At 43.3% G+C, this 1,153,433-nt stretch overlaps 6 protein-coding genes, 6 long non-coding RNA genes and 1 other non-coding gene across 43 annotated transcripts in view; 6 read left to right on the top strand and 7 right to left on the bottom strand.

Annotated features, from left to right (window-relative positions):
• The window catches only part of LOC141407891 (uncharacterized), a 42,648-nt gene extending 23,555 nt beyond the window's left edge, over positions 1–19,093 (bottom strand). The window contains exon 1 of the long non-coding RNA XR_012419101.1: positions 18,035–19,093. This is a non-coding gene — a long non-coding RNA (uncharacterized lncRNA). The remainder of the gene's footprint in view (positions 1–18,034) is intronic.
• SLC24A3 (solute carrier family 24 member 3) lies at positions 16,664–520,454 on the top strand. Of its 5 annotated transcripts, none has more exons than XM_065522715.1 (18): positions 16,664–17,894; positions 79,423–79,551; positions 312,881–312,957; positions 375,629–375,703; positions 380,630–380,714; positions 381,096–381,199; positions 451,856–451,930; positions 463,536–463,561; positions 471,468–471,521; positions 477,808–477,941; positions 479,880–479,930; positions 480,158–480,318; positions 481,095–481,356; positions 489,273–489,439; positions 492,766–492,880; positions 494,605–494,717; positions 515,075–515,140; positions 518,551–520,454. In XM_065522715.1, exons 1-18 carry the CDS (start codon positions 16,679–16,681, stop codon positions 518,698–518,700), a joined length of 3,060 nt encoding a protein of 1,019 aa, XP_065378787.1. In that variant the 5' UTR covers positions 16,664–16,678; the 3' UTR covers positions 518,701–520,454. The 5 variants fall into 5 exon arrangements, with proteins under 5 accessions (XP_065378787.1, XP_073860778.1, XP_015313235.2 ...); XM_015457749.4 differs by having other exon boundaries at positions 17,308–17,789; positions 479,883–479,930; XM_015457748.4 differs by having other exon boundaries at positions 17,308–17,789.
• Positions 520,455–551,384: 30,930 nt separating this feature from the next.
• Positions 551,385–551,889, bottom strand: LOC135965595 (uncharacterized). The gene is made up of 2 exons (XR_010578552.2): positions 551,755–551,889; positions 551,385–551,550 (listed from the first exon to the last, which is right to left on the bottom strand). It is a non-coding gene; the product is annotated as an uncharacterized lncRNA (long non-coding RNA).
• Positions 551,890–551,941: 52 nt separating this feature from the next.
• RIN2 (Ras and Rab interactor 2) lies at positions 551,942–804,433 on the top strand. 23 transcript variants are annotated; one of them, XM_074004674.1, is made up of 14 exons: positions 551,942–552,282; positions 595,275–595,400; positions 687,650–687,742; positions 734,419–734,519; positions 757,019–757,211; positions 761,121–761,232; positions 765,379–765,451; positions 767,334–767,376; positions 771,230–771,321; positions 775,660–776,793; positions 791,400–791,705; positions 793,530–793,661; positions 798,024–798,187; positions 802,591–804,433. In XM_074004674.1, the coding sequence occupies exons 9-14, from the start codon at positions 771,312–771,314 to the stop codon at positions 802,912–802,914; spliced, it is 2,070 nt and encodes a 689-aa protein (XP_073860775.1). In that variant the 5' UTR covers positions 551,942–552,282; positions 595,275–595,400; positions 687,650–687,742; positions 734,419–734,519; positions 757,019–757,211; positions 761,121–761,232; positions 765,379–765,451; positions 767,334–767,376; positions 771,230–771,311; the 3' UTR covers positions 802,915–804,433. The 23 variants fall into 23 exon arrangements, 22 of the variants coding, with proteins under 22 accessions (XP_073860775.1, XP_073860770.1, XP_065378782.1 ...); XM_074004669.1 differs by lacking the exon at positions 767,334–767,376 and adding an exon at positions 734,759–734,927; XM_074004668.1 differs by lacking the exons at positions 551,942–552,282; positions 767,334–767,376 and adding exons at positions 552,408–552,670; positions 734,759–734,927.
• On the bottom strand, positions 551,951–556,195 carry LOC141407777 (uncharacterized). Its single transcript, XM_074003187.1, is given in 6 exon segments — positions 551,951–552,117; positions 552,119–552,285; positions 552,288–552,936; positions 553,068–553,646; positions 555,217–555,278; positions 556,183–556,195. Coding segments are annotated over 6 exon segments (1,593 nt in total). The 3' UTR covers positions 551,951–551,994.
• On the bottom strand, positions 725,144–725,944 carry LOC141407890 (uncharacterized). Its single transcript, XR_012419100.1, has 2 exons — positions 725,856–725,944; positions 725,144–725,713 (listed from the first exon to the last, which is right to left on the bottom strand). It is a non-coding gene; the product is annotated as an uncharacterized lncRNA (long non-coding RNA).
• Positions 804,434–810,816: 6,383 nt separating the features above from the next.
• LOC141407889 (uncharacterized) lies at positions 810,817–816,133 on the top strand. Its single transcript, XR_012419098.1, has 2 exons — positions 810,817–810,980; positions 815,945–816,133. It is a non-coding gene; the product is annotated as an uncharacterized lncRNA (long non-coding RNA).
• Positions 816,134–820,638: 4,505 nt separating this feature from the next.
• NAA20 (N-alpha-acetyltransferase 20, NatB catalytic subunit) lies at positions 820,639–837,335 on the top strand. Of its 3 annotated transcripts, none has more exons than XM_045362416.2 (6): positions 820,639–820,766; positions 825,719–825,743; positions 828,897–828,987; positions 830,020–830,155; positions 836,066–836,211; positions 836,671–837,335. In XM_045362416.2, the coding sequence occupies exons 1-6, from the start codon at positions 820,714–820,716 to the stop codon at positions 836,754–836,756; spliced, it is 537 nt and encodes a 178-aa protein (XP_045218351.1). In that variant the 5' UTR covers positions 820,639–820,713; the 3' UTR covers positions 836,757–837,335. The 3 variants fall into 3 exon arrangements, with proteins under 3 accessions (XP_045218351.1, XP_073860768.1, XP_005568288.1); XM_074004667.1 differs by having other exon boundaries at positions 820,639–821,006; XM_005568231.4 differs by lacking the exon at positions 836,066–836,211.
• LOC123567401 (U6 spliceosomal RNA) lies at positions 836,879–836,985 on the top strand. The gene has a single exon (XR_006690310.2). It is a non-coding gene; the product is annotated as a U6 spliceosomal RNA (small nuclear RNA).
• Positions 837,336–839,828: 2,493 nt separating the features above from the next.
• On the bottom strand, positions 839,829–856,329 carry CRNKL1 (crooked neck pre-mRNA splicing factor 1). The gene is made up of 14 exons (XM_015457746.3): positions 856,165–856,329; positions 854,371–854,523; positions 853,260–853,351; positions 852,275–852,433; positions 851,703–851,869; positions 849,257–849,435; positions 847,427–847,597; positions 846,064–846,255; positions 845,307–845,366; positions 844,428–844,508; positions 843,306–843,545; positions 842,058–842,159; positions 841,019–841,267; positions 839,829–840,051 (listed from the first exon to the last, which is right to left on the bottom strand). The coding sequence occupies exons 1-14, from the start codon at positions 856,213–856,215 to the stop codon at positions 839,884–839,886; spliced, it is 2,064 nt and encodes a 687-aa protein (XP_015313232.1). The 5' UTR covers positions 856,216–856,329; the 3' UTR covers positions 839,829–839,883.
• A 70-nt stretch (positions 856,330–856,399) lies between these two features.
• CFAP61 (cilia and flagella associated protein 61) lies at positions 856,400–1,149,681 on the top strand. 3 transcript variants are annotated; one of them, XM_074004665.1, is made up of 27 exons: positions 856,400–856,466; positions 860,435–860,585; positions 875,049–875,199; positions 878,158–878,234; positions 879,043–879,110; positions 879,344–879,470; positions 890,747–890,879; positions 898,544–898,703; positions 944,641–944,732; positions 952,276–952,350; positions 956,922–957,100; positions 959,242–959,281; positions 962,165–962,304; positions 980,812–980,938; positions 984,215–984,292; positions 989,413–989,619; positions 992,611–992,745; positions 1,021,814–1,021,941; positions 1,037,337–1,037,435; positions 1,043,005–1,043,173; positions 1,054,192–1,054,366; positions 1,068,458–1,068,750; positions 1,082,476–1,082,803; positions 1,084,216–1,084,307; positions 1,091,968–1,092,173; positions 1,133,088–1,133,178; positions 1,149,193–1,149,681. In XM_074004665.1, exons 2-27 carry the CDS (start codon positions 860,443–860,445, stop codon positions 1,149,391–1,149,393), a joined length of 3,714 nt encoding a protein of 1,237 aa, XP_073860766.1. In that variant the 5' UTR covers positions 856,400–856,466; positions 860,435–860,442; the 3' UTR covers positions 1,149,394–1,149,681. The 3 variants fall into 3 exon arrangements, with proteins under 3 accessions (XP_073860766.1, XP_073860767.1, XP_005568284.2); XM_074004666.1 differs by lacking the exon at positions 890,747–890,879 and adding an exon at positions 873,941–874,096; XM_005568227.4 differs by having other exon boundaries at positions 856,400–856,536.
• Positions 1,045,880–1,049,895, bottom strand: LOC135965594 (uncharacterized). The gene is made up of 2 exons (XR_010578551.2): positions 1,049,629–1,049,895; positions 1,045,880–1,047,471 (listed from the first exon to the last, which is right to left on the bottom strand). It is a non-coding gene; the product is annotated as an uncharacterized lncRNA (long non-coding RNA).
• On the bottom strand, positions 1,118,688–1,128,705 carry LOC141407888 (uncharacterized). Its single transcript, XR_012419097.1, has 4 exons — positions 1,128,600–1,128,705; positions 1,121,206–1,121,588; positions 1,120,923–1,121,038; positions 1,118,688–1,119,888 (listed from the first exon to the last, which is right to left on the bottom strand). It is a non-coding gene; the product is annotated as an uncharacterized lncRNA (long non-coding RNA).
• Positions 1,149,682–1,153,433: the final 3,752 nt, after the last annotated feature.

Here is a 1,153,433-nt window from a genome sequence, read left to right as displayed (position 1 = left end):
TTTAGAAGAGTCTATGAAGGAGTGGTGTTAATTCTTCCGTAAACATTTGACATAACTCATTGGATAAGCCATCTAGTCCTGAGATTTTCTTTATGAGAAGTTTTTTGGTTACTAATTTAATCTCTTGTTATAGGTATGTTCAGATATGATCTTTCTTCTTGAGTCAGTTTTGGTAATTTGTGCATTTCATGAATTTGTCCATTTTATCTAGGTTATCTACTTTTTTGTAAATAATTTTTATAATATTCTTATAATTCTTATTTTTGTAATTACTAAAATTTCTACTTTGAGTCTTCCGTCTTATTTTCTGGCTCAGTCTCACTAAAGATTTGTTAGTTTTGTTGATCTTTTCAAAGACTCAACTTTTGGTCTCATTGATTTCTTTCCCCTATTCTCTATTTCACTATTTTTACTCCAATCTTTATTCTTCCCCTCCGTGCTAGCTTTTGGTGTATTTTGCTCTTCTTTTTGTAGCTTACTAAAGTGGAAGATTAGGTTGTTTATTTGATTTTTTAAAAAATAGGTATTTATTTTGTCATTTTTCTCAAAGCACTACCTTTCTTTCTTTCTTTCTTTTTTGTTTAGTTCTATGGGGACAAAGTGCCTGAAGTTTACTTCTATACACAGCAGAATGTGGGTTCAGTTTCATAGCTGCATTAACTGGTTGGGAAAGGGTATGTAGCTTTCTATGAAGGCAAGTCACATGGGATTTTATTTATTTATTTATTTAAACAGAAATGTATTTCCACAGTTCTGGAGGCTAAACATCCAAGATCAGGGTGCCATGCATGGTTGTGCTCTGGTGAGGACCTCTTCTAGGTTGCAGACTGCTGTTTTTTTTTGTTTTGTTTTGTTTTAATTACGATGGAAACACTTCTTTTTGTATCCTCACATAGCAGAAAGAGGAGGTGAGAGCTCTCTGGGATCTCTTTTTACAAGGGTTCTAATCCCATTCATGAGGGCTCCATCCTCAAGATCTCAAAGACTCCACTTCCTAATACTATCAATTGGAAATTAAGATTTCAACATAAGAATTTGGGAGGAACGCAAACATTCAGTTCCTAACAGATATTCCTTAATTTATGTAATCATTCTCTTACTTTTAGGCATTTAGATTATTTTCTGCCTCTGCAGTAAATAATACTATAGTAGTGAGCATTAAAAAAAATAAACCTGTGTCATTTTTTCCCCTATATATTTCCTTAGGCTTTATGAATGACTGAGTCACAAAGAGTGCAGTTATTTTTACGTTCTGAATATACAACTTTCCTGGAAGATTGTACTGCTTCACACTCATATCAATTTTCTCACTATACTCTTGCCACGATTTAGAATAACCTTTTTTTTTAGTCTTATTAACTTGGTAAAAACATTATGTCTCATTTCTTTACTTTTCATTTATTTGATTCTATAATGAAACATTTAAAAAGAAAATGATAGCATGTTTCTAATGGATAGTGTGTTCAAATATTGACAATTTGTAAATATTATTCACAAAGATGCGTCTGACTCCTTTATCTAAGATTTGGGGTCAAATCTGTAGGTGGTGGTCATGTGAATTCTGGGAATGCAATGTGTTTTTAAAGGACCTTCTTTCTAGTATATTGTCTTTAGAAGCATCTTTTGAAATTTTTTTGAAGCTCCCCTTTTTTTCATAGGTCCTTGAACCCTGAGACAGTAAATCAGTATTATAATCACAGCTAACATTTACTGAGTACTTAGAATTATTTGCTAGGTATCTTGCCAAGCACTCTACTTGTGTTATCTCACTTAATGTTCATAATCACCCTATAAGATGTACAAAGCTTTTATTTCTATTTTATGAATGGAGATTCTTGAGTACATAGAGATTAAGTTATTTGGCCAAAGTCACAAAGTTAGTAAGCAGCAGTACCTGGATCTGTACCCAGACATTCCGACTCTAAAGCCTTACTCTTAGGCACTTTGATTCCTGGCAAGATTACTGACTTTGGGATGGTTTTCTTCTAAACATGTAATCTGGTTTAAATTTTTAAAAAAATTTTAGATTCAAGGGGTACATGTACAGGTTTGTTACATGGATATACTGTGTGATGCTGAGGTTTGGGTTTCAATTGAAACTGTCACCCAGATAGTGAACATAGTACTCAATTGGTAGTTTTTCAACTCTTGCTCACCTCCATCTGTCCCCCTTTTGGAGTACCCCAAAGGACTGTCTATTTGGAGTGTCTGTTCTTCCCATCCTTATGTCCATGCGCACGCAATGTTTAGCTCCCACTTGTAAGTCAGAACATGCAGTGTTTGGTTTTCTATTTCTACATTAATTCACTTAGGATAATGGCCTCCAGTTTTATCCATGTTGCTGCAAAAGACAAGATTTTGGTGTTTTTTTTATGGCTGCATAGTTTTCCATGCTGTATATGTACTTCATTTTCTTTATCCAATCCATTCTTGATGTGCACCTAGGTTGATTCCATGTCTTTGCTATTACATAGCACTATAATAAACATGGAAGTATAGGTATCTTTTTGATAGAATGATTTATTATCCTTTGGGTATATACTGAGTAATGGAATTGCTGGATAGAATATTAATTCTATTTATAGTTCTTTGAGAAATCTTCAAACTGCTTTCCATAGTGGCTGAACTAATTTACAATCCCACCAACAATATGTAGGCGTTTCCTTTTCTCTGCAACCTTGCCAATGTCTGTGACATTTTTTTTTTCTTTTTCTCTTTTTTGAGATGGAGTCTCGCTCTGTCACCCAGGCTGGAGTGCAGTGGCATGATCTCAGCTCCCTACAACCTCCGTCTTCTGGTTCAAGCGATTCTCCTGCCTCAGCCTCCTGAGTAGCTTGGACTACTGGTGCCTACCACCACACCCCGCTAATTTTTGTATTTTCAGTAGAGATGGAGTTTTACCATGTTGGCCAGGATGGTCTCAATCTCCCGACGTCATGATCCACCCACCTTGGCCTCCCAAAGTGTTGGGATTACAGGCGTGAGCCACCACGCCTGGTCTTGACATTTTAAAAACCGTCATTCTGACTAGTGTGAGATAGTATCTCATTATGATTTTGATTTGCATTTCTCTGATGTTTAGTGATACTGAACACTTTTTTTTATGTTTGTTGGCCACTTGTATGTGTTTTTTTGAGAAGCATATATTTATGTCCTTTGCACAGTTTTTAATGGGGCTGCTTTTTTTTTTTTCTTGTTGAATTGTTTAAGCTTCTTATAAATTCAGGATATTCGTACCTTGTTGGATGCATAGTTTGCAAATATTTTCTCCCATTCTGTAGGTTGTCTGTTTGCTCTGTTGATAGTTTCTTTTGCTGTGCAGTAGGTCTTTAGTTTAATTAGGTACCAATTTTCACTTTTTGTTTTTGTTGCAATTGCTTTTGAAGACTTAATTCTTAATTCTTTGTCTAGGCCAATGTCCAGAAGAGTATTTCCTAGGTTTTTGTTTGTGGTAAGAGATAGAGGTGCAGTTTCACTCTTCTGCATATAGCTAGCCAGTTTTCCTAGCACCATTTATTCAATAAGGTGTCCTTTTCCCATAGTTTCTTTTTGTCAACTCTGTCAAAGATTAGTTGGTTGTAGGTACACAGTTTTATATTTGGGTTCTATTTTTCTACCAGTACCATGCTGTTTTGGTTACTGTGGCTTTGTAGTATAGTTTGAAGTCAGGTAATGTAATCTGGCTTCTGTTTTTGTTCTTTTTCTTAGGATTGCTTTGGCTATTTGGGCTCTTTTTTGGTTCCATATGAATTTTAGAATAGTTATTTCTAATTATGTGAAAAATGATGTTGATAATTTGATAGGAATTGCACTATATCTGCAGATCATGTTGGGCAGCATGGACATTTTGATGATATTGCTTCTTTCAATTTATGAGCATGGAATGTTTTTCCATTTGGTAATTTCTTTCAGCAGTGTTTTGTAGTTCTCTTTGCAGAGATCTTTCACATGCTAGGGTAGATGTATTCTCAGGTATTTTAGTTTATTTTGTGGCTATTGTAAATGCAATTGTGTTCTTGATTTGATTCTCAGCTTAAACATTATTGGTGGTGTACAGAAATGCTACTAATTTTTGTACCTTGATTGTATACCCTGATACTTTACCAAAGTTGTTTGTCAGCACTAGGAGTTATTTGGTGAAATGTTTAGGGTTTTCTAGATATGGAATCATATTGTCAGTTGAGAGTGATAATCTGACTTCCTTTTTCCTATTTGACAAACTTTTATTTTTTTCTCTTGTCTGACTGCTCTGGCTAAAGCTCCCAGTACTATGTTGAATAGGAGTGATGAAAGTGAACATGTTCGTCTTGTTCCAGTTATTAGGGGAATGTTTCCATCTTTTGCTCATTCAGTATAATGTTGGCTGTGGATTTGTGATAGATGGCTCTTGTTATTTTGAATTGTGTTCCTTTGATGCCCAGTTTGTTAAGAGTTTTTAATATGTGGGGATTTGGGATTTTATTGAATGCTTTTTCTGTGTCTATTGAGATGATCATATATTTTTTGTTTTTAATTCTGTTTATGTGGTTAATCAATTTATTGATTTGTGTATGTTGAGCCATCCTTGCATCCCATTAATAAAACCTAATTGATAGTAATGGGTTATATTTTTGAAGTACTACTGGATTTGGCTTGCTAGTATTTTGTTGAGGATTTTTGCATCTATGTTAATTGGGGATATTGGCTTATAGTTTTATTTTGTTGTTGTATTTGCTAGATTTTCATATTAGGATGATACTGGTTTTGTAGAGTGAGTCAAGAAGGAATCTCTTCTCTATTTTTCAGAATAGTTTCAGCAGGATTGGTATCATCTCTTCTTTGTATGTCTGGTAGAATTCAGCTGTGAATCCATCTGTTCAAGGGCTTTTTTTGGTTGGTAAGTTTTTATATTGGTGATTAAATTTCATAGTTTATTGTTGGTATTTTCAGGATTTCAATTTCCTTCTGGTTCAATCTTGGGAGGTTTTGTGTTTCCAGGAATTTGTCCATTTTCTCTAAAGTTTCCAGTTTATGTGCATAGAGATGGTTGCAGGATTTTTTTGTCACTGAGGATCTTTTGTATTTCTGTGGGATTGAATATAACGTCACCTTTGTCATTTCTGATTGTGCTTATTTAGATTTTTTTTTTTAATCTGTCTAGCTAGTGGTCTATCAATCTTGTTTATCTTTCAAAAAACAATTTTTCATTTTGCTGATCCTTTGTAAATTTTGGGGGGGCTCAGTTTTGTTTAGTTCTGCTGTTATTTTAGTAATTTCTTTTCTTCTGCTAAGTTTGGATTCAGTTCTTGTTTATTTTAGTTCCTTAAGTGTAACATTAGGTTGTTAATTTTAGATCTTTATATCTTCTTGATATAGGTGTTTATCGCTATATGCTATAAACTTTTCTCCTAACACTGTTTTTGCTGCATCTCAGAGGTTTTGGTACATTTTGCCTGTATTTAAATTTGTTTCAAATAATTTTCTGTCTCACATTTTTGTTTATCCAAAAGTCATTCAAAAGCGATTTGTTTAGTTTCCATGTATTTGTATGGTTTTGAGAGTCCCTCTTGATATTGATTTCTAATTCCGTTCCACTGTAGTCTGAGCTGGTATAAGTACATTTTTTTTTTTTGAATTTGTAGAGACTTGCTTTATGACCAGCCATGTAGTCGATCTTAGAGTATGTTTGTGTCTGAGCACTGCTTAAGTTACATCTCATACATTTTGGTTTGCTGCATTTGTTTGTATTTTCATCTCAAAATATTTTTTAAAATTTTTTTCTGATTTCATCTTTGGCCCATTTATTTATCTGTGTTTAATTTTCATGGATTTGTGAATTTCCCTCATTTTCCTTCTGATATTGATTCCTAGTGTCAGTCTATTCTGGTTGGAGAATGTATTTAGCATTATTTCAATCCTTTTCTTATTTTTTGTTTTTTGTTTTTCTGGGGGATGTCTAATATATGGTCTGACCTGTGGAATGTTTCATGTACACTTTTGAAGAATATATTTTTTTCTGCCATTCTTGGGAAGACTGTTCTATAGATGTCTATTAGGTAGAGTTTGTTTATAGTGTTGTTAAAGTATTAAAGTAATTTATTTCCTTGTTGATCTTCATCCTGGTTGTTCTATCCATTATTGAAAGTAGCCTATAGGGGTCTCCAACTATTGTTTTTGACCATTTCTCCATTCAATCACATTAGTTTTTGCATCATGTATTTTGAAGCTCTGTTGTTAGGCACATATATGTTTGGAATAATTATATTTTCTTGATGGATTGACACTTTTATCATTATAAAATGTCATTTGTCTTCAGTAATAACTCTTAAAGTCTGTTTGATTGATATTTTTAAGCCACTCAGGTCACTCTTGGTTACTGTTTGCACAGTTCATTGTTTCCCATCTTTTCACTCTCTGCTTGTTTATGTCTTTTAACCTAAAGTGTAGCCCTTGTAGATCGTATATACTTGAATCTTACATTTTTGTCTATCCATTGTGAAAATCTCTGCATTTGGCTTGAAGTTTTAAATCAATTCCCACATAATGTAAGTATTGATAAGGTAGGATTTATACTTGCCATTTGTTATTTGTTTTCTATATGCTCTATGTCATTTTTGGTCCTCTATTTTTCCATTGTTAGTTTATTTTGTGTTAAGTAGAAATCTTCATAGCATACCATTTTAATTCTATTGTCATTTATTTTACTAATGTTTAAACTTACTTTAAACTGGGGATCACAAAGAACATCTTAACACTGTATTTTCAGCTAACATCACCTTAATAATAAGAGTGTATACAAATTTTACTCTGACATGACTCCATTTCCTTCCTCTCTTTTATGCTGTTATTGTCATCAAGATTACATCTTTATACATAGTATACCCATCAACACAGATTTGTAATTATAGCTTCATGCAATAGTCTTTAAAATTAGATAGTATAAAAAGTTGCAAACAAAAAGATAGTTACACTGTTTTTATATTTATCCATGTAGTTACCTTTACCAGTGTTATTTCTTCATGTAGATTTGAGTTGCTCTCTAGTGTCCATTCATTTCAGGCTGAAGGACTCCCTTCAGTATATCTTTACTTAAAAAATGGATTTTATTGTTTATATTTGAGGTTTACAATATGATGTATGGGTTACATATAAAGAGAAAGCTTACTATAGTGAAGCAAATTAACATATATATCAACTCATATAGTTACTTTTTATTGTAACAAGAGTGGGTAAATATCTACTTATTTAACAAAAATCCCAAATACAATGCAATTTTATCAATGATAGTCCTCATGTTGGACATTAGATCTAGACTCATTTATCCCACATATCTGCTACTTTGTAGCCTTTGACCTATACCTTCTCATTTCCTTCCGTCTTTGACCAGTAAACCATTGTTTAACTCCCTATCTCTGTATATTTAAAATTTTTAAGAAGATTCTATATATAAGTGAGATCACGCGATATGTTTCTTTCTGTGTTTGGCTAATTTCACTTAGCCAAACGTCCTCTGGGTTCATCTACATTGTGGCAAATAGCAGGAGCTCCCTTTTTAATGCTGAATGATATTCCTGTGTGTGTGTCTTTGTGTTGACAAGACAGGTTTGTTTATCTCCTCATCTGTTGACAAGTCTGCCAGTTCTGCTTTAAAAAAATATGGAAATGTCTAACCTCTTCTTTAATTTTGAAGAATAGCTTTACTGGTGTAGAATTCTTGGTTGACAGTTCTTTTTTTAAGCACTGTGAACATGTCATTTCACTGCCTTCTAAATTTCATGGTTTGTGATGAGAAGTCAGTTGTTAACACTATTAAGCCTCCATTGTATATAAAGAATCTCTTAATTCTTGCTGCTTTCAATATTCTCTCTGTATTTCAACACTTTGATTTAAATGTGTCTAGATGTGGATCTCTTTATATTACTTGAAGTTTACTGGACTTCTTGGGTGCATAACGTTTTAATCAAAGTTGGAACATTTTGGGGCTTTACTTCTTTAAATATTCTTCCAAGTGATTTCTCTGTTCTCCATTTGGGACTCCTGTGATGCATATGTTGCATCACAGGTATGAGGCTCTATTCATTTTTATTCATTCTCTTTTCTTTTTCTTTTTCAAACTACACAGTCTCAATTGATCTGTCTTCAAGTTTGCTGATGCTTTCTTCTGCTTGCTCAGATCTGCTGCTGAAAACCTCAGTGAATTTTTTATTTCAGTTATTGCACTCATCAACTTCAGAATTTCTATTTGCCTTATTTTTAAAAGCAGTTTCTATCTCTTTATTGAAAGTTTCTATTTTGTAAGACTTTTAAAGACATGGTTTCCTTAATTATTCAAACATATTTAAAATAGTTGACTTAAAATCTTTGTCTAGACTACACATTGGGTACAGTGTACACTGCTCAGGTGATGATGGGTCCACCAAAATCTCAGAAAACACCAATTAAAAACTTACTCATGTAACCAAACACTACCTGTTCCCCAAAAACCTACTGAAATAAAAAAAAAGTAAAGTATTTGTCTAGTATGTCCAATATCTGGGCTTCCCCAGAGACAATGGATGTTAACTTCTGGTGGTGGTTGTTGTTATGGGTCATACTTTCTTGTTTCTTTACATGTCTAAAATTTTTTTCATTGACAACTGAACATCTCCAATAACATAACATGACAAGTCTGAAAATCATATTTTTCCTCCTCCTTAGGATTTGCTGTTGTTGCTATTAATACAAACTGGGCCAGGCATGGTGGCTCATGCCTATAATCCCAGCACTTTGGGAGGCTGAGGCAGGAGTACTGCTTGAGATCAGGAGTGCAAGATCAGCCTAGCAAGATCCTGTCTCTGCAAAGAACAAAAAAAGGAAATACAACTTGTAGAGGGGCCCTTCTGTTTTCCTCTACCCATTCCTTGTTGTTCATTGTTTGAGCACAGCTCTCTTTTCTAGTTGTCATTCAATGCTTCAGAAAAAATGGCAAATAACTGTTTACACGACAGTTGAATACCGTGGTAATCATTGTTGCAGATAAGATTCATCAATGGATGTTAAAATTAGTGGGTGAAATTTTGAAGACAAATAAAATTTGCATAGCTTCAAAGTACCTTTCCCAAAATATTAACTCCATGTTGTCAAGGTTAACAAGAGTAATAAGACATATTGATGTCAGAAATCCCATGGTATGAGGCGATGAGGAGGACGTGGCATAATTTCATTGCCATGATGCATAAACTCATCCAGATAATGAGAACATATTAGTCAAAAGTAAATTGAGGGGCATTTGTGAAACAAATCATCCGTACTCAAAAGTGTCAAAGCCATTAAGGAAAGACTGGGGAAAAAATTATGAAACTTGAATAAGGTCTGTAGTTTAGTTAGTAGTATTGTTGCTATGTTAATTTGTAGCTCTCATTATTTTACCATACATACACAAATTGATAACATTAGGATGAGATCCATGAAGGGCCCCTTGGGATTCTCTGTACTATTTTTATGACTTCTGTAAGGCCAAAATTAGCTCAAAATAAAAAGTTAAACAAAAATTGTTGTACCCAAGGTGAGAGGATCACTTGAGGTCGGGAGTTCCAGGCCAGCCTGGCCAACATAGTGAAACTGAATCTCTACTAAAAATACAAAAATTAGACAGACGTGGTGGCATGTATCCTTAGTCTCAGCTACTTGGGAGACTGAGGCAGGAGAATGGCTTGAACCTGGGAGGCAGAGGTTGCACCGAGCCAAGATTGTGCCACTGCACTCCAGCCTGGGCAACAGAGCAAGGCTCCATCTCAAAAACAAACAAAAAAAATTGTTATACCCAGTTTTTAGCATCTTAAAGGACTAATTTTTATTCCTTTAATAATTTTTGTCATCTTGCTCAAAAACTTGATATTTTTGGACATGGTATTTTAATGAGAACATGACTAATGCTGACTATGGGTAGGAACACTCTGAAAAATTAAAAATGATTTCACCAAGGTGTTCTCAAATTCTTATGATACCTTTTCATCAGAGTTTAAGTTTAAAACCCTGTTTTGTGTTTAAAATGCATTATATGCACTGGTATTGTTGAACTAACATAGTTTACAATGATGTGGGATTTAACTTTGAAATTTTTCTTTTCTATTTTATATGGAATAGGGTGTCTTGCTATTCACAGCTAAATGATGTAAGCTGGAATTACTAATGCTGTAGCTGGAATTCTTATTCCTTGGAGACTTTAGAAGCTATTGCTTGTAGATTACTTTAAATGCTTAAACGTTGGGAATTTGGTTCTGGTGGTTTTCCATATTTAAGAGGTGTTTAAAAGCAAATGAAACATGGAAAGTTGAAAAAATGAAAAGGTATGTGTAATCTTGAGTGCTGTAACATATAGTTAGCTGTAAATACGGGTAGTTATGAATTCCTAGTCATCTCATTTATGAAGAAATATCAACCAAATCTATGCTTTTCAATCTGTGGATTTTGTTAAAATGCAAGTTCTAACGCAGTGGTCCTAGTAGTCTACCTTTCTAACCAATTCCCAGGTCGTGCCACTAACTCCTAGTGCCCGCTGGTCCAGGGAAAACATTTGGAGTACCAAGAACTTAAATGACAGGAAAGAAAATGCTATGCATGAGTCCTGTCTATTTCTGGCAAAGACTTTCAAAGAAAGGGACTTAATTTTTTTAAAGTGATGTATTTAAGTACCTAAAGGAACTCTTTAATTTGAGAAACTCTTGCCAGTGAAACAAACTTGGGAGACAGGAAGAGCTGCATGTGACACACCAGTCATCTTAATGTCACATGTCACCTGAGTGGAAATGTGGAAAGAAAAGAGGCTGTGAAGTCAAAGATTAAGCTGAACCAGTCAAGGGCAGGTAGGAAACACCTCCTCTCAGGCACACAGAAATCCCCCAGGAGGAGATTTACCGCTGCCACCAGGGGGCGCACCGCCACAGCGATCCCAGGAAGAGCGTCTGGACCCAGTCATTCTGCAATTCTGGGTCTGGAAACCTGGGCGATGAACTGAGATAAGGAGATAGACACAGCACTGTATAATGTGAGACCATCCCATTAGCCTCAGGTCTCTCTGGGGATGACGGCTTGGTGATGGGTCGTGTATTTACCACTCAAGTTTTTGCACTGGACAGCTGAACTGGGCTTGAAATGGATTCCGCAGTCAGATTTGAGGCCTTGGGCAAGAGGGGTTTGCTGTGATTATCCCCATCAGAATAACACAGGGCTGTCTAAAGTACAAAGAGCCAAGTGACATTGGCATTTCTTTCCTCTGAATGTTCTGTATTTTCAAAATGCTACATTGCCACAAAGCACCCTTCTGTGGAAGGGTTGGCATCATCTTTTACCACTGAGGAAACTGAGGCGCAGGGGAGGAATGGACTACACTTTAGATCTGTGGCCAAATCAGAATCAGAATACCAGCTTCTTGCTCCAGCCAACCACAGCAGACCACCTGGGGTGGGCAGCCCTCCCCCTGCCATCTCAGGGTTCCTCTGAATGAGCCTCGGGCATAGAGCTGCCAGCCAAGGCTGGGAGGAGTGGCTCCTTGGAAGGCAGGCCTGGAGGCCCAGCCTAGCCTCATGCTCAACCCTGCCAAAGTCAAACCATGTCAATTTCTTTCATTTAAGTCAACTTGTCTTAACTGCTGACACATGAACAGATTCTTTTTTCTTTAATTTCTTAATTAAAAAAATTGGACATACTGATGGAAGAAAAATAATTTTAAAGCTATAGAAGAGTATAAAATAAAAAGTGAAAGTCCCTCTTCATTCACTGACCCCCAACCCAAATCTTGTAATCCCACATCCCAAAGTAATCAGAGATTGAGTGAGAAACAGAGATGATTTTGCTTAACTTTACAAAAATGGGATTATACAATTCTTACTGTAACTTATTTTTTTTTCACTTAAGATATACTGTATATCATGGTCTACCAGGATGAAGTTTTGAAATTTAAAAATGCTAAAACATTTTTTAGATCTATTGTCTTGATTAAAAACATGGGATTCCTAAGCCTAGTAATTGTATGTTCACAAAAATAACCCTTCAGGGCTCTCCCCAGGCTCCTCTGCCACACTCAGCACCTTGTCTGCCCAAGCTTACAAGGGCAAAATTAAATTAGTGGCATGTATATGTTTTCTTTCTGAATGATCCTGATAGAATGAACAAATTCCTCAAATCGTGAATACTTAACGTTTGTCCTCTGTGGATTAAAAATTTTAATCTTTTTATTATTTATGGGGTTCTGAATTATTTCTTACAGGAGTCTTTAAGAAACATAGTACTCGTGTGAAAAAGGAAATACATATAGACATAGCTACAGGGTGTGTTTGCATACTCTGTCTTTATTTCTTCCAAACACCCCAAACAAGACAATTAAAAATATCGACAGACAGGAGCTGGATGGTATATTTTTGCTTTTTAGACTTTCCCTACAGGATTTACCAAAAAATATATGCCAAGCTGTCCCTTTCTCTGAAACAGCAGGTCTCAAACCTTAATATGAAAAGATACTTGGGACCTTGTAAATAGTGCAGATTGTTGAGCTTCCTGAGTCCCACGTCCTCAGGATAGGGCTGGGGATGCACATTACTAAGAAGCTCCCACGAACTTTTTCTGCCCAGCAGAAAGGAATTTGATTGACAGGATCCTCCATGAGTTTGTCATGGCCGGGTGTGAATCTTTCCTGATGGAACCTATTCTACTTTCCTCTGATTTAGAAGAAAAAGGAAATGGGTTGTACTGACTTTTGCCATTAAAAGTTTCCTCAAACTCTAATGTACATTGCAGGAATTCTTCTGTGCTTGTCTTTGACAGCTTGGCCCCCTGAAGTTTCCCAGTGGACCTGTTGTCCTGCAGTTTCCCTTGGGCTCCTCCTTATGTACTGATTTGAGAAGCAGCTGATGACTGTTTCAATTTCAACTGAAGTTCCTTACAAAACTAGCTAATCTGGGAGGTCATTTGTCTCTGATCCATATGTAGTGGTTTGATTATTCTTGGCTTATACTAAACTTGGAAGGGAACTGAAGCATTAGGTAAAAACAACCTACACCTTCACAGCGTGAAAAAGAACACACCACAGCTACACACACCGCAGTGGACAGACATCACAAAAACAAAGATGGGCAAAAGCAGCCTCCCTTTATCTGAGGCTCAAGGACAGGCAACAATGATCTAGGGTACAGGGTTGGGAAGAGGCACTATCTCTGGGGAATTACTGCCTGGTGAGGGGCTGGCACAAGGGAGACTTACAGGGAGAGCAGGAAATGTTCCATGCCTTGGTCTGGAACCTATGAGGATGAATACACATATACAGAGTCATTGAGTTAATGCTTAAGCTGTGTACGTTTTGCCTCATGTATCTTATACCTCAACACATTTTCTTTTTCTTTTTTTTTTTTTCTGACACGGAGTCTCGCTCTGTCACCCAGGCTGGAATGCAGTGGCGTGATCTCGGCTCACTGCAACCTCCACCTTCCAGGTTCAAGCGATTCTCCTGCCTCAGCCTGCTGAGTAGCTGGGATTACAGGCATGCGCCACCATGCCTGGCTACTTTTTGTATTTTTAGTAGAGACAGAGTTTCACCATGTTGGCAAGGTTGGTCTCGAACTTCTGACCTCAGGTGATCCACCCGCGTCAGCCTCCTAAAGTGTTGGGATTACAGGCGTGAGCCACCGTGCCTGGCCAACAAATATTTTTTAAAGGCAACTGTGAATCTGACAATGGTCCACTAGGAAAAAAAAAAATCTATAGTCATATTCATGTGGTGAGTTAAAAACCAAACAAATGCACACAGTTGGGCAAAAAAGAAAATTAAAAATTAAAAACTCTTTTAAAAGAAGCAGTCTATTTGAACTCCAGTCATAAACTGAACATCGAAAATAATGTGAGCTCACCTTGCAGACACAATACTCTCAAGAGAGCAATTTTTTTTTTTTTGTCCTTCAAAATATAGCCAGTTAAGAAAGTGTCTGAAGAAGCAGCTTTCCTGGCTTTTTGATAAAGACGGTGGACAAGAATGGGGGTGAGAAGACACAAGTTATTAGGTCTTCCTTAGTAAGGATGGGGTTTTGTCCAAGTCTATGTGACTGCACAGGCGCAGGCGGATTTGTCTGGAGGTGATCAGTGCTATCAGTGTAGTGGCTTCCTGGGCTATGTTTGCATGAGGCAATGACAGGAAGCCTGGCCCTTCAAGTCTCTAGGCAAGACGGGGATGCTGTATACAAGGCCTGTTCTAGGCATACTCCATGGGGGAATTTCTCCCTTTCATCCTCCCATCTGCTAACATTAGGTCTCACTGTGCTTAAAGGTTTTCCATGAACACCCAGGGGTCTTTCCCCTCTGAGCATGGGCCAGGTCTCCTTGTGTTATGGAACAGCAATGGTGAGAGTTGATGTCTCTTTACCAAGAAAGTGGCTTTTCTGATTTTCTCTTCCTCTCTCCTCCTCTCTTGTAAATCAACGGCTTGCCTGCCACACCTGGGAATGTTTGGTGTTATGGAGACATAACCTTGCTTTGTCCTGGAAACTGCTCCACAAGGTCTGGGCGCTGGTGGCAGGAGGAGGCTGGAGAGCTGGAAATAGCACAGGAGGGCACCGAGCTGCACCTAGTTTGGGCACAGATGAGGTCCCATTCACTGGCTGGTGGGTGATCTGGCCTGGGCTGAGAGTTAGCAAATATAGTCACGGGAGGCTTTCTATTCTTTGTCCTAAAGGCAGAACTGTGAGAAAGACTAACCACCTTTATTCACCACCTCAGTCAAGGTCTCTGCATGGACCTGAAAACAGAATGTTTATGGCAGGTCAAATCAGGGGGAGTAGACAGTGACCCTGGCACCCAGCCCAAGGTGGGGAGGTGCTCTGTAAATACACCTGTCTTATTCCTGAAAGGGTGAAGACCCCCACACATCTGGGAGTGATCTCTCTCTTTCCAGGCAAGAAATACTCTCAGACTGAAGTATCAGAGCACATTCTTCATTCCCACTCTTGCTCCTTTCACAGTTAAGTTTCTGGGGGGAGCTTTCAAACACTGGAAGAGACAGGTAGGAGAAAAAATAACTGTTTTCTTTGGAGAGGAGCCCCTGAGGCCTGTCTCACTTGGCCATCACCTGGTGGGCTGAGGAACCTACCAGGTCTCAGCTGCTGCCAGCCTAGGGACCAGGATCCCCACCTTTCTTCCCTAGGTGGTGCCTGGTCGCCCAAGGAATTGCTCTTTGTGCTTTACTTTAATGGTGCCCTTCACTCCAAAATCTGTCAGAATGAATAGAAACCCAATCATCATTTCTATGTGTCACAGGAGTGCTCTCCCTCCACCCCCCCCACCACACACACACACACACACTCTCTCTCTCTCTCTCTCCTGGTGCTGAGATAATTTCCAAGAAATTGCCAATTCCTGGTTATTCTCCTTCCTCCTGGCTCCCTTCCTAACTCCCCCCTCCATCACCAGATTACACAATTCCTTGAGCCTATGGTATTTTGCCCTGGAGCTGGTGTTCATTTCCTAACTCAATTAATTCCAGATTCCTTCTCTCACCTTTTATTTTCCCTCGTTTTCACTAGAAAACACAATTTGAGTGTCTCTCCTGGTTAGCTGAATTCTTCTCACCTACTAAACTTTCTTTTCTGTGTCTCCAAAAGCTTGATGGAGATAACACAACTAGAGAATTCTCCCCACACGCTCCAGCATGGATGAACTCATATTTTTACATCCTCCTTAGTATCTGCAGCCAAAGCAAAGGGAAAACCACTCAGGCATTGTGGGGGAGGTACCCTGAGTGTCTGGAAGATGCCAGGCTGAGAACAGCAGTAATAAATGATATACCCAGAAAGGAAAAGTCTCTGGTCTTCCTGGGTGAAATGGCCTTTCTGTGGAAAGGCGGCCACCTATGACCACTTCCTTTGCCCTTTGCGGTGACCTTGCTGTCTCCAGATGCTGTCAGGAATTGTCTGGGAGGAGATTGGGGTGGCGGGGGGTGGTAGAAGGTCAGTCACAGGTGGGGACACCTTTGAACTCTGCGGGCCCTCCCTGACCTAGACTGGGGAGCCCTGTACGAGGTTCCCTGCTTCCTTCCCACCTCCTTAGGGTATGAAGCCAGATTCCCTGATCTGAATGCATTCCATGGAGATAGTCACTCAGACAGACACCTGGTTTCAGGTGATCCCTTTCTCAACAAGGACTTTTGTTTTCAGCCCCACCACAACGGCATCTCCTCCTCAGCCCAGCCAGCAGCCCCAGGGTAGCATCTGGGAATAATCCAAGGAAGCCCAATGAGGGAGAGTGGGCTGTGTCTGGGATGGCCAGGGGTCCCCTTCAAATGGGCACCTTCTGCAGGGTCGTGAGCCCAGCCATCTCTAAGGCAGCCCACACCTTCAGCAAGGAGGGGCAGGAGACCTGGAATGGGGAAAATGGGAGGACTAAGGCTCTAACGTCGGAGATAGGGCAGGCTGCTGTTACCTGCACAAGGCCAGGAGCCTCTTCAGGCCGCCTCTCCAGGGACCCTGCCCGCCGTCCCCACTTCCGATCAGCCACAGTGCTGGGCTTCGTCCAGCACGAATAGAAAGCGAAGTGTGAGCCCAGGCCAGAGGGGGGAGCCCGGACACCCTTATGGAACCAACAGCCACTGGGAAGGCCTGTTCCAGATCCCGAGTCGGGCGCACAGGGGGATCCCCGCAAGGGGGCAGAGGGAAACCCGGGAGGCCCGCGAGAAGAGGCGATGCCAGCGGCTGGGCTCGGGCAGCCAAGTGCACTCGCGGCGCCCCGACTCCAGGTAGCAAGTAGAGAGGAGGCTGAAGAGCCCCTCGGTTTTTCCGAAAGTTTCCAGCGAATCCTTCTTGGTGAAGATCGGCCTCTGGGAGGCAGCGTGTGTGCTCCCCTAGAGGGGGCCCCTGCGCCGTCCCCCTTCCCCTGGCACGGAAGGGTTGAAGAACTGCACACAGGGATCCCTACCCAGCCCAGTCTCCTCCCCGCGCGCCCCCTCCCCGCCGTGCCGGCCAGCGCCGGGCTGTGTCCCAGGCACTGCCCCCCGCCAACCGCGGCCCGACCAGCTTCGCCGCTGCAGGCTGCCGGGAGCCGCGCTAGCTCATGCTCCCAGCTCTCTCAATGCTCCCTGTTCGCTCCGGCCCGGACCCGGCCCCCAGCACGCGGACCATGGAATAGGCGGACGGCCCCGCGAGGCGCTCCTGCAGCCGGCGAGGCCAGAGCCAGCCCGGGGTGGCTTCGCCAACCGGCGGAGTTGGCCAGCGGCGGGCCCTCCTCCCGTCGGTCCTCCCCCGCTCCTCCTCCTCTGCCCCAGCCGCCCCCGCCTCCCGGCCGCCCCCGCCGCCCCCGCCGCGCCGCCGCCCCAGGCCGAGCGCGGGCGCGGAGCGTGGGAGCCATGGCGCGCGAGGAGGAGCGGGACCCCGAGAGCCGGGAGGCGGCGGCGCGGGCGAGCGGCGAGGAGGAGGAGGAGGAGGAGGAGGAGGGAGGGGAGGAGGGACTGGGCGATAGCTACGACGAGGGCGACGACGAGGAGACGGGCAGCGGCGAGGAGGAGGAAGAGGAGGCGGAGGCGGCGGCCGGGTGGGAGCGCAGCGAGGACGCGCGGCTGCTGCGCGCAGGGCTGCCTCCTGCCGACGTCCCCGCCGCGGCCGCCCGCGATAGGAGCGGCCGCCGCCCGCCGAGGCCGCCGCCCGGCCGCCCGAGGATGCGGCCGCCCGGCGACGAGGACCGCGCGCGTCGCCGCCGCCGCCGCCGCCGCCGGAGGGACCTTCTGCTGAGCCAGCTCTGCTTCCTGGCCTCGGTGGCGCTGCTGCTCTGGTCGCTGTCGAGCCTGCGAGAGCAGAAGGGTGAGTGCACGCTGCCTGCCCCGAGTGGGCGCTGCGGCTCCGGCGGCTCGGGGCTCCCGGGGCCGGGCTCGGGGCTGCTGCGGGCGGCCCGGCCGGAGCCCCGGGGTAAGCGGGCTGGCTTGGCGGGGGGAGTGGGGTGCCGGGCACGAGGACTCCCCCTGCCCCACGCAGAGGCATGGGAGGTGGGGACCCTGAGCGCCAGCAGCCGGCAGGCTTGGCCGCCTGGCCGACCTGGGAACATTTACCTGTGCCCGCCTGTGCGCTGCTTACTCGCGAGCTGGAGGGACTGCTGGTGGCGGTGGCGGGGAGTCTTGCCCTCCATCAGCCCCAAGGCCAGGGATAAAGTTGTGCTGGTAAACCCGGCTCCTGTGCAGGTGACCACCTGTACACTCCTCGGCTTGCTGAAGGATTCAAGGTGACTGCTTAACACACAGTTGTCTGTATGTTCTCCATACAGAAAGCTGGCGGGACGGCCCGAGTAGAGAGCTCTTCACCCCCCCTTTCAGAACAGGTGCCGGGAACTTCGGGGAGGGAAAAAGTGTTGGCCCTCCAGCTACGGGCTAGTAGAGGACTTGTTCTCCTAAAATGACCACTCACTGGGAAGACAGGGACTTATTCTCTAGCAGTCCCTTTTGCAGAGATACGGCTGTGGAAGAAATGGTTTGCAGTGGACCACGCATCACACTGTCCGCTCCTCTCCCGGTGCTCTGCGCAGGGTCTGCCCTTTAACCCACAACTTTTGTCTTGTCTTTGTCCTTGGCCTTTCTTGAGCTGAAATAGATCTTGTGTGCTCAGAACAGTTGTCTGCTGAAACAGTTTCTACCCTGTGATTCAGCTGTCTAAAAAACGAAGGAAAGACATGAGAGACTAACTGTTGTAAAATGGTTTTATATCCCGGCTGTGGAAGTGGCACGATTCGTGGGGAAACAACCGTGTAAAGGATTGTGAGGAAAGAAACAAAACAAAACAAAACAAAACAAAACAAAAAAACAGTCACAAGTATGTGTGCTGTGGTATTAAGGTCGACGTAGCTCTAATGCAAGGTGTTATGAGGTGCAGAATAAAGACATTTTGATAGTCACTATAAAATATTTTCAAAGGTGCCGTGAATTTAAAAAGGGGTTTCCCCCAGCTTGGCTGGTCTCCTGCTTGGTGAGGAAGCTGAACAGGCGTCAGTCTTCGTTCAGGTCTTAGCAGACCGCTTGACGGACTTCATCATATATGGTAATAGCAGAGAGTCCGTCTTGGTCTTCAGTGAAGCTGTTGAAGACTCCACGGCTCTCTCCATTGCTCTCCTGGATCTCAGATCCCGTAGCCTTGGGTTCTGACATCAGGAAGGGGGCCGTGCCGGTGTGAGGGAAGCAGAATCTCTCCCAGGGCAGATTCACATCTGCCAGACATCAGTCTACTGAGAGTCTCACTAAGGGGGTTTTCGCTAATCCCCTTTTTATTTTCCTTTTTTTTTTTTTTTTCTAGTGAAAAACCAGTTTATAGTTCATGCCACCTTTGGAAAGGGCTATTCCAAGTGGATTACATGCTGGCCATTTTTTCTGATATTTTGGGACTCTATGAGACATGGAGTTCCCACCACTTTCAAGAACGTAAAAGACATTTTTTTCTGGGTGAAGGGTGGACCTTAAGTCAGTCAATGACAGGGGGCTGCCTGGGCCCTGAAAAGCTGGGATTTGGGGGCGGGGGGAGATGGGGCCAGACACTCTGCAAGCTTGAAACCTGGGGACCGGAATGTCATTTTGAAATGGTTTCCCTGGCAGTGACATTTCTGTTCAGGTGCCACTGACTCAGATTTAGTTCTATAGCACAGCCCTTTCCCCATCTCTCCTTCTGTCCCTTTCTCCTTTCTACCTTTCATATTCTTTTTTCCTCTCACTTCCTCTTCCTCCCTTCTCATCTCTGTTGGTCTTAGGACCCCTCCACACCCCAATAACTGAAGATCTAACGGGCAAAAGCCAACAATGTTAAGGAGGATGCCAGCCAGCCTCCCTGTGTTGCCCCCCAATGACATGTGAGTTGAAATGGTCTCCAATCACTTTTCTTCCATTAGGTATTGATGATTTCAGTATGTGATGCACAGTAGTATTTTGCAGCAACACACAGGTTTTTCGAGATACTTTTTAACATATTAATTAAAGGGTGAATCTGCAAATGATAATTTTGCATGGGGAATTGTCATTTGGCACACCTAAGCATTTGAATGGTGACTTTTACCCTGGAAACTTGGGGCACACACTACCTAGCGGTCCTTTTACGGATACTGAAGTTTGGAATGGAGCATTGTTTTGAAGACCCTGTGGCTTAGAGAGGCTGAGTGATTAGCTTAAAGTCACACAGCATTCGAAGAGTAGAGGAAAAAACCAACCTGAGGTAACCTGGTTCTTTTTTCCCAACTCTGTCCTCTTGTATTCAGACCACCATTTGGGTGTAGCTTTGTAATATTTATTTAATCCCATAGGGGGTACCTTCATAATGATCAAAAGTAATATTTTCATTTAGTCACTTTGAAAGCCATGCAATGATTGTCAAATGTAACTTCTCAGAAGCTTGTTTTCTAACACATATTGACCTTTCCCTCCGTCCCTCCTTCTGTTGGCCCTTCCTTCCTCTCTCTTTCCTTCATTCTTTCTTCCTTCCTGCTCCCTTCCTTACTTTCTACTTTCCTTCTTTAAAGGACAGTTCTTTTACCAAAGCAAAATAGAGACGTGTGATACTTATCTTATATAATGTTTCATAACATAACATTTCTAATCATACGGAATTCGAGATCCCTTTCTAGACATCTGACGAAACTCAGATTTGGCTATGTACTGAAAAGTTTTGGTTATATACTGTATTCAGTATTTGGTTAAATGCAGTAAGAATCTACATTGATTCTTTTCTGCTGAGGTGTAACATGAGGTCTGCTTAATTTAGGTCAGGAAGAATTAGTGCTGGAATCAAGAAAAATGTTAATTCTAACAACAACAAAAGCAATAATAATAACTGGAATTTGGTGGGCTCTTATGTGCCAGGCAGTGCGCTATGCCAACCTTATAGGTATTATTTTATTTAATCTGCAGACACTCTTTTCAGAGGCATGAGCCTTCAGTGGTGGAAAGCAATGAGCTGTAGTTGCCCTATTTAGTTGTCGTGGATGAAGATCTCATTTTGATCTCTTTTTTCAAAGCCAATTAAAATAAGGTGTTAGATTTGCTGAGGAGGATTTTCTTTCCTTTTTGCAATGAGAATAGATTACTTTTGGATATTTTGAGTGGTTTAAAAGTGTTCTATTTTTCTTTGACGTAAACTACCCAGCCATTTTTTTTTTTCCAGAAGTAGTGTGGATAAAGCCCAGGGATTCTAACTGAGGAGTAATTCTAGACTTTTTCTCTAGAAGGTTCTCAGGGAGGTCATTAGTAATTAAGAAAAAATATACACCAGCCTAGGCAACAGAGTGAGACCCCGTCTCTAAAAAAAATTTTTTTTAGTTAGCTGGGTGTGGTGGTGCATTCCTGTAATCCCAGCTACTCGTGATCTGAGGTGGCAGGATTGTTTGAGCCCAGAAGATTGAGGCTGCAGTGAGCCATCATTGTGCCACTGTACTCCAGCCTGGGCAACAGAGTGCGACCCTGTCTCAAAAACAGAAAAAAAGAAAAAAAATACACACACATGCATATACACTACATATACATACACATATGTACATATGTGTATGTATGTATGTATGTATATACTTTGAGATACTTTCTATACTAGTTGCTGCATACCACATCACCCCAAAACTTAGTGGTGTAAAACAGCCATTTAATTTTTTTGCTTATGGACACTTTGGGTCAGGAATTGGTTAGGGGTAATGGGGATGGCTTGTCTCTGCTCCATTACATCTGGGACCTCAGCTGGGAAGATTGCGAAGCTGGGTGGCTTGACAGCTGCATCTGGAGTCGTCCGAAGCGACACCTCTCCCACACCTGGGGTCGACGTGGCTGTTCGCTGGACCCTCAGAGCTGGGCTGCCAACCACAACACCCACACATGGCCTCTCCATGTGATCTCTTTACGTGGCTCGCTTTGAACTCCCCAAGAGCATGACATCTAGGTCGCGAGGGCAGGTATCCCAAAAGGACAAGGTGAAAATGTATGGCATGTTTATATCCTAGCCTCAGAAGTCACAGTCACAGAATGTCATTTTCACTATTTTCTGTTAGTCAAAGCAGTGTGAGATGTCAGCCCACGTTGAAGGAGAAGGGCATAGATACCAGCAGTCATTCAGTGGAGAAGTATAGGGTCACGTTATAAGAGCCTCTGCTGTGGGAGATAATGTTGTGGCTGCCTTTTTAAAAACCCGAGGATCCGAAGGGATCGTAACTTAGTAGTGAATGTAGACATTTCCCAAGGTGGCTAAGGTGAATATCACATATGTGCATACATACAAACATATATAGACAGACGTACACACAGACATATGTATGTATGCGTATATTATCTTTGAAATATCTTCCGCTCATGAAAATATTGCTGCTTATTTTAGCTGGTGTGGGATCTAGAAGTGGTATTTGAAAAAGAGGTTGCAGTGGGTATTTGAACTGCAAATTTAAATTGCAGAGCTGAGAGCCCGTCTTTGCCCTTGTGGCTGCCCCTTCCTCCTATGGCGATGACCACAGCTGTTTAATCCTTCTTATGGCCCAGTGTGAGGGTTGCTGGAATCTCCAGCTTTGTTTCCTCCTTCTATTTCCACACATCACCACTCTGGCTTTTCCTCTGCTCCTCAAAAGGTCTATGATTCTTCTGATCTCAGATTCCTGGTGCATGCTGGTCCCACTGTCTGGACTGCTTTGTCCACCATGGCTAGTGAATTCCTCACTACCTGGCTCGAGATCTTCCTGACTGGGTCCCTCCATTTCTCTGTCTGAATACACCATATGTTCCCTTCATAGCGTTTATCACCGTTAGTAATTATGTGTTTATTTGGTCATGATTTGCTTGATATCTCCTCTTCCCCAGATTCTAGGCTCCAGGAGGTCAGGGACCCTATGAACTTTCCTCACCTCTGTACCCCAGTCACTGGCCCCATAGTAGGAGCTCAGAAGATATATAAATATCTTAAATACAGAGGCAAGTGTGAAAGGTATTTGTTAAATAAAGATGCTCTTTTGATCGCTGAACTACAGTGCCTGTGATAAAAACTAGTCATCTTGTGTTAGGAGCCCATTGGCTGACATGGATTTTATTGCCATGAGCAAAAGTAACTGAAGGTTTTGCCATTGATAACATGATTCTGCTCTCAGTCCAGCGGATTCAATATCGTTACCCATTTCTCATGGGATAGCACTGAGCTGAAGAAAGGGGGAGTGCAGTGCCTAGTGTCTGTTCAGTGGTGGGGTTTGAACCCAAGTCCACCTACGTCAGGGCTGCGTGCTGCTGCATTTTCCAGCCTCTGCGGAGGAGGACATGAATAGAAGACGGGGAATCACCCTGCCTTTTTCAGTTAACTGAGGAGTAAGGAGTAACAGAAGGTTGGTTTCATAGAGGCAGTATTTTAGAAACACATTGCTTTTCAACCTTTTCTATTTTTTGCATAAACATATATAGATATGTCTCTTTCCTCTTGGCTTTTCTTAGCTTCTCATCAACCCAGATTTTTCTCAAAGATTTCCTCCACTTGCAAGCCTCAAATCCTTGTGGGAAGTTTTTTTTTTTTTTTTTTTTTCTCTTCACCCTGGAGGGTTGGCGAAGCTAAAAGAATTGCAAAACTAGCTATTTGCTGAGAATTCCGAGGCCTGGTGGAAGTTGGCTGATAGGACAAAATTTTGGCAATCTTCTTTTTCTGTATGGAGGTTTCTTTTCTTTGAGCAAAAGAACTTTTTGGAGGCATAATAGTACATAGACTTTCATAATGGGGAAACTGAGGTATGGGGTGGTTAGAAAATGTTCCCAAAGTTGCAAAGCAAATGGGTTGTGCTGCCAGGAAGGTAATTTGGAGTTTTTTTTTTTCTGGCCCATTTTCGCCTGCTTTTTCTGTAGAGCTTGTTTGGCAATTATTTATATTTATTGTTTGCAATGGTTTCACAAACAGGATTATCCTATAGGATTTGAGAATGTGAAGTATTAAGGACCCAGATGGAATAAGGTTTTGTATGAACCAAGTGGCGATGGGCTCCAGGTGTCCTAAGATTCCCCCTGCTGTTCTCTTCCTGTTCCACTTCCAACCTGGAAAGGCAATGCTCCTTGCTGTTGCTAGTCCTGGACGGGCCACACTATCCCTTATTGGTTTCCCAGCCCTACACTTACCCTTGTAGACTGTTCCTTCATGAAACTCTCTCAGTGGGATCCCTTGAGGGAGTTCCTGTCTGGACCCCAGTTGCGTAAGACACAGGGACCTTCACCCGTTTGTTCATTTAACAAGTGGCAGGCTCTTTACTAGTTGCTAGAGTGGCCATGTTGTCTTTGGGGGACACCCTGATGTTCATCCTCATGGTGTTCAAGCTTGACTGAGAAGAGAGGTGCTGAATAAGTAATTTTCATGAATTATGAGAGATCGGGATGAGAAATACAGCATGGCATGGAGGAGGCTGTGGTGGTCAGGAAAAGTTGGAACCTGAAAAATAAAGGGAATAAGATTAAGGAACAATGGAGGATACAAAGGCAAACATAGAAAAATGGGCAAAAGATGCAGATGGGCAATTTACAATAAGGCAATTGCAGATGACCAACAGACACAAACAACAAACTTAATCTCAGTTTTAACAGGAAAATCAAATTAAAAATAATAAAATACCATTTCTCAATATCAGATTGGTAGATTAAAGTCAATTAAAACATGGGCTCACATCAAGGGTTTGTGCAGGTGCTGGAGATACAGCTGCTTTGGTTCACTTCAGAGGGGGATATCAGATGGCACCCCAAACACTGTGGGGGACCACCATCAGGGGACCTGGTTATAGGAATAGACCCCAAATGAAGCCTTGGCCATTTAATGTGATTGACATGTAGAAAGGGAGGTGGGTGGGATTAGAATGGCTATACATAGATATTTGAGGCTTGGGTAGAAACTCATGTTGGCTGGACCCATCTATGGACCATGGAGCATGTTGGTCATGACTTTTTCATGTTTAGATGCTTAGGTGGGAACTCCAGGGAACAAGGAAAGACCTGCGTCATTCCTGGAACTGTCTGAACCAATAAACGTCACTTATTTAAATCATGAAATCTAGCAATCGTTGTTGGCTTGTCAATAGCGATTTATTTTTAGGAGAAAGTGAACAAATAAAGTCAGCTCATCTGTGACCTAGTTTAGGGACTTTCACATTTGCAACTTTTACATTTGCAATATTTGCAACAAATATTTCTCTTCCTTTCTCACTTTGCATTTCTGCATTGTTTGATCTCAGCAAATGTCATTTTCACTTTAGTCAGCCAGTCTGCCATGGAATTGAACCCGCAGAGGACAGAGAAAGGAGCAGGTTTCTGGATTAGGACTTTGACAATAGAACAAAAGGGGTGGGAGAAGGGATTGGTGACCTCAGCAAGTCAATAATGCCATGTTTAAAACAGAATATGAAACTTTTTTTGAAGATTTGTACTTTGAGAGCATCCAGATGGAATATAGAGCTGACAGTTGAAAGTCAAGATGATAAGCATTTGCGGCTGCAGATAAAGATGTTGGAATAGTATGCATGAGGGTAAACATTGCATCTGTGGTTAGCTCCGTGCTTCTCAGTCTTGTCTGCACATCGTAATCACTTAGGGAACGTTAATAATTACTCATACCCGAGTCCCACCTCCCAGAAATTCTATTGTCATGCTCCCAGTTGTGGCCTGGGCATTGGGATTTTATACAAAAGCGATACAGTTGGTGCCAGTGTATCTCAGCAGCCAAAGCTAAGAACCAAAGGGTTAAAGGTCAGTATTTACCTTATCACAAGCACATTTTGCTGTTCATCATTGAGCTACGAAATACACTGTACTTAAATTTCCTGTCCTGAATGTGAATGAATATGCGTTTTTCTGCTTCATTTTCTAAGCCTTCACCACAAATTTAAACTTAAACTTCTCTCCAGTTGCCTAGATTTCTTTTTCTTTTTAGAGACAGGATCTTGCTCTGTTGCCCAGGCTGGAGTGTAGTAGCATGAACATAGCTCACTGCAGCCTCAAACTCCTAGGTTCAAGCAGTCCTCCTGCCTCAGCCTCCTGAGTTGCTGGGATTACAGGTGTGAACCCTCACACCTGGCTCTTCCATCTCCTCTCAATATGTGCAGGGACACTAAGTATTCCAGCACGTCGTCTTTGGAGGAAGTCTTCACCAGATTCCTCTGGCCTACTCTGATCTGGACAGGTCACTTATAAAGTCTGTTGCCAGCTGTCATATTGCCATCACCTTCAGCTTCATCCTGCATATTTCTTTTAACTTTCCCTTGGGATGAAAGCCCTGCTCCCTAGAACCCAGGTATGCATCTTTCTTGGCTTATTCCTGAATTTTCAGTGTACATTTTTTGAGGGTCATACCCTCCAGGTGCCTCCTACAATAGGGAGTGTGGAAAGTAAAGATTCAAGACTGTATGTGTTTTAAAATATATTCCTTCTACCTCTACACTTAGAAGATAGTTAGGCTGGGTCAAGAATTTAGGTTGAAACTCATTTGCCTTGGAATTTTGAAGGCATTGCTTGAATGTCTTCTAGCTTCCATTGTTGCCTCTGAGAAATCTGGTGCTGTCTTTGGTTAATCATTTTGGAAGCCTGTATCCCCCACCCAAGAGCATGTCTATTCTTTGCTTTGCTCCTAATGGTCTGTTTTTTCCTCATCTTCAGTCATGTCACAATTATATGATTGGGATGGATCTATTTTCATTCATTTTCTTGGATCTTTCACCAGGTTCCCTTTGGAAGCTTGTCTTCTTCAGGTCTGGGAACTTCCCTTTTATAATATTCTCCATCCTAAGTACTCCCTTTTCTCTTTCAGGATTGTCTGTTATTTGGGTGTTTGACTTCCTGGATTGACCTTCTGATTTTCTTATCTTTTCTCTCCAATTTCTCTCATCCTTTTGCTGTAATTTCTATAAATTTTTTTAAACCGTGTCTTCCAACTCTTATACTGGGTGTTTAATTTCTGCTGTCATATTTTTAATTTCCAAGAGCTCTTCTTCCTGTGGAAGCTATTTTTAGTAGCATCCTGTTCCGCTTCAGTGGTACAATATTATCTCCCATATCCCTAAGTAGATTCATAGTAGTATTGAGGTTTTCTTTTCCCCATATGGACTCTGTTTTTTCAAGTTGCTGTTGTTCCTTTGTTTTGTCTTGTTTTTCATGTTGTATATGCTTTCTTCAGATGTCAGGGGATCTTTGGCCACTACTCATATTTAGGTGGTGCTGTTGAAAAGATGACCGGAAATTGTGCAAAGAGGGTCTCGTTGATTGTGAATATCTCTGTAAGGCTATCTAACTGGGCTATTTTATTGGGCAATGCTTCGTATCTCAAGTTTTAGATCTCTATCGGGAGTGGTCAGTTTTCGCAGAGAAAGATCACTCAGTATCCTGTCTTGAGGGAAAAGACCTGGTTACTTCTGAGAATCCAATAGGAGAGGAATCTGGGAATGGGGAAGGTTTTTTCAACAGAAACAGTCTCCTAGACTCAAGATGTATTCAGCCCTCACAACTATGAGTAAGAAAGCGCTAAATAATTTATTTAGATATATAGCAGGGCCATCCCAAATTAGTTAACTTCTTTCCTTTCCTTTCCGTTCCGTTCCATTCCGTTCTGTTCCGTTCCTTTCCTTCCTCCCTTCTCTTTTAACTACTGTACACATGAAGCTGGGAAGAACTACTGCCTCTTGGTAGAACTAACGGTCAGAAGTAGAGAGAAGGCTTAATCTTCCCCATACCCCCTTTTTTTAAATTGAAAATTTTTTTTTAGAGAATTTCAGATTCACATATAGTTGTAAGAAGTAATACAGAGGGCCGGGGACAGTGGCTCACGCCTGTAATCCCAGCACTTTGGGAGGCCGAGGTGGGTGGATCATCTGAGGTCAGGAGTTCGAGATCAGCCTGTCCAACATGGTGAAACCCCATCTCTACTAAAAATACAAAATTAGCTGGGCAAAGTCGTGCATACCTGTAATCCCAGGGATTCAGGAGGCTGAAGCAGGAGGATCACTTGAACCCAGGAGGCAGAGGTTTTGGTGAGCCTTGAACCCAGGAGGTAAAGGTTGCAGTGAGCTGAGATTGCGCCACTGCACTCCAGCCTGGGCAACAAGAGCCAAACTCCACCTGGCAGGGTGGGGGAGAAGTAATACAGAGACATCTCTTACACATTTTCCCGTTTCCTTTCATGGTAACATTTTGCAAAACTATAGTATAATATCATAACCAGGATAATAACATTGATAGAATCCACTAACTTTATTCAGATTTCTCCAGTGTTATTTTTGTGGTAGTCCTTCAATATCCATGGAGGATATGATTCAAGACATCCCAGTGAATGCCTGAAACCATGGATAGTACTGAATGCTACATACACTATGCTTTGTCCTATACCTATAATAACTATGATAAAGTTTAATTTAGAAATTAGGCACAGGCCGGGCGTGGTGGCTCACGCCTGTAATCCCAGCACTTTGGGAGGCCGAGGTGGGCGGATCACAAGGTCAGGAGATCGAGACCATGGTGAAACCCCGTCTCTACTAAAAATAGAAAAAATTAGCCGGGCGCAGGGGCGGGCGCCTGTAGTCCCAGCTACTCGGGAGGCTGAGGCAGGAGAATGGCGTGAACCCGGGAGGCGGAGCTTGCAGTGAGCCGAGATTGCGCCACTGCACTCCAGCCTGGGCGACAGAGCGAGACTCTGTCTCAAAAAAAAAAAAAAAAAAAGAAATTAGGCACAGTAAGAGATTGACAATAACTAACAATAAAATAGAACAATTATAATATACTGTAAGAAAGATTATGAGAATGTGGTCTCTCTTTCTCTCTCAAAATGTCTTCTTATTCTGTGCTCACCCTTCTGGTGATGATGTGAGATGATACAGGGCCTACATAAAGAGATGAAGTCAGGTGCATGACGTAGGCCTGTGACATAGCGTTAGGCTACTGTTCACCTTGAACCCAGGCACTGCCACACTGTGATAGTCGATCTGATAACCACGCTGGCTACTGAGTGACTAAGTGGCTGCAGAGTGGATCAGCTGGACAAAGGGATGATTTATGTCCCAGGCGGGACAGAGCAGGACAGCTTGAGATTTTATCACATTACTCAGAACAGTGGCAATTTAAAACTTAGGTATTGCTTACTTCTGGGTTTTTCCATTTAATATTTTTGGACCATGGTTGACTGCAGGTAACTGAAACAGCAGAAAGTGAAACTGAGGATGAATGAGGACTACTGTACCCACGGGTGTGTGTGTGTGTGTGTGTGTATGTATGTGTATGTATGTGTGAGTGTATTGAGTTACACACAGTTTTATCACCTGTGTAGGTTTGTGTGTTCATTATCACAGTCAAGATACGGTGCAGATCCAACACCACAAAGATCCCTTATGCTGCACACCCATGTGTCTTTTAGTACGAAAGGAGCAGTCCAGTAATTTATGTCACTTATTCCCCAAAAAAGTCAATTAAAAAGTATAACATCAAGAATTAAGGAAATTCTACCCCAAATAATTTTGCACTCTACACAAAGGATTTCTTGCAATTTGGGGCAGGTCAGTCTACATTAGTAAAATTGAACCATGAAGGGTTTTCTCCATGGATGCACTTTTATTACTGTCAGGTGCGGTAACCTGAGCTACGTGCTGGATAACGGCCATGCATGGCTTGTTAACAGTTTCTTTGATTAATGAATTTTTTTCTGTCATTTGCACAGTATTTCTGAATGAATGCTTCATGAAAATAGCTTATTTGAGTAGTTTGTTCATTCAAGCAGCTTAGCCATGGCCCTTGCAATGTTACTTTCACCATTATCTGTTTCCTAGAGTATTAGAGATGGAGAAACTCTTGGGGACCATTCAATCTTAACATCCTATTTTACTTTTGATGAAACTAATGTCAAAGGAAATTGGAATTGGGGCCAGAACCCAGGCTTTCTGATTCCTTGCTTAGTAAATTCTTTAAAAACTCCAGAAAGTTAAGGTTATAAAAAATATTTAATGCAAACTGACTCTTGGTAAAAATTTTTTTCAAATTCTGAAATTCTTCTGAAATGCTGGAATCTTTCTGGGAATGTTTTGGCGTTTAGTGTAGTTAGTACATGGGAAAAATTAGGAATTTTCAGGGTGAGCCACTTCTTGTGACAAAAAAGAGATTTGTTTAATCAGAAACACTGGCCGTTGGAATGCTCCTAGGTTGCTTCAGGAGAGAGTTTGCATCGTTGGTTCACCACCTTCTACCTGGGTTGTAACCTCATATGACCATTAGGATGATTGACTATTTTGAAAATGAGTGGCCATTAATTCGTTTTGTTAGGAGTCTTTGAGCTTTCGGGTTTTCAACTTTTTTCATCCTTGTTGTTGGAATTCTGGGTTGTGATTTGAAGATACTTCCAAAGAAATAAAATTTTCCTAGGACCTTCAGAACCCAGGCTTCATAAGCGTGATATTAAGGGCCTTTTGAATGGCATTCTGCAGTTTGGTTGTTTGAAATCACAGGTGGTTGTTGGGCCACATGCAGAAAGAAAACTCATTGTACCTATTTTGAGTAAATCTGGGCATGAGGACAGGTCAATTCCAGTATTTTTCCAGCATTGTGGAATATTTCTTCCCTTACAAATGTTAAATTGATATCATACTACATATAATGTTTTGGATCCTGCTTTTAAAATGAAAAACCCTTAAAATTGAGTGACAGGGTGCAGAACAATGTATCACGCCCCAAAAACTCCCTCAAGCTACCCCTTTGTATTCATACACTTCTTCCATCTCTGAGCCCTGATTTGTTCTCTGTTACTATAGTTTTGTCTTTTTGGGAACATCATAGATGGAGTTCTATAGTTTGTAATCTTTTGAGACAGGCTTCTTTCACTCAGTACAATGCTTCTCAACTTCATCTAAGTCATTTTGCACATCAGTAGTTCATTCCTTTTTATGGCTGAGTAGTATTGCACTATACAGATGTACAATAGTTTGTCTATCCATTTAATGTTGAAGAACATTTGGGTTGTTTTTAGTTTTGTTAATTTATGAACAGAGTTGCTAAAAACACTCAGATCCAGGGTTTGTAATTCCTTTTTCTTGACTTATTGCAATGGCTAAGACTTCTAGTACAATATTGAGTTTGAATGGACATCCTTGTCTTGTGTCCCTGATCTTAGGGGGAAAATATTTAGTCCTTCCCTGTTAAGTGTGCTATTTGCTGTAGGTTTTTCATCGATTGCCTTTATCAAATTGAGTAAGTTCCTATCTCATGTTAGTTTTCTGAGAGTTTTTATCAAGGGTGGATATTGGTTTAACAAATATTTTTCATGTATCAATTGATATGTTTTGTAAGAGCTTTTATATATTTTATTTTACTTTGCCCTATTTCAAAAGTCTTGTTCATTCTTTTTTTTTTTTTTTTTTTTTTTGGCATAGAGAAGATTCTCATGTTATCTGGCCCACACCGTATCTCTTTCCCTTGTATTTTTTCATCCTCCTATTCTTAGATTCAGGCTCTCAGTCATGTATTTATTCCACACAATTCTTTATGTCGCCCCACCCCTATTGGTATGGTTTACTTTTTTAAAAATTTAACTCTTTACTTCATTTGGAATTTATTTTAGCATAAGATTAAAATTTAGTTTAAATGGATTAACATATTTAATAGTTAATTCCAGAATTGTTTATTGACTACTGTTTCCTCTACCTCCACATTTGTGGTCTCACTTTTATTCCATGCCTATTCTCTTATGTACCAGAGGCAAATATTTTATGATATTTATTTTGTTATATTTACTCATTAATTAATTGTAACTTATTAGCATGTTAATTATCTGGTAGGTCAAGACATCTTTCCTCTTGTTTTGAAAAAAACTATTTATTATTATCACTCATTTATCTTTCCAGATGAATTTATAATCCTTTACATTTTCTCCAAATCCTTCTAGGTTTTGATAAATCTATAAATAATTTATGGGAAATGGCATTTTATAATGTTGATTCTTCTTATTCGTAGTGTGCTTCTTCATTTGATAAAGGCTTTTAAAAATTTGTCAAGATTCGTGATTATTTCTCTATTTCTTTCTTATATTTATTGATGAAGTTTACTCTGGTATTTATTATTTGTTGTTGCTCTTGTTTCATTCCTTAATAGTCTTTTAAAATATTGCTTCTTTATATTTTTTTCTTAAAAATGTGAAATTATACAATACTGAAAATAAACTTATTTTATCAACCAATATCTTTAGACTGATTCTGTAGCTGTGGAGTTTTTTTACTGTTGGAAGCCCATGTGCTGTTCATTGGGGTATGGATCCTGTTGGCTATTAGTGACACTGGTTATTTTTCATTATGCTGGGGAGGTTTCCTTTTATTTGTGGTTTTCTACATTAGAAAAAAATCAAGGCAGGGTGCGGTGGCTCACAAACTTTACAAAATGAATAGGTAATTTCTGTGTTCCTCCATGTTCTGTAATATCTTATGAAGCATGGAAATTTTGTATATTGAAAATTTGACGAAAGCACTTATAGTGCTGCCTGACTTACAGTCTTCTATGAAGATAATTTTGAACAAACTTTAATTTCTTTCACTGATACTTTTCTGTGTGGGTAATTTACGTTTTCCTAGAGAAGTGTTAATTTCATTAAGATTTTAGAAATGGACAAAATTATGAAGTACTTTTTTGATTTAATTTGTTCTGTAATTGCGATTATATAACCTTTTCTCAGTACTAACTTATTCATTTATTTTTTTCCTTGATAAAATCTGACTGTATTTGGTGTATTTTATCTATTTGTGAAAATTTGTGTCTTGTGTTTCTTCATTAATTTTTCTTTTTTCCCTTTTCCCTGAGTCAGTAAAGCTTTAATATTTATTCAAAATATCCTCTTAATTCCCGTGTTTATTTTCAAATATCTTGCATTAAATGCTTTATTTCCTTTTTATTATTTCTTGCTTTATAATCCATTTGATGTTTAGTGTAGCTTTAGACTCACACTATAAATTATAAAATGTCATGCAGTCATTATTGGTACATTTAAAATAGTCTTGTAATTATAGTTTTTATATTTTCTGCAATTAATTATTTGAGAGACTGAATTTTAACTTCTAAGTTGTCAAACACACCAAGTTTTAATTTTACTTCATTTTGCCCAGAGAATATGACCTTTAATTGTGGCTTCTTGTTGGTTTTGGTTTTGGTTGTTTCCCTTGGAACACGAACGGTTTGTAATTTGGGTAGTTATTTGGCTGTGTCTTCATCTTGTTGTCTTTTCCTCTTAATTCTGTAAGAGCCTATGATTTTTTTCCCCTTGGTGATTTGATTTTCAGCACTATTGGGTCTGCTGTCTGCTGCTTCTTATTCCCATTTATGTTTTGAGTTTGCATTTCCGGTTTGTTTAACCATTTTATGTCTTGTCATGTCCATCTTAGCTGACTCCCCTTGTAATCTTAGCCTTTTCCATTTAGTGGTTTTTCTTTCATATATCGTATGTTTATTTGATATCAAGATAAAAAAATGGATTCTAAAATGTACATCTTTTTCCCGTAATATATGTTTTTTTCTTTTTAGAAGAATAGTGTTTTACTTCAGATGTTGCAGATAATTTTCAAAGTTGTCTTGAGTTATCAACCTTTGAAAGAGAAGGTCCAGGCCAGGGGTGTGCCTGTGAACAGACCCTCCTGTCCCTTCAGCACCCTCGCCACTCTCACCTGGCCACAAGGGTCAGGTTGCTGTGAGCATCACTTATGCTGAAGGAGTGGTTGATGTGCATGCTCCCTGGTCAACCTTCCAGTGTTTATGTTGACTTTTCTAGGGTGACTCAGCTTGCCTGAGAGGGGATCTCCTTCTCCTGCTGCCTTGTAGTTAGAATATCGAGGTGGAGCCTTATTCATTATAATTTTGATCAGTGATAGTTCTTCCTAGTTCTTATATCTAGAGACAGTGGGTGAAAGTCTGCCCCCCTGGTTTGATCCCTCTTGTGGCTCTTTCCATCGCCCCTCTATTCCGTTAATCTCCAGAAGGCTGCATACCACCCTGCTTTTGCTTCTTTAACTAGTTGAGTTGCATTTCCAGGAACTGGGGTCTCTGAATGGATGGGTATAGAAAGACATATTGATGGGGGATGCCCTTTACAACAGTTCCTTTCTGCAGCAAATGCCTCATGTTTCTGAGCTGGGATTCACACCTGGGGACCCATGTGCCCTTCCACACTCCATGTGTCACAATCCCTTGTGTATTAGGCACTCATCCACACTCAGCTTCTTTTATGCATCTCTGCATTTCCTTCAGTGGGAACGTGGGAAAGGGTGAATCACATGCCATTGGCTAATTACCGTGTATCACAGAATGCCTGTTCAGATTTTAGCTTGAAATTTTTAGTTTGTTACAAAGAAAAAGAAATTGGGATTTGGGAACAACTAAAGCTATCCGATATTAACTACTCTGTCTTAGCATTTTTTAGGCTCACACCTGTTTCTATGGTTTACCCCACATAATTATCTCTGCAGAACCATGGATTAGGTTATTATTATCCTCATTTAAATTAAAGTAACTTGCCCAAAGTGAAAAACAGGTAGACAGGCTAGTTTTGAACTTACACTTTCTGAGAAAACACTCTTATACTATTTTCCCCATGGTAAACATCTCTGAGGAAAGACATTTCTGAATATTTCTGCCAGGAAGTTGGACAAAGAGTTACCTCAGTGTGGTTGGCAGAATAGTGCTCCCAAAAGATGTTTATGTCAGAATCCCTGGGACCTGTGAGTTTGTTATGTTACACATCAAGGAGAAGTTCAAGTTGCTGATGGAATTCAGGTTGCAAGTTAGCTGACCTTGGAATCGTGAGATGATCCTGGCTTATCAGGGTGGGCTCCGTGCTATCACATTGTTCCTGTGAAACAGGGAGGCAGGAGAGTCAGCCAGAGAAGGTGATGTGCCAACAGAAGCCGAGGTCAGAATGATGTCATTACTGGCTTGAAGATGGAAGAGGCCATGAGCCAAGGAATGGGGGGGTGGGTGCCTCCAGGAGCTGGACAAGGCAAGGCTGCAGATTCTTCCCAAGAGCTTCCAGTAGGAATGCAGTCCTGCTGACACATTAAATTTAGCCTAGCAAGCCTTCTTTAGGATTCTGACTTCCAGAACTGTATGGGGCTGTTGAAAGCCACTAAGTTGGTGGTAATTTATTACAGCAGCAATAGGAAACCCACGCACCCAGTGTGTTGAATATTGGCCATGATCTAACTCTCTGCAGAACAGGAACAGGAAGTCCTGGAGTGATTGGCTGTGTGTACACACCCATCACATGGAAATTTACATTAATGTGTAACTTGTTATCACTTGATTATATATTTTTTAGCTCATGTTATTGTTGTCACCCTCCCCTAGCTAGAATGTCAGCTCCCTAAGAGCAGGAACTTGGTCTGGGGCGTTCATGGCTGTATGCCCAGTGCCTCGTATAGAGGAGAGGCTCAAGTATTTATTGGATGATTACTTTTTTCCCAGGTGACATTGTACCAACTAAATGGAAGCTAACTTACGTCTTGTGGTGGAATACTGCAGATTATATAAGTAATAATAAGATTATATAAGTAATAATAAGAAATAGAAGAAATTGAGTTAAAATTATGCTGCCCTTGACAATCAAAATATTTTTCAGTGTTCTAGCATTTGGTCATATGTGTAAATATTATTCACGTAGGTAGTAAATATTTCTATTTAAGGGTCAGACATGCAACATACGACATTCTATTTATTTTGTGATGTTCAACTCTATGAATATTTTTATGAATAAAATAAGAGATGGTCATCACAAAATAAATGTAATGTTGTATGTTGTGTTTTTGACTTTTAAATAGAATGTTTCATGTTGCACTTTTGTGACAACATATTTGAAATAAAGGTCACTGAATTTTTTAAATAATTATCATCTCACAGGCGGGTTGGCATTCTGTTGATTGTATAGGTCATACTTATTTCTTGTTGGTTATTTTAAAAATTATAGTTTATTTGAGATATTTGAATACTGTTAACTGAACACCTTTGTGCGTGAATTTGCTGTCAGTCATGTTAACTCTCCAGGCATCACCGAGGTAGTCCAGTAGCCTGCACTACCTGGGAAAGCCACTGACAAGGCCTCTGGAGCTAGAGAGCTTTTGCATATTGATAGAGAACTCTGTCAGCTAAGCTACCTGCCTTTAGGCTTGTTGCATGCTTTTATAATTTTTGTCTAAATCTATTTAGAGGGAATTCTCCACCTGGCATCAGGTGTCCTCACCTTGCCTCTTCAACCTCAGCTTGTGCTTCTTCTACAGAAACTCATTCCTCATCAGAAATGCCCAGAACCTCTATGACAAGTGTAGGCAAAAGCACAGTATGAATGGGACAGTGATGGCAAAGGAGGAGCTACCAACTTGGAAAATGAATCAACTCCTAAGAGGGTTGTTAGTATCAGATTAAATTATCTCGTTTAACTGCGTCACATCATGACCTTTACTTTTTAAACAGACATCTTGTTTTTCTTATCTTCTCTTCTTGTCAGTTGCTTCGGTTTTCCTACATACTGACTGTTCCTCTGATAACAAACTGAGAAGGGAAAACAAAATTTTAACTGTCAACTGAGTTTCGCAAGAGCGATGAGTAGTCCAGGGTGGGGAGGGGATCTCCCCAGGCTCCCCATGGTTGTACAAGCCAGCAGCGTTAACAGAATTGCACACAGCAGCTCCAAGCCTGGGAGGAGAAGGACGTCTGCTCCAGGCAACTCAGGACAGTTGTTTTGCCTAAGATGGCAAGAACATCATCCTTGCATCTTGAGCCAAGGAAACCATACATGGACACATCTTGTCCTGCATGGGAAGGCATCCTCCTGCAGGCTTCTGGGGTACCATAAGTGTCCCACGATGGCTCTTTCACCTTGGGGTTTGTTTTCCAAAGTTTTCTAAGTCCATTGGAAAGTAGAGTAGGAAGGAAAGGAGGAGGAAGAGGGGGACAAGAAATATACTTGCCTGCACGTGCACTTTTCTGATTAATGTTCTGAGTGTCAGCACACAGTGAGGGTTTATTTTAGAAGACACCAGGAATGAAATCTTTTATGTTGATATTGTGCAGGACTAATCTGTATTTTCTGCTACGAAGGACAGTATAACTTCATGATGCTCCTGCATCTTTGTAGTTCCTGTCATGAAATCATTCAGGGACAGGAAACTTGGTTCACAAGAGTGAAGGGCATTGCCTACAACAGGAGTGCTGGACAGTGAGTCTAGAGACAGGAGTTCTAATCTCACTTCAGCTGTTAACTTTCTGCATGTCCTCTTCTGTTCTCAGTTTCCTTATCTGTAGAATGGGAGCATTTATGCTAAGTTGTCTTTATATTGGTAACACTAATTTCTCTCCAATTTGATCATTGATTTTAAACCTCTAGCCTCCTGAAAGACGCTACCTTCTAAGGCTAATTTATAGCCAGAGTAATATGGCTTTGCTCTGAGCAGGCCCTGTATCATTATTTGTTCTTATTTCATGAGAGTTACTTTTGTAAATGTTATTTTCTATTGGTTTCACAGAGCCATTGAGATTGCACAACTCAGATTTCTTCTGCATGTCATAAGTTTTGCTAATAGTATAAACCCATGTTTTTCAAGGTGAGAGCCTTGCAATAGCAGCATCAGCATTGCCTAGGTCCCCTGTGAGCTTGTTAGAAATGCAGTCATGGGCCGCACCCCAACCTGCTGAATAGGAGCCTCTGAGGATGAGACCCAGGAAAGTTTACTTAACTCAGTTGACATGTATTGCCTATGAAAGAGAAGTTTGAGAAGCACTGCTGTGAAACAGGGCAGCCAGCAGGTGCTGTGATTTTGCCCTCTGCACATGGTCACCCACTCAAGCATATGGTTCGCTCCTTGCACGACTGCACTTCAGATGAAATGCCAAGATTGAGACCCTTCTATGTTAGTGAAGCACGGGCTACTTTATTGAGAGCCTAGCAATATCGAGAGAGAAAAATGCAGACCTTCTTGGTGTAGAAAGGAGGATGAGTTTCCTTTCTTTATGAGATGGGATCCAGCGTCCCCACTACTCCAGACTTAACTCCTGAGTCTCTCAAGGATGGTGGCTTTGCTGACTTCAGAGGGAGCTGCAGGTGCACAGGAGCACCATGATGTCATTGGCGTGCTCTGAAGAAATGAGGCCATGAACAGAAGGTGAACAGAAGGTATTTTTAAAGGGTCTGGGAAGAGGAACAGCACCTATGATAATGAATATCATTTCTGTTGCACAGTACTTACTATTTTGATGGTTGGCCCTGGGCTTTGATTTCCAGCCCTGTGGTCACAGACACTCCTTATAATCATCTGTTCCCAGGAGAGGGTGTCATGAAGTCTCTCTGTTCCTCCAGCCTTAGCTGGCACTGGCCTGGAATATGGTGTGACTGTGTAGAAGCTGTTGGCATTGTTTCCGCATTGTAAACTCGCACACACTGAGTTAAATGCTGCCAAGTTAATGTGCCCACTCTGGCTATTTTCTACCCAAGAATACTTGACTCATTTCTTGTATCCTCTACTGTCCTTTAAATCTCAACAGTGCTCTATTGGGGCCATTTAATGTGGTGGCACAAGACATGCCCTGCATAGGACGTCTGCTTCTGTTTGAGTGGGACTGAGACCCTGGCCTGGAGCTGTAGCTGCTTGGAGCAAGAGCTGCCTTTTTCAAATGTGCATGAAGGTGCTACCCACTCATCTTCCCTTCCTATGCCCCTATCCATTGTGGGAGTAAGGTGAGGTAGGGTGGTGCTCTCTCCAGTTTGTAAAAAGGACTAGCTGCGGCTCTGGGTCCCTGTATGGTGCAAGACGAAACATTTATTTTCACTCAGGTGCTCTGCCTTGATCTAAAGCAAAATTCATGGACTTACCTCCTACACTAGGGTCCCTTCCTATTTACACACCTAGGTTGAATACCTAAGCCTCCTGAATTCCTGTGTCTTCATCAGAGCAGCGTCTGGGAAGCTGGGTCTCTGTACTAGCTCCTTCACAGCATCTCTCCCATGGCCCCTCATCTGGACTGCCATCTCATCTCCCCTCAAGTCCAGATTCTTGACACCTTGTACTTGCACTTTCTGGCTCCTTACCTGTCTGGCCCTCTAGACCCCAACCCCTTCCTCCTGACTGTTCCAGCACATCCCATGGACTGGGCTTCCTGCAGTAGCTTTGAGATGCTAACAGATGCATCCCCTGCAGAACATCCATTCGTATGTTCCAGTTTTTCCATTACCTACAAGGTGCAACTGAGCCCTGCAGCCTGTACCTGGAGCCTCCAGATTTCTGCTCCAGCCTACCTTTAAGATGAAGAACCAGTCCATAGTCTTCAGGGTCAAGGTGCACGTTGATCATAAATGCATTTAACACCATGAACACTGGGTGACAAACCCAATGAAGAAATAGTTTCACTCTTTCTTTGAACACTTGTGAAGTGCTCACGTATGAGTCAAATTTCAAGGCCTAATTTAACTCCAGTGTCCTGACCCCTTCTTCAATCTCATGGCGAACTTTTCTTTTTTTGAATTTATTCATAATTTAATTTGATATAATTCAACCAACTTTTATTGGGGGGCCACGCTCTGTTGGTAGCATATGGGTCTAAATAGCATATGCGACACAGTCCTTGCTTTGAAGGCACCTAGAGTCCAGTAGGGAGAACAGGCATGTACAATCAAAAGACTCTCATGCCACCTGTGAAGTGTCCTTAAAAAGCAGCATGGGAGTGTGCAGGGGCTGTCGATAGTGAGTGATATGGGTTCATTCCACAGGAGAGCTCAGGGGGAAGCCAGCAGTGCTTTCCTGGAGAAGCTTGGAGTCTCCATCCCTCCCAGGGGGTTGATAGACCGGCCCATATATCATAGTATGCTTCTATCCTCCATTCTACACTAGTTTTAGAGAAAAAACAAGCAGGCTTGTCATGGTGGCTCATGCCTATAATCTTAGCACTTTGGAAGGCTGGGGTGGGAGGATTGCTTGAGGCCAAGAGCTTGAGACCAGCCTTGGCAACATAGCAAGACCCCAACTCTACAAAAAAATGCAAAAATTGGCCAGGCATGGTGGTGCATGCCTGTATTCCCAGCCACTGGGGAGGCTGAGGAGGGAGCATCATTTGAGCCCAGGCGTTTGAGGCTGCAGTAAACTATGATTGCGCCACTTCACTCCAGCCTGGGTGACAAAGTGAGACCCTGTCTCAAAAACAAAACAAAACGAACAAAAAACAAACAAACGTAACATGAGCACCAAGGGCATACTGAAAGGTCAACAGCTGTGACAGACACCCGCAGAGAGAGAGGGATGCAACTGTGGAGATGGAGAGAGGAAGTGTCCCTTGGGGATGGTGGCTCATGTTTATAAACCTCACTCTTTATTTTTCAGTAGAGTTTCCCTCTTCTTTTCTGGGCTATTATTCTCCAAGGAACCACCTACGCTCTGGGCACTTCCAAGCCTTGCGACGAACTGTAAAATGTGATATTCATTACACTGTATAGCACTTGGCCTGAAATGATGATGATGAGAAATTATGGCAACACAACAAACATTTGATTAGCTCTGTGTCATTAGGATTCTTCACATTTTGAGTGTAAAGATGCTCTGGGTTTCAGGAGCTGCAGATATTCATCCATTTCACTTTCCTTCTGAAATTCTTTCTGCCATGAAAAGAGAAATTGGGAGGAATTTCAGCACCTGGTGCTCCTGGGCCTGCAGTCGGGTGTCAGTGTCTGGTGTGGGTCGTGCACATGGATTTGGTTAGCCGGCTGGCCATCTGCTCTTCCCCTGCCTCAGCTGCCCATCTTCACCCGCTTTACCATCTGTAAGTCATCCTGAGAAGGGATTTCATGAGAATTACCTTCGGAGAAGGCCCGGTGTGGTGTCCCTTTCAAGTCACGGATATCTGTGCTTTCTGGGTTCAGCGTCTGTTCCTGTCATGTGCTAGCTCCACTTGGGTCCAGTCTCTCTGAAACAACCAAACACCAGCAGGGCCAGGCTGGAATCTGGGCTCTAAGCTGATCCTTCCCCTGCTCTCCATGCATAGGACCTGTCTCTTCTCCTGCATCTTGTCATTGAATGGACAACAGCATGGGCATTGACCTGTGGCTGAATTCAGCTGGATTGAGATTCACTCTTGGTAAGAGGGAGACTGAACAGGAGAGAGATGCAGATCTCATGAGGGGCTCTTGGTTTGGCCTCCTTCTCACCAAATTGCAGCCTGCTCCCCCACTTTCCTCGCAGCCTCCACCTCACCTTCTGATTTAAGCCTGGGCCCGAGTTTCGTGTCTGTCGGTTTTACTTTCAGTCGATTTTATGGGTGCCTGAGCGGCTGTAACATTTTCCTGCTGCCTTTTCTATTTTCAACCCAAATAGGAAGTGACAAAGATGGTTTTGGTGCAGAGAGAATGTGATTCATTTTGTTACTTTATTTAAAACTTTTTTTAAAGTTCAATATATGTACAGAAAAGGGTATCTATCATACGTATATATAGCTTGATGAATTTTCACTAACTAGACAGCAGCCGCCAGATTAAGAAAGAGAGCAGGAGCTGCATCCCTGAAACCTGCATGTGGTCCTTCCTAGTCACCCCCTGCAGGAGTGATCACTGTCCCAGCTTCTAACAGCAGAGAGCAGCTCTGCCTGTTCTTGTGCCGTTTGTCATCTGTGTGTCTGTTCTCTGGCTGAGTGTTATGCTTGTGAGATTCATCCACGTGGTCATGTCTAGTTGTAGGTTATTCATTATTGTTGCCATTCACAGTTTTATTGTGAGAACTGATGGACATTTGTGTGATTTCCAGTGTTCATCTGTAGTGAGCTGTGCAGCTCAGAACGTTCTTGTTCGTGCCTTTCCGCCATCACTTGCATGCATTTTGATCTGGCTTTTACTCCAGAGTGGAATGGCAGGGTCTGAGGGGATGCTATGTTCGGCTGCAGCAGATCCCAATAAACAGTTTTCCAATATGGATGGTACCTATTTAAAATGTAACTTGGATTTTAAAGCAAAGTGGATGCTTGGGTTTGAACTTCATAGTCACATTTATTGGATTGAAAGGGCTCATTGGCAACCCACAGCCAAGAGGCCAAGAGAGGGAGGGAGCAGTCGCCAGTGCCCTGGTGTCCTGGTCCCCACCCTGGTCTGGTATTGGGTCTCTACAGCATGCAAAGGGGGTGGCCAGACAAGACACACCGAAGGCACACATCCTGTCCTTGGGATGCTGATTGTTTCAACAAGGACGTCGATGATCATTGGTATTATTATTGATCTTTCTCTTCCTCCTCTCCTTCTCTTTCCCTTCTCCCCTCCACTTCACCCAAAAAAGGAGTTTTATTCCCATCTCTCATCCAGCACACACACGGGTGCTTGCACGCACACACACACACACACTTACCCGCCAAATTCGTGGGAGGACCCACTCCTGAGGTTGGGATGCAGTTGGGAATCACAGTGTGGGGAAAAGTGTTAATCACACCGGAGGAAGTGTGAGGCAATCACTGGAGCTCTTTGAGAAAAGCTTATTTTTTTAAAAAAAAAAACAAAACAACACAGAGTAAGAATGAGTCTTTCCAAAATTACAGTGTCTGGGGCCAGGCCTGGAGGCAGCCCTCTCCGTCTTTTATGCTCCTTGTGCAGTGTTTGAGATGCAGTAAACCCATATGAAGCACAATGGGAGAAACAGCCCCAGTACCCTCAGATAAAAGCAACAAGTTGTGTGTTTTCTAAATAGCACCTTGCCTTTCTAGTGCCACCTCCTGCAACTGGGGATCCCACTGCCAGCAGCCTCTCCAAGCACCCCCAAGGCTGTCTCCCACAGCTGGGCTAGGATATGGGTAACAGGGCTTGTTGCTCACCTGAGGACCTGCATGAGCAACTGGAAGGGGCCAGCTGGACACAAGAGGCACTGGGCGCTGTTGAAGAAGAGGGCGCTTCCTTGGGACATTTGTTAGCCCATCAGAGGATGGTGACCCCAGGGTGGCTGACCCTTCCTTCCTCCATTCAGTTCAGTTGGGTGTGGCAGAGGAGCTTGGACACGCATCCGTTGCATGTCTGCAGGGCTGGAGAGGTGTGCCATGGTAGCAGGTAACTGATTTGATCCACACAACCCTGTCACATTGTTTTCACCCCAAAGGTCCAGACCGCCAGCCTGAGGGATCTCAAAGATCCCCCTCGATGGCTTTGCCTTTGGGAACTGGAGAGAGTGGAGGCAGGGGTGAGGAAACTGCCTGGACACAACCTGGGGGCCCTGTGAGCAGCCTTGGCACTAGTCCAAGGCTGGGAAGCTGCCCTCTAGGTCCTATAGCCCTCATTGGACTGTATGGGGTCCCATGGTCTGTGGTGTGGGAGAAGCACAATCTGTGGTTGTCCTGAGTCTCTTCTGTCTTCCTTCAGGCTGCCCAACCCCAAGGGCCTAGCAGAGATGATCAGTTTAACCAGGTTGAACATGGTGGTTTTGTTGCCTTCTTCTGTTAGTTTCTTCCAATGTCTTGGAAAATCTTGTTGACCAGGAAAGCTTTATTAATAAAGCATTCATTTTTTCCTTCCCCCCCTGAAAATCATCACAGATGCACACGACTGCCAGTGGGGGCTTCGGCTCACACTGCAACAACTGCTGTGACTACTGGTGTCTGAAACTAGAGGCGCATGATGTTCTCGTGAGCCATTGCCGCCTCGGTGGTGTACGTCTGAGGTTCCTGTTGCTTTGAAATAACAGCAGACCGTCAATACCACACTGTCCTACTTCTAGAAGGAGAAGTAGTTCTGAATGTGAGTTTGCATTGTTAAAGCAGTTTTCTCCTTCCAGGAGTTTCCAAATTCTAAGTGACAGGGAACTCCAGGGATAGTAAAACTGTCTTCAGAGTGGACCAAACTCTGTATGTGCAGACAGGCTCAGGAAGCCAGGGAAGCCGGAGGAGGTGCTGCTGCAGTAACTCATCTCTTTTGTGAAGGTGGAAATGAAAAAGGAATCTAAACCTCCTTCTGTGGGTTACCCACTGTTTCTGGTTAGCGAGCCTGATTTGTGGGCAGGTGAGTAATTGAGGGAGGGAAGAAGGATAGGCTGGGGATGAAGGTCAGGTTGGGATGATGTCTCTGCTTGGGTTTGGCTGATCCATAGTGTTCTCTGGAGCACAAGCAACATCACACAGTTGATCTTATCTTGGGTCAAAGGGACCACTTTTTGTAGACCCACTCAGCCACTCACTAGCCCCTAGCTGCCCCTTGCATGGGGCAGGAGTGATTCCTAAGCAAGCGGCTTCTCTGGACATGGGGGCAGCTGAGAGCCAGGAGCAGTCAGAGCTCACAGCAGCAGGGTGCATGGCCGGCGAGGGTATCTGCAGGCACCTGCCACCTGTGAGCCTGGCTGGCCACAGGCTACCACTTGTCTCAGCCTGTCCCTGTGAAGAGGATTGGTGTAGATTTGTATCCTACTGTTTGAATAAGTCTCTGCAGCCCTGCAGGGATCTTGTAGTAGATTGGGGGAAAGCAAACCAATCATGTCCAAAAAGACCATGCCAGTGGGCAAAGTGGGGAAGCAGAGATGTGGCTGTCAGGGTAGGAGACGGACGGGAGGATCCAGAGGTGTGGGGAGGCGTGCCTGTCTCAGACCTGTCCAAGATTCTTTCTGGGTGGCATTTCTGCTCAGCCATGTGTTCCTGCTTTGTCCATGTACTTTGAGGCCCCAGGGTTTGTGCACACAATACACAGGGCTTGGGAGCTCCCCATGTAGCTCAGAGCTGTCCACCCCCCACTCCCCAGGCATTTCCTCTCAGGCCAAAGATGCTTTTCTCAGGATGTCCTGGCCCTTTTCAGGCCACTCCATTACTCCATTTCTCCATTTCCCCATTTTTGTGGTGGGCCTATTGATTAGGAGAATCTCACCCAGTCTCGCTCCGTCTGGGGTAGCGCTGCCACATCTGAATTCTTTTCAGAAATTGAAAAGTACTTGTAAGTAGATTAACCGTGCATGCCCAGGGGCGTTTCCCAAAGCCAGCATTGACAAGTAGATAAGAATGATTTATAACTAACACTTCAGTCTGCGTCAGTGGTGCTTGTGGACAGATAACGGTGTCTTCGGCTCGATTTCTTCTTGGCTGAATTGGAGATGCTCCTTCCAGGCTGGTGGCTCTGAATTCAAGAACTCTGGCACACTCAGCTGTCATTGAGGGCAATCGTGATGAATAATGAATCAGCTTCCCCTGACAATGGGGGTCATTTTACTGCAAAATGGCTGCCCTTTGTGTCTCTGGGAAAAGGGTGCTGAGAAATGAATGTTGAGGGCTGTAGAAATGCTGAATAATAAGTGAACTTGATCTCATCGGGCAGTGAGTCTGAATTGTTCCCTTTGGTTGACCCAGTTTTACCTTCAAGGTCCCAGGACGGGTGCTTTGGATAAAGAGACTGGCTCCAGCTCATCTCCCTATGCCTCGATGCTATCAGATCTCCATCGTGGACTCTCATTTCAATAGAATGTTAAGTTTTGAGAATAATAACTCAAAGAATTTCCTGGAAAAGGCAGAAGAGGTGAGGTGAGGGGAGGGATTGTGAATGGGCGTACTGGAGACCCAGCTCCAAGAGGAAGATTAGTTTACAACTCAGAGGGATGGGCCTTGGCTTAAGCTGGAGCCGGACTGCTTGGGCCCTGATGGGAATAAATAGCAGCCCCAGGTTTTGTAGGTGTTTCAACCTCATTCCTTTATTCATTCAGTCAATGGGCAGGTGTGGGATTAGGTCAGTTTTGCTTGTATTGCATTTGAGATGTCCCACATAGATTAAGGTTTGGACGATAGAGGTTTGTGTTGTGGGAGGAAACAATTCTTTACTATTTTCCCAAGGCTGTACTGAAAGCAGCTGGGATTGCAGCTGATGTTTTCCACACATGGCTGTAATCTGAAAGTACAGGGCAGTTGTCAGTTGTCTCTAAATTCACGGGGCAAGTTTGCATCCCTAGTTAAGTAACCATTTAAAGAAATGGTTAATCATGACCTTCCTACAGATATAAAATTAACATGTGTTGAAGATTTTCTTTAACTCATTAAGAATGAGGAAACTGGTAAGATGTTATAGACATTTCAAAGGAGAATCCAAAGAACGGACACAAATATAGATCAGGAATATTGAAATGAATGTGCAAATGGAGGCAAAATTGGTTTCTTTCATAGTAGGGGAGAGAAGTCAATTGAACCTACTAGACAAAATTTGCACGTATAGATAATTATTTTGCGTCACTGTCAATTTACAGAGTCGTAAAAGAGCTCAAATGCAATGAAAAGTAAGAATAATCTGGAAAGATGTGCTCTAAACAATGCATAATTTCCTATTGATACACAATTTTTTTTTCGTTTACTCGTCTTAGTAAAGTTCAATATTTTTTATCATTAAACTTGCTCAGAAAGTGTCTGTCTCTTTAAAATATGTAAGCAATAGTAAAAGTTTCTTTTTTATTTTGTAGTGCTTTATGTCTGTTTTTATGATATTAAATTTTAGGTAGGGCTTTTACTCTCCAAATAACTCTAAGAGTTACTGCAATTTTCCCAGGTGATTTCCTGAGACCTATATTAATGATTAGAAAGTATGATTTATAAGATTGATGTATATTATTTGTTAAATACTGGGGATATGAATAACATTGGAATAATGAGTCTGTGACCAGAATAAAATAGCTCAAACAACACAGAAGTTTTCAAAGCACAACTGTTATGGGGTGGGCTATGGGAGGTGAGGGAATAGGACACATTCAGAAACATCTATATAGTTTCAGAACACAACTTCCTCAAAATAACTGCAAATTTCTTCATGCATCATTTTTGAATCTCTGAGAACTTCTAGAGTGATTTAATGGAAGTTAACATTTTTCCTAGTTTAGAAGGACCCCACAGGGTAGATGCCTCTATCTTGTCTGCCTTTCTAAAGTTTATCCTGAAAAGATGTACAGGAGAACATGGAAAGGAGTAGGTAATTCGTGGCAGAATTGAACTTGCATAGCTTCTTCTGGTGTAATGTGGAAATTGTTCTTCTTGACCTTTCTGCAGCCTTTGACATTGTAGACTCAGCTCTCCTGTTGGAAACCTATGCCTCATTTCCTTAACCCCTCTTAGAGTCCCTGTTTCTCATCTGCTAGGGCTGCTTCCTGTGTCTTTCTCCGGCTCTTTCTTCTTTCCTCCCCTTGGTTCCGAGGACGTAGCCCCAGGCACCACGTTCCTCTCTCCCCAGAGCCTTCCCCAAGAACTGAATCCCCATGTGGAAAATCAGCCCCCACCTTGATTCAGATGACTGTGACCTTCATTCTGCTCCCCAGCATGATTCCAGTATTCCCCACGACCACTGGAGGTTCCCACCTGAATGTTCTTACACTCGATACTCAGAGCGACTGAAATGTAGATAATCAAATATCCTCCAGTGAAATATAGCTCCCTTTTAAATGTATTCTGTCATCCAACTGTTTGACAATTACCAAACATTGTCAATTCTTTCTTTTCCGTCTCTCTCCTATCTGACCTTTCCACTTGCTCCATTGTCAGGCCATAACCCAGGCCTTTATCCCTTCATCAAGGGGTCATCCTAATAGCTTCTGCATTCATCTTGATTCAATAAGCATTCCTTTAGTGACTTATGAGTAGATACTGTGAGCCGGGGGCTGACCTGCCTGGTAGGGCTACAGTGCCAAGAGGATGCTGGGAAGACAGACATCCATTAGATACTCATACTGTTAAGCATCTAATCATAAACTGCAATAAGTGTTAGAAAGAAGGTGTGGTGAGAACATGCAGTGGGCAACTGGACATTAGCCTCTAGGGCCAGACACAACATCTGAGTATCGGGAGAACCTACTCCCAATGGTTACATGGGTTCTTTTCTATTTCCTAGGTGTCTTGGCTGGTTTGAGCAATAAAGGGAAAGAGTACAAGAGAGAGAAATTTAAAGCTGGGTGTCCGAGGGAGACATCACGTGTTGGCAGGATCTGTGATGTTCCCAGAGTCGTAAAACCAGGAAGTTTTTATTAGTGATTTTCAAAGGGGGAAGGAGTGCACGAATAGGGTGTGGGTCACAGAGATCACATACTTCACAAGGTAATAAAATATCACAAAGCAAGTGGAGGCAGGGCAAGATCACAGGACCACAGGATGGGGCGAAATTAAAATTGCTAATGAAGTTTTGGGCACGCAGTGTCATTGATAACATCTTATCAGGAAACAGGGTTTGAGAGCAGCCAACCTGTCTGACCAAAATTTATTAGGCGGGAATTTTCCTCATCCTGATAAGCCTGGGAGAGCTACAGGAGACTGGGGCGACCATAAAAGATGGCACGCCTTGAGGGGGCCGCCTATAAACCTACCCTCAGGGTGCATTCTCTTTCTCAGGGATGTTCCTTGCTGAGAAAAAGAATTCAGCAATATTTCTCCTATTTGCTTTTGAAGGAGGAGAAATATAGCTCTGTTCCGTCTGGCTCACCGGCGGCCAGAAGTCTTATCTCTGATGTTCCCCTGAACATTGCTGTTATCCTCTTCTTTTTTCAAGAGGCCCAAATTTCATATTGTTCAAACACACATGCTCTACAAACAATTTGTGCAGTTCATGGAATCATCACAGGGTCCTGAGGCGACATTCATCCTCCTCAGCTTACGAAGAAGATGATGGGATTAAGAGATTAAAGTAAAGACAAGCATAGAAAATCACAAGGGTATTGACTGGGGAAGTGATAAGTGTCCATGAAATCTTCACAATTTATGTTCAGAGATTACAGTAAAGACAGGTGTTAGAAATTATAAAAGCATTAATTTGGGAAACTAATAAATGTCCATGACATCTTCACAATTTATGTTCTTCTGCTGCAGCTTCAGCCGGTCCCTTCATTCAGGGTCCCTGAATTCCCACAACATCTGAGGAATGAAGAGGCATGACATACATCGAGGCGAGGTGGAAGGGAGAATTTACTAGGCAAAGACCCAGCAGTGGTCAAGTCTATGGGGTGGTTGGAGGCATGGCACATCAGAGAGACTGAGCATGAAAGGCCTGTTGCTAGAGTGAGGTGAGGAGGGGCGGAGCAATGTTGGAGGAGTTGGGGTGGGAGAAGGAGGCAGCAGGCCAGCAATGTGAAGTTGCAGTAGGAATTCAGGTGTCTACCTCAGGGCAGAGGTGAGTCTTTGAAGGGTTTAAGCAGGAAGGGAATGACACGATCAGGTAAGCCTTTTCTGAAGGTCATTGTGACTGCTTTGTGATGTCCAATAGACAAGATAACCTGAAAATCCTCCTGATCCAAAACAACAGGAAATGCTGGATAATATCACAGCAGAGCTGAACTTAGAAGCAGGTGAGAGATATCCTTGGAGATGTAAATAAAGAGGAAGCTGAATACCCAAGGATCATGTTGTCACTCACTACTGCATCTCCCCTGGTGGCATTTGCCCATCTCAGTAAACAAGAGATGTCTCTTTTAATGACTGCACAGGGACGGAAGACAAGGCTGGGGGTGTAAGTGGGTTGGGGAATTGGATCTGTGACCCTGCCATGAAAGAGGAGGCTTTTGATTAGTAAACGGGACTGTACGGTAAATCCGCTTCCCACAAAATAAAATGCTGGAAAGTTTGTCTCTTTTGATCTGGGCTCTAGGTGGGGCTGGGGGAGTCTTCTTTAAAAATATGTTATTGTGGACCTGCCCCAAGTGGATTTGGAGTTCTTTACACTACTTTCATGGTCCTGGAAACCTCATGCCAAGAAATTAACATATTATAGTAATGGGTTTCACACTGGTCATCACCAGAGGATTCCTAAAAGAAGAATGGAAATTTTCTCTGAAACTCTCAGTAGAAATAAACTCTAAGTAACTTCAAATAGTAATATTCATATATATTTATATAAAAGATATTTTAAGTATTTCAGACTGTATAAAGCAATAATGACTATGTAAGTATGATCAAAGTTGGTGATCAGAATTATAACATTTTAAGTCCTTGTATTTTTGAAGAAGAGAGTCAATATAGAGTGAAATTTAATTTTATTAAATGAAATGTGTATGTTAAAATTAATGGGGAATTACTAAGATAATACATTCACAACACAAAGGCACAAATGGTTGAAAATAAAAGAATGGAAAAGTATGTAGTAGGCAAACACTAACCAAAAGACACCATTGGATTAGGTTGGCTATTACTATCCAATAAAGTAGATTTAAGAGCGAAACATTATTATTTGAGACAATTTTAATGCTAATGGTAATTTTAATGGTAAATGGTATAGTTTACTGGGAAGATAAAACAATTTAAAACTTCTAAACATTTAATAACATAGTCTCAACGTGCTAAAATAAAAAAAACTTCACCAGAAACTGAAGACATAAGAAGAAACAAGAAATTTTTAAAAATGACAAATTTATAATCAGACTGAGAGATTTTAATACAATTTTTTGGTAACTAAAAGATCAAATAATAAAAATATTAAGGTATAAAAGATTTGAACAATGGTTTGATTTGATGGACATGTATAGAACTTTACTCTCAACAATATAGCATAATATTTTTCAAAATATATAAGCAGTAAGACAGGTATAAGAATTCACCTTGTACCTGGCCATAACTCAAGTCTCAAAAAATGTCATTGAATTGGCTGGGCGCAGTGGCTCACGCCTGTTATCCCAGCACTTTGGGAGGCCGAGGCGGGTGGATCACGAGGTCAAGAGATGGAGACCATCCTGGCTAACACAGTGAAACTCCGTCTCTATAAAAAATACAAAAAATTAACCGGGACTGGTGGTGGGCACCTGTAGTAGTCCCAGCTACTTGGGAGGCTGAGGCAGGAGAATGGCGTGAACCCAGGAGGCGGAGCTTGCAGTGAGCCGAGATCACGCCACTGCACTCCAGCCTGGGCGACAGTCTCAAAAAAAAAAAAGTCACTGAATCAACATCACATCACACCAGTTAAATTATTTGAGTCCAGAGAGACATTTATAGCCTTATGTTGCATATTGTATATATCATCTTATGCTTTATTATATCACAATAAAGGAAGACTAATTGTTCAGTGTGATGTTAGAAGAAAGAATAATAAACCTAAACAAATTAGAAGGAAGGAAATAATATATATGAGTAGAATCAATGAAATAGACAACAGCTATTATCAGGAGAATGGTCAAAACTGAAGTTTTGTTCATTATGAAGAACAGTAAAATACACAAAGTCTTTGACAAGCTTGATCAGCAAAAATGACTAATGTTAGGCACGAAAAGGAGGAGGACATAGGTACAACTATAGCAGAGATTATTAAAAAGATAAAGTGACTCTTACCAACATATTAGTCAACTCAGATGAGATTGACAATTTTTCTAGAAAAATATAACAACATGACTGAACAAGAAATCCAAAATATGAAGAGATGTATAACACGAAAAATTTTGATCAGTAGTTTAAAATATGTTTATTTAAATCTATAATGTAATTTATCTCATGAACAGTTAAAGAAAAAAGAACAGGATTATTTCAATAGATGCAGAAAAACATCTTTAAAATTTGAACCTATTATTTGCCTCTTCCTCTATCTCTGTCTTCTATCTCTATCTCTATCTCTATCTCTATCTCTATCTCTATCTCTATCTCTATCTCTATCTCTTTCTCTGTCTCTATCTCTATCTTGTTGTCTGCAAAGCAGGGTTAGTAGGGAGTAAAGAGTATTTATCAAAACCTGAAAGTAAATATAATTATCAATTAAGAAATAATAAAAGCATTTCCTTTAAAATCAGGAATAGGCAAGAGTGATCATTATCATCCCTTTTAATCAATATTTTATTTGTGGTTATAATCAGTGTAATAAGTCAAAAAAGGAAGTTAAAAACATCTCAACATAAGAAGTACATTTGTTTATAAATATGTTTTTTAAATAAAAAAGAGAATATAAATTCAATTAGTAGAGTTGGAAACAAAAATCAGCTTCATATGTCCACATCAGTCGTGAATAGAAAAGTACGTAGCATTTAGAAAGCAGGGCCAGTGACCCCTCTAGGCTCTCTGATGGCTCAGTGGGGCATTGCCTGGTGAGTAAGCCTTCCTCTTTAGGTACAGAAACAATTCTGTGTGCACTATATGCCCACCCTCCTACCTACCTTTGCCAAAGTTACTTGAAACCCCAGTTGCTTTGCATAATATTTTTTTTGACTAAAAGAAAATTATGGAGAAAAAAATTTAAATCCGATTTCTGAAATGTCTTCAGCTCTTTTTAGTGATCTATGACTTTCTCAGAAAACTCTTTAGGAGGAAAGGGTGTAATCCTGAGGTAATAATGTTGTGGATAAAAGTATGAGGCTCATAGCCACTGAAATGCTCATTTTTAGAGGCAGAAGGCAGTTCCCAATTCTCTCTGGTTTGGTAGCCAACAATCACGTGTAGCTGATGGAGCAACCTGAAATGTGGAATTGACATTTGCTATAGGTATAAATGTTCATCAGATTTTGAAGACTTAGTAGAAAAGAATGTGACTATTTCCTTATTAATTTTATATTAAGAATGTGCTGCATTGATATTTTTGATATATTGGGTTAATTAAAAGTTACTACACTTAATTTCTTTTAGAAAACTTCTAATACGTGAACACTAGAAAATTTAAAGTTACATATGTGGTTTGGTTTTTAGACATTTTATTTCTACTTGATGACACTGTTGTAGGTCCTCCAATTCCTAATTGTGTGGTTTGGGGTTAGTGCTTAATTTTCTCTCAGCCTCAGTTTTCTCCTTTGTAAATAAGTGTGATAAGTGTGTCATCTACCTTAGATGGTTGAGAGTATTCCATGGAGAAACCCATCCTTTAAAAGACAACTTGCTAAATGGTAAAGCTTTATAAAACCTACATAGGTTTGTTGTTTCTTATTTTTCAGTCCATTTTTGTTCCAGAGCATGACACAGTTCCAGAAATAGAAAAAAAAAAGGGGGAGGGGGGGCTAGAGAAAATCTACCACGTTGCTGGCAGGTTGCCTCTTTGTTGGAGCCAGACATCAGAACCAACCTCTAGGCAAGGTTTTGCCATTTGTCTTCCTTAGTAGCTTCTACTTTCAAAGAGAATTCTGTGTGCCCCGTGTCCCGTTCATCATGCTGCAGTAGTACAGAATTGTAAATATTACCATGTAAGCTGAAACTATGCAATATGATCTAAATAATTTATTTAAAAATTATGATGGTTTTGTAAACTTTAGCATTTTTTCTCAAATCATTAAAAACTCTCTTAGTATTGGTTATAAAGCATAGTAAAATGGAAAGTAGTAAAACTAATATTTAGTCAGTACATTTAACAAAACATTAGAAATGTTGACATGGAGAAAAGGGAACCCTAGTACCCTTTTGGTGGAAATGTAAATTAATACAGCCATTATGGAAAACAGTATGGAGGTTCCTCAGAAAACTAAAAGTAGAGTTACTATATGATCCAGCAACTCCACTTCTGGGTATACATCCAAAGACTTTGAAATTGGTATGTTGAAGGGATATCCCCATTCCCATGCCTGTTGCAGCACTATTCGCAATAGCCACGATACGGAAGCAACCAAAGCGTCCATTGACAGATGAATGGATAAAGAGAAGGTGGTGTGTATACACAATGGAGTACTGTTCAGACTTGAAAGACGATGTCAGTTGTGACAACATGGATGAACCTAGAGGATACTGTGCTAAGTGAAATTAGGCAGGCACAGAAAGACAAATACCGCATGATCTCATATGTGGAATCTAAAATAACCAGACACATAGAAGCAGGGAACAGAATAATGGTTTCCAGAAGCTGGGCAGTGGAAGGAATGGACAGATGTTGGTCCGAGGATATGAAGCTTCAGTTGGACAGGAGGAATAAATGATGTGTTTGAGATAATGAATATGTCAATTAGCTTGATCCAATCATTCCACATTGTAGAGGTAGATCACAGCATCACTTTGTATCTCACGAATAAATCCAATTATAATTTGCCAATGTCCAGTTGAAAAGCCATTATAGTTTTGAAAACCAAAGTGTTTTATTTATTTGTAAAACAAACTTATGCAAGAGTAGTTTGAACAGTGCTTATGATGTGGACCGAGTATCTTTCCTAAGCCCTGGCAAGCGTCCGTACTCCTTTCTAAGTTTGGCTCAGCTTCCAACATCTTATCTTCTGTGCTCTCTGTGTCATGAAATATCTTCAAGCATTTCTTTAAGACATCATCCTTTTCCTCAAGACCACTTTCTTCATTTGTGTTAAGTTTGTCTTCACTAATTCCTGTGGCTCCAAATCTAGAGTGTCTGTACCTCAAGAGTGTCAACATCCCCAGGGTCAGCTGCTGCTTCTCTAGCTCCATTTATGTTCCATTCACATTTCATTTCCAGCATGAACACGTTTCATTTCTTTGCTTCACTTTCATATCATCTTGTTGGCCAGTTGTTTCTTTTGGTCATCTATCTTTGTAAAATGGGTTTATCCCTGGGAGACAGGAAGGCAACACAACTTCACAATTTGCTATCTGTTGGCGGACTGAGTAACTGATGCACAGTGACCCCTGGTGACTCACTTTGAAAAAAAATCAGCGTGTTAGTCATGGATCATGGTGCACATGTTAATTGCATGCTGATTTGAGGACTGAAGCATTGGGGCGAAATTTACACTTTTAGCAATTACTCACAGTTAATATACCGTGCTAACTGAAACTTGGACAGTGTTATTGGGGCACTAAATTAATGCCTATCAGAACTATGCCAAGTGAAGACTGCCTATGCTCAGCATGTTCAGAAAGTTGTTCCTTGGAGGAATCTTTGTCTCTTGTCTTTTGAGTGATCTGAAAGACCATCTTTCCTATTTGCAGTCCTCACATGCTGTCTTCTGAGTATTCCAAGTGTGCAGAGGAGATGTGCAGGGGTCGGCAGTCATTCAGTCATTCAGTCATTCAACAGCCATATGTGCAGTGTCCATGCTGTGCTGAGTTCAGTGCTGGGTGCTGGCATATTTGCTGGCAATTTCCAGTGCCTTAAATTGCTGTCATTTTTGGCTTTTGGCAGCTAACTTTCCAGCATATTTTCTAAACCACTGCTTATACAATTTGCACAGGGTTTTAGAGTTATTTCTTACTTGCACAAATTTCCACTATCTTGATTGCTGGGCTACACATACTGTCAGGAGCATCAGGTTCCTCCAGTTGGGATACAGTCCCCGTCCTGGCATGCCAAATGGGACAGTCCCTTTTCTAAACAGAACAATCAGCTAATGGACACAGTCTAAACTTGCATAGTTGCTGGTTAATTATTCAAAGCATGTTTCAGTAAAGCCAGTCCCATTTCTCAGCATCTTCTTTCTTCAGTGTTTTTAATTGACCTGAGAATTACCATACTCTGAAGGGTATGTTAGAGTTTATTTAGAATCAGTTGTCTTTGCCTGGAGCATTAAATTCCACTGAAAAACTACTTCAACCAGAAGAGAGGTATGGCCAGAGAGAGAGGTTCATAGTCTTAGAGCTTTTAAAAAGATTTTTAATCCTTTTGAGATTCTTTGCCATTAAATGTATTAAGTAGTTTTGGCAAATAATGTGTTTGCTTAAGAAATCCAAAACACTTTTTATAAGGCAGCTCCCTGGCTCCCACTGGTAAAGGGAACTAAACGTTTATGGATCTGGCAGTGTGCCAGGGACTTTCACATATCATCTGCAGTCCTCATAATGGCCTTATAGGATGGAAATTGTTATCTGCATTTTCACAGCGAGGAAAGTGAGGCCTAGACAGGTAAATTAAGATGCCCAAGGTCTTACTTCTGTTTGATGTTAGAGCTGAATTTTGACTTTTTAGTTTGTCTGATTCCAAAATCGTTTTACTTTTCCGTATATAAGTGATTGAAAATGCCTGACATGCTGATCACCACTCTTCTATCCTGGTACCGTTACAGACATCACTAATTGATAACCTAAGTATTCACCCTGCCTTTTGTCATGCTGCTGCCCATGAACGCTGCTCAGAATGGAAAACCCAGCTCACCATCTGAATGGAAGATAATGTAAGCAAAGAGATTTTAGGGTAGACTGATGCTGGTGGGCAGCTTTTAGGCCAATGTAGCCATTCACTGCCGTTGGATTCGAGGTGCCCCTTCTTCATACTGGCATTTTCTTATGCCCTCTATTTCTATATTAGGGATAGTAAGAGAGCACTAAAGCATTCGCTGTGGAATAAGCCACAGACAGGGAAGGAAAGTAAGAACTTATTAATTTAAAGTCTGTCTGTTTCGCCAGTGTCTTGGTTTGGGTTCCCCTAGAAGCACACATTCAGACAAGGACTTAGGTGCAAGGAGGTGACCTAAGAAGCACAAGAGAGAGAATGAGGTAATGAAACAGAATGAGGGGAAGGGCTGATAAAGGTGCATTCTTAAGCAGAACACTGCAGGGGACAACGAGGGCCCAGCCCTAGCGGGGGTCTCAGAGAGTCTGTGGAACAGGCCTCAGAATTGTCCCACGAGAGGGGCAAGAAAGCCAGGGTATTGATCTGCAGGTTGAGGGTTGCCCACATCCCTCCTCTCTCCTAGAATTAAATCTTATCTACCTCTCAGTTTGTCTGTGCTGGTCCTACAGAAAGCCCTCCAGGAGGAGCTGGGAGACTCCAGCCCTAGAGTTGAGGAGCTATCATAAGGACACTGCACCAGGGCAGCAGGGGCCCCCAAGGGGGCATGAGGGGGCTCCTCCAGTGTCTGTGTGCTCTCTAGCTGGCTCTCTTGGGTAACTTTCTCTGATGGTGAGCAGAGTTAAGTTGATCCCACTATCGTAACTTTAGAAAGTCGCTGAGATTCTGTATATCCTGAATGCCACCTAATGGGATATATAGACCACAGATGGCCTTTCTTTGTGGCCCGGCTACATTCTCAGTGGTTTCAGCCCAGCAGCATGGATTTGAAATTTATGGTGGTGGTTGATTCCACCAAAGACAACACAGAGTGTTGTGTGTAGCTCCTAGTAAATTCTTTGTTATCTTTTACAACCATCTCAGGCAAATATTGTTCCTCTTGACACAGTGGGCCATGTTAGCCAGAGCAAATGTTACCCCCAGACAACCGTGAATTGAAGATGAAAGAGGTGTTGCGGCCAAAATAACTAGCTTAGAAATGGAGCCAGTCTTTCAACAGCAGAAGGGGCAGACAGGAGGCAGGGTGAACTCAGACAACCTTTGTGCTGAAGAGACCTTTTGCTGTGTGAGGGTCCAAGCAGTTGCTGGTAGCAAAATCTTTGCCACCAAGGCTTGGAGTAAGAGGAAAAATCATGGTGGTGACAGAGTAACAATATACTTGTGGTCATAGGCGCTAATTAACGCAGACAGATGACTTTAATCATTGCTGTCATCTGTTGCAATCAGCTAGCTGACAGAGGGGTTCAGTTTCATCTTTTCCAATAAGTGAATATTCAAAGCTGTTCTCTTTTCTCTCTTCTTTCAGCTTAAAAAAAAAAAAAAGCCTAAAATTGGAATGGGCGGGGGGGTGCCTGTTCCAGAAACCCCTTGCAATTGCCCTTCAGTCGTCTTGGTATATTCATTTGTATGTGACTTGTCTCACTGGATTGTGTAAACTAGGCAAAGAATAACTCCGCAGATCTTACTCAACAACTCCCGTGATATAAATTTGTTGGGATCCTCCAGTGGAGCCTCCAGTGTGGGGGAGGGGTCAGCATGTTTAGAATGAATGTGTCACTAGCCCTGTACTAAATTCTAAAGAGACACACAGAAGAGGTGGTGCTTGATTTCACAATCTCATGGTAGAGCTTTGGGTGCATTTAGATTTATGTAATTATGCAATGGGTGCTTCGCCTGTTGGAGTGAAGCAAGGTCATGTGGCAACTTGTGGAGCAATTCTTGGACGCTTGGGCTTCCCACGGGCTTAGGCAATCCTGCTGCTCCTCAGTGCCCCCAGGCAACAGACAGGATGGTATCATTTATAGAAGGCATCCAGCTTTGGCCCCATGGTCTCATCTGCTGATTCCTATAGGAGTAGGTAGAGGAGGGGACAGACTTAAAGCCTAACATTCTCTAGGGGTTTGTTGGGATGTGCCAGGGCCCTAGCACATTTTGGAAATTTCAACAAGGGAGTGCAAATGACCTGCCATGCTTAGTTGCAGGAGTCTGTCGTTTTCAGGGCATTTTCGCTTCAAGAGAGGCATGAAATTGTTTTAGACTCTGGGGTCTGATGAAGGTATGCGCAGCACAGGTTCATGTTGCCCTTGCCAGGCGTTACCCCTGTTCCCCTCAGGGGCTGAGCTCTTCTGAGCATTCAAGTTGGAATCCTCTAGTCTTCCTGAACCCTTTCCATGTTGTATTTGCTTCTGACATTTGCTTCTCGGATTGTTTCCTGGTTAATTTTGAATCATCAGCATCTTTGCCTGTAGGATCCACATCTGTACACCCTCCGTGGTCTTCTGAGGTCTTGGCATGGGTTGACCAGTGAGGGGCAGTGTAAAGTCACCCCATTGTTACCTGTGTCCTCACAGGTTTCCCATAGGCTCTTCTCATGTTGCATGAGAACCTATTGTGGGCCTAACCCAGTCTGTCAGGAAAAGGAGAGAAGGGAAGTGCAAGGAATGGTCCTGTCCTTAAAGAGCTTCTGGAGGAGATGGAGAAAGGAGGCATTCACATGTGAGATGAAAACACCATAGCAAGACATGATAAGCTTGATAGGCCTGATAAGCCAGGCCACACCATCTTCTTCCATAGCCCAGTCCAGTGTGCATGTTCCCTGTCTAAATCAGAGGACCCAGTGGGAGACAGTAGGGAATAGTGGAGCCCGTGGTGAGCACAAAGGAGGTTTTCCTGTCCAACATGGGATAGACGTTCCCCTCAGGGCTTACATGGCATGAACTCTGGCCATGTTGCCAGGTCTTCTGGTTTTTAAGAGAAACTGTACATCTGGTTTTTATATGAAATTGGGGATCTTTTATAGCATTGTATGAACAAACTAAGCATGCCTGTGCCCATCTTCATCCAGACTGCAGCCTCTGGGCTGTGCCATCCTAGTGTGCTCCCACAGAGTGACATTGCTCAGGCCACCTGATGTCCATCTACCCCCAGCTGGATCCCAGAGTCTGGCTGCATTTGTGAGGTCACCTCACGTGGTCCAGGGGTTCCTTCACAGGTCTTGGGCTCCACTGAATGTTCAGTGAGTAGAGGCTGGGAGGAGAGCTCATCTGTGGGGAAGCGGCCTCCCCATGCTCACTATGTTGCTTGCCACCTCAAGCGAAGGTTTCTGAGGCTGCATTTCAGGCACAGATATCTGAGGCTGCATTCAGGTTGGGTAGGCACGTTTTGGGGACAAAAGCAGTGAGTCCATGTGTTGTAGAGTCTGCCATTCCTCAGCAACAAACTCAGCAGCTTTCCTTCCAATTTAATAAATCCAGACCCTTGTGGCTTGTATAACACGCGTGATGACAAGTAATGATAACTCACGAATGAAAGGAAGAAAACTTTTTTTGTCTTTCTGACTCATGCCTGTAGTGTGGGAAATCTGGTCAGGGTGGCCACACATGTTCCCTGGAGCTGGAAGGCGAGATTCCAGAGGACACACAGCATGGGCTGGGAGGTCTTTTGCTTCCACTGAGGAAGAGGAGACTTCACAGGGAAGGGTTTCCTGGAGTTCCAGGTTTCTCCAGGGCAGCGTGGTGGTCGGGAACCTGCATCCTAGAGCCAGATTGTCTGGGTTGAAATGCTGGCTGCACCACTTACTAGCTCTGTGACCTTGAGAAAGTTATGTAAACTCCCTGTGCCATACTTCTTTCATCTTTAAATGCAGGTAATAATACCTCTCACACAGCGTTGTTAGGACTAAAGCTACTTCCATTACTATATACGAAAGGAAGCATGCATCTGCCTTGCCCTTTCCCAGAAGTAGTAAATGCTTTTGATCCACTGGGTGGGGATCCATGTGGCAATATTATTTATAAGGGATAGAAGTTCATTGACTGTCATTACTCAACAGACCTCATCTACCCAGGCGTGTTTGTACCTCATCTCCAGGGCTACCCTGCATAGCAGGAGATGTATGTATTGTTCCTCTGCCAAGGGGCCCCAGGGGAGTTGAGTGGCTTGTCATGGTGACCCATCAGTTTAACTCTTGCTGCCTGTCAATGGTGGCTACCGCTGAGAATTCCCTCCCCAATAGGATGGAGAGGTGCTCTCTTTAGCATGATTGTGGGTGGGCTGCCCCAACGCTTGTCCCACTGGGCCTGCGCCCTGGTTGAAAATCAAAGATGATTAAGATTTGGAGTGTTGTTGAGAGAGAAGCGTAGACTTCTACGGATGTCTGTTTAGCCAGATGGATTTCCATCTTTGTCCTGTCTAGGTGGCCCAAAGATGGGTGAGGAGGAAGCATGGTGCCCCTGGATGGTCCCAGGAATGCTTGGGTTCAAGCTCAGATGGAGCCATTGACTGGCATGTGGCCTTGGGCAAGTCATTGTCCTTCCAGTGCCTTTAGTTTCTTAAAAAGAGGTGGACTAGATCTATGCTCCAGTACTGGAGCCATGAGCCACAAGTGGCAACCGAGCACTTGCAGTGTCGCTTGCTAGATGAGATGTGCTGTGAGTATAAAATGCACAGTGGCTTTTGAGGGCTTAGTACAAAAAAGAATGAAAAATACCTCATTAGTAATTTTTTATCGGCCAAGTGCAGTGGTTCATGCCTATAATCCTAGCACTTTAAGAGCCCAAGAAGGGAGGATTACTTGAGGCCAGAAGTTTGAGACATCCTGAGCAACATAGTGAGACCCCATCTCTACAAAAAATAAAAATAAGAATTAGCTGGGCATGGTGGCACGTGCCTGTAGTCCTACCTACTTGGGAGGCTGAGGCTGGAGGATTGCTTGAGCCCAGCAGTTCCAGGCTGCAGTGACCTATGATGGTGGTACTGCACTCCAGCCTGGGTGATAGAATGAGACCCTGTCTCTAATAATAATAATAATAATAATAATAAGAAGAAGAAGAAGAAGAAGAATTTTTTACCTACACAATAGCAATGGAAAGGGATGGAGCACTGATGCTTGCTATAACACGGATGAGTCTTGAAAACATTATGCTGAATTCATAAGCAATTCAGCAAAGACCACATACTGTACAATTCCATTCATGTGACGTGTTCAGAACAGGCAGCTCCATAGAGACAGAAAGTAGTTTCATGGTTGCCTGGGGCTGGGCAAGAGGGTAACAGGGAGTGGCTGCTAATGGATGCAAAGTGTCTTTTTGGGGTGATGAAAATATTCTAAAATTAGATGATGGTGATGGTTATACAACTCTGTAAATATATGAAAAGCCATTTAATTGTACACTTCACATGGGTGAATTTTTATGGTACTAGCTGGTTGTTTGTAAATCCAGCACTTTGGGAGGCTGAGGTGGGCAGATCACTTGAGACCAGGAGTTCAAGACCAGCCTGGGCAACATGGTGAAACCTCGTCTTTACAAAAAGTACAAAAATTAGCTGGGCATGGTGGCACACACCTGTAGTCCCAGCTGCTTAGGAGGCTGAGGCATGAGAATCACTTGAACCCAGAAAGCGGAAGTTGCAGTGAGCTGAGATCACGCCACTGCACTCCACCCTAGGTAATAGAGCAAGACGTTGTCTCAAAAAAAAAAAAAAAAAGGAATTTTATGGTACTTAAGCTATGTATTGATAAAGCTGATAAAATAATTTTTATAATTATTGCATGTTGAAATGATAATATTTTGGATATATCAGGTTAGGTAGAATATATTATTGAAATTAATGTCACCTGTTTGGTTTTACTTTTTAATACATCTGCTAGAAAATCTGGAATTGCCTGCATGGCTCGCATTATATTTCTGTTGGAGTGCTGCACCGAACCCTCTCTAAGGACCTTCCTAGTTCCAAAATTATATTCTTCCACAAAATGATCCCCGGGTTTGGACTTCTGATGACTCATCTGATATCATGGCTATGACCCAATTTGAAAAAAGTTCATTTGGGTCTTTTAAAAAACCATTTGCAAAAATAGGTTTATAAAGAGAAATCCTGAAAGGAGGCACAGAGTCACATAAGGTAAGCCCAAGAGCTGGGACCATCACTTTCTCCTGCCTCCATGAGCAGCCTGGAGCCATCTACAGCTGTGGATGGGGCTGTTTCAAAAAATTTATAGTCTGAGCCTGAACAGCGGTTTCCTTAGTCGATCCTCCTCTCGGACGATTGACCTCGCTGAGACTGGCCCTGCTGAGCATCAGGCCCAGGAGAATGGGCAGTAAATTCCCAGTCGGGGTCAGCCAAGAACAGGTGCTTGGGTTTCTCATATCTTTATGGTCCAATGGGAGACCAGGGAGGTGCCTTTGGATCACCAAAATGCTCAATGTCAAAACACAAATCTTGGCCTCCAGTTGTACTTCCGAGGAGGGGGCTGAGGATGATGTCAAGAAGCGTCTTTTTACCTTAGTTCTCCTGCAGGAATTAATTAAGAATGCCTGTTATGTTTCCTACCTTTTTCTGGGTGCTGGAGGGAAATTCAGAAGTCTCACTTATCTCTCTTTTCAGAGCAGCTTGTCCCCTGCAAGAACCAGAGTGTGTTCATGTCCATAAAAATCAAATCCAACCAAAACATCTCCCAAACTCCTGGATATGGTGTGTCTTTCCTTTGGGAGGTTGAGTCTTTCCTGTTTACTCCTTCTTCTGCTTCTTTTTATTTTTATATTTTCAGAGATAGGGTCTCCTTCTGTTGTCCAGGCTAAAATGCAGTGGGGAGATCATAGCTAACAGCAGCCTCAAACTCCTGCACACAAGCCATCCTCTCACCTCAGTCTCCTGAGTAGCTGGAACTACAGGCACATGTGCCACTGTGCCCAGCTCACCTGCTTCTTAAAGGCTGGTAAGAGTCTCAGTCCTGGGGCTGTGAGCCCCTATCCACCTCTGTATTCTGCAGCACCTGCACTTAGGTAGTTTCCTGTTTGGAATGCTGTTCCTAAACTGCCTTACCTCCCTTTTCACCTGTTTTCATTTAAACAACTGATACAAGCACCGCCGTCCTGGGGAGGCCCAGCTGCAAGCTCCTGGAGGCTGGCGCCTTTGCTGCCTCTGCCCTCACAGCTCTTCTTCCCACCCCATGAACTCTTCTTCCCCATTTCAGGCTTTGGGCAAAGGCAAGGGGAAGAGGGCTTTTGGTAAAAAGCCACCCTGAACATTTTTCCAGAAAACTGGGCAAAAGCAAACTTCTTTGGGTACTGGGCATCTTTTTAGATGATAATTAGAAATGCAGAGGAATAGTGATAGAAACTATAATGATGGCGGGGGCGGTGGCTCACGCCTGTAATCCTAGCACTTTGGGAGGCCGAGGTGGGCAAATCACGAGGTCAGCAGTTCAAGACCAACGTGACCAATATGGTGAAACCCCATCTCTACTAAAAATACAAAATTAGCTGGTCGTGGTGCAAGCGCCCATTTTACCCAGCTACTTGGGAGGCTGAGGTGGAAGAATTGCTTGAATCCAGGAGGTGGAGGTTGCAGTGAGCTGAGATGGTGCCACTGCACTCCAGCCTGTGTGACAGAGTGAGACTCTGTCTCAAAAAAAAAAAAGAAAGAAAGAAAGAAAGAAAGAAAGAAAGAAAGAAAGAAAGAAAGAAAGAAAGAAAGAAAGAAAGAAACTATAATGATGAAGCAGATATAAGAGTGAACGTTTTCCTGTGGCTTTTCCACTAAGAACTGACTTTTCAGAGAACTCCAGAGAACAAGCAGCAGAGAGCGAGCTTGTGCAGGGTCGATCAAGCACAAGATAAGATCGGTGTCTTCAGGAATCAGAGCGGTTTGTGAGACACTTAAGCAAATTGCATTCAGGCCCTATCTCCTTCTGGCAATAATTCACCAGAGAAATGAGTCATTTCACTAGAAGATTTCCATTTTAATATTAGCGCAGGGACAAGCCTTGTTTCACAATTAAATTAGAGCCAGGTAAGTTTTCTAGTAATAGCGATATCTCGAGGAAGGATTGAAAATAGAGCCGCTCAGAGAGAATTTGCTTCTGAGCCAAGTTATTTCATGGATCTCCCAGGAGGACATCTTGCTGGTATGGCTTTGCTACGTAGGAGAAGCCCTCCAAGCCCCTCTGATGAGAAGATAAGTCACACTGCAGCTCTGGAAGAGGAAATGAAACAAGTGTGCAGCTTGAGAGACACTGAGGTGCTGGGATGCTCTGACTCTGCTGTACAGATGTCTCGGGAGTAAAGGATCCAGCACGCAGGAGACTTCTTTCCGGAATGGGCTGTTTCCACCCGCCTGACACCCCCAGGACGTTGTCTTGTCAACAATGGATGTTTGTCATGTGCCTGGCCACTGTGTTGGCACCATGTCACTCTGCTGGTGACAGTTCAGGCCCAGAGGCCTTTAATCACAGTAGAAACAGTTTCAGAAGCGGAGCACTGCTGAGTGGCAGCGACACCTGAAGGTTGGTGACCAGGCAAGGTGATGTGACAACACAGTGGCTACACGGCAGCCAGTCACGGCCACCCCGGGAGGGGTTCTTGGAACACATCGAGCTTGACCATAGCCCTTGCTGTTGCATTGATCTTTCTTCTTATCACCCTCAGAAACTACAAGAGGTTGTTATCAATATTAATGTACCACTGAGATATTGGAAACACTGTTTCTCCCCCAACATTGTATATGAAAATGTTCAACCGTACAGAAACATCAAAATAATTAGATGGTGAATACTCAGATACCCACCACCAGGATTTCACCATTAACATTTCACTCTATTTATAGTTTTTCCCCCCTTTGCTATGGGAACATCTCTTTTTGATGTTCCTGTCGTGTTTCCCTTTTAACAAAGTGGGTCTCTCCCTCCCATGTCTCAGATGGAAACATTGAGGGGAAGATCATGCCAGATAAATAGCATGTTAGTGAAGCCAAGGAAGAAATCCGTGTGCCCTGAGATTAAGGTAGCAAAATATTCAGGGAAGATCTCTGGAGTGGGAGCTGGAAGGTGGATGCCAGGCCCAGCTCTGCTGCTGCACAGCCTGTGAACCTGAGATAATCACCTTCATCATTGTTATTTTTTCTTTTCTCTTTTTTCCCCATTATATTCAAGATCACCTTTATTTTGCTAGGATGGTCCTAAGGCTGACATTGGGCTAATTGTTGCCTGCAGTATAGTCCTATGCAGAGATGACAAGTAGCCTGGGACCTTTGGCAAGTTGCTGGACTCAATTCTGAGCTATTGATTTCTTATTTCGGAAGTGAAGATAACAACACCCAGCTCTCAAACCTGTTGTAAAAGTAAGTAAAGTGTTGAGGTGAAAAAAGAAAAGTGCACAAAACCATGCCTGGCATGAGGTCAGCATACCCAGGATGTCAAGTATTATGACTCCTAGTACACATACTCCCTTGCCAGTGTCCAGCACATAATCTCCCTGAGGGTAAGCACTGCTGAAGTTAGAGCTGTGTTGTATTTAGAAATAATAATAGTAGCAAGAGCAGCAGTTATTGTAAAGTAACACTGAACTGAAAATGAAAGAACTCGAGATACAATTTCTCCATTCTCAATGTGTGCATCCTCTGCATGAATTTATGAAAAGAGCTGCTGCACTTGTCTCTATAGAAGAGCATGTTTTGGTTTACTGCTTCCCAAAAAAGGTTGAGGCTATGAGACTGGTGTCCTCCTCTGCCACCCTTTGCAGAAGGCCTGCGAGACATCATTGCCATAGGCATCATTCGCAGTATGAGATGTGGTTACTGGAGCTCTGCCTGCCCAAGTTAGGTAACCCCCTCTGGCATGGACAGACACGTTCCTCTTACTCAGTGACTTCCTGTTTATCATCTGGCGGTAGACAGCTTGTCACTGGAGAGGACGGGATCAGCTCGAGTCACAGATTCAATGTGTTTCTAATTGGAAACCGAATCAGGGTGGCCTTGGAAGCAGAAGATGGTAATGAAGACTTTCTACAGCCCCTCAGAAGTCCCAGCCCCTCCTCATGAGGCTCAACCCTTGCTTCGAGCTGCCTTGCAAATCAGACACCACCATTCACAGTGCCTTTCCTGGCTTCACTGAACCTCTCTGATGCAAGGAATCACCTTGGAAAGATGGGAATTTATTCCAGAGACTCCTCATTCTGGTCTGTCCTCCCTCTCTACTGCAGTTTAGAGCTGAGGGGCACTAGACCTGGCTGACAGGCTGCCCTGGTGGAGACATGATGTGATGTGATGGACAGTGGACCCCTGAGAAGGAGGATGGGGTCTTTGTGGTGAGCATTCATTGTCCCAGTTTTATATTTTACTTCACTTTTAGAGACAAGGTGTCACTCTCATCCAGGCTAGAGTGCAGTGGTGTGACGTGATCACGGCTCACTGTGGCTTTGAACTCCTGGGCTCAAGTGGCCTCCCCCTTCAGCCTCCTGAGTAGCTGGTGTGCACCACCATGTCCAGCTATTTTGTTATTATTATTTTTTGTAAAGATGGTGTTTTGCTGTATTGTCCAGGCTGGTCTTGAACTCCTGGCCTCAAGCGATCTTTCCACCTCAGCCTCCCAGAGTGCTGGGATTACAGGCGTGAGGCATTGTGCCCTGCCTCACTGACCTTCATAAAAATCTTTGTGTCCAAGCAGGCTCGTCTATGAAATAGTCCACACCTAGAGCCTGCTTCCAGGAAGAAGTTTATGCATTCATGAGGCCACGTGGGTCAGAAAGTTGCAGAGCAGTAATTTAAACCAAAGTCTGGTGTTTCTCATGACAGCGCTTATATCTTCTTAACAAAAGGCTTAATCTGACATACAAGTCATGAGGCTTCATGCTGTCAAAAATAAAAAACGCAAAATGCTTGATGCATTGGGAGATTTATCAGCAGCTGTTTCTGCAGGGAGTGTGGGTGTCAAGGCAGGTAGGATCAATGGGACAGTGATGTCATGAAGGACCCAGTGTTGTTTTCTCCTTTCCCTCCCTTCCTGATGTTAGCATCATTCCCAAAGAAGCTTCCTCCATGGTGGCAAAATGGCTGCAGCAGTTGCAAGCATTGCCTCTATACACAGAAAGAGAAAGAGAAATAGGACATCAGTAGCTCCCTCTGAAAAGTGAGAGGCCTTTATTCTCAGAAGCCACCAGTAAACCTCCCCTACCACCTCACTGGCCACTTACCTCTTCCCGAACCAGTCCCTTTGGCCAGGGAGATGCCGTATGCTAATACCCCCAATTATGCTACAATGATGATGGCCCATCCCTGGAACTAAGGTAAAGTCAGGCCACCCCTTCTCCCCTTTCTCCATAACTTTCTGCTGCTACTCAGTGGGAACTGGTGGAAGGGATCTTGAGAAAAGGACAATGTCTGCGGTATCTATGATGGGGACATTTACTAATCCCACCCACTTTACAATAACTACTGCTCTTGCTACTACAATTATTTCTGAATGTAATACAGCTCTGACTTCAGAGGTGTCTACCCTTTGTGAGATTGTGTACTGGGCACTGACAAAGCTGTGTGTGTCTTTATAGTCTTTATAGTCACAATATTTGCCCTGAGCCATTTGCCCTTTCACCACCCCCTCATCCTTCTGCCATGGAGTGACCATATGGGATTCCAGAAGAGACGGACACGCTCCTTTGTTCCTAGAATCCCTCGGTCCATCACCCACCCCACACACTTTGTGTGTGTGTGTGTGTATGTGTGTGTGTGTGTTCTTCTGTTGATCCCCCCACCTTTGTTCCTGTTTCCTTCACTTTTAGAAACAATGGAAAAGGATTTTCTTTCTGGCTTCCCATCAGAGGACATGCTGACCTTGGCTGATAGTGGCTGTGATGAGCAGGGTAGCTCACAGCATTGAGAAGGCAACAGTCTCATGTGGCTTTGGAGAGAGAGTATGGGCTGGAGAGAAGGACACAGAAAGCCATGCAAGGAGCAAACTGTGGAGAGTGGGACAGGAGCCCTCAGCTAGGGGCACACAGCCAAACCTACATGCTGAATATTGCTTGTTTTCAAGGGGGAAAGTTATTGGAAATCTGCACTTAGGTACCAGTGCTCCTTGTCAGGAGTCTGAAAAATAAACAAAGCCTAATTATTTAGGCAAATGCCTAGTCAATTAGAAATAGAGGGGTTCACTAGGGATGAGAGTGAGAGAGGCATTGCTCTCTGGCTGAAATATGCAAAGCAAGCCTCCCTGTTTCTCAGGAGCAGGTGGTGGCCAGGAAAGTTCGGCTTGCATCAGCCTGTCCTGGTCTGACTGAGCCACATCTTCTCTCCTTTCCCTGCCTTCTCTTACCTATCAGTGGATCTCAGACTCTGGGCTGAAACTGAGAAAGCATGGATCTATCTTTCTTTCCATTCAACCTTGCTATTCTCCTATTGCTGGTTTCAGTTTCCAACTTGGAAAGTTGCAAGCAATGGGCCAAAGAATAGGAAAAAGTGAGAAGAATAAAGTGGCTTTGTGTTTAAACAAAAGCTTCACTTCCTGTCCTCCCCTCAGTTCTGTCTTTCTCACTGTGAGGCACCGAGAGGATATTTTAGTTCTGGTGTCAAGTTCCAATGGTGAAAGGAGAAGAGAGAAACATTAGCAGAAAATCTATGGGCCAGGGGTGGTGGTGGCTCAGACTTTTAATCCCAGTGACTTGGGAGGTTAAGACAGGAGTTCAAGACTAGCCTGGGCAACATCGTGAAATTCCATCTCTTAAAAAAAAAAAAAAAAAAAAAAAACTTAGTGTGGTGGTGCACGTCTATAGTTCCAGCTAGCTAATTTCCACCACTACACTCCAGCCTGAGTGACAAAGCAAGACCCACCCCCCAAAAAATTCTTACTTCTATGGCTCTAGACCAAACACATCTTCCCACTTGTTTTAAGAGACATTGTTTCCAAGATGAGGTCAAGGTTACCTTCAGGGCTGGTATCACTTGGTGTCCCTCAAGGCAACCCCTCGGCTCTCCTCTGGTGCCAGCCTCAGGCGCCATGGGCAGTTCAGTGTAAGCTTAGACTCCCATTGCAATACACCATTGCCCCAAGCATAGGCTATGTGTCTCTCTGCTTCCTGGCTCAGGGTCTTCCTGAGAGGTGGGAGTCAGCCTGACTCACTCAAAAGTGCAGTCTGCCCAGCACTTTGGGAAGCCGAGGCGGGTGGATTGCCTGAGCTCAGGAGTTCGTGACCAGCCTGGGCAACATGGTGAAAACCTGTCTCTACTAAAATACAAAAGAAAAATTAGTTGGGTGTGGTGGCATGCACCTGTAGTCCCAGCTACTCAAGAGGCTGAGGCAGGAGAATTGCTTGAACCCGGGAGGCAGAGGTTGCAGTGAGCTGAGATCGTGCCACTGCACTCCAGCCTGGGTGACAGAGCGAGACTCCACCTCAAAAAAAAAAAAAAAAAAAGAAAAGAAAAAGAAAAGAAAAAATGCAGCCTGGACTCTGGGGAGTTTGTTCTCCTGGAGCAAGCCTCATCCAGTGAGGCATGGAAGCCACAGCCTCATTCTTCACTTGGACAATTTGGGGAAGCATTCCGAATGCATGTCTGAGCTTCCAGAGGGATCCTGCTCTTGTCACGAGTGGCAGCAACCTCTGTAATGCATTTTCCCCTTTCCCTGTCTTGCTTTCCACTTTCTTTCACTGTTTCCTGAGATTCTCTCCAGAATAAACTACTTGCACCCAAGTCTTTGTCTCAGACTTGGCTTTTGGAAAACCCAAACCAGGACACCTTTCAAGGTTGCAAACACTATGTTACAACGTAAAGCATTACTGCACTACTACAATGACATTTGAGGCTTTTGTTTGTGTGGCTGAGCCAACCTGTGCTGTCAGTTGGCCCAGGCTAGCCAGGTATTTTGGGGGGCTAGGTGTCAACTATCTTGTTCCACCATCAGTGGCCAGCCTTCTCCCCTTGTAGCTTGTACTTGAACCTTTTTTGTCCCATAGCCATCTTAATTCACAATTTAGAATTGTGAATTAGAGCTTTGTTACTCTGATTCATAGAAGCCACTTGAGAGGCTCTGTGTTCATGGCATGGCGAGGGACATTCATGCAAAGAAAAGAAATAGCTCTCTGCTCAACAGTGCACTATGATGAACACAGGATGAAGCCAGGAAGGGCTGGGGAAGACGCTACTGGGGTTCTGTCTGGGATTTCATCAGACTTTCCATAGGATGGGAATTTTTTTAAAAAGTAGAAGCACGTATCAGCTATGAGCTTCTCAGTTGCTCTTAGAAAAAAGCCAACCCAATCTGGCTCAGGTTAAAAAGGGAATACATTGCAACATGGAATCGAAAAGTTTATGATTAGTCTGGCTTCAGGTATCAGGGGCTGAAATGTGATGACATCAGGACCTTGCCTATCTCTGCCCTTTGGTCTGGGTGTACTCACCTTTGTGTGCTGTCTGCAGACTCTCAGCCTCCAGGTTCTCCTTCCAGGAGAACTCAGCCTTCCAGGTTCAAGGTCACTAGGACAGAGTAGGTGAGTCTCTTTCTGGGGGCTCTGCTTTGATTGGCCTGGTTCAGTTACAGGCACCTCTCAGAACCAATCATTATGGCCTATAGGATATTGGACTTGGGCCTTTAGTTCAGGCAGCATCTTTGCTGGTGGTGCGGTGGGTGGGTGGAGTTTCCTCCCAGAACAGGTAGACTTGGAAGGAGGGAGGGGTCTCTCCTAAAATGAAAATCTGAGGTTGGTTCTAACTAAGGGAGAGGGGATGCTGGGAGGGAGAAGTGCCGGCACCAAACTTGCAGTGTAGTTAACACTTTAAATTTCCCAGTGGAGTTTTATTGAATCTCTCTGTGCAAGTACTGGGGCCAATAAGAAAAAAAAAATGATGTCATCAGGAAGCTTATAGTCTAATGGGGGAAATAAAAATCATACTTGGATAACTGCAATGTAATAATTGTTTGGAGACACATTTCTTACTACTCTGTGTGCAGATGAAATGTGCTTTCTCACTGTTCACATGGTAGCTCCTCCTCCTTCTCCTCACCTCCTAGAGAGTCCCGATACTTGGTATCTTTGAAGAAAGGTGTTCCAGTCAGGATTGTGGAGAAGAAATCACTGCATTTCTCTCCCCTCTGCCTGACTCACTGGTGATATTTATACTCTAGGCATGAATTAAGAAAAGCCCAGAATTAAGGAAAGACTAGTTTCCTGCCCTGTTCTATAATGGCAGAGCCAAGACAGCCTGAGAGAAAGCAGCAGACAATTTTATACTCATACTCACGAATAAATTGGACTGTTTATCCAATCACAAAGGATGGAAATGGCAGTGATTTTGAGGAGCCAAGTGATGTAGAGTTGTCAAGTTGTACTCAACTGGAAACAAAAAAGTGAGTTTTAAAGAGAACTGAAGAAACACATCAGGCAGGTTTGCAGGGGCAAATATATTAGATGTATGAAAAATACAAGTATTCGGAGTATATCAGCAGAGCCCGAAGCAAGGCATATGTACAGCTGGAATGGACTATGTCATCTAAAACTGTGATCCTTAGGAAAGTATGTATTTTTTTAGAAATTATGTTTAAGAAATACTGTAATATATATTATGTATATATATATGTATAATGAGATATCATTTTTAAGCCTTATACCTATCTTTGTATTTGTAAATATTTTATATTTAAAAGAGTGGTCTCAATATTACATAAACTTCAGGTCCCATAAAACCTGGATCTGCCCCAGATTTTTAAATACAATGAAAAATAAATGTAATAGGAATAAAATAGCGATGAAATAAACCATTTAAAATATATTACTTATATTTTAACAGAACAAAATGTGGAGTTTTCTAAACTATGATGATGTTAATGTTGTTATCTTTATGAGTAGTATCTTATTGAGAAAACATGATAGAATATACTTAACCATTTTTGAAAATATTAGTTCCACACTTTGAGATACAGCTAACAGAAGGTCTGCTTATTTTAATTTAAGGTTCAGTTTATTTGAATTTTGAAGTTTAATGGCTGTCCTACTTGTAATAGATAATTCCCCAAGATGTATGGATCCAAATGGAAGAAAAGCATTATGAGCTATAACTACTAAATCAAGATACTAAATTTTCAATTTCATTCACCAATTACCCAAAGACTGTTGTTAGTATCTTCCCATCTTTTCTGACTTCAGTAGATTAATCTTGCAGCTTTTCAGAAGGTGTTGCATTTATATATTTCTAATAAATGGATTTATAAAAATCCATTTTTTAAAAGACATTGAATTTTAATTTCAAATTTCTAATAAAAGTCATTGAAGCTCTTTGTTTTGGAATTTGAAAATCAGGTTATATAATTTTGATTCCAAATTTTTAAGTGGAACATATACATGTTTTTAGAATGCACTGATTTTTATCATTTTCTTGATATAATTTATCATATGAAGACATACAAAGTTTTGATATTTATTTTCAAAATGCTCTGTCCATAGAGCAAATTTTTTAAGGAAAGCTTCTACTCTTTCACTGGTTGTTAAAGGTCACCTTGAGGGATGTGGAGCAAAAGCAGACATGAGGGGCAGTGTGTTTTCTGAAAATATCTGCTAGGTGCACACTTAGTTAGCTGGTGACCATGTCTTCCCAGAAAAGGTTAGCATAATTATAGCACTTGTCTTTTTATGAGAGAGAAATGCATAATTCATCTCTAAGTTCAACAGTTTTAAAAACTTCTTTGCCAAAAGACAATCAATGGACACGTGCATGGTATAAAAAGATTGCATGATCATGTCCCTCTTCTTCCACCCCTTTTTCTCCCCCTCCCCCTCCCCCTCTAACTCTCTCTCTCTCCCACACTCACACACATAAAATGTCCAATATGGGGTTTCCTCTTACAAAGTATGGAATGTTGGTGTCAAATTCATATATCGAAATCCTAACTCCCAATTGAGAAGTAATTAGTTCATGAGACCAGAATACATCCACCACATCCCAAGAATGGGATTAGTACCCTTGCTAAAGGGACCCTAGTGAGCTCTGTAGCTCTTTTTCTGCCACGTAAGGATACAAGAATATATCAGTATGCAATTCAGAAGAGGACCCTCACCAGAACCTGACCATGCTGGTGCCCTGACCTTAGGCACGAAGTGCCCTGCCTCAAGTGGGCAGGTGACTGGGGTCACCTTCTTCCCTCTTCCCCTCTGGGTTAAAGGGAGGCCTGTCCTATTGGAGGGACTGAAAAGGCTCAACTTTCAACCTGGGTTTCCTCTTGGAGTGGAGGTGTAGCGCCTTGACACTGGCAAGAAATTTACATCCAGGTAAGAGTTGATGCCTGTAATTGCCGTCGCTGAGTTGGGGACATTAGTGGGAGACCTCGACCCAGGCCAAGGGGGTGTTCTCAGCATCCTCTTGCCCATTGGACAGGCTGTGGAAACAGCTCATGGAAGAGAATTTAAACAGAACCTATCACCTCCCATGGCTTGGAGATCTTCTCCCAGACACCTTCTCTGGATCTTCCCTTCTCTGACTTTCTGGAAGCTTTGAGGCCATTGAGGGCAATGAATGTGTGGCCCTTTTAGCCTCCAGCTTCCTCCTGTCCTGCTGGGTTAGGAGAGCTTCGTTTGGAGGACTGCAACCTCTCCACAATTGGTGCTCCTTTCCAAGGACCATGAACAAAAGCATAGGGAAGCTCTTGCTTCAGCTGGAAAACCCATGAGAAAAATCCACCTGTACGAAGCCAGGGCCTCTACTGCTCCCCTCTTCACCCACAGAGGATGAGGCTCATCCTTCTGAGACTTTAGGGGGAGGGGCAGGAAAGGGGTCATTTGGAGAGCAGTGCTGCTCACTTGAGTCTGCAGAAGGCGTCCGCTTGCTGCGGGCTTATGCAAACCTGACCTCCAACCCCGGGGTGAAGACCTGGGGTGTACAGAGTGGAGGCAGCTGTGTAAACTGTAGGGTGGGGTATTTATAGCCTTAGTGAAGAGCACCAAACCAGCATAGAGAGCCTGAGTTAGTGCTGCCGCCCTTGGCTGTTTCTTGTGCCATTAACTGAGTGTTCCAGACATTCTTTCTCCAGTGTTGTATGAGGCTTTACAAGACTCAGTTTCTTCATCTGCAAATGGGAAGCTGTTGCCATGGCTGGCTGAGCGTTTCAGCTGGATGGTTCTCTGCATCCCAGTTTCCAAAAAGAAAAGCCGTATTCCAGTTCACAGGGAGGGGAGAGTTAATACCTCCCCTCCAAAAGAGCTGCTATGCCCCGAAGACCACTTCCCTGGGCTCCTGGAGCTCTGGGACAGGTGAGAAACACATAACTGAGCTTTGCAGTCAGCTGTGGCCTAGGGTCCTGGCTTGGCTGCTTATCCCCATCAGCATTCCCTGCAAGAGGATGGAGTGAGATGGTACAGGAAGGGTGCTTGGCACATAATGTGGGGCATAAAAGATAATTTTGCTGGTGACGCAGCAAACTTCCTCATCTGCTGCTGCCAAGGTGTCTGAAGGAGTTAATTCTCCCATCAGAGAGCAGGCAGCCCCACCTCTCCACCAGGCCTGGGGCTGGTGTTTGGAAGGGTTGCAAGCCCTATGGGACAAGGTTCACATAGGAGACAGTGTTAGGGTGAAGGCTGTGAGTCAAGGCTGTTTGTCAGGGGGCACGCAGGGAGATCCATTCTTGGTGTCAGAAATCCTTGGGCTCTCTAAGCCCCAGTTGTGGGGAGGAGGGAGGTAGGGGAAGGGAGGGAAGAGAGCACAAAAGGGTGAGCACATAGCTCTGTAATGGAAACTTGGCATCCAGCCTCACTTTGTGTCCTTCCTTAGTGCATGCGCTTGCTTCTTGAGTTGAGAGCTTGATTTCCTCCCCTTCCAGCCAGCATCCCGTGCTATCCCGACAGCCCACTCCTGTCCCCTCTTCTCAGAGCCTGCAGTCCTGCAGGCTGCCTCCACTCGTGACATGTGACATGTGAGCCTGCTGCCTCCTCTCTTCATCCCCTACCCCTCCCCTGACTAATTAGGCCAACATGCAACTTCCAGGGCCTGGCAGATGAGGAGCCAAGAATGCCATGGACAGGGGCCAAGTGTTTTTGTTGACATTGCTCAAGTGTAGCTTTGCAGAGCGGCCTCTTTGCTGTAGCGGAGAAGTCCAAGGAAGCTGGGGAGGTGAGCGAGGGGAGAGCAGGGAGGACAGCCAGTGTGGGCGCCTCTCCGTATCCCCTTCACCTTCTCACCCTCCAAGGCTTCCCAGCTGCCCACCCTCTAACCCGCCTCCCTAAGTGCAAGAAGATAGCCCTCCATGTCATAATGCGTGCGACCAGCCTGGTCTCTAGGAAATCACACAGAGCAGAGTGAGTTGCACCCAGTGGGACTTTAGTCCTTCGTTTGTAAACCTTTCATGGGGGAGGCTCCTGCCTCACTGCTGTTCCTAATTCAATCACATGTCCCTTAACAGTGGGGATATGTTCTGAGAAATGCATTGTTAGGTGATTTTGTTCTTGTACCAACACTGTAGAGTGTATTTACATAAACCTGGATGATATAGCCTATTGCTCCTAGGCTGCAAACCTGTACAGCACTTGACTGACTGTACTGAATACTGTGGCAATTGTAACACAGTGGTAAGTATTTGTATATTTAAACATATCTAAATACAGCAAAGGGACAGTAAAAATATGGTGTTAAAATCTTATGGGGCTGACTGTGCTGGCTCATGTGTATAATCCCAGCACTTTGGGAGGTCAAGGTGGGAGGATCACTTGAGGCCAGAAGTTTGAGACCAGCCTGGGCAACATAGGGAGACTCTGTCTCTACAAAAAATAATAAAATTAGCTGAATGTGGTGGCATGCACCTGTAGTCCTAGATACTGAGGAGGCTGAGGTGGGAGGATCATGTGAGCCTCGGAGTTTGAGGGTGCAATGCACCATTGCACTCCAGCCTGGGCAACAGAGCCAGACCAAAAAAAAAAAAAAAAAAAAGTTGACCACTATCATATATGCCTTCCAACGCTGACAGAAATGTCACTTTGCGGTGCATGACTGTAACTTCTAGGGAAATAACCTCTTTGAAATAAGTCCAGTGAGACTTATTTACCTCTTCATTGCTAACCTGTTATAAGGTGCAGGCTACATTATTGAGCTACTTTACTATAGCTGTATAATGAAACCAGGATGGATTTCATCCTATCCCAGGATCTACCAAGAATTTGTCCTTTGAGGTCACTAGACCTGGGTTCAAATCCTCATCCTGCTACTTCCTCACTGTGTGACCTTGGGCAAGATATTTAACCTCTCTGTCCATCAATTTCCTTATTTACAGAAAGGAACTAGTATTTCCATGTAGGGCTTTCGTCCATGAAGATGAAACATGGTGAAGAATGGAAAGATTTCTGCACATCACAGACATTCAGTGAATAGAAGCCATGCTAACTATGAAATGATGGTTGATGTAGCCATGGATTGACTCTGATCTTAGCAAATCGCTTATCCTCTGACTTATGTACTCTAAAGGTAAAGTGACCCCAGAACCAACTGCCTCTTCCTAGCTCAGTAGGAGTTTTGCGAGAACAGATGAACTGTGCTATAATATTGTCAAACTTGGTTCTCTGTGGGAAGGAAACGGATGCAATGTATTGCTTCATCATTTTTTTCTCAGACTCTGGTCTCTGTGTTGTTATGTCAGCCCTCAGTGGTCAAATACATTTTTATTGAGATAAAAGTTTGCACATTTTGGAATCCAGAGGTGCTGCCTTAAGAGTCTAATTCCTGAAGATATTGAATCATTATGTTTAAAAATCCTCTAATTTTCTGCTACAATAGCTGGCTTTATTTTTACATCTCTTAATTGGTATCAGCTTTTCTCTCAGAGTTACAGAACCATGGAAACTTGGCATATGAAGCAACTTGGAAGTCATTGGAAGGGATACTCCTGCTTCTTTTTAAATCTTTGGGGTCTTCCTGAACATTAAGATTACAGTACCACAAAGCATGTCTCCTTGACCCAGATTATAAGAACAATGGAATAGCCACGCTGCTGGCCACAACATGACTCTCTCTTTAGGTACTGCGTAGATGGGCAGATGTTGTGGTGCTCAACATATATTACTCGGTTCTGATCTCTTCAGTGCCATCTGGTACAGTGCAGCTTCTAGCACCTGCCTCTCATTGCCCAAGGCCTTTTTCTGGGCATCACCTTGGACCTCCATGTGGCAGATTGGAAATGGCTGGGGGATTATGTCCTCTTTCATCAGCTTCAACCAATGTTAGACCAGGAGTAGCTGGATGAATACCCAAGCTTCCTCACCTCTTAGGTGTCCGAGATGCTTGTCTACAGTGGTCCCCAGAGCTTTCCAGAGAGGTCAGTTTCTAGTTATTCATATTGGCAACTGACTTAAAATGCACCTACTATTAGCGTTTCCTGTCCTACTCTGCTCTTCTACTGATTCTTCTTGGGATCACCTCCCGTATAAACCACCTGCTCTCAAATCCTTCTCTCAGGGGCTGCATCTAGGGAAACCCAGTCTGAGACCGAGGAGATGCCCTTCTCCACACTTTCAGATTATTTGTGATAATATGGGAGTTTAAGGCTACTAACCTTATCGTTTCTTCGTGAGGCTTTGAAATTTTTTTGCCTCTATTCATCACTATTCTTAATCATAAGAATCCACCATTCAGGTTATCCAGACTACACAAATGCCTTCCTTTAACCTTGAATTATCTTCGATATTGTCCTCATAATTTGGGCTAAGCTGATACATGTGGCCGCCATGTAGAATTTTGTATTTCAAGAGTCTGAAATTATTGTTTCTTTTCATTAGACTCCACATTCTTCCTCCATTTTTTGGGGAAAAAACCTGGGGGGCTCTCCTGGATGGTATGCATAAACTGTAATTTGATATCTTGCTAAATTTACACGTGGAAGCAGGGTCGGTGTTTGAGGAAGACCTCAGTTCATGAGCTACTGATATTATGTGCATCATGTTAGCTTAGGTGAGGTGCCCACAGGCATTGTGATTTCCAGACACTTCCATGAGTCTCACTTTCTCCACTTATAAAGTGGGAATAATTATTTCAATGCATACCTACTGAGCACCTACCCTGAGCCAGCAGTGATCAGGTGCCTGAGAGGCAATGTCCACACTCTTGTTTTCTTTCTTGAGCAGCGTTGTGAGGTTTGAGTTCAGTAACAAAGGAGAAATCATTTGGGAAACTGAATCGCTGTAGAAGTAGAGGAGAGGGCAGGATGCCCTCCAGCTCTTCAGTGACCACTTCAGACACTGTGTTGGTGTGGTTGGGTGCACCATCTGGCCTTCTGTGAAGGCCACTGGGCCCATGGGTTAGGCCCACATCTTGTGTTTTGATCCATTTTCTGCCCACGGCAAGTTTGGACACTCAAGAGGCAGCATTGCCTCAGGTCCCTTCTTCAGTGCCAAGCCCCCGGAAAGAGCCACTTTGGCAGCTTGGCTTGCTGTCTGTGTCTCTCCATGGCCCCATGACGCCAGGTCCCACCTGTTATGTTTCTGCCTTCATCTTACCTGATCTGTCTATGGAGTTCAAGGCTGTTGGCTACTCTTTCCTTCCTGAAATTATCTTTCTGCTTACCTTCCACGACACCTGCTTTCCTTGCTCTTTTCCTTCCATTCATAATCCCTTCCTGAATCCTTTTGCTCTGTCTCCTCTCTGAAGGATATTGTGTTCTTCCATTCCTTCTCCCCAGTGACCCCTCTTCTCCACCGGGAGACCCCATCCATACATGTGCCTCTCACCTTTCCCTGTTGCTGATGATTTCCCTGAGGTTTGCTGTGGCTCTGCTTTTTACCCTGAGGTTCCTGCACTCACATTTGCACGGGTGGCATACCTCCCATTCCGTGCTCTGCAGACTCTTCAAACTCAGCGTGCCCCAAACAGAATGCACTGCACTGGCTGCTTCAGTGTGATCTTTAGCCTGTGTTCTTTCTTCTGGCACCTCCACCCCCACAGTCATTGCAGCCCTGAGCCCTGTTACCTACTCTCCCAACCTACTATTTCCTAGTTCATGCCTTCATCTCTTGTTCATTGGAAACATGCTGTGTGGCACTCATGAATCTATGCTTTGGGGATGGCAAATTATGTCTTCGCTTGATAACCCCCAGAAGCAGATTCTGAAGTATGTTCAATGGTGGGTGGTTCATTTGGGGGCTGGTTTCAGGAGATACTGGCAGGGGCTAGATCTCAATAGGCTGGAGTCAGCTATTGTTGACTCAGTGGAGCTGATTGTGTCCATCTCTTCTGAACCCCATTTTCAATGATGTCATGTGGGTAGCTAGGCATTGGCTACAATGGGAATATTGACACCACAGAAATTGGCCAGTGGCTACAAAACAGAGCTTTTCTTCCCCTTTGAGAGTTGGTTGTTAAACATTTCTCAGGATGTCACTGGGAGCAGGGAATTGAGACAGGGAAGGGGGAGCAGTTGATCAAGTGTGCTTTATCAAGAGAGTTACACAGTAGACAACTGGAGCTTGATCCCACTGGGAAGAATCTAGAATCCAGTTTAGAACACACACCTCAAAGTCATCCCACTGGTGTGGCGAGGAAGCCATCAGGCAGCTAGAGGCAGGGTGGCCGGGAGTGCAGGCAGGGTTGAACAAGTGATGGCTGGTCGGGGCACCGGGCACGCAGTGTCAGCAGAAGCTGAAACCCAGCTGTGAATGACGTGTGGTTATTGTCTTTGTCTCCCCAGAGCTTGACCTCATGGACCTCATAGGGGAAGACAGAAAGTGGATGATGGGGAGGAAGCTCATGCAGGTGAACGACACTCTGACTTCCGAAGATGCTGGACTCCGGAACGGCAAGAACTGCACCGAACCAGGTAACAGTGCTGGCTACTCATGGGCAGCAGCTGTCATTTTCTCTTGTGGCTAAGGAAGAGGCAGCTGCTGTGTGTTTTCTTAGAATATTAATCCAGAGAGCTTCTAAGGATGTTTAGGATGGGAGCCTAAGAAACTTTCAGGTGACATCCTGAGGGACTATTAGGGTATGTTTTGACCTCTGTGTTCGTTTTCTACTGGAGCTGGGGCTGAGTCAGAGACAGTGACACTCCTGATGTGGTACTGAGGTCGGATGTGGAGACTGGTGCTGCCAAGTGAGAAACTAAGGCAGGAGCAGGATGGGTGAGGATGTTTTGTGGTTACCTTTGCTTTGATCGCTTGGGTCCTTTCTGGCTGGTTTTTAATCAGGAACCTTGTTCCTATCACAGTAGAGACACCGGGATTGGGCCAGATCCTCACCCACGATGTTGATCTTCTTGGAAGAGGCGGATTTTCATTTATTGTTTGTTAGATTTGATATCTGTTGCGCCATTCCCCAGAAACATATATGGAACATTTTGTCTCTGAGGTTACTGAACTGAAAAAGAAAACAAACACAAAGCAGATCAAAGGGAACGAAGGGCTGTAAGGACCCAGCCCACCAAGCCTCAGGGACATGACAGGCACCCCTCTGGATGAATGAGGTCCCTGAAGGTTCAGACGGGAGTTGGTAAACTTGTTCTGGAAAGGGCCAGATGGTAAACACTGTAGGCTTTGCAGGCCACATATTGCATCTGTAGTATATTCTTAAAATAATTTTTTATAATGCTTTATCAATTTAAAAATCATTCTTAGCTCACAGGTTGTACCAAAACAGGCGATGGGATGGAGTAGGTCTGTAGCCATGTTTTGTCACTTTGACTTGGACCTCGAAGTCCTCTGGGGCTTTCTGTCCTTACTTGGTGGGGATTGACCGCATGTGTGCCACTGTCCAGGGCCCAGGAGCTCAGTGACATACTGATCTTCCATCCAAAGGCCTGTCTCATCTTTAGTGTCAGCATGGAAGGATATAAACAATCTCTGCTGCAGCCCAAAGAACTACAAGTTGTTGAGTACAGAAGACATGTCAGAGAATTGCAGGTCTGGATCTGTTGGGAAGATGGGTGGAAGTGCCCTTCCCACCATACTTAGACTCTTAACAATCAGCTTTCAAGCAAAGCTGAAAAGAATTCAAAATAGGTTATCTGCTCCATCTCCACCACCAAAAAATATCCTACGTAGTCTGTGTTCCTCAAGCTGGGGAATCCAAAAGTTACTGTGGCTGTTGTTCCATGCTCACAAGGAACATTTTTCACTTGAAAGTGAAGCAGCACAAGGGCAGCTACGTGAGCTAGAAATGAAAATGGGTATGAAGGGGTCAAATGCCCCACTGAGGGGCTGAGCCACGTGTAGTCTAAAAAACAGAGATTTCCAAGGACTAGCCTGAAAAGGCGTTGCAGGGAAGGCACAGGTTCTGGGCCAAGAACAGATCTGGTCCTGTAGTCAGTTTTCAACATCTTTGTCCAACTAATAAGCTGATTAGTATTAATCAGCTAATAGTATTAGAAAGGCCAGTTGTCACTCCTGGTGTGGAAAAGAACGGAATCAGACAGGACATGGTGACCAGCTCTGAGCATTAGGTTCAGCCATATGCAGACCCAGCAAGGATGGGGGGATTCTGTTCTCTGTTGCTGGGGTGTGTTTTGGGGGCAGGTGATTGGTCTCTCTGTGAGTGGCATTGCTCTCTGTATTGGGAAATGCCTTTCTCAGAGTGACAGATGTAGAAGCATAAAGCGCATTAAAAGTCATTCCAAGAGAGGAAATGACTCAGCCTCACAGATAGAAAAGAAAATGTCTAGGTAGATAAAAAGAACGCAAACCCAGGACCTGCCCATGTTGGCAGGGGGCACACGGGGAAAGGGAAGAGAGGAAAGGCTTTAGGAGAAACTTGGGAGGAAGCAAAAGCAAGCTGAGTCGTGTTGCGAAGAGCAGGTCCAAAGGGAATATGGAACCAGGAGGGACAATCTTGATTTCCTTACCTGCAGACCAAAAGGACTGGGCTTGGTTTCTGGGGCCCTTGATTCAGAACCAAATTCCACAGGGAAGATGATCATGCCCGAAACAGAAGTTCTGTTCAAATCCTAACACATCAAGGGCTGGCTCAGAGCCCATGTGCTTCATGAAGCTCGCTTGGACCACCCCAGACTGCAGCATTCTTTTCTGACTGCTGCTGGTATAAAATATCTCCACATGTGCTGTTAAATGTTGTCATTCAATGGCAATTTCAATTCAAATGAATTCAAACCAACTAAAATTAAATATTCAGTTTCTCAGTTGCACCAACTACATGTCAAATACTCAATAGTTGGATCACAGTTGACAGCACAGGTCCCAGAACATTTCCATCATCGCAGAAAGAGCTATTGGACAGGTTGGTCAGAACTTGCAGTTGTCTTTGGACGTATCTCCTGTCTTTCCAGCCCAATTGCAAACATCTCAAGGGTGTAGAGCAAATATGTAAATCTGAGGGCCTTATCTCTAACTGGGGTCTTAGAGTCACGCTCACCTGAAGCTGTGGACTTCGGCCAAATAGCCAGGTTCTCTGAGTCTCTGTGTCCTTCTCTGGAAGTTGACATAATCATTCTGACCTTTCATGATTGCTGTGAGAATTAGTAATAAAGTGTGAACAGCTGAGTGTCCTGGGTTTGATGGCACCATAGTAGGAGTGTATTCGTGAATTTCCCACCTTCTGTCCTGGGCCATCATTATGGGTGGGGCACAGTGCAAGATTCCTAGAACAATATTCTCCAGCTACTCCCTGCAAGAGCAAGTCTGTCAACAGGACACACTGCAGGTAGCCCAGGTCTGAGCAGATCGTCATCTAGACAGGAGGCTTCAGTACCATCTACTGAGGTAGGCAAGCCCTGAAGACCTCAGGCATGGCAATGAGTGCCATCACCTCTGCTGCATCGACTATTTCTAACAACAGGATCAGAACATTGCTATAGACACCTGTGAGCCCTGGTTACCTCCATGCCCTTACCAGAATGCTGTCGAAGATGGCTTCTCGGTCTGGACTGGACAGATATTTTATGAAAAAAGTTGAGAGCCAAAGCACCCATAAGGTCCTGATTTAGAAGCATCATTTTAATAATATTCATCTTCTCTACCTCTAACTTGTTGTTGGGTGAAATGATTGAGCAGGAGTGAGGTGAGGGCAGGTTCATTCTAAAGCATTGTTCAGTTTTCCTTAAGAGGCCCTGGGCACGATGAATATTACTTGTGCCGGTTAAACATAGTGCTGTCTGCCCTCGAAAATCTTAGAGAGGCTAGGAAGTGAGCCCTGTGGTTCCTGGACTCTCTCCCTTTCTATTTGCGATGATGTCAGCGGCAGCAGTACGCTTAACAGAGCCTGCAGAGCAGGCTTCCCTCTATGCTTGGAGAAGTGAGTGTTTGCATAGGGACTTGAGTGTTTGGGGTGTAGTGTGTGTCCTGGCTGTCTGAGTTATGGTGGCAAGGTCACAGGCAGGAGTTAATTTAGCATTTGTCATAAAGTACACCCAGCTGCCACTTGTGATGTCATGGGGCTTCTCGGACTGTGCTGTCAGAAACCCTGGCTTTAGATGCTATTAGAGGAAGGCTGTAGATTCAAAGACTGGAGACAGAGTTACCTCTATTCTGGCTATATTCCCTGTTGGGGCGTAAGGCTAGTTTGCCTCTCAGATGACCATTTCCTCACCTATAAAATAGATCTTCAACTACATTTATCCCTGCCCTTGCACAAATCCACTTATTCCAAGAAATTTCAAGAATAGAAATTCAAGAAAACTTCTTCCCCTAGACACTCTCCCATTTCCCTTAATAACTGCTGTGTTTGCAGAATTCCATGCCATACCTCAAGCCTTCCTCTACTCCCTCTCCCCTCCTCCCCTTCCCTCTCCCCTGCCTTCTCCCTTTCTGTCTGTCTGAAAACCAGGAGCACAGAGTGCCCAGTTTTGGTGCCAGAGAAAGCCCAGGGTGCTATCTTCTTATGACAGCTGCTACTTTAAGGATATATTACTTTATACATTTTCTGCTTTCAAAAGAATGACGCTGGGCGCTGTGACTCATGCCTAAAATCCCGCACTTTGGGAGTCCAAGGCGGGTGGATTACTTGAGGCCAGGAGTTCGAGACCAGCCTTGGCAACATGGTGAAACCCCGTCTCTATAAAATATACAAAAGTTAGACAGATGTGGTGGTGTGAGTCTGTGGTCCGAGCTGCTTGAGGGGTTGAGGTGGAAGGATCGATTGAGCTTGGGAGATGGAGGTTGCAGTGAGCCGAGATCACACCTCTACACTCCAGCCCTAGGTGACAGAATGAGACCTTGTCTCAAAAAAAAAAAAAAAAAAAAAAAAAAAAAAAAAAAAAAGCTCTTTTCCTTTGCCCCTTGAAGACCCAGTTTTGGTGGAAATTTGTGATTTTTTTTTTTACCTTCAGAACTGCATGAACAAGACTGACCTCCGGGCTCCAACTTTTCTTTGCAATTGTTCCAGCTCTCTGTGAATTTTTAAGGTTGTTTTCTTAGCCTGACACTGCCGATTTCATCTGAAGCCTGGAAACATTTTTTTTTTTTCCTTTTGGCAAGTAACACTTGAAATTGTTTACTCAGATGACCTATTAAGAGAAATTTAACTTTGAATAAATTTGATCCACGGAAAATTAAGTTAGCTAAATGTAGTATTGAAGATGGTAGACAACTGTAGCAGAAATTAATTCTTTGTAATATTTATTTGTACACTTTGCAGAATTTTATTTATTCTGCACTTTGCAGTCTGTCTCCAGAAAAATATATCATCTTTTGGTTTTTGGTTCTTTGATATTTTAAGGAAATGAGCTTTTCCTCAGAGTACTTTTTTCAAGTAAACTTTGGAAGAAGGAAAATATTTAAAATGATGGCCTTTGGTGTGGGCTTCTCTGCAAGATCACTGGATTTCCCTTGATAAAGGATCATCCCACTCTGTCTGGCTTAGCTGGGCCTAAGGCCTCGGAAGGTGAAGAGGACGGTCGGCCTGTGTTGCAAGACCAAAGTCAGGCTGGCAGGGCACTGCCCTGTGGGGATGGTCAGGAGTGCCTACAGGTCAGGTGTTGACTGGAATGGCCAGAAGCCCACGTTTAACAGTTAAATGTGAGCTTCAGTCGACGAGGGAAACCAGGAAGTCTATATGAGAGAAGCAACAGGAGGGGAGGTTCAAAGGGTGCCTGTGGTCCGTAAGCAAGAATTGGAGCCCAGGCACAGACCAACAAGCAGAAAATATGCATTCAGGGTACTGGCCATGAACAGTGTCAGGATCCTGCTGTTTGGGGTTTAAACTGTAACATCAGAGTGGGCTAGTTTAAAATCACAGGGCTGGACATGACCAGTCTACAAAGCATGATAGGGCCAACATTCTCATCTTTTACATGAAAAAAACAAGAACCAGAGGGGATAAACAACCTGCCCAAGGTCACAGGGCTTGTCAGAAGTGAAGTAGGGCCACCCAACACCCGTGCAGTGCTCAATACCCGTTAATAATTGAATAGAAAATCTGAGGTCTGCACAATCTAGAGTAGCACTGTCCAATAGGAACATAATGTGACCTACAGTGTAATTTTAAATTTTCTATTGGCTACATTACAAAAGTACGAAGAAACAGGTGAAATTAATTTTAGCAATATATTTTATTTAACCAAATGTTTCCAAAATACTAGAAGTGACAAATTGCAATCAGGTTAGTGTGGTTATTGCTGGGTTTGAACCCAAGAAAGAACTAAGTTTAAAGACTTAAGATTCATCTGGACATTATTTCACTAGCTCACGTAACTTGAACTTCTTTCTGAAGTTGTAATTCTCATAATGATTCAAATCATAGTTGTTGACATTCGTAAGTGGAACAGATTTGGAACTAATGTGATCTGCTTTTTAATTTGTATCAAATTGTTTGCTGAATTACTTAGATAGGGTAATAATAGCTGCTGTAACAGAGAAGTCCTCCAGATTTCTATGTTAATGCAAGAGAAGTTTATTTCTTTCTCATGGAATGTTCTAGTCTATAGTTGCACCTGTTGCAAGAAGGGGTCTATGAACTCCAGATCCTTCTAACTTTAGGCTTTTCCCTCCTCAACTTGGCTTCCAAGGTTGCTGGGCTTCTTTGCATTAAGAGGAAAGAGCATGGAAGATTTAGGGTAGCAGAGTTTTAGGGACTAGATGCTCACTGATGCTCACATTCCATTGGCAGAGCTTAGTCACGTGACAACTTCTGACCTCAAGGAAGGCTGGGCCATGTACATTAGTGGAATGTAGAAAGCAGAAGAGGAAACAGATTTGGTGAACTGCTAGCTAGTCTCTGCTACATTAATTTTCCCTAAACTTGTTTCTTTTGAAAAAGCAAATTTCCCAATTTTTCTTTATGCTTAAATCATTTTCAAAAGCCAAATACCACCATTATAGAAAAATCATAATCCAAATTTATGTCTGCCAAGGCTGACTATAGCTCTTGCTTTAATCTTCATAATTCTTGCCTCATCAAGTGAAACAATTTGATTCTCTTTTTACCTTGTGGGGGTCATCAGTGAGGTAGAAATTGTCCCAGTGGTGCCATTTGCAAATTGCATCTTTTCTTTGGTAATGAAAGAACCCTGGGGAAAATAATGAATGCTTTTGTATAGATGAAGTCATTTGGCAATTGTGTGGAAAGAGCTTGGGTTCTGGAGTAAATCCTAAAGCCCAATTCCATCACTTTCGACCTATGTGATGCCAAGTGGCTTGCTAAGCTCTTTGGACCTCATTTCCACCCTCTGGTAAAATGCAAATTAAGGTGCCTTCTTCCCAGGCTTGTGGTACTCATTCAGTGAAGTGAGCTTTGCAGAGCAGCTGAGCCCTCAATCGTAGTACGTGCTTAATAAATTGTAGCCACATTATCTTTGCTACCAGAAATACAGTGGAAGGTAGACTGATGGAGATCATTTATGGGGACTTTACCTCTCTTCAGGCACGTTAGAACTCTGTGGGATTAAGATTGTTTTAATGATGAAGAGATTATTTAGTGTCACTCAGCAGCAATACCACATTCTTGCAGGTTGGGCTGCGTGTAGGAGACATCCAGTGGTATTAACTACAAGGCTTCTGACTAATAAGTTTCTGGCCTAAGAGTCCACTATGTCAACAAACAGGATGAAATAGGGAGTAGAGGATTTTCTACTTTATACTAATGAAGAGTTTAAAAATCTCAGGCTCTAGGAGAAAGGGCCAGACACTATTTGTTTTTTCTAGCTTTGACATCCCTTTAGGGCATTTTTTAAAAGACTGTTCTTTAAAAGCAGCCCGGGCAGCCTAATTTGGTGAGTGGTGTCTGGAATCTTTCTGATACACAGGTGAAGGATGATAAAACTCTGCTCTTAGATGCAGAGATTTTGTGGATCTATTTGTAAAGTACTGTAGACATTTCAAAGCATTTTCACATTCATTAGCTCATTGGAACACATTTGGCCCTTGGAACAAATACCTCAAGGTCAGGAAAAACGGTATTATGATGCCCAGTTGATAGATTAGTTAGTCTGAGAGCAAAGCAAGTTGAGTTAAAGAATTGAGGATTCAGAGTCATAAATGCAAAAACAAGCACGGTGATTATTGTGTCTAGTGGCTTCTAAATCCTTTTCCTCTAAGCCAGGGCTCAACAAACAAGAGCCCTTGGCCACAGGGGGCCTGTCGACTATCTTTGTGAATAAAGTTTTATTTTAACACAGCCACCACACACATCCATTTATGTGTTTCTGTGGCAGCTTTTGCTCTATGAAGGCTGAGTTGAGTAGTTGCAACACAGACCACAGGGCTTGGAAAGCATAAAATATTTATTCTTGGTTCTTTACAGAAATGTTTGCTGCTGCCCCCTAGTTCCAGGCTCTGTGACGGTTGCCTCATGTGCTCTGCAGGGGAGGTTGAGGCAGGAATGACATTTCCAAGGTCCTCTCTACTTTCCCTGATCCTTTCCCCGGGTAGTGCCTGTGCCGTATTGCATATTTTTAATGTCATCCCTGGGCTGGGGGATCTGTGATTCAGGTACTGTCTCCGCCTCCCACCCTTACCCACTTTCTCACAATCAAAAAACTCCAGTATTTTTCCTTTCATATGTTAGGGATCTGTTTAAAATTTTATTTGAGGAGTAAAATTTTACCGCCTAAAAGAGCTTGAAATCACAGGCCTGGAATACCCCTTGCTCCAGAGCATCCGGGTCTCCAGACCACATGTCTAGTACTCATTCTACCTTGGAATTGCTTTCCTCTGGGGTTCCACAGTAAAGCAGCCACTTAGGGCTGTACACCTGTCCTCCTGGCTTGTTCTGCACGAGGACAGTTTCCCCAGGGCTCATCTCACAGGCACCCCCGGAGCAGTGAGCAATGTACTCAACTGTGTGTAGAGGCCATCGGTATTATAGTGGGGTGCTGGGAACACCCACATTGGGGCAGTGGAGAGCCTGCAAGGGAAGTCCCCTCCTGGTCCCAGTACACCTCTTGGTTGCAGTGTGGCCTGTGACAGTGATGAGCCACATAGTGCTGCTTCTCCTGGCCTAGGAGCACATGTGGCCTTGCATGTCTCCAGCCCTCTGGGGTTCACTCCGCCCCACCTGGCTCCCCACTCCTCAGTCATTTCTGGAGCAGCAGTGTGCCCGGGGGACTTGGGGCTCTTCCATCTTTTACTGAGATTGTTACACAGATAATCTCATTTTGCAGCTGAAGCTTCAGGTTTAGAGACATGAGAGGCATCTCCAGGGTTCCCTGCTAGTTGGCACTGGAGCAAGCACCAGGACTCTGAGGTTGCCTGTCTCCCAAAGCCTTGTTTGTGTGTGGTCAGCCTTAGGTCACATAATCTGGGTTGCCAGGTGGGCTCTGTTCTGCCCCCATCTAAGTGCTCTCAGATGTCTTAGGACCAGCAGCAGCAGCACCTGGGTGCCTGTTACAAATGCTCATCCTTGAGCTGCACCTGAGCCCTACTGGATTGGAACCTCTGAAAGGCAGACCCAGCCATCTGGGTTGTAACAAGCCCTCCAGGGGCTTGGGAGGCACACTCAAGTGTGAGGACCCCTGGCTTAGCTCATTGGAGGCACCTGTGGGGATTTTAAACCCAGGTCCACCCCAGGCCAGGAAAATCTCAGCCTCTGGAACTGGGAAGCAGGTGTCAGAGGTTTTCAAGCTTCCAGGGGGTTATGGTCTGAGTGTTTGTGTCCCCCTAGTATTCATTTGTTGAAATTCTAACTCCCAAGGTGATAGTATTAGAAGGTGGAGCTTTTTTGGGGGGGGGGGCAATTAGGTCATGAGATCAGTCCCCTCAGGAATGGGATTTCGTGTTCTTATAAAGGAGGCCCGAGAGAAGGCCCTCACCCCTTCCACCGTGTGAGGCTAGAGTGAGAAAGCGTCATCTATGAACCAGAATGCAGGCCCTCCACCAGACACCAAGCCTGCCGGCATCTTGATCTTGGACTTCCCAGCCTTCAGAACTGTGAGAAATAAATTTCTGTTGTTTATAAGCCACCCGGTCGATGGTGTTCTGTTATAGCAGCCTGAACAGCAGGTGGGAATGCTGGCCTGTGACCCACCTCTGTGCATGGGCGGTCTCTGTCAAGCTGGCTCAGGGGAGAATAGCTGGGCTTGCCAGGCCTAGAGTCTTCAACAAGCTGGCAAACAGATGAATAAAGGGAGACCTTCAGCCACATGCAAGACACCAAACCTGTCTTCCAGCAGGGTCCATGTGAGTTCAGCACTCCTCCCAAGCCCTGTGAACATTGGTTTTTTTACTCTGTCTTGGAGGCCACAGGTTTTGTTTCTAAGCTTTCTTGCCCTGGGAAACACCAGGGTGTGTTTCACCCTAGCTGCATTTTAAAATCTCTTTGTATCAAAGTCAAGAGGGAATGTTCCTGCCTTGTCCCATTTGTGGGTCTAATCTTTCCGTCTGGTCCTCAGTTGCCTCAGCATTTGCCACTCCCACCCACTCAGAAGCCAGGGCTGGCCGAGGTACAGGGCAAGATGCCCATGGAACTGAGGACAGGGCCTTGGGGCACATCTCCCGGCTGTTCTCTGACACTCCCAGGTCTGGGTGGACTCTGGTGCTTCGGGGTGGAATGAGGCCCAGGGAGGCCCAGGTAGGCCTCGTCTCTCTCCCCAAAGGCTCTCCCAGCCTGACAAGTTTCTCAGCAGGCTCCATGAACAATGGGGGTGGCCTGGCTGAGGGCTGTGAAGGTCAGGGATGGTCTGAGCTACTTCAGTGAGCGCGCTTTGGTTTGGACAGAGGCACCGAGCACAGTCTATCCCTGGCTAGTGGGCCAAGGCCATGTCTCAGTTTGTGTGCCTTGGGGTAGGCCCCACTGAGGCCTAGGACTATGCTCACATGCCACCTTGGAGAGTAAGTGTAAATAGGTACATGTCTAGGCTATCCTACGGGCGCTTCTGAGGTTCCTGATAGAGTGTGAATCCCATTTTGCTTGGCTGAAATGTCTGTAATAGAACAATAAAATCCTTGAATTAAAGATTAGCAGTCTTTTTTAGAAGCTGACTCAGAACAAAATGGATTTGGGCCCAGCCCAGTGGCTCATCCATCCCTGTCAAAACTTTTGTGCCAGGAGCTCAGCCTGGCTCCCCAGCCCTGAGCCTGCAGGAGACCTCAGGGCCCATTCAGTGTCCACGTCGTTGGGATCAGGGACACTGGTATGGGGGAAAAAAAAAATGGCGACAAGCTGCAGACCCCTGGGACAGGCCATTCTGGAAGCAGCAAAGGACTGGGTCCAAAGAGCAGGCTGGACTCAGTGAAGCTTCTGTGACCTCAGTTGATAAATGGGAACTCACAGTACCCACCGTGTCTTGGGGTCATGAGGAAACCTTTCAGACAGAGAAGGAGAGGCCACATTTTGTAATTGTAGGTACTTCTGAGCAGAGTGAGAGAGGTAGGGCCTGGGCACCACAGGCCTGAGGAGGACCCATGGGCTATGGGACCCTTGACCGGCCACCTAATCTCTCAAAGCCTTGGTTTCCTTCCCTGAGAAGTGGGGATCATTCATGGGTTGGTGGAATAAAGCATGTTAAGTCTTTAACACACAGCCAGTGCTCGGTCCCTGAGTGGGTGTCCATTTTCCAAGCACCCACTTTGCAACAGTCCTGAGGGGTCCGGCAAACAGAGTCTCAGTTTGTCACACTTAGGAGATTGTGGTTATTATTCATGCTGCTGATTCCTTTCTCCGATTTTTAGGGCATGGGAGTTTTCTACCATGGGAGGCAGGTAAAATGAATCTGACAGGCACTAATACTACAAAAACCCAGGCGGGAAGTAAAAATAGTCTTAGTTGTCAAAGCATAGGAGCCAGTCACAGGAACAGCCTGTCAGTATCAAGATGAGCCTCTCCGTGGAGCTTTTCCTGGGGAATGGGAATTCCACTTCTGCTGAAATATTGTTGACTTGCCCTGGACAAATGTATAGAAAAATCACGGATGATGGGGGTTTTGGTCTTTAGGCCGAGTATGCAGGCTGGGTGTGTAGAATGGATAGCAGTGGTCGCAGGGATGAGGTGGAGAGGCAGAAGCAGGTGGAAAAGGAGGGCTTGATCTGCACTTGATTCTGACCTTTTTGTCATAGTCTACTCGGGCTGCTAAAACAAAATGCCATAGACTGAATGTCATCTAAACAACAGAAATTTATTTCTTACAGTTCTGGTAGCTGGAAGTCCAGAGCCAAGGCACTGGCAGATTCAGTGTCTGGTGAGGACCTGTTTCCTGGTTCATAGTTAGCGCCGTATCACTCTATCCTCACGCTGAGGAAGGGGCAAGGGAGCCCTTTGGAATCTCTTTTATAGACTTAGGAATCCTATTCCTCATCACCTTGCCGAAGGTCCTACCCCCTGCCTTGGGGGTTAGGAATTTAACTTGAGGATTTGGAGGGAACATAAGCATAAAGACCATAGCACTCTTGCATCCGTAGGACCATTGAGGTGGGAGGCTGCCCTTTGGACAATGTATTTCCACATTTCAGCAGGCAGTGTCCCCACTGCCTGCTCCATTTTAACCACAAATACTAGGCCAATTTGTTAAATTGAGTTATTTGATACTGACTTTAAAGGAAGGAAAGTTGTAATGCAGCTGCACCTCCCCACTGTCAGCCATTTTTACCCAGTTGCCCTGGTTTCATGCAGGACATTGACCCCTTTGTGGAATCATTTTGTGTCCGTGGCTCGGAAAAGGATGTTTCCTGGCTGGGCACAGTGGCTCATTCTGAAATCCCAGCACTTTGGGAGGCTGAGGCGGGTGGATCACCTGAGGTCAGGAGTTCAAGACCAGCCTGGCCAACATGGTGAAACCCCATCTCTACTAAAAATACAAAAATTAGCTGGGCGTGGTGGCGGGTGCCTAGAGTCCCAGCTACTTGGGAGGCTGAGGTATGAGAATCGCTTGAACCCTGGAGGTGGAGGTTGCAGTGAGCTGAGATGGCGCCATGCACTCCAGCCTGAGTGACAAAAACGAAACTTCATCAAAAAAAAAAAAAAAAAAAAAAAGGATATTTCCTTTAAGGATGCCCAAGCAAAATTACTTGGTGCCTGGCTCTACTTAGTGGTTCTCAGGGGGACAGAATTCCTCAATAATTCCAATTATAAACATAGAATTATCGTCCCATCAGTGCCACAATTTGATGTGCTGTTTATTTAAAATTTTGCTTCCTCTGTCTCCTCATTCAGTCTCAAGAATCTTGCCTTTAGGTCCAGTGGTCCCTTGGTATCCACAGAGGATTGGTTCTAGGACACCCCTCTACCTCGGATATCAGAATGCACGGATCCTCAAGTCCCTGATATAAAATGGCATAGCATTTGCACATAACATATGCACATCCTCCCATGCACTTTAAATCATCTCTAGATTGCTTATAATACCTAATACCTAATACAGTGCCTATAAACCACTTCATTTACATGGGTTCAGTGTAGTACTTGGGAAGTGGCAAATTTAAGTTTTGGTTTTTGGAACTTTGCGGAATTTTTTTCCAATTTTTTTTTAACAGAAAACTCTAGCATTTTTTCATAAAATCTATAAATGGAAATCAAACCATTTTAATTGATTACTCTAGCCAAAATTACTTTTTGTCAATAAACACTTTTTTTTTCTTTAAAGAAGAAATTTAATTGTATTTTATTTTAAGTTCTGGAGTACATGTGCAGGATATGCAAGTTTGTGCCATGGTGGTTTGCTGCACCTGTCAACCCATCACCTAGGTATTAAGTCCCATGTGTTAGCTATTTATCCTGATGATCTTTCTCCTCCTTCCCACCAACAGGCCCCAGTGTGTGTTGTTCCCTTCCCGGTTTCATGTGTTCTCATTGTTCAGCTCCCACTTATATGTGAGAACATACAGTGTTTGGTTTTCTGTTCTTGCGTTAGTTTGCAGAGGATAATGGCTTCCAGCTCCATTCATATCCATGCAAAGGACACGATCTCATTCCTTTTTATGGCCGCTTAGTATTCCATGGTGTACATGTACCACATTTTCTTTATCCAGCCTGTCACTGATTGGCATTTGGATTGATTCCATGTCTTTGCTATTGTGAATAATGCTGCAATGAACATATGCATGCATGTGTCTTTATTGTAGAATGATTTATATTCCTTTGGGTATATACCTAGTAATGGGATTGCTGGGTCAAATGGTATTTCTGTTTTTAGGTCTTTGAGGAATCGTCACACTGTCTTCCACAATGGCTGAACTAATTTACATTCCCACCAACAGTGTAGAAGTGTTTCTATTTCTCCATAGCCTTGCCAGCATCTATTTTAACAATAAATAGCTGTTGTTTCTGAACTTTTTAATAATTGCCATTCTGACTGACTTGAGATTGTATCTCACTGTAGTTTTTATTTGCATTTCTCTAATGATCAGTAACGTTGAGCTTTTGTTCATATGTTTGTTGGCTGCACAAATGTCTTCTTTTGAGAAGTGTCTGTGTCCCTTGCCCAATTTTTAATGGGGTTGTTTTTTTCTTGTAAAATTTTTTAAGTTCCTTGTAGGTTCTGGATGTTAGAATCATTTCCTGAGACTTTGCTGATGTTGCTTGTCAGCTTAAGAAGCTTTCGGGCTGAGTCCATGGGGTTTTCTAGATATAGGTTCATGTAATCTGCAAACAGAGACAGTTTGACTTCCTCTTCTCCTATTCGAATACCCTCTATTTCTTCCTCTTTGCCCTGGCCAGAACTTCCAATACTACACTATGTTGAATAGGGGTAGTGAGACAGGGTATCCTTGCCTTGTGCCAGTTTTTAAGGGGAATGCTTCCAGTTTTTGCCCATTCAATATGAATGCCCATTCAGGCTGTCGGTTTGTCATAAATGGCTCTTATTATTTTAAGGTATGTTCCATCAATACTTAGTTTACTGAGAGTTTTTAACATGAAGGGATGTTGAATTTTATTGAAGGTCTTTTTTGTGTCTATTGAAGTAATCATGTGGTTTCTGACTTTTTTTCTGTTTATGTGATGAATTACATTTATTGATTTGCATATGTTGAACCAGCCTTGCATCAGGGATGAAGCTGAATTGTTCGTGGTGGATAAACTTTTTGATGTGCTGCTGGATTCAGTTTGCCAGTATTTTATTGAGGATTTTTGCATCGATGTTCATCAGGATATTGGCCTGAAGTTTTTTTTTTTGTTGTTGTATCTTTGCCAGGTTTTGGTATCAGATGACGCCGGCCTCATAGAATGAGTTAGAGAGAAGTCCCTCCTTCTAAATTGTTTGGAATAGTTTCCGAAGAAATAGCACCAGCTCCTCTTTGTACCTCTGGTAGAATTCAGCTATAAATCTGTCTGGTCCTGGGCTTTTTTTGATTGGTAGGCTATTCATTACTGTCTCAATTTCGGAACTTGTTATTGGTCTATTCAGGGATTTGAATTATTCCTGGTTCAATCTTGGGATGGTGTATGTGTCCAACAATTTATCCATTTCTTCTAGATTTTCTAGTTTATTTACATAGAAGTATTTATAGTATTCTCTGACAGTTGTTTGTATTTCTGTGGGGTTAGTGGTGATATCCCCATTATCATTTTTTATTGTGTCTGTTTGATTCTTCTCTCTTTTCTTTATTAGTCTAGTTAGTGGCCTTTTTTATTTTTATTTTTTCAAAAAAAAAAAAAAACAGCTCCTGGATTCATGGGTTTTTTGAAGGATTTCTCATGTCTCTGTCTCCTTCAGTTCCACTGTGATCTTGGTTATTTCTTGTCTTCGGCTAGCTTTGGGGTTTGTTTACTCTTGGTTCTCTAGTTCTTTTAGTTATGATGTTGGAGTGTTGATTTGAGGTCTTTCTAGCCTTTTGACCTGGGCATTTAGTGCTATATATTTCCCTCTTAACACCACTTTAGTTAAGGAATCAATTCAACAAGAAGAGCTAACTATCCTAAATACATACGCACCCAATACAGGAGCACCCAGATTCATAAAACAAGTTCTAAGAGACCTACAAAGAGACTTAGACTCCCACACAATAATAGTGGGAAACTTTGATACCCCACTGTCAATATTAGGCCATTGAGACAGAAAATCAACAAGGATATTCAGGACCTGAACTCAGCTCTGGATCAAGTGGACCTGACAGATATCTACAGAGCTTTCCACCTAAAAACAACAGATTATACTTTCTTCTTGCAAAATTGATCACATAATTGGAAGTAAAACACTCCTCAGCAAATGCAAGAGAACTGAAAACATAACAGTCTCTCAGACCATGGCTCACATTTTCCAAATATTTTTTATCCACAATTGGTTGAATTCACAGATGCAGAACCCATGAATACAGAGTGCCAACTCTATTTTCTTCTCCTGCATTTTTTAATGAACATTTGGAAACATACGGAAAACTAGAATGAATTTTATAGTGAATGCATATAGACCCAGCACCCAGGTTCTATAGTTTACATTTTACCATACTGGCTGTTATCACATGTTTATCCCTCTACCCAACCCTGTGGCCATCCATCAATCCATGCTATTTTAGTAGACTTCAAAGTAGTTTCAGAAGTCAACCCATTCCCTCTCACACGTGTTGTTAGGTCATGTATATCATTAGCTAAAGTTTACCACTTGTTACCCTTCTACTTTGGGTTACGTTTATACACATGATGTGCACAAATTTTGAGTTGCATCCATGAGTTCTGATATATAGTAAACCTTTGCACCCTGCCTCTGTCAAGGTATAGGACATGCCATCATCCCAGGAAGTTCTCTCGACCTTTCTCAGGAACCCCAGCTCGGCATACCCCATACAACTACTCTTCTGATTCCATCACCATAGATTAGTTTGTGCCTGTTCTAGAACTTTATGTGCATGATTCCCACTGTATGTGCTTTTGGCTGTAAGGCTTCCTAGCACTCTGTTTTTGAGATTCATCCATGTATTTGTGTGTAGTCACATTCTGGACACAAACACATCCTCATATACATACATGTAGATACATATCTATACATATTGATGACATATACACCATAACAGACTTTTCAGGTAAATGTTAATTTGTTGCATGTATTTCTCTTCAGGAAATGCCTTATAGATTTTAGCCATTTTTCTTAGATACTTATTCAAGTCAACTTTTAAAGAGACTTTTGTGATAAATGGAAACTTAGAGCTTTGGTTGACCACGGAAAGTAACTTAACAAGGGCCAGTTATCCGTAATATCCCTCTCACTTCCCTCCAAAGCAGAACCGTGAACTGAACCCAGAAATCTTGTGCTAGGAAGGGAAGGGAAGAAGGAAGGGAGGAGGAGGTGTCCCTAGTCCTTGAGTCTTATAACCAGTCACACCTTTCAGGTGTAACACTGCACATTCAGCTGTGACAGTAAGTGGGAGGAGAGAAGCTAAGAGGGTGGGGGAATGGTCTGATTTGTTGAGTAAACAGCCATGTTATTCTGTAGTGGAAGCTGCTTCCAGTGGCCAGCCGCGTCCTCATTACAAACACAGCATCAGAGAGAGAAAGTAATTCCTTCTTCAAGTATGTTTATTGGGAAATGGATGCCTGGAATAGTTGTAGGGATACGAGGCCCCCTGCATGAACACGGGAGTTGCATGTGTCAGGCTCTTTGGAAGGAATGCAATCATCATTTTTTCCAGCAAACTCTGTCCCAGCAGAACCCTTCATTGGTGTGTATCCTCGTTTGTTTCTTTGTGATTCTTTTTTATGTGTTGGTTCCTGAAACGCAAGTTGATTTGGGGTGGGTAACTTGAGATGCATAAAAGACATGTACAGCAGTGGCACACCCTTGGTGATCATTAATATATTGCTCCGCCCATCAAGTGCCCTGCTAAGTTCTTGTTCCCCAGAAGCAGATTTTAAGACAAAGATGTGGGTGTGTGTAGTTTTTTTGGAGTTGATCCCAGGAAACAACAGTAGGGAATGGGGAAGTGAGACCAGGAAGGAAAGATGAAGCTCAAAACAGATCAAAAAAGAAAGAAAAAGAAAAAAAAATGGAACTGAAAAGAAAATTCTGCCTAAGCTCCTTCTGCAGGAAAATAGAAGCTTTACTCACAAGGGTTCCCTTTGCCAGGGCAGACCTTTTTATTTTGCAAATTGATGAAATAGTTGGCATCATTCCCGAATACCACTGTGAGCAACTCAGTTTAATCTGGCTGGGGGCCCCAGGATACAATGTAGAACACATACCTCAGAGTTCTCCCTTCAAGGGGTGAGAGAGCTGGGGTATTTATACACCACTTCCATCAGTCATGGGCTAGGGGCTGTTCCCAGAGGTGACTTGGCATGTCCAGCCTGCCCCTCACACAGGAAAAGCAGTCCCCATGGCTGAAGACAGCCTTCAGGTAAAAGAGTGCAGGTGCTGGCAGTTGGAAGTTGGGTCACTGTGGATGAGGGGAGAAAAGCCAGCACTGACAGTCATTGCTAAGCTTCCACATTCCCCTAACTACATGATTTCAATGTTGTTGAATGGGGTGGAAAGCTCATCCCAACCAAGAAGACCACATAACAGTTCTTCCCCTTCGTGTGTGTGTGTGTGTGTGCGCGCGCGTGTGTGTGTGTTTTCATCTTGCTAAGTCCCAGCACTCAATCTCAGCCCATTATTTTTCACTGCCTCATAACATGTGTTTGTACAAGTGCTGACTGCTGGCAAGCCATCCTGCCACAGGAGTGGGCTCAGCCGAACGGGTGATCTGAGGAGGCATTTCAGGCCTAGGTCTAGAATTAGAGGAAAAACATTTCTTCTTCTTTCCTCATTCATCTTTTACCACCTCCATCCATGTGTCAGACTTCTGAGGACTCCAGGGAAGCTCAAAACAGGTCAATTTTTTTAAAAAAGAGAGCCAATAAGAAAATTTTGCCTAAACTCCTTCTACAAGAAAATAGAGGCTTTACTCACAAGGGTTCCCTTCACCTGGACTGATCTTTTTATTTTGCAATACGAAAGTAAAAGAGTTATTTCTAGAAGTGTTGCTGGGGCCTGGGGCCTGGAACTTATGTAAACGCAGAGAGGAGACTCCATTTGAGCCCTGAGTAGAAGTTAGGAGATGTGATATCAGCACAGAAGCACAGTCTGTTCTGGAGGCTTTGACCTGTGTGTTATTTTAGGGGCATACACTAGCTTTCCTGGCTTCAGAGTCAAAAGAAAATGGAACTATATCCACAGGCAACTGGTTAATCCCTCACTGGGCTCTACCTTGTGTGAAATGGAATTTGTATTTTACACACAATCTTTGAAAGTGACTCAGTATGTTTAAAGCCAGGAACGCTGTGGCCCTGGCATTCAGGTCTTCCATGATTTCTTATTTCCAGAGTTTCCCAAATGTGGGCACATCCAACTCAGTGATGCTCCTTAGCCCAAAGCCAGGCACAATAAGAGGTAATTCCTGCCCGGGGAAGTGATGTGTGGATTCCTCAAAGGTGATGGAGTACAGTTTCTAGAGGAAGGGTTGTACCTGTGGTCTTCTAAAACACACTCACAAGTGCTTTGATATTTCTCTTGATATGAAGTAACTCTGATTCCCCTTTCCTTGAATATGGCTGGCCTTCATGACTCCCCTCTAACTGACAGATTTTAGCAGAAGTCATGTGCCTTCCAAAACTGGGTTATAAAAACAATACAGTTTTCACCCAGCTCTCTCCCTTTGAGCACAGCCACCCTGTTGGGAGGAAGCTCAGGCATCATGGATGACCCCAGCTGAGGTCCTAGCTGACAGGCAGAATCAACCAGAGGTGTGAATGAAGATACTTCCTAGGTGACCCTATCCTCAGTCACCACCTGACTGCAACCACTTGAGAATTTCTGAGTGAGAACTATCTAACTGAGACTAGTCACACCCAGAACCGGGAGACGTAATGACAAGAAAAGAATGCTGCTGTTTTGTGCTGCCAGTGTGGGCTGGTTTGTTATGCAGCCACAGTGACTGATACACACATACACTCATTTGTCACATGGCTAAAGAGCTTCCGGGGCTCATAAAGGATCTCCACTGTCCATCATTCACTTCCTTCCTTTGGTTCAATGACTGACTGGCTTCTTGACTCTCAGGAAATCAGTGTCTGGGGAGAAGAGATAAGGAGGGGTGTCTCTCTCTTGTTCCTGGAGTCTTCAGTTTGCTGCCAAGTTTTGTGACCTAGAGACAGGCAGGAGGTTTCCAGCTGTTTTGCCCTCAACAGGTTAGGAGTTGAGGGACTGTTCACTGTCTGGCTGTGAGAAGTGGGGGTGGCAGCTGCTGCCTTTCTTCCTCCAGATGAGATCACAGCGGTGGTGGCAGCTGCAGGGAACAGTTCTCCATGTTGTCCCCATGTGCTGGGCCTCTGGCCAACAGAGCATACCTAACTTGCTTTTAGGTTGTTACCTCCACACGCAGCCTCGGACCTTAGGAAGTAGTCCATTTCAGGGTGCATGGCAATTGGCCCCAGTGTCCTTTACAATGCTTTGGTTCTGTAGAAAGCAGGTCCCTGTATGCCCAATCACAGGCCTTTCTTCTCACTTTCTCCCCTGCACCTCTCCCTGCTCGGCCTAGGATTGGATCTGCCATTTCTTCATGGGCTCTTGGGGAGAAATGTGAAAATGCATGTGAAAGGACTTTGAAAATCTCCAAATATGTTGCAAAAATGGAAGCTACTGTTAAGGGATTAGTGAGCAATTACTGTGTCAGGCTGGAGCAGGACACCTATCCAGCTGTTTCAGCTCCTCTTAAGACCATGAGTTAGTCATAAACTCTCAACATTCAGAGATTTTAAAAAAGCATGCAGCCCAGAAATCAGTAGAATGCTTGGATTTTCTTTGCAGCATCACTGCAAAGTGCTCTTCTGTCACGTCCTTGGTTATCCTCAGTGATGGGGAGCTCACTTACCACCTCCTTTTAGAGGTATTTTATTCCATGGGCAACTGGAATTAGTAACATTGTCTTCATTGTAGCAAGCCAAACTCATTTTCCTTTGAGTTATCTTGAGTTCTATAAAGTAAATTGTATTTCTGTTCCTCATGGCATACTTTTGAGGCCAGCTATTAAGTCTTCCTTGTTCAGGCTTCTCTCTCTTCAGTTTTTAGCAGCCCCCGTAAGTGACATGTTTTGATGACCCCCCTCACCGTCTCCCTTCTAGTTCCCTTCTGGGCCAAATGCTTATCTCCTCTTCAGCTCTTGAAAATTAGCCTCCTGTTATTATGTCTGAACAAGATGTGAAAAAATTGGACCTCACTCAGCCCATGTTTAGCTGTTGGATATAATTATTTCAGATGCAAACCCAGCATTCCTAAACTAGCACTTAAAGTCCTGCATTCTCTCAAGGGACAAAGTAAAGGAACTGGGCATTTGTTGAATGCCTCCTTGGAGCCAGGGCTGGGCTAAGGGCTCTAGCTGCAGAATCACCTTTATTCTAGTAACATGCCCATGAGTCAGGCATTCCAGAAACACCCAGAAAGGGCAGGGCATACAGGAGTTAAAACTCAGCTACACCTAAGTGCTCCTTCTAACCACCTTCCTAAACTGAACTTCAAGGAAGACTCTCAAGCTGATGGACTGTATTTCCATAAGGAATGGTCTTTGCCCTGCATGTACTAAGCCCTGTGTGGGCAGGGGCTGGGGCTGTTTTGCTCACTATTAGATCGCCAGACTGTAGAGAATAATTGATACTATCTATAATGGTAATGGCATTAAATCTTTGGTGAATGAATGAACGATTGATTGAATCTATGTAACTTCTCTGTGACAATTTTTTAGTATTTTATCTTGAAACATCAAAAATTAATACAGAAAACTGTACAGGAAAATATTACAAACTCCAGTGTATTTATTCACCAAATTAATACATTTTTCACCTTCTTAAAAGAACATGAATATGAAAATTTCTCAACTAAAAGTCAAGGATCGAGGATCCAAAACTAACAAATCCCTGGAGGATGCAGCCATTTCTGTCTTTGGTTAGCTAACATTTTTATATTTGCTTCTAATCTTTTTCCATTTTTAAGAAATAAAACATTGCACATCAAGTTGACATCCTTTTTATTTGCTTTGTCAGGTCTTCTACTCCAGAAACAACCATCATCTTTACTTGGGGAGTGTCTGGCCTGTGTTTAATATTTTTACTTCATGTATAAATATAAATAAGCACTAAATAATTGTATGTGTTTTCACATTTAAGTAAATGTTGTTTTACTGTATTAGTATTTGTGATGTTCATTCCACTGATGTATTTTTTAGATCTATGTGTACACTCTACTTCATTTAACTGCTGTCTCGTATTCTACCTTATCACTTGATTGCCATTTGCTTATCCATCTCCCAGTAATCAATATGTGGGTTATTTTCAGTTCCCTGTTATGGGTAGTTAGTATTATCCTCACCCTAAGTTTTCAAGCAAGGAAACTTAGAGTCATCAGTTAAATGACCCATTTAAGGTGTCAATTTTAATAGGTTGTAGAACCTGATAATGAACTTAGTGATCTTTTTCTTTTTTAACTTTTATCTTAGTTTCAGTGGTGCATGTATGAGTTTGTTACGTGAGTAAACTGCCTGTCATGGGGGTTTTGTGTACAGATTATTTCATCACCCAGGTGATAAGCATAGTACCCAATAGGTAGTTTTGCTGATCCTTCCTCTCCTCCCACTCTCCACCTCAAGTAGGCCCCAGTCTTAGTATCTATGTGTTCTCATTGTGTAGCTCTCACTCATAAGTGAGAATATGCAGTATTTGGTTTTCTGTCCCTGTGGTAGTTTGCTTTGGAAAATGGTCTCCAGCTCCATCCATGTTGCGCAACGGACATGCTCTCGTTCTTTTCTTATGGCTGCATAGTATTCCATAGTGTATATGTCCCACATTTTCTTTATCCAGTCTACTGTTGATGGGCATTTAGGTTGATTCCATGTCCTTGCTATTGTGAATAGTGCTGCAGTGAACCTATGCGTGCATGTGTCTTCATGGTAGAAAGATTTATGTTCCTTTGGGTGTATACCCAATAGTGGGATCACTGGATCACTGTTAATTTCTTTGAGGAATCACCGTACTACTTTCCACCAATGGTCTTTCTCACTGTATCAGTTGTCTCTCTTCAGGAAAGGGAGTGAATTGAAGGAAATGTTGGACTGCTGTATCTTCTAAAAGCTCCAGAAAGAAAATGATCATTTTTAGAGGAGACTGTAAATGTTTTATGCAAAAGGAAGTCACCATGATGTGTTCCAAGGATGAGAAAAAACTCATGCATGATAGGAGGTTATCCCTGATGCTAGGTCTTGCCTTCCTATCTCCCATTTTTGTTGTCACCATTAGGCGTGAAGAGCATTGTTACCAAGTCACCCTACTGTGTGACTGCTGACTATTCACCCATGTCTTCTGAGCAAGAGACAGATCAAGTGTTACAACCACCTTGAGGTCGTCCCGTGTTTCACAAAAACCAGGAGGCCATGGGTGACCTTACTTCCCAGCTTCGAGGATCCAAAACTAACAAATCCCTGGAGGATGCAGCCATTTCTGTCTTTGGTTAGCATCCTTCTTTAATTTCAACAGAATATAATGTCTCCGTAGAGCAAGTTTAAACGAGTTAACATAGAAAAACCCTGATCATATCTTCTCTAGCTTCTCTTTAATACATAAGGCTTTGAATAACATTAGTCAAGTTTTACAAATTTACCAAAAGATGGTCTAATTTCTGCTACAATAAAAACCTTATTTTCCCTTTTCTAGGGATGGGATGGCATCGTGGTCTTTAAGCCACCTGGCTCTGTTCCTTGCTATTGAGAGGCTCAGGGGCAATTTGCGTAACTTCCCATAGTTTCCTCATCTTTCAAAGCAGATGTTGTTGATACCTGCCTCATTGCCAGAACAAATTTACCAGAAAGCCTGAGCCTGGGAGTTCTTACTTGCAATGGCCCTTCCAAGACGTTCCATCTCATTTCCTATTTGTAAATTTGGTAGACTTTTTTTTATAAAGAGGGTCCCCTGAGTTGATAAGCTCCGCTCCCTGAGCCCTGGCTCCACCTCCTTGTACATTGGGTTTTTGTAAGGAGGATGCACCCCTCGCTGTGCCTGTGGCGTCATTTGTGCCCGGTAATTGTTAGCTGTGGTTAGGTTAATTTTTTCCCCTTCTTAAAAGAACATGAGTATGAAAATTTTTCAACTAAAAGTCAATGGTAAAACATTTTACAAGTGGGAAAAAAGCATATGAGAAAATGCTACTTACCAACAAAAGCAGAGAAAAAATTGTTCCTAGAAAAGATGAAATTGTACAAGAGAGGAAAGGACTCGTAATGTCTATTCTTGAGCATCCTCAATGCCTGGCTTCTTAAATAATCTTCACCCTGAAAACTTGAACCAGACTATTTTGGCCCTGTCTGAACTTTAAGACCTGATGATTTTTTTTTCTTTCTTTTTTGAATGCAAAGTGACAGTTGTGCTTCTAAATTTAACTTTTCTTGTTAGCTGCTTGGCTTGGACTTTTTGCTCACGTCAGGCCCAAGTGGGATATGAGCGGCTCCCCGTGAAGGATCAACTCTGCCATGGGCTGTCACATCCCTGGGGAAAAATGGTCTCAAGGGCTCTGAGGAATGAGTGGCTCTTGGATGTCGCCATTCTTTCTGTGCAGTGACATTTTTTCCCCAGAGTTAGTTTCCTTGACTTCATATTCCTCAGCCTCCCCAGGAATCCCCAGCATTGTCTCTTTCATGAGGAAGTGTGGGAGGATGGTTGTTTCCTGTGTAGTTCTGAAAGCCGTTTATGGGATCTTCTTGCAGTTTCTAACCTCTTTGAATGCCTTCTCAGCATTCACCATGCCCTGGAGACCCAGACTGTTTGTAATTGAGGCACCCGAACCACCAGGAGGGTAAGGGATTTGGCCAAAGGTGCATCACATGCTAAGAGTGAATGCCACACCCTGACGGAGAGTAGAGGTAGGGTGCTGCTTCTGCTTGGACCTCCATTCTTGCCTTGCTTGAGTGTTTATACTTAGGATGTTTATACTTAGGATGTTTAACCATGTTTACACCAGGTTTATACTTAGGATGTTGACTTGTGGGGTTAAGAATGATCTCATGATACATAGACCAATGGAACAGGATAGAGAACCCAGAAATAAAGCCATATCTGGTCTTCCAAAAAGTCAACATTAACAAGCAATGGGGAAAGGACTCCTTACGCGATAAATGGTGCTGGGGTAAGTGGCCAGCCATATGCAGAAGAATGAAACTAGACCCCGTTCTTTCACCATGTACAAAAATTAACCAAGACCTCAAACTATAAAAATCCTAGAAGAAAACCTAGAAAAGGAAATATCATTCTGGACATTGACGTTGGCAAAGAATTTATGACTAAGTCCTTAAAAGCAATGGCAACAAAAACAAAAATTGACAAGTGGGATCCAATTAAACTAAAGAGCTTCTGCATAGCAAAATAAACTATCAACGGAGTAAACAGACAGCCTACAGAAAGGGAGAAAATATTTGCAAACTATGCATCTGACAGAGGTCTAATATCTAGAATCTACAAGGAACTTAATTCAATAAGCACAAAACAAATAACCCATTAAAAATGGGTAAAGGACATAAACAGACACTTCTCAAAAGAAGACATACATGTGGCCAACAAATATATGAAAAAGTGTTCAACATCACTAATGATTAGAGAAATGCAAATCAAAGCTATAATGAGATACCATCTCACATCAGTCAGAATGGTTGTTAATAAAAAGAAAAGAATAGATGTTGGCAAAGTTGTAGAGAAAACAATGCTTATCTGCTGTTTGTGGGAATGTAAATTAGTTCAGCCACTGTAGAAAGTAATTTGGAGATTTCTCAAAGAACTTAATACAGAGCTACCATTCAATCCAGCAATCTCATTACTAGGTATATATTCAAAAGGTACTCATAGGTACTCATATGTTCATTGCAGCACTATTCACAGTAGTAAAGACATGAAATCAACCTAGGTGTCCATCAATAGTGGACTGGATAAAGAAACTGTGGTGCATATGTACCACGGAATAATACACAGTCATAAAAAAGAATGAAATTATGTTCTTTGCAGCAGTATGAATGGAGCTGAAGGCCATGATCCTAAGTGAATTATTGCAAGAACAGTAAACCAAATGCTACATGTTCTCACTTGTAAGTGGGAGCTAAATACTGGGTACACATGGACATAAAGACGGGAACAATAGACACTGCAAACTGCTAGAGGGGGAAGGTGGGGAGGGAGTGGGGGATGAAAAACTGCCTGTCAGGTACTCTGTTCACTACCTGGGTGACAGTATCATTCATACACCAAACCTCAGCAACACACAATTAACCCATGTAATAAACCTGCACATGTACCTGCAGAGTCTAAACTAAAAGATAAAAAAAATAATAATAACAAAACCTCTCACATGACACTGCATAGCTTTTCTATCAGTAGAAGTTTACTTTTCACTGACCTTTCCTCTGAGTGAGATCTGGGTCTCCCAAGGGCTTGAGGTCTTCTGAGCCTTCTGAAGGCTCTGGCTGTTCTCTTCCCTGGTGAGGATTTTGGTTGGAGTGGGATCAGCATTCTAGGTGAAATTGAAATAGCAATGAACTGGGAATCTAGACTAAATTTTGGTCATTGCCTTTCCATTGATCAGTGGAATGAAAACATCCATCCTCTCATCTCAAAATGGGGATATGAACTACATTACTGTGTTATCATGAAGAGTAAATGAGATAATATTTGCAATCATGCCTAATATTTATAGTACCGGGTGTATGATCAATGATCAATCAGTGGTCACTCCCTTTTGATTGTGTATATCAAATGTATGTCAAAATCCTTGGATTTTGTATATCAAATGCACAGACTGACTAGATTATCTTTAAGGCTCCTACTAGCACCAAAATGGAATGATTTTATCTTTTAAGAGGGATCTTTTAAAATCTGTTTTGATGTAGATGAAAAGCTTCATGTAGATGAGAAAAGATAAAACGTTTTAAAAAAGTGTCTTTCATCCTCAGAAAACTAACACAGGAACAGAAAACCAAACACCACATGTTCTCACTCCTAAGTGGGAGCTGAACAATGAGAACACATGGACACAGGGAGAGGAACATCACACACCGGGGCCTGTCGGGGGGTGGGTGGAAAGGGGAGGGAGAGCATTAGGACAAATACCTAATGCATGTGGGGCTTGAAACCTCGATGATGGGTTGGTAGGTGCGGCAAACCATCATGGCACATGTATACCTATGGAACAAACCTGCATGTTCAGCACATGTATCCCAGAACGCAAAGTAAAATAAAAATAAAGAAAAGTTTTGCCAACCAAAAAAAAAGTGTCTTGTGGCCGGGTGCGGTGGCTCAAGCCTGTAAACCCAGCACTTTGGGAGGCCGAGGCGGGCGGATCATGAGGTCAGGAGATCGAGACCATCCTGGCTAACACGGTGAAACCCCGTCTCTACTAAAAATACAAAAAGAAATTAGCCGGGCGTGGTGGCGGGCGCCTGTAGTCCCAGCTACTCCGGAGGCTGAGGCAGGAGAATGGCGTGAACCCGGGAGGCGGAGCTTGCAGTGAGCCAAGATCGCGCCACTGCACTCCAGTCTGGGCGACAGAGCGAGACTCTGTCTCAAAAAAAAAAAAAAAAAAAAAAAAAAAAAGTGTCTTGTTTGTAAAGCCCTTTACACAGGAATACACATGGCAGGGAAACTGAGGAGTCCACCTTGGGACCAACCCTGCCTCTGTGGTGACCAAACAGACAGCGATTTGCATAAGCCAACTCAGCACAGGAAGATTTACATTTTTCTTATGCCTGATATTTATGGAAGCAAAGAATTTTTTAAAGTGAAATGTTATCTTTATTAACCATACTTGACCTCACGTCTATATGACACATGACACAGAGGTCCCCTCCACCAGAACACAGAGGGCCCTTAGGAAACGGATGTGGGAGAGTGAACCAGGTAAATCTTTCTTCCCTTCAGCCTGGCCATTGTTTAAGGAGGTATCCTATTTATCATATTTTAATTCGGTGCTATGAGGTTTTCTAATGGACTCATAAAGCAATCCGTTGAAAGGAAAAGGTCTCAGTGGTATATTGACCAACTTTGATGTCACCAACTTCTTGATTTTTAGTTTCTTCAACTCTATAGCTGTAAAGGTTGCTCAGATGGACCTTGCAAAAGGAAAGCTTGTAGCTAGACAGGGAGTGGCTTCATTCTGAAATTGCAAAAGACTGAAGTGACTTTCATTTTGTTATGCATTTTGTTTGGAGGGTGCAGAAATTAAACGTGTGAGTCTGCCTTCGCCGTCCTCAGGCAACCAGCTGAGGGGAGGGGACATTTGCGATGTCTTCTGAAAGCTGGTGTTGGAGAGCTGAATCATGCCAAGTCCCCCATTCATTTACTGTGAATTTGTGTGAGGGCTTATCAGGATAGATTCTATACTTGATGCACTTTGCAAACCTTTATTGAGCGATTTTTTATTAAAGTGTCTGAAATCAGCTGTGTCATTTGCAACTCGGGATGGAGAAATCCTAAACGGGGTTGCAGGAGGGGCTTTATTTCATTGTTAAGGAGCCTGTATTATGACTTAAGTACCTCATTTATCTGGCATCGTTGGGAAATCGTTTCTGCCTAAGTGGCTGCTGCTGAGGGTGCAGTTCCTTCCACATCTAGGAACTCGACAAATGTCTGCAGAATGTGGTTGAATGAACTAAATGAAACATCTCTGCAAATGCCAGGCCATTTTGAAAAGTGATAAGCATTTGATTGATATCTTTCTAAGTAAATTTAATATGTTCTTGTCTGTGAGTCACAGTGCACGGAATGTGGATTGGACATTCTAGTGAAAAATCGAAGCCATGGATTCGTAGAGGACATATGTTATTTTACCATCTTGTAATTCAGACCAGGGCCTCCTTTTTTGTTGCCACTGTGTCTGCTGTCACTTCCACTACATCCTAGGTTTGTCTACCTTTAAAATTTTCACACCCTCAGATCTTCTACAGTTTCATCCTGACAGCAGATCTATGGATAGAACATGAACTTTGGTGTCAGGCAGATCAGACTTGAAATCCAGTTCCTCTCATTTTCTTGCTGCAGAACTTCATCAGCTTTCCTAACTTCACTGAATATGGGCTTCCTCATCTATCAGATAAAGGATCGGTGCTTGACCTGATGACATTACCACTTCATTAAATTAGCTAATGTATATTAAAGGCCTAACCAGGTGGTTAGCATGTTCTCTTGCCTTCTGCTACTCAGTGTGGTCCAGGGACCAGCCTGGAAGCGTCAACACCTCTTGGAAGCTTGTTAGAAATGTACAATCTCATATTCCACCCAAACCTACCAGACCTATGGAATCAGAATCTGCATATTAACTAGCTCCCCAGGTGGTTCCTATGCACACTGAATTTTGGAAAACGCTGGCCTGGAGCTTGTATTTTTTCTCCTCTTTGGGAGAGAGAACAAGATGTTAACTTGAGTTTGTCAAAGCTTCAGTTTTCTGAAAGGATGAGGGGTTCTAAGCATCATGAGAAGTGGCCTTCGAAAAGAGAGCTGAAACTTTTTGCAAGCTTCTTCTCTGTGTGGCAGGTTAATTTGAGATGGCCCTTTATTGTTCGTTTCTTACCCATCCACATACCGACACAGAAGCATCGTTTGGGGGATGCGAAGACGAGGGACTCCTCCTTACACCCTAGGAGAGCTGGGCTTCCAGTCTGTGCTCCATGCTTTCATGCCCCAGGAGTGACTCTGGGTCATTGGGACAGGTCAGGGAGGCAGAGCATCACACTCTTCCTGCTATCAGTGTCCGACCAGCCTGAGTCCCCATCCTGCACAGTGAAGAGTCCAGCAGGCACAGTGGGCCTTAGCAGAGCTGGGCTTGACATTGGAGGCAGCCCTGGGAGATGGTGCCTGGCCTCTTCATGGAGTTCATTACTTCTTCTGGCTACTTCATCTAGGTGTCATGACATCCAATAACTGATTTTTCATTTTCTTGAACCGACAGACCCTTGCTTTCACATTGCCACTTCTAACATGTTCCTGTCACATTCTAAACCCTTGCTACTCAGAGTGTGGTCTCAGGCTCAGGGGCATCAGCATGACTGGGAGCTTATTGGCCACACAGAAGCTCAGCCCCCACCAGGAAAATGCACTGAGTCTGACAGTGAATTTCAAAAGTTCCCAAGTGGTCGCGTGCACAGAAGACTTGGAGAAGTGCTGAGCTAGTAGTGTATGTTCAGTAAATATTAATTTTCTCTTCCTTTGTTAAACCTGGTGTATGAAATAAAAATCAATAAGGCTCTGCATGAGGGCTTGAGAAATGAGGAGCTCAATATCAGGGCAAGAATTCCATGAGGACTGTCTCTTCTCTAGTCCAGGCCAGTTCTCTGGAAGGTCAGGGTTGCTTCAAGACTGACCTGCAGCTACCTGGAAAGGAAACTTACTGCTCCGGCCACTGTTCTTCCTTATCGATGCCTGCAGCCTCTTAAGTTTTGCTGGGACAGTCATCTTCTGTGCTGCAGTCATTCAGGGCAGCAAGCATGTAAACAGAGCTTGATGCTGCCTTCGGCTTCCAGTTACATAACCTCACTTTGGAGTCATACTTTCCAGATGTTGTGTGTGGACATGCTCCCTTCTTGCACTACCTGTTTCTTTAGCCACATTCAACTTTTGGGGGAAAGGTCAAAAGACAAGCTCCAAGGACAGCCAGGGTACTTTAAATCTGAAAATCTTTTTGGAGCTTATTAAAAATCGTATTTATTTGCTTTGCTGGAGTCTTTCTGAAAGCTTTTCATTTCTTTTTTTTTTTCCTCTATGTAATCTTCCTTCCTTCCTTTCTTCCTTCCTTGTTTCCATCCCTCCTTCCCTCTCCTTCCTTGTTTCCATCCTTCCTTCCCTCTCCTTCCTTCCTTCCTTCCTTCCTTCCTTCCTTCCTTCCTCCCTCCCTCCCTCCCTCCCTCCCTCCCTCCCTTCCTTGCCTTACCTTCCTTTTTTTCCTTCCTTTCTTCCTCTAATGGAGAAGCACAGATTTGGGCCACTGGAGCTTGGGCTTTGGTTACTCATATGTGTGTAGAGACTGGAGTTCAGATCTGTGAGGAATTTGGGCATGAACCTAAACCCCATATTCAAGGGCTTACGTCTTCAAGAGAACCCCAGGCTTGCAGTCAGCATCTTTTGGCCAGCAGGTCCCGCTGGTGGGTTCTCTGTATGCGGTGGATCATTCCGGGGCCACACACAGGAAATCAGGATGAGGTCACTCAACAGACCTGTGCTCCTTGAGCTTTCATGCTGGTCCAGGCATTCTGCTAGTGGTGGGAAGGTTTGGAGAAAGAAGAGATGCAGTCCCAGCCATCAGGGATCACATGCGGAAGGTAGTGGGGAGAGGAATCCAGCTACATCCACTCAGAGTGATCAGTGCTCTACTACAGGTATGCATGTTGGCCCCTGCGGAGAGCCAGGATGGATGGGAAAGTGTAGGGTAAAGGAAGGCTTCCTGGAGGAGGCAGTATTTGAGTCAACAAGTGTCTCCAAAGGAAAACAGTTAAATTAGATTTCACCAGGGAGGATGATGGTACTCATTTGAGGAGGTAGAAGCCATGAAATCAAGATAGCCTGTTAGCAACAATAGTATGCAGCTGTCTTTTTTCCCTATGGCCAGCAGAGAATTCATCTGCCACACTTACTTTCCATGCTCATTAAATACATGTTCCTAAAGGGTGGCATGGAGGAAACAGGGATGAAGTCTCCTGATGGGATCGAGGCCCACCGAGGAACACGGCTGCCAGTACTCTGTGTGTAGCATGAGGGTTTCCTTCCCTCTTTCCTCTGTTGTATGCATGCATTTGCTGCTCTTGTTCTACTTCATGTTTCAAACACAGGAAGTGAGCCTCTAGTATAAGAACAATAAACTCAGAGGTAGATCACTGCCTGGATTGAAAATTGCCTTGTGAACCAAAATGGCACTTGATTAATTCGTTAAGGTGAAAACATTTTTTTAAGTGGCAGTGGGTGTCCCTCAGTGAGATCCCAGCATTGGAAGAGCTCTTCAGGGGTGTGAGACACAGGGTTCCATTTTCCCTTTAGTGAAGGGCTTCATTCTTGCATGTAGGAAAACTCTTACAGGTGTGCCAGACTTCACTTCATCGGTGGGTAGCCCAAGGTGCAGGGGACAATGTTCCAGGGAACTGGTCAAAGCTCTAGGAATTTGTAAGTTAGAACAGTATAGGTCTATGTAGTTTTTATATTTATATAGTCAATTTTTTTAACCTTGAGGAATCATTTCAGAATGCATACATATCGTAGAGAACCCAAACAGTACTGAACTATACAGTTAAAATCATTCTCCACTTACAGCTTACCTCCTCCAGCCTCTCTGCACAAGGGTAACTGACCATTGTGAACAAGGAGGCCGAGAGGGTGGGATTCTTCATGACCTCTTCCTGTTCACTCACAAGTATGTATATAGGTTATTAATACACCAGTGAGATACACTTTACACTTTATTTCGGGACTTGCTAAACTGCTGCTTTGATGTTTTGTTGTTTTGTTTTGTTGCCCACATACTTTTTGTCTGGACTTTATGTTGACAAGTGTGATGGAGAAGGGCCTTGGGGTTGTGAGTTTTATCCCAGGATGTAAATGGAACCAGGGAGTTCCCCTGTGCTTCTGAGGTTGCTCAAAGCTCAGAGTTCCACTGGCCTGGTGTGTTTTATGTGGCAGCAGCCTGGATATTGGTAGCAATGGTGATGCTGGCACAGCCTAACCACTTGGGTTTCCCTGGCCATTGTATCGCACAGTTCCCCTGTTTACTTTATAGCAGTGTCAGGACCAACAAGATGAGGGAAAACAGAAATGTTCTCCAGAGTTTTCATATATTCTTCCTTTTCTATTGCCTTTTTTTTTTTTTTTTTTGAGATGGAGTCTTGCTCTGTTGCCCAGGCTTGAGTGCAATGGCAGGATCTTGGCTCACTGTAACCTCCGCCTCCCAGGTTCAAGTGATTCTTCCCCCTCGTCCTCCCGAGTAGCTGGGATTACAGGCACGCCTGCCACCATGCCTGGCTAATTTTTGTATTTCTATGGAGACAGTGTTTCACTGTGTTGGCCAGGCTGGTCTTGAACTCCTGACCTCAGGTGATCCGCCCACCTTGGCCTCCCAAAGTGCTGGGATTACAGGCATGAGTCACCACACCCGGCCTCTCTTGTTTTTTTATGACCTCTTCTTTATGGGCAAGGGAGACGAAATGAAGCATGTTATTTCAGAGCTGCCCCTCCACCCAGAGGTGGAATTAAATCAGAGCCTTCCAAGGAAAAGCAGTGGGTGTCTGGTTCCTCCCCTGTTTGCTCCGGGCTCTGTACCTGAGTGGCATTGAGTAGGGCCAGGGAACCTGAGCTAGGCTGGAACCCAGCCCATTGTGGGTTAGTAGCCCATTTCAGCTCTGAGGTCTGAACTTGCCTCTCCTGCCACTCCTAGGTCTTTCTTTTCTTAGTTGACTTAGCAAGTCAGATTTTGAGATTTAACTAAGAATACGAGGCATTAAACCTAGCTCAGTTACAGTAATCTGGCTGCTGATTGCATGTGAACATGGAACAGCTCCTGCTTTCAGAGCAGGTCCTGGGGATCACGGTGATATAGGGTGAGTTTCTCTTGTGCTTGAACCTTTTCTTCTACCCTTTTCAAACTAGTAACAGGGAGGTACCACATTGACAAGTTTAATCCCTCTGAGGCTTTAGAAACTTGTTGTGCTACTCCACTTCAACCCCATGAAGAGATGATACATTTCAAAGGATGGGCAGAGGGAGAAGGTGATGCCAGAAACATGAGCTGAACTATACAACTTCAGGTCTTGAGGTGTGGGAAGGAGAAAATTCATGCTATAGGCATCCCCTGATGAAATTCACAGACTGGTCACTCTGGTCATTTATCCAGTTCATGTTTACAGAATCCAGGGACCATTGATAAACAACAAAAGCCTTCACCTGTGAAAATATTCTGTCCCCAACTTTGTCTGTGGTTTTGCTGTAAGGTCCCAGGCCTGCAGACAGGTGTTCTTCCATGGGCCAGTATTTTTTGAGGAAGGTTGGAGTAAAGATGCACTGATCCCTGGTTCTATTCTAAACCCTCTTTTTGTTTTTTTGAGACAGGGTCTCACTCTGCCGCCCAGGCTGGAGTGCAATGGCGCAATCTCAGCTCACTGCAACTTTGACTTCCCTGGCTCAAGTGATCCTCCCACCTCAGCCTCCTGAGTAGCTGGGGCTATAGGCATCCACTGCAATGCCCAGCTAATTTTTGTATTTTTTATAGAGGTGGGGTTTCACCATGTTACCCAGACTGTTCTTGTACTCTTGGGCTCGTGCAATCTGCCCACCTCTGCCTCCCAAAGCTCTGGGATTACAGGTGTGAGCCACTGCACCCTGCCTTTAAATCCTCTTTACTGGAGTTCTAGAGGCTTGAGCATTCTCATTCCTTGTCTGCAGGATGAAGGGAGTTGCTGTGGAAGGTTCTCTGTCGTCAGGCAGCCTGTAACTCCTGCCATGCCGGCACACTGCCCATCCGTACTCACAGTCTTCCAGAAGGAGTGTCAGCAAAGCTTGTCATAACACACCTTAGTGGTTACCAGGCCTTGGCCTGTCAGTGTGTCTGGACATGAGTTATCGACTGCGGGCAGGAAGTCTGATGTTTCAGATGTGTGATTTACACATTGTGTCTGAAATGCAGAGAATTGCAGTATCACCCTGTCATCTGACATCATTAACTGCATGTTTTGGCATTTGGTCGAAGGCCACATATAAAAGTGCTGAAGAAGAAATTCGCTTTGATTTTCTAGGTGGTAGTGCCAGTGTGCTGGCAATCAGGTTACTTGCTTCTGGGACACCCACATTCTGTTCCATCTGCTCTGTTTTTGCTATTTTTGCAAAGAAAGGGTCCTTGGCTTTACTGTGCTCAGATTCACCTGTCCTTGCACCCACACCTGTCTCTACAGTTCACGCAGGGTAGGTTGGTTTCCTCTGTGCTGGGCAGACCTGATTTCCCTCTTCTCCATCAAACTAGATATGTTTTAAATGGGAAATGGAAAGGAGGCTGCAGCAACAGCCTGGCAGTGGCCCCAGGGCAGGTTTTCCAGAACATGATGCTGTTAGGACCAGATCACTGGGGCTAGGGTGCCAGAGACCCCATTCAAATGCAAAGAAGGAAGTGTACGGTTGAGGGATTTTCCACCCAGCACCAAATAGAAATGGGATGGAGTTTTCTGGAAAGAGGCAAGATTTGTGCTGAAATCCTGGGGTCATGGTCTTAGAAAGTCTTAGAAAGCTAAGTGGGTTATATGGCTAGGGACAGATCCCTCAACCTCCCTGGGCTATGGATTCTTTCTACAAAATGCTGATGTCCCTCCCTCCTGGTTGTGGTCATAGAGATTATATGGAAGGGTGCACTGCTGTGCTCAGGTCATGACCAAGAACGCATGTGCTGGTGACTTTCATGATCTATTATTGTGGATCCAGCGGCTCTTCTGGTGGGAGGGTCATCACCCTGCTGGAATATTACAGCGCTGTAACCAGAGTTCACAGTTCTTTTATTCACTCGTGTACATAAATATAGGTGATCCTCAATTTAAAATGGGATTATATGCCAATAAGCCTGAAAATATCATAAGTTGAAAATGCATCTAATACACCTAACCTAGCAAGCATCATCACTTAGCCTAACCTACATTAGACATGCTCAGAACACTTACATTAGCTTACAGCTGGGCATAATCATCTAACACAAAGCTTTTTATTACAAAGTTTTGAATGTCTCACAGATCTATTGAGTACAATATGCTTCAGAGTGCACTGGTGATGGCATGGCTGGGGGCGGCAGCTCACAGCAGCTGCCCAGCATCACCAAAGCCTATTGAACCACGTATTGCTAGCCCAGGAAAAGACCACAATTCAAAATTTGAAATACACTTTCTACTAAATGTACATCACTTTTCACCATCATAAAGTGGAGAAATCCCAAGATGAACCATCGAAAATCGGGGACCACCTGTCCTAAGGAAGCTCTAGTTAAGTGGGGGTTTCAGCAAAGACAAGGCCGCACAGTTCCTACCTCTTGGTGCTTCTGTGGAGCTGGAGAGGGGTGAGATAAAGGCTCAGAAGCACCCGGAGGAGGTAAGCAAGTCCCCAGGGTTTACATAAAAAGCCAAGGAAGGCAGTGTGCCTACGGCCACTGGGTCAGGGGCTGGGCTGAAAAACATCAGGGTTTGCTCCACCGCACTGGGAGCAAGTACAATGGTTCCTTTGACACGACAGGGTTTCCCTGTTTAATCCGAGCTATGGCTCGTAAATCAGTCAAATAAAAAAAAAACTAATCTTGAAAATGTCTAGCATTTTCAAAAACTCTGGGATTCAGCGAAGACGATGGGAGCCGTAAATCAGCCAGACACCAAGTCATGCCGACACTCCCTGGGTAGGAGCCTGGGGTCCAGGCCAGGTTGGCTCTAGGGACTGGGGAGAGGTCACCTGACCTGAAGTGGACTTTGCTGAGGAGAAAATGAGAATGATCTCTGTGTCTTTGCTGAGGAGGCAGACTTCTTTAAGTGTTCCCAATTAACTCTCTTTGCAAATTTTTTTAAAAATAGAATCTCTTGATTTTTTTTTTTAAATTTTCAGCTTTTAAGTTCAGGGGTACCTGTGCAGGATGTGCAGGTTTGTGACATAGGTAAACACGTGCCATGGTGGTTTGCTGCACAGATCATCCTATCACCCAAGTATTAAGCCCAACATCCGTTAACTATTCTTCCTGGCGCTCTTCCTTCTCCCACCCCCGACAAAAGGCCACACACCTACAACCATCTGACCTTTGACAAACCTGACAAAAACAAGCAATGGGGAAAGGAGCCCCTATTTAATAAATGGTGCTGAGAGAACTGGCTAGCTGTATGCAGACAATTAAAAACTGCACTCCTTCCTTACACCATAAACAAAAATCAATTCCAGATGGATTAAAAACTTAAATGCAAAATCCAAAACTATAAAAAACCCTAGAAGAAAACCCAGGCAGTACCATTCAGGACATAGGCACGGGCAAAGATTTCATGACAAAAATGCCAAAAGCAATTGCAAGGAAAGCGAAAATTGAGTCTCCTTGATTTCTAAGTGAGCTGCCGGGTAGCCGGGCAGACACATGCATTCAAGGTCTTAGAATCATCTCATTTCTGTTTCTCCTTAATTGCCAAGTATTACTTTTATTTCCACTCTGCTCTGCAAGATGACTCCCCTGTGACCTGCTGCATTCACAGAAAAGAGGCAAAAGGAAAAAGATCACTTCAGGACAAAGCCACCACAGCAAGGCCCATGGGCCATGCCTTCTCAGGCCACCCCTCACTCCTGTGACCCCAAAGGGTAAAACAGTTTCCCATCCCCCTGCAGGACACCTGTTTAGAAAGCTGATGAGGAAGATCTGTTCCTCCTTTGAGTTGCTGTAGACATGTACACTCATCTTTGGGGAGGGGTCTCTTTTGTTCTCCCCTTCACCAGCTCACCCCGTCTTGCCAGGGAAATAGAATTGCTTGTCTGGGTGGATAAGCATGCCTTGTGTTTACAGGACACCTCTCTCCTGAGGAGTGTAAGCCTTTTACATAAAGGTGCCCTTGGGCATCCCAGCTGGTATAGTAATAGCTGCATTCTCTGAGTCTTTCAGGAAGCAGACACCACCCTGCCTGCCCGTGGTTCGTTGCTCTTACCATGTTGGTGCACACTGGCCACATTCCACCTGCTCACACCTGCATTCCTTTGCCCAAAGGCTTTCTTTGGATGCCAGAGTCCACACTGCTTTGTGCATGGCAGGCTGGAAATGTCAGAGACTTAATAACTTCTGGAGCAGCCCTCAACCAATGGCTGATGGGAGGTGGTGTATAAATACCCCAACTCCCTCATTCCTACAGGGGGCTGGCTCTGAGACGCGAGTCTGCACTGTCTCCTAGAGTTGTCCAGTAGGATTATGCTGCACTTGCCCGCAGCCGTAACCTGCTGGATAACGCAAGCTTTATGAGCAGCCTTTCCCCCTCTCTATTCCTTCTTTCTCTTTCGTCACCTCCCAAATATGTTACTTTCAGTGTCTGTTCAGTGGGATTGAAAGCCAAGACATTTACTTGGATCCTTTTGTAGGTGGGTGATGGTAGACCTAGGGAAGAATTAGCCATGATGAGGAGGCTGAGAGACAAGACCCAAGAAAAACCAGAGCCAGGGGAAACAGTGGCACCTCTTCCTGGGGAGGCTGTGCTACTTCCTCATCCCTAGTACTGATATTCATGACTTTTCCAGAAAAGCCGAGTTAGCTCTCCTCATGCTCATTTCCTGAGACTAAGCTACTCTTATTACCAGGTATGAAATCAAGAGTGGGAAACACCACGTGTGCTCCTTTGCCATGAAGAGGCCCCCTTGCAATCCCCAGTCCTAGTCTCTTGCTCGTCCCACAGGTAGAAGGGTAGGTGTAGGGAGGGAATACTGCTGTGCACCTGAGACACTTCGTTTTAGTGAGGAAAGACAGCACAGGGACATGTGGGATGCTCGTCAGGGCTGGAAGAGAGGCTGATGGGGGCGGGGCAGTCATGTCCCCAGAACTCCTGCCCTATCACTTGCAGGGTTACAGCCTGCCTGCAAGGGAAGATAAATATTCTGTCTTGTTCCGTGCTGAATGGCTGCCTTGGTCTAAATGATGCCTTTTTTTTCTCCTTTTGGGACAGTGTCTTTACTTCCACACAGTTCTTGCCCTTGTTACCAGCATTTTCCAGACCTCAGAAGAAAGTTCGAGAAGGATCCTGGTCTTGGTGATGTGAGAGCTCCCTTGTGCCACGTTTTAGAGCCTCTGTTTCTTTTTGCCTACCAGTGAGTTCACTGCACTGCTGTTCTTTGCCTCTTCCCACTCTAGACTTTACAACTGGTTTTCCAGGGTGAGGCTCTATTTCATTTAAGGAAGTAGAGATAGAAGATCAAAGTGAATCTAAAGGAACCATGGACTCTACTGTCCCATGAGCATGACACTGGTAGGGGCTGGCTGGGCTTAATTTTTGCTCCATAAATATGTGTGTGTGTTTATTACTTAAGAAGTGTATCTCAAGTAAGCATTTTCCAGCAGAACTGCCTTATACATAAATCAGTGCCTCAAACCTATTGTGGTTCATAGGCCCTGCACCTGAAACTCAGATGTGGCTCAAATGCAGTAGTGTGATACCCACCCACAGCCACTCGCTGCTGCTCACTCTCCCTCACTCACAAGCAGCCCTGCCTCATGGCAAGCTCCTCTTGGGTCCTTGGTGGATGCATTGAACTGGTACTTCTGTGGGTGTGGCTTCAAGACATGCTAGAGATGCAGAAATGAATAAAATAGACTCCTTGCCCTGGAAGCACCAGAGTCTAGGAGGCAGAGTGCTGTTTAAAATACTCAACAATGACAGAGTACTTGGCCCTAGGTTGGATGTAGTGAGATTTTAGCTCTTGGAGTTAATGGGTCATGGGGGAGGCGATCATGAGGGGTCCTGGTGGAGGAGGCAGCACGAAAGCACAGGAGGGGGCACTGGAGGCATTTGGAGGGCGGTTATTTACCACCTGGTACAGAGCATCTCGGTATTTTAACAGCTGGTACACCCATACATGTGTACCCCAGCTGGCCTGTGCCCATTTGACCATGGGGTCATGGGACGCACACCTAAGGAATCAGTGCACTGGGTTTGTCAAAGGGTGGGTGGCTCCCCGCCAGTCACGGGGAGGTCACAGAGCTTCCTCCTGAAACTCCTGGGGCAGCCCTTCTAGATCTGCTCTACTTCTCGGCAGCTGCAGCATGGATTGGGAAAGCTGGGTCCTTGTAGCTTGCTCACCTCTAATTACGTTTGCTTAAATCTGTTGGCAGGTCAAGGCTGTGCCTGGAGCCCAGTGTGTTTAAATAAAAGTTGAGCTGAAGACGTGCCAATGTCCCTTGTCCTGCTCTGTAGCTGTTTCGTGGCTTTGTTTTCTGTCGGGCGCAGACGGGCCAGGCTTTGTCATTTGGAGAAGTGGTGTGCATGTGTTTTTGTTTCACTCAAAATATGGTAATTTACTAACATCATAAAGGTCGAGTTATGAAATTAACATGAGGAGATGCTTGAGTGGAACTTAAAAGATTATTTCCACCTCATTTAAGAGATTGATGCTGAATTGCTGTTCTGGAGCTCTTGGATTTGGACATCTGCTCATTTTTTCTGGGACAGATGTTATCCCTTGCTTTGTTCATGGGATGGTCATTCTGCTTTGAGTGTGCTGGCCTCATGAATACAGCTCATGTCTGGCTTTATGTCCACATCCTATGCAGGAGCTTTATCACATCTGCTTGGTCTCTCTCTTTTGTGCATTATGAACACACACATGCATGTTACATTATGTTGCACATATTTTATTACTATTCAGTTGTGTCTCGGAGTCTTCAGGGGATTTGTTCCAGGACCACTCACAGTTGCCATAATCTGAGGGAGGGTACCCAAATCCCTGATACAATCCTCCCATATACTTTAACTCATCTCCAGATTAATTATAATACCTATTACAATGTAAATGCTATCTAAGTAGTTGTTTTACTATGTTGTTTAGGGAATAATTACTAGAAAAAAGTCTACATGTTCAGTACAGATGCAAGTTTTAAGATATTTTCAATCTGAAGTTGGTTGACTCTGTAGATGTGGAATGCATGAATACAGAAGATTGACTGTATACAGAATGTGTATACATGTACACACACATATATATGTATTGAATATGTGGATGTATATGTATACATACATATGCGTGTATTATGTGTATATACAGTTAGTGCTCTGTATCCATGGTGAATTTGGAATCCACAGATATAGAGGGTTGACTGTGTGTGTGTATATATATGTATTTATGTATATAGTTTACTTGTTTTTTTGTAAAAACATTTGAAAGTAAGCTGCAGACAGACGTCATGACCCTTTGGCTCTAAATACTTCAGCCTGATCTAGAAACAAGGCCATTATATTCCTATTCATAACTACAGTGTCATTATCGCACTCAAGACATTGGAGCAGTAACCTTAAGAAGTTTGAAAACAATACAAATAAGGTTTTTGTCACATTAAGGACTTGAGTGATGGAGCGAGCACAACGATGGCTGATTATGGACTAGGCGTTTCCCGAGTCCTTGGCATAGGCTGAACAATTCACTTAGCACTAAGGAGGCAACAGGCAGAGGGAAAACATGAATTGGTGAAGACAATGAAAATATGTGAAGGAAAGAAAAGGAAATTTAGAGAAGCTCATGCTACATGACTTCAATCTTGGAAAATCTTAGAAAATTAAAAGCCACTTCTATCTCTAGACTGTCAGATCATCCAGAAATCAGTACAAATCATCTTAAGACTATCTTATGTCTTAGGTCTCTAAGACACTTGTTATATTTAAATGGGCTTAAAATAATTAAAACCATTTGTTAAGGGACAGTGGATAGAAGATGCTGTAAAGTTTTGTATAGTTACCTTCCAAGACATTGAATAAATACAGTTCCATTTTCTGGTCAAAAATAATGTCAATAATATCTAATATATTCCTATATTCTTATTTCTCCCAGTCGCCCCCCAAAGTCTATAGTTTTACTTTTTAAATTTAGAATCTAGTCAAGGTTCCCACATTGCATTTTAGAAAATCTCCTGCCATTTTTCTTTTTCTTCCAGCCACTGACCTTTGGATGCATCCAGGCCTGTTGACTTGCAGAATGCCCCATGCTCTGAACTTGTCTGATTAACTGATTGCCTCTCTCTGATTAGATGCAAGATGAACATCTTTGACATCAGGGGTGTGATGCCCTTCCCAGTGCGTCACATCAGGAGCCACACGATGCCAATGTCTCTCATGTTTGTTAGCTCTGACTACTTGGTTATGAAGTGTCCACCAGGTTGATGCTTTGTCTATGTAAGGTGCTCCTGTATCTCAACAGCCTTTCCCCCTGTGGCTTTAGGATCCTTGGATCATTCTCTCCTAGATCTGTTATTATAGAAAGGTGTGCAAAATGGTGATTTTCCTATTCAGTAATTTTTTCTACATTAGCTGATATTCCTCTCTAAAAATACCCCTCCCCCTTTTAGTATCATTATGGGTTCCCAAATTGAGCCAGCCAGCCTGCCTGCCTGCCTGCCTGCCTGCCTTCCTTCCTTCCTTCCTTCCTTCCTTCCTTCCTTCCTTCCTTCCTTCCTTCCTTCCCTTTTCAACCCATTATCTTCATTGGTCTTTTTGATTCTCAAATTGTCCCAATTTTGGACATAAAAGCCCATTTAAGCTGACATGGTCCTAACAGAATTTCCAAAAACTCACCTTGTTCTTTCCTGCGGGGGCATTTTTGACTTTCAAAGGCTTGGGATTTCCCTCTATCCTACATCTACCTGTTCTGTGAAATTTAGTTAGGTTATAGCAATCTATCTTGTAATTTAAAATAAAAACATGTTCACTCTGCACACACAAGAGATGCAATTTGCACACCAGACCTTGGCCCACTGCCACAAGCTCCTGGAATGCAGCAAACCAAGGGCCTGTGGTTAGGCCCTTCTCTGAGCTTGTCAGGATGAACTCTCCTTATCAGCTGGAGCTGGCAAAAAGATGGTGGACATAAAGACAGTGGGGCTTGGAAGGAACCCATTTTGGATAAAGAAATTTTCCATTAAGAAGAAATATAACCTTCTTTATTCTTCAAGCTATTAGAGCATTGAGAATAGAGCTTTATAATTATAAGTAGAATGACCTGGAACAAAGTTTATGCATGGACTAGCGGAGGTTAGAGTGCGAGCACATCCATGCCACATAAGCTTTTGGATGGTCCAGCCTGAAAATGTTCCAGATTTGTCCTAGGACACAGAGGTTTCAACTAGAGTGGTTGTTGCTGGCAAGATTGGTCATTTCTTTTATATGTAAGATATTTTAAAATGTAATGGTACCTCGAGAACCAATGGAATAAGGCCTTGTGGAGCCAACAGGACGAAACCTTCGCATCCAGACAGCTGTCCATCCAGCGCATCCCTAGCCTGCTGCGGGGATGTCCTCACTGTCAGTTTTCCCCCTGTGAACTCCACATCCAGCGAGTTCACCAGAGGTTAATATGGGAGGCTGAGACCTAAGGGGAACTTTAGCTACCATTTATACATTTTATGGAACCTTCCGTCAGAGAGGTGCTGGAAGCCACACTGACCCATGAGGAAAAGTGAAAGCTGGAACTTCATTTGCTGAGATGGCAGAAGAATAAGCTTTAGCTGGAAAATTGTTCCTTCCCACTACTCAGTTTTAAGAATTTTATTTTTTTGGTAGCTCTGCAAACCATTTAATTGATGTTATTATCATCAGCAGCATCATTAGCATTTCAAAAAAGTCTGCTAAATTAAGAATATTTGCTTTCTAGTCCGTCATAGATAAGAAGAATACCTGCCTCGCAAGGTCATTGATTGGTACACGAGATCACACACAGGGAGCGTTCATCACTGGGAGCCCAGAAAACACTGCTGGTGATGACTGAACAAGCTTGGTTGCTGCCATGATCTGGCCTGGGAACACTTCAGAATTAAAAATGCTCTTCCCAAGCCATTAAATAATTCTTCCTGTTTCAGTCATGTGAAATCTCCTGGCTGCTCACTGTGGTGGATGATAAGTCACAAGTGGATGTTAGGAGGCAAATTTGACTGTCCTTTCCCCTCATTAGAGAAGGGGAAATTAGCCAGAATGCTGCTTTCCTTGGTGCTAAAACTTCACTGGATTGGTTTTAAACCTTTTTTTATTTAAATATTTTTCTTAACCGCTGTGAGATTGGGTCACACAGATATTATCGTGTCTAAATTATACATCCTGTGGCATTTATCACAAGACATTTTCACTGCTCTAACAGATGAGTGGGAAGTTCTGCTTTTAAGAACGTGTCTTTCACAGGTTGGCACTAAGTGGTGTCACAATCCCATGTCCCCCAGGATTGTCCTGGCCTTGGGGTTCACTGTGCTCTCTGGCCACGCTTCTCACCGCTTCTCCTGACTCTGCACCATGAGGGTTTGACATTTTTACCCATCCGCATAATCAAAGGAAATCAAGTTATTGCTTTATTACTGAGGTTCCCTTAGGCTGTGTCTATAGAATACCAATTATATGGCTGGAAATTGGGATAAGTCAATTATCTTATTTTTCCCAAAGAGTTTAACACAATCTGATTTTTGGATTAATATTGTGACACATGCCATCCTGAGAAATGTCTCAGACTTTTGTTTAGCGAGTTAATCCTCTTGCTATCTTCACTTTTCAGTAGTCACCCTGGCAGTTGACATTCAAGAGGCACAGTTCTGCTGTTATGACAGCCTCGGAAGGTGAATGGATGGTAGAGCCTTTTTTTTTTTTTTTTTTTTGAGATGACACCATCTCATTCTTACTCATGCTTGTCATTCTCTTGCACTCCTAAAATACCTTAGGTAGCTTTTCGGTCAGAGTGGGGTCACCCCCTTAGGAGAGAAGGAACCCAGGCCGGGTACAATAGCTGACACTTGTAACCCCAATACTTTGGGAGGCTGAGACAGGGGGATCCCTTGAGGCCGGAAGTTCCAGCCTGGGCAACATGGTGAGACCTTGTCTGTACTACAAAGTACTACTACTAATAATAATTACCTGGGCATAGTGGTGCATCCCTGTAGTCCCAGCTACTGGGGAGGCTGAGGCAGGAGGTTCCCTTGAGCCCAGGAGTTCAAAGCTGCAGTGTGCTGTAATGGCACCACTGCACTCCAGCCTGGGAGACGACAGTGAGACCCTGCCTCAAAAAATAAACAAACTAACTAAAAAGGGAATCCAGCTTGTAAAAGGGTTGTACAAGCTCTCCACAGCCTTGGGTGCTGCGTTGGATGAATCGTCCTTTCTGTTCTCAGAAATGATGGTGGTTTCTTCCAGTGCCATGTTCCTTCGTGACCACCTCCATGGAAGAGGAGGCAGCTACCAGGGCCCTAGGGATGTCCAGGTTGAGTGTTCCTTATCTGAAGTATTTCAGACCAGAAGTGTTTGGGATTTGGAGTTTTTTTTTTTTGTTTTTTTTGATTTTTGGAATATTTGCAAATATACATATATATGTATATATACATGTGTGTTTATATATAGAGAGACATATATATGTATATGTGTGTGTATAGATACATATATATGCATATGTGTGTGTGTGTATATATATATATAGAGAGAGAAACATCTTGAGGAGGGGGACCCAAATGTAAACATGAAATTTATTTATTTATTTATTTATTTATTTGAGACGGAGTCTCGCTCTGTCACCCAGGCTGGAGTGCAGTGGCCGGATCTCATACACCTTATACACGTAGTCTGAGGGTAATTTTGTACAATATTTCAAAGAATTTTATACACAAAACAACGGTTTGACTGCAACCGGTCACATTAGGTCAGGTGTGGTATTTTCCACTGGTGCCTTCATGTTGGTGCTCAGAAAGTTTTGGATTCTGGAGCATTTTGGATATTGTATTTTAGGATTAGGGACCTATATTTGAACCTATATTTCTCTCCGAGTGTGGTGTTCTGCCTGGAACGTGCTTTCTTCCTTCGGCATCCAGGATCTGTAAGCAACAGATGGGATATGCAAAGGGAGTAATACTTCATGAAGGGCCCCCGTTACCAAGATGTGGGCAGGACAAGGGAGCCAAGAGCAGATGGTGAAGCACCCAGAGGAGCCACAGTGAGGGGCCATCACCACTGTCTGCCCAAGGGAGCAAAGGAGGACAGGGACGAGCTGTGGACGCTGGGGACTTGATGGGGACTATGGGCTGGGAGAGAACTATGAGAATGAGAATCCTGACTACTCTCTTCTTTCACTCTTTAACTTCCTGCCATTGGCCAAATCCACCTGGAAGCCAGAGGGGAAGGGAGCCAGATTCGGCCCCCTGGGGCACAAACTAGGGGCAGCGGGTATGTAGAGCTGGATCAGGATAACAAGGAGAATTTCTAGCACATTCAGTCCTTTCTTTCCTTCTTTTCTTTTCTTTTCTCCCTTTTCTTTTCTTTTCTTTCATTTTTCTTCTTCTTTTTTTTTTTCTTGAGATAGTGTCTCCCTTGGTCTCCCAGGCTGGAGTGCAGCGATGCGATCATAACTCACTGCAGCCTCGACCTTCCAGGCTCCAGAGATTCTCCTGCTTCAGTTTCTGGAGTAGCTGGGACTACAGGCACATGCCACCACAGCAGCTAATGTTTGTGCTTTTATTTTTTGTAGCAACAAGGTCTCACTGTATTGCCTAGGCTTCCCTCAAGTTCCTGGCCTCAAGTGATCCTCCTGCCTCAGCCTCCTAAAGTATGTTTTCCTTTTTAAAATACAGAATAAAGCTTGTTTCCTTTGTTTTACAGAAATAGATTATTTGGAAATCCAGGAAATGTAAATCCTGCCAGTAATTAGGTCCTGTTTAGAAACTCATTAGAAGGAGACTTTGCTCTAGGAAAGAGTTGCGGCCTTCCCATTTTATGAAGGATTACTGTTCTCTACATTTAATTTAACATTTTTATTTCTGTAATTTAAAAAATCTTACTAATGTTTAGCTACCAAGTATTGGATCATTTTGTCCTGTTCTGTTTCATCCACCAGGAAGGTAATTTCTAAAGCTCTTTTCTCTGGTGATTACTGGAGTGGTAGATTATTGGAAATGCCTTGAGCTTCTCCAGCTACTGAGAAGGTCATTGTTGACTCCCGTGTGTCCTCACTCCATGGCGGGGTAGACAGAGCAGCAGGCAGCCACAACGGCTTTGTTCCCAAATGTCAAGGCACAGGGTTGTCAAGAAAAAAATCCTTCTTTCATTTCCCCATGCAAGATGCCCCCAGGTAGAGATGCCAACGGATGGAACATATGAGCAACAAATAATTTGTTAACTTCACAGACTTCTGCCAGAATAAACAAGAGAAGTGGCAGTGAGTGCTCTACCCAGAACACCCTCTGGAATCTCAGCATGAGACTTCACACATTACAACCTTTCTGACAAGGGTTGTACAAGGTCTCCATATCTTTCCCTCAAGTGGAGCTGGTCCAGAACATATGGTTCTGCTCTGATGACTCTCTGTTCCATTTGCATGTGGTCTTTGTCATCATATCATTGTTAGATGTTACTGACGTGAGCTTGTCTGCTCCCAGCCTCAGGACGCCTGTGGCTTTCTTGGTTTCCCCGACTTTCATGGTCTGATGCATGGGTGCATCCTTCTTGTTTTGTCTACATTTCCACAAGATTGTGTAGAAGTGCATTCATTCATTCAATATATATTTACTGGACACCCACTGTGTGTTGCTCGTTATGTGTTCTGGGACATAAGGACAAGGAACAAAGAAGGGAAAGTCCTTACATACATGGAGTTTCCATTGGGGTGGCGGGGGCTGGTGGTGAAGACAAACAAAAAACATACATAAATAAATGTAAAGTATGCTCGAAAGTGATACAGAAAAAAATGAACAAGGTGAGAGGGACGATGAATTGGGGGAGTTTGGAGGGCTTGCAATTTAAGGCCAAGGTTGAAGTCTCTGTGAAGGTGACATTTGAGCAATCTCTGAAGGAGGGAGAGAGGGAGCCCTGGAGAGTTCTGAGGAACAGCATCCAGGCAGAAGGGTAGCAAAGGCCAGGGATGGAAGCACGCTTGGTGTGTCCAGAGGATGGCACGGAGGGTCAGTGTGGCTGGAGCGGAATGAGGGAGGAGGAGAGGAGTAGGAGGGATGTCAGAGGTCATGGGGAACCAGGTCTCTTAGGGCCTTCGGGGCTGATGGAGGTCTTCTGTATTCACTGTGGAGTGGAGAGCTGCCTCTTGCTTCCCGTGACCAGGTGTACATTGTTAAAGGATCAACCAGAGTGTTGGATTGATAGTCAAATGTAGTGGGCAAGAGTGGAAAGTGAAAGACTCTGGAGAGTATTAAAATAATTGTGGCTCAGTTCAGAGCAGTAACAGGGGCGGGGTGAGGAGGTATCTGATTCTGGGCATGGTTTGCCTTCCTGCAGGATTGACTGGACATGGTTTGAATCAGTGACAACATCCTGAAGGAGTGGGTGTGGGTGAGAGAGAGAGCAATAGAAGATTGCAATTCCTGGCCTGAGCAGTTGTAGGCGAAGGTGAGGGGTGGGTGGAGTGAGCTTCGTGGGAGACCGGGTGTCCTGTGTTGGAAGTGCTCATTTTGAGATGTGTCCTGGGTATCCCAGTTGAGATCATGAGTAGGATGATAATGAGAGTGTGTGCATCTGGAGTTCAGGCTGTAGGTCAAGGCTGGAGATACCAAGGGGGACCTGGGAGGAAGACAGAAGCTTGTACTGATAGCCACGAGGTGGAGGGGATTCCCCACAGGAGCAAGCGTGAGCAGAGAGGGGACCAAGGGCCCAGCCCAAGCTCTGCGAGGAGCCCGCAGAGGAGGCTGGGAGGAGCAGCCATCGAGGTGGGAGGAGGATCAGGAGAGGTGGCCTGGAAGTTGGGCACCAGGGAGGTGGGAGTGAGTGATGGGTTGCAGGCTGTGGATGCATCAGGCAACCCCAAGGCCATAGTGACATGGACGGGAAGAGTTGTGGTGCTGGTGGGAACAAAATTCTGATTGTAATGGGTCCAAAAGAGGATGGGAGGGGAAGGATTGGAAACAAAGCAGATGGATAACTCTTTTTAGTTTTGCTACAGAAAGGTGAAGTAGTATAGTAGTTCATAGGAAAAATGGGAATAAGATTTTTTTTTATTGGTTAGAAAAAAAAGCTAGTTTTTATGCTAATGAAATGGTTTCCTGTTTACCTGAATGTACTGGCTTCACAGAGTCTTTTTTCTTTTCATATTAACTGATCTGAATTCATGTCTTGCACTCCTTCATTCCATGAGCGTACCTTCCCTCCCATCAGTACAGCCAGTCATTATTCCTATAGGCAACACAATGAGATGCTCTCGAGTCCAGTTTTAGTTCATCTATTCCTTGGGCACTTATAAATCATTTCATATGCTCAAGAAAGAAGTTTGTCACATTACTTTGGTCATTATAATATCTGATTGTTATATTCTATCATAAAGCTATGAAGGCTATTTTGTATGCAGTATTATTGAATTTGTTGCCTAGCTTACAGGGCAGTGAGATATATTGTGGATTTATTCTTCTGGGAACAGATAAGATCCCTCCTTCTGAATCTTCTGCCCCAGAAATATTTTTTCCCCTTCATAGCTAAGTCACTCAAGTGAGTTAGTTTGTGGTTGAAAACATGTTCCTTGGTTCGGAGTTTGCTGTTTGCTTCATCTCATCTACTTAATACACAGTGAGTGCTAGCCTCTTACCTGTGCTATTTGAAGGTCAAGGCTTTGACCTTGGCAGCATGTGGGGACCCTCTGTGATCTGACGTATGTGAAATTTTGCTTGTTCCAGGTTAGAGGCCTGCCATATTACTGGACACCCCTCGAGCTAGTTGGAATTAGTTTTCATCATCTGCAGTCTCTGCACATGATTTTAACTCAGAAGGGCTCCTTAGCACACATCAGAGACCATTTTACACCATGTTTATTGCAGCAAGAGTTTGGGGCTAACCAGATGACACACTCATCTTCTGAAACAAAATCATGCCTTAGGACGGAACCATCTTAGTTGCTTGCAGGGATGCGGTGCTGTTGTCTCCTAGCCAGAGGTTTCCCTGGTCAGGGTTGGGCTGAGGAGGGCCTCCAGGCACTGGGTCTGGACCCACTCAGACTCCTCAGTCCGCTGGTTTCTCTTTGTCCCAGAGGAGGTGGTCAGGGACAGTGAAGAGCTGTGGCTGAGCCAATTAAATGGCCCCCAGCTATCCAGAGCCTTGATGTGGGAGAAACGCTTATTTCCCCATTAAAGAGGAAAAAGGGCATCTTTGAAGCAACCAGGATTTTATGGATGTACTTAAAAATTATCCCCTTTTATACAGAAGCCATTTGAAAGGGCTCTCACTAGCCAAATGTGGGATATTTCGGGAGAGGAGATAAAATATAAATCTTGAGAAGTAAGAATCCATAATTTCTTACCTATAATAAATAGTTAAAGCAGTGGAGAATCAAATGTGGAAGGAGAAGGGCTCTTGCTTTCAGTAGAACACTGACTATTAACTGCTAAACGTGGAGAAGGTGCTGAGTTGGAAACTCATAATTTTGTAGCGATCACAGTAAATATTGGTCTGATAAAAGTCATCAGTAGACGCAAAATCCATGGGAAAGTTTGGATGAGGAAGAGGATATTTGCATGGTCTTCAAATGCCTCTCGTAAGTGTACGGTGAGAAATATGACTGCACCTTGACTGAAACTTCCTTGTTAAAGTTAACATCGCCAAGGAGACCAGATGGTCGTGGTGCCCTCCACATGTGATGCACCTGCCCTCCTGCAGTATTCTGGCAAGGAAGGCATGACTTGAATCTAGTTATGAGGAAGCACCAGAAAAACCCCCAACGAGAAACATTCTATTGAAGCAAGAGACTGTGTTCTTCCAAAATGCTGAAGTTGTGAAAGACACGAAGGCTGAGGAATAGTTCCACATTAGAGGAGACCAGGGAGGTGGGACAGCTAATTAACCACACCTGGATCAGATCCTGTACTGGAGGGAGAAGTGCTTTAGTGCACATTATCAGGTCAACTGACAGTTTGAAAATGGACAGAAGTTTAGATAAAAGAATTGTATCAGTGATAAACTTACTGGAATTGATGAGTGTGCTGTGGTTGTGTTAGGGAATTCCTTTATTCCTGGGAAATAAGCATTGAAGTATTTAAGGGTGGGGGCAATGATGCTTGCTACCTACTCTAGAACAGTTGAGGAAAAATGGTATAGATAGATGGATGGATGAGTGGCAGATGGATAGGTAAGTAGGTGGATATATTAGAATAGCTATGATTGATAGATGGATAGATAGGATAGATGGATGAATGCATAGATAGATGATAGATAGATAGATAGATAGATTGATTGATAGATAGAGAAAATAGAGAGAGAAACGATATAGATAGATAAACAGAATGCTAACAAAAATGAGTACAATATTGACAATAGGTGAATCAGGGTAAAGGGTTTATGGGGAGTTCCTTGTAAGATTGTCGTAATTTTTCCACAAGTTTGAAATTACTTCTCTGCAAAAAAATAGAAGAAATAAGACCCCCTTTTTTATTGACTGATTGATGACTTCTCACAGGATTGATTGGTCATTGGTCCATCTCAGGCCCCATCTTTCATGCTGTGAGCCACACAGACAAGCTCCTGATTCTCATGAAGCTTCCATTCTAGGGGGAGGTGTCAGAATTAAGGAATAAACAAAGAACAATTCGAAAGCATCTGATTTTGATCGGTGTTACAGAAAAAGGGAACGAGGAATAGGTCTGATGGGGATCGATGGGAGGGGTCCTTTGGATCAGGAGCCATGGGAAAAAGGAATCTGATTGAGGGAAGGAGTCATTCCTATAACCAGCCAAGGAAGAACATTCCAGGCAGAGAGACCAGCCACTGCAAAGGCACCCAAGCAGGAGGGAGACGGAGTTTCTTGAGGAACAGAGAAGGACATTGCAGCTGGGGATTAGGGAGAGAAGGAGAAGAATTGGAGCTTCTTGCAGGGCTGGACCATCTAAGGTCTTGTCTGCCTTGGTAAGGAGTTTGGATTTTATTCTGAGTAGCAGAGGGAGTCCATGGAAAGTTGGAAGAATGAAGTGACATTGATGAATTCATGTCTCCATGTATCACTTTGATTATTGTGTGGAGCTTGAATTGTAGTGGGACACTGAGCAGGAACAGAAACCAGTGGGCCACCGCTGTGGCCTCGCTGGGGACACAGCCACCCCTCAACAGGAAGCAGGGCAGCTCCCTGAGTCCCCTAGTCTTGTTTCCCCTCACCAGCCCTCACCTTCATGGGGTTGATGTCTTTAGGATTATAGCATGATTCTGGCACACCATCTCTTTCTATTTCTTTTATACAACACATGTCTTTAGTGCAGTCACTCAGTGCCTTTCAGCAACTCTAAAAATTGACCAGGTTTCTTTTTCCAACATGACTTTGACACATGCCAAGAATGACAAAAATGCATCTCTCTCCAACTGACTTCTTTCTGCTGTGGAGCTGCCTTCAGTCTTAAGCACTGGGGAAGAATAAATAGAAACCCAGAACAGGACTGAGGAGACCCAGTTCCACAGGGAACAAACCACCTCGAGGTTTCAGAGGGGCATTTGGTGAGGGGGGTACCAGGGATCCCTAAAATAGGAGGGTGGCAAGAGGACCCTGGTCCCATGGATACTCCAGCACTACATGGGATGCTCTGAGGGCACAGAGGCTGTGGCTTTTCTTGCCTGTTGGTGGATTCTGTTCTCTGCCTCTACCCTGTGTTGCCAGCCACCGTCATCAAGAATTTGGAATTCTGAAGTCTAGGGAGCCAGGACAATTTAGGGAGGATGCTCTAAATAGCTTTCTGGTTTTGGCTCCTCCCAGGGTCAGATGAACTGAAGTTTTTCTTTAGCAGGCTGAAGGGGCTGTGGCTGGGTTCTTGTGGCTAATAGAGGACTGTTTTGTTGTGCCATCATCCTGCCAGAAACCAGGAGGGCCAGGGAAATGTCCTTCAAAATTGTGAGTGATTCTTTAAAGAGGGGCAGCAGTTGTAAACCCTTCACACTTCAAGCCATGTGTCTGTCTATCTGTCATCTGTCTGAGGAGTGAGGGGATATGTAGTGGGACAGTGGGTGTCCCTGGAAAGAAATTTATCCCTGACATCAGTAGTTGTGGTCATTCAGTTGTTTATAAAGAGTGGTGGTACCCTTTTATCTTCCCCCCCTGGATTTAATATTTATCTGCTTTAATGCATCTGTCCACTACAACCAGGGTGCTCAAACTAGGAACTGAGAAGCAGATTCTGGTGGGAGCTTAAGTGGCCCCAACAGATGCAGGAGTCTCAGGGGGAAGTGACAGATTTGGCCTGTTGCAAGAGCGATGTGGGAAGAGGAGGGAATCATTTCACCAAAGTGGTTTTTGGTATCAGTAAGAATCAGAGAACTAGGGAGAAATTGCATTTTTTAAAAGAATACATTTTTGTGTGGGAATTTATATTTCGTTGAACAAACAGTATGTTACTGGTGAGTCCAGTCTTGCTAATGTGTGTGTGTGTGCATGTGTGTGTGTGCAGTATAACTGATGATATTACTGCCCTGGGGATTAGGTGAACTGATGACTGAACATGGTAATTCTGAAAAATGGAGGGGAAGGAGCAACATTGGTATAACTATTGCATATTCTGTTGCCTAGCCTCAGTGGCGGTAAATTGTCCTCCACTGCATATGGCTTGGGCTTTGATTTTTGAATGTAGCCATAAGGTTCTTAAGCAGGAATAATGTGTGAGGTCGAACTGCCTGTTTCCATTTATGGTGAAAGAAGACAAGAAAAAACATGGCTGTACATCCTGTGAGTATACTAAAAAAAAAGGTGGAATTGTACATTTTCAATGGGTGAAATGTATGACAGGTGAATTATATCGGGAAAAAAGCTATTAAGAACAAAAAAGACAGCAAAGAGAAATAGACAAGTGTGACTATGAAGAAATCAAATTGTAAAAGTCACACAGGAAACAAAACATGTAAATGCGTGGTCGTTGTCTCCATGAGTATGGTCTGCTTATCCTAATGACTTGTTATTGGCCAACGGTCCTGAGAGCCAGACTATGGGAATAGCTTTCGGAGCCTGGGATGTGTTCCCTTCAGTATTCTCAATGGGGTCAAATATTGTCCCTGGAGAGTGGCTTGATTTTTGGAGATAGCTAAAATAATTCAAAAGTGGGTTTGGTAATTAAATGAAATGATCAAACTGAGAAATACCAACACAGTAAAAAAAATAAAGAGTGCTATAAAGCATGCAAAAGTATATAAAGTAAATCAATACAGTAAAAAAAAAAAAAAAAAAGAATTCTGTAAAGTAAGGCAACAGACTTAATTTTTTTCTGAGCTCTCGTATATTGATTCCATAAATGATCATCTTTTTCACTGGTAAAGTTGGCTAGTTTTCAAACACCAAGATTCAGTGACAACATCAATGTGACTATCTTACAATTTGTGAACTACCAATGAAGTTCATTGTCTTAGGTGGGTTCCTATAGAAGGCAACCCAAGTCAAGCCAGTTAAGGGGATTTCAGCAAGCACATGATTGCTGTGGGTAGCTGGGACTCATTGCAATTTGGCAACTCTGGGAGCCTCTGTAGGACACGCCTCGGAGCTCTGTAAGCCAGGGAACATGGACACTGGGAGGCTCATCTGCTGATTCCCACCTGCCACTCGCTGAGCCCTGCTTCTAGGGGTATTTGTTGGCACTGCTGGCTTGACCCACCCTGCATGTGGGCCGAATGTCCCTTCCCAGCCAGAAACTGCATGCAGACACAGGGTTAGCGTGTCAGTAGTGAACAGCCTCTGCTGTGCCATATGCAGAAGATAGGCACAGAGCGCTGCAGTACCTGGTACTTTAGTCTGAATCAGAACTTTCTTTGATGATGGACATATTCTCCCTCTGCACTGTATAGTAATATAGCTTGAAATAGTACTGGAATATGACTGAAGAACTAAATTTTTAATATTATTTTAGTTTAATTTTAAATTGCTACATATGGTTATCGGCTACCATCATGGATAGTGCAAGTCCAAATAGAATATTAGAAAATGAATCCCTCAAAGTCTCATAGTCTCAAAGTTAGGAATTAAGAGGGCTAGAATGAAGTGAGTGGCATCCACGGATATATTTCCACTGCCTCTTAAATCTTGTCTTTTCTACTTTAGCTGGATGGGTTTCCAGCTTCTCTTAGCCCACAGATAGGACTTTGTGTGTTCAGCTGAAGATAATTGCTAATTAATGAAATTCAACAGGGTTTTCGAGGACCACTGTAGGAAATTGCTGTGGCCCTGCATCCTAGCTCTGCATGCAGAGAAGAGTAATTGCTGGAGCCTTCAGTGATAAGGAATCCATTCCTGCAGGACTGCCCAAGTGCTTGACTTAGCCTAGATAAAGGCTGCTCAGGTAAATATTGTTGCGAGGGGGTTACTGGAACTGTGCCTCCAGTTCAGTGCCCATATTTGAAGATAGTAGTGGTTAGGGAATTTTACCTAGTCCTTTCCAGCTTCAGTGTATTGACCAGCTCTTGACGTTTAAGGTGAAATGATTGAAGCTGGCAACCAGATCACTGGATCAAGGGTATTCAGAAGATTATTCACACCTGTTTCTGAAAAGCAGCCTGAATGATCAACAATTCATTTTAAATTGAGTTAGCGTCAATTAATTTGTATTGAAAATGGGTAATGATGATTAGAACATACATGACCAGTGTGTGGGATGTTTGACTCATTTCGTGCCATCTTTCTCCATTCTTTTGCCCAAGACAGACATTGGTAATCAATCACAGTGCCCTTTCATGTGGACCCACCATATAGCCCCTGGGTCTTTCTTAACACAGCATCCCTGGTACATAATTGCAAGTCCATCAAGATGAATATGTTCAGTAAGAAATAATTAGTCACTTCTGTCATAACTTACAGAAAACAATGGGTGATTCAGATATCACTTAGAAGTAGGAGACTTTAATAGACTACTTGTTGTTTCTTAACTCCAGGGAGTTAGGGCACCAGCATTACTGTGTATTTCCCCTCTTCTCTGTCTGTCCCTTAGGCCAGGGCTCAGGAAACTACCCCCATCTTGGTAAATAAAGGTTTACTGGACATAGCCGCACCTGTTGGTTTGTGTGTTATCTGTGGCTGTTTTTGTGGTAGAATGGTGCATTCAAGACTGTTTGACCTGCCAAGGTTGAAAGATTTACTACCTTGCCATTTATAGAAAAAGTTTTCTGACTCCTGCCCTGGACATTTATTTTTTATTTTTTATTTTTTTGAGATGGAGTCTCACTCTGTCACCCAGGCTGGAATGCAGTGGCTCACTGCAACCTCTGCCTCCCGGGTTCAAGCGATTCTTGTGCCTCAGCTTCCTGAGTACCTGGAATTACAGGTGCTTGCCACCACACCTGGATAATTTTTGTATTTTTGATAGAGGCCGGGTTTCACCATGTTGGCCAGACTGGTCTTGAACTCCTGACCTCAATTTGCGCCCAGTTGGAGTCCCAAAGTGCTGGGATTAGAGACATGAGCCACTGCGCCGCACCCCCTGCCATATCCCGCCCCACCCACCCCATCCTGGACTCTTATTTTGACTTTTATGCAGGGAGAAAAGAAAAACACTCTTTCCTGTTGGCACAGAGAGCCACGTTAGATTCGCCTATGCTTGTCCTCTCCTAGACTGGGTAAAACCGGTAGGGCTTACTACTTACAAAACTTCCTCTTTGTAAAATGTACACGAAGCTGCTATGTGGCCATGATGGAAACTTTTAAATCCCAGCCCATCATATTAATTGATTACAGAGACAGAACTTCTCAAGCATACTCTGTATGCATGTGAGCTTGGGATAAGTTGCCCTTGGGTTCATGTTAGCCTCTCTGAGTCTGTTTTTTCATCGAGAATATTAAATCTCAACTCTTGTGTGTGGCTGCTGAGATAATGTTGCTGTGAAGATTAAATTACAAAGGGACTAAAAGTGCTTTTCCTAGTACCTCATACATATTAACAGTTCACACATCGGCCGGGCGCAGTGGCTCACGCCTCTAATCCCAGCACTTCGGGAGGCTGAGGTGAGCAGATCACCTGAGGTTGGGAGTTTGAGACCAGCCTCACCAAAATAGAGAAGCTTCATCTCTACTAAAAATACAAAATTAGCCAGGTGTGGTGGCATATGCCTGTAATCCCAGGTACTCAGGAGGCTGAGACAGGGGAATCGCTTGAACCTGGGAGGTGGAGGTTGCAGTGAGCCGAAATCATACTATTGCACTCCAGCCTGGGCAACAAGAGTGAAACTCCATCTCAAAATAAATAAATAAAATAAAATAAAATAAAATAAAAGTCCACACATGGTAGTTATTCTTGAAGCAGCGTGTTTTAGTAAATAAGATGATGGACTTATTATGCACTCAAAACAAACTCATATTTGCCCTGTGTCTTGGGGAAGGATTCTCTGTTTATGCCTTGAGAACCCTATTGTATCAGTTAGCTACACAGCTGTGTAACAAACTACCCTAAAACATGGTTGTTTCTAACACTAAGCATTGACTATGGCTCATGAGTCCATAGGTCAGCAGGGCAGTTATGTTGCTCTGGGCCAGGATCAGCTGATGGTTGCTGAGCTTGTTGATGCATCTGTGATCATCTGGTGGTCAGCTTGGGGCTGGCTGGATTAGGATGGCCTCGCATGTCTTGTGGTTGGCTGGCTTTTGGCTGGCACTTGCCTCTCATCACTCAGTAGTCAGCTGAGACCTGTTCACAGGCTGGTGGCAGGGGCGTGGAGGTGTGTGAGGCCTCTTGAGGGCAAGGCTGGAAAATGGCACAGCATCACTTCCTTCAATTATCTTGCCCATATCAAGTCACAAAGTTGGCCTATCTTCAGGGGATAGAGGCACCACAGGATGGGAGGAGAAAAATCCAATTGCAAAGGGCATGGATACAGGGATTAATGGAGAACTGGGGGAAAAAACATGTTGTAATTACCTATCACATTGACCCCTTCACCAAGATAATAGAAAATATACTCTTTCCTTTAATAGAAAGAAACTATGAAATAAAGCTTTTCATTAGAAAGTTTTGCATGGCAAACTCAAGCTCTCCCCTGCCCTGTCACTCTTGCACTGGCTTTGGTCAGCAGAGCCCCTGACATGGCAGGAGGTTAATTTGGGTCCTGCCTCCCAGGGTTTGTCTCTCGCGTGACAGGGTCGGCAAACCTCAGGGCCTGTTGGCTGGTTACATATCAGATTTCTTCCTCTGACATTCTCACAAGTTCCACAGCCCTTGGATTGGTTTATGAAGGAGCCCTCAAGTCCTCCACTTCTTAGATGTGTGGAACTCCCTGAGGCTGTCTCTGCAGATTGCCACTGAGACCACCTGAGAAGTGAGAATCGTGTCTGCTCAGTGTACTGTCTTGGCCTCTGGGATCACGGCCTCCTAGCCAACCTGCCCATATGATCACAATGCCTGTTCTATTTCAGCCAGTTGTTTGGATGAACTGTTGAGATGTATGAGGCATTTAAGAGCTTGGCTCTGGAGTCAAATACAACGTAGAAACCTGGCTCCTTTACATGCAGGTGTGACCTTGGGCAAGATGCTAACCTCAAGGGACTTCAGGTTTTATATCAATAAAATGGGAGTAATAACAGTGCTTGTGATATGGGGCTGCAAAGATTGCATGGGCTTGAGAAGCACCTTACCTGTGTGTGTGGAATAAGTACTCACTCGATGATAGCAGTTATTATCACGATTATTTTTATGACTCTGACCCCACCATATATGACGAGTTTCACCTCTTCAAATGAGTCTCCACCAACTTTTCTTAAGGCTGGGAAGGCTTAGTTTTAGCACATCCATGGGTTGTCACAGAGATGTCATTTTTGATTCACACAGGGACGTTCCACACTTTGAACGGGATAGCTGGTCCCCAGCAAAGGGACACTGCCAAGCTTCGGAAGAGCTGTGAACTTGCTGAATCGTGGAGAAGGATTCTTGGACACACAGTTCCCAACAAGACTGACTCTGTTTGTAATTAATTTGAATGCTTCCAGAGCTTCCTTTTATACCCTCCCTGTTGTAATTCCATGGGGAGTTCCTCGGGCCGGAGCTGCAGTTCAGATCATTGCGTTCAGTCCTCATTCTTACCATCTGGGCTACATTTGAGTAGAGGGCAGTTATTTTTTGCCTCCAGGTATCTGTGTTTTTTTTTTTTTTTCCTTGTGCAGCATCTGTGGGTGTTTGTACCGCAGAGGGAAGCGTGTAGATAAATGCACTTGATGAAGAATCCATAAGAATATTAATTCCTAAGTTATCACTCAGTCTATATAACCATTTGTAAAAGAGGAAAATGTCATTTCACTGATTTAGCTGTTCAAGAATTCTAATATTTCTCATTTTATAAGAAAAAGTAGAAGAAACAGGTTAGGAAAACTAAACCGAAGTATGACAGTGCTAGAAGAAACAGAAATTGTTAAGTAAATGCTGGAGTTGCATTTCACATTGCATCCCACATGGTGTTTTGGAGAGCTACCACCCTGATCTGCCTGCTGGAGAGAAGTTTGTCCTTAACCCAGAGCTTCAAAGTTTGCCAAGACTTGGGGGCTGAGGGCCAGAAACCAACCAGGAGATGGGGTACCAAGGTAACCTGGAGACAACCCTCCTCCAATGCACGTGGACACCTCTCCAATCCAGTAACATTTTATTAGGCATATTTGATTAATCAGGCTTAACCAACAGCACATTGGGTAGAGGGAAGAGGGGAGGAAGGCAGAGGAATTCTAGAAGGAAATTGAGTGAGTTCCGTATAATCTGCAAAAGAGTTCCTTCTGGCAGTTTGTGAAACAAGAGATATGTGATGAAGTAACATTCTAACCAGGACGTTGCACCTTGGCAGCCTGTCTTCTGTCTCTGGGACTTGGGGCATGTGGGAGATCCAAGGGGTGGGCTCAGGTGTTCAGGTTCGGGATGGTGTTGTGGATTGAATTGTGTCCCTTAAAAAAAGATATCTTGGCATCTTAGTCCTAACCCCCAGTAATTCATAATATGACCTTATTTAGAGATAAGGTTTTTACAGAGGTAATTAAGTTAAAATGAGTTTATTAGTGTCGTATTAATTCAGCATGCCAGGCGTCCTGATAAAACGGGGACATTTGGACACAGACATACCCACAGGAAGCACTCCATATGAAGATAAAGGCAGATGTTGGGAGGCTGTGCCTGCAAGATGAGGAAAACCAAAGCTTAGCAGCAAACCATGAGAAGCTGGAGAGAGGCATGAAACAAATTCTGCCTAACAACCTCAGAAGGAACCAGCTCTGCCGACACCTTCATCTAGGACTTCTAGCCTCCAGAACTGTCAGAGAACACATTTCCACGGTTTAAGCCAATCAGTCTGTGGTAGTTTTTGACACCATCTCTAGCAAACAAATACAGAGGGTGTCGTGATAAAAGGCATGGATATTCTCACTGCATCACCCCACTTTCCTGTTTCCACCATCCCCACAGCCTGGGCAGGGAGGAAGAGTGAGGTGGAGAGAGGTCAGGGACAAAATTTGGGGATCAGGCATTCCCAGGTCCTCCAAAATGAGTTTGGGAACCACTTGGCAACTTAGATTCCTGTGTTTCAAATAAACATCCAGAAATAACATGACGAGTTCAGATTTCTGCCTCTTTTCTTGTCATCTAGTTTTTCTGTTTATAACAACAATGGTAATATGAAAAGTACAGTTGTATGATGTGATTTGTTGAGGGAGCGGCACAGTTGCACAGGGTAATTTGTGTGCAGAACACGTATTATCCCCACCACCACGGAATGAAGGGGGTCTCATTGGGCCCCTTTTGTGAAGCAGCTGACTTGTGTAGGAGGCAGTGACTTGTATAAGGTAAATGATAGAACCACACTTCAAGTTCAGGACTCTTGACTTGCTTGCATGTAAGCTCTTGCCTCCTACCTGGAGGATGAGTGCACCAAGGTCTGGCTGGGATGGCCCAGAGAGTTCTGAAAGTACAAATGCCTGAACCATCCCCAGAGGGGCTGAACTAATTGGTCTGGGATGTGGTCGGGGTAGGGGGAGTTTTTGAGTCTTCCAGGTGGAGACCCACAACGGTAGGCAAACCAGCAAAGGATTTTAGGTTGACAGCAGCCTGGAGAAGTTAGCTTATTCAGAAGTTCTCAGTGGCTTGTGACAATCCCCGGGGAAGCCGTTCCTAAAATACAGATTCCTGGGCCCTGCCCAGACATACCAGATCAGAATTCCCAGGAGTGGAGTCCAGGAATCTGTATTTTACAAAAAGCCCAGAGGTCATCTGAGGATCACATCGGTTTGGGAACTGGACCTAGTCCATCCACTGTGCCTGTGGGGTGTGTTCTGGAGGGAGTCTAGGCAGTAAAGCACTCTGTTGTCTTCACTTAAAGCCTGTGCTTTAACACCTTACCCAGGAAACAAGGTCATCTGCTTACTTCAAAGATTCCAGGGGTAAATATAGTGTCACACTAGGAAGGACTCAGGACTCAAGACAGAGTAAACACTTCTTCACTCAGCAGCTGGGTACAACTCCCAGCCACCCAGGAACGCTCATTTGGAATTAAACAGAGACTTGCAGAAGTCCCCCAAAGAGCAGCAGTTTCCCATTCCATAGACCCACAGAATACAGCCTTTTTTGATATCATCTGTCTGAGTTCTTCATTCTGCAAATGAAGAAGTTGAAGCCAATGAAGGTATGGTCGTCTAATCTCTGTGACGGGCAGATCTAGGATGCCCTCTGCAATGGGCAGCTCCTAGTGCCAGCTGCTGTGTCCTTGTCATTGTCTCTGTGTGTTTTTGACCCTGGACTCATCTGGCTGCAATTCACTGGCCACATTTGTAGATACAATATCTATTTTTGAAGTGTTTTGGAAGAGTAAATGAGATAGTGAGCATTAAAAGCACTTTAACACTTTATAAAATACTAGTTGTTACTGTTGAAATGTCAGTTTGCATTAGGGTAATATGGAAACTTAAGATGGGGCACCAACTTTGATTTGTACCTGTAAGAATAGTCATGTAACAATGTTGTTTGTGGATCTGATTCCCTTTTGCCAGTCATTTAAAAATTTCCTAATGTAATGCCCTATACAGTGAGTTAAGCTGATTAGCTCTCTGTTCTTCTGGAGCTTCAAGCCAAGACAGAAAATACTGGCAGTGGCAAAGATGACTGGGCCATTGGCCAGAGTGGATCCATTGATATATCCATTTTTATGTCTTGCCCAAGCACTGTGGGAAACTGGAACAGAACTATGAGACCTATACTCTGCCAGTGTTCCAAAAATCAGGACTTAGGCATTCATCATGGCAAATTTCTGCTGAGTTGGCCATGTTAATCTTTGGACAGATCAGATGTTTAAGATCATATTCAATTATACAGCAATCATACATTGGAATATGGGGAACTCATTATAAATTAAGTTGTTGAATATTGAATGACATGGGAATTTATTTATGACAACTGTTTTAGGTGCAAAAAGCAAGCTGCAACCTGGAAATGTATGTGCCAAATGTTAAGAATGAGTTTCTAGTGGAAGAAGGAGTGTCTTTTTATTTTCATCTTTGTATCTCTTGACATTTTTTAAAGAAATGCTAATTCTGCCAGATGAAGTGTCTTGACGGAAGAGATAACAGCGAAGGTGGGTCTTGATGGATGTGTAAGAGTTTGAAAAGGCAGAAGCACCGGGCGCGGTGGCTCACGCCTATAATCCCAGCGCCTTTGGGAGGCCGAGGCAGGAGGATCACAAGGTCAGGAGATTGAGACCGTCCTGGCTAACATGGTGAAACCCCGTCTCTACTAAAATACAAAAAAATTAGCTGGGCATGGTGGCGGGTGCTTGTAGTCCCAGCTACTCCGGAGGCTGAGGCAGGAGAATGGCGTGAACCTGGGAGGCGGAGCTTGCAGCGAGCCGAGATCACGCCACTGCACTCCAGCCTGAGCGACAGAACGAGACTCCATCTCAAAAAAAAAAAAAAAAAAAAAGAAGCATCATCCAGAGGAATGAGAGTAGCATTTGTGGAGGCATGGAGTAGTGAGGGCCCATAGTTTGTTCTGGAACTAGTTGGCTGTTTCAGCTGGACCACATTCAGATGGCTGACTGGTTACCAAGGCTGTGTACCACTGAGATTGAGAGCAGTATGCTTAACCCACACAACCTGAGTTTGAGTCTTGGCTTCACCATTTCAATTGTGTGACCTTGGGCAAGTCAGTTTACATCACCTACTCTATGTGTTTTCATCTGTAATATGTGGATAATAAAAGGACCAAGGTATAGAGGAAGGTTAAGTGAGATAACACACGTGAAGCCATTAGACCCCTCACCTGGAGCATGGTGAGTGCTTAGCAAATGCCAACAGTGGTACAATTTAGTCTATCATATCTCATCATTATGGCAGATATTGTTTTGCACCCAATAGAAATGTACAGCCTTACTTCTCTGAGAGTTGAAAGAGAAAAAAAAAATGGCGAGTTGGAAGTAATACTTCATGGAGGACAGGGTCTCTGTGGGACTGTTTGGAATTGTGCAGACAGAGGGAAGACTGGAGAGCATTGCCGTAGGAGAGTGGCACCAAGTGAGAGCAATTCTTCTGAGCTCAAGATTTAAAGCCAGTTCTAATTGGAACAGAAAGAGAGACTGGCAAGTGTTAGGAAATAATGTTGGATGCATTCAATGAGGCCAGATTATGGAGGGCCTTGTGGACCAGTCGGTAGTTGTCTCACTCACAAAAAGGAAAAGGGGATTAGCACGTGATTTTTACAGGTGATATATGCCTGGTGGAAATGTTAGAGCATAAAGGGCCTGGCCTCGGACTTGTTTTCTAAAGCTATTGGGTGATATTTCCTGTGGACCTCACCTGTAGCCAGTAATGATTTGGAAATATTTTGGACCTCCATCTCGCCACAGCCTTAGTAATAGGCCCTGGTTTCTGCACCTAGAAAGAACCATGGTAGACTTTTCTTCTGAATATTGGTTTCTGGTTTGGGGAAAGCAGATGATTATCTGTGAACATCTCCTCCTTCAGTGAATAAAGAGAACAATGTTGGATGATGGAAAGAGCAGTGAACATGTTGAAGCCACAATAAAGTGTATTGCTAATTCATTTTTTAAAATGTGTTTGCCTTCTTACTTTCCTTAATTTTTTACTACCACATTATTTTTGAAGTTTAATAATATGGTTGAAATACATGACTAGCTGGGTTTCTAGTAGATATGATACTCTGTCTCAGAGCAGTACTTGCGAGAATTGTGAATCCTAACCTTTTACACCATAGATAAAATGAAACCATAACTGCATATGTACATGGCTTGGTCTTGGGTTGGGTATACCACAGGTTTGTCTCCTAAAACAGGTGAGAATACTGTGGAGCATTTACTTACCAACTCCTGTCTGCTATTGGCTGATGGTTGCTTCTGGAGAAATTAACTCCCGGGCACTCCTGGCTTCTCCACATAATTGATGGGGCCTGATCTGTGGCCAGAGAAAGCTCCCAGATAAAGAAGATTGAATGCCAAGGGAAAATGGGTAGAACACCTGCTACTCCACGTCACATGGAGGGCTTAACAGTGAAAGTAATGGTGAGAAACTGGGTACCTTACCCCTAAGATCAGAAATAAGGCAAAAATGTCCATTCTCATCATTCTTATTTGACAACATACTGGAAGCCCTAGACAATGTAATGAGACCAGAAAAGGAAAGAAAAGACACACTGATTTGGAAGAAAGAAATAAACTAGTTTTGTTCACAGCTGACATGATTGCCTGTAGAACATCTCAAAGAATCGATAAAAATCTCCTGGAACTAATAAGTAATTATAACAAGGTTGCAGGATACAAAGACACAAGAGTCGATTGCTTTCCTATATACCAGGAATGGAGAATTGGAAGAGTATAATTATAACAAAATATATACAAGATTGATATGAAAAAGCTGCCGAACTCTGATGAAAGAAATCAAAAAAAGATCTAAATGGATATTCCATGTTCATGAATAGGTAGAGTCAGAGTCAAGTTCTTCCCAACTTGTTCTATGCTTTCAATGCAATTGTAATAAATATCGCACAAGTTTAATTTGTGGATATCCATAAAGTGATTCTAAAGTGTATATTGAAAGGCAAAAAAACCAAAACAATACTGAAGAAGAACAAAATCAGAGGACTGACACTATGAGACTTCAACACTCACTATAAAGCTACAGTAATCAAGACAATGTGGTATTGGTAAAAGAAGGACTAATATCCAGACTCTACAAAGAACTCAAACAAATGAGCAAGAAAAAAACAAACAATCCCATCAAAAAATGGGCTAAGGACATGAATAGACAGTTCTCAAAAGAAGATATACAAATGGCCAACAAGTATTTGGAAAAATGCTCAACATCACTAATTATCAGGGAAATGCAAATCAAAACCACAATGCAATACCACCTCACTCCTGCAAGAATGACCATAAAAAAAAAAAAAAAATAGTAGACATTGGCATGGATGCAGTGAAAAGGGAACACTTTTACACTGTTGGAACTAATAAGTAATTATAACAAGGTTGCAGGATACAAAGACACGAGAGTTGATTGCTTTCCTATATGCCAGGAATGGAGAATTGGAAGAGTATAATTATAACTCTTCCATAGTGGCGGTATAAATAGTACCGCCACTGTGGAAAACAGTGTGGAGAGTCCTTAAATAACTAAAAGTAGATCTGCTGTTTGGTCCAGCAATCCCACTACTAGGTTATCTACCCAGGGGAAGTCATTACACAAAAAAGATACTTGAACGTGCATGTTTATAGCAGCACAATTTGCAATTGCAAAAGTATGGACCCAGCCCAAATGCCCATCAATCAATGAGTGGATAAAGAAAATGATATATGGCCAGGTGCGGTGGCTCAAGCCTGTAATCCCAGCACTTTGGGAGGCCGAGACGGGCGGATCACGAGGTCAGGAGATCGAGACCATCCTGGCTAACACGGTGAAACCCCGTCTCTACTAAAAAATACAAAAAAAACTAGCCTGGCGAGGTGGCGGGCGCCTGTAGTCCCAGCTACTCGGGAGGCTGAGGCAGGAGAATGGCATAAACCCGGGAGGCGGCGCTTGCAGTGAGCTGAGATCCGGCCACTGCACTCCAGCCTGGGCGACAAAGCAAGACTCCGTCTCAAAAAAAAAGAAAAAAAGAAAACTATATATATATATATATATATATATATATACACACACACACACACACACACACACACACACACACACACATACATACATACACACACACACACACACACACCATGGAATACTACTCAGCCATAAAAAGGAATGAAATAATGGCATAATAAAAAGGAATGAATAATGGCATAATGGTATTTGCTGCAACCTGTGTGGAATTAGATACTATTATTCAAAGTGAAGTAATTCAGGAATGGAAAAGCAAACATCGTATGTTCTCACTCATATGTGGGAGCTAAGCTATGAGAATGCAAAGGCATAAGAATGATACATTGGACTTTAGGAACTCAGGGGAAAGGGTGGAGACTGTCGAGGGATAAAAGACTACACGTGGGGTATGGTGTACACTGCTCAGGTGATGGGTGCACTGAAATCTCAGAAATCACCACTGAAGAACTTATTCATGTAACCAAACACCACCTGATTCCCAAAACCTATTGAAATAAAAAGTAAAAAAAAAAAAAGAAAAGAAAAGGAATAATTATATAAATATCCCTGTTTAAACACACAAACAATAAAAGAATAGACAACTAGGCTAATGGAACAGGATAGACAACCCCAAATTTGGAAGCAACCAAGATGTCCTTCAATAGATATGTAAGTAAACTATGGTGCAGACGTTCAAAGGAATGTTATTCAGTGATATGAAGAAATGAGCCATCAAGCCACAAAAAAAAAAAAAAAAAAAATAGAAACTTTTAATGCATATTGCTCAGCAAAAGAAGCCAATTTGAAAGGGTTACTTACTGTATGATTCCAACCATGTGACATTTTGGAAAAGATAAAACTGTAGAGACAGTAGAAAGATAAGTAGTTGCTTGGGGCTCCAGGGGGAGGGAGGAAGGAGGGATAACGGTGCAGCGTAGAGGGTTTTCAAGGTGGCAAAACTGTTCTCTTATGATACTGTAATGATGGATACATGACGTTACATATTTTCAAAACTCGTAAAATGTCAAACATCAAAAACTGACCCTAATGTTAGCCCTGCACCTCAGTCAATAATAATGTATCAATATTGGTTAATCAATTGTTACAAATGTACGTCACCAATGCAAGATGTTAGTAATCGGGGAAACTGGTTATCCTGGGAGCATTTGGGAACTCTGTACATTCTGTTCAGCTTTTCCCAAAACCACTCTAAATTTGTTAGGACCTTATTTTAAGGTTTATTGACAAATGACAAAAAAATTATGTAGATTGGAGTTTTAAAAACTAGTATGTGTGAGTATTAACTTACAAAATAAATTGGAACAGAATCCATTGTTTGCTTGTTAAAAAAAAATGAGTTCCATTTGAAAGACAAAAGGGTGACGTTATAGAAATGGAAAATACTGTGTTTGAGATCATGCATGGTATAATGGAAGGCCACGGTTCAGGGCTTGGTCACTGTGTTTGAGTCCCCTCCGGCCTGTTTCTGAGAAATACTGGGACTTCAAATTACAAATAAGCTTCAGACTTCACATCTGCAAAGTGAGGATAGGGAGACCTACTTGGTGGGGTTGTTGTGAAGGTGGAGAGAGAGGAAGTCTGTCAAAGCAATTAGACAGCACCCAGCACGTGGAGCTCAGTGCCTCGCCCTGCTTCCAAACCTTTCCTGGTGCTGACCTGAATGTTTTTCTCTGATTCAGTCAACAGTTGCGCCATTTTTGGCTAGTGTTCTGTGGCTGGGCTGCCAGCCGATGACAGGCAGTTCCCCAAGCAGGTCACAACAAGGTGGCAATTGACCTTCCTCCACGAGGATGTCTGTTCGGGTTCTGCTAGAAGCCAAGGGCTCCCTGATGTGGGGTTTTGGTTTCACACTGCGGCACTCTGAACATTCTTTATGGGCTGGCAAAAGGCATTTCACACTTCAGATGGGCCCCAGGAGGATGATTTGCTTTCTTCAAGGAGAATTGAGAATTCTCAGATGATTGGAAGGTTCTGTACTCTCATTTTAGCACCTCCGATAGATTCTCCCACATGTGGCAAACACAGTCATAGCTGGAGGTCCATTGTCAGTCGGTAACAGGCAGGGAACTGTTGCTGAATCGGACAGTTCAGGCATAGGGCATTTCCGTCATCATAGAAAGTTCTGTTGGTCAGAGCATCTAAGGCATATTCGGCCTCTCCCCCTAGCCACCGTGTTTATCTCCTGCTTGCATTCCTCTTTGCTGTTTGTGCCGCCCCCACCCCAGTTCCAGCCCCCAATGCCTAATAACATCCTGATAGATCGATAGGGTTGTGTTTCAGCAGGTCTAACATCATGTTGTATCTCCGGCCTCTCAAATGGCAGAGCTACTCCTCTGCTTGGTACTTACGGCCTCACTGGGGCCCCGACGGCCTGTGTCACCTTACAGTCTCCATCCTCCAGGGTGTGCCCAGGAGTGCATGGGGTGCACACACAGACTGCTTGCTGTTTATTGAGTAAGCTTGTCAGTCTGTGCTAGGTCTGTTTCACAACCCACTCGCCGTCTGCCCTGGTCAAACTCTTCTCCATTGTGTATCATGCTGCTTATATATCACCAGAGACAATTTCTCCCTCAGGTAAACACCTGAACACTTTACGTTTCCCTTCCACGTGACACCCAGCACATCCTGCTTCATATGCAATTTGTCTGTCTGCATCCCCCAGCCTCGCTTCTTCCTGGAGTACTTATTCCCTTAGGAACAGGTGCTCTGGGCCTTCCTCTGTGTAGGCTAGCCCAGTGCCTTGCCAAGGAATACATACTTGGTAAATTATAAGACCCCTTTTCCAAGACACAATTTCCAAATTTCTTCTCTAAGAAGTTCTTTCCTAAACTTCCGTAGGAACAAGCCAGCATTCTTGCATTGACTCCACATTGGGAGACTACAGAATCGCTCCCTCAAACAATCCTCTCTCCTTGCATCAGTCTCCTGTCTCTGTGCCTCCAGACTAACATTCAGCCACACTAGCTGAGTGTCCCCTTCTGCAGACTAGGAAGATTGGGTTGTGTAGCAGACACTGTCCACACCTAGTTTGTGTCTCTCAGGCCTTGCTACTTAGTATGTATTACCCGAGCCTCCCATTGCCTGAACCTGAATCTCTTTGCCTGGGAGATTCTCCAGTTCCTAAGAGGACCACGCCATCTGCCCCTCAAAGCAGACCAGAAGTTCCAGAAGAATAAAGACCCCTGAGAAAAGTCCTTGACCAAGAACTGATGAGTCAGTGTGTAAATATCCCAGTTCCCCAGAGTGGGATGACTCTGAGGTGCATGCTCGGTGTGGTTTTCTGGAGGCCCCCAGCAGGATGAAGCTTCAGTTGCCCACAGCAGTAATTAGCTTGATAAATTACTTTGTTGACTCCTTTGTGGACTCCCTTCTTCCCTATCCCTTTCTCCTCACAAGAAACTACTTGCCATATATCTTTGTCTTGAGCTCTACTTCTGGGGAACCCAAATTCAGATTGAATGACTCCCAAGCAATCTTCCTTTCCAACTCTCTGGCTGCGTTGGATTTTGTCATCCTTTGATTTTCTCTGGTTGGTATTTTGCCTACACAGGTTACCACTGCGTGGCATATGTTTCTAAACTTCAGCTGAAATTATTGCCTCGCTCATGTCACAAGACTAATCCCTGTAAATGGTGTGTCCAACCAGGGACCCAGCAGGGTGAGAAGCAAACCTTGACAGCATGGGCACCATTGGAGGCCTCCAGGAGTTCTGGAGAAGACGCTACAGAGAAGCGCTTGGCTGCAGTAGCTCTACCTTAAGCTAGGGATTACTGAGAGTTACCCATTCTGCTATTTATAAGGACTGAATTCATAGCTAGGGAGTTTATGTATGAATAATGGGAAATAACTTTTTATGGGATATTTCATTTTGTTCTGTAGTTGGTAAAAAGAGCACTTTATTAAAATAGAATTTGGTAGATGAGATCAAAGTTACCTTGAAAAATTACTTTTACAAATTTATTTCTGTCTGAATTTGCTGCTGCTTTTCTTAATTCTGACTCTCCTGTTCTTTCTTTTCATTCTTCTCCTTCCTTCTCCTTCTGCCTCTTTTTTTATGATGATTTTTTGTGCTATTGCATTTAGGAAATAAGGTATTTTCTTTTTGAAATGCATGTACACATGATGTCATTTACTGATTTAGCCTTTGAATCTATTGGAAGATTCTAAACAAAAAGACATGTGTTGCTATCTCTTTGCCACTTTGCCTGCCAGACATCAATAGTCAATTGTAGCGTCATTCTCAATCTTGAGCTCCAGGGCACCCTGGTAATTGATGGGTATTAGCATAGGAGAGGAAACTGCTATGATCTAATGGAAATGATTAGATTAGGTAGACCAATGTAGGCAGATACTTGATATTCTTTTCCTTTCATTTGTCCTTTGTTAGGAGAAGGAGGCTGAATGATTACTTCAGAAGAAGAGAGATTCTTGGACAACTTCTTGAGTTCCATGGGTTGTGAGTCTGTCTTGGGTACAGACTGTGCTGTTTCCCATCCATCTTGGAGAACTCCAAAAGAGACTAGAACCACAAGCTGGATTTTCCACTCACCTCTCTCCAGGCCCCAGTGGCAGTTTAATTCTCATTATGGACAGACGGGATGCTTACTTTTTCTCTCCTCCTGTGGACTTTATACATATTAATGCCACTGGCTTTCCCCATGGTCCAGCCTCCATTATTGACATTGCCTGTCCTTAGATGCTTTGATGTTTGGCTCTCTTTGTGATGGTGGCCAATGGCCCAGGCCCGGGGCTGGCCTCCATAGGGTCTCTTGGGAGGGTGATAGAGAGGAGACAGTTCCCTATGACAACATCTTATCTCAGTCCTCCCCAGAACCTTGGCCTTGTCACTGGGGCAGTCTGAAGTTCTCATTTGCCCTTCAGACTGTTGGATTTCCTCATACACCCAAATGTGAGGATCAGCTCCCACTCCTGCATACTTTTGCAAAGCTGAAGCTCATTATTTCCCCTCTATCTCACCTTCACATCATCAGCAGACAGTATCATCGCCTACCTGTGGGCTTAGCTGCTTTTCTCTAGGTCTGGATGTGCGATGAAACAGGAGCTCTTCCCTCTGACTTTGTGACCATCCCCCTCCCCAGCTTCTCCTTCCCTCTTGTCCTTATGTCCTGGCCTGTGAGTCAACTTGGAGAGCCTTTCCAATTTTTGTTGTGGAACCTCAACTAAGTGATTAAGCTTCCCATGGGCCCTTGTGTGTGCAACAGCAGCGTTAGTAACATTTTCCTCTCCCAGCCTCCCCTAGGACTCCTTTACTGGGGTATCTGTCAGCATCTTTCATCAATAGTTGGACTGGAGGTTTGCCTTTGTCAGCTCTCTTCTGAACACTCCCCAAAGCCTCATGGATTTCACCTCAGTTTCCACCAGGTGGTTAGTTTGAAGCAGGCTGAACACAGTAATATCGAGAGACTCCATAGGTTTAATCAAACACAGAATGTGTAGAAAATGCCTTCATCTGGGATGCTTTCACACTCCAGTGGTTAGAGAGCACAGCTTCAAAAAAAAAAAAAAAAAAAGTTATCCTTTGTGCCATTAATGCATTGTGAAGGAAATGGTGCCCCTCAAGTTCCTGGGTGTCATAGGTGGGGCTCCTAGAAGCAGAGCCTGAGGTGAGGACTCCAGAGCCTGTGTTTTATTGAGGGAGAGCTCTCAGGGGATATCTATAAAAGAGGGAGAGAAGCAGGACAGGGCCGGGGAGGGGCTGCAAAGGGAGGATGAAGGGGTAGCAGGGCAGCTCAGCCTTGGCCTGAACCATTGTCGGTGGGAGAGGTGGGGAGGGGGTAGTTCTCTGGCTTAAATCACACCCAGAGTTGCCCTTCTTGAGTCAAGGGCCTTAGCATTTGTACTTAAAGTGATCGGTCGTTGAAAACCCCCAGGGGCAGAGTGGGGGTACAGCCTTCAATGAGGCCCTATCCAGGTGCCCTACTGATGAAGGGCAGTTCTGCAGAGAGTCCCAGCTTTAGCCCTGCACTCAGCAGCTGGCACTGTGGTACCAACCACTAAGAGAGACCTGGGCCAGCACCAATGGCAGCAACCGCCCAAGCCTTCTTGGCTCACGACAAAGGAAACTAACAATATTAATGGCTGCTGTGAGTAGGTGCAGTGTGGAGAGCTTCTACACCCATCTCCTCATTTGATTGTTGAAACAATCCATAAACATGTTATTCTTTTTCCTGATTTTCAAATGAAGACTCTGAGCCTCAGGGATTCAGGAACTTCCTAAGGTCTAAATTGTAAGCAGAAGAGATGGAATTTGAACTCAGATCCCTCTTTCTTGGTGTCTCTTCTCAAAGCCCAAGTCTGCATTGAACCTTAAGGTTAAATTGCTGCCTGGACCAGAGTCACTTGTTGCAACATGTGAAGCCTTAGCTGTTGGTGGGGAAGAGACATTCTGTAGGAATTTCCTGTACAATCATCTTTTAAAGTCTTTAAGGTCATCACACAGGCCTATTTGCTTTTATTGTCATGTGTCGTGTACCAACATTTTGTCAATGATGGACCACTTATGCAATGATGGTCCCATAAGATTATAATGGAGCTGAGAAAACCTCATCACCTAGTGACCTCACAGCTGTTGTAATGTCATAGCGTAATGCATTATCTTTTCTATGTTGAGATACACTTAGATACACAAAATACTTGCCATGGTGTTCCAGTTGCCTGGAGTATTCACTGCAGTGTCGTGCTCTACAGGTTTGTAGCCTAGGGGCAATAGGCTATTCCTCATAGCCTAGGTGTGTAGTAGGCTATACTGTCTAGGTTTGTGTAAGTACGCTGTATGATGTTCGACAACCATGAAATTATCAAAAGGTGCATTTTTCAGAACATATCTTCATCATTAAGTGATGCATGACTGTATTTATACAGTTGTAAATTTAGAAGTCAAAACAAACTTCTTTGTCAGCTTCCCAAACAAGCCTACAGTAGATTCAAATCACCGGTTTGGAAGGTGGGTCATCTACAGGCAGGGAGAAGCTGAAGATTTGATGTGAAAGGAGAGACAGTTTAATCATAGCTATTTTAAAAAATAGTAGTCTTGGGCCATTCAGTTAGAGAAAGCTGCTGCTTCACACTCTTTAGTAGGTCCCAAGTATGTCATCAGATTACATCCTAGAATTAACTGGAATCTGTTTGCTCATCTTTTTTCAGTAGACTTACTGAGTACCTTCAGTGTGTCAGAAACTGTGCTAGAGATGTGATAACTATTAAGACAGGATTCTTGTGCATAAAAAGTTTACATCTTAAAAACTTCTTGGACACAGGGAGGCTGCAGAGGAAGCAAGAGACAGAGCAAGCACCTCCCCTGAGCAGGTTCTTTATCACATTAGCCAGACTAATAAAAATGCATTACCTGATACGCTCATAAAAGGATGTTCAACATCATTAGTCATTGGGAAATGAAAATTAAAATTGCCGTGAGATAGTACTGCACTACAGTGGCTCAAGTTTAAAAGCTGACAATACCAAGTCTTGTCAAGGATGTGGAGACTCTGGACTCTAATATATGGTTGATGGAAATGTTAGATGGTGCAGCCACCTTGGAAAACAGTTTGGAGTTTCTTATGAGACGTATGAACCAGCCATTCCACCCTTAGGTTTTTTACCCAAGATAAATGAAAATATGTGGTCACCAAAAAGATGTGCACATGAATGTTTATAGCAGTTTTATTCTAATAGCTCCAAACCAGAAAAATCCGGATGTCCTCCAACTGGTAAATGGATTAACAGATAGAGGCACGTCCATGCAATGGAAAGCTACTCAACAGTTTCAAAGAATGCACCACTGAAACCCGCAACCACGTGAACGGACCTCACAGACATCGTACTATTCTTGAGCTGAAGCTGCAAGGTAAAAATAAAATTAAACTAAAAAAAAAAACCTAGAAATAAGCAATTCAAAAACAGAAAAAAATAAACAATTTAAAAACATGCCAAATGAAAGGAACCAGGCACAAAAGAATACATGCTTTGTGACTCTAGTTGTGTAAGAGTCTAGGAAATGCAAATGAGGCAATAGGAGCAGAAAGCAGCTCAGTAATGGTGTGGGGGTCAGGTGCAGGGGGGTTGGCCTACAGAGGAGGGCAACAAACTTCCAGGGGTGGCAGAATTGTACACTTTAAGTGGCCGCAGTTTATTGTATATAAATTATACCTCAATAAAGTTCATTTTTTTTTTTCAAAAAGCATCTAGAAGCATGCCTAACACATAGCAAACGGTCAATAAATGGTGGACTTCATAAAAAATTTATGTGTGTGTGTTTGTGTGTATGTATGACCCAGTAAGCTCATAGAATGATATTCAACATCATTAGCCATTAGGAAATGAAGATTAAAACTACAATTGATCAGGCGATAGTACTGCACTAGAGTGGCTTAAGTTTAAAAGCTGATAGTACCAAGTCTTGTCAAGGATGTGGAGCAACTGGGCTCTAATATATTGATAGAAATGTACGATGGTACAGCCACCTTGGAAAACAGTTTGGGGTTTTCCCACTGCATGCTAGGTTCTTGCCAGCCTCTCCCCTCAGATAAGTCCCTTCTCCTCCTTTGGGCAGCAGCAAGGTACAGAAACTCCAAGCTCTTCCCTGTAAGGCAAAAATGCCAACTTCAACTCACCTTCTTGGTGGCCTCTTAGCATCAGAGAAGGCTGCTTCCTGGCAGAAACAATCATGTTCTGTGCTTCATCTTGGCTTCCTTATGACCCCAGTCAGACTTTATCAGGCCTGTGTGCCACTCCTCAGACTGGGCTGAGTCAGGAACTCAGCTGGCTCTCCATGCCTGTCCTCCACATGGCATCAGAAGGGAGGAAGCTACATATGGTTCCAATCACTGCATTACAGATTCAGCCTGTATACCCTTCATTCTGTTTGGTTTGGAGGCCCCCTCGCAGACTTTATCCACTAGCTCAGTTCTTGTGTTAAATTTATCTCTGGGTTCAGAACACTTCACATGATAGCCACTGATTAAAATGCAAAAAATGAGACAGAAAGAAGACAAGATAAGAAGGATGATACATTCGAAAATAAGTGATCTTAATTCCTGGGCTTGGCATTCTCCATCTGCTAAGATGAACAAGTGCAACTTCCTTTGCTTCCTTGCCTTATGATTTGATTCTTCTCTCTGGCCTCTCCACCTGGAGCTGTAGGGACCCCCAGGGACTTTTGTTAGCCACTGACCTGACCACTGGACCCTTCGAGAATCCCCAGCCCCTCTGGAATATGCAGGGGTTTCTAACTCCGTGACATTCTGGTGAAGAATTTTGTTTTTAAAAGCATAGCTTAAAATAGAACAACAGAAGGTATTTCCATCCTGTAGTGAATAAACAACCTGGAGGTGAAGGAATGTATATGCTTCTTTATCCGCACGTTAGTAGCAAGATCTGGTGGTGGGCCTAATAACTCCTGTCAGTTTGAATTGTTGATGAGCATAAATGCTATTTTGAGATGCCTGCTACATTGTAATGGACTGTAAAATACCTGACTGCCATTGGTGATAAAGTCATAGAAATTGCTGACGCTGTGTGGTGTGCTGCCTACATTCATATCAGAAGGAAATGCTACATTTGGGTTAGAAGTTATTTATATATGTAGCTGAGTTCACTTTAGAGACCCCCTAAATTCTACCCATAGTTATCTAGGGGGTCTATAGACCCCAGATTAAGAACCCTTGGGGTTAGGACCAAACTCTCCCACCTGCCAGGTATCCTCACTGAGATGAGTGACCTGTCACCACTCCTGCCAGCAGCATACGCCACCTCCTAAATTATTTTTAAAAAGTGATAAAACATTTCAGATACAAAAACATATAGGGAGTAACACAATGAATATCCATATACTCATCATTCACCTAAGACATAAACTGTTTGCAAATATATTTTGAAATCCTCTGCAGACTTGTCACTGCTCACAGTTCCAATCTGTTCCTTTTTCCCAAGGGCAACCACTATTTAGAATTGTCTTTTGTGATTCCTGTATGTATCCTTATGCTTTTTCCACAAATGTACATACCCGTGAACAATGCCAAGTATCAGCGGCATATTTTTAAACTTGGAGTGAATGAGATCATGCTATGTGTATTCGCCTGCAATGTGCTTTTGCCTCTTGACATTCTTTTCGTGAGGTTTATCTGTGTCGCTGTATGGGACCCCAGCTCACTTATTCTCAATGTTGCATGGTGTCCTATAGTGTGGCTCTACCACAGGTAAGCTAGCTATTCTGCTGTTGATTGACATTTGGATTGTTTCCAGTTCTTCAAAATGACAGTACTCCACAGAACATTCTTTTGGGTGTCTCCTGGGGGGATGAATTTGTCTATCAGTGGAATGGCTGGGGAATAAGGTATGTGCATCCTTGGTGGCTACAGATTCTCCAGCATGGTTCTTCCGATAGATTTACACTCTAACTAGCAGGGGATGCAAGTTCCTGCTGCTCTACATGGTCATCAGTACTTCATATTCTCAGACTTTGTATTAATAATAATAATAATTCCTGCAGTCTGATGATATGAGATGGTATCTCAATGTGGTTTTAATTTGCCTTCCGTAGTTACCGGTTGTAATAATATAAATTGTACCCACAAATAGAGAAGGTCTTAATCCCTGGAACCTGTGAATATTACTTTGGTAAATTATTTTGCAGGTGTGGTTCAGTTAAGGATCTTGAAATGAAGAGAATATCTTGGATTATCTGGGTGGGCCCTAAATGTGATCACAAACGTCCTTATAAGGGAGAGGCAGTGGGAGATTAGACACACAGAGAAGAAGATGATATGAAGGTGGAGGCAGAGATTGGGGTCATGCAGTCACAAGCCAAGGGATGTTGGCAGCCCCCAGAAGCTGAGAAAGGCAAGGAATGGATTCCTTCTTAGAGCTTCTAGAGGGAGCCACGGCCCTGCTGACACCTTCAGTTTGGACTTCTGGCCTCCAGAACTGTGAGAGGCTAAATTTGTGATATTTTAAGGGACACAGTTTGGGGTAATTTGTTCCAGTAGCCTAGGAAGCAAATTCATGGATCAAGTTCAGCTTCTCTTCACAAGTCTATAGGGCATAGGGATGGCCTCTTCTATGGATTGATTATTCATCAACATTGCCTATTTTTCCTTATTAACTGTAAGATAACTTGATGCATTCCAGATATTAATTCTTTCTTGTTATTGTGTTTTGCCTATGGCTTGTCTTTTCTGTTTTTGGTGGTGGTTTTTTTATATACAGAAGTTTTAAACTTTAATGTAGTCAAATGTGTCATTTCTTCTCCTTGTTGATTTGTGTCATGTCTTGACTGAAAAGTCCTTACTGTCCTGAAATTGGAGATACATACATATCCTGTTATTGTCTGCTAAGTATCTCCTGCTGTGTCGGGGTATGGCCAGTCCCTGCCTCTTGGGTGAGAGACCCCAGCTGGGAAGGGGTTGCCTTGCCCTTCAGATAATGGGCAAAGCCATGCAGATATCCCAGAGAGCCTGCCAGAGCACGCTGGACTGGAAGCGGGTGTTGGCTCTTTCAAACCTTCCTTTTGCCAAATGGCCATGCTAATGATTTTGATGTTGAGTTTATGTAGATACTGACTTCTCTGTTGCTAACATGTGCTTTTTAGTCATCACTTATACCATTTACCACTTTTCAGTTCAGTTAGCCCCACCGTAGGTCCAATGAAGGCAGATGTGCCCTCCAGCTCAGCTACAGGTTGTCAGGGTTGTTTTCCCTCATGCTCCAAGGGTGTCATCATTTTCACGTAGTTTATTAGTTGCAGCACCTAAAATTCCGGTCCTAACAGTTTTGTTTAGTATTTTCCTGTCAAAAATCCAGATTGCAGGCTATGATCTGGGGTGCCTTTGGGCTAAGGCAGGTGATACAAGAGCAAGGAGGTGAATGAGTGACCTTAGGGACAGTTGCGGAGGGCAGGCCCCTGAGGTCTCAGATTGGACTCACACATCCACCTGCGCCACACCTGGGCCCTGGGCTCCTTGCTGGATGGCCTGTTATAGACCTCCACCATGGAAACTTTGATCTCATTTTGGGAAAAAGGAGACTAGAGCCTCTAGCAAAAGAAATGACCCCTCTTGATACTTTTTGCAACCCTGACTAAGTCATTAACTGCCCTACATCTTCCTTGAGCTTTCAAATGGGATTACAGATGAGTGCATTTTGAAGACCCTTTCCAGCTCCTAAAAAGTGTCCAGTGACACTTAAGAAATCCAAAGGTGTCCAGTTTCATAGACTTATATCTTCCTTTTAAAAAAAACATGGTAAAGTATACATAACATAAAATTTACTGTGTTACTCATTTTAAGGTGTACAGTTTAGTATTATTTAGTGCATTCACGTTGCTGTACAACCATCACCTCTATCTAGTTACAGAACTTTCACCATCCCAAAGGATATCCTGTATCCATTAACAGTCACTCCCCACTTCCCCAGCCACCAGGCCCCCGGCAATCACCGATCTGTGTTCTTTCTCTGTGGATTAGTCTAGATTGGGTATTTCATATAAATGGAATCATACAATTTATGGCCTTTTGTGTCTGGCTTATTTATGGCCTTTTGTGTCTGGCTTATCATGTTTTCAGGGTTCATCCATTTTGTAGCATGTGTCAGTACTTCATTCACTTTTATAACTGAATAATAGTCCACTGTGTGGATATATCACATTTTGTTAATCTGTTCATTCATTGGTGGACATTTGGGTGTTTCCACCTTATGCTTGTAGTAAATAGTGCTACTGTGAACATTTGTGTACAGGTTTTGGTTTGAACACCTAAACTTACTTATTTTAGGTATATTCCCAGGAGTGGAACTGTGGGGCAGTACAGTAATTTTATGTTTGATTTGCTGAGGAACTGCCAAACTGTTTTCCATGACAGCTGCACCGTTTGTGTTTTTCTTGATGCATTGTTTCCCCAATTAAAAAAAAAAAATTCTTGTTCTTTCAAATTTCCCATGTTTAAGATTCCTCTATTCCTAAAAGAATCCTTCATTTATTCCCACCCAGAGATTCCAGGAAGCATTTTCTATGAATGACCTGTGTAGCTTTTCAGTACCTTTTCTCCCCACTGAAGAGCCATACTGGGGGCTGCCCCAACAGAGAGCTGCCACCCGCTGTCACCCACACCATCTGGGTGCAGAGGGTGAGAAGCAGCCCCTCCAGGTCCCTGTGTGATGGGAGGTGGGTAAAGTCAGGGGAGAATGAGCATGTCCCCAATCTGGGAAGGATGTTGATAGAGATTAACGCACCTCCATAGGTTTCTATCCTCCCAGTGACCCCTGCTCCTTGAGGGCAGGTCCCTAGCCCCAGGTGCCTCAGCCACCCTTACGGATTGTAGATGGTTACACGACAGCCTGCAGAGAGAAATATGTCTCTTTTAGCAGGGATGGGTGTTCTGGCTCTGCTTTCTGACTGTTTGGAGACAGGACTGGTCCTTTGGGGATGGCTTAGGGTCCAAGATTGTTTGGGAGGTAATCCCAAGAGACACCCATAGGGAGCGTTACCACTGGGGACAACTTGGGCGCAGTTTCAGTGACTACCCTCTGGGAGACAGTGTAGAGCCCTCGGTGTTGAGGCAGTGACAGGTGAGGAAGGTGGGGTATTTATCCCCCAAATCTCATCCTACCTTGGTTGAGGGTCACTCCTGAGGTCTGTCACTCCAGTCTTCACATGTAAAGGCTTAGCACACTCCTAGGGTCAGAGAACATCCTCAGGCAGAAAGATGCAGGAAGATACAGGCATGGATGGAAACTGGGGAGACTTCCAACAGTGCTAACGCCGTGCTAACAGGAAAGAGGTATGGAAGAAGAATTTGACAGATATTGCCCAGAAATGATCAGTATCTATATCTTGGGTTTGGCTAATACCGTCTTATGTTTGAAGTCAGACATGAATGAGAAGGTCTTAACATCTCAACATGTGAATGAGTCAGCTGATCCTGTCGATGTCTGTACATGTCGACATGCAAAAATCTCCACAGCCAAATCTTCAAATGCCTCAACATCTGGGCCTGTGAATATCTCAAAACTTTAACATGCAAATGACCCAATATCTCAACGTGAGAATGTCTCTACATCTTAACATGTGGATGTCACATCAACAGCTGAATCTGTGAATGTCTCAATATCTCAGCATGTGAATACTTCAGCATTTCAACATGCAGATGCCACCTGTGAATAATATGTCAACTTCTCAACGTGAAAATGTCTCAACATGGAAATGTTATGGCATCTGAATCTATGGATACCTCAAAGCTTCAATATGTAAATGTCTTGGTATCTTAACATGTGGATATTACAACATCTGAACCTGTGAATGTCTGCGCATAACAACATGCAAATGTCTTGACGTCTCAACATGTGATTGTCAACATCTCAACAGTGTCTTGACGTCACAGCATAGGTGACAACACCACAACTCCAAAAGGTTGAGTGAGCCCTTATCTTTCTTCTCAATACAATTCCTCAAAACCCTATGGAAATACTAGCACACAGAAATGTTAACTTTTGTAGACGTTCTGCTCTTTTGCAGATCAGCACTGAATCTCACATGTGGAGAGATATCTGCTGAAGCTTTGCAACAATCCATCAGCTCTGCACTACATTTATATGGAAGTGAGGTTGCTGGATGTCTCAGATGCTTCCAGATCCTTGTTGGGAAAAGGCCACCCTGAGACCCATCCACTTTCCTCATAGTGGCGTTAGAATCCTTCTCACAATCCCACCCAGATAGTTGCAGATAAAACGAGGCTACAGATTAGAAACAGAGGCTCCAACACGTGTAAAGAGATAGTTGACTGCAGAGGAAAGAAAAGGAAAAGCTGTAGAAAGTAGGATCCCAAGGGAGTGAGAGTGGGATTGACTAGGATTAGCCCCAGGGAACTTCCTGGGACACAGCAATACTCTTTATTTTGATAGAGCTTTGGGTTACGCAGGTGCCCTCCTTGTCAAAACTAGGTGAATGTTCACCAGATTTGTACATTTTATTGTATGTTTTTAAATTGTATCTCAGCAGAAAAATACTGTAAACAAATATTGATATGATATGCTTGCTGAAGTATTTAGGGAAAAGTGTGTTGATGTTTGCAATATATTTTGAAATTTTTAAAATTAATATATTATATTTAAAATTTTTTAAGTATATTATTTATTAGTTAAAAATTAATATATTTTTTAAAAGATTGATGGCTGGGTAGTTAAATATATGTGTGAAAAAACAAGTATTTTACAATGTTATCATAGAATCTAGATGGTGGGTAACATTTTTTCAACTTCTGCGCATATCTTAAAATTTTCCTAATACAATATTCCAAAAGAAAAAGTAGGCTGGGAAAACTAACAAGTCCAGCCTTTGGGGGCTGCTCTACCCACATCATAGACTCTGAGAATGCCTCTCAGTCATATCTCATTTTCATGCCTGATACTCATTAATGATGGGCCGGGTTATTTTTAGAAATCTTAAATTCTGGTTCATGTGTAGTTAAGACAGCAAAAATGCATGTAATTACTTCTGGAAATTTTCCATTAAAAATATCTGCATTTAAAAAGAGTGGATTCTTAATTAGGGGTAAGCCTTAGATACTTGGAAAATCCCACTTAAGTGAAATCTCGCATTCCCTGACAACACAGACACAGATGTTATTTTAATTAGCATTTCTAGTTAGTGGGTGATCCCATCAGCTTACCTTTATCCTGGCTTTATCATTTCCAGGGCATTTTTACATGTTTCACCTCAGAGTTTTAGAGAACGGGTTTTTGAGTTAGAGCTGCCTGAGTTTGAACTCTAGTGTGACCACTTGCTGAGTGTGTGACCGTGAAGTCACTTCTTGATTTGTTTGAGCTCATCGTTTTTTCGTGACAAGTGGAAACGGTGATATCTAAACTGCAGGCTTCTTATAGGAAATAAATAATTCAGGCAAACCACATTAAAGGGCCTGATCGGCCGTAGGTTCTTAATCGGATAGTGTTCTCGGCTTCAGTTATTTTGATGCAGGCACCATGAAGTTTCTGTGAAGGAGGAGAATATTGTTTTATCATTTCCCAGATGAGATAGCTGGTGTTTGGAGAAGTTCACTTACCTGCAGACCACCAACCATGTGGGTCTCCCAAAGTAGATGGAGGACTTGAACCCACATCTCTGTGTCCCCTGCTGTTTCTATTTCAGCCAGCCTCCCTGCACCCCTGAGTCTGATAGGACAGTCACAAAAACAGAGTGAGGGGTACAAAGATAATTGAGCCGGAATCTCCATTGGTCTCGGGGCAAAAATAAGGTTGCCTCATGCTGTTGGGTGTCACAGAGAGTTTTGTAGAAAATTATTAATATCCATGATTGAACAATGAAAAAGGAGCTGAAATCACTCAGCAAACTTGCTGTGCCATTTTCAAACATGGTTAAGTCCATTTGGGCTTCCCGTATGTCACTGGGGAAGCTTGGCTTAGGGCTACAACTGCCAAAACTTTGAAATCACAGTATAGGAACTGACAGATGTTTTCCTGGCCTGTGAGCTCTGCAGGTGGAGAGGCTCCATGTTTGCACGTCCTGCTGCTCGTCACTCCGTCCCCCGAGGCCCCTTACTTTCCACCTGACACCAAGCACTGGCGAGGAAGATTGGGGCATGGGTTGAGTGCACAAGCATGGATCAGTAGGGCAACAATGGCCTTTTGAAGGGCTGTGGGCCCTTTTCTTCCCCTTCTTTGGCCAAAGCTGTGGAGTTCCCGCACACAACAAGGAAGAATAGCTGTATTACTTGCCAGACCATTCTCCCAGGACATCAAATCTGCCTCAGACCTGGTCATTGGACAGCTTTATGCAGATATCTAAGTTCTAATGAAGACTTTCCCATCTTCTTAAGTTCGTTATCCAGAATTGGCCACCAGCCTTGTTTTAGAATAAAAGAAGAAAACACATATCTATTGGAAAACCACGTCTGCTGTTTGAGTGCTCTATCAATGCTGAAAGGGAGAGCCCTGGAGCCCAGCATGTGTCTGCTGGGGATGCCCATTCAGGGTGCTCTATGGCAAGATAGAGACCATGAGAGGAACAAAATACACTCACACCAACCCTGGGAGAGATGCTGTGGCCAAGGAACACACACCCTCATGTGGCTTATTGTTTTTAGAGCATGCTAGAGAACTACGACAGACTGTTTGGAGCCTTAACAATCGCTTATTTTGTATTGGATGTTTTAAAAAAGCAAAGGATTTTTTTCTTTGTATGTTACACGTATGCCAGGAAAAATAGTTCCTGCAGAATGAAAACAACATGAGGGTCAGTTTGCAACTTGAGAGGGCCCTTTGGGTCCAATTGCAAAGATGCCATTTTCTCTGAAGCAATGAGGCTGAGTGTCTGCAGGGAGACAGACTGGGTCAGGCAGGTGGGCTTGATGTCAGATGATTGGCTGTCTTTAGGGAGGGCCCAGTCAGGTCTTCAGTGGGAACTGCAGGTACAGTAATGACCTTGCCCCTGGCCAGTAGGAACGTAGGCTCCTGAAAAACTGGTTTCCAGATTTAAACCTAATGGGAAACAGAACTGAACTGTCCCAAAGCCTGGGGTGGTGGATTTTATCATTTCCAAGAGGAGATGGCTGGTGTTTGGAGAAGTTCAGTTACCTGCAGACCACCAACCATGTGGGTCTCCCAAAGTAGATGGAGGACTTGAACCCATGTTTCTGCATCCCCTGTTGCTTCCACTGCAGCCACCCACTCCCCTTCCCCGAGTCTGATGGGACAGTCATGAAAACAGAATGAGGGGTACAAATATGGCCTGAACTGGAATCTCCGTTGGTCTCAGGCTCAGGGAAAAAACAAGGTTGCCCTGAGATCAGTGGAGATTCCAGTTCAGGAATAAGGTGTCCACATATGGCTCTGGGTTCCTCAAGAACAGTTAACTTTTTTTTTCTTGAGACAGGGTCTCACTCTGTCACCCAGGCTTCGGGGCAGTGGTGCAGTCATGTTTCACTGCAGCCCCAAACTCCCCTCAGTTGATCCTCCTACCTCAGCCTCCCGAGTAGCTAGGAATACAGGTGTGCACCATCATGCCTGGTTAATTTCTGTATTTTTTGTAGATATGGGGTTTTGCCATGTTGCCCAGACTGGTCTCAAACTCCTGGACTCAAGCTATCCTCCTGCCTTGACCTCCCAAGGTGCTGGGATTACAGGCATGAGCCACCGTACCTGGCCAAGAGTGGTTAACTTTCAAAGTTCACCTTGCCTCAGCATCCCCAGGGCTGGGTTGGGAAACCCACCCAGACCTCAGGTTTTCTCTGGGCAGTGCCATTATCTGCAGGGCCAAGAAACTAGACCCTACCAGGAAAGTAGGCACCGAGGAGCAGCAGGAGAAATGAAAGGAAGAAAGCCAGAAAAGTAAATTCTAAGAACTAAGTAAGTTCACCCAGGGCTGCATCAGGCAGCCTCCATATGGACACAGAGAGGGGCTCCCGGAACCTTGGGCACGTCATCTGTTGAGAATTAGGCCCTCCCCATGGCTCCTCCATGGAGCTGTGCAGCTGTGCCAGGATGACCAATGCTGTCCCATGAGGCCTTGCACTTTGTACCATTATACAAGGATAATGATGTTCCCCTACCGGCACCTTCAGCTTGACTTTCCCTCAAGTCAGCTTCTGGGGTTGGTAGGAATCTTTAAAGCAGAGTTTCTCAAAGAGAGTTTCCAGTACCAACAGTGAGCTTCCCCTGGGAGAAGCTTGTGAAAAATGCACGTTTTCAGGCCCCGCCCCACACCCACTGAATCAGGAACTCTGGAGGTGGGCCCTAGGATCTGAGTTTTCCCAAGCCCCCCAGGTGGACCTGGTTCTAGATGCACAGCTGTAGAGGAACCATGATAGCTCCTGCAGAAAACAGATGGGGTGGGAATTCCATTGTGGGGCGTTTCTTTTTTTTTTTTTTTTTTTTTTTTTGAGACGGAGTCTCACGCTGTTGCCCAGGCTGGAGTGCAGTGGCGCGATCTCGGCTCACTGCAAGCTCCGCCTCCCGGGTTCCCGCCATTCTCCTGCCTCAGCCTCCTGAGTAGCTGGGACTACAGGCGCCCGCCACTGCGCCCGGCTAATTTTTTTTTTGTATTTTTAGTAGAGACGGGGTTTCACTGTGGTCTCGATCTCCTGACCTTGTGATCCGCCCGCCTCGGCCTCCCAAAGTGCTGGGATTACAGGCTTGAGCCACCGCGCCCGGCCGTGGGGCGTTTCTTTAATCTCTTTCACATTCTACACCCTTTCTGTTGGCTTTAGCAGAGTTTCTATATGGGAATGCATTAGGAACATTTGAGGCAGTGATCTGGCTGATAAGGGACACTAGGGAATTTTTTTTTTTTTTTGAAGTTGCTATACAGAAAAGCACATGGTTATTACTTAAATGATATGTTGTAGATCAATAAAAAATGCTAAAATGTTTTAAATGATGCCTTTGTTCACACTTTACGTAAGAGTGAGTAAATGTCCGTGGTTCATTTCAATGGCTATGACTGTTGTCTGTGGAGGGCAGAGCTACCTTCAGCCTCACTACCCCCAGCTCCTCTCTGAGGCTCCATAATTAACATATCCAATTGCAAAAGTCTCCTGCTTTCTGGTTCAGGACACTGCCCTCTGAAAATAAAGCCTCCCCGCCCAAAACCTTTTATTTGATTTCTGATTTTTCCCTGACATGTGGGTCCTTTATTATCCGTTTTTTTTTCTCTGCCTCCAGGCAAGGACTATATTTAAGCCAATGCAAACTTTGCAAGTCTTAAAAATAACTCTCCCTTTGCTAACCCCTTCCAGGTTTGGCAGGGGCTTCCCTGGAACAGGAAATCCATCTCTTTCTACCTGCCCAACCCTCATGATTAAATTGCCCCATGATCTTTTCTTACTTTTTCAAGGTATTATGCTACAATTTGACAAGGTCATTGTTTTCAGTGGTGGTGGTAGGGGAGGATGGGGTCCTGCTTTTCCTTCCATTGCCAAGGGTCTTGATTTTTAGTGGTGAAGATTCACTTCTGTAAAGGCAAAACAGGCATTACGGCCCCTCATGGATATTCACACCTTGAATGAGTTCATCTTTATCTAATTGTTCCTAAAAGTTATCCCAGCCTTCTGGAAGTGAAAGCAACTATGGCTATTTTAAAAAACGACCTTTAAATGTCATTGATAATTATCTCCAGCGTGAATTACTTCTATACTGAAAGGAGGCCTCTAAAGAGTTCTCTTTTCTTGTAGTTCCTCCACGCAATGGGCTTTTGAGCACATTTGTGAGTTCCAGTCTCTCATCTCCCACTGCTTCCCATCTATCCCTAATGACCAGCCCTTATCCTGACATGTTTTTCTGTCCCTGCAAACCACTGCAATAATCAAAACTCTTCATCCCCTGAAGGGGCCTCCTACAACCATGCATCTCTCTTCACGGGACCCCGAGTAATGATGAGTGGGAATCTTTGATCACAGAGGGATCTTTGGTAAAATCAAATTTACTTTATTAAAAGTTAAGAAAAAAAAATAGGGGCTAGCAATTAGGCCCCATATTGAGGGGAACGTTTCTACTTGCTGAGAAATGTAGCATGGAAAATATTTGGAAGGTAAGAGATCAGTAAAAGAAGGATAAGTGCCAAATGATCTTCCGTTCCCTCCTCCCCACTGCCAGATCTACATACCCCGCACCTGATCACCATTCAGGGGTACACATGGAGACCGCATTCTGGGAAGTCCTTGAATGACTCAACCCCAAGCTCCTTCTACTTTGAAACAGATGCACCAATTGGCCAGCCCTGATATCCAAAAGAACTTATTGTGATGGTGGAAATATTCTCTGTCCGGTTGGTACCACAGCCACTTGCCAATGTGTGTACTGAGCAGTTGGCAAGTGGCTAGTATGATGGAAGAACTAAATTTTGAATTTTAGTTAATTTAACTTTAATTCACATTTACATTTAAATGGCCACATGTAGCTAGTAGCTCCCAAGTTGGACAGCACAGAGGTGGATAGAAGGAAGTGGAGTTGCCTGAGCAATGTTCTCTCTTCCTCAGCTACCAGAAAATTCCTCTGGACAGTGGTCACAGGAGCAGACTGGCTCCCCAAAGAGGAGTTCCTTACCAGTTTTAAATATGGAAGCTAAGGGAGGAAAAGACAATTGTTTGGCAAAGAAACAAAGATAACCAAGGCTTGAAATTTTCACTGAGGTGAAACAGAACCTTCATTATTAACAAACAGGCTTGGGATGAAAGCAGAGAGCTAAAAAAAAAAAAAAAAAAAAAAAAAAAGAGGCCCTGCCTTTTCTTTAAAACCCTGCATAGGTATGTATCTCAGAAACGTGTGAGTGTTCAAGGCCTCCCCTTGCCTTGGAAAGCGGCGGAGTCATGGTTGTCTAATTAGATGCCCAGGTTCTCAGACTAGCTTTGGTCTCCCTGCCTTCTGTTTACCATCTGCTAAGCCACACCTTAGATGGGAAGGTAGAAGAAGATGGGAATGAACGTTAGTTAATTTCTTCCTTGTTGGCCAGGTTAATGAGAGGGTCTGTTGGGGAGGCTCATGAAACGCCACAGACAAAGTCTGGAAGATCACAGATAGCCCTGGGCCCACTTCCACTTGGCATTGGTGCATTGGCCGTGTTTGTCTGAGAAAGTTAGTTCTGTTCTGGAATGTTCCTTAGTGATGATCAACCAGCAGCCATCACTGGGTATCTGCTGAGTAACAGGCTCCATGTTTTATGCTAGGAGATTCAAAAGAAACATGATGTATTAGCATAGAGTATAACCTATAGAGTTGGAAAGATGAAATACACTCTCTTGGAATAGATGGTAGTAAAGGTAGTTATTGAAGTGTTATTTTTTAAGTAAAGAATAGGGCTTTGAGGGTGTGTATGAATGTGAGTGTGTGTATGTGTGTGTGTGTCCATGTGCATGCACATTTAGTTAACATGTTGGGGGCAGTCAGTGGGACAGAGTTTAGAGGGATATTTGGCTTCTTTTAACCTGAGAACCATCATGGCTGGATGGCTGGTATTTCTACTGAAGACAGGTCGGTAATTGGAAATGAGTAACACTGACACTTTAAGACAGGCAAAGTACAGCCAGAGAGAACATGGGACAGACAGAGTTAAAAGCAGCAAACCAAGATCCCAAGACTGCCCTGGATCCCTCGTGCCCCTACTGGCCTGGTCAGTTGCATTTTACTCCCTTTGATGATGGTGTCACGTCACGGTCCTCCTTAGCACATGCTGTCGGTCCTGCATCTCCATCAGCAGCACTGTCCAGCCTGGCTTGGCTTCAGAGGCTGGTGTGTGCCCTCTATTCATACTTTTGGCTGGCACCTCCAGCAGCAGGCCACTGCATTCAACTGAGGTCTGGGCCTTGGTTCTCCTTTCTGCGTGCTCAGGGGCACCACCCCCCATTCCATCTGCAGTCTCTGGTACATCTGCTTCACCTCTTTCCCTGGGGCAGGCAGCCATGACAACCATTGGCCCCAATACCCAGCAGTGTAGCCAAATGACGCATTATTTAGACAAGCATTTAACAAACATTACATCTATTCTGAAACAAAAATGGGGTCCGTGGTATCTCAGCATCCGGGAGAATTTTCCAGTTCTGACATATCAAAAGGACACAGGAGCCAGCTTGAAGAAGATCCCACTGACCAAAGCTGGCACAATTCGGACATCAAAATAAATAATGAAAATAACAGGTTATAATCCATAGAGTAAAATAAGAATCTGTGGGTCCAATGTGAATGAATGAATGAACAAGATGAGAAAATTTCTTCCTTTGAGCAGGAGACATGATGGAATTAGAAAAATTACCATTTGCCAATCATCATCATAATAATTGTTTCAAGCAAAAATTCTGAACTAACACAAAAACTGGTGGATAAATGCTTGATAAACAGGATGTTTACATAGTTTCAAACTATATCCCCATAGGATACTTATAAATTACAAAGGAAAAAAGTAGTAACTTTGCAGTGGAGGAACCTGGCCGCCTCCCCTAACCAAGTGCTTGCAGTTAGCATCACCAGTGAAGGCACCTGCATTCTGCCTCCTGTTGAAAGGCAGCACAGTGTCCTGTCAAAAATGCAGAGCTTGACTGTCATTTTGAGAAATCATCAGGCAAACCCAAATTGAGGGGTATTCTACAAAATAACTGGTCTGTGCTCTTCCAAAATGCCAAGGGCATGAAAGACAAGGCAAGACGAGGAATTGTCCCAGATTAGGGGAGACAAAGGAGATAGGATGGTTAAATGCAGTGTGGAACCCTTTGTTGAATCCTGGACCACAATTTTTTTTACTTTTCTTGTAAAGATATTAATGATAATGAGCAACATGAATAAAGTCTAATATAGATTAGATAATAGTAGTGTTATCCTTGTGAATTTCCATTTTTTGATAATTTCACAGTGATTATGAAATAGAATGTCTTTGTTCTTAGGAAATACACTAAAATACTTAGGTATACAGGGGCACAATACCTGGATTGGGGCCTCAAAGGAACTGTCCAAAATAATGGAAATGCTCCGTGTCTTTTTAAAAAATTTGTTGTAGAGTTGAGAGTTTCACTCTGGGCTCAAGCAGTCCTCCCGCCTCGGCCTCTCAAAGTGCTGAGGTTACAAGCATGAGCCCCCACACCTGACAGAAGTGTTCTGTATCTTGATTGGGATGTGGGTTACAAGGGGATTCACGTTTGTTAAAACTCATTAAACTGTGCTGGAAATCTAAGCTTTTTCCCATGTATAAATTGTGCCTCAATGAAAAGTTAAATTAGAGCAAATTAAATTCTTAAAAAAAAGATAATTCCAAAATCGCTGTATGCAAAGCCATGGAAGTGGGTGTAAATCTGTCCACAATAGCTACTTTGAAATTCCAAAGTATCCCTGAACTAAGCATATTGGGTTTTTTTGGGGTTTTTTTGTTTTTTTTGATGATTCACTACTTTCTGCTCACACGTCATTTCCTTCATAGCATTTTGCGTCATGTGGAACATAAATGTTTGTCTGTTGTTTGATAAGTGATGTCATTGATTGTAAAGTACATTTCATCTTCTTTGAGACCTGACAGACTGGAATGACATTCGTGTTTTCAGGGAGAAGCAGATGACCCAGGTCAGAACTTTCAGGCACCCACAGCCTCTGTGGCAACATTTTCCACCCTAAGAAATGTTTCTGCCATCTAATGCATGAAAGCGGCAAGCCTCATAGTCCTATGACTTGAAGTCAGACAGTCCATCGATTGGAGTATCCATTTAATGGACCCCAGCCGGCTCCCTGCCTTGTTTTGAAAAGGTTGGAGAATGTATTTGTTGCTTTTTGTATCACCCTCCTGTGCCAGGAAGCTTCTAGACACTGTAATCCCTCTGCCTCCAAATCAGAGAGAGTAAAAATTTCCTGCCAACCTATCCCAGCAGGAGAAATAGGAGGTTTGAGCACATTGTCAGGTCTTTCAACTGAGGACTAGAGTTCAGGCCAAGGAAACAGGTTGAAGACTTCATCATGGGAGTTCTCACAGTATTGTGGCTCTGGTTGCTCAAGGAAAGAAACGCAACTCTCTGGTTAGGCCGGCACTGGACTGTCAGCAGCCTGGTGGGTCCCGGTGGTGGTTCTCATCCTTTAGTACAGTATTTTGACCTTCATTGGAAGATGATTAAATGGAGGATCAGAGATTTTAACTCACTAGAACCTGGGCTTTCTTCTCTCTTTTCCAGGGCTCTTGCCCATCTTGGTGTGGGTCTTCCCAGAAGCAGCTCCTGAGCAAGGATTTGGGTGCAGTGCATCTCTCTGGGAGGTGAATGAGGACAGGAGTTCTGGGGACAACTGGGCTGAAGTTTGTCCTCCATGGGATCTGGAAAGCACTGTAGAACAGGCATCTCAGCATTTCCTCCCCAATTAGGGAAGGAGCAGGGTACATATAGGCCAACAACTGGGCGGTAGGGGAGGAAGCTAATTCCAGGCACTTCTGTCCATCACTCATTTCAGCAAAGAGATACTAATGTTTGTGTGTGAGAGATGAGAATGCAGGCCCTGGGAGGGTAAAGGCCCAGGAGGTCTGGGGATCACCCAGCAGAGTCTGCTCCACCACTGTTTAGGTGTAGGCCCTGTGTGTGGAACAGCCGGGAACAGAGAAGGAAATGAGCAAAGCGTTATGGACAAGACCCCAAGCCTGGCCTTGGACTAGGATCACACTGCCTGGGAACCAGTGACTGGGAAGACACAGTTAGTTCTCTAGCTAGTTCCTGAAAAAGGGGTTTGGATGCCCCAGGTTCCTACCATTGGTAATAAACCCCACCATCCCCCACATACAGGGACAACATCCCCACACTCTCCATACGGGGGACAGCTTTTGGTTGTCCATGTTTTTTAGTGGTATATTTCCCCACCTTTTTTGGGGTGGGACCCCAGACCCAGTTCTGATCCCATATCTAGACCCCGCCGGCCATGTGAAGCTGAGCAAAGTCCATAGACTCCCTGTGTTCTGCAGTGTACAGGTCTATGCAAACCTACCCCAGAGTCTGAAGAAGCTGATAGGCTGAATAAAAAGGCTGGCATGCGGATATGGATCCATATCTTAGGTGGGTATGCCAGCCTTTTCTTCAGCCCGTCAGCTTCCTCAGACTTCTCTGTGGAGGCTGTCTATGTCTCAGGCAGTAGTGAGGCAAGATGGTAGATCCCCATGCCATCACGCCCAGACCAGACCCAGGGCTTTTATATCATAGGGAAAAGGTATACATGCCTTGGAAAGGTTGTGTAGGACAATTGCTTAAGGGCAGGATTTATGATAAGGACATGCTCTTGCACAAGGGACAGTAAATAAACTGGAAACCTTAGAACTATGGTTGCTCAGAAGTCAATATGGTGGATTTTCATCCAAGATGGAGTTGCTTTAGCTTCCATACCTTGTGTCCAGAATTCCTCATGTGCTATATCTGTATTTGCTTGGAATCTTCTAACTCAGGGAAAGAAGCAGAAGTTGAGGGAAGGCAGGAATGAATGTAAAGAGACCACAGAGGAATCCTTTCAAGACAAGTGAAGCCTCATGAGGTACACAAGAAAGACAGGAACATCCACAGCTCACTGATGCTCTCACTCAGCGTCCGGCTCAGCCACACCCACTTTCTGAGGGTAAGGGATGCTCTTGCAGGACAAAGAGCAAATTGAAAAACAAGGAAAAAATGGTTCATGTGGGAATAAAGGCCGTGACCTTGACCTTATTAGCACTATCTGGGAGTAGGCTCAGTGTGTCGTTCAATTGTTTCTTAGGAAAATGGTGAAACAGAAAAAGGAACACATCAACAAACAGACTAACCAAACCTTGGAGAAGCTTCCTATCTGTTTACTAGGAATCAAATCCTGCTGGAGTGAGAAAAATGGGATTCCTTTGTCCAAGCTCTGCTGGTCACCTTAGTTATCAAGAATGACGGAGCCGGAAGAAAGGGTCTCCAGGGAGAAACAGAAAACACAGGAAAATGCCGGGTTTTCCCTCCCCGAGCTCAGCACCACTGAGCAAAGAACACGGGTACAGCCAGCACATTTCATCTTTCTCTGTGGCGGCCAGAATTACAGATTTAATCAGGTGGCATCAAAAAGCAAATATTTGGACCTGTCTATGGAAAGTTCTTCTGATCCACAATTTCCTGTGGTGGCCCCAGGGCTGCATGGGACCAAAAGTGAAATGAATTGCACAGAAAGACACATGCCTGTCTTAGTTACTGAAAGAGAAATAAAGAAAGAACTTCTTTAGCTTTGGGATTTTTGGGCCCATTTGTATTAAAGAGAGAGATCCTGGCAATGTGCTCTGGCCGGGGCCTGCAGGCGGGATCCTGTGCCTGTCTCACTTTGTCCTTTCACACCGAAGCTTTTAGGTCTGGTTTTTGTTTGTTGCTGGTGTTTAGTTCCTGAGAGATGATCTGATTTCTGCAAACTAATTTTTCCTTCGGCAGACCCCAAGGGAAATCAAGGCCTCTCTCGGAGGCCCCTCCTTGTTCTGACCAGCACCAGCCCCATGGTCACCTCCTCTGCAAAGGCCTTGGAATGGACTGAGGTCAGGGTGGGAAGTTCCAATGATCAGGGAGACCTGCTAGAACTTTTGAGAAGCCACCCCTTTTCTCTACCCTTTGGTGGTCAGAGCAGCCCACGTGCTGCCTGAGCACTCAGCAGGCAGATCCTTGCCATCTCCATGTCTTTTTCAAGGATGTTTTTGTCTGGGATGATGTTCCTAATTCTTGAGGGACACTGAGCCCATGGAGGCTCTGATTATAGTGGCTATTCATTCTGACTTAGATTTTGCACAGATTTTGAGGACAGTCTAGGCCACCCTGTAGATTCCTAGTTCCTGGATCCTAGGTTAAGGAGATTTTGTCCAGACTGATGTAGGTGGGAGAAGAAATTTAGTGGAGAAAGAGTTTCAGCTGCTGCTAAGCATCATCTTCCTGGAGTGGTTGGGCTTCTGAATTTGGAGGCGTCTACTAAGAGCATGACCTGTTTTTAAGTCAAAACAAAATGAAGCTGAGATCAGCGGTGGGAGCAGGGTGGGCAGGGAGGAGTGTGTGTCTATCTACGAACCCTAGATCCCTGGTAGGGTTAATCACAGTTTCTTTCAGGTTTTCCTTGGATGGGTTGAATAACTGAATGAAGGATTCCTTATCCAAGTAGTTGTCACTTGGCCACTAATGTCAGTTTTTCACAGCATCATTTTGTAATGTAGCATAGGTGCTTTAATGCCAAATGCCTTTGCTTGAGATCTGGTAAAGAATGAGCCTCAGATCAGGGAAGTGTAGAGGAATGGTTTATCTTGTGGTCTGAGGGCAAAGCAAGGAATTTCCATCATGCTTCAAACGTGAGAAAGTTTCCCAGTTCCTCTGCTTACCTGACCCTTAGATATAACTCAAATATCACCACTCTCTCAGTAACAGGGTGGGCCGTCACTCCTCCACATGCTCAAGTTGCCATTTCTTTCTGGTCTTGCATGAGTAACCATAACCCTGTTAAAATGACAAATGTTTCCCCTGAGCTGGGACACCGGTGAAGCAAGCTGGATTTGTGGACCTGAAAATTAGGCAGAGTGCCTGCCTGCTAAGCGCTCAGATGAGCAGAATCCTGACTGTTGAATGAGCCTCCCCTTTGCTGCTCAATTATAAAACATGGGGAGACTAAGCCTGCACACTTTCCTGTCTCTCCTGGAGTTCTGGGCACTGGTGGGCTCCCACCCATCCCCATGAGTTTATGGTTTAATTGCCCTTTGTAATTTGCACTGTGTTTTCACAGCATTACCTGACTTAATTCTCACCCCAAGCCTGTGGGGTAGGCATGATGACACTGTTTTCTCAATGTGAAGCTCAGGTATGGATCAGAGAAGTTAAAGGATGTCTGAGTCACAGCTCTGATCAGCAGCAGAACATGGATTCATAGGCTCTCATGGCCCTGATCACATCCTTCACCCATTCTTATCAGGACATCTGTATTCTTTTGTCAAAGGTCTTTCTCTGGCCACCTAAGTGTAGCTTGCCAGCCTTTGTGGTAGACCAGAAGTGAGAGGAATGAATGCTTTCTAGAGCCACCCATAGCTGATGATGGGAGTTGGTGTATAAATACCCCAGCTCCCTTACCCCTTGGGCAGGGTAATATTGAGTCTGTGTTTTTATTTTTCCCCAGAGTTTCTGTTGGTAGGAAGCCCCAGGTACTCCCAGGGATAACTGATGCAACCGCTCATGCCTCACTGGCTGGTGTCTCTTCCCAGTATGACCTCCTCACTTCCCAGCTGGCCCTATTTCACCTCACAGATCAATCACTTGTACTGAAATCCTTGCTTCAGGGTTTGCTTCTGGGAGAACCTACACTATATCCCAGATTCCTGGGCACCAAATCCTGGCTTTTCTCATCTTCCCTCTGGGCATAAATGTTCACCAGGCTCCTTAGGGAGAAGGCAAGCTGTGTCCCGATGCTCAGAACACCCTCTGTCAATACTGTGGTGCATAGAGTGTAGTTAAAGTTAATGGTTTTTCTTTCTTTCTTTTACTCTGGGAGAAAGAAAACTGGCCCTCCCTTATACACTCCCTCATGAACCACATAGATCAGCACTGTGTTTCTTATCATAAAGAGAACTTGGCTGAAACGGAGGCGGGGCGGGCAGAGACCCAGGAGGAAACCCCAGTGTCAGAGCTGCTGGCCTGGGAAGACAGATTGGACCCAGATAGGTTAAAGGGTTCATGGAGTGACTGCATTTCTTCTGCACATTGCCTTATGTTATGTGAGAGGAGGAAGTGCCATATCAGACTCCATGACAGATGTTGTAAATCTTGGGAAGTGTGCTGCGGCCATCTCTACACTGTGGCTTGCAAATGAAGCCATCTGTCAAACCAGGGGCCAGGCGCCCAGCCCTTATTCACCTGGGCTGTGCCTCTGGCCAATGGCTGAGGTGAGCTCCCCAGGCATCCATGGTGGGGTATGTTTCTACTTTATTGAACACCCTTGAAAATCAGAGAAGCTGAAGAAACCACGTCAAAATTTTCTGAGGAATTTCTTTCCTGCATTTGGCAAAGGTGAACTAGAATTTGCCATGTGAGTGAGGAGGACTTTTTTTAATGAGGCAAGAGCTCCACAATTCCCACAGCTGCTTAGAAGGTTCTCTTGCATGTCTTGAGAGAGACTGAAATAAAGAGAAGTCAAGGACAGCCAGGCTTTGTTCTTTGAAACTGCTTATGAAAGTAAGATCATCCTAAACCAATATGAGAAGTGTATGTGCAACTGTGTGAGCATGTGTTTGCTTGTGAGGGTACACATTGAAAGAAACTAAGGATGAAGGAAAGAGGAAAATAGAACTGTTTCATGGAATACATTGTGTACCTCAAGTAATGCTTCCTATACTTTTGTTTATTGTTTTGTTTGTAATTTTATTTATTATTAATGAAACTGCCAACTTGGGAATAACGTTTTAGGTGCTAGGCGCCACATTCACCAAGAACCCAAAGAGCAAAAGGACAAACGGAGGGCTCTCAGTGTTCAAGATGGCTGCCTGCTAGTCGTCCTGGTGAAGAACAGTAATTAAAGGATAAGAAAGGATTAATGGAAACTATTGAACAAAGTGAGACTTTCGAGTCATCTCCAGATTACCTTGTGCGATGCTGTATCTGTACCGTAGCATGGATACTTGCGGCAGGCTGTCGTTCTAGCCCTGCTGGGAGACAGATTCCAATTCATTATTTCATTCCCCAGCATGAGCCAGCCAAGGGAAAAGGATATTCCCGGAACCAGAGTGTTCCAAGTTTTCTGAAAGGTCATTGCCACTTTTTTTGTTTTTGGTAGCTCCCAGCAAAGCAGAAACACTTGGAAGTCAACCCTGTCCCTTTAACGCTGCTGTGAGCTGACTCCATTTGTCTGAGATAAAACTTCCCTCTTGGTCCAGTAGCGTTCACGGCTGAGTTGGCCACGAGACAGAGGACCCTGTGTTCCTAATTATTTCTGGATGAAAAGTCCTGCAGGCGAGTGGAGATTCGGGGCAAGGATGGCCAGGTGGAGCCGTCACCAGCGTGCAGTGGATTGTAGAAATGGAGAGATAATTAAATTAAAAGTGCCAGGTGCAGGCATTGAAAAATAACCCTGGGTGTTAATTATGCAGTTCAGTGTTAGCGGAGGAAATGCCACTGGCCTGTCCATCACGTGGCCGTTGAAAAGCTTGGGAAGGACACATTCATGGTTTCTAGAGAATTTGCCAGGGCTGCCTACTTGGGATTCTGGTGAAGCAGAGATTATTTATTAGTTGGAGTGTGTACATTTTCCCCATTTTCCACTAGCCAAGGTGGGCATTTGGTGGGTATTTGGTGTGTGGGGGATTAACTTTTGATCCACGTAAAAATTTGAACATTTGAATGTGTCGCTTGCAATTTAGGCACTTAGGAATACTTCTTCTCTTTCTGATTTGAAATGAATTTGATTTTAGGGGTCAGAGGCGATGTGTCCCTGTTGTGAAGATGGAGAGAATAAATGGTGGCATGTTCAGACAGTGGAGTAGAGCACAGTAATCAAAAGGAGGGGACCCAGTAGTGCAATAGCAGCATGACTGCGTTACAAGCACAGTTGAATGAATGAAAGAAGCCAGACCTCAAGACCCATTCTGCATGAAATTATTTTGGTGACATTCTAGAACAGGTTAAACTAAGCTGTGGAGGTGGATGTCAGGTCTGTGACTGCATGAGGGAACTTTATGAGGTAATGGGAATGTTTTCTTTGTTGGGCTAAAGGGCACATGAATGTAAATATTTTTCAAAATCTGTTGAATGCACACTTAACATTCTTGCATGGAAATTATCCTTCAGTGAAATAAATGTGAAAAGATCTTCCCATGTTTTGACCTTCCATGAATTTTGAACCCTGGTCAGTTCATTTCAAAGGGTGGTACGGATTAATCTGTTTGTGGTCCTTCCTGACCACCCAGCCTTTTCCGGTTCACAGACCTGTTCAGAAAAGACTTTCATTCCAAGGAAGCAGAATTGAAAACAGGGTGGCCCACTACAGCTTTTGGGCCAAATCTGCTCAATCACATTTTTGTAAGTAAAGTTGTATTGGGACACAGCCACGTGGCCAGTCATTAATGTGTCTTCTGTGGCTGCTTTCATGCCACAGTGACAGCCGAGGAGCTGCTACAGAGACTGATCCACCACCTAAAGTGTTTACTCTCTATCCCTTTACAGAAAAGGTTTCCTAACCCTTGGTCTAAATAATCTTTCTTTTTGGAACTTCTCCCTTCAGATCTGTGTGGGTGGAGGTTTTGGATGGAGAATGTTCTCCAGGAGTGAGAGCCCTATAGAGCCAGGTACTGAGGTTAAGCATGGTCACAATTTGGATAAGCTGTCGTTCATCCCGTGGAGTTCACTGGGCATGCGTGCTGTCACGGATCTACAACAGCACACAGAGCTTGGCCAAGCCACTGTAAAGAGAAGAGGAATAAATAAGGCCTGGAAGCTATCAGTGGCCAAAGCTAGACTCCTGTTTTAAACTCCAAGCCACTGGCTATAAATTAGCCCTGCATGGAAAATAAAACTAAGCTAATTGATTTTGATAAAAATAAATGTGATCTGGTTGAATTGGGTCGGCATGGTTGGCAATGTTTGTTAAGCCAATGAAGGAACAAATTGAACTGATGTAACAATTCCGTTTTGAATTTGGGGCTAAATGAGCCATTTTGTTGAAGATACCCTGTGCTGCTGTTTTCTTCAGTAAGGTTTAAGCCTCCCTTCTCTCCTTTACCTTCCACCCAACATGAATGCATGTGACCAAGCAGGAAGTCTCTGGAGGATTTGCTAATGAGACACACAGGTCCCAAAGCTCAGTCTTTCTTCATTTTTCAAGTATTTATTTCCTTCATCTGTCTGCTTTCCCATTCCACAGTTACTGGAATTAAAGAGTTGGATCTTGGGGAAGAGCGATCAATAGCTTTTTTAATGAAAGGGGACAAATGCAATTGGTGTCACCTAAGGCTTGAGAAGTAGATCTCTACTGTCTTTAAAAAAAAAAAAAAAAAAACCCAAAAGCATGCAGTGGGGGTAATTATAGACCCCAAGAGTCCACCTAATTGGGGAGTCTTAAAAAGTCAAGGCAGTGGCTTGTATTATATTGGACCGTTCCTTAATGACCCCAGGTTACAGTGGCTGTGAGCAGATGAGGAATAATTGTTAGAAATGGAAAATTACCATTTAACCAAGAGGATTTCTGAAACAAGGAGATGAACCATGAGTGGTAAAAATGTGCTCTACGGAATGTGATTATTGCTGATTTCATCCTATGTCCTGGGCATCTTGGGTGAGAATTCACTCATTTACTCAGTCACATATGTTCAGAGCCTCCCCTAAGTCTGGCACTGTACTAGGAGCTGGGGGGACCCTTGTGAGAACCCCCCATGTGTTTCTGCCTTCAGGGATCTTCAGTCTGGAGTGGGGTGGTGGGAGTGGAGAATAATTGGAGATAAGGCTGGAAGGCCAAGATGCCAGCCACGTGGGATCAGGGTTTTGCTGAGTTTGTTATTTAAGCCTGTGGTCAGTGGGGTGCCATTTTTTGCTGTTTTAGGAATGAGGGAGTTTGATAAGTACAAGTCTCACCAGATTTGTAGTGAATCTGACATGTTGTTATTTGTGCTGCCAGTGGTCCTGGGGAAGGACTCTCCATGGGCCATGGCGACCTGTGCTCACAGGTGAATACTCCCAGTTACCTTTGTTAACCAGAAGTTAGTCAGGGGTTAGCAGAATTAAGCCAGTGGCTGCTTCCACTGCATAATAGTGTCAAAAATGATTATATCTCTGTACAAACCTCCCCTCCTCCCTCCAGGCCACTGTATCTTACAACAACAATGACAAACACCACACCATTATCTGATTTTCCCCCTTCTAGCTTGTTTCATCTATGGATTTGGGATTGAAGGAGAACGTGATTGTCCATACTTTCATCAAGAGTGAAGTATTTGTTCTATATGTATTCTTATAGAATTGCTAAAATAAACCTATGACCCAGACATGGGCTGGCTAGCATTGTCTATGCATTCATTCATTTATTAACTCTTATATATGAAGCACATTGCTGTACGGCAAATACCCTACTTGGTGCTTGGGAATAAGTAGTGAACAAAAGCGAACCCAGTTCCTGCCTACAGGGAACTTACAGCTTAATAATGGGGGCAGGTAACAATCAAATAATATTCAAATATATGCTTGCACGTTTAGAAAAGGACTGTAAGTGATGCAATATGATGAGATGGCACAACAGGTCCGGGGGTCAGGAGAAGTTTTGCAGAGAAGAAAGTGACACTGGATCTGGAATCTACAGGAAGTGTATTGACCAGGTGAAGGTCAGGGGAAGGCCTGTTGGTGCAAAGAAGCCAGGCACAGTAGAGGAATTGAAAGAAGACTGCAGAGAAGCAGAAAAGGAGAGTGCGGTGTGAGACAGGGCTGGAGACACTGGCAGAGACCCGGCAATACCAGTCCTTGTGGGTTGTGCTAAGGAGGCCGGGTCTGATTTGAAGAACAGCAGGAGGCTGCTGCAGTGCTTTAATAAGGGCAGATTTACATTTGGAAGACACACATTTGGATTTACATTTTGGAAAGATCTCTGGCTGCTGTGCTGCTGTGGACTAGAAGGGGGAAGATTCAACCTCTGATGATGGCTTTCTGATGATTTGTTTTCCTTCTTTCACTTTTCTTCTGGGTTTGGGGGCTCTTGGCTGATTTAGTCTCTGCTAGCCTCTGAGGAAAAGCACTGGTCACGGGGTATTTATTAAAGGAAGCATGATGGATTATTTGGAGGGACATTCTTTGAAATCTGAAGTGAGAGGGAATACCATATGCCAGCAGCAATGGGCAAAATGGGAGTTATGGTGCTAAGAGGTAAACTGATGTCCGAAATGATTCCGTCCACCAACCTTGGCCACGAGAGTGAAGTTCCTTTTTCATAAATGGGAGTATAAACCTAGTTTATCCAGAATAACGTGTAAGAAGTTTTCCTTGGCTGCAAATCTTAAATGATGGAGCCTTGGGGAATGATTTCTGACCCTTTATAATAATTAGCAAGGCCAGGATACGTAGATAAGACACCTGGTGACCAACAGCCTAAGGGTCAGGGGGCAAAGGGTGGTAGGACAAGTATAAAAATGCTTAACTCAGTGTCCTGCATAGATGGTAGCTGTTAGCATAATGACTAATATACACACCACTATTACCAATAGAAATATACTGTATTGCTTTCTCATCTTTTAAATATTGATTCATTTATTCATTCATTCAATTCATTGTTTCAGTGAACGTTTATTGAACACCCACTATACTATGCATTGTTACGGGAGGTGGGGACTCAACGGTGTCAAAAACTAAGTTCCAGCCACCATGGAGCTTACATTCTGGTTGGGAGAGGAGAATAAACAAATAAAATTAAATAAATGAATGCATTATCTGGCAGATGGTGATAAGAGCTGAGAAGAGAAACACAAAGCAGGATAAAGAGATGGAGAATGATGGATAAGATGATCTGAGAGGGCCTCTTTGAGGAGGCACTGTGAGCCAAGCTCTGAATAGAGGGATTGAACTATGCAGATGACTGGAAACATGGAACAGCAGGTGCAAAGGCCCCACAGCAGAAGATGCTTGCAGGATTTGAGACGGAGTGCCCTCCACTGTGTGCCCAGAGCTTCTGTTATTCTATAACTACTAACCCTTAGTAACAGGAGCAGCCCCTTTTCCAGGGGGAGGAGATGAGCAGCTCTGACACAGTAGCATCCTCTGTCAATTTTCTTTAGTTCTTAAGGCTCTTATTCCCACCTCCCAACTACGGTTTCAGCACAGGTTAGGTGGGCAGCTATTTATCTACTAGGTGAAGGTTCCCAGAATAAATGTCTTGAGATTTTAAGCAAGGCATAGTATTATCGTATGTCTCTTCTGACAATTTTCCACATTGACAAAAAAATCTGCATTTGTCTAGCAACATGGTGACTGGAGGGGCAGGCATTCTGTTCGACACGGAACAAAAGTCAGCAGTGGGAGTTGATGTGCTGAAGTAGCAATTAAAGGAAATACAGCTTTGGATAAACTGGAGCCACTCACATGGCATTTGAAATGTCTGCTCTGCATTCGATAGATGATGTTCTCTGCCGCCGGCATCCTTTTTGATATTTATGCAGACGTTTGCCACGTGTCAGTTCTCAGCTGGGGACTAGGAAGCATTCTTCAGGGTGTCAGCGTCTTGATAAACATGTCACCAATTTGTATGATTCACTACACATGAATAAATGCTAGGAGTTTGGCTGATCAATTCATATGCCAGGGCCTACAAATGTGGAGGAAAATCGCACTTCTTATCTGTGGGTGGAAATGCAAAAACCAGCGTGATAGTGCACAATGCATGATCTGAGTGTGTGAAAAGTTTTAGAGACTCGATTACTGTTGATGATGATGATCTGAGTAATTGAAACCATATCAAAATTAGTCTAATTTACTGCAGTGGGAGGAAGAAAAAAAATATTTATTTTTATAGTCGTGAGAATCATAGTGATTGAAATTAAGCAACTTCCTCATCTTTTTAAAAGACAACCTAGAGATGCTGTTATCTTTGTTCCAGGGGCCTGGCGGCTGGCAGACATGCAATGTGAATTTACTTATCCTTCCTGATTTGGGAGCTGCTCAAGCCCTGGGTGTAACAGGCATCTGTGTCTCTGGTTGGCTCCTGTCTCTCCGGCCTTGCCAGGCAACACCAAAACCTCCGGAGGGCATTAACACTGGATAACCAAACTGCACAAATGTTGAGGGGAGAGAACGAGGTTTAATTACAGTTTCCCTTCATTGCCTGTCTTCTCCCACCCCAAAATTAATTTGTAAACAAACATAGCATATTGGGGTTTGAAGAGGATTCAAGCGGGAGGTTGTTTGGTTGTGGCCAGGATAGATGATGGGGTTGCAGTTTGCTCCGATATATTCAGTCGAGTCTGGCCGCCCCGTGTCTCTATGGCAAAGCCTGCAACATTGTGAGCATTCAACTCTGTACAATTACCCCTGACTCGGCTGCCAAAACGTATTTTCCATCCATTTTTGACAGAGGCTTCTGTCTAAATAGAGAGAAGAAGAGAGATGATCACTTTTAAAAGTGATTCCAGTCTGATTCTCAAAGTGCAAGTGGTAAAGTCACCAAGCCTAATTGGAATGCATTGATTTATCCTCTTTGGCAGCCCTGATCTGTACCCTCCCAAGAGACTGGACTACAAATGGGAGGTCGTCATGATGATATGCATATTTCTTTGGATGCTGCTTGGCTCATCCAGTCCATTTTCCATAGATATTATCACTTAAGACAGCTGCTATTCTATCACTGGTCTTGGATTTTTAAATTTAATCCTGTACTTCAAGAAGAGAAATCTGTTGGCTTTTCGAATGCAGAAGAATTGCCAGAAAAGACATGGGAGGCAAACTGTTTCCTTTAACATTTTTCTATGGAAGTTAAGTTTTTTTTTTTTCCACTACCCCCAGGCAAAAACTGAATGACCATTTATCCTGTGAAATGTCCTGAAGCTACATATAGTATATACATAGTAATCATCTGCATTCTCCTGCCGATGTTCTGTGTTCATCCATCAGACCCATCAAGCCTTAGGTTGTCCTTCTGCCTGTCCTGCTTCACCCTGAGAGGACTGAGGAATATGGATCTGGGGGCCCAGCCTCTGAGTTGCCATAGTGTGTGATTTATCTGTTCTACTTTTGTCTTAGTCAATTGGGACTGTTGTAACAAATAGCATAGACTAAGTGGCTTACAAACAACAGAAATTTCTTTCTCACGGTTCTGGAGTCTGAGATCAAGGTGCTGACAGATTCAGTTCCCGTGAGGCTTGTAGACAGGCTTCTTCTCACTGAGTCCCCAGACGGGAGAGGCAAGGGAGACCTCTTCTGTCTCTGCTTATAAAGGCACTGATTCCATCATGAGCATGCCACCCTCTTAACCTAATTACCTCCCAAACGCCCATCTCCTAACACCATCACACTGGGGATTAGCGATTCAATTGTGAATTGGGGGAGGACACAAACGTTGAGTCCATAGCAGCTTTTAGTTTTATCTTTTGCTATTCTTTTTATTTTGAAATAATTTTATTTCTCTAGCTTTATCAAGGGATAATTGGCAAATAAAATTATATATGTTTAAGGTGTGCAGTATGATGTCTTCACTTACATAAATGTTGTGAAATAATTACCACAGTCAAGACAATTAACATATCCGTTGCCTCACATAGTCAGCATTTTTGTTTCATGTTAATAATCTTTGACATCTACTCTCTTATCAAATTTCAATTACACAACGCAGTATTATTAACTATAGTCATCAGGCTGTACGTTAAATTTTCAGAACTTATTCATTCTGCAAAACTGAAACTTTGTGCTCTCTGAACAACATCTCAACATCTCCTCCACCTCCCAGCCCCTGGCAACCACCATTCCACTCTCTACTTCGAGGAGCTTGACTTTTTTGGATTCCATATAGAAGTCCTATCATTTGGGTTTGTCTTTCTGAGCTTGGCTTATTTCACTTAGCATAATGCCCAGTAGGTTCACCTATGTTTTAGCAAACAAAGAATTTCCTTCTTTTTTAAGGCTGAATAGTATTCCATTGTGTATGTATACCACCTTTTCTTTATCTATTCATCTGTAGGTAGAGGGACCCTTAGGTTGATTCAGAATCTTGGCTATTGTGAATACTGCTGCAATGAACATGTGAGTGCAGATATCGCTTCAACATACTGATTTCCTTTCCTTTGGATACATACCCCAAAATGGGATGTGGGAATCATAAAGCAGTTCTCATTTTAATTCTTTGAAGAATCATCATACTCTTTTCCATAATGGCTGTACTAATTATATCACCACCAAAAGTGTACAAGAGTTTCTTTTTCTCTACATCCTTGTCAACACTTGTTTTCTTTTGTCTTTTTGTAAATAATCATCCTAGCAGGTGTGAGGCAATATCTCTTAGTTTGCATTTCTCTGATGATTAGGCATTTTTCTTGTATACCTGCTGGCCATTTTTATCAGGTCCCTTGATCATTTTTTAATCAGGTTATTTGTTTTCTTGCTATGAAATTGTTTGAGTACCTTATACATTCTAGATATTAATGCCTTATCAGATGTATGGCTTGCAAATATTTTTTCTCATTTCTTAGGTTGCCTCTTCACTCTGTTGATTGTTTCCTTTACTGGGCAGAAGGTTTTTAGTTATTTTGCAATCCCATTTGTCTATATTTACTATTGTTGCCTATAATTTTGGGATCATACCCAAAAAACCAAAATCATTGTCCAGACCTATGTCAAGAAGCTTTTACTCTGTATTTTCTTCTAGTAGTTGTAAAATAGTCTCAGCCCTTATGGTAAATTTTTAATTAATTTAGAATTGATTTTTGCATATGGTGTGAGATAATGGTTCAATTGCATTATTAAGCATGTTTCCCTAACACCACTTATTGAAGAGACTGTTCTTTCCCCATTGTGTGTTCTTGGTACTTTGTTGAAGATCAATCAACTGTAAATGCACAGATTTATTTCTGGGCTTTCCGTTCTGTTCCATTGACCTGTACGTCTGTTTTTATGCCAGTACCTTGCTCTTTTGCTTATTGGAGCTTTTCAATATATTTTGAAGTCAGGTAGCATGATGCCTCCAGCTTTGTTCTTTTTGCTCAAGATTGCTTTGGCTATTCGAGGTGTTTGTGGTTTCATATGAATTTTAGAACTGGCTTTTTTTTTTTCTGAGATAGGGTCTCACTATGTCACCCAGGTTGTAGTGCAGTGTTGCAGTCATAGCTCATTGCAGCCTCAACCTTCTGGACTCATATGATCCTCTTACCTCAGCCTTCCAAGTAGCTGAGACTAGAGGCACACACCACCATGCCAGGATCTTATTTTTGTAGAGACAAAGTGTCAAACTCTGTTGCCCAGGCTGGTCTCAAACTCCTGAGCTCAAGCAATCCTCCTGCCTCAGCCTTCCAAAGTGTTGGGATTATAGGCAGGAACCACCGGCCTATTTTTCTATTTCTGTGAAAAGTAACACTGGAATCTTGATAGGGATTACATTGAATCTGTAGGTCACTTTGACTAGTATGGACATTTTAACAGTATTCATTCTTCCAATGCGTGAACACAGGATATCTTTCCATTTATGTGTGTATTTTTCATTTTTTTCAACAATGCTTCCTACTTTCTAGTGTATGGATTTTTTCTCTCTTAGGTTAAATTTATTCCAAGTATTTTGGTTTGATGCTACTCTAAATATTATAGGATTGTTTTCTTGGTTTCTTTCTCAGATAGTTTGTTGTTGGTGTACGGAAACACTGTTGATTTTTTGTATGTTGATTTTGTATTCTGAAACTTTACTGAATTTATTTATTAGTTCTAACAGGGTTTTTTGGTGTAGTGTTTAGAGTTTCCTGTATCTAAAATCATGACATCTGCAAACAGAGACAATTTAACTTCTTCTTTTTCAATCTGTATGCCTTTTTGTGTCTTATCTGGTTGCTCTAGCTAGAACTCCCACTACTGTATTGAATAGAAGTAGTGAGAGTGGGCATTCTTGCCTTGTACTAGCTCTTAGAGTATAAGCTTTCCATTTTTCCCATTGATTGTGAGGTTAGCTGTGGGTTTCTCATAAGTGATCTTTGTCATGTTGAGGAAATTTTGCTCTATACCTAATTTTCTGGAAGTTTTTATTCTGAAAGGATGTCAAACTTTGTCAAATGCTTTTTAGCATCTATTGAGATGATCATGTGGTTTTTATTATTCATTCTATCAACGTGATTTGTCATGGTAATTGATTTGCGTATGGTTAACCAAACTTGTATAGCAGAGATAAATCCCACTTGGTCATGTTACATAATCTTTTTGATGTGTTGTTGAATTCAGCTTGATAGTATTTTATTTAGGATTTCTGCATCTATGTTCATCAGATATATTGGCCTGTAGTATTCTTTCTTGTGATGTCTTTGCCTTTGGAAGAATTTAAGAAGGATTGGTATGTATTCTTTTTTAAATGTTTGTTAAAATTCACCCATGAAGCTACCTGGATCTGGGCTTTTCTTTATTGGGGAATTTTTTGATTACCAATTCAATCTCCTTACTCATTATTGGTCTGTTGAGATTTTCTATTTCTTCATAATTTAGTGTTGGTAGATTGTATGTTTCTAGGAATTTATCCATTTATTCTAGGTCATCCCGTTTGTTGTTATGTAATTGTTCACTGTAGTCTCTTATGATCCTTAGTATTTCTGTAGAATCTATTGTAATGTTTTCTCTTTTATTTATAATTTTGTTTATTTGAATTTTCTTTCTTTTTTCTTTAATTGTAGTTTGTCAATTTTGTTTATCTTTTTGAAAAACCAGCTTTTAGTTTTATTTATCTTTTTATTGCCTTTTTCTCTATTTCATTTATTTCTGCTCTGATTTTACTCTTCCTTTCTTCTGCTGACTTTGGGCTTCATTCTTTTTTTCTAATTTCTTGGTGTGTAAAGTTAGTCTATTTGAGATCTATCTTTCCACTTACGTAGGCATTTATCACTATAAACATCCCTCTTAAAACTGCTTTTACTGCATCACATAAGTTTTGGTATGTTGCGTTTCCATTTTCATTTGTCTCAAGTTATTTTTTAATTTTCTTTTTGATTTCTTCTTTGACCAGTTGGCTGTTCAGAAGTGTGCAGTTTAATTCCACATATTTGTGAATTTTCCATTTTTTCCTGCTTTTGAATTTCTGGTTTCATACCATTGTGGTTAGAAAAGACACTTGATATGATTTCAGTCTTCTTGAATTTGTTAAGACTTGTTTTGTGGCCTAACATGATCTATCCTGGGGAACATTTCTTGTGTGCTTGAAAAGAATGTGTATTCTGCTGTTGTTGGGTGGAATGTTCCGTATATGTCTGTTAGGGCCATTTGGTTTATGGTATTATTCAAGTCTACTGTTTCGTTGTTGATTTTCAGTCTGGATAATCTATCCTTTGTTGAAAGTAGAGTATTGAAGTCCTCTAATATTATTGTTTTTAATTTTTTTTAATTTTTAACTTTTGTGTGTTCATAGTGGTATATATATATCTATGGGACACAAGAGATGTTTTGATACAGGCATGCAATGCATAATAATCTCATCATGGAGAATGGGGTATCCATCCCCTCAAGCATTTATCCTTTGTATTACTTTTAATCCAATTATACTCTTAGTTATTTTACAATGTACAATTAAGTTATTATTGACTGTAGTCACCCTGTTGTACTATAAAATAGTAGGTCTTCTTTATTTTTTCTAACTATCCCTACTATTGTATTGCTTTCTATTTCTCCCTTTACTTCTGTTAATATTTGCTTCATATATTTAGGTGTTTTGGTGTTGGATGCAAATGTATTTAAAATTACTATATCTTCTTGATGAATTTACCCCCTTTATCATTATATAATGACCTTCTTTGTCTCTTGTGACAGTTTTTAACTTAAATTCTATTTTGTCTGATATAAACATAGCTATCCTCTCTTGCTTGTTTTTAGTTCTTATTTGCATGGAATTTCTTTTTCCATCTTTTCACTTTCAGCCTATGCATGTTCTTAAAACTAAAGTGAATCTTTTGTAGTTAGCATATGGTCAGCTCTTGTTTTTTTAATCCATTTAGCCACTCTCTTTTAATTGGATAATTTAAGCCATTTAAATCTAAAGTACTATCATTTTAAAATTGTTTTGTGACTCTTTTGCAGTTCCTTTGTTCAGTTTTTCCAATCTTACTGTCTTCCTTTGTGATTTGATTGTTTTTGCAGTGATATGCTTTGATTCTTTTCTCTTTATCTTTTGTATTTATCTTTATTGTTACCATGAAGCTTAAATAAAACATCTTATAGTTATTACAGTATATTTTAATCTGATAACAGCTTACCTCTACATTTTAACTTCTCTTCCCCCCAAACTTTGTGTTATTAATGTCATAATTTATATATTTTATATATCATTATTAAATTATTATATATATAGTTGTTTTTAATACTTTTGTCTTTTAACTGTTATACTGGAATTAAAAGTGATTTATTCACCATTAGTACAGTATTAGAATACTCTCAATTTGACTATATTCTGACCTTTAAATTGAGTTTTATACTTTTATATGCTTTCATGGTGTTAGTGTTCTTTTGTTTCAACTTGAAGAACTCCCTTTAGCATTTCTTATAATGCAAATCTAGTGGTGATTAACTCTCATACCTTTTGTCTGTCAGGGAAAGTCCTTATCTCTCCTTAATTTCTGAAGGACAGTCTTGCTGGGTATAATATTCTTGGTTGGCAGGGTTTTTTTTCCCCCCAACACTTGTGACTATATCACTGCACTCTTTTCTGGCCTCCAAAGTTTCTGGTGAAAAATCTTCTGATAGTCTAACAGATATTCCCTTGTAAGTGGCAATTTGCTTTTCTCTTACTGCTTTCAGAATTATTACTTTTTGTCTTTGACTTTTGAGAATTTTATTACAGTTGTGTCTTGGTGAAGATATCTTTATTTTTAATATATTTGGAGCTCTTTGGAATTTATATATCTGAATATTAACTTCCCTTTCCAGATTTGGAAGATTTTCTGTCATTTTTTGTTTAATATGCTTTTAGCCCTTTTCTCTTTCTCTGTTCCTTCTGGAACTTTCTTATTGGTATGCTTGATTGTGTTCCATAATTCCCATATCCTTTCTTCACTCTTTAAATTTTTGTTGTTGTTGTTGTTGTTCTGACTGGGTAATCTCAAATGACCGTTCTTTAAGCTCACTTATTCTTTATTCTTTCTTATGTTTGATTGAGTTTGTTGTGAAAAAACTTTCAGTTCAGTCCTCGTGTTCTTTAGCTCTAGAATTTTTGTTGGTTCCTTTTTATGGTTTCTAGCTCTTTGTTGAACTTATCATTTTGGTTTTTTGTTTCCTGATTTTTATTTAGTTGTCTGTTACCTCTTGCAGCTCTATGAGTTTCTTTAAGATTATTATTTTGAATTCTTTGGCCAGACAGTTTATTAATTTCTATATTTTGAGGTCAGTTAATGTTTTTCATTTCGTTTCTTTATTGATGTCATGTTTCCCTGATTATTTGTGATCCTTGTGGCCACGTGTTGGTATCTGCCCATTTGGAAAAGCCCTTCACCAGTCAGCTGATCCAGAGATGCTCAATGGACCACCTGGTGTGGTCCATGGGTGAGCTTGCCACTAAAGTCCTTTATAGGCTTGCCTGGTGCCTCATTCATCAGTTCAGCAGGCCTAGTGCCTGGATTCACAGGGGCTGGCTTGGAGGTTAGGTCCATGTGTCTGGCCTGTAGTATAGGACCATGAGGAATGGCCTGGCACTGGAGCAGGCCTAGAGGCTGGGTCCGCAGAGGTCTACCTAGTGTGAGGATCTACAGGGCAGAATTAAGCGCTGAGTTTGCTGGACCATGGAGCTGTGGGGAATGACCTGTTGCTTGGAGTCACAGGGACTGGCTAGACCTGGAGCCTACATTTGCTGAATTTCCTGTATCAGCTATAATTGCTGGATTTCCAACATGGGAATTTGCAGCATAGGCCTGGCAGGGAGGCTGCATCTGTAGGTATTGGGCTGGTACCTTAGGCCAAAGGGACTGACATTGAGCCTGGGGAGACCTGAAGACTGGGTCTGCAGGTGCAGAGTTGTAGCTTGGGGTTGCAGAGGCCAGCCTTGCACTGGGTGGTCCTGAATTCTGAGGCTGCAGGGGCTTGCCTGGAAGTGTAGCAGGTCTGAGGGCTGAGTCTTTGGGAGCCAGACTATAGCCTTGGGCTCTAGAGGCTGGCCTGTCTCCAGTATGGGCTCTAAGCCCTGGGTTGCAAAGCCACCCTGGTGCTAGGGCAGGTCTGAGATCAGGGGCTGTGGGACCATCCTGGAGCCAGAATGGCTTGTTGTCACTGGTCATGTGGCATTTAACCCAAGCTGTCTTTTCTGATGTTTAACTGATTCAAGGAAGCCTTTTTACCCCTAACCCCACTAAACCCTTGATGCTTTAGTTTAGGCCTCAAGAGAATTTTCTTCTTTTTATATTTTCCAAGGCTACTAGCCAAGCTCTGGGCCATAGTGAACCACCAGTAGCGTCTTGATGACTTCTTGATAACTGAGTAACCGTGGGTTAATGAATGTGTCTCATAGTCCCTGGGTGTGAGTCTAGATGTGTGTTACTGAGGAATGTAGAGGGGTGTCTGGTCTGAGGGTAGGCTTTTCATATCTTCAAGGTGAAGCATCCTGTAGCCCAGTTTTTCTTGAGGGCACAAATGCAAAATCTAAACCAGTGGATCTCAGACTGGTGTCCCACATCCAGCAGGCCACACCACTTGGCAACTTGGGAATGGAAATTCTCAGGGCCCATCTAGACTTCCTGAATCAGAACCTCTGGGATGGGACCATGCAGTGTATGCTATAACTAGCCTCCAGGAAATTTGGAGGCACTCTCAAGTGCAAGAACCACTGGCCCAGAACACTGCATTTTTAGCTATGCTGCCAGAGAGAGCATAGTCTTTAGGAGTCTTCAGTCTTTGAGAGGGCCCTTGGCTGACCCCAAGAGAGTTTACATGGCCTCTATATCTGGAAAAAGTCTCACAGAAAAATGCAGAGGTTTTTCCTTAGCTAAAAAGACTCAGTCCTCTGGCCTCCTGAGGTCTGTGTCTGTAAAAAGACATTCTGAGGATTTGGCTTCTGTCCCTGCTACATTGACTTTGTGTCGGCAGGCAGGTAGCAAGCAGTGTCTCCAAATCTTGTGCCTGGAGAAGGGAACAAATGTTCTGGGTACTAGTGACCCTTCGTTTATTGTCCATCTTCCTTTCAGAAATCCAACTTCATGAGACCAGAGATAGAGTCTTGCTGTTTGCCTAGGTGTCAGAGGCACACAGTAGGTATACAATTAATGTTTGACTAGCCGGGCGAAGTGGCGGGTGCCTGTAGTCCCAGCTACTCGGGAGGCTGAGGCAGGAGAATGGCGTGAACCCGAGAGGAGGAGCTTGCAGTGAGCTGAGATCCGGCCACTGCACTCCAGCCTGGGTGACAGAGCAAGACTCCGTCTCAAAAAAAAAAAAAAAAAAAAAAGAAAGGTCCTTGGAGCATAGATGTTAGAGGTCAGGTGAGGAATTAAGAGTTCTATCTTAACAGTTTCCTGAGCCTGAGTTGTAATTCTAAGGCGTAAACAAACAACAGTTACATCTGAAAGTCCCTTGTATTGGGCCCTCTGATCACCTGTGGGTACAGGTGGGCAGAAGGTGGTCATGGAGGGACGTAATTCATTCAGATGTCTTAGTCTGCCTCAAAAGCCCCAAAGCACATGGATTCCAGCATGTTCTGTTAGCGTTTCTTGAGAGTGGAGGATATAGGAGCCTTCTCAGTGTTTAAAGTTTTAGAGAAGACTTGTGGAATGATGAGAAATGTTCCAGCATAGCTCCCAGGGCTGGGCCCGGATACTTCTGGGTTGGCTGTGAGCTTTGCTGTGGCTTCTTCAGCTTTTTGTGGGGGAGTGCTGACCAAGCAAGATTTCTCTCAATAAGAACTAGAACCAAATACAAAACTGAGGATGTGCCCTGGCTCCCATGGTAATGATATTGTAAGATTATTTTATGTGCCATTGAGATTGATGATCTCCCATTTGCCAGGTAGTGGTCCTCCTGTTACCCTAGCTGGATGACATCATTAAGCCATAGTGAAAGTGTATCAACCATTGACCTGTAACATACAGATCTGTCATGCTTGTTCATTGCAAATGACAAATGTGAGTATGACTGTGGGTAAATCTTTACGAGAGAAAAGACCACAACAAAAGCAGGTGATCACATGTTTAGTTTGTTGACAGTAATTGAGTGAGCCTTTCCCTTCTTGCAAGGAAAGAAGAGATTGCAGTCAAAAGGGGAAAGATCCTCTTATCTTGTCCGTCTTTATGGCCAGAACAAAAATATACTCACTCTCTGTCTATCTCTTATCTCTGATCACTCCTAGTTATCCTCAAGCAAAGAGTACATTTTTCAGTGAAGTAGTTCAATCATGATCTGGCCAACAAATTATTGTTAAATAACTTTTAACCTGATTATTAAAAATATGCATAATCTCTTACAGATAACTTATGAAATATAGAAATATACACAGAAAACATAAAAATCACTGATACCCGTAGCCTGACATCATTCTTTATGATGAAAGACTGAAAGCGTTTTTCCTAAAATCAGGATGGCCATTCAGGGTACTTGAGGGTATGATAGAGACTGAAAGAAAGAAAGCACACTCACACCAACCCCTAGAAATGAGAATGCCCGCTTTTGCTGGTTTGCTCAATATATCACTGGAAATCCTAACCAGAGCAATTAGGCAACAAAAATAAATAAAAGGTATTGGAAAGGAAGTAGTAAAATTATCTCTGTTCATAGGCTCTGTTCTACATATAACATGATCTTATAGTAAAATTATCTCTGTTCATAGGCTCTGTTCTACATATAACATGATCTTATATGTAGAAAACAAATTGTTGTTACTAACAAAGAAATTTAGCCCAGTTGCTGCATACAGGATCAACATACAAAACTCAGTTGCATTTTTATAAAATAACAATGAATAAGCTGAAAATGAAACTAAGAAAACAATTTTATTTATAACGTTGTCAAAAAGAATAAAATACTTAGGAATAAACTTAACCAAGGAGGGAGGCAAAAGATTTGTACATTCAAAACTACAAAATGTTGATGAAATAAATTTTTTTAAAATGTAAATATATGAAAAGACATCCCATGTTTATGTAATGGGAATAGTTAATATTGTTAAGATGTCAAGATTACACAAAATGATCTACATATTTAATATAATACTCATCAAAATTGTAACAGTGTTTTTCAAAGAATTAGAAAAATCCACCCTAAAATTCATATAGAATCTTAAGGGACCCCAAATAGCTAAAACAATCTTGAAAAAGAATGAAGTTGGAAGTCTCACACTTACTGACTTCAGAATATGTTACAAAGCTACAGTGATCAAAACAGTGTGGTACTTGTGTAAAGACAGACATAGATCAATGGAATAGAATAGGTAGCCCATACATTAACCCTCACATATATGGTCAAATTATTTGCAACAAGAGTTCCAAGACTATTCAATGGGGAAAGGACAGTCTCTTCAACAAATGTTTTTGGGTAAACTTGCTATCTACATGCAAAAGGATGAAGCTGAGCTCTTACCTTACACCATAGACAAAAATTAAGTCAAATGGATCAAAGATCTAAATATAATATCTAAAAATATAAAATTCTTAGAAGAAAACATAAGAGTAAAGCTTCCTGCTGTTGGATTTTGCAGGAATTTCTCAGATATGACACCAAAGCCATAGGAAACAAAAGTAGAAATATATAAATTGGACTACATCCAAATGAAAAACTTTCACCAATTAAAGAACACTATCAACACAGTGAAAAGGCAACCTACAGAATGGGAGAAAATACTTACAAATTATATATCTGATAATAAGTTAATATCCAGGATATATAAAGAAAGTCCTGCATCTCAAAGCAAACAAAAAAAACCCAAATAACCCAAAAAAATCAATAAAGGACTTGAATAGACATTCCTTCAAAGAAGAGGTACAAGTGGCCGACAAGTGTATGAAAAAATGTTCCACGTCACCAGTCACTAGGGAAATGCAGATCAAAACTGCAATGAGATATCACCTCCTACCTAGTAAGATGGCTGCTACAAAAAACAAACAAAACAGAAAATAGCAAGTGTTGATAAGTCTGTGGAGAAATTGGAACCTTTGTGTACTCTTGGAGGGAATGTAAAATGGTGCAACCACAGTGGAAAACAGTATGGTGATTCCTCAAAAAATTAAAAGTAGAATTGTCATATAAGTAGAATTCCATATAAGCGGAATTGCCAGCAATTATTCACAGCATATGTTCACAGCAGCATTATTTACAGCAGTCAAAATGTAGGAGCAATCCAAATGTCTAATGATTGATGAATGGATAAACAAAATATGGTGTATACATACAACATTACTTAACCTTAAAAAGGAAGACAATTCTGACCCAAGTTACAATATGGATGAAATAAGTCAGTTATTAAAAGACAAATACAATATGGTGTCACTTATGTGAGGCATCAGTTGCAGGCCGACTCTCAGAAATAAGAAGTTGGATGGTGGTTGCCAGGTAATGGGGGGAGAAATAAGGGGAGCTATTGTGTAATGGTCATAGAGTTTCAGGTTTGCAAGATGAAAAAGTTCAGGGGACTGGTTGCACAAAAATATGCATATATTTAACACTACAGACTGTACACTTAGAAATGGTTAAAATGGTAAATTTTATGTCATATGCATTTTACCACAATTTTTAAAAGTCACTTATAATCCACATGATCTCAACATCAGAACTGACCAATGTTAACATTTTGGTATATAACTCTATCCAGTTTGTAGATTTTTCTTTCCTAGGTGTATGTGTTTGCAAATATGTTTGTGCCTACACACATACCAACACAAAATTAGGTCTGTTGGTCTGACAGTTCTGTAGGCATGTAGAGAACTACAAATTAGACATGATGGTTCCTGCTCACATGAGCAGAGAGATACTCAAATAATTACAGTGAAACCTAGCTGTGCTCTAGTAACTAAATGCTGAAAATGTCGGAACACTGCGGGAGCCAGAGGGGAATGACCTGCAAAGAAGGAGGCATCCAAGTTGGGTTTTAAAGTATGAGTAGGAATTTTGTAGGCAGAAAAAGGGGATCATAGCACTCCAGGAAGGAGAATAGCATGTGAAAAGGCATGGGGTTGTAAAAGGTTGTGTGTATTTGGGGAATAATGAAGAGTTCATGCCTGTGTTTCAAGAATTGGAGTGGGGTAGGTAGTGGCAGGTCATGAGCCTGGAGGAGGTGGTTTGGGGCTATTTGAGGCTTTGGTCTTCTAGCTCTGAGTCAACAGGTCCCACATCCTCCAAACCCTGAGATGGTTGGTCTGACTGCTTTTAATAACGAGAATGATATTTTGGCTACAACATGACACAAAAATGATTACTAGGAATTACTTGTCATTGTAGAATTTGTATGATAACCTTTGAAAAGATGATCTTTTATGGCTCTGCAAAAGGAAACTACCAATATCCTGGTTCCCCGATATTTAAACTTCTAATGGGTATACGAGTTGGCTCGCAAAGGTTGATGTGCTCTTGCTGTTGCCTTTCAAATTGGTGCACTCTAAAATAGACCAAACAATGAGTATACAAGGTTTATTAATCTTTACTGTTTACAATAACAATAAAGCAAGACATAATAAACTTTTAAATTTTCTAATAGCTACATTAAATAAAGTAAAAATGAGCAGGTAAACTTGACTTGAATAATATATTTTATTTTACCCATTTTAGTATTGAGACAATATCATCAACATGAAGTCAGGATACAAATTATTAATGAGTTATTTAAATTATCTTTTTATAGTAATTCTTCAAAATCTGGTGTACATTTTACACTTATAGAACATCTCAATTCAGACTATTCACATTTTGAATGCCCAACAGCCATGTTGTCAGTGGCTATCCTATTGAATACAGCAGGTCTAGAACATGCAGTGGTTTAAATGCAATAAATAATAGCCACACATTGTTCAAAGGCTTTGGTTGGAATGAAACATGATCAGTATCAGCACTGTTTTAAGACTTTGTTCATAGTGCAGATCAAATTACTTCTCTGGCATTTAGGAAGGTTTAAGCTGATGGAGTATAATTTTCACTGACACTTTCATTTGCCAGGATCATATAGTGTCTAAAAAATATGCAGTCATGTCAAATCACGGTAATTAGTGCCAGAAAAAAAAAATGTGTCAAAGCATGCATGCAGACTCTAACATCTCCACTTGCCAACCTTGTGTGTGAATGTTCTTTTGCATTTTCATCTCAGTCAACAGTACTGAATTCTGCTTCAGGATATGTACACATGGCCTGTGCTAGTATAGGTGGGACTGAATTTAGAACAGAACTTGGCCTGAAGGGTAAATGAGAAAGTGATCTTTAACATCGCTAAATATTGGAGGTAGCAAACGCATTGAGCATACACTAGACACTGATAAATGTGTTTGTATATGCATTTGCATTTCAACCCAACTCAATAGAATTCATTCTTTTGGTCTCAATGTAAGCATATCATACCCACTTTTCAAATTTTCCCTTATTCCATGTCGTGCATATTTTTAAGATACAGATTTGAAACTCTTAAATCATACATTATCTTTTTCTCATTAGCAAAATTTCTTCCACAATCCATATTTTTTCTCCTCTCAATATACACGCAATTTGTTTTACATCATAACCAGTTAGGTTCTTGCCAAAGGTATGAAATAATTTTTTGAGATGGCGTTCTCTTGACGCCAAGCCCTCCAATCAAGATAAGAAACTAGTTGGAAACCACAACAGTTGGAAAGAAAACAAGACTCGAGCCCAGGAGTTGAGTAGTGTTTTCAAACCTTGAAGGAAAACAGAATCCTAAAAACAACTTATTATGGATAACAGACATTTGTTGTCTTCAAAAGCAGAAATGGTTTTTCCATATCTCTTATTTCATTTTGCCTTAAAAATGTTAGCTTTTTTCAAAGTGTGCTTATAAAGGAAATGGTTGTGCCTTTTTTTTCTTTTCTTTTCTTTTTTTTTTTTTTTTTTTTTGGAGTGGTAATTAAACAGATAAAGAGAACAAGGTAAAGATTCTAAAGTTTGAGACTGTTAAAGTAGTCAGAGTCTGCATCTATTAAATAAGTTGGAAGCTTCCAGGAAATAACATAATTTGGAACTGTTGTTGTGATGTTGAAAGGGCTGTTAGTTCTTGATGCAGTTGTGTGAGAGTCTGAAGGAGGAGGAGCTCTCGGGCAACAGGAAGTGAGATTCCAGTAGGAAGTGAGAGGCTCACAGAGATGAGAAAGCTGGCTATTCATCTGCCACTTAAGCAAGGAAGAAGCTCTGTGGAGAAAACCAACACCATTTTCTTAAAACACTGCTCTAGAGGAATAATAACCTACCTTATGAGATTATGGATGTTTTCTACTTCTTTTTTCTATCTTTGCTTCTTTCTCTTTAATTATTACTTTTTACTCATCTCAGGAATTAAAGCCTTCTCTCTTCTATTAGTAATCATTTCCTTTTGACTTATGATTTCACTTGTGTAACTCACCATTGATAACACCTTTATTACGTAACTTAAAGGCTCTGTAACTTTTTTCTTCTTCTTTAAAAAAGACTGTTGGGATTTTGATTGGGATTGTGTTGAATCTATAGCTCAAACTGGGGAGAATTGATATCTTAATGAGTCTTCCAACACATGAATATGGTATATCACTCCATTTACTTCAGTGTTCAATGTCTCTCAGCAATGTTTTTAAATTTTCATTGTGCAGGTCTTATACATCTTTTGTCAGATTTATCCATTTTTGATGTTAAAAAATGTGTTGCTTTTTAAATTTTTGATATGTTGTTTTAATTTCAACTTTAATTGCTCATTGTTAACATTTTAAAATATGATAGATTTTTGCATATTGATTTTGTATTTTGCAGCCTTGTGAAACTCACATATTTGTTCTAATACCTTTTAGTCTACAACATTAAATTTTCCACATAGAGAGTCATAACATCTGCAAATGAAGACAGTTTTACTTTTGTCTTTCCAATGTAAAGAGAGACATTTTATTTATTTTTCTTGCCTTATTGCACTGGCTAGAACTTCTGTAATTTTGAACAGAAGTGAGGAGAGTAGCTATCCTTGTTTTGCCCCATATCTGGAAAATGTCTTTAATCTTTCACTATTAGATTAATTATTCTGTTTTAGTCTTCAGAATAATTCTGGCTTCATAAAATAAGTTACATGGGAGCTAACAAGTTTCGTGTGCAATTGGTATTATTTATTTCTTAGTTGGTAGAACTTACCAGTGAAGCCATCTGGGCCTAGAGTTTTATTTGCATTAACGTTTTTAACTATAAATTCAATTTCTTTAGTAGATGAGAGCTATTCAAAATATCTGTTTCTTTGGTAGTTTGTTCAGGAATTTGTTCATTTCATCCATGTTGTCAAATTTATTGACATGAGGTTGTTCAAATATCTACTTAGCATCCTTTACATGTACATATAGAATCTATGTTGATGTCACCTCCCTCATTCCTAATCTGTCTGAATAGTTATCATTTTTTATGACCATCTCAAGAATCAGCTTTTGGTTTCATTGATCTTCTTAATTGTTGTGTTCTTTGTTTATTTTGTATTTCGTTGATCACACTCTGATCGTTATTATTTTCTATCTTCCACTTATTTTGAGTTTTATTCACTCTTCTTTTTCTAGTTTCTTAGGGTGGAAGCTGAGATCACTGATTTGAAACCTTTCTTCTTTTTCAATATAGATAAGGTCTATATTTTTCCACTTGATGACATCTGGCAATGTTTGATATGGTGTGTTTTTATTTTCATTCATTTCAAAAACATTTCTAATTTCTCTCAGAATTCTTCTTTGACATATTGATTAGTTAGAAATATATTATTTTGTTTCCAAATATTTGAGAGATTTTTCAGTTATCCCTTTGTGATTGATTTCTAGTATAATTCCACTATGGACAGGGAGCAAACTTTGTATCACCTGAATCCTTTTAAGTTATTATAATTGAGGCCAATTTTTATGGCCCAGAATATGGTTTGTTTTGACAACTGTTCTGCGTGCACCTGAAAAGAAGATGCTTTCTGCTATTGTTGGATGGAGTGTTTCATAAATGTCAATTTGGTCAAGTTGGTTGGTAGGGTTGTTTAAATCTACTATCTACTTACTGGCTTTCTATCTACTTGTTATATTAGTGATTGAGAGAAAGGTGTTGAAATATCTTTTTGTTCTCTTTTATTTTGGATAGTTTCTATTGGTATATCTTCGATGTCCCTAATCTTTTATTAGATTAAATATCTCATCTGCTGTTAATCTCGTCCAGCATATTTTTCTCAGATAGTGTGGTTTTCACTTAGAGATGCTCAATTTAAATCTTTTTTATATCTTCCATGTCTCTACATAACTTTTGGAACACAGAACAGATCGTTATAACAAGTTTTCCAACGTCTTTGCTCTAATTCTATCATCTGTGTCAGTTCTTGGTTAGTTTTGATTGATTGATTTATCTCCTCATTATGGGTCCTATTTTTCTGCTTCTTTGTACAGTTGGTCATTTTTGATTGAATATACAGACATTGTGGATTTTACCTTATTAGGTGCTGGATATGTTTGTATTCTTGTAAATATTCTTGAGTTTTGTTCTGAGATTCAGTTAAGTTACTTGGACACAGTTTGATTCTTTTGTATCTTACTTTTTTAACTTGTTGGGCAGGATCACAGCAGCGCTCACCAGGGCTAATTATTACCCGCTTCTGAGGCAAGACCTTTCCATTTGCTCTACCCAGTGCCCCAGGAATCTTTCCATTTTCCAGTCTTGCTGTTGAGAACAGGCACTATTCCTAGCCCTGTGTGAGTGCTGTGACCTCTAACCTCTTTGAGTGGTTCTTTCTCGGGTAGGCTCTTCATCTGTATGTGCTGATCAGTGCTCAGCTTAATGCTCCCATGGGACCCTCTGCAACCATCTAAAATTCTGTGTCTGAGCGGCTGTCTTCTCCCTAGTGCCCTTCCGTGAGGACTCTAGCTGTCTTGGTCTCCTTAGACTCTCAACTCCATTTCCTCAGTTCGAGGATCCTGCCAGCCTGCTTCTGTGTTTCCCTCCCCATGCGGCAGCATCTTGGAATCTCTGTCAAGGCAGTAAGCAGAGGCATTTCTTGGGCTCATGCCACTCATTTCCCATCTTTTGGGGATCACTGTCCTTTTATGCCTGATATCTATTGTCTTGAAAACTGTTTTATATGTTTTGCTTATTTATTTATTTTTGGTTGTTTAATGTAAGAGGGTAAATCCATTCCATTACTCCATCTTGATCAGAAGCTTAATCTGGGGGAAATATTTAAATCCCAGTTCCTCAATTTTCTCAGTTTTCACCCATGTTTCATAAGGCTGTCATCAAGTGTGTGAGCTGCTTAGAGCATGCCTGGCATTTGATAAGCTCCCCTCCATTTCAGGAGGGAAAATGACTGAGGTCCAAAAGAGACAATGGTCCCAACTGCTCTTCCTCAGATTGTCAAAAGAATAATGAGACAGTTTCTAGAACATTAGGCAAACCTCTGAGGTCAGACAGTGGCTGAAGCATGAGTCCACAGAAGTAGGATGGCGCTGCCAGTGACCAGCCTCTCTCATCTCCCAAGGGTATTCTTGGAGAGTAAGAAGAGCTCATGCATCAAACTGGCATGAGTGGCAGAGGAATCGATGAAAGACTTCTAGATGGAAACAATTATTGCATCTGATAGTCTGCTTTCCATCTTGGGGATGATAAGAGGCATCCACACAGATATGTATTGGAAAGTAGTTCAGAGCCTCAAATAATCAACAAATGTTTCTGGAACTTTGGGGATCATCTCCTTTGGACCCATTATTGGGCTCATGAGAATACTGAACAATGGAAAGGTTAAGTGACTTGTCTCAAAGGATTTCCCAATAGAGATTGATTAGGAACCTGCCTGGCAAGTGGAGCAGCTGCTGTCAGGACCCTGCCTGGAGCTTCTCACCCTTACCACATCAAGTTCTGACTTCACTTCTTTGTCCAAGGGCTTTCTTTGACCCACAAAGCATGTTTTGCCTGTCAAGTGGAAGCGTGAAAGTGTAGGGAAATAATGCCCTTGTTCAAGAATCACTCTCAAATGACGGCTGCGGGAATTGGTGTATAAGTACCCCAGCTTCCTTCCTCAGGAGCAAATGCTTTACACTGCTTCCTGGAATTCACTCGTGGGATTGAGCTCCAGTTGTCTACAGTGGTAGCTGGTTTGATAACACACCTTTTATTGACCACTTTCACCTCACTGTCTCATTTCTCTACCTCCTACTAGTGTTTCTTGGGCTCACATCCCAAAAATCCTTGCCCTTGAATCCTTGTCTTGTTGTCTGCTTCTCAGAAGAAGCCAAAATAAGGCAGGGGCTACATGGGGACAATTTACAAGTTTCAGGAAAGGAAAAAACAACTAAGGCAGAAATCCCTTTTTAATGTAATGTTATGAAAGAGGAAAGAAAGAATTACTGCTCTGAAGCTCTAATCTAAAGATTAGATAGAAGCCTTGGAGGAAAGATCACAAAATAATCAAATCCTTGATGATCTCAGTAGGAATAAGCCAGAAAATGAAGAGAGTTCAGTTTACGAAAACAGATTTGCTTAGATTTTCTCTCCAACCTTTTCCCCTAACCATTACAGGAATGTGAGTGAAGGATGAATGGAGATATTGGAACTATTATTTAGCAGCCTAAAGTTTCCTTCAGAAACAAACTAACCAGGGTCTCAGAAGGACAAAAATGACGAGAAACCAACCAAGACCTCACTGCAGACTCCATGTAGTTAGGGCACATTGGAAATGAGGCCGTGTCCTCAAAGAGAAGTAGAATGAGACAGTCCAGCAATATTAAATGGGCCAACATTGAAAGAAGTTGTTACCAGCAAAGGGCGTAAAAATAATGAAAACAAACAGAACATTTAAAATCTATTGGGCAGAAGGAAAGATCAGAGACGTTGTTTTGTTGACAGATGAAAGTTTTAAAAATCTTTCTCACTTCTGTCCTTTCAGAAAAGATCAGCAGTGAACATTTGGCTGCAGCAAGTTCTAGTTATGACATTAGGAAAGAAGGCAAACACTAGATAGGGAGTGATGTAGTTCAAGGTGACCCAGAAATATGGGATGCATTGAGCTTAGCAGGGCCCACACAGTAATATCCAAAAGGACTTTCTGCATGGGTGGGCACGGCCTGCCCCAGTGGTGTCCAGGACAGTGGCCACTAGCCACAGATGGCTCTTGAGCACTGGAAATGTGACTACTGTACCCAAAGAACTGAATTTTTAAATTTTTTTAACTTTTAATCACTGTAATTGTAATTAGCCATGTGTATCTGAGGGCTTCCATATTAGACGTCCCAGGCCTGGAATATATTCCCCCAGGTAATGGGAGATGTCATGGAGGAGCCACTGGCCTCCCATTTTGAGACATCACCTAGGACAGAGAATGAGCCAGAGAACTGGGGAAGGGCCAGTGTCATTGTTGTACTTTTCTAAGAGAAATGTGACCACTGGAAACTACAGGTTTGTCCAACATCTTAAGGTACATGGGATTGTAACCCCATAGTAACGAACTGTTATGCATCATCTTCATGCCTGTTAAACTTGTGATTCATTATCCCTTCAGGAAATCGGAGAATGCTTATTCTGTTCTGGAGAATGAAGTTTTGCCTGATTCTAGGATCACAAATAAAAGTCAATGAGTTTTTTCTTTAAAGAAATGGTTATTGAGTAATACACATGAGGTCAACTCTGGGAGCCACGTGGTGAACAAACAGACCCCATCTCTGCCTTCATCTCATGGAAATGTTCCTCTGGCAAAAAGAACAGACCTCTGACCAATAATCACATTGATGTATTTCGTTATAGTGTAACTATAAAAGGTACTGTCATTAAAGAGGACAAAGTACTGTGGGAACAAATAACGGGGGCCTCGGACATAGCTGAAGACAGCAGGGATGGCTCTTCTCGGGAAATAGCACTTAAGCAGGATTTAGTCCAGCAGGTATGTAGCAGCAGCTGGGTGAGAAAGGGCATGCCAGGTAGAGGGAACAGCATGTGGACTGGCCCGGGGGAAGGAAGGACTTTGACATATTTCAGGAATCATAAGAATGCAGTGTAGCCAGAATGGAATTTGAAATATCATCAGATGGTAGAGCCTTTTGGGGCAATAGAGCCGAGTGGTTTTCCCAACCACTTATGATTAGCAGGGGAATCCTTTAGTCAAACAAAATAAGATGGGTAACCCTCATGATAAAACAGGTAAAAGCAGCTGTGCTCAGGTCTCCTGTGTGCTCCTGCAGGAAGTGCCTTCGCTAAGCTTTGGGACTTGATGAAGGTCACATATCTTGATAAGAGCGAGGGGGAATCAGCATTGTGGTCATCTGGCCCCACTGCCAAAGGATATTTCTACTTTACTGTAAAGCAGTAATTCTGAACCTGCTACCAGGGATTTCTTGTCACCCCTTTAAAATTCAGTTTTACTCAGCAAATATTTTTGAGTGCCTACTATGTGTGCCAGCTACTCTCCTGGGAGCTGGGAATATCTCGGTTAACAAAACAGACCATGGCACCTGGTGGAGCTAAATTTTTGGGAGTTCATATTTAGACAATGAAATACAACAAAATATGGGGCTGGATAAGCCAATAGCCTTTCTAGTTGCAGAAATCCTTAGGTTCTCATGACAGCACTGTGGACAAATAAAAATTCCCTTACCCACTTGTCATGGGGGTGTAGGTAAAAGTGGAAAAGCAAACGGGCAATGAGAGCCACAGTCAGTACTTTGTAAGTAGGGCTTGCAAAGGAATTGCCAGGAAACAAGAAATCCCCTGGAGCCTAAAGGGTCTAGTTTTACCCCAGTGTTTTCCTTGGCCTTCCATCAGCCTTTCTCCTTTCTCTGTATTTGTTCACACGCACCTAGCTGATGACTTGGGCATGAGTTTTAATCCAGTTCCATGCATTCTTCAATGTGATACAGTGTGGTTGCTAATGGGGCGCAGAGGTCGGGCTGGACACTCCTGTCGGGTGTGGTCTGTTAAGAGTGCAGGCATGTCCCCTTGCAACTGTATGATACATGCAGCTCCTCACAAGAGCTTGGCCATGGCTGAAGGACTGAAGGGGCTCTTCCCCAGGAGGCTGGCTCTTTCCCTATTTAAGTGGCAGTTCTTTCACCTGGTGCCCAAGCAAGATGGTCTTGCATTCCTCGTTTCTTTCAAGCATATTAGGATTGAGATGGTTCTATTTTTAAGAGGCCAGTCAGTTTTTTTCCACTCTCTCTCGGGGTACTTAGGACAGAGAGAGCAGGCAGTATGACACACCCCAAAGTCATCCTTCCCCAGTGACCACTAGCCAGCGCCCCAGGAGGTCCTGGGTCCACAGGGTGGGTTCTTGCTAAACACGACTTTCTCTGAAAGACAAAAATCACATCTTTTCAACTGCCCCTGCCCCAATCCCCACCTTCTCTGGAATCTTAATTCCAAGGTGCAGTGCATTTTTCTGTAGTCCCTAGTCCCCAGGTCTCCGGAGGGCCGGGGCCCACTCCTAGCATCCCCTCTGTACAGTGGCTTGAGTGAGAGGTTAGTTGGTGTGACTGAACCAGGACTTGGGATTCCCATGTTGGTGCTTCTTCCAGCAGCTCTTTGAGAAAACCAGGAACCGTGAGCGCGTCAGTCTCAAGTTTGTCTTCCCATTTCTTCTGGAAAGTAAAAGTTACTGTTAGGAAAAAAGATTAATGTTTAAGAAAACAAAATGTTGGTATGCCTTCTGTCAGTGGCATTCTAGCTGCCTCAAATTTCTTTTCATTTTGAGTCAGGGAATAAATGACCAAAATATCCTCAGTACCCTGGCCACATGTATGGAAGCCAAAGGCAGAATAGCAACTTGGGTTAGATCACAAGGGAGAAGCGTAATTTCAGCCACATCTATCTTCACCATCACTGCCCCTCTACATTTTTGTTGAAAACCATCCTGACTTAAATAACCTGATTCCCAATAGTGCATTTGGTTTCAGTGCTGTTTCCAACCAGTTTAAAACAAAATCACAAGCCTTGAAGAATTTGAAGAATTTAAATTTTATTTCTACTAGGGAAAATTATTGAAAGGTATAGCTTCCTGGGCTGATGGTCACACACTGGACAGTATAAAATGAAGGTGTCTTATTTTTGGCAGGTGTAGAAGGAACTTTGGGTGAAATAATGAAACGGTTTTAACACACAGATTGAGAAATGTATTTGTGTTTATTTCATGAATGATTTTCTCTGCTGAAGGATTGTGTTAATAAACATTCTGCAAGCAAATGGAATTTCTAAAAGGAACTTCTGAAAATATGATTTTGAATTGCCTCCTGAAACTTGCTGGAGTCTTGGGCCTGCCCCTCCTTCTTATTTAATTGCTTTAGAAAGTCCTTAGAATGCAGTCTAAGAGGCTTAACTGCCTTCAAGAATATTGTAGCAGCCCATCCCGAAGTGCTTAGTACATTAGAACATCTAGTGCTCTTAAAGATGGTGTGTGTGTGTGTGTGTGTGTGTGTGTGTGTGTGTGTGTGTGTGACGGAGAGACAGAGACAGAGAGAGAAAGAAAGCATATCTAAATGTTGGTACCAAATCATACCCCACTGGAAAGATTCCATTTTCTGAAATTCCACATAAGAATTTTTGTACTTATATATGAAGGCAATTGTGAAATTATAGAGAATTAGCAAAGTTTATTTAGAATTTGAGGGGTTTGGAGTGCAATTTTACAGCTTTTCTACCTCTTTTTTCTTTAATGTCCATGCAGAGACTAACGTAATTGACTTTTAGATCTTTATCCAGAGAATCAGTCCAATTCAATTCAAAAATGTTTATTGCCAGTCCACTCTGAACAAACAAGATGTGATTTCTACCTTAAAGGAATTTACAGTCTAGCTGGGGCTCAAGACATATGTTGACACATTTATTGCAATACAGAGTGATGAATGCAGTGAGAAAAGTGGGGTGAGCTACAGCAGCCTGGCAGAAAGAGTGAAAGGTAGCACAGAGGGGGAAATCATTACATTTGGGGACCTGGAGATGCAGTAGACATCACAGCATGCTCCATGCCCTCGGTGGCCAGTTCAGCACCCCAACTGGAATGAGACAGTGCCATGACCTTGCCATCCCAAAGCACGGTGAGGTTATTTGTTTGTTTCTTCTATTGTAAGTTAGAGAAATATCGCACCCCATTTATGAGGTCCTAAGTTTCCAAGACACAAGTACAATCCCTGGTGAAGTGAAGGGAGAGATCCAGTAAGAGATGGCAGTTGACAGACATGTGGTACTGCCAGGTCTCTGTGACTAGCACAGGTATCACTCACCAATCATGGCACTCTTTTCTGTTGATCTCTGACAACATGGTGAACCAGGCAGTTTCTACCAATCCATGAGTTTGGGATCCAGAGGATATCGATGGACAATTACCAGAGGATCCATTTCTGGAAACTGAGTAAGAAGGTGGGGTCTTGTTGGATGTATTAATCCAGAGACGATAGAGGCATCCAAGGATTGGAGCTCCTCCTTGTCACAGAGTCCACAAGCAGCGTGGTTGAGCATTCTGGGAGTGTATTTGGCAGCAGCAGCACTGAGAGGATGGTGGTAGGAGACCTTTGGATAGTTGGAAATGCCCTTCAGATGGAAAGCATTCACCATCTTTAGTTTTTCTGTGTCCCAGTGCTGTGTCCTCATTCCTGTCTTGCTCCCGGGAGTTGAGAACGGGGCAGGTCGTGCTCTGATGCTGCAACTCCTGCTGCTTCCAGCATGAAGGGGCACCTGGCAGAGCAGAGCTGCCTTTCATGTCGGACACAGAGGAGGGAAAATAACAACAAAGTTTTCCTGGCTTTAGAAGAGAACTGCAGGAAAGATGCAGCAGAGAAAGCTCTTCATGGAGAATAAATGAATCACGGAAGTGTCTATTTTAGGAATCTTTACTCTTGACTAATCTCAGACATAGAAAGAAAAGAAAGGAAAACAAGTAGCCAAGAACAACAATAGTAATGATAGTTGTCATTTAAACGTGCTTTTCTTTTCCATGTTATATAGGTTCCCTTTCTCCACCATATTGATGGCTGAATCTTTTATATTTTAGCAAGGACATATTGGCAATGGTCAGTTTCTATCATGGCGTCTGCACGCTAACCATGAAACCACCACAAAAGAATTTGGCAGAAAGTGTCACTGAAATAGAAGTAAGTCCTACTTCTTTCTGCATTCGTGGTGGTTGGGACATACCAAGGATGAAGGCTGCTAATAGTTCTAAGGAAACCTTGTGGCTTTATGGGAGTAAACCTGTAAAACTGGTTCCTTCTTTGAACATTCTTTCTGTAACACTTAAAAAAATACCTACAGTTTGCAAAACACTTCTAAGAATAGAAAAGAAGCCTTCCCGTACCTCAATAAAATGTGAGAATAAAATGTTGCGTACAAATGCCTTTGAACTCAGAAACTGGAGAATTTGTAATATTTTACTTTGGTCTGATTGTGAAACACATGCATGTTCACTGGAGAAAACTCGTAAAACACTGAAGTACCAAGTAAAAAATATTAATTATATCATTCAGATATACCATTAACATTTAGTACATCTGCTGTCATTAAAAATTCTATAAACATTTTTTAAAGTCTACATAATGCTTTGCCATTCCTAAGAGATTAACCTGTATAATAATTTCCCCCCTTTTTCTATGTGAGGGTTTATTTTTGACACTAAAAATACTTTTTTTTTTTTTTTTTTGAGACAGTCTCGCTCTGTCACCCAGCCTGGAGTGCAGTGGCACAATCTCAGCTCACCGCAGCCTCCACTTCCCAGGTTCAGGCAATTCTCCTGCCTCAGCCTCCCGAATAGCTGGGATTACAGGTGCACACCACCACTCCCAGCTAATTTTTGTATTTTTGGTAGAGAAAGGGTTTCACCATGTTGGCCAAGCTGGTCTTGAACTTCTGGCCTAAAGTGATCCACCCACCTCAGCCTCCCAAAGTGCTAGGATTACAGGTGTCAGCCACCGCACCCAGCCTAAAAATTCTGTTCTGATGACCATCCTTGTGCCAAAATTGGTGTCTCCATTTTTGTCTATGTCATTAGGAGAGATTCCTAGAAGCAAAATACTGGTCAAGGGGTTACGGACAATTTAAAACTCCTCTGGGAATAAGGAACATCCATATAATGTGGCAAATAATGTACAAAGCATTTCACCAGGGAAATGAGATTTACCTTCATGCTTTCTTTCATTCATTTGTTCATTCAGGAAACATTTATTGAGCTCCTGCTGTATGCTTTCACTGTTCTGGGCACAAGAGACACAGGGATGCACATGAGAAACTGGGTTTGGTTAAAGGGAGAAGGCGACCCAGAAACACATCAAAGCACCAGATATTTTCCAGGAGAGTTCCATGAAGAGCTCAGTGTTCTTGGGTTATGTTATTGAGTGTGACTGGTGGGGAGGGAGACTTAGAGCTTCTTCAGATTGTATATCCAGGAGGCCTCTCTGAGAAGGTGACTCATAGGCTCGGACTGAATCACAAGGAGACACCCTACAAAGACCAGGGAGAAGGAGGAGCCCTTCCCACGAAGAGGCGCAACAGGAGCAGAGGCCCTGGATGGGATCTCTGTGCATGGACGAGGGGAGGTAGAAACAGCTGCAGGGATGGTGGGTTCAGGAAGCAACACATGAGTGCAGATGTTGACACTGAAGGGCCTAGAGGCAGGATGTTTCCCATCAGGTGAAGACCAGGGTGTGCAGCTTTTGGACAGTATGCATGCCCTGAGAAGGAGGAGAATATTCTGTGCCTGATCAGACAAGTGAACTAGAAAAGGTTCTGAGCACCTTTGTGGATGAGCCACTGAGTCAGAAAGATTGCAGCGCAGTTATGCTCAAATGTCTCATTGGAGAAGGAGTAGGGGAAATACATTTCTTATATGATTGTAACAAGCAAGGAAAAATAACCCAAGTGTCAAGCTAGGAAAATGATGCAATAAATTATTATAGACCTGAAGCATAAAATATTACGTGACTATTTAAAATCATGCTTGTGGAGAATTTTAATAACATAGGAAAATACTAACACTACTATCTTAAATTTTAAAAAATCTAAAACTATACATAAAACTATACACCGTTATATAACTGTGCTATTATGTATAGTTTGAATATATATATAATATGTGTGTGTGTGTGTGTATATATATATATACACACACACACACATATATTCAAAAAATGTCCTGGTGTAGAGTGGTCCAAAATGTTGTTAGTGGAAGTCTTTGAGTGGTAGAATTATAGTTATCTTTAATTTTTATGTTTATCCCTTTTTGCATCTTTCAAATTTTTAATGATACATGCATCACATCTAAAATCTAAAAAATAAAGTAGGTCAACAGTTTTTTGAATACCAGAATTCAGACGAAATTCATCACACAGTTATTCAATTACAGAACAAGGAACTGCAGAAAGAATAGAGGCATTAGCTAGAAAAACGTTGGAAGGAACCACGTAACGAAGCAAGTTCCTCCCAAGAAGCAGGAGACTTTATCAAACTCCTCATTAGAGGCCTAGAAAAAGTACCTACAAAGAAGCAAGAAATGTGGCACCCAGAGGGGGAAAAATAAATTATCATTTTAACAAAAAAAGGCATTAGACAGTGTCTTTGAGGAAGCGAACCCAGTGTGCGGTCATGGCCTCCAAAAAATAGAAGAAAAAGGAAAGAAAAAAGGAAGCAGCCTCATTTGTCATGCATCTGAGGACACATTTAGAGGAGAAACAGAAAGTGCTGTGCTCTGACCTGGGTTGCTAGGCTGTCTCAGGCTATCTCACTGCAAGAAAGAGGAAGAGAACACTCAGGAACAATAAGTATGTATCAGATCATGAGATAACAAAATGGCAGAACTGGAAGAAATACGCCTCTTCTTCCCTGGTTGGGTTAAAAAACAAGCATGGTTCTCTCAGGGAGGTCTCTGGATTCCAAAAAGCTGAAACCACATCTAATTTTGGTTTTGGTCATAGCCCCAGCACCAAGAACATTGCCTGGCACATAATAGGTGCTCAGTAAACCCTGAAAATAAGTGAATGAAAGAATCCAATGAACCATGATTTGAAGGTATCTCAAGTGGTGACACTAGCAACATCTTCATTTACCAATTCATTCATTTTCTCTACAAACATGTATTGAACATTTTCCTGTGAAAGACACCGTCTTTAAAATAAAAACTGGCTCACAACAAATTTGATGAGCTCAGTGGGCCCACACTCAATTGTGACAGGGAGCTGTGGTAGGAGTTTTTTTTTGGAAACATCCCAGTCTTTTGAATTGAAGTCTAGGGAGAGGCCACATAACGCTGTTCTGCATTCCTTGGTGCCTAAGAATGGCCATGCATTTACGATTTGGTTTCTAGGTCCCTGCTTTCCAGGTGATGTTCCCCTCTGCCATTTTGGACACCAGTGTCCCATGGGCTGGCTGTTGTGGAGGATGCCTGCTTGGACCTAAGGTGATCACAGTCTGAATGGTGTGATCTGTGACCCCCTGAGCACACTTTTGCATCAGGGCTCCCATTACCCCTTCCTTAAGTGCTGAATCTCCCCATGTTCCCAAATAGGTGTTACCCATCTTGGGCCTGAATTGGTCTCTCTTTGAATTCCTGCTTCAAAAAGAAAGTGTTGGGTTTTTCTTTAGGGGGACAATGACATGGACTTTATTTTTTCTAACACAAGTCTTCAGAACCTTATGGTATCCTGTTAGTTGGCAAGACAATAATGTCAATATTTTCGAAATGTCAGGACATGTTTGGATTTTGCCTTGGACATCACCAAGCAGATTGATGTTTCTTCCTCCCAAGTCTAGGACCTGGGTCTTTTAAGTGCATCCAAGCCAGCGGCAAGAAGGGAGTTGAATTTCCCAGGCAGCTGAAAACTCCGACTGTTGGAACAATCTTGCTCTGATGCATGAGTGAGTCAAGTAAGCCTGAGTGATTTGAGCGAAACAAATATGGAGCAACAGGGTATCACTTGAAGGAGGGTCTCACTGGCTTCCCCTCAGAGCTTTGGCCACCTTTCAGTCAGTTCGAATAATTGTAGGTTATGCTTTTGAAGAGCAGAAACACAAATGTTCCACTTGAGCAACCTCTGACGCAGTCGATCTCCAGTAGCACATTATAGCTTTGGGCATGAGGACACTGAATTTCCCTTGACACTTCCAAAATAGTTGAGGATTTTTTCTTACATATTTAGTGAACTTCCTTTGTGTTCATCTCAGGACTGTCGGTGTGTCAGAAATTCACAATGTGAGCTAAAGAAAAGCTCCATGATAGTCCCTAACTCCAGCCCTTACTTCTTCACTGTATTTTTAACTGTGAGTACATGGGGTCAGGGTCACAGCCTCTTCTTCCGCAACAAGCTAGGGAAAATTCTTGAAGATATGAAATTACAGTATTATTGAGTATACCACTAGGCAAATTCCAAACTCCAATAATTCTAGGAATTCAGTGCATTTGGACTGCAAATTTATCTCTTACTATTTTTCTTCAAATCCATCCTGTGCATCTTTGTTTCAAGCCTAATAAAATTAAGCCTTAATAAAATTATTCAGTCAGGAGTGACCCGGACAAAGAAAGACGGGCTTGGTTGGGGTGGCAAGACAGAACTGGAAATTCATGGAAAAAACCTTTTGATAAGATAAAGATGGGAAAGTCATGAAGAAGATTGTGACCATTCAGGTTCCCCTATGAGTGAAATGTCAAATTGAAGAAGAAAAGAAAAAGAAGGAGGAGGAGGAGGAGGAAATGGGGAGGAAGAAGAGGAAGAGAGGAGGAGGAGGGAGAATAGGAAGAGAAGAAAAAGAAGAGGGAATGAGGAAACAGGAGGAGAAGGAGGAAAAGAGGAAGAGGGAAAAGGAGGAGGGGCAGGAGGAGGAGAAAGGAGGGCAAGAAGAGAGAGAAGGAGGAGCAAGAGGAGGAGGAGCAGAAGGAGGAGGAGGAGCATCCGAAGGCAGCAGCACATCCTGATGAAATTCTTTCAAGATCTCTCACAGAATAGTATAGGGTGCATATTTTGGATGCCACTTTGACTTAATATCTTTTAAGAAAAGAGAAAATGGGCTGTTTTCTCATGGCCTGAATCCCTTGGACTTCTTCATATGTGCAGTAACAGCTGAATAGCTTGCATTCAGCCCCTAAACTCCCGGTAACCACCCAGTTGATATTATTTTGGAGGCCTCTTTCTCTTTGACGTATCTCTGTTGAAAACACCACAATGTTTTGGGACTAAATATAAAAGATAGTCTGAAGTGGGAAGAGTGACTTAAATGAGGAAGAACATCCTAACTGATGCTTGCTGTCAGAATGCATCATCTTGGCATGAATGCTCTAATTGGAGATTTCTGATGCCCAGCTGGGACACTTCTAGGATCTGTTAGCCCCTGAAGTAATTTTCAGCCCTTTTGCCTTTGGGCTACCTACTTAGTCACTGAGAAAGACCAAACCCAGAAGTATAGGGCCAGGACTAGAAGTCTTCCAGAATTGGACTGGACCTATAGGTAGTTACATTTTCATAAGTCAGACCATTTTCTGAAAACAGAAAGAAAATGGAGAAATGAAAACTTGCATCATTACATGGTTTATGATGCTTCATGGAGTATCTTGAGCAAAACCAAGATGCAATGAATATTTGTTGTATAAATAAATAAATGGTACCAGACACTGGGGTCCCTGGTCTCTAGGACAGTGGAAAAGAGCAGAGGAATTGGAGAAAATGCTGAAGAGTTAGAAAAATTTTCTAACTTCTCTTCAAGCAAGGATTACTGTTTCAGGTGGGCACTTTGAGCTGCCCAGTTCTTTAAAGGAGCCTGTCTGGGAAGATGCCTCATGCTGAATGTTCTAGCTGCATTGATTGCCCCCCACTCCCCGCCCCGCCCGCCAGGTTGCTTGTTTGGTTTCTATCAAGAACACCCAGTAGTCACCTTTCACTTTCCCCTCAACCTCACCTTTGCAGCTGACTGATGATTACACTTTGATTTGCAACTTCTTGTTTTAAAACAGGTAAGCAGAAGGAAAAACAAATGTCTCTATGACATTCTACCATAGTTCCCTAGGACAGGAATATTTTATTCAAGCTCTTTGCTAGAACGGCTTAAAGTAAATGTATTGAAAGAAATCATGGTGGAATCAATCAATAGGTTAGACTTGATAACATTTTAAAATTTCTCTTTATAATGTTATCTCATGAGTAAAATCAACAGACAAGCATCAAGCTGGGAAATGTTTGAAACCAATATGTTGGAGAAAAAATATTAATATTCCTCATATATAAAGAATGCATACAAATCAATAAGAAAAACATTAAGACCCAAAATAGATACCCAGGTAAAGGACAAACAAATCTCTGAAGAGGAAATGCAAATGGCAAATCAGAATATGATACAATGTCCAGCCCTCCTTGGTATTGAACAAAATGCAGATTGAAAGAGCAGAAGGACATCATTTGCCCTATCAAACTAACAAACATTCTAAAATGATGGTCCAAGAAAGGGGGCAGTGAAGTAGAATGTCATGTGCTACTCAGGAGAGGCACAGATTTTCTGGAAAATAACTAGTCCATTATAAATCAAGAGCCTTGAAATAGGTGGATATGCTTTGACCTAGGAATTCAGCTTCTAGAAATGTATCGTGAAGGGGTCATCAGAAATATGGGAACTCATTTATATACAAAGATATTAATAACAGACATTTGGTTTATTTAAATATTATCAAAGAATCAAAGTGCACCAAATCATGAGATTGGCTCAATGAATGTGGCTTATCCATTCCATGGAATGTAGAGCTGTTAAATATGGTATGTGTGTAAAGAGTTTTTGGTGGCATGGAAAAACTTTTAAGATATAACATTAGTAGAACAAAATAGGAAAATATCACTATATGTCATTTTATATATTTTTAAAACTGTAAAGAGACTGGAAGAAAATACTCCAAATCCTCACATCGTTTATCTCAGGACAATGCAATTACAAGGAACTATTATTTTCTTTTTAAACATTTTTTTCTCCAGATTTTCCAGAAAGGGTATCTTTTCCTCTTAAAATAGAAGAGAGAATTGCACTCTCTCAGAGAGGCCCTCAGTCAAGATCAATGACCTCATGGTTTAGTGTCATCTTAGAGCATGAACTCAATCTGTGGACAAGTAACCTGTAAATTACATAACGCATCATATCACGTTTCCCTTTCTATGTTGGCTGTCAAAAACCTAAGGCCGATTATAATGTTCAACCAAAATAAATAATTATCTTGATTTTGTATTGAGTTTTCTCCGACCTCTTTTTATATCACTTCATGAATTTTATATTTATTTTTATAGCCTTGTAGTGTGTATCTTTAGTTAGAAACCACCTCAGATTCTTTTTCTTTTAAACATAGTTGGCTCTCTCATTATAATACCTACAAATGTGTATATTGAGCTTTAGAGTCAGTAAAAAGCACTGACTATATTTAGTTTTGATGTGTTATCCAGCAGCAGGGGTCTTTGGGAAGTGATATAAGGATCCTAGTGGTGTTGAGAGTGGACATGCTTATGGATACACAGGTATGTGCACACCACTGACACACCTACTCATCCTTCATGTTCATTTGTAGAATATAAGCCTCAGGGCTGCACCTTTTCATGCCTGCATGTTATTCCAGAACTGTGTAGGCTCCTGTGTCTTGATTGTGCAGTGCACAGTGTGACCTGAGTGACAGAAGCCACCTCACCACAGTGAGGCAGAACTTTATTACAAACCCTCAAGTCCAGTCTCCTGCAGTCTATATAAAAGTTGAGGTGGAAACAACTGCTTCCAGCCATACCATTCATTTTTCCTAAAGAAACCCTAAGTAAGTATTCTAAGTTCCACTGTTTAAAAAAAAATGAGATAAAACAACCTTTCCAAACTAACTCTGGGCTCACCAGAATGTATACCTTAAATGTGTACAAGATTTTGTGTATCAGTTATACCTCAATAAAGCAAAAAAAAAAACCAAAAAAAAACAAAAAACAAACAAAAAAAAGACACAAAACTTAATCTAGGTCCCTGGTTAGGGACTTCAGCTTTCTCTTAGGGTGAGGCATTGTTCAAAATTTGCACGTATTTCAGAGAATTTGTTCTGTCAGGTGAATTGTCTCATCTGATTATATTCCAATTCCAGGAGGGGAAAGCTAAGGTATACAATAAACCTGAAGTCATGATTTTAGACTTCCAAATAATGTCTTAAATTAAAAGGAAAACCCACCAAGGCTCTCTTGTCCTTGAAAGACCTTTTTCTCTCGATGTGAAAGGTGGTAGGCACATCATGGTAGCTAAGCAAAGGCCAGGGGGTCAGATACACCTGGCTTTGGATTACTTCTCTCCTGCTTATTAGCTCTGCAAGTTTGGCAGTGATATTTAACTCCACCGAGCCTCAGTTTTCTCATTTGTAAATAAACCCAGTAAAGATAGTTAATGTGTTACATGTTCACTGTGTGCCAAGCACTGGGCTGAGTACTTTGCATGTATCGACTCATTCCGTCCCCCACCACCTCACCAAGGTGGGTGCTCCATGGACTACCATGGCAAATGGGGAAACCAAGGCACAAAGCACAACGACAAAAACAACACAATCATTTGCTAAAGTTCTGTGTGAGCTTGTGAGTGGCATAGCCCAGATTCCAACTCAGGAAACTTAACCCTTGAGCCTGCGTTCGTAACTGGTAACATTTACCCTGGCTGGTAACATTTGCATCAGAGAATCACCTAAGGATCAGGGGAATGATGATGTTCTCAACTCCAGACAGTGGCATCCCAAGGAAGTCACCCTTAGGGCAGGAAATGTTGTAACTTGAATAATGTTCGAAGACAAGTGCTTGAGAACGAGAAACAAACACCAGTGCTGAAGGAATTCAGGGAAAGCGGATGACTTGACTCTGAGGACAGAGCTCTCCCAGAGAGCCAAGAGCCTGTCGCATGGCCCAGCTCAGCCACAGATACCCCATTGGTTCCTGGAAAGTTCCCAGGACCTTAGATTCTTATCTGTAAAATTATAGGTCACAGCGGGCTCATTGATTACTGAGGTCCGTTCTTGCTCTGAGACCCTAGAAACTAACATAGCTGAGGCTGGACCCGAACGCTGCCTCACTGATCCTCTGGTCAAATGAGATTCTGCCTTAGACACCCTGGCTTTGAGCCTTTCTTAAGACCTCCATATCGTCCCATTTCAGGTCCTAGTTTTCGACCTTATCTTACATAATCTCACATATGTAAGCCCTTTCCTGAGTTGTCAAGCCTCTAGCATATTAGCTTCGGGAAGACAACTCCAGTCTCGTAGTAGATTTTTATTTTATGGCTCACCAGTTAACTAAAATCCTTGTAATAATTTGTCCTTCTGCTGTACTCAGGCAGAGGGGCTTCTTTCTCTTATAACAAAGACCTTTGACTGATAAGGGTCCTTCTCCCTCATAGACAAGGACGCCAGTGAGGAGAATGGCTCTGCCCAAGGACACCTGCAAGCTCGTGCCCTGTCCTGCTGGTTCCCAATCAGTGCTCTTTACTTGACACTTCCTTGTTTGGAGTAAATTGATATAGTACAAGAGAGATTCAAGGAAAAGATGGAATTTTAACAGTTCACCAAAGAGAGCCTGTAACTTATATAGGAGAGTTGAGTAGGAATTTTAGGTTTGGAACCAAGAACCTTCACTCATTCCCTTACTTGGTCATTTCATTAAGACTGAGTGTTTACCACTTCCTGGGCTCTGTGCTAAGTACTTGAGATACGGATATAAGGAGTCTTTTAAGGAGCTTCCGGTCTGTGGGGGAGACATGCAGATACAATAAAATGCCACCAGTGCTATAGCAAAACTCACATAAGGTATTGTGGGAGCACAGAAGGGGAGCTGTTAACCTAGAACCAACAGGAGCAATCTTGGATAACTTCTTGAAGCAGGTGGCACTTCAGTTTAATTTTTTAAGAATAAAGAGGAATTAGACAAATGAAGGGAGACAGAAAGGACAAGATAGACTGGAGAGGCCACATAGACAAAGGCCGATGGCAGGATAAATGTTAAGTGTTTGAGGAAATGCAAGTAATTTGGGGTGTATTAGACCAATGAGGTAGGTAGGAAAAAAACAAGACCCATGAACAACCTTTAGCATTAAAAATTTAATTTTATCCTGAAGACAGTAAGGAATGGTCAACAGGAAGTAACATGATCAGATTTGCAGCAGTGTAGAAAATAGATTGGAGACAACTGTTGGTTAAACACAGTGCATTATATATGTGATTATCTTTGTTCTCTCCAAAAACCCATGGAAATGATAATAACATAAATAAAAAGGCATTGCTCTACAAGTACGGTCAGAATGGAACAATAGCGGGCAGATGAGAGATGTCAACTCAGTTCTACAAAATGTCAAGTGGATGGAAGGGTGATACCTCATCAGTGAACTAGAGACAGTGGGATCCCTGCTTCTGCAGGATGGGAAAGGTGAGACACCAACTAGAAGCAAGCTGATTCACATTGAGAAACTTGAAAGGTTCAGAAATCAAGGTGGCAGGTATCCATAAACGTACAGACTCGGGGAAGGGCTGAGAACAGAAGAATAAGTTGTTTATTAGGAACAATTACATAAACTTCTAGATATGCTCTTTTCCTGTACCACACAGTCAGGAAACTGGCCTGCACCCCAAACCTAGCATAACTCTGAAGGCACATTTTCTGAGTTGAACTAGAAACATTCTGACTCAGGCATCAGCCGAGGTGAAGGTGCTGGATGAGGCATCACATTACAATGGTGGAAGTAAGTGAAACTGTATATACTGAATGGTGAGACCCCTGCCTGGCACCCAGAAATGAAAGCCAGACCTGTTCTGTAAGTGGGAAGTTGGAGGAGTGGAAGAGTCCTTTTGGGAGAAACCGATCTGCTCAAAACAAAAGGCCTACATAATGTTGACATTGGAGGTCCCCTGAGAGATTGCTAGATTCCTGCCTGCCCACTCTGCAGTGAAACCCTGAAGGAAACAGTCTCATCCTTTACAGAAACAGAGCTTTCGGTCAGCATTTTAGCTCCTCACTCAAACATGAAAAAATGACAAGGGATCATTAGACACTTGAAAGGGAATGGCAGAAACCAAAGTGGAAAAGCAGGACAAAAAGGAATATGAAACACAGAGACAGCGTGGAGCACATATGAAACATCAAGAAAAGGGTAAGTGATAGCCTCAAGTCTAAGAGAAGCTACTGCACCCATGGAACAAGAACAGCATGCTATATAAAAAGAACATTCAGAGAACACAATAGAGCTCTTGGAAATAAAAATATGTAATAGCAGAAACAAAAAGTCCAAAAAAATAGTGCCAACATAAAGTTGAGGAAATCTCCCAGAAAATAGAATAAAACTACAATGAATGGAATAAAGGAGGGGGAAAAATGTGAAAATTAGTGGTCTGGTCTATGCAATCTAAAACCCAGATAAATAAAAGTTACAGAAACAAAACAAAACAAAAAAACAGCAAATGGAAGAGGAGATGAAATTATCAAAGAAAAGATACAAGAAAATATCCAGCTCATAGATATGAGTTGACTACTTTGAAAGGGCTCATTGAGTGCCCACCTCCATGAATTTTAAAAGACCCTAATCTAAATATCATTCCTCTTGAAAAGAACGAGATTCTTGGAGAAGTGGATAATTCTAAGTCTGGGGCACAAGATGGAACATTATATCAAACCAAACAGCAAAACAGTCATGGAAATAAGTCTGTTTGGGTCATGTCAGTGGGACTCAGGAGCCAATTTGGAGAGATTCCCACTGGCCAGAGGTGTAATGATTTGAGCGTCACTTAGAATAATGACTCTAATGCATCAGATATGTTTCAAGCCACGAGTCTATTATGATGCCTAAAAAAAGAAGAAGTCATTGGCCACCTTTGGAAGATGCTAGGAAATCAACTCATTATTTTGAAAGCTGATAAATAACAAGAAAGAATCAAGCATGTATTGTGTCTTTCATGTAAAACTATAGTTCAAGTAACCAAACAGTTGATGAGAGAAGGCTTCTCTTGATGCAAGTATTTCAACTCATAAACAAAGAAGGAATGAAAACAATTGTGAAATTCACCACATTGCATCTCCCAGTGAAATAAAGGATCTGGGCCAAGATCACTGATTATTGCTAACACCAAAAGGAGTGACAAGCAGACATTTGTGCTTCCTGGCGGAAGTACACACCACCACCTGTGAGGCCCTGTTGCCAAACTCCCTCTCCCGCTGGCACAAATCAGGCAGTAAACAGATAGCTTCTGATTATCTTTTTCCTGGGCATTTAAGCCAGAAGAGAATATGTTTTTCAGAGGCTCAGTTTACACTAATGCAGGGACTGGGGATCTGGTTTAAAGGTTTTTGCAAGTGATGGATATAATACTTAATGACCGATACAGAGCCTCTAAGCAAAAGTTCCTGAATCTCTGCCCAGAAGGAATGTTGGAGGTTTAACCCAGCTGTCCATCTATCATATGGACTATCTCTGCAGTCCCTCAGGCAGATCCTGAGGGGAGGGATGTGAAGGGGCTGGGAAAAGGGGGTACAGCCTCCTGGGTAGGATCTTTGCAGCAGCTGCCCTTTCCTGCCTTCCCTTGGGAGGCAGTGCTGGAAGCTGCACACCATCTCCTTTCACTTCCGAGGGCTTTCAGAGATGGAGGCCACACAGGCTCAGAGACATTAATCCCAGGTCTCGCCGTGTCTTCGACAGCCAAGTTTTGAGTTTCGAGTTTCTTCAACAGCTGAGCCTGAACGAGGGCTTCAGTTTAGGAGGAGGAGACAGGAAGCAAGGTAAGGAAATGAGACAGGAGAGCCAATATTGCTGCAGGACTTTTTCCTTAGTTCAGCTAAAGATGGGGGTCCTTATCACACGCCCATGAAAATTTAGGCTTGAAGATGATGTGAAGAGTGAGAAAAATGGGATTTATTGGGCAAAAAGGAAAAACAAAGTGGGAGGATGGAGACTTTTAGCGAAGCAAGAGAGTGTGCTTCTTGGTCATGGGCTTCGCGCCTCGCAGCTTGAATTCCAGGTTCCACACAGCAAGAAAAGGGGCCAGGCGTCTCCCTTCTGCAAAATGCATGAAATTCTGGAGGCTCCACCCCAGTGGCCCAGGTCGGTTAGAGTTTTGCCAGGGAGCCCTTCCCACCTGACTGTCTCAATACAGGATGTGTCAGGGAGCGAGTTACCACTGCGGGCAGCTGGAGCTCAGTCCCACTGGGAACCTCCCGGAGACTGTGAGGAACACGCCTCGGAGTTGTCTCATCCGGGGAACAAAGAAGTGGGAGTCTCTTTCCCTCAGTGCTTGAGGGTCACTCCTGGGGTGCTGACTCTCTGGCACTTCTGGTCGATCCTACTGAGCGTGTTCTCTGGCCAGAGAACAGACTGGGTAGAGCTGTCTGCAGGTAATCTCTGAGGGAATCTAAGTCTCCCCTACACAGCTGGCAAATGGCAGCGCTCAGAGCAGAACCAGACTATCCGGGCCACAGTGCTGTGCTTGTAGCCACCACACTAAACAGGTCTTGGGGTTTTTAAATAAAGCTCAGATCTTTTACTTGGAGAGAGAGGGCAGGGTGCTACTGGCTAGACGTGCCTATGTCAAGCAGGTAGTGGCACAGGTATTGTGTGCTGGGAGAGCAAGCAGTTACGGGAGTAGGGCTGCCCCTCCATGGTTCTGGCATAATGCTTCCCAGAAAGAACTGAGGACGCTTGTGATCAGTGAGCTGTCAGGAACCTGGCTTCTGACCTGGGCTGTCCTGCTCTCAACATCTTCTGTAGCTTTGTTGAAAATGCTGACGGTAGTCCTCAACCCTGGCTGCACATTAAGGTCACCTGGAGAATTTTAAAAAATACTGATGCCTCTGTTCCTTCCCCAGAGTGAGGTAAGTAATTGGTCTGCAGTGAGTCCTGGCAGGGGGAGCTTTAAAAATCTCCCCAGGTGTTTCCAATGAGCAGCCACAGCTTATAAGAAAGTTCTAAAAGCTTAAGCAGGAAGTCTCTATTGCAAGAAAGTATTATTTTAGCAATCAGGAAGGAATTTCTCACCTCTTTACAAAACCCCACCCACTGAGTTGGGGGAAGAAAGAGCCCCCATAGAGGGATGTGTGAGTGAGCCCTTTTGCCTGCAGGCCTCTGATGGAATAAGAGAGTTACACATAAGTGTAATTGATTAGTGATTGATAAAGTTAGGAAGTCCCTTTTCAGTGTTACCTCGTGGCCATAAAACTCTGCTGATCAGTGATGCTACTTTAATTCCCAAACTTCAGTTTTCACATTTATAAAATGAGCATATTCATGTGACCTGAGCAAACTCCTATGGCTGGGCACCTGGCATGCTCAGGGTAGACACACAGGCAGCTCTTGTCCTGCGTCCAGCCAGTCTGGCCAAGAGTGGTTCAGTGTTCTGGGCCACAACTAAACTGCTTTAGCAGAACAGGGAATGTTCGATTTTCTCAGCCCTGCTGGTCATCCAGATGTCATGGGAGGGAGACATTGGAGGGGCCGAGCTCAGGAGGGGCCATCTCCCTTCCTCTAACTTTTCCTGCTTGCCCACTCAGCCCCGACTGCAGAAACTGAACCCTAGCAGCAGGGTGAGTGCAAAGTGATAAGGGGCCTTTGCTCAGTCTGAAAAAGATGGCTGTGGTAATTAGGACAAAAGAAAATGTAGCTAGGCCATTTAAAAACTTTGCAGGATGCTTTCCTTCCCAAAGAATGAGCTAAGCAGGAGCCCCCGGGAGGTGTTTTTAATGGGGCTAAGCAGCAGGAGGGTTTGCAGAATTGTTTTCTCTGCTCCCAGGGGTTCTGTTTCTGTTTTGGTATAGGCACTGAACTTATTGGTTTTCCAGAGCCCCATTTGTTGTTATTAATAACACAGCATCATCCAGAGCTTGAGCAAAGGCAGGCAGCAAGGAAGCAGGAATCCTGATATTTAGAGAGGGCTTCGTGTTTAGAGACATCCCTGCCCAGCCCCCACAGTAGGCCGGTTCTGTGGACATTGAGGGTGCCAGGTCCTGATAGTGCACTCAGGATTTGAAGCCAGGTCTGCCTGGGGAGCTTACTGTTTAGTGCAGGATGCCAGGTTTGTCAGCAGACAGCAGTTCATGTCCCACAACAGAGTGCATGATATGATGGAGGTAGGCACCCAAGCCTGGAGGCATAAGGGAGGGGTGTGCAGAAAAGGAATTTCTCTCACAAAGAGTCTTGTCTGAGATACGTTTAAAGGAAATTCCGAAGTTATAGCATGAAAAGGAAGGAATCCCTTAGTGGTGGGAGGGACCACATGAGCCATAGCGGAGCAGAGAGGAAAGGCATGGTGTGATCTAGAAACAGTAGACAAGTGGGGGTGGCTGGTGCAAGGGAGGCCAGGGGTGACAAGATATAAAGCTGAGAGATTAAGCAGAAACCAAATACCCAAGATAATTTCCTGGGTCCAGGAGCATAGACTTGACTCCAGCTCCTTCCAGCTTTTCATTTTGAAACTTACAAACCTGCAGAAAAGTTTCAAGAATAGTACCATAAATAACTGTACATTCTCCACATGGATTCCCAACTTGTTAACAGGTGCCACATTGCTCTTCTCTTCCTCTCTGTATATTTTTGCCAAAACTTTGAAAATAGGTTATAGACATGATGACCAAATAATTGAGCATGAGGCCGGGTGCAGTGGCTCATGCCGGTAATCCCAGCATTTTGGGAGGCAGAGGCGGGTGGATCATTTGAGGTCAGGAGTTGAAGACCATCCTGGCCAACACGATGAAACCCCATCTCTACTAAAAATACAAAAATTAGCTGAGTGGTAGTGGTGTGTGCCTGTTATCCCAGCTACTCGAGAGGCTGAGGCAGGAGAATCGCTTGAGCCTGGGAGGCAGAGGTTGTGGTGAGCCAAGATTATGCCACAGCACTCCAGCCTGGGCGACAGAGTGAGACCCTTTCTCAAACAACAACAACAACAACAACAACAACAACAACAACTTGAGCATGGGTCTCTAGGAGCAAAGGACATTATCTTACATTATCTTACATAACCACAATGTCACTGCTATACTATGGAATTGAACATTGAAAATATATTGAATTTATTATCTGACACTCATTCTATAGTTAAATTTTCTGAATTATCCCACAAAGGAACTTTATAGGTCTACTGTTCCTTATCGAGAGTCTGATCAAGGAAGACTCTGATCAAGGAAGAGTCTGATCAAGAACACTAATGGCCAATACCTGCAAAACACACCCGCTAATAAAAATTCAGGGGCCAGGTACCATGGCTCACACCTATAATCCCAGCACTTTGGGAGGCCAAGGTGGGCGGATCATGAGGTCAGGAATTTGAGACCAGCCTGACCAACATGGTGAAACCCCGTCTCTACTAAAAACACAAAAATTAGCCGGGCGTGGTGGCGGGTGCCTGTAATCCCAGCTACTCAGGAGGCTGAGGCAGGAGAATTGCTTGAACCTGGGAGGCGGAGGTTGCAATGAGCTGAGATTGTGCCACTGCACTCCAGCCTAGGTGATAGAGTGAGACTCCATCTAAAAAAAAAAAAAAAAAAAAAAAAAATGAATTACTGGGGACATTGACTCTTTTGTCTCTTTTAATGACCAGCCCAGGCCTTTCTGTTGTAGTTGTTTGTTTTTCTTGACATTATCATCCGTTAAGAGTGCAGGCCAGTCACTTTGTAGAAAGTCCCTCAGTGTGAGGTTTGTGCAATTGTTCTCTCATTATTAGATTGAGGTCGAACATTTTTGGCAAAAGTACCACATGGGAAAGGTGGTGTGGCCTTCCCATTGCTTCGGTTCCAGAGGCTCATGGTGCCAGTTTATCCCAGTATTGCTGTCCTAAGTTGTCCACTTGGTGTCTCTACAGTTTTTCCATTTTAAAGATGTATCTTACTCCTCATAATTAAGGGTGATTTTACGGTTCTATCTTTCATTCTCCATTTGTAGCTTGGCATTCTTCTCTGAAGAAAAATTCCCACCACACACTGCTTTAACTCATCACTGTAGACTCGTGGGATTCATTTTTTTATTCAATGCATTATAAATCATTAGTGTCATTCATTATGCATGTTGGTGCTCAGATTGTCCCAAATTAGGCCAGTGGTTGCTCCTTCAAGCCAGTTCGTGTGCCTTGATAGTCCTTACTCAATTTTGCGCACTTCCAAGCTTCCTGCCTAACTTTGTGCTTTCTTGCCCTGAACTTGGAATGATCACTTCTCCAGGGAGCCCTAGTTCCTTTTAGTGAGGAATAATCACTAGAAACCGAGGTCTGTGTGCTGACTCAGCTTTATTGCTACAGAAATGTCGCTGCTTCTAGGCCCTTCAAGTGGAAGTGCTTAGAAATGTCTATTTTCCCAACTTAACTAGCTTATGCCGATAACACCGATTCAACATGAGATTCTTCCTCACTTCCTCCCATTCCATATCCCTACATTGGTTCTCAAATATATGAATATATTTACTTATTTGTGCTCTGTATTACAATTTGCACAACATTGTTTCCAGATTACTATATAGGTAACACCACTAACAACGGCAAACTTACTAGGTTAAATATAAGATTTCTTGGAGATATTTTCCTTCTTAGAACATATCCCACTATGGGTGTACACTCAGAGGACTGTGTTTAAAATTACTTAAATATATTACTTGTGGTTAGATTCAATTGTTTATATACAACTTGACGCTTGTTTACCTTTGAATTTATTTTTTGGAAATGCGAAATGCTTACATTTCAAAAGTCAACACTATATAAAATTGTTTATCTAGCCAGTGTCCTAGGGATAGGCACTTGGATTGTTTCCAATACTTTGCTATCACAAATAATGCTGTGGTCAGTTATTTTGATTCATGGATGTATTTTCGAGGTAAACTCCTGAAAATGAGATTGCTGCATTGAAGGGCAAATGTGTGTCATTTTGTGAGATGTTGCCACATTCCACTCACTACCAGCTGTACCATTTGAGTTTGTATTGGTTCTGTTGGAGAACGGATTTGAGAGGAAATGAGGTTGGACATAGGAGCATGGGTCAGGAGCCTACTGCGGACATCCAGGTGGGTGATGATGAATACCTGAACCGCAACAGTGGGACTGGGGAGTGAGAGGAGAGGCCAGGTTAGAGGTTCGGCCCTTGATTGGACATGGGCAGCAAGGGCATAAAAAGAACAGAGAACAAAGGAATAAAAAGATTCCCAGATAAAAAGATTGCCAGGTGATTAGATGAAGGGGAAGCAGGCAGTTTGGTGTCCACACCAGGACAGGAAATACAAGGGTGAAGAAGACATGCGTGTATGTGTATATGCTTGTGTGTGCATGTGTGTATGCATGTGTGTGTCTGTGCGTGTGTCTCTCTGTGCATGTGTATGCATATGTGTGCAAATGTGTAGATGTGTGTGCATGCATGCACAGAAGTGAATGCCATCTGAACACGTGGAGTTTGGGAAGCAGATGCCCAGGAAGCCTGGAACACCAGGGGAGGTGGGGCTGGCAGCAGTGAGACACCGGCATGAAGAAGGCAGCAAAAGCCATGATCGTGGATGAGATCAGTACACACGTCGCAGTGTCCCCAGGCTTGGGACACACAGGGAAAATGGTGCGTCTGCTTTACTTTTCTCAGGTGAACAAGTGAACTCATTGCTTTAAATTTCAAGGTATTTCATCTGAAGAGGCATCTGGAGGCTGAAGAAAAATATATTGAGCTTGTTATGTAAAAATGTAAATAACTACTGTTTAGAAAGAAATCGATTTTATGTTTCTCAGCTTTTCAAACACCACTTCCACTTTAGTGTTCCGCTAGGTGCTGGGGGAAAAGGCAGGTGGATGCAGCCTTGGCCCCCAAAATGAGGTGTGAAACAAGCCGCTGTCGGGAACCCCGAGTCGATTCCCACTGCGGTGCCTCTGCCTGTTACAGGCCCTCCGACATGCCCTCCTCCCAGGCCTGTCCTGGGCTGACCCAGGGAGGATAAAGATCTCTCCTGGAAAAAATATTTGCTGGAGGCTGGGAGGAGGGACTCCGGGCAGTGGGAACCAGTGGGACCTGTAGAGGTTGTCTGGAAAGGGGTTTTTATCTCCCATCAGGGAACAGGCTCTTCATTTCCAGAGGGTAGTTTATGTTTCGCTCTGTGTATTCATGCACAACTTTAATATCAGTGGATTAATCCACAGTTTTAGAAGCTTATCAATAATTCTGCTTTCTGCACACATTTAACAAAACAGCACATTTGCAGCAACACACTGGGGATCTTGCATTGCTGTGCTCCTCATATTTGAATTACTCAGATAATTGGAAAATTTCCTCAAACATCAGTTTAATGATGATAAAACACAACCCCGTTTGGTTTGGACTTATTTCAGTGCAGTCTTTTGAAAATGCGTTCTTGCCACCTTGCGCTGTGTCTCATGCACATTCCTCAGCCGTCTCTCCATGCAGTAGCAGCAGCATGAGCCCGGTCTCATTGTGGGTATTGCAGTTGCTGTTTGTTCCTTTCACGGGTGGCTGTCAGCTTCTACTTCTGCTACCTTCTGGTTTGCCTCAGCCAGCTTATTTCACACCAGTAAAATTCAATCACTGTGCTTCTTGTTTGCTGGCTTAAACATTCACTGAGCTTGGACACAGCACTCAATCCACGCCGTGTTAATACCGTGTGTTAAGTAGGAGTCATTAGATTCTGAGGGACTTCTCAAAAATAAATGTCTGACTGGGGTTCGGGGCACTGTCGGCAAGGGCTGTGAAATTCTAAGGTGAGAACAAGAATGTGGAGGAAGTTCCACACATGCGTGGTGGGGTCTAACCACTGGCACTTGCAACAAACATTATTTCCCCCCAAAATGATAAAACTGCCAGAGCCACTGACCAAAGGAAGCTACAGTTTCATTGCTCATGTGGGTTCTCTCCTTTGAGTGGGCGGGGTATGGCATGGGCCATCCTTAATCCTCATCTGGGAGGCAGATGAGAAGCAGCCCTAGATTGTAGTTCTGAGTTCTTACCCACTCCAGATTCTATCACTTCTCGGCCATGTAGTGTTGGGTAAGTTGTAGCTTCCTTATCTACACCTTCTTTTTCTCTAAAATTGTAGCTATTTAACCTGCCCTGCCCAGGAGGTGGGTGTGAAGAGGCTTTATACGAGCGATGCAATCTACAAACATAAACTGTCTTCATCAGTATCGAAATCCTTATTTGCAAGTTGGGGATATGGCAAATGTGTAACAGACAAGTTATGAATTGTGGTTTTGTCAGCTACAGCAAGCATGGGATGCCTTCTTTCCATCTTCAGGTTCTTCCCTTCCCCTCCAATGTTTCCCCCCAGAAATTCAAAACAGAAATATAATGCTATTTTTTAGAAATCAGAAATAATGTCCCCCCTACACACTATTAGCAGCCAGAAATCCATTCCTTTGAAGTAAAGAGGTATGAACTGTGTTTAACAAAACAAAAGCAAGCAACTCAACTATCTTCACAGAATCACTCAACCATCCTCCACTGTTCTCACCTTTACGTCTCTTATCATTGAGAAAAGAATTGATGTATTGGGTTGACCCAGAGGAGGCTGCTGATATTTGATCACTTCTGGCATGTCATTTTTGTATGCTCAACCTAATTATTTCTGAGAAAAGAAATTACACCCTTGGTTCAGGGTTATCCAGGCAGCATTGCAGCATAATGCTGAAACTCTCATTTTTAGAGTGCAAAGTCTGGAAAGAAGCCCGTGGAAAGGGTGTGAGTAAATGCAGAGGTAATACACACACTATCTCTAATACTTTGTGTCTACCCCTCATTCAGCAGACACTGTTCTTTCTTGAGTCGAGCTTAGCTCGGGAAGGACACATATTTACGTGGAAGATGAGGGACGTGGACTTGAATTTACTGTGTCATTTTAATAGACTGCTTCATCTACTTGACAATGAGATTCTTCCAGGATTGTCTTCAAAGCCCTGATGATCTGCTAAATAAATAATGTTCTGGGCCGGCCCACTCTATATATGGTCATCCGAGAGGGCCATAAATCTGTGTTCCTAGGGGAGCAGGAGTTCAATTGTTCCATTTTTATTTCTGACTGACCCATAAAAGGCATCTTCAGTGTTGCTGATTATGCTCTCGTCATTTGATTTGGAGTTATGTCACCCTAAAGCAGGGAGAATTTCCTCACAATAAATCTCTCATTTTTAATTCCGAGCTTCAGTGGGAAAGCCTGTCTGCACAGCTGAGAAAAAAAAAGAGGAAGGCCTGGGCTGGGATTTAATAGGATGAAGGGTAGGGAGGCAGCCACCCTAGGGGCTGCACAAAGGCATCTCTGGGGAAGCCCCTGGGAACTGAGTCCCAAGGGAGAGAGAGAAGGAAGGAGGAAGGGATTTGGTTTGATCTTTCTTCCCCAGCCCCAGACCCCACCCTAATTCTATGTCTTTCTTTGAGTTAAGATTTGACTCTTGCTGGGGTAAAGCCAGCCTTTAGGGTTTGACTCCTTGGGGCCATCATCTCTGCTGGCACTGATCTTACTGACATGGCCAAAGGCATCATTGTTCTTCTGTTTTCTGGGCTCACTGAAGACAAACAAGGATTAAAGCAGAGAGGATCAATAATCAAAAGGGAGTTTTCCCTTGGCTCACCGCTCAGGCAGGTGCAGTCTCCAGCCCGACCAAGGATCTTGATGCCAAAAGAAAGAAAATAAAGGAAGGAGGGAAGTTGGGTGAGAAAGAGAAAAATACAGGGAGGGAGGAAAAGGAGGGAAAGGACCAGGGAGGAAAGGAGAGCGAGGGGGAAGGAAAGACCATTCTCCCAGTTTATTTATGTGGAAATTAAAAACAGAACGTGGACCATAGGATTTCTGTAATCTTCAGGGAGAGTGCTAATGGGGAAAATAGTGCATAGAAATGCAGCTGATCCACACTAGCAGCCCTTCTCCCTTGAGATGCTCCTGCCCCAGCCTGTGACCATATACTCACACACACATACACATTTGTGTATGTGCACACTCACAGTCAAATTCACACGTGCATACAGGCCCATGCACAAGCACAGCTAGGTAGACTCACACACTTGCATGCATGCACACACACACACACAGGCACTTGCACTCACAGACACACACACACACGCACACACATGCAGGTACACAGTCACCTAGGGACACATGCACACACACACACAGACACAGTCACACCCTACTCCATCCTGCCTGTTTTGAATCTTGGACTTTGAGGTTGTTGATGACTGATCAGTGGTGGAGTCTGCTCAAGGTCATGTCCTCCATCCTCTGCCTGCCTCAGGACCCCAGCACAGACAGATATCTCTGCTGGGGGCAAAAGGAGCACCCAGGCTTTGGGGTCAGGGCAGAAAAGCAGCTTTTATGCACCCTGGGAAGATGTTAACTGGCTGGTTGGCCAATGGGAAGGGAATGTTGATGAGCAGTACCGTGAGGACTTTGGTTCTGCCCTCAACCCAGCCCCATGTGACATCCCAAGGTCATCCCTAGGGCAAGCCTGGGTCCTCCGAGAAACGGATGCCAAGACAGAATGAAGGATGCAAGGGTTTTTTTTAGCGAGATGCCTATAAAGAGGGCAAGGGAGCTGCGGGAGGGTTGGGATGGGCGATGGACCCCTACGCCATCTGACCCAAGTGAAGGAGGGAGAGAGGGAAGCAAGATTGTGTGAAAGTGTCCATGTGTGGACGGCCGTGCAGTACAGACAAGGTTCAGCAAGACCAGCAGAGCATCACTGAGTCCTTGGTGCTCCTGCTGTGCTCAGTCACAGGCTGGGAGCAGCCCCTCCATGGGGCCGTGGGTTTCAGTCACCCTTTGGTCAGTGGTGAGGTGCCTGTCACTGGCCAGTTGAGCACCCAGAGCCTCCCCTCCCAGCTGCCTTCCAAACTACTACTGAGCAAATAGAAGAGGTAGATTGAAAACTTAGCCCGGAGTCAGAAGCAGTAGCCCCAGTCAGCTTCATACTGAGTTGAAACAGAAAATCAACAATTCACTCAAGAAATAGATTCACTTCAAAAAAGAAAAAAAAAAAGGTAAATTTATTCAAGTAATAACTTGTTAACAAGGTGTCTTCTCTATCTGAATTTGAGGAGTTCTCTCTCCATGTCCAGCTGGGCAACACAGAGGCACGGCTCTTATCAGCACTGAGAAATGTCAGGGTTTTGAGCTGCCACAGGGAGCATTTAGCTTGAAAATAAGAAAGACTTTCTGGATGGTGAGGGGAGCTTTAAACATTGCAAAGGGTCATAGAATTATTTTTTTTTTATAGAATCCTTAAAAATCCAGTTTAAGTCTTACCGTTTTAAGGTAAGTTGAGTGACTCTATTTGAGGGAAGATGCTTTGAAGTCCTAGCTTTGCAAACTACCTGAATCCTCTCAGCATCTGGCTGAGGTCATCAAAGGCACCAATGAGGTGACAGCAGAGAGAGGTCTTTGCTTTGAGGCCAACAAAATACGCAGAATGTCGATGCAAACACAGTACTTAGCAAAAGCCAGTCCCCAAGGCGGGTATCCTAGAGGAGGAGATAGTTGGCTACCATCATTTTTACAGAATCAAACAGATATATATATATGTTATATATATATGATTATACATATATAATCATAATCATCCTAACAAACAGTTTTCATCCTAATAAACAATATTCCGAGTTAAAATTTTAAAAATTGAATCAATCAAAGAAGACAAGAAAAATTGCCTGATTGATTTGAGAGTATTAGGTTACTCTTTTTCTCTGACCGTCTTTCAGTTCGCCTCTTAAGCTTTCTCTCACTGTCCACAATAATTCACCTAAAGGCAGATGACCCCATGGAGAATTCCAAGCTGAAGTCTGATTCTACCACTCTCTGCCTATCTAAAGCCCCAGGACATTCATAAACGGGAGTGGGCAGGGGGAAGCAACCAAAGTCAGCAGCTAAAGAAAGTCTTCAGTCAGAAGCTTGGGGTCTCTCTTGTCACCTGGGTGAGACTCAGGTAATATTGCCTTGCAGAGACTGGCTCAGCTGTGTTGTCTCGGCTAATAAGGGGAATGCTTTGCTTGCTCTTTGTAGCCAGATGTATTATTTACCTCGTGTTTACCGAAGCATCTTAAAACACTGACTTAGTGCTGTAATTATGAAAAGTAGAAATTCATGTGAATGCTTCCAGCTTTTTTGAGGAACTTTCAGTGGATGATGGTGGTTGTAATTGTCTGCTTTTTACTTATGCCTAGTGTTCCATTATTGGAATGTCAGCATGTGGCAGTTATTTATATCCTATTGCTCAAGGTCATCGCCAAGGTCTGATTGCAGAAATTCCAAAAATTGCAACCTCAAGCATAAATGGGTTAAATAACATTAGAAGGACTATAGTTCATTATTCAGGTAGTTCCAATTACAATATAGATGTTTTATCTTGTGCAAATAGCTCTCTCTCTAGGAAGTTCTCCTCACTCAGGATTTAATGGAATATGCCCTTTCTCTGCAATGTATCATCCAAGGCATTTCAGGTTATATGTGGGACAGTATCATCCTGTTATTTATTAATAGACTAATGATAGATGACCAAATTGTCATACATAAGACATTTATATTTTATTTCTGGAGTTTGGGAATTGAAACTAGGTCAAATCACAGAGAGCTCTTACACAAACTAATGAGCTTACAAAATCCAGATCCTCAGAAATCATGCAGTGGTTTTAATGAATGTTCCGCAGGGAAAATGCACCAAGACTTTTTGTTTGAATAAGGCAGTGCCTAAACTCAGGTCACTTCAGGTAAGTTTTCTCCAAGATGCAGAGTATTAAACTTGCATCTGCATCTCTTTGATTGTTTTGCTTCCTTTTTAAATCACAGTTGCTGGTTTTTCTCTTTGAAAAGCAAGATAAGGATAAGGCCACCAAAATTCTTCTGCTGCCTTGTGGTAGGCCATGGAATTTGGTAAAAGTGACTCAGTGGAGACTCTCACTTTGAAAAAATATAAAGTATTAATAGAAAATGTGAAGTATGGTAAGGCCAACAAATTAGAAGACAACTGCCACTGAAAAAATAGTTTGTAGCAATAGCAAGCAATTTCAAAAGATGAGTACATAGCTCCAAGGGGAAGTAGGACTGACTACTGTCTCATTTTAATGTCTCTCTGGGCCCCATAGTTTAAAAGGGCTCACATTCTTCACATAAAGGTTCTTTTCTTTTCTCACTAGGTTTTTGGCATCTGGCCCTGGGGTGATCTGAACAGTGGATAGTGGTCCCAAAGTGGAGAGTGAGAGTCTAATAAAGGAGATAGTTGGGGTGTGGGCTCTGGATTGATTGGTTTGTGTTTGAAAAGCACATTCTTGGGTTCCCTATCTCTAGGAACTGGTTAACCCTGGGAGGGGCAGTCCCTCAGGGTCAGCAAGATGCAGTATCAGAGCATCGGAATACAGGAAATGAAAGATGATTAATACACATCACTGAGCTGAAATGCCAGTGGTTTATCAAACAAGATAAGTAAAGATTTAGGACTACATTTGTGCTCACAGAAACCCCCATATATGGGAAATTTTCATGGGCAGTGAAACCAAGGAACTGCTGAGCTGTATTCTCCCATGGAATTTCCTAAACCTGGCATCCATCAGCCCCTTTTGATCCCTCCACAGCGAGGGCTTGGGAAAGCTCTCTAGAGAGAAGCAGGCAGCTGAACAAGGGGCAAGAGAGAAGGAGCATCACTTCGAGTCTGAGTACATGGTGGGAACAAATGGGAAAACATTCTTCAGGTGACCTCAGCTCAACAAAGTGTACACTGCAGGAAGAACATTTCAATTCTGGAAAAAATGGAAAACTTTATAGAACCCTGGTCTGCACTTTTAACATTGGTGCATTGGTGACAAATGATTTTTTTTTTGGAGAATTTGTCATTTTTGCTCAGAAGGAAACAAATAATACCTACAGTGAGGCATGCTATCTACCATTCTCCTTTTTTCTCTGCATCCATCTAATAGGCAGCACAGCTGCCTCTGGGTGGTTATTTATTCTTGGCTAATTACAAAGTAAAGGGATTTTACAGTCTTACAGATGGGAACTTTCAGATAGGATGGTTTTTCTTTTTTTTTTCTAGAAAGAAATGGAGCTCATTTAATGCCTAATTAGGGAGAGTCATGTGTGCAGGGCAAGGGGAATGGTGACTCCTAACCTGAAGGGAAGGAACTCTTTCCTTCTTGCTGGCATCATACAGAGATTCTGTCTCTTACTTTTGTAAGCCACTTAACAATTGAGAATTATCTTGGCAACAGCCAAGGGCTATCTTTCCTTCGTCTTCCCACTAGCTTGAGGTGCTCTGCGTGTCTTTGGACAGATACTTGTTGATAACTGATCCAATTACTCCAGCTTTGGATTTTGCCAAAATTATTTACAAATGCTGCCTTCTCTATTTTGAGACAATGCACAATGGAGAGTGAACAGGCTTCCAAGTAAGGCAAGGTCAGGTTTAAATCCTGGCAGAGCCAATTACCAGCTGCAGAAAGTTGGGAACTTAACTCCCTAGAAGTTGAGCTTTCTCCTCTGTAAAATGAGCATAACAGCACCCACCCCGTCACTTCACTGACATGATTAAATGGTACTGCCCATGCAAGAACCTGCCATCTTATGGACTTGTCTTCAGTATATGTTTTACATTTCTACACCAAACAACATAGAAAAGGATTTTAGTAAAAAAAGGCATTAGTTGTCACCACTTATAGTCTATACTATAGCATTAAGTACAATTTCAAGGAGAAATGTTTTGGAAGGAGATTCATCTGCCCACTAAAATGTTAGGAATCCAGAATGATCTACTTGGCTAGATCCTGTGCTCCCAGTTTGGTACTGGACAGTTGGGGGTATCCTAGGGTAATTAGTATGTGCTTGAAGTACTCATGGTCACCTTTGGAGCTTTCTCCCCAGGCAAAGAGTGACCCAGCTGGAGCACCCACCCCTGGCAAGCACTGACCTGTAGACTCAGAATCCAAAGGTGACTGTAGTTTTCTCATCTGTCTAGTGAGAGTCTGTGATAGCTTTCCTTATCTTTAAAGTCTCTTCCAGTTGGAACAGTCCTATAACAGCTCATGGTTAGAGGAGAAACATAGAACAGAGAAAAGTCTACCGTGCTGACCTGCCTATACCTCACATTGTAGTGGATGCCCAAACTGGTTCCAAGAATGAATGATATAGTGATGCAGACGCTCATTTTCTTGTCTCTTGGGTCTGCAGCTAATCACCTGAAACTCTCTGTACCAAGTGACCTGCTACATGTCCTTCCTACAAGTGCTGACTTGTGCTTGGTAAGGGGACTGGTTAAAGATCTTCCTCAGTTCAGATGTAAATAGTGGAGATACTAATAGCTAACAGTTGTTGAGTATTTATCATGCATCAGATAGTGTCCAGAACTTGGTACATATCAGTTGATTCAGTCCTTACACCCTGAGATGAGGACCACTGTTTTAATATCCCATAAGGTTATGTTTTCCTAGCTGGGGAAACTGAGGCCCTGAGATATTCTATGCCTAGCCCCAGAGTTACAGGGCTAGGGAGAGGAAGCAGCAGAGATCGGTTTGCACTGAGCCACTAATGGAACTTCTAATTGACCCGTCCTTTCTCAAAGGTTGGGAGTACTCTCCTCTGACTTCCTTTAAAAAAGCCATGTAAAAGGACCCAAGTGGAATTTCAGCTCATGATCTTGGTGTTATTAGCATGACGCTCAGATGCATGTCCCTTGGACTTCACAGATGGATGTGAGAAAGAAGTCCTGCTCTACCTGCTGAAAAGGTCCAGGATGCTCATGTAGATTTTCTGACCCCAGTACATTCAGGGGCCTCTTCAGGGGATGTCTTCCCCTCCTCAACCCTAGTTTCTGGCTGGATGCTGGCAGGAGCTTTGTGGCTGCTTTGTAGACAGCACTAGAGCAAAGGAGCCCAGGAGGTCTTCTGGCTGCCTGTCTCATCATATCAGTCTTGTTCTCTTTTACTGCTTTCCAGGTGTGTATTTATGTATCTGCTTTCACAGGTAGCTGGGTCCAGGGCACCACTATACCTGGACCCAATCTTTACATCTCAGCCTCTAGGGAGAAAGGGACTCTTCCCCATCTCTACTTAGGAAAACCCCAAAGAAGGGCTCTGATTGGTTACAGCTGGCACCTGTGTCCTTCCCTGGACCAATCACAATGGCCAAGAAAGTGAAGGACCATTTTTGGTTTAGCACAGGCCATGTCTCCACTTTTCACCAATTTCTGCAGCCAGGGGATCAGGGTCACATCAGAGGACAGCGGCCCCCATTGATGAGAGAGCTAGAAGGGCAGTGGGGGCTAGGTGTACCCATAACAAGAGAGATCAGGTTCCAAAAGACAGAACAGATAAATGAGTTAACAGAATAACATGGTGAGACATGTAAATGTTGGAGGAGCTATGAAATGGCCTTGTGGGGACATCAAAAGCAAATGGATTGTGTCAGTGTAGAGGGGAGAGAGGATACATAAGAGGAACGATATGAGAGTCGGTGATACAGTTTGGCTCTGTATCCCCACCCAAGTCTCACCTTGAATTGTAATCCCCATAATCCCCACGTGTCAAGGGCAGGACCGGATGGAGGCAATTGAATCATGGGGGCAGTTTTCTCCATGCTGTTCTCGTGATAATGAGTGAGTCTCACAAGATCCGATGGTTTTATAAGCATCTGGCATTTCCCCTGCTGGCATTCATTCTCCTCCCGATTCCCTGTGAAGTGGTGCCTTCCACCATGATTGTAAGTTTTCTGAGGCCTCCCCAGCCATGTGGAACTGTGAGTCAATGAAACCTATTTTATAAATTATCCAGCCTTGGGTACTTCCTTATAGCGATGTGAGAATGGACTAATATAGTCAGAATTAGTAGAAGTCAGAAGACAGAGCAAGAAGTGCTGGGGCCAACATCGTGCCCTCAAGAGTCCCGTGAGGAGGTAGGAAGAAGGCTCGGGCTTCCCACGTTGTGTGGGGTGAGGCTTATCAGGACAATTGACCCAAACAGCCGGGACAGGATAATTCCAGTGGGCATCTGGGTTTCCACAGCCTGGCCCTGCCCCGCAGTTCTCTATAGCAAACCCCTGTGCCTGATGGGAGATGGTTTTCAAGACAGCTGGTAGGAATGCCGGGGAGCTCCTGCGCTCCTCAAGTGCGTTCTGATCCTGTCTTCATCCTCCTCCACCCTGTTCCCCCTGCTATTTGGGGCACAGCGGTTGGCCATGCTTCCCTCTAGCATAATTCCAGAAAATTCTCCACCACAATTTTGCCACAAGCTGGTGAAGGGACATTAATGAGGTCATTGTAAGGCCTGCTGCATTTTCGGAACAGAACTCTGCACATGAGTCTAACTGCCAAGTGAGCCGATGGAGAACACCACGGCTTTCCCTGAAAGGCTCTGGCATTAGTGCCCAAGCACTCTCACTGCCTCAAGGCCCCCGTCTTTTTGAAAACGTGAAATGATAATTGAGAAAATGAAGTGAATCAAGTTTTGGGATCCTCGGTGTCTGGGTACCAGGCACTCAGCTGTGAAAGGAAGACGCTGGCCTTTGAGCACACAAAAGTCATCTGACAGAGTTAGAATGAAGGGGCTTTTCACCACTTCAGGGCAGTAAATTGAACTTTGAAAAGGGCACCTTTCATTCTGGGAGGACTGATTTGGACAGTCATCATTTCTGAGTGATATAAAGATGGTCTTGGAGATCTTCAATGTCTAGCTCCTGGACCATCACCTGCTTAGGGGGTGGTAGGTAATATAGACAGCAAGCTGCTTGCTGGCCTCTATACAGGACATCCCTACATGGTAGGTAGTGTGGACAGCAAGCTGCTCATTGGCCTCTGCACCTGGCACCCCCATACAGTAGGTAGTGTAGACACCAAGTCACTCATTGGTCTCTGCACCTAGCACCCCTACCTGGTAGGCAGTATGAACAGCAAGCTGCTCATTGGCCTCCCCACCTGGCACTCCCACATGGTAGGCAGTGTAGACACCAAGCCACTCATTGGCCTCTGCACCCAGCATCCCCACAGGGTAGGTAGTGTGGACAGTAAGCTGCTCATTGGCCTCTACACCTGGCACCCGACATGGCAGGTGGTGTAGACACTAAGCCACTCATTGGCCTCTGCACCTGGCACCCCCACAGGGTAGGCAGTGTAGACAGCAAGCTGCATTTGGCCTCTGCATCCTCCCTCTCCAGTCCTCAACTTATGGTTGCCTGAGGCGTGGTAAATCATGCCCAGAAACAAGCGCACAGTGAGACGAGTGCATAACCTGGAGGAAGAAGCCTTTGGCTGTGGCTTTCTGGGATGCAGAGTGGCCTCCCAGGAAATAAGGCTGATTGCCTCCAGGCTGGCACCCCACACCCCGTACAGAAGTTTCCATTCCACTGCTGTGCTTGTCTCCACTGCCACATCTTCCTTGTCCCTCCACCAGCCTGCTGCCCCCTTAGCCCTCTGTGACAGCTGTCCTGTTGGTGACCGCAGACCCACATTCAGTGGAGCATGGGATGCTGCTGGGCAGCTATCCCAGGTCTGAGAATCAGGCCTCCTTCATTTTGAGAAACGTTCCTTTACTTTCAAAGCTTTGTAGGAACAGGGCACGAAATTTTTGTCTTTGTATTTTTGCTTGGGTTTAAAATTTTTTTTTCTTCTGTGGAAAACAAACACACATGTAAACAAAAATTATATATTGGGACATAAGCCTGCCCTTCCTTGCCAAAAAACAAAACAAAACCCCAGTTGGATTTGGCTGTTCCTGTCTCAGAAGTATATTTGTGAAACACGTATAACTCCACACAAATTTTGTTGGCACATGTGAGTAACTTCTTAGCACCCCACCGAAATGATTACTAATAATAGCCTGATTCACCAAAAACAAAGCAAAACTTATTTCCTTCCAAGCAAGAGACTTCCAGGTCATTTATCCATAAAGCATGTCTGTATAAAGTCAGAACAACTGATGGTTTGGATCTGTGTAGTGGGCAAGTTCAGAGGTCTCTGGATGAAAAACAATGGAATGCCTCACTGATCCGAGTGACCGATTTGGCAATGACACGGTATCTCCATGTAGACATTGTTAACTCTTGCTGAGGATAAGAAGGGGAGAAAGAGGTTGAATTCAGTCTTAAACTGAGAGCGTTGTTGGTTTTGCATGTGGCCAGCTTTGGGTGGAAGGGGGATGTTAGTGACTGGGTTTCCGATGGGGTGTTGGGGTTTTAGTTCAACACAAGAAATACATATTCCTATGGATTTATTATATTTCACTTTTTCAGATATGGGAAAAAAAATCAAACTTAACCTTAACAATTTGTCTTTGCTGAAATACAGTGACGTGAGAATCCTCGAGCACTGAAAACAGACATCACTCTAGAATTTGCGTTTTCTTATCTGGGTATGAATTTAACTTATTTCAAAGCTCAGAGATATCTAGAGTAAATTTAAGAGCAGCACCACAGCTTATACTTCACTTTGATCATGTTAGTCCCACCTGACCATGCATCCACTCACCTTATCTGTCAAACACCTAGTTGTCAAGTTAGGTGCTGTGCGGTGTTTAGGTAGGAAGGTTCTATATGTAATCTCAGAAGGACTGGGCAAGACAGCTGGAGAGACAGAACGGGATGAGTGTCCAAAGATCTGTTTTGTCTCTGACTGTAGTAAGTGCCTTACAAGTTGAATGCTGCAGAGATATGCAGAAAAGTAATACCCCATGTCACGCGCATCCCTGTGAAGAGACCACCAAACAGGCTTTGTGTGAGCAACAAGGCTGTCTCTTTCACCTGGGTGCAGGCGGGCTGAGTCCGAAAAGAGAGTCAGCAAAGCGTGGTGGGATTATCATTACTTCTTATAGGTTTGGGGATATGCGGTGGAGTTAGGAGCAATGTTTTGCGGGCAGGGGGTGGATCTCACAAAGTACATTCTCAAGGGTGGGGAGAATTACAAAGAACCTTCTTAAGGGTGGGGGAGATTACAAAATACATTGATCAGTTAGGGTGAGACAGAAACAAATCACAATGGTGGAATGTCATCAGTTAAGGCTATTTTCACTTCTTTTGTGGATCTTCAGTTGCTTCAGGCCATCTGGATGCATAGTGCAGGTCACAGGGCATATGATGGCTTAGCTTGGGCTCAGAGGCCTGACACCCCAGCCCCTACAGTGCTTCCCAGCAAGGGACAAGCTACATTTGACCTGTAAAACTGGCTTCCAAACCACGTAAGAGAGAGAGGGTGGCAACAATGAACATTTCCTTACTTTTCTAACCAGAAGAGATTTCATTACTTGGAAAAAAACCTAGAAATAGTTGCCAGAGGAGAGGCCTCACTGAGGTTTTTTTTGTTTTGTTTTGTTTTTGTTTTTTTAAGAATGAATTTATTTAGTAGAATGAGTGAATTTAGTAGAATTTCAGCTACTAGAGGTAAGTCTAGCTCCAAGGAACTGTGTCAGCAGAGGAAGAAGAGCAATGAGAGTGTCCAGGGCTCTGCCAGGCATCTGGAGGGATGGATGGAAGATGAACTTAAGGGCCCAGGTGGAGGGCACTGGGTGAGGGCTCAGCACTGGACGGACAGCAGCCTCAGGGTGCATTTGGATACCGAGGGACTGTGTTTTCATCACATATGAGTGACAGGGGGGTTTAAATGGATGGGTTAAAAGCAAAGCCATGTGTTCTCTGAGTGGAAAGCAGGCTGGATTCTGAGACTCCACAGTCATTGGGATTTCACATCACATACCTGCAGCCACGTTTCAGACAAGACTGTGGACCCACTCCTGGGTGAGGCAGCTTTGGAAACCAAGCTGGAAGCCTTTAGCCTTCCTGTTGTCTCATCAAGCTAAGGATGGGCTGACCTCTGTATGGGACCTTCCCTTCCTTGCACTGTAGGAGCCCATTTCTGTTTTTTGTTTTTTGTTTTTTTTGAGACAGTGTCTCGCTCTGTCCCCCAGGCTGGAGTGCAGTGGTGCAATCTCAGCTCACTGCAAGCTCCGCCTCCCGGGTTCACACTATTCTCCTGCCTCAGCCTCCCAAGTAGCTGGGACTACAGGCACCCACCACCACGCCTGGCTAATGTTTTGTATTTTTAGTAGAGACGGGGTTTCACCATGTTAGCCAGGATGGTCTCGATCTCCTGACCTCGTGATCCACCTGCCTCCGCCTCCAAAGGCGCTGGGATTACAGGCATGAGCCACTGCGCCCGGCTGTAGAAGCCCATTTCTAATTCACATTCTGACACTGACAAACTCGGTTTGTTTGGTTACGTTATCTCATCTCTCATCTTCCTGGGCCCCGGCATCACGTCTGGGGGCCGGAAGTAATGACAGTTCACACCTCACAGTCACGCACAGGGCTAGCACAGCCTGCCGTTGACTCGCTAGGCAAGGGTCCTGTGCATCTGAAAACAAAGGAAGGAAGTGTGGTTAGGGCTGCAGTAAGCATGGACTCAACGCACAGTCCCCACTCTGCTAATCAGATCATCACTTCTTAGACCTCCAGGGAACAGAAATATATTTAATGTTTATTTGAGATATTTTAAGTTAATATACTTTGTTTTTAAGAGTAGTTTTAGAGTTACAGAAAAGTGAGTGGAAACTACAAAAAGTCTCATATCCCCATCACTTACCCATCTACCCCCATTTACCCTGTAAACGTCTTATATTAGTGTGGTACATTTATTATGATTGATGACAAATAATGATGCATTATTATTAACTCAATTTTATAGTTTATATTAGGGTTTATTCTTGGTGTATAGTTCTGTGGGGCTTGCCAAATGTGTAATGTCCTGTATCCATCATTCCTCTATCGAACAGAATTGTTTAATTGCCCTAAAAATCCCTAGTGCTCTGCTGATCCATCCCTCCCTCTCACCAACCCCTGGAAACCACTGATCTTTTTTCTGTCTCATAGTTTATTTCTTCCAGAATGTCTCATAGTTGGCATTATACAGTACGCAGCTTTTCAGGTTGGCTTCTTTCACTTAGGAATATGTGTTTAAAGTTCCTCTATATCATTTTGAGGCTTGATAGCTCATTGCTTTTCATCACTGAATAATATTCCATCGTCTAAATGTACCACAGTTTGTTTATTCATTCACCTACTGAAGAACATCTTGGATGCTTCCAAGTTTTGGCAATTAAGAATAAGGCTGCTATGAACATTTATGTGCAGGTTGTTGTGTGGAGATAAGTTTTCAGCTCATTTAGGTAAAGATCAAGGAACACAATTGCCTGATCAATCATATGGTAAAAGTATGCCTAGCTTTGTGACAATCTGCTAAGCTATCTTCCAATATGGTTGTACCATTTTTCATTCCCACCAGTAATGAACAAGAGTTTCTGTTACTCCACATCTTCACCAGCATTTGGTGGTGTCAAGTCTTTTGGATTTTGGCCATTGTAATAGGTGCGGAGTTGTATCTCATTGTTTTTTTAAATTTGCATTTTCCTAATGACATATGGTTTGGAACATCTTTTCATATGCTGATTTGTCATCTGTACATCTTCTTTGTCAAAATGTCTGTTCAGATCTTTTGCTCACTTTTTAGTTGGGTTGTTTGCTTATTGTTGAGTTTAAAGAATTATTTGTGTAGATTGCTTACTAGTTCTTTATCAAATATCTGTTTTGCAAATATGTTTTCCCAGTCTGTGGCTTGTCTTTTCATTCTCAGAGCAGTGTCTTTCACAAAACAGTTAATTTTAATGAAGTTCAATTTATCTATTTTTTAATTTGTTTTATTTTGTACACTGCATCTCAAGAATCACCAAACCCAAGGTCACCTATATTTTCTCTATGTTGTCTTCTAGAGGTTTTACAGTTTTGCATTTTACTTTTGGTCTATGATTCATTTTGAGTTAATTTTTGGGAAAGGTGTAATGTCAGTGTCTATGTTCATTTTCTTTTGCATATGGATGTCTAATTCTCCCAGCACCATTTATTAAAGACTGTATTTTCTCTATTGCATTACCTTTATATGCATTACCTTTGTATACCTTTATATGCATATACCTTTATATGCATTACCTTTGATACTTTGTCAGAGATCAATTGACTGTGTGGGTCTATTTTTAAGTTTTCTGTTGTGTTCCATTCATCTGTCTTTGCTTTCAGAAATATCACATTATCTTGATTACTACAGCTTTGTAAGAAGAGGTGAAGTCAGGTAGTTTTAATCCTCTGACATTATTTTTCTCCAATAATGTGTTGGCTATTCTGGGTCTTTTGTCTTACCATATAAACTCTGGAATCAGTTTGTTCATATTCACAAAATTACTTGCCATGATTTTGATTTTAGATTGCATTGAACCCATAGAGCAATTCAGGAAAAACTGATATCCTAACAATATTGAGTCTTCCTATTCATTAGCATGGAATGCCTCTCTTATCAGAGTTTTATATTTTTATATAGATTTTATACATAGTTTATTGGATTTAAACTTAATTTTTGTTATTTCGTGCTAATATAAATGGTATTATGATTCTACTTTCAAATTTCAATCTCTCATTGCTGGTAGGTAGGAAAGCAATTGACTTTTGTAAATTAACCTTGTATCCTACAACCTTGCTGTAATTACTTTCAAGAGATTTTTGTTGTTGCTGTGGATTCTGTGGAATTTTCTATATAGACAATTTTGAAACCTGTAAAAAGAGAGTTTTATTTTTTTTTCCCCAATCTCCATGCCTTTCATTTATTTTTCTTGTCCTATTACATTGGATAGAACTTTTATTATTATGTTGAACAGGAGTAGTGAAACATCATTGCCTTATTCCTGATCTTAGGGGAATAATACCTGGTTTCTCACCTTCCCTTTTACTGTTAAACCCTCCCTATAACTGGGGAGTGCTCTAGCCATAATTGCCTTGGCATCCACTCTTCCCTGTTTAAGACCTTTCTCTGGCCATGGATAAGGCCCAGCCCATAATGTGGAGAAAGCCAGGAGTGCTTGAGACTTAATAAAGCATCTTGTTCCTTACCATTAATGTTACCTTAGGCTTTTGATAGGTGTTTTCTGCCAGGTTCCACTCTATCCTTAGTTTTCTGAGAGATTTTTAAAATCATAAATCAGTGTTAGATTTTGTTAAATGCTTTTTCTGCATCTTTTGATAAGTTTATATGATGTTTCTTCTTTAGCCTGTGGATGTGATGAATTACATTAATTGATTTCAAATGTCAATCCTACCTCGTATAACTGGAACAAATACCACCTGGACATGGCATATAACTTTTTATATATCTTATTGGATTTGATTTGCTGATATTTTATTGATTTTTTTTTTGCATCTATGTTCATGAGAGATGTTAGTCTTTAGTTTTCCTTTCATGTAGTTTATCTGGTTTGGTATTGAAGTAATGTTGGCATTACAGAATGAGTTAGGACGTAGTCCCCCTGCTTCATCTTCTGGAAGACATTGTAGAGAATTGATACAATTTCTTCCTTAAAGGCTTGTTATAATTTACTAGTGAACTCATCTGGGTCTGGTTTCTTTCAGTAAATTATTAATTGCTAATTCAATTTATTTAATGACACAGGCTTATTCAGGTTATATATTTCTCCTTATTTGAATTTGGTAGACTTTTTCTGTCAAAGAATTCTCCCATGTCATCTAGGTTCTCAAATTTCTGGGCATAGGGTTGTCATCATATTCCTTTATTATCCTTTCAATGTCAATGCAATAAGTAGTGATGGTCCCGCTTTCATTTCTGATGTTAGTAATTTGTGTCTTCTTTTATTTTTCTTTTTACCTGGCTTGATCAATTTTATTGTCCTTTCAAAAGAACCACCTTTTTGTTTTGCTGATTTTTGCTGATTTTATCTACTTTTCCCCTTTTTAGTTTCATTGATTTCTGCTCTAATTTTTATTGTTTCTTTTCTTCTGCTTACTTTGGGTCTAATCTGCTTTTGTTTTTTTTGTGTGTTTTTTTGGTTTTTGTTTGTTTGTTTTTGTTTTTTTTTTACTTTCCTAAGATAGATGCTTAGGTTATTGATTTTAGATCTCTTTTTCCTAATACCTGCATTCACTGTAAGCACTACTTTCTGTGTCCCACACATTTTGATACATTTTACTTTTATTTTTATTTTATTTGAGACAGTTTTAGAAATACAAAGATAAGTTAACACACTCTGTATAACCACCAACCAGAACTGACCTTTTTCGTGACCTTATATCTGCTTTATCTCTTTACAATAAAATCCAGTACAGCGCTACACATAATATGGATCTTGTCTTCTCACCATCATTAGTCTGCATCATTCCTCATCCCTTATTTCTAAATATAACCACTGGCTTGAAGTTAGTGTGTTCTTTTCAACCCAATTACTTCTACTGATTTGGGTGACAACCTTGATTACTCCTGCATCGACAATGTGGACCTCAGGAAGCTGGAAAGGATAGCAGTATAATAAAAGATAATAGCAGCAGAATTGATCGATATCTAGTCCGGAATGCAGGGATATGTATTTATGAACAATGCATCTGTCTTAGTTTGAAATCTCTTAGAGGCAGACTCAGGGTCAAGGATTCGAAGGCAAATAGTTTATTTGGCAGTGCAGAACAGGGAATTGAAATGTAAGACAAAGAAGGGAAGAACTCTGAGAAAAAGTACATTATCAAGGAAGTTATCACTTTGGACGACTGGAGTTTAATCCCTGTAGAAACTCTGGGAGGCAACGTAGAGCACGCTGGGGAAGTGGGATATTCATCCGCAACACCCATCAGCCGTTAGTTAAGAGCAGCCCCCAGGTGTGTTGAACCCCTGGTACTTCTGGACATAGACAAAGTCAGCTCTGACAGCCAGAAATTGCCCTTGAGAGAGGAGATGTAGGTCCTCACATGCAGAAATCAGACAGATGGGTGCTGACATGGTCAAGTTGAGGAGATATGGGCAGTCCACCAACAGCATCTGCCCAAACCTCTTATTAAAAATTCTTTTTCTGAGGTTTAGCTTATTTAGTAGGTATATAAAAAGAATAAAAAGTAAGAACACTACCCTTACTGACTACATGCTGTGTACCAGGTCTCGGCATCTCATTCTATCCTTACAATAACCCTTCAGGGAACTGTTGTTACCTTTATCTTCATTGTCCAAATGAGGCCCATAGGGGTTCAGTGCTTACCAGTAGCCAGTGCCAGCACCAGAACTCTGACTCATCTGCCCAGGACCCCAAGTTGCTGCTCAGAGAGTGTGGCTTCAGTAACCCTTAAGAACATTCAGGAAGGAAAAGGCTATAATGGCAAAGAAAGCTTATTTTGAGTCAACTTTTAGAGGGCAATGTATAATGAGTTCTGGGAGCCTTTTAATTAAACATGGAAAAGCATGAGAGGTTGAAAGCAAGCTGCTTAAATGGGAAAGCTAATATTTACAGATTTAAAAACCATGTAAAAGTCTGAAAATCCAGGTCTCTCATTAGGTGTGATATAATTACTGAATTTCCGTTTCCTAGCAATAAGGAAAAAGATGTTAATTCTCCATCCATGGATTGCATTTAAGCAGGTCTTGGATATGGCCACTGGCTGAAGCCTGTTGTCAAGGGATTTATCTTTGCACTTTTTAATGGAAGCAAGAGTTCGGGGAAATTGTTCTGCAAAGGATGGCATTACTCTTATTCTCTGTATTCAGGTGACTTGGATTAGATGTTTGGGCAGTGAATGTCAGAACGGGAAAGTGCTCTTTATGTGACCTTGACTCATTCTTCCAGAATGTCTGCCTACAGGGAAAACACCTAGGCTAAAAACAAAGACCTCGGCTTTGCCACTAGCCAGCTGTGGGACTTTGGACAAGTCCATAGACTTCTCTAGATTTAGAGTGACTTTTCGTGAGGTCCTGTTCAGCTCTGTTAATTGTACATGGCAGCAAGTGAACATGTGGGCAGTGGAGGCTTTGCCAAAAGGCTTTTGCGTGCACCTGCGGTGCTCATTGTCAGCTGCAGCCCACTTCTGCCACCAGCTTATCCCACTTTGTGTCATTAAATGGGTTTCCCCTTGGCATTAGGACTGACATATGACTTGGATGAGGGCACTAAAAGCATACACATCCACTTTATGGATCCCACAAAGCTGGAGCAATGAGCAGAAAGTACCTTGTTGAATCACTTAAGGTAGCCCTAGCTGGTGTAATAGGTAGGGCCCCACATCTCAATGGCTTAACACCAAAGAAGTTTATTTCTCACTCTTGCAAAGTCTGATGCTGTATTCAGCATTCAGCCTTCCATGCAGTGGAAGCCAGGAGCCTACAATTTTCTGCTCATTATCTGCTGAGACTTCAAGCATTCCCTTCTGCTTAGAAGATGAAGAGAGAGAATGGAGGATCACAAGGGAGAATTGAAAGGGCCAGGCTGAGAAGTGGTGCGTATCATTTCTGCCCATGTATTATTGACCAGCGCTCAATATTCCCCGGATGTAGAGTGCATGGGTTTTGGTGGAATCACAGCTGACTCTGCCTTAATTGTATGAGAGTAGAAATGGGGTTCACAGAGGTCTGGCAGCCTGTATGAGGGGATACATGTTAAAAGAAAAAATTGGGTGGAAAAAAAATGAAATCGGGCTCTGGGTTACATGAAAGCCCTTTTGCAGAAGCATTGGACAAGGAGGATGTGGCTTAAGAATATCACACCTATCAGGCAACATCCAGGGCCTCCATGGCAGTAGAACTGGGTGAAATGCCTCTCAGAGTTATGTCTCTGCAGAGGTGGCTGCAGGCAGAGTTCTCCACCACCCCCGAACCTCGGTGGCTGAGGGCCAGCTCCCCTGCATTTCCAGGGACTGAGCAGCTTTGCCAGGCTTTGGAGGGAGCTCGGAGGCAGGAAAGCTGAGAGTGCTGCCGGCACTGACAATGGGATTCTGCCACAGACGCGGGATGTGCCTCAGCCACAGTGAAATAAAGGGTCTTCCTGCCCCACATGAGGCCCAAGCTCTGGGGCCGAAGACACACATTTCCAGGAAGATCAACCTGACAGAGTTCTGGGCTGGAGCTTGAATCAGGAATTTGGAAAATGCCTTGACCTCTGGCAGGAAAATGAAAGTTGTCAAGTCTTACCAGCCACAGTGAGCTTGGGTCTGCATTTAATGTACTGAAGCAGTAGCTAGTGTTTGCCAGGTTCTTTCTATGTGACAGGTATGTCCTGGGCATTTTCTTGCATTTGGATTCATTATCTCATTTCATTTTTACACCCACCCTCCTAGGTAAGTATTCCCAGCTCTGCATTTCACAGATAAAGACTCTGACGCTCAAGGAGATCAAATGAATTTGGTCAAGGTCACAAGGCTGGTGTGGGGCAGATGATATTCAGATCTATCTTGGGTTTGTCCAGGTTCCATTTCTTTCTATAGGAATGACTTTCTGAACCAGGGCAGAGTTAGCTGATGCTGCTCGCCTCCCTGCTAGACAGACATCCTTTGGACCAATGTTGTCAGTTCTCAATGCCCTCTTCTGGAAATGGGGAAGGGAGCAGGCTCAGTGGTGAGGGATGGGCATGGTGTCAAATTCCTGTCCTGGAGGGAAAGAAGGGTGCCTAGTGTTGTTTGCTCTGGAGAATGAGCATTATAGGTGGCTAGTCCGTCTACTGGAAGGAAGGGAAGACTGAATGGACAGGGTTTCAGAGCCCCAAGCAGTAGGACTAGGGCCTGAACAGGTGCAGTTATGGGAGGCAAAGTTTTGTTCAATAGAATCAAGTGCTTTTTTTGCCCTAAAAAAATGGAGACACACACACACACACACACACGAAGTAAAGTAAAATAAAACAGGTAAATAAATAGAGACAGGAAGATGGCAGGTTTACCATCAGTGGAAGTGTTTAGGTTATGCTGGGCACAATTTTCTGGCAGTGGTGTTGAGAGAATTCAAGCACATCTTGGTGGGGTGCAATGATGGTTGTTCCTCTGTGAAGCTGTACCAGGATGCCCCATAGGTAGATGGTCCGCTTGCTCCTTTGAGCCCCACTATGCTCTTGGAAGAGCCCTGTTTCTGCACTTGGGACACCTTAGTGAACTTAATTTCTGGGGTAGACTTAATCCACCTTCAGATCTCCAGTGGTTATCACAGAATGGGTACTTAGTGAAGGCTGTAATTAATGAATGAATGCATACATGCGTGAATGAATGTAGGGTTGGGAGGTAGGGACATATGACTTCTTAGGTCCCTCTGACCCCAGCATTTCATCGTTTCCTGAACAAAATGAGCTCGCTCTTCCCAGAACTGACCTGTGGATTTAGCTTTTCCGGCCTTAGTTGGTTCTAGGTTCTGGGGGAACCCCACACTTCCAGTCGTCCCTTCCTCCCAAAATGCAAGATGCAGGGTTTTCACTGCCCCTCTTGCACATGCCAGGATAGCTAGACCTGGTCTACAAACCCTCAACGGTAGTTCAGAGCCAGACACAGTGCTGGGCCCCATGATCTGCGATTATTTTAGCATTACTAAGAACATTGTTGATATTATTAATAGCTACTATGTATCGGGTATTTACATACACAAGGAAGTGGTTAATTTGTATACTCTGTCTTTTAATTCCAGTAACCAACAGTAAGATAGTCTTTATAATTCACATTTTTCAATGTGCAAACAAAACCTTGAGTTTCAGAGAAGGTCAATGGCTGATTCCAAATGCAAGCCTTGTCCGCCTAACTTCAACACCGTGTTTTCCCAGGTGTCACACGATTTCTCTGAATCCTCAAATCACGGCGTCCAACAGTTACCATTTTCCTTTTCTCCCAGAAGCAGTCTTGAGTGGTTTCCCTTGTCAACATTGTATCCCAGTGTGTGTGTCCATAGTGAATAGGGTGAGGCTCCCACAGTCATGGCTGGAGGTGTGAGACTGGGTTCAGGCTACCTTTAGGTCAAACCTGGGCCACACCATTCAATAGCATATTGTTCTGAAATCCCTGCTGTCCCCTTTGTATAGTGTGAATGGCACTTGTGCCAGTCTTCCCAGAAAGTGGTCAAAGCGTCAATGAGAGAAATCATGCAAAGCCACTTAGCACAGACCTGGTGCCTACTCAACGCTCCATAAATTATTAGGATTTGAGAGAAAGCAGAAGGCTGTAAAGCCATTTTCTCCTCTCCTACTAATAAAGGAGAGAAAATCACACTTCATGGGCAGGGAGAGCGCAATTGAACAGCAGCCACTCAGCCCCTCCTGGGTGTGCACCTGGGATGGACACATATAGGGACCTGCCTGTTTTGTTCAGGAGTCATTTATTAATGAAGTGGGCAAGCAAAAGAAGCGAGTAGGGAGGGAGAGGGAAGTGGGAAATAGAAGGACCCATCAAGGGGCAACATCCAGGGCCTCCATGGCAGTAGAACTGGGTGAAATGCCTCTCAGAGTTACGTCTCTGCAGAGGTGGCTGCAGGCAGAGTTCTCCACCACCCCCGAACCTTGGTGGCTGAGGGCCAGCTCCCCTGCATTTCCAGGGACTGAGCAGCTTTGCCAGGCTTTGGAGAGAGCTCAGAGGCAGGAAAGCTGAGAGTGCTGCCGGCACTGACAGTAGGATTCTACCATAGACGTGGGATGTGCCTCAGCCACAGTGAAATAAAGGGTTTTCCTGCCCCACATGGGGCCCAAGCTCTGGGGCCGAAGACACACATTTCCAGGAAGATCAACCTGACAGAGTTCTGGGCTGGGGTTTGAATCAGGAATTTGGAAAATGCCTTGACCTCTGGCAGGAAAATAAAAGTTGTCAGGTCTTGCCAGCCACAGTGATCAGCCCGGGGGGCTGTCCAGGCCCATGGCTCTTCAGCTGGGATCCTCCATCTTTTCCTCTCTTTGAGTTTGAACATGCCACTAATTCAGAAGGGGCTGGCAGACAAGATGAATGAGAACTTCTTCCTGGGCAGTCATGTTTGCAAGTCTTGAACTTAAACCACATGCCTTGGAGTTTCAGGGGAAGAGGAGGAATAACTTGCTACAGTAAGTTCTCTGATAGGAACCTCATCTTCCCCACTGTTCTGTATCTAGGGGTCCAAACCCCAGCCCTGGAAGGGCTGCCAGTTGAGTGTTCATTCCAGATACACTTTATCTTAAAACTTTTTAGAAAGGAGCATTAAGTAGAAAATAAGGCAAAGTAAACTACCTTTCTTTTTTAATGACCTTTGCCCTCATTTATTCATTCATTCATTCAGTATTCTCATTTTTTTCAAGAAACAGAGCTGTGGTGTCCAGACCTCAAGGCATTGACAGTCTGGGGAAGGAGAAGCAGAAGATGTGTGCCACTTTGGAAAGGGTCAACACAAAACATCAACCATAGGTGCCAAGTGAGAGCACGGTGGTTCAGAGGAGTTGGGTCTCTACAAGTTAATGTGGTCATAGCATACTTCTTTTCTTTGGCTCATAAGAAGTTAGGTGAGAAAGCTTCAGACAACATGATGGCAGTCCTCTCCACAAACAGTAAACTGGACTTGCTTCCAACAGTCAGACAGTGACGAACCAGCAACTTTCAGACTCCAGACAGCTCTCATGTAGGACGGGGTTGCATCCCTGGCACTTGTTACACTTTCTTTCTGCTCTCACTGCCAGTGAGATTCTCCTTCTGGTTTCATCTCCCCAGCCCTGATCATGAGATACTATGATATTTACTGTGGAGAGGAGGAAGTGGCAGAGGGGAGGGAGGTTAAAGGGGTGTGGGCAGAGGAAGCCTTCCCTCTGTGCAACGTCACTTGTCATGTTACACTTGTCACCTTTGCACCAGCCCAGTCCCCCTCACCATATGCTAATTTCTTGAGGATAGTGGCCACCTTTCTCGAGACATTACCAGCTCATAGAGTGCTTTTGTGTAGACTTAAAAAGTGCCCCCTTATGATCATCACAGCCTTGTGGGCACTGGCTTAGTGAGTAGACGATACCTTGATTCAGATTTGTAAAACAATGGGCCAGGTGCGATGGCTCACACCTGTAATCTCAGCACTTTGGGAAGCCGAGACGGGTGGATCACGAGGTCAGGAGCTTGAGACTAGCCTGGCCAACATGGTGAAACCCCATCTCTACTAAAAATATAAAAATTAGCCAGGCATGGTGGCGCACGCCTGTAGCCCCAGCTACTAAGGAGGCTGAGGCAGAAGAATCACTTGAACCCAGGAAGTGGAGGTTTGCAGTGAGCTGAGATGGCACCACTGCACTTCAGCCTGGGTGACAGAGCGAGACTCTGTTCCAGAAAAAAAAGAAGAAAACAAATTTGTAAGACTACTTCTGGGGTTTTGTTAATGCTCCGTTACGTGACCCAGGTGCTGAGTATGTGGTTGTGTTCAGTTTGCGAAAATTTGTGGAACTTATGATTTATGTACTTTTCTTGTATGTATGTAATACTTCAGTGAAATTTACAAAAAGATCAAAGGTAAAAGAAAACGCATATTTTAAAGTACTCCTTCCTCCAGCTTGGCTTGGCAAGAGGAGCTAGTGGCAGGATATCAGCACCCAGTTGCCTCTTCAGTCAAAGGTCCTTGTGCATTGCACATCCCACACAACTGTGCATGACTATTCTTGCCTGAATCAACATCTTATGTCTCTGGGGTTGGGGTTTTTGTAACAGTTCTTGGCCCCGGCGGGCTTTCTTATCAGTGGCTGTCCACTTGGTTCGTTCGTCATCATGTTGAGCCTCTGTAGCCCTTTGAGTGGAGCCAATCTTTATCTCCTTCATTGCTGATGATAAGTCTGCCGTGTGGCACAGTGCAGAGGTGACTTGTGCCAACCAAAGAGTTTTGTTACTTGAACTAATCCTTTGCTTTTGCAAGAGTGAATGAATGAAAGTTTGGCTGGCAGCTCCCTGTCGTGGAGATGTTTTGAATGTTGGCTGCAAAGGGAAGTAGGACTGGAAGATTCTCAAGGTCATCAGAAAGTTCACATTTTCAGCTGCCGATAAATAACTTTAGAGTGATTTCTCATAGACTCTGTCCCTTTCTGGTGCTGTGTTCCTGTCACTTCTTCTCTGCACGCCTGCCTCAGGAGTGCACCATACAGTCATGTCATGCACTGGCACCTCAGATCCCAGGCCATCCAAAGCGAATAAACTTGGTCTCTGTTTTTTTTTCCCCCCTAGCAGTGCTAGAAATGAGCTTTCAGCCCCAGTAAAGTAAAAGGAGGAAATGTTTACCAAGAGCCTCCCTCCCCATCCCGTTTACTTTCCTTGACTTGCTTCAGTCTGTCCACATGTTATAAGACAGGATTCTCTCTGTGGCTATTTTCAGAAGCTCAGACCACATCTCATTACAGCGCGAGAACATAATTCAAAAGAAGCCCAGCTCCACTCCTGGGAAACATTGCGTGTGATAGATGAGGCGCTTAAGGCTTATCCCACAAGTGCAGTAGTGCTTTTTCAACCACAGACCAACATTTGAGAAGCCAAGAGGAAGACATGGTGTACTTTTTAAAGAACAGGGCTAGAATTTACCAAGGGGGAGAGGTTAGGTTCACATCAAAATCTACTATCTAGCCATCGGGCTCCCAGCAGTATTCCTGTCCTAATTGTTGTAACTTCTTAGTGGCAAACTTAGAAAAATGAACAGTAGGTGGCCTATGTGGGATCTTGTGGGGGGGTGTGTGTGTGTGTGCACGTGTCTGGGGGAAGTAAGGTGGTGGGGAGGAGTGTCCTTAGAGAAAGGAAGGGAGAATGTGAGAGTGATGGGGTACGCTGGGGCCCTTAACTGGGAAAGACTGAGGCACTTGGTGGAGTTGGAAATAGTCAGAGGGAAGAATTGACCCTTCTCTAAGAGGTCTGTGGGGACATTATGTTCCACCCTTCATAGAGCATCATACAGGGGTCCTGGGTGAATCATTCTAGGCCAGAGAGGTAATTATGCTGTGGATGGGATACAGCTGGTATATTAGCAACTGATTGAAAACAGCTTCAGAAAGGTGGTTTGTGGTTGGGCACAGTGGCTCAAAGTGCTGTAATCTCAGCACTTTGGGAGACAAAGGCAGGAGGATCATTTGTGGCCAGGAGTTTAAGCCCAGCCTGGGCAATATAACAAGACCCCATCTCTACAAATAATAATAATAATAAAATAAATAAAAATAAAAATATTAGCCAGGTGTGCCAGGCACAGTGGCTCATGCCTATAATCCCAGCACTTTGGGAGGCAGAGGTGGGTGGATCACAAGGTGAGGAGGTCAAGACCAGCGTGGCCAAGATGGTGAAACCCTGTCTCTACTAAAAATACAAAAATTTGCCAGCGTGGTGGTAGGCGCCTGTAATCCCAGCTACTCAGGAGACTGAGGCAGAGAATTGCTTGAACCCAGGAGGCAGAGGTTTCAGTGAGCCGAGATGGCACCACTGCACTCCAGCCTGGGTGACAGAGCGAGACTCTGTCTCAAAAAAAAAAAAAAAAAAAAACCCAGGTGTGATGGTGCAGGCCTGTACTCCCAGCTACTCAGGTGACTGAGACAGGAGGATTGCTTGAGCCCAGGAGTTTGAGGCTACAGTAAGCTATGATCATGATCATGCCACTGCCTCCAGCCTGAGTGGCAGAGTCAGACCCTGTCCCTCAAAAAAAGGGTGATTTATGGCTTTGGTGGGGTGACTCTCTGTAATGGCATGTCTGCACTTGACCCCAACACCACCCTGATCAGGCTCTTTGATATATTGGTGGAGACAAGGAACATGCTGTTAACCACCAGAGTCTCTTGGGAGTCTGACCAAGCTCTGGAGGTCCTTGACTTCTGGCCTCAGGAGAATATTTGCCAACTTTCCAAAGACACATGAGAAGTGGGGCGGGAGTGGCCGATGGAGCCTGGAGACAGATGGTCGGTGTTGAAGTTCTGCTTGAGGCATATTCGCAAGATTTGCTTTAGATACTCCCCATGTCCTTCCATTGCCATAGGCTCTGCTCAGACCTGTGCGCCCACCCCACCTTTCCTTTCTGCAGCACTCTAGCATGGTCTCACCCCCATTGGAGCTGGCTCCCTCTCCCCAGATCGCTTGCAGGGCTTGCCCACTGTGAGAACAACGAGGACATCAAAACACAGAGGCACAGGAGAGGGCTTTGGGGGCTTAGGGTGTTCCCAGACTGCCTTAAAAATGACTAAAAATACACATGAAGTCTTCATTTACTGCAAGCGTATGAGCTAAAGAGCACCAACACCGCTGACAGAGCCATTTTTCCACTTTACAAGCTGCTATCTTCAGATGCTAATGAATTATTCCTTGAAGCCTGACCAGCCTAGAGATATTCCCATCTCAGAGTTCAGGAGGCAGACATGCTGGGGGTTAAGAAGCAGTGCTCAGAGCCAGTGATTTTGAGGCGGGTCTGATGTAATTGAATATTTATGGCCATGGTGTGGGGAAAGGCTGGGCAGCTGGCCTTGCCTGCTTCCTGCCCATCTAAGGAGTCAAACTGTCATCAGAGTAGCGAGGGGAAGACCCGTCAATGTTGTGTTCCCCAGCCTCTAAACCTCTGATCCATAATGGATTTAAGATTCATTGAGGGCATCTTTTGCACTGATAATTTATTTCCTGATTTTTGATAGGTTTTTCAGGCTAGTAATTCAGGACAATGAAATAGATATTTGGTCTTGATTTCATGATAGGACTTCCTGAATCTGTTATGCTGTGATTTTAAGTCAGACTCTGCTATGGATGGTATACAGCTGCTATGTTAGCAACTGGTGGAAAACCGCTTCAAAAATGTGTTCCTGGCCCAGGCTTTGGGGGACTCTATAATGCCATGTCTGAACTTGATCCTAACAAGTTTGACATTTTTACAAATGATAGAGAATTAGAAAAGTCAAGCCATAAAGAACTTCAGTGAAGACATAAAAGGCGTAATTATCACATTTGCAAAAGACCCAAGGGTTGTAGGAGTAACCACAAAGTATAATGAAGAACCGGGATTTTAGGCTATCTGCACAACCTGCAGATGAATGAGATGAAATTTAATCAGGTTAAATGCAAAGTCCCTCATGTAAGTTCCCAGAACTAGCAATGTAAGTGCAGGATGGGTGAACTCTGTCTAAGGAGCAGTTCCTCTAGAAATTGAATACACATTGAATACACATTCTCAGCCACTGAGAATTATAGACACTGAGTCTAGGTGATAGTGTCACTCTCAGAGCTCCTTCCCGCCCCCTTCCCTCCCTGTCTCTTGTTCTATGCCTTTCTTTTATCAGCAAGGCAGGCTTTTAGTGCCCCCCAATACCTGACCCTCGTATTTCATGCCCATTCCCAAGCTAAGCATTTGCAAGTAGAATGGAGTCACCATTATTGGTTGAAGAGTACCAGGCTCGGAGGAGAACAGATCCTGTGAGCAAAAGCGGAACCCTGTTAGAAAGGAGGAAGCGGATAGATGGGTCTTCTGCAGAAACTGAACGGTTTTTGTTTTCTTTTTCCATAGACTCTGATATAGTGTTGAGTCATTGGTGGGTTGACTGATCTTATGACATTCATTTCTTATCATCACTATTAGGTAACCAGATAAACCTAATGGTTAGATGGATGAGATGTGAAGTTGTGTTAGATGCTATCAGTGCTCTTCCCATGTTGCCTCAGCCTACCCCAGAGGTCACCTGTAGATACTTTTCATAAATGTATGTAAATGGATTCTTACATCTGTCTCCCTCATGTTATCTTTTGATCATGGAAGTATGCTCAGCATAAACATAGGCAGAGCCGAGAATGTGTGGAAACCAATACCCGAGGATCAATCTTTAATCAGCAAGAGATAAGAGTATAGCAGATAAACCCCAGCCTCTTCACCTCTTCATGGAGCAATAAAAGGTAATTCAGCATCCTCTCTCAGAGCATCCCCAGGGGGATCAAGCCCTAGCTGATGGAGGTAACACGCTCATGAATGTATGGGCCACCTTCTGGGCTCTGTCTCACTTCCTCACTCCCTTATGGTGCTTCCTGTGATCACCACCCTAATTTCACAGTCACCTTCTGGGGGAAGTCAAATGAAGATGGAGGCTAAATAATTAGAACTACTTGGTTGAGAGGCTAAAATTGTAAGAGTCGCTATAATATATAATTGGTTCCTTAAGTAACATTTATTAGGCAACTATTGTGTACAAGGAACTACATCCAATGTTGGGTATTTCTACATAGATGAATGAGCTATGAGTTTGTAATGTACTGGGGAAGGTAAAGTAAGTACATCCCACCCAGGAAGTCCTCTGTGCTGCCAGGCAGTGAAATCTCCACAAGTCCCGTGTTTGCCCCTGCTTTTTTTTTCATCTGTATCTGTAACACGTTTCTTAAAATTGAAGGAAAGACCCTTTAGAAAAAGAGATTTGGGCCCCACAGTTAGGGTAGTCTTCGGAGGAACACTTACGGCGAGAGAAAGACCTTTTATTCCTTCCAGGAGGAGACATACAACCAGATATGGTTTGGCTGTGTCTCCACCCAAATCTCATCTTTAATTGTATTCCCATAATTCCCATGTGTTGTGGGAGGGACCTGGGGAGAGAGAATTGAATCATGGTGGTGGTTTCCCCCATACTGTTCTCATGGTAGTGAATAAGTCTCGTGAGATCTGATGGTTTTATCAGAGGTTTCCAGTTTTGCATGTTCCTCATTTTCTCTTTGCCTGCTGCCATCCATGTAAGACAGGACTTGCTTCTCCTTGCCTTCCACCATGATTGTGAGGCTTCCCCAGTCATGTGGAACTGTAAGTCCAATTAAACCTCTTCATTTTGTAAATTGCCCAGTCTCAGGTATGTCTTTACTGGCAGGGTGAAAATGAACGAATACACAACCCGTTCTTTAAATCCTTCCACATTGCCATGAGATGGCCAGGATGTCGGTGACCAGGCTGTCACCGCACTGCCCCTCTGCAGCTAGCAATGGCTCAGACATCCACTGTCAACTTATGAATCCCAAACCCTGGTCATTGGGCAAGACAGGCTGACAGGGCAAGGAAGTGACTGTGGGTGGTGACTTCCTGCCTTGGGCAACTTTGACCTGGGAGTCAGTGCAACACACCAGTCACCACTCTGGGCTTATTATACACCCCAGTACTCAATCTGGCAGGCACAGTGTACAGTGTGTTCACAGAGATAAAAGATGATACTGTGACTTTGTCCAGAACCTCTGTTAATGTCTTAGAAGCTTAAATATTAGAGCCTGAGCTTTCTCTTGGGATTAATATAAGAGGAGGCGTGTGCCAGACATGGCTCCTCCATGAGCTATCTGATGCTATAAAAAGAAAAACTGCAAAGGGCATCCAGAAAAATGCCTGGACCCAAGAAAAAAATGAATAATGTCGTACTTACTGACCTATGGCCTGGGATGTAAAGGGAAACCCTAATGGCATAATCCCAGATCCATCAACTGTGGAGTCTCGTATTTTATGACCAGACTTTCTAGTCGTGGTAGGGGAGAGCATGGAGGAGGACAGAGTCTTGCTTTCAGCTCTGCATCTAATTTGCTGCATAACCTGGGGCAAATCATGTTACTACCCTGAGCTATAACTTTAAAATGAAGGAATTAGGTTGGGTCATTTTCAAGCAATGTTTTCTTTTTGCATGATACAAATTCAGACTAAAACAAAAATTATTTATAGCCTACTTAATTTTCACTCAAGATGAAAATGCTTTATTGAATTCCATAAAAGAAAATATGTATTTTTACTATTTAGATGGTTTACTCTACTGAACAGGAAAATGCCAGTGACAAAGTCAACACTCCTTTTTAGCCTCTGAAGCGTTCATTAGCTGGGCATATTTGAGAAGTGGTACAGTGATGGAGGCTTTCTAACGTTCTGCCTTAAAACTGGATCTCTGGGCTGTCTTATGAAGCCAAGTAAATCCTGTACATCCTGACAGCCACAAATCACTCATGGGACCAAGGCCCCAACCTCGAGTTCCATTTGAGGACTCACATTCCCTGGGTCTGTGGTTCTAGCCTGCTGTGAATCCCATCTGGAAGAGGTTGAGGGAGTCAGCTGTGAGAGCTGAGCAGTCCCCAGAGAAAGAACTACACGTGGCTTCTGCAGGAATTACCTTCAGCCTGTGGTAATCGAGAGTGGCAGCTCCAGCTATGGGGTTCAGAAGTGGCAAAGCCTTGGGATTAGGTGGCCCCAGGCGAATCACAGAGCATCTGGAGGACCGTTGATGAATTCCTTCCCCACCTTTTCCCTCCAGAAATTTCAGGTTAAACTTACTCTGCCGTTTCATAATGGCTCTTTCATCCATGACTTCTGTAAGCCTAGGTTGGCAGGGCGGGGTAGGAGCTACAGTGCTTTGTAAGTTGGAAGTTCTGCTTGAGAATGTGTTCTGGACTTATTCTATATCCTGCAAAAAAGATGACTTCAAGATCCCCCCTCACGTGCGCGCGTGCACACACACACACACACTCACACACACACACCCCTACGTCTATGTGCATATGTGTGTTTCCGTATTCTTTTTATTGTTGGTTTCACTTGAATAGTGTCAGAGGCAGGCTTTGCACCCAAGCCCTTAAGGGTAGGTATATAAAAATTATTTTTTAGCAGATTGTGTTTTTAAAAGTTTCAACAGACCTGGTTTTCAAAATGGTCGTAAATACAAAATGTGCCTTCTTAACAGTTTTAAGTGCACAGTTCAGCTGCATTGAGTACATTCACATTGTCTATGCAGCCGTCACCATCAGCTATCTCCAGAACCCTTTTCATCTTGCAAAACTGAAACTCATCAAACAACATTAAACAATAACTTTCCATTTCTCCCTCCTCCCTAGCCTCTGGCAACCACCATTCCATTTTCTGTGTGTATGAATTTGACTACTCTAGGTACCTCATATAAGTGGAATCATACAGTATTAGTCTTTTTGTGACTGGCTTTAAGTTTTATCCGTATTGTAGCATGTCTCAGCAAGTCCTTTCTTTCTAAAGAAGAATATTCCATTTTATAAATATCCCACATTTTCTTTATCCCAGACTGTATCTTTCACAGTTGACTGAGCAGTCTCTTTTTTGTTGTTAATATATACCCTATGGCCATCCATTTTTTAAATAAGAATTATATATAATTCTGTGGAAGCAGCAGAAAAATTGATTTTTTTTTCACTGTGCGAGCATTGTCAAGTCCCTTACTTTGATGGACTTAAGAATTATAACCAGTAGAACTTGAGAACTTAGGACTGGTTAACACACTTGTTTTGGCCCATTGGAGTGGTTAAGATAGTAGTGTTATAGTCAGATTTGCTTAGAACTCACTTCCCCGCTCCAACATGAGCCCTGGGATCATTGAAATATTCTGAGATTTTGGAGAACTTGAGTCTCAGCACCTACCTGTGGGGACTGCAAGATTGATATGCGTGATACATCCTTCTTGGTTGACTTGAATTGGTTGACATACCTGGTTTACTGAGTTGCTTTCAATTGAAAATATATACATACAGATATATTTTAAAGAGATATTTAGCATAACCCTAAACATCTTGGCCGGTCTTGTTATATTCACCAGTATCTTCTGGTCTCCATTTAGTGCTTCCCTAACATTTCACCTGCCACCACGTGCCTCCATCCCCCTTGTGGATTGCCTGTGGTCTCTTGACCTCCCTTGTTAGTAACTGGCTCACTACTGTTCTTCACATCTTCTGGTTGTGGAATGAACAGGAACTTGGACATGTGCCTGACACATTTTGCTTTCAAGTTCTGGATGTCTTTGAGACATCTTGTAAATGTTTATTGATTTTCATTGCACAGACTCTATTGACATAATGCAATATTAAATAGAATCTTCGTACTATGGAACCTTAGGGGGTGGTTGTTCCTCCATCCAAATACAGTGTATGAGCTTTGCTAAATATTTCATAAATGGTCAATAAATATTTCTTTTAATATAATCAGTGTAATGTCTCTCTGGAAGCTGAATATAGGTTTGTGATCTCCAGGTGGCCTGAGAGAGACTCGGGGAAACCCTTGGGGAATCTTCCTTCCGCTGATATCACTCGATCACCTCCCTCCCCCATTTGGACCAAGGCTGAGATGGCAAATGGCAGATGAGCCTGGGGTTTCTGCCCTTCCTTGCCTCTGCTACCTCTCAAACATCAACTGTGCCACTGTAAATCGCCTGGAGGTCTTGTCACTCTGCAGATTATGACATAGTAGGTCTGGAGCTAAACCCAAGGCCCTGCATTTCTAACAAGCTCTCAGGCATCTCTCACTAGTCCTGGCTCTGAAAGAAAGATTTTGGTCCTGGGATTTGAAGTCTGTTGTGCTGTTTGACCTGAGTTATCCTGGAGGCCAGTGCAGTAGAAACATCTGCCTGTTTGACCAACGATACCCAGTCTTTCCTGCTCCCTGAGCCATCTGTAGACAAAGACATGGGCTCATGTAAACGACCCCCACAGCCTAACCAGATGTGGGCAGGATTCTCTCACAGCTGGGTCCCTGTGGCTGCCCAGATAGTGCAATGTTTTTAATCAACCCAGATGTCCATCAGTGACAGACTGGGTTAAGAAAATGTGGCACATATACACCATGGAATACTATGCAGCCATAAAAAAGGATGAGTTTGTGTCCTTTGTAGGGACATGGATGCAGCTGGAAACCATCATTCTCAGCAAACTATCGCAAGAACAGAAAACCAAACACTGCATGTTCTCACTCATAGGTGGGAATTGAACAATGAGATCACTTGGACTCGGGAAGGGGAACATCATACACCGGGGCCTATCATGGGGAGGGGGGAGGGGGGAGGGATTGCATTGGGAGTTATACCTGATGTAAATGACGAGTTGATGGGTGCTGACGAGTTGATGGGTGCAGCACACCAACCTGGCACAAGTATACATATGTAACAAACCTGCACATTATGCACATGTACCCTAGAACTTAAAGTATAATAATAATAATAATAAAAAGAATACACACACACACACACAAAAGACTTTTAGCATGATTTCTTCTGCATGCTTTGTGGTGCAATGTGCATGATGTCCTGTGGCAGCAAGCAGAAAGGATGCAGAGTGAATTAGCAGTGGGGCCATGACTTGAACCCAGGCAGTCCCCTGACTGGCTGTGTCTTAACCACTCTACTCAACTGTTTTATTTGGATGTTTTTCCCTCCAGGGTGTTTGTGGTGGATAATCACGTTCTCTTCAGCATGCTAGCTGTGTGGAAGGAGAGACTGCAAAGCCTCACGCTGCAGGCCTTCCCTTGTTCTTTTACCCACTTTTCCTCTCCTCTTTGTAAGTCCATTGGTATTTAGTAAAAAGAAAAGAGTTGTTAGCCAACAATTGACCAGGCCTCCTCCAGTTGTGGACTTTCTGAGAGGGTCCCCATGAGTGAGGGAAAGGGTTTTAATTTTCCCGGTAGAGTCATGTCCTAGGGAAGACCAGGCTTTGGTTGTTTTAAAGCTAAGCATTTTTCTTAGCCAGCAGAGCGTTTGGGGGTATCTTCCCATAGCACATTGGGGTCTCCAGTTTCCGGAAGAGACCAAGTTGAGTCTGATGGACTTCCATATCTGGAGAATGCCCCGATCATCTGCCTTTTCAGAGGCTGCTTCTCAGCTCACCCTGTGTTTGTTGGCTTTAAAAAAGCCAAACAAGCTTCCAGGGGGGAGTGTAAGATGCCAAGCCTGAGTCCACTCCACGTTCTCTCGGTGGTCTTGGATAAGTCCCTGTCCTCCACCTTAAGTTTGGATTTTGTCCCAAGAAAGATTTGATTCTTAGTTCCTCTACCAGAAGAAAAATGGGAAAAGAAAAAGAAAAATATATGTACACACAAGTATACATACACATATGTGAACATATATACATATACACATACATGTATACACATATACATATATGTTCACACATATTATGTATAGTCTGTATATAATATGCATGCACTGGGCACTTATTATTTGCCAGATACTTGTCTTCTACATCCTTTGCTTGCTTGCTTGCTTTCCTTTTTTTTTTTTTTTTTGAGACAGGGTCTTACTCTGTCACCCAGGCTAGAGTGCTCACTGCACTGCACCCTTCACCCCCTGGGCTCAAGTAATTCTTCTGCCTCAGCCTCCCAAGTAGCTGGGATAACAGGTGCGCACCACCACACCTGGCTAATTTTTGTATTTTTCGTAGAGACGGGGTTTCACCATGTTGGCCAGGCTGGTCTCAAACTCCTGACCTCAAGCCATCTGCCTGCCTCTGCCTCCCTAAGTGCTGAAGTTACAGGAGTGAGCCATCGTGCCTGGCCTCCAAGTACCTTATCTACCTGTTTTGTTGATGCCTAGAAGCAATCTTAAGGGAAAGTACAAGCATTTTCCCCCATGTATAAGAGGTTAAGTAAAGTATCTCAGGTTAAACAAATATTCAATGGTTGGTTAAGGATTTGAATTCAGGCGTTCTGACTCCAGCGTCTTAAATCATTTTTTTCTTTCCAATTTTTATTTTAGGTTCAGGCAGTACATGTGCAGGTTTGTTACATGGGTAAGTGCATGTTGCAGGAGTTTGGTGTACACATTATTTCGTGTCTTAAATCTTAACCATTAAAGCAGTAGTTCTCAAACTGAAGTTCCCCTCAGAGCCCCCTGGAGGGACTGTGAAACCCAGATGACTGGACTGCTGTCCTCAGAGCTTCTGATTCAGTGGGTATGGGGAGGCAGACGGCGGGTGGCTTTCTAACGGGCTCCCCGGGGCTGCTGTTGCATGGGGGTGGGGCAGGACACACACTTGAGAACCACTGCCCTGGACACAACCCAAACTTGAGAGAAGGCCCCAAAACTCAGTGAGCCACTTAACAGACATGGTGAGACTTGAGTCCCTGCTGGGATGAGCCTGGGAGAGGCATCCCTTTGCCTCTGGTCAGATGTGCTTGTGCACTGCTGGCTTGGTGATCACCTGGGAGTCCATCCTGAGTGGAGCTTTGGGCTTCCGTCCAGCCAGAGAGAGGCCCAGGACACCACTGAGGCTTCACATTGCCATCACCATGAAGTCAATGAGACCAGAGCTGGAAGGTGGTGAGTACAGATGGAAATGCATTGGCCTGGAGGGAGCACCATAGACCCCAGCCCTGCCTTCCACATCCCTAGCAATGCTTTCCCACTTAGAAAAGATGGGGCTGGACTATCTATCCCTGGCAGTTTGGAATTTGAATTCAAATGTATCACATTTTCACAGGTCATAGTTTGAGATTCTGTTTCTAAGTGCCTGACTCACCCTGCCCTAAGAAAATGTGTCTTATCCACCTCCCCTCTCTTCACTGCCCTGGGTCTGGTCCTGCCCCGTCTTTCAAGTTTCCCAAGGACTTTCATGTAAGTTTCTTTGTTTAGTTAGCAACATATTATTAACCTCTTTTCTTGTAAATAAAGAGAAATATTCCATAGCTTTCAGTAACGGTGTGACATTTACCTGTGTGGACCCTTCAGCTTTGTTTACTTAGACTTCTCTTATGAGGCGCTCAGGTGACTCCTGTTTTCTCTGTATCATAAACACACTGCATCCTTGTACATTCATCTTTCCTTATAACAGATTCCTGGGAGTGTATTCAGTGGGTCCAGTAATGACTGTATTTCCCTAGAGAGGTACTCAAGGGCGCAGGTGCCCACCAGTCTCTTGATCCGTTAACATTTCAGTCTTGGTGAAATAATGTCACAGGTTCCCAGCATCCCTCCACTGAAGCACTTATTCCTCACCACTGTGTTTTTCTATCAGCAAGTATCGAGGCACAGGAGGGCTTTCGATGTCTTTTCCATGACTTGTTTCAAGACAGGTCCCCGAGTGAATGCAGAGCATGAATTGGAGGTTGTCTCAGGATGTGGGTAGAGTTGGAGCATGGGCTGTCGGTCTGTCGCGCTGGGAACTGTGGTGGGCCAGCCAGGACTCAAGGGCGGAGAGTCCTTGCGGCCCTGACTGCCCTGCTGAAGAGCCAGGATGTGCACACAGGAGCACTCTCCCGGGCCACATGTGGAGATTGAGAAATTCAGGGGAAAACCTGACTTGCGGAGGTGGCCAGAAAATGGGATCAGGGCTGGGAAAGCAGCGACAGGATGTAAGGGGCTCCCCCTGGCTACGCTGAGGCCTCTTGGGAAGGGTTCAGCACAGGTTGCACTCTCCTTGTCACCTACAGGGCTTTCCCAAGATTGCTGAGGGGCAGCCCTGGTAGTGTGTGGGAGGTGGCCCTGGTGCTTTCTCTGCCTACTCTTAAAGCCCTATTGAAAATAAAAGGCTTTTCATACAGAGCAGCCCAGCCGTGAACACTTGTGAAACACCAAGAATGAAATCGCAGTGCACTGCCACCTAGGCCTTTGGGAAGTTAGTAGTTTTTCCTCACCAGTGAAAAGATCAGTAGAACCTGGAGAAAGGTGTCATGAAAGGCTCTTCATCACAGGGGCTGTCAGGCCCTGCCCAGCCTTCTGGCCAACACTGGCTGCCAGAAATGGCTTTCCTGTGTCTTCTTAGGGCTGGACCAGTGTCTGGCTCGGCCACTCCTGCCACACAGCTCTGGCTCTTTGACTTCTGGGCTCTGGTTCATGACTTCCTTGTCTTCCTTTGTGACTGCCCCTCAGGACTCCTGAGGCTCTCAGTTCAAGAGTACATGTGTCCATATGAATGCATTCATACCACACACATGCATGTGCACACGTGCATACACACACATACATGCACACACACACACAAAGCCAGTAAGAGGGATTGTGGATTTGAGCTCATTCACCTGCGTGCTCACAAAGCCAGGACCGAAGAGAGAGCTAGAGTCAGTTGGGAAAGGAGTGATCACATAAAACTCTCTCTGGTTTAGATCACCAAATGGTGAACTCTTCGTATTCTCACTCATTTGCTCTCAGTGATTTTTTTCTTCCTGGGCCTGGTGTCTGGGGGCTGTTTGTTAGTACTTAATGTTGAAATTAGCAACAATCATAGCACAATCTACATACAGAGTACATTTGTCTCAGCAATTTAAACTCCGTTTTTAGCAAGCCTTTAAGTATATTGAGGTCAAGAGAAAAAAGGAGTGAGTATGCCCATTATACAGGTTAAGAAACTGAGGTCTATAAATGCACCATGATTCCCCCTTTCCCCAGAGTATCATCATGGGTACACTTAGGCATTTGATTTTCCTTCATGTCTCCAGCCCTAGTCAGTATTGTCTAGCATCAGTTGGCAGGATACTGCAGGCCAAGAGCAGCGCTGTCCAGTGGATCTTTCTGGAATGATAAAAGCACTCTATGCCTGTACCATCCAGTGTGGTAGCACTTGCCATGTGTGTGGCTGTGGAGCACTCGAAATGTGGTTGGTGCAACTGAAGGCTTTATGTTTAAATTTTACTTTAACTCATTTAAATTTAGGTAGCCGCAGGTGGCCAGTGGCTACCACACTGGACAGACCACAGGCAGAGCGCATGAGAAGGAAAAAGTCCTTACCAGGGCAGATTTCACGGAGCGATAGCCAGCTCTCCTCGGCTCGTTTACATTGGAGATGCCATCAGGGCAGCAAGTTGGGGGGCGTGGAGGGCTGGGAACTCCTGGGAGGCCCCGGGGTGTGAGGGCATCATTGACAGCCAAGGAAGTGGACACAGTGCCCAGTCCTCTGAGAGAAACTTCCCATTTGGAAGCATCTCCCCAGCAGGGTTGGGGAATTTTTTTTTTTTAATAAAAACACAAAAACACAAGAGACTTTTTACTAATGTTCTTTCACATGGTTTGCTAGAATGCATATTTGTTTGCTGCAATCCAGCCAATGAACAATGAAATTTATTTAAAATGCTTCCTGCAAAAACCAGAGTTGATGATGTGCCATTATATTATTGATTCTACAGAACAGGATCTATGTGATCAATTCATGCACGAGTCTAGGGGCTTCCAGGAAAACAAGATATCTTATCTCTGCAGACCAACTGTGGTCTCCTCTTAGCAGACGAAATTGATGTGGCCCAGCAGGTTCCCCTTTGTCATAGATGTCAGAAAATGTACAGGCAAAGTCGCTGCCCAATTGCACTCAGCAGTTCCTCTCTGTGATGTAATAGAATCTCACCCTGCTTTCTCTGGGCTTGTGCTTCTACCACTGGAAGCGCATTAGAATCACTGGAGAGCTTTCCAAATAACACAGTGAAACCCAGGCCTCATCCGAGGAGAATTAAACCAGAATCTCTGCATGCAGCCTGAGAAATGACATCTTTTAAAGCTCTCCAGGAGCTTCTTCTGTGTAACCAGGGCGAGCCAGTCCTCTTTAGGTAGCCTTTCTCCTTGTCTCCCCAGCTGTCTTATTTTGTATTTGATGTCCTTGTGAATTCCCCCAAGGTCCATTTAGAAGTAGACTGGGATAAACCTTACATAAAATTCTATATTGTGTTTATTAGACAAAGTACAAATGTAGTTTCACTATATATAGAAGTTTGGCCTTTCTTGAATGTAGGAGTCTAAATAATAAATCTGAATAGAATTTCTGTAAAGTGTCAAATCATGTCATTATTTCAGGTTGATTCCACCCATACCTATTCTCTGCAATAGTTCTTTCAGCCACACCGTCTGGTTGCCACACGAAAGGATGCTGCAGACCTCTCCTGAGTGGTGATTAAGTGAAATGCACCAAAGAAATGAGGACAGTGAGCCACCAAGATGCCTGAAGCAACACTGGAAAGGGAGTCAGGTGTGAGCCACCTCTTTTTGCAGCCAATGTGCAGTGGAAGTGGCTCGTGGGTGTTCCATATTTGGATTGGAGAGCAAAGCGTAATCCCAGTGCTAAGGGAAGCCTCTTATGCTTCTGGAATTGTGCCCCATACTTCCCTGAAAGGGTAATAAAATATGTGCATTCACTGATTAGGAACAAATGTCAAAGCGTCCACTATGATGGAAGTGTCCGATTTCCATGGCTCTGATAAGTCGCCGCAGGATCTCATGAATCTTTAATGGCTGGCCTATATTTAGGGGCTTTCAGTTTCTGAGGGTGATAAAAGGTCTGCAGAGATGCTATTCTCCTAGCACACTGGCTTCTGCCAGGACCGGTGTCTATTTAAAGCACCTCTCGTCTTTCGAATGTACAGAGATTCTGCTGACAACAAGAAACTTTCTCGGGCCTGAAATTAGGTGAAAAGACCTCCCACTCAGAAAGTGTTGATTAATTTATTTAAAAATATGGTCTGGATCACCCCCTACATATCAGGGCTTATTATGGGCACACTGAGGAATAAGACAGGGTCCCTGACCTCTGAGCTTGCGTTCTAGTTATTGGATACAGGCACTAGATAAGAAAACAAATAATCAAGGTAATGACCGTCCAGGGTAATTGCTATGAAAAGAATAAGCAAGGCAGTCGGACATCGTTTAAGCACAGCAATGACATGAACTTGTTTGCATTTTGAAAAATCACTCTAGCTCTTGGATGGGAAAAATGGATTGTAGGGGGACAAAAGCAAAAGCCAGGACACCAATTAAGAAGCCATTGAGTGGCCCAAGGAAGAGATGGTGGTGGTGATAGAGACAGAGAGAAGAGAGCAGATGTTTCTACATATATTTGAGAGTAAAAGAGAACGTGCTGGTGATTGGGACAGAATAGCAGAAAGAAAAGAAGCAGGAAAAACTCCAAATGGGTGGCTTAACTACTTGGTGGATTGTGATAACATTTCCTGAGACAGAGAAGACTGGGTTGTATGTATAAGGAATAGGTTTGGGGGAAATTTAAAGTGTACAATCATCTAAATTATCCAAGTATGGCTATTATCTAAGTGTAGATATGCCTAGAGTCTGGCTACAGGTCAAGCCTAGAGATACTCACTTTGGAGACATAAGCTTGTAAGTGGTACTGAAAGCTAGAGCTGACCTGGAAAGACAACTCAGTTAGAAAATGACCCCTTTGAGCCCGGACGTGGTGGCTCATGCCTGTAATCCCAGCACTTTGGGAGCCTGAGGAGCGTGGATCACCTGAGGTCAGGAGTTAGAGAGCAGCCTGGCCAACGTGGGGAAACCCCATCTCCACTAAAAATACAAAAATTAGCTGGGTGTGGTGGTGCACGCCTGTAAGCCCAGCTACTTGGGAAGCTGAGACACGAGAATAGCTTGAACCCGGGAGGTGGAGGTTGCAGTGAGCCGAGATCACGCCACACTGCACTCCAGCCTGGGTGACAGAGTGGGACCCTGTCTCAAAAAAAAAAAAAAGAAAAGAAAAGAAAAGAAAAAGCCGTCTGATTCTTCACCCTGCAGCATCCAGGAGCAAAGGTAACCAAGATGGAGCAGCCAGTGAGGTATGTCCTAGAAACCAGGAGGAGAGAGAGTTTCCATAGGAAGGAGTGGTCACCAGTGAGCATGAGGTTGGAGAAGCCTCGTTGAGATGTTCAGCACCATGGAGCAGACAAGAGCAGTCTTAGACAGAAGTTTTAGAGTGGAAAATGGATTGGATGCGTCAAGAGTGACTGTAATCAGCAAGTAGAGTTACGCTTTTTCAATTTTGTCTTTGAAAACTAGAGCACAGGTATGGGATGGTAGCTAGATAGTGGATACTGAACAAGAAAGTGATCTGTTTGTAAGATAAGTGATATTTTTGAATAGAGATTCCGTAGCATATTTGTTTGCTGATGGAAATGATGGAGTAGAAAGGGAGATGCTGATGTGGCAAGGATGAGGGAGCTGTCAGAGTAAAGCTGTCAAAAATCCAAGGGGGGACTGGCCTCAGAATTCGAGTTCAGCAATCCGTTTTCTAAAGCAGCAGGGACATTTCCATTTTAACAGCAAGTGGAAGAGAGTATGGGTATAGAGACCAGGAGACTGGGAGATTTGGTGGAGAAGATGAAAGTCTCGTCACTCCTATTTTCTTCCAGATATACTCCTGAGTCGATGGAGATGGCACAGTCAAGATGAGAGAATAAAGCATGAAGCTGTCACCTCTAAGAGCAGGGAGCAAACATACTAAGACATTGTGATCTGATTGTCCCACTCTACTGGTGCCCCTTTGGGCTAGTCTTCCAGAATGTTTCATGTCTGAGTCGGGGAAGAGTGGCCTGAGGTCTCCATCAAGCCTTGGGAAAAACTAGCAAGCACACCATCACTTTAAGAATCTTGGTAAAGGAAATGGCTGTGGTCACATGCCCATTCAAGCATGTCACCTTGCCAACCTCGACTCTTCAAGCCTAAAATTATTGCCAGGCAAGAGTGACACCCATGTTCATACTAAGGTAGGGGGTCTGCCCACGTAGACCTCCTCCCTGCAAACTTATAGGTGCTCTAGGGCCAGCCAGGGACCCTCGCTTGAGAACCGCCGGCAAGCTCAGGTCGTTCCCACAGTTTTAGAACTGTACACAAGTGTGTGAAGGTGCACCGTCACCAATGTTCCTGATCAGTTCCTTGGCCAGTTCAGCTCTACCTGTCTTGTCAGCCAGTTAGAGATTCACACTAGAGACCAAAGTCCTACCCACAAATGTTCTTGCAAATATCCTTTCTTTTCCATCTGCTGTACAACTACCCAATGTGTCTGGTTCCCAACAGTGAAACAGCCTCAAATGTGGCTCAGAGATGACAATGCCCAAATTAGAGACAGGAGGCTGCACAGGTCCCTGAGCAAGGCTGTTACCTCAGCAACTCCAGGTGTAGGATTTTAGGGTGAACTTTTTTCCTCTGAAAACGGGGAGAGCTGAAACTGGGAGGCCAGGCTGCGCTGCCTGAGTATCAAGAGAGTGTTCTTCTCTCTCCCAAGTATGGTTTGCTCCGACCTTAAGATATGGATGACATCAGAGTCTGGGGAACGGTCACTCAGATGCACAGCATTAAGTCTGTACACTGAACTTCTCCCCCTCCTTTGCACATACACTCAGGTACATGTGCACACATGTATGTACACGCACATACACACATAGACATGACTACTACTGGCTAATGTGCTGACATTGACAATGCAAAATGCCAGAAATTAGACACAGAAAAAGACTTTGACCTGCTCATTTCTGTGTTGTCTGTGCATAAGGATTTGGCCCAAGTAGATCACATACGCATGCATGTCAGTTCATCAGTTCATACCTGTCAGTTCATCCCCACTCACATGTTAGTAATGTGAAACTCACATAGACCCAGACATTTAGGGAGGTGCAGTCTAGCTGAGGTGCAAAACACACACAATAGCTGTAACACAAGTGTGGTAAATGACATAAGAGAGATAGCAACAGAACACCGTGGGGGTTCAGAGCAGGATAGATTTCTCCTAGAAGGCATCAGGAGGGCCTCAGAGGGAGATGGCACGAGGTTGAGCATCTAAGATTCAAGCCAGCAGAGACTGGGAAAGGACAAGTCCCCAGCAGAGGGGGTGTCAGGGGCTTGGAGAGCACGTCTGGGGTTCTCAGGTCGCTGCGTAGTATTTTGATGTTTCTGGGTAGAGATGTGTTGAAGGCTTGAAGAAGAAGCGGAGTAAGAGGGGAGCCCCCATGCTGGGGCTGTGAGTGATGAGCTAGTGGAAAAGCCCCTTCAGTGTCTGCTGTTGCTGTGCAGCTGTCATCCATGAGAGATCCCCAGATTTGCCCAGTCTTCACTCTCAACTGCTGTTTTGGTCAGTCCATGAATATGGTCCTGAAGGATTTCAACCTTAATGAATATACTATCAAGATCAATGTGGCACCGATTTCTTCCTTAGGGTTCATTGCTAATGCATTTCTATTTTGGCACTGGAAGCTGGAAAGCCAGATGTCATCTCTGTGAATGTTTCTAAATGTTGACTGCATGTGTGTTCAAGGGAGTGGGGGCAGGGGTGTCCAGATAAAATGACTGGGTGGGAGAAGTCCCTTTTTCTGTGGTATAAATACCCTCATAATGGCCAATGTCAAGACAAGGACATTTAACAACTAGCCCGTAACATCCCTTCATGTTTCTACTTGGCCCTCAGAAGCTGGTTCAGGATGGCTCAGCCCATCACCATGTAGGGGAAGAGTGGGGATGAAGGAAAGTGTGCAGTAGATAGAGGTGGCAAAGTTTCCTTCCCTCCATACCCTGATGTCCCCTGCAGCATTGTGTATAATTAGTTGCTTTTTTAATTAAAAAGAAAAAGTTTTAACTGAAAGGATGCAGCCAATTTATCTCCCTACATCCAAATTTCGAACCGTTCCTTTAAAAAGGAGCAACATTTGAAAATCAAAAATATGAAAGGAATAGTCTGCAAATCTCTGCATGACAGACAGATTATTGCTTTACAAAGGAATTTGCCATGTAGTTCTTTAAATCCCAAGTTCTCCTGGGGTTTTAAAATTATTCAATTTTACAAATTTTTAATGTACTGTTTCTTTTAAAATTCCTCTTGTGTAGAGTAGAAGTTCTTAATGTGGGGTCCGTGGATCCCTGGAAGGATCCCCTGGGATGGGAGTTTAGGAACCTGGTGAATGCTGTGAAGTGTTGCACTTGTGCTTTCCCTATGGAAACGGTGGGTAGCTTTCAACATATTTTTAAATAGATCCCTCACTTAAAAGGTAATGACCTATGTCACCTGCCTGGGGCCCTGTGTTATGCACATAAAAAATGCCTGGGTGGCCAGCTCTAGGGGTCCAGTGAGATGTTTTAAAACTGAAGGCACATTTAAAGTTGGTGCAGATTTAGTCTATGTAATGGCCTTCTTTACATTCCAGAGAAACTGGGCTTGCCCTGGGATGGCAGGTAGGACGTGGGCTTTGCTAGCAAGCCTCCGCCACAGATTTTTGATGATGACAGTGCCAATGATGAGGACACTTCAGCTTCACACATGTGGGGAAGGGAACCCACCCAGAAACCAGATGTGTTACTTCCCTCCTCCAGCCAAGAGGACGCTCTGCCTCATTTTCATCTATGAATCTCTGGGGATCGTACCCGTTTCCTTCACCAGACCTTCCTGGGGACTCTGGAATAGTTTATCTAAATCTCCTGGTTAACTAGGGAAGCCAAGGCCTCCTACACTGGGTTTCCTGGGAACTGCAGGATTTTCTGTTGGATGAACGGGATTGTGGACATCCCCACTACCATTGCCTGAAATACAGGGGTGTGCTATGGTGAGTGGGTAGGAATAAAAACCACCCCATTTTCAATCATCCACTTTCACACCCTTGGGCATGTAGACTTCCTGGGCCCCTTCCTGGGTTCCCCTGCGGCTGCATATGTCTGAACAGGGCCAGCCTCAGCAGTGGTGGGAGCTGCTTGTAAGAACGAGGCTGGGAAGGGAACAAGGGGAGTTTAGCCCATTGAACAGCACACTCGCTGGCCACTAGGCCCTGTGGTTGCTAGCTGGGGTTTGGGGGCCACTGATCAAAGCTGGATCAGACATAACAGAGGCCGCTATGCATCTGATACCAGAGTTAGTATTTCTGGCCTCTCCCCTCTTTCCTGAACCCGCAGAACCCTAGCGTTGGAACTTTCAAAGTCAAAGACTTTGCTCCTAAGACTCAGAGACTTAGGGTTCTTTTACATGTTTCCTGTTGTTATCCATTCAGCAGAACCTGAAGCTTGTATCTGTGTGGCTGTTCAGGATTTTAAAGCACATATTCTTTAGAACTCTGTAAAACAAGACAGAGATTATTTATTTACATTATAAAGGTAAGAAAACAGAGGCTTGGGGTTTATGGAATTGGCTGAGATCAGAACTCGAGATTTCTAACTCGCAGTCCACCACACTGCCTGCCCAGGAGAGATAACAACAACGATGAAATAGCAGTAGTGGTGGTGGCGGTGGTAATAACAACAGCAATGGCAGGTAACCCTCCTTGAGCACTTACTGGAACTATGTTAAGCCCTTGCCGTGACTTTCTTCTTTTCATCCTACAACAATCTGTGACATAATTAAGTACTGTGTTACCATTTCTGAGGTCATGTAACTGGGGAATTGGGGAGCCAGGATCTGAACCCCAGAAGCTGAATTCCAACCTCTGAGCTCTCTCTGGCTTCATGAACCACCTCCTAGTATGGTCTGTGTAGTTCATGCCAGAGTCTCTTAGGAACAATGCTGTCTGCAGAGGGTCTGGCCACTGCTATGCAGAGGCTGACGAAGGGCTCCAGTAAGCACCCCTTCAAGGCCGTGTAGGTGAGACTGGGCTGGCCCAGGCCCTTGCCCCAGTGACCTCTCACTGTCCTTTACAATCAGATCAGTCTTTAATTCTGTGGTTTGGTCTGCAGAGACTCCGAATTAAAAGATGGGTTTTCTAATGAACTTTTATTAATTCAGCAATCTGTCTGGATGCTGAATTGTCATTTTTGCTAATAGAGAAAATGGTTTGGTTTATTTTCCAGAACAGTGAAAGTCACTCAACTTAATTAAACTGTCGGAGGAGATTTTCTACTTGTCTTACTCAACACGGGCCCCTGAGGGAGCTCGCTTCATAAAGCCTGTCAGCCGCAGTGGCAATTCCAGTCTAGCTTTTCTTTTGAAGTCAGGACGGATTTGGTGTCAGCTACTTCTAAAATTCCCTGTCTGGTCTCCAGCGGCACCAGCCTGAAGCAAGGCACAGCAGGACAGTGTGCGTGTTACATGATTTCAGGTGATCAAGAAGGCCCTGTATCCCCCGGGGCTCCCCCACTTCCCTCTGCCTGGTATCCGGAGAATGGTGGAGGAAGCCTTTTAATTCCCAACACAAGAAGACTGCACAACCCAGATTTTAAAATCTGATAGCGAGCACCCAAAAAGAAAATTATTAAAAATTCAGAATTGTTAAGGAAAATACTGACTACATTTGGCAGTACGTTAAAAGAATCATCTCTCATGGGCAGTTAGGGGTTTATCCCGGTGATACCAAGACTGATTAATGATAGAATATCTACCAGTGCCATCCATCATAGAGCTGGGTCTCCGTGGAGAAAATCATTATATGAAAGAAAAATATTTTAGGAACATTTTTATTTTTTCTGTATTGTATGTATTTAGGGGGTGCAACATGACGTTTTGATATATGTGTATATTAGGGGATGATTAAATCAAGCTAATTAACACATTCATCACCTCATGTTAGAATTTGTGTGTGTGTGTGTGTGTGTGTGTGTGTGTGTGGTGAGAACGTTTAAAATCTACTCTCTTAACAATTTTCAAGTGTACAGAACCTCATCACTACCATGCTCTACAACAGATCTTTAGAACGTATTCCTCTTAACTGAAACTTTAAACCCTTTGACCAACATTGCACTACCCATTTCTCTCTCCCCCAACCCGGGGTAACCACTGTTCTATTCTCTGCTTCTGTGAATTCAGCTTTTGAAAAATTGTTTGATGTGGAAGGAAGAGGTATCTCCTGATATGAAAAAGGCTCTCTGACACTAACAGTTCACTATAGAGGTGACCAGGAAATACACACACCCCATAAAAATTACTTCCAGGCCAGGCACAGTGGCTCACGCCTGTAATCCCAGCACTTTGGGAGGCCTAGGCGGGCGGATCACAAGGTCTGGAGATCGAGACCATCCTGGCTAACATGGTGAAACTCCATCTCTACTAAAAATACAAAAAAAATTAGCCGGGCGTGGTGATGGGCGCTTGTAGTCCCAGCTACTCAGGAGGCTGAGGCAGGAGAATGGCGTGGACCCGGGAGGCAGAGCTTGCAGTGAGTGGAGGTCGCGCCACTGCGCTCTAGCCTGGGCCACAAAGCGAGACTCTGTCTCAAAAAAAAAAATCACATCTAAGGCAGAGAATGGCCACCATTCCCATTTCTATGTAACATTTTAAAGGGTCCAATAGATGGCTATTGTAAATGCAAAGATAACTGCTATTATTTGCAGATAATATGATGGACATAGAAAATCATGAGAATCTAGTGATAATCTCTTAAAATTAATAAGAAAGTTTTAAATGATTGAACACAAGATAAATATGCAGAAACCAATAGTTCTTCCAATGACTGGACGTGACCATTAGAAGATACACTAAATCTTTTTTTTGGATTATAACAATAAAAAGAGAAATAATAAAATAACTAGGAATTGACTTTACTCTTGCATAACCTATATAAAGAAAACTATTTTAATTCGTACGTGTTCTTGGTTTGGTGAAAGATGGAAACTTATTTTTAAATGATTTTTTCAGTTTAATTTAAAAATCCCAAAGATTTATTTTTAGATTTACCTAAAGACCTGAAAATATTTTGATGGAGAGCAACAAAGAAATATTTTCTTCCTACTCTATACTGGGAAATGTGTTTCGTGTTTTATTAAAACTACAGCATTAAACCAGACCAATGAGGGGTGTGGAGGAGATAGCCCAGAACTGACATTAGGACTTGAGCCTAATCTATAACAAGGGAAATAGCCTTGGTCAAGTCAGACAGAAGGACAGTTTAGCATAGCATGTGGGAAAATAGGCAAATGACTTTGGAAAATTCACGGTGTATGTAACATCCTCCTTGATCTCCCATTCCTCTGTCAGACCCACGCGATCCACTCCCAGCTGGAGAGCTTGAGTCCTCTGCCTGCCCACCCTCTTCCTTGCTGGTCTTGCAGCTGGTTATATAAATGCCTCCAGAGATTCATTTTGATGAGCAATTGATATTAATCTGAGATGTTGTGGTTAAAAATAATAAGTCTGAGCTTGCCTCAGGTGCAAATCCTGGACTTGATGAAAAACAGAAGGAAGGGCATCCCTGGTGTTCTTACTGGTTAGCAAATGACTTTTCTTCCTGCTGTGCCATATTAAATGTAGGCCTCAATGTAAAATGCAAAACCATAAAATTCCTGGAAGATAACATAGGAGAAAATTAGGTGACTTTGGGTTTGGTGATAACTTTTTAGATCAATAGCAAAAACATGATCCATGAAGCGAAAATTTATTAAGCTGGCTTTCATTGAAATTCAAAACCTCTGCTCTGTGAAAGATACCATGCAGAAAATAAAAAGACATGCCACAGACTAGGAGAAAAGTCTTTGCAAAGTACATATCTGATAAAGGACTAGCATTCGAAATATGTAAAACTATACAAGATATTGCTGGAGAGAGTTAGGTGAATGCTTGAAGATGGTTGCTTCAGAAAGGAGGGAAACCCAGTTGAAAGTATGGGGCCTTCCCTAGCAAGGATGTCAGTGTCCATAGTTATGGGAACCCAGAGAGGGCTCCTCTCCCAAAGCACAAAAAATTCCAGAGGCATCCACCAGAGGAGGAATGATAGCATAGCAATGTCTGCTTGCTCATTAATCCTCTCTTCCTCTGACTCTTTTGCCTTCCTGTCTCTTCTGGGTACTATAAGGGCATTTTAGTGACTTAGACACAAATAATAAGGCAAGGAAGCTAAGGGCTTATTTTCCTTCCTGTGGGTAAATCCTAAGGGTGTCAGCTGAGCTGGGGTGGGATAAAGGCAAGATAAGAACTGGTGCCCAGCCACAGTAAGGACTGTGGACCTCACTCTGCTGACAGCTGAGCTGACACAGACTGTTACCTAGGCAGAAGAGACTGGGAAAGGAAGTACTCCTTCTTTATAACGGATCCAGCGGGTGGACTTCCTAGGACCTGGAGATGGCAATGAGGTGAGGAAGAGTGGAGGTGCTGCCGAAGCCAGCAGTAGATGGACCTCCAAATTTGGAAACTGGCTGGACCCTGGGCTGGGTCAAGGCTGAGGAGGTCAAGAGATTCCAGATCCTCTGTTCTGAGCCTGTGTGGATGCCACTAACATTTACAGGAATAACAAATCCAGCAGAAAGGCAGGTGTTTGCAGCTGGTAGAACCTGCAGGGAGTAGATCGCCAATTTATTTGGAGGCAAGCTAAGTCCAAAAAAGATGAGATTTTAATAGCAGATAAAGTTGTTACCCAGAAGTATTTTTGAGCTACAGAATTTCTCTTCCACAGCATATGTGTGTGGAAGGAACTCAACAGAGAGAGATCAGTGCTTCCTCCAGAGTTAAGCATCACAGACACCACAGTCCTTGGACAGGAAGAGTGTTTTTGGCTTTTGGTTCAACTCTGGCTCCTCCTGGCAGTGCTATCCTGGCATGAGGGTGCCTCGTGCCATGTACCTAAAGTGTCAGTGACATCCCAATTAAGGCAAATGGCTTGATTATGGTCTTGCTTCTCTGACAATTTCTCCCATTTGCCAGCCTTACACATGAATATAGTATACACTGTACCTACTGCCTCTACTGTGTGTGATATAAAACCATTAAGAATTGATCCCAAAAGGAACAAAACGACTACTATTGGGTTTTGCAGGTATTAGAAGTGAATGAAAGAATGTGGTTCTCATTTTCACAAAGGACAGTCTATACCGGAGGATAGGAAACTATCAAGAAGTAGAATGACCAGGTCCCTGGACATCAATTCCCCCTTTGGAAAGCCATCAGGAATCCCATCCTTGCTGCTAGCAAGAGGTCCTCAGTCATTCTCATTTATTGCCATCTGTCACCTTGGTTATTTGCAGGGATTTCATTTAGTGATCTGAATCCAGAGATTGTCCATCAAAGTCAGGAGCCAGGAGATGACCTTGTGTCCCTGGTTCTGGTCCTGTCTCAGCCTTCCTGAAATTGATAACTGACATCCCCCTCCCTCTACTCTCTGGGAGAAATGAAGTGCAGGCTCAGGGCCTTATTGATTTCCCATAACAACTGATGGATCTTTAGGACTCTATTTTTATTTCCGAAGTGGCCATCTGACCCGATCAGGTCTGTAAATGAGCTGATAAAATGTTTGCTGCTGTTGTTCTCAGCATGATCTTTTATGCTATGGTCTTTTCTTATGTTTGACATGGAGTATCTCCTTGGGGTTTAGGTACATCTCCTTCTTTTGAGGGGAGCTTTTCTGAGGTGTAACCTCAAAGACAGTTGTTAAAAGTGGAATGAAAGAACCACAGCCCACCATCCATTGTGGCTTGACTAGTCCAGCTTACAAAGCTACAGTGTGCCCATGTGTGGCTGTGTCCCCAGCCACCAGCAGTGTTTCTCAGCCCCTTATGGGGGAAGGGTGAACATTTTCACCAGCAGGAGGAGTCTAGGCCCATGGCCACACTCGAGAGCTTTTATGCTGTAAAAGAACCCTGCATGCCTTCTGTGTCCAATAGATACGTCTAGTCTCACCAGGCCAATCAAACTCTGCCCATCTCATTCATGTTATATGATGAGGAACTGCAAACCAAGCGCACTTTGAGGACAGGAGTTGTCTCAAGTTCATCTGCATCTCCAAAATAAAGCCGAATGTCTGGCAGTCACCCCAGTGTCAATCAACTCCTGTTGACAGAACAAACCAATAGATGGTCTTGCTTGTCAGTGGCAGGTCTCCTTCAAAAGCAAAGCATTGTTCATGCACGGACTGTGGAACTTTCTCTTTCCTTCTCCGCAAAAAGCTGCTCTGCCGTCCCTTATGTTGCAGGTCCGTGAGGATGGTGTGGGATTTTCCCAGGCTTCTGACAGGCCCATGCCATGCTCGGTGACTGACTACCCCTAAGTTGAAAGATCAGTGCACCCAGAGAGTCATAGAGTACCGGTTGTCTTAGTCTTTCATGGCTAAGACATCTCCATATGCTTCCTTCCTGCCAGTGCCTGCTTAGTTTCAGCACCTTCACCAGGAATATCCGACTGTGGGCGAGCCACAGGTTCATTACTCATTGCCCATCTTCTACTTTACCTGTTTTGCACACAGTTCTTCTTGGCTTTGTAATTGCTCCACATCTGTATTTACGAGCGAAGCTTGCACCTCTAGACTGGCTTTCCTGACATCTCCTGTAAGTGTTTCATACAGATCTTCTCTTCTCCCTTCTCACAGATACAGAATGAAAACTGTCCTCTTTACTCATGCTGGCTTGGAATGGCTTACCCAAGGAGCAAACCTCTGAGTGAAGATTCAGGTGGCAGTGGTTTATTTGGGAGGTGATCCCAGGAAGTTTGGTGTGTGAGTGGGGAAGAGAGACAAGAGAGGGAAGGGAGTAAGATTCGTTGTGTGAGGGAGTGAACAGATTGCTTTTGTGGGCAACCAAAGCTGCTCCAGCTGGAGAGCTCCGGGAGACAGTAGGGGAGGGGAAGGCTGTGGGTTTTACCCTCCATCTCCCATTAGTCATTGGCTGGAGCTGTATCAGGGGCATTAACCCCTAGCTCTGGTCTGTCCCATTGTCCCACATGTTGGGTGAGGAAAGGACCTCGACACTTGCGTGAGGAACATCAATGCTCAAGGCACGTGGTTGGGACACTGACAGCCCCAGCTACCCTCAGGTTTTGAGAACCTTGAAAGAAAATGTTAAAGGGGTTTGGCCTCTCATTCCAGGGACTTGAACAAGCTGCTGAAACTCAGTGAGACTCAGTCCTTCCCTCTATCAAAAGGGACTGTTATGATGCATATTTCATATAGTGGTTGCAAAAATCCAGGAAATGTACATGAGGTGCTTAGTGCTGGCCTGGCTAAGAAAGCACAAAGACATTAGATTCATTAACAGTGTTGTAATCATACTCCTTTTTTCCTACCTCTTTTGGACTGAAGTGTGTTCAGTATGGTGTGATGAGGTGTCTGCTACATGCAGCAGAAAGTTGCAGTTCCTAGGAGACAGAGCACTTGCGTGTCTGGCCTTAAGATGAGTGAGCTAAGAGAAGTCATTTCACCTCCCTGGGGCTGTTTTCCCCTTTGGACCAGAGGAGAGGCTCTAATCATTGATGATTCTGTGAAATGGTCACTCTTACATATAAATATCGTATTCTACATTGTTATCTTGGCTTCCCAAACCCACTCTTACCCAGATGAGCCATCCTGCCTTTGGGACTATATTACATCATTAGACACACAGCTGACCAAATTGGGGGTTAAAAAGTTGTGTCCAATTTGAGGTGCACTACTGCAGAAACTAGTTGGGGTCTTGCCCACCATGTTGCCTACCTGACATGCGGTGGCATCCTCTGCCCTGGACTTGGTTCTATGCCTTTGTCTGACAATTAGCCCATTCAGCTCCTGGAACCCTGTTCACAGAGGAGACCAGAGCATTCTGTAGACTCCATGTCCCTTCTTCTCTGATTGGGAGAGCAACTCCGTGTGCCGATCTTCCAGAAAGGGGGAAGTGCCCCAAAGACTAATTGGCTTATCTGAGTTCCCTTGGCCAGTGAACTCAATCTAAGAGCTGGGTTTATTGTTCATGAATATTTGGGTCCTGGGACACCGACCCTTACTGGTTTTGTTGCTCTCCTGAAAGGCTGAAACAGCAGAACTGAGTTTAGTAAGCCAAGAAAAATCCAGTAGCATTCAACAAATACATATCGACTACCCTATTTAATATAAAACCTCTAAAAATACTTTGGGTTCTTGACGGGAACATTATTAATGCCTGTTTTCCTCACTACCCACTACATGCTTGGACTTATAAAATTTGTTGTGGCTCCACATTCATGGAAGTAGTAGTCATTATGGAGCACATTCAGGGCATTGTGACAGGAACTTGGGAACCAAACAGTAATGGGAAACAGCCCCTGCCCACAATGAGTTTCCAGTCCAGAGGAAGAAATAGATAGCGTAGGCAACACTCTCAAGAGAAGGTGCTACATTGCTACGTCCTGGCTGTCCATGTGCACAAAGTATGTTGAAGAAGACATTAAAGTGGTAATAATAATAAGTATTGAGCAGTGACTGTGTGCTGGACACCCATTTTAGCACTTCACATGTACTAGTGCTTAGTTTATACGGTCCTGTGAAGTGTATGAGGCCGCAGCCACCGTCTTAGAAGAGGAAATTGAGGCATATTTGGTCTAAGGTTGTCCAGCTGGTAAGTGGTGGAGTCACAGTGGAAATCCAGGAGGCTGGCTTTAGACCCAACAGAAATTCCATCCCATGAACAGCAGAAGAATCTGGCAGAGATTCAGGAAAATTCACAATGACTCTGACTTCAGCTGGTGCCTGGAGAAAGGGTGGTCCCACAAGTCTACGAAAGGACTAGTGAGTCTCCAGGCTGGGGGAGAGCAGAGTGAGTCTGATTTGGGATAAGCAGAGTTTGATGTTGGCAGGACAGCTTGGGAGATTGTCCAGGGGGATTCCCTGAGGAAGTCAGGAAAGCAAGATCAGCATTTCATTCCCCTACAGAGAGCCCAGGGAGTGCTCCCGGAGTGACCTTCCTGCAGAGGACCCTTTTCTATAGAGTGAGTGCAAGGGCTTCCCCTCTTTGGCCCCTCCCCTTAGGGTTCTCCTTTGACCTCTAGCTCCATAATCTCAGGCTCTATAACCAGCGGACACCTCCTTCTGGAAAAGCCATAGGCTTTTCAAACGCTACACGTCCAAACTGACCTCTAGACCCATCTCCCAGATCCAGTCTTCCTCCCAGGTTCCCACTGTCTGTGCACACACCTCCACTGTAGAGCCAAGCACTTCTTCCTCTCACCTGGACTCCGCCATGGCCCATGTTGCTTCATTTGCCTCCAATACTCTCTACACATGACGGCCAGAATGATCCTTCAAGAAATTCAACCTGGTTGTGCACCCCCTTTTTAGAAATGCAAATGGCTTCCCATTGCTCTAAGGGTGAAGACCAACACTTCAACCTGACCCTCTCAGCCCACCTGTCCCACCTGGCCTGCATTGTCTGGCACCCTCTGCACCGCACCTTCTCACCTTCATTCCTTGTTCTCTTTCCTCAAGCCTCATTCTCCTTCTTCAGCTGTGTCAACACCATGTTGTTCTCCCTCCCGCAGACTTCTCTGGGCTTTTCCTCTTCCTGAAACACTGGTCCTCCACATCTCCCTACTTTACTCCAAATCTTCTTGCCCCTCTGCCACGTAGGCCTGGGGAATCACAGCCGTCCTTGCACAGGTCTCAGACTCTCTGGGGGCATCTTCCTAGTGCTTATCAAGTTGAAACTTTGCATTCATTAGTGAAATTAAATCGCCACTTGCTTTCCCACTACACGGTAATCGCTCTGTGTCCCCAGTGTCCAGCCATTGGCAGGCATATAACATATGCTCAGGAAATATTATTTGAATGAATGAGTGAATGATTAAATAAATGGAGCAAGCCCGAGATAGCCTCATTTCCTTTCCCATTGGAGGATTGTTCTTGCTTCTATGACAGAACCTATACCTTGCTGAAATATTCTGGACAGTGAGAACCCTTCTGCTGAGATTTTCCTTTAGCTCCTCACTTGGTGGGATCTCTGAGAAGAACTCTTGGAGATAGTTTGAGGACACCACAAGCACATGGTTCAGTCAATAGGAGGCTCTGCACCTGTGTGCGCTGAATTCAATTGCAGGGTTTATGATTCAGTGTGAAGACCAGCTTAGCAGATGGGAAGGTGGTGAATCACAGAAATGGCCCATGGTGCTGCTGTAGTCTTTCCCTCTCAGCGCATGATGTAGTTTTGCTGGCTTTGCTTACGTGCCAACACACTTTCTAGCTCCACTGCAGGGATATAGGCTTGACAGCAATAAGTAACCTACTAATGATTAGCTTGTTTGTTTGTAATTAATGGCTGCTAAGGCCAGGCACATCAGGGGCAATGATCAGTCCTGATTCATTGACCAGACTGTCCCACTGTCCATGGACTCCAGAAGGCAGCTGCACTTGGTCACCAATAGTTTTCCTCCTACCCACCCTATCCCTGGGGAAGTTGCTATTTAACAAACAATAACTTCTTGGCAGATTTTTTACTGAGCTTGGCTTTCCAAACAAGTGGCATCCCTTTTGAGAAAAGTTATCTGCAATTGAAATAAATGGAAAATACATTTTGACAGCAGCCAGCCTAGGACACTGGACACAGAATTTGGCTATCACATTTCGGTGGATTGTGGAGTTGTGGAGTAATTGTGTGTGTGTGTGTTAACTAAAACTAAATTCAGAGTTTAGAATATTTGGCAAGTTCTTAAGGGTAGGTGGCATTTTTATCAACTGTGTCAGCTGCTTTTCTTGCCCTGAGGTTTACTGATGTTCTAAATGGAGGTGCCTCATTTGCTGTGGATAACAGAGCCAGGGCAACTGTGAACAGGAAGAAGGCTGCTGGATCTACATGGCCAAGGAGGCTCAGCTAAGGGTCCTGAGGACTAAGCCTGTGTGGAGTTGCCATGCTAAGAGCCCAGCTTCTTGCAACTGTGGGGCCAGGTTGGGTCCATGCTGCTGGTTTCTGGCTTTCTTCATGGGTCACACTAGAAGTCAAAATCCCAGAGTACCAAAGAGAGCTGAGGAACCTAAGAACAAATTCTGTGATGGGCTTGAGTATCCACGAAAGAGACTTCCAGGAACTGAGGTCTGGCTGGTGTTTAAGGGTTAGCTGGAAATAAAATGGCGTTAAAAGTTATTGAAAAAAATCAAAATAGAATTACCCAGCAATTCCACTTTGAGGTATATATCCAAAAGAATGTATATATCCAAAAGCAGAGTCTTGAAGAGATATTTGCACACCTATGTGAATGGCAGCATTAGTCACACTAGCCAAGAGGTGGGCTCAAATGTCCACCGAAAGATAAATGGATAAATAAAATGTGGTAAGGGTTGAGTATCCCTTTTCCCAAATGCTTAGGACCAAAAGTGTTTTGAATTTTGGATTTTTTCAAATTTGGGAATATTTGCATATGCATAATGAGATATCTTAGAGATGGGTCCCGATGCTAAACACAAAATTCATTTACGTTTTATATGCACCTTATACACGTAGCCTAAAGATTATTTTATACAAATTTTTAATAATTTTGAGCATGAAACAAAGTTTTGATTGCATTTTGACTGTGACCTGTCACAGGAGGTCAGGTGTGAGATTTTCCACTTGTGACATCATGTTGACATAAAAAATTTTAGATTTGGAAGCATTTCAGATTTCAGATTTTTGGATTAAGGATGCTCAACTTGTATATCTGTGCAAGGAATATTACTCAGCCTTAAAAAGGAAGGAAACTCTGATGTATGTTACACAATGGTTGAGCCTTGAAGACATGATGCTAAGTGAAATAAACCAGTCACAAAAAGGCAAATGCTACAAGAGTCTACTTGGGTGAGATCTCTAGAGTAGTCCAATGCACAGAGACAGAAAGTAGAGTAGGATTGTCAGGGTCTTGGGGGTGGTGGAAATGGAGAGTTGTTGATCAATGGGTTAAGAGTTTCAGTCTTCTAGGATTAAAATGTTCTGCCTAGTGGCTGCACAAAAAACATAATATACTTTACACTCCTGAGCTGTTCATTTAAAAAGGGTTATGATGAAAAATGTTATGTTGTGTACATTTTTACCACAATTAAAAAGAAAAAACTAACTTTAAAAATAGGTATGTATTTTTTTCAGGAGACTGAAAGATCCTCAGTCTCCTCTGTTATAAGCAAAAGTGCAAATTAGAGCTACCGTGGACAGCATTTTTCTTGGGCCATAGTGGCAGAGGATCAAAAAGTTACATAATTAATTGTGTTGGCAATAGCATGGGACTCAGGCACTCACTCTCATGCATGACTGGTGGGTGTGAAATTGGTATAAGCCCTTTGGATAGTATTTTATTTCTGTCAAAATTTTTTTAAATGTGCAGCACTTTTACCCATCAATTTCCCTTCTAGGAATTTATCTTCTAAATATTCTTGTCCAGATACACAAAGAAGTGTGAATAGGATGATGCTGCAGCCCAGTTTGCCAACCCTGGCAGCGGCCTTGATGTCTGTCACGGGGCCCCGGGTAAGGGAGTCATTCCTTGACATCCAGTCAGTGAATGAGGCAGCTGGGCTGATGAGTCCACATGGAAAGATTTCCAAGACATGTTAAGTGAAAATTGCAGTATACATACCATTGTGTGTAATTAGCTACCATTTGTGTAAAAACAAAGGAGGCTGTATTTATGCCTAAGTGCACAATTCTCATAGGAAAACACCTGCTAGGGCCTCGAGAGACTGAGTATACTGGTTGTATCTGGGCCAGGAGTTGAGCAACTGGGGACTTCATTCCTTCTTATCCCTTTGATGGCTACTTTTTGAAAGCATGTGTTACTTATTTGTAATAAACACATGCATATGTAATATATTTATTCAAACATATGTACACTTCTTTAGAGTTGGCCGTGATGATGAAGGTCCCAGTCATGCTGACCTCACAGCTCCTTGCAAGGCCTCTGATCCACAGCTCCTAAGGACCAAACCACCAAGATTCACCCACTCCCAAAACCCACCTACTCCAAGGATCTAACTCACGTTGCTAGAATCTCAGCAGAAAGAAAGTGCCGCCCCATGGGAGAAAGAGATCCCCCTCTAGGCAGCGGGAACAATTACCCGTTGTCTATCATTCTGTTGTCCTGAAAACCTGACTGCTTTCCATTTCTGGGGTTAGGCTAGGTGGTGGTCCATTGAGGGTTTTGGAGGAGGCCATCAGTGGGCACTTTACCTGCAGGGGCTCTGGTGTAGGCGAGTGCAGGGTCTGCTGCAGTGTGGGGGTGTGGGAGGTAAGTGGGCTGGAGGGTAGGTGGAGGGAGTTGTAGCTCCATCTCACAGCCCTGCCTCAGGCTCACTCACCACCGTGCATGCCCCCACCACATCCCTAGGCTTAGCAAGTCCTTGCCGACCCAGGGGAGAAGAGTATCCCTTCTAGTCCATGGCACTAAGTAGGGAAGCAGAATTTGTAAAGACTAGAAATAAGTATTACCATAGTAAATTCTGTTCCTAAATTGTAAGAACAGAAAAACTGATCAGTGTTTGCCAAGGATTAGAAGTTGACTACCAGAGAATTAGGGGGTGATGGAACTGCTCTGTATCTTGATGGTGATGGTGGTTGAATGAAGAAATGAAAACCTTTGTCAAAACTCCTAGAACTGTACACCAAAAGTGACGAATTTTATTGAATGTTTGTATTTAAAAAGTAAATGAAAATTTCCAAAAGAAAGTATCTGCCTGCTGGTGAGATAAATAAGGAAAATAACTGTTGTCATGTGACTAGTGTCAGCTCAGGGTCACAACCCGCCATTTGGGGGCCATGGCCCCACACCCAACCCACAAGCTCAACTTCAGGAACAAAAGTTTGTGGTTCTCATTTATCTCCTGTCTGCATACCCAGCTCCATCAACAGCACTGACCTCCACTTCACGAGGGTTATTCTTGTCTCCTGTTTTATCCTTGTATGCCTCCTCAACCCAATGGCTTAATCATGGGGACTATAAGTATCTAAGGAAAGAAGTGATGAGGTATGTCTCATGTTGTGGCTGAAGTGGAAGGAAGTGGATTCCACTTATCTTCTGCCAGGCGCCCAGGCCCTGCAGAATCAATAAAGACGTGCTACTGCATAGGAAGCCTGGGAATTAAATGCATCGGATACTGCTCCCATGGGCTTGGACACAACCGTGGTCAAGTTCCATGTTTGCCATGGAGCCCTGCTTCTCTGGAGGACAGTTAGAGGTACAGACACTGGGGCCCATCAAACCTGGGACTGAGTTCTGGCTCCAAGTCCTTGAACACAGTTATTTAAATGTCCTCAACCTCAGTTTGTTTGTCTATAAAGTGGGGATAATCATATCTTCATGGGAGAGTTTGGAAGATCTGTTAGGTGAATGTGGAGCATCAACTGTACACTTATGACCCTTCTGTAGCGTCTCCCATAGAGCTGAGTGCTCAGAACACAGGAGATGCCAAATTGATGCCTCTTGAATTGAATTAAATGCCCTGTAATATGATAAGGAAGGACTCCGAGTCTGGAGACCCCATGCATTAGGACTCTCTGTTTCCTTTCAGGAGCACAAAGAGACCTCTCTGCTTTCTTACCACCTTCATTCTCTTTTTTCCTTCGTATTTCATTGTTTTCATATTTACTATTCCATTTTCCTCCCTGTACCTTAACTAAATCTGATTGCCTTTTTCTGTACCAGATCAGTGCTTCTAAATAATAATAATAACAACAACAACAACAGCAGCACCATACAGATTTCCATAGCAAAATGCCTTTTGCCTGATTTGGTAGGAAACCAGGGTTCAGAGGAGGCACATGACACATCTGTGGTCCCCAAGCTAATACGTATTTGGTGGACCCAAAACTCTCTGAAGAACTGAATCCCAGCTTATTGCACAATAATATCAGTACTAGATGATATCAAGAAATTCCATCTTGACTCAATCACAGCCACTACACCTAGTCAGTCACTGTGAGCTGAGGTGAAGACAAAGATCTGTATGCCATGCTAATATCCCAGTGAATTTACAGAGCAAGCCATAGCTACCCGATTCTAGAAATATTTGCTGATCCCCAAGATACTGATGCCACTTGGAGGTCATGAAGCTTTATTCCAAGCCTTCTTAAAATGAGGCTTCTTTATGATTAGCTGCTGCTTCCATTTCATTGTCAAAATTCCTACAGAGTTTTGTTTTGTTTGTTTTGTCCTGATGAACCAATATATGTGAGTTGTTTTCTTCTTCAATATGTGGCCAAATTGAAAGATGTGTCAATGACCATCTCTGCATGTTGATGTCACCACATCCCAGATAGGCCCTTATGGACCTCCTTCTGCAGAAAACTGATGGGGCTGGTCAGGAGAGACTTTCTCATACCAAACAAGAAAAGAATTGGCATGCACTGGGTAGCATGACTGTTGTTACTGACTCTGGCATTTTCCCCCTATTGCAGCTGTAATCATGGGACCCCAGGCAGTGCTCAGTCCCCTCAGCAGTGGTAGGCAGAGACCAGAGGGCAGGTGCTTTGGAGCAGGGACTTGGCCCTCTCATCCCAGCTCTGCTTGCCCTCTGAGCACATCAGGATTGCACCTCCTCCTGCCTGACTTACTACTTCATAACCTGGACTGACAAGTTAGGATGGGAATCCTTCATACTGGAAAACAAAACAAGATCAGGGCAATGCTTCATTATAGAGCCTTATGTGTGAGGTTCTGTTCTCCCTCAGACCAAGGTCTAGGAATAGCTTTCTAGAAAGAAATGAGAATGAGAGCCCACCTCCATCCAGCCTAACAACCTTCTAGAGGGATAAAACACACTAGGACTCTCGACTGTCCATTACTATTACCACCAGGAGATGCTTCAGTTGGAAAATTGGCCAAATTACATTTCAACCTAGTTAACGGTGGGCACAAGTACAGGTTGAGCATCCCTTATCTGAAATACGTGGGACTAGAAGTGTTTCAGATTTTTTTTTGATTTTGAAATATTTGCGTATACATAATGAGATATCTTGGGGGTGGGACCCAATCTAAATACATAATTTAATTACATTTTATATACACCTTATACACTGGCCCTGAGGGTAATTTTATACAATATTTTAATAATTTTGTGCATGAAATAAAGTTAGTGTACGTCGAACAATGAGCAAGCAAAAGTTTCACTATCTCAGCCCCACCAGTGTGGCATTATGTCACTGCTCCAAAGTCAGATTTTGGAGCAGTTGGGATTGGGTATTTTCGGATTAGGGATGTTCAACCTGTGGATTATTTAAGTTGTATTTACTGAGATCAGTCACAGAGCACAAACCCGCATACATCTTCTTTGCTTTTTTCCTTTAACGCACTCAGGAAAGGAAAGCCGCCCTTGGAATTTCTGGGGAAGTCACCTAGCCTAATTCCATCTATACATTCAAAACTCCTACTGCCTATAATTTCTCAAGAGAAGAGGGCTTTGTCCCATGATAATATGGAGAATTACTAGACTCTCAATCCCTATCACAGGGATTATCTCAAACCACTTGTAGGTATGATTGACTCATTGGCTATATGAGGTTTTTATATTCTCAGTGTATGTGGGTTTTCATGTCTTAGAATCCTGAGTTCAGATGACAGGTTTTAATGGCAAGCATCTCATTTTATTGTGTGTTATTTTATTTTAATTAACATTGCAGGTTAAAGCAGCACATGACTCAGAAATATAAACATCATAGTAATATATTTGAAGTCGGCTTTGTTTATAGTTGATGAATCATTTGTTCTTGGTTCACAATTTACATTTACTAAATGCCTGCAATTTGATAAACACTATTCTAAACATTTTCATATTTCTCTCTTTTAGGGATTTGTTTCCCAATTTACTTTCTCAAATGAGCTCAAGGGCCTTTGGGACATTCCAGTATATGACCAGCCAGGAACTACAATTCGGGGGCACAGAGGGGCTGATCAGGAGAATTTTAACCGTTGCTGAGAGCTTCCTAGTGGCTCCTCCTGAGGATCTGTGGGTCCTGAATTGTCTTTAGAACATCAAAGACAAATTATATATGTTCGGGAAAAAGTGAGTACTAAGTGTACAGTATATTAAGTGGCCTTTTTAATTGATGGCCCATATGTTAACATATGGTGTGTGCCTCTCCCTCTGGAATGTGCCGTCCTTCACTGTTCTGAATAATGGAGTTGAATGTTGCCGCATTTTCTTTCTGAATCCAGCACTAGATTTAGAGGCTCTGGGTAGGAGGAAATAGGAGGAAATAGAAACTGTCTTTGGGAATGTGGAAAGTTTGTGTCCTTTGTGTATGTAGTTGGGGGGATCCTGAATTGCTCACCTGTCTCTATGTTTGTAAACTTCCAAATACTCCCCTGGATCCCACAGATCTTCCTTGTCACTCGTTGTTGGCCAGATTGGCCATCAGAACTGTTGCCAGTTCATTCAAATTGTCCTTTTGATCCAAGGCCACATGTCCTCCCATCTCTCACTCTGGATGGCAATGAGATGGAAACCAATCTTGAGCCCAGGGGTAGCATCCCTCCGATGCACAGCCCATGGCCCCTAAGGAATTGAAAAAATGGCTCCTGGTTTACTTTCCCAAAACAGAAACCCTCTCAGGCTCATGAAGAATCTGGCAGTTGAAAAATGTCTCCTACCATACACTTCATCCAGAAAGCTGAGAGAGGCAGTCAGCACCCAAGAATCCCACTGGCCTCCTTTGTTACCGAATCCCCTGACTTTCTGGAGAGAGGGATGCCCAGGAGTCTCCCAAGTTACCATGTGTATCATTAACCACCTTAAATAGCAGCTTTAGGTGCAGTGGTATTTGAACTACTGAAAAATCCTGACCTGGATGTCTGCTAAAAGACAATAATTATGACTCAGTAATTGATACAGTGAGAGCTATTATTAAGACTGGGATGTTAGGGTGAAGATTTTGCCAAAGACACTCTAGTGTTAAAAATGAACACCATTCCTCAGTTTGGTAGTTCCACACCTCAGACCCACCTTCCTGAGGGATGTGGGATTTCATGTGCTGTTGGTACACACATACAAAATCCTGGAGAACTGCCTAGGGGGCAAATGGGGACTTATATCCCCCATCCTTGCTCTTTGCCATCCCTTAAAGGTTTTAAAAATATGCATCTGTAGCCCTTGCATGGAATGAATGACTGGCTTGCAGCAAACAGGTCTTTCTCCCTGCTCCTCCATCATGGCAATCTGTACCACTGCCACTTTCTAATCTCTGATTGTTTCTCTGTTTCTTCTCAGTGAGCAGAAAGTACTTTATTCATATTTTAAAATATGGAACAGTCACAAAACTCAACTTTGCCTTTTCCTCCTTTCCCACCTTTCATTCCTTGGAGGGGAGGGGTCCTCACTGCCATCCTTGCATTTAGATGCCAGGGATAGCAGCACCAACCTTCTTCCCCCAGGTCCCTCACCTGAGCTCACAGGAGTTGTCCAGAGAGGGGAAGGGCTTTGCACCCCTCCCTGTCCTCTGAGTATGCTTCTCATTCCAGTTCCTCCTGGTCATTGTGTTTCCTGCACATTGAATCCTCCTTCCTTGTTAGCTGTCTAGTCTGTAATTAACCTCTTCAAAGATGGTTCTTTCGACATGCTTTCGACATCCCAGCACCTATCTGTGTTGTCTGCTGTGTTCCTGAGTTGATTGAACAGAAGTGTCATCTGTATTCCATGCTCCTTAGCACAATGACCTCAGGGCAGAAATGACCAACCCTTGTCCTCGGACAAAGGTGACCTGAGCTTCCAGTCACCCTGGCTTAGGCCTTTCCAGGCCCTGTCACCCAGGCACTGAGTGGCACTGCCATCACATTCTGGCACCCCCCACACCTCCTCTACCCGCCTGCTCATGTGTCAGACACCCCTGCCCCTCCTCTGTTCCCAATGAGGATGGGCTCCCCAAAAGTGCTTTCAAGAGAAGGACTTGTCTGCAAATCACTAAGGACATGCTGGTAAAGGAGTGGGAGAGGAAAGAGGAAGAGGAGGAACCAAGTTGAGGGTATCACACCCGTCAAAACCCTGCCCAGGAAGCCTTCATCTTAACCCCACAGGTACTCAGTGTGAATTCTCCCTCCAGGATGCCCCAACACTGGGCAAGGGAGCTGGGCTTGCAAACACCTTCCTCCATCAGTGATTGGTTAAGGGACCTGGGCAGGGCAGCAGTGTCGTTATTGCCCAGGCTCTTCCAGAAGTGCTCAAGGGCCCCCCTCTTCACCCCTCTTCAAAGATAAGGCACAGGTGCTGGCTGTTACAAACTGGAGGCACACCGAAGCGGGGTGCAGGTGAAAACCGGTGGTGTGGGCAGATAACCAAGTTGCTCACTGCACACTAGATCTGAATGTTTTCTACCTTTTGATAGGAAACTTTGCAAGTACTTCAGTGCCTTCTGGCCTTGACAAGGTCACGCATATTCTTCTTTATCCTATAGGCCAGATGCTTGCTTTATAGTAATCAGGACAACATTGTGTTTAAAAGCCTGGGCTCTGGAGTCCCAGAAAACTGGGTTTTAGATTTGTCTCTGCCACTTGAGTTTTGTGGCCTTGGGCAGATTATTTTCCTTTCTGAATCAAATCTCCACATCTGTACAATGGTGACAACTCCACTTAGCTGCCAGTGTGTTCGAAGGACCATTTGGGACAATGCTTCCATAGCATTGGCACCAGCATCCAGCCCATCACACCTGCTCAGTTCGTGGGAGTTCTTACAATTATTCATTTTTCCCATCCTAGAAGCAGAGGATTCTGGGAAGTTAATACTGTGGTAGGATCCCACTCACTGTGGACCTTTAGCCCTTTACTCCTGAGGCCAGAGATCTGGTGCTTTAGTTGCCTGCATCTCATATTTACATGTTCACCATATCCACATACTCCCTGGAGAATTTTTATTTCCTTTATGCTTTCCTTAAACTCACTTTCAGAAACTATATTTCTTTTTAAAGCTAATTTTATTGTATTGTATTGTACCCAAATAAGTATGGATATTTTTATAATAATATTAAAATGATCATTATATAACTATTAACATTTACAAAGTTTGTTCTCATATGGCCTATCCTCATCTACACATCCCTGGAAGCACACCAAGCACCTTCCAGGCATCCTGTGTGTACTTCTCATACCTTAAGAGCTATCAAGCCATAGCGATGGGATTTCAACAGCCCTAGGGGTTTAGAAACAGTTCAGAGTATGGTATTTCTAATCTTTCCAATAATGTTTTATATGTCTGACTGCCGATATCTGACTCTGGGCATGGAATTATTTCTGGACCCTGAGGTTGCTTGTGAGGCCGTTGTGTAGCTCTCTGAATTAAATGGTTGGCCTGGCCTCGTTGCCATGGTGACAGGAATCGGCACAAGCCGACCAGGTGACCAGCTGGATGGGGAAGCGTCACAGGTGTGGGCCATTTCTTTGTCAGTTATCTCAACGACTGTCATTTCCATCCCCTTGAGTTGGTCACATGAGCAGTCACCATCTCAGATCTTATCTCTGACATAGCCGGTGGGAGGGCCTGAAGACTTTGGAAGTTGGTCTAGAATGCATACCTCGGAAAATCCACACAATTCAGTGATGTATTTTTAAAAGAGTAAGAAAGATAAGCAAACCAGGTGAACATTGTCTGTTTATTTACTGATGAACACAACACCTGTTATAGAGTTTGTACTCCAAAATTTTAATGAAGTGAATGAATAAACCAAGTATAACACTGTACTATATAATAATCATATGTATGCTTCTTCAACCACCTTTTATTGACTATTTTCTGCATTCTTAGGACCAGGCTGAGGATAAAAGGGTAGAATAGCCTGAAAATGTGAAGCAATCATGGGATGTCAGAGGGTGGGTAAGAGGAGAGAATCTGGGTGCTTTCTTAGGGAAAGAGGATGGATCATAAAATGGGAACACTGGAGCTGGAGGGTAAGAATCTTAGTTGGGGGGATCAGTTAGGCTAAGGGCAAGTCAGGGAAACACTTCTCAAGCCAATGGCCCGCTCATCCCCTGCCCTGAGAGAATGACTCAGCCCTCCACACTCCAGCAACACTGCAATGAGGCAGACTTTCTAGGGTCGTGCTGCAGATGGTCCACTATGCTGCTTGCCTCTTTGGCTCCTCACAGACCTGGTTTGGAGGGAAATGCTCTCTCTCGGGTGTGCTTGCTGGACACTGTATCTCTTGGCTCCAACTTCCTTGGCCTAGCTTGCCGCATTCCAAGTCAAAATAGCTCACGCTCTTTCCGGGCAGCTCCCCAGGGCCTGGGGTGCATAGATCTGCATGGAGGGAGAGAGGGTCTGTGACTGGAGATCCTTCTTTTGATGGGTATCTCTCTGTGAGGCTCAGCCTCGGCCCCCAGGCCCCCATGTCCCCAGCAGACATGCTGTCTGTGTTATCTGAGTACTTAGACCCTGGGTTTGCCCATCTGTAGTCCATACCCACCCAAATAAATCATGCCTGTGGAAAACTTTTTAGACAGTTTTAGTCCTTGTGATAAAGGAGAGCAAAATCTTTCTCCAGAATTGAAAATGCTTCAGCAGAGAAGTACTCTTGCAGTAAACTGGCTCCATCTAGCAGAGCTACAAAATTAGTGGAGAGAAACTTTGCAAACACGAATCTTTAGAGCATCTCAATGAGGATGCTTGGTTCTGTCCAGATTCATTGCCTTCCAAGTGATAAAAACATCTGGGAAACAAACTTATTAAAATATAAAACCCTTCCAGAATCCCTCTTCAAGCTTCAAAGGGAGATTTGGGGGGAGGAAATACTACCCCATCTTAACGATTGCAAGGATGTTTGGGGTGGGAGTTTGGGGGTGCATATTGTTTTTTGGTGTCTAATCCAAATTTGGTTCTGTGCTGTAGGTCAGTTTCCAGGGTACACAGCCTGGACTAGGGTTTTCCTGAGCCTGGAATTTGGGACAGAAAGAGCTAGACCCAGTCATCCAGCTCTGGGCTGCAGTGACTTACAGGGATTAAGAGGCAAAGCTTGCTCTGGCCATCCCTAAAAGGCTAGAGGATTCACCTCTGATCCATTTTACAATTCAAAGGGATGCCCCATTCCTTTGGAGACTTAGAACAAAAGCCAACTGAAGAGGTTGTCTCGGTTTGGGTCCCCGAGACAGAGATTCTTGTGCAAGTCATTTCTCGCTGGAGAGATCTCCAGAGAAGGGGAGCGAGAGAAACAGGATCAGGCAGGAAAGGAGGCAGCAAAGGGGTGATCTTGGCTGCAGATCAGCTTTAGGCGGATCCCAGGAGACCATGGAGTGTGAATGGCACCACAGAGCTGTCCTGCCTTGAGGCAGGAGCTGGCCTTTGGACCCTAGTGTCTACCACCCATCTGGGAGTGAGGACGTAATCTTCTAGGCATTTCTGGGTGAGGTTGCATGCACCGGCCAAGTGTAACTCTGGAGAAGTTACTCTTAGCCTTTATCAGGAGGTGGATGCATCAGCCCAAGAAAGGGTTTCTGAGCGAGCACCAACAGCATCTACAAGACATAGTCATGTGGTTGTCCTGCCTGTATTTCACATTGGGCTGGAGTACAAGTTCTTGTCACCTTTACAAGGAGACATCATTCATCTGTCTATGAGAACTCACTTTCCTTTCCAGCCCTTTCCTTCTCAGCTTGTAGACATGTTTTGTAAAAGTAGGGGAAGGGGTGGATACATAAGCGAATGTAGCTGGTCAGACATGAACGCCTCACTCTGTAGAGCATCGCCAGCTGTGGATGTAGCCACTCAGCTATTCATCCAGGCTTGTTAAAATATGAGAGCATAAAAAGAGCTGATTTCATTCGTTTTATGGCAGTACAGCTTCCCCCAGGAAAGGCAAGGCTGGCCAAAATGTGTGTGGTCCATACCTTTCGAGTGGATAATATTTGCAAGACTTGACTCCCTCGGCTGTGCCCAATCTTGCCCTGACCATTCACTTCACCTCTTGCCTTTTCTCTAAAACTTCCCTTTCTGTTATTTGGAAATGGTCAAAAAAAGTACCATCTTTTCCATTCTCAAACCCAACTTGCCATTTTCTTCCATACCATGTGGTTCTAATATCCACATCCTTCACAGCACTCCAGATTTCGGGCTGGGCATTCTGTTGTCACCTGAGTCTGTGCCTCCTTCCAATACACCAATACATAGCCACACAGTGGATTCTGTTTGGCTCTTTGGATCTGAGCTTCCGGTAATAGCAAGATTTTTTTTAAAAATGATGTGACAGAAGAACATAGAAATGTCTGGAACGTGTTCAAGCCAGTGAAAACACTGAGAAGACGCTCTCCCTGCCGCCTCTCAGTGCAGACGAGTCAGACATGCCTCTGGGACACCCCGGCTCCCTTTGGCTGGCACAGGGAATGGAAACTTTGGCCACGGGTGGTTGTTTCTGCGGCTTCTCTACTCCTGGCCTCACCCGCTTCTCACTGATGATTTCCCAGAGCAAGCCTAGTCTAGCATCAATCCATCCTCAACACCAGCCAGCCGGTCTCCGTGCAGCAAGGCCCCATAGGCATGCTGGAGTCTCAACAGGAAATGTGCTTTTCCACTGAGCAAAAACAGACACTCAGGAGCTGACGGTCTGTGGAGTTATGTGGTTCACTCAGGACCCTGTCACATTAAAGGAGCATATGAAGCCATATCCCCACACAGCTTCAGGGCTGTGGGGAACAAGTTGACATCGCCCACCCTCCCGCCTGCACTCACATGGTTGGATTCCCAATCTCTATAGCAATTTATTGCAGGATTCCTTTGGAATGATCAAGAGAATGTTTGTGGAAGAAGCAGCATTTATGTGGCTCCTGAGTTAGCCTGGGTTGCCAGAAGCTGAGCCTGGCATGAGCATTCCTGAGAAAGCCGTGTTGGAAGTGCTCCTTGGAAAAACTGGTGAGAGAGCACACAGTGTGACCAGGAAAAGGCAGGAGGTCAAGAAGGGCATGGTGTCAAGCAGAATCCCACAGAGGGGAACTTCAGCACAACGGAGCCCTGGGTGCTGGTTCCTGGGTGTGGAAGCAGTCTGGGAGCTGGAGTTAGCAAAATGGTAAAGGGCTTTCCAGCGAGGCGGACAGAACCCTGACTGCCAGCTTCTGTTCCATTATAGCAACTTTCAGAGGAGTTTATGGGAGCAATAACAGCATCAGGCCTGTTCTTCCCCAGTGTCTAAACTTCTTTCTGTTGTAAGCTGGGCTCTTTTGCAAGCCCCAGTATCAACTCTTTCTGCCTTCTCCTTGTGGGTTCCAACACACCAAGTAGACATTGGGGTACCAGCCATTTACCCCATGGGGTACGGTCATTTACCCCATGGCCTTAAAATGTACACATGTGGAAAAGGGGCCCTGGGGCATAGAAAGAGTTCCTACAAAAGGTGCCAACATGCTTTCCATCAGGATGTATCTCAGGCAACAGGAGAATCTGAGTCAGCTCCTAGCTCATTCTTAGCCCATGACAAATGTTGGGACACAAGTAGACATTTCTGGCACTTAAATAAGGCAAGAACTCCAAACCAGTCCCTTTTTGGGTAGAAGGGGCTAGGACCATTTCATCTAAATAGGAAGCTCTAGCTGGAGAAAGATACTTACCACAAGGCCTGCAATGAGGAGCAAAATCCCAGACGCTACATCCTCCAGGGTCATGTTTCTCCAGCCCGAGGCTTAGTAAAAGGCTAATTAGGAAGTTGGCCAATTTTAGTCTTGGGTCCCATTTTGGGTTCTAATGTACTGTGAAATTTAATGCAATTCCACATGGTCTTGCAGATGCTTGCAAGGTGCAGTCATTTCTTTTGGATAAAAACAAAGTTAGGGTTTGCATAGGCACATTTTTTCCCCTTTGAGCCTGGGGAGAAATGTGAGCTAAACCATGTCTAATGTTGATTCTGAAGAGGCTGCTGTGGTGTAGAAGGAAGGACACTTGCCTCAGAAGATCAAGTGGATCTCCTTACTTTGTGAACTGGGCCTCAGTTTCCCACTCTGTGAAACGCAGAGCTCTCGAGTTCTCATGAGGATCAGGAAAGAGCATGGAATGGGAACAACGATATTAACATATTAAGAGATGAGATGCTACTGTTTCTGCTGGAGACCTTGGCTGTTTGTTCAAGCAGAAATGCATTAAAGCAGAGGTCCCCATTCCCCAGGCCATGGACCAGTACCAATCCTTAGCCTGTTAGGAACTGGGCCGCACAGCAGGAGGTGAGTGGTGGACGAGTGAGCAAAGCTTCATCTGTATTTACAGCCGCTCCCCATGGCTCACATCACCTGAGCTGTGCCTCCTGTCAGATCAGTGGTGGCATTAGAGTCTCATAGGAGCATGAACCCTATTGTGAACTGCACATGCAAGGGATCTAGCTTGCACACTCCTCATGAAATTCTAATGCCTGACGATCTGTCTCTATCTCCCATCACCCCTAGATGGGACAGTCTAGTTGCAGGAAAACCAGCTCAGGGCTCCCACTGATTCTACATGGAGGTGAGTTGCATAATTATTTCATTACGTAGTACAATGTAATAATAATAGAAATTAAGTACACAATAAATTTAAGTGCTTGAATCATCCCCAACCCCCTCCCTTCCCACCAGTCCATGGAAAAATTGTCTTCCACATAATGGGTCCCCATGCCAAAAAGGTTGGGGACCGCAGCATTAAAGAGCCACCACCTCGTTCAAACTCTGGATGGCTCTGCTCCTCCCCCACCCCCACACCTTGTCTCTGCTTCCCTGTCCACCTGGACTGCCTCCTGCAGTCCTTCTCTAAGGCTCCACTCAAGCCTGACTTGCCCCATGCAGCCTTTACTCACTGTGCTGGCTCACACTGACACCTTCCTTCGTGACCTCACTTCCCACTCACTGTCTGATCCATATTAATAGCTATCAATTGTTATCAATATGGTTATAGCTATGGCTATCAGTTCAGGTAGAAAGAAATAGTGGCAGATTGCATCTTCCCAAATGACCATAGCAAGAACTCCAAGACAACATACTCTCCTAGAATCTTGTCCTCCCCCACCAAAAATGAAGAGATAGGGTCCACTTCCCCTCCTTTTAAGAATGGTTAGATCTTTGTAACCGCCATGACCAGCAGAAGGCAGTGGAAATGTTCTGCGTGACTTCCTATGCCAGATCATAAAAGGCTGTATGATTTCCTCCTGGCACTCTCTTGACATGTGCACGTGCAGCTCTGAGCCACTATGTGAGAAGTCTCCAAGCTGAGAAGACCACATGGCAAGAACACAGACTTGGAGAGGCCAGGGAGCCCCAGCTGTTCCAGCTCCCAGGTGTTTGAGTTCCCCTAGCCCAGAGGCCAGACAGGCAATGAGTGTTTGAGCCTTCACGTTTCCAGGTCCAGCCAGCATATGATTGCAATTGTAAGGACCACCTACCTGAGGCCGGTCAGCCCTTAAAAATGTGAGACATAACAATAAAATGTTACAGTTGTCTTAAGCCACTATGCTTAGAATGGTTATTATGCAGATGCATATACATACATACTATCTTAGTTCTGGCAGCTTTAAGAAAATACCATACTGGGTGGTTTATAAACACGGGAATTTATTTCACACAGTTCTGGAAGCTGGGAGTCTGAGTACTGGGTGGCGGCATGGTTGAGTTCTAGCAAGAGCCTTCTTCTGGGTGACGGACCTCTGACTTCTTCTTGTATTCTCACATAACAGAGAGCAGAGAGGGGAAACAAACTCTCTCATGACTCTTCTAGAGACAAGGTCTCGCTCCATCACCCAGGCTGGAGTGCAGTGGTTCTATCCTCCCACCTTAGCCTCCTGAGCAGCTGGGAATACAGTTGCGTACCACTATGCCAAGCTAATTTTTCATGACTTTTATAAGGATACTAATCTTATTGGTGAGGGCTCCACCCTCCCAAAGACCCCATCGCACTGGGGATTAGGATTTCAACATATGAATTTGGGGAGGAGGGCATTCAGTCCATTACACATATACACCTATATGCTTACATATGCATATGTTTGTACATATGCACACACACATAGACGCATGCATACCCATATTTACGTACATGTATACACATGGATGTATACATACATACATAAATGTTTAGGGATATAGCTTGATTTCTTCAATCATCCTCCAGTTTGTGCATTTGTGTGTGTGTGTACTGGAAGCTGGCTTCCCAGCTGGGCTGTAAACTCCTGAGATCAAGACTGTGCTGAATAGTCCCTGTTACCCTCCGCCAGCTGAAGAATGACATGGTGGATGTAGCAACTCTACCCTGAACCCTTGAGTTATATTGACGGGGAAATGTGTGGTGAACACCTGTGTCCCTGAAGAGCTCATTACATGATGCAAGTGGGATCAGAGTCACTTTGGTCTTTGAATCTTTCTCAAAGGAACCTGTATCCTTGGAAAGAACCATTTACCTGAAATTGTTGAGAATAAGTCACTCGATTTGCTTCTGTGTCATAGACTCGGTGGAAGGAAATGCCGCTCTCACCAGTCTCCCAGCTGTGGATACTCAGTCGCCCCTTTGGAAGCTATTAGGCCGGGCCTCCTCTCCTCATTCAGGATCCCCATGGGATTTGCCGCTTCCATCTTCAGATTCAAAAGCAGCTCTTTTGCTTCTCTCCTCATCTTAGCGTTACCTAGGAGATCAGAGATTTTATGAGTTAGGATTGACAGTCTGATCATATTTATGTGAGCTAGGCAAGAAAAGTTAAATATTGGAGTCTCTCATCGAATACAATATTATTTGGATAAAAAATTGTCTCAAACATTGAAAGGGTCGTTTTCTAAAAGAATTTATTTTAATAACTTTTCCTCCATAAATCTATATGAAATGCCCTGAAATTCAAAGTTATATAATACAGGAGAAAAGATCAAAGGAAGTAATGATATTAAATTCGTTTCCATCCTTGAAAATTCTGCTAAGTTATTTTACCCCACCCACTACATGAACTCAAACATCATTACAAGAACTCAAACAGCCCGGTGAGGTGCAACGCAGCTTCTTCAAGTACCTGGTAAACCACTCCTCAGCTGGGAAGGTTGGAGAGTGGGTATTAGTATCTTTGATCAGCCTTTGACTCAGGTGGGCCTGAAATTTGTCCTAGCTCACGACTGTAAATGTATACGTTTGCATGAGGCCTCTGTGACATCATGACCAAGGTTATTACATCACAGAGTGGATGTTGCTACCACTACCTCTTGCATTATTTTGTCTTGTAATAATTGTATTTTATGGATCTCTTTTCATCTGTTTTCAACTCCAACCAACCCTGCAATCATATATAAGTACATGGAAAGACAAAGATGACAATCTTTGTGCCGATGAGACAAACTCGTAGGTTCCGAGGGGGAACAAGGAGTAATTGACTTACGATGGGTGATATGATGGCATTCTAACCTAAAAACAAAGTGAAACCTTTTCCTCCTACTTCATGTCCACTTTTCCTCCTTGCTTGGAACATAAATTATAGTATTTATCATTTTGGTCTTAGCTAACTCAACAACTAAGCCAAATTTTCACTTTCTTCCATAGAGAAAGTAAATGTTGATACTCAGGTACTTTATGTAATGGCCAGACTTGGTCAAAAGTTTTATTTTCTGCCCACTTTTCTTTCCTCTTCATAAAGCTTCACAAGTTTCTCTATGCTTGAAAAGCATTTATTAAACACCTACCTTGCTGCTGCCATGAATTTCAATTTGGCAACTTCACATGGGACATCAAAATCTGACACTTACAGGAAACATCTAAGAGATCCCATAGATTCTAAAGGAAAGTAGAACACAATTTCACCTTCTTGGCTGTAACTGGTTTCCAATATCATTTTGCCTCGAACACACGTTCTTGCCTCTGAGCCTTGCGGCATCACCTGTCAGAGACATTAGAACCGCCACAGATGCTTGTTTGGGATGACTTGGCCTTGAAATATTTATAGTTGAGAGCTTTGGAAGGCTGCAGCGTCTCTTGCTGTAATCTCCTACTGTTCTGATTGCTCTTTCTGTCTGATTTTGGGTTTATCCATGTAAGTTGGCATGCAATTAGGTCACCTCCCAGGCCTTCCATCCTAGCTTGTCAGCCCATCCCAACGACCTTTACTTTCCCTAGGCTGTTATTTACCACCAGGCCACACCGTGACTCCAGGCAGCATAAGTTCCATGGAGGACTTAATGTGGCTAAGGGCGAGTTTGGGGAATCTTTAATGTGAATTTGATTTGCAGCCGCTTATGATGTAGAATATATTCCAGAGGAAAGTGAAGAAAGCAAGTAGAGACTGGAGGGGATATGAACCTCAGAAGAAAACTGCACTGACAAAGGGCTGTAGCAGTTAGCTTTTCTCCTCTGAAACCTCCCCCAGGTGTGCAGCATATGAGAGATAGAACTCAGGCAGAAAGCAGCAGTCTTATTCAGTTGAGGCATCAGAGACTAGAGCTTGGATCCCAGAGCAGCTGAAAATTGGGGAAAATCTCAGAAAGAAAGGAGTCAAAGAGGGAGAGCCCTATAGTAGACATATAAATTTCCCTCAGGTCCATGACTGACCGCTGACCCTCACATGCTTGGAGATGACTCCACGCGGCCCAGGGAAAACAACAGCTGAAAGGCTTAAAGCAGGTATGTCAGCTGCTGCCTGGCACTGGGGAGACAAACTGAGAAGTGCAAGCCTCTAAAGTTAAAGGGGCTTGATAAACAGTTCAGATGTCCCATTGAAAGCCTATACGGACCACATCTCGGGACGAAGGGCACACTTAAAACAGGCCTAAAATTACCACAGATGATAACCCGCCAGTAATTCAATCAAAGCTTAAAACCTAAAACCACCTCTGGTTTTGTGGCTAGTAATTACAATCCTCCAATAATTCAACTTCCTATTAGAACAAAACTCAACACTTTTCAGAGGAAGATGACAGAATCCAGAATCTCCTCAGCCATCATCCATGAAGTCAAATATATAATAAAAATATGTTTATAGGCCGGGTGCAGTGGCTTATGCTTGTAATCTCAGCACTTTGGGAGGCCGAGGTGGGAGGATAGCTTGAGGCTAGGAGTTTGAGACCAACTTACATGACATAGCAAGACCCTGTCTCTACCAAAAAGAAAAAGAAAAATAGCTGGGCATGTTAATGCATACCTGTTGGGAGGCTAAGGTGGGAGGATTGCTTAAGCCCAGGAGTTGGAGGCTGCAGTGAGCCATGATAGAGGTGCTGCTCTCCAGCCTTGGCAACAGAGTGATACCCTGTCTCAGAAAAAAGAAAAAAATACTAGATACACATCAAGTAGATTCTAAATTCTCTTGCTTTGATCTTGCTTGCTCTAAACTCTGACGGGTCTTCTTCTGCTATCTACAAGGCAGCACAGTGCCCTTCCTAAGATACCTCTCATGTCATCAGTTCCTGTTCTTGATCTGTAACCCAAAATCCTAGCTGGACACCAAAGCGCATTGTTGAAGCAAAAGGCACTTAGTATGTTTCATTCAGAGCTATAATGTGCCATTACCAGAGCCCTGTGACAGTTCAAGGAAATGGAGAAAAGTGAACAACTGAATTACTTTTTTGGTTTGAATTAATTATGCTCTTTTCTTAATTTCTGTTCATATTCAGAGGCAGATGTTGTCCAAGAGATGGAGCCTTGATATTTGGAATCTAAACTTTGGATGCACAAACTTAGCGATCTAACAAAAAATTATCGAGTTCAAATCTATCCTTAAAAGAGTTTCAGGTGTAATTTGCAGATTCTTTAGTGCTTTGACCTAAAATTATAGGTAAGTGGTCAAAAAATATTGAATATATGGTAACATAAAAGGAAAAATGATTTCCTGCAGTTAACATCTATATTTTCCCCTTAAGGAGGGGCCAGAGGTGGCCGAGACCAAAACTGAGCAGTAAACACAGCTTGTATTTTTTCCAGCTGAGCTAATCCATATTTTGTCTGCATATTTGCGTCTTCCTACAACGGCTACGCATATTCTTAGATATTTATTTCATTATCATAAACTAGAATTCGAGCTAAAGATTAAAGATGTCTCAATAAATTCCCTGAAGATACCAAATACATTCAAGCAGATGGATTAGTAGTAATTCTCCCCCTTTTAAATGGATTATGTTCTAAAATAGGTGCAGATCAAACAAAATGATGTCAGGAATCCCTATTACCAGGACCGAGGAGTGCCAGTTATTCTTTCGTTTTAGGACCTGGTTAGCAAAGCTTCAGTATAGGGAGATAAGGAGCACATGTGTCCCTGTTCCCATTCCCCTAACCATCGTAGACATTGCTAATAGATGGAGATGCTCTGGCACACTGAGCCCCATCCAAGACTCAGCCTATCAGTCAATCATTAGCAGTCAAGCAATGAACATGAATGAGACCAATCTTCTATCCTTAAACTTGGCAGTCGTGGAATAACAACACCAGGAGGAAAGAAAAAGAGCAGTTTTTAAGAGGGGAAGCAGAGGGAAACTTTTGTGCTTTTCGTGAAATTCTGTTATTATCCTCCCATCTATAAACCAACAGAACCATAAAGGTTATTTCCAGCTCTGAAATTTGACGAGTTAACATTAAAAAATGTCACTGATTTTGAAACTTCCAGCCATTTAGCATGCACACTTCACCTTCTATAAAATAAATGCTTAAAGATTAAAAACTTTCCATGTAGATTCCTGTAGGGAATTACTACATTCCGAAAGCACTACTTCAAGTGCATTTTTTTCTAGAAATGTTTTTCATGCAATCTCATCCTTTCTGAGGGCATTGAACAAGAATGGGCATTCCTTGTAACTTCCATGGGTCCTCTGGAGGAACTGCTTAGTGGGTTCCTGTGTGCATCAGCCTGTTCGTCTGGATCAACAGCAGACATAAGAACATGAGAGATGCATCACTTGGGTCAGACCCTAGGTCATCCATTCAAACATTCTGTCTCTGACGTTGGCACCAAGGGACACTTTGAGAAACAAAGGAGTCCAAGAAGAGCATCAAGTTCTGAACACCACAGGGAATTTACCGTAAATATTTCACTTTCTTTAATGAGAATTCATTAGTGACACAGCCTTGATAATCACATGTGAGCAACAAATGCATGCTGTAGGCTCTTGCCCTTGCAAACAGACCTCCTATCTGCTGCCATGTTTGTGGCCTGAGAAAACTACATTATTCATGAGATTGCTGTATTTTCTACAGTAGCTCCTGGCTGAAAGACATGAGCAGCACTGATGCCATGGTTTTTTATTATTGATAAAGAAATATGTTTCTAGTTTTTCAAATTACATTTCAGTGCTCTGCTAGGCCAATAGTCTAATGATTGGAGTTCTTTAGTTCCAAAAGAATGTCTGTTCTCTTCCAGGAGAAAAGTTTGTGGGCTGATTGTTTAAAATCTTCTGCCAATATGGACATGAGAAAAAGAGCTCTTAAGTGGGAACCAAGGGGCTTCTCATGATGTTGGATCAACTTCAGCATCATGAACAAGGAGCAAAGGCAGTTCCCCAACCTGCATTCAGGAGTGAGCAGTTCCATAATGCTATCTAGATTGCAACTCCACCACAAATTGTCCATACAGACTATTGCCATCATTTAGGGAAAAATTCATCCAAATGTGTTTAAGTTCTTTTCTGGAAAAACAAATCTTTGTTGAAATAGAGAGAGGGAAAAGTGCAAAATTCCTAACTCTCCTTTTCTAAATGTGGGTTTTCCAGAAGTAGTCCCAGAAACAGACACAAGTACAAGTTGTTTGTTTCTGAGATAATCCCAAGTATGGGAGTTGGGAAGTGGGACAGCGAGACAATGACAGATAGACAACCAATCAAAGGCATGTTACCACTGTGAGCAACCAGAGCTTAATTTTGCTGGGAACTCTTAACAGTGTAGAACACACCTCAACGTTATCTCATTCAGGTAGTGAGGGAGCTGGGGTATTTATACACCCGCCTTTCATCAGACTTTGGTTGACAGCTTCTCCTGAGAGAAAGAGTGGTATTAATTCTCCAGCATATCCAGCCTGCAGTGCCTGGGCAGGAGATCCTTTCTCAGCTCTGGAGAAAGCCTTCGGGTAAAGAGATGCAGGTGCTTAGTACAAAAGAAGTAGGGCCCCAGGACTGTGGGCCTGGTATTGATGTCTTGGGAAACACCCCTATCCATATTTCTCCCTCTCCATTATTTAATAAATTAGAAACAAACAGAGCTATCATTTGATAGGTACTTGCCCAATTTTAGATATTGCACATTTCATAAGCATCATCACCATCAATCCTCATAATAACCACATAAATGAGTCTTGTTTTCATTCTCCCATTTTGCACATTAACAATTAAGACTCAAAGAGGTTAAAGAATTTTCCCAAAGCCACAGAACTTATGAGTGGTAAAGGAGGGATTCAAATCCAGGCCTTCAGGCTTTTGCAAAATGCTGGTTGCCTGTGGTAAGCAAATGTTACCACATAAGCATTTGGCTGATCCAGCTTTTCTTAGCAAATTTGATTGGCAATACCATTTTGATTGACAGTTTGATGATCCCTCTAGGCCATCTGTTTCCATGACTTGTGGTTGCATCTTCCTTCACAGAGATGCTTCTCATGACCTTGTTTTCATTCACACATCAATCCATTTGAATCTGAACGTTTCTGGTTTTTGAAGGGAAGGACTTATGCCCTTAAAACCTAAGAAAAAACGGGGTAGTTTGTTCTTTCTAGGACAGTGGAATTAACATATTAGAAAGTTGGACCCTAGTTTGATCTCAGCTCTTCCGCTAATGTCTGAAACTTGGGCTGGTTACTTGCCCTCTTTGGGCCTCAGCTTACCTATCTGTACATTCTGTAAATTGGGATAGTGCTTCCTATCATATAGAAGCAATAAAAGTAATAAATATATTTGTAATACTTGATACAGGTTATTTCCATTCTTAAATTCAGAGTACTTAAGGTATTAGGATGATTTCAAAGAGAGTCCCCCTGCTCCCAAGCTAACCTCAACTGTTAACTCCCCAGTGATAAGGGCTGTGTACCTTTAACTAGTGTTGAGTATGGTATCCAGCGGATGGTAAGGGCTGAAAGTAGTGGTGTTTTGGCACAGTATTGATTTAATAAATTTTCCAGTGTTATTAAGATATGGTCTTTAGAACCAGACAAAAATTCAAAAGATGATCTTAGAACAGACTGGGTCCCTGGAACACCCAGCACCTCCTGTTGCCAGATGCCTTCTCCCATGCCTGCCTGAGGTTTGCTTGACCTCGTTGAATGTAAGCATGCATTGAATGTCTCCAAAACATTTCCAAAGACTAAATATTTAGAAAATAAAGTTATGCATTTATGTACTTTCACACAGATTCTTTTGTGGATAATTTTGTTCAGTGGCCTTTTAGTTATGACAGATGTGTTAATTGCCTCAACCAACACTTAAGTGATTTGTGTGCCAGACATTTTGTTAGATACCAGGGCTGCAGAGAAGAATAAATATCCTACAACCTTAACCTCCCTCCCCCAGTCTATTGGAGAAGAGAGAAAACAACCAAAAATTGCTGCAAGGCAAGACCTGACATGCAAAAGGCTGTAGGGATGCCAAGGAGCAAGGACCATATGCATTTCTCACAAGGAGTTAGGATATGCTGGGTAACAAACAGCCCCCAAAGATCAGTGGCTACCAAATACAACAATGTTATTTTTACTCATGCTACATGTACAAAATGCATGTATCGGGGGGGTTGGGGATTCTGGTATCAGTCACTCAGGGATCCAGGCTGATGGGAGATGCACATTGCATCTTGATGTATTTTTCAAGAAATGCTGAGACAAGAAAATGCAAAATGGTGAGCCAGGCACTGGTTTGAAAGCCACATGCAGTCCACATCATTTTGCTCACATTTCACTAATCAAAGCAAGCTGCATGGCCTTAACCTAACTTTGAAAGGGATGTAGCAGTCCTCCTCCTAGGTCTCTGGAACAATGAGAAATGGGGTATGTGTGAACAGCCCTCATTGCCACCAGAGTTGGGATCTAGTAGTTGGGAGTTTGACTGAGCTATCCCTCCCAACGCCATTTCTCAGCCAATAAGTCTGTCTTGTGTTTATACAAAACCACCTCCTGAGAGAAAGGCCCTCTGCATTCAGTCACACTTGGTATTTGTTGTCCTCTTTCATGTATCCCAGCCTGGTGGGTGCTGATGACAGAGAGAGAAACGACAGGGCTCCTGTCCTCAGGGAACTGAGCTCATGGTGCCACTGAGTCCATGGTACACATGGACAAGCAAATGCCTACAGTGTGGTTGGAAATAATTTGATGAGCACTGAGACAATGTGATGGGGCCACAGAAAGAAAGGCAGGGAAGGTTTTGTGAGAGGCAGAGGAGGTACCGCACCCGGAAAACAAAGTTTTTACAATGCCCCAGGAAAAATGGGAGCAACAGGCTTTACTAAGACAGATGAAAGCATCTGAAACAGAAGCTTGAAGCCACTCATCACTGCAGGGGGAAGCTGGGTAGCATCCAGACCGCCATTTTTTGGTGCAATTCCTGACAGACTAATCCATCAAGCTGCATTGGGTGTTTTGTCAAGAGAAGGTCACTGGGATGGCAGACTGGTATTCTGATGGCTGCAGCAGCCCACGTTCCTTTTGCTCAGACATGTTAAGGGAGCCAGGCTTTTTAGGATGTGTTGATCTTCATTTTGGGCTGCTCCATTTGATCAACATGTGATGAGTATGTCTAAAGATGTCATGAATGTTCCTGCTGCATTTTTTTCAAGCAAAGGAGAAAAGACTCTCTGCCTCTGCAAACCTCCATTTAGACTCATCAAACTCGGGCCTCATGAAAGCAGCCAGGAGGGAGAAGCAGGGAAGCTGATTGCTGTTGCCTTGGTAAGGGGAATCCACTCCACTCAGGTCCCTGTGGTTTCCATGGGAACAGCACTGCTTGTTTCTGCAGGCCCCCAGGGCTGGCCAGATGCACTGAAAGGAAAATTGGGGGATGAAAGAGAGGAGCAGAAAGAGACTTTGAGGACCTTGAAGGTATTTGGGGAATGACTCTCAGCTGGATGAGGCTGCTCTGTTCTCCCTGCATAGGTAGCTGCTCTTAACAGGCCACGTGGGCCACGTGGCCCCAACAGGCTGAGTACCGGAAGCACCTGCCTAGAGGCACATGCATTTATGCAGCTGTCATGGACTAACCACCATCCAGAGAAACAGATGCCAATGCAAGGAAGGAAGGAACTGGCAACATGTGGATTTCAACATCAAGGCCAGAGATGAATGTGCCCTCTACCCACACCAGGCCAGCATGTCGTTGTTATAATTTAGAATAATGATATGTGACCCCAAGAAGCACGGCGGTAGGTATTTCACATTCACTATCTACACTCTTCATAACAACCCTGCAGGGATGACATCAACACACCCATCTACAAATGAAGGAAATGAGGCCCCGTGTGGCACAGAAGAAGATCTGGACCTGAGCCTGATTCCCCACTGTGGGATCTTATGCAAAATCTAACTGATCACCCAAGGAAAATGTTAGTTCCCAAATTCAACAAGCATCCTAGCTCAATCTTTAAAAAACGCGCTGAGGACTTTTGGATTTGGCACAAGGACACACACCTGGAGAGGGTGGCATCAGCACCAGCCATCAGCTGTGGGAGGCACTAGAGGCCCCACATTGTCTTACCTCTTGTTCTAGAAGTGAAGCAACTGAGGCCAAGAAGCCCTTGGCAGAGCCTTCCAGTCCAGTGCACCACACTGTCTGCATACTTTTCTTGGAAAGCTGCAGCTATTCAGAAAAGCGCATGCCCTACCCACACCTACAAGGCACTGGAGTGGGTCACCAACTGGAGGGCTGTTGCAGTCTCCAGGAGGCAAGCACAGCTGCTGTTGTGGCTCTTTTCTTGAACCCCACTGAGACTTATCAGGCATCTGCTGTGTGCACTGCAGTGTGCTGTGTTTGGACCAGAGGGAATGGGAAGGAGGATCCTCAGAGGCCATTTTTCAGTTGGTCAAAAGGCAAATTGAGGCCCAGAGAGATGAAATGACAGGTGACCAAAGCCACACTTTGGGCAGGTTGGCATTGAGCCTCAGATTTCCAGATTCCCAATTGAGGACACTTTTCTTGACTCCAGGCTGATCCCTTCCTTAGGAAGACTAAACACTGCAACACCAAATTACTTCAGAACCACAGCAAGGCAACACTGAGTGAAACAGCGATGTTAATAGTAGGCTGTGTACGTAACACACACATAGGAGCTGACAGAGATCAATGAGAAGTCTTATGGCCTCCCTAAACGAAGCTGCTTTGCCAGTGGGTCTCTAGACTAGGATTCTTCCTGATTTACATTCTGTTCTACAGGGTCATCTGGCAATGAATGCCCTTTGCAAATTAGTCAAAGAAGCTTCTAACATGGTGGAATTGGTTATGTAATATAAGAACATGTTACAACCCTAAGTCTTAACGTTGGGGTCCTACCATTGCTAGATTCAGAATGCAAGTCTTAATAACAGTTTATCCTGATTTTATGCTTGTGCAGAGGGACTCCCTTCTGCCACCTCCACCCCATGCCCCACTGCTGTGTGCTGAAGCTAATTATGTGTATATAAGTTATGGTCTGTCCTTTCCTGGACATAAGATACCTTGCATCTCCTCTTCACTTCTTATGCAAAGGAGGCTTAGGAGATGCTGTGGACTGAGTGTTTGTTTCCACTTCCCAGATTCATATGTTGAAGCCCTAACCCCCAAAATGATGGTATTTGGAGATGGGACCTTTGGGAGTTCATTAGGGTCAGATAAAAGTATAAGAGTGGGACCCCGATGTTGGGATTAGTGTCCAAATAAGAGAAGGAAGAGACCAGAGCTTATTCGTACTATGACATGTAGATAGTGCACTGCAAGAAGAAGGTGGCCTCTGCCAGCCGGAAGACAGCCCTCACCAGAACCCAACCATGCTGGCACCTTTATCTCAGACTTCTAGCCTCCAGAGCTGTGAGAGATAAATGTTGGTTAAGCCCCCAAGTCTATGGTATTCTGTTGTATCAGGCTAGGGCAGACACAGGCATTCCTACACCCAGACATGTGGATGGTTTCTTGATATATCACCTGTGACTCTTTCTAGGGCCTTCTCTAGCCCTGGAAGCATGCTTGGCTTGGCCAGTGCAGGGCTCAGCAGAAGTATTGAAGGGTTAGTGCCTTTGGGACAGCCCTAAACAGTGACAGGCAGGCATCAGTGGACGGAGCCCCCCACCCTACTGCTGACCCGGCAGTAGACAACTCTGAGACCTGCTTCCCTCTGTCTCCCAGCAAGCTTGAGGCCACTCTGCCAGCCCCTTCCCCTCCCTGCCTCATCTCTCCACCCTGCTCCCGATGCTTCCTGGGATCACCTCCCAAACCAACTGCTGTCATTCAAATCTTTCTCTCAGGGTCTGCTCTTGAGGGCCCCAGTCTAAGGCATGGGCATTTGAAACCTATGAGGGAAGACTCACTTCTTGCAGGGCAGGAGAAGAGGGCTTAGCTCAATTTTTAGATGAAATCTCTCCTTGTGACTTTTTTTTCAAACGATAATGCATGTATAAAAGGGAAAATAAAATACATGTAGTATTCTTTGTAAGTTGTGAATGAGTCCTTTGAAACCATTTTTCTAATTTCGTGATTTTCCTGATACGTGTTTCCTGAGAGGAGCTGTAATGAAAAAGTAGTCAGAGTGGTTGGATGTCAGGTGAAGTTTGTTAGGTGAGTATTTAACCTAGTCATTCTTTCCACATTGCTATTGGCCACCAAATAAGACTTTTTATTATTCTTGAAGAACGGTGATTCAATACCCTTAGACTGACTGTCCTCTGCCTTCCCCACCCTTCCACCCACATTCAACTCAGTGAGGAGGCCCACAGTGCCGGCCGCTCCATTCACAGGCTCTGCCACTGGGTGTGCCAGACTGGAGGCTCTCATTGCCCCATGGAGAATTTTCACACACTTCCTCATGGCCAGCTGTGACTGCTGACGGGGGGCGCACTTTTGATAGAGGAGCTCCCAACTGGGCATGGATCAGAGAGCAGGCCCTGGAGAGCAGACCAAGATCAGGTCACTGGTAAGCTGCCCACTCCCTGAAGGGAGGGAAGAGAGGGTTGCTGAGCCTCCAAGGAAGGAGGACCCTGAAGAAGCTCCTGTGGTTTCTCCTTGGCTCACCCCTGCCCAGCCAGAACTTTGGGCAGCTTCTAGGTGGACTGCCCTGAGCCAGCACAGGGCCCTTTGGGTCCTGCCCCATCCAGGGCTAAGCCTCCAGTGTGTCTTCCCCAGGGGCCCAGCTGGGGCCACCATGTGGGCTGGCGTGGAGACCCCTGACAAGAAACCACCTCCACCAGAGAGCCAGGCCCAGTGGGATCTGTGTATCCATGTTGCTTCATTCAGCCAATTGATGTTCATATTACAGAGAACTGAAAATCGGAATGCCTGGATTCAGAACCCAAGCCTGTCACTTACTGACGTGGTGCTCTTGGTGGAATAGGTGCGCTCCCTGGCCCTTGGTGGCCTCATGCATGGGGTGGCAGTGAGGCAGGAGAACGGAGCTGGGTTGAGAGAACCCAGTGCAGATGCAGATGATGCTCATGGGGTGCCTTTCACTTCCTTCCTATGCTTCCTCCGTCCCTTGTTATTGATCACGGAGGAAGCTTGTGAGGCAGGAAGTAAAGAGGTAACTGGATGCCACATACCTGTACCCCCTCTACCCCTCATTGATGATTGGGGACCTCAAGCGGTTTCCACGTGTGATTCTTCTGCTTGGCACTGCCCTTGTTTCCCGTGGGTGATGGCTGTTGTGATTGATAAATTAACTCAGCATCCCATCTATAGCTTCCAGCTCTGGGACTAGGAGAACAATAGGAGAGGTGACCTTTGAACCCTAGGACTGGGGAGTGCCAAAACGCCCTGTGGCAGCTACACTGAAAAAATGCAAAGAAAAAAAAAAGCCCATTGCTTCCCCTCCAGGCGTGTGGCAGCTGAATGTAGATCAGATCAAATCCTTTGGGAGGAGATCACGGAAGGAAGAGGTCAGAGGGCAGAATGAAATTGCAGATCCATGCAGGAGGGGGGTGGCATGTGTGAGGGGCGTCCCCAGCCCTGGGTTTGCCGGGTGTGCAGCCCTATTCCCACTTTCCAGCCATGGAACCCAAGCATGTTGTCCCATCTGTCTTCCCCTTCGGTTCCTCACCTACAGAATTGAAATAATCACCTGTTTGTGAGGATAAGATGGGATCACAGGGGCAAAGTGCAAGGTACAGGGCTTGCCAGGAGCAGGTGCTCAATAAATGCTCACTGTTGTCATCCCTCTGCCCCCACATTAATTTCCAGATCGTAGCTTCATTTTGGTCCCCAAGGGAAACTCCTCGAGGCTTCTCCCAGTTTATTTATTCATTGGTCAGAGGGGCTCCGTGCAGCCTGTTTAGGGCAACTTCCACTTAGAAAAATCCTTGCATAATCTTGACATTCCTGTCTTTTCTTGTCTCCTTTGTTTAAAGGACCATACAAAACTAGAGAGTGTGATGAGCTGGACATACAGGTGGATCTTGCTTTTTAAAAACAAAAAACAACTTTATTGAGATATTATTGACATATAAAAATTGTATATGCTTAAGGTATACAACTCGAGATTTTGATATGCAGATGCATTGTGAAATGTTAACCGCATTTCAGTTCATTAACATATCCATTACCTCTACATAGTTACCATTTATGTGTGTGTGTGTGTTTGTGTGTGTGTGTGGTGACAAGATTTAGATCCACCCTCTTTGCAAGTTTCAAGTATATAATGTAGTATTTTTAACTCTCCCCCACTTGCTGTACATTGGAAGGTGAGCCTTGCTTTATATACTAAATGTATCCTTTGGCCCAAACACCTCATGTGGCTCCAACCCAAGACCTGCACAATCCCTTAAGCAATGCTGCCTTGGATGCAGAGAGCAGAGCCTTTTCGAGCAGTGACCGATGGCTTGTGTCTTGCACAAATCCTCTGGGCAAGCCAGGGGTCGCCAGCAGAATTGGGCCTGGGTGTCTCAGAGGTCATCCACTCACTCCTTAGCACCACTGTCTTTGTCTCTTCTCCCCTTCCTGGCTGCATTGCCTCTCTCATGCACAGTGCATCCTGGAGTCACCTCCCAGATAAACCACATACCTCCACATCCTTGTCGGAGGGTCTGCTTTTAGGGGAATCCAAAATAAGACAAGAGGCAAACAACTATCATCTAGCACATCCTCCCCATCAAATGGTGGTGGTTTCTCTAAGAACTCACTAGAGAAAGACTTGGAGACCTCATCAAGCTCAGAGGAAAAGACTTCTTTCAACAGCCAGTGATGTCTGCCCATGTGGGGCTGTGGGTGGGGGTACTGTGTGCTGCTCCTACCGTGCCTGATGGGCACATCCTCCAGCAAAGGAGCCATGGATTCCTATCTGAGGGACCACAGGAGGCTTCATAAAGGAGAGGAGATGTGAGAACCTAGCCCAGAAGGTTGATTGGATTTTATGAGAGGAAGGGACAGGAGGCCCGGTTAGTGGTGGAGGACCTTCTTGGTCAGTTCACGGACTCCGGTTTTCATCTCATGGCAGAGAGGTTTCGGAACATTGAGAAGGCATGAACATCCCTGTGGTTGGCATTCCAGTCCAGCCACAAATGGAGGTCAACTTAGAAAGGGGAGCAGTGGGAGGGAGCAGGGAGGGGGTTGTTCTAATAGCACACGGGGCCCACACGCTAAGCCAGGTCAGGCAAAGTGGAAAAGGAGCAAAATGAAGACCCACTTAGAGCAGGGGCCTCAAATCTGTCTGAGCCACAGACTCCTTTGATGATCCAATGAAGCCTACAGCCCCTGCTCAGAAAAGCAGTTTTCAATGCGTGCATGCAGCAAAGTACATAAGGTTACACATGGAGACTGACTGTGTGGAAATGAAGCTGTCAAAATATTAGAAAACAAATTTTCAACATGGTAGTTTACGTGCTTCCTCATTAACACTTTTAAGTTGCAGGTGGTGACCTAACAACCACCATAAGATTGAAGCAGTGGGTGAGAGCTGCACAAGTATGATGGTATGATGTGTTATGAAAATATCTGTGGGGCCGAGTCCCAGGTTCTGCTAACACACTGTGGTTGGTTGCCCATGTTCTTATCTGAAGGAAACACTCAATTCTGGTTGGTTTTGTGAACCTAAAGATGTAGGGTTTTTTTCTCATCCAAGTTCATGGACCCCATGTTAAAACCAAGACTCTAAAAAGGGGCTGGTAATGCTGTCCCAGACCTACAGCACTGAAAATGTGGTCACCTGTGCTGAGACGATTTTCTTTCTCTGTTCTTTAGCCCTGCATGAATTCCCCAATGACATCTTCACCAACGAGGATAGAAGACAAGGCGCGGTGGTCCTCCATGTGCTCTGTGTAAGTACCCCTCTGTGCCTCTGCCCGGAGGGTCCACAGGCCAGGCCTAGGGGTGTGGGGTGAGGCACCTGAGGCCCCCAGTGGAGTCTCTCTGCCCTCCTGTTCACACGCCTGGTGGGGGTCCTCCGAGCCCTATAGGGGGCCATCACCAAATGGAGACGAAAGACTGCAGCTTTCGAAGATGGAGCCATCTGTTATGCACTTTCCCTTCATGTTAGTGCCCAGAGTGCGAGCTCTAAAGTGAAACAGCCCCAGTCTCCATGACTTAACCCTACTCTCTGCTCAAACACCACCCTCTTGGGGGAGCCCTTTCCTAACCAGCCTTTCTGAAATGCCGCCGTATTTCCTCTTACCCTGCTTTGTTTTCCTCCATGCTACCTGCCATTGCATAGTTATTTGCTTTTCAACTTTTCACCCTCACTCACACGTAAGCCCCTGAGAACAGGGACTTGGTTTTGTACACGACTTCATTCCCAGACCCCTTCTTGGCACGTGGTAGGGACAGAACATTTGCCCACTGAGTGGATTCTATGTAATGTCAACTGGCACCATGTCTGACACAGAAGGCGAACAAGAAAAGCTTGTTCTCTTCCCATCTGGCCTCTTACTGTCCACCACTGCCCTAGCATCTTCTGCCACAGAGCCAGTGGCTCTAAAGTCTGTGGTCCCCTTGTCCCCATTTGGAGGGTTTGGGGGAAGGCATGCATGTGACAATGTCTAAGGAGTGGACAGCTGTCCAACAAGAAATCTCTGAGCCACGTTCTGGACTAGGTACATTACTGCTCCCCCATCTCTGCGGCGTTCCCTCTCCCCCAGAATTTCCTCTCCCCTGAATTCCATTCTAGTTATTTACTGCTGTGGAGTGAACTCCCCACGTATAGTGGCATGCCCCGTCACTGTGTCATTTTGCTTTGGGTTGTTTGTGGTGAGTGCTCAGAAGGAGCAGGGTGGGAATGCTGCTCCACGGAATCCAGGGCCTCAGATGGACCGACTCCCATAGCCGTGGCTGGGCCACTGGTCCTAAAGGATTTCTCTCTCCCATGCCTGGTATGTGGAGTGGGATGGCTGAGGGACTGGCTCAGCTGTGGCTATTGAGAAGAACACCTACAGTGACCTCTACAGTATGGCAGCCTCAGGCAGTCCAGAGAGCTCAGAAAGGGAGGGTGACTGAACCTTGAAGTCCCACGGTGTAATTTCCACCGTTACAGTCACAGCCCACTGTGATTCAACGGAGGGGTTAGAGACCTTGCTTTCAACCCACAGCTGGAGCAGGTCAGCAGGCACAACCTGGGCTCTGGAGTCAGAGAAGACATGGGCTTGAAGCCCACTTCTGCCGGCCTTACTCTATATGTCACTTCCGGGAGGACACTTGACCTCTTAAGACTCACAGGCCACCTCCATCTTGACTCCTTTTCTGGGTAAAATCAATCAACTCTTCAACTGGTCTCCCACTCCCCAAAAAGGGAGCATGAAAAGTCTCTTTTCTACAAGGACATTCTCTAAAAGTACCAAATGAGTAAGGAGAGCCTTTGCAACCGCCCAGCCCTCCCTGCCTTTCAGGGAAGTTGCATGCACTGAGCCATTAATATGGATGTCACCTTCGGCACCAAGGAGGCTACCCTGTCACAAGGCTGAGGAGCCCCAGGCACTGAGTTGGATCCGGAAATCTCTGGCAGACATTAGCATCCTGATGCTTTGACATCTGAGATATGAGATTTCCACTCTGGACCCAAACACTGCGTGCTTTCAGCCTCCCGAAGAGATGTTGTCGCCTGCAGCTGCATGGCCCTTTCTCCCCACCTCCATCTCCCCTCTGGACTCACTGAGTCATCAACTGGAGGTGGACGAGGTTCATTTTTCTTGCTCTTCATGAGCCCAGGATACCCAGGAAGGTTTCTGCTGTCTGTGGTAGTACATTTCCAGGCTGGCATAAAGGCAACTTGGGCACAAATGCATACTATCCTCCTTAAACACTTCCCTAAGAGTGGGCATGAGCCTACAGGTTAGCACTTTGTAATCACTGGAATCCAGTGCCACTGTTAGCCCCTGTCCTGGGCTCTACACTTTAGAATCCACAGGGCAAGGAGTTCATGGACCAAGAGTAGTGCCCACCCCTTCAAGATTATGTTCCAAGCACACAGAAGCCCAGAATTCTCCACCCAAATAGCCGTGAGCCTGCTGCCAAGGCCTGTGCACGTCTCCTCCCTGGCTCCACCTCTTGGAGGGAAGAGACCCAAGTGGGGCAAGTTTCAACACACAACATACATGACTATAGTCCAGTGTGATGCCAAGTGGGCAGAGCAGCAGGGCAGAGACAAATGTTAGGGTGGACCTGCTGGTGCCATCCCCAAGGCCCAAGACCAAATCTTGTTATCCTATCCACTAGAACATAAGCCCCCACCACCAGAATGTAAGCCCCAAGAAAGAAGCCCCTTCGTACTGTGTCCAGTCATTGAATGCCTGGAGTTGCACAGTCACTTTTTGTTCAGGGCAAGAGTAAATTATTCCTTCTATCCCCTTTACCTTCCATGTTGTGCGGCACATTTAGGATACTCAGAAACTGTTAAACAAACATCACTGGATGTGAGGACTGCTGGAAGAGTAACATCTGACATTTGATTGGCCAGCAGGAAACAAATGAATGCACGGGTCAAAGCTGCAAGAAGCGAAATACAGACTTCCTGCACTTGGCCATCTAGAAAGCATTTCTTGAGCCCCTGCAGAGTAGTGCTGGGCTGAGTCCTTCTAGATGCTCAGGACATGGCCTCGCTCTGAAGGAACCTGCTGTCTTGTGAAGAGAACCACTTATGATCGGCACCTGCCATGCACTAAATGCTAACGAGGGTCTATACAGCCTGCTGTGCTGTGGGAGCTTAGAGGAGGCACCTCAGTGTCAGCAAGGTCGGGTGGTGCTGTTCTTGAAGAGTGGGCAGGCAGATTCCAAAGGAGCATGGAGAAAAGGGACTCCACACAGGAATGGGAAACCTCATGGTCAGAGACACAGAGAGGTGAGAGTCAGGGAGTCTAGAGAGAGCACAAACCAAGGGTGTGGGTGGTGGAGAGTGAGCGAATGTAGCTTGGAGAGACCAGCGGGATCTCACATGGGAGGCACCACACGTGATTTAGCTGCTGCGTTGGAGTGGTGGGAGATTCTTGACCTCACCGTCCCTCCTTGCCTAGGGTTAGTGCTGCATTAGCTCAGGCTTCACCAGAAGTGACCCAGAGTCATCTGCCCTACAGTCAGTTGATAAAGACCCAGGCAGGACATAGAAAAAGGCTCAGGGCCGTTTGGGCAGGTGATCCCAGAGTCCCAGGGGCCCTGGGGAATATCCAGGAGGGAATGTGGAGGACAGAACATCCCCAGGAGACTGTTTCTAGGCTCCTGACGAGCTGGGACTGCCTTATCCAGGCAGGGGAGTGATGGCCTTCTGCTGGAGAGTCCCCGCGGGGTGTCCTGCCACCCCAGGCTTCCCCTGAGAGAAAGCCATAGGGCTGCCTTTTGCTGGGGTTCACTGCTCTTAGTCATGGATCCGGAGCAGAGGGCCTAGTCCTTGCTGCTCGAGTTTGATCCGAAACCTGATCACACTCAGCATTGGCACCTACACTCAACCTGCCCCTTTTCACTTGGGTCCCACGAGTTTGCTTTGCTCCTGAGGCTTGCAGCCTTCAGCCTCAGTTTGGGTAGAGCTCTGGGGACACAGATGGTTCTGACCCCTTGATACACTCTTTTAAACCTTGAATGACAAAGCTTGCATTCTTTTTTTTTTTTTCCTCGTAGATACTTCCCTGTTTTGTGTGTGCTTTGTAGAATCGAACAGCTGAATCGTTCAACTTTCTGAATGTTCCCTTGGATCTTTCATGTTCTGTGTATTTCAAAAATCCTGAGCCTGAGAGTGCACTTTTTAAAAAGGTTTCTGTTCCTTCTGGCTGTTTGTCATGTAGTGGGGAAATTCATGATCTTGACAACTTTTTCAACAAAAGATAACCCCAAGAAAACACTTGTCTTAGAACTCGCTTTATATCTGATCTCTTATAACATTGAAACACTAAAAGCAGGATTTCCTGTCTGTGAGGAAATTTGCACCCTATAGATTCATCGAGCCTGCCCCAAATAAAGGAAGAAGGCTGTGAATAATTTTCTAGAATTGTAGTTTGTTTGTGATTTATCAAGATCTTGTGAAATTTTGCTCATTATCCCCATGACACAAATAGCTGAATCTTAGAGATGATAAGCCAAGCTACACATTTCCCTTCCAGTAAGAGGTTTTAAATAATCAATATTTGGAATTCTTTCTTGAAGTTGGTGTGGGTGGCTGTCTATCTTTTAAGAGATCAAACTCCACAGCAGGAATAAATACTCTCTGCATGCCCTGCCAGCTTTCAGAAGTCTTCTTCCTAAGCTTTGAGCCTTGCTTTCCGATTTTTAATGTCATTCTTCTCTTCTGGCAGGCAGATATTTCTATATGCCTGTGTGTATGAGAGTAGAAGGTGTCACACATTTGAAAATGATTCTGTATCCCATACCAAGGCAAGCTCTTGTTAAGTGAGTCTGTTTGGTAGGAGGGCTGCTAATTAGTCCAGCAACCCAGACCTGTCATAGATGTGCTGGGGAAAGACATATCAAGGAGAATATTTTTGATGTGCATCTTCAGTTTCTAAATCCTAGGCATGCCCCGAGATGTCCCATAGGAAACTTGGGAATTCAGGCAGAAGGGACGTTTCCCTCCACTGAGCTGTTGGGGTTGCTGCCATCTGGACCTCCTCAGGCTGCTCAGAGCAGCAAAAGGGATGTTCTGGCCACGTGGGAGGTCCCTGGTCATCTGCCTTAGGCTTCTTCTGTTTAGTGGTAGGGACTCCCTTGTGCACATCTCCATCTTCACACTCCTATGTCCAGTGCCCATTAGGGGCTCGTGTGTATTAAAGGAGATAGGCTCTCTACAGCGCGGGTCATTCCGGAATCCAAGAATCCAAGCAGGATTCTTGTGCTGAGCTGAGCCCTCAAGCTGGCGCTCCCTACAAGTGGAGATTCTCCAACAATGAGGAAGAGGACCGTTAACATCACTCCTTTTGGTGTCCCCATGGTGAGGGTGTCCAGGGCATGATCTCAAGATTGGTGGTCTCCCCTGTCCCCCACCTCAACACCTGTCCACACTTCTTTCTTCCGCCCCTGGACCCAGGGAGTTTTATCTGGTCTGGGAATTGGGGAATCTCACTTATGAACTTACATCCAAATTCTCTCTTAGTCCTAGATCAGCTTTTAAACTTAAGAACGTGCTTTCTGTCTCATGATCCCGTGGTGACCTCCTTGCTCCCCAAAACTGCAGAGGAAGCTGATTAGCATTGGAGAGTGGCCTTTGGTACAGAAGTGATGAAAGTGATTGGAGTACTGGGGAAGGAGGGAGGCTAGTCACATCTTCTCCTCCCTCTGGCTTTGTGGTTTTCAGGTCCATTGTCTATTTCTGGATTTAGTGGTATTCCTAGCCCAGCAGAGTACCTCGGTGACCTGGACCATGCTCTCCTTCCCTCCTTCCCTCCTTGCCTCCCTCCCTTCCCACACAATCCCTGTTCTCTCAGAAGAAGTGTGTCTCTGCCTCCACTCTGGCCCTGGCTCTAGCTGGTGTCATCTTTTGTGCACCTGCCCTACTTCTTCAGTACCTCCCTGCACTGGTCAGTTTCCTAATTTATAGTCCCCAGAAGTCTCTAATTATTGGCCCAGCTCATACTTTTCCTGCCTGGCCATGGGGTGACCGTCCCCTATGGGTTGACTCCCCCTGGTTCAGGTCTTAACCAGTCAGTGTGACTGAATCACACAGGTTTCCTTAGGAGGCCTGGAGGGAGAGGAGTCTCAGCTCTACAACTCCACCCTCCCCTCCTCAGCAAGAGTGGAGACTGATGTGGATGTGTTCTTGAAGGAGCCTGAGGCTGGGACACCTCCTGGGAGAGTCCAGGTTCCAAGTGGAAAGGGGCCTCTTCCTCCCAGCCAACTGCTCGTCTTTCAGGCCTGGGGGAGGAGAGGGGCAGGAAGCTCTTCTTTCTGGAAGGAGCCTCACCAAATGGATGTCGTTTCCTGGGGTCTGAAGGCCTTCCAGTTATTTCTGCTGTTTAATTTTAATAGCTGAAAGAATGATTTCCCTGGATGCACTTTCCCGGGCCCAGATTGCTTTTGTTCAGAGCCAGAGAATAATGATGCAGTAGCCAGTTCTTAGGGGACAGAAGACCAGGGTCTCAGCAGGAGGTGCAGAAGGCCCCATCCCCAGCCGCCATCTCTTCCAGCATTTTGTATATTTAAGCTCACTTTCCACCTCACTCCCAGGGGTATTTTTTTTTTTTTTTTTGGTCTTTCAAGGATGTCTTTTCACTTTTTTGGCCCTAAGACTCAACTTTTCCATCACTGTCTATCAGACCTTCCCCAGCTGTCCAATAGTCTAGATTTGTGCTGTCTAACATGGTAGCCACTGGCCGTAGGAGCTGTTGAGCACTTGAAATGTGGCTAGTGTGAATGAGGAGCTAACTTTTTTTTTTTTAAATTAACGTAAGTGTAGATAGCCACATGTGGCTAGGAATCACCCTAGAAGGCCTAGCGATGAATTCTAATTCAGCATCTTCCCTTCCTCGTTTATGTCATCAACTTGAAATCAAGAAGCAGAGGTGGCTGGAGAAAAGGTTGTTAGCAAAGAGACGCTGCTGCTTTACTCAGTCCTCTCAAGGGCTGGCCTGGCTTTAGCCATCCAAATAAGCAGGATGTATAGAAGGCACTGCCAGGCCAGTGGGCTTACCAAAACGAGGGCAGGATGAGATGTTCTGGTAAGGAGGAAGGACACCCAAGTTAAAAGTCAGAAAAACATGTATATGACCAACCAGCTTCCTGCTTTGGAACAAGTCCCAGAACTTCTCCTGACCTCAATATCCACATCAGTAAAGTGGGAACGCATGGTAGGTGCTCAGTCAGTGTTTCGGTTTTCGATCTTCACCGTCTCTTCCCCCGCAAACGCCACCAAAGGCAGCTCAGCTGTGCTTGCCAACCCCACCACAAAGCACCTCCTTTCACAGGGCCAGAGCCCAATCCTTTCAGATGCAGCTGCCCTCCTTGTGAGCAACAGGACGGGGTGGTGCAGGAGGCCTCTCTGCAACTGGTATTCCCGCCGTGCCCAGGGCTCCAGGAGAGGCTGCTCCTGCAGTGTTTTTTTTGTTGTTGTTGTTGTTGTTTTGTTTGTTTGTTTTTGTTTTTTACTGAAAAACAATAATCATATATATTTTGGGGGTATAATGTGATGTTGCAATTACGTTGTAGAATAAGCAGATCAGGCTAATTAATATATTTATCACCTCACATTCTTATTTACTTGTGATGAAAACATTTAAAATCTATTTTAGCAATTTTGAAAAACATTTTATTATTAACTATAAAATAGGAAAGGGGAAGTGAAAGTGTCTACTAATGACATGATCTTGTATGTGGAAACCCTTAAAAACGCTGCCAAAAGACTGTTAAAACTGATGAACAAATTCAGTATAAAGGTGCAGGGTACAAAATCAACATACAAAAATCGGTAGCATTTCTGTACACTAAAAACAAACTATCTTCAAAAGAAATTAAGAAAACAAATTCATTTACCATGGCATTAAAAATAAAATAGGAGTACATTTAAACCAGGGGGGTTTAAAATTTCAGGGAACCTACATGATCTGGTCAGAAAGGTCCCAGCAACAACTCACTTTTAGGGCAGACGTGTTTAGTTAAGGGATTTTATTCTGGAAGAGAAAAATCATTAGAATAGCTTGTGGAATTTGCTGTTTACTCTTGGAAAAGTGCTGAACATGTCCTTAATTTGTCAGTGTCAACACAAAGCTAAAACTGGTGTCCAGAGAGGATTAGCACAAAGAGAGTAAATTATGTTTCCATACATCAGTGATTTAAATCACTGCCTCATCCCCTTGGTCATGAGACTTAATTCAGAAGGCCCGGGTCTAATCATTCAGCCCCACAGGCCCCACGGCTTGCTGGTGGGTTGATACCCTAGGACCTGAGCTGGATATAAAGCATGACGGTTTAGAGCATATGCCCTTGCAGTGAAACCCATGAGTTGTAGTCCTGAATTTTCCACTTTAGCGTGTAGCCATGGGAACGCTGTTTTGCCTTCCTGAGCCTCAGTTTCCTCATCTGTCACTGGAGATAAACACAGCACCCACCTCATCAGGCTGCCTTGAGGAACACCTGAAAACAGGTGGATGAAGCTCTTGGCAGAGTGTCTGGCACTTAGTAGACCATACCCTACCTGTCCCCCCTCTTAGTTCTTGCTACCTGTGCATGCCCACCCAACTTTCAAGCTCCAGCCCTGCAACTCTGGGCGTTTTCTGGACCCCCGTATCCTATTCTACCTGAATACTAGACAGGCAAGAAGTGCCAGGAAATCAGCATCCCCCAGTAGAAGGCCTCAGACAGACAGGGGATTGGTGGTGGATAAATGCCTGTTCCCTCTTGCTTCAGCTGGGCTAATGGAAACGCATGTTCTAGCCTGCCCCCCAAAGAACCCCCAAAGGAATAAGCCCTCCCTGCCTGTCCCAGTGCCCCACTTGGTAACACGCCTTTATTAGCTGCTCTTCCTGCCCTGACTCACTTCCCTGCTCCTCTCCTGGAACTTCCTGGGGTCCAAATTAAATGACATGTACTGAAATGGAGCTGCTTCTGAGGCACAGCCTCCATAGATGTCACCTACCATTATTATTATGCAAAACCCACGAAGACTTCAGGATATACAGAATCAGGACATCAACAATCCTGGTTGATTTGCAACCAGTTTGGTTAATGTCTTGAGCCTGGGCAAGATAGAAAGATGTTTGGGGAATGAGCTTTGAAGTAGACAGTTTCCAATTTGATTTTATGGTGGCGCCAAATGGTGGTAGGGGAGACATAATTTTGTGTTTTAGCTCATCCCTGCCCTGCAATAGAGAGCTTATGCACATTGCTTAGATACCAAATGTTTACATGTGGAGATTAGATACATGCAGCCTGCTGTATGCTCCTCTTCATCTTATTTGTTTATTACTCGATCCACCTGTCCCCCACTTCATGTATTTCCTTTTTATATATTTATTTTTACAGTAAATACGCTTTATTTATTTATTCTTCTGGGCTGACGTTGCAGCAGTCACAGATCTGCATAACACAGTTATGTGTTGACTATATCTACGATTTACAGGAGTATTTTTTTCCTCTGAAAAACATAAGTACAAAAGCTAAGTAAATAATGAGGTACTACTATTTGGAATGATCATATGTCATAACTTAAAGAACTGGTCTTAGCAAATATTCAGCAAATCGATCTGGATAAAATAGCCAACCAATTGCTCTAATTTATCAGGACAGACTCCATGTTGGTGTTCAATGGTTTTGTCTCTTTGTCAATAGTTTTCTGACAATTTTGTACCTGGGAAAACTGCAGAACAAGACCTGCTGCTTATCATGACTTGAGACTTCAGCATAAACAAAGTGGGAGCTTTGTTTTTATACCATCCTTCCTCTTTCTCTCTTGAGCCAGCCCCCCTTATATAGTAGAGACTCCAGATAGGGGTTTGAAGCTTAACAAGAATCCTGATCTTACAGCAGAGAAGCTGCCCTGTCCCAGGAACCTGGATATGCAGTATGTTCTGTAGTCAGTGTCTTGAGAGTCACTTCCTCCTGAGGACCCACACCAGAAGAGCTATGGGAGCCAAGACAGCTGTCTCAGGCTGACTCCCCCGGAAGCCAACCCTCAGACAAGGAGGCCAGGGCAGGGACTTCGTTTGGAAGGTGGTCCCAGGAAGCCCACTATGGGGCGTGAGGCAGAGAAGGAAGGCAGCCCCGAGGGTCTGTGGGAGAGCCAGCGACCGCTGGGGAGAAGGAGGCTGGAGCTTCATCTTACTGGGGAACTGGCAGGTCATGGAGAACATCCACAGCTGATGATCCCAGGCAGGGCAGGGGAGGAGGGGCATTTATCCACCAGCTCCCGTCTATTGTCTGTCCAGGGCTACTTGCGGGTCCCAGACTCATAGCATTTCCAGTCGGCCCCACCAAAGCCCTTGCACAAATGGACGTCGTGGGGTTAGCATACTCAGAAAGTGAGTGGCCGAGGACGAGGATGGGCACCAACAGTGCCTGTGACAACACACACCAGGTCCCACCCAGCTGGGCCATGAAAAGAGGGGTAGACTTGCACCTGTGCCCACCTCTGGGCTTCAGCTGAAGCTCTTGGCCTGCACACTCCCCCTAAGTCTTCTCCCCAACCCCACATCCCACAGGCACGGCTGTGCAGTGAAGATTCGGATGCCGCATGAGGGTCCTCTGGGAGTCTCCTGAGGCAGGTGGCTCTGGCAGATTCTTCTTGAGTTTCTGCAGTTCTTCTGAATCAACTTGGAGGTAGGGGAGTGGAAGAGGATGCCCTGCCTCTCATCCAGCTACCCAGCTTCGACATTCCACCTGGAATGGTCACGCCCTCCGCAGGTGTGCTGTGTCACCCTGCTGCCCCTCTCCCCGACAGCTTTTCTTTCTATTCAGCCTGCATGTTTCCCTTCCTACCCGCTGAGCCATGAAGAGCAAGCATCTTGACTGGTCCCAAAGCACGCTTGTTCTCTTCAGTGCATTTCCGCCAGTGCTGGCTCTGATTTTGGACTTCACAAGTCCTGTTGGCCCTCCCACCACTTCCCAGGATTAGTGTGGAGGTCAAGAGTGCAAGCCCTGGCTATGCCATTTACTGCCTGTGTGATCCCTAATATTCTGGACCTCAATGTCTCCATCTGTGTATATGGATGAGGCTAGCACCTACCTCACGGAGATAAAGACAATAAAGTGTGTAACATGTTTAATCCAGTGTCCCGCTCGCAATAAGCACAAGGAAATGTTAGCTCTCATATTATCTTCATCTCTTCTATGCTGGATCAGACTATGGTCACTTTTTGACTAATTGACCTGCTTGGATTCAGTCTATTCTCTTCCAATCAAAATTTAGCTCTACCAACACCAGATCAACCTCTTGAGAGCAACGTCCAGGTCGCAACTTTGCTCGGAACTACCTTTCCTCCTTCTCCCCCACTATCAGAGGGTTCACACGGCATAGTGAGGAGAGTGGGTTTTTAGAGTTAGACTTCCTGGGTTCAAACCCTAGCCTCGCCGCTTTTTAGGTACATACTACCTAAAGTAAGAGTATAAGTTATTTTCCTTCTCTGTATCTTGGTTTTTCTATAAAATGAGGATAATGACAGTATCTACTTCATAGGGCTCTCTGCATGAGAATTAATCAATCCATGCCAAATGCTTTGAGCACAGCAGGGCATTTAGTAAGGACTCAGTAATTGTTGGCCATTGTCGTTATTGTTATTTCAGTAACCCCATAATCCACGTGACAACTATTTTTGCAGTCTTGCTTTTCTCTTCTCATAAACCCCATGTATCGTGGTCTAGCAAAAATTGATTATTCATCACCCACCAAGAAATCCGAGGACCTTCCTATTCCCAGTTCCTGCCTAGGCCCCAAAACCTCTGGTCTCCCTGAAATCCAACTACAAAGTCCAACTAGAGGTCACTGCCTCCTTGAAGCTTTCTTTTATGTCCTATAAGGAAGAGTGGGACTTTACACTAGCACAGATCTCCCTCTACTCTAAATTCCCGCTTTCCTTTGTTGCTCTCCTGTAACGTGTCCTTCCCCTCTTCCCAGAATGATGTTGGAGACCTGGGACCATGCCTTAGTTATCTTTATGTCCCCATCATGCCCAGCATGGCACCTTGTATGGAAGAAGTGCTCACTGAATGTGTAGTGTGAGGGTAAATGAATGAATGAAGTGTGCTTAAGATCTTGGTGGCTGAGTATAGGGTCTGTCCACTAAGCTGGTAAGTGAGTGATTTAGCTGTGGTTTCATAAGGGTCTGGGGGTTTCGTCAGTCCTAAGTATAACAAGATGAACTTTAGGGGGCCAGACCTTCCTTAAGAGACGTGGACTAAGTTAAATACTCAGGAAACCCATGCTCATGAGGCAAGAGAGAGCAAGTTGAAGTAAGAACACACAACTCTCTTATGCCAGTGGCATGCCCTTTCTCTCCAAGAGGTCCAGATAGCCTGGGCATTGCAAAGATCCAGGGACAGCAGAGACCCTGCCCTGCAAAAACATGTGCATTTCACAGTTTAACAGTGACTCAGAGCCCTTTCTTGCACAAAGACAGAGCGTCTAAACAAACATCATCATTACTGAGGATCACAATGTTCTCCAACTTTTATTGAATTAAATTCTTTCCCTGAAGGATTGGTCTCTATCTACTGAGACATTATTTCAGCAGCCAAATTCAGTGTCCCACATATGAAAGGTACCCAAACATGTCACCAGCTAAGGGTGGCTGGAGTGAGGTTTGTAAATGTGGCTTTGGTTTTCTAACCCCATTCAGCCTGAGAGGCAGCCACCAGAAAGTAAGCAGTCCTGTTTGTCCCCGGCTCCAAGATGCCACCCAGTAAGCCCAGGAGTCCAAGCTCTTTAAGACCCCTTTGTTTCCCTGATAGTCTAAATCCTTTTTTGTCCTCTTTAAAGGCTCCTGAAAATTCTCCCAAGCTGTTCCTATTTCTGGTGCTTCTTTGTTCTCACAGTTTAAAGAAACTCAAGGGTCCCAACGATAACTTGCCCTTCCAGTTTGAACAACTTATTGAGGAATTTGGAACCAGATCTCAAAGTGCTGGTTTAGGGAACATTTGTAATAAACTGTCAGCCATCAACCCTCCCACTCACCATAAGCTGGGGACACAGGTTGGTGCCCATTTTCCCATCTCTTTACCTTCCCGTCTCTTTACCTTCAGTGCCCTTAACCCTTCCTTGTTTCCTAAGATGCCTCACCTTTTCTCCCAAGAATCCCAGAAGCTATTTGCAAATAGATTTTTTGATGGCATGTCCTTTTACTTGGAAATCACCAAGCATGTTGGAAAATTAGGTCTACATGTGGCCCTCACTATTGGGACTTTGGTTTGGATGCTTTTTACTGATTCTCAGGATGTATCCTGAGAATACTGAAAGATTCCCTGCTGCTTGCCCCTGAGTGGATTCCAAAGGCAGTCATGAAACCTGCCTTTTCAGCTATTTCATTAGCACTGTGATTGCTGCTGTTTTATGCACCAAGGTAGAAGCCTAAGGATTTATTTTTTCCCTTATTGAACTTGTTCCAGCTGTCTTTTCCTCTGTACTGTGGACCACAGAAATTAGGCAGAGGGGTATTTTTGGCAGTTAGCATAATGCTTTTTAGCATCGGAAGCTTTCATGGAACCAGTAGTTTGACTGTTTGTGGGCCTCTCATTCTCTCCTGGACACAAGCCCAGGAGAGAATTCATTTGACTTCGTGCCTTTGGTTTTTCAGAGTTAGTTTGGGGCAAGACCCATTACTCTTCTTTATAGAGGGCCAACCCTGGAGGATACTTGTATCCCCTTGCTCAGATCTCAGTGCACACATTACACACACACAATATATATTTATGGTACTCCAACTCTTTCGTAAAATACAATAGACACTAATTTTTAACATATTAGGCACAGCTCTTTAAAGTGTGATTCTGAATAAATAAATGTACATTTGTATGTACGTGACATATACATGTATGTGTGTATATATGTGTGTGTATATATGTATACACACACACACGTATAAATTTGTGTCTCCCATGGCAACCCATACAACACTTCTTGGGTTTACATGGAGTCTGAATGCAGTTTGAAATGGAGCTATGAGGTTTTAAAAGACAAGATTATTTCATTCTTCTTGCAAAGCTGTTCATCTCTTAGCTGTGCCATGTCAATAATTGTCACCACCATGCATTGAGCTGCACATGCTGGAATCCTAGAACTCATCCTTGATTTCTCTCTCTGTAACCCCACCCATCAGCGAGGTCTGGCCACTTTCAGCCTGGGTCTCCATCCTATCTCCTCTCCATCTCCACAGGCATGGCCCTTGATCAGGCCACTGCCCATGGCAAGAGCTCACTGATGGATCTCACCCTCACATTCATAGTCCATGTGATACTTTAGAAACATACATGAAGATCAAGACTGCACAATCTGGCCCCGACTATCTTTCCAAGTTCATCCCCTCCTCCCCGCTACCTTCATGGCACTTGGGCCTCAGACCTTCCTCCTGTTTGTCAGATAATCCAGGCTCATCTCATCCTAGGTACCTGGCTGAGTACAGCCCCTTTTTTTGATATCACTCTGACCTTACGCCCTGCTGCCTGTGCCATTTGTTATACACGTCCCAGTTCGTGCTTGCGTGTGAACCGTCACCAACAGCCTGCCACCTGAAAATTTGATTCCACTCTTTGCTCTGCTGGCAAATGAATCTGACCTTTCTATACCAAAAATAGCAAGAATTGAATCTTCTTGTCTCCCTTCCTATAGTAGATAGACTATATAGTAGATAGACTGAGTCAGCTCAGAGAGGAATTTGTTCAAACTAGAAGGGGCTCAGCATGACTAAAGAGATGGACTGACTATGTCATTCCTTATAAAACCAATTGGACTTTTATTTATTTATTTATTTATTTATTTTAAAAGAGTGTTGGAAAGGAAGTAAAAAGCTCCTCTGTGAATGTCTTCATATGTACTTGATTCAGTGATGGCGTTGGCATGGAGACACAGCATGAAAGGGGAAGGGAAGGGTTTTCCTGCACTATAAGACATGGGCAGAGACTTTTGTTTTCTACTGTGATCCCTCTAATAACACAACATAGAGAAACCGTACTCACTGGGCAGCAATAGAATCACCGTGCTACTCTGAGTGTCTTGAAATCAACTGAGTGCCGAGGGCCTCCCTCTCTTTGTCTTTTGGGGGAAGGTGGTGATGGAACTGGTTCAGTGGTTAAAGGAGGGAGAGTCTGGATGGGTGAGGATGTCAGTAGCAACAACTTGTTGATTTCCATGATAGCTCAATGATGGTGGGTCATTCTGTCACAGAGCCACCACTGACCAGCTCTACGACCTTGAATATGTCACTTGCCCTTCAGGGTTTTGGCTTCTTCATCTTTAGAATGAGGAAAAGCTTCTTAAGGTCCAGCCTAAAGGTTCTCAAGGTCCAAGATCTATGATTTATATAGTGAAAGAGGAAGGAGCTCCTGGGTGACCTGAAGCATCCATCCCTAGGCAGCAGGGACATTGTCTGATTCCCCAGGATGCAACCACTTCTGATGAGCTTGAAGTTCCGGGAAACAACAGAAGGCTTGATATTGCCTGATGAAAAGTCCCTCGACAGTAGCTGCTAGCTTGAGCACTGGGGTCTAATCAGGCACTCCAGGGGAAAAGGCTCCATACCTACCTGTCCTGAGTAAACAGGTACGGCTCCATGCCCTGGGGTTAGACAGAGTCACATGACCAGTGCGGGTGGAACAAAGGCCCACAGCTGCTCCATAGAAGGAATAGGACTCTATCACAAATAACAGCAATTGTCCTCAAAATAATAATCTTAAAGGTAGGGGCAAGACGCTAGCCAGTGCCTGACTTAGGTTGGCTGTGGTTCAGCCTATCCATGTACTGTAGTCACGCCAATTCTGAATCTGTCCACGTGCATCAAGATGGGAGCTGAGCAGAAAGGCCCCCTGATGTTTATTGCTGCTCTGCTGTAAGCCCAGCCACCAGGTTAACAGGCCACTGGTCACCCAGTTTATTTTTCAGTCACAAATGGAACCAGAAGTGGGTACTGAGTGCATCAGAAGTTTTCCTGGAAGTTCCAGAAAACAAAACAAAGTGAAACAGTAGTCAATCAAGTAATTAGGAGGTCTTCTGTCCTACTAAGTTGCTTACAAGGAAGAGTGGAATAAAAGAAACATGGCACATGGAAATATGTCAAGTACAAATACGGCAGTTCAGTTGTTTTGCTCCCAGGCCATTAGGAGGAGAACCGGCATTGACTGGGGCCCACTGTGTGGCAAGAGGTGTCTGGGGCCTTCCCCATAATCTCTAGAGTGTGGATTAAAATCCATCCAAGAACGTACAATCCTCCCTATTTTATAAATCAGTAAAGTAAGGCTTGGAGAAGGAATTAGTCCAAGGCAACAAACTTTTTATATTGTGGTTAGCCAGTGTATGTGTAAATACCTCAAGCTCAATCAAATGAAGGAGTATTACGAAGAGCTTTGTAAACGAGTGATGCGGAATGGAGACAGGGAGGGATAAATAAGACATGGCCCCCACCTCTAAGGAGCCTGGTATCTCCCAAAGTATGAACTGGGAAACATTAGACCACAGCAAAAAGTGAAAGCAGCTTTCCAAGGCCCTGCATGGAGATCAGAGTGTCCCGATACGTGCCTGTTCTCACGTCCGTTTTGCAGATGGATAATTAAGGCTCAGAAAGGTTAAATGCGTTTCCCTCCTGTGACAGAAGTATTATCTTCTCCATGTTAGAGGTGAGGAAACTGAGGCACAGAGAAATTAAGCAGCTTTCCCAGGGCATGCAGCTCACGAATGGTGGAACTGGGGGTTGACTCCAGGCCATGGGGCTCCAATGTTCCAGTGGTGGGGAGGGCAGTCCCCTTCCCATGGCAACGGCTTAGAAGGAAGTCCAGGCTTGAGCAGTGGACATGTTGTTTGATCAGTTTTCTCAGCTTTTGATCTAGACGATGGATCTAAGAACAACGTTCTTTGATTCATATATGCAGCCAGGGGACCCAGGAGGCCGTCAGTAGCGACAGAGACTATGGCTTTGCTCTTAGGGCCCAATCAGCCAGCCTCAAGTCAGGCACAAAGCAGGGCTGCATACTTGTTGACAGACCCCACAGCCCTCCATGTCTAGACTCCTGAGTGCCTGGGTCTGTCCTCACTGCTCCCTCATCCTCAAGGGGCATTGCATCCCCAAGACCGTCCCAGCTTCTGGTGCCCAAGTCCACTGTGGGTCATGGAGTCAGCACCACACTAGGGCCCCATCTTGGAAATGAGCCCAGCTGTCTATCCTGGAGGAGAATTCCTGGGGTAGTTATGGCAGAGCCTCCCACCAAGCGATTCACCTGAGTTCATCTTCTGGAAAAAGGGCAGACAACAGAGGACCAAAACCAAGCATCCATTTTGCTACCTTTGACAAGCACTCCTGAGCATCTGCAGAATGGGGAGCTCAGTGGTAGGTGACATGTTCAGAGCTGAAAGGTTCCACCGATGGAGCACTTGCAGCAGACACCGTGCTAGGTGTTCCACACACTATCTTATTCCACTCTGGAAACCCTCAGAGCTAGGTACCATAGAGACCTGAAGGTCTCAGAAGTAGGGTAACTTGCCACAGCTGAAAGGTAGGATATTAATTGGTCAGCACAGGCTATTAAGAGAGCACATTGGCAGCCCCCTGATTGGGGTGTCATTCAAGATATTTAATAACTGGAGGCAACAGAGATGCTGATCAAGCAGACGGATATCAGCTGTCAACAGCCAGTTCAGCCAAATCAACACATATTAGCTGAATTTCAGAACTTCCTGATTCTTCTTGGGCACAGCGTGAGCTACCTTTCTGGATATCTACTGCTGCATTACAAAACACCCAGTATTTAATGGCTTAAAACAATTTGTTATCAATCCTGGGTCTATTGGTTGACTGCGCTCAGCTGGGTGGCTCCTGCTTGAGGTCTCTCATGCACTTGCAGTCAGACGACAGCTGGAGCTAAAGTCATGTGAATGCTGTATGGGGCTGAACATCCATGATGGCCCCATTCACACAGCTAGTGTCTCTATGTTGCTTCAATTGGCTTCTCTCTCTAAGAGAGGACGCTGAATGGTTTACACAGAAGCTTGGATCTCCAAGAGGCAAAAAGCAGGGGCTGCTGGGTACTTCGTGGCTACCCCTGAAACTGGCCCACATCACTCCTGCCTGCCCGGATGTGAGGAGTGCCAAGGTCACACTGCAGAAGAGCAGGCGGAATGCAGTGATAATTCCATGGCCATCTTTGAAAACCATCTGCCACAGCAATCTTAGAAGAAGAGGCAATACCTATGTGGAGCCAGGTGAAGGGGGCAGGGAAGGGTATTCCAGGCAGCAAGACAGTGTATGCAGAGGCAGAGGGGAGAGAGAACACTGAGCACCTGTGCTTATGAATATAAGGCACTCACTGTGGCCTAGATCTTTCAATGTCTCCAGTGCCTAAGGAGTTTAGATTTTATCCCAGCAGCATTGAAGGCCATTAAGGGGATTTGATCAAGCAAGGAGTTGACTCAACCAATCTATATCTTGGAAAGATTTTGCTGGCTATAAGATGGAGTAGATGAAGACAGGTAGACCAGCTGCCTTCCCCTGCTGTCCCACATCTCAAAAGAAGAGCTACCAGGATAAAGCCTTGTTGTAGCTTTGGCCTTGGCCCCATCCTGGTTCTTCGTTCTTATCTGAGCAATGAGGCTGCATAAAAGAACAGAAGCCCTGGGGCAGTGGTGTTTGCAGGGTTCAGTTGACTCTATCTGTTATGCTCATTTGTCTGAAATTCCAGAAGCCTTTGAATAGCACTTGTGATAATTACAGAATCCCCACATATATTGATGAGAAACAGCTACATAAATAGCAAAGCTTGGTATTTGTGAAGTGCCAGTTTTCTGTAAATATAGAATGTTGGCAGTTACTGCTATGTGGCTTGTCTACTCTCTGGAGCCAGCACTGGTTGTATTACAACCCTTTCCAGGGAGGGTTTTATACCCTGCCTACCTGTGGCCAGTCTACTGGCCTCACAGGTACAATTGCAAAAAGCAACAGGCAATCTGAGACTAAGAGAGGCAATCCCTTTTAAGTGTAGAGAATCCTGTTTGACATCCAAAAAGATTTTTTTTTTTTTTTGAGACTTTGAGACAGAGTCTTACTCTGTCACCCAGGCTGGAGGTCAAGTGATCCTCCTGCCTCAGCCTTCCATTTTCTAATTAGATTGTTTGTTTGTTTGAGACAGGATCTTGGTCTGTTGCCCAGGCTGGAATTCAGTGGCACAATCTCAGCTCACTGCAGCTTCTGCCTCCAAGGCTCAAGCGATTCTGGTGCCTCAGCCTTCCGAGTAGTTGGGATTACAGGCACACACCACCATGCCTGGCTAATTTTTTCATATTTTTAGTAGAGACAAGGTTTCACCATGTTGGTCAGACTGGTCTCGAACTCTTGACCTTATGATCCACCCACCTCCCAAAGTACTGGAATTACAGGCCTGAGCCACCATGCCTGGCCCCAAAAAGTATTTTTGACTATTCCTACATCTATGTGTAGAAACTCGTGACCGCCTTAGTAAGTTGAGGCTCCTTAGCAGGTGTACAAGGTACAGATTGGAAACCAAGGCTCATTTGTAGATCTAGACCAGCATTTCCCAAATTGTTTTCTCAGGACACTAGTGAAAGAATGATACTCATAGGTATTGTATAGACAATGAGGATCTCTTAATCAAGTGTTTAGGAAATGCTAACTTACTATGTATTTTCTAAATGCAGGGTTTCTCACAAACTTTAAATATGCTAATTTGGGCCATGACTCTGAACAAAGGAAGTATAATAGCTGGGCTTTCAAAATTGACCACAGAACTCTTTTTAATAGAGTATTTTACAGGAGTTTGAAAAGAATTCTACTTTGAATAATGATGACTAACCATCCTTAGGGCTTATTAATTGATCTCAACTCAACTCTCAAAGAAGAGATATTGTATCAGTTAGCTTTTGCTGTATAACAAATGATGCTACAATTTAGTAGCTTAAACCAATAGCTGTTTATTTAACTCATGATTCCCTTGGTCAGTAATTTGGGCTGGACTCAACTGGGTGGTTCTTCTGGTCTTGGCTGCCTTTCTCATGTTTCTATAGTCAGCTGTCAGCAGTTAGACCCACTTGATTTTGGACAGTTAGTTGGCTGTCAGCTTGGTCAATGAGAGTAACTGAGTCACATGCTCTGTCATCCTTCACCAGGTTAGCCAGGTTTATTCACATGGCAGACAAACAGGGTTCCCAGAGATCAATTAGAAGCTGAAGGTCATACTGAGACCTAGGCTTAAAACTGATGCAACTTGCCCTCCAGTACATTCTATTGGTCAAAGCAATTCAAAAGACCAGCTGCTATGATTTTCAAGCCAAAGAGAAATTAGCTTGAGAAATAGGGGCTTCCACATTTTTATATAAGAGAGTCTTAGAGGAGGTGATTTGCTTGAGAGAGTAGGACTGGGGTTATTTTTGAAGTAGTGCCTGCATAACAAACAAAAAGAATCTTGGACCTAGATTGTATGTTTCTTTAGGGTGCTGGGAGGGGTGTCTCAGTCCATTTTGTGATGCTATAACATAATATCACAGACTAAGAAACTTATAAACAATAGAAGTTTATTACTCATGGTTCTGGAGTCTGGTAAGTCCAAAATCAAGAGGCTGGCATCTGGCAAGGTCCTTCCTGCTGTGTCACCCCATGGCAGAAGGGCAAAGAGAGGGAAAGGGAGGGAAAGGGAGAGAGAAGCTAGGGAGGCTGAACTTGTTTGTTTGTTTTAAGGAGCCCACCCTCACAATAATGGCATTAACCACCTCTTAATTTTTCACATTGAGGATCAAGTTTCCAACACGTGAACTTTGGGGGATGAACTCAAATCATAGTAGGGAGAGATGCTGCTGATGGAGATTATGTAGGGCTAAAACCACCCCTCAATCCATCCCTCAGTACTCTCACTGGAAGTGAGTCTAAATTTCTCTCTCTCAATAAATAATATACCCAAAGCCCACCAACTGAAGATGACTGGGAACATATTTGTAGTCACACACAGTACAAAGTTAGATTTTTTAGCAAGCAGCAACAAGGTTAGACCTGCCCAGAGGAACTTTGGGAGTGTTTCTGTAAGGGGAAGGTTGGCTTTGGGATGCATGACTCTAAGGACTGATGGTGGAGTGGGGCAGGTCTGGGTTGGATGCTGCTAAAAAGTGGGTGTAGTTTGGTAATTGGATATGTCCCTAGTGTCTATCCGAGATGCAGTACATGTTAAGCCATGGTGTGGTTTCCATTGGTAAGGAGGTGGCAACGGTCACTCAAAAGCAAGATGTTGGCCATTTCGGGGTTGCGGTTCAGCCTTGTCTATGTCCTGCTAGACACATTTCTCAGGATCTGCTGGCCTGTATAGAAACATCAAATTCTCTTGGAAATAGTGTGATTTGATTGTCAGTGGGTAGATTATTGTTTCATCACAAACCAGGATGCAAGTTGGTCAGCAAGAGACTTTACTATAGATAGAGATAGAGACATCCAACATAGGATGCATACCCAGAATATGTATTTTTAAACACTGTTAAAAATCAATAAGAAAATGACAGACAACCCCATTTAAGGAAAAAAGCAAAAAGACTTGAACTTCATAGATGAGAATGTTCAAATGGCCAATAAACATGAAAAGTTGTTTGACTTCATTATTCATTAGGGAAATTCAAATTAAAATCACAGTGTAGTACCACTATACACCGACCAACATGGCTAAAGAAAGATGAGCAAAACCAAGCGTTGACAAGGATCTGAACAAAGCAACTGGAACTCTCATCTGCTTCTGGAGGAACATAAATTGATGCACTTATTCTGTAAAAGTGCTTGGTACTAAGTAGTAGAGCTGAACATATGCATGCTCCATGATCCAACACCGCCACTCCCCGAATCAACAGAAATGCATATGTATATACATGCACCAAAGGTACTAGAATGTCCACGGCAGCACTGTTCATGCCAAGCACTGGAAACTACCCAGCTGTCTCTCAATAACAGAAAGGATAAATAAATTATGCTGTGTTCAAACAACAGAATACTATGCAACAATGGTAATAATCTATCATGACCCACAACTGCATGCAACAACATAGTTGAATCCGTGAACACAATATAATACGAGCCTGACACAAAAAAATATGAGCTGTATGATCCCACTTCTATTAAGGCACAAAAACAGGCATAACTAGCCAGTGGTGATAGAAGTGAGGATGACGGTTAGAGACTGTGGGGACATGCAAGAGTTTCTGGAGTGCCAGTCACATTCTGTTGTTTCTTGGGCTAACTACAGACTACAAAGTTATATTCACTGTGTAAAAATTCACTCAAGCTATTCACTTCTAATATGTCCACTCCAATTAGAAGGCAACATAACATCAGAATCCTTGTGTTGTTGGTGACACGGCAGCTCTGGCCACACTGGAGCACAGTCTTCCTCCTGCTCTCCCCGCCTCTGGGCAGCAGCTCAGGGTGAAACCCCATGCTGGATTTCAGCTGGGGACAGGGTTCCTTCACACCTTCCAAGTCGGCAGGGACACAGCTGTGAGCCTCGTGGCCTTGTGTGGGGTCGTGAGCTTAGTCTCTGGAGCCAGCCTGCCTGCAATTCTCTGACTAATAAACGTCTGTCCTCGTAACACTGAGACACAGTAAGCACCATACTCATTTTGGCCGTTGTTTTCTGCTCCATTTTACAGATTTAAAAAACTCAGATTCAGAGCGGACAGATGACTTTAGAGGAAGAAAGGGGAGATGCCTTTCCTCCCCATCATAAGGGTCACAGCTGACACTTCTACAACAAACTGCAGGTTAACAAGAGAAAAGCATAACAAATTTATTTAATCAAGTTTCATATGACACAGGAACCTTCAGAAATGAGGACCCAAGGACCCAGGGAAAATTGTCTGTTTTGACACTTATGTTTGATGAAAAATGGACAGCTATATAAAAATGCGATTGGACAAAAAGGGTGTGATCTAATGGCAGAAGATTAAGGGGGGAACCTAGCATGCCTGTCTGTTCAGCTTCTTGTTAGCCTCTCTGACTGGGATGTTTTCCACCTGGGTAGGAGATGGGACTCTTCTGGAATGAGAGTCTTCAAGGGAGATGGGAGAAGGGAGAAAGTAACCTTTCTAGGTTGTATGGCTTGCTTTTGGGAGAGACCTGTTTTGGGAAAAAGGAATTCTGGTTTTCTGTGATTCACTTTTGGGGGAGAAGAGGGATGGGAGACAGGAGGACAGAAGGTCAGAGAGAACTTGCTTCTGAGCCCCTTCCAGCATCCTTCAGCTCAAAGTACACAGCATACCAAGGTGCCACACTTCGGGATATGATGTTCTGAGTCCCAGCATGGCCCATCCCAAGTCATGCAGTAAAACACGTTCAGTGCAGAGCTGCAGCTTGGACCAGCATCTCCTTGACTCCAGAACTTGTGTTCTGAAGGATTTAGCCCTTTGGCCAGGAAGGGGAGAACAAGGAACTCAGGGAGTGGTGCTCCTCGTGACGGACCTGCTCTCTCTGCCACCGCTGGAACAGCCGGAAGCCCCCAGAAGCCCTCCACACAAGGGCTCTGCCTGAGCACTCATTTTTAAATGCAAACTAATTCTTCAGTCTGCCTTGGAAATGCAAAAGCTGTTCTTTTACACAAAGATGAAACCAGCAGGCTCTCAGAGGCCAGTAACACCCACTCCCCCACATCATAAGTTCCAAACAGTGTGTGAGGGACAGAGCCAGCGCCACGATGAGGAGTAAACATCACACACGCCACACGTGGGCGGTTAGTACTGCATGAAGCCCGGGGGAGGCCCATTTCCTGGCATTCTGCTTCTACGTTTTAGTCAGTGCTGCATTCATGGGTAAGTGTGCATTTGATTTGCTGTATTTCCAAAATTATTTCCAGCAATGGAAAGGGAAGTTGAGAGGAAAAAACCAAAACATCTCCCATCTTCCGTCCCTTTATACAGGGCAGCATTAGCCCACTCATTACATCACCAAAGATCCATTGCAAATGTCAGTGAAAAGAAAATCTGTTTTGATAACAACGTCACTTTAGATGTATTTGAAATGTCTAAATGTTGGAGCAATTTTGATACTAATAATCCTCCCCCTCTCCCAGCCCTACTTTTTGTGGGTGACCCGGCACAACGATCCTTGGTGGGAATGTCAGATGAAGACTTGAAAGGCAACTGCTTTAAGAAAACCCCATACGCACAGCTCATGTGTTCTTCTGATTTAAAAGCAGCTTTTGACTCTAGTCTACCTTTGTAGTGGACGTATTTAGCTTAAACCTTACAGCAAGATGTACCTTTCAGGATAAAACTCACGTGGAAACCTTTCAGGCAGAAAAGAATGGCTTGTATGGAGTCTTAATAGTAATGGTAATAACAAGAATAATGGCAGCGGCTGCAGCGGGGAGATGTCTCTGGAAGATGTTGGAGCTATCCTAACACTCCTCCATCCCCGTTCACTGCGATCTGCTCATCCCTGAAGCCTGGCTCCCTTCTCTTCTTTTTTTTCCCACTTTTAGGAAAGCCCGTATCCAGGATCAGCCTCCCTTTTGTTTCCTCCTGCAAGCCCTCTGTATTAGCATGTGTCTGTCTATTTACACGTACCATTAAGTGCTGTCCCTGGGTTAGAACAGGTGCTGAAGGAAGAGGATTGGTGTAGTCTGAGGATGTGGGGCACCCCCGCGCCCCCCACACCCATCCACTTGGAATCCCAAATCCCTAGCATCTTAGAATTGGGAAGGGTCTCAGGATTCATAGTCTCACTTCTATCGAAGCCATTGCTAGAGAACATAGTTGCCATTTCCAGAATGCTCCTATTAAACTATAAAAATTCTACCCGAGATTGTAAAAACTTTTGCACTATTTTGAAAAAAGTCAGGGAAATGTGCTTCCCAGTTGGCATTTTAGTTAGCCACCCTTTTGGGGTTGGGCGGTGTGTGCGGCTGTGGGTCCATCTCTCCTCTCACACTTTCTCGAGGTTTGCACATCCTTACCTGTAATTAGTCAGAACACACTGTGGTGCTCCTACTGTGTGCACTACCAGCCAGCCTGTGAGTAAGGGAAGCAATGAACAGGGAGAGGAAACAACCTCAGCTCTTGCCCTTCCAAACCAACACAATACCAAATGAGAATCCAAGATATCTCACTCCACAGAGTATTATAAAATCAAATGAAGGGGGACCTGCAGCCAGGCTGGAAGGTGGCATTGAGAGGGGAGAGATAGCAGGTGGAGCAGTGTTCAGAGGCAATGCCCAGAGGAGAAAACACCCTTGAGTTGATGTGGAATGTTGAGGTCAAGGTGAAAATTGCAGTTCAATTTATGTAGTCCAATCTTCACCTAGAGAATGTGAAGTTGGGAGCCTGCGCATGCATATGTTTACCGGGTACTGAAATTGTATAGATGAGTAATTAATGTGTTTGAGATTGAAATAAGCTGCTGGTCATCATTTTGAAATCTCTGTCTCTGGACTTCCTCTTCGTTAGAATGCAAACCTCAGGGCAGAGCTGCTGCATCAGGGCTGTAAAGACTGGAAACCAGGCCCAGGACTTGCAGGTCAAATCACCTGTGCTTTGTTTTTGAAGTTGCCAAGGTTTATTTTCTCCTTGCTGTGTTGTTGTTGTTGTTGCTTATAACTGCAAGATGAACATTAGAGTATCAGTAGAATCTGGGTCTGAGGGCTGATAGTCACCCCAGAATGAAAGCTGCCTTCCAAAATGAGAGAGAAATGTTTCAGTATATAGATGCCCGCTGACACATCTTTGCTACTGTAATTCCATAAGTGTTCAGCCCAGACTCAGGCTGTGCCTAGGGAAAAATAAAAGGAATATACCCAAGAGATTGAGTATGGATGGGGGGCTATGGAGAGGGAGGGATCGAAAAGCCCCCTGAGGTCATAAGCCCATGAGGGAGAAGGAGGAGCCTCCTTCAGAAGACAACCGTACACCAGACATGTCTGGACATTTATTCAGAATCTCCACGATGGTCTATGGAGTTCAGGCTGACCTAATTCTCCTTAACAGAGTGACCTGGGGAGGTTACTACTGTCCCACAGGTTCAGTTTTAGCATCTGTACAATGGGGATAATGAGGAGGCCTAACACATAGTAAGTGCTCGGTACACATGGGATTTTTATTATAATGATCTGGCCTTGTTTATTCTTCAGATGAGCCAGGGAGGCTCATCTCACTGTCCCCATTATACAGGAGAGTCAAAAAGAGCTTTATAAAGATTGAAAGCTCCATGAGATGAAATCACTTCTTCAAGGTTATACATCCAGTGAGTGACAGTACCAGGAAGTGGCCACATGCGTGTCTAATCCTCACGTGGGTGTTACTACTCCTGGAGATGAGCCTATGGCAAGGAAAGAAAAAACCGGATACCAGTGGCTTTTTGCAGAGAGAGCGAGCTTTGTTTTGAAACGATGTGTCACGGACAATGTTGGCAAAGCTAAGGATGTTAGGCTGTAAATTTGAGCCTCTGGAGGGCTCGAACTATGTAGCATTTATTCAGTGAGTACTTACTGACGTCCTATGATGTGCCAAGGTGGTGCTAGTGTTGATGATGCAAAAGTGAGTGAAACTGCCACACTGAAGCAGAATGCAGCTGCCAGACCGGGGAGGGAGGCCAACCTGTGGTGGTGCATGAGAGGTCTCCTGCAGCAGCAGAGGGAGGGAGGGGCCCACCCCCACTGGGTGGGAGGGAAATCTTCACGTAGGCCACAGAGGAAGCATGGCATGTTGGGCTCTGGGATGAAAACAGTCACCATGCTCTGTGCATATCCAACCCCCAGTAAATACTGGTTGAATTGCTGAATAAACTAGGTTTCCTAAAGGTGGTGGTACCCTTATCTGCAAAAAGGATAGCAAAACTCTGAACATCAGAATCCAGTCCTGCCTCGGGTACAATTTACGGCTGTAAAGAAGGAGGTTTATCTTAACAGACATTCCATAATGTACACCGTGAAATGAGTGCTGCCCGCTTTGGAACAGCGTCCTGAGTGACGACACATTTATTCCTGTGATTTTTGCCATTCTCCCAAACAGTTTTGGAACTCTTCTTCTTTGTCAGGTGAAGAGTTTTGATGTTTACAGGTCCTACCAGAAAGTCAAAGTCAATTTGTTACTGTAGTCGTACTTCATTTCTAACCAAAAATATTATTCTCCAGCCTGGCTGTCCACTTGATTCACATATTTTACCTCCACAGGGTTTTTAGACCATTTTCCAAATTCAAAACACCCTCTAAGGACCCAGTTTGCCACATTTGAAGTTGTTAGAAAGAATAAGCCACAGGCTGTAAAAGCAATTCCAAAGAACAGGAGCAACACTACAGAAATCCTTCCTCAAGGACCCCTGGGAGGTGCCCAGTGTGCACGTGGCCCTGTAGAAACCCTTGAAAAGTGAGAAATAGACCAGCGTGAAAGATACAGCCTTTTCATTCTCTGCCTTAGTTCTGAGAGATTCCAGCTATCCAGATGTTACTCAGCAATAGACTCAACAGAGAGATCGAAAGAAAAAACAAAATAAGCACGTAAGGAACACGTGAAATTCTGGTGCTTGTGTACAGATGTGGGAGGGGAAGCCTGACTGAGTGATACCATTTTACACCAGGGTTAAAGATTGTGGGAAGGGAGATTGTTAATCGTAACACCCACTCTTCCTCTTTGGGGCATTTCTTAGCAAAGGACAATAGAAAATTAGAAATTTGATATGCATCTGATAATCACCAGTGCAAAATTCCGAAAAAACTGGATTTATACACTCCAGCCTGAGGTTCAAGTGATTCCTCTTTCTCTCTCTGCATTGGATCCAAGATGGCAGTGGGCAAAATGGACCTGACAACCCGGATGGGACAGAAAGAAATGGAGCGAACAGGAACCCAAGGTAGCTTGAATTAAGCAACCCCAAGCAATAGTAAAGCATGGCCACCATGAACTTGAACTCTGACCTCAGATTAGCTTCCTTGTCAGAGCCAATAAGGGAAATGAGCAGGGAAATAGAAGCATGGAAAGGAAATGCGACCTCCTCCTAGCACCAGATCCAAGGATTAAGGAAGAATATGGCTCTATGGGCATATTCATAGTTTTTTCAAAGACCTAGTAGAAGATAGATCACATGGGGTTTAAAAACAATGCAGCTCTATTGTTTTGCTTCCAGTGTTTACTAGGCTCCAAGTGGTGAGAAGGAGAAGTGGGAAATAAACATGGGAAATGCATGAAGTGGCTCTTAACTCAAGATGCTCACAATGTAGGTCGGAAGGCAGCACATAATTACATGCAATTAGCCAGCTCTGCAAGAGCAGATATGAGTTCGTGAGCAGTCCAGACAGCAAGTGTGGATAAACGCAGCTCAGGAGGAGAGGAATTCCCTGTTTCCATATGGATCTCCCATCACTCGGCTTCTGCAAGACTCCTCTTCAGAGGCGCTCCCCCTGGAGTCAGCTGGCCTGGCATCCACACTTGGACAGAGCTGCTCCCTGTATGCAGATTGGGTTTAATTAAGACCAGATTAAATGGCTGCTTTTTTTCTGACTCTTGCTCCCATGTGGAGTTGAAAGAAATCAAACAACTAGGTCAGCCACACCCTCTGGCCCCGGGAAGACAGTGGTGTTAGCAGGTCCCTCTGAGACAGACATGGGGACATGAGGGGTCTGGGCCCTGCTGTGTTGCCACCCCTCACCCCTATCTTCTGGTCTAATCACGAGACTGCCTGCCTCCCACTGCAGCATATCCTGCAGTATTTTCCCAGGACTGGGACAAAATGCAATGACTGGTTTGGAGGCATGTACCTTTTCAGGTTCCCGGAGGAGTCAAAGAACTGTGTAAGTTTTGTTTTTGCTTTTCCTGATGTAAATGGATTGATTAGAATAGTGCTTTCATTTCTTTGGACGTGAACACCATTCCTTACAAGAACCCATAAAACAGGTCATCGACTTGAGCCTTCTTAGCACTCCCTTCCCCAGGACGTGGTTGAGAGGAGCATCTTGATGCTGTAATGAGTCTTCATCCTCCCTGCCTACACCCCTGACCATGTGTGGGAACCCGCAGCCAAAAGATGAGAGAAGGCTTTGCAGTGACTGCCAGAAAGCAGGCCACATTCCTGTGACACCCAAACACTTTCCTTCCTTCTCCCATCTTTTAAAGTAATAGATTACAAACCAAATCTCATCAATGCCTAAAACAGAGCTGCTTGACAGAAGTGGACTGGAAGGACCGGAGCCCTGCACCCTGAACCCCATCACCCTCACGTCTGTCCCACTCTTCACCTCGTCCCCACAAGGCAGCTGCATAGAATGTTGGTAATGGGACAGCACAGCTTGAAAATGCTGCCTCCTTTTTTTGAGGGGGAAGGGAGTGGCAGGCAGACAAGTGATTTTTAAGGTCCTTTCCAATTTGGAGTTTCTCTGATTCCCTGCGGCATAGTCACATAATACCCTCAAGCCATCTGCTCATGGGAGTAAATCCAGGCCTTGCCTTCACAGCCTGGTTTCTGCCTAGACCACTGCAGTCACCCTGCCTCCAGGAGGGGCAGCTCTGGTGCATTCACACTCCAGAGTCCACCCTGGGGTCAGACTGAGGCAGCACCCTCCACGCCTTCCATTTCCACCCACCCACTGCATGCCCACAGGCTGCTCCAACAACTCTGACCTGCTTCCATTTCTTCAGACGACTAATCTCTTTGGAAAATTAACTACTGCTCCTCCCTGAGGTCTCAGCTGAGAGGTCCCCCTCTCTGAAGGTGTTTATGACCACCCAGGTCAGATCCTGTATCCTGTCTGCATGAGCTAGTCTCCCTCTGCACCATTCCTGTGGTAGCTATTATCACAACATGTAATTATACACTGTGGGATTACTTGATTAGCATCTTTCTTCCTCTTAGTCTTAATCTCCATAAGGGTAGGACTGTGTCAATTTCACTCATCATTCCATCCATAGGGCCTAATTCAGTGCCTGACACACCATGAATGTCCCATAAGCGTTCAGCTAAGTGCAAGAGGCTAGGTCTAAAGGTCTAGATGCTATATGATTTTAGTGATATGAAATTTCTAGAAAAGGCAAACTAATGAGGCAAAATGCTAACCATTGGTGGCCTGAAGATGGGGATAGGAGTGAGGACTGGCTGAAAATAGACATGGGGAAATATTTTGATGTGATGGAAGTGTTCTAAAACTGGGCTGTGATGATAGTTGCATGATTTCATAAATTTGCTCAAAATGATAACTGTACACCTACAATGGGTAGATTTCGTGATATGTAAATTATACCTCAATAAAGCTGTTCAGAAAATGAAACGAAACGAAGCCGTATCTCACAGGTGACTGCATTCACTCGGCTGCTGTCATATTTCCCTCTCTCCTTTGTCCAGCAAAGAGATGTGCACTATCAGCAGAAGCTGAGTGAATGGCCAAGCCAAAAAAAACTGCCTCTCCCACCCTCCCCTTGCCCTGAGCCCAGCTCAGATGCAGATGCTGAAACTGCAGTTCCTTTGATGGTATTCCAGAGCCAGGGCAAGAGAAAGATTCATGATGTCTAATAACCCTCATCTCTGGTTGCAGCTCTGTCCTCTCTCTAATTAGAGGGATCTCCTTTGGGCACAGCCCAGAAATCAGGACATCTTCGCAGCTATCACTGCAGAGTTCAGCAAAATAACCAAGTATTGGGAACTGTGGTACAGTCCAGGATTTTTTTCCCCCAGATCAAAAATGCCCGGCCAAGTTTTGTTATTTTTAGAGTTCTTATTCTGACTGCATTATTTTCTCCTCTGAATTAACATGGTCTTCTCAGTCAGCATGCAGAATAGTTCAGTCCCAGTGCATGAAGAATGTGGGCCTGGTATGAAAAGGGGCTGATTTGCAAGCACGGCTGATGTTCCGCGCTTCTCAGCTCTTATCGGGCCAGCATCTATCCTGAGTTGTTGGTGCTCATACCTTACCTGGCATTATGTATTTGGATGACCCCTCTGCTTACAAGTAGCACACTTGTCAAAATCAGAAGACTTGGCCTCCAATGTAAGTTTTTTGTTTTCCCATATGCTAACACTGTAAATAATGGCCCTGGAAGAGCTGTCATTAATTAGGAATTTTCACTATAGCAGTTTTTTTAATTTAACAATGAGATGTTATATGACATTTGACTCTAAATAGGTCTGTGTACTAGTACGGTAGGCTAATTGCAGTAACAGATAAACCCTATGTTAGTTTTCTATTGCTATGGAATGAATTACCACAAACTTAGAAGCTTAAAACAGCACCCATTTATCATCTCAGATGTCAGACACAGCATGATGGGGTTCTCTGCTGAGGGTCTCACAAGGCTAACGCCAAGGTTTCAGCCATCAAAGGAGAATATCTGTCAAGGCAAATGCTTCTTACCCTTGGAATCTCTTTCAACAGAAAAAGTGCAGCCTCTTTTGAGGACTCCCCTGACTGGGTTGGACCCACCAAGAATAATCTTCCTCTTTTAAGGTCAACTGATGAGAGACCTTGATTACACTTGCAATATCTGTTTTCAGCAGCACCTATATTCATAGTTGAACAACGCCAAGGTGTGTGTACATCGAAGGTTATCTTAGAGTTCTGCCTACCACAAACGCCTCAATGCATCATGGCATGAACCTAATAAGGGATTATTTCTTCCACACACAAATATTCCAAGGTAGTTGCAGGTCGGGGCAGTAGGGTTACCTCTTTCCATAGAGTCAATCAAGGGCATAGACTGGTGAAGGCCCTGCTATTTTCAACAAGTGGCTTTCAAGATCTTTCTGAGCCTTAACAGCCAGCCAGCAAGAATAAAACACAGAGGCACATGAGACAAAAGTTCCTTATGGGCCAAGCCTGAGAGTGGTGCCTGTCACTTTGCCTGCTCACATTGGATTAAATAGAACTCAGTCACATGATGGCACCTAACTGCAAGGGGTGCTGGGACATGCTGTCTTTAGCTGGGTAGCCACTTCTCTGTGATGGCTTTACACCACGATTAAAAGAGCATCAGTCTTTGGTAGATAGCTAGACATACCTCTACCATGACTGAATTTTAGGGAAACGATCCGGAAGGAATACATGTAAATGAGGTACATTGTCCTCCAAGATTAAAAGTTGATACTGGAGAATCAATATCTCAGGTTCTGACCAAAAGACAGATCGTTTTTAAGATGTCAACATTTGTATTACTCATAATTTAATTGCTCAATGTATTTACTAGATTCAACCTCAAAAAACTTTGACTTGGCCAGGTGCAGTGGCTCATGCCTGTAATCCCAGCATTTTGGGAGGCCAAGGCGGGTGGATTACTTGAGGTCAGGAGTTCAAGATCAGCTTGGCCAACATGCCGAAACTCCATGCCTACTGAAAATACAAAAATTAGCCAGGTGTGGTGACAGGCACCTGTAATCCCAGCTACTTGGGAGGCTGAGGCACGAGAATTGCTTGAACCTGGGAAGTGGAAGTTGCACTGAGCCGAGATCATGCCATTGCACTCCAGCTGGGGCAACAATGCAAGACTGTCTCAAAAACAAAACAAAACAAAACAAACAGAAAACCTTTGACTCTTGAAAAAATTGTATCCACTTCCAACTGATGAGTGGTTAAACAATTGAGATTGTCCCAAAGAACATAACGCACGTCATCAAAATCTGAGTTCCAAATATGTTTTGAACAATAGAAAACATGAGAAAAACTACATACCCTTCCAAAACCATTACTTTGAATTGTGACATTTATTTGAAAATAAAACTTCCAGGCATTTTATTTAAAGGATCTTATGTTGAGTCACACTTCATCATTATCAGTCCTTCCTATCAGAGAAAAGTGTGTTTGGGAGAAATACAAATAAAAGTTTTGAGTTGCCAAGATAGCATTTACTAAATTTGGTCTTAAAAAATGTTCTGGGGCCGGGTGCGGTGACTCACGCCTGTAATCCCAGCACTTTGGGAGGCCGAGGCAGGCGGATCACGAGATCAGGATATCGAGACCATCCTGGCTAACATGGTGAAACCCTGTCTCTACTAAAAATACAAAAAATTAGCTGGGAGTGCTGGCGGGCACCTGTAGTCCTAGCTACTCAGGAGGCTGAGGCAGGAGAATGGCATGAACCCAGCAGGCAGAGCTTGCAGTGAGCCAAGATCGCGCCACTGCACTCCAGCCTGGGCAACAGAGCGAGACTCCATCTCAAAAAAAAAAAAAAAAAAAAAGTTCTGAAACTTACTTTCCGTATGCTGTTCTAGATGCAGCTCAAGAATTACAGAAATTTCCTTTTTTCTGCACTCTTAATTTTTCTACTTTATGTATTTCTTTTTGGCTCTTTAAAAGGCAACAGATTTAAAAATTAGAGGAAAAACATTTGTTCTACTAATGTGTCACTTGAGAATCCCAGGCAATACATAGTATCATTGAGCTAAAATGTGTTGTAGCCTATAGAACTTAGCACTTCTCACAAAGAGAGAAGGGGAGACCCAATGAGAGAGGCAGACAGTAGTGTTAAGAGACTTTCATGGGGTGAGGCCAATGAACAATCAGAAATTAAAAAGAGTAATTCTACCTTCTTGACTTATGTGTAGCAACTAAATCACAATTAGAGAAAGATACGTGTGTGTGTGAGTGTGTGTGTGTGTGAGAGAGAGAGAGAGAAGGTGTGATGTGTACAAAGAAAATGGAAAATGCATTTCTACTTGGTGTCATAATGAAACCAGGATTTTGGCCAATATATTTTCCTTTTGCCTTTGCATATCTGTGGCCTGCTCAACCCTTATATTGTACGTGTGTAGAAAGGAAACCTCTAAGTCTAGTTGAGAGGCAAAGTGCCTTGAAGGCTGTGACCCATTAAGGAACCATATTGAAAAAATGTAAAGCCAGGCAGTAATTAAGAGCAAATGAGGCCAGAGATGAGCATGGTAAGTAAATTAGACCCAAGTGGGCAGTGAAATCTGAGAGCAAATGAGAGTGGTGAGGAAAGAGGATGAGAAAGTAAGGCATGGGCCACATGGACTCTGCATCTTTAGAGTGCTGTTTGGCCACAGGGAGAAGAAAAGCCAACTAAGAGTGGCCTAACTCCTAGAGGACTGTTTCTCTGAAGGGAATGGATTCAGAGGAGCCACTTCAAAAGCTAGTGGAGTGCCTTTGCAGTTCCATTAATGCATCAAGCCCCTTCCATCTTTCCACTTAACAGAGCTTCTCTTTGGTCCTCATAGTTTCAAGATGGAAGTGAAAGGATTGTGGGAGTCAGGACCTCACATGGAATAAACCAGGAAGGCAGGAGGTGGAGATGAGAATGGAATGCATGAATTTGAAGTTGAGGAATGTACCGTAGGTATTCATAATGATAAGGTCTACTATGGTATGATAATGGAGGTGAGTGAGGTTGGGTGGACCACAAGACCCTTGGAGAAGAAGTCAAGAAACGGAGAAGCAGGTATTAAAAAGATCATCTACAGGTACACTGATACCTCCAAGTATTAAAACAGAAGTGGTATTTTCAATGAATTATGACTCCCCCCTCCCCATCCCACATCCTATAACCTTCCGTTGTCTTCATGATGGGTGTAGAAAAATAAATGCCTTGGTGGAGTTGCTGTAACATGCCATGAGTCGCTTATTTTTCTTCATGTGTGGTTTCCTCCTAGCCTCTTCTACAGACCGCATATTGTCCTGTGTTGGAGAGAGTGCGCCCTTTAGCCTTCTACAAAGAAGTTCAGAAAAGTAAATGAATCTTCCTATTTCCCCAAGTTAAGACATTTCTTGCCATTATTTGGTTGACAACAGAAACCATTCCTTTACTGTTTACCAGCTGGGTCTCTGGGCTCCAGCAAGGAGGCTGAATCTAATTTCATTATGAAACAGCACCTGATTTCAGCTGATCCCATTCACTTTTCACTTTGAGGTAAAACACTTCAAGGGATTCTTTTTTTTTCCTTCTTTCTGGCCCCTCTTTAAACTCCCTGTTTGGCGTTTCTCAGCTGCCTGCACTCTCCCTGGCCTGTAATCTCACAGACACAAAGTCTCCCTCCCTTGACTCCTCCAGTGTCAGTTTCTGTGACAAATATGGACAGGACTAGTCTGTGTCATCTTGCTTCATCAGAGGAAAGGGGAGGGGGCCACGATCTGTAGACCACAACCAGCAGGAATTTGTCCTGGGCAGTGCAGGCCTGCCAGTGTCAAGGCTTGCAAGGTCCCCAGACTGGCTTACCTTTCCCTCCCTCCCTCCCTTCCTCCCTCCCTTCCTCCCTCCTTTCCTTCCTTCCTTCCTTCCTCCCTCCCTTCCTTCCTTCCTTCCTTCCCTCCTTCTTTCCTTCTTGTCGTTTTCTTTCTTCTTTCTTTCTTTTTTTCTGACTGCCTTTCTTTCTTTCTTTTTCTTTCTTCTTTCTTTTCCTTTCTTCTTTCTGTCTTCTTTTTTTTTTTTCTTTTTTTTGATGTGGAGTCTCACCCTGTCACCTAGGCTGGAGTGCAGTGGCTCAATCTCGGCTCACTGCAACTTCTGCCTTGCAGGTACAAGTAATTCTCCTGCCTCAGCCTCCTGAGTAGCTGGGACTACAGGCACACACCACCACACTCAGCTAATTTTTGTATTTTTAGTGGAGACGGGGTTTCATCATGTTTGCCAGGCTGGTCTTGAACTCCTGAACTCAAATGATCTGCCCACCTCAGCCTCCCAAAGTGCTGGGATTACAAGCGTGAGCTACCGCACCCAGCCTCTTTCTTTTTTCCTTCCCTCCTTCCTTCCTTCCTTCCCTCCCTCCCTCCCTCCTTCCCTCCCTCCCTCCTTCCCTCCTTCCCTCCTTCCCTTCCTTCTTTCCTTCCCTTCCTTCCTTCCTTCCTTCTTGTCTTTCTAAAGTTATTCTGACAAATCACAAGCAGCTTACAGAACACAGGGCAGCGTCTGCATCTTTGTGTGCACCTGTATGTCCATGTGCACACCTCTGTGTGCACATCTCTAGGTATGTGTGCACCTGTGTGTACACCTCTGTATGTGTGTGCACCTTTGTGTGTGCACTTCTGTGTGTGTGATCAATGTAGGTGATGACCAGTATTCACAGTACACTTAAAAATCATGGGGAAATAGTACATAGACCACAGTTTCTGTATGTGACTTGCTGCATCACTAAAGAAGTAAGGTGACTTTCATGGTGAGTGGGATACACTCAATTCAGGAAATCAGAAATCTCATGTATGGAAGGGTAGAATGGCCTCTCTGTAACACAGCTGTGTACACTTCAAGAGGTCACAGTTCAAATTGGAATAATCCTTCTTTCTCCCTCAGAATGTGTCTTTCATATGATGAAAGGTCCAGCATGGTACTCAGTAAATAATAACAGAATGACTGGCGAGGTGTGTAAAACTAATGCTGACAAAAGCACTTGGTAGCACCAATGCTGTCCATGTCAGCTGACTGATATGGCAACCACAAGCCTTGTAAACGACATTATGAAGTTGAAGGTGACTCCGAAGACTGAGGAGCAAGAGGGCATGCATTGGACTATACAGGTGTGCCTGAGAATGTTTCCAAAATGTACCCCAAGGGAAACATAAAATATTCAAGTGCAAAAAAGAGGGAGCATATAAAGACACAGGCCAGCCTGTGCATTTTTGGGGTGAAGTTGTAGATAACTTACGTTGGCAGAGTAGACAATCTGAGAATACCAAGAGGGTAGCAGGCAGAGTTTGTGAAAAGGAGGAAAATAATTCAGGAAAGGCAGAAAGTGACTCTAAGGCATTGAATGCAAATGAAGAAGAATTACTCCAATGGCAACAATGCAGTCTAAGAAGAAATAACCCAGAGACTGGAAATTGGGTATCCTTTATCCAGTATGGTGGCCAGCAGGCATGGATGGCTCAGGCACATGTGAAAGTGCCTGAGCACATGTGAAAGTGCCAAGATTAAACTGAGAATCGCTGTAAATGTAGAACACATGAGATGGTAAACAGGAGGATAAAGAAGGTAAAATGTCACATTAATATTTTTGTATGGATTCCATAGTGAATGATAATATTTGGATATATTCAGTTAAATAAACCATTATTAACATTAATTTCATCTTTTTTTAGCCTTTTCGAACTAAACATTTTACTTAAGAAGTAGAAGTTTTTTCATTGCATATATAGCTCACGTGATAGTTCTCTTTGATGGCCTTGCTCCAGAAGTACTTCTAACACAGTTTGTGGAGAGAAGAGAAAAGGTGGAAGAGAGATAATATTGTGGTGGTCGAAATTACACTGGGCTTAGAGTTCACTTCCTGGGTATAGGTTATTGAGTGTTACATAATTTCAGAAAACCTCAGTTTCCTCATCTGTAAAATATGGTGCTTGCTAATAATGTCTGTTTGATGGAGTTGTCATTAAGCCTAAATAGGAAACCACGCAAAGCCTCTAATGGGATACTTTGCATGTGGCAGAAGGTCCTCAAAGAGTAGTTCTTTTCTTCCCTTCCTTTCCCCCACCCAGAGTAATACATCAGGGGCTCCAGAGGCAGCAGGCAGAGCTGAAATAACCTTAGTGAGTTCTGAATGTGCCAGGTTTCTAAATGCATTGGATTGCAGGAGATGGGACAAGTGAAAGGGGAGTAGAAAGCTCGGTGGAGAAGTCAGAGTTTAGCAAGGACTGCCGCCAGTCTGCAATGACAAAGCCACCCACCAATTTAAAGGGAGCGTAGAATGGCAACAGAGAACAAGCTCTGATGGGTAGCAGGCAGGACTTAGAAGTTCCCTGTCCAGGTGCTGGAGTGGATGTGGAGAAATAGGAACACTTTTACACTGTTGGTGGGACTGTAAACTAGTTCAACCATTATGGAAGACAGTGTGGTGCTTCCTCAAGGATCTAGAACTAGAAATACCATTTGACCCAGCCATCCCATTACTGGGTATATACCCAAAGGATTATAAATCATGCTGCTATGAAGACACATACACACGTATGTTTATTATGGCACTCTTCACAATAGCAAAGACCTGGAACCAACCCAGATGTCCATCAATGATAGACTGGATTAAGAAAATGTGGCACATATACACCATGGAATACTATGTAGCCATAAAAAAGGATGAGTTCATGTCCTTTGTAGGGACATTGGATGAAGCTGGAAACCATCATTCTGAGCAAACTATCACAAGGACAAAAAACCAAACACCCCATGTTCTCACTCATAGGTGGAAATTGAACAATGAGAACACATGGACACAGGGTGGGGAACATCACGCACTGGGGCCTGTCATGGGGTGGGGAGAGGGGAGAGGGATAGCATTAGGAGATATACCTAATGTAAATGATGAGTTAATGGGCGCAGCACACCAACATGGCACATGTATACATATGTAACAAACCTGCACATTGTGCACACATACCCTAGAACTTAATGTATAATAATAATAATAAAAGAAGTGCCCTGTCTGGTTTTGCTAAAAGCTGCTGTCAGATACAATTGGATTAAGCAGATAGGTTTCCTATTACGTAAAGGAGTATGATTTTCTAATTCTTCGTGGTTTTGTAAAGCCAACTCTGAGTTAGCCATAGCCTCAGCAACTTGCAGCAACAATGCATCTTCAAATAGAACTTAGCAACCCTGAGAAAGATGCCAAAACTCATGCTTAGCGTTGAGCTAAGAGACTCACAAAGAGAAGAACTTATGTACTTGCTACTCATAAATAAGCCACCCACCAAGGGACGCCAGATACCAGTGAATGTCCCAGGATCCTGAAGAGGCTCAGTGGGGGCAGCAAAAGCAGATTATTTCAGAGGCCCCGGTCATGATTTGACACTTCTTAAAGAAACGATACTGAGGCCAAGGAATTCTGATGAATGAGAAATTCATCCAGTTCCAATCTACTGGATTTATACTTCAAGAATGGTCATGTTTCTTCTTCCATTAGTCTCGACAATGGGAAAGAAAAATAGATGCACGGCTATCCTAGAATGGTAGATAATCACCAAATTACTCCAGGAAGTATTACAAAAACCACTGGTCAATAGAGACTTAAAGAGATCTGCTTCTGCTCTAATGGCACCAGTGACTTGTTCCTTCCCCACTGAGAAAATTGAGTCTCTCTTCTATGGACCTCAGTTTCTTGATTTGAAGACCATTAACAGAGAACAGGGCATCGTAAAACCAGTTCCCTTATTTTATGCATTCAAAAGAAGCCCCTTCTTTGTACATGACTGAAGAATGTTGTAAATTACTCTGAGTTTTGAAGGACCCCTCTCCTCTCTATGACAAATATACCACACCGAGGGTTTCAAAAACCCAAGTCAAGTAAATGCTGGTAGTCATAAAGATGTACAAAAGGACATGGAATGTGTCTTAGTCAATTCAGGCTGTAATAATTAACAAAATAGCTTAGACCAGTGCCTTATAAACAACAGAAGTGTATTTCTCACAGTTGTGAAAGCTGGAAGTTCCAAGATCAAGGAGCCAGGAGATTTGGTATCTGGTAAGGCCTTTCTGGTTCAGAGACGGCACCTTTCTGCTATGTCTTCACATGGTGGAAGGGGCAAGGCGGCTTTCTGGGGCCTCTTTTATAAGGATATTAATCCCATTAATGAGGGGTCTTCTCTCATGACCTGATCACCTCCCAAAGGCCCCACCTCCCAATACCTTCCTATTGGTGATTAGGTTTCAACATATAAATTGCGGGGGGAACACACATATTCAGACCATTAACACCACCGATATCCAGAGTTGCCTGTTTCTCATCTCCTTCTCTATGTGCCTTAGGCATAAGGAAAATCCAAAAATACAATTATTTTCTTGCTAGCAAAGTATTCTAGTGGGAAAATCAGTCATGGTGTTAATAATCTGTTTGTCTTATTAAATTGTCCTCTCTCCCACCCCATCATCCAAATTAGTAGAGAATTTGGAGTCAGCTGAATAATTTCACCATTGAGTTAAGTCATTTAATAAGTGTGGGTTTTCTTCCAGCAAACCCTAAATAATTATGTTGAATCAAGAAAAAGATGTTGTTTTTAGCTAGAGTGTAAAAATGTCACTGTAGTGGCCAGTGTGTGAAAAAAAAGAAAAGGCAATTTTAGCTTGGTGGCTCAGACAACTCGGATTTAAGTCACTGCTACAAACGGCTTGTCACACCTGGTTGGGACACCTTTGCCCAAGATTCTCAAGTGATTAGTTTCATGTAATTCTTCCACTAAGTGGTATTTTCTCTCTCAATGCAGAGACAGGACGGTGCCACGTCCTTACTGACCTCAAAACCCAAAGTAAGAGAGAAAATAAGTCTAACTAGAAAATAACACCAGGCAATCATGACGTCTGCAGACGGCTTGTGGGAGCTGAATATTCCTTCACTTCTCAAAACAAAACCCATTTTTTTTAAAAAAAAAGTCTTCACTTCATTTCCAGTGGCCTAAAATGTAAGGTCTTCTCCATGATCTGACTGCTCCTTGGGCCTCTGCTATGTGCTGCCAATGAGATGCCCAAGGTTCTCTGGGCTTGTCCACAGCCCCAGCCCTTTGGAGATCCTTCCCAGTGGGGCTCAGGTTCCTGCAGGATTTAGAAGTCTGCAGCTCATGCACTCAGCAGGGCAAACTGTGGTTGTTTACTCTTCCTGTCATCTTGGTTCTTTTGTCCTAGTGACATCTTGACTTTTCTATGGCTTTTATCAGCCAGATAAAGAGGTCTTTTCCACCTCCAAACACTTGTGAGATCCTCTCACAATTATCAGTATACTGAGTCCTGTCCCCAGCATGTCTGTGCAGTGGTGTGCTGGAGATGGCCTGTGCTGACCTGCAAGAGTCAATTATGCACAACTCTTCCCGACTTAGACATCACAGGGGTAGCCTCCAATCAACCATGGTGGTAGCATTTGCACCATGAACATCAGAAAATGCTACAAATCAAGGTTTCGTCCCCCAGGCTCAGTTACTAAACATTTGCAAGCTCACCCCTGTGTCCATCTATTGACAAATCACTTCCTCAAACTCAGTAGCTGTCTCCAAAACCACCTCAAGTGTGGGGAATATTCAGCTCCCATAAGCCGTCTGCAGACCTCATGATTGCCTGGTGTTGTTTTCTAGTTAGACTTCTTTTCTCTATTACTTTGGGTTTTGAGGTCAGTAAGAATGCAGCACAGTTCTGTCTGTGCATTAAGACAGAAAATACCACTTAGTGGAAGAATTATACAAAACTAATCACTTGAGAATCTTGGCCAAATGTGTCCCAATCAGGTATGACAAACCTATTGTAACAGTGACTTCAATCTGTGTTGTTTGAGCCACCAAGCTGAACTTGACCACTTTCATTTTTCTCAAAGGCAAGTTTCTGAAAGTTAGACCTAAATGGAATGTTTTGAAATATAAAGTTATTGAAATTTTCAAATAGTTGTTAGCAATAATATCCCCCATTTTTAATGGAGTCATAACAGAATAAATATATTTATGTATGTATGTGTGTGCAATCATGAGTGGGTGGATGGATGGATGGATGGACGAATGATGTTAAAATAGAACTAAATGGGTTGAACCATAACCTGCAATCGAGGAGGGGGGAGGGAAATGAGGATGGGGCTTCCCCTCTTTACTGTGTCCTCATTTCAGGGCCCTTGAAGAAACATCAGGTTCTCCAAGTCACAGTTTGAGAAACACGGGTTTACTAAGTTTTTAAATCAGCTTTATTGACATATAATTTAACGCAAAAAAATATCATTTTTATAAACTTTTTATTTATTTATTTATTTATTTATTTATTTATTTTGAGACAGAGTCTTGCTCTGTCACCCAGGCAGTGGCATAAGCAACTTTTTATTTTGAAATAATTTTAGATATACAGAAAAGCTACAAAATAGCACAGAGAATTATCTTATACCCTTCACCCAGCTTCCCCTAATGTTAACATCTTACGTAATCACAGTACAGTTATCAAGATCACAAAGTTGACATCTACAGACATTTTTAAACGTCACCAGTTTTCCCACCGAGCTCTTTGTCTGGTCCAACCAAGATCCCACAGTGCATTTGGTTGTTGTCTCTTTAGTGGCCTCCTCTCCATGTCAGCTCCTTGGTCTTTGCTTACTTTTAGGATCTTCAAAGTTTTGAAGAGCTTGGGCCAGTTTAGGTTTGTCATCTATTTCCTCATGATTTGGTTGAAGTTATAGATTTTCAGCAGGAATACGACAGTGACGTTGTACAACTGTCAGCATATCATATCAGTAAATGGTGTTGATATGCCTTATTACTAATAAAAATGTTAACCTTCACCACTTAGTATAATGCTTTTGAGATCCATCCATATAGTTGTATGTATGTGTTGTGTGTAAAGAGGCAGTTTATTCCTTTTTATTAACAAGAAGAACTCCATTGTACGGAAGTACTAAAGTTCGTTCATCCATTCACTAATTGATAAACATCTGGGTTGCTTCTGGTTTGGGGGTATTACGAATAAAGCTGCTATGAACATGTATGTACAATAGTTAGTGTCTGCAGATTTTTCGTTTCTCTTGGGTAAATATCTGGGAGTGGTATGTAAGTATAGGTTGAATTTTGTAAGGAACTACCAAACTGTTTTACAACATGGCTTTACCTTTCACATTCCCATATCTGAGGTTCCAGCTGCTCTATGCTCTCACTAGCACTTGATATTGTCAGCTTTCTTTACTTTAGTCATTCTAGTGAGTGTGTGGAGGTATCTCATTGTGGCTTCTATTGTTTCCTTAATGACAAATAATATGAGCATCTTTTCATCACCTTCTTGTTCATTATCTTTTTGGATGAAGTGTTTGCTCAAATTTTTTGTTCATTTTAATTTGATTATTTCTTTTGTTTTTGTGTTGTATGTATTCTTCATACATCTTGAATACATGTACTTCATAAGATACATAGTTTGTGATTATTTTCTCCCAGTCTATGGCCTGCATTTTAATTTTCTTCGCAGCATCTTTTGAAGAGCAAAGTATTTTTATTGTTAAGTTTTGTTTGTTTGGTTTCATTTGATGTGGCTCATTTTATCAATCTTTTTTCTTTCCTAGTTTTTCGTTTTCCTTTTGTGTGTTCTGTCTAATAAATCATTGTGTAACCCAAGGTCACAAAGATTTTCTCCTATATTTTCTTCTAGAGGACTTTCAAGTGGCAACAGCTCCTGCTATGTTTTCCTTTTGGTTTCTCTACCTATTCCCTTAACTCTAAATCTAGTAACAGATTCTCTTCCACCAGTTAAGTGCCCTGAGAATCATTAGTCCTTTGTTTAGTGAAGAAATATTTGTAATGATTATGAGAAATTTTGATTCTTTTGTTACCATAAATATTCATGTGTTGGCTTCTGTGAGCACTTGCTGCTCACACTTGTGGTTTCTGTGCTCCCAAAAGCACAGTGTGCTCATAAATATTTAACAACTGGCTCTCCTCAAATAAATAAATAAATAAATAAATAAATAAATAAATAAATACCCTGACATGTAGCATTTGCAGATTTCCGTGGTGTAAATACTCACATGGCAAATTTTCAACTACTAGTGTTACATCAACTGATTTACAACAGTCCTGAATTTTTAATAATTGTCTCTCATGACAGTTCATAAGATAAAAGCCTACTGCAGCACAGCCCCAGGTGCAGGCAATTTATTTGAGGTGATCTCCAGGAACCAAAAGTGAGGGAGTGAGAGAAATGAGACAGAAAAAGAGGAAGCCAACAAAGGGGGAATTAAAGAGCTGATAACACTGAGGACAACTGGGGCTTGATCCTGCGGAAGAGTCTCAGATGAACTGTGCAGACCACAACTCAAAATCGTCCCAAGGAGGGTGGAGAAGACCAGGTCACTGAGGCACCGATTCCTACTCCTGTCTCTCTGTTGTTGATCATTGTTCTTGGGTTGTCAAAACCTGGACATTTTCAGGGTGCTCTGCACATGGACTGAGAAAAGTTCTCTAGCACTGGTAGGAGCTGCAGGCAGAAAAGTAGAAAGTCATAGGGTGAGGTGTGGGTAGGAAGCTGTCACGGGTAGGAAGCTGCCAGTCTATCTTACGTTGTCCATTGTCAGAAGTGGGCAGAGGGTACATCTGCTCCATGTACCAGACATTTTAAACACTGGATCACTGCTATTCCACAACACCTCCCATTAGATCCACAGTCAGAGGTATGATTCCCTGTCTGGTGTAAAGTTGATGATAAAATATAAGAAGAGGGACCTTCGGTGTCCATTAAATATTGCTTTCTTTATTGGCTGATGTCAGTGGATTCAAAGTCCCCACCTGACCAGACCTTAGTGGCACTGGCATTCCCTACAGGTGCATGACTTTCCTCCTTCTGTTCAATTAGTACATTTTGTACTCTTCAAAGAAGGGGTAGTTCTTTGTCAGTCCTTAAAATATATGTAAGTATAATTAGTGGAATCCAATCAAATAATTTCTCCATCCAGGCCACTTAATAATTAGAATTATATGTATGTGTGGATGGGGAGGAGGGTTGTCTCGCAAACTGATAGGCAAGTCAGATTCAAATATTTTTTTATCTCCAGACTGTCTCACTGTGGTAGCATCTTGAGCTCCAGTAAGCCATCTACATTCCGGGAGTATTTCCGCTGACCTTTCCTTGTTTGGACGTCTGACCTAATGTTTCTGTGGTTATGTAGATCAGAGAGAATCTTATCATGACAAATAATAAGATATTTTCTTAAATGCAAAATCCCAGTCTTTCTTGGGGCAAAAAGAAATTGGCTATGGCTCTGTCTTCTCCGCTGGGGAAATGTCCCACAGATGTGGAACAGATGGGCCTGGATTTAGATACCATCTGCTTTTCAGTTGTAATTAACATCGGATCCAGGGGCAGATTGGATTTTACCATTGCGTTGGTCATCCCTTTTGACCGCTGGGGAATCCTAAATCATGTGTTTGTTAGAACGTGAAATCTGGGTTGGGTTTCTTTGGATGGGTAAAAGCTCTTAGGAGTCAAAGGAAGAGAAATAAACCAACCTCTTCAGCGCACCATTCCTATGTGTCTGTTTCTGTGGAAGTGGCCCCCACAGATGCAGTCAGAGAATAAGCCTGCTGACCATTCCTGGTGATTTTGTAAAGAAGAACATATGCAAAGCTTCCCCAAGTTCACTTCTGCTCAGTAGGTCCCACTTCTTGAACAAGTTGTTTAAAATAATAATGACCCCAGCAACAATAAAACTATCTAGCACTGACTGAATGCTTGGAACATTCCAGCTATTGTGCTAAGAATTTTGCATGCATTATCCACTTTCAAAACAACCATATGAGGTTGGCACTATTATTTTTCCCATTTTACACACAAAGGAAACTGAAGCCTTAGTGAGGTTAAAATACCTCGAGTCACACAGCTGAAATATGGACCCAGGCTGTCTGATTCCTGCTTTGTAACCACAGTATTGTTACTACCTTCACTGACTTATTTACATCTGGGGAGAGCAAGGGTAACCAGCTAGCAAATTTCTTCCATTCCTGTTTTGTAAGGTGCAGAATAGAACGGCAAAAACTCAAAGCTACCACTATACTCCAGGCTCTTTATGACCTCAAGGGAATTTATTTATCTCATGCTTCAGCATGCCTTACCCCAGTGTGCCTTTACACGATCTCCTGGATTCCCATTTGCGACTCTGCTTCTTGCTTTTTCTGAGCCCTGGGGAAGGTAACTGGAAGCAAGATTAAATTTTAGCTCTCTGCTTTGCAGCCATGGCTCCTAACATTGGTGTTAGCATCTGCAAACTGCAAGTGTAGATCCTTCTCATTAACAATGAGAATATCTCACATTGTTCTTCTAACAACAGTAGAACCAAAATGTTGTCTGAGAACATCTTTCTCTCGAGTTCTGATTGCTCTGTAAGGGCACACTGGGTGAACAGATTGCAAGAAGGACATGCTGAGACCAGGAGTCATTTGTACTGATGTCCAGGTACCAAGGTTTCCCTGGAATACCCCTGAATTTCAAGCTGGCGTATATCAGCCAGAGACAAAGGAGCCCATGTGCCTAACTAAGCTAATTGTCTAACAAGAGAGGTTTTGAACTTCCTAGTTAAAAGTCCATCATAATCATCTGCTAATTATTTTAATGGGTTGTCATTGAAGTGTGAAGTTGAAAGTGCTGTAATAAGAAGGTTCAGTCTGGCTTCATTAGCTGTACTAAATCTTAAGCAATAAAACCGAAGGTCAGAGTTTAAACCCCACACAAGTCTATTAGCTTTGTTCATTTACACACACAGCCTCAGATTGGACCCCTACCCACTGCCATCCAGCTTGTTGGCTCTTTGCACCTATCATGAGAATGATCAGGCTAGAGACCCTAGGATGACCTAGTTGGCCCATCACCACTAATGAGAAATCATATTCCACCCCAGGAACACATCTTATGGGATTAGGTCAGTTCTGGCAATAGGATACAGTATAGAGAAGCGGTTAAAGAAGTGATCCCAACCTGGGAATCTTACCATGGCTTTTAGCTGCTGGGTGCACAAAGCTAGATTGCATGGTGACCCCTGAGCACCTTCTCAGGGTGTCGATCTACAATGGGCACTCAAATATCATTATAATAAACTGGAAAGATGGTGTTGCTTAACTTGGATCTCCACGTCACAGAAGTCATTACACAACTGAAGACAAATTAATCCACACAACTGAAGGCAAAAACCCATCCCCTCCACCTGAAGGATCTTTTTTTCTTCTACTGTTACTAGCCTAAATATACATATTACGTATATCTCATAGGTGCTCACATTGTCCCCGCCAGCTGAGATTTTAAAATTGAACAGTGTGTGGTAGCTACCCGTGTTAAATAAAATGTGTTCACTATCTAAATATTAAATATTAAAACTTCAAATTCACCCACAAGTTGCCTGCTTGAGAAACATACGAAAGAAACTTGAAAGAGAATAACAATGAAAAGAAAGTGGGAGAAATTTTGCAGAATTGTTTGCAGGATATCGACTATGCTTGTGCCAGGGGAAATGAATTAGTAAGAGGCTTTATTTCTATACACATTTTTTTATTAATAGATTAGTTTTCTCCTCCCTCCTACACAGAATAAATGTTGAATAAATATTTAAAGAATATGGGCTTGAAGAGGCGCCAGATTACGAGCCTGCTGGCGTCCCGTGTCCCAGACCTATTCTGTTTTTGGAAGTCGTGGTTGCTTGCCCTTGATTGGCCAGCAGTTCCACTGTCTGATGTTATCTGGTAGCGGCAATGTCCATCAGCTCCCGAGTCTGAGTTTGCAGAGAGAACAAGAAAGTGACAGAAAGGCAAGAACGCAAAAATCTTGATAAATTTAACCAGTCTTGTATCTTTTAAAAGCACAATGTTGGGCAATAAACATTGCTCTAACTCTGGCACGAAAATTCCTACCTTATTGTGATAACCCTCAGAAAGGCTCAGGTTACTAATAAGAACCTTTAGGCAAGAAGTAGGTTTCTTACGAACCTTGAAGTAAAGAACTCTATCATCTTGTAGACAGTTGAATGAGTTTTGAAATTTAAAAGGCCTCTAGAAAATTTAAATGATCTGATATTTACAATAGATACCTAGATAGAAGTCATTATTCTCACTTCTCAAGTAAGCCTGAAGAGGAAGATCCCAGTGTTGGCAAACAGGGCCTCTAGCCAGACAGTCTTTACCTGGGATCAGCAGAGCTCCCACAGGGTATGCCACTGGGGTTTAGAGGAGTAGTGGGGAGGGAGTATCATTGAAAAGTGGGAGAGGATAAAAGGGAAGAAAGAATCTGATGAACCAGGAGAGGTCACGGGCATTCTGAGCTTCCTCTCATATTGCTGAAAGCAATCAGGGTTAAACCCATGGGTTCTGGCTTGGATTGGGGTCACACAAACAGGATTGAAGTCCCATCATCAATACCACCATCATCACTATCATCATCACCAACATCTTTGTCATCATCATCACCATCTCCTCCTCATCACCATTACCATCATCATCATCATCATCATCATTGTCCCCACCATCATCACATCACAATCACTATCATCACCATCATCATCACCACTACTATCAAAATCTCATTCATTATCACCATCAGATAAGATTCATCTAGTGGAGTCAGCAGTGATTCCTGTTCAAGACAGACAACCTGAACTTATGCATCCAAATAGCGTGGTCCTTCCCGGAATGAACTTTACCTGTTCCTCCAGTCTCATCTGTTTGTACTCCTTCATGCACAATCTACATACTAGCAACAGTGAATAATTTGTAGTTTTCAAGATAAACCGCATTAATTTTTGACACCATGCTCTTACTCATTCTGTTCCCTTGCCACTTCCTTCTTAACTACTTTGCTTGCCTAATGCCTGTTCATCTTCTCAGATGTTATGTAAGTATCAGTTCTTACAGATAATCCTACCATATTATCCTCTCACTCTCAGCTCACTGCAACCTTTGCCTCCCGGGTTCAAGCAATTCTCCTGTCTCAGCCTCCCAAGTAGCTGGTGTTACAGGCATGCGCCACCCTGCCCGGCTAATTTTTGTGTTTTAGTGGAGATGGGGTTTCATCATGTTGGCCAGGCTAGTCTTGAACTCCTGACCTCAGGTGATCCACCCTCCTCAGCCTTCCAAAGTGCTGGGATTACATTGTGTGCCAACACACCCGGCCTCCATCCTCTCACTCTCTAAAACCTAGGTTAGGTGTCCCTCCTCTGTGCATATGTGGAATCCAGTGAGTAACTCTAGAGTTAGCTTTAATTTCAAAGGCTCCACTTACATATGTAGAAGACATGTTGGGGTTCCAATAGATCCACATGAATTCTCTTTACTTGTTTGTGTGTCTATCCAGCAGCTCTGTGTGCTTTGCTACTAATGCTTCACCCCTACAACCTTCAATGAACTACCTTAGGCTACGGGAGCCACTTCACCTGGATGCGCTGAGAGTGGGAAGCACCTGGGAATTTGCATTCTCAGGGGGATCAATAATCAATGACTGATTGCTATAGTAGTAGGAAACTCCAGCTGCTTTGCCTCAAGGTGAGACAAGTTCTGTGGTGCAATCCACGTTCTGTGCAGGGTGAGACTAAGGCTGAGGTGTCACCTGGCATCACACCCCTCATTGGCTGCTGCTTCTTCCTTATCTTGCCTTTGTCACCACCTTATTGGTCTCCCATTGCATATGGATTCTTATCTGAAGGTCTACTTCCGAGGAACCCAATCAAGACCTCAGAGCCTTTTTCCTTGTATTGATTCCTATAAACTGAAAGCCAATTTCCCTCTTACACTAAATGGCACCTTTAAATGAATGAATGGGATGGTGACCAGACAGGTAGGGAATTCTGCATCTTCAGTGCCTGGAGTCTACTGATAGTGGAGGCTGTGTGATTCAGATGAGGGACTTTGAAGTCATGTGGCACTAAATTTGGATGAATGCTGACTCTGTAAATCAGGCATCTTTCTTATTTCCTCCAAATGTAAGTTTACTCATCTGTGAATCACAGATTCAGTAGGCCCAACTTCTGTATGTTGGTTATTGGGAAGATGAAATGAGCTAATGCGTATCAAGCACTGAGCCCAGGGCTTGGTCCACTGAAAGCTCATTCACTCATTTATTCATTCAAATTCCAGAAAGAGTACCAGGTACTGCTCTGGAACTAAGGATACAAAAGTAAACTAAACTGTCCCAAGATCATTCAAGCAACAGCCAGGAGGCCAGTGTGCCTGGCACAGAGGCAGCAGCAGCAAGGGAGAAGGATCTGAGAACAGAGTGGCTACTTAGTGTCCATTACTCAAAATCAAGAGATTGTATCTAGAAGCCCAGCTTTGCAGCTTTTCTTGAAGAATCAGAAGCTTTGCCCACACCAAACACATATTCTCTTGCAACAACTGGCTGAGTCAAAGATGGGCCTCCACCGTTTAGCGAGCAGTGGGCCCTACCTCATTCATTTCTACATTCCCACACCCTGCTGCTTCCTGTGGGCAGCTGAGGTCATGGCCCAGGCAGTAGCCTCTGACAACACCAGGGACTCCCATACTTCTCATTGCTCACTGCCTCCACCCTGTGCCTGTCATTCTTTCCCTCAACCACAGAATGGGAATAAAGAACCTCAATCATCTGTGCCTGTTCTTGTATAAACCAAATGAAGACTTCTACTGGGTAATACTTTGAAAAGGAAGGAAACCCATATAGATGTAGGAGGAATTAACATTCCTTATGCTACAAGAGAGGCCCTTCCTTGGAAAATAATTAATGGACTCAAACCAGGAAGGCATCTTCCTCTAGAATCATGCTTCACAGAGTATGTGTGCGCTTGCCAGGGGAGGGTTGCCAGGAAAACCAGGGAACATTTCTGCTTCTCCATCATACTTGGCAGCAGGGCTTCAGGAGGATGGCAGTGAGAGGGGATTTCACTTTTTCAAAAATGAACTTTCTTAAAGACATAAAAACACAGCCAACAAGCACATGAAAAATGCTCAACATCACTAATCATTAGGGAAATGCAAATTAAGACCACAATTAGATGCCATCTCACACCAGACAGAATGGCTATTATTAAAAAGTCAAAAAATAATAGTTGCTGACAAGGTTGAGGAGAAAAGAGAATGCTTATACATTGCTGCTGGGAATGTAAATTAGTTCAGCCACGGTGGAAAGCCATTTGGAGGTTTCTCAAGAACTCAAAACAGAATTTATCATTTGACCTAGCAATCCTATTACTGGGTATATACCCAGTATATAGAATATTTTACAAATCATCCAAAAGAATATAAATCGTCCTACCATAAAGACATTGCAGGCAGCACTATTCACAAAAAGCAAAGACATGGAATCAACTTAAATGTCCATCAACAGTAGACTAGATTTTTTAAAATGTGGTACATATGCTCAATGGAATTCTACACAGCCATAAAAAAGAATGAGGTCACGTCCTTTGTAGCAACATAGATGGAGCTGGAGCAAATTAATAAACAGAAAGTCAAATACTGCATATTCTCATTTATAAGTGGGAGTTAAACATGGAGTACACATGGACACAAAGCTGGGAACAACAGACACTGGGGCCTGCTTGAGGGTAGGGGGAGGGAGGAAGGTGAGGATTGAGAAACTACCTACCAGGTACTATGCTTATTGTCTTGGTGACTAAATGGTCTATACAGCAAACTCCTGCAACATGCAGTTTACCCATGTAACAACCCACACATCTATCCCTGAAACCTAAAAGTTGAAAAGAAAAAAATAAACTTTTAACCAACTCCAAAACCATGTCTCAATCACCTTCTCTTTGCAGCAGAAAAATAGATATATGGATCATCACACACGCATTAGAGTGGCTGAAAAAATAAATTGAAATACATCAAAAATTAAAATTTTTGTCCATCAAAGGACACAGTCAATAGAGTGAAAAGGCAACTCACAGAATGGGAGAAAATATTTGCAAATCATGTATCTGATAAGGGGTTAATATCCAGAATATATAAAGAGCCCTTACAAGTCAACAACCAAAAAGCAAACAACTTGATTTCAAAATGGGCAAAGGACTTGAATAGACTTTTCTGCAAAAATGATCTATAAATAGCCAATAAATATATAAAAAGATGCTCAAAATCACTAATCATTAGGGAAATGCAGTTTAAAACCACAGTGAGATACCACTTCACACCCATTAAGATGACTACTATCAAAATATCAGAAAATAATTGGTGTTGGCAAGGATGTGGAGAAATTGGAACCCATTGACACTATAGTTAGGAATGTAAAATGGTGCAGCTGCTGTGGAAAATAGTATGGCAGTTTCTCAAATGATTAAAAACAGAATTCCATATGATCCAGCAATTCCACTTCTGGGATTATACCCGAAAGAATTGAAATCAGGGACTCAAAGAATATTGCATCATTCACAATAGCTAAAAGGTGGAAACAGACCATCCGTAGACAGATAAATGGATAAGCACATTTGGTATAGATATATAATGGAATATTATTCAGCCTTATAAAGGAGGGAAATTCTAACACATGCTGCAACAGGGATGAACCTTGAATATATTATGCTAGGTGAAATAAGCCTATCCCAAAAGAGGAAATATCATATGATTTTACTTGTATGAAGTACCTAGCACAGTCAAATTCATAGAAAGGAAAATGATGGTTACCAGAGACTAAGGAGAAGGGGAAATGGGGAGTTATTGTTTAATAAGGACCGAGTTTCAATCTGGGAAAATGAAAAAAGCTCTGAAGATGGATGGTGATGATGGTTTCATGGTATGAATGCACCACTGAACTGTAGATTTAAAAATTATTATAATGGTAAATTATGTTATGCCTATTTTACCACAATAAAAATAGTTTAAAACATTTAATCCAAAGTAATAGATATGTGGGAATATGTACAATATTTGTATATGTTGATACATCCAGTATATACTACGTATATATGAACGGTGACTAAAATAGACGGAGAGATATACAGAGGCTTTTTTAGTGATGCAGGCCCTCCCAGAGATATTGGTCCTTCCCGTTCCCCAATTAGGTTTGCTCTCCTCTGTCTTACTTAAGAAAACCAATACATAGGCTGACTTAGAAATGGAAATGGTTCACAAATCCCAGGAAGCAGTCCAGCTCAGGAACCCAAGAAAGAGTGGGTCAGGGAACCCCTGTGGGAGGTCAGACCTGCCCAGCTGTAATGGATCTGCCCTTCTCTGGCCAGCCCCCAGCACTTCTGGGTGGCAAAAATCCACATGGGATGTAAAGTGCAAGATGTCGTATCAGTGTTCTTCTGTTTCTTCCTCTTGACACACTACTTGTATTTTTATGTTTCCTGTGTCTTGATGCTTTGCACGTACTTGTTTTGTACAATGATTTCATCATGTATGTACTTATTTGAGGGCCTTAGTAAATCGGCAGTGAAGGCAAGGAAGTGATAAAGGCCTGATGTCTTTATGTTGAGTTAGACTTAAGGACTTCTTCATGTCCCTTTCCTCATCCTTCCACTCCTGTGGCCCTCCTGTCCCATCTGTGCCTCCCGTTTCCTTTCCATCCTTTCTCAAGCTTCCTGGGTAGTTATTCTCTGCTCCAACCTCTCTCCCATTTTCCATTCTTCTCTGCCCTGCTCTGGACAGGGAGATCAGGCTCTAAGGACCTTAGCCCCAGGGCTCCCACACCTCTAGCTTTCACCTCAATTGATGGGAAGCTGCGACAGGAGAGGGGAGGGCAGGAGGAATAAGAGGCCCCGGCACTTCTTTTTGCTCCCTCCTGGCTCTCCAGGGTCTGGCAGCAGCTGCTTCCCTCCACTCCTGTGATCATCTACGTGCTCTTAACCCCCTTCCCCACACTTACCAGGCTGCAGCAACTCCATGTCCTCTTGCACCTTCAGGCCAAAGGTTCCCATTGTTGCTAGGCTCTGGGGGTCTCCGCCATCTTTGCTGGTTCCCCTAATCCTGACTGCACTGCTGCAAATAAGTCCTTCATTAAATTCTCTTCAGTCAGAAAGGAGTTCTCTTTGGTCAAACACTTTTGAATTGTCTTCTGCTTTCTGCCCAGACCCTGACAGGTACACTAGACCTCCCCACTATTCTGGATGTATTAGTCTGTTCTCACACTGCTATAAAGACCTACCTGTCACTGGGAAATTTATAAAGAAAGGAGGTTTAATTGGCTCACAGTTCTGCAGGTTGTACAGGCTTCTGCTTCTGGGGAGACCTCAGGAAACTTACAATCATGGCAGAAGGTGAAGGGGAATCAGGCACATCTTCACATGGCCAGCAGGAGAGAGAGCAGGGGGAAGTGTTACACAATTTTTAACAAGCAGATCTTGGGAGAACTCTTTCAGAAGAATAGCATTGGAGAAGCTGCCCCTGTGATTCAATCACCTCCCACCAGGCCCCTCTTCCAACATTCAGGATCACACTTCAACATGAGATTTGGGTGGGGACACAGAGCCAAACCATATCATTGACCCCTTCTCAATGAGTTTTATGGAAACAGACCAGGAAATGTCCAAGAATGTCCCCAGTGTGATCCCATGCACCACCTGGTGCTGGTTAGAAATGGAGATCCCTGGGCCCAACCCAGATTGCTAAATGGATCCTCTGGAGTGACGCTAGGGACCCCCATTTTATCTGCATTTCCTTGTGACTCTGGGATAAATAAAGTGATATGGTAACATAGGATACTTTGTTAATACATTAGATAGAAGATCTAGCATTAGGTCTCATAGCTACTTATTTTTGAAGTAATGATGAACGCAAATGATAGTTTGATAGATACTCTGAAACATGAGTAATGTGATATGAAAGATCTGTGACTTCTGCTGGGGACATATTCCCAGGTTTTGCCAGTATTATTGTGGCATATTGCCTGTATTCATAGTGGAAGGAAGTGCTGAATTCCAATTACAGGTTAGTGAGAACAAAGACGTAATTTGTTCGCATCCTTAGCAAACTCACAAATCCTTTCTGAGTGCTCTTTGGAGGATAGAGGGGCTTATGGACCCCAGGGTAAGAGCCTCAGTCTCCATAGAAGGGGATTTGAGGCCTGATGGAGGTTAGAGCTGTAGACGTTCCTCAAATAGAAAGTAGGCTGTCCTCTTCCTGGAATGCTATGTGGTATGGTGTGGTGTGGTGGTCAGGATTTGAACCCAGTGGGTCACCTGGGTTCAAATCCTGCCTCTATCACTTACTAGTCATGTGGCCTGAGCTGCTGGGCTTCTCTGTGCCCCAGGTTCCCACTTGTGAGGCTAGATGAGGCCCATTGTCCCCTGCTTCAGGTGGGGAGGTAAATGGAGAAGGTGTGTACTGGACTCACAGTATAGCCCTGTAGGGGGTACATCAGCATCAGCCTAGCTGCACAAACCTTGTTCCCAGAGCCTTCCTTCAGTGGGTTTTGAGGGGAAGCAGCAAAGGTCACCCGAGAAACTGACAACCAAAAGAAATAAATGACTTCCTCAGTAACACAGGAGTCAATATCTCAGCAAGTGGACACTGTGAAAAAGGCATCTTCAATGAAGAAGAGGGAGAGAGAGGAGAAAAGGAAGGAGAACCAAGGGGGGAAAGTGAAAGAATCTTTTCCTGCTGAAACATTTCTCCAGAGATGGCAAACCTCTCATTCCCAAGACTCCAAAACAGGGACCCCAGTATGGTGACCTTGAAGAACACTAAATGGCCAAGGACACATCTGGGCACCTTAAACTCCTTTAAAGTAAAATAATCCAAGGATTTATGTTAATGGTGCAGGTACATTCACATATGCTCATTTCCCTTGGAATTTGAGCTACTGCAAGATAACTAATTCAGCTGGTAATGGCTCCCAAAGACTTTCCCAATGCCAAATGACTAAATAACCATAGAGTGGGACTCAGGAGAGGGTCCCGTATACATTAGGAAGGCAGTTGTTTCTGAGAGTGGCCCATTGTGATTTAAAATTTTATTTCATTCCCTTCGCAATCTTCCTTAACTCACTTCCCTCTTGTTTTACTGTGGGCTCTCTCAGAAGCAGACCCTGAGACAAGGATTTAAATGTAAGTGATATTGGAAAAGAGGAAGAAAACATCAGTAGGGGAATAGGAAGTGAGACAGGAAAGTGAAAGCTACTAATAAAAGGTACATGACCTGAACCAGGTGCAGTGGCTCACGCCTCTAATCCCAGCAACTCAGAAGGCTTAGAGGGGAGGATCGCTTGAGCCCAGGAATTCAAGACCAGCCTTGGCAACATAGGGAGGAGCCCCCCACCTCTAAAAATGTTGTGTAAAAAAAAATTAGCAAAGCATGCCTGTAGCCCCAGCTACTCAGGAGGCTGAAGTGGAAGGATCCCTTGAGCCCAGGAGTTTGAGGCTACAGTAAGTTATGATCATGCCACTGCACTCCAGGCTGGGCAACAGAGCATGACCCCATCTCTAAAAAAAGAAAAAAAGAAAAAAAAAACTAGGTCCATAACCAAGCCAGCAATGCAACATAATATTCTGGGCACCTGAAACTTAATTCAGCTGGGAAACTCTGGAGACAGCATAGAGTTAGCCCAGTCACGGGTACTGATATGCCAACTCTCAACATTTGAGGGCTCCCATGGGTGTTAATTTTCAAGCATTTCTTGACTTCTTCATGTGGTTAAATCAAAAGTCTTCAAACAAATTGAGGAATACTCTGGTCTTTGAAAGTCAATGGAGCTTTCTAAATTAATGCGGCCTGAAGAATATGGTGAAGGGAAGGGGCACCAACAGCCTTCTGCTACATTCCTCTTCCCTGCAAACTCCCACCCCAAATCCTCTTGTTCAGAACCTGGACTGTGAGACTGAGCATTTCTCTCTAGTGACTAGAATCAATGAATGGTTCCAGAACAATGATATCCACACTGGTAGCAGCACCCTACAGCAGACCCATGGTCAGTTCCACCTTGTCCTCATGGGGCTATTAGATACAGAGCCTGTGATCAGGGAAAATAAATTTTTAAAAAGTAACTTTTCTCTTCCAAGCTTAATTATATGTGATCACTTGAAACTATGAAAAAGAGGAGGAAAAGGAAGATTTTATTATGATGATTCCAGCCATGTTCCCTGGGAGATTTAAGATTTAGAACAATTTCCACCAAGGCCACAGTTCTGTAGTGCTTCCCTAAAAATTGCTTCTCCACAACACCTTCACTGAAATTAAAGACAGAGAGACAGGAGTGCAGATGATGTAGTAAAAAGAAATTGTTTGTGAAAACTGCTGACTGTCGATGCAACATAAAACAGCAGGGTTAAAGTCCTGCTATTCAAATACATTTGCCCTCAGTATTCAGAAGCCCTTATGTAGATCAACATTCCAGCTAGAGCCTGCTCACCTCTATTATGTCATGGGCCATGATGATTTCCTGTTATCTTAGGTGTTTTTCCGTTTAACCACTGTAGACAAAGTTCTTTAGTTTTATTAGTCCCAATCAACCTTTGAAATTACCTGATGAGGTACTAATTATTTCTCAGAATCCTGGGTCAACAGCCACTTCCTCTATCTTCTCCTTGCACTACCTCTACCCAGCATATCTTTTGTGGCCCACATCAGTTAGGGAAGCACATGGCTTCAAGTACAGAGCGCCCGGCTAATGGTGAGTGAAGCAAGTAAGGAAGTCATTTTCTCACATAGTTAGAAATATGGAAGAAGCTGATTTCAGGCATGAGTCCAGATGGTGCATGGTATCCTCAGCGCCCTGCTGCCCTCAACATGTTGGTGTGTATCCTCAGGCTTGTTATCTCATAGTCATAAATGGCTGCTGCCATTCCAGACATCACATCCAAGTTGCAGGCTGGAAGATAGGGTGACTTTAGCTGAATGTGTGCTTTCTTCTCATTGGCCAAAACTGTGTCACATGGCCATGACTAGATCCAAGAAGGCCAGAAGAGTTGAGCATATCGTTACTCAGAACAAAATGGAAGTTGTGTTTGCAAAATTAAAGGTTTAATAACTATGAATAGGCCACCAACAGCATCTGCGACATTACAGAACTCTATCCTAAGATCTCCACACTGAGTTAAGGTGAACTTCTTATGTTGGGTACTTCCAACTGGACCTCAGGCCATTCTTCTTTGTTGAAGGACAGTAACTTATTAAATCTTAGACCCTTCCCACCAAACAATGCATCTGGCTTTGAGTTGGTGCTGCACACAATGTTGTTGAATTAATAAATAAATAACTCTTCAAATCCTAAGGCAGGTCTGCCTCAGAATAGAATCATCATTTTCCTTGGTGGCCTCTGAATAGTGTATGCTTTAAACATATAAATATTATTTCAGCTGAGTGGAGCTATCCCTGAAAGTTCTACCTTGTCATTTTGTCTGTTAGGAATTTTTCAAGTCTGCTTCTTGGAAGTTACTCAATATTGTTTTTTTCACTGTGGCTCTTTTAATTATCTGGGCTGTATCTGTTACCTGTACATCAAAGGACACTATCAACATACTGATTGCCTCAATAATGCTGCGTAACAAAAGGCCTCACAACTTCAGTGACATACAATAAACAATTCATTGGTTCATGGGTTTTTCTGGTTCAGCTGAACTGTTGAACTTGGGCTGGGCGGGGCCTGTCTCATTTGGGCTCACCCACGTCTAGGGATTAGCTGCTTGCCGTGTCTCTTTTCCTCCAGCAGGCTAGCTTGGGCATGTTCTCATGGCATCCTTATTGTTGCCACGACAATGGCAGTGCATGAAGGGCTGTGCTATGTCTAAGCCCCTTTGCTCATTGCTTTTCATTTACTTCTCACAACAGCCTTATAAGCACCAGGGAGCATGCAGTGATGAGGCCCATGTTGAAGGGTAAGCAAGGTAAGAAGAGTCACACAAAGTCACACAGCTTGGAAGTTTCAAGTCTAGGACCTGATGGGAGATCCCACACCATGCCCCAGGCTTCCTCCAAGGCTCCAGGCTGTGTTGCTTTTAGCAACTGCTTGTACCCTGTCCGTGCTACTTGGGCATTTCCCTTGCTAGATTACACCAGGCCAGGTGCGGTGGCTCACAGCTGCAATCCCAGCACTTTGGGAGGCCCAAGTGGGTGAATCACTTGAGCTCAGGAGTTTGAGACCAGCCTGGGCAACATGGTGAAACTCTGACTCTTAAAAAAAAATACAAAAAAAAAAAAAAAAAAAAAAAGCCGTGCATGGTGGCATGCACCTGTAGTCCCAGCTACTCAGGCGGCTGAGGTAGGAGGATTTCTTGAGTCTAGTGGAACAAGGCTGCAGTGAACCATGAGTGCAATGCGTCACTATACTCCAGCCTGGGTGACAGAGTGAGACACTCTCAAAAAAAAAAAAAAAAAGGCAACGCCAGCTACTCCATGAACACTACCCTCCTTGGGATCCATCACTTCATATAGAGAGAGCCCACGCTTGGGTGGGGTGGATATTAATATGTGAGGACACAGATGCTACCCTCAGTAGAAGGGAGGCCAGATACATGAACATAAAACAAAAGGGAGTCCAGAGACATGAACATAAAACACGGCTCACAGTCCAGGCTACACACGATCAATGCCAAAGCAGATTCCCACTCAGAGGGTTCTGAAAAATTCCCTGGTAAGAGAAGCCTTGTGGTCATGAGAGTAAAGATGAAATTCCAAAAGACCCCCCATCTTCTCTAGATGCCCATCATTCATTGTTTCCAGAAGGCACCCCACATTCACTTGTACCGGCTGCTGTAGCCAAGCCATGGGCTTGGGTTCCAGGGTGAGTTACAGCATGTTTGGGCTGCCTCAGGGTGTTGGGCCAGCCCAAGCATTTTCGAGAGTTCAAATCTGTCTCATATTTTGTAGTGCATCTGGTAAAAATAATAATATTGATAAAGAACTTCAATGACTCTGACAGGCAGCCCCAAAAAGTGGATGGCTGGAATTCTAAAAATATCCCTCGCTGTCTGCAGTTGGAGAAGACAGCTCACTAGTAGATGAGCTGAACATCAGAAAAAGTGGAGATGGGGTGGTGAACCAAAAATGATCTTTATACAGGGAAATAGCTGGGCTCTGCGGGAAGGCTTGGAGGGAGTCCTGGGGTCAAATTTAAGCCCTGCCGTTTGCTGGCCATGTGTACTTGGGCAAGTTCCTACACACTCTGCATCGTCTGGGAAATGCAACCAGTAACTCCCTGCCTCATACAAGATTTAGAAGAACTGAGAAAGTCCGGGTAATAAACCTGGAGCATGCCTGGAATTCCTGTCTCAACAAACAGTGGCAAATGTGATTATTATTATTATTGTCAATGATATTAATATATCCTTTGAAAATAAAAGAATGGTCAAAGTAACCTAAAGATGCCTTACTCTATTAAAGCTATTTGTGCTAGTTGTATTCATAGTACCATCAACTAGTAGGTTTTCTGCATCTTAAAATTTGACTTTGAACCTACATTTTCTTCCTTTGTTCTCTTTGCTTGTGCTGCAGGAACCTGTTTTCCGGTGGGTAAGATGAGAGTTAGAGCAGAGTGTTTTGTAGCCAGAGTGGCAGGCCCACCCTCAGGTGCCAGGAAGGGCTCTGCAGCTGGCAAGGGTTTATCGCCTTCCAGGCCTCTCTGGGTGCCCAGAGGTGCTATGTCAAAGGGCATCTGGTTAACAGTGAGCATCCCCACCTCATGCTGCCCAGCTCATGAGAACTCACACAGCTTTCGACAGTCACTATCCTCAAAAGTCCTGAGTGCTTGGCAGATCTCATTTCTCACCCCCCTCCAAGCATGGATATAACAGTGTTTTAGATGGAACTTCTTGCCACAAAACCAGATCAATACGTAATACTGGAACATATTCTTGGTGAGATGGTTTATGGACTTCTAGGCAGTGTTGGCTGTTTCAGTGAGTTGAATATGTCAGCTATGGACAGCTTATTTAGATCTTGATTAATCCACAGATGTGCAATTCTGTATCCTGATTACCGAATGTGAGTGTCCTTTCAAAGCTAATCTTCAAACTTGCATATCATTGAATCAGCCAAGTCATACAGCAAAAGAGGGTTTGAGTTCATTGCAATTTGGGAATGTATTTTCCGATTTTTCCCAGGCTACAAAATACAGCAAGAATTATTCTTAATTGACGTTTTCAATAAAAAGCCCATTGGCAAATAATTTTGTACAGATTATGAATGGATCTATTAATGAGTTATTTTTGAGATTTTTTCTCCATGCCAAGCATCCCAGGTTCCTCAGAAATTAAAGAAGCATAAGACAGAGTTCTTATCTCTAAAATCTCCCATCACCTACAAAAGTTACAGAAGAAATACTATTTCAGAGTGAAAATATTGATAGGGATAATAAAATACAGATAGAGTCACACCAACTGAGAGAGAAATGTAGCCACTATTTTGATTAATGGCTTTACAAACTCTTATATGCAAATATATAATGTGTGTATGTACACATATACATAGATTATGTAATAAAAAAGAGATTGTAATGCTGTTTTTCATTTAGCAATGTATTGTGAATGCCTTTCCTTGTCACTTCATATTGGATTTACACAATCCCTTTTAAGGACGTCTTATTGAATGATGAACCACAGTTTATACAACCCATTCCCCAAGGTATATTTTGCTAAGTTTGATAACTTATTGTAGCCAGCAATTGTGGAATGAAAATACTAGTGCATATGTCTTTGTGCATTTGTCTGATATTTCCACAGGATCTAGCATTAAGGTATACTTTAGAATCTTACGATCTCATGGAAGAGACCAAACATATATGTGAAAAAGCAAACAAGCTCATGCAAAGCAGGGACCCTGGGGGTACATTAGTGCAACTGCCAAGAGTCAAAGGCAAGAGAGATCATTTCATGCTTGGGTTGCCACAGAAGGCTTCATGAAGGACGGTTGCAAGTGACAGAAACTTAAAATTGCTTAAGTGTAAAAGGCCTATTATTGGCTCATGAAATTGGAAAGTCCACTTTGATTTTAGACTGGAGCTGGGGTCAGGGGTCACATGGTGTCATTTGGGATGTGTGTGTGCCTGTGTGTGTGCGTGCATGTGCCTATCCCATCTCTTGGGTCGGCTTCTCACTGTGAGAGCAGCATTCTTCTCAGGCAAGTTTTCTCTATATGACAGCTGCCTCTAGCAGCTCCAGATGTGGGGTGTTTATATCCATAAAAAGAGGGTGTCTCTCCCTCAGCTTCTCCATTTATCTCTGCTTGGCCCCTTACAGACCTGTCCTTGACTCTCCACTGTGTGACAGGGCATGGATGATCTATGGCTATCCTGGGTCATGTCTGCGCCCTGTGTGAGTTGGAGAGGATGTATGACTCCCATCCTGAGGAGCACTTCTCAAAAGGAAAAGAGACTGGGAGGTCAATAAATGAACGCAATGTCACTGCTGAGGTTGCTGGAACTTGAACCACACCTATTAGATGCTTTGAGAAGCAAGTAACAGAGATGTTCTAAATCAAACTGGCCTCAACAGTGTTCATGGTATGTTATGAAGTCAAGAGGCAGGGTGGGCACTTGATCAAGGGCTCAGGGATGTTATCAAGGGCTTAGGTTTTTTTTTGACTCAGGGTCAACTTCCTCTCAAGTCAGATTCCTTCAATATGACTGTCAGCGGCAATGAGGGCTCCCAGCTTCCTCCTCCACAACCAGCAACAGAGGGTGAGAAATGGCTCCCTTTGGCAAAAACTAAAAGCCTTTCCTGCTCTCTAATTGGGCCAGCCTAGGTCATGTGCTCATCTCTGAACCAATAGCCACAGCTAATGAATACTACATACTGATTGACCAATCAGCATCCACTCCTGGAGAAAAGGATAGGGTCACCTTCCACATGCGGCATGGTGGATATTTGGACAAAACTGGGGTCTCCTTAGGAAAGAGTGGGAGAAGGATGTTGAGTGGTCAATCAACACTGAAATCCTAGTAAGATTTCATTAGTTAGAGAGGAAACATGGGGTTGAATAGAGTGGAGAGGCAATTTCTGGCCAGAAGGTAGAATTCCAGGTGATACCCTGGTCATAGCTGACCAAGATGCAGAAGCAAGTTTGCAAAGCTTTCCTGCAGGGATCTGGTGAGTAAAGGGGTTCAGTTGGAAGTGTTCATTTATTTATTCCCTCATTTCACATACCTTTATGGAGTACCTACTGTATACCAGGCCCTGTGCTGACTGCTGGGGATATGGCAATAATTACATGAAATTAATTATATGACATCGTATCCTCATGAACTTCTGGTGGAGGAGACAGACAATAGGTGAATTAATTTAACATATAATATATCGGGAAAAACCAAAGAGATAAATGAGATAGAGAGAAATGGGAGTGGGCGAAAGAGGTTGCCATCTGAGCAGGGACCTGAAGGGTGTGATGGCGTGATCCAGTGGGCTATCTTGCGGGAGAGTGTTCCAGGCAGAGGGAAGAACAAGTGCAAAGGCCGTGAGACAGGAATCCATGGCATGTTTCATGGAAAGGGAGGTGGGCAAAAGGAGAGTAGCAGGTGATAACATCAGAGAGGAAGCTGGGACCAGGTCACAGGGGAGTGTTGTGGTCATTGCAAAGACTTGGTATTTAAGATGTTGAATTCACGATGACAGAAGACATTATCAAAGCAGAAGGTGGCTGGACCCTCATCTTCCTGGCCCTGCCTCGCTCTAACTTTAACCCCTTTTATCTCCTCTCTTCCAGGCCATATACATGTTCTATGCGCTGGCCATTGTGTGTGATGACTTCTTCGTCCCTTCCTTGGAAAAGATCTGTGAGGTACGTGCCTCATATTCTTGGTATGTGTGAGCCAGACTGGGGACTGAACCTGTGCCCTGTATCGTTCCAGCCTCCTCACCAAGGTCCTGGGGAGCCCTTGCAGGGCAGCTGCGGTGGAAACACTAGGCATCAGCATGTTTGAGAGCGATGGTCATTATTAGCACAAAAGTGCCATCAGTCCACTGAGCATTTCATGACACCGATCAATAATCAGATGAAAACCCAAAGGACCAACCTCCGCAACTCCATTTAGACCTAACTAATGGTGCTATTTGTATTTTCCTTCCCCATTTTCTTTTCCTTTTAACCTCACTCTTCCTTTCTCTCTGTCATTTCCTCTACCCCTCTCTCCTGCGTTTCCTTCTGCCTCTATAACTCTCCTTTGATGATCCTTGGGGTCCTCACAGGATTAAAAACCTCCAACCGCATACCTCTGCCACGCTTCCTCTCTCTGTATAAATACAGAAATGCTCCAAGTGGAAGCACTGAGATGAAAGAATTGGCCACAGAGATCAGGAAAGTGTCCTTGTTAGAAATCATCACAGTGCATGCCAGGCTGAACAGCAAGTTAAACCCCTTTCATCAAAAAATATTCAGCAGATCTAGAACTCTTTCATTCTCTTGCCTCTTTCAACTCTTTGTCTGTTTGGAAATGTAGTTTCCTTTATCTGAAAGCTTTCCATTTTATTTATTTATTTATTTTTAAATTCAGAATCCCTGTTTCCAGAAGGCATCTCCCTCAGACACATCTGTCCGGAACTCGGTTTCTGTATGCCAGTAGTTCTCAAAACTGGTTGTGTCTTCCCTTTCCTTCTCTCTCCCGTGAGTACCTGATCCAGTAGGTCTTGGGAGAGTGGGAGGGGGTAGAACTTGCATTTCTAGTACGTTTTTCAGGTGATGCTGAGGCTGCTGCCTGGTGCAGGAACCACAGACTTAGCGAACCGCATACCCTAAACAGTTACTTCTACATCCTGGAAGTTAGCGTTGGATACTTAAATAAATAAAAAGTGTCCCACAATAAGAATATTTAGAGAGTCACAGGAGGGGCTCCCTTCCACGGTAGCACAGAGTAAGTGAGGTGGCGTCTGAAATGCACAGTGGGCAGGTGGGGAGGCCCTTTGTCCGAGGACTCCCACCTGGGAGTGGGGTCACGTTATGTTGAAGGGGAGGAGGTGTTCCTCACCTGTAACTGGAGTCCTCTGTGATCTCTGAAATACCACCATTGGGTGGTTTATTCTTCATGCAGAGCAAAACCACTCTCTCTCTTTCCCATGCAAATTTTTTGGTGTGAACATCAAAATTATATTCTGGAAATGTCAATACAGCTGTCAGCACGTGTTCTACTCAGTTGAGGAAATCCACAGAACCTGTGAATACCCACGCCCTTGTAGGGGGAGGCAATCAAAGAGCCAGAAAATGGCAGAAAAAGAGGGCGGGGTGAGTCTTTTAACAAAAAAAGTTTTAAGGAGAGGAAAAGGGAAAAAAATGTTTAAGTAGGGGGTGTTATTTTACTAGGTCCCTGATATGGTTCAGTCGCTAAACAGTGTGTATGACTATGTCTACTTGTCTTTCATCATCTCAAGAATTCTGCCAGGTGACTGATATTATCCCCTCTTTACAAACAAGGAAACCAGAGCTTGAGAAGCTGAGCAACTTGCCCTGGGTCACGGGATAGAGTCACTATTTGAGCCCAAGTCAGCCTGAGTCCCAAATCTTCAGACTTTTTGCTGCTCCACTATCCAGAGACGAGCCTGGATCAGGTCATGGTGTTGTTAGAACTGGCTGCACTGCCCGGACCCACAGCGATACTGGAGGAGTGGGCACAGAAGAGCAACCACCTTTTCCTGGGCTCTCCCTCCTTCCACCCCGAATCTGGTCTTATAAGCAAGATTCATATAACAAGAGTAGGTGCCTCGTGCCTGTCTCCTGTAAAGATAGTGTTGGCTCCATGGACCTTAAACAGCCTTAATTGCTGGGGAAACGTTATGTCTGTGAATGGTGGGTGGGCTGAGGTCAGAGCTTACATGTATTTAGAGATAGAGATCCTGACATGTTTACATCTTCTAAGAGTCGTGGGATCAATTCTCCCTGGAGTTATACTTTCTCACAAGATGAGAGGATCATGGTGTGGGTCCACCAGCAGTGGCCTAGAGGGCCTCTCGGCGCTGGGCTCTGTTTACTGCCTGTGCTTTCCCTAATCACTTTTTAATGATTCGATATTGTGTGTTTCATGGTTGCTCGTAGACTAAAACTGAGAGTAGGGCAGAAAAACACAGAAGGATGTTGTTTCCAGCTTTTGTGAAAGATGAGTAGGGAGAGAAATCCACACGATTCAACAAATCATTGCTTGGAGGTCAGGGCAGATTCTCACTCAGTCTCAAATACTTTAAAGTTAAAAGCAGAAAAATGTGGAGTTCTGGAAAAGGCAAAGAAGAGAAACTGGGAGAAAGAGAAGGAGATAAAGGCAGTGATCCAGGATCTGAAACTGGGGTCCGGCCCTGATGCTTGCAAAGCACCTGCTCCATGCCAGCCCCTTCCCCTGTCTGGACCTCACTTTCTCCTTGTGTCTGGACCTCACTTTCTGCTTCTGTGAAATGGCAGCCCCTAGATTTTGAACAGCCAAGAGATATCATTGCAGGACATGCAGAGAGGGTCTCCAGAGTTTAGAGAAATCCTGTGTGCCACAGTAGACAGACTCGGCTGCACTGAGGTGGAAAGGGAGAGAGGCATTTCAAGAAGAAGAGTGAACATGAACCAAAGCTGAATGAGAGGAAGGGCCTGGCATCTCCAAGGACCATGAGGTGGCAGCTTTGGGCTGAGCAGAGGCTCATCTAGGAAAGATGAAGTCAGATGGGGAGGGTGGGAGGCTTTGGGACCCATGTGGAGGCTTCCAGGACAGCAGTGGGACATTTGAGCAGCGGAAGATGTGACAATAGTTCTGGAACACTACTCACCCCTCTGATGTCAGCACTAAGCTGGGCTTTGCCTGGACCAAGCTCTATGCCAGAGGCTGGGAGGAAACTAGATCACACACAGTGTGTCCCATCCCATCCTGGGGCTCCTAGCTGCAGAGCAGCTCCAGGGTAATATCCACAGGGGGCTGGAGGAAGTGGCGGGGAATTGGCAAGTGCAAAAGTGCAGAGAGAGTGGGGGAAGGAGAGGTTGATGCTGTGAGGGATAGAGTTGGGAGGAGATCAAGAAAGGGCTTGTGCAAGGGGCAGGATTAGAGCAGCCCTTAGAGGGAAGGTGTTAGTGGCCAAGTATTTTGAGGAAGGGTATTTGGTGAGAGAACATCTGAGCCGCAAAACCAAGATGGGGTTTTGCACCAGCATACCGGCAGCCCTGCATGCCAGGCTGGGCGTTAGGAATTATTCCAAGCTCTGGAAGGAGCTGGGGAGGGCTTTAGAGGGCTCTGTCATGGTAGATAGGAGTCCAGAGTCAAGAAGACTAGAGTCCTGTGAGATGTTGCCAGGGCTGAAGTGAACTGAGGATGATGGAGGGATGTAAGAAGATACAGAGGAAGAAACAAACTGGCTGGATGAAGGAGAGGGGGGAACTGGACATGAACCCAAGGTTTGGATACTACAACTAATACCCCAGCAGGACAGAACCACAGCAACACACGGCTCCCGCCTCCTGGCAGGTCTTGGCAAAGCATACAGGTTGCTGCGAGCTGTGGGTCAGGCTACCTCACTCACAAACTCTTAGCTCCATGGGACGGGAGTGCTTGGGCACCCCTCACAGCCTCACCTTGCAACTTTGAGTATGTGTGCCTCCATCTTAGGGTCTGCTCAGCATCCCATGTGAAGCTTCGCTGTCCAGCCGACAGCGAAGCGACCCAGGATCCTAGATTAAAATCCTCAATTAGGACTCCTCCTGCAGACTATTCTGAGTCAGTCAATGGAGGCCAGTGACCTACACCAGGGCCACACTGCCCCTCTCTGGCTGAGCAAGGAAGTGCAGCTGTTGGTGCCACTGGAAGAGGAGGATGTCACTGAAGCTTGACTGCCAGGAGGGAACTGTCATACTCCAAGTATGCTGGCAGCCAGCAGCACACTTTCTGGGTCATGACTGAATGCAGAAATGCAAAATCTGGTAACCAGCCTCTAATGTATAATTGCCTTGTCTTCTTGCAAATCACCTTTTGGTTTAACAAACAGGGTAACATGGAGAGCTCATTGTATAAACTCCATCTTGGCAGGGCTGATGCCTCATTACTTTCTTCTCAGCTTTAAGCCCCCCCTCCCACTCTCCAATCCCGGGGTTTCCAGACTGCCTCAAGGAAGGGGAGTGGGTTTCAGTAGGGTGATCCCCACATCCACACCCCAACATGCCTCCATAACCTCCTAGAGTAAAGACTCACAAACTGGTTACCATGAGCCTCATTTAGCCTGAGATCAGCATAGTATCACAAAAATCAGGAAGCTTTGCATAAAAGTTTGGATTATTGGCATCTCTTAAAAATCAGAATATCTGGCCACACTGAAGGAACTGGGCAATGCTCCCATAGAAAGAGGTGAATGCCCCCATCATAGCCTCAGACATACCATCTGCTGTGGCCTCCCATGGGCCCACCTCCACTCCTGACTGTCATCTGCACAGCCCCTGGGGGAACTGGGTTGAAGACTCCTAGATCTTCCCAAGAGGCTTTAGCTCATAAGGACATGCAGTTCCCTCCCCAAACCTGTCCCTTGAGGAGGGCATTGAGAGGAGCTCTGGCTCAGCAGGGGTTCGGCAACAGTGGCTGGGCTCTGTGAGAAGAAGAAGGGGGCTGAGAGGGACTAAGTACCAGCCCCAGGTCCCATCGTTCCTGCTCTCACTGAAGCCCCAGGCTTTGCTTCTCAGGGCTTGAACTTGTTGTCACAGTCACCTCTCTTCCCAGATGGAATCCCAACTCACCTGTGCTTTGTCTTTGCTCCTCTGTAGCGCCTGCACCTCAGTGAAGATGTGGCTGGGGCCACATTCATGGCGGCGGGCAGTTCGGCCCCAGAGCTGTTCACATCGGTCATAGGTAGGTGACAGACTGAGGGACATCTCAGCCCTTCACTGTCTGAAGGAAAGGGGATCTGGGAAGAGATGGCCCCCAGACCGAGACTGTCTGCCTCTCATAGAAAATGATAATCCAGGGGCCCCAATGAGTAGAACATCAGCCTCCCATCTGCTGTTGTTTTATTTAAGTGATGCTTTTACTGTGCATGAACTTGTCCCAGACCCCGAGCCCCCCACACTCCTGTGCAGCAGTCATCCCTCTGTAGATTAGAAAGCTCTCTCCACGCTCAGCTGTTTCCTGTAGATTCTGAGAACAATCTAATGCTTATGAAAGGTTCCCCACGCCCACTTTGGAATGCAACAGGGCCACAGCAGCCAGGCTGATGTGGGATCTGTGTTACAGGGGTCTTCATCACCAAAGGCGACGTGGGAGTTGGCACCATCGTGGGCTCAGCAGTATTCAACATCCTATGCATCATTGGTGTCTGTGGGCTCTTTGCTGGGCAGGTAAGACTGGCGGCTTCTTTGTGATGGCAAATGTGATATTGGGGAAAGGGGAGTCCTGGAGTTTAGGCAGGAGATTGTCTTGCTGGAACACAACTTGTATCAGGGCCCAGTGGTTTGGGCAGCAGTGATTTAGGACCTCACATCCCAGGATGCTGGCCCAGCTGGAAGTGGAAACTGGTAAGCCACCATTAGTTGGTCTCCATGTTGATGATAGAATGCTCAGGTCCACATAAATAATTAACCAGCCTGAAAGATGTGGGTTACAATCTGAAGGGTTCCACACTCATTTTGATATGTTACTGATCTGAACTAGAATAGCCTAGAACACTTTTAGGTATGATTTTTGCTCAGTGGAAGTAAAATACATGAGAATCTGCTAAACACAATGTGCAGTCATCATGGTTTAGGACACAGTCTAACCTTTTTCGACTATAGTAGAGCATTTCATTTCTCTGTTTTAGCGTGCCTTTGGGGTCATGAAGGGCTTTGCAAGCCTGCAGTTTACCTATGGAGTTGATGCCACTTCCAGGTGGTGTCCTGGTATCTGTGTTCTTTATGAATACTGGTGTCTGTTTTGGAAAGCTTGGGGAAGGTGCTCACTGCATGGGAGGCTCTGGGCGACTGAGACTACAGACACTGCAGCAGCGCCTGGAAGTTTGTTTGCAGGGTTTGCAACTGTTTTGCCAACTCTGATATCCTAAATTTCTTCATAGGAATTTTATTCAGAAACAACACAACCTTGAGGTCTCTTCCCAAATACCCACAACTTTGTGTATCTTCTAGTAAAAGTCACTTCTAAAAGCTCGTGGAGGCTACTCCACTTACAATATCAAGGAAACTGTTGATCGTAATCACTTGATCAGCAGCCTTGACATGAACAGTGCGCTGTTCTACTAGAAGCAGCTGATTGGGTCAGGGGGCTAAGGAAAGCCCCGGGGCAGCCTTCCCCACACCCTTTGCCAGGCCCCTCACCTCACAACAGCACCAAGGGGCACCCCATGCTGCCCATTCCGCTGATGTAGACTCAAGGGTCTCCATGCAGGACACCCCTGGTCCACCATTGCATTCCCCGCTGCCCATTTTTACTTCCGTCATCTTCATGTCTGTTGATTTGTCTGGATTGCCTGGTGTGTCAGTTGCTTTCAGGTGACACGCAGAGGGATACCTGGGTCTCATCGGGACTCAGCTCCAGGGCCCACAGGTGGACGGGTTCCTTCTTTCAGGAGAAGGGGCTCCCAGTACGTGGTGACTGAGCTCTGCTCAGCTCCCTAGACTGAATGATTTCCCTCTTGTCATCCTTTCGGTCAGTGAGCTCATGTCTTAGATTTTGTGGACCCACAATATGTGCTTTCTAAATCTCCCATAAATGTAGTTAGTATTTTTTTTAAAATGTGTCTCTGCCTTTGCCTTTGGTGCTATTTGCACTTCCCTGGCTCTCCTTTGCCTTGGACACCTGCCCGTGGCCTTCCAGAGATGAACAGCAGAAGAGCCTGTCGCTGTTAGCACTCTTCTAATTGGCATTGTCACCATCAGCAGTATGGTTATTAGTCTAGCTGTTATTAGTGTTGTCATTAGTTCATTCATCATTTGTACCTGAAGCTTGATTCAAAAGCAAGCCCAGAGGAAGAGAGATAATGTAGAGAAATGAAACAAATGACTGGGGAGCATCTAGTCAGTGCCACACAACTAATTACTTATGAAATGGCTTGGATGCATGTGTGGCTCATCACTCATTAGCAACGCGGCTCATCCCAGCTTGGTTGGAACACCTGCATCAAAGGCAAAGGGCTCTCTGAACTCCAAAAAATGCTGGTGTTTGTCCCTTCACTCACTCCAGAAGGTCTTTGCTGGCTCACCTCACAACCCCATAGCCATGGACAGAAGTAACAGCCATGACTGTTGGGAGAAGCAGTCCACTCGATGACTCTGGATGCCAACCTTTCCTTCTGAGTTTCCTGTCCTGTGCCCACTTGGAGATTTTCAAGGCCATCCAGCTCAGGGTTGTGTAGGATCCTTCAAGTCTTTGCAGAGAAAGCAAAATTATGTTTTGGAAAGAACATGGGCTGGGGAATCAGGTGGGTCTGGGTTTGTATCTTGATTCTGCCATTTTCTGGCTGTGAGACCTTGGAGAAGTTACTTATGTTCTCAAAGCCTCATTTTTCTCATCTATAGAGTGGGTATAAGCACACCTACTTCCTAGTGTTGCCATCAGGATGAACTATAGCACCTGTTCTACATGGTAAGTCAGTCTCAGTTAGACACCATTAGCAATGCTCAGAATAGCATCCCTGGGGTTCTCACCTCCAAATTCCACCGAGATCACTGTGATAATTTGACCAACTCATTGATAGAACTTATCTAACAGTCAAGGGTGTCTACAGCTTAATTAACAGACACAGGATACTCAATGGGAAGGGAAGGGATGGTCAGGGAGAAGATCTCCTAAATGGAAATCAAAGTAAGGAGATGTTCATAGAAAAACAATCTCAAAAAACTGGTACTTACTTCTGTGCTGTCTACCAGTAGGAGGGAAAAAAAAAGAAATGGCAGCTTCCCAGCCTCACACAGGGAGAAGCTCTCCCAAGCGGTGGAGTTGGTGCAGTGGAATGTTATGGCAAAGGCTGGATATTGGGAATTGAAGCGATTAATAAATCCAATCATGGGTCTCACTTAGCGTTTTATTTATGTTGATCTGCACTTTCATTTGGCTGGGAGAATTACCAGAAAGTGCCCGTGGGCCTCCCTCTACGAATTTCAGCATGGAGGGTTGCACATGACCAAGTCTGTTATCCATCTGAAATTAAAGTAATTAAGCTATAAGGTTTGAGTTCCTGTCTCAATTAGGGTTTTGATGAATTCAGTGTAATTAAATGTCTGCTGTAGTTGCAGTTTGCAAACATAGCCCTCGCTTCAGTGTTCGCCTAAGGTGCTTTGGGGAGTTTTATGGGACAAAAAGGAAATTGCTGCTTAGAAAGTGGCTTACAGAGAGGTTCTTGGCATCACTGCGAGACATTTACAAGGCTGTGGTCCTACAAGTTTCCTTTATTTAAAAACGAAGCATAATAACAACAAAGAGAAAACACTGAGCTCTTGATGCAACATACTAATGAATTTTGCACATTGTATTGAAAGGACTTCATGCCAGTTTTGTAAAACAACGTACTTATGAATTTCAATCTGCGTTCAGAGCATGTGAAGATTTAAATGCATAACCACAAACAGAAATTATTCAGTTTAACTGCATCCCAGGTTAGGACTTTCATATTCAGGTTATTACAGGCCGGCAGATGGCTCCAGTTTATAATAAAGAGCTCCAACATCAGCCCTACTGGCATCGTCAAAATGTGCCTGATGTTCTTTGGCAAGGCCCGTCTCATCTTGGCTAGATTTGCCTTTCTTCAAATAATACTGGCTCGTTTAAACAAACCCTAGCAGCACCCAGAGGTTGCACCTCTGAATTGAAATCCGCCTGCATTTAGGTTTCCCAGGGAGATTCTAAGCAAGGATTCAAGTGCAAACAGTTGATTTGAAAGGTGATCCCAGGAAGTGCTTGTGGGACAGTGTGGAAGGCAGGCAGGGAAGAGAAAGGAGCGGAGGAAAGTGTGTTAGCAAGCCAGTTATCACTATGGGCAACTGAGATCTAATTCTTCTGTGGGAACTTGGAGACAGTTTAACGGGAGAGCCACTAAGTTATCTCACGTAAGGAGGCATGGGAGCTAGAGTATTTATCCACAAGCTTCCGTCATTCATTGCTTCAAGACTGCGCTTAAGGGATATTAATTCCCCAGCATTCAAGCTTGCTGGGCCCAGGCAGAGTGGATTTTGGGGCCCAGGGGAAACCCCCAGGCAAAGAGATCTAAGGACAGCAGTGGAAAGGGCCTGAAATGGTAAAGGTGGGGAAATATGAGTGAGCTCATAATAAAGCATTTGCTACAAACTCAAGACAAAGGCTTCAAAACAATCCACTTGGTGGGTCTCATCTTCAGCTTCCTTAGATGAAACAGAAGCTTTAGTACTAGGCAGACTATAAAATGTCTAAGGCCAGGACATGTTGCATTTAAAGAATTTCCTCTAATGTTAAAAATAACAGCTACTGTTTATTAAGTTTCTCTAACATTCAGGCACCACACTAGATTCTGTATAAATATTTGCAGAAATACACCCACTGAGTTTTAAGATAGTTATCATCCTTCTTTACAGGCAAGAAAATTGATACTGGGGAATTCAGTACCCCCCAGATGGCAAAGGGTCTATTGTGAGGTAGTTAAGACTGAATTTGAGCTCACATCAGTTGGTTATAAATTCCATTCTCCTTCCAAATGGGGGATCTATGATTTTAAAATCTCCAGATGTTATCTTTGCATTCTTATGATTAGCCTTGGATGTTATGTGTTCTTTGGAAGTTTGGGGCGTAGGAGCTGGGGTCAGTGCCAATAAAACAGACACATTAGCAAAATGGTGGTAGCCCATGATCAACAATGGAAGTATTAGGTTGGTGCAAAAGTAATTGTGGTTTTTGCCATTACTTTCAATTACTTTTGCACCAACCTAATATTGTACTTAACCCAAACAATGTGCAGCTAGAAGTTTCTCTTATACTTAGATGGCATCTCCCACAGCTGGGCTTTTGCTTCCACCACAGATGGAGGACTCAGGCTAATAAACACAGCAGGAGACCCACAGGCTACCCCAGCTTACCCCATATGCCTTGATTTCTAACTTATTGTTCCCCAGACAAAACCCAGCACATCATCTCCCCTGTTCCAATCCTGAGACACATCCAGATTTTCCAAGAAGCTGGAGACAGAGGACAGAGGAGGCCAAAAACCACATGCCAATAGTTTTGCCAAACCTAAAAATAGGGGCCGGAGGCCTAACATCCACTCCAAGGAGGGAGATGAAATTGCAAGGAAGAGAATGAGTGATCTGTCGAGAAATCAAGGGGGCAGGTATGGGAGAAGGCCTCACCCAGGAGCCAGGGTGCTTTCATACAGGATCCTGTGAGTAGCAGAGAGCAGAATGTGTGGTGCAGGAGTAGACCAAGGCCAAGGTCAGGTCCAGCTGAGGCAGCCAGTGAATTCCATCACACCCAGTAAAACTGGGTTTCTCCCAGCATCTTCTGCAGACTGTGGCATCAGAAGGCAGACTTCTGTTAGAAGCAGAGCCCTGGCCCTAGCCCCAGGCCAGCTGAATCAGAAAAGCAGCTCACCTGCTTCAGCTCCATCTGCAGGCTCGTCCTAGACCAAGCGTGGCACTGGATGAGAGGCAGCCTCCAGCAGTTGGTCCAGGCAGGGTAGACAGTCTTGCTGAGGCCCCAGTCCTATGACTGACCATCTGCCTGAGGCTGTCTCTTACACTGTCCCCTCGTAGTTTCTTTTCCTGGTCATCCTCACTCCAACCCCCTCAAGGCCAGGTCCTGACAGGGCCCCACACCTGATCTCCCCCTGACAGATGCTGTTGGTTCCAGGCCCAGAGTTCTACTAAGGCCACCCACTTGGCTCTGTGCTGCTCTGTTTTCATTTCCTCTACAACTTCACCCCGGATCTCTGTGTTAGCTTTGACCTTGGCTCACAAAATTTGTGTCTTGCTTGTTCTACTTCTTTGATATGATCTCCTGAAATCAGATTCATTCTCAGATCCACATCTAGACTAATTAGAAGCTTTCAGTCTTAGGTAACAACAACAAAAAAATCCCAACTCTAATTGGTTTCTTAAATGAAATAAATGTATTGGTGTCTCTGAAAAACACAAACGAAAATGAACATCAGGTATGGCTTGATCAGGACTTCCAGTCCCATTGTTGTGATTCTTATATCTCTACTCTCCTCTGCTTCCTTCCTCAGACTAGTTTTTTGTATGGCAGAAAATAACTGTAGCATTTTCAGGCCTCGTATACACATACCACATTGGCAAGGAAAGAGAAAGAGGATGTCTCCTTGGCTGCCACACCTCATTCCCCATCCCCCCATAGCATCATCAAACAAAAATCTGATTGGGCCAACTTAGGTCACCTGACCATCCCTGAACCAATCATTGTGGCAAAAGAACTAGTTACTCAGTTGGTTTAGGTTAATCAAGAACCACATACCCATTTCTCCCTTCCCTCCAGAGCTAAGAATCTAATCACTTCCACCCCAAATACACAGTTTTTGGTTTATTATAAAAAGCAGACAGGTTTATTATGAAAAGCAGACAGGTTTATTATAAGAACCAGACTATAAGACAAAGCCTATGCAATATCATGTGCTGCCTCAATGTCTGCTTTCCCTGGGCTGGTAGAACACAAAGGAAAAAATGCACATAGATCCACTGTAGGTCTTGGTGTGGACATATGCTCTCATTTCTTTCAGGTAAATAACCTAGGAATGGGATTACTGGGTTGTGTGCTAACTATGTTTGTAAGAAACCAACAACAACTTTGCAAAGTGGCTAAAGCATTTGTATTTCTACCACCTACACGTGGGATTCCAGGTGCCCCACATCATCACCAGCACTTAGTATTATCAGTACTGTTCTGTTCTGTTTTCATTTTAGCCATTCCATTGAGCACGAGTGGCACCTCGCTACGGTTTTAATTTGCCTTGCCCTGATGAGTCATAATGTTGGGCATTTTTTAACAGACTTCTTTGCCATCTTCTTTGGTGAAAAGTCTGTTTAAATCATTGCCCATTTGTTAGTCAGGGGTTTTGTCCTCTTCTTATTCTATTGTCCAGGCAGTTTCTAAATCATCACACACGACTAAGCACTCCTCTGAATCCTTCCGTCTAATTTATTTCCATGGCCAAATCAATAGTGGGTAGAGCCATTGGAAATGATTTAGACTGATCATGGCAATGTTTTATTAGTTCTGTTGCTTGGATTTGGGTTTGCAAGAGAGGTACTCATAATCAGCACTGTGCAATGGGGGAAAGAAAATGAAGCAATCATTTCCCTTTAGTATGGCACACCTGGGTGTATCTGAGATGCATCATTCCAGAAATGTGAAGAGAAAAGCAGGAACCTCTCGTAGCCAGCATTGAGGACTCCTTCCATGTAGTTTTCATGATGCTCCTTGAAAGTGAGTAATTTTCATGTTTCTTTTGAAACTCACTTTCAAGGAGCACCATGAAAATTACTGGAAGGAATATTCACCTCCTGAAATTCACTGCCTGCATCCTTGGCAAAGACTTTCTTTCTTTTTTTTTTTTTTTTTTTTTTTTTTTTTTTTTTTTGAGAGAGAGAGAGTCTCATTCTTTTGCCCACGCTGGAATGCAGTGGCACGATCTTGGCTCACTACAACCTCCACCTCCCGAGTTCAAATGATTCTCCTACCTCAGCCTCCCGAGTAGCTGAGATTACAGGTGCCCGCCACCATGCCTGGCTAATTTTTGTATTTTTAGTAGAGATGGGGTTTCACCATGTTGGTCAGGCTGGTCTCCAACTCCTGACCTCAGATGATCCACCTGCCTATAAGTGCTGGGCTTACAGACGTGGGCCACCGCACCTGGCTGGCAAAGACTTCCAATGTACAAGGAGCCCAGAGTCTTACCACCATCGCAGCTGAGCGCTGTCCCAAGATGAGAGTCCATCTTTGGGGCACAAATGTCATTTCTTTCCATGACACCATATTCCCCACACTGCCTCCTATCACAGGCGAGTGGGGCTCTTAGCAAGAATCTGCCACGTGAGCCCATGGCTAATTGAACCAAAGCCAGGTCACCAGTTAGCAAAATCACAGAAAGAGGTAGAGACTGGGAAGCCAGGCAAGTAACTGAACCTGGCAAGTAGCTGAACCTGAGTTGAAGGTTAAGTACAGTGAGGACAAAAGCCAGTCAGAGGGGCAGATGCTTATTTTATGTATGCTTCCCTTTAACAAGCACACCTACAGAACTTACCTTGTGGCAGGCACTGTCTCGCAGCATTACATATGTGAACTCATTTTGATCCTTTTAATAACTCCTAGAGAAAGACACTGTTGAGAAAAGAGGAAACCAAGGCTCAGAGAGGCTGAGTAATGTGTCAGCCACAGAACCAATGAGTTGGGAGATGCTGAGGGCTGCAGGGGTCCAGCTAAACAACATAGGCAAGGCAGGGTAACTGCTTCCTCAAGCCCAGCTCCCAGAGTCGATTTAGACCAGGGGCCTCACACCCTAACCCTCCCTCCACAGTGTGGCTGTCCTCAATATTCCTTCACAGCTCAGTGCCCTCTTATCACCATGAAACCCACCTCAGCAAGTAATCAGAGGGGTACACTTGGGTGCAAAGGGACTGGCAGCGCAGCAAATGCCTCCTTCCCCACTGCTGCAACATGTGGCATCTGCTGAGCTTGTGTTCTTCTGCTGGACGTTCTCCTGTGGGGCCGTGTTCTCCTGTGGGGCCATTCACTCCTGAACCCCACAACTGCTGGGTGGGCCCAGGCACCCTCAGCCTTAGCACAGAGACCCCTCATCTCCACACCTGTCCTTTCTGCATGGGCAGAGCTAGCCTGCACGCCAAGTGAGGGGAGGCCAAGGATTCCAGTCATGGCCTTCAAACTCCACCCCAGGGCAAAGAGGCACTGGAAAGCTTCAACTGATAAAAGGGCACACAGGACATTAGCAAGTCACAAAAATGTATGTGTAGCAGGCAGGGAAGGCTTCCACCTCTGTTTCTTCAGCCAGTGTCCACTGAGGACTCCCTGGTCTTCCCTCCTATCAACCCCCTATACAGGGCACTGTGTGGGCAGTGACAGAGCGGACCAGACTTCATGCCCTAAGTCCAAGAAGCTACAGTCCAGGTAACTATGGCATGAACCATGCCAGCACCTGAGGCCTGAGACCACCTAGAATCTAAAAATGCAGGCCCGTCTTTACACAATAATGTGAATTAAAGGTGGTTTGTCTCGTAATTATTTGTGAATTTAAAGCCAGGGTCGTAGTCCAGTGATTGTGTTCTAGGGAGAAATTTGTATTATTGTCTTCTTTGGACAGTAAGTTCATTCACTGATTTAACAAATATTTACTGAGAGCTTACTATGTGCCAGGCACAGTTTCACACACTGAAGAGACACTAGAGAAAAAATTACAGGCTTCGAAATGTTAAATACTCAACAGAGATGATAGATTGGTAGGTAGGTGAGTGAGTGGGTGGGTGAGTGGATGGATGGACCGATAGATGGAAAGAGAGAGAGAGTAAGATATTAATATAGTGGGATAGTGAGATAGGGAGAAGACATATGGAGTCAGGTGGTGGCCAATGCTATGAAAAAGCAATACAGCATGGTAAGAGTTAAAGAAAGTACTTCACCCTCGCTAAAGCTGTTCCTCCACCTTCTCCACTGTTCACCACCCATCCCATTGTCCAATGCATTTCCATCAATAACTTTTGTCTTCTATTATCTGATCATTGATTGGTTTAGATGCTCCTTGCCTGTGTTCTCCCATGGGTCTGTGAGCTCTAGGAGGGAAGGAACCTTTCCTGTCTTGTTCACCTCAGTATGCTTTGTGCCCGCCCCTAATAAGCAGTGAATGGAAGTCCACATGAAACCACTAAGTGAGAAGTTACTGTGTTAGAAAGAGTTTCCAGGGAAGACACCTCTGCAAGCACTGATAGCATAATGCAGTGAAAAAATATTAAGACATTCCACTCTGTGAAGAAAATGGCACCATTTAAAATGTAGACTCTGATTTGGTGCAGTTTTGAACACGAGTCACTCTCTGAGCAGAAGGAATGTGCCATCCCAGCAAACTGCCAGCCATTGTCCCCAGGAACAGTGTAAAATGCTGGTCTTCTAGGCTCACAAGCTAGAGTAAGAAAACAGCAAGGCCAAGGGCAATAGGAAGAGGCATATCCATCGACCATCCCCATCCCTGGCAACAGTGAAATGGATGTTGTGTCTGCTTGGACACATCATGCATTTTTTCTGCTGAGGGAATCACCCTGCTAGGCTATGAGTTCCCCAAGAACCCAGCCCGTCTCTGCCTGTTCCTCACGCATCTGCAGCACCAAGAGTAGTGTGGTACATGGTAAGGTCTCAAGCATCTTCGATAAAGGTCTGGCTAACTGATATCCTGCTCTTGACGCAGGGCAGGGGAGGATGGGTATATGATCAGTTCACAGGGCCCATCAGCTGGCACAGACGTGCTCAGGGACTATTCTAGGGGTGCCTGGGTAGTCAGATGGATGCATGGATGAATGAATATCATAAGTTGCCACCAAATGATATCTGACACCAAAGACAAAGTGAGTTGAAACAGCACAAACTCTATGGGTAGCATTTGAGACACAGTCACGGAACAGAATTATTGGTTTCATGTGGACTTCCATTCACTGCTTATTAGGGGCAGGCACAAAGCATACTGAGGTGAACAAGACAGGAAAGGTTCCTTCTCTCCTAGAGCTCACAGACCCATGGGAGAACACAGGCAAGGAGCATCTGAACCAATCGATGGTCAGATAATAGAAGACAAAAGTTATTGATGGAAATGTATTGGACGATGGGATGGGTGGTGAACAGCGGAGAAGGTGGAGGAACAGCTTTAGCTAGGGTGATCAAGGGAAGTGTCTCAAAGAAACCCCAAATCATGACAACTCCAACCAAGATCTGGGAGAAGAAACTTCCAGGTGGGAAGAAGAGTAAATGTTCATACAGAAGCAAGCTTGACATGTTCGAGGATCATGGAATAGGCCGGTTTGGAGCCTGGTGAAGAAGGGGAATATGGCTGGGAGTGCTCAGAGGGGTGGTAGCCGGGGGCAGATCATGTCCAGCCTCGGGTCATGCTGAGGATGCGGGTGCATTGGGAAGCTACTGGAGAGTTTTAAGCTGTTGACTACCATTATGCAATTTATATTCTGGGAATATCACCCCAACTGCTTGGTGGAGAAAGGATCCTACGTGGGCATGATGGTGGCCAGGAGACCAGGTAGGAAGCCTGTGGTAAGACTTGAGTGGCATAGTCAGGAATAAAGATAAGAAGTGGTTGCTGTCTTTAGAATATTTTTTGGAGGTGATGCCAAGAGGGTTTGCAGATCAGTTGGAAATAGGAGTGATGAGATGGAGAAAATCATGGAAGAGTCCAGGATTTATATATACAGAGTCCAGTATAAATGGGTTACGGAATATATGTTGACTGTGCAAACAAGTACAAATCGCCATGAGCAATTAGCAGCTTGTATTCAGAAAGTAGGCATCCTGTTATCCAACACATTCTGAGGTTGACCATTGTGTGTCAGATCCGGAAAGTTGGTCGGGTCCCTGAGTAAATGGTGAGATTTTAATTAAAAGTTGTTGATATTATTCACTGGCCCTGCCCAACCTCCTGAGCCGCCCAACCCTCTTACAGTCACAGCTTCCCTTGGTGGCACTTATAGTGAAAGCCCTGATTGGCTCCTTCTAGGACTTCAGATACAGTGACACCTATGTCCTGGATAGTACTGCCCGTCTCCAGGTCAACCTCAGTCTTTATGAATTTGAAATTGGCACCTAGGAGCTCCATAGACCCCTGGTGGCCATGCTTTTGCATATGGTGGAGCAGGATATGAACAGGTGAAATACACAGCATTTGCTACAGTGTGGATTGACCCATCTTCTTCTCTGTCCTCTGCCTTCTCACACCCCCTTTCCCTGCCCATCCTAGGTCCAGCTACAGTTTGGATATTTTATCAGACTCTGCTAGGCTGCAGTCTTTATTCTGTGTTCCCTGAGCTCCTGACAAGCCTTATCTGTACTTGCTAATCCATCAGGCAAGAAGGACTCAGTTTGCAATTTTATTTTATTTTTTAATAAATGTAATTTTTGCTAGGCACAGTGGCTCACACCTGTAACCCCAGCACTTTGGAAGGCTGAGGCGGGAGGATTGCTTGAGCCGAGGAGTTCCACACCAGCCTGGGCAACATAGTGAAACCCCATTTCTAAAAAAAATTTAAGAATTAGCCAGGTGTGGTGGTTCACACCTATATTCCCCGCTACTTGGGGAGGCTAAGGTGGGAGGATCCCTTGAGCCTGGGTGGTCGAGGCTGCAGTCAGCTTTTATCACACCACTGCACTCCAGTCTGGGCAACAGAGTGAAATAACCCAAAAATAAAAATAACCCCAAAAATAAAATAAAATACATGTAATTTTAGAAAACACATATGGGATGCATATTTTTGCATATTTATGAGGTACATGTGATATTTTGCCACATGCGTGCAATATATAATAATCAAATCCGGGTATTTAGAGTGTCTGTCACTTTCAGTATTTATCATTTCTACATGTTGGGAACATTTCAAGTCCTCTCTTCTAGCTACTTGGAAATATACAATACATTGTTGTTCATTGTGGTCACCCTACTCTGCCATCAAATATTACAACTTATTCTTTTTACCTAATGGTACATTTGTACCCATTAACCAACCTCTCTTCATCTTCCTTCCAGTTGCTGGTATCCATCCTTCCTAGTTGCTGGTATCCATCATTCTACTTTCTACCTCCATGAGATTAACTTTTTTAGCTCCTACATATGAATGAGAACATGAGATACTTGTCTTTCTGTGCCTGGCTTATTTTCACTGAACATGATGATGTCCAATTCCATCCATGTTGCTGCAAATGACAAGATTTAATTCTTAGTTACGGCCAAATAGTATTCCCTTGCATGTATAGGCCACATTTTTACCCATTCATCCATTGTTGGACCCTTAGGTTGATTCCATACCTTTGCTATTGTGAACAGAGCTGCAACAAATGGCAGTGCAGCGTATCCCTTCAATATTGAGTTTGCAGTCTTAAAATGGAGAAGTGAAGGACACAACCAAAGGAAAGTTTGAGGGGTGTTTTGGGTTTTTTTTTATATGACAAAACACTTCTCTAGTCAAATCCTTTTATTTTCTAGGCCAATCTCCTTCTATTTTTTGTGAAGTAAGACATTTGTGGCCTCCTGCTGCAGCTGCTCTTTCCTGCAGGGGAAATCTCACCCTGCATTTGAATGGAAACCTGGAGCCTGGACCTGAGCCTGAATCTCCAAGTTAGAAAGAAACAAATGCCATTAACCTTTCCAGATGGTGTGCAGACCATCTAGGGCAATGGGAGGGCTCACACACCACGTGTCTGGCTTTCACTGGCAAAGTAAGAATGTGTTACAGTTGGCTGGGGGCTCTCCCTCCCCGACCCAACCAAGGGGGTGACTTATCTTGTGTGTGGCAGGGAGGATGAGTTCCTTCTTCCCTTCCCTATAGTGAATATACATGAGCTGCCATTCCTTGGGAGATGAGAAAAAATAAAGCACACTGGCCTCAGGGTGCTTTATTTACTTGTGACTTTTTCCCACAATGAAATTGTGGCTGCAGTTGGGGTATGGAGATTTAGAATTAGAGCACTTGGTGAGGTACCAGCAGCTGGGAGACTCAAGGCGTGGGTACAGCTGTTAGATAATGTTAAACCCCTACCCTTTTTCATTGTAAGATCTTGGTCATTATACAGGAAACTTTACTTTTTCCACTCTTTTGCTCTGTCTTTGATTACTGCAACATGCAGCTTCTAAATACATGTGTCCTGGCCTCCCCATAGCATCTTTGTGCTTGACCTTTTTCTTGAAATAAATAAAAATGTGTGTATGTATATATATATATATACACACACACACCCCTTCTACTCCCAGTTACTATTTTTATTTTTAAATTAAAAACAGTTTTCATATGAATAGCTAATCTTTACTGGGAACTCGGTTGAGTCGATGTAAAATTATATGCATGAACTCGTTTAATCTTTGTATCAACCCCATGGTGTAGATTCTGCTTTCTTCATTGCAGGGATGAGAAAATAGAGCCCTGAGAGGGAGGTTGAGGAACATACCCCAGGCCACACAGCCAAGAGTAGCAACACAGAACAAGGCAATTTGGTTCCAGAATTTGTGTTCTTGATCTCTGTGGGGCACACATGAGTCAGTGGAGCAAAACAGGACAGAGGGGCCCCCGTCCTGGAGGTTGTAGAACACGTCTCACGAATGGAGGAGGAGGGCGTCCTAGATTGTCTTGCAGTCCCTCCTGCACACTTGGTGGACTGCGTGTATGATGTGGTCTCTCCCTCGCGTCTGGAGGTCTGCGTGTATGATGCGGTCCCTCCTGCGCATCTGGAGGACTGTGTGTGCGATGTGATCCCTCCCACACATCTGGAGGACTGTGTGTGTGATGCGGTCCCTCCCGCGCATCTGGAGGACTGTGTGTGCGATGTGATCCCTCCCGCGCATCTGGAGAACTGTGTGTGTGATGCGGTCCCTCCCGCGCATCTAGAGGACTGTGTGTGTGATGCGGTCCCTCCCGCGCATCTGAAGGACTGTGTGTGTGATGCGGCCCGCCCCGTCCATCTGGAGGACTGTGTGTGTGATGCGGTCCCTCCCGCGCATCTGGAGGACTGTGTGTGTGATGCGGTCCCTCCCACGCATCTAGAGGACTGTGTGTGTGATGCGGTCCCTCCCGCGCATCTGGAGGACTGTGTGTGTGATGCGGTCTCTCCCGCGCATCTGGAGGACTGTGTGTGTGATGCATACCCTCCCACGCATCTGGAGGACTGTGTGTGTGATGCATACCCTCCCGCGCATCTGGAGGACAGTGTGTGTGATGCATACCCTCCCGCGCATCTGGAGGACTGTGTGTGTGATGCGGTCTCTCCCGCGCATCTGGAGGACTGTGTGTGTGATGCGGTCCCTCCCGCGCGTCTGGAGGACTGTGTGTGCTATGTGATCCCTCCCGCGCATCTGGAGGACTGTGTGTGTGATGCGGTCCCTCCCGCGCGTCTGGAGGACTGTGTGTGCGATGTGATCCCTCCCGCGCATCTGGAGGACTGTGTGTGTGATGCGGTCCCTCACGCGCGTCTGGAGGACTGTGTGTGTGATGCATACCCTCCCGCGAGTCTGGAGAACTGCATGTGTGATGTGATCCCTCCCGCACGTCTGGAGGACTGCGTGTGTGATGCGGTCCGTCCCGCGCATCTGGAGGACTGTGTGTGTGATGCGGTCCCTGCCGCGCATCTGGAGGACTGTGTGTGCGATGCGATCCCTCCCGCGCATCTGGAGGACTGTGTGTGTGATGCGGTCCGTCCCGCGCATCTGGAGGACTGTGTGTGTGATGCGATCCCTCCCGCGCATCTGGAGGACTGTGTGTGTGATGCGATCCCTCCCGCGCATCTGGAGGACTGTGTGTGTGATGCGTTCCCTCCCGCACGTCTGGAGGACTGCGTGTGTGATGCGGTCCCTCCCGCGCATCTGGAGGACTGTGTGTGTGATGGGGACCCTCGCGCGTCTGCAGGACTGTGTGTGTGATGCGGTCCCTCCCGCACGTCTGGAGGACTGCGTGTGTGATGCGGTCCCTCCCGCGCATCTGGAGGACTGCGTGTGTGATGCGGTCCCTCCCGCGCATCTGGAGGACTGCGTGTGTGATGCGGTCTCTCCCGCGCATCTGGAGGACTGCGTGTGTGATGCGGTCCCTCACGCGCGTCTGGAGAACTGCGTGTATGATGTGATCTCTCCCGCGCGTCTGGAGGACTGCGTGTGTGATGCGGTCCGTCCCGCGCATCTGGAGGACTGTGTGTGTGATGTGATCCCTCCCGCGCATCTGGAGGACAGTGTGTGTGATACATTCCCTCCCGCGCATCTGGAGAACTGCGTGTATGATGTGATCCCTTTCGCGAATCTGGAGGATTGCGTGTATGACGCGGTCCCTCCCGCGCATCTGGGGTACTGCATGTATGATGTGATCCCTCCCGCGCACCTGGGGGCCTGCGTGTATGATGCAGACCCTCCCGCGCACCTGGAGAACTGCATGTATGATGCGTCCCTGGGCCTTTTTGGTTTAGAGCACCTGATAGACAGTGCTGAGCCCGGCTACCCAGGTGCTCGTCTTTGAGTGGAACACAAGATGCTGCCTCCTGTTAGACACTGAGACTCTATCCCGAGCTACGTTTATGCATGCGCTCATTATGGAATTTAGCAAGGATTGAAATGTAGTGTGGGACTAAATGGAATTTGAGGCCTTTCTGATACCATTTCCTGATACCCATACGCTCTGGTGCTGGGACGCTCTGCAGAAGGAAGCATGGGAAGACTCCCCTTCTCTCATCCTGATGAGTTTGTTCAGCCCATTCTGTTCCTGGCATCTACTCTCTTTGGGAAGAATTGACTCTGTTTCAGGGATGAGGAGGAAAACTTGAGAGGGGAGCAGCCAAGAGATTCTTCTATGACCCACGGAGTCAAAGCTCAGCCATGTCCTTGATAAATGTGTGCTTTCCTGTTTTGGAAATATGTTGGTGTTGGGGTCCTTGGAGGGCTTGGCTTGGCTGATTCTACCTGTGAAGGTCCAGGGGCCAGGTTGAAGGCTTGTGGGGGTCTTTCTGAGGGAAGGGCTCAGTGCTCTTGGTACAGAGTTGAGAATCAGGTCAGGGTAGAAAACATGTGGCTTTCTGCCAAATAGGGGTTGATCTCCTAAGCAGGGGTTGGGAGATCCCAACCAGCGCTCCCAGCCTCCCCTCGGCCCCAGCTCCAACTCCAGACCCTCCCAGCTTGGCCTAGACAAACGCCATTAGGAGGCACCATTTCTCCCTGGACTCATAAATTCTGCACAGCAGTTAAGCCCAGAACACCTACTATGAGTCATCATATTCATATGAAGGCTTCAGGAGGGCCTCTGAGAGCCCTTTTAAATGCCATCAAAAAACTCAGCTCTGCAATTTCATATAAAAAAACAAGAATATCATGATCAAATATATCTCCTTAATTTCTATGACAATAAAATAAGAGAATTTTGCACATCTGTCATCTCACATAAATAAAAATGGATTTTAATGAAGTGCTACTCTACAAGTTTGAACTGAAGAAAAATGTTTAATATAAAATGTGCAGCTCCAAATCTGGCCCTAGGCAGAGAGAGTAATTGTAAGTATTAGTCATATTGTATTATTATGCACAAGCACTAAGCTAAGTGGGTTTTGTGTGTGTGTGCTTTCTTAAAAATATTTTAGAAATGAGTTCTTGTCCTGTCACTCAGGCTGGAGTACAGTGGCATAATCATAGCTCCCTGCAGCTTCAAACTCCTGGGCTCCAGTGATCCTCCCACCTCAGCCTCCTGAGTAGCTAGGACTACAGGCAGGTGCCACCACACCTGGCTAATGTTAAAAAATGTTTTTGTGGTGACAGGGTCTCCCTATGTTGCTTAGGCTGGTCTCGAACTCCTGGCCTCAAGTGATCCTCCCACTTCTGCCTTCCAAAGCACTGAGATTGCAAGTGTGAGCCACTGCACCTGGCCAAGGCTAAGTTTTTTATATGGTTCTGGAGGCTAACTGCCCATATTCAAATCTTGGCCTCCCCACATCTTAAATACATGAACTTCAAAAGTTACTTAACCTTGCTTTGCCTAAGTTTTCTCATCTACTAAATAGGAGTAATAATAATATCTACCTAATAGGGTTGTGGTGTTCATATATGTTGATATATGTCAAACACCCAGAAGACCCTTTCGCCTTTTCCTCTACCTCTGTTGCCAGCAAGACCGTGGCTTGGGCTTTCTACCCAGCACAGAAGCTTGTCTGGGGAGAGGTCCCAATCCACTTTTTCATGGGGCCCTCTTGCCCAGAGGCTCTAGGTCTATTTTCAGCCTCTGTAACTGCCCTCTCAGAAAGCTCCTGTTTCTTTGGTGCCCCAGTCTCCTGGTCTGTTCTGGCCGGCAAGAGCTCAAGGAGTTGGAATTCCCTTTATATGGGGATCCACACTTCAAAAAGAATAAAAAAGCAGGCACCCACAACCTCTGTATCTGCATCATCCCTCCTCCACTTGTGGAGATCACAGATGCAGGGTAAACCCATGCTTCACCCTTCTGACTCCTGCCCCATTGACAAAACCAGGGAAGTCACCAATACCATCCTACTCGTTCCACAGAAAGCTGAGGTTAGACGTAGCCCTTTCTCAGAACGGTGTTGACACATGATTCATGCAAGGGCTCCTGAGACTTGAGAATGTTTGTGGCCATGCTACAAGCTGCGAGTGTGAATCTGACAGTCCTGCAAGTCTGATCTCTCCAGTCCCTCCATGCACGGCCTCTCGGCTGGCTCTGGTCTGCGGTGCTGGTATTTTCCATAAAATAGGGGTGTAAGTTAATGTTTAAGACTCCTATTACTAATAATAATTGAAATAGTAATAGGAGTAGTAGTAGCATTAAAGTTATTATTATTGGCCAGGCGTGGTGGTTCACACCTGTAATCCCAGCATATTGGGAGGCTGAGGCAGGTGGATCACCTGAGGTCAGGAGTTCGAGACCAGCCTGGACAACATGGTGAAACCCTGTCTCTACTGAAAATACAAAAATTAGGCAGGCATGGTTGGTGGGTGCCTGTAATCCCAGCTACTTGGGAGGCTGAGGCAGGAGAATTGCTTGAACACGGGAGGCAGAAGTTGCAGTGAGCCAAGATTGTGCTACTGTACTCCAGCCTGGGCGACAAGAGCAAAACTGTGTCTCAATAAATAAATAAATAAATAAGTTATTATTGTTATTATTATACCTAATATGTATTGATGGCTCCTGGGCACCACGCTTTGGTCTTTATAAACATTATTTTATTTAATCCTTTCTAGAGTCCCCTGAAAAAGTACTATCATTGTCCCCATTTTACAGATGAAAAATCAGAGATGTAGCTCATCAGTGTTGGTGCCAGTGGATGGCTCGGGAGGGCTTTTGCCCACCTACTCCACACACAAGCCCCTACACTGTCCTTGCTATAAAGATATGACTTCAAAAAAAAAAAAAAAAAAACCCTCTACCTTCTCCTTTACCCAGACAGATGCCCCGGGCCTCTTCTTTAAAACTTTGAAACCACAGCTGGTTTTCAGTTTCACCCAGGTAGGAAATGTCCAATCCACACTTCCAACCCAGATCTGGCCAACTCTAGGATCTAAGCCGTACCACACTGTATGCTATTATATATTTACCAAAAGACATATATATCTATCAAGAGAGTCCCCATGCTAAGCATGGCTTGACTTGAGAACTCCCTCTTCACAAGCACCAATATCTAAAAGAGTCTCTCATCACATTCACGAAATCCCTGCTTATGGCTCTGTCCAGAGGAGGCCTGTCCAAACCAGATGGGGAAGGCACGGGAGTCCCTGGCTCTCTCTCTGCGCTAATGAATCGGCAGGCAGGTGTGTGGGGAGTTGAAACTCAGCCACATGTCCTGCAAGCAGACCCCTCTCCTACCACTGGAGGCATCAGCTAGCTGAGGTGGGCTTATCACACCCACACCGTGGTTCAACTGAGCAAGATTGCTTAGAAACAGTCTGGCACGTTCATGGTGCATGGGGAGTTAAGTCCTAGTAAAACAAGTCAAGGTTTCAGTCTCTCTGGAATTGTCACCCCATTTAAAGTCCTGAAATCACACAGCGTGGCACTAGTCATAGAACCAAAGTTCATCTACCAAAGCCCCAAGTGGTATTTAGAAGTAAACGAATCCTCACACATAATTGAGTCTCTGGCCCTGATTTGACCAGAGTTGGACCTGACTCAAGAATTCCCTGGTCCTAGCTTAACTTTTGTGGGGGTTTTGGTCTGGGCAGTCCTGGCCACACCACAGCATCTGCCTGCTGAACAGACGCAGCTGTGGAGTCAGGCAGCCCAGCAGGGTTGATGGCATATGCTGAATTTTGGCATCTTCAACTTTGTGTACCCTAATTTCTCTCCTTTTCCAAAGAAAAGAGCTCCGTGTGGGATGGGGGCTGGTGGTGGATATTTCTGAGGTTGTTTGCCTGCTTTTGGTGCTCACCTATCAAGTGGGCCCATCAGAGAGAGAATCAATAGACTCCGTAAATAGTCCGGAATGACTTCCTATTTGTGACCCAATCCCTCCTGAGTCTGAACACCTGTTCGCCCAGCAGGCTGGCTGTTGTCAAACCACTTGGCAGTTGTTTGAAAGCAGGAAGTCTTTTCTCTATCAGAAGAAAGAAGAGGTTTCCCATAACTATCAGAGTTCGGGTACATATTTTCCCTTCAGTTCTTTTTTTATTATTCCTTAAATTCATTGTTCATTTTGGAACTAAGTGTGCTGTCTATTGCTGGCCTTGGAGCCACATTATGCACGTATTCAAAAAAAAAAAAAAGGCTGTGAGTTCCAGGGGTGCCACCTGCAGCTGTCCTGGCATCCTGGTGCACACCAAGCTGGTGCATATGAGAGCAACTGAGCAATGGTAGCATCTGTTACCCCTGGGTCTGTGCTGAGCCCCGTCATTCACATGTCTCTGTAAGGACTTCGAAAGGAAGCTCAAGGTTCCCATGCTACTACATCATGAAAGGCAGCAGAGGTGTCTGCAATCCCTAGACAGCACAGTGTGGTCCAGTCACTTACTCCATCAGTGAGTATCTTTTGAGTGACAATTCTAGGGCTTGGGGATATGATGGTGATGAAGACAGGAAAGGCCCATGCTCTCTGTGCTTCCAGAGGGAAGGTAGATGATCAATAAGGAAAAATAAATCGACAAGGTAATCTCCGGTAGGAGTGGTCTGAAGAGAGTAAAATAGGGGGACGTCAGGGCCTAGTGGGAGTGAGGGGCTGGCAGGAGCCACCACAGATGGGAAGGGAACGAAGGCCTCTATGAAGAGGGAATCTTGGGGCTGAGACCCTAATGGTATGAAGGAGGATCCATGTGAAGACCTAGAACATTCCAGGAAGAGTGAACTCCCACTCCAAAGCCATGAGGCAGGAACAGAGTGACTCGGTTAGAGGAACAGAAAGAAGACCCGTGCTGCTGGAGAGCAGGGTCCTGGGGGAAGCCATGGGCTAGGCAGGGCTGGGTGGGGGGGTCCTGGGGCCCTGGTGAGGAGTTTAGCTGCAATTGGGCCAATGATCTAGGAACCTGCAGTCCTTGGGAGCAGTGAGAAATCACAGAGAGTGGAAAGGAGTCAGAACTTCAGGTGTTAACCTAGATCTCTGAAGGTGCTCAGTGGTTCTAAACCAGCTTATTGTCATGGACCAAGCATTAATAACACGACCCCAAGTGTGAGCCTCCACCAGAGCCCTGGATGCCTTTGAGTGTTGGCTCAAATCCCCCGACTGCAGGCTCTGAGGAATTTCCACCGTTACCCTCTGCCTATCCTCCTCTTTCAGGAGCTCTGCATCCCCAGTTCAAAGCACTTCACCTTCCCTCAGTCTTTGTTCCATTCCTGAGAGATTAAGCAGGTGGTTAGGCTTAACTGCCTTCTCCTCATTGTCTTGTTCTAAATCTCATTCTTTTTCCGCAGGCTGTGAGCATTCCCCTCTTACAGGTGACCGTTTTGATTAATGGGTCCCAGGCTTTAGCATTTGCCACCCTCACTCTGGGGACCATTTCCCTTCCATCCCATTTTTGTATTGGAACACTCGGTCTGACCATGGTTTATGCTATTTTAAAGTATAAGAGTTAAATTAGGAAAAAAGCATGCTGGCCTCATCTCAATCCTGGAATGGTCCTAGATTTGGGGAACTCACAGAGAGTGTGGGATGGTCAAAGATAAAGCAAAGAGATTACTTTCACCATTTGTATAAAGTGTATGATTGATCAGATTTACTTAAAGCTCCATCATCACCCAGTTTAACCACAGCTGTCTGATGTCTAAAGGCTTTTACACTGTGTTTATTTCCAGTTCTTTCTCCTGTGATTTTTTTAAATCACGTACATCTACTGGCTAAATAATCTGTTTCCAATTAAGAATTCTACTAAGCTTTCTCTACGAAAGAGGTTTTTCTTTTCTTTTCTTTATAAAATGCATCCTTGGTATTAGAACATAATAGCAACATATGAGTTTCTGAAGCTAAAGTCAACCGATTCTTAGCAATTCTTAGAATTTATATTGGCTGCCACTAAGAGATTAATGTCAACCCCACAAGCCTGCCATATCAGTTATCCCTGTATTTGTTCATTCAGAGCCGTAACGCTGTCTGTCTTCTTTTTAATTCAGCATAGGCCTTCTTACATCTACCCATCGAGTCTCTGTTTAGTGACCTGATTTTTCAACATCTTCCCCAGAAAGTCACAACCACTGCATTTTTAAGCTTCAGTTTGCCCCTTGAATCAACCCATCAAATGTGCCAAACCAAAAGAAAACTAATAAAATTTAATAGCGTTGAAAAGAAAAACAAATTATACCTATCAGACTGCTTTTTTTTCCTAACTCCTCCACTCAGGAGGTTTGGGGAGACTGAAAGGGAAGAGGCTACACCTCTCTTGTCCTCCCTGCTCTGAATGACTGTGCCCACTTCTGAAGCCAATTCTGACACCCAGCCCTGAATTTCTAGTATGGGAACAGATATTCTAAAAGCCTAGAAACATCCGTAGCTTAGGTCTCATGATGTCCCCCAGCCGGACTTGCTATTTGGCCAGCACGAGCAGCAGAGCAAAAGAGAGTTGGCCAAACTGGCAGTTTCCCAGTCTTCCTCTCCGTCAGGGCCTGTGGCAGCACGCCCTAAGCTGTGCTCAATAGATTCCTCTCCGTGAAAATTACCCAGGGATGCAGATGAGGCAGACCTACCTGCCTGTCTGTTCCACGTGAACACACCACTCGCCAGTGTGCATAGCCTTGTCATGTTCTAGTTACTGCTTTCTGAGTGCTAGAGGCTTCCAGTATGGGGAAGGATGACATATTTAAATTAGCTCCTTTTATGGCAGGAATGATTCTGGTTGACATTGGCTCAGGCGGTGCCCGTAGAAATAATAGCAGTTGGTATTGATTTTATTTTTTATTTTATAGCTCAGGGTGTTTAAAAATGTTTGGTGCTGAAATGCAAAAACAAAATTTTTGCAGGGGATTTTAAGTTCCAGTAAAGCTCTAAAACCTCTCACTAAATCTGAATCTGGATGACTGCTTTGCAAATGATATTCATCTGACTTTGATGAGTGAATTTTTAAACTCAGGGAAGTAACCGCTTCTTTGTGCATAAATATAAATAGGAAGCATTTGTGAATCCCTCATATGTAGGAGGGAGATGAGAAAAGCAGGGACTTATAGGACTGAGGATGCAGAGGGAAGAAGGCCAGGAAAGGTCATGAACCAGAGGAGAATGCCCATGGCATAGAAGGATGTCAGAAACCAGGAGGTCCAGTCCCTCATTTTGCAGGTGAATGAACTGGTGGTCAGAAGTGGGTGTGGCCTGTGCAAGTCCACACAGTGAAGAACTGTCAAACTAGGACTTGAACCCCACTGTTCTGCTTTGGTACTTCCAGTGTATATGTGGACAGTGTGCGACCAAGCCATGCCTCACACTTGGTACGCCTATCAACCCTTGTCCCTCTGCAGCCCTTGAGGCCCCTCTGTGAATTAAGGAAGAGAATGTAGGCTTAGAAGAGGGTTGGGCGTGTGAATGAGTTCAGTTGGTTATCTTCAAGGAGGCCACCAGAAATATGAGTCAGTTCACAGATATCCTTTGAGATCCCATAACATGGGACTTGCCTCCTTCTGTCTGATCCCCAATTTAAACTGATTCTTTAGACTCCCCATAGATCTTTTTCCTGGACACCAATCCAGTGAACAATCTCATTGTGCACCCTCTCCACCTGCTCTACTCTACAAAATGCTTTCTTCCTCCTGAAACCCCTCTTTTCTCACCCCAAATGGTAGCATTCCTTCCCCAACAGAGCTGCTCTTGGCCACACCTCCTTCAAAAGGGATGATCTCATCTGCTGTCATGACATCAGTCCCCTCCTCTGGCATCCCACTCCTCATCCTTATTCTTGATTTTTCTCCCATCCTCAGGACATAGTTTGCAAATGGGTGCCAGATCTTTCCAGCCTGGGCCTTCTGAGGCAGTCTCCAATTGAGGATCTAAACTATGAACTAAATTACTTGCTCATTAATGTACCATTTCACCTGAGTTCTTCTGGTGCATTGGGTGCACTTTTGTGGTTTCTGTCACTCAGCCTTTAAGCCTCAGCCTCATGGCCGACTGTCCACATCCAGACTACTGTCAAATCTAATCAATTCTTCCATTGTAGCATTTCTCATCCTGCCCCTTGCTTTCCAAGTCCACTGCACCATCCAATCTAGACCTCCACTCTTGGTCACCTGGACTACCAAAGTCCCCTCACCCCTGTCTCTCTGTCGTTTATCCTCTGCTCCATCAAATTCATTTTCATACTGATAAGGTTTCCTGAGCCTCTACTTTGACCTTGCCTCTTGCCTGAAAGTCCCCCTTTGATGGTCACATCCCAGTAGCCCTTTCCCATGTCTGGCTGGCTTTCCTCTGTCCATATCTACAGCAGAACTGAACTGCTTATTGTGTCTTACCTTCATTGTCTTACCTGTGTGCTTGTGCTTATGTTGTTCTTCCTAACCAGAATGCCCTTTTTCATCTCTGTTCACTTCAACCCCTCTCCCAATTTTAAAAGTGCAAGTCAAGTCATTTTTGTCCTTCAGAGCTATAGTCTGTGTCACCTCCTGCAAGAAGCCTTCCCTGATTTCCCCAGGTAGACACAATCTTCTCTTCTTTGAACTTCCATAGCAATCTTTCGGTTTTATCTTGTTATTGGTGTGGGCCGATGATTATCTTTAATAGACTCCTAAACTTGTTCGTCTGAATTGATTGTTCTGGTGTTTGCTTTCTTTGGTGATGATGATATGGAGTAAGAGTGTACAGAAAAATACATACACAGGTGACTGTTAATTAGCAACATAAGATTTAAATACATATTAAAGACCACGGAAATGTGAAGTTACAGGTTGGTAAATGATTACCAAATGGATTGTACAGACTTCAAGATCCCAATGCATCATTCTACAACATGAGTTAAAGTCAGTCCTTTAATATCTGTGCCATTTGCTGGTGTCTTCTCATTTAGGACACACAGTTCTATAAGAAGCATAACTAGGTAAATAACTTTTCTTTGCAGATTAGCAATACTTGCTCCATTTTTCATGTATGCTTTGGTTGTTTCTATAGAATGACCATGTCACAATAAGCCTTTTAAAAAGAATAACAGTATGTTTTTTAAGTTGTCAAAAAGGAGGGTGTGATGTATAACGGAGGCAGGGGTTCTTCGTTGATCTAAGTTCAGCATTCATCATCTGAATCACTGCTGTTGGCAGGTTGCATAGCAAAGTGAACTTGTCAAAACACGCAATATTCACTAATGAACTAACCACTTTAAAAACCTGGGCCCCCTCCTACTTCTTTTCCTGCTTAACAATAGCATCTCTTCCTAATCATTACATAGGCCAGTTTTGGGCATTTGTTGGAAATTATAACATGCCCATAAAAATACAAACTGACTGCAAACTGAAACTGAAAATCTGGCAGAGACAGAGGGTTTCATGAAGCGGACGTGTTGAATGATGGCCCCGTCCCATGTACAAAGGCATTAATGAAGGAGGCTCCTGCAATCGAGGAAGAAAAAAGTCAAGGATGATGACCCAGGTTCTATATCCCTCCAAAGAAAATGATTCTAATAAAAAGGATTAGGATCAAGACTTGGAAAACTTGATGAAACTCTTGAATATTTTTCCCCAAACTCTCTTTATGACCATGTGGGAAAATGAAATATGAACGAGGGGGTTATTATCTTATGTTCTTCTACCATTTTATGGGGAAATTACACCAAGGAACAATTAACTTGGTGGCAGGGCATGGTTGCTATTATAACCTGATTGGTTGTTTGTTTGTTTGTTTGTTTTTTTCAGTTATACAGACTTTTATTTCTGTCCTACCACAATAGAGAAATCTTAATTTTTTTAGATTTATTTTTATGTATGGATATATTTATTTTTTAATTTTACTTTAACTTCCGAGATACATGTGCAGAATGTGCAGATTTGTTACATAGGTATACATGTGCCATGGTGGTTTGCTGCACCTATCAACCCGTCATCCAGGTTTTAAGTCCCGCATGCTTTAGGTATTTATCCTAATGCTCTCCCTCCCTTTGCCCCCAACCTCCAAGAGGCCCCAGTGTGTGTTGTTCCCCTCCCCGTGTCCATGTGTTTTCATTACAACCTAAATTTTTAAGGAAACATTAGGTTCACATTTTGCTTTTCAAGGTAAAATCTCAATGCAACCATTCTTTCCTTATGCAGCTTATTCCCATTTCAGGTAGTTTACCTGACCGTGTCTTTTTTACCAGCTATCCTCATGTTTATTAAGTTTAAATAATGGGAGAAGTGTCTTTCTCTGAAAAAGGATGTTGAGACCACAAAGAGTTTGGTTTGGAGCTGTGTGCCTGTGGGTCAGGTAGAAGTGATAGCAGTAACTGGAACTTTGTAGTGTTTGCCAACAAATTGAACAGGCTTTCATTCATCTTAGGCTTAACCACAAATCCTCCATTTCTACTTACTGAGTCAACACATCTTGAATCGCAGACCAGGAAACTCAGGTGGAAAGCTGCTCATTTTTTTTTTTCATGAGCTAACTACAGTCCATCACCCCAATTCCAGTGAAACAAAACTCTTTGTGATGGTTGGTACTTCTTTCTTATTTTTCTTTCCTGTTTCTTTTCTCTTCCTTGGCTTTCTTCTTCTCCTTTTCCTTCCACTTCCTTCTTATCATTCTCTTCATTCTCCCTTTCTTTTATTTTTCTTTTTGGTTTTCATTCTGGTTTGTACCAAATTGTTGTTTCAGTTACAAAGGAAAACACTGGGATCTCCTAGATACAATTTCTCTTCTCCAATGTGTACAACATTAATGCTAAAATAAACCGGAGAGATGAGGTGGTCCACCCCACTTTGGCCTAGAGACAGAACAGTGGGGCTGGGCTGGGGCCCCACAAATGCACAGCCCCAAGCCACGTCCTTAGGCAGCTGCCTGCCCTGCCTCTTGAGGGATAGCCACAGAGGGAATTGACAAGAATCTAGGGATATCAAATCTTGGAGCCTTTTATCCACATCCAGTTTTGTATTCCCCAGAAGTAGGGCCTCAGATAAAGATTCTAGAGCAGTTAATTTATTTGGAATAGGATCCTAGGAAACACTGAGTGGGGAGTGGGAGAGAAAGACAAAGGAGAGAATGAAGGCAACCAAAGGTGTGTTATTAAGCAAGTCACTGCTCTGGACACCAAGGTTTGACCTCATGGGGAAATCCTGGAAGATGGTGGGGGACACATATGTCAGAGTGACCCCTGAGGGATCAGAGAGAGGGGACATTTGTACACCAGCTCCCATTAGTCAGTGCTGCCCCTTGAGGGTATCACTCCTAAGCACATCCAGCCTGCCCATGTGAGGGCAGAGCGGGCTCGGGCCACCAGAGCACTTGGACAGAGTTGTGGGCACTGGAAGCTGAAAGTCCAGCCCCCATGCATGGAAAGGGCTGGTACGATACACAGGCAGGAACCAGCTGTATCTGCCACACACCACATCACAGAAACACACTGCAGAGGGCACAGCGTCCACTCTTCTACGCTCAGGTAGGAAGATGCTGGCTTCACGGATGCTAAATTCCCTTCTCAACAAGGATGGTAGGAAGGGGTCCTAGAAGGCCAGGACAGACCTAGATCCAAGTGACTCCCTCCCAGAAGGAACCCCGTGGGGAAGGTCTCATCAACGCGCTCAACAATGCAGATTCAACAGGCGGGCGGACTCAGCTTAGAGTAGAAGATGGATATCATTCCGCCCGCCTCCACTGCAAGATTCCTCACTTCTCTGTCTTTTTCTCAGTCATTAGAGTGAAGGTCGAATCTATCACTGAAGTGGTTCTTGGGACAGAGAAGAAAAGAAGTGGCTGTAACCCGCTGAGAGACTTTTTGAATACAGGAGTCAGTCTGATAGCTCAACCAGGATTCTTGATCCCCACTCAGGACTCTCTAAGCAGAGTAGCCCATACATGATTGTCTTCATTTCCATCCATAAAGCCACTGGACAAATGGATGGAAATGGGAAAATATACCTGGCTGCAGCAGAGCCTTTGACCAAGTCCAGAACCTTTCCAAATCGTTTTTTGACTTTCAGGAATTGGGATGGTTTGTTCCTTCACCTGCCCTTCCACTAACCAGACCAGAATGGAAATCATAAGAGCACAGAATAATCTCAGGGTTCCAAGAGGACATTAGGGACTATTCAGTTCAAATTTTCTCCCAATACAGTACTCCTTGAAGGAGCTCTTGGTCCCACGCCCATCGGGTTGTGTCCCTTTGCTTCACAATCACTGCCCTTAGCAAGAAGTCCCTGCATGGCTGAGTCTAACACTGACCCTTGACCTCTTCCTCCTTTACATAAAGCAGCCTTTGGCGCACTTGTTGACTCCTCCTGGAAACATTGCTTCCTGCAGTCTCCAGGCTCCCCGTTGCCCTGGCCATCCTCTTACCTCCCCTGCCTGCCCACCTTGGTTGCATTTTCTTTTTCTTTTTTTATTATTATTATTATTATTATACTTTAAGTTCTAGGGTACATGTGCATAACGTGCAGATTTGTTACATATGTATACCTGTGCCAGGTTGGTGTGCTGCACCCATCAACTCGTCAGCACCCATCAACTCGTCATTTACATCAGGTATAACTCCCAATACAATCCCTCCCCCCTTCCCCCTCCCCATGATAGGCCCCGGTGTATGATGTTCCCCTTCCCGAGTCCAAGTGATCTCATTGTTCAGTTCCCACCTATGAGTGAGAACATGCGGTGTTTGGTTTTCTGTTCTTGTGATAGTTTGCTAAGAATGATGGTTTCCAGCTGCATCCATGTCCCTACAAAGGACACAAACTCATCCTTTTTGATGGCTGCATAGTATTCCATGGTGTATATGTGCCACATTTTCTTAATCCAGTCTATCACTGATGGACATTTGGGTTGATTCCAAGTCTTTGCTATTGTGAATAGTGCCGCAATAAACATACGTGTGCATGTGTCTTTATAGCAGCATGATTTATAATTATTTGGGTATATACCCAGTAATGGGATGGCTGGGTTATATGGTACTTCTAGTTCTAGATCCTTGAGGAATTGCCATACTGTTTTCCATAATGGTTGAACTAGTTTACAATCCCACCAACAGTGTAAAAGTGTTCCTATTTCTCCACATCCTCTCCAGCACCTGTTGTTTCCTGACTTTTTAATGATTGCCATTCTAACTGGTGTGAGATGGTATCTCATTGTGGTTTTGCTTTGCATTTCTCTGATGGCCAGTGATGATGAGCATTTTTTCATGTGTCTGTTGGCTGTATGAATGTCTTCTTTTGAGAAATGTCTCAAAACAACCCCATCACTTTTTGATGGGGTTGTTTTTTTCTTGTAAATTTGTTTGAGTTCTTTGTAGGTTCTGGATATTAGCCCTTTGTCAGATGAGTAGATTGCAAAAATTTTCTCCCATTCTGTAGGTTGCCTGTTCACTCTGATGGTAGTTTCTTTTGCTGTGCAGAAGCTCTTTAGTTTAATTAGATCCCATTTGTCAATTTTGGCTTTTATTGCCGTTGCTTTTGGTGTTTTAGCCATGAAGTCCTTGCCCATGCCTATGTCCTGAATGGTATTACCTAGGTTTTCTTCTAGGGTTTTTATGGTATTTTCTCTCCTCCCTACTGAGGTGTTCTGTCTTCTGACAATGTTCCTTCTCTCTCCACACTCGCTTTCAGTCTTATGGCTTTCAATACCTTCCGTGTGCTAATGAGGCTAGCCACCTGTCCCTAGTTGTCTACTTGACATTCTCAAATATGTCCAGACCTGCACTCTTGGCCCTCCTCCCAACATCAAATCTTCTAAGTAAATAGTGTCTCCATCTTTCCAGCAGCTCCAACAAACCTTGGGGCCATCCTTGGTTGACCCTATGCCCCATATCCCACGTCAAAGCTAACAGGAAATCCTGCAGCTCTACCTTCAAAATACATCCAGATGCAAAGTTACTGCTAGATGGGAGGAAGAAGCTCTGGCGTTCTGTAGCACCGCAGGGCAAATATGGTTGACAGTGATTTACTGTATACTTTCAAGAAGTTAGAAGAGAGGATTTTTAATGTGCACAACACAAAGAAATGATCAGTGTTCAAGGTGATGGATCTGCTGTGTACCCTGATGTGATCGTTAAGCATTGTATACGTGTATCGAAATATCACTCTGTATCCTACAAATATGCACAGTTATTTAATATCACATGTCAATGAAAAGTAAAAGGAAAAAAATAAAACTCAAGAACCCTTAAGAAAAGTGTGTGTGTGTATGTGTGTGTATGTGTGTGTGTGCATGTGTGCGTGTGTGTGTGCGCGTGTGTGTGTGTGTGTGTACAAAATAAATGTTTTTAAAAATACATCCAGAATCTGACCATTGTGATCACCCCCTCTGCTGCCACCTGGCTGAGCTGCCATCATCCCTCCTTGGGATGTCTGCAGGAGGCAAACCTCAGGGCTCTCCCTGTTTCTTTCCTCATCTCCTGGTGGGTGCTGTGTGCCCCACCAAGCAGTCAGAATCATGTCAGAAGGTCTGAGTAGAGCCACTCCACTTACACCCTCTACCAGGGCCCCATCACACTCAGAGTAAAAGGCAAACTCCAGGGCCCTGAGGCCCCATTAGCCCTCAGACTTCCTCACCTACAGCCCACCACTTCCTCAGGCCCCTCCAGTCTCCCTGACCACCTTGCTGTTTCCCACACGGTCCTGCCTTGGCACCTGCTCTGCCTTTGTTCATGGATATCCGTGCCCCACACTTCCACATGTTCGCTCCCTCATGCCTTTCCAAATGTCACCATCTTGGTACGGTCTTTTGTGGTCACCCTACTCACATGTTCACACATGTCCCCACCCAGAACCCCCAGTTCCCCTTCTGTGTCTTTTAAGCTTTAATTCTCCATCCTATGTATCATCATGAACATGCTGCATAATTTACAATCTATTTATGTATTATACACCTTCCTCCAATGGGATGTGAGTATTATGGAGCAGACAGGTTTATCAGTTTTGTTTCTTGCTGTGTCCTCAATATCTGAACAGTGCCCAAGATCCACTTGGTGGCTGACTGATGGCTGAACAAACACCATAATCAAGTACCTATCCCCAATGGCTTATTGTTCAAGGATAAAGAGCCTACCATGTTACAAGGCATTTCTATTAATTTTTAAAGAGTTCCTTTTTAGATTATCATGCTGAATTCTCCCTGGAATGTGTGGCACTTGGTTCCGTTTCTGCATTCTCTGCCAAAACAAAATACATCTATTCCCCGTTTTAATCAAATAATCTCAGATCAATTCCTGGGCATCACTTCTGCCTATGATGGAAACCGTTCTCTGCCTCTTGGCCTCAAGACACCTGTTCCTCCTTGGGATATTCACGCATGGCCAGTGTCTCCCTTGCAGAGTGGGATCCAGCCCTGGAGGATATTATTCTCTAGAAGTGTAGTGAACAATGCTGAGCATGGAGAGATGCCCACCTCTTCCCCATCACATGAAAAACCTTTTCACCCAGATGAAGGCTGCATTGGTTTGTGTAGCTGTTGATGCTCACCCTTGACTCATGGGAATGTTTGAGCAGCTCCAGTCTCCATTATTTTTCCCATGCACCACCCTGTTCTATATTAAGATATGAGATTCTTTGTGTTCAACCCGCTTACACCACTCTTGTTTGTCCTGGCGCAGGCTGTTGATATCTTTTTAAATCTTGATTCTCTTATGCAGGGGCTGGCTCTGCCTCCCAGTTGTGTATATCCACAGATCTGATGAGCAGTTTCAACAGTGTGATGAGGGTGGGCCAGTTTGCATCTGGAATCTTTAAGAGATTGCAATTGAGAGTGTGATTAAGAGCTTGAGATTTACAGCCAGACTGTTGGGACTAAAATCCATCTTTACTATTTGCTATCTGTATGACATTGAGCAAATTAATTAAATTCTCTGTGCCTCAGTTTCCTCAACTGTAAGATGGATTAATAATAATAGCTTTACCTCATGGAGTAATTGCATTAATTAAATGAGTTAATACATTCAGAGTACTTAGAATGGCACCAGGTATATAGAAAGTGCTCAGTAAAAGTGACCTGTTATTATGTTCTTGGACATGCAACATCTTTCTCCTAGAATGTGCTTCCTGCAGGGCTGGGCCCAAGCCCATCCACTCCTGGAAGCTGTCCCTTAGTGCCACAGGCCCGTTGATTCTCCTTCCTCCAGACATTAGTTTTTACCCCAGAACCTGGCAAAGATCTATTCAGATCCCATTCTGCCTTTCTTGCCCACTTAGCACATGTTATTCTGGGCCACGAAGATGGACTGTGGGCAAGGGGAGAGCAAGTGCCATTCATTGCACAGCAGGTTCTTATGAGCCAAAGACACAGCCCAAATTGTAGAGTTGGGAGAGTGCACTTGGTGACACTGAGGCCTCTGTTGGTGCCATGTGGATTCAAGTTAAAATGCCACTGACTCTGCAGCTGCTGTGATTTTGCCTCTTTTCCTAGGTAGATCCCTGACCTGGATCACTCTGCTAAGAACACTAAGACTGGTAACAAATAATGAGACTGGATTAGAAGGAAGATCAATGATCCACTGGGTTAGCGTTTAACAACTCAAATTGAAATTTGCTGGTGGGACGTGTGTGTGTATGTGTGCACTGTGATTAGTGAATCTCTTCTGTTTGCTCATCATCCAAACCATAATCTTTTTGTTAAAGCCATAATCTTTTAAGCTTTAATTTTACAGACTATGTCGTCTTTAGCTTCATCCTTAAACAGATCTCTAAGGGATAAAGCATCTTAACCACCAAGTGGTTTAATTCCTTCTCCAGTTGGTTTTGTTGTTATTTGGTTCAGACTTTCTTATGTTTTTGGTGGGGGAAGGGGAGAGTCATTAAAAAAAAAAAATCTGTCATGGAAAGATCAAATCAGAGTCCAGAAGTTGTAAATGAATTAATTAAATGCTGTCACCAGTTGGGTTGTCTGGAAGCAGACACTAAGATGGAGTTTTGAGTGCAAGATGTTTTTAAATCAATACCTATGTTAGTCCGTTCTCAAATTGCTATAAAGAAATAGCTGAGACTGGGTAATTTACAAAGAAAATAGTTTTAATTGGCTCACATTCTGCAGACTGTACAGGAAACATAATGTGGGCATCCGTTCGGTTTCTGGAGAGGCCTCAGGAAGCTTACAATCATGACGGAAGGTGAAGGGAGAACAGGCATATCATATGGCCAGAGCAGGAGCAAGAGAGAGCAAGGCAGGAGGTGCTACACACTTTCAAACAACCAGATCTCCCAAGAATTCACTCACTATCCTGAGAACAGCAAAAAGGGGATGATGCTAAACCATTCATGAGAAATCCACCCCCATGATCCAGTCAGCTACCAACACCAGAACAAAGCAGGCAGAACAAGAGGGGATAGCTTTGCTTGGTGAGTCTTCTGGCTCTCTTCTTCTTCCCACACTGGACCCTTGCTTCTGTTCCTCCTGCCCTTGGACATCAGACTCCAGGTTCTTTGGCCTTTGGACTCTGGGACTTGAACCAGTGGCTTCCTGGGGCCTCTTGGACCTTTGCCCACAGACTGAAGGCTACACTGTTGGCTTCCCTGCTTTTGAGGCTTTTGGACTCAGACTCAGCCACTACTGGCTTCTCTCTTCCCCAGCTTGCAGACAGCCTGTAGTGGGACTTCGCCTTGTAATTATCTGAGCCAATTCTCCCTAGTAAACTCCTTCTGTAGGTACATACATCCTATTGGTGCTGTCCCTCTGAGACCCCTAACTAATACAATGCCTGTGAAAGGAAAGGAGAGGAAGATGAAGTCAAGCAGTGATGCAGGCTCACCAGAGTCCCAGCCAAGTTGACAAAGAGGTCTGGAACAAATGTGGTTCATACTGGGCCCAAATTTCCAGGAATGTATACCACTGCCTCTGTGTCAGTGGAGGTGGGCCTTCCAGGAAGGGCGTGATGTAGGTGAGGTAGCTCTCTGTGGCTGAGGTTGACCCAGCCCAGTGGAGCCAACAGCTTGAAGCCACCTGATGGCCACATCCATCTGCAGCTGAACAGCAGACCCTTCCTTGTAGGGAGTTTGTGTGTCACCTCTCCATGCCTGCCACGTGTGTTTTACAGCCCTCTAGACAGAGTCATTCAGGACCTCTGAACACTCACAAACACGTAGGCAGGGGACAGCATGTTAAGGGAGGTGGGGTGAGTGTTTGACAATTTTTTAACAAATGCTTTGACCTCCCAGTTCTCAGGCCAACTGTCCATCTGAGATGGCTGACCTAGGTCTGCCCACGAATGCTGGGGCCACCCAAACAGTAGGCACTTGGACTATGAATGAAAAGTTTCCATGGCCAAAATCACCTCCAAGAAAATGGGTTCCAGGAAGTGTCGAATCATCTGGAGGACATTGGAAGATCTAGGGGCCATTTAGGAGTTTTGACCAGCAATGATGAGCCACCCCCTCAGGGATGTCAGTATGCCTCCCACCTCTCATTCCCCCTAAAGATGTCTTCAGCCAAGAGCCCTAACCTGCTTCTGTCCAAGGTGCTACTTAGGCAGCTGAGGACCCCCCTTAGGGCCTGTTTGATAAATAGGAGGAAGGAAAGAAGCAAACCATGTCCTGCAGATGCCCCGAGTTCCCCATTGGGCAGAAGAACCATGGGCCAAACACCTACTCTTTCTTTCATCCATTCAATGTTTGCTGAGTGCCTGTTTGTAGTGAACCAAGCAGATGAAGTCCCTGCCTTCATGGGCTTTAATTCCGTGGAATACATGGTGCATCAGACACGATGCTGGAGATTGCATGTAAAGTCAAATGGAATGACCCCAGCCTTGAAAGCAAACAATCTTATGAGTCAAAGCTCAAAGTGAATCTGACTTCATAGGGCTCCTCTTGAGCGTATCCTTTGAATTCATCTTCCCTGGACTCTCAAGTTTGATGAAGTATGAGAATCTAGACAAGGCCATGGAGCCTGCCTGGTGGCCTACAAGCCAGCGCATCTGTGCTGTGCCACCCACCCCTGCCGGTAGTTAGAAGGACAAGGACAGCATGCCCCTAAAGCACCTCTGAGTATTACCTGGAGGTGCTGGGCACGAAGCTCCCAGGACTGTGGAAGCCACAGACATATATCCAGGCCCTTCTCCCGCTGCCTCTAGCACTGGCCAGCGAGGAAGGGAGCAGCACCCTGGGACTTAGAGGGCTTAGAGGTGCCTGGTGGAGCTGGCCTTGATAGCACAGTCTTTTCTTCTCACACAGGTTCAGGAAACACTGCACATGACTTTTGTTTCAGGGAAGATCTGGGGAGGCAAATAGTCGTGAAACCTCTGCTGTTGCAAACCAAGACTGCCTGCAGGAGGGCGGCTTGGGCTTCCTCTCTGAGGTCTGGAGCCAGGGACTGTCCCCAGTGGGGAAGTTTGCTGCCCACAATCTCTATCCCAAACCACATATTCCCAGATTCCACCCCTAGCCCATAAGCTTTCTGCCTGTCACAGCAGCAATTATAAAAAGAGGGATTTAATAAAAAGAATGGTGGTGTCCCAGCAGGAATTTCCAGTCTGCGGTTCAGATGAGGCAGCATGTTACATAACGAAAAGACTGAAGGGCCCTGGGACTTTCTTTTTGATCTCCAACTTCCAAGCCGGATCCCAGGGAGCTTTAAAACGCCTCTCATCTTATTTTAAATGATCTCATTTCAGGTTCTGTTGTGTTTTTGTTTTTTTGTTTGTTTGTTTGTTTGTTCGTTTTCCTTCTTCGCTTTAAATTGACTTCTCCTCCTAGCATTTCCACGGAGCATCTACCTGGAAATTTGAAGGAAAGGAGTGTCAGCCTGTCCTAAAACATGTTTGGTACTAGTGGTGGGGAAAGATGGGGAAGAAGGTCACTAGTGGGGACCCCACTTTCCAGCCCCAGCAGTGGGATGGGTAAGAGTCAGGCTGTCTACACCCAGGTTCCAACATCACTGCTGTTAGTCTACTTGGGCTGCCAGAGCAAAGCACAGCAGAGTGGGTGGCTTACCCAACAGAAATTTATTTTCTCACACTTCCGGAGGCTGGAAGTCTGAGATCAAGGTGTCAGGAGGGTTGCTTTCTTCTGGCTTTCCCTCCTCACCTTGCAGGTGCCGTCTTTCCCCTCCCCATGTCTTCACAGGCTCTTCCTTCTGTGCATGTCTGTATCCTAATTTCCTCTTCTTATAAGGACACCAGTCAGACGGGATTAGGGCCCACCCCTATGACCTCATTACAATTTTAATTACCTCTTTAAAGACCCTTGCTCCAAATACAGTTGCCTTCTGGGATACTAGGGGGTAAGACTTCAACATATGAATGTTGGGGGACACAGAACTCAGCCCATGACAATCATGTACTAACTAGGTGATCTTAAGAAGTACTTTTTAAGCCTCTGTGCCTCTGTTCCCACATATGAAAAATGGGCACAGTGATAGTGCCTACCTAGTGGGGTTGTTGTAAAGATTAAATGAGTTAATACCTCATGAGTTAGGTAGGAGTTAAAGCAGTGTTGGGAACTGTTATTTCAGATGAAAGTTGAGCAGATTCTCAAGGCATAGCCCTTTCCTTCTTAGGATCCATGGGATCGAGGCATGCCCAACTTTGTCCTCAGATCCAGAAAGCTTGTGTGACCAGTTATTTTTACTGTTGGAAAGTGCTGAATTGTTCAGATTCCCACAAACCAAACTGTAAAACCACGGCAGGGTGAACCGCCAGGACAGCCCAGAGCTCTAGCCAGCTACCCCACTTTGCTCCCCCAGTGCCCCACATCTCACCCTGCCTAATTACAGAGGCTTAAAATGTGACAGCAAATTATTTTATTCTCCTCCCACCAAAAAGTGGCATCTAATTACCCTTCCCTTGATAAGGAGCCAGCCCAGCAATTCCCTTACAGCAAATATGAGGCAGAAGTGACCTTGCATGGCTCCCAGGCTAGGTCAGAAAAAGCATTATGGCTTTCCCCTTGACTTGCTCTCTCTCTCTCCCTTTCTTGGGACATTGATCTTCGGAGCTGGTAGCCACCATGAAGCAAGCCCAGCTACCAGCTACCTAAAGGGACCATGCTGGAGACCATACATGGAGAGAGATGCTCAGGGAGCCTCAGATGTTCTCTCCCCAACTGTTTGAATGTTTCCAACTGGGAAGCCAGACTGATAATATGTAATATGCGTATGGTTTCGGCCTGCAATCCTCAAGCCACCCCAGTCGATGCCAACTAACGCAGAGGTGAGCTTTCCCATGGATCCATAGGATCTGTGATCACAAGAATGGTTGTTTTATGCTACCGCATTTTGGAGTAACTTTTTAAGCAACTGATATTACTGGAGCATAGATACATAGATAAAATCCAGCCACTTTCAGACAAGGCATTGTGGGTGTTTCTCAAGGCCTCTAAACAAGGAAGTGGCTCCAGCTCCTCCCTTTGGTGCATTGAGTTGTGGATCTATGCTAATGAGCTCTACATCCTTTTTTGTTGGTATGTGTTGTGTGTATGTTATTAAAAACCTCCAGAAGGAACTTTTGTTTGCCGGTGAATGACAGTTGATAGGGTCTTAAAAGAAGACCAAATCTAGTTATATAACAGCCTTGCAGGTAAAAAGCGATGGGTACAGATTAAACTATGACAAGGGAAAATCTTGGCTGAGGGGAAAGTTTATCAAGAAAAAGGTCTGGGACATACCTACGGTTTTGGATACTTTATTCTGCAGGAAAAAAAATCCCCTATGACTCGCCAAAAGGGTCACAAGACCCTTGGTCCTTCAGCCCTATTTTGCATTTTCAGACGAACTGGACCACTTTTTTCCTTGGCTGACTCACTCCACAGTTTCCAATGTTAATTTAGGAGCTGGACATCCCGTCAGTCTATCTAGCCTGAGGGTCTCCCAGCACAAAGAGGCTATAATCCTACAAGTCCACCCATGACACCTTTACTAGTTAGGCAGATCTTTTTATCAGGGCAGCTTCCAGCATGTTAGAAATAAGATTAAACGATTACTCTTTTCCCTTTGGAATAAAAGAAATGATGATTGGGGAGTCTTAAGTGTCTGTGTGTTGTCAATCTTTTTTGGCGGGGGAAGCTTGAAGAGGTAACAATTGCACTCAAGCATCTCAAATTCAAGACTCTTTCAAAACCAGTATATTCTGCAGTGCTCTGCAAGGAGAAACATTACAGAGGGTGAGAGATTAGGCGTGATTAAGAGAAAGAAGCTGGAAGAGGGAAAAATGACCTTGCCAGACGCTCAGCAGTTTGACATTAAAGCTTGGCAACAAAGCAGAAGTTCATCAGGGAGCAAGCAGCTGGAATATTCACGCCAGTTGTCCTTGCTGTCACTGGGACACTAGCACATTCTTGGGGAAATCCGGATAAGGCCCCACCTGCTGGGACATTATCAGGTCTTGTCTTGTGTTTACAGAGAGGCTGGATAGCTAATGCATGTGTTGCTTACCTGAGAAATGAAATTTGAGCTTCCGTCCTGGGAGAGAGATGAGAAAGGAGAGAATATTTGTGGGGCTGGAGGAAGCAATAGCTCTGGCCTGGTTTGCCGTCTGCTTTGCAAAGACAGAGAGGGAGAGAATGATGGGACTCACCAGCTCTCGTTGCATTTACCAGAGAAAATGTTTGCAAAGCCCAGACATTTTTCAAGGGACCTTCATTTTCTGCAGAATGAAAATATTACTCTGAAAAGGCTTCTTACCAGAAAAGTAAAAGTCTCCAAGCTGCCAGATTCTTTTTGGAATGGGTTTGATGTGAAAGGTGCCTTTAAAATTATCTGTTCTCTCTTTAACGGCCACGGAGAGTTCATTTTCTAGACTCTGCGCCCACACCATTTGCAGGTAACAAAAAGAGGCCAATAGCATAATTTTCAGCAAGCACAAAGTAAACCACTGAACTTCCTGTTCTTAAGGATTCTTCCTGATTGACATCTCCCCATCTGTGCCTTCCTCTTTGTGCAGCAGTCATGCAGGATGCTTGAGTGGATCTCCAGAGACTGACATTATCAAACCAATGACTCAAAGCAGGCTCATTTCTCCTTATGTCTCTCATCTCCTTGATGGTTACCCTGACTCATTCCCTCACCAGTAACCCCTTAGCCCTTAGACCTAACTGCCTCAGAAGCAGATTAGTAGGAGGGTTGTTGGTTGGTTTGTTTAGTTGTTTTTAACTAAAGATACTTAATATTGTTTGCCTAGGTACCCTCTTGAGCCTCTTGGTCAGAGTGTGTTGGTTCTGGTCCCCTCAGGAATTTCCAGACACATTCACTAGATGTCCCTTCTTAGTAGAATTCATGTCCCTTAGGTATGTCCCTGATATCTATTTACTTTTAGACCAGTGTTTCTCCCATTTTATCATGCACATGGATCACTGGGGATCTGGTTAAAATGCAGATTCTAATTCGAAAGGATTGGGATGGGGCCTGAGATTCTGCATGGTTCCAAGTATGGCAGCTCCTGGGTTCTGCTGCCACTGCCATACCCAGAACCACATGAAAGAACAGCCTGTTGGACATATCCAGTCTTCTGCTCTTTCCATCTTCCCTGGCACCACTGGCTCCACCCACTTCTCTTCAGAAACACTCATCTTAGCTGGTATGTTTATGAAAGGTCATTACCAGGAGGCATTAAAGCCCAGAAATGCCAAATCTCCTGGTTGCCAATGCAGATCTGTCATGCTCATCAGCCCCTACCCACCCCACTTTAAATGTGGATTGAGCTCACCCCCCGTGCCAACATCAGGCAAGATGCAGGGAGGTGATGCGCTCTGAGGAGCTCTCCTCAGGGAGTTTCTGTGCATTTGCAGAGTCAGGGACCCAGAAAGAAAACCAGATGAGAGAGCAAGAAGTAAAGGACTTCAGTGCATGATTGCACTAAACCAGTGCCACGAACCTTCAGGAACTTGAAAGGAGACTGGAGATGGAACAATCAGAGGCTTAATGCAGAAAAAGAAACTGGAGCTGGGTTCTAAGGTGTATGGAGAAGGAAGCAATGTGGAAACCAGAGTGAACTCAGGCTCACTGGAGGAATGAGCATGGGGCCATTAAGGGCTAACCTGCAGAGAGCTCAAAGTCTATGGAGAAGGAGAAAAACCAAGATATTATGGCCGGGTCATGTCCAGAGTGTCCTTTAGTGAGCTGGTAAAAGTGCTTAATGATAGTTCTCTGCTTGTCATCAAACAGTGCTATAATTCACACCCTTTGAGGCTGGGTTTCTGAGCAGAAAGAGCTGAAAAAGGAAAAATCTATTTCAGGGAGCATAGTTCAACACATTTCTACTCTCATTCTTGGAGTCTGTGTTGACTTTTGAGAAGGTCATTCACAACACACCATGCTTTGGGCTAAACTGGGGAATAGAGTATCTGAAAATAAACTTAACATTCCAACCATGCTAAATTATTTTCCAACCCTGGAGCATACAGGTGAGTTCAGATGAGTTCAGTTGTGTGTTAGCCCATTTGTGTTGCTATAAAAGAAATACCCAAGGCTGGGTAATTTACAAAGAAAAAAAATTTATTTGGCTCTCAGTTCTGCAGGCTATACAAGAAGCTTGGCATTAGCATCTGCTTGTGGTGAGGGCTTCAAGGAACTTCCACTCATGGAGGAAGGAGAAAGAGGACAGGCATATCCCATGTTGAGAGAAGGAACAAGAGAGAAAGAAGGAAGATGCCAGGATCTTTAAATAGTCAGCTCTCGTGTTAACTAATAAAGTGAGACTCACTCATTATTGGGGGTGGCACCAAGCCATGTGCCCCATGACCCAAACACCTCCCTCTTGGTTCCACCTCCAACACTGGAGATCAAATTTCAACATGAGATTTAGAGGAGACAAATATCCCAACCATAACACATTCTAACTGTTTTTTGTTTGGTTTTATTTTTTAAACAAGAAAAGCTATCAAATACAGTGACTTGAATTCAGAGTCTTTAATTGAACAAGTGGTTCCCATGGGCTCCGGACACTGAAAAAGCCAGCACCACAGGCCCATGTTTCTGTTGTCCATTTATCAAGATGGCGGCAAGTCTAATGCCATAAATCCTTTCTCAAAATGAATGGCTCTTGGTAGTTGAGAACTTTGTGTGCTCACCACCAGCATCAAGCATGCTCAGCTCTGAAACAGGAACTGCAAAGGACCATCAAGGCTGTGACTAGTTTACAGAGGCTTAGCTTTCCAGTAGCTTTAGATTTTACATTAGTAATGTCTATTAGAGGTTCAGAATGTATTGGGGTTGGCCAGCACAATGCCATCTAGAATTCTGCTGTCCAGAAAGGTAGCCACTAGCCACATATGGCCACCCAAACTTAAGTTAATTATTTTTTAATTAAAAATTAATTTCCTCAGTCACACCAGTTATATTTCAAGTGCTCAATAACCACATGTGTTTAGTGGCTACCATATTGGACAGCACAGGACTATTTTCATCATCACAGAAAGTTCTATTGAGCAGCTGCTCTAGGAACTAATCACATACATTGTCTTAATATCCAGTGGTGGGTGGAGAATGGGCCTAGGGTAGGAGCGAAACATTTATGGAAGAAGAGCAAATATATGTCCTTAGGAAGAAAGACTGCACCAGTATGATGCCAGGTGGACTAAGCTACATACCAACAGCACAAACACTTGGTGGCCAGCCACATCCCTGTGACTCAGGAAGAAGAGGTGGAGTTGAAGAGCATGCTTTCTTCTCCACAAAAGCTTCTTTTTCCTGAACTAGCCTGACAATTCCCCCTTTTATCACAAGCCAGAGCACACCCCTTTCTCAAAAGAGGCAAGGCCTCCAGAAATCTTTTCAGATCTCACCTCCTATTATTATACTTTGCTTCAAGAACTTACTTGCTTTGCCTGGGTACCTCTAAGCTATTGTTTTCAAATATTTTACCTGTCACCTGCATTTCTTCCCAGTTCCTTCTCTCTGATGTTTTGATTGGACTCCCTGCTTGGTTTGATCTTGCCTTGGCTTCTAAAGGCCATTTTTCCAAAGTCACTCAGTGACAACTCTGTAGGCAAGTATCCTGGAACCCAGCATTGTGGAACTCAGGCCTAGAACAGTACCTGAGACACCCACTTATCTGGGAAGGAAATGCATGCATAGCGGCAGTATCAAAATAAAGTTGTATGTATGAAACAGCTATTGCTGTGTAACAAAAAGCACCTAAATCTCAGTTGCACACAAGAACAAACATTTATTTCTCACATATCTGTCATTCTGGGGCCCAAGACAAAATAGCAGCAGGTACTCAGGGGGAAGTCTTCTCATGGTGATGGCAAAAATACAAAAGGAAAACTAAAATATGCCAGGCCTCTTAATTCTAGGCTCAGAGCTGGCAAACCATCACTTCCACTCTCATTCAGTGTCCAAAGTAAGTTACATCACCACGCACAAATTCAAGGGGCTGGGAATCACATTCTACATTTTACAGGAAAAAATTACATAGTTACTGCAATAGGGTGTGAGTTCACACTGTGCATGACCACTTATCTAGATCTTGGGAAGAGGACATGAGCAGTCAATCATACAGTTCCCACTCATTGAGTTCTGATTCTGTGGATGAGTTCTACATAGTGTCATTTATCTATTGCTATGTCACAAACTGTCCCAAGATTTATTGACTTAAAACAACAAATTTTATACAGCTCATAATTTTTTGGGTCAGCAATTTGAGCTCAACCCAGTGGAATGGTTCTTATGATCTGGGCTGATCCTGGCTGGGTTTGTTTAAATGTTTCAGGCTGGGAAGGCTGCACCTCACATTCTCCAGCAGGCTGTCCCAGGCTTGTTCACATAGTAGTTGAAAAGTTCTTGTCATGAGCGTGGATGCTCAAGCCCTGTTAAAACCTAGGCTTGGAACTGAAGCCCCAATGCGTCTGCTGCATCCTATGAATTAAAGCAAGAGATCAGATTCAAAAGAGGAATTGGGGAATAGACTCCATCTCTTGATGGAATGATCATCAAAGGATCTCAGATTCTTGTTTTGCCATCTACTAGATGCATCCAGGATATATAGTCCATTACTGGAAATAACATTGTAAGGCTTGGTCCCCATCCAGAATTTACCGTATAGAGGCAACTTGAGTGACATATATTAAGTGCAGATAGAGTTTGGAAGATGTATTTCTTTCCTCAGTTGCTCCCTATACAGTGGGACATCTTTGCATGCGCTGTCTTGATGAGACAATGTCAAAAGTATGTTGAAGTTATATAATATACTATGATGGCAGCCAGTTATTACCAACTCAATGTCACACCAGCAATTCACTGGGGAAATTCACTGGGTCTGAATTTACTAAGAAAATCCCCATGTATCTTCATCGGCAGTATTACCACCTGTCAGTTCTTTTCTAGTGGATGGAGTTACAGCTGCTAATAACAGCTGTCAATAGCAGCTGCAATCATAACCCTAAATCCAAGTTTCTATAGTTTCATTCTTTCTGGGAGCCAAAATGACTGCAAGCATATATTTTGTCATTTATTCCTACTGAGGTATATTTATTCAGAAACAGTTGGGCACAAGTGAATGCAAGTAGTAACTCCCTAAATATATATATATATAATACATATATATATATATATGTATTTTCCTGAAGTCCCAGTTTCCCATTTCATCCCATCAAGAGTGTTAATGCGACACTTTCTCTTACTTCAGGCATTGTAAATCTATTTGTCTGGTTCATGTTTCTTTTGGATTGTTCCTTTCTCCACCTTTATTGAATTCTATTTTTCTTCCTATTTATCTAGGGGCATAGTTTATTCATTTTTCCTGAGTTTAGCCCACTTGACTATAGCTTTATAGCCTATTTGTGAATTTTTTAGTAATAATTATTATATTTTAATATATTTGGATTCATAAAACATTAATTTTCAACTTATAATAGTCAATAAGTCAAATCAAAATCCATCAGAATTCAGATAGAAAGGAAACCACATTCCAAGCTCTACAGTAAGACTTGACATGATCCTGTTCATCCTCATGTCAGTCCAGAAGGAAATGCATTATTACTTCCATGTTTCAGCTGAGAGATATGAGGCTTAGATCAGGGAAGTACCTTTTCTATGTTCCAGGATAGTCATGAAGCAGAGCAAGAATATTCTTATCACTTCCTGATAATGAAACTGTGATGTAAGTTACATATAGAGAAAGAAATTCCAATTTTTTCTAAAAGACACTTATTTTTGTACATTGTTATAGAAGGTGACAAAAAAGGATGTTGAGTTGAACAGAATAAAATCCACCTTCGGAGTAACTATGCAACTTATTTCAAGAGTAGGTGAATATTTCTTGGTCCTATTCTCCTGGGTTCTAAGTAGTTCTTCCCAGGAAAACATAAGAGAGATTAAGTTTAAGTAGTTAGTGCTTCCTTGTAAATGTATAGTCTTAATGCTGGCACTCTGTTTATACCACAGCCTGACACATATAAAATAACGCTAGTGGCCTTGCTCCATCTCATAAGCATCCTAATCATCAAGCACCAGGAGTAAGAATGAGCAGTGTAGATGTGGAGAAAAAACATTTGTTTTCATGATCTTAGTCCCCCAGTTCTACTGAGAAGGCCTTGGGTATTTTGATTACTGGCAATATGCCTATTTGATCATTCCTCATCCGTTTCAAAATGAATATAGGCTGTCACGTAGAGCCAGTTGAATCCTGTGAAAAGATCACAGTGGAAAGTCTTAAAGGAGACCTTGGACAAGAACCTGGATTCCTGCTTCTAATTGAGAACATCCTACAAGGTTATACAAACTGGTAGGAGATGGCTGACCTACTGGAGATCTGCAGATCGATCAGGAGGGAAGCCCCTTAGAGTGTATCAGATTCTCTTGTTATCTGCAAAGCAGGAGTGAGTCATTTCATTGAGCTGTCGGCATGCAACAGGCACTTAGGAAAGATCTGACGAAATGAAAGTATCCATTTGGGACCTATTCTATTCAAATATGTACCTACCCTTAAGATGCATGTATCTGTCTGTGTTGTTTCTTAGAAGTGGTACAACTGCACATGAGCCATTCTTCCCAACCACCATCTCCTTCATTTTAACATGTAAAAATATTGTTATTCCATTATGTCTAAATTCTTCATTTTCTTGACTCTCCCACTATCTCCATAGTATTTCCACGTGTAAGGTGTGGGCTTTTGTGAGAAAAAAGAGAATTCCTTTAATTTGTTTCAGCACTCATTAACCTAACATGATTCTTGACCATTCTACATGGAAGTCCGCTTACACTTTCCATGGACACAAAGGAGCCTTGATTCTTATACTTACTTGGCAGATGGACTGAGGATGAGGGAAAAAAGGCACAGAATGAAAACAAGTAAATATTCTGGGGGGTCAGGGAGATTATGATAAAATAAATAAAGAAACAACAAGCTGTAAGAAGAAAAGAAAAGAATAAGTCACCCCGATCAACATTATTTTAATTGTTCCACTACATGAATTAGTGGAGGGAGGAACACCATGGTGCCCACCCTTGAGAAGAATATTGTGTTGAGTGATTTGTGAAACATTTAACTATCACATTCATTGAGCAAGTATAAACACAGAGTAGTAATAAGTGACAAGGATTCTATAAGGAGATGTATGTTAGCACAGGTGGGAGCAAATTTGAAGTAATTTTGAGGAAAATGTAAATCAGTCACCAAGAAGATCACTTTAAGAAAATACCCTCAGCTGGGAGTTGTGGCTCTCTCCTGTAATCCCAGGACTTTGGGAGGCTAAGGCGGACAGATCATGAGGTCAAGAGATTAAGACCCTCTTGGCCAACATGATGAAACTCTGTCTCTATTAAAATTTTTTTTAAAAATTATCTGGGCATGGTGGTGCGCACCTGTAGCCCCAGCTACTTGGGAGGCTGAGGCAGGAGAATCGCTTGAACCCAGGAGATGAAGGTTACAGTGAGATGATATCGCACCACTGCACTCCAACCTGGTGACAGAGCGAGACTCCATCTCAAAAAAAAAAAAAAAGGAAAAAAGAAAAGAAAAGAAAATACCCTCAACCTGCAGAAGTGAGAGTACTCATATCATTGATGAGTAGAGAGAGCATCAGTGATTTCAGAAAGATGGTGGAACAGGAAGCCCCAGATCCTTCCCCCATGGAGACATAACTTAACAACAATGTATAAACCACATTGCCTTTGTGAGAACATCAGAAACCAGTTGACAGGTTACAGGACCCCAGGTGAGTACAACACCGAGAAGAGACACATTGGAGGAGGGAAGAAAGTTTGTTGGACTTACCTACTATATTCCATCCTCCAAACTCATGGCTTCTCCTTCAGGAGTAAAAGAAAAAGGTAGAACATGCACCCAATGTCTGGATTTTGGGGGTGCTTCTCAGGGGACTGGTTTCTTTCTTGACTTAGAATGCAGGTGGGGAATCAGCACGCTTTGAACACCTGGGGGCCACTGAGAACCAAGGCGGCACTTCGGCCTGCCACACCACTACCAGAGAAATTAAAGCTTCACAGACAGACACTAGGGGGAGCTACTGAGTAGAAGCAGGCACACCACTTCACCGGGGAAATTATACTGGTAGGTCCAGAGATGATGCAACCCCAGGGAAGATTTGAGAGACCTGCAGAATCTCTAGTGGGGCTAATTGCAGAAGATGTTCCCTGTCTGAAGACAGTCCATAGAGACTGGGAGAGATGGTTGTTTTTTCAAATGTCCACATATCAACAAAATAATATCATAAGACATACAATAACAACAACAAAAGAAAACATGTCCCAATAAAAAGAAAAGATAAATTAATAAATCTCCAGTAAATGACCCAAAAGAAATAAAGATTTACGAATTACCTGAAAAAGAATTAAGAATAACTATCATAAAAATGCCCAGTGAAATATAAAACACACACACAGACAACTAAATGAAATCAGGAAAACAATAAAACAATATACAAAGAAAATGAGAGCATCAGTAAAAAGAAACTATAAAAAAGAACTAAACAGAAATTCTAGGGCTAAAGAATAACAACTGAACTGAAAAATTCACCAGAAGGGATCAACAGTATACTGTGATAAGCAAAAGAAAGAAACAGCAAACTTCAAGACAGGTTATTTGAAATTATCAAGTCATAGGGGAAAAAATAAAAAGATGAAGAGAAGCAAAGTGCTATTAAGAGACATATAGGATACCATCAAGTAGACCAATGTACCCATTATGGGAGTTCAGAAGGAGATGAGAAAAAGAACAGAGAGCCTATTTGAAGAAATAATAGCCAATAACTCCCCAAATTTGAGGAAGGAAATTGATATACAAATTCAAGGAGCTCATATAACTCCAAATATAATTAATCCAAAGAGACCTTGCCATCAAACACACTGTCATCAAACTGTCAAAAGTAAAGACATGAATCTTGAAAGCAGCAAGAGAAAAGTGACTTGTCTCATACAAGAGAAAATCCATAAGATTATCAATGGATTTCTCAGAAGAAGACTTGCAGGCCAGAATGGATTGGGATGATATATTCAAAGTGCTAAAAAAAAAAAAAACTGACGACCAAGAACACTGTGCAGAAAAACTGCCATTAATTAAGATTTTCTTATTTAAATAAAAGCTGAGAGAGTTATCACCAGTAGGCCTGCCCTACAAGAAAACTTGAAGAGACACCTTCAAGTATTTCTAAAAGTTTTTCTAAAATGTGGGCTTCAGACTCTGGGAAATGTGAGTCTGGATCTGACTCCACTGTTCTCAACTGTGGGACCTTGGGCAAGCCTTTCTGCTGTCCTAAGCCTCTGTTTCCTTCTCTAGAGAATGGGAGTAACCACATGAACCTACACAGGATCGTTGGAAGAGTTAAATTTGTCGGGCTCATTAAAGACACTCACTCCCCATGCACAGAAACAAAAGGATTCTAGAAAGCAATGCAAAAGTATACAAAAATATGAAGCTCTCTGGTAAAGGTAAATACATACACAAATAGATTATATTATAGAGTCCCATAGTATTGTGATGTTAGTGCAAAATCACTTAATTCTGGTATAGAATTATAAAGACATAGGTATAAGCTATAACTATAAATTATTGATGAGTAAAGAGAAATCATCTTAGAGGCTTAGGGCACAAAAGATCCTGTGAAAAGCCACTATGGTTTATTCTCATAAGAGATTCCATTTTGAGTAGTTGCCCAGATGGAGATGAGGGAGATTGTCAAAGGTTAAAACATTATACAAAGTTGGAAAATAAGATTAAGACAGCTAGTAATTTTGAAGATTTCTGTTCAATAATCACATTAATAACAGTAAGTTTGGGGACAAGAAGAAGCCGCCCAAATACTTATGAGATCCCTCTATGTTTGACTTAAATGATCGAAATGACTTGAGATATACGAAATGAATTTGCCAAGTCTATTTCTGTAATCTTCAGGTCATCTGCCACTTACACTGACCAGGTAACTCTAGCTTTGTTTTGAAAGCAGATCTGATGGTGAAATTAAATAACAAGCTAGGATCAAGGAGACCATTTGAGAAAGAAAAGGATCCAAATTCTAGTTCTAGAATGGGATCCCAGACATAACATATAACTGACCCCAATTATTCTTTAGCTAAAAGTTTTCCTTTTCTACAACAGGATTGCAGTCATTCTTTTCCAATTGACTCAACAATATATTACCTCATTTTATTATTTAACTTTATTTTCATAGCTCTGATGTAAGCTAAACTCCATTTAATCCAAAAGGATTTTAAAAGCGTCTATACTGGAAAAGACTACAATGGAAAAGGACTGACTTTGTACCTAGTGCAGGCCAGGATGAAAACATACCCTAGGACCAGAACAGCAAGGAGGGATGGCTTTCAATGGATGGTGCTCTGAAAACAGCCTCTTGAAATTTAGGTGCTGGCCCTTGAACTAATTGTGTGGGTGGAACACATTAGCTGCTTCAGAATAAAAACCAATTATATTAACAACCACCCTCATTATGTAGGACATAATCACCATGACCATGTCAATACGTGTGTGGAATATGGATTTTAAGTATTTTATTATAAAAGTATTGTGTTATTGTGTGTTGGGCACAGTGGCTCATGCCTGTAATTGCAGCACTTTGGGAGGCTGAGGTGGACAGATCACTTGAGCCCAGGAGTTCGAGACCAGCCTGGGCAACATGGTGAAATTGACTCTCTACAAAAAATAAATAAATAAATAAACAAATTAACGAAGCATGGTAGTACCATATGTAGACCCAGCTACTTGGGAGACTGCAGTTAAGTCATGGAGATGGAGGTTGCGGGAAGCTGAGATCACACCACTGTGCTCCAGCCTGGGTGACGGAGTCAGACCCTGTCTCAAAACTAAAATTAAAAAGATATTGTGAATGTTTTGCAAAGTGTTGTAAGAACATATCCAACATGGAATATCTAAAATAAAGCCAAAATACATCAACTCTTTTATTTTTAAGTATAGGTGCTCCTTGACTTATCATGAGGTTACATTCCAATACATCTATTGTAAGTTGAAAATAGTTTAAGTTAAAAATGTATTTTCTACATTTACCCTATCAGTTGTTTACCCCCATGGTCACGTGGCTGACTGAGAGTTGTGGCTCGCTGCCACTGCCCAGCATCACAAGAGCATTGTACTGCACGTTGCTAGCCCAGGAAAAGATCAAAATTCAAATTTTGAGGTATCCTTCCTACTGAATGCATATCACTTTCTCGCCCTAGTAAAGTAAAAAAATCTTAAACCATCGTAAGTTGGGGACTATCTCTGTATCTGTGTGTATGAGTGTGTGTGTGTGTGCGCGCGTGTGTATAACCACAATTTTTTAAAAGTTTTTCTAAAATGTGGGCTTCAGACTCTGGGAAATGTGAGTCTGACTCTGACTCCACTGTTCTCAACTGTGGGACCTTGGGCAAGCCTTTCTGCTGTCCTAAGCCTCTGTTTCCTTCTCTAGAGAATGGGAGTAACCACATGAACCTACACAGGATCGTTGGAAGAGTTAAATTTGTCAGGCTCATTAAAGACACTCACTCCCCATGCACAGCCTCAAATGCAGGGTTTGGGGGCACCAGCTGGCCTAAAGAAAGCAAGCCTTTCTTCTCTCAGGAAAAGATTTGGAATCCCTCCTTTAGAATACTAGCTGTGCGTGGAGTAGGTGGAGTCAGAAGCACTTGGTGACTCGCATGCGAAGTCGCACTGCAGCGTAGGTGTATTAGCTTCCTATTGCCTCTATCACAAATTACCACGAACTTGGTGGCTTAAAACAACCCACATTGACTCATTTACAGTTCTGGATGTTATAAGTCTAAAACTGAGGTGTCAGTAAGACTGCAATTCTTCTGGAAGCTTTTGGAGAGAATTCATTTCTTTGCTTTTCTCAACTTGTAGCGGCCACTTACCTTCTTTGACTTGCGACCTCTTCCTTGTATCACTCCACCCTCTTGTTTCCATCATCACATCTCTCACTCATCATCCCTCTGATCCTCCTTCTTCCCTCTTGTAGAGGACCCTTGTGATTACATAAAGCTCACCCAGATAATCCAGGCTAACCTCTCTATCCCAACATCCTTACTCACTTCTGCAAAGTCTCACTTACAAGGTAAGCTAACATATCCTCAGATTCCAGGGAGTAGGATACAGACATCTTTGCAGGCCCCTTATTCAACTGGTCGTACCAGGCACTCTGTTTTTATAGGAGACCATCAAAGAGATTGTTTACATCACCCCTGAGCTCAGCACAAGGGAAAAAGAACAACTCTGCTGCAAGATAGGTGTGCCTGACAACAGCTCTGGCATGCTGAAAGGCTCTAGGCACCCCATCCTAGAGGGTCTTTTAAACAATGCTAGGCCTGGTCCTGCAACTCTTAGCGCTGTTTGAATTCGAGAACTGGACCATGTATACTTTGCCTCCTATGCAGAAATTTGCCTTCACAGTAAGTTGTAAGCTCCTACAAGATACGGACAACCTTCCGTTTTATTTTTACTACTTGAGAAAAATAGTTTTTTTATAAAATGCATGTAAGCATAGACTTTCGAGTCATTCAGCTGGCTCCATTCCTGGGCATATGCAGATTTATCAATTTACCGTGATCCTTGGCTTTCCACATCTGTACAATGGAGACAACCTTATGTAGCATATTCTTAGTCAGCCAGGGCTGACATAATAAAATACCACAAACTGGGTGGTTTAAATAATGAAAATTTATTTTTTCACATTTCTGAAAGCTAGAAGTTCAAGCTCAGTGTATTGGCAGAGTTTATTTCTTCCGAAGACTTCCTCCTTGCCTTGTAGATAGCTGTCTTCTCCCTGTGTCTTCACATGTTCTTCACCTTGTACGTATCTGTGTCCAAATTCATTCTTATAAGAATGCCAGTCATATTGGATTAGGGTCCACCTAATGACCTCGTTTTAAGTTAGTTCCCTCTTTAAAGACTCTATCTCCAAATACAGTCACATTCTGAGGTACTGAGGGTTAGGACTACAACTCATGAATTGGGCTGGGGGAAAGGCACAGATGCCCCCATGACAAGCACCCGTCTTAAGGAGTTGTGTGAGAATTAAATTAATTAAAGCATGCAGAGGAAAGTCCCAAGGGTGATGCCTGGCATTCATAAATATTCAAAAAATGCTGCTGCTGTTATTGTTTGTAAAGGAAGTTGTCCAACACCCCCTCCCACCTCTTTCTATATCTGCCATAAAATAGTTCTCATGTTTCTAAGAAAAAAAAATTCTTATGCCTTCCGTTTCTTTTCAAGTTCCCTACTCAGCATTTATTTTTATAGGCATGGCCATTCCTAAATACTGAGACATCAGCAGTCAAAGGGGAAGCACTGTCAGCTTGTGCTCCATAGTGGTGGTGTTGATGTGCTACTTAAAGGGAAGCTGCCTATCTCTTTGAGATGCTTATTATCAAAGCATGCCTGAGTCAACTTTTCCAGTGCAGTAATGCTGGCTTTGATTTTCACAGACCACTTTTGATATGATTAGCTCGTTCTCTCCCACTCCTGGGAGCCAGCATCTTCTCACTTACAGATGCTGGTTGCCCAGCTGCCACCAGAAATTCTGCTGGGGAGACTCTAGTTCATTTAAGGAGGAAACAAAGGGCTTTAAAATATATAGATCTGAAGCACTCCTACAGTGTTCATCAAAAGGCTTGTCCCAAAATGTTTATATCAACTTTAAAAAGAATACCCCAAAACCAATAATATCCCAAATATCTATCAATAGAGAAATCAATGAACAGATCTAATAGTGCTCAACAATAAAAGAAAAAATTGCTGATACACATGACTTAAATGAAGCTCAAAAATATGCTGAGTGAAAGAAGCAAGCACAAATGTATACCATATGATTCCACTTATATGAAGTTCTAGAACAGTGAAAACTAATCCACAGTGATAGAAATCCAATCTGTGGTTAGCTGGGTGGGGATAAATGAGGTGATTGACTGGAAGCCACTCGGGGACACTTTTCTGCATGGTAGAAATGTTCTATGTCTTGACTGAGGTGGTGGTTACAGGGGCATACAACATCTTATATGCATAAATTTTATTGCTTATAAATGATACCGCAAAAATTTTATTTAAAAACCAATCAACAAATAAAACACCATCCAACCAAGATAGAAGAAAATTAATCTAATTATCTTCACAGTGTGTATGTCTAGGAAAAAGACATTTGACTACATTTTTCATATTTGCGCATGTTATGTCATAGACACAGCCTACTTCTAACTCACTGATGGCTGTGAAATGTACCCAACTTGAGTAGAGGATCTATCTCTTTCTGTGAAGAATCTCACTGCTGGTTCTCAGAATGGACACTTACCTCCCTGGTCTACAAGCTCGTTGAAATAACAGCCTGATACACAAAGGAGAAGGATGAGTTCATCACTGCCCAGATACCAAGAATGCATAGAAAGGCTAGTCTAGAATTTTTAATGAATTTCCAGAGAACAGAAATAAGACATGGTCATATTGACCTGGAGTATGAAAATCCTTAAACTAAAACACACACAGGAAAAAAGCTGAAGTGGGGATCCTAGAGGGTCTCTCTGAACTTAAAGCACAGAACTAGAAGATTTGGTGTGTGAGTAGGTTGATGGACAAGGAGTAATCAGGTTAATTAATTAATTAAACAAATCTTTGTGCTTCAGGTATCTATTGCTGTGTAACTAGCAACCCCAAACTTAGTGATGTAAAACCACCACCACATAATTCTTCTCAGTGACTCTGTGGTCCAAGACTTTGGACAAATCATAGTAGGGATGGCTTGCATCTTTTCCACTGGAAATACGGGAATAGCTGGAAGTGACATGAATGGCTGGAGCTGGAATTATCTGGAAGATTCTTCACTCACATGTTTGGCACCTGGATTGGGGTGACTTGAAGACTGGGCTCCTCTAGGACTATCACCTGGAGCACCTTTGTATGTTCACTCTATGTGGCTGGGGCGTCCTTACATCATGGCAGCCTCAGGTTATCAGATTCCTTTCATGGCAGCTTAGGGCTCTGAGAGTGAATGTTCCAGAAAATAAGAAAGATCTCCCAAGGCCTTTTATGATCTAGCCTCAAGAGTGACATAACACCACTTCTGTCATGCTCTATTGGTCAAAAAGCCACAAGTCCACCTTTATTCAAGAGGAGGAGACATAGATCCCCAACTCTTGCTGAGAGGAGTGTCAAAGAATGTGTGCCATATTTGAAAACCTCCATCCATCGAGCAAATGGATCAGTTGGTCCTCGTTCGTCACTATCGACAGACTAATGGCTTTCCCAAGACAGTACCAGAAAGATGCTCTTTAAGGCACATGAAGATATGTCTAAAGAGGTTTGTAACTGAGAGAGAAAAAAGGGGTATCTTTGAACTTTCACAATGTTCAATATTGCAGGGGTCTAACCAGGAGCCAAGCATACTTAAGTATTACATTTTACTTTATTTTGGCTTTTGAGCCTATCACACTGACCACACACCTTACAGTGAAGCTTGCCAGTCTACACATCCTATTTACCTCCACAGAGCCAGCAATCAGCCTTCCTGTTTGGAGGAATTTGGGCAAATAGACCTATACACCTGCAAAGAAAACTCATGCTAGCTGCCACATCACTCATCCTCGCGACTAATCCATATGTATAGGCTGCTTCCTCAGGCTGCCAGGCGTCTAAGGATCCTTCCCAAAGGAAGGACCAAAATGGGTAAACAGAGCAGCTGTCTACCAAGTAACCGAAGATAATTCCAGTAATAGAAATCAACTTCTTAAAAGTTTTAATTAGTATCCTCACAGAGCTTCACAGGGATATTGAAGCCATAAAACAAGAATAAGCTGCTATTTAAAAAAAAGAAGACGACGACGGCAGAAGGAGTAAGCAGTAAAAATGAAATTGTTGGCCGGGCGTGGTGGCTCACGCCTGTAATCCCAGCACTTTGGGAAGCCGAGACTGTGGATCACCTGAGGTCAGGAGTTCAAGATCAGCCTAGTCAACATGGTGAAACCCTGTCTCTACTAAGAAAACACAAAAATTAGCCAGATGTGGCAGTGCATGCCTGTAATCCCAGCTTTTTGGGGGGCTGAGGCAGGTGAATCACTTGAACCCAGGAGGCGAAGGTTGCAGTGAGCCGAGATCGTACCACTGCACTCCAGCCTGGACAACAGAGTGAGACTCTGTCTCAAAAAAAAAAAATGTTCTTAAAATGTTTAAGTGTGACTTCCAAAATGTAAAATATCACGAAAAGGACCAAAATAGTGGAATTGATATGGTGATGACCAAAATAGAGATTTGAGAGACATACAGAATATTTTTTTAAAGATGATGTTTCAGATAACAGGTTCTGTTTTATCTTAACATAAGAACATAATCTTTTGAATAGGGAGTAGGCCAGCATGTTGAATCCATACGAAAAAAATATGTTCCTAGCACACTATTTGGCTCCACTGTGAGCAATATTCGCTTACTAGTAGCAATAATATAACTGCTATTTATTCTTTAATCCACATTTAAAGCCAATCCTTAGATAAGGCATAGACAACTGAAAGAGGATGACGGATTGGAATGTAAATGTTTTCAATGTTGACAGTGTAAGAATCAAGTTATATCTAAGAAAAGATTAAGAGCGAAGATGAAGAGAAGAGGTGGCTAGATAAGAATGTGAACATTTTTGTTCTACCTAATATGGAATCAAAAGATACTCCTGAAAGCTAATGGTATGTGATACAGAGGAGAAAGCTTCAAAGATAGTAACCCTAATAATTATAACTATCAAATAGATTAGGAGTATAAGAGAATGTAGTGCATAATATAAATTAGCTAAATCTTCATTTTTCTTTTTATTTTATTTACATGTGCAGAACGTGCAGGTTTGTTACATAGGCATAAGCGTGCTGTGGTGGTTTGCTGCACCTATAGACCATTCCTCTAAGTTCCCTCCCCTCACCTCCCACTCCCTGACAGACCCCGGTGTGTGATATTCCTCTCACTGTGTCCATGTGTTCTCATTGTTCAACTCCCACTTAGGAGTGAGAACACGCAGTGTTTGGTTTTCTGTTCCTGTGTTAGTTTGCTGAGGATGATGGCTTATTTTTCAGAGTAGGATTCAACAGATGATACTAAAAGTAGATAAATCTAGAAAGGCCTATTATGATTCTTTTTATTTGGCATTATATAAATAAGAACTCAAAGACCCCAAAATGAAAATAAATAAAAGTGCATACTGCTGCGATATAGGAGGGATGAGATAAGGAACAGTTGTTTTTCATTATCAACCCTTAAGTATTATTTAATTTTGTAATATGTGCAATTTAATTTTATTTAATATGGGAATAAAGTCCTTAAGATAACCACTTGAGGAAGTCAATTTCAAATACCCAAGAAAGGAGGAGTGGGGTGAGGGAGAGGAGAAGCAATGAGAGCAGCTGTCACTTATCATATAAACTTTATTACACACCAGGCAGTGTTCTAAATCTGTTACATATGTCAGTGCATTTGATCCTCATAAAGACCTTAAGGGGGTGCTATTATTATCCCTATTTTGAAGATGAGGAAACAGAGGCACAGAGACATAATTAATAGCTTGCTCAAGGCCAGACAAGTAGTAGCAGTAATGCAGGCACAAGTGTGTCCTTTTTTTTTTTTGTCTTTTCTAACAAGACATCAATAGAAAACAAGATAAGAAGTAGAAGCAAAATACTAGGGTTAGTTTATTGACACCTGAAATAAGGACAAGCAGAAATTTTAAGAATGCTGACCCCAGTGAGGAAAGCTGGGGTAAGGCAAGGAGGGGCCAGAGATTTTTGCTTTTATTTTATACTCAGTTGTCCTGCTTGATTTTTTTAACCATAATCATCAATATCTTTTTTTTCCCTTAAGATATTCAGAGTTTTATTACTTGAAAGCTTTCTCATAATCTGAACAGAGTCCAGATCTGTGGCAAAAATGAAGCAGAAAACAGGACTTAATTCGCCAGTCCTTGAAGATTCTAATCTTTTTTTTTTTTTTTTTTAATGAGACGGAATCTCACTCTGTCATCCAGGCTGGAGTGCAGTGGTGCCATCTCTGCTCACTGCCATCTCCACTACCAGGGTTCAAGTGATTCTCCTGTTTCAGCCCCTCGAGTAGCTGGGGCTACAAGCGCCCACCACCATGCCCAGCTAATATTTATAGTTTCAGAGGAGATGGAGTTTCGCCGCGTTGGCCAGGCTGGTCTCCAACTCCTGACCTCAGGGAAAGATTCTAACCTTTGTGACAGGATCCACAAAGATCTGTAAATTTCCTCAGTTGGAGTAACAGCAGTCTTTCAGCTTTCAATGATCTCACAACTAAGTCAACTAGGCATTGTACGATTCTTCCTAAGGATCTGTTGGAAGAAGAGAAGCTGGTCATAGGAAGTACTAGTAGTATGAGAATTGAAAGTACAGTATAGGTAGTATTGTTTTCTTTTTTTGTTGTTGTTTTGTTTTGTTATTATTATACTTTAAGTTCTAGGGTACCTGTGCACAACGTGCAGGTTTGTTACATATGTATACATGTGCCATGTTGATGTGCTGCACCCATTAACTCGTCATTTACATTAGGTATATCTCCTAATGCTATCCCTCCCCCCTCCCCCCACCCCACAACAGGCCCTGGTGTGTGATGTTCCCCTTCCTGTGTCCAAGTGTTCTCACTGTTCAATTCCCACCTATACAGTGAGAACATGCGGTGTATGGTTTTTTGTCCTTGCGATAGTTTGCTGAGAATGATGGTTTCCAGCTTCGTCTATGTCCCCACAAAGGACATCAATATCATTTTTAAATAAAAATATTCTTGTCACAACTGTAATTCTAGCACTTTGGGAGGCCAAGGAGGGCGGATCACTTGAGGTCAGGAGTTCAAGGCCAGCCTGCCCAACATGGTGAAACCCCATCTCTACTAAAAAGACAAAAACTAGCCAGGTGTGGTGGCGGGTGCCTGTAATCCCAGCTACTCGGGAGTCTGAGGCAGGAGAATCACTTCAACCCAGGAGGCGAAGGTTGCAGTGAGCTGAGATCACGCCACTACACTCTAGCCTAGATGACACAGCGAGAATCTGTTTCAGAAAATATATATATGTTTTTATTTTTGTGTCATACAAAACCTACAATTATCACTGAACTTTTAAGTTAAAATCAGATCGAAATAGGAAGAAATTGATGAAAACTCAGTTTATGACCCTTTGTCTCCTAAGATTGGAGATATAATTTGTATGGGTGTGTGATTTTTGCAACCAAATGCACCCTTAGGAAATTTGACTTAAATATTTTATTATGTTAGGTGTTTGTTTCTTTTGAAGGAAAACATATTTACATTTTCTTGCCAGTACTTCTATTCAGTTTTTAAAGGCCGGTAATTAGATTTTACCAGTCTTGTGCATCAGATACAAAGTGAGACTGACTATCTGACCCTTAAGGCCACACCATAAAAGACTATATGGCTTCTGCCTGTCCTCTTGGGACACTTGCATTTGGAGCCTGAGCCCCCATTTAAGTTGTCTGACTACCCCGAGGCTGCCCTACTGTAAGGAAACCCTGGCCGCAACTTCGGCCCGTAGACCCATCTGAGATCCCTGTCCACAGTCAGTGTCAGCTACCTGTCGTCATTCTGGCAAACAAACCTTCAGACGATTTCAGCCCCAAGCCTCTGAGTCTTCCCAGCTATAAAATTAAACCCAGCAATTCCACACATCTTGTTTTATGCTGATGGACCTCTCAAAGTAAATTTTTATTATAAACATAAAAGGGATATTAAAACAGATCTGCCTTAGAGGCAGAGTGATGGATAGCAGTGCTGCCGGTGTGTGGACTCTGAGATAATCCTGAAGCATGTACAAAATGCACTGTGACTTCTCGAAATCTCATCCACATAGATGGGGCTCTCTTCACTGTTGTGTGGGACTGGGGAGTGTTAGGGTATTTCTCATTTTTTTATTGTCTCACATCTATTAGCCTCACAGAGTGTAGCAGGAGGGAGCAGTGGTCTCAGTCCCTATCTCATGTTAGAATTACTTGGGGGTATTTGAAAAACCCCAGTGGCTGGGCCACAGCACAGCTCAGCTAAATCAGAATCTCCGGGGGTAGGACCCAGGCATGAGTATTTCATAAAGCTTCTTGGTGATTCCAATGTACAGCCAAAGTTGAAAACCAGGGCCTCCCTGAAACAGTTTGATTCAGAAGGTCTGGGGTAGGTGGGCCCGGGAATCTGTACTTATCAAAGAGACCCAGGTCATTCTTACAATGATGTAAGTTAGGGTCTTACCTCAACAAGGGGCTAACCATGTGCACTCTGCAGTAATTCAGACCGGGCTCAAAATGTAGTCCTATCACTTTCAAACTATGAACCTCACCAAGCCTTAGTTTTCTCATCTGTGAAATGGGAATATTAAAAGTTTGCAAGAAAAACAAAGGCATGTAAAGTGCTGAGCACAGTGTTTGACACTTAAGAACCAGTTGTTAAATGTTGGCTTTTGCAGGGAGAGGCTTCAGCACAGGCCATGACCTCCTGGAAAACAAGAGGTTCCTGACAGCCCCAAATCATTCGGGGGGGTCTTTTCTTCCCTAGGAATGAGATAAGGTGCTGTAGTCAAGGCCACTATTTGCAAATGTTCACTGTCCCTTATGTGTATATGCACAGTAATCCTTTCATTCTGAAATCTTAGAATCTTCTCATACGTTTTTGCATGGATTCTTACACATTGCTGAGCATCTGGTATGGGTAAATATTACCATTCCAGGTGGAAAACTGAAATAAGGAAGTGCATAGGCAGCACTCTTGATCACACAGTACAGGAAGGGTGAAGGTGAAGAGAAACTCAGGCTTCCACGCCCCACACACACACCCTAAAATATGGAGGAAAATAAAGGAAGGAGATGAGGCTGCAGATGGAACCCATTCTCCCTTGTCTCAGCCTTCTCTGCACAATATAAGCACATATTTTTATCACTGTACTTCCGGGCTGCAAATTGATTACCTTTCTGATCCCGTGAACAGCTAAGGTGCTAACTACACTCTGCTTAGATGGTCTTCATTTGCAAACTGAAAATCCACATAAATACTTTGATAACACAATCTTCCCCTATGTTTTTGGCTAAAAAATATTCAGCTCCTTAAGGAAGGGTTCTTTGTTGGCTGGTTGACTTATTGACTGCCTTAATCACCCAATTCCCTCAGCTCTCGTCTTTATTGTCCAACACAGATCAAACCTAGATGTGTTATTGATGTGATACTTTGTTTTAATTCTCAATTTCTTTAATTCAGGAGGGAAATATCTTTCAAGCACACATTAAAGAAATGTTCTTGTGTTCAATTTGCCCTGGTTGCAGAATTGATTCATGAGTGTCACCTGCTTTCCCTACCCTGAGTCATAGAAATTACTTAAAATAGATCATCTGAAGATCAGCTGGGACCAGATGAGCCACACAGTCCTAGCAATCAATATTGTTTAGTATAAAAATATCACTGTTCGCCCCTAAGAGAAGAGGGTGGCCGGCATCTGCATCTGAGGGGGACAGGTGTTTCCCTTCCAACCTAGAGCTCACACCAAATATGTAGAAGGGTTTTACTTGGGGGGTTGGGAGGAGTCACCCACATTTTTAAACACATGCTCCATTTTAAGCCAGAATAGCTCCTGATACTGTGAAAGTCCCCTTCACTGCCAAACACCAGGTAGAAATCTTAATTTTAAAAGCACAATCAACTTTTCTTCTTGGTTGTTAATTGATGAAACCAGAAAACCTTGGATCCTTCCAGATATGAACCAGAAACTTCTAAATCCACGTCCAAGCCTGTGAATTGAAAAATAGCTGGCTCTTCTGTCTTTCTATTCTCTTTGTTTTTAGCATTTTGATTTTTAGAGGGATGAGAGAAAAATGGAGCATCTGTCCCATGTGATTCTATTACTGGCTCTCCTAACACCATGAAAAATATCAGCTTCTGCATTCTGATAATATTATAGATGTCAAATGCTAGTGTAATGATGTATGTAATTTTAGGCAGGGTCTTACTTCCAAAAGCTTAAACTCAAATGCATAGTCTTAGCTGTTTGATTTCTGAACTCACCTGGTATATATTCACTTCCATTTTTGTCAGCACTTCAAATATAATGTTGAGTGAACTCCACACTATTTTGGAGACCAAGTACTATGATGGTGTATTCAGATCAGGATGCCAAAAGGATTCCTCAAGCTAGAGATTGCTCTTAGGTTTTGTAATTCATAAAACAAGGAAATAAATATTTGCTCCCCACATAGATCTAGCTACTAATCTGGCAGGTATACATTTTAAGATAAATTCAGCACCCCTCTGGTTTGGAGTTCTTTATACCGTCTTTTGAGTGGAAGGAATAGGAAGGGTTGAGGGGAGCAGGAATTTTCTAACATGGTTCTATCCATTGTACAAAAGGATGATTTCCCCCAGCATCTTCAACAGGGTTGCTGCTCAAAATAGATGAAATATGAAGCCCCATACAAGTGGTGCTTCTAACTTGCAACTTCAGCCCGTGCAAGGAGTCACAAGGTGTCCCAAAGGTCCCAGATGACTCTCTGTGCCTGCTGCATCGCGTCCAGATCCCACTTCTCATGGGGAGGGCCATGGACCTCCTCCTCAGCCTCTCACTCTTTGCATTTCCAGTTTCATGGGTGTGACTCAGACCCTGAATTCTCTGTTCTCTAAGCGAGCAGGACTCACACTACAATAAGCACCTGAGCCACCTGGGCACGTTGGTGGCCTGCAGGTTCTGATGCAGCAGGTCTGGAGGGAGGCCTAAGAGTTGCTTTTCTAACCAGCTCCCGGGCGATGCCGACACCACTGTGCCCATGTGTTTTGGGATAAGCAGCAGGAGGCACACACTTAGCTGTGGGGAGAGTGTCTATTCAGTCCTCACAGAAATGACTCCAGTTCCGCACTCACCAGTCTGAGGTAACAGAATTAATATTGTGAGCCACTTTAATTCTTCCTGCAAAACTGTAAATATAACCAGGTTTCTCTCTATGATAATGAATTTAACAGACAGCACTCTTAATCAAAATCTACAGATAACCCCAAACAGTGTTTTTGCCATTAGTTTAACCTCCTCCACCTGAATTTGTATCAACATAGCCAGAATGGGCTGAGAGCCCATTTCCTCCTGTCCCCTTCTCCAGAGGACAATTAGATGACCAAATGCCAGGAACTAAAAAGGAGTAGTACCTCAGGGCTTCCATCTCTGAAAACTAGATTAGGGGGTGGCTGAGCATGAATGAGAAAAAATATATACATCTTTATTTTCACCAAGCAGTTTTATCTAGCATTTGGTCTCATTATACGTGAGGCAACAACCATAGTCACATCAGCTGTATCTGTGATGTTGTCTCCGATAGAAATGTGAGCAATCACGTGCTGGATTACAGTCACCGCAGTTATCTCAGAGCTCTTCTCATTCGTCACTACTTCGGAGTGAATGACTAACTCTTCTTATAATAAAGAAATGTGGCTGGGCGCGGTGGCTCAAGCCTGTAATCCCAGCACTTTGGGAGGCCGAGATGGGCAGATCACAAGGTCAGGAGATCGAGACCATCCTGGCTAACACGGTGAAACCCCGTTTCTACTAAAAATACAAAAAACTAGCCGGGCGAGGTGGCGGGTGCCTGTAGTCCCAGCTACTCCGGAGGCTGAGGCAGGAGAATGGCGTAAACCCGGGAGGCGGAGCTTGCAGTGAACTGAGATCTGAACTGAGATCCGGCCACTGCACTCCAGCCCGGGCGACAGAGCAAGACTCCGTCTCAAAAAAAATAAATAAATTAAATAAAATAAAGTAAAATAAAATAAAATAAAGAAATGTACTGGCTCTTGTTAATAAGGAAACACATATATTAATGAATCTCTATTTTTCAATGTTTTGATAACTAGATTTCAATAAATCAGTTTCCTAGTAATTCTGTTATTTATTTTATGCCTTTTAACACACTATTCTGCAAAGGGATCCACAGAGCGTCAAGGGGTGCATAGCACAGAAAATGTTTAAGAACCCCAGAGCACCATGTCAAATGTGGAGGAGATGGCAACTGATTGTGTTCAGCATTGTTGATGCTAATTAATATAATTGTTTTAGATCAGGGATCACAAATGCATATTCCTGCAAGCCTCAGCTGTATAGAATAAATAAGCGGAGTGGTTGGGTCTAAGGACAATAAGTAGTATATGGCATCTGACTCTTGGTCTTAGGAGTTGGGGGCAATGAAGAGGTGGGTGACCCATGCAAGCAGATGAACGCACATCCCATCTAAAGCAGGCACCGCTGAGCAGCTCCACAGTGACATAAGTTGCCTGGTCTTCAGATTTTTCCAAGAGAAACCAAAAGTCTTGATGTTGTGGACGTCCCTCCTTAAAAAAAAAAAAATGCAATGTGCACTTTAGCAACTATTTCAACTAACAAGAAACAAAGAAAAAATTCTAATCAGGCCAAACAACCAAAATAAAATAGGGGCTAAGGCCGAGGACAGTGGCTCACACCTGTAATCCCAACACTGTGAGAGGCCAAAGCAGATGGATTGCTTGAGCCCAGGAATTCCAGATCAGCCTGGGCAACATGGTAAAACTCCATCTCTACTAAAAATACAAAAAATCAGCTGGGCATGGTGGCATGTGCCTATAGTCTCAGCTACCTGGGAGACTGAGATGGGAGGATTACCTGAGATTGGGAAGTTGAGGCTGCAGTGAGCCGAGACTGCATCACTGCACTCCAGCCTAGGCAATGAGAGTAAGACCCTGTCTCAAAAAAAAAAAAAAAAATAGTGGTTAATATCCAGCATAAGATAAATAGGCAACGTAGAACAGGTTCAACTTGCCCTTTGTCCTAAGAATATTTAGTTCAAAATCACTAAACTTCCAATCTTGTGCTTATCTAAAGAAAGTCAAAATCGTTATTTTAATGAACATCCAAAATCTAATAAGTATGGTTACTAGATTTAGCAAACCAGAATACAGTATATTACATTAAATTTTAATTTTAGATAAGCAACTATACTATTTTTAGTATACTGTATGTTCCATGTGATATTTGAGATGTGCTTATCTCAAATATCCAAGTTATTTTTTTATTTGTATTAAAAAATGACTTGGTATTTTCCTGAAATTCTGATTTTGCTGGGCTTCCTGTATTTTAGCTGGCAACTTTTCTAATAAGCCAACCCCACGTTGTGATGGAGTAATTACTATTAAAATTAATGTGTAATATTAACAATAACAGTTAACATTGTAATTGCATTTGTGTTTTGTTTGAATAGCGTTTTTGTTGAAGCACCACATACACTTAAGAAAGTGCACCTGTCCTAATCCAGCTCCATGGCATTTCACAAAGTGGGTACACCCGGTAACCAGCACCCTGATCAAGAGGAAGAACAGTCATGGCCTCTGAGAGCCCCTCGTGGCCTCTTTCAGATACTAGCCTTGCCTCCAGGGGAACACTACTCCTGACTTAAAATGACATGAATTAGTGTGGACTGCTTTTGAGTCTTATACAAACGTGATTGGGTTGTACTTTAAAAATTACAAAATTCTCTGTGTGTGTGTCTGTGTGTGTGTGTTTGTGTTTATGCTTTCTCTGAATATTGGATTACTGTGTAAGTCCATGTTTTTGGCTACAGTAGACAGTGCTCATGCCCCACCCGTGGCCTCTCACCCTTACCAGTTCAGTTCCCACTGGCCTAACTTCCAATAGTCAAAACCTGCATTTCTTTGTCTGGGGGCTCCTCTCGGTCACAAAAGCCCATAATTTCTGCCCTGGGGATAGGAAGTGCCAGAGAATTTACACTCCTAGGTGCAGCTCTCAACCAATGACCAATGGGAGTGGGTGGATCAATACCCTGGCTCCCTCTCCTCTCAGAGGCATGTTCCATCCATGTGGTCTCCCAGGGTCCCCACTAAGATGGAGCCCCAGTTGCCCACTGCCATGACTTGGTTATTACCTTCCTTCCACCACCTGCCTCACTTCCCACTCTCCTAACAATTATCCTAGAATCACCTCCCCAGATAAACTATTTGCATTCAAATCTGGGTCTGTTTCTGGGTGAATTCAAGCTAATATATTTGGTTAAATTAAATTACCCTAAATGCCCTACATTTATTCAACAAATTTGTATCAAGTACCTAGTACTGCCAAATGCTGTGCCAGGTGCTGGCACATCAATGCCTGGCAGTGAATGTAGATGTCCTTACACCCGGTACCCAGAATGGGCGAAGGGAGCCAGGGGCACTGCAGGGAACAGCCCTGTGTCGTCAAGTCCAGAATTTTCTTCCCTACAGCAGAGCTGACTTCCTGTGAATTCTGATGTGTAGGGGAACACTCTGAACTACCAAATTTTGAAGGCCTAGCAGGAAATAACTTACACTTAACATGAAAACTGCACATAATTTTGTGGATGATTGAGAAGGCATGTCTGAGTCCCGAGGCATCTCCAGGTCATTATGAGCATCTGTGGTTATTGTTCAGCAAGATCAATGAAGAACACTCAAGAGATTATTCTATGTCTGCACTGTCCTGATGTGGCCTTATTTTTATTTAAATCTGTCTCCACTAGAAGCTTGTTTATTTGTCATTTGTTTTTCTTACATAAAACTAGAACTCAAAATGAGTTTTCTTTAAAAAATTAAATTAAAAATGTGAATTTATTTGTGTGCCTGGTTGGGAAGATTAATAAGCAGCAGTTCACTGTATTTTGCAAAAGCATGTTATTGTCTTTTTACATAGCTCAATTATTACTGTCCATTTTCGATAGTGAACTTCTAGAAAACAAGAGTCATTTGTATTTCAGTGATTTTTCCCAGCATAGAAGTTTTTTAAAAGTGTACTTCATGAGCAGACAGTAGCACTGAGGTTTCCCTGTGGGAGGAAAAACCCACATCAGGCCTGTCTGAACTTCAGCACCACTTAGTGTCCTTAGGTGGTTTCACGGACACCCCAGAGCCCCATCCTCACTGCAGATCAGGTGGCTGTGTTCCCCGAGATGAGAATTGGCTGTAGAAATTGTGTCAGCTCAAAAGCTTGGAACAAAACTCATGTTATGATTTCTCAAATCCCTTTTCCATGAAATGTGTGTGAAATAACAACATTTCTCATAGACAGTAACAGTTTTATGTTTTATGTTATGTTAACGATTACGTTGTTTTGTTTGCTTCAACTGTTTTTTTTTAAGAGCAAGTACTCACCAATTGAGAGTATTTGTGCCTTTTAAAAGGTTCCTGCAGTGTCAGGTGATATTGTTCATCAGGAAAAGTTATCATAAATATTGTATCATATTACAGATACACAGTCTATCCTCATATATACTATATGTGTATTATCATATATACAAATAGCTGTATATAGATTCACAATGCATATCTGTACCCAAAAAGTGTATGGTTTTATCATAAACAATTACTTTTAACCTCTTAGAGGCAGCCAGAATTTCAGAAGAGAATGTGTTGTTTTGAAAGTGTGAATTATTTTTTGCATTATGCCACTCTGAAACTAAATGAAAGTGTAAGAAGCAAACTGAAGCTGCATGTTCAATGGAGAATGTGTGAAATGCATTCCATAAATAGAAAAAGAAATATCAGGATGAAATTCCAGCTGGGTGGGATTCCTAGAACTATAGGGGGAAAACAGAGCCTCTGGCTGAATCTGTGGAGGAGTGGATGGACTCCTGTAATCTGCACCATCTATGTTATTGATCAGTGAGGTCAAGGACAGAATTACTCACTGTTGGTTTTCTCCTGGGACCTCTAATCTGGTCTCTTTGCCAGAGTGATTTGTCTTTCTTCCATGCAATCATTTTGCAAAGGGCTACAGAAGGTGACCTGTCTTCTCATCAGCCTGCTGTGGCTTGGGGGACACCTGCCAACAGATGCATCTCTTTGATGCAGAGATGCTAACATGTCTCCCTCTGCCAGGAGATGTGTTCAGGGCTGAGCCACATGGCTTCTGGCCTTCATCTAGAGATAAGTGATCCTTCACTGAGAGGCAAAGGGAACCATATGGAGTCCAGAAGACCAGGGTATTCATGTTTGTGAAACAGTGAAACACTCAACCCACAATGAGCTGTAGTGGTGTTTTATTTTTGTAAATTAAACAGGTCAAATGGACAGGTAGTTTCAGTGTTTATTTAACTGATTCTCTTCCTCCTAGAATATATCCATATCTAGAATATATCCTTTCCATATCTACATTCCTATCTACAGTCTTTATAGTAACTATTTTTTTGCTTTGATCACTTACCTCGATTCTCTTGAAAGCAGTTTATTTTAAAATGTAGCTGTGGTCACTGGTTTTTGTTTTTTGTTTTTTATTTATTTATTTTTTTTGTCTCTCAGCCTTCAACTATTCTCTTTTTTGGCTACAATTTCTATTATACTTGTTTTAATGGCTACAGTGAGGGAGAAAGGAAAATCCCCATGGGAGGCAATCGCAAGTGGGTGCCTGCTTTTCACCTTTGCCTGTAGTGAAGCATTGTAGTATAGTGTCTGGGAACAGGGACCCAAGGCCCAGGCTTCCTGGATTCAAATCCCAAACTCTTTCCCACTGCTAGTATTACCAACCTGGCTTAGTACTCAAATTCATCAAGCCCAGGTTGCTAGGAAGTGAGGGTAAGTCAAATGGTATTGGCCTCTGCAAGGATACAGAACCCTTCTAAACCTTCTTCTTTGCAGGAAGGGTCAGATAAATATTGCTTTTGTGGTGAGTGGTGGTGTCAGAAAGGTAAGTCAGAGGTGGACATGAGTTCATGATCACAGTTCTCACTGTAAGTACCATAGAATTGTGAATTATTTGGGTGTGTATGCCTTTCTAAATTCCTTCTAGAGTGTGGAAAGAATTCTTTGGTTTGATGCCTTCTTACCTGTGCTCCAGTTTGTCACCTCTATGCAAAAAAAAAAAAAAAAAAAAAAAAAAAAGATTTTGCTCTGAATATGGGGCTGAAACTTGATTACAATCCAAACATTGAAAACTATTCTATTTATAAAGAAGAAAAAGGATATCACTATCCACCCACATTTGACATCTAGACCTAGTACAAGATATATTTCTTGCAGAAGTAAAACTAAGTGGATAATTTGTGATATGCTTTCCTATCTTTATTTTTATTAAAGTTATATGGGCACAGAGCTTAAAGAGGCAACCCATTCTAGAAAGCTTATTATGGAAAACAGCCATCCTCCAGTCCCACCATCACCATTTCCCCACTCTTCTAAGGTAACTACTTTCCATTAGTTCCTGTTCCTGATATTTGCTCAGTATCTCTAAATAACCTACTTAGATGGCAGCTACTTGATTTTTTTCGGTTACAGGCATTCTCCATTTATTTCACAGTATAGAAGAGGAGGGTTTGCATCTCTTTTAGCCTCACCCATCTCACTACCCAGCCCCCATCTTCCCCTAAAGAGTTATAAGTTTGGTTAGAAAATATTCTGCTTAGTTTATAATCACTTTATGACCACTCTTCATAGTTGAGCCATTAATATACAATGGTTCATCTTCTTTGGGGCACAGTCCTATGTTTACCTTGTGGCTTATAATTGTCTTTTTTATTGTTTGCTTGCTTAGTTTTTTATGTTCTCTTCTTAGAGTTCTCTAATCTTCTTTCTGTAGATTCAAAATTATCAACTGCTCCATCAATTTTGTCCTTCTGGCAACATTTTTTCTGTAGTCTTCTGAGTCACTCCAATCTGGCTAGGTTGTTCTCTAAGCCTGCTGTAAAAATTTCATTTTGGAATTTCCTTTTATCATCCTTCTAAATTCTCCCTTCACTGTCATTCTAGAAATCCCCTTTAATTATCATCATAGATTCTGGTTGCTTGGTATTATGTTTTATTGTAACATAATTATATGTAACAAGTGCTTTACTCCCTTATTTTGGTGGAGTACATTCTCCAGTAGCTTTTTCAGAAAGGACACATAGGAGGCAAATTTTCTGAGACAACTAAAATTTTATTTTTATTCTTTTCTCATTTTTAATAATTTGATTGGGCATAGAAATGCAGTTGTTTTCCTTTCTAATTTTGAGAGCATTACTCCATTTTTTGCTAGCTTTCCATGTCTTTGTTGAGTACAAAATGTCACTCTAGTTTTTATTTTTTGTATATAAACCTGCTTTCCTCTGTCTGGTAATTTCTAGGGTCTGTTATTTGTCCCAGTGTTCTGAAGATTTATGATTATCTGCCTCGATGTACGTCTTGTTTTGTTTATTGTGCACTCAGTGAGATAAACTCAGAGGACCCTTTTGCTATGAAAATGCATGTCCTTAACTTCTGGAATGGTTTCTGAATTATTTATTTGATCATTTCCTCCCTCTGTGTTCTCTGTTTTCTGGAACTTCAATTCTTCAAATACTGGATCTCTTATTTTCTATTAAGGTAAAGAATGAGCATTAACTGGGCTGTATGAAGTAAGGAAGGAGGTTTGGAGAATAAATTCTTAAACAGTCTTTTGATTGTTCTGTTTTCAGGTCCATCTTTATTCTAACTTTTAGAACATTCCCAACTATTCTTCTGCTTTCCAGCTTCCAAAATTTTGTTGCTCTGATCAGCTCCTCTGTTCCTTTTGCATTGTGGGTTTATGACCTGTTTGCAAAAAACCCTTTAGTATTATCTCGTTATGGTATAACAAGAATGGTAATGGTATGTGTTCAATCTGCCGTTGTTAACTAAAAGCCCAAGTAATGTGTTAAAGAAATTCAAAATGGATATTTGCCACATGTTTTTAGCCCATTTGTCTGATTATAATGAAGTGAATAAATACAACCTTTTATGACCTGCTGGAAAATGAACAATTTAGTCCAATTTAATCTATTGCATAAATGGTGAGTGATGACCACAGATTCTAAGAGTTTACGGTACTGACAGAGAATGATAAAAGGGTAAAGAATACTTTATATTTATTCTAACGTGATTTTTCTGATGTGAGTTCTCTTCTTGACAACCCTGTCATGTATGACTTAGATCGGCAAATGCTTCACCTAATAAGGCAAAATTAGCTACAGGAAATAACTAAGTGTTCATATAAGAAGTGGGGAATGCGTTAATGGAAAGAGACTGCCCTCGTTATTCATTTATGGTCCTATGTAAGTCATGCCTTTCATGTTATTTGAATCCAGAAAACCTCCAGTTTGACTTGGTCTGATCTTTACAGACTTGCACAGCAGTCAAGGAGGGTAGAGGCTCAGGGACTGCACGTCCCTGGGGTTCCTTTTTCCCACTGTGTTTGGTGTAGCGTGTGCCTGTCATTACCCCTGCTGAGAGTGTTGACTTGTGCTGTCTCTTTTTTCACTTACTAGGCCAAGGGCAAAGGTAGTCAGGCAAACATCCTGTGCCTATGGGGTAGTCGGTACTCTTCTAGGGAAGGGAAAGGGACTTGCCAGTGACAGCCCTTGGGACAAGGTGTGTGAACTCTCCCAGACTTATTCGTAAGGTCTGCCAAAGTGAACCTACACTGTAAAGACAGAAGAATACTAAATATTCCTTAATAAGAGACTTTGAAGAACTTTCCAGGGAGAAATAATTCTTTCTCCAGAACAGAAGCCTGAACCTGACATCCAGAGCTCTCTCCCCACCACTTCTAGCCCTGGCTCCTCTGCCCTCCTTTGGACCTGGCAGCCCCCTCCTCTTGCAGGGCAAGGCTGCTTTAGCCTCCAGCAATGTGCCTATCAGCCTCGTCTCAGCAGAGCCAGCATCTCTTTAAAAAGGGACATCTCCAAATGCCAAGAACATTTTCCCCTGGATCAGTGTGCAAATCAATCTTTCAAAGATTCTGATTAAACCAGGGGTCAAATGCCAGCAAGACCAGGCATACAATAGAGATGAGGGAAGAAGGTCTGGCAGAGACAAGCTTGTCCACACCCCTTCTGAAGGACGGCAGCGGCAGCCCAGCACAGGTTGCTCACTCCACGGGGCAGGACAGGCTGCAGCAGACGCTAGAGTCATGACAAAGGCACAGGTTAGGATTGCTCCTCCTATCCCCTTGACGTTATGGATGTCAAGGCAGGCCTGTTCCTGGGGCACGTGAGTCTCCTCTGATAGGCAACTTTGCATTAAGGATTCCCTGGGCCTCGCTGCACCTTCCTCAGACTGCCTGGCAGCTGGGACAGTGCACTCAACCATCCCTGTCTTCTTTGCGGGGATCAGACACGCATCACAGGTGGACAGGCTGCATGTCCAGCTCCCCCGATGCCCCATTTTCTATCACCGGCTCTTTCCCCCTAACAAAATTGTTGCAGGTTTAAGTCCATCTTCATGTCTGCCTCTCAGAAGATCCAGACTAATATGCCTAAATACTTGAATAAATTCCTATTGATTGGCAGATGGATTGGGTGCAGGACAGGGTGCCTAGACAGGAAGCTGGCTGAGCCTGCAGGAGTCCCGCCGTCTCATTTGTACAGTCTATATCCTGTTTGACTTTGTTTCCCTTCTCCTGCAGGTTGTGGCTCTTTCCTCCTGGTGCCTGCTGAGGGATTCGATTTACTACACGCTGTCTGTGATCGCGCTCATCGTGGTGAGTCGCTCTGGCCATTTCAGCTCCCATCAGTGCTCTTTTAAGCACCAGGGGTGGTGTGCGGCTCCTCCACGTGGAGTTCACTAGAGGTCACCGGTGGCGAGTGCGTGATGCATGTCTTTGCTTGGAGGCAGATTTCTTTCTTTCAGCTACTTTGATCACCCAGAACTCAGCCTGACCAATTGCTGGTCAGAACTGGCATTTAGACTTGGGTTATCTGGGTCTGTGAGAGTCCATGGCCGTTCTCTTGAGACCCTGCTGAGCATGGCTCTTCTGTCACTTCATTGGCATCCCTAGCTTTGGACATCACTTCTCCCCCTTCTCACTCTGTATGCTCTGCCAGGACTCCCTGCCCTCCCACAGAGCCCATTACCGTGGCCACCTTTGTGCCAACACCAACACCCGTATACTCAGCTACTTAGCAGTGACACCTCCCTGAGGTCCCATGGTGGATAAAGAACTCTCTACTAGACATCTCCATGCCCCAACTCAACACGTCCCTAAATAGAATCCTTCCTTTTTTTTTTTTTTGAGATGGAGTCTTGCTCTGTTGCCCAGGCTGGAGTGCAGTGGCATGATCTTGGCTCACTGCAACTCTGCCTCCCAGGTCCAAGTGATTCTCCTGCCTCAGCCTCCCGAGTACCTGGGACTACAGGCATGCACCACCATGCCTGGCTAATTTTTGTATTTTAGTAGAGATGGGGTTTCACCATGTTGGCCGGGCCAGTCTCCAACTCCTGACCTCAAGCGATCTGCCCGCCTCAGCCTCCCAAACTGCTGGATTTACAGGTGTGAGCCACCGCACCCGGCCCCTAAATAGACTTTTGATGTTTTCCCCAGGACTTGCCTTTCCATATATTTCAGTCCCCGTTCCTATCTTAGCCACAAACTGGGAATGAGATTAAACTGACCTTTCCCTCAACTCCCAGCATACCCATGTGGCTTAGTTGTTCTGTGGATTTCAGCTTACCACAATCTCCCCAGTGCATTCCTCCAGAACTGACTTCAGCTGAGGCTCTCTGCATTGCAGGCCTGACACAGCAGCTGCTGCAGTTCATGGCGGGTCAGTGTTTCCGTGCAGTGCATCTCCACCGCTTACTCCCCGCTTCTCTCTACCCCCAGCCAGTCCTCACGGCCATCCAACTGGCGTCTCCACAAAGAACCCCTGCAAATGCTTCTATCCCTTGTTCAACTGCTCAGTGGCTCTGTGTCGTCTATGGGGAAAAAATCATACTCTTTAGCGTGGCAAGCTGGGCTGTCCACAAAAAGGGTGAAAAATTGGAAAGAAGATTGAAATAGGAGTCGGGAGATCTGACTCCTAGTTCTGCTTGCCCCTTTACCATCATGGTTAACTTTATGTGTCAACTTGACTGGGCTAAGTTGTGTCCAGATGGGCTGGTGAACGTATTTCTGGCTGTCTGTGAGAGTGCTTTTCAGAAGAGATCAGTGTCTGAATCCTAAAAGATCACCCTCCCTACGGTGGATGAGCATGATTCAATTCACTGAGGGCCCAAATAAAACAAAAAGGCAGAAGAAGGGTGAATGTGCCCTTTCTGCTTGAGCTGGGCTATGAATCTTCTCCTGTCCTCAGACATCAGTGACATCAGTGCTTCAGGTTCTTGGGCCTTTGGATTCAAACTGGGACCTACAGTCCTGGCTTCCCTGGTTCTCAGGCTTTCAGGCTTAAACTTGCACTACACCACAGGCTTTGTAGATGGAAGATCGTGAGACATCTCAGCCTCCATGGTACTGTGAGCCAATCCCTCACAGCAAATATCCATTATATATATTGTTGGTTCGGTGTCTCTGAAGAGCCCTGACTAATGCAGCCTTCACTGGCTCTCATGACCTTGGAGAAATCAATCAATCTAGGTTTCAGTTTTCTTACCTACACAATGGGGATGGATCAACTAAAGGGTCTACTCACTTGTTTGACGAAGCTCTTAACAGTAGATTATTTTATTGTAAATCTTTATATAAATAAAATGAACATGAGGGTTGATGTGAGATTTTCCCTGAGGAACCAGACAGGTACTTCAGTGACCAGCAGTTTCTGACATTGAAAATCTTGAGTTTACAAACCATCACAAGGTTTGCCAGGAGGTCAATGTTCCCTTAAAATGTGCTCTCAACCTTGTCCTCCAGCGTCCCCAGATTAAAACAGGAAGGGAACTGGACCTGCCATGCTCCCCTAATTCCAGGGGCCCTTTATCACTGGGAGGGTTGGAACCCACCCCACAGAGCAGAGGGGTTCGGAATGTCATGCTGGAACTGAAGACATGCTTCATCTTTTACACTTGTGGTTAGGAGATTTAAGGACATACATGAACTATGTTCTTGTTCTCAGTTATTACCCGTGAAAAGGGTATGATCCCCTGGAACCCAAGGACTCTTCCCAGACTTCTCTAATACCCCTTCCAGTGAGCTTCATCCTTCTATGCACAAACCCACAATGACTGCGTGCCCTCTGCTCTTCTGCCATTACGGGATGTTGGGATGATTTTTGAAAATTATTTTTTTAAAAAAGACATGGTTAGGGAACAGTGTCAATGAACACAGCCCTCTACTTTGCTGAATTCCAGAAGGAGATGACTGTGCTCATGAAAACAAGGTGGTGGAACGGAACGGAGCAGATTCGGATCTCCTGGGAGCACAGACTTAACCACACATTCCCAACAGCAGTTCTGCTGGTGTTGGCTTCTTTCCCTGTTTTCCGCATAGACACTAACTGGACTATGTGCGAAATCACTTGTCTTCTGTTCAGTGTATCTGGATATAGCCAAGATAAAATGAATATAATTGTTGTTAATGACGTGTGAAGAAGTAAAGAGGTTTTTCTTCTTTGGGCTTTGAGTAACTCCCTCACCGAGTCTGGTCTTTGGGCAAAGCAATCATCTGTCCTCGGGGTGCAGTGTATAAACCCCAGAGCTGAGCTAGCTGAACACGCAGGCTGCCAGGACAGCTCCATATTTCATTCAGACAGCAACAAGCCACACAAGCAAATGATTCTTTGCTGTTACCTGAAGATGTGGACTGTACATTTACAGACCAGGTGTCAAGGCTAGAGTTTTGTGATTTGAGAAAAACTACATCTCTCCACTGTTAAGAAGAAATAGGAAAGATAAAGTTTGAGTTCTCAAGGTTAGGTCTTGGTTCTTTTTACTTTAACTGATGTTCCTCCAACTTCAGTCTGCACTGGAAACACCCAGGATGCCTACTTAGTTCAACAGCCTCTTGGTTAGGACCTGGGAAATTGCATTTTAACCAACATCTTCCCTCAACCGCAGGTGATTCTGATGCCAGTAGCACCACACTGCATCTTGAGAAACACAACTTTAAATATGGCTGGAAACTGTTTCCTTGGGGTATTCATCTCTGGCATAGAAATGACAATTTCTAGAGTCAGTTTTGAGATTCCCAAAGGAAAGGAATCATAGCAGCCTAAGTAAGTTTAGTTGCCGGGATTTCTGACTATTGCTAGTCTGAGTAGACTCTTAACTCTTGTTAAGTGGTGGCCAGACTCCCAAGGTCATTTTTACATGAGATTTGAAAATGTCCATGAGGGTTAAAACAGAGTTTCACACCCAAAAGTGCTGCAGTTCACAAAGTACCTCTCACAATGTCTCCACATCTATTCCATGCCCCCAGCCAGAGGCTACGGCTCACACACACTCTGTGTCTTTTTTCTTATTTTCCTCTTTCTATTTCCCCTAATATCATGGTAACAAAATCATTTTTCCTCCAGTTTCCCTTAGGTAATACTAAGCTTCTCTATAGGACTCTGCAACGAGCACTTGAAATTCCTTTATTTAAAGGCCCTTTCTGCTACCTACCAAATAATTACCAACCTTCCCAAACAATGCATTCAACTATTCGGGTGTTTTCAAACCCTCCTCCCTACTATACAGTACTGAAATGTTCAGAAGGCGTAACTGTCAGTGTCCTGAGGTTGTGCAATAAAGAGCTCCTTCACCCAGAGGGCAAGTCAGGATTCAGCAGGACCAGATGCTGTTCTGTGTACATGCCCACCAAGGGGTTCTTCAGACCTCAGCAGAGGAGCCCTGGAGACAAACCGTGGGGCCTGGAGACCCACAGAGAGGCACCGCGACTTCTCCAGAGATGCTGATGGCTGCTGAGGGGCTGAGGGTTCGGAGGAGGCCAGGAAAGTGCTAATAGAGTCCTTATGACCTGGATTCAAAATGGCTGAAATGTCAGCCGATGCGGGCGGGACATGGGCGGGGCCGACAAGCAAAACCACAGGAGCAGGAAGCGCACGTGCATTCCAAAACTGGCAGAGCTCACCACAGTTCATTCAGATGGAGACGCAGGGCGATCCACTTCCCTGTTCGGGTGTTTCACCTAAACTTTCCTCTGTGCTATTTTCTAGTTTGTTTGTTTGAAGGAGAAGCAAAAGAAATGAATTTAGTCAGTGTCCAAAGCAATTATAATTTCAAAAACATAAAATGTGTGCTTCTCGGGGCCCTTCCCCCTCCCCAGTCAACGTTCCCTTAGCCCCGGTGACATTCCATACTTTGAAACATCTGGCCAGCCGTGGAGAGGCTGGACAGTGGCTCTGAAAGCATTGAGGAGGCTCCCCCAATGCCTTCAGTCTCTTTTTGCAAGACAGACATCACCTTTTAAGTCCTGAAAGAGTTCTAGATTCTTTAGAGCCCTGCCTTGTGCCCATCCACCCAACAGCCAAGTGCAAGTCATTGCAGATTCGTCGCTGCTTCTCCTCTGCCCCCAGTGAGCACTTCAACTGCGGGTATGTCCGGCCTCCCAGTCCTCTCTTTTCTCCAAATTCCAGCAGGCCGACAGTTTTTTGTATTGAAATGTTACTGTAATTTACATAATCAGATAATTTACATAAATGCAAATGATTCATTACATAGGCAGTCTAACAGCTGCTCTAAAAGAAATACTTTATTTTTACCCTTCCTCTCTTCTGGAGGAGGGGGATTGTGAATGTGGAGAGGAGGGCAGCCCCCAGGGGAAGCAGATAGGCCTATGGGACAGGTCCCAGGTAAGGTGGACTGGCTTGAAACTCCAAATTCACAAGTGCTGCCTGTCTGCTGATGGGCCAGGTGAGCCCTTGGCAGCAGTTTGGGGCTCTTCAGGGCAGCCCGAGCACTGGCACAGCAGCGAGGTTCCTTCATGCCAACACATCTCCTTCCTTCCTTGGGACATTCATTGTCATGGCCCCAAGTGGATGGAACCCAGGAGGATATGAGAGAGCTCAGCTGACTCACCTGCCACAGGTGCCCAGCACTTCTAGCAGAATTTACATGGTGATAGAAATGGCCTGCAATCTGTGCTGTCCAAGGTGGTAGTCACTAGTCACACGTGGCTACTGACAGACAACTAGTGGAACTAAGGAACTACACTTTTTATGTTATTAATTTTAATTTTTAACAAGTATAGACTTGATCCTCAAGAGGGGACTGTGTTGGATCTACTGATAATGACATTTTAGTTTAATACTTGTGACTATGCACGAAAGCTATTTGTTGAATCCCACCTTAGAGATGGCATCACCAGGGCTCCGGTGCTTAAATGGTTCACCCAAGGTCAGGGACTGGTAATACCTCGAGTTTGCCAGAGCAGGCGTCTGACATGGTGCAGCTCTACTGCCCCAATATAGAATTTGGACTTTCCCTCCAGTAAAATCCTCCTCTTACAGTCTTTAAAATCATCCTTACCCCACCGCCCACTCCCCCTGTTAGAGATGAGCGTCACCTTCACTAACTTTGCGGTCTAGTTTTTCGGCAGAAGGGAACAGCTTCAGCCACCCCCCTGCTAGAATTTTTTCATTAAAATAACTAATCTGAAATAATCTGGAAATGATTGTATCTTGCCCTTTCTGTGAGAGAAAAGACATCTCAGAGGTCGTGTGGAAGGCTGTCCTTCACCGGCAGCTGGCTGGCCTCCAAGGCCCTGTTCCTCTGACCCATCACCCTCCCCTCCTGCACACATTTTTCATGGGAATTAAGCTTTTCTCTCTCCAATTTAGAAAACTTAGGGTTCTTATTTTTTTTATTTCAATGGTTTTTGAGGTACATGTGGTTTTTGGTTACATGGATGAATTATATAGTGGTGAAGTCTCAAATTTTAGCATGCCCTTCACCCGAGTAGTGTACATTATACTCAATACGTAGTTTTTTTAATCCCTTGTCCCTCCTCCCACCCCCTCTTCTAAGTCTCCAAAGTCCATAATACCACTGTGTATGTCTTCGCATACACAAAGCTTAACTCCCACTTGTAAGTGAGAACATACGGTATTTGATTTTCCGTTCCTGGGTTACTTCACTTAGAATAATGGCCTCCAGCTCCATCCAAGTTGCTGCAAAAGACATTATTTAGTTTCTTTATGTGGCTCAGTGGTATTCCATGGTGTATATAACCACATTTTCCTTATCCACTCATCAGCTGATGAACACTCAGGTTGGTTTCATATCTTTGCAACTGTGAATTGCGCCGTGATAAACGTACTCACGCAGGTGTCTTTTTGATAGAATGATTTCTTTTCTTCTGGGTAGATACCCAGCAGTGGGATTGCTGGATCGAAGGGTAGATCTACTTTCAGTTCTTTAAGAAATTCTCATACTAGAAAACTTGAGGTCCTTCAGCTCATTGTGCCTTCATTACATTTCAGCTCTCTTTCTGGCAAAGTCGGAATAACTATGGTAGCTAGAAGATCCTCACTTTGAATTCTGACTTTGACAGAATTTTAAGATCCTTAAACAAATCAACTATGGTCTTACAAAGGTCGCCTGCTGTCGACAGGAGGAAGGAAAGGCCTGCTTTAATGACACTGGGTAAACTAGGAGACCGGTTACACTCGCATTTGCTGCTTGAACAGAGAAGTGCGTCCACTGGCCTGGAGACTCCAGAGAGGAGCCTCTCATCTCTAACAAGAACAACTTGGAAACTTTAGCTACGTGTTTAATTTCGGTTTTCCCTGCCTAGCAAACATAGTCTTTTTGGTTGAACTACCCCCGTCTCCTTTATCCTCAGTACTTATCCTTTTTTCTTCCCTGTAGCCTGCCTTTATGTATTTATACAACATGATTAGCTCTGCTAAAGCCCTGCCCTTAGGTCATTTATTCCCTGCCCTCCTGCAACCACAGCCTTCATCAATCAAGCCAGCCTACAAGATATCCTGAAGTGGGAATTCCTGCTTAACTTTGAAATATAAGCGATATTGGTGCCTAACAGCCAGCTTTGCAATGTATTCCATCGGATCCCTCTCCTCAGTTGAAATCACCATGGCCTTAGCTAAGCTGTCTGTACCCCCACCCGAGAGCTGAAGAAGTGAGAACTGCACCCACTCAAGGGAATTCCCGTGATGTTGAGTGGGAAAAATCTACGGGGGACTGTTTTCTTTACAGCAAGGAAGGAAAGAGTGTCAGGTTTCAGTCTCTTGAAAGAAAATGATGATGTTGATTTTCTCCTATTATTTTCACTGCTTAAAATTCTCATGGTGCCAGTGATTACAATACATGCTATGAAGTCTTGGCTTCAGCAGTGCGGCCTCTCCTGCTTCATGGTTACAATTTACAGTAAGCAAACCCAGGGGCTGACATGGCGATGTTGAGACAGCCACCTGCCTCCCAGCTCAGCCAGCCTCTTTTCTCCCGCATATACCAGGGGCTCCTGGCTCTTCCTCCCCTGCTTCTCCATGTTGAGCACTCCATTCCCTTGGCAGCTATCTGGGTTGTTCTGATATCCAGGGATTCGCCAGCCTGCTGTAAGCCGGTCTTGCTTGGAAGAATTCTGGAGCAGACACCAGGAATGAAATGCCGGTTTCCATGGTACCCAGCCGTTTCTCTGAAGCCTGGAGGAAATGAGTGCTTTTTTCAAATTCATTCCTGTTTAACATTTCGCTCAGCGGCAGAACACGTGGAAACCTTAGGGTGAAGCCAAGGGTGACTTTGGATGAAGCACATGTGGGTCAGAGGGCAGAGGCCCCCTGACCAGCTGGTGCTCAGCAGATCTGAGACCCAGCTATCAGGATCACCCTTGGTGGTCTCTGGGCTATCACAGTGCCTGGCCCCCAAACAGAACCAACAGGGCACAGAGAGAAGAGCTGCTTACCCATGGCTTGCTTTCACAAATCTGATGGGGAAGAAGCTGAGTCAAGTGCAACTCATCGTGAGGACTGAGTGTTGACCACAGGACAGAGCACCAGGCAGGACCTGCCCCTGGAACACCACCTTGCCCCGTGACAGCAGCGGCTGAAGCCGCCTTCAGTAGGCTGCCTGCCTTGAGGTGCTTCCCTTCCTTCCAGGAGATTTAATAGAGCTGCGAAAATGGACTTGAACTGACTTCATTTCAACTTCACTACCTTGGCAGGCTGGACATGGAAGGAGGACTGGAACGTGAGCACCACCTAGTGGTCATTGGGGGGAACTGTGGGTGCAACTTCTGGTCTAGAAAGAAATGATTTCAAGTTTTCTTCTACACTGGTAATACTGATCTAAGGGATGGGGGATGTTGCTTTTATTTCTTTTACTCTCAGCCAGTAGAGCATAAACTACAGAGGGATATACAACACGTGTATTAAGTGTATTGAATAACATGAAATCTTTAAGGAATAACAAATTCATTTCCTAACCTTCAGCAAACTCAAGTGAAAGGAACCTCATCCTTGTTGTTTGAAGAGTTTTCCGAGAGAGCGATTCAAATGCTCCATCAAGATGGTCCAGCAAGGTACCCTCCCGATGGAATGTTCTGCAAACAGTACCAGTCCTCATTTCCAGTCTTCCAAAGAGGCAATGACCAGCTGTTTGTTCTCCAAATAACAGCACGGAATGCTCACAGGCAGTTCATAGCTCATCTCCACCTCCTTTCTCACGATGAGGAAGCCCTGCTTCTGTTTAGAGTGTTTTTAGAGACAGGGTCTTGCTGTCTCCCCAAGGCTGGAATGCAGTGGTCAGATCATAGCTCACTGCAGCCTCAAACTCCTGGTTCAAGTGATTCTCCCACTTTGATCTCCCAAGGTGCTAGGATTACAGGCATGAGCCACTGTGACAAGCCAATTTAGATTTTCTAGTCCCCTTTGTTCATTTCGTTGTTCTTTTCTGAGTCCTCTCATTCCTCCGCACAATCCTCTTAAAGGAGAGGGATAAACCAGAATGATGTTTGCCGTCAGCCACAGGGTAAAGAAGACCTGGCTTTGTGGACGCCGCCTCCTCCTTCTCCTCCTCCTCCTCCTCCTCCTCCTTTCTCCTCCTCTACCCTTATGCATTCTGCGTGATGGAGCATCTTCACACCAGGCAGAGATCAAAGGGGAAACTGTATCAGTTATTTGCATGTTTCCAGATCTCCACCATTAGTTAGTACTTGTAGTGAGATCACCTGCATTTCTCTCTCCCTGTCTGCCTCCCTGAACCATATCCCCAACCACAGCTCCCCAAGCCATAACCATTCTCTTGACTCCAGGGTCATGAAGCTCTGGCCCTAATAGCATATTTTGTCCAGTCTCACCCGGATTTGCCCACTGTTTCTGTTTCTCTGATTATTGTGTGCCTATTTGGGGTCCCTCATACAATTAAGCCCAATCTCATTTTTTCTTTGCTATGATCATTGAAATGATCAGTAGCTAAAGTCCTATGAATCTCGGGGCTGACTGCTAGCAGACAGGAAGTTCACTTTCTTCCAGGGTGAGTGATCTCCAAGCTTTTCCTTTGCAGAATCTGTGCCCCAGCTATGGGGAGGATCACACAGAATCAGGGCTTTCTGAAAGCTGCTTTCATATTCTACGGTATTGCCTGCCTTCCCTGATAGAAGAAAATTAAATTGGCCTGGTCTAATAAACTCTTTCTCAATATCTTCTGTTCTCTTAAGTGGCTACAAATTGATTGTTCCAGCATGCTGCAAGGGCTGATATTGAATTAACTTCAATTAATAGAAAATGTTTTCTATCTTAAATAATTTGATCTGCTCCATGATTTTTTGACAACAATCTTTTTTCATAAAAAGAAAGGGGGTTATACAAAAGAGCTGTCAGTGCCTTCTAGGAGATGGCTTCCATGCCATTCAACGTGGATTATGAGATTGTTGCGTATATTTCTTTAATTCCCTGCCCATCCTAGTTTGATGTCGTCATCCCAGTGTCAACTTGTTGAATCTGATAACAAAGATGAAAGTAACAAAAATGATGAAGCCCACGTTTCCAATGGCTTGTTAGGAAGAATGAGTTACAAATGAGCACAGCTCCTTCCTCCTCACCCTCATTTTGACCTTCGAGATAATTGGAAAGAGTTCCTTTTATGTGCTTTGTGACCTGTGCCCTAAGGTGTTCTCTACGTCTCTACCCAGCTGGTGGTTCCTGCCCTGGCTGAGGGCTGATGCCATGCCCACTTTGTTAACTGAGTTTCCCATCTCCAGCTGTGATGGCGGTTGATACCCAGAGTGTCCTGCAAGTGTCTGCTTCAGTCTGCAGAGGGCTGCTGCCTCTAAAGGAAAGGCCACTCTGAGACGACCATACTCAAAGCAGTCGTCCTTCAGGAGTGTGGGAAGAAAGAGCTACGAACCATGTCCTCAGCCTCCTGCTTCTATGAGATACAGGTGTACTCGTTCGGTTTCGGCAACATGTCATTAGCCATGTGTGTCCTGAAAAGGACACCAAATTCGGAGCTGGGGCTGAGTTTTCGAGCCAATTCTGCAGCAGATGGAGCAACCCCAGGAAAATTACTTACGTTCTCTGTGACTCGGTTTCCCTGTATAATCAAAGGATTACACTAGATTCCCCCTCCCCCACCCCCACCCCACAAGGTGGGAAATGATTTCAGATGGTATGTAGACCAGGACTTAAGTAGATTAAATCCTGCCATGTATTCTCTCTGTATTCTCTTTCAAGTCCCAACTGATGAGTAAACCTCAGTGGGATGCTAGTGTGCCTTTGACTGCTTCTGACTCCTAATAATCTTCCTTACTGAAAGGGCAGACCATGCCCAGGGCTTGGGCAGCTGACAGTGTCCAACTGGGATTTGCAAACACCATTTGTTGTGATTGCACTTATTTTTCAGGGTGATGGCAAGGGGTGTTGAGCCCCTACTTCTGGTTGTGATGTGAAGTTTCCTTTGAAAATAAATTATTTTAAGGAAACCAAAAAAAATCTATTAAAAGAAAAAATGGAGCCCATAGAAGTCCAAGCACTTGCATAAAAACTGAAGATGCACAGACATGCAGAAATCTTACAGAGACTAATACTTGGAAGTACCTGCTGAGCTCCTACATCCCCTTGCAGATCTAAGATTCTACAATGAGCCTTGCTTTACAAAGCAGGTTAGTCACACTTGCCTGTCACTCTGATGTTGTACAGAAATTGCAGGAAGAAGGGAATTACCTGAGGCTGCTCCTTTCCACACATGCCCACCCTGATCTGCCTCCTTCCCCTAACACTGGCCAAAGGCAAAACCAGTACAGAGGGGAGTTTACTCACAGGGACTCCAGGTCTCAGGACCACCCAGTCCTGATTATACCATGCCAGGAACAAGGTGGACACTGTGTGCAGCCTTAAAGAGTATGGGGTGTGTGTGTGTGTGTGTGTGTGTGTGTGTGTGTGTGTGTCTAATCTTCTATTCTTTTTATTTTTTCACAGTTCATTTATGATGAAAAAGTTTCCTGGTAAGTACCTCTTTTTCCCCCTTCTCATTTCCGAATGTTATGTTGTAGAGCCAAATATATTGAAGACCAGAGTTAGGATTCAAGAAAGAAAGGGAAATGTCATGACAGCTTATAATGAGGAGAATTTCCTGGGAACCCTCTGCACACCCCAGGAGAGAAATTAAATTCATTTTCACAGAGTAAAGACCTTTTCTCTTGGGCTAGAGTGAGGGGGTTCCATTTGAGATCTTAATATCTAAATGTCTTTATCATCCTATGTCTGGACATCATGGCTTAGCTGTGTCTTTCTACAGTTGGCCATGTGCTAGGGCAGAGTGAAGATCTGACTGATCTTTTGACCGGGTGCAATGGCTTATGCCCCTAATCCCAGCAGTTTGAGAGGCCCAGGCGGGTGGATCATGAGGTCAGGAGATCGAGATCATCCTGGCTAACACGGTGAAACCAAAAATACAAAAAATTAGCCAGATGCGCTGGTGGGTGCCTGTAGCCCCAGCTACTCAAGAGGCTGAGGCAGGAGAATGGCGTGAAACTGGGAGGTGGAGCCTGCGGTGAGCCGAGATTGCGCCACTGCACTCCAGCCTGGGGGACAGAGCGAGACTCCCTCTCAAAAAAAAAAAAGAAAGAAAGAAAGAAAAGAAAGGCCGGGCGCGGTGGCTCACGCCTGTAATCCCAACACTTTGGGAGGCCGAGGCAGGCGGATCACGAGGTCAGGAAATCGAGACCTTCCTGGCTTACATGGTGAAACCCCATCTCTACTAAAAATATAAGAAAAATTAGCCGGGTGTGGTGGCGGGTGCCTGTGGTCCCAGCTCCTCTGGAGGCTGAGGCAGGAGAATGGCGTGAACTGGGGAGGTGGAGCTTGCAGTGAGCCGAGATCACATCACTGCACTCCAGCCAGGGCAACAGAGCAAGACTCTGTCTCAAAAAAAAAAAAAAAAAAGATTTGACTGATCTTTTAAAATTGTGTACAAACCAAGCTCCATGTTTCCAATCCCATGTTTATTTTAAGAATTAGGACCCAGGCACTTCAGTGACCATTAACCCATTAAAGTTCCTCCTGACTTTCAAAAGATCTTAGAGCTCTGAAAATTGGTATTGTTGGGGATTTTTTATTTTGATAGACAGAAACTGTTGCCCAAATTAAATATATGGGAAGACATTTTCATTTGGGCCAACTGTTCAAATCCTCGTTTTTGAGATGGGTTCTGAGCAAGTCGAACATGTTTGAAATGGAAATGGAAGTTGAGTGTATTGTGCATTTTCGTTGCATATTTTCTAATATTTGATCTACAGAGGTAAGCAATGTGAAATAACATCTTAGGAATACGCGTAGGTAGAAAATTTCCCTATTACTGAAAGCTAGGAATGAGCCAGAAAAAGTAGAGTCCACCAGGCTTCACTTTCCGCAAAATGACTGCTAACTCTTTTGTTGGAGTGGGCCTCTCTGTGTCTGAGGACATCTCTCATTTTCAGGATTAGTGGGAGGTGGAGAACCCATCACATTGATGATACATGTTACGTGCTATGTCAGGGTATTAAGATACTTTTGCTAACTCTGTCTCCTCTGCAAGAAGGAAGAGGAGGAGAGACAGCTAGGAGAAAATAAGAAGGAGATCTTCTTTGAATGATCATGACCAATAGGCTGAAAGGAATTGATCTCCCCAGGAGCACCCCAGATCAGAGAGCCTCCTTGTTATATTATCCTGGAGGTGGCTGCCAAATGCAATGTGGAGTATTTTTCCCCCATGTCCTTGGGGATAAAGCGCCACACAAGAAAACTTCCAGAAGCCGATGGCATAGTTCGCACAACCACTGCTCTGCCTTAGCAAACAGTAGGTGCTTCAGCATTGCTCAGTGTTGCTAATCTTTGCTAATGACACTCCCCAAAAGACAAACAAGTTGTGATCACAGTTGATCTCAGAAATGTGTGTGCTGCTGTTGTGCAGAAACATGTTAGGAAAGATTACCCAGGATGATTTGCTGTCAGCGTTGGAGGAAGCCGTCTTTTCTACTACCTCCGTGGCATTGCTGAATGAAAGCGGTGGCAAGTGAAGAAAGCAGGCTTCACCATCAGCCCATTTCACTCCGTATCCTCAAAACATCTCAGGATAGTTCAGATGGTTTGGAGCAAGGAAAGGAGTGTCTATTTCGTCTTCCTTCCTAAGACTTTTCCAATGATGTTAGGTAACCCCATCCTAGGGTAGGTGCCCAAGCCTGCAGCAGAAGGGTCTAGATTCTGGAAGGCACAAGTCACCAGAGCCCTTGCCCTGAGCATTGAGGCTCCCTCGCATCCAGTTAGGAGTGAGAGGCTGGGAGGGCCATGGATACATGAGTTGTGAATCCCCAGGAGTGTCTTGATCTATCTGGGGGATGTTGGAATCATAAGTCATGCACAGTTGTGGATTCCAGGGAAGAATTGGCCTGGGAGGCCTTGGTGGCACCAGAGCTCCATTCTTCCCAAAGCGCTGGCCCGTCGGGTAACTTGTTATTACACACATGGGCTGATGAAGAGCATTTTGCACATGAGTGAGGCTGAGAAATTAAAGTCTGTGCCACTGGCCCTTATCTACCTTGGGACTCCCAGGGATTTCAACTTCTCATTTAGTAGATGAAAAATATATGGAAGTTTAAGAATTTTTTAGTGTTCACTTCTTCTATCTTCTTACCAAGCCAATCATGACCATTCATTTTGCTGAAATGGTGCATCTAGGTGCTGATTTCTCTCTTTAAAATCAGAGTCTTCAGTCTGTGCAATTAAAGCACAGTAACATTTTGAAAATACCTTTAACAGAGAGTTCCATTCCTTGTTATAAAACATTCCAGCATGGCCTAGAGATTTCAAGGCAGGTAACCAGTTCAACCCCAAAAATCCTCAAAAGGAAACAAATTTCAGTTGTGTTTATTTTGAAACTACAGTACTCTTTAGGAGGAAGTGAGCTTTGTCAAATACAAATACACCAGGACAAAGGACCCCTGTCATACAGCTCATATTCTTTCACCATTCCTGAAGCAGCCTTCTGCAGGAAGTCACATTCAGTCAAAAAATGGCAGTTGACAGTTAGTCAGGAAAGATTTTAGTAGCAGGTACTAGAAGAACCAGCTACAGCGTATTGAAAACATAGTGGTGTGTTTTTCTTACATATCGGTGCCCTGGATGTACGTGGTGCCGTGGCTCTGCATTTCCCCTGACCTTTGCTTAATGGTCCCAAGATGGTTGCTGCAGTCCCAGCCACCAAGTTCATCCTGAAGGCAGGAGGGAGGAAGAAGGGGGCACTGTTGTTATTTTTGGCACACTTCCACCTTGCATCTCTTTGGTCACTACAGGGTCTGCCTTGACCACTGAGCAGCCAGGGAGATTAGAATGATCACTTTAGACCAACAATGATTCATCCTCAGGGCCTAGGGGCAAGGCGCACCCTGTTTGAGATCAGAAGGGCTCCATATGCTGCCTCGACCTAGTGGTTGGGGTTCCCTTAGCAGGGAAGAGGCAGGGGAATAGTGGTGAGTACTTTTCGGTTAGGTGCCTGTGCACTAAAAGACATTGAAATAGGAAGCATCGGCCGGGCATGGTGGCTCAAGCCTGTAATCCCAGCTCTTTGGGAGGCTGAGGCAGGTGGATCACTTGAGGTTAGGAGTTTGAGACCAGTCTGGCCAATATGGTGAAAATCCGTCTCTACTAAAAATACAGAAATTAGGCAGGTGTGGTGATGCACGCCTATAGTCCCAGCTGCTCTGGAGGCTGAGGCTGGAGAATAGCTTGAACCCTGGAGGTGGAGGTTGCTGTGAGCCAAGATTGTGCCACTGCACTCCAGCCTGGGTGACAGAGCGAGACTCCGTCTCAAAAAAAAAAGAAAAAAAAGTGTCAGAGGCCCAGCTATTAGGATGTACGCTCGACTCACAGAGCAAGGCCCATAATGTTGCTGGAAGGAATTTGGAATGTGCCTCCAGGGAGTCTGAAGACCCAACAAGAAAACTAAAGAATGCAGGGCGATGGTTTGGTTTCTTCTTTTGAGTCCAAAGCTGTGACTTTGGGAGAGAAAAGAGACCGTGGGATTGCAACCTGGAAACTCTTCCTGGTGGGGCTGGAGAACAGCTTTTGCTGTTCACGGCTGTGCTCAGGAAACCTGAGCAAATGGTGCACCCAGGTGAGGAGAGGAGCAGTCCTCACATCTGAGAAGGAACCGTCTTTGGTGAGAATCAGGGATCCGTTGAAAATGATTCAAAATGGAAGCTTGGGGAGGGAAGAAACAAACCTAGATCAGCCACAGAACAGGATCCTCAGAGAACAGCGGGTGAGGTGTGCTCAGGAGGAAAGGGGAGAAGGTGCACAGCGTCCTAGGTGAAAGGGCAAGGAAAGCTGAGTGACTTCCGAAGTCTGGATGCTTCCTAAGCACCTCTTCTACACCAGGGAAACATGTCATACAAAACCAGAGCTGGCCTGACCTGGAGCTCTCTCAGGCTGGAGGGATGCAGACCCTTGACATGTCAATATGGGGCCACATGGAGAGGCTCACCACACTGGGAAGAGGGGGTGGGGGGAAGGGGTCCTGAAGAGCATTAGGCCAAGGCTTGATGATCCAAACTCAATCACGTCAAAAATGCACAAGGAACAGTAGGTGGGGCGCACAGAGGCCTCCTAGAGCCCACTGGGTTCACTGGGGAGAACGCCTGGTGAGTCCTGTGCCTGAACGCCAACAGAGCAAACTTGAAATGTCAACAAAAGCAAGGAATCTCATCCTACAGGCATCTCTGCAAAATGGCCAAAGAGAACCTGTTTTGAATATTGCAACAGAAGGGCTTTTGATGAGTAAAAAATTGAAAAGATCTGAAAGAATTAGAAACAGCATACATAGACCTGTTTAGAAAGTGCTGGACTTAATTCAATCTGACTACAATATTTCATTAAAGTTGATTCATTTTGTGGTGACTTCTCACTGAATCTATTAAAATGCATCTAAGCAATAACGTGACATCCCTTCAGATCCTGGGAGTCTGTTCCTTCCAAATGAATGGGCTGTGAATGAATCTTACTTTTCACCATGAAGTGTATGCTACTTGTACATTGGTTTTGATGAGATAAGAACCATGTTCAGGCCACTGGAGGCGTTTTGCAACTGAAAATTGATGTTTGGAGGGAGTGTCACCTTCACAGATGAGCTGAGGGTTGCTTTGTGCTGGGGAGAAGAGGCGAGTGGGCAAGACCTGAGGGTGTCTGCGTGGGGAGAAATCAGCTGTCGGCATTTTAAATCTCTGGAAAATGAGACACCAGATACCAGGGAAGGTGTCAGGTGTGAGGAGTGGTGTCAAGTGACTGCTAGAAACAGGTGTGTGTTAGATAATAAATGAGTAATAAATGTATAAACAAGATAATCACAGACTGCTTAGAGGTTTAAAGAACATAAACAGGGTCACGTGAGAGAAAGTCGGGCAGGGGCAGGCAGGGAGGATTGCTTGGAGGAGGTGATATTTAAAAGCTGGTATCTGCAGGATAAAAGGGGCCAGCAAAGGAGTGAAGAGAAAGGCATTCCTGGTCCAAAGAACATTCAGTGCAAAGGCTCTGGGAGAGGGAAGGAGATGGCTGTGTGCAAATGAAAGGCCAGTGAGGTGGGGCACAGACAGGACACAGGACAACTTGGAAACACAAGAAAAGGCCAGGAATTGCAAAGTAAAAGGAAACTTTCATTTTTTTCTTAAGCGTTTTGAGAAGTAAGTAAAGATTTTAAGAAGTGCAGTGACATGCTCCCATAGTATCAAGGAAACCAGTTCAGAGGTTGAAGTGAAAATGACCTAGGGAGGGCGCAGTAGAGAGGAAAGAATCGATGATGGATGAAATACTTGAGTCACAAAGTCTGATGAATATGGGAGTGAGGAAAAGGGAATGTTCCTTATTGATTTCCAGATTCTGGGCTTGACTGGGCAGGGAGTGGTACAGTTGACTGAAATGACAAAGCCCAGGTTTTTTTTTGTTTTTTTTTGTTTTTTTTTTTTAAGGAGGCTAGGAAGTAAGAATGAAGAATTCGTTCTGATAGACATTTAGACTTCCAGGTGCAGAGGCCCGATATATTAATCTGGGGCTGGAGAGAGGTGTGGCATGGATGTGTAAATTGGGGGTCATTATCACGTATTCGGTGTTTAGAGCAATCGGTCAGGATGAGGTCTCCTAGGGAGAAAACATAGGCAATAAAGATGGCTCAATAATGAGAGGATGAACTGAAGGAGTGGAGGAGGCAAAGAAGGTGGAGAAGGAGAAGCTGGGGGCAGGAAGGAAGCCAGGGGTATGGCCTCTCAGAAGTCAGAAGAGAGGGTTTTATGAAGTGGGGCAGACGATCTCCTTTCAGATGCTACCAAGAAATGGAACAGGATGACGGACAACCACCCACTCATTCTTGGATTGGTGTGGATGGAAATCACTGGTGCCCTTGACAGGCGATTCAAGAGATCGGTGGGTGTGGAAGTTAGGCTACAGAAATTTGCCAGCTGAATGAGAGGCACTGAAATGCAGTGTGCACAGCCCTTTAAGAAGTTTTGCCACGAAAGAAACTGAGAGATGTGGCGGAAATTGAAAGGGCTTGGATACCCTGATTTCCTCTCTCGATAGTGCATCCTGAGCACTTTCTAGAATAAATACATACATCTTTGCATAATTTGTTTTGGAGGGGAGAAGGAAGAAAGGGTTTTACTCTGTCGCCCAGGCTGCGGTACAGTGGTGTGATCATAGCTCACTGCAGCCTTCATCTCCTGAGCTCAAGCAATCCTCCCGCCTCAGCCTCCCCAAGTAGCTGAGACTCCTGGGGCACACCACCACACCTGGCTAATTTTTTAATTATTTTTCTGGAGGCTGGATCTTGTTATGTTGCTCAGACTGTTCTGGAACTTGGGGACTTAAGTGATCCTTTCCCCTCGGCCTCCCAAAGTGCTGGGATTACAGGAGCGGGTCACCGTGCCCAGGCTGCATAATCATTCTTAATGGTACATACTTATCATTTATGTACCCAGTGCCCCATTTTATAACCATCTGGCCTCTTTCCAGCTTTTCACTTTTTTATAAACACTGCTGCAAGAAAAACCCTTGTGTATGTATCCTTTTCACATTTGACCAAATATTTCTCAAGGATCAGCTTCTAGACATGGAATTTGAAAAGAGAAAAGGAAGGATGGATATAACCTGGAGTTTCCTCATCTGACCATTCTCCAGTAACCTACCGTTGAAGCCAAAATTACTCCCTCAATGAGCCGATTTAATCCTGTAGCTAAAGCGAAACCGGGAAAACAAGTTCCTGGTTTTTAGCTGTTAGCCACTAAGATAAAGAAAACAGAAGTATTCAGACTATTAGAAGCTCAAGGCGCATTCCAGTGGGTTTTTCTTTTCTTCCTTCCTGTGGAATGTCTTCCCACTTACTCCTTCTTACTCTTTGGCTGGTACCTTCCCTGCCCAGGTTCCATCTGTCTGCCTGCCTGCCTCTCTCTCCCCCTCTACCCTTTTGGCGTGGCTCCTGTATACCCAACAATCCCTCAGGCACCCCTGTCAATTCCTCTAATTTTAGTTTCCCCTTGTAAATATATCTGAATAGTTTCAGTGAATGATTAAGCTGAGGCCAGATGTATACATATTGACCTATATTCAGCAACATGTATGAAAGGCTTGTTGCTTTCGAAGAGCTCTTTTAGGTGACAAATAACAGAGAGGAAGGGGCATTTTCCCTTTAGATGAGGAGAGAAGAGAAAGATGGTTGACAGCCTTATGCAGCATAGAGAATGTCTCTAGACCAGGAAGTATCCATCACTGGCAACGTCTGCCTTCTCCTTACTATCCTGGCCGTTTGCATCAAATGTGTCTGTAGAAAGGGGGCAGGTGAGTTTCACAGATGTCTATGACTGTCTTTAACTGTTCTTGGTTTACATGCAGGTGGGAGTCTTTAGTCCTTGTGCTGATGTATCTTATCTACATTGTCATCATGAAGTAAGTAAAATTCTTCATTTCTTTTCCAAAACTGTTTCTTGCATTCCACATTATGTGATGACATAGAAGAGGGTTGGGGTGGGTATCTGACTGGTTTTTCAGTGTGTATCATCACAGTCACTTGGCTCCCTGCCAGACTGCTGTGAGTCACTGTAATTTTGATTAGTATCAATTGTAGTGACCCTTCCAGCCCATATACGATGATAAACTCAAAGCTTCAATGTTTCACTTGAGAACTTTCTAGAACCTCTAATCTCTCTTCAGGATCTGGCAGCCTAGCTCTGGAAGGTTTCTTCACTCTCTTTCTTAACACAAAGGAGATACAACTCAATACGTTACACTGCAATAGAGGGTGAGGGAAGATACAAGGTAGTCTACTGCCAGTCTACTCAATATGGCGGCCAACGTGAGCCAGCCCTCCGGTGGTCTGTGTAGACCCAGTATCTAGGGCTTGCTTGTGGAAGGAATTCCTAGGATAGGACCTTCATCAAACATATCCTGGCATGGAATTATCGTGAGGTAACTGATGAAGAGTTAGTTAAGAGACAACTGAAATCATGGATCAAATATCTGTGGACTTCCATTATTTGCATGGTATTAGTCATCCACTGCTGCATAACAAACTATCCCGAAACTTAGTGGCTTAAAAGCACAAACATGTATTATCTCACACATTATCTGAGAGTTAGGAATCCGGGAGCAGCTTAACTGCAAGGTTCCAGCTCAGAGTCTCTCATGAGGTTGCAGGTAAGAAGTCAGCCAGAGTTGCCATCATGTACCAGACAGGTGTGGGAGGACCTGCCTTCAAGTGATGCTGGCTCTTGACTGGCAGGCTCAGTTTCTCACCACGTAGGCTCCTCCTTAGAGCTGCTTGAGTGGCTTCCTCCAGAGCAAGTGATTCAAGCAGAGAGCAAGAAGGGCCCTGCAACACCTTTTATAATATCCCAGAAGTCACATGCCATTACTTCTACCGTATTCTGTTTATTAGAAGCGAGTCGTTAAGTCCAGTCCACACTCAAGGGGCTGGCATCACCTAGTGAAGGGAACAGTGTCAAAGAACTGTTGATATATTTTAAAACCACCATGTCATGTGTTCTTTTCCCTCCTGGAGTTGGGGTAGCTTATTTATATCAAGAATTTGCCAGGCGTGGTGGCTCATGCCTGTAATCTCAGCACTTTGGGAGGCCAAGGTGAGCAGATCACTTGAAATCAGGAGTTCGTGACCAACCTGGCCAACATGGTGAAATCCCGTCTCTACTAAAAACACAAAAATTAGCCAGGTGTGGTGGTGCGTGCCTATAATCCCAGCTACTTGGGAGGAGGCAGGAGAATCTCTGGAACCCGGGAGGCGAGGTTGCAGTGAGCTGAGATCACGCCACCACGCCAGCCTGGGTGACAGAGTGAGACTCCATCTCATTGGAAAAAAAAAAATTATATGGCCAATGTTTCCCATGCTCTAAATTGTAAGCACCATGTAAGCACCATGGTTGTGAGCCTGCTGGTTCATCTTTTTGCCAGGCACCACTGGGATGAGGAGGTTATAAATAATGCAGAGATGTTCTATGCTACAGCTGCCCACCCCTGTGGAAGCGGCTTTTTTTCCTCTAAATTAGCCCATGTTTCTCCAGCATATGTAGCTGTAGGAGTGACTGCCTTCTCTAGGGGCAAGAAAGTAGAAATCCATCGACAATGGCCAGTTTGGACATATCAGGTAGCAGTCTGGAACTGACACATTAAGGTTTCTTATTGTTGAGGCCTGACAAAAGTTAATTCTGGTGACCAGTGACTGGGACACTTGTTGAGAGAAATCAGTGTGGACATTGGCAAATATCACAGGAGCAAGCACATCTGGAGCTTAGTGGAGAAGGGCATTCCTAGAGTAGGACCTTACTCATACATGTCCTGGTACCATAAGGTGACTAATGAAGAAACCAGAAGTCACACACCATGAAGTCACATACCAACAGATGAGCTCTCATGAAACCCAGAGCTGACCCAAAGCCTTTCCAAAGTTTCCAGCCCCTAAAGGAAAAGCCTTTAAAGATCAGAACACCCATCTTATGCCTCTTTGCCTCAAACAGCAAAGCTATATAGCGAATCAGTGCCAAGTGGGGAAGCCTCAAACTGCTGTCTGTATGTGTACTCACACATCTTCCTTTGTTGTTTTCTAGTGCATTGTTTCGATTTTTTAACATTTTGAGGGTCTGATTGAGCTCCCAAAAGTGGATTAGTTGATTATTCTGGAAGAATCGCTGTACAGTGTCTGCTCTATGCCCAACATTAATCTTGGGTCTTGAATCTTAATTTTCAAGAAAGTATGTTTCAAAATGAATTCACTAGGGGCTTCACAGAGTTAAGTATTCTTCAAAAACAGATGTGACCAGAGGGAAGGAGAGTTGAGGAATTTTGCTGTCATGTATCCTATGGCCCCTGCTCCCCTTTCTAAGCCACCTTGAAGCCCATGGGTTGCTGGCAGAACACGTGGACAGTAAGATAGAAGAGCAAACACATCCTCTCCTCTTCCCCAAACCATACCAAATGTGGAAGCTAATGAGGTGTGTTTCTGCTGATGCCTCACTTTTACCAACATTCCAGCTGTTCAAACCAGCAGGATACAAACAAAACCGGGAATGGAAGCTACTGTGCTCATGAAATTTTCTGCATAAATTCTGGTCCTAAGTTCTAAATTGAAATCTCTGCTCTTTAGCCATCCCCCTCTGCAATCAGAGGCTTTAATCATTGGGTTTTATCAAATCTGATTTATAAAATTGCATGCTTCACAATAAAATAGCTTCAGGGTGCAAGCACAAAATTTAAAACATTCAATTAAAAATATAAAACAGCAACAGTAGTTTAAAAAAAAAAACACACCAGCATATATTAAAATCGTCAGCAGCGTCCTAGGTGGAGAGTTTTTAAAGGACTTTAAACATTCTATCTGAAGGTCAGAAAGCAATTTCAGATTGTCCAGGTTGGTAGAAACCTTCAGGGAGCATGAAGCATGCCTGGCCTTGGCAAGGATTGATTTCTGTACATCCCCGGTCGCTGCTCTGGGATTTGTTACCTAGATGGGTTATGTGTGCTGGTGGTTAAGAATCAGTGCCTCACATTCGGCCCTGACAGCGGAGCCCCCTGCCACTGACAGCCGTGGGACCTCAGCCAAGTTATTCAGCCATCTTGAATCTCAGTTTCCTCTTCTGCAAAAAAAGATTAATAATAATTTCTACTGTTATTATATATATTCCATGAGAACGGAATGCGACAGCTTAGTTAAGCTGTCAAGCTAAGATAAGCTTAGTTTAACTCTGCATCCAGTTTCAAGAAAGCCCTCACTGTATAGTATTATTATCCTGTTCTCTAAACCCTGATAAATGTATAATACATGGGTTTGCTTTTGTACTTTAAAAGCAAAACCTAATCACTGGGCACTGTGGTGCATGCCTGTGATCCCAACTATTCAGGAAGCTAGAGTGAGAGGATTTCTCGAGGCCAGGAGTTTGAGACTAACCTCAGCAACATAGCAAGACCCTGTTTCAAAAAAAAAAAGCAAACCTTTATGCAAGTCAGTATTTCTTTCAGGAAAATGGATTCTAAGTCAAGATGACAGAAACACCGCCTCTTTCCCTGTCGCCCTATGGGGCAAGGCATCCTTGTTGAGTCTATAAAGTGTGGAGGTCTTTTCACTAACGGGAATTTTGAATATATATAAGAGTCAACAGAATAGTATAATGAAGCCCACGCACTCATCACCAGCCCCAGAAACCATCAACCCACAGTTGCCCCATCCACACTATATTCACTTCCCTTTTCTTCTGTAATTTGTAAGTCCCAGACATCATACTAGCTCATCCACAAAAATTCCAGTATACATTTGGACTTCTCTAGACATAGCTGGATACTCTTTTAGGATTCTAAAAGGACAATTGTCTTTAACATAACCACAACATTGTCATCACACCTAAAATTAATACTAATTCCTTAATGTCATAAAATACCCAGCGTTCAAATTTTCAGTGGCCTCACAAATGTCTTTTTGATTGTTTTCTTTTTGTTTCGTGAATATCATAAATATTTAAAAAATGAGAATTCAAATAAATTCCACTCATTAGAATTGGTGGCCTTTGACTGAGTGCCGTGTCTGTGTGTGTGTGCATGTGTGTGTGTGCATATGTGTGTGTGCATATGTGTGTGTGCATATGTGTGTGTGTGTGCATTTTCCTTGCACTTTGTTCTTTAATGAAGTTTGGCTGTTTGCTCTGCAGAGTTGCCCACGGTTGGAAAGTGTTGATTACATCCCCTGATGTGGCACAGTCTGTTTCCTTGACCTCTGTGTCTGTGTATGTGTCTGTGTGTGTCTGTGTGTGCATGTCTGGGTGTCTATGTGTGTGTGTCTGTGTGTGTGTGCTGCATGTCTGTGTCTGTGTCTGCGTGTGTGTCTGTGTGTCTCTGTGTGTCTCTGTGTCTGTGTGTGTCTGTGTGTGTGTCTCTGTGTGTGTCTGTGTGTCTCTCTGTGTGTGTGTCTGTGTGTCTGTGTGTGTGTGTGTCTGTGTCTGTGTGTATCTGTGTGAGTGTCTGTATATGCGTGTGTGTGTGTGTGTGCATTTTCCTTGCACTTTGTTCTTTGATGAAGTTTGGCTGTTTGCTCTGCAGAGTTGCCCACGGTTGAAAAGTGTTGATTATATCCCATGCTGTGGTGCAGTCTGTTCCCTTGGCCTCTGTGTTTCCTGCATGTCTGTAATTGATCTGATTCGGGCTAGACTATGTCCCAAGTGGTGATGAGTTCCATCATCAGGAGGCACGGCGATGTCTGCCTTTCTCTCTCTGTAATGTTGGCAGCCATCAGTGCTCAGTATCTGGATCCATTATTCCATTTGGGTTGCAAAATAGTGCTGTTCTAATTCCATGCTTCGTGTCTTATGAACTACAAATGGCACCTGTCACTTTGACTAGTTTTCTGTTCTCTCATGCAATGTAGTAACTGCATGTTCCTAGAGTGTACAGGAAAGACCTCATGGACGAGATGGTCCAGCTACAGAGGACCTCTTCATCTCTCTGAGGTCTTGTTGCCATAAGCCGGCCACCCTAGAGCTGCCCCCACTGAAGAATCAGGCGCAAGGGAGATAGCTGGGAGGGAATCCAGAGAGCTTCATGTCTGTAGCAGCAAAAGAGTTGAGGAGGGGAAGAGAAACATAGGTTGAGTGGCCTTCCAGCTGGCAACTTAGGGTCACCATGCCTAGCTGCCATTCCTATGGGAGGCTGGAGGTCAAACTGGAGGTCCCCAGTGAGCCGTCCCATGGCCAGGTTGAGTGGCCTTCCAGCTGTCAACTTAGGGTCACCATGCCTAGCTGCCGTTCCTATGGGAGGCTGGAGGTTAAACTGGAGGTCCCCAGTGAGCTGCCCCATGGCCAGTAAACGATGAGTGGGGAAAAGCAGTAGCAGCCTTCTGTGACCTGGAAACTGTGCCTGGCTGTCTTTGCCCATGAGTTTTTATGAGTTTTCTAGAATTCCTCTGTGGGAATCTTCTCATACTAAAGCTAGGGAGACTGGAACATTTACTTGCAAAAAACCACCCTTGGAACTTGTACAAGCTTCTTCCCTTCCCACCTGAGCCTGCTGGGACATGTAAGGAACACTGCACAATGTATTCACTTGATCATTCGGGAGGATCCTAGCCTAGAAGTTTTCATAAAGCCAAGGGTCCACTGGATCTGGAACTTAGGCACGATAGTCATAGAAATTTGCAGAATCCCAATCCGTGACCTCAGGAAACCAAAGACATAGAGACCTAGATGGCCAACTGACCTGTAGCACATAGACTGTGACACACAGCCACTGCTCTTGGGGAGTGGTGTGGATGAGGCAGCTTCCTCTTCTTCCAAAAAACTGGTCCCTGATTACAAAGGCCCTGGAGATGTGGCCCAGAGGAGGTAGACCTTGACCATCCCACTGAGTCTTAGCACAGTCCTTCCATATGCAGACTGAGAAGGGGAGCTCAATCCCAGAGAGGCCTCCACTGGCATGAAAGAGGTTGCAAAGTAAGCAGTGTGATCTGGTTTATTTCTGTAATGGTGGTTTTCTTTTCACCTACCATTTGTTCATAAATTGGGAAATGGGACAGGTTGTATATTCTGAGGGGGAATGGGTTGAGAAAATTAGAACAGTAATAACTTGAGCTCTGGGGACTGTACATGCAGACTGGGAGAGCTCCCAGGAGCACTCGGTGGGAGCTAAGACATGGCAGAATGGCAAACACTGATGGACTCTGCCCACTTGTTACTTTGCTCAGATATAACGCTTGCATACATCAGTGCTTTGAGAGGAGGACAAAAGGTGCCGGGAACATGGTCAACGGATTGGCCAACAATGCTGAAATTGATGACAGCAGCAACTGCGACGCAACTGTGGTGCTACTTAAGAAAGGTAACCAAGGAGAGCATTGTGGGGGCCAAGGCAGCAGGATCACTTGAGGCCAGGAGTTCAAGATCAGCCTGGCCAACATGGCAAAACCCCATATTTACTAAAAATACAACAAAATTAACCGGGAATGGTGGCCCAAACCTGTAATCCAAGCTGCATGAGAGGCCAAGGCACGAGAATCACTTGAACTCAGGAGGCAGAGGTTGCAGAGAGCCAAGATTGCTCTACTGTAGTCTAGTCAGGACAACAGAGCCAGACCCTATCTCAAAAAAAAAAAAAAAAAGAAAAGAAAAGAAAGGTAACCAAGGGGATACTGTGTACGAGAAGAAAGTGCTAGAATATGAGCCCATCTGCCCACTGTCATAGCCACACATGGGGTATCCTAGCTGGCCTTGAGAAGACACTCCCTGCCCCAAGATAGAGCAGAAGTTTCCAGTCCTCCAACCCTCCCTTTAGCTACAATGTCATGGAGCCATCTCATACCTGGTAAGCCCGTTGGAGCTCAGAAAGCCCCCTGGAAATTTCCAGGCAACACATTTGCTGGGAGTGCTGCAGAGAACAGGATGGCAAAGGAAAGGAGACCCTAGGTTCTGAGATACCGGTTCTGTCCCATTTTGGCTGTGTGACTATGAAGCAGGTTATATAACCTCTTGAGCCTCAATTTTCTCTTCTGAAATATGAGAATCATTTTTGTAATAAGCAAAGCAGATAAATATGTATAAGAGTTTAGTGCGATGCTCTATAAATGACAGGTGTTATTAGTGTATTACTAGATCTAAATTCACTTTAAGGCTACACTAACTCAGTTTGCAAGCTGCAAATAGAAATAGAAAAGTACCTTCCCCTTCAAAGTAATTCTTATATTCAATCAAGTCTTACAAAACAGCTGAGATACTAAGGGAAATAATATGGCGCTCTCAAATATATAATATTTTTTCTTAGAGGAACTCAGAAAATAATCATTGAATTTTGCCTGGAATGTGTTTTTTTATTTAATTTTTTAAACTTTTCTCTTGAAATGTAAGAGTTTATTTTTTCTTGTTCCCATATGGTTGCTTTGCAGGAAGGAAAAAAAAAGGAAATTAGAAAGGTTATTTTCAAATACATCTATGGGTTATTTTCGAACATATCTCTGACATCACTGCATCATTATTAGATTTTCAAAATTAAATATTTGATATATTTTTGTGAATGATTATACATATGTTTAACAAATGACTTAAGTGATTTAGTGCCATTTCACATGAGGATTTTATTGAGTTTATTCTCTTCTGGGTAGTTTATAACCATAAAAGGACTATGCCAAAGAGAGCTACCTAGGATTAGCTAGTGTTTCCAGAGATCCTTTCATGCTTTAGTGGCTTGGAAAACAGGAGCTAGTACTACAAGAGGCTGCAGCCAAGTACCCTTGAGCTGTGTGCATATACTGCTCATTCACAGAGAGGGAGCTGGACCCTTCGTGCCACATTTTTTTAGGCCTTCTGGTGAATTATCACACAGGATTTGTCCCAAGCACCCTTCTGACCTCGGTTCTCTGTAACATGAACAACTCACCCACCCCTTGTCAGCTCTGCTCATAGACTGCACTGAGGGAATGTGTACATTTCACCACCATGTCCCCCAGTGCAGAACTGCACTAACATCAATCCAGTAGCATTTAACAGCTCAGGATGAATATTGCTGACATTTGAAGGGCATATAGGGTACAAAGTTCTTAGAGTCTTCTCTGTACCCCAGATCTGAGTGGTGGGAAAAGAATCCTTTGAGGACAAGGAGGAATTCTCTTATGGTATCATTAATTCTTACCATGTCAATGAATGATGCTTAAATTGTTTCAAGTCCTTTCAAAAGATTTAACATTAACACCCATGGAAAGGAGATTTTGACTTATTCAAAATTTGTTCACTGCAACCCTTCCTGGCTGGCTGGATGAATGGAAAGAAGGAAGGAAAGAAGGAATAAGAAAAGAAGAGTGGATGGATGGGTGGATAGGTGAGTTGGAAGGATGGAAAGAAGAATGAATGGATTGATCGGTGGAAGGAAGGAAGAAATAAGGAAAGAAGAGTGGATGAATGGATCGATGGATGGATGGATGGATGGGTGAATGGATGGGAAGAAAGCAGGGAGGAAGAGAAAGGAAGGGAAGGAAGAATAAATGAATGCCTCTTTCCTGTTCCTGGCCTCAATGTTATTTTACCTTATGTTTTCCATTTCCCTAGCAAATTTCCACCGCAAAGCATCAGTGATCATGGTGGACGAGCTGCTGTCGGCCTACCCACACCAGCTTTCCTTCTCTGAGGCTGGCCTTCGAATCATGATCACCAGCCACTTTCCCCCCAAGACCCGGCTCTCCATGGCCAGTCGCATGTTGATCAATGAGGTACCTTGGAAAGCACTGTCCACTGACACTGGACAGGGGTGGGAAACTCTGGGAAAGAGAGAACGTTTATTGTTTGAAAGAAGAAGCACCTAACTCAAAGTTTAACACCGCAGCATCCCTCAGCCATTTCCCAATCTTAGTTCCCTGGACCAGCTGTGTATCTGGCCCTTGCTATTCCCTCCATGTGTTGAGACATGGACTAATTCCCATTTATATAGAAAACTCCCTTGTTCCTTCTCCCTTTCACCCACATTTTTCTTCTATTGTTCCATTTGAATAAAGCTCCCTGACGTAAACTTGCACAGAAATTGTTGCTAACTAAGGGTTACCTTAGTTTAAAGTAATACAGAGTCCCTAACTTGAATTTTGCTGTGCATTCCTTTTCTGGAGTGTAGCCTTGTTGATACACTAGTCCAAACACAGTTGTTCAGCTTTCTCACATAGGGACCCAGGAACTCCTGCAGTCTGGGGAAGAAAGATGACACCACAGTACACAGAGTATCAAGGAACTGCACATCCCAGACACAAGAATTTTCCTCTAAAGGGATTTGCAAATTCTAATTTGCAAATTCAAATTTGCAAAAATTAATCTTTCCTCCCAGAAGGACGTTGCCTGGAGTTGGTTATCACATTGAGAGGCCCCTTAAAACTTGACTCCAGGGTCTTCTGGAAGCATCTCGTCAGCTGCCAGGAAAAAATCCCAACAGTTCGTGTTCTGAGTGTAAGGTATTTGCAATCCCGCTGACCGTGGTAAGAGTGCACCTTTCTCTTTCCAGAGACAAAGATTGATAAACAGCAGGGCTTATACCAACGGGGAATCCGAGGTGGCCATCAAAATCCCAATTAAGCACACTGTGGAGAATGGGACAGGGCCCAGCAGTGCCCCAGACAGGGGCGTGAATGGGACACGGAGGGACGATGTTGTGGCTGAGGCTGGCAACGAAACAGAGAATGAAAATGAGGACAATGAGAATGACGAGGAGGAAGAGGAGGACGAAGATGATGATGAAGGACCATACACGCCATTCGACCCCCCCTGTAAGAGGTTCTATGTCTGGGCTGGGGTTGGGAGCTATTTTGAGCCACTGAGTAGATGCCCCTGACTTGAATGATCTTTATACCATTCAATTTTTTAAAATCTCTGTATGAACATGAGAATATGTATATCAAGTCTTCTTTGGGCAGGACTTTGTTGTAGAAGTTCAAAGATGGCCAAGATGGGGGTCCATGATCATTGGTTGAAATGTGAGCTCTTTAATCAGCTGTGTTTTGTACAAGTGTTACTGAAATGCCAGGGATTTGGTCTAGGTCCTGCTCATCAGTGCACAGAAAGCCAGTCACTGAGACAACGAATATTGCCAGGGAAAAAGGCTTTAATCAGGTGCTGCAGCCGAGGATATAGGAGATCAGTCTCAAATCCATCTCACTGAGCAACTGCAATTGGGGATTTATATAGCAGGGAAGGAATGTAGCTACCTTCCGGCAAATAGGAATTAGGGAGAAGTAAGGAAGAGGAGTTGCTCCACAGGAAGTAGGCAGTCCATCAGGCATCACGATGAAGGAGAGATCTGACTCCTCATTGTCCAGACACAACGATCTGGTGAGTTTCAGTTCCTTGATGCCATCTGGGAGGCCTAATGGTCCATTTCCTGAGAAAAGAGCTCAGAGAAGACAAATGAACGTTTCTCAAGTTTTAAAGCTGAGAGTCAGTTTTTATATTAATTCAAAAGAAACTATAAACATCAGTTCTATGGGACAGTTGGGCTGGTTTCAGGGGATGGTCTTATCTTACTTAGCTGTTCTGCAGGAATTTTTGGTATGAAGGAGGAAATGCCCATGACCCTTGTGGGCAAGGCAGTTTGGTGCACAAAAGGAGAGGCACATCACTCACCTCCACCCATCCCATTGTACCTCGCCAGGAGAGCTGTCCTGCCAAGGTCAGCCCTGGTGGACGCCAAGCCCTGAAGAAGCTTTCAGGACCTCAGTCGCCAGGGCAGTGTCCTCCTCTCCCAACTGCTGCCTCCAACAAGGACTTGGTTGTTCCAGAAACTGTTTCACCCCACCCCACCCATTATCGGAGCAGTTGGACCAAGCCCAAAGAATTCTGCCTATTTGCTGGACCTTCCAGAAGCTTCTGGCTGTTTCAGGGAAGAGTACACTAGGCTGATTCACATTGACTGTCAAGTGTGTGAGGCTCAGTATACATGTGCAGCAACCTCTTTGGGATGTTTGAATGTGCAGGATTATCTGAGGAAACATTTGATCCACTTGAAAGCCCATTTAGTGGTAGGACATGGTGCCGAGTGTCAGAGTCCAGTGTTAATTTCAGATGCAGGGTCTTGCTGTGCTCCAGGGGAGCTCCTTTCTGTCCAGAGGACAGCAAGTAAAACTTCAATCAGAGCTGCCCTGTGCCCACTCAGGGCACCCAAGATGTCAACCTCATCAAGAACTTACCAAAACGAATCAGAAAATATTCATCCACATTCCTATAACCCCCCATTCCCTCACCTCCCACCCAAAGCTGAATCATCACTTGTTAGTACATTATCTTCATAGAAAAAATGTACACTCGTCCTTTATCCATTTTGCCACCATCGGATATATTTCTTGGCAACCTTTCCCATCAACCAAGACAGAAACATCTTAAGAATTAAATGACAAAAAACACTCCTTTCCTCCCTTTTAAACCCTTCCATTCATTTTCTGTTGCCGCCTAACAAAATACCACATATTTTGCAGCTCAAAACAAGACCCACTGATTACCTTACAGTTCTGTAGGTCAGAAGTCCAGCTGGATTCTTAGTCTCACAGGCCATAATGAAGGTGTAGCCAGGGCTCCATTCCTTTGCAGAGGCCCTGGGAGAAATCATTACCAGGCACCAGTTCACTGTGGCTGTACAGCTCCTTGATGGCTGTCAGCTGGGGATGTCCCACTGTTCCTAAAAGCCATGGAGCCCCTCCACCTTCACCTGGATGTGTGGACCTCTTCCCACCATCATTCCTAATCTCTCTGGCTCCCCTTTTACTTTTGAGAACTCTTTGCAACTAGATCAGGTACCTGCACAATCTCTCTACCTAAAGGTCAACTGTGCCATACAGCACAGCAGAGTCACAAGGCTGATAGCTCATCCCACTCACAGACCCTGAGAATCTTAGGGACCCATGTCTAGAATTCCGCCTACTCAGCCCCTGCTTTCAGAGTCCACCATTGGCTGGCCATAACCAAGCTCCAGTAATGCTTATTTTGCTAAACTCTTTCACTAATTAAAGAAATAGTCAAGCCAGTGGAAGGTCTGTAAGTGGCCAAGTTCTATGTTAGCATCTTGGGAGCCCAGAATCCCCAAGTGCACCCCTCCAGGGAACAATGAAAGATGCATGTGTGAGATGAGGCCAAGTCTGGCCCAGTGCCTGGGCCTCGTTACTGACTGGGACCCAGCGCCCCCTTCAGATCCTTGGTTCCATATTTCTCGTCTGGATGAGAGCTCACCGTGCGGTTTCAAGGTCTTTGAAACTCCTGCTCCCAACCCTCTGTCTCACTGTGATTAGGTTGCAGATGATGGAGGCCTCAGACCTTCCAGCCACACCTTCTGGGCTCCTGTGTATTAGGAGACATGGCTGCAGGCATCTCACCCCAACAAATGTTGCACCTGAGGCTCAGGAACCCCACATCCCCTCCCATGTCCTTCTTGAAGCACAGGCAAGAGAGAGGAGATGATATTCTGTGTGGTCATACCATCCCGTGGGGTCTCCATGTCATTCAAGGACCCCCAGCTGCCAAGATAGAAAGCAGAATTCCAAGTTCTTCTCTACCAGCCCTTCTCACCTGGGCTTCCTTAATGAAATGCACGTTCTGATTCAGGAGGTCTAGGGTGAGGCCCGAGTCTGCATTGCTAATCAAGAACCCCCCGCATCCTGCGACACTGGCGCTGCTGGTCTGTGTGCCACACTTGGAGCACCGAGGGGCTAGAGACCTAGAGGCACTCAGCGATCATCCCAGTTCTTCTAAGATGCACGAAAGCCTGATTCAGAGCCCGAGTCTGCCTTTGAAAAGAGTGAACTCCCCCAATTACAACTGTCTCTTCCCCTCTACCAGCTGCTAAGGAATCCCAGGCCCAGAATTAGGAACTCCATTTTAAGGCAAGGGGACTGAATGCCCAGCCAGGCCCCTTGCAGGGGCAGACAGGCCTCTGCTTACGGGTGAGAAGCCTGAGGGGTGCTTCTGGCCAGCAGAGGGCATCCAGAAGCCAGGGAGTCAGTTCTGGGAGCCCCAAGATGGGTTCCTATCAAGTCAAGTTCCTGTGGCCTGAAAAGGGTCCACCCACACGATGAGGACATGTTTCTCTCTCATAGTCATTCATAGTCGTCCTGCAATGCGTGAGTACCCTGTGTTTCCAGCACCCAGCCGCAGTGCTTTCTTCTCTCAGGACTTGACTAGAGTGGGTATGATGATTACCAAGAAAGTAATTATTAAGAGTATGTGAATACTGTTTGTGAATTCGTATATGTACATATATGTACAGTGTGCAATTCAAGATTGATACAACATATTAACATGCACATGTGTACTGTATACACTCAATATATTGTATACATGTATAATATATGCACAGATATTAACATATTTATGTTTATATATGTATATACTATATTATAGGTTATATACACATAATATATATTATATACTCCTACACTTGGTATATGCACATACATGCATATAAATGTGTAGCTGTTGTTATCTCTTGGGTGAAGAAAGCCTTATGGTTGACAGACAGCAAAAGAAACCTTTTCTTGTGTATATAGGTAAACACATTTCCATGGGAAAGAAAAACTAGAAGGAAATACACCAAAATACAAGTAGGTTTTTCCAAAGCAAAATTATATTTTTCTATATTTTTTACCTTAAAACAGTGTGCATTTTTATTGCCTATATTATCGGAACAAATGCATATATTTAAGTCTAGGTCTAAAATACTGTGCAATAACTTTTTCTCTCTCTGATAGAATTCAGCTTTCTTAAAGCTGACTGAGGAACATAATTTAGAAACAAGTCTTTTTGCTTGCTAAAGCCAAGTCCAACCCAAAGGGATACTATCATGCTTATGGGCCCGGCTCAGGCCCCTGGCTTCAGCTCTCAGTTGCTGGCTGACTTTTGTGAAATCAGGTAATCACCAGCACATCAGGTCCATGTGCAGGAAAGTTTTTTCCCTTAATTCATTGCTGTACCCCCAGCACCTGCAGCAGTCGGCCGGCACAAAATGCCATAGAGGGCATTCAACAAATATGTATTAAATGAATGAATGAAGAGTAAACCTATCCCCTTTGCTGCTCTATTTTGACCCAATGGTAATAGAGCAGAAGATGGAAAAAATGTCCAGAAATGTTGTTGACTCAAAGAGGAAAGGAAACCTTTTTAACCCCTTTATTCACAAATGGAAATTAAGAGCTGGGCGCGGTGGCTCACGCCTGTAATCCCAGAACTTTGGGAGGCAAAGGGAGGATGCGGATCACCTGAGTTCAGGAGTTCAAGACCAGCCTGGCCAACATGGCGAAACCCCGTCTCTACTAAAAATACAAAAATTAGCCGGGCATGGTGGCGCACACCTGTAATCCCAGCTACTCGGGAGACTGAGGCAGGAGAATCACTTGAACCTGGGAGGCGAAGGTTGCAGTAAGCTGAGATCACACCACTGCACTCCAGCCTGGGCAAAAGAGTGAGACTCTTGTCTCCAAAAAAAAAAAAAAAAAAAAACAGAAGGAAAATTAAGACCAGCTAAAATGTGGGTAATCATTATTTGACTGTCTTTGCTCCTCAAAATCATTTTTAAAAGACACCTTATATTTGTACCTTATTTTGTTATATTTGCTGTGTTACTTTTAAATATATGATTCAGATAATGCTCATTGAATTTCTAGTTTTAAGGTGGTTGTTGTTACAAAGGGGCAATAACTTAAAGCAAGCATATATATCATTGAAAATGACATTTTCCAGATAATAATGCCCTCCCAGTGTCCAGTCACAAATTTTTAAAACAGTTGATAAGAACTCAACATTCACTGGCACTCACACTTCTTGCAACTTTGTCTAATCAATATCATTTTCCAAGCTCTTGCACTTGTAAGTTCTGACTTCATTTTTTCTTCCCTCTATTTATTTATTTTCTGAAAAATGTAAGAGTCAAGTTGGGATTATTTCTCCTCCTCTTCATGTGTTTCTTTGTCATCTTTGATTGGGTGTGCATTTTAAACTAAACTAAGTCTCTCTGTCCGTGTGAGGGCATCAGCCATATGGAAGGCCATTGAGGAGATTCTAGGAGTTCTACATGGGTAAATGCCTTATCAGCACATTGCAGGATTTAGGAATGTGCAGAATTCCAGGATGCACGTGGGATCCAAAGAGCTGCCCATATCCTGGATTCTGCAACATTTGGAAGCCCGTCTCCAAACAACTCTCAGCCAGGCATCCTGGTTTACAAAGCAAGCACAGTCTCTATGTTCTCATCATTCACTTGACCGTCTCCAAATCTTAAATCTAACAAGATTCATAGCAGCTAATAGGAAAATACTTCTCCTTTCTTAGTACTTTTTTGTTTGCTTGCTTTACTCTGTACTTGTATTTTGGATAGCCTTAGATTCTCAAAAACAAGTAATTTTCTTTGGTCTGTCTGATTAGATTGTTCATAATAACATTATTACTACAATTGTTATTGCTATTTACTGAAAATGTGATATAAGCTCAGGACTATTCCTGCCTTTCAAAATCAGGTGCTAAACAAGTGAGAAGACCCCTGTTCTCATAGACTTTATTCTAATTTGATGGAGACCGAAAATAAATTAAGAAACAAACAACCCTGATGGTTTAAGACAGGAAATATTTGGATGAAACAAATAAAAAGGAGTATAGAAAAGCAGGACTGAGATGATAAGGGTTATATTTAGATTTATCTGAAGACCCGATGACATTTGAGCAGTGAAGTGGTCTGCGTGACAGGGCAGACTCTGCCATGAGAAGATCCAGGCAGAAGACCTGTGAGGGCAAAGGCCTTGAGGCAGGAAAAGGCTTGGAGTGTCTGAGGACAGAAAGCAAGCCAAGACCAGGGAGTATGTGAGCAGGGAGAGTGGCAGTTGGGGCAAAATCAGGCAGTGCCTTACAGACCATGGTGGGGAGACCTGGTTTTACTCTAAGGGCAGTGGAGACCAATGGAAGGTTCTAGAACAATTTGCTTTTTGAGACTCTTTCCTCTGGCTACTGGTAGCAAACAGATGGAGATAGGACAGGCATTGGAGCAGTAGTCCCCTTAGGAAGCCAGGTTGTCAGCCAGGCTTGGTGAACCTGGCCCCAGCGGAGGCTGTGGGAATAGTGAGATGGTGGGAATACCCTGTCAGGTTGCCAGGGTTGGCTGTGGGGGATACAAGAAAGGGAAGAATCAAGAATGACTCCCAGGATTTTGACTGGAACGACTTGCAAGCTCATGTTGTCCCAGCCGTCGTCCTAATATCATCTTATTTAATTCTCCAAGCAACTCTGTCAGCTCAGTGCTGCTGTATACACATTTTCATAGATGAAGAAACTGAGGTGTAGAGAATTTAAATAACGGAGTCATTCAGCTCATCAGCCACAGAGCAGGGACCAAAGCCCAGCACCATCTGATGAGAAACCCCTCTGCCTCCCATAGACACTGTGCCTCGGCCATTTAAGAGAGGCCAGAGGGTGCCCGAAATAATGTTAGATAATTGTTCTATCTATGCAGTTTTTAGAAACTATTGGGAGATTGGTAGGATATATGAAACAAATACTGGATACTGGTCTAAAATTTTAAAATACATTTTATTAAACATTTAATTACTGTTTAAATGTTATAAAAATTCCTCCTTAACTCTGGTGGGAATATAAAATGGTTCAGTCATTTTGGAAAACTGGCAGTTTCTTACAAAGTTAAATAAATACCCACCCTATGACTCAGCAATTCTCCTGGGTCTTCATCCAAGAGAGATGAAACATGCCCACAAAAAGACTTGTACAAACAGTGTTCGCAGTCATCTGGCTTGTAATACCCTCACACTGGCAACAAACAAATGCTCACCCACCGCCATATGGATAACAAATCGTAGCACACTCATAGGATGGAATACTACACAGCAATTTAAAGGAATGGATCACGCAACGTGAATGAATCTCAATCACATTAGGCTGAACAGAAGAAGGTAGGCACGAAAACATCCTATATGGTTTTATTTGAAGTTGGAAAACAGTTAAAACAATATCTATGGTGGTAGAGGGTGAGGAGTTGACTAGAAAGAGGCACGGGAAACTTTCTGGAAGGTAGAGACACTGTGTATCTGGATTGCATTGAGGAGTACATGGAAATATGTATGCATATTTCTTTCTAGAGGTGAATTAGCAGTTAATCAGGACAGTAATACAAGTCTAGGCAGAGCCTTCAAATCCTCTTTGAAGATTCCGGCCCACTGACAGACCATGCTGAGAAATTCCACCAGGTGGCGCTGCGTCCGCTGACGCTGTATTATTGGGAGAAAACGTGGAAAACAGAAGCCCACTGGTGGTCTTCCTAGCTCCCCACCCCCATTTCGACCCCCTACACCTACACACATTCCGCCTCTTTTTCGTCCTGAGTATCCTCTTTTTTCCCACCTGGCCATCTGCCAAACCATCCCGCAAGTCCGGTGTTACTAAGAAGTGATTCACCCTCTCATTTCGGAGACCTAACTAGCAGGTGGGCAGTGGATAATTTTTTTTTTAATTCTGCTTGGTGTTGTATGTCAGGTTTCGTTGGTGATGGAAAGTCATTTGAATGTTTTAGGAAAAGAGCAATATAATAAGGTTTAATTCTGGGGAAAGCAGTACAGACACTTGGCAGCGCAGGGAAATAAAGCTAACTGGGGTTCTTTATTATTTTTTTCTTTTTATTTCTTTTTGGCCGTTTTCATTTTTCCAGCGGGTAAACTGGAAACAGTGAAATGGGCGTTCACCTGGCCACTGAGTTTCGTCTTATACTTCACTGTACCCAACTGCAACAAGCCGCGCTGGGAGAAATGGTTCATGGTGACGTTTGCTTCCTCCACGCTGTGGATCGCAGCCTTCTCCTACATGATGGTGTGGATGGTGAGTGCAATTGGGACCCCATGGCACTGTTAAACCTCTTTAGAGGAAAAAGAAGGGAATAAGAGTCAGGGTTTCAGCCTATAACTGTACCAGTCAGCTATTGCTACAATAAGCTGCACAACGAACCACTCCTAAACTTAGTAGTTTAGAATTGCAGGCATCGATTCTCCTGCTCACACCTTTTCAGGTTGACTGTAGATTTATCAATCTTAGCTGGGACTTGCTATGCAACTGTCTCTCAGGCTTCAGGGTGGTTGTGTTTGATTCAGGCAGCAGGTGGGGTCCATGTCTACTCCACATGTCTGCTCATTTTCTTTGTACTAGAGGCTAGCTACCTGGGGTATTCTCTTCTCACAGTGCATCATTAGAATGCAAGAGAGTACATGAAAACACGAGATGCCTCCCTGGTCTTCTCCTGGCCCTGACTTACCATCACGTCCACTCACATTTTACTGGCCAAGCCCCACATCAATGGCATGGGGGAAATGTACTCCACCTGCTCCAGTGGGAAGAACAGCCATGTCTCAGGGCAAAGGACATGGAGGAAAGGCATGAAGAATTGGGAAATGGTGATCAATCCCTATCAGCAACTTAGTTTCTTCAACCAGACAATGAGGCATTGCATTAGGTGATCACTCAAGGGTCCCTTCTGAAGCTAAAATAATGAGTCAGTGATTCACATTGGTTGATTGACATTGACTGACATTAGTTGATTGACATTGATTCAGTGGCTTTGACATTAACAAAGCCATTTTAGGAAACCCAGCCTTCCAGAATGCATTGCCCATTTATGGCTATACTTTTTAACGGGGGAGCAATTCCAAATCATTAGAATTGGCCAGAAATTAAAAGGCATGGCAAAATGATGCAAATCCAAATTTATCTTGCCTTGAGTGTTGGACAGAAATGCAATATAAATCTGGAGAATTAAACTCAAGAGCTAAAAAGAAGGTTCTGAAAAAGGTATTTTGGTAGGACCAAAAATACCCAGAAAAATTTTGTTACATGGATTGCAAATTGGTAAACCTGACACAACTAATTCATAATCTTCTCTTTCCTCAATATCACAAACATTTTTTAAAAACCCAAGGTTTATAGCCAGGGGTTTCTCCCTCATCCTGCATTCACTAATGTTTTTATCTGACATATGCACCAAGTGCCACCTCTTATCTGGGTTTGGGGGACAGTGTTGGCTGTCCCTGACCTTAAGGTGCTATGTGATTTTCTGTGCAGTCCCCTAACCAGCAGTCTAACTGACCTGACTCATCTGAGGTTCAACCTCCTTCTGTTTGCTTCCTTTGCCTCCAGCGGAGGTTCTAGTAAGTCCCAATCAATGCCCAGGACTAAGGGAGAAAACTAGGAGAAGCCGGAGACCTGGTCCCAGCCACCTGAGCAGTCTGCTCCCCTGAACTCCAGACTGAGCCACAAATATGATCATGAAAATGATGAGCCAGAGGCCAAGCCTGGCTGAGCCAAACCAGATTCCTACAGGGACTGAACTGAGGGTTAAAAAGGAAAAACAAGGTTTGGCCAGGATGCCGGTAGCTCCATTTGCTGCAAAGCAACAAAATAGAAACAGCGTGTGTTTCTGCAGCTCACTTTCCTCCCTGGAGACTGGAAGTCAGAAAGCCCTGTGGCCACCCCAGGTTCAATTCTGTTCAGTTCTGCTCAGTACTGAACAGAAATGAGCTGCATTCTCTGGTTTGAAAGGAGGCAAGGCAGGCATCTGTATGGATTTCACTCACATCCCCCCAGTCTTTGAACAGGGAAGGAGGGATTATGGCCTCTTTGGAGTGAAGTCAGGGTTCCGGGTGTAGATGTCTCTCAAGGGCTGGCCCAGGAGGAACTGTGAGAAGAATGTGCTCCTCACAACATGTGGTTTGCATTTCCTGTAGTTTTATGGAAAGTGGCATCCTAAAATGATCTAACAGTTTCAACTCTTGTGAGTTATCTTCTCCTTGGGCCCACGTGCAGGGAATATGTCTCTTTTTCCAGTTACCTCTTTTTTTGCCACCAGCTCCCTCATCATCTGCCTCATCAACTGCTTTTGTTTTTTTAAGCATGCTTACGTTTGCCTTTTCTATATTTGCATAAGTTTAAGCGGTACAAGTGCAATTTGTTACATGGACATATTGTGTGATGGAAGTGACGAAGTCCTGACTTTAATGTATCCGTGACTGAGATAATGTGCCTTGTACCCATTAAAGTAATTTGTCATCACCCACCTCACTTCATTCTGTGCTGAATTTAAACTGGGGTGGCCTCTGGCCTTCCTGACTTTCAGTCTCCAGGGAGGAAAATGAGACGCAGAAACACAACATTTCTGCGCCTGACCCTTCTGAGGCTCCATTGCCTATCGTCCCACACCCATGTCCAAGTGTACACATTACGTAACACCCACTTATGAGTGAGAACATGTGGAGTTTGACTTTCTGTGTCTGAGCTGTTTCACTTAAGATAATGGTCCCCAGAAGCTATTATGATGAAGATGGACGAGGACAGCAAATTGCTACCAAGCTTCAAGGAACAGAGAAAAGGAAATGCTAGCTACGGCTTTCTCTTTTTTTTTTTTTTTTTTTTTTTTTTTTTTGAGACAAGGTCTCACTCTGTTGCCCAGGCTGGAGTACAATAGCACTATCACAGCTCATCGCAGCCTGAACTTCCTGGGCTCAAGCCATCCTCCTGCCTCAGCCTCTCAAGGAGCTGGGATCACAGGCATACACCACCATGCCCAGCTAATTTTTAAAATTTTTTGTAGAGACAAGGTCTCACTATGTTGCTCAGGCTGGTCTAGAACTTTTGAACTTAAGCAGTCCTCTCAACTTGGCTTCTCAAAGTGACAGGTTTACAAGCATGAGCCATTGTGCCCAACCTTAGAGTTATGCCTTTTCTGACAAGTATGGATACTGTCAAATCCAGCCCCTTTGCAGTTCTTCTAAATTCCTATTATGCATCCCCCCTGACATGGACACTCAAATTCCAAGCAAAGCATCCATCCATTCTGGATTCCTCAGGGCCACCCGTAGTTCAAATATTCTGTCCCAATATTAAGAAATTCTATTTTCTCTTCTCAAACCACCCACCTCACCTGAAAAGAACAAGTGAAAAGACCAATGTTTTGTTGGAAAGCATGGGTCCTATTATAGCACTGTCCCCTGACCTGCAGCCCCAGCCAGCATCCACATAGTATTGATACAGAGAGCAGACATTGCACCCCACAGAGATAGCCCAGACGGTACCCTGTTGTGAGTCTCCATCAGAAGAACCATGGGCCGGTGGGGCTTGAGGTGACCCCTCAGCTCACCATCTCTTCCTGCTCCTTCTAGGTCACAATCATTGGTTACACCCTGGGGATTCCTGATGTCATCATGGGGATCACCTTCCTGGCTGCTGGGACCAGCGTGCCTGACTGCATGGCCAGCCTCATTGTGGCCAGACAAGGTGGGACTTCCAGTGGCAATGGGGAAGGAGGGAGGGAAGAAAAGAGGGAGGGAGGAAGGGAGGGAGGGAGGGAAGGAAGGAAGGCAGGAGGGAGAAGAGAAAGGAAGGAGAGAGAAGAGAAGAAAAGAGGGAGGGAGGGAGTGAAGGAAGGAAAGAGGGAAGGAAGGAAGGAACGAAGGAAGGAAGGAAGGAAGGAAGGAAGGAAGGAAGGAAGGAAGGAAGGAAGGAAGGAAGGAAGGAAGAGAGGGCCTCTCTACCTGGGGTACCTACCTGGCAATTAACAAGGTTTGGAAGGAGGGAGGGTGATGCCATGTTGGTTGAAAGGTTTCCTGGGATCAGAAGAACAGAGAAATGATCCAGAAGGTCCCACCCTTGAGGAAAGCAAAGACATTTCCAGGTAGCACCCGTAGCCTCTTCTGGAGGCTGTATCACCATCCTTCTATTATTCAAAGTAGTGGGAAATGTACTGACAGCTAACCTTTGCTGAGTAAAGCATCGCAGATGCAGTATCTTATTTGATTTAAACAACAGCTCTGTGAAGTAAGCATAATCATACCCCCATTTTATGGACAAGAAAATTGAGGCTTAGAGAGGACAGATCCCATCCCTAAAGCTGACCCACCTGCAGTGCCCTCTGAGTGACAGGTCCCAGAGGTCAGTTTTCAGAGTGTGACAGATCCTTCCCTCCTTCAAAGCCAAGCTCACAGGCTCACAGCTCACTTTCCCAAACAGATGCCCCAGATGGTCACACCCTTCTGCAGCACTCATTCTGATGCATCTGCCTGATTTATGCTGGAGGGCATTTGTTTCAAACAAATGTGTGTTGAGCTACAAAACTTAGCCCAGTATCCCATAGACATCCTCAAGAAGCTCTACTATTGTCTACACTATTGTTCAGTTATTCTGAAGAAGGCCTAGAGACAGTGCAGGGCAGTTGGAAGATGACCCAGTGTGCAGGTGTGATCTCGGGAGTCACTTTCTAGAATGGTTGAGTTTATTCCTTTCCATAAGGATGTCTCAGAATCTCCAAAATCCTTGAAATCATCTGTATTAGTGTGTCTCACATTGCTGTAAAGAAATGCCTGAGGCTGAGTAATTTATCAAAAAAGAGCTCTAACTGGCTGACGGTTCTGCAGGCTGTACAGGAAGCATGGCAGCATCTGCTCAGCTTCTGGGGAGGCCTCAGGAAACTTCAGTCATGGTGGAAGGTGAACGGGGAGCAGGCATGCCTTACATGGCAGGAGCAAGAGGGTGGGGGGAGGTGCTACACACATTTAAACAACCAGATCTCACGAGATCTCACTCACTGTCACAAAGCTGGTACCAATGGGGGATGGTGCTAAACCACTCGTAAGAAACCACCCCCATAATCCAATCACCTCCCGCCAAACCTCACCTCCAACACTGAGGACTACAATCCACATGAGATTTTGTGGGGACACAGACACAAAGCATATCACTGTATTTGGTTTTTTGAATCACTTATATTCAGTCAGTGATCATGTTTGAAGTAAAGGTCAACCATTCAATAGAACGTGTGTTTCTATGCTTGATAATTGGTGTCATCCTTTCACATGGGTGATGGCCTTGAAAGAGAAGCACATATGTGAGCTTGCAGAACCACACTCTGGCTGTGAGATTAAAGGTTTGGGAGAGTCCTATGTGGGGCCCCTGCACTCTCCTGGGTTCCCTTCCCTCACTTAAGTGACCTCTTGTCGCTGCAGGGATGGGAGACATGGCCGTGTCCAACTCCATTGGGAGCAACGTGTTTGACATTCTGATTGGCCTCGGTCTCCCCTGGGCTCTACAGACCCTGGCTGTGGATTACGGATCCTACGTAAGTGGTTTTCTCCAGGACTTCTCCTGAAATCCAGGGCTACGTGGACTCTGTTTTAACAGCCTTGGCCACAGGGTCTTTGTCTCGGGGCAAAGGGGGTGTAGAAATCGTAATATTGAGGGGAAAACAAATTCTCCTTGTCAAAGGCCTTCCTAATTCAGGCTTGCAGGGACATTCAGGACTTTAGAGCAGGGGCCAGCAAACTTTTTCTGTCAAGGGGCAAATACTAAACATTTTAGGCTTTGTGGGCCAGAGGATGTTTATACAGCTCTTCAGCTTTGCTGCTGTAGTAGAAAAATGGCCATAGACAACAAATAACCAAATGGGCATGTCTGTTTCAATACAACTTTCCTAATAGAAACTGAAGTTTGAATTTTATATCATTTTTATATGTCATGATATATTACACTTCTTTTGATTTTTGTTCCAGCCATTTAAATATGTAAAAACCATTCCTCACTAGTGGACTGTGCAGAAACAATTGGTGGGTCAAATTTGGCCCATGGGTCATAACTTGCCAACTCCTACTTTAGTGTACTTAGACTTGCTTCACCTTATTACAGGCTAAGTGATGCATGTCAGAGACATATTGGAGAGATGCCATCCAGGTTGGCCACTGAAAGGGCATCGCCCACTACAGGGGGTCACAGAATTCCAAATAACTCTTCTAAGTTCTGCAGCCCAGAGGGTGAGACTTTTGCAGTCAGGCTTTTACGAATTGACTCACATCAGCCAAATTCACAAGAGTTTGATGTCTAGGATAGAATGTCAACAGATGGTAGTAACAGATGGTAAGATATATAAGGGCTGTGCAGAAAGCATATGCTTATTTTGGATGATATGTTCTCTATATTCCTGGAGAAATATCTTATGTGGGAGTTATTTTGGGCATCCTATGACCATCCTCTAATTCAGTGTTTCAGGAGTACTCACAGATTACATTCATGGCTAAGGTTTATTATAGCACAGGATATGGGATAAAAGGAGCTGGAAAGTGAAATGCATCAGGAGAAGCCCAGCATGGTCAGCTGCAGGCCTCTAATTCCTTCCCTAATGAGTCACACAGAACGTGCTTTCTCCCTTGCAGGGAACATCATGAGATGTCTCTGTCCAGGGAAGTCCACTGGAGGCTGAGGCTTTTGGGGAGGGCTGGTCTGGTAGGCGCATTTCTGCTGCACGAACAGCCGTGATGCCTGAATCTCAGAACCACAGCATAGATACCAGGTAGACATTATACAGTTTGCCAAATGATCCTGACAAGTTGGTACAGCATGGCCTATCGCTTCTGGGGTACAAACCAATGTCATCAATTGTAACATCCCAAGGGTCACATTCATAGGGGTTGGCCAAAGGTCAACCATGGTTCTGGACTCTCCTGGAGGTATGCAAGGATTAGATAACCAGGCCTGCTGTGTCAACAACTTTCACACAGAAGGTCAAAGTATTGTTTTATTTTTCAGAGTAAATGTTGCTAGCTACTGTGTTACCAAAAACCCCAAAATTCCACTGGAGTAGCCCAACAAGGGTTTGGTTTTTTACTCAAATTCCACTGCAGATATTCCCATCCTGGCAGCTCCCATGGGCTCTTCCAAGCAGAAACTCAGGGTTTGTGGCACAGTCTATCCAGTGGTTCTACCATCTTAAAGTCCTTCTCCCATAGCAACACAGAAAGCAGAGAAGGCAAGGGCATGGAATATTATGTAGATCATTTTCTGATGAGGCCCAGAAGTGGTATCTGTCCCAACTGTTCTCATCCCACTGTCCACATAAGTTACATGTGCCCACTTGGATGCAAGAAGGATCCAGGTAATTAGTTTAGTGTTGTGCCTGAAATTCATATAGCCACATGTAGCTTGTGGCTGACTGTTGGACCCTGCAGCTCTAGAGGATTAAATGACAATCCCCCAGAGTCTAATCCATAGATAACTATTAACATTTCAGCATATTTTTCTTTCTCTAGGTTACTTTGTATAGCTAAGATGATCCTATAAAGCCAATTTTATACATTGCTTTTTATACTTCCTGTTATATCAAATATGTTTTCCTCAAAATCTAATTGGAAACATCATCTTCAAGGTGACCTACTATTACAGTATGTTCCAGAATTTACATAATCATGCTGCTGATCTTGGACACTTATGTTGATTCAAACCTTTCACTGTTTCAAGTAGTGACACCACAGACATCTTTGTACATTAATCTATAAGTTTTAGAGTTGTACAGAGATCTATACTTTTCAAGTTTACATTTCAAGTTTTTTTTAGATGATTTTTCTCAGTGTTGGAAAAGTTCCATAAAAGAATGACAGATTGACATTCCAGAATGACAACATTTTTTATGTGGTTATTTGTCCAGATTCATTCCTGAAGTTTTGGGACAGCTTTATGACACCCTTGTATCCTGACCACAGGAAGCTCCACGAAGGCTGACATTGAACCTTTCACTTGTCTGTCTTCTTCATGGCACACAGTATGGGGCAGGCACATACTCAAGCCATGAAAAGCCTGTTGAATAAATGGGGATCCATGTTTAGCTCTTCCATGGCCTTTCTATTCACTTTCACCAGCAGTGAAAGTTACCTTTCATGAATTAGAGGGACACTTCAGGTCCAGGCTGAGACATGAGGGCATGAATAACCTTGTAATTTGGTGCCTCCCAAAACATATTTTTATTTAAAAAAATATTTCAGCATTTATTTTCAAGATGAGATAAAATGTTTCGTGAGCAAAGGGTGGAGATAGGAGATGACTGGTTTCTTCAGTTATGCAGTCTTTCCTTGTTATCAGGCAGTTCAGCTCTGAACTCAAACTTGCATATCACGCTCTGAACAAATGCTTTGCAGTTAACACAGCCTAACTTCTTTAAAAACATTTAGTGACTTTCTGTTCCTACTCGGTCATACTTGACAAGGAAGCCAATAAAGATGCTCCTTAGCCAGATTCAGAGTGCTGCATACAGGGGTCTGATGAACTCATTGGCAGTCCATCTGGTTTATTCCTCAGCTTGTTTCACTTCCCCATTTACCTCTTATCAAAGTTATGAGGAATTAAAAATCAGACCTATCTCAATTTTAACTGCTTTGTGTCCCTCTGTTGAGGACTAGAAGACAGTGGTTTAAAAATGACATCCAAAAGAAGAAGAAAAAACTGGGTTCTAAACAACCTGATAAATTCATCCCTGCATAATATATTTTTACCAGGATGACTCTCCAGTGAGAGAGAGACAGGCAGGACCAGAGAATGAGAAACTTTCAATGTCCTTCAGATCCATGATATTTTTTCTTATTTTACTTTGATTAAAGGGGACAATCATAGAAGGTGAAATCAAAAACTTTCAAAACAAAATGAAAACTCACCCCAGAAGCAAACTAGTTTATCTTACCAACTTTGAAATCTTCCTGACTAGACATGGATATCAGGCCTGAAATTCCAACTCGATTCAGCACACCATAAATCATTCCCCTAATGATCTCTCCTCCTTTCCTCTCCTTCTGACATTCCCCTAATACTCTTTAGAGAACAAACAAATTAAACGTTATTCTTCTATCAGTAATTCCCAGAGCTATGAAAGCATACTCTTTCCAGATCTCAATGTCTACTGACATGGTGACATCATGAAAACAAAAATTCAGGCTTTAGTGGATGTTTGGCCCAAATTCATGTTTTTCATCTGAAGATGACATAATTGGATCACTGTGGTCATTCTGCTGGAATTGTACAAGAGCCACATTAAGTCTTGAAATTGAAGATCTACTTTATCCTTGGAGTCAAGGGGGAAATGCAGGAGCAGAAACCACTCTGGCTTGTTATGATCAATAGCCATGACACACACAAGAGTCCTCTTGGGGGAGACTTGGTTAGGAAGACTGTAGAGAAAGGTGTGTCATGTTGTGTTTCCATCCAAATGCTGCTGTTTCTGTAATCAGTGCAAAAAACAAACAAACAAAAAAGATCGTTTTATTCTGGGGATACAAATATCCAATGTAGACCACTCTCTTGAAAGTAGAAAATCAGTAATATAATCAATAAACAGTTTATGAACTCCAGGGAAGTCAAGGAGATTCCATTTGATATATGGTATGAGGTAGGGATTCAATTTTATTATTTGGCACATGGATATATAGTTGTTTCAGCACCCTCTGTTGAAAAGGAGATTTCATTTTGAGCTTTAAAAATTCAATGGAAAAATTTCTGGTTAGCTTATTTTTCAGTAATAATCACAACCTAGGAACTACTAGAAAGCCATGATTTGGTTAAAGCTGTGAATGTTGCATTTCATAAGTAATGCTAACTTCCACTATTTGGAAAAGTTTTTATCCTGAGTCAAGACTAAAATGTAAATGAACAAGAAACAGGGACAGATTAACCTGGTGAACTGAATCAGGGAGGTGAGAGTCATAAAATCAGCCCCAGATCATAGTGGCATGCTTTAATATTTTGCTTTCTTCTTCTTTTATTCAAGTAGTTTGCTCTCTCTCCTTGAGAGGGCATTTAATAAGGGAAGAATCCCTATGAACAGAAGAACCCCAAATGCTCCCCACATCCTAAATCCTAATCCTTATAAGCTCTCCCCAAATGCATCCTCACACTGCACATAATCACTTTCCACATCCCTGTTGACCCATCCACGTTCCTCCTTGTTTCACAGTTATTTACCACATCTCTCTCTGCTGTTAGAGTCTGAGTTTAAGGCCTCATCCACTTCATGTCTGCCACCAATATCCATCTTACACATATGTAGGGTCCAACCCCACAGGGTTGGTGGGTTTTTCTCCCCATGTGTGGAGAAGAGAGATTGTAGAAATAAAGACACAAGACAAAGAGATAAAAGAAAAGACAGCTGGGCCCAGGGGACCGCAACCACCAAGACATGGAGACCGGTAGTGGCCCCGAATGCCAAACAGCACTGATATTTATTGGATACAAGACAAAGGGGCAGGGTAAGGAGTGTGAGCCATCTCCAGTGATAGATAAGGTCATGTGGGTCACATGCCCACTCAACAAGGGGCCCTTCCCTGCCTGGCAGCCGCGGCAGAAGGAGAGAGACAGCTTACACCATTATTTCTGCATATCAGAGACTTTTAGTACTTTCACTCATTTTGCTACTGTTATCTAAAAGGCAGAGCCAGGTGTACAGGATGGAACATGAAAGCAGACTAGGAGTGTGACCACTGAAGCACAGCATCACAGGGAGACAGGCCTCCAGATAACTGCGAGTGGGCCTGAATGATGTCAGGCCCTCCGCGAGAGGTAGAGGAGTAGAGTCTTTTCTAAACTCCTCCGGGGAAAGGGAGACTCCCTTTCCCGCTCTGCTAAGTAGCGGGTGTTTTCCCTTGACACTGACGCTAGCACTAGACCCCCATCCGCTTGGCAACAGGTGTCTTCCCAGACGCTGGTGTTACCGCTAGACCAAGGAGCCCTCTGGTGGCCGTGTCCGGGCATAACACAAGGCTTGCACTCTCACCTTCTGGTCACTTCTCACTATGTCCCTTCAGCTCCTATCTCTGTAATGGCCCGGTTTTTCCTAGGTTATGATTATAGAGTGGGGATTATTATAATATTAGAATAAAGAGTAATTGCTACAAACTAATGATGAATGATATTCATATATAATCGTATCTATTATCTATATCTAGTATAACTATTCTTATTTTATATATTTTATTATACTGGAACAGCTCGTGCCCTCGGTCTCTTGCCTTGGCACCTGGGTGGCTTGCCGCCCACACAATAGAAGGACATTTTGTTTGTTTAAATAGAGAATAAATTTTATTTTTTCAATTGCAGCAGCAAGCAATCCCTTTGTACATCAATAGCTCCTGAGATCTTTGCCATGTGTCAGCCCAGTTAAATAATTTATGTTAATGGTGGTGATCCTGAGTCATTCAAGCAAAAGTTAAGTTGTATCTCATACCCTCTAGGATAAGCATCAAGTGTATGATCTATTTCAGAGTGAAATATTTCATCAAAAATAGTTAAGGAACTAGCCTACAGAGAGGTAGACTTAAATTTTCCAGAAGCTTTTGCTTGTACAGACTATGCTTCTTTGACTAATAATGTTAGGTCAAAATAGTAACAGTATTTGGCCCAACCAAACTATGCCTTTTGGTTTTCTTGGAGGCTGGGGGTCCCAGAAAATGGCTGTCTGAACTCAGACCACGTGGTTACAGGGGCCCCCCACCAGGGGCTTCTTTTTTTCTCTAGCTCATCCTTCAGGTATCAATACAGATGTTGAACTGGGATTTCCCAAGCCTGGACCAGGTGTCATGCCTGTGTTCAGCAGTTCTCATCAGAGTGCTTACCTTTACCCCTTGAGCTGAGTCTCCCCCCGGAGAAGTGACCTCCCTGAAGACAAGAACTGTGCTCATCTTATGCATTTTTTATTTCCTCTATGCCTAGCTCAGTGCCTGGCACTTGTAACATATTCCAAAAATATTGGATGGATGGATGGATGGATGGATGGATGGATGGATGGAGAGATGGATGAATGGATGGAGAAATGGATGGATGGATAGATGGATAGATGGATGGAGGAACATGTGTGAGCAAAGAAGAACAAAGCAGTAGGATGATTTGAGAAGAGAGAACGGGGCAAGCACAACAGCAAAAAGAATAGCTAGAATTCACTGAGCATCTAGTCTGCACTGGGCACTGTAGGGACACTGTTCGCATGGTCTCATCAAATCCTTCCAACGCCTATATAAGGAAATGATTATTCTTTCAACCAGGGCTTATTATGCACCCACTATATGCCAGGAACTTGTCAAGGCAATAGGGATTCAGAAGTGAATAAGGTAGACAGGACCTTTCCTCTTAGAGTATACATTGAGTGGGAAAGGATAGACAATACATACATGAGCAAATGCCTGATTGCACTAACTTCAGAGGACAAAAGCCTTATGCAGATGATGAAATGAAGTGATGTTTTAGAGAGTGAGGTGCAGGTGTCACTCTGTATTTATTGAACAGGAGATTAAGTTCTGTGTGGAGTCATGAATGACAAGAGCCAGCCACGGGAAGAGAGGGGTGTGTGGAGAGCAGGGGAACATTCTGAGAAGGAACTGTACTTGCAAAGGCATTGAGGCAGGATGTGTCCTAGAACGGGAGGCATGCTGGGCAGGGTTAGTGTGGAGTAAGGTGGGCAGGGGTCATACTGGGCCACCAAGACTGGCCACAGGGCTCAGGTTTCATGCTAAATCCAATCTAGTTCTTACCTCAGTTCTGCAGATTAGGAAACCAAGTGGCAGAGGTTAAATCACACAGCCAGAAAGAGGCAGAGAGGAGTGCTTTCCTCAAAGCACTGACAACTACTGCCAAAGCAAATCATGCCACAGCGGTCACCCTTGCATAACTCTGGGCTCAGAGGAGACATTTCAGACCAGATCCATCCCTGAGTTGGAATCTTTGCTAAAAGACAGGGCGGGGTCTGCTTATTAATGCTTAGGTGGCCTCTTCAACTTCATATAAAGAAGCGAGCAGCTAGAAGGGGAGCAAATTCTGATCCCCAGTTTTCTATCCCAAAAGTACCAACAGGCATCATGGGGGCTGCCCTCATTGCTGCCCTGGGCCATGGTAAATGATATTTTTACAGGGAGTTTCTGTCTGATGGTTGGAGGAACTGCTCTGGATCCTTTGTTCAGTCCCTGGTCCCTCCCTGGCTCTCTTTGGGTGCCTTCAAGTGGCCAATTCCTCATGCTCAGCCACACTGGGCAGGGTGGGGGGACATCACCATGAAACTCATACCGAAATGCAGAAGTTATTTGGAAAAATAATCCCAGGTTCATGGAAAAGCAGATCTAGGGCTTATTTGCTGAGAGCATTTTGATCTGCCCTCTTCTCCACCACAGGCTTTTCCTAGGAGAGGCTTTATTTCCAAAAAGACACTCGAAAGCCTCGTTTCATGTAGCATGGTAGTGACCGCATGACATCTTTCTGCATCTCTGACATCAGAACTGAGCAGCCACTGTGGGTTTAATGGCCTCTCCTAACCTCACAAGGGACCTGCCAACAATTTTGAAGCAATTTTTCCATCTCATCTAGATGGGATTTCCAAGTCATAATTATCTGATAATTACCATCCAGACAGCTGTTTTGTGCATGGCATTAGGTTTAAGCATTTGGCAGGGAAGGATGAATGCAGTTTTACAGATTTTGACATTTCTTAGCACCTTGTGGCTTGCTCAGAAAGCAGCTAGTTACCTAAGTGCCCAAAGTAAGAAATCTTTCTAAAAGTCAAAGCTTGGAAAATGAGCACTTCTTGTTCCATTATGGTGATGAACGTCTGTTCCACAAGCTTTAAGAGAGCTGAGAAAGTCTCATGCAGGCTCCAGGAAGCCAGGGCAAAGCACAGACTTCCAAGCTAGGGCTTAGAAATGTAAAATAAATCTGAGATGCAATGGAGGGAGGGTGTCTGTCTCTCTGTCTCCAAGCAAGACCACCAGAGTCCAGAAACAACAGAGACAAAGAGAAGAGCTGTCCAGAAATATTCTCGCCCCACACTGTCTGCCTGGTTTATTCTTTCTTTGACCAAGCATTAATTGAGTGCCTTCTGTGTACTCCACTAGTAACCACTGGAGATGGTGCAGTAAGCAAGACAGGCAGAAGCCTATGCTCCTGGACATACAGCTATGGAAGGAGAGAATTGCATAAGCAATTCCAAAACAAGATATGATGCCTGCTTTCCTAAGGGCTGCTTATACAGAAGTTTAGGCAGTGTATGGCAGCGATCAGGGGATCTGGAATGCTGGGGTGGAAATGACAGTTATTCTGAGAATCCAAGATTATCAGGACAAGCAGGTGAAGAGAGATGAGAAATTTTTTTTCCAAACAGAAATAAGAGCTTGTAGAACACCAAGATATGGGAAAACTTGTTGCACTGAAGGACCCAAGGGCTGCTTCTGTGGCTGGGGGGAGTACGGGAGGGGTGAGGAGTTGGAGAGTTGAAACAAAGTGGCAGAAATGAAACTAGAGACAGAGAGAAGCTGCATGGTAAAGGCCATGGTAATGTAAAGAATGAAGGGTACATGAGAAGGAGAGGTATAGTCATGTGTGCCTTTTAGAAAGGAGATTCTGACAATTCCATAGAGAAAGCATTAGAGCCTGATGAGACTGATGGCAACAAGATCAGTTATAAGGCATTTGCAGGAAAGAGAAAATAGGGTGATTGGATTAGGATAGTTGTATCTGTTAGCTATGGTTACTCCATATGCTAAGTAACAAAAGGCAGGCATCCATTAGCGTATATTTCTCAGTCATACCTTTGTGGCTGACAAGTGTGTGGCTGGTCTGGGCTTGGCTGCAGGCTTCATATGAGTCTGCTCCATGTGCCTCTCATTCTCTTTGGACCACTGGCTTTTCAAGACAGTCTTCTCATGATGTGTCTCAAAGAAGACACATCCTGTTTTGCTCTTCTCAAAGCAAGAGCACAAGAAGACGCACCCAGCTTCGGAAACACATTTTGGATTCAGGCTCATATCAGGTCAGCTAACACCATTGGCCAAAGAGTATCACACAGCCAAGCCCCAAATCAGGAAGCAGAAAAAATGCATCCACCCACCATGAGGTTATGGAAAGTGTGTGGATATAAAACCTATTATGGGGAGAGGAAGTGAGACCAGCAGTTTGCTCTGCCTCCACAGTAGCTGTAATACTGGAGATCAGTGGAAAGCTAAGCAAGAGACTACAGAAAAATATAACAGGACCTGGTAATTGGTTTAACTTTAGCCCCTAAACAGCTGTTCATGCGGAGGTGAGTCGGGAGAGGCAAGGATTTTGTAAACTATTGCAAAATTTCCGGGTGCTATTATAACTACGATTGAGGATTTTAGCAAGGCAAGGGCATGATTCACTTTACATTTTAAGATTCCATTCAATGCTGTTTGTAAATGCACAGGAGGCAAGAGTGGATGAGGGGAGACAGGTCAAGGAGCTGATGACAAAAATAGATTCTTTTTAAGGGAGAATTAATAAGGTTTTCTGACAGATGTATGGAGAGGGTAAGAAGAAGAATCATAAGTAACATATGATTCTTTGCTTGGGCAACTAAGGGTATTGTGGTGCCATTCATGGAGATGGGGAGACAAGCTGGGAGATGAGGAACACATTTAAGGTGAAATACCAAATGTTCCATTTAGGACAAATAAAGTTTGATATGTTTGCGGGTCATCGGAATGGAGATGTCAAGCAGGTAGTGGAAATGATGAGTCTGAAGTTCAGAGGCAAGGTCTTGGTTGCAGATATGAACTTGGGAGTCAAGAGCATTAATTGCAAGTAACAAAGTAAGAAGGTAAGTGTAGATAGAGGAGAGGGCCTAGAACATGTTGTGATGTTGGATGGGGGAAGAAACAAACATTCACTGAAGGAGACTGAGGAAGGGCCAGCCAGAGATGTGGAGAATCAGAAGAAAGGGGGCCACAGAGCCAGAAGAAAGTTATAAGGAGGTTGGAGCAACCAAGTATATCAGATCTTGTCCAAGGTCCTTCTTCTAAGGCCAGCACTTTCAACCAACCATCACCTCCTCCAAGAAGCCTACCCTCCGCCAAATTTAGTACCTGTATGACAGCATGGGGGTATATTCTGTGATGTGTGTGCCTCCCCCTTAACTCCCTGAGGGCAGGAACTGTATCTGACTCAACTGGTGCTCCTTAACACCTAGCAGAGGGCTTTCTGTGGAATGAATCAATGAACCCATTAGTTCTTGATATCTCCCACGTCTTTCATTCTCACCTTGTATGGCAACCATTCCCAATTCAGGCTCCCAGCACCAGGACACTGCTCCCTCTGCTAGAACCAGCCTTCCCTTTTCTGCAAATTCCTTCCCTCGCCCCCAGGGACAGTAGGGTGCTGGAGCCAACTCATACAGCCTCCAGAGAAGCGATCATGTGCAACTCTTCGTAGCTTCCTCCGGTGATGCCACGTTGGTAGTCTGAAATCAGCCGTGATGGCAGTATTTACACCACAGAAACAGGACCGTGTCAGAAGGCCACTGCTAGGGTCTTCTACAAACCATCCCCACAGGAACTAGATAGGTAACTTGGGGATTGTGTATGATGTCTTAATGAATGAGGCCTCTCAAGGTTATTCAAGCATAGCTCCTGGGAGCAAAAGTATCACCACCCAATTCCCTTAATATTGACCATTGAGTTTCAGGCTCTATGTCAGGAAAATTAGGTGATGCCCGGGGGAAGGAAGGGTTCTTCCAGATCCTACTGTGGAAGGGCTTACCTAGAAAGCCGAATCAGTCTCTTTGTTCATCACAGTTTAGGTCCCTCAGAAACTATTCATTTCTAAGATGAGGGTCCAGGGTAAAGAGTTTATTGAGGGGGAGCAGTATGACAGTGGAGAGAGAGAAGGAGGGAAGGCAGCTCACAGCAACTGTTCTAGCAAGACTATTACCACAGTGGGCACCCAGGGCTGACTCCCACAGTGGGAGTCTGGGAAACAGGGGACAGCTTCTGTCTCAGAATGACTCCATCCGAGAGGCAAAGGAGCTTGCACCCACTCCTCAGAGTCATTGGCTGAGAACAGCTTCTAGGATTGCTCGTTTCTTGGCACTTCTGTGGTTCAGGAGAAAGTCCTAGGCACGGAGGCAGGAATGGCTGTTGGGAGGCAGCTGGCACCCACCAAAATGGCACCTCAGGGAGATGGGGGGATGTGGGTGAGTACTGATGGCAACTGCTACAGGGGCATCTGTGATTCTTAAAGTTCATTCAGGACTCTTACAAACATGGTAGGCAGACATGGTAAAACCCTGTCCTACTAAAAATACAAAAATTAGCCAAGTGCGGTGGCACACACCTATAGTCCCAGCTACTTGGGAGGCTACTTGGGGGGCTGCGACAGGAGAATCACTTGAACCCAGGAGGAGGAGGTTGCAGTGAGCTGAGATCATGCCACTGCACTCCAGCCTGGGTGACACAGCAAGACTTCATCTCAAAAAAAAAAAAAAAAAAAAATTTGCTAGGCAGGAAAGGTCCAGATGCACTTCTGAGGGCTCTTAGAGGGTAAAGGGAGGCTATACCCTGGATTTCTGCTGTGCCTGGCAGAGTATAACAAAATTGAGAATTTAGGGTGCAAAGCCCAACTCTAAGTGCAGACCTGACCCCTCACCAACTTCATAAACTTGACAAAGTGGTTAAACCTCTCTGAGCCTCAGTTGTCTCATCTTTCAAATGTGGAGAACAAAACTCACTCTGCATACTTCATGAGTGGCCACTAGAAGTAAACGCACTGTGGTACTAAATGACTAAAGGACTTAGGGATGCAACTGTCATGAAATTGCTTCTTTTCTGTGGGCTTGGTCACTGTCTTACCTCATTTAATTGTTCAAACAAAGAGATTCCCACCCAGTGATATTATACAATGTAAAGCCACAGCTGGGAACGTCCATTTGGAAACTACACCCAAACAAGTGTAAAACTACCCAAATAAGAAAATGTGAAATGACATGCCACATATGTTCCAAGTTAGAAATAAATTAGGAAAAATGCCGGGGCTTCTTATTTTTCCTAAAAGAATTTGTTGGTTGGGTCGAGCTGACCACAAGCCATAGAGAGATTTTAAACTGTAGTACTGGGGAAATCAGAATCTTTTAGGGTGGGGGTATGGGCTCTCCAAAGGTAATAGGGTTCAAAGAACTATTTTATGAACAGCAAGTATGCATGAAACTTGGTATGAATGAGTATCTGTGTCTGCATCCGTACTAAAAAATATACATGCACTGTGGGCTAAATTCCTGTTGACTTTAGAAATAGCCACCCTCCTGTTTCCTCCACAACAACTGCCAAGAGGGAATTAGAGAATGAAAATGCATGCTTCTTAAGGCAAGCAATGAAAACAGCATTAAATGTCAAGACTGAACAATCCAAGATGTGCCTCACATGCTCTCAGATCAGTATTGCCTTGAAGATTTTCTGCACTGGCACTTAATGTTCCTTGTGTCTGTGAGGCAAGGAGGAGGGAGATGATCTAGTTCAACACTGTGCAGGCCTTTCCAAAGGTCATTCACGGATGAGAAGGGTTTGGTGATATCATTTGGCTTAGCATGCCTCAAGAAAGTGTTTTGCTGCCTTCAGGAAAAGTTACTGGGATGATGAAAATGTTTTATATTTTTGTTGAAGTGTGGGTTACATGAGTATATGCATTTGTCAAAACTCATCCAGTAGTAAGAACACTTAAGATTTGTGCATTTTACTCTATGCAAATTATGCCTCAATTAAAAAACAATTTGGTGCCCTCTTGCTTTGTTACTTGCAGAGATCAGCTTAAAGCCAACCCTCACCATGGCCTGTCTCCCAATCAACTCTCCACTCTTGCCCTTTGCTGTGCAGCCTCACTGCCTCCCAGTATGCACATGCATGCACACGTGCATACACACGCAGGCAAAGGCACACACACATATGCACACATGCAAACACATGCTGGCAAACGCACACACACACGCATCCACACATGCAAACACACAGGCAAACGCACACACACACACATGCAGACACACAGGCAAACGCACACACACACGCAGACACACGCAGGCAAACGCACACACATGCAGACACATGCAGGCAAACGCACACACATGCAGACACGCAGGCAAATGCACACACATGCACACATGCAAACACATGCAGGCAAATGCACGTACACACACATGCAAGCACATGCAAACGTGCACACATGCATGCATACATGCAAACATGCCACACACATGCATACACACATAGGCAAAGGCACACACACATACGCACACATGCAAACACATGCTGGCAAACGCACACACACATGCATCCACACATGCAAACACACAGGCAAATGCACACACACACATGCAGACACACACAGGCAAACGCACACACACACATGCAGACACACGCAGGCAAACGCACACACATGCAGACACACGCAGGCAAACACACACACATGCAGACACGCAGGCAAACGCACACACATGCACACATGCAAACACATGCAGGCAAATGCGTGTATACACATATGCAAGCACATGCAAACGTGCACACATGCATGCATACATGCAAACATGCCACACATATGCATACATGCAAGCAAGCACACACATCCACACATGCAAACATACACAGGCAAACGTACACACATACATGCAAACATGTACAGGGAAATGCACACATGTGCATGCTCACATGCAAACACATGCACATATACACACACGCATGCTAAGAATCACCAGCAAATGCTTTTTTTTTTTTTTTTTGACAAGAGTTTCACTCTGTCGCCAGGCTGGAGTGCAGTGGTGTGATCTCGGCTCACTGCAACCTCCGCCTCCCCAAGGTTCAAGCAATTCTCCTGCCTCAGCCTCCCAAGTAGCTGGAATTACAGGTATGCACCACCATGCCCAGCTAATTTTTGTATTTTGAGTAGAGACAGGTTTTCACCATGTTGGCCAGGAATGTCTCGATCTCTTGACCTCATGATCCGCCCGCCTTGGCTTCCCAAAGTGCTGGGGTTGCAGGTGTGAGCTACCGCGCCTGGCAGCAGATGCTCATTTTGTTTGTTTGTTTTGGAAAGGGTTTTGCTCTGTCACCCAGGCTGGAGTGCAGTGGTGGGATCACAGCTCACTGTAGCCTCGACCTCCCCAGCTCAAGTGATCCTCCCACCTCAGTCTTTCGAGTGACTGGGACTACAGGCACATGCCAACAGAATTGGCTAATTTTTATTTTTATTTTTTTGTAGAGATGGGATCTTGCTATGTTGCCCAGGCTGGTCTTTAACTCCTAGATTCAGGCAATCCACCCACGACACCTTCCCAAAGTGCTAGAATTACCGGCATAAGTTACCATACCTGGCCCAGATGCTCATTTAAACATACAGTATGTGGAGCCAGGGACTGGAGGGGTGAGGAAATTAGGTGCTAGAGTGAGGAAAAACTCACAGGCCAGGCATCCGCCTTCTGATCATTTGGACCTGCTGGTCTGGTAAGAACGTGCCCCAACCCAAGCACAAGCAGGATGACATCAGCACCATATGGACAATGGTGAACTTGGAAGAGGCAAAAGGACTTAGGGCGGGATGAGCAGGGTAGAGGTGGGAAGGAGGTGAGACCCCCACCTAGCTAGACCGTAAGTCTCAAAGAGGGTTCAGGAGTGTGCTTAAGGTGCCAACTACAGAGAAGGGGTGCAAGGATGTGAGATAGTGACATGAGGTCCTTAACAGAGCTCCTGACCCTCCTCGCATCTTCCTTAATGGCTAGCCTCTCAGGAAGGAGGAGCCCTACAGGCCTCTTTTCATTTTGTTTTTGAGTTATAAAAGTAATATACATTAATAGCCCAAAATTGGAAGCAGCCGAGATGTCCATCAACAGGAGCATAATTAAACACACCATGGCATATTTACACTGCTGTAAAAATAAATGAGCTGTTGATGCAATGAAAACATTGAAAGAGTCTTTTAAAATGATGCGGACATAAAAGAGTCCACGCTGCAGGATTCCGTTGCTATGAAGCTCTAGGACAGGCTGAACTGCCCTGTGGTGGAGAAACAGGGCAGTGCCTGCCTCGGGCGAAGTTTGCGGGAGGGCACCCGAGAACTTTCTGGAATGTCGGAAGTGTTCTGTGTCATGGTAGAGTTTGGGTTGCATGGGTGTATGCGTTTCTCAGAACCTGTTGAATGGTACAGTTTTGTTGTGGGAATTTTACTATATAAAAATGGCATCTAAGAATAAAAGACCCATGGACTGTGAATGAACTCTACTTAATGAGATGCAGACAGGAGTGCTAAGGGGTGAAATGGCCTGGTCTCTGCAGTTTACTTTGAAGTCCCCACAAGCACATGTGGACATGCCCTGCTTTTTAAAAAAAAAAAAAAAGAAAGATGGCCGGGCGCGGTGGCTCAAGCCTGTAATCCCAGCACTTTGGGAGGCCGAGACGGGCGGATCACGAGGTCAGGAGATCGAGACCATCCTGGCTAACATGGTGAAACCCCGTCTCTACTAAAAATACAAAAACTTAGCCGGGCGAGGTGGCAGGCGCCTGTAGTCCCAGCTACTCGGGAGGCTGAGGCAGGAGAATGGCGTAAACCCGGGAGGCGGAGCTTGCAGTGAGCTGAGATCTGGCCACTGCACTCCAGCCTGGGTGACAGAGCGAGACTCCGTCTCAAAAAAAAAAAAAAAAAAAAAAAAAAAAAAAAGATGGTATAATTCTTGCAACTTTCCTGAATGCTTGAGAACTTTCATAGCAGCATGCTGGGTTTAAAAACACTACATAGACTCAAAATAAATTAAGTAAAGTGGGGAAGGGAGAGAAAGAACATTGGGCAGAGACCACATTGCTTCTGGAACATTATCCAGGGAATGGCATCTGGGGTCTCTCTGCTTCCAACCTCACTCTGACCAGTCCCCGCTGCCCCACAGAACACTGGCCTCCTTATAATGCATATTCAAAATGAGATCTCATGGACATGTATTATTCATTCATCAATTATGTTTTAAGCACATGGTCTGTGCCCAGCCCTGTGCCAGGTGGAGGGTAAAGTCAGACGTGGTTCCTACCCTTGCAGTGTCTGCAATCTAGTAAGCTATTGTTCAGTGATAGGTTTAGAAAAGAAGCAGCCTCGGGTGCAAGGAAGTGGACCCAGCCCCCAGTTACTGAGAATGTATTATACCCCAGGCCCTCTTCAACCATTTTAACATGGATTAATTCAGTTCAACTTCATAAGCACCGACCAAGCAGGAACTGTATTGTCCCCATTTACACTTTGAAAGACTGGGGCTTAGGGAAGTTCAGTTACCCGTCCACGATGATACAGCAAGTGAGTGACCAAGCAGAGATTCAAAACCCAGGAAGTTAGCTCCGGAGTCCATGCCTTAAATCAGAGGGTTGCAAACATTTTCTATAAGGGGCCAGAGAGGAAATATTTTAAGCCCTGTGGATCATACCGTCTCCATCAAAACCACTCAGCTCAGCTGCTGTCATGTGAAAATAGCCATTGATGACACATAAATGAATGAACTGAGTCCCAATAAAATTGTGTTTACAAAGACAGGCTGGAGCCGGATGCAGTGGCTCATGCTTGTAATCCCAGCACTTTGGGAGGCCAATGCTGGAGGATTGCTTGAGGCCAGGAGTTTGAGACCAGCCTGAGCAACGTAGCAAGATCCTATCTTTACAAACAACAACAACAACAACAACAAATGAACTGGGCGTAGTGGTGTGTGCCTATAGTCCCAGCTACTTGGGAGGCTGAGGCGGGAGGATCACTTGGGCACAGTTCAAAGCTATAGTGAGCTGTGATTTCACCTCTGCACTCCAGCCTGGACAACACAATGAGACCCAGTCTCTAAAAAAAACAAAAAGAGGCCATGACTCCTGCCCCAAACCATCCATAGCTGCAGCAGCCGGGAGATGTTTGAGCTGGGCCAGAAGGCAGCTGAAGGAGCCCTCATTCCTGCCTGTCACATCCTTGTGGAAGTACAAGGGTCAGACAGCAAGGAGTAAATATAGGCTTTGAGAGCCCAGGTCTCTCACAATGAAAACACAAAAATACACTCCTGGGTGCGTGTAGCAGTTCATGACCAAAGGAAGGCTATAGAGAAAAAGGTGAGAAGTTAAAAACACATAGAAACTCCACAAAATAGTGAGTTGCCTTTGGCCTCTGGAGCCAAATTTAGAATTTCAGCCACACTGTTCGAGATTTCATGTGAACACAGGAAGAGTAAAGTTGAAAAACTTTGGTTTAACAGGATTCCTTTTGAAAATGTTTGACCAAAGAGAATTTTCCTGCTAGGAGCTTCGCTCTCTTGGTTTCTTAAGGGCGTGAAATCACTTTACTAAGTTCTTGTTACTGACAAGGATTTGACCCTGGAGCTCAGAGGGCAAGCCGTGCTGGAAATGCATTGCCCCTCATAGAAGGCATCTGTGTGTGCAGTGCTGAAAGTTAAGAGCTCAAAAGGATTCCTAAGTGTTTATCTACAGTTTCACATCTACCCAAGGGTGACTGAGGATAGCTCCAAGAGCCTCTTCCTCTCTCCTAGGGGTTGCCATCTTGCTGTGAGGAGCCCACCTCTCCCCTTCAACAGTGACCAGAACACAGGGGATTATCATAGTCAGTGTGGACAGAATACTTGGAGGAAGAAAATCTCCTTCAATACAACACATTTGTGACGCAGTCCTGTGTGTCGGCCTCTTTACACCAACCCAGCTGATGAAAGTAGGACAGTCTACCCACAGTCAGATTGAGTGTGTGCATGAAGTTAAGCCACCAGCTGGACTGCGATGGGGCCAATCTGCCATTTTTCCACACTGAATTAACCAGGTTAAGCCACTGCTCTGGTGTCATAGAGCTATGATTTGAGCCTTTCCTTATTCTCAGGAAGGCATTTGGTGGCAGGGAAGCATATTCCAGCTGGGGGCCAGCCAATGGTTGACTCGCAGGGATTGCAGATCACTGGAGAAAGAGTCCAGCTCAATCCCTCCGTGACAGGACATCCCTAAGTCACATCTTCACAGAAAGGGTTGGCTGTTTAGGGCATATGGTGTCCATATTTTCTGTCCTGTCAGAAAATAAACCTGACACACCCACTTATGGAGACACCTTCCGGTATGCACACACCAGTACTGAACTGGTGCTGTTATGGCACAAGGTACCTTAAACCGTGTCAGAAGGGCCCAGAACCACTCTTACTCAATAATCACCACTTAGTTGTTTAACGAAAACAATGCAGAAATCAGCCAGCCTCACTTTCCCTTCCCATGAACACAGAGAAGCTTTTCACTCCCTGCAGGATAGTGTACATTGATTGGGGCCTGTCGTCCTCAAACCTGAATGCACACAAGCATTTCCAAGAGAGCATGTGGAAGATGAATATCAAGATCCCTTCCCCAGAACCCTTGGAGACCAGAAGAAGTGGATCTGAGCTTTATACTTTCTCTAAATCAGTGGTTCTTAAACTTTCCTGTGCATCAGAATCACCTGGAGTTAAAACACAGATTCATGGGCCCTGCCCCAGGGTTTCTGATTCAGGAGTTCTGAGTGGGGCCTGAGATCCTGCATTTCTAGCAAGTTCCCACATGCCGCTGCTGCTGCTGGCCCCAAAAGCACCCTCTGAGAACCACTGCTCTAAGGAATCTCTTCTCTTTTGGGGCAGCCGGCCTCGTGACTTTGGTCAAAGGCAGAAGCAGTGTCTTCTCTACATCATGAAAGAAACTATTTGACCTTTGTCGGCGAAGTCAGCACTCCAGTACTCTCTACCTGCTCTGCTTGATATTGTAGCCACAGTCACATGTGGCTCTTTAAATGTAAATTTGGTTAAGGATGAGATTAAAACTGCTTTTTTTTTTTTTTCAGTTGCATGAGCCACATTTCAAATGCCCAACAGCCACTGGCTCCCATGTTGGAGAGCACAGATATAGAACCTTTCCATCACCACAGAAAGTTCTGCTGATCAGTGCTATTCTATAGAAACTCCAAGGCTGGAAACTTTGAGAGCACTTTGGGATGCTTGTAATGGGCACTTTGAGAGGCCAAGGTGGGAGGATCACTTGCTTCCAGGAGTTCAAGACCAGCCTGGGCAACATAGTGAGACCTAGCCTCTACCAAAAAATCAAAAATTAGCCAGGTGCGATGGTGTGTGCCTGTAGTCCTCAGGAGGCTGTGGCTGGGAGGTTGAGGCTGTAGTGAACCAAGATCACACCTCTGCACCCCAGCTTGGGTAACAAAGTGAAACTGTGTCTCAAAAAAAAAAAGAAGGAACTCCAAATACGTTTCTCTCTTTCCCTTCATTGGCTGTTTTCCCCACTGTGTGAAAAACAAACCTCTCAAAATCCCTTTACTAACATCAGAAATGGAATTTTAACTTTTTCTTCTGTTTTGTTTGCCCACAACAGCGACCCTCCTCCACTTCTTCCCATCAAGTTAGGGTAAGGACAGAGACATTTTGGTGCAAAAGAGATGAAACGTTTATTCATATTTTTCCATTGCCCATGTCATGAAATTCATACTAAAAGCAGTACGGGTTTGAGACAGCAAAAGTTCCCCGGAGGTAAAGGAACGTGTGGACAGGGATATGTTGTGGGCCACAAGAATCTCACAGTCCCAGATGGAGAGTTCAGGTGGCCGTGGGGCACTCCAGCCAGGACCCTGCTGTTGAGGGTAAGGCCAGGATGGGACTGAGAGTGGACAAGACAAAGACAAGCCTTGGGTTTCCAGAAGAGCACACGTCTCAAGTGTAAGCTGCGGAGCTGGCTGCGGAAGCTGTCTGTTGGTTTTTCATTCTAGAGGAGAGACGTGGAATCACTGCTACTCAGAGTTGTGTGGGCAGATGCCCTTTCCAAAGCCGAACTCCGCTTTGGAAGCCTAGCTTGTCAGAAGCCTAACTCTAACCCTCTCTTACAGATCCGGCTGAATAGCAGGGGGCTGATCTACTCTGTGGGCTTGCTCCTGGCCTCTGTTTTTGTCACGGTAAGTTGGCAGCTCTCTCCTCGTACTTGTGTTTGCCCGTCCTTTCCTCCCCTTGGGTTCTTTGGAGACCGGATGAGCTTGGCCTCCTGGTCACTGGAGACAAGCAACCACCGTGTCCCATCTCCTGGCTCTTTCTTTTAGAAGTGAGTCCTAGCAACCCACTAGAACACCTTCTCCGTTTCTGAAAGAAGCCGGCCTTCCTCTCAAAGGCATGACCCTATCTTAAGTAGAACACATACTGTTTTCCCAAATGCAAAGAGAAGATCCCACTTTGTCTGCAATTCTAGTCTTGGAAAGGTAGATTCCAATTCATTGATTGTTCCAGGTTTCCACATGAATCCATCAATTTGACTAATACTTGGAAACTAAAAATATATTTTATTGACAGTACATTTTGAGGCCATTCCACTGCTGTCTCAGCCATTACGCCCACTTGTGTACTTTAATATTCCCAATTCAACTGATGTGTTTGGAACAAGTTCACACCAACGCATAGACTCATCCACATGAAGCATCCATTAACATACAAATATGCTGTTGGCATTAATAAGCATTGAGACACAATATGTTTTTTTCTTAATTTTTCAAGGAAGTAGTCATTGAGTTACACCTGGCATGTTGTTAGCATAAATATGCCAGAGAATGGGAATTCAGAAGGACAGGCAGGAAGCAAGATAAGTAGTTTATAGGATCAGGGTGTGAATTGAATATCAAGATTTCACCAAAGCAAATACTGCCTTATGCAAAAGTGAAAATCTACATCATTCGTGCTCTTATGGTTTAGGAGGTCCTGCAGTTCTTCTATGTTGTGGAGTGGTGACAGTTGTAGTAGCCAACACCATATACTTAATGTTTTGTATACATATTTTCCCATTTGGAGCTCATCATGCCCCCCATGAGGTGTCACTAATGTCAGCCTATTATACAGATGAGCGACTGAGGCCTAGAGAAACTAATTGACTCATTTTTATTGACACCGAGTGAATGGAGGAACAAGCCAGCTGACACCAGGGTGCACACTCATAGCTACCGTGTGACTTTTTAGGCTATGCTATAGTTATACCATCTACAGGAGACCTGGCTAACCACTAACTGGGCTGTCAAAATGAGGTTGCCAAAATGCTGAAGAGAGGCAAGTTTGGGGGAGGAAAAGCAATTTTAAACATCTTAGGTTTGCAATGCCTGTTTGACATCCAGGGGAAGAGGTCAAGAAAGCCATTGGAAATATAAGCCTAAGTTCACGAGAGATGTTCAGTCTGGAGACACCGTAGTGTAGATGGTATTTAAAGCCCTACAGTTGGGAGAGATCACCAAGGGAGTGAGTGCACACAAAAGAGAGAAGAGGCCCAAGATCTCAGTGTTGAGGCAGTCTGACACTCACAGGTCAGGTCGATAAGGAAGAAACACCAAAAGAAACAGAGAAGGAACAGTTTGGAGATGCAGGAATAAAACCAGGAGAGTGCGGGGTCCTGGAAGCCACCTACTGGAGGGTTTTCCAGGTGGAGGGAGCTATCGGCTGAGTCAGGGAGAGGAGCCCTGAGCACTGGTCATTGGAGTTAGCAATGCAAAACCGTTGGTGCTAATGAGAGGGTAGTGCTGTGCAGTTGAGTGGAATAAGTTAATAAAGAATGGAAGGAGTGAGATTGGAGACTGTGAGCAGACATTCACGACTCTTTCATGTTATCTGACTGTAAAGAAAGGGGAAAAATGGAAATTCAGAAAAAAGTGTTATTTTAAGATGAGTGAGATAACAGAATCTTTGTATGCCAATTAGAATAACCCAGGGATGGAGCTGGGGCATGTGGCTGGCAAGAGAGGGAGTTGCTGGAACCAGGTCCTTAAGCAGTGTGGGAGATGGGATCTGGGGCATGCAGGGTGGAGTTGAGCTCACTGCCAGGAGAGAAGGCAGGGAGGTGGGGTTGGGAGCTCTGTGCCATGGGGATAAGTGAGGATGGGGAAGCGAGTGTTGGAGATTGGAAGAGAGGGGAGAGGTGTGAAGTAGCCATCTGGGGAAGGGAGAGACAAGGGACTAGGGAAGGATGAGATGCCTGCTGAAAAGCATGAATGACCCACTTAATGTCAGTGGTCTCGATTTTTAAAATAAGACCCATCAGCATGGCTGGCCAACTTCCTCCAGCCCTGATGGTCAGCTGCACGGACGCGGCATGAACCAGATTGGGACCTGACTTGAACTGGAGGGCTGTGGCTTAGCCAAGCAAGGACAACCGAGCAAGAGAGAGGCCAGGGAATCAGGGTGGATGCCCCAGAGTGACTCTAGCGAGTGTGGGTGGAATTGAAGCAGAGGAAGGAGAGAAGGAAAGGGGCAAAGTGGGTGAAGCCTACAGAAGTGATGGTATCAATGAGGTGTGGACTATGGGCATTTGCAGAGTTGTGGGAGCTGGGGAATCGGGAGGAGTAAACTAGAAAGGAAGAGATTGGAGTCAGAAAGTGGGATGTGTGACGCTAAGATAACACAGATGCTTCTGTCAGTGCCAATAGCAACATCTAGGCCCCAGTGCCACCCAGCAGACCTTTCTGCAGTGAAATGGCCTGCACCTGGGCTGGACAGTACCACCGGCTACGGTTGGCTGTAGCACTTGAAATGTGGAGCTGTGTTTTAATTTTATTTCATTTATATTTGGGTAGCACATGGGCTGGTGGGTGTGAGTGGCTGAGGCCAGATGAAGGATGAGGACTTGATGGGGCAGGGTGTTGGAAAGACCCTCTCCCCTCCGGGGGCATTGAAATCACAGAGAAAGTCAGCAGGAGTACAGAGGAGATTGGCAAGAGCTGGGGCAGAAAGCTTCAAGGATGGGCAGTGGCCGGGGTTACATTGTTGGCTGCCAACAGGAGGAACCAAGAGGAACTGTGGGAAGAACCAAGATTCCAGGCTCAGTGTTTTTAGGGAGGAGAGAAGGAAAATGGTCTGGAAGCAGCCGTGAGGAGCTGTGGGGAGGGAGCAACTTCCTCACCTCCAGAACAGCCATGGAAGAGATGCAGCCGCCGCCGCCTGAGGACTGAGGGATCAGTGTGCCCAGGGGAGCAGGGGTCTGCTTAGAGCAAGATGGGGAAGGCCCAGAACAGATGAAGGGCCCACAGGCGTGTGGTGTTGGAGCTCCATGGAAGAGGGTTGGCTGCTGGGATGTGCTTGTGAGTCCTGCCATTTGTTTTAGTTATTTTTCTACAACCAGCAGCTTCTGGCTTCCTTTATTCCTGATGTTGATGTTTTCACCTCCCACAGTCCAAGACGAGAGGTGGATTTTGCAGGCTCAAAGAGGATCAGAACCTTGCCCGAGGCCCACAGACAGCAGCCCTTCCCTGGGTTCCCTGGGTCCCCTGGGTTCCCTACCAACCCCCCAGAGGCTGCTGCCTCCTCCTGGTGCCCTCTGAACCTGTTCTGTGCCCTGCAGGTGTTCGGTGTCCACCTGAACAAGTGGCAGCTGGACAAGAAGCTGGGCTGCGGGTGCCTCCTCCTGTATGGCGTGTTCCTGTGTTTCTCCATCATGACTGAGTTCAACGTGTTCACCTTCGTGAACCTGCCCATGTGCGGGGACCACTGAGCCGCTGGGTGCCCGCAGAGGCTCAGCTCCTTCTTTTCTGTGCAATACGAGACCTGGCCGCACCCCGAGTCACACAGGACCCTGGGGCCACGGCGTTCGTCTCTCCTGTGCTGTCCTCAGGCCTCCACTCCTGTTTTGGTGGCCCAGGCTCTCCCCTGCCCCATCGTCACTTCCCCAATCCTAGGGTCATGCCCACCCACCCTTTCCTGCCTCCTCCGTGTGAAGACATCCAACATCCACGTGACTTTTCCAGCTCCATTTTGGAACAGTGACTGAGATTCTAGAAAAACTGGCTGCTAACTGGCCTGAGCCAGGCAACACTGATTCCAATCCCTCCTCCTTTTTTAAGTTATTTGATGGAAGACTCACCTAATTTGTGACCTGAGACTGTTGAAGAAATAGAGAGGAGGGGGCCTGTTGATTACAGAGTGTTTGGGATTTTGTTTGGTTTGGAGATGATGCCTAGGTTACTGGATTTGGGGGGATTGTTTTCTTTTGGGGGCCTTCCCCTTTTACTCCTTTTCTTCCAGAGATCAAGAACTTCTCTTGCATCTTCTTCCACTGGGCTCCGGATTAATCAGTGACCCAAAGGTTGCATCTGCCGTGTTGTCTGGGCCTGCGTCCCAGACGTGTTGGAGTATGCATGGATGTAGAGCTTTTTAGAGGAGCCACTGAGCAAGGCCACCGAGAACAAATGCATGACATTTTATAGCCAAGGACGCCTTGCTAAAGTCTTATGGGCGTCCCCTGGGGTTGGGGGGCACAAGGTTTTGGAGGAAGAAGACAACTTCCCTCATGTCCATCATCACCATCTCTTTCTCACTAGGTTCTTTCTAGTTTTCAAGCAATAGTTCTAGCCTGCCTTGGACAAGGGGGCCCCAGTTAAACTACCCATCCATGAGGTACCAGGCAGTCAACAACAGAAGCTTCCCCGACTTGTGAGTCCCTGAGATGCGCTCTTGTTGTTTGGCATTTGGGGTGACAGGGAGTGACCCAGAGGCCACCACTGCTTTTCATGCAGGAGTTACAGACACTGGTTTCTTGGAAAATGGAGAGAAGCGCACTTTGCACAGACGTCGTCAATTAAGTCCCAGTTTGCCACTTGGTATTGAGTACACTGGACCCTGACCGCTGGCTCTTGGGCAAACGTCCTTCCTCACGGGGCGCCTCCGCCAAGCCGGCCCAGCTGCACCCCTCCCTTCCTGGAGGGATGGCCAGGGAAGAAGAAAACAGAGAACTGACACCTTTGAAACCACAGAATGTGTTACATGCAGACTCGCTCAAGGGCGTAAGTTATTGTGAACGTTTTTGCCAATCACCGCTCAACAGCCCTGCTAGATTTTGTATGATGCTGAATTATTACGCAGACTAATTCCACCCAGTCAAGACACACCCATGCTTGTTCACTTGTATTTATTGAAACTGTGGATTCTTGCCCGTGCTGTCCCTTGTATTTACTTTAAGCACTGATCACTTATCATTCATTCGGTATGGTTTTCCCTGTCCCTTGTACACATTCTGGTATGAATTTGTAAAAAATAACCTGCTACAAATTGGTTGAATGTTTCTGTCTATGATGCGAGCCAGCATTGACGAACGGGGCACGTGCCCAACTGAGGAACAGGAGAAGAAATCACCAATTTGGGCTCTCAGAGCTAAGACACACTTATTGATTCTGTTGCACATTTTGCACTGGTTTATGGCGATTGTTTTCTTGGACGGATAGTGTAAAATAAACTTCTCTGTTCTCTATCCTTCCCAGAGCAGAGTGCATTACTTTCTCCCCTGGAAGGCTGTGTGTTTTTCGTTGAGGAGAATGGATGCAAGGTAAAATGTTTGCAGTCACTATGTGTCCAGGTATTTGCCACCTGCTGTTTCTGCGTTGCCTCACCTGGAAAGCTGGCGTATGTGTGGCAGATTATGAGAATGAAGTGGCCAGCTGTGGGTCTCCTGTAAATCTTGAAGGGACTTTAGGCCTATCATCCTGTCATAGAATTCTAGAACTCCACCTGTCCTAGAATACATTAGTTAGGAATTCATTGTTTCCGTTGAACATGAGAGAAGGAGCATCACAGGACTGACAATGACATTCTGGAGTGGCCAAGTTCTCCATTCTGTCTGATTTTAGTAGTTCTTAATTGTGAAAATTAGGATTTCTCCAAAGCTGATTCCTTAAAAGTGACAATAACATAGTTGTAATAAGCCGTGTTCTGATGCTGGGTGATGCTCAAGAAATAACTACCCAGATCTAAATTAGTAAACACAGACAGCTAAGCTTCCACCAGAAATGCAGCAAATTCGTTTATAAGAGGCAGAAGAAAAATAACCACGAATCCACAGCACCAACTTTTTTTAACTGTTGAAAAATATATATTCCTGGGGTGGGAGGAATACTAGGTACTTAGCATGTTTTCAGTGCTTCTATCTTCAAATGTTTTATTACTACATTTGTGTATTTTACAAATATACCTTGGACACAGGGCAGGGTATTTTCATTATGCTGATCAGTGCCCACAAAGCATTAGATACTTTCATGTTAAGTATCTTGTTAGACTAGTCTTAATTAGTTTCACTTTTAACATTAAGCAAAGACATTTAGTCAGAAGTTTGATTTAAAAAAAAAAATACGTTTTCTGTGAAATCTTTAGAAACTGTAATTCATGGCTGAATTTCTCAAAGTGAGAATTCTGGGACTACGTAGAGTTTTCATGTTTCCATGCATAATGATTGCCAGCCCAGGATCTGTGGGGGTTTCCCTTCTGAAATGAGAATTTAGCCTATTTCTGCCTAGATCTGAGGCATGCACAGCTGATTCAGGTCGTGAGTTGAGAATGGGGTTTGAAATGAGCCGGCTGTTCAGTGATGCCAGATTGCTCTTGTCATGGCTTCTGCTGAGCTGGGATTTAAGATGGGGCTGGGATAGGTCAATATCCCCAAACCTGACCATGTCTACTAGAGAAACCCTCATGGCAATTTTCTGAGCAGGCTGAACTCCCCAGGCTGCAGCCGTGCACAAGTGGGACGTCTCCCTGGCCTTGGCCAAGGGAAGATGGGCACTGGGGCTCACACTTCCTCCTGAGTGCATCCTAGTGGCCTCACCAGCTGGCACCTGGAGAAGACCCTCTGTTCCTGGAGATTCTTTTCCCACCTTGCTGAGAGTCACTACCAGGAGGAGTCACTGAAGCCCTCAAGTGGCCTCAGATACACAGAGAGGTCACAGCAAGGGAATATTTCCATGCACAGTGGAAAGATAGCGTCTGCCCCTTCTACAGAAAACTGCTGGCCCTACCTTTTTAGTAATAGTTCACTTTTGTAGGTACATGTTTTGTATTCACCTCCAAAAGATATCTGGCATGCGGGGTGAGTGGATATAAGCCATTTATATTTTCCTAGGTCTTTTGCTGCAGACCCTTATAGTTTACAGTCATAGATTTGCATACTAGGGATCCGAGATGCCGTATAACTCAAGCAGCAAATCTGAACTCATTTTAACCATTCCAACTTCAAAGAAATGAATGTTCAGAAAAAGATAAGGAGTGATAACATTGTAAAATCCAGACCGTTTTAAGTTGTGGTGTATAAAAATAAGAATATCCAACTTAGAATAAATGTAACAAAAGAGTGTCCTAGAATTTTACCTAATTGTTCTTAAAAATATTCAGATTGTTGGGAAAAATTAGAAGTGAGAAATTGATAATGATGATAGTGCTTTTTCCAAGATTTATTTATTTTCACTTTTTAAACATAGAATAATTATCCCATTAACAGAATAATTATCCAGTTATTCTGACCCATTTCCATCAACTGTTTTGAAATAGATGAGATATTTTCATATTGGATTTTGTAGTCTCATACTAATTAATGAGTCTCATTTATTTGGTTATTTTGTGTGATGACTCTCCATACCCACACACGTGTGTGCACACACATACACACACACACCATCCATCTGATACCAAAACTCTGTATGAACACAAGCCAGTGGATCATTGCAATTTTTTCAGAAAAGTTCTTCCATCTGCCTATTATTATGCAAGAATAATAGAGGCGGATTCAGCAAACTTTTCTCTGATAAAGAAAAAGCTCTATGTTCATTGTCTCCTCATCCAAAGATGTGGGCCCTGCTGAGATGCTGAAAAGTGAGGAGCTGGGCTGTGGAGATCAGAGAAGATTAGCAATGTACATGAGATAGATAATGCCAGGCCCCAGAATTGATTTCACATTGAACTTTATGCTTACAACACAGGGCAGAGTAATAAAACTCCACCAAAGTCTTTCAGATGGCCAACTGTTACACTCAGGCCATTTATTTCTTTAAAAACGTGTACCCAGGCCGGGCGCGGTGGCTCACGCCTGTAATCCCAGCACTTTGGGAGGCCGAGGCGGGCGGATCACAAGGTCAGGAGATCGAGACCACGGTGAAACCCCGTCTCTACTAAAAATACAAAAAAGTTAGCCGGGCGCGGTTGTGGGTGCCTGTAGTCCCAGCTACTCGGGAGGCTGAGGCAGGAGAATGGCGTGAACCCGGGAGGCGGAGCTTGCAGTGAGCCGAGATCGCGCCACTGCACTCCAGCCTGGGCGACAGAGCGAGACTCCGTCTCAAAAAAAAAAAAAAAAAAAAAAACGTGTACCCAGTAGTCCCATGAATTTAAGAAATTCTTACTAAACCTTAATGTAGCAAACATTCTTGCCACGTTACAGAGATTTAAACCTAGTGAGTAGCCACAGTTAATACTCATTTTGGTCTTGGTCTTTGTTTTTGCAATAAGAGGGAGGAAAGGGAAGATTTAAAACTACAATTTTGGCTTTCACAGATGCCACTTAAGGATTTTTCTACTTGAACGAATTTACATAAACATATGCATGTATACATAAATTATGTTTCTTCTTTATATAACTTCCAACTTACCCTATTTATCAAAAGCTGAATTTGGTGATGTCACATCTTTTGGTTTGTTGGGACAATCAATCCAGTAACTGATTCCAGAAAACTACACACAAAACTTGGAATGAAATGTGATGAGGAATTTCAGAATCCTTGCAATTGCTTTTTTCAGTGCTTCCGAGCCATGTTTATAAATCATTGCTTAAAAGAGAGATGCTTGTGGGTGAAGGTGCTTCCAGTACAAAACTAATGCTTTTTAATTCTTGCAGAATAAAGTATACTCCACTCAGTTTTACATCTTTATTTTTTATATGCCAAGTTAGACGTTTCATCCCTCTCCCATGATTAATGAAGGATGATTAATTTTTGAAATACTACATACTAAATCTGTACTGTGTTTGGTCATCATTGCTCTAACCACCAAATGACTAGTGCTTTTTTCTTAGAAGAATGGATTTTGTCTGCTGGTTACAGATTTCTGATACACCAGTTCTAGCTTTTCTAAAAATGTATTGTCATAGCAGGTGGAACTGTTTCTTACAGTTGCTTAAATATTCAATCCAACTTCACATGTGAAAAACATGTTTACCTGCATTTATTCATCATATAATCTCAATCAATGTTTCCCAAACTGATGCATACGTCAGAATTATCTGGAGACTTCTGGGCTTCATCCCAGAGTTTCTAACTCAGTAGACTCAAGGATAAGTCCAAGAATTTTCATTTCTCACCAATGCCCACACATTACCACTATTGGGTCTAGAACTGACTTTAAGAACCACTGGTCCAAATCATTTGCCCATAAACCCACATTTTTCTTACACCAGCCCCTACCAGTATCATAGGTTTACAACTTATGAAAAGCATACACACATGCACACAGATAGTATTTCTTTCATTTTCAGAATTATTTTTTCCTTCTACTTCCACTGAGAGCTACGAATAGCTAAGAGTGGGAAAATAGTATGTTTAATTCTTCTTCATCTCCATTTTCTACCATTCTGCAGTCTGTCTGTTCCCATAGCCAAAGAACTTTTAAATTAAAACCAAATCAGATGAAAGTAAATGATTTAAGATAAAGACACAGGAAAGCCAAGATTCTGTGTGGGATATTCACTCTGCAGAGATGGAAGCAGGTGACTACCAATTTCATTTATGGTAAAAAGGATTTCATTATAAACTATGAGAAAAAGTAATGTTGCATATAGGAGAAATTTTCTGCACATGAACTCATATTTGCATATTACAGCTATGTGTAGCTAACCTTCTCATCTAAATGTGTTATTTTGATGCACATCAATCCAGGAAATATGTCATGGTTTAGAAAATAAATAATAGTCCTGCACAAAAGTGAGCCACCAAGTGCTTCAGATCATCACACGAAATGAGAGCAGCACACACCCTGCCCCGTGTCTCTTGCCCAGGACTCAGAAACTTCCATGGACAGGCTGTGACCAAGGGTCAGCTCCCAAGTGGAAAATAATTGAGACTCCCACTTGAGAGACAGAGACAGGCAGGCTTGTGTCTATGGCCAGACCTTAACTCGGGCGTGGGTTCTTGCATTATCCACAAGAACTCAGAGGACACACTGGGCTCAAAATGACCTGGTAAAAGCCACAGTTTTATAGAGTTCACTAAAAGTTTTGCTCTGAGTCAGGAAGTGGGTATAAATATTGGCAAGTGGAACCCAGGGAGGGCCAGGCAATGAGGAAGGGTAAAGTGTTCCTCTCTAGAAATAGAACATTTCACACTTGGCCTGAGCCAGCAAAGGGGTAATCAGCCCAAAGGCAAAGAGGTGTGGGACCTCACCCTCAAATCTCTGGATGCTCCGAAAAACCACAGTGTGGCTTTCTTCCTAGTGGTGGTATTGCCGATGAAGAAACATGGGCCAGCAGTAGGAGATCATCCTGTAGTCCCAGCACTTTGGGAAGCCAAAGTGGGAGGACTGCTTGAGCCCAGGAATTTAAGACCAGCCTGGGCAACATAGCAAGATCCCATCTCTACAAAATTTTAAAAATTAGCAAGGTGTGGTGGTATGCACCTGTAGTCTCAGCTACTCTGGAGGCTGAGGCAGGGGGATCACTTGAGCCAAGGAGCTCAAGGCTACAGTAAGCTATGATGGCACCACTGCACTCCAGCCTGAGCAACAGAGCAAGACCTTGTCTCCAAAACAAAACAAAACAAAAAGTCCACTCTTCTGTGGTAGCATTGTTACTGTGAGACCCCTTTGCCACTGTACAATGGAATACAAGGTATTTCTTCCTATTTCTAAACCCCTCTGTGGGCCAGGTGCAGTGGCTCAAGCCTGTAATCCCAGCACTTTGGGAAGCCTAGGCAGCCTGATCACTTGAGCTCAGAAATTTGAGATCAGCCTGGGCAACATGGCAAGAGCCCCGTCTCTTCAAAAAAAAAATACAAAAATTAGCCAGACATGGTGGCTTGCACCTGCAGTCCCAGCTACTTGGGAGGCTGAGGTGGGAGGATTTCTTGAGCCCAGGAGGCAGAAATTGCAGTGAGCTGAGATCACACTACTGTACTCCAGTCTGGGTGACAAAGGGAGACCTTGTCTCAATAAATAAATAAGTAAATAAATAAATAAATAAATAAAACCCTCTGTGATGGAGGCAGCCTGCTTACACTTCTAGACAGAATCGAATCTGCCACCTAAATGTTAACTGTTGGCACTTCTTAGGAGGAAACCAATAAGTTTGAAAAAACAGAAGAGATCCATGCCAAAAAATTCACTCATCTGTTAAAAATGAGGCAAGTCTGTCATACATAAGGCAGATCAATTATTCGAAGGTGTTGGTACTTACTGTGCCTTGGATGGGCATTAACAGAGTTACTTGTGTTGCTCTCAAAGGGAATCTAATACAATTCCAAGTTTTCAACTTTATGATTTGTTTCATTAGGAATTATGTCCCTGATATGTTTTGGCTGTGTCCCCACCCAAATCTCGTCTTGAACAATGGTCAATTCCAAGTGTTGTGGGAGGGACCTGGTGGGAGATAATTGAATCATGGGAGTGGTTCCCCCATACTGTTTTCATGGAATTAAGTCTCACGAGATCTGGTGGTTTTATAAGGGGAAACCCCTTTCACTTGACTCTGATTCCTTCTTTGCCTGCTGCCATGTAAGACGTGGCTTTCACCTTCTGCCATGATTGTGAGGCCTCCCCAGCCACGTGGAACTGTGAGTCCATTATACCTCTTTTCCTTTATAAATTACCCAGTCTTGGGTATGTCTTTATCAGCAGTGTAAAAATAGACTAATATAGTCCTTTTAATATTTTAACGTGGGTTGACTGGCTACACAGAAAGTTTCACAATTCTTTTATTTATTTATTTTTGAGATGGAGTTTTGCTTTTGTTGCCCAGGCTGGAGTGCAATGGTGCAATCTCAGCTCACTGCAACCTCTGCCTCCTGGATTCAAGCAATTCTCCTGCCTTAGCCTCCTGAGTAGCTGGGACTACAGGCATGTGCCACCACACGCGGCCAATTTTGTACTTCTAGTAGTGACAGGGTTTCTCCATGTTGGTCAGGCTGGTCTTGAACTCCCGATCTCAGGTGATCCGCCTGCCACGGCCTCCCAAAGTGCTGGGATTACAGGCATGAGCTGCTGCGCCTGGCCGAAAGTTTCACAATTTATATGTATGAATTCTGGGACCAGGCAGCCTTTGAAGGTAAGTGGCAAGCTCTTCTCTGGCCCTCATTGGGGAACCACGCTGGCTTTGCTGTATCTTCTGAGAGCTCCCTCTGTGACTCAGTGGTGTGGGAAGCTAGGAGGTCCTAAATCCTGCTTGCTTGCTCATTTCTCGCTCGCTTTACCTCCGTCACCATCCTGAGAGTTCCCACATGGCCCCTTTTCACAGGTCTCAGGCAGTCTGATGTGACTTCTCTCACTTTTGCTGGCCTGGCAGTGGCCAGATGTAGGATCCTCAAGGGTCCTCATCATCAGCTGAGCTGCGAAGCTTACTCCCACCATCAAGAGACCCCAAAATGGAGAGAGCTGGGGTCATGGCTTACCCAGGTTCTGTGATGCATGAAATGAAAACAGGGAATATTTCTAACCCAACTTTTGAACGCTAGATAAATATGCAGTGGCCATGATATGATCCTGCTTCTCGTGAAAGCCATAATCAGGGGGCCAGCAGGCTCTGGGTTCAAGGGCAGGAACCCTGGCCCGTCCTGGAAGAATGCATCGGGGCACATGGTCACCGAGGTCCCTGCCAGCTTGAACAGTGTATTAACTTAGAAGAGAGAAGATGATTTCCCTCCAGAAATCAAAAATAATAATTATATATGGTATGTAAATACAGCAAGACTGGCGTGAGTTTTGATATAAAATACTTCACAAGTTCTTCTGGTCATTTGCTCTGTGACTGAAATTCCATCTTTATTGTAGTTGGGGTTTTGTAATGTCTATAATTTTGGACATCATCTATAAGAAAAACAACCTGTTTGTAAAGTCCCATCCCTTTGTACTTCTCGGGAAGCATTGTTGGGGTTCAGGAGACCAGACATGCATTTATTTTAAAGGAGATGTAGAGTGTGTGCTTGTTGCCTGGCAATGGCTACATGTATCCTTTCCAACATCATACACAGTTTGAGTTCTGGGCCTCTGAGAAAAAAAAAAAAAATCTTCAAGAACTGGTCATCTTGGGGACAGGAAGCTTCCCAAGAGGCAGGGATGGCTGGAGCTGAGCTGGCACAGGGCATCAGAATGTTCCAGCAGAGCTGGTGGTGTGGACAGGAAGCCAGGCATCCTTAATGAGTGCCGCAAGCCATGTTGACACACGTGCAAGGTCAAGAACCTCTCAGTTCACTCCCTTTGTGCATGTAAGTCACTTTAGGGACAGACAAAAAGTATTTCAAATATGTATAATGCATAAAGCAGAGAAAATGCTGCTGTCCCTGTTGGTTACAGGTCACCTGTTTTCCTACAGTGCTCTGTGTGTCTTAGGCTCACCAGAAGCTAAGTTACTTTTTTCTTTGCTTACACTTAAAATTTACTATTTCATGTAGTACAATGACAAAAGGAGGGACAATAGCAAGGCAAAATATGCTTAATGTTATAAATATTTGTTAATAACAGTTGCAGGGCTTGAGATTTGGAAAATAGCTATCTATCCACCATGCTTTCTATTTAGACAATGTCAGCCGTGGGGGAGAAAAAAAAGACTGTTTTCTTGAACGCTTACTAAATTGGGAGGAATTTTCCCCCAATGAAAATCAGAGTCACGAATGGTAAAATCTGCACGATACATTATTAAAGTATCGTGCTAGCAGCTTCTCAGGAGACGTCAGTGCATTTTTTCATTGTAAACTATGAACCATGCCTGAATGGCCTGGCCTGACAAGGGATAAACAGCAGTGATGCCTGCAGTTGGAAAACCTATCCACACATATCAGGCATGGAAGTCACCCTTGACCAGGGGTCCTTTGACGTGTCTTAGGTTTTGTCTTTACTTTATTTCTATTTTTTATTTTTTTTATTTTTATGGGCACATAGTAGAAATATAAATTTATAAGGTACCTGAGATATTTGATACAGGCCTACAAAGTGTGATAATCTCATGAGGGTAAATGAGATATCTATCACCTCATGCATTTACACTTTGTGTTACAAATAATTCAGTTATACTCTTAGTTATTTAAAATGTACAATTAAATTTTTATTGACTATAGTCCTCCTGTTATGCTAGCAAATACTAGGTCTTTTTCATTCTTTCTATTTTTTTGTACCCAATAATCATCTCCACTTCCCTTCCCAACCTCCACACTACCCTTCCCAGCCTCTGGTAACAAACAATCCTTCTACTCTCCATCTCCATGAGTTCAATTGTTTTTATTTTTAGCTCCCACAATTAAGTGAGAACAGGTAAAGTTAGTCTTTGTGTGCCTGGTATATTTCACTTAACATAATGACCTCCAGCTTCATCCATGTTGTTGCAAATGACAAGATCTCTTTTTTTTTTTTTTTTTTTTTTGGTGGCTGAACATTACTCCATGATGTATATATACCACATTTTCTTTTCTTTTCTTTTCTTTTTTTTTTTTTTTGAGATGGAGTCCCACTCTGTCGCCCAGGCTGGAGTGCAGTGGTGTGATCTCGGCCCACTGCAACCTCCGCCTTCCAGGTTCAAGCAATTCTCTGCCTCAGCCTCCCAAATAGCTGGGATTACAGACACCCACCACCACTCCTGGCTAATTTTTGTATTTTTAGTAGAGGCGGGGTTTCACCATCTTGGCCAGGCTGGTCTTGAATTCCTGACCTCGTGATCCACCGCCTTGGCCTCCTAAAGTGCTGGGATTACAGGCGTGAGGCACGGTGCCCAGTCTATGTACCACATTTTCCTTTTCCAGTCATCTGTTGTTGGACACTTCGGTTGCTTCCAAATCCTGGCTATTGTGAACAGAGCTGCAACAAACATGGGAGTGCAGATACCTCAATATCCTGATTTTCTTTTTTTTTTTTTTTTTGGTATTGACCTAGCAGTGGGATAGCTGGTAGCTTTATTTGTTGTTTTTTGAGGAATCTCCAAACTGTTCTCCATAGCATTGTATTAATACTAATTTCCATTCCCATCAACAGTGTATGAAGGTTCTCTTTTCTCCACATCCTCACCAGCATTTGTTATAGCCTGTCTTTTGGATAAAAACCATTTTAAATGGAGTTGAGATGATGTCTCATTGTAGTTTTGATTTGCGTTTCCTGATGGTCAGTGATGTTGAGCAGTTTTTCATATGCCTGTTTATAGGTCTGATTTTTAAATTGGTAAGTGTGGGTTATACACAGGCACAATGTCAAATAGGCCTGGTCCTCAGTATATTTTTCAACCCAGCAAAAGGAATCTCTGTGGCCAACTGCCAAGAAAAGACCATAAGTGATACTAACAAAATAGAAGGCACTTTGGAAGCATGTCAGGTGTATGTGGACCTATGACAGCTCAGGTACTCACAGTGATGTGGTCCATCATCTGGACCATGTCATTATTGCAGTACGAATGCCAGTTCAGCTGAAAAGCCTACGCTGTCTTTGCTGTGATTGGTGCTGCTTCTAAACAGGTCTTTCTAGCCTCCCTGTCCATTTTTCTGAATGCAGTTACATGAGCATAAGGCAGAAACCAGGAAACTTTGCTTTTAAATCTTTATAAAATGTATTCTTTTCCTTTCTTTTTTTATTTTTATTTTTTATTTTTGTTTCAGATGGAGTCTCTCACTCTGCCGCCCAGGCTGGAGTACAGTGGCGCGATCTCGGCTCACCGCAACCTCCGCCTCCCAGGTTCAAGCGATTTTCCTGCCTCAGCCTCCTGAATAGCTGGAATTGCAGGCACGCACCACCACGCCCAACTAATTTTTGTATTTTTAGTAGAGATGGGGTTTCACTACATTGGCCAAGCTGGTCTCTAACTCCTGACCTCATGATCCACCTACCTTGGCCACCCAAAGTGCTGGGATTACAGGCGTGAGCCACCAGGCCCAGCCAAAACGTATTTTCTTAATGTATGCATCTGGCACAGAGAGTTCAAAATCTCAGGAGAACCCTTAATGTTCCCTTATATCCACAGATACTCATCACATGGAGAGTCAAATCCAACCAAAGATGAAATTCCTCACCTGTAACTATTTGCGTGATTTTCATGGGCCTGCCTGGCCCAGGCACTATTCTTTTCCCAGTGACTGGAGCATTAATGGGAATATTGATGGGTGTAAGAAATGTGTTAACATAAAAATGTTTTATTTTCCCTTCTTGACTTTCATAAATGAGGCAGGTTTCAATACGGGGATGCTTGAAAGCAAAGAAAGATCAAAATGAATCTCAGTGTTCCTTCAACGCCTGCCAAACATCTCTTCTCGTGTGAGAACGTCACAGTGAAGCTAAGTTTCTTAGTCTCTATTAGAAATGTAAAATTGTTATTATTTTGAAAAGCTTCAGTCCAGTTTCTCAGAGACTTCACCTGAAAATGGAGGCACTGAAAAAGCCATGAGGTGCTAAAAACAAGCGGAGTATTTTGAGAAGCCCAGAAAATGTTTCCTAGCCCTCCTCACACCGTGTGTCAGTTCTGGGCATGGCACTAAATTCAGGGGGAAAGCACTGATTCCTCACTTTGGGTCCACATCAGAACCACCTAGGATGTGTTTAAGAATACCCAGGCCCAGCCACCAACCCCCAACCCATCTTTGGTGTCTGACACACCACAGGACCTCAGCTTTTGTTTGGGACTCCCCAGTATTTCTGATATGTATCCACGGTTCAGAACCACTGGCTTAAGGAAGCATAATCACACCATTTGGGATCTTTCATTGTGTAGATTCCAAAAGGAACGCCCTGTGTCCTGCAGGTCTTTGCTCTGCAGTGTGAGTGGGTCTTAACCCAGCAGCTTTGATGAGAGAGAGAGACAGAGAGAGAGAAATGATTTTTGGAGTTCCTGGAGAACAGCGCTGTCCGGCAGGACTTCCCATGATGATGGAAATATTCTTTACCTCTGCTGCTCGGTACAGTAGCCACCAGAGGCCTGTTGCCGTTGAGCATTTGCAATGTGGCTCATGCAACTGAGGAACAAAATGTTTAACCTTGTTTATCTTTCATTTAAATCTGCATTTAAAGAACCATATGCAATTAGGGGCTCCAATATTCACAGAGCAGACAGTGTACTGAGGGGCCAACTTGGCCAACAAAGGCCCTAGACTTTCTTCCATGGTGTAGAGAGAACATTGCTTCTGCCTTTGGCAAAGGTCGTGAGGCCATCTGCCCTGAAACAGACGGGATGCTTCAGAGCAACAGTTCTCAGAGAATAGTCCCAGAGCCAGCAGAGTGAGCAACAACATCACCGGGGAACTTGTTAGAAATGCGGACTCTGAGGCCCCATCCAGACGGCCTGAATTAGAGCCTGCATTTTAACAAGATCCCCAGGTGATTTCTGAGAATAGTCAAGTCTGAGATGAGCTGCCAATAGCTGTCTGCTCTGCTCTTCAGAAGACAAGAAGCCGGTTGCACAGAAGCGTTGTCCAGGAGGTCACTCTATATTAAGTCACGGGTATCCGTGTGTATTACAAGACTTGCCAAATGTGGACAGACAAGAGTTACGGAGAGCAACACATTTGAAATTGAGGATAGACTGGTACAGTTTAAAGGGCAAAAGGGTTATCTTTTAGTTCCAGTAAGCCTTTGTTTTGATGGGGCAGAGGGGAAACTAGAGAGCTCAGTTGAAAGATAAAGATCTAACTCAAGGTGTTTCCTACTTGATTTTCAAATTCATTCCAGTTGTTTCTTTAGAAGGGGACTCACATCAGATATCTTGCTAGCATAGAAAGTTCCTGAGCTGTACTGACAAATAAAACAGGCCCGTAGCCCTGTGACACTGTGTTTCACTAGCAAGCTAGATTTCTCTTTTGGGGCTAAGGGAGGGGGGACAAAAAACAAAAAAGCCTCAACCCAGAAATTCAACACATTTAGAAAAGGGGGCAGAAAATAGGACAAAGAAAAAAGTGGTTTATGTAACAGCAATTTTTTGTAATAAGTGTGGGGACAGGTCCCATCGGGACGACATTAGGCTGTTAATTTTGAAATGATCATTGGAACCCAGCTGGATAGCAGCAAGGTTTGACGCCAGGAGCAAACACAGCCAGGAAGTGGAGGAGCAGATGACTCAGCCCACAGGGCACCAGAGGCGGGATAATTTCTTTGCCCAGGGGAGTAGCAATAGTCATCTGTGGTGTAGGCATTACCAAGTTCAATTGTGTGAGCGAGAACGGAAATCTGTTCTTCTGCAGCTTGTGAAAGAAATTAATCACAGCTCTCTGCATGACAAATTTTGGATATTTAGCTCAGACAGTCCCTGAATTTTCCTTCAAGTTAAATTTTCCTTTCCTTGGGACCTCCCGTTACCTTTACTACACCCCAACCCTCTCTTGCCCATTTTGCACCCCTAATCCAAATATAAAACAAAACAACTGGGAATTGGTTCTAAATGCCTCTTTCACATCTGCTCAGGCCATCATTACAGAATTTCATTTGCAAAAAAAAATTCAAGATGAAAACAAATAAGGCATTTTATTCTGGCATTTCATTTTATTCTACATACAGATAATGACAGGGCAGTGAGGAGTTTTGGTCTGCGGCCTCTTCCCAGGACTAAAAAGGGCCTGACACAAGAAAACGCACCCTTGGTGCTTTTATTAATAACCTTTTTCTTTTTTTTTTTTTTTTTGAGATGGAGTCTCGCTCTGTCGCCAGGCTGAAGTGCAGTGGCTCGATCTCGGCTCACTGCAACCTCTGCCTCCCGGATTCAAGTGATTCTTCTGCCTCAGCCTCCTGAGTAGCTGGGATTACAGGTGCCTGCCACCATGCCCGGCTAATTTTTGTATTTTTAGTAGACAGGGTTTCACCATGTTGGCCAGGATGGTCTCAAACTCCTGACCTCAGGTGATCTGCCCGCCTCATCCTCCCAAAGTGCTGGGATTATAGGCGTGAGACACCACACTTGGCCTTAATAACCTTTTATTAAATTTATTTATTAAGTTGATGGGGCAGAGGAGAAACTAACTCTCTAGGTTGCTCACCTTTGTAATCCCAGTGCTTTGGGAGGCCAAAGCCAGAGGATTATTTGAGATCAGGCGTTGGAGACCAGCCTGGGCAACATAGCAAGACCCCACTCTACAGAAAATTTAAAAACTAGCCAGCCATGGTGGCATGCACCTGTAGTGTAGTTCTGGCTACTTGGGAGACTCAGGCAGAAGGATCACTTAAGCTCAGGAGTTCGAGGTTGCAGTGAGCTATGGTTGTACCACTGCATTCCAGCCTGGGTGACAGTGTGAGATCCTATCTCTAAGAAAAGAAATGAACAAGAAATAAAAAATAGAATAACCTCTTGTAGTCCACCACCAAAACAAGGATACGGATTAAAAGTCCAAAACTGTGTGAAAGCACACAACTCAAAAATCTTTCCAAGACTACTCTCATGGAAAAATAAAATAAGTAAAGGTTTGAGATTTCTTAGTTTATTAACACAATAATCAGTAAGGTGGTAAATGTAGCTCAAAAAGCGTGTTGAGGACGTCAGGATGTATAGGTATACACAAAGACTGTGAAGAGTGCTAGATTTCAGACTAATTAATGATCTCCAGCGCAACCACACTCATAACCCCTCACAATCTTCGCTACCTGATAGAAATGATTTGCCTTTCCCAGACAAGATACACATGTTGAAGTGTAACTTCATAAAGTGTGAGTCCTCGATCGACAGTAAAGAGTGAGTCAGAGGTGCACTCTCCTAGTTCTCACAACAACTCTTGGGTGTGTCTGTTGAGCAATGTTTCAGTATGCCACTGAAAGGAGAAACTAACCTTAACCCTAACCTTAACCCTCTCTTGTCCTTATTTCCCAGTGCTGGGTAATTATGTGAAACTACTACTGGTTTCAATTGAAATCATTCCTCATACATGCATGTTCATAAGTGCTTCAGCTAAGCGGGCCTGAAATGCCTCTAGTGTCCTGGAAATTTCATTACAAGCCTTTGTCCTTCCTGAAATGTCCCCTTTTGAAATCCTATACTTCAAAGTATCAGCCTTATACTGTATACTTATGTACAGGATAAGATATTAATTCAAAGAAACTTAATGCAAGCAGCTAAATTCCTTTCATCTAAACATGCCTTTCTTCTTTCTCCTTGGTGCTACATTTCACTCAAAGCTGCAGGAAAGCATAGCAGGAAAAATGAGCTGAGTATGTTCTGGAAATAGGTCAGGCTGAAGCAGTCATGTTTTCCTGTGCTGAATTAAAAGTTTTCTGTTTCATTTATCAATAGAATTAAAAGTTCTCTGATGTTTCTCTAAGCGTCATACATATACAAAACAATGTGAATTTGAAAAAAAAAAAAAATCCACATGCTGTATTGTCCATCTCTGTTCTTTGGAACTCTACAGTTTAAAAAAAAAAAGAAATTAAAGAATTTTGAAAGTAAAAGTTATCTTCAAATATTATCTTTCTTCTTTTTTTTTTTTTTTTTTTTTGAGACGGAGTCTCGCTCTGTCGCCCAGGCTGGAGTGCAGTGGCCGGATCTCAGCTCACTGCAAGCTCCGCCTCCCGGGTTCACGCCATTCTCCTGCCTCAGCCTCCCGAGTAGCTGGGACTACAGGCGCCCACCACCTCGCCCGGCTAGTTTTTTGTATTTTTTTAGTAGAGACGGGGTTTCACCGTGTTAGCCAGGATGGTCTCGATCTCCCGACCTCGTGATCCGCCCGTCTCGGCCTCCCAAAGTGCTGGGATTACAGGCTTGAGCCACCGCGCCCGGCCTATCTTTCTTCTTAATGAGATTTTTTATCTTTAAAGCAGATGCAGCAAGGACAAACTTTAGTTATTATTTTTAAAGCGATATAAACTGATTTGTTTCATGCTTATATGAAACTGATTTCTCTATATTTGTTTTGCCATTTATTATAGAGGAGTATTTGCCTTTATACTCTTTTTCTTCTTGTATGCACTAATTAGTAGTTTAAGAGAGGTGAAAGCACTTATTTTTCCATTTTTCAGTAATCTGAGTATTTACAAACCAGTGTTTGTGTATTTGAAAAAGTGGCTATTTGTGAGCCTAAGAAAATTTCACAACACTGTTGTTGAAAGAATAAGATGTATCACATTTTAGTGTTTAATTATCTTTTAATTTACTTTGATAATTATTCTGGGTTGAATTGTCCCCCCTCCAAAAAAAAATATATGTTACAGTCCTATCCCTCAGAACCTGTGAATGTGACCTTCTTTGGAAATACGGACTTTGCAAATATGATCAAGTTAAGATGAGGTCTTAGGGGATTGGGGTAAGTGCTAATCCGATGACTGATGATGCCCCTTCGAGAAGAGGGAAACGTGGGCCGGGTGCGGTGGCTCACGCCTATAATCCCAGCACTTTGGGAGGCTGGAGCAGGTGGATCAGCTGAGGTCAGAAGTTCAAGACCAGCCTGGCCAACATGGTGAAACCCCATCTCTACTAAAAATACAAAAATTAACTGGACCTGGTGGCTGGGCCTGGTGGCGTGTGCCTGTAATCCTAGCTACTCGAGAGGCTGAGGCAGGGGAGCGCTTGAACCTGGGAGGCAGAGGTTGCAGTGAGCTAAGATCGTGTCATTATACTCCAGCCTGGGCAACAAGAGCGAAACTCCATCTCAAAATAAATAAATAAATAAATAAAAAGAAGTAAATGATAAAAAGAAGAGGGAAATGTGGCCACAGACACAGAGAGAGAACGCCAGGTGACCTCGGAGGCCGAGAGTGGAGTAATGCTGCCACAAGCCGAGGAATGCCAAGGACTGCCAGCCATCGCCAGAAGCTAGGAGACGATGGAACAGGTTCTCCCCGTGAGCCCCAAAAAGAAAACAACCCGGACCGATTATGGACTTCTGGCCTCCAGAGCTGTAAGCGAAAAATGGCTCTGTTGTTTTAAGCCATCAAGTTTGTGGTAATTCGTGACAGCAGCCCTGGGAAACAAGCACAGTGGTGATTCAGATCCTACCCTGAAACCATCCCAAGTTGATGGATGCACCAAGTCTTTGTAATTTGAGCTTGACTACTTACAGGAAAGAGTTGTGACTATCGATAAAGGTGAGAATATTTTACAATCCTGTTTAAGACCTCTGTATCTATTTCCAGGGTAGGGCCATGGTATAAACAGGACAAACAGAACTCTCTGCTTTTGCTACCACTGAAGTAGCATTTCTGTGGGAGATACATACTAGATAGCACCTGGAGATGCCAGGACCACAAAACCACTGCCCGGCGTCACACACACATATGCCCTCCAACCCCTAGGATGGGATCAGATCCCTCTGTGATTCTGCCAAAGGCTGAGGCTGGCCATGGGTTTGTGGGATGGGGCTGAGACGAGGCGGCAGGATCACCGTCTACTGGGGATGGTATGCATAAGAGAGATGAAAGCTTCTGCAGCTTCTGCTGCCATGCACTCTTACGTAAGAGAGCTAAGGGCACTGGCCAGAAGGCAGACAGACAGGGGAGTGGGCTCTCTCTAGGAAACATCAGCTCCAAGGGGTACTGAGCTCCTTTGGAAGGAACCGGAGCCAGGGTGAGATGGGGACAGACACCCAGATAGATGGGATGATCACGGTTCCAGCCTTTGGACATCTGGAAGGCAAGTAAGGACGCAAAGCATGTGGGAACTGGGGCAGACAGTGGCCTATTTCCCACTCTGCTGTGTAGGCATCAAATGTTCCCCCAAGGGGGCTTCTAGCTTGAGAGAGCCATTGTTCTCAGCATTCATTTGCCCAATGAGCCGTGGTTTTGGAGACCAGGGTATGATTCTCCAAAACACAAGCGTGTTGGACCCACCCACATAGGAGACCCATGGAGAAGACTACGTGTCAGTCAATTCCATTTCTCTCATAGCGGCCCCAGTCCACATCCTGGGAGGCATCCTACTGGTGGTTATCATTATTTATTCGCTCTGCAGAGATGCCCTTTTTTCCTCCGGCCTTTCCTCATTGGTTCATGTAGGTTTCTTAAGCCACCCAGAGGGAGTGGCAATCCTATGGCGCTGTCTTAGGCCTGTGTGCCTCAATACCCCTCATCCTTAGTTCTTCTGACCCCACACCATGCTAAATGAAAGAGAGCTCCACAATCTTCCCACATCACTGGGCACCAGCCTGGAAAGGAGATGCAGAAGCCCTGCTAGTCTCAGTTCCTCATTCTCTGTAGGGAATCTATAATTCCTCCTGATCACAATCAGGACTTACCGGGGTAAAGGGCACCCGAGGCTTTTCTCCAGAGGGCTTAAACTTACACAATGTCTGGCCAAAACCATCCCATGTTAATTTTTTATTATTTCACACTTGAATAAGTAACATAATGTTTAAGTTTAGGATGCAACTCAAGTGCCAACTACAAATCGCACTGAAATAGAAGAACTCAAATGCATGCCTGGACCAGCATCAGGTGCCTTCCAGAAGTACTGGACATGTAGAGTTTAGGCAGTAAGCTGCCCATATAATTTCCATTCTGCATAAATATAAGCATAGGACTAGTGGAAATTGCCCAGAAGATATTGGAATATTCTTTTCTTTTTTTTTTTTTTTTTGAGATGGAGTCTGGCTCTGTCGCCCAGGCTGGAGTGCAGTGGCCAGATCTCAGCTCACTGCAAGCTCTGCCTCCCGGGTTTACGCCATTCTCCTGCCTCAGCCTCCGGAGTAGCTGGGACTACAGGCGCCCGCCACCTCGCCCGGCTAGTTTTTTTGTATTTTTTAGTAGAGACGGGGTTTCACCGTGTTCGCCAGGATGGTCTCGATCTCCTGACCTCGTGATCCGCCCGTCTCGGCCTCCCAAAGTCCTGGGATTACAGGCTTGAGCCACCGTACCCGGCCTGGAATATTCTTTTCTATTCAGTTAAAAAGTGATGTCATAGTTTGCTTCAGGGCAGAGCACATGGAAGTCCCCTTGATGTCACTTCTTCAGGTCACCACTGACAGAGCCAGAGTTTCCCTAAGAGGTCATTCAAGGATCTCTGAGTCCTTCAGTCTTCTGGAGTCATCCTTTCCTTTAATATCCAAATAAAATGTCTGAAGAAGTAGAGTTCAAAATGGTAGACTAATCACCTGCATTTGCTTCCCTACCCTCCCCAAATCCCTTAGAATGAAAGTAAAGAGCTGCAAGAGGAATTAAATCCATAACAATAATGGGATCTGTATGCGGCTCCTCAAGAACTGTGAGACTACGGTAAATTAAATGAAAACACAAGCAGACATGAGGATACTGATGGATAAAACAAAGCAATGAATGAAAGATCAAGTCCAGACAGAATCTTGTGAATTTTACAACTTGGGGAGATTAAAAAAAAAAAAAAAAAAAAAAAAAAAAAGTCTCCAGAGGAAAAGAAAATGAGATCAGCTGTAAGGAGAAAGAGATTCAGACTAACATTGATTAGATTTCTTTCATCAACACCAGTCAGTAAAGCACAGTGGAGAAATGCCTTCAAATTAAGAGGGAAAAATATTTTGAACTAAAATGTCATTGTTAGCCAAAATAACTATTGAACATGAATAATATATATTCTCAGATATACAGAGCCTCTGAAAGCCTTTTCTGCAATAAAATGAGAGAGAAAACAAAACAAAAGAGGAAGACTTGAGATTCTAGAAAACAACAGATTTACCCCCAGAAGTACAAAGGGAAAAAAATGCCTTGGGTTATAGCTCCCAGCAGGTCTAGACAACAGCCAATTTAGATTGGAGCAGAAATGCAGGAGTCTCTGGAAACATGGCTTTAAACAGAAAGTAAATCCCTTAGTTAGTGTGATTAAATAGCTGGATATTTCTGAAGATGTGTAATGATAAATGTCCTCTGTTGACAATATAAATGGAAGGAAGGAAGGAAGGAAGGAAGGAAGGGAGGGAGGGAGGGAGGGAGGGAGGGACTTCAGCGGAGGTCCTATTTAAGAAAATGATAGTTAAAACATGAAGCAAGCTGAAATATAGCATGGTTGTGATTTTGAGGAATTGAAGGATGGCAAGAAAAGAGAATTTATTTGACCTTGATGCTAGAAACATTTCCCTTTAAATGTTACAGAAATAGTGATGTATAATTCACAGAGCAAAAAAAAAAAAAAATGAATTTTAGCCCACTACAAGGCTTTATAGTGAACACCAGTTATAATGATGTTAATATGATGGCTTATTGAACACCATCTGTAAACAAAGTCTAGAAAACAGAATCAACCTGTAAAGAAGGTCTAGAAAACAGAATCAACCTGTAAAGAAGGTCTAGAAAACAGAATCAACCTGTAAAGAAGGTCTGGAAAACAGAATCAACCTGTAAAGAAGGTCTGGAAAACAGAATCAACCTGTAAAGAAGGTCTGGAAAACAGAATCAACCTGTAAAGAAGGTCTGGAAAACAGAATCAACCTGTAAAGAAGGTCTGGAAAACAGAATCAACCTGTAAAGAAGGTCTGGAAAACAGAATCAACCTGTAAAGAAGGTCTAGAAAACAGAATCAACCTGTAAAGAAGGTCTAGAAAACAGAATTGGGATTATAGGGCAGATTGTGCCTGTTATAGTAAATCTGAAGCTGATAGAGAGGATAGGAAGAAAGAGTTCTATCAATTAAAGTAGTCAGAAAACATTTGTTCTCCATAAATTTTCTCCTCTTCTGTATCCTTTAAGTTATATTGTTTGTTCAACAGCCATGCACAATCCCACCTTCACACATTTGACCTTGAACTTCAGCCTCTTCCCTCAGCCTAGCTAAGCCTACCCTCAGGCTCCAGCCGAGGGCCAGCTTCTCCATGCTCTCTCCTTTGACAACCCAGTCTACAGTGATCTCATTGCTGAAACCAAAAGGATGCTTTGGGACTGCTTCAGAAACTCAAACTGACACACCAGATGGAGAATCTGAATAATGTGCTCTTAATACTGCTTATGAAAATCAAAACACATGCAAAATTTAGTATCAAAGGGAAATTTCAACTGCTTGTTTAGAAAACTTTCCTGAAAACAGGGAATCTGATCTACGCTTGAATTAATATTCTCGATGATTTCAACTTTCAGAGCAAAAGCAACCCGGAGCCTTATTTTCTGACCACCATTTTATTAATGACATTTAAACCTGAACACCTGCCTCTTTCCTGATTGAGGAGAGCAGAAAAATGAGATTCAGTCCCTGTGAGCGTTTTGCTACCTGGATGTCAAGCCAGGGTGTGCTAGCGTCACCTAGAGAGCTTTTAAATGTCCTGACACCCAGGCCACACGCCAGACCAATTACATCACAGGGGAGGCCCAGGCACCAGTGTCTTTTAGAGCTTCTGGGGTGATTCCAGTGATCAAGAATTGCTTAAGGGCTATAACTTTTAAACAGTGACACTTCCAGAACCTTAGATACATATTAGAACCACCTGGAAGTTACAAAATTTCTTATGCCTGGGTCCCATTTTAGAGGCTCTAATTAGGGTGTGACCTGGGCATCAAGATTTTAAGACTCCCCAGGTGACTATAATATACAGCCAGCGTTGAGCCCACTGCCCCACAATAGAACAGAGCACTAAAGGGGACGGGCTCTGTACCAGGAGTTGAAGGACCCCACACTTAAGGAGATAGTAGAAGAGACATGGAAAGCCATGGAGGCAAACTATGACATTTTTGGGACCGTAAGTTTTTCACTTAGAGTATTAGAGAGCTAGAGAACCAGGGAGTGAATTAGAGATTAATTCTTGCTAACTGGGTAGACTGGTGCAGGTAGGGCACTGAGAGAAGAGTTTGAAAGGAATCTTCTAATTTCTGCTCCTGGCCTCTTTCACACAGAAATCAGCCACAGCCACCGAGCTGCAGGTGTTAGAGCGAGGTTCTCAGGGCAGCACACAACCCTCTGTGCTGGAGGACCATTGAAATGAGGGCCGGCACAGCACTAGTGGAACTGGCTTCTTTCCAGTGCTCCTTCTTCTACAAGTTTAAAGGTGAAATCCCAAGCACGGATGTCATCTGGTGGAAAACCGATGAATGGCAGTGACCAACAGTTGTTCTCCAGGACCTGGGCTCTCCTTGTGGGTTCACTCTCTCTCCTCTCATGTTAGGCACTATCCTAAGTAGTAGGGAAAATGCCTGATGATCTCCAGCCCCAGAGTTATACTCCAAAGAATCCTCCCTCTTCAGTGTGGGCAGGACTTGTGACTTGCTTCTAACCAACAGAATCTGTTAACAGTGATGGGATGTCACTCCCGTGATTATGTAATGGCATGTCATAAAATGCCATCTTCCCAGAATGCATAAGAGTGAGAGATGCTCTTCTGCTGACCCTGAAGAAGTGCCCATGTAGATAGCTACCTGGTACGGGACTGCAGGTCTCCTAGGGAGCTGCAAGTCTGAACATATAAAGGGACAACGGCCAGACCATCTGTAAAAATAGAACTCTAACCAGCAACCTGCAGCAGCTAGCCTAGGAAATCAACCAATTATCTGTAGGAGCCAGCCCAGGAAGCCAGTCTGCTACTTACAAGTCAATCTTATGTAGGAAGTCAGACCACCAAATCTAACAACTGGTCCAAGGAGCCAAATGATAACCCCTATAACAATCAGTCTCACACTGCCAGGACTTGATTAGTCACAGACAGCTTCCCTCATTTTATTGCTAATTTCCAACTAAGGACAAACCAGAGAGAACTAAATATGCACTTCTAACCAACCACATGGGACAACCTTCTTCCCTTAGCCCACCTACAGATTCCTCATCACAACAGCCTCTATCAAGGCCCACCTGAAGCCTTCCCTTTCTTCCTGGATAAGGTTTTCCCACTCCTCTGCCTGGGAGTCAGAATTAGCAGCATCTTGGACAGTAGTGACTTCGACAAAAGCCATTTTAGTCTAGTACTAGGGACAGACTGGAGCAGGCTGAAGAGCAAATGGTAGACGAGGAAGCCAAGACAAATAACATGGACAAGAGTAACAGAGTCTAAGAATTATAGGTGATCTAGAGCAGCGGTGAACAAACTTTTTGTAAACAGCCAAATAGTATATTTTAGCCTTTGTGAGCCAGATGATTTTATTTTATTTTACTGAAATGGAATCTCGCTCTGTCGCCCAGGCTGGAGTGCAGTGGCACAATTTTGGCTCACTGCAACCTCCACCTCCCAGATTCAAGCGGTTCTCCTGCCTCAGCCTCCTGAGTAGCTGGGACTACAGGTGCACTCCACCACGCCTAGCTAATGTTTTGTATTTTTAGTAGAGATAGGTTTCGCCATGTTGGTCAGGCTGGTCTTGAACTCCTGGACTCAAGTGATCTGCCTGCCTCAGCCTCCCAAAGTGCTGCGATTACAGGCATGAGCCAGCGCGCCCAGCCCCAGATGGTCTTTTAAATGTAGGTTTAATTATTATTCATGTATGGTGAAGCCAACAAGTCATTGAATGAGATGATTGCCATTGAAAAGATAGTTTGTTACAGTTCCCAAGAGGAGGAGCACATCGTGCAATTGAGGGAGGTCACACTGTGAAGTATCAGGGTTGGTCAGGAGGCCGAGGACGTGACGGGAAAACGTGGGCAGGAGCCTCTGTGTGTGTGTGTGGTTTCGTAGGAATGGGCAAGTCAAGGTAAAGAGGCTTAGGACAAGCTGGTTTGAATAATTTCGGTGAATGGGCAAGTCAAGGTAAATAGGCTTAGGACAAGCTGGTTTGAATAATTTCGGTGGGCTCTGGGGCACAGTGACTGTCCCTAGTTTTCTGGTGCCTGGCCCTGGGGTGATTAGAGGCGGGTGGATAGTGGTCCAACTCTGAGAGCCCAACAAAAGCGGTGGTGGGTATGGGTTTCAGATGGGTTGATTTGCATTAGAAAGCAGCATTCCTGGACAGAGTTGTTTGCTATCTCTAGGAATTAGCTAACTCTGAGAGAGGCAGTCCCTTCCAGTGTCCGCAAAGCCCTGTATGTCAAAGCCTCAGAATAAAAAAAAGAAAAACATGCTTAATACAGATGTTCTCTGTTGCAGCTACTTAACTCTGCTGTTGAAGTGTGAAAGCAGCCATAGACAATATATAAATGAACGGGTATGACTGGGCCCCAGTAAAATTGTATTGATGAAAACAGGTGGCAGGCCAGGTTTCATGCAGGCTGCAGTTGCTCACCCATGTCTAGATGAAGGAATCATTACAATTAGAACCGATGCAGTAATCAAGGGTTTCCCTAAAGAAAATGTTTTAGAGCTGAAAAAGAAATCCTTGAAATAATATCAAAAATTTAACTCTGTTTTATACCAAATCAATGAAGAAGTATTCATACTCCAACACATACTGGGAAATAGCTTAAAGTAGGAAAATAAAACAAATTCTTAAAGTATGTAAAATTAGTGTCTATAATAATGAGGAAAGACAGTCAGGTTGAACCCAAACTTGTCACTGAGATTAAACATTAGAAAGTAATAAAGCAGTGTCTAATGAGTTTTGAAGGGAAATGGTATCAGTTATCTATTGCTGTGTAACAAACTACCCCAAAACTTAGTGGCTTAAAACAACAATTACTTATTTTTCATCATTATATAGGTTGGCTGAGCTCAGCTGGTGCTTCTTCTGCATCCTGTGTTATCTGTTGGGGTCACTGACATGGCTACATTCAGCTGGAAACTCAGCTGAGGGTTTCCATCTGAGGGTTGGATCATCCAAAATGGCTAGATCCTCAACTAGGGTAACCAGATGGCAGAAAGCTGTCTGGCATTCTCTCCACCTACATGGTATCTTATCATTCAAGAGTCTTTCCCAAGTTTCTCTACATCATTTTGGATCCTATGATGACAAAAATTGGGGTAGCCAAAGCTTTAAAGTCCCAAGGCAAAAAAGTATCACAGCATCATTTTTGCCATATTCTCTTGGTCAAAGCAATTCAGAAAATGAGACTAGATTCAAATAGAGGGGAAATAAACCAACCTCTTAATGAGAAAAGTGATAGATGTGCATATACCAGGATGGGAAAAACTGTCAGGACCATTTTTGCAGAAAATCTACCACAGAAAACAAGAATTCCATACACATTTGTGTGTAAAGAGATAAGAAAAACTTTTTCAGAAACACATATGCTTAGAAAACTTATGATCTTTATGTTCTTCTTGAAAAAGTATTTTGTTATATTCTTTCTATTCTGATGAAAAGGTGTATCGTTAAGAATGGCAAAGACAAGATATGAAAGACGGGAAGTAGATATTGAAACAAGTTTAAATAAATAATTAAATCTAAGTAATTGTTATAAATAGAATTGAAATCTATAGATACAAAATAATTCTTGAAAGACAAGTCGTATAGTCTAAAAATAATGATTCATTAATCCAAATATTTGTTTTAAAGCTCAGAGTGTATAAACAAATACCAGAGAAAGAAGAGAGAGGCTGGGCATAGGTTGTGAGTAGGGAACTGGGAAGCATGATAAATTCCATCTTGACATGGGCAAAGCCATGTATTTTTTATCCTGGTAGTTAAGGTAGGCAGTTTTCAAATAAATTAAAGATAACCGGAACTCTATTTTCCACCCCCTTAAACTGCTCCACGATCCACCCAGGCACTCAGCAGAAAGCCTAAATCCATGTATGATCTCTCTTTTCCTCCCCTGAACATGCCCTGAAACCTTATCCTCTGAACATTTGCAGGAAACGTTTAATGTATGTCTTAGTCTGTTTTGTGTTGCTATAACAGAATACCTGAGATTGGGTAATTTATAATGAAGAGAAATTTATTTTTTGCAGCTCTGGAGACTGAGAAGCCCAAGGTCAAAGGGCTGGGATCTGGCAAGGGCCTTCTTGCTGCATCATCACATGGCGGAAGGTGGAAGGGCAAAAGAGAACAAGATGAGGCAAACTCACCCTTTTATAAAGACCTCGATCCCACCTTGAGCCCTCACAACCTAATTCTCTCTTAAAGGTTCCACCTTTAATACTGTTGGAGTAGCAATCAAATGTCAACATGAGTTTTGGAGGGGACAAACATTCAAACCATTACAAGGTGTAAACACATACCCACATGCATGTATACAAGCACGCACACATTTTTTAATGCCACTATTTCATTATAACTTCTTATTGTAAACATTCTCAAACGAGACAATGTATTTTCAGTTAATGTAAACAAATATTTGGTACTTTAAGTCACCCTACAAGTTTAATAAGTTTATTGATAGCTAAATTCAACTGAAGTATAATCCAAATTGTATTCAAATGTACTACAGGAGAGATATGTAAAATAGCTTGCCCAGTGGGTCCTACCTTCAAAACTTACCTTGAATTCACCCATTCTATTCCATCTCTAACCCTCTACCTAATCAATCTACCATCCCTTGCCTGGGTACTGCAAGTCTACCTCTTTTGTCTCCTTCTACCATTCATTGCTCATCTCCTCCCTGCTATCCTTTCTCCCCACAGCCTTCTTTGTGGCCATTTTTAAACATACAAAGCTGACTGAGCCATTCCTTGCTGGAACCCTCCCCGAGGACTCTCCCTAAGCCTCTAGCTCCAGCCCCAGTGGGCTTCTTCGTATTCCCTGACACCACCTTAAGGCCTTGTCTCTGGCTGTTCCTTCTGCCTAGACTGGAAAATTTCTCAGGTACTCTCTGTCTGCATCCTTGTTGTCATTTATCTCAGCTTAAGCATAACCTTCTCAGGGAAGTCTTCTCTTGATAGCCCAAATTAAGTCAGCCCCCAGCCACTCTTCCTCACACTATTCTCTTTGTTTTATTCGTGGTATGCATCATGCCCTGCATATCTTCATATTTAATTGTTCATGTGTTTATTGTATGCCACCCGTTAGATGATAAGTACATTGAAGGAAAGATTTGATCTGTTTCATCACATATCCACAGTACCAAGGACAGTGCCTGCCACCCCACAGATAATCAAAAGTTCTATATTGAAAAAAGAAATGAGGCCAGGCTCAGTGGCTCACACCTGTAATCCCAGCACTTTGGGAGGCTGAGGCGAGTGGCTCACGAGGTCAAGAGATTGAGACCAGCCTGGCCAACATGGTGAAACCCCGACTCTACTAAAAATACAAAAATTAGCTGGGCATGGTGGTGAGCACCTGTACTCCCAGCTAATCGGGAGGCTGAGGCTGGAGAAATGTTGAACCCAGGAGGTGGAGGTGGAGGTTGCAGTGAGCCAAGATCACACCACTCCACTCCACACCAGCCTGGTAACAGAGCGAGACTCCATCTCAAATTAAAAAAAAAAAAAAGAAGCACTATGGTTAAAACAATAAATACTTTCCAAATGACTGGAGAATATATAAAGAAATAAGAGCACAGTCAGTTTAACCAAAAATATTGAACTTAGGAATTGGCAGGGTTTCATAAAACCCAAAAGCATAAAACAATATGGCAGAAATTAAACCAAATTCATTAGTTGGGTTTAAAAACAAAATCCAATCATGGTATATGTTGCTTTAAATGGACTCCTCCAAAATAAAATGCTGCAGAGAGACTTAAAACAAAGGATGGACAAAAATGTACTATGTGGATGCAAAGACAAAGAAAGCAGGGATCATGATATGAATTTCAGTCAAGGAAAAGATTAAGGGAAACACATTGAATGGGGTAAAGGAGTTTTATTACACCAATAACTGTGTAGCCCGTGGTGACGTGATAGTACATATACATATTTCTGTACTGTGTAACACAGCATGAAAATGCTGGAATAAGAGCAGTTGAAAGTCAAAGAAAAATGTCAGAATTCTGATTGAAATGGAAGATGTTAATACACCCATCCTAAATCCATTTTCTTCACAAAGATGGGTAGGGGAGAAGGCAGAGTATAGTCTAGAAGACTGGAAGATGAAATAATAAAGTAAATGATGTAAAGACTTAGAATAAATATGCAAGATGAATGAACATTTAATTATTGCTCATATTCACTGATAAACAATTTTTTTAACAACTACTATACGCTCAGCCTAGAACTAGATTATGGGGCTTGGTTAATATGCCTTCTGTTCAGATAACTATGGAAATCTTTTTTCAAAATTGATCATACACTAGATCACAAAGAAAGCCCCAATTAATTTCAAAAAAAAAAAAAGCAGAAATTGAACAAGCTACATTTCTTCACCACAATGCAATAAACCTGGAAACTAATAACAAAAATTTAAAGAGCAGCAACAAAGAAATCTCAACACTTGGAAATTTTTTAAGTGATTTAAATACTAAAGTCAAAAAGGTTATCAAAATCTTAAGTAATTATAGATAAGATTGCCTTCACACTTGTGCTTTCAATTCTCTCGCCAGAGCGACTCCATCTTGAATACGGGATGGGTAAAATAAGGCTGAGAACTATTGGGTGACATGCCCAGGAGGTTAAGGCATTCTTTTTTTTTTTTTGAGACGGAGTCTCGCTCTGTCTCCCAGGCTGGAGTGCCGTGGCGTGATCTCGGCTCACTGCAAGCTCCGCCTCCCGGGTTCCCGCCATTCTCCTGCCTCAGCCTCCCGAGTAGCTGGGACTACAGGCGCCCGCCACCACGCCCGGCTAACTTTTATTTTATTTTATTTTATTTTTATTTTTAGTAGAAACGGGGTTTCACCATGTTAGCCAGGATGGTCTCGATCTCCTGACCTCATGATCCACCCGCCTCGGCCTCCCAAAGTGCTGGGATTACAGGCGTCAGCCACCGCGCCTGGCCGGTTAAGGCATTCTTAGTCACAGGATGAGACAGGAGGTCAGCAGAAGATACAGGTCACAAAGACCTTGCTGATAAAATAGCATGTGGTAAGGAAGCAGGCCAGATCCCACCAAAACTAAGATGGGGATGAAAGTGACCTCTGGTTGTCCTCATGGCTCATTATATGCTAATTATAATACATTAGTATGCTAAAAGACACTCTCACTAGCCCCATTAAAGTTTACAGATGCCATGGCAACATCTGGAAACTATCCTATATGAACTAAAAAGGGGAGGAACCCTCACTTCCAGGAATTGCCTGCCTACCGCTTTCCAGGAAAACTCATGAATAATCCACCCCTTGTTTAGCATATAACCAGGAAGTAACAATAAGTATAAGCAGCTGAGTAGCCCAGGCAGCTACTAATACACTTTGCTTTCATTTTACTCTATGGATTTGCCTCCAATTCTTTCTTGGTGAGAGCCAAGGGCCCTCTCTTGGGACCTGGATCGGGATCCCTTTCCGGTAATGCTTTTTCTTCGGATTAACTAAGGATTCTTACAATATTTAAATATTTAAATAATTCATAAACATGCAACTTGAAAAGTTAAGGGCCCATGCCAGGCACAGTGGCTCACGCCTGTAATCCCAACACTGTGGGAGGTCAAAGGCGGTGGATTACTCGAGTCCAGGATTTTGAGACCAGCCTGGGCAGTATGATAAAACCCTGTCTCTATGAAAAATACAAAAATTAGCCAGCCATGTTGGTGCTTACCTGTAGTCCCAGCTACTTGGGAGGCTGAGGTAAGAGGATCGCTTAAGCCTGGGTGGTGGACGTTGCAATGAGTCAAAATTGTACCACTGCACTCCAGCCTGGGTGACTGAAAAAGACTGTCTCCAAAAGAAAAAAGAAAAAAAAAATGTTAAGGCCCCAGTATTCCCACACTCCAGGGATAATCACTGACTCTTTTAGATTCTGAAACAAAGATGTAAGTTAAAAAGTAGAAAGAATGTATCCTTTTCAATGTCCCTTCCTTTTTAGAACCTCCTCTCTTTTGAGAACCAAATCTTTGGAGAGGGAGATGCAGAGTTATATAAACACTGCTTAGGTAATTTCTAATACATGGAAATAGTTAAGTATCTCCTGATATTCTCTACCATCTTCTGGGATGGCTATGCTATGGGGCTTGAGCAGGGTGACGTTACCCAGTATCAGCAGCCACCAATAAACAAGAATCGCCATCATGATTATGATGATTATTTTATAGCTCAGACCCCAGAGTAAAAAATTGCACTTTTCAAATTATTTACACATGACACTCACCTCTACCTGCCCTGCTCAACAGAGGAGAGAAACAAATTGCTGAGTTGCCAGCTCTGGGCAATGCTTCCAGAACCAACACAGCTTGGTTTACTTTAAAGGGCAAATAACTTCATTAGAAATGACATTTTCTTGGCTAGCCGGTCCCCAAGCTTGCAAAAGTGCCCCACGAGCACTTGTGCTCTCTGCAGCTGACTGAAGCAGCCACTCAAGTCTCTTGGGACCCTGGGATGGGAGGTCAAGTCTGTCAAAAATGAGATAAGTCCATGTATCCTCACGGTTTTCTTTGATGAATGGCTGTTTTACAGTGCAGCCTCCCCAGCACTCTCTCTTCCTCTTCCTGGTTTAGCTTTTCTCTATGGCTTGAATACTACACGTTCACCTTGTTTGTCTGGTTTATTGTCTCTCCCTCCGCATTAGATTGTGAGTTCGCAGAGAACACGGGGATTTTTCTGTTTAGTTCACTGCTGTAGCTCCAGTGCCTATGACAGTGCTTGGCACATAGTAGGTACTCAATAAATCGTTTTGAATAAATAACCCCCAAATTCATTTCTACAGTAAAAGATGTTTTTCTGGGGAAGGGCAGAGCAAAATGGCCCCCAAGTTCTGGAAGAGACTGAGCCTCTGGGACCATCCATGGTGCAATGTGGGCAGAGGAAGGATGTTTTCAAGAGAGTGGGTGGAAGGGGAGAAAGGAAAACTGGACAGGAAGAAAGGAGCAGAGGTCAGGTGTCTTCAGCATTTACCTGGCACCCTTTGTCTATAAAACTGGGTTACTCTGCGGCTGAAAAAGGAAGAGAAGAGAGAGGGACATGGGGCCAGGTCTACCTTTCTGTCCACCTTTCCCTTTTGCCCATGTATCCAACCTCTTAGGAATTGCTGTCAGCTCGACCTTCAAAATAAATAAGAATCCAACTAGCTCTCTCCACCACCCCTGCTCTGAGCCTGCTACCAGCCACCATCTCTAGCGTGAACTATTTCAATCGCCTCCTGGCTTATTTCCACCTCTACCTGGACAGTGGGCTCTCCAAACAGCATCAGACTGAGTTCTCAGCAATAACAGATCAGGTCATCCTCTGCTCAAACCCTTAAGGCTCAAATCCCACCTTCCCCGAGGACCACCCTGACCACACCGGTGACCTATTTAATTCTGTGACCTGCTCCTGACACAAGCACTCTGGGCCCCCATATTCTTTTTCTTGTTTTGCCTGACACCGACTTCTTTCAACACCCCAAATAATTGACTTAGGGGTGGCCATGGTTTACCCTCTGTCTCCCACCTCTTCCCCACAGGACTTCAGCTCCCCCAGGTGAGGGAGACTTTCGCTTTGTTCACCGACACATCCCAAGCATTAGAACTTCCTGGCACCAGCAGGTGTTCAATTATTTATTTAATGGGTGTCTTGGAGCAGAAACAGAAGTGCGGGGGGCTGTTTTCCCGGGATCTGAGCTGATGCTAAATGATAAATAAGTCTTGGGATTTTAGAAGGCAGGAATCACGAAAAGCAACACCAATGACATCCAAGTCTCCTCTGCTACTGTCTGAAGTGGAACAAGAACAGAAATAAGGTTTGTTTTCTTTCCGCTTCGCTCTTCTGTTTCTGCCCGTAACAACTGTCTCTCTGACACCGTAGGTTCCCTCTGTGACACTGACTACTTTGTAACTCTAACACTGTCAGCAATTAATTCCCAAAGGTGAGGTCCTCGTGGGAGGTGGGAAAACCCAGCGAATCACCAGGGACGTGCCTGATTCCGAAAGGGCTGGATGCTGGCGGGGAACCGGCCCCGCGGCTCTCGCGTCCCCGCCTGCCTGCGAGGCCTTCTGTGGGGTTACAGAGGGCTCCCAGCACCGATCCAAACCGCGTTCCAGGCGGGGTGGGCGGGCCCCCGGCCAGCGAGGCCGAAGCAAAACAACCCGCCCAGGCGTCCAGAGCGTGTCCAACCCTGGAGAACCTGCCCCGGGATCAAGAGGCGCAGCCAGCTCAGGCCTCTGGAGTGGGGCCTTTCCAGCCCCAGCGACAGATCCCGGGATCTGTAGTTGGGCGGAGGGGCTCGTTATGGGAAAGGGGTGCGTGCGCGTTTGTGCTAAAACAAGAAAGGCAAGAAATCTCCGACAACAAAACTCTGGTCCTCGCCTGGCCGGGGAGCGCAGAAGACGGGGGCGGCGGCGTCCAGGCGGGTCAGGGGCCGGTCCAGCCAACTTTGCTCCGGCTTAGATAAACTTTCTGATGGCAGTTTTTCCTGGTTGCAGCCTGGGTTCCTTGTAACCGGTAAGCGTAGCGGGTGGTTGTCAGGAGGGGCGGGGGCTTGCGGTACGAGGGAGTGGAGGGATGGGCCGGACCTGGGGTCGCGCAGGCGCCTTGGTCGCTGCCTCCGATCCGATCACCCCCGCCCCATCCCCTCTGCGAGCTCTGGAAGGTGGCTGGGGGAGGGGGATGGCTCCCTACTGCCGAGGGACGGCCCGAGGCAAACACAAAGCCCTTCCCTCCCCTCCTCCTTTTACCTCTCCTCTCCCCTCCCCACCCCTCCTTTCTCCCCCTTCCTCCTCTTCCTCCTCCTCCTCTTGCTCCTCCCGGGCGGTGAAACCCAGCCCCGCGCTCATCTTTGGGGCCACCGGTCGCCCCCGCCTCCGGGACCTGCGGGCAGGGCCCGCGCGAGGTAAGGGGCGGTGGCAGCCGAGACCCCACCCCCTGTGCCCGCACCCAGAACCCGGAGAGGCTCCGGGCACGGGTGGGGCTCTCTGGGGTTCCAGACTCGGGTGCTGCTGCGCGCACCCTCTCCCCACTCGGGAGGGGACTTGGGGAAGATAGCCAGAGCGCGTCCTCGGGGATCGTGGGGGTGGAAGCAGGGAGGGGGATCAGGGAGTGGGGACAAGGGGCAGGGTGACATTCCGGAGCGCGAGGTGGCCGCTGGTCCCGGCAGGGTCACCGGGTGTCCTCAGCTGACCTGTGCGGGGCTGGGGTGAGGGGCAGCTGGAGGGCACTATGGCTTGAGGTGCGGGTGTGCGTGCGTGTGCAAGGGACGGAGTTTGGTAGGGACCTTTGTGGAGTTCTACCTGCAGGGCTGCCTGTGGGGTATCAAGTGCTCCCTGCGCCTGAGCGCGCGGGCTAGACCCGGTGTCGCACAGCTTTGATCTCCAGCGCGGACCCCACTGGTGCGTCCAGCCATTGTGCGGGGCAGATGCTCCGACCGGAGATTTCCTCCCGCGGGTGGAAAAGCAGGAGGGTTGTTGTGTTGTGTCCGGGCAGGGGGCACTTGGGCTGTTGCGGTGATTGATGGCTGCACAGCGGACGGAGGAGGAGCCCCGGATTCCTGCCGGGAAGGGATGGGGCCACTTTCCCACTTTGAGGCCTCCCCGCCCCCTTCTGGGCTTGGCCTCCACCCTTGGCCTGGGCTCCCACGGGCTCCGCGTCCACCCACCGGCGGTGGCGCTCCCCTCGACGGAGCGGGGACAGCAGGATTTGCAGAAGTTCAGCTTTAAAGCCTGTGATATGTTGCCAAGAAATACAGGGCAAGATCGGTCCCCTGGGCCCTGAGAGGCGCCTCTCTTCTCAGAGCTCTCAAATCCCTGGAGTTTTCCTAATTCCGCAGCGTAGCCGCACTTCCTTGCGCGGTTTTGGGCACATTGGGGTTTCTTAGGAACACGGTGTCATCAGTAAGGAAACATCAGAGTACTCTTCGACCAAAAGGACTGTAAATACCGAAGCAAAAAGAAACACTTGCTAGGAGTGCAAAGGGTTTACTGGGAAAAAAGAAACACACAGGGCAGCACTCCATCATTAAGATAAATAGTATTTTAATACGATCTTTTTAACACAACCAAATTGAATGTAAAAAATCCATGATAAGCAAAAATCAACATTTTAAATAAAGGTGGGTGTTGTTAGAACCCTGCTTCATAGGCCGGGTGCAGTGGCTCACGCCTGTAATCCCAGCACTTAGGGAGGCTGAGGTGGGCAGATCACTTGAGGTCAGTAGTTCAAGACCAGCCTGGCCAACATGGCGAAACTCCATCTCTACTAAAAATACAAAAATTAGCTGGGTATGGTGACACGTGCCTGTGGTCCCAGCTACTCGGGAGGCTGAGGTAGGAGAATCATTTGAACCCAGGAGGCAGAGGTTGCAGCGAGCCGACATTGTGCGACTCCACTCAGCCTGGGTGACAGAGTGAAACTCTCTCTCTAAAAAAACGAAACAAAACAAAACAAAAAACACTGCTTTATTGTTCAATGGGAACAGTCATATCCAGTCTCCCTCCCCAGCCTCCCCATTTGTCTGTTCCCTTGGCTGGTGGTTTGAGAGTTGACAGTGGCATGCAACAGACTGAGCAACTCTGGCTTCAGATGTAGTCATGTTCACTGACTGCAGAGCTTTTATGAACTTTTTACCTAATTCAAATCCGGGAGGATGTTGTCATACGTGGATATAGAGGTGCTAATTTTCCTTTTTGCCTCAGGTTCTAATATTGCCTCTGGAATACCCACAGTGTGCACTCCCATGCTTTGGCACCTCTGGAGAGAGCATCACAAGCTAGGGATTGGTAGGGTCCTGGGACAGCGAAGCACCCTTGCTTTTGAAACTTGGGAAGAAGGCTGTTGACAGGAGCTTTTGGGTTTGGAGACTTTCAATAGTTGGAGGCTGGAGACATGGGGAAGACCAATCTGCTATCAAGACGTGTCTTGTCTGGAAACATTCTCCTTCAGACAGTTCATCAGAGCAGAGGAGGAAACTGAAATAGCCCACACTTGACCTCTAGTGTAGGGCAGGTGGGAAGGAGCTTGACTCCCAGGATGGCTATGGCATGTGCTTATTTTTTTTTTTTTTTTTTTTTTTTTTTTTTTTTTGAGAGGGAGTCTTGCTCTGTCGCCCAGGCTGGAGTGCAGTGGCCAGATCTCAGCTCACTGCAAGCTCCGCCTCCCGGGTTCACGCCATTCTCCTGCCTCAGCCTCCCGAGTAGCTGAGACTACAGGCGCCCGCCACCTCGCCCGGCTAGTTTTTTTGTATTTTTTTTTTTTTTTTTAGTAGAGACAGGGTTTCACCGTGTTAGCCAGGATGGTCTCAATCTCCTGACCTCATGATCCGCCCGGCTCGACCTCCCAAAGTGCTGGGGGCATGTGCTTATTTAAAGTTAACTTCACAGCAGCACTCTTATCCCCACCCAAGGTGCCCTGCCACATACCTTATCCAAAGTCAAGGGCCACTACCCACTTCAGGACTTCCACTTTCCAGAAAGAACCTCCTCGCTTAGCTAAATCCTCTTCCTCTGCTTGGAGGACACAGATGAATCAGGTATCACAGATGAAACACAGGGTATGCTACCCTGGGAGGTCCATGCTCATGTGACCCATTAATGGGAGGCCCATTCTTCACATACTCTCCGTATTACAGTGTTTTGACCTTGTGCCCAACTCCCCTTGTACATCCAACCTTCCTAATGATCCTTCAAGAATCCTGATAGTTTCAGCAAGAAAGATTTCCCTGACCCCATCCTGCTTTCCCTGGTAAGACACCCCCTCACCACCACCAGAATTCCGTGTGTGTGTGTATGTGTATCACTTAAAGCAATGCAGTGGACCTCACTTGCCCACTGTCTGTAAGCCTCCTGGGGTTGAAAACCAGGCCATAGCCCTTAAGACCTACCAGTAGAGGAGGGGGTGTTGAATGAATGAATGAATGAGCAAAAGTATCCCTTTGTCAAGGCATTTGGAGGAGTTGCACAGCAAGAAGTGCACCCTCGGGACTGTAATGCCTCTGAAGAAAGCAGATAACATTTTTGTAGCACATTATAAAATGGCTTTACAGATAGTATCTCAGCCATTCCCACAACAGTAGTATTCATTGCATTTTGTAGGTGAGGAAATGGAGGCCTAAAAGTAGTCTGTCATTCTGCCGCAGCACAGCGGACCTGCCCAGAGGCACGCTCCATGCAGTGTGTGTACAGAGCAGGATTCACCGAGTTGTGTTTTAGGATGCAGTCTTGCTAAACAATCACTAATGAGTTACAGTGATAAAATATGTTAGGGAAATGCTAATGTTAATCTGATTTTTATGGCAGGACTTTAAGGAGTCTTTATTATTATACCATATATTGGGACTCTCTAGAATGACACCACAGTATGGGATGCTTGCCAACTTTCTTTGGCCACAGAACACTCTTTCTCATGAAGCACCTTCTGGATCCATTGTTCCAAGAAATTCACCTTGGGAATTGTTCAGTTCTCCCAGAATCTTCTAATGTCCGGGTCAGCTTCCAAGGAATGTTGACTCCAAGTAATATGTGGTATTTTGGATAGTAAAAATGTGTATTCTGGACACTAGAAAAGCATAATAATCCACCTTTGTAAATTTAGAGTGGATTGTTGATCTATGTATCCAATTAACTCAAGTAGCTTCCCTGCATCCGATTAATATGAGTAGGTTCTTTGGGTTTGATCAGATATGATCTGAGGGAACCCCAGCCTCTGGAGAGCACTGCCTTTTTGCTGCCCAGAAGCCTTCAGATCTCAACCAGCCTTCCCAACTCTGAGAATGTCCTCACACACAGCTCTGTAGATGGGGTGGTAACTTCAGGGTTCTTGTCCTGAGATCACTATTTCCTCTTGGCTAGTTACATCCATTGAGTGAGAAAGTACTCCTGCTCAGTGAATTTTCAGTTCTCTCACTTCCTCTCTCCCTGGGTGCTGGCCAAGTGAATTCTCTAGGGTGTCTAAGTGCGTGTGGACATTTACTTATGAAAAGATAGCAACCGTCATTCTCTGGGTGTCTCAGACCTGAAACAGAGCCTGCTAATAGCAATCCCTCCTCATAAGAGCTGCAGCCCCCTTTCGCAAACACCCACTGTTTGAAATGAGGTATTTTTAAATTAGAGTTTGCCTTCAATCTACTGTTAGAGCACCTTCCACGGACCAGTAACCTCAGCTATTGAGGCGTTATTGCAATTAAGGAGATGAAGTGGGGAAGTTGGAGTTAGAATTTCAGGGAGTCAAAGGAGTATTGTGGGCTAATGGAGGAGGCTTTGGAAAGTGATCAAAGAGGCATGGCTATGCAAATTTAACATTCATCTGCAGACATTTCTAGGTCTCCAATGCTGAGCAAATGTATCTCAAGATTTGTTTCGTAGATTTTTCCAAAGCACAAAAAGTAAAAAGTCTCATTTAGAGATATGTATTAAACAGGGTGGTGTCACAGAAGTCAAGGGAAGGAGTGTTTTGAGAAAAATGGACCTATCAGATGGGGCGCGATGGGGAGTGACAAGGGGAGTTGAAGAAGAGACTAGAAGGCTGATGAGTCATTAGGCAAGCCATGGAGTTCAAGTGTGTGTATGTGAGCATGCACATATCATCGTGCTGTGCGAACAAGGGAGAAGGTAGGGAGGAAATACTGAGTGTGATTTATTTATTTATTTATTTTGAGACAGAGTTTCGCTCTTATTGCCCAGGCTGGAGTGCAGGGGTGTGATCTCGGCTCACTGCAACCTCCGCCTCCCCGGTTCAAGTGATTCTCCTGCCTTAGCCTCCTTAGTAGCTGGGATTACAGGTGCCCGCCACCACACCTGGCTAATTTTTTGTATTTTTAGTAGAGACGGGGTTTCATCATGTTGGCCAGGCTGGTCTCAAACTCCTGACCTCAGGTGATCCGCCTGCCTCAGCCTCCCAAAATGCAGCGATTACAGGCGTGAGCCACTGTGCACAGGCCTAAGTGTGATCTTTAACCTGTTGAGTTTTAAAGTCCTGGCCAGGTGCAGTGGCTTATGCCTGTAATCCTAGCATTATGGGAGACTGAGGCAGGCAGGTCACTTGAGGTTAGGAGTTCAGGGCCAGCCTGACCAACATGGTGAAACCCCATCTCTACTAAAAATACCAAAAAAATTAGCTGGACCTGGTGGCAGTCCCCTGTAGTCCTCGCTACTTCAGAGGCTAAGGCAGGAGAATCCCCTGAACCCAGGAGGCGGAGGTTGCAGTGAGCCAAGATCACTCCATTGCACTCCAGCCTGGGCAACAGAGACTCTGTCTCAAAATATAAAAAATAAAAATAAAAATAAAAAAATACATATGTATATCAGCACAGAGAAGTGTGGAATGTCAGCTGAAAGTGTGAATAGAACCACACAAGTTAACACAGCCACTAGCAAAACCACTCAAGAGCATAATCACATAATGAATGAGTGAATGAATGAATGATTAAATGACACTGTTTTTTTGTAGCAGAAATGGTTTTTAAACTCACTAATGGTTAGGTGAAAGTTTAAACACACCCATTTTGTAAAAGAGTCTAAGAAAATAAAATTGGATTTTTTTAAGGCTATGGGCATTCCAGCCTGTGTGAGATATCTTATTCTGGTCAAAAATCTTTGGTTGTAAGAACCTCCATTACTAACTTTGAATTACCCCAAAACTTGATGGTCCGTGATTGAGAGCCCCTGATTCAGTTTGATGTAGGAAAGGCTATAAAGGTATGCTGGTTTGTTTTAAAAATCATCCTAAGAGTGATTTAAAAGACATTGCTGGGTTTTATAGTACCCAAATGAGAAACGGATCTGGGAGGTGTCCTAATTCCTACTATGAGTGTATATCTCATTTTTATTTGATGATGCCATCTGGCCAAGTGATAGTACATGGAGTATTAATACATAATCCCCCACTTGCTTCAAATTCTCAAAATCTGAGTCATTTTAAAAAGCAAATTTGGAAACATTTGTATTTTTAATGAGTGAAGTCTTTTTTTAAAGTAATTTAATCCAATAAATTGGATAAAGAGACTTTTTGTTTTTTATGTATCTGATTTTATTTGGTAGATCAGGAATTCAAAATTTAAAAAATAGCTAGTTTAAATAGTTAGCTGGATGAACTTTAGTTGTTAAGAAATTGTTACAGATTTTTCCCAAATACTGAACTCCCCCATTGCATTTTAACTATGGCTTGATTGTAAGAATACTTTTAAAACATGAATGGAGGCAGATGTCTGTCCTGTGTGGTAACTGAGGGCAGCTGCACTAGTCAGATTGCATGGAAACCTTTGAGTCTCGGGAAGTGAGCCAGGATCCCACACCAGGAGTTGAGTGCTGAGACCAGCCACCTTGTCTGTGCAGGACCTAGCAGTCCCGGTATGTCTGACTTCAACACACCCGTGTCCGGATAAGGGACGTGGAACCTAAACGCTCATCGTCTTGCTGTCCAGACTTTGTTTAGGTGCTGAATGTTTATCGCTTCAGTGATATACATTTTGTTATACAAAATCTTTAACCTTTTGCATCATCAAATGTTTGTGCTTTTTCTTAAAATTTCCTTAATGGCCCCTCTGCATAGAAAACCTTTCCACTTCCTCAATCAATTACCTAGCCTTTTATATTTTCTTCTAATGTTTCTGCTTTCAGTTTTTTAGATTACTACTTAAATTCATTTGGGATCATTTGGTAAGCGGTTTATAAAGTAGGAACAAAAGTTTATTCTTTTTTCCCCATAGTTTTCCCCCAGGTCTGGCATCATTTGGTGAATAAACCTGCCTTTCCCCAGCTCCACAATACAAACAAAGTATACTAGGAAGGGCAAGTCCCACTTCACTCTCTGCCCTTTTTTTTTCTGTTTTTCTTTTTTTTTTTTTTTTTTTGACAGAGTCTTGCTCTGTTGCCCAGGCAGAAGTGCAGTGGCATGATCTCAGCTCACTGCAACCTCTGCCTACCAGGTTGTATTTTTAGTAGAGACGGGGTTTCACCATGTTGGCCAGGCTGGTCTCGAACTCCTGACCTAAAGTGATCCGCCTGCCTCAGCCTCCCAAAGTGCTGGGATTACAGGCGCGAGCCACCGTGCCCGGCCACTTTCTATGCTTTTATCTTCTCCCCCACCCCCAAATTTTTTTGGCAAATTCACTCATTAATTCTTCCAGTGAAATTGTATTCCGGCGTATTTGTTTGGAATTATATTAAGCCTAATTTGCGAAGACCAGAAAGAAAGTTTAGGATCCTCTTTTTCCGGGAAACCATGACACTGAATTAGAGCCAGTGGGCATTGATTGTATGTGTTCAGGCCACATGAGCACACTGATCCCTGGGGTGGCTGGTGAGGAAGGCACAAACCCAGATTGGACAAGACCAGCTTCTGGTTTCAGCTCTGCTGGGAGGTGTGGGATCTTGGCTGGCCCAAAGATTCATTTGCACTCATGTGTGCAGGTGCTCCTTTAAGATTCCGGGCCTAAAGGACCTCGCAGCCTAGCAGGGGATACTTAGACTGGGAAGGGCAGGACAGTGTGGTCAGTGCTTGACTCGAGAGACAGACATATTTGTGTTGAGTTTGAATTGGAAAACCCCTAATTCAAGTGCTTGTTGCTGTCCTTTGCAATGGTTTTTCTCCTTGACAATTCAGGGATCCCACAAAGTCGGAGGCTCTTGTCTTTTTAGAAAAGGTATTTATCAGCCGGGCGCGGTGGCTCAAGCCTGTAATCCCAGCACTTTGGGAGGCCGAGACGGGCGGATCACGAGGTCAGGAGATCGAGACCATCCTGGCTAACACGGTGAAACCCCGTCTCTACTAAAAAATACAAAAAACTAGCCGGGCGAGGTGGCGGGCGCCTGTAGTCCCAGCTACTCGGGAGGCTGAGGCAGGAGAATGGCGTGAACCCGGGAGGTGGAGCTTGCAGTGAGCTGAGATCCGGCCATTGCACTCCAGCCTGGGCGACAGAGCGAGACTCTGTCTCAAAAAAGAAAAGGTATTTATCCCTCTTCCTTTTATGAAGTAAGCACAGGGACCTTGGGGGTGGGATGGGGTGGGTTTAGGAGATTCCTCTGGCTCTCTGCTAGACTAATGTTGCTGAAGGAAGGAGACTTCATCCTCATGGATGGCAAGACCCTTTGGAAGGTTTCATGGCTTTTGAGCAAAGGAGCCTACAGAGGGAGGGAGGGAAGGAGGGACAGCCAGTGGGACGGACTAGGCACAGATGGGGAGAATGGTCCTCCTAGGTTGACGAAGGTGCTTTATTAGGGTGGCTTCTTCAAAGCTTCTTATCCCCTCAGTCGGGTGAGGTCTGATGTATGAAGTGACAGTCAGACAGCTCCCTGTCCCTCCCCCATGGTGGGAGCCCGCTCCTGGCCATCTGTCACGGGGAACCCACCCATCCTCTCTGTATTCCGGGATTCCTGCCTTAACAGATGGTGTGTGTTCCCTATGACAAACACTTTCTCTGGGCACATCTCATACCCCCGTTTTCCCTAATATTTGTAGCTAATGTCTTTCCCTAAACCATTTACAGGATGACCTTAGACTACATATATGATCTAAATAATACAAATAACCTACTACACTTTAGTGTTGGTTCAGGCAATCTCCCTGTTTTAAACTGTGCTTCCATGGGACCTTGGGATCAGAGGTAGAGTAATTTCAAAGAATGGGGCTAGGAAAGGGCAGATTCAAGGTTGGTTCCCAGGCCGCTTTCTATTCAAGGACAATGTGGTTGCATACAGAAGGGGTACTTCATCCTTTCCTGGGCATCAGAAAAGGATTCACAATGGAAGGGATGTCTAAGCTATGGTGGATGGAATCATCAGTGTTAACTAGTAACACGTGGGTTCCAGGCAGGAGTGGTAAGTGCAAAGAGTGAGAAATAAGCTGGGTGTGGTGGCTCACACCTGTAATCCCAGCACTTTGGGAGGCTGAGGCAGGCGAATCACTTGAGGTCACGAGTTCGAAACCACCCTGGCCAATATGGTGAAACTCCATCTCTACTAAAAATGCAAAAATTAGCTGGGCGTCGTGGCACACACCTGTAATCCCTGCTACTTGGGAGGTTGAGGCAGGAGAATTGCTTGAACCCAGGAGGTGGAGGTTGCAATGAACTGAGATCATGCCACTGCACTCCAGCCTGGGCAAAAGCATGAGACTCCATCTCGGGAAAAAAAAAAGAAAAGAAAAGAAAAGAAAAGAGTGAGAAACAAGAGAGGCTTGGAACACCTAGGGAAGGAACGTGTAGTTTGTAGGGGCCAAGGGAAAAGTTCTCCTTCACCTGCTGAAGGTTTGCTGTAAAATCAACTCAGAAAAGGCAGGTTAACTGGGGAAAAGGCATACAGATTTACTTAAAGTGTATACAGAGGAGCCTTCAGAATGAAGACCCAAAAATACAGGGGAAGTTGTGTTTATGTTTAGGTTCAACAAATATGGACAGCCATGTAGAAATGTGATTGGACAAAGAGAGTCTGATTGAGTGCGAACAGACTGCTTGGGGAGACCCAGCAAGGTCTGTCTGTCTAGATTCCTCCTGGTCTCTCTGAGCAGATTCCTTTCTTCCAGGTATGGAGCCAGACCCTCTCTGGAATACGCTCATGACCTACAGTTAGTCACAGCAGGTCAGACAGTTTCTTTATGGCCAGTTTTTACACAGAATGGTGGAGGGAAAGTTACAGCAGTACGTTTAGGTTTTGTGGCTGGCTCTGGGGAAAAGAGGTTATGGGTCCTATGACCCACTTTGAAGGAGAATTCTAGTTTCTCTGGCTAGCCTCAGGGAGGATGTGGCTGACAGACCAGAGGGCAGAAGGTCAGAGAATGACTTTTGCTTCTGACGCCCTCATTTTGGGGTATTGTTTTCTGAGCTCCCACGAGTTCATTATGGCACCACTTAGAATGCGAAGCTCCTGGCCAGATGCAGTGGCTCACACCTGTAATCCCAACACTCTGCGGGGCCAAGGGGGGTGGATCACTTGAGATCAGGAGTTCAAGACTGGCCTGGCCAACATGGTAAAACCCCATCTGTACTAAAAATACAAAAATTAGTTGGGCGTGGTGGTGGGCGCCTGTAATCCCAGCTACTCAGGAGGCTAAGTTAGGAAAATCACTTGAACCTGGGAGGCGGAGGTTGCAGTGAGCGGAGATCATGCCATTGCACTCCAGCATGGGCAACAGAGCAAAACTCTGTCTCAAAAGAAAAAAAAAAATCAATGCAAGCCTCCTGCGAAACATGGAGAGAGACGGAGGATGTGACCCAGACCCTCTGAGGGCTTCAGTCCGGGGGGGCAGGCAAGAACTGTAACTGCGGGACAAATGGAGGACAACTTAGGAGAGCGTCACGTCCCAATGATCCAGACTGTGTGTCATGATGGAGAAAGTCCGTGAGGGAAACAGTATAGTCCACAAACAAATGCTTAGGTTCTGCCTGGTCTTGTTCCCTACGTTTTGATCTAAATAGAATCTCAGGCTCCTTGTCTATAACAGGAGATGAGGGAAGGTCTCAGACCAGGTTCCCTAGAAGCAGACCCTGAGGTGAGGATTCATGGAAAATGGATGAAGAAATATTCACAGGAAAAGAGGAGAGAGGGGAAAGGGGGCCAGAAAGCAAGGAAGCTGAGCAGCGGTGCAAACGGGAACGCTCTGTAGACACTGTGGACCCCACAAGAGTAGCCAGATTGGAGGCCAGCTTACTGGAGACGCTATACCCCTGCATCAGTCAGACTAAGGGTTGCCCTAAGTGCTTCCAGCTCTCTCTGCAGGCAGGCAAAGCAAGTCCCATAGAGAGCTGTCCTCTGACAGAGACCCAGGTGCTGGCTGTGGAGCGCAAATGTGAATGAAAATGGTTTAGGACTCTGAAGGCACAGGGACAGGGCGTTGGCAGCATTTGCCAGACTGGGATACCTGTTCTTATTCTCACACAGGCAGACAGGGTGGATTGTTATGAATAATTCATTGTCATTTCTTGTGACCTCCTGATCGTATGAGGAGCAGGAGTGTCTTACTGACATTACACAGCATGATGCCAAGTGTGGCTTACTGGCCCCTCAGAGGTTATGCTGACCCACCAGAAACCACCTGTCCTATACATGCTTATTTCTCACACTTCTGGTGCTGACTTTTATGCCTTTAGACCTTATTGGAAATATTCAATATAATTACAAGATACATATATATATATATATATATCCTTTTTGGAAATAGTTTGCTTTCTGTTCCTTTTTTCTTTTTTTTTTTTCTTTTTTTTTTTTTGAGACTGAGTCTTGCTCTGTCACCCAGGCTGGAGTGCAATGGTGCACTCTCGGCTCACTGCAACCTCTGCCTCTTGGGTTCAAGTGATTCTCCTGCCTCAGCCTCCTGAGTAGCTGGGATTACAGGTGCCCGCCAACACGCCCAGCTAATTTTTGTATTTTTAGTAGAGACAGGGTTTCACCATGTTGGCCAGGCTGGTCTCGAATTCCTGACCTCAGGTGATCCACCCCTCTTGGCCTCCCAAGGTGCTGGGATTATAGGCATGAGCCACTGCACCCAGCCAGCTTTCTGTTTCTATTATTATTGGCTCTGAGTTCCTTAAAGGGTAAGTAATGAGTAGGATAGAGGACACTGAGAGCTTTGGGTCTAGGAGACCAGAGAATGTGAAGATATGAAGAAGAATCTCCTAACCAGGTCAGGGCACAGAAGTGCATACCGTCACCACCCAGGCTAGTAGTTTGTCAAATCCTTACTCAAATACACATGAGTATCTGAATGCATAGGCACCTTCCCACCTCCATCCTTTCTGTGCTGTCGTCATCATCATTGCCCCTCCATCTCTGGTAGGTTGCACAGGCCCTGCCAGTGAAGTGTAACAGGGTTGGATATGTAAATTACTTCAAGCTAGCAAATCACAAGAGATTTCAGAGATGAAGCACTTTGTTGTTACCAGGCGGCTGCAATTTAACATGAAGCACCTACCAGTGACAAACCACTAGTAAGAATTCCGTGTGTCTGCTATTCTGAGCATGTAACAGCTGGAGTAATGGCTGAGAAAGCAGAATAACATGACAGCGCCATATAGAATCAGATACTTTAAATACTGTGTTTCAAGACCTCAGGAGGTAGATCATGATAAGGTCTAATTTGAACTGCTGATATAAGGTAGAAATCAACCTCTTTTAAAAGTTTTTTACTAAGGTATATTTCATGTAGCTTAAGAATCAATAAACCATAGGCCGGGCGCAGTGGCTCATGCTTGTAATCCCAGCACTTTGGGAGGCGGAGGCGGGTGGATCATGAGATCAGGAGATCAAGACCATCCTGGCCAACACGGTGAAACCCCCACTCTACTAAAAAGTACAAAAATTCAGCCGGGCGTGGTGGCAGGTGCCTGTAGTCCCAGCTGCTTGGGAGGCTGAAGCAGGAGAATGGCATGAACCCAGGAGAAGGAGCTTGCAGTGAGCCGAGATCATGCCACTGCACTCCAGCCTGGGCGACAGAGTGAGACTCTCCGTCAAAAAAAAAAAAAAAAAAAAAAAAGAATCAATAAACGATAACAATAATTATTGTAAGAGAAAAAGTTATCAACCCTAAGAGCAAAAGAAAATGAACAGCAGAAAAGAAAAAGTGAATATTTTAGCTACACTTTCCTATAAGCCCATTTAAACCTCTTGGTTGTAGTTGGTCTTTAACATTCTGAGGAATTATTTCTATTTCTCATGGAAGATGGTGTAATGAAGGTATAAAAGGCTCCAGAGAAAGCTATGCTCAAGTTTTTTAGAGAGACAAAAAGAGCCTGGCATAAGAACCAAGACTTCATATTTCACAAGGATTATGATGCTTTTATAAAATAAATATCATTCCTGAAGCAAAGATAAAAAGTAATAAATTTAGCAAAATAGCTGTTGAAGGTTGACTGAGCTGAAGGAAGGATTATTTAATTTAACAGAACTGCCTTTGAGGAAAACAATGCTGGGTGAGTGCTGGAGAAATTGACCCAGCTATGATACCATTTGACTTCAAAATTGTTTACATGACATGTGAAAAGCCCAGTGCAGAGGCAAGGAGAAAGCCCTCTGACCCTTAAAGCATTTCCCGATCAGCCATTTAACAGAACCTCTCTGCAAATGAGCGTTTCTAAGGGGACACAATTCCCCTGCCCTCCGTCTGGAGGAGGAAATGTGAAATTTTGTTTTCCCTGCGGAGCTGTTTCCGCTCAGTCACCACCAAGTCCTGCAACCCATAGCTCTGCCCCTGGCCTCTGTCCCTCTTCCATCTCCTGCTGCCTCCTTCCCAGCAAGAATTCCATGTTTTCACGTATAACCTGTACGTGAAAAACAAAACAAAAACGTGTTTTTCCTCTGCTCTCGCAATAATCATCAACATGGAAGACTTCTGTGACCAAATGTGTGGGGGTTTTCCCCACACACCAAGCAGTCGACACCAGCTGTGCATCCTCCAGCTCAATTCCCACAGGGCGAGGCCTGAGTCTCGCGAGACTGCCCCCCCCCCGCCCCGCCCCGCCCCGCCCCGCCCCGACCTTCCCACAAGTCCCGGCCTCCAGATCTGCTGACCGACCGGCATCAAGCCGGGGTTCCCCCAGCCCCTTCTTCGAGTTCAATTAATTTGCTAGAGTAGCTCACAGAGCTCAAGGAAATATAAATATTTACTGGATTATTGTAAAGGACATTGCAAAAGATACAGATGAAGAGAAGCATAGGGGGAGGCCAGCTTCCAAGAAGCTTTCTGAACACAGGCCTTTGGCGTGTTTGTGGTAGCTTCATTACCAAGGTCTGCTTGGTCAAACCATTGGCCATTGGTGATCAACCTAACCTTCAGTCCCTCTCCCGTCCCTGCAAGTGAGACAGTGGCTCAAAGTCCCAGTCCTCTAATCCGGCCTTGGTCTTTCCCGTAACCAGGGACTGCCATCTGTCAATCCACTCATTAGCATGCAGAAACATCTTTGGAGAGTCTAAGGATTTTTGGAGTTGTATGGCAGGCAACAGGGTTAAAGACCAGGTATATGTTTCATAATATAACACATAACACCTCCTTTGCGTATTCCTCAATTCTCTTGCCTGGTCTCTCTCAGGGCACTCCCTGGGCTCAACCCCAACCCCTGCTGAAGCACACTTGCCCTGGGCTGTGCCTGCACCAGGCAGACGGACACGGCCAGGAAGACCACAGCCTCCTTAAGGGATTCACAGCTGTCGGTCTCGAGGGGTCCAGCTCCCTTTTCTTGGTCCATCCACACACCTCTTCAGCTCCATCTTCGACACACTTGTTTTTTAAAATTACATTTTTATATGTGTAGGAGTGAAGGAGAGTTCGGGGAACTAACACTTACTACTTTGGTATTTCCTTTTTTCTTCTCTCTGATCCTATCCTCTTTCATTTCATTAAAATGCTCTGACAGCAGCTTTTCTAAATTGCTTTCACAACCCACTAATGGGCTCTGAAAAAAACATGCCCTGGATGATTATTCCACTCTGTCCCTCCCTTCTCAAGCCTCCTGCCTCCTCCTGCTCTCCTCGTTTTTTTGAGACAGGATCTTGCTCTGTTGCACAGAAACTAGAACTAATCCGCAGAACTTCCAGAACTCCCAAACCCCTCCCAAACACTACCAAGCCACCTGCATGCCGACCATAGGCTCCAGCTCCCTCCTGCTTCCGTGGATAGAACAGATGCGCACTCTCAGGTAATGCAGTCCACCCAGGCTTCCGTGGATAGAAGAGATGCGCGCTCTCAGGTACGCAGTCCACCCAGGCTTCCGTAGATAGAACAGATGCGGGCTCTCAGGTAATGCAGTCCACCCAGGCTTCCGTGGATAGAAGAGATGCGCGCTCTCAGGTACGCAGTCCACCCAGGCTTCCGTAGATAGAACAGATGCGCGCTCTCGGGTAATGCAGTCCACCCAGCCTTCCGTGGATAGAACAGATGCGCGCTCTCGGGTACGCAGTCCACCCAGGCTTCTCTCAGATACTCAAGGGCATTACAGCAGCAATTGTCCCGCTCTTTGCTGGGTCACCAGTTTCTCACCCTGTCTCCTGGGTCATTTCCATCCAGGTGCATTCATACTGTAGTATGGCTCATCTTTAGAGAACCTTCTCTTGACTCCACATTTACTTCCAGCTCCCACCTCTTTTCTCAGCTTTCATTCTACATAGAACTCTTTATGAGCGCGTCGGTGCTCACTGTCCCCAGGTCCCTTCCTTCGCTTCTTCTGTTGTACCACTCTAGCCAGGATACTGCCCCGGAACTGATTTTGCCAAGGTCACCGATGACTCCCTCGTTTTTAAATCCAGTGGTCAGTCTTTGATCCCCATATGATGTGATTTTCTAGCAGCATCTGACATTAAACCAAGGGTGGGGCCCTTCTAAATGCAGGGCCCTGTGTGACTGAACAGTTTGGGTGTCACGAAGCCAGCCCTGGAACCATGCTGATCTTGGGTTTCATGTCACAAGAGACACGAGCTTCCACTGCCAAGCACTCCAAGATCCCAAGGAATAATTCCAGCAGCTACAAGGGTCCCGGCACCGCCTGAGCCAGACCTCTGTTCAGGACTTCACGTGGGCTGGCCTCATCTCAGAACCCTGACCAGCCTGTGAGATGATCACTTCGTGCGTCACCGCCGCGGTACGCATGAAGTCGTTTTATGCTTTTTTTTCCCCCAAATTATAGAAACTGAGGCACGGAGAGATGGAGTGATTTGTCTGTAGTCACAAAGCTTGAAAGTGGGGAGCCACAATTCACTCCTGGTCTGTCAAACACCAGGACCTATACTTGTAGCAATGACTGTAATAACCTCAGAATGTATCTGTGTAGAAATACAGGCATGCATTAATATTCTAGGGTTGCTGTAACAAAACACCACAAACAAGATGGCTTGAAACAACAGAAATTTATTGTCTCACAGTTCTGGAGGCCAGAAGTCTGAAATCAAGGTGTCGGCAAGGTTGTGCTCCCTCTGAAGGTGATAGGGAAGGAGCTGTTCCAGGCCTCTCTCCCGGCTTCTGGAAGCCTCAAGCATACCTTAGCTTGTAGATGCATCCCGCCAGTCCTCCATGCTCACACAACATTCTCCCAGAGTGTCCTCACATGGTCCTCCAGGTTTCCCCTTTCCTGTTGGATTGGGTCTTATCTGATGACCTCATCTAACTTAGTTAAATCTGCATAGACGCTATTTCCAAATAAGGTAATATCCAATGCTACTGGGGTGAGAACGCCAACATATCTCTTTGGGGGACACAATTCAACCTGTAACTAGGTGTAAAATTAGAAACTGATCAAATATCCAGGAAGTGTGACCAGTGCATGCAATCAGAAAACAGAGTCAGGCATTCTCAGCAGTAAATATTTATTACAGGTCAAAGGGCCAGGTATAAGTTGCCTCCTTGCCTTGTTCTGCTGTTGTTGGGGAGGCCTTAGCACCTTCTGAGGTGGGTGAAAGCAGAGAATGGGAGCTGAAGGCTTAAAGGAAGGGCCAAGTGAGGTGGGCGTTCCACAACTTAGGTTTGGTGGCGTGCTGTCTATGATTTCTGGCTGGTTTCTGTGATCTCTTGATGGTACTGCTGGGTGCCAAGTACATCTCTTTGGAGGTGTTGATGCTTAATGAACTGCAACTTCTCCTTCTTGCTGGCCGAGGTGCATGAGAGGCCAAATGACTATATTTGGGAGATGTGCAGTACAATTTCAAAATGCCTGATAATACAGTGATTCTGATTACAATCACTATTAAAATCACATCATGGATTGTGATAATAAAAATAAAGTAATACGATGCACTAGATGATAAATATTATAAAATATTATATATGTATCATAAAAATAAAAGAAATAAGTTTAGCTTCATATAAAATTCACCATCGTGCCCTTGATTTGCCCCTGACCAGCACCCAGTTCCATGACCTTGGAGCTTCTGTCCCATGGAACAACCGTGTTTATGGGCTGTCAACCAGCTAGCATAGGCAGGGGGTGGAGGCCTTTATAGGCTCCTCTTTTTTATCTCACAGGGAATTTTTAAAGACAGAGCTTAGGTTTCTGAACTCAATTTACATGATGCATCTAAAATGACATAAATATGAATGTATCTCCCCTCTTACCCCCAAGCAGCCAAGTACCAGTTCACTGAATCAGGAGAGAGCACTGGGATTGCTGAAGAGAACAGGATGATGAGGTTGCGTAAAGAACTCGACACAACCCAACTCTCATTGATTTCTCCAAAGGAAGTCAGATAGGAATGTGGACTGGGTACGTTGTATTTTTCTTAAAGTAGCATATTATAAAAGCAATACTTTTGCAACTAGAGAAGAAGCGGAAAAAAGATTAAGAGCCAGAGATTGCAGAGAGGATTTCCAAGAGAATCTTTAGTCAGAAAAAGCCATGAGTCTCCCTTGTCTTCTGCCACTGTGGCATGTAAAGGAATTGAAAAGGCCTTGAGAAAATCATTCATATTGTAGAAAAAGGACACAAGGGAGTGGGATCCATGCATTTGCTCATCAGATCACTATTGAGTACCAATTATGTTGTCAGGCATTGAACAGGCAGGGTACCCGCTTTTGTACTTCCCTGAATCTCTGTGGCCATTGTCCCATTCCAAGCCATTGTTCTTTCTTGTGAATAGGATGATGTCATAGGATTTGGTGTTACAAAGTTCACGCTGACTGCTGATCACAGACAGCATTTCAGTGGAGCAAGAGTGGCCTCAGTGAGACCAGATGGCGGAAGACTGTGATCATTCCGAGACTGGTCCTGGGCTCCAGGAAAGAATTGGAGGCAAAATTTGGAGAATGACCCAGCAAAGCTGTGATGAATTAGATGTGAGGAGAGCAGAAGAGTCAAGGATGGCCCATTACTGACCACCCACATTCATGGAGGCATTATTTAAGGAGATGATCAATCTGGGAGGAAAAGAAGCCAAAGCAATACAGAGTTCCACTTTGTATGTGTTAAGTTTGATGAGCCTGTGAAAATCCAAGGAGGTATTAAAGATCTGGGAGTCTGGAGCTTGAAGGAGAGCTTTGGGCTACAAATGCATTGTCAGTAGTTTTCAGTATATAGAGAGCCTAAAGAGGATAAAATTGTCTAAGAAAAGGATATGGAAATGTTATCCTAGGATTAACTCGTGTAACAGGATGGCAATAAGTACAAAATCTTATGTTGCTAACTATGGCCTCCGAAGTCTGTGAAAATGTGGCAGTGCAAGGATTGACTACTGGTTCATTTTGCTAAATTGCATGTCTTCCCTGCAGATGGAGCCCTCATTGAAATCGGTATTTTGGATGTTAGCATCTGGCTCCCTCTACTGCAGTAGGTTTCTGACTGGTGGAGGTATGCCTGCCCTTCCAATTTGGGGCTGAGGACACCACCTGATTTCAACAAGAGACTAGGTAGACTGCTGAGAGGTGAGCTCAGTAATGAACCTAAGATTTATTAAGTACATGTGTGTCACTCATATACTTGCCACAGTCCATGTGCTATTTATTGTATACTTACACCGGTCTTGAAGATGAGTATTCTTACCCATTTTACACTGGAAAAACAGAGGCTTAGAGAACACAAGCATTTGCTCAAGTTCATGTTAATCAGTGGTAGGACAGGTCTTGGACCAGCTCTGTCCATTGACAGAGCCCAGACTCCTAAGTACCAAGCTGTACTGCTTCTCCGGAAGCCAACAGCCTAAGAAGCATGTCCGCCCCGGGGCCTTCCATTGCTTAGCTGAGTGTAGGACTCAACTGCAGTCAGGACCCTCACCCTCCACAGGCGGTCAGAGCCTCCAGCTTCGCTCCGACTGAAACTGCAGAAAAATACCCAGGCAATCTGGTTTTACAGTTTCCTTCTGAAATAGAAATACTACTCCTAACAAATATTTTTGTGACGTGTATAGCTTATTAAAGACTTACCCAGGGGTTCTCTGGCCTCAATCTTTTATGTGCCCTAAAGTCAACCGTTAACTTCTTCTCATTTCCTTGGTATGTAAACCAAAAATAAAATTCTAAGTCCCCCAACCAACTGATGGACCCCTCCCCTTGGCCAAAGGCATTCCAAAGTTAACCAGAAAAACTAGCTCAGGCCATGATGGGAAGTGGGAGTCGGACATGCCTCATTATACCCTCCTCCCTGTTGGAATTCAGGCACAGCTGACCAACATTAACATCAACACAGAAACCTTAAGACTGAAAGAACAGATTCTTTAAGTCTGATGAGAAACATTTACAATCTCTTCTCTCTGAAGCTTGCTACCTGGAGGTTTTATTTGCATGACAAAACTTTACTCTCCGCAACCCCTTATTGATTCCAGGTCTTTAGATAATAACTCTTGCAACCAATTGCCAATCAGAAAATCTTTGAATGCGGCCAGGCACTGTGGCTCTCGCCTGTAATCCTAGCACTTTGGGAGGCTAAGGCAGATGGATCACCTGAGGTCAGGAGTTCGAGACTAGCCTGGCCAACATGGTGAAACCCCATCTCTACTAAAAATGCAAAAATTAGCTGGGCATGGGGGCGGGTGCCTATAGTCCCAACTACTCGGGAGCCTGAGGTGGGAGAATTGCTTGAACCCAGGAGGCAGAGGCTGCAGTGAGCTGAGATCACGCCACTGCACTCCAGCCTAGGCGACAGAGCGAGACCCCTTCTCAAAAAAAAAAAAAAAAAAAGAAAGAAAGAAAGAAAAAAATCTTCCAATCTGCCCACAACCTGAAAGCCCCCTCCCTTCCAATTTTCCTGCCTTTCCAGACAAAACCAATGTACATCTTACATGTATTGATTATGTCTTACATGTATTGATGTCTTATGTCCCTCTAGAATGTATAAAACCAAGCTGTAGCCTGACCACCTTGGGCACATGTTCTCAGGATCTCCTTGGGCTCTGTCTCAGGCCACTGATCACTCATATTTGGCTCAGAATAAATCTCTTCAGATGTTTTACAGAGTTGGACTCTTTTCATTGACAGATAAACTAGGAAAAGGAGTGAGGGAGGAAGGAGGAGGTGTTCGGGGTGGGTCCATCCCGGAGGCAATTGTTTTATCCTGGCTTCTCCTTCCATCATTCATGGTAGAGTGTCGGTCTTTTTAAATGTGGGAGGTTTAGAAGAACTGTGTGCTCAGGGCCAAAGAACACAGGGAAGGGCACAGGTGGAACCCCTAGAAATCTCAGGGGACGAGGCTCCAAGTGCCTGAATCTCTTTCCCTCTTCACCCCACCAGGCCCCTTCTGCTTCAAGCTCATCTGCCCCACTGGGGCCTTTGGAGCAGGGTCCCACCTGTTGAGAAGCCTAGGGTGGGGTAGCCCCAGTGTATCTTGCAAAGAAAGATGCTGTTTCAGAACTTCAGCTCTGCATTCTTCCACATTTCCCCTCCATGCCAGGAGATTAAAATTCCACACTCCAGTTACTATAAAACGGACCCATGGGATTTAATAGGCTTTTATAAATTGTTGATTAGACCTGACCTCTGTGTCGCCTCATGGTTCCAGGAAATGACCATTTAAAACTAATTCCTCAAGTAAACGGGGGCTGTCTTTCTGCAGAGCAGAGACATTCACCATGATTTTTCTTATATTGGTTTGTGTTCATTTCTGGCTGAGAAGAGATCTTCCTTACGATAAACAGGGGATTTTCTATTCAAATGGAATTTTTAATTTCTCTGGTTTAGTTTTCGTTCCAGACGAATTGTGAAATGCTGTGAATAAACACGCAGAACACTGGTGTGGAGCAAAGGCTGGTTCTGTGGCCTTCCTGGTTTTTTAATTTTGCCATTTTTAAAAGTCAAATGTCACTTTTTTAGGAGCCACCAAAATGTAATTGAATTTGGGGAGGCTTTGGATGTGTGATTACAATCAACACATGCTACAATCCACAGTCTTACCGGTGTGTTCCAAATCCAAAGAAATTCCTAAAAAGGCAAACAATGCTACAGAAGCTGTATTTTCAAAGGAGGAGAAAAGCATGCCTTTGTTTGGGGTCCACCTGAATGTATTTTTCATTTGCTTGGGAAGGAAAAACAAAGTCCCCTGATACAGAAGAGGTAACTTCAGAAATGCAGAGGGCGTTGCCCCGGGCATTTATAAATTGCCTGCATGCATAAGGCTCCCTGCCAGGTGCCACAGAAGCAGTAGTGTTAAGGGTTCAGACAAGATGGCGAATTCCAGCTGCATGAGCATTTACATAGACTCAGAATTTGAGATAACAAAAGACCCTAAAAATCACTGAATCATATCACCCACTTTTACAGAAGGAGACGCTAAATCCTGGAAATGTCAAATTATGTGCCCAAGTCCTTGTACTTAGAGCATTTATTATTTTGGGACTGTTAGTTGTGTGTGAGGCACTGTGGTGGGAACTTTATCCACTTTATTTAGGGTACTCACAGTTTTGTGGGGTGAGTGCCTTGATCCCCACTTTACAGATGGGCAAACAAAGGCTCTGAGAAGAGAACTGGTCCCAAGTCACAAACCTAATAAGTAGTGCCAGAGCCAGGGTTTGGAACTAGAAGTGCTGACTGCAAAGCCCAACATAGACTTTCCATGACACATCCCAAACACGGGCTAATTCTAAGCTTGGAGCAGACGCCGGGTAGGGAAAACCCTGAGCTTCTTTGGGGCCAGGAACTGGGCCATACCAACTAATGGGATGGTGAGCTGGGGACATTTGGAGGAAGGACATCTATTCTGAAGTTAGGGAACTTCTGGGACCTCGGAGGGCCCTGTGGGGTACAAAGAAGGAAACCAAGGCCCAGAGACACCACCTGAGTTGCCTTGTTAGTGCCTGGGACTGTACTCCCAGCCCTCCAACTGCTACAACTCCTGGGGTTCCCCTTCTCCATTTCCTCACAGCCAAAAACCAGCATCGGAGCATCTGGGTCCTGATACAGAGTAGAGTTTGGACTAAGAACACCACTAAGTCAAAAGGCAGAAATGTCCATAAGGAAATTACAAGTAACTTAAAAGAGAAAATAAGGCCATCTGGGTGATCCAGCGAGAGCAATAATGGTAGTGACGGGAGGATTCATCCTCTTGGATCATCACAAATCTGTAAAAAGGAGACTGAGCCATATTCTTGCAATTCCAGGTCCAGCTCAGAAAGGTGTCTCAGTGAGAGAATTGAAGGGTGTTTGACTTCTGGCTCAATTCTAACCTAAATCCTGCCAGTTTTACATAGCAAATGCTGTATCCTGTGTGTCAAGGTGATAACAGGCATTCAAAGCACAGATTTTAAAAAATCCTCCTAATTATTGATAATATCGTTAATGTTTATTGAGTGCTACCATGCACAGGTGCTGAGCTAAGTGCTCTTCTCTGGGCCAGGCCCTGGGCTGGGTATTCCAGAGAGATCATCTCAACTCATTCTTACAGCACAGTCCTCAGGGCACGGGTCACTAGAACTGCACCTCAGTGGGGTATAACTAATTTGCTTAGGATACCAAGGTAAGAGAATGTGGAAGCTGGAATTTGAATAAGAAAGTGTGTCCAAATTCCAGGATCCATGTTGACTCCCAGGATGAAAAACTGATTCATTCTGGCCATGCTTGTCAAATTGCAGCCAAGTAGTGAGCCTCAGATAAATGTCCCCAGACCCAAGCCCTGCAAAAACAAGTATTAGTATTTTTCTTACTTGAACACTTTGAGATTTTCTAAAATAAGACTTTCAGTGGTTAGACAATCTAGTCGTGCCGTGGCTTTCAAAAGTATACCATGTATTGCTTACAAAGCTCGAGTTAGTGTGATGGATGTGGTTTTTATTGGTACCAGCATGTTTTGTGCCTCCAGAGAAAGAATACATGAAATCTTTGGTTTGTCGAAGCATAGCAAAACCAGCCTATTTCTGGAGGTTGGGGTGTTTGCCCTAAAGAAGCGATGTTATGGCTTCTGTAATAGTTGAATCATTTTCTTTCCGCGAGCACCTCATTAACAGATAATAGCTTTTATTTCTGATTATAAAGACAATATCTACTCATTGTCTATGATTTGAACCATTCAGAAAAATACAGAAACAAAAATACAAAACACCAATGCCTCATTGACTCAGCTCTTGGGCCAGAGTGTAATGTGATTCAGAGCATGAATTCTTAATGTGGAAGATATTCCTTGAGAAATTTCACTTATCATGAAGGTAGCTATATAATTTTAAGGCTGCATAGGCCTAGAATTCAGTTAAAAGGAAAGCATTAAAATAGCAAGGAAATAATCATGACCTAGGGTTGTTTGTGAAGACAGCTTCCGATAGTGGTCACAAATTGATATGTTTTGAAGAAGCAGTGCCTCTTTAAAAATACAATCACAAGGGACCAGGGTGTCCCATTCTCCGCTTAGATATCACATGTCCTGCTACCCACTGAGATCTGGGTGTAATGAGCTTCTCTTAAAGTAGACCAAGCCAAGTGGGAATCAAGGGTCTCGCCACGAGTCCACCCAGCGGCCAACACTGTGTTAGTGGAAATGCCCAGTGCTCAAGAATGTGACTGGTGCTGACACGAAAGGCTAGATGGAGAAGTGGGACAGTGTGATGAATAAAAACACATGTTCTGGAGCTAGATGGCCTCTGTTGCAACCCTCGTGAATCCACTTACAAGCTGTGGATCTCTGGGCAAAGTAATTAACCTCTCTGAGCCTCAGTTTCTTCATATGTAAAATGAAAATAAGAATAGCATCTGCTTCAAAGGAGAAGATTAAAGGAGCTATGCCACATAATACTTGAATTTAATTGGCATGGGGAATGCACTCAGCATTTGTGCTGTGGCTTTATATGCAACAAGGTCAATAATAGAAGGTCTTGAAGAATAGGAAGGAAGGTCAATTTTTTTTTTTTTTTTTTTGAGATGGAGTCTCGCTCTGTCGCCCAGGCTGGAGTGCAGTGGCACGATCTCCGCTCACTGCAAGCTCCGTTGCCTCCTGGGTTCACGCCATTCTCCTGCCTCAGCCTCCCTAGAAGCTGGGACTACAGGTGCCCGCCACCACACCCAGCTAATTTTTTTGTATTTTCAATAGAGACGGGGGTTTCACCGTGTTCGCCAGGATGGTCTCCATCTCTTGACCTTGTGATCCGCCTGCCTCGGCCTCCCAAAGTGCTGGGATTACAGGCGTGAGCCACCGCGCCCGGCCAGGAAGTTCATTTTATTTCAGTTCTTCTAGTAATAGAGAGATGAAAGGGTGGTTGCAGCCTGGCCAGATGGTTGCACTTGTTAGGAGAGGCTAACAAAACCCAGACTTTCAGGGGCTTGTAAAGAAGAGCCACTCAACCCACATCCACTACATGATCTTGGTTGGGTGGCTCTTCAGGTGATAATGCAGGGATCCAGGCTGTTTTTATCTTGTATCATGTCATCTGGAACATATAGTTTACAAGGCTATTGCAGAAAGGGAGAGAAGGCTGGAGACACATGGCATCACTTTAAATGCCATGTCTGAGGGTGGCATATATCACTTCCACCCATATTTTACTGGCCCAAACCCAGTCACATAGACCCTCCCCAATGCAAGAACATCTGGGACATAGAAGTCACATGGATGGATGCTCAGTGGGCAGTGGCTACATGTTGTAAGGAGTGTGTAGAAATAGCTTATTATTGCCAAGAAAGAGAACATTGATAATGACTGCAATAGGTGACTTTCTGGAGGTTAGGAAAACTCCTTGTGTCCTGGCTTTGGGGATCTGTTTAGAAAAGCAGCAGTGTTGCATCATCCAGGGAATCTGACATCTGCATACCCTTTACCAAGTGACACAATCTCTCTGCTCACTGCAACCCCCATCTTCTGGGTTCAAGTGATTCTCCTGCCTCAGCCTCTAGAGTAGCTGGGATTACAGGCACCCACCACCACAGCTGGCTAATTTTTGTATTTTTTGTAGAGACGGGGTTTCACCATGTTGGCCAGGCTGGTCTCGAACTCCTGACCTCAAGTGATCCACCTGCCTTGGCCTCCCAAAGTGGTGAGATTAAAGGCCTGAGCCACAGCGCAAGGCCTATTTACCAAGCTTTTTATGAGTGAGGCAAAGAGCTATGAAGGAAGATCATATCTTGTTTTTTATTTTTTTCAAGAAAAGTATTTCCAGGTATTCATCTGCGGCCAATCTTCATTAACTCTGTGCTTGCAATTACTGTGCCCCCTACAGCTGGGGATACAAAACCTAAAACATATGTACTGAAGGTTATTGATGACCATGCATCATCAAAGAACAGTTCCATTTCCCATGATAGGTTACTAAGGTAGTGTAATTTGGCTTTACATTTTAAATTAAGCCCTAATTTAAAAATCTGTTTTATTGTTTGAGGTGTTAATGCCAAGATGGTTAACCCTTCCTCATCTGGGCTTGCACATGACCGGGATCCACAGGAACATATCAGACAAAGTTGAATGGAGAATTATTCATGAAATATCCAGCGGATTGATCACACTAGATTGGTCTGTCTTTCCCACTAAAACTCTTGAAGGAAAGGTCCAGATCAAGTCTATATGTTCCTTGCCATATGCCTAGCACCTAAGCCAATGTCAGGCATGAGATATGTATTTTAAAATGTTAGCCAGCCATGGTGGCTCGCGCCTGTAATCCCAGCACTTTGGGAGGCCAAGGTGTGTGGATCACATGAGGCCAGGAGTTTGAGACCAGCCTGGCCAACATGGTGAAACCCCGCTTCTACTAAAAATACAAAAATTATCCAGGCCTGGTGATTCATGCCTGTAGTCCCAGCTACCTGGGTGGCTGAGGAACAAGAATCCATTGAACCTGGGAGGCAGAGCTTGCAGTGAGTTGAGATGGACTCCAGCCTGGGCGCCAGAGCGACACTGTCTTAAAAACACAGTTAACTATTAAAATGTTATTATTGAATAACAAAGTTTAAAAATAACTGCTGATTTAATTAACCGACGTCCCCAAGAATTGGAAAAAGCCTGATTCTGCCTGTAAATGTGCATCTTCTCCTGTGTTCTAAATGCCTCCCTTGCTCCTACTTGGCATGAACCAAACTCATCAGTTTCATGTGCCAGTCTAGCCTCTTCCTCTTCTAAAGCATTACTCAGGTTGATCTGTCTCTTGTCTTAATTATTAAGACATTTATTAAGACAGTTATTTCCTCCCTGGTACACAGATGTATTGACTTCACGGCCATTCAACAGGTGTTTGACCATTTGACTGCATCTCCTGCCTACCTGTGTGCTGGCTGCCCAAATCAGGCCTGCAACGGTGGGGAGCCCAGAATGCCTAGCAGCTTTGGACAGTGAGTGTATGAAGAAAAGCTCAAACCATTTCCATCTCTCCTTTTAGTGTGTGACCCCACCCAGGAATTCAAAGAAGCGGCTGCCTGTGGTCAATGGTGGGTTCTCTTGAGTGCCCCACGGTGGTGGTGGGTGGGAGTCTATAAATCCCAACTCTCGCTCATCTTGGTGGTCGTGTGTTGCTGTATCAGATCATAACACAACAAATATGTGTTACATTAGAGTGGTAACTGGAAAAACATTCCGTGTTTAACAGGTTTTCTCAAACTAAATTCCTGCTCATTTATTAACCCCACAAACATAGGCATAGAAGTTACTGTGTGCACAGGCCTTTGTCATGGACTGTAGATGGCCCTCCCCATCACTGCCCCTTTGAGTCTCGGCCATGGCCACACCAGGATTCTCTGCACACTCCCGTCAAGGCCTTCTCATGGGCTTCCCTGGACCCCCAGGTTTGTGGACGTCACATCCAAAGCCCCCTCTCATTCCTGCCCTGTTTGGATGGGGACCCGGCTGAGGCTGCCTTCCAGTCTCTGACCTGGGTGATTCCCGTCCAGGCAAAGGCTCTGGGTGGCTGGAGGTGAGGCCCTGAGCTGGGGAGCTGTGTTGATCTGAATTCCTCCCGAAGCCGGCTCTGAACAAGGATTTGATTCGAATGCAAGTAGTTGATTGGGAGAGTGGTCCCAGGAAACCCCTAGGGAAGTGGGGAGGTGGGCAGGGGAGTGAGGCAACAATATGAAGAGTGTTATCAATCATTTACCCCGTGGACAGCTAGAGCTTACCCTTGCCGGGGAGCTAACTGTCCCACTAGGGGTGGAGGTGTGGGAGGTGCAGGGCAGGTGCTCACATTCACTCTCATCAGTTGTAGGTTGAGGGCTACTGGGGTCTGGGAACTGATTCCTAGCATTTCAGGCCTCTCCCTGGGAAAAGCTCATTCCAAGAGCCAGAGGAACCCTCAGGCAAGGAGACGGGGATGCTGGCAGTGTGGAGTCCAGCAGGCTGTCGTGGAAGAGGGGACGCGAGCAGCACCTGCAGTGTCTACTCTGGGGCGGAGGCCAGGTTAGCACAGTGAGACACTGGTGGACACAGTGTGTCCGAGCAGGGCTGGCACATGGCAGTGGATGGTGCTGCTTGAAATTGGCAAATTGCCTGCTACCCCAAGGCAACTTGAAAATCAGATGTGGCTTTGCCAGTAACTCCTGCAACCTGTAGTTTTATTCAGGACAGCAGATGCTATCAAGGGCGCTGTGCCCTTTGCTGATGTAGTTGAGGTAGGAAGTTTGCTTGTTTTGGTGATGGCTGATGATATGTAAGAATTTTAGTTTCAAGTATACTATAGTGGTCAGAAAGGAATTTAAACAATTGTGTGTGTGTGTGTGTGTGTGTGTGTGTATGCATGTTAGTTATTACAAAGGGTTCCTTGTTTAAAAAGCTATATATACTGTTGTACTAAGAAATGCTTGTATTGTGAAGAGCAAATAGATCTGGGTAAGTGGATGTTTTAGCACAGTAAATGGCATTATTATTTAAACGCATAGGGAACTCTGAGTTTCAGTAGAATAATGGTGGTTGCCTACATCCAAATCTCTTACCTTAACTTAAAAAAATTTACCCAAATCAACAAATAGAGCAAATAAAACCATTGTTTACACAAGCCCTCAGGATTACTAAGAGACAAAATTCTACAGACTTCAAATGTCCTGTAAGTAGTGAGAGAAGCACCCAGGTCCAGTCAGGCAGGCTCCGGAGCCCGCCCCTGTCTAGAGCGTTGGGCGGGGACCACAGAGGACAAGTGGAGATGGGGAGTGTGCAGAGCCTGGGGTGATGCAGCCCAGATCACGTCACCCGTGGAAAGACAGGTCCTATCCTGAGTGGGAGTACCAGACAGTGTGAGACTGGAGGCTACAGCCGTGGGAAAGGCGAGGTTACTGGGAGAGATGAGGGAAACTAGGAAGGGAACTGCCCCTTGGAAACTTGGTGATATCCAGAAAGAAAACAAAAAGAATAAAATAAAGGGTCCTTTACAGATCAAAGAAAACCAGAAAATTAGACATGCTCCCCCTCTTCTAGAGTAAGCACAATGAAGAAATTACACTTCACTCTATCAACGGTAGAGGGCGCGTCTGAATCAAGAAACCTAGTTAGCCACCCACACACTGTCCCCTGCCTACATCAACACTCACCCACGATCCAATAAAGAAAATAGATGACAAAAAGAGCAGAAAGTGGCAGACAACGTGCAAGCAGAGCTGCAATCAGAAGAAACGAGTTTATGAATCTAAGCATTTCAGCTAGTGAATGTTCTCACCCCTCTACACACACACTCCCCACACACACACCAGAGCAAAAGAAAACTGTAATGGCATTCCAACACTAATTAAATGTCCTAACATAAGAATTTTCATATGTTAAAAAACCCAACCTTTAATAAAAAAAATCAGAACTAAAATGGGCAAAACCCAGGACGATGTGAAATGAGAGTTGACTGAACTCCGGAGAGGACATGGAGAAATTCAGTTTGCAGATACTTGTGCTGCCAGACGGGACATCCTTTCAGCAGAAAGTGAATGGACCAGAACTTAGCACCTTTTCTCTGTTGCCTTTTCCCATCCACCGGCCTATGTTTTCTAAACCCCAGCCCATGGCAAGCATTTCTTATCCATAAGTGTACTGGCTATTTCAGTGGGGAACATTGTGAAAAGCCAATGTTGGCTATCATTTTTACTTGCCAAGTTCTCTATTATATGAGACTGTAGGAAATACCCAAATACTTTCCCAGGGAAAATCAAGTTGAGTGGATTAAACTTTTCAAGGAGAGCTTCATTCTCCTTGGTAATATGTCGAACTTTCAGAGATAAACTTTTCAGAGATGTTTCCAAATTATAATGAATGGCTATAATAAATCATGCTGTATTTTCTACTTTAAAAAGTAATTTTCATACATTATATTCATAATTAAAGTTGTAGATAAGTCAAAGTAACACATATGATAGTTTCTTCCCTGCCTCTGTGTGACCACAAGTAGCTTAGAAATGCTTTGCCTTGGTTTATACATGTGAAAAATGAGAATGGGAATGGCTTTCCCCTCTGTGACATTTCCAGTGCATTACTAACTTCAGTCTGTGGGACAGATTGTATTTTTCTAAACATAACCACAATGTCATCACCCATCCTACACCTTCTCCTAGGCACCTCTTTATCAAGAGGTAAAGTTGAATGCCTGTCCCTTGAGTCTGGGTGGGTTTGTGTCTCACTTGTACCCAATAGAATGCAGCAAAAATAATACTGCATTACTTCTGAGGATAATTTGAAAAGAAAAAGATAATGAAATTTTCACCTTGCTGTCTGGTGCATTCTTGCTGGAGTGCTGAGCTGCCATGCAAGCAGGTTCTGAGGCTACCATACTATGAGGAAACCCAAACTAGCCCAGGCAAACAGATCACATGACAAAGCCCTGAAGCTACATGAAAAAAGAGAGAGATGCCCTAGCAGTCTCCAGCTGTTCCAGCAGTACCTTCCTGCTCCCCACCCCCACACACTCTGCCTTTTGTTCCAGCTCCAGTTACCATCTGGCTGCAACCACATTTGAGACTCTGAGCCAGAACTACCCAGCCAAGCCCTTCCTGAATTCCAGACACTCAGAAACCATGGCAATAATAAAATGGTTATTGTTTTAAGCCACTGAGTCTTGCGGTGACTTGTTATATAGCAATAGATAATGAGGATGCCTGAAGCATAAAGATGCATGAAGCCATCATTTCTAGGGAAAGCATTGTGACTGTGCCTAATACCTTTTGCGGTAATGTTGTTTTGGATAATTTTTATAGAGGAAGTTGATAGGACAGGACATGTCTCTTTTGGGAAGAATTATATTCCTCTCTAGATTTAGCTTACAAGCTAACCCTTCCAGTGGAAAAGAATTGAGTTATTTTCCAGTGATTTTCTGTTTTTGTATTTGCAAAGCTTTATGTATCTATTGCTTTTGGTGAAAGTAAATGATAGAATAGGGTACTGGAGAGAGCTGTTTATTTTGTTTCTGGGTGGGATAAAGCTAAAAGGACATAGGGGCTAAGAATGTGGCTGCTGGTCTCAAGGATTTCTAATAAAGCCCAACATTGGGTAGCTCTCAAGCTAATTCTATGGTGAGCAAACATATTTAACATTCTAGGCCATAATAAAGAGAAAGACTGGCCGGGCACGTTGGCTCATGCCTGTAATCCCAGCACTTTGGGAGGCCAAGGCGGGTCACAAGATCAGGAGTTTGAGACCAGCCTGGCCAACATGGTGAAACCCCATTTCTACTAAAAAATACAAAAATTAGCTGGGCATGGTGGTATGTGCCTGTAATCCTAGCTACTCAGGAGGCTGAGGCAGGAGAATTGCTTGAACCCAGGAGGCAGAGGTTGCAGTAAGCCAGTGCACTCCAGCCTGGGCGACAGAGCAAGACTCCGTCATAAAAAAAAAAAAAAGAGAGAGAGAAATTACCTCAAATGGGGGGCTAGAGGGAGAAGATTTTATTCCTGATGGCGAAAGTGTAGTGATTAATGTCATGCAGTCAGACGGTTTGAATCCTAGCTCCCTCACTTACTGGCTGTGTGACCACGGGCAAGTAAATTTATTTCTCATGCCTTTGTTGCCTCTTCTATTGTTATGAGGGTTATAGCAAGGATTGAATGAAATAATAGACATGAATGGCTTAATACAATATTAAGCATATACTGAGTGCTCAATAAGTAGTAGCTAGTGTTATCATTATGTTATGCTCTCTGGATTTTGTATTTTAAGCTCCAGATCCAGAGACATAGATCTAATAAGGGGAGGATAGACAGTTCAGAGATTAAATTGCTTGGCTCAAGCATGTGTTACTGGCGACCGTGTTACTACCCTATGCATTACACAAGACAATCTCAGATCTACTCCATCTGTCTAAGGTGATAGTCTTTTCCAAATAGAGGAAGACTTCCTCTATCAGTAGTGTGAAGAACTACACCCCTTCCTAACTTGAATTTCCGAATAAGTTATTGTGTTTTTATTGTAGAATTTAACATTTAGATTAAAAATACCTCGTGTGATCTCAGCAAACTACCATTGAAAGGTAACCACTTGAATCTGACAAAGGGTATGTGCAAGCCATATTGAATGGTGAAATCCTTACTGCTTTCATTCTGATGTATGGAATAATACAAGTGTGCCCTATCACTTTTATTCACTCTCACCTTATAGCACCTATCACTCTGTCACCTGTGTTCAACAATGTACTGGTAGACTTACCAGGACACTAAGGCAAGAAAAAGAAAGAAATCTTATTAAAATTAGAAAATAAGAACTGGCTGGGTGCATTGCCTCATGCCTGTAATCTCAGCACTTTGAGGGGCAGAAGCAGGCTGATCACTTAAAGTCAGGAGTTCAAGACTAGCCTGGCCAACATGGCGAAACCCTGTCTCTGCTAAAAACAAAACAAAACAAAAATACAAAAACTAGCTGGGCATGGTGGCAGGCACCTGTAATCCCAGCTACTTGGGAGGTTGAGGCAGGAGAATCACCTGAACCCAGTAGACAGAGGTTGCAGCAGGCTGGGATGGCACCACTGCACTCCAGCCTGGGCAACAAAGCAAGACTTTGTCTCAAAAAAAAATTAAAATTGCCATTACTCAGGAGTTAATATACTAGTAACATGTAGAAAATTAAATAGAAGATGGGATTTACAGTACCATACAAAAATAAACTTAACAATAGATGTGCAAGAACACCACACTAAAACTACAAAACATTGAGAGAAATTAAAGAAGATCTAAATAGATAGAAGAACATACCATGTTCATGGACTGAAATATTTTAAAGATGTCAATTCTCCCCAAAATGATCTACAGATTCATCAGAATTTCAAATAAGTCCTAGCAGAATTATTTTCTGTTTAAATTGGTAAGTTAATTCCAAAATGTAGGTGAAATTGAAAAATAATTATAAAATTCAAAGCCTTATTTAAGAACAACAACAAATCTGTAGCTCTTACATTACCAATTATCAAGACATGCTATAAAGCTACATAATGAAGACTGTGGCATCAGAACAAGGATAGACAAATAGGTAAATGGAACAGAAGTGAGAGTTCAGAGACAGATCTACAAGATAATGCAGTATCTTGGCTTACAACAAAGGCTACACTCCAATTAAGCAGGTGTGGAGGTGGGAGAAGAGTCTTTTCCACAGATGGTGCTAGTCAGTTGATATTCCTGAGGAAAAAAATAAAACTGGATTCCTATGCCATACACAAAAATGATTTTATGATGGATCATAGGCTTAAATGTTAAAACTAAAACAACCTTCTAGAAAAGATATAAGAGAAATATCTTCATGAATTTGGAATATGCAAAGATTTTTTAAATTAGTACTTTTCACTTAAGACGTCTGCACTTTACTGTACGTTAATTATACTTCAATAGAATTTCCTCTCCCTTGTCTTTTGTTATGTGACACTCTTAATTTTCTTCCTAGTCTTTTATGATTTCTCTATCTCGGCTAGTTTATTTTATTTTGTATAAGATTCTTTCTGCAGTTTAGTTATTTTCTCTTGCTACAGTTGGTATCTTGGGCATCTTACCTATTTGTAGTTTTAACTGCTTGCTCCCTGTAGGTGGCTTCTAATCTTGTATCTGTTGTTCCAATCTGCCTCCTCCCATGGCGTCATAGGGCTCTCAGGGACATCCAACTGTTGCCTGGTTCCCTGGAGTGTGCTTCAATCCCCTCTCTGCATCCCCAGGGGTTGTTATTTAGTCTGTGCTTTAATATTTTGATGAGGAGAAAATCAACCAATCCCAAAGTGCTAGCTAGAGATTCCTTATCTCTAGTTACAGTTTGTCTTCCTCTAATTTCTGCCCTTTGGTTCTCCTCTTATATGTCACTGATCAAGTCTGATTCCACTCACATGACAGAGCCTTCCCTGCTTTTTCTTTTCTCCAAGTCAATCATCCAAGACTCCTTCAAACATTTTTTCCTAAACATGGTCACATATTTCATTTCTATCTACTTCTTGACAGGCCCCAATTTTATTACATTTCTATCAAAATGTGGCACCCAGAATCAAACAGAAGGCTTGAAGGTGATCTGGCCTCTATACACCATCATTTCCCTCTTTGTAGATGTGTTGTTTTCTGAATATAGACTTATTCATTTGTCTCTAGTAATTCTTCAACTGCCTTTTGGATTTCTCAATCTGGATCTCCCTGGAAACCTCAGACTCAATTTATCCAAAAATGAAATAATCATACACCCACTGACACCAGCAACAGCCCCAGTCTTACAAGGCCAGCAAGTCAGGTTGCCTGCTTCCCACTCAGATAACTTGATCTCTAGCCTTATTATTTAGGGGGCAGCTATTACTCCACTCAGCCTTCGTTCTCTATTTGTGTATGTGGGTTTAGGGAAGGGGAGGTTCTATCCCAATACAAAATATCCATTTATTCCTGTTAATTTTTCAACTAATGTTGGACTTTTCAAGTTGGACTTAATTTATCTAAATATAGGATAAGCTGGGCTCTGTGGCTTGTGCTTGTAGTCCCATCTACTCTGGAGGCTGAAGTAGGAGGATGACTTGAGTCCAAGAGTTCAGTGCCAGCCTGGGCAACGTAGGGTGACCCCAGCAGTAAAAAAATTAATAAAAATAGAATAATTATCCACTTGCCCAAACCGGTTCCCCCTCCCAACTTCCTTTTCCTTTGGGTGGCCTTATCTGGCCCTTCTTCATGTCTGTCACCTTTGTTGTTAGTTCAAGCCCATCATATTCCTTAGTTCAGGTCTCTCTTACCTGCCCTAAGTGGTCCTTCCACCTCCAGCACTCCACTCCTACTCTGAGATGGTCACCAGCTTCCATTGGTTTACATTGTAAAATGGAAACCCTTCCCTTTGTCCAGACTGTGACCTGGCCTGCCTTTCCATGTGAATCCTCAATGCTCCAAGGGCTAACCAGTGTTCTAATGGTTGTACCTTGGCACAGCTGCTTTAAACCAAGTGGTCCTGTCTAAATGAAAATGCCTTTCCCTACACTTCCCAGCCAAAACTACACTCATCTTCAGCATCTCTTTCAGATGGCCCACATAGAAAAACAGGACTTCATGTGCGTTCCTGTAGTGTATAGCTTAGACCTTGAACAAAATCAGCAAGTGGTTTTGAAATTGAATAAACAAATGAATTACTTGTCCCATTTCTTTAATTGGAAAAAGAGAATTAGAAATGATTGGAAAATTATCACAGATATATATGTATTTCTGAAACTATTGGTCATTTCTAAAGATAAGGTTTCCAAAAAAGTGAATGAATTTATTTGAGAAAATAACTAAAATACAATTCTGTGGATGTTATTTAATTTACTCTTACATATTTAAGAAGACACCAAAGAACATGATTTGGGAGTTATAGTGCTAAGGCTTAGATAGTTTAAGGTCAACAAAATTCTTAGCTTGATCTTTGAAAGAATACCTGATCTGCCAAAGAGGAGATGTGCCCCCTGCCTCAGATATTATTACGTAGAAGTGAGAAAAACTTCATAAACTTGCAATAACATGACTTCTCCAGGGAAAGCAGAGACCATCAGTTGAGGAAAGTTAACTAAGAAGTTCATTTTAAGGTAATCTAGATTTTCTTCATTACACAAAAGTCTTTGGAAAGGGAATGAAAAATATAACACATATAAATCCTCATTTTTCATAGGACCCTTACTTTCTTTTTCCAAAGATAAATTATTCTTTGAAATAAGTATTCCTACAACTGTTAACAGGAGGCATTTTGAGGAAATGCTCATATTCTCATGCAAAATCAGCATTGAGGTTGTCTTAGTGCAACTAGCAAGGCTTTATTTGCCTGTGTTGTGTCCACTTCAGGCAACAGGTAAGGAATAAAGTCATCTAAACTTACCTAAAATGTTCATGTTTTAGAATTACCCATAATTATTATCTTCATTCCTTTAATAATGTTGAAAAGGAAATATGTAATTTTTTTCCTTCCCTCCCCCATCCAGCTTTTTCTCAGGTGGTTTTCCATGGTTGGGGGCAGAGGAAGGACAAGTGGGACTCCTTCCAGGGACATGGCCAGAGCAGTTGACAAGGTCAAGTTGACAGTATGAGCTGAAAGAAAGAAATTCTTATTTGTGGACAGAGGAACTGCCTGTGAAGGTCTTCAGTGTCAAATTCTACCACAGCGGAAATTACACTTCCAGCCGGCGTGGTTTGGCTTGGCTTTTTAGGATCTGCCTGTCTGTAATGGTCACCCTCATCAATGCACTTAATTCCCATTTTTAACAGCAAAAATATATGGTTTTAAAAGATGGTAAAGGAAGATAATCAAGTATATAACATGCTTTACCTTAATCAAATATTGACTGAGACCTCATAGTGTCATTTCTCATGAACATTTAAACAAGAGCAGAATCCACCGGGGTCATCAGAGGGTATCATGTGCCTGAAACAAAATGTCAAAGCAGTGGTAATAGGATGCAATGAGTGATGGGTATTGTGAGAAAGACACTTGAACTAAGGTCTGGAAACTGAGGGAAGCGAAGCTCACAGGAGCAAGGGGTGCCTGCCATTGAGGACTTAGAGCACACATGGGGAGGTGAGGCAAGAGCCACCACAGGGGCTAAAGATGATTTGATGATTCACAAGCCAAAGAAGACTCAGCTTTGCCACTGATCAGCACATAGCATTAAGCAGGTCACCTCACCTCTTCCAGCTACAAAATGAGCACATTCTATTTCACCTTCATAGGCTGCCAGGGTGATTTGAGGGAGGAGGGGGCTCAGCATAGTGCCTGGCATGGAATCTCTTCTGAAGACCTGCTAGCAATTGCCTATTATGTTTTGAGATGGATCTTAAAGGTTGGGCAGGATGGTAACAGGAGATGGCTGCAGAGGGCAAGATATTTTAGGCTAAGCAGCCACTGTGTGTGTGTGTGTGTGTGTGTGTGTGTGTGTGTGTGTGTGTGATGTTCAGAATATAGCATTGTGTTTGTGTGTCTGTGTGTTCAGAATACAGCAAATACACCAGCCCAGCCAAGAGATATTGATGACCAGTAAGACTTTGGGAATTATTCGATCAGGCAGCACTGTCCAATAGAACTGCTTATGTAATTTTCAATTTTTTTGTAGTCACATTTTAGCAAGTTAAAAGCAATAGGTAAAATTAATTTTGATAAGATACTGTATTTAATTCAATATTTCAACATATGATCAATATGAAAATTTATTATTGAGGCATTTTACTTTTTTTTTTTTTGTATTAAGTTTTCAAAACCTGGAGCATATATTCTACTTACAAAGCATCCCGATTCAGACTTGCCACATTTCAGGTGCTCGATTGCCACACAGGGCCCTTGGCTGCTGTGTTGGATGGCTCAGCCATAGAGGGGCTTTCCTGTGATAATAGCATCGTTTTCCTTGAATGTTAGTCTTTCTCTCTCTCGTACCCCAGAGAGGGAGATGGCAATGCCTTTCTCTAATACAATTAATTTAACGAAAAAAAAAAAAAAGGAAAGGAAAAAGGGAGGGAGAAAATAAGTACTCCAGGGCACTATCTTCACAGCTGGCCTAATCCTGAGGTTTTCACAAATGAAAGCTCAAAGGGTTTAGGGAGATGCTGGAACATTCTTTGACCCTGTTAGATTATACTAGCAGAGATGCTCTAGAAATCTTGCACCAAAAAACTTATTTTACTTTGAATAACTCCAAATTTTCCAGGTTTTTAGGATTACAGAACAATGTTTTAACACTTTCTAAGGTTGGGAATTCATCGTTTTATAGGAAAAGCTGTGGGGAAAGACTGGACAAGCCTAGATTTGGGTTCCCCATGGTAGCTACTGATGCACTGCTAGGGTTGCTAGATAGGGAAGTACAGGGAATTGAAATGAGAAAGCTCATAGCTGGGTGAGTAAATTCTTAGCCTGAGCCAACACCAGAGATGGGGTCCCGTCGTGAAGATAACACGGGCAGGATTAAGTACCTAACAAAAATCAGTCAAATTAATTGGTTACTGAATCTTTTCATCTGTGAAGCTTGGATACACTAAGGCAGGATGAACTGAACCAATTTTACCTCCTTTAAGAGAAGATCAGGGAAAATAATATACCCAAGATCACAATTAAGGATCCAAAGAATAATGCATCTATAGTCAACACGTACAGAATAGAAAAGAAAGGCTTTAGTGAGAGATGAACTCCACCAATAGCAGCATTTCAAAATGACACCCAGCAAGTGGCCTGCATGTGCAAATCTTCAAAAAGATTCAGTGGGCTGGGTACAGTGGCTCACGTCTGTAATCCCAGCACTTTGGGAGGCCAAGGTGGGTGGATCACTGGAGGTCAAGAGTTAGAGCCCAGCCTGGCCAACATAGCAAAACCCCATCTCTACTAAAAATACAAAAATTAGTCAGGTGTGGTGACAGGTGCCTGTAGTCTCAGGTACTTGGGAGGCTGAGGCAGGAGAATCACTTGGACCCTGGAGGTGGAGGTTGCGGTGAGCCAAAATCACACCACTGCACTCCAGCCTAAGGAACAGAGTGAGATCCTGTCTCAAAAAAAAAAAAGAAAAGATTCAGTGATACTAGCTAATGATGAATAACGTACATATGAACCTTCTAGATGATGCTATCAAAATATGTGGAAAAATAAGCAACTACTTCAGTTTCTAGAGTTGTGACTACTGGATTAAGAAAAATTAAACCTAGTTGGTATTTCATTTTCTTCAACCTGTTATTACCTTGTAGGTTTTAATTTATAAATTTCTTTATAAGGACTTCAAGGTTTCCAATGAGAATGGCGACTCAGAATTTCTCACAACGCCTTGCACCTACTGGATGTTTGATCAACATTGGTTAATTCATGAATAATTCTGATCAAGACAATCCCCTTCATAAATTTGGCTTTCCTCCATAGAAAAATTAAATTAAAATTTAAGACAATTTAGAATTCTCAAAGGTAGAAACACTTTAGTTGTCTTTAGAGAAATTCTGGTTTGTTGAGAAACCAATGTAAGTTTTAAACGAATTTGCATTTCTCTTAGGAACACAACCCTGTTAAAGTTTAATAACCCATTTAAAGCACAGGCACTTTGCTGAGGAAATGCTCTTGTGTACACATGTGGTGACACTGGCCCAGGAAGGTCAGGACAGCATCCCAAGTTGTTCCAGCTGCTTAACCCGGACTCGCAGGGAAGTCTCAGTCAGTCTGTTTCTGTTTTTAATAGGTGATTATATTTCTTCTTATGGAAAAGCACCGTTTGTAAGTGGCTATAGTGTTTTAATTTTTGTAGTGATATCTTAGTTTCTGTAAGATGTTATAACATACATCATACGTATTCAGTGCAAGTTCAGTTTTGTGTCTATTTTTTAGATTGGGTTTGGCTGTTTATTGTAGTTTTCAAAGTGAAAACCCCTTTGGAAGTTGACCAATAGCATTTTGCCTGGTAAGTTTTTTTTTCCCCTCAGGTCCTCAGAAAACTTAGTTTTAAATACTTGTGGATGCTACTGAATCAATATTAATGAAAGTTGGATATTGTAATCAGCTTTTATTACCCTCTATTTTGCCCATGAGATAAGGGTGTCAGACATCTAAAGCAATACAGTCTGATGTTAGAAGGGGTTCTAGTATGGAAAACAGCCTAACTATTGAGATCCTGCACGTGACAGCAAATCCCCTTCTCTATAAGACCAAATGAGCATTTTTTCAGCCTCCTTAGAGTGCCATTGTGTCAAATCCAAATTGGAAATATAGCCTAGAATGCTAAAACTCAGTCAACAAGTGTTAAAATGTACATGCCCACCCCATGTATCATGGGCAAAGGAAAAAAAGACCAGCACCCCCAAACAACACACACTGAAGCAACATCACTAAGCTCCAAGAGCTCTATGTTTAAGGATCCACAATGTCATCATTTAAGGATTTTTCAAATAGACAAAATGCCACAAGAAAATATGAAACAAAGGACTGGGCTCAGTGGCTCAGCCAGTAATCTTGCAGCGAGCCGAGATTGTACCATTGCACTCCAGCCTGGGCGACAGAATGAAACTGTCTCTTAAAAAAAGAAAGAAGAGAAAGGAAGAGAAGAGGAGAGGAGAGAAGGAAAGAAAAGAAAGAAAATAAAAGAAAAAAAAAAAAGAAAAGAAAGGTAGGTTAGGGCAAAGTGTAACACACACAGGCACGTACACATCCAGGAGGAATGGTATATAGGAGTTTGACCTTTTCTGTTTTGTAAAATGAAGGATTTGGTCCATAGTAAAGATTTTCAAAATGAGCCTCTATATGGACTTATTCTCAGGGATCCACATATCCTCCTTTGGAATGTCTGAAATCCAGTATGTTTTTATGTCAAGGATAACATTTACTAATTAATCAAATTACATTCTGGACTAACTAGAGCAGTGTTTTTCAAGCTGTAGGTCATGACCCCCTAGTGAATTGTGGTTCATTAAGGGGTGAAGTTGGGTACATCCAGGGTTGTTTTAAATAAAAGTGAAAAAAAAATGGATAATATTAGAGTGTATGGCTGGTAGCAACAGTTAAGTATTGTTCTACAAAATGTTTGTTTCTGTTTTGTATGTCTATGCCTGGGTATGGATCATGATGTGAAATATATTTATTACCATGGATGGAAGTCAAAGGTGTTTGAAAGCTATGAGTTAACAGATTCAAGGAGCTTCAAAAATAGGGTTCCCACCCCCAGAGACTCTCCTGTAATTGATTTGGGATGTACTCTGGGCTTGGAGCTTGCTTAAAGCTTCACAGATGTGCAGCCAGGGTGGAGAATCCCCAAAGAATTGAGCCTTGGGACCAAGTTCTGCCAAGTAATTTCAGTGCCTGCCTCTGAGTTTGAGTTTATTTAATTTGCCTTGGGGCCAAATCGTCCCATAAACTGAGATTGTTGCAAGGTATGAAGATGGCCAGAGGAGGCTTCACACATAGTCAATGTTCGTTTGTTTGTTTGTTTTCCCCTAGTGAAGGCCAAATGCAGTGTAATGGGGATGAATGAATGAAAGCTGCCCAGTAATTCAGATAGAGAAATGTAGTGGGAGAATTCAAAGACAGAGTGGAAGAGATTGGAATAATTTGAATTGTGTGAGCAATTTCAGCTACCATTCCACTCAGCGAGTGAGTGTCCCAGCATCAGCATGACGCAGAGCACTGGAGTCTGCTCTTCCCCCAGGTGGTCTCAGTTTATAGATACCTATCACAAGTATGAGCCTCTGCACACAGCAAATTAGCTGTCAGGGTAATTTTTGACTTGTTCTCTCATGTAAGCCCTTCCTCTCTTAGAATATGTAGCCCCACCGTATTTATGTTGCAAGAGTGACTTAGTTTCAGGAAAACATTATCCCTTGCATTAATTGAGTTACTTTTAATTATATTAATTTGCATTCTTGTTCTCATATAATTTACAATTGTGCTTGGTTTTATAACTATGTAAAAACAAGAACATAAGCCATTTACACCTAGTTACTTTATTTGTACATACTTATTTGATACCATAATATAAACCATGCAACAGAAGAACCCCTAGCATTTTTGTCCCTTGAAAGGATAACCTTACTTTACTCACTGGCTCCCTTTACTCTGTGTGATTTGTGAAGCTCGCCCTGAATACCAAGTGGGGCAGTAAATTGAATCCAAGGCCTATCTATTAGTAAATATTAGAAGACATTGTGAAGTGATGTCAACATAACTTAATGTTTATTGGGATGACTTTGAGTAGTCCTATCTGTGTGGGAAGCAGGGGTTCAGAGGAAAATCTGGATTGAGAAGGAAAGTGGGATTTAAATGATTCCTGAAAAATGGTGATGATGATGATCACTAACATTGACGGTGGTGGCAGCTCACATTGTTTGAGAATTTACTGAATAACCTGCAATGGACCAATGCTTTCTATGGATTACTTAATCTTTAGAGCAATGCTTTGAAGTATAATAAATGCTATTACAATTACCCTATTTTTTATGTAAGAACCCAGGTTAAGTAATTTGCCTGAGCAACTCATCTGGGACTGAAGCCCAAGTATGTTGCATCCCAGCCCAAGAGCTGAATCTTCTCGAGGAAGAGGAGAGGGACAGGGAGGATATTCCAAGCCAGAAAGCTAACATGGACCCAGGCGTGAAGGAAGGGATGTGTGTGCATCTGTGTGCGAGAGTTCCAGGGGAGGAGATGGCGGGGAAGTCAGAGGCCAGTTATAGAGCCTGACGGAGGAGCCAAGACTATGAAATATTGAGAAAGCAATGAGAAAAAAAGAATGAGATAACCTTCTTATACCGATGTTGGGAGTTTGATAGGACATCCTGAGGATGGAATAAGCAGGAGAGTGGAGCACATGAGAAACATATATTTAGAAAAGAAACACGTACACATGTGTGCATGTGCACACGTGTGTGTTTGTGTGTGCGTGTGTGTGTGTGTACTTGGATATTGGAATGCACAGAAGCAGTCTGGAAAGATATAATTTAAATTATAAAAATGCCCACTTCTGCCAAGGATATAGGAGTTAATGGTGATGGTCAAAGGGAACTTGAGATTTGATCTAATATTTGCATTTTCAAGCAAGGTGACTGCATTCATGCATGTACTTAGGTAATTTTGAAAAGGCCTAGGATACTGATTCAAACAGTTAAAAATGAAATGTAGGATAATATGTGATTTTTTTTTTAGATGGAGTCTCGCTCTGTCACTCAGGCTGAAGTGCAGTAGCATAATCTCTGCTACTGCAACTTCGGCCTCCTGGGTTCAAGCGATCCTCCCACCTCAGCCTCCCGAGTAGGTGGGACCACAGGTGTGTGTCACTATGCCTGGCTAATTTTTTGTAGTTTTGGTAGAGACGGGATTTCACCATGTTGCCCAGGCTGGTCTCGAACTCCTTAGCCCAAGTGATCCACCCGTGTCCACTTTCCAAAGTGCTGGGATTATAGATGCCAGTCACTGCACCTGGCAATATAGGAATTTCTTATTCTGATTAGTCCCATCTCCAGAATTCTAGACTGGAAGATTTCGGGATCCTTTTTGTAGGAAGTGATGTGATGCAAAGGATAAGGGAAAGAAATGAAATGTCACTTAACTGGTGGGGAAGACAGGATGCTTGTTGATTAGTTCCATTCATGAAAGACCATGGAGAGTTTTTTAAATCTGAGCATTGGCACAGGGGTTTACAGGGCATTCTGGTAAAGAAATTTCGCTCCTCGGTTTCCTCATCCAAAGGTGGAGGACCAGGAATGGGAAGGAAAGGCCATCACTGTGTTCTCATTTAGCAATGTCTCCTCCCAGAGCCAGGCTAGGAAGCAAGTCCTCTGGGTGGTTGTTCATTGTTTTTTTAATATACATACAAAACTCTGAATGGTCAATTTTTGTGTTGTAGATGGAGACGAGAGATCTGGACTTCTGAACTTCTACCAGAAAAGATAAAATGTGCAAGCCCTTCAGAACACTGGGGAGGTCAGGCTGAACTGCAGTGGGAGAGGAGAAGAGATGCTGGCGTGAAGGGGTACGTAGCAGCGAGACCATAAACCCAGTGTGCACCACCCCAGCGTTTCCTTCATTTCCAAGCTCATCAGTGTGATTGGGAATATCATGTGCTATAGTTGTGGTATGTGGCTGTGGAAGGGACTTTGCTCTGACAGAGCAATAGGGAGGATGTTTTCCAGCTGTCTGAGGGATTCTGTCCATGATACACTGGCAGCAGGGCCACATCAAGATCAGGACAAGTTAGGAGCCCATGAGCATAAAGGGAAACCATTCACATTTTCAGAGCACTCATCATGGGCCAGGCACAGCTTTAAGCACTTTAATGGGTTAGTTCATTCAATTATCACAACACCGCCATGAGGTGGGCACTGCTGTTGCCCCATCTGAGGGATGACACCACCTCTGAGTACAAAGAACCTGGCAATAACTGAAAGAGGATGTGGCAGTAATGATTCTACTTCTCTTCAGTTCCCACCACTTTGCTTCCTCTTCTCTACTTTTCGTAGATTTTTTTTTCATAGAATTATAAATCTTCACACTGAAAGGAAATTGCATCATCGGGATATCAGTATAGGCCACTATGGCAGATCATATTTTTCAACATAGGTCACAGTGATGGCTCCTCCAAAACCTTGCTACTCCTCCATCAAGCGGAGAGGTCTATTTTCCCTCTCCTTGAATCTGAGCAGGACACAGTGACTGCCTTGACATAAAGAATGTGGCAAAGTGATGCCAAGTGACAGCAAAGTCTTGATTAGCAAAGGGATGGGATTTCCACCTGGCTCTCTAAACCTCTTAGGATACATGTCCTTGAGACCCAGCCACCATGTTTCTGGGAAGCCAGGCCCTGCAGAGAGGCTACATGTCGGTGCTCCAGTTGACAGCCCCACGACATGGGACTTAGAAGGCTGGCTCCAGCCTGCAGCCTTTGAGCTGCCCCCACTGATGCTGAATGGAGCAGAAATAAGCTGTCCCTGCTGAACCGTCCCTGCTGAGCCCTGCCCCTATAACAGATTCATGAGCAAAATTAACACTGTTGTTTTCAGCTGTCTCATTTAAACCCACAGCAACACTGTTTAAGTGTAAGATATCATTACACTTGTTTACAAGTAAGAAAACAGAATTTGAGTGAGATAAACTGACTTACCCAAGGCCACACAACTATTGAATGTGTTGCTGGAGTTTAAACCCGGGGCTACCTGATTTCAAGCTTGTGAGGTTCACCACTGCTCTAACTACACATTCTTTCTGGGCTGGAATCTGGGCCTTAGCTGCCCTGTAGACACAACTGCTCTCAGAGAAAGCAAACCCTTGCAGAGTAAGAGGAACAAGAGAGAAAAATGTTGGAGAACTATCTCTGCACAATATGTTGCTGCTCTATTTCTTAATTTGGACCCTGGATGGATGCCTCCTGTTCTGACTTAAATGTAGAGTTCTCTCAGGAAGCTGTCTACCTTCCCTCCATGAATTTAAATCCTGTGGTATTTGCTCATATTACACAATATTCTTTTCCCTATCATGTAAAATAATCATTATGTGATTCGTGTTTTTTAAATTTTATTTTATTATTATATATTTTTGAGATGAAGTCTCACTCTTTTGCCCAGGCTGGAGTGCAGTGACGCGATCTCGGCTCACTGCAGGCTCTGCCTCCTGGGTTCATGCCATTCTCCTGCCTCAGCCTCCCAAGTAGCTGGGACTAAAGACTCCCGCCACCGTGCCCGGCTAATTTTTTGTATTTTTAGTAGAGACAGGGTTTCACCATGGTAGCCAGGATGGTCTTGATCTCCTGAACTTGCAATCTACCTGCCTTGGGCTCCCAAAGTGCTGGGATTACAGGCATGAGCCACCACGCCTGGCATCATTATGTGATTCTGTGATCAATGTCTCTATCCCTTGTTTTATTTTGGGAAGGCCTGGGATTAGTCTGTCTTTCCTATTCCTCACCTCTTTTCTTCTAGCAAAGACCCTTACCTGAGCAGACAGCTAATAAATGCATGTTAAATAAACACCAGAGAGCATTAGATGTGAATTTTCTTGATAATAATGATGACAGAGTAAGGAAGTGCATAGTTCTAGGTATAAATACTGAAGTCTTATCATGATGCTGTAGGTTTGTCTTTTGAGGCCAAAGATTTATTTCTCACTTCCTCTGTCCTTCCTGTTAGATAAAACATCCCTGTGCTTGACTTTCATAAATAAATTACTTCAGTAAAATGCAGTTGTAAACTAAACAATAACAGGAACTGCCACAGGACTCTGAGATACAATATTTCACTAGGTTATTATCCAAGCAAAAAATATTTTCAAGAGGGGAAAAGCCAATATACAGCATTGGAGAACTGATGACCACAGCATCTATTGTCATATTTAATAATCACAACAACCCTATACAGCCCTATACAGATTGTTATTATTGTCATTTTACAGATGGGGAAACTGAGTCTTACGAGGTTGTCACTTGCCCTACATCACCCAGTTAGGCAGCGTCAAAGGTGGAATTTGGAGCAGGCCGTGTGACTTCACAGGGCCCTGTCCCGAGCACCCCGTGCTTAGGTGACCTACATGCTTGGCAGAAATAGCTGCCTCTACCAAGTATGGCCAGGCCAGGTATGGTGGCTCATGTCTGTAATCTCAGCCCTTTGGGAGGCTGGGGCAGGAGGATTGCTTGAGGACAGGAGTTCAAGATCAGCTTGGGCACTATCTCTACAAAATTTCTTTAACAACAACAACAAAAAAAGGTATAGCCAGAGCTCCTGGGGCTTGGCCTCCCTCCCTTGCCCTTGCCACAGTGTGACTGAAGGTCTGGAGTGAGGCTGTGTTATAGAAGAGCAGGCTAGAGGCATGACATCACTGAAGGAGAATTCCTTGGCAAGCAGTCAGTCCATCAGCCACCTTTGGGTAGTCCCCACTTTTACCTGGGTCGCTAGGGATGGTTAGTTTTTAATACCAACTGAGTGACCCACCCCCTTCTCCACCTTGCCTGAGTCCTGAAGTCCCCCTCAAAAGCTAGGTTTTTGTGCCCTATTTCATGGTACCCCAAGGAGTGCTCTGGCACCATCCAGAGTGAGCCCTGGTCCTCTGCACATCTGAATGAAGTCTTCCAGACCCTGCTGAGCCCTGTTGCAAACAATGTATCCTCTCTTGGACACAGTCCTTTGAAAATGCCTCCTATACCTTAGACCTATACTCCAAGGAGCACAACCTAACCAGCCTCTCCCACTAGACCCCTTTTTTATCTTCTCTTGTTCCCAGGTTTCTCCTGCCCTAGTACGATAGAATTTCATTAACTAAATACGATTAACAGAGAATGCTTTATTGTTCCTGTTGTTCTACCTGCTCACTGATTAGCCAGCACTGCCATCAGCAGGCTGAGAATTTTAAAGTGGCTTAATGAAGATGAAATGTACTCCTTTTCTCTTCATTCTCTTTTACCTCTTTATTTTCCTCAATTCTGTTCTTTCAACCCTAGCAGATGCAGCTTAGAAGCCTGATAGTAATAAGGATAAGCAAGTCTTGCTGGAAAATAACTAGCATTTATTGAAAGCTTGTTGTGTGCAAAAAGAACAAAGCTGGAGGCATCACACTACCTGAGTTCAAACTATACTACAAGTTTACAGTAACCAAAACAGCATGACACTGGTACAAAAACAGACACATAGACCAAAGGAACAGAATAGAGATCTCAGAAATAAGACCACACATCTGCAAACATCTGATTTTTGACAAACCTGACAAAAGCAAGCAATGGGGAAAGGATTCCCTATTTAATAAACGGTACTGGGAAAACTGGCTGGCCATATGCAGAAAATTGAAACTGGACCCGTTCCTTATATCTTATACAAAAATCAACTCAAGATGGATTAAAGACTTAAATGTGAAACCCAAAACTAAAAATCAGATATTTGTTCTTTTTGCTTAAGATTGTCTTACCTATACAGACTCTTTTGGTTCCATGTGAATTTTAAAGTAGTTTTTTTGAATTATGTGAAGAAATGTCAATGGTAGTTTAATGGGAATGGCATTGAATCTATAAATTACTTTGGGCAGTTTGGCCATTTTCATGATATTGATTCTTCCTGTCCTTGAGCATGGGATGTTTTTCCATTTGTTTGTGTCACCTCTGATTTCTTTGAGCAGTGGTTTGTAGTTCTCCTTGAAGAGGTCCTTCACTTCTCTTGTTAGCTGTATTCCTAGGTATTTTATTCTCTTTATAGCAATTGTGAATGGGAGTTCATTCATGGTTTGGTTCACTGCTTGTCTATTGTTGGTGTATAGGAATGCTTGTGATTTTCACACATTAATTTTGTATCCTGAGACTTTGCTGAAGTTGCTTATCAGCTTAAGAAGCTTTTGGGCTGAGACAGTGTGGTTTTCTAGATATAGGATCATGTCATCTTCAGACAAAGGCAGTTTGACTTCCTCTCTTCCTATTTGATTCCCTTTATATCTTTCTCTGGCTTGATTACCCTGACCAGAACTTCCAATACTATGTTGAATAGGAGTGGTGAGAGAAGGCATCTTTATCTTGTGCCAGTTTTCAAGGGGAATGCTTCCAGCTTTTTTCTATTCAGTATGATATTAACTGTAGGTTTGTCATAAATGGCTCTTATTATTTTGAAGTATGTTCCATCAGTGCCTAGTTTATTGAGAGTTTCTAACATAAAGGGATGTGGAGTTTTATTGGAGGCCTTTTCCACATCCATTGAGATAATCATGTGGTTTTTATCTTTAGTTCTGTTTATATGATGAATTACATTTACTGATTTGCATATGTCGAACCAGCCTTGCATCCCGGGGTTGAAGCTGACTTAATCATGGTGAATAAGCTTTTTGATATGCTGCTGGATTTGGTTTGCCAGTATTTTATTGAGCATTTTTGTATCAATGTTCATCAGGAATATTGGCCTGAAGTTTTATTTTTTTGTTGTATCTCTGCCAGGTTTTGGTATCAGGATGATGCTGGCCTTATAAAATGAGTTAGGGAGAAGTCCCTCCTTTTCAATTGTTTGGTATAGTTTCAGAAGAAATGGTACAAGCTCCTCTTTGTACCTCTGGTAGAATTCAACTGTAAATCCATCTGGGTTTTTTTGCTTTGTTTTGTTTTGTTGTTGTTTTGCTTTATTTTTGATTAGTAGGCTATTTATGACTGCCTCATAATTTCAGAACTTGTTATTGGTCTATTCAGGGATTCAGCTTCTTCCTGGTTCAGTCTTGGGAGGGCCTTTGTGTCCAGGAATTTATTCATTTCTGCTAGATTTTCTAGTTTATTTAGGTAGGCACTATTCTTACCCTCATTTTACAGATGAGAAAACTGAAACACTGAGAAGTAAAGTTACCTGTGTGTCATGGCGTCTGGCACATTCAAGTGTTCAGTGAGTGTTAGCTACTATTTGTTACAATGAGACTTAGCTTTGGTCAAAAATTGGGATGTGAGTATTTATATGGGCAGGGATGCTCTGAAGCACAATGATGGAGTGGGGAGTGGGATACGAAGGGCAAAGAGGCCATATAGTCTGTGACATGAGCAGGTTACCACTGTGGGCACTGGGCCTCAATCCCACCATTACTGTGACAGACTGTGTAGGATTCATCTTGGAATAGTCCAACTATGGGACTTAGAAGTTAGGATATTCTTGGAAGAAGTTATAGGAACCTATTTTTTTTTTTTTTTTTTTTGAGATGAGGTCTCACCCTGTCGCCCATGCTGGAATGCAGTGGTGCGATCTCGGCTCACTGCAACCTCCACCTCCTGGGTTCAAGAATTCTCCTACTTCAGCCTCCTGGGTAGCTGGGATTACAGGCACGTGCCACCACACCCAGCTAATTTTTGTATTTTTAGTGGAGACAGGGTTTCGCCATGTTGGCCAGGCTGGTCTCAAACTCCTGACCTCAGGTGATCTGCCTGCTTCAGCCTCCCAAAGTGCTGGGATTACAGGCATGAGCCACTGCGCCCTTCCCAAATTATAGGGACTTTTTTTTTTAAATTATTATACTTTAAGTTCTGGGGTACACGTGCAGAACGTGCGGATTTGTTACATAGGTATACACGACCCATGGTGGTTTGCCACACCCATCAACCCGTCATCCACATTAGGTATTTCTCCTAATGTTATCCCTCCCCCAGCCCCCCAACCTCCAACAGGCCACAGTGTGTGATACTCCCCTACCCTGTGTCCATGTGTTCTTATAGTTCAACTCCCACTTATGACTGAGAACATGCGGTGTTTGGTTTTTCCGTCGTTGTGATAGTTTGCTGAGAATGATGGTTTCCATCTTCATCCATGTCCCTGCAAAGGACATGAACTCATCCTTTTTTATGGCTGCGTAGTGTTCTATGGTGTATATGTGCCACATTTTCTTTATCCAGTCCATCATTGATGGGCATTTGGGTTGGTTCCATGTCTTTGCTATTGTGAACAGTGCTGCAATAGATATGAATGTGCATGTGTCTTTATAGTAGAATGATGTATAATCCTTTGAGTGTATACCCAGTAATGGGATTGCTGGGTCAAATGGTATTTCTAATTCTAGTTCCTTGAGGAATTGCTGTACTGTTTTCCACAATGGATGAACTAATTTACACTCCCACCAACTGTGTAAAAGCATTCCTATTTCTCCACATCCTCTCCAGCATCTCTTGTTTCCTGACATTTTAATGATTGCCATTCTAACTGGTGTGAGATGGACTTTTTAAAAAACAACTGTGAACATCATGATTATATCCTGTACGTTGCCACCCATTTTTCCAGGGAAGGAAAGAGAAGAAACCTACTATGCACTATTCCCCCGGCTTCCTGTACTTCCCCTTTGCTCTGGCATCAGCTCTTACATGTGCAACAAACCATCTCCAAACTCAGTAGGAAAACTGAGCTGGGTGCAGTGACTCACACTTGTAGTCCCAGCTCTTTGGGAGGCTGAGGTGGGAGGATTGTCTGAGCACAGAAGTTTGAGATCAGCCTGGGCAACATGGTGAAACTGCATTTCTACAAAAGATACAAAAATTAGGCAGGCATGGTGGTGTGCACCTGTAGTCCTGGCTAATAGGGAAGCTAAGGTGGGAGGATCGCTTGAGTCCAGGAGCTCGAGGCTGCGGCGATCCATGATTGTACCACTGCACTCCAGCCTGGGCAACAGAGTGAGATCCTGTCTCAAAAAAAAAAAAAGACAAGAAATTTATAATAAGCGTCTGTTTAGCTCATGCAAACAGAGGTTAGCTGGGATCTGGCTGATCTAGGCTGGGCTCAGCTAGGTGACGCTGCTTCCTGCACAGGTTCAGCTAGGCTTGGCTTCCCACTGATGTCTGGGTTCAGGCCAGCAACACTTAGCACACTCTAAGTCCAGGTTGGTGGGCGGTGACTACCTGAGGAAAGCTCTCCTTGTGACAACGGCAAAGGTGCATGAGTATAAGTAGAAGCCCAAAAAACCTTGTAAAGCTTGTGCTTGGAAATGGCACATCGACATTTCTGTATTATTCTATTAGCCAAAGCAAGTCACATGGCCAAACCTAAGTCAAGAGGCAGAGAAATGCAATCTGCCTTTGCTGGAGGAGTTTCCACTGTTGACCTTGGCTTATGACCAATAAGGCCATCTACCATGCTTCCTCTATCTTCTGCCAAATTGGGCAAACATGATGTGAAATTCAAGTCTTTACCATTGCTAGCTTTAGTTACGACTTTCGGCAAAATCCCAAAACCTTAATGATATTCTAAGGTGTTATTCATGGGAGATGAGAAGATACTAAAAGCTGCACGCCGTAAGGCTCCAGGAATCTCTTTATCTCAGACCCGAGCTGGGAATTGTTACTTTATCTTGTATGATGGCTTTGTTCACCTTAGAATCATGAAGTGTTTGGAGATGGTGAGCTTATTCCTCCACAGTGACAACCTGTTAACACCTCAGCAGCTGCCTCAGATGATTAGACTTGGATTCAGCACACACCAGTTGCCCAAGCTTGTCAGAATAAAATAAAAGTAGCAAGTAGAATGAATAAATTGTCAGTCATATTGATGTGTGTGTTTTCCTAAATTTTAGGAGAAGGTTTTGGATTCTGCAAAAATGTCTTTTCTGTGCTTCTCTCAATACCTTGGCTGTCTCATCTGGCATGGATGCAATTTAGCTGGAAGGAGAAGAGGCAAAGGCTTTTATGTTGGTTGGAATTTGCAGCCGTAAATTTACAGGACTTTTTCCAACTTAGCATGGAAAAGAGTTGCTGTTTTATGCTTTTTGTGAGTTATAAGTCATAAAACATATGCTAGGGGTGGCATCACTGTTGTGTTCTTGGCCGTCTAAAGAAGGTCTGTGGAAGAAACCTAAGCCTTAAATGATTAAATGTCTTTCCAAACACTCATAAGTTATTTATACTGTGTCCTTGCCTTGGCTAAGCAAGCAATCAAATGAACCCAGACCTTGATGCTAGTGTCTTACGGTGCATTCTAATTAAACTATGAATGAAATCATATGCCTTATGCATACCGTTAAGATGCCTGCAGGCTTAGTGGCTTGCTTCTGTCTGTATAAATTCACGGGCCACACCTGGCAGTCACAGGCCTCCCCTCTCCTCCCTGAGCCCGGTCCCCAGCAGGGCCAGAGAAGCCGCCATGGCCCAGTGAGAGTCAGGGGAAGGCGAGTCGGGTGAAGGAAATCTGAGAAGAGGATCGTGTGTAGGCACGGGCTGTGACATGGCCCTGCTTTGACCATCTAGCTATGCTGTAGGGCCAGGTGGGGCCTGGAGTAGCCTGAGCTCGGGTCTGCCATGAACTCTTTCCACTCCCCCAAGGCCCTGTATAAGTAATGTCACTTTCTATTTGCACAGCAAAATCAGGGACAGTTTTCCAGAGCACGAGATGCCTCCCCTCCCCCAGCCCAACGGATGGTCTACGCTGGTTGGTGGGCCCTTGTTTGTGTCAGAGACAAAACACTCCGCAGGGTTCCGGTTAACTGTGGTCCACAGGCCACTGGCAAGTGGAGACAGAGCAGCAGAGCCTTCTGGAGCCACGGAGGGCCTGCTGCTCGCTATGCAGTGCCTACTCAGCTGCTGCTGGCCCCCTGTGGGTGGCAGGGCTAGTGATGTACAGAATCCTGGGACTAGTGCCAGCGACCCTAGGGATACCCTGGGTGATCTGGGCATGCACTGCTGTGGTGGCCTTTATGGTCAGGAGACGACATGCAGTGAAAAGAAGGGCAGAGCCAGCCCAAAGGGATGTCATCCAGGGTGTGGTCCAAGGAAAGGCCAGAGCCACGATGTAGCCAGCACCCTAGGCCAGTGGGGGGCCTCATATCACCCATTCCACAGGCCAGTCCTGGATTGCTCCAAACCCTCTGCCTAGGGTTCTGAATGAAATAAGCAGGTCTTCCCATCAGGAACTAGGTAAGCTTCTAAAAAAAACACCAAACAGAAAGCCTCCTGAACTTCCGTAAGTGACTGATGCAAAGCATGTCCATATACTTCACAGCTGGGGCAGAAGATCAGGGGAACACTGTGGATGATCTGAATGACAGCAGTGACCATCAGCAACCTGCAGAGCTGCCCAATCAGGAAATTGTCAGATGGAAGCAACGCTTGCAGGCAAAGAAGGAAAGGCTGAAGCAGGCCAAGGCAGGAATGAAACAGTCATGAACGTTGGAGTGAAGCGACTGACCTTCCTGGTCCACACCCCGCCCAGCGTCCTGCATCTGCTAGAGGGTGGTAGAGACCATGCGGAGGATGGGAACTTGGCAGAGGAGAACAGGGAAGCAGGATATGGCGGTCCCCTAGCGTCCCAACCACAAGTCTCTCTGAAGAGTGTGGATGACGATGGTGACTTAGGTGCATCCTCCGAATGTCCTTATGGGGAGACTGGAGAAGCAGACATGCAATCGTGGGAAGAAATCAAAGGTATAAAGAACTCACAGCACAAGTCCAAAGTCTGATCATCAAGCAGGCGACTCTGCAGGGTGCAAGGGCACCGCTGGAGAGGGAGCTCCTGAAGCTGCAACCGACGCTTCCCGTTCTGCCTGATCTCCACCGAGAACACATGATGGGGCCTCATGGGAGTCCACAGAGGAGACGCCTACTGCCTGGACCTTGACCAGAGACTTCACAAGGTGCACATATACATGAACGACGTGTCACACCCACAACCACTACAAGAAGATGGCCCAAGACCTGGCCCAGGAATTGAAGAAAGACACTTCCAGTTTTCAGAGGGAGATCCTCTTCCACGAGAGAACAGCCCAGGAAAGCTAGATGGCCACTGCAACAACTGAGACAGCACTCCAGGTGCTGCAGAAAGAAAATGACTACAACAGGCAGAAGCCAGCTGACTGCAAGGCCAAGTTGCAGCCTTTCCTGAGTGGCCCTTTGGCTCCTAGGGCTCCACCATCCACAGCCCACAGGAGCCCAAAAGTGCCAAGAGGGGCCAGGTATGGTGGCTCACTCCTGTAATCCCAGCACTTTGGGAGGCCAAGGCAGGTGGATTTCTTGAGGTCAAGAGTTCGAGACCAGCCTGGCCAACATGGCAAAACTCCATCTCTATTAATAATACAAAATATATATATATAGCCAGGTGTGGTAGTGCACGCCTATAGTCCCAGCTACTCGGGAGGCTGAGGCATGAGAATCACTTGAACCTGGGAGGCAGAGGTTGCAGTGAGCTGAGATTGTGCCACTGCACTCCACCCTGGGTGACAGAGCCAGACTCCATCTCAGAGAAATGAAAAAAGATGTACCAAGGGGACTATGGGCTGCCAGGGCCCCCAGGAGGGAGGTGGGTCACAATGTGAGGGCTTGGGTCCGGAGCACCTGCCGATTTGATTCTGTTTTCCCTTTAGCCAGGTTCTGAATGCCCAGAGCCTCGGCAGAACATCAGCCAGTGCTGCTCCCTTTAAAGCACTTTTGATCGCTCTCTCATTAGTTTAGCTACTGTTTATCGATGCTGAAATTGCTTTTGTTGAAGTTTGCTAGTGTTAAGATTGTAAGGTACTGTTTTTCAAATAAAGATTGTTTAATATAAAAAAACAAATGCACAAGGATCAAGTGGAGAGTACCAGATGTATAAGCCAATTAGTAACTGTCACTTCTTGGTGGTGGTTGATTTTGGACAAGGATTTAGATACAGTAATTTATTTGGTGAGTGATTCCAGGAAGGATGGAGGACGGGTAGGGAAATGGGACAGAGAAGGGAAAGAACGAGTGTTAAAGATCAGATGCTGCCACTGGCAATGGGGGTTCAGTGGTGCTGGGAGCTCTGTAAGTTGCTGGAGACGTCACCTCTGAGTGGTTTTACCCACAGAGTGAGGGAGCTGGGGTGTTTGTCCATAGCTTCCTTCCCTCATTGGTGAGGACTGCTCCAAAAGGCAGTAACTTCCTGGCACTTCTGGCCACCCATGAGTGATTCAGGTATGCTCCTGTCACCAGAGAGCCTTCAGGAAGAGACTCACGGGTACCTGCAGTGGGAAACCCTTGGCATGGATGGGAACAGTGGGTGTGGAGGGGACAAGGGAGGCACCATTAGCATCCACCACAGGGTGCTCAAGAGATTTTGAGGCAAGGAAGGAATGAATTTGTAGCTTTTAAAGCTGAATGCAGAAACTGTATGCCTACAAGGTCTTTGGACGGAATGGGGAAATGAGAACCTTTTGTTCATGGCTGTTTACATTACTTAAATGTGGGCATGGTCATACAACGAACCATTATATAACCACTAAAAAATGAGGGCCATCTCCTGTGGTAATATGAAACTCTCTTTGAGTTATGGTTTTGAGTAGAAAAAAGCACGTACAAACAATACTTAGAATATGCTCCCAGTTTTAAAAAAGCTTTATTTGGGTATAATTTACATACCATATTTACCTATTTTAAGTGTACCAGTATAGTGTTTTAGTAAATGTATACAGCTTTCCAGAAATTTTGCATAGGTGGAACTATACCATTTGCAGTCTTTTGTGCCTGGATACTCCCACTCAACATAATGTTATTAAAGTCATCCACGTTGTAGCAGGTATCAATAGCTTGTTCTTTTTTTAACACTGAATAGTATTTCACTGCATGGATTTATCACATTTTGTTTATCCGTTCTACATTTGGACTGTTTTTAGTTTTATTGTTATAAGTCATGCTACTGTGAACACCCACATACAAGTCTTTATGCAGACACACATTTCCACTTCTCCTGAGTAAATACCTATGAGTGGAATTTCTGGGTGATGTGTTAAGTTTATGTTTATTTCTTTAAGAAACTACCCAACTAGGCCGGGCGCGGTGGCTCAAGCCTGTAATCCCAGCACTTTGGGAGGCCGAGACGGGTGGATCACGAGGTCAGGAGATCGAGACCATCCTGGCGAACACGGTGAAACCCCGTCTCTACTAAAAAATACAAAAAACTAGCCGGGCGAGATGGCGGGCGCCTGTAATCCCAGTTACTTGGGAGGCTGAGGCAGGAGAATGGCGTAAACCCCGGAGGCGGAGCTTGCAGTGAGCTGAGATCTGGCCACTGCACTCCAGCCCGGGCGACAGAGCGAGACTCCGTCTCAAAAAAAAAAAAAAAAAAGAAACTACCCAACTGTTTTCCAAAGAGACTGTACCATTTTATGTTCCCATCAACTATGTATGATGCTTCCAGTTCTCCAAGTCCTCATTGACAATTGGTAATATCACTCTTTTCTATTTCAGCCATTCTGATAGATGTGTTGTGGCATCTTATTGTGGTTTTAGCCTTTCCCTACAGACTCATGATGTTAAGCGTATTTTCATGTGCTCATTTGCCATTTGCATAGCTTCTTTGATGAAATGTCTGTTCAAATCTTTTGCTTATTTTGTGTTGGGTTGTTTTTCTCCTTCTTGAGTAGTAAGGGTTTGGATCATTGCAATTATTTTCTGTAAGTTCAAAATTATTTCTGAATAAAAAGTTAAAGAGGCAATTCTAGCTCCCATCACACTGCAGCCCCCACCCCCACCCCCATCAGAATGGTATACTTGGAAATTGTTTCACAGTGTGGACATCCTCACTGAAAGAATCAAAAGGAAGAGCAAGATCAGACTTTAAATCTTTTGTTAAAAATAGTCGTTGTCTGGTAACAATACTCCCTGGATTACTTTTTGTCTGTGAATGGGAAGTTGGTGGTTAAAATGTCCAGGTGTTGGGTAAAGAAAGACATGAGAGTACTCATGATGATCTTCCTTTATTCAGTTACTGCAGAAGTTACTCAGCTTCCTCGGCGCTGTCCCTTTGGGGCTGATCAAGAATCACTTGCTTTGTATCCACCTAACAGTGCAAGGTCAGATTCTGAGAATGGAGGAATTGAAGGGAGCTATTCATTCACCACTCCTGCAGGAAGAACACAGGCACCAGTAAGCTCAGCAATAGACTTCCCCTCTCTAATCCACTCCACAGTGGCCTCCCGCACAGTCAGCCCAATTTGTGGGGGTCACCACTCTTCCCCTTGCCCCCAGATCACTACTTCTCTCTAGTTCTCATATAATGAATCATCCGCATGCCTGCAGCTAATTGACTGAGTTCAAACAAATTCACGGGCTAATCGGCCAATAGCAGATGAAATCAAGAAATATGAGGTGGAAAAGAAGGAAGTTCCCATCCATTTGCCATATTGTGACTTTGGGTCAGTTGGCTTGTACTTCAAGGCGTCTTTCAATTCTTCAAATATTTAGTGAGCATCAACTATTCATTCTTTCTTTCTTTTATGGACACCTAATATGTACCAGATACTACGTGAGGCTAGTGGGGCTTGGTAGTGAACAAAAGTGGCAGAGTACTTTCCCCTAAGAGGCTTCCATTCGAGTGGGAGAAATAGATTAGAACAATTGGACAAATAAATACGTAATACATGTCAGGTTATAATAGGAATTACAAAATGAAGTAAAACACAATAAAAAAGCAGAGACAGAAGGGTACATAAAAATTCTGGAAGGATGTACTCCAAAGGATTAACAAATAGACCTGTAGCTTTTAAAATTTATATCTTCTAAATGTTCTGTAACAAACACGTATTTTTAAAAAATAAAAAGTTACATTAAATATATAAAAAGCACTGGGTTTGAATGTCTCACATGATTAATTGTGTCACCTGTTTTATCATAATTTTGTTACCAAAAACACTGAAAAAATTCAACTGGAAAATAATATGTAGTCTTTATTATCTGGGGTGTGGTTTCAACGTATTTTAGGAATTTTGATATCTGGAAATATAAATAAATTATAGAAAACTAGACATGTTTATAAAATGCCTTCCAGATGGGTCATTTGAAATGATGAATAATCTCTTCCAGTCTTGGTAAATAGCAAAATGTGGTAAATAGGTCAGAATAGAAAAATAGTGGCATCACATGCACGAAACAGAGAAGAAAGCATTTGAGCCCAAAATGCTGTTTCTAATGTTGCTTTGTTTTGTTATGTTCTTACTGGCAAATGAAGGGCAAATGTGTGTTTACGAGGTCACACAATAAAATATAAAGTGAAGATTTTAGGCTTTTGGGTAGCTTGGCCCAACGAGACTATCAGGCTTGGAAAAATCAGACAAAAATAAATCATGTTAAGTAAGGTCCAACCCAGGCCGCTTGCCTGGGGCTCAGCTCCCTGGGGTGTTTGGACCCATGTTTGGTAGGTGGACAGGAGGTCACGGTGCACACTTGCCCCTTCCTTCCTCTCCTCCCACCCCCCTCCCCAGTGCTTCCACAAGTCTGACTCTGCCTTGTCACTGATTGGCATTGCCTTCCAAAACAAGATGACATGTTTATTTTCTAACATCACTGATTACAACAACAATCACTCACAACAACTGGTGTGGTCATACAACATCCCACCCCAGATGTCCACCTAAAGTGTCCGCCTCTCACATGATTAAAGTCATTCAATCTCTGGTCTAAAGTAATTTTACGTTTTGTATTTTGGAGACAGGGTTTTGCCCTTTCACCCAGGCTGGAGTGCCGTGGCACAGTCATACCGCACTGCAGCCTGGAACTCCTGGGCTCAAGCATCCTCCCACCTTAGGCTCACAAGCAGCTGGGACTACAGGTGCATCCCGCCATACCCAGCTAATTTTTTTTTTTTTTTTTTTGGTAGAGACATGGTCTTGATATGTTGCTCAATCTGGTCTTGAACTCCTGGCCTCAAGTGATCCTCCCACCTCAGCCTCCCAAAAAGTCTCAGGATTACAGGTGTGAGCCATCATGCCCAGCCCTCGTCTACACTGATTTTAAAATCCACTTGGCCATTTCTGGTGCTAGAATAAACCACATCCTATCCAAATATTAACTTCATTTTATGTTTTATAAACTTGGTCATGTAATAGTCATCCATTTAAGCACCAACAAAGAAACTCCAATTTGTATCTGTATGGATTATTAACTGGCTCTGAGCTCTATGACTTTCTGCAGTATTTCCAGCAGGTTTCAAAGTGATCAGTCCTAATAACCTTGAGGTTCGTGTTTTTTTATTTATTTTTTAATTGCTTAGTGAGTCTAACAACAATGAATCCAACTTGCACTTTTTTATTTTGTGTTCCTAGATAATTCATTATTGAGAAAGCAATTTATGCTAGTTAAGAGAAGGCCTATAATGAGGCACGAATTCTGTTTACAAAGATAAAGTAATTGAAGCAAAAGCTAAAATTTAAAAGTTTGATAGTAGTCAATAAAAATTAAAGAAGGTATACATAGGAATATTTGAAATTAGGCCAAAAACAATACATTGGCTCCCTTTTTCTTATAACAAAAACCAAGTTCACTGAAAGTAATTTATTTCCTTTTATGGAACTACATTTTGCATTATACCAGTTCAATCTTGCTATGAATAGATTTATTAGGCTTTGTTTTGAAAAGTTGCTTTTCTTTTTCTTCTTTGGACTTTTCAAAAGCAGAAGCTACACTGACATGCTCAGCGTGGTATTTGCTGATGCGTGCGTGTGTGTGGTTTTAATTTTTAGGTTTGTTTCCCCTCAACCTTTTCTTTGAGTTAATGTGAATCACAGCTGTATTTTTCATTCCTGAGCACTGTGATTCATTGCCATTGACTTCCTCTGGAGCCCACTACACCACAGAGTCCTGTGGGAACCTGATTAGTCACTGCCGAGCAAGGTACCTTGCATGCCGTGGTCAGCATCAGCTCAAACAACTGTCTTTGGGCAGTGATGAAAGTTGCTGTAGCATCTTCCTTTGGGGAAGTAAGAAAGCTTCCCTTTAGGGGTTCATATGGTTTGTAGCAATCCTTGGATTCATCTTGATAACATACGGGCAAATTTGATGTTAGAAAACATAAATGTCTTATTTGGTTAAGAAGCTTTTGGGTCACACTTCTGCCTTCAAGAAACAGACATTGATCACAGCCCCTTGCCAGTGGCATATAAATAATATTTGTGGATAGCTTGAACCATGCTATATTGATGCAGCTTTGAAAAATTTGGAACAGATTCATTTATCTCAAATATACTTTTATCTAACTTCCTTGAGTCTAATTTTAGAAAATTTCAAGCCAAGGGATTTTTCTTTATAAGCTAGACTTACAAAGAATTCCTAAAGTCATGCCTTAACCATAATCAATTATTCTCCCTAAGTTTCCACTTGCAGTTAGCGTTGCTGATTAATAGTTTGTGATCATCTGTTCCAAGGGTGTAGATGTGACCCTACCTCCATTTGATATCACCTAACCTGAAGGGGCTTTGGTGGCTACGTCTGCGATAATGAGAACTCTAATTTTCCTGTTCAGAGTATAGGCTCTACAAGTTTAAGGAATTGGAGCAGTTTAAGAGCAGGAACAAATGGTTAACCAGTTAAATAGGCCAAACAGGCTGGGCGCGGTGGCTCAAGCCTGTAATCCCAGCACTTTGGGAGGCCGAGACGGGTGGATCACGAGGTCAGGAGATCGAGACCATCCTGGCCTACACGGTGAAACCCCGTCTCTACTAAAAAATACAAAAAACTAGCCGGGCGAGGTAGCGGGTGCCTGTAGTCACAGCTACTCGGGAGGCTGAGGCAGGAGAATGGCGTAAACCCGGGAGTCGGAGCTTGGAGTGAGCTGAGATCTGGTCACTGCACTCCAACCTGGGCGACAGAGCGAGACTCCGTCTCAAAAAAAAAAAAAAAAATAGGCCAAACAAGGTGTCAGAAGATCAAATTCTGGTCTGATCCTTGGGTAGCCTTGGGAAACAATTTTTGCCTTGCTAGGCCTCAGGCTTTTTATGTGTCTGTTAGCATGGAGAGCTTGAGGTGGAAATGCAAACAGAAAACAGTGCACCTGGGTAGAAGTTGCACATGGTTGCCTTGCAATCAGAACTGGGTCACACAAACAAAAAGCCCGATCGAATATTTCCTGAACATATAGGAAGTATAATTTCTTAACCTCTGCATAAAAGAGGATTGCCAGCCATATTCTGTTGAGACAAGAGGACATTGATACAATTCCTGATGCATCTGAATAACTGAAAGAAGATTTAGAAAATTTGTAAATTTCAGGATGAATAAGAGAAAAGTAAATAAAAACTAAAAATAAGACAATATTAAGTTGTTCAAGAGAGGAACATTTGTCATAATGTACTGTGTATTTCAGTGATGAATACAATATTGGTATAATTACAATATAACTATTGGCGTGATTGTAATATCATTTAGAGAAAATGGAGACATAGTCATATAGAGAAGGTGGAGACAAGAAGTGTGCACATTTGCTAGAGCTGGGATGGGAGTAGAGGTGGTAAAGGAGAGTTCAATCCTTGCCTTCCATAATAGGGAATCAACAGTCTAAAACGGAAAATTCCAGAAGTTGCAATACATGTGTTATTACTTGGAAGTAAATACCAGCTGGGTTGGTCCATTCAGGCTGCTCTAACAAAATACCTTAAACTGAGTAATTTATAAGCAATAGAAATGTATTGCTCACAGTTCCGGAGCCCGGAAATCCTAAGTTCAAGGTGCTAGCTGACTCAGTCCCTGGGGAAGGCTCACCCTTTGCTTCAAAGATGAAGCCTTCTAGCTGTGTCCTCACTTGGCAGACGGGGCTAACAAGCTCACTCAGGCCTCTTTTATAAGGGCAGTAATCCCATTCATGAGAGCTTCACTCAGGACCTAATCACCTCCTAAAGTCCCTACCTCTTCATACTATTGCATTGGGGATTCGGTTTCAATGTATAAATTTGGGGGCGGGGGGCACAAACATTTAGATTATAGCCCCAACACAATTAGCTAAAAAGATTGAAAGTGGTTGACTCTAAGGAGAGGGAAGTGGGGAGAAATGCTTTTTATGTGAATAATCTTTATGGATCTATTTGATTTTTTGTATAGTTTTGATGAAACTAAAAACTGAAAAAGTCACAAGAGTTTTTTTAAATAAAATCAATGAATCAAAAAGAAAGACACTGATGCCCACTGAGGTTCAATAACTTGTCTAGGGTTCACCACTGACAATGGGGCAAAGCCAAGATTCAACAGCTCTCAGTTCAGCTCTAGAGCCTGAGCACTCCATCATTATTGAATATCGCCTTTCCAAAAAACATTAAATATGTTTGTTCATTCATCATTCATCATTCAGAATCAAAAAATGTGAATTACATAACAGTGAAGTATAGTCATGCATCCCTTAATGATGGGGATACATTCTGAGAAGTGAATCATTTGGCAGTTTTGCCATTGTGCAAATATCATAGAGTGCACTTACACAAAAATGGTAGAGCCATTACACAGGTAGGCTATATGGTATAGTCTATTGCTTCTAAGCTATGAACCTCTGCAGCATGTTACTGTACCGAATACCATTAGGCGATTGTAACATAAGAATAAGTACTAAGCATATCTAACATAGAAAATGTACAGTAAAAATATGGTATAAAAGATTTTTTTAAAATAGTACACCTGTATAGTGCAGCTCCATTATAATCTTATGGGACCACCATTGTATGTAAGTCCATCAGTAACTGAAATGTCATTGGGCAATGCACAACTGTATTATATTGTACTTTTCAGATGAACAAAAAAGTAAACAATTGTTAATGCTCATGGTTGGCAAGAGTGTGAATTCATGGGCATCCTCGCATCACAAGTTCTTAAAACTGCATATGCCTCGCCCTAGTAAGTCATTTTATAGAACTTAATTTAAGAAAATAGCTGGGCATGCCCAGCACTTTGGGAAGCCAAGGTGGGTGGATCACGAGGTCAGGAGTTTGAGACCAGCCTGACCAACTGGTGAAACCCTGTCTCTACTAAAAATACAAAAATTAGCCTGGCATAGTGGTGTATGCCTGTAATCCCAGCTACTCAGGAGGCTGAGGCAGGAGAATCTCTTGAACCCGGAAGGCAGAGGTTGCAGTAAACCGAGATGGCTCCACAGCACTCCAGCCTGGGCGACAGAGTGAGACTCCATCTCAAAAAAAAAAGAAAAAGAAAAGAAAAAGAAAGTAACTGGGCATGGATTAAAAGATATTTGAAAAAAAGGTTGCAACATTGTTTAAAATATCAAAAACAGCAAAAATTAAAAGTAACTGAAACGTTCATCAGTTGATTAAGTGTATTATTGTATGCATTTCACAGGTGTGAAAGGGATGAGCTGGATATATTTGTGTTAACATGAAAAGATGTCCATGTTATATTATCACATGTAAAATACACATCTCAGGACAGTATGTGCAGTATGATTCCTTCATATAAAAATGTGTGTGTGCATGTGCACATGGGCATACATACAGGGTCTGGAAGGACAGGTCTTTAATGGTTGATGAAATTTATTTCTAGGTGGGAAAGGATTAGAAAGCTGCCATAACAAAATAGCATAGGCTGCACGGTTTAAACAACAGAAATGTATGTCTTGTAGTTCTGAAGGCTGAGAATTCCAAGGTCCAGGTGCCAGCATGGTCAGGCTCTGATGAGGGTCCGTTTCCTGGCTTGCAGATAGTCATCTTCTCACACAGCAGAGAGAAAAAGAACCAGCAAGCTCTCTGGTGTCTCTTCTTTGAGGGCACTAATCCCATCACAAGTACCCCACCCTCATGACCTCATCTAAACCTAAATACCTCCCAAAAGTTCCACCTCCAAATAACTTCACAGTGGAGATTAGGGCTTTAACACAGGTGTTCACAAACATTCAGTTCATAACAGGAGGGGACTTTCCCTTTTATTCATACACTTTTGTGTTGTTTTAATATTTACAGAATATTTAATGATTGAAATTGTATATGTACCAGACAACGTCTCGCTGAGGCTGGAGTGCAATGGCACAGTCGCAACTCACTGTAACCTCAACCTCCCAAGCTCATGCCATCCTCCCACCTCACCCTCCTGAGTAGCTGGGACCACAGGTACATGCAACCATGCCTAGCTACTTCTTTCATTTTTGTAGAAATGTGTTTCACTATGTTGCCTGGACTGGTCTGAAACCCCTGAGCTCAAACAATCCTCCTGCCTCAGTCTCCCAAAGTGCTGAGATTACAGGCATGAACCACCACACCCAGCTGAAAATATACTTTTATTTAAAAAGCAAAAGCATATAGCTGTGAGTGATAAGTGATCAGAAACGACATCTAATCCAAACTTTCAATTTTTATAGGTAATCAAAGAGATTTAATAACTTTCTCAAAGTCACATAAATGCAAATGCAAATAAAAACTCAAGATTTCTGGTCTGATGAGTATCAAATTACTGTAATCAAATAAGTATTAAAATAAAACAATGACATTATATGGTTCTCATTAAATTTAAAAGGCTCAAACAGACAACTCAAAATGTGTCTCTAATATTCTAGGCAATTTGTTGCCATTTTTACGTCAACATTGGTTTTTACTGCTAATCCCGTTGCTGTTAACCTTGTTTTGTGACAGTCATAAAGACTAGTAAGATCAAGTGGCCAATGTTATGATTGTTATTTGAAAGGTGAAACCAGAAAACAAAGCCTGATTCTAAATAAGGTCATTTTAAAGGGCAAATGAACAGATGCCAGTTTTAAGGGACTCCATCGTAGCCTTTCTCAGTGAGTGAGATTTTAACATTGTAATTTATCACCAAAAAGTAACGTCATGCACTACAGACTCTTAAATTGTCACTTTTCCCCTTAAACCCCCTCAAAACACAGACAAAAACTGATAATTTACTTTAGGAAATTCGAGAAGTGTGGGCAAGGGGTCTGGGTATGTTACTTCTATCACAGATTGGAGAGATGCTGGCCGATTGTCAACAGTCTGTTTCTGGGTCCTGTGGTCTAGAGTCCCCCAAAAGCAAGCCAGGGGTCTCCCTGAGCCAGCCCAGCCTCAGGTGTATTTCCAGCAGGTTCTAGGCCAGGCTGGTCATCCTGGGCCAGTGTGGACCATGTACTTCCTGTGGTTGCTGGCGTTCTCCCACTTTCCCATCTGAGTCCCCTGGAGAGCTGGTGAAAACTCCCTCAGGGTTTCTGATGCAATAGATCTGGGCTGGGGGCTGATAATTGGCATTTATAATTCCTTCTCAAGTGCACCATAGGCTGGTAGCCAGCTCTAGGATGGGCTGTGGAGCAAGCAGACCTAATTTATAGCATTTGCTGACTTCCATGTGGTATAAATACTCCCACCAAGCTACCAAGGGTTTCACAACCAGCCTGCAAAATTGCTGCATATTTGGTAATGGGCTCTTGTGGGCCGGTGTGAGCTGATGTGAATTGGCTGCCGAACATTGCTGCAGGTGAGGCTGATGCTGCTGGTCTAGGTGGGTTGTCTGGCTTTCCACCGAGAGTTTCATCCACTGGTGGTCCTGCCTGCTCTAATTCTGTTTCTCCACCCCTGACTGTATGTCTCGGCTCCATACTCATCTATCCAACTATCCTTTGGTCATTTCCACTTGGGAGGCCTACAGTCTCCTCAAATTTAGCTGGTCTAAACTATTTTATTTTTCTCCCACCATATCTCCTATCTTTCTAGATGTCTTACTTTGGTGAATTGTACCACCACCCACTCACGTTTCCTCAGGGAAACTCAAATCCTGTATCCCGTAAATATATTGCCCATATGTGCCCCACCCTTTTCCATTCATCTCACATGTGTACGATCATTCCTCTACCTGCTTGGCCATCCACAATGTCACTCTCCTACTCAGAAGTATTCAGTGGGGCCTCGTCATTCCCCATAGAATCAAACCTCAGTTTGTCTCTGGCCTAAGGATGATCTGATCGCCCCTGTCCAGCCCCACTTCCCCTTCTGCAGGATACTTGAGGCTCCAGCAAGAGTGGGCGGTATTGGATGTGTAGCTTCTCCAAAGCAGTTGCTCCTTTCTCACTTCCGGACACCATTCCTCACGGTGCTCTCTCTCTCTCTCTCTCTCTCTCTCTCTCTCTCTCTGCCTGGAATCCCTTCCTCTGCCTACTCGTCCTTTCAGGCTCAACTCAGAGGCTGTTTTTTCTGCAGTACTCTTCGAGCCTCCCTCAGAACTTACACTTTCCATTTTCTGTTCCTATTGCACTGGTCACAGATCTGTTTTAGCAGTGATCTTGTTGGTAGTGTCTGGGTGCAAAGGGCTGCATTGTTATATGTCTGTTATCTCACATTGACTGCCTGGGACGTTACAGATGTTCAGTCATGTTTGTTAAGTAGAAGAATGGCTGAGTGAACTGTGGGCCAAGTTTTACCCATCTTCACTGCTTAGACTGCAAAAGGTAGAACTGAAAAGGTGAAACCATGGTTAAACGTGGTTCATTCTCCTCCCACTTTTTGGAAGATATTTTTGTCTCCAGAATCTTCAGACCCATGAAGTCCATTCTGATCTGTGTTCCAGCCTTTAAAATGGACTCAAATGTATTTGTTTCTAGGTGGCTCATAGGTCTGAGCTTCCTGGGAGATCTGCAGACTAGAAATGGTGCAAGACTGGCCTGGGACAGGTTGACCAGCTCTTCAAGACCGCGACAGTGGGGTGAGAACTGCCTACATCTGAACAATGAGAGTGGCAGTACTCTTTCTTTTGGTTGGGCCTCCTGTGTTTTCTCGGAGCTTATAAATGAAGTTAGTATAGATGAATCCAAAGAATGGCAAGAATTTTCAGAGGCTGAATCGATAGAATAGATGGAAGAGCCCGTTATCTGTATGAAGAGACTCAGGAAGTAAGGAACTCCAAAAGCCACGAATAGATTCTAAGCAGGTATCCTGATTTCATCTTAAATGCTCCCTTGCCCATCTTTTCCTGATCCCCTCCAAATGTCTTCATTCCATCTGGTATTAGAATTACTTCGAGCACTGATAAGACCTCTGCTAATGATACCTATTCTTCTAGGCAGGATAGGTTCTTACTGATTTACACTGAAAGCAAAATACACACACACACACACACACACACACACATACAATTACAAATTCAGATGTTAAAGCACCAAATACATCTATGGATGAACATAGTGAAGTTTTAATTATTTATGGTCACTCTTTGTTGCTTATGCTAATATATGCATTATTATGATTAGTATTTTAACAATAATTTAGCTTGCAAAGTGCTTTGGATGCATTATTTAGTTTGCTATAATTTCTAAACAATGTACTCTGCAAAAAGAGTTGACTATTTGCATGAATACATTTTATTTGGCCTAGCAACATGGTAAACCGGGATTTTAAAAAATATATTTCTAATAATTTCTAATGATAAATAATAATCATTAGAATAGCTAGCATTTATTAATCATTTGTTATATTACACACTTTGTGCTAAGAAGTGCTTATTCATGGACTATTTTTTGTTGTTGTTGTTGTTGTTGTTGTTGTTTTTTGAGACGGAGTCTCGCTCTGTGGCCCAGGCTGCAGTGCAGTGGCCGGATCTCAGCTCACTGCAAGCTCCGCCTCCTGGGTTTACGCCATTCTCCTGCCTTAGCCTCCCAAGTAGCTGGGACTACAGGCGCCCGCCACCTCGCCCGGCTAGTTTTTTTTTTTTTTTGTATTTTTTAGTAAAGACGGGGTTTCACCGTGTTAGCCAGGATGGTCTCGATCTCCTGACCTCGTGATCCGCCCGTCTCGGCCTCCCAAAGTGCTGGGATTACAGGCTTGAGCCACTGCGCCCGGCCTCATGGACTATTTTTATTCAATGCCCATTTTACAGATGAGGAAACTAAAGCACGGAGTAACTAAGTAACTGCTCAAAGTAACTGCTTAGTTTCTGGGATGGCCCAGCCCTGGTTTAATAGTCATAGAGCCATAGCAAGGAGACATTGCTGCTTGTTGAAGTTTCTCACCTTAATGTCAAAGCTGACTGGCGGTGAATGTGGTGAGGAAGCAGAAGGTAGTGAAAGTGTTCACGCCCTGGAATCTGAAGACCGAATGAAGTTCTCATCTAACTCTTTTGTGGCTGTTTGGCATTCTCTGAGCAAAAGTGAATAAATGGTGGTAACATCTACTCTGCCTGCTTCTATGCCCACCCAGGGGCTAGTATGCGCATGTGCTGAGTTAATTGTATGAAAGTTATTTGCATGCTGGACCTCACCTAGGCTCCCTCTCAATGGCCTTTCCCTTTCCTTCCTGTAAGAATAAGCCTACGGCAGAGACGGAAGCTTCCCGCACAGTTTGCTACCACCGCTTATCAGCGAGACGCACCTGTGCCCTTGAGTGAACATGAGATAATTTTAAATGGAACATCTTTTTTGAGCTTAGGGGTTTATTTTAAGATTATTTAAAATACATGTACCTAGTACATCAAATTGTGATTTCATCATCATTATTATTATTTAGGGTGTTAGGTATATTTGTTTTTAAATAATAGTACACTATTCTGTGTATATGGCCCTTCTTTTGCCCAGATCCCTCCCAGTCCTGTGGGCAGTTTGCATTAGTAATTTCGTTTTCTGTCTGCTAAAGGGGGCTTCCAGAATACAATGAATCTAAGGCCCCCTGTGACCTGGATCCTCCGTGTGTGACATGAACTGTGTAACCATTGCAGGAACTTCTTAGAATCCCAGAAAGAGAGGTTTTCGTGAGTTCTGGCTGGCAGGAACACAACAGGAGCCAAGGAGAAGGAAAATGGTCTAGAAGACTTTTTGAAAAATGAACTGAAGGCATTAGTTACAGAAACTCGGTTAGGTCCTGCTGATGATCATTTCCAGTTGGAGAGGATCATTCGAAGGCCACCCTCTTATATCACTGTGTGGATGCTGATCCACCCAGATGTCCTCCTCCGGCCATGGTGGGAGTTGAATGTGACGGCTCTCAGTGGCCCTCTTCTCTAAGGCCTGCTCGAGGCCAGGAGAACCTCCTCACCCAGGAGGACACACTCAGACACACTGACTGGCACCAAAGCATAACAGGCAGCATGCCCCGCCTCGCTGCCAGTGGGATAACTGTGGGGTGTGAGTCATGCTCTCGAGCTCCCTGGGGATGAGACCAGGCTAGATTTTCCCTGCAACCACTGGCTCACTCTGCTCTTTCTCCTGTCCTACCTGCCTTCCTCACTTCCATACAAGACCCTCCTAATATGCCTTATGCATCTGAATCTCCACCTCAGACTCTGCCTCTAGGAAATCTGATCTAGGACTAAACCTTTCTTGGCAGCCCCGCTACCTGGTTGATGTCCTAGGGTCACCCAGCGGTCAGAGGCCCTCTGCCTCCAGAGCAGTCCTTGCCACGTGTGGGCAGCTCTGGTCATTAGACAGGTCTTCCTTAGCTTGATCCAGGCAGATGGAGCCTCCCTTTCAGAAGACAGTTCTCCTGCCCCGCTCCTCTCCCGCTTCCCAGTCCTCTCTCACCCTAAACTTTTCCAGGTGCTTCAGCTAGGCCTCTTGTGGCCAGGTTCCTGTTCTCTCACTTCCTGGGTTCTTTCCTTGCCTCAATCCAGTGTTGCAAAATCCCACCATGGGTGCTCACTCAAGCTCTTCATTCTCACTGAAGGTTGAGGACACACAGAATGGGACTTCCACAAATATGGATACCGCCTTAGATAAGCCCAAGTGCTCATCAGGGATTTGGACAACTCTATCACTGAGCTTCAAACCAAAGACCCTCTCACCTGTGTTTCTAGTAGGCTACACCTTGCCTCAGTGCACCCTCAGGTGATGTTGTCTGTAACCCCACTCACAGGATTTTGCATTTATTTCTGCTACATCTCATTTGTGAGCCTGTTGTCTCAGCCAGTTGAGTTGTATTTTGTATCCTAATTATTTCATCTGGTCCCATCTTTCCAAAGCATGTTACAACAATCATTGTAGGTACAGCCCTGAAGATTTTTAGCTGGAACTCAGATTAGCATTCTGTAATAATTTTATTTCATTGCTTAATTCTTATGAATTTAGTTTATAGTATCAAAGTATGATTTATGGTCGCTCTTTGTTGCACATGCTAATATATGCTTTATTATGGTTAATATTTTTAACAATAATTTAACTTGCAAAGTGCTTTGCATGCATTTATTTAGTTTGCTATAATTTCTAAACAGTGTACTCTGTAAAAGGAGGTGAGTGACTGTTTGCATGAATACATTTTATCTTGACCTTAGTAAGCCAGGATTTTTAAAAAATTTCTTATAATTTCTAAACTAATAATAAATAATAATTATGAGAATAGCTAGCATTTATTATTCATTTATTATATTATGAACATTGTGCTAAGAAGTGCTTTTTCATGAACTGTTTCATTCAATACCCATTTTACAGATGAGGAAACTAAGGCACGGATAACTAAGTAACTGCTCAAAGTCACGCCCTTAGTGATTCCCTGGGATGGCCCTTCCCTGTTTTCATAGTCATGGAGCCATAGCAAGGATGTAATTGGCACATCATATCCATTAACTTCTTCTGCTATAGATTTAAGTTGAAAAGAGAGTCAATTTAAGGAAAATTCACAATCCTGTGTGATACTTGGCAGCAGGCATTGTGAAGGCAGTACATGAATGACTGGTGTTTAGGAAACACTGATTTATAAGGTTTGTCATTCTCTCTACTTTAAGTCATCTATCAGCTTAACCTCTGTTTAATCCTTATCCTGGTTTAACTTCTTAGCAAACATCCTGTGCAGGACAGGCACGGAGGGAATCTTGGGGTCTACTCCCGCTTGGTAGCAATCCATCAACTGTGGCTCCTGTGTGCAGGCATTTAACTATTTTCTCGTCATCCTCTTATATGCAATTTTTTTTCTTGCTAAAAAGGTGTCATTATTTGTCAGCTCCCTTTTTGAAATTCAGATCCACACAACAGTTCTTTCTAATGTTATTTTTGTTTCTGTTGTTGGTTTTTCTGCTCATTTGTTTTTGGGGTTTTTTTTGAGACAGTTTTGCTCTTATTGCCCAGGCTGGAGTACAGTGGTGCAATCTCAGCTCATTGCAACCTCCACCTCCCAGGTTCAAGCGATTCTCCTGCCTCAGCCTCCCAAGTAGCTGGGAGTAGAGGCGTGCGCTACCATACTTAGCTAATTTTTCTATTTTTAGTAGAGATGGGGTCTCGCCATGTTGGCCAGCTGGTCTCCAACTCCTGACCTCAGGTGATCTGCTAGCCTTGGCCTCCCAAAGTGCCGGGACTGCAGGCGTGAGCCACCACACCCTGCCTTTTTCTAATTTTCTAGTCTAATAGCCCTGCCAAGTACATAAGGAGTATGGCTAAACTGACATAGCTTGTCTTGGGAAACCCAAACTGGACCCTGGAGATGACCATGTTTTGGCTAAGATACACCATCTTGCAAAGAATCCCAAGAGTAATCATCTCTAAAATGGCCCTTGAAGCCACAGCTTTATAGCTGGAGGAGTCTGCTGCCTTCTCTGTTTTTGAAGCCAAGGACCAACATTATCTACCGACTTTATCCAGCCCTCTTCAGTTCTCCTGAATGCTTGAAGGTGATCACAAATAATCTCACATGCATTTAATTTTTAACCATAGCGTGGCACAGGAGTCCTGCAGATTGGAAAAGAAAATGCCTATAGAAGATCCAGGTGCGCTCTTACGACCACCTAATTGACCTCAGGATCCAGTCTTGCTTTTTAATGCTGGTCTCCTCTTCCTGTCTTACAGCCTTTAGGTGTTCAGCTGATGTAAATTAATTGCTCCCATAGTCAAGGACTTTAGTAGATTTGCTTTTTTTTTTTTTTTTTTGCTGCTAGTCAACCACATTGTGTTCCAAAAGTACTTTTAAAAAGGTATTTTATGGTTTTATTTAGCTTTGTTTTATTTGTAAAATACCCCTCTCCTGGGATGTAGGCTTCTAGGCATTATTCATATAGATCCAGCACACTGTTTGGGGTACACTTAGGCCTCCAAAGCCCTTACCCGTATTCCTGTGCTGCCCAGCTGTTCATTGCAAAGGTGCAGACACGCCTGCTTGTGATACCTTTCCCTCTTAGCTACTGACTTATTTGTGACGTCAGAACCCCATTTTCAGGAACTTCCCATTCTATTTGATGGGAAAGAGGGCACTGTTTGTAGACTCCAACTTACCTTTAAACTTTGTGAAATCTCTGTTTATAAACCACAAAATTTATCAGCCCCACTAAGTTTCCCATTCCTAGCTTTTGTGAATGTAAGGATTACATAAGAATTTTCTCTTACAATGCCTCTCACTTCCACTTCCCCAATCAGTTCCTCCCGGTGAATCAGAAATAAGTTGAGAATAGCAGCTCCACCCACAGCTTTCTGATCCTTCTGAGGGCTGAATCTGCCCACAAGTTAGGTCAAGTGTGTGTCCTACGCAGTTTTTATCACAGAGACACTATGAGAATGTGTGTGGACAGCTGACCCTGCCACCTGTCTTTCTGCCTGATTTCTGCAGCAGGAATGAATCACTCACTTCCTGCGTTGATGGTGGCTGTGGCTTCCTGTCAGCACAGTAGCACTTTTATTCTTTTCTCCATTTGTCTCCATTATCTTCTAACATGAAAACCATTATGTAGATGCATAGATTTATTTGTCCTTGACTTAACAGAGACAGCTTAGCACTCTCCAAAAGAAAAGAAAAAGTATGTTTCTTATGAGTGGAACATGATAAAATATGCCATCTCTTGGTCGCATTCTAACAGAGGGTTCCATTCTTTGTGATCTTGCTGACTCCTAGGAAGTTCTGCAGAGCTGATCATTTCCTCCACCATCCTAGGTCCATTTTTGCTGGTTCTGCTCTGTATGATGATTGGGATGGTCCAACCGGCTACATCGTCTCAGGCTCCCTTTGCTAACTGGCTTCCTGATTGGCTTGGTTTGGCTCATGTGAAGCCCTGGTTGATAGGGTGGGTGGAAGGAAAGGAAAAGCCAGGGCATTTCACCACCCTTAATATACTAATGATTCAAATTTGTGCCTCAGCAAACATGCAGATTAGCTGGGATCCTCAGCAGAGAATAGCTACCTCTGGAAATAGTAGGCCCATGAATGTTAAGAGGATACTGAAATTGCCACCTATGTAATGGGACGTTTTGGGTGAGAGGTTCATGGAGGTTCTGATTGATCAGGTTCTTGAAGAGTACATGAGCGTTTTTCCTGGCAGATCTACTCATGACAGACATCCCAGGAAGACAGAAGAGAAGATGAGCAGTTATGGAAACCCAAAGTTGTATGGTGTGCTTGCAAATGGGATTAATTTATTAATCTGTAGGACTTTGTTTGGGGGCATGATAGGAGATTAAGACAAAAAAAGAAAAAAATGTGGATTGAATCCAGTATATGAAGGACCCTCTGTAATAGCCATGCTTTCTCCCAGGGGTGAGTTCACAGGAGCTCCAGAGAGGTCTAGAGTGAGGAGGGTGGGAAGAACAATTTCGTATATCATCTACATTGTATACTGGGCTTCTATAGACTATTGTGTTTGATGAAAGTGTGCCAGCTTAAAAAGTTCAAAATCCACTATTGTGGCAATAGGAAATGTATTGGTCAGGGTTTTTAGATGCATATGAGAGAATCCCCCCTAGCTGGTTTAGGTGGGGAGGGGCACTGATGAACAAAGTTCCCAGAATCATGGGATGGATCAAGCAGTGGGGTTTAGGCTGAGCTTCCCAAGGGACTCCCAGAATGGCGCACCAGAATCAGCCCACCAAGGGGTTGGCCACTGCAGAAGGGGTCAGGAAGCTGCTGAACCAGGAGACCCCCTAGGGGCTGCTGCTCAGAGCCGCTCCAGCTCTGCCATGGTCCCTGACCACAAAACAACGCCCCTGACTCTGTGTCATTCCCTGCATCACTCAGTTCCCAACAAAGCCGTGCAGGAGCCCATCTGCTTGGTAGAGTCTAAATCATATGGCCACATCCCAGCAGCAAGGAGGCCAGAAAATGAGGTTTCTGTTGTCTTATTTTTGCATCCTATGTTGGAAAGACAGAAATTATCCTGAAAGACACTATCAAAATGGGATTGTGATCAAAAGATTTAGGGGATACTCAAACGACAGGTGTCCACCTCAGGAAGACATATTTTCTAAAGGAAGGGAGAATAGGATGAAATTTGCATTTTAAAATATCATTTTTATGAAACCATTAGTTTTTTAGCCAAGGCCAGTCCTGATGACTGTGTGAGGTCATGAGACTGCTGGTTTCTCTAACTAGCTTCACATTTTCTTTTACCAAGTTATCTAAATTCAAGCTAGCTTTTCATTAACTTTTATGCCAGGCCTCAAATCATCTTTTACTTATATGGCATTACCTTGGAATCCTTTCTTGGCCTCTCCTTCATGCTTCATTATTGTGCAGTTTGGTGAAGACCCCCTGCTCCCTCAGGTGTAGCATCTTCCTGCCACATGAGGGATACCTTAATAATATGACCGTCAGCCGTAAGCCTCAGCCCTTTCCAATGTCACATCCCACAGTGCATCACGTACCAGCAAATGTTTATCACAGCTTACTCAAGGCCAGTCATTCAGTCTCCAGGACTCTCAGTAAGGTTGGGCAGGAATTTCCTGTTGCTGTGGAATAAAGCATGAACAACTGCCACATGATGTGTCGCTAAAATGAATGCAGTATCATTAGTGTAGTAGACACTGTGATGCGCCACCAGATCCCCCTTAAGGAGGGACTTGTTGCCCAGCTGCTGGCAGTGCTGACCATGGGGAGTCAATAGCTGCCAGGCAGCCCCTGCAGGGGTACCTTGGCTGAAGGGGGCTGCCTAGGCAAGGGTTATGCCATTCCCGGGGACACCCACATCCAGTGACTGATGCTGGTGGGGGTACAATGGCATAGCCATCTCAGCCCACCTCGGGACACCCCTATGAGGTTGGCTCATCCTGAATCCTGAACCTTATCTCCATGTCCCTGTGTCCACTCCTGCTTCCTTACCATTCCACAGGCAGTGATCCCATGGGCGCTCCTTAATAAGCCTCCTGTACCCTAAACTCTGTCTCCAAGTCTGCTTCCGGGAGACCCCAACCCGTGACCATCAGCCTCTTGGAGAAGTACACAGATGCCCCAGCATGCCACACGCCAGGTAGATGGTCCCCCCTCCCAGGACACCCAGTTCACTTTAGAAATGTGCAGCTGCCAACTGCTCTCAGCAAGGAGATGTCTGGTGCTTGGTGCTTGGGAGTAGTTTCGTTCATTTAAAAACTTCACATAAATTTTTACATTAACATTTTTTAACCTGAAAAAAATTGAATTCTAGTTAGTGATATGTACATTAGAAGTATTTAAGGGGAAGTACAGACATCCAAGCTTTTCTTTCAAATGCACCAAAAATAAGATGGATTGGGGTGTGCGTAGAGGGAGGTAGAGATGGAAAAATATGGATAAAACAAGTATCGTTAAAATGTCAATGGTAGAATCTTGGTGGTGTCTATATGAGTGTTCACTGAAAAATTCTTTCAATTTTGCTGTGTGAAACGTTTTGTTTTAAAGTATTGGGAAAATAAATAGGTATAGCTGAAAAGGAAGAGTAGACTGAGATTGTTTTATGAACTTATTTCAACAATAAAGTTAAGCCCATCAAGTACTTGAGATTATATCAGTGTAATTTCCCTGATATGTTTGAACCCATTATTTATTCAGCAAACATTTATTGAGCATATACAATGAGCTTGAATATACAGTAAGTGTTCCAGGGAGGATAAAGAAATATAAGAGCTATATTCGGTAAGTTTGTTATAGTGGATTCAATAAATACATATAGAAAGTTAAGTAGTAATAGTTCATATCACCCTAGACGTAGACTTTTAAAATACATGGATTCTCCTTCCTGTAGGAGACAGCTACAAAGCAAAACTCAAACAAAAACAAATGCATGTATTGGTTCTACCATACAGATAATGTTTCTAGCAATGAATAATAATAATAATAATAGCAGACCTTACGTAGTGTTCACCATGTACCCGGCAATGTTCCGAGGGCTTCACCTGTTTTGATGCATGTCATCCTTACACTTTGTGATAGTGAGAATGTATCTGCAGATTTGCAACTAAAGGGGATGTGACTAGCTGAGGGCACCACCTGCTGGGCTCTCTAACCCATCACTGAATTTCTAAGCCAGTGGCTGAACCCAGTAGGGATACTAAGGCAAGCACACTCCCGAGAGACACGGGCGGCCTCTGACAGCCATCGCTGGCTCCGTGACTCCCAGATGGCCTTGCCAGCCTTTCTCAGCCAGCATGGTGATCTAGGATGCTGTCCCCAACCTTCCTTCCTCCCCACTCTCCTTTACAGAGACAAGACCTGTGTGGCAACGTGATGGCTCTCCCACCTCCCTAGACTGCCTCCCTCTTGCTCCCCACTGTCCCTCCCAGGGCTAATTTTTGGAAATAGTAAAAAAGACTCACCCTCAAGCACGCCTTCCAAAGGCAAACCAACCACTCCGGAGCCCATGCCCCAGCCACCTCTTTCATGAGCTCCCACACTCCAGGCCATGACCCACCAACCCTGATCACCCCGGGGCCAGGTAGCAGACAACCAGGGACAGCCCCTTCCTTAGTCCCTCAGTGCTGCTATAACAAAATGCCTCAGACTGGATAACTTAGAAACAATAGGCATTTATTTTCACAGTTCTGGAGTCTGGGAAGTGCAAGAAGAAGGCACCAGCAGGTTCGGTGTCTGCTATAACAAAACGCCTCAGACTGGGTAACTTAGAAACAATAGGCATTTATTCTCACAGTTCTGGAGTCTGGGAAGTCCAAGAAGAAGGCACCAGCAGGTTCGGTGTCTGGTGAGGGCTGCTCTCTGCTTGAAGGTGTTGCTGCATCTTCTGGAGGGGACGAATGCTCTGTCCTCATGCAGCAGAAGGGACAGAAGGGGCCAACTCACCCCCTCAAGCCCTTTGGTAAGACCCTAATCTATTCATGAGGGCAGGTCCCTCATGGCCTCCTCCCCTCCTAAGTGCCCCACTTCTTAACACTGTTGCACTGAGGATTAAGTTTTAACATGAATTTTGAAGGAGGCACAAACATTCAAACCACAGCAGCCCCTATACTCCAGAGCCTAACGAAATTACTCAAACCACCTAGTCCTAAGCCGGATTACCCTGCCCTACATGTTGCTCCCCACGGAAACCACAGTGAAAGCTCCCGCCCACAGTTTCCCCCTCACCTTCTGCCTCTAACAGACCCTGGTGTTTCCCTGTGTGGCCCCCGACAGTGTGGCAAGCCCTCCTCTTGGAATCTGTGAGTAACAAACTGTCTTTTCAATGGTAGTCATCTCCTGATATACTGGCCTTGCCAAAACAAAATCATAATAAAACCTAGATATAGATATAGATAGGTTTACTATAGACCTATATATAGTAAAACCTATATAGAGAGTAAACCTATATATATAGTAAACATATATATGTGTGTGTGTGTATATGTGTGTATTTTTTTACTTTAAGTTCCCGGAGGCACGTGCAGAACGTGCAGGTTTGTTACAAAGGTATACGTGTGCCTTGGTGGTTTGCTGAACCTACTGACTCATCCTTTATGTTTCCTCCACTCACCCCCGACTCCCCAGCAGGCCCCAGTGTGTGTTTTTCCCCTTCCTGTGTCCACGTAAAACCTATATTTTTAAAAAGCCAGTTAAGTACAAATGTCCCATGGTGTTCGGCTTTTCTGAGTTACTGTTTACAACGTGTTGAGCTCTTAAAATAGCAAGAATGCCAAGAATAGTTTGCTCTCAAGTACTTGGTTTTACGGTCTTACACGCACAAGGAAGAGAACAGAAGGTATCTATATATGAGTAGTGAGTGTAGCAGTGCTCTTGGGGCCCCACCAGATCCTCAAGCCTGGGCTGGTGCCCCATTGCGTTGGGAGTGGTGGTTGTTAACTGGCCTCCCTCCCCAGGAGATTCTCCCCCATGAGATGCAAGGCAGCACAGGGGTGCAAAAGTGCAGCCCCCTTGCCTCAGTGCAGGACCAAATCTCTGGTGCAGTTCAAACCCCAGAGCTCCCTGCAGGCTCAGGCTGAGGCTGGCCTCCTGCTGAGGTCCCATTGCTTGCCCCCATCCCCTTCTCCTAAGAGCTTTCCTCCACCACATCGCCTGCACGAGGATCCCCTGTGAGTGAGACCCGCAGCGACCTAGTAACCTACAAGTAAGCATCACAGGAAGTGTGGAGGGACCTTGTGCTGGGTGCAGGGTTTTCCCGTGTGTAATGGTTATGGATCATTTAGTGACTCCTGCTAATCTCCTTAGTACAGGCTGTCAGAGCCTAATTAATGGATCAGCCCATAGGCAGCTCCCTAAATATCCTACCTATAAAGAGCATGAAAGAACCCACTGGCATGAGCAGCGCATTACCTACGGGCAAATTCACATCCCCTCATTCAGCTTTTTGCTTCAGGGAGAAGATGCAACTGGGACCCATTTTTGCCAAAGTGGAGGCTGCCTATGGGTGAAAATAGCAGGGAGAAGGGATAGCCCATGTTTATGGGGCACTTGCTTGGTGCCAGGTACCTCGCTAAGCACAGGAAGGACAAATGGCCGAACCCAAATCACACAGCTAGTAAGCAGCAGCATTCAGCCCCACCCCACGGCTGCAACCTCCCACCCAGCCTGATGCTCTGGTTCTGGACAGGCTGCTCCTCCTGCCCTCCCGCCCCCTTGAAAGTGGAGGAGCAAATCAAGAATATTGGTGTGAAGGGAGGCACCTCATGGCTGGCCCTGTTGACTGTATTTAGTCTTCAGATTTCATAAATATGCAAACTAGGAAAATAGAATGATCTTCTGTCTTTTTAGTTTTTTCTTTTGTTTTGTATTATTCGTATCTTTTGTGGTAACATGTAGACCTGACACCCCAGTCTTCTGTCTTTTAAGTTGTATAATAAATAATGTTCATCATTTTCTTTAAAACTTGACTCTAGGCCAGGCAGAGTGGCTCACACCTGCGATCCCACCACTTTGAGAGACTGAGGCAGGAGGATACAGGAGGTCAAGGCTGCAGTGAGCCAAGAGCGAACCACTGCGTTCCAGCCTGGGCAATAGAGGAAGACCCTGTGAAGAAAAGAAAGAAAGAAAGAGAAAGAGAGAAAGAAATGAAAGAAGGAAGGAAGGAAGGAAGGAAGGAAGGAAGGAAGGAAGGAAGGAAGGAAGGAAGGAAGGAAGGAAGGAAGGAAGGAAAGAAAGAAAGAAAGAAAAAGAAAGAGAAAGAAAGAAAGAAGGGAAAGAAAGAAAGAAAGAAAGAAAGAAAGAAAGAAAGAAAGAGAAAGAAAGAAAGAAAGAAAAGAAAGAAAGAGAAATAAAGAAAAGAAAGGGAAAGAGAGGGAGGGAGGAAGGAAGAAAGGGAGGGAGAGAGGGAGGGGGAAGAAGGAAGGAAGGAAGGAAGGAAGGAAGAAAAGAAAGAAGGAAGGAAGGAAGGGAGGGAAGGATTTTCTAGACTAACTCCTACTTTGCATCTATCATTTTCTTCATGTCTGCACTAGTAATTGTGTAAATTACTAGTGACATTACTTTGTTTTGTTTATATACATATATATGTGTGTGTGTGTGGTGAATGTTTGTATCTATAGGCATGTGTGTGGAATGTATATAAATCTTCTTTATGGTTTGAAGTGCTCATGTGTAAATGATTTTACTTTCAACTTCATTAAAATTTTTCGAGGGCAGAATATTTTAAAGTCTTCAATAGCCGGGCGCGGTGGCTCAAGCCTGTAATCCCAGCACTTTGGGAGGCCGAGACGGGCGGATCACGAGGTCAGGAGATCGAGACCATCCTGGCTAACACAGTGAAACCCCGTCTCTACTAAAAAATACAAAAAACTAGCCGGGCGAGGTGGCGGGCGCCTGTAGTCCCAGCTACTCGGGAGGCTGAGGCAGGAGAATGGCGTAGACCCGGGAGGCGGAGCTTGCAGTGAGCTGAGATCGGGCCACTGCACTCCAGCCTGGGCAACAGAGCGAGAATCCGTCTCCAAAAAAATAAATAAATAAATAAATAAAAATAAAGTCTTCAATAACAATTATTATATTACTTTAAACAAGATCAGATAAGAAGGACATAAATAAATGTGTACTGAGTTATAAAAGAAATAAACCGAATTTCACATCATTTACCTGAGTTGATTAAAAGATCAGCATTCAGACAGCTATACTCTAAGGTAAATAAATCAGTACCTGAAAGCAAATAGTAAGGAAATATTTAGTTAACAGAAAGAAGTCAGTTTATCACAAAAGCCGTCTTCTCTGAAATTCGGGCCTACATTGCTTTGCTTAAGTCACAGCAAATATGAATGGGAAGTTGAGTGGATGCTCAGAATTACTTAAATTTTTTCAAGGTTTTTTCAAGCACTCCATTTAGTGAACTAGGATGAGCAGAAAAATCTCTCCTCTCCATGAACTTGTTTAATTGCAGAAAAGCTACAGAAGGAAAGGTTCCTGGCCAGAAGGAGAGACTGCATCTTGCTCCTCTAAGGATGACAGTCGATGAGGGAATCCAGGGTCCTTGCCTGTCACACGTTCCTCTGAGCTCTGGGCACTGTGCTAGGACCGGGACTGGCTGCCTTTGTTCCTTTGGGGCATGGCCAGGCCATCTGGTATCCCGGGCTACCAGATAAGTCCCCCTATTCTACATCCCCTGAGGGAGAGCTGAGCTCTGCATCAAGCACTTACGGACAGACCATTGGTCTGAGCTCAGCCACTTTTGTTTCCATGACTGGCATCATCTGGTGACATCGGATGATGTACAATGCATGTCGATTGCAGACCTCGAGGCAAAGTGGGTTAGAGAATTAATGCACTGAGTGCTCCAGCAATTATAACACTGAACATAAGATACCCCCATTTCTTCCAGGTAAATGCTTGTTTCAATTAACTAAAATTTGAGTGAATTCGTAAGTGACTATTTCCTCATTATGCCATCACACCAAAACTAAATTAAAGGATTCGTCCTCAATTTCCACATTAGTAACTTAAATATTAGAGCATGAAAAGATTTGTAATTCTCATTACAGATCACCGACTCGTTCTTCAGAAAAATTGAACTAATTAGATCTAACTTAATCCCTCACAGTTATGTGCCTACTTTAATTGGAATTACATTAAATATTGATAGTAAATTAAACAATATTTTCATGGATAGTATTTCTAATCTACCAATTAGGAGACCATGATCTCTTTCTCTCTCTCTGTCTCTCTCTCTCTTTCTCTCTCCATCTATCTAAATCTTTTTTCGTTTCTCCTGTTAGGGTTATATAATTTTGATGGCCCTTATGTTTATTGAATTATGTAATTCTCATCTATTTAATTTTTGTAGCTGTTATGATGGAGGAAGATAATGAGTTTCTCTTCCATTACTAACATTAAATAATTCTGTTGATTTTTACATTTATAGGTAACATCCTAGAATTTTGCTGAACTTAACTATTTTCTTAAATAAATTTTTGTTGATTTTTGCCAAATTCAAGGCATATAATCACATTATTATAAAAAGTAACAAAAATGCATCAGAGTCTTAGTGACAAATACTAATTTTAGAGGAACTGGAAGATACTGAAAAAGCCTCATCCTGGCCACTGCACCGTTGTACTACCTACCGTTTATTATATATCATGTGCAGACGCCTTCCCTAAAGCTTCATCTGTACAATTTCCATACAACACTGCTATGAGATGGGTACTCTAATGATCCCCATTTTGCAGATATGTATGGAGACTAAGCCTCAGAGAGATTAACTAACACTGAACATCATACACACACACACACACACACACACACACACACACACACACACACACACACACATACACAGAGTGAATTACACAGCTTGGGTTTTAACCCAGCTCAGTCTGAGCCCAGAATCTGTTCATGTAATAGCAGCAAAAAGGAAATAATGTACTTGAGAATTAACTCAATACACATGAACTGTTCAAAGAAAATTGAAATACCTCCAGGGAAAATAAAGACTGAGAAATCCACAAGGAAGCATTATCTCTTTCTTAATCTTCACTTATTTCACAAGTGAAAAATAGTCTCTTGTTGTCAGTTTAATCTGCATTTTTATTACTAGGAAGTTTCAGCATTTTCAGATTAATCACATATCTTTTCTATGCTGTGTTTTTTCTATTCAGAAGTTCTAATTTCACCATTGGGATACTAGAGTTTTTATTGCTGTATTTAAATTCATTATAAGTTAAGTATATTATATTTTATCAAATTCTTAGCAAATGGTAAGCCAAGCTTTTGCTTTGCTTTTTAATTGTTTATGATATATGCTGATATACAGATAATGCTATTTTTAATATAATTAAATGTGTCAACCTTTTTCTCTTTGATTCTTCTTTTTCTCTTTCCTTTCTTTTTTCTTTCCTTTCTTCCTTTCCTTATGTCTTTCTTTCTCCTTCCCTCCTTCCTTTCTTTCTTCCCCTCCCCTTCCCTCCCCTCCCCTCCTCTCCCCTCTCCTGTCCTTTCCTTTCCTTTCTTGTGGGAGTGAATGCTGAGAGTGATCTTCCCAATCCAGAGATAAGACAGATATATGCCTATATTTTCTTCTGGTTTCACTGTTTATTGACTTAACTATAATATATCTGAAATGTATTTTGAGTGGAGGGGACAAGAAAAAGAAAGTAATTTATTCAGCTGGCTAAAACAGTCACTTCACAAAAATCGGAGGGTTTTTGTTTTTGTTTTTTTAAACAAAAAAACTTCAGATTTTAGTTTAAAAACAAAAACATATCTTCTCTCATTGGAAGCCTATTTCCATCTTCTTTTAACATGAAGTAACTTTTGTTAGTTACATTCTGACTTCTTTTTAAACAGGTTCTGCAATAAGTAAGTCTAAGATCAGTCATACTACATTGCATAGGATATTGTGAGCTAAGCTTGCATTTGTTTGGTGTCTTGAGGAAGAGAGATATGGCCTGTTTAATTAATTAATTTACCCAATCAAGTTTAATAGTAGCATTAATTTTAATAAGACTATTACTTTTTGTACTTTCTAAAAATTAACGTATGATCTACATACTATAAAATTTACCCCTTTAAAGCATACAATTCAATGATTTTCAGTATATACACAAAGTTTTGTAACCATCACAGCTATCCAGAACATTTCCATCATTTCCCCCAAAAACCTCATCACCATTTACAGTCATTTCCTCATTCCTCCTCTCTCAGCTACTGGAAACCACTCATCATCCACTCCCTGTCTCTATGCATTTACCTCTTCTGGACATTTTGTATACGTGGAATCATACCATATGTGGCCTTTCGTGTCTGTCTCTTTTGACTTAGCATTCAAGGTTCATCCATGTTGTAACCGGTATCAGTAATTCAGTCCTTTTTATAACCACATATATATTTCATTGTATGGACACACCCTATTCTATTTGTCCATTCATTAATTTATGGACATTTGGATTGTGTCCACTTTTTGGCTATTGTGAATAATGCTGTGTGACACTGGGAGGATCGTGTGTGGCTTTAGCCACTCCCTTTCTCACTGGGATTCATCCTGGGGGCTGGAGCTTGCTGCTTCCAGTCAGGTCTCTTTCCCCCATGGCTGTGGGAAATCATACTCCCAACTGTGGTGAAATCTAAACCAATGGTCTGGATGAATCTTTTGCAGACAGGTTTGGCACTGTTTGGATAGCTTGGCAGGTCTCGGCACACCTGCGCTCCAGCGTCTGTTTTTCTAGTGTGGGAAGTAACTCTGGGTGCAGGGTTGGTGCTGAGGGTACCGCTGCCTCCCCACACACTGGGTTCCCCGAGACTTCACACAAGCCTCCTCTCCAGCCCCCAAAGCTCCACCCAGTGGCCTGACAACACCAGCTTGTCAGCCTGGATAGCCTGGAAGGCCTCTCGGATCGTTTTAAATCCGTCCACGGACCAACCTGATGATTGGGAACGGTATTCCAGCCGGACCGTTGTGTGCGATTGTTTCCGAAGTGGGAGGAGCACAAATCCGAGTCTGTGCAGCCCCAGTGCTCAGCGCCTCATGGATGCTCCCTGGAATCTATTCCAATCCCCTGGTCAACTTTAACCTTTGCCTGACAACCATGTGGTTTCCAAGGGGAGGAACAAAATAACCGGTGAGAAAAGCTATTGTGCACAAAGCCCCTTTTGTTGGTACCTAATTACATAAATACTTAAGAAGGAAAATGAATAAAGGCCAGGATGGGACCTCCCTCCTCATGGCAGTGAGAATAACTTGCCCTTGGGCATGTCCTGGAACCTGCCTACAGCTTTCATGAGCTAGATCTGCTGTATCATCCCAGCCACAGTGTGGAGACTGAGCAGGACCTGCTGCCCACATTTTACAGATGAAGGCATGGAAACTCAGTGAGGTTCCATAACCCAGCCAAAGTCACAAAACCAACGAAGTGATGGAGTTCACCATGTCTCTGGGCCCCTGGCCTAATGCTTTTCTCTACCAGGGGCTATTTACCTGCTCAGAGTCTGTTGTGTCTTAAGAGAATTGCTTGGCTAGAGAAGACCCTTTCCTTCCTTCTCTACCACCTTCCCCTGGGGATCTAGTTCCACCCTTACCTCTGGTTTCTCTCCTGGTCCTTTCTTCTTGCACCTCTGCAACCCTGTCCCCCTTCCCTCTCCGCTGTTCTTTGTGCAATGTGGCTAGAAAGGCCCTCCCCTTTCCCACTCCCCCTCTGAATGAATCCTATCTAAAACACTTGGCTTCAAATCCAATGGGACATTTGAAATGTACAGTACTGACATGTTTAAAGTAAGAGTAAGCAGTTCCCCATCTTTAAATCAAAAGTGCTTCTGTAAATGCAAAATTGAAAGCCACATTTCCTGCAGCAGTAAAGCCCTAGAACTGCAAGGAATTTGAAAGAGTAGCTATTTATAAAAAAATATATTAATACATGTCTTTGAGGACAATTGCCTAAAATTAATATACCAAATGATAACAGTGGTTACTTCGAGGTGGCAAGATTATAGAGGCTTTGATATTCTTCTTCAAGCTTTATTGTGTTCCCTCCAACGAGTAGCTATTATTTCTATAATCAAGGAAAAAACTAAAAACTAGTATTTCAATGCCAACTCCAACCTCAAATTTCACAGAGAAACAGAAACTTAGAGAGAACATTCCTGGTCACACGAAGGTTTGCCAATGGAAGCAGGTGAGTCTGGGTCTCAGGGTTTCCTTCCCCACGCCTTTTCCCTGGTGCCAGGTCTTGGTAAGACAGTGGCCACGCTCAGCACTGAGTACTTGGGCAGCAGTTTGGGGTTGGTTGGTTGTCTATCCTTACAAGGTGCCTGATTTTCACCAGTGTGACAGTGAGCAGGCAACTTGGAGAAATACAAGTCGAAAGGAGTTGTTCTTAGGTTCTTTTTTAAAACGCAAACACACATCGTCATTTCCTTTCCATAGAGAGCCCTTCCCCACAGTTTACAGGAATGCCTTATCATTGTTGACATAGCCTATTCATGGGCTTCTGTCAAGGGTAAGTCCCTATGGCCCTTAGCCAACCAGAAACCACTTCTGTTAATTGAGGAAATGTCTTTACATGCCCTTATGTTCAGTCACGCCTTGAAGTGCTGGGAGAACATCTTCATCCAGGATGGGCCGTGAGAGACAAAGCCTTGAATCCACACAGTTCCATTTCCTGGGGTCTCGTAGAGCATTTTTCATTCATGTTCCACAAGCTCCTCTCATGGATACCTCATTGTGCTTAGAGTTGTCCAGAGCAATTGATGAACAAATGTCTTTTCTTTCTAGGAACTCACAGATTTAAAATCTTGAAAACTGGTTAAGATAGTTTGCTGTTGAGAGATGATGAGACATAACCTACATATAAGAGTGTTTCCATCATCTCCAATGTGAACTTTTGTCCCACTTTTCTCTTTCTTCTTTGGCCTCTCTTATTCTCCAAAAGTTATCTGTTCTTTAGGGAATGTTTGATTCTATGGGTCATTTTCAATCCCTTGTTACCTACCAGGAAAGAACTTTATTTTCTTTTAGAGGTAGGGTCTTACTATGTTGTCCAGAGTGAGAGTGAGAGTGGCTATTCACAGATGTGAACATAGCACCCTGCAGCCTCAAACTCCTGGCCTCAAGTGTTCCTTCCACCCCAGCCTCCCAAGGACAGTAAAATCCTTTTGAAAAAGTCCTTTAGCCGAGTGAGGTGGCTACAGTCGTGAGCCACCACACTCGGTGAAGGACTTCTTCAAAAGGACTTTACTGTGATTTTTTTGGCACTGCTGGCTTGAACACGAATTGGCTTTTGTTCTTTCAGTTCTATTGAAGTGAATTAAATCTATAACCTCGCATGTAGTTGGCAGTAATAAGTGCAGCCCCATAGATTTTGCCAGCTTATGGAATTAAAAAGGCCACCGCTGAAATGATGATCTGAACCATAAAGGCAGAGTTTCCTCTCTCTCTACTATAAAGTGTTCATGTTTATTTGGGGGATGATCTAGGCATCCACATTGTAAAGGGGCTTATCATGTGATAAAAGTGACCTTTGCAAACATCGAAACCTGTGAGAGCATCCCACAGCTGAAAATCAGGGACGGCAACTAGGACCAATGAGAAAAAGCATTCAAGGATGCACAGGGGCTAGGCTGGCTTGCAGGCAGGACTGCCCTTGTATCTACTCTGTGCAGGTCCTGCTGGGAGCTTTGTCAATATGAAGGCTAAGTCATGTGAGGAAGCTGCAGAAGAAAAGTTTGGCCGGGCGCGGTGGCTCACGCCTGTAATCCCAGCACTTTGGGAGGCCGAGGCGGGCGGATCACAAGGTCAGGAGATCGAGACCACGGGGAAACCCCGTCTCTACTAAAAATACAAAAAATTAGCTGGGCGCGGTTGTGGGCGCCTGTAGTCCCAGCTACTCGGGAGGCTGAGGCAGGAGAATGGCGTGAACCCGGGAGGCGAAGCTTGCAGTGAGCCGAGATCGCGCCACTGCACTCTAGCCTGGGCGACAGAGCGAGACTCCTTCTCAAAAAAAAAAAAAGAAAAGAAAAAGAAAAGTTTGAAGCTGGCAAAGTTAGTTCCTGAGATTTAAAGAAAGAAGCCATCTGCAAGTGCCGGTGGAGAATCTGCAGCAAGCTGTCCAGAAGATCTAGCTAAGATAATTGATAATTGCAACTCACTACACTAAACAACAGATTTTCAATGTACGTGAAACAGCCTTTCGTTGGAAGAAGATGTCATCTACGGCTCTCGTAGCTAGAGAGAAGTCAATGCTTGGCTTCAAAACATCAAAGAACAGGCTGACTCTCTTGTTAGGGGCTAATGCAGTTGGTGACCTTAAGTTGAAGCCAAGGTTCATTTATCATTCCCCAAATCCGAGGGCCCTTAATAATTAGGCTGAATCTACTCTGCCTGTGCTCTACAAATAGAACTGCAAAGCCTAGATGACAGCACATCTGTTTTATTGTTTCCTTGTTTTGTTTTGTTTGTTTGAGACCGAGTCTTGCTCTGTTGCCCAGGCTGGAGTGTAGTGGTGCGATCTTGGCTCACTGCAACCTCTGCCTCCTGAGTTAAAGCAATTCTCCTGCCTCAGTGTCCCCTAGTAGCTAGGATTACAGGCACTCACCACCATCCCTGGCTAATATTTTTTTTGTATTTTTAGTAGAGATGGGGTTTCTCCATGTTGGCCAGGCTGGTCTCAAACTCTTGACCTCAGGTGATCCACCTGCCTCAGCCTCCCAAAGTGGTGGGATTACAGGCGTGAGCCACTGCGCCCAGCTGCACATCTGTTTACGGGATGGATTACTGAGTATTTTAAGCCCACTGTTGAGACCTACTGCTTAGAAAAAAATATATTTCTTTAAAAATATTACTGCTTATTGACAATGCATCTGGCCACTCAAGAGCTCTAAATGAAATGTAAGAGGAGATTCATGTTTTCAGGCCTGCTAACACAGCATCCATTCTGCAGCCCGTGGATCAAGAAGTAATTTCAACTTTCAAGTCTTATTATTTAAGAACTACATTCTGTAAGGCTATAGCTGCCATAGATAGTGATTTCTCTCATAGATCTGAGCAAAATATATTGAAAAGTCTTCTGAAAAGAATTCAGCATTCTAGATGTCACAAAGAACATTCATGATTCACAGGAGGAGGCCAAAATACACTGGTATTTTAATTGGAGTTTGGAAAAAGTTGATGCCAACTCTCATGAATGATTTTGAGGGGCTCAAGGCTTCTGTGGAGGAATCTGCTGCAGATGTGGTAGAAATAGCAAGAGAACTAGAATTAGAAGTGAAGCCTGAAGATGTCGTTGAATGACCACAATCTCATGATAAAACTCAAATGAAATGAGGAGTTGCTTCTTCCAAATGAGCAAAGAAAATGGTTTATTGAGATGGAATCGCTCCTGGTGAAGATACTGTGAACAGTGTTAAAATGACAACAAAATATTTAGAATATTTTATAAACTTAGCTGATAAAGTAGTGGCCAGAAGGGTTTGAGAAGATTACTCCAATTTTGAAACAAGTTCTACTTTGAGTAAAATGCTATCAAACAACATCACATGCTACAGAGAAATCTTTGATGAAAAAAAAGTCAATCAATGTGACAAACATCATCGTTGTCTTATTTTAAGAAATTGCCGCAGCCACCCCAACTTTCAACAACCACCACCCTGATCAGCCAGCAGCCATCAACATCAAGGCAAAACCCTCCACCAGCAAAAAATGACAACTTGCTGAAGGCTCAGATGATCGTTAGCATTTTTTGGTGATAAAGTATTTTTATGTAGAAATATGTGCATTTTTTATACAAAATGTTATTAGGTACTTAATAGACTATAGTAGAGTCTAAACATAACTTCTACATGTACTGGAAAAGCAAAAACTTTGCGTGACTCCCTTTATTGCAATATTCACTTTATTGTGATATCTGCTTTATTATGGTGGTCTGGAACCAAACCCACAGTATCTCCAAGATGTGCCTGGACTACCACAATCCACCAGCATGTGTGAATATCAAATGACAAGCAATACTGAAAAATATAGTCACTTTTTTTTTTGAGACGGAGTCTCACTGTGTCTCCCAGGCTGGAGTGCAGTGGCGCGATCTTGGCTCACTGCAAGCTTCGCCTCCCGGGTTCACGCCATTCTCCTGCCTCAGCCTCCTGAGTAGCTGGGACTACAGGCACCCACTACCGCGGCCGGCTAATTTTTTGTGTTTTTAGTAGAGACGGGGTTTCACCGTGGTCTCAATCTCCTGACCTTGTGATCCGACCACCTCGGCCTCCCAAAGTGCTGGGATTACAGGCGTGAGCCACCGCGCCCGGCCACATAGTCACTTTTTTTTTTTACTTTCTTTTGAAAAGGACTAATCATATTAGAAGTAAAAAATTATTCTGAAAAAAAAAGTACCTTTTAGTCCTCAAAATATTTTCAAAGAAAAACGATTGACTTTATAAAAAAAATACATTTTATCCTTCTATAAAACATGCAATTCTTTGACTCAGTAACTATTCATAACTTTAAAAACAACATGATTCAGGCAAATTAACAAACTTTAGAGTACAAATACCTTCGATGGGGAAGAATAAATCTTTAATTTCCTGATGGCAAATCATACTGAAATCCTCCAGTATGTCAAACTCCAATGCCAAAATAAGTTAAGGGAGAGTAGCTCTACAAATGATGTTGGTGGAGTTTTTCCAGTTTAGCTGGCAAGATTGGAAACAGTTGGTAATTTCAAGCCTGTGCTGGTGGGAGTTACCTCATTAAGCACTTCGTTGCCTCAGATATGTGAAGGATAAAAAACATCACTTGCCTTTGAATCTGGAACCAACTATTCTACTGAGATATAAGCTAAAGGCTCAAAGCCTAAGGTTAAACTGAAACCACTCAAATATAAGCATGATAAATAATAGTGTTTAATTTTGCAACAATTTTTCCTATTGCCAATAGCATACAACCATATTGCTTTCAACATTAGCCTATTGTAACTCAGGAAAGTCTTATTGTCCCAAAGGTATGACTACTGCAGGGGACACAAATTCAAAAACTAGGTAGTCAAGCAAATGGGTGCATGACTGGTGTGTGACAGGTGGGAATGGTGGAGAACATGGCAACTAGAGAGCACTGTCTTCTTCTCCTTTTTTTTTTTTTTTTAATTATACTTTAAGTTCTGGGATACATGTACAGGACATGCAGGTTTGTTACATAGGTATACACGTGCCTTGTTGGTTTGTTGCATCCATCAACCTGCCATCTACATTAGGTATTTCTGCTAATGCTATCTCCCTGCAGTCCCCCACCCCACAACAGGCCCTGGTGTGTGATGTTCCCCTTCCTGTGTCCATGTGTTTTCATTGTTCAACTCCCACTTATGAGTGAGAACATCTGATGTTTGGTTTTCTGTTCCTGTGTTAGTTTGCTGAGAATGATGGTTTCCAGCTTCATCCATGTCCCTGCAAAGGACATGAACTCATCCTTTTTTATAGCTGCATAGTATTCCATGGTGTATATGTGCCATGTTTTCTTTATCCAGTCTATCATTGATGGGCATTTGGGTTGGTTCCAAGAATTTGCTATTGTGAATAGTGCTGCAATAAACATATATGTGCATGTGTCTTTATAGTAGAATGATTTATAATCCTTTGGGTATATACCCAGTAATGGGATTGCTGGGTCAAATAGTATTTCTAGTGAGGAATTGCCACACTGTCTTCCACAATGGTTGAACTAATTTACACTCCCACCAACAGTGTAAAAGCGTTCCTATTTCTCCACATCCTCTCCAGCATCTGTTGTTTCCTGACTTTTTAATGATCACCATTCTAACTGGAGCAGGATGGTATCTCATTGTGGTTTTGATTTGCATCTCTCTAATGAACAGTGATGATGAGCTTTTTTTCATACTTTTCTTGGCCACATAAGTGTCTTCTTCTGAGAAGTGTCTGTTCATATCCTTCACCTACTTTTTGATTTTTTTTTTTTTTTTTTTTTTTTGGCAAATTTGTTTAAGTTCCTTGTAGATTCTGGATATTAGCCCTTTGTGGACAATTTGATGGATAGATTGCAAAAATTTTCTCCCATTCTGTAGGTTGCCTGTTCACTCTGATAATAGTTTCTTTTTCTGTGCAGAAGCTGTTTAGTTTAGTTAGATCCCATTTGTCTATTTTGGCTTCCGTTGCCATTGCTTTTGGTGTTTTAGTCATGAAGTCTTTGCCCATGCCTATGTCCTGAATGGTATTGCCTAGGTTTTCTTCTAATATTTTCATGATTTTAGGTCTTATGTTTAAGTCTTTAATTCATCTTGAGTTAATTTCTGTATAAGATGTAAGAAAGGGGTCCAGTTTCCGTTTTCTGCATATGGCTAGCCAGTTTTCCCAATATCACTTATTAAACAGGAAATCCTTTCCCCATTGCTTGTTTTTGTCAGGTTTGTCAAGGATCAGATGGTTCTAGATGTGTGGTGTTATTTCTGAGGCTTCTGTTCTGTTCCATTGGTCTATCTACCTGTTTTGGTACCATCACTATGCTGTTTGGTTACTGTAGCCTTGTAGTATAGTTTGAAGTCAAGTAGTGTGATGCCTCCAGCTTTGTTCTTTTTGCTTAGGATTGTCTTGGCTATATGGGCTCTTTTTTGGTTCCATATGAAATTTAAAATAGTTCTTTCTAATTCTGTGAAGAAAGTTAATGGTAGCTTGATGGGGATAACATTAAATCTATAAATTACTTTGGGCAGTGTGGCCATTTTCACAATATTGATTCTTTCTATCCATGAGCATGGAATGTTTTTCCATTTGTTTGTGTCCTCTCTTATTTCCTTGAGCAGTGGTTTGTGGTTCACCTTGAAGAAGTCCTTCACATCCCTTGTAAGTTGGATTCCTAGGTATTTTATTCTCTTTGTATCAATTGTGAATGGGAGTTCAGTCATGATTTGGCTGTCTATTATTGGTGTATAGGAATGCTTGTGATTTTTGCACATTGACTTTGTATCCTGAGACTTTGCTGAAGTTGCTAATCAGCTTAAGGTGATTTTGGGCTGAGATAGTGGGGTTTTCTAAATATACAATCATGTCATCTGCAAACACAGACAATTTGATTTCCTCTCTTCCTATTTGAATACACTTTATTTCTTTCTCTTGCCTGATTGCCCTGGCCAGAACTTCCAATACTATGTTTAATGGGAGTGGTGAGAGAGGACATCCTTGTCTCGTGCCAGTTTTCAAAGGGAATGCTTCCAGCTTTTGCCCATTCAGTATGATATTGGCTGTGGGTTTGTTATAAATAGAGAGAGCACCTTCTTCTGTGGGCGGGGGCACCAGTTACTCCATCCAGCCTACCATAAGGTACCTGAGAATACAGGACCTGTGTTTGCAGACTTTCCGATTTTTCAAAAGATGAGAGAAATCCAGATTTGTAAGAAGTATCTCTTAATTTTTGAACATGGGCGACTATTCCATTTTTCTTTTGTTTATCTCTTTTTGTAATATTGGGCAGACCAAAATTAAATTAGTGTTTTGCCCTGCAGTCAACATTGTTTTGTCACTGAATAAAATAATGGCACAGCTGAGTTGCTGAAGATACTCTTGAGGGATGCTCGTTGATTCCTTTTTTGCTTTTTATCCTTCATCTGAAGCATTTAGCATTTGATTGCAGTTTTCATGTTATTTTTCCCTTAGTGAAAGTCCAAAGGGTTTTGATGCTCATCAGCTCACTCTACCCTTGCTCATAAAACTGTGAGTTTAGGCCGTTGTTCCATACTCTTCATCCCTGGGGTATGTTACAACTAAGAGTTGTAGGATTTCTCAGGGTGGTTTTGAAAATGCACATTTTAAAGAATCAGGAAAGCTTATGCACAAACGTGCATGCAGTTAAAAGAGAAGTGCCTAGACTGGCAGTGGGATCAACAAGAGGGTAGAGGTGCTGCCACTCCAGCTTCCAGAGACCGAGAGGGGGTTCTAGAAGTGTGGCACCCAGCACAATAGTCCCAGAATACATGGCACTGTCCAGCACTTGACGTGTGGCTCGTGTGAACTGAGATGTGCAGTCAGTGTAAAATACATACCAGATTTAGAAACATTATGAAAAAGATATAAAATATCTCATTTTTGAAATTGGTTACATGTTTAAGCAACATTTTAGATATATTGGGAAATTAAACAGTATTAAAATTAATTTTACCTGTCTAATCATACTTTTTAATCTGGTTACTAGAAAATTTAGCATTACGACTGTGAGTGGAATTATATTCTACTGATCAGTTCTGCTCTAGAACAGGGAGCGGCCCGTAAACTTTTTTCTGTAGAGGTCCAGAAAGTAACTGTTTTAAACTCCACAGACCCTATGGTCCTTGTTGCAAACATTCACTCCACCATTCCGGTACAAAAGCAACCATGAACGAGATGTAAAAGAATGAGCACAGCTGTGTTCCAATAAAACTTTATTTGTGAAAATAGGCAGAGGCCATATTTGCTGACTCCTGTTTGATGAGAAAATAAAAACAAGGGGGAGGGAGGGGACATTGAGGTGTAGATGGCATTCTGTTTCTTGATCTTAATGCTAGTTAAGTGGTATACTTTTTGAAAATCCATGAAGCTACAGTTATATGATATGCATACTTTCCATGTATACATTATACTTCAATAAAAAGTTGACTTAAAAAGAGCAGGGTCTCAGCCACGCACGGTGGCTCACGCCTGTAATCCCAGCACTTTGGGAGGCTGAGGCGGGTGGATCACGAGGTCAGGAGATCGAGACCATCCTGGCCAACATGGTGAAACCCCATCTCTACTAAAAGTACAAAAAAAAATTAGCTGGGCATGGTGGTGTATGCCTGTAATCCCAGCTACTGGGGAGGCTGAGGTAGGAGAATCACTTGAACCAGGGAATCGGAAGTTGTAGTGAGCTGAGATTGCACCACTGCACTTCAGCCTGGTGACAGAGCAAGACTCCATCTCAAAAAAAAAAAAAAAAAAAAGAAAGAAAGAAAGAAAAGGAAAGAAAGAAAGAAAGAAAAAAGAGTGGGATCTCTTCTGGAAGATCTGACTAAAAGAACAAAAGCCAGAAATGTACATCTGCTCTTACCAGTCAATGACAATCCTCTTCCCAGTTTAAGAATGAAACCATTTTTTTTTCACAGTACAGAGCAGTTGTTTATTTAAATACTTGAAAAGGTTGATGATGGAAAAAATAGGTTTATCATGCATTTATATGCATTAAATTTATTTTATCATTTAAAAAATTACTGCCTCTAGGTTATCCTAGCCTGACATAGAACACTTGTGACACTTGCAGTTACTGTAATATACTACAATAGACACAGCTGTGATAGAATGATTTCCACTTGGGAGGAAATTCAACAGTAGTAAGGGTGACTCTTTATTTAAACTAAAAACATTTTTCTAATTCTCTACCATCAGTCGGCCATTTAGTTGTCCAAACTCATCCGGCTTTCCTCAAGTCTCTGTAGCTCCTGTCTTACTCTATATCCATTCTGTACAATGGTCACTACCTTTGGGAGAATTGCACTGAGACAAAATTCAAGCTATTGGCTATTTGGAGAGTAGTAAGGGGATAGAATTCACTGGATATCAAAAGCCTAAACTGTATTAAAGTTGTATAGACTTAAACCACCAGATTTTGCAAATTAAAAAAAAAAAAAATTCTGGCTCCCTATGAGCTCATCCTGTCTGCAGAATGAATAAACAGGTTTTACTATTTTGCCATCTGAATATAGACAGACAGAAAAGTATGACTTTTCCTTCTGGACCTCAGTGCTGACCAGCTATCAAGGCACTTGCTCAGGCCTGCTCAGACAGAAATGAGTAAGTGTGGAAACCGGGGCCGAGGTTAGAGAACAGGACGGCCATGGGCACAGCCTCCCAAGGTCAGGGCATGAAAATGCCAGACTCAGCAGGGTCCTGGTAGCTGAGAGAGCATCCTTCCACTCCGACTCTGCTCCTGCTCGGCAGAGAAGTTGCAGAGAGAGAGCTTCCAGAAGTGGAAACATTTTTAAATAAGTCTTTTAACTTTTTGCCTGTGGATACAGCTGCATTGACACAAAGCCACGTTTGAGGCATGGTGTCTCGGAAGCCTGGCACCACGGACTGTTTTTCTACTGGGACCCATAATTGCTGCCTTTTAAGAGGGGTCCTGTGTTCAGTTTTATCAATGTGGTGCTTGAACCGGACTTTCAGCTGACCTCCAAAAGGAAATAGTTTTAAAAGGAAGAATTTTAAGTCTGCCAAGAGCCAGATAATGGCATCGCACAGAGAAAAGCCAGGGTTTTGTGGTTTGTATATTAAAATACAAATCTCTTAATGCCTCAAAACAGCAGCCTCCAGAAAATGGGAAGTTTAATAGATGAGGCTAGAAAAAGCAGTTTTCAAGATCGAGATTTTCCCTCTTTGTTCCTTGTGATTTACCAGAAAGGAACAAGTTCCTTTCTCCTGAACCTCCTCCTACGTCTATTTTTGGTTATATACAAGTGACTGTTCTCATTAAAGTAAATCTCAAAGCGCTCTGAAAATGTCCATGCTGGGCTGCCGGCCTCGCGCCTGAGGAGCTTTTGGCCTGGACACTCCGCAAAAATGTGTCCTGAGGACAAAGGCCATTAACATTTGGTTAATCCAACATCATAAATTACTTTTCCCATGAATTACTATTAACAGACCTCCCTCCATACTTTTTCTGAGTGCTGTCTTGCCGTTTTTAACCTCCCTTGCATTTCCACCCTTTTGCCCAACACAGAATCACATGAGAGCCCCTGGAGGACACGGGGGAGGGGTGGGTTCAGCTGTTGTCCTAACACAGTCTGCGGCTTCTCCGTGAAGGCTGTTGTTTTCCCTGAGAGTAATCATCTGTCAGGAGAAATGCTGTGTATACCATCATCAGAGTAGACTCTGGCTGGACTCTAGACAACGCACAGAAGCACCAGCCATGGTCCTCACAAACCACTTGACCACTATTGGCTTCTTACCTTCTGTTTGCAGCAGTCACTGCAATAGGTTGGGCCAGGGGATAGCAGAGGAGGTTTGGGGACCCCTGAATTCAACTGGAATGCCACCTACACTTGTATCATCCAACACATGCCCCTGGTGCAGTATATTTGGTTTTAAAATTTGTTTTAAAGAGATGCACGTTGTAGTTAGAAATGGCAGACCAAGCCGGGTGCGGTGGCTCATGCCTGTAATCCCAGCACTTTGGAAGGCCAAGGCCAGTGGATCATTTGGGGTCAGGAGTTCAAGACCAGCCTGACCAACATGGTGAAACCCTGTTTCCCAAAAATACAAACAAAAACCAAAAAAATTAGCCGGGAATGTTGGCACATACCTGTAATCTCAGCTACTCAGGAGGCTGAGGCAGGAGAATCGCTTGAACCTGGGATGCAGAGATTGCAGTAAGCCAAGATCGCACCACTGCACCCTAGCTTGGGCAACAAGAGCAAGACTCTGTCCAAAAAAAAGAGAGAGGAAAGAAAAGAAAAGAAGAAAGAAAGAAATAGCAAATTTGCCTAACCCGTAGTCTGACACTGATCTCCAGGCATGCTGGGTGCTGGGAACTGGGGTGATGGAGAGGGGCCAGTGGCAAAGAGAAAACCTTGGGGCAGGCGAGATGATGCTGCGGGAACAGGCCCCAGTGGTGTGGGTGTGACGCTAGACATAGAGGACCCAATCAATAAGAAAGGAAGGAATTTGCAGTGTCAGGGGTTCCAGACACAGGTGAATCTTGAAGCCAAGTACAGATGAAGGAAATTGGGAAAAGTTTGCAGCCACTGGGTAGGCCAACCCAGGTGCCAGGGACAAAGAACCTTGGTCTTGGGGCTGGGCATGATGGCTCAAGCCTATAATCCCAGCACTTAAGGAGGCTGAGGCAGGAAGATTGCTTGAGGCCAGAAGTTCTTGAGACCAGCCTGCACAACACAGCGATACCCCATCTCTACAAAAATAAAAAATTAGCTGGACTTGGTGGTGCATGCCTGTGGTCCCAGCTACTCAGAGGCTAAGGTGGGAAGATTGCTTAAGCGCAGGGGGTCGAGACCGCAGTGAGTTACGATTGTGCTACTATACTCCAACCTGGGCAATAGAGCAAGACCCTGTCTCAAAAAACAAAACAAAACAAACCAAAACCTTGGGCTCCCAAGAGCTCTAGGGTGGAGTGACCACACATAGTGGTCGGCACTGTGGCAGCTGCCATGAGACTGGCTGAAAAGAGGTATTAGTTAGCTATACTGCCAGTAGAACTACCTAACAAGGCACCCCCAAACTCAGAGGTATATAACAACAAGCACTTCTTTCTCACACTTACATATGCAGGCTGGCTGAAGTTCAGCTCATCTAGGCTGAGCGGGCTGGGCTCATCTGGGCTCAACTAGGCTTGGCTGCGAGTCGTAGATTGGTTCAGGGCTACTGCATATGTCTTTCATCTTCCCTGGCATCTCTGACACGTGTTCTCAGGGCCATGGCAGAAGCACCAGAGCACAAGCCCGACCACATAAACACTTTTTAGAGCCAGTGCTCATGTCATTTATTCTATTGGGCAAAGCAGGTCATGCAATGAAGCCCCACATCAAAGGGCAGGGAAATATGTTCTGCCTCTACTTGGGGAACTGCAAAGCCACATGGCAAAGGGTGTGGATAAATAGAAGGGTAAAGAATTGAAGGTGGGTAACATGACCAAGGTGATTCTACCAGCGTCTCCAGGTGGTGATGAAGGCTCCGGATAGACTCCCACTAATTAAGCTCGTACAACTGATATATAAACCAGAAAGTCACCTTATTGATTTGCAGCTAGAAATCTAAGTATATTGCAGGCTAGAAAGCTCCTGTCATCCACTCAGCGTATTCTTTTCAGTAGGAAATTAACGTAGAACATCAAATCATAATTCCAGCTTTGCTTATGAACATGGAGAGGAAGCAAGAAGCATTGGTCAGGCGATCATAACGGCTTGAATTATCCAGATCTGTTTGCCTGAGGCCTGCATTTCTACTACAGGAAAACACCTGCCAAAGGGGTAGTGGGCAGGCTGCTCCCATGTTTAGGTAGAGACCGTGCCAAATTACTTTTTCTATACTCTTTTCTAGCCTCCTCTCTGATCATTCTTAACCTACATTAGTCCTTTACATACAAGGTAATAATGAAATTATTCTTTTGTGACTACAAGCCATATTGGGAATTAACGTCTGTAAGATGCTATAGCCACCTAGTCGCTTAGGACTGTTGCTTAGGATAAGGTGCTTTACATATTCATCAGTATATCTTAAATAGCAATGGACATCATTTGCATAATTTGATAGCAACTTACAACCCCTTCTGACCACATAGTCTTCAAGTGGCTGTCGTTTCCTGAGTGTGTACAAGCTTGCAACTGGACACGCTGAAGTTTCCATCAACCATTTAAGGAGCATTTAAGGAAGGAATATGAGTCTTTCACTGACCTCTTCTGTAAAATCAAGAAAACATCAGCAAGAGACTCGCAAAACTGATGCCAGAGGCTTGGGGGGAAAAAATCTCAGAGACAAAAATGAAACATCTTGGCCAGGCATGGTGGCTCACGCCTGCAATCCCAGCTACTCAGGAGGCTGAGGCAGGAGAATTGCTTCAACCTGGGAGGTGGAGGTTTCAGTGAGCAGAGATTGCACCACTGCTCTCCAGCCTGGATGACACAGCAAGACTCCTTCTCGGAAAAAAAAAAAAAAAAAAAGGAACATCTTTTAGGAGATGCTACATCATCAATGTCCTTGAAAGATCATACCCTGTATATGAAGGAATTTTAGGGATATCTTAATTAATTAATTATGCTTTTGTTTTCCTTGTAATACACATGATGACATTCCGTGTCTAAATAGGATTTTAGGATTTTAAGAGTTATTTCAATAAGATGAAAGTAAATTCTAAGAGATAAGAAAATAAATTCAGCCTGGTCAACATAGTGACATCCCATCTCTACAAAATAAATTTAAAAAATAATTTTAATGAGCAGTAGTTGGGCATGGTGACATTTGCCTGTAGTCCCAGCTACTCCAGAGGCTGAGGTGGGAGGATCGCTTGAGCCCAGGAGTTCAAGGCTGCAGTGAGTCATGATCATGTCACTGTACTCCAACCTGGGTGACAGAGTAAGACTTTGTCTCAGGAAAAAAAAAGAAAGAAAGAGAGGGAGAAAGAGAGGAAGGAAGGAAGGAAAGGAAGGAAGGGACAGAGGGAGGGAGGAGGGAAGATGGAAGGACGGAAGGAAAGAAGGAAGGAAGGAAGGGAGAGAGATATTGCCATGGTTTAATTGGCAATGTCTGTTTCATTAGACGATATATAAAATAATGGTGTCCTTTACTATTGATGGAGACTCAGATGCTATTACATTTAGTATTTCTCCACTGGAGCGTTCCAGTGACTGATTATTAGAAATGGAACTAGAACCATGAGTGAGGTGACTTTGGACGTGAACTGATTCCAAATCTGGCAACGTGGCCAGTAGTAAAGAAACAGGAAGAGAGGCCACTTTTTATGTGGCTTTTTAAAGCCCTTATATATACACGTACTGGAATATCTTAGCCAGTATCCCCCCTCATTTTCTAAAACCTTATTTGTATTGAGATATAATTTGTATACAGCAAAGTGCAAAGTCTTAAGTATACAAATGAGCTTTATGCATAGACCCCTGTAGCCACCATCCAGATCAAGGTCTAGAACATTTTCATTATCCCGGATGGTTTCCTGTCCCTTTCCTAGTCAATGCCTCCCTAAACAAGAATACCCATTATTCTGTTTTCTATTAATAGCAATGTATATTAGTTTTGCCTGTTACTGATCTCATATATATGGAATCAAAATATATACACCTTTGCAACTGGCCTCTTTTGCTCAACATAATGTTTTGAGGAAATTCATCCATGTTGCTTCATATATCAGTAATTTGTTCCTCTTTGTTCCTGGGTACTTATCCATAGTATGAACAATACAATGGATTCATTGTATTACTTTCATGTTGATGGATATTTAAATTGTTTCTAGTCTGGACTATAATGAATAAAGCTGCAATGAACATTTCTGTACATGTATCATTTTGTAGACATATACACTCATTTATTTTGGATGTATAACTAAGAGTGAAATTACTGGATTATAGAGTAAGCATAGATATTAGTAAATTATTGCAGCTTTCCAAGGTAGTTGGACCAATTTTTATTCCCACCAGCACCATATGAGAGTTCTAGTTGCTAACACTTGGTATGATCAGTCTTTTAAATTTTTCTTATTCCAGAGGGCGCATGGGGGTATCTCAATGTGGCTTTAATTTGGATTTTCCTCCCTGGATAGGGTGGTGCACACCTGTAATCCCAGCTACTTGGGAGACTGAGGTGGGAAGATCGCTTGAGCCCAAGAATTTGAAGCCAGCCTGGGCAACAAAGTGAGACCCTGTCTCTAATAATAATAATAATAATAATAATAATAATAGTAATTTGGATTTTCCTGATGAGTAATAATGTTGAACAGTTTTGAATGTTTTCGGTTTGATTATTCTCTGTAATGAAGGCTCCATTTAAGTCTTTTGTTCTTTTGAAAATGTGTTTTGTCTTCCTTATATATTCTGGTCATAAGTTATTTGTCATATATGTGCATTTCAAATATCTTCTCCTGCTCTGTGTCTTATTCCTTCACTTTTTAATGATGTGTTTTGTTGAACAAAAGCATTAACTTTAATGAGGTCCAGTTCATCCCTTTTTATGGTCTGTCTTTTTTAAAAAATGTATTAAGATGGCTTGTGTTTTTTATGTCCTGTTTAAGAAATTTTTGCCTACTCCTTGTTTTTCTGTCTTATAACCCCTGTTTCTTTTGCCAGTTTAACTGCCTGCCCTTTTCTTGAGTGGGGAGAATAGGAATCAGGTCAGGCTACATCTGAGTGAGGCAGGAAGGGTGACAGAGTTAAATTAGGGAGGCAAGACCAACAAATTTGTGGAATAGATTGAAGCAGGAAGAGGCCCAACACTGTCTGATTTTTGGTCTAAGGGACCTGAAAGCCTTTGAGTCTGGGTAACCTGATAACTGACTTCAGTGCTGTCCAGCCCAAATATCTGCATTGCGTCTCTTAGAGTGTTTGGAGAAGCTTGTCAGATTTTGTGAAATCAACCTCTTCCATGCTCACAGCCCTGATCTATTGCTTAGAAACATGACAAAGTCAATGACGTTCGCGTTTTAGGGACATCATGCTAATGTCTAGAGACCATCATTTTCCTTCTAAGTGCTCAAAAACCAAACTATCATCTTGATAATCCCTTCTCGACCATATCCAGGAAATGAAACCTCCATTTGGAATAATATTTACTTCTTCCTAATCCTCTAACTCCTCCCCCATTCTCCGTAAGTTTTCCTTACTTACTGAAGATGTCAATAATTCCATGATCTCATCTGTCTTCCTACAATCAAGGGTAAATGCTTGGGTCTGCTTTTCATAAAGAGACCGTGGCGGGGCCTGGACTGAGCTGCCCATGTAGTGGGGACCAGAACTAAGCAGGAGTTGGCAAGAGGCTCAGGACATGCAGGGAGAAGGCGGGACTGCTGCAAACGCGGTGGAGGACAGAACACATTCCTTAAAGTGGCTTCAGATTAGGTAGCAGCAACTGAGTTGAGACCCCTGGGCTCAGAAGATGGGCTCTGGAGACCATGGAGCTTTCTTGGGAATTCAAACAGCTCTACAGCGAGAAAAGACTTCCATGCCAGGCCCTTCCAAGGGTCATACTTAAGAATGTTGGGACTACATTAATGAATCAGAGTCTCCTTAGAGGCACTAATTGGCAGGAACAAGATGAGGAGGAGCCATCCAACTTCCAGGGATGAGCTGGATGAGGGCAGGCAGGATGTGGCTGCAGAGACGCCCCTGGGCGTTCACCCTCAGGCACAGGGAAAGGGAGCCTGGCATAATAGGAAGAGAGGACTGCTGGGATTCACACATTTCTGGTTCTAAACCTGACTCTACCACTTATTAATTGTGTAACATTAAGCAAGAATGGTGCCTCCATCCTAAGATTGACTAGAGGGTCAAATAGGATACTGTGCATAAAATGCCAGCTTCCCCATTTTCCTCCCGTTTCTTTGGCTCTTCCTTCCAACAGATAGCTTTCAATTCTTATCTTTCTTGCCCACTTTGAAGTAGTGGCACCATTAAATAGTCACAAGGTCTTGAAATACAACTTGCCCTTGACTTCCATGAAGATCCCATCTATTCCATGACAATAGCTACCATGTACATGCTGACAGCTCCCACGTGAGTATCTCTAGCACATAACTCCTTCCCATGAGCCAGATCCATTGACATACCTGCCTCCTGAACTTTCCACATAGATGTCCTACTGACAGCTCAAACTCAACAATTCCAAATTCAGCTCATTATCTTTCCCATGAATATTTCCCTTCCTCACCTGCCTTCTCTATACGGAGAACCCAGTCATCAAGCCCAAAACTTAGGAGTCATGGATTGAAGTGCAAGTGGTTTATTTGGGAGATGACCCCCAGAAGCATCACTGGGGGATCTTGGAAGTGAAACAAGGAAGGAAAGGAAGCCAGTATAGAGTGTTTTGTCAAGCCTGGCACTCCTGTGGACAACTGGAACTGAATCCCACTGAAAAACTTGGAGATGCTGTAGAGAGCACAGTTTTCAGTCACTCATCCCAAGGTGCAAAGGATCTGGGTATTTATTTGCCAACTCCTGCCAGGCATTGGCTTTTCTCTGTCATTGGCTGCCCCTTGCACTTCTGGCCTTCCATAGGTGTGATAGCATTAGGTCCCATCACCAGGGAAAACCCTCAAGTGAAGTGGCACAGATGCTAATGGTTGGAAGCCAGAAATGGACTCCTGACTGGTGCCCAAGGAGACATCCTGTGTCTGGTCTGCCCCTTTACATGGGTAATTCTTTTTTTTTTTTTTTTCCTGAGACGGAGTCTTACTCTGTTGCCCAGGCTGGAGTGCAGTGGCATGACGATCTTGGCTCACTCCTAGCTCCACCTCCTCAAGCAATTCCCCTGCCTCAGCCTCCCGAGTAGCTGGGATTACAGGCACATGTGACCACACCCAGCTAATTTTTTTGGTATTTTTAGTAGAGACAGGGCTTCACCATGTTGGCCAGACTGGTCTTGAACTTCTGACCTCAGGCAATCCGCCCGCCTCGGCCTCCCAAAGTGCTGGGATTACAGGCATGAGCCACTGCACCTGGCCAGGTAATTCTAAGATAATTTTCAGATTGCCTAGTTGTCTTATCCTCTTGGGACCCTTGTCTCACTCTCACACACTCACCCGCCACGGAGTCTGGATGGCGTGCCCCTCTCTCTCTGTTTTAGCACTGATACGCTTGTCTTTTAATGGTTTCTTATTTAATTATGGCCCTCACTGGACTATATGTATATTTAGAACAGAAACCAAACTCTAATTCACCTTTACATCCCCATAGTTGAGTTAATGAATGACTAAATGAATGAAGAAAAAAGCCATAAAAGAGGTGGCATAGCATGTAACCAACCGCAAGTTTTTGCAGATAATCCTGGAAGGTAGCAAATTAAAGCCAAGGCAAAGAACACCCTTCTTTCACTATTACAAATGCTATGATAACATTCCGTCACATCTAAACCCACAGCCAGTCTTTACTTGTTAAGTTTAGGTTGACAGTTCCCCTTATGACCTTATGAGGTAGAAAATGGTCAGCAGAGCAAATCAAGTATGTGTCGGCCGGGCACGGTGGCCCACACCTGCAATCCCAGCACTTCAGGAGGCTGAGGCAGGTGGATCACGAGGTCAGGAGATCGAGACCATCCCGGCTAACATGGTGAAACCCCGTCTCTACTAAAAATACAAAAAATTAGCCAGGTGTGGTGGCAAGCGCCTGTACTCCCAGCTACTCGGGAGGCTGAGGCAGGAGAATTGTGTGAACCTGGGAGGCGGAGCTTGCAGTGAGCCGAGATCGTGCCACTGCACTCCAGCCTGGGCAAAAGAGCGAGACTCTGTCTCAAAAAAAAAAAAAAAAAAAAAATGTCAAATGTCCTGCTTTGATCGGTCTCTGGGCAGATGTCACACTATTCTTTCTATCCTTCTTGATCCTGTCCACCTCCTAAACTCTTATTCTTCCTTTAAAGCCCCTCTCAAATGTCTCTCCTCCTTATAGGTTTCCCTGACCCTCCCACCTCTAGAGAAAATTGATTTCTGCCCAACTGCACTCTACTCTCATTGTCAGCCTTTGTTATATGTTCCACCGCAGCCCTTCCCCTTGACAAAGATTCTTGGCTTGACGAAACTTTAGTCAGGCTCCTGGACTTCTTCCTAGGTGCTTCTGCGCACCCCCTTATAAAATCTAGTTTTAGCAAAGAACCCTGCTAAGTCAGTTGAGCAAGAACGCCCTGCCCTCGATACCTGATCACCCTCCATATCTGATCACCTTCCATATCCAATGATCACCCTCCATATCTGATCAACCTCCGTATCCGATGATCACTTTCCATATCTGATCACCCTCCATATCCAATGATCACCCTCCATATCTGATCACCCTCCATATCCAATGATCACCCTCTATATCTGATCACCCTCCATATCCAATGATCACCCTCCATATCTGATCAACCTCCGTATCCAATGATCACTCTCCATATCTGATCAACCTCCGTATCTGATCAACCTCCATATCCGATGATCACCCTCCATATCTGATCACCCTCTGTATCCAATGATCACCCTCCATATCTGATCAACCTCCATATCCGATGTTCACCCTCCATATCTGATCAACCTCTATATCCAATGATCACCCTCCATATCTGATCAACCTCGGTATCTGATGATCACCCTCCATATCTGATCAACCTCCATATCCGATGATCAACCTCCATATCTGATCACCCTCTGTATCCGATGATCACCCTCCGTATCCGATGATCACCCTCCATATCTGATCAACCTGATGCTCAACCTCCATATCTGATGATCACCCCCCATATCTGATGCTCACCCTCCATAACCGATGCTCACCCTCCATATCTGATCAGATTTCTTCACTGCCACTATCCCCCAGGTGGTGTCTGGCCACCCTGGCCTGTCTTCAGCAAGAATCCTGTTAGGTTGGTTTAGCCCGAGTCTCCTGACCCTGATGTTTTCTCTTAGTAATATGCATATGATACATAAATAGTTATACAATGGATATCCATGGTATTAAAATTTAATGGAGGTCCCATCCACTGTCCCTCCACTCTGCTCCTTGGCTGTAAATTCCCACTTGTCCATGCTGTATTCAGAGTTGAACTCAGTCTTTCTCCTCAACCACCCATTACCGCAGACTGAATAAAGTCTGTCTTACCAGGCATTAACAAGTATCTTTGAATAACTTTTTCTTTAATGCTCTATGTAGACTATGAGTTCTTCAAAGTTAGGACCAGGGCTGGTCTTAGTCACTTTGGTGTTCCCAGTGCTTGGGAGCACAGTCCCTAGAACTGAATCCTTGCCAAATGCACGTTTACAGAGTTGAATCCCCTCTCATTGCTAGATCTTGTCTTTGAGCTGTTTTGTAATATGACTTAATGTAGCAACATCTGCCCTCCAGCATGGAGCCAGCAGACCCATGCCATGTTTCTCCCTCTTGGCATCATCTACTTTTCTCTCTTCTTTCACCCTCTGCTCTATGCCTACCCTTGTCCTCTCAACTTATGTGTTTACCTAAGGTGAGCGCTTTCTCATATATGTCTTACTGCTTCATCAAATCGATTTGAATAGGAAAAATCAAGAGGAACATGTGTGTGCAAGGAGAAAGGCAGTATACATGTGCAGCCTGGCACTTACGCATGTGGCCTCTGGAGTCAGCACTTGTCACTTCCACTTACTCCCTGTTGACCTTGGGAACATTATTTAACACCTTTTGTCTCATTTCTGTAACATTCGCAGTGATTAAGGGCTCACCTCTCCTAAAAGTTGTGCATTACATGAGACCGTGTATGTGCCTCAGCCTTCTACCCTGGGCCTTATCATTGCGGCTCACACCAGCTTGACTGCTGGCTGCTTGCATTTGCAGCTCTCTGTCTAGAGAGTACTGGGGAGTTAATGTCCCCACAAGCACCCTTCAACCCATGACTGATGGAAGTCAACTGTATCAATACCCTGGCTCCTTCACCCCGTTCAGATGGGATCACTCTGAAGCTTGTGTTTGACACTGTTTGCCAGCGTTACTCTGTGAGATTAAGCTCCATTTGTCCACAGGAGTCAATGGCCTGAAAATCATCATCCTCTTTCCTGCCTCACTTTCCCATTCACCTACCAGTATTTCCTAGGACCACTTTCCCAGAAATTACCAGCCCTGGAATCCTTGCCTTGGGGTTTGCTTCTGGGAGTAGGCAAACTTTGACAGTATGTAAAGTGCTTAGCTCATTCCTTGCATCTAGGAAGTCCCAGAATGGTTGTTGTTTCTGCTGTTATAAAACTGCTGTTCATCAGTAGAAAGCAAAGATGACCATAGATGGGAGAGATCATTCCCATCCTGTGTTCATCTTCACACCGCTCTGAGAAATCCCATGTGGGTGTTGCCAGGCTATGAGAGCACAGTGAATAATGGTCAGTTTACAACGTGCATTCTCAACAGGGGCTAGATTGCCCCCAAGAAGGCAAAAATTGGTTTTGGGGGGTGGGTGGTAAAAAAAACCAAAAAACAAAAAACAAAACTTTTTCTTTTAATGTATGAGACACAGACATCTATATGATACATAAACAGTTATACGATGGATATCCATGGTATTACAATTTAATGGGGGGATCAATTAGAAATAAAGGTCTGAAAAGGCTGGGAAACAACAGTTTGCAAGAGGCAGAAGTTACTATTGACAGTACCCTGGTTTTTGACCATCCTGGGTGGCACTGTTTAGTTTGCAGGGTTCACATCCTCTTTTCTGGAGTGAGGAGTTAACAGCTGAACTTTCATAAAGTTATTTGGTTAAGTTTGCCGTACAGGGCACAAGCTCTTTGGCAAAACATTCATCTGTTTGTGGTTAGGATCTTCCTGGTTCTTATTAACACCAGACATGGTTACATTTCGAAAATCATGAGGCTTGGCTCTATAAACAAAATTACCAGGTCGTGAAACACAACATCCTTTGAATCCTTCCTTCCTGACTTCACCAGAATCCCTCCTCCAGAGCAGACAGCATGAAATTTGACAAGAAAAAAGGACCAAATTCTTTAATTCCAATACACTTTTCCTTTGTCAAAATATGGTCATTTAAAAGTTTAAAAATAGAACCCTCCTATAGACATATAAGGAGTGTGGGGTTAAAGACTTATTAGGAAGGCATCAGCAGGTGGGTAAAGCTAGTTCAGAGCAGGATGGGCACAAGAGATTGGTGTATATGTAATCAGTCCAAAGAAAGCCTGCTGAAATAGGCTACATATACTCGCTGCCTGTGATACAAAACTGGTTACCATCCTCACAGGGCCATCAAACCATCATCTTTGTTCTCTACAGGACAAATGTTATTTGTAAATTATATTTGGAGGATTCTATTTGGGTATTTTGGACCATTATTTTAAAGATCACCTAAATTCACATTAACACTTTCTATAGCATTCAAGCTAGGCTATGAAATCTTAACAAGTTTTATTTCTTCATTTTCTTTTTTGAGTATCTGAAAGACTACCTGAAAAACCTGAATTAGCTTATCCCTTTTACATCAAAGGTGCTGGGGAGAAAGGTACTGACAATGGTTTGTCGTAAATGTTTACAGCTCCCCCATATTTAGCACTTGCCAGTTTCCGTGGTGTAAATAAATACTCCAACCATGGTCATCTTCAAATTACCAACAGGATGTCCTTAGGCAGAGTTAAGAAGAGATGCTCACCATCACCATTGTGAGATGATGTATTTTGATTCCAGCATGTCATCAGGTGTGTGCTATGACATATTTTCTATACATTATAGTCACAACATTCAGGTTACTTTCTGAGGAGGTACACTCAGGCCACTGGGTAAATGACTCTGAAGAGCCAGAAAGATCAATTCAGCTAAATAAAACTGCCAAATAAAATCGTTTTCCCTGGAACCCTAATATATGCCCTGAGGGATTCTTCAGGGATTACACAGTTTTTAATTCAAATTTCATTTTAAAAGTTATACTTTCTATTTTTTTCTTTCTTTCTTTTTTTTTTTTTTTGGTGACATGGTCTTGCTCTGTTACCCAGGCTCAAATGCAGTGCTGCAGTCATAGCTCACTGCAGCCTCAAACTCCTGGGTTCAAATGATCTTCCCTCCTCAGCCTCTCAAGAAGCTAAAACTATAGGCACACACCACCAGGCCCAGCTAATTTTTATTTTTGTAGAGATGGGGATCTCACTTTGTTCCCCAGCCTGGTCTCAAACTCCTGACCTTAAGCAATCCTGTTTTGGCCTCCTAAAGTGTTGGGATTACAAGCATGAGCCACCATGCCTGGACAAAAGTTATACTTTTCAAAAATATAATAAAAATATACATATATATACACATATGCAGCAAATGCATAAAGGTACATTTGCATACATATAGTAGAAGCGTTCCCCAACCTTTTTGGCACCAGGGACCTGTTTAATGGAAGACAAGTTTTTCCATGGACCGGGGTTGTGTAGGGGATGGTTTGGGGATGATTCAAGCACATTACATTTATTGTGTAGTTTATTTCTATTATTATTACTTTGTAATATATAATGAAATAATTATACAAGTCACCATAATGTAGAATCAGTGGGAGCCCTGAGCTTGGTTTCCTGCAACTAAATGGTCCCATCTAGGGGTGATGGAAGACAGATCATCAGGCATTAGATTCTCATAAGGAGCAAGCAGTGTGGATCCCTCACATGTGCAGTTCACAATAGGGTTCATGCTCCTATGAGAATCTAATGCCACTGCTGATCTGACAGGAGGCAGAGCTCAGGTGATAATACGAGCAATGGGGAGTGGCTGTAAATACAGATGAAGCTTCACTGGCTCACTCACTGCTCACCTCCTGCTGTGCAGTCTCGGGGGGTGGGGGGTGGGGGACCCCTGATATATAGGACTGATAAACTCCAAGTTCAGAATTCTTGTAACCTCTGAGAGAAAAAGGATAAATGATAGAGAGGAATCCACAGGGCTGGGGAGTGCAGAGAGACATGATACATCTTTAAACCTTTTTTTATATCTTTAACATTGCATACAAAATTCACAAAACACATAGCCAGATATGCTTATTATATTTCAAATTTTACGTGTTTAAAAAACACTAACATGTGAAATTGTGTTTCTAGATTAATTTTGGTTATTTATTTATTTATTTTGAGACAGAATCTCCCTGTGTCACCCAGGCTGGAGTGCAGTAGCATGATCTCAGCTCACTGCAAGTTCCACCTCCCAGGTTCAAATGATTCTTATGCCTCAGCCTCCTGAGTAGCTGGGATTACAGGCAGGCACCACCACACCAGGATAATTGTTGTATTTGTAGTAGAGATGGGGGTTTCACTATGTTGGCCAGGCTGATCTTGAACTCCTTACCTCAAGTGATCCACCCGCCTTGGCCCCCCAAAGTGCTGGGATTATAGGTGTGAGCCACCATACCTGGCCAGATTAATTTATTTTTGAACACACATGTTAGTGTAATGCAAAAACGTTAAACCATCACTAAGTATCTTGTTTTATTTTTGTTTTGTTTAATGGAATGCATTTTTAAATTTTTTTTTTTTTTTTTTTTTGAGGCGGAGTCTCGCTCTGTCTCCCAGGCTGGAGTGCAGTGGCCGGATCTCGGCTCACTGCAAGCTCCGCCTCCCGGATTTACGCCATTCTTCTGCCTCAGCCTCCTGAGTAGCTGGGACTACAGGCGCCCGCCACCTCGCCCAGCTAGTTTTTTGTATTTTTTAGTAGAGACGGGGTTTCACTGTGTTAGCCAGGATGGTCTCGATCTCCTGACCTCGTGATCCGCCCATCTCGGCCTCCCAAAGTGCTGGGATTACAGGCTTGAGCCACTGCGCCCGGCCTAAATTTTTAAATAATTTCAAATTTACACAAAGTTTGCAAGTATAGTACAGAGACTCATAAGATGTCAGTTATCCAGATTAACACATTTTAACATTTTACCACATTTGTTTTATTTCTGTTTTATATCTCTCACTCCACACACAACACATGTGCACACACACACACTTTTTTCTAAACCATTTGACAGTAAGTTTCATGTATTATGCCCCTTTACCACTTAATACTTTAGTGTTTACTTCTTAAGAACAAGGACATATTTTTACATCATCACAATACAGTTACCAAATTCAGGAAATTTAACATTGATGCAAAACTTTAATCTATTGCCCATATTTCAGTTTATCCAATTATCCCAATAATGTCATTTACAGCATTTTTTTTCCGTTCAGCATCCAACTGAGGATCATTTATTGAATTGAGTTTTCATTTATCTTTAGAGATTCCTTCACTCTGAAATGTATCCTTAGTTTTTTTTTTTTTTTTTTTTTTTTTTGCCTTTTAAGACCTTGACGTTTTTAGAGCACGCAGGCCAGTCATTTTTGTAGAGTGACCCCCAGTTTGGGTTTGTCTGATGCTCCTCACAGTCGATTCATGTGTTGCACCCCTGGCAGGAATGCCCGAGAGTGATGCAGTGGCCTCCTCAGTGCCGGATATCAGGAGGCACATGCGGCAGGTTTGTTTTATTCTTGGTGACACTAACTCCAGTGGTTTAGTTAAGATGGTGTCCACCAAGTTTCTCTGCTGTGGGAGAATTTTAGGAGTTGTGGTTTGTCTAAAAATGAGAGATGAATCAAACTGGGAGGGTATGTAGACTTTGCCGGATGACGGTCCCAAAGCTGCTCTGAAAATGCTATGCAGCTGGGTGAGCCGGCCTGCTCTCTGAACTGCAAGGCGTTTTTGTGGGACAAGAAAGGGTGGCATCAGCAGCCTGCTCTGCGGCTGGGGCTGCAAAAGCCATCCATGTCGTCACGTCTGGCGTGGGGCGTGCTGGTGCACAAAGAGCCAAACTAAGCTCCACAGCAGGAGCTGACATCAGGCCAGGCCTCAAGGAGGCCTGAGCGTGGCCAGTTCCCCGCCTTGGTGACGTGATATTTATGCACCATGGCTTTTCTGAGGTTTCTCCAACTTTCCCATGTAAAATGAAGATGGCCTTTCTTCTGAGCCAGGGCTGCCCAAGTGGCGGGCCACAAACCTTGCATCGCCTGACCCGGACTGGGGCAGCAGCGTCTCCGAGAAAAACAGGAAATTGGGACATACGCGCTTTCCACAGCCTGGCTACGTTATGAGTTTCTTAGTGATTCCATGTGGCTTGAGTAACAGGGTAATTTTCCTTCATGCAGTAAAATACCCAAACGAATGAAGATGTATTTTATTGGACAACATTTTATTTTAGTAAATTATTTAGTGTCCAGCACTGTGTTAAGTAGTCTTACAGATTCGCTCCTGAATTCATACCACAGACTTTCACTGTGCCAGGAAACACGTGAAATGAGTAGAGCATGTCTTAGGGTCTGGTCCAGGTTTTATGATATGCTGGGTGGACCGTGAACATCAGACAACAGGCCGTGCTCCATCCCGAAGAGGCACACAGCCTATGTGTGATAAACAGACATCTATAATCATGATGTTGTGGAAGCTGTCAGAGGGACCTTGGGGACCCAGAAAGGGGGAGGCCTAATGATGGGAATAGGGAATGAAGGGAGGCTAGCACAGAGGAAATGATCTCTGACCTGAGTCTTGAGGGATAAAAAGGTGTTCACTGGCTGGGCACAGTGGCTCATGCCTATAATCCCAGCACTTTGGGAGGCTGAGGGGAGTGGATCACCTGAGGTCAGAAGTTCAAGACCAACCTGGCCAACATCATGAAACCCTGTCTCTACTAAAAATGCAAAAAGGTAGCTGAGTGTGGTGGTCTGTGCCTCTAATTCCAGCTACTCGGGAGGCAGAGACAGGGGAATTGCTTGAACTGGGAAGTGGAGGTTGCAGTGAGCTGAGAGCGCACCACTGCACTCCAGTCTGGGTGATAGGGTGAGATTCTGTCTCAAACAAAACAAAACAAAACAACAAAAAAAAATGTTCACCAGGTGGTGAGGGGGAGGCATTTTAAACAGAGACTGGGTGATGTAAACAGAGATACATGGTGTGGATGAGTCTGCACTGAAGAGAGGAATTAGAAATGCATATAAAGGTTTGAATGAAATTGATGAAGACCATATACGCTGTGGCAGAGTCTGGACTGAGTGTCAGGGCCACCTTGATTAGATTTTGTGTTTTAGGCGGGGTTTCCCAAACTTGAGAGGAAGGGTTTCTGGGGAACAAGACCCTCACTACTCCTTCAGAGGTTACTGACTTTTATCACATGGTGAGGTGGGGAGGTGAAGCCACATCACCACTGACCCCACTGAAGATGGGTTAGCACTGACCCAGGGAAGGGCCAAACCAAGAGATAGAAAAAGCTGGGGAATTGGGGCCTGGTTAAATTGTGGAGCTGCTGGATTGGCCCATGCCACTCCGTGAAGCCTCCACCCTTACCCTGGACTTTAGGCCATCCTTTAATCACTTTTACTGCTTAGAGATTTTTAAGCTTTTATTTTGTTCTTGGGATTTTTTTGAGAGACAGAGTCTCACTCTGTGGCCCAAGCTGGAGGGCAGTGGTGCAATTACAGCTACTGCAGCCTCAAACTCCTGGACTCAAGTGATGCTCCCACCTCAGCCTCCCAAGTAGCTGGGAATACAGGTGTGCCCCACCATGCCTGGCTAATTTTATTTATTTATTGTAGAGAAGGGGGTTCGCTGTGTCGCCCAGGTGACAGTGCTGGACTCAAGCAATCCTCCCACCCGGGCTTCTCAAAGTGTTGGGATTACAGGCGTGAGCCACCACGCTGGGCCAAGTTATTCTGAAATAATATCAAACTTCCAGAATTGTGGCAAGAATAGTTCTGAGGACTCCTCTGTACTATTTGCACAGGTTCACTGACCTGTGCCATTTTGCCCCATTTCCTATATCAGCCTCTGAACCAGATTAGAGTAGATTGTAGCCATCAGGCCCCTTCACCACTTACTGTGCCAGTACATACTTCTGAAGAACAGGGAGGTTCGCCTACATTCCCACAGTTCAATGACCCAAGAATGAAGCCTAATCATCATATGATACTTTGATCTAAACCTCAGATGCCAATTTTTATCAATTCTCCCAATAATGTCCTGTGTAGCACGTTTCTTTCTCTAGTCCAAGAACTAGTCCAGATCACGTCTTTTGTGGGGAGGCGTCATGCCTCTTTAATCTCTTTTAAGAATGATTCCTCAGGCCGGGTGCGATGGCTCAAGCCTGTAATCCCAACACTTTGGGAAGCTGAGGCAGGTGGATCATATAAGGCCAGGAGTTCAAAACCAGCCTGGCCAACATGGTGGAACCCGATCTCTACTAAAAATACAAAACTTAGCCAGGCATGGTGGTGCACGTCTGTAATCCTAGCTACCCAGGAGGTTGAGGCACAAGAATCACTTGAACCCAGGAGGCAGAGGTTGCAGTGAGTCAAGATGACACCACTGCACTCCAGCCTGGGCTATAGCATTAGACTCTTTCAAAAAAAAGGAAAGAAAGAAAGAAAAAATGCTTCCTCAGCCTTTCTTTGTTTTTCAAGACATTGATATTGATATAGAATCTAGGCCAGTTCTGTGATGGGATGTCCCTTAGTTGGGGTGGGTATGTTTCTTTGTGATGAGATTCCATGTACACACCCCCTGTTGGAACATCCTCTAAGTGATGCTGTGTTCTTCTTGGGCATCACATCTGGAGGAACACAGCATCTGGTTGCCTTCATTGGGGATGCCGATTTGGATCACCTGGACAAAGTGTTGCCTAATTTCTCCACTGTATGGTTACTATCGGTCCCCTTGCAACTAACAAACACTGTTTAAGGAGATGTTATTATTTACCTTTAAGCCAATTTGAATTGGATTTTCTGTTACTTCCAACATAAAAACTCCTAGCTGATTTTATATATATATAAAAGGTTATATATATATGAAGCGTTTATATATATATATACACATATATATACATATATACACACACACACACACACACACACACACACACACACACACAAATAACGAGGCCGGACGCAGTGGCTCATGCCTGTAATCCCAGCACTTTGGGAGGCCAAGGCAGGTGGATCCCCTGAGGTTAGGAGTTGGAGACCAGCCTGGCCAACATAATGAAACCCCACATCTACTAAAAATACAAAAAATATTAGCCAGACGTAATGGCACATGCCTGTAATCCCAGCTACTCAGGAGGCTGAGGCAGGAGAATAGCTTGAACCTGGCAGGCAGATGTTGCAGTGAGCCAAGATCTTGCCATTGCACTCCAACCTGTGTGACAGAGCGACACTCCCATCTCAAAAATAAATAGATAAATAAATAAAAACAATCAGGGTTCTCTAAAGGGACAGAACTAATGGAATAGATTATATATGTATAAAGGGGAGTTTATTAATTATTAACTCACACAATCACAAAGTCCCACAATAGGCCGTCTACAAGCTGAGGGGCAAGGAGAGCCAGCTCAGGTTCCAAAACTGAGGAACTTGGAGTCCGATGTTCGAGGGCAGGAAGCATCCAGCATGGGAGAAAGATGTAGGCTGGGAGGCTAGGCCAGTCTCTCTTTTCACATTTTTCTGCCTGCTTTATGTTCCAGCCACACTGGCAGCTGATTAGATTGTGCCCACCCAGAGTAAGAGTGGGTCTGTCTTTCCCAGTCCACTGACTCAAATGTTAATCTCCTTTGGCAACACCTTCACAGACACACCCAGGATCAATACTTTGTATCTTTCAATCCAATCAAGTTGATGTTCAGTATTAACCATCACACTCCCATAGGAAAATGGGAACAGGAGAGAAGTGTGTGATCAAGCAAGTGTGTGTGTGTTTGTGTTCATAACCATCTGCGATTGTCTTGCTTTGGGTCTCCTCAGAAGCAGACCCTGAGATAAGAATTAAAACGCAAGCCATGTTTTGGAAGGAAAAAAAGGATACTAGTAGGAGATTGTGGAATCGAATAAATGGCAGCCAATATATGGTTTGTTTTCAAGCTGGCCCTCACTGGGACAGCCGAAGCTTCATGTCATGAGGTATCTTTGGGAGACAGTATAGATCGTACACCTCAGAGTTATCCCACTAAAATGAGGGAGTGGGGTTGAGGTGAGAAAAATCACCGTTTCTAGTAAATAGCAGTGCATCACGCATATGTAGTTTCAGAATTTCCTCTTCCTCAGACTGCCACCTTAGGTCACATGTTCTAGCTGTTCTAGGTTGGTTTGTTCTAGGTTTGGCTGGGAGTTAGGGCATGCAATGCCATGTGTCAAAATACTCAACAAAGACAGATCGGTGCTAGTGAGGAATGCTTCCTATCTCCATTCTGTGGGGTGTCTACCCTGAAGGAGGCAGAACCAATGTACACATCACGACTTCTCTAAGGAATCATAGGCAGGAACTCTGCCCAACAGGGACTATATTTCCAGTTAAAAATGCTGAAATGGGTCCCCAGTTTATTTCAATGATGTTTATGAGGAGGACACTAAGATTTAGGAATTGTGGACTCTTAAGTTATTTCACTGGTTCAATAATGGTGTTAGATCATTATGGGGTCAGTGCTCAGGGAAAAGTCCATGAACAAGGTAGGTGACATGATTTGGCTTCATGTCCCCACTCAAATCGCATCTTGAATTGTAATCCCCAGGTGTTGAGGGAGGGACCTAGTGGGAGGTGATTGGATCATGGGGACAGTTTCCCCCACGCCTAGTGATAGTGAGTGAGTGCTCACAAGATCTGATGGTTTTATAAGTGTTCAGAAGTTCCTCCTTTTTCACTCATCTCTCTCCTGCCACCTTGTGAAGAAGGTGCTTGCTTCCCCTTCCACCATGATTGTAAGTTGCCTGAGACCTCCTCAGCCATGCGGAACTGTAAGTTGATTAAACCTCTTTCCTTTATAAATGACCCAGTCTCAGGAAGTTCTGTATAGTAGTGTAAGAATGGACTAATACGGTGGGCTTGAGCTGATCTTTGAAGAATGGGCAGAATTTGGATATATGAAGCTGAAAAGGTGTGGGGACACTGATCCAAATGCAAAGGTGGGAGTGGGGATAAAGTATGGATAAGATGCATGTGCAATTGTACCTCGCTCACCTCCTCCTACCATACACTCCTGTGCACGTCTTACTGCAACTTTCTGCCTGGCCATCTGAGGGTGCCATCAAGTTAATACCCCCAAGAGCGATTCTCCAACAGTGACCCACACAACCCAGCTTCCTTGACCTCAACTGGGACACCCCTGGAGCACACTCACCCCACATCATCTGCACTCCCCTGCAGCATCATGCTCTGGTGGCCCCCAGCTACACATGTTCAGTCTTAAAGGATAAGTATTCTAAAGGTAAAATCATGATATTAATATAAATTTTTTTAAAAACTACATCAGAGTGAAATACTGGACATTGGGAACTACAAAATGTGGGACGCTGGGTAGGGAGTGAGGGTTGAAAAATTACCCATTGATTACGATGCTCACTATTCAGGTGATGCGTATAACAGAGGCCCAAACTTCACCACGACACAAAATATGCATGTAAGGTGCCTGCACTTGTACCCCCTAAATATATGTAGTAAGTTAATTAATTAAATTTTTTAAAAACTGTTTAAAAAATTTTTAAACTCATTAGCGAATGAGGGAAATGGTAAAATGTCACAACTGATTTAAAAGTGGACTCAAATAGCACTTACACACAAATATATAACAAGCTTTCTCTTTTTTAACGTTTTATTATTTTTATTATTTTTTTTTATTTTATTTTTGAGACAGAGTTTTGCTCTATCACCCAGGCTGGAGTGCAGTGGTACAATCTCGGCTCACTGCAGCCTTGATCTCTTGGGCTCAGGTAATCCTCATGCCTCAGCCTCCCAAGTAGCTGGGACTACAGGCATGTGCCATCACTCTTGGCTCATTTTTTTTTAAGTTTTTTGTAGAGATGGGGTCTCACTATGTTGACAAGGCTGCTCTTGAACTCCTGGGTCAAGGGATCCTCCTGCTTCAGGCTGCCAATATGCTGGAATTACAGGTGTGCACCACCATGTCCAGCTGTATAACACACTTTTTCTGGAAAGGACCAGATAATATTTTAGGGTTTGCAGGCCACGTAGTCTCTGTTGCAACTACTCAGTTCTGCCATTTTAGTCTGAAACAGCTATAGATTATATGTTAATAAAGGAGTGGTCGCTGGTGTTTCAATGAAACTTTATTCCCAAAAGCACATGGTAAGTGCATTTGGCCTACTAGACCTTCTTTGCAGACCCCTGATATAGGCAATTAAGAACACTAAAATTACTTTACAAGTGGATGCAAAACTGGTCAATATCCACAGGGCACTAATCAAGTGCATCTCCACAGAACCGAACTTGCATCTCTGTGGGCAACACTCATTTGCATTATTATCAGTTTTCTACAATTTACAGAATTGAAAATATAGTTGATCCTTATTATTTGTGAATTCTGTATTTGCAAATTTGCTTTCTTGCTGACACTTATTTGTGACTCCCAATCAATAATCATGGTGCTTTTGTGGTCATTGTGTACGTACACAGAGGAGCAAAAAATTTAAATCACCTGGCACATTCCCAGCTGAGGATCCTACATTCTTTTCGGCTCTCATACTGTAAGCAAGTGTCCTTTTTGACGTCTATTTAGTGCTGCCTTTTTCACATTTTGGGGGGTGTGTGTGTGTGTATGTGTGTGTGTTGTTATTTTGCTGCTTTAAGAGGCCCCTAAAGTAAATGCCAAAGAGCTATTTAAGGGCAAGAAGGCTGTGATGGAGAAAATGTGAATGTTAGATAAGCTCTGTTTGGGCATGAGTTATAGTGTTGTTGACTATGACTTCAGTGTCAATGAATCAACAATACATATTAAATAAGGTGGTTTTAACTAGAAACACACATAAAGCAAGGTTATGCACTGATCTGTTAATGAAAATGCTGTGACCAGGGGCTAGCAGGAACCTAAGCTGGTATTTCCCCTAGGAACAATGGTTCAGTGTTCGCTAATTCACAGTTGGTGATGACTTTATAGAACTTAATACCATGAAGCACAATTGATTGTGGCTCAAAGAAAGACAGTGACAGGTGGAGCTAACCCAGAAGGGTGCTCAAGACAGCACACCCTGTCATTATCTCATAATGCTTCCTGGTGTCAGTAATGCACCTTTCCTTGGCTGCCTTCCCTTCCCTGACTCCCTTACAGTACCTGTCTCTTTCCCTACAGTGTTTCCTAGGACCACCTCCCAAGGAAACAACTTGCACAGCAATGCTTCTCTCAGAGTTGGCTTCCAGGGGAATGGAGACTAGGACAGGTTACACTGAGCAGAGGAGCATAATGAGAGTTGAGGCATAGTTGAGTAGAGATATAATTAACAACTGAGACTGAATAGTTGGGTTGGTTGCAGAGCAGAAGGGGCCCTAAAGAGGGAATATAGATAAATTTTTATGTTTTAAATTATTTTATTTTCTTATTTTTTTATTTTTTGAGACAAGGTCTCACTCCATTACCCAGACTGGAGTGCAGTGGCATGATCTTGGCTCACTGAAGCCCCCGCCTCCTGGGTTCAAGCGATTCTCATGCCTCAGCCTCCTGAGGAGCTAGGATTACAGGCGAGCACCACCACACTCAGCTAATTTTTGTATTTTTAGTAGAGCTGGGGTTTTGCTATGTTGTCCAGTCTGGTCTCCAACTCCTGACCTCAAGTGATCCGCCCACCTCGGTCCCCCAAAGAGCTGGGATTACAGGCGTGAGCCACCGCACCCAGTCGATAATTTTTTTTTTAAACAGAGTCTTGCTCTGTTGCTCAATTTGGAGTACAGTGGCGCGATCTTGGCTCACTGCAAACTCCGCTTCCCAGGTTGAAGAAATTCTCCTGCCTCAGCCTCCTGAGTAGCTGGGATTACAGGCACACACCACCATGCCCGGCTAATTTTTGGTTTTGTTTTTTTTTTTGGTTTTTTTTTCAGTACAGACAGGGTTTCACCATGTTGGCCAGGCTGGTCTCAAACTCCTGACCTTGTGATACGCCCACCTCGGCCTCCCAAAGTTCTGGGATTACAGGCATGAGCCACTGTGCCCAGCCTAAATTTTTAAATTCTAAAAAAAATGAGTTAACTGGATGTGGTACTGCACACCTATAGTCCCAAGGGAGTCTGAGGCGGGAGGATCGCTTGAGTCCAAGAGTTTGAGGCTATAGTGAGCTATGATTGTGCCACTGCAGTCCAGCCTAAGCAACAGATTAAAATTTTTTAAATTTTGAATAAATAAAAAATGGGTTGCAAACAGGGAAGCAGAATGCTGGTGCAGGCCTGCAGGATGGAATGAAACAGACACAGACAGTGGTGATGCAGACATTTAAATCACCCAACACATTCCCAGCGGAACGTGTCCTTTGGTGCAGGCCTGTAGGATGGAACGAAGCAGAGGCAGACAGTGGTGATGCACAGACATTTAAAGAGCTGCTGAAGCCATTAGGGTCGCCGCAGTCCAAGGTCTGAGTGAGTGCAGAGGATGGGAAGGAAGATGAGCGACGTTTCAACCAGAAGACTCAGCAGAACCGCAGAATGACTGATGTGAGGAGGAAAGTGAGAGCACAGCCGGGGTCCCTCCCTCTGAGGCTTTGAGCCTGGGGTTGTCATTAACAGAAGATGGAGCGACGACTTCAGGGGAACGGAATGTGAAGTGGAAAGTCTGCACTGGAAGCTAAATTTCAGAGAAAGAAACCAAAAATGACTGTTTCTCGTACTTTTTTCTAGACTGATATTTCAGAGTATAGGAAAGAAGGAAGAGGACTCCACAAACCCTTAGCTTTTTTGTTTTCTTTTTGTTTGATCCAGGCAAAATAAGTAGTTGCAATCCAGAAATAATGCACAGCTTTGCCACTGAAAGATCTGACATCTATACTCTGGTTGATCTTCAGGTCGTATAAATCTTTTGCCTTTGACTGAAAGATTTCATTTCTGTCTACTCTATGTGTATACCCCAATGAGATAATAAAGGGATAGACTACAATTTAAAAAAGGGAAGAGGAGAGAAAAGGAAAGACTCCTAACTAAGAGAAGAGGGCTTCACTGGAAAATAGGGTCTATGGAGAAAGCTGTGGTTAAAATGGAAGCTTCCAGATGTAGGGAGGGCTCATGTTGTAGAGAGAGGTGCCACACAGACTACGACGGCATGACAGGCAAAATGGGGATATGTGAGTGAAAGCCCTTTATAAATCAAAATACCACATACTGGCCGGGTGCAGTGGCTCACGCCTGTAATCCCAGCACTTTGGGAGGCTGAGGCAGGCAGATCACTTGAGGCCAGGAGTTAGAGACCAGCCTGGCCAACATGATGAAACCCTGTCTCCACTAAAAATTTAAAAATTAATTGGGTGTGGTGGTGGGTGCCTGTAATTCCAGCTACTCAGGAGGCTGAGGCAGGAGAATTGCTTGAACCCAGCAGGGCAGAGGTTGCAGTGAGCTGAGATCGCACCACTGCACTCCAGCCTGGACAATAGAGACGCCGTCTAAAAAACAAACAAAACAAACAAACAAACAGAAAAACACATACCAAGTGTACTGGGGCATTCCTTCTTTTATAGCCAGACCCACCCATTTGGATTAGGCCAGTGAGGACTATAAAGAGTCCAATTTGGCCCAGTTTGCTTTCCTGATTTCACCAAAAGCACTTACAGCCCTTCTGGAGAAGAGTAAGAAGATAAGGTCTTCAGGAAGATAAAAGCATTAACTTCTAACCATCCCCCCTTGCTGGAGATGCTATTACAGTCACCCAAAGAGAGGGACACCTTGTTTTACCAAGAAACTCAGCTTCTGGGTGATTCTCAGGCATGTTACTGTTTTCCTATTATCTGCAGTAACTCGAGGTCAATGGATGCTGATTGCAGAGGGTTCATAACATTACCCCAGCCCCAGAGAAAGTGTGCATATCTCAGACACAAGGCAGAGGTAGTTTTCAGTGCTTACTGGATACGTTTTGACTCCCAAGACAAGAATGTCTGGAGGGGAAAGGCATCTGGTTTAGAATTGAGAACGAGATTTCAGGAGTCTAAGACAGTGGGTTCATAGTGCAGGGTTAGTGTTGTAGACTCGCCCCGTGAAAGAATCATAAGGCAGAGGAAGGAGCACAAGAGCCAGGATGCTTCTCAAGAGAGAGCCTGACCTCTTCGCTGGAATTCAGAGCTAGAGAGAAATTAGATTGCAATAGGGCTGTTGAACCTTAGCCCACCTGCTTTCTGCAAGTACCACAGGGATGTAACTAGGCCCACACAGGACCGAACCTTATGCTTCTGCAAACCAGGAATGGATGGAGGGTGGGAGAGGACCAAAAGCAGTGGTGGGGCTGGGCACAATCGTTCATGCCTGTCATCTCAGCACTTTGGGAGGCTGAAGCGTGAGAATCACTTGAGCCCAGGACTTCAAGACTAGACTGGACAACTGTAGAGACCCCTGTCTCTACAAAAAAGTCAAAAAATTATCCAAGTGTGGTGATGTACACCTGTAGTCCCCGCTACTGGAGAGGCTGAGGTGGGAGGATCACTTGAGCCTGGGAGGTTGAGGCTGCCATGAGCCATGATTATCCCAGTGCATTCTAGTCTGGGCGACAGAGTAAGACTGTCTCAAAAAAGAAAAATAGTAGCGGAAGCTGTGTCCATTCAGTTGTGAGCCCTAAGATGGTCCTACTTGCCACCCAGTAGTCCCCTAACACTTGAGATGTGTACTTTTTCCTATCCTAGCCTCATTCCTCCTCGTGGAAGGAGAAATTTTTGGAGCAAACCAGTTGTGCCAGTCTTGGGCCCACATCCCCTCACTGCCTCACCCATGCTCGCAATGCCCAAAGCTCTGGAATCTCTGCACGCATGGCCCAAGCCTGCTTCCACTGCCTGGCAGGCTGTCTCCCAAGCCCCTGGGCCCACGGGCTCACTCTGCTCCTGGAGTAGCATCTGTAGGCTGAAAAGTGTGGGAGGGAATGAAGGATGAACAGTGCTTGGACATCAAGGATGGGGTATCCCCAGAGCTAGTGGAGGTAGAAGAGAGGTAACAAACCTTGAGGCAGGTTCAGGGTCACCCCATGTCCCCATGTTCAGGGACAAAACACTGACAAGTCTGAGAATTTTAAATGTAAACCAGGTTTCCCAAGTCCTCATAAAGGCACGTGTGTCATGGTAGGAGAATAGAACATATTTTAGTTAACAGTTTGTTCTCTTGATGTGTAATTTCTTAATATTGAGACATAAAGTATATGTGAACTTCCATCTGTCCTCTTGCCTCAGTCCCTGAAAATGTCAGTGTCCACCCTGCATCCTCATGGGTGGCATGAAAACCCAGACACGGGCAATGACGCTGTCTCTACTGTCTGCTCAGGCCATCCATCCACGGGCCCACATGACCCTCCATGCTTTACTCTGTTCTCCATAATCTGACTCTTTGGCTATCATTATGACCCAAAGCAGTCTCTCTCGGACATGAGTTTGTACCCACCCTCAAATAGTCTCAATGGATAAGCGCTAATCCTGCTTCCTCCCCTGTACCTTGGGCTCCACGCTAACCACACCTGCCCTGTCTGACACCACTGCCATGGGAAGGAGTCAGACGTCTGAACAAGAGGATAGGGTGAGGTAGACCATTGAGAGGAAAACCCTAAGCTTCAGAGAACCTGCAGAACCTAGCAGAAATTTTTTGGTAGTTGCAAATACTGCAAAACTGAATAATAGGAAACTGGATTTGTGAAATATCCTATGTCCTTGTCACTCCTAACAAAAAAAAAACCTGAATGCCATTTGTCAGCCAAGACAGACTTTTAAAGATGCCTGAACTTCTGAGGCACAATTGCCGCCACCAAAACCACCTTTTGGTGATCGCGACAGATATGTCTGAAAGCATTACGTGGATTTTCATGACTCTTTCACAGACACACAAAATACTAAGTTATTTTGGAGAACTGTTTCTTTCTTTATGCTTTTCCCTTGCTAATTTCTGGAGTCTGGTTGTGTGATGGTATTAAATATTAATACATATTATTAGCACATTTACCATGTATAGAAGGTGTCATGGTATGTTGTTATTTGATATTAGCCACTGTGCTTCCGCTGACTGTCCACAGGGAATCTGTGGGCTTACAAGGAAGACATTCTTCAGAGGAGGCCATCTGTTCTCCAACCCACTTCCTAAGAGAAAGCATGGGAATTTTAAGGCTCTAATCCTACAGCACGTGGATGCAAGGACATGTACAAACATGCAGTGTGGTCAGTTTGCTTCAGTGGTAGATATATTTCACTGGGAGTTTTGCACTTGTTCCCGTGGACTTTTTTCATTGTGTGATCTTCAATGCTGATGTGTTGTCTTGGACAAACACCCAGAGACTTCTCTAGAATTGCAATTCGTGTAAAAATGAAAGGGTTGAGAAACATGATTGGCTAGGGACTTGTAGGGAGCAAAGTAGGTTTGTATGCTATAGAGAGAGGAAAGATCTTCAGATCATAGAACTCTGTAAGAAAAATCCAACAACAGGGAGAACACATAGACTCCCTAGACTCTTTTATTTCTTTGGTATTTCAAAGTGATATGAAAAAAATATATATTTTTTTCCAGGCCAGGTGCAGTGGCTCATGCCATTCCAGCACTTTGGAAGGCCGAGGCGGTCAGATCACTTGAGGCCAGGAGTTTGAGACCAGCCTGGCCAACATGGCAAAACTCTGTCTCTAATAAAATTACAAAAATCAGCTGGTCATGGTGGTGCACACCTGTGATCTCAGCTGGTGACTGAGGCAGCAAGAGAATTGCTTGAACCGGGAAGGTGGAGATTGCAGTGAGCCGAGATCGCGCCACTGCACTCCAGCCTGGGCAACAGAGTGAGACTCTGTCCCAAAAAAAAAAAAAAGTTTTTTCCAGCATGTTTTGTGAGTTTACAGCATGGTATGTGTGTTGTTGGCATTTTATCTGATCTAGTGATTCTTAAAGATAAGCGTGGTTCTTCCTATCATCTTATGCTTTAGAGGAAGTCATTCTTGGTTTTTTTTTTTTTTTTTTTTTTTTTTTGAGACAGTGTCTCACTCTGTTACCTAAGCAGGAGTGCAGTTGCATGACTAATGCAGCCTTGACCTTCCAGGCTCAAGCGATTCTTCCACCTCATCCTCCTGAGTGGCTGGGACCACAGATATATGCCACCATGCCCGGCTAATTTTTTGTAGAGATGAGGTTTTGCTGTGTTGCTGGGCTCAAGCGATCCTCCTGCCTTGGTCTCCCAAAATGCTGAGATTATAGATGTTAGCTGCCGCACCTAGCTGAAAAAGTCATTCTTTAAAAACCCTTTTCAGCCTGGATGACTTCTTTGTAAAATCCTATGCGCTTACTCATTCAGCAAACATTTACTGAGCACATACGTACCAGGCAGCACGTAAGGTATTAAAGACGCTACTGTGAACAAGCAGATGAGATCTCTAATGTCTGGTTCCATAAAGGAAGATCTTTTCTTCTTCTCCTCTTCAACCTCCATAGAAATGGAACCCACTAAGTCTAAAATAACAGACCGAACATATGGCTTCCTTTAACTATTCCCGATGGCAGCATTTCACTTGGTTAAGATAAGAGCCAGAAATATTTTATGTCCTACTAGTGACAAATAATGTGGTTTCATGGATAAAGCACTGGTTTCAGTCTGGAGATCTAGTTTCTTACTTTTGCTATCTTTTATTACTTAAGTGTATGAAGAATCAAATAAAAGCCACCTCTTCGGAGACCTTGTGGTTTAGAATTGGTGAATTAAATATAGTGGTGACCTGGAATTGGTTCTCCCTGCTCACTAGAGCTGTTTGTTAGATTTTCATGCATTTTCCAAGTCTGTTGATGTCACACTGGTAGCTTGAAACCAGCCATGATGGGAGTATTTACACCACAAAATAGCCAAATGCTAAAACTCACGGCTTTTATTTCCCAGAAAGCCAGTTGTTAAACATTTTCCTGCCCATCACTAAATAAAGAGAAGGGTCAACACCCTAATGGTGAAGGGGAAAGTTTGGAAAGACATCAGCATATTCATGGTCAAAATGAAGGAAAAGAAGCAAATGAGTACATAAGATTCCAGGCAAGATGTATCCTAGAGGCTAATTTATTATATAGGGATGATGTTCCTCTCTTTTTCCTTCATAGCACAGGTTGTCATAACATTTCGACCCAGAACATTGTATTTTATTGATTTATTTTTAAATAGAGACAGAGCCCCTCACAGGGTCACCCAGGCTGGAGTGCAGTGGGTGCAGTCTGAGCTCACCGCAGCCTCAATCTCCTGGGCTCAAGAGATCCTCCCTCTTCAGCCTCCCAAGTAGCAGCTGGAGTTACAGGTATGCACCACCACACCGGCCAATAGACCCAGGACATTTTTATGTAACCATGCGGACTTTGTTTAGTTCTTTACTCCACTGATGACATAGGCTGTTAGTAAACAAAACAAAAACATTGATAGAATAAACAGTATTATGTTTAGAATTTCAGTCCTCCATTGCTGGGCCAAAGAATATTCCTAGAGTTTCTGTGGAATTGCTTCTACTTTCCTTACTGACTGTCTAAGAATTACAAAATCACTAGTATTGTAGCCATTTCATAATGAAATGGGTGAAGATGCACTCAACAGAATTTGTGATAGATCCAAACATGAATTGATGAATTATATCTTGTTTGTAATTTTGGAAAGTGAAAAAAACTTGGTCTGAGAAAAATGATACTGATAGAAGAAAACCTGATGACAGCTGTCCCTAACTGTGGACAGTCACACTTGTTATGTACTAAAAAGTGACAGAAGCATGAATCTTACAAAATTCGGACATTCCAAATGTAACCCAGAAAATTTGGAACTTCATAGAAATAATGAAAACAGCCAACACCTCACAGGGCAGGAACCTTCAACGGTAAAGTTTCATGAAGACAAAAATACTTTGGATCTATCACTTCTCTTTTACAGAGTTTACAAGGGAAGTATTCATTCCTGAAACTATTTTCTATAAAATTAAAATTAACTGAATAGCTTTATGAAAAAACAGACTCTCAACCTTCATACCACACACAAAAATTAATTTGAGATGGATCATAGATCTATGCATAAAAGCTAAAACTGATCGGGTGCGGTGGCTCACACCTGTAATCCCAGCACTTTGGGAGGCCAAGGCAGACAGATCACCTGAGGTCAGGAGTTCAAGACCAGCCTGACCAACATGGCAAAACCCCATCTCTACTAAAAATACAAAATTAGCCAGGTGTGGTGGTGGGCGCCTGTAATCCCAGCTACTCGGGAGGCTGAGGTAGGAGAATCGTTTGAACTCGGGAGGTGGAGGTTACGGTGAGCTGAGACCGTGCCACTGCACTCCAGCCTGGGCAACAAGAGTGAAACTCCATCTCAAAAAAATAAAAAAAAGCTAAAACTATAAAGTTTTTAAAACAAAACATAGAATCCTTAACAGCTTTAAGTTCTTATATTAGAAAAGAAGAAAGATACAAAATTAAAATAGAACTCAGAAAAGTTTTAAGCAATTTAACTGTACTGTTTAAGAGAAAGGGCCAATGAGTTAAGATGGTTTGCTTGGGAAAATACGTTCTCCATGAAAATTATCAATATTGGTATAATTCCAATTTAAATATCAGTGTTTATTAAACATGAAGTTAAAATATCCTTTGAGGTCACAAAGACCAGATATAAATAACAACGTAAAAACATTTTTACAACAGTCCGTAACTGCCCCACAATCAGAAAAACAGAATTAATTGCATTTCATTCAAGTCAGAAACTTAAAAAGAGAGAGAGGGGGAAACATAGCAAAGCCTCCACTCACCTTTGCAGGGTGACAGGAGAGATCAAAGTATGGCTCTTGTCCATCTTCGTCATCCCTAAGTTGAAGTATCTTCCCTCAGATGGTCCACAGGTCTCCCTCTACTGTATTCATCTAAGAAACCCCGTCAGAGGTGACAGCTGCAAGTACTGTTTTGGTTTGGTGGGCTTCTTCTTTATCAGTGTGGGCTTTAGTTGATTCCAAGATCTTTGAAGTAAACATCTGATTGGATGATAGTAAACATCTCAAAGTTCTGCCTGCCTCTGAGAACTCAGGGTGTCCTTCATCCTTCGGATGCTGTCCTGGTCAGAATGCGTTTGATGGAAGGGAATATAAGTCTATCCAAAAGGCTCAAGACTCTTCATTGCACATTTAACCTTCACCACTGCCACACACATCCTGTGGTCCAATGGTCTCTCATATCTATTCACTCAAGGTATCTGTTCCCCATAAATTGAGCTGTCATATGAGTTTGTAGGAGCCAAGGAGAAATTTCCCCTTCACTCTCTGAAGGCTGGATGAAAGATTGACCGACAAAAGGCAGGTTAAGAGGAGAAATGGCACAAACATTTATTAACATGCCCAAGGGAGAACTACAGAGTGGTCACCCCCACCCCACTATGGGGCTCAGAAGCTTGTATGCCATCTCAAGGTTACAGAAAGAATGGATTTTGGATGGTGGCAAAATAGGTGATGAGAGGGGCAGAAGAGGAGGCCTGGCTAGCAAAGGTGGTCTCATCAGGCAGAGGAAACCTCCCGGGTAGCAGCTCTCAGAAAGAAGAGATGGGAAATGGTTCTTTCCCACCTTTGATGGTGCCAGCCTCTCAGTTCATCTTTCCTACATCTGGACAGGGGAGGACCTCAGAGGAAACCTGGCTGCATCCCCAGAAAAGACAGCTTTTTAGCTATTCTTAGATTTCCAGCCCTTCTGAATAGCCATCTTGAAAGATGTCAAAGAAGTATATTTTGGGGTGAAATATTTTAGTTTCCTTCAGTTTCAAATCCAGCTTTCAGGCATAAGCACTTACTCTGTGACTCTTAACTCTAGTCTGGGCCATTGTCCATCCCCAGTCCAATCAGTTGACGGTAGGGCCGGGCAGAATCACACCTGCTACAGATCGGGCACAGGGGTGAGTCCCTTTCACTCACACAGGGCATCTGAGTGAGGAGAGCAGGTCCACAGGCCCTGGTCAACTGGAAGGACCTGCATTCTGCCTAACAGAATCCTCAGAGTGAGCCATCTGGGGCCATGCTGGAAGGATAACTCAGGGTGGCCAGAGAAGCCTGACATCTACATTTGATGTGCAGTGTTCTGATTTTGTAAAGTGGCCAGCTGCACCCAGTCCTTCGCATATTCCTGGATATAGCATCCCCATGCACGCTGCCCTGATTGCCAGCTGCCACCTTTATATGAGGGCTCTCTTTGGCTGCTAGAGCCCATTCTACCCATGCAGGGACTTGCTGGAAGTTCTGGTGAACTAAGACCCTCTGGAAGCAGCTCTCAGTCAATGACTCAGGAGAGTTGGTGGACAAATACCCCAGCTCTCCACTTGCCTCACTTGAGACAGTTCGGATGCATGGCTGTCACTGACTCCCAGGGCTCCCCTGAGGGACTAGAGTCCACTGCTCACAGTGGTTCCTTGCTTGGTTATGCACCTTGTATTGGTTGCCCTCCCTTCCCTTTGTCACAATCCCATACCCTACAAGTGTTACCTGAAGTCACCACTGAGAAACTACCTGGGCATGAATCTCTGTCTTGGGATCTGGAGACAGTTAATTCAGAAACATTTTAAATGCAGGCAGGGCACAACGGTTCACACCCGTTATCCCAGCACTGGGAGGCCAAGGCTGGCAGATCACTTGAGGCCAGGAGTTCAAGAGCAGTCCAGCCAACACGGTGAAACCCTGTCTCTTCTATAAATACAAAAATTAGCTGGGCATGGTGGTGCACACCTGTAGTCCCAGCTACCTGGGAGGCTGAGGCACAAGAGTCACTTGAACCCCGGAGGTAGAAGTTGCAGTGAGCCAAGATGGCGCCACTGCACTCCAGTCTGGGCAACAGAGCAAGACTCTGTCTCAAAATAAATAAATAAATAAATAAATAAATGCATTACTTAATATATTGTGTCTGCAGTGTGGACTCAATCCAAAAGCTGCCAGATTACAACCTCTAATGAAAAATAATCACCTACAAAGACTCTTTTACCATCATAGACAGAGAACCTTGGAAAAGAAAGCTCTAAACTCAAGTGCTAACAGGTTGATGAGTAGACCCTGAGGAAGTCCCAGAGTGTGTGGCTTCTTTGTCCATGGGATTCTGTGGATTAAGAGCTGAGTTGGCTTATGACACTTCTGCATTGTATTGTATGAAGTTACTGCACGCGTTTGTTGTGTGACCACTGATCACGTGGAGCTTTTCGAGTGAGGAGGTTTGGAAATATTGTTGACCCTTGAACAACATAGGTTTTCAAACTGCACTAGTCCATGTATACACAAATTTTTTCAATAAACACTTCTGGGGGAGATTTGCACCAATCTGAAAAAAACACACAAGTTGTGTAGCCTAGAAATACTGAACAAATTAAGAAAATGCTAAATATCTTATGAATGCATAACATATGTGTTAATTGGCTGTTTGTGTTATCAGCAAGGCTTCTCTGATCAATCGTAGGCTCTTTGTAGTTAAGTTTTGGGGAGTTAAAAGTTGTACTCAGATTTTTGACAGCTCGGGGGCTCAGAACCCTTACCCCATCCATTGTTCAAGGGTCAACTGTATATAGACTTTTCAATGACCTTGCGGGAGCCAAAGGATAGCTACCCCTCTTTCCATGCTCAGTCATATTCCAAGTGAGTAGAGTCCATCAGCCCTGAGGCCTGGGCCACGGGTGCAGGAGAAGTCATCAGTCAAGAGAGGAATAAGGGATGCCTGCAGGGGTGGGGAAGAAGGATGCCGCAGGAGGCTAATTCTTAAATGGCCCAAGGGGAAAAACGAGGGCATTGGCTAGGAGATGAGAGAAGTTTCCTACTCTATAAAGGGAGGACTTTTTTTTTCCCCTGGTCTCACTCTGTTACCCAGGCTGGAGTGCAGTGGAGCGATAATGGCTCCCAGCACCTTTGACTTCCTGGGCTCAGGCAGTCCTCCTGCTTCAGCTTCCCAAGTAGCTGGGACCCTAGGCACACACCACCATGCCTGGCTCATGCTTTTATTATTATTTGTAGAGACAGGGTCTCCCTATGTTGCCTGGGCTGATCTTGAACTCCTGACCTCAAGTGATTCTCCCATCTCAGCCTCCCAAAGTGCTGGGATTACAGGCATGAGCCACCATGTCCAGCCAGAAAAGGAGGACTTTCTAACCAGCAGAGGAGCTGCCTGTTGCCCTCGGGTGGCCACATGGCCAGTAGCTACATGGGCACCAGCAGGGCTTCTGTGGTGTGGACGTGGTGAGAGTTTCTATGAGTTTGTGAACCAGTTTTCCAAGGAAAGAAGGGATGGACTTCCAATGGAATTAGCCCCATTTACAGGCCAGTCCTGTAAGTGGCAGAAATCAGTTTTACCCACCCCACTCCACAGCACCTTGTTTAAAAAAAAAAAAAAAAGGTTACTCTCAGCAAAATTGAGGCACTGGATATTGTTCCTAATTCAATTTTTTAAATACTTTTTAATTTTTTTATGTTAAAGATAGGGTCTCACTATATTGTCCAGGCTGGTCTCAAACTCCTGGCCTCAAGCAATCCTTCTGCCTTGGCCTCCTAAAGTGCTTAGGATTATCGGGACACAGGCATGAGCCACAGCACTCGGCCAACAATAGTTTTTAAATAGGATTAGAACCAGGCGTAGTGGTTTACTCCTGTAATCCCAGCACTTTGGGAAGCCAAGGTGGAAGGATTGCTTGAGGCCAGGAGTTTGAAACCAGCCTGGGCAACATAGGGAGGGAGACCTGGTCTCTACAGAATAAAAATAAAAAGATGAGTTGAATGTGGTGGCACACACTGGTAGTCTCAGCTTTTGGGAGACTGAGGCGGGAGAATCACTTTAGCCCAGGAGGTCGAGGTGCAGTGACCGTGACTGCAGCAATGCACTCCAGCCTGGGCAACAGAGTGAGACCCTGTCTCAAAAACAATAATTAAAATTAAAATTAAAACACTGTTGCTGAGTAAGGGGGCTGGGAATACAGTTCTTTGCATATGACTTCTTTCTTTCTCATAAATTAGCTTCTCTTTTCAATGAAAAGTTTTCGTGACCTTCAAACTTAACATTTTTTTTAAAAATGACTGTTGGGCAAGGGAAAACCTGTGTCAAGCAGTGATCCAAGACACTTGAAAAATTTCTTTTAATTCACATAGTTCAAATTGTCAAGCCCGATCCTGGAATAACATTTTTCTGTCCAACGTGTAAAATATTGGGTAATACAAAGATAATTATGGAAATATTCAGAGAACTTCCCTGGACCCAGACACACAGCCACCTCCACTTCCTCCTACCTCTCTTAGAAAAAAACAAAAAGCATTAAAAGGAGAGATGACCTGTCTCCCTGGGAGCTCATTAAGGGGCCAGGCAAAAAAGTGAGATACATTTCTTAGATTCGGACTTGACCTGACAGGTCCCCTAGGGTGAGTCACTTTTTCCTATTTTGGTCAATTTGACTGTAAAATAATTACAGTAACGAGGTCTTGTTTACTGAGACTGAAGTCAGTGCTGCCTCGCCTCATTCAACAGCTAGAAAGAGAAACTGAAGGCTGTGATTAGAAAGCTTCTATAGCCAACCTCAGGCAGTGCGGATTAGAGAATCCAGGACTTGAGTACCCTAAGTGTCTTTTAAGTCAGACCTGTGAGTAGTGGAATACAATATAATTGCTTTTGCTGCTTCTCTTGTGGGTTTGCACTTGTAACCTAAAGTAAATAAAATAGGATAAAATAGAAAGCTGGGGTGGGGGCAAGGGGAGAAGAGATTGGGCTGATGTTGGTCAAAGGATACAAACTTTCAGTTCAGAAGGAGGAATAAGTCCAAGAGCTGTATTGTGCAACACGGTGACTGTAGTCAAAACCAATGTATTGCATATTTGAAAATTGCGGCCGGGCGCAGTGGCTCATGCCTATAATCCCAACACTTTGGGAGGCCGAGGCAGGCAGATCACTTGAGGTCAGGAGTTCAAGACCAGCCTGGCCAACGTGGTAAAACCCATATCTACCAAAAAATACAAAAATTAGCCAGGCATGATGGTGCACGCCTGTAATCCTGGCTACTTGGGAGACTGAGGCAGGAGAATCCCTTGAACCCTGGAGGCGGAAGCTGCAGTGAGCTGAGATCATGCCACTGCACTGCAGCCTGGGCAACAAAGTAAGACCCTGTCCCCCACCCCTCCCAAAAAAAAAGTAAAAAGAAAAGAAAAGAAAATTTTCAAAGAGAGGAGATTTTAAGTGCGCAAGTGCACTCAGGACAAGTAAAAAGCATGTGAGGTAATACATATGTTAATTAGCTTCACTTAGCCATTCTGCAATATGTATACCTATGTATTTCAAGATGTCATGTTGTATACCATAAATATATACAATTTTTACTGGTCAATTAATAAAATAAAATCCTTGACTCAAAATAGGAACGTTACTTTGGACTAAAGAAATTAAGAGAAGAAAAGAGGAGCAGAGGAGATGGGATGGGAAGGGTGGAGAAGGGAGAGTAGAGGTGGGCGGGGAAGGGGCGAGCGGGGAGGGAAGAGGAGGGAACAGTCCTGTCCTTAATGCTTCTCGAGCTCTCTATCTTGCCAAGATCTGGCCTGTGGCCCAGCACAGCAAAAACTGGAAAAGTGCCCGTGACTCAACCCAGTTCCATTGATCAGTGAACTGGAAATCGGGGACTCTGTGTTTCAACCCCAGTCGGCCAGCCCACAGCCAGGGTCCAGGTGGCGGCCTCAGCTCCTGGCCTCAGTGGCTGTCGGTAGAATGGGTTGGAGAACCAGCCTCCAGCGGTCTCACATAGCAAGCAGGCAGCGCAGCCTGGAACCCAGCCAAGGGACGCAGGAATCCTTTCTGTTTTTTAAGGACAGACTTTGCTTTACCACAGCGGTCGCTCTTGGGGCCACACGGAAAGCCACCACTAAGTTTACTATAAAGTGACAGAGGCTGGTGTCTCTGGGAGAATGAGGAATAGTCACTTCCTGCCTTTGTCCATTAGTGCCGACCAAAGCGACCAGCTCCGTTTACATTCTTTCAGTGGTGTTGTTGAAAAGGCTTGGCAGCTCCCAAATGTTTGCAGTGTCCTGAGTCCTATGAGGGCTGCCTCCTTCTTCTCTTTTTTTTTTTTTTTTTTTTTTTTGCTAGCTTTTAGCTAGTATCTGGAAAGATCTACCAGACGTGTCGGACTCATTTTCTCAAGAATCCACTTTACCCTTCAGGGAAGCCAGGAAAAGAACACGCTTCCAACCGGTACAAGTCTGGAGGAATTTCACAGCCTCTCAAACTACGGTACCCTTTTTGTTTCTTAGTCCAGCCTGTTACTGGGGTGGTTTTAGGAAGAAGCTGCTGGGGTGACATCTGTGGGGAGGCATGGGGAACCGCAGGTGAAAAGAAGTTATTGTTTTAAATTGTATTAGATTGCTGGCAATATTGAGTCAAGGTGTCTAAGGTTATGGTTTGGGGAAGAAAACTATAGCTAACTATAGCTACTACGGAAAGATTTTAAACCAGAACTTCTTTGGGGCCCTTAAGAACTTTTCTTTTCTTTTCTTTTTTTTTTTTTTTTTTTTTTTTGAGACAGAGTGTTACTCTGTCGCCTAGGCTGAAGTGCAGTGGTGTGATCATGGCTCACTGTAGCCTCAACCTCCTGGGCTCAAGTGATCCTCCCTCCTGAGTAGCTGGGGCTACAGGAGCATGCCACCACGCCCATCTAATTTTTTTTTTTTTAATTTTTTGTAGAGACAAGGTCTCGCTATGTTGCCCAGACTAGTCTCAAACTCCTGGGTTCAAGTGATTCTCCCACCTTGGCTTCCCAAAATGCTGGTCATGAGCCACTGCACAGACCAAGAACTTTATTTTTCTGATCAAGAACTTTATTTTTAAAAATAATATGAGCTATGTACTGTCTGCTTGAACTATTGGATGGCCCCCAGCATTTAATCCTGTGGGAGGTACGTGCTGCTGCACCTGGCGGTGTGTTCCTGTCACCTGCTCTCATTTCCCTCTTGGAGCAGCTGATGAAGGAGAGATGCCACCTGCATCTTTTGAAATGTGATGGATCTGCCTGCCCTGAGCAGAATCCAAACTGGATGGTGAACTGAGGACTGCTGGAGGTGAAAGTGTGCACATGCAGGTTTCAGGCAGCTAATTAAAATAAACTAGTACACTTCTGGAACCTAAACTGCTCCAATGCTATAGGCAAAATTCCCTGCCTGCCGTGGCTCATCAGAAAGAGTTTGTATATGGAAAACTTCAGAACAGAACAAAGAAACTTAAGTCTGGATGAGGAATGAAGTCTTGGCTGTCTTTTCGCAATTCCTGAACTGCCAGGTGACATCAAATCCCCTGCCGAAAAAAAGTCTGACATAAAAAGAATTCCAGACATTAGGCCTGGCTTAAAGCAGGGTATGCTTTTTTATGTGTGTGCTTCTGGGTCTAAACAGGTCATGGTTTGCTCCCCAAGGTGACAGGGTGGCTCCATTCCGCCCCTAGTTCTGAGCACGGCACTGTGATTTCTTTCTGGAGTCGCTCCAACCTGTGGCCTTTGCTAATGAGTGATGAACCCCGAACCTGAACTTCTAGAGTCAGCAAATCACACACTGCCTTCTCAGGAGGTTTCTGGAACGTTGGCCTTCATCCCAGCAGGATCACAAGTGGAAAGAAACACAGGGAAGACACCGTCGAATCTTTAAAGTGGCCACAGCACGGAGCAATGACACAAAGAGACAATGGTTCTGGAAGGAGGGGTGGGATGCTCTGTGTCATTCTTGTTTTCTAGATGGGATTCCGTGCAGAGGTCATCACCACTCACTGTGAGTGCAAGCAGGGGGCAAATCATGGGGCCGAAAAAAACCTCCCTGCAAAGATCCTTGCTCACTCACTCATATGCACTTCTCAGCTATAAATTCATGCTTTTCCACTTGTTGAAACATCCCAACCGTCGCCCTCAATGTCCTGTTTGTGTCGCTGGCTCTCTGCCACTCAGCTAATAATGAAACAGCCTCAGTGAACCTGCAGCAGCAGCTGCCTTAGCTTCGGTGCCTACCCAGCCCTGCAGCTGAACCACTTTGAATATTCCTTGATGGTGCAAGAGACAGTCTCACTATTTCCTTCACTGGCCCTCCTCTGTGTCCGTCACGGTTGGCATGAGCTACATCCTGTGCATGTCATGGCGAGAAGGGATGAATGAGGAAGGACAGGGTGGTTTTATACTAGATCCTGGGACAGTCACTGGGTAAGGAAGGGTCTGGGGGTGCTCCCTTTAATGCACAAAGGCCTGAGCCAGGTCAGCTGGCAGAGGTGCATATATGTTTAACTTAGAACTGAATGTTGAAGGCTTTGTGGCCCAAAGGGGAGAATTATTGGGATCTGATGCCCTAGCAGGGGAAATTCCAAGCCCCAAAAGCCGCAGTTGGAATTCAGAACTGTGTTGTTACCCTGCCTCTAAGTTTTCCTCTACGTTCAACTCCCTTTTTTTGGATGATTGTGAAGCTGTTTTCATGTTGTCCTCTTCCGTGAACTGATCCCTGTAAACAGTGACAGGATTTTATCCAAATATTTCTGATTTCTAAGGGAAAACTAGAGCGATTACTTCCCAGTGCCCTTCTGTTGACCTTGCCTGGGGGAGAGGCCTGCAGAACTAAGGATGACCTCACCCCCTTCCAGCAGGATTTCCTGGGATGTACAGAACCTCCTTCTTCAGCTGTCCCTCTGTGATCAGCCACAGTCAATCTATAAGCTTTCAGAGCAGATGATGGGCACATCTAATATTGGTTCCATTCACATTTCAGCGCGAGGTCAAACACAAAGTAATCATTATGCTTCCTGGAGTCCCAAGGACCTTCTACGTCAGCGGCAGCGGTGGGAGGTGGGCTGGCGAGGTGGGGCCGTCTAGGAACTGTGCTGGTGGGGACAGGAAATTGGGCTGAAGGGAGATGTAAGGGCTTGGTGAGAAATAAATGGCACTGTGTTGTTGACGGAAAAAGATCTTGGCAGGACTGTTGTTGTGAGTGTTCTGTGGCTTAGAAAGGAATTTCCTACAGGCTGGACTAACCATTAAAAATGTCTCTACCTTCAGGAGTCCCCGGCGTGCAGTGGAGCCCCGCTGGGGGAAATGTCAGCTTGGACCATGGGCGCCCGCGGTCTGGACAAGCGAGGAAGTTTCTTTAAGGTAAAAGAAGCCTTGATTGGGATCTCAAATCGTCGGCTTGCTGCCTTAGCCTGGGAGCTGCGGTGCTCCGTGGAGCTGCTGAGGGAAGTCTGCTCTCTCAGCCAGCGCCGGCTAAGGGAGCTTGCCTGAGCCTGGCCGCTGATTGTTACCAGGGCTTATAACAGGTTGCGGGGTCTGTGATTTAGTGCTTTCATACAGGCACGGGACTTGGGCACGGACAGGGGCCGCGCTGCGCAAGACGGATGAGGCTGTCTTTATCTGAGAGCTGCTCAGTTTGTCCTTTTCCAGCTGCAGGGTTTTATGGTGGACGCTGGACTTTGCTTTCCAGTGAATCAGTGCTGTCGTCCATGTGTTCTCTCCTTGGCTTGTTTGTATGAATCACTGAAGGGCTCCAAAACAAAAACAAAAACAAAAACAAAAACAGCTTCCTGGGCCTCACCTTAGAATGATGAAATATTATTTTCTGGAATATTTTATCAAGCATCCCCAAAGGCTTCTTATGATAACGAGAAAGCACGATTACAACTGTCTAACTCTTCTGTGTTCATATTGATGTTAATGGGACTAAATTACCTTGCGAGCTTAATGAGATAAGATTTTAAATGGGTGTTTTATGTACTCTGTGTGTGTGTATTTAATGAAGACTTGGTGGTCGCTTCTAATTTACACTTGGGAATCAATTCCCCTCTTGTGGCTTTTTGCTTTGTTTCCTTTCATTCGCCCTCGAATTAAGGCGTCCTCAGTATAGAAAATTTTGAAAATACAGAATTATGTTTAAAAAGGTAGAAAAATGGAAGTAAAATATGCACTTGAAATCTGTCATAGGCAGGTGTTCCAACACCAGGTCTTGTCCCCAGAGGAGGAAGATGGAGGAGATTTTATTACTGAGGACAAGTGACTATGTTTAACAATTAACCAACCTTTATGGGATGGAAGTATCTATTAACATTTATTTGTATGATTCCTGTTTCCAAGAGACCAAAACTGATATATGGTGTCAACTGTTGACTCTACAAAAAAAGTCCATCAGAAGAACCTACTGATAAAGCAAAGTTCATGAGATTTACTGAAATAAGGAAGAACATCACCAGGACACAGTCTTATTCATGCCTAAGCCAGGGGAGATTAAGAGGCAGATTTATAGGATTCCGGGATCTAGGTCCAAGTCCTTCAAGCTGCATTTTTCAAGGTGGAGAACTAATTTGATTTCGGTGACGTCTATGCCACAATAGCTTGGGATTGGTGGATACAGCAAGACTAGGATATTGAAGTGGCTCTTGACAAGTAAACCCTTGTTTGATAAGTGAGCTGTTTTCCCAGGTGAACAAAATTGTTTGCCAGGACAAATTATTGTGTAGACATTTCCTGCAGCAAACAGTGAAGTTATTTATTGGTTTACAGCCTTAATTTTCTGGACAAGAAGATCCTGGAAGAAAGAGTTAAGTTATGTTGACACAGATGGTCTCAATTATCAATCCTAATCGTTAAGCTTTGCAGACAATCTCAATTCTCAAATGATTTACTCAGTTTTGATCAAACCTGTATAACCTCCACCCACAGGAGGCAGATGAGAGCAAGGAGCTCCTCAAGTCCCCTGTAGATCAAGAGTTAAGCCCACCAGATTGCCCGATTGTCATCCTCCAGGTTGCATCTGATGTTGAGATATTTATTTTCCCCTGTTAAGAGGGATGATCCAAAACCTCTCCTTAACCCAAAGCACTGTCTAGATCAGCCTAAATATTGACTAGTCCATAATTACCACCTTATGATGGTCAGGAAGCACAGTGGAGCTGTATCTTACATAGCAGTTAAATTTTAAAGTCACGGCAAAAGAAGAAAATGGAGGCCTGCCACGGTGGTTCACGCCTATAATCCCAGCACTTTGGGAGGCCGAGGTGGGCGGATCGCTTGAGGTCAGGAGCTTGAGACTAGCCTGGCCAACATGGCGAAACCCTGTCTCTACCAAAAATACAAAACTTAGCTGGGTGTGGTGGCCTGCACCTGTAATCCCAGCTACTTAGGAGGCTGAGGCAGGAGAATCGTTTGAACCTGGGAGGCGGAGGTTGCAGTGAGCCAAGATCACACCACTGCACTCCAGCCTGGGCAACAGAGCAAGACTCCATCTATAAACAAACAAACAAAAAGGGCCGGGTGCAGTGGCTCACGCCTGTAATCCCAGCACTTTGGGAGGCCAAGGCAGGAGGATCACGAGGTCAGGAGATTGAGACCATCCTGGATAACACGGTGAAACCTCGTCTCTACTAAAAATACAAAAAATTAGCCAGGCGTGGTGGCGGGCGCCTGTAGTCCCAGCTACTCGGGAGGCTGAGGCAGGAGAATGGCGTGAACCCGGAAGGCGGAGCTTGCAGTGAGGCGAGATTGCACCCCTGCACTCCAGCCTGTGTGACAAAGCGAGACTCCATCTCAAAAAAAAAAGAAGAAGAAGAAGAAGAAGAAGAAGAAGAAGAAGAAGAAGAAGAAGAAGAAGAAGAAGAAGAAGAAGAAGAAGAAGAAGAAAATGGAGTACAAAGTTGCCTTTGAACATTTCTTAGGAAGGTGCCCTGTGGAGCCCAATATACCACCTATCACCAAGTCCACTGTGGCCAGTTTTTCCTGCAGTTCTAAGAAAATCACATTTGTTTTTATTTGAATTTCCAGTGGGACAGCAGTTAAGTCATTGACTTGTATTTCTGGGCTACGCTGTAGGAAAGAACCAATCAGGTGAGAGGTGAGAGGCCTGCCTGACCCCGCCAAGGGTGAGACCTGTCACGTAACCTCTCCTGGGTCAAATACCCGTGCAAATATTGGCAAAGGCGCCTGCACTATTTAACTTGTCTGTAATTTTGTGTTTTTGGCAGAGTTTAAATTTTTTAATTTATTTAAGTCAGATGCTCCATGGAAATGATATAGTTAGTTTATACTTCTTTCTTTCCTATTTCTTTCTTGGAACTCCCGGGCTCAAGCAGTCCTTCCACCCTGGCCTCCCAAAGTGCTGGGATTATAGGTGTGAGCCACCACACCCACCTCCTTCCTCTTCCTTCTAGACATGGTTATTCTTTGCTGTGACTATTCCATAATTAGTCACCAGCATTCACATGTAATTATCTGTGAGAAGTAAACTGCCCTTTGGATATTCAGTGCTGACTCTTTGCACGTTCATTTGTAACAAGCTGGAGGGGAGTTCAGTGCTGAGATGGGTTGTCACCCAGTGGGCACCTTCTGGGACCCACTGGCCCTGCTCTGACTCACCATGCTTTATTTCAGTTCTCACCTGTTAAGCACCCATGAGCAGCCAAGCTTTGTACGTGGCCAGGGAGAGAAAAAGCAAAAGCTGCCCCTAACCTCAAGGAGCTTTCAGTCTGGTAGCAAATAAAGATATTAATCAAATAATCACAGCAGCAGACACATAATTATAAATCGTTTTTAAAAAAAGCTTCATGGGAGATGTAAAAGAAGTGCTGAGAGTATATAACTAATCTGGGGTTGCAGAGAAATCTTTCCTGAGGAAGCGGCCTTTGACTTGAGAGCTGAGGTTGACATTATACCATTTAGGAAGGTGGTTGGAGCTAAGGTTTGGAGTGACTCTTGATGCTACTACAACGCACTTCTCAGCAGACACCAGTGATGCCCTACAACTGAAGAGGGTGCTTTCATAAAGCGTGAGGTTTCCTGGTCACATTCTTGGCTCACAGCTGAATTCCACATGAGTATTATACCTCTCTTGGCTATTAGTGCTCATGTGACTTTGTGTAAAGCACAGATAATTGGAAGGCAACCATTGGACCTCTTTTTCATCATTGTCCTCCCCATCCAGTTTGTGTTTCTAAACCAGAGTTGCTAACCACTAGTAGCGAGCCTTGATTTGTGGTTTCCCATCTGTCCTGGCTCATGGACATGACTCAGATAGGTGAAGTGTGTGGATAACACACAGATTATGTGAGCATTCTGGGATCACTGAGATGCCCCGTAGTTACTGTGGAATCGCATCACGGAAGTTCCAGCCACATCCATCCTATGCAGATCAACCCATTTTCCAGTCACTCACAGCACCATTGTTAATTTTCCACAACCCTCTGGGAAAAATAGTATCTTCCTGCTCCACAAAACACATGGCATGGCTGGGTGCTGTGGCTCACGCCTGTAAATTGTAGCATTTTGGGAGGCCGAGGCGGGCAGATCACTTGAGGTCAGGAGTTTGAGACCAGCCTGGACAACATGGTGAAACCCTGTCTCTACTAAAAATATAAAAATTAGCCAGGCGTGGTGATGGGCGCCTGTAATCCCAGCTGCTCAGGAGGCTGAGGCAGGAGAATGGCTTGAACCCAGGAGATGGAGGTTGCACTGAGCCAAGATGGTGCCACCGCACTCCAGCCTGGCCAACAGAGCAAGACTGTGTCTCAAAAAACAACAAAAACAACAACAAAACACATGGTAGGGGAGAAGGGGTAACACCCTGGACATGGTAGCCAAAGTGACCTGCTTTTAAGTAATAAATGTAAACACCTACTGCTATCAGATTTCAAAGGTGTATTGAATGAAAGAGTTTAAGAAAGATGTCATCTAGGCTGGGAAAGCTATTGGTAGTCTTGAATTAGGGGCACAGATGCTCAAAGTTATCTTTGATCCCCCCTTTCCCTGAATCCCATAGCTTCCCCCAAGCCACCCCCACTCCCCTTACCATCCAGGCTCCCAATGCTGGCAAATCCTCCTCTTTCTTTTTTTTTTTTTTTAAATAACTTCTCTATTTAAAAAAATAGAGATGGGTTCTCTGTGTTGCCCAGGCTGGTCTCAAACTCCTAGCTTCAAGCAATCATCCTGCCTTGGCCTCCCAAAGCCCTGGGATTACAGGCATGAGCCACCACCCCTGGCCCAAATCCTCTTCATTTCTCCAAAGTCCTTGCCTTTCTTTCCTGTCCTATACCCACCTTTCCTGTCCTATATCCACCTTTCCTGTCCTATATCCTGTCCTTGCCCTTCTTTCCTGTCCTATATCCACTTGGCTATTAGTGCTCATGTGACTTTGTGTAAAGCATAAATAATTGGAAGGCAATCATTGGACCTCTTTTTTGTCATTATCCTCCCCATCCAGTTTGGGTTCTCATTCGTTCATTTGGTTCTCATTGTTCCATTGTGGGCATGATAAATGATGCCTGTAATCCACCCACACCAACACTGTACATGTTTCTACTGATCCATGTCACCTGCTTGAAGATCCTGGCTCCTTGCTGGCTCAGGACCAAGTCTGAACCCTTCACCTTGACATTCAAAGATTTTCAGGCTGTGCTTCCACTTTCCCCGAACTCTTCCTCCACCGGTCCTGCCTCTGTAGCATCGTGAGTCTCTCCTGGGGTCCAAACCCACCAATCCCGGCCTCCAGCCTTGCTACCACCCCCCCTCCCTTACCACTTCCCACCATCAGCCTCCCAACCACCGTTCCAGGCTTTAGACCCACTTTATCCACTGACAACAGAGCTCACACGGGCTGAGCTGGTATCTTCCTTCAGTTTGGTCTGAAGATCAAACTGTGGGAGAAATGTTATGTATGAAGGTCTAGCTGTGGTCTCAATGCAGTGCCAGGAAATAAACTTCAAATTCATATATCTGCCATAAGGGATTTGTTCTTTCCTTTTGTCCTCATGGCCCTGATCCTGAGAGGGATCCTCTTACAGCAAAGAATGGTGCCAGAAGAGAACCAGTGTGAACTGCCGGTCAACAGTTCTAGTTTCTTACCAGCATACCTTGGGGCTTCCTGAGCAAGCCTGCCCTCACCAGCCTCGAGTGTGTAGAGTACCCCCTTTCTAAGTGGCCGCCTTCTAACCTCCCTTGGCCTCTGGGACGGGGTGAGAGTTGTTCTTACTAGACCAAGAAGAAAATGTATTTTAGCTTACAGGGATCCTACTGTCCTGGGCCTCAAAACCATTCATACTGCAGAAGTGTCTCTGAACCTAGGTTCACAAACCAACTGGGGTCATTCAAGGGCCCAATGTGAGAGGCCCTCTTTGGTCATGTCTCACAGGTTGGATAAGAAGGTGCATCATGATTGTGTTTCAGAAACAGAAAACCTGTCACTGTATTTCAGAGAATAACAGAAGAGCTCTCTGACACCACAAAGACTAGAACTGCGACTAGCTTTGAAGAAAACACATTGCTGAAATCTGGCTATACCAAATAGATGGACCAGCGGGTGATGATTCACTGGACCTCAGATGAGTTCCCTTAACTATTGGTCTCTTCTTGGCATTTGAAAAAGTATTCAATTTTCAAAAATTCTGCCTGCCAAGCAAAATTTTTCAATCATCCAGAACTGATACAACTGCACATCTCAGGCCTCCGGGATTCCCAGCAATGGAGTTTTCAGATTTTTTATTTCCAGATAAGTGGAAATTCATTCATCTGCATGCACAATAACAATGTACTATGGACAGAGATTGCAGAGGCATGAAAAATAATGGATAGAATCAAAAACCACATTTTAGTAATTTCTTTCTTTCTTTCTTTTGCTTTCTTTTTTCTTTTTTGAGATAAAGTCTTGCTCTGTTGCCCAGGCTGGAGTGCAATCACATGATCTCGACTCACTGCAGCCTCCGGTTCCCAGGTTCAAGCGATTCTCCTGCCTCAGCCTCCTGAGTGACTGGGATCACAGGCATGCGCCACCACAACCAGCTAATTTTTTGTAATTTTAATAGGGACGGGGTTTCTTCATGTTGGCCAGACTGGCCTCTAACTCCTGCTAGTCAGTAATTTCATTGAGCAAATCCTTACATGGGTCTCTGGATGCTCAAAAGCCATAGAGATGAATGTTGCCCCTTGGCCTTCCAGCAGATCCCCTGGACTGTGAGTAGACAGAGTGTCACCTGCCCACTGTCCAGTGAGTCCACATCCCCACAGTGTATCAGCCCACAGGTCTCTCAGCACCTTGCAGTGGAAACAGCAGGGCGAGGAGAGATTTAGTCACAGCGATTGGCACAGTGACAATGTACTCGTAATAGTATTGCAAAGCGTGCCTCACACCTGTATGTGGATATGTCTTTTGTTTTCCATAAATAAATTCTTCAAAGACACTGACACCTACAGCACCGCTGTCCCATAGAAAACAATGTAAGCCGCAGATGTAATTTTAAGCATTCTAGTTGTCACATTTTAAACTTTAAAAGGAAAACAAGTAGAATTAATTTTAATAATATATTTTATTTGACCTAGTATATCTAAAATATCATGTCAACAAATGATAGATATAAAAAAGTATTAATCAGCTATTTTACATTCTTTTTTTTACCACTTTTATATTGACAAAATTGGTATATATTTATTTTGTACATGTTATTTGAAAACATGTATTATTGCATGTCTTTGAAACCGTGTGTATTTTACACTCAGCATGTCTCAATTCAGACCAACTACATTTTGTTGTTGTTGTTGTTGTTGCTGTTATTATTTTTGAGACAGAGTCTCTCTCTGTCACCCAGACTGGAGTGCAGTGGCACAATCTCTGCTCACTACAACCTCTGCCTCCTGGGTTCAAGTGATTCTCCTGCCTCAGCCTCCTGAGTAGCTGGGATTACAGATGAACTGCCACCACGCCCGGCTAACTTGTTTTGTATTTTTAGTAGAGACGGGATTCCACCATGTTGGCAGGCTGCTCTTTAATTCCTGACCTCGAGTGGTCTTCCTGCCTCAGCCTCCCAAAGTGCTGGGATTCCAGGTGTGAGTCATCGCACCCAGCCAGACCAGCTACATTTTTAAGTGCTCAGTATCCACGTGTGGCCGGCAGCCACCAGACTGGACAGCAAAGGTTTAGCTGGTCTAAATCCCTTCCTTTTACAGATGGGGAAACTGAGGTCCAGTTTAGGATACAGCAGAGATGGGAGTCAGACCTGGTCTGACTTGCCCTGTGGCTTCCTGGCCCCACATGACCTCCTGCACTGGTTCTTCTGTGACTGTCTTCCCCCTTTACCAGCTCCCTCTCCCAGAAAACTCCTTCTGAAGAGGTCATAGGAATGGTGGTTTCTCTCTGCAGGAGCTATTGGCTTTTTTTTTTTTTTTTTTTTTTTGAGTTGGAATCTCACTCTGTTGCCCAGGCTGGAGGGCTGTGGTATGAACATAGCTCACTGCAGCCTGGAACTCCTGGGCTGAAGCTGTCTTCCCCCATCAGCCTCCCAAGTAGCCCGGACTACAGGTGCGTACCACCATGCCTGGCAACTTTTATTTTAGTTTTTATAAACACAGGGTCTCACATTTTTGCCCAGTCTGGTCTTGAACTCTTGGGCTCGAGTGACCCTCGTTCTTCAGCCTCTCAAAGTGCTGGGATTACAGGCATGAGCTTCGTTGCCCAGCCTGTTGGCTATTTTTGGATGCACACACATGCCTCTCACCAATTATTCCAAACATTTCCAGGACTCAAGTGAGTGCCCCAAGGCATGACTTTCTAGGAATGCTATGAGCTTATTGAACAGAAATTCCTCTTCATGTTTTCAAAAAGCAATGGGTTTCTTGGTTTCATAAATGGTTTTTCCAGTATATTGTGGCCATTCATTTCTGATGCTAACAGCATATGTTGTTCCAACACATGCTCATCTTCACCAGGGGACTTCGTTGTTTAAAAATCAGGAGTGAAGTAGATTGCCCGAGTTCCCCTCAATGACATATTTCTCTAGGCTTCCTTGTAGCTCCAAGTTTCATAATTAGAAGGATACCAAGAAGGAAAATGTAGTTTTGAAGGACTATGTGTCAATGTAAAATTTTCAAAAAGTTAAAATATGACTCTTGTACAATATAGAATGAACACCTGCCAAAGCTTTATCTCACCCATTTATGAGGAAGCCAGTAAATAGTAAAGCTGGTTCAAAAAATGCTTTGACAAGTGATGTATTTGTAGTCAACTTAGAAAGGCAGTCTGTGATAAGTTTGCTGAGTTAAAATCAAAACTGTTAACATCCTACAAGGCAGTAAAACTAACCTTTAGTGTTCTCCCTTCAGAACAGAAATCTGCAGGCTGGTATATAACCTCACTGTGTCTGACCTTTTCATTAATAGCACATAAATCAAACACAGATACATTCCTCTAGACAATTAACTAATCCGTAGATAAACTTGTTAAATCATGTGCCAGCATGGCAATGAAAGGACAAACTCAAATAAACAAAAAGGCCCTTTCATCTGGAAGTTTTTAAATCCTCTAATAAACAACTCTGGGGTGAAAGCAGAAATACAAACTGGAATTATGGGAAAAAAGATACAAAATGATAATCAGAACACTACCTATCAGAATCAATGGTATACATTTAAAGCAGCAATCAGAGGAAAATTCATAGCACTAAACACTTTTTATCAGAAAAAACATGCCCCATCTTTTTAAATCTATTTCAAGTCTTAGTGTTTCTTAATAATTACTGCTGAAATGGTTTATTCCCAGCTACTTCTATTATGCTTCTTCTTTCCTTGTTCCCAAATATCCCCAACCAAGGATTTTTGCCTTAAAAAATCAAATGTCTTCAATGAGGTTGAAGAACTATGAGAAAGCTGGTTCAATGTTTATTGACTTAAATACTGGTAGTGGATTCCTGGGCTCTTTTTCATGGTGTAAAATCCTTACATTGATGTTCTAGGTGTTGCTTTAATCCCTGAACTCAGATGTGTACATATATATGTCCACTGATCTGAGGTGAATTGAATGGAGAATAATTTCCCAGCATAACAATCTTTCAAATGTCTTTATGGTGATATGTAGAAAACCATTTCCACAACATAATCTGAACCTATACTATCTATTGCTGTGTAACTAATTACCTCAAATCTTAGTGACTTCAAACAGCAAACATTCATACCTCACAGTTTCTGTGGGTCAGAGATTTGAATGCAGTTTAGCTGAGAGCCTCAAGCTCAAGGTCACTATGAGATTTGGGAGGAGTTGGTGGCCAGGGTCATGGTCTCATCTGAAGGCTTGACCGGTGAGGAATCCACTTACAAACTAACTTGGCAGGTCTCGGTCCATTGTCACATGGTTCTCTCCACAGGGGTGACCTCAGGACATGGCAGATGACTTCCTCACAGGGCAAATTAAACAGGAGAGAGCAAGAGAGACAGAAGTCACAGTCTTTTTATAACCTACTCTTGAAGTGGTACCCCATCACTTCTGCTATATTCTATTCATTAGAAGCCAGTCAATAAGTCTAGCCTCAGGAGCAATTACTCAAATGTGTGAATATCAGGCTGTGGCTTACACTGGGAATATCTTAGAGAGCACAACATAGAAAAACAGCTCCATCACAAACTCAACAACCTGCAGGGCCAAATAGAAATAAAACGAGTGAGTGGGCCTGGTGTCAGACAGGTGGGATTGGTGGGGACTGTAACAAAACTGGAGCATACAAGTCTCTTCTAGAAGGAGAAACTGTTTACTCAGTTCCAACCAATTCTTGTCATGCAAGAATGAATGTGGGTTTTTCGGTTTTTCCAAGTGAGGCCAGAAATCTAGATTTTCATGTAAAATAATCCCAATTTAAAAACTATTCTGACTCGGCATCATGGCTCATGCCTGTAATCCCAGCACTTTGGGAGACTGAGGCTGGCAGATCACTTGAGGTCAGGAGTTCAAGAGCAGCCTGGCCAACATGGTGAAATCCTGACTCTACAAAAAATACAAAAATTAGTCAGGCATGATGGCGCACGCTTGTAGTCCCAGTTACTCAGGAGGCAAGGCAGGAGAATCACTTGAACCCAGGAGACAGAGGTTGCAGTGAGCCGAGATTGTGGCACTGCACTCCAGCCTGGGCAACAGAGAAAGACTCTGTCTCAAAAATAAAAACCATTCTAAAGTCAGGTGCAGTGGCTCATACCTGTAATCCCAGCACTTTGGGAAGTCAAGGTGGGAGGATCACTTAAGCCCAGGAATTAGAGACCACCCTGGTCAACATGGGAAGACCCTATCTCTACTAAATTTAAAAAAAAAAGAAAAAACAAAAACAACAACAACAAAAGTGAGGCCGGGTGTGGTGGCTCACGCCTGTAAGCCCAGCACTTTGGAAGGCCGAGGCAGGCGGATCACCTGAGGTGGGGAGTTCCAGACCAGCCTGACCAACATGGATAAACCTCATCTCTACTAAAAGTGTAAAATTAGCCGGGCATGGTGGCATATGCTTGTAATCCCAGCTACTTGGGAGGCTGAGGCAGGAGAATCACTTGAACCCAGGAGGTGGAGGTTGCAGTGAGTGGCGATCATACCATTGTACTCTGGCTTGGGCAACAAAAGCTCTGTCTCAAAAAAAAAAAGAAATGCACTTCTTGGGTTCCACCCCAGACCTAAAGAATCAGAAACTGCAGGATGGGGCCCAGCTCTCTCCTGGTGATTCTGATGCTCACCCAGGTGGGAGAACCACTGCTCCAGACCCCATATTTCAATGAGTAAATGGGACTATACAAAAAACACAGAAACGTCTTCATTCTCAACCTGGCTTCATGTCCTTCTCTGGAAAAGGGAATGATACCACCTTACCAGCTGGACTGTAACTATCTGTTGGTTCAGATACAGTATTTTGATGATTTCAATCAATAACTCTGCAAGCCTTGGTGTTATTACCGGCGTCTTTTTCTGTCTGCTTTCCCCCACTCCCGTCCCCATATTTTATTTGCTTTCACAAAAGCATCTGCACACAGATACGCAGGTGGAGATCCTCAGAGGCAGGGTGACTCAGCCAAACAGAACCCTGCAACATGCGCTGGCAAAAGTGCCCCACCCAGTGTCAGACACCCGACTTTGTCATTTACCCATGGGTGCTAGCACAATCAGTGTGCTAAGATTCAAGGGTGACTCTTCCCCCCGCCAACTAAATCCTGGGGAAAATGAACTCTCAAACTCCATTGTTGGTATACACTGCCATTAGCCAAAGGAACAAATGATCAAATGGAAAAAACAGACACTTTGTTGTTTGACATTTAGGTAAAATCAACTATTTTGGTGCCAGTCCCTAGGCACAGCCCAGCCTTCTTCCTTATTCAATTACTTTGTAATATTTATGTTTAATCTAATAAACAGGTCAGACGTGGTGGCCCAAGCCTGTAATCCCAGCTCTTTGGGAGGCCAAGGCGGGCGGATCACTTGAGGTCAGGAGACCAGCCTGGCCAACGTGGTGAAACCCGGTCTCTACTAAAGATGCAAAAATTAGCTGGGTGTGGTGCAGGCACCTATAATCCCAGCTGCTCAGGAGGCTGCGGCAGGAGAATCACTTGAACCTGAGAGGTGGAGGTTGTGATGAGCCAAGACTGCACCACTGCACTCCAGCCTGGGCGACAGAACGAGACTCCATTTCACAAAAAAAAAAAGAAAGAAAGAAAGAAAGAAAGAAAGAAAGAAAGAAAGAAAGAAAGAAAGAAAGAAAGAAAGAAAGAAAGAAAGAAATCGAACTAATGCTGTTCCAGGCATTGTTCTAAACACTTTAAAATCATTAACTTATTTAATCCTCACAATATTATTATCCCCCTTTTGCAGTTAAGAAAACTGAGGCATGAAGAACTTGCCCAGGGTCACACAGTTTGTGAAGTATGTGGTGGCTCCATGGAGACTGTGTGTAAACTTGGGAGGAATTTCATAGAGACAGGACCCAGCACTCATTGGACTCCTCTGACTCTACTTGGGGCCTTGAGATGCCGACTCTGTGCCTCAGCTGGCTCAGAAATTAGACACAGGCAGTCTCTCCTCCCACCACCTTCCATGGAGTGGTCCCTGGGCTGGATGCCAGTGAGCTGAGCCTCTCTGAATTTTCCCACTGCACCTGCCCCTCACCTCTGTCCTTTGCTGGCCACCCACCACTAACCCTTTCCGATGGCCGTCTCTGAGTTTCCTATAGCAAAAAGTGGGGATGATTCTTCTCAAAGGCCACCAGGAAGACATCCTTCCTCAAAGTTAGGTTTACGAGCTTGTGCAGACAGAATGCCCACTAGCAGAGGCATAGGAGGTTCTCAGTCGGAGGGAGCTGGGGGAGCTCATTAAAGGTTTCTGTTTGCGCTGGATAATTATAAGGAAGGTGGGGTTGCAGATCTAGCAAATAAAATATACAGGACACCAGCGAAACTTGAATTCCAGATATGGCATGAGTATATCCTATGCATTATTTAGCACATACTTATACTCAAAAACTTTATTCATTGTTTATCTAAAATTTAAATTTAATTTAGCATCCTGTATTTTCTTGGGGAACTCTAAAGGAGGGCTAGGATGTTATCAGGAATGAGGGTAATTTGTTGCTAAAGGTAGCCAGATAATGGTCTTTATCTGGAAGGGGAGGAAATAAAGGGAGCTTGAGGTTTCGTTGGTGAAGGACCAGCCAGCACGCATGTGTGTCGAAAGAGGGGGCCGTTTCATCGTTTTTGTGGTTTCAGCATCCTGGTTTCCATTCTGTCATTTCAGACCTGTTCCCTAGTGGCCTTGAATAATTGGTGTTTATATTCTGTGTGTGTTGTTTATGTTCTGTTGGGAGCATGCCAGGGGCATTTCTCCCTTTCTCATTCCACTTCCAGATTCTAGGCTTGTTTTGGGGTTTCAAAAAGACGCAGGTCACTTGGGGTTCTGTTCTGGTACAGCTGGTTCCATCTTGACCAGTGGTTCTCTGGAAATATTTTTGGCTGCCACCACTGGGGTGGGGGTGCTACTGGTCTCAGTAGGCAGAGGACAGAGATGCTGCCAAACTTCTTCCAATGACCAGGACAGCCCCCACAACAAAGAATTATCTAGCCCCAAATTCTAACAAGGCTGAGGTTGAGAAATCCTGGTCTGTACTGTAAATTAGGAAATAACATTTTTATTTTGAGGTTTCTCTAACTATCTCTGAATCAGGCTTTCCAGAAGTAAAGGAAAGGAAACATGAAGACTGTGATCATGTATTTAGCACCCAGTGTCCTGCATGCTCCTTGAGGACAGAGAGAGTGTCTTACTGAATTTGTATTACCTGGGCTGAGCTCAATACCTGGCCGGTAATTGCAGGTGTTCAATAAATATGCTGGATGGGCCGGGCGCTGTGGCTCACGCCTGTAATCCCAGCACTTTAGGAGGCCAAGGCAGGTAGATCACTTGAGGTCAGGAGTTTGAGACCAGCCTGGTCAACATGATGAAACCTCGTCTCTACTAAAAATACAAAAATTAGCCAGGTGTGGTGGCGCATGCCTGTAATCCCAGCTACTCAGGAGGCTGAGACAGGAGAATTGCTTAAACCCAGCAGGTGGAGGTTGCGGTGAGCCAAGGTTATGTCCTTGTACTCCAGCCTGGGTGACAGAATGAGACTCCATCTCTCTCTCCCTCTCTCTCTCTCTCTCTCTCTCTCTCTCTCTCTCTCTCTCTCTCTCTCTATATATATATATATATATATATATATATATATATATATATATATATTTGCTGGAGGAATAAAAAATGTGTAGTACACATCTGTATGCACTGCCTATATATGGTTCATTTATTCAGCCAGTATTGATTCCATACCTACAATGGTGAGGCCAGCCCTGGGCACTGGGTATGTGGTGCTGGGGGAAGCAAATCAGAACTGGAGAAACTTGAACTTGAAGGATGGGGATGAGGGGCAGGGCTACCTGCATGGGGGGTGGGGAAAGTCTTCCTGAAAAGGTGACTTTAAGCTGAACTGTGCGGGAGAGAAAGAGACGAGAGGCAGAGCATTCCTGGAAAAGGAAGCCACATGTTTAAAGGCCTGGAGTGACATCTGAGGCTCTGAGGGAGAAAAAGCGTGGCAAGTATAATGAATGGCAGGCCAGAGGGGCCGGAGGCCAGTCATGCCAGCTGCGTAAACACTGGGATTCCATTCTTAGTGCTATCAGAAGCAGTGACAGGTATGAGGAGAGGAGTGCCACCTATGTGCCACCATCATAAAGCTCACCTGGCATTAACACTGTGTCTACAATCCATCAACCAAGAAAGCCAAAGTGCAACTCAAATCTTCCCTGAGTCCCTCAAAGGATGCCACAGCCAGCTTCCCCATCAGCACAACTTGAAATCTTGACATTGAGTTGCTATTCTTTCTCTACACATGCTTCTTCATGTGCCAGGCAGCTCTCTGAAACTGAGGTAGCCCTGCCTCTCCTCTCCATCCTTCACGTTTGAGTTTCTCCGATTCTGATTTGCTTCCTCCATCTCTCCCAAGCTCTTCTGGCCTGTCGGTCCTCTCTGGTTTACTCTGTCCTGTTCCCACTTTCTGGTCTTTATTGTACAGATAACCTTGAGCTGGCTGGAGTCTTCAGTATCATGGTTTTCTTCTCTGCCCCGATTCAGAATCTGCTCAGCAAAAGCCAGAACAAACTCAAAACTCACACCTTCCCCACTTGGAAGGTAAGACAGAGAGGAGGATTGCAGACTCCGGTCATGTGCATTTTTCAGGATTGTCTCATACTCTTTGAAATAACTCACCTACCTGACATATGTGGAGTGGACAAGAGAGGGGTAGGAGAGGGAATGAGACAAGCTCTGAGGACAAAGCAAACGATGACATTCAGGCCACATCCAGCTGGCATCTGTGCTTGAAAGTCAAGTTCTGGCTGGGCGAGGTGGCTCACACCTGTAATCCTAACACTTTGGGAGGCCGAGATGGGAGGATGGCTTGAGGCCAGGAGTTCAAGATCAGCCTGGTCAACATACTGAGACCCCATCTCTATTTATAAAAATAAAATAAACTAAGAAAGTCAAGTTCTATTGGAGCTGGGCATGGTAGCATGTGCCTGTAGTCCCAGGTGCTCCTGGAGGCTGAGGCAGGAGGATCACTTGAGCCCAGGCGTTCAAGGCTGCAGCTATGATAATGCCACTGCACTCCCGCCTGGACAACAGAGCAAAACTCCATCTCTAACAAAAAAGAAACAAGCAAACAAAAAGTTCTATTGGAACCCAGCCATTCACTCACGTATCGTCTGTAACTGCCTCTGTACCATTAACTGCAGAGCTTGGTCGCCAAAGGGACTGTATTGCCCCTAGAAAATAATTCCTAAAATATTCATTCTCTGGCCCTCTGTAGAGAAAATTTGCTGACCTCTGACTTAGGAACTAACTGCATCTTGTCACTGAATTCTCAAAGGTAGTCTTGAGTGTAGGTTTCACAAACAAACAAACACATGCCAGGGCCATGAATCTATAAAAAGACCCCCAAAGAGTAAGTGGCAGAGCCAAGATTCAGAGCCTGATCTCCGAGGGCAGGTTCCATTCTCTTTCCTGAACTGCACTACTTGCCTCATACATATAGGTTGTCAGAAACAGCTGGAATAGTGGCTAGGCATAGTGAATTACACCTATAATCCCAGCACTTTGAGAGGCCGAAGTGGGAGGATCGCATGAGTTTGGGAGTTGGAGACCAGCCTGGGCAATACAGCAAGATCTTGTCTATACTAAAAATAAAAAATCAGCCAGGCATGGTGGCATGCACCTGTAGCCCTAGCTACTCTGGAGGCTGAGATGGGAGGATTCCTTGAGCCCAGGAGGTTGAGGCTGTAGTGAGCTATAATCATGCCACTGCACTCCAGAGCCTGGGTGACAGAGTGAGACTCTGTCTCGAAAAGAAAAAAATAGCAGGGATGAATTCATCAGAGGTCTTAACCTCAGATGCTTACAGGGGCCAGTAAGGTAATGTAGGCTAGTGAAGCCAACCCAGGCCAAAGTTCATAAATGGCACCTGACATTTGGCCTCAGTATTAGAGAACGAGAACCATAGGGAGTGGTGGGGGTCTGCAACCATCTGAAGAGTGGATATCCCGTCTAACAAGGCAGCATCACCTTCATGGTCCAGGGTTTCTAATTTTCAAAAGCTGGAAACCTGAATTTTTTTGTGTAAATCTCCTGATTTTTGTATGAAATATTATTATATTTAAATGTTGCAACAGGTTTAACTCTAAAAGCCAAGACAAGCCCATGTGAGGCAAACTGGGCAAAGCATGGGTGAGTGTCCTATAGGCCACTGGAGTATGACCTCTGATATGTGACATACATATTGGAGTGACTGCCACAGCCTTCCTCAATGTCTTAGACTGTTTTCTGCTGCTAAAACAGAATCCCTGAGCCTGGGTAATTTCTAAAGAACAGAGATGTATATGATACCACTCTGGAGGCTGGGAAGTCCCAAGGTTGAGGGGACTGCATTTTGTGGGGGCCTCCTTGCTACGTCATTCCGTGGTGGAAGGGCAGCAGAGAGTACATGTGCACACAAGGGTAGGAGGGAGAGAGAGAGAAAGGGCAGGAGAGAGAAGGAAAAGGGGCTGAACTCATCCTTTTATCAGGAACCCACTCCCATGATAACCATCGCACTCCCAAAATAATGGTGTTAATCCATTCAAGAGGGCAGACCCCTTTGACCTAATTGCCTCCTAAAAGTCCCACCTCTCAACACTGTTGCATTGAGGATTACGTTTCTAACACATGAACTTTGAGGACACAGCCCAGTCATAGCCCTGGAGAGGGTTGGGTCTTGAGGAGGGGAGAGGCAGCTCTAGGGGAGGCAGCTGGGGGTTGCCCTGGGCTGTGTACCGGACAGAGCCCTGGCTCCCAGCCAAGCCCTCAGCTGGACACTGGGTGCATTCTCATCCTCCACTTATCACCAGAGCGAGGAAGGAAGGAAGTTCCACCCATTACCAGAAGCTGTCCACTTACTACTTGAAGGAAGGAAATTCCAAGGAGCCAAAGAAGATACAGAGATGCAGGAACGCTGAGCTCAGGGAGGAAGAGGGTGGAGGTGGGTTTGGGAGAGCCCCAGGGTCTGAGATAAAACTGGTGAATTTGTCCTGGGTATAGCCACAGGGCCTTGCCCAGAGTCCACACACTCACCTTTTCAAACATAGTAAAAGCCAATATTCCCTTTAATGCATCAAAGATATGTGTACCTCTCCTGGGTAAATACTGGTGGAAAGGCCATGGGTTCGTAAGGGCTGCCAATCTCTGTTGCACCATTACGAGCTGCATGACATTAGGTGAACTCTCAGAGCCTCAGTTTCCTTATCTGTAAGGTGGGATTAATAAATCCCTGTCCTATGGTGCTAAGACGATGGAGGAGTAAGTGAGACAATGGACAATGCCAGCCGTCAAGAAGGCCCCTCATTAAGGGGCAGCTGCTCTTGGCTGAAGCTGGTTAATGAAGTGTATTTCTTCACCTTCCTCATGCCTGTAACATTGACCTCTGAGCCTTCACCACGGTCGGGACAGCGTAGGTCCATGCCCCATCTGTCTGCAGGGTGATCGCTTCAAAACCAGACAAGACTCATCCAAGAAGCATTATGTTGTGTTATGGACATAGGAACTTTAGAGTTTGGACATCGGCCGGGCGTGGTGGCTCACACCTGTAATCCCAGCACTTTGGGAGGCCGAGGCAGGCGGATCACGAGGCCTGGAGATCAAGACCATCCTGGCTGATACGGTGAAACCCTGTCTCTACCAAAATACAACAAATTAGTCAGGCGTGGTGGTGGGCTCCTATAGTCCCAGCTACTTGGGAGGCTGAGGCAGAAGAATGGTGTGAACCCAGGATGAGGAGCTTGCAGTGAGCCGAGATTGTGCCACTGCGCTCCAGCCTGGGCAACAGACCGAGACTCCGTCTCGAAAAAAAAAAAAAGAAAGAAAGAGGTTGGACATCAAGGGGGTGGGGAGATAATTCTCTGGTAAGTAAAATAATGTTGTGGAAAGAATCTCTCATTCCCACCATGCAGGTTAATGAAGACTGAGAAAAATTCAAGTAACCCAAAAACATTATCATTTATTTATTAAGGTTTCGAGTTCAAAGCTTTTCAGAATCAAATTCAAGAGGCAGAAATTACTCACGGGCAGCAAAAGTTGGCGGCCCTCCTTCCATTCTGTTCAGAGATTTCTGGTCACTTGTGGAAGATCCACTATTTGGAAAGAGCTGGGCTTAGGGGTGGGCCATGGAAAAAATACACATGGGGAACATCATGCCTGTTCTTCAGTTTGTTTGTTTGTTTGTTTGTTTTTTGTTTGTTTTTGAGATGGAGTTTTGCTCTTGTTGCCCAGGCTGGAGTGCAATGGCCTGATCTCAGCTCACTGCAACCTCCGCCTCCCAGGTTCAAGGGATTCTCCTGCCTCAGCCTCCCAAGTAGCTAAGATTACAGGTGCCCACCACCATGCCCAGCTAACTTTGTATTTTTAGTAGAGACTGGGTTTTGCCATGTTGGCCAGGCTGGTCTCAAACTCCTGACATCAGGTGATCCACCCACCTCAGCCTCCCAAAGTGCTGCGATTATAGGCGTGAGCCACCACACCTGGTCTGCTCTTCAGTTTTTGTTAGTAACCCACTGAGGCCCATAAAACAAACACACCTGTCATCAGAGCAGCCGGCTTTATAATCTCCTCCTCCATCCTATCATTCACCTCACACATCCTTCCCTGCCCTACCCCAAGGCAAGATTAAATGCCTTCAGAAGTTCCCAAATACTGAGGAGTTGATCCACCACCACTTACACATAACTAAAAATAATTTCAATTTTTCCTGAGTGACACAGAAGTTACCTATATGCTGAAGTTGAAATCATGCCTTTCTGGAACTTTCTTTTTTTTTTTTTTTTTTTTGAGACGGAGTCTCGCTCTGCCGCCCAGGCTGGAGTGCAGTGGCCGGATCTCAGCTCACTGCAAGCTCCGCCTCCCGGGTTCACGCCATTCTCCTGCCTCAGCCTCCCGAGTAGCTGGGATTACTGGCGCCCGCCACCTCGCCCAGCTAGTTTTTTTTTTGTATTTTTTTAGTAGAGACGGGGTTTCACCGTGTCAGCCAGGATGGTCTCGATCTCCTGACCTCGTGATCCGCCCGTCTCGGCCTCCCAAAGTGCTGGGATTACAGGCTTGAGCCACCGCGCCCGGCACCTTTCTGGAACTTTCAACAGCCAAGTACTGGGCGAGTTCATCTGAGATGAGCATTTGTGTGCTTGTGTGCACGTCTCTGTGTTGGGGCTTGGCACACACTCTGCACCCTACTCCCGGCTGGCATGGGATGATTTGGGTTGTGTCCACAATACACTGGGCGTCCTCATGCTGGTCCCCTTTCACCATCCCACCAAGTTATCTCATCTTTTACAGATGAGGAAATTGAGACCCTGGTAGGTTACAGTCTCGCCCCACAGGTCGCACAGGTAGTAGGAGCCAGCAGAGCTAGTTTCAGGCCAGGGCTGTGTGGTTCCAGGGCTCATCAGTAAGCTAAACTGGTCGGTCTCCTTGGTGGCCACGAGACGTTGGCTTCCCCAGAGGCACTAAGCAGACAGCCTGGGTGCAGTGCGGCTGCTGTGAACGGGGACCATGGCGTGGCCGTGCCTGGGAGCCCAGCCAGTCTTGAGCAGAAAAAGGTGGGGCGCTTGTGGTAGCTGGGCACGCTTCCTCCAGCTTGCGTCCCAAGTGTCCATCGATGCAGATTTTGAGGACAAGGCACAGAGCTGGCCGAACTTTTCAAAGTCAAGATTTCCCAACTGTAAGAATGTGCAAAGTGAGCTTTGAAGATGTGCTGGGAGAAATTAAGGAAGTGGTTCCTTGCAACACTGTTTTTAATCTTGTGTACATTAATTTTTTATTTAGTTTAATTTTTTTCATACTTTCTTTTTTTTGAGACAAGTTCTCACTGTCACCCAGGCTGGAGTGCAGAGGGTGATCTCGGCTCACTGCAACCTCTACCTCCCGGGTTCAGGTGATTCCCCCTGAATCCTGAGTAGCTGGGACGACAGGCCTGCGCCACCATGCCCAGCTAATTTTTGTATTTTTAGTAGAGTCAGGGTTTCACCATGTTGGCCAAGCTGGTCTTGAACTCCTGACCTCAAGTGATCCGCCCACCTTGGCCTCCCAAAGTACTGGCATTATAGGCATGAGCCACCACGCTTGGCCTTCATACTCTCTTTTTTCTTTCTCTCTCTCTCTTTTTTTTTTTTTTTTTTAAATCATTCTTATGTGTATTGTTTGAAATAATTTTTTTCCCCTGGGAGAGGAGGTGAGCTTTTTTTTTTTTTTTTTTTTTTTTTGAGATAGAGTCTCACTCTGTCGCCCAGAATGGAGAGCAGTGGCGCAATCTCGGCTCTCTGCAGCCTCTGTCTCCTGGGTTCAAGTAATTCTCCTGCTATAGCCTCCCACGGAGCTGGGATTACAGGCGCCCACCACCACGCCCAGCTAATTTTATATTTTTAGTAGAGACAGGGTTTCTCCATGTTGGCCAGGCTGGTCACAAACTCCTGACCTCAAGTGATTTGCCTGCCTCAGCCTCCCAAAGTGCTGGGATTATAGGTGTGAGCCACGCTGCACTCGGCCAGGAAGTGAGTTTATTGATATAATTCCAACCTTTCAGAATAGTTGCAAGAGTTCAAGGAGTGCTTATGCATCCATTACCTTGGTTCCGCATGCACCAGTGGTTAACCTTTCGCTGCCCTTACTCTATCATTCTCTTTCTACACACACAGACACACACATGCAGAATTATATAAATATCTCAATTTTTTTTTTTTTTTGAGACAGTTTCACTCTTGTTGCCCAGGCTAGAGTGCAGTGGCACAATCTCAACTCACTGCAACCTCTGCCTCCCAGGTTCAAGCGATTCTCCTGCCTCAGCCTCCTGAGTAGCTTCCTGAGTAGCTGGGATTACAGGCACGTACCACCTTGCCCAGCTAATTTTTGTTATTTTTTTAGTAGAGACGGGGTTTCACCACGTTGACCAGACTGGTCTCGAACTTGTGACCTCAGATGATCTGCTTGCCTTGGCCTCCCAAAGTGCTAGGATTACAGGCGTTGAGCCACCACGCCTGGCCCAAATATGTCAACATTTTACATAAGTAGATAATTTTGTCTCTCTACGTATCGCTACATATGTACTCTGTTTTCTGAAACATCTGAATGTATGTTGGATACACACCTGCGACCCCACCACCTTATCTCTAAATCCTCCTTGTGTATTTCTGAGGAACAAGGACATGCTCTTGCACAAAGAGTATGTAAATGACTAAAGCCAAAAAACTATTATACACACACTGATAACGCTAATAGAACACTCCTCTCTAACCCACAGTTCATTTTCAGAGCTTGTTCGTTGCTCTGGTCATGTCCTTAGACTATTTCTTTTCCTATTTCTTTGCCTCACTGCGTTTAGTTGTGATTCTTTGGCCTCCAGATGGTCCTGTCTCACTCATTTCATTCCGTGTTTAACTTTTTGCTGCCGTATCACATACATGCAGAAAGTGCTCACATCAATATCCAGCTTAGTGAATTTCCACAAAGTCAACATACCTGGTACTGGCTTAGAAAGGCATTTGTATGTGACATTTTTTACAAAATGAACCTCTTTGTTATCAGAATAGGTGAATCTCGTGGGTGAGCCCAGCGTACAGATGTGCAGCCAGCCATGGCCATGGGTCCACAAGACAGGGGCTGTCTGTGGCTTTGATGGAAGGATCCACAGAGCTCCCTTTTAGTTCAGGTTTTACTTCCTGGCCCTGTGGACTCCTGTGGCCTCTCATGCCCATTTCAGAGTAGGCATTTTATGTGTTTTGATAATTGAATTAAGCCGAACATGAAAAGCACATTCTAAAACTCAGCCTTAATTCCAGGACTCCTCAAGTACGTGTCAACTGGACCCAGATAAGTTTCTCATCTGAGTCAAAATGCTGTGACCCAGAACAGGGAAAGGACTTTCACACAGACACATATCATATGAGCATTCCTTAAAGACACAAAGGAAGGAAGCCTGGGCTTCCACCCTGCTCTCACCACCCCAGAACCTGGTTGGTCTCCTGCTGCAGGTCCATGCTCTTTGCCAGGCCAGACCCCTCTCCAGTGGCATCTCAGCCAGGTCACCTGGCTCCAGAAGGCCTGTTCCCATTAGGAAGAGCCCCCGCATCCATTGCTGGGATAGTCATTTCTTTTTTTTTTTTTTTTTTTTGAGATGGAGTCTCACTCCCATCACCCAGGCTGGAGTGCAGTGGCACCATCTCGGCTCACTGCAACCTCCGCCTCTGGGATTCAAGCGATTCTACTGTCTCAGCCTCCCAAGTAGCTGGGATTACAGGCGCCTGCCACCGTGCTTGGCTAATTTTTGTATTTTTAGTAGAGACAGGGTTTCGCCATGTTGGCCAGGCCAGTCTCAAACTCCTGACCTCAAGTGATCCACCCGCCTCAGCCTCCCAAAGTGCTGGGATTACAGGCGTGAGCCACCACGCCAGGATAGTCATTTCCAACCACCTTTTTGGGTGAACAGCAGGTTTTTCTTCTCCATCCTGAGTGTTTGATGTCACTAGGAAATGGAAGACCCCGGGGCGTGGGAAGGTCACAGCTGAGGAAGCTGCATGTTGTCCACAGCATCAAGATGTGCCATGAGTGTGCTGTGCACAGGCTGAGCCTCTGTCCCTGTGTGTGGATCCGGAGAAAGTGCTGCGGGGGGTCCTCTTCACATTTAGGGCCCTCCTGGGCTTTGCCTCCCATTACTGTCATTTTCTTGGAGGAGCCCAGAATTTAGAAGCTGGAGATGGGTTCGCATAGATCATTTCTTCAAGAGAAGGTCTCCATGACATATATTCATAAACAAGAAGAAACTCTTCTACCTTGCTTTCTATGAAATTTTTTTTTATTTTTTTTTATTTATTTTTTTTTTTTTGAGACGGAGTCTTGCTCTGTCGCCCGGGCTGGAGTGCAGTGGCCAGATCTCAGCTCACTGCAAGCTCCGCCTCTTGGGTTCACGCCATTCTCCTGCCTCAGCCTCCCATGTAGCTGGGACTACAGGCGCCCGCCACCACGCCCAGCTAGTTTTTTGTATTTTTTAGTAGAGACGGGGTTTCACTGTGTTAGCCAGGATGGTCTCGATCTCCTGACCTCGTGATCCGCCCATCTCGGCCTCCCAAAGTGCTGGGATTACAGGCTTGAGCCACCGCGCCCGGCCTATGAAATTATTTTCTAGGGATTCTGTTTTGTTGTCATTGTTTACACTGCAGCTCTCAGATCTTAATGTTGTTCTTTTAATTTTGATAAAGCGTACATAACATAAAATTTACCATTTTAAGCATTTTTAAGCATGTTTCTTAAGCTTACCATTTTAAGCATTTTAGTGATGGTGTCTCACTGTGTTGCCTAGGCTGTTCTCAAACTCCTGGGCTCAAGCCATCTTCCTGCCTTGACCTCTGAAAGCGCTGAGATTACGGACATGAGCCACCATGCCCAGTCACATTTTAAGCATTTTTAAATGTACAATTCTGTGGCATTAAGTATATTCACATTGTTGTGCAACCATCACCATCATCCATTTCCAGAACTCCTTTCATCTTGCAGAAACGAAACTGTCTATTAAATAATTCCCCATTCCTCCTTTTCCTCAACCCCTGGTAACTACCCTTCTACTTTCTGTTTCTATGAGTTTGACTCCTCTAGGTACCTCCTACAAGTGGAATCATACAGTGTTTGTCCTTCTGTAACTGGCTTATTTCACTTAGCATAATGTCCTCAAAGTTTATCCCTGTTGTAGCATATGTTATAATTTTCTTCCTTTTTAAGGCTGAATAATATTCCATTGTATGGGTAGACCACATTTTGCTTATTCATTCATCCGTCAGTGGACACTGGGTGCTTCTACCTTTTGGCTACTGTAAATAATGCTGCTGTGAACGTGGGTTAGATCCTGTTTTTAAGAAAGATTATTTTGTTCTCTTGCCCTGAATAAGAATATTAAAACCTATGTGATTAAGGGGGCTCATCTGCCTCTAGGCATATGCACACATGTGTTGTGATGGGGTGCATCATAGGGTTGAAGTTGAATCTGAGTTTTGTGAAATGCAACTACCAGTGTTTGCGGTCCCAGAGAGCCAAGTGGCTTTAATAACAGTACTATCAGTTCAATGATCAGACGGGCTTACTGAGATGTCAAGTGAGTTAGATCAAGCAAGCTAGTTGTCAGCGTGACTACTGTCTTTAACCACTCACCTGATGCTTGTTTTTTATTGTCTGTCTGATTTTTTCAGTCACATTGCAAGCCTTTTGGGGGACAGAAATAATATCTTATGCTTCTTTTGGTGTCTAGTTAGGCCACTACTCTAGGTAGTGGTAGCAGGTCGTCAATAACTGTGAGTTGACAATGACTCACACACCAAATTTGCCTGTCTGCACGTGCCCTGCATTGTTCTGTGGTGTTCCCGTACCACTTTCCCAGTATGTACTTTCCCAGCATCAGAAGGACATTGCATCAAAAAATTTGCATTAAACAGTTGCTGCTCTCTTGTTTGAAGCTGGGCAGCTGAATTAAATTAGTGAATTGATGTATTAATCAATTGCAAGAGCCAGATTTCACCAATACATACTCAGCACCCACTGTGTAGTCAGTTGGACGAGACACTGGCTATACCGACCTGGGAAAGAATTGGTCTTGTGGTTGGGACTCTCACACTCCAGTGGAACCTTGTTCACAGTGTGGTCTGCCAGTCAGCCATGGAGTTTGCTGAAAGTGCACACTCTCAGGCCCTGTGGTATGCCTCTGAATCAGAACCTGCACCTTCACCAGGCCCCCACGTCGTGTGTGTGCACATTCCAGTTTAAGAAACACCAGTCTTATGAATACTATCCTGTTACATGTATCCTAAATGATAACAAAGGGTGTTTTGTGTGTGTCAGGGAGAGATGAGACTAAGGTGGCACCGGGAAACTGTGCCCAGTTCTGGTTACCACAACCTAAATGAGAGCAGAGCAGCACAAGGGACCCCTCTGTGGTCATTCCCTAAGATCCTCGGGATGACAGCAGTGCAGCTGGGAGAAAAGGCCCTACGGGTGTTGAAGGGATCTGGCTGCCTAAGATGGACCGAATCCCAGCAGGGATTTCCTGCTCTGAATTCATAGTAAAAAGAAAAACATTGTCTGGGTTCTCCAGTAGCTGACTCAGAGACAGAATATGAATTCAAGGAGTCTATTCTGTGATCAGTGATCACAGAAAGTTCAGGTGGGAGAGTAGGGGAGTGAGACAGGAAGGAGAGGAAGCCAATACATGGTGCAATCCCACTGGGGACCTCTGGGAGACTGTGGGGGGGGGGGCCTCCGTGTTGTTCCACGTAAGAGCGAGGCAGCTGGGGTATTTGTGCACCCACTGCCATCCCTCCTTGGCTGAGGGCTGCCCTGGGGTATTAACTCCCCAGCACCGTGGTCTGATCTGCTCTGCACTCACTCCAAGCCACAAAGCATCCTCAGCCCATGGGCTGAGACTTCCAGGTGCCTGCAGTAGAGCCATCACAGCAGAAGAAAACAGTGATTTCCAAGGGTCGTGGGCAGAACACTCACAGTCTCTGCTCCATGTGTCCTATCTGGAATAAGAAGTCAAGGGTGTCTCAGCAGATGTCCGCATCAGTGTCCAGGTTCCAAATGAGGAACAAACCTTTGCATTTCAGTAAATTTCAAATCTTAGTGACTCATCCCCTTAGAGTAAGTAATCATCTTCACGAGACTGAAAATGACTGAACTTCACATTTGCTTATAATCCAAATCCCCTTTTCATACCCGCTCTGCTCTCTTCCTTCCCTAAACCAACTCTGTGTGCTCAGAGGACACTGACATGCTCAATTTACAGAAAATTTTTTGTCATGTTCTATTTCAAAATTTCCCCTCTGATATTACATGCTACAGATTCATCTCCCCTCTCCAGTTCCTTTCACTATGAACCCTTACTCCATTCTTTTCTGTCTTGTTTTTTAATTAAAACTGAAACTCTGACTAGCCGGGCGTGGTGGCGGGTGCCTGTAGTCTCAGCTACTTGGGAGGCTGAGGCGGGAGAATGGCGTGAACCCGGGAGGCAGAGCTTGCAGTGAGCCGAGATCACGCCACTGCACTCCAGCCTGGGAGACACAGCGAGACTCCGTCTCAAAAAAAAAAAAAAAAAAAACTGAAACTCTGACCGAGCGCTGTGGCTCATGCCTGTAGTCTCAAAACTTTGGGAGGCCGAGGCGGGTGGATCATGAGGTCAAGAGACCGAGACCATCCTGGCCAACACAGTGAAGCCCTGAATCTACTAAAAATACAAAAATTAGCTGGGTGTGGTGGCAGGTGCCTGTAGTCCCAGCTACTCGGGAGGCTGAGGCAGGAGAATCGCTTGAACCTGGGAGGCAGAGGTTGCAGTGAGTTGAGACAGCACCACTGCACTCCAGCCTGGTAACACAGTGAGACTCCATTTGAAAAAAGAAAGAAAGAAAGAAAGAAAGAAAGAAAGAAACCGGAAATTCCAAATACAGCAGTTACTGTTCCCGGGAACATTGCTTTAAGTTTGTATTTCTTTAAGAGTTTGGGGGCCAGGTGTAGTGGCTCACGCCCTTAATCCTGGTACTTTGGGAGACCAAAGCGAGAGGATTGCCTGAGGCCAGGAGTTTGAGACCATCCTGGACAACATAGCAAGACTCCGTCTGTACAAGAAATAAAAATATTAGCTGGGCATGGTGGCGCACACCTGTGGTTCCAGCTACTCAGGAGGCTGAGTTAAGAGGATCACTTTAGCCTGGGAGCTCGAGGCTGCACTCCAGCCTGGGCGACAGAGTGAGATCCTATCCAAAAAATAAAAAGAGTTTTGCAGACCGCTGCTCCCCAGAAATGATCATCAACAGAAAGCCCTAAAGCCAGTAGGTCTGGGGAACCCCGCACACTTTATTCACTCCCTGGAGACCAACCCTGGACATCAGCATCTGAAAAGTTCTGAGGAGTCCTCAGTGCTCTCATTTTATCGAATGCTTAATGCGCTTCCACTGAATATTTTCAGTGTTGTTCGAGCAGTAGTCTTTTTATTGAAATCGTGCCTGTTCACATCCTACACTGCTTGTGTTGGGTGGAAACCAGTTGGGGAGATGCTGCTTGATATACAGATCCTGGCTCTCTCTGTGCATTTGAAATTCGTCGGCATTTGGAGACAGTGGCATAGAAGCAGTGGGCACAAGAAAAGTACAACTCAGAGTTTACGACGAGAAAAAGTGAAAACCACCTGACACATAGCTAATGTTTTGGAATGAAAAGTGACTTCCATTCCAATTGAAGTCAGCCTCTGCTGTGTAATTGAGCAGATATTAAAAAAATAAAAAAATTAAAAAGGCAGGTGGAGTGGGTAAGATACAACTCCAAATGGCAAAGCCCTGGCTTCAGGAAGGGAGAGGGCCCGGGAATGAGGAACATAATTCAATAGCTGTGCCATAGTCATCCACATAATGCCTTATTTCCTTTGTTTACCAAGAACTGCACGAACCAAGTGATCTGTTGCCAGCACTTCCATCTGGCAAATGGAAGCACCTGTCCAGAGTACTAAATTGCTGAGCCCAGGAGCTCCAGAGGAAACTTATCTGATTGCTGTGCTGCTAACTCCAGGCTCTCTGTTAATGCCATCCATCAAATTATTCTTTTTCTTCTATTTTTCCTAAAATGATAATAGTTATTTTTACCATGAAATTTTAAAAGTATAAAGAAGAAAGAGACCTATATTGTACCACCTCTAATCACCCCACTCGGAAATGAAGCCAGTGAGCATCTTGACGCTAATGCATTCAGATTTTTGTTCTGTCTGTGATTCGACTGTATTATGTAAATCCATACACAAGTGCAGCCACAACTATTACTTGAGTGAGCTCGGAGAACACATACTGTTTCACAACTTGTTTATTTCCATTTAATATCACTATATTGATATATTGACATACAATATATTGATATATATATTGTACATCTCAAGAAATATGTACCAGAATCACCATTTCAAAGGCTGAATAGCACTCCATCATATTGGGGGTACACACTTTATTTACCCAGTCCACAGCTGTTTGACATTTAACCCTTTTTCCATTGTTCACTATTACAAGTGATACTGCCCAAAGCATTCCTTTACATGTATCTGATTATTTCTTTGGGTCAATTCCTAGAAGTAAAAATGCTGAATCCAATTGTTTTCATACTTAAATGTTGATATACACATTCAGATCGTCTTCTAGAAAGAGGAAGTCATCTTTTTTCTCTAGTGCTTGTAGAAAGCCCAATGAAGACAAGTGGTAAGGAGCCAGAAATGGTGAAAGGGAAGTGAATGTCACTGTGACACCCACACCAGGGCATTCCGGAAAGGCAAAGCGGGACAGCTGGGGGGACACCAAGTTAGAGCCAGAAGAGGCACTGGAAACCTGTTGGTCTATTTTAAGCTTAAGGAAACTGAAGGCCGGAAAGGTTAAGCAACATCCCACCCAAGGCCAAGGTCCCGTAGCTCAGATGGATAGCTGTAAAATTCAGGGATAATTTTCAAAAAATGAAAAGACGTGACTCTCATACAAATACATTGTGTGTGTGTGTGTGCATGTGTGTGTGTGTGTGTGTGTGTGTGTCAAAGTTTGATTTAACTCATTAATGAGATCAACAGGGCTTTAAAGCTGGCTCCAAATGGGGCAAAGATTGGGAAAGAGTCAGTGGGCAGAAGAATAACACCTTAAAGCAACTTTGTCATCTACTATGAGCCGCTTTTGCATTTCTACCTTAGAAGGTTAGAGGTCAGCTTACTATTGTCAGCATTCAACCACTTTTTGACTTTCAAACAACTCAACTTCAAAAAGTAGAACCCAATACAAACCTGGCTAAAGACATAAAGGGCAATACAATCAAAACCTTTGGGATTCTCTTTTCTACTGGACAAACATCATTTGCAATTTATAGACCTTCCAGAAATTAGCATCTGACTTTACAGAGTCTGGGCCTTAATTTAAAGAAAAAAAAAGAATCAGACAAAATACAAAATGACATCTGGGATGACACTTAGGTAGATGTGTTACACAGAGCCCAACTATGCCTTTGTGAGGGAACATTTTGTGCTTTATTTCAAGTTGGCATAGTTGTATCTGCTGTAAGGACAACCTTTTGTGGCTGAACTGTGTATGGGAGAACAAGGTTGATCTTCATGGCAAACCTACTCAAGCTACTCTCCAATGGAGTGTCTCTGAAGGCCGGGAGGCTGGAATGCCCCGCAGTCAGTTGTTGCTCTCATTTCCCAGGGAGTGGGCTCCAGGCTTTGTGTTTCCCCAGGAAGCTGAGGTGGAGCACCTGTTTACCATGTGGGAATCTGCTCTTGTCAGCCTTCCAGCTGGGGGATGGCAGATGCCGTGCGAGAGTCCTGGTTTTATACCCAGAGAAGGTTCCAGGGAGAGCTCAGGATGCTGGAGGGCCTGCCGGTCATCTGTCAGTTTCTATTTTGTAAATTCCAGGATGCTGGTCCCCACACAGCATGTTTGTCAGTAATAATACAACCGAACAAGTCACTAATATTCGACCTATGCGGCTGCAGGCCCCTTCAACCTGAGCTCCATGAAGACATAAGTCAGCACATTTCAGTTAGAAGATTTTCAAAATGTTATCCCTGAAATCATTTGTATCCTATTGTCAATGATGTATAAAAGTGGCAGGGCTGGCCGGGCGCGGTGGCTCAAGCCTGTAATCCCAGCACTTTGGGAGGCCGAGACGGGCGGATCACGAGGTCAGGAGATCGAGACCATCCTGGCTAACACGGTGAAACCCCGTCTCTACTAAAAAATACAAAAAACTAGCCGGGCGAGGTGGCGGGCGCCTGTAGTCCCAGCTACTCGGGAGGCTGAGGCAGGAGAATGGCGTAAACCCGGGAGGCGGAGCTTGCAGTGAGCCGAGATCGCGCCACTGCACTCCAGCCTGGGTGACAGAGCCAGACTCCGTCTCAAAAAAAAAAAAAAAAAAAAAAAAAAAAAAAAAAAGTGGCAGGGCTCTTTTTCTTGATGGTATATAAAATAAGAGTGTGTGTTATAATTAATAGTATCTTAAATTTGTGGCCAGGTGCAGTGGCTCACACCATAATCCCAGTATCTTGGGAGGTCAAGGCAGGCAGCTCACTTGAGCTCAGGAGTTCGAGACCAGCCTGGCCAACATGGTGAAACGCCGTCTCTACTAAAAATACAAAAATTAGCCAGGTGTGCTAGCACACACCTCTAATCCCAGCTACTTGGGAGGTTGAGGCAGGAGGATTGCTTGAACCCAGAAGAGGGAGGCTGTGGTGAGCCGAGATCATGCCACTGCACTCTAGCCTGGGCAACAGAGCTCAGAAAATAAAAAATAAATAAAAATGTGAAAGTGCACATTATGTATTTTTCTTTCCTATTGTAGACCCAAAGCCTGATGTTTAATAAGTACTCTGTAAACACTTCTTAAAAATATTAAGCAGAAGATGCAAGATCTAACTGAAAACACCAATGCTAAAACTAACTGGGGCTGCAGAAGGCCTTAGTGACCACTCTGAGAAAGAACTTCGTCCCTTGTGGTGCTTCAGTCTTTTCTCTTATTACTGAACCTAAAAATGCAAAGCCACAGGCAGGAGTATGGTGCCATCTGTGACTGCCAAGGTCATTGATTAATTCAGAGGTCATGGAGTAATCTAAGACAACACTGGCCTCAGACAACTGATGCAATAGACCAAGGCCTCAGCAGGAGGACTGTTTCAAGATACAGCCACACAAGCTGCTTCCGTATTTCACACATTGAACTACAGATACTACATGCACCTTTTACAACTTATTTTTCTTTTTCTGTGAGCATGCACCAAATTGAAGATTATATCGGAGTGTTTGCTCTTTAGTGTAATTTCAAACATAGTTCTTTTGTTTTTGTTTTTGTTTTCTTTGAGATGGAGTCTCACTGTGTTGCCCAGGCTGGAGCACAGTGGCATGATCATGGGTCACCGGCAACCTCCGCCTCCCGAGTTCAAGCGATTCTCCTGTCTCAGCCCCTGAGTAGCTGGGACTACAGGTATGCACCATGTCCGGCTAATTTTTGTATTTTTAGTACAGACAGGGTTTCACCATGTTAGCCAGGCTGGTCTCGAACTCTTGACCTCAAGGACCCACCTGCCTCTGCCTCCCAAACTGCTGGGATTACAGGCGTGAGCCACCATGCCCAGCCGAAACAGTTTTTTTTGTTGTTGTTTTTTTTTGTTTTTTTTTTTAAATAAAAACAACTCTGGGCTAAGCCTCTGGGAGTGCCACTGATCGGGGTGCAGCCTAAACAGGGATGTCCTCTCGGCCCTTCACAGCCTCTCCCACGTATGGTGAGGAGCACCTGGCAAGGTGGAGCCCACTTTGATCTCTTTTATATGTTGAGAGGAACAGTTTACAATTTCGTTATTAATTGTTTGAAAGCAAACGTTTTACACTCAATGAGAACTTCCCCAGGATCAGAAGAGAACCACTGCCTCCTGGATGTGCAAACACATTGGTGTTTTTTGATGGTGGATAATTGAAAACTCGAGCAGTCTCTTTTTAGTGGATGCCACACGTCAGCAAGTTCCCCATCCCGTCCAGCTGAGGTTATAATGGATTGGATCCAAGCTCCTCCTCCTCCCTGTCCTGATTTACCCCCTGCCTGGCACGAAAATGAACAGAGAAGTCACCAAGAGGAAGGCGGAGAGGGAAGAGCACTTGATTCACTCAACAACTAATGCGTGCCAGGGACTGCTCTGAGCTGAGGAGAGCACAGTGAACCAAAGGACAGCATTTCCTACTCCGTGGAATTTGCATCCAGGTGGGGGCGTTTGGGAGCACCTCTGGCTCCAGGAAGAACCCACCGAGCGGGGCCAAGCAGGAAGGTTGGGGGGTGTCCTAGGTCATGTTCCCCAGAAACAGGCCCAGAGCTGAAGAACTGTGTGAAAGTGCCTCTCAGGAAGTGCTCCCAAGAGAAACGCACAGTGAAGTGGGGGTTGGAGCCCTGAGGGAAAGAGATCAGAGAGCAGAGGTCCAATATCAGATGAAGTCCCCTAAGGGTAAATTTGGATCTGTCGGGGTTTTGTTTGTTTGTTTGTTTTGTGACAGAGTCTCTCTCTGTCACCCAGGCTGGAGTGCAGTGGCACGATCTCAGCTCACCGCAACCTCCGCCTCCTGGGTTCAAGCGATTCTCCGGCCTCAGCCTCCAGAGCACCTGCAATTACAGGCGCGTGCCACCATGCCTGGCTAATCTTTGTATTTTCAGTAGAGATGGGGTTTCACCATATTGGCCAGGCTAGTCTTGAACGCCTGACCTCAAGTGATCTACCAGCCTCAGCCTCCCAAAGTGCTAGGATTACAGGTGTGAGCCACTGCTCCCGGCCTGGGTCCATCTTAAAGGGAGCTTGAGGACAATGTAGGTCTCACCTCAATTATCCCAATCAGGAGTGTGGAGCTAGGATATTTACACCCCAACACCCAGCATTCACTGGTCACAGACTGATCCTGGGGACCCTTCAAGGTCTCTGCACCAAACAAAGCCAGCTGTGACAGCCTGAACCACCAGCTGTGTGGGATACGGTTCTCTTGTCCCAACCACTCTCTCTCTGGAGGTGTGAGAGGCCCCCTCTGGCAGAGGTGTTGGTCTCCATTGAGGCCACTGTGCAACCTGATGTTTCTAGGGATTTTCAGATCGGAGAAAAGTCCAAGAGGCCCAAAGCTATGAAACCGTCGTCATCAATGCCTTGAGGTCCCCCGAGGAGGTAGCACCACTCAGTAGGAGCACCAGGTGCTCCATTTTCTGGGGCTCTCCTAATTTCAAATATTCTGTCCACTGTAAGTCCATCCATGCTTCTCAGACCCCATGTCCCTGTGGAATGCAAGTGTCCATGGGGCATAAGGTGGGGAGTCTCCCTCCTGCTCCCAGGATGTGCCCGAAGACCAGTGTTCCCAGCAGATAAAATTAGCCAACGCATTCTGCCACCCAGACCCCACCCCACACTGCAGCACTCATTTAAACCATACCTCTCACTCTTCTGTCTTTGGAAGAGGGTGTAAGTCACTCAGCCCTCCCCCCACCAGCACACTACAGATGCTCGCCTGCTAGGGGGCTCTGCCAGCATCACTTCCGAGAACTCTCTGCAACCTTGGACGCAACCTTCATCCTGTCCCCTTTTTAAGCTTGAGGAAATTTAAGGGGTCAGATTATTTATTCAAGGACACACTGCTTAGAGCAGCAGAGAGGATAACATTCCAAGTAGGCATTTAAGTCAAAATTCTGCTTTTAAATATTAAATTGGCTGAGAGGCCGGGTGCCGTGACTCACGCCTGTAATCCCAGCACTTTGGGAGGCTGAGGCAGGTGGATCACAAAGTCAGGAGTTAGAGACCAGCCTGACCAGTATGGTGAAACCCCGTCTCTACTAAAAATACCAAAATTAGCCAGGCATGGTGGCGGGCGAATGCAGTCCCAACTACTTGGGAGACTGAGGCAGGAGAATCCCTTGAACCTGGGAGGTGGAGGTTGCAGTGAGCTGAGACTGTGCCACTGCACTCCAGCCTGGGTGACAGCAAGACTCTGTCTCAAAAATAAAATAAAATAAAATAAATTTGGCTGAGAGGTGTAGTTCACACCTGTAATCCCAGCACTTTGGGAGGCCAAGGTGGGAGGATTACTTGAGCCCAGGAGTTTGAGACCAGCTTGGGCAACACAGCAAGACTCCATCTCTATTTTTATTTTTATTTATTTTTTATTTTTATTTTATGTTTTGATGGAGTCTAGCTCTGTCACCAGGCCGGAGTGCAGTGACATGATCTCGGCTCACTGCAAGCTCCACCTCCCGGGTTTACACCATTCTTCTGCCTCAGCCTCCCGAGTAGCTGGGGCTACAGGCACCCACCACCACGCCCAGGTAATTTTTTGTATTTTTAGTAGAGATGGGGTTTCACCATATTAGCCAGGATGGTCTCGACCTCCTGACCTCGTGATCCACCCGCCTCAGCCTCCCAAAGTGCTGGGATTACAGGCGTGAGCCACTGCGCCTGGCCTCTATTTTAAAAAATAGATAATATTAAATTATCCATTGTGTTTATTTCCTTTAGATACTACCATGTACTAATGTGAACTAAAATCATAAAGTTATTCACACCAAAATACTCATTTCACTTAACTCAGAGGATAGGGGTGGGTGGCTTATTACATTTTTTTCTGCATACTGTTATTTGAGGAGAAAAATGGAATTAAAAGATAGTGAATGCTGCTTTTTGGTAAATAGAACATCCTGATTTTGACTAAGGTGGTGTCTTGAACCAGCAGGGCTAGGATGGACAATTGAATAAATGCTGTCGAGCTCATTTCCATTTGCAATGAAAAATAAAGGGCAGAGTTCTATTTCATACCTCCACCTCTTCATACCCCCACCTTTATACCCCCACCTTCATATCCCCACCTTCCATACCCCAACCTTTATACCCCCACCTTCATACCGCCATGTTCATACTCGCACCTTCATACCCCCACCTTCCATACCCCACCTCTTCATACACCCACCTTCATACCCCCACATTCATACCCCACATTCATATCCCACCTCTTCATACCCCACCTCTTCATTCCCCACCTTTATACCCCCACCTTCATACCCCACCTTCATACCCCCACCTTCATACCCCCACCTTCATACTCCTACCTTCATACCCCCACCTTCATACTCCCACCTTCATACCCCGACCTTCCATACCCCACCTCTTCATACATCCACCTTCATACTCCCACCTTCATACCCCACCCCTTCATACTCCCACTTTCATACCCCACCTCTTGATACCCCCCACTTCATACCCCCACCTTCATATCCCCACCTTCCATACCCCACCTTCCATACCCCACCTTCCTACCCCCACATTCATACCCCACCTCTTCATACACCCACCTTCATGCCCCCACCTTCATACCCCCACCTTCATATTCCACCTTCCATACCCCCACCCTCATACCCCCACCTTCATATCCACCTCTTCATACCCCCACCTTTCATACCCCCACCTTCATACTCCCACCTTCCATACCCCCACCATCCATACCCCCACCTTCCTTATCCCACCTTCTTACCCCCACCTCTTCATACCCCACCTCTTCATACCCCCACCTTCATACCCCACCTTCCATACTCCCACCTTCGTATCGTACCCCCACCTTTCATATTCGTACCCCCACTTTTCATACCCCACCTTCATACCCCTACCTTCATACCCCACCTTCCATACCCCCAACTTCGTATTATACACCCACCTTTCATACCCCACCTTCATACCCCCACCTTCATACCCCACCTTCCATACCCCCACCTTCATACCCCCACCTTTCATACCCCACTTCCATACCCCCACCTTCATACCCCACCTTCCATACCCCCACCTTCGTATCCCCACCTTCATACCCCACCTTCATACCCCTATCTTCATACCCCACCTCCATACCCCACCTTCCATATCCCCACCTTCATACCCCCACCTTCATACCCCCACCTTTCATACCCCACTTCCATACCCCCACCTTCCTACCCCCACTTTCACCCCCACCTTTCATAGTCCACCTTCATACCCCACCTCCATACCCCCTCCTTCATACCCCCACCTTTCATAGCCCACCTCCATATCCCCACCTTCCATATCCCTACCTTCCTACCCTTGCCTTCCATACCCCACCTTCCATACCCCTACTTTCATACCCCTACCTCTTTGTGCCCCTCCTCTCACCACACCCCAGCCTTTGGGTAAATTTGCAAAAAAAAAAAAAAAAACACAAAACACAAAAAACTACCCTCTGGGCACATTCCTTAGCCTGCAGAAGGTGCCTGAGGCAGGCAGAGCCAACCCAGGGTGCAGTGCTTAACAGGCTGGAGGAACTCAGCTCTGGCCATGTTGTAGTTATTTCTTGCTGCCTAGTCCTGACTTTACACCATGCACAAAACTAAATTCCAGATGAATGAAAGGCCTACAAATAAATAAATACATCATCTATAAACAGGCAAAGCTGTATACACTGTATAAGTCTTAGCAGAAAATAAAGGAGACTTTATTACTTCAAGATGAGGCACTTCTTTCTAGGCAAGAGTTAATAAGCAACAGCCATATTGGAAACTTGGATAAATTTGCTTCTATCATCATTAAAAGCATAAGAAAATTTTAAAGGCAGAAAAACAATGAAAGAGAACATATGTGAAACATATCAGACAATGGATTCATATACACAACCAACTTACGCAACTTAATTTTTGAAAATCAAGAAACCACAAAATAGGCAACAGATGAATGGAAAGGCAATTCCTTGCAAGAGGAAATAGAAATAAACGATACAAATTTAATCAGGGCTAAGCAAATGAAAACAAAACAAAATCATTTCTGTTCATCAGATTGGTCTGTTTAAATGTTTGATAATATCAATCACTGACAAGCAGTGTGGACACTTTCACAGATGGCAGGGGCAGTGCAGAAGGGCACAGCCACCCGGGGAGCACTGTGGCACCAGCTCAGAACCTGCTACATGCACAGACCCCGGCATTTTCTCTGAGGTTTCACACAGTACACAAGGGAACATGCACACAGGTGACCATCACAGCCCTGCCTGTGATGGATAGCAAAACGCTGGAAACAACTAAGCGTCTATCGAAATAGAATGGATATGTGGATTGTGGTATATCCCTATGGTGGAAAACCATTCCCACTTACAACAGCTGAACCAGGGCTTCATGTGTCAATGTGGATAAACCTCATTACAATTTGTTGTGTGAAATTAGTAAGCCAGTACAATTCCATTGGGTGGAGAAAACACAGATGATACCATTCAAGGATGATACACACAAAACTGATTACAGTGGTTACATCTGAGTAAGTGAAGGAGATTATGGGTGATGGTCAAGGGAGATTACTTTCAACTACAATCATTTATTTTCTTTAATTAAAATATGTTCATTTGTGATGTTTGTAACTACAATTTCAAAAATGTAAATGCAAACACCCTTGGGAGGAGTAACACACAAAGTTGAAAGAAAAGAAGCAATGTTCTGCAAAGATGCGCTTGCGTCATTGTCCAGGTGCCCCTCTGCGCTTGCGTCATTGTCCAGGTGCCCCCCTCTGCGCTTGCATCGTTGTCCAGGTGCCCCCTCTGCGCTTGCGTCATTGTCCAGGTGCCCCTCTGCGCTTGCGTCGTTGTCCAGGTGCCCCTCTGCGCTTGCGTCGTTGTCCAAGTGCCCCTCTGCGCTTGCGTCATTGTCCAGGTGCCCATCTGTAAGTGAAGGGCAAAAGCCTCCATTACCTTTTTGTTTCCCAGGTGACAGTTCCTGGGGGCAAAGGTCATTTGAAAGTTTGGAGGAAGCTCATTATTTTCCAGACTGGTTTAGAAAAACCGTTACATGAGAGGTACCCACCACACCAGGAGGTTCCTCAGCCAAGCAGAAGCAGACGGTAGAGAGAACTGTTTGGGTAATGTGTTTTTTTAGAATCTGGAAGTAGGTCTGATACCGCAGAGCTGATTCCGGGATTATAAATGCTTACCACACCTCAAGGCCAAGTTGATGCCCTTGGGGAATGGAAATTCCATAGCCGGGAGCCAAGGACTTGACTTTTCCCACACCCTAGGTTTCAAGTCTTCAACATATCAGAAACACATCCCTTTTCAAACCACTGATAACATTCCTGAATGAGACTTGGAATTTGAAGAGCTCTGTATCAGGACTTGTGCCATAAGCACTTTCTTATTTGACTTTTACTTGACCCTCAAGATAATTTTTCTCCTTTTATGTAACCCTAAAAGAAAGAAAACAAGACTTGGGGTCCCTCCCTTTACCCTCCTCCCTGCAGCTTCCTATGCATGCAAAGAAGCATACAACAACTTTTCCCTCTATTAGGGGACATTCGGCGCCTAGTAGGCAAATCTCTAGGTTAGAGGCTTCTAAGCAGACAGGCAGAAGGAGATTGGACTCCACAGACACTGTTTCTTTGTAGTCCCAGGTCTCTGCTGCTGGTGATTAAATGATCTCTTTCCAGGATGGGAGGTATATGAATCCGTTTTAAGTGTCTTTTAGTATCAGCTCTCTGGTTAATAACAAATGCCATTAATATAAAGAGATAATTTGTTATTTATTTATTTGTTTGTTTGTTTTATTATTGTTATTTTTTTGAGATGGAGTCTCGTGCTGTCGCCCAGGCTGGAGTGCAGTGGCAACATCATGGCTCACTGCTGCCTTGAACTCCTGGGCTCAGGTGAGCCACCTACCTCAGCCTCCTGAGTAGCTGGGACTACAAGGCACACGCCACCATGCCTGGCTAATTTTTTTTTTTTTTTTTTTGGAGATGGAGTCTCGCTCTGTTGCCCAGGCTAGAGTGCAGTGGTGTGATCTCGCTTCACTGCAACCTCCATCTCCTGGATTCAAGCAAGTCTCTTGCCTCAGCCTCCTGAATAGCTGGAACTACAGGTGCACGCTGCCATGCCCAGCTAATTTTTTGTATTTTAGTGGAGACGAGGTTTCACCGTGTTGCCCAGGCTGGTCTCAAACTCCTGAGCTCAGGCAATCCACCCACCTCAGCCTCCCAAAGTGCTAAGATTATAGGCGTGAGCCACCACTCCCAGCCAATTTTTTAATTTTTTGTAGAGTCAAGGTCTCTCTATGTTGCTTAGGCTGGTCTCAAACTCCTGGGCTCAAGTGATCCTCCTGCCTCGGACTTCCACAGAACTGGGATTATAGGCATAGGCTACTGCACCTGGACAAGAGATCGTTTAAATAGGAAGAGTATTAGAGAGTATTTAGGTGCCTATTGAAGTGTTTTATTTTGTTTTTGAGATAGAGTCTTGCTCTGTAGCCCAGGCTGGAATGCAGTGGTGTGACCTCGGCTCTCTGCGACCTCCACCGCCTGGGTTCAAGCGATTCTTCTGCCTCAGCCTTCAGAGTAGCTGGAAATGCAGGCGAACACCACCACGCCTGGCTAATTTTTGTATTTTTAGTAGGGATAGGGTTTCACCATGTTGACCAGGCTGGTTTCGAATTCCTGACCTCAGGTGATCTGCCCACCTCAGCCTCCCAAAGTGTTAGGATTACAGGCGTGAGCCACCGTGCCCAGCCTATTGCAGTATTTTAATCTCATTGTCCATTTTATTCCTCCAGTGACCTTCCCTTGATATCATCAGCCCTAGCTTTGGGGGTTTAAGGATGAGGGCACCCAAATAGGTCGCCCAAGGTGACCCAGCCAACCGGGGCCCGAGATGGGATTTAAAGACAGGTTTTTCTGAGCCAAAAGCTGGTATGCCTACCCGTACTCCCAGCTGCCAGGTCACCAGTCAGAGCTGCAAGCCAGACTGCCTCGAAATTGCACAAGGTTGCTGCCTGAAGAATGGCCCTTTGGATGAGGTCCCCGCCTACTGAGAAATTACGCAGAATGATTACAAAATGGTACAAATTACTGTAGACTCCTGCACCAGACTGGAACTCAGCAGGCCCAGCCTTGCCCAGCCCCAGCCCTGGGTGTGACCTCAAAGGGCTGGGAAAGAACTTGGGCCTTCTCCGGTTGTTCTCTCGCCCTTGGCCAGGATGCCAGCTCTTATGCAGGAGAACTCAGGTGAACACCTCGGGCTTCTCAAGGTGTGTTATGCATGAATGCAGGACAAGGGAGTGGACCCAACCCCTGGCCTGCCTTCCTCTCCCTCTTGTGGTCACCAGCACCCCCTTTTCTTCCCTGGAAGTCCCCAGCCAGGCCAGCAACCCACTCTCCCCCAGCTTCTAAAGGCAGCACATCACCCCTCTGTCCTGCTGTACATGCCTGCAGGGAAAAGCAAACACAGGCAATGCCCTGGCGAGCTCTCAGTGGAGGTCTGCTGTGCTCTATAAGGATAGGTGGCTATCCCTTGGGTTGGGGTCTTTGTTGCTGCTTGTGGGATTTTCTGGGAATGATGCAGCTGTGTAGGGTGTTTGATGTAAGAACCATCGTCTCATCAACTTTGTGCCTTGCCAGCCTTGTCCTGTCTGACCCTCTGGCTGCACTGAATTACAGCCACGTGGCTCTGCCACCACTTTCCCAGGTGTCCACAGCCGAGCAGGGCTGTAGCGAGCGGCACTCACTCACCAGCTTTGCAGATATGTAGACAGCCCCTCCCCCTGCTTGCAGGAACTCTGCACAGGTACGGGGATGTGTTGGAGGTTGGGGTTGTGTAAGTGGGTCTGGAGAAACTTCAGTTAGTAGCACCAGTTTTTTGTGTTTTTGTTTTTGGGTTTTTTGTTTGTTTGTTTTGTTTTGTTTTGAGACAGTCTGGCTCTGTCACCCAGGCTGGAGGGCAGTGGCTCAATCTTGGCTCACTGCAACCTCTGCCTCCCGGGTTCAAGCGATTCCCCTGCCTCAGCCTCCCAAGTAGCTGGGATTATAGGTACATGCCACCATGCCCAGCGAATTTTTGTATTTTTAGTAGATGGGGTTTTATCATGTTGGCGAGGCTGGTCTCAAACTCCTGACCTCAAGTGAACCACCCGCCTCAGCCTCCCGAAGTGCTGGGATTATAGGCGTGAGTCACCACACTGGGCCTGTAGCACGAACTGCTATTGGCTTTGACATGGGAAAGCTGACATTAAAACTGGCCTCCTTTGTTGGGTGACAAGTTATTTCTGCCCTCAAAGAAGGAAATTTTGAAGAAGCAAGTGTAAGGGATGAGATCGAAAGTCTGTGAGAATTAGAAACAAACAAATAAATCAACACAAACTTGTCCAAAAACAACTTTAAAAAACACGCAAAATCCCTTCAGTGGGACAAAATCCAATCCCCAGACGGGAAGAAGTGTTTTGTGATGCTAACTGCTGCTGGCGGAGGGCCCAGGGGGTATATACACATGATTCTGAGAGGGAGGACTGGCCCTGGAACACTAAACTCCGGTCCATTCGTGAGATTAAATCCCTCTGTGCTCTGGGACAAGTGAGTCAGGACTGAATGGAAGGATGGAAGGGGAGGGAAAAGCTGGTGCGGGGGGAGGTGGGGCTGGGGGGATTCAGGGGACCAAAAAAAAAAAAAAAATCCCCACATCCAGCAGGGAAGGGTCCACAGCGATCCAGTCAAGTGCAACCTCTGTGCTTGTCCACCCTCGTGCCTTGGGGTCATGGCGCCTTCCTCTGCACTAGAGATAGGTGGCATGGCATGATTGGTGACTTGGCATGGGAGTGCTCCTGAGTGACAGCCACAGATTGTAGCTTCTTGTGTGTGGCCAGATGTAGAGAAGGAATCAAGGAGGAAACTTGGAGGTCTGGAGATCCAGCCAACAGCATCGGCAAGAGTGGTACCCAGACAAAAACAGCCTGGCTGGAGGGAATCAGCTGCTGCCCATTCTGATGAGAATCAAGGCCATTTGGGGTTTTTATGTCCAAATCAGTATGGTGGTTGTGAAGGTAACCAAAGTGTGGAGAGGGAAATGTAGCCAGTGACGGGGCTTCCTTCTGGGGTGGGAGTCCTCTCTTTGAGGTTTGCCAGAGGCTGTGGCCGGCCCTCCCTCACAAGGCCCTCTGCTTCTGGTAGGTGTGTGGCTCTCCTGTTTGGTGCCACAGCCACAGTCCAGAATGAAGCAGGGCCTAGTCCCAGGGTGGTGGGACTTCAGCAGAGCCGCCCAGACTCCCCTGAACCCCTTCCTTGCTTCTACCTTTTTAGTCCCTTCACTCCTTCCATTTTCATACACACCACCCTTTCTTTGTCTTGGTTTCCTAAAATTTTGGTTACAAAGCGCGTTAAGCATACAGAAAACCACACATGACACTAAAATACCCATCACTCAGCGCTGTCAAATGTCATCGTTTCGCCATTTCATTTTAAGAGATAAAATCTTGCCAAGCACAGTGGCGCCTGTCTGCTGTCCCAGAGCTTTGGGAGACCAAGGTGGGAGGATTGCTTGAGTCCAGGAGTTCAAGATCAGCCTGCGCAACACAGCAAGAAAATGTCTCTACAAAATAAATACATAAATAAAATCTCACACGTGACCAAGCCACTTGGCCTGTGAACACTTTCATCCATTTCTCCTGTCTAGAGGTAACCACTATCCTGGATTAGGGTTATAACCCCATACATATTGGGATAGCTTTTGGGCCTATGTATGTATCTATAAACATACAGTACAGTTTTGCATGTTTTTAAAATTTTAATAATATAACATGTAACAGTATTTTATTTTTAAAATTTTTTTAATAGAAACAGAGTCTCACTATGTTATCCAGGCTGGTCTCCAACTCCTGGTCTCAAGCAATTCTCCTACCTTGGCCTTCCAAAATGCTGGGATTACAGGCATGAGCTACCACATCTGGCCTAATAATATATTTTTAAACTTAACATAGACAAAATAGTATCCTATCAACATGTTATCGATATAAATATTATTGAGATACAAATACATATTTTGGGGTGTACAGGTGATATTTTGATATATGTATGTAATATGTAATGATCAAATCAGGGTAACTGGGATATCCATCCATGTATCTTTTTCTTTGTGTTGGGAACGTTTGCATGGTTTTAAACTTCATATACTGAATGTAATGTTTCTTGATTTGCCTTTTTTTTGCTTTCAAAAAAAGCCTTTTGAGCTTTTATGTTTATGCATGTGTTCATACATACAGTTCCGGTTCATTAATTTTTAATTGCCATGTAGCATTTTATACTTCAATTAATTTATCTATTCTATTAATGGACCCTTAGGTGCTCTCACAAATAATGGTGCAACAAATATTCTTGCAAAGGTATTTTTGTGCCCACGTGCAAGTTTAGTCTCTAAAGTACACATACAGGTTTGTGTATCTTTAACCCTACAAGATGTTGCCAAGTTGCTTTCCAAAGTAACTCTGAGGTCAATACTCCTCCAGCAGTGTAAGAGGTGCCATGGTTTGAATATGCTCTCTAAGACTCATGTTGAAATTTAATTGCCATTGTAATGGTATTAAAAGGTGAGATCTTTAAGACATCATTAGGTCATGAGGGCTCTGCCCTCGCAAATGAATTAATGCCATTATCTTGGTAGTAGGTTCGTTTTCAAAGACGTGGTTTCCTGTCAAAAAGAATGAGCTTGGCCGATTTCCTCTCCCTGTCTCCACTCACTTCTGCCTTCCACCATGGGATGACCCTTACCAGATGCCAGAGTCATGCTCTCGGACTTTCCAGCTTCCAGAACCGTGAGCCAAATAAACTTCTGTTCTCAATAAATTAGCCAGTCTGTAGTATTCTGTTATAGCAACAGGAAAGAGAGAAAGACAAAGGGGATCCTGTTTTCCCACATCCTAGAATATTTGGCATTGTCAGACTTTTAAAAGAAACTTTGCCGCAGAGATGTGTATAAAATAGAATCTCCTAATCATTTTCTCTCTCAAGGCCCCAGTGCTTCTGGAAGCTCCCCTTCTGGTCCTTACTGCAGTCACAGGCACCGAGGGGATGGATCAAGCATGAAGGGCTTGGCTGGCTTCCCTTCTTCCGACCCTCTAAGTCCTGGGAGTATCCATAGCTATCTGCTGGGCCCCCTTCTCCACTGACCTCTCTCCTTAGATAATCTGCCCCTGCCACAGTGCTTTAGAATGCCAACCACACGTGCCAGTGACTTCCAAATGTAGAAAAATCTCCTTGCAGAGTGTCAGAAGCTACTTTACAGATTTATTTGATGGCTGATAAGCAACTGAAATAAAATTTAACCTGCCCAAAGTTCAACGTGGTTTCCTTCTCAGGTCTAATTCCTCCCCATTGCTCCCATCTCAGTCAAGGGCAATGCCGTTTATTAATTGCTCAAACCAAACACTTGGGAACCATCCTTGATTCTTCTCTTTCCACCACCCCCACATTCAATCCATCAAATTATATCAATTTCTATGTCAAATAATTCCTAAATTCCCCCCTTCTTTCTAGTTCCACTGCTACCACCTTGGTCCAAGCTACATCATCTCTTGCCTAGACCACTGTAGTTGCTCCTAGCTGGTCTTCCTGTTTCTCATCTCACCCTTTCCAACCACCTCAGTGCCAAGGTGATCGGTTTAGACCATAAAACACTTGTAAAATGCCATTCCCCTACTTAAGACCTTCCAGTGGTTCTTACCACAGAAGACTCAAAGTGATGAATGCTATGATCTAGAAGTTGGCAAGATCTGATCCCTGCCTGCTTCTCCTCCTGCACACCTTCCTCAGCTCCAGAACTTTCTCTCCATGTGGAGGGCTCTTCCTTTGATCTTTTTATGGCATTCTTGTCATTCAAGGCTCTATCACTTAAAAAAGACTCGGCCTGACCCACCCGCCCTGGTCCATGTGGCCCCTTCGTTGCTCCCACAGCATTACCTTCATCTGTCTTCATTCTGGAACTGCTCAGTGCTTGGTTCTGATGTCTTTCTGCCCCACCAGAATCTCATCTCCAGAACTGAGATCTTCTCAGCTCCACTGCCCATTTGTAGTGCCTGGCATGAAGCAAAAGCCCATAAAAGTCGAAATAATGAGTGAATAGATGAGGTCACATTTTAGAACAAGCTTTAAGCACAAATGAAGTTTCCCTCCCAGAGTCTGGGTGAGATAAAAGCTACTTGAGACAAGACAACATTTCTCTTTAGTGAGAGCAGTGGTTCTCAAACTTCTTAGCCTCGGGACCCCTTGATGCTCTTAACAATTATTATTATTGTTGTTATTTTTTTGAGATGGAGCCTCACTCTGTCACCCAGGCTGGAGTGTGGTGGCATGATCTCGGCTCACTGCAGCCTCCACCTCCTAGGTTCAAGTGATTCTCCTGCCTCAGCCTCTGGAGTAGCTGGGACTTACAGGCGCCTACCACCACGCCCGGCTAATTTTTTTTGTATTTATGTACAGATGGGGTTTTGCCATGTTGGCCAGGCTGGTCTTGACCTCCTGACCTCAAGTGATCCGCCTGCCTCGGCCTCCCAAAGTGCAGGGATTCCAGGCATGAGCCACTATGCCCGGCCAATGCTCTTAAAAATTATTGAGGACCCCAAAGAACTTACGTGTGTGTGAATCGTATCTATAAATAGTTGCTATATTAGAAATTTAAATGAAGAAATTTTAAAATGCTTATTTTAAAACAATAATGGACCTATTACATGTTAATGTAAATAACATTTGTATGAAAAATTACTATATTTTTGTAGATGTAAATAACATTTGTATGAAAAATTACTATGTTTTCAAAAAATAGTGAGCAGAGTGGCACCCTTGAGAACAGCTACTCTACACTTACAGTGCCTAGTACGCGCCGGGAAAGACTCTGTTGAATGAGTGAATAGGAGAGTGAAAGAATTTAGACCAGTCTGAAGGGTCAGATGCAGGTGCGCGGATAGGTGGGGATCTGAGATGGGGCCACCTTTTCCCCTAGATGGCCCTGGGGCCCACTTCCCCTCCTCCCTACTCACCCACCCCAGCCTCACTGAGTCCTTTCTCCTCCCTTTCCCCAACAATCTTCTCTCCACAGCAGTGCAAAAATAGAACAAGAAATCATTTTGATGTCTTCAGAAATCAGTGTGCATGCTGGATATGTCTTTTCAAGAAGCTCACTTCTATAACCAAAATAATGATTGTATGAATTTCAGTCCTTCAAAGGGGGTTCCTTTGGATTGTTTCCCTTGCCAAATGGATATTGAGGCCCAGTTTTGCCAGGATGTATTTATTCTGTCTATATTCATGTTGAGAAAGCTAACTGGGTGTTATATTGTCTTCCTTATTACAATACTGAAACCTAACAAACTGGATATCATATTCTTTTCCTTATTACAATACCGAAACCTAAGTTCTTCCCCTTTCTAAGGAGAAGCTGCCTCCTCCCCCTTTATTTTTTCCTCTGGCCAGAGGAAATTCACAGAGCCAAGATTAAAAAAAAAAAAAAGAAATAGAAAAAGATGGTCATCTCTGTTCCTACTGAAGAGCCTGAGCTCCCCGGGCGCTGTGGGCATGCCACGCCTCTCCACTTCCTGACGTCATACTATTTTTGTCTTTGAATAGCTCATTGACACAATTGCCTCGGAGATCGGAGAACTGAAACAGGAGATGGTGCAGACAGATGTCAGCCTGGAAAATGGCCTGGAACCCGCCGAAACCCACAGGTGACCAGAGACACGGTTAGGTGATGGGTGCGAGAAAGAGATTGAGTGAACCCTGGCACTGCCAAGGGCTGACTTGCAGTCACTCCTCAGAAGTCCGGGAACTGGGAGTGTGGTGGCAGCTCTAGATGAAATCCTCTGTAGGAGGTGGGAGTGGCCTAGGAACTAGTTGTCTGCTTGTTTCTTTTAATCACTTTGAAGGCACTTGAACTTTACACTCTCTCGATTCCTCCTGGCACCAGAACCCGGAAACCTAAAATTGTCTGTGCCATATCCACCTACTCCCAATGATGGAAACAGTAACGCAGCGAGATCCAGCGTGTGCAAAGTAGAATTCAGTGTAGCCGTGTGAGTCTCCAGAAGGCTTACAGGGGAGCAGCTAAAGAGGATGGACTCATTTTGCATTCTCAGGTCAGAAAAAACCCCAGCAGTCTCCAAAACCATTAACCTGAAAAGCCATTTAGCGATTGGAAACTGGATGTGGTTGTAAATTAGATACAAAGGGAAGACGGCGTGCTGTGCTGTTGAAGCCAATACCTGTGCAAGTACTGCATGCTGTCTGAATAGGAGGCAAGGGATTAGTCTGTACCTGGAGAAAAGGGGTGCAAAAGTCGGGCGGTGGTGGGGAGTTGAAGGTGACCTCTTCCAACTTTGATGCTAACAAGATAACAATATAATGGCTGTAAAAAGACACAGACACTTCGTGCCTTAGAGGCCAGATTCATTAACAGCTTCCCCTTTCTCCCAGAAAGTGGGGCTGAGCCTGCCTGGAGCAGTGTGAGGCTGATTTATGGAGTGGGTTTTGCTTGCGAGTCATGCAACAGGCAGGCCAGCCAGATGGTTCTGGTTGTCCAGGCAAGTTTCAAACCAGCCCGACTAGTTCCCCGCCATACGCTGAGGGGAGAGAGCACCATCCCTTCCAGCACTTCGCAGCTGGCAGGTGGTACTTTGACACCCGATGTCTCTGGGGGAACAGCACTCTCCCTTAATTCTCTGTGCCTTCCCTTTCCTTTCCTTCCCTACAAAATGATGGGGGTGAACCAGATGGCCCCCTTGCTCCTTTCAGCACACCCAGCATTCTATGATTGTTCTTGGCCTCAATGTGAAAGTCTTATTTTTTCCCCGTAAACTAGACAAATGCATAATGATTTTCAGGTAGTGACTCTGCCTCACCTCCAGTGTAGTTTCAAACATCGTGGAACTTTAGCCAGGGAATTTCTCTTTATCCTGTGCCTTGTTGAGCTAAATTTTAATTGGGAGTCTAGGCTGATAACAACAGAAAAGAGAGCTTTGGTAGCCCTGATTTCTCTCATAGCCAGGAAAGGTGGCTCTGTGAGATCAACCCCAAGCTCCACAGATGACAGACACCCGGACACAGAGCGGCAGAAACCCTTCCCCTGCATATCAGCACGGGGGATTTTGGGGGTGTAAGAAGGCCGTTCTGAACATGTGAGGGGCCATCGAGATCTTGTTTTCTGACTGCGGTGGGTATTAGAGTGAGAGCCGGGTGGTTGCTTAATCTTTCACATTTCCTTCCATCTTTTCCTTTTCAGATGTAAGAATAACTGTAAGCAGTCCACAATAGCCTTTTTTCCCAGATGAATGTCACTTTGAATGCTATGTTGCTTAATTCATGAATTGATAAATTTGCAGAGGCATTTTACTTGGCTTTTTTTTTTTTAACGGAAATGAAAGAGGAAAAAGCAAGATGAGTTGTCTTTATTTAACAACATAGGTCATGTTGGCCATGTGGCAACACTGTTCATGTTAAACTACTGTTCTAAGTTGCTTATAGCGACTAACTTATGGCATCTTCCTAACACTCCTAGGAGGGAAAGCTCTTTGGGTCTGCATTTGACTGATGTGGAAACTGTGTGCTGTGGGGGAAAAGCTACATAGTTTTGACTTCTGTGCTAGAGTCTCTTGCTGATTTTTAAGAAGTAGTGGTTTTGCTTTTAATTTCTTCATTTTATCCAATGGAGCTGTCAGGAGGGCCAGTTCGGTTATTTCCAAGATCAAGGAAAAGTATAGCTGTGGCCACAATTCAGCCTGGCACAGAGCAGCAGCCAAAGGGGAGAGGAGGGAAGAGGAAAGCAGACCAGTAGGTAGCAGAGTTGCTTTCAGCAAAACCCCTGCAGAAGGAAGTAGTGAGCACCCCCAGCCCCTGGCTCTGCACATCTGATGGCTGCAGGAAATGCACGGCAGTCAGCTTCCTCTGCGCTTCGTACTCTGTGAGTGTGAGCTGGGACAGGGAGTCGCCTATCCCACCACAGCCACCACGAAATGTCTATGGTTCCTTAGTTGATGGAATACCAGATTAAGCACCAAGCTAGTCCCCTAGGTTAGGAATCACTATTCCTCTAGCTGTGTTAGTGTTTGGTTGCTCTTTCGTGGTTAACATCGGGATGACCTTGATCTTTAACTTTTTCTTGCGCCATGGACTCCTTCTCTGAATAATCTTTTAAATGCATAAAATAAGGTCTATAGGATGTCATGGGAAAAACAATTATAGTGAAGTCCAGTGATCAGAAGATTTCAGTGTGTGTTTCAGCGTGTGCTTTCATGGCATAGGCGCTTCTTTTTTACACGTGACAGGCATAAATGACACAATCTCTGTAACAGCTGTGACGACGGTGAAACCTCTGTGGTTTCTGTTGGTGATAAAGTCACAGGTCTTGATAATACTACTGTGGTTTGTTGCCTACAATCAAAATGGAAGGATGTTCATTCAGAATGAGGCTAGGGAAAGTGAAGATGTCAGTTTTGGCCCGGTGGCCAGTGCCCACCTCCCAGCCTGTCTCCTATCAGCGTCGTCTGCCATGGTCCATCTGCCCTCCTTTTTGGGACGCTTGCTTGGCTTGACTTCTGGGACCCCACACCTCCCTGGGATCCTCTTAGCTGTCCTGCTGCTGCCCCCAGTGCCCTGACTGGTTCTTCTTTTTCTCCCTAAACTCCAGCCCTGGAGAACCTGGAGATCACACTTTGAGCCTCTCCTTTTCTATTTTTTGTTTGTTTGTTTTGAGATGGAGTCTCACTCTGTCACCCAGGCTGGAGTTCAGTGGCACAATCCTGGCTCAAAGCAGCCTTGACCTCCTGGGCTCAAGCGATCTTCCTGTCTCAGCCTCCCACGTCGTTGGGACCACAGATGCCCGCCACCACACCCAGCTAATTTTTTTTTTTATATTTTTGATAGAGATTGGGGTCTCTCTGTGTTGCCCAGGTGGGTCTCAGACCCCTAAGCTTAAGGGATCCTCCCACCTCATCCTCCCAAAGTGCTGAGATTACAGGTGTGAGCCACTGTGCCCGGCCAAGCCACTCCTTTTCACTCTTCACACCTCTCCTCTCTCCCACTAACTTTGTACAAGGTACTTTAAAAAATATCTGTGCCTCAGTATTCTTACCATTAAAATGGGAATAATAACAGAGTTACCTCACAGGGTTGTTGGGACGATTAAGTGAGTTAATAGCTGTCAGGGACTCAGCATGGTTCCTGACACGTGTAATAGACACACTATATGTAGTTTTAAAAAGAGGTATGTGGAGTAATTTCCTAGCTTATCCCACCCGGTCTTGTGGCTCTGATACCATGTATACATTGGTTATTCCCAACTTATACTCCCTTGGCTGATCCTGTCTTTGAGTCCAGAGGTTGGTAACCAACTGCCCACTCAGGCAGGGTTCCTTCACAGGTGCGTTCCTTCCTGGGTCTTCCCCGTCCCAGTCACCATGCCTCCAACGTCTTGGGCCTTGCAGTCATCCATGATGCCTCTATTCCTCTCATAACCGCCCTCCTCCCATCCATCCCCAAATCCAGGCAGCTCTACATTTTATTTTTCTTTGAGACAAATCTTGCTCTGTTGCCCAGAGCTGGAATGCAGTGGTGACATGATCTCAGCCTCCTGCAACCTCTGCCTCCCAGGTTCAAGCAATTCTTGTGCCTCAGCCTTCCAACATAGCTGGGATTACAGGTGTGTGCCAAAAATGCCTGGCTAATTTTTGTAATTTTAGTAGAGCTGGGGTTCCACCATGTTGGCCAGTCTGATCTCAAACTCCTGGCCTCAAGTGATCCACTCACCTCAGCCTCCCAAAGTGCTGGGATTATAGGCGTGAGCTGCCGTGCCTAGCCTCTACCTTTAAATAGATACAGGATGGAACCACTTCTTACCAGCACCACTGCAGTGGCCCCTGCCTGGTGCCTCTGCTTCCACCAGTTCCACTTTCTCCAGGCTATTAGCCAAGCAGCATAGTGAACCTTTTAGTTCACGTAAGTCCAAGACACAGCTCTCCTTTGTTCAAAGCCTTTTGATAATTTTGCATCTAAAACCAAAATTACTACCATAGCCTTCAAGACCCTACAAGATGTGGCACCCAAGCACCCCCTCCTCCGCCATCTCTTCTCCGCATCACTCAGCTCCAGTCCCACTGACCTCCTTGCCAATGTGGCTCCTGCCTCCTGGCCTTCGTACTTGCTGTTCCTTCTGCCTGGCACATCCTTCCCCAGGAAGCCTTCACCCTTGAGCCCTCCTTTTCTTCTACCCCCTTACCTGGCTTTATGTTTCTTCATAGAACTTGTACAGACAGGACGTATACTCACTTGCTTCCTGTCCATTTTTTTTCTTTTTTTTTTTTTGGAAACAGACTCTCACTCTATCACCCAGGCTGGAGTGCAATAGTGGCATGATATTGGCTCACTGCAGCCTCTGCCTCACGGGTTCAAGTAATTCTTGTGCCTCCAGCCTCCTGAGTAGCTGGGACTACAGGCACACGCCGCCACACCCGGCTAATTTTTTGTATTTTAGTGGAGACATTTCACCATGTTGCCCAGGCTGCTCTTTAACTCCTGAGCTCAGGCAATCTGCCCGCCTCGACCTCCCAAAGAGTTAGGATCACAAGCGTGTGCCACCACACCTGGTCCATCTGTGCATTTTCTGCCTCCCATCTCTAGAAGGTAAGCTCTGTGAGAGCAGGGGCTGGGTCTGTCCTTCACCTTGGGATTGCAGTGCCAGGGACAGTATCTGGCATAGAGAATGCACTCACTAAGTATTTGTTGAATGGATAAAGGAAGGGTGCCAAGCCTCTTAGCGATTTTGAAGTATTTATGCATCAGAGACCTCTTGCAGAGGGCCACCAACCGGTGCATAAAAAAATAAAAAGTTGAAAATGTGTGACAGGCCCAAGGCTTCCTCCCTAGCAAAGAAATAGGGCAGAGGTCCTTCCCCCAGTCTCCAGTCGTGCCTCCTCCACCAGTTCTACCATGAGCTATTTTAATCTTTGGCCAATAGAGTAGGAGCTGATTAAATCTCCCTCCATGCCTCTGCTAATCTACCAAATAGAAGCCCGTAAGCCAGGGGCGAGACTGAGGGCTTCTTGCTCCTGGTCCTCTGCTCTCTCCCAATGCAGTTTCCTGCTTCCTCTCTTCGCACTGCATCCCTCCAAAGACAGGCGAGTACGGGAACATAAAGGCGTTTCACTCCCCTCTCCCTCCCGCATGATTTCACAGTCCATTTTCATTTGGGGGAAGCAGGCCTCTTTTGGGTAGGCCCACCAGGCCTGAGGTAGGTTCCACTCTCATCATCACTTGAACCCATCCCCTCTAGGCTGACACAAGTCTCTAAAGATCACTTTGTCCTCAGGCAGAACAGAGGGATCCGCAGAACAACCTCCCAAGCTATTGTCTGGGCCCAGGCTGCCTGTTCAGGATCCCTGGGATCCTGGCTAGAGCAGGTCAGTGAGGGCTGTGGCTCGTCCCTTCCTCCACTCTCCTGTAGCCATCACTCCTGCTGCCACCTCGCTGGTGTCCTCTAGCCCAAGTGGATTGCTGTGGGATGCCTGCGGTCCCATGTCTATACTCCTCCTGCCCCACCACAGAACCAGACATGACACATGGAATTCAAAAATTCCTTGGCCAGCTCTTCTCAATGCTACAATGTAGCAGCTGGTCATCACCTTTGGCCTCTTCTGGGAAGCTCTGAGCTTCTCAGTGGCTATGTGACAACATTGACATTATAACCACAGGAAACCCAGATGGCTCCTCCTTTGGACAATCGTTCACTTCTTCACTTGCCCAGAGGTGAGAACTGAAGATGAGAAGGGAAGAATGGCGGCCTCAGCCTGGGGAAAAGGTGCCCAGAGCTCCACTTCCTTAAGTCTCAAGGGGGACAGTTGTGACCACATTAGCGACTCTGTGGCTTTTTGAACCAGGCCTACCTTCACTTAGTGCTGCTTTTTAAATAATTTTCCACTGAAGTAAAACATGACTCAGCAAAATTCACAAATAAGCATCCAGCTAGATGAATGTCCACAGAGTAAACACATCACACGTCGATGGCTTTACTGACAAACCTGTTACTGCTGCAGGGCAGGCCGTGTAGCAGCAACAGGTATATGGTGAGACATTTTCTGGTTATGTCACCGAGGATTCACTACTATGATTACTTTTATCAATTTACCCCCAATCCCCTAGAATATTTCCATATTTCAGCTCAATCAGGAGTGTCCCGAACATGATTTCAATGAATTCTATGAGGGTTGACCAGCTCTTTGCTACACTCTTACCAATGTAGCAACCACTAAACTCAAATTAAAGAAAATATTTTAGCTGGGTGTGGTGGCTCACACCTGTAATCCCAGCACTTTGGGAAGCTGAGGTGGGTGGATCACGAGGTCAGGAGTTCAAGACCAGCTTGGCCAACATGGTGAAACCCCGTCTCTACTAAAAATACAAAAAATTAGCCGGGCGCGGTTGTGGGCGCCTGTAGTCCCAGCTACTCGGGAGGCTGAGGCAGGAGAATGGCGTGCACCCGGGAGGCGGAGCTTGCAGTGAGCCGAGATCGCGCCACTGCACTCCAGCCTGGGCGACAGAGCGAGACTCCGTCTCAAAAAAAAAAAAAAAAAAAAATACAAAAATTAGCCGGGCGTGGTGGCTTGTGCCTGTAATCCCAGCTACTCAGAATGAGGCAGGAGAATTGCTTGAACCTGGAAGACGGAGGTTGCAGTGAGCCAAGATCAAGCCACTGCACTTCAGCCTGGGTGACAAAGTGAGATTCTGTCTCAAAAAAAAAAAAAATGGCCGGGCGCGGTGGCTCAAGCCTGTAATCCCAGCACTTTTGGAGGCCGAGACTGGCGGATCACAAGGTCAGGAGATCGAGACCATCCTGGCTAACACGGTGAAACCCCATCTCTACTAAAAAATACAAAAAACTAGCCGGGTGAGGTGGCAGGCACCTGTAGTTCCAGCTACTCGGGAGGCTGAGGCAGGAGAATGGCGTAAATCCGGGAGGCGGAGCTTGCAGTGAGCTGAGATCTGGCTACTGCACTCCAGCCTGGACGACAGAGCCAGACTCCGTCTCAAAAAAAAAAAAAAAAAAAAAAAGAAAATATTTATTCAGTGGATCCTATTTATCAAAATACCAAGACAGTGGAGCCTGAAGATTTACACAACCTAAGGAGGGAAAAAATTATAAACAAGTGAATCTCATATAATGAAATGGGACATAATAGAATATGTCAGATGAATACAGGAGGACAGCAGATGTCCCGAGAACTTCTGGTGGGAAGCAGGTACCTCTAAGTCAGAGGTACATCAATTTCATTAATGAATGAGTAAGAAGTATAAGATAAAAAATGCCCTAAAGAGCTGTTCAGTCTATCTTGACTGGTGATATCTGTTATCTTTAGGAAGGTTTTTAAAAGGGACGTTTAAGATTTCTTTTTTGATGGCCAAAAGTAAAACACTTACGTGGTGGAAAAAGCACAATGCAGAAAATCAAAATAAACAGCACCCTGACCCCGACCCCACCCCCACTCCAAGATAGAACCATTTTTGATTGTTTGTTTGTTGGGTTGGCTGATTTAATTCTTTGCTTTGATGTGTATCCTTCTGATGTTTTTGCATCACAATCCATTTAAATGGTAGATCATGTACGATTTTTCACTGAGTTACAAGGGTGTTTTTGATCATCCTAGAAATGCAGTTTCCTAGAAATTGATTCTGTTTTTGTTGATGGGTAGCACCTTCCAATGTAGTGGCTGGCTTATCTTTTTATAGTAAACCTTGGCCACACAATGTCACCAGCAGCATATTGGAGCTGTTCTGTGCTCTGTAGGCTTTGCATTGCTGCTATATTGGCAGTTGGTTCTGCCATAAAATATCTGCTTAGTTAGAATTCATCTGCTAGGAAATAACACCAGTGTAACCCAAAGCAATTAAATACTAGAAACTGCCAATCCATGGAACGCTTGCCTTTCCGTGAAGCAGGGTGCATGCCCCGGGCTCAAAGGGCATCGGGACCAAGACTGGAGCCCGCCTGGCTCCTTCTTTTGCCTGTTTTCAGCTCCAAGGGCAACCAGGACAACAGGTTCTTTGTTCCTCTTTCTTATTTTTACAGGAATGAATAAAAGCTTCTGCCAGCATTCACTCCATATCTGGCCTTTTCATCTCCAGCTGGAGAGTCAACGAGAGGAAGTTTTGGGCAAAATAGCCACCACTTTTTCTTACCTCCTGAAAATGGCAGTGTCTCCCCAGAGGCAGACATGCACTTTTGTTCCCATTTCTGTGTCCTCTTCTGCTGGGCCTCTGTTGATAGAATTTAAAAACTACCAAAGGCCCTAAAAGTTTTTCAGAATAGTCCTCCCGTGACACGCTCTTACAAATCTTTTTTGAGGAAGTTGGGCCTCCACCCTCAAAAAGCAGCAGCCCTTCTCCATGGAGAAATAAAATCCGTAACCCCAAATATGCTAGTGATTCTTTTTCCTTTTAGAGTTTAATGGGACCAAAAAAAGGCCTTGAGGAATTAAGTATGAACTTGCTTGCTCTAGGGAAACTGCATAAGTTGGAAAACTGGACCCAGGACCAGTTTTATCAATTTCTAGCATTTTGATCTCAAGGAGATAAACTGGATGGCCACTGATAGCCCTTAAAACTTGGCTAAATATGCAGTGGTCCTTCTAAGACAATCCATTTCCCCAGGACTTTCTGCCACTAGTCTTCCCACGTGGGGTGGCGGGTAACAAGTTTCTTCTGCTCACCCGGCCATTTCCATGCTGTCAACTGTGTTAGCCAGGCCAGGGTCTTGCTGTGTCCAGAATGGATTGGGGTTTCCCTGCTTCTCCAGACTAATAGAATATTACAGAGACATGTTTAATTCCATTTCAAAATTCTTTTCTTTTTTTTTTTTTCTATTGAGACGGAGTCTCGCTCTGTCGCCCAGGCTGGAGTGCAGTGGTGCGATCTCCACTCACTCCAAGCTCCATCTCCCAGATTCATGCCATTCTCCTGCCTCAGCTTCCTGTGTAACTGGGACTACAGGCACCCACCACCACGCCTGGCTAATTTTTTGTATTTTTAGTAGAGACAGGGTTTCACCGTGTTAGCCAGGATGGTCTTGATCTCCTGACCTTGTGATCCGCCCGTCTCGGCCTCCCAAAGTGCTGGGATTACAGGCGTGAGCCACTGTGCCCGGCCTTTTTTTTTTTTTTTTTTTTTTTTTACCTATAACTAGGCTCAAGTTCTGAACTTCAAAATTCCAAAGAACTATTTTTATGTCTGAAGGTGTTAAGAAATCATTAGACATCAACTTCTAGGTATTTTTGAATTTGAAGTTTCTCTGGGTATTTTTTGTTTGCTCTGTGTGTGTGTATGTGTTTAACACAAATTGGAATTGGTCCTGTGTCAGAGATTTTTAGTCGATAGATATCTTCGATATGAGCCATTATTTTCTGTGTCTCTACATAAGGGGCCTCTGGTTCTAATATTTTTCGAGAAGTTGTTGATTCCAGACCCACTACCTCTCTTCTCCCAGCCCCACTAAGTCCTGGCTTCATCTCCCACCTATCCAGGCATCTTGGCCGCGGCGTGGCATTTGGGATGTATATTTGTTTTCCCTTTGATACATGGTCAAGGATCTACTGTCCCAAGAGCAGGACCATGGTGGGCACAAGACTCTGACTTCTGTCTCGTCCTTGAGTCATAAGATGACCCCTGCATTGGCCTCTTGTAACTAGAAGCCTGGGTCCTCTGGCAGTGCCACATCCCAGAGTGTACCTTTCTTGCCTTTGCAGCTGGTTAAGGCAACAGCCTGGAAAAAGGTTTTAGTCTGGCATGCAGCTGAAGGGAGGCTCCTGGAGAAGCGTGATATACATGGACATTTTAACACAAAAATATCAAAAGAAGTGGCTTTCTTTTTTCTTTTTCCATCTGAAAGTTGAGGATGGTGACACCAGAGTCCAAGTTGAGCCTGGACACTAAAGGTAGATGGAGAACTCTCCTGCTTCCAGGACCTGCTGGAAGCCAGCCTCTAGAAGCTTTGGGGTTTTACTTTCTCCCAGGTCACATGAAATGCTGCCAAAACAAGCTCCAGAGTTGTGTTTATACAACAGTATTTGTCAGTCCTAGAATGGAAACACATTGCCTCGCTTTCTTTTTGTGACTATCCAAAAATTAGGAGACAATAAAAAGTCATCCTGGAAATTCCCGTGGAACTGAACCTTTACTCATAGTTTCAAAGACATTCCGGGCACTTAGAATCAGAAGTTCTTTTCAGGTTCTGTTTATTTGTTTTGCTAACAGATTCCTTTTTTCAACAAGAATCCATTTTTAGACACAGGGAAACTGAGACTAAGTGGTGCGTGGTAATGGGTGCAGGCCTCACAGTGACGAAGGGGCAGTGCTGAGGCTCTGATTCAAGTCTGACTTGGGGTCCTCTTTCCACCTAACCGCTGAAGATTAGGAGACTGAGGGAGACTAGAATCAGGACTGATTTCATTGAAACTATGACATGCCTTACCAAAAATATCATCGTGATTTCAGTGCACTCACATGGGCAGGAGGTGGATGGCTTTGATTCCAGATAAATTGATGACTGAATGAGAAAGCCCCTGAAGCTGTGTGCGTGGGGTTCCCACTGGGATTTCTTCAGAGCTTGTGCACTGCACCTGCCTTCATCTAAGGGCACTTTCCTGCCAGGACTGTCTACCCTCTACTTTCTCCTGCACTCAGCAGGCCACTTTTTGTTGGAATTCTAAATCTCATTCTCCGTGCTGGAATAAAGCATTCTGTATTTGGAGATCTTGGATGGAGCACTGGTGTCCAACGTCTGGTATTGGTGGGCGTAGAATTATTGTAATTCTAAACTAAAGCTCATCATTGACTTTTCTTTTTATCTTTCTTATCTTTTTTTTTTTTTCACTATGTAGACTGCAAGAACATCATTGACTTTTACAACCAAAGCCACTCAAAGCCCACTCCTTGCTAGTTGACTTGAGCTTAGAAGGGGTGTCCATGGGATAAATTCACGAGCAATAAGGAAGGATTTGTTTTTCTGGAAGGATTGGAGCTGCCTCCTTTTCTTGCCCCAGAGATGGCCAAAGGTCAGGGGGCTCTTGGTAGCTGTGGTGATTTTTGCCGCCCATTTCCTGATAAGCACAGAAACAAGAACCCTTTGTCTCCTGAGGCTGGAGCTGAGCAGCGGATTGTATTTGTTAGGAGGCCTCAGAAAGAAACTTCCCAGTACCCGGAAGAACCTTTCTTCCTGCCCACTAAGCTCCTCCTCTTCCGTAAACCTTGCTCTCTGCCGATCACCTCCTCCTCAGGCCCCTGGTCACGCCTAAAGCAGACCTTTTATTAATGCCTGCCCAGGGCGAGGCCTGAATATGGCCTGGGGATGAGGCCAGGCTAGTAAGGGAGAGAAGTCTGACCAGAGTGGAATGGGGTAGGTTCCCTGGAGGTGTGGGGACAGTAAGGAAGGAATGTGATGGGTCACAGATTACTTGCAGCTGATAGAGATAAGGGATGAGGATTTGAACTCAGTTTGACGGGTAGGTAAGTAGGTAGGAGCCAGATATGGCAGGAGACATTCCTAGTAGCTTGAACTCAGTAAGGAGGAAGCTGAGCAACAGCATGTAGATGCATCTACAGGATGATCTCCCCAGGCCAGTGCGGGGGCTCACACCTGGAATCCCAGCACTTTGAGAGACCAAGGCGGGAGGATCGATTGAGGCCAGGAGTTCAAGACCGGCCTGGCCAACATGGCGAAACCCCGTCTCTACTAAAAATGCAAATATTAGTCCAGCATGGTGGCGCATGCCTGTAGTCCCAGCTACTCAGGAGGTTGAGGCAAAAGAACTGCCTGAACCCGGGAGACAGAGGTTGCGGTAAGCCGAGATTGTGTCACCACTGCACTCCAGCCCTGGGCAACAGAGCGAGATTCTATCTCAAAGAAAAAAAAAAGGAAAAAGCAAATTCAGCCTGGTGCAGTGGGTCACACCTGTAATCCCAGCACTTTGGGAGGACGAGGTGTGTGGATCACCTGACATCAGGAGTTCGAGACCAGCCTGGCCAACGTGGCAAAACTCTGTCTCTACTAAAAATACAAAAATTAGCTGAAGTCCCAACTACTCAGGAGGCTGAGGCGGGAGAATTGCTCGAACCCAGGAGGCAGAGGCTGCAGTGAGCCGAGATCACACTACTGCACTCCAGCCTGGGTGACAGACTGTCAAAAAAAAAAAAAAAAAAAAACAAATTCAGTATCTTTACCATAATTGGGAAACACACTGAATACATATAACCATTAAAATAAGTAAGGGTCATTAAAATTAAAACCATGCCTCCATGGATTACCTTGCTATATCCATCACTTTTTCGGAAATATTGTCAGTTTCTAACCACATTGAGATATTACAAACTATCAAAATTGGGCTAGGCGTGGTGGCTTGTGCCTGTAGCCCCAGCTACTCAGGAAGCTGAGGCTGAGACAGGAGGACCACTTAAGGCCAGGAGTTTGAGACCAGCCTGGGAAACTCAGCAAGACCCCCATCTCTAAAAAAGTAATTTTTAAAATTAAAAATTTAGATATCAAAATTAATCTATACTTTTCCACCATTAGAGCTTTATTTTGTTTTTGGATTTTCCACTTAGTAGCAACACTACAGTTCTTTATGTTTGGGAGACAAACGATGTAATGAATCTTAAACCATAATTTAGTCAGAGGCAAAAGCAATATGGAACCTGAGCTCTGCTTTTGTTGTTGTTTTTGTTTTATTGATAAGAACTTGTCACCCTGTTAATGATAATTAGCCCATTGTCTTCATTCTGTAACCACTTAATAAACACTTACCATGTAAACAATGAAAAACTTTGTTTTCGTAAAAGTCTAGAAGATTCCCAGAAACCTTCAGGGAATGAGCCCTCAGGCTTCCAGAAAAGCCAGGAATTTTTCGTAATGACTGTTTTCAGGGAGTGCCTGGCCAGAAAGGTGAGACTTGCTAGGAGAGACATGGGAGGAGCCTGCCGCTCACTCCTTCAAATCCCAGGTCTGGGGCAGTCCTTGTAGATTCCACCATGATTGGCCTGGGAAAGCCGGCAAAGCAAGCAGGTGTCGCCCTTCCAAGGGGAGAGTTCTCCATACCTTGTGGAGCCTGACAAGGGAAAGAAGGTCATGTCTACGGCCAGGGCTTGGGGAACTGAGATAAAAGCCGAAAGCCCAGCTGCTTTTGAGAAACTGTGATAATCCTTCCTCCAACTAACTGCTGACCCAGTCATCCCAGTGTCACCAGATGACTCATGTAAGTAGAAGCAAAACAGGTTACCTTGATAAAACACAAGGGTAGACCACAAATGGTTCCAGCTCCGAGGTAGATGTGATAGTGACTGTGCTGAGACACAGCTGCTGGCACAGACACACGGAAGGGAGCTGGAGAACTATGGAACTTCCCCTAGGAAAGCATCATTTGACTTAGGAGCCTCAACTGCCTTATTTATTTCCATAGGGGACTTGCCATTCATTCTATGAGGGGTTTTCACATATTGTTATTTAACTAAACCAATCCTTTTTTAGCTGAATTATAATCTAACAGTCCGCTGTAGACTGGAAAAAATATATATCTCTATATATATATTTTTGTAGACGCAGTATCCCTCTGTCGCCCAGGCTGGAGTGCAGTGGCGCGGTCTCGGCTCACTGCAACCTCCACCTCCCGGGTTCAAGCCATTCTCCTGCCTCAGCCTCCCAAGTAGCTGGGACTACAGGAGCGCGCCACCACACCCGGCTAATTTTTGTACTTTTAGTAAAGACGGAGTTTCGCCATGTTGGCCAGGCTGGTGGAAAATTCATAGTACATTTTAAATATTTGTTTGAAATCACTTTTGTTCTTAAAAAAAATCTGGCACATCTTATGATAGATGATATTAAATTGTCCATTTAGAAACTCCAGTTTCTCGGGAGCACTCTCCAAGGCAACTTGGAAGTATGTCCCAGACAAAAGTGATTGTCTTGAATGATTTTAATTTTAATTTTAAGTATATATTTATTTATTGAGACAAGGTCTCACTCTGTTGCCCAGGCTGGAGTGTAGTGGCATGATCACAGCTCACTGCAACCTCGACCTCCTAGGCTCAAGCAATTCACCTCCCTCTGCCTCCCAGAATGCTGGGATTAGGGTACAGGGCACTGCACCAGGACGTCATTTTATTAAAAAAAAAAAAAATCTAGGCTGGATGCTGTGGCTCACACCTGTAATCCCAGCACTTTGGGAGGCTAAGACTGGTGGATCGCCTGAGATCAGGAGTTCGAGACCAGCCTGGCCAACATGGTGAAACCTCGTCTCTGTTAAAAAAAATACAAAAATTAGCCAGGCATGGTGGTGTGTGCCTGTAATTCCAGCTACTTAGGAGGCTGAGGCTGGAGAATCACTTGAACCTGGGAGGCAGAGGTTGCAGTGAGCCAAGATTGCACCATTGCACTCCAGCCTGGGTGACAGAGCCAGACTCCGTCTCAAAATAAATAAATAAATATCTAATTGCTCAGCTTAGTGAAGGTGTGGTTTTACACACACAGAGGAGGTTTAGGGGGCTTTTTGTTTAACTCGTTTATCCTCATGTCCTACCACTGAGGGCAGAGCCATACAGAGCAGAGCACACCTGCTAACACCTGTAGCCTAATGGATGTGCACCATCCTTGATTGACAGAATAAGAATTTGGCATTTTGCCTTGAACTTTCTTTTTGCTATTTAACAGCCAAACTAGTATTCTTATATCTAGAAAGTTGTTGACTTTATTTACTCTGTCAGTACTTTTTGCCACAGAAATGACCTTGCATCAAATTTCTATGTATTTTTGCCTTATTAATTGTCTCTCATTTGCAAAGTCAAAGGGTACACTTCAGATGTATGGTTGGGGACGGAGCTTGGGGGAGCGGGTGATGTAGGGGGAGGTGCAAGGGAGGCTTCATAGCACGCTTTGTCTAGACCCTCGTTGCTGGGACTGGTCATTAGGGGCTGTGCTGGTAGACTGTACTATTCTTCTGGAATTAGGACAAGAAAAGGCATGCATCGTTTGGAAGCTCTGCTCTGCTCAAGTGAATCTGATTCTGGCAATGTTAGTAAAACTAACCCTTGTCTGCCTGGTTGTCCTATTCGGAACGAGCTTTCTGCAATCACTTATTCTTCCACCTGCTCAGGTGATTAACGCTGGGCCATGGGAAGGAAGGAAATCCAGCCCAGTGGAAAGGCCTCTCTCATCCCATACTCCAAAGAGCTTTAACCTGGTTTTCACGATAGCAGGACAGGTGCTGGAGAGCCCTGCCCTTCCAAAGTGGACGGAAGATCCACCCATCTGCTTCACAGCCATAAAGCCCAGGTTTGGTTGGAATTGGGATGGGTGGAGTTTTTGTTCTCTGGGTGAGTGTTTGTTCTTTTAGGTGAGTGTTTGTTCTCTGCCCCTAGAGGCACCTTATACTTTGAGGGGCATTCTGTGGTTTGCCCATTGTATTCACAGGTGGGTCTCACTGTATCTGTACCTAAGTTTTATCTCCTCATGATAGCAGCCCTAGACACCTAGACATAGTGGGAATGGCTGCACAAATAAATGAGTTTTATAGTCAGAAAAACTCAGTGAGATGGTAGATATTACTACTTCTCCTCCCACCTATTATTTTGAGAAATTTCAAACATTATGGAAAAGTGTCACTTAATTCACTATGTGTTGAAATTTTGCTACATTTTCTTTATCTCCTTATATTTTTTTCATTTTAGGCGAAGCTCACCATTTGACACTTTCTTTCTTTTTGACACTTTCAAACATGTTTACACTTTGCCCTTAAATCTTTCAGTATGTGTGTCTTAAGAATGAGAGCATTTTTCCCTTGTAAGCATAATAAAATTATCACGCTTAGGAAATTATCCATTTTATTTTATTTTATTTTATGTTATGTTATGTTATGTTATGTTATGTTATGTTATGTTATGTTATTATTGAGGTAAGGTCTTGCTCTGTCACCCAGGCTGGAGTGCAATGGTATGGTCTTGGCTCACTGCAACCTCCACCTCTCAGGTTCAAACAGTTCTCCTGCCTTAGCCTCCTGAGTAGCTGTAGCTAGGACTATAGGCACACACCATTGTGCCCGGTTACCTTTATTTTTTTATTTTTTTTTTTTTGAGGCAGGGTCTAACTCTGTCACCCAGGCTGAAGTGCAGTGGCGCCATCTTGACTCACTGCAACCTCCACCTCCCAAGCCCAAGCGATCCCCCCGCCTCAGCCTCTGGAGTAGTTGGGACCAGAGGCACGCTCCACCATGCCTGGCTAATTCTTTTCTGTATATTTTGTAGAGCCCAGGTTTTGCCGTGTTGCCCAGGCTGACCTCAAACTCCTGAGGTCAAGCAAGCCGTACACCTTGGCCTCCCAAAGTGCTGGGATTACAGGTGAAATTGTCCTTTATAGATCTTTTTATACTGATGCCATATGAGTTCAAGGCTATGCACTCCATGTAGTTACCACATCTCTTTATTCACCTTGGGGAACCTGTGTTAATCCTACAGCCTGTTAAAATTCATGACATTGACATTTTTGAAGTTTTGGCCATTGGTTTTGCAGTCACTGAAATTTGGATTTTTCTGATTGTTTTCTCCTGTATACATTCAGGTGAGTCATATTTAGGGGCAGGAAAGACACCTGGGTGACATGGTACCTTCTCAGAGCCTCAGGTCGGGGGCACATGATGTCAGGGCGGCTCATTTTTGGAGGAGTTAGCACAGATCACTTGGTTAAGGTGGCATCTACCAGGTACCTCCATTGCCAGGGTACCTTTCCATTTTCACAAGTCGTTAAGTGGTCTGTGAGGTGATATTTTAAGACTATGACTATCCTATTTCCTAAGTCTTTTGCCTTCTGATTTTAGCATCCACTCACAATTTTTGCTTGCATTGATTACTAGCTGGTGGTGAAGGTATTGTTATTTACTATTTTCAGATCAAAAGGAAGAGGCTCAGAAAGGGACCTGAGCAAGGTCTCACATGCCCGGCCAAGCTAGGAGAGGAACCTCATGCTTCCTGCCCTGTGCTTGGCTCTGTGGCCATTCCACTATGGCCATGTTTTTATTGGAATCACCTGAATTGTATCACCGTGTTTTACCTTTTATGAACCTCTGTTCACTGCCTTCCCTCCTGTTTGCATGCAGACACCTTTCTTAGCAATCATTAGTTTCTATTTATCTCATTAAGTTCTATCGTAAGTTGAGTTCCCTGGAAGGAGAACCTGATTCGGGGCTTCTTGTGCAAGTGATTCAGGAACAGTCTGCCAAGGAGTGAGGGATCCAGGATGGGACAGGGAGGAGGCAAGGCAAAGATGTGGGCTCTGCCTGGTCCCACAGGGAGCTCAGCAGCGTGAATAGCCCCCAGAGTTGTCACACCTTGAGGCTGGAAGGCCACTCTTCTCCATCTCACATATGTAGAAAGTACATATCAGTATGTCATTGGCAGCGAGTCTGCTCTCAGGGAGAGGATGTAGCTTCCTGGGCATTTCCAGGAGAAGAGGAGCAGCTGTGAGCTTTCCACAGCCAACACTCGCAGCAGCTGGGGCATGGGTGCCTGCCCTAGAGGAGGGGCTCTAGGTGGGGCACCAGTAGCATCCCCTACATGTTCGATGTTCTCACATTAGTTCTTTCCTGAAGGTTGTTCCTGATTAAAGCCAATTTGTCCTGTAATAACATGCTATAAATCTCAAGTGGCTGGCTGAATCAAGGAGTTAGCTTAGTCATTTGCAAAGGCAAGGGATAATTTATGGTTGCTCCTTTACGAGGTCCCATGAATTTTATTCACCATCTTCCTGTCTGGTCCCTGCTTTTCAGGCTGAGGTCACTTGTCAGAACAAAGGCTTTTCAGCTCCTTGAAACCACAGAGGAGTCACAGGATGTGCCCTTCTAGGGAAGGAAGATATGTCAACATGTTTACTTTCAGCACACATGAGCATCACAATTGTCATGTTAGACACTGTCCAATTTGGACTTGGCAAAATATGGCCAACCTGAGGTGGCAGTGATAAAATATTCATTTAGTCACCAAGAATTCTTTTTTTTTTTTTTTTTGAGATGGAGTCTCACTCTGTCGCCCAGGCTGGAGTGCAGTGGCCGGATCTCGGCTCACTGCAAGCTCCGCCTCCCGGGTTCACGCCATTCTCCTGCCTCAGCCTCCCGAGTAGCTGGGACTACAGGCGCCCGCCACCTCGCCCGGCTAGTTTTTTGTATTTTTTAGTAGAGACAGGGTTTCACCGTGTTAGCCAGGATGGTCTTGATCTCCTGACCTCGTGATCCACCCGTCTCGGCCTCCCAAAGTGCTGGGATTACAGGCTTGAGCCACCACGCCCGGCCACGTCACCAAGAATTCTTTTAGTGGCATGGTACCCATCCCTGACCCCCAGCCCCTAACAAAACCAAATCAAACCCCTAATTGGATCTGAGTTAATGTGCATGTTTTACACTTGGACCTCAGGCAAATGCTCCTTACAGTGTTGTCCTCAGATTGGTCACTGAGAGCTTGTTAGAAATGCAATGTCTCTGGCTCACGCCACGCCTGCAGAAGCTGTGAGTCTGAAATCAGGAATCTGTGGCTTAACAAACCCCAGGTGACTTTCACACAGGCGCTCAAGTTTGACAAACACTGATCCAAAGTAGTGGTTATAAACTTGGTTGCACATTGAAATCCCCTGGGAATTTTTTTTTTTTTTTTTTTTTTTTTTGAGATGGAGTCTTGCTTTGTTGCCCAGGCTGGAGTATAGTGGAATGATCTCAGCTCACTGCAAACTTTGCCTCCCAAGTTCAAGCTATTCTCCTGCCTCAGCCTCCCGAGTAGCTGGGACTACAGGTGTGCGCCACCATGCCCAGCTAATTTTGGTATTTTTAGTAGAGACAGGGTTTCACCATGTTGACCAGACTGGTCTTGAACTCCTGACTTCTGGTGATCCAACCGCCTCAGCCTCCCAAAGTGTGCTGGAATTACAGGCGTGAGCCACTGCACCTGGCTTTTTTCTTTCTTTCTTTCTTTTTGAGACAGGCTCTTGCTCTGTCGCCCAGGCTGGAGTGCAGTGGCGCAATCTCCACTCACTGCAATCTCCACCTCCCCAAGTTCAAGCGATTCTCTCGCCCTAGCCTCCTGAGTAGCTGGGACTACAGGCGCCCACCACCACTCCTAGCTACTTTTTGTATTTTAGTAGAGACGGGGATTCACTGTGTTGGCCAGGCTGGTCTTGAACTCCTGGTCTCAGGTCATCTGCCTGCCTCAGCCTCCCAAAGTGCTAGGATTACAGGTGTGCGCTACTGCGCCCGGCCCTCCACACCTGGCTTTTTTAGGTGATTTTTATCAGCAGCCAGGGTTGAGAATCACTTGTCTAAAGCTGGCTCTTTTGCCTTCTATGAAAGGAATTTTAACACCAGCTTCACTTTGAAGAGTATGTTTTTTTTAACTGCAAATATTCACTTCCTAATACCTGCAGGTGCTGGAATGGCATTTGCAGAAGGAGAAACTATTCTTTTTGGCGCAGAGTCTCCTACCTGGAAACTTGTAGCAGAAGTTGAGCAAAGTGTTCATATGTTTGAGAAGAAATAAAAAGATAAATCTTGAATGAATGAGTGAGATTCCTCAGGCCTGCAGAAAGTCACGAAGGTGATGGAGAGAAGTTAGGATGGGATATCTGGCCAGGCCACATGCCAACACTGGGTATTATTATTGAGTCTGCACACCCAAAAATGATCGGCATAGGTTGGCTTCTTCTAAATTCAGTCCCACCTCTTAGGAGTAGAGTTGTCCATGTGGAACTATCACACTTCCTTTCTTTAATTTCCTTTTTATAACTCTCATCATACATTCGGTTTCATTATCCATCCTTCTCAGTGCTAAAGACATTATCTAGATCACACTGTTGAGTTCCTTTGGGTTTAGAGGATTGAAGACCATATGTACCCCAAGCTAAACCTGCTTGTTTGGACATGAATGGTTAGGTCTGGTGTCCCTTGGCTGCCCCAGGATAGGGCTTGATGACCTGCTCCTTGAGAGCCAGGGAAAGTGTCAGTTCTGAGTTTGGTAAAGGGGGAGAGAACCCAGAGCGAAGCTGCCTTGGATGGGAATGTCAGCCCCTCCCTCTAACGAGGGGCTTGACCTTGAGCAAGGTCCTGACCTGGGCTCAGTCTCCTAGTTCTCTGTAAAACTGGGATCATGGTGCCTGTGGTTCAGGGCTGTCGAGAGGAGTAAATGAGAGAAGGTAGGTAAAGGGCTTGGCACACAACAGCCACTACATGGATACAAACTGCCCAGTGTCCTTGACCTCTGTGCCCCTCACCCCTGTGTCCCTGACCTGACCTGACCTCTGTCCCCTCACCCCTGTGTCCCTGACCTGACTTGGAACCCACATGTTGGATAAATTATCAGAGTATGTGTAATTTCTAGCTCCGCTGTTTCAAGGCTGTTATCACTCAGGACAGCTCAGTAACTTCTTAGGCTTCAGTCTTCTCATTGGTGAAATGGGAATTAAACAGTCACTGACAGAACCAGTATTGGCACCAAAAGGACGTCAGTATGGTTTGGTCATTAAGATATAATTCACATACCATAAAATTCACACTTTTAACGTGTATGATTCATGGGTTTTTAGTACATTCACACATTGTGCAATTATTACCAGAACATGTCTAATACCAGAACATTTCCATCACCCCAGAAGAAAGAAACCGGTACCTGTTTGCAGTCACTCCCCATTCTCTTTTCTCTCCCTCATTCTCTGGCACCCACTAATCTACTTTGTGTCTCTGTAGATTTTCCCGTTCTGGATATTTCATGTAAATAGTCATTCAGTATGTGGCCTTATACATCTGGCTTCTGTCACTGAACATAATGCTTTCCAAGTTTATCCATGTTGCAGCATGCATCCGTGCTCTATTCCTTTTTATGGCTGAATAATATTCCATTATAAGAATAGATTACTCCTTTTTTTTTCTTTTTTTGAGACAGGGTCTCACTCCTGTTGTCCAGGCTGGAGTGCACTGGTGGGATCATGGTTCACTTCAGCCTTAACTTCCCAGGCTCAAGCGATCCTCCCACCTCACCCTCCTGAGTAGCTGGGACTACGGGTGCACCTGACCACACCTGGCTGATTTTTGTATTTTTAGTAGAAATGGGATTTCGCCGTGTTCCACAGGCTGGCTTCGAACTCCTGGGCTCAAGTGATCTGTCCGCCTCAACCTCCCAAAGTGCTGGGATTATAGGCGTGAGCCGCCACGCTCAGCCACATTTTGTTCATCCACTCATCAACTGACAGACATTTGGGTTGTTTCCACGTCTTAGTTATTATAAAGAACGTCGACATGATTTTACAAATAGCACAGCATCACTCCTCTGTGAAGTTTTATTATAAATAATGTCAGTAATAAAAATGCTTAGATTTGTGAGAAGAAATAAAATCCAATCATTCAGGTACAAAATAAATCTGTGTGAGTGCATTTGCCTTTAGACTGGGGCATGGCTGTGCTTATGAGAATGCTACTGAGCATTAGGATCTCACGGTTGCCATCTATGCTATTTCACATTTAGGGTTCTGTTCTCAAAGTTAGAAATGTTTTATGTCAGCCAGGCGGGGTGGCTCACGCCTGTAATCCCAGCACTTTGGGAGGCTGAGGTGGACGGATCATCTGAGGTCAGGAGTTCAAGACCAGCCTGGCCAACATGGCGAAACCCCATCTCTATTAAAAATACAAAAATTAGCCAGGCATGGTGGCGGGTGCCTGTCATCCCCGCTACTCGGGAGGCTGAGGCAGGAGAATCACTTGAACGCAGGAGACGGAGGTTGCAGTGAGCCCAGATCGCGCCACTGCACTCCAGCCTGGGCAACAGAATGAGACTCCATCTCAAAAAAAAAAGAAAAAGAAAAGATATGTTTTATGTCAGAAGACAAAGCCTGAATAAACGGCATTTCGGATGCTTAGAACTTTTGAAAATGGGGTTAGAAATAGAAGGTCAGGTCTGTCCAGTGCAAAGTGTTCTTTTTAATATTAGAGATATAGAGTAAAATAAAACAATGTGTCTGCCCTCAGAAAGCTTTCAGTCTGGAAGAGAAGATGATTAAGGGGGCAATCACAAGATGGGGTATGTGCGGTGGCAAGCCTGGCCTATGAACTTGTAGGGACGGTCTCCTCATTAGGGAAATGGTACTGTAGCCCGCTGACCCTGCCACTTCTCTTTCTCCTAGCATGGTAAGACACAAGGATGGTGGCTATTCTGAGGAAGAGGACGTGAAGACCTGTGCCCGGGACTCAGGCTATGACAGCCTCTCCAACAGGCTCAGCATCTTGGACCGGCTTCTCCACACCCACCCCATATGGCTGCAGCTGGGTCTGAGTGAGGAGGAGGCAGCAGAGGTCCTGCAGGCCCAGCCTCCGGGGGTAAGACTCAGAACCTCGGGAAGCAGGTTGAGGCAGGCAGGACTGCTGCCGGCTTAAAGAAAAACACCTGGAGTTAGTTCCAGAAAGTTCTTCCCAACTTGTAAGGAGCATGTTTCCTGATGTGTAACTGGTTTTCATGCAGAAATATTCTGGAAACCCAGGAACAGAGCCCTTCACAGCGTGTCTTTCTGTCTTTATCTGCTCAGTTACCATGGGAGATACAAGGATTCAGCAGAGTAACTGGGCATCTAGGTAGCGGGTAGGGGCCACTGGCCAGAAGCCTGGGTCTGACCTCTTGAGCCCAGACACTGAGGATGAGCCTGGGTCTGGGATCCTTGGTGGCCTCTGCTGCCTTCCTCTCCTTCTGAGTCTGGGAGCTCTGCCAGGGTCCAGCCATCCAACTTGGGACCCAGCCTTCAAAAGTTCTGTGTCCACAGACTTGCCTGCTCTGTAGTCCTCTTTTCCCTGGGCTTTCCACACAGACCAAAGTCTAATATGGTTTCCTCAGCTACTGTCTATCCAAGACCACTGTCCGTCCTATCCAGACCACTCCACGACTTGCGAAAGGTCCTCAAGAAAGCGACTGGGGCTGGACACAGTGTCTCATGCCTGTAACCCCAGCACTTTGGGAGGCCAAAGCAGACAGATCACTTGAGGCCTGGATTTCAAGACCGGCCTGGGCAACACAGTGGCACCCTATCTCTACTAAAATTACAAAAATTAGCTCGGTGTGGTGGCACATGCCTGTAATCCCAGCTACTCAGGAGGCTGAGGCAGGAGAATCACTTAAACACAGGAAGTGGAGGTTGCCGTGAGCAGAGATTGTGCCACTCCACTCCAGTCTGGGCGACAGAGTGAGAATCGGTCTCAAAAAAAAAAAAAAGTGATTGGTATCTCTTGTGCTGTCCAATATAGTAGCTTCTTGCCCCATGTGGCTCTTTAAATTTACAAGAATTAAAGCAAACAAAATTAGAAATTCAGCCCCTCAGTTACCATAGCCACATTTTAAGTGCTTTCTGGCCTTGACCGGCTACCGTATTAGATGGTGCAGAATATGGAACATTTTCACTGTAGTACAAAGTTATAAAAGAGGATAGCACTTGTGTACAGTGTCTACTTCCAAAGGGTAAATACAGTAAGTCACAGATAAAATAAGACTTCACGCACAACACAAGATAGAGACTTAAGAACTAGATGGAGAAGCAAGGGGAAAATCCCATTAGTAGCCAGCTGAGGAATGTCATAAGAATTGGGCACCAAATATATTTTTGAATTTCCTAGCAGTGAGAGTCTGTCTGTTCTCACTTTTTAAAAAACATATGAATCTTTCTTTATTGCTCATCAGGCAGAAACAGGCAGAACTAAGACATCTGCTAGAACATGCTCAGGGGAACAAGGCATGGTGCTTTCTCATCTTTGCAAAGAATCCCTTGGCCATAACACAGAGCTGCTGCCTCTAGTTTTGCTCTGTAGGATCAGGATTTCCTCACCTCCTGTGAAGCCTCACTTTCAGCCTGTTGAATTGTCTGCTCTTGCGTTTCTGCAAACAATGCCAAAGACAGAAGTTGCTGCAGAGCTAGGCAACACCCTGCCCAGCTCCCCCTCCCAGGGTAGGGCACGTCCACTCTTGCTGAGACCTGCGTGGGAAACAAGCCAGGCATGTTCTCTCCATCCGCCTGCCTGATCCCTGCACAGGGCCTGCCTGATGAGATTGGGCAGGTTGAGGGCAGGGCCAGGACAGGAGTAACGTGGACCAGGACAGTCAAGAATAATGAAGGGAGAGGCCAGGCATGGTGGCTCAGGCCTGTAATCCCAGCACTTTGGGAGGCCAAGGCAAGCAGATCACCTGAGGTCAGGAGTTCGAGACCAGCCTGGCCAACATGGCGAAACCCTCTACTAAAAATGCAAAAATTAGCCAGGCATGGTGGCATGCTCCTGTAACCCCAGCTACTCCGGAGGCTGAGGCAGGAGAATCGCTTGAACCAGGAGGTGGGGGTTGCAGTGAGCTGAGATTACACCACTGCACTTCAGCCTGGATGACAGAGCCAGACTCCATCTCAAAATAAAATAAACAAAATAAAATAAAATAAAATAAAATAAAAAAAGAAGAGACAGAAAAGCAGGTGACTGAAAGTGTGTGAAGGAGGAGGATTTCAGAGACTGGCCATGGAGGCATGAGTGAAGTGGGCTTTTGGGGTGCCCACACTTAATTATCCTACAATCTAAGATAGGCATCCACAAACTGTTTCTATAAAGGGCAAAGTGAAATATTTTTGGCTTTGCAGGCCATACAGTCTCTGTCACAACTACTCAACTATGCTATTGTCATGCAAAAGCAGCCATAGACAATATGTAAATGATCAGGCTTGGCTGTGTTTCAATACAACTTTACTCAGAAACAGATGGCAGGATGGATTTCATCTGCAAGCCAGACTTTGCCAACCCCTGATATAATGTAAGCCTGCAGTCCTCAAAAAATAAGGCCTAGAGGTTGCACTCCCCAACCCCAAGGCTCAGGGGGATCTCCACCTGTAAAAGGGAGTGATACTTCCTCTCCTAACAACCAACAGCTGCCTCTCCGCAGTGCTTCGGCCTCTTACCCATCAGGATGCTACTTAGGAAGCATCTGCTTCAGTTTTAGGGTGTCCCAGAGGCACTGACTCCCAGAACCCGCTACTGGATGAATCCATAGGATTCATCCCCATGGTGCCAGGAGAAAAGAGAACTCAAGGTCTTCCAGCCTCACTCTTCACCAGATACTCAAGTCCCATACCCATCTTCCCACCCCCTAAATAAAGTATCTTACAAGCTATTAACTGGAGATAAAGAGAGGAGCAAAGATTAGGTGGGGAAAAAATGAAAGGCTGTAGAAAGGTAGGGGAGAGAAGAGGTAGAGAGTAAGGTGTTTAAATGCAGAGGAAAGAGAAGTAGCTAAAGAAGCGTGACAGACAGAATAAGATCCTTGGAGAAGGGTCATGTTCCACAGAAGGGAGCCAGGACTCAGCTGGGCTGCCACACGCCACACTCCAGGGAGAGTCACTTCATTCGTAGACTAGGTGAATGGTACCTCCTGGAGTTGTGCAGTGCACGGCCTGCACAACAGTACACAGCATAATTACCTCTGCAGTGATGAGGGCCAGAATGGTGTCCTGAGATCAGCACTAGGAATTGGGCTGTTTTAAAGCACGTGTCTAAAGACAATATTAGGATCTTGAGGGAACTGGTAGAATGTGAAGTGACTCAGGAATAAATGGACAGCCTCCATGTCCACTGGGGTGAACTTGAGCATGCATCCACCCATCGCCCAAATGGAACGGCCATTTTTCAGCTCCAGTAGATTGTTGTTTGGTCATACTGTGTCATCTCATTTTCCAGGAGGAGCTAGAAATTCAGATTTCAATTTGAAAATGACAAACAAAGCAACTTCTGCTTTTTCACTGTTGGCAACAAACTTAAAGTTCTTTTGTAAATATCCTCGGAAGCCAAGTTAACCAATGAACTCCCAATTCACCACCTATGGTTTAGCCATGTTACCTGTGTTTAGAATTTAGGTTTCACCAACCAAGATATATAAGACAGGGACTGGAGAATATAACTCATATAAGACATCATATAAGACGGGGCTGGAGAATGTAACTCCAGCAGTAAAACAGTCACCGAACTGAAAATGCTTATGCAGACTAGGGGAATTCTTAGCCCCACGGAGAAGCTTCTGTCAGAGGAAAACAGGATTCTTTTGAAGCCAATAATGAACAAAGGTGTCTGCAGCCTGGGCAGGAGAGTGTCCTCCATGGAGCCATGCAGTGTGGATATGAAGGGGCTGTATTCATTGGCTGTGAGGGAAGCCAGATTCTTGGGTTCCAACGTTCTAAATATTTCCTAAAGCTTTATTTCTTTTCCCTCCATTAGATCTTCCTGGTCCATAAATCTACCAAAATGCAGAAGAAAGTCCTCTCCCTCCGCCTGCCCTGTGAATTTGGGGCCCCACTCAAGGAATTTGCCATAAAGGAAAGCACATACAGTAAGTGGTCATTGGATGCTCAGGTCCTGACTGACATGAGGGCCGCGGGGCTCTGCAGGGAGTGGAAGTGGAAGGAGCTCTGGTTTTGAGATGGGCAGATATGGGTCTGAGTCTTGGCATTGAATGACTAGGCAGGTAACCTACTCCAGGAGCCTCAGTTTTCTCATCTGTATAATGGGGTGATGGTAACCTCTGAGTTGTTAATGAGTCAAACAACCTGAATATTAAGTGTGCAACCTACTGCATGGCATATGGTAGGGAACTAATAGAGGTTGACTTTCTCTCCGACTACCCAGTTAAGTGGAACACGAATTCGGTTCCCAGGTTTGCCAATGACTAAGTTGCAAGGAGACTGTAGTGAGAGAGCCCTTTTACAGGATCTAATCCTAAAGCATGTGTCTGCACTTCTTCGTGAATAAATAATCCCTGAGCAGACCTGTTCCCTCCAGGCAATCAGTGTTCAGTCTTCTGTGAAATGCAGCTCATCAGAGGCAGAATCCAACCTTTTGACGAATATTTTGAAGGGAGAGTGGTGTTCAGTAGTGTTGGTTTCCTTTCTGCTGTTCCATGATTGGTCATTGGAAATGTGAAGTGTCGGGAGGCCAAGTTGTAAATAAAAAAGGGAACAGGCAGTTCTGATGTACTGCCAGCCTCCAAGAAAGGATCGGAAGATGGATCTGCACATCAAAGGGGGAGGAGTGGGAGGAGCAGGCCTGGAGGAGAGAGCTCAGAAGCAAGAAGGACAGAGCCTGGGATTCCAATCTCTTGCTTCCCGATTTCCCAGCACCTCACCTCCTGCATTTGGAGAAGCTGAAGCTGTAGATGGAGGTCAAGTTCAGGGCTGAGATGAGATTCTACTCAGCCGGGAGGGCACAATCTTGCTGAGCCAAATGACCTTTAACTCAGTCAGTGGAGGGTAAAGCCTGCCAGGCTGACTGTGATCCACCTCCAGCTCAACTGTGAACCTGAATCTCACAAGGCCACAAGGTCATGGATGCCAGGGAAAATCTTCCTCCTGAAAGGCGCACGAGCAGGTGGAACCCAGCCAATAATGTAAATGCATTAGGATGCAACCACAAGGTACATTGCAAACCCACTCTTTGAAAGGTAATGAATTCATATTGAGTTAATAATGTGTTAGGTGAATTGATAATGAATTTATATTAAGTGAATTAATTGAGGAATTCTGAATTGACTTTTGAAAGTCTGTGAGGGGCTGGGCACCGTGGCTCACACCTGTAATCCTAGCACTTTGGGAGGCCAAGGCCAGAGCGTTGTTTGAGCTCAGGAGTTTGAGACCAGCCTGGGCAACGTGGCAAAACTCCATCTCTACAAAAAAAAGAAAAAATAAAATTAGCCAGGCATGGTGGCACACGCCTGTAGTCCCAGCTACTCAGGAGGCTGAGGTGGGATCACTTAAGTGCAGTGAGCCATGATCGTGCCACTGCACTCCAACCTAGGCGACAGAGCCAGACTGTGTCTTAAAAATGAAAAAACAGCCCAACAGAAAATATATATGTAAAAGTCCACGAGGCAAGACGCCACAGATCTAACTGGTTTTGAAATTCCTCCCTAATGTCCAAAGTGGAGCACGGGATGTGTTGGTCGGAAGCCACTTCCTTTCCTCTTCCAGAAGTGTGGGCAATGTGTGTAGAAGCTTCCTGGTTATTCATTGAGGTCCTTGTGGCCAAAGGTTTTTCCCCCATAATTTGACGAGGCCTCTATCACTTCCCTAATTCTCTCCAGGTGACTTCAAGTGGTTAATAGAGCTTGTTTAAATAAAGCATTAGCCTGGTCATAACTAGTTACCACAGGCCTGGGTCCCACTGCAATGGCCCCTTCCCAGCCAGGGCCTGTTTATTTTCTCTGTGAATTGAGGTGAAGGAAGGACTTGCTATAAAAACATTCAGGGAGGCTGAGGTAGGCAGATCACTTGAGGCCAGGGGTTCGAGACCAGCCTGGGCAACATGGCGAAACCCCATCTCTACTAAAAACACAAAAATTAACCAGGTGTGGTGGCGCAAGCCTGTAATCCTATCTGCTCAGAAGGCTGAGGCAGGAGAATCCCTTGAACCCAGGAGGCGGAGGTTACAGTGAGCCGAGATCGTGCCATTGCACGCCAGCCTAGGCAACAGAGCAATACTCTATCTCAAATAAATAAATATTCAGATATTTTGTCATAACTTACGGACAGTGCAGCTTAATAATGAACAATATCTCATATTTGGATACAGTGCTTTCACATAAATTATTTCATTTTTTAAAATTTCAGCTCCCCACACCACCCTTCTGGGAGATAAGGAAAGTACTGTTAGAGTCCATTTTCCAGATGAGAAAACCAAGGCTTGGAGAAGCTAATCTGCTCCAAATCAGTTCTCTCCTACTTAACTCTACAAATGGTGGCACACATGTGTGTTTGTTGTTTCTGTGTGTCTGTGATGGTATATGTGTAGCGGTATGGATAGTTTTTGGGAGTGCTACAGAAATAAACAAAATAATACAAAAAAGTAAATAAGCGGCTGGGCGCAGTGGCTCACGCCTGTAATCCCAGCACTTTGGGAGGCTGAGGTGGGCGGATTGCCGGAGGTCAGCAGTTCAAGACCAGCCTGACATGGAGAAACCCCATCTCTACTAAAAATACAAAATTAGCCAGGCCTGTTGGTACATACCTGTAATCCCAGCTACTTGGGAGGCTTAGACAGGAGAATCGCTTGAACCCGGGAGGTGGAGGTTGCAGTGAGCCGAGATCGCGCCACTGCACTCCAGCCTGGGCAACAACAGCGAAACTCTGTCTCAAAAAGAAACAAAGCAAATAAGCAAAATAAATGAGGGTATGGAGTGAGAAGAAACGCATCGGATTGAGGAAATCTTCATAAAACTGAGGATATTTCACTGTTAGGAGGAATAACAGTGTGAGTTGCTCAGCTGAGGTTGCGTGGCGGCTGGCTGGCAAATTCATGAGTATTTGAAGTCAGACCACTTGCTGCTCCAGATTTGGAAGATGAGCAAAATACCACACCATCTTGCCACTATGTGTCTTCTTTTTTTTTTTTTTTTTTTTGAGACAGATTCTTGCTCTGTCACCCAGGCTAGAGTGCGGTGGCTCGATGTTGGCTCACTGCAGCCTCCTCCCAGGTTCAAGTGATTCTCCTGTCTCAGCCTCCCGAATAGCTGGGATTACAGGCGTGTGCCACCACATCCAGCTAATTTTTGTATTTTTAGTAGAGATGAGTTTTTGCCATGTTGGCCAGGCTGGTCTTGAACTCCTGACCTCAGGTGATCCACCCACCTTGGCCTCACAAAGTGCTGGGATTACAGGCACAAGCCACTGCAGCCAGCCCAGAATATGTCTTCTGTGTTAGAAAATGTGTACACTGGCGCAGGGGTGGAGGGGGGGAACAACACTCCAAGTAAATGGGTTTTAGAATTTTTGTTTTAAAAAAAAAGTGAGAGAGAGAGAGAGAGAAAAAAAAAAGAGAGATGTAGTCTCACTGTAATGCCCAGGCTGGTCTCAAACTCCTGGGCTCAGGAGATCCTCCCTCCCCGGCCTCCCAAAGTGCTGGGATTATAGGCATGAGCCACTATGCCCGGCCAGTTTTGGAATCTTTCATGTTGAATTTAACCAAAAGCTAATTTTGGGGAACCTCGTTGTATCCTCCCAGCTCTACATTCCTTCTCCCGTGTGCTTTTATCACAGTTGCCCTGTTATGACAAAAAGGAGTGACCAAGGAAGTGTGTGTCCTAGGAGGGTCAAGGGATCAAGGGGAGTAGGTGTCTTGGTGTTCCCCAAGCCCTGTCCTGTGCTGATACAATCCAGACAGACTGGCCCCTTGTCCCCTGCCCTTTGTGTTCTGAAGCTAAAAAAAAAAAAAAAAAGACAGTTGTGCAACTTGAGTCTGTCCTGGTCTGTTTACCAAGCACTGGAGCATGTGCTCGGAATGAGTCAAGCGATGAACTTCCAGATCATCGACTGTTTACCGGTGGCCACTGGCTGACATGCCTCCTCTGCACAGCTGGTTCTGATAAGCCACACGGTAGTTTGTTTGAGAATACTCAGATGGTCCCACACACGTGGTGTTAGGGGGCTCTTCCTGTCCCAGAAGGTGCTCAGGGAGAATCAGCTGCTTTCTGAAATCTCTTTTCCAGCCTTTTCCCTGGAAGGCTCAGGAATCAGTTTTGCAGATTTATTCCGGCTCATTGCTTTCTACTGCATCAGCAGGTAAGGCCTTTTCCTCTCATATGGTTTCTACGCCCTGTTTGGTGTGTGGGATATAATTAGCCTGAGGTTTCTTAAAGGATCTAGGAGGCTGGCCACCTATTTGATGTTGGTAGAGTAAGACTGGTTACTTAAGTAAAATGTTCACCAAGTGAACAGGTTCACCAAGTTCACACCATGCCAGGCTTCAGGTCAAAACAACTACCCCAACCCCTCCAAACATAAATTCTCCTTCATATGATTATTTCTTCAAGCTGCTCCCAAGGCTCCTTTCAGCCAGACCCATCAAGCAGGAAACATGCACACATGCACACACGTGCACACACGCACACACACACATACACACAGAAAGGGACTGAGCATGCAAACCTGTGACATTGAAAGGTTCATGATAATGCCTCTGAAAACTCTGCAAGGGATGGAGTTCATTCTACAAATGTGGGTTCTTTAAACCGGCCCGTCAGTCTTGTCCTTCAGGCCAACTGGGTACTCACGTCCTTTTCATAACCAAAGCACCTATTTTGTTCTACACAACATTAACTCCAAAATCAGATTCTTTTTTCCTTTTTCTTTTTTTTTTTTTTTTTCCTTTAAGACGAAGTCTCACTCTGTCACCCAGGAGGCTGGAGTACAGTGGCACAATCTCAGCTCACTACAACCTCTGCCTCCCAGGATCAAGCAATTCTCCCGACTCAGCCTCCTGAGTAGCTGAGATTACAGGCGCCTGCCACTATGCCTGACTAATTTTTTGTATTTTTAGTAGAGACGGGGTTTCACCATGTTGGCCAGGCTGGTCTTGAACTCCTAAACTCAGGTGATTCACCCGCTTTGGCCTCCCAAAGTGCTGGGATTATAGGTGTGAGCCACCGCACCCGGCCCAAAATCAGAATATTCACCAGAGTAAACAGAGTGTGAAAGGCTTTCTTTTTTTTTTTCCATTTTTTTTTTTCTTTTTAGCAATAACAGTTTTTTCACATCAAGTGTTTTTTCAGTAATTAAGATCAAAATTCTTGTTATTTGCAGGGATTGGCATTGCCTCCTCTTATGGGGCTGGACTCAATTTGACCTTTTCTGTCTGTCCATGGCCGCTGATATGGCAGAGACAGGAAAATGTGTTACTAGGATGTTTTCAGACATGACTTCTCACAGCAATCACACATATAGGCTGGGGACTTTATTTGAGTTTGGCTCAGTTTATTTTAATTTAAGGATTAGGTTGTTTCTCAAAGTCTAAGTGCCTGTTGACTAGACTCTGCCAGAGGGCAGGAGGCACTACGCTCTTTTTTTTTTTTTTTTTTTTGAGCTGGAGTTTTGCTTTTGTTGCCCAGGCTGGGGTGCAATGGTGTGATCTTGGTTCACTGCAACCTCCACCTCCTGGGTTCAAGCGATTCTCCTGCTTCAGTCTCCTGAGTAGCTGGGATTACAGGCATGCACCACCATGCCCAGCTAATTTTTGTATTTTTAGTAGAGACAGGGATTCACCATGTTGGCCAGGCTGGTCTCGAACTCCTGACAGGCAATCTGCCCCCCTCGGCCTCCCAAAGTGCTTACAGGCATGAGCCACCGTGCCCAGCCGGGAGCCACTAAGCTCTTTACCCCTGAAGTCTCCAGGTCAGCTGAAGCCACATAATAAATGGCCTCAGGAAGGGGAGGCACTTCCAGAGGAGGAATTCAGTGCTGCTTACGAGCAGGAGGAAAGTGAGGGCTTCACTGAGAATGGGACCAGTACCTGGGAGCACCTCACAAGAGGATGCAACCTGCCTGCCATGATTTGGGCAGGATCACTTGAGCCTGTGTAAGGAAATGTGCTGCCCAAAGAGAGGAGGCTGGTGCAGAAGCACAGCCCCCGACACACACACACTCTCTCTCTCTCTCTCATCCCCAGGGAAGCACACCTGGTCTGGCCTAAAGTCAACCAGTTTGGAGGAGTAAGTATCAATGCTAACATGTTGGCCAGAGGTGAAGTCAGCTGATGTTTACTTTTCACAGTTTGCTTTTTGGTAATTGTGGAGTTGTTGGGAAAAATCATTACACCGACAAAGCAATATTTGGCAATAGCATAGAAAAGTTACCATCAGTGTTCATGGTAGACTGGAGGGCCAGCTGTCCAGGACTGTTTAAAGATCCAAGGAGATAAAGTATATGGAAACCTTATAAACTATAAAGCTTGATACCAATATATAAGGTACTTAGAGGAAAACTCCAACATTGATGTTTTGCAGCTAGGAAGGCCAAGATGAATTTCTCGGTTTGTTCCAAAATGCAAAGATACTGGATGTTTTTGTTTCTCTTTCTATGCTACTCATCTATGTTCTTGGCAATTGGTAGTTGATTTACCCAGTCTTACAAGAATATTTGTGACATTTTTTAGTTGGTTGTTATTATATAAATATATTCAAGTAAAGAAAATGATTGGATTATTGGTTCTGGTGTTTCACATAGCACGAATATGCAAATATGCATTGCACAGGAGAATTCGTGAATCAATAAACATAGGATTTGCCATGGTGGGAAGGCTCACTGAAAAGTGTTGTTGAGAATACAGATAGTGACTGCACATCTTCGCCCCCAATGCCTGGCAGCACTCTGTTGATTTGGTGTTATCAGTGTAGTAACGAGAGTACTAGAGTCATTTGGAGTCTTGTTAAAATGCAGAATCCGGTTCAGTGGGTCTGGGGTGGTACCTGAGATTTTGCATTTCCAGCAAACTCCCAGGGGATGAGGCTGATGCTGCTTGTCCTCAGACCAGAATAGAGGAATAGAGGAAATCATAATTTTAGGGGTCTTCTATATCTGTGCTAAGCACCATACATACATATTTCTAATCCTCATGGCAACCCTGTAAATTAGGATGATGAAAACACTGAGGCAGAAAAAGTGAAGCACGTGCCCACAATCATTCAATCAGTGACAGTTGTGGGAGTTGAACTCAGGCCTGCCTTAATGCCAAAGCCCATATTTTCCCACCATACTATTCAGCTGCACAGACCTTAGGGCCCAACACATCTGGGTTTCGACCCTCACTTCGCCTCCATTAGCTCTGCGAGGGTGTGCTAGGGACCTCACCTGTCTGCGTCATCATCTGCTCCTGATCCACAGAATGAGGAAATCACGGCTTCCTCCCAGGGCTGTTGCAGGCCCCACACGAGTTACAGTGCCTGCTGTAATTTAATAGTAGTTGCCCGATGATCTTTGTCCCCTCCCCTTTAGAAATCTATGTATAGAGCAAAGTTAAACAAAATAAATCTAGACTGTACATGTTTTAAGTCTTGGGTGAAGCATTTATATCGAAGATGATGGCTTTTGTTTGTCTGTTATGCAAGCTTTAGAATTGAGGCCCCTTTCTTTAATAGGATATAAGGGAAAGGCATCCCTGTGTGAGTGTGTGTGTCCGCACACGCACGTGCTTGTGTGTGTTCATGTGTTTGTGAAGATGCTGGGATGCTCCCTGGTTGGCACAGTGGGAGAGGATGCATATACAACATCTAATTTTCTAGTAGATCAAAGCCTGAAAGCATCCATTAACCAAGGACAGGTGTGGCTTCCTGTCATATATCATTAAGAAAAATCCAAACCAGTCACATGATATTTAAGCTCCAGGTACTGCATTGAGCAAGGTAAAAGCTTAATATAAACATAGGTTGGTTTTGTTGTATGCAGTTTTTCCCCCAAATTGTCTGAGGAAAGTAGATTTTAATTAAGTTGGTCCGGCCATACAAACATATATTTACAGGCTAGTTTGGTGTTACAAGGTTCTGGTTCCCATTAATCTTCATTTGAGATTATCATCAGGGTTGCCGCCCTGCCAGGTCAGCCAGCAGCTATTACAGACACAGCCATCCCCTGCAGTGCTGCCTGCTTCATCTCAAGCAGACACAAGTGGCCAAGCAAAGGGGGTGCTCACAACATTTGAGGACAAATGAAAGGTCTCGTGGAAGGAAGAGGTGATCTGGGCCTGACCCCCAAGAAAGAGCAGCCTCCTGGCTTTACCTTAGCAGAATAGTACCGTGTCAAAACATTCTTGTTTTTTTTTTTTTTTCTCTTTTCATTGACTTACTAATTTGTCATTCATTGTTAACAGCTTCCATGGCTCCAAAATTCTCCAGTCATCCAGATTTAATCTGGTTTATCCAAGAATGTTGCCTAATTTTACTGTAAACAATAGGTTGTTTGGTATCATTATTCTTGCCAGTGGAAATTCTCAGCATGTCTCATGATGACAAAATCCAGGCAGGACTCCAAGTTTTGTTCCTTAGTAGCACCTTCCAGCCACAGTGGCCTCCTTGATGTTCTTCATCCATGCCAGACCCTCCCCACCCCAGGGCCTTTGCACCTGCTGCTCATGCTGCCTGGAAGTTCCTTCCCCTCTGATTTAACCCCTGGCCACCATTAGATCTTCAGTCAAATGCTGCCTGCTCATGAAGCCTTGTCTGGTCACCTTCACACTCAAACACTCTTTGTTCTCCTTTCCTGCTTCACTTTTATCCATGTCATGCATCTCCTTCTCGTAGATTCTGTCAATTGTGTATTTGTTTATTATCTATCGGTATCCCCTGACGTGGAGCTCCATGCAGGTAGGAATTTCCGTCTGTTTTGTTTCCAGCCCCTGATGCAATGTCTGGCACATCGCAGATGATCATAAACATCTGTGGAATAAATGAATGAATAATTATTTCTTTGTAAGACTACTGTCACCACTGGAAAAAAAAAAAACAAACCCTCCCTTTTGATTAAGTCACCATAGTTATTGAATATTCATTCATTCATTCATTCATTCATTCAAAAGCACTTTCTGCCGTCTGTGTCAGGACAGCGTCGTGCTTTGCCCTGTGGGGAATTCATCAGTGCTTAGAGCATGGTCCTAACCTTTGTGTATGAACATGAGCAAATGTTTAAGTCTGCCTTTGCCCTTTCCAAGCAAGCAAGTCATGGCCCATGGCTGTGGCAGGCCCCTGATGCTGGCTGGGTTCTCTCCTGTTGGATCTGTTGCTCTCTCTGCCATGTGTGTTTATTTATCTGCACATGGCACCACGCTGCTTGGGTGCTGGGGTTATTGGCATGAGGGACCTTAGACTTGCTTTCCCGTTCAAAGTCCGGTCTAGGGTCCGGCAGCATCAGCCTCCTCTAAGAGCTTGGCAGAAATGCCAAATCTCCAGTTCCTCCCAGACCTCTGGAATCAGAGGATGCAGTATAAGAAGACCCTGGGTATTTATCTGTACATTGGAGAAGCTCTGCCTCCAAACACAGGAGAAAGTTTTGTCTCCAGCACACCAAGGCCAATGTGTGGGCTCTAATGGGAAGGTTTCATAAGTAAAGGCAACAGATACTCATTGAGAGCCTGCAGTGTGCAAGGCAATGGGCTAATTCATCTCAGTTTAGGATTCCACATTCCTGCCCAGGCAGTTTCGGGCCAACATTCACATGGGCATGCAGCGAATTGGTACATAGTGTTTTATATGCGTGCCAGATCTGCCAACAGAGTCAGCAATTCTGATGTAAACTCTACATACCTTTTAGCTACTCAGCAGGGCAATTGGGTCCCTACTTTGATACTGAAACTATGCTGGCTTTTCTCTCAGCCTGTCCTGAGTGTGATAATGAGACAGGAATTGTAAGTGTTAAGTTTTACCACCAGGAAAGATAACGTCTGGTTGATATGGTATGGTGTCCACTTAGGACATTTTAAACAGTTTCAGCTAAAACATCTCTATGATGAAAATAAACACCAGATAGAAACCAGACATGTAATTACAAACATTCTCTCTTTTTCTGAACAATCAGGGATGTTCTGCCGTTTACCTTGAAGTTGCCTTATGCCATTTCAACAGCCAAGTCGGAGGCTCAGCTTGAAGAACTGGCCCAGATGGGACTAAGTAAGTGTGTGCCCCCTGCCTAGGTCTATCTAAAAATGAATCCACAGAGCAGAGTCAATGGTGGGCTCAGTGAGGCTACATTGCTCCGTCAGTCTCTCCAACTTCTCCATCAATGAGTTTGGGCTACCCAAAATGTTGATGTCCTCATGTAAACATCTGTAACGTGTTGATGTCTTCCTTTTCTGAGGAATCTTGCTGGGGAGAGGCAGCACTTGACAGAAAGGGAAATCCAGTGTAGTGCATCTCGCATGCATGATTTTTTTTTTTTTTTGAGGGGCACATGGGCATTGATGGCACTTATGTGCTTTGAGGAATTTGACAGCACAGACATCTAGAGTAACATCTGTCCCACTTCCTCTCTCGTCATTCAGTTCTCGTCCTGCTGCTCCGGGCCATGTCCTAACCTGTCGTGGATCCCTCCTCTGGCAGCTGGGTACTTGCTTCCCCGTCCTGCCCCTTTACCGATGTCCCCTAAGTCCCCACAATTCTACCGGACAATAGTTGACAATGGATCAAGACATACAACTCACTCACTTTAACTTCTTTTCTCCATTGCCCTGGGGGAATCTATGTGGGTTTAGCTTTTGCAAAAAATGTTCCTCCTAGATCAAAAGAGGAAATTCTCTTAAGATTTTAGGACTTCACTCACTATGATACTTGACCTAGCAAATAAAAGATGTATGTATTCCTCCTCCAGCGTATTTTTCTCTTAAAGAACTTGTTTTGAAGCGAGTATCATTTCCAGGGAAGCTTCAGAGAGGAGCCTAGGCATGGCTTTGAATTCCCTTCTGCTGAAACTGCTTTTTTTTTTTTTTTTTTTTTTTTTGAGAGGGAGTCTTGCTCTGTCACCCAGGCTGGTGTACAGTGTCGAGATCTCAGCTTACGGCAGACTCTGCTTCCCAGGTCCAAGTGATCCTCTCACCTCAGCCTCCCGAGTAGCTGGGGTTATAGGCGCTCGCCACCACGCCCAGCTAATTTTTGTATTTTTGGTAGAGACGGCGTTTCACCATGTTGGCCAGGAAGGTCTCGAAATCCTGACTTTTGGTGATCCACCCAAAGTGCTGGGATTACAGGCATGCACCACCGTGCTCAGCCATGAAACTTAGACTGTATCTGTAGAAGGATTGCCTTCTGTGTTTCAGGCCTGTCAGATGGCAAGACTGGGTAATGGGATTTGGAAAGAGAACCCTGGTAAAACTCTCAGGCCATAGAAATGTCCCTATTTTTTTTTTTTTTTTTTTTGAGACGGAGTCTCGCTGTGTCGCCCAGGCTGGAGTGCAGTGGCCGGATCTCAGCTCACTGCAAGCTCCGCCTCCCAGGTTCACGCCATTCTCCGGCCTCAGCCTCCCGAGTAGCTGGGACTACAGGTGCCCGCCACCTCGCCCGGCTAGTTTTTTGTATTTCTTAGTAGAGACGGGGTTTCACCGTGTTAGCCAGAATGGTCTCGATCTCCTGACCTCGTGATCCGCCCATCTCGGCCTCCCAAAGTGCTGGGATTACAGGCTTGAGCCACCGCGCCCGGCCAGAAATGTCCCTATTTTAAAGTCAGCACCTTCTTTTGCAGCTAAGTTCTGCATACCTTTGGAGAGGGATTAATATACTTGCTGAAGTTAAGTCAATATTGTCAACTAGATTCCAGGCCTCTTGAAGATGTGCACTGAGTCTCAGTTCTCTCTCCTGACCTCTGTCCACATAGCTCCAGTTTGATGGTCCTGTGTGCATAGTGCTGAAGGACCGGAGTATCAAGGACAACGCTTGTGTTATGCCAAAGAGAGGGGAAAAGAGTTTGCTTCAGTGGCTACTAACCAGAAGCGACTAAGGGCTAATTCACATATATTCGACTTGTGATTCTCAGTGTGTATATTATCCATTTTGTGTAGAGATAGCATATTTTAAAATTCTGTGCCTCAGTAAAAATACTGTTCATCAAACTAATATTTCTCGAGGGTCTGCTTTGTGGCAGACACTGTGCCCCAGACCAAGGACTCAAAGATTAATAAGATCCCCTCTTACTTCCTGGGACCCTACCCACTGCCAATGAGATTTGTAGTATATATGGAGATACATACACACATGAACTAAGTGTACAAAGCCTTACAAAAGTTTTACAGCTGTGACAGTATAAGTCTAAGGAGGACTCAAAGGAGATGGAAGTAGTTTCTCCAAGACCTGCTGTCCTGGCTAATAGAAACATAAGGTTAATCTGTGTGTAATCTGAAATTTTCCAGTAGCCACACAGGTTAAGTTGATTTTAATAATTTATTTTGTTGTATTTAATATATCCAAAACATAATTTCTACATGTAGCCAATATAAAAAAATTTTAAGGTATGAAATGTTTTACATTCTTTTTGTCATACCAGGTATTCAAAACCCAATGTGTATTTTATTTTATTTTATTTATTTATTTTTTTGAGACGGAGTCTCGCTCTGCCGCCCAGGCTGGAGTGCAGTGGAGCGATCTCGGCTCACTGCAAGCTCCGCCTCCCGGGTTCACGCCATTCTCCTGCCTCAGCCTCCCAAGTAGCTGGGACTACAGGCGCCCACCACCACGCCTGGCTAATTTTTGTGTATTTTTAGTAGAGACGGGGTTTCACCATGTTAGCCAGGATGGTCTCGATCTCCTGACCTTGTGATCCGCCTGCCTCGGCCTCCCAAAGTGCTGGGATTACAGGCGTGAGCCACCGCGCCCGGCACAATGTGTATTTTATACTTACAGCACACCTCAACTCAGGCCCTGAATGTTTGTCAGAAATACATGGCTTGTATTTAGATTTCATTAAATTCACAGTTTAAAAAGTAGATTCTCATAACCAAGTTCCAAAGATACTTAAACGTTTTCCAGTGACTGAACTGAGTATCAGTTCTAAAATTTAAATTGAATGACACTGAATGAGATTTGATACTGACTTCCTCAGTTGCACTAGCCGACTGCAAGTACTCAATAGTCACCTGTGGCTGTTGGCTTTCTTGGACAGTGCAGGAGTAGGGAGAGAGAAGGAGAGATGCAGGACAGATTACATAAGGCATGTGACACGGCTGTTACCTCACAGACAAGGCAGGGCCAGGGCTCCCAAAGGGCTTCACCTCAGTCTTCCCGTGCCCAGCCATTCTGGGCCCATGGGAAAGAAATACACTGCAAAGCATAGCTAGAGATAGAGAATACCTATTCCAGACCAGGCCCAGTGGCTCACGCCTGTAATCCCAGCACTTTGGGAGGCCGAGGCAGGTGGATCACCTGAGGTCAGGAGTTCGAGACCAGCCCAGTCAACATGATGAAACCCCGTCTCTCCTAAAAATACAAAAGTTAGCCAGGCATGGTGATATGCGCCTGCAGTCCTAGCTACTTGGGAGGCTGAGGAAGGAGAATCACTTGAACCTGGGAGGTGGTGGTTGCAGTGAGCCAAGATCGTGCCACTGCACGGGCAACAGAGCCAGACTCCGTCTGCCTGGGTGACAGAACCAGACTCCATCTCAAGGGGAAAAAAAAAGAATAACCTATCCCAAATGGAAATTATAACAGGCACCACTGATCACAGCACTACCTCCCTCAACTTATATGGAACACTGAGACTCATCTGCAAGAGGAGACACAAGTAGTACGGATCAATAAGCAATCTGCACTACTTTGCAGGGCATTGCATATTTATGAGCATGGTGAGGAGGTTATATAGGATTTGGGAAGGAAGGGCTCCAAACCACAAAGGTAAATGGTTGGGCCTGCACTGCACATTAAGCTTGCTGTGGTTTTTCTGCTGATGGAACCCATGAATGTAGTTTTCCTCCTTTGGTGGTTTTAATGCTGAATGTGTAAAACCCTAGGCAGATTGTGTAACATCCCCCAGGCCCAGCTGCTGGTCTTGCCCATCAAAGGGGAACTTCAAGGCCCGATTCCTTGACTGGCAGCTGCACCGTGGAGGGCATCCCAGGAGAAGTTGTTGGGAAAGGGTGGTGTTGCTTTGTAAGTCGGTTCAGTTTTTGTAAAGCAAGTCAGGAAGCCCCAGTGACCTTTTTTGAGCTTATATTGGAACAATTCCAGTTCCTTTTTTTCTTCCAACTTACCTGTGAAAAGGCAGGGCTGGAATCCTATGTTGGCCAAGCCATTTCTCCAGGGCTTTGAAGTGGCAGGCCCCTGGAGCTTTCCTGTGAGCCCACAGCTGGGCCTGGCAGGCTTTCTGCCCTTTCCAGTACAGGAATGCAGTAAACCCGAGTACAACGCACCCCCCCACCCCACCCCGCAAGACTCGAGTTGTCATGCAGTGTGCTTTTTTTAATTTGTGAAGGAATGGTCTGAGAGTACCGTATTTACATTCTTGTGTTCACTGATAATGACTTTCAGATTTCTGGAGCTCCCCAGCTGACAGCAAACCCCCGAACCCTCCACCTCCCCATAGGCCTCTGTCCTCCGACGGTGTGTGTCCTGCCTCCCTGCGTCAGCTCTGCCTTATAAATGGAGTGCATTCTATCAAAACCAGGACGCCTTCAGAGCTGGAGTGCAGCCAGACCAACGGGGCCCTGTGCTTTATTAATCCCCTTTTCTTGAAAGTGCACAGCCAGGACCTCAGTGGAGGCCTGAAACGGCCGAGCACAAGGACTCCCAACGCGAATGGCACGGAGCGGACTCGGTCCCCCCCACCCAGGCCCCCGCCACCCGCTATTAATAGTCTCCACACAAGCCCTCGGCTGGCCAGGACTGAAACCCAGACGAGCATGCCAGAAACAGTCAACCATAACAAACATGGGAACGTAGCTCTGCCTGGAACGAAACCAACTCCCATCCCTCCACCCCGGCTGAAGAAGCAGGCTTCTTTTCTGGAAGCAGAGGGCGGCGCAAAGACCTTGAGCGGCGGCCGGCCGGGCGCGGGCCGGGAGCTGGAGCTGGGCACAGCTGGCAGCCCAGGTGGGGTCCCGCCTGAGGCCGCCCCGGGGGATTGCACAAGGGCCCCGCCGCCCAGCTCTGAATCACGGCCCCCGTGCCATGGAGGCCGGCAGCGGCTGAGCGACATGAGCATTTCTACTTCCTCCTCCGACTCGCTGGAGTTCGACCGGAGCATGCCTCTGTTTGGCTACGAGGCGGACACCAACAGCAGCCTGGAGGACTACGAGGGGGAGAGTGACCAGGAGACCATGGCGCCCCCCATCAAGTCCAAAAAGAAAAGGAGCAGCTCCTTCGTGCTGCCCAAGCTCGTCAAGTCCCAGCTGCAGAAGGTGAGCGGGGTGTTCAGCTCCTTCATGACCCCGGAGAAGCGGATGGTCCGCAGGATCGCCGAGCTGTCCCGGGACAAATGCACCTACTTCGGGTGCCTAGTGCAGGACTACGTGAGCTTCCTGCAGGAGAACAAGGAGTGCCACGTGTCCAGCACCGACATGCTGCAGACTATCCGGCAGTTCATGACCCAGGTCAAGAACTATTTGTCTCAGAGCTCGGAGCTGGACCCCCCCATCGAGTCGCTGATCCCTGAAGACCAAATAGGTAAGTCTCCGCTTTTTTAAAATAGAAAATCTATTGTAACTCTGTCCGGGCAGTGCCACCTGTGTTTGTTATTTTTGATGAAGTTTACTCCATCAGAACAACACCCAACTCCACCTTCTCTCCCGGTTTGAATGGAAAAATCAGTTTCTCAAAGTAGGTGCTAACTGCCAGGCTCAAAAATGTTTTTGGAGTGGCAGATTGGGACTGCAGAGTGATTCTATTCAGGGATGGAGTTTGGCCCTCTGTGGGTCCAGCTGCCGCCTGCTGTGGTAACGTGTGTGTGTTACACGGGCTGGGCGTTTCTGGAAGTGTGCTTCTCTGCAGGCTATGCATACATACAAAGGTATTTTTGTTATCTTCTGAGAGGCAGTGGGTATTTTGTTCTGCCTTGGTTGCAAAGGAAACTTTTTATTGAGCTGTATGTAGCGTATGTTCAGAGAGCACAAAACTCAGGTATGCATTGGAATGAGTTTCCACCGCGAACTTACCTGTGGGACAGCTACCAACCCCTGGATAAGCAGAACCTGACCAGCGTCTAGCGAGCCTGGGACCCCTGTTCTCCCTCAAGGGAACCATCCTGCTGGCTCCTCATCCCATAGACTTTCTGTAAGCAGCACAGCTTGAGAGTAAGCAAAAGCTGGAAAAGACAGGTTTGTTTTGTGTACCTTTAAAATAAGGAACATAGTTTGGAGGTCACATGAAAGGTGTTTTCTCCAACGTCAAGGGGAAATACTTTCTTTATAATCTCATTTAAAGGATGAGTTGCTAATAGTTACTTCGGCCAAGGCAGATTTGAATTTGGCAAGCAGTCTTTTTTTCCAGGGTGAGAATGTTGAAGCGTTTTTTGTTTGTTTGTTGTTTTTAGTTTTAGAAGGTTGACTCTTGAAGGTTAATTTCAGAGACTTTATTCACTAGGCAGCAGGCGCATTTGGAGCTACCAAACATTTCCAGGCGGTTCAGAAGCTAAACCCCAATTTTTTCTTTCTGATTGGTTCCATTTGTTGAAAGTAGTAAACAGTGTGTGATAGAGGACTCTTTCTCTCTCTCTCTCTCTCTCTCTCTCTCTCTCTTTCCCCCCTCCCCCCCTCTCTTTTTTCTCCTTTAAGTGATTTTCAGCAGCTCTTTGATTTTCTCACAAAGGAATCAAAGCCTTGTTTGTTTTCTTGTGGTTTGACTGAGGCCAGGCCTGGTTGATCAGGGCGTGGTTAAAGCTGGGGTGTTGCTGGAGTGAGTGGCTAAAGGAATGTGCCCTTGTGAGGTGCCTTCTAATTGAAAAAGACGTCAAGGAGACGGCAGAATATCCATGCAGGCTGCCTCTTTCCCCATCACACCAGAGACCCGCTCTCAAGGGAGACCACATCAGACTCAGTATTAACAGAAACCCAACCTGCAGGGGAAGCTTCCTCTTAGGGGCTGGGGTCGGAGGGGGTGCAGCCAGGCAGGCGCTGATGTCAGGGCTGAGCTATGTGGCCATCGGCGCCAACCAGCCCACAGTGCCTGGCCTTCCCTCCCTGCTGATGCTGCAAGCACCAACCCAAGTTAGTCCCGGGAAGCTCTTCAGCCAGCTCCTTTTGTAGTTAAATTTGGATATGGTACTTGCTCTTAGAACTCAAGGACCCACTCATTTTCTCCAAAAACATGCTGAAAATTATATACTTCACTACTCTAGAAGGATGCAGCTTTTAATTTAAAATGATTTATGGAGCTTCGAGTACGAGCCCGGTAGCCTGTCTAATCTATTCCAGTGGATCCTCACCTCACCCCTGTGAACAGGCATCGGCACCCCTTAAGGATTGGAGGAAGGCAAGGAGGGCCGTGCCAGGCCATGCCATTTGTCTGACAGCCACACTGTCTAGTAAACTAGCAGGTGCAGTGTTTGAACTTCCGTCGGATCAGAAGCCCACGTTTGCCGAACTCACTGTTCTGCTGCTGCTGCTTGTGCTTCTACTTTCTCATCAGTAGTTCAGGGGAATTGTAACCGCAAGGCCAACCCTGTGTTGAGGCAGCTCAGAATAAAGCTCTCTGTTGAGGTACGGGTATGGCCTCCACAAGCATTGCCGTGCTTTTTCTGTGGGTTTGTTTGGTTTGGTTTTTTTAAACTTTTGCACTAAAAGCAGTCAGTTCCTCCTGTTTCTTCACCAGTTCAAGCTTTCACTATACTTTCAAAGCATCATTCTGTTTTGAAAGTATAGTGAAAATGTTGGACTTTTGAAATAAAGAAGGTGAGTGGGAGCAGAGGTCAACCTGAGAAACGCATCACAAGTCCAGGTGGAAGAAAAGATGTGACCCTAATTATTAGAAAACCAGTCCCCATAGAGGTGCACTTTACTAGATGAGGCCTCTGACCAGAACATGGACTTAGATAGCCCACTTGTCTAGGTGGGCTTAAAAACTTGTCTATGTCTGCTTTAAAAAAAAAAAAAAAAACAACCTATTTCTATCCTCATTTCCTATAGCTTCTGAAGAAGATAGCTCTGAACTAGAAGACAGAATTCTAATTTAAAGCCTAGATTTATGCAACATCCTGAAGTCAAGAAGGTAGGAGGAGATATTACACTGGTTTAATCCATGTATGTTAGAGCAGTCATTTTTAGGTGAAAATGAACCTATGAATGCATGCACATGTATCCCTTTAGTATGGGGAGATAATACTCATCTGTATTCTTCAGAGGGTGGTTATTCCGTTGCCTAGAGAAAAGCTAATGAGAAAAACAAATAGTTCTCACTCACTTACCTTTTGCCCATGTGCTGGTGTCACTATCCCTTGTAGCACTCTCTGGACAAGTGCAAATGATAAACAGTGAATCAATCTCAAAACTGAAAAATTGCCCCTGTAAATGATTATGTCCTCTCTTGGAGAATTTGCATTCTATGTAGACTACCCTTTGGAGCATTTCCAACCAAAAGCCTAGCTATGCAGAGTTTCCTGAATACATGTTCATTGCCTGGCACCAGCTTGGCTCTCCTGGTTGGAGGATGAAGCCAACGCGGGTGAGACGCGGGCTTGTTCCCATGTGCGCCAGCTCTCTATTCATTCCAGGCCACATACTGGGCTTCCCACCCAGAGAGCCATCACCTACTCTCACCCCTCCAGAGTGGTACGTGGAAGAACAAACAAATGCTTTAATAAGAAGAGTGCAGTTTGGGGGCCCTACTTAAAGCCTTGGGATCAACCACTTCATGGACAGTGTACTGTGCTCATTGCTGATGAGTCATGCTATAGGATCTAGATGGGGTGAAATCACTTCCTGCTCCAACATACGCTCCTCACTGGTGGGTGTTCACATCCCACCACTCTTGCTTTAGTCTTTTTCAACCCATGGGGGAAATCCATCCAAAGTTTCGGGTAGAGAAATCTTCATTTTGCAGAACTTGTTGCAATGGTGTGGTTAGTGTTCTCATTTTGGTAAAATGAAGTTTATTTCTGACTTGATGTCAGTCTTGGGAAATCTCTCTGTTTTCAAAGCTTGTGTCAAGAAAAACGAAATTCATCCAACTCCAAAAATGTTAGTAATCTTAAAGTTTCTATTTCATTCAGATACTCTCCGCAGACTATCAGCAGTGACACAAAAGAGCCAACTGTTCATATTCCTAAAAGTCAGTAGTGGAAAACAAGACGGTACTGTGTTTATTTAAGTGCTACAAACCAAAATGTATGGTTTCTCCAAAGAGCAATTTAACGATTTGAAGAAAAAGTATCCTTAAAATCAGTTTCCACATATTTCAAAGATCACTTCGATTTATGTATCTGAGTGTTTTTTGTTTGTTAATAGAGAAATGATACGGAAAAGACACCAGAGAGTATAGCACACATAGAAAACAGGATTGAAATGATTCCCGGGGAGTTAAACAATCACAACTACTCTGGTTCAGATCTGGTTTTTTTTTTCAAGTGAGTATTTAAGCTGGCTCTAGCTTCAATATCTAGTGTGCCTCGTTTTGTTTTTAACTTCTCAGGTCACAGTTTGGTTCAAGCCCCTGAGTTATCTGGATTATTTTTTAAGATAAAGAGCTATTCTGGGGCCGGGCGCAGTGGCTCCTGCCGGTAATCCCAGCACTTAGGGAGGCCGAGGTAGGTGGATCACCTGAGGTCAGGAGTTTGAGACCAGCCTGGCCAACATGGTGAAACCCAGTCTCTACTAAAAATACAAAAAAAATTAGCTGGGCATGGTGGTGGATGCCTGTAATCCCAGCTACTCGGGAGGCTGAGGCAGGAGAATCACTTGAACCCGGGAGGTGGAGGATGCAATAAGCTGAGATCACGCCATTGCACTCCAGCCTGGGCAACAAGAGTGAAACTCCGTCTCAAACAAACAAGCAAACAAACAAAAAAGCTCTTCTGAGAGGTGTAGCCAAGGAGACATGTTAGTGCCAAACAGAGATTAAAACCTTGAATCTTCTGACTTCTGATCTAGTACACATGACCCTATCGCCTGAGGGAACAAATGTCCTTGTAGAGTTAACAAGAGGCAGAGAAAAAGAAGAAAGATTGTGGTATGCAAAAGGATACCTATATTATTTCCAAAAATTAATTTAAATAGCAAACCACGATAGAAAGCACCTGTTTTTCTCCCGTGGGACATCCTTTGTTGAATAATTTTTACTTTAGGGCACAAAATGGGGTCAATTATGTTACACCAACCAAAACAAGGTTGATACCCCTGGAGTTGTGACTGTCTGCCCCGGAGCCCCTGACTCCATGACAGCCTGCACAAGGGGGCTGTTAGCTCAGTAATTGAGAAAGACTTTGCTCACAAGGTGGGTGGGGGATGGCATCACAAAATAAGTCACACGAAGATGTCTGCTCCAGAGTATCTTCTGACCATACTCGTAGAGTCTTTCTACCTCCCAGGCAGGAAACCTCACCGGGTAAAAGAGGAATTCGTGTAGGAATTGAGGAATGTCACCCAAAGGACACCTAAAATGCTGCATGAAGTTTGTGGCAGCATCAGGCTCTTTAGGGCACACCTATGTTTTCCCACCCCTCCACTCCAGCCAAAAGGAGGGTTCCCACTGGACGCCTCTGTGAGGCCAGCACTGCATAGATGCAGCCCTCCCTGGTGCTCAGGTCCTACCCACAGCCTTGTCTCACTAGCTCAGTCTCGCAACAGGGCACAAGTGGTGTAGACACAGCCCCCACTCTCTTCTCGCAGACACAGTATCCACTCTGGAGCTTCTCAGTTATTGTCCAGGCCTAGGGGAAGTCATAGCCGCCGCCTCTGTGGAGTCAAAGCGTGCGAATTAAATGCATCCCTGTTTTTAAAAGAGCCAAGTGAGAGCACTGGTAATCGCTCCTCGTGGGCGGCCCTTTATGGTTTACAAAGCACTTTGATGTGTAGAATCCCCTTTAATCCTCTGAATGCCTTGGGAGGCTCCATTTATTGCCCTCACTTCTATAGATGAAGAAACCAAAAGCGTAGCAAGGTCAAGCCAAGATGCAAGCATGACTGACGTGGACCCTTGGCAGGCCTTGTCTATACTTCTGGTGGCGGGGAATTATCGCTGCCTTCCAGTTGGTTTTATGTGGCGGGAAGGTGACCTCAGAGGTGAAGGCACATCACACCAGAGGGTCCTGCTGTCTGCATGACTCATCACTGACATTGTTCTCCCGATCCCCTGGCCAAGGCAGGGTATGCCAGGTTTCTGCCCTGTAAAGTTAAAGATTCCCCTCTTTCCACGCTCTGTTCTTTGGAAGCAAGTCACTTAGCACTGCCCACACTCAAGAGATGGAGTGGAATTAAGCTCCACCTCCCAGAGGTGGGAGGATCTACATAAATTATTTGGAATTCTTCCATAAGGGAGACTGGTCTCTTCTTCCCTGCTTTCATTTTTCCTATCCTTTTACTAAAAGACACTGAAATCAGTCCGATGGAGTCCCTCCATCAAATATCACACAGAAGTAGCCCATACTTTTGTAGACCGGCTTTTCCTGAAGCCCACCAAAATGAGCGGAAACTGAAGTGGATCAAAGCCCCAGTGCTTGTTATCCTTATTGCGGCCCCTTTCCTTGCTGGGCTAATGGGATCTTCCTTAAAATCATACAGTGTCCTTTATTATGTATTATTTATGAGTCGAAGTGTGCATGGCCAACAATACTTAAAACCAATCCAGGTTACAGGACATCCCTGCGGAGTGACGGGGTGCCCCACACCTGCCTGCCCCACACCTGGGCGGAGATTTCATCACTAGAGTTACACACCTGTATTCTGCAGGGTAAAGACATCATTCCATGTCTTCTCCCAAAGGAAGAATCTTCTGTTAAACCTCACACTTTTGGAGTGTGTGCTGCATGAGGGCCTCGTGCTGGGGGCTTCAGCGGACACTAGGGACTGCAGAAACCCGGGCGTGGTTTTCAGAGGGCTTCCCCTCAAAGAGAGAAGACGAATTGACTCTATGTCAGGGCAGAGACAACAAAGAAAGCAGCGTGCTTACGAGGCATCAATCAGATGCATACAAGTGCTCCTGGGGGAGACGCCTCCCAGTCCTCCCAGCAACCACCCTGGGAAACTGTGAATGGCCCCATTTTACAGATGAGGAAGCTGAGGCTGGGAAAGGTCATCTTCTTTGATGGTTAGAAACCAGAAAGCTACCCATTCAAACTCTGCATCTGACCTGAGTGCATCTGCAACCCCAGGTGGCCTGCCGTTTTTTTGTGTAGTTTGTAACAGAAGATTAGCAAAATGCTGTCATGGCGGCCCCAGTGTCATATTTTCAAGATCCTGCCTTCCACCCTCCTCAGCCACCAGCTCTGCTCACGTAAGATAGAGAAGTTTCTTGACTGAAAGTCAGGGGCTAGTGGTGGCTCAGAGGAAGGGTTCAGGCAGGTCTGAAGCCCTGACTCTGCTGTGGCTGACTTGTGGGTGCTTGGTCATATTTCTTAATATCTCTGTGCCTCAGTTGCTTCACATGTAACATGGTGTTGTAGACGCCATTGTGCTCTGCCCACTGACACTTGCTTACCAGTCTGACGTCCAGCTTCCCGCACCTGTGACATTTTGCATGAGGCTTTCACGAGAGCTGTGGCCCAGAGTGGGCTAGAAAGCCTGGGAAATTGATGCCCATCCACCTCCAGGAGAAGCCTCAACCAGGGTCTGAAGGGAGCATGTGTATCCGTAACCCAGCTGCCTCTCTCTCCTCCAGGGGGAGCAACTCTAAGGCATGTTCAACGCCGCCTCTTGGAGTTCCCCAGCAGGGCTGAGATCCACCTGCCAGTGGTGATAACTGGCTTAATAAAGCAAACTATATTGGCTGCCTTTTCTCCCCAGTCAGTGCTTCCTGGGATCACTTCCCAAATTTAACCACTCACACTCAAATCCATGTCTCAGGATTGGCTTCTGAGAGAACCCAAACTAAGACAAATAGGGATTATGCACCCATTTTAGTCAAAGAATTGTTTGAATACCTGTAAAGTACTTAATAGACATACTGAGCTTTCACTCAGTGTTAGTTCTGATCCTTAATCCAATAATACAGCCAAAGGAGAATATGCTAGCACATAAAAAAAGAAAGCATCAAGCCGTTTTGCCCTTTTTGTACCAAGGGAGGTCTATGTGCCGTCTCCTGACTTGTCAGACTAGAAGTAACCTGGGTTGCATTTCTTCTCCAACACCTGGGAAAGTCACCTGACTTCCAAGCCTCATGGCCATCTGTAAAATGAATGACAGAATGACAGTAATTCCAGCATCGTAGGGCTGAAGTGAGGGTTAATGAGGTAATACATATAATATTAGACTAGGAAGTGCTGAAATAAATGCCCAATAAATGTTAGCAATTATAAACGTTTACATGTCCACAATTTGACTTCCCTACAAGAAAAGGCCCATATCTTGTTATCAAACATTAGCTTCTATTCTACTACTTTACCTTTTTAAAAAAAATCAGAACGCTAGAACTAGAATAAGTTAAGAGGTCATATGATCTAAACTCATGGATTTTTAAATTTTAAATATGTTTATGTATTTAGGAGGTACACGTGCAGAATTCTAACATGCATATGTAGTGCAGTGATGAAGTCTGGGCTTCTGGTATACCCATCACCTGAATAATGAACATTGTAACCCAATAGGTAATTTTTCAACCCTCACCTCCCTCCCACCCTAACCTCATGTTATATCTTTGTCAAGTAACTTTAGGTTGTAACCTGTACAATTTTTAAATTATGATTGTACTTTAAGTTCTAGGGTACATGTGCACAACATGCAGGTTTTTTACATATGTATACATGTGCCATGTTGGTTTGCTGCACCCATTAACTCGTCATTTGCATTAGGTATTTCTCCTAATGCTATCCCTTCCCCATCCCCCCACCCAACGGCAGGCCCTGGTGAAGCTGGAAACCATCGTTCTGAGCACACTATCACAAGGACAGAAAACCAAACCCCCATGTTCTCACTCATAGGTGGGAATTGAACAGTGAGAACACTTGGACACAGAGCGGGGGACATCACACACCTGTACATTTTTAATGCAATCATGTGTTGTTTAACGATAGGGATACATCTGAGAAGTGCACTGTTAGAGAATATTGTTGTTGTGGGAACATCATAGAGTACTTACACAAAGCTAGGTGGCATAGCCTACTACACACCTAGACTGTATGGTGCAGTCTACTGCTCCTAGGCTAGAAACCTGGACAGCTTGTGACTATACTGAATAGTGTAGACAACTGTGACACAATGCTAAGTATCTCTATGTCGAAATATGTCTAAACACAGGAAAGGAACGGTAAAAATACGGTATCAGAATCTTATGGGGCCAGGCGCGGTGGCTCATGCCTGTAATCCCAGCACTTCGGGAGGCTGAGGCAGGTGGATCACCTGAGGTCAGGAGTTCAAGACCAGCCTGGCCACCATGGTGAAACCCCATCTCTACTAAAAATACAAAAGTCAGCCGGGTGTGGTGGTGCATGCCTGTAATCCCAGCTACTCAGGAGGCTGAGGCAGGAGAATCACTTAAACCTGGGAGACAGAGGTTGCAGTGAGCCAAAATTGTGCCACTGCACTCCAGCCTGGGTGACAGAGCAAGACTCTGTCTCAAAACATAAATAAATAAATAAATAAATAAATACGAATCTTACGGGACCACCCTGGCATATATGGTTCATCTTTGACCAAAACATATCATTATGAAGCATGTGATTATATTACGTGGTTTAGACTCTGGGTGTGGTTAGATTCCCTGGAGAATAGTGATTTTTACTTTGTATTGTTTTAACAATCAGCAACTCAGTTAGGTTCAGACTGCTGGCTCTGTCTTGCCTTCCGTGGACAAGGATTCTGATGGCCGTCCAGACAGTGGCAGTGAGAGGGGAAGGGACTTGGCCTCTTCATGGCTCCCAGGGCTCTTTCTAACACAAGCAATTTCTCCAGTCTTCAGCTTTGCCTCTCAGAGTCTCACTGCCTTCTGGCCAGCATCGGAAATGCAGAAAGTGCACAAACAAAGCCACTGCATTGCTGGTGTTGTGATGTTTCTTTGTCTGTCTCCAGCCTCTGGAATCCATGCTATAGGTGATCAGCATGAAGGACAGGGTCAAGGTTTCTGTCTCTCATCCTTAATGGAGGAGTGAATCAATTCTTGGAGAAGTAATATGAATGAATCACTTCTTGTCTAGGGGCCAACACATTGAATACTTCCTATAAATTATTACAGTAAGTGACATTTAGTCAAGGAAAAGCCAGCAATTGCTATGGTCTCTACCACTTTCCTCTTAGGAATTATTTTGGGGCCAGTTGATATAATCTTGATAAATATTTTCAGAGAACTTGTTTCCAGTTTTGGTCATTTAGAAACATTTTGTTTCTAAAATTCAATATGTTGTGGTTTGAACGATTTTTTACTGTTTGGTTGTTATTAGAAAAATAGAAAAGAGGCCAGGCGCGGTGGCTCAAGCCTGTAATCCCAGCACTTTGGGAGGCCGAGACGGGTGGATCACGAGGTCAGGAGATCGAGACCATCCTGGCTAACACAGTGAAACCCCGTCTCTACTAAAAAATACAAAAAAAAAACTAGCCGGGCGAGGTGGCGGGCACCTGTAGTCCCAGCTACTCGGGAGGCTGAGGCAGGAGAATGGCCTGAACCCGGGAGGCGGAGCTTGCAGTGAGCTGAGATCCGGCCACTGCACTCCAGCCAGGGGGACAGAGTGAGATTCCGTCTCAAAAAAAAAAAAAAAAAGAAAAAGAAAAATAGAAAAGAAATGAGTGAGGTTAGGCATGGTGTCTCATGCCTGTAATCCCAGTGCTTTGGGAGGCTGATGTGGGAGGATCCCTTGAGACCAGGAGTTCAAGACCAACCTGGGCAACATAGTGAGACCCCCACCATCTCAACAACAGCAACAACAAAAAGACAGTAATGAGCTTCAAAAGCATATACTCACCTTATTCATCTGTAACGGTTTCAGGTGTTTGTTTTGCATGCGTGCTTGTGGATGAATACAGTTGACATTACTCCAAGAACTCAGGAAACATTTTGTGGGTTCAAGTCCTGGCTCCCGCTCTTGATAGCTCCTTGACAAAGATGTCCGTGGGTTTCGGTTTCCTCATCTGTGAAATGAAAACATAGTATTCCTCCCCCTCCCTGGATGGGGTTTGTTTGAGGATTTGAAGATCCAGTGCAAGTAAAGTGGCTAGAATAGTGTCATTGTTCTGAGAGTTTAAAAGATTTTTTTTTGTTTTCCAGGAATTAACAGTTAATGCAAACAGAGATCACAGAAAACAATGGAGAGTAGTAATTTATGAGAAATGTGACCAATTTGCTTTTTCCTCGTTTGTCTGAGGTGGTTCATGATATGAAAGATCGTCTGTTCTTGGGTTCCTCAAATCCTTTTTCCTTCTTGCTTTATGAGCAGAACCTTGCTTTCCCTACTGGAGAGAGCCAGTTGGGTCTTGGGTCCCTCTTTTCATTTAGGCTCTTGTCCCCTACTCTTTATGTTTATTAAGGATTTGGGGAGGGTGGGGAGGAGGAATGGGGTAAACCTCTGAAAAAACATGCAGGGACCAGTTTCCTTATTTTTAAATTATGATCTTAAAGAAAAATGTACTAAAATCTACCACTAGCAATTACTTTTTCATTTTATTTTCAGACAATGGGCTACCCCCTTGGCAGTTGGTCCTAGGTTTCAACCCTCCTAAGAGATTTCCACAGCCCCTTTTATACCTAAGGGTGGAATTCCTCTCGAAGGCCAGCACCCCTGCCTGGCAGCAAGGATGAGTTGCACAAGGGAGCCTGTCCAACTTGCTAGTAACGACCTTTCTGCTGTCATTGTTCCCCAGGTGCAGCTGGGAGCCTTTTGGGGGTGATGTGTACTAACTCTCTGGCCCAGAGGTGACCGGGCTCGCTCTGATGATAAAAGTTGCCCTTGGGGTTCAAGGTGAAAATCTCATCCAGGTCTTCAGTTGTTTTCTGTTTCTCTGATTCATATACATTTATTGAGGTTTAACTTACATCCATAAAGTGTGTAAATCTTAAGTGCTCGGCTCAACAGAATTTTACACACATGCACACCCATGTAGACACAACCCAGATCCAGATACAGAACATCTCCAATCCCTGGTGTCCTGTCCCAGCCCAGATCCTCCCCAAGGGGGGGACTGCCGTGGTGACTTCTGTCCCACAGGTTAGTTCCGCCTGCTTTTGAAAATTCATAGAAATGAAATGCTGTAGGAGATACTCTTGTGTCTGGGTTCTTTCACACAGCATCGTGTCCGTGAGATTCATCCATGTTGTTCTGGAGCAGTAATGTGAGCTTTTTCATTGAATAAATACATTCAATTGTCTGAATTTCATTGTAGTGTTCCATTGAATGAATATATCCAGTGTATTCATTTCTGTCCAAATGGGCCTTTGGGTTATTTCCAACTTGGGGCTATTATAAATTATATTACTGTGGACATTCGTGTACATTTCTAATTAATGATTGACATGGCCTTTGTCCTCCCGTGGTGACCCTATTTTAACCAAGTAGTGGTCACTTACAACCATGAATATAGCTTTCAGAATGTTTGGATGAGAGGAATAAACTGGCAAGTATTTATAAAGTGACTTGAACTTTACAATTAAAAGATTATTTACTTTGAAAAGTTGTATAAATGGTTATTTAAAATGGTTGTGTGGCTTCTATCAAGCCATTAATCATCTCTGAGCCTCAGTTTCTCTATCTGTTAAATGGACATAATATTAGTACTGTGCAAAAATAATAAAATTGTTGCAAGGATTGGATGATAGTGAAGTAAAGCACTTAGATGGAGCCTGGCCCATCTGAGCACTAAATATTAATTGCTGTTATTAATTTTTTATCATAAAGATGATATAAGGTAAAGTCAAAGATGCTATAAAGTTGCACGAGCTTATTGACACAAAGCAACCAATGTAAACCAAGTAATTTGTTTTAATGCCAGATGTGAATAAGTTGTTCTGCTTTTGTTCCTACTTTATAACCTCCTTGGCATCAACCTTGATTTCTATAGTTACATAAACCTTTGTATTTAAACAAGGAGATCTCCTGGATAAGATGGAGGAGGAGAAAAACAAAAACAACAACTTGGGCAGGGGAATCTGATGATTGTGGGGTCAGCGTTAACTTTTGGCCTCAGTTTTAACCTTGAGGGATTGTTTTCATTGTTTATACCTCTGGATTAGATTTCTATTTGTCCCTGGCCATTCTAATAATGGGTAATCATTTGAACTCAATATGATCTGATCCAGTGTCAGGAATTCCAAAGGCCAGAGAGACAACTCAACTATTTCTTTTTCTTTCTCTTTTTTCTTCTGAGACAGAGTCTCGTTCTGTCACTCAGGCTGGAGTGCAGTGGTAGGATCTAGGCTCACTGTAACCTTTGCCTCCAGCGTTCAAGAGATTCTCATGCCTCAGCCTCTGGAGTAGTTGCAGGCGTGCACCACCACACCAAGCTAATTTTTTGTATTTTTGGTAGAGATGGGGTTTCGCTATGTTGGCCAGGCTGGTCTTGAACCCCTGGCCTCAAGTGATCTGCCCACCCCAGCCTCCCGAAGTGCTGGGATTACAGGCATGATTCGCCATGCCCAGCCTAACTTAACTATTTCTAATCTCATATGTAAGTGGATCCATTGGCTTCCCAAATGGAATCAAATTAAGGAGTCATGATTTTATGTGTAGATGCTGCAGTAGAACCCAGGGGGCTTAGATGAGAATGTGCAAACATGTGAGATCAAAAAGCTGCTATTGACAAAGCAGGAGAGTTATTGTTATATAAATAGTCTTCAGCCCATATCTCTGGATTTATGGTACTGGTCATTTTGGTATTAGCCAAGAAAGCTACTCCACTGGGCAACCATTCAAAGAAGGAGGGAAGAATAACGCCTCCCACACCCAAAGGTGTTTCCTAACTCAGAACAGGAACACATTTCACACATTTTTAACTTTTAATTTTGAAATCATCTCAGACTTCCAGGAAAGTTGCAAAAATAGCATAAAGAAACATCTACCCTTCACTCAGATTCCCAAATGTTAGCACTTTGCCACATCTGCCTCATTCTTCTTTCTCTCTGTTCACACACACACATACAGGCACACATATACGCACGTACACATACGTGCACACAAATACATGCACACACTCTCTCTCTCATTTTTTCTGAACCATTTAAGTTGCAGACATTGTATCCCTTTATCCCTAAATACTTCAATGCATATTTCCTAAAAACAAGGCTATTCCTGTTTAATAACTACAGTGTAATTATCAGACCTAGAAAATTAACACTGATGCCTTGTTAGCACTATAACCTAGTCTGCAGGCTGTATTCAATGCCCTACTAATGTCCTTTACAGCAAATGAAGAATTTTTTAGTCCAGAATCTGATCCAAGATCACATATTATATTTAGGTGGATCTGCTTCCTCAGAAAATATCTTTTTTTTTTTTTTTAGATGGAGTATCACTCTGTCGCCCAGGTTGGAGTGCAGTGGCACAATCTTGGCTCCTCCTCCTCTTGGGTTCAAACAATTCTCCTGCCTCAACCTCCCCAGTAGCTGGGACTACAGGCGTGCACCACCACGCCCAGCTAATTTTTTTGTATTTTTAGTAGAGATGGGGTTTCACCATGTCGATCAGGCTGGTCTCCAACTCCTGACCTCAAATGATCTGCCTGCCTCAGCCTCCCAAATTGCTGGGATTACGGATGTGAGCCACCACGCCAGGCCCTCCTCAGAAAGTATTCTAAGAGATGTTGACCCCTCATTATTAGAAAATCCTTCCTTTAAGATAACATCTTTGCTCTCCTGTTAACTGGATGACCAGTTGAAGGACTAGGTCAAAAGAATGTCTTCTAGCATATTTGCCTGTACTTATAGGGATAGGGCATGAAAGTAATTAAAACAAGTATATTTCATTGTATTGGTTATATGCAAGTTATACATCATTGGGGAAGATTAGGTCTTCCCGGCTTTTCAGGAAAAAAATGTTAACCTGTGAGTCATGGTGCTGCTTGGTGTTGTCTGTTGGTTGGATGTTAAGGTGTACAACTTGTGTGCCTGCAGTGAATGCATAGAGTTGCAGACGTCCATTATAAGAAAGCAGATGTTGCATTTCTTCTTTCTTCAGACAATGGTCATAGTAGCTACACTTTCTTTGGCAGATGTGGTGCTGGAAAAAGCCATGCACAAGTGCATCTTGAAGCCTCTCAAGGGGCACGTGGAGGCCATGCTGAAGGACTTTCACATGGCCGACGGCTCATGGAAGCAACTCAAGGAGAACCTGCAGCTTGTGCGGCAGAGGAATCCGCAGGAGCTGGGGGTCTTCGCCCCGACCCCTGATTTTGTGGATGTGGAGAAAATCAAAGTCAAGTTTATGACCATGCAGAAGATGTATTCACCAGAAAAGAAGGTCATGCTGCTGCTGCGGGTCTGCAAGCTCATTTACACGGTCATGGAGAACAACTCAGGTGAGGCCGCTGGAAGCCCAGGCTCCATGCCGCTTCCCTCCCGGGCCAGAGACAGGCCTGTCTCCTGTCAGGCTTTCTGATTCCCAATTTCTCCTCCCTTTGGTCTCTTGATTTCACCAAGTGCCTTACAAAACTACAAGTGATTCTCTGATATCTGGCGAATTAGCCACATGCAACGGATTAAAATGTAACCAGATGAGGGCAACAAGATTTTTGTACCTGGCTGATTTAAGTAAAGATTTAGTTCAGAGTATGGTTACAAATTCAGTCTCTGGAGTCTGAGTTCAAATCTTCCCTCCAAGAAGAAGAAAATTAACTGAGGGACTTTGGTCCCCTTAATCAACCTTGCACGCTGTAGTTTTCTGCGTCTTTAGCTGGATGTCACCCTTTCTTTCATAAGGTGGGGATCAGCTGAGACAGCTCACACATAGCCCCAAGTGCAATGGAAATATCAGCGAGTATCATTACAACATTTTGGCCAATGAGGGTTTGTGTCAATGACCGATAGTATGTGAAAGGAACTCGGAGCATTCAGTCATAATGAGGCCTCATTAGAGCCATTTCATTGGCTAGCCCTTCTTTGCTACAAGCCGAATCAATATAATTGAAATTCACCAAAGAGTTACAAACTTGGAAAGCCAGCCCTCGGATTTAGCCTTGCTGCTTCCTGTAGATGCAGGGGTAACCATGAATCATGGATAGTGATGGAGCCTTGCATTGTCCCAGGTCTTCAGTAAGCTTATTGTAATTCCGAGGACGATTACGAACTTTTCTTCTGAGTGAAATTGCTTAATGAAGAAGCAGCAGAGAGAAAACACAGGCTCTATTAACCACTGCTTGAGTAGACAGGAATGTGTGTGCACTTTGGGAACTGTTGAGTGAAGATGTTAAAATATGAGCTCCTGGGCCTGGTAATGATAGCATGTGAACATCACCTCCTAAGTTTGCGAGCATATTTCACATGTAGGAAACATATTTTCTATAGTTCACAGTCATTTATAAAAATTCACCAAATAATAATCTGCACGGGATTTTGCTTTTCTGAAGCACAGTTTCTCAACACACACACTAAAGACTTGATGTAGACAGAATAATTCTTCTAATCTTCTAATCAGGGGCTGTCCTGCTTCCTGTAGGAAGTTTAGCAGCATCCCAGATGTCATCTGCATCCCCACCCTCCAGTTATGTCAATGAAAAATGTCTTCAGACAGTGCCAGATATCCCCTGGAGGACAAAACCATCTCCAGTTGAGAACCACTGATGTAAAGAAAACTAGAAGTAAAGACTAACACTTTTTGCCATATATTTCTATTGATTAATGTGTATATTCAACATATACCGAATTAACTGTGTGCTCACATTAAATACAGAGCAAAGTTGGCTTATTCCTGGTTTGAGTTTGGTCTTGTCATTATGTTCGTGAATAATGTGCACAGCAAGAAACAGGAAATAAGACACAAAGAATTAGCATAAGTAAATATTTTGTGTTTTACAATATTATTTATTGTTTGCTGAAAATTAAAATATTTTAACGAGCATTCTGTTCTATCATATAATTTTATACAAATTATAAAATGGGGAAAAAATCTGTAATGTGTTCATTGATTCATAGACATTCATTCTGAAACTGTAAGGGCTGGTCTCTAACATTAGCAGCTGGGAGGGTCACAGGCTACATAGGATTCCAGAAACACCCACCTCTGTTTATAAATAGCACAGTCCCCCAGAATGACTCCTTGCTGTCTAATAAAAGCAGCAAGTAGGATGTGAAAGAAAGAAAAGTTGGTAAAAACATTCCATCTCGTTCTTTCTTCCTACTCTCAGGGAGGATGTATGGCGCTGATGACTTCTTGCCAGTCCTGACCTATGTCATAGCCCAGTGTGACATGCTTGAATTGGACACTGAAATCGAGTACATGATGGAGCTCCTAGACCCATCGCTGTTACATGGAGAAGGTAACTGCTTTTGAGAAAAGTTGAAGGAACTGGGTGCTATTTTTTTCATTTTTTTAAAATTGAGATGAAATTCATGTAATATAACATTAATCATTTTACAGTGAATAATTCAGTGGCATTTGGTATATTCACAATGTCATGCATTCTCCACCTTTATTTAGCATCAAACTATTTTCCTCACCCTAAAATAAAATTCTGCACCCATTAAGCAGTTACTTGGGTGCTTTTTTTGACATCTTAAGTGTTAACTGAATTTTTTTTTAATTTAAAAGAGTGTACTAAGCTTTTTCTGATTGCAAAGGTAATACATACTCATGGTAGAAAATTTGGAAAAGCCAGGAAAAACACAAAGAAAAAATATAACCCCATCTTAACTATGCTTCACTAAGATTGCTTAATGGCAATAAAAAAACTACGTTCAGTAGAATAAATGCCATTTTTTTTTTTTTTGAAGAAATGGTTTCTTTGACTCCAAGAGAAAATTATAAACTTTTGTTGAGGATATTTCCATTGCCAGAAAAATAACCTGCTCTTATATTAGTGAAATGGGTAAAAGCTTGGCTTTGTTTTTATTTTTTAAAATTTCACTTTTAAGGTAAAAACAGTATTAAATTTTTTCCAGTTTTTTTTTTTTAAAGTATCTTTTCATTTTTATAATAAAAACACAGGGATGTGGAATCCGTGCAGTTTGCTCTCAATTTACCTTGGCAGTCGGGTTCCTTCTTCTTATGTCTGCCTAACCCCAACATGTCTTAGCAGAAATTCCTTCTCCTTACACATAGCTTAGGTATTTTACCATGGAAATGATTAGGATGTTTGGCACACTAGTGCACAGCCTTGAAAAGCAGACATAACTGGGACTCTGTGTGAGCTTATCTTTTTAAAGGAGAACAAATCAGGGCCTGTGCACTGTGAATCCTCTTAATCCATTTTAATATATCCAGATAAAAACCCAGACAAGCCCTAGGGGGGGATTGTTATGGGGTTTTGTTGTTGTTGTTGTTGTTGTTGTTGTTGTTGTTGTTGTTTTCCGATGAGTTTCAGTCTGGGCTTGAGTGGAAAGGTCCATCTCTGACAGGATTCCCTAAGGAATGAGTCATCCCAGCATTTTCCCTGGAGGGAATGAAGTGCATTTTTACCACCCCAGAATGTGCCCCTTAGTCTCTTCAGTCCTACTTTTTCTGTCGGAGAGACCGCCCTCCCTGGAGCCCAATTATGCCCTTCCCACGTGGTCATGGGTAGTGCTGACTCAGAATGTGGGATGAATCGCTCTCCTCCTGTTCCCCATCCCAGGCAGGTATGAATGGGCCTCTTTCATTCTTTCACCCTTTAGCCTCTTCTGTCCCCTCATTAATATTCCTAACCATGGAACCAGACACTCCCTGATGAGCCTCTGAGGCCCTCCCTGGAGCTTTTCTTGCCTGCTCTGCCCTGGGATTAGACAGGACAAGGCCAAACATGTGGTTTTGCCCAGGGATCAAGAGAAGCATGTTAGTCTACATGGCATGCTTTCCTTCCTTCCACTGTAATGTTTGTTATTAATACAGTTTGGGGTTGGGTTGTTCTTTTTCAAGCTTCAATCATGTTTAATTCTAGTAATAAGTATGTAGAGCTCTTAGGGCTTTGGGGAAAAAGACATGCCGGTTTCACTTAGAAAGTCGATTCTGTTACTGACAATGTGCACTCAGGACAAACATTTGCTTGTATCTTGTGGCCCAAGGATAGAGACAGCTACTTCCTGCCCCTTTCCCAGATTGGCCCAGGGCAAGGCCCTGTGTTGATGACTAATGGACAGGTGGCTGTCATCTCCTCCACGAATCCCACAAGAAAGACAAGGGCACAACTAGTAAGGACACAAAGGGGCTGGTGAGCTCGCACTTAAATAGAGCCTGCTTCCACTTAACCGTGTCTGGGGCTTCTTGGCTGCCTTCCTTGGGAGAGCAGGCAGCCTAGTCGGGTTGGCTGTGATCACAGACCAGGCCTACGTAGCATCGAACTGAAGCCATGCAGCCTGGGAGGAAGAGGCTACTGAGCAGTGGCAAAAATACAGATTGGACTTTTCCGTGCCTGCCCAAAGTCCTCTTTGGTTTGCGGGGTAGCAGCCACGTCTGTTTTCTGCTGTTTAAGCAGGTATTCTCATTTACCAAAAAGGCGTCATAGAATCCCTTAGAATTGCACAGCTCTTGTGGTAGGGTTATAGTTTTGCTGAAATTTAAAACCTTCTCTAATTGCATCCACATGTTTCAAAGTGTGGTCAATTCTGTGCTTCCAGCATTTGAGTTTTCTCCTTAGTGTCCTGAACAGATGAGAGCTAGGGAGTCTAAAATTTGAAGTCCAAAGGAGCCCCCCACCACCCCCACAAATATTGTAACAGTTCTCCAAGTCCTTGCTCAAATCCTGACCCTCCATACAGCCTTTCCCGAATACTTACATTCATACTGATTTCTCCTGAAATTCTTCATGTAGCATCTGTATTCTGGATTACTGAGTTTCACACACAGTCACCTGCTGATTTGTTTGTGGGGCAAATATTTGGTAAAGATCAACAATTCAAAACTCTTAACTAGGGTGATTATACTGTAGGTGGCAAGGTCTGAAAAACCTTTCAGATCACTCTATACACAGAAAGCTTGACATGTGATCAAGGGAAAGCGCATGGCTCAGGGTGACCCAGATTATACTGGAGGAAAAAATAACCTCAAGTCTTTATCTGCAACTTGAAAACAAGAAGGGTGTTTTTCTTTCTCGAGTTCACGTCCAGCACAAGTTTGCAGGGCGTGCGGCTCCTGATCCACATGGAGGGGACAGTTGCCATCTTGCATATTGCCACTTATTGACCAGAGAGAGGCTTCCGCAGGGTCTCACATGAACAGTTAAATACTTTGGCCCTAAAGGTGACACTTCTGCACAAAACTCATTTCACCAAACTAACTTCTGGTCCCTGCAGGCATAAATTACCAGTGTCTTTTTAAAAAAACAAAACAAAACAAAACAAAAAACACACATTCATAAACTTCTGGAGAGTGAGGACTCAGATTCTATTTCTTACAAACCTACTTTCTCCTCTGTAGCTGTGGCTCCCAGTAGAGATTCAGTGAGTATTTTGACAAAGAATGTCTCTACATCTAAAATGTGCTGTGCCCAGTTAGGGAATTTTTAATAAACATTTGGGGCGACCCCTAGTGGCTCTTCAGCGCAGAGACCGTAAGTTCCTCCCCAGACACCTAGTCATATGTTACAACAAAAACTATGAAGGAATACATACGCATCTTACAGGGTCGTCAGCCCTTTTACACTCCTCAGGAACATAAGAGATCATTCCTAAATGCACCATCACAGGAGCATCACTTTCCTGTAAATTATTTTATCCTAAGTGCCAGATGTCACGTTAGTCCCAAAGGAAGGGGTAAGAAAGGGAATCAGGAGAAATTATTTTTGAAGTACCCACATTTTTGCGAACAGTTCTTTCAAAGTGAATAGTATACTTAATTTAGAAAATATTCATTTCGTTGTTTTGGTTTTTTTTACTTTTTTTAAAAACCAGATTCTTGTTTATCAGAGATAGAAAATATCAACTACTAAAAGAAAAAGCCAAAAGCAAGTGTTACCACGAGTCTGGACTGATGGAGGGGATTCTGGTTTTGGATTGTCTCACAAGCCTGACTTTCCCCCAACCACCCCGTCAGGCCTTAATACCCCAACTATTTCTAGCAAACGTTTTTCACAATTGCACTTTAATAATTTTGGCCAGGCATGGTGGCTCATGTAATCTCAGCACTTTGAGAGGTCGGGATGGGTGGATCAGTTGAGGCCAGGGTTCGACACCAGCCTGGCCAAAATAGTGAAACCCCATCTCTACTAAAAATACAGAAATTAGCCAAGCATGGTGGCGCCTGCCTTTAATCCCAGCCATTCAGGAGGCTGAGGTGGGAGGGTTGCTTGAACCTGGGAGGCGGAGGTTGCAGTGAGCTGAGCTTGTGCCACTGCACTCCGGCCTAGGTGACGAAGCGAGATTCCATCTCAAAAACAACAACAAAAACACTTTAGAGGCTTGGTCAGTCTCATGCACTAGAATGGAAATCCCATCAGTGGAAACAGGAACCTTGTCAGCCTGGCTTGTCTGTGTTCCCCCGGCCCCTCCCAGGCCTGGGTCACTCCATAAATCTCTGCGGGATGGCTGTGTGAAGGGATGGATGGAGGAGTGAGTGCCATGCTCTTGGATGTGGGCCTCTGTGATCCTACAGGAAATGCATGTTGAAGAAATACTAAAAATGCAAAACATGCCCTCTAACGCTGGCATCCCATTATCACCTGTGAGCGGAGGTTGGCACTGGGAGGACCCACTCTTTCTGCTCTTTTCAGGAGGCTATTACTTGACAAGCGCATACGGAGCACTTTCTCTGATAAAGAATTTCCAAGAAGAACAAGCAGCGCGACTGCTTAGCTCAGAAACCAGAGACACCCTGAGGCAGTGGCACAAACGGAGAACCACCAACCGGACCATCCCCTCTGTGGACGACTTCCAGGTGTGCAGCTGGCCCCCGCTTTGCTTCCTTCGTCCTCCAGGAATGCAGAGCTGGCTCACCCAGCACATCCCAGCTCAGAGGTCCCCACTGTGTTGAATTATTTGGCAGGAAAGGGAGATCTCAAACCACCCTCTGGCCTTGTTACATTGCTCTGTTTTCTTTACATTTATATATGCATGGGATATTTGGCCCAAGGTTTGCTGTCCTTAAGAAAACCAAGTTGAATTAAGGCAGGATTTCTGCCCAAACAAGCAGACGATAAGTCAAAAAGGAGGAGGAAGCATTTGGCACAGGCGATGGAGATTTTGTTTCATCAGGAAACAGCCGCTGTGTTACGCGATGCAATTGGCCTAGTTTCTCTTTGGGAAAGGGGAGAGGAACAGTGATGTCTCCTTCCCTTTTCACTCGCCCGCTCTCCAAAACAGAAGACCCCAGAATCTCAGCAGCAGCAGCAGCAGCTATGGCAGCCGTCCACAGCGCAGAGTGACCAGGCAAGCATCTGAGCGAGTCCTGCTCAGGTTCCCTGGCCAGGGTTTTTCCTGACCATGAGCTGCTGCTTGGGAACGTGGGATTCCCAATGAGCTTGTTTCTTAGAATGGAGAGGTGGGTGAGGGCTATAGAAATCTTTACCCAAGGCCAGGCATCGGGGCTCACGCCGGTAATCCCAGCACTTTGGGAGGCCGAGGCGGGCAGATCACCTGAGATCAGGAGTTCGAGACCAGCCAGGCCAACATGGTAAAACCCTGTGTCTACTAAAAATATAAAAATTAGCTGGGTGTAGTGGCAGGCACCTGTAATCCCAGCTACTTGGGAGGCTGAGGCAGCAGAATTGCTTGAACCCAGGAGGCGGAGGTTGCAGTGAGCCGAGATCGCACCATTGCACTCCAGCCTAGGCGACAGAGTGAGACTTAATCTCAAAAAAGAAAAAAAGAGGCCAGGCGTGGTGGCTAACACCTGTAATCCCAGCACTTTGGGATGCGGAGACTGGTGGATCACAAGGTCGGGAGATTGAGACCACCCTGGCTAACACGGTGAAACCCCGTCTCTACTAAAAATACAAAAAATTAGACAAGTGTGGTGGCGGGCACCTGTAGTCCCAACTACTCAGGAAGCTGAGGCAGGAGAATGGCGTGAACCTGGGAGGCGGAGCTTGCAGTGAGTGGAGATCGTGCCACTGCACTCCAGCCTGGGCGACAGAGCGAGACTCCCTCTCAAAAAAAAAAAGAAAAAAGAAAAAAAGAAATCCTTAGCTAACACAATTCCTGATTTGCTCATCGTTTATGAAATAACAAGTGAGTTGGCAAGTGTCTTCAAATAATATTTTGAAGGTTTTAAATTAAATGATAACATCTGCCTATGGTTTGTTTCTATGTTCCTCATGATGAGTTTCCAAGCAGGGATCTGGAAAGCAGGACAGATTTGCCTACATGTCCAGATTCACCTGTTTTTTTTTTTTTTTTTTTTAGGTGGAGTCTCGCTCACCCAGGCTGGAGTGCAGTGGTGGCACGATCTCTGCTCACTGCAACCTCTACCTCCCAGGTTCAAACGATTCTCCTGCCTCAGCCTCCAGAGTAACTGGAACTACAGGCGCTCACCACCACAGCCGGCTAATTTATTTTGTATTTGCAGTAGAGACGGGATTTCACCGTGGTGGCCAGGCTGGACTCAAACTCCTGGCCTCAAACTGATCCACCCGCCTCAGCTTCCCAAAGTGCTGGGATTACAGGCGTGATCCACTGCGCCTGGCCTTTTTTTTTTTTTTTTTTCTTTTTTAAGAGCTCTGAAAATAGAGGGTCAGATGAGGTGGCTCACACCTGTAATCCCATCGCCTCACAGGCTGAGGCAGGAAGATCGCTTGAGGCCAGGAGTTGGAGACCAGCCTTGGCAACAAAGTGAGACCCCTTCTCTACAAAACAACGACAACAAAAATTTTCAAGTTAGCCGGGTATAGTGGTACACACCTGCAGTCCCAGCTACTCAGGAGGCTAAGGTGGGAGGATCTGTCGAGCCCAGGAGTTTGAGGCGACAGTGAGCCATGATCACACCACTGCACTCCAGCCTGGGCAGCAGAATAAGACCCTTTCTCAAAAACAAATAAAAACAAGGCAAGCCCATCTTTGAAAGCCAAGATCAGCTCGTTCTTCTCCAAGATTTCAGTATTCTCAGAAATTCCTTCTCAAGCACATAAACCTAAAGAATGAGAATACACGTGCTGCACTCTCCCCACCCTGTTGCACTAAGAAGGTCCCTGTACCACTCTGTGTTTGCAGACCCCTGGGGTGCCATTATACAGCCATCCAGGGAGGGGCTGCCTGAGGCAGAACAGAGGAAGTGAGAAAAGTTCATTGTTCCTTTGCCCACCTGCCAACACACACTTCCTCCTCCACCTCTTCACCTGGAGACCCCCAGACACCGTGGAGCTGCCTTCTTCTGCAGCCGCCCCCTCCTGCCTTCATTGACCCTGCTCACTTTGGAGGTGCATGCCTTCTCAGAGTGTAGCCAAAGAAGGAAATGCTCAGCACTCGGCTCGGGGGTCAAAGCAAAACCTCAGACCCAAAGCTCCATCGGAAACCCCTGAATCAGAGGTCACAGGCACAGAGGTCTTCTCACATGGGAAGAGGCAGTACGTCTTAGTGGTCAAGATGGTGGGGCTGCCTCTGCCATGTCCTAGCTGTGTGGCTTTGGGCAAGTTACTTAGCCTCTCTGTGCCTCAGTTTCTGCACTAGTCAAACAGGGATCATGTAGACCCTGTCTCTTAAGAAAAAAAAAAGGTTCAAAGAGTATCAGTGTCAACCTGGGCACCTCCCACTAGCTCACCTCTCCTGCAAAGTCACTGGGCTAGCAAAAGTCCCCACTGGAAGCAGATATGAAACATATCTGACATGTGCAGAGCTCACTGTCCTTCCCGAGAGCTTCCCCTTCCATTATCCCAGGAAACCCTCGTGGTGACCATGCAGGCACCTGGGCAGAGAGCCCTCCTTCCCTTCACTGCCGAGCCGGGTTGCCAGATTTAGAAGAATAAAATGTATTTGTTTTCTAGATGAAACTCAAATTTCACTGGGTGTTCTAGATTTCATCTGATAACGCCACTCTTTTTTTTTTTTTTTTTTTTTTTGTGAGACGGAGTCTCGCTCTGTCGCCCAGGCTGGAGTGCAGTGGCCGGATCTCGGCTCACTGCAAGCTCCGCTTCCCGGGTTCACGCCATTCTCCTGCCTCAGCCTCCCGAGTAGCTGGGACTACAGGCGCCCGCCACCACGCCCGGCTAGTTTTTTGTATTTTTTAGTAGAGACAGGGTTTCACCGTGTTAGCCAGGATGGTCTCTATCTCCTGACCTCGTGATCCTCCCGTCTCGGCCTCCCAAAGTGCTGGGATTACAGGCTTGAGCCACCGCTCCCGGCTGATAACGCCACTCTTAAGGAAACAGAAGAAAAGCTATCTGGGGTCACAAAATCTAGGAGAGCCTGATGTGAGTTTAAGATTCTTTATGCCTGGTCTGGACTTTGTATCTTGTAAGACCACAGGTTTACATATTTCATGATAGTATGTACCTGGCATGATGGCAGCGCCTGAGCCTGCAAATGTCTTTGTTTAATTCCCTGCAGCACCATCTTGCGTGTAATCACCTCCATCTGCAAAAGTTGGCAAAATCAACGTTCTTTTCCACATTGTGCCCAGAGCCACTAGGAGCCTTGTATTAGACTGAGCTACCTGAAATCACCATTTGGGGGAGATAAAAAATAGTCAAATGTCAGCATGTTTTTTGTATGTGTGTGATTCAACCTAAATTATTGCCCTTGATTAGGATTTATTTAAAAAGTGTGTCAAAAGTGAGCACAAGCCAGGTACAGTGGCATGCACCTGTAGACTTAGCTACTCAGGAGGCTGAGGCAGGAGGATCACTTGAGCCCAGCAGTATGAGTCCCGCCTGGGGAACATAGTGAGATCTCATCTCTTAAAAGGAACAGAAAAAAACAAAATGTGAGCACTGTGCATGCTGTTGTGTGTAGATATTTTAAATCTCTTCCTGCTGACTTCCTTCATACTCTTGTGCTATTTGGTTTATTTTTCAAGCTGGGAAGAAACCCAGCATTGGATGTGGTTCACACTCTTAAGCAGGGGTTTCTTAAGCAGACTTTATGAGGGAAATGGACAGATCAGAACCAGGGCTGCCTGGACTTCCTGCTTCTTATAGTTGCAATGAATCATGTAGTTCTCCTCGCCACTGTCCAAAGTCAGATCAGCCTCTTTCCTTGTCATTCGAAGCCTCATGGCCTGACATCGGGCATTATGACAAGACAGGGCCTGGAAGTGGCTCACAGTCACCGTGCCCCACTCGGTCCCCCATCATGCTCACTATCTAGTTTTCTCTTCTGACTGTCTCAACATTCCTCTTCCACTTGCAGAATTACCTCCGAGTTGCATTTCAGGAGGTCAACAGTGGTTGCACAGGAAAGACGCTCCTTGTGAGACCTTATATCACCACCGAGGATGTGTGTCAGATCTGTGCTGAGAAGTTCAAGGTGGGGGACCCTGAGGAGTACAGCCTCTTTCTCTTCGTTGACGAGACATGGCAGCAGCTGGCAGAGGACACTTACCCTCAAAAAATCAAGGCAGAGCTGCACAGTCGACCACAGCCCCACATCTTCCACTTTGTCTACAAACGCATCAAGAACGATCCTTATGGCGTCATTTTCCAGAACGGAGAAGATGACCTCACCACCTCCTAGAAGAGAGGCAGGACTTCCCAGTGGTGCATCCAAAGGGGAGCTGGAAGCCTTGCCTTCTGGCTTCTATGTGCTTGAGCTTGAAAAGCAGTCACCTCCTCGGGGACCCCTCCGTTTAGTGACTAAGCCATCCACAGGCCAACTCAGCCAAGGGCAGCTTTAGCCACGCAAGGTAGCTGAGGTTCGTGAAACAGTAGGATTCCCTTTTGGCAATGGAGAATTGCATTTGATGGTTGAAGTGTCCTGAGATTGTTTGCTACCTACCCCCAGTCAGGTTCTAGGTTGGCTTACATGTATGTATATGTGCAGAAGAAACACTTCAGATACAAGTTCTTTTGAATTCAACAGCAGATGTTTGCGATGCAGTGCGTCAGGTGATTCTCACTCCTGTGGATGGCCTCATCCCTTCCTGCCTTCCTTTTTCCTTTTTTTTTTTTTTTTTTTTTTTTACAAAGAGCCTTCATGTTTTTATATATTTCATAGAAATTTTTATAGCAGTTGCAGGTAAACTGTCAGGATTGGTTTTTAAAATATTTTTGTAACTTTAAAATATTCTATAATTATGCATGTGATTTTAACATTTAATATTCAAAAATAAATCTCTTGCTGGATTTGAGAGTATTGCATTTTTAAAGTCTCTCTTCTGTAACTGGATGTTTTGGCAACTTTGTGGGGAGAGACTGCTGGATTTCTTAAAGCAACGTATTCCTGACACTGGCCACAGAATGCCTTTGGAAATCGGATGTACTGTTCTCTTGTTCACGTTTAGTGGTGTTTTGCTGTTTTGTTTTTTAAACAAATGATGCTGAGAATAAGGAGAGAAATGAATGTAGCGAGAGGTAGAGAGAGAAATACGGACTCTAACGAAGGACTGAGGAGTGCAGTCTGCTGGTTCAGGCTCTTCGAAAGATGTAGAAAAAGAGATAGAAGGAACCACCTACGCTTAAAATACTGTAAATATGCAATGAGGTTTGGCAAAATCTATTCCATGTGTGATTTGCTTTTAGAAACAATTTTGAAAGCCCCTTGAGAAAAATAAAAATCAAGAAGAACACCTTTTCTCCCTTTTCCATCGAAATTAAAACTAACAGCATCAAATTATTGGGACCAGAAACCAAGTAATGTATAATGTGGCTTTTGTTGAGTTAAATAAGGTGCTGTATAATGGAGAAGAATTCAAAAATGCACACACACAAAAAAAATCTACATTATCAGAACCTGTAGTGAAGTTAAACTTAACGTTAAATAAAACCAGCTTGCAGGTGCACAAACTATGAGGGTCTTGTATCCATGTAACACAGGTAGTTACAAAAACATGTTATTGTACTGTGTAAAGATGCGTAGTCATCTAATTTGGTTGGCTTTGTACCTTGTACCTTTTTTAGCCTTGGCTTTTGTTGAACTAGAACCCTCAGCACATACTGTGTTGTACTTTTGTAAATGATTTTTTAAATGGAATTTTGCACATAATACATTGTAATACTGTATGATAATCATGTGTGAAAATAATTTTTGAAATATCCTTTGGTTTTTTTTTTTTTCTTTAGAGTAAGAATATATTCATGCACCACACAGTGTCATGGACAGATGAAATACGAGCCAGGGTTTGTGGTTAGACGTTGTATTGAGGGGCTAAGCAGAAAAGCTCACATTTCTCAGAAGCTCCTCCTGATATGGGGCAAAAGTTAAGGAGCAGAAGGAAAAGATCATCCTCCCCCTGAAAGTGTTTCCATTGTTATCTAGTACAGTACTTGGCTCGGTCGGACTTAGAGAAAATCACAGGTAATTTGAACATGGAGTTAGCTGGGGCCCTGCAGACAGCCCCACCCTGTCCTCACGCAGCCTCTGCAATGCCCTGGCTGAAAGTTCAGTGCTGTTTCAAAATTGACAGCCAGAGGCTTGGTCTCCTCGCTGCTATACTCCCCATGCTTGGAACGGTGCCTGGCATATATTAATAGTAAGTGCTCAATAAATCCTTCCTGGCTGAAGGAAGGAAAACATGAGTTTAAAAGGGTTTCTAACTCATCAGTGGGAGAGATCCGTAAAGATCAGAATGAGGACTGAATGGGCTGCCTGCTTTTGATATTTACAACGAACTAAACATTGACAGCTCAATCCGTATGGTTGTCCTCCCCACTCTTCAAACTAAGATCATCATGCTTTGTTGATTTAAAGCAGGTCACAGCCTCTGCATGCGAGGCAGCCTTGCAGCCTTCTGCGGGATGAGAGCGAGCTCAGAAGAAGAAAAGGTAGCGTGGGCAGAAAGCGACATCACAAGACAGTCCCTGGTTTTGTCATTGGGCAATGCTTCCCCGTTAAAATTACAACACAACATGTGCCTCCACTTTTTCCCCCACGCAGGCATTTCTCACTTCTCAAATTGCCAGGAAACAGACTTGGGTGAAGGTTGGAGGGAATAAGAGGAGAGTAAAAATATAACGCTGGGTGGAGGAAGAGGAGAATGCATTTCCAAATTTAAAAATACATTATAGCTGAGGTGGGAGGATCGCTTGAGCCCAGGAATTGGAGGCTGCATTGAGCTACGATCACACCACTGCATTGCAGCCTGGACGACAGAGCAACCCTGTCTTTCCCCCCAAAAAAAGTAAAAATAAAAACATGTTATAAAAGTTGAATGCCGGCCAAAGGAAGGGATTTTTTTTTTTTTTTTATGTTGCACGCACTGCCAAATCCTTTCACTCTAGCACCACCCCCACTCCCCAGGGACATAGAATAGAAATAGAAACTGTTGAAGTAGTTCATATTATGTGGAAGTTACAACTTTAGATCTATAAGAAAATACAAAGTACAGGAAACCCAGCTATGAGTGCTTCCATTCACAAATGCAGTTCCATCCTCATTGGGCAGCTGTTACCTTCATCTTTAAGAGACTTGAAATGAGGGAGCACTTCTTTAATGCCTGGTCATGCCTGGTCATGCCTGGTCACACCTAGTCACACCTGGTCACTTGCCAGCAGTCTGAGAGAAATAGAAACAGCACAATTAGGACTCACAAGGGCACAGTGTGTGTGGAATACAGGTGTTTTAATCATCTGGCAGTATCTGATAGTAAAATTCTAAGTGTCCTCATTTTTTTGGCCCATTTTCATGATGATGAATTTGAGACCAAAAGTACTTTTTGTCATTTAGTTAACTCTAATTCAGTTGGAAATACGGAAAAGAAATCACCTAACATTGCGAAATCCTAAATAGGTGATAAGGAAAGGAAGTAAAGAAGGCAGAGAGGGGCTGGGCATGGTGGCTCACACCTGTAATCCCAGCACTTTGGGAGGCCAAGGCGGGTGAATCACTTGAGGTCAGGAGTTCATGACTAGCCTGGCCAACATGGTGAAACCCTGTCTCTACTAAAAATACAAAAATTAGCCAGGTATGGTGGCAGGCACCTGTAATCCCAGCTACTCGGGAAGCTGAGGCAGGAGAATCCCTTGAACCCAGGAGGCGGAGGTTGCAGACAGCTGAGATCACGCCACTGCACTCTAGCCCGCACAATAGAGCAAGACTCAGTCTCAAAAAAAAAAAAGAAAGAAAAAGAAAAGAAAAGAAAAAAGAATGCAGAGAGGGAGGGAGGAGGAAAACATCTGGCATTTTTCTCAAGAAACAGGTTCTGATTAGAAAAAGATCGATTTTACTCCAACATCAAAAATGGTGGCAGCTGGCACAAACCTTTCCCACATGGATACTAGCTTTGCAAGAAACGTAGGTATGGGAAGTTAAAAAATAATTATTCCGAAAGGTGTGGGCATATAACCTTTTTTTTTTTTTTTTTTTTTTTTTTTGAGACAAGGTGTGACTGTCACTCAAGCTGAAATGAAATGCAGTGGTGCTATCTTGGCTCACTGCAGCCTCAACTTCCTGGGCTCAAGCGCAATCCTCCTACCTCAGCCTCCTGACTAGCTATGACTACAGGCGTGCACCACCATGCCCAGCTAATTTTTGTTTATTTTTTGCAGAGATGAGGTCTCACTATGTTGCCCAGGCTAGTCTCAAACTCCTGAACTCAAGGGATCTACCCCCTCAGCTTCCCAAATAGTTGAGAAAGTGTAACCAAGGCCTCCCCTCAGAAACCTCCCTGGAGAAGCTTCAATTGGAGTGAGGCGGTTGGGGGTGGGGGTGGGGGAGGAGTTTCTTATCTCGAGTCTAATACAAAGTCTCCCATTTAAAAGTAGAATTTGCCAGAATTCTGAAGCTCTATATAAGACACTTAGAATATCATTACATTAATGAATCTGAGTATTTCCTTTGAGTGCACACATTAGAACTACTATAGCCAACCCTCATTTCTCACTGCTGGGGAATGGGGCTGGTCAGATCCTGCGGCCTGTGAAGAGGGGCTTGGAACCTGAGGACCACGGGTGACCAGGGAGGAGCTCCTAGACAGCCTTCACCTTTGTAACCCGTCTTCGGTTTCCTGGGGGAAATATCACTACACATAATTAGCTCCATTGCTTCCCTTTCTTCCCATTTCCCCACCATGATTCTGTGGGCTGGGTTTTCCCTCATACCATAGATTTGAGGGTGCTCTTAACTCTATTCCAAGGCTCCTTGCCAAAAAGCAGGCTCTGATCCTTTCCACAGTTTGTTTCTGTAGTTCCAACGAAAGACTCAAAAAGTGTGAACCTGGCCCCACTGCAAACATCACCCGCCCACACTGTCGGTCACCAAGACTCAGTGTCGGCTGTTCCATTTGAATAGGTGGCTCTCAGCTTTGGCTGTCAGCTTGAAGTCACCTGGAGCCTTTTAAAACTCCTAATGCCCCAGCTGCCCGGACCATCAGAATCTCTGCAGAGGCAACCCAGCCAGCCATATTTATTTTAAACTTCCAAGGTGCTTCTGCTGTGAAAACTACTAGTTTAGATCAAAATGTGGATTTTAATATAAAAACACACCTGGGAGAAGTAACACCTTGCCTAACCAAGGCCACTGACACCTAACCAAGCATGCATTCTCAACCTGATTTGGCTGGCAGAGGACCATGGAACATGTACTTCTAGCCTGGTGCTATCCCTTAGAAATATAAAGCAAGCCACATAGGTAATTTTACATTTACTAGTGGGCACAATTTTAAAAAGCAAAAAGAAATAGGTAGAATCAATTTTAGTAATTTTATTTAGCTCATGATATCTCAAATATATTTCAACAATTAATCAAAAATATTAAAGAGGTATTTTACATTCTTTTATTTTTTATATTGTCTTCAAAGTCGTGTGTGCATTTTGCACCTACAGCACATCTCATTTCACACTGGCCATGTCTCAAATAATCAATAGCCACATGTGGCTGGTGGCTACCATATGAGAGAGTGCGGTTCTAGCATATCAACTAGGGTTGATTTAAAAGTTAAAAAAAAAGACTGTCTGTGCATATAAAATAAAAACACATTCACAGGTTACATCTACAAAGGAACAGACACATGCATCCTATCAAACATATGTATGTGTTACTAGCCAAGGATAAAATAGCATCTTTCCTCTTCAGTCGCTGCTGTAAGGCAAACATAAATTAATCCATGCAAAGTGCTTAGAACATCCAGGCACCACATCATAAGCACGGTTAAATGTTACTTATTACGATCATTAGATAATTGACTGCTTTGGCATTTCACCCCTACTGCTTATTTCTGCCTACCCATTCATGCTATTATCTGCTGGCAAGTTTCTCGTGAAACAGAAGAAAGGCAGTAATGGGTATCAAAGGTTTAAGAAAAATGTACTGGGGCAGGTTGCTCAATGTAGGAAGATCAAACATAAAGTGAAAACTAGTTATTAAGTTTATTTATTTTATTTATTTATTTATTGAGACAGAGTCTTGCTCTGTCACCCAGGCTGGAATGCAGTGGCGTGATCTCGGCTCACTGCAAGCTCCGCCTCCAGGGTTCACGCCATTCTCCTGCCTCAGCCTCCTCAGCAGCTGGGACTACAGGCGCCCACCACCACGCTGGGCTAATTTTTTTATATTTTTAGTAGAGATGGTGTTTCACCGTGTTAGCCAGGATGGTCTCGATCTCCTGACGTCGTGATCCACCCGCCTCGGCCTCCCAAAGTGCTGGGATTGTAGGTGTGAACCACCACGCCCGGCCCAACTTCATTGCTGTTACTGCTGATGGTGGTGATGGCAGTGATGGTGGTGTGTGCATGTGAGCTCGGAGTAGCTCATTTTCCCCAGTATTCCCTGCTGGTCAAAAGCATCATCAGGGCCCATAGCCAGGGGTGACTTTCACCAAGAAAGGCAAAGGGAGCAAGGCAGGTTGCAGAGACGTGTTGCTAGCTTCCCAGTCATTGCCAGAGCGAAATCCTGAGAGGAACCATCTCTGCCTACACAAGAGTCTAAAACAGTATTTCCCAAAAAGGAATTATCATTTAAGTAAAAGCATAATTATAGTCAGTGATTGTTTAAACAACTTTCCTCCACTTTTTTCCCCTTTTACTTTATCATATTCACTAATTTACATAGAATTTATATGTACATTTATATTATTTAAAAGCACTATTCTTTAAAACTTGGTGCTCTACCAAGAAGAATACAGAGGCTGACGTGATTAATTCTCTTTATTTCTGATGTGCGTGCTTCTGACTTCTCGCCACTTCTACAAATTAAGAGAGAATGCATTTATTTACCAGATTGCAGTTTCCGTCCATTTTATCTTTCTCACTCCCATTTTTCTCTGCAGCCTATTGATGTACAATCATATGCAGAATAGACTTATGCATCTATTATCTATTGAAAGAAAAACTGCAGAGAACAATAAAATGCTAGAGACTCATTAACCAATCAGAAAAATATATGTAAGTGAAGCAGCTAGGACATCACAAAGCTTCTATTTTTTACTAGCACATGAAAATATGAGACCTGACAAATTGCAAACTCTCATTGAACAGATAGTTTAGGATTTTGCTGTGAAAACCATAATCCACGGATGAAGCATCACATCTTTGGGGAGTTTGTGAGAATCTCAGACCCCTGGCAGACCTGCTGGATCAGAATCTGTATTTTAACAACATTCACGTGCACATTAGAGTTGGCTTGAGAAGCATTAGTTCAAGGTATATTTGGGGCAGTGGCATTTGTGCAGCCGATACAAATACACAAATGTAGGAGGTGTGCTGCTCTTAGAACCCTGCAGGAAAGGAGAAGAAAATAGCTCGTGATTGTTTTGCTAAGAATAAGGCATAACTTCGTTTAAAATCACCACATTATGGACAAAAGGTTTCACATACAAATGTCAGGAACCAAGTTTTCACCTCCTTATGTATATTCAATTATATTCTTGCTTCGACAGGGAAAAGGGGCTTGAAGGGCATGGGGAAAAGATTCTGAAAATCAGGTGGGATTGCTGAAGTCGAACTTTAATGATTTTGCTGGAAAGTGACTTCTCTCACCTCTAACACCTGTGTGAGGGCACACAGGAGCAGCGGAGGGGGGATCTCTGGGCCAGCTGCTTGCACACGCACGTGTGTGCATGCACGGATGTAGTCATGCACAGTTAATTAGTCACATTGTCTGCATGTGACATGGGAAATTTATAAGCTTTTTTATTTTCTTAAAGAACAGCTGAGCTGGCCACAGTAGCTCACTGCTGTAATCCCAGCACTTTGGGAGGCTGAGGTGGGCGGATCACCTGAGGTCAAGAGTTTGAGACCAGCCTGGCCAACATGGAGAAACCCCGTCTTCTACTCGAAATACAAAATTAGCCAGTCGTGGTGGCACATGCCTGTAATCCCAGCTACTCGGGAGGCTGAGGTAGGAGAATCGCTTGAACCCGGGAGGCGAAGATTGTGGTGAGCTGAGATTGCGCCATTGCACTCTAGACTGGGCAGCAAGAGCGAAACTCCATCTCAAAAAAGAAAAAAAGAAGAAGAACAGCCAACTTCCTTTTAAAGGCATTTCATTCCCTGAGAATCTACTAATCTACTAATCATAAGACCCTTTTACTCATCAACTTCGAGAAACAAAGATGTGTTTAATAAAACCTCTTTGGTGAGCAAGGAGTGAATGATTTAAAACTTCGTTGGAAAAAGCTCCTGTGGAATCCCCAGCAGACGATTTCAAAGGTAAAGTGTGGTGAATTTCGCAGAACTCTTCCATTTCTCCAGGTAACCTTTCTGAACAATCCTGAGCCCTCGTTTGTTTTTCCAGATGACACCGGTTTACTCACATGATTTTGCCTTATGTTTTTTAAGGGAAGGAGGATTTTTAAAAAATACACACAATACATAGTTTTCAAAACCAAATATTGGAAGACTTGCAGTGGAAGGTAGCAGCCCCTGAGCCTCCTCCCAATCCCATTTCTGTTACCTCCTCCCCCAAACCATGTCTCCAGCTGTGTCTTCATTATTTATTTAAATACTTCTAAAAAGATGCTGATATTGCTGCTTATTGGTTTTTGTTTTCTTTTCTTTTTTCTTTCTTTCTTTCTTTCTTTTTTTTTTTTTTGAGACAGAGTCTCACTCTGTCCACCAGGCTGGAGTGCAGTGGCATGATCTCAGCTCACTGCAAACTCCACCTCCCAGGTTCAAGCGATTCTCCTGCCTCAGCCTCCTGAGTAGCTGGAATTACAAGCATGTGCCACCACACCCAGCTACTTTCTTTTTTTTTTTTTTTTTTTTTTTTGAGACAGAGTCTCGCTCTGTCGCCCAGGCTGGAGTGCAGTGGCGGGATCTCAGCTCACTGCAAGCTCCACCTCCCAGGTTCACACCATTCTCCTGCCTCAGCCTCCCGAGTAGCTGGGACTACAGGCGCCCGCCACCACGCCCGGCTAGTTTTTTGTATTTTTTAGTAGAGACAGGATTTCACCATGTTGGTCAGGCTGGTCTTGAACTGCTGACCTGAAGTAATCTGCCCACCTCTGCCTCCCAAAGTGCTGGGATTACAGGTGTGAGCTACCATGCCCGGCCTCTTTTTCAATATAAGACATTAATTATTGATTCCATATCATGGAAAGTGAGGATTGAACCCTCTTGTATGGTGGTCCTCTCCTTAGGGTGACCATGTAGCGACCTGGCCATATGTCAATACCTGTGGGGCTTTTCTTCTGGGTCAGGTGGTTTCTCCACAAGAAAATTCTCCAGTACCCTACTGGGGGATGCCAGGTGGGGTTAAACTTTGGTGCCAGTGTTCTGGGAGCTAAGCAGGCAAGGAGCCTGTGGGGTTTTAGCTTTCTGTCTGCCAGCTTTCACCTCCTCCCATTTCCGATGCAGTATCTCAACCTCACTCTTCGCTGCCTGTGCTCTGACGGCTCAGGGACATGGCTTCTGGGTCTCTCCAGGAGTGAGGCGCTCATCTTCTCCCGTCACTCACACCTGCCTTGGCTAATTCCTGAGCCCGCCCAGACTCTGCACGGGGAATCGATTGCCTTGCTTCCTGCTGGCTTTTCCGCCTGCAGTTGGTTAACATCTAACTTTCTCCTGTCTGCTGAGTTTTCAAGCATACAAAATTTTGTTGCCAGTTCCCACTGGCTACTGTCTCCTCTTCCATTCTTTTTGTTCCTATGGATGTATGCCCTTTAAAAAATTCCTTTTTAAATTTTCTTTAATTCTCATTTTAGTGAGGTATTGGTAGGGAAAAGATAGATAAATACAGCCTGCGTTATTTAATTGAAACCTGTAGTTTTAATAAGAAATAAATAAATAAATAAATAATAAAATAATAAATACAGAAAGAAACCTGTAGTTTTAAATTTGAATAGTGAATGAATTTATACATCCTAGTTAGCAAAACTGAAAATAGATTATTACATCGATAGTTCAGAGTCAATGCATGTATCTTGTCCAGTTATTATTTTATTTTATTTTATTTATTTTTTTTGTTTGTTTTTTGAGACGGAGTCTCGCTCTGTCGCCCAGGCTGGAGTGCAGTGGCGCGATCTCGGCTCACTGCAAGCTCCGCCTCCTGGGTTTACGCCATTCTCCTGCCTCAGCCTCCTGAGTAGCTGGGACTACAGACGCCCGCCACCGCGCCCGGCTAATTTTTTGTATTTTTAGTAGAGACGGGGTTTCACCGTGGTCTCGATCTCCTGACCTTGTGATCCGCCCGCCTCGGCCTCCCAAAGTGCTGGGATTACAGGCGTGAGTCACCGCGCCCGGCCGCAGTTATTATTTTATTTAAAAAATTTCTTTTCTTTTTTTTTCTTTTTTTTTTTGAGACAGAGTCTCGCTCTGTCGCTCAGGCTGGAGTGCAGTGGCCGGATCTCAGCTCACTGCAAGCTCCGCCTCCTGGGTTCACGCCATTCTCCTGCCTCAGCCTCCCGAGTAGCTGGGACTACAGGCGCCCGCCACCTCGCCCGGCTAGTTTTTTGTATTTTTAGTAGAGACGGGGTTTCACCATGTTAGCCAGGATGGTCTCGATCTCCTGACCTCGTGATCCTCCCGTCTCGGCCTCCCAAAGTGCTGGGATTACAGGCTTGAGCCACCGCGCCCGGCAAAAAATTTCTTATATGAAGGCATCCAACCATCCAAGATGTTTAATTGTAAAGTATGCTGCTTAGGATATATCAAAATATATATTTACTGCGCACTTTGTGCTTTCCATATAATCTGAAAGAAAAGAAACAGAGCAACAACAGATGAGCCATCAAGCTGTTTGCTTGTTTTCAATGTGGAATTTTGCAGTGATGGATGTGAATCTGGGTCAGTACTATTTACAGAGAGCACATGGTGTTTTGTTTCAATGAGCAGGAAAATGTTTGCCATTAAATGTGGTAAAAGCTTGTAGTTTTTTCCAACGAAGCAGTAAAAGAAATTACTCTGTGTAGAATGATAAATAAAGGATTCTATGAGTCATCTTTAATGTAGGGGAAAATGTGCAGCCGGGGCCGGGCGCGGTGGCTCAAGCCTGTAATCCCAGCACTTTGGGAGGCCGAGACGGGCGGATCACGAGGTCAGGAGTTCGAGACCATCCTGGCTAACACGGTGAAACCCCGTCTCTACTAAAAAATACAAAAAACTAGCCAGGCGAGGTGGCGGGCGCCTGTAGTCCCGGCTACTCGGGAGGCTGAGGCAGGAGAATGGCGTAAAAACCCGGGAGGCAGAGCTTGCAGTGAGCTGAGATCCGGCCACTGCACTCCAACCTGGGCGACACAGCGAGACTCCGTCTCAAAAAAAAAAAAAAAAAAAAAAGAAAATGTGCAGCCGGGATAGAAACAGTATTTTACTGCCGGCTAAAAATCAAATCAAATGCACGGAAACAGAAGTCAACAGCAGCATGTCCTAGAAGCCCAAGTAACTGTGGGATTTAACGTAGTTCATGCTTTTCAAATATACTTCTTAAAATGACGGTGACAAAAATGTAAAGACTATGCTGATCCTTCCTTCCTTCCTTCCTTCTTTCCTTCCTTCCTTCCTTCCTTCCTTCCTTCCTTCCTTCCTTCCTTCCTTCCTTCCTTCCTTCCCTTCCTTCCTTTCCTTCCTTCTTCTCCCCTCCCCTCCCCTCCCCCCCATCATTATTTATCTCCATACTTCTAAAAAGGTGCTGATACTGCTGCTTATTGTTTTCCTTTTCCTTTTTCTTTTCTTTCTTTCTTTCTTTTTTTTTTTTTTTTGAGACGGAATCTCACTCTGTCGCCCAGGCTGGAGTGCAGTGGCGCAATCTCAGCTTCCCTTCTCTCCTTCTCCCCTGCCCTCCCTTCTCTTCCCTTCCCTTCCTTTCTTTTCTTTTTTTTTTTTTTTAAACCATACTGGAGTGCAGTGGTGCAATCATGGCTCACTGTAGCCTCAAACTCCTGGGTTCAAGGGATCCCCTGGCCTTACCCTCCTAAGTAGCTGGGACTACAGGTACACACCACCATGCCAGGCTTTTCTTCTCCTCCTCCTCCTCCTCCTCCTCCTTCTTCTTCCTCCTTCTTCTTCTTCTTCTTCTTCTTCTTCTTCTTCTTCTTCTTCTTCTTCTTCTTCTTCTTCTTCTTCTTCTTCTTCTTCTTCTTCTTCTTCTTCTTCTTCCTCCTCCTCTTCTTCTTCTTCTTCCTTCTTTCTTCTTTCTTCATTGTAAGGATGGGGTCTCACTTTGTTGCCCAGGCTGGTCTTCAACTCCTCAAGCAGTCCTCCCACCTCAGCCTCCCAAAGTGCTGGGTGATTCCTCTTTTTAAAGTCAGGTTTATTAAGGCATAAGTTTGATAAAGTAAAATTCACTCATTTTAATACACTTTTGATATATTTTGACAGACTCATTTGGTCACGTAGCCATCACCATGATCAGTCCCAGCCTGGGCAAACACTGGTCTGTTTTATTCTGTTCCTATAATTCTGCCCTTTCAGAATGTCATATAAATGGCTGGGCACATTCACTCATGCCTGTAATCCCAGCACTTTGGAAGACTGAGGTGGATGGATCACCTGTGGCCAGGAGTTGGAGACCACCCTAGGCAATATGTCAAAACCCCATCTCTACTAAAAATACAAAAATTAGCTAGGCATGGTGGTGCACGCCTATAGCCCCAGCTACTTGGGAGGCTGAGGCAGGAGAATCGCTTGAACCGGGGAGGTGGAGGTTGCAGTGAGCCGAGATCATGCCACTGCACTCCAGCCTGGGTGACAAAGTGAGACCCTGTCTCAAAAAAAAAAAAAAAAAAAAAAAAAAAGTCCATGTAAATGGAATCACAGGGTACATAAACTTTTTTGATTCTTGCTTATATATTCATATAGATGTTTTGATGAAAACATAAGTTTTCATTTCTCCGGGGTAAATGCCCAGGAATGCAATTGCTGGGTTAAGTGGTAGTTGCATGTTTGCATGTTCAATTTGTAAAGAAACTACCAAACTGTTCTCCAGAGGGGCTGCACCATTTTGCATTCCCATCAGCTATGTATGAGTGATTCCGTTTTGAAGTTTTTAGTACATTTCAGTGTTAAACTGCTGAAATTGTCAAATTCACTAGGTTTAAAACACATGCACTGTTAAAAATGTTTTATTTCTAAAAGTATTACAATCATATTTCTAGAAGTGTTATAATTAGACTTCAGCATAAATTGCCACTGATACAAGGGGGAAAAAAACTCATGCTGGCCTTATTCTTCTCCCCCAGAAACTTTAAACACCAGAAAACAATGGAGTAATGATGTTTACAAAATCTTGGAGGAGAGAACATGGGATCCAGGAATATCCAGCCAATATTCCACTTGAGCATCCTAAGAGACAAGGGCGCTCTGTGAATAGAGCACCAGCACCATGAGCCTGAGGAAAAACAAAGCACAGCAAAGTCAAACAAACAAAAGCTCAACAGAGAAACTCAGCCAACCCATACATGCATCAGAATGAAGAATGGAAAGGGAAGAGCTGTAACAAGAAATGGGAATGACAATTACATCCACTCAATCATAGACTTAAAACCAAACAACTAGATGATATATAGTTGTAAAAGTGATGTGGCTGTATAGAGAATGGTGGCACATGCCTGTAGTCCCAGCTACTCAGGAGCTGAGGCATGAAATTGCTTGAACTTGGGAGGTGGAGGTTGCAGTGAGCCGAGATCATGCCACTTCGCTATAGCTTGGGTGACAGAGAGAGACCCTCTCTCACATACACACACGCAAAAGGCCAGGCATGGTGGCTCACGCCTGTAATCCCAGCACTTTGGGAGGCTGAGGCTGGTGGATCACAAGGTCAGGAGTTCAAGACCAGCTTGACCAAGATGGTGAAACTCCGTCTCCACTAAAAATACAAAAAAAGTAGCCTGTGGTGGCAGGCACCTGTGATCCCAGCTACTAGGGAGGCTAAGGCAGAGAATCACTTGAACCCAGGAGGTGGAGGTTGCAGTGAGCTGGGATCACACCACTGCACTCCAGCCTGGGCAACAGGACAAGACTCCGTCTCAAAAAAACAAAGGCCTCGTGTGGTGGTGCACACCTGTAGTTCCAGCTACTCGGGAGGCAGAGGCAGGAGAATCGCTTGAACCCAGGAGGCAGAGGTTCCACTGAGCTGAGATCCTGCCAGCACTCCAGCCTGGGAGACAGAGCAAGACCTTGTCTCAAAAAAGCAAAAAACTAAAAAACAAAACAACAAAAAAGAGTCAATAGTGCCCTAAATTGAAAGTTCTATTTAAAAATCTGATTTTGACCATTAATTATCCTCATTAGGAGATTGCAAGTATATTTAATACATATATAATACTATACCTATCTTAAACTTTACAGGAAACTTTTAGGAGCTTTTATTTTGTGCTGCTCAGCAATCTCTTTATTTTCACATTTATTTATTTATTACTTTTATTATTTTTTAATTTTTTGAGACAGAGTCATACTCTGTCACCCAGGCTGGAGTACAGTGGTACGGTCTCAGCTCACTGCAACCTCCGCCTCCCGGGTTCAAGCAATTCTCCTGCCTCAGCCTCCCAAGTAGCTGGGATTATAGGCGCCTGCCACCACGCCCAGCTAATTTTTTTTGTATTTTTAGTAGTTAAATACAAAACCATGTTGGCCAGGCTGGTCTCAAACTCCTGACCTCATGATCCGCCCGCCTCAGCCTCCCAAAGCACTGGGATTACAGGTGTGAGCCACCGCACCCGGCCTATTTATTCATTTATTTATTGGCATGAAGTCTCCCTCTGTCGCCCAGGCTGGGGTGCAGTGGTATAATCTCAGTAAACTGCAACATCTGCCTCCTAGGTTCAAGCGATTCTTCTGCCTCAGTCTTCCGAGTAGCTGAGATTACAGGTGTCCACCACCATGCCCAGCTAGTTTTTATATTTTTAGGAGAGACGGGTTTCACCATGTTGGCCAGGCTGGTCTCGAACTCCTGACCTCAGGTGAACCACCTGCCTCGGCCTCCCAAAGTGCTGAGATTACAAGAGTAACTCACTGAGCCTGGCACTCTTTCATTTTCATATGATTTGTTTTTTCTTCTGTTAAATTCAAGAAAAAAGTCAAGCATAGTAATACCTTATACTTCATTTATTAACATATGTAATTAGAATCCCTTTTAAGTAAAAGTCTCTTTCTCACCCCTTAATCTACATAGAGAGATGACTGAAATTCTCTGTGAGTTAACATGGTTTATTCCCAGGTGGCAAAATTTTGAATGATTTGTTGTTTTCTTCTTTGTACATTTCCACAAGTCTTTGATTTCTTAATAATGTGCATATATCATTTTTATTAAAAGGTCTTTAAAAATGTAAATAGCCATGAAAGGTATTTTTAAAACCCATAAAACAAGTGTGTCAACACGTAGACTTTTCTGGTGGGAGCAAGACAATAAGAGGAAAGGGAGGTGGCTTCCAAAGCCTCACCCATCTCCTCTAAGCTGCTCCTCGGGGACTGTGGGCAGCCACTGCCCCTCCAGAGCTATTTATGCTAAGGTCTATGGTTGAGGGCTGTGCCTCTCCTAACTCTACATCTCCAGATTCTGATCCTTCAAAATGCAAAATACTTAATTTCATTATTTTCCTTACCAAACACTTATATGGCACTTAAAATGTGGCAAGCACTGTTATAAGTGCTTTACAAATATTAACTCATGTAATCTTCATAATAATTCAGTGAGGTAGGTGCTATGATTATGCACCTTTTACAGAAACTAAGGCACAGGGAGGTGAAATACCTTTGTTGATAACGTGAATACCCTCTTTGTAAACTACCAAGGATGACATTATCTTCTGGGTAACCTGCATGCCACTTTTTCACTCAGCTGTTTAATCGATATTTGCTGGGCACTTACTGGCCACCCTTTGAGATGCTAATTCATAGGCGGCAATCAGCAATGGAAACTGATAACAGTTTAAAAATAAGTAGACAAACAGGAGAGAAGGGAGAACCAGGTGGTGAATATCCAGGATATTCTCTGTACTTCCCTGCACGTTCCTCTGACCCCATGTGTTGGAATGGCCATATAGCTATAGGACATTTCTGATCTGTGCCTCAAAATCAGAATAATAAGTCGTATTAGTGCTGCAAACTGCTGGCCCACAGCATCCAGTCTCTGCAGGGTTTCAGTACTACCTTTGTGTTAAATCCACAGTGTTTTTTTCTAAAAATCAAAATCATGTTTATTCCACCATTACCTAGATACAAACATAAAGTAGCTATAAACTTCTAATGTTTATAATACCAATGAATCAGAGCCAAAGATATGACAAAAACCTTCACTACTTCATAAGGAACAAGATTCAAATCAACATTAGTTCATGTCACACACACAAAAATTATGAAACACTTTGAAATGGCCAGAAAAAGATTACTGGGTGTCCTGTCTAGTACACGTTTCCAGGTTTTCTCTGCTTTTTATTGTCTTTGACAATACAAAATTTTACAAATTCGTAAGCTGAGGAAAATTGATAGTAATGAAAATTTTTGTCTATAAAATACAAATGCACGGTGTCATACAGTGTCCAGCAGAGACAGTGGATTACAGCTCTGTGGATATTGACCAGTTTAATGCTTATATGTAAATACATTTCAGCATTCCTGCTTGCTTTATGTATTTTATCTCTCTTTTATCTTATCTTGTTGAGACAGGGTCTTGCTGTGTCACCCAGGCTGGAGTGCAGTGGTGCAATCATGGCTCAGTGCAACCTCTACCTCCTGGGCTCAAATGATCCTCCTACCTCAGCCTCCCAAGTAACCGGGATTACAGGCGTGAGCCACTGTGTCTGGCCTGAAGAAAGGAATTTTTAACTTTTAATTTTAACTACTTTAAATTTAAAAACTGATGTTTGATTCAGCGATTTGAAAACAGTATATTTGGAACCACTTGGATATGAGAATCTGCTTTTTAACCATACATTGATGAAATCTAAATAGAGAACAAGCATTTCCGATGACAGGTACTCTCTCAGATTGAAATGCACTGCAATTGTATACACACCGGATTTCAAAGTCTTTGCAAAAAAGAATGTAACATATCACATTAATTTTTTAATTGACTGATTACATGTTGAGTATTGATTGGTTACATGTTGAAATGATATTTCGGGTATAATAAAGTGGCGTCAGGGAAAAATATTTTTCCTAAATAGGAAAAATAAATGGGTAAAATGTACTATCAAAATCAATTTTACATTTCTTTTTGTTTTTATTTATTTATTATTTATTCTTGAGACGGAGTCTAGCTCTGTCGCCCAGGCTGGAGTGCAGTGGCGAGATCTCGGCTCACTGCAACCTCCGCCTCCTGGGTTCAAGCGATTCTCCTGCCTCAGCCTCCAAGTAGCTGGGATTACAGGAGCGTGCCACCACGCCCAGCTAATTTTTCTTTTCTTTTCTTTTCTTTTCTTTTCTTTCTTTTCTTTTTAGTAGACAGCGGGTCTCGCCATTTTGGCCAGGTTGGTCTCGAACTACTGAACTCAAGTGATCTGCCCGCCTCGGCCTCCCAGTGTTGGGAATACAGGCGTGAGCCACCGCCCCCGGCCTTCTTTTTGGTTTTAAACGTGGTATTGACATTTTAAGATGATATCTGCGACTCGCATCACTGGGACAAGCGACTCTGGGTCATGAATTCTCCCATTCCTCATTTACTCTGCAGCACCGGGTGGCTGTGAACCCTGCTCTTCTGCTTGGGTTTCTGCATCACCAGCAGCTTCTTTCCTTCCCAGGTGTCGCCGCCTGCTTTCTGCAGCCGCTTCCCAGGAGGGGTTCCGAAGTTCTGGGCAGCCAGAGCCCCGGAGGCCTTACAGGAGCGGCCTGGCAATTCTCGCCGCCGGCCGCCAGAGGAAGCTGCTTCGCTGCTGTCGTTGCCGAGCAACTCGTAGCCCGGAAGCAATACCCCGTCCGGCTCGGTTCTGCGGCGGCCGCACTCCGGGAGACTTCCGGCGGCGGGGCGGGCGCTGGGTCTTGGCTAACTGGCTTCGGAAGCGGCGGCGGCGCGATGACCACGCTACGGGCCTTCACCTGCGACGACCTGTTCCGCTTCAACAACATGTGAGTGACACGCGCCTAGGGCCAGCCGCTCGTGGTCCGGCCCTGCCACCTCCGGCCCCACCACCTCCAGCCCCGCCAGCTCCGGCCCCAGCCGCACCCTCCCGGCCGAACCCCAAGCCCGGGCGGGGACCCGCGAGAACCACCCCCGCCGGCCGACGTGGGCGCCTCCCTGGGGCCACAGGGTCCAGGGACAGGTGGGCCTGGAGTCGACGCACGCCGGCCTTGGCGACCTTGGCCAAGGTGCTCAAACTTTGTCTCTGGACCCTGCTAGCTCGCGGGTTCTGGGGCAGCGCTGGGGCCGCCGCTCGTGGTCGCTGTCAGGAGGCACTGGGGTGATGGGGCGAGCTGGGGCGCGGCCTCGAGCCCACCACCTGGGCTCCTCGCCCTGCCCCACTGCTTGCTGGCTCGTGGCCGGGCCGCGCCTCTTCTGGGTAGTGGGCACCGCCGAAGGCCCGGCCGCAGAGGGGGCTTGCGAGGATCGGAAGCTGGTCAGCAGCTGTTGGGATGTGTACATGGTGAAGCCCACCTGGTGGCCGTGGTTAAATTGTATCTAAATGAAATAACACCGATCACTGTGTTCCCGGCAGCGGATGCTGTCTCAGTCATGGTTACTGTTTGCAAGTTTAGTTACTGTAGCTGCGCACCCGGGTGTAGACACCTTTCCTCTGTGAGGAGTCAGGGCATATCTTAGGGGAGGCTCGCTGTGCCCAGAGCCCTGGATGCAGTCTCTTTGGATTCGAGTTAAGGCCAGACCTCTGATTTGCGGGTACCTTTTTTTTTTTTTAATAAAATGTTTTATTATGAAGATTCCCACACATTTAGAAAAGTTGGGGATTTTGCTACACTGATCTCTCTCCTGCCTATCTATGAGTCCTAGATCCACTTTAAAAAACAACAGGGCGGTATGTGAAAACTAAGGACCAAGTGGTTCTGATTCAGTGTCGGGAAGATAGAAAGCACTATGGGATGAGATGGCTGGGAACATTTCAAAGAGAGGGTGAGCCTTGAAGGATGGGTGACACATTGGTAAATAAGGAAGAAGGAAGTTCCAGAGAAGGAGCGGGGCATGAAAGTGGGGACACTTGAAGTGCGGTTAGACAACTGGGGTCAGTGCGAATCTAGTGGCTTTCTGTCCCTGAGCAGTCGTGGAGAAATGGGTGAAACAGGAGGGGTTTCGACCTGATCCTGTGAAAAGAATTTTCTGTTGGGCCAGTCTGGTCTAAGCTTCATAGCTGCGGTGACTTGTGTTGAACTCATTGTTCCCTGCACTGTTCTGAGTGCCCACATAATAATCCAGTTAATCCTCACAATTCTTTGAGGTGCTGTCATCCCCATTTTGTGTATGAGTAAACCAAGGCATGGCAAGCACAAGTGAATTGGCCCAGGTGGGGATGAGTAAAGCAAGGAATTTCATCCAAGGAGATTGGTTCTGGAGCAGTGGTTCTAAAAGATGTGGTCCCCGATCACAGGGACCATGTTAGAAACGCACATTCCGTTTGCGATCCACTGCTCTGGAGTGGGTCTTAACCCACCTGGAGCCTCTGGAGAGGCTCACCCCTCTTTGAAATGTTCCCAACCATCTCATCCCATAGTCCTTTCTATCCTCCTGACACTTGAATCGGAACCACTTGGTTCTTAGTTTTCACATACTGCCCTATTGTTTTTCAAAATGAATCTAGGATTGATAGATGGGCAGAGAGAGATGATGAAGCCAGTGTAGCAAAATGTTCACTGTGGATTCTAGGTGATGGATTCAAATTCTTAACCACTGAGCTCTGTGGGCTGTCATGTGATGAGAGCAGGTAAACTGGGCAGGTAAGCCATTCAGGAGGCTTTGGCAGTGGCCCAGAGATGATGACTTGGCAGAGGCTTCAGTTTGGAAGGTGCAGCATGGGAGGTGACAGGATGCCTTGAAGCTTCAAGAAAAGTTAAGCCTTATGGGGAATCAGTTTTACCTGAAGATCTAGGAAAGGACAACTGTTTTACATGGAAATGAATAGAAAGGAAATAACACAGGAACACTTACAAGAAAATATTAGATTTCAGAGAATCACGTGGCCTCTTCAGAATGTGCCAGTAGGGGAGCTCCATTTATTCCCCATTTTCTTTTATTTTTTGAGACAGGGTCTCGCTCTGTCACCCAGATGGGAGTGCAGTGGCACAATCATAGGTCGCTTTAGTCTCAAGCTCCCAGGCCCAGGCAATCCTCCTGCCTCAGCCTCCCGAGTAGTTGGGACTACAGGCATGTGCTGCCACACCCCACTAATTTTAAAAAATTTTTTGTAGAGACAGGGTCTTGTTTTATTGCCCAGGCTGGTCTGGAACTCCCAGGCTCAAGTGATTCTCCCACCTTATCCTCCCAAAGTGCTGGAATTACAGGTGTGAGCCACCACACCTGGTTCCCCGTTTTTTCTATTTACTTGCCTCTTTGATTAGGGCATTTTGGTAGAAAACTGAGAATGACTCATATTAGATGTTGCAGTCGGAATCGAAAGAATCCGTGGATGTACAACACTGCAATTAATTTAACACATATTTTATTCTTGGAAAAATATTTGAGTGCCTACTGTGTGCCAGTTCTAGAGACACAGCAATGAGCAAGACATAACCAAAAAGATGCCTTTATAGAATGTACATTTTCCCCTCTAAACACCTTAATGGATCATAAAGTAGCGCTGACTTCATAGAACACCTGAAACAATTTTAGGGACCCCCTCAAATCCTGACCCACACCTTGGGAATCACTGCTCTAACACAGTGCGGGGAGTCATGTGGAGCTTAGTGTTCAGTTACACAGGAAAATAGAAGCAGGGAAGGAAAGCTAGAAGTGAGTGGGGATTCAGCTTTAGTGTGGGGGGTCAGGGAGAGTGCCCTTGAAGAAAGACCTGGGGAAGTTAGGAATGAGTTACATGAATACTGGGGGGCAGGGGAGCTTCCAAATAGAGGGAACAGTAAGTGAAGACACCCCTGTTTCAAATAGGAGGCAGGCCATGTGGCTGGAACAGAGTGAGCGTGGGAGGGTAAGGGGATGATAGCAGAGAGTCAGAAGGGCAGGACTTGGAGAGGCCATCATAAGACCTGAGCTTCTCTGCCAAGGACACCAAGAAACCCAGGTGGAGGGGCCAGGAAGGCATCTGGGCATGGACGTCTCAAGATTAGGTCTGGGCTAAAGATGGAAATGTGGGGGTCAACACAAGTGTAGAAAAAAGAGGCTGTAAGATGGCGCCGTAGGGCATCAAGTGTTCAAGTAAAGGAGACCACGTGGCTCAGTGAGGTGAGAGGAAAACCCCATGGTCTCAGAAGCTGAGTGAAGACAGCGTTTCAGGCTGTCTCAGCAGTGGGAAGCTGTTCAAGAGCAGCTGATGGCTCAGTGCACATCATATTTATATGTTTCTTCCAGGAAAGAGAAATTGAAGATGCAGATGCAGGAGGGAAAGAATTGCAGGAGGAGGGTCCCGAGTACTGAGGGGGTCTCTCGCCAGCACTCCGTGCCTGGTGACGGGAAAGCAAGTAGCATATGGGTGCAGATGCCTGTGTGTGTGGGTTCGGTGGGGGGACTTTGGTGAAGCCTTCTTCTTCCTGTTCTTTTCCTCGTGATGGAATAGGAAGCCCCTGAGATGGCGGGGCTGGAGGTGGGGGTGCGGGTGGGCAGACAAGAGGACATGAAGCAGTTGTTGAGAAGTGTGGGAGTGACTCCCTGCACTGTATTACAGCAGTGATTCTCAAGGTGTGGGCCAGGGTTTGGGGGTCCCCAAGATTGTTTCAGATATTCTGTGAGGTCAGAGCTATCTTCATGATGTATTAAGAAGGTTTTTTGCCTTTTCCACTGTCATTCCCTCACAGGTACACAGTGGAGCTTCCCAAGGTGTGATCTTTCAGCAGCAAGCATAACAAATGCTTGAGAATCCGGTTGTCTTTTAAGCAAGACGTTGCAGAATTGTTAAAACAATGCCATTGTTGTCACTGGATTTTGTTTCTTGTTTTCGGAAGTATAGTGATTTTTTGGTAAAGTTATTTGTGTTAACGTGTAATTGATTTATTATTTTTGAGTGAATATTAAAAAGTTTTAAATATCAGTAGATTACCCATATAAACAAAAGTTCTTTGGGGTCCTCAGTAACTTTTTAGTGTGAAGGAGTTCTGAAACCAAAAAGTTTAGGAACTGCTGGACTACAGAATATGATATGACTAGCATCGCTGTGGGTCTCAAAGGAGAATTTGACTAGAAATTGGAGGAGAACAATCGAAAAGTAGCTGGTTTTGAGCCTGACAAAATAACGGCTCCACTGATTGAATAGGGAAGTGAGGGGACGAAGGAGGTGGGTTTTCAGAATGCAGATTCGGGAATGGTGTGCTGGGATGTGCTGGTTGAAGCGCCCACAGCAGCAGAGCCAGGTTGGGAGGCATCCACCAAGAACACGTGATTGAACACATAGGAATGGGGATGGTGGGGACAGGGAGGTGGGAGTGTAGAATAGGAGTGGGGAGCAAAAACCGAGTGGTGGGAGTGACCACATTTACAGGGTAGAATAAAGGAGCAATTGTCAGGGAAGACCCAGACACAGGCAGGGAGGATCCATGGGGTTAGATGCTGTAGTGGGCGAGTTTGACCTTCCGTCTCTGCGAGCTACATCCCTAGTTGATCCCCAGTTCCATTAGCAATTTATTGCCACTTAGAAAATGCGAGATGTAGATTTATTAACTTAAATTTTAAAGAAGCAAGTAGCAGTTAAATGAAAAAATGTATAAACACCCTAATAGTTGCTGTGACAGCTTATTATGGCTATTAGGTAGATTAAATCATCTTCCTCAGCCCTAAAGTTGGCCTTAAAATTGTTGATGAAACATGGTTTGTTTTCCTTGTGGCGTTATTATTGTTAGCTTTAGCAGGCTTATTTCAACTGGTTATTGTAAACGCTGCTTACTATTGACATTTCTCTTGTTTCTTTCAGTAACTTGGATCCGCTTACAGAAACTGTATCCTTTTTTACAAAAAAAAAAAAAAAAGGTTGAATGAAGATTTACTGAGAATAAAGAAAATAGAGAAATGAAAGGAAACACAGAGGAGTACTGAAAAATTTAAAAACTTGTAGGTCAGGAAACATCATAAGCAACACTGAAAGCAATTTTTAAAAATGACACTGAGAACGAGAGTTGTCTTAGATCTGCTGACAAACTGTTAATATAGTAGAAATTTGTAACATCCCAGCTCCCCTGCCAACCTCACCCCTCAGGAGTCAGCATAGCTATATTCACCAGAAAGCACAGTGACTTCCGCAAGGTGGCTTCATCTCTTTAGTGTGAACAAAGTCTGGAGATAAGCAGTCCCAGGCAGGTGATGCTTCCATGAAGACACCAGCAGCCAGGCTCTCTGCAGGTTAAGCACTCTACAGAGTGGCTGTAATCTTGTTCCAGATGCTGCCAGAGCAAACAGCATCACAGCCATGTTTCCGGCAGCAGAATCAACAGAGGGGGAGGTGAGGGTGTTCTTCCCTTTTAAGAGTACCTTTGAGCCTGGAATCCCAGCACTTTGGGAGGCCAAGGCAGGCAGATCACGAGGTCAGGCGTGCAAGACCAGCCTGGCCAACATGGTGAAACCCCGTCCGTCTCTAATAAAAATACAAGAATTAGCCAGGCATGGTGGTGCACTCCGTAATCCCAGCTACTCAGGAGGCCGAGGCAGGAGAATTGCTTGAACCAGGACCCGGGAGGCGGAGGTTGCAGTGACCGGAGATCACGCCACTGTACTCCAGCCTGGGCTACAGAGCGAGACTCCATCTCAAAAAAAAAAAAAAGAGTACCTTTGGGAAATGCCGCACAGCCCTGCTCTGTCTCCTTGACCAGCACCTGTTTCATGTTCCACCTGTCTACTGAATCCTATCTAGAGTCCAGAAATGTGCCCCGCTTTATAAATTGGGACTTGTTACTAAAGTGAATAAAGGATTTGAGGTAACAATGAGCAGTGTCTATTATTGTCCTAAAGGAAAAATGGGGCAAAGATGTGAAGATAGGGTACTCTGGTTATGCTGTTGTAACAGATAACCCCACATCTCTAGTGGCTTGCAACACAAAGTTCGGATTCTGGGTTATGTTCCATGTCTACTATAGGTGGGTAGGAGGGTTCTGCTAACCGGTAATTTATCAAAAGAGGGCATATAGGAGCTTAAAGAAGGTATTAGGAGTTCAGTCTCATTGGTCAAAAGACATGTAAACTAAAACCAAAATGAGATGCCATATTTTAGGTATCAGCTAAGATTTAAAAAAATGATACACCTCAGTGCTGATGATGGTGAGGTGAGAGGAACATTCTCATAAATTGCTAGTGACAATGTAAGTTGCTATTATCTTTCCGGAAGGCACTTTGGAAACAGTAATTCCATTTTCTGAAAGCCAAAAATAAGAAGAAATAGAGGCAGTTTGTCAGTGGTTGACAAAAGGCCCATAGGCCAAATCTGGCCCACTGCCTGTTTTGTAAATAAAATGTTATTGGGACACCATGCTCATTAATTTATATTTTTTTTCTGTGGCTTTTGCAGTTTGAGTAGTTCCAGCAGGGACTGTATGGCCCACAAAGCCTAGGATGTTTACTATTTGGCCTTTTACAGAAAAAGTTTGCTAACCCCTGAGTTATACCATTACAAAAATTATTTATTGCAGGAGAGTTACTAAGCATTTGGAGTAAGATTCACACACAACAATCAGGAGATGGTGAAGTAAATTAAGCTGTACTGAAGAAGGATTTCAGACATTTTTTTGGGAAACTGGAAATGACCCAGGTGTCCATTGTCAGGATACAGGCTATTTAAGGTGTCTCTTCACATAAGGAAATACTATACAGCAGTAAAAATTACTTACAGGTACAGGCAGGCAGCAGTACTACATATCAGAAACAAAACTGAATGGGAAAAGCAAAAAATCTCCACAGTGTTCATCTGGACTTTTAAAATTATGACTAATGATATCACCACTTAAAAAAAAGATTTTTGAAGAATTTTGAATGACAAAAATTTGGAAGAATTTTAGGATGCAAATTGGTTTATATGGTGTGCTTCCAGTGACATTTAAAATGTACAATGAAAGTCCCATAATCCAGGTGAGCCTATATTTGAAAGTAACCTGTTGGGTCCTAGAGGTCGATGGGAGGGAGGGGTGTCTGGGACTCCTCCGTTAGCCACAGGAGAGATGGTTGTGGTGTATGTCAGAGGCTGGCTGGCAGGAAGACTGGCTGGCCTGCCATGTTAAGGGTTGTATTTGAAGGGTATTCAAAATAATGATGGTCCTTCACAGGAGATTTTGAAGAATTTCACACTGAACAGGTTTTCCAGGAACTTAAAAATATATTTCTGTATGATTGATGGTGTCCTCTGATAAATTGCATCAGAAAGTTTATACTAACAAGAAATATATTTTCATCCATTAAAGTACAGAGTAAAAAGAAGAGAAATGTAGGAATGATTACATGTCAGTAAGGACATCCCAAGGTTGAAGAGTTAAGTCATGAGCAAATTATTCAGGCATTTACTGTTAACATAGTTGATTCCTTAAGTCAGCTTTTATCTGCATTACTAGAAATGCAGGATTTGAATCAGTGGAGAGGAAAAACTGGGTAATTAAGTTGGCTCTGGAAGGACTTAGGTTGTAAAGTTATTTTACAGTCTCATAGCTGAAGTCAAAGTAGGAACTAGCCATTAATTTTTCAGTGCAATTATGCAACCATCAATGTATTGAGCATCTACTGTGTACCAGGCACCAGGGATAGAGGGAACATGACATTCATAGACTAAGAGGAGGCAGACCGCTAACAGATAATATCAGGTGATAAATGGAGAGATTTAGATATGGTATGGTCAGTAGGGAAGTAGACTGTAGAACTTCGGGGTCCTGATTCTCTGCTTTCTATTAGACAGTGCTATCACCATTCCACACTTGAGGCTGTATGTCCAGGCAATTTTGTTAAAAATCAATGATAACCTAAATGTTTCATGTAATGGTATGTATGATTATAGAACTCATATAGAGCTGGGGATAAAGTAACAGTATACTTTGTAAAGGAAACTTTTTTTTACAATATCTCTTAATGAAGAACTTTTTACTGTCCATTACTTTTCACACTCCTTAACAGGACTCTAGTATGGGATTCCTTTCTACTTACAGTACCTCGCCCACTGGCCAGAGTATTTCATAGTTGCAGAGGCACCTGGTGGAGAATTAATGGGTTATAGTAAGTATAATACCACTAATATTTTGTGGAGTAGGTAAATATTTTAATACAGATTTCAACCAATTGCTTTAGACTGCAGAATTGGAATATAATCGTGATGCTTGTAATTTTATTTCCTCTTCAACAATTCAACAACTTACTGATCTCTTCTCTGTTTTGGGCATTGTGCTAGGCCCAGGCGATAACGGCAGTGAACCAGACAGACATGGTCTTAGTCTTCTTAAATCTTTCATTCTAATAGAAAAAAAAAAAATCTTTCATTCTAATAAAAAAAAAAAAAATCTTTCATTCTAAGGCCAGGTGCAGTGGCTCACGCCTGTAATCCCAGCACTTTGGAAGGCTGAGGTAGGCGGATCCTTTGAGGTCAGGAGTTCGAGATCGGCCTGACCAAATGGTGAAAGCTCGCCTCTACTAAAAATACAAAAAATTAGCTGGGCGTGGTGTCACACGCCTGTAATCTCAGCTACTCAGGAGGCTGAGGCAGGAGAATCACTTGAACCCCGGAGGCAGAGCTTGCAGTGAGCTGAGATCATTCCACTGCACTCCAGCCTGGGTGACACAGCGAGACTCCATCTCTAAAAAAAAAATCTTTCTTTCTATACTTTTGTTAAAATTCTACATGGTTTATTTAGTATATAATGCAGGCATCATAGCATCCTCATTGAGTTAGCATTACTAACAAAACCTTTAGTTCTGAACTATATATGTATATCCACATGTACCCACATATATCCACACCCATATGAAATGTAGCTATTTGAAAAAATACATACTCTGGTTCTTTTTTCAAAATTAGTTGTGTTTTTAAGTATATCATTCTTTTTTGTTCTAATTCTGATTTTAGAACTACATATAGTATTACATTTACAAGTGAATTTCAAATAAAAGCACTGTTAGCTGGATGACCTCAGGTGGTACTTAAAAACTTCGTTATCAGTTTCCTTTGTAATAAAAATGTACCGAACAGTAATTGTATATTTATGTGTAAATCAGTGTCTAGTTACTGAATGTGATTTTTGTTGTTGTTGGCAGTTATGGGTAAAGCAGAAGGCTCAGTAGCCAGGGAAGAATGGCACGGGCACGTCACAGCTCTGTCTGTTGCCCCAGAATTTCGACGCCTTGGTTTGGCTGCTAAACTTATGGAGTTACTAGAGGAGATTTCAGAAAGGTGAGATTCAGTTTTTCAAATACACTTAGGGATTTGTGGACCCCTAACCATTTTTTTCCCCTTCGGGCTGAATAACTGTCATGCTTTACAGTTTACAGGAATTTCATGTTCCTCCATCTCCAATAGTCCTTACAACAATTCTGTCACATAGTCAAAGTGATAATTGTTTCTATTTTGCCAATGAGGAAATTAAGGCAAAGTATTGCAGTGACCCGCTGTAGGCCTATAAGCCGAGGAATTGGTGGAATCAGTTCCAAAGGCTAGCTCTCGACGTTTCTCTTAGTGTTCCTGCCACTGTGGCACACACTCCTAATATCTGTTAACATTGCCTTGGCATCTGAATAAATTTTTAACAGTGCTTCTTGGCCAAAAGAAAATAGTTCAGTTTTAAGCAGTTATATTCTAACTGTTTAATAAGTATTTATAGCCTAACAACTAATAGCCATTTAGAAAAAAAAAATGAAGAAATATTTTTATTTCATTCTTAAATAACTATGGCTAGCTACTAATGAGATGTGTATACCTGTTGGACGTTAGATGACTTGACACAACCACCTGCATTCCTGTTTCCCATTGGTTTTCTTTTTTTTTTTTTTTTTTTTTTTTGAGACGGAGTCTTGCTCTGTCACCCAGGCTGGAGTGCAATGGCACAATCTTGGCTCACTGCAAGCTCCGCCTCCTGGGTTCATGCTATTCTCCTGCCTCAGCCTCCCGAGTAGCTGGGACTATAGGCGCTTGCCACTATGCCAGCTAATTTTTTGTATTCTTTAGTAGAGACGGGGTTTCACTGTGTTAGCCAGCATGGTCTCGATCTCCTGACCTCCTAATCTGCCTGTCTCAGCCTCCTAAAGTGCTGGGATTACAGGCGTGAGCCACTGTGCCTGGCCCTAATATTTTTTTTAATCACAGCAACTGCCAGAAACTCAGCTTCATAGAAATATTATGTCATTAAGAGGAATGTAGTATGATCTAATGTCGAACTTGTGAACTACTTCAAACTAGTTTCCCAATATCTGACGTGTAAGGTTTTGCTGTTTTTCCTGAACATTCGAAATATCCTTTGGTGGCTGTATGAGTTTGGGACACTTTAGGGCACCTAAGTGCACAGTTCGCGAACTGCCAGCATGGCATCTTTTTTTTTTTTTTTTTAAGAGACATGTTGTATATATCAAACCTCTTCATTGTCGTGTAATACAATAAATAGAAGAGAAAGCCCCTCCTTGTATCTTCATTCTAGAAGAGAGAGGTGTGTATAAGCTTGACCTGTTGTCAAGCTGCCATTTCTTTCTCCACTGTAATTTCCTAAAAGTGTGGTAGGAAAGAGAATAGTTGCTGAGGGTTCTTGAGCTTAATTTCCACTTAATTATTAGATTTAATAAAGGCAAGTTTTAAAGAAGTAACTGTGGCCTGACAAAGGCTTCAAGCCAAATTAGAGGCAAAAGGAGCTCAAACTCCTTCAGAGAAGAGAAGAAGTTGTGTTAGCTGAAAAAGAAGAGTGCTAATCTTTAAGATTTTTTTCAAGTTCTCCCTAGACCAAACAAAGAAGGGAAGAAAATTTTTAGCATGATTATAGTTTATACACATTTATTAATGGCATTATGTTGAAAAAAAAGTATTTGGCATTATTGTATAGTGAACAGGGAGTTAGAAAGTGGGTTGTTCAATGAGAACACATGGACACAGGGAGGGGAACATCATACACTGAGGCCTGTCGGGGGTGGGGGTCTAAGGGAGGGATAGAATTATAAATACCTAATGATGTAGATGACAAGTTGATGGGTACAGCAAACCACCATGGCATGTGTATACCTATGTAACAAACCTGCACATTCTGCACGTGTATCCCAGAACTTAAAGTATAATAAAAGAAAGTGGGTTGTAACTAGCTATGACCTTCCACATATAATTTAAGGTATTTATATGATAGATTCTCTCTCTGAGTAGAAAACCACTATGCTCTCTTCCCTTCCAGTTTCTAAGCCTTCGTTATTTGAGACTAGTTGCTAAGATTTAAGTAATCTTTATTTGTAGGGGTTTGTATACATATATACATACATAATATATATACACATGCTTGTATACATTATATGCTTATATACATGTATACATAGTGTATACAATGTATACATTAAAAATAGAAACCAAACAAGTAGAGGAGAAGAAAAATTGAATGATAGAAATCAACCCCAAAGAAGAGAAAAAGGAAACTAAACCGGCAAAACAAAATGCATGAAATAAAATGGTAGCTAAGAATCCAAATACTGTCAGTAATTACAACAGTAAATGTTAATGGCCTTAGGACTTTATTTATTATTATTTTTTGAGACGGGGTCTCGCTCTGTTGCTCAGGCTGGAGTGCAGTGGCATGATGTCGGCTCACTGCAACCTCCGCCTCCCAGGCTCAAACAATTTTCCTGCCTCACCCTCCGAGTAGCTGGGATTACAGGCACCCACCACCACGTCCTGCCGGCTATGATGACTCTATTTAAAAGACAAAGGCCATCTGTATTGTTTACAGGAAATATGTGTAAAATATATTAAAATATTTTTAATACAGAAAGATTGAAAGTAAATTTTTTTTTATTATTATACTTTAAGTTCTAGGGTACATGTGCATAACGTGCAGGTTTGAAAGTAAATTTTTAAATTACCTTGCAAATTCTAACCAGAAGGAAGTTAGAATACTTATTAATAGTAGTTAAATTATAGTTGAATAATTATTACCAGTGTAAAAAAGGGTCATTGCATATTGATAAAATATTTAATCAAGGAAGTAACAAGACTGGGAGTGGTGGCTCATGACTGTAATCCCAGCACTTTGGGAGGCCAAGACAGGTGATCACTTGAAGTCAGGAGTTCCAGACCAGTCTGGCCAACATGGTGAAATCCTGTCTCGACTAAAAATACAAAAATTAGCCAGGCGTGGTGGCACGTGACTGTAATCCCAGCTACTTGGGAGGCTGAGGCCAGAAAATTGCTTGAACCTGGGAGGCAAAGGTTACCGTGAGCCAAGATCATGCCATCACACTCTAGCCTGTGCAACAAGCAAGACTCCATCTCAAAAAAAAAAAAAAAATAGCGGTTTAAAATGATATATACCCAGTGACAATATTTCAAAGTAAAAATGCACAAATTGACAAAACTACAAGGAGAAATAGACAAATTATTATTATAATGTGAGATTGAGACACGCTTTTTTTCCTGATAGAACAATGAGATAGAAATTTGTCAAGCCTATAGAACAAGAATCAGCAATTTTCTTCTGGGTCAGATAGTAAATATTCAGGCATTACAGGCCACCTAAAGTCTTGGTTACATAGTTTTTTGTTTGTTTGTTATTTAACAACCATTGCAAAAACCATTCTTAGCTTGAAGGCAGTAGCAAAATAGGTTGTGAGCCAACCCCTGCCCTAAAGAATTTCAATCAGTAGCCCAAAATCTTTTCACGAAGAAAGCTGTGGCTTCTCTGGCCAATTTTACCAAACATTTAAGAAATAACAACTGAAAGGTCACTTTTACAGAAACTATATTGCACAAGCTAAAAAAGGGAACATTCCTCAACTTATTTTTTAAGGCGAGGATAACTCTGATAACAATACTTGACAAAATATGGAAAAGGAAAATTTGAGGAAGATCTCACTCAGATGCAAAATCCCGGAAAAATACTTAGCAAAATGGATTTGGCACTACATAAATAGGATGACACATCAGAAACAAGGTGGTTTCAACTTTACACTAAAGGAGAACACTGGTTATTTTAGAAAGTGCAGCAAACTTGATAAAATCCAATATTCTTTCCTGATAAAAACTGTTAGCAAACTAGGAAATAGAAAGGGGGAACTTCCTTAACCTGAAAAATATCTACAAGAAATCTGTAGTAAATATATTTAGTAGTGATACATTGAATGCTTTCCTTTTGAAATCAGGGACAAGTTAGTCCCTCTTCAGTAATTTACTAGAAATTATAGACAGTGCAGGAAAGCAGGAAACAATAAACAATAGGAGGATTGAGAGGAAACAAAACTTATTTTGCACAGATACGATTATACAAATATAAAATCCATAAGAATCTATATTTAGAATTAATAAAAGGTAGGCAAAGTTGTTGGATATAAAGTCAGTATAAAAAGCAATTGTATTTACATATGAGAGGAAACAAAACTTATTTTGCACAGATATTATACAAATATAAAATCCACAAGAATCTAGAAATAAATGTTTAGAATTAAAGGTAGGCAAGGTTGTTGGATATAAAGTCAGTATAAAAAATCAATGGTATTTATATATTTACAAACAGTAAAATTTAGAAAAGATGCCATAGCATGAAAAAATATTAAATACTTAAGAATCTAGCAAGTGCTATGCAAGACCTCTGACATTTTAAAAACTTTTTTGAGAGATATTAAAGTAGCCCTGATAAGTGGAGTGATAAACTATCACTGGATTAGAGGATACAGTAAAACAGGTAATTGACCACAGTTCCAATGTAACTGCAGTCAAAATCCCAAGTATTTTTTATAGTACTTGTTAAGCTGACTCTGAAACATATAGAGGAATAGAAAGAGCAAAAAAGAGACAAGATATTCTTGAATAGCAGCAAAATGGGTGATGTGCCCCCTCCAGGTATCAGACTGTAAAGAGTGAGACTGTATCTTAGTGCTGTAGTTATCTAGACCAGTGCTACAGAATTTGAGAAACAGACCCGAGAATATATGGACTTTAACATACCGCAAAGGAGGCACTGCACATCAGTAGTATGAAGATAGACTTTTCAGTAAAGGTGGTTGGACAATTGGATGTCCCTATGGGAAAAAAAAATTTCCCAGATTACCACTATTCCATACACAAATCAACTCCAGATTTATTAAAAACCTAGATGTGAAAGTAAAGCTAAGAAGTCTTTTGAATTGAATATGGCAGAGTGTCTCTGTGGCCTTAGTGTAGGGCTTTTTAAAAAGGCCATCATATATTCAGCTTCACTGAAGTGAAGTAACTTTTTTTATCAAAAGATACCATAAAGATAATGACAAGACAAACCACAAACTGGAAAAAGATATTTGCAAAGACATTACACAGTACTGAATATTCACAATACATAGAGAACTGTAGCGGGGGAAAAACTGTGTGAAAGATTTAAGTACTGTACAGAAGGAGAAATCTAAATGGCCAACCAACAGAAATATATTCAACATCGTTAGTAATTGCAAATACAAACTAAAATCTGAGATATAGTTACACTGTAAGATTGGCAAAAATAAAAACATCTGATGCACCAAGCCTTGCTGCTGTGGAATGGAGGCTTACTCACTTCTGTGCGAGAGTGAGTTGGTACAAGCCAGTTGGGAAAACAGTTTGGCATTAACTAATGAAGATGTGCCCTGTGACACAACAGTGAGACTCCTAGCTATAGACCTTACATGAGACACTCAACAGAAGTATTCATAGGAGCATCGTTTGTAACAGTAAAAGCCAGAAATGTGTATCAACAGGACCGTGAATGACTTGTGGTGCACAAGCCCAGCCACTCTTGAAGCTTTTACAATGTTAGTTGACTGAGAGAAGCAAAAGACAAAAGAATATATGATTCCATGTATGTAAACTTCATCAACAGGAGAAACTGTAATAAGTGGTGAATTTATAGAACAAATGCCTTGAGTTTATCTTTTAAGAAAACGTGTTGCAGCTTTTGAAATGCTAGTATGCATATAGTCATCTTATACTGCAAAGTAATTGTCATAAATCCTAAGTAATACAAATTTCTATTACCATGTAATCGGCTACAAAGTCCTATTACTACCATTCTGAGTAGTAGTCAGAGCAAGGTAAAAACACATGTTTTAAAAAAATATGTATCTATTACTTTCTAGGGTGTTTCACATTCTAACATTTTCCTTTTTTTTTTTTTTAAAGAAAGGGTGGATTTTTTGTCGATCTCTTTGTAAGAGTATCTAACCAAGTTGCAGTTAACATGTACAAGCAGTTGGGCTACAGTGTATATAGGACGGTCATAGAGTACTATTCGGCCAGCAACGGGGAGCCTGATGAGGACGCTTATGGTAAGCTCCCTTCCATGGCAGTATCCTCAAGAAGAAGTCGAAACAGTTACATTCATTCTACAGATTGTAGTCTTTGATTATTTTAATAAATGTAGAAGAATCATATTTGACTTTAATATTAAATCTCCCTCAACCTACCTTTATGAACCTATTAGTAATAATTAACTTACCTATTAACTAGCCAATGGTTAATTTCTGTACATTACTGTTTTACTATGTTACATACATATTATTTTAATAACAAGAAAGAACGTGTATTGTGAGCTGAATCCTGGGTGAGGTTTGGTTAGCATCTGGTATACTTGGCAGTTGGGCGACTTATTTATAAATACATTTTGCTTAGAATCTGGTGGAAGTAGGGGTAGGGGATAAAACCTCTTATGGGAACTTTATCTATACACTTTACATTTGATAGAATATGTTATTTGAGTGTTTATATTAAACTTTGCTTCTTTACAGATATGAGGAAAGCACTTTCCAGGGACACTGAGAAGAAATCCATCATACCATTACCTCATCCTGTGAGGCCTGAAGACATTGAATAACCCTGGGCAGTGGTTCTTAGGCAGATACTCTAGATACTTTATGGACAATATTATTTTCATTGGATGATTCTGGAGCTCTATTAGGAGAAAAGTAATCATTTTAAGTCTTAAAGACTTCAAGAGTGCTCGCTTCGGCAGCACATATACTAAAATTGGAACGATACAGAGAAGATTAGCATGGCCCCTGCGCAAGGATGACACGAAAATTTGTGAAGCGTTCCATATTTAAAAAAAAAAAAAAAAAAAAAAAGACTTCAAGAAAATACAGGTTATCAATTTATTTAAAATCTCATTGTTTCCAGTTAGCAATGTCATACCTATTAAAGCTGTTCACTAACAAAATTCAATCAAAAAGGCAGCTAGGTCAGAAGGAAACATCCCACTCTCATGGTTCATAATACTCACTGTATGTATGCTAGTGAAAAGATTTGCTTCAGTCTCCTCCTAAATTCTGTGCCTGAGAACCACTGCTGCATATATTTGTTTTTAAATTTTGTATTGAACTGTTAATTGAAGCTTTAAAAGCATATATGAAATGTATAAATCTAAGATGTATAATAAAATACATTGTTGACCCTATGAATGTTTTCTGAAGTTTGTTAGTCATTTGTAAAACTAAATCAGATTGTAATCCCAGTACTTTGGGAGGCCAAGGTGGGCTGATTGCTTGAGGTCAGGAGTTCGAGACCAGCCTGGCCAAAATTTATACTAAAAATACCATCTATACTAAAAAATACAAAAATTAGCTGGGCATCCGAGCTATGCAGAAGCTGAAGCACAAGAATTGTTTGAACCCTGGAGATGGAGGTTGCAGTGAGCTGAGATTGTCCCACTGCATTCCAGCTCAGGCAACAGAGTGAGACCCTGCCTCAAAAAAAAAAAAAGAAAAAACAAATCAGGATTGTGAAAGGTCATCATCCAGGATATGTTTTTTCCATTAAATTGTGACTTCCATACATAATATTTTAAAAATGCACATCTGAAGCAATCACTGCCCAGCACACTTAAGAAGCTCCCTTCTTATCGTGTAGTAAATTCTTCCCAGTCACCTGCATTCATACTGTTACACTGTTAGTCCTAGATCTTTTCTCCTCTTCACAATGCTTTACTTAAATGCTGCCTTTCTAAAACACCAAAAAAACAAAAACTGTTGAGGTTATTTTTTTTTTTTAGAGAGGAAAAAGAACATAATTCGTAAAGAAAGGTCATATAACTATAGCATAGGCCAACCATGTATTTTATGTGTAGTGTCATCCTCTGTAATATGTGAAAATATCCAGTTAGTGAAAGACTTAAGAAAAACCCACAAATTATTAAACTTTTACTATTGAAAGGATTTATTTTGGTGGAGTTGAGGGTGGGAGAGAAGTGAATATGTTCTCCTGTTAGAGAATAGCTTTTTCCCTTCCAGCTTTCACACTGGCACATGCTTATTACAATTCTACCTTGGGAACATGACAGAATTTTTTTCTTATGCATACATGCAACATAAACAGGTAATTCTAGGAAGACTGTGATTAAGTCACTTGCATTCTGACCTGTTTTCATCTCACTCCCTGACTGGATGAGCCAAAGGCCTCATTAAGATGATGTTCTGCTCACTCACTAGGTAGACCTCTACTTGAGATGTGATCTGACACCGCAGCAGCTGATGCTGGTCCAGTGACTAAAGCAGTCAGGATGAAAACAGATTTGCCTTTTATCTCAACAGTCCTATTTTCTTCCATCCTTAAACACTGTATGTTATTTTCAAGATAAAATTTAGTAACATTACGAAGTAGCTTTATTCCTTGGGTGAATGAGACATGTGCACATTTAATCATCAATTTGCTTACTAAAGGTCCTTTTAGGGGAAAACAACCTTAAAAATATAGTTCTAGTCCTTGGGCAGTGAACAAAGAAAAAATATGCTTGAGAAACACAGTCCAGGTTAAAGGAAAACTCTCAGATCGGTTAATGTAGTCAAATTTTTGCTTGAGAATGTGAGCAACATATCAGCAAATATATTCATTCTTGTGCTACTCTTCATTATTTAGCATAGAGCTACCTTAGGTGTTTCTACACGTGCTGTAAACCAAGAGTGAGTTTAACATGTCAGCAGTGAGGAGTAGACATTTTCTACTATAGCACACTGGGAGATGTTTACTGGTACTCTAGGTAGAAATTACTCCATTGTCCACTAAGTTTGGGAAATAATATAGCAACATTGCTACCGGAGATACATAATGTACAGAAGCCTAACTGTAAAGAGATTTGATTAGCGAGACTTAAGTCTTAGTCCAGATTTTCCCAAATTTGTGTGAACATGGGACATCATTTTTCATAGCACACATGTAAACAAGCCATTATTCTTTAAACAAGCTATTACAAACTCACTCTGGAGAACTGATGAGTGCCTAACTGAAATTAGACTAAATTCCTCTTGGTAAACAATGTTTTCTGAACCTTGTTCAGAAATAGAATCACTGCAAATTTTTTTCCAAATAATGTTCTAAAAAGCACTTAATGTAACTGGCCACTAGTAATAAGGTAAGGTAAATTAATCCACTCACATTTAATTCTACAAAGAATGAAACTATTTTTAAAAGTGGCTTAGAACAAACACTTTACTGAGCACTTACTATGCACCCACCAGGTATATTCCTTTTATAATGTAATCTTCAAAATGAGTTGTCAAAGTATTGGCCCATTTTGTGAATGAGCAAAATGAAAATTAAGTTATATAATCACGAGTGGCAGAGCTGGGAAATGAACTCAAGTCTGTGACTCTGAAGACATGAAAAAGTTACACATTTCAGATGAATGCATAAACTATCTTTATGGTTATGACATGAAAAGTTACTGTAGAATGTTACCTTAATTACATTTTCTAATGCATGATGTGGACAGACGCTAGAAAAGTTTGGACTCAGTTGGAAAAAGAAATCCAGCAGTTAAAAAAGTCCTTTACTTGCAATCCCCACCCCTAGCTAACCCAAGAGCATTTAAAAAATAACTTAAAAAGTAGCTATCAAAGATACCAATCAGTTTCTTACTGGTGAAATATGTAAGAACTTCCAGGAGTCACAAGAGTTCCAAACAATTAATTTATAAAAATAACAAAACATTTGTCAATATGAAAAAAAGATCAGGATTCACTCTCATCGACGTCCTCATCTGGATGGTGCTCAGCATCCTCCTTTTCCTGCTGCTGTTTCTTCCACAGTTTGGCCATGGCCAGGAGTTTGAGGTTAGGCTGGTTGGCAGCATCTTCTGGAAAGATGTAATCAAAGTATTCTTCCCAGCCTGCATCAGACTACAGAAATAAAACAATGAAAAGATAAGCAAACATGGGTGATACACTCACATATCAGAATGAAGGTTTTTTACTGGAAATCCGAAGGATTACCTCCATTTTACAAAACAACATCAAAGTCTACTACAGAAAGAACAAGGGCTGGGTCTGAAAGACTGGGAGTGAGTAAGCAGCAACTGTAGCTCAGTGAGAACTAAAATGGTAGAAAAAAATTCTAAAAATCTAAGCATAGCTCTTCTACAGCCAACCAAGATGTTCAGTGTCTCCAACTACATTGTGCAGTCTTAGGTTTAAGAAAATGTTTAACGATTTTTACATAATATTCATCCAGTAGCAAAAGTCATACATCTGTGCATTATTATTCCAACTCCCTACCCTCCCATCCTCACCTCTTATCAGTCACTGATTTCACCTTCCAAATACTGTTCTAACAGGCCCTGTGGCCCTGTTCTAGTTCCAGCTTCCATGTCTTGCTAGCTTATAAAAACTGCTTCCTGATGGGTCTTCTTTCTCCAGTCTAAGCCCCTTGAGTCTACCAGTATGAGATGCCAGATGCCAGCAATCTGGTCACGTCATTTTATGCAAAACAGCCTTCACTGACTCCCACCAAACTCCTTCTTATCGCCTACAAGCCTTCTCTGGATAGGCTGCTATCTGAAAGTTCGCTTCAGTCTTCCTCCACGCTGACTTCCTATTTAATGCTCTAAAAATATCACACTTCATGAAGTTCCCAGACTCAACCGTCATCAAAACACCTTTGCCAACCCCTTCTCATTCTCCACCTCTGACTGGACCATATGCTCTACCCCGTGTTTCCATAACAGCCAGATTGCAACCATCTCCTACTCCAGGTGGTCTGCTTCCATTCTAAGATTGTACATATGCCACTAAAAAGTCTACATTTCAAAGTCAGATGTGTTTCTACTCATGTGACGTGAGATGAACAGTCCCAGGGCAGAGATCTTACCCCATCGTCCGTCTGGACCTTTCTTCTCTTCTTGACTTTCTCTGGCATGAGTTTGTCTACTCTCTCCTTATCTGAAGCTGTTCCAAATTCCTCTTCAAAACTTCGCCAAGATTCCAGCAGCATAAGTCTCTCTTCCTTTTCTTCACAGTTTCGCATGGTTTTGTTAGCTTCTTCATAAATTTGTCTGCATTTAGCCAAACTTCCTTCTTTTCCTGAAGACAATTCAAACTGAGCAAAGCTGATCCATACCTTTAAAAAAAGTTATTATTGAACCAAATTAACCATGTCACTCAGAAGACACTAATGTAGTAATAATAAAGCGAATTCCCAGTTAATGACATCAGAAAGATGTGTTCATTACTAGTGTTTCACAGATTAAAACAATGAATATATGCTTCAATACAAACACTGAAAATATGTCATTCTACATTCTACAGTTAAATGTCTGACATAGTTTTAAACTCTTGAAAAGAGTTTAACTTGGCTGGGCGCAGTGGCTCACGCCTGTAATTCCAGCACTTTGGGAGGCTGAGGCGGGCAGATCACAAGGTCAAGAGATTGAGACCATCCTGGCCAACAGGTGACCCCATCTCTACTAAAAATAGAAAAATTAGCTTGGGCGTGATGGCGCACACCTCTACTCCCAGCTACTCAGGAGGCTGAGGCAGGAGAATTGCTTGAACCCGCGAGGAGGAGGTTGCAGTAAGCCAAGATTGCGCCACTGCCTTCCAGCCTAGCGACAGAGTGAGACTGTCTCAAAAAAAAAAAAAAAAAAAAAAAAAAAAGTTTAACTTTTTTTCAATCTTGTGATACCCAAGCTATTCACATGCAACATAAACAATGACCTGGTATAAACTTAACATTCGAAAGTCCTCTGAGACTCATGTTTCTCTTAAGAAGCAAGGAAGTCATTTAAAACAAAACAAAACAAAACAAAAAACAAAAAAACCCCACACACTTAAAATACAGAAATAGAGTATTTTCTTCCGGACTGCTGATTCAAGCAAAATGAAAGATCATCTACAAAGCAAACGGATACCTTGACATGCTGCGTCCTTTGAAGCAACCGTCGGTAAAGGTTTCGTGTTCTTTCTGTTTCTTCCTGCTCAATTTCAAAATCAATATATGATTTCCAAAGCACCTAAGAAAGACAAGTAAATTGGTCAGTCTTGACATTTGCAAAGCAGCATGCCCCCAGCCAAAGCACAGCTTAAGTATCACTCTAACCTACATCTAGGAACATAAGAGTTTTACAGAACAACTAAAGAACACATGTGGATAAGACAAATAACATTGGTATCTATAAGCTGGCCAAAACTTGGCTAGAATTTCAGATTACAGAAAAAGGGCCTTGGATTCAGTCTTAGAGGTTCTCTTTGGAAGTTTTTCAAATGGTTGACTTATCAAGAGCTGAGAAACTTGCCAAGCATCTCCCAGGTACTCTTTCATATTCCAGCTACATGCAGTTGAGCTTCCAGAGAGAAAATAGGCCCAGGTTAGCCAGTATGTATGTTCTTACCTCTACTGTACACTCCTTGTTATTATCAGAGTTCAATGCAACAAGCATTCACTGAACAGGTGAGCACTGGCTCGGTGCAGCCTGGCAGGGCATAAGGATGAATAAACCGTGGCCTGGACACCTGAGACCTGGCAGTCTGGTGGAGGAGCTGAGGACAACTGACAAACTCAGTGATACCCAAAGCTCTGCCTTAACGCAGTCAGGGGGCCAAACCATTAAATGCAGGGTCATGTCAGTGCATGAGATTAACAAAACAACTGGGTGAGTTCTACGGCTCCTGTGAGATTCAAATTGGTCCTAGCTGTGGTTTGGTGCTACCTTGTGGGTCAAGCTTAACTACTGAAGGCAGGCGACGACTTTCAGGACAGTGACAACAGTAGTGGCAAGGACATCCTGGTTTAGAGAATACAGGGATATGTGTTCCCACCTCCATCCCCCTTGTTCTCCAGGTGGGCCAGCCTGCTGGCTGCTTCTTTGCCTGGCATCTTCCCCAGCCCCTTTAGGCTTCCCTGTTGGAGAGGGGCATCACCCACCCCCACGATATCCCAATTCATCCTGGGCATCATCCTGGATGTCTACTGGTATCTAACAGGAGGGGTACCTCCCCTGTCCCCGACAGTCACCTTTCCACATACAAGCCTAATCTGAGCAGAAGAGACTAAGTTAGCTAGATCATCTTTATACTCTAAAATACACCCACATTTAGATGGTCATCTAAAGTAAGACTAAACAAGTATCTTAAAATGGTATTTGACTTGAGATGCTCACCTCTGGCATGTCTAAACGTGGCTGACTGATGGCTAATTCATAGATTGCCCGTGCTCTGTCAATATCACCAAGGATTGTCTCTAATTCAGCAAATTTAATCCACGAGGTACAATTTTCAGGTCCGAATTCCAGGAACTTTTCATAAAGCTTCCGGCATCTGTCAAATTCTCGAAGCTGTAGCTCCAACTCTATGTAAACTTTAAATAATTTGTTTTTTGGACATTTGCCTATGGAAGTTCCCTGGAAAATAAAATAACCAGACCACTATGATACTGTAGTGGATTCAATTTGTGCAGTTATTGCACTGCCCTAGAGGTTGTCCTCTGCTGAGGAAGAATCTTGCAAAGTCAACGTGGCCTACCGTTCTTTCCCTCTGTGGTATCACAATGTTTACTGATTCTTGACAAAAGGCTGAAGGAAACTCCTCTAATTCATTCAGCAAGAGGCAGTGTTCCAGAATTGTTTGGGCAACTAAATAAAATAAGATTTGAAAGTTTCTCAGGATCTCCTAGGGAATATGGATGTCAGATGCATAACACCTCCTATAAATAAAAAGGACAAGGCATGGTGGCTCATGCCTGTAATCCCAGTATTCTGAGAGGCCAACGTGGGAGGATTATTTCAGCCCAGGAGGCAGAGTTTGCAGTGAGCCAAGATTCCAAGATTGTGCCACTGCATTCCAGCTTGCGGAACAGAGCGAGACCCTGTCTCAAAAAAAAAAAAAAAAAAAAAAAAAAAAAAAAAAAAAAAAACCAATAAACAGGAAAAGAAAAAAAAAAAGGAAAAAAAAAAGTAGAACAATTAAAAGTGCGTTTAATACACCAAAAAGCTTGCACAGGATCAGATTACCAATTCTAGTCTGTGGAAAGATCTAGTAACTGGTAGCTAGAGAAGTTTCCAATATTGAAACAAAATGTAATTTACCCCAGGTAATAAGAATAATTTACGCATTATTAGTCAGTGTTTTTACAGAGGATGCATATTTTCTAACATGTCCCAGGCTATAAAGGTATAATACTTCTGTCACTTTCTAAAGTAGGAATTGTATAACTTCCAAGCACCAAGACTTTAATTTCTTTCTCATAGAACTTAATCAGACATCTTGATCCTTTCTTTACTTACCAATGCTCTTCTGGCTAATGACAGATTCTTCTGTCGTATTTCAAACTGTGCATACAGTATCCACATTTTGGCAAATGTGAACTAGAAAACAAAAGCACAAAAATATCTAGCTTAAAAGCCTCATCCAAATTAAATTGAAGTAAAGTAAATTTAAATTAACCAAGGCCATTGGTAATTCTATTTCTCTAAAACTTCAGAGTAAGAGGAATGTACTCTGCTTATTTACAAGCAAAAAAGACCACATTCATTTCACAAAAGCTAGAAACCCACATCCCATGATCCAGATACTGCACTGTACTGCCTGGCATGGTAGCCTCTCCTCAGAATCATGATCCAAATACTGTACTGTACTGCATGGCACGATAGCCTCTACTCAGAACAGACTTTGTTTTGTAGGCGTGCTTGTATGTGGGCAGAATGTCCTACCTCTATTCTGAAAAGTAACTCTGTCAACACTTCTACAGAAGGAAACACGTTTTGTTTCTCGTGCTGGGAAACAAGGCAGAGGTAACATCTCAACCATCTACACAAGGGGCACATTGATCTGGGCATGGACACACTCGCTGTTACCAACAAATCTGCCTCTGTGTCCCCGACACATGTTGTGTGCTCTCTGCATGGAAATCTTTCTCCCTCCACTCAGACTATTCAAATTACCTAGCCTTCTCTGAATTTCCTTTGTTTGTCAATGCAGGCAGTCCTCCGACCTAGACTGTGAGCTGTGTTCAGAGGCAAGGTGCATATCTCAGTTTTACTTATGTTGTCCATGGTGGGTCAGGGAAATATTTTATCAATCAATATTATTTCACTGAGTTACTTCACAAGTAACAGAAGAGGATTCTGACCTGTTTGAAATGGAACACTTTAGAGCAAACATACCTTTTTGTGAGGAATTAGTTCCAAAGAGGCTTGATACACCTGTCTTGTCCTCTCAGGATCCTGTATTAGGATAAGAAATTTTCACAAAATACTGAAGTCTGCTGCTAACACTCATTTTACTAGTTACTAATTTTACTGATACTAGTAAAAAGGTACATCCCCAAAACTGAGTATGTTTCACAAGTTGTTACTTGCCAACCCTGATTTATGATCTAAAGTATGAATGGCCATGAAACTTCAGTTTAAGAATCACCAACAAGACACCAAACTCTAAGCCCTTCTTTGTAGAAAGACTTTTTGCCTGATGGCGGAAAGAAACAAAGACATTTCGTAGTCTCAGATCAAACCCAGAAGGTTAATACAAATGATTTCTGAAAATGCCACTTGATTTTTCCTAAAAGCAAAAATGCATAATCTAGCCATAATTACCCCTATTAATGAGCAAATCCAGGAAACTATATTTAATTAAACTAAGGGCTGGTTCACCGTTCTCTTTCAAGTTCCAAGTGATATCTTGTTGTGCCTCAAGTAAAAATCAAACCAAAATAAGAAAAGCCCCTCACGTGTGGCCATAACAAGCACAGAGAGTTTAAAATGTTGCAGAGTGAACATGTAACTGTATGGCTTGAACAGAAGCCTATAAAAATTTAAAACTAAATTTCCTTGTTTCAAGAATTATAAATATCCACAATAGGTGAGCTGTGAATACAGAGGAGAGGAAACCATTAACAGCTGACACATAATTCTGTTTTTTCACCTTTGCCTCCAATTCTTCATAGAGTGCATAGTTGATCCAAAGATAAATGTAGCGCTTCCAGTGCCTCTTCTCCTGAATGGGTGGGACATTGGCAATGGCCCTTTCATAGACTTCTCTCACGGCTTCAGCTTCTGCATCACTTTCTACCAAGCGCAAGTAATCAAACCATGCATCGTAATTGTGTGGATTCGCCTAGAAAGACAACCAGTTTAATAAATAAAAAACAAAACCAAGAGCTGCACTTGCCAGGTTAAGCAAGCTGAAAAAAGGCATCAGGCCGACTTTCTATATTTTAGCACCTTTTCTTCTAAATTTTACATGTTCTCTCATTTTAAAAACACCATCCCTGAGACTGCATAAATAGAAAAGACACAGGAATACAGAGGTTAGATTACTGGCCAGGTGTCCCACAGCAAGCACCCCTTCATCTATAGTCATCACTCTCATGATAGTCAATAATTAGATGCCTATTCTTACCAATGCATTTGCTTAAATATGTGACTATGTATCATTATGTCTGTAACAACAATAGAATTATATCATGCTCACAATTGTTAAACTTGCCTTTCCAATTAACAGTAATTCATCTTTCACATATCTTGCTAACCTACCACCACATTTAATAACAGATTTAGTCCTTTGCTTGGAGGTATCTTAATTAACTTGACTAAGTAAGAGTATTTTTTATTTATTTTTATTTTTATTTTTGAGATGGAGTCTGGCTCTGTCGCCCAGGCTGGAATGCAGTGGCGCAATCTTGGCTCACTGCAAGCTCCGCCTCCCGGGTTCATGCCGTTCTCCTGCCTCAGCCGCCCATGTAGCTGGGACTACAGGCACCCACCACCACACCCGGCTAATTTTTAAGCAAGAGTATTTTTAAATACATAGCAGAATACTGAAGGAAAATGCTATTCTCTTTGAATTGAAATCAAAATAGTACATTACAGAAAAAGAGATGCCAGTGGAACCCTGTCTAGCATACATCTTTTGTTCAGGCAGTTAAGCTCAAAGGTGATGTGCAAAACAGGTTTTTGGACCAATCTCTGACTCTTCCACCTTCTTCCAACAATGAGCTCGAATGGAGTCCACATTTCTTTTGCTCCAGTTCTACACACAGTCAGCAATCAACAAAATAACTTACAACATGTAAGTGGCAGACCAAATCCAAGTGTTGTTTGCTTGCCTTTTCTATCAGCCTTGTTTATTCCTACTTGTCTGAAATAGCTGCCAGTTGATCACAGGCACATCATCAAGAGATTAATCACTGGTAGTGCTAACTTGCTATGATTCATCTTAGTGTTGCTAGTATTGATGAGCACATCTTGGGTTATCTGCAGAGTTGACCATCCACACCAGCGCTCACCTTTACTTCTTCTTCGTACTGGAATCTCCGTTTGCTCACGATGATATCTTCAATACCCCGCCTATCACCAAACTTCTTCTCAAAGATGGTATAATTTTTAAAGAGTTCTTGGGCATCTTGTTTTGAAATTCTGTCCAGGGCATACTTGTAAATCACTCGTACCCTTTCAAACTAAATGCAGACAGGATGATTACCTTCTATAACACAATATTCTCATGACAGTCACAAGTAGGAGAGTAAATGTACCAAAATATTACTTTTAAGTTAGAATTTGAGGCCTCATAATGTCCTGAGTAAGATGCTTTTCTCCATTTTGTTGAAGGTATCTCCGTCAGGATGGACCAGTACCCTGCTTTGAGCTCCACATTTAATACTGTCTACCTAACTAACACTGCCAATTGGATGTCTACTGCACATCTCAAACAGGTCCAAAACTGAGCTTGTTTCTTCCCCACTCAACCTGGGACTCTCCCCATCTTCCCAATCTTAGTAGGCAAGGCCTAACCTACAGTCACATACTTGCTCACGCCAAAGCCTTCAGGTGATCCTCAATTCCTCTTTTTCCCTCATTCTCCATATTCACTCTTGCAACATGCCCTGCCATTTCAATCTCTTCCACACAGCCCTTCGCTCGTCCCCAGCCCCCAGCCATCAAGCTCCACTGTTTACCTGGACCACTTCAAAAGTCTCCTCACTAGTCTCCCCTGGTTCCACTTTTGCCATCCACCCCCATATATTCTCCATGAATTAGCCAGAGGCTCTCTTTAAAATATAAATCATATCCAATCACTGTCCGCTTAAAACCTTTTAATGCTTCCTGCTGGCCCGAACAGAATTTGAACTCCTTAGCATGGTCTGTGCAAGACCTTGTATAGGCTGAGTATCTCTTGTCTGAAATATTTGGTACTGGACATGTTTTGGATTTGGGATGTTTTCCCAGTTTTGGAATATTTGCATTATACTTACTGGTTCAGCATCCCTAATCCAAAAACCCAAAGTCTGAAACATTCCAATGAACATTTCCTTTGAGTGTCATGTCAGCACTCAACAAGTTTCACATTTTGAGTTTCAGATTTTCAGACTGGGAATGCTCAAACCTGTATTTGGATGGATCTCAATTCTGTATTATTTGAACTGCCTTTTTTTTTTTTTTAAAGAAATGGGGTCTTGCTCTGTCACCCAGGCTAGAGTGCAATGGCACGACCATAGCTCACTGTAGTCTCAAACCCCTAGGCTCAGGTGACACTCCTGCCTCAGTTTCCCAAGTAGCTGGGACTGTAGGCGTGCGCCACTATGCCCACTCAATTTTTTTTTTTTTAGAGACAGGGTCTCACTATGTTGCCCAGGCTGGTCTCAAAATCCTGGCCTCCAGCGATCCTCCTACCTCAGCCTCTCAATATTTGAGCTATTTTCATAGGAACAAGGGAAAAAAAGAAATATCTTATTTGTAGGGCAATGTCTATTTCCATTCTAAATTTTGTTTTCTGTTCTGGGGCTTTATGCTTTTTGTTTCCCACATTTATTATCTGTTAAGTCCTTTACTTAGGATGCTAAAAGACTAGCTCTCAGTTTACGGGCATTCAGACTAAAAGACTTAATTTTCAAACAAAGCACAATAAAATTAAGACAGGTATAATACAATCTATAATCAGCTCCCATCTGTAGCTTAGTCACATATATACGCTGCTCTCTGTGAGAAGTTGTGTTTTTTGCATTTTGAAAACATCTCCAGGGATATGTCAGTAAGAAAAAATGGAAATGAACTCACCATGCACAAAATGTAATCTTTGCTAAGCTGTTTCACAGTACAATGAAGTTAAGTATACTTACCTCTTTCTGATTTTCTTCAAACTTGGCAAAGGCGACATACAGGTGCTCATCCATATGTTCATCTCCAAAGAATTCCACAGCTCTCTCATACACCTTCCGTGCGTGGGCAAAATAAGCATGTTTTTCTTCAAAGCGGGCATACTTGATCCAGTTCTTAACATCAGGGTGCACGAGGACAAGTGCAAGGGGATTAAGGAAATACCAGGCAAAACAGCATGGCTTAAAAAAATGGTAAGTAAACACCAAAACCATACCAAAGCCTGAAACCCCAACAATTCAAACTACAATTTTAGGGGAATAAAACACACAAAAGCGTAGAACTAAACAGTGGCTTCCGTGAGAGCAGGGCCACGCTTATTCATCTCTATTTTCCTCCAGTGCTTAGTTAAGATTTTAGTGGTGGGTACAAACTTGAGTTTGGAAGCAAAGAAAAATCTCAACCCAGGTTACCAACCATGTGATCTCGGATAAGTCACCAAACTTGTCAAAAGTCTCAGCTATTTCATTTGTAAACAGGGAAATATAATGCCAGCCTCACTGGATTACTGCCAGCTTTAAATGAGAAAATGTATGTAAAGCCCTTAGCACTGTTTCTGGCCAAAAGAACATAGCACTGTAAGTAGTCAATAATGGTCTGTTCAATAAATGGCACCGATTATATTAAAATATTAATACTTGAACTAATAATTAAGAAAAAAAGTTATAAAAAGCAAACTGTTAACTAGAGTCAAAGCAGAAAGTTTTGAATTGCCATTTCAATCTATCTTCCTTGAATAAATCATTAATTTCCAAAGTAATAATACATTCAAATATGGCAAAGAAGTTAAGAGCATCAGTTCTGAAGCTGCTCTACTAGGTTCACATTCTACTCCCATCAGCACCTGTGAGAACCTAGTCAAGCTACTTAATCTCTCATGCCTCAGCTCCCTCATCTGTAGGATGGAGAAGTTCCTACACTGCAAGGTTGTTATGAGGATTAAACCACAATATTTGTAAAGTACTTAGAATAATGCCTGGCACATAGCAAGTACTATAAAAGCTTTTGTCAAACTAATAATATTAAAATTACTAGACATAATTAAGATCTTAACACTGTCACCTAAAGAGAGAAGAGTAAAAAAATAAAAAGATCTTAATACTGCATTGTAAAGTTGATTCTCATTATTTGTGGTAGTTATGTTCTATGTAGTCACTGCAAACACTTAATTATTGAGTATTGAACCACTGTGCCTAGGGGAAACATGTATATATACAATCTCACATTCATGATCATCTTAAATCCTAAAAAGAACTCATCCTAGCAGATTCTATCTTCATTATTTTGTAAGAAAAGTGATTCAGAAATGTTAAGCGATTGGACTGAGGCTGCCCCACTGACAGATTCAAACTCCCCAACTGGCCCCAGGGCCGGAGCTCCTTGCACTACATGGCACTGGCCCTTCCTGTCTCCAAGCTCTGGGCATGGTTATACGAGGTTAAGACCAGAAGGCAGAGCCTCGCCTTGCTGGACTTCATGCTGTGTGCATGTCCACAAATGACTGTGAAAGTGCCACAATTACTGATTTTTGGGGTTACAAATAAATTTTAGCAAATATGTGATTTTGCAAATATGGAATCTGTGAATAATGAGGAATGACTGTACTTCAGTTTCAAAAGTGCTTTCATGTGTATCATTTAATCTTCACAACAGCCCAACAAAGGTGTTTTTATTCTTGTTTTTAAGAAGAGGACACGAAGACTCAAAGGAGTTAAATGACTCACTGGAGCCACACAGCCAATAAACAGTAAACCTTTGATGAACTCCAGTAACGGTAGTAATGACCAACACCAACCTTAGAAAAACAGGACTGGCAAGGGCAGCCAGAACCTTAGTACAGTTAGTCCTCCAGCCATGGGTTCCATATCTGTAGATTCAACCAACCCGAGATAAAGTATTCATGAGAAAAAAGTGCTTCTATACTGAACATGTAGTTTTTTTGGTTATTATACCTTAAAATACACAGAATAACAATTATTTACATAACATTCACATTACATTAGGTATAAGTAATCTAGAGATTATTTCAATTATATGGGGGGCTATGCATACGTTACATGCAAATACTACATCATTTTATATCAGGGACTTAAGCATCACCGATTTTGGCATCTCCTTGATGTCCTGGAAACAATCTCCCAGGAATATCATTTTCCATGAGGAAACATTAGTTTTCAGCACTACAATAAAATAAACCCAAACTCTCACTAGAAAAGACTAATTACCCAGATCACAAATTTTCATTCTGACCAATCTCTTTCCCTACAAAACATAGGGAAGCTGATAAACTGGCATTCTTGACTTCTAGTCTGATGTCAATGACTGTGTGTCCTGACCATGAGACACCTCTACAGGAGCAGCAGCACCCAGGACAATCATGGCACCACTCAGTTCTCGTCCAAAGGATATATCGCTCATAAATGGTGCGGGCCCGATCCACCTCTTTGTATCTCAGTTCAAAGTTGATGTAGGAGTGCCAGGCTTGCTCCTCAGGCTGCCACTCCATCCAGCGCTCAAACACCTGCCGGGCACCGGCAATGTTTCCCAACATTTCCTCCATGTATGTGTACTTGTACCTTTAACAAAATCACCCGAAAATATCTGCTGTGGTTTAGTTCTCCCATTGTTGAATGGGAGGAAGATTTAAGATTTTATCTTTCTTAAAGGTTAAATCGAACATGTTTTGTTATTGAAATATAAATCTGAAAAAGGGTGAACCATTGGAAAAAAAGATTTTTTATTAAAAGTTGCCTAGTTCAACAAGAAGCTTATGAACAAAAGATTGCAACCAAAATTTTAGTTTTGATTACATAGCTGTAGAACATCACAATTATGACTTAACAGACTATGGGACATTAAAAAGCATTTATGTTTAAAGAAAAAGTAGGATGTAAAATTAAACTATCATCATGTAAATAAAATAAATACAGAAAATGTGGAACTTTTCTAGGCTACAAAAGGCTGTTTTATCAGAAACTTACCAGAACTGATTGACTCGAGGCAGCGTTGTTATGGCCCGGTCCCAGATATTTCGAGCATGGTTGACTTGGCGATTCTTCATCTCCATTTCTGCATATTTCAGCCAGAGTGTAATATTTCGATAGTCTACATCTAAAGCACGCTCGTATATGGATCGAGCCCTTAAGAAGCAAGATTTGCAGGGCATCAAAAGTAGTGCACACAACACATGCAGCGGTTATTTCACACTATCTGGAATGCCCTGATGTTTTATTAGGTGTCTACCACGAGCCAGGTTCTGGGCGTAAGATGATGAAAAGATATAATGCTCTCAAGTACCTTACAAAGTCTTATAGAAAGACATGCATGCAATTATAATGCAATGTGATTTATGTTATAGTCAAGATCTGCACAGGAAGCAGAGAGGAAGAAATGAAAATGTCTGGTGGAAAAGGCTAAGTAGTAGGTAACTCTAGAAACAAGAACTCGAGGCAAGTTCCAATTTACCAGGAAACTAAGGTTGCTGTGGAGGGGGTGCTCATTCCAGGCGAGGAGAACAGCCAAGCCTCACAATAAGGAGACATGATATATTCAGGGAGTGGCACGTACACAGGCGCAGCGGGGGAAGGAGGTATGAGGGGAGAATGCAGAAAGCGAGACAACAGGAAGGGCCAGATTGCAATTTTTATTTTTTTGGCCATTGGTTTTCAGCTAAACATTAAAAAAAAAAAAAAATCTCAATATATAGAAAGCAGATGAAATTGTGCTACTTTAGCTACAGCTGACAAGATCAATCTGTAAAGTGTCTCCCGCCCCGCCCTCCGGGACTATTCTACCCCAGTGCTCCTGAGGCCCTCAAGGGAACCCTAGGGTTTCATGGAACCATAGTTGACAATTTCTACCCGAGGCACAATCTTTTATCTGTGCTTTAACTTTTTCTTCTTTTCTTTTTGGTATCTGTTAACCTATGAATCATTATACACAAAACTACACTTTCAGCAATTTTACCTCTGAATCTCCTTTAGGCTTTCTTCCCATTGTGCGTATTTTATCCAGTTACTAATTACAGTCCTGTTTTTTCTTATGTTATCTTCAAAAGTCTGGAAGAAGGCAAAAAGGGTCAAGTCAAAGGGCAAATGACTAAAAATGACAGCACCCTTGGTCTATTTTAAGTCTTGTACTAAACTGGTTATTCATTTTGTTCATATTTAAGAGAAATTACATCCTGGAATCCTTGAGGAATAAGAAATCCACTACAGAAGGTTACAATCAACTAACTGATACTTTGAAATAGTCTATGCTTGTCCCTAATAAAAAATATTTTGACTATTACCCGTAAGTCCTCTGGTAACGTTCAGAATTTCATATATAACAGAATTCATGCTTTAAAACAGTCCCACATTCTAGAGTGAAGAGGTCAAATCAGATCCCAAAGTCTTCTCATAGTCCTTTTGCAGATCTCAATTCCTTTTCCTTTCTTCTCTTTTTTCTTTGAGACAAAGTCTCGCTCTGTCGCCCAGGTCGGAGTGCAGTGGCATGATCTCGGCTCACTGCAGACTCTGCGTCCTGAGTTCCTACGATTCTCATGTCAGCCTCCTGAATAGCTAGGATTACAGGCACTTGCCACCACGCCCGGCTAATTTTTGTATTTTTAGTAAAGATGAGGTTTCACCATTTTGGTCAGGCTGGTCTCAAACTCCTGACCTCAGGTGATCAGCCCACCTTGGCCTCCCAAAGTGCTGGGATTACAGGCATGAGCCACAGTGCCCGGCCAGATCTCATTTCTTAACACAGAAGGTGGTATAGACAGAAGTACACAGTCCAGCCTTACTAAGCATACCCCCTTCCAGTTGTCCGTTGTTTCACCTGCTAAACTTCCACCCATTTTTGATTCAGTACCAAAAATTATGCAGATTCAATTGTTTTATACTTTAACCAGACAACTCAAGGCATATTTTATATAGTTCAGAAAAATGCTGTTATCTGGTAACCAGAAGGCATTATTCATGTGTCTAGGAACACTAACCTCATCTTGCCCTACAGAATCCAACCAGCTTTTCAAACTCTGACTGATACACTCTTAACAATTAGTGGACTGAAAGATACCACACTGACTGACCTTCCTTTTCCTTAGTTTATAATCATTTAATTCTTCTTCATCTGTGATCTTCTGTTGAGGTGGAGGTGGAAGAAGCTCAAGTTCTCTTTCTTTAGCCTCTCTTAAGAGTTGTTCAGCAGTTATCTGTACCTCAGCCGGGGCTTTGTTTTTCACCTTTTAAGAACAAGACATTTCTATTTTTAGTAGATGCTCTTCACACAAGGTTTAAGAAACAAACATACATTTTTTAGGATATGAACTTCATTAGTATTATCACAAGATGCTCTCTTTGTATGACATGTTCCCATCCTCCATGAGACTAAAAAGAAAAAAAAATACTATGTTTTCTCTCTTATTCATGGTATCTACTACAAAGCCACAGGTAAAAGTCTCAAGAGAAAAAGGTGGCAAAAATAATACCAAGTTTTCCCTTTTAGATGAGTATAATAATAAACTTTGAGGCTGTGTAGGTAAAATTCTGACCAGAGGGTTTATCAAGATGTGTAGCACATCTTATTAATAGCATTACCACCTGCATTCGCAGAATTCTTCAACTTATTTAATGCCCCTGGTGGAAAAGTGGGTATGGTTTTTCACGGAACCTCAAGTCAAAGGCACTATTCAATAAGTTCCCATCATTAGACTGTAAGTTTCTTGAGGTCTTAGAAGTTTACAGTCTAACGTAGCTTAGAGCTGTGCTGTCCAACACAGTAGCTATGAGTCACATGTGGTGAGCACAAATTGAGGTGGACTGTAAATGTAAAATACACACTGGTTTTGAAGATGAAGTATGAAAAAAAGAACAAACTATCTCACAGTTTTTATACCGATTACATGTTGAAATTATAATATTTTGGATACATTAGTTCAAATAAAATATATATTATCAAAATTAATGTCACTTTTTTTGCTTTGCTTTTACTTTTTAATGTAGATAGGAGAAAATTTAAAATTTCATGTGCTGTGCACTGTATTTCCATTGGACCGGTGATGCCCAATAAAAGTGTACGTAGCTGAATTATAAAAATTGTTATTTAATGCCACGTGTGGAGTAATGATAATGGTGATAGCTCATATTTAATAAGCACTAAGTGCCAGACACACTGTTACTTGCTCTACATGCATTACTTTTGCGAGTCAGACAAATAGTTACGTAAAGGTCCAGTTCAAGAGAGTCATCTGGGCTCAAGAAAGACTGGAGGGAGGATATCTGTAAAGGCTTCAGACAAATTCTGACACATATTAAGCACTTCGTAAGTATCAGCTATCGAGGGAAATACCAGTTAGTAAATCTACTGTTTAATTAACTTATGATACTATACTACTACTGCCGTCTATTCTCACCCTCCGCTGTCAGCTGGGCTAACTCCTATTCAGTCTTCAAGTCTCAGCTTAAAGGTCATTTCCTCAGCAAAATTTACTCTCAGGAACCCTTCATACGACCCCCTTATTCACGCCCATGGCATATTCTACTTTGCCTCTCAGTAACATCTGGCAAGATCGTCCTCATACACACACTCGTGTTTTGAGTACTGCTTCTGGCCAGCGTCCGAGCGTAGCTTCCCAGCGCCCAGTGCAGTGCCTGGGTCAGTAAATCTTCACTGAACCACTCCACTCCTCCTCCCTGCAAAACCACCCCATCGTGCTCCGCGATGACAAGAGCCCGCGCCCCACCACCAGCTGACCCTTCCTCTCCATCTCTCAGGGTGGGCCCTCTCCCCGGCGGGAACACTGTCTCCCGCCCGGGGCACCCCCAGGGCTGAGGGATGCCCCTCTCCTGGGCCACCTCCCACAAGGCCCCTCGCGATCGCCTACCTTGGCCACTTTGGGAATCCGCTGTTTCCCGGCCGCGGTGGAGGCCGCCATGTCTGCAGCAGCGGACCTCGGGGCACCTGTCCCCCGCACGAAAGCTAGAAATCCGCGGTCTGAGAGCTCACCGAAACCACAAAGATTTCCGACAACAAACAGGATCCCGGAATCGGAAGCGGAACTCGCCAGGCTGACCTTTGACCTCTCGCATGCGCCGTGACGGACGTGGCACCGTTTCCATGGGGACCAGGCTGCGCGTCCTCCTTACAGCAGCGCGCGGAGTGCGGCGTCCTGGAGCTGCGCGTGAGGTGGGTAGCGCCGGCCTGACTAGCAGCGACGCGAGGACTGCGATTCAGGGCGTCAAGGGCGTATCCCCAGGTCAGCCTCCAGAACTGGGATGACCAGGCAAGGAAGAGAGGCTCTGTCTAGCCGTGGCGCCCTGCAAGGGAGTAGGGTCGAAGCTCCAATCTGGATGCTCGAGGGGCGGGGGAACGAAGGGAGAGCGAGGAAACTACCATTCCCAGTATGCGAAGGGGCGAGCTGCCGCCCTTTTAGGCTGTCTGGCTCTGCATTGCATTCTAGGTCTTGTAGTCTCTGGGTCCACGCCCCCTCGTTTCTGGTTTCTGGACAGTTGTGCCCAAATAATTAACTCTAAGGCTTGGAATTAAAAATAACAGAAGGTACTTAGAAGCCAGATATTAGGACAAAATGAAAGTAAAAAATAGAGTAACTAGAAAACAACTCAGTCTTGTGATAAGAAATATGTTTAAATTCTGTGTGTGCCTTAATTACTCAAATTTTCTTAGCCTCAGTGTCCTCAACTATAAAACAAGGGTAATACCATCTGTTTCACTAGGATTAAAGACAAATGCTCAGTAAATGTAGCTATTATAATACTTAACCTGCCCTCAAAAACGGAAAAATTAAGCAAAAGTTAAAAGAATTTTTTTAATAGACAAATTTTTAGAGAAGTTTTAGGTTCACAACAAAATTAAGTGGAAGGCACAGAGATTTCCCCCCTCAACAGCTTCCTGCCATCAATTATTATACCTCTTCCCCACTTTAACAGCCTCCAACTCTCAAAAATATCCTCCACCAGAGCGGTACATTTGTTACAATCATGAACCTACATTGACACATCATTATCACTCAAAGTTCGTAGTTCATGTTGGGGTTCACTCTTGGTGCTGTACATTCTATGAGTTTGGACAAATGTACAATGACACGACTTGGCAGCACATTTGTTAGAATAATTTTCATAGTTGCAAGGCTCTTTTGGTTTTTGGGGAAAATATATATTGTGTATGTAGTAATATCACGTCTACCAATGCAGCTATTGCTTTCAAAAAAAGATTGATGCAGATTTCTAGAACTGCAGTTATAACCAACATCAGTATTTTTGCCATAACTCTTTATTAACCATATTATTTAGATATTTGATCTCACTTTTCAAAATTTAAATAGAGAAGATTTTATATCACTTTCATAAAGCCACCTAACAAAATAAAATATATTAAAAAGATGTTTCTTTGAAATGATTTTCCTTAAATGTGTAACTGTAAACAATTGATTTGCCAAATGAATCATTGATTTAATCATCTGTTGCCTTTGCTCAAACGTACAAACATGTTAGAATACTTTGCTTCTGATCACCATCCTTTTATCTCTCATTTTTGTTGTCTGGCAATTCAGTTCATCTCTCTTTTTTTTTTTTAAGGAAAAATGTATTATCCTTCTTACTTTTTGCCATCAATGCTTTTGTAGATACACATTCGTGTTTACTTTATTTCCCAGCATTTAATCTTTCATCCCACTTCTTTCTGATTTTAACTTTATTCTTCTCAGAATATACCATCTCCTAGTTCTTTCTACAAGATTCTTTGAATTTCTTTCAGTCTTTGCATGAAATTGTCTTTATTTTATCTTCATTTTCAAGGGATTGTTTAGCTCGGTTTATCAGTCTAGGTTAATGGTTATTTTTCGCTTTATATTTTCAAAACACTATTCTAGCAGTTAGAAAATTATGGCTCATAGACTAAATTCAGCCCATTGACTATTTTGTATGGACTGTGAGTGAGCTAGGGATACACACACACACACACACACACACACACACACACACACACATTTTACATTAAACTTTATATGTAGTTTACATTTTAAACATTTGAAAAAAATTACGGGAATACATTCGTGCTCATTTGTGCTGATGTTGTCTCTGGTTGTTACTGTGCTACAATGGCAGAGTTGAATAGTTGTGTAGATAACATGTGGCTCATAAAGCTTAATGTATTTATTCTCTGGCCTTTTACAGAAGTTTGCTAACCCCTGTGCTACTGGCGTCTAATGTTGCTGATGAGAAATATTCTGTCAGTCTAATTATTTTTTCATAGACAGTCTGTCTTTTGTCAGTTTCCTTTAAAGTTTTCTGTTTTTAGGGTTTTGTAGTTTTACTACTATATATTTGGAGTTTCTTTGTATTTTCTTCTCTGAACTGAAGGTTCATGCTTTTCATCAATACTAAAAATAATTAGCAATTATTTTCAAATGTTTCATTTATTCTTTTTGGAATTCCCATGAGACAGATGTTTTTCATTCTGTCTTACGTGTATCTTGACTGAATTCTGTATTTTCTATTTCTGTGTGCTTCTTTCTAGATAATTTATTCATAAGTATCTTCCAGTTTATTTTCTTTATTCTTCTCTGTTTTTAATCCATCCTCTTAGTTTAAATTTCAATAACCACATATTTCATTTTTTAAGGTTCTGTTCTTTTTAAAATAATGACCTGTTCTCTTCTCATGACTTTTCTCTTTCTATATTTCTTTATTATAAACATACTTAGTTCATAGTCTGTTTCAGAGTCTATCATCTAAAGTTCTTGGTGACTTCCACAATACACAGATTGTGTGGACTAGAATGCCATACCCACTTTAGTTTAGAATTTGGACTTCTCAGCAGTATTTTTATTTTGTTTTCTACGTAGAGCTTCGCGTAGAGAATGCTTGTCACTTTCTTGGGCTGGTGAGTTTAATTTTTCTAGCCCCCTTGCTTACCGAGGGGCCCTTCCAAAGTTCCAGGTAGATGCATGGTTTAATTTTTTAATTCTCTGTTTGGAGTGAGGTCCATTCTACCCCCAAAACCTGTGTCAGATCTGATCACTTCCTGAGGTACTGCTCACATCATTGCCACCTGGTTGGAGAATTTCCCTTGCTCGCTTTCTTTCTTCTTTTCTTGTTACCAAATTCAGTTATGTAATTAATTATACTTTCTTATTTTGTTCAGAATTTTTATATACTTGTAGCATTAGTTTATATGTTTCACAAACAAGATGTCTCATTCCAATTTTGCTTTCAATTTGAAAACAAAACAAGGAATGACAATATTTATGGCTAGCTTTGATAGGAGTCTAGACATTATTAATTTCTCCTTCATTGTTTTCCCTGTTTTGAGCTCACTGGCTAGTATATAATAAAATGGTTTTCCCTCCGAAGGAAAAAAGGGAGGGAAAGAGAGAAGAAAGAGAGACTTACAGAAATTGAGACAATGAGAGAGAAATTGAAATCATTTCGTGACCTACTGTTTTTGTCAACAGCATTTCCCAAAGTGTCCGTCTGGAACAGTAGATTCTCCACTGTTGCTGTCATTAGAGATTCTGTTCCAAAAGAGTGTGGGAAAGGCTGGGTTATACAAAGAAAACAAGTTGCTTTATTATGGAACCTCTCAAAGATGTTAATGGGCCTGGTGGCCCTTCAGGAAGCCTATTGCGAGCATTTCCTACTCTTAACTACGGAATGTTTTTGGTCTCAAAATATCTCTCAAGACTGCTGACCTTCAGGGCTCCAGTTTGGAGAACTCTATTAAGAACATAGGCAGCAGCTGTCAGTATTTCCCCAGTAACTCTTGACCACATGCCATCGTGGCCGATTAAATATAAGAGGACCCTGAATCCATAAATAATTCCTTTCAATGTTTTTCCAATTCTATTGTTAGAATTTTTTTTAGCAGCTTTGTTGGAAACAAAGAATATAGTTGCAGAAACTTCTAAACAGGCCAGTTCTCAGAAACTTCATTCTCCTATGGAGGAACGTCAGCTGGTTTGCAGTGACAGCGTCACAGACTACACCCAGGGGAAAATGTGTCACACCAGCATTCTCACACCATGTTCATTCTGACCATATGGAAATTGAGTTAATGTCCAATTTTGTGCATGTTATAACCAAACTGGCTTGTCATAGCAGATTAATAGTGGACTTTTTTCTCTCTTTTGGGGACAGGATAAAAAATGTCAGTACTCACGTCTCCAAGAGGAAAGGTAGAAGTCGTTCATTGCCGAAGAACAGAATCACAGGATATTTATTGTATCAAAAGCCTTATTAGAAAATTTACCTGCAAGCTGTTTGGGAAGCTAAATATCATCTATCTTCTGTAAGTACATAACTAAGTTCAAGAATGTTCACAATTTTGGTTGGGCGCAATGGCCCATACCTGTAATCCCAGCATTTTGAGAGGCCAAGGCAGGCGAATCACCTGAGGCCAGGAGTTCAAGACCAGCCTGGCCAACATGGCGAAAACTCTTCTTTATTAAAAATACAATAATTGGGTGTGGTGGCGCATGCCTGTAACCCCAGCTGCTCGGGAGGCTGAGGCATGAGAGTCACTTGAACACAGGAGGCAGAGGCTGCAGTGAGCCAAGTCACGCCACTGCACTCCAGCCTGGATGACAGAGTGGGCCCCTGTCTCAATTTAAAAAAAAAAAAAAAAGATGGTTCATCAATTTTATGACATGCCAGAAAAGGATCCTACCTTTTTGTCTTTATGGGGCTTATTGTGAGAAAATGGGTAGCTCACTGCACAGTGAAAAAACACGTAGCAAGAAATCTCTGGGAACAACAAATCCCCATTTCCTATAACAACATGCAAATCAAAAAGGTTTCTCATGGGCTTTGGATTCAAACAAATTTGGTTCAAATCTCAGCTGCCTCACTCACTAGTGGAGTCACTTAGAACAAGTTAATCATATTAACTGCCAGATTTTGAGAAATTAGTTTATGTCAGGCTCTGTGCTTTGCCAACATTATGTTATTTAATTGTTCTGACACTTCTCTGAGGTGGCCAGTATCATGTCCATCTCACAGATGAGAATGGGAGGCTGGCCCAGGGTCAAGCAGTACATTGGAAACCTGGATTTGTTCACAGCCACTGCTGTCAAAATGTTCTTCTGAACTTTAAAATATGTATAGATTTGTTCCTTAAAAGATCTTTTTTCTCTCTGTTTTGTTTGTTTATAGACCTTCTGTGGGTGCCAGAATATAAATATCCTTGAATCTGTTCCTCATTATTTAATTAATTTATTTATTTTTTGAGACAGAGTCTTGCTCTGTTGCCCAGATCTGGGGTGCAGTGGTGCAATCTTGGCTCACTGCAATCTCCGCCTCTTGGGTTCAAAAGATTCTCCTGCCTCAGCCTCCAGAGTAGCAGGGACTACAGGTGCATGCCACCATGCCAAGCTATTTTTTTTTTTTTTTTTTTTTTTAGTAGAGACTAGGTTTCATCATGTTGGCCAGGCTGGCTTTGAACTCCTGGCCTCAAGTGATCTGCCTGCCTTGGCCTCCCAAGGTCTTTGGATTACAGGCGTGAGCTACCGTGCCCAACCCTGTTCCTCATTATTTTTATTGAAAATATTAAATATCCTAATATTTTGGATTTCATAAAGCTTCATATCAAATACAGTTGAAATGTTTAAGCTAAGGCCAGCCTAAGACGTTAAAGTTTGTAGTTTCTAATTACCCCCCTGATGAATGTAATTATAAATTGGCACAATTTTACTAGAGGGCAGTAGGACAGTAGTTATAAAATGCTTAAAAAATAGATATACCAATGAAATGATTTTATTTTTTGGCGTTATGGTGGACTAAGTACCTTAAAGATGTCCATTGGATGGAAACAACTAAAATGTTGATACACACAAAAGCTAAGGACTGTGTAGGGAACATTATCAAATTGAAATCAGAAACTTCATTAGGTAAACAGGAACCAATGCTAGCTTTGTCCTTGAGGATTTTTGCCACATTCTATTAATAGCAACTTCATATTTCTGTTTTGATAGCTTGGCAAAGAACGGAAGGTAACTACTCCCTCCGCCTAAGGAGGCAGAGCATGTGACCCCTTTGTATAAAATTGGGATGTTCATTGTAGGGATGAAGAAGATATAACCCACTAAATACAAATGGACAGTGAGGGCTCACTCAGCCTCAGCATGGAATAGAGGGGGATAAAGTCTCTTCTGAGAACTCATAAGCACACACTGATTTGAGATCCATGTTAATTATTTGTGTGGTCCAAAAAAAAACTTGAAGGAAAGAATTTAATTAAAAATGGTCACAGGCTAGTAGCGTGTCCAGGACACTGATTGACATAAACGCAAATCAAGTGTGAAGGGATGCAGCTTCAGCTGAGACTCCAAATAATAACCCCAGATAAAGTTGCAAAGAATATGAACTCACAGTCAAAAATCATAAAGACACAAGGAAACATGTACCATTAGAACCAACAAGAGAAATTATATAAGAGAGTCAACTCCCGAAGACTTCAGATATGAAATTAAACAATGAATATAAAATAACTATGTTTACTGTGTCTAAAATAAAAAGGTAATTTTAAAAAGATGATTGAAGAAGGCCGGACATGGTGGCTCATGCCTGTAATCCCAGCACTTTGGGAGGCTGAGGCAGGCAGATCATGAGGTCAAGAGATCGAGACCATCCTGGCCAACAAGTGAAACCCCATCTCTACTAAAAATACAAAAATTAGCTGAGTGTGGTGGCACATGCCTGTAGTCCCACTACTCAGGAGGCTGAGACAGGAGAATCACTTGAACACGGGAGGCAGAGGTTGCAGTGAGCCGAGATCGCACCACTGCACTCTAGCATGGGTGACAGAGCGAGACTCTGTCTCAAAAAAAAAAAATAATAAAAAAAAAAAAGATTAAAGACTAAAAAAATCTGGGTTGCTGAGGTGGGCGGATCACCCGAGGTCAGGAGTTTGAGACCAACTTGGCCTATATGGCGAAACCCCATCTCTACCAAAAATACAAAAAATTAGCCAGGAGTGGTGGTGCACACCTGTAGTCCCAGCTACTCAGGAGGCTGAGGCAGGAGAATCTCTTGAACTTGGGAGGCCGAGGTTTCAGTGAGCCGAGATTATACCACTGTACTCCAGCCTGGGCAACACAGTGAGACTCTCTCTTAAAACAAAAAAAGTAAAAAATTATAAAAATGAATAATCATGTTTAAACAAAAGTGAAAAAGACCATCTAGAAATTAAAATGTAATTGAAATTAAAAGCTCTGTAGATGAATTAAACATCATTCATAGACACAGTTGAAGACAGAAGTAACGAGCTGGAGGATCAATACCAGTAAATTACCTAGAGTTCAACACAAAGAGAGAGAAAAAATATGAATGAAGCATGAGTCCTAGTCTAGTTAGACTTTTAGGAGATAATAGGAAGCCAGAGGGTGAATATTTGAAGAGAGAATGGCTGAGAGTTTTTCAGAATTGTTGGAAAGCACCACTTCTTACATCTGGAAAACTCAGTGAATCCCAAAGGGGATAAATACACAGAGAAATCCACAAGTGAACACATCATAATGAAACAGCAAAACATTACAACTAAAAAGATCTGAAAAATAACAGAGGAAAAAAAAAAGCCAAGTTACCAGCAAAGAACTAAAGATTAGACTAATAGATTTCTTAGGAGCCACAATAGTAGTCAGAAGATAGTAGAATATCTTCAGTAATGGAGAGAAAAATAACATCAATTTAGAATTGTGACACCGTTTCACCCAGTGAAACAATTCCTAGCGGGACCTGGGAGAAAATAAATGCATTTTCTGGCAAACAAAAACCTAACTCATTTACCAATAGACTCTGAATGGAGGAAATTCCTCAGAATATGCTCTTGGAAGAACAGAGGATACCTCAGCTGGAAAGCTCAAAACGCAAGAAGGAATGTCAACAAAAACATGGCAAATATGTAGGTAAATCTAAGAAAAAGTATGACTGGCATAAAACAATAATATTGATAACGACTGATTTGTGAGGTATAAACCATATGTTAAAACTAAGATTCAGGACAAAAACAGCATATAAATTGGGAGGAACATGATTAGAATGAGAGAATTCTTCAGGTTTTATTCAAGATGGAGGGCGTGGTAAGTGGTATGCAAACAGGCTCCCCCAGCTCCGGTGAGCCACACATCCTGTCACTTAGGCAGTTGTGTAGTCTGTTCTCACAGAGAATCATGGCTCGCCCTATGCAACCAATGGAAGACAGCAGAAGTGAGACCCTATTTGACTTCAAGTCTAAGGCATAAGAAGTCTTGTAACTTCCAGTGGGTCTCCGGAAGTGCTCCTTCTCAGAACCCGATGCCGCACTGATGAAAGCTCCAGTCACATGGCTCCCTGTGGGTGCTTCATTTGACAGCCTCTGCTGAGCTCCCCCCTGGCAACTGCCACCAGCTGCCAACCATGCAAGTAAGCTGTCTTAGACACTGAGTCTTCAGATGGCTTTAGCCACTGCTGCCATTTGATAGCCTGAGATACGACGCAAAAACTGCTTAGTTCAACTCAGGCAGCCCACAGAACTGTGAGAGATAATCATTGCTACTTAAAGCCACTAAGGTTTGGGGTAGTTTATTACACATCAGTTGATAACTGGAACAGGCAGTAAAGACTGTTAGGAATATATGTTAACATGGTTAAGATCATCAAAAGAATAGGTGTAGAGATGATAACTTCTGATCTATAGAGGGAAAAATGGAATGAGAAATTTAAAACGAACCCTGAATCTAAAAGAGGACAAGACAGGAGCAGGAAAACAGAAACAAAAAGCAAAGGATGTATTAAAATCACAGAATAAGAAAATAAGTTTTACTATATCAGTAATCATAATAAATGCATCTGGACAAAATTCTTCCATTAAAAGATTAAGATGGGCAGATTGGCTGAACACAAAACAAAACTGATATTCTATTTATGAGACATACCTAATGTATAAAGTCACAGAAATATTTGAAGTCAAAGTATCAGGAAAAAAAGATATGCCCACCCCAAATCTCATCCAAAAAAAGGGCTAGTATTGCTATATCAACAGCAGACAGTATATAGTTCAGGACGAAAAGCTCTCTACAGGTAAAAAGGGTCACTATATAATGATAAAACTGTTCTTGAGAGACCTAAGACAGCTTTAAACTTCCATGCTTCTAATGACACAGTTCTAAAATAAATAAAGTGAGAGTCAGTAGAACCGGTAGAGCACTGGAGACTCTCCCGCCTCCCTGTGTTCCCTGTGCCTTTTTGTGTCGTTCTCCCTGCTGTAGTCTCCACGTTCTCCATCTTTGCTGAGCCTGTGACTCCCCCGATAGAATGTGATGGAAGTGGGGCTGTCCTGGTCCCAGGTCCAAGTGTTAAGATGGCCTGGCAGCAGGGCTGACCCAGGGGAGGCATGCGGGGCATCCTCGGTACTCACTCCCAGCTGGAGCCCCTGCATGAACCTGAGAGTGAACAGTTCCTTCCATTTTTGAACCCTGGGTCCCTCTGGCCTCACCCTAGTTCGAGCCCTTGCTGGAAGCTTTCAGTTTTGTGCTCTTCGAACCTTGCAGTACCATGTAAAAAGTCTTGTCTACTCTACTGGACATACCACCCAGAGAGGCCATATCATAAGAGAGAAGCGTGCATCTGCGTGGAGGAGAATTGAGGAGCCCAGCCTCCAGCAAGAAGGAAGGCCCCGTGTCACCCTTCCCGGCGCACCCCAGCCCCTTTGGGCCACCCTCACTGAGGCACAAGACACATGAGGGAAAAAAAACCATCTTGGAGGTTCTTGCCCCAACAGATACCCCTACTGTACCCTGTCTGAATTTCTCACCCATAGAATTGTGAGCAAATAAAACAGGGTAGCCACTAAATTTGGGATAACCTGTTATGCAGAAATAGATGAACAAAATAGCAGGTCTTAGAGGGAACTTAACAACCTTAAATACTTAGAAGAGAAGAAAGACCTGAAATAAAGTTCAGAGTTTACCTCCAAGTTAGAACAAGAACAGTCGAATCAGCTCAAGGAAAACAGGAAATAAAGGACAAGAGAGCGTATTAATGAAACGGAAAGCAAGCATCTGGTAGAGGATAAAGAAAGCCAAAAGTTCGCTCTTTAAAAAGCCTAAAGAAAGAAAAAACTTCTGACACGATTAATCAGGAAAAAAAGGAAAACTTTCAAAGTAATGTGAAAAGGACGTAATAACTACAGATGTTGCTGAGGTTAAGCAGGTAATAAAAGGGTATTATAGATCCACAATCCTTTAACTAAATCCCATGTGACTAGTTGTGTTTCAGAATGCAGAATTTTAAAAATTAGTTTCATCCATTGATGAAATATTATTGAATTCCACCCATGAGGGCTGGAGAGATTTCCCATGATTACATACGTTAGGATATCTGTGGTAAAAATGTAAGAATATTTTATATATGGGATCAAGACTGTAGAGTAACCTCATGTCACTTCAAGTCCAATTTTGCTGCTTCCAGTTTTTAGGGCTTTATGAATCTAAAGGGATTGGGGAGCTGTGTAAAAAAAAACTGCATGCCAATAAATTTGAAAATATGGGGTCCCAGAAAAGTTTCTTAAAATCAACTTAAGAAATGATAGAGGCCGGGCGCGGTGGCTCACGCCTGTAATCCCAGCACTTTGGGGGGCCGAGATGGGCGGATCACGAGGTCAGGAGATCGAGACCATCCTGGCTAACATGGTGAAACCCTGTCTCTACTAAAAATAAAAAATAAAAAATTAGCCGGGCATGGTGACGGGCGCCTGTAGTCCCAGCTACTCAGGAGGCTGAGGCAGGAGAATAGTGTGAATCCGGGGGGTGGAGCTTGCAGTGAGTGGAGATCGTGCCACTGTACTCCAGCCTAGGTGACAAAGTGAGACTCCGTCTCAAAAAAAAAAAAAAAAAAGAAATGATAGAAACCCATTAAACTGAATTGTTAATTTTAAATCCTCCCACCAATAAAATGGTAGGCACAACTGCCTTTACAAGCAGTCCTACCAAACATTCAGGGATTGGGTATGTCCCAAATAAATACAAGTTATTGGAAGCAGAAAGAGAATACTTTTTAGCTTACTTTCTGAGGCTAGCATAATGTTAATATCAAAATAATACAAAGACAGTATAAGAAAGGAAAGTTAATGGCCAATCTCACATAGAAAGAGAAATGAAATTAACATTCATGCCTTGCTCATGAACATGGATGTAAAAATTCTAAAAAAAAATAGGAAAGGAATCTAATAATGAACTAAAAAGATATGATTATGATTAATTGATCATGGTATTCAAGATTGGTTTAATATTAGAAAATGGATTAGTCTAATTCATCAAATTAACAAAGGAGAAAATGTAATCTCAATAAAGACAAAATCATTTGATAAAATACAATATTCTTAGTAATAATTCTTAACAAAATGAAAATATAAGATGATTCTCATATGTGTAAAAACCTTTAACAAACACCATATGTAATGATAAAATATTAAAACAATCCCTGTATAATAAATGAGGATGCCTGTTGTCATGAGATCCTAGCTATTGCATTAAGGGAGAGCAAAAGCAATAAAATGTACTAGGATTTGAAAGGAAGAAACAAATTGTCATTTTTTGCAGGTGATATATTCTCTACTTAGAAAATTGGAAGGAATATGAATTAGAATGAATACAGAAGTTTAAAATTCCTGGCTATAAAGTCATTGAACAAAAACCCATTGCATTTTTATATACTAACAATAAACAGAAAACATTTTTCTATTTACGCCCATGCCAAAGAATATAAAGTACCTAGTATAAAACTGACAAAATAACTCCAAGCTCATTATGGGGTAAATTGTCAACTATCAAAGACATTAAGGAAAGCCTAAATTCAGTAGCCGCCCCTCTCCCTTATCTGAGAGAAATTTCCAAGACCCCCAGTGGATGCCTGAAACTGAGGATAGTACCACATCCAATTGTTACTAGTCAGAACACATTTTTGTTCATGCCTTCCACCCACAAATGTAATGGCTTTTCCATCTTAACTAAGCATTCGCTATGCACTGTGACCATAACTTTTGTAGTTTGAGGTGTGACAGGACAACTAGCACAAATTTTTTTTCCATTTTCAAAATTTCACAGATTAAAGATTTCTTCTTACCCTAGATCTTAGCAACCTCAGCATACAATTTATTTTTTCCTCATTAAGTTGAGAATTTTCACCTTTTCATGTAAAGGAAGCCTTTTACGGCTTCTCTTCAGCATATCTGAATTACCAGCATCACTACTCTTGCACTTTGAACCAAAGTACTGTGATGCAGTGACAGTCGATCTGGTAACAGAGTGCAGTTATCAGATCTAATACTAGGTGACTCACGGGCAGCAGCATCTACAGTGTGGGTCTGCTGGACAATTCCTGGGCAGGACAGGGTGGAATGGCATGTAATTTCATCTTGCTACTCAGAATGGCATGCAATTATAAATTTATAGATTGTTTATTTCTGGAATTTTCCATTCAGTATTTTCTAACTGCCGTTGACTGCAATTAACTATGAAACTGTGGGCCATGAAACCACGGAGAAGTGGGGGGACTATGGTATTTCAAGAGGTAGACTACATTTTGGACAGGAAGATTCAAATCACAAAGTCAGTTTCCCTCCACCCCCATCAAAATCCTGACAAGATTATTTGTCAAGCTTAATGAGTCTAAATCTGTATGGGAAAGCAAAGGTTCAGGATAATCTGAAGGAAGAAAAATAAGGTGGAGAGGCTTGCCAACTAAAGATTCATTGTAGGTATAGTAATCAGAGCAGTGTGGTAATTTGCAGGGAATTGACAAAAGACAGATGGACCAGGATAGAGATCCCAGAAACAGACCCATACCTATATAAAAATTTGATGATGGCTTTGTGGGGAAGGGATGTGCCACTCAATAAATGGTGCTGGGAGAGTTTGTTGTTCACATGGAAAAGAAAATAATAACCAACCTCATGTAGTAGAAAACTTTTAAAAATTAATTCTGGGTGAATTTATGATATAAATGGGAAAAAGTCTGACATCGATGACAGAACCTTCTGGATTCCAAATTCATTTATCCAGCTTCCTGGTGAATGCCAACCCTTGGATACCTAGTAGGCACTTGAATCTAGTGTGGTCTTCACCTGCCTTCAATCCAGTCTTCCCACACTTTTCCTATCTCAGTAACTCCAGCCTTCCCCTTGCTTAGACCCCAAACATTTAAAAAAAAAAAAATTAAAATGGGATCTTTATAACTGAAAGGGTTGCAACCTATCTTAGAAGCCAGTGTATTTTCAGAAGTAAAAGCAAATTTAAATTTTCACTGATGTCCTGAAGCTTCCAAAACAGCTGCTACTAAGCCCACACGGTGTTTCATTTTTTTATATTAGGCAACTCCTGTCCCTTGGCCAAGTCAACTACAAGGCTTAATGACTTATTTTATAGACATTAAAAAAAAAAAAAAAGTGGTTCTTTTGTGGTCTGTGTGTTTGGTTTTGTTTTATTGACTGCCTGTTCAGTTATAGAAGTACAGGAACGAATAAAACTGATCTCATCTAAAGCTGGGCGCGGTGACTCACACCTCTAAGCCCAGCACTTTGGGAGGCCAAGGCAGGGGGATCACGAGGTCAGGAGATCGAGACCATCCTGGCTAACACGGTGAAACCCCGTCTCTACTAAAAATACAAAAAATTAGCCGGGCTTGGTGGCGGGCGCCTGTAGTCCCAGCTGCTGGGGAGTCTGAGGCAGGAGAATGACGTGAACCCAGGAGGTGGAGCTTGCAGTGAGCCAAGATCACGCCACTGCACTCCAGCCTGGGCTGTTGACATAGCAAGACTCCGTCTCAAAAAAAAAAAAAAAACAAATCAAGCAGAAAAGGCGAGTGCTGTTTCACTAAGATTTCCATCAACTATAAAGAAATAAGTTTTGTACAAGGAACTTAAACAAATTTACCAGAAAAAAACAACCCCATCAAAAACTGGGCAAAGGTTGTGAACAGACACTTCTCAAAAGAAGACATTTATGCAGCCAACAGACGTGAAAAAATGCTCATCATCACTGGTCATTAGAGAAATGCAAATCAAAACAACAATGAGATACCATCTCACGTCAGTTAGAATGGCAATCATTAAAAAGTCAGGAAACAACAGATACTGGAGAGGATGTGGAGAAATAGGAATGCTTTTACACTGTTGGTGGGAGTGTAAATTAGTTCAATCATTGTGGAAGACTGTGTGGCAATTCCTCAAGGATCTAGAACTAGAAATACCATTTGACCCAGCCATCCCATTACTGGGTATATACCCAAAGGATTATAAGTCATTCTACTATAAAGACACATGCACACATATATTTATTACAGCACCATTCACAATAGCAAAGACTTGGAACCAACCCAAATATCCTTTAATAATAGACTGGATAAAGAAAATGTGGCACATATACACCATGGAATACTATGCAGCCATAAAAAAAGATGAGTTCATGTCCTTTGCAGGGACATGGATGAAGCTGGAAATCACCATTCTCAGCAAACTATCACAAGAACAAAACACCAAACACCACATGTTCTCACTCATAAGTGGGAGTTAAACAATGAGAACACAGGGAGGGGAACATCACACACTGGGGCCTGTCAGAGTAGGGGTTAGGGGAGGGATGACATTAGGAGAAATACCTAATGTAGGTGACGGGTTGATGGGTGCAACAAACCAACATGGCACGTGTATACCTATGTAACAAACCTGTATGTTCTGCACTTGTATCCCAGAACTTAAAGTATAATAAATAAAAAATAAAATAAAATTAAAATAAAGTTCCAGAGCAGGAAAACTAATATGCTTTGACAGTAACCAGTCCACATTATTTTAATGGGTTGTTTACTGGGTGATAAATTAGGAAACTTTTTGTGATGATGTAAACATTGATTTATGTGTGGAGGGGGTGGATGTGATTCAAAGGTGTATTTATTTTCTAAAATTAGTTAAATTATACCCACAAAATCATTTCACTACATGTAAATTATACCACGTTAAAATATTATAAAAAATTGTATAACATCTGACTGTAAAAAAAGAAAATAAGTTTTGGTTATGCTGGGAAAATTTCCTAAGCAGTTGAATAAATGAGGCATTGCTCCAATGAAAAGAGCTCTGATTTCCATTTTGTGTGAAATACCTGTGTGTGTGTGTGTGTGTGTGTGTGTGTGTGTGTGTGTGTGTGCGCGCGCGCGTATTAATAGGGCTCCTTCAGTTTGGATTTGGCTTATTACAAAGAAGAGTTTAAAATCCAACATTTGAAAGTATGCCTTCTCAGCCAGGCATGGTGGCTCATGCCTGTAATCCCAGCACTTTGGGAGGCTGAGGTGGGTGGATCATGAAGTCAAGAGATTGAGACCACAGAGTGAGACTCTGTCTCAAAAACAATAATTAAAAAAAAAAAAAGAGAGAGAGAGATTGAGACCATCCTGGCCAACATGGTGAAACCTTGTCTCTACTAAAAATACAAAAATTAGCTGGACGTGGTGGCAGGCACCTGTAGTCGCAGCTACTTGGGAGGCTGAGGCGGGAGAATCGCTTGAATCCCGGAGGGGGAGGTTATGGTGAGCCGAGATCGTGCCACTGCACTCCAGCCTGGGTGACAGAGCAAGACTCTGTCAAAAATATATATGTGGTATGTATATGTATATGTGTGTGTGTGTATATATATATATATATATCCTCTTCTTTCCCTTTGTTCCCATGGTGATTTTTATCTGTACTATGGAGGACCTAGTGGCTAAGGGGTAATAAGAAGTAAAAATTATATACATAAAAAGATAATGCTACAAAAGTTACTTTTTACAGTCAGCTATTTGTAAACTGTAGTGCATTTTCCCATTGAAACAAAGTAATTCGTGACTGGCTTCCCAGGCCAACCCACAAAAGCATATTGAATCTTTAATGTCTATGTGGTATATAGTATTGTGCTAATTGTACTATAGGACCCAACTGCCATCCTGAGGTTCCCATGGATAAATGCATTTCGTTAGAATTGGATTCCAGGAGCACGTTGTTCTTTGCTTCCCTGAGGGGATGGTGGCTGCGCTGTCCCAAATTCTTGCCCACTTCTTCCTCCCCACCATCGCCACTATCGTCAGAGCTGATGTGTACGGCGTCTGGTGCATTTTCTCATCTGGTTTAGAGGGAGCACTCTCAGCTTGAGACCACAGGTCATGACTCTGGCAGTCTGGGGCAGAGGAGCCCAAAAGACCAAGAGCTGGAGGGAGACGATAGAGGTAGATGGAAGTGAAGGGTTCAGTGAGAAGTTTTGGGGCTGCATCCCTGTGCTAAAGAGCCCTATGTGGATACTGTATTCTAGGAACCTGAGACAGTCTACTGCCTCCTTTCCTTGATAGCCAGTGCTTGTATGGGGCCCCTGGACCAGGAGCAGCCCTGTTTCATTCCCCTGTGGCTGAGGAGTGTGATCATATGTGGCTGCTGTGTCTTCCTCTGAGAAGGGACAGTGGCTGCAGGCACTGAGATTGATATCCCCAGCACAATGTTTCCCAAAGAGGTCCGTACATCTGGTGGTACCCAGGGGGATTTCACTTGCTACATGCAGGAAAAAATTTTGTTTTAAATGTTACATCTTTATTTTTATAGTTACCTCTTTCTTCTTCTTCTTTCTTCTTTCTTCTTTCTTCTTCCTTCTTCTTCTTCTTTCTTCTTCTTCTTCTTCGACAGAGTCTTGCTCTGTTGCCAGGCTGCAGTGCAGTGGCGTGATCTTGGCTGGCTGCAACCTCCACCTCCTGGGTTCAAGCCATTCTCCTGCCTCAGCCTCCCGAGTAGCTGGGACTACAGGCGTGTGCCATCACTCCCAGCTAATGTTTGTATTTTTAGTAGAGGTGGGGTTTCACCGTGTTGGCCAGAGTGGTCTCGATCTCTTGACCTTGTGATCTGTCTGCCTCGGCCTTCAGAAGTGCTGGGATTACAGGCTTGAGCCACCGTGCCCGGCCTTTACCTTCTATTTATAGCAAGAGATACTGGTTTTCCATTTATGGTAGCGATGTATATTTCCTATTAAAACTTTAAGCCCAAAGTAAATTGATTTAAAGAAAAAAGTACAGGAAGTGCATGTGGGTGAGAGACTGCTGTTTGGTGAACTGCTCTAGTAAAAGGGTACACTGTCAAGTGAGATAAAGCAGACTACAAATAGTATAGGTTGTGGGATTCCATTTTTTTTTTATTATGTATTATTATTATTTTTGAGATGGAGTCTCACTCTGTCGTCCAGGCTGGAGTGCAGTGGTGCGATCTCGGCTCACTGCAGCCTCTGCCTGCCGGGTTCAAGCGATTCTCTGCCTCAGCCTCCTGAGTAGCTGGGATTACAGGCGTGTACCACGATACCTGGCTAATTTTTGTATTTTTAGTCGAGATGAGTTTTCACCATGTTGGCCAGGCTGTCTTGAACTCCTGGCCTCAAGTAATCTGCCCACCTTGGCCTCCCAAAATGCTGGGATTACAGGTGTGAGCCACCGTGCCTGGCCAGATTCCAGTTTTAAAAACACACGATGTACATTTCAACATATAGTTACCCTCATGAAAAGATAAGTCTGGAGAGACAGAAACCAAAGTATTGACAGTAGTTGGTTATCTATGGAAGGTGGGATTAAAACTGATTTTCCAAATTATTTTTTTCTTTTCTTGCTTAGATTTTCTCATTCTTTCTGCACTGACAATGTATTCCTTCTGTGATAAAAACATAGCTGGAAAGCCCATGTCACTTTCTGTCTTCCTGTCGTCTCCTCTTCGCCTCTTCCTCCAGTTACATGCTTGCTTCTTCCTGTTCTCCTCAAGAAGGAACGTGGGTAACTGCTGCCTTCTTTGTATTTTGAGTGACTGTTTAACTATTTTTTCCTCCAACTTAAGATGCCAGTATATTTTATTTCACTAAGAAAGTAAAAAATACATTTAAATTTATGCACAAATGGTTCTTGGGGTGGTAAACTATAGGCTGCCTTTAAGTGCCTTTATGTCTTGCTGCCTTGATGGGCCACAAGACAGGGTAGCAGTTGGGAGGGATTGTCAAGATAGTCCCTCTGAGACAACCACCAGAATAAGACTGGAAGGCCTGCTTCTCCTCTCTTCGCTTTATTAACTCACTGGGTTACCTTAGCTTAAGCAAGACCCCTGAGAGTCCCCATTTCTGCAGCTGGGTCAGACGATAATCCAGATTCCCAGATTCCATATGAATGAAATCAGTAAGCCCAGGGACATGGACTCACAGTTTGGAGGAACTGCTTGAGAATGGTAACTGAGATGGAGCTAAACTGTTAGCTTTACCACTGTGTATAGGTGACCCATTCATCCGAGTTTGCCCAGGACTTTCATTTTTTTAAGCCATGAAAGTCTTATATCTTGGGCACTCCCAGTCCTGGGCAAAGAGGGACACTTGGCCACCCTAACCGCAGATGTTTAGGTCAAACACAGTGGTATTGGCAACATGGAGAGGATAGGGAAAACTGTGTAGTCAAATATCTTCCTAGCCAATCTCCAAGGGAAAGATAGTAGATACTCAATATCATAAATGTAATACCTTTCTCATGAAATGCCATTTTGAATACAAGTTTATTCGACAGCACCACTTGTCCTGAACGATGTACCCCAAAGTGGCTGTAATATCATTCCCACCTTTTCCAGAGATTATCAGCCCTCGTGCAATGGCTGCTGAGCTCCAGTAGCCAGAGGGGAAAAAATGATATGTCCTCACCTCACTTTTTGTAATCTTATTCATGTTTGCAATTTTAATCATTTCTACAGAGAAAAGGCAAATCTTGCTGTTACCCTCTGCAATGACAAGGAGGAGATCATGGCCCAGGCCACCTTCCTGGACTACCCCAACTGGAATGTTGCCAAGCAGGACGACTGGGTGTCAGTGTTCCGGGAGCTCGACAGTGACATCCCATGCACAGTAAGAAATCACATACAATGCTTATTAGAACACCCTGAATCTTGAGGGGGAGTCCTGTGTTTGTAATTATGTCTTTCCAAGTTTTGCACTGAACAGTGTATGACGTCATGACACTTAAAAGTGAAGGTAGCTGGTGGGGAGGAAAAGGGCTGAGAGTAGTGCCAGAAGGGATAGGAAAGGGCAGGGAGTTGCCAAGTTGGCTAGCCGCTGGCAAGGCCTGGATCATGCTCCACTAATGAGGGCAGGGGAGGAATTAGTGGAAGTGTCAAACGTGTGCTTCCAGGTCTCGCGTTGTTCTCCAGGCGTCAGTGTCCAAGGTCGTTGATATGTTAGGAGAGCACCTGCCATCTACACACTTGCCCTTGTAATCATGACAGCAGAGCCTCAGACTTCTGTCACATTCTATAATTTTCAAAATGCCCTCGTGAACCTTGGCTTATTTAATGTCTTCTAGCTGCCGGCACATGACAACTTGTCGGCCAACGGAAGCTAGGTTAGTGGTTCCCAGGAGTCTGGCCTGGGTACCTGGTGCCAAATCTGAGCTTTCCCTACATGCAACCTGCCAGAGCCAGGCTAGAGACAGGCCCCAGTTTTTGTGGAGTGCCAGAGGCTGCAACTCTGGGCAGCACCCTTGCCTTATGGTGGAATTCTGCAGCATGTCCCCAGAGCCCTCATGTCAGAAGAAAAGGGAATGCCAAATGAGTGTGTGGGTGAATTCACCCCCTGTACACGTGTGTAAATGTGCACACATACACACACCCCTAAGCAAATTATTCAGCATTTATTTCACTAGATGGTGCCTTCCCCTCATCTTTTGTGCTCTCTTCTACCCTGCCACCCTGTATACCCAAGGACTGTTGTCAGAAAAATTATCCCAAACTTGGAAATAGACCAAAAAGATTATTTCAGTCCAATGCTTGCACCTTTGGTTGACTAGCCTGTTTTACAATGCTGTAGGAATGGCAATTAGCCTGTAGATTTTTGTCCATTAGGATGTAAAGAATTCCTGTCTGGAAAGAGGCAACCTCAAAGTTTATGGTTTATTATGGTTATTTGGTATCTAATCCAGCAATCTTATTCTTTCCTTTTCCTAGTAAATCAGCTGAAGTATCCAGCTCTTCAAGTGCAAAGAATCATTTTTATCATCTCACTGGTTGCCTCATTAATTGATGAGTTGAAGTTGAATAAACCTCTGATAGCTGTTTATTTTATATTTGCATTAGGGTTATGATTTTACCTTTCTGAAAATTATAAATTAACACTCTTACTCATAAACACATGTCCCTTTTGTTTCTTTTCAAACTATCTTCTATGACAGCATAGAGCTGGGCTGTCCAATGTGGTTGCCACCAGCTTTATGTAACTAATGAACACTTGAAATGTAGCTAGTCTGAATTGAGGTGTTCCATAAGTATAAAATATGCCAGATTTCAAATACTTAGTAGAAAACAAAGAGTGTATAATATCTCATTAATGATTTTTATAGTGATTACTTGTTAAAATGATACTATTTTGAATATATTAGGTTAAATATTAGATTAAATATTAAACATTAATTCACCTGTTTGTCTTTATTCTTTTTTAATGTGTCTACTAGAAAATTTGAAATGACATTTGTGGCTTGCATTACTTTTCTGCTGGATGTCACCAGTATATAGAGCCTTAAGGTTTAATGTAATACCTATCCCAGGGGTATTTGCAGCTGAAGTAATGATTTTTATCCTAAAGCTAAAGAATAAATCTTGCATTGTCATATTTATGATGGAAGAGAGAATTTGGGAGACAAATCAAGCAAATCATAAGCCATGTGCTCCTGAGGCTAGTCCTATTCAGAATGTAAGGCAGATGTTGAGTGAGATTATTGTGGGATTAAATGAGTGAATACACAGCAAGTGCTTAAAATCATGTCGTCGTCATCGTTATCTGGACTTTTGGGATTTGTATTGTTTGCCTTTTGGGAGTTTTCTAGCTCATGAATCAAAACATGCTTCTCCTTTTGCACTTTTAGGCACCATATAGTTATTTCCGAGTGCTTCTGAGTCACACACCATCCAACAGAAATGGGGGCAAGGCACACAGAAGTGCCATTGGTCCCACAAAGCTGTCTAGAAAGTTATTCAAAAAACAAGAAACCTAGGCAGCACCCGTGCTGTCCTGATATAGGTGCTAGCACTACCCTCACCAGTCAGCCAGTCCACGTCTGCACTATTTCCAGAATTTGAAGATTTGTTCATAAGCACAGAGGTACCGAGTTGAGTGGACCAATGTGTGGATGTTTGAACCACTTACTCATTGTTTAGGCCACTTTAAAAATCTGCAGAAGGAGGAGACAAAGCTCTTTTAAAACTTGGAAGATTTAACTGGAAAGTCATGTTAGAATCTTGCTACTGTGAGTTTTCAGCTCCCAGGTTTTCTGGATCCCAAGAGTAATATTTGATTCTGACTCTGGGAATGTTGAACAAAACAAGCCAATGGATTCTGAACGTGGCATCTGCCTTCCATTTTTCAAATTCATAAGAGAATCTCTCCCGCCTGTCACATGAATAGAGCAGCAGCTGCTGACTCAAGAGCGCCGGGAAAAGGGTGATTGTCTTTCACTTGGCATAGACACCCCTGAGGACAAGACTACTGGGTTAATAATCGATTTCACTCCCCTGCAGGCTCTTCCCTGCCCACAGCTCATTCGTGAGGGCAGGAGGAAGGGCGGGCGCTCTGGACTCATTTACGATCCCTGTTTCCTTGAATAATTCTGAGCGAGGAGGACAGAAGGCGGCAAACTGACTCAGTGAGACAGCTCCAATGCCGCCTGGGTGTTGCATCACTTAAGACATAAAATATCAACCCTGAATGCCAGGCTGTTCTGTGTCTGTGGATGCCCTGAAACCCTCCTCCAGCCCTGCTCTGACCTAGCCCGAATGCTGACTCAGCCTTTAATCTGTGTTCTCTTTTTTTCTGCAGCCCCTGAATACGTTGTTCATGCACCTCTTTGTGGCCGTGGATGAGTATTCTGTTGGCTGTTGCAAAGAGATTCTTCGGTGAGTGGATGGGGCGGTGCAGTGGTGAACATGAAAGAGACTATGTGGATAGTTTTGAAATAGTTTTTAAAAGACATGACATTCTTTGGGGTGTTTAATTTGGTTGTAATTTGTGGCTATATTAAAATATTTACTTTGAATAGCAATAATATTTCTGAAAGAAGATAATTCTTTGAATCTATTGTCCATTCTGCACGCTGATATCATTTGAGGCAAACTGGTAGTACAGTAATTTAAAGAAATGGATTTGGGGTGAGAGGAGTAGGAGAAGAGTTAAGTGTCACAAGCTTGGACATTTCTAAAAACTGCTTTTCTTCATCTTATCCTTAGAAATGTTTATTAACATGACAGACTTCAAAGCATCCTGAATAATAGGATGCGTGGAAAATGACCAGCAGGGCTACCGAGTCATGGCGATGTGTCTCTGACAGCCTCTGACAGCCTGCACAGACATTTGGGGGTGGTGACCGCAGCTTTCAAGTCACTTTGTAATGTCACACCAGACCGTCCAGATGCCAGGTCAAAGGTTAATATTAGCAGAAATCTGGTGTGCCATATGAACATGGCACCCTTTATTCTCTCTGCCTCCATGGGACAGATCGAAAAGGGGCCCTTTAGAACCCAAGGAAAAGTAGAGAAGAAAAAGAAATTGCCTTGAGGCTGTTCTTGCCATTGCAGGTGGGGAGCAAAGGAGCCCATGTGGATTTAGGAGCACCTCACCTTTTTAGCGACAGCATTTGTCTTCATAAAGTGCCAGCTAATGGGATTGCTTTGTTATTAACACCAGCCCACCCTCTTTCCTCACCAGAACCGTGTATAAGGCAGTGCCAGAGCTGCACTTCATATTTCTCATCGTGCCGTCCTACATGAGCCTAGGTAAGGCCCGCCCAACCACCTCTGGTCCCCAGTAGCAAACATTGAAAATTCACTCCCAGAATGGTGCTTTGGGGAATGAGAAATAAGAATGGTCTCCAGGCCCTCAATGTATCATGTGCATATTTGATTAGAGCAATTAAAGCACAATTTAGAATGGAAACTACATTTTGTTCTGACATCCCAAATTTATTTCTTGATAAATAAGGACATGTTTCTTTATCTCTGTGATTTAGGCTCAACTCTCATAACTGTTTTTGACCAAGTGGGGAACATTCCATGTCTGACGTATGAGGAAGACTTTGCAGTGCATATATGTCACAGGCACAGCCACTATCCTCAGCTGCACATTCGCAAAGCCAGGTACGGTTGGAGTCATGCCTTGTGTGACCTAAGCTTGCTTCACTGGGACAGTCATCTTCCCAAGACTCTTTCAACTACCAATGCTAAGTGACCATAGCTCAGATAAAATTTTTTTACAATACGCATAAACATTACTTCATTTGGATATCTTTATAGTTCCCCTTAATGACATTATTTGCAGGACTATCTGATGATACTCATTTCGTTCTATGTGGCTATAACGTTATGCATTGACTCCTAAGGGGTTTCTGAAAACATACAATCCTAGGTCCCACACCAGTAAGATAACTTCCAAATAAAACAAGCTTGAAAATGAACCTGCCTGTTCAGTTTTCCTGGTAAATCCCAACTATTTTCTGACATTCAGTGAGTGAGGATGCTGTTGACCCCAGAGAGGGGTTTTCCAAGTTGAAGGTCTCTACCATCAGGTGCCCCAAGTTCAGCAGTTTTAGGGAGATGGCTGTGGCAGTGTTTTCCAAAGATGGCTGCCATACCACCTTCCACCCCGCAGGCCCTTCTTTGATGTGACCTTGGCACTCCTCTCTTCAAGCCTTGGGGGTTCCATCCTCTCTTCCTGGAGCTGGGTGGGTTGTGACTACTTTGACCAGTAGACCATGGCCAAAGGGGTGCTCTGGGACTTGTGAGGCTGGAAAGCTTCCGCCTGGCACTCTCAGGATGCTTGCTCTGGAGGAAGCCAGCCGTATGTAAGAAGTCTGGAGAAGCCACATATTCACAGGGGAGGGGTGGTTGACAGCCCCAGCTGGGCTCCTGCTGACAATTAGCTTCCCCTGCCCACTGTGTGAGCGAGCCATTGTGGACGCCCAGCCCAGGAGAGCCCCATATATCTACAGCACAGCTGACCTCTGATTGGAGCCACATGAAAGACCCAAGTGAGGATGCCCAGCTGAGCCCTGCCAGAGTTCTGACTCACACAACCATGAGCGATGTAAAGTGGCTATTAGAAATAAGAGTGCATTATGAAATCATCTCACAGGGGTGGTTGCTTGGCTTATCAGTGAAGAATAAATTGTATCTTTTAGGATCAGCCATTGCTGTGTTTGAGGAATGCTGACTTTCTTTAGAAAAGTATTTTAAAAGTTTTAAAAACTTTACAAAAGTAAGAGCCTATCATTTACCAGGCATGTAGCAGTAGTATGGCATCGTTGTTAAGAGTTTGCAATGCTGGCATCAGATAGATGTGGATTCTGATTTTGGCTCTCCTGCTCACCAGGTGGGTTAACTTACAAAAGGAAAGTGAACTCTGCGGGGGTGTAAGTTCCCTCCGTCAGTGGGTGTAAGCCTATTGTCTACAGCACAAGATTGTGATGATTGTGAGCTAATGAATGTCAAGCACATAGCACACTTCCTGCCACATGTAAGGGCCCAGGAAATATTAAATATTACTATGACAAAGGGCCTTAGAGTTAAGTGGTGGGGAGAGACTCACTTCAGTTAACTGTCACGTTGGTAGCTGAGAAGCGGGGTGCACAGAGAGAGATGAAGACAGCTTCATTACAACCGCTCCCCCCGCCCAAAACAAAACCTCTAATTGTCCATCCATCAGTAAATGTTGTTTACTCTTACAAACTGTGGTACATCTATACAGTGGATGCTACTCAGCAATTCAATGGAATGAACCATTTACATATAGTAGCGTGAATCAATCTCAGAAGGTTTATGCCGAGTGAAGGCAGACTTAGAAACAAAAAGTGTATACAGTACTGCTGATTACACTTTTATGATGTACAAAATGGGTGAAAAGCATCCATAGAGATAGGAATCAGATAGAGATAGAAACCAAGATCATGGAGATCATGACACAGGCTGGAATTCTAGCAGCGACAGGTCACAGAGATCCAGGTTGTTGACAAAAAGAGTCAAACTCGGTAAAATGTTTGAAGAGATTTATTCTGAGCCAAATACGAGTGACCAGGGCTTTGCAACAGCCGCACGAGGTCCTGAGAACTTATGCCTGAAGTGGTTGGGCTACAGCTTGGTTTTATACATTTTGGGGAGATATAAGACACAAATCAATAAACGTAAGATGTGCATTGGTTCAGTCTGGAAAGACAGGACAACTCAAAGCAGGGAAGGGCCTTCCAGGTCATAGGCAGATTCAAAGATTTTCTGATTGGCAGTTGGTTGAAAGGGTTTATCTAAAGACCTGGAATCAATACAAGGGACTGTCTGGGTTAAGACAGGGGTTATGGAGACCAAGGTTCTTATTGTGCAGATGAGGCCTCCAGGTAGCAGGCTTCAGAGAGAATAGACTGTAAATATTTTTTATCGAACTTAAAAATATGCCTGACTCTTAGTTAATTCTCTCTTGGATCAGGAAAAAAATGCCTGGAAAGGGAAGGGGATTCCCCACAGAATGCAGAATTTCCCCAGAAGAGACAGCTTTACAGGGCCATTTCAAAATATGTCAAAGAAATATATTTTGGGGTAAAATACTTCAGTTTATTTCAGGGCCTGCCCTGCTGTCATGTTGGTATCTTATTCCTACAAAGAGTCTGTTCTGTCATTCTTAAGGTCTCTGTTTTCATGTTAATCCTGGTCAGCTGTGCGTTAATGCCAAAGGGAAAGTATAATGAGGCATGACTGACCACCCATTCCCATCATGGGCTGAACTGGTATTTCAGGTTTATGTTGGAATACCCTTGGCTGAGAGGGGGAGTCCATTCAATTCGTTTGAGGGGCTTAGAATTTTATTTTTGGTTTACATGGTGGGGAAAGGATCAGGTCAGGTGCATAGATACAGAGAGACATGTTAGAGAGTAGCACTTGGTTACAGTTGGATGGGGGAGTTGAGGGATGAGGAGTTAATGGTAATTCAGGTTTAGGAGAAATGGTGATTTTATTAACTGAAAGTAGAAATAATAGATTTAAATGGACAGGAGAAGGTTGGAAATCGAAATAGAGGGAAAAGCCAGGTTTGAGATACACATTTGTGAGTTGTCAGTTTGTCGATAAGTGGGGAGATCATGAAAATGAAGGAGATTGTCTTGCTGAGGGGGAGATTGTACTGTGAAAAAGCATAGGACCAACCAGGGCAGAACTTTGAAAAATGAAAACAAGCTATGAATAATAAGAAAGAAAACTAGAAGAGAGGGAGAGGAATATAGAAGAAATTCAGACTCATAAAGTGGCGAAAGATGCAGGGCAATGAAATTATTTGAGTAAAAGAGAAGCCATTAGATTTGGCAATTTAAAAAGGCACAGATAGGATGAATAAAACTGATACTTCCAGCCAAACTGACCAAGAAAAAAGACAAATTGCCAGTATCAGGAATGAAAGAGGTGATATCACTACAGATCCTACAGGGATTAAAAGATTAATACAGGGACACTACAAATAACTCAATGTCAATAAGTCCAACAATTTAGATAAAAATGGGCCAATTCCTTGAAAAACACAAATTACCAAAACTCATTTAAGAAAAAATAGATAACTTGGATGCTTCCATATCTATTAAAGAAAAATCAGAAGAACTTTGGGTGAGAGGGAGGGGGCCCGCCTGCCCAGACATTGGGCTCTCCCCAACCCACAGCCTGATTTGCTCTTTTTCTCCTTTTTCTCTGCCTGGCGACAGAAGGAGACTATCTAAAAAAAAGAAGAAGAAGAAGAAGAAAAAAAAAAGAGTTTCCCCATCTGTTAGGTCAAAATAGTATTTTGTTGCTTTAAATTGCGTTTGTCTAAATGTGTGAGAGTTTGAGTGCCTTTTATAGGTTCCATTTTAAATGAATAAAATACTTGAATTTAAAGTAATTTCCAGTTAAGCTAACATCCTACTGGATGATTAAACATGTTCCTACAAAGTAGGCAATTCTAGACAATTTCAAAGGATTAGGCAGGGGATAGATATGAGTTAGTTACAACTGACAGAGGCGAATTTCTGAAAGTGTTTTCTTAAGTTTTAGTCAGGATACTCGACTTGTATCTTGGGAATTATCATTTTCTGGAGGTATGTAGGGCTTAAGTACTTTCAACTTAGTTATTCAGCAAGGCATTATTGTAATAGAAAACTTGTATATAAATCCAACACTGAAAATGACATGTATAGAAACAGCCCATCCAAAAATTCCCTATTCCTTTCACTTTTTAGTAAGGTATTGTCTGTTAATTTACTCCCTAATATCCCGCTTATCACTCAGGATGCAGGGTGCAGGAGAAAAGGTGTGGGATGTGCTCAGCCCAGTGCCTGGCTCCCAGTAAGCATTTGGTAACAGATGGTTGTGGTTTGGTCTCCCTTTCTCCCTCCTTTCCTTCCTCACTTCCTCCTTCTCTTCCTTTCTTCTCTTGAAAACTTGAGTGCTATGGACTATAACCTTCAGTGGACAAGGCTCACAAAACTTGAAATAAACCTGGATACCTTAACCTGAGGTCTTGCACATACGGCCCCTGATGGTGTGCCCACAGAAAATCTGAAAGAAGCAAAGCACAGGAGGAATGATAGCAAAGAGATGACAGTGGATACTTTGCAGTGAGGAAGGGATGTTTGTAAGAAGATAAGTGGACAGTAGTGAATTCATGTGGAAGTGAATTGTATGACAGTATGGCAGTTGGTGCCTTTGCCTGCAGAAGGTAGAGAGGTGTGGCACATTTTAGAAAGCCCTCAATCCACATGTTCAAATTCGAGTTTTGATACTTGCAGGCACAGGATTTCATGTATCTGGAGAATGCAGTTGTGTGGACTACCTCCCTCCTTAAGAACACTAGAAAAATGGAGACTTTACAGAAGTCAGACGGGCATGGCTGTGTGGCTCTTAGGCTACTTCCTGTCTCTTATTTCCCTCACATGTTTTTTGACATCCGTTGCAACGGTAGTTACTTGCACTGATAGTTAATGGTGAAGAACACAATTCTTTTTTTTTCTGAGATGGAGTCTCATTCTGTCGCCAAACAACACAATTCTTTTTTTTTTTTTTTTTTTTTTTTTTTTGAGATGGAGTCTCACTCTGTCGCCCAGGCTGGAGTGCAGTGGCGCGATCTCCGCTCACTGCAAGCTCCGCCTCCCGGGTTCATGCCATTCTCCTGCCTCAGCCTCCTCAGTAGCTGGGATTACAGGCGCCCGCCACCACGCCCAGCTGGGTTTTTTTGTATTTTAGTAGAGATGGGGTTTCACCGTGTTGGCCAGGATGGTCTCGATCTCCTGACCTCGTGATCCGCCCGTCTCGGCCTCCCAAAGTGCTGGGATTACAGGCATGAGCCACCGCGCCCGGCCCACAATTCTTAAGACACTGAACCAGTGAAGGGTTTGGGGATGTAATTATCCTTTGGCCATTTGGCTAGTGACACATTCAGAACCAATGAATTAATGCTGTAATCCCCTGTCCTGTTTCTTTGATTTACGCATGTGGAAAATTATGCTGTAATCTGCCTATCTACTTAGACAGTAATTAATGAAGTTACTGTTTTGTACTTTTCATACTATCTGAAATAAAGCATAGCTACTTCTGGACACACCTTTAAAATCTACGGTGGGTTTCATTAATCATCCATGGTGGATTTGAGATGTTTAGATTTAGAAACTATTGGCATGCTCTTTTTCTGGGGGAAAACCTGTCTTTTTCAAGTCCTCCTGGGGCTGGGAGGAGACTTGGCCAAGGAAAGGATTATATGCTTTCAAACAATGTTGTGAAATAACTGAAGTTTCCTTAGTGGAGTATTGCTTCTTTGTTGATAACAATGATTGATTAAATTGGCTCAACCTTGTTGCTTTTTAAAATAGATGAAAAATCACTAATCATCAGGGAAATGCAAATTAAACCATAATGAGATACTGGCTTACTCCTGCAAGAATGGCCACAATTTAAAAGTCAAAAAACAACAGATTCTGGCATGGATGTGGTGAAAAGGAACACTTTTACACTGCTGGTGGGAATGTAAATTAGTACAATCATTATGGAAAACAGTGTGGAGATTCCTTAAAGAGCTAAAAGTAGAGCTACCACTCGATCCAGCAATCCCACTACTGGGAATCTACTCAAAGGAAAATAAGTCATTATATGAAAAAGATACATGCACACACATGTTTATAGCAGCACAATTTACAATTGCAAGGATATGGAACCAACCTAAGTGCCCATCAACCAATGAGTGAATAAATAAAATATGATATTTATACCCCATGGAATACTACTCAGCCATAAAAATGAACAAAATAGTGTCTTTTATAGCACCTTGGATGAAGCTGAAGACCATTATTCTAAGTGAAGTAACTCAGGAATGGAAAACCAAATACCGTATGTTCTCACTTGTAAGTGGGAGCTAAGCTATGAGGACGCAAAGGCATACAGAGTGACATAGTGGACTGTGGGGACTGGGAAGGGGGAGGTTGGGAGGGGGTGAGGAATAAAATCCAACCTATTGGGTATAGTGTACACTGCTCAGGTGATGGGTGCACTAAAATCTCAGAATTCACTATTAAGGAACTCATCCATGTAACTAAAAGCCACCCATATTCCCAAAACTATTGAAATTAGAAAATAAAATAGATGAAAAAAACATTCTTTAAGATTTAAGATTGGTGGTTTGTAATTACAAAGTTTAAACTCTTAAGGCAATCATTTTTGTGAAGCATTTGATAGTCTCATGTCATGCTTTTTAGAAATCCATTTAAACTTGACTTCTGAGCAATTTCATATGAATAAACATTCTGATGTTTGTTGTGAATATCCTAAAGCATTCCAAAAGAAGGGGTAGAGCAATGACAGATTTTCCCCAACAACCTTCATGAGTAAGATTGGTAAGTGACCCAGTAAGTAGACCTTGGTTGACGATCCAGCTGGAGCCATACTATCCCAGGATGGACGTTTAGATCAGATGTGCTTTGAAAAGCACATGACAAATTTGAGCTTAAAACCCTTCATAATTTTTTAAAGCATGACATTTTCCAAGGACTAGAAGCTGAATGACTCCAAACCCCATTTTGAAGTTCTACAGTGGAATACTGTATGGAGTTTAGAAATGATAGATTTGATTTTCTTAAAGAAGACCACTAGAGGTCACAAGAGATCTTGGAAAGAAAAAAGGTGCTTGGTTTTGGATACCTGAAGTCAAAGAACAATCTAGTTGGTGCTGATCTTAGGTTCTCCTACCGCACACTGAGACAGTGTTCATGGTAAAGAGTTGGCGTAACTAAAACACACTGCATTCTCTGGCACTACTACTAAATTAGATTTTCTATGACTTTTTTTCTTTCTTCACTGGTTCCTTAAAATACACACACACACAGGTTTGAAGAAATATATTGATGGCGTTTGAAGTGTCAACAGAATTCCTGTTACCACTGTACCTTTTAAAGTCCAGCTAGTGAAATGCAAATCCTCTCTGAATATGGAGACTATCATCAGACAGGAACGAGGAGGCTGTGCCAGGATTCTGGATGCAGAGGTGCATCCAGAAGAGGTGGCCTGCTGCTGCTGCTGTCACTCCAGTCCTTAAGTGTGAGCTTTCCGTCTGTGCATTCGCAGGGGCTTCTGTGCTTGCAGGGAAGTGATGCACACCTCTCAGACTCGAGGGAAGCGGGCCTGCAGGTTTTCCTCTGGAGCCGTAATCATGTAGTGCAGCAGCCAGACCGTGGAGGCAATGAAGCAATCTCAGGATCTGCGTGTCTCCCAGAGACCCATCAGGCTGCAGGGGAGAGCTCTGCGTGGCCTGGACGTCGCGGTGCTCCTAGCAAGCCCAGCTAACCGACTGGTGGAAGTGCTGAGGGAGTTTGTCCTCACTTCTCCCCAGCTCCCAGGAAGCCAGTGAGAGCTACCGGCTCATTACTAGCTGTGGACTTAGAAGACACCCATTTCTCAAGTAGGGTGTCCTGGAGAGGTGGTCGATTTTCTTAAGGTGTGGGTTCAACTCCATTTCACGTGGCACAGTTTTCAGAGTCTGATGGAAATCTGGGTGTCTGAGAGATTGATAAGTCTTTATGAGGTGGACCATTTGTTTCCTCCAGAGAAGTTAAAATAAAATATTGTATAATTGATGACATTAACAAGCACATTGCTGCCCCCTCCAAGCCACATTCTGAATGGAAGATATAAAGTAACTTTGCTTTTCACTCAGAGAACTGTACTATTTCCATTGCACTCTGTGTTGATCTATAAACTCTGCATCGTCATCACCACTGGAACACTGTGCAGCATGTCAACGCCAGGGCACGTGGCGCTGCCGCGCCAAATTCACAGTGGCTCTTCTTGCATCCTGACTTTGACAGGCAGCGCTCGTTGCCTCAGAACACTCACGTTGAAACATTTGACTACATGAGTTGTTTTCCGTAGCTGGGGTGTTTTGTTTCTGTGGGGCTGGACTTTGTCATATGCCATTTGAGACTATGTGAGGCTGATGTCATACTTTATCATTAGCACTCGGGCTGATGCAAGATCATAAATTATCAATTACCCCAAGGAATGCATTTAGCAGAACAAGTTCCTCTTTATCCATTTTGGGGAAGGGCTTAAGAGAGCCTCTTCAGAACTCCAAGATTTGGATGTTTTTCTGTTTTTCCCAGAAGAATTCGTGTTGAGGTATGATTGTGGATAACTTTGTTAATGGGTTGCTCGGTTTCATGAGCAGGCCTAGGGCTCTGGGTCTCCCGGAACCTTTATTCCTGATGTTTATAGCTGTAGAGTAATATTTTTGTGTCCATCGTATAAATAAAAGCCTATGGTGCACAGCTGATTGTGTGTGATTGCTGTCTTCATTCACTTAAAATGATTAGGTTATTGAATTATTTTTCCATTATTTAAAATGTCTGTTAATAAACATTGATGCAACCTTTTATTTTTGGCAAAATGTTTGAAAATGGATTTGTTGACTACTGTCTCCTAGAATTTTTTACAGATTATTTTTAGCCAATATCATCAAGGACTCTTCTTACAGAGAAAAGCCACCACCTCTTATTAGCAACACCCTTTTGGCAGGTTAAGTGGGGAAGTGAGTTGTTCCTGGAAGGCAGCAGAATGTTCTAGGCTTTTTCTGCCAAGGTTCTGAGGGCTCATGTGGAGAACAAACACTTGCTAAGGACTTACTGTGCCCCAGAGAGCAGGCTTTAATGCGTCATTTGGATCTCGCAGCTATTCTTGTCCCTACCTGTTTTTTGTGCATGAGAAAACCAAGGCTTAGCATTGAAGTGACTTTGCCAGTTTCTTAGTCAGTAGAGTCAGAAGGCTAAGCAGAGGGGCTATGATGCCACCAGCATAGGACCATAGGTTCAGACTGCCCAGATGCTGCCCCTTGGGCATAAAAATTCTGCCCTTCACTGCTGTCACTGTAAATGGGACCCTTGACAAGGTCTCAGCACAAGGTGTGGGCCCGGTTCACATTGGCTATTGCTGTTGGGCTACATGCTACAGAACTGCTACAGAATTCCTTCTGTTTCCCTAAAGAACGTTTTCCCTGTTTGGGAAGATGCTACACCTTGGCTATAAGAATTAGCACCAGAACTGGACAATATATATCCAGTGATGATCCCATCATTGGGTTCCTGGGAAAGGAGGTTGGGAGAGAAGAGTCACTGGAGGGTGTAGGGTGGAGATGAGCTTTGGGGATGCTGGAATTGGGGATGGGCAAGGTGGTCAGAGCACTGGCTGAGAATAGACGTGGGAAGGAGGGAAGATGGTGAAGTCTCCTTCTAGAGACAATAAGTGAATCAACTCTTATCATTATTGGTGACTAGGGTGGAAAGATGGAGGCAAAGAATTTTGTACCCATCCCAGAAACAGTGGGGAGCTTGCAAAAGTGGAGTTTTTCAAAACTAATTTCAACTTTTATTTTAGATTTAGTGGGTACATGTGTAGGTTTGTTACCTGGGTATGTTGCATGATGCTGAGGTTTGGGGTACAGTTGATCCCATCACCCAGGTACTGAGCATAGTACTCAACAGTTTTTCAACCCATACCCTGCTCCTTCTCTCCCCTCCCTAGAAGTCCCCAGTGTCTATTGTTACCATCTTTATGTCCATGAGTGCCCGTTGTTTAGCTCCTACTTACGAGTGAGAACATGCAGTATTTGTTTTTTTTGCTCCCGCGTTAATTCGCTTAGGGTAATGACCTTCAGCTGCAACCATGTTGCTGCGAAGGACATGATTTCATTATTTCTTATGGCTGCATGGAAAAGTTTTAAAGTAAGATGAAGAAAGCAGGGTTTTAAGAAGACTAGTGATGGTGGATGGAATGACAGAGTTTCTCCTTACAGTAGTCAATGGGAAGTGAGTGCAGTGATTCAAGCTTCTGTAGTAAGAAACTCTCATTCCACCCACTGACTGTAGAAGTTCTGCAGTTCTTTTTGGTTTCTCCTACCTAAGTAATAATGATAATAACAATAACATTGCATATGATCTTTTTAAACATTTGCTATTTTTATGACAGATGCACACACAGTAACATAGAGAGGTAAAGTACCCAAAGTCACAGCTGGGCAGAAGCAGGATCCAGACACAGGCAGCCTGGCTTCCCTGCTCAGGCTGTGACCACTATGCTGTATCATTTTATTTCTAATATTTTCAAGAGCACCATAAGACTTAATGCATTTATGGTTGTCCCTCAGTCCCCTGGGCCACAGGTGACCACTGATAATGCTCAGTGATCACATGCAGAAATAGACAAGTGGTCAAGGCCTTTGGTAAATTATTGCAGGGCTGAAATAGCTTGAAAAATGACTGCAGCATCAGTAGTACAGTCATACCCATTCAAAAAACGGTTGACATTTGTTTCTGGCTCCCTGATTTAGCCTCATCACTAGAAATTCCTGCTGATGCCCTTGCATGATGGAATAAGACTGTTTGGTGGTGATGACATCAGGGCCAGGTTGACAGTTTAAGAAAACAAAGGATCTGGTTGCCTGGATAAAGACCCTTTGCTGTCTCTCCTTCCAGAGAGTTTTGACAAGAGGTGTATTAGTCCATTCTCCCACTGCTGTAAGGACATACCTGAGACTGGGCTATTTATAAAGGAAAGAGGTTTAATTGACTCACAGTTCCACAGCGCTGGGGAGGCCTCAGGAAACTTACAATCATGGTGGAAGGGGAAGCAAACGTGTCTCTCTTCACAAGGCAGCAGGAAAGAAGAATGAGACTCCAGCCTGGCAACAGAATTAGACTCCTCTCAAAAAAAAAAAAAAAGAAAAGAAAAAAAAAAAAAAAAGAAGAAGGGAGGTTGATATCATGAGTGTTGCTGTAGCCCCAGCACTTAGAACAGGGTCTGGCACCTAGTTGGTGCCCCGTTGAAGGACAAAAATGAGTGAACGAACACTGAACTTCAGCCTTTCTATTAAACAGGGTGGAAGACCATGACGATCTCATGCCAATATTTATGCGCTATGACACAATTCTGAAGGAAACTTATGGTGAATACTTCCTGGCCGAACTAATAGAGGCCCAAGATGAAGAGAATCATGCTGTTGTGTGTGAGGTTAGTGACTGATCCATGTGGGGACACACTTAGTGAGAGGAAGGAGGGATGTGAGTGGTGTTGCTCTTGTGTTGCTGGGCACCCCTGGAGCTGCCATTGTCTCCCTGGCCACCCCGGCCCTCCCACTGCCCTTCCAGGTGGTGCACCAGGCCAGCTTCCTCCCCTGGGTTACTGACTTTAGGCTGTCTTTTGCGAGGTCCTTCCAGATGCCCAGGGTGCTGTAGATTCTTGCCTTGTTCCTAGAGTGAGAGGGAATGGAAAAGACCCCCTAGGGGTGCATAGGGGGACTTCTGAGAATCCCCAAATCTCACACTTCAGAAGTCACAAACCAGCGTTCTGCTGGCAGATGGATTTTGTTTGAGTTGGAGAGGTATTTTTTTTTAACGTTTTGTTTTGACATAGTTTCACACTTAAAGAAAGTTTATAACTACCCAGATTCCCCAAATGTTAACATCCAACCCCATTTGTTTTATTCTCTTGGTCATCCTTTCTAATTCCCCACCCCCCTCTTTCTCTCTCGCTGGCTTTCTCTCTCTCTCATGTATATTCTGAACCATTTGAGAGTAAGTTGCATACATGATGCCCCTTTACCTCTAAGTATTTCAATGTATATTTCCTAAAAACAAGGACACTCTTTTAGATAACTGCAATACAATGATCAAAGCCAAGTAATTATGATTCCTGTAATTCTTTTATTTTTTTTATTTTTTGAGATGGAGCCTTGCTCTGTCACCCAGACTGGAGTGCACTGTCATGATCTCGGCTTACTGCAACCTCCGCCTCTCGGGTTCAAGCGATTGTCCTGCTTTAGCCTCCCGAGCAGCTGGGATTACAGGTGTGTGCCACCACGCCCAGCTAACTTTTATATTTTTAGTAGAGATGGGGTTTCACCATGTTGGCCAGGCTGACCTGAGGTGAACTCCTGACCTCAGGTGAACTCCTGATCTCAGGTGATCCGCCTGCCTTGGCCTCCCAAAGTGCTGGGATTACAGGAGTGAGCCACCGCACCCAACTAGTTCCTGCAATTCTTTTATCTAATCTACAGACTTTATTCAGATTTTTCTGACAGTCCCAGTAATGTCCTTTATGGCAGAGGTAATTCCAGGCCATTCATTGAATTCAAGTGCTCTGTTTCTTCAGCCTTTTTAAATCTAGAACAATTCTCCAGTCAGTCTTTATCTTCCATGAGAATTACAGTTTTGAAGAGTATAGGTCAGACATTTTGTAAAATGTCTCATTTTGAATTTGTGCAATGTTTTCTCATGATTTGATTCAAGTTATATATGATTAAATATTTTTGAATTAGCAGCTAAGGTAAAAATTATGAAAGTCTATATAACAATTGGAATTTCTAGCTTTTCTAAACAAATCAGAAGGCCCAGCCTATTGGGCCCAAAAGACAGCCTACACCCTCTAATTCATGATTCTTCATCTACTCATTACTCATTATTTGTTAAAACTATAAGAGCTGTTTAAAGAATATTACTTTTCTTGAAACTTGGAATGAAAAGTTCTCTTATTTGGATGACATGAGCAGTTTGAGGCTTTGTTCTACATCAGTGGTTCTCAAACTTGGCCCATATGCAAATCACTTGGGAGGCTTTTAACTATCCATACCATGCCAATGACTTGGATCCAGAATATATACAAAGAACTCTCACAACAATAGAAAAATAATCCACATAAAATGTGGGCAAATGATTTGAATAGACACTTTTCAAAAAAATGAATAAATAAAAGATACAATTGGCCAATAAGCACGTGAAAAGACATTCAACATCATTAGTCGTTAAGGAAAGGCAAATCAAAATCACAGTAAGATACCACTTTACCTCCACTAGGAGGGTTATAATCAAAAAGCAGGACAATAGCAGATGTTGGCAAGGATGTGGAGAAACTGGAACCCTCATTCATTGCTGGTAGGAATATAAAATGCCATGGCCATTTTGGAAAAAAGTCTGACATTTTCTCCAAAAGTTAAACATAAGAGTTACCATTTGACCCAGCAATTCCATACACAGAATTGAAAACACGTGTCCACACAAAGACTTGTATGCAAATGTTCATAGCAGCAGCATTCATAATAGCCAAAAAGTAGAGATAGGCCAAATGTCTGTCTACTGATGACTAGATAAACAAGTTGTGGCATATCCATACAAGGGAATAGTACTAGGAAATAGAAGAATGAAGCACAGATACATGCTACAGCATGTCGGAACCTTGAAAACGATGCTAAGGAAAAGAAGTCGGTCATAAAGACCACGTATTGTATGATAGCATTTAGATGAAAGCCTAGAATAGACACTTCTGTAGAGACAGAAGGTACATTAGTGTCTGGAGGGAAAGGGGAAGGAGAAGTGACTAATATTGGGCATAGGCATTGGTTGGTCGGGGGATGAAAATGTTCTGGGATTAGATAGTGGTGATGGGTGTACAATTTTGTGAATATATTAAAAACCACTGAATTGTGTGTGGTTTTTTTTTGTTGTTGTTATTGTTGTTGTTGTTGTTGTTTTTTTGAGACAGAGTCTTGCTCTGTTGCCCAGGTTGGAGTGCAGTGGTGTGATCTTGGCTGACTGCAACCTCCACCTCCTGGGTTCAAGCAATTCTCCTGCCTCAGCCTCCCAAGTAGCTGGGATTACAGGTGCCTGCCACCACACTGGCTAATTTTTGTATTTTTAGTAGAGATGGGGTTTTGCCATGTTGACCAGGCTGGTCTCAAACTCTTAGCCTCAAGTCATCTGCCCACCTTGGCCTCCAAAAGTGTTGGAATTACAGGTGTGAGCCAGTGCACTAGGCCTGAATTGTGTATTTCTTAAAGGGCTGTTTTTATGGTAGTTGAATTATATCAATTATATCCATTTTTAAAAATCCTGTTGCAGGGGTACCCTCGGGGCAATTAAATGAATCTTTTGGGGGTGAGACATAATCCATATATTTATTTTTAATTTTAGACACAGGATCTCACTATGTTGCCCAGGCTTGTCTTAAACTGTAGTCCTCCTGCCTCGGCCTCCCAAAGTGCTGGGGTTGCAGGCATGAGCCACCATGCCTGGCCTCAATCTGGATTTTTAAAAATCTCCCCAGATGATTCCAATGTGCAGTCCAGGTGGTGAAACACTCATCTACATGAGGGTAAAACACACCTGGTGAGAATGACATGGTTTTATAAACATGTGGGTATTAGTTTCTGCAGCTGACAATTGGCCCTGGAAATTAGATTCTGAAGTACTACATTGAAAGAATTTTTATTTATTTTTATTTTAGTTTTTAAATGTTTATTTTATTTTCTCATATTTAGGTTTTGGCATGGTTTCTCAACGACCTGCTTTCACGTATTCTCGTTTAGCCATTAGCCCCAGGCTACCAGGCTAGCCACAGAAGGGAGGGCTGGAAGCATTTGGGCCTAGCAGCACCATTTGGAAAGCTTGTCTGTACACAACTAGACAGAAACTCCTGAGAAGTGAAATGATTCATACAGACCCCAGTAAGGATTTTCATGACCAGACTTTACTCATCAGGTTTAATCAGGGTCTCTGTTTTTGGAAGGCTTTTAATTATTTGGTTTCGAGGTACTAGTTTTAGTCTGAATCACTTGAGTCAGTGCTTTGTAGAGAAGCCGCAGTGACCTCTTCCCCCACGTTCTTTCTCTCTCTTGCCATATGTTTCACACTTTCAGTGTGTGTAAACATCGGAGCAAAGCCGTAGGCCGAAAACTGAGGTTCCAACCCTGCAAGGATTCTTTGGTGTCTTGAAAGAGGCAGAGGGCATCCAGCCCCATCTCCTTCCAGAGGCTGTGCTGCCTCAAGCATCAGAGGCTTTGTGTTCCGTGGAGGGGAGACTACAGACCTCGATCTTCAAATGGAAGGGCAGAAACAAGACTGTGAGCTGGGATCTGGGAGGGGACCTCTAATCTGAAGTGAGCCATGTCTGATGTCTGAAGCCTTTTGGGGTTCAAGATCAATGCTGTTGCTACCCTTTTTCCTGCCTCCCTAGGGGCCTTTTAGGCAATGGTGTGCTGGAGCCAGCTTGCTCTGGCTCTCAAGGGCTGATTGTAAATCTTCAGGAACTCTGCAAACTGCTTGTTAAATACAGCTATTATTAAAAATTAAATTATAGAAACATACAATGTAATAAATTGTATTAAAACAAAGTTAATAAATACTTGAAATTCATCACCTTCAATTTTTTTTTGCTATTCTCCATGCTCTTGAGGGTTTTTTAAAAAAATGTCTGTGGTCTCTATACAGTGGGTGTAAGAAATAATGGCTAGCTACTGTGCATTCCCTCCCAACTACATGTTTAGTGAGATCACACTGTTCACTTGACATTGGCCATGATGCGAGTGCTTACGCCTCAGAAATCGGCAGAAGCTACAAATCTGGGCTTTCCCCCCATCGGCCATGATGAGAGTGCTTATACCTCAGAAATCGGCAAATGCTGCAGATCTGGGCTTCCCCCCTCCCCCCCGGAATGCTGATTAGGCATTTACAGGCACATGTTACTTTAAGGCAACCACTGCCAACCAGAGGAAACAGAAAGAAGTCCATCAAGTTTGTCTCTTTCTGAATAGCCATGGCAGTTCCAGGCCATGCACGCAGCATGCCTGAGGGCAAGGCTGTGCCCTGTGGGAAACCCTTATGACTGAAAGGGTTTTTAGTTACAAGGACTTTCTTTGGCTTGATAGCTAGTTTGGAGGAGTTTGGGGCCATCACTTCATACAAGTTCCTTGTCATAACTGTACCCTGGCTTACCTTGACATCTGGTGTTTACTCCAAGCTGAGGTTTTAGGGAAGGGTAGTTGGAGGCCAACGGCGGCTCCTAGTGACAGATGGGCAGAGCGTCTGCTTTGGCATCATCCATGGTGTGGGCAGCAGTGGTCCGAGTAGGCACCACTGACCTGGAGGCAGGGAGAGCCTGCCAGGTCAGCCATGCGCTTGGCATCAGGAGGAGAGGATCAGAGCCAGCAGTGGTCACAATGAGGGCAAAACCCTCATGGTGGAATATGGACCTGTTTGGGAAGACAAGGCCACAGTACATATAGTTTTCTAGCAATCTAAACCTTCTGTGTCATGATGTAGATCTTTACAGGACAAGCAAGAAAAACAAAACCTTCAGTTTTGTTCTCCAGTATAAGATAATTGAAGACACTTGTGGTGGAAAGTACTTCTGTCACCAGGAAGATAGATAACAGCCAGCAATCAATGCTTTTCTGTTGTACAAGTTAAAAAAGTCCATTAAATCCATTTATTTTTTTCAGTGCCTACACAAGAATGCATTTGGATACTCCTGCAGATTCATATTTAAGAACAGTCTCAAATCGGTTATTTGAAAGAAACTCAAAGGAAAAAGCAGACACTTCCACAATATGTCCTTGCTCTGTTGTAGTCTGTAATTGTGAACTTTTGTAAATTGTTACAACCCTGGATGAATGATGGGAATATAACAGGTTGTAGAATTGGAGAACGTTAAATCTTTGTTCCTAATGGCAAAACATGTTTTTCTCATTTTCATCAGAATGTGTGATCCATGCCATTTGAAATCAAATTCCAAACACAATGAGCCATTAGTGTAATAGCTCATTACTAACAGCGGTCTTATAAATAATACATTCTTATCATGCACATGCAGCTCGCTGTGAAGCCAGCAAAAGGTATTTCAGGCCATCGAAGTTTTGTTGCGCCAGCGCGGCTGTGGATTAGAAGGACATCTCCATGTGAACCAAGATGGATGCCAATTTTCCCTGCCGAGAGTGAGGCTGGCCGTCTCTTTCTGCACATATGGTAGATGGATTGGTTAATCAGCGTCTGCTGAGTCTTGGGCCTGAAATTACAGAGAAGCCAGACAACTGCGGCTATGCAGCCTTTGTTCACGAGTGCAAACAAGACAAACAATCACTTGTTATTTGGGAAAAAAATTAAAATGTTTATTTTGGACTTTTATTAAAGTGTCAATGGCTTTATAAAACAGCTGTGTAAATCCAGGCTTTTTCAGCAGTATCATTTTAGGGGGACTGTAAAGAAAGGAATATATGTGAAAAAATTAATTTTAAAAAATACCCCTTGTATTTCAGTTTTGAGGAGAAAATAGAGGAAGTCTCACTTTTATTTTGCAAACACATTTGAGAACAAATGATTTTTAACTGGGAGACATGTTCGAGAACAAATAGTAGTTTAATACCTAATTTTTTTTAGTGTCATTTTAAAACTGAGTGTTATTGTAGCCTGATTCTCTGTTTTAGGAGGTTAAAGCATTAACCATTTTCTCTGACTGAGCATTTACGGAAAGATGCTGCATTCTTGGGAATAGAGAATGCCTGTGATTATTGAGTTCTGCTACTTTCTGAATGCAATGGTTATCTAAAAGTCTGAACACTTGAGAGACAGGACCCAGTAAATGTGGGTTTCTAATAACAGCTATCAGAGTCTAATCAGTCAACCAGAATTTACTTAAAATCTACTTAATAATTATTTTATGTGAAATTCAAAGGACTATGTATTTTCTCTCTCTTTTAAAATTTTAAATACTTTCCTTGCAGAAAACAATGAACTACAGAATTACTTAAGGGATGTAATAAGGAGTTTCAGTCACAGCTGTCTCTCAATGTGGAATATGATAGAATTGAAGTCTGTTGTTAATTTCTAATGTTTTGGTACCAATTTGGTACCTGGTACCCAACCAGGGTTCAGATCAGCTAGTTACTCATCTTCTCACCTATGTATTACTCATCAAAGACCGAAAATCATGGGGACAACTGCAAGAGCTTCAGAACCAGCATTTCGGGGTGATGGGAAGTTAGACGTTTGCAGATGAGACCCACCTGGTGAACCAGCCCAGCCTGACTCAAGTTTACTTCCCTCGAACATTTTCCACCAAACTTCCTTCCCTCATATCTCCTCCCCATCAGACTATCCAGTTAATAAATAAGTGAGTTCAAGACAAATTGAAGAGTTTCTACCTGATAAGGAGCTAGGGTCCATGGACTTTCTCTGTACTGGGGGCTGATTACATGGGCACCAGAACAATGACCTGTATTCCTGAGAAATGTGCATGGCAGAGGGGAAGAAAGTAGACAGAAGCACCAGGCTTATGTTGGGGTACAAACACATGACACCAAATGGCAGAGGATATGGAGCAGGCAGGGGCATGGTCTGAGCAGAGGGCAAGTATCCCAATGGTTGAAGGGTCAAGAACTCTGGCAATTTCGCTGTTACTTATGCACCACTAGGTGTGTCCCCAGTGGTCACTTATTGGGACATTTTTTAGCATGTTTTATGTACTTAAGGAAGAGACTCATTCCTCCCTTAAATCTCAGGGTGCCTGCCAGACCACCAGCCGACCACATACTGAGGGCTCTGGAGGTTTCCTGATGAGAATCATTTGACCTCTGATAAAGTAATGAAGTGTTTTGGACTGGGTGTGGTGGCTCATGCCTGTAATCCCAGCACTTTGGGAGGCCGAGGTGGGCAGATCACTTGAGGTCAGGACTTCGAGACCATCCTGGCCAACATGGCTACACAGGAGGCTGGGGCAGGAGAATCGCTTGAACCCAGGAGGCGGAGGTTGTGGTGAGCCGAGATACACCACTGCACTCCAGCCTGGGTGACAGAGCAAGACTCTGTCTCAAAAAAAAAAAGAATAATAAGGTGTTTTGGATATTTCAGGTGGCAGGCACAGCTGTTGGGTTCATGAGTGTGTGCTCAAGAGTGAACATGCAACTGCTACATGAGTGCTTTGACTTGGGCCCTTTCCACGGACTCTGTTTCCCCCATCCTGATGATGTTCTGGAAGCACCACAAGAGCTAAGTGTCCGAAGAAGTCAAGGTACAGTGGATATCATAGGGACACACTGGAAAATTAAATCTATGCTTTATACACATTGCGCTCTTTGCTAAGTGATGGAACTAGATAGGGTACTTTATATTTCCTTCCCCAGTTCCCCTTAAGGAGTAGTTCCATAGTTGGTTACATCCTTTTGCAAATATCTACAAGCACAGATAGTCATAGTGCAGGGGTGGAGTTAGACATACTGGACTTGGGGCTTTAGGGCTCCCATATTGAGGATGCTCACTTCTTGAATGTTCATTGCTAGAGTAGATGTAAGTTATAGTGAAATAATTACTAGTGTTTCAGGTTTTACACACACACACACACACACACACACACACACACACACACACACACAGAACCAAACATAACAAGTGAATTTTTCAAATCAAGAACTCAGGAAGTTTTATATGCTTTGAAGTGTTAATCCCAACTTTCAGTGCTTCTGTGTTTTTGTCTTTGACAAATCATTATGTAGTATAGGTCTGTTGCAAGTAGTCATTTTTAACTTGCTTAGGTTACTTCTAGCTATATGAAATGATATCATCAATTTTAAAATATTGTCTGTATCAAGATTTTCACCACATTCAATTAGGTAATCTCAAACTTTGATGTTTTAATTTAGTGAGGTCTTACTGTATCCATGGGTATCTTTGCGGTTACATATTTGAGTTCTTACAGAAGACAGATGCAGGCAGGCAAGTTACCATGGGTACATCAGTTCACTTCTCTAAAGCGGAATTTCTTTATTTGTAAAATGAGCATAATAGTAATACCTCCCACACGGCGGCGGGGGGGGTGGGTTGTGAAGTTTCACTGAGATAAGCCGAGTAGGGTGCTTTGCCCAGTCAACTTAGCACTCAATAAATGTTGATCATCACCGTTAGCAATTTTTTTTTTTTCCTTTGTGTTGGCCTTCCACCAACTTGAATCTTCCTAGGGTAAAATCAGGGTAGTTGAAATTGCTATGCTTTTTCCTGTCTGAAAGATTATAACAAGATTGTTCAGAAATGGGAAAAGGAGCACTTGGCTGGTGGCAAAGGACTTGTCAGTCTAGACAACAGAAGGCAGTGACTTGGCTAAGCTTTTCTCCTGAATGCATAAACCCAGTGCACAGCGTCTAGACCTCATCTGAACACACACACTTATCACAGAGAACTTGCAAAGCCACAGGTAGAGGAGTTTCCCTTTTGTTCTGATGATAACAACACCCTTCCCAAAAGAGATTTGGGGTCCTTATTGTTTAACAGTGAAGCCTTGCTTGCCATGCTTCTCAGAGAAGAGCTCTACCATGGGAGAGTTCTGAAGGAACTTATCAGTGTGAGACAGTCCGGGACCATAAGTTGTCATTGTCATTTTCCAATGCTTAAATTCTTCTTTGAAAGCAGCACTAAATGGCCTTTTTTTTTTTTTTTTTTTTTTTTTTCTGAGGTGGAGTTTAACTCTTGTCACCCAGGCTGGAGTACAATGGTGTGATCTTGGCTCACTGCAACCTCCGCCTCCTGGGTTCAAATGATTCTCCTGTCTCGGCCTCCAGAGTAGCTGGGATTACAGGCGACTGCCACCACACCCAGCTAATTTTTGTATTTTTAGTAGAGACAGCGTTTTGCTATGTTGACTAGGCTGGTCTTGAAGTCCTGACCTCAGGTAATTCACCTGCCTCGGCCTCCCAGAGTGCTGGGATTACAGGTGTGAGCCACCACACCTGGTCCTAAATTGCCTTTTTATGGCTGAGTATTCTCATATATAAAATAGAGATAAAAATAGTATCTAACCCAAAGAACTGAGGGGATGATTAAATGTTAGAATCTATGTGTTGTGCTTAGCTCAGCGCCAAACAGAAAGTAAGTCCTGAACATTTAAAAATATTTTTTCCCCTGTGGCTATTGTAATGAAGAACAAGTCGAAAAGATGTAGTCCCTTCCAGAGTGTTCCTGAGTGGCTCTGATGCTACTAATGTTTCCTACATAGAATGAATGGAAAATTACTGAGAAACTTCATGGAGCAATGAAATTCAAAATTTAAACTGAACCCTGGACTTAAAAACACACATAAGCTAGTATAGCTCTAGCAAGAGCCCAGAGATATGGGCACTAAAAGAAGTCCTACTTCTGTCTACCTCCTTTAATATTTTTACCTAAAATCAGTCAATCTAGGACAGGTGGTAAGTAAAAGAAATAGGAAAACTTATCTTCTGTGCCTTGTTTATTTTTGAAAGTCAGCTTTATGTTCATTGATACAAAGATGGTTCTTTATGAAATTTTCACCAGGGAGCTGGCATTGTAGACTTCCAGATAACTTCCAGGGATTGAGTCACAAATCATCAACAGCTCATTATATCTAAGAAAAGAGTCATCAACACATTTTGCTGCCATCTTCCTATCAACAACAACAAAGAATGAGGCTCCAGAGAAAATTCTAAATGTACTGTGATCTGTTACTTTTCTTGCCTGATGAAAGTCTCAAGTTAAAGGAAATATAATTTCTCTAAAATATGAACTAAAATTTTTGTTTCAAATGAGCACACATCACCATGCCTCATATCTTGTATTTTGTTTAGTGCTTTTTCCATTTCAAAGGATTTTTATTTATATTATCTCATTTTATCCTTGTAACTTGGTGTAGGAGAGCTAGGGAAGGTGAGGTTCTCTCTATTTTATACCTGCTCAAGCTCATCCAAGCTTTTAAAGCTCATCAGTGGCTGACCCAGAAGGCAGACCCAGCCTCTCTCTGCTTTTGTGCAAGATGATAGTCTTGGCAAGGTAACTTTTTATCTTGGATGGTTTTGACAGAAAACTCCAATGACGGCTCTGCTACACAAGATACATGATCAGTTTTTTCACTTTATTTTTTTATTATTATTATTACTATTATTATTTTGAGATGAAGTCCCCCTCTGTCACCCAGGTTGGAGTACAGTGGTGCAATCTCAGCTCATTGCAACCTGTGCCTTCTGGGTTCAAGCAATTCTCCTGCCTCAGCCTCCCCAGTAGCTGAGATTACATGTGTATGCCACCACACCCAGCTAAATTTTTTGTATTTTTAGTACAGATGGGGTTTCACCATATTGACCAGGCTGGTCTTGAACTCCGGACCTCAGATGATCTGCCCACCTCAGCATCCCAAAGTGCTGGGATTACAGGCCTGAGCCACCATGCCCGGCCAGTTTTTTCACTGTAATAAGTTATTTAATGAATGATCACTTCAGTGAATGATCAGTGACCTGCCCATATCCCTCATACTTTTATTTTGTATGTGTGTGCTCCAAACAATTCCTGTCTGCTGGAATCTTCACCTCTGTGTCTGCAGGCTTTTTTAAAACTGTGAAAGGCCAGTCTGACCTGTGCAGGGGTCAGGCTGGAAGTATCAGGAAATTATCACTCAAGGAACAGACTGCTTCCTTGTCTGACATCCCAGCTTCCCTGCTGGTGCTTTCTCCATTGACTCCCAAATAAATGGTTGTAATTGAGTCTTTAACTCAAGGTTTGCTTCTGAGGGAAGTGAGACCAAGACACTACTAGTTAGGCCTTTTCCTACCAGCTGTGAAAGCATTTATTTATACACAACTGACTTGGGTGAGAGTATAAATACCCCAGCTCCCTCACTCCTCAGGTGGGAGGACTCAGAGACTTGAGTATTGGCTGGTTTCTCAGAGTTCCCCCAAGGGATTAAGTTTCAGTTGTCCATAATAGTAATCTGAGTGATAACACATGTGTTGTTTTTTAACTTTTAAGTTCAGGGGTACATGCGAAGGTTCATTACATAGGTAAACTTGTGTCATGTGGGTTTGTTGTACAGATTATGGCATCATCCAGGTATTAAGCCTAGTACCCATTAGTTATTTTTCCGGATCCTCTCCCTCCTCCAACCCTCCACTCTCAAAAGGCCCCAGTGTGTGTTGTTCCCCTTTGTGTGTCCATGGATAACATACACTTTATTAGTTGTCTTTCCTTCCCTGTCTCTTTTCCTCACTCTCCTACTGGTGCATCCTGGAACCACCTCCAAAGTAAACTGCTTATTCTCAAGCTTTTCTCTCAATATCTGATCTTTCCCATCCAGCTGTGAAAACTTGTAATTTCACACCAACCACAACCCTTTCAGGCAGAATAATGTCAAGACTCAACATTCTTAAATGAATCCAGAGGCCCTCCTTTCTCTAGCTCCTAATACACATGGTAATTAGCTTACTGTCCTTCATCATCTCAGCCTTATCAAAAGTTTCCCTAGAGGTCTGGCTGGTGTTAACAAAAAGGAGGGCAGAGCTGGTGCGGCTGACCATGGAGAAAGCTGACTTGGCTGGTGTGGTGCAGAGAAGCCAGCTTGTTTATGTGCTTATTCCATGACTGCTTGCCCTGAGCAGAAAGTGCCTTTCAGGATCTATTTTTGGAGGTTTATTACATATGTCTGTTCTCAATTACAACGGTTTAATGAAGATCTAAATAAAATGCTAGGTTCTACCTTAAAAAAAAAGTTTCCCTGAATCTAAAATGTTTAACTGTGTACAATCAATTTGTGTTTTACCTGAATAATTTGTATATGTTCTCATAGCTACCCATTTTGCATATATAACCTATTACATACTTGTAAACTTTGGTTTTTATGTACTAAACGTTGGGAGTAAACTGGGACCAATGGGAATAAGTTCTAAGGATGCAAATTTTGTCCAAGCATAAGGAAAAAGTAGTAGAAGTGTATTTTTTTTTTTTTAAATTCAATGGAGGACCTACTGTGGAAGTAGCAAGTTCCCAGAATATTAGAAGAATTCATAAAGAAACAGTCATATACACTTACAAAGGGCTTTCTGCTTGTGTGGAAGATTATACTGAATGAGATGTAAGATCCCCTTAAATGCTAAAAAAAACTTATTGAATACACTTCGAGATGTTCCATATGCCTGGCAGTTTATGAATATTTTCCTTCAGTGACAATAAAATGGTTCAAAACAATATTTTTTCCAGTTGGCCGCAGCACTGGCCCTGCCTGGCGTTTGCAAATCAAGCTGTGTCTTTTGTTAGCTGCATCACCCAATAAAGATTTTGGAATCAAGCTTGAGCTGGCAATTTTCTTGATGATGCATAAGGCAAAATAGGGCACAGACTGCATTTCCACAGCTGTACTGGCATCACCACATTTAATAGTTAAAATAAAAAAATAAAAAGCAAAAAACAAAACTTTTGTTCCTCATGTAGGCTGGTGAGATCTGGGCAGCGTGAATCTCTGTTTTAAAAGACTCCTGCAAGGTAAATCCCATTATATACCCAGGGCCCACCTTACAAAGTCTCTGCAGAACTTGATGTGCTCCTTGGCAGGGAGAGATTTAACTTTACATAATAGAGTTGTGGGATTTAAAAGAATAACTAGTGTAGCCTCTTGTAACCAAGTCATCCAGGAAAACTGTTGCTCATTATACATATAAAAGGCCCTTCAAAATATAATTTTTGCAATGTCTCCACGTAAAACATCGCCATATTGCCTTTAACATTTTTTAAAAAATTACTCCTGCTATCAGGAAATGTCTTTATATGTCTTGTTTCAATTTTATGTCTTGTTTTATTGAACTCACATTTGCTTCTTACCTCCGATTCCCTCATCTCTTAGGTTAGGAAACACCTGCAACCACTCTCCCTGTGTTGGAGCTAAAAAACAATGGCTACGTTAAGTCTTATTGATTGTGTATTAAATCATCCCAGGTCTTTTCGCCTCTCTTCCGAAGGTTCCATTTTATATTCCTGGATTCCCTTCTATTTTACTTTATTCTTCTTTTAACATGGACTCCAAATAGGACTGGAGCACGTATCTACAGAGCGTGTCAGGATTTCTGCCGCCATCTTTGCATTATAGATCTCGGAACTTTGTTTTTAACAGTCAGTTAATTCTGTAGTTAACCAGTGACCCACCAGGACTTAGTCTGCCAGGGCTGCCATAACAAAGTGTCACAGACTGGGTGGCTTAAAAAACAGAAATTGATTTTCTCACATTTGTGAGGCCAGAAGTCAAGATGTTGGAGGGGTCAGTTTCTTCTGAGGCCTCCCTCCTTGGCATGTATATGGCCGTCTTCTCCCCGTGTCTTCACAGAGTCCTCCCTCTGTACCCACCAGTGTTTTTGTTTTTTCTTTTTATAAGGACACTAGTCACATTGCATTAGGGCTCACCTTAGTGACCTTGCTTTAACTCAGTTACCTCTTTAAAGACTCTGTCTGCAAATACATTCCCATTCTGAGGTACTAGGGGTTAAGACTTCAGCATACAAGTTTCGGGGGTGGGAGGAGGCACACTACAGCCCGGGAGAGGCTCTATGGTATCGTACTGCCTTCCTTTGGTCCCTAATAGCGGGGCGGTATGTGTTCAGGGTGGGGGATGTTTGGACGTCTACATCCCCTCATAAGCCCATGTTCTTCCCCTGGCTGGATGTAAACTGCACCCACCTAACACTCTGTGCCTGAGGAAAGTCCCTCTTTCCCACCAAATAGGCTTCTCATTGCTCCTGGCGTGGGTTTCAGATCCCCCTAGGAGAGGAGCTCTGCTCTTACAGCCTTCCGTGCCCTGGTCACCTCCACTTCTCAGGAGGCTAGGGTGAGTTCTGGGGCCTATTATAGCTCTCACTCAGTGGCCACACAGCAATTACTCACTTGGTGGCAATTGCCACCAAATTTGCCATTTTCTCATTGTGATCTGGGCTTTGAGCATCTCAGTTCTCCGTCCTCCCCCTTACTTTCCTTCCCCTAGATCCTGTGGTGTGGTTCTTTGATGCCTTTAGTCAAGGCTCTGACAGTAATGCAGACAGTGGCAGCAAAGTCGGCTTTACTTAATGTTCATACAAAGCCCTAATATACTAACTTATACTTGTTAAAATTTGAATTTTTAAAATTTATTTTTATTGTTTTGAGACGGAGTCTTGCTCTGTCACCCACGCTGGAGTGCAGTGGTGCGATCTCGGCTAACTGCAGGCTCCGCCTCCTGGGTTCAAGCCATTCTCCTGCCTCAGCCTCCCGAGTAGCTGGGACTGCAGCCGCCCGCCACCATGCCCGGCTAATTTTTTTTGTATTTTTTTTTAGTAGAGACGGGATTTCACTGTGTTAGCCAGGATGGTCTCAATCTCCTGACCTCGTGATCCGCCCACCTTGGCCTCCCAAAGTGCTGCGATTACAGGCGTGATGAATTTTATTTTTTTAAGTCACTGAATGTCTTTAGTGTGAGTGTGTGAGTGTGTGTGTGTGTGTGTATAGATATATAAATATCTATACACTTATATATTTATATGTAAAAACATATAAATATATATTATATGTATTTGATTTTCTAGAATCTATTTTGTTAATTCTAAAACTTTGCAAGAGATGTTGATAAAACAAATAAATCATACCAGACTTATACCCAGGCATCTACAAGGTTGAGAGTTTAGACTCTTTCAGGGCTCTCAGGGCAGAGCCCCTGGACTGGTAGGATACCAGGAAGACTATAATCCAGACCTGAAAGCCAGAACTTGTTGTCAAGGACATGACCCCAGAGCCATCTTGGTGAGCCTTTTGGTTATTTCATAAAATCTGTTGTCAATTCTCCGTCTTAATTCCAAGGCTGATTTCTAAGCCTTTTCTAATGTCTTCAAAAACAGCCACAGCAACAAAGGATGGCAATCACTTAAGAATGTTATTTTGCAGACAGCAACATGACTGAGATCTGCATTCCTCCTTTCCTCTTCAGCCCTGGGAGCGGACCTGTGATATCACAGCCTTGCTCTCCAACAGTCAGATTCATTTCACAATCGTGGAAGTACAAGCGCATTTTTACACGGGGCCTGGAGGTCTTCGGAAGAAAAGTGGCTTTATTTATATTCGTTATGATCATTATGTGCTGGGATTATTTTCTCAGTAGGGGATGTCTCTTTTGCCCGTATTTATGAAGCAGGGGAGAAGGCATTTAATGAAGTTCAAGAGTGTATTTGACTGTAAAACACATCTCAGTACATTCACATGTAAATAACCCTTTTATTTTTTCTCTCTGGTGACCTTTTCCCTGTTGGGGTAGATCACAGTTTGTTGTTGTTTTCCATTTTCAAATGGAAGGCTGAAAGATAATAATGAAAGATTATGCAAAAAAATCCGTGTTTAAAATAATGTTGATATGCCACTTGTGTTGCAGGATAATTATAGTAATTTGGCTATTACGCTATATGGAGTCAGGAGTTAGTTGCTAGAAAACACGGTGACAGGGGTGATTCAAGGGATTTTCATCCCAACTGGGTGTTTGATCCTGCTGACTTTTCTCTTGAAAATCAATTGCTTGCCGCGAATACTCTGAATTCCCCCTTGATTAAATTGGCCATCAGTGGGTCACACCCACTGCACCGAGGTCACTGTGAGTTCTGTTTACAAAGAGTTTTTGGTGATTCTTAAAATATCATGGACCACATTTAATCTGAGCCAAGCGGCTAAGGAAGCAATTACTAAAAAGCACAGTTTTTGCACCTGGCAACAAACAAAGGAAAATTTATTAATTCTGAAGCCCAACGTGAAGCCAGTTATTTGCCTACTGGGTCAGAGGCCTTCTCTCCACTGCATTTTGCTTGGGATTTTGATATTTTCAGACCTCCAGAGACAGGTAGGCTCACTCAGTAGAAGACCTGGTAGAGGCGCCTTGGAAGCATCTTTGACAACTTTTCCATTTCTCCTCAAGGTAGTTGATAGATTCAGGTTTTCTATTTCCTTTGAATCAATTTTGGAAATAAGATTGTTCTAGAAAAGCTTAATTTAGTATATGAAGATGAAAAATTAGCATACAGTAGTGGAGATAAATATAGGTATATATGTATAATATATGTGTGTGTATATATATGTATCCAACTCTGTGGAAACATACTTAATTTTTTTTTTTCAGAGACAGGGTCTCATTCTGTTGCCCAGGATGGGGTATAGTGGTGCAAGTACGGCTCACTGCAGCCTTGAACTCTTCCTGGGCTCAAGTGATTCTCCTACCTGAGCTTCCTGAGTAGCTGGGACTATAGGTATGTGCCACCATACCTTGCTAATTTTTAAATTTTTTGTGAAGACAGGGTTTCACTTTGTTGCCAGGCTGGTCTTGAACTCCTGGCTTTAAGCAGTCCTCCTGCCTTGGCCTCCCAAAGTGCTGGAATTCAGGGATGAGCAACCACACCCAGCCTGTCTTTTTTATTGAGTACTGATTTAAATCTATGTGAAATATTCTGAAATAAAGAGAAAAGCAAATCACAAAAGTAACTGTAAAAATATTCATAATAAATGTGGGAAAATATTAAACTTTCCTAAAACTGAAATGCACATTAAAACCCAAGATCTTTTTCTCCCCCATTTTGCCTACTAAATTCTAAATATGCGTTGTAATTAAAACACTTAGTTCTGGGCAAGAAGCACTGTAATGAGCACTCAGATTATCTGATGATCTGAAGGTTGACTGATATAATATTCTGGAGTACAATTTACTCATGGTTATCACAGAATCCATTAAATGTTCATGTTCTTTGACTTCAACTATAGAAATTTGAGGAAATAATACTAATACTACGAAAAGATCTATATGCAAGAATTTCACTAAGCTTAATCGTAATACTAAAAATGAACAAACAAAAAGTATCCAAATAAACAAATGTAAAAACCCCAAGTCTCCCACAAGGAGATGGCTAAACTTGTGAATATCCCTTAGACAGATATGCAGAAACCTTTAAAAAGAAGGTTACAAATAGTGAGAGGAAATGGTTCAGATATAATCTTAGGTGAAAAAAAAATCAATGCAAAATGAATTGCAGTATGAGTAAAGTTACCTGATAAAACACATGTTATGAAGAGTACAGGGAGGCAATAAACTAAAATGACAGAAGAGATGGAGTCACAGAAGTGGCAATAAAACAATGCTTTTATTTCCTCCTTATATTTTTTAAAATGTGGAAACAATATTAAATCTATAGAAAAGTTGCAGATACATTTTTTTTCTTCCTAATCCATGTCAACGTAAGTTGCCAACATGAAGCTGGATCACCTTGGAATACTTTTGTATGTATTTGCTATAAAGAGGGACATTCTTCTTTACAACCTCAAACATCCACTGATATCAGGAAATTAACACGAATATGATACTACAATTTAATCCACAACCCAAAGACCCCAGTTACATTTCTTCATTTGTCCCAAGGATGTCCTTCGGGGCAAAAGAATCCAGTCCAGGATAACAAACTGCAGTTACTTGTCATATTATCTTTCAATATGGAACAGTTCCTCAGTCTTTCTCTGCCTTTCATGACTTAGCCCATAATTTTGTAGAACGTAATTTATTTTTGTTTGTTTGATGTTTATTCATGGCGAGAGTCATGTCATGCATGTGGAACTCTGGGCTCTCAGTCCATCCTATCTGGTGTGATACATTTTCAGTCTGCCCTGTTACTGATGATGATGTGTGTCACTTTGATCACTTGACTAAAGTGACTCTTTTAGGTAAAAATTAAAATTATTTTGACTTGTCCCAGTCTGTGCAGAAGTCTGTCGTAATGTCTTTCTTCCTGACCTCTGTATTAGCTGTACCCTGATTTTCACTTGGAATCAACTGATCCTGTTTTACTCCTTGCTTGGGGTTTCATCTTTGCTCCACCCAGCATCCCACTGCAGGTACTTGTGGCTGTTGAGGTCTCCTTGGGTAAATGATGCTCTTGGTTGCTCCATAAGTCAGTCCTTCTATGCTTGAGCTGGTGTCAGCCTCTGGTAATTGCTGTGCTGTGGTCCATTTCAGGTATATGGCTCCTGACTTAACTTTGTAGCCAAAAGAGACTTCAGGGAGGCAGAGTCCCTTCCCCCTCTAATTAGGATGCTCACAAACCGCATGGACCCAGCTCCCAAGTGCTCGGTCTAAAGCTTTACCTACAATTTATTCTCTCCTGTAGCTGTGATTATATCTCTTTCTTCTTAAAGTCGTCTATGCTTTTTCTCTGTCTTTTCTTTTAATTAGGTTTTCCTGTTTGGTCTTTTCAAAGAGTTAGCTCTTAATCTATCAAGTCTATGGGTTTCTTTTTGAATTTATTCATATCTGCTTTTATTTTGCAACCTCTTTTCTCCTGATTTCTTTGAATGTGTTTTGTTCTTCCGATTCTAATTGCCTGGTTCATTCTTTTTTTTTTTTTTGAGGCGGAGTCTCGCTCTTATTGCCCAGGCTGGAGTGCAATGGCGCAATCTCGGCTCACTGCAACCTCCACCTCCCAGGTTCAAGTGATTCTCCTGCCTCAGCCTCCCTAGTAGCTGGGATTACAGGCATACACCACTATGCCTGGCTAATTTTTTGTATTTTTAGTAGAGACACTATGTTGGCTAGGTTGGTCTGGAACTCCTGACCTCAGGTGATCCACCTGCCTCGGCCTCCTTGTTTTAAAATAAAAGCATTTCTTGGGAAGAAAAATTTTTGCTATACCAACTTAGGTCCAAGTGGTAGGGGACCTGCAAATTGACTAACAGATTAACAGGAGAAAAAAAGTATTATGTATAAAATAATATATAATGTTATGTATAAACAGCTTTGGTGGTTGTTAAGCTCTTCATTTCCCCCATTTGAAACTTCTCAAAAACATTCACAAACAAGGAGCAGAGTTGATTGCTGTGGAGAGAAGACTAGGGCTACAAGTTCCAAGGAAAGAGATCTGCAAAAGGAGACAGCAACATAGATTAGAATGCAGAAACAAAAATAAAAACCAAGCTTAATATCTGGAGTGACTATCAACCCAGTTTCTGAGACCAAACGGCATCCAGTCAAAAAGACTTTTAAACATTAGGTTTGAAGTCTTTTTAGACGGGGGAGTGAGCATGGCATTGGCAAACTGACGGATTTCGCAGTTTGCAGTTTGAAAGTTGTTGGTGATGGCATAGATAGCAAATCACCAAAACCACAGTCATGGCTGTTTCCTGGAACGCAGCATAGAGGATATGAGTGTTACAGTGAGCTTCCTGAGTGGCCCACACAGCAGCAGCTCCAAGCACGAGGCCCGTACTCACACTTACCTATTGTGATGATGACTATTTTGAAGTTCATGTCAAGCCATCTAGCTTCAGCTCACAGGGCTTCTTAAGACCTTGGAGGGAAGGGGGCAAAACAAGACAACCTAGAGTCTCAAGGATCCGGGCTGTCAGATTTTACCGTGATGCCAAGTCAGGAGAATGGGAGAATATTTGGAAACATTAATTACTGGCAACATGTGTAAGATAGCAGAATCCAGTTTACAAAAAGGTAGAAATGGCTCAGAGATAATGAACAGAATTAGAATCTGATAACTCACACGAGTAGATTATAGTTTTCCCTTGAAATATAGAATTTATAATCACCCCGATTTTGATCAAAGATAATAAAATTAGTATTATTTTGTTTGTAAAATAAGTCCAATCTCATTAAACTTGATTATTTATATGAATTTATATCAATACTTCAAAAATGATAACAGACCACATTAAAATTTGCTTGCTGAACTGAGATTCAGAATCTCAGATTGGACTCTTAAAAGCCTGCTGGGACTAGGAAGTCAGGCCACGAACTTGCTACCGGATTTCACCTGTAATGCTTATAGATTTGGGTGGATTCCTTTTCTTAAGGTGCCCCAAATACCCTAAGATTCCTGGGCCTGCCAGGAAGTAGCTTTACTAACTCACCTAAAAGGCTGGGAACCCTGAAGGCTGGCACCAGGCTGCTTTTTCCAAGAGGGCTTTGTAAGCACAGGCTCCATAAAGTCAACCTTATTTCCTTAAAGCCATCATTCTCAAATAGGACAAATACAACATTCCAATCAGATCCCTGGTCATAACCAGCTATGTCTTGTTACAAGGAGGACAGATTCTCATTGAAATTACGTAGACAACTATATTGCCATGTAAATGGGAATACTCAGTAAGAGTTTTGGAATTCTGGAGGGTTCAGGCAGAGAGAAAAATAAAATATTTCATTTCTGTTTATAAAAACATAATATACAAAATTGTTGTAAGTTATAGATAGCTTATAAGAAAAGAGGGAGGGGTTCCTTAAATCTAGGAGAAAATTTTAAACAAAGCCATAACATTTATTCATCAGTTCATTTAGTCCAGTGTAATTAATTCTTGTTCTGCTTGATCTAGGGTAGTAGTTTTAGGAATCCCTCAGCTTCTCCACTAGAGTTTTGGAATTCCCTACTCAGTTCAATGGTATAATCTCAAAGTTATTTATGCAATACCTTCAGAAGCCTGCACCCTAGAGTACTTGGCATATTCCTTTTCCCTGGGTTTCCTTTTGTTGAAAACAAGTTTTCTACCTTATTATAGCTTCTAGAAAAACTTCAGAATAAAACAAAAACTATCCAGGATAAGAAAAGACTTAAATGGTATGACTAATGATCTGATGAGAGTTCATTATAAAAATAGCAAAATTGATGAGGAAATTTGGTTGTTTCTGTGGCATAGAACTTTTAAAATAAAAACTGGAATTATGACTATAATAGTATGCTGCTGTTGTCTAATATCAGGCAAAGCAATACCAGCACACATCATAGACAGTGAGGGCATTGACAAATTTCTAGGAACTTCATATACTTCCTGAAATATTTATATTCATAACATTTACATAAAATATATGTAAAAATATAACCTTGGGAAAGTTAAGTATCTCTTCTTATTTGACAATGCTTTTCATGCATTTCAATATACCTAATTTTATTTTATTTTTTCACATTTTCCATCACTCCCTATCCTAATTAATTTTTGTTATCTCTCTTTTTATAAGGTGAAAGAACAAATCCTTTGAGATTTTCCAGGGGCTTTCTGGAAAGTCAGGCATTTATAGCAGCTGAACTTGAACTTCCAGGATAAAAGGGTCATCATTCTTCTCCCAAACTGTAAACTCCTTTGTGGGGGGTCAATGGAAGCCGTATTTTCAGGAGGCTCTGCTTAAGTTTAATGTTTCTTTCTGTGGCTGCTGATTGTTGGAATGTTTTCAGTTTAAAATAATCTTCAACCATTGTGGTGGGCTGTTTATCACTTCACATTTAAAACCATGCATCCTCAATGGTACTACCTAGGTTTTCCTCTAGGGTTTTTATGGTATTAGGTCTAACATTTAAGTCTCTAATCCATCTTGAATTAATTTTCGTATAAGGAGTAAGGAAAGGATCCAGTTTCAGCTTTCTACTTATGGCTAGCCAATTTTCCCAGCACCATTTATTAAATAGGGAATCCTTTCCCCATTTCTTGTTTCTCTCAGGTTTGTCAAAAATCAGATGGCTGTAGATGGGTGGTATTATTTCTGAGGACTCTGTTCTGTTCCATTGGTCTATATCTCTGTTTTGGTACCAGTACCATGCTGTTTTGGTTACTGTAGCCTTGTAGTATAGTTTGAAGTCAGGTAGCGTGATGCCTCCAGCTTTGTTCTTTTGACTTAGGATTGTCTTGGAGATGCGGGCTCTTTTTTGGTTCCATATGAACTTTAAAGCAGTTTTTTCCAATTCTGTGAAGAAACTTGTTGGTAGCTTGATGGGGATGGCATTGAATCTATAAATAACCTTGGGCAGTATGGCCATTTTCACGATATTGATTCTTCCTATCCATGAGCATGGTATGTTCTTCCATTTGTTTGTTAAACTAAAGAGCTTCTGCACAGCAAAAGAAACTACCATCAGAGTGAACAGGCAACCTACAGAATGGGAGAAAATTTTTGCAATCTACTCATCTGACAAAGGGCTAATATCCAGAACCTACAAAGAACTCAAACAAATTTACAAGAAAAAAACAAACAACCCCATCAAAAAGTGGGCAAAGGATATGAACAGACATTTCTCAAAAGAAGACATTCATACAGCCAACAGACACATGAAAAAATGCTCATCATCACTGGCCATCAGAGAAATGCAAATCAAAACCACAATGAGATACCATCTCACACCAGTTAGAATGGCGATCATTAAAAAGTCAGGAAACAACAGGTGCTGGAGAGGATGTGGAGAAATAGGAACACTTTTACACTGTTGGTGGGATTGTAAACTAGTTCAACCATTATGGAAAACAGTATGGCGATTCCTCAAGGATCTAGAACTCGATGTACCATATGACCCAGCCATCCCATTACTGGGTATATACCCAAAGGATTATAAATCATGCTGCTATAAAGACACATGCACACGTATGTTTATTGCGGCACTATTCACAATAGCAAAGACTTGGAATCAACCCAAATGTCCATCAGTGACAGACTGGATTAAGAAAATGTGGCACATATACACCATGGAATACTATGCAGCCATCAAAAAGGATGAGTTTGTGTCCTTTGTAGGGACATGGATGCAGCTGGAAACCATCATTCTTAGCAAACTATCACAAGAACAGAAAACCAAACACCGCATGTTCTCACTCATAGGTGGGAACTGAACAATGAGATCACTTGGACTCGGGAAGGGGAACATCACACACCGGGGCCTATCATGGGGAGGGGGGAGGGGGGAGGGATTGCACTGGGAGTTATACCTGATGTAAATGACGAGTCGATGGGTGCTGACGAGTTGATGGGTGCAGCACAGCAACATGGCACAAGTATACATATGTAACAAACCTGCACCTTATACACATATACCCTAGAACTTAAAGTATAATAATAATAAAAAATAAATAAATAAATAAATAAATTTTAAAAATAAAAATAAAAATAAAACCATGCATCTTCCACTCAGTATTGCCTTGTCTTTATCCCATAAGCTATTACCAAGTGATATTGATATTAACATCCTTATTCTCATTGTAGTTATTTTATGAATGTCTGTGGTTGTGATTTTAATCTTCTCTTTTATCTGAAATTTTTTAGGGAAGTGGTTTGATTTCCATTGGGTGTGATTATTGTGTGTGCTTGTCCTCTTGTCTTTAGTTTCTAAATTTTTGCATTATGATCAGAAAATATGACCTGTGTAATTTCTATTTTTGTTTTAAATTAAGGTCTTTTATTACAGCCTCATATAGGATCAGTTTCATACATGTCCATGAACTTTCAAAGAGAATGTGCATTCTCTGTTTATAAGGCTCAAACTTTTGTATAATGTGGTTAAATATGGCTTACTATGATATTCAAATCTTCTATAACTTCATTATTGTTGACATGGTCTGTCTGATTCTGAGAAAGCAAAATTTCCCAGTTCACTGTGGTCTTATCTTCTCCACTTATCACTGCATTTGTAAAACTTTTGCTTTATGCATTTAGATAGTGTGCTCTTTGGTACATGCAGGTTCATGACAATTAGGTTATAATTGTGGATATCTTTCATCAATACAAAATAAGTATCTTTGCTCTGTCTAATATGTTTAGCTTTGAATTATATTTAATCTGATATAATATTTCCATTCCTAGGCCCACACTGTACCACAAGAAATTTTATAGTGAAGTGTTCTAAGCAATGTCCTCCAAGTCTTGGGCATAGACAATTTTGACATGGGACAATGAAGAATGGATCCTAGACAACTTTACTCAAGTCACCTGCCCCATGTTGTTTTGCCTTTTACATTTAGGTCTAGCACCCACATATAATTGATTTTCATATATGGTGTGATATAGAAATCACATTTTATTTTAAAAAATATGAATATTCAATTGACTAAGTACTGTTTATTGAAAGGGTCATTCTTTCCCCCAATTGCAGTACCTCCTTTGTCACAAATTAAATGTCCATATACGTGTACATCTATTTTGGGATTCTCTGTTCTTTTTGTCAACAATACACTGTCTTAATTACCACAGACTTATGATAAATCTTGATACTGGCAGAGTAAGTCTTTCCACCTTGTTTTTTAAGATTATCCTTTTTATTCTTAGTTGTCTAATTTTCCACATAAACATGAGAGCTCAAAAAAATAAATAGGCCAAATAGGCTGGGTGCTGTGGCTCACGCCTGTTATTCCAGCACTCTGGGAGGCCAAGGCAGGCTTGAGTCGGGGAGTTCAAGACCACCCTGGGCAATATGGTGAAATCCTGTCTCTACAAAAAGTACAAAAAATTAGCCAGGCATGGTGACATGTGCCTGTGATCCCAGCTACTGAGGTGGGAGGATCACCTAACCCTGGGAGGTGGAGGTTACAGTGAGCCAAGATCGTACCACAGCACTCCAACTTGGGTGACAGAGTGAGACTCTGTCTCTAAAATAAAATTAAATTTTAAAATAATCATTTTGGGGATCTTGAATGGGATTGCTTCAAATTTATAGATCAGTTTACTGGTGGGGAAACTGACATTTTTACAATATATTAAGCCTTCTAATCTCTGAATGTGGTATAGCCTACAATTTATTTATTGAAGGATAAATAAGTGTCTTAGTTTCTTCCTATAATGTTTTATAGATTTTATAGAAAGGCTTTGCATATCTGTTGTTAGATTTATTCCTAGATATTTGGCATTTTTACACTATTGTAAATATCTTTTAAGAATCATTTTTCAAATTGTTCATGGCTGTTATGTTGTAGTGGAATGGGCTTTCGTAAATTGATTGACCTTATGTCTGGCAACCTTTCTACACAGACTTACTAATTCTAAGATTTATCTCTATATTTTTTGTATTTCTCTATATAATGTAAATTTTTTCTTTACCTTCCAATCTTTATAATTTAAATTTGTTTATTTACTGGCTAATACCTTAAATAGAATTGGCATTAACAGGCATCCTTTTGTTGATCTCAGAATTAACTGAAAAGTTTTCAGTATTTCATCATTAAGGATGACTTTGTGAATACTCATTATCATGTCAAGGAAGTGTCTGTATTTCTGGTTTGCTAAGAGTTTTATTAGGAATGGTTTGTTTGTTTGAATTGAATTGAATTTTATAAATTTTTTTTCTGTGTTTCCTGAAATGATCATATGATTCTTCTCTATTCTGTTAATGAGATGAATTACATTGATTGACTTTTTATGTTAACTATTTTGTTAATTTCAATTTAGTCTTGATATACAATTCTTTTTATGCAGTGCTGGATTTTGTTTGCTAGTGTTTTGTTTAGGATTTTTGCACCTATGTTCATGAGTGAGATTGGCCTGTAACTTTCACTTCTTGAAGTGTCCTTCCTTGCCAGACTTTGGAAGTGAAGTTATGCTGGTCTCATAAAACAAGTTGAGGAGTATTCTCTCTTCTATTCATTTCAAGTTTATTACTGAGTTTATTTTAAAAGTTAGTTTATTACTTCCAAAGAATAGAAGAGAAATAGTTTTAGAGTACATGTGCTAATATATTCATAAAATTTCTAAAGATCAAATCAGTATAATTGGGATATTCATCACCTTAAATATTTGTCTCTTCTTTATGCTGGAAACATTGAAATTATTCTTTTCTAGCTATTTTGAAATATATAATAGATTATTATAAACTATAGGCACTCTATTCAGCTATCAAATACTAGGTCTTATTTCTTCTATTAAATTATATATTTGTACCCAATACAAATTTTCCTCTCCTCCCCACGCCACTCCACTGTTCTTCTTGGTCTCTGGTAACCACCAATCTATTCTCCACCTTCATAGATTCATTTTTTTAGCTCCCGTACATGAGTGAGAATATGTGATATTTGTCTTTCCATGCTTGGTTTATTTCACTTAACATAATGGGGGCGTCCAGTTCTATCCATGTTGTTGCAAATGACGGGATTTTACTTTTTAATGGCTGAACATTATTCTATTGTGTATATATACCACATTTTCTTTATCCATTCATCCATTGGTGGGGACTTAGCTTGATTCCATATTTTGGCTATTGCGAATAGTGCTGCAATAAACATGGAAGTGCAGATAGCACTTCAATGTACTAATTTCATTTCTTTTGAATATATACCTAGCAGTGGGATTGCTGGATCGTATGGTAGTTGTAGTTTTTTTAGCTTTTTGAGGAACCTCCATATAGTTTTCTATAGTGATTGTACTAATTTACATTCCTACAAACATATGTGTATGTTTGGATTTCCCTTCTCTACGTTCTCACCAGCATTTGATACCTTTTTGATAAGCATCATTTTAACTGGGATGAGATGTTATCTCATTGTGGTTTTGGGTATTTGCATCTCTGTGATGATTAGTGATGTTGAGCATTTTTTCATGTACCTGTTTTCCATTCATAGGTCTTCTTTTGTGAAATGTCTATTCAGATCTTTTGCCCATTTTTAATGAGATTTTTTTTTTGCTATTGAATTATTTGAGCTCCTTATATTCTAGTTATTAAACCCTTGACAGATGGATAGTTAACAAATAATTTCTCCCATCCTGTGGATTGTCTTTTCACTTTGTTGATTGTTTCCTTTGCTGTGCAGAAACTTTTTAACTCGATGTAATGCCGTTTGCCTCTTTTTGCTTTGGTTGCCTGTGCTTTTGAGGTCTTACACAAAAAATCCTCGTCCAGACCAATGTCCTGGAGTGTTTCCCCAATGTTTTGTTCTAGTAGTTTCATTATGTCAGGTCTTAGATTTAAGATTTTAATCCATTTTTATTTTATTTTTGTGTATGGTGAGAGGTAGGGATCTAGTTTCATTCTTCTACATGGTTGTAAACTACAGTCACCCTACTGATCTATCAAACACTGGGTCCTACTTCTTCTGTTAAACTGTATGTTTGTACCCATCAATCAACTTCTCTTTCTCTCCCCAGCCCCCTTACTCTTCATGACCTCTAGTAACCAGCATTCTGTTCTCTGTCTTCATGAGATCCACTTTTTTAGTTCCCACATGTAAGTGAAAACATTTGGTATTTGTTTGTTTGTTTGTTTTCACATTTTTAATACTCCTGGGCTGAAGTGATATGTAGGTATGTAACACTGTGCCTAGCTGGTGAATGTGTTAATGTGTTGTTGAATTTGGCTTGCTAGTATTTTGCTGAGGACTTTTGCTTCCAGTTGTCCCAGCACCATTTATGGACGAGACTTTCCTTTCCCCACTTTATGTTATTGATGCCTTCATCAAAAATAAATCAGCTGTAGGCCAGGTATGGTGGCTCACACCTGTAATTCCAGCACTTTTGGGGGCCGAGGTGGGTAGATCACTTGAGGTCAGCAGTTTAAGACCAGCCTGGCCAACATGGTTCTACTAAAAATGCAAAATTAGCCAGGCATGGTGGCACGTGCCTGTAATACCAGCTACTCAGGAGGCTGAAGCAGGAGAATCACTTGAAACCAGAGGGTGGATATCGCAGTGAGTTGAGATTTTGCCACTGTACTCCAGCCTGGGCAACAGAGTGAGACTCCATCTCAAAAAATAAATAAATAAGTTAAAAATAAATAAATAAATAAATAAATAAATAGGCTGTAAATGCATGAATTTATGGCTGAGTTCTCTGTTCTGTTCCATTGGTCTTATGTGTCTGCTTTTTTATGCCAGTACCATGCTCATTTGGTTACTATCGCTTTGTAGTACGTTTTAAAATCAGGTCGCATGATGCCTCTAGCTTTGTTTTTTTGCTCATGATTGCTTTGGGTATTCAGGGTCTTTGTGATTTTGTATAAATTTTAGCATTGTTTTTTCTGTTTCTGTGAAGAATGTCATTAGTAAACCTTTCATTGAATCTATAAATTGCTTTGGGTATTATTGTCATTTTAATGATATTCTTCTAATCCATGACCATGGGTTATCTTTCCGTTTTTGTATGTGTATGTCCTCTTCAATTTTTTTTCATCAGTGTTTTTTAGTTTTCCTTATATAGGTCTTTTACTTCTTTGGTGAAATTGATTCCTAGGTATTTTATATTATTCGTAGCTATTGTAAATGGGATTGCTTTCTTGATCTCTTTTTCAGATTGTTTGCTATTGGTGATAAAATACTACTGATTTTTGTATTTTAGTTTTGTATCCTGCAACTTTACTGAATTTATTTATTGTTTATTTATTTATTAGTTCTAACAGATTTTTGATGGAGTCTTTAGGTTTTTTTTTTTTTTTTTTTTGAGACGGAGTCTTGCTCTGTCCCCCAGGCTGGAGTGCAGTGGCGCGATCTCGGCTCACTGCAAGCTCCGCCTCCCGGGTTCACGCCATTCTCCTGGCTCAGCCTCCCGAGTGGCTGGGACTACAGGTGCCCGCCATCTCGCCCGGCTAGTTTTTTGTGTTTTTAGTAGAGACGGGGTTTCACCGTGTTAGCCAGGATGGTCTCGATCTCCTGACCTTGTGATCCGCCCGCCTCGGCCTCCCAAAGTGCTGGGATTACAGGCTTGAGCCACCGCGCCCGGCCGTCTTTAGGTTTTTCTAAGTATAAGAACACGTCTGTGATGAAAACAAATTTGACATCTTCCTTTTCAATTTGGATGCCCTTTCTTTCTCTTGCTTAATTCTTCTGTCCAGAATTCCTAGTATTATGTTGAATACAAGTAATGAAAGTATGCATCCTTGTCTTGTTCTAGATCTCAGAGGAAGGTCTTGCAACTTTTTTTCATTTAGTATGATGTTAGCTGTGGGTTTGTCATATATGGTCTTCATTATTTTGGGGTATGTTCTGTTTCCCTCCCTCCCTCCCTCCTTTCCTTTCTTTCCTTCCTTCCTTCCTTCCTTCCTTCCTTCCTTCCTTCCTTCCTTCCTTCCTTCCTTCCTTCCTTCCTACCTTCCTTCCTTCCTTTCTTCTTTCCTTCCTTCCTTCCTTCCTACCTTCCTTCCTTCCTTCCTTCCTTCCTTCCTTCCTTCCTTCCTTCCTTCCTTCCTTCCTTCCTTCTTTCCTTCCTTCCTTCCTTCCTTCCTTCCTTCCTTCCTTCCTTCCTTCCTTCCTTCCTTCCTTCCTTCCTTCCTTCCTTCCTTCCTTCCTTCCTATTTCTTTCTTTCTTTGTCTTTCTTTCTTTTTTGATACAGAGTTTTGCTGTTGTTGCCCAGACTAGAGTGAAATGGCATGGTCTCAGTTCACTAAAACCTCCACCTCTCAGATTCAAGCAATTTTCCTGCTTCAGTCTCCCAAGTAGCTGCCATTACAGGCACCTGCCACCACGCCTGGCTGATTTTTGTATTTTTAGTAGAGATGGGGTTTCACCATGTTGGCCAGGCTGGTCTTGAACTCAGGTGATCTGCCTGCCTTGGCTTCCCAAAGTGCTAGGATTGCAGGTGTGAACCACTGCACCCAGTGTTTTGAGGTATGTTCCTTCTGTACTCATTTTGTTGAAGATTTTTATCATAAAGGGATGCTGACTTTTATTGCACGTTTTTTCAGCATCTCTTGAAATGATCACATAGTTTTTGTTCTTGGTTTTGTTAATGTGATGTATCACATTTCTTGATTTGTGTACATTGAACCATCCTTGCATCCCTGAAATGAATCCCATTTGATCATGGGAAATGATTTTTTTTTTTTTTTTTTGAGACAGAGTTTTGCAGTGTTTGCCAGGTTGGTCTTGAATTCTTGAGTTCAAGTGATCCCCCTGCCTCAGTCTCCCAGTAGCTGGTACTATAGGTATGTAACATTGTGCCCGACTGGTGAATGATATCTTTAATGTGTTATTGAATTTGGTTTGCTAGTGTTTTGTTGAAATGTTTGTGTCTATGTTCTTCAGTGGTATTGGCCTGTAGTTTTTTTTTTTTTTGTTCTGTCCTTATCTGGTTTTGCTATTATGGTAATGCTGTCCTCATAGAATGAGTTTAGAAGTATTCCCTCCTCTTCAATTTTTTTGAAGAGTTACAGTAAAATTAGTATTCGTTCTTTAAATGTTTGGTAGAATTCGTAGTGTAACCATCAGGTCCTGGGCTTTTCTTTGATTGTAGACTTTTTATTATGGCTTCAATTTTGTTATTCATTATCGGTTTGTTGAAGTTTTCTATTTCTTTGTTGTTCAATCTTGGTAGGTTGTATAGTCCAGGAATTTATCAGTTTTCTCTAGATTTTCCAATTTGTTGGTGTGCAATTGTTCATAATAGTCTCTGATGATTCTTTGTATTTTTGTGGTCTTAGTTGCTATATTTCCTTTTATGTTTCTGATTTTGAGTCTTTTCTCTTTTTTTCTTAGTCTAGCTAAAGATTTGTCTATTTTTGTACCTTTCAAAAACCAATTTTTCATTTTGTCTATCTTCTATATTTTTTGGTCTCAATTTCATTTATTTCTACTCTGATCTTTGTTTTGGCTATGAAGAAATGATTTTTTTAAACTTTTAAGTTCAAGGGTACATGTGTAGGTTTGTTACATAGGTAAACTCATGTCATGGGGGTTTGTTGGACAGATTATTTCATCACCCAGGTATTAAGCCAGTACCCATGAGTTATTTTTCCTGATCCTTTCCCTCCTTTTACCCTCCACCCTCCAGTAGGCCCCACTGTCTGTTGTTCCCCTGTATGTGTCCATGTGTTCACATCATTTAACTCCCACTTATGAGTGAGAACATGCAGTATTTGGTTTTCTGTTCCTATGTTAGTTTGGTAAGGATAACAGCCTCCAGCTCCATTCGTGTTCTTGCAAAAGCTGCATAGTATTCCATGGTGTATATGTATCTCATTGTCTTTATCCAGTCTACCATTGATGGGCATTGAAGTTGAGTTTATGTCTTTGCTGTTATGAATAGTGCTTCAGTGAATATACTGTGCATGTGTCTTTATGATAGAACAATATCTATTCCTTTGGTTAAATACTCAGTAATGAGATTTTTCACTCCGATCTTTATTTCATTTCTTCCACTAATTTTGTGTTTTGTTTGCTCTTGCTTTCCTAGTTTCTTGAGGTACATCGTTAAGTTGTTTATTTGAAGTCTTCCTAGTTTTCTGATATAGGCTTTTATTGCTATGAACTTTCCTCTTAGTACTGCTTTTGCCATATCTCATAGACTTTTGTATGTTGTATTTCCATTTTTATTTGTTTCAAGAAATTTTTAAATTTCCATCTGAATTTCTTCATTTACTCATTGAAAACGATTGTTTAATTTCTATGTGTTTGTGTATTTTTTGAGGTTTCTCTTTTTATTGATTTCTACTTTTATTCCATTGTGGTCAGAAGAAATACTTGATATGATTTCTACTTTTTTGAATTTGTTGAGGCTTCTTTTGTGGCCTAAGATTCTGGAGAATCAGTTCTGGAGAATGTTTCATGTGCTGATGAAAACAATGTGTATTCTGCAGCAGCTGGTTGAAATGTTCTGTAAATGTCAGTTAGGTCTATTTGGTCTTGTGTGTAGTTTAAATCTACTGTTTCTTTGTTGATTTTCTGTCTAGATAATCTGTCTGCTACTGAGAGTGGAGTGTCGAAGTCCCTTACTACTATTATGTTGCAGTCTATCTCTCCCTTCAGCTCTATTAATATTTCCTTTGTATACTTGAACACTCTAGTGTTGAGTTCATAGATATTTATAATTATTATATCCTGTTGCTGGATTGCCTCCTTTATCAGTATATAGTGATCTTCTTTGTCTTTTTTAGAAGTCTTTGTAGTCGATTTCATCTGATATTAGTATAGCTACTACTGCTCTTTTTTGGTTTTCAGTTGCATGAAATATATTTTTCCATTTCCATTTTCAGTTTATGTGTGTCTTAATAGGTGAAATAGGTTTCTTGTAGGCAGCATATAGTTAGGTCTTGCTTCTTTATCTATTTGCTTGCTCTACGTCTCTTATTTTTACATTTCTTTTTTTTTTTTTTTTTTTGAGACGGGATCTCCTTCTGTCACCCAAGCTGGAGTGTGGTGGCACCATCTTGGCTCACTGTAGCTTGACCTTTCAGGCTTAAGCAATCCTCCCCCCTCGGCCTCCTGAGTAGCTGGGACTACAGGCACATGCCTCTGCAACTGGCTAATTGTTGTTGGTTTTTTTGTTTTTTGTTTTTCAGTATATATGGGGTTTTGCCACTTTGCCCAGGCTGGTCTCGAGCTCCTGAGCTCAAGCAATCTGCCCGACTCAGCCTCCCAAAGTGCTGTGATTATAGGTGTGAGCCACCATGCTCAACACTCTATGTCTTTTAATTAGAGAATTGACTTCATTTAAATTCATTGTTATTAATGATAAGTAAGGATTTTGTTTTTAGTTTTTTAAATTTTTAAATATTCTTTTGAGACAGAGTCTTGCTCTGTCACTCAGGCTGGAGTGCAGGGTTCAATCTTGGCTCACTGCGACCTCTATCTGCCAGGTTCAAGTGATTCTCATGCCTCAGCCTCCCGAGTAGCTGGGATTACAGGCACATGCCACTATGCCCAGCTAATTTTTGTATTGTAGTAGAGATGGTGTTTCACCATATTGGCCAGACTGGTCTTGAACTCCAGGCCTCAAGTGATCTACCCACCTCAGCCTCTCAAAATGCTGGGATTACAAATGTGAGCCCCTGCACCTAGCTGATAAGTACAGGCTTTCAGCTGCCATTTTGTTGCTTATTTTCTTGTTGTTTTGTAACTCCTCTTTTCCTTTCTTCCTTTCTTACTATTGTCCTTTGTGGCTAAGTGATTTTCTCTGATAGCATGTTTGAATTCATTGCTTCTTTTTTTTTTAAATTTTTCCATAAATTATTCGGGTACAGGTGGTATTTGGTTACATGAGTAAGTTCTTTAGTGGTGATTTGTGAGATTTTGTTGCACCCGTCACCCAAGCAGTATACATTGTACCCTATTTGTAGTCTTTTATTTTTATCCCTCATTCCCCTCCCACCTTTCCCCCCAAGTCCCGAAAGTCCATTGTGTCATTCTTTTTTTTTTTTTTTTTTGAGACAGAATCTCACTCTGTCACCCATGCTGCAGTGCAGTGGCATGATCTTGGCTCACTGCAACCTCCGCCTCCCTGGTTCAAGGGATTCTCCTGCCTCAGCTTCTCGAGCAGCTGGGACTATAGGCATGCACCACCACACCCAGCTAATTTTTGTATTTTTTAGCAGAGGTGGGGTTTCACCATATTAGCCAGGCTGGTCTCGAACTCCTGACTTCGTGATTCACCCACCTCGGCCTCCCAAAGTGCTGGGATTACAGGCATGAGCTACCACACCCAGCCTGTGTCATTCTTATGCCTTCGTGTCCTCATAGCTTAGCTCCCACGTATCAGTGAGAACATATGACATTTGGTTTTCCATTCCTGAGTTACTTCACTTAGAATAATAGTCTCTCATCTCATCCACGTTGCTGGATATGCTGTTAATTCATTCATCTTTATGGCTGAGTAGTATTCCATTGTATTGTGTGTATATATATATCGCAGTTTCTTTTTCCACTCGTTGATTGATGGCAATTTGAGTTGATTCCACGATTTTGCAATTGCGAATCGTGCTGCTATAAATGTGTATGTCCAAGTATCTTTTTTGTATAATGACTATTTTTTCCTCTGGGTAGATCCCCAGTAGTGGGATTGCTGGATCAAACGGTAGTTCTACTTTTAATTCTTTAGGAAACCTCCACACCATTTTCCATAGTGGTTGTACTAGTTTACATTCCCACCAGCATTATAGAAGTGTTACCTGATCACTGCATCCATGCCAACATCTACTGGTTTTTTTTTTTTTTTTTTTTTTTAATTTTTGTTATGGCCATTGTTGCAAGAGTTAGGTGGTATTGTGGTTTTGATTTGCATTTCCCTGATCATTAGTGATGTTGAGCATTTTTTCATATGTTTGTTGGCCAATTGTGTATCTTCTTTTGATAATTATCTGTTCATGTCCTTAGCTCACTTTTTGATGGGATTGTTTGTTTTTTTTCTTACTAATTTGTTTGAGTTCGTTGTAGATTCTGGATATTAGTCCTTTGTCAGATGTACAGATTGTAAATATTTGCTCCCTCTCTGTGGATTGTCTGTTTATTCTGCTAACTGTTCCTTTTGCCGTGCAAAAGCTCTTTAGTTTAATTAAGTCCCAACTATTTATCTTTGTTTTTATTGCATTTGTTTTTGGGTTCTTGGTGATGAAATCCTTACCTAAGACAATGTCTAGAAGGGTTTTTCCAGTGTTATCTTCTAGAATTTTTATAGTTTCAGGTCTTAGATTTAAGAGTTGGTTTTTACAAGGTGAGAGATGAGGATCCAGTTTCATTCTCCTACATGTGGCTAGCCAATTATCCAAGCACCATTTGTTGATAAGGGTGTCCTTTCCCCACTTTATGTTTTTGCTTTGTCAAAGATCAGTTAGCTGTAAGTATTTGGGTTTATTTCTGGGTTCTCTATGCTATTTCACTGGTCTGTGTGCCTATTTTTATACCAGTATCATGCTGTTTTGGTGACTATGGCCTTATAGTATAGTTTGAAATCAGGTGGTGTGATGCCTCCAGACTTGTTCTTTTTGCTTAGTCTTGCTTTGGCTATGTGGACTCTTTTTTGGTTCCATATGAATTTTAGAATTGTATTTTCTAATTCTGTGAAGAATTATGGTGGTATTTTGATGGGGATTGCATTGAATTTGTAGATTGCTTTTGGCAGTATGGTCATTTTCACAATATTGATTCTACCCATCCATGAGCATGGGATGTGTTTCCATTTGTTTGTTTCATCTGTGATTTCTTTCTGCAGCATTTTGTAGTTTTCCTTGTAGAGGCCTTTTGCCTTCTTGGTTAGGTATATTCCTAAGTTATTTATTTATTTATTTATTTGCACGCTATTATAAAAGGGGTTGAGTTCTTAATTTGATTCTCCACTTAATTGCTGTTGGTGTATATGAGAGCTACTGATTTTGTACATTAATCTTGTATCCAGAAAGTTAGCTGAATTCTTTTATCCGTTTTAGGAGCTTTTGGGGGAATCTTCAGGGTTTTCAAGGTAAACAATCATATCATCAGTAAACAGTGACAGTTTGACTTCCTCTTTACTGATTTGGATGCCCTTTATTTCTTTCTTTTGTCTGATTGCTCTGGCTAGGACTTCTAGTACTATGTTGAAGAGGAGTGGTGAGAGTGGGCATACTTGTCTTGTTCCAGTTCTCAGAGGGAGTGCTTTCAACTTTTTCCCATTCAATCTTATGTTGGCTGTGGGTTTGTCATAGATAACTTTTGTTACATTGAGGTATGTTCCTTGTATGCCGATTTTGCTGAGAGTTTTAATCATAAAGGGATGCTGGATTTTTTCAAATGCTTTTTCTGCATCTATTGAGATGATCATACGATTTTTGTTTTTAATTCTGTTTATGTGATGTATCACATTTATTGACTTGCGTATGATAAACCATCCCTGCATCCCTGGTATGAAACCCATTTGATCATGGTGGATTATCTTTTTGATATGTTGTTGAATTTGGTTAGCTAGTTTTTTTGTTAAGGATTTTAGCATCTATGTTCATCAAGGATATTGGTCTGTAGTTTTCTTTTTTGGTTATGTCCTTTCCTAGTTTTGATATTAGGGGGATGCTGGCTTCATAGAATGAATTAGGGAGGGTTCTTTCTTTCTCTATCTTGTGGAATAGTGTCAGAAAGATTGATACCAATTCTTCTTTGAATGTCTGGCAGAATTCTGCTGTGAATCCGTCTGGTCCTGGCCTTTTTTTTGTTGATAATTTTTAAATTACCATTTCAATCTCGCTGCTTATTATTGGTCTACTTAGGATATCTAATTCTTCCTGATTTAAGCTAGGAGGGTTTTGTTTTTCCAGGAATTTATCCATCTCTTCTAGGTTTTCTGGTTTATGTGTATAAAGGTGTTCATAGTAGCCTTGAGTGATCTTTTGTATGTCATTGGTGTCAGCTGTAATATCTCCTGTTTCATTTCTTAATGAGGTTATTTGGATATTTTCTCTTCTTTTCTTGGTTAATCTTGCTAATGGTCTATCAATTTTATGAACCATCTTATTGTTTCATTTATTTTTTGTATTTTTTTTTGTTTCAATTTCATTTAGTTCTGCTCTTGTCTTGGTTATTTCCTTTCTTCTGCTGGGTTTGGGTTTGGTTTGTTCTTCTTTCTCTAATTCCTTGACATGTGACCTTAGAATGTCAGTTTGTGCTCTTTCAGTCTTTTTGATGTAGGTGTTTAAGGGTGTGAACTTTCCTCTTAGCACCACCTTTGCTGTATCCCAGAGGTTTTAATAGGTTGTGTCATTATTGTCATTCAGTTCAAAGAATTTTTTTATTTCCATCTTGATTTCATTTTTGATGCAATGTTCATTCAGGAGCAGTTTATTTAATTTCCATATATTTGCATGGTTTTGAAGGTTACTTTTGGAATTAAAGTTTTATCCCACTGTGGTCTGAGAGAGTGCTTGATGTAATTTTAATTTTCTTAAATTTATTGAAGCTCCTTTTATGGCCTATCAGATGGTCTATGTTGGAGAAAGTTCCATGTGCTGTTGAATAGAGTGTGTTTTCTATAGTTGTTGGATGAAATATTCTGTATATATCTGTTAAGTTCATTTGTTCTAAGATATAAGTTAAATCCATTGCTTCTTTGTTGACTTTCCGTCTTGATGACCTGTCTAGTGCTATCAGTGGAGTATTGAAGTCCCCCACTGCCATTGTGTTGCTGTCTATCTCATTTCTTAGGTCTATTAGTAATTAGTAAATTTGGGATCTCCAGTGGTAAGTGCATATATGTTTAGGATTGTGATATTTTCCTGCTGAACAAGGCCTTTTACCATTATATAATGCCCCTCTTTGTCTCTTTTAACTGCTGTTGCTTTAAAGTTTGTTTTGTCTGATAGAAGAATAGCTACCCCTGCTTGCTTTTGGTGTCCATTTGCATGAAATGCCTTTTTCCACCCCTTTACTTTAGGTTTATGCGAGTCCTTATGTGTCAGGTGAGTCTCCTGAAGGCAGCAGATGTTTGGTAAGTTCTTACCAATTCTCCAGTTCTGTATCTTAAGTGGAACATTTAGGCCATTTACATTTAATGTTAGTATTGAGATGTGAGGTACCATTGCATTCGTCATGCTATTTGTTGCCTGTGTTCCTTGTTTTTGTTTTTGCTTTTTAACATGTATTTTTGTTTTATAGGTCCTGTGTGATTTATGCTTTAAAGAGATTCTGTTTTGATGTGTTTCCAGTATTTGTTTTAAGATTCAGAGCTCCTTTTAGCAGATCTTATAGTGGAGACTTGGTAGTGGCGAATTCTCTCAGCATTTGTTTGAAAAAGACTGTATCTTTCCTTCATATCTGATGCTTAGTTTCTCTGGATACGAAATCCTTGGCTGATAATTGTTTTGTTTAAGGAGGCTGAAGATAGGGCCCTAATCCCTTCTAGCTTATAGGGTTTCTGCTGAGAAATCTGCTGTTAGTCTGATAGGTTTTCCTATATAGGCTATCTGGTACTTTTGTCTCACAGCTCTTAAGATTCTTTCCTTCATCTTAACTTTGGATAACCTGATGACAGTTTGCCTAGGCGATGATCTTTTTGTGATGAATTTCCCAGGTGTTCTTTGTGCTTCTTATATTTGGATGTCCAGGTCTCTAGCAAGGCTGGGGAAGTTTTCCTTGATTTTTTCCCCAAATATGTTTTCCAAATTTTAGATTTCTCTTCTTCCTCAGGAATACTGATTATTCTTGGGTTTGGTCATTTAACATAATCCCAGACTTCTTGGAGGCTTTGTTCATATTTTATTATTCTTTTTTCTTTGTTTTTGTTGGATTGGGTTAATTCAAAGATTTTGTCTTTGAACTCTGAATTTCTTTCTTCTACTGTCCAATCATATTGCTGAGACTTACCAGAGCATTTTACATTTCTATAAGTGTGTCCAACCTTCCCTGAGTGTTTTATTGTTTTTTATTTATGTTATCTATTTCCTTGAATATTTCTCCCTTCACTTCTTGTATCGTTTTTTGGATTTCCTTGCATTGGGCTTCACCTTTCCCTGGTGCCTTCCTGATTAGCTTAATAACTAACCTTCTGAAATCTGTTTCAGGTAAATCAGGGATTTATTCCTGGTTTGGATCCATTGCTGGTGAACTAGTGTGATTTTTTGGGGGTTGCTAAAGTGCCTTGTTTTTGTCATATTACCAGAGTTGGTTTTCTGGTTCCTTCTTATTTGGGTAGTCTGTGTCAGAGGAAAAGTCTAGGGCTGAAGGCTGTTCTTCAGATTCTCTTGTCCCACAGGGTGTTCCTTTGATGTAGTACTCTCCCCCTTTTCCTATGGATGTGGCTTCCTGTGAGCTGAACTGCAGTGATTGTTATGTCTCTTCTGGGTCTAGCCACCTAGCAAGTCTGCCCAGCTCTGGGCTGGTACTGGGGGTTGTCTGGATAGAGTCCTACGATGTGAACCATCTGTGGGTCTTTCAGCAGTGGATACCAGCACCTGTTCCGGTGGAGGTGGCAGTTGGGGGTGGGAGGGGGTGTGGTTGAAATGAACTCTGTGAGAGTTTTTAGCTTTGGTGATTCAATGCTCTATTTTTGTTCTGGTTGGCCTCCTGTCAGGAGGTGGCGCTTTCCAGAGAGCATCAGCTGTGATAATATGGAGAGAAACCGGTGGTGGGTGGGGCCCTAGAACTCCCCAAATTATATGCTCTTTTTCTTCAGCTACCAGGGTGGGTAGGGAAGGACCATCAGGTAGGGGGCATGGCTAGGCGTGTCTGAGCTCAGACTGTCCTTGGGCGGGTCTTGCTGTGGCTGCTGTGGGGGATGGGGGTGAGGTTCCCAGGTAAGTGGAGTTATGTTGCACATAAACCTAGGAGGATTATGGCTGCCTCTGGTGAGTCATGCAGGTTGTCAGGGAAGTTAGGGAAAGCTGGCAGTCACAGGCCTCACCTAGCTCCCATGCAAACCAAAGGGCCGGTCTCATTCCCATTGTGCCCCCAATAGTCTGTTTCCATGTGGTGGGCGAGCTGGGCTTGAGAACTTGCCCTAGGCTGCCCACCTCCCAGCTGAGAAAGAAAAGGGCTTGGTTCTTCCCCCATCTGTGGAGTCTGCACACTGGATTCATGCCCTCTGCCCGAGTTCTGGCCAGAAGCCTTCTCACCACCAGTTCAAATTGTTACAGACTTCAGCTGGAGATTTCCTTCTTCTTCTGGTGTTTTTCCCTGCTCCTCTGGCTGCCCTCCTGATGGATCCCTGTGGTGCCAGGCAGGAATGGCCTGCCTGGGGACCCAGCGAGTTCCCAGGGCCTTTCCCACTGCTTCCTCTACCCCTGCATTTCACTCAGCTTTCTACATTGACTCAGCTTCCAGCAAGGTTGGAAACTTCTCTTGCAAACAGACCTTCATTTTCTTCCATGGGGGTGTGTGTTTGGGAGAGGAGGATCTCCCTTTCCCACTTTCGCAGTTGGGCCACTCACAGTATTTGGGCTGTCTCCCAGGTCCTGCAGGAGAAGTCTGCTTCCTTCAGAGGGTCTGTGGGTCCTCTCAGGATTGCTGGTTTGTTTTTGCTGTTGATCTGGAGCTAAAAATTCACAGCGCGAGCCTCTGCACGCTGCTTTATCCATCCGAGTTGAAGCTGCAATCTAGTCCTGCCTCCCATCCACCCTGATGATCCAAACTATTGCTTACTCTTCTGCTTTTTATTTTTAGTGTATCTATGATAGGTTTTTGCATTATAGTTGTCATGAGGCCTATGAAAAACACCTTATAGAAATAACACATTATTTTTAAAAGATGACAGCTTACCTTCAATCACAAAAAATAAAATCAAAGAAAAATCTAGAAAAAAGGTTTATACTTTAACTCCATCCCCCAAGATTTTGACTTTTGGTTGTCTCAATTTACATATTTTTATATTGTCTATCTCTTAACAAGTTGATATAACTATTATTGTTTTTGACAGATTTTTCTTTTGGATGTCATACTAGAGTTATGAATAGATTACACTCCCTAAGTACAGTATTAGAGTATTTTGGGTTTGTCCATGTACTTAATTTTACCAGTGTGTTTTATATCTTCAGATGTTGTTTTCTTTTTGCACAAATCATTGGTTTCATTTTCTTTCAGATTGAAGAACTCCTTTTCACATTTCTTGTAAGATGGTTCTGTTTGTGGTAAATTCTCTCAAGTTTTGTTTATCTGGGAAAGACTTTTATCTTTCCTTCATATTTAAAGGACAAGTTTGCTGGATACAGTATTCTCCAAAGAAAGTTTTTTAATTTCAGCAATTTTGAAAATGTCATCTCACTCCCACCTACCCTGTATGGTTTCTGTTACGAAGTCTGTTGCCAGATGAGTTGGAGCTCTGTACTTGCGTCTTTTCCCTTGCTGCTTTTAGGATCCTCTCTTTGTTCTTGACTTTTGATCAGTTTATTATATGCCTTGGGGGAGTCTTATTTGAGTCAAATCTATTTGATGCTCTCTCATCTTCCTGTACCTGGATATTTATCTATTTCTCAAGTTTGGAAAGTTTTTTTTTTTTTTCTTTTTTTTTTAAATAAGCTTTCTACCCCTATTGCTCAACTTCTTGAACACTAGTAATTCTTAGACTTGTTTTTTTTAGGTAATTTTCTGTATCTTATAGACAGTCTTTGTTAGTTATCATTCTTTTTTCTTTTTTGTCCTCTGATTATGTATTTTCAAGTAGCCTGTCTTTGAGCTCACTGATTCTTTCCTCTGCTTGATCCATTCTGCTCTTGAGGGCCTCCAGTGATTTTTTTCAGTTTCTTTGCTACATTTTCAGTAGCAAATGTGTTTGTCAGTTCCAAGATAGCTGCTTGATTTTTTAAATTGTTATTTCAATTATTTTGTTAAATTTATCTGATAAATTTATGAATTGCTTTTTTGTGTTATCTTAAAGATCGCTGAGTGGCCGGGTGTGTTGGCTCATGCCTGTAATCCCAGCACTTTGGGAGGCCGAGGCAGGTGGATCACGAGGTCAGGAGTTTGAGACCAACCTGGCCAACATGGTGAAACCTCATCCCTACTAAAGATACAAAAAATTAGCCGGGCGTGGTAGTGCGTGCCTCTAATCCCAGCTACTCAGGAGGCTGAGGCAGGAGAATTGCTTGAACCTGGGAGGCAGAGGTTGCAGTGAGCTGAGATCACGCCAGTGTACTCCAGCCTGGGCCATAGGGCGAGACTCTGTCTCAGGAAAAAAAAAAAAAAAAAAAGATCACTGAGTTTCTTTATTTATTTATTTATTTTTTTGAGACGAAGTCTCGCTCTGTAGCCCAGGCTAGAGTGCAGTGGCCGGATCTCAGCTCACTGCAAGCTCCGCCTCCCGGGTTCACGCCATTCTCCTGCCTCAGCCTCCCGAGTAGCTGGGACTACAGGTGCCGCCACCTTGCCCGGCTAGTTTTTTGTATTTTTTAGTAGAGACGGGGTTTCACCGTGTTATCCAGGACGGTCTCGATCTCCTGACCTCGTGATCCGCCCGTCTCGGCCTCCCTAAGTGCTGGGATTACAGGCTTGAGCCACCGCGCCCGGCCGATCACTGAGTTTCTTTAAAACTGCTATTTTGAATTTTTGGTCATAGAGCTCACATATTGCCATCTTATTAGGGTCAGTCACTGGCTCCTTGCTTTGTCAATTTGAGAGGACCATAGTTCCATGTTTCCTGATGTTTCTTGTGGTGTGTGTTTATGTCCTGCATTGAAGGACAGTTTAACTGAAGGACAATTGAAGTTATTTGTTCCATTCTCCCTCTGGCTTGTTTTTTATTGGGATATTTGCTTACAGATTCTTTGTAATTTACCTGTTGATTTTGTTTTTTTCCCCCCCTCTGCTAGGTAGCTGCTTCCTTTTTGGCACTAGATGGCACTTTAAGCCCAGTTTTGCATCAATTCTAGTAAGCAGTCAGAGTGCCACCCATCCTGAATGGAGGAGGTCCCAAAGGGATATCCCAGTAGTGTGGGAAGGCTAGCTAGGGGTTCATGCCCAGGGGACCATGGAATAAATCTACAGTTTGGTGCTGCTGATCTGCCATGCTAATTTGGAGTCTCCTTTGAGTTACAGAGCAGAATTTCCATGGCTGAGGATGATAGTCCCACCTCCCCACTTTGTTTCTGGCTGGCCTTAGGGATGGATATTTCTTTCTTCAAGTACTCCTGATGCCTTCCATGAGTTGAGGCAGGAACATATCTCCTGCCAGGGAACTCAAGATGGCAGGGAAGCTGATTGTCCACCTCAATATAACTGTTTGCTGTGTAGAAAACTGTGAGTTGAGGGAAATTTTCCACATACTTGTAGCTGGGCAGATTGGGGGAAAGTGTGTCATAGATATAGAAGTCTGATTCTCTTACCATCTACTCAGTTTTTCCACTTCTCTGTGGCTCTGGGAACTGTCTCTTTCTCATTTTTGAGTTCTGGGATGTTGCTGGTGATAATCTGGGTCCTGTGTATTTGTTTTTGGTTTTCTGTGGGTGAGGAGGAGGAGTGAAGCCAGCCTGCTTCTACACTGCCATTTTGCAACCTGAAGTTTTTGTGGGAAGGTTTTTAATTGCAGTTTATAATTTAAATTGTTATATAACTATTTGTTATATTTGGTAGTTCATAATTTTTATATGAATATATACATTTTCTTTACATTTTCAAATGCATTAGGATAAAGTTGAAGCCATTTTCATTTTTCTCTTATTCTGCTTTTAATGTTCAAAGTAGTAATGTTGCCTTTTTCAGTTTTCATGATATGAGTATTTGTGTTCATTTTCTCTTCTTAAACAATCTTACTGTCAATTTTATTAGTCTTTTCAAAAAATCAACTTTTGGCTTGTTTGATCCTTCTCTATAGTTTGTAACCAAGTTTATTTCTGTTCTTTCCTTTATTAGTTCCCTTTTTGTATTCCTGGGCTTATTTGATTTTTGTTTTTTTATATTTTAAATGGACTCTTTAACTCATTGATTTTTCAGCTTTTCTTCTGTACTAATATAAGTATTTAAACTATAAATATCCTTCTATTCTTGGTCTTAGCTGCAACCCACAAGTTTTGTTATGTAACTAATATATGTATTATCAATATGTTTGAAATTTCATTTTATATATTCTTTGACTTATGAGTTATTTAAAATGTTATTTATTAACAAACACATGGGAATGTTCCTGTTTTTTTCATTTTTAATTGTGGTACTCTTTCAACAAATTTTTAAGTGTTCAATGCAAAATTGTTAACTATAGGTAGATGTTGTACAGCAGTTCTCTAGAACTAACTCATCTTGTGTAAATGAAAGTTTATACCTATTTAATAGCAACTCCCCATTTTCCTCTCTCCTCAGTCTCCTGGCAACTACCATTCTACTCTCTGCTTCTATTAATTTCACTATTTTAGATACCTTATAAAAGTGGAATTATGTATTATTTGTTCCGTGCCTGGCTCATTTCACATAAGATAGTGTCCTCAACTTTCATCCATATTGTTATATATTGCAGATTTTTGCAATATATAAATATATAAAAATTGCAGATTTTCCTTCCTTTTAAAAGCTGAATAATAATAGTACATTTTATATATATGCCACATTTTCTTTATCCATCCAGGATATCCTTGTTTTTTGTTTTGTTTTGTTTTTTACTAGGCTTTAATTTAATTGCATTGCAGTCAGAGAACCTACTGTGTGTGTTTTTAATTCTTCCAACTTTGTTAGGAATGTGGTCCATTTTTGTAAAGATTCCTTGAGTCCATGAAAATAGTGTGGATCCCATAATTTTTAGGTTCAGTGTTCTGTATAAATCAATCATGTTTGCTAATAATGTTGTCAAATATTTTATCCTTATTGATATTATCACTTTTTTGAGCAATTCATGAGAGGTGTGTTAAAATCTCCTGCTTTGATTATGGATTTACTGTCTCCTACTCATAGGCTGTCTGTCATTTTTTTCATTATATATTTGGAGTCTATGTTATTTAATGCATAATTTTTAAATTATTATATCTTCCTTGAAATTTTTATCAATTATGAAGTTTCCTTCTTTAGTGATGTTTTTATCTTGAAGTCTACTTTTTCTGATTTTAATATGGCCACATCAGCTTTCTTTGATTTTCACTTACATGCCACATTTTTTTCTGTCTCTCTATTTTTACCCTTTCTATTTTCTTATATTTTGGATGTGTTGCCCATAAACAGCATTGAGTTTGGTTGGCTTTGTTTTTAATTTAGTGTCATAATTACTGTCTTTTAATGAAAGTATTTAGTCCATTTACGTTTAATGTTCTTATGGGTTTTTATCTACCATCTTACTTTCTACATGTCCTTTATATTCATGTGTTTCATTTATGGTACCATTTATTGGTGTTTTATTCTTCCTTAATATCACCAGTGATATGTTAATTTAATTGGTATTTTCAAAGAATCAGCTTCAGGATTTTGGTGATTCTATTACTTCGTGCAACTGCATCAATAATCCTTTGCCACAGTAATGCTACTAACAAACAACTACAAAACTACAGTGGCATACCACAATTAGCATGTATTGTTCATGCATTTGGTGTCAGCTAGGCAGCTCTGCTAATCTTGGCTGAGTCTACTCACATGTCTTGGAGTATTTTGGCTGACAGCTGATCTAGTCAGGCGTTGGCTCTGTTCCATGTCCCTCTCATCCTTTAGGAGGCTATCTTGTGCAGGTTCTCATGGAGAGGGTAGAGGCACAAGAGAGCAAATGGGAACATACAAGACCTCAGAAGGCTTAGGCTTTGAACTAACATATGTCACTTGTCCAAGCAGGTTACATGATTAAATCCAGAATCAGAGTAAGAGGGGACTACATGGGGCAAAGGGCCTAAAAACAGGGAATATAAAGAATCAGAGTCATCATTGCAATCCATGTTCACACACAAAAAGAAGAATGCTGAAGACTTTTGTCATGGCCTTCTTAAGGAGAGACAAACTTCAATGTAAGATTGGTCCCCTGATTTGTGATACAATGAGAATAGGGAAATGGTATCTTTTCCTGGAGGAGGCTAAGACCTCATCTCAAGTCTCATCTCAAGACAGTGATTTGGGAATTGTCTATATATTAAGCTCAAGTGTATTGTACTGGATGGCCTGGAGTGTACGCCACATCCCAAGTAGGAGGAGTTTCATTGAAAAATGTGAGAAAAGCCCTTTGTCCTTCTTTCTTGCAACCTGCTAATACCTTTCTTTGTATCATTGTGGACTTTATTATCAACCTCTTGCTGTTCATTCAGTCATTAAACAAATACTGAGTGCATCCCATATGCTAGTCTTTAGGAACATTGTCTAGTATGTAGTGAGTCCAGTACCAGCTGATGACAAGATAAACATGCAAGACAAACAACTTTACAATAACATAATTGTCTTGAAGGATAGAAGATTGTGGTGGGACCAGAGCAGAATTACACCTAAATCATCTTGAGAGCATCCACATAGACTTCATAGCCTCCACATAGACTTTGTAGACCTCAAAGCTTTTGAGTAAAACTTCAAAGCAAATTGGAGCTTTCTAGGTGAATAAGCAGAAAGATTTTCCTAGCAGTGATATCAAAGAGTGTAGAATAAGGAGATATTCAAGACCATGGCTTATTGCGGGAAAGTACAAGTTCAGTGTTGCTGGAGCATCAAGTGAGGGAGTGGCAGGAGACAAAGCAGGACAGGAGAACTGAGGCCAGGCAATCAAGGCCTTGCATGCCTTGCAAGAGAGTTTAGATTCTATTCTATTACATTGGTAATATGTGATGATGAACCATTGGAAATATTTAATTAGAAAGCATTACATGGTCAGTTTCTAGTTCACAGGAAGACTCTACAAAGGCCACTGTGGTGTCCAGGAAGGAGATGAGGAGGGATTGAACCAGAACAGTAACTGTGGAATAGACCTGGGAGATATTTTAGAGAATTAATGGAACTTGATATTTTATTGGATATAGGGAAAGGAGGTTGTGGAAAAGGGGGCTATCAAGGATGATTTCAGAAACTGGGTAGATGGTGGAACCATTTTGTGAGATGAAATTAATAAGAGTGAATGGATTATTTGATGAAGATGCTGAGATGATAACATTTCTGATTTGGACAGGTAGAGAGTTTGACCTTCCTAGTAAGCATTTGGATAAATACCCTGCATTCAGTCAGCCACAGGTACCTATTAAAGTAGAGAGAAGAATGGCCTCACTAAAGACACCCTTGTATAATCTCTGGAACCTGTAAATGTTACCTTTTTTTTTTTTTTGAAAGGTCTCTGTAGTTGCGATTAAGGATCTTGAGATGAGGAGTTTATCCTGGATTATCTATGGGGCCTTAAATGCTATCACAGGCATCCTGTGATTAGGGAGAGACAGAGGGAGATTATAAAGACAGAAAAGGAAAAGGCAGTGTGATTATGGAATCACATTGGAATGGCATAACGAGTCAAGGAATGCCAAAGTCAACAGAAACTGGAAGAAACAAGGAACGGGTTCTCCCCTAGAGCCTCTGGAGTGAGCATAGGCCTGCTGACACCTTGATTTCAGCCCAGGGGTACTGATTTCCAACTTCTTATCTCTAGAATTGTGAGAGAATAAATTACTGTTGTTTTAAGCCACTAAGTGAGTGGTAATTTTTTACAGCAGCAACAGGAAACTAGTACAACTATGAAGACAAAAGGGAATGAGGCCAACCAAGGCATAAAAACATGTCAAGAAATAAGGACTTATTCACTCTTCAGAAAAAACTCCTTGAAAGAATTGTCTGTGCTCAATGTTAACTTTTTGCTTTTTATTTTTTTGTGTATCCATTGTATGTTTTTAGATTTGAGGGTACCATGAGGCTTGAAAATAATATAACCCATTATTTTAAACTGATGACAACTTAACAGTGATTGCATAAACAAACAGCAACTAACAAGCAAAAATAAAACTAAAAAACTCTACACTTTGTCTCCTGGCTTTCTTGTTGTTTCTATTTATGTCCTATTGTACTATATCTTGAAACATTGTAGTTATTATTTATGATCATCTTTTCATCTTTCTACTTAATATATGAGTAGTTTGCATAATATAATTACAGTGTTGTAATAGTCTGTGCTTCTCTGTGTATTTGCTATTACCAATGAGTTTTGTACCTTCAGATGGTTTCTTATTGCTTATTAATGTGCTTTTCTCTCAGATTGAAGAACTTCCTTTAACATTTCTTGTAGGACTGGTCTGGTATTGATGAAATATCTTTTGTCTGGTAAAGTCTTTATTACTCTTTCACGTTTGAAGGATATTTTTGCCAGATATACTATTCTAGGGTAAGAGTTTTTTTTTTCTTCAGCACTTTAAATATGTTATGCCACTCTTGCTTGGCCTGCAAGGTATCCACTGAAAAGTCTGCTGCCAGACGTATTGGAGCTGCTTTGTATATTATTTGTTTTTTTTTTTCTCTTGACGCTTTTAGGGTCCCTTTTTTTACCCTTGACCTTTGGGAGTTTGATTATTGAATGCCTTGAGGTAGTCTTCTTTGGGTTAAATCTACTTGGTGTTTATACTTCTTAGACTGGAATATTGATATCTTTCTCTAGGTTTGGGACGTTCTCTGTTACTATCCCCTTGAATAAACTTGTATCCCTCTCTCTTTCTCCACCTTTTCTTTAAGGGTGATAACTCTTAGATTTGTCCCTTTGAGGCTATTTTTCTAGATCCTGTAAGCGTGCTTCCTTCTTTTTTATTCTTTTTTCTTTTGTGTCCTCTGTATATTTTCAAATAGCCTTTTTTCAAGCTCACTAATTCTTTCTTTTGCTTGATCAATTCTACAATTAAGAGACTCTTGATACATTTTTCATTATGTCAGTTGCATTTTTCACCTCCAGAATTTCTGCATTATTTTTAAAATTATTTCAAATTATTTGTTAAATTTATTTGATAGGATTTGAATTCCTTCTCTGTGTTATCTAGAATTTCTTTGAGTTTTCCTCAAAACAGCTATTTTGAATTCTCCATCTGAGATTGGTCCTTGGTGCCTTATTTAGTTAGTTTGGCGAAGTTATGTTTTCCTGGATAGGTTTAATGCAGGTGGATGTTTGTCAGTGTCTGGGCACGGAAGAGTTAGATATTTATTATAGTCTTTGCAATCTGGACTTGTTTGTACTTGTCCTTCTTGGGAAGGCTTTCCAGGTGTTCAAAGGAACTTGGATGTTGTGAACTAAGTTTTTGGTCACTGCATCTGTATCTGCATTAGGGGTGTACTCAGAGCCCAGTAACATTTTGGTTCTTGTAGACTTGTAGAGGTACCACCTTGGTGGTCTTGGATAAGATCCAGAAGAATGCTCTGGATTAACAGGCAGAGACTCTTACTCTCTTCCTTTACTTTCTCTCAAACAAATGGAGTCTCTCTCTCTGTGTTGAGCCATCTGAAGCTGGAGGAGGGGTGACACAAAGCACCCTTGTGGCCACCACCACTGTGACTGCACAGGGTCAAACCTTAAGCCAGCACAGCACTGGGTCTTGCCCAAGGCCCACTGTAACCGCTACCTGGCCGCTGCCTACATTCTCTCAAGGCCCTAGGGCTCTGCAATAAGCAGGTGATGAAACCACCCAGGCCTGTGGCCTTCCCTGAAGGGCAACAAGTTCCCCGGCCCTACGGAGGTCCAGAGATGCTGTCTGGGAGCCAGGGTCAGGAGTAGGAAACCTTAGAAATCTACCTGGTGCTCTATTCTACTGCAGCTGAGCTGACTCTGACAGCACTAGGCAAAGTACTTTCCACTCTTCCCTCCCCTTTTCCCATGCAAAGGAGTCTCTCCCTATGCCCACCACCACCGCAGGCCACAGGGGTACGACCAGGGCACTGCTGATGTTCACTTAAGGCCCAGGGGCTCTTCTGTCAGCTTGTGGTGAATGCTTTCAGGCCTGGGACTCACCCTTCAGGGCAGTGGGCTCTTCCACTGGCCCATGGTGGTCCAGAGATGCCATTCAAGAGCCAAAGCCTGGAATTAGGGACCCTAAGAGCCTGTTTGGTGCTCCTCCCCACTGTGGCCAAGCTGGCACCCAAGCTCAAGACAAAGTCCCCTTTACCCTTTCCTCTGCTTTTCTCAAGCAGAAGTGGTCTCTCGTAGCCACTACAGCTGAGAATGTGCTGGTCACCCCTGAAGTCAGCACAGCTCTTAGTCTCACCAAAGGTCCATGGCGAGTACTACGTGGCTACTGCTGCTGATTATTCAGGGCCCAGGGGCTCTTTAGTCAGCACGTGATGAATCCTACTAGGACTGGGTCCTTCATGTCAAGGCAGCAGCTTCCCTTCCAGTCCAGGATGTGTCTAGAAATGTCATCCAGGAGCCAGGGCCTGGAATAGGGACCTTGTGACTCTGCCAGGTTCCCTATCCTACTGTGGCTGAGCTGGTATCCAAGTTACAAGACAAAGTCCTCTTCACTCCCCTCTCCTCTTTTCAAGCGGAAGGAAGGAGTTGGAGTCTCTTTTGGAGCTGCAAGCTGCGGTGCCTGGGATTGGGGTGGGGTAACGCAAACACTCTTTTAGCACATCCAGCTGGTGTTTTACTAGGTTGCATGTCCCCTAAGTCTGGTAGCTCAGTCCTTGTGGCCTAAACAGCCTTTCAAGTTTATGTAGGACCCCAGAGCACTTTTGCCTGTGGTGGCAAGGCTTGCCAGAACTCAGGTTCCAACCACCAGGATGGGTGATTCCCCTCTGGCTAGGGCAGATGCAAATGCTCCCTCTCGGGGTGCCAGCTGAGTTCTGCCCGGTGTTGACAGCACTGCATTCCATTGCAAAGTCCCACAATCACTGCACTTTCTCTCCCCGAGTGTACAGATTTTCCACAGCACATGGCTACTGCCAGGGGAATGGGGAAAAGTTAGTGTTGGCAGTTCTAGACTGCCTTTCCTGCCCTCTTCAGTGCCTCTTTCAGTTACATGAAGTGAAAAACCAGATACTGCGATCGCTCCCCTGGTTTTTGGTTCTTATGACGGTGCTTTGTTGTGTATGTAATTGTTAAATTTTGTGTTCCTGCGGAGAGGATCATCGGTGGGAGCTTCTATTTGACCATTTTGCTTCACCTCCTCCAACACTATTTGTTATACAGTTTGTTCTTTCCCCCCTAATTTGAAATGCCACTTTCATCACATATCAACATTTCATAACTGTCTAGGTCTATTTCTGGCTTTCATTCTGTTCTGTTCTTGCCCCAGTAACTCTCTGTTTTGATAACTATGTCTTTATAATGTCTTAATATTCATTTGGGAATATGGCCCTCTTTTTGTTCATCTTTCTTAAATTTTTGCTTACTGTTTCTCCATATTTGCTCTTTTAGAATCAATTTATTTCATCACACAAAAATTAAGATTTTTGATGGATATTTAAAATAAATGTAAAAAGCACAAAATTATATTATTATTTATTCCTGAAGCCCTCAACATGTATTATTATTTTACACTCTGTATGGATTATTCCTATTAGATAAGGAGCAGGGTAGATCCAGAGTCTTGTGGGACCTAAAGTCTGACCCATTCAGGAGCCCTTTTTAAGGATAGTAATGCAAAATGATGAATGCAGCATTAGATGCTGTGCCTTGGAGGGACCTGTGCTGGGAAGATGCCCGAGCCTCTAGCTTTATTAGCTTCATGGTAAACCTGCTTCAGACAAGCAGTCTCACTTAGAAAGAAAGTCCTGACAAATTGTGCCTTTACTCCCACTAGAGTAAACCAATAGTTCATGACTTCTAAATTACTTAGATGGTATACTCCATAAAATAACAATTAAATCTGCAGCTTCAGTAGTATTTTTAGTCATGTGTTACATAATACCACTGCCTCAGCTTTCCCCAGGATAGCACCTCACATTTGAGGATCTCAAGGGGCATTATGAACATTCACTCATTAAACTTCGTAAGACCCCAGAGACACTGGAGAGAGATCCAGCTTCACCTTGCCCAGTTCTGAAATGCAGTCACCTCTAGGGATGAACGTGGCAGCTACTTAATAATCAACTGCAACACCTCACAACAGTTTAGTCACGGCAATTAGTCTTTGTAGTTGGTAACTGTCTCACGAACATCAAATGATTGGCAGTTAAGTCACCAGGATTATTAGTTTACTGAAAATCTAATCCAGTCTTTAAGACTTTTAACTTTTTAATAATCTTTTCCTAATGATAAAAGAAGCATGCACAGCGAATGTCTACTTTTAGTTGCATTTTTTGTAGTTCTTCAAACTTAAAATGGGAAAGAAATATATTTTTAATACATTGAAATAGGTAATTACTGATAATAAGTTTTTTTAATTCACAAGTTTGCTGCTGAGCAAAAGTAATCAATGATAGTAAAAGTTGGAAGAGCGAATACCTTCGAGAGGAGTATTGACTGGACGGGGAGATGAGGCAAACTTCTGGGTGCTAGAAATGTTTTATATGTTCTTTTTTTTCCTTTTTTTTTTTTTCTTTTTTCTTTTTTGAGTTGGAGTCTTACTCTGTCATCTAGGCTGTAGTGCAGTAGCACAATCTTGACTCACTGCAACCTCCGCCTCCCAGGTTCAAGTGATTCTCCTGCCTCTCCCGAGTAGCTGGGATTACAGGTGTGCACCACCATGCCTGGCTACTTTTTTGTATTTTTAGTAGAGACAGGGTTTCATCAGGCTGGGCTTGAACTCCTGACCTCAGGTAATCCAACTGCCTTGGCCTCCTAAAGTGCTGGGATTACAGGTGTGAGCCACTGTGACCAGCCAGTTTTATGTATTTTTATAGGTGGTTGTTATTCAAGAATAGATATATGTAGAAATTCCCTGAGCTGTACACTTTTCATATGTGTGTTAATCTCAACAACAAAGTTAATTAGCTAAAAAATATGCTGCTCTTGTCATGATGAGAATGCTAGAAACCCCAGATAGTCTTATTTGGAAAATTCTGCAGGGTGCAGGACATATCACGAGCTAGAGATACGACAGTTTTTGTTTTCCTCAAAGCATCTTTCTTCAGAAGAGGGATTCTAAGTGCTTTACCCTCTCTTCTCAGGACATTTTCTCTTCATGCCAAAAGAGCTGCTTTTTCATGCTAGGATGTGACTCTCTGTCTCATTGTGCCTTCAACATTATGTACCTCTCCAACTATGCCATTTACACTTCCCTGGGCATCTCATTTGTCTCTTAGAATTTCATTCACTTACCTATATCTTTGCCAAAGTAGGCGTAACATATTAGCGACCCAGATATTTGGGGTTGAGAGGCATCTGCAGGGGCCATTGTCGTAGCTGGCACTAGAAGAACACCATGGGAGAGGAGGAAGCAGAGAGGATCCTGGCTGCTCTGGCCCTGCAGTGTCTGATGTGATGCTTGAAAACAAGAAGGCAGAGCAGCATGCCCACACTCGCGGTGGCAGCAGCAGTCTCTGGAGCCTTCAGCGGGCCCAGGGTCCCTCCTGCATCTATGGCAGCACTTCTGGGGAGGGGCAGCTATGAGCAGGGCATCCTAGGGCTGCTCTGAGCTGAGGCCCAAAGGCTGAGAGCAAATGTCATGGCTGAGAACCCCCAGCAGGGCAGACACTAGGTGAGGCACAAAAGAGAGGACATCCTCCAATGATGTTATCTTCTCCCAGGTCGCCCTCTTTGGGCACGGAGAGATTTCAAAAGAGAAAGAAAGGAGGGGAGGAGGAGGGAGAAAGACCTTTTTAGACAAAATGGGAAATTTTTTTTCTTCTGTAATTTTTAGTAAAGGTTAAATACATGAAGCCTAAGCTACCCTGATTATTGACTTTCCAGAACTTACTGAAACACCAATGCTCAGCTCCAGTTCTTCTTGAAAATAATTTCTATTACAAAATAAAAAGTGAGCATTGTGACCGCTGGCAGAACATGAGTTCACAGTCTTTCCAAACAAAGAGAAAGCAGCCCTTGTGCTAAACCTTGGCATTCAGCTAACACTGATGTAACTCACTGTGGCTTTTCCACCTTCTGCCTGCAGATCATTTCAAAGCCCACCATCGAGGAAGCTGATAACCCATTGTTTGTAAACTTCAAAAGGGGCTGCTATCAAAGGATCCCATTGCCCAGGGCCTGGCAGAGGTTGAGGGCCTCCTGACGCCCAGGCCTGGGCCAGGTCCATTGCCCATCTTCCCATCTTCACAACTCCCCTGGGCAGCATCATGCAGATAAGGGCACAGAGAGGTGGAGGGAGGGAGGAACTAGCCCAGGATCCCTCCTCAGTGTCAAAATCCGGGTGGGCTGCAGAGACCTGCTCTTCCTACCTCAAGGTACTGCTCTCTAGAATAAAATTCTTCAGATCTATTGTAGCTTAAAAACATGTGACCATGCTGTCTAATTTCCTGTGGTTCTGCAGATATTTATCGTCTATTTTCTGTCATTATTCTATCCCTTCTCTCAAAGATGCTGAGCTCAGGAGTAGCAGCCAGGGTTCCCAAAAAATAGTCGAGGAGTCGCAGGAACCTGTCTTTCCGGATACCATGGAAAACATCCAGGTGAGAGAGACCATCCTTCCATGCCTAGGGTAGGGGGATGGGCCTGGGGGCTACTTGTGACATCAGGGGCATCTCTGGGGCTGGGGTCACTACTGAGAAGTTCTAATGCCTGATGCAGAAAAGGCCTCACTAGCAGTAAGCACACCATGAGCTGGGGGCAACAGAAGCCTCTGTGTTTGTAACGGACATATCAAAGCCTCACTGGTATGCTCCAAAACGCAGGTCAGAACAGAATGTCCGCCTTTCCCTACCTTGCTCCCTGACTTCAGGAGGCTGAGCCAGATAAAACTGTTCATTTAAACTCACTGGGAAATACAGGCTTTCTGAAGAGACTGACACACTATCTGCATGCTCAAATGGGACAGCATTTTCCTTCCTTCCCTGACTGGGCCCAGCAGACACAGAAACACCTGCCCCATCGCCCAGAAAAGTCTCCTCCCAGCAAAGAGGGGACTCAGGGAAGACCTGAATCTTTTAAAGAAGATTGTATGCATGGATTAGATTGATGGAAATGAAGCTGATGAATGGAATTAGTTTTTTTTGTGTGTGTGTGTGTGTGTGTTGGTTTTTTTTTTTAAGTTCAGCATTCTTTTTATGCTAAGGTGCAGTAACAGAGACTGGATTTATTCTCCTGCCTAAAATAACCAAAATGTGGCTAAAATATAGGAAACACTGTTCATCACTGTAACAAAGGCCAGCGATGCCTGGGAGATGGGAGACAATCCAAGCGAATCCTGTGGCTGCCCCAGCTGACTGCCTTTACAGAGCTTCTAGGACACAATGCAGGGCAGGAGGAGCCAGAAGACTTCCCAAGTCTTTAAGTCCATGCAGACTAGAGCGACTCAAGTCTGAAGGATGGAGTACTAGAAAGGACAGAGTGTGCAGAGAGAGTCATCAGAAGAAGATCAGTCAGGCAGTCAGCTGAGTGTTGATCACCCCAGGCACGTGAGGAAACTCCTTAAGGCCAGGCTGAGAAAAGAACCTCTGAAAAGGATGAGGATTAATAGTGCCCGTGCCTGTACAAAGTTAGGAATAGTGCCTGTTCTCACCAGTCAGACTGGAAAAGCTTATAACTTGCAAGAGAGTGCACAAAAGAGGCTTGTGGAGAATAATTAGTTCTAGAGAGGGCACAGCCCCAGTCCTGCCTAACAAATCTTCAGAGCAAGAACTGAAAAAATCAAAGTAACTTAACTGAGTCCTAGAACAAAGTACAAGACTATCTATAGGAAATCAAAATTCCTCAGCACCCACCAAGATAAAATTCACAATGTGTGGAATCAATAAAGAATTACCAGCACTCAAAAAACTGGTAGTGTATTATGCAAAAGGTGGAGATAAATCAATCAGTTGAAACCTACACACATAGGAAAACATGTTAGAATTAAGGGACAAAAACATTGAAACAGTTATTATAACTGTATGTTCCAAAGGTTAAGGAGAGACATAAAAGATATAAAAATGCTCCAAATCAAACTTCTAGAGATTAAAAACTACAGTAAATAAGATGAAAAATACACTGGAAAGATTAACTCCAGGTTAGGCATTGCAGATGAAAGATTAGTGAACTTGAAACAAATATAAATGGGATTTTTAAAAAAGATACATATCAGTGAGTTTTGGGACAACTACAAAGACCTGATATATGTGTAACAGAAGTCCACATGAAGAGAGAGACGCTAGGACAGAAAAAACATATTCGAAGAAATAATGACTGAAAAAATTATAAATTTGATGAAAACAATATACTCACAGATACAACAAGCTCAGCAAACACAAGAACATGAAGAAAACTGTACCAAAGCCAGTGGAAAACCAGTGATAAAGAGAAAATCTTAAAAGCAGCCAGGAGTAGGTTTGGGGGAAGTCAAGTTAGGAACAGAGGAACAAAGATATGAATAACAGCAGATTTCTTATTGGAAATAATACAAGCAGAAAGATAGTAGGATCACATCTTTAAAGAAATAGAAGAAAATGAACTCCACCCTAGAATTTTATACCCAGTAAATATCTTTCATTCAAAATAAAATGTGAAATAAAGAGTTTGCCCTACACAGAAAAGGTGGAAAGATGCATCACCAGCAGACCCACATTATGAGAAATGTTAAAGAAAGCCCTTTAGGCAGAAGGAAAATTATATCAGATGGAAATTTGGCCCTACACAAAGAGTTGAAGAGCACTGGAAATGGTAACAAAGTGAAAAAAAGTATACGATTTTATCTTTTTAAAAGATAGTGACTTCACAAACAAAAATAGTGTGGGGTTTATAACATATGTAAAAATAAAATGTATAACAAGAATAGCACAAAGACCTTGAGAGGAGACCCGAAGGGGAGAAGTATACTATTTTAAGGTTCTTATATTAAAACTAAAGTGCTATAATATCTAACCTAATGACGGTCTGTGATAAGTTAAAGATGTACCACTAATGTTACAAATCAGATTCAAGGAGTTATATCTAATAAGCCTATAGTTGAGATTAAATATCATCATAAAAATACAAAATTAGACCAAAAGAAGACAAAAAGGAAAAAGGGAGCAAAGACTAGATGGGACAGATAACAAGATGACAGACTTAAACTTAAGTATGCAATAATTACATTAAATGTAAACGTTCTAAATGTCCCAATTAAAGAGCATATATATAAAGCAGATATAGGTGGATAAAATGCAAAATTCAGTTGTATGTAGACTATAAAAATGCAATTTAAATATAAAGATACAATAGACTAAATTTAAAGAATGGAAAAGGATACACCATGCCAACACTAACCAAAAGTTAGCTGGAATGGCTTTCCTAATTTCAGACAAAGTAGATTCCAGAACAGAGAATACTATAAGAGATTACAAAGGCCAAGAGAATGTAACAATCTTAAATACTTATGCACCCAATAACAGTGCTTCAAAACATAAGGAGCAAAAAGTTGTAGAACTGCAAAGATAAATTAATAAAAATTATAGTTAGAGATTTCAGTATGCTCCCCTCAGTAACTGATAGAATAAGTAGACAGAAAATCAGTAAGGATAAAGAAGATTTTAATGACAGTATTGACCAGCCTTGCCCCACCTCCTGGCCTGGATAGCTGGAGTGCAGCACAATGGCCCTCAGCATCCCATCAAATGTGACACACTGTGAACAATGTGGAGTTTGTGGGCTGCAGCCGTGGTGACTGAGGGAAGTGCTCTCTGGATGCTGCATATGGAACCACTGTGTTCTCAGTGTGTCAGTTCACAGATAGACACGAATGAATAATAACAGAAAATGGTATGGAACAGTGGGCATCAATGTCAAGATGATGCTGAGTAACACCCTACAACTGGATGAACTCATGAGTGAAGAGTATGAGAAATATGTAAAATCCATTGAAGAGTGAGAATAGGACCTCTCAATAAACTAGAATGAAACAACCTAATTCAGCATAGTTGTCTTAAAGTAATAGATAGAAATGACATGAAATAGCAACTTTTGGCATTACCAGTGGATAAAGAAACTACTCCCAACACTGCTGCTGGAAGAAAATAGGCTTTTTCTAAAGATTTCAGACAAATACAATATGCATCTTTTTCACAATACTCTATGCTTTTTAGACTAGGCTCTAGTTATAATATTTAGAATTCATGAAGTTTTCTGTGGTGAATTAGCTATAAAAATTATGTATTTCAAGAATAACATTATATCTTCAGCTTTATGTAATATTGTAACTTGCTTACATCCATTTGTGGATTTGAATCAAAATACTTAATGATCTTTGCATTGAAAATAATTTGGGAGTGGAAAAAGATTTTGTTAAAACTGGCAAGCCACATATAGAAGAATGAAGCTAGATCCTCATCTCTCACCTTATACAAAGATCAACTCAGGATGGATCAAAGACTTAAATCTAAGAGGTGAAGCCATAAAAATTCTAAAAGATAACATTGGAAAAAACTCTACTAGACATTGGCTTAGGCAAAGACCAAGAACCCAAAAGTAAATGCAACAAAAACAAAGATAAATAAATGGGACCTGATTAAACTAAAAAGCTTCTGCACAGTGGAAGAAACAACCAGCAGAGTAAACAGACAGCCCACAGAGTGGGAGAAAATATTTGCAAACTCTGTATCCAACAAAGAACTAGTATCCAGAATCTACAAGGAACTCAAATGAATCAGCAAGAAAAAAACAAATAATCCCATTAAAAAGTAGGCAAAGGACATGAATAGAGAATCCTCAAAAGAAGATTTACAAACAGCCAACAAACATATGAAAAGATGCTCAACACCACTAATTATCAGGGAAATGCAAATCAAAACCACAATGGAATATCACCTTACTCGTACAAGAATGGCTATCATTTAAAAATTAAAAAACAACAGATGTTGGCTTGGATGTGGTAAAAAGGGAAGAGTTTTTCACTGCTGGTGGGAATGTAAACTAGTACAAGCACTATTGAAAACAGTATGGAGATTCCTTAAAGAATTAAAAGTAGAACTACCATTTAATCTAGCAGTCTCACTACTGGATGTCTACAGAATGGAAAAGAAGTCATTATATGAAAAACACACTTGCACAAGCATGTTTATAACAGCACAATTCACAATTGCAAAAATACGGAACCAGACTAAATGCCCATCAACATAGAGTCTTTTGTCTACACATTGGGTACAGTATACACTGTTTGGATGATGGGTGCACCAAAATCTCAGAAATCACTAAGGAACTTTTCCATGCAACCAAACACCAACTGTTCTCCCAAAAGTATTGAAATAAAAAAAATTAAAATTTAGTAAACTTAGTCAATATACAAAAAGGATAATCATGACTGAGTAGGGTTTATTCTAGGAATGCAAGTTTGGTTTAACATAAGAAAATCGGTGTAATTCACCATTTTAACAAACTAACAAAAACCCATATGTTTATCTCATAAATGTATAAAAGGCATTTGAAAATCTAACATTAATTCCTCATAAAGACTCTTAGCACTCTTTCAATTTGATAAAGGTTATTTTTGAAAAACTTACAGCAAACGTCACACATAATGGTGAAAGACTAATGCTTTTACCCTTAAAGTCAGGAACAAGTTAAGAATGTCTGCTCTCACCACTTCTAATCAAAATTGTACTCGAGATTTGAACCAGTGCAGAAAGAGGAAAAGAAATGAAAGGCATCCAGATTAAAAAGGAATAATTAAAACTATCTTTTACTCACAGACAACATGACTACCTATGAAAAAAATCTGATGGAATCTACAAAACAGCTACTAGAACTAATATATACAAAATTAATATGGAAAATTTAGTTGTATCTCTGTATAATAGCAATGAACAATCAGATCGAAATACTATCTAAAACAGTACAAATATTAAATCTGACAAAAGATATTCAAGACTTCTGTGGTGAAAACTACAAAACATTTCTGAGAGAAATTAAAGAAGACCTAAATACCTGGAGAGATATTCTATATTCGTGGGATATTGAATCTTTAAATCAGTTCTTCCCAAATTCAGCAAAATCCCAATCACATTTTCAGCAGAAATTTTTATAAAAGTTTAATTAATTGATTCCAAAATTTATGTGAAAATGGAGATAACCTAAAACAGCCAGAGCAACTTTGAAAAATAATGAAGCTATAGGATAACACTAATTGATCTTAAGATTAATTGTTATAAGATTCTTTTTTTTTTCTCTCCGTTGACCAGACTGGAGTGCAGTGGCATGATCTCAGCTCACTGCAACCTCCGCCTCCCAGATTCAAGTGATACTCATGCCTTAGCCTTCCGAGTAGCTGGGATTACAGGTGTGAACCACCACGCCTAGATTTTTTTTGTGTATTTTTAGTAGAGATGGGGTTTTGCTATGTTGGCCAGGTTGGTCTTGAACTTTCAGCCTCAAGTGATCTGCCCACCTTGGTCTCCCAAAGTACTGGGATTACATGTGTGAGCCATTATGCTTGGCCTAATTATTATAAGGTTATTGTAATGAAGATAGTGTAATATTGGTGCTAAGGTCAACAGTAGGTTAATGGAATAGAATAAAAAAAAATCAGAAATAGACTCAATGTATATAGACAACTGATTTTTGGCAAAGGCACATGGCAATGTAGTGGAGAAAGAATAGTCTTTTCTTTCTGAAACAATTGAATATCCACATACAAACTTTTAAAAAACTCAATCCATACCTCATACCATATACAAAAATTAGCTGCAAATGAATCATAGACTTGAATGCAGAATTCAAACCAATATAACCTCTAGAGAAAACATAACATACGAGAAAACCTTTGTGACTTTGGGTTAAGTAAGATTTCTTAGAAACCACATCAAAAGCACAATGCATAAAAGAACAAATTGACCAATTAGGTGTCATCAAAATTTAAAACCTTTTCTTTTTGAAAAATACTGTTAAGAGAATGAAAAGGCAAGCCACAGACTGGGAGAAAATATTTGCAAATTACATATCTGACAGAGGACTTGTTTCTACAACATGTTTTTAAAAACTCTCAAAACACGATAATACAAAATAAAAAAACTAATTAAAAATGGGTAAAAGATTTGAAGTTTCCAAAAGAAGACGTCACATGAAATGACACTCAATCTCATTAGTCATTAGAGAAATGCAAATTAAAACTGCAATCAAATACAACTGCACATCTATTAGAATGACCAAAACTAGAAAGATTAAGCATTCCAAGTGTTGGTGAGGATGTAGAGGCAGTATGGTGCATCCACACCATGGGTACTACTCAGGGACAATGAGGACTAAAACACTGATGCGTGTAACAGCATGGATGAATTGCAAAGTAAATATGCTGAGTGAAAGAAGCCAGATCAGGAGTAAATGCTGTTTGATTTCAGTAATATAAAATTACAGAAAGTACAAACTACTCTATAATGACAAAAATCTTTTCAATGTTTGCCTGTGGTTGGCAGAGTAGAAAGGGTGGGAGTGAGAGGCACGTAGGAACATGGAAGCTTGGGGGGTGATGTGTCATGTTCATTATCTTGATCGTGGTGATATTTTTATGGGTGTGCACATAAATCAACGCTTTTCAAAAAGTACACTTCAACTGTATGTAGCTTATTGTATGTCAATTCTGTTAGGTTGGCACAAATTACTTTTGGTGCACAAATAGTTGCAGTTTTTGCCATTACTTTAATACAATTACTTTTGGTACAATTACTTTTGCACCATCATAATACCTCAATACAATAGTTTTTTTTTTTTTTTAGAAAAAACTTAGTGCACCTTTCAAGTTAAACAGAAGAATATGAATAATGGAGTAATAACTAACATCTCTAGAGAACCAGGAGGCGCCTGCACTATGCTAAGCCTCTGTTTCTCTGTCTGTCTGTCTTTATTTTATCCTCATAACACCCTTATGAAATAGATGCTCTTCTCATCCCCTTTTCACAGAGGAGGAAACTGAGGCTACATAGTGTTCCCAATGCCACAAGGCTGGTAAGCTGTAGAGCCGGGGTCTGAACCCCGGCAGCTTGCTCCAGAGCTTGGACTCTAAACCGCTGCAGGTGTTGATTAATTTTCATGTCTTGCTGTCATCATTTTCAGGGAAATATTGCCAAAGAAGCTGCATCCGAGGAAGCTTTAACAGCAGTCCAAAGTGGAAGTGTTAGTGAACCAGAGGTACGGTTTGAGGAGGGCCTTTGCGTGCCCCCTGGCCACCCCATGGGTTTCACACCCCTCCTGACCTCCCTGCCTGTCGTCACCAGTTCACACCTCCCACCTCCTTTAGGACGTGCTGCAGCAAGCCTCACCTCCTTACGTCTTCCCCTGCTGTGATTAATCTTTTCTTCTGTATTCTCTGCACGGCCTGTACCGTAAGCTGCCATTTCTACATAAATTATTTGCAAAAATTTTAGTAAATACAGCTTATCTCTCCTTCCCATTGCCCAAAAAGAAAACATTTTGGAGAGGCAGAACATTTGTAAGGGTTTTCTCTGTATCATATGCACATATATACACTCATGTCTGTATCTAGGTGTGTTATTAATGTATGTCATTCACATGCATCTCGGGATTTGGGAAGTCCTCTCTCCTGTTACAAATTCAGGCCAAGGAGTGTAGCATCTTCCACCAGTGCAGTGGCCATCCCTGGGGACTTCCTCATCCTTTCTTGGTTTCCCTTCATCCCATCCATGCCTTTGCAGGTGGTCCCTTGACCACTTCATTGGAGTGTCCCTTCTTGTTCCCTGCCAGAAGCCTGGCGGTTCCGGAAGAGATTGGCAGGTTCCTGTGAATCCTGCTCAGGATCTCGAACTTTTTCCTAAGGAGCAGAGAAGGGTGTTGTAGGCCTTTGAGTGGGAGGTTGGTACAATAAGGCATTTTCATTCCCTGATGATGAGCACAGTCCTGGAATTTCAGTAGTTTCCCGAGAGCCTCTTGGTGATGGATGGACTGACTCAGGAACAGAAGCCTAGAGCATCCTTGAAAAGGGAATGGAACATGGGTTTTAGTCATATTCATAGAGGCACTGGGACAGATTCACTGAACACTAAGCCCAGACACTGAAGTTCTGCCAGAGGGCCAGGTTCTCCAGCCCTGCTCCTCTCCGGATTCTGACCAGTAAAGGAGTCTACCCAGAAGTCAGCTAGGGATTGAAGTACCCCTTTCTCATGGCTAACACTGAACCAGAAAACAAAGCTTGGACCGATAACCCAAATGGGCTTCCCATTTCTCCTTACTGAATTAAATGCCCCCATGTGGTTGTAGGCAGGCCTTACCCGTGGGGCAGGGTCTCCCCACTCCCGGCTAATTACAGGGAGGGGAGGAGAAAACACGCACCCTGGAAGCAGGATGTGCTGCCAGAAAGAGACAGCACAATGCAGGCACAGGGTCCAGTTTTTGAATCTCACATTAGCGTGTGCTGTTGGAGCCCCACCCATATCGTCTAGCACTTATTCTTCCTGAGCACCCTGTGAGGACAAGGAATGCAAGTGCCTGGTCTTCCTTCCATGCCGTGTTTGCAGCAGGGCAGGCTGTTTGGGGAAGCAGCCATCAGCCAGTGACTGAAGGGATTGGAGAATCAATACGCCAGCTCCTTCACCTCTTAGATGGGACCACTCTGCACTGTGTTCTCTAGGCAACCAGAGATCCAGGTGGGATTGATTCACTGTAGTCACCCACATCTTGAAGCACCCCATGCTGGCAGCCTCCCCTTCCTCACCTCGCACGCCACTCCTCTTACAGAATGTCCTGGCTTTGCTCCCCAAATGAACTACTGACTCTCAGACTCTGAGTTCAGGGTGTGTTTCTGGGGCAGCCCGCACTAGGAGACTCACTGACCAGTCGGTCACTCCCTGTGCCCTAGGGAGGAAAGTCGGGGTGTAGAAGAGGACAGCAGTTTTCTCTCTAATACTCCTAAGAGGGTAGCCGTTCCCTTATGAACCCAAGCAAGGATGTGGATGGAGGGCCAGGATGCCTGCCCCCACCACTGCATCAAACATGTTGGAACCCCACAAGATACCTGAGTCAACAAGGTGGATTGATCTCCTATTTTTATCTCCTCTCCCTACCGGAGAAAACCACTGAAATGACAGTAAAGGAATAAAAAGGGCACAAATCCACAAAGATGAGATGGAGAGGAGATATTGGAAGATAAGCACTTTAAAAATATTGAGAATAAAAAAATCAATGGAGGAGTTTACACTGGCTTAGCACAGCTGAGGAAGGTGAAACTCAAGCATCTTTATGAGAGGAGAGACTGGTGAAAAGTGTGTGAATTCTGCACAAGGCTGAAGACTGGAGGTTTGCAGAAGGCAGGGTGAGGAACTGGGCTGAAAAGCTGGGCAGTCTGGTGTGGAGTGACTGGAACACTGGATCCCTGCAGACTCCAGTTAGGTTGTCAGCCACACCCCAAGTGAGAGGATAAAATGACTATTCTCTAGAGAAATTAAACAGAGGCTGCTGCTAATTCAGATTTAGCCTGTGCTGCATGGGCATTTTAATGGTGAAAGATAGAGAACAGACAAATGGAATTCTCCATTTCAACAGAGGAATCCTCAGTCCCTCCTCCAGCCACACCCTCTCGATGCCAGGAGCCAGGCCTTGTATTAGTTTCTATTGCTGCTGTAACACATTACCCCAAAGTTGGTGGCTTATAACAACACAAATTTATTATTGTGCAGTTCTGGAGGTTAGAATTCCACAATGGGTTTGAGTGTGCTGAGCTTCAGGTGTAGACAGGGGCATGTTCCTTCTGGAGACTCTGGGGGAGAATCTGTTCCCTTGCCTTTGCCAGCTTCTAGAAGCCACTTGCATTCCATGCCCTGTGGCCCCTTCCTCCATCTTCAGAGCTGGCAGCACAGCATCTTCGTCCCTCTGACTCAGACCTGCTGCCTCCCTCTTAGCAGATCCCTGTGATTCCACTGAGCCCCACCTGGATCATCCAGGAGCATCTTCTCATCACAGAACCCTTCATGAGATGACATCTGCATAATCCCTGTGCCCTGAAAGATAACATATTTACAGGTTGCAGGGACTAGGACCTGTAACATCTTTGGGGGCCACTGTTCCATCTACCACAGTCCCCGGTGCAGGATATTGGAGAACTTAAGTCCCCCCAAAACTGACAGGCCCAAAGAAAATACCTTCAGATAATGTCACTGAAGGTGGCCACCCAAAAATAATGCCATATCTCTGCCTGATCACCCCATGAAGTGCCCCAGTTAGCCAGTGTCTGTGGAGTTTTGTCTCTCAAGCATGTTGCTTTTGGGAAGCTAAAAATGTGCTCTAGTGATATAAGGGCCTAAATGATGCACAGAAAAGACAAAGAAAAGACCTGGAACTTACGAAATAGGAGCTGCAATACAGGCAAGCCGGCAGAGCTGCAAGTCCAGATTAGAGGGAGAAAAAAGGAAGCTCATATATTATCTCAAATGCCTGATCGTTTGGAAGATAGTAGTGACCAACACTTGGCAAATCTGATAAAGCAAGTGAAAAATTTAGGAAACCAAGTGAATAAAAACTAAGCACACAAATGAAAACATTGTCATATTACACTACTTTCCTCAGTAACAACAGAACTTACACATTCATATTAGTGTAAATACTTATGGATTTAACCCTGAATTGTGATGTAATTATCCTGGGGGATAAGATGTGGGGAAGAGGGTAGGATAAGAGGGATTAATCTAGCCCCTACATCAATATCCAGTAGGAAATTCTAAAAACTAATGAATTTAGAAATAGCACCATAAACATACTGTTCAGAAATATAGAGGTAAATACCCAAAGAAATGAAAAGGTCGAAAGTTCTGTTCAATGGGGGTAGAGACTTGGAAGGACAGAGAACTGCTGATTTTCTTAATAAATGTTTGGTGCTGATATTATTTTAAATTTTTCTATATGCATGTATTACTTTGATTTAAAAGAACTCCATGAGGGATCTCAAAAGGAATCATCTTCTGAATTGTGACACCTTTTTAGATGCACCTGAACCAAGACAGAACAGCCTCAGCCCTGACTTTCCAGGTGGCTGTGGTCCATTTGACCTTCCTGGGCTCCACCTCCCCACCACAGTTACTCCCAGGACCACCTGACCAGTCCCAAGATTCAAAAATTCTTGTATCACAATGAACACAGTTTTAGGGAGAGAAGTATTTTGCTTCCTGAGTTATTATAATATGTATATAATACTACCACGCTCTAATGTCTACCCCAGGATGCAGTTAAAATATGGACCCTATGTCAAAGGCCAACTGAAACTATTTATCTCGTGTGAGACCTTCATGTGAGAACTAGTTTTTTTTTTTCTTTATTATTATTTTTTAAATTTTAAGTTCTGAGATACATGTGCAGAACGTGCAGGTTTGTTACCTAGGTATACTCGTGCCATGGTGGTTTGCTGCACCTGTCAACCTGTCATCTAATGCCCTGCCTACATTAGGTATTTTTCTTAATGCTCTCCCTCCCCTTCCCCACTCAACCCCCCGACAGGCCCCAGTGTGTGTTGTTCCCCTCCCTGTGTCCATGTGTTCTCATTGAAGAACTAGTTTTAAAAAACATTTTATAAATTTTGAGTATCTCATTAAGAACCTCTCCTTAAAACTAGGCCTGGCCCAGGATGAGTTGTTTCGGGTGAGACAGTCACACCTGTCCTCAGAACGGCGTCATGTAGAGATAATGCAAACACCAGCCCAGTAAATTACAGGGAATTGACAGGATTCTCATTGGCTCCTCCTGTCTCCTTGCTCTAGGACATAGAAAAACTCAGTGATGTCTCCACTGGATATGCACAGGATCACCGTGTCAGCAGTAGGAGCTTGGCATCGCTCTTACTGCCTGAAGAGCCCGTCCACTTCCGCCCCATCTACAGGGGAGCCTCAGCTGCTTTTTGTATTCAGCTGTTTTGTATTGATGAGAAATACGAAGCAAGGCAAGTACTGACCTTCTGGCTGGCTGTCACAGTGAGAATCTCTTCTGGCATTGGTGGCCCAACATTTTAACTTTACAAAGCCAGTAATTTCCAAACCTGGCCCTCATCCTAATCTCCTGGGGAATTTTTAAAAACCACAAATTCCTAAGCCCCATCCAGAGATTCTGGTCCATCAAATTTTAACAAGGGCTAGAGAAGTGGGCTAGAAAGCTGGCCCACCTATGTAACAATTGGGAATCTGGAAAATTATCACTTACATAACCACATGCTGCTCCCATTCTGTAAAGTTTGCATTTCTTGGAGAATTTGGATTTGGGTTACTGGTTTTCTAGAGTCTTTGGTTGCAAGTAACAGAAAATCCAACCAAACTGGCTTTGGAAAAAAAATTGAATAATTGCCTCACATACCTAAGGATAACTCCAGTGATGAGACTAATTTAAATATGGCTTGATCTAGGATTTATTTAGATAACCAAATCAAGGACCAAGTTTCTCTGTCTACCTCTTCAGCCTGTGTATTAGTCTGTTTTCATGCTGGTGATAAAGACATACTCAAGACTAGGTAATTTATAAAGAAAAAGAGGTTTAATGAACTCACAGTTCCATATGGCTGGGGAGGTCTCACGATCATGGGGGAAGACAAAAGCCACATCTTACATGGCAGCAGGCAAAGAGACAATGAGAGCCAAGTGAAAGGGGTTTCCTCTTATAAAACCATGAGATCTCATGAGACTTATTCACTACCACGAGAACGGTATGGGGGAACTGCCCCCAGGATTCAGCTATCTCCCACAGGGTCCCTCCCACAACACTTGGGAATTGTGGGAGCTACAATTCAAGATGAGATTTGGGTGGGGACACAGCCAAACCATATCACCCTACTTCCCTACTATTGGCCCCTTTCTCAGAGGAGTGCCCCATCCTGGGCCTAAGACCACTGACAGTCTCAGGTCTGCATCAAAATCCAGTGAGGAGGACTTGCCAGGATGGGCCCAGCTTTTTCCAGCCAAAGTCCCATGAGGGCTGACAGGACTGTGTGTTCATTCCTGAGCCAAAGGCTGTGACGAGCCCATGCCACAAGGAGATGGAGGAGATGGACTCCATCCCTTAGCTCGTGCTCTACCCAGAATCTGCAGCTGGTGCCTCAGCTACATGGAATATCTGAGCGAGGGATAAGTTGACACCCAACAGCAATCCAGCAAGCAAGGAGGAAGCATGCATGGTGCTGGGCTTTGTCTAAAGCCCTGGCGCCCACCAGACCTCATAGCTACCCACCCTGCCCCTCCAGAACACCCATATGTTCAGTGCTTACTGTTCTCCTGTGGTCTGAACACTGGACGCTGCCCTCAGTGCCTGGATGCCACATCTGCTTAGCACCGACTCCTCATCTGTTCATAGAACCATCTCGAAGAGGAAATGATTGGCCCATTTTGATGGAATGGAAGGCTCTAGAATGTCTTTTAGATGACCAAGAATAGCTTGGTCATGTTCCCAATCTCCCAGCATCCCCTGGAACCATGTTGTACTTTAACTTTTTTCATCTTGAGTTTTTGGCTTCTATGGAGATCTGGGACATTGAAAAGATAAATTCTTTTTATTCTAATTGTGTTGTAGACATCTAAAAACTTGTAAAGCCTTTCTATATTTGTTGCTTTATATTTATTTTATCAGTACATTTAAATATGATTGTGCTTAGAGTATACTTTTTGAATTTTGAAACAGGAATTTGATGACACAGTGTAGTTTGCCTATGAACTTACATCTGCAGCTAGTCAGAAAATCTTCAACGGATAAAAGGGAAAAAGATCAGAAGCAGCCTATAATATTTCCCACCTCTCCTCTTAACTCTTTCAAAACAGGTGGGAAGGATCGGAGGCACAGAATGACCAATTTTGTTTTGGCTTTTCAAATGCACAGAGATTATTAATTGATGTGAAAGTGCCTTCAGTTCTGCAGAATACTTTATTACTGGCATACGAAGCTTGCGACTTATGCACCCCATTAGTGTTCAGCTAGACACATGTTCTGACTAGTGGTTGGCTAATCACTGCCCGAGGGGAGGGAGCTGTAAATCTCTATAAATGTCCACTGATGTTGCATTTGCTTGCAGGGCAGTGACAGTGCTTACTGTCTTGTTTACAGGTCGCTGGATTTTATGAATTTTGTTTTCAGTCTTTTTTCTGTAAGTACATGCTGAATTTTGAGAACTGATTTTGTAAGCTTAGAGAAGTTATATAAAAGTAAAATGTCATAAATTTATTATGCTATGAATGTTGAGGTTTGTGTTCTGAGAATAAGGTCAAATGGCATGTCATGAACTCATAAAAATAGAAAGTATTGTCATTTTCAAGAATTTGTAAGTCATGCTATTTTAGCAGTTCTCTTTAAATGCAAAATTTCTTTTAGACATAGCCTTACCAGTGTTTTATCAGAATCAAATCATTTATAGTAATATATGAAAATGTCAGAAATTAAAGTGAATGACACAGTTATGTTATTTGATAGATTATATTGGCTGTAAGTGTTCTGAAACTATCATAAGGCTTTTCTGAGGATAGCAAAGTAGGGACTTGTTGATTTTCAGGTTGGTATTTCTTTCCCTACTAGTTCCTCAGGCCTGACTTCATGCCTGTCTTGTAGAGGGGGCTCAACCCACATTGGTGAATGGGCCTGTAGGCTAATATCCAAGTGCAAATAAGATTCTCCATGTCAAGGTGTCCTGGGCTTCTGCCTACATTGTTGTCTCATTGTTCCCTAGGGATGGAGATCCAGCCGAACTCTCACACTTCTTTATTGAAGGAAAGAAAATGGGGAAGAAAGTTTTGAGGGACAAAATGTGTTTTTATAAAGACAGGCCTGTTAATTAAGTCAACAACTGTACTTCTTCAGTTGACTGATTTCAATAAAAATATCTATTGCTTTATATTTCCTGGATACTCTTTCTCATGAGGCAAAAACAAGTATACTTTAATTATTTTGTCTTAAAACTATGTGATGTTAAGTTTTATTTCCTCATTTTTATTATGATGAAGCTATGTAATAAGGCAATACGTTCTCCATCATAATTTTAATAAATTGATTATTAAGGCACTTTCAAAACAACGTGGATTACCCTAAACATAGGATTTACAAAGTTGGTTTCCCTCAAAGACTCCTCAAATAAATTTCACTAATTTTAATTATTTCCTATTTTAAAGTCCATGTAAAGGTAAATCTTTAACATTATAAAAGTAATGCTGGCTTTAAAAAGTTACAAGAGCTGTTTACATTTCAATTCTATTTGACTTCGGAACATGGACGACAGGAAAAAAATAACCTTGATTGCTTCATCCTTAATCCTTCAAATCCAAGATGAAGCAACTCATTATAGTTAGTCTCCCCCTCCCAGAGGAAGCCCACCCAGACTTGGCACCCAGTCCTTATTTTCAACTTGAGTATTTCAGCAACTTGACTCTCAGTTTCCCCAAAAGGAGTCCTGCTAATTTGCTAAAAAGAAGGAAGATAAGGTCAAACAATGATTCACTCCTTTGAGCTGCACAAATGTCCCCAGGGTTTTGGATTAGCACAAGTAATGCCTTCACAGGGTTCAAGAGGAGGCGAGATCCCAAAGGGACAAATTAGCTTTGGGAAGAGCAGGCTGCTTCTGCAGGGACCTGGCAGAGGATCAGGCAGCTGCGTGAAGCTCAGATAGCCTAGAGCAGCACTGTCCAGACATGGATTGTGGCCACATCGGTAATTCTGAATGTTCCAAGAGCCACAAGGAAAAAAAAGAAAAAGGAACAGATGAAGTTTATATGATAATATCTTTTATTTAACTTAATATGTCCCAATCCTGTTTTTAAAGAGACAGGGTCTCACTTTGCTGCATGCAGTGTCGCAATCATAGCTCACTACTGCCTCAAACTCCTTGGCTCGAGAGATCGTCCTGCCTCAGCCTCCCAAATAACTGGGACATGCCACCATGCCCAGCTAATTAAAAAAAAAAATTGTAGAGATGGGATCTCGCCATCTTGCCCAGGCTGGGCTCGAACTCCTGGGCTCAAGTGGTCCTCCCATCTTGACCTCCCAAAGTACTGGGGTTACAGAAGTGAGCCACTGTGCCTGGGCAAATGTAATCATTTCAACATATAATCAATATGAAAACTTATTAGTGAGCTATTTACATTCTTTTTCTCATGCTAAGTCTTTGAAGTCTAATATATATTTCACATCTATAGCACATCTCAATACAAGTCCTGAATTTTCATCAGAAATAGTTCATCTGTATTTAGATGTTATAAAATTTACAGTTGGATAAGTAGATTCACACAAACCAAGCACACGTAAAACTTTTCCAGTAATGGAATTAAGTATCAGTTTTTTTTTATTTAAATGAATTTAAATGAAATAAAATTTAAAATTTAGTTCTTTTGCCATACTAGCCACATTTCATTGTCTACTGTACTGACAGGGCAGGCCTAGAACAGGTGAATGACAGCCCTCAGGACATGCAGGACCTCTTGTGTCTACTAACTAAACCCACTGCCTAAGTTTAGTCATGCTCATGGATCTGTTCATCCAACTGGGATCATGTCATGATAAAATACATACACGTTGGTTTATGGATAATCACAGAATTTTAGAGCCAAAAAAGGCCGTAGTATCATCCTCCCATCTCTTAAGAGGAAGGGGCCACTGGTATAAGGTCACTTAGGAAGCAAGAGGCCTTTGCTAGGACACCATGCTACCTCACTGACTTTGTGACACAAGTGAACTTGCAAGTATGAATTGTCTTGGTTTAAAAACTACTTCCCCAGAAGAGTTATGCTGAATGACTGCCATTGTTTATAAGATTAATTTATTCAGGTTTCAGTGAGACACAAAGATACTTTTTCCATGCTCTTGTAGTTGCTTATTTCGTGAATTTTATGTGATTATTTTCCAAATTACAGGAAAGGTAATTTGAGTATCCTCTCCTTAATGAACACATTTTGCTTCTAGTTTTCTTGGTGTTTGTTAGAGAAATTTGTTTTTTGATTAATGGTTTTTTATTCTTTCTCTGTGTCCTGGTTTTTGATGATGTTAGGATAAGAACTTCTGTATAATTTCTCTGCCCCATCTAACCCCTGAGTTCATCCTCATCCAGAACTTCGTGAAAATGGTCCCTTTCAGCACCTGCACCCTCGAGCAGGACCTCTACGTCTTCCACCGGGCCGGCTTGCTCAAGTGAGTAGACACATGTTTGACCACACAGCAATCCATGAAATTACAGAAGACAAGGGAACAAGGAGCTCCCTGCTATTTTAATAATTTATTTTAAAGATCATCTTTTATTAGAAGAGGGCTTGATTAAGTGATTTTAACTAATACATTTAGAGAAAGAATGGCACTTGAGAAGAGATTTGTCCTGTCAGATATTAAAACATAATAGAGCTCCACAACAATCAAGACAAGGCCACGTTCACTGATTCTGTAGGCAGAACAATGTAACACAAGAAACAGACCCAGTATAGTAGGAACTCAGTGTGCAGATTGAGCTTTGTATGTGAGTGTGTGTATATAATACATTCATGACAAAGTGTGTGCCACAACAGTGGGGAAAGGAAGGATTCTTCTGTAAATGGTGGGACAAAATGAAGATAGAAACTTTTTTGATACTCTATCGTAAAATAGATTCTCAGGTGATTAAAGAGTTAAATGTAAATATTGAAAAATTTTTAAAAGAGTTAAATGTAAATATTTAAAAATTAGAAAATATATTTACAGTGCTAGGTTCTGTGCCAAGTTCTGGGAACACAATGGTGAACAACATACAGACATGGTCCCTGCCTTTTCAAGGCTTATGGACACACATTGTGTAAAACTGTAACTGTGATGGGAGTAACCAGTGCTGGACATGTGGTACTGAGCATGGAACATTGGGAGAGTTGGCCCAGCCAGATGAAGCTTTCCTGAGAAAGTAATATGGAGTGCTGGATTAGGAAAGCGAGTAAAGACTGACCTTTATCACGTCTCAGAATGAGAAAGTTCTTTTTAAAACATGAAAGAAAAAAATTAAGGTTTCTTATACTATACCAAGTTTTTTGAACCACCTGATTTAATTAAAATGTAACTGACCAACAGAAGGATGTTTTAAACAAATATGGCAGACAAAAGGTAGGTATATTTAATATATAAAGAGCTTTAATGAATCAATAAGAAAATCATTTAATTCCTAAATAGAACAATTAATAAAAGGCATGACCAGACTGTACAGGAAAAAAAATCCAAAAATCAGTGTATATTTAATATCTTCTATCTTATTTTTACAAAATATTCTGAGGCTCATCAAACTGCACACTTGAAATGAGGGCCTTTTATTGTATGTAAATTAGACCTCAATAAAGTTGACGCACAATCTTCTGACGAGAGGTTTGGTGGAGGAGCGTCAGAGAGCTCGCTCTGTAAGTGCTGTGTTAACCATTTGAGTGAAACTTTGAGAAACATCCTAGATGTTCACTTCATAATTAGGTACTGGTTAAATGAATTTTAGCAAATTCATTTAGTACATTATGATGAAGATTTGAAGAAATAAAACCAGATTTCTGTATCCTATGTGGAAAGATATCTAGGATGGTGAGAAAAACAGTCAAACAACAATAGTACAAGTACTAATACTAATGATAATTAACATGTATTGAGGATTTGTAGTGTGCCAGGCGCTTTCTTAATAATCACTTTCCATGTATCAACACTCACAGTGACCTAATTAGTTAGGTATCATTATTCTCATTTCACAGGTAAGAAGACTGAGACATAGAGAGGTTGAGTAACTAGTCTACAGTCCACACAGCAGAAAGTGGCAGAACTGAAATTGGAACCTAGGCTTTTAGCTTACGGAGCCAACTCATGACCACCCTACATACTGTTTCTTTCCATGGTGTGGTTGGTGTAATCCCATCTGATTGTTGTAAAGTGTTCATAGGTAGCAGTCAGCACTATTGCTAAACTGTTGTATCAGAGTGACCCCTAAACACACTTGAGCCAGTTCTGTCTCTGTCCTGCAGTAGTCCAGACATGAGCATGTGGTCTAAGGAGACTATCAGCTTTTTTCCCATGAAATTGTCCAGGAACTGAAGTTCCTTCTCTTATTGCTCCTCCACTCCATAGAGCAAGGGTCTTTACCTAACATATCCAGAGAGAAGCATGAGGTCTGTGAATCTGGATGGGAAGGAAAACGACATCTTTATTCCACTAACCTGTAAGTGAAGTTTAGTGTGTCCTTCCATTGTGACTGGAGCTAGCAGGTCTCATAGTGTTAGCAGAAACCACGACTTTGTAGCCAGTGGAAGTGACAGATATTTTCATTCATGTTTTTGTTGTTGCAGATGTCTCAAAAATATCACATATATTTACCCTACTTTGAAATTTCAGTGATTTTATTCTCAACCAGAATTTGTTATTTAATGCATTAACAAAGAGGCACAGGCATTACTGTAACACATTTTTAAAAACATTTTGCTAACTGTGTTTCAAGATAATTTGTAATCCTCTGTGTTTTATTTTATGAATGTAGAAACATTTGTCTGGGAAGGAGTTCACAGCATCACCAGAGGGTTAAAGGGCTCTATGGCATGCAAGAGTTTCAGACCCATGGCCAGAGTGGACTTTTCCTCCTTGTGCTCAGAGCTAGCTCCAAGCGCCGTAGCCACATTGCAGCCCACAGGGAAGGGTGGAACGAGAAGTGGAGGAGGGGAAGCACTTTCCTCTCAGGGACATGAATTACCTCTGTTCATATTGTGTGCTAAGGAACTTGGTCTCATGGCCCTACTTAGCTGCAAGGGAGCCTGCAAGATACGTTGCTGGCAGGTTGGGCATGTGCCCAGTAAGAAACTCAGTTGATTCCTTAATTAAAAAGAAGAGGAAAAAGGATACTATGCGAACATTATATCTAGTTTTTATCTTGTGTATGTACAGAAGTTCTAAAAAGGTACATAGGATTTCATTAACCTTATATGCCTCTGGGAAACAGGACTGGGAATTGTAGGTGAAGATGGTGACTTTTTGCATTGCATCTATCTGTTATGTTTGATTTTTTTTTGTTTTAATTAATAAACTTTTTTTTTTTAGACAGCATCTCATTCTCTTGCCCAGGCTGGAGTGCAGTGGCACTATCATGGCTCACTGGAGCCTCAACCTCCCAAGCTCAGGTGATCCTCCCATCTCAGCCTCCCAAGTAGCCAGGACCACAGACCTGTGCCACAACACCTGGCTGAGTTTTGTATTTTTTGTGGAGATGGGGTTTCATCATGTTCCCCAGGCTTATCTTGAACTCTCCTGGGCTCAAGCAGTTCACCCACCTTGGCCTCCCAGTGTTGCAATTACAGGCGTGAGCCACCACACCTGGCCAGTAAACTTTTTTTGAAAAGAGTAGTTTTAGGTTTACAGCAAAATTGAGCAGAAAGTGCAGAGAGTTCTCACAAGTCCCTTCTCCACCACCATACACAGACTCTTGCATCATGAACATCCGGCACTAGTTTGGCACATTTGTTGTAATCAATGAACCACCACTGACGTATCATTATCAACCAATGTCCATAGTTTACATTAGGGTTCACTGTTGGTGTTGTACATCCTATGGCTTTGGACAAATGTGTAATGACATGTATCCACTGTTATGATAGCACACAGAATAGTTTTCCTCTCCTAAACATCCTCTGTGCTCTGTCTGTTCATCCCTCATTTCCCACAACACTGTCAACCACTGGTCTTTTTACTGTCTCCAGAATTTTACGTTTTACAGAATGTCATAAAGTTGGAATCTTGTTAGTAGCCTTTTCAGATTGGCTTTTTTCACTGATTAATATGTTTTTAAGGTTCCTCCATGTCTTTTCATGACTGGCTAGCTTATTTCTTTGTAGCCCTGGATAATATTCCGTTGTCTGGATGTTCCACAGTGTGTCTACCCATTTATCTACTTGAAAAACCTCATGTTGCTTTCAAGTTTGAGCAGTTATGAATAAAGCTGCTATAAACATTCATGTGTAGGTTTTTATGTGGGTGTAAGTTTTCAACTTTTAGATGACTACCAAAGAGTGCAATTGCTGGATCCTATGACCAGAATATGCTTAGTTTTACAAGAAACTGTCAAACTGTCTGACAGAGTGGCTGAGCCATTTTGCATTCCCACCAGCAGTGAATGAGTTCCCGCTGCTGCACACCCTTGCCAGCATTTGGTGTCATCAGTGTTTTGGATTTTGGCCATTCTAATCAGTATGTTAGTGGTACCTCGCTGTTTTAATGACATGTGGTGTTGAGCATGTCTTATATGCTTATTTGCCAACTGTGTGTCTTCTTTGGTGAGGTGTCTGTTTAGGTCTTTTGCCTATTTTTAAATGGGTTATTTCTGTTTGAATTTTTAAAAATCAGTGGGTGTGCAGTACTTCTGTGATGGAAAAATGTAGTTAATTTTTTCTACACTGAGATTTTATATTGTATTATGATTCAAGTAGAATTTTTAAAAATGTACTTTATACTCTGCATTCTTAAATGCATTGGTGACTTTTTTTCTTGGAGTTTTCACTCTGAATAAATCCAGTTGAATAAAGGCACTGGAGATGGAGAGCAATGAGATGATACGGATCTAGGAAGGGGTCATTGGTCTGGCTGTAGTAGCGGCCTTGTTCTTAGTAGCTTTAATTACATAATTTACATTCATATTCTTTTCTTACACACTCTTTTACTATGTCCATGCATTACTTTTCTTAAAAATAAAATCTCAATCTTTTAAATGATGAGACTTTCCACACTTGTCCGGGAATTAGTTTGGTTGCAGTGGAGCCCTGGCTTTTCTTTGTAACCTTTTTCAGTGCCAGCTTCTTTTTCTTGAATGACTTGCATTTAAAATTGGAGCTCCTGATGTATACCTGGGTTCTTTTCTGATTAAAGACTCAGAAGCGGAACTAGTTTTTGTGTCTTTCACAAGTCATGTGTTGTCGCAGTTGCCACCTGAGCCCTCATCAGGAACCCTCCTTCACAGCCTCCTCCAGTTTGTCGCCAGCACACCTGCCAGCCCACACCAGGTTCCCTGCCTGTGTGCTCCTGTAGCTTCTCCAAGTGCCATGGTTGTGCCCATTGCCTTTTTCCATTCAAGAAGCTATGCACGGTCCCATAGGGGAAGGCATCCCTCAAAACCCACACACTTATCACCGTTAGGGGTGAACATGGCAGTGGGCAGTTGTTTTCTACAGAAAGCATAGATCTCCTCTTTAATTCTTTAAACCATATTCTAAGCATAAAAAGCTTTTTAGTGAAACCACACATTTAATGTTAAAAATGGTAGCTTTGCCTGTCAATATTGCTCAGTTCCTATAGGGAGTACAACATCGCTCTTCCCTTTGCTCTTTTAAAGTCCACACTCCTGCACCCTCTCCAGGCAGCTGATCTGATGGTGGCTGCAGGAGTGGAGGAGAGAAAGGACGGCAGCCAACCTGAAGAGGCTCCTACAGAAATGAGAAGGAAGAGCAACCCCCACCCTTACACCCCAGCAATGTTTGTATTTAAAAAAAAAATGAGTTTACTAACAAATGAATTTGATGGAATTTCATATCACACAAAATGAAGTTTGGAAATGTGAGAGTGGGGGAGACCTTAAAGAAGACTTCCCATCACCTTTCTGGGTTCTTGGCATCAGTTACCCCGAGGTGGCAGTGCCTGCACAGGGCCATCCCCTTCTGTCCCCGCGTCCCCATGGCATTGTCTTTAAGTGCCGAGGTGTTTCCAGCCAGTCCCCTGCACCTGCGTGTCAGCCAGGAGTGCAAGAGGAGCTCAGGTGCAGCAGCCAGGGTCCTTTGTAAGTCAGGGCACTATCCAGTGATGCTCAGTGACATGCACCCTTTGTATCTGTGAGGACTCACACCTGGCTTTTAGAAAGTGAGACTTTATAAGAACTTGTTTGTCCCTTAAAGAAGGCCATCGGGGTGGGCTGGGCATACGGCCATCATGGACCGTGGCATATTCTTCCTTCTTGCTCCTTAGCACCTGGCTTCCCTTCTCAAGGTTACCTCATTTTACTCAAGGACAGTTCTTTCTTCATATGCTCTTCAGTTCCACTGCAGGTGTGGTCCAGGGATCGGCAGCAGCAGCATCTGCTGAGACTTTGCTAAAATGCAGAATCCCAGGCCCTGCCCCAGGTTTTCTGAATCTGTGTTGCTAACAAGTGCACCAGTTGACTTTCATGCACATTAAAAGTTTGAGAAGCACTGTAGGGGCTTCTGTTCGTTTGTTTGTTGTTTTTTGAGATGGAGTCTCACTCTGTCGCCCAGGCTGGAGTGCAATGTGTGATCTTGGCTCATTGCAAGCTCTGCCTCCCGGGTTTCATGCCATTCTCCTGCCTCAGCCTCCTGAGTAGCTGGGACTACAGGCACCGGCCACAATGCCCAGCTAATTTTTATTTTATTTTTTATTTTTAGTAGAGACGGGGTTTCACCGTGTTAGCCAGGATGGTCTCAATCTCCTGACCTCCTGATCAACCCACCTTGGCCTCCCAAAGTGCTGGGATTACAGGCATGAGCCACTGTGCCCGGCCAGGGCTTCTGCTTTTTTAATGAATACATCATCTGGTAGAAAAGAATTGTGATTTATTACAAAAGAAACTATCATCAGAGTGAGCAGACAACCTACAGAATACGAGAAAATTTTTGCAATCTGTTCATCTGACAAAGGTCTAACATCCACAGTCTACAAGAAACTTAAACAAATTTCCAAGAAAATAACAACCCCATTAAAAAGTGGGCAAAGGACCATGAACAGACACTTCTCAAAAGAAGACATTCATGCAGCCAACAAACGTGAAAAAAAGCTCAAAATCAAGCTCAAAATCACATTAGAGAAATGCAAATCAAAACCACAAAGAGCTAGCATATCATGCCAGTCAGAATGGCGATTATTAAAAAGTCAAGAAACAACAGATGCCGGCAAGACTATGGAGAAATAGGAACACTTTTACACTGTTGGTAGGAATGTAAGTTAGTTCAACCATTGTGGAAGAAAGTGTGCTGATTCCTCAGAAACCTAGAACTAGAGATACCATTTGACCCAGCAATCCTATTTCTGGTATATACCCAAAGGAATATAAATCATTCTATTTTGAAGATACATGCACGCATATGTTCATTGCAGCACCATTCATAATTGCAAAGACACGAAATTAACCCAAATGCCTGTCACTGATAGACTGGATAAAGAAAATGTGGTACCATAGAATACTATGATACCATGGAATACTATGCAGCCATAAAAAAGAAACAAGACTACGTCCTTTGCAGGGACATGGATGCAGGTGGAAGCCATTATTCTCAGCAAACTAACACAGAAACAGAAAACCAAACACCACATGTTCTCACTTATAAGTGGGAGCTGAATGATGAGTACACATGAACACATGTGGGGGCCGGGAGGAACAACACACATTGGGGCCTATCAGTGGGGGTCCGAGGGGAGGAAGAGCATCAGGATAAGTAGCTAATGCTTGCTGGGCTTAATACCTAGGTGATGGGTTGACAGGTGCAACAAACCACCATGGCACACTATGTAACATATGTTTGTCCTGCACATGTATCCTGGAACTTAAAATAGAATTAAATTAATTTTTTAAAAAAGAATTGTGATTATCTGTCTTCCAAATACAGATTTTCTATAAAACATATAAGCCATACCTACTTTACTTTTTATTCTTTTATTTTATATTTATTTCTTTTTCTAGACAACTTTAGAAGTTTAAAGGCCACACCTACTTTAAACCTTTTATGATCTAGTAATTTTTTGGTACTGTTGAGTTACTAAGTTTCTTCTATATATAAATATAACCTTTTGGTTAGATTTGTAAGAATATGTGGACTCTAACTGTTTTACATATTTTTTTCTATTTATATCATAATGCTTTAATTTCTCTTGCTTGTTTCTAGTTCCTGGCCCTTCTTTTTTCATACACACTTTCCACCTGTGTTTTTCTAAAACCATTTTTTGCATTTCAAAATGTACATTAACAATGAGAATGCTTTCAGTTGGAAAGAAAAACCAACTCAGAATGGCTTCTGCTTTAGGACATGTACTGGCTCACATAAGCAGGATGTCCGGAGATAGGCAGGGCTTTAGGATTTGTATCTCCAGGGCCTTGGTTTATTTCCTTTCTTCCACCCTCCCTCCATCCTGAAATTGACGTCTATCACATTGACAAAATGGCCACTGGGTTCTGGGGTGCAGGAGGAGAGTACTGGCTGATGTCTGTTTTCCTTCTCAGAGACCCCAGCAAACCCCCTCATTCATCCAGTAAAATCCACAGCACTGACTGCAAACGTGTGCCAGTCCTATTCCAGGTGCTGGGGAAACAGAAATGATGCAAACAGATAGAAATTCTTGCCCACACCGGGGGCATTCTAGATGGTGGAGAAAGATGTAAAGGAAAGAGATCCAAATGCACAGTATGTAGGCACTGAGGGCGAACATGAAGAGTATAGCAGGTGCGGAGAGGGGATCGGAAGCGCTGAGTGGGAGAGAGGCTGCCATTTTGCCTAGGGTGACAGGAAGGGTGGCCATGAGTAAAGACCTGAAGGAGGTGAGGAGGAGTCACTTGGGCATGGTGAGGGCTCAGGTCCTCTACACCTACTCTTTAAAAATATATCATGTTCTTCTATTTTTTGCTTCACTTCTCTTGACATTTGGGATGAATTGTTTCTGCTCTTAAGTTTGGTTACTTTAAATTTCATGACCTCATGTTCTGGTCCTCCACCTAATTTTGTTCTTCTTCCCTTGGGAAATTATATTTGTGTCTGTCATCTGCCCTCTGGCTGTGCTGGTGAGCACTGGGACAAATTACTCATTCAGTCGTTAGTGATGGCTACCTCTTCTGTCAACACATTCCACACCCAGGTTCCCTCTCCTTTTGTTTAGTGACTACAGGCCTTTGAGATGAGAACATTTCCTAATGTTTATATTAACTTGCACTTTAATTGTGAATAAATTAAATGCTTTCTTTATGATACATTTTCTTCATATATTAACCTCTAGGACATTTCCAAACTTAATACGGCGTGAGTGTGTGCTACAGATGATGATTCCTTTTCTATTTCAGCTGCTTGCTCATTCTTGACCTACCCACTGGCTTTTCTGTCCTCTTGTTTATTCATTAGTGGAGAACACATTCAGGTGAATTGGTCACCCACTCCATCTTGCCACCCTTTCACATGATGCTTTTCTGAAATTTGACATTTTAAATGTGGGGAAACATTTCAGATGTATTTGGCTAACCAATATTTATTGTGCTAGGAATAATTTTTTGTAAATAAATATTTACTGCTGAGTTAGATCATACAGCCATCAACTTGGCTCGGTAAATAAAATGCATTTAGCTAGTTGTCCTTTAAGCAATTACTCCCCTCACCATTTCTGTCTTCTTTGCTTTTCTGTGGGTGACTCACACAGAAAGTTACCATTGTACCTATTTCAGGCCCGTGTTATTGTGGAGAGTGTTTTAACATCATCAGTCCTTGGCCCCTTCTGCTTTTAATCAGCCACCTTGAACGGAACCCAATAGAAACCTCATTTTTAATTTTGTGGGTTTTGTTTATTTATTTTTGATTTAAACTGAAATACTAATGACTATCAAATTGTTTCATGATTCCATTACAACGATCACTTCTTTGGAATTTAGAAAGACTCAAATCACTTTTTGTTCTCCCTGTCATTTCATTTTTATTTACTGGTATTAAAAAATTGCCCTATTTTCTGCAATACATAAAGGGCATCCAGATAGGAAGAGAGGAAGTCAAACTATTCCTGTTTGCAGATGACATGATCCCGTATCTTGAAAATCTCATAGTCTCTTCCCCAAAGCTCCTTAAGCTGAGAAACAACTTCAGCAAAGTCTCAGGGTATAAAATCAATGTGCAAAAATCACTGATATTCCTATACACCAACCACAGTCAAGCCTAGAGTCAAATCAAGAGCGCAATCCTATTCACAATTGCCAAAAAAAAAAAATAAATAATAATATACCTAGGAATACACCTAACCAATGACAGATGAAAGATCTCTACAAGGAGAACTACAAAACACTGCTCAAAGAAATCAGAGATGACACAAACAAATGGAAAAACATTCCATGCTAATGGATAGAAAGAATCAATATCATTAAAATGACCATGCTGCCCAAAGCAATTTATAGATTCAATACTATTCCTATTAAACTACCACTGACATTTTTCACAGAACTAGAAAAAACTATTTTAATATTCATATGGACCCGAAAAAGAGCCGGAATAGCCAAGGCAATCCAAAGCAAAAAGAACAAAGCTGGAGGCATCACCCTACCTGACTTCAAACTATACTGCAGGGCTACAGTAACCAAAACAGCATGGTACTGGTACAAAAGCAGACACATAGACCAATGGAAGAGAATAGAGAACCCAGAAATAAGCCTGTACACCTACAACTATCTAATCTTCAACAAACCTGACAAAAGCAATGGGGAAAGGATTCTCTATTCAATAAATGGTGATGGGATAACTGGGTAGCCATATGAAGAAGACTGAAACTGGACACCTTACACCATATGCAAAAATTAACTCAAGGATTAAAGACTTAAATGTAAAACACAAAACTATAAAAACCCCGGAAGACAACCTAGGCAGTACCATTCTGGATATAGGAATGGGCAAAGATTTCATGATGAAGACGCCAAAAGCAATTGCAACAAAAGAAAAACTTGACACATAGTATCTAATTAAAATGCTTCTGCACAGCAAAGGAAACCATCCACAGAGTGAACAGACAACCTATAGAATGGAAGGAAGTTTTTGCAAACTATGCATCTGACAAAAGTCTAATATCCAGCATCTATAAGGAACTTAAACAAATTTACAAGGAAAAAATAACCCCATTAAAAACTGGGCACCTGTAGTCCCAGCTACTCAGGAGGCTGAGGCAGGAGAATGGCGTGAACCCATGAAGTGGAGCTTGCAGTTAGCCGAGATCATGCCACTGCACTCCAGCCTGGGCAACAGAGTGAGACTGTGTCTCAAAAAAAAAAAAAAAAAAAAGATACTGGGCAAAGGACATGAATAGACCCTTTTCAAGAGAATACATACATGCAGCCAACAATCGTACAAAGAAAAGCTCAACCTCACTGATCATTAGAGAAATGCAGATCAAAACCACAAAGAGATACCATCTCACACCAGTCAAAATGACCATTACAAAAAAGTCAAAAAATAACAGATGGCAAGGTTGCAGAGAAACAGGAATGTTTATACTCTGTTTGTGGGAGTGTAAATTAGTTCAACCATTGTGGAAGACAGTGTGATGACTCCTCAAAGACCTAAAACCAGAAATAACATTCCACCCAGCAGTCCCACTACTGAGTATATATCCAAAGGAATATAGATCATTCTAAGGACACATACACACACATGTTCACTGCAGCACTATTCCCAATAGCAAAGACATGGAATCAATCTAAATGCCCATCAATGGTAAAGTGGATAAAGAAAATGTGGTACATATACACCATGGAATACTATGCAGCCATAAAAAAGAATGAGATCTTGTCCTTTGCAGGAACATGGATGGAGCTGGAGTCCATTATCCTTAGCATACTAATGCAGGAAGAGAAAACCAAATACCACACATTCTCACTTATAAGTGGGAGCTAAATAATGAGAACACATGGACACCTAGAGGGGAACAACAGACACACTGGGGCAAATCAGAGGGTGGAGGGTGGGAGGAGGGAGAGGATCAGGAAACCTAATTAATGGGTACTAGGCTTAATACCTGGGTGATAAATAATCTCTACAACAAACCCCCATGACACAAGTTTACCTATATAACCAACCTTCACATGTACCCCTGAACTTCAAGTAAAAGTTATATGTATATATATACAACTTTTATGTGTGTGTGTGTGTGTGTATATATATATACACACATTTATGTGTATACATACTTTTATGTGCATATATATATAATATATATACACACACACACGCATAACCTTGTAAGTGTCTAAAACAATTCATCCACTCAATTTGGTATTGAAAAGTTGTGTTAAATCTTTTTCCTTCCACTTTCATATATGATATTCTACTTTATCGTGTGTGTGATCTGATTAAATACTAGAAACTCTGATCCTTGAGGTCAAAGTCAGCCAAAAACAGGGAGAAGCAAACCTCTTGTGAAGCAGGTGACCCAGACTGCAAGACTCTCAGGACTCAAGAAGGGGCCAGTGGGCGGGGCTTCATCACTTCTTCACGGAGAGGTGTCATTTCCTGAGGACTAACAGGTTAGAGCATTTAAGTACATCAGAGAGAGAAAGCATAAGAGAGAGGTGACCTGGAGAGGTAAAGCCTTGGGAAGCCCTCCAGATACCTTGCTTTTTCTGTGGATAGAAGAAGCCATGTGGATGGGTAATGAAAAACATAGCTAATCTCCCTCACTGATTCAGGGTGGCTTTAGAACCATACTTGCACCCTAGGGAAAAGAACGCTAAACTCTTCTGGTTACTGAGTACACATTTGCTTCTGGGAAGGTCAGGCAAGGTATGTGGAACAGATAGAGGGAGGTGGGAGTGTTCTCCTTCCTGGCCATGGGACTGAAAGAAGGGAGCCACCATAATAGCTAAAATGAAAGAATGACTAAAATGAGAGAAGCAACTTCCTATTTGAAACTTGCAGAGAGATGAAAATAGGGCCACGTTTAGGTGCATCCAATGAGCCACCATCTTCTGAGGTCCTGCCAGGCCTAAGTCAGTACATAATCATTGAAGCAGACTTTGTTTTATTGGATATTTATTTAGCAGATTTAAAGTTCATTCCACAGAAGGTCTTGGTATCATTTTATAGACCCTCAATGAATAAAGCTTTATGATTTATCTGAGAATAGGGCAAGAAATAAAGATAGCTGCTTGATAATTTGACAACAGTATTCTGTTGGTATAGATGACATGATATATATATATATATATATATAAATATATATATATATATATTTGAGATCCATGTCATTTTAATTAAGGATTCTAATGAGTGTTTTTTGTTGAGAATAAAATAGTATGCATCCTGACAACTTTGTCTTGAAGTCATTGTATTTTTCAAGGTGCTTTCTCTAGCAAAAACACAGATGAAGGTCTCCATAACAATTGGTCTGTTTCTAACCTCATGTGCCTTATTTAAAACTTTAAAGAATTTCAGAATTATTTCTCAAAATATGGTCTGGAGTCAATAGCAGTTCAGCTCCACGAGAGCAGAAATTGTGGATTGTCTGTTTCCCTGATGTATCCCCAGCACCCAGAACACACAGGGCACACAGCAGATGTTTAATAAATATTTGTGATGGAGTGAATGAATAATTCTTAATGAATCCATGTTAATCCTTGATTTTAAGGAAATATGTCTTAAGAGTTTATTTCTTACATTTATTCATTTTTCACTTTTTCCTGCCAATTGCTGTGTAGAAGCAACTAGAAGCAATTAAAAGCAATTTACTTTGTAAAGGAAATACCCATGTAGCAACAAGTATGTGTCCCGTTTTTGTTTGTTTTTTTGTTTTTTGCTATGAGAATGCTTTATTAGGCAAAACCACATACTATGAAAATGCTTTAAAATGCAACAGGTGGAGATGTGAAGACACAAAGAACAAGTGCATAGTGACACACGGCTATCAGAACACACTAAGTAAAGAATCCACACCTCTTCCTCCCTTTACCCAGAAAACAAAGGAGCTACACCACCTCCTCCTCAGGTCTCCCACATCTCATTCTAGTTAAAGCAAAAACAAACAGGCTGCTATTCTCAGCACCCACTGTAGGAGGAATAGTGTATATACAGCCACCTTGCCTCAGAGCCTGCCAAAAAAAGGTCACATGTGGAATAAGACCTACATTCGGAATTTTTTTTTTTTTTTTTTTTTTTTTTTTTTAGATAGAGTCTCACTCTTTTGCCCAGGCTGGAGTGCAGTGGCATGATTTCGACTCACTGCAACCTCTGCCTCCTGGGTTCTGGGTTCAAGTGATTCTGGTGCCTTGGCCAACCAAGTAGCTGGGATTATAGGCGTGAGCCACCATGCACAGCTATTTTGTATTTTTAGTAGAGATGGAGTTTCACCATGTTGGCTGGGCTGGTCTTGAACTCCTGGTCTCAAGTGATCCTCCTGCCTTGGCCTCCCAAAGTGCTGGGATTACAGATGGGAGCCACCTCACCCAGCCAGCCTACATTCTGCTTTTTGAGCTGAATAAAAACCTTTTGGGAGATAGTTCTCAGAGGCAAATACAGACAGAGAGAGCAGCCCCATCCAGTAGCAATACACTCAGAGCCACGTGTAATTTTAGATTTTTGAATAGCCACACTAATTTAAAAATCAAAAAGTAGGTGAAATTAATTGTAACATTTCTTATTTAACCCATTATATCCAAAATATTATTGTTTCAGCATATAATCAATATTTAAAAAGCACGAATGAGATACTTTATATTACTTTTTTGTACCAAGTCCACAATTCAGTGAATATTTTATTCTTACAGCACATCTCAGTTCTGAGTACCACATTTCAAGTGTACGGGCTCTTGTACTGGACAGTGTCATTTTAGAGGAGGGCACAAACATACTGCCATTGCCTGTTCCTCCCCCTGAAATTCTAGGAACAAAGGAAAGCTCTGAAATATTCCTCTTTGGTGAATATGAATAGCAGAGATGAATGCAAAATGGTTGTGACCCCTAATCACCAGTAGATTTCCATGGACAGACTGTTGAAACAATGTTTGCAGTTTTGTGCTCCTTTGCAGGAAGATAGCCCCATGTCCCACTGAACATTTATTGGGCACCACTGTAGGCTACAAAAAGCCCTGGCCTTTTGGAGTGGACCATGATATGGTCTGAGCTTCAAGCCTTACTGGGGGAAGATGTCCACTTACTCTCACTTTCCAGTCTAGTATCCAACAACACTCTTTATAACTCAGTTATAGTATTTATTATATGTAAAAAAAGAAAAAAAAAAACAAAAAGACATGTAAAAAGCATGGAGAAGCTCTCTGGCTATCTCCATGCAAGCTTCATGATTAGTTCACTTAACAGCTATTTATTGAGCATCTACCATGTGCCAGGCATTGCTCTAGCCATGAGGTGGCAGCAGTGAGCAAATAGACCAACACTCCCATCTTTGTCAAGTTTTATTCTAGTGGAAGGAGACAAACAGTGAAAAAAAAAAAATAAAGAGAAAGTAGGAAGTGCTGTGGAGAAAAATAGAAAAGGGAATGAGGTTGGAAAGTCAGGGTCCAAATTTTAAATAGGGTTTCAGGGTCATTGAGAGGGTGAAGTTTCAGCAAAGACTCAAATGTTGAAGTGATGGAACAGGCTCATAGATTTGCTGGAGGAGAGTTACAGATAGGAACTTCTGATGAGGTAACCTCTGATGAGGTAGGAACTTCCTCAGGTAAGAAATTCTGATGAGGCAGGAACTTCTGATGAAGTAGGAACTTTCTCAGGTAGGGAATTCTGATGAGGTAGGACCTTCTGTTGAGGTAGGACTTCTGATGAGGTAAGAACTTCTAATGAAGTAGGACCTTCTGTTGAGGTAGGAACTTCTGATGAGGTAAGAACTTCTAATGAAGTAGGACCTTCTGATGAGGTAGGAACTTCCTCAAGTAGGAACTTCTGATGAGGGACTATGTCTGGCATGTTTGAGGAACAGCACGGTGGCCTGTGCCACAGAGCAGGGAAACCAAGAAGCCAACTGTTTGGAGATGAGTCAGAGCAAGCAGCAATCCCAGAGGGAGGGCACAGGGAAGGAGGCTGTGGTCGTGAGGAGTCAGGGAGGGGGCTGTCAGCCAGTGTAGAACTTTGGCTTTTACTGGGAGTGCAAGCTTATGCTCGTCAGTGTAGCAAAATTATGGTAATTATTAGATTCCCTGCTGAATCGTGTTTGTTTAATGAAGCTCATATATTATAATCTTATGTATCTTACTTTATTCATTTAAAAACATTCTGAGAGGGGCCATACACATAAAAGAGGGTAAGAACACCTCTATTGCTGGGAATTTGAGTATAAGAGTTTTGTGATCTGACAACATTTGATAAGCATTGCTCTGGCAAATTGGTGGAGGATGGCTTGTCAGGGACAATGGCAGAAATGTGGAGAGACACTAGGATGTTGTTCCAACAACCGAGGAGAGAGGTGGTGGAGACTGGACTAGCATTGGAGGTCTTGAGAAGTCGTTCCATTCTTAGATGCATTTTGAAAGTAGAGTCAGCCCAAAGTGAGGCTGAAAGAGAGGTGTGCAAGAAAACAGATGAAGCCAAAGGTCTGAGCCTGAACCACTGGAAGGATGGAGTTGTCGTTACCTAAGACAGGAAAGACAGCTGGCTGGAGGGCTTTGGAATGGAAACAGTGAGACAACTCTTAGATGGCCGTGTCTTTTTCATTTGGGGGATATAGCGTACTTTAGCTGAAGTTTGTCCAGATCTTCCACAGTATCTTAAATGTGTTTTCTGACACCAGTTTCTGAGAGAGCTCTACCATATTAAACTCTACCAATATGATGGTAGATTTCAAACTCTTCTCATAACCCTGTCCATTTTTACTTCAGTATCCTGGAGCTTTATTGTTAGACACCTATAGATACGGTATTGTTATGTCTTCCTAGTGAACTTTTATGATCAAACAAAGACCTTTTTCTCATGATTTTTGCCTTAAGATCTGGTTTATCTGATATTTATATAGCTATGCCAGCTTATTTTTTTTTGCTATTAGTTGCCATTCCCTTTTCCTTTCAATTATTTTGGCATTATATATATATTTTTGTAACAGCTTTATTGAGATGTAATTCACATGCCGTACAGTTTACCCACTTCAAATGTACAATTCAGTGGTTTGTAGTAGAGTTACAGCATTGTGCAGTTACCACCTCTATCTGGTTCTAAAACATTTGTATCACCCAAAGGACACCCGGTACCTATCAAGCTGTCACTCCCATTCTCTTCTCCCCTCAGCCCCCAACAATCACTAACCAACTTTCTATCACTGTAAATTTGCCTGTTCTGGACATTTCATATAAATGGAATTACACAACACGTGCCTTTTTGTATATGGTTTCTCTCACTTCGCACAATGTTTTAAAGTTCATGCATGTTGGCGTATGCGTCAGTACTTTATTTTCTTTTATGGCTGAATAGTTTTCTGTTGTATGTATAAACCATACTCTGTTTATCCATTCATCAGTTGGTGGGCATTTGGGTTGTTTTCTCTTGGGCTATTGTGAATAATGCTGCTATGAACGTTCATGTACAGGTTTTGTGTGGATATATGTTTTTAATTCGCTTGAGTGTTTGTCTAGTGCTTTTGTGGTCTTGTTTGTTACATTTCCATCTTTAATCCACTGAACTAGATTTTGGTGTAAGGTGGTCATATAACAAAGTTCTTACCTTTCACTTAAAATTGCCCATAAACATTATTAACATGGAGTTGTTCATCTTTGTATTAGTTAATTATAGATATAGATATTGTTCTTCGCAAATAGGATACTTTGTTCATAATATGGAAGCATGTATTAAAATTTAAGCACAGATGTTCCCTACAGTTGACAGTTAAATAGATTAGGATATTTTATTGTATCAGCACAAGGAGGAATGGAATTGTCCCATTGAGTAATAATACCCTAGTAACTGCAGAGAATTCACTGCAAGGCCAGCTACATAATGTACAGGACCCACTGCAAGATGAAAATGTGAGGCTCTGGCCTCGTGTGGAGCAATCAGTCTCTCCTTCCCATGAGCTCCAACCCATGGCAAACAGGCATCCAACCAAGGGCTTGCACCCTCTGCACCAGGATGCACTGAACCCCTGGGTGGAGGATGGGTAGGAGGTGCACACTGAGTTGCTAGCCGAACATGCCATGGCACTGCCTGCCCAGGGTGGGGACAGCCACCCCCTTGGTCTGACCAGAGACTCCATGTGTCATGTACCTGACTCATGAGCCTCTCTATACCCTTGTCCAGGAACCCCACTGGGTGTTGGCTGAACACGGGCTTCCCCCAACCAATGCAACCACTGTCACCCTTGGCAGAAGGAGGAGGCAGCTGTCATGAGGCAGGAATGGGGAGGCTCTCTAGGGCCCAGGGTGCCAGGGGCAGGGAACAGGTGGGAGAAAAGCATCATGGAGAGACCGTGGGGTACACACGTGAGCGGAGGCTCCAAGGCCCCTAACATGCTCCATTGTGTCACTTAACTTCACTTAAAAACATGAAGTGAAAGATAAAATTATTAAGAATTTTTGAACGGTGGCCTCAGAGCAATAAACTGTGAGTGTGAGGCTCTACAAAGCACACAGCATTGTGTGGGTCCCACACCCGTGAAGCCAGCCCTGGTGCAGTGTGACTTCTTCCTAACATAATTTAAAAAAGGATTTTGACTCTGTTTATGAAATAAATCATAGTGCTATTGTAAACTAAATATTTAAAGTGTCTCTGTGTTGTCTTTGGTTAATGGCATTATCAGTGATATTTACCTTATTCTTCACATGTTTTTGTGTTTCAGGTTTTCTATAATGAAATGAGTTACTTTTACAATTACTCAAACCCCAATGTTATATAAACATACTTTACTGGATATTATTTTATATAAGTGTGATATGTTACAATTCTGTCTCCATTTGTGGGGGAATACATATTTAGTACTTTAACTTAAAAATATATTCCTCTCCTTACCCAGGTCCATTCATATAAGATTTGCCACTTTCTTGGATACTCCTGGTGTGGAAAATCTTGTCCGCACCCTCATGCTGAATAAAAGCATATTGGAGGACTTAGACCGTTACAACAAGGCTCGCAAAGACCCTGTAAGTACGTGATATGACCAGACCTCAGGATATGGGACCATTGTGATGACCCATGTAGATTCAGCCCTGAAACTTCCTTGGATCTGAGTTGGAAAATCATATGGCAGGGGGCAGTGGAGATAGAGTTAGAAGATGGGAGCAGAAGAGGAAACCATGGAGACTGGGACTTAAGAAAGTGCGACCATTCTCAGTGGGGATCCCCCAGAGGGATCAGACACCCAAAATCCTTCTCATGAAGATAGAAAATTTGGACTTGATCCAAACAATCATATCAAAATGAGATAGATCCTATTTTTGGGGATAGGTAGATACAGTATGACCGTGGTTAGGGAAGGGTAGCTTAGGAATCCATGGGTATCTGGTGCCCACCTCAGCAGCACTGGGTACCAGATTGAGGGTAGTGGGGCCCTATTTGAGCCTATTGAATGATGAGTCTGACCAGACCCTTTTGTTGAGCTGGCTGCATCCCCCAGGATTACATGGTCTGGGAAAGATCCTGCATGATAAGTGTTGGGTTCTCTTTCTAGTGTAGTAATGCATGTATGTGCTATGGCAAAAGTCAGGCTTATGGCAGTCTATAAATTAATACTGCTATCTTAAGGGCCATGCCAGTTAATCTAACTACACATGGAAAGATGCAGATAGTTAAAGAATATTGTGCATAGTCACTTTTTTGATACATTTTATTTTGAACAAAATTTATTGAGGTATAACCAATAAACAGTGTGGTGGATTTCACAATTTGCATACACCATGTAACAAGCACACTTTAAGAAACAGACTAACCACAGCCTGCCGGAAGTTCCCCGATGCCTCTACTCAGGCCTTTCCCTAAGTTAATACCACCTCGCTTCTAAGATCAGAGATTGGCTATGCCTATTTTTGAACTCTGCATAAATGGAATCATACCACTTGTTTTCTGATATCAAGTTTCTTTTGCTCAGCAATATGTTTGTAAGAGTCATTCATATTATAGCATGAAGTATTTTATGGCATGAATATACCACCATTTATGTCTTCATTCTACTGTTGAGGTCATTTGGGGAGTTCCAGTTATTCATTCTTTTGGAAAAAAACCTTTTAGTTAATTTTTAAGTCATCAGAAGGAAGACACCAAACACCTAAACATAATGGTGTATATACAAATGTTCACTATTTACGAAGGCATCAGAGTAAACTAAAATACAACTTCCCTTCAGCACATGGTATTTGCTTTGGTTTGTCTTGGACTCTTTGTTTCTTCATTTTTTGCTCCTTCCCTCCTGGCCCTCTAAGTGGTATGAGGTCAAGCCCTGGTTCTCAAAGTGTGGCCTAAAGAATCTTGGGGGCCTCTGAAACTTGGATTTTCTGGGAGTCTGCAAGGTAAAAACTGTTTTATTCATTTTTCACTGTGTTGAGATCTGTACTTACAATGCAAAAGCAATAGCAATGGTGGGTGAAGCCAGTGCCACCTCAGAGTAGGTCACAGAAGTGGCAGCAAATGTCCTAGTGGTCCTGATGTTCTTCACCCAGTAACTACCGAAAGAGCAAACCACAGTGGAATATCCCTGCAAAGCCATCAGAATGACTGAAACAAAAAACAGTGATGCCACTAGTTGCTAAATGCTGGCGAGGATGTGGGGAAACTGGATCTCTAGTGTTGCTGGTGGGAATGTAGAACGGTGTGGCCACTCTGGAAAATATTTTGGCTGTTTAATTTTTAATTTTTATTTTTATTTATTTGTTTATTTTGAGACAGAGTCTCGCTCTCGTCACCCAGGCTGGAGTGCAATGGCGCGATCTTGGCTCACTGCAACCTCTGCTTCCCGGGTTCAAGTGATTCTCCTGCCTCAGCCTCATGAGTAGCTGGGATTACAGGTGCCCGCCTGTAGTTTTTGTATTTTTAGTAGAGACGGGGTTTCACCACATTGGCCAGGTTGGTCTCGAACTCCTGGTGTCAAGTGATCTGCCTGCCTCAGCCTCCCAAAGTGCTGGGATTACAGGTGTGAGCCACCGTGCCCAACCTTGGCTGTTTATCTAAAAACTAAAACTCCAACTATCTTATGGTGTAACAATTGCACTTGTGGGCATTTGATCCAGAGAAACGAAGACTTTACACTAATGTTCATAGCAGCTATTGTCAGCCCAGATATCCTTCAACAGATGAATGGTTAAACACACTGTGGAACATCATGCCATGGAATACTACTAAGCAATGAAAGAAATGAACTCTTGATACATGTATCGGCTTGGATAAATCTCCAGAGAATTATACTGAGTGAGGAAAAAGCTAACCCCTACAGGTTATATCCTCTAGAGTTCCATTTATATGACACTTTGAAGTGATAATATTTTAGAAATGGAGAACAGGTTATTTGATGCCAGAGGTTAAGGATGTGGGGAGGATGGGGACAGAGGGGACAACTCAAGGGATTTTGTGGTATTAGAATTCTTCAATATTCTGACTACAGTGGTGGATACATAAACCTATAGAGGTGATGAAATCATGTGAAACTTCATACACCACACACACACACACACACACACACACGCACAATTGTAACAGTGTTGGTTTCCTGCTTGTAGTATTATACTATGGTTATGCAAAATGTTATCATTAGGGGATACTGAACAACGTGTATAAGAAATTTCTGTTTTATTTCTTACACTGCATGTAAATCTACAAGTATGTCAATTAAAGAAAAAGGAAAGGAAAAGCTGGTTTCACTATGGAATATCCTTGATGAAGCAGTAAAATTATTAACTTTATTAAGTCTCAACCCTGAGGCTGGGTGTGGTGACTCACGCCTGCAATCCTAGCACTTTGGGAGCCCGAGGTGTGTGGATTCTTTGAGGCCAGGAGTTCAAGACCACCCTGGGCAACGTGGTGTAACCTCGTCTCTACTGAAAATACAAAAGTTAGCTGAGCGACTGTAGTCCCAGTTGCTTGGGAGGCTGAGGCACAAGAATTGCTTGAACCCCGGAGGCGGAGTCTGCAGTGAGCCAAGATCATGCCATTGCACTCGAGCCTGGGCAACAAGAGCAAAACTCCATCTCAAAACTGATAATAATAATAACAATAATAATAATAATATCTCATGGGGTTGGTGTGAGGATCCAGTGGACATAGGGAGGGCGTTTAACTTACTACCTGACCCAAAGTAGGTGTTGATAGATGCTTGTTCTGTTGTTGTTGTTGTTGTTATGTGAACGTGGTTAAGACCCACTGTTGCCTGCTTACAGAAATATTCATAGCCATACTTTTAAGGGTCTTAAAATATATGCTTATCTTTTCAGGATGGAACACTGCTGCAGGCATTTGTAGCTGAAGTTGCGGAACAAATAGTTGGTATTGCAGTGATCAGAAATGAAATGGTAAATTGTGGATATTAATTTCTTTGATTGTGCCTTGCTATACCATGAATTAGCCCAAATGCCCCTTTTGGAGTTGTACTTTTACTTATTTAATGTGAATGCCTCCTTTTTCTGATGGATACCATCATCATCTGCCTCTGTCCCACTTGGAGAACTTGCAATTCTCCATTTTTTTGCAGTTCACAATATTTAATATATTACAAAGACTACATGAAAACATTCTCACCCTAAAAACTCAGATAACTTTCCACCACCTATACACATATTGATATATTCCATTACTCTCCCCGAAGTATTACTACTGTAGTGATGCATTTATCCTTTCCAGCATTCTTCTTTGCACTTGTTACATATATCATGTATGTGTGTGTATGTCAAATGGAAATGTCATTTTATTTTTTCCCAGTGCACAGCCAGCTATTTCAAAGCATTTATTACTGAATAGTCCATTCTTTCCCTTTTGATTTTAAAATGCTGCTTTTACGTTTATTAAATTTCTATATGCCTATGTCGATTTTTAAACTCTCCTTTTCCATGGATTTATCTGTTGATACCTATTGCATTATCATGTGCTTTTATATCTAGTGGAGGAGTGTTCTCTCATTTGGTGTCTTCTAAATTTTCTTATTTTTTTTTCTTGGCTATTTCCTCTCCCAAACCTTGTAATGCTTATTATTAATATAGTTGTACCTGTGTGAATTCTATAGAACAATTTAGGCGGAATTGACATTAAAATATAAAGACTTCCCTACTAGGATCATGGATCATGGATTTCTATGTTGTTGTTGTTGTTGTTGTTTAACTTTTTGGGTTCTTCAGAAACGTTTTGTGGCTTCTTTCATGTGGTTTTCTTTGCATCATGTTTTGTGCCATACGGGTTTTTGTTTGTCCTGTGAGTCCACTCTCCACCTTTCTCCACCCTGTTCTGTCCCAGGGAGCCTGACCGATGGGCACAGCATTATGGGTGCCTTTGCCTTTTGGCTGCCCGTTGGGTTTGGTGGATGGAGAGCCCTGACAGAAGGAGGAGGTGACAGTGACGTCTGATGCCTCAGCAGGCTGATCTCCACTGAGTTCCCTGACATTTCAAGGCAGCCTCTTCATGATGCTCTCCTTTTGGATTCCTATAACCAGCCCTCCTCCTGTGCCACCCTCTTAGGGTGGGAATAGCTTGCAGTTGCTGTGGCACAGTCCCTACTTATCTTCTTACACCTGCCCCATCCTTGTAAATATTTCCTTTGTTAAACCCGCCTCCAATTATCCTTATCTGATCATACTGTTTCCTGCTGAGACCCTGACCTGACACAGTTCTAGACATTGATCATTTATTTCTACGTGTTTTATGATTTCTCTTGGTATTCTGAGTATACACTTTTTCTCATATTTTCTAAATGTTTGTCTTGTGTATGGGAAAACTACTAGTGTTTGTATTTTTATCTTGTATTCAGTCACCTTTATGAAATATCTTTGAGCTTGGAAAGTTTTTCAGCTGATTCTCTTTTCTGCCGCAGCATCACCTCTACCCTATTCTACTGGTCAGAGCAGTTAGAGGGCACGCTCAGACACAAGGGGTGGAGGCGGACTTCTCTCAATGGGGGTGTGGCAGAGTCACTTTGCAGAAGAGCATGAGGGATGTGGGATGACAGGTACTGTCCTGGCGGTCATCTTAGGATTCTTTGGATAAGAGAACCTGCTACACCTTCCTTTTCAATATTTATACCTTTAGTCTTTTTCCAGTTTTAGTGTATAGATAGAACAACATTGAGTAATAGTGTTAGTAACAGCTGCCTCTCTGGTGTTTTTGATTTTAATGGAATGATTCTGTACTTTCCTCCATTTAGCATAATCGTGGCTGTAGGTTTCTGATACATATCCCTTAACAAGTAAGGGAAATTTTCTTCTCTATCTTATTAAAAGTTTTTATTATGGATGAGTGTTGAATTTTATCAAATGTGTTTTTGACATCGAGATGTTCACATGGCTTTATTTCTTTAATATATTGCACACTTTTCTCTTTCTTAGATTTATTCCTCTTTTTGATCCCATATTTCTTGGAGTTAGTTATTCTTTTAGAGACGGTGTTGGGTAGTAAGGTCCCTGCATCCACACAAATATGAGAAATTTTCATTGGTCCTCCTACTTGTATACTCATTTGGCTGTGTGTAGAATTCTCATTCAAATTATTATTATTATTATTATTATGGAAATAGAGTCTTGCTCTGTCCCCCAGGCTGGAGTGCAGTGATGTGATCTCGGCTCACTGCAGCCTCTGCCTCCCGGGTTCAAGCAATTCTCTTGCCTCAGCCTCCTGAGTAGCTGGAATTACAGGTGTGCACCACCACACACGGCTAATTTTTTGTATTTTTTGTAGAGATGGGGTTTCACCATGTTGGCCAGTCTGGTCTTGAACTCTTGACCTCAGGTGATCTGCCCCCGCTCAAGCTCCCAAAATGCTGGGATTACAGGTATCAGCCATCTGCGCCAGCCTCATTCTAATTATTTCTCATCAGATTGTTGTCTTCCAGTATCTAATGTCATTGATAAAATATAATCTGATACCAACCTGATTCTTGATCTTTTATGAATAAATGTGTGTTTGTTTGCTTTCTTTCTCGAGAATTAAATTTTCTTTTTGTCTCTGGAATTAATTTTGCCAAGAAGTATCTTATGTCTCTGTTGGCAATCTTTCTTCTATGATTTCATTAATTATTTCTTCTCCTCCATTTTCTCCATTCTCCTTTTCTTAAATTCTTTTTTGGATGGATATTAGATCTTTTGAATTGATTCTTCAATGTCTCTAAACATATATATGTTACATTTTACTCATCATTTTAGATTTCCTCAATTTTGTCTTCCAAATCTCTAATTCTTCAGCTGTGTTTATTCTATTACCCAAGTACTCTATTGGAATCTTTATTTCAGAGTTCATCTATTTAACTTCCAAGTCTCTTGTTCTCTCATTGTTCCTTTTTGGTACCAGCTTGTTTATTACATGCAAGATCCTTTTTGATCTCTCTGAGTACACTCTGTAGAACTTTTTTTAATTCTCTGCTATTTCCTGAATAATTTGTCTTCTCTGTAGTAAGTTGTATGTTTCTCTATGCTGGTCTTTTTTTATTTGTCAGTTTTCCTCAAAAGTCTGTCCTTGTCATGAGTGAAAGAATAAATGATCAGTTTGAGTGGCTGGCATGGGTATCCTTGACAGTTGTGCTTGTATGTTTCTCCATGGCGTCTCCCCTGTCACTGGTAGTGCCACCATCCCTCTGTCTGATTGGGAGGGTGTGGCAGTGTCTGGCTTCCCCGTGTGTGCTTGAATGGAGTACCAGCCGACAGGCAGGGACTCCAGGTGACCCAAGGTAAGAAGGTTTCACCTAGTGGTAGGGTTTCCTTCCAATGTAAAACTGCCTAACGTTTTTGTCCTCCATTATGCTCTCATTACACCAAAAATAATTTTTGTTGTTATTTTAAGGGATTTGGGATGGGAAGAAAATTAGATGCACATGGCCCATCTGCTGTTTTGGGCTAATAACCTCTGTTGGCTTTTTGTTTTTCAATGATTTCTCAGTCCTATACTTATCACTCATTTTATTTTATAATGAGGGATGCCTCCTTGGTAATTAAAGAAAAGTCTTATAGTATAAAGGCCATTACAGGGTCAATGCAGATTGAAAGGTTGCCAGAACTGCCCTAGGGTACCGCCACTGGCCCGGTTACCCTGAGCTCTGTTTCCTCTGTGCTTTGTGACAAAAGCTGGAAAGGCAGGGGACCTCGAGAAGCTTGGCCACAGATGCCACAGTTTTCATGGATTTGCTGGTGCCAGCCTTGCTGATCACAGAACACATCAGGGGCCTTGCATTCTCCAATTTCTGTTCTTGAAAGTAGGCTTTTAAAATAATTTTACTGTGGAAAACAAGGAGAAATATAAGTTGGTGTTTTGCAACCTGCATATGATTTGATTTTTCCTGCGTTTTGGGTGCATTTACTGCTGCTGTCATCAGAGAGTCACACCCACCTTGGAGTGTTCCCCTCCCGCCATGCTCCTGACAGTGTGCACTGCTGGGAGGTGACACAGGACAGGCTGGCCCAGGGCACAGTTAGCATGAAGGAGACCTGGGATCCCAGTGCAATGTGGGCACAGTGGGGGAACCAGAACCAGACCTATGGAAACAAGAGCAGTGTGCCTGATATTTCCTTTACATGGGAAGACACTCATCAATTCTTTAAATTACCTTCCACTGTAAAAATATTACACATCAAGGGGGATAGAAGGTTTAAGAAGTGCACAGGGATAAGGCCCAATTATGCAGTTTTATTGTAGGCCAGCCAGCCATACATGTAATCAAAGTGTATGACTTGGGGCCAGGCATGGTGACTCGCACCTGTAATTTTAGCACTTTGGGAGGCCAAGGCGGGCAGATCACTTGAGGTCCGGAGTTTAAGACCTGCCTGGCCAAACATGGTGAAACTCCATCTCTACTAAAACTAAAAAAAAAATTAGCCAGGCATGATGGTGGGCACCTGAAATCCCAGCTGGTTGGGAGGCTGAGATGGGAGGATCTCTTGAACCCAGGAGGCAAAGGTTGCAGTGAGCGAAGATCACGCCGGGGCATTCCAGCGTGGGTGACAGAGTGAGACTCTGTCTCAAATGAAGAAAAGCAAAACAAAACAAAGTGTGTGACTTGGGGGTGACACATTTCCACACTAACACATCAGAGAACACTAGTGGCTCTGTCTGCCTGACTCCCTAATTTCCCATGGGCTCGGTCTCTTGCGCTGACTGGCTTGTGCTCACTTTGCCTGAGTGGTATGGAGCTGCCGTCCTGCCGCTTGGCCAACGGCAGAGACTCGGGGCTCTCTGAGTTGATAGCAGCCATGGGTGTGGAAGGAGCACATTACAAGCTCTGCTGCCATCCCCCAAAGACAATCCATCAGAACAACTAGCTCTCAGGAAATGTAATTTCTAATTTAAAAAATTTACCGTGAAGATGAGGTGGCAAATATGGAAGAGAAAAACACATTTCTTACTGTCATACCTAAAGTAATTTTTAAAAGATATTTATCACAAAATGCATGCCATTTGTTTAAAATGCTTGTAGAAACCATCCCTTCTGTCTTTTCTGTAGGACATTGAGTACATCCGGTCACATTACAACATTGAAGATTTCATCTACTTCAGTCACCACCAGCGCGAAGAACACGGCCACATGCATCACTTTGCCCTCAACCCCATTTTCCGGCACTACACCAAGTTCTTTCTGAAGGAGATCCTGCGTTTAGGCTTTAAATCCTGTCTCTACTACCCTGTTTACCCAAAATCCAGAGAAGGCAAGGTGAGAGAATGGTGCGATTCCCTTTCCCAGCAGGTCAGTGTTCACAGTGTTGTTGGTGTTGTGTGCCACATTTTATTCATTCCTCTCATGATGGGTTTTGATGATAACATGGGTCTGAATTTCCAATGGCCATATTTAGTTTTGCCTTTTTCATAGACTACAGTGACATTCTGTAGGCTTCGAATTTCTGACACAATCACAACTAATATCATTGGTAGTAAAATATGTTGGCTTTTCTATATTGACAAAACAGAGACTGAAAACCATGCAAAAATGCTCTAAGAGACGTGAAAATCTAATAATTTTTTATGATGCACGAGTGCAGCACCAACATGATCCTATTCATTCCTTCAAGCAAAGAACATTTCAGTGATGATTCCATAGAATAAATTAATTCTATTTTAGAAGACTGGCATGCTATCCCAGCATTCCAAACAAGCACTGTACACACCCCCAGTAGGTGATGGAGAGAAAGTGTGGAGATACCTGATGCCGATGTAACCCCGTGTAACACTTGCCATACTTGCATGGAGTAATACTGTGGTAATAGACACGAATCTGATGTGTATACATGGTGTGTATGTGCATGCACAGATCACACACCCTCCATCTTACTTGCATACGTCCCATCCCACTTTAGTGTTCCTCACAGCACTCACCACCAACTGAAGTTATCTATTTTACCATGAACACAGCCATGCTTTTATCTGTCTTGTTCAAAGCTATATCCCCATTGCCTGGAAGAGTCACAAACACAAACACACACACACAGACACCCCACACACTCTCATGCATTCATGCACATATACCACACTCTCACACACTCATGCATTCACACATATACTCACCCCCCACACACACACACTCACACACTCATATAAGGTGTCTGGTTGTTCCATAGGCAAGGGCGTTTTCAAGCTAGATTCCCAAGGGTTTTTTCCTGCAAATTGGTCTCTCAGTCACTGACAACATTGGTCCTCAACTTGACGTAGACTTGGGGTGAAGGGATTCAACCACTACAGCAGGTAGAAGTTGCCCCATAAGATTCCACTCATGAACTCAAACTTTCCCATGTTCTGCCTAGAGTCTTTGACATTGTCTCATTTCTTCTTATCAGCAAAAGGGAGCTAAGAGATCTTAAAATGCCTTATTATTAACATGTCTATTTATTAAACAATCTGAAGTGTGTTAGTACATACACATAACAATAATCTCGCCAGTGTATTTTATTTAACAAAAACCTTTTGGAGAAGTTCGGAAAACCTTTTGGAGAAGTCCAGAGGGAATGGGGAAGAAAGAAGAAAAACAGAAAAGGTTTTGAGTGAGATGTAGACTCTGCCCTAGCTTCTTTTTTTTTTTTTTTTTTTTTTTTTTTTTTTTTGCTATCAAAATGCAGCACCTTGGCAATGAAATGGCCCAGCTTTGAGCTCACTGAGATGGGAAGGTAACAGTTCTGCTGGAAAATCCTGGTCCTGCACAGTTTTCTTTTACTTTGCACTTGGCCAAATGCCAATTTTGTGACCTTCAGGATGTGATATTACTTTCTTGTTTTTATTCATGAAGTTGCCTGGATGTGCTGGGTTAGAGAAAGTCCATTTGCATCCATAATAAAAATAATACCTTGGACGTTTCATTAAATGTTTATACATTTACCTCAATAGTATGAAATTAGGAATATGTTCCACACTGTTGTATATAGCCTCTAAAAACATGCTTGGAAACAGATTTCTTCTCAGTCTGTACTTCCAGTTGATTTCACATATTCATTTAAAACAAGTGTATGAAGCAGTTCCAAATAATTTGAGTAAGAATTCCCAAATTCTGCTATAAATCCCCAGTTGACTACAGTAAAGTTGAGCTTTTTGGCTCACATTATGGGGATGGTTTTCTCTCTGTCTCTCTGGTCAAGGCATGTATTAAGAGCTCTTTCAGGCATAAAAACAGGGTGCTGGCTAGGGTTCTGTTTTTCAGTTTGCGAAGTCAGGGTGTGAAGTTCAGTGGTGAAGGATATTAGAAAACCATTTTAGAAGCTCTTAGAAATGCCAGGGGTTATTTTTAGAACTGCAAAAAGTCATATGTAAACCACCTATTTATTAAAATGCATCTACAGTTGTTTTTCTTTCTTTGCTTTCTAGCTTAAATTCAATAAATGTATCATTAAAAGTTTTGATTTTACAGTCTGACTCTTCAGATTTAAATGGTTACAATGTCCTTAGTTCATTTCACCAAAACCCTAAGATTTTATAAATGTGACAGAAATAAAGATCACCGTGTTTGGTTTTCTCTGCTAAGTTTTTAAAACTGGATAAAATCAATACATAAAGCATTCCCCTAAGACATGGTTTATCATAGTTCATTTCAGTAAGTATAAATCCAACTCATAATTTAGTATTAGTCTAGATGTAAATAATATGATCTACTTCTCCCACACCCACCCTCACTTCTCAGTTTTCTTTTTGTGCCAAAACAGTTTTTGTTGTTGTTATTGTTTAACAGAGGTCCAGTTGAAGTCACTGTGAGTGACTTTTACAAACAGGAGAATTTTCACATCCCTGCTAAGTTACCCCTTGGATGACATTTTTATCTATGTGTCTTCTTAAAGCAGCTTGTGCCAAACATACAAAGGTTAACAGGATGCAGATAACACAGCTTAATGGGGTCAGATCAAGCTGATGCATGATCACTATGGAGAAGAATATCCTCCCGGGGAAAATACTTGTACTGAAAAATCCCATAAACCAAACCACTTGTTTATCTGTCATTCCCACAGAGATAGTAATGTAATTACTCTCGTAATTATCTTCATTAGTGTCAGGCATTATCTACAATTCATTCCACTGCTCGAAGAGTATGTTTGTTTATTTGCTGATTTTTTTTTTCTTCTCTGACTTGGCCGAGTTAAGAGTTTTGTATTTGTAAAGCTGTACGCAGACATCTGTGCTGAGCCTCTCTGACATTCTCTCCCCTAAAATATAGATTGCTGTCTTTCAGTTCCAGAACCCCTACGCCCACTCCCTGACATCTGCCCTTCATTACTTGGTTCCCGTGCGACCACGACGACAGATTGTCTATCCTCTGGAAAAGCTTGGCATAAACGCTCCATCAAAGGCGGTCTCCAAGGATCCGGTGGGTAGCAGGGCGGCAGGCAGGGCGGCGCGGTGCCAGCTCCCGTGGGCCTGGCAGATGGGGTGGCAGTGCTGTCTTCACAGGAGCAGGCTGCTTCTTAATTACAGAGAACCTGGTGCTCATACCCTTACAGGCGGAGCCCTGCGAAGGCTCCCCTGCAGGCCTTTCCCTCAAGTCGTTATTTCCTGGCAAGCCTAAAGCAGTAGCCACAGGACCCTGCAGGGTCATCCCATGGGGATGCCTCTCAGGCTGCTGTGTCCCAGGACAAAAGACCTAGAGTCATCCTCCGGCATATTTTCATTTTCTTTCCCTGTCCTCAAAAGCAGATTCCCCCTTTCAGTGATGTTTTGCTTTCAAGGCATTAAGTGGTCATTCGCTGTTAGGATGAAGCTGACAGAGAAAACAGAGCTGGCTGCATTTGAGATGTTTGGGCCCCGGGTCTAAGCTGGTTTCTTTAACTCCCTCCCCCAGGGGCATCAAGATGATTAACAGAAGCATATTAGCTGCCCTGGGGCAGCAGGAGTTTTTGACCTTAAAATGAATGGCCAGGGGCCACTTTTATTGTGAGAACAGGAAAAAGGATTGAAATCAAACCTAGATATTCTTTTAAATGCAAATGTACCTGTATACATACACACAGTTTTTTTCAATAACCTAATTGGAAAACATAATTTTCTCATGTTGACTGATATGGACTTGTAGTGTTTGTATACTCTTCTACTTAAGTAAAAAACAAAACAAACAAACAAAAAAATCCCTCAGTGGGCTAACATTTGTCCTTTGTGAGAGAGAAAAAGGGAAAGTGTGAGTTTAAACTCTGCAAACACTTACCCAAGGCGCTGCCCCTCAGAGCTGGAGATGATGCTGAAATAAACACCTTGCAACAGGCTCGGCACTGCGGGAAGGACATCGCCCCGCCCGGCACCTGTCTTACTGGCGGGTGCACTGAGGGATGGGGAGGGCACCTCCATCAGACCAACTCAGAGGCAGCTTTGTGTCTTACATTCATCTTTGTATTTGTAAAATAACAAAAATTTATATCATTGTAAATTTATATGTGAGTATAGACTGATCATATAAAGCAGGACTTCTCAATCTACATGTCTTTTTTTTTTTAAATTAATGTGCAATTAGTCATAGACTGATAGTTTTGTAAAAAGTGAATTCCTGGGAAAACAAGATTAAAAAAGCAAAGACAGACAAAATTCTTTTATTGTTAGATTTAACAGACATAGCATTACTCTGTTGGTTTGCTATAAAAGTTTCTGAATGCTTCTCTCGGTGTCTCTTACTCATATCTTCATAGACAAATAATAGTTTGCACATGGGCACCTGTTCCAGACCACAGATTGAGTGGCACTGGAAATCCCTTGCACTCAGCACCCAGCTGCAATGATTTGCAACTCTTTGCTAATTTTGGATCATCTGTGCCCCCACCACTTCCCCTTTCTCCTATATCATTTTGAAGCAAACTCCAGATTCATATCATTTTATCTGAAGGTCACAGGCATATTCTTAAGTAGCAGGGTTCACAGCACTGGAGATGAGATGTGCCTAGCCCACCTGGAAGACCTTTAGGATGGGCCACCATGTGGTCTGTCTGCATGTGAAGATCCTGGGAACAGACTGCTTTGGAAAGAGAGCCAACACCCAGAAGTTTGGTGCAAAGACAGTGACTTGGGGTCAGAGACAGTGGCTACATGCTGTCTCCAGCACTGAAATACAGTTTCCACAGAGGCAAACTGATCTCTGGAGAAAGCGCTGGGCATAGAAGTACATGGATGTGCTCGGCGTACAACTTTGCAGCTTCCGCATCAGATCAGGGTCAGGATGAGAGATGCTGACCTTCTGCAGTCATTGCTGAGACTTATACTTCAGTGGCAGCCCACAGCTCCTGTGCCTTCAGCCAGTCCTCTGGCAGCATGGGTGGCCTGGCTGGAGCTGGAGGGAGGAGTCCAGAGTTGCTGCATGGATATCAGGAAGCATCGTTTTTATGAATATGAAGTGCAGTTCCACACCTGCCCCCTCCCTCCCACCCTATTGTGAGAATTTTCAGTTAAGTGATTTTGAGGTGAGCTGGAGCTCTAGGTGGGGAGAAAGTCAGAGATAACATTTTGTTTCATTTAAAATTATCTCATTAGTACTTCCCAGGTTGGTATGATCCGAAACCATTGCTTACATTGAGTAACCTTTTCCATGGTCATCTCAGTAAGCTGTGCCCCTCACCCCTGAGCCCTGGTGTATTTCAGCACAAAGCAGAGATGGATTGTTCAAACCCAGGGTCCAGGAAGGCAGCCACTTAGCAGACGGGTGGGAGAATTCTAACATAGATGCCTGTTACCTGCTGCTCGTGCTATTGTGCTTATTTCTCAGGTGAATTCTGACTGTTTAAGAAGCACTTTTGTTGCTACTCGTTGTATTCAAGCTTCAGAAAATTGTAATGGAGATTTAGATTTAGTAAACAAGATTCAGTAAAAAATTTTAGACATATTAAAAGTTTAATCACAGGATTATCGAGACCATAATCCACATGGAATGGGCCTCGGTATTAAAAAGTTAAAATGCGGCCCGGGCGCAGTGGCTCAAGCCTGTAATCCCAGCACTTTGGGAGGCCGAGACGGGTGAATCACGAGGTCAGGAGATTGAGACCATCCTGGCTAACACGGTGAAACCCCGTCTCTACTAAAAAATACAAAAAAAACTAGCCGGGCGAGGTGGCGGGCATCTGTAGTCCCAGCTACTCGGGAAGCTGAGGCAGGAGAATGGCGTGAACCTGGGAGGCGGAGCTTGCAGTGAGCTGAGATCCGGCCACTGCACTCCAGCCTGGGCGGCAGAGCGAGACTCCATCTCAAAAAAAAAAAAAAAAGTTAAAATGCTAAATTATATTATTAATTTTTCTCTTTTTAACATTTGAGACAGTTTTAATGTTTTAGAGTGATTATCTGAGACAAGTTGAGCCAAGTAGAGTATTTTTAGGAAGAATCTCTGTATATCCCTCAAGACATTGTTTTCTTAGTAGAGTGATAGCATTGCAGTAGCCAACTGTGCAAGGTTGAGCAACTCTCATTACCAAATGAATGAATTTTCCCTTTAGGTTTGACATCTCCTACCCTCCCTTCCCCTCCCAGTGCATCGAGCTTTATATGAGACCCTCAGCTCCCTCACCATGTCCATATCACTTCTCTTGCCGGCCACTCGTCTTTCATACCTTTTATCCTATTTTAAGCATCTTAGAGTGACCATCCAGTCCCTAGTTTTCACCTAGGAAGCCAATCTTCAAGGGAACAGATCACTCCAGGCATGAGTAATGGGATAGAAAGCATTTCATCTCGGTAGGTTGTCAATTTGAATCTGGCACAAGGCAGCAGTGATTGAAATTCATCACTGCATGGCAGGGAAATATGCCCTCGCTCCCACCTCAAGGCCCTCCTAATTCCTGCCTGGTTTGGACGATCAGTGTCCCTGCCACAACACCTTCCCCGTCGTTTCTATTAATTGACAGCCCACTCCACAGCAGGTAATAAAAAAGAGCCTAGAAAACATAAATGATTTTCATCACACATTTCAGAACAAGGTCTCAAAGATTCGTAATAATATCTCCACAGTCAACCAGTGTGAATGCATGGGTAAGAGAGAGGGCTTTCTCCTGACCAAGACCATAACTGACATCATAGACCTGGAAGATTCTTTTCTTAGCTTGAATGAGCCATCTTGGCCCGTGCTTTTACGTTATGAGAGTTATTCTCATGAAAGTTTTTTATTAGATGACTCATCAGGGCCTACCTGCGTAAGTATTATTATTTTTTACAAAATTATTTTATTTCTTTAATTTTAATTTTTGTTGGTACACAGTAGGTATCGATGTTTATACCATACACGAGATTTTGATACAGGCATGCAATGAGTAATAATCACATCATATAAAATGGGGTATCCATCCATTCCCTCAAGTATTTATCCTGAATGAGTATTACGATCAGGAAAACACTCAAAATTGGGCTGAATTAATTTAGCAGTTATATTGATTAAAGACGGCCGAACAAGCTGCCCTATACTTACTTTCAGAGTGGGTCTACATACAAGCCTGTTTTCTTTCCTTTTTGCCTTTTACAGGGATTCAGATATGACTGTGTCACCATGCATACCTGCACGGAGCTTCCAGTCTAGTTTCGGTATTAACTGGGGGTGGAAGAGGGCTTGTACTGGCCTTCCAGGTGACAAGAGCCCAAACTCAGGAGAAATAGCCACACTGGGCTCAGACCTGTTTCTGCAGAATTCCTGGAGAGGGAATGTGTTTGAAAAAAAGGCACCTCTTCCTTTCCAGGAGTGGGAGTTTAAATAAGTGTTATTTGTCATATTACACTCCAGAAAACCTGCTTTGAACTTAAATAGCCCCTGCCATTGCCTCAATATCAGTAGATGCTCCCCATCATCCACTTCAGTCACTTCAGCTCTTCATCTTGGTTTATAGTGTTCATAGAATTATAGCGTGAACTCACCTCTCTCTCACATATTTTCAGAACTAAATCAACCCTTCATCCTTCCTGAGGAATCATACTTTCAGAGTGATCTTGGTTTTCTTTTTTTTTTTTTTTTTCTGGTTGCTTATTAACGATGGTCTGATTAAATCTCGACTAATGAATTCTTTGGAGGCCTCCATTTGGATTCTGTGCATTCATTTCTCCACATTTTCCCTTTGTCCTTCTACAAAGAAAAATGACGGTTTATGGAAGCCCTCCCCCTCAGAGCTAAGTGATGGCCCTGCTTTTTCCTGGTATGTGATCTCTCAGGAAGATGTCACTCACTGGCATTCAGTTACCCTTTGAATTGCCCCTTTTCATCTGGCTGTTCTTCCCAGTCCAGCTATAATTACCATCTGATGGACTGTTACTGGATACTGTTTCACTTGTGCATCTGCTGCCCTAGGAAATTGCATTATTCTCCCAGCACCTGCTAGATTTTCCCCAGCTTTATTGTTTCCCAGCCCCTTCCTTAAACGTGGTAACTTTCACCGCCAGTGGTTAGACTTCCCTTGGTTATATTTGTGGTCGGTGTATTTTTAGCTCTTGGGCCATCACTTTGGTAGAGGTTTCTAAAAATGCAGACCCGTATTTTTTCAGCATCATATATGCTCTAATTATTATTAATGTGACCATGGGAGAAATATTTTCTTGAAATGAAATTAACCCACTTTAAATCATCGCCATGAGTCCAGTTTGCTTCTTCAAGCCACTTCCCAGCCAGTTCCTATGTGTTTACAATATCTATGGGAAGTGTACTTTCTTCTATGTATAGTGAACTCTTTTCTCTGAGATTCTTAGAATCATTTACGTAAGTTCCTTTGTGGGCTTTTTTCTTTCTACAATACAAGTTCTATGGTCATTTCTTTCCAATTCTCTGAACATTATCTAGTTTAATATAATATGTTATATATTATATAAGCGTATATTATATAAATAGTATATAAATACACACCAGAAGGACTTATAAACCAGTGTTTATTCTCCTTACTGTCCTAATTTTTCCCTCTTAGAAAAGTTACAAGGTACTAAAAACAACTACTATTGCATTACTGTTACTTCTTGAGCTGTTGCTTAAAGGCTTCCCATGGAGTTTCTCATCTCGTCCTCTCATCAGCGCATGTAAATAGTTACTGCGATTACCATCCTCAGTGTACCTAAAGCAAACAGGCTTGCCAGGAGGGCGAGTAAATAACTTGTCCAAAGGTAATTTAATTGACAGAATTTCAAACCCAGGCAGTTGGTTGCCAAAACTCCTATCTTTAACTTCCACAGACATACTTTCCTACCTAAAAGGCTAAAGTACTAGTATGACTCATTATAGGAAAACCAAACTACAGAAAAGAGTATGGTTCAATATAGATCTTGTTGAACCTCACAAATCCTTGGCACCAGGTACTTAACCAAAAGGTGACCCACAGACGATTGGATTTCTCCCAGTGCAGTTTGAATTTTCCTCTTGGCTGAATGATCCACTCTTGGGTTTGATCTGGTACCAGCCTGACCCTGTCTGACCTGGGCTAGGAAGGAGCAGACATGGGTCCAGGTTGGTGTGCTGGCAGGTTTTGGACACCTGCTGATCAGGCTCTCTGCAGTTAGCTCGCTGTTGTATGGGTTTGTTGTTACAAACCTTTGTAATTTTTGTTGTTACAAAAAACCTTTGTTGTTGCAAAATTATGGTGGCAGCTGCTGGGAAAGGAAGAAAAAAATTGTGATCCCATATGGAGGCTACATTATACATTTCCCAAAATTCAGCTCCATGTTGGATGTGGTTTCAGAACCCAAGTAAGTGCCCATCAGATGAGTGACTAAAGGTTTATTTTTGGGGGTGGGAGGTGGGTGGAGGGAAGAGATAAGATGTGAATTAGTGGCATGATCAACAAGCTGTGGAAATTGTTGAGTAACTGGGCAGTGGTCAGGGGGCAAGATGAGGCTCTGAGGGTATGATAGAGAAGAAATTGGGAAAAGTAACTTCTTAACATCTTAGTGTTGTCAGGAATCAATGCTACATCTTATCCTCATTTTCTAGGACAGATATTTATAGGACAGTCTCTGTCTTCCCCCAACCATGTCTTTAACAGCTTCACATTGTGATATAAATCATATATATAAACCATACAATTAACCCACTTCAACTATACAATTCAAAGGTTTTTAGTATATTCACAGAGTTGAACAATCATTACCACTATCTAATTTTAGAACATTTTCGTCACCCCCAAAAGGAACCTGTGCCCACTGGCAGTCACTTCCTCTCTTTCCCAGCCCTCTCCTCTCAACCCTAGACAACCAGTAATCTACTTACTCTCTCTATGAACTTACCTATTCTGGACATTTCATACAAGTCGCAACATATACTATGCAGTATTTTGTGACTGGCTTCTTAGCATGTTTCATCCACAATGTAGCGTGTGTGTCTGTACTTTATTTCTTTTTTATTGTTGAATATCCTATTGTGTGGATAATACTATATTTTATTTTTTCATGCATGAGTCGATGACATTTGAGTTTTTTCCATTATTTGGCTATGATGGAAATGTTGCTATGAAAATGTGCACACAGGTTTTTGGGTGTATGTCTTTTCATTTGGGGGACGGTGTCTATACCTACAAGTGGGGCTGCTGGGTCACATGGTAACTCTATGTTTAATATTTTGAGGAACTGCCAAACTATTTTCCAAAGTGACTGCATTATTTTGCACTCTTTCATTCTTAGATCAGATTCAGCATTCTGGCGAGTAATTGATGAAGTGCTGGTCAAATCAAGTCCATTGAAGGGCAACGTCTCAACTGTTCTTTTAGTTTCAGAAGTAGAGTTTCCACCACTCCAAGAGAGCTTCATACACACATTTGAGACTACACTGCTAATGCTGCTTCAATTCTTTTGAAAGCGGAGATTTTTCTGAAATAAAATCTCTGTTAGCTTTCCTGCTTCACCCTCTCTGACTCAGCAGCCTCTTGTGGTCCTGTGTGGACATCTAAGAGAGCTCAGGCAGCAAACAAGATGCCCATCCAAATGTAGGAGGAAAATGGGGGACTTTCTGTTTTTTAAAAGACACCAGCATGTTCTTTGTTTGATCCACCTTTAGTAATATTATTGCTCTTAAAAAGAGCTGCCAATGCTTCCAATAGAAAAGAAAAAAATTCTAAGGATTTCCTGGATGCTGATCGGGTTCTTGCCACAACCCAGTAGGAGGAAAAAAAATGCATTCTGTTCCCTGCAGAGCCAGGGTAATGAATGCCACAGAGGTCCAGAAGTGCCTCCGGACGCATCAGCTGCCTGCCGCAGAGCTCTGAAAGCCTGCATCCTAGCAAGGCTCCCGGGTGGAGCTGAGCTCCCGGGCAGAAACTGGCCTTCGCAGCTAAGTGGCTTCTTCAGAATCTGCCTTCGGGGAAGAGAGGAATGGCAGCTCCAACGTGAGGCTTTGCTTTGTGTATTTTAAAGTAGCTGGGGATATAAAATGACAAAGGGGACAATTAGAGCTGCGGATACTGACTAGAGAAGTGATATCTTTTCCCCTTGATTAAAAATAAGTATGTTATTAGAAAAGCAATACATGTTTTTGGTAGACATTTTAGGAAAAAATAATAGAGAAAATCAGTAAAACCTTCTTTCCTCCTATCTTTTGATTACCTTTGTTAATATTTTGGGGTTTCAACTTCTGGATTATTTTCTGTGAAAAAGACTATATATATGCTATTAGATATGGGGTTATAGTGTTTGAAACATGCTTCTTCACTTAATATGTTGTGACTATATTTACTTGTTACTAAGTATTGTAAAGTGTGATTTTCGTGGCCACACATTTCTGCGAAGCAGCAAGCCCCGCCGCTCAGTGAGTACTTTCCTCCTGCCAGGCCCTGCATTACATCCTGTCCCAGCTGATCTTTCATTCTCACAGATGTTTCAGCAGCATCATCTCCATTTTGCAGTGGGGAAAACTGAGGTTAGTAAAGGGTTGGTAATGCAAGTGAGCGTTAAGCCAGCAGGACTTGTGTGAATAGTCACGAAGCCACTTGAGTTCTGTATCTCATCGCCCTGTAAATATGTTCTATGTGGCTGAGTTTTCTCCTGCACCCGGATGGAAAGTGAGCAAGTTCTAGGACCTTCTGGTCAGTTCTAGGTCATTAAAGCTGTATGGGTCACTTCCAATCACAATACTTGATCTTAATTCCATAAAATGTTCAATTTCATTTTATGTAATAATCAAAATTCAATTTTCCTCCAAGGGTGAGGCTCCCCTGACCCACTGCTGAAGCCTGCAAGCACGTGGGAAGCCTGTGGTTGGAGAAGGCAGGATGGGGAGGGCCTCTTGTCTCTTCCGAACTCTCATGCCCCTTCCACTAACTTAGCATTTATATAGCTCTTCAGTATTTAGTGCTTTCTCTTTCTTTAGCCTCTTAGTGTCTTCTTATTATTGAGCTGTGTTTCTAGTCCTTCTGAAATTGGGGTCAGGGCAGGGAGGAACAGTTGGAGGAGGAGGCAAGTCTGAACTTGGCCACTGCTGTCGTAAGATGGCCCCTACTCTGTGGGCTGGACTCCTCTTCTCTTAGTGTGTGTTCACAGTTTCCTAGGGGATTCCTGTTTCTAGGGAGCTCTCACCAGCATTCCCATGATGCAGGAGATGCCATCCTCTAGCTTTGATACCGAGTTTCATTTGCATCTGGAGGTGCCGTATAGGAAGGACCTGAGAGAAGAGCTCTTGCCTCTGTGGGTCAGCAGGCTCTGCCCATGCAGGCCACCTGCCCATGCAGCTCACCCAGCACATCCATCCACTTTGTCTAGAGGCCTCACATGAAGCTCTTGGAGGGCTCCCAAACCCTTTCTGTGACTTGAAGCAAAAGACAAGGCACCCCTTCCATCTGTCCTCTTTGGGGATGGGGGGCATGGGACTCACAGCACATCAACAGTTCTCCTGGAAGAAATCTTCAAAAAAGCCCCTTTTGCATGTACTCATCTAACCCTTTCATGTCTTCATTTTGAGTTAGGAGTTAAAAGGCATTTAACCGGCACTTGTCACTGACTTTGGCATTTTTATAAGGGGGCTCCTTTGGAATGTAGCATCTATTGTCTTCATGCCGGGGCTACACAGCTGCTAAGTTGCGGTTTGGGGACTAAACAGTGTGATGTCAGAGCCCACGATTCACCATTGCTGTGTGCAGGCCAATTCCCTCATGTTGGTTAAGTTTTTAACCCAATTTTTATCATGATGAACACTGCTACCATGTCTGCCCTTATTATTTTTCAGCACATTTGCTTTGATTTCTTTTGAATAAATTCCTAGAAATGGTATTGCTCAGTCAAAGGTAACATTACTATCTCTTTAATCAAAAAGCATAAAGTTTTAGAATTTGAAAATGAAAACTTGTGATTCCTGAATTGAAAAAGATGATTTCTCTTGGCAATATGTCGCTGTATCTAAGCAACATAAAGAGTATAGAGACATACAGCAAACCCTCTTTTTTATGTCAGATAGAGATTTTTAAGACAAGTAACTAGGTGTGCAAAAGGATACATCTTTTATTTTCCTATTTTTGTCTAATTGAACTGAGTCTCTGCTTTGGGCCTTTATTCCACCTGATGGGAGTAAAAGTAACCTCCATCAATTCTGGGTAAATTTAATCATTTAATATTTACACTGAGTCCATGTAGGAGCTTTTCTTCTTTCATGTTTTTAGCGGGGTAGGAAAAACATCCAAGTTCTCAGGAGCTCATGGACACGGAATGTCATGGCACTGTGGCGGGCGGGGAGGAGGCTGGGAGGGGAGGTATCTGCTACTTGGGTAGTGCCTGTCCTCACAGGAATCCTGAGTTCAGAACATCAGCTTTTGTCCTCAGGCAAAGTCACCCCTTGTCCTGGCATCCAAGCCCCCGCAGCCCTCACTGCTTTCTGCAGAAGCATCCCATCCTCACAGCCTTGAGGCCAGTCTGAGTGTGACCTTGTGTTCCCTGGAGCCAGGTGCTCTCTTCCTTTCCTGCTTTCCTCGTTTTGGGCTTTCAGAAGCTCATTGCTGCCTCATTTCCCTCCTTGTCCGGGAAGCTCCCTCAGCCATCTCTGCTGGACTCTTCCCAGGACAAGGTGGCAGTAGAGTCCCCCTCGTAAAGCAGTCTCCTTCTTGTATTCTCCAAAATCTTTGTGGGGATCCTGCCCGCTTCCTTCCACTTTCCTGGCCTTAGCCAGGGGAAGGAGAGGGCTGCACTGCACTAATTTCTCCTTCTTCCCCTCTGGCTTTCCTCCTCCTGGTCCTCAGACAGTGGGCTCGCTGTCCCCATGTGTTCTTCTGTATCTGTCATTGGAAGCATCAACTTTGACTTTTGATGCATAACAGTCAGGCTTTTGAGACTCAGAAAACCTTCTTGCAACCAGTTATCTGCCTGGAAACAAAACAGCACAGAATTGACGCATTTGTTCTCTGGGGCTGGGTCTGCCCAAAGGCCTGGTGTCCCCTGGCTGTTGCCTGCAGCATCAGGAGGGGTCATGAGTCAGCATGGATTGGCAGAAATGAAACACATCTGCTAGTACAAAAACAGCACCCCACTAGGATGACAGCAGTGACAGACATATGAAACACAGACCACGAATGCCCCTCTGGGGCTGGCCTACTCCCTCTGGCTCGTGGAAGAATTATAGAAACGTGATTCCATTCATTATGAAGTGATTGGAGGTCAGTAGATGCGTATAGAATAAAGTACAGTGTCATAAGCCTAACTTTGAGGTCTTTTTGTTAAAACTTTCACTTGTTATATCCCGTTAATAAATTCTAGTTTTACAGATGGGATATGGGCTAGGCACAGTGGCTCATACCTGTCATCCCAACACTTTGGGAGGCTGAAATAGGAGGATCACTTGAAGCCAGGAGTTTGAGACCAGCCTGGATAACACAGTGAGACCCCCATTTCTACAAAAAATAAACAATTAAAACAATGGGTTTTGCCTTTCTGGAAGATGTGAAAGATCAGGAAAAATAACCGAGAACCTAGAAAGGTTTTACATTCAAATTAAACCGAGATAGATTAAAAGCCTTCCACAGTTTAGTAATTTTCCTAAAGCAATTTGAGTTTGGTTATCATTATTTGCACTCACCAAATCCAGAGGGAAAATGGCATTTGAGTTCATCAGAGGCAGAGGATTAAATGGGCCTTGGAAAGTGCAGTACCTGGTTCGCCAGGGGCGCAGTCCTCCCCAAGGGCTGCCCCACGCGGACTCGGCTGAGTGGGCACGGACCACCTTCCACCTCTGTGTTCCATTAGAGAAGCAGCTTGAAGCCCGCAGTCCTCAGCTCTCAATCTGCTCCCATTCTCCAGGGTTGAACCACTTGAAGTATCAAAACTTTTAGTCTGAATGTTGCCTTGAGACCATTAAACTTAGTCAAGATTACTGATGTCATGAACTCCATAGTAATCAACTTAATAAGCAAGAAGAAAATACAAAAGATGACTTAAAAACAGGGAAAAAACAGAATGAATAAGGTATGAAAATAGCATGGGAGCCATAAAGATTTTTTTTTATTGCCACTTGTTTGAGATATCAAACATGACTTAGCTACAGTGCAGGCAGGCATGAGCCATTTGGTCAGTCGAAACCCATGGCAATAAACATAAACTACAGACTATGCCACATTCCTACTTCTTGTGCTGTTCAATTGTGTCCCAGGTTTTGTTTGTTTTATTTTGTTTTTTCATGTAATTCAGTGCATTGAAATTATTACCATGGTAGTCACTGTAATTGTGGTTTTTATGGTAGTCTATGCATTTAACCAAAAAGAGCTGTGCTTCCGGGGAACAGGTCTTAGGCAGCACTTTCCAGTCACCTTAGCAGAGCTCCTCTCTCATGCAAACCACCCCCTCCCACCGCCATTCATGCATCTGTGGGGACAGTGCTTTTCATGAAACTGGAGTTGATGGTTGATTTAAAAATGGAATTGAGTATTATCCGTCACAAATCACAGTTGAGCAACTCCCAAAGATGGGCTGACAATGTCCCACAGAATTACATACCACAAGTATTTTGATTTGTTTACAGACAACATCGATCCCCACACACTGGGTCTTTGGTCACCGTGTATTGGTAGGACCAAGGCTGGCAGGCACCTTTCAGACCATGTGACTTCTAACAGCTCAGCAATTCCCCCATCCCATTCAAGAGCAGAAGGTGGCCACAGCTCACAGAGCCCAAATTCCAAAAGGATCTCCAGGCCCCTGAGGACTCAGATGCTTCTCATGACTCTCTCTCTCTGTCCGTCTCTCCCTCCAGCCATCTCTCTCTCACACACGCAGCAGGCATACATAAATACATACACACAGAGTACACACAATCCCCATCCAAGTTTGGCCCTGGGGAAGTGTTCACACTTCCGGTTCCAAGCATGTCTACATGTCGTCACTTCCTGGTGCAGTGGGAGACAACAGCCTGATTCTGGAGTTCTGTGACCCACCCCCGCCTCACCAAGAGCTAGGTCGCTCCACCAGAAGCCAGGTGAGTTTGTCTCTCCCTGAGCCTGTTTCTCTACCCCCACCAAACCATGTTTCTAGGTATCCTGCTTTTTGTCCATGACCCCGATAAACACCATGGCTTCTGTACTTGCTTTTCAACTGAGAGAGGAACCCCTGCTATCCTCCACCCCCACCTGCCATTGAGAAGTCCCCTTGTTGGTCACTCCCTGCTCCTGCCTAGACAGGCTTTTCTGTTGAAACTGCAAGCACAGGGCCTGTTCTGCATCGCTGGTTAGGGGGCTTGGAGGTGGAGAATTAATTGATGTCATTCATTCAGTCAGTATTGTTGCATGCTGATCATGTGGTGGGCCCAACTCTGTCCTCTGTGGGGACAGCTATAAATAGGCACATCCCTGCCACATAGCACTTGTGTTCTAGTTGGGGCAGCAGGCAGTACCCAGACCAGGAGGCACTGTGCCCGGTGGCAGCAAGTGCCATCAGGAGGAGAGCCTGGGAGGGGAGGGTGGGAACAGGGCAGGTACAACTCCTCTGAGAAGGATCATTTAAGCAGAGCCCTTACTCCATAGAACACAGAGGTGGCATGTGGGCCACGAGGAAGCAGCTAATGCCACTTCTTCCCTCAGACCCTCCAGAAGCCTCTGGGGTCTGTGAGCCCCCTCCTCCGACAGACACACCTCCACACACACTCAGCCCATGCAGCTTTGGTGCTTCTGACTTAGTTTCGTAATTATTTTGAAAGAATTTCATGCAAGAAGCCCATTGGATGCAATTAAAACATGTCAAATATGTTCTCAAGGCAAGCCCTCCCATTTTTAACCTTGTCCAGCTTGTGAAAGTATAATCAGTGCTACATGTGATTATAACTCCCCTTGAAACCAACATTTCTATTTTTCAAAACAGCAAGCCAGTGGACTCAGAACATGATTTTAGAATTTCAGGAATCCAAATTATGGAAAAGGTGAAATATTTTACCTCCATGGCAGTTGGCCTCCCAGGAATTCCCAGGGAGGACATTGTATCTGTTTCAGAAAAAAAAAAAAAAAAATGACAAAGTAACCCATTTTGAGGCTCTACTCAACAGATGTGTAGAGTATAGAAATCTATGTATTATTAAATAATTCTTTTTAATATGCTCAAGAATAAGCAATTTGTAAGCCTGTTTACGTTCTCACCATCTGGGTGCATTCTGTCACCCATCTGTTTCATGTAATTATGTAATTATCAATATAAGGAAAGAATAGGTGATATAATTAACAAGAAAAACTGATCCACACTGAAGAGTAAAAATGACATGCATCTGTTGAATAGCTTTTTGTTTCTCTCCCTTCATTGTTAACTGTTTTATTCACACCCTTCAGGAGAGCTGTTTTCGCCATGGTGTGCAATCTCTCTCTCTCTCTCTCTCTCTCTCCTCCTCCTCCTCCCTCCCTCCCTCCTTCCCTCCCTCCCTCCCTCCCTCCCTCTCTGTCTCTCTCATATGAAGGCAGAGTGTTTCATCAGGTATTATGGAAGTGACACAACTTTGAAAGAAATGAGCAAAGCCTTCTTGGAATTATTCATTGATTCTCTACCTCTTTGAGGGCCCTCATAGTCACTTCCAGAAGATGTAAGGTAGCAGCAAGAACTCTAGGAAATATTTGAATTACTTAGTGACAGATGGAAGGACAGGGCAGTGTGGGGCCCTCTCAGATATTGGATAGAGAAGCTGCTTGAGAAAAATTCCCATACTCGGTGTTTTTGTTGTGATGTCCGGGGCTCAGGCAGTCTGTGTTGTTTCATAACAGTACCACCATCCCAGTGGATTGTGTTCGTTTCTGCGTAATCCCACGTAAGTTAGTCCCTGGAGTAGCTCCTTTGTGTAACAGAGCTTTGTGTATGTGGGCACACAGACGGAATTCAGGCAACTTTGTCACCCTGCAGACAGCAATGGTGGGGGAGTGGTCACCCCCTCCTCTGTCTGACCAGGCCAGGCTCCAAAGTTCTCCCTCTGTGACTTGGAACCAGCAATACGTATGTATTCAAGGAGGGGCGTCCCTATGATCTCTTAGTTCCTGTGACACCACCCCCCCTCACCCCACCCCAAGCCCTTCTGTTGAGTCCTAAATTCAGTTCTCCAAAGATGAACACTGTCCACAGGGATTCTCCCCAATAATGGAGGAAGCCATCCCGGAAGATGCATGGTCTTGACAAAACCTTGAATTTCAACTCCAAGACACACAAAGAAGACTCACAGTCCCCTGGACCCCTGTAAACAGCAGTCACTATTAGAGATGAAGGCCTAAAATCTCAACATTTCTTTCCACTGATTGAAAATTCGGGAGCAGGGCTCCCCTCCTGGCCTCCTCAGTATTCTGCAGACCATCCTGCCCTCCGTCCCAGCAGGGATCCTGCCTGCAGAGCGCTGCACCTGCTTCCTGTTTAGGGCATAGGGCAGGCAAAAGGAGAGTGGACAGAGAAGCCTCCACAGGGAGCAGACCCATAAAACTGCAGAGGCTTTCTAAGCAATAGCTCTCACCACGGAATTAAACCCCACTCACACACTGACAGCGAAATCTCTTATTCAGTCACTTCTTAACTTTTTTTTTTCTTCAAACAGTGCCACTCACTTACTCTAGGGCTCACTCTGTTTCCTTTTGCTCGGTGATCATTTTGCATGTTGAGATTGTGTTGTTTTGGAGACGCGTGCTCATCTTGGCATCTCGTGACAGAGCCTCTTGATGGCACAGTCTCCCTCCAGGCTTGGCTTCTGGTTCACCTCCCACACGGGGAGCCTCATGTCAAGGCAGTCACTGGCTTCTCTGCCTGCATTGTTCCACGTCCAGCAAGCAAATAAATAACTAGTTCCCACGCAGGTTTCTCTTTGTTTCTTTGAGTCAAAAATTATTCTTTGATAAATCCTCCATAAAGCCTTCCTCTAATCCTCCATAAAACCTTCCTCTAATCTATCTGTATTTTGAATTGTTATTGCTAAGGATTTTGTTCTTAAAACAATGGATACCCATAGAACAAGCATATCGGAGAAATTACTGGCACGCCATGGGGAGAGTATTTGGAAGGAATAAGTAGTAGGGACAAATGCGGCTGGGTTACTCAGGGGATTTTCATGGTTTTGACTTTATGTTTCCTTAAATCCAAAGTTAAAATAGTTTAATTTCAATCATCACTGATTAATCCATTAAGGATTTTAAAGAAAATAATACCATGTGACTCCTAAAGAACCTTTTGTTTTCCATTTCTAGTTTTGAAAGGTTTCAACCATGATTTCTTTTTCAAGAAACATTTCAATTGTATTTTTTAGTATTTAACAAAAGAATATAGAGTGATTCTTCCTCAAGAGAAAATTATTATAGAAGACCTCTTTTTATATATATATCATATTCAACTAAAATAAAAATTAAAAAACTTCATATTCTATACTGAGCCACATTAAAAATCGTTAAAGCTTAGACTATATGGTTTTTATTTAACCCTCAAAAGTGGCATTAATTTTTCAAGTGGTAATTGTTGCTTAAGATGCTATTGTGCCTGTGTGATAAATGTTTAATGATTTGGTAGTACATGCATGGCTTAAAATCCATTATTTATTGCACCTTTGCTTGCCTGGCAAAGGTGACGATTTTATAGCCCCAGCAGTCATGCAAACACATTTATACCAAACCGATGACTGATAATAAATTTCCTTACTGTAAATGTCAGTGGGTTTCATGTGTTGCTGCCATTACATCTTGTTTGGAAGCTGAATGCTACACAGTTATGGGAGGCGCCAGATGGTGTCATTAACACGAACACTGGGACTGTTTACCACTGACGTGCGTGTGAGAAATTAAAAGTACGTGACCTATCTTTACACTGACGTGTGATGTCAGTGGTGAACGGGTGTTAATTACAGTGCAATATGCTTGCCTAGTCCCTTCCATCCCACTCAGAGGGGTTTTAGGGAATTTTTTGAAAATAGTTTGTGTTTGAATATACACAGAGTGAGCAAAAGGGAAAATTTCCCGAGGACTCCTGTTTGGTTTTGTATTTGGAGTCTCAGACACCCTGAAAGTCACAGCTGTCATCACATAGGTGTCACCCTTGTGAGCAGCAACCTGCGTCCCTGCCAGGACTTCTGGGCATGGGGAAGCCTTTTGTGCTGATTAATGACAGCAGTATTGTTATTGGTGTTTGCTTGGTTGGGGGTTTTATTTTTATTTTCATAACTACTTCAGATATTTTGAATACTGTTTTGGAAAAGTTTCCATTGAGAGCATGGAATTAACGTTTTTTTAAAGTGCTGTCAAAATCATCAGGATTTGATTCAAAGAATGAGAAGAAAAACAGTGGACATTTTCTATACCAATTTTTTTTTCATGGGATGGGATCTTCATTTCCTAAGAATTAGCAGTAAAGACTTAGATCTTTATTTTCTCTGATCTGATGTGAAGTATCTGAGTGACTGAAATTAGCCTTGTGTGTTTTATTAAAATGTTTCTCTGACTGGTGTTCAGCAGTGGTCACTCCCATTTATTGTATTTCAGCTTCCTTCCTGTTGACGTTTCTGCTTAGCTCTCTTTTCATTTCTATTTAAAAAGAAGGTGGATTTGTTTTACTCCTCCCTCCAAGTCCTTCACTTGAACCAAGAGGCTATTCCATTGAATCTGACCAAATTCCTTTGAACTTTGTAGCCTTAGCACACTCTGTAGGAATTTTCAGAAAGGCTTATTCTTTCAAAACAATCATTGTGCATTGCTTTTACAAAAGCCCAGCGAGCCTTTTGGTGTACAGAATTTTAAAGTCATGTGAAAGAGAATACAAACCATTGTTTGCATTGAGATGAAAGAGATATGCTTAATTTCTTCAGACTAAATCAGAGATACAATTGGATGTCAACAGAAATAGTGAGCCTAATTGAAAGACTAAAATTGTGCATGGAGGCACACATTAGAAATTTAAAATAGAGTCGCACATGTTAGCTTGCTCACAGGACACGTGTGTTGAAAATATCCAGGAGTGAAAATAAATGTGAAATAAATATCTAGGAGTGAAAATGGTGGCAAGGTAGCAAGATTGAAAAGTTGTATCTGTGGAACAGCACTCACTTGGATCAAACTTCTCAGAAAAAATGAGTTTTCTGCCACTGCTGTCGTTGTTCTAGCAAATGAACCAGAGGCCTAAGCCAGCAGAGCAAATAGCCACTTAACTTACGGGGCCTGAACAAACAGCATATTCCCTGGGGGAACAGAAGTTCTCATCTTATTCTGTGTGCAGAGATTTACCAAGTAATATTGCCTGATGGGAGGTGGTGGTGTGGACACAATTGGCCATGAGCTTTCCCTCCCAGCCTTCTGTCCCGACTCCTTCTCCTCCGTTTGTGTCTCCCTCTACGTCTGCTTCTTGTATTGCCTCTGCATGACCATGCAGCCTTCTCCTTTCAAAGGTTTCTCTCAGAACATAATCTGCAAATCCATTCATGTAGACTGACCTAGGGGTCAGTGGGTGTGTCATCCTTCCAAATCCTTGCCCTGACTTTTCTCTCTCATCCAGGAACTTGTTCCCTCTTGTTCACCTGGAAATATCCCAGTGATTCTGCTAAATTTAGCTCCACTGTCACTTTCTCCAAGCTGCCTTACGTGACTTTTCCTGCTATCCTAGACCAGTTAAACTTCAGCTGATTCCATGGCTTCCCAGCTGATATGGTTTGGCTGTGTCCCCACCCAAATCTCAACTTGAATTGTATCTCCCAGAATTCCCAGGTGTTGTGGCAGGGACCCAGGGAAAGGTCATTGAATCATGGGGGCTGGTCTTTCCCGTGCTATTCTCATGATAATGAATAAGTCTCACGAGATCTGATGAGCTTATCAGGGGTTTCTACTTTTGCTTCTTCCTCATTTTGTCTTGCCACCACCATGTAAGAAGTGCCTTTCACCCTCCGCCATGATTGTGAGACCTTCCCCAGCCACATGGAACTGTAAGTCCAATTAAACCTCTTTCTTTTCTAAGTTGCCCAGTCTTGGGTATGTCTTTATCAGCAGCATGAAAACAGACTAATACACCTGCTGAGTCCAGAAAAACTTCCTAGGTGAGCACAGCCTAAACTACTGACCTACAGAACCATGAGCCACATGAATACGTACTCTTTTAACCCACTGCATTTTGGCTTGGTTTGTTACACAACAATAGCTTCCTGATACACTACCCTTGTCACATGTGCTGCATTTTATTTGTTTACTTGTCTGTCCCCCAACCTAATGAGAATTCCTTAAAGACAAGAACCATGCCTCATTCACACCTCAGCATTTAGACCAATTGTTGGCATCTGGTAGATGCTTGGTATGTATCTGTCAAATTGAAATTGTTGAATTAAGCTCTGTTAAAGTTTTGGTGGTAGAATTTCAGACATCAGGATACTGAATAGGTTATCTCAATGCCCTCAGAATTGCTTCACACATTCAGTTTCCTTCCCCACTAACAAGTTAGACTGTCCTTGTTGCTAGTGTTAAAGATAGTGGGTCCAAAATGGAGTCACTTGTGCTAAAGTTCCACTTTACCAATCCGAAACTAAGTTATTTACTTGAAATAGCTGAGAAATCACGAGAGAGGTGATATTCAAATCCCGTTAAGCCAGCAAGATTTTGCTTACGTCTCTCTAAGGAAAGTAATACTGAAATGAACAATCCACTACTTGTTCATTGTTCCTGTGTTCCTTCACTTCTTTACTGCTGATAAAGCTTACCCACTCTGTCTAGCTCATCAGAGCTCCTTTCTGTTTTGTAGGCTGAATGCTGCCCCGTTCATGAATTGCTAATCAAAGTCAGATCTGTGAAACTCAATTTGTTGAAATTTTGTTCTTTGACTCTAGAATATTGATTTTTATCCCCCAAATTTTTTTCCAGAGTTGCTTTTCTAGTTGGAGAAATGACTCTTTGGCATAGTAACTCTTTGCTATATAGTTTTGTTTCTATAGGAATAAGGGCAGATTCCAGCCTACTTCCAGGATATAAGTACAAAATATTTTAAAGTCTATGGCTAAATAGCAACTGTTCACACATCTCTGATATATCATATGTCCCACCCTTTATGATACAGATTGGAAAGAGAAAAATGACCTGAAATTCTCTTTCCTTTAAGCAAATAGTACTTAGTTGATGCCCCCTACATTCTCTATAAACCTTCCCCTTAACTGTTTTTAGGATGGGAAAACAACCAACAATATAACTGTTTTTCATTTCACAAAAATCTTAGAATACATTTACCACAGATTAGTTCATATATTTCTCTGATTTCTTAACTCATTATTAAGACATTCATAATCAAACTCTGTATTATAAACATATACATATATGCTATGATATTGTGATAAAATAAATATACATTTGGTCTCTGTCCCCAGCTCCTGGTCAGAGCTCCTGAAACACTGGTAACTTCCTAAATGATAAAAGCAACAGGAACATCTTTTGTTACAATATTTTGTTTTCGTTCCCCACCCCTGACAAAACTCTGGTGCAATAAAGGTGAGAGGAGCATCTTTTGTTATTGATTACAAGCTCCTTTCAACAACACATGAGTCTGTATATTGACAAGATGATTTTTGGAAAGTACCTAAGGAAGAGGGCTGGTTGTCAGGAGAACCAGCCATGTCATTAGAGAGTTGGAACTTTCAGGCCTACCTGCCAACCTCCAGGGAGAGGAGAGGAGCTGGAGGTTGAGTTCAACCACCGGTGGCCAATGATTTCATCAACCATGCCTACACGATGAAGCCTCCGTAAAACCCTAACCAAAGTGGTTAGGAGAACTTCTGAGGTGGTAAACACCAGAGGTGCTGGGAGGGGGACACATCTGGAAAGCACATGGAGGCTCTGTGCTTTTTCCCCTGCATGCCCTGTGCAGCTGGCTGTTCCTGAGCCCAACTCTTTTATAATGGCCAGTAATACAGTTAGCAAACTGTTTCTCCAAGTTCTGTGAGCCATCCTAGCAAATTATCGTAACCTAAGCAGGGGTCATGGGAACCTCCAGTTGATAGCCAGCCAGTCAGAAGTACAGGTGGCAACATGGACCTGTGATTGGCATGTGAAGTGGGGGTACAGGGAGCAGCCTTGTGGGACTAAGCCTAGATAGACAGTGTCAGAATGGAATTGAACCACAGAACAGACACACTGCTGGTGTCAGAAAATTGGTCAGTGTGGGAAAAACTCACACATTTGGCATCACAAGTGTTCTGAGAAAATGTAGAAGAAATAAGTTGTTTTTCCTTTTAACGTAGTTTAAGTTTAATACATGGAAGACAATTTTTGTTCTCTAATAACTGTCCATCATTTCAGAAGGGTACTATTTAATAGGAAGAATGCCTTCCATCACTTTTGAATGTGTTTCCCAAACCTTTCAGCTCATGTCCTCGTTTTATTCCAGTACAAGTAGTTCTTTCATGGGGATATAGAGCTTGAGAATGATTAGGTAGCAGGATGTTAAGTAGTTTGTTAAAGAGAAACATCTGTAAGGTAGTACTAATTATTACTTATAGAACAATGCAAGTCAGGTTGTTGGTTCTGTAAATCATTTTTCTTCCATGGATTTAATTTATTCCTGCCTTTCCTTGTGTGTTCACCCCCAGAGAAGTCATTTCTCCAGTTTATGGCTGACCCTGTATTGAGACTGATACCTGGAGTGCCAGCTAGCTGACACAGACCAGATAGGATTCGAGTAGGATATTGCAGAAACCCAGAGGACATTTCTGAACACTTTACACTACTCAAGGTGGCAAAGGAGAGACATGGAGCCATATGAGGTTATCTTGGTTCTTGTGCTAATGTGCCTTATATTAAGGATTAATGAATTTCAGTGTCTCTGAAAAGCCAACAGTGGATCTCCCTTGCCGACGTTTGTGTATTGCACAAAGGCAACCATATTTTAATGATCATATGAGCTACTTGTTTGGGGGCTATTATTTAATTGGAAACAAGTGAATTAGCCACCTAATTCATGAAATCTAAGTTGCTATCAATTATAAGATGTACCTTTATTTTAGGTAGTATTAAGAAAAAAAACTGCAGCCAATTAAATTGTAACACAATGTCTAAATGAGAGTCCTGAACAGCATATGAATCAGTCATATAAGTCTTAGTGCTTTGAAATTTCTTTCATCTATTCAGAGAGGGGAGGCAATTTACGTGCCCTTCAATTGCACTATTTGCTGGGTGATGTGGAAAATTTTTTTGCATGTGTCTCAGTAACAAAATGTAACACAGCTTCATCTCCTTGTCATCTTTTATTTGCTCCTGAAAAGCACTCAATTGTTGCATTGCAAGAAAACATGGAATTACATCCATTCCTCCAATGACTAGTATTTGCTTCACTAATATCAAATCTGTACCTTGCTGCTCAGTTTCTGGGCCTTTATGGGAACACAACAATAAGTATTCATTTCAGTGCCAAATCATGCTGTAATCTTTTTGAAGACATTGTTAGAAGCACTTAAACTCAACACATATTGTGCATATAATGCACATGACTCCCTTGAAGTGATGATGATGAACAGCCATGGCCAAGTACCCATGCACAAGTAAGGACAACTATGTCACTGCTACTGTCTGGCTGACTGCTACTGTTGAAATGCTGTTGACTGGAAGGCTGATTTCAGGAACACCAGCATTAAAAAAATGTGCACGCTAGAATTGATGAAATCCAGTAAAGTCCCTCAACTTAGCTTCCAAATCATTTTTCTAATATAAATGTTTAAGAATGGCCACAAGTGAATGTCATAGGGTGGCAATAATTTTAACTTTTAGAAATGTGCAAATTAATGATAATGCCCAAATAGGGAATATGGGTATATGAGGGATTGAGACAGATGGAGTTGATAAGAGAAATACAAGAAAAATGCTAGTTAAAGAAATTTACTTATTGAATCATAGAGGCCACCGTGGCCCACTTTTTGACCTCTGCTACCTGATTTTGAGTATGCTCTATCCAGTGTTAAGAAAAAAGCCAGTGTCCTAGAATCACCATTACCCTCAGTGGATATCACAGACAGAACAGTTTACATTTTTTCTAAAGTGCTGGAGCTACTAAATTGTTCTGAGCTTCCCGGTACCCCCAACCGAGAGGAAAGTTAAGTGAATCCTTCATAAAGCAAATCTCAAAACCACAGCCTGACCTCAACAGACTTACGCTCTGCGGGACAGAGGTGTTGGTATTCATATCATACTTTTGAAACTTTTAAATTATTTTAGTAGAAAGTCTTTTTGAAATTGCATTTTATGCCTGTTGAAGAGATTCCAACTGATTGGTTCTATTTAAAATGTCTATACCCCCCTACTCTTTATTTATTTGTAATATTGCAATACTTTGCCTCAAAGAGGTCAACTTGAACTTTGAGCCCTAAACTAATATTTGTACCACTGTAAATCTGTCATAATTTGTTTTGCTCAAATTGGGAAAACAGAGAGTTTCTCAAGGAGAAAAGAGAGAGAGAGAAGCATAAGAAAGATTACATTTATAAAGCAAAAGTAGGCTTATTATGGATTTCAGAAATTTTATTCCTAATGGGTTTGAATCTTTCCAGCTTTCATTTCCTTGTATGGACAGAGCTCCCTTTGAAGTCTTTGGAAGCTTTCTGTAAGAAAAGATGTATATACACATGGGTGTGAGCTGAAAATTGAGCTCATTGTTTTGCCCTTTTCAAACGTGTTTTTCAAAGATTTGCCTTTCATATTGCAGATGGGAGAGAGGATCTGCAATTTTACCTTGTGTAACATCTTTGCCTGAAAAGCTCAAAGTATTTGTAGACGTTTTTAAAAGACTGGTTCCCATGTTTGCCTGCTGAGGAAAGCAGAGGTTCATGTAATTTACTTCCATTTTACACCCGAGGAAACTGGTATTTAGGAAAAAGAGGCTCAGAATTTCAACCAGTGGCAAAGTTAAGAAAACAAGCCCAAACCTTACCACCAAGCTAATGACACCCAGGTTAATGATCCCAAAGGTGGAACGTAACCTCCAAAAGAAATGCTATGATAAGAAAAAATTCACCATAGATAACATCGTGATCCATTTTAGTATGAACCTTGTATGTATTATGTAGGATCATTTGTATTTATTTTTGTCGCTTTCTAGTGTATCAGCCTATTTGTTGTTTTAATAACTCCCGATTTTGAATCTAACATTGAAATTGAGTTTCAGTAATGCTTTTATAGTCATTCTAACTCATTCTAAGTGCAGAAGAGAAACCAAACCACTTGCAGAAACACGGAACTCGGGTCTATGTATATCCAATGAAATTATATTTTGACCATTTTTTTTCTATACACACAGAACAGTTAACAAGTGTTAACTAAAACTCAAAACTATTTATTTAAGTTCTCTTGACAAAGGTATGTGAATCATGACATAAACTCAACTGGGTGTGCACATCAACATCATTTTTACTAAAAAGATCAAATTTAATCCTGAGTGGTTATTACATCCAGATTATTCATTTGGCCATTTAAGCAAATGGGAATGAAGCAACTAAAATAATTTGGAATACAGAAATTATGTCAACACCCTTTCCAAAGGGTCCACGAAACACGAAGTTGATGTGCCTATTCTACCACTCACCACATGCCCCAAAATGCATGGCAGAAATTGTTCAGCTAAAAGAAGGCAAATGCTCAAAACACAGAGACATAGTTCCTGGCCTCTAGGAGTTAATAGTCTAGTTGCAGGGTGGCAGGCAACCAAATAAATGGATAAAAGCAACCACAAGCTCCTTCAGTAGTGACTCAGCTACTCACATGTACAGTCTTCTGTTTCAGAAGCTCATAGGGAATTATAGATAAAGAGTTAAAAATAAATATTTGCTCATTTCTATTCCCTGTTTTCCCATCTCAGCCTGTCTCCCCTCCCATCTGACCTCCGAATCTTCCACATTCCTCCCCGCCCCCCCAACCCCCAAGCTCAACTTTAGAATTTCCTAACAGGGGTATCAAATATTATCATTACTTCCTTTCCTACCTAAGCAATGGAATCTATGGTTTGTATTTTAAAGTCATTATGAGAGTTGACATCAACTTTAAGGAATTTCTTTTTTAGCTTAAAAGGTTAGCTTATACACCATGATGTATGGTTTGTTTTATCTTGCTGGGTTACTTGTTGATCTCTACACTTAAAATCATCCCTTTGTCGAGAATCGCTTGAACCTGGGATTCTTAAGTGTTTAAGAATGGCCACAAGTGAATGTCATAGGGTGGCAATAATTTTAACTTTTAGAAATGTGCAAATTAATGATAACGCCCAAATAGGGAATATGGGTATATGAGGGATTGAGACAGATGGAGTTGATAAGAGAAATATAAGAAAAATGCTAGTTAAAGAAATTTACTTATTGAATCATAGAGGCCACCGTGGCCCACTTTTTGACCTCTGCTACCTGATTTTGAGTATGCTCTATCCAGTGTTAAGAAAAAAGCCAGTGTCCTGGAATCACCATTACCCTCAGTGGATACCACAGCAGAGGTTGCAGTGAGCCGAGATGGTGCCATTGCACTCCAGCCTGGGCAACAACAGCGAAACTCCACTTCAAAAAAAAATCATCTATTTGTCTAAAATGCTAACCTAATGCCATTAGAAAAATAGAAATGTCTGGAAAGGATATGGAGGTAAGAACTGGATTTCCCATCCATGTTATTCCTGGTATGGTAGGTAGGTAAATAGGTTACAATTCACCCGGTTTAATCTTTGAAATAATTTTCCATTATGAGGATCATTTAATTTCTGTCTATAAAATGTGAGCCAAGAGCTAGGGCTTTTATTTTTACTTTTCTATGAAGGAAATCAGACCCAAAATAGAATCTCCAATGCATGGGACAGTTTTTGGCAGATGGTCAGAGGGAGAAAAGGAAAAGCTGGCTTGACTCATAGGATCTTGCATGTCTATTTTTCTTTCCCATGAAAACTCATAGTTTGAGGGAACATAAAGGAAGGAAATATTCTGCTTTCATCAAAAAGTAACCTGTGCTTCCTGCTTCTGTGCAAAATAAACCCTTCATAAAGCAGCAGAAGCCGTCTTCATTTACAGTTGTCACTGAAGGGGGTTTCCAGGCCGGGAAGAATTTTTTTTTTCCAAGACATTTAAAAACTATCTATACTAATAAAAGAAAAACACGATTTTTTCAGGTCGGAAGACCTCATCATACCTGGCGATGGATATGTTTTTAATTAAAACCTGGGCACAAAATTGGGTTGACTATGAATCATTGTGATGCCTGGCCGCTCTCCTGAGACACCCACCATCATTGGTACTGGTTGCTGGCTCTTGACACCGGAGGCCACTTTGTGTACTTAGCAGTTAGAAAGGTGATGTGTGAGGCCCGGCAGCTGTTGGTGTTACAGCTATTGTGTAGGAAACAAAAGCCATTCTGTTCTGTTCCCCAGACTGCCTTTGTATCACTGATACAGGAGCTGTTTCATAAATGAGGTATAATTCTTCACCGGAGAATTTCATTACTGCCCATGTTTCAATGTTAGCTTACACTTCCAACACAGAGGGGAATGTCTGAACATATCTCCTTTTGAAAAGAATCTTGGCTTCTGACCTCTGTCAAGATGCTTGCATTTTAAATCTGTTAACTAGACATGCGATTAGATGCCATCATTACAACACATATGCTTCCCACCTTCCTTGCTCTAGACCACCCAACGTAAGGCTGGCTAAAATGTATTTGCTGTCAGCCTGCCTGTCTTGGAAATTAAGCAGAGTACAGTATACACTGGCACCCAGGTGAACCAGTAGGAACTAGATTTCTCGCACAATTCCTCATGGATCTGTCCTGGGAAATTCTCGTAGAGCAAATCAGAACTGACATTTATTTGAAGAACATGCACTTTTTCACCCAAATGGTACATTCATTATTTTCATTTAGAAAGTATATCAATCTAGGAAGTTTTCAGTAGCATATAAAAAACAAACTGGCCTAAACAATCAAAGAAGTGCAGTGGGCTGTGTCATTCTTCCCAGCCTTCATCCCTCCCTGGGCTGTGTCCTTTACTGTGTGATTTTGAGGTTTCTCCCTCTAAAGGTGAGCGTATTTCCCTAACTCATGGATGTTAGGCTCAGCTACATGACTTGCTTTGGCCAGATTTTAAAAGTATTCCTATTTTCACTTACCTTTCTTGTATTTCTGCCATTGCCATGAGAAGAACAAGCTCTGGCTCCCTTGCATCAGAGAAATGTGAGGCAGGTTTGGAATCTGCAGGTTGGAGCCAGACCCAGCTGAGTCCAACCTAGATCAGCCAACTTCCAGCTGACCCAGAATTGCAAGAGCCAGAATAAGTGACAGTTGTTTTAAGCCAATGCATTTTGAAGTGGTTTGTTTCACAGCACTATTGTGGCAATATCTCACTGATATGTACTGCTTATATAACTGAAGAGTCCAAAGGTAGTATGGGTTTCAGGTAGGGTTTGAAAAGAATGCCTGTTCTGTTTCTCTGTGATTCTCTTGGGGCTTCAACACAGGATGGTTTCCCTCTTGGCATGATGACCATAGCCATTTCAGGCTTCACATTTACACCACATGCCATCCAGAAAACAAGACGGCTTCTCTTCTTCAACTATCATGCAGAAGTCCTGGGCTTCACTCTGATTAGGTTAACTTAGGTCACATGTGTGTCCTGACCCAATTACTGAGGAAAGAGAATGGAGTATGTGACTTGGTTTATGTGGATCCGAGTCCCTCTTGAAAATGGGAGTGAGCCCAATATCTTCCAAAATCTCTGTTGTGCCAACTTAAAGGTGGGAGTTGTAGGGTGGAAATGATGTTGAGAGGTACAAGCAATGTTAATTATGGAGTCTGAAATCTCCCACTTTTGTTTTAAATTTCTATCAATATATTGTTTGGCTCAAGCCATTTTCCTTCCTCCATGTTGCTAGGCTATGTAGAGACAGAGAAATGGGATTTATGCTCTAGATCTGAGATGTTACCTTTAAATGGCAAAGCATATGGCCACACCCATGCCCCTACAGTACTGGAAAGTGGGTGGGAACCCAAATAAGACTTTACCATTATTCTGTCAGACTTCCAACTCCTGGTATCCCAGGATTTTAAGAAAATCCAAAGCAGGTTTGACCTATCAGAATGTGGAGATTTCTGACCCAGAGGATGAAGTTAATGCTGATGTAGTTAACAGCATGGGATGAGGTGATAAGAATATCTTTCCATTGACTTCTGGTCACCATTGTTTCCAATGAGAAGTCAGCTGTAATTCTTGTTACTGTCCAGACACCATAGTAAGCACCAAACAAAAAAGTATGTTGAATCAATGGGTTAAAAATAGAACCAAGATCTTTTGTCATAGATCCCAATGTTCTTCCAAGAATGCTCTATCACTTCTTTGTAAAACTTTACTTTGCACAGTTAATGTACCCCTTGCAGCTTCTGCAGGGAAGTAAATCAAATCAATGACTAATTCAGGCCATTTTTGTAAACATGGACATTAACATGATCACCAGTTACTTTCTGTGATTCTAAGAGGCCTCCCTGACTCTGAAGTATCTGAAAGGTTGAACAACCCTAATTATTTAACACATTTTTGCCATTTAATAAATGTTTGCCATTTTACAAATATTATTGAGCATCTACTGTCCAGAAGATACCGCGTTAAGTAACGTGAGGGACACAGAATTGAACATGAGCTAAAACTTATCTTCAAGTACCCAACTATTATAATTTGTTACTCAAGGTTTCAGGGAAACTGTGGACAGAAGAAAACACTTAGGACCTCTCATGGAACTACAGATTCTCAGGGAGTAGCTTGCCCATCTCCTTGTAGTATCATTTACTGGTGGTCTCTAATCATTGAGGGTCTCCGCTCTGTATGAGACATCTGTCAGCATTAAGACAAAATCTTGAAAACCAGGCATTCTGATGTGACCTAGCTGAGATGTCAGGCATATTCACATATTCATACATTAATTTCTTAAAAATACCTTCCCGTGCATTTCACTGTGGCTGTACATGGGCACTACTGGGTTTGTTTTGGTGGTAATGTCCTGGTTAAATAACTCTACATAATTGGTAATTTGGGGGTATGAACACTGCTACATTTTCTTTGATTCCTTCTTTGTCTTTGTATTTTTTTTCCAGATCAGTTATGCTTTAAACCATACAAACAGAAAACTAACATTGGAACCTAAAATAACTGTCAATGCCAAGATCATTGTGGTCGGTGCGTCCAATGTTGGAATTTCCTTCCTAGAGACATTGGTATTTTGGTGAGTTGTTTTATTCTATTGATTGATTGGTTTTTAAATAATAAAAATTATCTTTCTACATCTGAAGAGAACACCCTCAGAGAACAGACCTGAGATTGTTTGGTACTCCACACACCCTGCCTATGTGGATGAATCAATCAGTGAAAGAATATTCTACATCAGGGTCAGCAAACTATAGCCCTGAGGCCAGGACTGGCTTGCCAAGTGCTTTTGTAAATAAAGCTTTATTGGAACACAGCCACACTCATTTATGTGTTGTCTGTGGCCATTTTTGTGCTACAGTAGCAGATTAGATGGCAGACTCCTCTGCTGAGTAGTTGCAATGGAGACCATATGGCCTTCAGTGCCTGAAATATGTACTGTCTCACCCTTCCCAGAAAAAACCTACTGACCCCTTTTCTAAAGGAATGTTTTCCTTACTGGCCAGATCATAAGAACCACCTGCAGCATTTGTTAAAGATGTAGGTTCTAAGATCCTGCACCCAACTTGCAGAACCTGGACTCCTGGGGAAGGGTCTAGGAATCTGAATGTTAATAGGCACTCCACATAATCAGGCAGGTTTGGGAATGAGTTTTGACTTCATACATTACAGTTTCAGAAATGGCATGTGGGCCAGGACCTTTCTTCAGCCCTTGAATTTTGGATCCCATGGAACAGGTAAAACCCTTCAGGGAATACAGAGGCCTATGCATCTCTTCTGATGCTGTTTTCTCATCCCCCTCAAAGCACTAAACAAGGTTTCCTTTCAGAGCCCATTTTTCTGATGCGTGAGGCTCAGGGATTTGCAGCATCCCCAGTCTCTCTCTCCATCTGCTCATTGAATTGAGCACCTCTTTAATAGAGAACACCCTGGGTTAGGGTCTGAGAACTTGGGATCATGGCCTGGCATCATCAGCACCTAACATGGAGCCATCAGTGTATTGCCTAGCTTCTGTCAAACTCGCTACCTTCATTTATTTTTTTTTAAGTCTCATAGATGTTTTAAAACCCTGACTTTGGGAACCACAGAACCCTGGATTAAGAGTCCAGTTTATCCAAATCTTTTGTTCAGGATCATGTGAAAAACTTTAGCTACCATTCAAAACTACAGGTGCTGAGAGGTAAGCAGGAGATAGGAAAATGAAGCCCACCGTCACTCTTCTGGAAGCCAGCAGAGTTCCTAGCTCAAGACAGGCGGGGCCTTGTGAGGGGCTGGGTAAGAAAATGAACGGAGGAAGTGACCCTCAAAAGGTGTATGTGCCTGGTTAACATGGAGACGAGCTAATCCCAAGTGGTTATTTTGCTCATTTAACATCACATTAACCAGATAAAAAAAGAATTGATTTTTTTCCCTTTCTAGCCAGTTTGTTCAGTTCTCCAGAACATACCCTTAGGTAACTAGAAATAAATTATGTGTCATTATTGAAGTTAGTAACAGAGTTCATGTGCTTTAAATAATGTGGTCAGTCTGCAGCAATATTTCACTGCAAGCATGAAATGATGAGAAGCACCTAGGAATATTCCATTCCCAGGGCATGCCACATTGTAGTCTGAGTGCTTTACTTATTCTGATGGGTCTCTGCCTTGAAAACTTTCGAACAGCAAGTTTTATGCAACCATTTTTGAATGATGAATTATCAAGGTGGAGCTGTGAAATTATAGCAGTTAAGAAGTTATCATAAACAGGTCTTAAATCTTAATTTAGCTATCTACTTAGTCATAATGTTTTGTTTAAATGATTACATTGAGACATATACGAGTAATTTTCTTTTTGTGGAGTCAACTTAGATTTAATAAAGACAAGTATAAATTTTGATGTAAGTATTGGGTTGATTAAATTTCCCAATCAAATAGAGCTTTTTAAAGCATTCTAAAATACTCATAATTCTCTATCATTATTACACAGATTATGTACACTAAAAATAGACTGGTATCAGTTTACGGATCTCTAATCCTTAAGAGAGGAAATAGTTTTCTTATTATTTTTCTCTAATTATCTTAAGTTAGCAATCACCATGGTAACCTACTGCTTATTTTACTTTCCCAGTTTAACTGCCATTTGAATTTAATTTTATACATGATTTGAGCTGAAATGAAGAAATACAGCTTTCACCCAACACTGACCACCAATGAGGATTGAATCTACATTTTGGAAGCAAAATTTAGGAAAATCAGCCTCCTTGTAGTCTTTTTTTGTTTGTTTTTGTTTTTGTTTGGAGAGAGTCTCACTCTGTTGCCCAGGCTGGAGTGTAGTGGAGCAATCTCGGCTCACTACAATCTCTGCCTCCCGCCAGGTTCAAGCGATTCTCTTGCCTCAGCCTCCCAAGTAGCTGGGATTACAGGTGCAAGCCACCATGCCCGGCTAATTTTTGTATTTTCAGTAGAGATTGGGTTTCACCATGTTGGCCAGGCTGGTCTCAAGCTCCTGGCCTCAAGTGACCCACCTGCCTCAGCCTCCCAAAGTGCTAGGATTACAGGCAGGGGCCACTGCACCCGGCTGCCTCCTTGTAGTCTTGAGCTGCATTGTCAGACTCAGCAGGCGCACCATCGTTCCTAGAAAATCCACTTGAGGCTCAGGACAGTAACCTCTTTCTCCAGAAAATCTGGTAATTCTGTCATCTGATGACAAAACAAACACAACTTTCTTCTTGTATTATTTCCATGTAAGAAATTATAAAATACATTTGGTCTTCTCTTCAAGGGACACCAAAAGCTGTTTGTGTAAATTTCTATGCTTTCTTCCCCAAGTGCTGAGGTGCTACTGGGAGAGCTGAAGTACTTTACGCAAACTCACTACCTAATATACCCTAGGATGTAAGCTCCATGTGATGAGGGAATACTGCGCTAGTGTTCTGACTTGTTTTTAAAGTATGCTATTTTATCTGCTGGCTGTGTGCAGTTAATCTGCACAGACACATCTCCTTGTCTGTGGTTGTCAGGCCTGAGTCCTGCGTCTTGTCTTTCCTAGGGGGAGCCTCTTGGGCCCTCCAGCACCGGGAGACATGCGTGGCAGGCGTTTTCCTGGGGACACACTCCAGCATCCCAGTCTTTTACTTCTCCTGCTGTCCTCCGTGCCTTCCTGTTGTTGGCCCTAGTGATCCCCAGCAAAGCCTAGGAGCCAACGGCCCTCAGAGGCTTCTACAGTCTCCCTCAGCCCTGCGGGAGGCCTCCAGGGGTGGAGATGGGCAGGGGCGTAGAGTCATTCAGGGTGGGGTGGGCTCAGCTCATTGGTTCCCTTCCCCCTTGTCTTGTCCACTTGGCCTCTGAAGGGAGCCCAGGAGGAAAGGACCCAGGCTTCTTTCCTGTCTCCTGCCCGGCGGGCGCAGGAGCGTGCACGTTTGTGGCAAGGATCAGGAGCTGGGCAGGGCAAGGCAAGGGCAATGGGGTGGTTCTCTTGCATTGCAGGGCATAGAGGAAGAAAATGTCGGCTTGTACTATGGGGTAGAGGGCCGTGAATTGGAGGGGAAAAGACAGATCTTAAGACATTCACTGTGAGATTATGTGTGTTCTTCATAATGCCCAAGACATTTAAGTGATACACTTGGATTATTTTTCAATGACTGTTCTTGTGATTGGTGGGTTTGTTCATTTGGCCGCCCTGTTCTTTGGGACTGAAAGTTCCTAGCTCGGACACTGCAGATGTCACGTGTGCGTTCTCCTTCTCAGCACTTCCATTATGAAGACTCTGTAAAACCTCCAAGCACTGGAGAAAGCAGAAAGAACTTGGCTGCAGCCATTAGCCCACCTCTGCTGCCAAGAAGTGCTGTGGCCCTGAGGGAGGTACTGTCCTCATCTGTGCCGAAGGAGAGTCCCAGCAGGGGCTCCCAGGTCCTGCCAGCCCGAAGGCACCACCACGGTAGAAACTCCACAAACCCTATGAGGGTGAGATCTGTAAAGTGAACTCACTATAAAGTGAACTTCCACCGAGTCTAGCATCACTGAACTCCTCAAATGCAGTGCTTTGACTATTTCAGGTTTCCACAAAGATACTCCAGAATCTTTTTTTTAAAGTATATAAATGCTATAGCAAAATAGAAGAAAAAAAAAAAAAAGAAGAGGAGGAGGAGCCGGAACCAGGTGTATGCACCTCTCTCCATCCTTTCACTCCTGGTGTGACACGTGGACCAGCAGCATTGACATCACCTGTGAGTTCGTCAGAAATGCAGAACCTCAGGCCCTGCCCCAGACAGTGTCCCAAACAGGCGTTTTTTCCAGAATGATGCAGAACAGCACCTTGACTGTCTCCTGGGCCTGCGTTCATGGAGCTGAGGCAGTTGCTCTCCTCTTCTGTTTCAGCACATGAGTCTCTATGCTTCAGTGTTTTGTAGTATTTACTCCTAATTACGGGGAAGTTCCTTTTTAATCCATTATTTTTAACTCTTTCCTAATTTAATCCTGACGTAAAGAATCTTTTGAAGAGCCTGTAATGGCACTAGAAAAATGCTTACAAGAGTCATGGATGAGAATGACTGAAAGCAGCCCAGCCTGTGTCCCCGCGACCCTCCGTGTGACTAGAACACTGATTCGCAGGAAGCACTGGTTGGTGGGCACTGGAAAGCCCGGGTTCCCCTTGTCTTCCATTTCCACCACTGAGAAGAGTTTTCTTGAAAACCAACCAAATCATCCCAGCAAAAGAGGCAACCTCAGACTTTCAGCCTAGACATTGATCCCCTCATCTGGTTGAATGTGTCGAGGTGACTAAGAATAGCTTGGACCAAGCAGGGCATGTTTTTAAAGCTGCAATTGTGGCAATGACCACAACTCCTGTTATCGGGTCGTGCAGTTCCGCACAATATCCGGCACAGCTGTGGGCTCTGGCAGCAGCCAGCCTAGCGCTGGCGGCTTAATTAGGCTTTTTATCTTTACATTTGTCTGAGGACATCTGAAACCTTCAGTGTGGCCTGTCACTAATTAGGTGACTAATTAAATAGTCAGTGCTTCCTTGCTGATCTCAGAGCTCAACCGCAATGGACAGGTTTGTGACTGTGACTGCCTGTCCTCTCGGTCTCTGCACGTGTGCTCCTCGCAATTGCCCTGTTCATTGCCCTGTGCTAAGACGGCATGGGAGTGAGGCCCAGGGCACGTGCAGGGCCGCCCTCCAATGTGCCCAGGCAGCAGGCAGCACGGACATCCACAGCGGGGGCGTACAGGAGACGGACATCCACGGGGCATACAGGACATCAGGTCTGGTGCAGAGGCTGGTCTGGTGGCCAGAGCAAAGGGGATGGTGGAAGGAGCTTTATGTGTCAGGTACAAGAGTCTCATTCTCCCCAAGCAGCAAGACTTGACATTCTGCCATCGGAGAATAATGATCCAGAACGCACCCTGGTGTCACTAATCACAATGGGGTTTCCTATTTGACTCCAATATTTAAATGTAATTAATGTTAAATAAAAGCACCTCCATTTACTGAAATTATCCACCCCTGCTTGTTTCAAGGTAACTTATCTCCTCATACCCACATTAGAGACTCCCAGAACAAAAGCAAAGCAATCCACTTTGAGCAACCTTAGGCCTTTTCGATGGGGCAAGGTCAGCTTATTGTCCTTTTTTTGTGGGTGCTTTGTGATTCTTTGGCATCAAGGGTAAGTAGGAAATGCATTTTTCATGATCACACACAGCACAAACCATGTACCTGGATCTGAGTCGTACACCCGCCTCCTCAGTCTTCATCATTTGTTATTGGATGATTTTCAAATAATCACATTGGTACCTGTCTTGGTTTGCATTCTTTCAAACCAAGCTGAAAACAAAGCATTTGGATACAAGTAGCTGATTTGGGAGTGATCCTAGGGAACTGCCTGAGAGCAGGGCCATGTGACAGGGAAGTGAGGACAGCCACAAAGCCAAAAGACACCCTTGTCGGTGGGTCCCCACTGTGGACAACTGAGGTCAGAGAATGGCCTTGGGCAGAGGCAGGCAGACAGGAGACCCTTTTTCAGGTGAGCAGGTGGGCCAGGGTGAGGTGAGTGGGCCTCAACACTGTCTCTGGAGTGCCCTTACGGTCCCTTCGTTTGCTAAGTTTGTTCGGTTCTTCCTTGTTAATATTCTTGAAGTTGCCTTTTACTGAAACTTGGGCATAGACGATGATGGAGAAGAAGCTGTGTGGAGAGGTTTTTGTGGGTTTCTTGCAGTTCTAAAGAGGATGCAGGTGTACTACCAGAAAGTTTTGCTGGAAAAGAGATGGCATTTAAGGACCTTGTCTTGGCAAATACTTTATTTCTACTTTGGGATGGAGTTAAGGTTAGAATCAGTAGTTTTCAAAACATGGTCTGTGGCCCAACACCATCAGCATTGCCTGGGAAGCTGTCGGAGGTGGGGATACTCAGGCCCCACTCTCCAGGGACTGAATCCAAAACCTGGGGGTAGGGCCAGGCTCTGCTTTCCCAGCCCTGCAGGGGAGGTGGCAGGTCAAGGAAGTCAGAAGCGAGGAGTGGAGAGGGCCCAGGAGAATGATTCCAATACCCAGAACTTCAGTCTCCTCACCTGTGCTGCAGGGAAGGCATCCAGAATTCCCTCCTCACACACCGGCCTGAGCATTCAGTCAGGTAGCAAATGTCAAGCATCTGTCCAAAGGCCTAGTGCTGACACTTGTTAGACAGACACCTCCCCAGTAAGTAAATTTGCATGTCTAGACCCCCATGGAAGCCTGCATTGACTTTCAAAGGCGGGAAGTGACTGGGGAGCTGGAGTGTCCTCTATGTGGAGGACGCCCTCTTCCCTGAGGACTGAGCCGGAGGTGTTTCCAACCTGCAGCTGCATCTGACTCCTGGTGAGACATTCCCTGGAGTCTGCAGAACATCCTCCTAAGAGATTCATGTCTCTCAGATATTTAATGGGATCATACACTTCCTTCATAGAAACTTACATTAAACTCCACCCTCCTTTCTTGAGACTCCCAAACGCTCAGGAGCCTCTCAGTTTTCTCCTCCTTGAACAGAGCCTCTCAAAGTGCCATCCCCGGCCCGCCAGCATGGACAAAACTTGGGAACTGTTGGAAATGCAGATTTTCAGGCCCCACCCAGACCTCCTGCATCAGAAACTCTGGGAATCAGGCCCAGCAATGTGTGTCTTCACGAGACCTGCAGGGACTCACTCAGTCAATGCCACTAGGCCAATAGGCCAATGTGGTCTTTGCCCTTCCTGCCCCATCCTCCCATCCCCACTTTTTTTCATGGGCAGCCTCACTCCCAAAAAAGCAAAAGGCATCGTACACCTTCAGCTACGCACCCTCTCCCACTTCGTCAGCTCTGCATCCGCCAGTCACTTACTTTCCTCCCTGCGGAGGGAGGATTAGGGCCGTAACACCCATGCATTTGAATTCTTTTATCTTGGCACACATAAAATGACGTACAAGAGGACTGAAGGAATAAGGACATGTCAAACTGCCCCCGACTTATAGCATTTGATGTTGGGTAGAAATTTGGAAGGGAAGCCCAGAAAGAGCCCTGCCTGGAAACACAGGCATGAGGGCCCTCCAGTAGAGGTGACAGGTGGTCCTCGTTGCTGGGGAGTGGGAGGACCGTGAGCCTCTGTGTGAGACCCAGAGCAGGCAAAGCCATCTATGGAGCAGGTGGCTTGTGGAGACCAGGTTTCTCGCTAATTGTACTTCTCTGAAGATAATGCCTTTCAAACAGATAATCCAACACTACCAGTATAGTAAGACATGGGGGCCTGAAAAAAAAGGTTTGAATTCTCCTTTTTATTTTAAGACCTTGTGGTGGAGGAAAATGTTGTGAATCACCTTGAGATTTTAGGGTTAATATTAAGTAACTGTTTCTATAAGCAACAGATTGCAAAAGTTCCAGGCTCTACAATTCTGCACATCACAGCCACTTGGATAGGGATGGGGAAGGTTGTACAAATATAGTTTCCTGGGACCCTGTTCCTGGCCTGAGGTGGGTTTCAGGAATATGTACAATATTTTTAATAGAATCCCCAGGTAATTCCGACATGCAGGTGGGTTTAGGAGCCATTTATGTAGACATTTGCTCAAAATTGGCAGTCTCATCTATAAGGAAACCTATTTCCCCCGTAATTGCTCATTGTAACTAACTTGTATTTATGGGTTTGTTTTCCAAACCACATTTTCTAATTCCTAGCAAATCATATAACTTCTAAGTCACATCATTACTTTAGGGCTTGCAGGGCCTAATTTTTAAGTTATTATTAGCATTATATAGTTGAACCCACATTCATAGTATTAGCATGCTAAACTGGACCTAGCAGAAAGCATTTCGCGAAGTCTCATGCTTAAACTGTCACCATTAAGAAGGAAGGCCCAAGAAGAAACCTGCCCATGTGGTATTAATAAAGCCTTGCTAATAGCCAGCCTTTGCCCAAAACATAAAGCTCTTCTTCATCCTCCCCCACCAGAAGTGATTCCACTCGAGTTTGAATTCCCATAACGCTCCATGATTCCATCCTTAAGGAACAAATTGATTTGTGTTTTGTATTTTGCCATCTCTCATGTGCAAGGGCTTTCTGGCTTGTCTTTGATAGCTGCCATCTTGGTATTTACATCTGGTATGTGCTCAGTATATATAAACCTATGCTTAAAATGTAAATGTATAATGGTTTTACTTCATAGACATAGATAAAAACATCATTAATCATTTCCCCTAGATTATAAAGGAAAACTCAATTTCATTTTAATCTGTTTTGCCAGAACTCCCAAATTTTATTCTTATCTTTTCAATTGGCATTTTCATTTTTTCAGTAAGGATTTCTGTGTTTCTTTTGTGATACATAAGTGTTTTATCTGAGATCCTGAACGTCTGCCTAGCCCCTTATCCTGGCCACTACGCCTCTCCCCTGCCAGGTCCCTGAGGACTCCAGAGAGCACCCAGGGCCCTCCAGGCAGACACTTCTACCTTAGTGTCGGGTCCAGTGTTGAGTCACACCCAGACTCAGGGTACCTTACGAGACTTATTCCTTGCCCCATTTCTCCACGTCCCATCCTGATTCCTACAGGAGCTCCAGGACCAGGGAGCTCTGACCCACCACCCAAGGTGGAGCCGGGCAAGATGGCACTCAAGAGAAGAGAGAAGTAGGGTCAGGGAGAGAGGTGTTAAGTTCTGTCTTACCCCACGAACTGCCCACTCCCTTCTGGATGTGCTCAGAATCCTCCATCCCATGCCTCCTCTATGGATCTCTCTCTTCGGTCTCCCCCTGGAGGTCAGAGTGTGTCATGACCGACAACTTTGTGGCCATGGATGCAGCTGCCGTTTAATTTTTACTAACAACAAAAATGAATTGAGTACTATTAACACACTCAAACACACACCCCATAACTCCTTAATATCATCTGATACCAGTCCGTGTTCAGTTTTCCCAGTGGTCTTAAAATTGTTCTTTTACAGTTAGTTGGTTTGGATAAGGATGCAAACCAGGTCCAAATATTGCATTTGGTTAATGTGCCCCTGAAATCCTTTTAAATACTTAACAATCTCCTGCATCTTTCCCGTTTTCTTAAATTTATTTTATTGTTAGGTTCTTGCATGTTAGAGAATTTATGATGAAATAATACAATGTGTGACGTTTACTTCAACCACAACAAACAGTGTTGGTGAGTATTTTAAAAGCAGCACAATGTTAGTAATTGCTAAGCTTCTTTCACCTCGTGTATATTTAAAATCCTCCAAAATAAAAAGTTTTTTAAAAGTAAAAAAATTAAATTAATGGCTCAGGACCTTGACCAAAAGTCTCTTATGATTTACACAGAAAAAAAATATTGCTAAAGAAAGTTAAATTATTTCAGGGAAAAACTGGTAGATTCTCTTAATCTGCTGTGTACTTACAATAAATATTTTGTGAGGATTTGTTTTGCCTCTAATATTGGAAGTTCACAGAGCTCCCAACTTTTAAACTCCATCTATAGTATTTTATGGCATGTGTTGTTGTTAAGACTGAATTAAATCTGAGTTATTTTTTAACTAGTAGAATATGTAGATAGGTGACATATCTATCACAAGCTAGGATTTATTTTCATTTGGCAAATATTTTTGTCACGTTTTGAACCATTCAGAAAGCAGAGGTTTTAGTAAATTAAATTGAAACATTTAGATCGATGTGGGGTAATAATTTTTTCTCTACATTATCTATTTGTTCAAATAACAGCATTAATTAAAGCAGTTAATTAAATCACTTGCTTTGGTTGCCTTTGCTATGCCTGCACCCTGCAGACGCACACAGACAAAATCAGCTAGAAAATAACTAGCGATCGCCTAGCGGGCTGACATGTATCTACTGCCCAGAAGGGTAAGCACCATGAAAAGTTTTATGTTTCTTTTATCATGTTCACAATAAATTGGCAATGTGACCCTCTTTATTTGAAGGATAAGGATGTTTAGACCTAATTTTGTAGCTGTCCTCCTGAAGCATGGAATGAAACACAATACCTTTTACTTATTTCCCTGGATACCCTAATCCCTCCCTGCTTTACAAGTATCTTTGAGCTGTTCCTCCCTTTGTATCCACAGCAACGTGAAATCCCCACTGGAATTATTTGCTGTGAAAATGCAGGTGCCCTTGTTTAATGTTTCATTGGCTTGAGCACTTAACTTGGAACTTTTTTTTTTTTTTTCATGATATGGTGACCTTTGATTTTGGAGCTGAAGGCTCACAGTGATGTTAGATATTGTTTATATACATTAAGCCAACACCATTAGATCTGAGTTTATCTGTGGTTCTGCTGTTCCTGCCATTTCATCAAATGCATGCCCAAACCCAAGCTGTACTCCGTGACCCACTGTTCTATTTGAAGGAACTTTTTGAATATTCATAGGCGATCAAATTCAAAATCAGTCTATTAGAATTATGTATTATAAACGTCATGATTTTAGACCAATACTCTTACATAGTTACAAATTTAAGAAATTAAATATTTAGACATTGCTAAATCGGATTATAGAGAGAACCATCACAGCAAAAATATGAGGTTGGAGAAAGAAATGAAAATGCTGGTGATATTTTCATATGAAGTCATGAAAGGGCAGGGAACCTTCCCTGAATAGCAAGGAGGCTGATGTTACAAAGAAGGTTGGGGAAGTTTGGTTAGGCCCAACCGGAAGGATGTTTATGCCACGCTAGGGAATTTGGACTGAATAGTTTGGTAATCAAAACACTTACCATTTATTGAAAATGCACTATGTAGCAGGCAATATTTTAAGCATTTTACAGACAATGATTCATTTAATCTTCACAGAACCCCTAAGAAGCATTAGGTTCTAGAGCCACAGAGAGGTCAAATAACTTGCAAAGGTAAAAAACCTAGAAGTGCTAGAGCTGGGAGTCACGCTGAGGCAGTCCAATTTCTGAGACCGGGATCTTAACGAGTCTGTTCTGCAGCTACCTTGGTAAAATCCTTACCAAGAACAAAGGTAGGGATTTTAAAGCCAGAAACCGTAGAGATTTTATTTAATTTAAAAAGAGGTTTCCAGTAGCTGTGTGGAAGATGGGCAGAAGAGAGAGACTCATGCCAGAGAGACAAACCCTCTAGACAAAATGGTGAACTAAGGCAGTGTGTTATAGGAGGGGCGGGTTGCAGGGGCGTTCGAGAGATGCGGACAAGGTCAAAGTGATTGGACACGGTGGCCAATGTGGGTAGTGGGAAGGAGCCTGAGACTGGCTTCAAAATTCCTAGCTCGAGAGGTGGTTAGTTGGCCGAAGCTTTGACGGAGATAGAGGAGGAGTGGGATGAGGTGACCAAGAGCTTTGTTTGGGCATATACTAAATTTGAGATCCCCCTGGAGCATGCCAGTTAGGGCCGATAGGCATTTAGAAATTAGATTTAGAGCTTAGAAGAATCACTGTAGTATAGTACATTGTAGTAAATGTGTAAGAGGAAGTCCTGGTGGTGGATAACATCATCCACAGAAATAGGCATGAAGCTTGGGAAACTTGGTTAGGGAGAAATGGACAAAGGAGGAGGAGCTGGTAAAAAAGCAGTCATGAAAGGGAGCCTCAATTTAGACCTAATTTCGTCCCAGACAGGAGGTTCTGTGGTGACAGCTCCTGGGGGAGGCCTCCTGCATGGTCCCAGCCCTCACTGTTTCCTCCACCCCTGCTCCTTTAGGCCCAGGATCAGTGATGGCACCCACTGCTGCTACACAGCAGTAACCCTGCATACACAGCTGCCTTCATTCAGTAACACCTTGTGGAGTCCGCCATTTTTTTTTTTTTTTTTTTTTTGGCCTGGATCCTGATTAATAAGGATCTTCTCGTATCCCCACCTCATTCTTCCTCCATGAGTCAACGAAAATAGAGACCTCTAGTTGCCTCCCAGTATTCATTCTGCACTTGGTGACAAAACCCTGGGAACTGTGGTTCTTGGAAACATCACTGTGTTTTCTTCGAAAAACTACATTTTCCAGACTCCCTGCTGCTCCCTGGCCATGTCACTGAGTTCTGGCTAGGTAAGCAGAAACGTGAGACTTTCAGGAAGGCTCCTTAATAGGCAGCCCTCTATGCCCAGTTCTCCTTCCTCTGCCTGTAATGTGGCTGTGATGGCTGGAGCTCCAGGAGCCACCTTGAACCCGAGGTGACCCTGAAAATGGAAACCACACATGGAGAAGCGGAGAAGCAGGTCATGGGCCCAGCTGACTCCGTGGATCTGTCCTATCAGCACGAGGCTGGTGATGTCCAGGTGTCTTAAGTATAGTTTTAAGAGAAATTTGCTCTCAGAGGGATTGAGAGAGAGAGAAGAGGAACTTGAAGAGGAGACAGGGTTAACGGGGAAACACGTCTCTTCTGACTCAGGGGAATGGAAGAATGCTCTAAATATGGTAAGAAGGAAACATAAAAATGCCTGGTGACCAGTCTTCATTTTCTTTATGACATAGGGGATGTGCTCACCTGAGGATGAGGAAGGGGGATAGTAGGGATAACGAGGGGTTACAGTAGAGAACTTGAAGGCTGGAGAAAGGCCCAGAATAGCAACAATGAAGAATGCAAAAAGATTTTAACTTGGGCTAAAGAAAAAGAGTGGAAACCTGTTTTTTAATGTATTAAAATTCAAAAAATGCCTCTATCCCCCCCAAAATTTTTGTACTATATCATGATAGATTAGGTTTTTTTTAAACTACTTTGTTTTTTGGGGGAAATTTTAAATTGTACAACGGCATAATTTAGGATAATGCAGTGTGGTAGTTTGGTAATTTATAAATCATTTGATTCATGTTGTTCAGTAATTCAAATGATTCAAAACCAAAGGGATTGTCTTTGTAGTAAAAGATGTAGCTGGATAATTATTAAGCCTTCTATTTACATAGAGATGTAAAAAAGGCCTATATATAACTATTATTGGTATAACATAAACCACATTTCTATCACATAACACCCAAAGCTGGGATAAATTTTAACTGCATGTGAGTATAAACACTGATTATTATTAGCATTTTCCATTAAATGGTAATAAATCAGAGACAAGTAATCAGTGTGCATTTGTAGACTGTCAGCCATAAGTAGCTGGGTTAATTGTGACCTTTATGTTATTTGAAGATATTCAAATTTTTTATTCTTATTATTAGAGGATAAGATGCGCTCAGTTTTCTTCTTATCAAATAAGAATATTCATTCTTAAATGACACTCATCCTTAGAGACTTTAGAGCAAAACCTCTCATAATATTGAGCTATTTTTAAATGTCAGGTTCAGTTGAGTTTATTGCATTTCTGGCCTGAGCCATCACCAAAAGTCTCCTGCTTTTAGTGCTACTTAACAGATTGTCAGTAAATTGATAGCAGTTCCACATTTGGAACATTTCCAATCTTCTCATGGGAAAGGAGGGCAGGTGTTTCTCTCTGACTTGGTGAAGGCTTCTTTCTTGGCATTTGGTTGATTGAAGGGGAGGTGTGAACTAAGAAGAGATTTTAGAAAAAAAAAAATCTCATCAGCATGAACCCTATGAAAAGATCAGCTCACCATAAAATTTTACTGACTTTAACTAGGGGGTGGCTTTTGCAGCAAGAGCATCTTAAATCCTGATGGACAAACATGGAGTGAGCCTTGAGCATGTGAGTTCTTCAGAGGCCTCTACTCAGGTGCACTTTACCTGTAGAACTGGTTAGAGGGAGTACTGTGGGTGCCTGGAGCAGGGCACTGCCTGAGGCCAGCAGGCCTGGCTTTCATAGCTGGCACTGCTTATGAGCTTTGTAACCTTGAACAAATTACTTACCATTTCCAACCTTGATTTTCTTACATATGAAATGTGGATTAGAAAAAGCAGCCTCTCCCCTACCCCCAGCATAAATTGTGTAGAAGATTAATCTCTATGTGAATGCCTATGAATGTGCCTTGGGCTCTGGAAAGCCGGATGCAAATATAAAGCAATTTTGCTCTTAAAAAGGAATCCTCTAGAATTTCCTCCCAGATGACACTTTTTGGTACCCTGATTTGACTAACTGTGTGTATCTGAGTCTAATAAAGCTAATGTCAGCTGATGGGAATTAGATGACCTTTGGATCCCTCTGAACAATTTGAGGTCTACAGGACAGTACAGGCAGAGATAAGGTGAGAGGATGCTGCCTCCAGACTTACTAGCTATATGGTTATATTAGTCTGTTCTCAACGCTGCTGATAAAGACATACCTGAGACTGGGCCTTTTACAAAAGAAAGAGGTTTAATGGACTTGCAGTTCCACATGGCTGGGGAGGCCTCACGATCATGGTGGAAGGCAAAGAGGAACAAGTCACGTCTTACGTGGGTGGCAGCAGGCAAAGAGAGAGCTTGTGCAAGGAAACTCCCATTTTTAAAACCATCAGATCTCATGAGACTTATTCACTATCATGACAACAGCATGGGAAAGACCTGCTCCCATGATTCAATTACCTCTCACCAGGTCCCTCCCACAACACGTGGGAATTATGATGAGATTTGAGTGGGGACACAGAGTGAAACTATACCAATGGTCTTTGCAAATTACTTGCTTCAGTTCCACCTAAAAAAAACAGGGATAATAGTATTACTGACCTGACTGGATTGCTGTAAGGACTACATGGCGTAATGCGCCATGCAAAACACTTGACTGGAAGCAGTCATCAGGGTTGAGCTGCAATTGTTATGCTTCCAAGCAGTTTATTATTAATAGAAGTAGTCTAAAATTTAAACTTTATACTAAATTTACCTCTCTCCCAATTTGTTTTATTTAGTTTTACTTTGAGAAGCACATTTTAAAAACCTGTCTCATTACTAATGTGTAGCTTTTTGGAAGATTCTACAGTTAGCAGCTCCAGCGCCATCTTCCTTTTTTCCTTGAAATGGTTGGTTCTATTTGAAGGTTCATGCAAAGAATTAGTAGCTCCAAGAACAATTCAACAGTTGGATGACACGAAATATAAAGTTAAATTGAATTATGATAAACGTTTGCTAAATTGCACTTAACTGCTTATTCTTTTTCATTTTTCTTTTTCTTTAGCTCTCACTTGAAGTTTAATAATCTTACCCTGATTTCAACTCATGGACTCCCAGGAAAAAAACTTCTGGACACTGAACAAAGGAAATTTTTAGCCAGCGAGTATGAATTTTATTTGCTTTTTCATTCTGAGGCCTAAATGTTCTACTCTTTGTGCAGTCTACTTAATGCTAAGTAGTAGATTTCAGATTGGAAAAGGAGAAGTGGTGGGGCTTTTCTCCTGGAGTTCAGGCATCACTTAGGAGATACAAGTACCAGTGTGTTCACAAGCAAGTGGCCAAGACTGGCAGGCCAGGGCCACCAGTTTGTATCTGTGGGAAGACATCTGCCCTGTTCCAAACAATTGGGGTGGAGCCTACGGACCCAGCCAGCCCTGCCTTTGGGCTCTAAGTGACACTATGGGGCAGTGGAGGTTGGTGACTACATTTACATCCGACAGGGCACCTCACTGGGATATGGATCCCACAGCTACCCTGGCCATTTGTACTCAGCAGCTGATCAGGCAGAGAACTTCCATGCCAGTCTGGGTGAGCTTTATCGTCTTCATCCCAATAGAATCACTATTTGACAACATCTGTTCTGGAAACTACCATGTCTTTATCACACAGCTTTCATTCATTTTAATTTCCTGTAGCAAAACATGGGTAGAAGAAATATTAGTTTCTCTGCCTCTAGAAACAAGCTCCTAATTTTTCCAATAAGGAGGAAGGAAATTGTTCCCTCCCAGGGGATTCATTTTAGATTCCATGATGAAGGGACCCTCTTTCCTCTGTGAAAAAGAGTTGTTTTGCCCTCAAACAGTGAGAGAAAAACCACAACTTCCTTGCCAGCAGAACCGGGTTCATTTCCACTTACTAATTTTATCAGACTATAGATTTTTTCTTGAAGGATGTCATTATGGTACAAAAAAGGGCATGGGTTTGAGCCAGGAGGATGTGGATTCAGATCCTGCCTCTGCCACCAAGGACCTGGGCAAGGAATTTCATTTCTCTGAGCTTTGCTTTTTTTTTTTTTTTTTTTTTTTTTTGAGAGAGAGTCTCGCTCTGTCACCCAGGCTGGAGTGCAGTGGCCGGATCTCAGCTCACTGCAAGCTCCGCCTCCCGGGTTTATGCCATTCTCCCGCCTCAGCCTCCCGAGTAGCTGGGACTACAGGCGCCCGCCACCTCGCCCGGCTAGTTTTTTGTATTTTTTTTTTTGTGAGCTTTGCTTTTTTTGATCATGAGCCATACATGAGAAGCCAAGCTTGCTGGATTTTTTATTAAAATTAACATAACACCAACTTCTGGCCAAGAACACATTCCCTCCATTTCCCTCTTTCTAAATTACATGATTCCCAGGAAATGCTGGTTTTATTGGCAGCTGTCTTAAGAGGAACTTAATTCCATCAGCGTAGTGAAAGTTTCCCTCAATCCCATGTTGGGTGTGTGTCAGGAGGAAACAGCTACTGAGGGGGCTTTCTGCAGGTGTGACACTGCACGGGCAGACTGAGTGGGTGGAAGCCCCTGGTGTCCCTGCTGCTGTCCCTGCCTCCACATTCTCAGCACAGCAGCCAGAGCAAGGCTGCAGAAAGCTGGCTCAGATCACATCGCCTCCTCACAGCCCAGAACGGCACTATCCAATATGGTGGCCACTAGCCGCGTGTATTTAAATTTAAATTATTAAAATTAAATGAGATGAAAAGTCGGTGCCTCAGCTACATTAGCCGCATGTCGCCAGTGGCTACCATATTGGACAGAACAGATAAGAACATTTTCATCATTGCAGAACGTGCTGTGCTGCTGCAGCCTAAACTCTGTCTCCGTCTACTTAATTATCCAGCCTCACCTTTTATCATTTTTGCCCTTTTTCTCCCCATTTGGGCCACACCAGCCTCCTCGATGTTCCTCAGATGCAACAGGCAAGTCCCCACCTTGAGGTCTCTGCTTTTCTCTCTTAAATGTCACCTTTTCCATGGGGTCTATCCTGACCGCCCCATCCATTTGCAGCCAACACCCCAACACACTCCAGTCCCTCATACTCTGCTCTGTTTTTTTCTTGCTACTTAAATCCTCCTAAATATTGTATTATTTGCCTTCCGAAATAATGTTTATATTCAGAATCCATCAACTATAATATAAACTCCACAAGGGCAGAAATTTTTGCCTTTTTATTCATTGATTCATTGATGTATACTCAATACCTGGGACAGTCCTTGGCACACAGCAGATGCCCAGTAAATAATGTGGAACAGAGGAAAGTTACCTCCAGAAATACCTGCAAAACTCCTCTCAAGCAAGTGTTAGGGACTAAATAATACAGCCAGATCCCTTTGCATGGGTAACTGTATGTCATCATATTTCTTAGAAACCACATATTTCAGTAAGATTGAACCATAAATAGGAGATGCCTTTCAAATGGTCCTCATAACCCCGATAAAGGAAATTATCTCTGATCATGGGGTTTCAAACGGAAAGGTGCAAATGACATTCATAAATTTAGTAATTTAAATCCCTGATTACAAATACTAATTTTGAACTTGTTAACCAGTGTTTTAATTTATTATTGTTAGAATTTTTCAACCATTTCTGTCTTCTTTCCCACCCCCCACATCCAGCCTCTTGTGGAGGTGCTAATGGCATGTCTGTGATGGAGCCAAAAGGAAGGCGGTGGGAGAGGAGGAACAGGAAGCACGAGAAATCCACTAATTGGACAATCAGCACTGATTAATTTGAAGTTAATTGTGATAGTCCTTTTTCTAGGAGTGTCACAATTAATCTTTTATGAGAATTTCTAAGGTTCTTTCCAGCTTGGAAGAGTCATGACTCCATGAGGTGCAGGTCTCCACTGACTCATCTGTGGCCCCCAGAGCTTGCTTCTAATTGCACACCTGGAGCTTTGGACTAGGCTTTTGACCATAAGGTTGGGGGCACTATAACCTAGAGCAAGCGGCTACTCATGTATGCGCTTTCCAGAAATTTCCCCATTCTCCATTTTTGCTTTTTTTCCTCCTCCCTATTATCTGTCCGCAGAACTTTCTATGAAGACAATCTTTCACATTAGTTTTGAGTCACGGTCGAGCTCACTTGAGAAACGTGAAGTTTCACCGATGTGCCTTCTTTGGTGCCTTCTCTCTTTTTGAGCGAAGCCTAGTGGAGGTATTTCTCTTACCACCAAGCCATGAGTCAGGCCCTGCTATGTTAGAATATTAAAGCTTATTCATTCTACTTAAAACATAATTTTGGAAAAATATCACTTACAGTCTTCAATATATAGTTTCACTCACCTGGTGACGAAATTAAGGAAGGTCCAGAATGGATAATAATATCCAGAATGGGTAGCAATCACTTACACAATGATATTTTAAACTAAGAAATGGCCAGGTAATCCCAGCACTTTGGGAGGCCAAGGTGAGAAGATTGCTTGCACCCAAGAGTTGAAGACCAGCCTGGGCAACATAGGGAGAGTCCCATTTCTACAAAAAATTTAAAGTTAGCCAGGCATGGTAGCTTGCACCTATGGTCCCAGCTGCTCAAGAGTCTGAGGTAGGAGGATAGCTTGGGCCCAGGAGGTCAAGGCTACAGTAAGCCATGATTGTACCACTGTGCTTTAGGCTGGGTGACAGAGTGAGATCTTGTCTCAAATAAGTGAATAAAATCATTCAGTGTAGTAACATATTGTAACAGCAATCACCCCACATTCTTCAACACTTCCTTTTGTAAAGGACTTAGTAAAGTTTCCTAAAAATCAGTGGTCCCCAATGCCATTCCCACTAGACAGAGCTTCACATTTTAACTCTCAAATATGCATTCTGACGTGATCAATGCTACTGTCCTACTGTCATTAAAAATATGATTGTCTTCACCTTCCACAAATTTCCCCTGAGAGCCTTTATCTTTGGGCACAGCCTCATAAAACGAATCCCTGTGCACTAACTGTATTTAACTTTTCCTCATCATGGCTGGCTTACAGCAGGGATCTGGAGCAGGTAAGAACAGTCTTTCATGGGTCTCTCACAAATGTGGGAAGCCATGACATTTCCTGTATTCCTATAAAGCTAGCGAAATGGTTTTTACAAGAGAATTTCCTCTCACTATCCATTATTTTCCTGTGATAGGCCAGTCCCTGATTTTCTTTTCTTATTAAGAAGAAATTTTCTTGTTTTTAAGTTGTTTCACAGAGCTCTTTCACAGGTCCTGTAACAAGGTCTAATATGTCCCCATGACTAGAATTCTCTTTGTGTGGTAAGACCAGGCTTATGTGCAGATCAAAAAGAAGAAATGTTCTGTCATTACCACTTCAGAATCTTGTTTGCCTCCAAAGAGAGTAAAGAGGGTTCTGTCTCATTAATATTATTTAGAATAATACTCTTCACATATGCATCCCGCCTAACAAAGCAGCCTGTCTTACATTCTCACAGTCACTCCTTATAGCGGTCAGCGGTGGAGGCATGTAGGGAGAGCTCATTCTCCTGTGTTAAGAGGTGAGGTAACTGAAGATAGCAGGCGGACACAGAGTCCAGGCTTGTCAGCAACACAGACCATGGCAGGGTTCTTTTTGAAGAGGACTGTGCTACCAAGCACAGAAGTGGCGTGTGCCTCTAGTCCCAGCTACTCAGGAGGCTGAGGCAGGAGGATCACTTGAGTCCAGGAGTTTAAGACCAGCTTGGGCAACATAGCGAGATCCTGTCTCTAAAAATAAATAAATAAATAGATGAATAAATACAAATTTTAATGTTTTTATATTGAGAAAAAAGGAAGAAAAGAATCATACAGCCTAAATTAAAAGAAGCACTTAATGTCCTATTACCTTAGACTCTCAGTATTCAGAGCAGAATCACTAAAAGGTGGTTTACCTGAGGTCAATCCTTTCAGAAAATTCTGGAAACAACCCTCGCAAAACTCTTTAAATCCAAAGCCACAAGAAACTCACTCTTATCATATTACGTGAAAGCACACAAACTCTGCAACAGAGCCCAGAAAATGAAAGCCAGTGCAGCCACAGCACCCTGAAGCCACGGCATGAATGGCCATCCGGGACCTGCTGGCGGTGGAAGTCTCCGTTCCTGGAAAATCACCTCTGCCCTGAAGAGTGAATCCCAAGGTCTCCAGGGAGTGTACTTGCTGCGAACGTAACTCCCTAATTGCTATATTCTTTAAGTAAAATGGATTTTGTTGTTTTGGCAGGAAGCCATATGCTAATTCTCAGAATGAGTCATTACTGAAAAGTATTAGCGAATAGGAAGGGTTCTCGGTATTCAAGGATTCTGACCCCTGGCTTTGGGAATCCTCAACAATGTCACTTTCTTCCTTCTCATTCCCTTTGAGGCTGTGGCCAAGACACCAATTTAACAACTAAAGTAAATTTACAACCACTATGAAATAGAAGCAGAAGAAAGGTATAATATGAGTGATTTCACACACACACACACACACACACACACACACACACACACACCCCTCCCACCCAGTTGCGGGCTGATCTAAGCCAGGTGGAACAATTTAGCTTTAATGGGACGATGTCAATTTGTGACTAAGTGTTTCATAACGAAAAATCTCCTAGTATCAGTCCTGGTAAACTCACAGCAAGAGCACAGACTCAGCCCACTAGGGGACTTGAACCAGCTCACCAGATGTCTAATTAATGCCCGCTGTCAGCTGCTCAAATGTCACTTATGGAGCTTCTCTCTTTGCAGCCACTGTTTTAATGATAAAGATTATGCGCTGATGTCACTGTGCTCCTGGGTTAATGTCGTGGTGGGCAGAATGACCGGCATAGACCGAGCAGCCAAGCACGTTGTGCTTTCCACAGGCGAGATCGTGCTCTATGACCACCTCATCCTCTGCACCGGGCAGCAGTACCAGGTAAGGCCGGGCACAGGGGGTGCAAGCCATGTGTCTGGAGAGCTCCATGAGAGCCATTCATATGTTTACTGGGGCACACGCTCTCTGGGTAAAGAGCATCCCTCTGCCTGGACAGCTGCTGCTCTAAATTCATAAAAGCACCCTTCAGGGCCGCACACATAACCAGAATTATGTCCGCAAACCCTCCCAGAAACCCATTCCAAGAAAAACATTCTGCTCAAGGATAAAAATCACAGCAAGTTGGAGAAATGTCATTCTTTAAGCTGTTGTCCAAAAGTCTAACACGTACTGCTCGCCCTAGCAGAATCCAGACGCAACCAGGCATGCATTTGTGGTAAATTAATTTATGCCTCAAGAGGCTAACATTTGGCTGTGGCAATGGGCTCTCGCGAAAGTATTGCAAACACGTGCACCTTCTGTCAACCCTTATTTTATTTTGTCTCTCGGTTATGAAAATAGGAAATCTGATTGATTGGTTTCCCAGTGTCCATGCTTTCCTTTCAGTTAAACTCTCCAGCCACATTTGAGTAAAGCATTGCGGGATACACCGAAGCTGTTCAGTGTCTCAGGGCAGCAGATTTTAATATTCCACTTTGTAGTACGCATGAGTGTTTCATGTAGTCTACAGCAGTAAGGTATTTCTCCAGTGACAAGAGGCTTACTCTGTAACTCAAGGATGAGGTCCTCGACCAAGCTTGCGAAACCCATGGTCCATGGGCCCAAGGTGGCTTTCAATGTGGCTCAACACAAATTTGTAAACTTTCTTAAAACCTTATGACTTTTTTTTTGCAGTTTATTTTCTTCAGCTCATCAGCTATCTTTAGTGTTGGTGCATTTTATATGTGGTCCACGATGATTCTTCTTCTTTCAGTGTGGCTCAGGGAAGCCAAAAGATTGGACACCCCATTTAGACCATCTTGTGAACGGTTGTGGATTCGATGCGGGCCTGTGTATGACAGATTTCCTTGACATCGCCAAGTGCAGAGGAGGCAGTGCATGAAGGAGACAGGGTCTCCACCCGGGGATTGTCACAGAATGTGCTCAGCAGCTCTGAGCATCACTTGCTCTGTATTTTCTGCCTTGGCTGCACATTGAGATGACCGGGGTGCTTTGAAAACACATCCATGCCTAGGCTCCGCCCCCAGAGGTTGTTTTAATTATTCTAGGGTGGGGCCCAGTCGTCAGTATTTTTTTAGTGCCCCACATGCTCCTAAGCTAAAGCTGAGAACCACAAGCTTGCACTTTCTTGACTAAGAATTCCTCATCTACACCTTAGAATAGCACCTCTCAAACTGTGCTCTGCACATGAATCCCCTGTGCTTCTTAAAATGCACATTAGGAGCAGGAGGTCATGGAATGGGGAGCCTGAGATGCTACATTTTCTTTTCTTTTCTCTTCCTTCCTTCCTTTTTCCCTTCCTTCCTTCCTTCTTTCCTCTACTTTTAATTCCATTTATTGTTTGATGAGTCTATTCCTGTGCCGTAAGTTTCCATTTCTTCAGTTTCTTCTGGGCTATCTTTTTCTTCTGTGCAGCCTCTTCTGGTTTAGGAACAATCTGTTCCTTTCAATAATCTTCATCTCATTGTGGCAGGCAGAGCTCACACATGGATTAACCTGACCCTGAGCTCTGTGAGTGTGGCCGCACATCTTGGGTACTTTGTTCACCTGGCTATGCTCAATGACCAGAGAATCTACATGTAAATCCTTATGTTCAGCGTGGCTCTCTGCATTTTTAAGCATGTGCAGCAAACATTCAGCACTCTTTTTGGGCCACTGACCTTGTGTCCAGTCCCACTGTTTGGCCTGGACACGCCTACCAACTCCACCCTTGTAACGTCAGAATGGTACACATTGTCTCTATAAAGTGACATCTTTCAGATACTGAAAGATTTCTGTCTCGTTTAATGTTTTAACAAGTAAGAGGAACACTTAAATATCAAAACAAAGTATCCCTGCAGTAAATATTTATCCTTTAACCATAAAAATATGGTATGCTCTTTATATATGCATACCCTGATGGCCTGGGCAGTTTCACAAGTGTTCAGTGGACACAAAGATTTGAACCTCTCGATTTGCCTGAGGTTCACATTTTCACAGATTGTCAGACCACTTAGGGGAACAGGAAGATGCTACATTTCTAACAAGCTCCCAGGTGAGGCCAATGCTGTTGGTGAATGAACAACCCTTTGAGTAGCTTGGATCAACCTCTGAAGAATCTCTCTCCTCTCCTCCGCACCCCTCCCATCCCTCCCCTCCCCTCCCATCCCCTCTCCCCTCCTCTCCCCTTCCTTCCTCTCCTCTCCATTCCTCTCCCCTTCACTCCCTTCCCCTTTCCTCCCCTCCCCTCCTCTCCTCTGCTCTCCTCTTGATTCTCAAAGGGTATAAAAGGATATTTTTATGGTTAAAGGATAAATATTTACTGCAGGGATACTTTGTTTTGATATTTAAGTGTTCCTCTTACTTGTTAAAACATTAAACCAGACAGAAATACCATGCACCCCCTTAGCTTGTCTCCCTGTCACCTGCCTGCCAGGTTCCAGCTGCTGCTGTGACTGCGTACTTTGGAAACTGAGTGGAAGACCCAGCCAGCTGCCCAGAGCCTCGGGCATCTGCCCATGTGTGCCCAGCTGCCCCTGCAGCTTTAGTCTGTGGCACATTAAGCTCTTGCCCTTTTTACAACGGAAAAAAAATGAAATGAAGAAGTGATAAAGGGAGTTCCAATTTAATTTTTCCAGAAGGACATAAAATCAAAGTACATAGAGTGATACAGAAAGGGCAGCTGAATTCACTGGGGAGCTTTTCTCCCCCTTTCCCCATTCTCTTCAACCCTCTCCTGGTTTTGTCCCAATTTTGTGATTTTCTAAAAAACAAATTAAAATAATGAAAACAGAGCTTAAACACAAAGCAAGAAGACAACCTTTATAAAATGTAATTACAAACCGCAGCTTCTAACCAGACCTTTTAAATGGCACACCTCACTCTAAATTGTTGTATAATGTTTTAATATTCAAATACACATCACTATTTTTTATTACAAAAATCCATGCACAAGGTAAAATACTACATTGCACTGTAGGGCTGAGCATAAGGAGAGCTGGTCTCTCTCCCAGCCCACTCTTCCTCCCTTGCCTCAAAGGCAACCAGCTTGAAGCATTTCTTTTCTCAGTTTTTCAGTGGCTATCCGCATAACTCCAAATACAGTAATATGTTTATAGAATGTTTTTCCTTGCTCTGTCAACTTCAGACATTATCTACAACCTCTCCATTTTCAGAGATGGAGATTTAGCTGGCTCACTTTCTGGACTCTGTAACTCCTTCTCCACCCCTCCAATCCATGTTGATCATTTTTGTTGGCAAACACACTCTTGTTTTGAAAACCCCTCTGAGATCACAGGGCCACTCTCCATGACTCATGGACAGTCATGGAGTAGCAGAGATGCCTGCCCCAGGCCTGGATTTGAGGAACCTCATAAATAGGAAGAACAAAAATGTACCAACTCAAAATCAAATGAGTTTGGTGTTGAGCATGAGAAGACTGTGGCATGGACTGTTTATGAGTCGGGGGTCACTAGCAGCTGGCAGGTAGGGCAGGTACTTCCAAGCAAGCAAGAAGAAGAGCTGGGACTGCAGTATACAGTGAGCTTGATGTGGGTTGGCAATGTGACATTGTCTCTAAAGGGATTAATCATGTCTTAGACTGGGTCAGTAATAGTGTGGCATCCAGAATGATGCAGCCCAGGTGAGAGCCTTCTACACACCAGCGGGGAGGAATCCACACCAGTACTGTACCTCCCAGTAAGAGACCTGAGAAAGACACTCCCCCATGTCATTTGACATCACCTACTATAAAGAGATCTCATTTTGAGAATGATTACAGGGGAAAATAAAAGCATGCAGTCAAAGAAAACTGGCTGTTTTAAAAATGGCTGCAAATTCTTTGATGCCTCTTCCATCTAAGAGGTCTATGTCTCCTCTCCTTGAATCTGGGCAGCCTTGTGACTGCCTCGGCCAATAAACTAGAAAGGATGTGACATGGTGTGACTTCTGAGGCCAAGTCACAGAGGCCATACACTGCCTCCTGGATTGTGGCAGCAGTCACTCCTGGAGTCCTGAGGTGCCACGTGAGAAGTTCTGATGCCCTGGGGTTGCCATGCTGGAGACGCCGTAGGTGAGCTCTCTGCCTCACAGTCTCCGCTGATCCCAGCCTTTCGGCCAGCCTTGCGAACAGGCATGTGAGTGAAACAATCGCAGATCCTCCAGATCACTCCATCCACCAGCTGAAAGTTGCCAAGTGACTCCTGTCCACAGCGCACAGAATAAAAGAATTGCTCATGAAAATGCTATCCAAATTTCTGACCAACAAAATCATGGAAAGTTAAGTAGTTGTTGTTTAAGCTACTAAGTTTTGGTGTGAGTTTGTTGAACAGCAAAGGACAACTAGAATAAAAAGATAACACAATAAGAGAAAGAGAACAATACAATATGTGGAAAAATCAGAGGAAGAACATATTTTTGAAAATGTTAAAAAATTCAGGCCCCCCACACACACACACATTGCAGGTAACTATCATCCTCTACACAATTTGATCACCTGGCCTCTGAAATGGGAGCTGAAGCCATTGAAAGAGCAGAGGCAAAGCTGAGAAGGCCACAGATGAGAAGGGAGATGGGTGAATAAGAAAGAATTAAAATGAAATCCCCATCAGAGACAGAACTGCTGCTAAACAGTGATGCTGAAGACAGAGCACTCCTGGAGGGCAGAAGCAGAGGACAAAGGGATATGCTTGGTTCAGGAGAAAACAGGGTCTGATAGGCATGGAGGCAGCATAGAAATAATTGGTTTTCCTGAAGAGGAGACTCAAAGAAAAGGAATAGAGACAATAATTAAAGATATTCTAGAAGAAAGCTTCTTTTTACCTGAAAAACATATTGTCCAGCTGACCACATTCTAGGCAAAACCATAGAAAAATGTTCTCAGTTATGTTCTGACAGAATTTCAATTCTTTCTTAGTCACCCATCTCCCTTTTTGTCTAACCCTGTGGCCTTCTTAGCTCAGCCTCTGCTCTTCTGATGCTTCAGCTGCCATTTCAGAGGCTGGGTGATCAAACTGCATTGGGGATGATAAATAGTTTCTCATAGAATGGCAGAAAAAAATTGAACAAACTTCAAAAGAAAAATAACAGATTACAACCTTTCCCCCTAAAAAAGAACAAAAATAAAACAGATACCAAAAATTTTATCTCCAGCGTTAAATAGCAAAAGAAAATGAAACTAACCTCACAGAATTTTGATGAAAAGTGGTGATTCAGTAATTATACGCCCACCTAAATCTCTCATATTTGAAAATAGCAGATAGCCATTCTTTTATATACAAGGCCTCAGAAAAAATTATCTTCCCTGTTCTTTGCTTAATGTGCACTCAAAATAATTGAGATAGAAAAGAAAATTTAGAACTTCAGTGAGGTGTGGTGGCTCACATCTACAATCCCAGCACTTTGAGAGGCCGAGACGGGTGGATCACTTGAGGTCAGGAGTTCGAGACCAGCCTGGCCAACATGGTGAAACCCCCTCTCTACTAAAAATACAAAAATTAGCCCAGTGTAGTGGCGGGGTCCTGTAATCCCAGCTACTTGGGACACTGAGGCAAGAGAATCGCTTGAACCAGGAGGCGGAGGTTGCAGTGAGCCGAGATTGTGCCATTGCATTCCAGCCTGGGCAACAAAGCAAGACTCTGTCTCCAAAAAAAAAAAAAAAAAAAAAAAATTTAGAATTTCATAATCGTATAAAAGGACAGGTGGCAAGCACCACAAACAATTTATAAATGTAATCTAAATAATTGTTATAAATCTGAGAATAGATGCAAAATAGAAAAATGACTCTTAAGTTAAATTAATCTAATAAAGACCAAGAAGTTGTTGACAATTGGGAGGGAGGTAGCAAGGGAGGAATATGCATTGTCTTAAGTGGAGAAACCCAAAAGTACTATTTCAGTGTGACTCTTATATTTAGAAGAAATAAGATTAAAGAATCCTTTGAAACAGCATGAAGAAATTCACCTTCCCAACACTGCAGAAGATAAAAGGGAGAAAACAAAGGAAAACAGACACAATGGTTAAAAGTGAAGGTGTAAACCAGAATGACATGAGGAGAAAATAGTGGTGAATGTTATGGGTGGATTAGGGTTAGGGCTTCAAACCACCCTGTTACAAGAACCAAGACTCTGTTTTTACACTTAATTCAAAATATAAGAGAAATACCCAATCAAAGGGCAACAAAAGTTTAAAAATAAGATGGTTCAAAGTGCACCAGCAAAAGACTGTCAGGTAAATTTCACACAGCTATTAGAAACAGCAATAACATTAGTGCCCAAGAAAGGGAATTGGAGAAAGAAAAGCATTAAACCTGACCAAGGGTAAAATCCATGATGAGAATATAGAGGTCATGAACCGGTTACCTGCTGAACATGGTTGTATCAGAGGATGTGCCACAAAAACAAGTGCACTTGCAATATGACCTTCGTTCCTTGGAGTCCCATTGAAGAAAGGAAGGAACAAGCTGAAGCACAGCGAGGGATAGGCTCCGTCACTCCAGATGTGCAGCCAGAGGGGTGAAGATTCAGGGTGTGCAGGATGGCCAGCCAGTCCTCAAATACTTGAAGAATTTTCATACGGAAACCAAATTCAGTCTTGTACATGATGGCTCTAGGAAACAGATCTAGGTCCTGAAAGTGACGGGAATGCAGTGTTTATTCATCCTGAGGAACAACTTTCACTCAAAGTCTACTCCAAAGAAAACGGTCAGCCCTAGGAGACAGGAGCCTGCTGCTAGGGAGCCTCAAAGCGGTTGAGCACCTGACTGCCGTTGAGTGTTTACCATGAGACAGACACGTGGTAACGGATGGAACTCTCACGTACCCTGAGGTCACTGCCATTTGCATCCCCGTGTTGTAGTTGAGAGAACCGAGGTGCCATGCCGTGAAGCTTAGGTAGTTTGCCCAAGGTCGGTTACTACAGAGGTGGTAGACTAGGGTCCAAACTCAGGTGGTCTGGCCCTGGATCAAGCACTGTCTCTGTTTCCTTCTCTTTCCCTCTCTTTTCCCTTTCTTGTTGTTTCCCTTTATCTCTCATTGATATGGTGCAAGGCTTATACCTGACGGCTTTTAAAAGTCATTACCACAGAGATTCTAGAGCTTAGTATTTATAGCTACAGTCAAATAAGCAGTTCAAAAAGAAAAAGGTTATTTCTTTCTCTCATTAAAAATATCTGTAGAAAAGCAACCCAGGCCCGGTAAGGTGGCTCCCTGATGTCATCAGGAACCCAGGCCCTTCCATCTTTTTTTTTTTTTTTTTTGACAAGTTCTGACTCCTGTCACCCAGGCTGGAGTGCAGTGGTGCAATCACAGCCCACTGCAACCTTGACCTCCCAGGCTCAGGTAATTCTCCTACTTCAGCCTCCCAAGTAGCTGGGACTATACAGGTGCATGCCACCAAACCCAGCTAATTTTTTTTTTTTTTTTTTGTATTTTTAGTAGAGATGAGATCTCCCATGTTTCCCAGGCTGGTCTCAAACTCTTAGGCTCAAGGGATCCGCCTGCCTCAGCCTCCCAAAGTGCTGGGACTACAGGTGTGAGTCACCATGCCTGGCCCTCTTTCTATTTTTAATGTGTGTTTTCCATTCTCAGCATCTCAAGATGGCTGCTGTGGTTCCAGTCATTCCATTTTCAAGAGGCACGAAAGAGGAAGGACTAGAGCATGATGACTTCTCTCATTACCTCATCCAAGGACTCCTACTTGTATCTCCTGACCACCTCTTAGGTCATGAGTTGGGAAATGCAGTTTTTCAGCTGAGCATATTTCCCAAGAGTCTGTTACTAAGAAAGGAAGAATATTGGGTTAGGCAGCCAGCAGTCCTAGCCACCGTGAATTATTGCTGAGTGACAGTGGCACTGTGCAATGGCAAATCAGTGTGGTTGAAAAGTTATCTGCTGCTCTCCATTCAAATTTAGTGGCACTTTAGTCAGTGGCAGAGACCCTCAGTTTGGATAGCCAGTCCTCGTGGCACTTCATTAAAGATAACCAAGCCCTTATATCAAAGACTGTTCTCTCCTTTGCCTCTTTTTCCTTTTCAGGGCTGGTGACCTCTCTTGACCAACAGGAGTGTATGGGTGTAAGAAACTTCTGCTAGCTTCTAAATGTCTGCCTACAAACTCCTCTTAGTGTTGAAATATGCTATTCAATGAAAGAAAACAGTATGTGATGAACCATTCAGAAAGGAAGCTTCTTTTTACTTTTCAGGGCTGGATAGCTCTGTGGCCCCACAGGCACACATGGAAGAAGGAAATTTCTTGTACTGGCTTCTTAATGTCTCCATACAAATTATTTTTCTGCTAAAAGCTTCCATTCAATGCAAGAACACAGTAAATGATGAACTGGTCACAAAGCAAGCTTCTTTTTCCATAGATTGTTTTCTAATTCACTGAGTTCTTCTAAACTCTGTGCAGACAAATTTGTGTGGCTTTGGAATTTATAATCCTAGCTTCAGTTCTGCCTACTTTGTGAAAATGCCATAATCCCGTTAGGTTTTCTTTAATTGCTCTTATTCTTTATAGTAGAGAAGTACGCAAAACAACTCTACACATTTAAGTGCACACAAGAATTATGTGGATTGTCAGAATGCAACTACATTTCAAGATCGTAGTGAGCTAATTTTCCATTCGGACCTTATTCTTTTTTCTCCTCTTCCTTTTTTGTTTTTGCCTAGACACCCGCTACTTGAAACTTTTAGAAATGAAGGGCTCTCAATTTGTTCTTTAGCGCTGCCACTTTCTGCCAAGGCTTTTTCAATTGTTAAATCATGACTTACTAAACTGATGTAATGTTACCCACATTTTATTTTCGTTTATGCTACCATGCTCCTTGTAGTTCCAGTGAGGTTTCAAAACCTGAAGCACAGTATTCAGTATTGTGCATGTCAAACCTTTCACCAAAGCCTTCAGTGGGCTGCTTTATAATACCTATGAATATAATGCTATCAACATTTTAGTGGGGTATTACTAAACGAGCTATATTACTAATAAGAAAACTTTACCTCCTCAATTTTGGTTACAGTAAATGACCACTATTTATTTAGTTGTTCCCTTTTGCTACATATAATTTCACTGCAGCTTCTTAATGGAGAGAGAATATCCAGCTTTAAACATTGGTTCTGTTTTGCTCTGTTTCATTTTAATTTAATCTAGTTTGAAATTGCATTAAATACATCACGGCAACGTACTAAGGCTTTACAATTTCTATTGAGGAAGTGTATAACCAAAAGTTTCCTGTCAGCTGGAGTTTAGTCAAGCCCCATGAGTTTAAGCACCAGCCAGCATTTGCCTGCTTGTCAAAGGATAAAGAACTTCCTCTACCCCAATATCCATCTTGACCGCAGGTGAACTTATTGCCTGTAATAGCTCTAGGAGTATTCTTGCCTCACAGCCCTGAGGTCTTAGACCCAGAATGCAGCAAGCCAGTAGGTATCGATCTTCCACCAAAGGCCTCAGGGTCCCTCTAGGCTGCCCCTCTGCTTGCTCTCTTTTTCTCCTCATAACCTCCACCTGGCAACCAGTTAAAAATCAGAGGGACCAAGTGGTGGCCCATTTGGGGAAACTCAGGTCACTGTGCTGTTTTATTTGGTTTTTGCAATGACACTTCTTTGTCTGATTTTAATTTGAACCAATATAATTAAAAAAAGATCAGGAGTCTACATGAAAACCCAAGGGCTTGGCATTTCTTGGGAAGTCAGATCTGGCCATACTGGATCCATACTCTACACTGGCAGCAACTAGATGGAGCGGAGTCATGGCTGATCTCTCTGGCCCAAGCACAAACCCTCCAGTTTACCACAGTATCCTTGACACAGAAGACGAGTATCAGCTATCATCCTTTATTGTGTTTTTACTGTTACTTTCCTTACAGTAGAGGAAAGTTTCTGTTCCCACACATATCTGCATCAAAACTGAGAGAAAGATGGAGGGGAATAAAGAGAAGGAGAATATTTCTCTGACAAGACAAGGAATAATTCTATACTTTTCATAAGTAAATAATAATGTTTCCTTCCTTTTCTTTTCTGCCTAGCCCCTCTATACCCTTAAATTTCAACCCTGGATATAATTGTTTCTGTGGCAGATTATTTTTGCCAAAAATGGCCACCACATCCAATTCACTTCCATGTCCTCTTCCAGAGCCTTGCTTCTCCTACATGAAGAGGTGGAGTTGAGGTTCCCTCCCCTGATCCTGGGCAGGCCTTTATGGCTACCTCCATGAATCGAATATGGTGGAAGAGACACTGCTCAACTTCCAAGACTAGGTTGGAAAAGAACCTGGACCTCTCTTTATTGGCTCTCTCTTTCTCAGAACACTTGCCCTAGGAACCCAGCCACCATCTTATGAGGAAGCCCAAGCTACATGGAGAGGCCACATGTAGGTGTTCTGGCCAACAACCCCAGCTCAAATCCAACCTTTAGCCAACATCAACTGCAAGGCAAATCATGACAATTTGTTGTCACATTTGAATACCCAGCATATTTTCCAGGGGAAAGAAAAAGGATTGAGATAGTTTAACTATATTCAGATAATTTCAGGCCCCAGCCCCTGAGTCTTCCTAGCTGAGGCCCCAGACATTGTGGAACAGAGACAAGCCATTCCCCACCTTGCCGTGTCTGAATTACTGTCCTGCATAGGCTGGGAGCCTAATGGTTGATTTTTACCACTGAATTTTGAAACAGTTTGTTACACAGCATTACATAACTAGAGCAACTCCCTCTGATAATTGTTTCTAGGTGCTCATTACACCTGTGTGTGTGTGTGTGTGTGTGTGTGTGTGTGTGTGTTTCTTACTTGGATTAAAATCTGATTGATTGTATCTGGGGACAGAAAAAGACATACTGAACATTGCTATGTCTACTTTTTTTTTTTTTAACCACTGTCACCACTTTATCTATTATCGCTGAAACAAGCATTTCTCTAACATACTTCAGGTCCCATGCCCCACAGGGGCTGATATTAGTCAACACCTGACAAACAGAGAGGTTCCCAACAGCAGTCAGCGGCGGTACACAGGGAAAGTTCCTTGCAACCATTTCACTCTCAATGAGGAAGAGGATTGCTTTAAGGCACTGACTTGGATAAGGAATAACTCCATCACCACAGAAGGTAAGGATGTCGGTAACTGTGCATCTCTTCAGAATAGCGTTTTATTTTTATAATGAGTCTCATTCTTCATCTAGTTCCAGTATATAATTAGTGCCTAATTAATTCCAACCAAATCATTCATCTGTCATGCTTTGTTTTCCAGATTAATTTACAACTTGTTGTCATTTTTGGATACCCAGCATGTTTGCTGGGGGAAAGAAAAAGGCTTGAGATAGTTTAATTATCTATAATTATTTTATTATACAAAATGAATATCCGAAGAGCAAAGCATAGCTAAAATCATTAACTAATTAAAGAATAATTTAATAAGCAAACATGTTTAGCAATTATATGGAAAATATGTCTTCTTTTGTGAAGCTGAAAAGACCTAGGAAGAAAAAGGCTTGTATTGGAAGGGCCTTTTCTTGTTTTCACAACCTATTGTTCTCTTTCTTGGTGTTGCCCGTACAGTCCTTCCCACAAATACACAGACTCGAGTTACGTGCCACTTTTTAAATCGAAATGAAAAAGTGAAACATTTGTGCCAATGCCTCTGCCACTCAAAAGTGTATTCTCAAGCATCTTTCTCTGTATTGCTTGAATTTCATTGAAATCATTCAGCCAGTGAAACAACCAGAAGAGGGCCTGGCTGCTTTTGTGTCTTTAACTGAAACCTAGAAGTCAAGGTTAGGAGATTACTTAAAGCAGCCCCTTTCTTTTGCCTAAAAGTGAGAAGACAGTTAGTGACCTGGTTCAGTTCCACAGCCACCTGTGGTTTAGAGTTCAGCCCAAGGATGTAAAACCACTAAGTGCCCAGAAAGTGGGCATCAATGTGTAAAATTAAACATGCTAATTTATTTAATACATGTATATGAGTATAATCTAATTATATTTGTTAATATAATACATTAAAATTAAATATAATTTATTATAATTTTTGGTGGATCATTTAGGTATTAACTTTTGCCAAGTTATAACATTTACTACATTAAAAAGTTACTAATGTACTACATTCAGCATTTAAAAATGAGTATCAAATGGCATTCAGTACGTTGCTGAATTCAATTTGCTGATACTATTTATAGGCTGTTTGCCTCTAAATTCATAAATGAGATTGACCTGTAGTTCTCTCTTTTATGCATTGCTTGTCAGGTTTTTGGAATCAAGGGTATGCCAGTCTCACAAAGCATTTTTGGAAGCTTTCAATATTCTTTGGGGATCTGAAATACAAAGTAACTTAAGGGTTGGACAGAAATCACCCATAAAACCAGCTGAGTCTGGAACCTTTGGGTAGAGGTGGGATATAGAGATAGATTATACTGGCAACCCAGATTTTTTAAATGTCATAAAGTATTTCATACTTTCTTCCAAACTTGGAATTATTTTCAGTTTTGCATCTATGTATGTTTAAACCTGTTTTAGCCTTTTAGTCATTCTGTAATAATTACCCCATGATCTATGTAGACTCAGAGTATTTTCTTATCAGGGAAAATTCTCTAATCCATGGGTTGGTGAATTTTTGCTGTAAAATACCAGATAGTAAATATTTTGGACTTGGTTGAGCATGGTAGCTCACACCCGTAGTCCCAGCACTTTGTGTGGGCCGAGGTGGGAGGATCACTTGAGCCCAGGAGTTTGAGACCAGCCTGGGAAACATGGAAAAACCCCACCTCTACAAAAAATACAAAAATTAGCTGGGCATGGTGGTGTACACCTATAGTCTCAGCTACTCAGGAGGCTGAGATGGGAGGATCAATTGAGCTTGGGAGGTCAAGGCTGCAGTGAGCCATGATTATGCCACTGCACTCCAGCCTGGGTGACAGAGCAAGATCTTATCTTAGGATTTTTTTTTCTTTTAGACTTTGCAGGCCATACGCCCTCTGTTGCAACTCTTCAACTCTGCCCTTTTAGTGAGCAAGCGACTATAGACAATATGTAAATGAATGAGCATGGTTGTGTTCTGATAAAATTTATTTATGAAACCAGACGATGAGCTGTAGTTTGTAGTAACCTGCTTTTAGCCATAACATTTTTGACAAATCATTACCATTTCATGAAGTCCAGACCTCCAAATGTACCATAAGTTCCCCAGTACCATAACTTCCCCAAAAGCACAAAAGCCAGTGGTTCAATACAAAATGCACAGTACGTCTTTAAGACTGCACCCAATCCTGTTAGCCTGCAGTGCCGTGCTTTAACTTTGAACCTCTGTGTGTTTTGGATGTTTGGGCTAGGGAGCATTTGACCAAGAAAGACCCTTCGAAAGTGGCACTGCAAGTTCTTAAGGTGGAATGTTGATGGCAGAGAATTTAGAAACCTCAAAGCAAGAAGCGCTATGGTCTCTTTCAAGTGCCTTTGTATTGTCCTCTTGGTGCTCAGATGGAGGAATAGCATCAGTGCTATTCTGCTGACTTGGCCAGTCGTCAGAGATGATGATGCTACACTGCCCCCTTAAAGGGAAATGCTTTTTTAAGATTTAAGACTGTCTCCCAGCAGCCAGTGTATAAAGCCTTTTGGAGTGCCTGCTTTTGTCCACCAAAGAGCCAGAATAAGAAGTATGTGGAAATTAGTTTCCTGGCTTATATGCAGGTGATTTTCTCCAGGTCTGGTGCTTAATCACTCTCCCAGGCACCTCCCAGGTAGATGCTCTTAACACTCACATGCTGGGACCAAGCTCTGGGAGCTTTCAGGGAAAGCTGACCTGTCCAAGTTAATTTAACTTCGTGTAGAGGCCCTTTTCAAGTGAATTCTCAAGTAAACAAAGTTAAGAAAAAATGTTAACATCTTGCCTTAAGAAAACTTTCTCCTCTTTGTATCTTTTCTGCAATCCAGGTCATATTCAGACATACCTTTACTCCCATTCAGATCTTATTCTTGCCATTATTATTCTTGCAGCATCACTGGATCACAGTCCAAATCTCAGAGCAGAGCAGGCCTAGGACAGAAAGCCCATCCCCACCTGAGCCAAGAACCAACAACCACAAGACAGAATTATACCCACAGAGGCTCCCAGGAAATGCAGCAAAGAATAGGATCCAGCGTGAGAGAAGGCCTCGAGGTAGAGCTCCTAAATACACCGTTGGCTTCTCTGGCAGGCTGAAATATGTTTAGCAGGGAGGGCATTCCATGTAGAAACAGACATTCATGCCAAATCGCTTCAGTCACCTTGTGACCTCTATTTCTTAACTGAGACTTTGGGTATATGATACTTGAGTTTCATTGCTGGGCTTTCAAATCCCTTTTCATACTGTGCAAAGCCTAGTGGTCTTTCCAGAACTGCATTTTGAAAAGAATACAGCTGTTGCAACTTTGCTTCTGAGACATCTACAGTACCATACTTGGTTGAAGCTCCAAGCCATTTCTTAGATAATTTCAGCTCTACTTTATCTCAATGTCACTTGTATCCGGCATAGTGCCTGGCACATAGTAAATGAAAATAAATGTTTTAGTGAATGTAAGTGAAGACAGTTCAGGATGTAACTCTTTTCCTTACCCCCGCCCCCTCCACATGGTGAGTTTTATCAAAACTTTTTGCATTCGGCCTAACTTGGAAATAGATGGTCAATTGAGATGAAGACAAGAGAACCCTTGAATGAAATTGAAGCCCTTCTTTAAAACTTCATCCTTGGTAATGATAGTAATAACATGCTGGCTAAACAGGATGAGTTAAGTTCCTCCTCACGAATAACAGACATTTATAAAGGCAGTCTAGCTCAGGTTCTGGAGTCACATGACTTGGGTTCAAATCTTGGCTGTGCTGTTTCCCTTGGGCAAGTTATTTAACTGCTCTGTTTCTCAGATTCCAGATAATATCTAACTCACAAGGGATGCTGAGAGGGTGAAAAGAGATAAATGAGATTACATGCTGTACTCAGGACAGTCTCTCATACATAGAAGGAGTTTTGTAAATAGAGGCTGCCATTAGCATTGCTCTTACATGTGATGGAATTAAAGGTACCCCAGAGTAGAAGTCTCAGCCCCTGCCACCAGGGCACTGATGAAGTTGAGGACATCAGTCTCTATTGAAAGCCAGGGATCCGTGTACACCAGGTGCCAGTCAGCTATAGAGGCGCTGTGGCCTTCAGGAGAGTCCTGGAGGCTGCGAAGTTTGGAGAAGGCCTCCCCAAGAAAGGAGGATGTGAGCTTAGTCTTGAAGAGGGACAGGATAAGCAGACAGAGAGGCTGGGGGAGTTTGGATTGTGTCCAAAAGACACTGGGCCAACAACGTGGGCTGGGCAGAGTCTGTGAAGGGCAGCAGCAGGAGATGAAGCCGGAGGCGTGGGCAGGGACAGACACTGGCGGGCCGCAAGCACCCAGCCACGTCCAAGTTTTAACTGGTTACCTTTTAGGAATGGGAGCTGACCAGGTGGGTGCCACTGTACACACATAGCACTTTGAGAAAATGGCCTTTCCATCTGTAGTACCCATGCCAGCGGAGAGAAGGTGACCGCGGGAGAATGGCTTACCATGGATGGCAGTAGCCAGCTGAGGCAAGGCAGTTATGCACGCAGGAGCTAGCTGAGCTGGAAGTGGCCACCCTTGCTGCATTTGGTGGTCTTGCTGACACAGGCGCTTCTAGCTTATTTCCAAGTCAGCTATGAGATGGTGGTGTTGCAGGGCTTTGCCTTAGTTCAGCTAAAGACGGGGTCCTTGTCCGTCCCATGGCCACGAAAATGTAGGCTCGCAGAGGGTTTGAAGGGTGAGTAAAACAGGGTTTTACTGGGTGAAAGAAAAAAGAAAGGGGAGTTGGGGGGGCGGGGAAGCAGGATCCTGCGCAAGGCCAGCAGGCTACTTGAATCCCAGGTTCCACACAGGAAGAGGAGGGGTCAGGCTTCTCCCCACTGCAAATGGCATGGACTTCCCGAGGCTCCACCCCAATGTGCAGGCTGATTGGGGTTTTTCTAGGGACTCCCTCCCACCTGCCTGTGTCATTGGCATTTGAAGCCAGAAGCTAGAAGTCTGGCGCACGATGGAAAGCAAGGAGCAGGGCTGTGTTCCTGCACGTTTGAAAGGTCTCATGGAGCGATCCGTGACCGTCCTGGACATTTCAGTCCTTGCTTTTTATTCATGTCACCCTAATAACACCAGGAGAAACGTGGACAGTTTTCATCATAGTTGATTTGTACTCCCTCGGTGCTAATTTCCCCTTTTTTAAATACTTTAGCGTGTGAGTTGGGGCAAGGGAGCCAAGGACAGCGAAAAATAGTTTCATCGTGTCCCATTGGCTGTGGTTGGGTGACGTGTCCCTCCGGGAACCACACCCTGAATCCTGGCAAACACCAGGGCTGATGTTAGTGAAGCCCAGGGATGTGAGGGGAGAATGGTGGATGGAGTGTTCTAGAACAGTGGATATTGGGCATCAATAACAAGAGATACTCCCAGGAGGAAGTCGGCTCTCCTTTGAACTTCTACGCATTGCAGACGCACGCAGATACCACCCCAAAGTGTAGCTCCTTCCCGCAGTCACTGTTTTATTTCACATCTTCTGCTTCCAAAGGAGAACACAGTGGTTCCGTGATGGAATTAGTCCATCCGGAGGTCATGGTTTTCTGGGCTCTAGAGTTGGATGGATTTATATAAGTAAATTACCCTAAACTGTTAGAACTGCTCCAATGCCATGGAGAAGAGCTGACATCACAGGCTCAAATGCTGCTTTCAACTGCAAACAAAACCTGGAGTGTTCTGCTGGGGGGTTTCTGATAGAAGGCAGCAACCCGATACACAATAACAATTTATGGCACTAACTGAAACTAATTGAAATTCATCTGCTATTACCTCTGTACTTTCCATGAAAATGAAAAGTAGGATGAAAGTAAAGTAAAAAAAAAAAATAAACTGCCTTAATGGCTCAAAATGGATCAATTATTTTCATCTTTAGCTAAATATAGTTTACTGCCTTATTAAAAGCATGTTTATAGGAAAAGTATAACATTAAAATTCCATTGCATGCATCATCGAACAAAGCCTTTGTTATGTTATATCTAATATATTCTTCCCTTTTTATTCAGCAGAGCAGAATGGGACAGGTCACGTTTCGGGCATAGAAATCTTATGCTTTGACTTCTAAAAAGTAAAAAGAGCATTGTCTGTTTCTATTTGTGGGCAAGATTTATATATATGTACACACACACATATATATACATACACATGTATACACATACACATATATACACATATATATACACACATATATTTTTATTTATTTATAAATTTATATATATATATTTATATATATATGGCAGAGTCTTGCTCTGCCATCCAGGCTGGAGTGCAGTGGTGCAATCTCAGCTGACTGAAACATCTGCCTCTCCGTCTCAAGTGATTCTCCTGCCTCAGCCTCCTGAGAAGCTCGGATTATAGTCATGCACCAGCACACTCGGCTAATTTTTGTGTTTTTGGTAGAGATGGGGTTTCGTCATGTTGGCCAGGCTGGACTCAAACTCCTAACCTCAAGTGATTCTCCCACCTTGGCCTCCCAAAGTCCTGGGATTAGAGGCAATGAGCCACCATGCCTGGCCTGTTTTTTAATAAGTGTTTATTTCACAATTTATTAATATTCTGTGATTGCTACTTAAAAATATTTCATTATCTAGTTATTTGCTGAAGATATTTACCCATGTAAAATGCCAGTTGGAGTATATTTTAGTAACGTGTTACACATCCATCTGCAAGTGTACTGCAGTGCTATGAGACCTGGTTTTGAAATAGACTCATGGGGTTTGAGTCCTGCTGACCCACCTGCTTGCCATGTGACCTTGAGCTCAAGATTTAACCTCTCTGTACCTTGTTTTCTGGATAAAATGATAAATCCTGTCTTACAGGTCTGTTCTGAGGATGAATGAGTCATATGTAACCACTGTATGTCTCTTTTGAAGCAGAAAAAGGAAATATAATTATTCATTAAAATACAAAAGAATAGGTAAATATGCAGACATAATTTAAAATATATAAACTATAAAATGTAGCACATAATTCTTGTTTCTTTGACCTTAAAGATATAATAACTATGAAGAAAACTTCATGTTAATATTGTGTGCATAAATCCTGAATTTATTTCTTATACGCTTGAGATCTAACTTCATGGCCAGACCACCAGACCAGCAAATCTTTCCCTCCAAGTCCTGATTCTCTCCTTGGAGAAGCTTCATCTTTATAGCATTGAGCGTGACCATGAAATGGCAGCAGAGCACAATTTCCAAGTGTTTAAAAGTAAAGCACTCAGTTCAAAAGAATAAAATGACTTTTTAGCATCTACTAAAAATAATTTCTTTAAAAGTTGTCCCGTTACTTTTAGGGTACATCTATGACTAAAAAAATTAGCACTTTATTTTACTTCTTGAACTTAATGGGGAAATCAACTTAGTTTTCCTTTCCTGCAAAGTCATACCTTTAATTACTTGTTTTCTAACTCCTGAAACTCTTACGTACTGCCTTCAGGAACCAGGATGATGAAACTGGCATTTTTCCCCCTTGATTAACATAAATTGAAGAACTGACCTGAATCTTGGTGCATTATTCTTTTTTAGACAGAGTCTGTCTCTGTCACCCACCAGTGGCACAATTGTTGTGGCTCACAGCAACCTCCGTGCCCTGGGTTCAAGCGATCGTCCTACCTCAGCCTCCTGAGTAGCTGGGACTACAGGTGTGATCCACTATGCCCAACTAATTTTTGTGTGTTTTTAGTAGAGATGGGGTTTTACCATTTTGGTCAGACTGGGTTCAAACTCCTGACCTCAAGTGATCTGCCAGCCTCAACCTTTCAAATTGCTGGGATTACAGGTGTGAGCCACCACACCCAGCCCCAGGTTGAAACTTTAAAGTGTGATCGCCTTATGTGCATGGTCACTATCAAAGTTGCTGATTTGTTGATTTACACCTTGAGAGGCCAAGGTGGGAGGATCACTTGAAGTCAGGATTTTGGAACCAGCCTGGCCAACATGGCAAGACCCCATCTCTACAAAAATTTTTTTTTAAAAACTAGCCAGGCATAGTGGCATGTGGCTGTAGTCCCAGCTACTCAAGAGGCTGAGACGGGAGGATTGCTCGAGCCCAGGAGTTCGAGACTACAGTGAGCTGTGGTTGTGCACTACACTCCAGCCTGAGTGACAGCAAGACCCCATCTTAAAACAAAACAAAAACAAAAAGCGAAAAGATAATCTGTACATTTCTACCAGCATTTTAATTGGCAAGTGCTAGTGCCCTTCAGTCTGAAGTGGGGAATCGACAGCTCATGCAGGTATTGACTGCATCATCACTTCCCCCTCTCTCTCCTTGGTTGGGCTGTTGACGCTGGCACCCTCCTTCCTCTAGGAAGCACCCTTGCACATTCTGTTTCAAAGGTTGCGACTGGTTAGCAGTGAGAGAATGACTTCGGGCTCCTTCTTGCTTGACAGCTTTAATTTGAGGAGCTTCCACACAGTCTCCTTTTTACGGGCGCTCTACCTGGACCCTACTGTCCGTCTCAGATCTGCAGTCAGAGTAATGCATGATTTATTCCCTAAAAAGAGCAACAAAGATTGGTCTTCCATGAAAACTGCCATGGTTATATTCCCTTATCCTTTATGGGGAATCCACCCAGAGTGTTCTATTGTTGGTTATTTGCCATTTGAAAGTGGGGCAGCCCATCCTTTACCTCTGTCACCTGTTAAATCGAGAGCAAAAGCTGGTCATTTCTCATCTGTTAGGTAAGCTGATCTGGGAAGGAAACGGTGACTAAATCTTTCAGCATAAAACTGATATCCAGGGAAAGGGAAATCATCAGTTTTTCCACTCTCCTTTTTTTATGTGTGTCTAGAAACTTCAAAACAGTGTGTGTGATATCCCAGTAATGTGAAGGAAGCCCCTGCAGTGTGTTACCTACCTCCTTGTAAATATTTGCAAGGGCTCCATGCGTTGTAAAGTACACAATGGTAGGTATACATGGATGAAATTCATCTTTAATATGGGCATACTATGTATCCAGAAAATTAAAATTTAAATAAATAAATTCATATTTCATTAACTGAAGTTTTCCAGCTTATGAAAAGCATGCTGTAGGCCGGGCGTGGTGGCTCACGCCTGTAGTCTTAGCACTTTGGGAAGCCGAGATGGGCGATCACTTGAGGCCCAGAGTTCACTGCCAGCCTGGCCAACACGGTGAAACCCCATCTCTATTAAAAATACAAAAATTAGCTGGGTGTGGTGGTGGGTGCCTGTAGTTCCAGCTACTTAGGAGGCTGAAGCATGAGAATCACTTGAACCCAGGAGGCAGAAATGGCAGTGAGCCAAGATGGTGCCACTGCACTCCAGCCTGGGCTACAGAGTGAGACTCTGTCTCGAAATTAATTAATTAATTAAAAACTGAAATAAAAGCATGCTATCAAAGAACATATGTCATGGCCCCCATAACTGGGGCTGTCTCACCTGTCTGTACAGCCGCCACGCTGTTCTGTGCCAGTGGAGGCTCAGCTACCCACTGCACACACGGGGACACGTAACTATCAGCCCCAACACCTCCCTCAGGCACAACCAACAGAGTGTCCCCCGGTGCCGGTCATTATTCACTTGCCCTCAGTTCATCCCACCCAGCAGCTACTTTCTCTCACCTACTTTTAAACTCTTTCTTCCTTCTAACTCTTACCCAGGGATTCAGGAAGATCTGTTTCTCTGAGGCGCCTACTGTTCGACTGTGTCTCTGCCCCCCTTTGTTTCTCTCTCCATTTCCTTCCTTCCCCATCTTTCCTTCTTGATTCAGCCCAAAATTGACTTAAACATTGCAACATGAGTTACCCAACTGCTACTTCCATATAAAATATAAGAAAGCCTGGTCATCCAACGTCACATTTACATCTAAAAGAAAACCAGGGGTGGAAATCTGTCAAACTCCTACAAATTCCCAGAAATTGTATCAGCCTCCTGAGTAACTGGGACTAGAGGTATGTGCCATGCCTAAGAGAGAGAGAGAGAGAGAGAGAGAGAGAGATTTTTTTTTTTTTTTTTTGTAGAGACGAGGCTATGATGTGTTTCCCAGGCTGGCCTCGAACCCCTGGCCCCAATCAATCCTCCTGCCTTGGCCTCCCAAAGTGCTTGGATTACAGGCATGGGCCACTACACTCAGCCCTGTCTTTCTTTAAATAGCACATTAAAGATGTAATTTCTTGTTTCCCTGAGCTTAAATGCCACCAATGTGACAGGAGTAGTATTTTATATCTATAATTAACAAATTATGGGCACACACAATTTCGGTTACATTAGGGACTGTGGGATTTCATGAGCCTACACCGGAAACCTAATAACCAGATCTGACATCGTTAAGGGGAACATATTTCTGTCTTACAAATCTCAGGTGTGTAGCCCATTCTGTGACTGGATAGATCTTACAGTGCCAACTTAGTAGTGAATACCAAGCAGAAATAGGTGGTGGGAAAATCTGGCTACAGTGAGGTTGTTTGGTGTTAAATATTTAGAGGGCCCAAAAGCATGATCCAGCTAGCAGGAAGAAAGTCTTAGGATCAGCAATCTAATAAATCTCTGACATATATCCACGTATCTGGTCAGGAAACACAATACTATGGTGGTAATTACAGTCACATCCAGTGTAGGCCAGGCACTGTGCTAGGCTCCAGGGATAACATGATGGGAAGAGCAAACATGGACCTTACAGTCCAAACAAGTCATCTCGCCAAGAAGCCTGGCTATAGCCTGGGTGTGTAGGCCATGGTGAGTGCTGGAAAGGAAAGTTGGAGACCACCCACAGGCCTGCTGGGGTCTCACCTGCCTGGAGGCTGGACAGTCTGTGGGGACCAGATACAGCTACAGGCAGGCTAAGGCCTTGACATGGGTTCTTCAGAAGCACTGGTTCCAACTCATCCGTATTAGTAAAATTACTCTGATAAATATAAGTAATCATATTTTTAAACCAGTTTGATTTGTCCCAAAATGAATAATCAAAGTATTTGTCTACTAAGCTTTTTTTCTGGAGGGGGCCCCAACATATAAGACTTTGGTTATTCTAAGAGTTATCACCATGCTTATATTTTGCTGTATGACAACATTATATATGGGCATTTGACTGAAGCCCATATTATTGTTAACAGTTCTAAATGCTATTGTTATCGATAATGATAACAATATGAGAGATTGTGTATAAAAGTACCTAACTGTGTGCCTGGCATAGAGGAGTCCAGAGATAAACATGAACTGGATCTAAAAATCCTTTACAAAGTAAATGTGAGCAGTGTTGCAGAAAGAACTCACAACTGCACAAAGATGATGAAAAGAATAATCTCCCACAGAACGGAGATATTTAAAGGCAAGAGACTGGGCCAGACGCAGAGGCTCACGTCTATAATCCCAACACTTTGGGAAGCCAAGGTGGGGAGATCACTTGAGGTCAGGAGTTCAAGACCAGCTTGGTCAACATGTCGAAACTTTGTCTCTACTAAAAATACAAAAATTAACCTGGCATAGTGGTGTGGGCCTATAATTCCAGATACTCAGGAGAGGCTGAGGTGGGAGAATGACTTGAACCTGAAAGGTGGAGGTTGCAGTGAGCTGAGATCGCACCACTGCACTCCAGCCTGGGCAACGGACGAGACTCTGTCTCGAAAAATAAAAATGAAAATTAAAAAAAGGCAAGAGGTGGACCTGGTCAAGAATAGTAGGCCATCTTACATATTAATAGCTAGTTTTTATCATGTTTTGTTATATTTGTGGAGGAATGTGATTTGACCTGTAACATGTTCTTATTTATTTAATATAACAGATTATATTGTCACAACATTCTACTATATTTTATGGGAAATGAGAGAACTATAACTAGTCATAGAAAACCTGTTTAAATGAAAAGTTTGAGATGAAATCACACAGGCAGTCATCTTCCATATGACCATGCTGATTGCACTGCCGGTCAGTAAATATTCATCCTTCTCTCCCTCCTGTGTGGGCAGAGTGGATGTCCTCACTTCTGTGCTCATGCGCATGGCCATGACACTTACTTGGGTCAATGGGAAGTTAGTGGATGTGATGTGGGCGGAGGCTTGATATGTGCCTGGGCCCTTGTGCTTGCCTTTCTGTGCACCTGCATTTCACCATAAATAGAAAATGCCTCAGGTAGCTGTCAGTCCAAGCAGGATAAAACACATATGGTGCAAACAAACCCAGCCACAACCTGGAGCCATATCAGCTGACATCCGTCCGCCCATAGGTATGTAGACCACCTACAACATGCTGCTTGTTGTTTGACATTGAGTTTTGACGTGGTTTGTTATGCACCATTGCTATGATGATAACTGACTCTTAAGATAACCGAAGTCTTACATTTTTGTTAGGGAATTTTGTTTCAAATTAAACATAAAGATAGCCAAAACTGTTTAGAAGTCACATTATCTAGAAATAAACCTCTAATTTTGAAATCAGAGATTTTATAAAATGTATTACCTTTGGAATCAAAAAGTATCATCCTCTCCAGCTGCCTGCAGTCGTGGACCACGCTCGCTGGATCAGAGAGCTCTCCAAACCCCAGCAGCACCACAGGCCCAGTTTTCCATGAGCCTGTAAAGAAAAAGCCCAGCTCACAGTAGAGCTGCTAACAGCTCTCATGAAAGAGACCGGAAAACACAAAATCGTTAGCTGTGTGAGATCTAAACACACTTAAATTTGTTCAACTGAAAATGAATATTGTTTTGGCTTGCCTATTTCAAAAGGACAGAAGACCTCAAACCTTTGACAGTTTTCGGTTCAAGTTTTGCCTTTCTTGGCAGGCTGATTCTTTGTTGTGCCAGACAGCCAAGATTCATGTTTTGTAGCAGGTGGGAGCCTCAATAATTTAAGCAAAATGTTGCCTCTTTCAGCCAAGGAAAATGCAGCTCACCGAGGAATGTTGCATTTGAGCATCTGAACAGAGTGGGAGTCATAGCCACAAAACTGTCCTAGCGTCCTAGCGAAGGCAGGAATGGAGAGACTCCACTCCCTCACTTCAGTGCCTTCTTGGCTTTCCATAGATGAAGAGCAGGGAGTATGGGAGAACTTTCTAGATGCTGTTAGCTTCTGAGAAGCCATCTGAAAGTTACTGTAGTTTATTTTTCCTAAGCAAACAAGACAAACCATCACACCTCCTTTCAGTTTTGGATTGAAAACAATTTGGGCATGATTTCCTCAACCAAATTAAATTAATACACTTGCTATTTATTTTGGCTTGTAAAATTCCTTTTCATACTATTTCATGAACAGGAGAAAAACAGAGAGACATTCAACAAAGTGTACATTTTGTGGTAAAATTGGTATCTTACCTGGAAAATGAGTCTACAGCAATTTATTTCTTTGTGAAAATTTGAAAATGCCAATTCAATGTCAAAAATAGCATATACTACATTTCATTAATTTAATAGTGTCATTGATCTTAAAACTGCTAAAATTGTAGAATAGCATATGTAATTACTTCTGTGGTCTTTTTGAGAAATGTAAATAGTATAGACTATCATCAAAATGCTCTTACACAAGGGAAATCTGTCAAGATTATTTTGTAATTTTATTTTTGCTAACCAAAATACTGTCCTTCAGTCTCTCTAGCTAGGTCTTGACACATTAAATTCTAAAAATCAGGGTTGAATCTTTGTAAAATTATCTGTTGAAAAGCAGAATGTTCTAGCCTTTAATTCTCAAAAAAGGGAAAACTTCCTTGAAATCAATCCAGTTCAACATTTAAATATTAAAATATCAGTAACATCATGAGCATGAATATTTTTTGCCATTGCCTTTTTGTCTGTAAGAAAGAACTAATATACATTGCCAACATTAGTAATTTTGTTTCCCTAATAAGTATAGCAAATTGGGAACAAAAACAAGACAAAAGGTTTTTGCTAGACAGTTTTCTTTCAGCATAATTTCAACTTCAAATTAGAGGAACATAAACGAATGTCCTACTTCTGCATTAAAAGTACTTGACTACTTTGTGGGATGTTTTGTGCCGATTCTTTACTAAATTATCTTGGTCGCCGTTGCTAGGTAACACCCCTTGCTTCCTGCAGCTGAAAAATGACAGGGTTATACGGAGCAGTTCGGCATTATTAGCATTTGACTAAGGTTTTTTGGTTTTCTGAACTGTATATCTTAGCGTTTTCCCTTCTTTCCTAGGGAATGTCATTGTCTATGGGAATACAATTGATACTTACACCACTGTGGAGACGCTCTTAAACCTTGGCGTGAGCGGCAGCCGCGTGCACCTCGTGCAGCCCCCGCCGGCCTCCACCATCACCTGCATCAACAACTACTCGGTGGAGAGCGCCGTGGCGGACGCGCTGGCTGCCGCCGGAGTCACTATTTACCGGGATGCGATCCTGGCCCAGTGGAATGACGGCCTGCACCCAGACCCCATCTACAGCGCCTCCTTCACCACACCCACCAAGCCTTTTAGACTCCCGTGCTCTGTAAGTGGGTCCCTGCAAACCTCACTCACCAGCCAGGGACAGCCGACATCTCCAAGGGATTTGGGGGTCTGGAAGACTGCGGGCAGTGAATTTGGAATACCAGATGTTGGATTTTGTTTTCTGTGTGTTCGGATTACCTCTTGCTGGGTAACAACTCACCCCAGACTCAGTGGCATGAAGAAACAACAACCGTTTATTATTCTTATCTCTCCTGGTTTATTATTATTATTTTATTATTCTTATCTCTTCTGGCTTTGGCCAGACTCAGCTCGGAAGTTCCCACTTGAGGTCACTCATGCCGCTGAAGTCAGCAGTGGGTGGGCTGGAATAGCCCAAAAGCATAGCCACTCACATGTCTGGCTGTTGATCCTGAATCAACTTTAGTTGAGATTTTCGCCAGAACACTTAGAAGTGGCACCTTCATGGGCCTGGCTTCCTCACAACGTGGTGGTTTGGGTCTGAGGGTAGAGCAGAGAGACAGGCGGTGTCAGCTGTGTCACCTTGGATGACCTGGCCTCGGAAATCAAGCAGCATTCTTCCCACCACGTTCTATTTGCTAGAGGCAAGTCACTAGGACCAGCCCATATTCAAGGAGTGGGAAATTAGACCCTGCCTGTTCCTGGACAGGAGGTCAAAGATTTGAATGGAGAATGCCTCTCTTTACTGAGAGCTTGCCATGCCCCAGGACATATTGTCACCTCATCGGGACAGCTCTGTAAAGGGAGGTATCCCCAATTTAAAGATGAGAACACCGTGGCTCTAAGTCAGTGACAGTGCTGGTTCCCTGCCCAGCCCAAGGTCTATGCTGCCATTAGCCTCTTAAGATTCCGGCAACAGCAGTGGTGAGTCTTTCCCCATGACACACAACCTCTGGCAGTGTGTATAGAGAGAGCACTTCCCTTTCCACGTGGGTGACACCCCACCTTCCAGCCTGTGTCCTCAGAGTTTCCAGTTTAGGAGGTTCATAGAAGCCTGCAGGGAGGGAAGGAGGGAAGAGACTGGTCCATCTCACTGAGAAGCAGGGGACCCTTGCTCAAAGGGGAGGCTGAAGTGAGTATGAGGATAATGGTTGTGTAGGTCAAGGGTGTGTGTTAGCAGTTGTGATAAAGAATGCCTGCTAACATCCAGTGGGCAAGCCATTTAGGGGCAGGTGTTCACAGCAGGCCCTTACCTAGGAGTAGGGGCTGATCATCCTAAGTAGGGCTTCTCATTCACAGGCTGCAAAGGATTGAGGATGGTGGCTCTCACCCCCACCCCAACCCAGAACTCAAAGGACAGGAGCTCAAAGCAAACCACTAAAAAAGACTAAAAAGGAAGATTTTTTTTTTTAGAATCTCTCATTTTATCCTGAGATCCATGGAAATTTTGTATTCTACTCTGTAGTCCATTCATTTATTCATTCATTCCATAAATATTTATTGAACACCTGCTAGGTCCCAGGCTCTGTCCTAGGTGTTAGGGATGTAACAGTGAAAAAGACAGGACAAGTCCCCTTTATTTTAAAAAGTGATACTGTCTATACATGTATGTCATGACACCTATTTAAGACAGGAAATATCAAAATACTTTTGCCCAAATTTTCCCTCAAAAAAAATGGCAAACCTGGAAGATTGCCATGTTTATCCTGAAGCACCTCTAGAGGTGAGTGTGTGCCTTGCTCAGGAAGCAGAGGCCTGAGAAAACTTCCCCAAACATCCCATTGGGTAGCAGCTCTTCTAACCTTCACTTTCCTATTCAGATTAGAATCAAACTCCTGACAAAAACATCTGGCAAATTAAATTGACCCTTGAACACATGAGAAGTAGGGGCACCAACCCTCCTCACAAAGTTGAAAAATCACATATAACTTTTGACTCTCCAAAAACATAGCTACTAAAAGCCTACTGATGACCAGAAGCCTGACTGATCACATAGTTGATTATATGAAAACATATTTTGTATTTTATATGTATTGTATACTCTATCCTTACAATAAAGTAAGCTAGAGAAAAGAAAATGTTGTTAAGACAATCATAAGGAAGAGAAAATATGTTTATTCTTCATTAGGTGGAAGTGGATCATCATAAAGGCCTTCGTCCTCATTGTCTTCACACTGAGTAGGCTGAGGAGGAGAAGGAAGAGGAGGGGTGGGTCTTGCTGTCTCAGGGATGGCAGAGGCAGAAAAAAAAATCTATGTGTAAGTGGCACACAGTTCAAATCCATGTTGCCCAAGGATAAGCTGTACTCTGTCTTGATCCAAGGCACCATCCTGCTGCATTTTCATCCTAACACCGTCTGGGTCAAACATCGGCCTGTTTACTGTTGTATTTTTTCTCCTACCTTCCCTGGTCTGCTTGGTCTCACAAAGAATGGCCCCTGCAGATGACATTTCCCAGGCTCCATTATTCTCTGATTTTCGTCTTTATTTGGCCAACAGTTTGTACCTGTGGGAGATTAGACATGGCAAGCGGGGAGTTCGGGGTAGGTATCTCTCATACTGTCTGCCTTGGGCAGCATCTGTCAGGGCATTAAGCATCTTTTGGTGGGGATGAATGTGTCCATCTTCTTCACAGTGGTCTTGGTGTCGTGGCTTGAATTACGTCCCCCAGAAAGATATGTTGATGTCCTAACCCCCAGTACCAGTGAACATGACTTTATTTGGAAATAGAACCTTGGTCGATGTAAGCAAGTAAAGAGAAAGTCATCCTGGATCAAGGTGGGCCCTGAATCCAATGACTGGTGTCCTTAAATAGATTTGATGGCATACAGAGACACACAATGAAGAAAACCTTATGACAGTGGAGGCAGAGGTTGATGTGATGGCAGCTGCAAGTCATGGAATGGCAGGAATTGCTAGCAACCTCCAGGAAGTAGGAAGAGGCAGGGAAGGCTTCTTCCCCAGAGCCTCTGGAGGGAGTATGGTCCTGACAATACTTGGATTCTCTAGAACTGTGAGAGAATAAATTTCTCTTGCCTTGAGCTACTCAGTTTGTGGTACTTTATTACAGCAGCCCTAGGAAACTAAAGCAGGTGATATCACAGTGTATGTACCTACTAAAACTATGTTTTTTATAACCAGAATCACACATTATATGCTGTTTTTCTATTTGGCTTCATTTACTCAGCATAATGATTTTGAGATTTCATATAGTTCCATGCATCAATAGTTCATTCTTTTTTATGGCTGAGTAGTAGTCCATTGTATGGATATATTGCGTTTTGTTTATTCATTTGCCTGCTATGTACATTCTGGTACATGTCTTTGTGTGGATAATATTTTTATTTTTCTTAGCTATAAGCCTAAAGAATATCTAAATTCTTTGGTAGGTGAATGTTGACCTTTTAAGAAGTCACCATGTTGCTCTCCAAAGCAGCTATACCATTTTACATGTCCATCAGCAATGTATGGGAGTTCCAGATGGTCCACATTCTTGTCAGCACTTGGTATTGTCAATCTAATTTTAGCCACTCTTGTGGGTGTGACATGATGTGTCACTGTGTTTTTTTAATTTGTGCTTTCCTGACGGTTAATTATGTTTGGCATCTTTTCATTTTTTTGGTAGCCATTAGTATTTCTCCTTTTTGTGAAGTGTTCAAGCTATTATAAATGTATTTAAAATTTTGAAATTTCCAATTGATCACTGCAAGTTTACAAAATGCAATTTACTTTGTGTATAAACATTGTAACTTGAAACTGCTAAATTCTCTTATTAGCTTTTGTAGTTTTTTAGGTCCATAAACATATCATGCAAATAGGGGCAGTTTTACTACTTTTCTGATATTTAGGTCTTTTATTTCAGTTACTTGCCTTATTCTACTCACTAGGACCTACAGTGCAATGTTTAATAGAACTGGGGGAAATAGACATCCTTGCCTTGTTCCATATCCCAGAGAGAACTTTCAGGCTTTCACTATTAAATGTGAGAGAATTTGGCTGTGGATTTTTCTTTGGTGCTTTTTATCAGACTGAAGAAATAACCTTCCATTCCTAGTTTGTTTAGAGGTTTTATCATGAATGACTGTTGAATTTTGTTAAGTGAACTTTCCATATTTCTTAAAAAGAAATATGGAGATTTTCTTCTTAATTCTTTAATACACTGAATTACACTGATTGATTTTTTAAAATGTTCAGTCAACCTTAAATCTCTGGAATAAAACTTAATTGGTCATAATGCATTATCTTTCTGTATATTCTTAAATTTTACTTGCCAATATGTTTTAAGAATTTTTGAAACTATTTTTTAACTATATTCATGAGGGATGTTGATCTATAATTTTCTATTTTAGTAATGTCCTTGTAAGGTTTTGGTGTTCAAGCTGTGTTGGCCTCATGCAAAAAATTTGGGCAATGTTCCCTCCTTATTTATTTTCTGAAAAGGTTTGTGCAAGATTGTTATTTTTTCTTTCTTGGATGTTTGACAGAATTAACCAGTGAAACAATCTGGGCATGGAGTTTATATTGTTGAAAGGCTTTTGATAACAAATTCATTTTTTTAACTAGATATAAGGCTACTCAAATTTTCTGCTTCTTCTATAAATTTTTGTAAATTGTAATTTTTAAGAAATGTGTCCATTTCATTTACATTTGTCAAATGTGTTGACATTAAGTTTTTCACATATTATTTTATTATCTATTTGATGTCTAGTATCTGTAGTAATAACCCCTCATTTGTTTCTGAGATTGGTGAATTGTGTTCAGTGTCTCTGACCCGCTCTCTGTTTGCTGCCAGTCTCTCTCTCTCTGACTCTCTCTTTCTCTCTCTCCCCCAGTGTAGATAGGGGTTTGTCAATATTATTGATCTTTTTCAATTAACCAGCTTTTGAGTATGTTAATTTTCTCTATTATCTGTCAATTTTCTCCTCCATTGATTTCTGCTCTTAATTATTTTCTTCCTTCTTCTTGCTTTGGATTTACTTTACCCTTCTTTTTTCTAGTTCCTTAAGGTAGAGCCTTAAGTTGTTGATTTATATAAGCATTTCAGCTGTAAGTTTTCCATTATGTTTGAGCTGCATTCCATAAACTTATATGTTAACTTTTAATTACCACTTATTTCAAAATATTTTCTAATCTCCCTGTGATTCTTTATTCAACCTTGGATTATTTAGAACTGCACTGTCTAATATTCAAATATTTAAACTTTTCCTAAATATTTTAATTGATTTCTAGTGTAATGCTGTTGTGATCAGAGAACAGTGTTTTGACATTTAGAGACAGGGATGGTGGCTCACACCTGTAATCCCAGCACGTTGGGAGGCCGAAGCGGGCAGATCACTTGAGGTCAGGAGTTCAAGACCAACCTGCCCAACACGGTGAAACCCCGTTTCTACTAAACATATGAAAATTAGCTGGGCATGGTGGTGCATGCCTGAAATCCCAGTTACTTGGGAGGCTGAGGCAGAATTGCTTGAACCTAGGAGGTGTAGGTTGCAGTGAGCCCAGATGGCGCCACTGCACTCCAGCCTGGGTGACAGAGCAAGACCCTGTCTCAAAAAAAAAAAAAAAAAAAAAAAAATTGAGACTTGTTTTACATCCAAGCATATTGAGTAACTTTGTGAACATACAAGGAATATGTATTATGTGCTTGAGTTTAATGTTAGTTCAATATGGTTGATGGTGATGTTCAACATTCATAAGTCTTTACTGATATTTTTATCTCATTCTATTAATTGCTGAGAGAAGGGTATTACAATCTCTTACTATTATTTTGGAAGTTTCTGTTTTTCCTTTTAATACTTTTGATTTTTGCTTTATCTTTTTGGAGGCTCTGTTATTAAGCCCATGAGCATTTATAGTTGTTATATCTGCCTTGTGAATTGTGCCTTTTATCATTATGAAATGTCCCTCTTTATCTCTGATATTTAATAATATTCCTTATCTTAAGGTCCAGATTATCTGATATTAATATGACCATTCCATTCTTCTTATACTTGCTGTTTACATGATATATTTCCCATCCATTTACTTTCTACTTATCTGTGTCTTTGTGTCTGAAGTGTGTCTCTTGTAGGCATCATAAAGATTATATTAATGTTTGTAGTGCTGCATGACAAATTACCCCAAATTTAACAGCTTAAAACAACATCCCTTTACTAGTTTATAGCTCTATCAGTCAGAAATGCAGGCAAGGTGTGGCTGGCTTCTCTGCCTAGGGACTCTCAAGGCTAAAATCAAGGTACCAATCAGGCTGCATTCTCTTTGGAGCTTGAAGTCCTCTTCCAAGCTTATGTGATAGTAATAGAACTTAATTCCTTGCAGCTGAGGACAGGGGTCCCCACTTCCTTGCTGGTCCAGCCAGGGGCTACTTTCAGCTCCTAGAGGCCATTCATATTTCTTACCTCATGGCCCCTTTCATCTTACATCCAGCAACAGACTATCTTACTCATGTCAAATTCCCATCACATTTCAAATCCTTCTTCAGGAAAAGCCTGATCCCTTTTAAGGGTTTACCTGATCAGGTCAGACCCACCGAGCATGATCTCCCTGTCTAAAGTCACATGTGCCATATAACATCACCTTACACTTTCACAGTTCACACTTGTACTTAAGGAAGAGGTGGGAATCTTGGGAACCATCACAGACTTCTACCTACCACCTGCATTTTATCTTCTCTATCTCTGCATTTTATTTAAAGTACTTAGACCGTTAATATTTAATGTAATTACTGATATGGTTAGATTTAGGTCTACCATTTTATTGTTTGTTTACTGTTTGTTCCCTCTTCTTTCTTTAGTGTTCCCCCTTGCCTGCTTTCTTTAGGATTATTAGAGTATTTTTTAGTAGTCTATTTCGATTGACTTTTTAACTATATCTTATTTTTTAGTGATTGCTCTGTGGATTGTAATACTTATCAGCAATCTTTCATGTTCAGTAGAGTTAATATTGTACCATTTCACATAAAATGTAAAAATCTTGCAGCTATGCAGTTCCTTCTCCCCATATTCTGGATGCCCATTTTGTTAATAGCCATCCTGTATGTTACATCTACAAACACTGAAAAATCAGTAAGGCAATATCGTAATCTTTGTTTAAGATCATTTATATATTGAAAAATTAAAAAGAATAGTCTTTTATAGATACCCAGATATCTACTAATTTTCTTGTTCTGTCTTCCTTTTTGAAAATCCAAGTCTCCCATCAGCCAAAACAACCTTCAGAGCATTTACTGTATTGTAGGTGTGCTAAAAAGTAATTCTCTAGTTTTACTCCATCTGAAAATATATGTTGCTTTCATTCTTAACGTTTATTTTCGCCAAATATAGAATTCTGGGCTTACAGGTTATTTTTTCCCAGCACTTTGAAGATGCTTTTCCACCATCTTCTGACGTCCATGAATTTCAAATCTACAATCATCTAAAACATTCCCCTATATGTCATTTTCCACTGGCTGCTTTCAAGGTTTGCTCTTTATCCTTGGATTTTAGCAATTTGAAGCTGCAGGTATTCTGCGTTTATTATGTCTCTAAGCATTTTTTTTTAATTTGTCTTGTTTGGGGTTCACTGAATTTCTCAAATCCATAAATTTATGATTTTCACTAAATTTTAACAAGTTATTGGCCATTCTTTCTTACCCCATTCTTCTCTCTTCTCTTTCTGGGATTCCAATTACATATCTGTTAAGAGATTTTTGTATTGTTCCCTGGGGCTCTAAGGCTCTGTTTATTTGTTTCAGTCTGTTTTTTCTCTTTCTCACTATTCTTCAAATTGGATAGTTTCTATTGATATAACTTCGAGTTCACTGACTCCTCTATCATCTCTATTTTCTATTAGGGCATAAGATGACTGCAGCTCACTCTTTTAAAAAAAAAAAACCTCTAAATTGAAGCCAGACACAGTGGCTCACGCGTATAATCCTAGCACTTTGGGAGGCCAAGGTGGGTGAATGGCTTGAACTCAGGAATTCAAGACCAGCCTGGGCAACACGGTGAAGGCCGTCTCTGCAAAAAATACCAAAAAAGTAGCCGGGTATGGTGGCAAGCACCTGTAGTTCCAGCTACATGGCGGGGGCTGAGGTGGAAGGATCCCTTGAACCCAGGAGGTCAAGGCTGCAGTGAGCCGAGATCTTGCCACTGCCCTCCAACCTAGGTGACAAAGTGAGATCCTGTCTTAAAGAAAAGACTCTAAATTGAATACCTGTATGTGGAAATGGAGAGAAAAGGTAATTTAAAAAGCAAACTTTTTCAAAACCTCTAAAATAAGGGAAATTATCCCCATCCTGGTCATTTCTCCAAGTTTTTACTGTAATACACAAGCTACCCAAACTTTTACATACTAGTAAGAATCCTCTTGTATCAGAGTTTATAGTTATGATCAGTGGGAGGACTCATCTCAGAAGGTTATAGCACCAAGGCAGAAGCAGAACTCTCTTGAAATTGATGTTTTGTCCCCACGTCAAAGCCTCTCCACATCCTGCCTGATAGTGGCGCCTCCAGGGTTCTTACTTAGCAGGTGGTCCAGCCTCCAGCCAGGTTAGGCTGCAGTGACACTGGCCCTCAAGGCAGACTTCCCCATCTTGTTGGCATTCATCTCTCTAGTTAGATCATGAGCTCTATGCTTATGTTTTTCACCAGGACATTCTGGAGACCTCACGCAGTGCCTGGCACAAGAAATGTTTGTCTGAATGCATGAACGAATGAAGTGTATCAGACTACCAACTCCCACCCTTCTCCCTAGCTAACCAAGGAGTTTTGCTGTCCTTAATCAGAATTATCAGTATAAGTAGTCTTGAAATATGTACTCAGAACATCAGTGTGGCCAGCCATTTCCACTTCCTGGTTGTACCTAATATGATTATTCCATTGGCATTACAGAAGCACATAGGCTGTATTTGCAAGGTCTGTAACTTGGAACACATGTTCCTATTAACAACGTTGGATTTGCTTATTTGGTTTTCAGTCTAGTCTACAAACTCCTATGAAACCCCAAATGTAGCCAAAATTGTGAATGCCTACACCAAAAGCATATAAATAAACATTACTGCAATACTGGTAATCTTTAAAACCCAGAAAAACAGGAACTAGTATATTTAATGTGCTACTTAAATGAAAAGTAGGCTTAATTAGAAAAAGAAAATTGGGTAGGTAGAAGAGCTTCTGTGAGGATGCTGAAGGAGACTTCTGAACATTTTCAAGGGCTCAAGAGGTTGATGGCACTGATTTTATTTGTAATTTAAATTCAAATCTGATATCTTTCTATGTATTTATCTGGGTAGGAAATCTATTTTTTATAGAGATTGGGAAAAAGAATGAGAAAGCAAAAAAGGAGTGTAGGGAGACAGAAAGATTCAGAATCAGAGAGATACTCAGAGAAATATATTTTCCTGTGGCCACTGGGTAAGAGTTATAAGACAGAAAAAAAAGGAAAAGACTTGAAAGAAAGAAGCATCCTGGGATGGGATGAGACAACTGAGTGAATAAAGACAGGGCAAGGGCTCAGAGTCTGTCTGCCTGAGGGAGGACCAAGAACATCATAGAGATGATGGATCTGAGTCCCGCTGTCCAATAGAACCTTCTTCAAGATGGAAACAGGCTGTATCTTCGCTGCCCAGTATGGCAGCCACTAGCCACCTACAGCTATTGAGCATTTGAAATGGGCTATTGCAACTGCGGAACTGAAGTTTTCATTGTATTTAACTTAAATTAATTTAGATGTAAATATTTATAGCCCTACATGACTAGTGGCTACCACAGGATCAGAAAGCTCCTGGAACCATTCATGGGTGTGGGACAGTAATACTGAAGGGGCTGGCTACCTCTTGCCCAGGGACAGCTGATGTCTGTACAGAATGAAACAGTTGAGGGGGGTAAAGCAGGAATGTGATGGAAGTGGGGAGACGACCATCAGTATGGTTGGGACCCATGTCTTTTTTTTTTTTTTTTTTTTTTTTTTTTTTTTTAATTTATTTATTATTATTATACTTTAAGTTGTAGGGTACATGTGCATAACGTGCAGGTTTGTTACATATGTATACTTGTGCCTTGTTGCTGTGCTGCACCCATCAACTCGTCATTTACATCAGGTATAACTCCCAATGCAATCCCTCCCCCCTCCCCCCTCCCCCTTCCCCCCTCCCCCCTCCCCATGATAGGCCCCGGTGTGTGATGTTCCCCTTCCTGAGTACGAGTGATCTCATTGTTCAGTTCCCACCTATGAGTGAGAACATGCGGTGTTTGGTTTTCTGTTCTTGTGATAGTTTGCTAAGAATGATGGTTTCCAGCTGCATCCATGTCCCTACAAAGGACACAAACTCATCCTTTTTGATGGCTGCATAGTATTCCATGGTGTATATGTGCCACATTTTCTTAATCCAATCTGTCACTGATGGACATTTGGGTTGATTCCAAGTCTTTGCTATTGTGAATAGTGCCGCAATAAACATACGTGTGCATGTGTCTTTATAGCAGCATAATTTATAATCCTTTGGGTATATACCCAGTAATGGGATGGCTGGGTCATATGGTACATCTAGTTCTAGATCCTTGAGGAATCGCCATACTGTTTTCCATAATGGTTGAACTAGTTTACAATCCCACCAACAGTGTAAAAGTGTTCCTATTTCTCCACATCCTCTCCAGCACCTGTTGTTTCCTGACTTTTGAATGATCGCCATTCTAACTGGTGTGAGATGGTATCTCATTGTGGTTTTGATTTGCATTTCTCTGATGGCCAGTGATGATGAGCATTTTTTCATGTGTCTGTTGGCTGTATGAATGTCTTCTTTTGAGAAATGTCTGTTCATATCCTTTGCCCACTTTTTGATGGGGTTGTTTGTTTTTTTCTTGTAAATTTGTTTGAGTTCTTTGTAGGTTCTGGATATTAGCCCTTTGTCTGATGAGTAGATTGCAAAAATTTTCTCCCATTCTGTAGGTTGCCTGTTCACTCTGATGGTAGTTTCTTTTGCTGTGCAGAAGCTCTTTAGTTTAATGAGATCCCATTTGTCAATTTTGGCTTTTGCTGCCGTTGCTTTTGGTGTTTTAGACATGAAATCTTTGCCCATGCCTATGTCCTGAATGGTACTACCTAGGTTTTCCTCTAGGATTTTTATGGTATTAGGTCTAACATTTAAGTCTCTGATCCATCTTGAATTAATTTTCGTATAAGGAGTAAGGAAAGGATCCAGTTTCAGCTTTCTACTTACGGCTAGCCAATTTTCCCAGCACCATTTATTAAATAGGGAATCCTTTCCCCATTTCTTGTTTCTCTCAGGTTTGTCAAAGATCAGATGGCTGTAGATGTGTGGTATTATTTCTGAGGACTCTGTTCTGTTCCATTGGTCTATATCTCTGTTTTGGTACCAGTACCATGCTGTTTTGGTTACTGTAGCTTTGTAGTATAGTTTGAAGTCAGGTAGTGTGATGCCTCCAGCTTTGTTCTTTTGACTTAGGATTGTCTTGGAGATGCGGGCTCTTTTTTGGTTCCATATGAACTTTAAAGCAGTTTTTTCCAATTCCGTGAAGAAACTCGTTGGTAGCTTGATGGGGATGGCATTGAATCTATAAATAACCTTGGGCAGTATGGCCATTTTCACGATATTGATTCTTCCTATCCATGAGCATGGTATGTTCTTCCATTTGTTTGTGTCCTCTTTGATTTCACTGAGCAGTGGTTTGTAGTTCTCCTTGAAGAGGTCCTTTACATCCCTTGTAAGTTGGATTCCTAGGTATTTTATTCTCTTTGAAGCAATTGTGAATGGAAGTTCATTCCTGATTTGGCTCTCTGTTTGTCTGTTACTGGTGTATAAGAATGCTTGTGATTTTTGCACATTAATTTTGTATCCTGAGACTTTGCTGAAATTGCTTATCAGCTTAAGGAGATTTTGGGCTGAGACAATGGGGTTTTCTAAATATACAATCATGTCATCTGCAAACAGGGACAATTTGACTTCTTCTTTTCCTAACTGAATACCCTTGATTTCTTTCTCTTGCCTAATTGCCCTAGCCAGAACTTCCAACACTATGTTGAATAGGAGTGGTGAGAGAGGGCATCCCTGTCTTGTGCCAGTTTTCAAAGGGAATTTTTCCAGTTTTTGCCCATTCAGTATGATATTGGCTGTGGGTTTGTCATAGATAGCTCTTATTATTTTGAGGTACGTTCCATCAATACCGAATTTATCAAGCGTTTTTAGCATGAAGGGCTGTTGAATTTTGTCAAAAGCCTTTTCTGCATCTATTGAGATAATCATGTGGTTCTTGTCTTTGGTTCTGTTTATATGCTGGATTATGTTTATTGATTTGCGAATGTTGAACCAGCCTTGCATCCCAGGGATGAAGCCCACTTGATCATGGTGGATAAGCTTTTTGATGTGTTGCTGAACCCGGTTTGCCAGTATTTTATTGAGGATTTTTGCATCGATGTTCATCAGGGATATTGGTCTAAAATTCTCTTTTTTTGTTGTGTCTCTGCCAGGCTTTGGTATCAGAATGATGTTGGCCTCATAAAATGAGTTAGGGAGGATTCCCTCTTTTTCTATTGATTGGAATAGTTTCAGAAGGAATGGTACCAACTCCTCCTTGTACCTCTGGTAGAATTCAGCTGTGAATCCATCTGGTCCTGGACTTTTTTTGGTTGGTAGGCTATTAATTATTGCCTCAATTTCAGAGCCTACTATTGGTCTATTCAGGGATTCAACTTCTTCCTGGTTTAGTCTTGGAAGAGTGTAAGTGTCCAGGAAATTATCCATTTCTTCTAGATTTTCCAGTTTATTTGCGTAGAGGTGTTTATAGTATTCTCTGATGGTAGTTTGTATTTCTGTGGGGTCGGTGGTGATATCCCCTTTATCATTTTTAATTGCGTAGATTTGATTCTTCTCTCTTTTCTTCTTTATGAGTCTGGCTAGTGGGACCCATGTCTTATGTTCAGTTTTTAGCATGCTTTTGATAAGGTGGCAGACTATTTTAGGTAAAAATAAAATCAATTGAACTTATTTCAATTGGTCCAACAACTAAAGACAAAAACAACTAATAGCACTGCTTTAGTGACTTTCAACATCAGTGTGGAAGATGATGTCCAGATGAGCATAAGAAAGCATTGAAATTTGAGCACAGAATGGAGAGGGCATACAAATAATTTCTAAGGAGCATGCAAAGGGGTTGGTGGCCCCTCTACTTACGGCACCCTCACACAGTGCTGGCATATGGTAGGTATGCCATCAGTATTTCTTGAATGACCCTCTGTCGTATGAGAGCAGGAAGCAACAAGACAGGAACCCAGACCTAGTAGATACAGAGACTGATGAAGCACCCATCTTCTCTGGAGCATCATAAAGGGACAAGCTTATTGGGTTTTAAAAGCTAGCAATGGGCAGTCTGAAAACTGAAGACTGGAGGAGGTCAACCCAAGAAGGAACCTGTAGAGACCCGAGTGTCGGACACAGGAAGGGGAAGAGGATGGAGGCTGAGCTAGAGCTGTTCAAAATGTAGGAGTGTGAGGGGAAGACAGGGTCTGTACAAATGTAAACCCTCTTACGTGGAAAACCACTCACACTTGTGAGAGATATTTCATCACCTGGCATCATTCTCTCCACTGGATGTCAAAATTGAGGGAATAAGAGTGACATTTGGGGATCTTAATGTGTTCTTCATACCCAAGATAATCTATCTCTCATACACACACAAACAACATGATAACAAACTTTTAGTATTTGTATTTTTGTGCCCCAAATAATAAAATGCCCTGGAGACTGGTCACACTCTTGGGAAGGTAAAACGAAGAGTGATAACTGAATATTGCTGTAATTGTTCACTTCGTAGATGTTCTTCAGCTTCTGTGAGAAGAATGTGGATTATGAAACATTTAAAGCCCTCAATGATACATGTCTTGTGTATGACGGTCGACTTGTGATTGATACCAACTTCCACACCAATGACATAGCCATCAGAGCTGCTGGCTCCCTCACCAAATTCTCCAATAGATACTACTCAAATGAGTGGACTCACAGCAACTTCAGTTCCAAAGAAATTGGCTTTCAGCTGGCAGCAGCTATGCTACATCTCTTTGATCCAACCCTTGAGCCTGTGACCGAGCCGCCAGCTGATCTTGACCGGCTCATCCCCATGTACAAGGGAGCCAAGATTCAAGGTATACAAGTAGGCTTCCTTCTCCTTGATGAAGCCACAGATTAGGTAGGGGTCAGCAGTCAGGCCAGCCCTCCAGGTTTCTCTTAGGCTTGGGGAAAAGGCTCCTCCATATCTCAGTGGGTTGCCACAGAGACAGAGAAAGGGTCTATCTAATTTCTGAGGCATTTATTACAAACCCAAAATTATTGTTATTATGATTCTTTGCATTTGAGCATTTATTATGGACCACATCCTAAATGGGGTTCCCATTTTACAGATACGAAAACAGACAAGGGAATGATTATTAACTTGTCTGGATGTCTCACAGCTGGAAAGTGATGGTTTTCCCTGACATCTTACCCAAAACTTCCATTCTCACTATAAGTTCAGAGATGAGGAGACTCTTCCAGGCAGCCAGGCCTCAGCCTGCTCTGGGATGGATAAGCTTAACCATTTGCAGCTGTAAAGCAGTGCACTTTTATCCCGTAAACCTTTTTGGCCCCTAGGGAGGAGATGACTTCATAAGTAATGCAGGGTTCCTTCACTGTTAGGGTATGAGAAATACCTTTGAAAATGGTATTTCTGAATGTTGTGGACCTTTTACCAGAAAAATGCACATATTTACAGAATTCCGTGTTCACTTCCTGGAGGTTTATGGATGAACCCACGAAGCTCTACATAGACCCTCAGGGAGTCCATGTACCTGAGTACATGTGCAGTACTCAGGTACATGACATTCCATTGACAGAAACCCAGTCCAGTCAATGGAATGTCAGATTACAGAAATGAAAGCCCCACATTCCATCCTTGACTTCCTCTTCCTAACTAGGCAGCCCCACAAGGTCTTGTTCTGCTTCTCACTCTGGCTGAGACCTGAGAGAAGGTGGTGGCCGTGGGCAGGCAAGAGAAGGGAGGGCTGTCAGAAGCCAGAGCTGGCACAGGTCCAGACCTGAGGGACAAGCCAACATATTAAGAATTCGATGATGACAGTTTCTAAAACATTGAACAAAGAACTTTGTTGATTGTCCTAATTAAATTCAATTTTTTAATATTTTGGCTACAGTTTGGAGAAGTGATGAGGAACAGGAATGCTATTTGCAACAATTTAAGGCTTCTAAAGGTCTTGATCTGGTTTTGGCAGATACAGATTAGAGGGCGGGGAGCTACGGATAATCACAGGATACACAAGATCGGCTTGGCACGTCCTGAAGCATTGGCGGCTACATTATGAGATATCATTGTCACATTCACATCAATTTGGTTAAATAAATGTCAACCACCCTGGGGAGTTCCTTGCTGTTGGTGGTACTTTAGTGTGAAAGTTTGAGGAGCATACACCACTGCAAGCATGTTTGTCCTGTGATGAAAATGTGAGCTCTGTTACTCACCTCATTAACAATTCATTTGAAATGGAAAATTTGCCATCTCTTCTAGGGGGCATTCTTCCTGGGTCTTACCATTATCTGCATATTGCCAAGCCTGCCATTCCTACTCCCTTGGAGGTACAAATGGCACAGCCTAATTATGTAAGTATTATTTCTGAATTTCATTTTACTTTCAAATACAAAACTTTGTTTATAAGAGGATGAAATTCTTTACTTGGAGTCTTTACTGTAATGTGTCGGTTCACGCGTCAGAAGCCCACTGGGGTAATCGTCCACCTAGATGGCCCTCAGTGACTCTCGTGACTTGGTCTTCATGCCCTTGTGTGGCCCCTCCCGCGCTGAGAAGGGCTGACCTGTGTAGCCAAGAGGATACTGGGGAAATGACTCTGTGACTTCCAAGGTCAGGTCACGTCAAGAAAGATACTACAGCTTCCAGCTTGCACACTTCTAGTTGACTTGCTGCCATGCTGTAGGGACCCGTTTAGAGAGGTCCACGTGGCAAGGAATTGAGGGTTCCTGCACCAGCCATGATCAGTTTGCCAGGCAGATGAGCGTGCCACCTTGGAAGTGGATCCTCCAGCCTCATTCACGCCTTCAGGTGACTGCAGCCCCAGCCAACATCTTGACTGAAAACTTATGAAAGACCTTGAGCCAGAATCCCCTAGCCAAGCCACTTTCAGCTTCTGACTCCCAGAGACCGTGAGATAATAAAAATGTACTGTTGTTTTACACCATTACTTTTTTTAATAGACTTTATTTTTTAGAGCCATTTTGGTTTCATAACAAAATTGAGCAGAGGTAGAAAGATTTCCCATATAACCCCAACGCTTCAACAGACATATAGCCTCCCCCGCTATCAACATCCCCCACCAGTGACCTATTTCTTACAATGAATAAACCCACACTGACACATTATTATCAGCCAGAGCCCATAGTTGACATTAGGGTTCACTCTTGGTTTTGTACATTCTGTGGGTTTGGACAAATGTATAATGACACATATCCACCGTTACAGGATCATACAGAGCAGCTTCACTGCCCTGAGAACCCTCTGTGTGCTGCCTGTTTGTCCCTTCCTCTGTCCTAAGGCCTGGCAACTACTGATCTTTTTACTGTCTCAGTCACTTTGCCTTTTCCAGAATGTCATATAGTTGGAATCATACAGCCTATAGTCTTTTCAGGTTGGTTTCTTTCAGTTAGCACTATCCGTTTAAGCTTCCTCTGTATCTCTTCATGGCTTCATAGCTCGTTTCTTTTTGGCACTGAACGATCCTCTATTGTCTGGATGTATCGGTTTATTTATCCATTCACCTACTGAAGGACGTTAAGCCTCTACGTTTTGAGGCAACCTGTGATGCATCGATAGATAACTGAAATATCCACTTTCATGTCAATGGAGCAGGTAGATTGCTTAGCATCTGGAATGGCCATGGAGACCCCACTGTTTTCCTCCCCTCCAGGAAAAGCAGAAGCTGTGCAGTTGGGAATTCCCCTGTTTAAAGGACACAGGTGGTTGGTCAGTTGAAGAGCTCCTCTAATGAGATTCTCTGACCCGTGGTCCCAGCCCGGTGTGTGTTGTCATCTGGGGGTTTCCTTTTGGATATGTCACATTTGATTTTTAGTCAATGAGGCAGACTGGAAGCTGTCTACTTAACTTCCATTCCCATTTTCTTCTCCTGAATATTTTTGAGGGTAAACAATATGACTCACCTAAATTAAACACATTTGCCACATTTCCTCAAGGACAGGGTCTGCCATGTGGCAGGTTCTAACCAATGAGATGGAAGTAAAAGCTCTTGGAAAATTCCTTAAATGGGGGCCTACTCAAATGGCACAGGCTACGGGCTCTTCACCCTTCAGGAAGTCTCAATCCCAGCTATTCCGTTTCCTTCCCATGAACCTTGAACAAGTTCTTCAACGTCTCTGCATTTCTGGGATTGCTGGGGAGCATATATAAAGTAACATTGTCTGGAACAAAACAGGTCGCCAGTAAGTGATGAAGATGGCTGTTTTAATCATTATTCCAGATAAATAATGAAACCCAGTTCTTCCAGGAAAAGGGTAGCTGCTGTATGTTTAAAACTTATTTCCCTTAGCCCTTTCCCAGATTCTTTTAGTTGTCCTGTACACATGGTCTGATGCAAAATTTTCTTATAATACAGGAAACCATAAGATCATAAAAGTGTTCCAGTTTCTATTGCTGTATAAAAAACACTTAGTGGCATGAAGCAGCCATTCAATCCTGCTCACAGATCCTGTGAGTCAGGAATTTGGACAGGGCACAGTGGGCACAGCTTGTCTCTGCTTCACACTATCCAGAGCCTTAGATGGGAAGACTAAAGGGTTAGATCAATGGTCCGGATCATCTGAAGGCTCATTTACTAAATCTGAAGGCTTGTTATTCAGCTGGGCTGGGATGACTCAAGGACCGGAAGTGCTCACCACGGCCTCCCAACCTGGGCTGTCCTCAAGTGCCTGGGCTTCCTCACAGTATGGTGGCCTCAGAGTAGCCAGACTGCTCACGTGGTGGCTCTGGGCTCCAAGTGCAAGTGTTGGTACTAGCAAGTTGGAAGCTGCATTGTCTTCTATGACCCACCCTCAAAAGTCACACAGCCTCACTTCTCCCACTCTCTCTGTTGGAGCAGTCACAGCAACCACCAAGATTCAAGAGGTGGGGGATAGAGAGTCCATCTCTCAAGACAGACAGTGTCAAGGTCATATTGCAGGACAGTGTGTGGGATGGGGAGACTGTCATGGCCATGTTTGGAAAGTACAACCTGCCACCAGTGAGGTGGGGCATGAGGTAAATAGGATAAAGCCCAGGGTATTCACAGGCTAAGCACTTTGATCATCACAGATAAATAACTGGAGTCTGATATGCACAAGAGCTAGAACATATTGGACTTGGTTCCAGCCAGAACCAGATTCTTCAAGGACAGTGCATGATTTCCTACATGCGGCATCGTTTATTTATGAGCCACTGGCTCTCTCTAAATAAAATCAGAGGAGGAGCCAAAAGGGGTTTTTAGATAATGAGAGTTTTAATAAGAGTGCAACTTAAATAGATTCTTTGGCTGGTGCTATGACAGTATGTGAACAGGACCCCTGACTTTAATTAACCATTTTGCCAGGTGGGCCTCCTTTTTAATTAGTACAGAAGATCTAAACAGATTTTTTTTTTCCATTTTATTATCCAAGAAAAAAAAATGTAGGATGGCTCCATGGCAATCTTTTGGGGTTGGAATTAATTTGATTAAGTGAAATTGTTGCCAAAATGGTCAGGCAGTCACCTAAATATAGCCAATTGATCAAGAATGGAGCCCATTGAACAATATTTCACCAGAGAAATTGAATTACTATTCATATACTAGATGTAGCACAGACAAATCTTATCAGATTTTTATAGTGCTCACTAATTGGAATATTTAAGTCGGAAGATACTGTAGTAATTCATGAGCTCTTTGAGAGGTAACCTGACAAAAGGAAGAAAGGGGACCCCAAGTCGTCTACATAATAAACTAATTTACAGATTCCAGTCCACATGCTTTGTTGGCGTATATACCACGGAATAAAGAAATTTGTCACAACAAATTCTGCCTTGGATACCATCAAATTTAAAATTGTGTGTTCATCATGAGAGCTGGGAACTTGATTTCTTGAACACCAAGTCTGATTAATCCTGTGTCTTCCATTTGGCATGAATTCCAGAGCCATTTTCCAACCTTTGTCAAAATCATAAAGGAACTCCAAAGGATAATTGTATTCAGGGAAAAAAAGAAGAAAAAAAACCATATCAGAATCAGTGACTCCATCAAAATGTTAAATGTAATATCCAAATTTTTAAACAATGTACTCATATACTTTAAATAGGGGAAGACGCGAGACATACCCTACCAAATTGGAAGGTTGTGAAGTAATCGTCCTGACCCCAGAACCCTGCACCATGTGGGCAGGGCTGGGAGGTGCCCTACGGCAGCACTTAGTGGAGCAGCTTCCTATGAGCAATTGCAGAAAGAGTCCTGGGCTTCACTGGGTTGTCCTGTTCTGTCAGCGACTGTGAATAGGAATGGCCTGCACTACAAGGGTAATTTGTGTCTGAGAAACCCCTGTGTGAGTGAATCGTATTTAACATGAATACAGCATATTTTGATGCACTGTCAGTTCCCAGATGGACCCTCCAGTGAGGCTAACGTAGTGCCAGATCTCCTTCCAATGGACACTGTTCCTTCCAAAGTTAAGATCAGCCATCAGTGCAACCTCCTCATCACTTTCTCTAGCGTAGCTGCTTCTGGACTCTAAGCCGTAATTTCTGTAAGGCCCTGTATGCTAGGATTATGCAGACGAAACTTACGGAGGAGGCCAAAAGATGATAATGCAGTCTTTACATTTCAAAATAAGACCAAAAAAATGCAACAAGTCCATAACAAAAAAATCGTTAAAAAATGATGCTGAGGATAGACTCTCAAGGAACAGGATGACATTTAAGGGCACAAGATGCTCAGACTCTCACTGCTGTCAGCCTGCAGGCTGCAGGGCTCCTTGAGGGCTTGTCAAGTCACTGCCAACTAAGTGACTGTGACCCTCATCTTGAGGTGCAGAGCCTTGGCCACGTATGTGGAATCCAAGTCAGCCTTCCTAAACACAAAGAAGTCCTTGTAAGCTGAAGGTGGGGGATTTAGTGAGACTCTTGGCAAAGTCAAGATTTGTTAACCACATGGGTGGATGTCAAGGTGTGCCCCCTTGACACCTGGGCCCCCTTTTTTAAACACTTCAAACAATGAAACCTAAAAGGAGGAGAAGGCTTGGGAAAGCCTAGCAGATAAAACTGTGCCAGAGTCTGTGGTGCCTCCTCTCCCAGATGCCAGCCTTACTGCCATGGTGCAGGAGCCACCCCTCCTCAGAACTCACCTGCAGTTTTCCAGCTTTTCCACCAATCATCCCTTACTGTGATGGGGACATGTACCCCTGGGTTCCAGAAGCCAAACCTAAAGCTGCTGTTTCCAAACTCAAATGGTCTTTCAAGTCTTGTGTTTAATTTAGAAATACACGTGGAGGTTACATTCTTCACTGTCTATATATCTACATATATTTTAATTCTGAGATACTGCCGAATATCCTGGGCCATCAGTTAAAGTTGACACCAGAGGTTATTCTGTGAGGTCAAGTGCCCCCACCCCCACCCCATGCAATGGTGTGAGTCATTGCTCAGACTGTGAAGTCAGGACTTGAGGAAACACCCGGGAATGAGCAAAGCCCATGAGGCCTCCAGGCCTAGAGAGATGCCTGTGACAGGAGCTGAGGGCAAGGGATGGGCAGAGGAGACCAGGCCCCTGCAGCCAGAGGCTTAGTCCTGGCTTTTTCCAAACTCTTCTCCAGAGGAACCTGCCCTTCCACACCAACTCCTGCCTGGAGTCGGCCTGCTTCCTTCCTTCCTTCCTTCCTTCCTTCCTTCCTTCCTTCCTTCCTTCCTTCCTTCCTTCTTGCCTTCCTGCCTTCCTGCCTTCCCTTCCTCCCTCCCTCCCTCCTTCCTTTCTTCCCTTCCCTTCCTCCCTACCCTCTTTACATACTTCCTTCCTTCCTCCTTCCCTCCTCCTTTCCTCCATCCTTCCTTCCCTGCCTTCCTCCTTCCCTCCCTCCCTTCTTTCCTTTCTTCTTCCTTCCCTCCCTCCTTCCTTCCTCCCTTCCTTCTTTACTTACCCTTCCTCCTTCCCTCCCTCCTTCCTTCCTCCCTTCCTCCCTTCCTCTCTCCCTTCCTTCCCTTCCTTCCCTCCCTCCTTCCCTCCTTCCTTCCTTTCTTCCTCCCTCCCTCCTTCCTTCCTTCATCCCTTCCCTCCTTCCTTCCTTCATCCCTTCCCTCCTTCCCTTCCTTCCCTCCTTCCTTCCTTCCCTTCCTTCCCTTCCCTCTTTGCTTCCTTCCTTCTTTCCTTCCTTCTTTCCTTTCTTCATCCCTCCCTCCTTCCTGCCTGCCTTCCTTCTTTTCTTTCTTCCTCCCTCCCTCCTTCCTTCCCTCCTTCCTGCCTTCCTTCCTTTCTTTCTCCCTTCCTTTTCTCCTTCCCTCCCTCCCTCCTTCCTTCCTTCCTCCTTCCTTCCTCCCTCCTTCCTTCCTTCCTTTCTCCCTTCCTTCCTCTCTCCCTCCCTCCCTCCCTCAATTTGTTCATCAAAAAATCTAGTTCCTTGCCATGCCACAGCCTGAGTATTTAAAAATAACTTTCCCTCATTTTAGAATGATCACTTTTTAAAAATTAGAAACTGCAGATAGTCAAATAACTATAAGGATAAACAATAAAAATTACCCAGTCTCCCAACCACAGAAAGTGACCATTAACATTTTGTGAAAATGTTGATACAAAACAAATGAAATGGTACTGTGCATTTTTGTAAACTACTTCTAAAGTATAAAATGTACTGTGAACATATCTCCCTGTTATGAAATATATTTTAACACTAATTTTTTGAATGCATTGCTCTCCATTGTGGGCAAGCCATTGTTTTTTGGATAATATCTTAATAAGTTCGGATTTTTTAAATACTTTGTTATGGTGGTAGATTTCCCATCTATCCATCCATTTCAATAAACAAAGGACCACTTCCATCTCCCTTGAAACACCATCCCCCAACCCCATTTGCTTCTCCCACACCCCCAAATGCCCAACCTCTCTCACACACACACCTGGGGGTGGCCCAGAACTCACCTGTCGTGCCTCCTGTATATCTCACCTTGTACCTTTACAGTTGGCTGAGTCCCCTCAGGGCTTTGCCGTGTGATACCCAAACACCCACCAGTTGCCTGTATTTATTTAAAAGTTGAACTGTCCTTGTTTAGACAAAATCCCCAGGTGATGTCCAGGACTAAGTAAATGTTTGGGATCCAGGCAGTTCAAATTGCCTTGGATTTCTAAATGCCACATTCAAGTTCAGAAGAGAAGCTTAAATCTATATGCACTCAAAGAACATTTATTGAGCGTTACTATGTACTAAGGTCAGAGTCTAGGGCCAAAGGGAAAGTTCAGTTCCCGTCCCCCCTACCCCGACAAAACTCATGTTTGTCCACAGAATCTTCCCACTGCCTGAGCCAGTGGGGAGGCATCCGCCGCTGAAATAGAAAAAGTCATTGTGGCATGGAATTGGAGCAGCATCTATCCTTGTCACTTGGGCTCATGTGGCAGTTGGAGCTGGTTTCTACAGGGCAGAAAGTCACAAATCCACACCTTTAACAATGTATAAACTAGAAAACCACCTGCAGAATGTGTATGTGCATCTCCCATAGCCTTGAACCTTCTTCCTGGAAACAGACCTTTTCAAACGACTGACCCTGCCCAATCCCCGCCATCAGGCATGGCCTTTTATTTCTTTCTTTTGTTCAAGTAATCTTGAAAATAACTGACATGATTTCTGGTCAGTTTTGACTAGGAGGTTTTTCTCGAAATGATGCTGTGAAAGCAAAGAAATTTAACCATGTTAAAACACCTCAGAGGAGAGAAGAAACCCGGTTCCACTTATTAGCTGGGTGTGCAGTGTTAGTAAAGGATTGGTTGTAACCTAGCAACTAGTTTAGAAACACGGAACAAGGCAATCACAGTTTAAAATATCCTGAGGAACATTTAGTCACTGAGTCCAAGTATGTGGTTTCTGATACACTGTTACCTTCTGCCGTGTTTAGTCAATATCTATTACTGTTATTTGCAGCGAGGGATAAGATATAACCTGTCTGTTATATTTGAAAAATAAATTGCTATGATAAACTTCCCAAAATCCAGAAATGTTTCTAATGTTGTTTTTCTGGTCCACATCCCTCCTCCAGGGTTTAGAAATAGTAACCGGCAATGCGAAAAATGGGACTTACTTCCGAATTCATATTAACAAGTATAAAATGGTGGAAACCATCACATGCCTTTCTAGGGAGCCCTTCCCCACCTCCAACTACATCCGCTTGTTTGGCCAGCACGAGCAACTCCTCAACAACCTGTGTGCTCGGTATGATGAAAACCTGATCACAGATCTCTATAGGTAAGTTGGACATTGCATTTGACTACAGGAAAATACAAATATATATAATGTCTTGTGAATGAGGGACATGTGTTGTGATGCATCCGAAAGCAAAACAGGAATCCCGGAGAGAAGCTGAGTGGCAGATTTCGTTCTGAAGAAGAACACCTGATGTTAATGTGGACTGGGGAGCAGAGAGTCACGGGAGGTGTCCACACATGGCCCCCATGGCCATACCAGGGCCTGGACCCCAGGTGCAACCAAGCCCACCATGAACAGGCTTGGAGGAGATGATATTCAAGTCCCTTCCCACACAGGACTGCTAAGAGCAGTGGTCAGAATTGTAGGAGGTCGATTTGGGAACAGCATGTGGAAGGGTCTGATCCTAATGGGACTCCATGATCATGGGACAGGGTGTTTGTGACCCGAGCCTTCCTCCTCATGGCATGTGTTCAGGCAGGCTCAGGGTGGCCATTTGTCCAGCGTATTGGTAAGGGAATTCCCACACTGACAGGTCGGTTAGACTTGAAACCTTTGTCATTTCAAACTCTTAAGACACACTTCGTCCTATCCATTAGGAAGGAATGGAAGTTCTGAGTGGAAAGCTACTTCTGAATGTAGCTTGCTGCTTAGCGAGGTTAGGAGACTTTCCCTATTCACAAAGCACAGCGATGCAGAGACAGCACCAGAGACGATGTGGAATGAAAACCATGCAGTTTCAGTGTTCTCAACACCCATAGAGGCAACTGCCAGGATTGCCATCAATCTCTCTTGCCTCTTAAAAATTTTTTAAATTGTAGAATGCATCATACAAACAAAAAAGTATGTGAAATATGTATGGACACTTAAAAGTACTGGAAATCTATGGGCCCACTGCCTATGTTAAGAAATAATTCCTTACATTAGCAGTTAGGAAGTCCCTCTCTGATCACAGCCCTCCCCCATCTTCTTGGAGGTAGCCACTGTCCTGAAGTTTGAGTTTGTCACTCTGTTGCCTATAAAGCAAGGATCAGTGAACTTCTTCTGTAAGGGGCAGATATAGCCTCAGTCGCAAGTACTCAGCCCAGCCCTGGTAGTGAGAAAGAAGCCATGATGATGTGTAAACAAATGGACACAGCTGCGTCCCAAGAAAGCTTCGTTCACCAAAGTGGACATTGGGCTGGATTTGCCCCTAGTCATACTTTGTCAACCCTTGTTTTAAAGACGTGTACATAGACACATGTGATTTCCTAAATAATATATTAATTTGCCGTACCTACTTCTGACTCAGGTTTATGGCTTACCAAAGAAAGCGAGCATTCTGTTTAGCACGGTGTTTGTGAGAAGCATCCAAGATGATGTCCGTAGCTGTGGTTTGATTGTTCTCCCTGCTGTGTGGTATTCCATCATATAATGGTCACGATTCAGTCATGGCTTTTCCTGTTGACTGTATTTACACTGGTTCCAGTTCAAGGCCTTTACAAGTGGACGTTGTGAACACTGTGGACGTACCTCATGTGCAGAATCTCTCTGAGATGTCCTAGCCCTAGAACCGCTGGGTCACAGGACGTGCATATCTTCAACTTTACTAGTTGATGCCCAAATGTTTCCCAAGTATGGTCACGTGCCACATAAAGACGTTCCAGTCAACAGTGGGTCACACGTATAATTGTAGTGCCATAAGATATTAATGAAGCTGAAAAATTTCCATCTCCAAGGGCCACATTCCTGTCACCTAGCACAACGCATGACTCACGTGTTTGTGGGGATGCTGGGTCAACAAACTTACTGTGCTACCCAGTTGGTATAAAAGTATAGCACACAGTTATGTCCAGTGCGGAATACTCACTGATGATAATAAATGACCATGTTACTGGCTTATGTATTTACTATACTATACATTTTGTCGTTATTTTCGAGTGTATGCCTTCTACTTATGAAAAAAAAAGTTAACTCTAAAACAGTCTCAGACAGGTCCTTCGGGGGGTATTCAGAAGGCATTATTATCACAGGAGACGGCAGCTCCATGTGTGTTACTGCCCCGAAGCCCTTCCAGTGGGACAAGAGGCGGAGGTAGAAGACAGTGATATTGATGATCCTGACCCTGCAGGCCTAGGCTAATGTGTGTGTTTGTGTCTTGGTTTTTAACAAAAAGTTTAAACAGTAAAAAATAAAATAAAAAATTTTGTAAATAAGGACATAGAGAAATATTTGCATATAGCTATACAGTGTGCTTATGGGGTTCCTTTTTTTTTTCTTCTTTTTTTGGAGATGGAGTCTCACTCTGTTGCCCAGGCTGGAGTGCAGTGGCATAATCTTGGCTCACTGAAGCCTATGCCCCCCAGGTTCAAGCAATTCTCCTACCTCAACCTCCCAAGTAGCTGGGATTACAGGCATGTGCTACCACACCCAGTTTATTTTTGCATTTTTAGTACAGACGGGGTTTCACCATGTTGGCCAGGCTGGTCTCGAATTCCCAGCCTCAGGTGATCCACCCACCTTGGCCTCCCAAAATGCTGGGATTACAGGTGTGAGCCACCGTGCCTGGCCTTGTGCTTGTGTTTTTTTGTTGTTGTTGTTATTTGTTTGTTTGTTTTTTGAGATGGAGTCTCACTCTGTCGCTCAGGCTGGAGTGCGTAATCTTGGCTTACTGCAAGCTCCGCTTCCCAGGTTCACGCCATTCTCCTGCCTCAGTCTCCCAAGTAGCTGGGACTACAGGTGCCCACCACCATGCCCGGCTAATTTTTTGTATTTTTAGTAGAGACGGAGTTTCACTGTGTTAGCCAAGATGGTCTCAATCTCCTGACCTCGTGATCCACCCGCCTCAGCATCCCAAAGTGCTGGGATTACAGGGGTGAGCCACCGTGCCTGGCCATGCTTGTGTTTTAATCTAAATGTTATTATTATAAAAGAGTCAAAAAGTTGAAACGAAATAACATTATAAGGTAAAAAGGGTAAGCAAAGGTTAACTTATTATTAAAGAATAATAAAGATTGAGAAACACGTTTCTATACATTTAGTGTAGACTAAATGTACTGTTTATAATATCTTCAGTATTGTATGGTAATGTCCCAGGCCTTCGCACTCACTCACCACTAGCTCACTAACTGCCCTAGAGCAACTTCCAGTCCTGTAAGCTCCATTCACGGGAAGTACCCTATACAGGTGTACCCTTTTAAAATCTTTCATGCCATATTTTCACTTTTCTATGTTTAGATACACAAACACTTACTATGGAGTTACAATTGCCTACAGTATTCGGTATAGAAACCTGTACAAGTTTGTAACCTAGGAGCAACGGGGCATATAGGCCAGGTGTGTAGTAGTAGACTAGACCGTCTACGTTTGTGTAAGTGCACTCTAGGATGGTTGCCAGCAATGTGTTTCTCAGGACCTATTCCCGTCGTTGAGTGACACATGACTGTCGTATTTATTTAAATTTCCTCCAGCAGTGAATGAGAGAGCACCTCTTGCTCCACAGATCTGCCAAGGCTTGGTACTGTTAGACTTTTAAATTTGGCCAGTCTAGTAGCATACAGAGGTATCCTCCTAAGGCTTTAATCCGCTTTTCCCTACTTAATGATGCAGTTAGCTGCCTTTTCATTTGTTCATGGGCCATTTGTGGTAGTTTCTGTGAAATTCCAATTCATGATATTTGTCCATGGAGCGGGGGTGTCTTCTCATTATTAATTCACAGAAGTTATTTATCAACAAACGGGATACAAACTTGTGTTGGTTATATATTTTTAACCAACGTTGAGGCTTGTCTTTTTACTTTCTTTATGATGTCAACAATATTCTTACTTTAATAGAATGCTTGTCTTCTTCAAGAGCGTCTGGGGTAATTTTGTCCTTTCATTCTTCTAATAGTTTTATAATCAACTTGTCAGGATCCATGAAAAGCCCCATTGGATTTGATAGGAAATGCATTAAATCTTAGATCAATTAGGCAAGAATCGACATCTTTGATATTGAGTCCAATATTATAACATAGTATAGCTCTCAATTTAGGTATTCTTTAATGTCTTTCAATAAAGGTTTATCATTTTATCCATGAATGGCTTGTGCAACTTTTGTTGGGTATGATCCAAGATGTGTTATATTGTTCTTTCTGTTATAAATGTCATTTTTTATGAATTGATGCTTGTGTATAGAGATGAACTAACTTTAATATGGTTCTGTATTCTGAAAGTTTTGAATAATGTACCTGTAGATTTTTAGATTTTCCAAGTAGAAAAATTATATCATCTGCAAATAGTGACAGCTTTGTTTCTTCTTTTCCAACTTTTATAATATTTATTTCCTTTCTTGCTTTACTGCACTGGCTAAGATTTGTAATTAAAAGATTGGCGGGGTGAGGTGGCTCACACCTATAATCCCAGCACTTTGGGAGGCCTAGGCATGCAAACCACCTGAGATCAGGAGTTCGAGACCAGCCTGGCCAACATGGGGAAACCCCGTCTCTACTAAAAATATGAAAATTAGCCAGGTGTAGTGGCTCACACTTGTAATCCCAGCTGTCTGAGAGGTTGAGGCATGAGAATCACTTGAACCTGGGAGGCGGAGGTTGCAGTGAGCCGAGATGGCTCCACTGCACTCCAGCCTGGGCAACAGAGTGAATTTGTGTCTCAAAACTAAAAATAAAAATAAAAAGTTAAGTAGGAGTAGTGAGGGATGGTGCCCTTGCCCCATTCTTAATCTGAAAGGGAAAGGGTTCAAAATTAAGTGTGTAATAGTTGCCATATGTATATTTTTATAGATGTCCTTTATCAGATTAAGAAAGTTCCTTTTGATTACTGGTTTTCTAAGCGTTCTTATCATGAATGGATTTTTATTTTTATTTTTCAGAAAGAGTACTTAGTCCCTGAAACCTTTTACGTGTAAGGATGTCTTCCTAATGCTTTCAAATATAACCTACATTTTGATAAGTATCAAAATTTAAAATCAGGAGCTTTCCCTCCTCCTTGTAGGCTTGGCTCCAATACTTATTTTAAATAATGAAAACCACAAGTATTTTTAAAATGAATTCATTTGCTCCTTCACTTATATATAGGATTTTATGGTTGTGGTAAACCTTACCCAAAATATTTGAGTTAGGGGAGAATCAGTTGTTTGTTACAGAAAGATTTTGGTTGGTGGGGAATGATATGCTAAGACTTTCTGGGGAAAAAAAAAGTTTTCGCATTTGACCATATTCAAAGCCCTACCTGTTTTGTTTCTCCCTAAATAGAAGGTGATTCTGAAACAGACTTGGTGAGTTTGAGACTATTACAGGGGGTGCCGCTGTTAACTGACAAGAGTAACAATTTCAAAAGTTAATTTGATTTGTGACGAGTGTTTGGGATGGCAAGACGGGGTGACACCGTCTATCAGGAGGGGCCAATGGACATCTTTCAGAAAGGAGCAGGGACGGGAAGATGGCCGCCAGTCATTTCTAAGTGAGGTTCTGAGAGCACCGCTGTGCCTTGTCAGTCACTCCAGGCGGGTGTTAGCGGGTACGTGCAGCTGCGGCCACATTCTTTTCAAGTGCCATGAAACGCTGCCAGGTCCTAGTGCTAATTTTTGGACCAGCACTCCTGCCCTGTCTGTTGTCAGATTGACTGGCGAGGCTCTTTCCAAGCAGGGTGAATGGTTGAGCTGATTTTGGCCGCGATATGATTACCCATTGTTTTCCTGACCTTGGCAGCATCAGCAACGTCTCTTGTTCAGACCAGGCACATTTCATTTGCGCACTTCCATCCACCACGGCTGGGGCACCTTCCTCAGTGCTCGCTGCTGCCGGGAGGGCTGACGGTTAACCAGCTGCATTGTTGTTCTGCAAGTCAGGCATGACTTCAGTATCAGTTCCTCCCCACACTCAGAGAGATCCGTTGGATCCCTCTTCTCCACTTTCCCCTATCTGTTCTCACTCCATCGAGGACCAAAACAGCGCAGGCACTAGCTGTGCCCATGGGAACGGTGGCAGCCCTGCGGGTCAGATGTTGCTGTGGTAGCCGAGGCCTCCCGGGCAGACCCTGGCTGCCTGCGAGGGGCTCACTTGGAACCATATGGGGACACGAGGTGGCGGCCGAGCCGTCAGCCGCCATGATGCACAGGCAGACAGCTGTCACGGGACCACAGTAAGCGAAGGGTCTGCGGCCCAGGCTGGCTTGGATTCCACCTATATTTTATTCTTTGTTTTTACCTCTGAGTGCCAGTACAAACCATTGGCACCGAATAGAGTGAGAGAACTAATCCATTGGTGACTCTGTGTGTGTGCGTGCTTTGTGTGTGTGTGTGTGTGAGAGAGAGAGAGAGAGAGAATTTGATCAGTTGATTGATTTACTACTTTGGAAAAAGAATAGAGCCAATTTTATATCATTTGTTGCTTTCTGAACCAACCAGCATTTAAAGTCACACAAATATGTTACTAAAAATCTTCCTTTTCCCAATCTTCCCCTTAAAAGCATTTATGCCCCCACAGGCCCCACTCATGCACACTCACACGTGTGCACACACTCATGCACACTCACAGCACTCATAATGTACACTCACACGCCCAGTCACACGCTCACACACACCTGCACCCACCTCTCCAAAACCTCACAGTGCCCCCGCCTGCCAAGTCCCTTGGCAGTGTTTAGAATGGCAGCACCTCTGCCCTGCTGAAAATGCTCCTCCTTCAGGACACTGGGGGCGAAAAGAACTTCAGCGAGGGTGTGGAGAAGTGGGGAAATGGGAGCTGTGGGTGGAGAGGAGAGTGGAGACTGAGGTGGCTTCCTGAGATGCTGCCTGTCAGGGACTTGAACAACCCTGTCCCGTGTCTTCCCGGCTTTCTTGAGTCTACTTCATTTTCTTTTACCCCCACTTATTGATGACCCTGCAAAAGAGAGGTCTCGCCTACAGAATCTCTCCCTTCTTCACCTTAATTAGCAGCCTGTGCATCCTTTATCCTCATGGTGTAAATAGGTCTTGCCCTAGCTTCTTTGTATGAGCCCAACAGATACTCATAAACCTTGATTAAACCTCTTTTCACATCTTAACATGCTCAGCTCTCAAAGACGGCCCTCAGACAGCCCAGTCCTCGCGCCCGCGCCACGGCCGCCTCCACACGTCCCCACACACTCCAGTGGCCTACATTTAGTGGCTGAGTGTTGCTGCGCACAATGTTCTAAATGGGATTTGAGCAGCCCTTTAAAAGGCTGCCATTACCTTTTTGAGCTGTGAGGCTCCAGAAGTTCTTCCCTCAGGAAAGCCACCTTGTGTTATCTGTCTTTGGAGCTGCAAAGCAGGATGCTGCCAGCCCATGTGGCCCCCTAATTTATTGATTTGACTCCAGTTGGAATCATTTAATCATGACTTTGAAATGTTTTTCTGTGCTTCCGTATTCAGCAGCCTTTTGCTATGTTCAGTGGTAAATTGCACACTACATTCCAGGTACCTGTTTTTCCAGACTTATCAAAATCTTCTTGAATGATGACTGCCCACTCCAGTTTCTCAATTTTTTGGTCCATACCTGAAAGGTGGTGTATGGTAATTCTCCCAGTATCCACCTCCTCCCTCTTGCGCTTCCCTGTGGCTGTGTGCCAGGCCACTGACCTGCTCTCTGTAGACTCTGTAAGGGTTCCTGCCCATCTGTTTCACTTCAGATCGTGCCAGTTCTGTGTGACCAGCCTCGCAAAGAATCCTTCCCAAATGATTTGCTAAAAATCAAAATCCATTCTCTTCCTTTTGCTTCCCACTCATTCAGTTACAGGCTATTTCTCTGCCCTCATAAAAGGCAATCGAGGTCAGTGTGCTCACATACTCTGGGGATTCCTCATTGATCATGCCTTGGCCTTCTTACTCCAACAGGCAGATCCATACCCAGAGATGTTTCTGCTACTATTCCACAGGCCATGAGACCAAACTCAAATTTTTGAACCTTACTTGTTCCCAAGATGGTCAACCTTAGATGTGGAAGCATAGACCAAGGAGGAGGCCCAAGTCCACTGGACACAACATGTGTCCGTTTTTATTGGCAATCCTGTTCTGATGAAAACTAGGAGTCCTTTTTAGCATATGTCACCTCCTCACATCTTTCCATTATGGCATTTGTGTGGAACTAACCTTTCCTGGGATGAAAGGTGAGACCATGTTTGAACTGCTCTGAAATTATAGCCAGCACATGTCCCTTCTCAGATACTCATGCCAAAGATGATAGTGTGGAAGAAAAGTAGACTCACCCATTTGCATAGTCCAAAATGAATGTTCAGAGGAATGAACACATGGAGTTCTGCATGAAGTGTGAACTTTTAAACATTCACCGCATTTACCATGAAAATATCACTTGGCATATCATGTTAGGACTTATTAGAAAGGCTCAGATTGAGATTTTTTTATGGTTTTGAGGTATCAGGAATGTATAGATTCTGATTTCAAGTGCCTCAGTCTCACTAGTGTTAGTAAGAATCTTTGCCTGAGGGATAGTGCCCATGAATGAATGAAAGAAACATGAGTATCCCCCTCGAATAGCCAAGATTTCGTTTTATGTTTAAGGCTTTTATTAATGAGAATGTAAGAAATGAGGGAGGAAATTGAGCCCCGGTTAACATCAATCTGAAGTTGGGAGTGAGGGTGGGAGCCCGTGTCTATTAACAGGTAACTCTCCACCAGGATTCCCCACCCCACTTAGTCAACGTGCACTCCCACGGTCCTTACCTCACCCTTTCCAGGCAGGCAGAGGAAGGTGCTGGCATTCTCCCTGGCTATACAAGAAAACTAGTGTTTCAGTATTTGAAAGGAAATATGTATATTTAAATCACATATTAATACTCAGGGGAGACAATTTCAGCACAGGGATGGCCCTGCATCCCGGAAGACCATGCTGAAATGTGAACCATACATGAGACAAATCATATAGTGTGAGACACAATTCACACACGTCTGCTGACTCATGTCTGCAATATTACAGAAAAAACTGAACTCTTCACCAAGCTTTATAAAAACGAAGAAATATCGTATGGTGAGCCCACCACTGCCACCTCCCAGTTATCCATAGCCCCCGCCCTTGTCTTCTTAGCTGCCACCCCGACCACCCTCTTTGTCCTGTGCCCCTGTACACACTTGGTATATATCCTAAGAGAATTTAGTTTGAAACTCCTACAATCGGTGAAAGCAAATCCTCACTTTCCTTAGCATGGAAAGGACACTAGACTAAGACCAACAGTGGGGTCAAATTCCTGACTTCTTGCTTATCAGCTTTGTGAACTTGAACAAGCCATTTAATCTCATTGAGCATCAGTTTCCTCACCCATAAAATGGAGATGTCATCCATGAGAAATCTTCCCACATCATGGGATAAAAGTATATGTTGATGGAAAGTAAAGTACAAGTGCAAAAAGTTTTTTAAAAGTATGTAAAGTACTGTACAAGGGCAGAGCTTTGTAATGACCTTAGCTCGTGTGTTCATGTTCGCTATACGTCAATGTTAGCCTTTATGGAGAGACAGAAACACTTCCAGCCTTCTATGCAGTATTCCCTCCCCCTCCAAAATTAATACAGATTTAAGAAAATGCAGTGCTTCTTTTAATAATCTAAATGAGCAAATGTTTTAAAGTTGCATTCGTATATGTGCTTGCTATACCTTATTTTTAAAAGTGTCTATATGGGATTACATATGACATTGAATATGCTTGTTTTCAGAGTCACGCTCTAAGAAAAAAATTTATTTAGAGAGAGGTCATTATCAATAATTAAATTAGTGAGAAATCTGGTGCTTTACTTAGAATAAATGTGCTAAGATGAGAGTCGATAATGTACCTCCCAGGGCACTTTATAGCAAAGGGATGGATCAGATGATTCCATATAAGCTTCACTTAAAAATGATTTCATTTCAAACCACTGGGCACCCAAAGCAGCCAAAGACGTTCTTAATATCATTTAAAATGTAAAATTATGAGCTGTTTGAGTTGTAAAGTGTGTCTAGAATCTAATGTCATATAGTTTTAAAAGTTGCTTTGGAACATTGTTTCATGTACTGTCAATAATCACTAATACTTTAGACCTGCACTGTCCACTATGATAGTCAACTGCCGCATGTGACAAGTGGCGACCATATCAGACAGCGGAGAAGAGAGCATTTCCATTGTTGTGGAAAGCTGTGTTGGACGGTGCTGCTGTAGGCCAGTTGCATCCACGGAATTTGGAGTGGGTGTGTTGGACGCAGCATCTATGAACAATTGTTCCCTAAAATGCTAATCGCCAGCCCCATTTGGATCCGAGTTTCTGACCTGCCGATGTGGAAGCTAACAGATGTGTGCTCAGTGAAGGCCCAGTGGAGACAGAGGAAGTAATTTCCCTCTGTGCCTGCTTTTGTGGGGTCACTGAGAAAACATTCTCTCCAGATCATGTACCAAAGGTGTACAGGTGGGGAGGGGGCTGGTGTGGGAGAAGGGGTGGAACAGGTAAGCTTTCTGGGGCACCTGGTCACTCTGCAGGCCTTACAAGGGACGCTCGGCCTTGCTGAGTGAGATAAAAATTCCATCTCACCCTATCCTTATACTTGTTTCACGCTCAGCTGGCCAACCCCAGGCAGCCTGGCACTTCCCTACCAGAGTTATCAAGACTACCTTGATTACTAACATCCTGTCTTGTTGTCAGAGCCCAAGTCTTGATTTGGGGTTTAGGAACGCTGACTGGTATGTTCAGAACTGACTTCTGTCCCTCTGCACAGCTTCGAAAAATCGCCGTTCTTTTCAAACTTGTACAGCAGGAGTTAAAGTCCTTTATAGATTTTCTTCCTCCATTTCATTACATACTCATCTGGCAGCATGTGGTTGAAGGTGATTATTTATGAGTTTTAAATAATAGCTGATGAGCCGTGGTTATCTTTAAGGCTACTAAGCTGCTTTAATACAAATACCTCTTCGCCAAACTCCAAGAAACAACGGAGTTGTTTTACTGTTGTTGGAACTGTGAAAATAAATGCATTTCAGAAACCATGTTCTCAGTCTACTGAGCCATGAGAAGGAACCGGCCTGCCTGCCTAAATTTTTTATGGCAAACTAACAATTGCAAAGAGACACTTTGAAGCCACCTGAGCAGTTGGGAGTCACAGGTGCAGCATTCTCCTTCTTTCCCTCCTACACCTGAGTCTCTGTAGGTTTCTTTTTGAGGGCTATTTAATTAAGCATATTTGTTTAATTTTTAAAATGTTCCACTACAAAAGCAATGTGTGTTTATTACAGAGAATGCAGAAAAATATTTCAAATGCCAAGTAGAATATAAAATCTATACCTAATCCCACTACCCAGTAACTATTTTAGATGATTGCACTATGAGATGAAAAGAATTGAAGGGGAACTGCTATTTGCTCCTAGAAATAAGACCTGCAGCAAGCTTGCAGACAGCACAGCTCTCCTTCCTGGGAACCCAGGTGCCAGGCAAACCCTAACTGCAGCCCCACACACTTGTCTCGTACAGGTGAGGCAAGGGAGAACCAGAGTGGCCGGGCTTGCCACGTGCCACAACCGAGACAGTGGCACCAATAGGACCAGAATCAGTTTCCTGACTTTCTGTCAAATTTCCTTCATACAGGACAAATAGGAGTAGGTTTTCCATCATGCAATGACCATTCTTTAGAAAAAGCAGTTGTTGTGTTTGACTCATCATTTACCTATATAAGACGATTGGCAATAATAATAATAATAATAATAATAATGTTTGGGACATGAGAATAATTTTGCTTCTCTGATAAAATACCTCAGAAGATGCCCAGGATAATTCATGTGTGGAGGAAGAAAATATTACAACTTCTATTTATAATTTTATCTTAAAAAAAAAACAGAAATTGTGTTTTATTAGTATTCAAAGCACACACATGGGTGCCCTCTTCAGCCAGATGGAAGACAGCTGTGCATCCTGCATGGCCTCAACATACCGTAATGGGACAGTGTCACAGCTTGGAGGGGTCAACTTTATTAATTAACTTTGTTTTTGCTTTTGTGTTTGAGACAGAGTCTCGCTCTGTCACCCAGGCTGGTGCACAGTGACACAATCTTGGCTTATTGCAACCTCTGCCTGCCGGGTTCAAGTGATTCTCCTGCCTCAGTCTCCTGAGTAGCTGGGATTGCAGGCATGAGCTACCACGCCCTGCTAATTTTTGTATTTTTAGTAGAGACGGGGTTTCACCATGTTGCCCAGGCTGGTCTCAAACTCCTGACCTCAGGTGATCCACCTGCCTCGGCCTCCCAGAGTGCTGGGACTACAGGAATGAGCCACCACACCCAGCCCTTATTAGTTAACTTTGGAACCTACTGCAGCTTTTGTGTATCTGGTTCTGGTTTTAACTAAACTAACCCCCCACAAAATCGACATGAGCATTTAATGGATTGTTCAAAAGAAACTACAGATTGCAAAGCCTGGCAAAGCAGGCACACATTAACCAAGAAAGGGCAGGGCCAGATCATCTCCTCTTCCTCAGCCACACTGTGAGTAAGTACCATGGTTCGTCTCTCTGCTAGAATTCCATTGCAGACAGCAAAATCCTCTCTAGCTAGTTTCAACAGAAAGCAATGTACTGCCAGTAATGGGTGCTTTGTACAATTCCTTGAATGGGCTGGAGGAGCAGGCTTCAGCCTGCCTTCCACGAAAAATTCAGAAAATGGCCCTGCAGGCCTAGCCAGTCTCTGCCACAGTGAGGAATTCGTGGAACTGAAAAACTGCCACAACTGTTGCCAACTCTACGAACAATCCTCTCTGGCATAATCCACACCAGCAAAATGGGTACACTAAACCCTGACTTCTGCCCCCATGGGATTCTGCTACAGCTGACACCAAATACTGCCACAGCCAGGCTTGCCAGCAAAAGCAAGAAATGCAGTGGAACCACCTCCTCAGGTTGTTCTACGGGGTGGAGGCAGAGTCTCCTCCTCACGGTGTTTAATAGAGTGGAGGCAGAATCTCCACCTCATGGTGTTCATGTCCATCATCCAAGTCCTGCACTGGGCCGTCTCTCTGGATGAAACTCAGTCCCATGTAGAACCTACACTGGACATGAGTCTGGAAATTGTAGTCTTTCACTTCCCAGCCTGTAATATTTTGGCTAAATCATGCTACACGGTATCTTGAGTGTGGCTGGCTGAAACAGTCTATAATATCTCTCATAGCTAACTAATCAACCTTGATCAGAAGTCAGCCCCCCAAAATACAAAACTATCAAGAAGACTCTTTGGAGTTTGTATTTATATCTACTATCAGTGAGGATGATGGGTCTAATAATATACGGGTCCACAAAACCCTTATCCAAAATCCTAGGAGCAGATGTTGTGGAATTCAATAACTTTTTTCAATTTTGGGGGGGAACCAGACTTACCCTCCCACATGAAACAACTAAATAGCTGCCAAAATGTAAGAAACATTTTTTTAAAAAGATATTAAACATCAGGCAATGAAGGACAGTGATCTTTGAGAGATGGGAAACAAAGAAGGTGAACCCTATGGTTGATCCAGCTAACGGCCTTGAGAGAGTTCCCAGGCAAAGGGAAGTGGAGCCCAAGCAGAGCCCTGAGTTGAGGAGAGGGAGCTGAGAGTCTGGGTAGACCAAGGCAGGTGGAGTTGTCAGGACAGAGTACTAGAAAGGAGAAGGCTGCACAGAGAGAGAAGCTTGGAGATGTGCAGAAGCCTCCCCTGGAAGCATTCAGTTGAGAACTGATCAGTCCATGTGGCGAGAAAACTGCCCAAGACAGGGGAAAGAACCACTCAAAAGGATTAGAAAAAGCATGACGGTGTCTAATGCTCACGCAACGCTGGGAACGCTGCCTGTTCCCACCAGCCAGACTTGAGAACTTTAAGATTAATGAGGCGATGGGTAGGGTACACAAAAGGGACTCATCTCAGTAGCAGGGAATAATTAGTCCTAAACCAAACATTGCTGCAGTCCCACTTAATAAATCTTGAAAGCAAGACATGAATGTATCAAATGCTTTCCAAGTAACTTATCTACGTCTGAAAACAAGTTTAAGAAGGTTTATAGGAATACTGAATATTTCTACACGTAACAAAATGATACACTTTCTGACACCTAATCAAAAAATTACTGGGAAGGCAAAGAAACGAGAAAATACAGCCCATAATGAGGAGAAAAATGAGTCAACAAAACCAACCTGGAACTGACGCAGATGTTAGAATGAGCAGACAAGCATGTTGAAACAGCTATTATAACTGTTAGTATAACTGCATTCCACGTGATTAAAAAGTTAAGATGTGGAAAACATAGAAAAGTCCCAAATCAAACTTTTAGAGATGAAAACGACAATGTCTGAGACGAGAACTACACTGGATGGGATTAGTTGCAGATTAGACCTTGCTGGGAAAAGGGTAAGTGAACTTGAAGACGTAACAGTTGAAACTGCCCAAAATAAAACACACAGAGAAAAAAGAATATAAAACCATGAACAGGGTATCAGTGAGGAATGGGACAACTTCAAGTGGCCTAAAGAAATAATGACCAAAATTTTTCCAAATTTGATGAAAACCCACAAATCTGAGAAGCTCAATGAATCTCAAGCATAAAAAAAATGAAGAAAACTACACCAAAGCATATCATAATCAAATTACTCAAAACCCATGATAAAGAGAAAGTCTTAAAAGCAGCAAGAGACAGGGGCACATTTTTTACAGAGGAATAAGATGAAAATGACAACAGATTCTTCATCAGAAACAATGCAAGCCAGAAAACAGTGGAGCAACATTGTTAAAGTACCATATTTTTTTTCAAATTTTAGTATGTATTTATTATATATTATATAACAGCTCCAGACTAATAATACATGGCACAGCCCCCATATTACATATACCATCCTACCCATGCCAACCAACATTTCTTGAGTTATTCTGTATCTCATTAGTCTGTTTAACTTCTCTATTGCCTGTCTTCCAACTGATAGCCTTACTTATAGCCCCAACACTGTGGACTGAATTATGTCCCCTCACCAAATGTATATGTTGAAGCCCTAACCCCTTATGTGACTGTATCTGGACATATGGTCTTTAGGAGGTAATTAAGATTTAATGAGATCATAAAGATGGGACTCTTAGGAGAGGAAGAGACAGATGTCACTCTCTCTCTCTCTCTCTCTCTCTCTGACTCTCTCTCTCTATCTCTCTGTGTCATGTGAGGACACAGCAGGAAGGTGGCCATCTGCAAACTAGAAAGAGAGCCCTCACCAGAACTTAACCATGTTATCACATTGATCTTGGTCTTTCAGCCTGCAGAACAGTGAGAAATACATTTCTGTTGTTTAAGCCACCCAATCTATAGCATTTTGTTATATCAGTCTGAGCAGGCTAAGAGATTTACACCCCAAGTTTGTTGCTTCTTTGTATCCCCACAATTCAGTAGGCTGCGATGCAGGCAAACAGAGGGTGTTTTACTCTTTCCAACGGCAGATGGTCGTTCTGTCCAAGGCCCATGGTACCCACTGGACACTTCTGTGTAGCAATGATGGGAATGGCATCCATGTCAGAACCTGGATCCAGTCCCTGGTTCTGACATTATACCAGCCTTAAGTTCATTCTCTAGGCATAAAGGGAGTGTCCTAATTCTCACCAAACCTAATAACATGAGTGAAAAGGAGAGAGCACACCGTGGGTGTCTTCGTCTGTTTTGTGTTGCTATAGCAGAACACCTGAGACTGGGTAATTTGTAGAGACAAGAGGTTTATTGAGCTCACAGTTCTGCAAAGCTGGGGAGTTCAACAGCAGCATGACCCTGGCTTCTGGTGAGAGCTTCTCTGCTATTTTACATCATAACCTGGTGGGGAAGGTCAAAGGGGAAATGGAGACCTGCAAAGACAGCGCCAAGGGTCACTCTGGCTTTAAAACAAACTGCTCCTGAGGGAACGAATCCATTCTCGTGAGAACCAATTCAGTTTCTCCAGAGCAAGTGCTCACTCACTACCGTAAGAATGGCACCAGCTATTCATGAGGCATCTGCCCCCACTACCCACACACTTCCCACTGGGCCCCACCTCCCAACACTGCCACATTAGGGATCAAATTTCAACATGAGAGCGAGTGTGATGGCTCGTGCCTGTAATTTCAGCACTTTGGGAGACTGAGGGGGGAGGATCACTTGAGCCCAGGCATTCAAGAGGAGCCTGGGCAACATAGTGAGACCCCATCTCTACAAAAAAAAAATTAGCAGAGTGTCTTGGTGCATGCATGTACTCCTAGCTACTCGAGTGGCTGAGGTGAGAGGATCGCTCGAACCCGGGAGGCAGAGGCTGCATTGAGCCAAGATTGCACCACTGTACTCCCCAGTCTGGGTGACAGAGTGAGACCCCGTCTCAAAAACCCATAGCAGTGGGGGTCCTTCAGAATTTGCTGAGTGATGCTTTCTTATACAAGCCTTTTTTTTTTTTTTTTTTTTTTTTTTTTTTTTTTTAAGACAGAGTCTCACTCTGTCACCCAGGAGTGCATACAGTGGCATGATCTTCGCTCACTGCAACCTCCACCTCCCAGGTTCAAGCGATTCTCATGCCTCAGCCTCCTGAGTAGCTGGGATTACAGGCTCGAGCCAGCATGCCTGGCTAATTTTTGTATTTTTAGTAGAGATGGGGTTTCACCATGTTGGTCAGGCTGGTCTCGAACTCCTGACCTCAAGTGATCTGCCTGCCTCCTCCCAAAGTGCTGGGATTACAGGCATGAGCCACTGTGCCCAGCCTCTTATGCAAGTCTCTTAATTCCTCTAAGCCTTGTTTCCCTTATCTGTAAAAGGGGCCTTATAATTATTCCCTGGGGTGTCTTTGAAAACTAAAGGACAAGCTTTCAGATCAGAGTCACCCCTGGAGGGACTATTCCACAGTTGCTGGGCTGCACAGCTCCTCTCTCTGCCCTGGGATTGCACTGCTGCAGGCCCCAAACGTCTTCAGCCTGGCTCTGTGTGTGCTGCTCAGCGGTGTCCCCAGCACACACCCAGACAGCTGTGCACGGTGACAGATGGCAGAGCCCCAGCATGGCCTCAGCCGTTTTCGCTTCTCTTTTAAAAAGATACTTTTTGTCACCCTCTTCGCAAACTTTAAGTTGTGTTTTGTGACTTATTATTCATTCTCTCTAGTAATTTGGGGAGAAGAGAGCACCAAATGCCACCAACGATGCCCCTGCAGCTGCTAATAGGAGCCACTCTTTGGATCCCACGGTACCTTCTTGGACCCAGCGGCTCTGACAGCTGCTGGGGCACTGTCTGCCAGGCCAGGATACGTGCTGAAGGCTCTGAGGGCAGAATAGAGCCCAGCACAGTCACGCTGGGATCCCAGAGCTTCACAGCATTAATAATCTATAGTTCAATCATTAGGCGCAAATCCAAGTGAAATAGGAAAATGTACACCACGCTGGAGGCCGTGAGGCTGCTGGGAGAAAGGCTTCTCTGCTCCTTGGCAGACTTAACGATTAGTTCCCAGCTACTAGCAGCCCCAGCTGACAAACGGCGCCTGCAAGCTGTAGGCTTTCTGCATGTGATAATTGACCAGTGCTAGAACTCATTCAGGATATTCACATGGACTGGCTACCAGGGATCTGCTGGGCTTTTCAGGCCCCCAACTCAAACCATCTCTCGTACCAGGAAGGACGTCCCTTCTTGGGTCAATCGTTGCCCTCAGGACAGATCTGCAAGTGGACCTTATGCAGGTTGCCTCCAAGGCTGCTGGAGTCCTGGGGAGGATTTGACACATGAACGAACGTGACCCCACTCTTTTTCCAATTATGTGCTGGATTGAAGTGCCAACTTAGGCCTGTATTGCAACAGCTCAATCTGCAGCACACTAAGTAGGAAGAGATATGAAGCAGAGAAGCATTTTTAATTTCAGAGGTTTTTTTAAAAAATCATTCCTTCCAAGAAGTTATTGGATAAAGCATTTTTAAAGGTTTTATTGATATTTTTCTTGGTCATAAGCGTTAGTCAGGAACTTTTGTCTTCAAGTGATAGAAGCCCAGCTGAAACCAGTGGACACTGGGAGGAGACTTTCATGTCTCTCGCAGCTAAACCGAGGAGTGCAGGGCTGGCGCTGGAGGCAGGATTTGAAACACCGTTGGCCCTTTGTCCCTGCTTCCTTCTCTGGGATTGGCCTCCCCTGATGGTAGAAATCATGGGGAGTCCCAGGCTCATGCATCTTACAGCTTGCTATTTAGAGGACAGAGCACCCTCTCTTGCCTAGTGCCACCTTGAAAAGTTCCTGCGGAAGGACTCCAAACAGTCTGGCTCCCATGATGTGTCTGCCCACTTAGACCATCAGCAAGGCCATGTCCCAGCCCTGAGGCCAGGGGGCAAGAATGCTTGGGGGTCAGGAGGGATCCTGGGCAGACAAAAAGCTTTCCTTAAACATCAGTCACTTACTGGATGTATCCACAGACTTTCAGCCTCGCTGGATTCCCTGAGTGGTTCTGGATCCTCCTTCCACTTCTGGACTTGGATAAAATTCTACACCACAGGTCATAAGATCTGGCTCCCAAGAGGCCACATGATGCAGTGCAGAAATGCACGGTGTAATTCTCTGTGGATAGGAAGGGGCCAGAGAAGACAAAGCCCTTTTCTCTGCCTCCCATTGGCTGTCCCAAGACCTGGATTCTTTATACAGCCTGTCCTAAGTTATCCCTCATGGCTGAGTGAATTCCCCTAGCATGAAGCAGTGGCCTGCCCATAATACATAGTTCTACATTGCTCCCCATCTTCCAGGAATAATGAGAAGCTTCTAAAAGCTTCCAGTGAGTAAAGCAGGTCAATTAAAAAGGAACTAGAATCAAACTGGTATCAGATTTTTGAATAGCAGCCTCAGAACTTAAGACATAATGAGGCAATGTCTTCAAAGTTCTGAAAGGAAATAATTCCGAACAATAATTCTATTACTGACATGGTTTGGATTTGTGTTCCCACCCAAATCTCATGTTGAATTGCAATCCCCATTGTTGGAAGAGGGGCCTGGTGGGAGGTGATTGGATCATGGGGGCGGATTTTCCCCTTGCTGTTCTTGTAGTAGTTAGTGAGTTCTCATGAGATGTGCTTGTTTAAAAGTGCATAGCACCTCCCTTTCTTCTCTCTTCCTCCTGTTCTGGCCAGGAAGACACACCTGCTTGCCTTCCACTATGACTGAAAGTTTCCTGAGGCCTCCCTAGACATGCTTCCTGTACAGCCTGTGCAACTGTGAGCCAATTCAACCTCTTTTCTTTATAAATTGCCCAGTTTCAGGTCTTTCTTTATAGCAGTGCAAGAATGGACTAATCCAATTACCATCCATCAAGTAAGAACCAATGGGATAGGACTATCAGTGCTCATAAATGAAGGAGAAATGGTATGACTAGAATATCATCATTTTCCAGAAACCCCTAGAGAATCATGGACATGGGTATGGAGCATCAGTGGCTGCTGACACAGAAAAGGAGACAGGCAGACCGTATGCACTCCTTGGTGGGAAAACACACCACCTGTGAAAAACAAGCCAAACTGAACCTGAGTCTGACCAGGACTGTTGATCTACCACCAATATGTAGAAAAGAGAGGATAAATGAACGTGTGAAACATATAAAGCACAGAGATGCAGTATATTAAATTCAGAGTGGGAAGCTATGTAACAAACAGCCTGATTCCCTCAACAAATAAACTGCAAGAAATAAAACTTGCAGTGGCGGGGGGCGGGGCCTATGAATTGGAATAGATTTTAAAAACATATCAACCTATTTGGATCCTGATTCAGATAAGCTGTAAAACAAAAATCTATGCAATTTATGAGGTGATTGGAAATTTGAAACCTGGAGAGTTAATGATAAGGAATTATGATTAATTTTTTTAGCTGTAAAGATGGTATTTCAGATATATATGTATATATTTAAAAACGGAACCATTATCTTTTAGAGATACATACTGAAATGTCTGGAGACTTGCTTCAAAATAACCCAGGAGGGAGAATGGTAGAAGGAACTAGAGATGACCCAAGACTGCCCATGAGCTGATAACTGTTTTAATTGGGTAATGGATGAGGGGAGTTCATTTTAGGTATATTTCAAACTTAAACATAATTTAAAATTCTCATAATAGGGAGTTATTTTTGAGAAGCAACCGAAGTTGTAAACTAAGAAGGAGTAAGGCAGGGGCTGTGGCACTGAGGGGCAGTGCAGAGCAGTCCCAGCTGCCAAGAGGACAGCCAGGTGGGCCAGAGAGGAGAGGAGGGAGGGGTCCTGGGCACAATTAATTACTTGGATTATTTGATATATTTACATGGAAAATAATTTTGAAGGGTGCTTTACAGAGCTGCTGGAACATTTTGAAAAAAAATTGTACTAGATACATTGAAAACTAAGAAAAATAGGGCAGTTATTAATTGCAAGAAAAGGTAAAAGTTATACGAGAAAAGCCTGTGATTAATATTTGCATTGTTAAAATAATGTAATCACAGAATTCAAATTTAACCAAAAAACTGTGATACAAACTATTTGGGAAATTGGGAGAGAGAGAAGTGAGGGTTTGTGTTTAAAAAGGTAAAACTTCTTTTATCATAGCAAGGTGTTAATGCCAAAAGTTAATAAATGAGAAGGGTCTGGTGATTCTCTTCAAAATAACCCAGGAGGGAGAAGAGTAGGAGGAGCTAGCAATGACATGACATGGGCTGTGAGTCATTAACTGTTGAAACTGGGTGATAGGCGATAATAGCTTATATAAGTAATCATATTTATATCAACAATCATTGAAAAAGTATCTGATAATCTCTGAATTACTTAACACTCTGGTTGCAAGAAACAGAAATCAACCAACGCTATAGATTTAAGGTAAAAAGGAAAATCTATTGTGAAGATTCATGGTTGTATCTAACAGGACAAAGGGCAGAGATAAGACTGGGTTTGGGGAAGGAACCACAGCAGGACAGACAAGGCAGGGAGAGGAGAGACCATGCAGTGGCTGCTTCTTTCTCTTGCAGACTGACTTCCTCTGCTTTCCCCCACAGCTCCCATGTTTACGTTACAAGCCCCAAAACCCATAGAAATTATCCAGATGCACCTTGGTCCCAACTCCAGTTTCCTTGGAGAGTGATTGATAGGTATGGCTTGGTGGGACAGTTTCAAACTATGACTGCAAACCATTTGGCCCTGCTCCCAGAAAGAGTGTCAGGTGTATGTCCCCTGCCCTTGAACCTAGGCAAGCTTATGACTGCTTACTTTTACCAAGAGTTTGGCAGAATGAGACCATGTGACTTCTGGGACTGGCTTGTAGAAGTCCATGCAGCGTCCAACTTTTTTGCTAGAATATTCCCTCTGAATTTCCTGGCCTGACATGTAAGAAGTCTAACCATCCTCAGACCGCCATGCTGTGAGGAAGCCCAAGCCACGTGGACAGGCCATACAGGACACTCTAGCAAAGTGTCCCCGCTGAGCCAAGCCTTCAAGTCATCCCAACCCAGGTGCCAGATATGTGAGTGAAGAAGCTTCCAGATGGTTTCAGCCCCAGTCATCTGAGTGGCTCCCAGTCACTCATTGTTCCATCTGATACCCCTGTCATCATGGAGCAGAGCCAAGTGATCGTGAGCATAATAAAATGGCTGTTGCTCTATGCTATTGAGTTTTGGAGTGGTTGTTGCACATTATTCCATAACTGAAATGCTTGGATCAAATTACGTTCCCTGTTCCCTGGCATGAAGTCCCAGCATGACTGCTGGGGGCCTACTCCCATAAAGAGAGAGGGATGGCAGGGGGTTGAGCAGATTCCAACAAACGAGGCTCAGCAAACAACCTCAAGGCCTCCACTCCATTTCCTAGCCTGATTTCACAGCAGCCTGTTGCCTACCTGGGTGCAGGAAAGAAGGTATGGACTGAGAACTCTTGACCTCCTGTATCTAAGCCCTCTTCTCAATTCTTGTTCTCCCACATAGTAAGGCAGTGCAAAAGAGGAAAGAGGGAAGTGGTATATATTTGCCATGGTAAATGGAATCATTAACTCCCTTCCCTTCCCGCCCCATGGTGGTCTTCCAGCAGAAACAGTTGCCGAGAAATGGGAACTACCTTCAGAGTTCTGGCATCTTCCTTCTGTGGCCTCTCGAGAACAGAGGAGATCATTAGAGGGTCCTTGTGTTGCCTAGCAACCTGTGAATGCTGTTTGCTATCATGTTATTAATATGATAGGAAAGTGTTTCATAGAAGACATTCATCTTGCATTAATGAAAATCAGATTTACTAATATGACACAAAATCTGTTCTTCCTTGTGACTTTCTATACTTAAGTAGCTTATTTATTGAATTAGACTGTGAGTGGTTTCCAGGCTTGAGACTGTTAAAGTTATCGTAATAATAACTTTGTTTTCAATAATGTCAGATGGCCCTTCATGATGAGATTATGCAGCTCTGACTTTGTGATCACTGTTCTTAGACAAAGTGCTGCTGCCCTGGGGCCTAGCCCCATACCTGTGAACTAACTCGACTTCAACTTCTTCCTGCCGAAGCCTCAGCTAGGCAAGGATTCTGGTTTGAGCCAGTATACTTTTAAAGAGGGCCCCATGGAATAAATGGAGCTCATTCAGCATAGGCGTGAAAGGAACTGCAGAAGTTATTCAGCCTTCGTCTTCGATTTTTCTAAAAAAGGACAACAAACAACCCTAAATTTTCAGGAGCTCAAAAGAGAGTAAGAAATACACACAGTCCCCTACCTTCAAACACAATTTGTTCCTAAAAACAAGTATGGAATTCAAATGCCCAGAAAGCAAATAATAGACCCATCTCTTAAAAAAGAGAATTCTCTTCCCAAAGAGTTAATATATGATTGCTCAGAATGTTCTTTATTAGTTTTAGCAAGTGAAAGTCTCAGTTCAACAGATAGACAGAAGTTGAAGAGTATCGATGGCTAAGATGTAAACAGACAAGTTGTATTAATAACGAATGGAATGCACAGAGCCAGTATCCAAAAGCCGAGGGCTGCATCTAAAGGCCCCTAGAAAGAAGCCATATAAAAATCTAAACTGCAGAGCTAAATTTCTAGAGATTTTTAAAAATAAAGACTTGTTTTCTATTTTTAAAAGTAGTACATGATCATTGCGGAGCCCAATACGGGGGATCTGGGCGGCAGGGTATGAAAGAGAGAATTGCAAAGAAACCAGTTACCCGGAAGCAATCACTCAGAGGTGAACATTGTTAATTTTTTGGTGTATGTCCTTTCAAATTTTTCTCTAAATATAAAATGTATACATAAACAATATTTCACATGCTGATTTGCAGCTTGCTATTTTAGCTTCTCAGCATATTCTGAACATGTTCCCGTTTCTTGAGATTCTATTTTAATGGCATTATTTTTTAACAACTGGATAGAGTTCTACCATACCAGCGTGCCTTACTTAATTAACTGGGTTGCTCTTAACTTTTTGTTTTCATAATTAACCCTGCAATAAACCTTCTTGATGATATATCTTTTTGGCATATCCTTGATTATTTCCATTAAAGTTGTTTTAATATTCTCAATTCTTACGCATTCAATGTATTTTTGTTGAACATCAGTGTGCCGCGTACTTGAAACACAGCCATTGAGACGTGCTCTCTTCCTTCACAGAGCTTAAAATTAAGTAGGAAAGATAGAAAATTGTACATGGCAGTTAAAAAAAAAGAAATTACCACCACCCAACTGAGCTTTTCTCCCTCCTCTCAGTCCCACTCCTCTGGCCAACACTGACTGCAGTCTTAGTTTGTGAATATGTGTTTCTCAAATGGGATTATACTGTACATGTTTTCTTCTAGTTTTTTCACTTAAGAATATGTATAAATATAAAGTTCTTTCCATGTCAGTACACATCGTTCTCACTCTTTTTAATGGCTTTTTTATCTTTCGTGGAATAGCTAAATCCCAATTTGCTTAATGATTTTTCTACTAAGGTTATTTTCAATTTTGTCCTGGCATTGTATGTAATGTTTCCACTGAACATATATCTCTGTGTGCGTGAATGGGATGTCCGGATCAGTGGGTATATACATTTAAATTTTGATCAAGATATTATTTTTAATTATCTTCAAAAAAAGTTATTCCCACTAGCAGGATAGAAGAGGGCTTGTTTCTCCCCATCCTCATGAACACTGGATGTATTTCATGTTTTATTGTCTATCTGCAAGACGAAGAAAGAGTAAAAAGTGTATCTCTCATTGTACTTTCAATTTGCATTTCTTTCAGTGTCCTTTGAATCTTTTCATAGGTTTATTAGTCATTTGTATTTATTCTTCTGTGAATTACGTGTTATTCTTTGCCCATTTTAATTAGTTTGCCTGTTTCTTTTTTATTTATCAGAATTTATTCTTTTTAAAGACTAGTAATCCTTATTATGTACATTGCAAATATTTTACAGCCTGTTTTTAAAACAAATAGATATTTTTAGGGCAGTTCTAGGTTTACAGAAGAAAATGATCAGAAAATAAAGAGTTCCTTTAAGGCCAGGAGTTTGAGACCAGCCTGGGCAACATAGCAAGACCTCCTCTCTGTAAGAAGAAAGTACAGAGCTCCCATGTACCCTCCTCCACCCCCAGCCACTTACACAGTTTCTACTATTATTTACATCTTTAGTGTGGTACATTTGATAGAACTGATGAAACAATATTGATACATTATTATTAACTAAAGTTCATAGTTTACATTAGGGTTCATTCTTGATGTTGGACATTCTGTTAATCTTGACAAATGTATACTGACATGTACCCACCATTACAATGTGAAACAGAATGGCTTCCCACTGGAAATCCTCTGTGCTATGCCTGCTGGTGCCTTCCTCCTGCCTCCCCTACAAGCTTCTTTTTAATTACTGTCTCCATAGTTTTACCATTTCCCAGAATATCATATGTTGGAATCATACAGTATGTAGTCCTTTTGGACTGGCTTTTTTCACTTAGTAATATGCTTTTAAGGTTCCTCCATGTCTTTTTGGCACTGAATAATATTCCATTGTCTGGATGTACCACAGTTTATTTATCTGTTCACCTACTAAAATATATGTTGGTGGTTCCAAGTTTTGGCAATTATGAATAAAACTGCTATAACATGTACAAGTTTTTGTGTGGACATAAGTTTTCAACTCTTTTGGGACTCTACCAAGGAACACAATTTGGGATGATGTGGTAAGAGTGTTTAGTTTTTGTAAGAACCCACCAAACTGTCTGCCAAAGTAGCTATACCATTTTGCATTTTCACCAGCAATGAATGAGAGTTTCTGTTGTTCCACATCCATGTCAGCATTTAGTGTTGTTAATGTTTTAGATTTTAGCCATACCCATCATTGTTTTTAATTTGAAATTCCCTAGTGACTTACCATATTGACCAATTTGGGATCAATGCATTTAAAATGTATATATATTTTTAACGGGTCTCACTATGTTGTCCATGCTGGTCTCAAACTCCTGGGCTCAAGCCATCCTCCTGTGTGGCTAGGATTACAGGATCATTCTGTCATGCCCAGCTCAAATGCTTGCTTGCTATCTCTATGTCTTCTTTGGTGACGTGTCCAGCTCCTTTGCTCATTTTTAAATTGGGATGTTTGTTTTCCTACTGTTGAGTTTTAAGAGCTCTTTGTGTATTTTGTTTACTGTTCTTTTATTGGATATGTGTTCTGCAAAGATTTTCTCCCAATTTGTGGCTTGTCTTTTTATTCACTTTTATCATTTGTTTTTGATATTTTTTTATATAAAGGTTTGAATTTTTACATAATCAAAACTTCTCTAACAAGAATAACAAAATTATTCTTTTTGAATTCTGTCTCCTACTTAGGAAAATTTCTCCACCTGGAAATTGTAAAATATGCTCCTATTTTCTATCACTTTCATAGCTTTGTTTTACATTGACATCTTTAATTCATCTGGAAAACTATGTGTGTGCTTGTGTGCAGTGGAATACAAGAATTTAATTTTACTTTTCCAAATGTAGAGATAATTTTCCCAACAACTCTTTCTAAGTAATTCATGTTTTTTCCTACGTAATTGAAATACTACCATTATCGTACACTGAGCCAAAATCTTTTCTACAGATAGTTCAGTTTCTGAATTTACTACCCTGTTTCTTTGCTCCATTTTGTCTGTTTCTGTACTCTTCCATGCTGTTGTAGTGATGGAGACATTATAAGTTGACTTGATATCTTTAATGTGTAGACTTCTAGCTATTCTTATACTTTTCTGAATGTATTATCATGTCCAACTTTATAAAAATTATTTTTAGAATTTTAACTGAGTCTGAATTGAAGTTACAGGTTAATTTGGGGTACATTTATACAATGGAATATTACCATTCAGGTCTTTTTAAATTTTCTTCCGTGAACTCTGATAGGTTTTTTTTCATAGAGCTTGCACATTTATATTCAGGTTTATTTTAGTATTTTTTATAGTTTTGTTGCTGCTGTAGATGGAATCTTGTTGTTTCATTACATTTTCTGATTTTTAAAAAATATTGGTAGTTGGGAAAGATGTTGGTTTTGTATGTTGCTCTTGTGTTGAAGTCTCTTTTTGTTTAAGCATATTTTATTAGATTATCTTGGAATTTCTTTGACAGATGATTATCAGTTGCAGTAACAGCACCTTTTTTTTCTTCTCCAATACTTCTACTTTCTATTTATTTTTCTTATTTTATTGAATTGCCTATAATTACATGTACAATATTAAATAGTAGTGGAGATAGTGCCCACCCTTGTCCTCTTCTTGCCTTTTATGGGAAAGAGACAATGAACAAGTAATTTTTTAAAGAGAAACTAAATCAGGGACTTTGAAGGCCAGTGCATATTTCATGAATTAGGGTCAGGGAACATTAATGTACCTTCTTATTATCTTTCTTCTCTCAGAAAAATTAAACTGAAATGTCTCTAAAAAACATAAATGTAACTCACATTATGTAATGTTTCCAAAATGGCTGGCATGAACTCTCATTTTGATTTTAAGAGACTCTCTTTGGGCTAAAGTCACATGTTTGGACTGTCATATCTTTGGACTGCCATTACCTTCAGCCTTGGGTAAGAGAAACATTATTTTAGTTATGTTTATGTTACGACATAATCAAGACCTTCCCCAAGAGGAAGTGGAGCTATCTGCCCAATCCTAGAGAAGGTAATTTCCTGGGAAAAAAGAAATGCACTCCAGCCTGGGCAACAGAGCAAGATCCTGTCTCAAAAAAAAAAAAAAGGTAGAAGAAACAGGAGGCATTTGAAGTCCCTCAAAGTCCCTATCGCAGGATTTCTTACAAATCTTTCTTCCCAGTAGATCATATCTATGAGTAACATGAATTGCCGGGTGGTCACTCATAATGATGTCAGCGCTTATCTGCCCCCAGTGAGCACCCACAGTCTTGGGCGTCAACACCCCTTGCTTTCAGGCACTGCCCTTCTCTCCAGTCAGAATCCATGCTGAAGCCCCAGCTGTGGTCATGCAGGCCGGTTTCAGTGCTGCTTCGCTTTGATAAGTAACTAACTATAGGATGTTTGAGGAATAAAGAAGCCCAGCGTGTCTGTAGCAGAGGGAGAGAAGGTTCGAAGAGCTGGATCATGTAGATCCTGTAAGTGGAGGTTTGGACTTGGGATCCTTGTTTCGAAGCATGAAGGGCAGCAATATGCCAATTCATGTTTTAAACATTCCCCATAGCTGCTGTATGGGGAATGGAGCTGTAAGGGAACCACAGCCATATCCCAGGTGAGAGATGGTAGTTTGGATGGTCAGATTTCAGATGTATTTTAGAGGCAGTGTGTGCAAGACTTGCTTCTAAGCTCTGGTATTTTCAGCTGCTTACTTGACTCTCAAACTTAACAAGGCCAAACTCCTAGAAGAAGACAGAGAGGAAAAGCTCCTTGACATTGGCCTTGGCCTTGACTTTTGTGATATGAAACCAAAAGCACAAGCAACAAAAGCAGAAATAAGCAAGTGGGTCTGCATCGAACAAAAAGCTTCTGCACAACAAAGGAAACAATTTCAAAAAAAAAAAAAAGGCAACCTATGAAATGAGAGGAAGTATTTGCAAACCATATTTCTAATGGGGGTTAATATCCAAAATATATAATGAACTCATATAACTCAATAGAAAAAATAAATAAATAACCCAATTAAAAATGGGCCAAAGACCCAAATAGACAATTTTTCAAAGAAGACATATAGATGGCTGGGAAGTACATGAAAAGGTGTCAGACATGACTACTTAACGGGGAAATGCAAATCAAAATCGGAATGAGATGTCACCTCATACCCAATAGGATGGCTGTTCTCTGAAATATAGGCGCTAACAAGCGTTGTCAGGGTGTGGAGGTTGGGCACCAGCCCAAATCCTGTCTCAAGATCCTCTCAGCTCCTTCTTATCAAGACATCCCTTGGGACCTTGCTCTTCCTACTGCAGTCAGCTGAATAAACCTGACTTTGTTTACATGCCAGGTTCCTGGTGATTTTTGGCTGGTAGGAATCAACCTTTTGATCCCTCTCCTGTGTTCCTTGTCACTTCTTCTGCTGACACTTTACTCAAGTGTCTCCCACTGCTCCCCTGATCCCACCCCCCTCAGGAAATACTGAGATTTCCCTGGGATTGCCATCAACTGTCTTATCATCTCTTCCTTGAACCAAACCTGTCTCTTGGGGCTCTTGTCCAGCTCCGTCTGTGCTAGGGTCAGTCTGGCCAACTGGACATTCCCACTTTGGACTTCTACAGGCAGGCACTTCTGTCTCTACTTCACTTTTAAAAAGAATGGACTCATTCCTTGCCATTTGCCCCTGTTCACTTCTCTGTCCTGTGCTCCTGCTTTCCTGCGCCTCTGAGCCAGGACCTGGGAATATCCGCAGACCTTTTCCCCTCACTTGCTTCCCCCTCACCTCCTAAATGTGTCTCCAGTCATCTGCTGCCATTGCAGCTGCATTTAGCAGGGCCCCTTTGCTTCCGGCCATACCCTGTCCAGTGTAGCCTCAACACGGCTTCCAGCGCACCTGTTCTGAAACATAAATAGGATGTCCACAGCACTCACTTGTGTAAAGCCTTCCCATGGCTTTCCATCACATGGGAGATAAAGTCCAAGCCCCATACACAAGCATTTAGAGTCTGGCCCCGCCCACTGCCCCCCACCTTGCGTCTGACTGGACGCTAGAGCAGTCAAACTACCTGTCGTTCCCAGCAGGCCCTGCCTGCTTTGTGCCTCCACGCTTTCCCGGGCCTGAAATACCCCTGGCAAACACCGACTCCTTCTCCAGTGCTTCAGTAGATCCTCCCCGTGCCTCCGTGCACAGCGCCTGTGAGTGATGGCAGAGCTCCTGCCTGCTGTAGTGCAGCCATCCCCCAGTATTGTACAGTAGTGTGGTTCTCTTTACATGTCTGTCGTCTCTTGCTGTCTGAGCACCTCTGGATGCTGGGCGCACTGCACGTTCATCCTTGCATTTGAAATGATGCTCACAGGAGGCATTCAACAAACTCACTTTCTTCACCTTTCTATCTAGACCAGTGATGTCCAGTGGAAATGTAACAGGAGCCACATACAAAATTTTACCCTTTTTAGTGGTCACATGAAAAACATAAAAAGAAACAGAGAAAATTAATGTCATAATCTGTTTAACCCAGTATATCCAAAACTTTTGTCATTTCAACACTTAGTCAATACAAAAACAGTAATAAGCTATTTTCCATTTTTGTTGCATTCTCTTCAAAATTCAGTGTATATTTTATACAGGAGGGACATCTCAATTCAGGCTAGCCACTTTTGTTGTTTGTTTTGTGACAGGGTCTCACTCTGTCACCCAGACTGGAGTGCATGGTGCGATCTCAGCTCACTGCAACCTCTGCCTCCCGGGCTCCAGTGATCCGCCCACCTCAGTCTCCTGGGTAGCTGGGATTACAGGCGTGTGACACCCCACTCAGCTAATTTTTGTATTTTTTTGTAGAGACAGGGTTTCGCCATGTTGCCCAGGCTGGTCTCGAACTCCTGACCTTAATGATCCGCCTGCCTCGGTCACCCAGAGTGCTGGTATTAACAGGTGTGAGCCACCGCACCCGGCCCAGACTAGCCACATTTTACGTGCTCAGAAGCCACTGGCGGCTCATGGCTCCTGGACCAGACCATGGGGGCTTCAGCAGGTACAGCTGTGGGCCTCTGTTTTCCTACCTGTAGAACAAGAAGGTCACCAAAATCTGTCATCTCTCATCCCTCCCAGCTCCAAAAAAAATGGGACTCTGATACCTTGTGAGGAATTCAAGAGAACGCCCTGTCTCAGAGCGAGGTGTCCTTCACCAGCTGGTGAGCTGGATCCCGGCAGTTTTGTTAACTGTGATCACTTGGTTAGAACGCAGGCTGCAGGGTTTTCCCCTGGAAAGGTACTACTTTGAGACGATTTATACACGTATTCTTACCTTCATAACTAATTAGTGATACTTTGAGACTATATAAATACCTTATGTCTCATAACTTTCTCCACTAATTTTAGACTCCATGGACAATTCTTGGCTGAAATAACTATTACTGCACTGTTTACCAAATGGTGATTTTTCTATTTCCACAATTCTTATATATTTATTACTTAGCATCCTACTGTAAGGAAGAATTGTCCCTTCTCCTCCATTTATTTACTCATTCATTCATTTTTATCGGTGTGGACTTATGGATTCCTGTACTATTCTGTGGGTTGTAATCCATTACCCTCATTACTGTGTTTTGGTGAGATATGAACTAGGAATATGTTAGTTAAATTTTCATGCTTGATTTTTGGAAACCACAACCCTGAAATCCTAAGAGTGACCAAAAAAAAAAAAAGAAAAGAAAAAAAGCGAAGTAACAGTTTGTAGTTTCTTATTCTCTATGTAAAAGCTTTAGGGAAAAAAAGGAACACATTAATTAGAAAAGCCTATTTTCTGAAAGAGAATTATTTTTAACATGTATTCATTAATTATTTTTAAAATTATTTTAAACACATTTCAAACATGGTGTGTCTGTTCTGTCCTGGTCAATGATATTTCTACTAAGCACTTCTTCAGAATTTAAAGAGCCATTACTTTAACCAAAGGAATAATAAGGGAGTGAAATATCTTGCTCTGTGGGATTTTCTAGTTCTTGCAGCCTCAGCCTCACAAAAGGTCATTCCTCCTGGCTCCTTTGTCCCCCTGACTCATGGGGGTTTATATGTGCACATACACACCTTTTTTTTTTTCTTTTCCTACAGAAAATAGATAGGAAATGGGCATGACTGTGAGTGAGGCTGAGTGGCCGCCGCCTGGCCTAATGCTGGCCTGGGCTCTCTGCAGCCTAATTAAAGGAAAATGGTTGTGCTCTCTATGAAGAGAGAAGCAGAATGAGAGCAGACAGGCACAGGAAGGGAAGCTGAAGCACTAAGAGCTTCCCCTTTTCTGCAGAATTAAATGCTAACCTTGCCTCATACTATTAGTGCTGAACTTATATAACAAATCAATGTAAATAGCTGGCCAACTTCCAGGGCACTAGATTTATTGTGCAAATTCAATTAGTGCAGCCCCTAAGAAACCAGCAATGTGCAAATAAATACTGTAGATGGAATAAAAGGGAAGAGGTGGAGCATTAAGTCTCAGTCCTGTACCCTGACAGCAGACACTGCTGTAAGGCACTGCCAAACCCAGCTTCCCACCATGGCAAAGTGTGTGAATGACCCACGGCTATGCTTTCAGGGTAAACTTAAATAGAAACAAAATTCTTAAGTGTATAAACATGATGCTATTTCTACAAGAAAACTGTTTTGCTCTGGCAAGTAAGACCAAAAGTCAGACAGGTCAGAAGAAAATTCAGTCTGCTTGGGCTTTAGAATGCCTGGGCCTTAATTCCGGGGCCACTTCTCCCATCTGCCATCTGAATGTGTTCAGTGAACAACTGGTTTAACTGTTTTGATTTACTTGGCTCACCCAACATAGTAAGCAGGCAAAACAGCAAAGAAATAACTCCATTTGGACAGTTTGTATTTAATTTTCATCAATTCAGACACAAAAAAAGTAAGGCCTCAGTTTAACAATTTCCATGCAATTTTTATTGGTTTCCACAGAATTCTTTTTTAAATTAAAAAAGGTCTCACTCTGCTGCCCAGGCTTAAGTTCTGTGGCATGAACATATCTCACTACAGCCTCAAACTCCTGGGCTCAAGTGATCCTCCTGCCTCTGCCTCCCAAATAGCTAGGACTACAGGCATGTACCACCACGCCCAGCTAATTTTTATTTTTTAATTTTTGTAGAGACAAGGGTCTCACTATGTTGCCCAGACTGATCTCAAGCTCCTGTCCTCAATCCTCCCACTTCAGCTTCCCACAGCACTGGGATTACAGGCATGAGCCACCGTACCTGGCCTATTTCCGCATAATTCTTCAGTGAAAGACAAAACTTCATGAAGGCTAGTTACGATGTCCTCTTACCTTTACTGCTGTATAAAATGGCAGGCAAATTAGTTTATGCAGTACTTTTGAATGGAGGAAAAGCATTCCCTGAGGAGAAAAACTGCAGTTATGCCAAAGAAAGACTTTCTTTGAATTAAGCAGCAAACAAAAAAGTATTTTCGTATTTTAGTTTCTGATTCACACCAGAAAGGATTTGAGGCAGCCTACACAAATACATGCAATAGGATGATTAAGAACAATAACAGTAATAATTATTGATATGGAGCCTCTCCCCTGTGCCAGGCATAATGCCAAATCTTTTACCTGGAGTGTCTCCTTGAATTCTGATAGTAACTCTTGCAATGAAGGGCCATCATTATCCCCATTTTACAGCTAAGAAGACTGAGGCTGAGAGAAACTAAAGCTAACTAGCTCTAGATTGCACAAGCTGACAAGCAGCAGAGCTGGGGTAAAAAGAAAAAGGACAGTAAATGGGAAACTGAGGCCGGGTCAGCAACACGAATCTGAGTTGAGATGGAGAGACCACCAACGCAAGCATCAGTCTTTGTTTAGTCAACTTGCATCCTGAGAATGGATCACCAACTCAGCCCACACGTGTGGCTTCCCACTCCTTAGAGATCAGAGCAAGGAGAGAAGTGTTAGCACTGGCTAGATTCGTAATTCATGAATTAATATATTCCATCTTCTAAGCTGTTCCTGGGCTGAGTATCTGGGATTCAGAAAAACAAATGGACAGCAGATAGATCCTTCAGGTAATTCTTCAACTTTCTGAAAACTAAGACTCTGGGTGCAAGGGTGGCAGGGAATTTCTGGTCCTGTCCGGAGCAAATGTGACCTGATGAAGGCACAGAAGGTCAGATTCCATGTTCTTATAGACACCAAAGGACCTAAAGGAAAACTTGTGCTTGCAAGAGAGCACAGCCTCCTTCCCTCAGCAGGGGAGGTCGTGGGGCCTGTGGGCTAGTCAGGATTTCCCTCTGAGACAGCTCTGGGTGTTCAGCTCACAGACAACACACATCATGCCGGTCCCAGTGGCCTCCAGCAGAGGCAAACCATGCATTTGGAGCAGAGAAAGCCTTGCAAAGCAGTGCCTCCCAGCACCAGTGCTGCCAGGCAAGGGAGCCCAGGGTGTGGGAGGCACCCAGTGTTAAGCAATGTTAGCTTCTTCTTTTTTTTTTTTTTTAAATTAAACAAACAAAGTCTTGCTCTGTCGCCCAGGCTAGAGAGCAGTGGCATAATCTCAGCTCACTGCAACCTCTGCCTCCCGGATTCAAGCAATTCTCCTGCCTCAGCCTCCCAAGTAGCTAGGACTTCAGGCATGCACCACCACGCCCTGCTAATTTTTATATTTTTTGTAGAGACGGGGTTTCGCCATGTTGGCCAGGCTGGTCTTGAACTCCTGACCTCCAGTGATCTGCCTGCCTCGGTCTCCCAAAGTGCTGGCATTACAGGCATAAGCCGCTGCATGTGGCCGCAATGTTAGCTTCTGAATTCCCAGGTAAACCAGGATCTTTGGCAAAACACTGCTCTGTAGCATTAAGAAAGAGGATTTTTACAAGCCAGTCAGAAAACAGCTGATTTCTGCTGAAGATTAGAATTTCAGTCTTAGTGCCAATGAATTGTAAGCCATTTTTCTGTAGAGCAGGAAACATCTGAGGCCAGCTCTGCGTTGTGACAAGGAAACCACAGCCAAATTATATTTCGAGGCTGCTGAATTTTCTGTTGTATAGATCAGAGCGTGTGACAATTACAACTGGCCATCAAATAACTAGTTGGTTTTGCTTTCAAAATCATTAATCTTACCTTTCTAGATCTGCCTCAAAGCAATCAAAAAATTGACTGGATACAGATTCTTGCAAACTCAGGCTGAACCCAAGGAACTCTTCAGTCAGATTTCCATTTCGGTCTTCAGGATTTTTTGTTGCAGGGCATCAGGGTTGTGTCTGCTCGTGTCATGGGGTCTCACTTCCAAGCAAACCCAGGAATAACTAGAAATACTTGTTCCTATTCTTATTTTTGAAAATTGTACTGAAATGCCTGCATTTACATTCTTTCATGAGTAGAATAAATGGTCATAACCCTACCTGACAGTGTGAATGCAAATTGTGCCTGTTCTCTGCGGTTAAGCCAGGTCGGGCCAGACGGGAACATGTAGGACTCTGAGGACACCGGGACTTTCCCACTGGCTTGGAGGTAGAAGTCGCCTGTGGAAAATATTCTGTGGATTTTTTTTCCCCAGAGTGTTCAGTTTTGGAGTAGTTGGAGTCTAGAGTGAGAAACATGTTCTAGTTCTGTAAACTTCAACCAAAAACATCTCCCAATTTTCATAAATTTAAGAAAAGATTTTTGTTAAAAATAGAGGCTGTAGAGTCTTTGGGGTATCACAGCTGATAAAACATCCATTCTCTCCCCTTCAGGAACAGAATTCTGATTTATAGGGAAGTACATCATATCTAAAATAAATGACTGGTTCTCAGCCTCCCATGCAACCAAGAAAGTCATATGACCAACCATTGGCCAATAAGATATAAATGGAAGTGCTTTGTGAAACTTCCAGGAACTCTCCTTAGAAGAAAGGAGATGAGTCCTTTTTTTCCCATACTTCATCCCAGAACCATGTGATGGCTGGAGCTCAGCAGCCATTTTGAATCATGAGGCCAAGGCCCCTGTGAATGTACTGTGCTCTGATGTCCATGGAACCACCCTGGCAGCCCTAAACTCCCCATCTAGACCTTCTTTACATGAAAAAATACACTTCTGCCTTTTGAAAGTCACAGTTACTTTGAAACTTTCTGTAATTTCAATCATATCTCATCCTAGCTAATGTAGGGGATGCTTGGGAAACTGGGGTGATTAAGAGAGTTGCTAGAGAGACTCAGGAAAAAGCATAAGGAAATGGGATTTGGTTGCACAGTTGTTCAGAGCATGGGTCACACAGAACTATGGGTAGGACCTAGTTCAGCCACTTATTAACTCTGTGACCTTGGGCAACTCATTTAAGCTCTCTGAATCTATGTCTTCATCTGTAAAATGGGCCAACATGTCCCACTTTCTAGGATTAGAATTAGGATGAAATGAGATAATGCACAGAAATTGCGTGTAACAGAGTCTGTGGGTTTGCATCCCCAGATGAATCTAAGTGTGTCTCCAGCATGAAGCTGTAATAGAACAGGATGCCTCCCAGGGTGTAGTAAGCACCCACCAGGTGCTTACTACCAGCAGGATAGCTCAGGCAGCACAGCCACATCTTACTAATGATGGATTCGTTCTGGCAGGAATTAGAATAAAACATAACAAGCACGTCAAACCTGTGATTTCATAGATATCATTACTTAGGACAAGACAAAAGTAATTATTTCAGGTTTTTTTTAAAGACAAATCAATGTAAAGAAAATTTTGGGCCAGGCCTGGTGGCTCATGCCTGTAATCCTAGCTACTTGGGAGGATTACTTGAGGCTAGGAGTTTGAGACCAACCTGGGCAACATGGCAAAGCCCGTTTCTAAAAGAAACCAAATAGAAAATTAGCCGGGTGTGATGGTGTGCACCTATAGTCCCAGCTGTTTGAGAGGCTGAGGCGGGAGGATCACTTAAGCCCAGGAGTTTGAGGCTGCAGTGAACTATGATTGTGCCACTGTATTCCAGCCTGGGTGACAAAGTAAAACGGTGTCTCTAAACAAAAATTTTTAAAGAAAATTTGGAAGTATTCAGTAATGTAGTGACACAGAAAACGATTGATTCCCAAGTGATTGAAGTTTGGCAAACACTAGCCCAAGAGGTAGCCTAGGGATAAAGCTGCTGAGAGGACAAAGAAGACAAAGAGCTCAAGAAGGCCACAGTGCCAGGCCTCGCCAAGCCCACTCCAGCCTCCACCTCCCCAGCGTGCACCCCTCTGCAGCCCTGCCATGCCAGGCCATCATAAGCAGCTCTGACATTCCCCACCCCCACCTACCATGTGCGCTCTGATATTCCCCACCCCCACCCACCATGTGTGCATTTCTGGGGGCAGGGGCTTTCTCTCACCGTGGTACCCTCAGTGCCCGTCACATGTTTGACACAGGCGTGAGGGCCATATTCTATTCATGGCAAAGAATTGAACCCTAGGTCTTCTCCTTCCCTGCCATTTTGCAACCGTTAATGTCAGAAGCTCTGAACACACCTGGGACAGAGAAGAGTCTACATGGAAGCACAGGGAAGGAAGGGATGTTCACTGAAGGGTGGAGTGATGCAGCAGAGGAAGAGGACCAGAGGAAAGCAGCCACTGGAAATAAGGAAACAGGGTTTAGGAAGGCCTCACTAGACCTGTTAGGATGGATGGATGGATGGATGGATGGATGGATGGATGGATGGATGGATGGATAGATGGGTGGGCAGATAAATGGATGGATAGATAGATGGGTGGATGGATAAATGGATGGATGGATGGATGGATAGATGGATAGATGGGTGGACAGATAAATGGATGGATAGATAGATGGGTAGGTGGATGGATGGATGGATGGATGGATGGATGGATGGATGGATGGATAGAAGAGAAAAGAAAGCTAGGACATATTTCTAGTGTTCTTAGCAGACATCCCACCATGGAAGAGGTCATGGGGCAAAGGGGCTTTAGGAAACATGTTCACAATCCTGCCTCCCTCTCACCCAGACCTCTTGCCAGGCTTGGCACACCCAGATGCCTGCTGTGACCCATGGAGAGGAGCAATTTTGGCCAGGCTGGTGGGAAAGCAAGGACGAACCATGGAGGGCATCCTCGGCAACTGAGCTGATGGCTGCCACACAAAAACGAGGACACAGCATTGCCTAATCTGACTCATCAAAGAAAGGCCTAAAACTCAAATTCCAAATGTTATTCAGGCCAAAGTAGATGCATCTGTATATCATACCTGGCCTTGGGTATCTGTTTGCTACCATGATATTTATCACTGCCTACCTTCTGTGTATTGAATGGAGACATGACACAGGCTGCTTCATAGAGAGGCAAGCCCCACTAGCTACGCTCTATCCTCTCGTATCACAAGACTGAGACTCATGGCTGAGCTTGACGTTCAGGCAGGCATCTTAGAAGGAGAACAGTCTGCCCTCCGCCGTGCTGGAAAGGACATGTACAAGCGAGAGCATCATTCTCTAAGGAAACCCGCAGGTCTCCCTGGTGGCAGCTGCCTGCCCGGAAAAAAGCGACTCCTGACTTTCCAGCAGCCCTCTCTGCAGGCATGAGTGGCAGCTTGGGGAGCCTGTGAACAGCTCTAAAAGCAGAAACTTTTTTTTTTTCATGCCAAGAGAAAATTAGAATGCTTTTTATTAAAAAAAAAATCTTGGAAAAAGTGATGTGTTTCTTCCCTGCCACCCGCCTCCTCTTTGCCACCTGGTGCGTAGTTCAGTGCGCCCTGCCACGCCATGCCAGTGCTGGAAAAGGCACACCTGCAGTCACAGCACTCCTTTCCTGCTGGCCAGGAAGGCCTTGGCCTTGGAGTTGAGATCCCGGCCTTTAAAGGACACCTTTACCACTTCTCTTTCCCCGTAGATGTGCTGGACTTTTTCCTACAACTTCTCCCAGTGTGTCGTGTTGATCGGCTTTCCTCGGCCTTCAGCGTGTCCGATGGCCAAGCCGGCCTTCACATCCCCACTCCATTTATGAGTCTGTCGATGGAACTGCCTGGATGAGCGGGCGAGGATGACCTCTGGAGACATTTAGTCAATTGCTTAACGATCGGACTATATCGACCAGAAATGGTTAATTCAGTTCCGCAAGTCAAAATCTCCCAGGGCTTCTTGGAAAAGGGTATTATTTGCAGAAGTGATGGGGAATGTAAGTCCTCCCAAATAAACCAGGCTGGCCATTGGCAGCGTGAACAGAGACAGTAAGGTCTTCTATTTCAGTCTTCAAAAGGCGGAACTTTTTTCTCACAGCTGCGCAAAAATGATTTTTGTGGCATTGACACCCAAATGCACACAGCCCCTTAAAAAGCACGTTGGGGCCATGTGCATACCTGGCCCCCTCTCCCAAAGATTTCTAGACGGCAGGCTGTGTGGGGTACTTCATCGCTCCTAGTAGTCTTCCCCTTTTGAATATAAATTGGGGAAAAAAAGTTAATAGTTTTTGTTTTTAAAATTCACAATATTCATGGAAATACAAATTTCCCGAAAGCTCATCACGAATGCTGATGGCACCATAGTACCTGGCGGAAACCTGGCCCTAAGCTTCGCCAGGATCCAAGACGCTTCTCTCCTTCCTATGGATACAGAAGGAGCCTAAAGTGTAGAAATCGTTCAACCTGGGGGAGGTCTAGAACCTTTATTTTTATTTTTTTGGAGACGGGGTCTCACTCTGTCACCTAGGCTGGAGTGCAGTAGGCTGGAGAGCACAGCTCACTGCAGCCTCAAACTCCTGGGCTCAAGTGATCCTCCAATCTCAGCCTCCCTAGTAGCTGGGACCACAGGCATGTGTCACCACATCTGGCTAATTTTTTAAATTTTTTTATTTTTTGTAGAGATGGGGGTCTCACTATGCTGTCCAGGCTGGTCTTGAACTCCTGGCCTCAAGTGATCCTCCCACCTTGGCCTCCCAAAGTGCTGGGATTGCAGGCATGACACATCATACCTGGTTCCTAAAACTTTTCTTAAAGCAGAATTTCCTCCTAACATTCTTGTATCAAAAGGAAACCACCTTCATTTGACTCAACATTATGATCAACTGTAAAATAGGTTTGGTTAAATTCAGAGCTTTTCCCATTTGAATGATAAAAGCTGCCATGCTACTGCTGTAGGATGATTTTAGGAAGCCCACAGGATCCCAGACACCCTCACCCCTCTTGGCCACCCTCACCTGGGAGCCTGTAGCTGGTGCTAAAGTTGTCCTTGGATATGGGAAAGCAGCCGGGCCTGAGCCCTGCCCTCACCATGCAGGTCTCTGCCAGGAGCTTGGGCCCCAAGGCCTATCCCTGGGCCAGCCACCGTGGGCACCCGGAGCGCACAGCCTCAAGTCGCAAATCCATTCCCTTTAGAGTTGCTGGCAAGTGTGATGTGTGGTGGTGTGTGGTTGGGAGAACACCACTCTATTTCTGAAATAAAACCTGGACACTAGGATTTTTTTTAATGTTTTACAAAAATTGTTACATAGCCCCCATTTTCTCTAATACAATTCAAGTTCCTCCAAAATTAATTTGCCAGGGGTTCAGAGGGAGGGAAGGAGAGAGGGTGAGTAGGCAGAGCATAGACGGCTTTTTAGGCCAGTGACGCTATTCTGTATGACAAGGCTGTGGGAACCCGGGTGTTTAGATGGAGGGCCAGAGCTCGTGACAGGCCACAGTGGGCTCCCAAGGGAAGTGGGACTTCACAGAACTCCCTCTCTGAAGCAGACGATGACGGGTCCCCAGCAGGCAGCACAGAGGGCAGAGTAGTAAAGGCGCTGGGTGGGGAGCATGGCCCGAGAGCACCTGGGTTGTTGGAACAGGTGGCACTGGAAGTGAGGAAAGCAGTGGCAGTTCCGCCACCAGACAGAGGCAGCCGTAGACCCCCAAAACCAAGGGGGTGGGAGCTCTGATGGTGCCACAGAAACAAACGAGGGATTTCAGCTGCTGAGGAAAGACGGTGTGTTAACAGCTGGATGAACATATCACCTGAACAGCTACGCGGGCGAGTCATCAGGAACTGATGCCGTCTTCCAGTCCAGCAAGTGGGTGCAGGGCAAGGCCTTATACCGCCGAGTGCCAGGTTGTCCCTAACACAGACTCTCGGCGTTGTGTCTGTCCTCTAGTGCCCCCGTGGCCTCTGGGACACTTTACCACCATCCCTAAGAACTTTTTGTCTTGGAAAACAGAAGGTGCCCATCCACGTGGGGACACCAGGTTTTTCCTTCCCCTGTGCACACACACAACATCTATAAACAGTAATAAGGACAGCTAGCTCACATCCAGAGGAGAGCAAAGCCCAGCTGAGCGACATGGCTTTGACCCTGAAGCAGTTAAGTTCCCTGTTCCAAGACACTTAAAGTAAGAGTTAAAATACCAATAAGAGTTCTTGGTTATTCCAAAAATGCATCAAATTTTCCAATTAAATAAAGGATAATCTTATTATTCTCCATATAAGAAAGCATTTCAACTTTCAGTGAAAAGTTAGCAAATCTGAACACCAAAAAATACAGCTCTCCTACAAGAGATTCAATTCAGCATCGATGCGACCGTGCGAACAGCATGTTGCAGCAGCAACGCAGCCTGTTTCTCTGGCCATTATTAATCCAGAAACCTTAATGATGAACAACATTTGTGTTATTGTCTACCCAAATTTAATTTATTTATGCAGCAGTTAATCTTGCAATCTGTTTTTCTCAAACGAGGGCAGATAATGGAGACACCGTTCTTTACAAGTCTTCAGGCTTTTAAATTCTGATAAAATCAGGATTCTTCACTGGGTCTTGCCCCAGCTCTGAATTAAACCACTTTAAATGTAATTATGGGACCTGGCCTTACAGCAGGAACATCCATTTAAAAAATTGATTGGTCAGGCTGTTCCACAAGACATTTTATGAGCAAACGATTGCAATGAGGCCAGAACTGTAATTTATAAAGGCAAAAAAGCAGGTAAATACTTTATTAGTGATAATGAGAGGGTTGCCAGCTCACTGAGTCTCTTCTTTCCTTACCAGCTACTTCACCGAGCCGTGGTGCCTGGCCCTGTTCCACGATCGTTTTATTGATCTCAGGAAAGAGTTACGCCAAATCTTAGCCTCCAAGGAGGTAAGAGTGATTAATGGATATGTGGATTATTCCTTGCAAATTATAAGCAGCTGATAGCTGTTGATCATTTAGACTTTTCCCTACATTCCCATTTTATGGTTTTATTTTTTAAAACAACTGTATCTCATATAAGCAAACTGAGGAGCATGTAAATGCAGACTGTGATATTTCAGGGAAAGTGATTTTATTTAAATCTTTTTATAGGGGGCAAATTTCTTTTTCCTTTTTACAAGGAACTGTATTTTTCTGATCAGCTCAGAGTGCTGGCAGAAAACTGAATCTGAGTTGCATCTACTTGCCCTCAAGAATGAAGGTTGCATTCCTTTAGTTTCTGCCTGTGTTTGCCAGCCATTTGCGGAACATGTGTGTGTGTGTTGTTTTAAAGATGTACAGGGAAGCCATCCAGTGTGCCTCAAAAGCACACTCCTTTTATAACCAGAACTTCCTTCTCAAAATACTGCAGAATTAACTGGACATCAGGCTGCATAGCCCAAGGGCTCTGTGCTCAGCATGAAATTTGACTCTGCAGTATAAATAATGAGGTATTTGTGAAACTTTAAGTTAAAATATTTCTTTCAATACGAGAGTCTCTAGCAGAACTGTGGAACGTTAACAGCTGTGCTCAGTGCGTGGTTGAATCTCCAACCTGGCTCTACCCCGCTTCACTCAGCCAAGGGGCTGGGGCCTGGGTTAGCTTCCACCTCCTTTTACCATCTATACGGGCAGCTCCCACGTCTCCATTGTCACTTCTACCTGGGAGCGCCCACACGCCTTATTGCACGGCAGCGCTAGAGAGCACACACCCCGTTCCCAGTGTGCTCCCCACTTAATCCCAGCTCTTGCTGTGATTTAAGGAGGGTAGAGGAGCCACTGTTATCATCTTGACTTTCCCAGTGAAGAAACTGACGTTTAGAGGGGTGGGGATTTTTGGGGTTTTTTTGTTTGTTTGTTTTGTTTTGTTTTTGAGACAGAGTCTCCCTCTGTTGTGCAGGCTGGAATGCAATGGCACGATCTCAGCTCATTGCAACCTCTGCCTCTCAGGTTCAAGCGATTCTCCTGCGTCAGCCTCCCAAGTAGCTGGGATTACAGGCACCCACCACCATGCCCAGCTAATTTTTATATTTTTGGAGAGACAGGGTTTCACCATATTGGCCAGGCTGGTCTTGAACTCCCGACCTCAGGTGATCCACCCACCTCGGCCTCCCCAAATGCTGGAATTACAGGCATGAGCCACTGCGCCCGACCAGCTTAGAGATTTTAAATCAGCTCCATGGTGACACAGCAAGCTTCACATTCCAGGGTGTCTCACCCCAAAGATGGGAACATGGTTACTGAACCATACGGAGCCGAAGTGGGTATCCTGGGACCTTCTCCTCAGTGCCCCCACTTTCAGTTTCACTCCCAGGGTCCGGCTGGGAAATGTAAATCATTTCCTAATCTGAAGCAGGCTTAGATTGGGAAACCCAGGTTTAAAGTTCAAACCAAACAGCAGTGACTTGGGATCCAGCAGTTAAATGCAACTGAGGAAAGTGGAGGGCTGGGTGGCTGAATGCCCAGGTCAGAGGCTGCTGAAGGCGTGCATGTGCTGATGGAATCCATAAAAGGCACTGCAGGCCAAACAGGGCCCTGCACTTCATCCAGGGCTGCAGGAGGCCAACCTAAGTGGAAACCTGAACCCGAGTTGTAAACCTGGGGCTCACTGAATGTTCAGCTCCTGAGACACCTTCCTTCCTCGCAGAATGTCATCTGTAGCTTCCAACTGCCCCTACAGTAAACGGCCCTTCGTTTCCAAGTGATCCCATCAAAACTCTGTGCCTCCGTCTTTCTTAACCCCAGAGTTGAGCTCTTCAGTTAACATTGTGCACAAAGCCGGTGGGTTTTAGTCTTAAAGCTTAAAAGGGAAGTCACGGAAACTGTCAAGCCCAAGGCATCCACCACTTTTCATACAACTCACTGAGATACCCTCAAACTTTGACCTGTGTAGAGATATTTGCTGTGGACCCGTTTGCTATGAATGAACTCAGTGTGGACAGCAGGCCCAGGCAGCAGATCAGAAGTGGCCACAGACATTTGCCCAAGACACACACTAAAGGCCCTCCAGCCATTCTTGTGGGTCTTGTAGATTTCCAGAAAATGAAACCTCTGGAAGAAAAATACCACCATTGGAGGACTGTTTTATTTTCAGCATTTCGTTTGTCAAGTGGGAAAGGCCACAGGAAGTGGTGATGGGTAGAGTGGTGTCTGCCTCGCTCAGCTGGACTACGCAATGTGGCCTCGGCCAGACCCCCCCATTCCTGCAGAAATGGGGCCAGCCGTTCCCACCTCAGAGAGCTGTGGAGGAGTAGCAGAGGGGAAATGTGCGATGGCACAGAAGAGGGGTCCAGGGAGTGCCAGCCACCGTGAGCAGCCACAGAGGTGACAGTGGAGACGGGCTGCTGGGGAAATGACTGCCACATGAGCAGATATGCGGGAATTTCACCGAAGAGTTTGGTACTAGGAAAATAAAATAAAGTGAATAGCCTGCACTAAAGAATAATAGTAATTTTTCTCAGATATTGAAATGAGGTACAAATGGCCAACAGGTATATGAAAAATGCTTAACATCACTAATCGTCAGAGAAATAAAACTCAAAACTGCAGCGAGATATCATCTCACCCCAGTTACAATGGCTTTTATCCAAAAGACAGGCAATAACAAATGCTGGCGAGGATGTGGAGAAAAGGGAGCCCTCGCACACTGTTGGTGGCAGTGAAAATTAATACAGCCACTATGGAGAACAGTTTGGAGGTTCCTCAAAGAGCTAAAAATAGAGCTGCCATACGACCCAGCAATCCCACTGCTGGGTGTATATCCAAAAGAAAGGAAATCAGTATATCGAAGGGATACCTACACACTCATGTTTATCGCAGCACTACTCACAATAGCCAAGGTAGGGGATTAACCTAAGCATCCAACAAATGAATGGATTAAAAAAAATGTGGTCTATATAGACAATGGAATATTACCCAGCCATAAAAATAAGGAAATCCTGTCATTTGCAACAACATGGATGGAACTGGAGGACATTATGCTAAGTAAAATATCCCAGACACAGAAAGACAAATATTGTATGTTCTCACACATGTGTGGAAGCTTAAAAAAAAATTGAACTCTTGGAGATAGTAGAATGATGGGCACCAGAGGCTGTGAAGGGTGGCAAGGAGAGGGTGGATAAAGCGGGGATGGTTAATGAGTACAAAAATACAGTTAGATAGGATGAATAAGATCTAGTATTTGGTAACACAATAGGGTGACTATAGTTAACACTAATTTATTTTATGTTCTAAGATAACTAAAAGAGTGGAATTGGAATGTTTCTAACACAAAGAAATGGTAAATGCTTGAGGTGACGGATACTCCATTTACCCTGATTTGATCATTACACATTGTATGCCTGTATCAAAATATCACATGTACTCCATAAATATATGCAATTATTATGTACTCATAATAATTAAAATTAAAATTTTTAAAAATATTCAAATGATGTAACCCATTTTATTTCACTTTCTACCTTGTCTTCTGGGAAGTACAGAAGTTCAATCCCATTAACTATGATATCCTAGAGCTTGGTATATCAATTTTCTTCTCTTTCCACATGTAAAGAAAGTAAGAAAAGACTATTACCTATCTATTATCTATGAATGTTGTTAGAAGTCATCTGTTATGAAGATTAGAATCATTATAACATGGGCCGGGTGCAGTGGCTCATGCTTGTAATCCCAGAGTGTAAAGCACTCTGGGAGGATGAGGCAGGTGGGTCACCTGAGGTCAGCAGTTCGAGACTAGCCTGGCCTACATGGTGAAATCCAATCTCTACTAAAAATACAAAAAATTGTTCAGGCATGGTGGCAGGTGCCTATAATCCCAGCTACTCGGGAGACTGAGGCAGGAGCCTCTCTTGAACTCAGGAGGCGGAGGTTGCAGTGTGCTGAGATGCGCCACTTCAGTCCAGCCTGGGAGACAAGAGTGAAACTCCGTGGCTCACGCCTGTAATCCTAGCACTTTGGGAGGCCGAGGCAGGTGGATCGCCTGAGGTCAGGGGTTCGAGACCAGTCTGGCCAACATGGTGAAACCCCGTCTCTACTAAAAATACAAAAATTAGCTGGGCATGGTGGCAGATGGCTGTAGTCCCAGCAACTCGGGAGGCTGAGGCAGGAGAATTGCTTGAACCTGGGAGGTGGAGTTTGCAGTGAGCCCAGATTGTACCATTGCACTGCAGCCTGGGTGACAAGAGCAAAACTCCGTCTCAAAAAAAAAAAAAGAATATAACATTTATTTTTAAAAAGCAAACTCATTCCAAGATATCGTGAATGCTCTTGTGGAGGTAAAGAGAGGAACACTGGCACTGCATTATTTAGCTGCAGGCAAAGCCACAGCATCACTGACCAAGGTGAAATTTTATTCAGTCAAAATGATCCTTCAAAATCCTTTAGGAAAGATATAACAATTCTAACCATATATTCACTTAACAAAAGAACCCCAAAATACATGAATAAAAGCAGAATTGAAAGAAGAAATAGTTCTAAAATAATAATGCAGACTTCTGTATCTTACTTTCAATAATGACTAGAACAACCAGATAGAAAATCAATAAGGAAATAGATGACTTCAATAGCACTATAAGCCAAGTGGACCCAACAGTCATGGATGAAATTCTCTGTTCAACAGTAGAATGCACATTCTTCTCAAGTGCACACAAAACATTCTCCAGGATAGGCCATATGTTAGGCCACAAAACAAGTGCCAATACATTTTAACAGATTAAAATCATACAAAGTATATTTTCCAACCACAATGGAATGAAGCTGGAAATCAGTAACAGAAGGAAGATTGGAAAAATTCACAAATTTGTGGAAGTTAAATAACACATTCTTAAGCAACCAGTGCATCATAAAAGAAATAAAAAAGGGATATTAGAAATGCTTATAGATGAATGAAAACTAAGATACAACATACCAACATTTATGAGATCCAAAGAAAACAGAATTTAAAGCTATAAGTGCCTACATAAAAAGAACTCAAATCAGGAACCTGATTTTATAACTTGAGGAACTAGGAAAAGAAAACCAAACTAAGCCTAATGCCAGCAGAAGAAAAGAAATAATAAGGATTAGAACAGAGATAAATGAAATAGAGAATAAGAAAATAGAGAAAATCAATAAAACCAAAAGTTAGTTCTTTGAAAAGATCAACCAAATTGATAAACCTTTAGCTAGACTGACTAAGAAAAAAGACTCAGATTACTAAAGTCGAAATAGAAGTGGGGACGTTACTGTCAACCTTACAGAAATAAAAAAGGATTATGAGAAAACGCCATGAATAATTATTTGCCAACCAATTACATAACCTAGATGAAATGGACAAATTATTAGAAATGAACAAACTAAGCTGGGCGCAGTGGCTCACGGCTGTAATCTCAGCACTTTGGGAGGCCAAGGTGGGCCGATCATGAGGTCAGGAGTTCGAGATCAATCTGACCAACATGGTGAAACCCCGTCTCTACTAACAATACAAAAATTAGCCCAGCATGGTGGCACTTGCCTGTAACCCCAGCTACTCAGGAGGCTGAGGCAGGAGAATCACTTGAACCTGGGAGGCGGAGGTTTCAATGAGCCGAAATCATGCCATTGCACTCCAGCCTGGGCGACAAAGCAAGACTCTGTCTCAAAAAAAAAAAAAAAGAAATGAACAAACTAAAAACTGACACAAGAAGAAATAGAAAATCTCAACAGAGCTATAACAAGTAAAGACCTTGAATTGATAATCAAAAACCTCACACAAAGAAAAGCCCAAGACCAGATGGCTTCGCTACTGAATTCTATCAAACATTTAAAGAATTAACAACAATTCTCTTGAACTCTTCCAAAAAACAGAAGAGGTTGGAACTATTCAGTGAGATCAGCATTACCCTAATACCAAAGCTAGACAAAGACACTGCAAGAAAAGAAAACTTACAGACCAACACCCCTTTTAAATTTAGAAGCAAAAATAGCCAGCAGATTATTAGCAAACCAAATCCAGCAGCATATTAAAGGACTAAACACCCAGCTAGTGAGATTTACCCCAGGAACGTAAGGGTAGTTCAACATATAAAAATGAATCAATGTAATACACCACTTTAATAGAACAAAGGGGAGGCTCGGCGCAGTGGGTCATGCCTATAATCCCAGCACTTTGGAAGGCCAAGGCGAGCAGATCATTTGAGATCAGGAGTTTGAGACCAGCCTGACCAAGATGATGAAACCCTGTCTCTAGTAAAAATACAAAAAAAATTAGCCAAGCATGGTGGCACACACCTGTAATCTCAGCCACTCACAAGGCTGAGGCAGGAGAATCTCTTGAACCCCGCAGGTAAAGGTTGCAGTGAGCCAAGATTGGGCCACTGCACTCTAGCCTGGGCAATAGAGTGAGACTCCATAAAAAAAAAAAAAAAAAAAAAAGAACAAAGGGGAAAAAACCACTATCATCTCAATTGGTGCAGAAAAAGCATTTGACAAAAAAAAACTGTCAATAGAAGGGAATGTCTCCAATCTGATAAAGGATGTATATGAAAAACCCACAGATAACATCACACTCAATAATGAATTGCTGAAACCTGAATTCTTATCCCTGAGATCTGGAATAAGACAAGGATGCCTGCTTTCACCACTTATATTCAGCACGGTTTTGGAAGTTCTAGCCAGAGCAATCAGGCAAGAAAAAGGTATAAAAGACATCCACATTGGAAAGGAAGAAGTAAAACTATCTCCATTCTCAGGTGATGTGATCCTAAAGAATCCAAAAAATAACTATTAGAGCTAAGAAATGAAATCAGCAAAGTTGCAGAATATGAAATCAACACACAATAATCCATTGTCTGCATTAGCAGTTGTATTAATCTGTTTGCATTGCTTTAGAAGAACACCTGAGACTGGGTAATTTATAAAGAAAAGAGATTTGGCTCACGGTTCTGCAGGCTGTACATGAAGTACATGTACTGGCATCTGCTTCTGGTGAGGGCCTCAGGAAATTTCCAATCATGATGGAAGGTGAAGGGGGGAGACAGTGTATCACATGGCAAGAGAGGGAGCAAAAGAGAGAGGGAAGTGGTGCCAGGTTCTTTTAAACAACCAGATCTAGCGTGAACTCAGAGTGAGAACTCACTCATTACCACGAGGACAGTAGCAAGCCATTCATGAGGGATCCTCCCCAAGACCCAAACACCTCTTCCAGATCCCACTTCCAGCATTGGGGATCCCATTTCAGCATGAGAGTTGAAGGGGACAAAACATCCAAACCATATTAGCAGTTAATAATTTGAAAATGAAATTAAGAAAACAATTATAATAGCATTAAAAAGAATAAAATACTTGGGAATAAATTTAACCAAAATAGGGCAAGGCTTATACACTGAAAACTACAAAACATTTTTGAAAGAAGTGAATGACTACCTAAATAAATGGGACAACATCTGTGTTCATGCATTTGAAGACTTTATACTGTTAGGATGGCAATACCACCCAAAACAATCTACAATTCAGTACAATCCTATCAAAATTCCAAGGGCATTTTTAAAAAGAAATGCAAGTCCTAAGTTCCTATGGAAATGGAAGGGACTCCAAATAGCCAAAACTATCTTGGAGGAAAAAAGGAACAAAGTTGAAGAACTCACATTTTCTTACTACAAAGCCACAGTAACCAAGACAGTGTGGTACTTGCATGAGAATAGATCTACAGATCAATTGAATAAAATTCAGAGTCCAGAAGTAAACCTATTTACATGAAAATATGTTCAGCATCAATAATTATTAGGGAAATGCAAATCAGAACCATAATGAGATAGCACTTTACATCCACTAGGATGGCTATAATACAAAACAAGGGGGGAAATAGTAAGGATGTAGGGAAAATGGGAACTGAATTGCTGGTGGGAATGTAAAATTACACCTGCTATAGAAAATGTTTTGATGGTTCCTCAAAAAGTTACACACAGAATTACCATATGACTCAGCAATTGCACTTCTAAATATATATCCAACAGAACTGAGGCCGGAAGTGGTGGCTAACACCTGTAATCCCAGCACTGTGGGAGGCTGAGGTGGGCAGATCTGAGGTCAGGAGTTCAAGACCAGCCTGGCCAATGTAATGAAACCACATCTCTACTAAAAATACAAAACTTAGCCGGACGTGGTGGTGCACACCAGTAGTCCTACCTACTCAGGAGGCTGGGGCAGGAGAATTGCTTGAACCCAGGACGTAGATGTTGCAATAAGCTGAGATCACATCACTTTACTCCAACCTGGGTGACAGAACAAGACTCCTTCTCAAAAAAACAAAAGAAACAAACAAAGAATTGAATGAGGTATTCTAATGATCGCTTGTACAAGAATCTTCAAAGCAGCACTGGTTAGAATAGCCAGAAGGAGGAAACAACCCAAATCTCCATCAACATATCAACGGATAAACAAATGTGGTCTAGCCACACAATGGAATAGTATTCAGCCATGAAGAGAAATGAGGTACTGATACAAAGCACATGAACCTCAAAACATTATGCTAGAAGGCAGAGAAAGCATTTGATAAAATTTGCATCCTTTCATGATTAAAAAAAAAAAAACCTCTCAACAATCAGGTATAAAAGGAATGTTCCTGAACACAATAAAGGCCGGGGACAAGCCCACAGCTAACATCATTCTCAGTGGTGAAAAGTTGAAAGCTTTTCCTCTAAGATCAGGAACAAGACAAGGATGCCCACTCTTGCCACTTCTATTAATCATAGGACTAGAAGTCCTAGCCAGAGCAATTAGGGAAAAAGAAGAAGTAAAAAGCAGCCAGCTAGGACAGGAAGAGGTGAAATTGTCTCTGTTTGCTGATGACGTGATCTTATATACATAAAATCCTTAAACACTCCACAAAAAAAAAAACTGGTAGAACTGGTAAGTGAGTTCAGTAAAGTTGCAGGATACAAAACCAACATACAAAAGTCAGTAGTGTTGGCTAGACACGGTGGCTCACACCTGTAATCCCAGCACCTTGGGAGGCCAAGGCAGCCGGATCACCTGAGGTCGGGAGTTCAAGACCAGCCTGGCCAACGTGGTGAAACCCCATCTCTACTAAAAATAAAAAAAATTAGCCAGACATGGTGGCAGGTACCTGTAATCCCAACTACTCAGGAGGCTGAGGCAGGACAATCTCTTGAACCCAGGAGGCGGAGGTTGCAGTGAGCCAAAATCATGCCACTGTACTCTAGTCTGAGTGAGATTCCGTCTAGAAAAAAATAATAATAATGTTGATATACACTAACAATAAACTATCTGAAAAAGAAATTAAGAAAGCAATTCCATTTACAAAGCATAAAAAAATACTTAGGAGTTTTTAACCAAGGAGTTAAAAGATCTGTATAATGAGAGCTATAAAACATTGATGAAAAATATTGAAGCCAACACAAATAAATGGAAAGATATCATGTGTTCATGGATTAGAAGAATTCATATTGTTAAAATGTCCATACTACCCAAAGCAATCTGCAGATTCAATGCAATTCCTATCAAAATGCCAATGTCATTTTTCACAGAAACAGAAAAGACAATCTTAAAAATCATATGGAACCACAAAAGACCCACAAATAGCCAATACAATCTTGAGAAAAAACAAACAAACAAAAACTGGAGGCATAACACTACCTGATCTCAAAGTATATTTCAAAACTATAGTAATCAAAACAGCATGTGTATTAGTCCATTTTCACACTGTTATAAAGAACTGAGACTGAGTAATTTATGAAGGAAAGAGATTTAATTGACTCACAGTTCCATATGGCCAGGGAAGCCTCAGGAAACTTACAATCATGGTGGAAGGGGAAGCAAGCACCTTCTTCACAAGGTGGCAGGAGCATGAGAAGAGCAAAGGAGGAACTTCCAAACACTTATAACCATCAGATCTCATGAGAACTCACTCACTATCAGGAGAACAGCATAGTTCTCAGCATAGTTCGCCCCCATGATCCAAACACCTCTGTCATTTGACAGACACATGGGGATTACAAATCGAAATGAGATTTGGGTGGGGACACAGAGCCAAACCATATCAGCATGGTACTGCCATAAAAACAGATAAATGTACCAGTGGGACAGGATACAAAGTCATAAATAAACCTACACATTTACAGTCAATTGATTTTTGACAGAAGTGGCAAGAACATACAATGGGGAAAGGACAGTCCCTTCAATAAATGGTATTAGAAAAACTGGATATCTACATGCAGAAGAATGAAATTGGACTCTTCTCTCAGCCCATACAGAAAAATCAATTCAAAATGGAGTGAAGACTTAAACATAAGACCGGAAACTGTATAACTTCTAGAAGAAAACATAGGAGAAATAGTTCTTGACATTGGTCTCAGAAAGGATTTTTTTGGATGTGACACCAAAAGCACAGGCAACAAAAGCAAAAACAGACAAGTGGGTCTACATCAAATGTAAAAGCGTCTGCACAGCAAAGAAAACAACAGAGCGAAGAGACAGCTCACAGACTGGGAGAAAATATTTCCAAATCATACATCTGATTTGATGTATGATCTCCAATTTTAGCTAATATCCAAAATATATAGGGAACTCACACAACTCACTGACAGGAAAACAAATGGCCTGATATAAACACAAGCAAAGGACCTGAATAGACACTTCTCAAAAGAATACATGTGGTAGGTCCTCAAATAACATCCTTTCATTGTAACATTGATGAGGAAAAGAAAGTCATTCCTGGGCCACTGTCTGTGGAGTTTGCATGTTCTGCCCATGTTTGTGTGCATTGTGGGTTTTCACCAGGTACACTGGAGTTCAAAGATCAGAAAAAAACAAAACACCACGCTAAGTGAAAAGAGCCAGACACAAAAGGTTAATTAGCATGTCTAAATGGTCCCAGTGTGCGTGAGTGTGGGTGCGGATGTGGGTGGGAATGTACCCTGTGATGGGAAGGGTCCTGTTCATCATGGGTTCCCGCTTTGTGACCTGAGCTGCCAGGATAAGCTGCAGCAACTCACCACCCAGAACTGAAATAATTCGGTAAATAATTACCTTACTTGTTTATGTTAATCTTTCTTAAATGTATTATAGCCCACAATTATTTTAGTGTTTAATATTAGAAGTGTTTTTGATCTTTATTTAGAAGTTTGGTGATGTTTTTGTGACCAGAAATATGCTGTCGGAACTTCACTCTTGTTCTTATCAATTAGCCTATGGTAAAATTTGTTTTGATACATGTTATCTCACATAAAGTTACAGTTTCTAGGACGCTATGAGGACTTACTGTGACCAAAAGATATATTTTAAAAAGGATCAACCTCATGTATCATCAGGGAAATGCAAAATAAAACCACAGTGAGCTACCACCTCACCCTTGTTAGTATGGCTGTTATAGATAAAAGGTTGGCAAGGATGTGGAGAAAAGGGAATTCTTGTTCACTGTTGGTGGTAATGGAGATTGGTTCAGCCATTTTGGAAAACAATGTGGAGGTTCCTCAGAAAACTAAAAATAGAATTACATATGATCCAGCAATCTCACTTTTGGGTATGTATCCAAAAGAAATGAAATCAGGGCCGGGCGCGGTGGCTCAAGCCTGTAATCCCAGCACTTTGGGAGGCCGAGACGGGTGGCTCACGAGGTCAGGAGATCGAGACCATCCTGGCTAACACGGTGAAACCCCGTCTCTACTAAAAAATACAAAAAACTAGCCGGGCGAGGTGGTGGGTGCCTGTAGTCCCAGCTACTCAGGAGGCTGAGGCCGGAGAATGGCATGAACCTGGGAGGCGGAGCTTGCAGTGAACTGAGATCCAGCCACTGCACTCCAGCCTGGGGGACAGAGCGAGACTCCATCTCAAAAAAAAAAAAAAAAAAAAAAACAAAGAAATGAAATCAGTGTATCAAAGAAATATCTGCATTCTTATGCCTGTTGCAGCCTATTCAAAATAGCCAGGACACGAATTGAACCTAAGTGTTCATCAGCAGATGAATGGATAAAGAAATTATGGTATATATGCACAATGGAATACTATTCAGCCTTAAAAAAAGGAAGTTCTGTTCTGTCATTTTCAACAACATGGATGAAACTGGAGGACATTATGCCAAGTACGGCCGGGCACGGTGGCCTGTAACCCCAGCACTTTGGGAGGCCGAGGCAGGTGGATCATTTGAGGTCAGGAGTTCAAGAGCAGCCTTGCCAACATGGTGAAACCTCGTCTCTACTAAAAATACAAAAATTAGCCAGGCGGTAGTGGTGTGCACCTGTAATCCCAGCTACTCGGGAGGCTGAGGCAGGAGAATTGCTTGCACCCAGGAGGCAGAGGTTGTGGTGAGCCGAGATCGTCCCGCTGCACTCCAGTCTGGGCAACAGAGTGAGACCTTGTCTTAAAAAAAAAAAAAATCAGGTACAGAAAGACAAATACTGCATGATCTCACTTACATGTGGAATCTAAAGAAGTTGAATTCATAAGGGTAATGAGGGGAGGAAGGGGTGGTCACACTGTGTGAAGGGAGATGGTCACACTACTGAGAGGAGGTAGTCACACTGAGAGGGGAGGCATTCACACTATGAGAGAAAAAGTGATCACATTGTGTGAGGGGAAGTGGTCACACTGAGGGGAGGTGGTCACACTGAGAGAAAAAGTGGTCACGCTGCATGAGGGTAGGTGGTCACACTGAGGGGAGGTGGTCACGCTGAGAGAAAAAGTAATCACATTGTGAAAGGGGAGGTGGTCACACTGAGAGGGGAGGTGGTCACACTGAGAGGGGAGGTGGTCACACTGTGAGAGGGGAGATGGTCACATTGAGGGGAGGTGATCATGCTGTGAAAGAAAAAGTAATCACATTGTGAGGGGAGATGGTCACACTGAGAGGGGAGGTGGTCACACTGAGGGGAGGGAGTCATACTGTGAGAGGGGAGGGAGTCACACTGTGAGAGGGGAGGTGGTCACACTGTGTGAGGGGAGGTGGCCACACTGTGAGAGGGGAGGTGGCCACATTGTGAGAGGGGAGATGGTCACACTAAGGGAAGGTAGTCACACTGTGAGGGGAGGTGGTCACACTGTGATGGAGGTGGTCACACTGTGAGAGGGGAGGTAGTCATACTGTGAGAGGGGAGGTGGTCACACTAAGGGAAGGTAGTCACACTGTGAGGGGAGGTGGTCACACTGTGATGGAGGTGGTCACACTGTGAGAGGGGAGGTAGTCATACTGTGAGAGGGGAGGTGGTCACACTGTAAGAGGGGAGGTGGTAACACTGTGAGAGGGGAGGCGGCCACACTGTGAGGGGAGGTGATCACACTGAGAGGAGGTGATCACACTGAGGGGAGGTAGTGACACTGTGAGCAGAGGTGGTCACACTGAGAGGGGAGGTGGTCACACTGAGAAGAGGTAGTCATATTGTGAGTGAGGAGGTGGTCACACTGAGGGGAGGTGGTCACACTGTGAGGGGAGGTGGTCACACTGTGAGAGGAGGTGGTCACACTGAGAAGAGGTGGTCACACTGAGGGGAGGTGGTCATACTGTGAGGGGAGGTGGTCACACTGAGAGGAGGTGGTCACACTGAGGGGAGGTGGTCACAATGAGGGGAGGTGGTCATACTGTGAGTGAGGAGGTGGTCACACTGAGGGGAGGTGGTCATACTGGGAGGGGAGGTGGTCACACTGTGAGGGGTGGTAGTCACACTGAGAGGAGGTGGTCACATTGAGGGGAAATGGTCACACTGAGGGGAGGTGGTCATACTGTGAGTGAGGAGGCAGTCACACTGAGGAGAGGTGGTTATACTGTGAGGGGAGGTGGTCACACTGTGAGGGGTGGTTGTCACACTGAGGGGAGGTGGTCACACTGAGGGGAGGTGGTCATACTGTGAGGGGAGGTAGTCACACTGAGAGGGGTGGTGGTCACACTGAGAGGAGGTGGTTACATTGAGGGGAAGTGGTCACACTGAGGGGACATGGTCACACTGTGAGGGGTGGTAGTCATACTGAGGGGAGGTGGTCACACTGAGGGGAAGTGGTCACACTGAGGAGAGGTGGTCATACTGTGAGGGGAGGTGGTCACACAGTGAAAGAAGATGATCACAGTATGACAGGTCATCCTTCAAGAGGCAAGTGCCCAAAAATCTGTTTATAATCTAGAGCAATATTTGCCTGAAACAAACTTTAAAAGTAATTTTACACTATTTAACCCAGTGTCAGAACAGCAGCATACAATATGAGCTCGAAATCTTGTATAATTTTAATAAGGCAATTGTTTTTGGTTGGTTTGATAGAGTTCTCCAGAAAAATTAAGGAAGAAAGAGCCAACCTCATATACATTGCAGAATATATCCACGAGGCCTTACTGGTGGCACCCAAAGTTTTCAGCACCTCCAGTGTTTAGTTGTGAGAATCAGTTGCTTTTTCCCTATCACTGCCTTTATCCCTCTGGTTTAACTCTGAATTCCTGCAACCCCCACTGACTGCTCTTTCCAATGCATGCATAATCTCCAACACCTTGTTGTGTCTTGCTTAGCCAAGTGGCAATGACTCTATGCCTCCATATAGCTTGAGTCTACTTTTCTATCTATAAGCTCTTATCACTAGTAAGTTAATAATCCAACAAAACCCTGCAAGTAATAATTGCCTTTTCTGTTCAAAACAGAAGGAATTATTGGAAGTTGAAATAAATGTACCATTGGAGTCCACAGACTCTTGATCTACAGTGATGTTCAAGAATCACAGTGTTTGGAAAGCACCCAGCTCAACCCTGGGGGATGTGCTTTCTAGAAGTACCCTACTCTGGAGGGCAGATATGCAGCGGTGAAGCAAATATAGCAGATGTTATCTGTGGAGTCCAGGTGGGGGCGTGCAGGTGCCCACTGGACAATTCTTCAACTTGTCTCTGAAAACGTTTATAATGAAATGTTCGGAAAATCTCTACTACGCTGTACCTGTGTACATCATATGATTCTCAACTTCAAACCACTTTATTCTTTCTAAGCCCTATCTTTTCAAATGTATCAATAACATTTGACTTGACCGTGAATTTATTCTAAGATTTTAAAATCCCATTTCTTGGGAATCATAACCAAGAAAACCATCTAGGACCTTTCAAGTAAAAAGGTTTAATCACTCCTTTTTTTTTTTTTTTTTTTTTTTTTAAAACGGGCAGGGCACAGTGGCTCACGCCTGTAATCCCAGCACTTTGGGAGGCCAAGGCGGGCGGATCACCTGAGGTGGGGAGTTCCAGAGCAGCCTGACCAACAAGGAGAGACCCTGTCTCTATTAAATATACAAAATTAGCCAGGTGTGGTGGGCCACGCCTGTAGTCCCAGCTACTCGGGAGGCCGAGGCAGGAGAATCGCTTGAACCTGGGAGGCGGAGGTTGCAGTGAGCCCAGATCGCGCCATTGCACTCCAGCCTGGGCAACAACAGCGAAATTCCTTCTCAAAAAACAAACAGAAACAACGACGACAACAAAACAAGCATGATGATTTTTATCTGAAAATGAAGGGCTTGAAATTACTAACCTGGATGACTCTTAAGGACGTTATGCTACGTGATATAAGCCAGTCATACAAAAAAAATACTACACAGTTCCACTCATATGAGGTGCCTGTGTAGTCACGTTCACAGTGACAGAGGCGGTTTCCAGGGCCTGGAGGATGGGAGGGTAGGGAACTGCTGTTTAATGGAGACAGTATTTCAGTTGACAAAGATGAAAAAGTCCTGGAGATGGACAGTGGTGAGGGTTACACAGCAATGGGAATGTACTTCATGCCACTGAACTGTACACCTAAAAATTATTAAAATAAGACATTTGATGTTATTGTATACTTTGCCACAATTAAAAATAAATTTTCAAAAGCTAGGAAAAAAGTGACCAGCCTTGCACAGCTGACTACTATCGTTTTCGTTTTCACGAAACTGCCCTGTTACAACTGTGCAGGGTCCAATTAATTTCTGTATCTGGCCTCTTACTGTGTTTTACAGGGGGAAGATCTTCCTTCCATAGAGCAGTTAGCCCATCAGATAGAAGATGAGGAAATAAACCCGACTGAGAAGCCCAGGCAATACCTCAAAAGAGTCTTCGAGGAATCCATCTACAAAACCCTGGTGGAGAGAAGCACTCTGGACTACCTACACTATAATCGCTACCACCTACCCATGTATGCGTGGCCAGGCATCATTTAGTTGTAGGCAGGGTCTCCCCTTTATGGTTTTCATTTATTTAGTTCCTGGAAACTTGCTCTGTAGAAATAGAAAAGTTCTCTGCATCCTGATATGACAGGGAAGCCAGCCCCTGGTGGTTTTGTTCCTTCCTTTCCTTCCCCGACTTATGCCTGTAGTTTTCTATCATCCCAGTAGGTGGCACATGGCCGTGTGCCTCTCTTCTGGGGCAGGCTCGCTTTACAAATCCCAGGCATGTTTCTCTGCAGAATAATCCATTTCGGCAATAAAATGAGATCATACTGTGTAAAACTTGTTTTACCTTGGGTGTGATTCTGTTTGATTTCCTGGAAACTTCTGCTGCCAGTCTTGTTAGTTCTTCACATGTTTACCCAGCAATACTTATGGGTGATAAAAAAGAAAATGTGCCCAGAATGGAAAATCAGTAAACAGAGGATGAGAAATTAAATCTATATAGTCCAACATCAGAAGCAGTGATTGTGTAGGAAAGCGTACATGACCTTTGGAAAGGAGGAGGCTGTATTTCTGTTTCAAACTGCAGATGAGGAGCCTAAAGTCACAGAAAAGTTGGATGCTCAAGGGGTTCACACATAGGTTTTAGATTAGAACATGGTAAGGTGGTAATGGGAAGTTCATCTAAGTTCACTTTCTTTTATCCTTAGCACTGCTGCTTTGCACTGGGGGGAGGGGGAGGGGGTCCCTAGTACATGTCAGCTATAATGTGGATCAGAAACCCTTTTTCTTATAAATAAAGCAAATTAATTGCCCACTAGAAACTGCATGGATTCAGGAACAAGGGGCAACAGCACATAAGATGGTTCTCATTTATTGGGTCTGTCTTAGTAGATAGTGTGACACACTTTTTCACAGCAGGGCTTAACATTGGTTTTTGTGAACAATTCCACTTTTTTGTTCATGTGTTATATTTCAGGTAAATGTTGAGCAAAAATTGGCACAAGATAAGGGATACACAACTATTAGAAGGAAAGTCAGAGCTGGCATTACAGTATTGTATACACATTATCAAACTCTCTGCTGCAAAGTGCCAACTTGTTGGAACTGCAAAGTTATTTGATATTGATATTTCTGCAAAATAAAATTGTTCCAGTATACTGGACTCTTGATTTTCCCAAGGCAGGCAAAAGCAAGCAATAAATGCTCCTAATTCCTTCACATGTGCGTTTTCCACAAATGCATGGGTCACTGTGGGGAGGGCCCAGCATTGGCCATATGGTACACACTATGTCACTTGAATAGGGAACAATTGCTACTGGTCCACACTTCAGAATTCAGACCCAGCACACGTGAAACCATATTTCAGGGACTGGTGAATGAGTCGGCTCAAGCAACTCTCCTCCCCTGTCCCTTTCCCCTGAAAGGACCTGGGTCAAACTCATAAGTAAAAGGAGTAAGTTTCTGTGACAGGTCCTGGAACTCTTGGATGGAGATTAACAGAACAACCTCAGAGGATCAACAGTTATGACTTCTGTGACCAAGTATTAGCATTAAAAAGCCTCTAGTCACATAAAAGTGACCCCAAATGACAATGTCAACCTTAATACAAAATCATGCATAAATGTGACAAGTTTTCCTTTGCCGCCTTTTGAAAAAGGAGTGTTGGAGCTCCATAAGTATCACAGCAGACTCGAAAATATCTAGAATATATTTTCGTCTACAAAGTGTATTGGGTGACATTATTTTAATCCTTATCTCACACTTAGAAAGTGGGTAATTTACAGGACATTTAGCATATATGCTAAATAATTTCCTGAATCTAAGGATCTTAGCATATCTGTTCAGACTTGAAAACTTTATCACTGAACAAGTTTCCTAAGAATAAAAGAGGAATTCAAGAGTTGTTGATTATAACTTGGCAATTGACTATTCTAAGGGCTTTGGGAAAATAACGGTGAAGATAAAGCCTGGCAAAAGGAAGTGCTTGAAAGAGACCAATATTTGGACTTGGCTTGCACATGGCATGAATTCTGTAAGTGGAATGAATGCTTGGCATCTCTACATATTTCAGCACTTGCTGCTGAGCTGGGGACATCTTGGCTTCTAAGCTTGATCTTGGAATTCTACAGTTTTAAGCAAAGAATATTAATAAAAAAAACCAAAGTTAATTTTCCAAAGTTTTATTCTCCCAAAACACATGCAACAACCCTGCCTTCTGATGCCTCTAATTGCTCTCCCAACAGACGTCGGTTTTTAATAAAGAGTGTAACCACCGCCTTTCCAAAAAATGGCTTCTTATGGTTTTATTACACTCAAACATCACAGGAGGGCAAGAGAAAAATCAACGACGAAGTGAGAGAGGGAAGGAAATATGGCATGGAGCATAAAATGTAAAGCCAGCCAATCAATATTTACCCTTTCAAGAGGGAGAGAGAGAGAGGAGGGAGAGAGAGAGAGAGAGAGAGAGGGTGCGCACCCGAGTGAGCCAGTGTTAGCCAAGAAGCAGGGAGCAGGGCTCGAAAGTCGCCGAGTGCGAGGAGCTGTTGATTGTTTTCTGGTTGAAAGAAGAAGTGATGATAAGGCTGGGATAAAGTGAGCGCCGGCAGGGGCGCAGAGCCCGGCAGCTGTATGCTAATGCTCACAGAAACCAAGCCTCCGCGTCCCCCATTAAAGCAGGCGACCAGGAGGCCACACATCACTGAACAAATAGGCTCTCTCTAGACAAATAAAATAACACACATTGGCCTGTGGGGAGTGGGGGGAGAATAAGAGCAGGGAGAAGAGTGGGGGGAGAGTAAAGGAGGGGGGAGAGAGAGAAGCAAAGAGAGTAGGGGAGAGGAATGGGAGACTGGGAGAGAGGTGGGGGGAAGAGAGGGAGAGAGGACAGAAACAAGCAAGGGAAGACACAGGAGAGAGGGACGAGAGGAGAGAGAGGAGCAGAAAGACAGCAAAAAGGGCTGGGGGAACTGGATGGGGAGGGAGGGACAGTGGGAAGAAGGGGCTGGGAGAGAGGAAGGAGGCCAGTCATGGGGAGGGAGACCACAGGTGGGGAGGGACTAGGAGTGAAAGGGATGGGGAGAGAGAGGAGGGAGAGGTGAGACCGTGGAGAGCAAGAAAGGAGGGGAAAGAAAAGAAGAGACAGAAGGGGAGAGAAGGATAGGAGGAGAGAGAGGAGGCGGATGACACAAGGAGGGAACCGGAGGGCTAGGGAGGAGAGCAGGGACGGGAGAAGAGGGAAAGGCGGAAGGGAGAGGAACGGCGGTGGTGGGGGAGGACCACCCCCTAACCCCATAGCAAAAACGCACACCAAGGTAGAAAGTATGCTCTTGTGGCCCCCAGGAGCCTGGATGCCTCTTCGTCCTCCTACGGCAGGCGAGGCGGGGTGCAGGTGTGAGTGGGGTGGGAGGAAGGGGAAAGGATCTGGGTCGCCGCGGCCTTTCTGGTCAGTTTCGCTGGGTTTTGTCAGTTCCGTTTGAGACCGAGGCGCACGGACCAGCTGCCGCCAGCACCTCACAGGTGGAGGTCACCTCTTACACCCCAAGTTCAATGTTATCCCGATGAGTCCAGTGCCGTCCTGACTCTCCCTGACCTAATTCCCTGGTTATGACTTTCTCACCTTCCAGGCTTCGCCTCTGCCAGCTTTCGCCGACACCGCCCTTCCCGCCGCCCGCCCGGGCCTTCCTGCCCGCTCTCCTCCCTCCCTGGCCCGACGGTCCCACCGAGGCAAAAAGAAACAGCCCTGAGGGCACTTCAAGGAGCGTGCAGTGGTCCCGACGGTACTCTCGGGGGGATAAAAGAGGCGGCCAGTCACGCCGTCGGTCCCCGGCCGAATAATGGGCGCGCAGCAGATTGCCAGGGGGCACTTGAAACTCGAGGGGAGGGAAATACTTGAGCGCGGTCCCTCCCCGCGAGGGCGCACGGCGCAGCCTCGCGGATCGTCCCTTGTTCGCTCTCTTTCATGCACTCTCCTTTTGTGTGGAATTATTTAAACGGGAGATCCCTGGCAGCTTTATGCTAATGCGCGGAACAAAGGCAACGGCCCGCGGGCGGGAGGCCCGGAAGGTGCCTGGGGCCGGGCCGGGCGGGGT

The sequence above is a fragment of the Macaca fascicularis genome, chromosome 10 (genome assembly GCF_037993035.2).
Source record: "Macaca fascicularis isolate 582-1 chromosome 10, T2T-MFA8v1.1".
NCBI lineage: Eukaryota > Metazoa > Chordata > Mammalia > Primates > Cercopithecidae > Macaca > Macaca fascicularis.
The sequence above is the reverse complement of the archived record's forward strand: the minus strand, read 5'-3'. Positions and strand labels throughout refer to the sequence as shown.

Coding starts and splice junctions, on each gene's coding strand:
- NAA20 (XM_045362416.2), top strand. CDS start 820,714: ATGACCACGCTACGGGCCTTCACCTGCGACGACCTGTTCCGCTTCAAC. Junction 820,767..825,718: donor CTGTTCCGCTTCAACAACAT/GTGAGTGACACG, acceptor TGTTTCTTTCAG/TAACTTGGATCCGCTTACAG. Junction 836,212..836,670: donor GCCTGATGAGGACGCTTATG/GTAAGCTCCCTT, acceptor GCTTCTTTACAG/ATATGAGGAAAGCACTTTCC.
- CRNKL1 (XM_015457746.3), bottom strand. CDS start 856,215: ATGGCGGCCTCCACCGCGGCCGGGAAACAGCGGATTCCCAAAGTGGCC. Junction 852,434..853,259: donor AGCCTAAAGGAGATTCAGAG/GTAAAATTGCTG, acceptor TTGCTTCTTAAG/GGCTCGATCCATATACGAGC. Junction 841,268..842,057: donor AAAGGACGCAGCATGTCAAG/GTATCCGTTTGC, acceptor CTTTTTTTAAAG/GTATGGATCAGCTTTGCTCA.
- CFAP61 (XM_074004665.1), top strand. CDS start 860,443: ATGTCAGTACTCACGTCTCCAAGAGGAAAGGTAGAAGTCGTTCATTGC. Junction 980,939..984,214: donor ACAAGGCTCGCAAAGACCCT/GTAAGTACGTGA, acceptor TTATCTTTTCAG/GATGGAACACTGCTGCAGGC. Junction 1,037,436..1,043,004: donor AGGAAATTTTTAGCCAGCGA/GTATGAATTTTA, acceptor CTCTCTTTGCAG/CCACTGTTTTAATGATAAAG.
- RIN2 (XM_005568232.4), top strand. CDS start 687,323: ATGATGGGCACATCTAATATTGGTTCCATTCACATTTCAGCGCGAGGT. Junction 687,743..734,418: donor AGCGAGGAAGTTTCTTTAAG/GTAAAAGAAGCC, acceptor GTCTTTGAATAG/CTCATTGACACAATTGCCTC. Junction 761,233..765,378: donor CATAAAGGAAAGCACATACA/GTAAGTGGTCAT, acceptor TCTCTTTTCCAG/CCTTTTCCCTGGAAGGCTCA.
- SLC24A3 (XM_065522715.1), top strand. CDS start 16,679: ATGCCAGCGGCTGGGCTCGGGCAGCCAAGTGCACTCGCGGCGCCCCGA. Junction 17,895..79,422: donor GGCCCGGCCGGAGCCCCGGG/GTAAGCGGGCTG, acceptor TTGTCTCCCCAG/AGCTTGACCTCATGGACCTC. Junction 380,715..381,095: donor GCTGTTCACATCGGTCATAG/GTAGGTGACAGA, acceptor TCTGTGTTACAG/GGGTCTTCATCACCAAAGGC.